Raw genomic sequence first — 1,031,495 nt, 5'->3', positions numbered from 1 at the left:
TATGTTTATTATATTATATATATATATAGTATATATCTCCTTTGTACTCTTCTCCATCCTGGTTTATTACAGGATATTGAGTATAGTTGCCTTGGATACACAGTAAGACCTTGCTGTTCATCCACTCTGTATATGACAGTTTGCACCTGCTAACCCCAAGCTCCCAGTCCGTGCCTGCCCCATCTGCCTCACCTTGGCAACCACAAGTCTGTTCTCTCGTCTGTCTGTGAGTCTGTCTCTGTTCATTTCTGTCATGTTTTAGATTTTGCATATGTGGGATAGCATATATTTTTCTTTTTCTGACGTCAGTTAGTGTGATATCTCTAGGCCCATCCATGTTGCTGCAGTGGCATCTTTCATTCTTTTTTATGGCTGCGTAGTGTTCTGTTGTATACATGCCACATTTCTTTATCCATTCATCTGTCAGTGGACATTGAGCTTGTTTCCCTGTCTTGGATTTTGTAAACAGGCTACTGTGAACATAGGTGCGTGAATCTTTCTGAATTATAGTTTTCCCTGGGTATATGCCCAGGAATGGGATTGCTGGCTCATATGACAACTTTAATTTTAGTTTTTTGAGGAACCTCCATAGTATTTTCCAAAGTGGCTGTACCAATTTACAGAACAATGTTATTTTTTAAACCTTTAGTACTAAATATATTCACTGTGAATTCTTCAATTTCTAAAAAAAATGAAGTAAGGGTGTTTCTCCAGTATTAAAATCTGTAGGAATTAAAGTGGTGCATTCTGGGTTGAGAAACATGAAAACATCAGTGTGAACGTCTATACCTGCAAGTGTAAATATTCTACTTAAAAACTCAGAACTCATCAAGGAAGCATCAACAACCAGTGACAGTTTTGTTGTAAAACATTAGAAAGTTAGCTCACTGGCATTAGACAGTAGGTAAAAATTTGAAAATCCTTTCATTTGTATTCTCACCACATAGAAATAAATTCAGGGTGGACTGGGGAGTTAAATATTGATTATCTAAAAAAATTAAAGACTTAAAATAATCTTCTAGTTTAGAAGTTACAGAAAAATTATGGTACGAGTAATAGATTTGATAGCATAAATAAATAAAAAGTTTGGGCTATCATTCTAAAAAACGTAACCAAAACGGAAAGAGAATCCGTTGGTGGCCCAGCGGTGAGGATTCCTCTTTTTTCGTTTGTTTTGGCTGCGCTGGGGCTTTGCTGCCGCCGGGTCTCTTCTCTCTTCTCTCATTGTGGTGAGTGAGACGCTGGGGCTTTGCTGCCGCCGGGTCTCTTCTCTCTTCTCTCATTGTGGTGAGTGAGACGCTGGGGCTTTGCTGCCGCCGGGTCTCTTCTCTCGTCGCGGTGAGAGCTGCTCTCTAGTTGCGGCGCTCGGGCTTCTCGCTGTGGTGGCTTCTCTTATTGTGCAGCACAGGCTTAGTTGCTCTGAGGCATGTGGGATCTTCCTGGACTAGGGATCGAACCCGTGTCTCCTACATTGGCAGGCGGACCACTGAGCCACCAGGGAAGCCCATGGACTCTATTTTTTTACTACCAAGAGTATGGATTTGGGATCTTCCTGATCAGGGAATTAAGATCCCACAAGCCAAGCAGTGTGGCCCAAAAAAAGAGGAAAAAAGGTACATAAAATGGAAAGATATATTTTTATGACAGACCAAATATTAATCTTTATTATAATGGTTTTATTATATAAATTGAAAAAATTTATGGACCTGCAGAACACAAACAACTCACCAAACAAATGCTGTATATTCATATGTGTATGAGAAAAAGTTTAACCTCACAGATACGGAAAAAACATTTTGTATATCAGATTAGCAGTGACTTATTTTTAGTGTTAATAAACAGTGCTGGTAAGCATGGGATAAAACAGGAAATTTTATGTATTGTCAGTTAGAGTGTAAATCAGTATAATAATTTTAGAAAGCACTATGATCTGTATCTCTAAAAGTATTTTTATATTTGAGCTAATAAAACAAGTTTTAGACATAATAAAGCCCATCACAGAATTTATTGGTGAAATGTGGACATAGATGAAAGTCCCAATAAAGAACTCTGTGCTACCTCAAGCACAATTCTCAATCATACATTATACCAGCCTTCAAAAAGATAATGCAATAACATGGAAAATGTATGTAGTATAAGAAGTGAGGAAAAGAGGAAGATATAAGATTTCCCATATTCATATGGTCAAAAATCTACAAAAATAACACAAAATGAGGATGAAAAGGAAAATGTCCAAGGTCACAAAATTTTACATTTTGTAACTTGAATTAAAACTCAGATATGCTGGCCTTAAATACCTGTGTTTTATCAGTGTGTTCAAAGGCTGCTTCTTAACTTTGGAACATCCATATGGCAAACATAAAACAGTTAATGACAATAGATAAAAACAAATTCAACAATCCATGACGGTCAAATGGGATATGGTTTCTTGTAACAAGAATGAACAATTTGTCCAACTATAGTAAAATTGCTCCTACTGTATATCATAGGAACGTCAAGTACTGAAAGCCATATGATCATTTCAATAGATGTAGGAAAACCTTTCAGAAAAATTTAATATCTTTTTTTAATATTTATGTATGTGTTTATTTGGCTGAGCCAGGTCTCAGTTGTGGTGTACAGGATCTTCGGTCTTCGTTGTAGCGCATGGGATCTTGGGTCTTGGCCTGTGAACTCTTAATTGCACCATGCTGGGTGTAGTTCCCTGACCAGGGATCAAACCCGGGCCCCCTGCATTGGGAGCAAGAAGTCTTAGCCACTGGACCACCAGGGAAGTCCCTCTATTTTTAACAATCTCTAAAACTCAGACTAGAAAGATGATGTAAGAAGGAGTAGAAGCTGAATAGTAAATTAACCAAAGTCAGTGGATTAAGGTGTACTATGAACAGATAGATTTTAAGTTCCTCTGGTTTCTCAAAAAAGACAAAGGATATAGCAAAACCAAATGTGGTCAAAAGGAGGCAAAAAACAAAGGCTGACATTAACCTTGGGAACCTTGACGATATTATGCTAAGTCAAAGAAGCCAGACACAAAAAGCCCTATAGTATCAGATTCTTTTTATATGAAATGCCCAGGACAGGCAAATCTATAGAGAAGGTGAGAGAGGAGAGAATGAAGAATAATTGCTAATAGATACAGGACTGATGAAATTCTCTGCAATTAGATAGTGGTGATAGCTACACAACTTTATGAACAGTGTGCTAAAAACCTCAGAAGTATATACGTGAAATTTTTTTAAGTAAAAATTTAAAGGACCCATGCAGTAAATATGTTTCACTACAAAAATGTGGGAATTTCTAAGTTGAAATTTAACACAAACTGCATTGTAAAACCAAGCAGAAACACGGGTGACAAAACAATAATGCTCTAAAATCTTATGATCTAACAGATAACTATAAGAAAACTATGTTTGGGGCAGAGAGATGAGCAAGCAGTTCACTGGAGAAGAAATATAGGTAGAAAATGAGCAGCTTCATTAATTATAAAAGAAATGAGGTAAATTTTCACCTACCCACTTGGCAAAGATTGTGGTGGTGGTGGTGGCAGTGTTTGTTTAATGACTCTATGCAGTTGGCTGTTAGATAAAATCATTTTCTTGAACATTTGTAGGAAAATGTTAAATAAACTGGAACAATCTCTCTTCCAAACAATTGGCAACTTGTATCAAAATTTTTTAAATGCATGATATTTGCTACAGTAATTCCTTGCCTGAAACACAGTCTCATTTTTTAAAAAAATCAAACTGAAAGGCAAATATTTATGCACAAGACAATTATCACAGCATTTTTTAATGTTTTATCTATTTATTTACTACTTAATGGGAAATAGATGGGGAAACAGTGGAGACAGTGTCAGACTTTATTTTTGGGGGCTCCAAAATCACTGCAGATGGTGATTGCAGCCATGAAATTAAAAGATGCTTACTCCTTGGAAAGAAAGTTATGGCCAACCTAGATAGCATATTGAAAAGCAGAAACATTACTTTGCCAACAAAGGTCCGTCTAGTCAAGGCTATGGTTTTTCCAGTGGTCATGTATGGATGTGAGAGTTGGACTGTGAAGAAAGCTGAGTGCCGAAGAATTGATGCTTTTGAACTGTGGTGTTGGAGAAGACTCTTGAGAGTCCCTTAGACTGCAAGGAGATCCAACCGGTCCATTCTAAAGGAGATCAGTCCTGGGTGTCCATTGGAATGACTGATGTTGAAGTTGAAACTCCAGTACTTTGGCCACCTGATGCCAAGAGCTGACTCATTTGAAAAGACCCTGATGCTGGGAGGGATTGGGGGCAGGAGGAGAAGGAGACAACAGAGGATGAGATGGCTGGATGGCATCACTGACTCGATGGACATGAGTTTGAGTGAACTCCGGGAGTTGGTGATGGACAGGGAGGCCTGGCGTGCTGCGATTCATGGGGTCGCAAAGAGTCGGACACGACTGAGCAACTGAACGGAACTGATACTAGGCCTTCAGTGCTATGCCTGGTCTTTCTCGAATTGCGGTGAGCAGGGTCTTCTCCGTAGTTGCTGTGCACAGGCTCCTCATTACCGTGGCTTCTCTTGCTGCGGAGCACAGGCTCTAAGCACTCAGGCTTCGGTAGTTGTGGCTTGCAGTTTCCAGGCTCAGTCTGTGGCGCAAGGGCTTAGTTGCCCCATGGCAGATGGAATCGTCCCAGACCAGGGATCGAACCTGTGCCCCCTGCATCATCAGACAGATTCTTTACCCCTGGACTACCTGGGAAGTCCAGCATTTTTAATATTAAAAATCAGCAACAATTTATATGACTAAAATTCCTGGAATTGGTTATGGAATTCATGGTATTGGTTATGGAATTCATAAGATTAAATATTATTAAGGCATGAGGTATTATGTTTACAAAGAGTTTTAATAACAGGAAAAATCATCATGGCATAGTGTTCAGTGGAAATCACTATATAAAATGTGTTTATAATGTGCTTTCAATTGCCTAAAATATCCATATGCAGTATTCATAGAAATTTACAAACTTTGTTAATAATGATTTTCCCTAAGATAGAAAACAATGGTGATTTTTATCTCATCTAATTTTCCCTTTATTTGTATTTTCAATGAACATGTATTTCTTTTACATTCTTAAATGTACTTTAATATTCATACCAAATAAACTTAAATTCATGAAAATGAATTGAAATAAAAGCCCCACATGAATGAGTATAATATCATGTTTCCCTAATTAGCCTTGCATATGCATTGGCATGTATTGTATAAGTTTAAAAATCATGCCTCCATATAATTTAAACTCTCCTTAGAATGGACAGAGACAAAAGTTCAGAGCAAGATGGTTAGTAGGTTAACATAAAAATGGGAACTGTTACCAAGAGGAAATATCAATCAATTGTGAGCTGTTTATATATACACCAAAGGGAAATATTTGCTGATGATCAAATTAAGGAACTTAAATCAGTTATTAAAACTCTCAGTGTATTTATAGAGTATATGCTTGTGCTTTATGCTCCAGGGAACATAAGAGACCTACACTTACAACACCTGAAATTTACCAGCCAAGTTACATCAGAATTGTACTTCCTTAACAACTAACATAGCAACTGCATTGCTTTTTTGTTAGGAGGAATTACACTTAATTACTCATGATTCTGTCCTGACTCTGACCTTAAAACAGTCACAGTAACTTCAGACTTTCCCTGCCCCCCACCCCCCCATCCCCCCGCTAATCATCTTATCAATCAGCTCGTCAAGGTCCCTGGGTCAAAGTGTAGCATTGGATAGAGCCTGAAAGAAATGCACTATTTTGAAAATAATAAAAAAGCTGCAAACATATTGTAAGGGTCACATGTCTTCAGCTGGTTCTACAGCTACCTCTTCCAGCCACAGTAATCGGCAGGCAAAGTCACTTAAAGTATATGATCCTCAGTGGAATATTTCTGGGCTGTTAAATTCTGTGCACACAGTCAAACTGCTTAAAAGAGACCACATAGACTGAGGCTCTTGAGGTGTCTGTAAACGTTGCAGTACAGACCGCTGTTTCTTTCTCTTTGGAGGAAATGCTGATCACACCCGCTCCTCATAGAAACCACTCTGTAGTGTGTTTGCTCCACCCACATGAGTCCTGACCTGTCTAATTACACACCTGATCCTCGCCCTTCTGAATCATTAAAGTTCTTGCTTTCATTATATCCACTGTATCTTTTACTTTCCCAGCAGTGTTCAAGGTCATTTATGTTTCTCCAAGTTAAAGTGTATTCAGTCAGCAAGGATAATAAACAGAAACTGACAAACTAGAAAAACCTGAAAGAATGGAGTAAGAAGAGGATCACAAAGAAGGAGCAAAAACCACTTGTATGCATTTCTCAGTTCTGCCACTTTCTTCAAAGAAAGCTGAATCCTTTATTGAGAGTCTGTGAAATGTATAGTCAAAAGGGAAAGGTTTCCAAACTTTTTTTTTGCACACCTTAGAGTTTGTATTCTGCTTTATAATTTAAACTGTATTTTCTTCTTTGTCTCATAAAGTTGTGAGAACGGGAAGTCACATGGGTGCCTGGCATTTAGCAGTGGCTGGATGAATACCTGCATCCCTCATGCTTTTCAGGCCCTCCCCACCCCATTTCAGCTAATTCTGCAAAGCTCCCTCTTTACATTTAAGAAAACCGAGGCAGTGAAGCAATGCCTACAAGATCTAGAAATTATTGCCCGACACCTGAAGACCAAGGCTGAGGTTCAGAGTAACCAGCCACAGCACATTCTCAACCTTCAGGAACCTTTATAACTACGGTACTTTATTATTACAGCCTGTGTTTCTGAGGTTTGCGAAAGAAAATGTTCCTAATCACAAAGCAACCTTGGTTTTCCTAGGAGTCCCACCAAATAACTCCAGGCTGTATTTAAAGGACAGCTCAAAGTGTTCCATAAGTCATGGCTGCATCATTGAAAAGGTATCATGACGAATAGCTTTCAGGCCTCTGGATATCCATGGTCTCATCTTGAAGCCTTTGCACAGGCATTTCCTTTACCTGGGCCACTTTCCTCTGCTCCCAGTTCTCCCCCAACCCCAGCATCAGCAACAGCACTTGTTTTTGAGCCTTCAGATGCTGTCCTTGTTCTAAATCCTCCTACCTCAGTCCCATTCTCACTTCTCGTCAACATTGCCAGTTAGCAGAACAGACAAACCAACATTGTTATTCAAGTATAGAATGAATACTCTGGGTGTTTGTGGGTATGGGTGTGAAAGATGTAAGATTCAGGGGAAGAAACAATAGGTTAGATATATCTGGAAGTGGTATTACATACAAGTGCATGCACACCACAAACCATTTTATTCCTACCAAAATAGTTCACAATCTTGGTCCTAAGATTCTGCCTAACTTGCTACACTTCAACCTTGAGTATACCCCCAAAATACAGAGATGGCCCCCAGAAGCCTGTAAGCATGGTGTGAAAGGAATATGCGTGTACTTTAACAGAGTAGACTCTTGGGTGCTAAGGTGTCTCCTGTCAAAGTAAAAGAACAGGCACTGAGCTCCAGTTGATTCCTCATTGCCCAGGTTGTCAAGATGATCAAACTCTGATAACTCCAAGTGGATCAAAGAAGTCGACAGAAGGGCCCATCCACTCATGTGTATTCTTGGCCTCATGTACATTATTATGTGAGTATTTGACTAATCCTGCAGTAGACTGAAGGAAAACAAATCTACCCAAGTCATGGTAACCATCATCCTACTCCCAAAGAAGCAATATAAGTCATTGCATTTTCTCCTCATTTCACCTTCTGATATATAAAACACTATCAATTCAACTCTCTGTCTACTTCTAAACTTGATACATTTTCTTTATCTCATAGAGTAAATTACCCTTCTTATTTTTCTCCTGATCAATAGTTGCCCCACCACCCCCAATCTGTGGTTCTGAGGCTAGGCCATGGTACATAGTATCATTTGCCGGCCTGCCTCCCTCCATGAAGGCAGAAATTGTGTCTTATTTATCAATTTATCCTTGATGATATTTTCCATAGAATAGATACTAAGGAAAGAATGAAATAGTAAAGACCGGTGGGGAAGAAAAGCTTTCATACAAGATAACAAAAAAGTATTTAGGGGGAGCCTGGAATACAGTATCATAAAAATATAACATGATATTTTAGATAATATTTGTGTGTGTGTATAATTTTTCCTCAGAGGCAAAAACCCAGTTCCTCAATCCTTTTTCATAATGTGCCTTACCAAAGTCAAAGAAGAAATCTGAAAAGTGAAAATGGTGATAGCTGGATTGATTCAGAGGATTCCTAGAAGGGTCCAGCGTCCTTAACAGTTGGTGTCCTGAAGAGGTTTGGAAAGACATTTGATAGTGACAGAAGTCCTTCTGATAAAAGCGTGTTTATTAATCAGGAAAAATTAGACATAAACTAGGTATTAGATGAACATTTGGAATTCTTGTTATTTCACTAGTTGGTATAATGGCATTTGATTATTTTTTAAGCCTTGGTAGTTTAGACAGTCACACCAAAGTATTTACTAATAAATTATATGCATGCTTAGATTTGCTTTCAAATGCTCCAGAAAAAAAAGGAGGGGACATGGTGGAAGAGGAGAGATAGGTATAGCTAAAGCAAGAACAGCAGAGTGTTAATAATAGTTGAAGTTGAGTTAGGGATACTTGAAGTTTATTATCCTCTCTTCTCTACTTTTGTGAGTGTTTGAAATTTTCCACAATCAAGAAAAACATGTTTATGTCTCATTTATTGGCTAGTATCGATGAATCTCAGGTTTAATATTCAGGAGTCTAGGAGTAAAAGCATTGTGATTGGAGCCACGAACAAGCAGATACATGGTACTTTGGGAACCCGTAAGCTGAAATTATGGAACAATAAGATGTGTTCCTTCTTTTATTTTTTAAAACATTTCTTTGTTTTTGGATGTCTTTGTTGCTGTGTGTGGGCTTTCTCTAGTTGTGGTGAGAGGGGGCTACTCTCTAGCTGTAGTGCAAGGGCGTCTCATTGCTGTGACTCCTCTCGTTGCAAAGCATGGACTCCAAGGTGCTCAAACTTCAGTAGTTGCAGCTCGCGAGCTCACTACTTGTGTGTTCCTTCTTTAATATGTTCATCGCAGCACTGTTTATAATAGCCAGGACATGGAAGCAACCTAGATGTCCATCAGCAGATGAATGGATAAGAAAGCTGGGGTACATATACACAATGGAGTATTACTCAGCCATTAAAAAGAATACATTTGAATCAGTTCAAATGAGGTGGATGAAACTGGAGCCTATTATACAGAGTGAAGTAAGCCAGAACGAAAAACACCAATACAGTATACTAATGCATATATATGGAATTTAGAAAGATGGTAACAATAACTCTGTATGCGAGACAACAAAAGAGACACAGATGTATAAAACAGTCTTTTGGACTCTGTGGGAGAGGGCGAGGGTGGGATGATTTGGGAGAGTGGCATTGAAACATGTATATTATCATATGTGAAACAGATCACCAGTCTAGGTTCAATGCATGAGACAGGGTGCTCGGGGCTGGTGCACTGGGATGACCCAGAGCAATGGGATGGGGAGGGAGGTGGGAGGGGGTTTCAGGATGGGGAACACATGTACACCTGTGGCAGATTCATGTCAATGTATGACAAGACCAATACAATATTGTAAAGTAATTAGTCTCCAATTAAAATAAATTTATATTAAAAATAAATAAAAGGAGAAGAAATACACACATGAGAAAGAACATTGAATGTGAGATTAGAAAACCTCAGTATTACGTAACAACTTAATTGGAAAAAGAATTTGAAAAAGAATAAATACATGTATATGTGTAAAAAAAAAGATAGCTGACTCTTTCTCCTGCTTAGTTTTCGTATTAGTATGTGAGATACATAAACTTAGTTGCTTCATTCTCTGGGCTCTGTAGCATCCCATACATATGTTGATTAAAGCACTTTTGTCGTTCTGTCATGACTGATTCATATCTGAATCTCCTTAATGGCAAGATTGAGTTCTTATTTATGGGTGAAGTGAATTGAAAGTCGCTCAGTTGTGTCCCACTCTTTGGGACCCCATGGACTATATAGATAATCCATGGAATTCTCCAGGCCAGAATACTGGAGTGGGTAGCCATTCCCTTCTCCAGGGGATCTTCCCAACCCAGGGATCGAACCCAGGTCTCTGGCTTTGCAGGTGGATTCTTTACCAGCTGAGCCACCAGAGAAGCCCAAGAATACTGGAGTGGGTAGCCTATCCCTTTTCCAGGCGATCTTCCCAACCCAGGAATCGAACCTGGGTCTCCTGCATTGCAGGCAGATTCTTTACCAGCTGAGCTACCAGGTGCAGTTGATTAAAAGCACAAGCTCTGGAATTTAATCAACCACATTCAAGTGCTAGCCTCTTGCTTTATAAGCTGTGTGAATTGAACAAGGTGCCTCTCTGTCCTCATCTGCATAATGAAAGACCTGCTCCAATTGTTGTGAAGATCAAGTCTCACAAATAAGGAGATACTCACAGAATTTACAGAGTCAGTCCATCTTTGTCTATCAAGTACATTTCCTTGTGAGTTTCACTACTATGCTAACAGTCAGTGGGTCGGTAATCCAGGTTCTTTTATCGCCTAACCTCATATCCAGTCTGGGCAACCCTCTAGGAAACCTGGCCAAAATACTGAAAGTCAAGCACTTCAGTACATTGCCTGCAGGAAATTGCAGGCAAATTAATCCCAATCCAACATTGCTGATGCTCTAGATGAGTAAATAAAACATTTTGTGCATCTTACAGATTTGATGCCTGGATGACCCCAAACCTTTTCCACTAAAGAAGGGACAGTATTAGTGTGTGTGTGTGTAACTCAATCATTTTGCTGTACAGCAGAAATTAACATTGTAAACCAACTATACTTTAATGAAATACTTTTTTAAAAAAAGAAAGGACAATATTGAGATAAGGGCACTATCAGCATTGGGAAGTAGAGTTGAAAAGCACTCTTATCCTTGGCCTGTTGTGCCATGCTATCAATTTGCCAAGACAATCAGTTTTCCTGTTACTATCCAGAGCCCCTGCTACCAGCACACTACCATGACCCTCCCCACTTAGTTCTCCTGGCTTGGTGTGTAGGATTCTGATCCAGGTATCACAATAAGGCCCTGAGAATTAATAAACTCTTGGCCAGAGTTGCCTCACCACATCCCTAGATAGTATAACAGTGCTATGGTAGCAATTAAATAGAAATCACAGTATTCAACAGGATATTAAATATGCTTCATTCATCCTAAATGCATGTGTTTTAACATCTTGGAACTAGGAATACTTCTTAAAATGGCATTGTGTGGTACAATTGGCATTTTAAGAGTATACCTTGCCATCATTGTAGCTTAGATTCTGTAAGAAGTGATCGAATGACATCTTCAGTTCCTGGCATTGTATCAATATAACATTTGACATATGGAAACTTACAAGCTTAGGTGAATTATGACCCAGAGCTCTAGAGATATTTCCTGGGTCTGTGAAAAGCCATGTGGAGTCTCTGTGTTCTCTAAACCCTTCTATTTCTAATTAAAAAAAAAAAGTAAGCATCAAGATAGAAGAAAAACATGTAAGTTCTTTGAAACTCTGAACTTTGATTTGAGAAAGGCTCTTTCCTAAGCATCATTGTTAGTATGAGTCATTGTGGAAGATCTCTCTAGACCCTGACCCGCGTCTATCCTGGCCCTCAATTCTGTCAGTTTTTCTTACGGCTAAGTGGAAGCTATGGGAAAAAGGAGTTGGTTAAATCCATCTTCTTTCCACCTAAGATGCCACTTATAATAGTCATTCCCTTTCATGTACTTGAAGTACCTTCTCCGCCCAGTGTCTTGTCATCAAGTTCCTGGGTGATTCACATTAGCATGAACTGGAGGGCTTGTCTGTTTGGCAGCGGTATCTGGACTACACCCCTCCACCTTGAAGAGGAACATTTAGTCTTCCTCTTTTTTTTTTTTGGCGGGGTGGGGTAGGGGGGCGGTGCATTGGGTCTTCCTTGCTTCCTTGCATGGGATTTCTCTAGTTGCAGTGAGTAGGGGCTGCTCTTTGTTGAGGTGCATGGGCTTCTCATTGTGATGGCTTCTCTGGTTGCAGAGCACAGGCTCTAGGTATGCAGGCTTCAGTGGTTGTAGCTTACAGGCTTAGCTGCTCCATGACATGGATCAGGGATCTAACCCATGTCGTCAGCATTTGCAGGCGGATTCCTATCCACTCTTCCACCAGCGAAGTCCTGGTCTTCCTATTGCTGATACGGTCATTTTTCCCTTTTCTCCTCGGTGTGCTGACCTTGAACTTTATATTCTTCTTTCCTGCTTCTGCAGTAACAATCACAACCAATCAGTCCTGCTAACAGCACAGCTCTCTGTAATATTATTGTTACTGGAAGGGATACAGACTTTAGTGAAGTTCTTAAGGTCCTTGAGAGTCATGGACTCTCTTTACTTTTAGATTTTTTTTTACAATATTGTAGTGGTTTTTCCATACACTGACATGAATCTGCCATGGGTGTACATGTATTCCCCATCCTGAACCTCCCTCCCACCTCCCTCCCCATCCCATCCCTCTGGGTCATCCCAGTGCACCAGCCCCGAGCACCCTGTCTCATGCATCGAACCTGGACTGGCGATTCGTTTCACATATGATAATATACATGTTTCAATGCCATTCTCCCAAATCATCCCACCCTCACCCTCTCCCTCTCCCACAGAGTCCAAAAGAATGTTCTATACATCTGTGTATACTGTGTACACACAGTGTGCTGTGTATACTTTTAGATTCTTAAACATGAAGCTCAGGGCTGAGGAACTTACACAGAGCAACATCATCATTGTCAACAAAGTAAATAATAGAACCTTGGCGACCACCACTAGGGAATAGATACCTCTTCCCTGTGTTTAGATGAGTTGATGCTTTTGAACTGTGGTGTTGGAGAAGACTCTTGAGAGTCCCTTGGACTGCAAGGAGATCCAACCAGTCCATTCTGAAGGAGATCAGCCCTGGGATTTCTTTGGAGGGAATGATGCTGAAGCTGAAACTCCAGGACTTTGGCCACCTCATGCGAAGAGTTGACTCATTGGAAAAGACTCTGATGCTGGGAGGGATTGGGGGCAGGAGGAGAAGGGGACGACAGAGGATGAGATGGCTGGATGGTATCACTGACTCGATGGACGTGAGTCTCAGTGAACTCCGGGAGTTGGTGATGGACAGGGAGGCCTGGCGTGCTGCGATTCATGGGGTCACAAAGAGTCGGACATGACTGAGCGACTGAACTGAACTGAACTGCAGTTTAAGAAGATCAGATAGACTGCAGTATTGAATAGCTGTCATCCTCTTTGTAGTCATTCTGGATCATAACAGGGTTTTTTTTTTTTTCCCCTCATAAAAGGGTATGAGAATGCACTGGATATCACTGTTATCACCCAGAATGTGATGACTTTATAGGTGCAGCAGTGTGGTTGGGAAATGGAGCTTGATTTGCATAGGATTTCACTGAAGATCAAGAAAGAATCAATTGTCCACATCAAAGAGTAGAAGGTTTGTGGAAAGGGTTAAAGCACGTCCCACACTGCAGTCTAGGTGCCCTCACCTCAGTCAGGCAATAGGTCCCTAATCTTTGACCCCTTAAATGCCTTCACCACTTGAGGATCTTCCCTGGTTGGATCCATTCATGATCATTCTTTCATTACAGTAAAATTATTTAACATGGACTTGGGGATGTATTCTTCTCCCCATGCTATTAAAGATCTTGAAAGCCTACATTCCTTCTTGAACAAAAATACACAGGAACACACACAAAATTCAAAGAAGATTCATTTCTTTTGTCTCAAATAAAGCTGTGACCAACCTAAAAAGTTAAGTGGCTCAGTTGTGTCCAACTCTTTGCGACCCCATGGACTGTAGCCTGCCAGGCTCTGAGGAACCTCTCAGTCCATGGAATTTTCCAGGCAAGAGTACTGGAGTGGGTTACCATTTCCTTCTCCAGGGGATCTTCCCAACCCAGGGATTGAACCGGCGTCTCCCGCACTGCAGGCAGACGCTTTACCATCTGAGCCACCAGGGAAGCCTTGGTGACCAACCTAGACAGCATATTAAAAAGCAGAGACATTATTTAACCAACAAAGGTCCACATAGTCAGAGCTATGGTTTTTCCTGTAGTCATGTATAGATGTGAGAGTTGAACCATAAAGAAATCTGAGCAAAAAAAAAAAAAAAAGAAATCTGAGCACTGAGGAATTGATGCTTTTGAACTGTGGTGTTGGAGAAGACTCTTGAGAGTCCCTTGGACTGCAAGGAGATCCAACCAATCCATCCTAAAGGAAATCAGTCCTGAATATTCATTGGAAGGACTGATGCTGAAACTAAAGCTCAATACTTTGGCCACCTATTGAGAATAACTGACTCATTAGAAAAGACCCTGATGCTGGGAAAGATTGAAGGCAGGAGGGGAGAAGGGGATGACAGAAAATGAGATGGTTGGATGGCATCACCTACTTAATACACATGAGTTTGAGCAAGCTCTGGGAGTTGGTGAAGGACAGGGAAGCCTGGCTTGCTGCAGTTCATGGGGTCACAAAGAGTCGGGCATGACTGAGTGACTGAAGTGAAAGGAGATAAAATCCCTTCCCTGGTGGCTCAGATGATAAAGAATCTGCCCACAATGCGGGCAGTGCCATTGTTGCAATAATCTAGCATAATGATTGCCAAAGGGCACTGCCCGCATTTCCAACATATTATGAAATTTGTGTAAGAGATCCAGCTCTTTTGTGACAAAATTCCCCTGAGACTCTGCTCCCCAAATCCTCCTGAATGTTTGGACCATGAACAGGGCTGGAGCCTCTGGGTTCCTGCTAGTTTTGTGATGGTCAAACAGAGAACCAAAATTAGCCCAAAATTCAAGACTGAATACTGAAGTAAGGTCAGTAGCCATCACCTTATACTCTGATGAGATGGGCTAGATCACCCTGGAGGGGTTGTCTCCAAGACCTAGAAAGGATGAGGGCAATTTGACCCTTTTCCTCCTCCTACATAAACTGATGATAGGGACCTCCCAGGTGGAAAACCCCCATTGGAGTTTGTCCTGCATGGGACTTGGGGAGAGTGGAGGGAAGCGAAGATCACCTGTAAGTCAGAGCACATGACCAGTAATCACAACTGGATTCTCCATCCACGGATTGATGGACAAAAAAAAAAAAAAAAAAAGTTTGGGTTCTCCTTGGGAATTATTGTAGAGAAAAATGATGAGGACAGTCTTTTGGGTTTAGTTATGGTGAGTTGAGTGGAAAAGGGGTATTCCTGTAGCCCACACAGTAGGAGAAAATGTTCCCATTTTGATCAGTGATATTAGTAGCTCAGACGGTAAAGCATCTGACTGCAATGCAGGAGACCTGGGTTCGATCCCTGAGTCAGGAAGATTCCCTGGAGAAAGAAATGGCAACCCACTCCAGTATCTTTGCCAGGAAAATCCCATGGACAGAAGAGCCTGGCAGGCTGTACAGTCCATGGGGTCACAGAGTCGGACACAACTGAGCAACTAACACACATTACTAGTATAAGGCTCATAACAGTGGCATCCTCTCTTTCTTGTCCCTTGTAGACCTAGAGTATATAGAAACAGTAAATATCTGTTGAGCCAGTGCCATCATATTTATTTTACATATGGAGGACACATTGCCTTCTGCTCCATCGCACTCTTATAAAATTTCTAATTCTACTATAGATGAATTTCTATAATTCCCAACATGCTCCTCTGAATCAGTGTCTCTGCCTTTAGCCTGTGTAGGATGCATGCTCTGTCACTTCCAACTCTTTGTGACCCCATGGACTGTGGCCTGCCACGGAGGGCCATGGGATTTTTCAGGCAAAAATACTGGAGTGGGTTGCCATTTCCTCCTCCAGGGGATTTTCCTGACCCGGGGATTGAATCCCTGTCTCCTGCACTGGCAAGTGATTCTTTACCACTGAGCCACATAACATTAGTATAAAAATCCTCCCTAAAGTATGCTTTTCCACCATCGCTGTTTCTTCTCAAGAACCTGTAATGTTCTTCTTAGCTGCTTATTAACATCAGACTCTTCTCTGTGAAGTCCCTTTGTAATCTGACCACAGTCTACCTATCCAGTCACTTTTCTTACAACTCATCTCCAAGTTGCTCTACATAGAGGGATACAGTGGTCAAACAACTTTTATACAACTTTTATACAACTCACATTTCCACTTCATGTATTAACACTCTATTGTCCTTCATGTGCAAAAACTATTTTTTTTTGCTTTCTTTTTATTTAATGTAAGTATAGCTGATTACAATGTTGTATAAGTTTCAGCTACCAGCAAAGTAATTCAGTTATACATATTTTTTGAAGATTCTTTTCTATTATATTTTATTACAAGACACTGAATATAGTTCACTGTGTTCTACAGTAGGTCCTTGTTGGTTATCTACTTTATATGTAGTAGCATGTTTATCGGAGAAGGCGATGGCACCCCACTCCAGTACTCTTGCCTGGAAAATCCCATGGACGGAGGAGGCCGGTAGGCTGCAGTCCATGGGGTGGCAAAGAGTCGGACACGACTGAGCGACTTTACTTTCACTTTTCACTTTCATGCACTGGAGAAGGAAATGGCAACCCACTCCAGTGTTCTTGCCTGGAGAATCCAGGGACAGGGGAGCCTGGTGGGCTGCCGTCTATGGGGTCGCACAGGGTTGGACACGACTGAAGCGACTTAGCAGCAGCAGCAGCAGCAGCATGTTTATGTTAATCTCAAACTCCTAATTTATCCCTCCCCACCTCTTTCCCCTTTGATAAAGGTAAGTTTGTTATGTTTGTGGGTCTGTTTCTGTTTTGTATATAAGTTCATTTGTATCATTTTTCTTTAGATTGCACGTATAAGTGATAATGTATATTTGTCTCTGACTTATTTCACTTAGTATGATAATGTCTAGGTCCATTGGTATTGCTGCAGATGACATTATTTCATTCTTTTTTATGGCTGAATCATAGTCCTTGTAGAAATATACCATGCCTTTCTTATTCCTATTTATCCTTTTTCTGTTGGTGGACATTCAAGTGACTTCCGTGTTTTAGCTATTGTAAATAGTGCTTCAGAGAACATTGATGTGGCTGTATTTTTCATTATAGTTTCCTTTATATGTATTCCCAGGAGTAGGATTGCTGGATCATATGGTGGCTCTATTTTTAGTTTTTTAAGGAGCTATTTTTTTATATAACTTAACAGCACAAATTTTTTTCCAGACCTCTTTTTCTTTTCTTTTTCTTTCTCATTGATTTACAGTAGTTGATTTACAATATTGTGTTAGTTTCAAGTGAACAGCAAAGTGATTTATTGATATATACATACATACATATATATTCTTTTTCAGATTCTTTGTCATTGTAGGTTATTATAAGATATTTAATGTGGTTCCCTGTTCTATACACTGGGTCCTTGTTGTATATCTGTTTCATATGTAGCAGTGTGTATCTGTTAATCCCAAATTCCTAATCTATCCCTACCCCACCCTTTTATTCATATCTAAGGAAAGTTTACAGTGGAAAAGTAATATGAGTTTTTGTATTTTAATTAAATGTGTGATGAACACATGTGGGTCTGGTACAAGAATAAATACATAAAGCAGTGGTAGAAAAATAGAAATGCTTAAACGTGCCCTGTCAGATATTATCCCAATAATATATATATATAACCAATAGGTTATATAGGAAACATCATATAGCAAGGGAGAAAGATGGACATTCCATAAATCGGATCAAGGAAAATGTAAATATATCCTCATCTGTTCCTCAGCAGCAAAAGAAATGGTGAAAGTATTAAAAAGCAAAGTGTACATGGACACGATGGGGGAGGAATATATGTGATATTCTGTTCGTTGAAGGATGGATACATCCTTTGTCCTTTATGTATTATGATTGTCCTGGGTTTTTATAATTAGTGTTTTCATCATTACCAAAAAAAGTTTAAAAACTAAAATTACTTTTTGTTATCAGGAAAATTATGAGTATTCACTAATAACCACAAAAAGAGGGTATCTTTCCTAGTATACAATCAGTGGAGCAATGGCAAAATACACGATCGACAGATTTGACTAAAAATTTAATTTCTATGCCTAAAAAAAATATTAATTACCAAAAAACCTAAAACATAAAGAGACTCTCACAAATTAAAAATCAGACATCCTAATAAAAAATTAAATACTGAATGCTGCTAAGTCACTTCAGTTGTGTCCGACTCTGTGCGACCCCATAGATGGCAGCCCACCAGGCTCCGCCATCCCTGGGATTCTCTAGGCAAGAAGACTGGAGTGGGTTGCCATTTCCTTCTCCAGTGCATGAAAGGGAAAAGTGAAAGTAAAGTCGCTCAGCCGTGTCCGACTCTTTGCGACCCCATGGACTGCAGCCCACCAACCTCCTCTGTCCATGGGATTTTCCAGGCAAGAGTACTGGAGTGGGTGGCCATTGCCTTCTCCAAAATACTGAGTAAGTTTATATAAAAAATAGAAATATGTTCAACCACATTAGTAATCAAGGAAATACAACTTTAAACTATAATGAAATAACATCTTATCTATCAATTTACCAGAAAGTAAAGTCATAAAAATCAGTACTGATAATTAAAAAATGGTGAGATGAGCAAATTCATGGACATGGTGATGTAAGTTACTTACTGGCACAAGCACTCAAGAAGGAAGTTTTGCATAACACATCGAGATTCCTTAAAATAGTACATTCCTAGGAAATTACTCTCAGAAAATAAAGAGTTTTCACAATTACTTATTGGAAAGACACTCATCACAGTTTTATGTGATGCTTTGTGACTGTGAATTTGTAAAGACCATAAGAAAAAATCAATTAAGATACAGCAGAAACTAGCACAACATTGTAAAGCAAGTATACTCCAAAGTAAATTTTTTAAAAAAAAACAAACCAAAAAACACACAATGCACCCAAATGATAGAATGGTATGCAACAATTGCAAATTATGCAGTCTGAGTTCATTAGATAATCAGGAAATGTCCCTAGCATAACATTAAGGGAGAGAGCAGAATGCAGAACCACACAGTAATAAAATGGTGATTTGATTAAACTAAATTGTGTGTGTGCGTAACATCAAAATATAAACAATGGTGGTAATGCAATCTTGGAAATAAAACCTCCATTAATTATTTTTCTAGTTTCCTGTTCTCAGTATTTTGAAATGTTTTTTTTTTTTTAATAAAAAAGCCATCAGAAATAAACAAGTAACTATAGATTTTACAAGAAGCTTTGGGAAGTGTGGGAGGACTGTAAGCCACCTGTGGACATGAGAGAAGTAAATGAAGACTCCAGTGTTCTCTGAAATGAGGAAAACAAAGGGATCTTTCAGTAGGAAAGAAGCTATGGCAACGTTTTGGTCAGTTCTTTTCCTTGGCGATCCCCTGTGCCTCAGTTTATCCAAGAGAACACTGATTTTTCTTTTCTTCTTACAGAACATTTGCTGATTCAAGCAGATGGTTTGTTTTCTAAACTGACTCCCTTGTAACTTCTCCCTCACTCCAAGTAACAGGCATTTCCTTGACCTCAGCTTGTGTTCCAGCTCTTTCCATGTCTGAAGGAAAATCCAAGGACTTTTAGGATCCAAATCTAAGGAGTTTGGGGTAATGATGTACGTGTTTTCCCTTACTTTTACCACAGTATCACATATCTCACACCCATGTACTGCAGCCACAGCCCACAAAAGTCAGAGGCACGAGTTTGCCCCAAGCTGGCAGAAATTGCCCTGTGATGGTTATATTAATAATTACCCTAATGCTAAACAACTCACCTTTGTGAACACTTTGCCTTTGGCACAGTTTTTGATACCTACAATTTCATTCACTTCCCTGAAGGCTTGTTGTGGGGGGGTTAAGAGATGCTTGAAAATTTTCTGTCTTGGTCTTTCTGTGAGTCCTTGGCCTCTTGCCTTTCTTTTTCTCCCCACTATCTGAGCTCTGTACTATTCACACTACCCGCCATTGTGACTCTGGCCCCATAATCTTGAGCCAGTACCAAGTGCCTCTCAAGTAACACAGCTCCTTCCTGCTCTGTCCCATAGACTAGCCCTCAGCCTAGGGACCTAGCAGAGTTTTGCTTACTTCTAGTAAAGGGATCAGGCTTCCCTGGTGACTCAGATGGTAAAGAATCTGCCTGCAGTGCTGGAGACCGGGGTTTGATTCCTGGGTTGGGAAGATCCCCTGAAGGACGGCATGGCAACCCACTCCAGTATCCTTGCCTGGAGAATCTCCATGGACAGTGGAGCCGGGAGGCTACAGTCCATTGGGTCACAAAGAGTTGGACACAACTGAGCCATTAAGCACAACACAGTTAAGGGATCACAGAAGGTTTTATTCCTTTCTCAATGTGAAAGCTCCAAGCAAATATTCCTCTTGGTAAATAACAACTTCTGAATGTTACAATTGCCCTGGATATCTGGAAAGAGCAGTTGTTGCATTTTTCATCAATATCACGAGGCTGATCCTTAGTTGATAGGTGCAGGAATGGCTAGCTGAACCAGTTGTTAAACTATTGGAATGTGTAGGCTAATAAGCAGCCTCTGCCCTCATGTCCCACTTCATTGAGGTTGCCCCAGTCCCTCCCCTAGGACACCCTGGATCTCCCTACAATCCAGCAACTTGGTTAATACAATCCAGTATTAACCAACGGGTTAATACTTGGCCAGGCACCAGCTAAGCTGATACAAATTTGGATTGATCAGTGGCCAAGGCACTCAGGGTGTAAGTTTCGTTTGTTTGTTTCCATTCTTTTCCTTTGTTTTGCTGCCTCTCACAGCTTATGGGATTTTAGTTACCCTGATAGAAGTCCTAACCACTGGATAGGCAGAGAATTTTCAGGGTGTGACTTTGATTGCTGCTGCTTCATCATCGGGCTTCCCTGGTGGCTCAAACCGTGATACATCAGATGCATGGTTAGTCACTTGGGTATATCTGACTCTTTGTGACCCCAGGATCTGTAGCCCTCCAGGCTCCTCTGTCCATGGGCTTCTCCAGTCAAGAATACTGCAGTGGGTTGCCATTCCCATCTCCAGAGGATCCTGGATCCTGACCCAGGGATTGAATCGGCATCTCCTGCATTGCAGGCAGACTCTTTACCAGCTGAGCCACCTGGAAAGCCCAATACACCAGATCAATATATAAATCAATCCCTTTGTTACAAAGAACTTCTAGCCAGCTTGAGCACCCAGCAGAATCACCTGGAGGGCTAGTTAAACCACACATCTGGGCCCTACCCTCAGAGATTCTGATTCATTAGGTCCAGGGTGGGGCCTGAGAATTGGCATTTGTCACAATTCCCAGGCAACCCTGAGGCTGATGCTCCCGGTCCTCTGTTCCACAGACAGCTCCCTGATCGAAAAGGATCTCTAGAGCAGCTTCTCAAACACCAATGTGCATAAGAACCACCTGGGGAATCTTGTAATCCAGATCTTATTCGGAACATCAGGGATGGAGCTTGACATTCTGCTTTTCCTTTAAGCATCCCAGGTGATGATGCCACTGTCTGTATGACCTTGAATAGCAAGGTCTTCTAAAGAGAATTCATACTTCTCATCCACATAATGAAAGTCCTCCCTTACAAATCCTTTATCCTTTCTGTACACAATTCCCTTCCCATCCTTCTTTCATGTATTACTCTTTGTAGTTCCTGCAGCTTCTTTCATTCTTTTCTTCTTTAATGACAAATTCACAGGTGATGCTAATACTGTTAGTCTGAGAGCATCCTGGAGAGTAAGACCCTAAAATGGCTTTAATTCTAGGCCTTGGTTGCAGAGCCCTTCAGAACAACCCCTTCTTCCTCTCATGTTGTTGTTTAGTCGCTAAGTTGTGTCTGACTTTTCTGTGACCTCATGTACTGTAAGCCCACCATGCTCCTCTCTCCATGGGATTTCCCAGGCAAGAATACTGGAGCAGGTTGCCATTTCCTCCTCCAGGGGATCTTCCCAACCTAGGGATTGAGCCCAGGCAAAAAAAAGAAGTCACTCTTGCTTGCAAACGTATCCTTGAACTTCTCCTCACCACTCAACTAAAACCAAAATCAACTCAAAGAAGGTATCACCCACTGGAGTATTTGGTAAGAGAGAATCTGATCTTTTTTTCCTTAGGATAAAACTAACCATGATCTGAATCTTATATTAATACTAAATAGTCCTTCACATGTTGGCATGTCTCTGTAAGTTCTGAGGTGGATTGCAAGTCATGTATATCAATGATTTATCTCTTTATTCTTATTTTTTAGTTATCCTTTTAAAAATTATTTTCTCTTGGCCCTCTTTTGCTCTTCTTTGCTCCCTTTTCCTCTCACTGACTTTCTTTTCTTTCTTTCTCTCTTTACTTTTCTTCCCACTCTGTTTTTTTTTTTTTTCTTGTTAATATTTTTAAGATTTTAAATTCTCAACCAATGCTTAGGATTCCATCCCTGGATAATTTTTTTTTTTAATTTTAATGCAACCCCAGGTACTCAGAAAGAGACTCCACCCAGACTGTTTTGGAGCTTCATGATTCCAACAATGAGGTCAGACATGAGTCTAGGAAAATACATGTGAGTGTGTGTTGGGGAAACAAAGAAGACAGTCAAGTACAAAAGGCAAAGCTAGAGCGCCCTTTTCCAGAAAATACTTGACTGAGAGCTTTTATCCAGGACTAGAAACTTGTACTTCTTACCAACTAAGTACTTTTTCTGCAAAACATAAAAAAGATGTGTTTTTATGAACTTGATCATTCATTTCCTGGACCTTATAATAGTGCTTAATTCCAGTTGGATATAAACAGACTTCTGAGATCCATCAGCTCCTACTCTCCCTGCCCTTGGGCTGGGCAAGCTGCTTTGCTGCTAATTATATGGAAAAATCTGCAAGCCCTAATTCCAAAAGGCAGAAGTCCTAGCCCAATCTTGCTCCACTTCTGGGAACCCAGGGACATGGCAGGAGTTTGTTGGTTTAGTAGCTGTGCCTAAGAGTTAAATCTGTGCCATCTCCTATCCAAGTGCAGTGGAAGGAAGTTCAAGAAGAGCTAATTCCATAAGGAAAAGGATAGTGGAGATGGTAGATACCTTATTGTTGTGGGGAAAAAAAGAAATTCACTGCATTCAGTTCATCCAGTACTAACTAGCTCACTAAGAGACCTGCAGATTCGTCAGCTGACCTTATGTTCCTCCCTGTCTGACAGGTAACCCAGACTTGAATTCAAAATTAATTCTGGCTAAAATAAGTTATCTAAGCTTGCTGCTGCACCTTGATGATCTCATCTGTAGAGTGGACACAATCACCTTAACTAGGAGAGTATTTGTAAAATAACAAAGTGATGCCAAGAACAGAGTCCATACTTTGAAACAGCGTTTCTCAGCAGGGGGCTTGGAAGATGTTCAATATGTACCAATATCTATCTTTTCTTCTTGAATAAAAAAGGAAAAAAAGAAGGAGAGATAATGGCAGGATCTTCAGTGGATAACCATGAATACAATTCTGGGCTGTGATGCTAAAAGCATCAAAATCAGCAGGCTCAAACTCAAATGCCAATAGAAGCCAGGCAAGTAATATTAATAAGCAAACCACCCCCAGAACAACAACAACAAAAAGAATACAGCAGATACTGGACAGGGACATTAGAAATACTTCAACTACCTATTGTCATGGTAGAAGACAAATAGCTGCACCCCTCAACAAAAATGACATCTTTCTACTCCACCTTGGGTTCGTGGAACAATGAAAGATGATGAGGACAGGACCCAGCTGGAAAGAGCATGCTCCTTCTAGCAGGGCAACCACTGCTCTTCGTTTGACAGTCGAGGCCCAGGGTTGCCAGATCTTAGGACTCCTTGCAAGATGAGTAAGAGGCTTTGTTTATTCCTAAAGTATTCCAGTTTGTAAATGTTGGTCAACCCTATGATATGACCAACAGTGGGCCATCAGGGGCTTGTGGACATTAATTTACAACCCACGTTGCTTCTCCTTTTCAGAGATCTGCCAGCTCAGAAGGGAGCATACTGACTTGCAGTTTGCCTTTTGTCCACTAAGAGGTAAGAAAACCCTTTCTGAAGTAGAAACTTGGAAGGCCAGAGTGATACATGCCTTTGCTGACTTGAGCTAGGAGCTCTTTTTCATATCTGTTTATATCTGTTAATTATCTTGTATAATTATAAAAGCATATATAATTATAAAGATATAAAGAAATAATCATTTTAAATATACTTCTTTATATCTGTTAATTATCATCATATCCCTAGGAGGTACTCACTAACTCCATTTTGCAGATAAAGAAATAGAAGCTTAGATAAGCTATCATTTGCTCAAGAGCTCAAAGTAGCAGCACTCAGATTTGAAACCAAGTTGTTTCATCCAAGTCTGGTGCCTCTCATGTATTGCAAAGTGGAAAAATAACATTTGTCTGAGTCTAAAGCTTGTTTTCCTTCCACCTTCTCCCTTGATAAATATTAAGCAGTTAGGGAAGCTCAGAAAGAAACTTAGATGACTGGAATGCCAGTTGGTAAATAGTTATTTCAGAGTGGCAATGAATATTTTGAGTCTGGACATATTGCAGGACAGAAATTAGATTCCTCAGTTCTAAAGTTAGATTTTGCTCTACTGTTGTATATCTTGAATGAGAGATTTTTTAAACAGCAGTGGCAATGTTGAGTCACAGTTCTTGCAGTTTGACCCAAATGGAGAAATTTCTATAATACCGTATCTGAGTGGTTCAGATCAGATCAGATCAGTCGCTCAGTCGTGTCCGACTCTTTGCGACCCCATGAATCGCAGCACGCCAGGCCTCCCTGTCCATCACCAACTCCCGGAGTTCACTGAGACTCACGTCCATCGAGTCAGTGATGCCATCCAGCCATCTCATCCTCTGTTGGCCCCTTCTCCTCCTGCCCCCAATCCCTCCCAGCATCAGAGTCTTTTCCAATGAGTCAACTCTTCTCATGAGGTGGCCAAAGTACTGGAGTTTCAGCTTTAGCATCATTCCTTCCAAAGAAATCCCAGGGCTGATCTCCTTCAGAATGGACTGGTTGGATCTCCTTGCAGTCCAAGGGACTCTCAAGAGTCTTCTCTAACACCATGGTTCAAAAGCATCATTCTTCGGTGCTCAGCCTTCTTCACAGTCCAACTCTCACATCCATACATGACCACTGGAAAAACCATAGCCTTGACTAGACAAACCTTTGTTGGCAAAGTAATGTCTCTGCTTTTGAAAATGCTATCTAGGTTGGTCATAACTTTCCTTCCAAGGAGTAAGCATCTTTTAACTTCATGGCTGCAGTGATTTTGGAGCCCAGAAAAATAAAGTCTGACACTGTTTCCACTGTTTCCCCATCTATTTCCCATGAAGTGATGGGACCGGATGCCATGATCTTCGTTTTCTGAATGTTGAGCTTTAAGCCAACTTTTTCACTCTCCTCTTTCACTTTCATCAAGAGGCTTTTGAGTTCCTCTTCACTTTCTGCCATAAGGGTGGTGTCATCTGCATATCTGAGGTTATTGATATTTCTCCCGGCAATCTTGATTCCAGCTTGTGTTTCTTCCAGTCCAGCATTTCTCATGATGTACTCTGCATATAAGTTAAATAAGCAGGGTGACAATATACGGCCTTGACGAACTCCTTTTCCTATTTGGAACCAGTCTGTTGTTCCATGTCCAGTTCTAACTGTTGCTTCCTGACCTGCATACAAGTTTCTCAAGAGGCAGGTCAGGTGGTCTGGTATTCCCATCTCTTTCAGAATTTTCCACAGTTTATTGTGATCCACACAGTCAAAGGCTTTGGCATAGTCAACAAAGCAGAAATAGATGTTTTTCTGGAACTCTCTTGTTTTTTCCATGATCCAGCGGATGTTGGCAGTTTGATCTCTGGTTCCTCTGCCTTTTCTAAAACCAGCTTGAACATCGGGAAGTTCATGGTTCACATATTGCTGAAGCCTGGCTTGGAGAATTTTGAGCATTATTTTACTAGCGTGTGAGATGAGTGCAATTGTGTGGTAGTTTGAGCATTCTTTGGCATTGCCTTTCTTTGGGATTGGAATGAAAACTGACCTTTTCCAGTCCTGTGGCCACTGCTGAGTTTTCCAAATTTGCTGGCATATTGAGTGCAGCACTTTCACAGCATCATCTTTCAGGATTTGGAATAGCTCAACTGGAATTCCATCACCTCCACTAGCTTTGTTTGTAGTGATGCTTTCTAAGGCCCACTTGACTTCACATTCCAGGATATCTGGCTCTATGTCAGTGATCACACCGTCGTGATTATCTGGGTCATGAAGATCTTTTTTGTACAGTTCTTCTGTGTATTCTTGCCATTTCTTATTAATATCTTCTGCTTGTGTTAGGTCCATACCATTTCTGTCCTTTATCGAGCTCATCTTTGCATGAAATGTTCCTTTGGTATCTCTGATTTTCTTGAAGAGATCCCTAGTCTTTCCCATTCTGTTGTTTTCCTCTATTTCTTTGCATTGATCGCTGAGGAAGGCTTTCTTATCTCTTCTTGCTATTCTTTGGAACTGTACATTCAGATGTTTATATCTTTCCTTTTCTCCTTTGCTTTTCGCTTCTCTTCTTTTCACAGCTATTTGTAAGGCCTCCCCAGACAGCCATTTTGCTTTTTTGCATTTCTTTTCTATGGGAATGGTCTTGATCCCTGTCTCCTGTACAATGTCACGAACCTCTGTCCATAGTTCATCAGGCACTCTATCTATCAGATCTAGGCCCTTAAATCTATTTCTCACTTCCACTGTATAATCATAAGGGATTTAATTTAGGTCATACCTGAATGGTCTAGTGGTTTTCCCTACTTTCTTCAATTTAAGTCAATTTGGCAATAAGGAGTTCATGGTCTGAGCCACAGTCAGCTCCTGGTGTTGTTTTTGCTGACTGTATAGAGCTTCTCCATCTTTGGCTGCAAAGAATATAATCAATCTGATTTCGTAATTATTTGAAATTCCAACTTAATTTAGTTTAAACTATAAAGGGATTTGCTGTCTATGGAAACAAAAATTCCAGGCTTTGATTGAACTTCTGGCAGTATTTCATCCTGGGGACCGAGAAACCAAACACCCGTTTCCTCTCTGCTCTCTGAAACAGTAGTAGTGGTGTTAGTCACTCAGTCATGTCCAACTCTCTGTGACTGCACGGACTATAGACCACCAGGCTCCTCCATCCATGGGATTCTCCAGGCCAGAATACTGGAGTGGGTAGCCATTCCCTTCTCCAGAGGGTCTTCCCGACCCAGGGATCAAACCCAGGCCTCATACATTGCAAGCAGATTCTTTACCATCTGAGCTACAGGGAAGATCTGAAACATTGGTATTACACAAAGACTGGGTTCCTGCGTGTTTTATGGTAGCTGCCAATCAGCATCTTGTTTATATCTGGATAAAGAGGAAATTTCAGTAACTGTCACAACCGCTAGGAATTGCTTTCTCTTGTTTTCTTATCTTCTCTTGGGTAACCCTTGGTCTAAATATAGGATTGTTGGTTGGATTAAGATCATTAGGTCAAGGGAGTTCCCTGGTTTCCCAGTGGTTAGAGATCCATGCTTCCATTGCAGGGGCATGAGTTTGATCCATGGCCAGGGAACTAAGATCTCCCAGCCACGTGGTGTGGCCAAAAAATAAAAAATCATCAGGGTTGAACCCTGGATTTAGGGTTAGAGTAATCCCATATAAACTGCATAGCTGCAATAAAATGGGGGAGGGATAAATTTGCCCACAGAAAATCAGGGTATTTTTGGTAGAAAGAGGAAGAAATGGGTACTAGAAAGCAACTGACAAATATCTGCTACAAAAAACAATTTGGCTGAAGCTATACAAGAAATATTCATAGTTTGCTATCTAGCACACACACACAAAAGAAAGGCGGATAATTCCTTCCTGAGAGGCCTGAATGGAGGAATGGAAAAGCTAGAAAGAATAATTTTGCTGGGATTTCAGCTAGCAGTGGTGGTTGCTGTTGCTCTGAAGAAGGTTTAAGGAGTTGCTGCTGTTTTTATAAAGCCCAGCAGTTAAAATGTATCATATTATATATGAAACGAATCACCAGTCCAGGTTTGATGCATGATACAGGATGCTTGGGGCTGGTGCACTGGGATGACCCAGAGGGATGGTACAGGAAGGGAGGTGGGAGAGGGGTTCAGGATGGGGAACACGTGTATACCCGTGGCGGATTCATGTTGATGTATAGCAAAACCAATACAATATTGTAAAGTAATTAGCCTCCAATTAAAATAAATAAGTTTATATTAAAAAAAAGAAGAAGAAGAAGAAAAATTACATTTTAAAAGATTGTGAAAACAAAGAATATGAACCAACAACTGCATGTTGTCCATAAAGCCCCCAATATTATCTGGTTCTTGACAGGAAAAGTATGCCAACCCCTGGTGCAGTCAGTCCATAAGAGTGAAATTTCACTACCTCCTAAATAATTAAGGCAAAATAACAAAGTTTAGGGAATCTGGGACTCAAAAGACCCAATTTACAAGAAGCATTATTTTAGAATTAAGACTTTAGTATCTTTCTCAACTGCAAAATAATTCCTTCAGAATCCTAAATGAAAATAACTTTCATCTATGTAATACATGAATACCTTGCTTGTTTCTCATTTGGTGGTTGCCAGGACTGGGGGAGGGAAGGACGTGCATAGAAATAGGCAGTAGGAGATTAAAAAGAGACAGACACATTATTGATTCTGCACACAAGGCCAGCAGTTGTCAGATTCTTACTGACCACATACTGACCAAGTAGTCATGGCATACAAATGAAATTAGCTCCATGTCTTCCAAAGTTCTAGGTTCTAAGATGTCATGTTCAGTGATGTCATAGAGAAGGTACCCTTATACTCCGGCCAGGATGCTATAATTGGTAAGAGACAGCTACAGTCTGCCAACTGAACCAACAGGAGAGCTTTGTCAGCAATTCCCAGGTGTAAATCATGGTGCAGAATATTAGAGACATGGCAAGTATTCATTTGGCGGTCTCTTGAGAGCAGATTTGATTAGCTCTAAGTAATATTTGCTCCACGCAGTACATCTTTGTTGCTCCGAGGCGAGAAGAGTTTGTTTTTTTAATGCTTTTTCTTCATGCTGTTTCTTGAGGGATGGCATTCTGTGGAGAATAGCCAAGAGCAAAGTTGATCAAAAAGAGTTTTACCCCTTCCTGCTTCTCATTTCTTGCTTTTACTCTAGCTAGATCCAGACCAGCTTGTAACATATCTCATCCTATATCTGATCCTACCAATTTTACTTTGATTGTACCTGGAAATTTTTCTGGAAGTAAAACAGTCCACATTTTTCTCTTATCCTAGGAAAGAGAACCCCTGGACAGGGGGCATTAGTAATTGTTGAGGTGGTATTTCATAAAGCCACTTGCCATCCATTGTCCAGTGGTACCGCTGTAACAGACCTCAATACATGTAAAGGCCAGGGATAATTATTTATAAAGAAGAAAATTGCCTTTAAAAGAGTAGAGAGGTGAAGCAGGCATTAGCATCCAGACATTCTGATACCCACTCATTTCAGGGGGACCAGGAGCTGGAGGGAAGGGGGAGGCGTAGGGCCTGGGTCTTCCCTCCACTAGCACCTTCAGACTTAGACTTTTGACAGTTTCCCAAACATGCTTGTGTTTAAGATCACAAATATGAGACCAACCAGATTGAAAGAAGGTATGGCCAAGTAACTTTGGCTTAAGAAAATGTTTTAAATATAGCATATACTTGCTAATGATTTTACTCATTCTTTTCTTTTTTTTTTGGTTTCCTGGGAATCTCACAGAGAAGCCCTCTCCATCTCCTTCTTAGGTACCTTTTCTGAGGACCTATTGTTTCCTTTATGCCTTTATTCAAACATTACATCGAGGTGGTCCTTGGCCACCCAGACTGAAATTGTAATCCAACTCTCATCCTTCCTTTTTATTTTATTCTTCTCCTTTTTTTCTTTGGGCTTCTCTGGTAACTCAGCTGGTAAAGAATCCGCTTGCAATCTGGGAGACCTGGGTTTGATCCCTGGGTTGGAAAAGATCCCCTGGAGAAGGGAACGGCTACCCACTCCAGTATTCTGGCCTGGGGAATTCCATGGACTGTATAGTCCATGATGTTGCAAAAAGTTGGACACGACTAAGCTGCTTTCACTTTTTTTCTTTATTAGCAGTGATCACTAATTTACTATATATTTCACTTATCTCACCGTTGCTGCTGCTGCTACTGCTAAGTCGCTTCCATCGTGTCTGACTCTTTGCGACCCCAGAGATGGTTACTGTTGACTTTCCCCTAAATGCAGACTTCATGAAGGGAGGGGGTGGAACGTTTTGTCTTTTTGTCCATGCTGCATCCTAGCAGTGTGTCCAGTACCCGGCACAGAGTAGGCCTTAACTGGTACATGTGGGATCACTCTGTACCATGGAGTATTACCTACAGAGAACTTAGCCAAGTCAAGTTCGTGGGACCAACTAGATCAGTTTATACCCTAATAACTACTGGGAAGTGAAGAGTTGGGGGTTTCTGAAGATGACCTCTAACTTACAACTTCAGAAGCAAGTGAGAAGTGGAGGTGGCGTGGCTCTCTGAAAAGTTAATCACTCCTCTCTTGGAGGCATATTATTAAAGGAAGAATGTGTCTTCTTTGAGTTATCAGTTTCACCTCCTGAAAGGAAGTCAAATGACGGTGTAATTGTCAGGACTCCCCTGTTATAGAGTGTATTCCATCTGTATGGAATAAATCCCATCCCTATTTCCAGTGATAGGCCCCAATTGACTTAACTCAATTACTGATCCCACCCCTCCATCTTAATTAGTGGTCCAGGGATGAGTGAATGATGGCATTTGGGCTAGAGAGAGAGAGAGAGAGAGTAAGCTCCATTACCATAAAGAACTCAGGAGGCAATTTTCTATAGTGGTTAAGGAAATGGACCTTGGAGTCAAACTAGTAAGGTTAGTAACCCCAACTATGACACTCACCAGCTGGTTGACCTTGAGAAAGTTTAAAAATGTTATTTTATTCATCTATGAAATGGGGATAATAATGATAATACTGCATAGGGTGGTTGTAAAGATTAAGGAAGAGAATACCAGCCATAGAGTAAATTAGGTACTATTATTGCAATTCCAGTGAGAAAAGGAAAAATAAATCCTTAACAGAACACTGTGTATTAGCAGATTATTCATTTAGTCAACTAAATGCTCCCTGAGTACTTACCATGTGCCACTTAGGGGCCATGAAGGCACAGAAGTGAATCAGGACTGGGCTCTGTGGGGGACTTGTTGGAAAGTCGTGAATGAAATAAGTACTGTAGGACATTGTTCACAAAGCAATCAAGCATAGATACCATGACATGAGGTCCCAAAAGGGAAGTCTTACTTTATTTAGATGATACAGATAGCTGATAGAAAATTCACTTAAGACATTCAGCAAGAAGCATGTCTTATCCTTAAATGTATGGTTTTAACTATAGCTTTAATAATGATCAGCCTCCCCCCCCCAAAAAAACAAACAAAAACAAAAAATGATTAAAGGTGCTGAATTAGCTTCTGTTTAGATTTCTCTGTTAATGCATGTTTAGGTCCTTGTTTTAAAAAATTAGATGTAGATATCCACCTTGAACACCCATTCATCCTCACCCTCTGCCCCTCATCTCTCATTGACCAGTCTCAGTCTCTTGCCAGAGGTATCCAGCCATTATCAACCATCATTACCAATCCATCTGGTAAATAGAATCCTAAAGTTTTTGTGGGGTTGCGAAGAGTTGGACACGACTGAGTGACTGAACTGAACTGAACTGAAAGTTTTTGGCACCCCACTCCAGTACTTTTGGCTAGAAAATCCCATGAACAGAGGAGCCTGGTGGGCTGCAGTCCATGGGGTCACTGGAGTTGGACACAACTGAGCGACTTCACTTTCATTTTTCACTTTCATGCATTGGAGAAGGAAATGGCAACCCACTCCAGTGTTCTTGCCTGGAGAATCCCAGGGGCGGAGAAGCCTGGTGGGCTGCCGTCTATGGGTTCGCACAGAGTCAGACTCGACTGAAGCGACTTAGCAGCAGCAGCAGCAGCATGTATACTTAGGAAGATAAATATATATATGCCCTCAGGGACATTTAGGAAAGATTGGGTTCCCTGGAGAACAATGGGGTGGGCACCATAACTATGCTGTCATTTTGTGCCTTGCTTGACTATATGAGATTCAGTGACTGTACACATTTCCTCATTTATGTTCTGGTCTCAGGATGAATTAAAAGCATTTTTGAAAGCTGCTGGAAACAAACTCGTGGTAATTGAATTCTCAGCAAAATGGTGTGGGCCTTGCAAAAGGATTTATCCTGTTTTTCATGTAAGTATCATCAGCGTCTATTTCACAGTTTTTTAGAAGGAATTTAAAGTCCTTGAATACTTTTCCCAATAAATCTTAAAAGTTTGGCAGTTACGAGCCATTATGGGGTGATAGTTTTTCCCCCACTTAGTGCCCACTTCCTTATTACTATTGTTATTTTAATCTTTAAAATGTTATTGATGGATAGTTGATTTACAGTGTTGTGTTAGTTTCAAGCATACGGCACAGTGATTCACTTAGATGGATAGATAGGGGTATAGAGACAGAGATATTTTTTTCATATTCTTTTTTCTTATAAGTTATTATAAAATATTGACTATAGTTCCCTGGTCCTTGTTGGTTATTTGTTTTATGTATATCAGTGTGTATGTGTTAATCCCAATAAATAATCCCAACACAAACTTCCTAATTTATCCCTCCCCCTCCTTTCTTTGTTAGTAAGCATAAGTTTGTTTTTAAATAATTGTACTACCCAAGGCAATCTACAGACTCAATGCAGTCCTCATCAAATTGCCAATGGCTTTCTTCACAGAGCTAGAAAAAAATTTTTTTAATTTGCATGGAAACAAAGCAAATAGCAATCTTGAGAAAGAAAATTGGAGTTGGAAGAATCAGGCTTCCTGACTTCAGACTATACTACAAAGCTACAGTAATCAAAACAGCATGGTACTGGCACAAAAGCAAACATGTAGATCAATGGGACAGGATAGAAAGCCAAAAATAAACCCACATACCTATGATCAATTTATGAAGATCAGTTTATCAAGAGGCAAGACTATAAATGGAGAAGAGACTGTACAGTCTCTTCAGTAAGTGGTGCTCAGAAAACTGGACAGCTAGATGTAAAAGAATGAAATTATAGCATTCACTAGCACCATATAAAAATGGTATTAAAATAATAATCTAAATGGATTAAAGATCTAAATGTAAAACCAAATACCATAAAGGAAAATATAGGCAGAACACTCTTTGACATAAATTGCAACAATGTCTTTTTAGATCCATCTTCTAAAGTAATGAAAATAAAAACAAAAATAAACAAATGGAACCTGATTACACTTAAAATCTTCTGCATGGAATCATAGTTTTTTTTGGAAGCGTCCTGCTTAACCTGAAGATAATTTAGTGAGATCTAATTAGATCATTAGTACACACACCAGATTAATACTGTTTATTTGTGGATAATTCTACAAGGATCATCAAAATGTGCGAAAGAGTACAGTTGTATAAAGGAATGGATTATTCATAATAATGACATTTTACCAAAGTTCTAGAGTTCAGAACTTCCAAATATTGGAATAGATTACAGATGAACATGGTATTTTTTAAACTATAATAAAAAAGAGTAAACTACCCCCAATCTTTCAACCCCATTATCAGAAGAAATCCTATGTCTTACTTATTCCTTTCATATCTGAGCTCCTTTATAAAATTTCTTTGTAAAATATTCCACTTAATTGTAATCATATGTTTATATTCAGGTCTTTTTCCATCTACACATTGGTTTATATTTTTATCAACTCTCCAGATTATACTTTCCATGTCCATACAGTGTTTCATCTAGTTAATTTTTCTGTTACCCCATTTAAGTGTTTATACCATTTGGTGGGGGGAGTGTACAACATGCTGCAGAAAGAAACTCAGGACATTTTCTTTTCATTTCTCCTTCTGCACAGAAGTTTCACATTTATGGTCCATTTTGTGCAATTTCCTACTTCAGTTATAAAGTTCAGATTTCTCTACACAACCGAAAATATATTATTTTTCAGCAGGGTTTCTAACATTTCAATTTTTTGACTTAAACTCTTAAATCTACTTGAATTCATTCTAACCAGTCATAAACTTTGATATTTAAAAGAAACATATTCAGATAACGAAATTCGCTACATGACATCAGTTCAGTTCAGTCATGTCCAACTCTTTGTGACCCCATGGACTGCAGCACGCCAGGTTTCCCTGTCCATCACCAAATCCTGGAGCTTACTCAAACTCATGTCCATTGAGTCAGTGATGCCATCCTACCACCTCATCCTCCGTCATCCCCTTCTCCCTCCACCTTCAATCTTTCCAGCATCAGGGTCTTTTCCAGTGAATCAGTTCTTCACATCAGGTGGCTGAAGTATTGGAGTTTCAGCTTCAACATCAGTCCTTCCAATGAATATTCAGAATTGATTTCCTTTAGGATTGGCTGGTTAGATCTTCTTGCAATCCAAGGGACTCTCAAGAGTCTTCTCCAACACCACAGTTCAAAAGCCTGCACGTAGCAACAAAGACCCAGAGCAGCCAAAATTAATTAATGAAAAAAAAAAAAAAGCTGAATCAGTTCTTTGGCGCTCAGCTTTCTTTATACTCCAACTCTCACATCCATACATGACTACTGGAAAAACCATAGCCTTGACTAGATGGACCTTTGTTGACAAAGTAATGTCTCTGCTTTTTACTATGCTGTCTAGGTTGGTCATAGCTTTTTTTCCAGGTAACAAGTGTCTTTTAATTTCATGGCTGCAGTCACCATCTGCAGTGATTTTGGAGCCCAAGAAAATAAAGTCAGCCACTGTTTCCATTGTTTCCCCTTCTGTTTGCCATGAAGTGATGGGACCAACTGCCATGATCTTAGTTTTCTGAATGTTGAGTTTTAAGCCAACTTTTTCACTCTCCTCTTTCTGGCTCTTTAGTTCTTCGCTTTCTGCCATAAGGGTGGTATCATCTGTATATCTGAGGTTATTGATACTTCTCTGGGCAATCTTGATTCCAGCTTGTGCTTCATCCAGCCCAGTATTTCACATGATATATATAAGTTAAATAAGCAGAGTGACAATGTACAGGCTTGATGTACTCCTTTCCCAATTTGGAACCAGTCTGTTGTTCCGTGTCCAGTTCTAACTGTTGCTTCTTGACCTGCGTACAGGTTTCTCAGCAGGCAGGTCAGGTGGTCTGGTATTCCCATCTCTTTCAGAATTGTCCACAGTTTATTGTGATCCACACAGTCAAAGGCTTTGGCATAGTCAATAAAACAGAAATAGATGTTTTGCTGGAACTCTCTTGCTTTTTCCATGATCCAGCAGATGTTGGCAGTTTGATCTCTGGTTCCTCTGCCTTTTCTAAATCCATCTTGAACATCTGGAAGTTCACAGTTCACATATCAACGTCTATTTTGTGCCTAAAATTATTGGAATATCTACAGCACATATTTTAATATCTGGCAGGCCTCTCTATTCAGACACTTAAAACTTAAGGGTCTCCAATGTTTAGCTTTAGGAGTATAAATATCCTTACCTGCCACAAAGTCAAAGCTGATCAGATTTTATTTCCCAACAGGCATTTTAGGCTCAGGCTTAGTAACCCCTTCTTCCCTTCATACCTTTAGGCCCTGAGAATGGCTGGGGTTGTGTCCAGGCTCTCAGAGCTCCTCCACACCCATCCTTAACTTTACAGTTATTTATAGTTAGCCCTTTGGTGATAAACTTCCCTAAATTATCCTAACTTGAATGTGCTGTTTTCTGTTGGAATCCAGACTAATGTACACACAGTTTAGTTTAGTTTTTTTTTTTTTTAATTTGGGTGTATCCACACTCTGAAATACTATTCAGATGATAAAAAGAGTCAAGTAGACCCATACATAATGATGAAATTCTCTCCAAGACAACATAGAATTAAGTAAAAAGAGAACAATATAGGAAAATTTATGGATATAGTACCATTTATGTAAAGCAGAGATAAATATCCATATATATATATATACACACCAGGGCTCCCTGGTCGCTCAGACAGTAAAGAATTTGCCTGCAATATGGAAGACCTGGGTTCAATCCCTAGGTTGGGAAGATCCCCTGGAGAAGAGCACAGCAAACCACTCCAGTATTCTTGCGTGGAGAATCCCATGGACAGAGGAGCCTGGAGGGCTACAGTCCATGGGGTCACGAATGAGCGACTAAGCATGCAGACTGTATCTGTGTGTGTATATATCAGTATGTATGTAGACAAAGAGGAGCAGAAGATGCATAGCAAATGGTTTTTTTTCTGTGAAAGGGAGTGAAAATTGGAGTAGGGTTGAGAATAGGGAAATTTCATATTTTGCTTTATTTTTCTTGTGATGTTTGAATTTTTACAAGAGAATGTATTTATGTATTCTGTGTCATTTTTTTAAAACCCACAGTACCTAATGGATTTGGAGAAAAGGCTTTTATTACTCTAGGGTACTGTATCAGTCAGAGCTCAAAAACTGGAAACAGGAACCAAATTAGATAGAAAAAAACTTTAATACAAGGAATTAAATGCTCATAAAATCATTATAAGGCTGGATGAATGGGCTCCAGACTGGAACCCCAAGAATGACTCAAGAGCACCACAGACCCATTTGAGGGGATCCTAACTTTGCCATAATGAGATATGAGAGGAGATGAGAGGCCACCACTGGGAGAAAACAACAACAATAGCATTTGGGGAGTCAGAACCAGAATCTGGAAGCTGGTGCTGGGGCACTGGATCCTTTAGATCCAGCAGCATGGAGGTAGCATGATCTTGCTCTCCAGCAGGAACATCCAAAGACAAAAAGAAAGTAGCTCCGTCTCACTTCTGCCTTCCCAGTCTTACCTGCATGCGTCTCATTGGTGAAACCAGTTTGCATCCAGAACTCTAGCTGCAAGGGAATCCGAGGAATCTTTCCCTTTTCCCTTTTCCAGGCTCTGCAGGAAGGTGGAATGGAAGTGAGCTGACAACACCGTTACTCTAGGTGGGGAAGAATCCAAGATATTTTCAAATACACAAAAACTGAAAGTTGACCACCCACAGTCTCTACTAAAGGATGTCTGGTAATAAGAAAAAGTAAATCATAACTGAAAGTGGTTTTTAAGAAGTGATTTAAAGCTTTTAAGTCTTAAGTGAATTCCATGGTCCCATTTGATCTGGGCCTTGAGGACTGAAAGCAAGGGCCAGCAACCTTGTCTGTAGAGGTTAAAGACAGTCAATATTTTCAGGTTTATGGGCTGTATGGTCTATAGTATATATACTCAGCTTTGGTGTTGTAGCACAAAAGCAGGCAATGGCAATATGCAAATGAATGGGCAAACGTGTTCCACTAAAATTTTGTTCATGAGACCATATGGAGTCCTGGATTTGGTGTATAGGGTAAAGATTGCTGACTCTGGGCTAAGAGAATCACCAGGCATAGATCCCCAAACAGAGCATTTTTGAGAAAAGGGAGATTATAAATTTGTTGAGAAATTGTATGGTTTGATCATGAGAAGGCATGTACTCTGTGAGGCTCGTTTTCAGTTTATACAGTGGAAGTGGCAACCCATGAGCCTTGAAAGAAAGCTGAGCCCAGAGGGGAAAGACCCTTGTGTTATAGCTTAATGAGCTGCTGTAGAGTCATAACGAAGAAGCCAATGGCGCACCACTCCAGTACTCTCGCCTGGCAAATCCCACGGACGGAGGAGCCTGGCGGGCTGCAGCACATGGGGTCGCAAAGAGTCAGACACGACTGAGCGACTGCACTTTCACTTTCCACTTTCATGCATTGGAGAAGGAAATGGCAACCCACTCCAGTATTCTCGCCTGGAGAATCTCAGGGACGGCAGAGCCTGGTGGGCTGTCGTCTATGGGGTCGCACAGAGTCGGACACCACTGAAGCGATTTAGCAGCAGCAGCAGAGTCATAAAGAATGTTAAGGGTTTTGCAATGATCAGCTGTGAATTTGGGGGAAATACTTTTGGCAGTTTGTGTAAGAATGGGCTAGAAAGGCTGAGGCAGGTAACCCAAGTTTAACAACAATGTCAGTGATGGATTTATCAGAACTAGGGTGGTGGTTTGGGGAGAAAAAGGAAAGATCAAATTCAGGAGACAGTTTAGAGTGAAGATCAACAGAATAGGTGACTAGATGGTAACAGATTGTATGGGAGGAAGAATAGAGCAGAAGGAGGAGTTTTTGTTGAGGACAGAGGATGGTCTGTTGTGGATGGTATGGCATAGAGAGGGAAGGAAGTGTTCATAAGGGACACCAGTCAGTCTAGCAAGAAACCCACATCTGTACCAGGTCTTCTGGCTACTACTCAGTACAAAAATGACAACCCTATCCATTTCCTGTCAGACTTGGGAAACTCTGAAAACTTCATCAATAGAACCTGACTCTGGAATCAGATGTCCATATCTGTCCAATCCATTTCCCTACCTGACTGCTACCAGGGAACATCCACATATCTTAAACTTGAAAAGCACAAGTCAGTTTCCCCAGAGTTCCTGGGCATCACCATCTTCCTGCCAGGCATGGAGATGCTGCCAATCAAAATCAGCGTCTATTTTTTAATCTGAAAAGTACTCTAAAATACCAAAGGCCTTCATGTTTATCATCCAAGAATTTCCCCCTAATTTCCCCATCTTGATGAACCACTGAAGAAAGAACTCCCACTTAGGGCACATTCTATGGACATACAACTGGAGAGAATCCCTTCAACAGAGCTCTGCACCTACCGTCCACCTAATCAGTTCATGTCATGCTGCTTCCTTCCTGTCCGTGGGTGCAGCCCCCAGTGACAGCTCTGTCTGCTGTTACCTCCACTTGGTCATGCTCCGGAGACCTCACACCACCGTGGAAGAGAGGTTTCATTTGAAACAGCTCGATGGGAATGCTTGAGATAGGATGTAATGCAAACAAATCAATATCCCATTAAGTACCTTTACAGAATAAGCACAGCTGTCTGGAAAAAAAGAATATCCCAGGAGCTGACATTTACAGGCTGCTTCTGCATCCGTTACCGTACGCCCATTATACCACCACCATTATCTCCACCACTGTCAAAGATGCTTCCAGAACGTCTGGAACAGAAGCAGAGAAGAGTTGTTTTTCCCTATTCCCATTTTCCATTTTCCTGCAAATGCTTCCCATTGGCAGAACCTAACAGGAAGACAACTGGCAGAGTATTCTGGGAAATCTAGTTTTGATACATAACACAGACTTTAGACTCTGGTTCTGCCATTGATCTTTGCTTGACTTTGGCAACACCCAGCCCTTGACTTCTGTCCTTAAGATTCTAGGCAGTAGTGCCAGGATGATGCTTAGCTCTCTTTTCTCAGCTCTTTTATTTGGTTCTTGCTCTTGCTAAAAGACACTGCTAGTGTGTGATTTAATCTTAACATTAAGCTAATGGGAAATTTTTATTCTTTTGAAGGCAATGTCTGTGCAATACCGAAGCGTCATGTTTGCTAATGTGGATGTGGACAATGCTCGGGTAAGAATCTTAAATCCCTCCTTGTAGATTCGTAAAATCCAGTGTGATGTTGAAATGCTGTCTCAGTGATTATACAAGCAGTTTAAAGTGTAATGAAGCAGTAAATGCCTTCATAAGGTTCTTGTATGTTTTGTATTCTTTAAAAGACAATAAATATGTGGCTCTCCTGCTGTGTGCCCTTCTCGCACACTATGGTAGAATTCACTGATCAGTCCAGTGTTTTTCATCAATTTCTCTTGACTCTGCCCCACAGTCCTACCCAACAGAATTGCTCTAGACAGACAATACCAGTTGGTTAGAGTTGGGCTCAAAGTGAAAAATGATTTTCACCCCTGTTGTTGTTCTTCAGTTGCTAAGCTGTGTCTGACTCTTTGTGACCCCATGGACTGCAGCACACCAGGCTCCTCTATCCTTCACTATCTCCTGGAGTTTGCTCAAATTCATGTCCATTGAGTTGGTGATGCTATCTAACCATCTCATGCTCTGCTGCCCTCTTCTCCTTTTGCCTTCAATCTTTCTGAGCATCAGGGTATTTTCCACTGAATCCGCTCTTTGCATTAGGTGGCCAAAGTATTCAAGCTTCAGCATCAGCCTTTCCGATGAATACTAAAAGGGTTGACTTCTTTTAGGATTGACTAGTTTGATCTCCCTGCTATGCAAGAGACTCTCAAGAGTCTTCTCCAGCACCACAGTTTGAAAGTGTCCGTTCTTCAGTGTTCAGCCTTCTTTATGGTCCAGCTCTCACATCTGTATATGACGATTGGAATAACCATGTGTGGCTAGTTGCTCAGTCATGTCTGACTCTTTGCGGCTCCACAGACTGTAGCCTACTAGGCTCCTCTGTCCATAGAGATTCTCTAGGCAAGAATGCTGGAGTGCGTTGCCATGCCCTCCTCCAGGCAATCTTTCCAAGCCAGGGATTGAACCCACATCTCCCACACTACAGGCAGATTCTCTACCATCTGATCCACCAGGGAAGCCCAAGAATACTGGAGTGGGTAGCCTATCAGTTCTCTAGGGGAAAGTTCCTGACCCAGGAATCGAACCAGGGTCTCCTGCATTGCAGGAGGATTCCTTACAAGCTGAGCTACCCGGGAGGCCCAGGCCTTTGTCAGTAAAGTGATGCTTCTCTTTTTAATATGCTGTCTAGGTTTGTCATAGCTTTCATTCCAAGGACGAAGCATCTTTTAATTTCACCCCTGTAATAGATTATTAATAAATTTCTAAAATCCAATTCTGTGCGTTACAGACATTTTTACGTACCTTGCTTTCCCCTTTCTATAGCTTATGCTTTTTGTGGAGTTCTGTTTGTGTGTGTGTGTGTGGACTTTTTTAAGCATCACAGGGAATTCCAGGAAACCTTTCCCTTTTTTCTCTAGAGTCTTTCTTCCTCATCCCAGCCCCACCCCCACCGCCAAATAATCAGCCTCATGTTTTCAATCAACATGTGCTTATTAATACATACAATGTGTCTAAAAACTTATTCTTCCTAGTATTTGTTATTTTAAAATGAAGAAAAATAGCAGTAGTAAGTGGCCTGTGCATACATTGGATTGAATTTAAGCTTTATAATTAAACAATCTATTATTTACCCCTTCTGCCCTTTAACAGTTTTGTGACCACTTATCTGTTAACCTCTATAAATGTCAGTTTCTCTATATGTAAAACAAAGTAATAATATTTAACAGAATATGAAAAAACATTATGGCATTATACCCAGAATGTAATAAAAGTTCCATTTTTCTATTTCCCTCAAAGTGTGACAGTGTTTAATTGTCCTTTACGCTGAATCGTGTGCCGTGCATTCAGAATAAACAGCTAGGATTATTATCTGTCAGATATTCAAAGACTTGTGCAGCTATCAGTACAATCAATTTTAGAAGGTATTTACAACTCCAAAAAGAAATATGCCCTCGTTAGTAGTCATCCCCCCTAGTTCCCTGTATCCACCACCTCAACCCTAGGTAACTGCTAGTCTCCCTTGTCTGTAGACTTGCTTATTCTGGCCATTTCTTATAAATGGAATTATAGAAAATGTGGTCTTTTGTGACTGGCTTCTCTCACTTAACATAAGTTTGTAAGATTCATCCATGATGTAGCATGTATCAGTCTTCCATTCCCTTTTATTGCTGAATAATTTACTACCTCTTTTTTATCCATTCATTCTTTTATGGACATTTGGTTTGTTTGCAACTTTTGGGTATTATGACTAATACTGGCATAAACATTTAAGCATATATTTTCATTTCTCTTGGCTATTTATCTAGGAGTGGGATTATTGGGTCATATGATAACTCTATATTTAACTTATTGAGGAATTTATAAATTATCATACAAAGTACTGTACGACTTTACATTCCCACCAGCAATGTAAGAGGTTTCTTATTTCTCCATATCCTCAGCAGCATTAGTTCCTGTTCACTTTTTGATTTTTGTAGCTCTTTGTTTCTCAAGGTGAGACAAAATGCAGTTTTCTTTTCTAATAATGTATTCATTGTTGTCATTACTGTGGTCATGAAAATTATAATTTAGTGTGTGTTGGGAGTAGGGGTGGGCAGTAGGGGAAAGATTTGTTTTGATCCTGTGGGCAGCCATGAAATTAAAAGACGCTTGTTCCTTGGAAGAAAAGTTGTGACCAACCTAGACAGCATATTAAAAAGCAGAGATGTTACTTTGCTAACAAAGGTCCATCTACTCAAGGCTATGGTTTTTCCGGTAGTCATGTATAGATGTGAGAATTGATGCTTTTGAACTGTGGTGTTGGAGAAGACTCTTGAGAGTCCCTTGGACTGCAAGGAGATCCAACCAGTCCATCCTAAAGGAGATCAGTCCTGAATATTCATTGGAAGGACTGATGCTGAAGCTGAAACTCCAATACTTTGGCTACCCGATGTGAAGAACTGACTCATTTGAAAAGACCCTGATGCTGGGAAAGATTGAAGGCAGGAGGAGAAGGGGATGACAGAGGATGCGATGGTTGGATGGCATCACCAACTCAATGGACATGAGTTTGAATAAACTCCGGGAGTTGACAGTGGACAGGGAGGCCTGGTGTGCTGCAGTCCGTGGGGTCACAAAGGGCAACTGAGCGGCTGAACTGAACTGTGGGTGGCTAACTTTTGCTTGACTCTTAAACAAGATAAACAAAAAAGTGATACTTGAAATCAGATTGTAATGGATTAGAACAGTTGGGATTCTGATATATTTTCTTATCTCATGGCTACAAAATCTTTTACAGAAATGGGCAGTGAAAAGGTGTAAGGCATATAAGAAAGAAACACATAAGCCTTAAAATGCATGATATACCACTCCATGTCTAAGTGTGAGTTGTAAAGAGACCTTTACTCATTCTTACTTCTTTGCAATATACTCTTTCCATATTGGGCTCTGCTGGGGCCTTCTGCAGTCTTTCACAAGCTCTTTTAAATAGAGCTCATTTCGTTCCTCAGTCCTTCTGCTTTGGCTCCTAGAGCCCATCAGTGAGAAAGCTCAGGAATGCTGGAAACAGTCACTTTATGTTTTAAGATTCCTGGAGGCTTTGAGGATATGTTAGGAAAGTTCTTGGCAAGAGAATGTGTAAAGTATCAGCAATCCCCGGACTCTCAGACATGCCTCCTGAGATGTCACCAAGTACCATTCTTGGTCCAAAAAGAGGATATGAAAATGATGACTTCATTCCATTTCTTTTCTTTTCTAGGAGTTGGCCCAAACTTACCACATCAAAGCAGTACCCACATTTCAGTTGTTCAAGCAAACCAAGAAGGTATGTTTCTATTGTAGCTGGCAGGTTGAAATAGATCATAAAGCCATCAGAGTCTAAAAAAGGCCTGAGGTATCCTCGATGGATGAAACAACTGTACTTATTTTTATAGCAATGCAATTCTTAGTTTCTTTGCACTTACATATTGGCAAGGAGTTAAAAAAAAGGGGGGATGAACTGTGAGAAATCTCCCATTCAGACCATTTGAAGTGTCCAAATCTATACGAAATACCCCACTCTTACCTCTCTCTGGGGGCATGACCATTAAAAAATAACCTTACAACAAAAGACATGGTGAAATTCTAGCACAAATATATACACATTTTTAACAACACTTGAGTGAATGTCAATCAAAAGCAATCACAAGGTAATATAGCCTACTGGTTGACCAGGCAGGGTCTGGATTCAGATTTCTGTGGTTCAAAAACCAGTTCTTCCATTTCCTAGCAGTTTACTTACTAAGCTCTTGGAATCTTAGTTTCTCTATCTGTAAAAACATGAATCATAGCAAGTTTCCCCTTCCCTTACAGGATTGTTTTGAAAATGAAGTGAATTAACACAACTAAACTTTTTAGACCCTTCCTGACCCACGGATATGTTATGTTAGTTGTTATCTTGAAGATATTAATGGAATGATGTGTCTCAAATACTTTGTGTTATGAAACTAGTAATACTGTATATGACTGGGAGCACGGACACCTGTGTGTACCTTATGAAAGGTGATTTTGCAACATACTTAAGAGGAATAAACTGTTCATTCCCTTTCATACACCATCCAATTTGGGGGAACTTTTGCCGATGAAAATACCTCATGGAAAAATAAAATCTAAGTGCATGGTAATTGTAGCATTATTTCTAACAAAATATGGAAGCAATGTAAATGACTTTTTTTAGTCAAGTGGCTAAGTGATTTATGATACGTCTTGTCTATGTGTGTGCTGAGTTGCTTCAGTCATGTCTGATTCTTTGCGGCCCTGTGGAGTGTAGTCTGCCAGGCTCCTCCGTCCATGGGATTCTCCAGGCAAAAAACTGGAGTGGGTTGCCGTGCCCTTCTCCAGGGGATCTTCCTGACCCAGGGATCAAACACGCACATCTAACGTCTCCTGCATTGGTAAGCGGGTTCTTCACCACTAGGACTACCTGGGAAGCCCATCTAGTCTATGAAAGAGTATACAACTAAAAAGAGTTGTGAATAGAAAAGAAGCAGACTCCCAGATAGAGAAAACAAATTAGTGGTTACGGGTAGGAGTGCAATATAGGGGCAGAGGAGTGGGAGGCACAAACTGTTGGGTGTGACAGGCTCAAGGATGTATTGTACAACATGGGGAATATGGCCAATATTTTATAATAACTATAAATGGAAAGCAACCTTTCAAAATTATAAAAATGTTTTAGAATTTTTTAAATGCGTTAAAAAGATTCAATAAAATAAAAAGAGTTATAAGGAATACATATAAAGTAAAAAATTTCATACTTTACTTTTTTAAAAATTATGTCTACAGTATAAAGAATGAGATCATTTGATATGCTAGCTGTAGAATTTTATTTTCAATTTCTGCTTGTCCATATGTGCTTGCTGTAACATAATTGAGGCAATAGATTTAAATAATTCTTCCCCCAAAAGATAACACTACCTGTTTCCTCTCTTGAGTTTTTACTTTAAAATTGAAACAGTTCAACACATGCCTTCTCAACTCCGCTTACCTACATTATCAAATTGTTTGTGTGTCATCTTTTATTATCTTCTCTTCTCTTCCATCTCAGAAATGAAGATGTTTCCTCCTTTGAAGTCAGTTCCATCTGTCTCTTGACCACATCCCTCCCATCTGTGCCCTGCCTTTATCCATTAGTTATCCTGTTTCAAACCTGGTCATTGGACTCTGTTGTTTGCTACCCAGCTACCATTCTCCATTCCCTGTTAGCAGTTCTCTGATTTTCCTCCAGGAAACCAAGCCCTTTCTAGTCCTTAGTCCATGTACTTCCTTAGGGGTCCATCTCTAGGTGTAGACCAGTCAGTGAACTCCATCACCATCAGGAATGGGCCCTTCACTCCAGTCAAGCCAATCCAAACCCAACCAGAGCTAATTCCAGGATTTTGCTTAAGCAACTCGGTAAAAGTCTCTTATTTTGATTGCACTGAATTTGAACTTGGAAAGATATAGTGCTAAAGCTCCTATAGCTGGGTTGCCACCACAGGGAACCTAAAAATGAAGCTACCATACAGAGGAATGCAGAATCAGCCCAAGGAGTGCCCATGGCATTGATGGAACCCTGAATCTATGTATGTCTGAAGCCTGAACTACCCCCATAAATTCTTCAGTTATATAAACTTTGGGTTGCTTTTTCTGTCATTTGCAACCAAAACATTTCTAATGAATATGTCTGTTCTCTCAGACTATTCTCTTTTATTCATAATCTAACTCTTAAAAGAATTAGATGTATTCACTGCTTCCAAGTCTCATTTTCCACTCATTCCCTCATTTATGGTCTTGAAAGTTACCAAGGATCTTCTTGCACCTAGTTTAAATTCCCGTTTCTCAATCCTAGTACCCCTTGCTTACACCAAAGTGCATTAACTGATCAGCTTCTATACCCTGGAAACTTCCTCTTCTTTTGGCTTTGATCCCTGATTCCTCCCCAGGTTTTCCTCTGGCTTCTTTATCTCCAGTTGTTCTCACATGTGTTTTCCAAGGCTCTATCTTTTTTCCATTCTACCTTTCTCCATTAATAATTTCATCCCCCAATTCTAATTCTAGCTATAAATATCTTTAACTGAAACAATAGCCTCAAGTTCACACCAAAGCTCTTGTTTTCTTTTCCAAATAATTCCTTGCTCCATGTATGTTATCCTCTTATTTAAATTTTTATACCCCTCCTCTGCCGTTACCTACAGAATCAAGACTAGACCCTTGTATTCCAGTCTGAGTCGAATTTCTCCATGATTTTAACCCAGCCTATGTTCCCAAGCCCATTTTTTGTGTGACTCAGATCTTAACTTCGTACATTATTCTCATTCTCTTCCAATTACTTGGAGTTGTTCATGTCTGATTTGAAACCCCAGTGCCTAGGAGAATCCCCCCTCTATAGAAAACACACACTTTGTGTTTGATGGTGACTCAGTTGGTAAAGAATCCATCTGCAATGCAGGAGATCCAGGTCTGATCCCTGGGTTGGGAAGATCCCCTGGAGAAGGAAATGGTAACCCACTCCAGTACTCTTGCCTGGGAAATCCCATGGAGAGAAGAGCCTAGCGGGCTACAGTCCATAGGGTCACAACAGTCAGACACTACTTAGTAACTAAACCATCACCAATGAGTGAGCAAATGAATGAATGGGTGAACAAGTGAATCTTGCTGTCTTTCCCCTGCATCCCCCCACCAGCTTTGTCTCCCTTCCTGATTTTATCCTTGTATTAATCAGACTCAGAGAAATTTTCTCTCCAGCTCAGAACAGCTTTCTGGTTTCCTTCTCTTTACAGATGATATTGCTTGATGGCTGCTGCTACTCAACAGTTTTTTCCCTGTTTTATAAAAATAAAACTTTGGATTCTCAGTTGATTCTGTATTTAGGCTCTGGAGCAAATCCATAGCCATGCTTTTGAGGAAAGACTTGGTCCCGTTTGACCTCAGTTCTACTGGAGGTAAAAGAGCCCTGCCCTAGGGGTGGAGCAACCTCTTATCATCAAGTATTTCTTAACTGGTGTCTGTAGGGTGTGGATCCCTTTTGAATTAATGGAACAGGATACCTGTATTCTAGGGATCACTAAGGAGCTTCAATTTGAATTTTATGCTGATTAGCTAATGGAAAATAAAGTCAAATGACCCTGTCCATTAAGCTGATCTGCCTCCCTGTATTCTAACTGCCGAGTCATCCAGCAAGCCTTTGATTATCACATGGATATTTATCTCCCAAGAAATTTTCTTGAGACTAGAATTTCTTGTTGAATAGCACTAAATTAGCATGCTGATTATGGAGTTAATTTTTAAAACTTGGTATGTTATGTCATGATATCAAATGTTCAGATGCTAAGTCATGTCCGACTCTTTGCAACCTCATAAATTGCAGTATGCCAGACTTCCCTGTCCTTCTGTCACGCGCAGTTTGCTCAAACTCTTGTCCATTGAGTCAATGATGCCATCCAACCATCTCATCCTCTTTTGGCCCCCTTCTTCTCATGCCCTTGATCTTTTCCATCATCAGGATCTTTTCCAAGAGTCAGCTCTTCGCCTCAGGTGGCCAAAGTATTGGAGCTTCAGCTTCAGCATTAGTCCTTACAATGAATATTCAGGACTGATTTCCTTTAGGATTGGCTGGTTTGATCTTGCTGTCCAAGGGACTCTCAAGAGTCTTCTCCAGCACCACAATTCAAAAGCATCAATTCTTCGGTGCTCAGCCTTCTTCATGGTCCACCTCTCACATCGTACCTGACTACTGGAAAAGCCACAGCTTTGACTATATAGACTTTTATTGGCAAAGTGATATCTCTGCTTTTTAATATGCTATCTAGGTTTGTTACAGCTTTTCTTCCAAGGAGCAAGTGTCTTTTAATTTCATGGCTGCAGTCACTATCCACAGTGATTTTGGAGCCCAAGGAAATGAAATCTGCCACTGTTTCCATTTTATTCCCCATCTATTTGCCATGAAATGATGGGACCAGATGCCATGATCTTAGTTTTTTGAATGTTGGGTTTTCAGCCGGCTTTTTCACTCTCCTCTTTCACCTTTATCAAGAGGCTCTTTAGTTTCTCTTTACTTTCTGCCATATGGGTGGTGTCATCTGCATATCTGAGGTTGTTAATATTTCTCCCAGCAGTCTTGATTTCAGCTTGTGAGTCATCCAGCCCAGCATTTCACATGCTGTACTCTGCATATAAGTTAAATAAGCAGGGTGACAGTATACACCTTGACATACTCCTTTCCTGATTTTGAACCAGTCCATTGTTCCTTGTCCAGTTCTAGCTGTTACTTCTTGACCTGCATACAGATTTCTCAGGAGACAGGTAGGGTATTCTGGCATTCCCATCTCTTTAAGAATTTTCCATAGTTTGTTGTGATCCACACAGTCAAAGGCTTTAGCATTGTCAATGAAGCAGAAGTAGATGTTTTTCTGGAATTCTCTTGCTTTTTCTGTGATCCAGTGGCTGTTGGCAACTTGATCTCTGATTCTTCTGCCTTTTCTAAATCCAGCTTGTACATCTGGGTCATGGACTGTTGAGCCTGGCTTGGAGAATTTTGAGCATTACCTTGCTAGCATGTGAAATGAATGCAATTGTGCAATAGTTTGAACATTCTTTGGCCTTGCCTTTCTTTGGGATTGGAATGAAAACTGATCTTTTTCAGTCCTGTGGCCACTGCTGAGTTTTCCAAATTTTTTTGTTTGTGTGTATATGTAATCATATCTCCAGAAGGATTCATATCTGTAGCAATTGAGATATCATTTGAAAACCTGTGGAAAAGATTTGTAATGCTGGTTCCAACTGACAAAAAATGTCAATCTTCTGTGCAAAAGACAAAGGCATCAAAAAAAAATGGGGTGGGAGAGATATATAGACACAGTATTATAAATCTTTTGGGCTTCCCCAATGATCCAGCTGGTAAAGAACCCACTTGCCAATACAGGAGATACAAGAGACTCAGGTTTGATTCCTGGGTCCGGAAGATCCCCTGGAGAAGGAATTGGCAACCTACTCCAGTATTCATGCCTGGAAAATTTGATAGACAGAGGAGCCTGGTGAGCTACAGTCCATGGGGTTGCAAGAGTCAGACACGACTTAGCGACTAAACCACCACAACCACCACTGCCACCAGTGAATTTACCCCCACCTGTCAATAGGAAGGCTACCTGTAACATTCACCATTTTCCTGGGGTGGCGAAAAATTAAGTTCAGTTCTCTGAGACCACTTCCATAAATGTTCTCCTCTTTCTTCTGGCACGGCACAACTGAAAATTGACTTATTGAAGCAGTTAACTGCTACTTATCTAGTATTTTTAAAACCCCTAGAATTTAGCTGCTATGAAGAAATGTTATGAGAAATGTCTTTACATTTCTGGTAAAACATCTGGCAAAGAGCCACTGTCCATTAATGTCTTTTAAAATGTACACTGTATAAAAAACCTTATGGTAATTCCTCATAGGACTGAGAGTTAGGGGAATGTTTGCCTCCCTTGAAAATATGATCAGCTTCCTCTCATTAGACCAGAAGACTTAGGGAATCCCTTGGGTTTCTCTCTTTTCATTGCTGCCAAAAATCTCAGGATTACCTCTTCTACTCAAACACAGTAGTCTCCCTTACCCTCAGTTTCCTGGCGTTTCCTAACTGCCAACTCCACCCTGGATCATCCTTTAATGGTTTTGTTATATATTTTTGGATACTTTTATTTATTTTTGGCTGTGCTGGGTCTTTGCTGCTGTGCAGGTTTTTTCCTCTAGTTGCGGCAAGCGGGGGCCACTCTCTGATCGCTGTGTGTGGGCTTCTCGTGGCGGTGGCTTCTCATTGTGGAGCACAGACTCTAGGGCAGGCAGGCTTCAGCAGTTGAGGCATGGGGCTCAGTAGTTGCAGCTCCCAGGCTCTAGAGCACAGGCTGTATAGTTTTGGCACACAGGATTAGTCCCTCTGCTGCATATAGGATCTTTCCAGATCAGAGATCGAACCTGTCTTCCCTGCATTGGCAGGCGGATTATTTACCACTGAGCCACCAGGAGAGCCCCTGGTTTTATTATTTTAGCCTCTTGAGTCTTGCTCATTCAAAATATTCACAAAGCGCATAGACTATTCACAAAATAAAAATTTAAAAATCTAAATCAAATGAAGCTACATAACCATGACCTAGGGTTATGGTGGATAATGGGCCTTCCCTGCTGCTGAAAGTTTCCATGCAGAGGTTGGGTGAACATCTGGCTGGGATGTGCTGTAAACAACAGCTATAATTATTTCACAGTTTTAGGCCAAAGGCCAGCCAAAGCAAATTCCAGGTAATAAATACAGTGGGATTGTTCTTTCCTGCTCTGCCCCTGAGTGTTTTCATCTAGGCCATCATAGCCTGTTCCAGTAAGATTCACTGTGGTTAAAAAAAGAAAGAAAGATAGCATGGAAACATATACACTACAGTGTAAAATAGATAGCCAGAGGGAATTTGCTGTATGACTCAGCGAACTCAGACTGGGGCTCTGTAACAGCCTAGAGGGATGGGGTAGGAGGTGGGAGGGAGGTTCAAAAAGAAGGGGACATAGGTGTACCTATGGCTGATCCATGTTAATGTGTGGTAGAAACCAACACGATATTGTCAAACAATTATCCTTCAATTAAAAATAAATAATTTAAAAAAAAACTAAAAAGAGAAAGAAAACAAAAAATAAAAATGCATTCCTCTGGTGTCTTTCAGATGGGACACCCAAAATCTTGGCTGATTTTTGTGACCAGAATATTACACTATATTCTGTTAAGGGTAGTTCATAAACTTGTTTATAGACCCTCTTAAAATCCAATGGAGACTATAAATTCTTTCCATAAGAATATATGTATGCACCTAAATTGAAATGTGCGTATATTGCTAGGCTATTCGGTGAGCCTGTGAAGCCAATCACTAGATCCCCTATGTTTATAACATTGGTTCCAGACTGAAATTGGTAGAAGTCTGTGAAGTAGAGAAGGAAGAGTAACAGAGATTTGCCAGGTCTTAGTCAACTGCTTAAATATGGGCCAACTCTCAAAAATTGGTTCCATCTTTTCATCTTTTGGGCTTCCCTGATAGCTCAGTTGGTAAAGAATCTGCCTACAATGTGGGAGACCCTTGTTCGATTCCTGGGTCAGGAAGATCCCTTGGAGAAGGGATAGGCTACCCGCTCCAGCATTCCTGGGCTTCCCTTCTGGCTCAGCTGGTAAAGAATCTGCCTGCAATGCGGGAGACCTGGGTTCGATCCCTGGGTTGGGAAATCCCCTGGAAAAGGGAAAGCCTACCCACTCGAGTATTCTGGCCTGGAGAATTCCATGGACAGTCCATGGGGTCACAAAGAGTCAGACACAACTGAGCAACTTTCACTTTAACTTTTTCATCTTTTGATATGAGAGTAAGATGGTTTCCCAAAGCACTTAGGAAAGCTGAGAGTGAAGGGATGTAAGTACATAGATGCTAATAAATGAGTTATTCACAAATGAATAATTCAGAAGAACTGAGCTCTCATTTTAAGTGAGAGGAAGATCTTGCCCTTATGGGTGTGAATTGTGGGCTCCAGCTGAGGACACAGACGTCATTTTCAGCAAGCGCCCTCCTTGAAGGAGGCACAGAAATGAAAAGAATCCCAAGTGGGCAGCACCACTGGGTGCCGGAAAGAGGATAGGGTTGGAAGCAGTGGTCACATACTCAGCGTCTTCAAGGGCCAGGCAGGGACAATAGATGAGATAGTAGAAGTGAGGAGAATGGTGGTCCCTGGAGAATCACCCTCCCAAATGGTCTTTGTTCATCTTCATAAAAATGTTAAAATGTATGACATCAGATTTCAAATACATTATTTTAATGCATTTGAATGTGGTTATTTAAACAATGTATTGATGGACTTATTGGATATTGCTGGGGGAGAAGTTTGCAATCACATAACTTTATTCCAAATAATAAAATTGTCACTTTATTCGTATTAAAAAAAAAAAAAAAAATATATATATATATATATGCTGCACCCTAAAAAAAAAAAAAACAAAAAACAGCATTGACCCACCACTCCAAAAAAATGTCTGTGGCTGACTTGCCGTCTTTGGAATCAAATGATCGTAAGTTAAATTCCAGGTCTGCTTCTTATTAGTGAGGATCTTGGGAATGTACCTTAACCACCTTTAGGCTCAGTTTCATTCTTCATAGCGACAACATCATGTGTCTTTGAACCTTGATCATGAAAATTTGTGACAATGTAAATAAAGTACCTCACGCTAGACTTGGTGTATACTATGAAGTGTAGCTATTATTCGAGCCCTAGGACCTAGCTGTGTACCTATCTCCCTGAAAATTTATATGTAAATAGAAATATAGAAATAAAGGTTATTGGAGGCCTCTAAAGCTCTTTGAGTAACTACAGTATGCATTTAAGCTAAGTCATCTTAGTATTCTGGAGTTACCTACCCCGTGGTTTCAGTCTTAATAGATTGTGGCTTCTTAGGTGGCCAGAGAAGTGAAGAACCCACCTGCCAATGTAGGAGACATGCACGATGCAAGTTAGATCCCTGCGTCAGGAAGATCCCCTGGAGGAGGGCATGGCAATCCACTCCAGTATTCTGGCTTGGAAAGTCCCATGGACAGAGGAACCTGGTGTGCTCCTGTTCATAGGGTTGCAAAGAGTTGGACACGACTGAAGCAACTTAGCCCACACAGTTACAGAGGCATTCTGCATGAGGGGAAAAAGTAAAGAGCTTTCACATGGTCTTCAGGGCTCTGAGAGGTGTCAGTGCCTAGAAGGGGTTACGTATCAGCCCCATGAGCATCTAATGTGTTGGCAGAGATTAATTGACTGGAGGAGGCAAGAACTAAGTGAACATGAAGGGAAAGTCAGAGAAGTACAGCAACTATTTACCACCATTTAGCAACCTTGCTAAAGATTGCTAAAGATACAGCTCTCAGCTTTAGCAACTTAAAGGCAGTAATTACTTGTGTAGTATGTCTTTTCTCCAGGGCAGGGTTTTGGGTGAGGCAAGATACTGCACTTACTGGGTGGAAACGTTTCTTCATTTGAACTTTTGATGTTTTGTTTATCATGGGTTTTTTTGCATTAAATTTTAATACTTTTTTTAAAGTACTAAGATATTATTTATCTTCATTACTAACATTTTTTGGCACCGCTTAAATTTTCCACCCTAGTCCCAGCCCTGTTCTTCTCTGAATTTTAAATTTGTTGAAATTATAGGGAGTGTTTGATTCAGTGATTCACAAAAGTTTTAACAAGACTCAATAAATAGCATGTTATATTCATAGCTAAGATTTATTACAGCAATAAACATAGAGTTAAAGCAACAAGGGAAAAAAAGATAGGCATTGTTGGAGTCTAGAAAGGTCCAGCACGAATTTCTGATGTTCTTCCTTGTCCAGGGCTACTTAGCAGTACCTAAGTTTCTAAGTACCCCTGGACAAGCACTCCCTAGCAGGAACTTCAAGGATATGTGTGGAATATCTATGCCTAGGGATGCCTTTTTGAGTCTCTGGGTCTGAGTTCTTTTATATGGGGACTGGTCACAATGACATAACTTGCTAAGCAACCATTGCTTCACAACCAGCCATAACAATGGAAACTCAGCAGTAAAACTAGGTGCTCATCATCATTATAGATGTTTATGCAAAGCAGCTTAATAAGCCAGCAATGGCATAGTCCATTGCTCTAGAGATATATACTACAAAATCATCCATCACTCACGCAAGAAACACTTGGAGGACCACAGTCCCCAGGACTTAGTGAAGTCATGGTTCTCTTGGAGACACACCAGGAATAAGCAACCAGCCCTGTTACATTAACCTTTGTTCTCACATGGATTCATGTGGAAAATTGAAGTGTCACCTTTATTAAAAGTAATAAAGTGCTAAATTGTGGTAATTGAAGAACATGGCTTAGATCCATGTCAAAAGACTTTGCACTAGATTCTTGGAACCTAGACCTTGAGATGACCCATCTATGGGTGAATCTGGAACTGCAGAGGACACAGTTAACCCGCCCAGGTGGAGGAAATACTACTGTTTTTGTAATGGTGAAAAAAAAAGTGTTAGTTATTCAGTTGTGAACGACTCTTTGAGACCCTGTGGACCGTAGCCTGCCAGGCTCCTCTGTCCATGGAATTCTCCAGCCAAGAATACTGGCATGGATAGCCATTCCACCCTCCAAAGGAATCTTCCCGACCCTGAATGAACCTGGGTATCCTGCCTTGCAGGCAGATTCTTTACCATCTGAGCCAAAGGGAAGCTGCTTTTTGTAACTATTTAGCCCCCAAAGGGAGGGTGATAGCTTTTCAGAGCTATCTTTAAAAGGCAGATATTAGGCTTACTTCCAACATGCTTTCCAGAAGGAGACAGACCTGTCCCTTGAGTAGACGCTCCTAAAAGGAAGAGGAGGACAGGCATGAGCTCATTCCTTTGTCTTGGCTCAGCTGATAAGCTTACCTTTGAACTTAGGGAGAAGAAAGTGAAGGAATATAGTGAACAGGTATATTTTCCCAATGCTGGACAGTTGAGCAGATTGCTTAATAGAAACATAAAAACAATAGTATATGCCATTGAAAGGAATGGCTCCAAAACTATTTTTATCCCCAAGAAAATTCCCTCCCACTCTTCCAGTAATGGGCAGGATAACATTTTCTCTGGCCAGAGTCCAAAATCACTTGTCATACTTTCAATGTAGCTTAACATAAATTCCTACAACACTAGGTTCATGCCTCTTTTTTCCCCTCCAACAGAAAGCCACCTTATCCTGAGTGACTGACTTTCAGGCAGCTTCAGTTGATGGCATAGTTATTCACAGTTGGCAAACTATGGCCCCAGGGACAAATCTGACCCTCAGTTTTACTGGGACACAGCTATGCCCATTTGTTTAATTATGTACAGCTACCTTTGCACTACAATAGCTGTTTTTGTTGCAGGAAGGGGGACCCCTTCCAGGGCCTGAGAGTGGCCTCTTGTCTAACACTCGGAAATGAATTGTCTGAGGAGATGCATGTGTTGAAAAGCAAAAGATTTGATTGGGAAGGGGCGCCTGAGCAGAGAGCAGGAAGGTAAGGGAACCCAGGAGCACTGCTCTTTGATGTGACTCACAGTCTCAGGTTTTATGGTAATAGAGTTAGTTTCCGGGTTGTCTCTGGCCAATCATTATGACTCAGGGTTTTTCCTGGTGGCACATGTAATCTCTCAGCCAAGATGGAGTCAGTGAGAAGGATTCTGGGAGGTTGGTAGGACATATGAACTGGCATCTCTTCTCTCCTTTAGACCTTTCCCAAATTCTTCTGGCTGATGTAGCTTGTTAGTACCCCATTCCTTACCAGGACCTCCTGTCATAAGATAACTCACCCAAGTTGTTACTATCATGCCTAGCCAGCTGGGGTAGTTTTAGTCAGTGGTTCTCCTAATAACTTGAGTAGATTTTTCTTCAGTAAAACGAAGTTTATTGCTGCATTATCATTATAAAAATTATACTGTATTTTCAATATTATATACTTTATAGATTTATAGAGAAAAAAAATGTAGATTTACATAAAAGTTGCAGATAGTACAGAGAGTTCATTTAAGTAGTTTCGACAGAGACCATATGGCCCGTAAAACCTAAGATGGGTATTACCGGGTCCCTCACCGAAAAAGTGTTCACGCCACCAGTGTACTGAGAAACAGGTGCATAGGCAGTTTCTAACTCTACTACAGGAAAATGAAAGTGAATTAGTATGTTATCAAAATCTCACTACTGGAACAAGTTGAGAAAAGGGCCAGTATAGATTAAGGAAAGATTAGCTAACAGATTACTTTATATGCTTTTTTCTTAAATTCAGGTGCAAGTAAGTTCAAGTTGTGTGAAACAGACTATTTCAAAGAGGCTGTGTCTTCTTGGTTAGATTTTGCTCAGCTCCAAAAACCTTAATTTACCTGCTTGCATTTGCAGAGTCTGCCCTGGGTGTTGTGAAAGTGAAAGAGGAAGTGTGCAAATACCTGCAATAAGATGCAGATGGTTCTGAGGAAAGAATGAGTGTGGCTGGAGTCAGAGAGTCAGAGAAAAAAGCCAAGATAGGAACCAACTGTAATTAACCCTATCCACCTCTCAGTAGAAGGCTGAGGTACTTTTAAACATTCCTTTGTTGGATATACCCTTTTCATTTTATTAATCACATATAATGTCTCAGAAGAAAAAGAGTATCATGCTATTTCAATTATAAACTTGTTTTGTTCATACAAGTATTTCCACAGCCCATCCCCCAAGAAGTATCTTGTGTGGGTTAGTTTGGTTGGGCTTTTTGGTTTATGTTGGTTGTTGCTGTTGCTTTGAGAATTTTATGCTGCTGCTGTTGTTTCTAACTACAGATGTCTGAAATTGTTGAACTTTCACACAAGTGGTCCAAATGTAACTTCAGTATTCATTCAGTTGTGTATCAACTGATCAAAGTATTTTATACTTATTCTATAAGGACATCACTAGCCAGACTCTTTGATGTATATTCTTAGAAGTCACTGCCTCACCAGCACCCTTACATTTTCCCAGTGGCAGGAATAAACTCTTTATAGGTGATTGCTTGTCTTTGGCATAAAAAACTGCCTCTGGTTACACCTGGGTGGTGGGTAAATGTGGGGGGGGGGGGTGTTCATGTTATTATTCTCTATTTTTGTATATGTTTGAAAATGTCCATAACGGAAGTTTGGGTTTTCTATTTATTTATTTATTTGGCTGTGCTGGGTCTTAGTTGAGGCACGCAGAATCTTTAGTTATGGCAGGTGAACTTTTAGTTGTGACGTATAGAATCTACTTCCCTGACCAGGGATGGAACCTGGGCCCTCTGCATTGGGAGCATAGAGTCTTAGCCACAGGACCACCAGGAAACCCTGGGGTTTTTCTTTGCACTGATTGTTGGATGTAGTTGGTGGTTCTCTAATGCATGAACAACCACCACATATTCCACTGGTCTTTGCAAACTGGAGCTTGAAATTTTCATTAGCAGTCATTACTAGGGTGGCAGCTGTACAAGAAAAATGAAGACGTTGAGAAGACCAAGGTTAACACTACTTCTTAATGCTTCAATGTAGAGCATACTTGGAGAGGTACAACTAAACATTCAGGTTAAAATGAAAAAATATTTTGGGCAGAAATTAGATATTAATGGCCTTGCAAATATATCCCTTCGAAAGAAAGCTACTTGTGAAATGAGCCCTTATCAGTAAACGGCTCCTCATCTGTTACCTACATTTATTAAACTCCTGTATGCAAAGACCTGTGCTAGACAGGAAGACACAAAGATAATGTTTGCCTTTGTCAGACTGGACAAAGAAAGAATAAGATAGGTAACACCTAATCCCTCAAACTTAGCACTGAGTCTTGGACCCGGCCCTCAAAGACCAGGATTCAACTTAGCTCATTCACTTCAGGGTTAATACCATTCTAATAGAGCCCCTACTCTGGGTAAGGTTCTGAGCTAGATACTAAAACTGTGGAGGAGAAATATAGTCCCCATCCTTGGTCTAGCGGAGAAGATGGGTAATAAAATCAACTCTTGGATTCTGGAATTGCACTGGCTACTCTGAGATGACAGAAAAAGACTTCAGAGAAGCCTTCATGAGTTAAATCATAAAGGATTACTAAGTTTAGCAAGTGATTAAAGATGAGCAGAAGCAGAGACTTATAAAGTATCTCTGGTATGAGGTCAGGAATTATTTGGTAATCATACACCAAGAGTATTTAATTATCGCTAGAATATGAGCTCTGTGGTGGGATTTTGTCTTGTTTTGTTCATTGTATGTCTGGATCGAGTAGGCACTTATTAAGTAACAAATCCAGCTATAAATTTTTGCTTGAGTCCAGTTTATGGTAGAGAGTGACAGTGGAGGTGGAAAAGATAAAATCAAGGAATCCCTGTAAGAAGCTTGAATTTTATGATGATGGAAAAACACTCAAGAATTTCACAAAGAAAAATAGCATGGCAGGATTTGTGTTTTTGAGCTTTGAGGGGAAGAAGTCTCAGGGGCATAAGACTGGAGAAGGAAACAAAGTGTTCAGTTCAGTTCAGTCTCTCAGTCGTGTCCGACTCTTTGCAACCCCATGAATTGCAGCACGCCAGGCCTCCCTGTCCATCACCAACCCCTGGAGTTCACTCAAATTCACGTCCATCGAGTTGGTGATGCCATCCAGCCATCTCATCCTCTGTCGTCCCCTTCTCCTCCTGCCCCCAATCCCTCCCAGCATCAGAGTCTTTTCCAATGAGTCAACTCTTCGCATGAGGTGACCATGGTATTGGAATTTCAGCTTTAGCATCATTCCTTCCAAAAAGCAAAGTGTAAGCTGTTGCTAAAATCCAGGGGAAAGTTGATTGGGTAAAAACCATGGGATTCAGACACAAATTCAATGTCACCTAAAGCCACCAAATGGTTAGCATGAAGAAGACTGGCAGTACCAAGTGCTGTCAAGCATGTGGGGCAAGCAGAACACTTATCCCCTGCTGGTGGAGTTTACACTGATGCAATCTCTTTGAAAACCTGTTGGGTAACTCCTATAAAAGCTGAACTCAGTAATCCCCCCCTTTCAGGTAAACTACAGAATGCAACAAGAATGGGTGTTCATATGCCCCCAAAGATGTCTGCACAAAGGATGTTCCTAGCAGCACTCTGGGTCATAGCCCAGGTGGATAAACTGTGTTATAGTCATGCAATAGAATACTAAAAAAAAAAAAAAAGCTGAAAATGAATGTATGGCCGTTACACAGATAAATCTCAGAAACATCATGTTGAGTAAGAAGCCAGGTGCAAAAGAATACACACAACATACTATAGAATTCCATTTATAAAAGTTCAAAGACAGACCAAGCCCACTTGTGGTGAAAAATCTGGAGTAGACTTTGGCTTTGGGCACAGGGCAATGCCTGGGAGCGAGGAGCTAAGCTGCATCTACATCTTGATCAGGACATGGTTACACGAGTGGGCTCTCTCTTGTAATAACTCGCCAAGCTGTATGCTGTCATTTGTGCGATGTTCTGAATATATATGAATATTTTAAGTGGCCTCGGTTTCCTGGCTCAGATGTCTGGGTAGGTGATGGTGGCCCTGTATTAGATTCAGTGTATCTAGAAGAAAGAGGAGTCAAATTCCACGGTTGCCAAGGCTCTTAGCGCATCTGTGGCTTCTGGATGCCCAAGTCATAGCATGGGCATACCACAATCCCTATGGTCATGGAAATCACCCCTCCCTGGAAATCTCCCTTCGAGGTGAGCCCTCCTGCTTCTAATACCCCTACGGATTGTGCCACCCCTCTATTCAGGGAACTCTCATCCAAAAAGAGAAGCCCATTTTTAGGGGCCCCCAAACTCTTTGGCTCCATGCTGCTTTTTGGCAGTGGGGGAGATCCTAAAATAAGGAGTCAGAATCAGATCTACTAGAATCATTGCCCTAAGAATGATAAAACAGCATCTTCTAGAGCACCGGGGGTGCGGGGCACTGTCTAGAATTACGTGGCAGCGGACATGGGGAACAGACACACCTTGGGAACTTCTCATCCCTTCTTTGCCAGCGCCTTTCTTCTGCTCAGCTATTACGTGTGCCTTCACTGGAGTCAAGCCACTCCTGAAGCAGAGGAGTAGAGGATAGAGACTCAGGAGGAACCTTGGACAGAAGCCACAAGGAAGGATAAGTGGGAGCCACTGCAAACATAGTTAAAAACAGGGGGAAAAACAGACTGAGACTGGAGTGAACCCCAAGCCTCTCCCACCCCGCTTTCCACCCCAGCATCGGTTAGAGACCAGGGACAAAGTTCCTTTCTGACCAGATTGAGCTGTCTAGGAAGTCCTAATATCCCCAAGTGAAAAGAGTGAAAAAAGCATGCCCAAGCTCCCAGCTCCCAGCCCCCCGCTTCATGGAGCATGCCAAGCAGGCAAAGGCTGGCTTCCTTTGCCTCATCTTGACCAGGAGTTTCCTGGCAATGGGTTCAGTACTTTGGTCAGTTGGCTAAGCTTACCATCCTTTTTCTACCCCTGGCCAAGCTGGTCATTCAGGTGACCAAGTCCTACCTATGTTACTGCCAAGACTTCTTGGCTTGGTACCTCCCCTAGCCTGAGAGGAGCATGAGACTCCCATCATGCCCTAGAGGCTCCATCCAGCTGCCACTGACTCTTAAGAAAGAGCCTTTTGCAGATCCTTTCTGACACCTTCCTCCCCTGGTGGCCAAGGCCGAGAGAACTAGTTATAGAGGAGATGGCTACAAACCAGACAACCCAGATAAAACATGAAATTCTGCACCCACACTTAGGTAACCCTATTCTCGAGAATCAAAAGAGCAATTTGCTGTTATAGAAGTGGATCCCTGAGCGAGCCGGTAAGTGAAATGGGATCAAGACAGAGGCACAAGAGTGGGGTTGACTTTCAAGAAATAGAATGAACCATGATGCCCACAGGCGCCATGCTGCTACCTGGGAAGCAGAATCATTAGATGTGGGCGTAATATCTTCCCTGTTGCACACTGAGCACTGAAAGTAGTTCTAGACTTTTCTAACCCCTACCCCCAAAGTCCTAACACCATTTCTGGCTGCTGAAACCTCCCTCACTAGAAACTCAAGTCTTCACCAAATCTCAGCTTCAGTTTACCCACACTCTTTTCTCCAACCCACCTCAAGCAACTGGTACAGAACTGATCATGAAGAGTAAGGGTCTTTAACTTCCATATTTCATCAGATATAAGGTGTTCATGGATAGACGCACCATCCTAGTTCAGAGATGTGAAAAACTGAAAAGAAAATGTGCTTCTTAGAATCATTATTATTACCTGAACTAAAGTCAGGGCATGGGAAATCACAAGCTATTTAACTTTAGGGGATCATGTATATGAATTAGCAAGCCCTCAAGATCAGTGTATAAATGCCCTGAGAAGTTGCGATGATCAGCTTTCCTCATTTCCAGCAACGTGATATATTTTAGATCTTAGTTTAGAGGAATATCATGGAAAATTACATAAATCTGTTAGCATAAGCAATTTTGAAAAGGTGCCAAATAAAACATCAGAAATTTAGTGTGTTAATGTGTATTTCTATCTAAAGTTTATCTAATTTCTATCTTGCAGATGATGGAAATGAGTAGTGGATAAATTTATAAACAGGAACAAAATTCCACAAAGCTCCATCTTTGCCATATTTGAACCAATAAATATTTCACCTTTGTGTATTTGTGAACAGATTTTTGAACTTTGTGGAGCTGATGCTAAAAAACTGGAAGAAAAGATTCGAGAATTCATGTAAGCTGATCTCCAAGACAAAATACACTTGCAGTGTTTTAAAAGGCCACAGTGAATGTGTTGTGTTTTTATTTCCAGTAAACATTGTGGTGTTCTATTGATCGCTCTCCTGATGCTTTACAGGTTGAATTCCATATCGCAATCTCACTGCAAAAATCGTCAAAACTCTTGTGCTGTCAGAGATCGTGTCATTTCCATTCTTTTAGCCTTGCACAGCTAAGTAATACCACTTCAGTGAGAAGGTTTTCCAGAGATGGCAGAAGACGGGATCTATCATAGCAATCAAGAAACATATAGAAGTCTTATTGGCTTGATGCACTCCAAATATATAGCAGACTCTTCCCAATTGAGCCATTGTTTGTGGTACAAAATTCTTCTCCAGTGCATCACCTTGTATTGGAACCATGTCATTGCATAAAAGAAAGCAAGGTGTATACAGCTATGGTTACATGTATAAATACTTACTATGTGCTAGGCAACATGCCAAGCCTGTAGCTGAGATTTGGCCTCTGTACACCAATACCAAATGAAACCTTAGAGACAGAGTTTTGGGTGAAGCAGGAAAAAAAAAAAATAAAACTGCTTTATTGCTTTACCAGGCAAAGGAGGCCATGCCCTCAAAACTATGCATCCTGACCTGGAGAGGGTAGTGAGGAATTTTATAGTAATTGTTCAAAGAGGAGGGTGTGATCAGCTCATGGACATTCTTCTGATCGGTTGGTGGTGAGATAATTGGAAGTCAGCATCATCAGCCTTCTAGTTGCAACTGGCCTGGGGTCTTTGTGCTTGTGGGCAGCATACAGTTAACTTTTCCCACCTGGTGGGGTTTCAGTATCTGTAAAGCAGCTCACATTGCTGTGTGTATCCCTTGAGGGGGAACCAGGACCCTGCCCCAAGGCTGCGCTCTTGTTTCTTGGCTGCTCCTCCCTTGTCTCTTTCCCTTATTAGCAACTTTTGAACCTGCCGTTTGGAACTCAGGAGAGGGCATGGAGGGTGAATGAAGCCTATTTCCTACAAACAAGAAACAGGGGACACAGAAACGTTTTTGTGCCCAGGAGCCCCATGGGATCCTGCTCAGTTTCAAGTCCTTTGCATCCGTCACCTCATTTAACATTTGCAACAATCCTGTAAGTAGACATGTATGAGTAAATGTTTAATGGGCTCCCTGGGTGGAAGAAGTTTGTAGTGATTGCCAGTTTCTGAGGTGTAAATACTTGGTAGATTTCAAGCTACCAACATGATGTCGAAACTGTTTAACTATGTTTGGGACTTGAACCCACAGTCCTTTAACTGGGATACGGACTTACTGAAGCTCAGACTCTTGGTGTCTCCTCACAGAAAGAATTTAGTAAGAGATAAAGTGATAGGTAAGAAGTGGTTTTATTTAGAGAGAAACACTTCAGAGACAGAGTGTGAGCCATCTCTGAAGGTGAGAGCAGCATGAAAGCATAAAGTTGTCAGTTTTTATGGGGGTGGGTAACTTCAAAGGCTAATGAGTGGTAGGAGTATTCCAGCTACTTTGGAAAAGGGGTGGGGATTTCCAGGAATTGTGTCACCACCCACTTTTTGATGTTTACAGTTGACCTTGGATCTGTCATGGTGCCTGTGGGTGTGTCATTTAGCTTGCTGATGTGTTACAATGAGCATATACTGAGGCTTAAGGTCTGATGGAAGCTGTTTGCCATGTTTTACCTATTTGGTTCTAATCAGTTTATGTCATGTCCTTGGCTATACCATTCTTAAGCCCTGCTCCCTTCCCTCCTGTTTCACCTTCATGGGTCCCAAATGTACATCCTCCTGCTGTGTGTTCAGGTCGTTCTGCATCTATAATAACTTTTCACTTCAATGCTGACAGTGTATTCTTTTAAAAGACATTTTAAACTGCAATTAAAAACTCCTAGGGCATCAACAACGCTTCTATTCAGGTGACCACACATGAACAGCTCCGGCCAAGTCTGTGCACACGCAGTGACAATCCAAGTCAGACCTGCCACCTGGTCCACTAAGATTATGAGATGCCACTTCTTGTCAGAGACATATCCATTTCAAAGATGTTAAAATGTACGATGATGTAAACCTGGAATACTAGGCCTCCTTGATCTCCCAATTAAATGTTAGCTCAAGAGCAAAAGGTTAAAAGCACTCATAAAAAGATTGTTGTACTTCTTCTGAATGATAAGTTGATCTCAGTCCCTTGAAATGCAAGTACCAACTAAGGAAAGGACAAACAGGAGAAGGATAGCAGAAGGGAGCGGTGAGGGGTACCAGCTTTCTTGATCTCTGTTGAACCTTGAGTTGCTTATCTTGACCCTTACAGTGTTTAGGCTGAAACATTTCCATAGGATGGGAGCATGTTATCTTTCTCACCTCTAATTCTCTGACATCCAGCCCAGGGCACAGACCAGAGGAGACCCACAAGACACGAAGCTAAATGCAACATGGTACCCTGAATGGGAGCCTAGAGCAGAAAAGGGGCATAAATGGGAAAAATGATGAAGTGTAAGTAAAATCTGGGGCTTAGTCCACAGTAACATACCTGTGCTGGTTTCTCAGTTTTAACATCAGTTCAGTCACTCAGTTGTGTCCGACACTCCACAACCGCATGGACTGCAGCATGCCAGGCTTCCCTGTCCATCACCAACTCCCAGAGCTTGCTCAAACTCCTGCCCATCAAGTCGGTAATGCCATCCAACCATCTCATCCTCTGTCATCCCCTTTTCCTCCTGCCTTCAATCTTTCCCAGCATCCGTGTCTTTTCAAATGAGTCAGTTCTTTGCATCAGGTGGCCAAAGTATTGGAGCTTCAGCTTCAGCATCAGTCCTTCCAATGAATATTCAGGACCAATTTCCTTAGGATGGATTGGATCTCCTTGCAGTCCAAGGGACTCTCAAGAGTCTTCTCCAACACTGGACAGCTTCCATACTAGAACATGGAAGCAACCTAGATGTCCATCAACAGTAGAACATGGAAGCAACCTAGATGTCCATCAACAGATGCATGGATAAGGAAGTTGTGATACATATACACAATGGAATATTACTCAGCCGTAACAAGGAACACATTTGAGTCAGTCCTAATGAACTGGATGAACCTAGAACCTATTGTACAGAGTGAAGTAAGTCAGAAAGAGAAAGATAAATATTGTATTCTAATGCATATATACGGAATCTAGAAAAATGGTACTGAAGAATTTATTTACAGGGAAGCAATTGGAGAAACACACATAAAGAAAAGACTTATGGACATGGGAAGAGGGAAGGAGAGGGTGAGATGTATGGAAAGAGTAACATGGAAACTTACATTACCACGTGTAAAATAGATGGCCAACGGGAATTTGCTGTATGGCTCAGGAAACTCAAACAGGCTCTGTATCAACCTAGAGGAGTGGGATGGGAAGGGAGATGGGAGGGAGGTTCAAAAGGGAGGGGATATATGTATACCTATGGCTGATTCATGTTGAGGCTTGACAGAAAACAACAAAATGCTGTAAAGCAATTATCCTTCAATAAAAAAATAAATTAAAAACTATTTTTAAAAATTACTATGATTTTTTGACTGCACTGAGACTTTGTTGCTGTGTGGGCTTTCTATAGTTATGGCAAGCAGGGGCTACTTTTTGTTGGGGTGCAGGGGCTTCTCTTGTTTCGGGGCACAGGCTCTAGGCATGCAGGCTTCAGTAGTTGTAGCCCTTGGGCTCAGTTATTGTGGCTCATGGCCTTAGTTGCTCCACGGCATGTGGAATCTTCCCAGACCAGGAATTGAACCCATGTCCCCTGCATTGGCAGGCAGATTCCTATCCATTGTGCCACAAGGGAAGTATTGCCTATTAATTTTTATGTACACATAAAAATAAAATTAAGGGGTTTAAATTGAACAGCAAAAAAAAATAGCATTCTCCCTGTGTCAAAGCTATTTAATACCACATTCCCCATACCACCCCAAATCATCAGAAATTACTACTTGAAATTATCTCTCATGGTCTCATGGGTCTGTGGCTTCCATTTTGTGAAAATGTAACCAAACTCTGATTATATGAAAGAAAAAAAAAACAAGAAGTGGAATGGTTTCCTGTTGACGGCAGAATGAAATTGTGAATCATTCATCTTTCTGCCAAAACCCTCATGATCTGGCCCTAATGCTCATGTTTGCCCTCCTCCCATTATCCAAGGACTCCAGGCATTATCATTATGTCAAGCTCTGTAGTCTTCCCTGCATTTGAAATTGCCTCCTTGCATCTCTGCCTGCCAAACATTCTTCAACATCATTAACAAACACACTATTCCTTCAAGTGAGTCCACACAGTCATGTGAAGCCTCCCTCCACGATCCCAGACAGGGAAGAGCATTCCTTCTCTTGAGTGTCTATGGAGCTTTGTACGCACAGCCATTAGAGCCGCCATCTTTTGTGGGGTGTGGTGGATTTTTTTGTCTGCCAAGGGTGCCAGATAATATACATGGTGCCTAGTAAAATCTGAATTTCAGATTTTTTTAGTGTAAATATGTCCCAAGTAATAGTTAACTGAGTGCCATGTATTTTTTATTTGCTAAACCTGGCAACCCCATGTCTGTCTCCAGTGAGACTTAGCTTCCTAAGACAAAGGTAGTGGCCCTCCATCCCTGTGTGTGCAGTGCAACTAAGACTAGGAATACGTCTTTATTCCTGCCTAGAAATGCAGGTTTGGAACAGGGAAAGATAACATGCTCAAATCTAATACATTCCTAATCTACAGACTAGACCCACTGTTGACACTACTCTCTAGCTTGTCTTTAACACACATAATAACAAGTTACAGGCTGCATGGCTTCTACTGACATTTCTAGTCTATAGGTGTCTCCCACACAGATCACATTGTGAGGGTGAGAACTTGGTCTACTGAATCCAAAGTCAGGCATGATAAATAGCAGCTGCAGCCAAGGACAAATCTACTCCATGTTGGGGCCAGTTCTGTCCCTATTAATCAGGTGGGCAATGAATCATGGTGTTTTGCTTTCAGGCATTCCTGTGAGGGCAGCGTGCAATGATAGAAGAAATCACAGGCTCTGAAGTCAAATAAACTTTCATTTGCAGGTCTGACTCAGCCACTGCCAGGCCAGAGGTATCTCTGGAGCTGTTTTCTCATCTGTAAACAGGGCCATCGTGGATACCTCCAACAGGTCAATGTGAGTATTAAATATAATAATATACATGAAGCATCTCTAGGGCACCTCTCCACAGCATGTATTCGAGTGATGATAGGGATAAGGATGATAATGTTTTATGTCTACTATTCCAGCCAGAATATAATCTCTTTGAACATATGAACTGACTTATTTATAAACTTCTTTTGTATTGTCCAACAGCCTCTAGTACCATAAGCAGTGTTTTTCCTCCTATAGACCTCCAGAGAGACCAGAGTGTTTCAGATGTTCAGTGTTTTAGTGCCTTTCAGAAAATTGATAGTGTTTAACAGAAATCCCTTGCATTCCTATACACTAATAATGAGAAAACTGAAAGAGAAATTAAGGAAACAATTCCATTCACCATTGCAATGGAAAGAATAAAATACTTAGGAATATATCTACCTAAAGAAACTAAAGACCTATATATAGAAAACTATAAAACACTGGTGAAAGAAATCAAAGAGGACACTAATAGATGGAGAAATATACCATGTTCATGGATTGGAAGACTCAATATAATGAAAATGAGTATACTACCCAAAGCAATTTATAGATTCAATGCAATCTCTATCAAGCTACCAACGGTATTCTTCACAGAGCTAGAACAAATAATTTCACAATTTGTATGGAAATACAAAAAACCTTGAATAGCCAAAGCTATCTTGAGAAAGAAGAATGGAACTGGAGGAATCAACCTACCTGACTTCAGGCTCTATTACAAAGCCACAGTTATCAAGACAGTATGGTACTGGCACAAAGACAGAAATATTGATCAATGGAACAAAATAGAAAGCCCAGAGATAAATCCACACACATATGGACACCTTATCTTTGACAAAGGAGGCAAGAATATACAATGGATTAAAGACAATCTCTTTAACAAGTGGTGCTGGGAAAACTGGTCAACCACTTGTAAAAGAATGAAACTAGAACACTTTCTAACACCATATACAAAAATAAACTCAAAATCGATTAAAGATCTAAACGTAAGACCAGAAACTATAAAACTCCTAGAGGAGAACATAGGCAAAACACTCTCCGACATACATCACAGCAGGATCCTCTATGACCCACCTCCCAGAATATTGGAAATAAAAGCAAAAATAAACAAATGGGACCTAATTAAACTTAAAAGCTTCTGCACATCAAAGGAAACTATTAGCAAGGTGAAAAGGCAGCCTTCAGAATGGGAGAAAATAATAGCAAATGAAGCAACAGACAAGCAACTAATCTCAAAAATATACAAGCAACTCCTACAGCTCAACTCCAGAAAAATAAATGACCCAATCAAAAAATGGGCCAAAGAACTAAATAGACATTTCTCCAAAGAAGACATACAGATGGCTAACAAACACATGAAAAGATGCTCAACATCACTCATTATCAGAGAAATGCAAATCAAAACCACTATGAGGTACCATTTCACGCCAGTCAGAATGGCTGCGATCCAAAAGTCTACAAGCAATAAATGCTGGAGAGGGTGTGGAGAAAAGGGAACCCTCTTACACTGTTGGTGGGAATGCAAACTAGTACAGCCACTATGGAGAACAGTGTGGAGATTCCTTAAAAAACTGGAAATAGAACTGCCTTATGATCCAGCAATCCCACTGCTGGGCATACACACTGAGGAAACCAGAAGGGAAAGAGACACGTGTACCCCAATGTTCATCGCAGCACTGTTTATAATAGCCAGGACATGGAAGCAACCTAGATGCCCATCAGCAGATGAATAGATAAGAAAGCTGTGGTACATATACACAATGGAGTATTACTCAGCCATTAAAAAGAATACATTTGAATCAGTTCTAATGAGATGGATGAAACTGGAACCTATTATACAGAGTGAAGTAAACCAGAAAGAAAAACACCAATACAGTATACTAACGCATATATATGGAATTTAGAAAGATGGTAACAATAACCCTGTGCACGAGACAGCAAAAGAGACACTGATGTATAGATCAGTCTTATGGACTCTGGGAGAGGGAGAGGGTGGGGAGATTTGGGAGAATCGCATTGAAACATGTATAATATCATGTATGAAACGAGTTGCCAGTCCAGGTTCGATGCACGATACTGGATGCTTGGGGCTGGTGCACTGGGACGACCCAGAGGGATGGTATGGGGAGGGAGGAGGGAGGAGGGTTCAGGATGGGGAACACAGGTATACCTGTGGCAGATTCATTTCGATATTTGGCAAAACTAATACAATATTGTAAAGTTTAAAAATAAAATAAAAAAAAAAAAAAAAGAAAATTGATAGTGTTTAACCACAGTAGGGTAGAGTAGGGTCAAAAATTAACCCAGTTGATTCGTGGACTACACACCATCTTTTATAAATCCTTGATAGACCAAGTTTGGGCAAATTAGTACTAGAGACATTGAAAAAGTAGGCATTTCTTTCTTAAAATAGTAAAGAACAGTTTTGGCATAAAAACTGCCATCCCCATATTTCCTGCCAGAATGTTCTATTGGACATGTACCCTAATTTCAGACACTCACCATCAGGAACACACTTCCATGAGGTCACCACCTCACCAGCTGCCCTTCTCACCGGCTGCTCAAGAAAATAAGTTCAGAGATTCATAATCTACTCTCAGCAAACGTATATTCACCATTTAGAAGGCCTTCTCCCATCTTAATTCTTATGTGTTCCTAGCTTCATTTAACTATAGCTATCATTAAACTTGCATTTCCATATTAAGACACCTTGAGTTAAACCTAGCAAAGTCCTCATTGGCACCTGCCTTTATAACAATGTTTGTCTCTCGTACACATACACACATACATACAGATACATATATACCATCGTCTTCTTGGAACTCTGTGGCTTTGAACAATTTACCTGGGATAGAACTTTTCTCACCTGTGCACTGAGAAACTTGGAACTGTGTGATCTCTAAGCTCCCTTTCGGCTCTGTATCCTTAGGATTTGACCCTGTTTTGTCACTGCTTCTCCTTTAGTTGATCCAGAGTCCAAGCCCCCTCCTCACCTTTTGGGGTGAGGATTTCAATATATGGAGGCAACTGCCCAGAATTCTCTGCCGGTGTCACAGAGGGTAAGGAAAGCCCAGAAACAGCTGCTGTTTGGGAGCTTGAGAAAGAAACTGGCCATAGAGGTGATCGAATATTCATCATAGAAAAGAATGGAAAAAGGCCATTTGCAGCAACATGGATGGACCGAGAGATTATCATATTAAGTGACTTAAATCAGAAAAAGACAAGTATCATATGGTGTCACATGTGGAATCTAAAAAAATAATACAAATGAACTTATTTACAAAACAGAAACAGACTCTTACACATAAAAAACAAACTTACACTTACCAAAGGGGAAACACTGGGGTTGGAGAATGGATAAACTAGATGTTTGGAACTAGCATATACACACGATTACATATAAAACATACTCAACAAGGACCTACTGTATAGTATAGGGAACTCTGCTCAACATTCTGTAATAACCTATATGGGAAAAGAACCTGAAAAAGAATGGCTATAGGTATAATGGAATCACTTACTGTGCACCTGAAACTAACTAACATTGTCAATCAACTATGCTCCAATATAAAATAAAGACTAAAAAATATCACAGACTAGGTAGCTTGTAAACAACACAAATTTCTTTCTCACAATTCTGGAGGCTGGAAGTCCAAGATGAGGGTGCAGATATGGTCGGGTGAGAAACTTCCTTGTGGTTGCAGACTTCTTGTATCCTCACCTGGCAGAGTTCTTTTATTAGAGCACTAAGCCCTTTCATGGGAGAAGGCGATAGCACCCCACTCCAGTACTCTTGCCTGGAGAATCCTATGGGCAGAGGAGCCTGGTAGGCTGCAGTCCATGGGGTCGAGAAGAGTCGGACACGACTGAGCCACTTCACTTTCACTTTTCAGTTTCATGCACTGGAGAAGGAAATGGCAACCCACTCCAGTGTTCTTGCCTGGAGAACCCCAGGGGTGGTGGAGCCTGGTGGGCTGCCATCCGTGGGGTCGCACAGAGTCGGACACAACTGAAGCGACGTAGCAGCAGCAGCAGCAAGCCCTTTCATGAGGGCCCCACCATCAGGACATAATCACCCCCCAAAGGCTCCACCCATTGGTGGTTCAGAACTGTTTCACCAGGACTATGCACTTAACAATGAAGAGTTCTTTACAGCTCAAGGAAAACTGCCACAGCCCTGTCCTGCTTGTCTGCTTCCCAGTCTCCCAAGTTCCTGTTTTACGAGTAAGATCCATGTAAGTTTTTTCAAACTTGATCCATTTTCCTTCTGAAATTAACTCCTCTGAAATAACCGACTTGTATTTTGGGAAGAATCTGTTCGTTCTTGGCTTTCCATTTTCAAATGAGTTGATCTTCATAGTCTTTAGACAGGAAGTTCACATCTAAGATTTAGAATGGAGGGGTTCACCTTTGGGAAGAGGGTGAAAAGTAGAGAAGATGAAGGTAGCAGTTTCAGGAGATGCGATGCTACTGCTTTTAGAGCTTAGGTGGTTGTGAGAATTACGCTTGAGAATACAGAGTGCATGGTTCATTCATCTGAAATCCTGGACAGACAATAATGGGTCATCATCTCCCAGCAGATATGATCACCTCTCCCAGGCAGCCTTTAGCCTCAGTGTTTTTCCTTGGCCACCTCTGGAAGCACCAGGCCAACTGATATTTGCACAGACTCACACAGCCCTCAGATGAACTCATCTTTCATTTATTATAGTAAGAGAAACAGGAGCTGGGAGAAACTCAGGCCTTTTCAACTGTACATCTGGGGAATTACAACGACCAATAGAACGCCAGCACCATGAGGGCAAGGATTTTCGTCTGCTTGCTCACCGCCATCATCCCAGTGCCCAGACAGTGCTGAGCACCTAGCAGGTACTCACCACTTAGTTGAATGAGTGTGTGAATAACTTCATAGATACTTACAAGAGTTAATAATGGTGAGATGAGAGAACTCACCTCATGGAGATGACTCACAGCTGAGCCCAATGTGAAAAAGGCTTTAGTCTTTTCTCTAAAGCCTTTTCTTTAGAGTCTTTTCTCTAGAGTCTCTGCTTTTCTCTAACAACCTTTAAAATACCCCAGTTTTATGGGGCATTTTACTGGAGATAAACTTAATAAGTTAAAGTTACATAATTAGTTATACTCAGCTTCCATTATAATTACTTATTGATCCAAGGCTGCCCATGGAGCACCTGGCAACAGTGAAAGAAAAACAGTAGCAGGTGTTTGGACTTAGTTCGTGCTTGCTAACTAATTAGATGAGGATTCCCGCACCCCCCCCACCCCCCCACCCCCCGCCGGAAACCCTAAGCAGTCTTCATTTGGCTCCAGAATTGAAAGTACAAACCCAGAGGCTTCAGCCAACTCTGTTTCTCTCTCTCGCTTCTGGACTGGAAGACATTCTAGCATTAAGATGCTTTCGCATAAAACTAATGTTGTTCATTAGAAGTTGATTTTATAGTTTAAGTCTCAGTATTCTGACGATGCCAGATTTTACTCAATGGGTGGACTGGAGTCAGAGTGTAGGGTTTGAGTCACAGCTCTCCCTTTTACTGTGTGTCCTTGGCTATACTTAACTTTTCGTTGCTCTAGCTTCAAAACCTATAAAATGGGGATAACGATGATATTTACATCACTAGATTATAATGACTACATAAAACTACTTAAATTTTAATGCTTTAGTTCCCAGTAAAGTTTTTGTTAATAACTGATTATCTGATCATTTAGGAACATGATCAAAGTTGTTAATAAACAGGTTTATAGTTGACTTATATTCACATATGCCTAGTAAAAATTAAAAATGTAACTCCTCAGTGAAGGGTTGGTTGTATTCAAGGATTGTTTAGGCAGAGAATGTCAGCTAAGGTTTTTGACAACCTACAAGAGAAACTCAGGCTGACTGCTTTAAGTAAAGCCACTGGGGAGGCCCCCCAGTATTAAGCCTTGGGAAGGACAGGAATCGGGCATTTCCAGGCATCTCAGGAACATACAGAGAAGGCAATGGCACCCCACTCCAGTACTCTTGCCTGGAAAATCCCATGGACCGAGGAGCCTGGTGGGCTGCAGTCCATGGGGTCGCTAAGAGTTGGACACGACTGAGCAACTTCACTTTCACTTTTCACTTTCATGCATTGGAGAAGGAAATGGCAACCCAGTCCAGTGTTCTTGCCTGGAGAATCCCGGGGACGGGGGAGCCTGGTGGGCTGCCGTCTATGGGGTCACACAGAGTCGGACATGACTGAAGTGACTTAGCAGCAGCAGCAGGAACATAAATTCATGGAGAAGCCCTTTAGGAGTGACTCCTGTGATTTTTCCCTCTTGCATTGCTTCTTGAGTAATCATTAGCTTTGAGAGCTAAGCTCTTCTGAGAGAGTTTGATTGGCCTGAAGTCAGCTGCCCATGCTTGGGCCTAGTGGTAGGGGCAGGTGTGGTACCTGACTGACTAGTCCCAGCAGAATGACAGGGAATGGAGGGGAGAGTTATCCAAAGGAAGAGATGGGTGTCATTACCCAGAGAAATGGGGAGGGTTGTAGGCCAAAGCAGCAGCTGTCCCCTGGGTGAAGAAAGAAGAGGAAGGGAGGGCAGTGTTTTCTAAAATACTAGTTACATTTGTTTTGGAGGCCTTTCAAGGAATTTAAATACATCTCTCTCCCTCGGAAGCTGGCTCATCCTCTTGGGGCATTCATGCAAAAAAAGCAAGAATCTGGCAATAATCATAAACTGCTTCTTTCCCTGGCCTCATGAAGCAGATCTCTAGTTGTTTGTGTTGCATTCATTTAAATACTAATCTTTGCCTCACAGTTTCGTAAGAGCAACCGTTCCTAGTTCAATCAAAACACACGATGCTGAACTTTCAGAATTCAACAGATGATAAGTTTATGAAAATGGCTTACATATTCATGAATCCTTTTCTCAGTCAGGCTTTTTGGGCTGTAAGTGTCAGAACATCCAACTTGAAGTTGCTGAAGCCAGACAGAAATGTATTATTAACGCAGAACTGAATGTCCAGGTGCAGGAGAGGCATCAGGTGGTGGTGGGGTGGATGGGTTTCATCCAGTGGTTCCAGCCCTTCTCCTCTGCGATTACCATGATGCTTTCTGCCTTGTTTTCTCTCCATGTTCTTCATCTCAGGATGGAAGTAAGATGGCTCAGAATATCCCAGCCTTACAACTACAGACCACAGTATCTGGAGGGAAAATGAGATCTTTTCTCAATGCAGATCTCAGGAATAAGGTAATTTTCCCCAGAATCTTCTAGCAAACTTTCCTCTCATCTCCATGGTCCAGATTGGGTCATATACCCCATCCTGAAACAACCCTGGTGGTCAAGGAGAGACCTGGGTTCTTGAACCAGTCAAACTGGCAAAGAAAACGACAGCATCGTGCCTGGTTCCCAACTCACCAGACAAGAAAAGGAAAGCTTGTATGTTAAAGAGAAAATAGAGTCGGCATTTCTCTTTTTTCTCCCCAAATATCTGAACCTCACTGCTGCCCTACCTGTATGTCTGAGAAATTTAAGATTTAGTGGAAGACAGAGGCCACTTTGAGTTGCCAAGCATCATTTATTTAAAATTCAGCTTTAGGCATCCTACGTTTATCCTAGACCTATCCAGTGGTTAGGGGCAACCAAGTGTTCAGTGGCAATGGCAGAAGGGGCCTCACCAGACTGGGTTTTTGACTTGTTTGGGGTTGCAGTCCAGCCTGCTGGCTCCCTCCCTGACTCCTGCTCAGTTTCCAAGCCTAGTTCTACGTGACCAGAAATTCTGTGCAAATAAATCGTACTAGGTAAGCTTTGGTTGCTTGCAACTCTGAATTCTGATCATCCAACCCTCAACAACTACTAAACTGTGAACCAGTCCTTTAGCATTGATGTCAGTATGAAACACAAGAGGGGAAAGGACATTTTTAAAGCAGAAGTAGCATGGTACTGCCTTCTGAAGTCTGGGTCTTAGAATAGCAAACTTCGGCTTAGTCAGTGCCTTAAGGAATTTCCCAACAACATCTCCTGTGTCAACTAACCTAAGGGTAAAATGGAAACAATTCTGAAATGCTCAGTGACTTAAAAGTTAAGGCTAACAGAATTCTGACATAAACAGGCTGAAGTCCCTTACTAGGACTTTTCCTTTCCTTTTGAAACTGAAGTGAAAGTGAAAGTCACTCAGTTGTGTCTAACTCTTTGTGACCCCATGTGTCCGACTCTTTGTGACCCCATGGACTATACAGTCCATGGAATTCTCCAGGCCAGAATACTGGAGTGGGTAGCCGTTCCCTTCTCCAGGGGATCTTCCCAACCCAGAGATCGAACCCAGGTCTCCTGCATTGTGGGTGGGTTCTTTACCAGCTGAGCCACAAGGGAAGACCAAGAATACCTGGGCTTGGGAGTCAGTAACCTATCCCCTATCCAGAGGATCTTCCCGACCCAGGAATTGAACCAGGGTGTCCTGCATTGCAGGCAGATTCCTTTACCAGCTATCAGGGAAGCCCTCCTTTAGCCTATCCTGACAAATGAAACAAAAGTATATCATAATCTAACTCCTACTACATTTAGCAATTTGAAGATAACAAAAACCTGTAGCATGAAAAACATAATACCTTTTGGCTCCTAAATTAAACTGTATTCCTATTAACTTCGGAGAAGGCAATGGCACCCCACTCCAGTACTCTTGCCTGGAGAATCCCATGGACGGAGGAGCCTTGTGGGCTGCAGTCCATGGGGTCGCTAAGAGTTGGACACGACTGAGCAACTTCACTTTCACTTTTCACTTTCATGCATTGGAGAAGGAAATGGCAACCCACTCCAGTGTTCTTGCCTGGAGAATCCCAGGGATGGGGGAGCCTGGTGGGCTGCCGTCTGTGGGGTCGCACAGAGTCAGACATGACTGAAGCGACTTAGCAGCAGTAGCAGCAGCCTATTAACTTTGTTACATTCTCAGAATAAGACATATTTATGGTCTGAATTCTGTTTGGATTGGGGGCTGATGCTAATTTATCAGTTGTCATTGGGTAGTATAATAGAGCAGTTCAGTGACACTATTAGTTATAGACTGGAAACACTGCCCTCCTTTCTTCTCTAGACCATGAAAGAAGCATCCTGGTTCTAGGTGGTGACATTTGCACCCTGCACACATGCCAGGGGACAGTGGGATGCTTGGGCTACTGACGTGTTAAATGATGATAAAGGTTGTTTGTTGAGGTTGAACATGGTGCTAATAAGCTGGGCACAGCCTCTCCAGCCTTTTTCAGCTTCACTCCCTCACAGCTGGCATAGTTCTGGAAGCCAAATATGAAGCAGAGGTTCTCTTAACAATTGATGGTTCCAAACATGAACAAGCTCCTAAAACACAGGGGTGGTGTTTTTTTGTTTTTTTTACCCCTATTCAGCAACCATTCCTTTTTTCTGACATCCCCTGAATTCCTCCATAGAAAAGTATTTCTCCCATGCAATGTGAAGTCTAAGAGACACAGTGAAACCAAAGGCTGCCATTTTCCTGAAGAAGCTGAGGGGGGTCCCTGAAGGCTCCTTCTACAGGGTTCTACCTCTTTATAGTCCTAGCCTAGTCAAAGGGATAGAGAATGTGACCTGGGCCTGGCCCAATGTGTGGCCATGTTGACTCGTCCACTCAATCTGAACCAATAGGACATAATAAAACCTGAATATTGACTCCTGGCGGGGGGGGGGATTTTTTTTTTTTTTCCTGTCTTTTTCACTGGATTTGAAGGCCAAGGAGGTTAGGTGTGAAACTATAGCAACCAAACTGCTACCACAGGGAAGAGGCTTGTCTAGAAACAGGGCTAACCAGAGGCTGAAGAATCAAAAGAAAGTAGGTCCTGGTGACATCACTTGACCTTCTTCAGCAAGTCATAGCTGAAGCCAGACCTACCCCTGGAATTGCCAAGTTCCCTTTTTCAAGGTCCATGTGGTTCCTGTCCCAGGGACAGAGGGGAAGTGATCCAGTTGGTTTTCCCTCCACATGCAGGTGTAAGACTGTCCAGGGTGAAGAATAGTCACAGCCAAGCCTCAGACCAAGGCCTTGGACCTCTAGGCAGAGTCTTATCCAGGGTCTCCTGCTGTTAACTTCAGGCAGACCACCTCGCCTGTCTCCATCTCTTTCCTATCAAAGGAATCTTCCTACTTGCTCTAGAGATTCATGTGGCCATAGTAGGGAAAGCAATATGGAAGCAACCGATATGGAAAGTCTGCAGTATTATTTTGCTATAATATTATAGTATTTGCTTTCCAAGAAATCTGAGAAGCTTTACCAAAAGAAGCAACTCCAGAGCCACACTTTTTTGTGTTTTTATTTTTCCTGTAGGGTTTAATTTCTTCCAAAATTGGAGAGTTTACAAGATCAACTGCCTTTTATTTTTTCATTTGTATTTTTTCAGGCTGTGCCATGCAACGTGCGGGATCTTAATTCCCTGACCAGGGATTGAACCTGTGCCCCTGGAGTGGAAGTTTGGAGGCCTAACCACTGGACCACCAGGGATGTCCCTCGACTGCCTTTTAATTCAGTTAATTCAGTCACTTTGCAGTTCATTTTTTGCTTCGTATTTAAGTGTTTTGGTGGTCAGACCACATTTCTGCTAAGAGTTCATGGCTTGTTTTCAGGAGAAAATGGCTAAAAGTTCAATATAATTGTATGCATTTGAGGTCTATGAATAACTGTGATAAAATGTTCAGAAAGTAAAAATGCTGCCTTCCACTCAAAATTAAATGGAGTTGACACAGCTGGTTTGTTTGATTTGGGGGTGGGCAAATGGGGTTGTGCTAGATTGTATATTTCAGTTATCAGATTTCTCTAGAAAAACGACTGGATTTCTAAATGAGTTTCCTGAGAAAATGACTAAGTGTGTGAATAACACTAAAATAAGTTTCCTGTACATTGCAAAATGGATATCGAAGGGGAGAAAAGGCTCAGTGTGTCATAGTTGTTTGGAAATTGTTTTAGCATGGAAATGGGTACCATAGAACATGCCATTTTGTTATTTGACAAAGTAGTTACTGGTTTCTGCCATCAAGAAAAAAGACAAAAAGGGATCTAAAGTAAGTAGAGCTAATATCCCTGTTCTCCAGTCCTTGTATTTTTATGAGGAAATCTTGGCTTCTGACAAGGTCTGATGAGAACTGCACAACTAAATCTGTTTTCCCATTTTGTAACTGTGGGCGGTATAAAGGGTTTCAAGCAGAGGAATGACTTGCTCAGATGTGCATACTGTTGTGTAAGGAATGGGTCATAGGGGAGCAAGCATGGTCAGAGTGGGATGAGTCCTGAGTGTATGGCTGTGGTCCGGATAAGAGAAGTGGTCTGGAGGGCAGTAGCAGTGAAGTAGAAATGAAGAAAATGCTTTATTGGAATAAAGATATCCTTTATGAGCAAAACAAAGATGACCTCACACCAGTAAATGTTACTTACAATGATTTATTTTTTAAATATTGTGATCTCTTTAGTTATCTTTGCTGATAAACGTTCTAATTAAACACTAACCCTGTTTTTTTAGGAGGAGGATCATGAGAGAACATGGGCCTCACAAATGTGTGCCAAGAGACAATGGTAAACAAAAGGTAAGGGCCAATGTAACAGAAAAATCCAACTGATAATGTGTTTACATCTTTGCTTGTGATACCTTGACTTGTACCCTCAAAGTTATCAATATCAGGAATAATTCTAAATGCATTTGTTGGACCATTAAATTACTTATTTTTAGTCAAGTGATTACTGAAGAGTTCTAGAATTAGACAGCCTAGACAATCATGTCTTTCAAATGAAATCTTATTTTTTTTATGTCTTGAGTCTCCAACCAAGTAAAATTCCTTTATGCCTTCAGTTTTCTTCCCTTAAAGGTTATCTGCTGGGGAGGAGTCTTGTGCATATTGTTCTTGTTGTTCAGTTGCTAAGTCGTGTCTGACTCTTTGTGACCCCCATGGACTGCAGCACGCCAGGCTTCCCTGTCCACCACCAACTCCCAGAGCTTACTCAAACTCATGTCCATCGAGTCTGTGAGGCCATCCAACCATCTCATCTTCTGTCGTCCCCTTCTCCTGCTGCCTTCAATCCTTCCCAGCATCAGTGTCTTTTCAAATGAGTCAGTTCTTTGCATCAGGTGGCCAAAGTATGGAGTTTCAGCTTCAGCATCAGTCCTTCCAATGAATATTCAGGACTGATTTCCTATAGGGTTGACTGATTGGATCTCCTTGCAGTCCAAGGGACTCTCAAGAGTCTTCTCCAACACCACAATTCAAAAGCATCCATTCTTTGGTGCTCAGCCTTCCTTACGGTCCAACTCACACATCCATACATGATGACTGGAAAAACCATAGCTTTGATTATACAGACATTTGTTGGCAAAGTGACATCTCCTTTTTAATCTGCTTTCTAGGTTTGTCATAGTTTCCTTGCAATGAGCAAGTGTCTTTTAATTTTGTAGCTTCAGCCACCATCTGCAGTGATTTTGGAGCCCCCAAAAATAAAATCTGTCACTGCTTCTACTTTTTCCTGATCTGTCTGCCATGAAATGATAGGACCAGATGTCATGATCTTTGTTTTTTGAATGTTGAGTTTTAAGCCAACTTTTTTACTCCATCTTTCTTTCACCCTCATCAAGAGGCTCTTTAGTTCCTCTTCACTTTCTGCCATTAGAGTCGTATTGTCTGCATGTCTGAGGTTCCTTGTAACATGTATTGTTAACAGAGTGCCCATGAACAGTGTGGCACACCAGCATCCATGTAGATAAGGAACAAGTAATCAAAAATATGTACTTCTGGTTGTTTGGTGGTTATAGATAAACAAGTTGTCCTCCCCACAAGAGTCACGATCACTTTTAGCTCTGGATCAGTTGTTAATGGCACTGGGCAAAGAGAATATACCTATATTTTATCTCTCTGCCTTTTGAAGATATAAAATTTCCAAAGTAAGGAAATGGATTCAGCTGGCTTCTGTAGGAAGGGTTGTCATTTCTTTTTCTTCTTTTATAATCCACAGAGCATATGTATTTTTATTAAATGATTTGGTGAAGGCACAATGAATATCTTTATCCCATTTTTATTTGTTGTTTAGTTAAACAGTCGTGTCTAACTCTTTGCAACCCCATGGACTGCAGCATGCCAGGCTTCCCTGTCCTGCACCAGTATATTTACACCAGCATTGAAAATGTGGAATGTATTTATATGTTCATTAGTTTTAAAAATTTAAACAGTTAATAGTTGAAGTACCTAATCAGGAGTCCACTCCTGGGGGTGTTTAAATCAGCATCTGAAAATCTCCAAGTATGTTCTAGAGGGAGTTTCTGCAAACTATTCAAATATCCTTAGAGTTTGTAAATAGAATAAGAAATGTTAGATATTTTTCACCGGTGACATGAAGGATATTCAAGATACATAGATGGGCTGTGCTGGCACTTCCTTTCTTTCATGAACAGAGTATAAGAATTGGTACACATTTCTTGTGATCAGATTGATTCACAAAGTTGTATAATTATCACCATTCCAGAACATTTTCAAGATTTCAAAAAGAAACTCCACACCCATTAGTAATCACTCCCCATCCCCTGCTTCGTGCCACCCCTGGGAACCACTAGTAGACTCTGGATTTGCCTGTTCTGGTCATTTCAGATATACTAATCGCCTTTCCTATCTGACTTCTTTCACTTTGCTTGTTTTCAAAATTCATCTATATTGTGGCACGTATCATAACATCACTCCATTTTGGGTTTATTTCGAGGCTATTTTGAATAAAGTTGCTATAAATATTCATATTCAAGTCTTCGTGTGGACTTGTGTTTGAATTTCTTCAGGATAAATATCTAGAAGTGGAATGACTAGATCATATGTTAAATGTATGTTTAACTTAAAAAAAAAAAAAAGGAAAAGCAAAACAAACTTACCAAACTGTTTTCTAAAGTACTTGTATAGTTTTACATGCCTATCAGCAATCTATCAAAATTATTTCCTGTTAATCTACAATCTCACCTCCATTTGGTGTTACCAGTCTAGTGGGTACAAGATTGTTTCATTGTGGTTGTGAATTTCCCCAGTGACTAATGATGTTGAGCATTTTTCTGTTTGTGTACTTTCGATCACTTAGATACCTTCTTTGGAGAAGTGTGTGTTCCAGTTAGTGCCGTGTTTTTTACCAGTTGTTTAACACTGCTTTTCAAAGAGCAGAGGTTTCACGTTTTAATGAAGTCAAATTTATTAGGTTTTTCTTTTTTAGTTAGGAATTTCTGTGTCCTGCCTAAGAAATATTTGCCCCAAGGTTGCAAAATTATTTCCAACATCTTCTTCTAGAAGTTGTATAGTAAATTTTGAGTTATTTTGTTGTACGGTGTAAGGTAAAGGTCACGTTTCTTCTTCTTTTTTTTTTTAATAGAGATATCCACTGGCTTCTAGAAAAACAGAGAGTCTGAAAGGAGCAAGGAGAAGTGTTTGCTTGACCTCCTGGGCGCCTATGTACCTGGAGCCCACACTTGAAAAGAGCAGTAGTCTCGGGTAAGACAAAAGAAACATCTGAGAAGAGGGCCACAGTATTTTGGTGCTGCTGAATCCAGATAGTTTCAGCAAGGTACACAGTGAAAAGGGACACAGGGAGGGGGACGACTGCACCAGATTAAGGAATGTAAAGGGGGAAGGCTACTCACAGGGGTTATTATACTATTTGAAATTTACATGAAAGTACTTAGCATTGAAAATGTGGAATGTGTTTGTTAGTTTTAAAAATATAAACAGTTAATACTTGAAGTACCTAATCAGAAGTCTACTCCTGGGGTGTTTAAATCAGCATCTGAAAATCCCTAAGTAGGAACTGATGTTCTAGAGGGGATTCCTGCAAACTATTCAAATATCCTTATAGAGTGTGTAAACTAGCATAACAAATGTTAGATACTTTTCACTGGTGACGTAAAGGATATTTCAAGGTCTGTAGATGAGCTGGCTTGAAAACCGTGTTGGTACTTCCTCTCCGTCATGAACAGAGTATAAGAATGGGTGCACACGTGTTGTAACCAGATGACTTCCTTGGATCTTGATTTTCTCCTCAGTAAAATGGGAAGAATTAAACCTATCTCCTAGGGGATGTTGAGAAGAATGATGTGATATACCGAGCTCCAGGTCTGGTACTGAATGACCATTCCACACTTGTATTTGTTTCTTTTCCTTTAACCATCTTCTTTACCATTATATTTTGAAATCTCAATTTTAGGTTGCTTACATGTTCACTTTTGTGTCCTCATCTCAACTCTCTTGCTAGACCCAGCCTTTACATGTCACTAGTTGCTGGCCTCTCTTTGGAGATCCCAGGGCAAGTTTATCAAATCTTAGTGTACCTAATCACCTGGAATGCTGCTTTAAAATGCAGACTCCAGGGATCTACCTCAGAAGATTGTGGTTCTATAAAATCTGTCTGGGTGTGGTCTGGAAATCTGCTGAATCATCATGTACCTTGAGCTGTACTGAATGATGCTGTCAAGGGCCGCACTGAGAAACCTGTGCTCTGAGAAAAGCTTGCTAGAAGCCCCAGATCTGCATTTCCTTCAAATTCGAACCTAGACAAAGAGCAAACCTAGTTTTCCAGTCTCCCAGGAAAACTCAGACTGAGCCGACCCAGAAACCTGAAGCAAGCTCAGCACTCAAGCTACCCATTTCTGCTCTTCTTGACAATGAAGAAATACCATTTTAGCCTACCCAAAGCGCATTTCTCCTTTCTCTGGCAACCCCTCGAATTTTCCTCACTCCTAGCTGAAACAAATGGTCCAAGCAAGGCTGATGCCCTCCTCCACCCTCCAACTAAAGTCAAATAAGGTCAGCCTCCAAGGCACTTACTAGAACAAGGCAGAGGAATGCCCTTTCTTCCGGGACATTAAATTAGTAGGGACCTAAGCCTGGAGGGGCGAGTCTTATATTAGGTGGAGAACCCACTGAGAATGAAACAGCTGTGGTGCTCTTATGACATCTTTAGGCCCCTGGAGTTGAATGAGTTACTAATTCTTTTTACTTTGAACTGGAATTTCTCCTTACACCTGAGAGTTCTGACTAATACACAGAACCAACCCCCACTCCCCCAAGTGAAGGCCTTCATGACACCCTGTCTTCTCCCCCTACCTTTCTGCACAAACAGATCCTCCCTTACTGGGCTGTCCCAATAATTCCCCTGCACCTCCCTCTCCCCACAGAATGTTACCACCTTGTCCCAACTGAAATACTAAGGACTTGAGTGTCCCATGAGCTTGTAAGCAGGAGACCTTCCTCTTTGGGTAGGGACAAGTCTAACCTATATTCTTTCACCCTCTGAGGGGAGAGAATCCTTTTCCTTTGAGAGATTCACCTTATAGAGCTCAGTCTTCATTACGAATTTCCTGATAACTTAATTCACTTAAGACTTTGACACCTGTTTTACAGTCTTGCCTTCCACCTCTGCCATCATTCCACAGGGATGTCACCATTCCATTAATAGCCTGTAATTATAGTTTATATAGCACTTACTCTGTATCAGTGGAGAAGGAAATGACAACCCACTCCAGTATTCTCGCCTGGAAAATCCCATGGACAGAGGAGCCTGGCAGGCTACAGTCCATGGAGTCGCAAGGAGTTGGACACAACTTAGCAACTACACCACCACCACCACCGTGTACCAGGCATGGTTCTAAGCACTTAACATGTGTTTTAGCTCACTTGACCCTTCTAATAGCATGGGGGTGTTATTGTATCCATTTTATAGATAAGGAAACTGAGGCAGAGAGACTGTTTAAACTTGTCTAGAGTTACCCAGCCACCAAATGGTAGAGTGGGGATGAGGACAGGGAATCTAATTGCAAAGTCCAGGCTTTTAATGCATGTGCTAGACTCCCAGTTACCTGCTCCCTATAACTGTAGCATCCCCCCGTATCCCCCTCTATATTGGTCCTGGACATTGGAAAGGTCCTTAAAGAGGCGTCAGCTGGGAGAAGTTTGGATAGTCAATGGATATCTGTACCTCTGTTTCCTATAGCTAAATTATTTATTGTCGTCTCCTAAGTAAATGTACCAACTAATAGGCCCAAAAGCTGAGATGTATGTTGGGGCGAAAACACAGCAGCAGCAAAGCAGACTATGTAATGTGCTCTTGCTACTCCTTAAGGCCTCTTCTCTGCCCACTGGTCCTTATTTTCTATGGGAAGTTTGCTGCATTCAGGCCAGCCTAGCCTCCCTCTGTTAGGGCTGTCCTTAGAATTTGTCCCTTGTCTATATCCTTACCCATGGCCCTGTGTTCCTCAACCTTCTAGAAACTTTGCACAAAAGGATCAAAACGTCTGGTTTCCTTCCCTCCTCTCTGAAAGAGCAGAAAGAAGGAAGCCAGGGGGCTGTTTCACCATCCCAGCTGATCACACCTAGAGGTAGCTGCATCCAGAGTGCTCCCTCTGAAAAAATCATTCTCTGCTTTCCTGCCCCAACATCATCCCACTCCTGTCCCATCTCCCCACTTCCATTCCCCTCTCCAGCTCAACAGCTTGCCCATTTCCACTTCCAGCTGCCTTCCTGGCTTCACATGCTCACCTTCTACAATGCCCAGTCCTGCCAAACCCAGCCTGCCACAGGCAACCCGGTGTCAGCAGGAACAGCCTACTTCTCTGTACACACACACGTGTGTGTGTGTGTGTGTGCACACGCGCGCCCACTAATGCCATTATAAACTCTTCAAGCGTGCCCACCCCCATGACACCAAGCACGTCTAATGACTGCTCCCATCTTTAATTAATTATAACTATTTTTTGAGTGCCTACCATGTGTCAAGCACTCTCCTAATCACTTTACAGGAATTTTATTTAATCCTCAAAACACCACCGCCAGGAGTCAGGGACCATCCTGATTCTGGGAAATCGGAGGAACCGGGAGGTCAACCCCTGCTCAGGGTCACAACTGTGTCACTCCCACAGGACTTAACAACCAGCATCAACTCTACCGGGCATGAGCCCGGTCAGTTCACAATGGCACTAAACTGCTGTGTCATGATGCAACAGCAGGTTCCCGGGTGAAAGTGAAAGGACAGGAAGAAGGAACCAGGAGACCGTCTCGGGACACTCCGGAAAGGAGGCGGCGAGGGGGAGAGGGGGCTCACACCAAGAGACACGTCCTGGTTATCGTTACTCAGCATTTTGTGGGGGTTCGCTAGGCTGTGGGGCCGTGGTACGGCGGGTCTTTCCGAGAAACCGTAAACGGCCTCTTCTCTGGGCGCGTCCGATTAAGGCCTGGCTGGCCCCTTCCCAGGTGACCCTCTAGATCATGGGGTGGCCGCAGGCATGCGCCCTTTAGGTCACCGGATGGCCCTCCCGCCTTCCCACTCCCAGGTGGGGTACAGGTGGACGATGCCCAAGGTTTCGAACCCAGACGACTGCCAGGAGCTCGGTCCCGCGCCCGCGCCCTCCCGGCCCCTCCGGCCCCGCCCCCTCCAGCGATCCCGCCCCCACCCGGCGGCTCCTGGAGGCGGGGCCTAGCCCTGACGCCGGCGCGGGCGCGCCCCCGCCGCACGCACGCCGCGCGCGCCCGCCCGCCCCGCCCACCGTTACTATAAAGGGAAAGCGGGCTGCGAGCTGGCTAAGCTCTGTCCGGCCCCTCGGATCCGTGTCCATCGATTGCACTGTCAGGTCGCTCGTCAGACCCCCAGCTGCCAAGATGGTGAAACAGATTGAGAGCAAGGTACGCGTTCCGGGGCATGCCAGGGCGCGGCACGAAGCTCCGGGCAACTGGGGTAGGCGGTGGGCCAAAGGTGGGCAGTCCACCCCTTCGCATCCCTCGGGGAAGGGGACGCCGCGGCTCGGCCTGGCACTGCGGGAAGCCCGGGCCTGGGCGCGTCCGGGACCGTGGAGCGTTCCCTGGAGGAAGGGAGGAGACGGACAGGTTTCCCTGGAGGGCAAGGTCCAGGTGACCCAGTGTGTCTGGAGGATGCACGCGCGCGGAGAGCGCCCGGGAGTCCTCCACTACGCCCCCTCCACCCCTCTTGCCGGGAAGCCGGGATTGGGTAGAGGATGGAAGGAGGCTGCCTTAGGCCCCCCATCTTTATCCGGACACGGGCCTGGGCAAGGAGGTGGAGGGCTTCTTGAAGAAAGCCCGGGCTTGCTGGCCGCCACTCCTTCCTCGTGGAGCCGCGTGATCCACCCGCGCTTTTGGGTGCAGTGAGCTCCCTGGGGAGCGGGTCTAGGCCGGAGGACCCCCCCACCCCCCCACCACGGCTGCCGGGTCGTAGAGGTGACGCGTGCTGCAGCCGCGTGAAAGGGAAGGTTCCGGGCTGGAGACACCCCCACCCCAACCCCTACGAGTCCTGCTTTAGTAGCCCAGGTGGCGGCAAGGAAGTGAAGTCCGGGCCGCGCCCTCGGGACTCCTCCTCCTGCGACGCAGGGCGTGTTTCCGGCTGCGCTGGCTTTGGAATGACTCAGTCCCCAAGGCTGGGCCCGGGGGCCTCCACTGCCCTACCCATCTGGGATTCTTTCTCGGTTTGTGGGGTTCGCTGGAGCCCGGAGTCCCCTGGGTGCGGCCGCGGCCGGCTATGTGCTTGACGGCGGTTGTGTCCTTTTAGGAATGCCCAAGGCAAAAAGTGTTGGATATATCGAGAGTTATTGCAAACTTAATACTCTCCTGCTCTGAGAATTCAGAGCCTGAGTGTCTGGTGTACTGTGCCCCCTCACCCCCGCCCCAAGAAATGGATGCTAATCCAGAGTCAGAAAAGTCAGTGGGAGAAAACTTCCCACCCCAGTAAAGCCGGAAAAGGCGAGTGGAGTGCCCGTACTTGGTTCAGATCTGAGGTTGGCTTCGAGGAATGGAAGTTTCAATGTTAATGGTTCCTTTTTTTCCCTTTTACGATCAAGAAACATAAAGATCATTGCAGGAAATCTGGGAAGAGAGAGATCTGTTTCCTAGAAGCAGCCACAGATAATTGACGTTTTTATTTCTGAGGTGTGTGTTTGTGGTCTCATTTAGCCTGAACTCTTTCTGTGTAATTAGAAGATTTTGGAATCATTTCAATAACTGAAGACATTCTGGACATTTTAGGCAGTTTTCCATGCTTCGATGAATGTTTCTGTTACTGACGCTTTATACAGTGTTGAGGCTGTTTCCTCAGGTTAGGGTCAACATGGATTGTGTATTTAATTGTGAAGTCGCGTCGACTTGTGACCCCATGGAATGTAGCTCTCTAGGCTTTTCTGTCCATGGGATTTCTTGGGCAAGAATACTGGAGTCGGTTGCCATTTGCTTCTCCAGGGGATATTCCCAACCCAGGGATCAAACCCACATTTCCTGCGTCTCCTGTATTGGCAGGCGGGTTCTTAACCATGAGCCACAGGAAAGCCTGGGGTCAGTATCTACTGAATGACTAATAACAGTCTATGGGGGGGTGGGGGGAGTAAGGGGTGATCCTCTGTAGAGGCTGGCGACTTCTTCAGTATAATCTCTGAAAACCCATGAAAGGAGTGAAAAATCTTTGGTCTAGCTGATGTGTCTCAGAATCCATACAACTACAAACCAAAAATATCTGGTGGGTGTTTGTTTGCATAACTGCAAACAGAAACCATGACCTACCGTCCCAGGGAAACACCATTTGTGAATTGTTTCCCTGAAACATGAGGCAGAAATTATAAATCTAGAGAAATAACTTCAGAGGAATTCGCTTAAAAAATTTTTTTTAATGGTGCTTTATTTACTTTCCTTCTTTACTGGACCAGATCTGACCTGATTCTTAGCTTTCAAAGCAAGGGGGTGGTTGTGTGGGTTTTTGATTAAACCAATGTGACTGGCACCTTTTCCCTTGAAAACTGAGACTTCAGATATAGATGTTTGTGTTTTGATTTCTCTTCATGGCCGTGGCTTTGGTCAGCAGCAGCTCAGCTGACTAATTGTGGTTAAAAATGAGTCCCTTGTTAACTAGAATGTTACGTTGCTAGGGTTACAGTGTCACGACCACTGGTAAATAACTCAGGGAGGTCGGTGGTGAGGAATTTCTCGGTCATTTCTGCTGGTGGGATTCTATTCAACAAGCATCGCTTGTGAAAAGTAACAAAATTCCCTTCATGAAGAACTAAAACTTTCTTAGTTGGTCAACGATGGAAGCAGAAATTAATGATAAATCAAGAGTATGATCTCAATTCTGGACACTGCATTAAAAAGAATATAAGGATATATGCTTAAAAGTCAACAGTGAGTGTAAGGGTGTGGAGAAGTTATTTTCTTTTTTTTTTTTTTTTTGAGCTTTTGAATGTTCTAACATAGGTAAAATTAGCTTAGTCAAGTTTTAGTTGCAAAATTTTGTGGGTTTGTGACATTCAGTTGAAGAGTGACTCCTTGAATCAATCAATAAGCATTTAATGAATGTCTACTATATACCTAGATTTGATGTGGAAGCACTTTTAATACACGTCTTTATTTTCCTTTCATTTACTTAGTTTGGATGTGGATTAACCAAATAATATGTTGTATTTGTGAAGACATGAATATTGATACACTGTATACATCATACTTGTTTCATTCTTAGCAAGTAACACTACACACCACAGTAGGATTTCTTCAGTTGATTTGCTTGGTTTTCATGTTTTTAATTAAAAAACAGGCCCTGAAAACAGGACCTCCACATTGTGCTTTGTGTCCATTTTATCAAGGCTTTTGGAAATGAATGTAATTTCACATCAGCTTTCCTCTCTCCCTCCTTAGTACGCTTTTCAGGAAGCCTTGAACAGTGCAGGAGAGAAACTCGTAGTAGTCGACTTCTCAGCCACGTGGTGTGGGCCTTGCAAAATGATCAAGCCTTTCTTTCATGTAAGTATTAGCCGGCTTCTGCTTTTGTAAGCTGTTTGTTTGGGGTTGGTGGTCACAACACTAGGAAAGAGGTTTTGTTGTTGGATCTTTCGTCTAAAGTCATAGCATAACAACTTAATTTAGAACTTAAGTTTGATACATACAGCCCATGGAAGACAACTTTCAAAACTTAATTTGGTTGTCTAAGTGATTTTGTTTTTCTTCAAGTTGAAACATGGGCCCTAACCTACTTGAAGCTCAGGAATCAAAATCAGTGTTCTAAATTATTTTATACCAAGAAGAATTTGATTCAGAGAAAATGTCGTTTATGCTTACCTGTCCCTAGTCTAAATATCTGGATCTTTAGTCCCTACTTTTAAGTTTCCATTTAAGAAGCTTAAGTGTGTTGACTGCCACTACCCAGTGGTAAATCTTTGTGGTTTTTTTTTTTTTTAATTCTCCAGTCTCTCTCTGAAAAGTATTCCAACGTGGTGTTCCTCGAAGTAGATGTGGATGACTGTCAGGTACGTGGCTAGAAATCCGGAATAATGCTGAACGTTTTGCCTTGCCCTTTCCCTCTGAATTGCACATTGCTCGTTCTCATAAATAAGAAAAACGCTACACCTACCACCCTAGCTAAAAAGTTATTTCAGAACAGGTACTTGTGCCAGTTTTAAGCTGAATTCTAGCTGGCAGGAGCTATGTATATCACATCCTAAAACAAAATCGAGGCATCTATTACCTGACTTTAGTAGTCCTCTTTCTAAAAGCCTACGTAGTCTACCTAACAATCCAAGATGCTCAACCAATAGAAACTGAGAAGACCAAACACCAGGGTACCTTGATAGAGAGCTGAGAAAAGAAACATGCTTAACACTTTAGGTCACGCAGACTGTTCTGTGTGCATTGTCGTTCAGTCGCTCATTGCGACCTCGTGGACTGCAGCCCTCCAGACCTCCCTGTCCTTCACCACCTCTCAGAGCATAACAAGTATGAATTCATTTCATCCTTGGTCCTGTCACATTGTCCATTTTACAGACGGGAAAACAAACAGCTTGGCCATAGAGTTACAGGATGTAGCAGAGCTGGGATTTAAACGTGTGTGGGCAGGCTCGCCTAACCTCAGAGGGACCAGAGTGGGTGAGGTACAGAGTGGCAACCAGGGCGCTAGACCTGGGTCCAGTCCTGGCCAAGCGGCTTCTGCTTTGGGCTCATCCTCGTCTCCTCTGAGCTTTGGTTCCATTGTCCGTGCCCAGATCTAATACCTGCCCTACCAGCTTTGTAAGGTTGCTTACTCACTGAGCAAACATGGAAAACTCTAAAGGTCCAGAAGGGTCTATAAAAGGGGGATGTAGCAGGACTTCCTAAGCCTGTGGGCTCCACCCTGTAGCGCATTGCTTATTCCCAGCACATTTCTCATCTCTTGCCGGACAAACTTCTGGACATAAACTTCACATCCTCTCCAGGAATTCTCTAGTTCCTGCCTTCTATGCCCAGAATGGCTTAGTTCCCTTCCTCTGTGTTCCCCTGGTGTGTTCCGCCCTTCTTTTTCTTGGATTGAATGTTGTGGGATCATGTCCCTTGTTAGCTGTGTGTGCTTGGTAAAGCTCTGTTCTGTGCCTCGGGCTGAGCCTCTGTAAAATCACAACATTGATGCAGCATCATAAGGCAGTTGTCAGTATAAGACCTGTGAGTGTTCAGAGTGGTTGCTGGTGCATGATAAGCTCTCAGTGAGCTTAGCTGTGACTATACTGATCTTTGTTTCTGTCCTTCATTATGGTCTGTCAGTTTTTTTTGAATCCGAGACCTTGTCTTACCTTTGTTTCCTGTTTACATAGCACACCTGTCGGGCTATAGCAGGTATAGAATGAATGAATTTATATGGTTGTCAAGATAGTTATTCTGATGTGTCCTGGGTTTTTTAAGTAAGAGCAGACAGTATGTGTTTGTGAAAAAATCTTGCTCCCTGTTTTAACCTAATTTTTTTTCTCTTAATCTGGTCACTTTAGCCAGGTACAAATGGCACCTGGAAGGGACTAGAAAGCCCTCTACCTGTATTATGTCATTTCATCCAGCTAGTAACCAGCAACAGTGTTTTTATCAGCACCCCCACTGCACAGGTGATGAGAATGCAGCACAGAAGGAAGAAGGCCAGAGGCAGAGCCTGGGGATTTGGCCCCTGTAGAACTGTGCCGGGCCCAGGGCAGATGCTCTCTGCCTCAGTCCAGAACCTCTGGGAAGTCTGCGTGTGGAGCAGGCCAAGATGTCCGTATGACAGTCCCTCCTTTAGGCCTGGTGGCATCCTCATCATCACCCTCAAAGTGTCTAGACCTTAAAATGAGCCTCTCATAAGTGGACCTTTCGCTTTGAGTAACATGTAGTTTTTTTTTTTTTTTTCCATACTCCTAGTGACAACTCGGAGAAGACAATGGCACCCCACTCCAGTACTTTTGCCTAGAAAAATCCCATGGATGGAGGAGCCTGGTGGGCTGAAGTCCATGGGGTCGCTAGAGTCGGACACGACTGAGCAACTCACTTTCACTTTTATGCATTGGAGAAGGAAATGGCAACCCACTCCAGTGTTCTTGCCTGGAGAATCCCAGGGACAGCGGAGCCTGGTGGGCTGCCGTCTATGGGGTCGCACAGAGTCGGACACGACTGAAGCGACTTAGCGGCAGTGACAACTACTCTACCATCTAAGTAGCCTTATCAATCTTTTGCAGCATTAAAAACTGAATTCCAGAACTCTTAGGTTGTCCCATACACATAGTAACAGTCGGTCTGTTCCTACACACCTGGTCAGTCAGCAGAATTCGCAAGGGAAGTAATGCAAACAAAAAGCAATTCATTGTCATGCCACGAATTATTCTCCATGGAATTTACAGATTCCAGGAGTGGGTCCTCTGGTTGCTTTGGAACACTGTAGATAAAACCATCTCCTCATTTTGGCTCTAAAAGAATGCAAATGAAAGATAACAGGGATATCATCATTTTGAACATTAGATCATATCATAGATGGAATGTTTTAGGAATTAGTATTTTTTTATGCAGATAATTGCTGTGCATGAATTCCAAACCCAAGGCACTTAATGTTTATAGTATTTGGGGGGCAAACAGCACCTAGTTTTTATAGAAGAATCTCTAAACACTTGAGCTGGAAGAGATTATCTTTCAGGTGTAATAAATCAAATGGACAGTCAGAAGGCAAACAACTCTGTATGCATAGCAAAGTGTGAATACTACTTTTGCACATCATAGACTGATCTTATTTCCTTAAGAGTAGCCTCTGCTCCCAGGTCTCCAGAGTATGATACTTGTAAGTTAAAAGAAACAAAGTATCTTAGAATGCCTATGTCTCCATTTTGATTAGAACAGCCAGGAGTGAGTTGATGAAAGGTGACAAGAGCAGGTTTAAAGGTACGTTGGTCCTCGGTGCTCAGTTGCTTAGTAGTGACAAGTCTTTGTGACCCCATGGACTGTAGACCAGCAGGTTCCACTATCTTGGGATTTTCCAGGCAAGAACACTGGAGTAGGTTTTCATTTCCTTCTCCAGGGGATCTCCCTGACCAAGGGCTCGAACTCACCTCTCTGGTCTCCTGCATTGGCAGACAGATTCTTTACCACGACACCATGTGGGACAAAATGCTAAACTAGAAACCACCAAAAAGAAATTGAATAAGGTAAAATGTAGCCTGGTTACATTTGGTACATGTGTGCTCAGTCATGTCCAACTCTGGTAACCCTATGGACTGCATCCTGCCAGGCTCCTCTGTCCATGGGATTCTCTAGGCAAGAATACTGGAGTGGGTTGCCATTTTTCCTCCAGTGGATCTTCCCAACCCAGGGATTGAACCAGCAACTCCTGCATTGGCAGGCAGAGTCTTTACCATTGAGCCACCTGGGAAGCCCTGTTATACTTAACTAGTAAAAACTAATAAAAAGCTGAGATTGGGTAAACCTATGGTGATGGAGAACAGATCAGGGGTGGGGTGGGGTGGGATAGGGTTTGACCATAAAGGAGCCACTGAGGAGGTTTTAGGGGAATGAGGAAGAGTTGTGTATCCCGATTATGCTGTGACTACATAAATTTGAGATTTTTTTTTAATGGCAGGAAGTTGGGGTGCCATTAGGGATTGGCTAGCTTTGTTTTTAAATGAAGGAAGTGATCAACTCAGGATAAAGGATATTTTTAAAACCACAGCAGTAACTCCTTAATTTTAAAGTGTGCGTGTCTTTTCAAATCCCCACAGGAATGGGTAAATTAGTGCATAGAACAAGTAATAGAAAACAAAAAAAGTAAAACATTCACAGAGGTAATAGAGATCAAATATTAGTTACAGACTACTAACCTTTTGGGGCTTCTCTGGTGGCTTAGTGGTAAAGAATCTGCCTGCCAGTGCAGGAGATGCAACTTTGATCCCTGGGTTAGGAAGATCCCCTGGAAAAGAAATGGCAACCCACTCCAATATTCTTGCCTGGAGAAACCCATGGACAGAGGAGCCTGGCGGCATACAGTCCATGGGGTTGCAAAGAGTCAGATACAACTTAGCAAGTAAACAACAACTAATCTTTACTGAGGTCATTAAAAATCCAGTAAAGCCCATGCTTTCAATGATGGGAGTAGGGAAGGGCTGATGGATCTGATTACATGCAAAGTCAAACTGGATGTCAAAAATCATGATACATACTGATAAATTGATACATTAGAATTGTGAAGTAGTTTAACCATGTGTATCTAGGGGGTTTAAAATGAATATTCTCATTCCCTTAGCAGCTCTTACTTTCAGGGATGGGGATTGAAGAACACTGTAATATCCCTTTCATACCCAGTGAGAGAATTCTTTATGCTTTAACTAAAAATTTATCATGTAAAGACTTAGACTGCAGTTTTAAGACATAAAACATATGAACATGATTAAAACACTCAGAAGCTTTCTCAGAAGCATTCGTGTTTTCATGACTCAGCTTATTTTAAGGCAGTTGTACCAGTGCAGGAGTGCCAGGCTCTGACTGGGTGAGGTATCCAGAATCTGAGAACAGGAATGAGACTATCATTTCCATTGACTGGGACCCTGTGTTTTCTGCTCAGAAAGCTTTGGGAGTAGCTTTCTCACCTGAAAGTTGTGATCAGTGTCCAAGCCCTATTGTCTTTGGATGTAGACTATCTTTTTTGGTAGCTTCCAGTCTTTCTTGATGGTTATGTTCAGCAGCTAGTTGTGATTCTGATGTGCTCAGGAGAGGAGGTGAGCTCGAGATCCTTCTGCTCCATCTTCCTTATCTCCAAGTCCTGCATGTTCATGCTCTTGTGGGTGATGAAGGTCAGCTGTACCACCTGTATGTTTCTCTGATTAGAAGTTATGGAGAGGGTGGCTCACCATTTCGACCCCATTGCCCTTCTAACACCCACCTCTTCTGAGGCTTCTGCCAACTGCTTGCATGAAAGATGATACCCACCTGGTGACTTAAAAGTAAGAGTGAGGGAACTACAGTAAGCAGCTGCTTTTCCAGTGCTAGGAGGAGCCAGTCAGTGTTCCCAAATATTCAAGCAGTTCAGAGATTTTTTTTTTTTAAAGTACTTACATGAACCAAGCAACCTGTCTAGACCAGATTCATCCCATAGACAACCATTTTTTAATCTTTAACTAAACCAGTCCCCCTGCCCTTCTAATCTTCGGGTCTCCTGGTTGTTCATGCCTGCTGAGTTGCTCAGTCGTGTCTAATTCTATGTGACCCTATGGGCTGTAGCCCGCCAGGCTCCTCTGTTCATGGGATTCTCCAGGCAAGAATACTGGAGTGGGTTACCATGTCCTCCTCCAGGGGACCTTCTGAATTCAGGGCACAAACCCACGTCCCTTGTGTCTCCCCCATTGGCAGGTGGGTTCTTTACCACTAGCACTATCTGGCGGAGAAGGCAATGGCACCCCACTCCAGTACTCTTGCCTGGAAAATCCCATGGATGGAGGAGCCTGGTAGGCTGCAGTCCATGGGGTCGCTAAGAGTCGGACACAACTGAGCGACTTCACTTTTCACTTTCATGCATTGGAGAAGGAAATGGCAACCCACTCCAGTGTTCTTGCCTGGAGAATCCCAGGGACGGGGGAGCCTGGTGGGCTGACGTCTGTGGGGTCGAACAGAGTTGGACACGACTGAAGTGACTTAGCAGCAGCAGCAGCAGCACTATCTGGGAAGCCTGGTCTCTCCTGATTACTCACCCTCAAGGTCCTAACCTTGACATGTGCAGCTCACTATCTTCCTGTCAACTCTCCACCCCATTTTTCATCCTGAATTACTGGAATTGGTACAATTAAAATGTTATGATCTTCATTATGGTTTTAAACAAATGTTCTTGCTAATTTCCACGTAACTCTTGCTTTCAGGAAGTATTTGGTGCCTGGATGTACAAGGCATTCAGTACGTTCCTAGCCATTTTATTGCAGCCTTTACTGCCCTGTGCTGCCTGGTGTGCAGTGCTTAAAGGTTATCAGGAGAAGAACCGCACTTGTCTGCCACCCTTCCTGCCCAAACTAGCAACAGTACACGTGTGATTTCATAAAGATGTAAAGCCACACTTTTCTTCCAGTCTCAGAGGAAGAGGTGAAGTTAGGCTGCTTCCATTGACTGGTGGCTCAATCTCAGGGCCGCTCCGTTTTTAACTCCTGTGTTCCTCATTGCCAGATCCCTGGCTAGAAGACACCATGGTATTTGTACCAACCTTGCTTTCCTGTGAAAGTTCTTTGGTTTCTATTCTTCACAGCTTTTGCTAACCACGTAGTTAAGAGTACATGGTTCTTTCTGCATTTCTCTCCCTACCCTCTTTGAGTGCTGACCTGATGTTTTGAATCCCTAATGGACCTGTTCACTTGACACTCTAGTCCAAAACATTTTCATGGAATCTTCCCCCCAAACCTGGTGTGAATAAGGTGTGGAGAGTGAGGGGTGGTAAAAGCAGAAAAGTCTGTGTGGAGCTGTCCTGTAGGTTACCAAGACTTTCTTCTTGAACAAGTCCTTTGTAAACAAGTTGTCCCTCTCGCTAACGCTGAACTTTAGCCTATGATCATCATCTACGTACCTCACTTCAAGAAAACAGAATAATCTCTTAAACTGTTTGAGTCACTGTATAGTATCTGAGGCTAGTATCTCTCCAAGATGAGAATACATATTTTAAAATTTTAATTGAGAGTATAACCAATTCGGCTTTTGTGCCACTGTATCATTGTATACGCATGTAAACATTGACACGATGCCCTAATGTTGAGTTCTGGGTATGTAACAGGAAAAAGAATCTGGTTTTAGATCACAGGTGTCAGAGCTCAATACTCAGTCTTGTTTTTATCTTCTTGCTATACCTCTCTTCCTCTCAGGATGTTGCTGCAGAGTGTGAAGTCAAATGCATGCCAACCTTCCAGTTTTTTAAAAAGGGACAGAAGGTAGGTACATCTGACCTTGAAAACCAGCTGGGTAACAGGCTAGCATGGCATATAAACAAACAAGGGACTTACCTTTCACATTGGGAAGCACATCCCCATTTTTTCCTTTTAAGAATATTTAAATGTGTCATTCTTCATTAAGTACATAATGAGACACCTTATTGTTAATTAATCTCTGTTAAATCACAGGGATTTGCTGATTAATCCCTGTGATTGGTACTTCATATTTATATCACAATGCATTTATCTTTGTTCAGAGGTATTTGTGTAGAAAAATTGAGCCTTGACTTTTGAGGGTGGGTTTTGTTGTTTTTAAACTTAACTGAGTGTTATCCATGGATGTATAAGTATATACTTCCTGTCTTCCCCAGACCCATTCTGTGGTCGTATCTGATACACAAAATAGGCATGCAATGCTACATCTAATGGCAATTCAATATTCTCTCAACAGGTGGGTGAATTTTCTGGAGCTAATAAAGAAAAACTTGAAGCCACCATTAATGAATTAATCTAATCATGTTTTCTGAAGACATGACCAGCCATTGGCTGTTTAAACTTGTAATTTTTTTTTTATTTACACAAAGGAAAGATCAAGTATGAAGATTATATACCTTACTGCCATCTGATAGGTGACAATAAAATATTAACTCTACACTTTTTAAAACTGTCTCATGCCTTTACCTAGTTTTCAAAATAAATGAAAACCGGCCATTTGATGGTATTTAACGTCCTAGTTACTTTCATATGTTCTTGATTCTTTTTTGGTAAATTTGTAGGCCACTGGTTTAAGGGTTTTTTTGTGTGAATTTCTAGAAAAATCTTACTGAGGGCAATGCACAGATAACAGTAGTATGTTAAAATTCTGTTTTTGGTTTTTTTTTTTAATTTAGGCACAAAGTATTTTATATCTCCTGTGTTCTCTGAATGATCCTTATGACCAAAATTGATATCTGCCCATGAAGGAATTGTTTATCTCTGATTTGAGATTTCCTGTCTCAGGTTACAATAAGCTGCCAACTTTGGTAACAGTCCTATTACCAGTTAGGAATTTTTCATAGGTGGTTCACCAGGGAGCCCCTTGTGAGCAGACATTACAGTGGGAATTTTGATTCTAAGTAAGAAACTGGCTTTATAGGCCAGATAGAAGTTCCAACCTAAGTGGCAAAGCATGTGGAAGTTACCGTTTATTTCATTCAAAGAACAATTGTTTCTTTGTTCTAGACACAGCAAAGGGCTGAGGAATGCTTGCAGAAACAGTTTTTAAATTTGTACAGTAAAAAATAATCATAGAATTAAATCATATGCCTCTTACCATCCTTATAATTTAATCTTTGCAACAGTCCTATGAAGTAGGCACTATACTCCCCATTTCCCAGTGAGGAAACCAGCAAAGAGGCTGAATAGCACCACACTAGTCAGTGGCTGATCAGAGATCGAAACCAAACAAGTCTAGAGGACAAATGCTCAACTATTACCCTGCCACCCTATACATTCTAGAAGGCAAACGAATGACTGGTACGCTGGTATGTACTATCCGTGCGTACTCAGTCTCTTCAGTTGTGTTTCTTTGCGACCCTATGGGCTGCAACCTGCCAGGCTCCTCTCTCCATGATTCTCCAGACAAGAATACTGGAGTGGGTTTCCAGGTCCTCCAGGGGATCTTCCTGACCCCGGGATCAAACCTGTGTCTCCTGCATTGGCAGGTGGGTTCTTTATCACTAGCACCACCTGGGAAACCTCATACACTGAGGCCAAAACAAATGGGCACAGATGATGGAGAGGTGAGAGAGAAAGTGACTCAACATTTAGGAAAGACAATCCGAGGACTCCTACAAGCAGGATTCCAAGGTAAAGAACCAGGTTTTTGGGGTTGAACAAATGGGTGGTTGGGGTGCCAGGTAATGAGTAAGGTGGGGATTGGAGGAGGCAGGTCAGGTTCTCTTGGGACATGTTAAGACATGCTTTTGTGGTGTACATTTAAGATGAATGATTTCATGCAGACTGCTAGGTACTGGTCTGGACTAGAATAGGAATTTGAAAGCCATCATAATGTGGATGGCTAAGAACAGATGTACGGGAACATCCAGGATAGAACATCCAGAGTAGGAAAGGCTCAAAACACCTTGATGAGCTCTCAACATTTAGAGCGAGTAGAGTGGGAACCAAGAAAAGACAAAGGAAGCCAAAGGGAAAGGAGGAAACACAAGAAGGTTGTTTTTTTTAACCCCTAAAGCAAAAAGAACATTTCAAAAAGGAAGGTGTGTTAACTATCAAGTGCTGCTGTGAGCCTATGATGATTGGAAAATGCAGTGATTGTGACAGTTCTTACGGAAGAACAGGGATGGGAGCCAGGGTGGTGAGACCTGGAAAGTGAGTGAGCAGGAGTGACTTTTAATAGCCATCCCGAGCAAAGTCAGCAGAGGGCCCAAGGATGATTGTCGCAGCAGTGTTGTTTACAGCAGCATGAAACTGGATCCCTGTCAGTACAGAAATTGTTAAATCCAATATGATAAGTCCTTTCTAGGTAATAGAGGATGTGAAATAAAGTCCATATTTATGGCAAGGCAAGGAGAATTTAAACGTAACAATTCTCGGACCTTTGGCCTCCTCTCCCCTCTCTGCATCATGTATTGGCCAAACCTCCCCCCTCAGTAGGGATACCTGCAGAACCGTAAAGAGCAACATTGTAGCATCAATTAGACAACTCCTTAAAAGATAACATTCCTTCTTGTAAAGGGTCACATGACCCAACACTTACGGGTCATGTGGTACTTAAATATGAATTATGTAAACTATCAGTAATCATTTAATACAGCCTCTTCAATAAGTGGAGCTAGGAAAACAATGGCTACATGTAAAAGCATATTAGAACACTTCCTAACACCACATAAAAAATAAACTCAAAATGGATTAAAGACCTAAGTGTAAAGCCAGAAACTATAAAAACTCTTAAAGAAAAACATAGGCAAACACTGACATAAATCACAGCAATATTCTCTTTGCCCCACCTCCTAGAGTAGTGAAAGTAAAAAGCAGGACCTAACTAAAAAACTTGCACAGCAAAGGAGACTATAAGCAAGATGAAAAGAATGGGAGAAAATGGGAGAAAACAATTGCAAATAAAACAACTGACAAAGGATAATCTCCAAAGTACACAAGCAGCTCACGCAGCTCACTACCAGAAAAACAACCCAGTCAAAAAAGAGGCAGAAGATCTAACAGACGGTTCTCTAAGGAAGACATACAGATGGCCAACAAACACAAAAAGATGCTCAGTACCACTATAGTAAAGAAACGCAAATCAAAACTACAATGGAGTATCTCCTCACACTGGTCAGAACAGCCATCATTAAAACAATCTACAAACAATAAATGGTGGAGAGGGTGTGGAGAAAAGGGAACACTCCTGCATTGGTGGGAATGTAAATTTATAGTCACTATGGAGTGATTGATACAGTATGGAGATACCTTTAAAAACTAGGAATAAAACTACCTTATGACCCAGCAATCCCACTACTGGGTACATACACTGAGAAAGACGCATGCACTTCAGTGTTCATACAGCACAATTTACAATAGCTCAGACACAGAAGCAACCTAGATGTCCATTGACAGATGAATGGACAAAGAAGTTATATAAAATGGAATGTTACTCAGCCATAAAAAGTCAGTGAGGTGAATGAACTTAGAGCCTGTTACACAGAGTGAAGCAAGTCAGAGAAAGGAAAAAAAACATTTTGTATATTAATGCAGCTTGCCTGGTGGCTCAGACGGTAAAGAAGCCGCCTGCAATGCAGGAGATCTGGGTTGGGAAGATCCACTGGAGAAGGCAATGGCAACCCACTCCAGTATTCTTGCCTGGAGAGTTCCATGGACACAGGAGCCTGGCGGGCTACAGTCCATGGCGTCACAAAGAGTGCACACAACTGAGTGTACTCACTTCACTTCACTTCATGGAATCTAGAAAACATGGAATTAATAAACCCATTTGCAGGGCAAGAGACACAGACATAGAGAACAGACTGGACACAGTGAGAGGAGGAGAGGATGGGACAAATTGAGAGAGTAGCATTGACATGTATACACTGCCACATGTGAGAGAGAGAGCTAATGAGAAGCTGCTGAATAACACAGCTCAACTCGGTGCTCTGTGACAACCGAGAGGGGTGGGGTCGTGTGTGCTTGTGGCTGGTTGCAGTTGTATGGCAGAAGCCAATGCAATATTATGAAGCAATTATCCTCCAATTAAAAATAAAATTTAAAAAATATGTCATTTAATGTACAGCCCTCTGTCTCAAAAAACTTACAAACTATGTCGACTTCTAACTGGTAGAACAGGTTTTGGCATTTTCTTAGATGCTTTTTCTGGGTTGTAAGTCTCAAATTTGGCTCAAAAATTTTTCCAATAGTTTCTTAGATTAAGTGATTGATTAGTCAATTCATTGATTAATTCAATTCATTAATTTTTTACCAGCAAGAATGAAGTATTAATACAAAATAGGAAAATTTCAAAGTCAGTGGGTGGAAAAAAAGTTACAGAATATGAACAATACAGAACAGTACAATTTTATTTGTATAAATAATAAGACATGCTAGATATCTCTAGGTCCATCTAAGTGTAAATTAACATGAGAAGATCTTGAAAGAAACATAGTTTCTAATTAATCACAGCAGTCACTTCTAGAGAGAATAGGTAGAGATTGATGGGTTTTAGTTTTATCTGTAAATGTATTTTTCATAGTAAGAATGTACTCATACTTTATTTAAAAGTTAAAACAAAAAATTTTAGTACTTAAGGAAGCAGGGTCTGTAGAACTCATGCAAAAATTTCTCTAAAGGCAAGTTGAGAGACCCAGCTAATGCGTTATTGACCAGAGATGTTTCAATATTCACGTACATAACAAATTGCTGGCCACAGGTGTTAGTTTCTGCAAAAATCCTCCAGTCAATAATGTGTTAATAGCATTTTGTGTATAAGACAGTGGGTTGCTAGTATGCAAATGGAAATGATACCAAAGTAGAGATCAATTTTATGGGAAAAAGGAGAACTGAGAAAGGGAATTATTCCTTGTGTAGTCAAGAAAGAACTGGGGAAGGTGTGGAGCTTTTCAGAAGACAAGATGGAAGAGTTGGACAACCCTGAGTTCACCTCCTCTCATGGGTACACCAAAATCACAACTAACTGCTGAACAACTATTGATGAAAAAGATTGAAATCTACCTAAAAAAGATGTTCTACATCCAAAGACATAGAGAAGAAACCACGAGACAGTAGTGGGGGTACACTTGCAGTATAACCAAATCCCACACTACCCAGGTGGGTGACCCGTGATCTGGGGAATTACCACAAAATAGACCTTCTCCCACAGAAGTGACAGCTGCACTTCTCTGGTGGTGCAGTGGGTAAGAGTCCGCCTGCCAGTGCAGGGGACACAGGTTCGATCCCTGGTCTGGGAAGACTCCACATGCTGCAGGGAAACAGCCTATGCACCTTAGAGGCTGCAAGCTACAACCAATGAAACCCACGCACCTAGAGTTTGTGCCCCACAATAAAAGAAGCCACTGCAAGAAGCCCACTCACAGCAACTAGAGAAAGCTCTCATGCAGCAAGAAGACCAAGGACGGCCATAAACAATGTTTTAAAAAAAGTAAGTGAAAGCTCTGAGTCCCACACCAGGCTCCCCAGCCTAGAAGTCTGGCATCAGGAGAAGGAGCCCCCAGAACCTTTGGCGTTGAAGGCCAGCAGGACTTGCAGGAGCTGCAAAGGACTGGAAGAAACAGAGACTCCTCTCTTGGAGGACACACACAGTCTCACATACACCAGGTTCCGGGACAAAAGCAGCAACTCCATAGGAGCCTGGGCCAAACCTACCTGCTTGTCTTGGAGAATCTCCTGGGGAGGTAGGGGGGAGCCTCTGTGGCTCTCCCTGGGGTCAGAAAGTCTGGTGGAGGGGCCTTCATGAACTCTAGCTGGAGGCAGACATTTTAGGTCCTTGGCACAGAGACCTGGCCCCACCTAACAGCCTGTACACATGGACATCACCAGAAGGTCAACACCAAAATCAGATTGTATTCTTTCCAGCCAAAGATGGAGAAGCTCTATACAGCCAGGAAAAATGACCAGGAGCTGAGCATGGCTCAGCTCATGAGCTCCTTATTGCAAAATTCAGACTCAAATTGAAGTAAGTAGGGAAAACTACAAGGCATTCAGTTATGACCTAAATCAAATCCCTTACGATTGTACACTGGAAGTGACAAATAGATCCAAGGGATTAGATCTGGCAGACAGAGTGCCCGAAGAACTACAGATGGAGGTTCATAACGTTGCGCAGGGGACAGTGACCAAAACCACCCCCAAGAAAAAGAAATGCAACAAGGCAAAATGGTTATCCGAGGAGGTCTTACAAATAGCTGAGAAGAGAAAAGAAGTGAAAGGAAAAGGAGAAAAGGAAAGATATATCCCTCTGAATGCAGAGTTCCAAAGAATAGCAAGGAGAGATGAAAAAGCCTTCTTAAGTGAATAATGCAAAGAAATAGAGGAAAACAATAGAATGGGAAAGACCAGAGATCTCTTCAAGAAAATTAGAGCTATAGATGGAACACTTCATGCAAAGATGGGCACAGTAAAGACAGAAACAGTATGGACCTAAAGAAGCAGAAGATATTAAGAAGAGGTGGCAAGAATACACAGAAGAAGTATACAAAAAAAGGTCTTAATGACCCAGATAACCACGATGGTGTGGTCATCCACCTAGAACCAGATATCGTGGAGTGTGAAGTCAAGTGGGCCCTAGGAAGCATTACTATGAACAAAGTTAGTGAAGGTGATGGGATTCCAGCTGCACTATTTCAAATCCCAAAAGATGCTGCTGGTCAAGTGCTGCACTCAATATGCCAGCAAATTTGGAAAACTCAGCAGTGGCCACAGGACTGGAAAAGGTCAGTTTTCATTCCAATCCCAAAAAAAGGCAATGCCAAATAATGTTCGAACTACCGCACAATTGTTCTCATTTCATGTAAGAGCAAGGTAATGCTCAAAATCCTTCAATTTATGCTTTAACAATATGTGAACTGAGAACTTTCAGATGTACAAGCTGAATTTAGAAAAGGCAGAGGAACCAGAGATCAAATTGCCAACATCCATTGGATCATAGAAAAAGAGAATTCCAGAAAAACATCTGCTTCATTGACAACACTAAAAACTTTGTATGGATCACAACAAACTGTGAAAAATTCTTAAAGAGATAGTAATATCAGACTAACCTACCTGCCTCCTGATATGCCTGTATGCAGGTTAAGAAGCAACAGTTAGAACTAGACACGGAACAACAGACTAGTTCCAAATAGGGAAAAGAGTACATGAAGGCTGTATATTGTCACCCTGCTTACTTAACTTCTATGCAGAGTACATCATGCAAAATGCTGGGCTGGATAAAGCAAAGCTGGCGTCAAGACTGCAGGAAGAAATATCAAGAACCTCAAATATGCAGATGACACCACCCTTATGGCAGAAAGTGAAGAGGAACTAAAGAGGCTCTTGATGAAGGTGAAAGAGGAGAGTGAAAAAGCTGGCTTGAAACTCAACATTCAAAAAACTAAGGTCATGGCATCCGGTCCCGTCACTTCATGGCAAACAGAAGGGGAAAACATGGAAGCAGTGACGTTTTATTTTCTTGGGCTCCAAAATCACTGCAGATGGTGACTTCAGCCATGAAACTAAAAGATGCCTGCTTCTTGGAAGAAAAGCTATGACAAATCTAGATAACATATTAAAAGCAGAGGCATCACTTTACCAACAAAGGTCTGTCTAGTCAAAGCTTTGGTTTTTCCAGCAGTCATGTACAGATATAAGAGTTGGACCATAAAGAAGGTTGAGTGCCAAAGAATTGAATTGTGGTGCTGGAGAAGACTCTTGAGAGTCCCTTGGACAGCAAGGAGATCAAACCAGTCAATCCTAAAGGAAATCAACCCTGAATATTCACTGGAAGGACTGGTGCAGAAGCTGAAGCTCCAATACTTTGGCCACCTGATGCAAAAAGCTAACTCACTGGAAAAGACCCTGATGCTGGGAAAGATTGAGGGTAGGAGAATGAGATGGTTGGATGCATCATCAACTCAATGGGCCTGAGTTTGAGCATGCTCCAGGAGATAGTGAAGGACACGGAAGCCTGGTGTGCTGCAGTCCATGGGGTTGCAAAGAGTCAGACATGGCTCAGCAACTCTACAATAACAACAACAGCCTGTAAGCTCTGCTGCTGGGAAGCCTCAGACAAAACAACTAACAGAGCAGGAACACAGCCCCACTCATCAGCAGACAGGCTGCTTAAAGACTCATTGAGCCTACAGCCACCTCTAGATATGCCTCTGCCCATCAGGGCCAAAACCCAGATCTACCTACCATTTGGCAGGCACCAAAAGCAAAGAAACTATGATCCACAAGCCTGCAGAACTGAGTCTGCAAACCCAGATCAGTATCTACCCTGGGACCAGCTGGTTCCTAGCCCTTGCATGACAGAATGGGAGTGTACTGCTGGGAAAGAGGACATTCCCTATGGAGGGCCACTTCTCCAAGGTTGAGAAATGTAACTAAGCTACTACATACATAAAAATACAAACAGAAATTTAAACAAGATGAGATGGCAAAGGAAGATATTCTAGATGAAAGAACAAGGTAAAACCCCAAAAGAACAATTTAGTAAAATGGAGAGAGCCTATCTTCCTGAGAAGGAGTTCAGAGTAATGATCACAAAAATGATCCCAAAACTTGGGCAAAGAATGGATGAACAGAGTGAGAAGTGAGAAGTTTTTAGTAAAGAGTTAGAAAATGTAGAGAACCACCAAAAAGAGTTGCAAATACAATAACTGAATTTAAAAAATACACTAGAAGGAGTCAATAGCAGAAATAAATGAGGCAGAAGAAGAAATCAGCAAGCTACAGTGTGATGGAAATCACTGCTACACACAGAATAAAGAAAAAAGAATGAAAAGAAATGAGAACAGTTTAAGAGACCTCTAGAACAATGTCAAAAGCACCAATATTTGCATTATAGGGAGAAGGGAGAGAAAGGGAGAAGAGGGAGAGAAAGGGCCGGAGCAAATACTGGAGAGATAATAGCTGAAAACTGCCCTAACACGGGAAAGAAAACAGTCACCTAAGTCCAGGAAGTACAGAGAGTCCCACACAAGATAAACCCAAGAAGGAACATGCCAAGACTCATATTAATCAAATGGACAAAAATTAAAGACAAAGGAAATATTAAAAGCAACAAAGGAAAAGTAACAAATAACATACAAGGGAACTCCCATAAGGTTAGCAGTTGATTTCTCAGCAGAAACTCTGCAGGCCAGAAGGGAGTGCCACAATATATTTAAAGTGATGAAAGAGAAAGACCTGCAACCAAAAATACTCTACCCAGAAAGGCTCGTATTCATATCTGATGAATCCCAAAGTTATGAGATTTAGAAATCAACTAGAAGAAAAAACTGCAAAAACAAAAGCATATGGAGGCCAAACAATATGTTATGAAACAATCACTGCATCACTGAAGAAATCAAAAGAGGAAATGATTTTGATACAGACAAATGAAAATGAAAACATAATAATCCAAAATGTATGAGACACAGCAAAAGCAGTTCTAAGAGGGAAGTTTCTAGTGTATAAGCTCACCTCAGGAAAGAAGAAAAATCGCAAATAAAAAACCTAACCTTACAATTAAAGCAACTAGAGAAAGAAGAACAAACAAAATATAAAGTTAGTACAAGTAGAGAAATCACAACCCTCAGAGCAGAAATAGAGACACAGGAAACAACAGAAAATCAATGAAACTAAAAGTTGGTCCTTTGAAAAGTTAAACAAAACTGATAAACCTTTAGCCAGACTCATCAAGAAAACAAGGGAGAGGGCTCAAAGCAATAAAACTAGAAATGAAACAGGTGAGGTTACAACAGATACCACAGAAATACAATAAGAGGACCATAAGGGACTATAAGCAACTATATGCCAGTAAAATGGACAATCTAGAAGAAATGCACAAATTCTTAGAAAAGTGCAATCTTCAAAGACTGAGCCAGGAAGAAATAGAAAATATGAACAGACCAATGAAAACTTCTGAAATTAGCACTGTGATTCAAAAACTCCCAAGAAACCAAAGTCCAAGGTCAGAGGACTTCACAGGCACATTTATTGAACACTTAGAGATGCGTAAATACCTATCCTTCTGAAACTATACCAAAAAATTGCAGAGAAAGGAATATGAACTCATTCTATGAGGCAATCGTAACCCTTATTCCCAAACCAAACAAAGATACCACACACACACACACACACACAAAATTATAGGCCAATATCACGGATGAACAAAGACACATCTGTAGTCAATTAATCTACAATAAAGAAGGCAAGAATATAAAATGGAGAAAAAACAGTCTGTTCAATAAGTAGTGTTGGGGAAACTGCATGGTGACATGTGAAAAAAAAGAAATTAGAGCATTCTCTAACAACATGCACAAAATAAACTCAAAATGAATCCAAGACCTAAATGTAAGGCTGGACACTATAAAACTCAGAGGAAAATACAGGCAGAACACTCCTTGACATAAATCACAGCAATATTTCTTATGATCCACCTCCTAGAGAAATGAAAATAAAAGCAAAAATAAACAAATAAGACCCAATTACATTTAAAACCTTTTGGACAAGAAAGGAAACCACAAACAGAATGAAAGGACAATCCACAGAATGGGAGAAAATATTTGCAAACAAAACAACTGACAATGGATTAATCTCCAAAATATACAAACAGCTCGTGCAGTTGTATTTCAAAAAATATCAAACAACTCAATCAAAAAAAGGGGGGGGGGGCAGAAGATTTAAACAGACATTTCTTCCTCTAAAAGACATACAAATGGCCAAAAGGCACATGCAAAGATGCTCGACCTCACTATCAGAGAAATGCAAATCAAAACTACAATGAGGTATCACCTCTTGCTGGTTAGAATGACCATCAAAAAGTCTACAAACAATAAGTGCTGGAGAAGGTGTGGAGAAAATGGAACCTTCCTATAATGTTGGATCCAGCAATCCCACTCCTGGGCATATATCCAGAGAAAACCATAATTTGCCAAAATACATGCACCCCAATGTTCATTGTAGCACTATTAACAATAGCAATGACATGGAAGAAACCTAAATATCCATTGACGGATGAACAGTTAGAGATGTGGTATACACGCACAATGGAATATTACTCAGCCATAGAAAAGAATGAAATGCCATTTGTCACAACATGGATGGACCTAGAGATGATCATACCAATTGAAGTAAGAAAGAGAAAGACAAACACCATATGATATCACTTATATGGGGAATCTAATTTTAAAAAATCATGTAAGTGAACTTATTTTAAAAACAGAAACAGACTCAGATTTTTAAAACAAAGTGATGGTTACCAAAGGGGAAATGTTGGGGGAGAGATAAATTAAGAGCTTGGGATTAACATACACACAATACTATATATAAAGTAGACAACTGACAAGGACCTACTGTATGGCACAGGGAACTCTACTCAACATTCTGTAATAACTTTTTATATGGCAAAAAATCTGAAAAAGAATGAAAAACGGAATCACTTTTCTGTATATCTGAAACTAATATAATATTATAAATCAACTCCAATAAAATTTTTTTTTAATTCATGAGGACCTAAATATATAAAGCCAATATATATTTAAAAAACTAGGAATAAAGCCACCATGCGACCCAGCAATACCACTTTCTAGGCATATAACTTGAGGAAACTAAAACGGAAAAAGACACATGTACCCCAATATTCCTTGCAGCACTATTTACAATAGCTTGGACATGGAAGCAACCTAGATGTCCATCAAAAGATGAATGGATAAAGAAGTTGTGGTACATATATACAAAGGAATATTACTCAGCCGTAAAAAGGAATGCATTTGAGTCAGTTCTAATGAGGCAGATGAACCTAGAGCCTATTATACAGAGTGAAGTAAGTCGGAAAGAGAAACAAATATCCTATATTATGGAATGTATGGGACATATATATGGAATCTAGAAAGATGGTACTGATGAGCCTGTTCGCAGGACAATGGAGAAGCCGACATAGAGAACAGATTTACGGACAAGGGTGGGGGAGAAGGAGAGGGTGAGATGAATGGAGAGAGAAGCATGGAAGCATATACACTAGCATGCAAAACAGCCCCTTCAAAGATCATGGCCTTGTCATGTCAAAGGGGTTTGGGTAACTCAATGAAGCCATGGGCCGTGCCGTGCACCCTAGATGGACAAGTCAGGGCACAGAGTTCTGACAAAACGTGGAGGGCACGGCAAACCACCCCAGTATACTTTCCATGAAAACCTCATGTACTGTATAAAAGACCAAGAAGATATGACATCAAAAGATGAGTCCCCCAGGCCTGAAGGTGACCAACATGCTAGTGGGGAAGAGTGGAGAATTACCAGTCTCTCCAGAATGAATGAAGCGGCTGGGCCAAAGTGGGTACGATGCTCAGTTGTGGATGTGTCTGGTGATGAAAGTAAAATCCAATGCTGCAAAGAACAGTATTGCATAGGAACCGGGAATGAGGTCCATGAATCAAGGAAAATTGGACATGGTCAAGCAGGAGATGGTAAGAATAAACATCGACATCCTAGGAATCAGAAAACTAAAATGGATGGGAATGGCCAAATTTAACTCAGAAGACCATTATATCTACTACTGTGGGCAAGAACTCCAAGAAGAAATGGAGTAGCCCTTATAATCAATAAAAGAGTCTGAAAAGTCTTGGATGCAACCTCAAAAATGACAGAATGATATTTGTCTGTTTCCAAGGTAAGCCATTCAGCATCATAGTAATGCAAGTCTATGCCCCTGTCGCCAATGCCATTGAAGTTGATCAGTTCTATGAAGACCTAGAAGACCTCCTAGAACACCTTAAAAAAATGTTCAATTCATCATTGGGGATTGGAATGCAAACATAGGAAGTCAAGATATACCTTGAATAACAGGCAAATTTGGCCTTGGAGAACAAAATGAAGCAGGGAAAAGACTAACTGGATTCTGCCCAGAGGATGCACTAGTCATAGAAAATATCCTTTTTCAACAACACACGAGATGACTTTACACATAGACATCACCAAATGGTCAATACTGCAGAGACATTCCTCTGCCGACAAAGGTCAGTATAGTCAAGGCTATGGTCTTCCCAGTGGTCATGTACGGTTGTGAGAGCTAGACCATAAAGAAGGCAGAACACCAAAGAACTGATGGCTTTGAACTGTGGTGCTGGAGAAGACTCCTGAAAGTCCCTTGGACAGCAAGGAGATCAAACCAGTTAATCTTAAGGGAGATCAACCCTGAATATTCTCTGGAAGGACTGATGCTGAAGCTGAAGCTCCACTATGTTGGTCATCTGATGCAAACATGACTCGTTGGAAAAGTCCCTAATGCTGGGAAAGATTGAGAGCAGAAGGAGAAAATGGTGTCAGAGGATGAGATGGCTGGACACTATCACTGATGCAATGAACATGAACTTGGGCAAACTCTGGGATACGGTGAGGGACAGGGAAGCCTGGCGTGCTGCAGTACATGGGGCTGCAAAGTCGGACACAACTGGGTGACTGAACGATAACAACAACATCCAAAATAGATAGCCAATGGAAATTTGCTTATGACTCAGGGAACTCAAACTGGGGCTTTATAACAACCTAGAGGGGTGGGAAGTGGTGGGAGGGAAGTTCAAGAGGGAAGGGATATATGTACACCTCCAGCTAATTTATGTTGATGTATGAAAGAAATCAAACCAATATTGTAAAACAATAATCAATCAATTAAAAATAAATTTTAAAAAGAAAAAAAATTGATTTTTTTTGCCACAGAAATATAGATGATCATAAGAGACTACTATGAACAATTATACATAAATGGGACAACCTAAAAGAAATGAATAAATTCTCAGACATGAAACAAGAAACTGAATCATGAAGACATGCAAAATATGAACAGACTGATTACTAATAAGGAGATTGAGTTTGTAATCAAAAGCCTCCTAATAAGAGTCCACAACCAGATAGCTTCCTTGGTGAAATCTATGAAACATTCAAAGAAGAATTAATAGCAGTCCTTCTCAAACTCTCTAAAAGAAGTAGAAGCAAACCAATTTTACAAGGCCAGCATTACCCTGGTACCAAAACCAGAAGAAGACACTGCAAGAAAATTACAGGCCAACATTCCTGATGAATACAGATGCAAATATTCTTAACAAAATATTGGCAAACCAAATTCAACAGTGCACAAAAGGATTATAAACCATGATCAAGTGGTATTTATTCCAGGGACACAAGACTAGTTCGTTCAGTTCAGTTCAGTTCAGTTGCTCAGTCACGTCCAACTCTTTGTGACCCTATTAACTGCAGCACGCCAGGCCTCCCTGACCACCAATTCCCGGAGTCCACCCAAACCATGTCCATCGAATCAGTGATGCTAGTTCAACATCTGTAAAAATCAATGTGATACACTATGATAACAAAATGAAGGATAAAATCATATGATCACCAATAGAAACAGAAAAGGCATTTGACAATATTCAAGATCCATTTATGATAAAAAACAATCTTCCAAAAAGTGGGCAGAGGGAATGTACCTCAATACAATCAAGGTCATAAATGACAAGCCCACAGCAAACATTATACTCAGTGGTGAAAAGCTGATCAGGAAATAGACAAGGATGCCCACTGTCAACAGCGGAGTATTAGAAGAGTAGATTATTAGAAGACCTAGCCTGAGCAGCTAGAGGTGGGGGCGGGGGGGGGGGGGAGAGTGGGAAGAAACCAAGGGCATACAAAAAGGAAGGAGAAAAACTGTCACTATTTGCAGATGATATTTTTTATATATAGAAAGCCCTGAAGACTCCACCAAAAAAAAAAAAAATCTGTTGGAATGAATGAATTTAGAAAATTTATAGGATACCAAAACATAGAAGTCTGTTGCATTTCTGCACACTAATAAACTATAAGAGAAATTAACAATCCTATTTACAATTACATCAAGTAGAATGGAATACCTAGAAACAAATTTAACCAAGGAAGTAAAAGACCTGTACACTGAGAACCATAAGACCCTGATGTAAAAACTGAAGGCACAAATAAATGGAAAGATATTCTGTGCTCGTGGATTGGAAGAATACTATTACAATGTCCATTTGAACACTACCCAAAGCAATCTACAGATTCAATGCAATCCCTACTAAATTTAAATGGCATTTTTCACAGAAATAGAACAGACAATTCTAAAATTTATATGGAAGTACAAAAGACCCCAAAGAGCCAAAATAATCTTGAGATAGAAGAACAAAGCTGGAGGCATCACACTCCCTGATTTCAAACTATATTAGAAAATTGTATTAATCGAAACAGTATGATATTGGTATAAAAACAGACACATAGTTCAACAGACCATAATAGAAAACCTAGAAATAAACCCATGCATAAAGATGCATGCAAATTTAAACAGGATTGTGGGTTTGGAAATAGGAAGATGGAATTTTCATCTGATAGCTTCTATTTTTTAAGATGGAAATTAGAGGAGAGTAAGAAGGCAATTGTAAGGAAAAAGTATGAAATAGTTTTCAAAATGAGGAAGCAGAGCACCGTTTCTGGGCAGGGCTGAGTGCAGGATAGGAAGTTTGTTCTCACTTCAAAGCCCTGTTCTGTGCCTCTCCAGTCACATTCAGCCACTTCCGTGCAGGCAATCGAAGGTGGAGAGTCAGAGTGCAAACAGGAACCTGTCCTAGGTAATTCCAATAGAGGGAGAATGCAAAGGAGTTGGTAGTGCTTTTGAAAGATTGACTATCCTGATACAGGATAGAATCAAACTTAGATGAGTACAGAGGAGAAACCAGAAGGAAGCTGGTGGAGATGGAAAAAAAGTGATGGGTCTGGGGAATCAGAGATCTCAACAAATCAAAGAAATGTGGCAGTGGGAGTGACTGAGAAAGCAAACTCAAAAGACAGAAGATGGTGGGCAGAGGGGGTTTTAAAAAACAGATTTTAGAGGTAATGCATTTTCTAACGCAGACAAGGATTAAGGTGACCATCAGAGGGTGGTGAGGTAAGGGTAGGGAAAGACGGTCAGAACTCAGTCAGCCAAGGATCTGAGACCAGGAGACTGGATGGGCTGCTGAGAAGAGCATGGGAAGACTGACAGAAAGCATCTTTGAGGTAAACCATCGTCAGTGAATGAGGGGGACACTCAGCAGGTGGCGCCAGTAAGGATGGTAAGAATGGCATGAATGAGTCTCAAAGGAGTAGATTTTACAAGAAAAAGTGGTTTGTGGGGTACTGGGGACAAGCAAAACCCCACTCACCTCCTGATCTAAGTACGTGGGGTATAAAAGGCTGGGGAGGGAGAATCTTTGGGTGATTCCTGTTGAGGAGGTGATGGATTCCAAAAACACTCTGAAGATACGGAGAGAGGTCCTGATCTGGATTCCAGGAGATACCATCAGAGGGACTGGGCAGGAAGGAGAAAGCATGGGGCAGGCTTTGGTAGATAGGGCTGTGGCTCTCAATCTTGGCAGTACATTGAAATCGACTAGAGGGCTTTAAAGAAAAGAAATAGGGTTCAACCCCCAGAGATTTTAATTTGGGTCTTGGGTGTTACCTGGGTACCAGATGATCAGATATGCAGCCAAGGCTGAGAATCAACAGTTGAGGAGATGTACAAGACAGCCAGGGGACGAAGGGGGACTGCCTGAAGCTCAGACTTCTCACCATGACTGTGGTCAGTGGGTTTCATTCTGATAGTCTCTTAGAGTGAGATGGGGAAACAGCCAAAATGTCACTGAAGATCATCAACAGATAACCCTTTAACTTCAAAAAGCATTTCAGGAGATGAGCATATCAGGGTCTTTTTTCCCCTTCTTCATAGAGTTTTATAGATCTTTTCTGCCAGTCTCCAAACAAAATTTCATAGTTGCTAAGCTTGGTTGCTTTACCACTGACCAAGTGGTTACATGCTTCATACTGGAAGTATACATCATCAGCTATTTAAAATATTGAAGATACTTGAGTTCACTAAAGACTGTATAAAAATCTCAGTAACTGGACAGCATAATTGTCACATAAGATGTTTTCCCTGATGTGGATAACTAATAAATCTAGAGATAATAGCAAGCATTTTGCACTTGTTACCAAACTCACGTAATAATGAAGGTGAATATATGATTTACAGTTCCATAGGCTATAGAATAATTAATGTCATGAGAAGAAGGCAAATGCAGTATTCCATTATATGGATATACTGTACTTTACGTGTAGCACACTGCTCTAGAGTTGTTCGTGGTCTGGCAGAGGAAAAAGGTGAGAACAACTCACCATCTGATTTATTTGGTCACCACAGGGGTCTGGATGGAGTAGGAAATAACAACCCACTCCAGTATTCTTGCCTGAAAATCTATGGACAGAGGAGCCTGGTGGGCTACAGTCCACTGGGTTGCAAAGAGTCGGACACAACTGAGCACACGTGTGTGTGCACGCACACACTCACACATACACACACGAAGGGTCTGGAAAAGAATGAGTTATACTGTCTTGGAATAGAGAAAACCCTTTAAAAGGAGGTTGTGTTTGACTAGAGCCTAAGGGAAAGAAAGAAGGGCATCCCTTGGGACGGATGTGGCATGGCGGTGGCTTTGGAGAAGGGCAAGCAGTCCAACTGGAATGTGGAGCAAGGCAACAAACGAAGCCATGAGGAAAGGCTGGGACCTGGAAGGCCTTTGAAATAATCTGGCTTCGAGGTCTCTGCATTGAAATGTGTTTTATGTCACAGCACACATGTAAACAATAATTGAATAGCCCACTGGGTTAGGGCACATAAGCTGTGGGGACATCTCCATGCGTGATTGCTCAGTGGGTAGAGAATCCTCCTGCAATGCAGGAGATACAGGAAACACAGGTTCCCTCCCTGGGTCAGGAAGAGGCCCTGCAGGAGGAAATGGCAACCCACTCCAATATTCTTGCCTGGAAATCTCCAGAGGAGCCTGGTGGGTGGCAGTCCACTGGGCAGCAGAGAGTTGGATTTGACTGTGCACATATTCCATGTATCTTAGTGAAATTCTAATATTTTACTTAAAAAACTCAAATACAAACTATTAGGAAGGATAGTAAATATTGAATTCATATAAAAATTCCACAAATCATCTTAGTTTAATGTGCAACTTCAAGCTTATTTTCTTAAAGATACACTTGTAAAATAAGACACATGTGCAAATATAAATGAGATTATTCTAAATGTATTATTCTGAGAGCTGCTCCTTGCACTCAGTCTAATGCTTCTGAGTGTCACCCATGTTAACATGGCACACTGTTGATCTTTAGTTTTCCTGACTGTATAGTATTCCATTATATGGCTATACCATAATTTGTCTGTTTCATTCTGCCATGAAAGAAGTTCTTTAAGGCAGAGTTCCCCAACCCCTGGGATCTAATGCCTGAGGATCTGAAGTAGAGCTGATGTAATAATAAAAGAAAGAAAGTACAAAATAAATGTAATGTGCTTGAATCATCCTGAAACCACGCTCCACACCAGTATGTGAAAAAATTGTCTTCCATGAAAGCCGTCTGGTGCCAAAAGGCTTGGGAATCACTGCTTTAAGGTATACATGCAAAGCGGAATCAGTAGGTCATGGAGCAGTGCTTCTCAAACATGAGCATGCACATGAAGTCAGCTGGAGATCTTAAGATGCTGAGTAGGTCTGAGACAGGGTCTGCAGATTCTGCAGTTCGAACAAGCTCTCAGGTGATGCCAGTGCTGCTGACCACACACCATGAGCATGAATTTGCTCAATTTTATTAGGTAATGCCAGTTTTACCAGGTACTTATAGAAATAAGAGCTCTTGTTACTTCACATACTCACCGACACAGTATTCTCAAATTTTAAAATTTAAATGAGAGTAAATCCAATTTAGTAGCTGTGTAGTTTTATTTTCTGGTTTTCTTTTGTATTTCTGTAATTTCTAATAATGTTGGGTATTTTTAATATGCTTAATGACTACACAAAAGATTTTCTCTTTTGTGAAGCACTTGTTCAAGTCTTTTCCCCTCTTTCTCTACTGTTTATTCTTTTTACTGATTTTTCATTGTCCCTTTTCCATTCTAGACACCAGCTCTTCATTGATTTTATGTTGCAAATATGTTCCCAGCTTGTGAATTTTCACCTACTTATGTTGCAAATGTGTTCTCAGCTTGTGAATTTTCACCTACTTCATAGAGTTTTTTGAGTAAACTGTAATATTTTTGTAACATTACAGTAAACTGTAATTTTTGTAACATTACAGTAAACTGTAATATTTTTTACAGTTTTGAGTAAAACTATTATTGTTGAAAACTTTAGGTCTGGTAGATAATTGCCTTTAATATTTGGGAACATTTTTTGCTAGGTTGTGCTACACATAACAACTCTTAATCACACTTTTCTAAGTTATCTCTTATTACAGCTAGTAACCATCAACCAAACACAAAAAACATTTTAATCGCATAAGCAGGTGCTAAAACTTTAAACAACGGAACAACCAACATCTGAAATACTGTTTAAAAGAAACACTTTTTCCTCTTTCATTGCACAACAGCGTTCAAATTGACTGAGATAAGGCCAAGAAATTTGAAACCCATTTTCAAGCTCTCAAACCAAATCTTTCAAAAGAGGAATGCAACTTATTTCTAGAACGCACATGCACAGTTGGAGTACTCACCCTGTAACCATGCAGAGAGCACATCAACAACCCTCGGGCCAAAGAACAGAATACATGTAAAGACAAACATCTGGGGCCTACCGCAGCAGCTGAGCCTTCCACCCACCCCCTTCCCTAACCAGCCATACCTTGGGGTTGAGCTTCCTTGGCACCGGGCCATGTTCCCCTTTTGCATCTTGATGGGCACCTCTCTGCCACAGGCAGTGGTGAATAGAGTGGAGGAGAGGAAGACAAACGTGACTCAGCTCACGCTCCTATCCAAGGAGAGCCACAGGAAACACTCCTCGCCCTGCAGCCCACAGGACCTTGAGCAGCCTGATTACTGGTCCGTCAGTGTCCTAAAGTGCCCACACCTGTAGCCTGTTTGCTTTCTCTTTGATACAGGCTGGGAAGCTCTGCTGGAGAAAAGAACGCTTAGAATACTTTTGTTTTTTGTGTAGTGGCTAAGTCATGTCTGACTCTTTTGCGACCCCATGAACTGTAGCCCACCAGGCTCCTCTATCCATGGGATTTCCCAGGTAAGAATACTGGGGTGGGTTGCCATTTCCTTTTCTAGGGCATCTTCCTGACCCAGAGATCGAATGCACGTCTCCTGCATTGGCAGTTAGATTCTTTACCACTGGGCTACCAGGAAAGTTAGAATACTTTAAGGCAGGGTAAAGAGACCATGGGAAGCAGTGGATGGATTGGAATGGTCATTCTCAACTCTGACTGCAGAGTCAAATCTACTGGGTTTGCTTTGTAATTATTCAGGAATCTGGGGCCCAACTCGCAGAGAATATAACTTGATTGCCGTGGATGAGGCACAGGCATCAGTAAATTTTTTAAGGTTCTCCAGGTGATTTAAATGTGTAGCTGGTAACGAGGATCACAATATTAGCATGGCTCAGGGTAGGGGTATTAGTGGGGAACCTATGCAGGGAGAAGCTGGAGGACCTGAAACGTCCCTGTGCATGGAATTGAAGAGGTGCTGGTGTAGGCCAGTAGTTTCTTAGAGTGTGGTCCCAGGAATGTCTCACAAATGCAGATTCCTGGGCTTCATCTACAGAATTAGAATTCCTGGAGGTAGGACCCAGTGATTCTGCATTTTAAATAAGCTCTTTCTAGGTGACTCTCAGAAGGCTAAAGTTTGAGAAATGATAGATATTATGGAGGTAGAACCAATAGGACTCTATCATTACCTACAGGTATGAATATAAAAAAGATGACTTTAAGAATTCACCAATGTTAAACTCCCCCAAATATGTGCTTATATTCACCAAAATGCATGCACTGGAATGACCCTCAGTGAAACCAGTGAGGAATATATCTGGCGAGCTTCTGCGAATTAATAAACCACTGTTCTTGTAAGCCTCTGTTTGTTTGTCTTTAGGCATAGTCACGTGGGATCTTAGTTCCTCAACCAGGGGTTGAACCTGTGCCCGCTGCATAGAAAGCTCAGAGTCTTAACCACTGGGCCACCAGAGAAGTCCCCAAGCCTCAGTTCTGAGTTTGTTTGCATTGTCACAATCTGAGTGGAGCTGTGACATATTTGGATTGCTGCTCATGCAGGAGATGGTTCACTTTAGAGTACAGGGAGGAATTGGGTGGAAGAAGCAATAGGAAAGAGAAAAGAATGATGTATATTGACTCTTATTTTAACTGAAGTATAGTTGATTTACAATGATGTGCTAGGTTCAGTTATATTATTTTTCAGACTCTTTTCCCTTATAGGTTATTACAAGATATTGAGGACAGCTCCCTGTACTATAAGGTAGGTCCTGCTGTTTATATACAGTAGCATGTATCTGCTGTAACTCTCCTCAGTCTTGAGGTGGTTGGTTCTTCTATTGCAATGTATAACTTACCATAAAGCTAGAGATTCCTTCTTCTTGCTCCCCTTAAGTTTTAATTCTCAGTTCCTGAGGTACTCACAAAAGAATGTACTGTTTGCAGCAATTGCACATGGCACCCCAGGAACATTCGGCAATATTACAGAATTCGTATTGCTCTTGAGTTTATATAAACATACAGGCCTACGTGTAACACATGAGTGCATATTCAGTCACTCAGTCATCTCTGACTCTTTGCAACCCCAGGGACTGTAGCCCACCAGGCTCCTCTGTCCACAGAATTTTCCAGACAAGAATACTGGAGTGGGCTGCTATTTTCTAGTCCAGGGGATCTTCCTGACCCAGGGATAGAACCCTTGTGTCCTGCACTGGCAGGCAGATTCTTTACCACTGAGCCCCCTGGGTAACATATGAACTGCGACATTAATGATAATTCTTTACAAGTAGACAGATTGACTAATTAGTCAATTGATAATTGACTAAGAGGATTGAGCAGTGTTGTTTTTTATAAAAGTATTTGACAAGGGCTTCCCTGATGGCTCAGTGGCAAAGAATCCACCTGTCAGTGCAGAAGACATGAGTTCGATCCCCGATCAGGTAAGATGCCACATGCTGTGGAGCATCAACTGTGCCACAGCTACTGAACCTGTGCCCTAGAGCCTGTGCTCGGCAACAAGACAAGCCACCGCGATGAGAAGCCTGCTCACTGCAGCTAGAGAGGAGCCCCACTCACTGCAACTAGGGAAAAGCCTCACAGCAATGAAGAGCCAGCACAGCCAAAACTAAATAAACAAAACTAAATCAACTATACTCCAACTTGAAAAAATGTATTTGACAAGACTTAATTTCACAAATAAGTAAAAATTTTGCCTTTGATAATCCCTTTATTTTTGTCCCTCACTTTTTGAGGCAATTGTGACCCTTTAAAGAGAAAAATAACTTTTGAAAATATGAGGCTATTCTAATTTTTAAATATTCTTACTCTTAATTTACACTTTTAGATAAACATATATTCAAATTTTGAATATTTGATAACAATTACACATTTTTAAAATCCTTTTAGATCATTGAAATCAATATAAGTCAAGATCACACTAGAAATAGATAATACAAAAGAAAAATAGTGAAAAAGTGAAGTCGCTTAGTTGTGTCCAACTCTTTGCGACCCCGTGGACTGTAGCCTGCCAGGCTCTGCCGTCCATGGGATTTTCCAGGTAAGAGTACTGGAGTGGGTTGCCATTTCCTTCTCCAGGGGATCTTCCTGATCCAGGGACTGAATCCGGGTCTACCCGCGTTATAGGCAGATACCGTCTGAGCCACCAGGGAAGATCCCCCCACAAAAATACTGAAAGGGACAAGTAGAAAATTTCCAAATAATAATGCTGCTTACATTTTAAAAACTGGTAACAATAAAGATTAGCAAATTTTATTTGAGCATAATCATGTAAAATCCAGAATAAGGCATTATAAATTATTTATTAACAAACAATTACCCATGAAAATAATGAAAATGAATAAAATAGTTATTCTTATCAAATCCACACCTTGAACTTCAAGTCAGATTCAATCCTTGCAATTTCATATTGTTTGCCAAATGATTCTTTGGCTACAAATTAAAACATTGAGATGGAAAACAGAATTATTCAGGTCAAATGCATAATTCAGAAATAACAAATGTAACCCTGGGTTGCTCCTTGCAAGATAAAATACATCCATGAAACCAGCAAAATCAGTGAGGAGAAAACCTCTGGAATGTTACCATGTTTGTTGGGTGATGATACTGGAAAGTAACTCCAACCCTCTTGATAGCATAAAATTATTTCTAGCAAAACATAAATATGCTTCAGATTAATGGTAATAATTTCCCATTGTAGTAGAAAATATAGTATTTCATTAACACAAAGTCTTTCAAACAAAGTGTATTAAGCATGTCTTTTTATTCTGACGTTTTTACATCTGGGGTCTTCCTGACCCTGAAGGGACTGCCCCTTCCAAGGCTAGACAATTTCTAGAGCTAGGACAGGACTCATTTCTAGCCTGCAGGACTCACCAGAGCCCACACGACCCACAGCCTCCTCTACCAGGCTCTCACACTCAGAGCCACTATCCACCTGCCCTAGCTACCCCAGAGCCAAAGAGAAAACAAATACTGTATTAAAAATCCAGGGACTTCCTTGGTGGTCCAGTGGCTGGGAGTCAGTGTGACAGTGCAGGGGGCTTGGGCTCCATCCCAGGGTCTGGGAAGGTCCCACATGTTGCAGGGCAATTAAACTCGGGCACCAGAACTAAGCCTCCGGGCCTAGAGCCCACGATCCGCAGCAAGAGGAGCCACCACAGTGAGAAGCCTCCGCTTGCTTCAACTAGAGAAAGCCTGCATGCAGTAATGAAGACCCAATTTAACCAATCAATCAATCAATAATTTTAAAAAAATCCATAGTGTGACTTCTCACCGTGTGTCACAAGCACAAAGGACTAAGCTTTCCCCACAACTTCCCCTGCTGTATCTTCAACCAGTATGATATTTGTTCCCCCGGCTGAAAATTGAATTCCTGGAACCCCACTACCCAGCTGAGCTGAGCCCAGAGTGAGGATTCTGAAAATCCAGATCCAAGGCCTGCCATCACCAGGCTGTGATGCCAGGTACCAGGCAACCAGCGACAGTCCCTTTGCCTCTGAACCCACTGAAATCACTCAAACTAGCCTCCCCGAAGCCTGTTTACCCTGCCTGTCCTCTTCTTCCTGTGGAAACCCCACTAACAGCTCTGATCCACATTTCTCCGCTCTTTCTGCCTCCTGACCCTGGTGCTTCCCTGTGTGGTCCGTGCAGGACATGGGGTGCCCCTCTCCTTAAGAACTGTGAGTAATAAGCTATCTTTTCAATGACAGATATCTGATCTGCTGGCCTCACCACGTCTTACTGTAGAAATCATAAAACTTCCATTTAAAAACACTGTAGGAACTATAGAAACTGGCTGTTACGATCAAAGTTCAAGGGAAAATATTTTATTACTCCTGTTAATGTGTTTTACAACCAGTCTTCAGGAGTCTGTCTGGCCAATGTTGGTATTTATGACTGTAAACTGGATTGTACATTAAAGGGATATGAAACATCATTTGTGCACAAAAAGAAGCACATACGCAATTACTGCTGCTGCTGCTGCTGCTAAGCTGCTTCAGTTGTGTCCGACCCTGTGCGACTCCATAGACAGCAGCCCACCAGGCCCCGCCGTCCCTGGGATTCTCCAGGCAAGAACACTGGAGTGGGTTGCCATTTCCTTCTCCAATGCATGACAGTGAAAAGTGAAAGTGAAGTCGCTCAGTCGTGTCCGACTCTTAGCGACCCCATGGACTGCAGCCTACCAGGCTCCTCCATCCATGGGATTTTCCAGGCAAGAGTACTGGAGTGGGGTGCCAGTGCCTTCTCCACGCAATTACTAGAACTGACCAAAAAGGTGAGTAAACAATTGATGATACTGAGCAAAGACAAGTCCATGCTGACATGGAATATTGGCTCCAAGTTCTTAAAAAACAAACCAATGTTAACCAAGAATTCTGTGTCCTGTTTAAGAAATCTCTGCTTAACTGACTGCACAATATCTATAGGAAATAATGGAAAGTAGTATGAATCGTTTTAAAATTTGGTGGTAGAATGACCAAGTAAATGACCAAGGACAAACGATTATTATCCCAGATAGAGAATTCAAAATGGAATTTGTATCAATAGATAGAAGAGATGATCATAGTTTCAAACAAAAAATTTATATTCAGTTCAGTTAGATTACGGCAGGGACAAATTTCATTTCAACTAACAGTTATTATATGTATTGTTGAACTACCAGATGAAAACAATACAGTTGAGGTGAATATTTCATTCATCTTATACCTATTGTAAAAAGCACAGCTAGAACCGCCTATGGTCATAACACATATCACTTACAAAGGATAAGTAACAGACACAAAATTAATGGTATACTTTTAATATTCTTACAAGTCTCTTTAAGTTGGTGCCTCGTGGCTTTAACAAGATTTGTATTCTGTGTAAAAAGATTCAGAACATAAATACACTAAGGAATGAATATAATTTCTCTATGCCATGCAGAAAAAAAGTCAACATTTTACACATCATCACTCTCAAAGAGTTCTAATTAAAATCCAAACTGTTCCCATTTTTGCATCATTGTCATTCTTTGGCAAAGATTCAAAATAGCCATGGGTTAGGAACAATTGTTTACTCATAGTCTTCATTTTTGCAAAATAAATGTGCTTTGTAAAAGGAAAAAAAAAAAAAGCACAGTTACTGGACTTCCCTAGTGGCACAGTGGATAGAAACCCACCTGCCAATGCAGGGCACATAGGTTCAATCCCTGGTCTGGGAAGATCCCAGATATCACTTGGCAACTAAGCCTGCGCACGACAACTACCGAGCCTGTGCTCCAGAGCGCGGAGCCACACTACTGAGTCTGCAGCTGCTGAGGCCACAAGCCCTCGACCCACCGCAGAGAGAAGCCAGGGCGCTGCAGTGGAGAGAAGCCCTTGCTTGCTGCAACTAGAGAGAGCGCATGCAAAGCGAAGAAGACCCAGCACAACCAAAAATAAAATAGTGTATCTAAACAAAATTAGAAAATAAAAAGCACAGCTACTGACTTCAGTGATGTTCAGTGACTGAACATTTTCTGTAAGCTTATTGGCCTCTTTTTTTTTAAGTATCTTTTCAAGTCTTTTGACTGTTTCTGTATTGTATCTCTTTTATTTTTTTTTTTTTTTTGATTTATAGTTCTTTATATTTTCTAGGTATGTATTTACTCACTGATGTTTGTATATCCACTGTGTGACTTGCATTTTTACTGTTAATGGTATCTCCAATAAGAAATCAAGAATTCCTTAATTTTAATGTAGTCCATTTAACCAATAATATCCTTTATAAGTAGTCATTTTTTTTTCATGTCTTGTTTAAACATTCTTTGCCTTCCCCAAGTAAATAAATATTACTCTATGATTTCTTCCAGAAAATTTGTTTTTTTATATTTGGACCTACAATTCATCTAGTATTGAGTTTGGGGTATAATTTAAGACAGAGGTCAAGATTACTTTTTTCCAAAAAAAAAAAAGATTACTTTTTTCCCCTGGGATATTCATTGACTAAACACCATTCATTAAAATGATCATCTCTTCCACCCCCACCACTCTGCAGTGCTATCTTTGTTACAAACATTTTCAGCTGTTTTATTTCAGGGGAGTTTTGTTTTGACATAGTTAAAGGTGACTTGATGTCTCTTTAACTTAGGTTCACCTTCTGCTTGGACCCCCTAAGTGAATTCAACACAGGAACTTTTGTGGGGATATGACTGTTGTCAGTAAACAGAGGGTGACCTCAGGTAGTATGTCAAGTAGCCTTCAAGCAAAGTACAAATTCCAGTTTCTGGATGGACCAAAACTTTTCTCCAATCTCTTACCCATGCCTCCTTGCTTCTACAGATGGCAGCAGGGAGAAGTCAGAGCTATAAACGCCTGGTTCTCGCTCCCTCCATATTCACAAGCTTTCTAAAGGCCCGTATGATCTACATTTTAAGTCAGAGACCGTTTCACCGCTTTTCTCCTTCTCCTTTGACCAATGAGTGGAATGCCCCCTCTCCCAGGAGAGCAGGGCTAAATTTAGGGGCACAGAAGCTAAATAGAGACTCAGAAAAGGCTTATTCCTTCATGATTCACCAGTGAAGAAGTAGGAGGGCTCATGGGTCTATCTCTACCCGGAGCTTCTGGGGAGAAAGAACCAAGCAGCCTGGGACAAACGGAAAAATAACTTCCAGGAGGTTAAAGGCTCAGCCAGTGTTTAACCTGACTCCAATCCTCAAATGCCCTTATGTTCTTAGGCTCATCCCATCTCCAAATCCACATAACACACAAAAATAGCCCATCAGTATATCCAAAAGTCAAGTTAAATATAAAAAAAAATCAATAGGAAAATTATGCCAAATGGAGCAACTCTCAAGTTGGGTGATTTCTATGAGCCCATGGGGGCTGTTAACAATACCTCCTGGGATTCAAAAGACAGAGATGCAGTTGAAATCTTTGGTAAAAACAGACTCAGAGAATAATAGGACTTTCCACGCACTTCACTGGTGTTTAGTACATACATCTGGATTTGTGCACAAATGAACATGCTGTTCATCCATCTACCATGCTGGCCAACAACAGAGCAGAGCCTGAGACTTGGATAACACATCTGAGCAGAAATTCATTGCCAGGGTAACAAGACAAGGCAACATTTACAGATCGAACAGCTGTGGGTAAAGTCCAGACTATCGGTCTGTGAAATGAGATCTGCTATTTTTCCCTGAATGTGTACGAGGTCAAGAGACCAGGCAGCAGAGCAGAGGGCCCGGGCCACACCTGTGTTAAGATGAAGCCAACAGCTCAGGCCTACAGCGCATCCCTCCTTTCATGCCACCCTCCCTGCACCATCCCTTCATAAAAAATGCATCTTGGCAAACAGATTATGGGGCAACAGGTCAAACTGTTCCTAGATGTCAGCATGTTTTTAAAGCTTGTACAAAAATATTATTTGATGACCTGATTGAAGCTGTTTAACCTAGTTATTTTTATTTAAAAAAATTTTTTTAAACTTTTTACTTTATTATTTTTTATTGTTTATTTTACTTTCAACATTGTATTGGTTTTGCCATACATTGACTTGAATCCGCCATGGATGTACCTGTGTTCCCCATCCTGAACCCGCCTTCCACCTCCCTCCCCATCCCATCCATGTGGGTCATCCCAGAGCACCAGCCTCAAGCACCCTGTATCATGCATCAAACCTGGACTGGTGATTCGTTTCACATATGATATTTTACATGTTTCAATGCCATTCTCCCATATCATCCTGCCCTCACCCTCTCCCACAGAGTCCAAAAGACTGTTCAATACATCTCTGTCTTTTTTGCTGTCTTGCATACAGGGTTATCGTTACTTTCTTTCTAAATTCCATATATATGCATTAGTATACTGTATTGGTCTTTTTCTTTCTGGCTTACTTCACTCCATATAATAGGCTCCAGTTTCATTCACCTCATTAGAACTGATTCAAATGTATTGTTTTTAATGGCTGAATAATATTCCATTGTGTATATGTATACCACAGCTTTCTTATCCATTCATCTGCTGATGGACATCTAGGTTGCTTCCATGTCCTGGCTATTATAAACAGTGCTGCGATGAAACTAGTTATTTTTTTAAAAAGATCTTTGCTAAAATTAAATGTGGGAGAATATGTGATCTCATGTTTCCATTTAAGTCTGGTTTCAACATGGTGGAATATGGGTTATGGAGTAGTGGAATATGTGGTCATGTATGGATGTGAGAGTTGGACTGTGAAGAAGGCTGAGTGCCGAAGAATTGATGCTTTTGAACTGTGGTGTTGGAGAAGACTCTTGAGAGTCCCTTGGACTACAAGGAGATCCAACCAGTCCATTCTGAAGGAGATCAGTCCAGGGATTTCTTTGGAAGGAATGATGCTAAAGCTGAAACTCCAGTACTTTGGCCACCTTATGCGAAGAGTTGACTCCTTGGAAAAGACTCTGATGCTGGGAGGGATTAGGGGCAGGAGGAAAAGGGGACGACAGAGGATGAGATGGCTGGATGGCATCACTGACTTGACGGACGTGAGTCTGAGTGAATTTCAGGAGTTGGTGATGGACAGGGAGGCCTGGCGTGCTGCACTTCATGGAGTCGCAAAGGGTTGTACACGACTGAGCGACTGAACTGAACTGAATGAACATGAACTTTGAGAGCAAGGTGTGAGTTCTGTGCTGCTAGTTCTTAGCTGTGAGACCTTGGGTAAGTAAATCAACCTCTCTGAGCTCCTAAGACAGCGATGATAATACCTGCTTCTCAGGAGGTTGCAACGAAGAAATGGATTGACTATTCAAAGCGTCTCTGTTGGGTTCTTTAATATTGGAGCTACCTGGGTTAACTCAGTGACCGTAAAAATATTCTGGGAAGGTAGGAAAAAGGCAACAGTCATAACTCCACCTGGACTTGCCTGGGGGGGTGACTGCAATATCTTCGAAATGGGAGGCAGCCCTGGCTGGTCAATAGGAGGCATTCTTTGCTCTGACACTTTGCCATCCTCATGGTTCAAATACTTTCCATCTCTTTTCTCTGACTGGATTAATTGGCTCTGTCTTTATATGTTTTGAAGGCTGATTAGCTGGGCCTATCACCCTCCTGTAAGGAAAGCCTTATTCAGTAGAGCTTTTATCCCAGGCCACTTCATAGGCCACTGACTAGCTGCAGATGGTGCCCATGGAGGATGGTGAGGTCACATGCCACCAAGCATGCATGAGGAGGCCCTCTGGAGGAAGTAATGTGCATGTGGGTCCCTGTGGCTGGCAAGAGTCTTGCATGGTTTATCCAGTACCGCACTGGGCATCTCAACCAGCAGAAGCTCATTAAACAGCTGCTGAAACATCAAAAGCACTCAACTGGTAGCTCAGACGGGAAAGTATCTGCCTGCAATGTGGGAGACCTGGGTTTGATCCCTGGGTCAGGAAGATCGCCTGGAGAAGGAAATGGCAACCTACTCCAGTACTCTTGCCTGGAAAATTCTATGGCTGGAGGAACCTGGTAGGCTATAGTCCATGGGATCGCAAAAAGTTGGATACGACTGTGCAACTTCACTGGTGGTGGGCTGAGGTCCTCAGCTGCTTGTGTGGCTATGATTCAAAGTCCCCACTAGAGGGCAGGAAACTTTAAGATGATGGATTTTTTTAAACAGGTGAATACACTGGATAAATGATAATTATTGGAATAATGAATAATCATAGATAACTTATATGTATGTATTCAAAGGGTCAGAAACTCCCCTAAACAGTATACATGCATATTCATTTCTAATATTCTCTGCACCTAGTTCTTCTGAAAAACTGTGATTACACAATTGTTAACTTGTTTTTCATTTCTATCTCTACCACTGGCTTAGAAATTCCATGAGGATAATGTCTCCTTAGTTTACTATTCTATACTTATTAGTGACTCTTTAATGTGGTAGTTGCTAAGTACTTTGAATAAACAAATGGTGAATGAACTGAATCTTGACGTCAAAACCCAAAGTGCGGGTAGTTATTATTATAGTATATGGTGTTTTGTCATTAGTGAATACTGTTTTTAAACTTCGTAATATCTTTTTAGGTACTTTAAATCAGGTATTAAGTGATTGTTCCATAATGTTTCTTCAATAGCATTTGTATGTTATATTTTCGGGGAAGAATGTTCTTTTATAGGGAAAGGTGAAAGTGAAAGTGTTAGTTGCCTTCCTGTCTGATTCTTTGCGACTCCATGGACTGTAGCCCACCAGTCTCCTCTGTCCATGGAATTCTCTAGGTAAGAGTACTAGAGTGGGTTGCCCTTCCCTTCTCCAGGGGGATCTTCCTGACCCAGGGACTGAACCTGGATCTCCTGCATTGTGGGCGGATTCTTAGCCATCTGGCACTGTTAAAATTAAAATCCATAAGATCATCTAGAAAACCCAGAAATAAACCCATGCACCTATGATCAATTAATCTATGACAAAGGAGGCAAGACTACATAATGTTGGAAAGAGAGTCTCTTCAATAAATGGTGCTGGACAGCTACATGTAAAAATAACATTTTAGATCATTCCTTAACACCATACACAAAAATAAGTTCAAAATGGATTAAAGACCTAAATGTGAGACTGGACACTATAAAACTTCTAGAGAAAAACATAGCCAGAACACTCTGACAAAAATTGCTGCAGTATTTTTTTATGATCTGTCTCCCAGAATAACGGAAATAAAAACAAAAATAAACAAATGGGACCTACTTAAACTCAAAAAGCTTTTGCATAGCAAAAGAAACAATAAACAAAATGAAAAGACAACTCACAGACTAGGAAAAAATATTTGCAAATGACATGACTGACAAGGGATTAGTCTCCAAAATTTACAAACAGCTTATGACACTTAACAGCATCAAAACAAACAACCCAATCAACAAATGGGCAAAAGACCTAAATAGACATTTCTGCAAAGAAGATGCACAGATGGCCAAGAAGCATGTGAAAAGACATTCACCATCGCTAATTATTAGAGATGCAAATCAAAACTACAATGAAATATCACTTCACACCAGCCAGAATGGCTATCATCAAAAAATCCACAAACAACAAATGCTGGAGAGGCTGTAGAGAGAAGGGAATCTTCCTACACTGGTGGTGGGAGTGTAAATTGGTACAGCCACTATGGAGAACATTATGGAGGTTCCGTAAAAAACTAAAAATAGAGCTACCATATGACTCTACAATCCCATTCCTGGGTATATATCCAGAGAGAAACAGGGCCCCAAAAGATACATACACCCCAATGTTCATTGCAGCACTGTTTACAATAGCCAAGATATGGAAACAACCTAAATACCTAAATGTCCATAGACATACACACACACACACACACACACACACACACACACACACAATGGAATACTATTCAGCCATTAAAAAGAATGAAATAAGGCCATTTGCAGCAACATGGATGGATGCAGGGAGTGTCACACTGAGTGAAGGAAGTCAGGCAGAGGAGAAATATCATATAACATTCCTTGTATGTGGAATCTAAAAAGAAATGATACAAATGAACTTACAAAACTCAAGAGACTTGGAGAGTGAACTCCTGGTTGCCAGTGGGGAAAGGGATAGTTAAGGACTTTGGGAAGGTCAGGTAAACATTGCTATATTTAAAATGGATAACCAACAAAAACCTATTGTATAGTACTTGGAACTCTGCTCACCCTTACGTGCCTGCCTGGAGGGTGTGAGGATTTGGAGGAGAATGGAAACAAGTATACGTCTGGCTGAGTCCCTCCACCATTCACCTGAAACTATCAGCACATTGTTAACTGGCTATACCCCAATACAAGATTTAAATTAAAAAATCCATAATATCCTCCTTTAAAAGAACCTGCAGTATTATCTTATTATAATAGGTACTGTAATTATCTGGACCAATGTGTGAATGTGCATTCAATAAGCTTTTTCAGGGCAGACCTCATGCCGGGTACTGCTCTAAGGACTTCACATCCTTACAATGGTACTATTATTAACCCCATTTTACAGATGGGAAAACTGGAGCACAGAGAGATTAAGAAACAACATTTAAAATTATTAAGTGGTAGAATTAGGATTCAAACCCAGGCTGGTTTTTCCTGTGGTCATGTATGGATGTGAGAGTTGGACTGTGAAGAAGGCTGAGTGCCGAAGAATTGATGCTTTTGAACTGTGGTGTTGGAGAAGACTCTTGAGAGTCCCTTGGACTGCAAGGAGATCCAACCAGTCCATTCTGAAGGAGATCAGCCCTGGGATTTCTTTGGAAGGAATGATGCTAAAGCTGAAACTCCAGTACTTTGGCCACCTCATGCGAAGAGTTGACTCATTGGAAAAGACTGATGCTGGAAGGGATTGGGGGCAAGAAGAGAAGGGGCCAACAGAGGATGAGATGGCTGGATGGCATCACTGACTCGATGGACGTGAGTCTGAGTGAACTCCGGGAGTTGGTGATGGACAGGGAGGCCTGGCGTGCTGTGATTCATGGGGTCGCAAAGAGTCGGACATGACTGAGTGACTGAGCTGATTTGATCTGGTTCTGACTGTAGACTTCAGGCACATAATCACTACACTGCTGTACAATTCACTTAATGATTTTACACAATCATTACATAAAACAGTAATTGCATAGGTAATGTTGGAGCCCAGGGTGGGCCACCTCAAAATATGCCACAGTGGCATATTGATTATTTTGGATAGGGCTTCCCTGGTAGCTCAGCTGTTGAAGAATCTGCCTGCAATGCAGGAGACCCTGGTTCAATTCCTGGTCGGGAAGATCCCCTGGAGAAGGACAGGCTACCCACTCCAGTATTCTGGCCTAGAGAATTCCATGGACAGAGGAGCCTGGCAGGCTATCGTCCATGGGGTTGCAAACAGGCAGACATGACAAAGTGACCTTCACTTCAAAGTTATTTAAGAAATAGCCAGCACTCTGTGACCCTCCTCTCTGTCTCCCTGAAAGCAGGAAATAGACCACTCATGTGAAGGGCGTAGTCTCTGTATCTGGAGGTAGAAAGACTCCTTTACCACAGAGATAGGAATTTAGGCTGAGGAGCTTGTGTAAACAAGTATTGTTATTTTAAATTATTACTCCAAGCCCAAACTCTGTTTAGATTCTTCACTAATGAGCACCGAAAACCCAAGTTCCTTTGTCTTGTCAATTCCTCACAAATTTATTGTTTGTCTGAAAAGTATAAAGGTTGCCTGCTTTGCTACTTCTTAGATACCATTTCTATGAGACCTCTGTCTACACTAATTCCTTTTTCTCCTGCTAATGTATTTCGTGTCAATTTTATGATGAGTTCAGCCCCAAGAACTCAAGAGGTGTACAGGGAGAAAGGCAATCCTGCTCCCAACAGTAATAATTCTGACAGGTCACAGCAAAACAAATTTGGGAAAACTTCTGTGCATTTTTCACAATAAAATTTTAATCCACTTGAAATAACATTGTTAGGAAAAGAAGGACAAAGCGGTCAGAAAATGTCCTTGCCTCCCAAAATCTTGTTTCTAGACAGGGAGTTATTTTGTCACTGCATGATGAAAAATTAAGAGTCTCTTTTAGGAAAAAAAAAAAAAAGCCAAACGCACAAACCAACTAACAGGCAAAGATCAGCCTGCTACAGTGCAGAGCTCTTGACATATCAACAGGAAAGCCAAAGCCTACAATGCAAAAAAAGAGCTTTTTAATCTCATCAAAACGCAAGACATTTTTAGCCAAGGAAGTTTTGCAATGAAAACAATATGCTACAACCATATGACTCAGCAATTCTACTCCTAGGTGGAGGACCCCAAGGAACTGAAAAGAAGTATTCAAACAAAAACCTCCACGCTGATATTCATAGCAGTACTATTCAAAATAGTGCCATTCACAGCAGCCAAAAAGCCCATCAACAGATGAATGAATAAACAAAAGGTGATGTGTTCATACAATGGAATATTGTTCAATCATAAAAGGAATGAGGTGCTGATAACAGGCTATAACAAAGATGAACCTTGAAAATATTACGCAGAGTGAAAGAAGCCAGACGCCAAGGGTTACTTATTGCACGGTTCCATTTTCATGAAATATCCAGAAAAGGAGAATCCATAGAGATAGAAAGCAGTTAGTGATTGGGAGGAACGAGGGATACAGGGGAAGGGAGAGTAACTCCCTGGGTATGAAGTTTCTGTTTGGGGTGATGAAATGGCCTGTAACCAGATGCAGGAGGAAACAGCAACCCACTCCAGTATTCTTGCTTGGGAAATCCCATGAACAGAGGAGCTTGGTAGACTACAGTCCCTGAGGTTGCAAGAGTCAGACACGACTGAGCAACTAAACCATAACAAATTACAACACTGTGAATGTACTGCTGCTTCTGCTGCTGCTAAGTTGCTTCAGTCGTGTCCAACTCTGTGCGACCCCAGAGACGGCAGCCCACCAGGCCCCGCCGTCCCTGGGATTCTCCAGGCAAGAACACTGGAGTGGGTTGCCATTGCCTTCTCCAATGCATGAAAATGAAAAGTGAAGGTGAAGTTGCTCAGTCGTGTCCGACTCCTAGCGACCCCATGGACTGCAGCCTACCAGGCTCCTCCGTCTGTGGGATTTTCCAGGCAAAAGTACTACATACCCTTAAATTGTTCACTTTTAAAAGTTAAAAATGTGAGCTTTATGTTATATGAGTTTTACCTCAATAAAAAGTACAAGTTGAAAATAAATTTTAATTTGCCCTAAATGGGAGGGAAATCCAAGGAAGACGGGCTATATGCATATATGTGGCTAATTCACTTTGTTGTACAGCAGAAACTAACCCAACATTGTAAAGCAACAATACTCCATTAAATACATACATTTTCTCTGTTGTTTCAAGACTGTAAAACATTCAGTTCTGTCTGTCCCATGCACCCCACCAAGATACCTACATTCTTTTGGTTAAAATACAACCAAGCATCAAAGCACTGTCATTTGTCTCAACTGCTTTTTGTATTTGCTAAAAAGATAGCAAAGATCATAAAACTCCCAGAAGAATATAAATACCCAGATACTGATAAGATTTCTTTGAACACTCTTATAATTTAGTGTGATGAACTAACTGTGCCCCAGTGGGCTATGGGGTAATGAATGCAAAAGATGTTTTGGTTGAAAAGACAGCTTGAATTATGCAGCATACATTTAAAAAGCATTCTTTTTAATTTCGTGAGTTTTGAAAAAGTCATTGAGAAATTAGGATGGGTGGTTCATACTGTGGACTGCTTTTCTCAACATCCAATTCAGTCCTCTGTTATCTTAATAAAGCCTGGGAAGCTTTAAAACAACTACATTTCCCAGGCTTCCTTGCAGCTAGGATGCTCTTCACCTAGTACAGATGCTTTGGGTTCCACCAATCAGATGCACTTTCAAGAATTTTTATTGGCACAGAGGCAGAATGCACGTGTCCATTTGTAAGTGTGGTTCATGGAAGAGATGGTGTGACCTGAAGTCTAGAAGTTGTCCTGGCAGCTTCCTCATTTAGCAGGTGGCTCCCCAATTTAGTAGTTTGAGCAGCAATAATATATTTAGAGTCAGGATTGTTCCAATTATCTGTTACTGTGTAATGAACCATCTCCAGACTTACTGAATTAAAACAACTGCATATTAGTATTTCTCATGCATTTACAGGACTCAGGTAAGCAATTCTCCCTTGAGGTCTCTTATGAAATTACATTTAGATGTTGGGTGGGATGCAGGTATCTGAAGGCTCAACTGGGCTGGATGTCCAGAGGGCTCACTCACATGGCTGACAGCTGATACCGGCTATGGGCTGGTAGTTCACCCGGCAATGTTGACTGAAGCACCTACATGGTGCTTTTGCAGCTTCTCCACGTTGCTCTGGCTGCTCACAGCATAGCCTTTGGGCTCAGAGAAGGAGCAGCCCAAGAGCAACATTTCAAAAAAGCAGGAAGCCAAAGTCACCAGAAACTAAGGGCTGTGACAAGAACAGGCACAGCATCACTTTCCCTACTCTCTGTTGGTCAAATGATGTCACACAACCAACCCACATTTACAAGGATGACGATGCAGTCTCCATCTCTTGGTGAGGGAGTGGCAAACTCAGTTGCAAAAGAGCGTGTAGGATGGAAGTTATTCTTTTTGCCTTCCTTGTAAAATATAATCTGTTACAAGGATAGCGTGACTTGGAGGGCTAAAATTGCTCTTTCTGCTTTTCTAAGCACCTACGTCCCTATGGGAAATCTCCTTCTACTTGACTTAGCCAGAGTGCGGTCTGTTGACTACAACAGGATCCTGACCAATACTGGAGGGTGAGGCGTCACTGTCCCCAGGCAAACAACATTCCAGTAAATTACTCTGTACGTAACTGAAATAGAGCAGTGATGCTCTGGGCTTTGAGCATCTGCAATTGGAAAGTCTTGGTCTTGGCTAAGCCATGTATCAGGGAGTCGCTTACCCTCACCAAGCCTCAAGTTTCCCGTCTGGAAGACGGAAATGCACATGATAATAATATGGCACCTGACTGCATATAATTACTGTGCAGATTAAATGAACCCAGGTGGAATATCACCACAAAGTCTAGCCCATGGGAGGTAATGCTAGGCGAAGTTTGTTTTGGTTATTTACTCAGCTCATACTGCCTCCCTCTCTTTGGGAATTGCTCTATCTGTAAACACAGTGAAGAAGCTGGCCCAAAGGCATCCAGCTAAGAGTAGGGAAGACAGGCTACAAATCCACGTAGTCTGGCTCCATAGTCTATGATCCTAACTCTGAAGCTGAAAACTGAAGCTGATTGTGAGTCAGCTAGGAAAGAAGCGGGCACTGCAAAGGGTGGGGATGCCATGGAGATGGGGCTGGAGATGAGGGTAAGTACATGAGTATTTTAGAAGACAGAGAGAATGGTGCACAGCAAAGCTCCAAGGAGGAAAAGATGTCAAGGGCGTTCAAGAAAATGAGAGAAGGCTAGCATGGCAGAACTTTCTCCCCTTGTTCACACTGTGGCCCACCTAGAAAATGTTACTCTTTGTATGGGCCATGGGATTAGATGGATGAGCTGTTGGTGGCTAGAGGCATCTGCCCTGGGGTCTGTGGGTCTCCATCTCAGGCACGTTGTATAATATATTTGTAGGAAATATGGTTTAGAATGTAGAAAACAAGAGGAAAGTCAACCAAGAGATGTGTGGTAAGACAGACCCAGGATATGCATGACCTCATAGGCCATGAGGGAGACTTGAATGCTAGTCTGAGACCACTGGGAAACTACAGATCAATTTTAACTAGGGGGAAGACATAAGTCAATTTGCCTTGTGACTTCAAGAGAACAGGTTGATTGCTGAGAAGAGAATGGATATGAGAGCATGGTATAGCAGCAGGGAACCAGTTACAAGGCTGTTGAGTGGTCCTGGAGAAAGAAATGAGGAAAAGTGAGACCAAGATGGTGGCCGTGGAGGTCCAGACAAGTGTACAGGTTTGGGATATATTTCAGGGAAGAACTACCTGGGCTGGAGATGAATTCAATATAAAAGGTGCAGGAGAAAGGATGGTGATGTTGTATCTCACAGTATTGTCAAGAGGGATTAAGTCTGATTCCATACACATTCCTCAAAAAGTTAAACAAAGATTTACCATATGATCTAGCAATTCCGCTCCAAGATACGTATCCAAAAGAACTGGAAGAAGGGATTAAAATACTTGTGTACCCATTTTCACAAAAGTATTATTCACAATAGAAAAAATACACAAACAAGCCAAATGTCTATCAATGGACAAATGGATAAACAAATGTACTATATTCATAAAATAGAATATCCTTCAGCCATAAACAGGAATGAAGTACTGATACAGACTCCAATATGGAAGAACCTTAAAAACACCACGCTAAAAGAAGCAATCCAGACACAAAGGGAAAAATAATGTATGATTCCTCTTATATGAAGTTCCTAAAGTAGGCACATTCATAGAGACAAAGCAGGATAGAGGTTGCCAGGGACTGGGAGTGAGGGTGGGTGGAAAGGAATGAAGGGTTATTGCTTAATGGGTACAGAGTTTCTGTTTGAAGTGTTCTGGAAATGGACAGTCGTGATGGCTGTATGACTTTGTGATTCTCCTTAATGCTACTGAATTGTATTCTTAAAATGGTTCAAGTGGTGAATTTCAAGTTATGTACATTTTACCATAATAAAAAACTGATTATGTTCATGGAGTGATTAGCACAGATCTGGCCCACAGTCGTCCGGACTCAATGAATTAAGCCACTGTTTTCATAGGTCTGATACACACTCTCCTTTTCCAGAGAGGAATCTTTCTCATTCCATAAAGCTGGGAACCTTGAACTTTTAAGAGTCTGTCTGCCCTGGAGAGGGTTTCCCTGGTGGCTCAGTCAGTAAAGAAACCACCTGCAATGCAGGAGAGCCAGGTTCTCTCCTGAGTCAGGAAAATCCCCTGGAGGTGGGCATGGCAACCCACTCCAGTATTCTTGCCTGGAGAATCCCGTGGACAGAGGAGCCTGGCGGGCTACAGTCCCTGCAGTTGCAAGAGTCAGACATGGCTTAGGGACCAAGCCACCGCCACCTGCCCTGGAGCACTCTTTGACATCCTGAGTCCTTTCCCATCTCACCAGGTTTCCTGCCTGTCGACATGGAACCCCAAGTCACAGTCCACTAGACAGGCTTGAGAGAGTCGATTTCTAGGTAGGTTGATAAGAAGTCCAGGGTCCCCAAGGAGGAGAGAGGGGTCTGGGGCTCTCAAGGAGGGGATAGGAAGTCTGGAGTTCTCAAAGAGAAGAAAAGAACAAACTTTTATTTTTTACATTCCTTAGTCTTAGTCACATAAAACATTTTTTTCTTTAAGCCCAGAGCTGATGATTACACAACAAAACAACTCAGCTTAAACTTTGTATGCAGAGTACATCATGAGAAATGCTGGGCTGGAAGAAGCACAAGCTGGAATCAAGATTTCCAGAAGAAATATTAATAACCTCAGTATGCAGATGACACCACCCTTATGACAGAAAGTGAAGAGGAACTAAAAAGCCTCTTGATGAAAGTGAAAGAGGAGAGTGAAAAAGTTGGCTTAAAGCTCAACATTCAGAAAATGAAGCAAGACATCTGGTCCCATCACTTCATGGGAAATAGATGGGGAAACAGTGGAAACAGTGTCAGACTTTATTTTTTTGGGCTCCAAAATCACTGTAGATGGTGACTTGCAGCCATGAAATTAAAAGATGCTTACTCCTTGGAAGGAAAGTTATGACCAACCTAGATAGTATATTCAAAAGCAGAGACATTACTTTGCCAACAAAGGTCTGTCTAGTCAAGGCTATGGTTTTTCCAGTGGTCATGTATGGATGTGAGAGTTGGACAGTGAAGAAAGCTGAGCGCCAAAGAATTGATGCTTTTGAATTGCGGTGTTGGAGAAGACTCTTGAGAGTCCCTTGGACTGCAAGGAGATCCAACCAGTCCATTCTAAAGGAGATCAGCCCTGGGTATTCTTTGGAAGGACTGATGCTAAAGCTGAAACTCCAGTACTTTGGCCACCTCATGTGAAGAGTTGACTCATTGGAAAAGACTCTGATGCTCGAAGGGGTTGGGGGCAGGAGGAGAAGGGGATGACAGAGGATGAGATGGCTGGATGGCATCACTGACTCGATGGACATGAGTTTGAGTGAACTCCAGGAGTTGGTGATGGACAGGGAGGCCTGCTACTGCTACTGCTAAGTCATTTCAGTCGTGTCCGACTCTGTGTGACCCCATAGACATCAGCCCACCAGGCTCCCCCGTCCCTGGGATTCTCCAGGCAAGAACACTGGAGTGGGTTGCCATTTCCTTCTCCAATGCACAAAAGTGAAAAAGTGAAAGTGAAGTCGCTCAGTCGTGTCTGACTCTTAGCGACCCCATGGACTGCAGCCTGGCGTGCTGCAATTCATGGGGTCGAAAAGAGTTGGACAGGACTGAGCGACTGAACTGAACTGAACTGAACTGAAAGATTATATAACAATGTATCCTGCCTGAGGACTTGTTTCTTTTTCTTGAGAACCTTCTTAAATAATCCTGTTACCTTAAAATGTATACTATGGGAGTGGGCTTCCCTTGTGGCACAGCTGATAAAGATTCCACCTGCAATGTAGAAGACCTGGGTTCTAATCCCTGGGTTGGGAAGATGCCCTGGAGAAGGGAAAGGCTACCCACTTCAGTATTCTGGCCTGGAGAATTCCATGTACAGTCCATGGGTTCGAAAAAAGTCAGACAGGGAGTGGGTCTGGTAAGATCTTTCTATTGTTAGTTCTAATCCTGTCATCTTAAATATAAATTGTGGGAGTCTGTCTAGTAAGACCTTTACAACCTTGAGACATTCTTTTGATTTACTGTAATAACCAATTTTAAAAGTATATAGCTCCCTCGCTAAGACTAGTGAGGGGGCATGCTCTGTCCCCCTTCTGATGTCTATGTCAGAAGCTTTCTCTCTCCCTTTTTATACTTTAATAAACCTCTGCTACACAAAAGCTCTTGAGTGATCAAATCTGGTCCTGGTCCCAAAGCTAAAGCTTCTTCTTTGGAGATCATGAATCTGGCATCGTTCACCAAAAGCGATCAGGCTGAGCCCCCTTCTCACTGGAACCAGCAAGAAGACACCCAGGGAGGATCCTATCCATCGCCATCTTGTCCTTTTGGTCTAAGGCTACATCACCAAGCTGTGGGGTGGGATAGTTTTAGAGTGAAATTAGTACAGAGAAGAGGAACAACTAAAGATCAGGGTATCTTAAGCTTTTCCTAGAGTCTCTAGGGGAAAGGACTTAAGTCCTGCACCAAGATGGAATCCACTCCTGTTGACCACCCACCCCTACACATACCTGGCTCTCCTGGCCTTTGGCTCACAAACCACCTCCCCTGTGGCTTCTTCTTCAAGTCTCTGAATCTCCACCCACCCTTGGCTGGCCTTTATAGTGCCTCTGGTCTGAGAGATTCTCTCTGGGATAGTATTCTAGTGATAAGTGACACCTTTGTCATCCATGTCTTATAGAGGAGCTGGGCCCTTTGAACTGGAGTGGACTTGGATCCTCTAGGTCTCATTTCCTTTACTCTAAGCTTTCCTGAGAGCTCCAGGGAAAGCGGTTCCTTTCATCAGTGACCTTGTTAGATTACACACATGCTTATCTCTCAACACAGACTTTCATTTTCAGCTTCACTACAGTTTAAACCATATGGAAAAGAGAAAATATTTTTTTCAAATAACAGGGCATCTCATCCCTCTCTGGTGTCTTGAACCCTAAGCAAGCTTTTTTCTTGCTCTGCTGGTGAGTCCACCCGCATAATAAATCATGTCCTTCCAGTGGTAGCTGTCATCATTTTTCAAGAAGGGCTACAGCTCAATCATATTTTTTATTTATTTCAGAGGACTCTCTGGGATGGGATACCATTGCCAATTTTTTTTTTTCTTACACTATTATTACTGTTATTGCAAATCATAGGGAAAGGGAAATTTATTCAGTAAGTGGTACTCTGCAACAGGGCAATTATTTGGAGGAAAAAATAGCTAGATTCATGCTTTATCTAAAACTCTAATACTAAAATCAATTCTAAATAGATGAAAGATTTGGGTATTAAAAGAGAGAGAGGAACCATATGAATTAAGGAAAGAATTTAAGCTTCTAACAGGCAAGCAGCCAGCAGCTGGTAGCCTCTCCTAATTCCCGTTGGAATTCAACCAGATTCAACCAGAGAAAAGGATAACAGTTACTATTAAAAGATGAAGACTGACAGATGTCAAATGCAGTAGAAATGGAGTCCAATTTTAAGGCAGATGCAGCTGGACTAGAATGGAGGGGCCCGTATTATTTTCAGCTCCAAGTAGAGAAAGGAAAAGTATTGGTCGCTCAGTCATGTCTTACTCTTCGCAACCCTATGGATTGTATAACCCACCAGGCTCCTCTGTCCATGGAATTCTTCAGGCAAGAATCCTGAAGTGGATTCCATTTGCTGAGAAGGAAAAGTGCCATTTCCTTCTCCAGGGGATCTTCCTGACCCAGGGATTGAACCTGAGTGTCTTGAATCTCCTACACTGTGGGCAGATTCTTTACCATCTGAGCCACCAGGGAAGCTGCTGCTAGAGAGGCTCCCTGATTAAAAAAAAAAAGGAATGAAGAAGCTTGGGCTATTTCCCACCACTGTCTCTCAACCAGTAACCCAGAGACTCGAGAGTCTGGGCAGTTAACTCTCCAGAGCAGTGGAGAATTTTAGACACACACCAGTATCCAGACACCACCCCAGACTAGGTGAATCAGAATATTTAGGGGAGGCACTGCAGCATGGGTGTTTTTTTTTTAACTCCCAGGGTGGGGGACATCCCTGGTGGTCCAGTGGTTAAGAATCCTCTTTGCAATGCTGAGGATTCAGGTTCGATCCCTGGTCGGGGAGCTAAGTTCTCACATTCCATAGAGAAACTAAGCCTGCATGCTGTAACTACTGAGCCCGTGCACTCTGGAGGCTGCACGCCTCACCTAGACAGTCTGTGTGCCACAGCGAAAGACCCAATGCCGCCAAATAAATAAATGAATGTTTAAAAAAAAAAACAAGAAACCTCCCAAGGTGGTTTTGGGACTTCCCCGGTGGTCCAGTGGCTAAGACTCCAACCTCCCAAGGCAGGGGGCCGGGTTCGATCCCTGATCAGGGAACTAGATCTCACAGGCCACAAGAAAGATCGAGGATTCTGCATGTCGCAACTAAGACCCAGCACAGCTAAACAAATAAATATTAAAAAAAAAAAAAAAAAGACCTCCCAAGGTGATTTTAATGTGTAACCAGACTGAGAACCAGTCTTCTGCACATATTTCTCAGGTGCTATTCTACAGGGCCGGAAGGGAGATCAGGAGACTCTGTCTCCCCAGTTTTGCCACCCTGGCTCTTTGGTGACATTTCTTTCCCTCCTGGCAGTCTGGGATGCCCCTCTTCACTGTTTTCTCTCCCATCGTTTTGATTTCACTTTTTATGTTTTTCAACATTACCTTCTTACTTCTACCTGCCCCTTAAATATTGGTCTTCCCAGAGCTTGGTATCTTGAAATAGCCTCCTAAATTGGAAATTTCATTCAATCCTAAGACTTCAGCTGCCACATATGAGCTGAAGACTTCCATTCTTAGGAGGTAGGGTGAACATTTTCACCTTCATAACCCTCTTCCTGGAGTATATACTCTCCCATTGATGGAGCCCTCCTCAACCCAAGCCAGGATAATTGTGGAGGTCTTGAGGAGGTAAGGGAAAGACAGTGAGACCATTTAAACAAAAGAGTAGCACAGAAATTATGTTAAAATGTAATCTTGTAGAAGCTACACTAGCCTAGACCATTCATCCCCTCTCTCAATAGCTAGAACGTAATGACAGACCAGAAGCCAAGACAAAGAAGTTAGACACTGGGACAAGAGAAAAGAAGAAGGCAGAAGTGCACAGGAGAGACCTCTCTCCTACCCATCAAACATGAACTTGAACAAGCTAGCGGGGACTGAAAGGGAAAAGAAAGCAACTTTAGACCATCTCTCAATCCCCTGTATGCATGACTGTCTAATGATAAAACTTTTCCAATAATGAACTGTATCTTTTTCACAAATGATGACATCTGCATCTCCCTACCAAGCTTCCAGCTCCCTCCTGATGACTCAACGACCAGAGGCACTTCAAATATCACATCTAAAACAAATCCCTCTTCCTCTCCATTGCCCCAATCTGCTCCTCTCCTGTGCCATCTCCATGACGGGCCTACCACTTCTCTACCTGGTAGCAGTTAAAGTGTGACCCCCAAATCCAGATGTTGAAGTCCTAACTAGTACCTCAGACTGTGACCTTATCTGGCAACTGGATCATGGCAGATAGAAAGGCTGACTTAAGATGAGGTCGTTAGCATGGGTCCTAATCCAGTAGGACTCGTGTCCTTATACAAAGGGTAAGTTGGACTCAGAGACACACATACATCATGTGACTACAAAGGCCAAGGTCAGGTGATGCTTTTACAAGCCAGGAAATGCCCCAGGTTGCCAGCAAACCACCAGAAGCAAAATGAGAGGCATGGAACAGATTCCCTCTCAGATCCCAGAAGGAACCAACCTTGCTGACACCTTGATCTTGGACTTGCGGCCTTCAGACCTGTGGGACAGTGAATTCTTGCTGTTGACGCCAGCCCGTGGTACCTTATTACAGCAGCACACACTACCCAACACAGCATACAGCCTACATGCGTATGGCATGTGTGTGCTGTGTGCGTACCCTCCATCGTGTCTGACTCTTGGTGGCCCCATGGACTGTAGCCTGCCAGGCTCCTCTGTCCTTGGGATTCTCCAGGCGAGAATACTGGACTGGGCTGCCATTCCCTTCTCAAGGGGATCTTCCCAACCCAGGGCTTGAACCTGCATCTCTTATGTCTCCTGCACTGGCAGGCGGGTTCTCTACCACTAGCACCACCTAGGAAGCCCATATGGCATATATAACCTAACAAAGATTTACGCTCCATCTCTTGTCCAATGTCCTATGGCTAAATACCATCCCACTGCTTTCCAAAATGTCTCTAAATTCAGCTGCTACTGTTTCCACTGCCTCTGCAAATACTTTGGGTAACTGTGTTAGGAGAAGATAGAAAGCTTTATTGGTCAAATGCAGCCCAGGATAGATCAAAGCTGATGTGTGTGAAAGAGAGACAGAGTTTAGGATTCAAACAGGATGTAGGCATGGTGGGGCTGCCAAGCAGAGGGGGAGGGTGCACCCAGCTGTGGGTAAGACAAACACCAACCTGACTGGTTGGGAAATGCTGAGACCACAGAGGCTACACTGAATGTCAAAGGGGGTGGGGCTGGCTGGAGGCCACGGCTCGCTGGGGCTGGGCTTTCTCCCGGGTTGCACACCGTGGGGGTGAGTGGAGGTCTCAGGGGTACCTTGCTGCTGGGTCGGTCTCCCTCTGCCCAATGCTGGTGCATATCCCCTGGGCACCAGCTCCCTCGCCAACTGCCAACCAAACGGGCAGGTTTGCTGACAAGCATCCGCAGTCCAGTCCGAGAGGCATGAGCCAAGTTGGGCGCCTGGCCTCCCTCAGCACTAGCTCCAGCTCTGCCAGGAAACAGGAGGTGTCATGGGAGCTCCTGGATTTTGCACTTTAGGATCAAGCAGCGAAGGACCTGGAGCAGGACATCCCCTGGACGCTAAAAGGATCTGAGCAGCTGGGCTTGCCTTTCGCCCTGCCCCCAGGTCCTCAGTTTCTCACTTCTATTTGCTCCTTGCCCTCTTCCTCCTCCTGCTGCCCTCCAGTCCTCACGCTTCTCCGCCGTCCATCTCTGCTGTCACCTTCTTCCTCCATTCTGTATCCCCTCTTTGGACCCCCTCCTTCCCTTCCCTCTCCATCAATTTCCCTCTTGCAGCCCCCCGCCCCCCGACCGGCCCTTTCCACCCCACCTCCCCTCCTCCATTTCTCACTCTCCCTACCTTGCTCTCCACGGGATCTGGCTACCTTCCTCCTCACTTCCCTGAGCCCCACCACCCCCTCGCCCCGCCCACCCGTGTTTGCTTTCCTCCCGGATCCGGATGAAGGGGTTGCCCTGCCCGTGCCCCGCCCTGCCCCACTTCTGGCAGCTGGGGTCTTGCTACATGGCCGAGGGCTCCGGGCCTCCGGCCCCCCGGAAAGGGCCCCTGCTTAACATCCAGCTCCTGCGAGCCCAGTATGAAGGCCTGAGACGGAAGCAGAGGGCCCAGGCCCACGTCGTGGTGCTCCCGAAAGGTAGGGCTGGGCAGGTGCTGAGGGTAGAGGACCTGGCTGTGGGCAGAACGGGTGGCAGAGCTGTGGGCAGCGCAGGGCCAGGCCTCTGCAGGCCCTCCCGGTGGACAAAAGCAGGGAGACAGGGTCAGAACAGAGGGGCTGGTTTGGGTGCCAGCTGAGGCAGGGGGCTCCATTCCTGGCCTCTGCTCTTAGATTCTAATCTTGCTGAACTGGTCTGCCTGGTGAGCCGGGCTTGGCCCCCCCGCTAGGCCACGTGGGGAGATGGGAGCTGTGCTTCCTGGCTGGGTCTCACTCAGGCACCTCCTGCAAACCAGGGAAATGGGCTCTGGAGAGAGAACACGTGATATTTCCAACAGCATGGGCATCAGCCAAAGGAAACACAGGGCCCAGGGACCCAGGAGGCACCCAGGCTCACCCACCAGCTGGAGAAGCACTGAGATATAGAAGCCCCTCCTTCAGGGGAGAAGCCTCCCTTCCATTAGGAACTCAAATTTATTCCAGGAGGAAGTTAGGAGCACAAGACTCAAATCTCAGCCCCTCATCCTCTAAACCCAGAGGAACCAGTTAAGAGAAGTAGGAAGACCCTCTGAGAGGTGTAGTCTGCCCCGGGGAATTTCCGTGGTTGTTTATATCATTCACAGTCCCTGGGAGCCCACCCTGCTCTAGGCTGGGCTGGGAGGGAATCAGGGGCCAGAGGGACTTCACTGCCTGGGAAGTGATAGGAAGTGTGCTGCCATGGGCTAAAAGCGCCCCTCTCGTGTGACTTGGGCCAACCAGTGGGATCTGTCTGCACTGACCTGGCACAGCCAAATAGCACCCCCATCTGTGCAGGGAGAGCTGACAGTTTCCTAAAGCTTTCCCATCCTCAAGGGTGTTTATTCACTCACTCACTCAACAAACATTCATTAAACCTGTATCAAGTGAAAGCTGATTTAACACACCTGTGATTCCGACTCACAAAACTATGTGATGTGCATGTCCCAAAGACATCACAAACTCAGCACACCGCATAGCATTTACCACCCCTGCCCCAACCTTCCCTGCTGGCCCCTTCTCCTGCATCCTGTAATTCAGAGCTCCTGCCTCCATCATCACCACATGATGAGTTACCATGTCATGAATTAGGACAGGTTAAGGCAAGGGGGAGTGCTCAGTCACTGCTTCCCCAGGAAAGGCTTCTGACCCACAGGCTCGGTCAGGGTCTTTCGGGGTACTTCTTTCACAGCAGTCTACAAGTTCACATTCCTGCTCTAGCTGTGAGAAACGGCGTGCTGTCTGACGGGATGTCCCTGTATTGGTCACTGAAGGACAGCCTGAGCCCCAGCTTTGCCACTGACTGGCTCTGCGCGGCTTTGAACAAATCCCATAAATTCCTCTGTGACTCAGTTCCCTCATCTGTCAATCGGGAATAACTATAGTCCCCAAAGTATAAGATTGTGGTGGGAACGAAACAAATGAATATGGACAAAGCTCCTTGAGACTTTCTGTGTTGATCGGCTAAGGACCAGGTCACTAGGTCATACGAGACTGAGTTGGAAGGACACTTGAAGCACTTGGACTGGGAGTGAGGATTAAGGTGGTTCTCCAGGGAGAAATCAGAGTCCGATTACAAACTGTGAAAATGTTAGCTGCTCAGTCGTGTCCAGCACTTTACGATTCCATGGACTGTAGCCCGCCAGGCTCCTCTGCCCATGGAATTCTCCAGTCAACAATACTGGACTGGGTTGCCATTTCCTTCTCCATGGGATCTTCTGACCCAGGGACTGAAACTGAGTCCCCTGCATCGCAGGCAGATTCCCTGGTGGCTCAGACAGTAGAGAATCTGAGCGACATTCACTTTCAGATTATAAAAATGAAGTGAAAAAGTGGTAGAGGCAAAAAAGCAATTCCGCCTGCATGTTAGCCATAGTGGCATGGTGATACCACCCAGTGAGATAGGGAATATAGGAGAAAAATATTTCTGATAGAGAGAGATGAACTTGTGAATATGCTACATTCGAGGACTTCCCTCATGGGCCAGTGGCTATGACTCCCAACACCAGAAGCCTGGGTTCAATCCCTGATCAGGGAAATACATCCCACGCGCCATAACTAAAAATCCCGCATGCCACAACTAAAGATTCCATGTGCAACAATTAGGACCCTGCACAGTCCAAATAAAAATTTTTTAAACAAGCTGCATTTGAGGGAATTATCTGTAAAGCTTCCATCCAGCCTGGATCTCGGGAGAGTAATTTGGGCTGGAGATATAGGTTTGGGGTCATCAACAAATTATTGAAGTCGCAGGCATGGATAAAATTGTGGGGGACCAATCCATAAACTGATAGGAGGCTGGGAGGACAATTAGAGGTACAGAACGCTAAATTATTGAAGGCACAAGCAGAGGAAGAAAAGTCAGAGAGGACAGCAGTTGAAATAGTAGCAGATGAATACCAGCCTGAAAAAGGAAATTCATACATGCTGAATCTTGGATGAACCCAGATGAATCTTGAGGATATTATGCTAAGCGAAATAAGCCACAAAAAGACAAACGCTGTAGTGATTTACTCATATGAGGTACATGGAGTTATCAAACCAGAGACAGTAAGTAAAACGGTAGTTGCCACAGTGGGGGTGGAGGAGATGAAGAATTGTTTAATGGGTATAGTGTCAGTCTGGGAAGACGAAAAAGTCCTTGAGATCAGTTGTACAACCATGTGACTGGACTTAACACTATTGAACAATACACTTCAAAATGCCTAAAGGTGGTAAGTTTTATGTTGTATGGGTCTTGCCACAATTTATTTTTATTACATGGAGGAGAAAACCAGGAAATATTAATGCCATGAAGCCAAGCAAGTAGAGGGAATTTAGAAGACAGGAGTCCTCTGTGTCCAGCACACCTGAGACCCAGGAAGACAGAGTGGTTATCGAGACCAGCTCCCACCAAAACTAGATTTCAGCATCTCAAGACACAGCGTTGTATCCGGAGGGGCAGGTATTCTGGGAGCTGATTAACGGCAGGAAGGCTCTGGAATGAGCTTTCCTCTTAACATTATGGGATGTATTCAGGTTCTAGAAATGGCAGGTGTTTTGGATCCCGAGCGCTGGAGTTCCAGGCTCCTCCTGGCTTTACTCCTTTAGCAGCATCTCTCTATTCCCACTGTGGACGCTGTCACCTGCAGGGCCTTCTGCAGTGACAAATATCAGAATGCTCAAGGGTGCTTTGTTGACATTTCAGAGGCAATTCCAGGCTTGTCACAGGCCCCCTTTCTATAGGAAAATGACATTCAGTCATTCCTCCAACCCTCGCCACCACCAAGCGTTGACAAGAAACTCCACGTTCCACAAGGTGGTAAAAAGATGCCCCTGAGAAGGAACAGAGGCATCAGCCCAGCTGCTCATCCCTGAAGCCAGGGCAGGAGAGCAGACGGGGCTGCAAACATGTTTCCAGGACAGCGGCCATGAGATAAAAGATAAAGACCAGTCCTCCGAAAGGAGCTGCTTCAAGCACAGCCCCTCCTCCTCTGCCTTGGATGCTAAACCCACCATCAGAACCCCATAACACCAAAGAATAACCCCTTTCCACTGGCCAGTGTATATGAATCACACCCGTGGGTGGACATGCGCACGCCCTTGCTCCTGGTTGTTCTTTCAGCCTCAACTGTGACTTTTCCAGCTCTCCCTAGGGTTCACTCACCGCCAAGACTGAAGTCTATTATTAAACTCTCTCATTCTTGAATTTTCTTCCACAGCACTGCTTACCACGGGGACTTTTATTACCATATGTTTGCTTATTCCTTTTCTACTCCATTGTTTATTCCAGGACTTGGGAACACAGTAATGAACACTGAGACAAAAACGACCCCTTTATGACGTGGTCTAGTGGGGTAGAAAGTGAAAGGGTTGGGTCCCTGGGTTGGGAAGATCCCCTGGAGAAGGGAATGGCAACCCACTCCAGTATTTTTGCCTGGGAAATCCCACGCACAGAGGAGCCTGGTGGGCTACGGTCCATGGGGTCACAAAGAGTCGGACACGACTCTGCGACTAACACTTTCACTTTCTACTTCACTAGGCCATATCATGAAGGGGTAGATTTTGTCTCAGCCTGGCACATTATAAATACTTAATAATGGACTGAATGAATAATCGTGTGTGAATGGGTGTGTGTTAGAGATAGCGCGTGCACTGGGGATCTGGCCTCCTTGATGTCCTGGGCATGGACCTTCTCAGCTTGAAAGCTCTGAGAACCCCCCAACCGAGGGCTGCCCGTGTACCTTCCAGCGGTGACCTGTTGGCGCCTTGCTTTCTCAGGGGGGAACCTGCCCGCCCCAGCCGAGTCCATGGTCAGTGCTGTTTGGATTAACAAGGAGAGAAGGCATTCCCTGACCCCGGAAGAGGTGGCTCCTGAGGCAGAGGAGACGCTGGAGGAGGATGACAGGGGCTGTCTCCAGACCCCCGAGTCTCCGTGGCACACACACCTAGAGATGCACCGCCTGGTCCAAACCTTCCACCAGGGAACCAGTCTCCACATAAGACACAAGGACAAGTTCACGGGGTCTGAGCCAAGGCTCCCAGGCTTGTTTGAAGACACTCAGATGACTCAGCAAGAAACCACCATCCCAGAAACAGCCCAGCCTGAGTGCCAAGCAGACGAGTCACAGACAAAGACAGTGGGATCTGGCTTCCACGTGGGCACTCAGGGCCCTCCTGCCATAAACAGGCCACACCGGGCTGGAAAACCAGCTCACTATCCATTTCCCCAGAGGAAAACTCCCAGGATCTCCCAGGCCGCCCGGAACCTGGGCTTATATGGTCCAGCCTGAAGCTCTCTACTCAGAGGCCTCCACTTTGAGGCCACGTATGGCCTCATCAAGGAACCTGGGAGGCAGAGGCACAAATGAGGCCTGGAGCTGTGAGCAGAGCCGAACGACGTCAGTTGTGGGTCAGACTGTGGGAAATGAACTTCACAGTGGGCACAGGGTCTTGTGCCTCAAAAAAAAAAAGAAAAAGAGACTGCCCAGACCAGACTGCTCACAGCTCAGGATGAAAGGGTGCTGACCCATCAACACAGCCCCATTCTGCTCATATAAGAAGACAGTGCTGTGGACATAGGCTCGGTCCCTGGATCTAGAGAATTCTGAAACATAAAACAGAGACCCTAATCAATGGAAACCTCAGCAGTGCCCTGGAGTCAACAGGCGTGGGCAACCATGTTTTCAGTACTTTCTGAGGATTCCTCACATGTCCTGGAGAAGAGGAGCTCTGAGAACTGTCTCCTTCTGGTTGCTATGCCTGGAGGCCAGCACACTTAGAAGTCACTCCCTTCATTCATAGTGACCACAGCATTTCAGCCCCAGCCTCCCAGAATATAGTCACCCTGGGTAAAAAGCGTCAAGACAACGCTACCTGCTGTTCTGTGTGTTTAAGGGTCTTTAGGAAGAGTTGGTCTTCTCTCCCCCCTCATTGAGACTGCACATTCCAGCCTCATTATAGATTTATTTCCTTTCCCCTTCTCCCTCCATCCTTTCTTCTTTCCTATTTGTCGTCTCTCTCCTTCCCTCCCTCAATCTCTCTCTCTCCAAATTAAACATTGCCCATCACTGAAGATATATAGTAGCAGAAGCCTCGGAGAAGAAAACAAAGCAATGTTCCTGCTTGGAAAAGTATATGTTCCTCAAAAACTGCTCCCTTTTCAGCCACATTTGAATCATTCAGATCCTTCCTGGTATATTTTAAACCAAAGTGAAGCAACTATTACTTGGTTAGTGGGGAAGAAAGCATCTTACCTGGTTAACTTTAATCAACACACTTAAACACACCTAAGGTGACTTTTCCTCATGCTAGCTTCTCTCTCTGTAAAGTTTCACGCACATCTTCCTTTTTCCCCGTGGTGCTTCAGTCTTGCCCACCCACATGGAGAGTTGTTAGCTAGGAGTGTCATTTTCTCTCAAAAACACGTATGTGCCTTCTCCTTGAGCCACCCTGAAACTCCCTCCAACCTGGGGATTCCTTTTGATTCCTTTTGTGAATAATTAATGCATCAGTTGTTAGTTTTTTACAGTCTAATAAAAAACAAGACATTTTGCTGAAAACAAAACAACTTTATCCTTTGCTTTTATTTTACAGAGGCTTCCCACAAGTCAGTCCTCTTTCTACCATGGTAATCAGGATAGGATATATTTTGCTGAGTAACAAACAAGCTCCAAATCTCACCATACAAGCTTACTTTTTGTTCACTCATAGACATCTCACTGTGGATATGGGCAAACTTCCAGCCCAGCTCTCCTACAACTACTACTACTAATTCAAGCTTCTTCAATCTTGTGGCACCACCTTATCAACACTGGTTTCCCTAATTACTGTAGCAGAAGAAGAAAGTGTATTAAAGAGTCAGAACCAGCTCTCAAACCACTCTGCTTATGTTTCATTGTCCAAAACAAGTAACACAGACATATTTCCACTTCATGGGTATAAAGGAAATGCAATCATTCCATGTGCCTGCAAGGAGAGAAAGAATAGAAATATGGATGAACAAAAGTAATGACTAATACTGGTAGAGAGGGGCTGCTGCTGCTAAGTCACTTCAGTCGTGTCCGACTCTGTGCGACCCCATAGATGGCAGCCCACCAGGCTCCCCCGTCCCTGGGATTCTCCAGGCAAGAACACTGGAGTGGGCTGCCATTTCCTGCTCCAAAGCATGAAAGTGAAAAGTAAAAGTGAAGTCGCTCAGTCGTGTCCGACCCTTAGCGACCCCATGGACTGAAGCCTTCCAGGCTCCTCTGTCCATGAGATTTTCCAGGCAAGAGTACTGGAGTGGGGTGCCATTGCCTTCTCCGAGAGAGTGGCTAGGTCACAATATTAGATACAATCAATTATTTTTAATATAGTAAGTAGCTATTAAGAGATTTACAAATAAGACTAAAATGATTTGACCTGCAGTTTAACCAGATGACTCTGGTTGTTCGTGGAGAATGAGTTGATGGTCATGCTAAAGAGCAATGTCAGGGAAAAGAATGACCAGGGCAAGTTCAGTGAAAGACACTGTTAGGTAAAGCATGAGTGGGAGCAGAGAAAGCAAATGAAAGTAGACACATTTGACATAAATATATTTTGGAGATAGAATCAGTAGGACTTACTGAAGAATTACCAGCTAAATTTGAAGGATACTGAGTTAGAGATGCTTAGAGACACACAGATGAAAATATCAAATAGGCAAGTATATAAATAAGGCTAGAGTTCTGGGCTAGACATAAGAACTGACGTGTCCTGAGTATGTAGAGGTGCTTAGAATGAGAAAGGCACACCTATGCGGACTGTACAGAGAAGACAGAGTCCAGAATGAGGGCCAGAATGAAAACTCCCAATGCACTTAGTTGAAAAATCTCTAAGGATTTTTCCAATCCTTACTCAGAAGTGGGGTAGAGGGAGGAGGAGACAGTGAGGGAACTGAAGAGAAGTGACCAGGAGAGAAGGGGGCTCCTGGATGTCGAGTCTCAGACCTCAGAGGCAAGAGATAGAACAAGATTTTGCACGGGTCACTCCCCTAACTGCAAACCTCCAAATGCCCATTTTCTAGAGTCCACGCTCTTCCTCTGTCTGGTTTAAGAGGCCAGAGTCCAAGAAGCAACGCCAGATGTTAGCAAGTTCAAGTCAGAGCCAGCTGATGTCCACCAAGGCTGACAGGGTGTTTGCCCCAGAGGCATGGCCTTCTCCTGGGATGGGTCATCCTTGTGCCTGGGGAGGAGCTGAGGATTAAGTGTTCTCTGTGGTAGAGCTTGAAGGGAGAGGGGCAAGGGGAAGGTTTGCTTTGAATCCTTCCACTCTTTCCCACAAGGCTGCTTCTGCCAGGAGCATTAGACCAGAACAATCTTTATTGCTCAATTATAGGCACACCACTTCTCCTAACCCACAGGCGGTCAAACCTGTGTGGCAAAGGGCTCAAATGACCTGTGGGCTGTGGCCACCCACTCTGATTTTGTCTCCCTTGACAGTCAGGGCTGGAGCTAACCTTCTTTTTCTATATTCTCCCCAAGATTGGCAGAAGCTTTTTCCAAAACGAGAGAATAAATCCTGCCTCCAGTCGCTTACCTTAGGGTCACTGAGTCTTCCAGCCCCCGTGCCATCTTCAGGGGCTTGGAGGCAGGTGCATCTGGGCTCGTCTCAGCACTTACCATTGGTAGACCTGACCTCAGTTACGCTCAGAGCCGCAAATTGCCCAGTTGTAAAATAAGGTGATAAAAGGCCCTGGAGTGTGGGAGGTGGGGAAGGAAGTATCTGTCACATTAGCAGTCAATTCTAATCTATGCCCGCTAGGGGGCAGGCTCCCCTCAAGCCCGCTCAGCCTGATTCCTTAACTTATCCCGTGGTTGTTCAGTCGCTCAGTCCTGTCTGACCCTTTGCGACCCCATAGACTGCAGCACGCCAGGTTACTCCCTGTCCTTAAAGCCCTTTCATCCCAGTTCTTAAGACTTGAAATGATTCGAATGTAAAAGTCTACCGCCATACAAGTCAGATCCCACCAAACTCCCCACCCCCAAGCACAGCCCTGATTTACACCTTTAAGATGAGAGGGAGAGGCGTGGTCATCTTGCTCACACACCCCTCCCCTCCTCCGTGTGCACAACTTTTTGGTTTTAGGGTAGAAGGCCACAGAGGGAGGGCCCTTTGTGTGACTGGCTGTGGTGTAGTTTGGGTCTCTTTTGCCTTGACCTTTACACTAACCTAGCTCGAGGTCTGCAGGTTGGTGTGGAAAGGCGGTGGCCGTCACAGGCTCCTGCAGATGAGAAACTCCACTGCAACAGCTCCCTTTGCCTTGGAGGGGAGCGGGGTGGGGGGTGGGGGGTAGGGGGGAACGGCGGGGGGGAAGGGGGGGGCGGCGGGGAGGGTCCCTCCTGAGAATGGTTATGCTTGGTGGTGCAGCCAGCCACCCACCCCTATACTTGCATCAGAGGTCCACATCTCTTTGTCCCTCCATGGCCAAGGTCTCATCTACCCTCTGCTGGCCCACTTAGGCTCGTAGACACAGACGAGGTATTTTCTGCACCTAGATGCTGTAACCATCCTTACACCTTATCCCCTTAGGGATTCCATATTGACTTTTTCCCCTCTGAGGTCTCTCCCCTTCTCTTGGGGCAAGCCTACTTGCTGAGCAATCATCCAATTGGGGAATAACGTGTCACTCCACCCCCTTTCTTGCAATACGAACAACCTAAAAAAGAAAAAAACCTCTTTGAACTTCCAGCCTCCCTCTCTCTTGTACTCACTTCCAGGGACAGGGAAGAGGGAATGGCCTTTATACAAATACTGAGTGTCCTGCAAAGGTCAACAAAGCTGGACGCTAGTTAAAGTGCTAAGCACAGATTTCCATCACTAGTAGGCTACTGCAATAGGGCACTGAAAGCCTCCATTTGTACAGCGAAGACTGAGTGTTTTAAGGGGGAGAATGAGGAAGTAGGGAGGTGGGGAAGTAGGGATCCAGTGGTCAGGAAAATGAAAAATTATAGAAAGCAGAAGTGTGGGATCGGTCCATGGAAAACCCATCTGGGTTTGCTAACTGGCACCTACCAAAATCAGGTTCCTATGGGCTTCCCAGGTGGCGCAGTAGTAAAGAACCCACTTGCCAATGCAGTGAGACATAAGAGACTTGGGTTCAATCCCTGGATCGGGAAGATCCCCCTGGAGGAGGGCACGGCAATCCACTCCAGTATTCTTGCCTGGAGAATCCCATGGACAGAGGAGCCTGACGTGCTATGGTCCATGGGGTCGCAAAGAGTTGGACACAACTGTGGTGACTTAGCACGCACCCACCCTCCCACAGAGATCAGGAGACAAGGACCCTGTTTTCCTCCAGGTGTTGGCTGTAACAAAATAGTAAAATACATTCTTTTGGCATCATTGCAATTTCTCAGACAGGCATTTTAAGGGGGGCTTGGGTCCCTGAGGATGCTGCCTTAGGAACCATGTTCACATGGGCTCAAGTCTTCAAAGGCCAAAGCTGAGGGCTAGTCAGAGAGAAAGGACCCACAGGAGCCTAGCTAGGGTTTGGTCAAGGAAAGAATCTTTGTCAGTCCTCAAGGGCAGCTTCCTGCCAGTCTCAGATAAGGGTCTGAAGAAAAAGAGTCATGCCCAGTCCATCAAAATATTAAGAGCATCTGTCGCCCATAGCTGGGCTTCTCAAATATGGGCAGGCATCAGAATCACCTGGACAGCTTGTTCAACCACTGCTGGCTGATCCCCACCCCATCACTCCCTCAAGCAGCAGCTGTGAATGGGCGGGGCAAGAATCTGCGTGTCTAACAAGGTCCCTGGTGGTGCTCATCCTGGGAAACACATTTTGAAAACCACCGCTTCGCAGACTATGGCTGAGCTACAGACCTGGCAATTCTTAACATGTGAGGGTTCTTTGTGCCTTTTGTTTTCAGCTGTGGATCACAGACACCATTGGGGGAAAACGACGATTCCATGGGCACCACGACTCTCCTGTTGTAGCAGCTTCAGTAGGGGAGCCCCTGTCCCCACCCCACCTCCTGATCTATCAGACTGAGTGGGGGCTGTGAGCAGAGGTAAGACACTGTCACCACCCTGACTGTGTCTGGACTGAGATGACTGTTTCTTCTTAGTAGGAAATTAATCCTGCCGTAGACCCCTAGGTGGCTACGCGCGTGCGCACACACACAGAACCCTAGGTGGAAAGGAGAATTTACCTCCAGAAGCTGAGCTGTTGATCGGGCACACACAAAAAAAGTACCAAAATCCCCAGCCATGTTCTAAGTCGAGAACTTCCCAGGCATCTGGATTCCAGGCAAACTCACAGGAAATACAGCATCCTGTCCACGGCCCGCCTGGCCTCCTCCCTATGCACTCAGGCTCCCCAGGGAGGTGCCTCCAGCACTCTTGCTGCCACGGCTCACACCAACTTAAGAAAAAGGGTTTCCTCCACAGTCCCTGCTTCCTCATAAACCAGGGTTTTGTTATGTTACTACTGATTGGGAGATTTTTGTAGAAACTAATGCCTGTGGCTGGTGATTTTTATTTTGGCCAGTCAAAAATTATTGTTATTTCACGAACATTTTGCGGGTTATTACATTCAATTGTTGCTTTTGAACTGTGGTGTTGGAGAAGACTCTTGAGAGTCCCTTGGACTGCAAGGAGATCAGTCCTGAATATTCATTGGAAGGACTGATGCTGAAGCTCCAATATTTTGGCCACCTGATGCAAAGAGCTGACTCATTGGAAAAGACCCTGATGCTGGGAAAGATTGAAAGCAAGAGAAGGGGACGACAGAGAATGAGATGGTTGGATGGCATCACCGACTCGATGGACATGGGTTTCGGTAGACTCCGACAGTTGGTGATGGACAGGGAGGCCTGGCGTGCTGCTGTTCATGGGGTCACAAAGAGTCAGACACGACTGAGCGACTGAACTGAACCGACTGAACTAAACATTCAGTTGTTACACCCGACACATCTATAAAGTCTTCTCCAGCACTGGGAGTTTCATCCTCACTTTCCGTATCAAATCAGTCACTAAGGCTTTCTGTCTTCTTATTGATCTAATATTCACACTGTCTGAATCAGAACTATATTCTGAAGAACTCTCATCTTCTGAGACACTTAGCCTATATGTCGCTCAATCAGAGAAAGTATCTGCTTAAAATTCACTGAAAAATTCTTCACTCACAATCTCACAACGTGTCACTTTTGAAAATTCTAAGGTAACAGACTTGCATTTAAAATATACATGAGGCTGGAACAAAAACCTAATGGTGCGAGGTGTGAATGATAATGACAATCCTAAGTTGTAGAGTGAACCCTTGGTCAAGTGTACGCTCTAACAACTTCACACGGTGATGTTAATTGCATTGCTCTCTAGGAGCATATTAATATGTCTCTGGTCAACAGTGTGCTGGCACCTCTGCGTGGGTATGGTGAAGGGGTTCCCCCACAGTGGCTGATGAAGGAGGCTGGTGGGGACGATGGAAGCAAGGGCACTGAGAGCCCAGCCCCTCCCGTCCTTGGGAGCTACAGTCAAATGCTCCCTCTGAATGTCACCCTCCACCACGTGTCCCAGTGGCTGTGCAACAAATTGCCCCAGAGAGGCATCGCATGACCACTACCTAATACTTCATGCCTGGCCTCTTTTTTTGACCTTATATATTATTTTGGGGAAAAAAAAAAAGGTTTTAAACTCGACTTTCTTGGGTTTTGAGAGAGGCATTCAAACATTCTTTTGGCTTTCTGGAAATATTAGAAATGTTCTGTGGTGCTAACTCTAGGATCAGGTCCTTCCTGAGGGAATCTTTCTTCTTTGGGGGTGACTATCCTGTTTAAGATATCTGCATCCCAGAAAAACCATATATTAAATGCATATATGTGGAATCTAGAGAAACATACAGATGAACCCAGTTCAAGTACAGGAATAGAGATGCAGATGTCCAGAAAGGACATGTGGACACAGGGCGGGGGAAGGGGAGGGTGGGATGAACTGGGAGAGTGGCATTGACATCTGTGCGCGGCCATGGGTAAAACAGAAAGCTAGTGGGGAGCCGCTCAGCTCAGCGCTCTGTGATGATCTAGAGGGGTGGAATGCGGGTGGCGGTGGGAGGTCTAAGAGGAAGGGCGTGTGTATACATATAGCTGAATCACTTCATTGTACAGCAGAAATGAACGTAACACTGCAAAGCAATGATACCCCAATAAAAAAAAAAATACAGACCTCTGCATCCCAACTTGTGAGTGGTGTACCCTCGATTTAAGGCCATTAGTTCTAACACGGATATATAACTTGCTCAAGGTGGCACACCCAGCAAATTGCAAAATGAGAGGTAACCTCAGGCAGCCGCATTCCAGTATATTAGGTACACTGTTGTGCTCAGTCCTGTCTGACTCTTTGTGACTCCATGGACTGTAGTCTGCCAGGCTCCTCTGTCCATGGGAATTCCCAAGCAAGAATACTGGAGTGGGTTGCATGCCCTCCTGCAGGGAATCTTCCTGACTGAGGGACTGAACTCACATCTCTTATATCTCCTGTACTGGCAGATGGGTTCTTTACCACTAGCACCATCTGGGAAGCCCTAAAACTACCATGCAATCTAGCAATCCCACTCCTGGGCATATCCAGATAAAACTGTAATTTGAAAAGATACATGCACCCTCAATGCTCATAGAAGCACTATTTACAATAGCCAAGAAAATGGAAACAATCTAAATGCCCATTGACAGACGAATGGATAAAGATGTGGTACCTATATACAATGGAATGGTTCAGTTCTGGTAGGTTTAGTTGCTCAGTTGTGTCTGACTCTTTGCGACACCATGGACTGGGAACTTTCATGTTCAGTTCAGATCAGTCATTCATTCGAGTCAGATTCTTTGCGACCCCATGAACTGAAGCACGCCAGGCCTCCTTGTCCATCACCAACTCCCAGGGTCCACCCAAACCCATGTCCATTGAGTCGGTGATGCCATCCAACCATCTCATCCTCTGTCATCCCCTTCTCCTCCTGCCTTCAATCTTTCCCAGCATCAGGGTCTTTTCCAATGAGTCAGCTCTTTGCATCAGGTGGCCAAAGTACTAGAGTTTCAGCTTCAGCACCAGTCCTTCCAATGAACACCCAGGACTGAACTCCTTTAGGATGGACTGGTTGGATCTCCTTGTAGTCCAAGGGACTCTCAAGAGTCTTCTCCAACACAACAGTTCAAAAGCATCAATTCTTCGGCACTCAGCTTTCTTTATAGTCCAACTCTCACATCCATGCATGACTACTGGAAAAACCACAGCCTTGACTAGACTGACCTTTGTTGGCAAAGTAATGTCTCTGCTTTTTAATATGCTGTCTAGGTTAGTCATAGCTTTTCTTCCAAGGAGCAAGTGTCTTTTAATTCCATGGCTACAGTCACCATCTTCAGTGATTTTGGAGCTCAAGAAAAATAAAGTCTCTCATTGTTTCCATTGTTTGGAAACGATGGGGAAACATTCCACTGTTTCCCCATCTATTTACCATGAAGTGATGGGATAAAATGCCCTAATCTTAGTTTTCTAAATGTTGAGTTTTAAGCCAACTTTCACTTTCATCAAGAGGCTCTTTAGCTCTTCTTTGCTTTCAGCCATAAGGGTGGTATCATCTGCGTATCTAAGGTTATTGACATTTCTTCTGGCAATCTTGATTCCAGCTTGTGCTCATCCAGCCTGGCATTTCGCATGATGTATTCTGCATATAACTTAAATAAGCAGGGTGACAATATGTAGCCTTGACATACTCCTTTCCTGATTTGGAACCAGTCTGTTGTTTCACGTCCAGTTCTAACGGTTGCTTCTTGATTTGCATATAGGTTTCTCAGGAGGAAGGTAAGGTGGTCTGGTATTCCCATCTCTTGAAGGATTTTCCACAATTTGTTGTGATCCACACAGTCAAAAGCTTTCAGTTCAGTTCAGTCACTCAGTTGTGTCTGACTCTTTGCAACCCCGTGAATTGCAGCACGCCAGACCTCCCTGTCCATCACCAACTCCCGGAGTTCACTCAAACTCATGTCCATTGAGTCGGTGATGCCATCCAACCATCTCATCCTCTGTCGTCCCCTTCTCCTCCTGCCCCCAATCCCTCCCAGCATCAGAGTCTTTTCCAATGAGTTAACTCTTCACGTGAGGTGGCCAAAGTATTGGAGTTTCAGCTTTAGCATAAGTCCTTCCAAAGAACACCCAGGACTGATCTCCTTTAGAATGGACTGGTTGGATTTCCTTGCAGTCCAAGGGACTCTCAAGAGTCTTCTCTAACACCATGGTTCAAAAGCATCAGTTCTTTGGCGCTCAGCCTTCTTCACAGTCTAACTCTCACATCCATACATGACTACTAGAAAAACCATAGCCCTGACTAGACGGACCTTTGTTGGCAAAGTAATGTCTCTCCTTTTAAATATGCTATTCAGGTTGGTCATATCTTTCCTTCCAAGGAGTGTCTTTTAATTTCATGGCTGCAATCACCATCTGCAGTGATTTTGGAGCCAAAAAAATAAAGTCTGACACTGTTTCCACTGTTTCCCCATCTATCCCCTGAAGTGATGGGACCAGATGCCTTGCTTCATTTTCTGAATGTTGAGCTTTAAACCAACTTTTTCACTCTCTTCTTTTACTTTCATCAAGAAGCTTTTTAGTTCCTCTTCACTTTCTGCCATAAGGGTGGTGTCATCTGCATATCTGAGGTTATTGATATTTCTCCTGGCAATCTTGATTCCAGCTTGTGCTTCTTCCAGGCCAGTGTTTCTCATGATGTACTCTGCATATGAGTTAAATAAGCAGGGTGACAATATACAGCCTTGACATACTCCTTTTCCTATTTGGAACCAGTCTGTTGTTCCATGTCCAGTTCTAACTGTTGCTTTCTGACCTTCATACAGGTTTCTCAAGAGGCAGGTCAGGTGGTCTGGTATTCCCATCTCTTTCAGAATTTTCCACAGTTTATTGTGATCCACACAGTCAAAGGCTTTGGCATAGTCAATAAAGCAGAAGTAGATGTTTTTCTGGAACTCTCTTGCTTTTTTGATGATCCAGTGGATGTTGGCAATTTGATCTCTGGTTCCTCTGCCTTTTCTAAAACCAGGTTGAACATCTGGAAGTTCACAGTTGACATATTGCTGAAGCCTGGCTTGGAGAATTTTGAGCATTACTTTACTAGCGTGTGAGATGAGTGCAATTGTGTGGTAGTTTGAGCATTCTTTGGCATTGCCTTTCTTTGGGATTGGAATGAAAACTGACCTTTTCCAGTCCTGTGGCCACTGCTGAGTTTTCCAAATTTGCATATTGAGTGCAACACTTTCACAGCATCATCTTTCAGGATTTGAAATAGCTCAGCTGGAATTCCATCACCTCCACTAGCTTTGTTCATAGTGATGCTTCCTAAGGCTCACTTGACTCCTCATTCCATGATGTCTGGCTCTAGGTGAGTGATCACACCATCATGGTTATTTGGGTCATGAAAATCTTTTTTGTATAGTTCTTCTGTGTATTGCTCAGTCGTGTCTGATTCTTTGCGACCCCGAGGACTGTAGCCCACCAGGTTCCTCCATCCAATGGATTCTCCAGGCAAGAATACTGGAGTGGTTGCCATTTCCTTCTCCAGGGGGCCTTCTGGATCCAGGGATCGAACCCAGGTCTCCATCATTACAGGCAGACGCTTTAACCCCTGGCCACTGGGGCAGACTCCTCATGGAATACTACTAAGCCATAAAAAGGAATGGACTAATGCCATGTTCAACAACATGGATGCAAATAGAGATTATTATGCTAAGTGAAGTCAGTCAGAAAGAGAAAGATGAATATTATATCCCTTATATATGTGACATCTAAAATATGATGAGGCCTTCTCTGGTGATACAGTGGATAAGAATCTGCCTGACATTCAGGTAACAAGGGGTTGATCCCTGGTCCAAGAAGATCCCACACGCCGTGTGGCAACTAAGCCCGTGCGCCCCAACTACTGATCCCGAGCTCTAGGGCTCTAGAGCACAACTACTGAGCCTTGTGTGCCCCAACTACTGACGGCCATGAGCTTGCAGCATGTGCTCTGCAACGTGAGAAACCACCACAGCGAGAGGCCTGGGCACCCCAGCAAAGAGCAGCCCCCACTCTGCACAAGAGAAAGCCCATGCAGAGCAACAAACACTCAGCACAACCAAAAATTAAATAAATAAAAAGATAGGACACAAATGAACTTATCTATGAAACAGAAACAGACTCACAGAGAGCAGACTCGTGGTTGCCCAGGGGAGAGGGGGAGGGAAGGGTGGGGAGTAGGGGATTACAACTATTATACATGGGATGGATAAACTCTTATATACAGGACGGATAAACAACAAGGTCCTACTGTATCACACAGGGAACTATATTCAATATCCTGTGATAAATCATAATGGAAAAGATTATTAAAAAGAAAGTATCAGTCAGTTCAGGTCAGTCGCTCAGTCGTGTCTGACTCTTTTCGACTCCATGAACTGCAGCACGCCAGACCTCCCTGTCCATCACCAGCTCCCGGAATTTACCCAAACTCATGTCCATTGAGTCGGTGATGCCATCCAACCATCTCATCCTCTGTTGTCCCCTTCTCCTCCTGCCCTCAATCTTTCCCAGCATCAGGGTCTTTTCAAATGAGTCAGCTCTTCACATCAGGTGGCCAAAGTAGTGGAGTTTCAGCTTCAACATCAGTCCTTCCAATGAACACCCAGGACTGATCTCCTTTAGGATGGACTGGCTGGATCTCCTTGCAGTCCAAGGGACTCTCCAGAGTCTTCTCCAACACCACAGTTCAAAAGCATCAAAGTGCTTAGCTTTCTTCACAGTCCAACTCTCACATCCATACATGACCACTGGAAAAACCATAGCCTTGACTAGATGGACCTTTGTTGACAAAGTAATGTCTCTGCTTTTTAATATAGCAGATACTAAAACACTGTAAATGAACTCTACGTCAACTAATTACCAGTTGTCTGGTAAGAATTGTGATCAACTCTGACAAATGTCAGAAAATATTTGTCCTTAAGGAATCACAAGTTGCTTTTTGGTAGGGGTTCTATGAATAGAGCAACAGGAGTTATTTTAGAGTAACGTCTGCTATGCACTCTGAGTTTCTGGCAGGTATTTGCATGATCAGGTCAAAAGGTCAGATTCCATACAGCTGAGCCCTGTACCAGTCACACTCCCTTCACGGCCTCCCAGGCCCACTTCAGAGAGCTCTTGTAGCAATATGAACCGCATTTTGATTTTCTTTTCACATGAGAGAGCCCAACCTCACTCCTGCCCCAGCCGTGGGTTCCTGTCCCTGCCTCGGGCTCCACCTACCAGATTCTCCAGGAGCCTTGCAGCCCTCTTATGATGCTGCCCTCAATACGTGAGGCTAAACTCACAACCTGAGGCAAACTGCCCCCTCAATACCAGGCTTGTCTCTGCTGACCACTCACCACAGGCTGGCAAGATCCACGCAAGGTCCCCAGACCAGTCAACCATCACCACCAGTCCCCTTGGCACCACCAGTGCCAAGGAAACTCAAGTGCCAAACCCCAGCGGGTTGGACCTTCCCTTAACTGTACAGTCCCTGTGACTCCTCTTCCCTCTAGCCTGAGGTTCACACCAAGGTTGGTCCTGTCCTCCAAGACAGTGCTTCTCAACCCTGACTGCACAAGAGAATCATCAGGAAACTTGGAGAACATTCCATTAAATTACAATCTCTGGAGTAGGGACTGAGCATTGGTCATCGATATTTTGCATTTTGATCAGGCACAGAATATGAAAAGTATGGAAAGTGAACTAATCTTGTATTCAGTTTAAAGGTTCCCTTTCATGTATACTGCTAAGTCACTTCAGTCGTGTCCGACTCTGTGCGACCCCATAGACAGCAGCCCACCAGGCTCCCCCGTCCCTGGGATTCTCCAGGCAAGAACAACTGGAATGGGTTGCCATTTCCTTCTCCAATGCATGAAAGTGAAAAATGAAAGTGAAGTCGCTCAGTTGTGTCTGACCCTCAGCGACCCCATGGACTGCAGCCTTCCAGGCTCCTCCATCCATGGGATTTTCCAGGCAAGAGTACTGGAGTGGGGTGCCATTGCCTCCTTTCATGTATATATACACTTATTTTCACAGATACAAATATACACACTTATGTGATGTAGATCAAAATATACCATTTCCAGCATTCTAGAAAGTTCCCTTTAGCCTCTTTCCAGTAATTGGTCACAATTTACTTTTTCATTGCCCTGTTTCTTTCTTTTTTGTGTGTGTGTGCCATTGTGAATAAAGCCAGTATTACTTTTACAGGTCCTTGGGTGGACATTTGTTTTCATTGGTTCTTCTTTTCACATTTGCCTGACTAGGTGGGCTGGTCCTCAGGATGACCTTGAAAGGGTCCCCTGGATCTGTGCGGGCAGCAGTCAGACCCACTGCCTTAGGACCACACAGATTGAAGACTAAGCTCCTCAAGGGACAGAGGTTTCTGGGGGCTGAGCGCCAGCTGCGCTCATCAGAATTTTCATGGTTGATATTCATGAGGAGGCCTGTCGCTTTTCTAAACCTTCAGAGAAACGGAAAGCGCTCCTCCTCCAAAGTCACAAAACATGGAATACATCCTGTCTGGTGTAATTTATAAAACAAACAAACATGTCTGGCTTCCTTCAAAGGTAACACGTCTTCCTCCGCAGGCCCGGGGGTGGATGTCCACAGTGGGAGCGGGTAGGAAGCTCTGCGAACTGCTCTCCCACTGGGGCTCTAGCCCCGGTCCCAAAATTCCTAACACAGTGTCTGTCCTCTCCAGGGTTGGGAGTGGGTAGAAGCTGGGAGGGAGGGAGGGAGGAAGGTGAAGTATGAGCTTACTTGATTAATATTGTCGTGAGATGAGCAGATACTCTTGCCTGGAAAATCCCATGGACGGAGGAGCCTGGTGGGCTGCAGTCCATGGGGTCGCGAAGAGTCGGATACGACTGAGCGACTTCACTTTCACGCATTGGAGAAGGAAATGGCAACCCACTCCAGTGTTCTTGCCTAGAAAATCCCAGGGACAGGGGAGCCTGGTGGGCTGCCGCCCATTGGGTCGCACAGAGTCGGACACGACTGAAGCGACTTAGCAGCAGTAGCAGTAGCAGAGATGAGCAGGAAGGAATTCAACGCGGACACTTTCTCTTTCTGGTTTTGGAGACTCACCTTCTCAGCGTGGGGATCTTCGCTGACCCAGAAGGCGCACCTCTGCTCCAATGTTCGCTTACCACCCATCTGCAGCTCCTCATCACTCACGCACGGCACGCACACATGCAGGGCACGCACGCACGGCTACGGTTCCACCTTCTTTCTGCCGCTTTCCCCTCCCCGCTGCAGGCAGCCCTTGGTTACATGATCCAAGCAGACCTCACTGGCGATTCCTCTTACACAGGAAGCCCAGCTCTGCTCCTGGAGAAAGGGGCACCATATGTTATGCCCATAGTTCAGGAACGGGGGACAAACTCACAGCGACCTCTCTTCGCTGTGATGTTAGGGAAGCTGCCTGCTCCAACGTGGAGCCCTTCAGTGTTCTCAAGCGTGGTGCTTGCTACTCACGTTTCCCTTGCTCTCCAGGGAATATTTAACAAGATGTTTGAGGGTTCTTTTAAATCCCCTTTCCCTCAGCTTGAGGAGAACCAGGCCCCTCCTACCCTCCTCTCTGGTTGGGTGGGACTCTGAGCTCTTTTAATCACTGACTCAGGGGATTAAAAGTTAGGTATGAATACAATGCAATATTACTCAGCCATAAAAAAGAATGAAATAATGCCATTTGCAGCAACATGGATGGGTCTAGAGATTATCACATTAAGTGAAGTAAGTCAGAAAAAGACAAAGATCATATGATATTGTTTATATGTGGAATCTTAAAAAATGAACTTTTTTACCAAACAGAAATAGACCCTCAGACATAAAAAACAAACTTATGGTTACCAAAGGGTAAAGAGATGGGGAGGAATAAATTAGGAGTTGGGGGTTAACATATACATACTACATTGTATAAAATAGATGATCGAAAATGAAGTGAAAGTCATTCAGTCGTGTCTGACTCTTTGCGACCCCATGGACTATACAGTCCATGGAATTCTTCAGGCCAGAATACTGGAGTGGGTAGCCTTTCCCTTCTCCAGGGGATCTTCCCAATTCAGGGATCGAACCCAGGTTTCCTGCCTTTCAGGAGGACTCTTTACCAGCTGAGCCACAAGGGAAGCCCAGATGACCAAAAAGGACCTACTGTATAGCACAGGGAACTATACTCGGTACTTTGCAATAACCTATAAGGGACAAAAAATCTGAAATTATATGTGTGTATATATATATATATATATATATATACACACAAATATATCTAAATCACTTTGCCATACACCTGGAACAAACAACCATATTATAAATCAACTAGGTTTCAATTTTAAAAAAGGGAAGAAAAGTATGAAAGTAAACACAGAATTACCATATGACCCTGCGATTCCACTCCTAGGTGTGGGCCCAGAGTAACTGGAAACAAACAAGCACCTGTACATGCATGTCCAGAGCAGCACTAGTCACAAAAGTCAGATGCTGAAACAGTTCAGACAGTGAATGGATGGATAAACTAAATATGGTCAATCCATACAATGTACTATTATTCAGCCTCAAAAAGGAAAGAAGTGCTGATTTATGCTATGGCACGGATGAACCATGAAAACGTTCTGCTCAGTGAGAGAAGCCAGCCATGAAAGGTCACCTATTGTGTGACTCCATTTATATGAAATGTCCAGAACAAGCAAATCCATAGATCAGTGGTTGCCAGGGGCTTGGGGAGAGGAGAGAGAGAGAGTTTGATTCTGGGGATGATGATTCTGTTCGGGATGAGGAAAATGTTTTGGAACTAGCTAGAGGCTGAGTGTACAGCACTGTGAATGTCCCAAGCGTGCTGACTTGTTCAATTTAAAGTGGTCAATTTTATATTGTGTGACTTTCACCTCAATAAGTTATAACGTTTTAACTTATGTATTGCTTGTCCAGCCAACCATCTGGTTCCCCTTTGACCTCTCAGACTGACCCTCTCTCATCCACATGGCTCTGCCCGGGGCAGTCAGCCCTTTTCAGAGCCGCCTTCCTCTGCAGAGAGCTGGCCCAGCCCACGCATCCCTTCTCACTTCTGTACAGGTGCTTCAGTCTCTGTGAGCGATGTAGCCCTACTCACCTGAAGCCCAGGATTCGTTCTAAATGGGCCCCTGGAACGGGATATTTTAGTCTGAAATTTTATAGTTTAGTCTGAGAGTAGAATCCGCTCTATGCTCTTGCTCCTCAAACTTACTTTTTCCTCCACTTTCAAAACAGGCTCAGTGGACCCGGGCAAAGTCTCTGAGGGATGGACTTGAAAAGAGAAGTTCTGACGTCAGATGACTTGTACTTGCCTCCAGCTGCCCAGTCCTCAGTTTCCTCTGTCTGCCTGGAGGGCGCTCTGTGCCTTTACCTCTCACTTGCAAGTAAAGATCACCTGAATTCTGTTTGGTAACGTTTACGAAGCCCAGAGAGTTACTGTTGAGAACCCGCCTCATTCCCCTTACAGGGAGCCGTTACCTTTCCAAGTCCCTGGACTGATTGCTAAGGAACAAGTACACCCGGCAAGTATGGTTTAAGTGACATTAAGATTAGGAGCATGGGGCTTCCCTGGTGGCGAGCCTGCCTGCCAATGCAGGAGACGTGAGTTCAATCCCTGATCCAGCAGGATACCACATGCTACAGAGTAAATAAGCCTGTTGCTGCTGCTGCCTCTGCTAAGTCGCTTCAGTCGTGTTCAACTCGTGTGACCCCATAGAGGGCAGCCCACCAGGCTCCCCCGCCCCCAGGATTCTCCAGGCAAGAACACTGGAGTGGGCTGCCATTTCCTTCTCCAATGCATGAAAGTGAAAAGTGAAAGTGAAGTCGCTCAGTTGTGTCCGACTCTTTGCTAGGTGGCCACAACTACTGAGCCTGTGCTCTAGAGCCCGGGAGCCACAACTACTGAAGCCCATGAGCCCTAGAGCCAGTGCTCAGCAACAGGAGAAGTCACTGTAATGAGAAGCCCATGCTCACCACAAGTAGAAAAAAGCCCACGCAGCAACAAAGACCCAACCCAGCCCAAAATAAATAAAACTATAATAAAAAAGATTAGGAGCATGAAGCTGTATTAAGAAGATATGTGTAAATTACACATTAATTACCTTAAATGTTCTACTGCTGAAAGGACTCACAGTTCCGTTTATACTCAGACCACCTTGTTACAGGTCAAGGGTATAATACAGCCACAGGAGAGAGCTGCATCAGAGGGGGCTGGCACTCCCAGGCACAGGCTTCTCTGTCCTCTCAGCACAGAGTGGTACAGGTCTCACATCACCACCATCAGCGTACCTGCAAAGCACCTGAGAACCAGAAGCCCCAGGTCTGCTTGTGGCAGGGGTTTCTTATCGTGAGCTACCTGGTCCTCTAAGCGCGTTCCAGTTACACGACCAGCCTTAAGTGTCCAAAGCCCCAGATTCCATCAACACCAGATGCATATCATAAACCCAAGTGTTATTATTACTGAGCACTGCTGGCCAGCTGGTCCATCCCTCCCTGAAACAACTTATGAACCCATGGGAAAAGAACACCGTTTATCTTGAGTTAGTGCAGCTAACGGTCACTACCATACTCCAGCAGCTCTGGAAATCAGCATGAGGTCATTCCAGATCAGCTGAGATTAACCCAGACTAAACAATATGGCAGCCACCAGAAACTTCTTCAGGTCAATCAGTATGGCTTGCAACCAAAGCCAGAGAAACCAGCACAAGTATAAGCAGCTGCTTGACCCTGAGAGGCTCTGAAAAGCCCTCCTCAGCTGCCCTTGAGTGAGATGCAGGTCACGTGACTGACAGACATCTGAACACTGTTAACTTATTTGTATCTGTGTGTGTCCTTGTGGCTTCACAGCCTGGGCTAAACATCCCTTTAGTCCCCTTAAGCATGCCAATTCTGTTCCCATCATACGCAGGGCTTGTGGAATGTGGGTATGCAATGTGATATTTGGGGAGCACAAGGAGATGTGCGTTAGCCTTTGTGCTAAGATAGAGGGGCTATCTCAAGCCATCCAGAGGATTTTTCAGGACTAAAGGGTAGTTCTACATTAACCTGACCTGGTAACTATTCTTCCTGCGGTTTGTGCAATTATAAATATAGGAAGAGATAAACTAGATGTGGACTGTGTCATGAAGGAAGATGTGCAAACTTAAGCAAGTTTTAGCAACTTATTTAGTCCTTATTCCTTTGGACTTCATTTGAGTTGTGGTTGCAGTGGAAATCCTAGAATTATATTAATCAATCCTTAGAAGCTGTTGTGCTGTCTTAATAGATGCAGGGAAGCCATGCCTACAGAGGATCCAGGGAACAGGCACATCTAGGTTTTCAGTAAATGGCTTTACTGCCTCTTACCAGTTCTGAAGGCTGGACCACACTGTCTGTGACAATAGGTCCTGAGGATACGAAGAAGTGTTTGACTGTAAAAGACGGCTTAAAACAGATTGCCCTTGGACCGCAAATGCTCCCCTTGGACTGTACTGTGAGAGAGAAATAACCTTCTATCTTCTTTCAGCCACTGAATGAATTATTGGCTCACTTTGTTGACGGTCTACCTGTATCCTACCCGATAGGGAAACAGACGCTTAGAACTGGGGTGATTCCATAAAATGTGTGACCACTAGTGGGAGCCAAGAAAACAGATGCTTCAGGTTGGAGAGCTGGAGATTATTACTATGACACTCCAAAATATTTACATAACTCAGTAGGTATTTGTGATAACTCAGAGGGCAGACCACTCGCCTAGTGCTCAGGGAAGCAACTGGGAAGGGCCAAATTTTTGTTGTGTGTTGGTTTTTAGTGACAGCGGCTGCCTTTAACAGAGACTGTCCATGTCCTACGCATATCCCCACACTTCTGCCACTTCAATGTACAAGCCCAATTTTCAACTGTCATAGTTCCATCTCCCTCTTGATGCTGAAGATAGGCTCTACTAGAACGCAGAGCCAGCTCAGGCCCAAGACCAGAGGTCTAAACAGACTGAATCAAGTCGGTGAGAAGGAGAACTGGGGAGGTCAGTCAGACTCAGACTTTGGTGCAGACTGCCTGGGTTTGAATTCTCCTCTCACCTTGATCATATCCTCCAGAGCAAGTTACTCAACCACTCATTTGTAAAATGGAGCTAATATTAATAGGTGCCTCAAGGAAGTGTTTTAAAAAACTTCAGGAAATAATCCATGTAAAGTACTCAGCACAGCGCCCTGTGCACAGCTCACCCTTAAGAACTACTGGCCCTACACCCATGGCTGATTCATGTTAATGTATGGCAAAAACCACTACAATATTGTAAAGTAATGAACCTCCAATTTAAAACAAACAAGAATTACTGGCCCTGAGTGGAGGAAGCGTGCGGGAGTCTGCTGCCATCTGGCGGCAACTATCAGTTTTCCACTGAAGTGTAAATGTAAATGAAAGGCCACATTTGACCTCCATGTATTGTGCAAGTGGCGTTTTCATTGCAGTGCTTTTGGAGTAGCTGTATGTAGATCTCCACAGATTTCTGTCTTGTACGACGAGTAGGAAAGCTCCTCCTGACCCCCTAGGAAGGTTCTTGGCTATGGAATCTGCTTTTAGAGACCACTGCCACCTACTGGCCACCTTGCATACATGCAGCCAAGGTGAGCATCTTGAATTAAATGGAAAACGTTGAGAATACTGAGAGGAATTCCACCAACCCCACGATCTGATTCTGCAACTTTCAAGTTCATCTTGGGAAGTTCCTTCCTAAATCTCTCCTTGAAAGTTCCTTCCTAAATATCTCCTTGTAAGTTCCTAGACCTCTGACTCTCCATTGATGACTCTTGGGATCTTTCTGGCTTTTACAAAACATCTTAATCACTTGGATAGTTCTCTCTTGCCCAGAATAGAATATGGGTTCCCCCCAACGTGAGAAGGAAAATTAAACGCATCTGAGGCACTATAGGTGACCACAGGGAGGCCCTATTTAGTAGGCGGGTGTGGAAACATTGCTTGACCTTGCAAAGAACCATAGCATCAGACAATGACGCTCAAAGCTTGCTCTGTGTTACAGTCCCCTGGGATGCTTTTAATTTCTACTGATGCCTGGGCTCCAGCCCACACCATTTGCAAGCGTGCTAAGTTGCTTCATTCGTGTCTGACTCTGTGCAACCCTATGGACTGTAGCCCACCAGGCTCCTCTGTCCATGGGATTCTCCAGGCAAGAATACTGCAGTGGGTTGCCATTTCCTTCTCCAGGGGAGCTTCCCGACCCAGGGATCGAAACTGTGTCTCTTATGTCTCCTGCAGTTATTTTTCAGTTTTAATTTGGACTTCCCTGGAGGCTCAGACGGCAAAGAATCTGCCAGCAATTCAGGAGACCCAGGTTTGATCCCTGGGTCGGGAAGATCCTCTGGAGAAGGGAATGGCAATCCAGTCCACTATTCTTGCTTGGAGAATCCCATGAACAGAGGAGCCTGGAGAATCCCATGGACAGAGGAGCCTGGAGAATCCCATGGACAGAGGAGCCTGGAGAATCCCATGGACAGAGGAGCCTGGAGGGCTACAGTTCATGGGGTCACAAAGAGTCGGACATGACTGAGCGACTCACACACACACACATATTGGCAGGCAAGTTCTTTACCACTAGCGCCACCTGGGAAGCTCCTACCAATTGAATCCAAATGCTAAAGTTCTCCAGGTGATGCAGATGGAGTCAGAATTGAGAAGAGCTGCACTAGATCAAGTCATCCTGACCCTTCATCTTGCATCTCATCATCCTGACCCCTCATCTTGCATCTCATCTTAAATTATGCAACCATGTTATTCAAACAAATGCGTGTCACTGAGTCGATGTTGCTATTACTCTACAAAGACCTTCCAAAGCTTTAACTTCCCTTGATCTCACCCTGAAATTAAAGTCGGAACATATACACTTTGTTCTCAGCCCTGGTTAGAAGGTTCTCAAACAGTCTAACTGAAATTCAGATCCTGCTTCACCAAGACCCACCAACTGGTAGGTTGCTGTGCTGGGCAAACAGTGGCCCCAAGAATATTCAAAACCATCCCCAAACCACATGTATCTGCAGCTTATAAATCCTTCATCAATTCTCCAGTTTTCAAACATAAATTGTTTGCCCAGACCCTATTCATTACTTACACTCCAGACCAGTGATTTTCAAAGTGAGGCCCTTTGGACAAGCAGCAGCATTCCAGAAGACTAGTTAGAAAATTCTTAGGCTGCATACCCAGCCCTTCAGAATCAGAAACTGCATACAAGTCCAGGTCTCTGGTTAACAAGCCCTCCAAGTGTTGCAGAGGTCCACTCAAAAGTTTGACAAACAGCTCTCCTCCCCAGAGGTGAATCACAGTTACCAGCTGAACGCCACGGCAGAGGCAGAATGTTCTCTAAATGGGAGGGCAGGGAAAAACCAAAGAAGGAGAAGAAAGATTTTTACCTTCACTTCTCCAGGAAACCAGTGGATCCGCTCCACTTGTGCAGAGCCCACCACCTGTGGACTTGGAGCAAAGCATCTGGTTAATCCTCCCATAAGGTTAATTGACACTGAGATCACTGTACCTTGGTGGAAATTTTTTAAAAAGTCTCTATCAGGCAAACATTTCTTCTCTGAGAGAAAGTATCTGAAATGCTTGGGTGACAGCTAGGAATTCTGGTGTGGACCTTGGAATTTCCCAAGGTCCCTTCTTTGTCTTAATGTCATCGGGTACACTTCAAACTTTTTGAATTCTTCCTTTTAATTCCCCACTTGTTCTCTGTCCCCCTAAGAGCCCAATTCTGAGTTTTGAGTGGGTTGTGTGCAGAGAGGGCTATAGTCACCACCCTCTTGTGGCTGAAGGAGCTCATAATTAAAAGGGGCAATGCATCAAAGGAACCTCATTATTCATCTCTTTGCACCAGTAAAACCAGGGGAGCTGATGAGGAATCTAAAAAACAAATGATACAAATGAACTCATAGACAAAACAGACCCACAGACATAGAAAACACGGCTTTGGTTACCAAAGGGGGAAGCATGGGTGTGGTGGGGCTGCGCTGGGGGCGGTTAAACTAGGGAGTGTGGGATTAACATATACACACAACTATATATAAAATAGATAATCAACAAGAATTACCGTATGGCACATGGAACTATACTATTTTGTAATAAGCTATGAGGAAAGAGAATCTGAAAAAAATAGAATTGTATATATAACTGAAGCACTTTGCTGTGCCCCTAAAACTAACACAACACTGTACACCAACTTTACTTCAAAAAAAAAAAAAACAGAGGAGTTGAGCCCAGGGTAGTGGCCATATGTCCCCTCCAGCTTCCCACTGATGCCCTAACTAGGGAGCCAAAGGCCTGCACACCTGCCCTCTGTTCATGACAGGTTAATCCCTCACATCGGTGGGTTTTCGGGAAGAGCCTCATCAGTAAAAATCACCCCAAATTCCTTTTACTCTGTTATCAGGCTTCAAGTTCCACCGACTCCCTGGCGCTACACAGCCTGAGTGCCCAGCAGCCCTGCCCACCGAATCTGTTCTGTTTGCCTGAACTCATCTGGCGCTGCCTGATGCCCTCAGGCGTTAGCAGTGATGGATGGAAAGAGGACCAGGATGCTTAATCAATGGATGATGACAATTCTTCTGCTCTTGGTTCCTGGGGGGAACCTCAAGGACAGCAAGATTTCTTCATTAGCTGGTGGCTGAATGTTGGCCTGAAGAAGTCCTCTTTTCAACCTCAGGCTGCGTGGCCGCCTTGGTTCCTTTGCCTGGACTTTTCTTCCAGTTCCTTGAGTCCCCCATCCTTTTGTTTTTTGCCACGGCTTTCATTGTGGTATAACTTACATACCATTAGATGTACTCATTTCCAAGTGTTCGATTCAAAGATTTTTAGTAAACGTTGTGCAACTATCACAATTCAATTTTAGCACCTTTTGATCACCCATTTGCAGTCACTTCTGGTTCCTTTTTGGCAATGGGAAGCCTGGGTCATCCTTTCCCACTATCTCCTGGGAGAGCTGATCCCAAAGGAAAGAGCCCAGAAGGAGTTCATTCAAATAAAGAAACTTTATCGGAATGAAGTGGCTGCCACCAAAACTCTGCTCTCCCCCAAGACTCCAGCCCCTGTCATGGCTTTGGCCTTGGTTCACAAGAGCCCGCAGGAGGAGGTGTGGTAAGGTCACCCAGACCCCCACACAGCATCAGATCTACTGGATCTTGCATGTGAAGTTGCCAATGTGCATTTTTATGGGAAGAGTGGGTAAGGTAACACTTGAATCAGAGTGCCCAGGTTAAAATTCAAGCGCTACTATTTATGAGCTCTGTGGCCTCTGTTTTCTAACCAGTCAAATGGATATCAGAACAGTTCAACCCCAGGGAACTTCCCAGGATCTAGTAGTTAGGACTTCCCACCCTCAATGGCACAGCCTGGGTTTGATACCTGGCTGGGGAACTAAGATCCCGCAAGCTGTGTGGCTCAGTCAAAAAAAAAAAAAGCCCCAAAAGACAAACAGAAACCAAAACAGAATGCCCTATGGAATGTCCTAAGAAATAGACTACATTTGTGGAAATTGTAGAAAATGCCTGTCACTTTCTCAGTGCTTCATAAATGCTGCCTACTCATCTGCCATGTGTGAAATGGATAGCTAGAGGGAAGCTCCTGTGTAACACAGGGATCTCTGCCTGGTGCTTTGTAATGACCTGGGAGTGGGGGGTGAGGGGTGGAAAGGCGGTGCAAGAGGGAGGGGGCACATGTATACTTATAGCTAATTCATGTCGTGGTCAGGCAGAAACCAACATATTGTAAAGCAATTATCCTCCAATTAAAAATACATTTTTAAAATGTTAACACGTTACTGTTTATAGAGTTTGATCAAATTTTCCAAGGGGCCTGATCCCACTCCCTTCCCCCCAAAATGAGAACTCCCATCACATGGAGACTGGACATGATGCCATAAGGAAGAACAGGAGAATATGACTGGAATCCTGGGTGGTGTGGGGTAGGGGTGGGGAAAACTGGAAGAAGGTACATAAATGGGGAGAGATGAAGAAAGCAGCAGCTGAAAGGAGACCCCGGGGAGAGAGACAAGAAGGTGCTAAGGAAGAACAGGCAACTGAAGGTCTGGGTACAAGTTAGTTCCAGGGGTTAAGATGTAAAACAGCCTAGCGTGGCTAGAGACTCGGGATGCGGGTGAGGAAGTGGAGGGCGGGCAGGAGGAAATCAGGGGAGGAAGCTTTGGTTCACCTGTGGTCTCAGATGCTTGGTAAAGTCTGAAATTCTCCATGCCTCAGAGGAGAGCCCATAGCGTCAAAGAGTTGAACACGACTGAAGCAACTTATGGCACCCCACTCCAGTACTCTTGCCTGGAAAATCCCATGGACGGAGGAGCCTGGAAGGCTGCAGCCCATGGGGTTGCTGAGGGTCGGACACGACTGAGCGACTTCACTTTCATGCATTGGAGAAGGAAATGGCAACCCACTCCAGTGTTCTTGCCTGGAGAATCCCAGGGAGGGGGGAGCCTGGCGGGCTGCCGTCTATGGGGTCACACAGACAGGACTGAAGCGACTTAGCACCCACGCAGAGCCAAATGTGGGTGCTGGGAATGGAATGGATAATAAAAATTAGAGCCTAAGGGCAGAGAGTGAGCATCACTGTTCACCCTGCCCTTCGCCCCACCGTCTCTGACCTTGGAATCCACCTCCCTCCTCAGGAGGCACCCATGTCACGTCTGCCGGTCCCATCAGTTTCCAGCCTAGCCAGGGCAGCTGGACCCAACACGGCAAAAGGGGCACTGCCAACAGCCTGTCGAAGGTCTGCCCCACCAGCTCGTGTTGCTTTCTTGGTTCCAAATATGCAAGAAGCAATGTTCCCCCGTGGAATCAGAGGCAAGGGCACTGGCCACCCTCCGGCAGTGCGGTCCTCCAACTCCCCACCCCAGTCAAACAAGCGGCCATCACTTATAAAAACACAACACACACTGGGTTTTAATGAGAAAATAATTGTATACTTGCATTGAATGCCTCACAATCACTATAAAACCAAAGCAGGATAATAACATTGAAGTGGTTAACATACACAGGAGAGCCAGAGTATCATTTTCAAACACAGTATTGCTGCTTTTTGCCCCCTCCTCCAAAAAAGGGAAAAAAAAAAGTCATTTGGGTAAAGAGCAACACAAAATCAAAATTGGCAGCTCACTCACTGAATGCTTAAAATTCAGGAAATTGGTTCTGTCACTAAAACTGGATATAGTCACCATCTCTAAACACATAGGTTATTATTTTTTTTTCCAATACATAGTTTAATGACATCCATTCTTTAGTTGGAAAAAAAGTTAAATTATTTGTCTTCAGAGACAAGAGTCAACACTGTCTTAGTGTTCCTTGTTATGCTGTGTGTGTGTGTTGCGTATATATGTGGACACTGAGCTATATACGGTTTATACATCACTGTCTACGGTGGGCAGCATGCACAGGTGTAAAAAGGCAAGGAGACTGCATGTGTCCTTCACGCAGGACACAGCCCAGCCTCCTGCCACTGACAGACCCTGTTTCCATAATTTCTGGATGAGAAAGTCAAGGAATGTCAGTAGGTAATCAGTTCCGGAGGAAAGTGGACATCTATAAACACTGTGGAATGGAATACTTTCAGGAAAGCTTTTAATATCTACGGAATCTAAACATTTGTTCTAGCTGAGATTAACAAGCTTGCGTGCTATTTGGGGGCAGGGATGAGCATCAGAGGCCGATGTGTGGACAAGCCTCTTCCTCTCAATGGATGAGGCAGGAGTGATTTTCCTCCAGGTCTGCTGCATCTTCACATGGTTTAAGGGGTTCATTTGGGATCCCAGAGCCTAGCATAGTGATATGTACAAAGCCATGGCCCAATGTTTCTTAAATGAGTAAAAAAAACTCAAGAGCGCAGAGAAAACCTGGCTCTTCCAAGGGAACTGTAATGGACATTTTAACAGGGTTGTAACTGAGTGGAACAGCAGTCATCAGAAGGCAGCAGAAGGGAACAAGCAAAGGCTGGAGATGTGGGGGCCACAGTTAAACGGCTTTGTGACTGTGAGGGGGTCACGGAAACTCTGCATTTGTTGCCTACTCAAAGCACGGACCAAAGGATCCCAACTCTGTAACTCTACGCAATCAATGTGTCTGGTTCAATCAACTGTAGTCAAAGACCGATTTATCTGCCTCCACAGCAAGTGCAGGAATTGCGTGGCCTTCTAAGCTTTCTTTTCAGCTGCCCATTCTCTTCTCAAATGGAGGTTTAAGGTGGGTACACATTTTCCTCCAAAACAGAACCAAACACTTCAGGCAAGTCCTGAGGATTGTTTCCTCTTTCGAAAGATGGGGAGTCCATCTGTATCTAGTCTATGGCCGTGACCAGATCCAGAGTTAGTCCAGAAATCACGAAGCATAGAACACTTTGCTCTCCAGGCATCCGAGCAGCCTCTGTGTCCCTGGGCCACACGATGCTACTGTCGCATCAGTGGTCATTCCCGTGCCTGTCTTGGGAACAATGCTGGAAATCCTCAGGGTACTCTCCTGTCACTGGTCAGGACTCCTCATCTCATTTTCCTGGGAACATCTGTCTCTGTGCCAGCCTCTCCCACTTGAAAAAAGAATTCCTAACAGCAGGCATCTTATTTGTCACGTATCTCCAGTGGTTAGCACATTTTGTTGACTCTTCATTCGGAATGCTCAGGGCCGTGAGCCATTTGAAGATGGCGCTAATTACCCATCTGTAGAATTTGGCTTCAAATTGCAGGTTCCCTTGGCAGTTTCAAAGTTGTAAGTTACCCGACAGCTCCATTTCTACTTTGTGTCCACCACTTGTTTATGAATAAACTTTCCCCTAAAGCCGACATTAGTCTAATAAAAGAAGCAAAGATAGTGTGCATGACATCTACATACAAATTTTGTGGAACTGCTACTTGTCAGAATAACCTATTAGCGCTTATGACAGAATAATATAAAAACAAAAAGGAATTTTAGTGAGGTCTAACTTACTTATTGCTTTTTTTAAAAAAAACACAGTTTTAAAACAAAGGGCACAATATTGTAAAGTGATTATCCTCTAATTTAAAGAAAAAACAAAGGGGACCAAAAAAAAAAAGAATGCTGGTCAGTATTTTTCTCATGGCCAGAGTTAAAAAATTTCTCATCCAGAAATTGAGGGCATTCCATGATTGAATGCCCTGATCATATTGCTTTAAAAGACAAAAAGAGTAAAGCTGGCATCCTTTAGCCTATACTAAGCATGAATACAAAGCATGAGAATAAATATGAAACTTTCCTAAATGTCAAATTACAAAACTGCTCAAAACTTTGCCATTGTGACTCATGCAAATACCATGTTAGGTCAACTTAATATTACAAATACTGTATCAGCTAGGAGCCTCTATATCCTTTTCATAAAAAAGAAATTCTCGCTCACTCCTGACGCTGGCAAACAGCTTTGGAGGAAGTAAGTGGATACCTCTGTCCCATGACCATTCTGGAATTTTACTCCTCACACACACACACACACACACCCTTACTCGTGAGCACTCACGCGCTTTGCAAAAATACACAAAGGCATGTGTGGACACATAGGCACGTGTGTGCGTGCGCACACACACACACCCATCTTTAGGATTTGTAGCTGATCCTAAGCCTGCACTTAAACTTCTATATTTTTCTCTGTATCATCCTGAAAAATACTGGTTGCTCAGCAAAAATAATCTCTCTTACTTCCTCATTTTCCCACTCTTTCTCCCTCCCTTATTCTCTACCTTTCATGAGCTTTCTTTACTGCTTCCTTTCCCTGACTAATCCAAAATAATCTATCATCTTCCTACTCCCTTGAAGGTTCACTTTATATATAAAATATAGTTATAAACACCTCTTTATTTCTCATCTACCTCTCCAAGGCAGAGTTCGCCCTTGTTTTGATTATTGCCATTCTAAAAACACCCCTCCCCTCTTGAACCATGCTGTTCAATGTGTACAGGTTTTATACATGGATAGATTCCCCCACCCCATCATAAAAATAGTTGTTGCCCCCTAAATATAGTCTTCATATAAAGAAACAGAATTGTGAAAATGTGTTCTCATAAACTGTAGCTCAGTCAGTATCATAAGCAGACAAGACCCTAAAGGTAAAATAATCTATTTGGTTTGGCTTTCTGCCCCCACTTCCTCAACCTCCTAATGTAGAACAGATTGTGTTTGCAACAGGAAGAAATCTTGTCTTCAAAATACGGATTGTGATCATTCATGGCTCCTAATTAAAAACAATTAAATGAAAGAGATATGGGACGAGAGTTGCCTCTTCTGGGCAAATGGAGAGAAACCTTATTTTGTGGCTGCTGGAGTAAATGGAGTTGGTCCGCCACCTGCGATGTGGTCACGGGTGGGAACTGGTGCAGGCGCAGGGAAGTACCCTCCGCCAGGTGGACGGCGCCAGCTTCTCAGATTCTCCAAAGGGCCACATCTCCACTGTTTTCCTCACCACCCAGGCAGCCTGGTCTCTTCTGCCTGGAGCAACCATGTCGGTTTGCTCATAATTTCTTTGTCCTTTTGGATCAACTGTGGTCCAAACCCAGGCGATCCTTTTGAGTCACACACACACACACACAATCCTTTTCCTTTTGACTCCCAGGAGTTTGAGTTTGGTGGGTGGACTGCTTTTTCACTGTAAATTATAACTTCTGGCCTGCATAAGGATTGCTGAGTTCGTTTGCACTTTAATAAATATTCTATTAAAATGCTTTAACTGTTGATTTCTTGGTTTCTTGGGAGCCCAAGCACCAAAGAAGCTTCCTGGGTGGAAGGAAGTTGATTATTCATTGTTTTCTTCCTCTTGGTTGGCATAGATCCCCGCCTCCCAGCGCAAAGCCAATGCGCTCTTTCTTCGATTAACCCGTGTGGCCTCAAGGACCTAAGAGAGAAGGAAAAAAATTACACAGAGTTCATGGATATCAATCACATACACAAACTGACTTCTCTGTTTCTTTTCTCCTTTCCCTCCCTCAACAGTATCTACTGAATGAGGAAAGTGGGAAACTGTCTGAACCAGCTGGGAGACCGGAGAGAATGAAAGTGAAGGTGGGTGGTGGGAGGTCCTGGGGGCGCCATCATCTCACAGCCAAGTTCACTTGCCATCTGACCCATCATTCTCAGTATAGAGAGATTTAATTTCCCTGAAATGTTCTGCAAGTTTCCTAGAACTAAATTTGGCCCTGCATCAAGCTTTTTGATAACAAAGCGATCGCTACATGCTCTAGATGAGCGCAGTCTGTTGGCAATGTTCTGCATCTGGACTATCCAGTATGGCAGCTACTGAGTGCTTAGAACATGGCTCGTGCGGCTGAGAAACTACACACTTGATTTCAGTAGCCTCTTGGATCTAGTGACTACCACATTAGCACAGCTATGAATGGTCTTAGTCTCCAGAAAAGAGTTCCAAACAACGGAACCAGTGCGGAATCATTCCATCAAACTTTATGGACCTACGCAAGCTGTGATCTTATTTATATCACAAAAATCTACTTTGGTATAATTAAGCTCGCAAGAGGAATTAAGTGGGGGGAAAAAAAGAGCTTCTGAAGCCAATAATAAAGGAATCTGGGCATGCTGATGTAGCATCAGGGCTACAGGTACTCATTAAGGAAATGGAAGGTGACAACGTTGAGAACAAATTGGTTCACCACCATCGGGGTGAGCCACCCTCCCTCTGGTTCCCTAGAAGAGCCTGTGGACTCCGGGGGAAACCTTCGGCCAGTCTGCTCCTGCTTGAGTTTGATCCAGATGACATCCGCATGAAGGACATTTAGGTTGCCAAAGCGGGAGAAACGGTTCAATTTCACAGTGCTACGCCAAAAGCAAGCCCATGCACACCAGTCAGTTCAGTTATTGTGGCTCTGGCTTAGGATGCACAGTTTCTGAATTTAAAGAAAAGTCCAGTAGAGCCAAGACTGGTTGGTTATCCAACCAATATGGAATGAAGCTTTTGTTTATGTGAAGAACAATCATTCTGGCAAGCGACAGAGATGCTGACAACTTCAGAGAAGCAAGGAGATAAAGGTTTACAAGCAGTGGTGGGAGCCCAGACATAAGCAGATTCTGGACAGATAAAGGTCTAGGCAGGGCAAGGGGAGCAGGGGGAGGAATCTCAGTTTGCTTCTCTGCACCTCTGATAAAGTAATGGACTTCTCAGAGCTACAGTGCACTTTTCTCCGGGAAGGCTTCCCTAGTCCTCCTAGGAGGGACGGCTAGACAGGACATATGGGACACAACTCGGTCAGGTCTCCTGAAGGGATGTTCATCATGAAGAACATAAGCCATGCCCTAAAGTGTTGGTGTATAAGCATGTCATCGTCACTTAGTCAATATCTAAGAATAAGACATCAGTAGAAGGATGCTTCCAAGCCTGGCAGAGTTAAACAGCAGTCTTCAGGTCAATGCGTGGTAGCATGGTACCGGGAAGCCGTGCGGGACTGGAATGGCAAGTGCTGAGCTTTATTTCTAGCTCTCTGCCTGGAACGTGTTGCTGCTGTTCATGGCATCTTGTGTCTCTTAAACCTTATGTATAAAGAAAGTTTATCTACAAACACAACACCTGCCCTACTTCACGGGCTTTTTCAGGAAGAGGGGTGGACTCTGAAGTCCAGGCAGACTAAGGTTAAATCCTAGTAACTACATGACCTTGGGAAGGTTTATTATTTCTGTGCCTCAGTTTCCTTATATGTAAAATGGGGATTATAAAAACTATAGTACCAAGTTGGTCTGAGGAATAAATGAGGCACTGCATGTAAAGCGTTTAGCATAGTTTCCAGGGCATAGTAAGTTCTCAAACAGTAGTTTTGCATTTCTCACATCATGTGAAAGGGCTTTATGAGCAATCAAGTGGTATTCTAACATAAGGCATTTTGACAAGGAGCTCTCCTTGTGTAAAACAGTCATATGTTTGCCCTGCAGACTGCATATACAAACCAAATGGTTTACATAAGAGCTAAAAATCAATCTAAGGTTCTGAAAAAGTGTCCCCTTCCATTTCAGATGGCCTTAGGCCCCGTTTTAATTCTCAATCATGTTGAATAAATTTACTGTACTCTGTTCTTTGGGAACCTATATCAATCCAACTACCCAATCATCTTACAGATATTTTTTGGCTTTCTACCAAGTGTCGGGCATAGTACTTCATGTTTAGGACAGAAGAGTCTCTTCCCTCCTGGAGCTTAGTCACCAAAAAGTGCAATGGGCAGAGAAATGATACTTATAATTATGGAAACATTCAGCACAGCTTGGGTTTGAACATCTACTTGTGGCAACCCAAATAATTCATCTGTACCAACAATGAGCCCCCTTTTCTTCTTTCATTCCCCTATTTATATGCTCTTATCATGAGCCTGGATTTCTGATGAAATCTAAAGTTGTTAGTAAAGGCACAGATCAGATAAGCAGCAGAGCATAACTAAAAGAGCCAGTGACCTTGCTATAAAATTGTCTTCAGGTCCACGAGGTTATGATCGGACTGGCTCAGGAGTGAAGCCATCCTACAACTGGCCTTTTGAAGATTCAAAAGCCAAGCCCTTGGGGAAGGTATGTAGATGAGTCTCTGCTGCACAATTAATAGAGTACTGTGTGTGTGTGAATATAGCTCTAGCAAATCTAGAACTCTTGTTCTAGATGTTTGCATATTAACTTTGTCTCCTAAAGTGTGTTCCTTTCCTTTCTGGTTTAAGAAAAGCACTTGCCTCCAGGGCTCTGATAATAATAAATACATACATCACAGGTACCATGAACCAGCTGGGGTTTTAATCCTTGCTACTGTTCTGTGGGGTTCATACCATTACTACTTGCATTTCACATATGAAAAAACTGAACCAAAAGGAGGTTTAAATAATCAGACTAGTAGAAGGAAAAGTTAACATCTGACCCCAGAACTCTGGGTATGGAGTCAATGGTCTGGAATACCATGTTCCACTGCTGCTCAGTGGCTGGGAGGAATCTGAAGGAGGAAGAATCAGAAAGGACAATATACATTCTCCATAGAAATAGAGAGAAAAAAACATAGTAAGACCTGATTTAAGGTTTTATCTTCCACAAATTAATTCCGATTTAGGTCTGGTGGGAGAAAGAAAAAAATCAATTCTCTCTGAACAGTCCTCTAATATTAATTTTTCTTTCCAATGCTTAGGGAATTCAAGTGAATCGCTTCACTTTGAGTAGCAATCAGCCTAGACAACTTTATTTTGGGGATGTGAAACAAAAGACAGATGTGTTAAGATGTGCTAATATTTGACCCCCCATCTCTTCCACAGAAGGTAGATAGGGCCCAGTTTTATCTTCCTTGGGTGGATGAGACCAGATTTTCATCAATCTTATGTTGACTCAAAGGGAATGTGGGCTTAGGGTCTAATTCTTAAACTACCTTCCCCCAACTGAGAACCACAGTTAGACACTGAAGAAGGTCCATGTAAAGATATTTGCAGTATTCATTTTATATTTTCTGGAAAAAAAAAAAAAAACACCCACTGATAATCATCAATTCATATCTATAGTTAACTACATTTATTTTGCTAAACATGGAGATATAAAATATATTGTGTTGGCCAAAAAGATTATTCAGGTTTTCTGTAGGATGGTATAGAAAACCCAAACAAACATTTTGGGTCAAACCAAGATATTGTGCTATAGGTCAGCACAGACAATCTGAAGAATAATTTGCAATAGGTAGTGAATGTGAGTCTGTATAAGCCCCAGAACAAGTGCTTTTACTTCTAGATATATTTGTAGACCTTCTTCCATGGGTCACACAAAGAGCTATGTACAATAACATTCACTGATTCATTGTTTGTAATGGCAAAGAAAAGATACAACCTACAGTTCGATCACCAGAAGGATAATCAATACATATGTACTCATTCAATGGAACACTATACATGGCAGCTATGATGAGTGAAATAGAGCTGGAAATATCAACATGGACACATTAAAAAATGATGCAGACAGAATAAAGATTACTGGGCGCTAAAATATGATACACTTATGGAAAGTTCTAGAACATGCAAAACCATTAGATATAATTTATGTATACAGACATATATAGTATATAGTATAAGGATAAAAACATGCATGGAAACAATCAATGCCAAACTCCAGAGAAGTTTTCTCTCAAGAGAGAAAGAAATGAGAGCTGGGAGAAGTAACAAGAGGGCTTGAATGGTATTGGTAATATTTATTTCTTTATAAAATATTAAGGAAATATTACAAATGACAAGAATGGACAAGGCTGGCCTCATTATTTTACTCTGTCATAGACTTGGCACACTGGCACATCCTTGGCTCCATGGGATCACGGACATTGTTCAGGTGACTACTATCTTCTCAGAACCGAGAAAGTGCCTGATGTGTAATAGGTCCTGGATAAACTGTTAACCAGGTGAATGAATAAATGATTCTCTACAATTCTGTACATCTGCAATAAGTCTTTTAAAATAAAAATGATGCTATAGAAATTAAAAATATAAAAACCAATATGCTTTCTCATAGCACATAAATAAGTCAATATATATGTGGAAAAAATGGAAAACATTTTAAAATGTGCTTTTTCATACTACAGGTTTGAGAAATTTGTGTAGAAGGAAGTTGTAGGGTCGAGGCTTTGGGGGAAATATAATGCTTGCAGGAGCGTCCAAAACAAAAACACAGGTTTAAAGATGACAGGGAGGGGGAACTGGATTGGTTCACAGTTGGAAAAAGTTATCCTAAAGCGATGGCGTGGAGCTCTCTGGGTTTGTGTTAAGCCAAACCAAGGACTGATCCAACCCAACAGCCCCCGTCCACTTGAGCTACATGATTTTCTAACCAGACCAGAGCAGATTTGTTATCAGCTTCTAAAACAACAAACAAAAATCCAAATAGCCCATTGGTTGTGCCCTCTAGTCCAAACATCTTCCAGATCCATGAGCATGGCAAGGTCTTGTCCAGCCCAGCACACAGCACAGCAAAGCACAGTCTCATATACCACTGTTGCATAGATGCCAACATTTCAAGGCAATCATCCCATTCAGAAAAGGAAGGGAGGAAAAAAAAAACCATCAGGAAACGGCAAACCACGACAGCATGCACTTGGGTCGGGCATGCAGGAAGACCAAGACAAACAAGTGGAAAAGTACCTCGGAAGTCACCTTGCAAGACAGTAACTTAGAGGTGTACTGGCAGAGAGGGAAAAACCAGGGTTAGTAAATGGCAGAGACATGGGGAACACCCCTCAGCTGGGGACCAGCACGAGGCGGGCGGGGGGCGGGGGTGGGGGGGACAGGAGGGGAAGTGACGTCAGGAGACCAGGACACACCCACACCAAGGCTTGCTTCATCTGATATCAGTTTATTAAAAAGTGTATCTTTTGTAGCAAGCAGATACCCTATTATTTCTTCATAAAAATATCAGATAAGCCAGACTTTGTTAATTCAAGATTTGTCACTTCCATTTGCTATGATCTGAATTAACAAGATTCTTTCCCCTGTTGTTTATGCAACCAGCTACCCCCCAGCAAGATCTTTAAGGGTCATGTTGGACTTGTTAGAATCTGTAGTCATCTGTAGACAAACAGCCCTTTCCTCTTCCTGTAGGCCTCTCTGAGCCCAAAGTAGTCTTGTCATCTGTTGTCTCATGAAAAGAAGACCCTAACCACAGACAAAGAATGGTTTGAATGCAAGCTTTGTGGAGGCAGATTCTCTGAACCTGATCTAAGGATGGCACTGCCATGAGACAGCAAGCAGCCTGCTTCATCTCTACCTTGGGGGGCTTAGATAGGTTCCTGAGAATGGGGTAATTATGTCGGAACTAGAATGATCCTTTAGTTCCTCTAGGAAACTAAAAGTCACTGTAAAGAAAGCTCAGCGAAAAAATGTCCTGGCTGTGGGTGATGAGTTAGAAGGACCGACTTCTGACAGCTCCCTTCAGACTTGTGGTCCTGACCTTACATTTATACCACACGGGACCTTGAAGGCACTAACTGGTTTCTGGCAGGGTGACCATAGGCTGGATGGGGAATCATATGACTGTGATCACCGACTGCTTCTTAGGTGCTGCATTTGGAAAACATGTTGCATCATGATCAGACTGATGACCAGGGGCTGATGAATGTGGAGTGTTCCCCTCCCCTGCATATTCCTAGGCTGTGTGTGAGAACTAGGGGAATGAAGCATCACTGAGGGTGACTGAACTCTCAGCCTGCAGCGTAGGGGCACTGGAGGCAGACAAGCTTCCTCCGCCCACCCAGGGACAGTTCAGCGAGAATTCGTCAAAGATGTCTTGGTCTGGAAGGAAGTGTGTGTCAGGAATTCTTGGAAAAGTAGTGACTTCTAGCCCAGGAATTAACCCAGGAATCAAAGAGACCTTGGTTTAACCCAGGAATCGAAAAGGCCTTCTCTTATTCCAAGACAGGCAGGAAAGGCTGAAAGCCCTCTCATAACTACCTTGGGGGCAAAGTAGAAAGAAAGAGAACACAGGAAAACCCACCAAGGGTAGATTCAGTGCGAGGCCTGAGGATGGGGCTAAAAGCCCAGGAGGCTGTACTTTGGACTCAGCACAGCATCCCTTCCACTGAGAAAGGGAAAGCAAGTCTACCAAACAAGTTCAAGAGCACTCCTGATTCAAGAACTCATTGCCTTCTGAGACTAGGTCAGGTTGGAGGAAAAACTGGCCAGAAAAATAGTGTTGCCTCAATATCCTTCCTTTGCAAGGTACCAAGAAACCCTACAGGAAATTATGATTCATTAGGACCTTATGAGTTGCATGACTGACCAGAGACAGCATCAGGCCCAGATAAGGGGACATTTCCATGTAAGATAACATTTCCGGATTAGAGAAACCTATACTGCGAGCAGGACGGCTGCTCTGCACAAAAACACCAGGTGGGGGATGGATGAGGTTGAGCTCAGTGCCCCGGTCTCCTCCCCAGCTGCACAGCCGACTCAGGACTGCACCCTCACAGAGTTTTAGAAAAGCGTGCCTTTTCCTAATTCTCACAAGAGTCCTTAAAGGCTGGTAAACAGCCCGGTAAACAGCCCAGGGTAAGTGGGTAGGGTTGGGGTTAGCAATCCTCCTACCCCTAAATTAGCCAAGGGGGCACTAAGAGGTAGAGCCTAGCTGAACCTCAAGCATGGTGACACTCATCAGTGACCACGCCAAGCAGAAGGCCCCAGCCCAGGCGGATGAAGACCGTTGCTACTGAAGCATTACTGTGCCCCAGGTCTGAGCTGGGGAACAAGGATGGCCATTTGGGGGTCACTTTTTCAGAAAAGGGATTTTTTTCCTGGTTCCTTGTCACTGACTTCATCCCCAACTGCAAAATGAAGCAAAACATCCACAGATGACTTTCACATCAACTCCTGGGCAGATGTTCCCAGAAAGAGAGATTCATGATTTCATATTTCACCTTCTGTTGTTCTCTGAGCCCTCACTTTGGTTTGAGGAGGAGAGAGGCTAGCTGAAGAGTATGAAAAAGAGCACTATATACTCCGCAGCTGCCTCATGCCACTGCCTGCCAGGGACTCCTTGAGCCAGAGTCTTCCCTCCTATCCCACGTATGATATTTTATCAAGTGGGGAAATGGAAGGTCCTGAACTAGGGACAGGTCTCCAGATGCCAGTGCTACTCTGGGGTGGAGGGATGCTATACCTGTTTTGATGGTAAGGATCAGTGGTTTTCCCCCAGATAAGTTGGCAAAAACTACTCATGCAAACTTCAGGCACAGCTACATTTGTCTTCTCTTTCTTCTCTCCTCCCATCCTCATTAACATCACTGTACCCAGCGCATCACTACGCACACATCCCAGTCTTGGTTTTAAGCCTGCCTTCTCCTTGGGAAGTACAGTATGTAAGAATTCTCTTCATTCAGTTCAGAAAGAACTTGCCACTTCCTAAGGGTGAACACTTGTGGTTGGGTCCTGATCACACGTGAGTGACTCATAGCTGCCGAGTGGCTTTGGGGAAGAAATGGTGGCAGGCCCAAGTGCTGAGTCACAATGGACCCAAATGACTTAGGATGATAGCTGGAGGAGCCAAGAAGCCACATCTTACCCTGAGGATCATGTATGTGGATGGAGCAAGAACAGAATTACCAGCTTCTGGGGCAGGGAAGCCAGTGACAAAATTCAGGCTTCAAGCCATCCATCTGCTCCCTATGGTTAATATTTTGGTATGAAAGACAATTAAAGAAAGGCCACAGATCAGCTAGGAAAAGAGATGAAGGCTTGTTCATTCCTACAGGTAAACTTCAACATATTCTGCAGTGATTGATGGTGACACAATAGAAAGATTCCCTGAATCAAAAGGACTAAGACAGGTTAACAGGTGGCTCTGAGATGAAGTCTCACTGATGATCATTCATTTGCTTTAGAACAGTATACTACAGTTCTTTCAAAAGAACTGTAATATACTGTTCTTTTGTTTCTTCCAGATTTGGGTCTCTTAAAAGAGATACAGTAGGTTGGATAGATTTTTTTTCTATCCCTAAGAACTTTCAACAGCGAAAAACTTGGTTCTCTTGCAGTATCAACAACAGTGCAGAACACTTGGCCTTGACTTTGAGATCTGGGAATATGAACAGTTTGCTTAGTAGGTTTCTTCCTTATCTAAAATGTTGATATACTTGAAAAAAAAAAATAAAACAGAGACAGGAGTGTGTAAGTAAAGGGCAATCAGTATTAAAAGGCCGATTCCAAGCAGCTTCCTTCATGCAAAGGGGGAAATCCAACCTGAGTCGAATACGTCAGGTGGCTGCCTAAGTGTCAGAGTCTGTTCATCTCTGCCTATGACATGAGTGCGAGCAGGCTCTTTACTTCCAGGTATGGCGTTTTCCCCTGACACCTGCCCTTCAACACAAAAGGCATGCACAAGAGATACAGAGGGGGTGCTTCAAAATCACTCGTCTGGGTCACATGCAAAGTAATCCATTAGTTCCTCTGTATCCCCACATCCCAGCCAACTTCCACCAAGGTTGCCGATATACAGTGTGAAATCGTACATACAGCCCCAAGCTTCAAGATGGTCACAGGCTCCAGAAAATACCTAAAGGTTAACTCCATAATTTTAAGAAAGGCTCAAAGAAGGACAGAAAGGGTCTTACAGGCTCAGAGAAGGAGCCCCAGTGGTGGAAACCTCAGCAGCAGCCATCAAGGGCCAGGCCCATCCCACTGTACAATACAGGAAACAGCCCAGAAATACTCCAGCCCACCAGAGGAGCTGGGTTAGCTTTCCAAGCAACTGAGGTACAAGCCCAGGTAAGAGGCTGAGAGACACCAAGTGGGTCATTCGGCTGCCACAGGCACATTCACTTTCTTTACCACTAAAATGTTCAGTATCCTTTCACTCAGCCAACTAGAATATGAAAGGCAGTTAATCAGCATGGAACTCCTACTGTGAGCCCTGTTGTGTTCAAGTTTAAGGTGAGCAGAGAATTTATCATCCAAACTGGGGCACTTTTAAGAGGGAAAGGGGATGCTATTAATAATTACACGAGGATAAGAGGCAGAAACCAGGACTGTCCTGGGTCAACTGGGGCATATCCTCAACCGACCTGAGCTATTTCAGGGGAGGAGGTGGTTACCTCAATAAATGCTAAGAGACAGAAGCCAGCAGACTCCGAGGTTGACATGGACCCCTGAGGCTGATCCCCAGGCTCCTGGCTGTGCAGGCTGTGGGGCACAAGGGCTCTGAAGTCTCTTACTAGAGAAAGAAACCACAGAGCAGACGACTTTCTTCGCGGCTGATGGGCACGTCACATGCAAAGTTCTTGGAGCTGAGGGTAGCAGGGTAGCCGTGTGGTTTTTAACTGTCATTTTAAAAGGCTCTTTCCTGACACACTGTACACATGGGCTTGGTAGCAGCCGAAACATACTGAGCCTTCCGAGCACTGGGTACCACTTACAAGGACTGCCCGGAGCTGACACTGAAGGGTCAGCCTCATCACAGGTCTCTGCAGCGATCCCTGACCTTTTTGGTACCAGGAACTAGCTTCACAGAAGACAATTTTTCCATGGACCAGGGTTGGGATGGGGGGATGGTTTCAGGATGATCCAAGTGCATTACATTTATTGTGCACTTTATTTCTATTATTATTATTACATCAACTCCATCTCAGATCATCATCAGTCATTAGATCCCAGAGGTTGGGGACTCCTGCCTAGAGAAATAACATCTATACAGAGCAGGCGAGCAATGGCTGCGGTCAGCTCCCTGGTGTCTGTGGGTGATTTCAGGGAGCTTACGTCCTTCTTTCTGTGTTCCCCCTGCGTGGTATCTTTCTACACATCCCATATCTCATGTACAAGCTGTGCCAGTAGATTCAGACCAAAACTTGGCAGTAAAAAGACCCACTCTTTGCATGATCAATGTTTTTGAGAAACAAGACAAACCCCAACCCAACTCCAGGCATGTTAAAACCACACATCTGAAAATTGGTTCTGGTCCCATGATGCTGGCCAGACACCCGCACACACATCAGAGCCTGATCCACAGTACCATACACCAGGCCGACGTTCACCCTTGGATGCAGGAAAGAGGAAAGAGGAGAAACTTACACTACTATCATCCATTCTCTCGCGCCTTTTAGATTTGTGTGTCTCATAGTCTTCCATGAGGGTCTGCATCAGATTCTTGGGCCGCTGCGATCCGGCAGCCTCTTCGGGGGCTAAGTCAGGCTGCAAGCTGGGACCTTCAGGTGTGGGGGATGGAGGAGGTCTGACTTTCTCTATTTTCCCTGAAACAAACAACACGAAGAGAACACCCTTTCTAATAAGCTTGTCTGCTCATGACAGCTTTCGGAAAGAAGAGAACACTGGCAAAAAAGCAACCTGTGACATAGAGCGTGGTACCAGAATGATGGTTAAGTGCAGGTCATTTTATTACAAGGATCCAAGTGCTTAAGGATTAATGTCACAAATGCATCCAACAAAGACCTCAAGGAAACTGGTTCTAAAGTCAGTTAGACCAAAGAGACCTGTCAAGCATTTCGCAAATATGTCAGACAGACAGACAGACAGACACATAGACAGACATTGGCTCTGGTTGTTTTGGGGACATGTATTCTATTTGAATCTTAAAGGCCCATTTCTTACAGATAAGGAAAACTGAGGCTCTGCAAAGGAAGGCTCTGCTGAGTCACCAGGAGGCTGGCGATGGTATCCAGGTCTCCTGGTTTCCTTCCCAGGCTCTTTCTCATCAGAGGTCACCGATGGACAGATGACCAGCCCGAGATTTTCGTATGGACAGCAGGGGTTGTAAAACCCCTGGGTGAGAACTAAGCCTGTTCTTCCTGGTCTTACATGGATCAGCCAGCTTCACTTTTTTACCTTACCTGCCATGGTCCTGAAAGCATTTAGGTTTGAGTTCCCAGGTCTTAAGGAATGAATGCCAACAACCGCAGGTTCCATGTTGTAGGAAAGGGGTGTGACAGACTTGGGAAAGGTGAGGTTCCAGCTTTTGAGATGCCAAACAGGAATTCTTAGGATGAGATCAGGTTCTCAGTCGCAGTGGTGTGGTGATGTCAGGCACTGCAGCCACGACTGCCTGCATCCCACCCTCTCTGGAAAAGCCTGGCCCTGACTTCTGGCCCAGGTAGGAGTGGGTTTTATTGCCAGAGCCCCAAATGCACCTCTGAGAAGTAGCTTCAGGTTCAACAGTCATGATGTTTTCAACTATGCCCCTTGTGAGAGACATAGGGACTGTAAACAAGGAATGTAGAGAAAACACACAAAATATACGGGGCTATTAAAGCACAAAAGTTTGGAAACGACCAGGGGAGGTTCAAGACCCACGTGACCCCCCTCCTGCAGACCCAGGATGAAGGCAAGCATCTTTCTTTGCCTTACTCCCCAGACTGCCTGATGTAGCCAGCCAGAATCACAAGTGAAGCCTGGGGTCTGCATCTCTATGTGGGTGGCTATAAGACTTTACCATGCAGAGCTCCTTTGATGGGAGGTGGGAAGCCCCTCAGAGTTCAGGAAGCTTGGGTTTTAATTTCTGCTCTCTCATGAACCAGCCATGAGGTTGGCTGTAGACAACCATGTTATGTTCCCACTTTAATCTTGGATTGATCACTTAGGTTCTCCAAGTTTCAACTTCCCTAGCTTGCCTGGAAAATCCCACGGACGGAGGAGCCTGGTAGGCTGCAGTGCATGGGGTCACTAAGAGTCAGACACGACTGAGCGACTTCACTTTCACTTTTCACTTTCATGCATTGGAGAAGGAAACGGCAACCCACTCCAGTGTTGTTGCCTGGAGAATCCCAGGGACAGGGGAGCCTGGTGGGCTGCCCTCTATGGGGTCGCATAGAGTCGGACACGACTGAAGCGACTTAGCAGCAGCAGCGAGGAAATGAGAATACGGGGAGACGCTGTCTTAGAAGTCTACTCTAACTCAAACATTTTGCTATTCTATCAAATATATTTGGCAAGAAGATCAACCTTTACTGGTTTTAAAAAAAAGTATATGACCAGCCCATCTGGCAATTATGTAGGAAATTTTTAATTTTTAATACATTGGCACCGTTACATTAGTAACTTAATGAAACTCATTGCTTTGATCTCAATTACCCAGATCATTGGTAAAAAGTCTTTTGATATTAACAGTAAGGGTACAAATATTTGAAGGTCTTGAAATCCTCTGGAAATGGTTTCTATTTTTTATTATGAAAATTAGGAAATGCTATCATGATGCCAATGGACTTATCAATTATATTAACATTATCAAGATTTTACCACTCCTGTTTCATCTATGCTATCTACCTGTCTTCCTCCCACCACTCTGTACGAAAATATTTGAAGCAATCTCAGACCTCAGGCAATATAATTCTGGAATACTTAGTATGTATTTCTAAAAATTTTGATTGACTTTTATAATGAAGCTTTGAGAAATAATACAGCCCAGTGGCCAGCACGCAGTTCTAGAGCCAGTGTGCTTGGGTTTGAATTCATTACTTAGCAGCAAAATACCCTTGGGCAGGTTACTTGTTTCGTTTTTTTAAGTTTTTCTATCTCAGTTTCCTAATCTATAAAACTGGCACGTTGATAGAAGTACCTACCTCATACAGTTGGTACAAGAACCAAATTAATATTTATAAAGTTAATCTTTAGAACAGTAAGCATCCAGTGAGTCTAGTCATTATTTATTTGGAATCTCAAAGAATAATTATGTCTATGGAGTAAGAATGAGCAATTTTCTAGGAAATTCTGCATAAAAATTTGGCAACTCTTTTAAAACTAGAAACAGATACCAAAAGATCAGGTTGGTCACTTTCCAACTGACCTCTCAAGAGGTCCCAATCATCTCCTACTAGCCATTCCTCCAGTACTAAACTCCTAGAAAGACAGTCTGTATTCACTGCCTCAAACTTCACCCCTTCACACATTCCACAGTAGGACCCCTGACTCATAACACTTTGTTTATACTTCTGTAAAGCCTTTTTCACACCTTGACTTGTGTCATATCTGGTTGTTTAAACTCTTCTTCTCAGTTAAGCTATAAAGTCACCTGAAGATAGGAATCAGCTCAGTCTGAGGCTAAGAACTCCCCTAACTCATCTGAATATACACTCTCTAGGGCAGGACCTTGTCTGCCCTGGTCACTGCAGGATCCCAGCACCAACTGTGGCATCTGGCACAGGCAGGAGTTCATGGCTGTTGAATGAACCAGTAAGTCCACTGAAATACACATAGCAGCCACTAATTAAATAACTTGTGGACTGGGACAGAATTCCCAATACAGAATCTGAGCAAAGAGTTTAAATGTCTTCACCAAAGCACATGAAATAAAACGATTGTGGTCTACAGAACCATAGACACGAACAGCTTTGGAGTAACAGCAAACACATTTATACAGCATTTCAATGATAGGTTTCTTCATGTCATTTGACCCTTAAAACAACCCTGGGATGTAGTAATCAGGGCGGATGTCATGACATCTCTGAACAGTTTAGACCCTGGAGGCTCAGATGCTTAACATCAGTCCAAATTATATTAGCTAGCAACAGTCAAGGTTAGGTCTGGAATCCAAATTGTGTCAACTGTTGCTAAACTATGTAATTGGGTGTGTGCTGAAAGAGAATAACAGAAGGTGAAAAGTTACTACAGAGAAGTGGTCAGCTATTAAACATTAAAGCCATTTCCTGCTCCTCCGTCCATGGGACTTTCCAGGCAAGAGTACTGGAGTGGGGTGCCATTGCCTTCCCCGGTTTATTTCTTAGTACTCCAGCAAATCCATCCCTGAAGCCAGTTTTACCAGTTACGACCACTAGAGGTCACATGGGTAATAGGAACCAAAGACTGCCTTAGCAGGTCTGCAGTGGCAGCTTCCAGAGAAGGTGGCGGGGACGCCTGGGAGACAACAGGTTTCAGATAACCAGGCTTACGTTTGAGCCTCAGGAGAAGCAGTCACAGATCCCCAGAGAAAGGAGACACTGCACCCCACCCCCAGACCTCTGGTCTGGTTGATATCGGGGGAAGTCAGCTTGCTGGGGCTTCTCTGCTGTGATCTCCAACCACCCTGCCTCCAGTATGGTTCCAACTAAGCCTGGAATTCTCACCCCATCTTAGGAATCACACAGGTCATCAAAAACCTAGTTTGCAGCTCAATCAAGTTTTCCCCTTGATTTGTTGTCGTTCAGTTGCTAAGTCATGTCCGACTCTCTGGGACCCCATGGACTGTAGTAAACCAGGCTCCTCTGTTCATAGGGTTCTCCAGGCAACAATACTACAATGGGTTGCCATTTCCTTCAGGGGATCTTCCCAGACCAGGGATCGAACCCATGCCTCCTGCACTGGCAGGAGATTACCACTGAGCCACCAGGAAAGTCCCTTTTCCCCTTGATCAGGATGGTGAAAAATGTCTCATGCTCATCCCCCAGCAGTAGACACTGTAGACACCACCGTTTGGGCCTCATGACACAAACAAGTAAGCAAGTGATGCAAGTAATTTGCGGTACAGGCCCGAGAGGTCTCTCTCATCCTGTCTACAGCCCTGGGGGGCCTCTTGAAATTCCCTGGCCCTTAGGACACAATTCATCAGGATCTTCAAACAGTGATGGTTATCTCTGGTGTTTGCTGGCATGAACCCAGATTCCGCTACCCTCAGGTTCCATCTCCACTTGTCTCACCAAAACTGGTTCTCAGTCTGTTCAGCTGGGAAGGACTGAACAGCTGACAGTAGCTGGAAGTGTCCTCTATTTCAATGATAAACATCCTGTTATCTAGTTTCGTACCTGGGCAGAATACTCTACAAAACATTTCCCTTAAAGGAGCCAGTTGGCATCCCTGGGGTGTCATGTAGACCTCAGGGCAGACCTGTGTTGGTCTTGGCCAAGAGCTGCTACCTGACATTTACAGAGCAGGGGTGATGTGAGTTTCACGACTGACAGGAACCAAAAGAACAAAGCTAGATTGCAATTCGGAGTGGAGGGTAGAAAATGTTCTCAAGTTTATGTCCTACATGTGATTTTGTCCAAACTATTCCATCTAGAGTGATTTTAGATTTAAGCATTTAAAGGTGTTTGAGGATAAGCAGCTTCACTTGGCAGGATGATGCCAAAGCTGTGTTTCTAAAATCATGTCCTATTACCTTAGCTTTGTAAGATAGTACTCAATGCTGCAAACAGTCAAAAAGACATTGGTCAAATAAATTTGAGACATACTCGACTAAAGAAAGTTTTAAAGATAAAACAAGATAGATTTTCTTTACCAGAGGACTTCTCCAAAGTTTTAGTGCTAATATGATTGTGAATCTCTAGTTTAAGGATGGGTGTACAGCACTTCTCAAATTTATTTAATTAGAGAACCTCATTTCATAGAAACCCTATTAACATCTCAAGTTGGGGAAATTACCAGTTTGGGAAATTACTATTCTATGCTAGTTAACCATTAACCACCAATTGTAGGCACAAGTTCAGCTAATAATTAAGTATAGGCACAAAGCTTATGTATAAGAACTTTTATTACTGTTTCTTTGTTTATAATTACATATGTGGGACAACAAAAGCATCTGACTATGGGACAAGGGTTAAATTAGTTATGGCTTATTCAGATGTTGGTGTATTATTTAGCCATAATAAATCATGTTTTAGTCTCTCAAATTTAAAGGAATAGTTACAGTCATGGAAGATACTCAAAATACATTAAGAGAAAAAGCAGATTACAAAAGCAGAAATATTGCAGGGGTTGAAGTGTGCAGGCTCTAGAGCTCGACTGCCTGGTTTAAATCCTAGCTCATTACTTATTAGCTGTGTAAAAGTTAAAAAAAAAAAGTGCACACGTGACACACAGTAAAAGCTAAATCAGGGTAAGATGAACAGTCTATCGTGGGCAGAATAAAGGCTTCCACAAGCATACCCAAGCCCTGATTTCCCAAACTTGTGAATATACTTCTTTGCATGGCAAAAGGACTTTGAAGGTGTGATTAAGTTAAGGACTTTGAGATGGAAGACTATTCTAGATTATCCAGTTTGGTGAAATGTAATCACAAGGGTCCTCATAAAAGAGATGGAGGAGGATCAGAGAGCGGGATCTGAAGATGCTATGCGGTTAACTTTGAAGATGAAGGAAGAGGTCACAAGCCAAGGAATGCAGGCAGCCTGCAGAACTGGAAAAGGGAGGGAAATGGTCCTCCCTAAGAGCCTCTAGAAGGAACACAGCCCCACCAACATCTTGACTGTACCCCAGAATGACTATATTTTAATCTGTTTGAAATGCTAAAGTCAAATACCACAGATTCTGTGGCTTTAACAGCAGAAATGATTTTCTCATCCTTCTGGAGGCTGCAAGTGTGAGATCAGCACAGGTGCCGGCATGCTCAGGTTCTAGTGACAGTATCCCCCCTATCATGCAGATGGCTAACCTTCCTGCCGTGACCACACATCTCAGTGAGAGAAGGGGCTCTCTGGTCTTTCTGCATAAGGGCACTAATACCATCATGAGTGGCCTCACCCTCATGACCTCATCTAACTCTAATTATTCACAAGGGCCCTGTCTCCAACTACCATCACATCAGAGTTTAGGCCCTCACAACTTGAGGGGGGCAAAATTCAGTCCACAGCTGACACATTTCAGATTTCTGGCCTCGAGAACTATGAGATAGTAAATGTGTGTTAAGTCACCATGTACTGTGCTGTGCTCAGTCATGTCTGACTCTCTGTGGCCCCATGGACAGTAGCCTACCAAGCTCCTCTGATCATGGAATTTTCCAGGCAAGAATACTGCAGCAAGTTGCTATTTCCTACTCCAGGGCATCTTCCAGACCCAGGGATTGAAAACCATCTCTTGCATCTCCAGCACTGGCAGGTGGCTTCTTTACCACTAGTGCTACCTGGGAAGCCCTGTTAAGTCACTATATTCGTGATTTGCTACAGCAATAGTAGACTAATACACATAGAGACCTAATGTTATCTTCCATGCATGTAAGTGCATGAGAATAATTAGACATGTAGTGGTTAGGATTAGAAATCACTTTTACCTTTATCCTTTGTTCTCTACATTTTTTTCTGCAATAAGCATGAATTAATTTTAAATTATACAACAAGCCGGAATTTTTTTCCTTTAGGTATTACTACTCATGCTAAGAAGAGCAGATAAAGTTGAGGCTTTAAACTTCATGGACTAGGCAGATCCAGACTTTCTTGTGTCTCACCAGCCAGCACAGGCCCAGGGGACCCCTGGGCTAACCCCTCCTGGAGGCCTCAGAGAAGCACTGGTCTTGTCTGCGTGACATGGGAGGCAGACTGAGGAGCAGAGGGGGCAGCAGAATTTCACTCCCAATTCATAAATGCTGTCTCCCACGATGGGTGGAAGAAAAAACCAGGAACCATGAATTTGGGTTTCCTGTTTATTATAAATAGTTAAGACACGTTCTGATCCGGAGAGAGTGAGCCACGCCTTGACTTGCTTCTGGCTTTTCCAAACAAGATGGATTTCCCTGTGCTGATGGGGGAAGAGAGAAAACCCCACAGTTCCTCCCACTCAAGGGAACCGGAGTGGAGGCTGCATGTCCTGGGTACACAGGCGCTGCCTTTCCTGACGGCCCACACCCTCCCTCTTCAGGAACTAACTTCAGGACTAACTTCTATGAAGCCAAGAGGGTGGAGTCCTAAAGTTTAGAAAATTATTTCGGTCAAACATTAGCTTTCTGGCGAGTATCATATTCTATATACATGGCGTCTAATGTCTTAAAAATCAAAGATCCTTTGTTTCTCCATTTCTCAAAAGAAAAGAGAAAGCCATCACCCACTCTTACTTAAAAACCAAACCGAACAAAGACGCCCACCAAATAACATGCCTTGGCCCAAGCCTCCTTCAATGATCTCCTTTCTTCACGGAGCCTTGGGGTGCGCTTGCAAACATCTAAACGACTCGCAGATCACCAGAAAGAGAGGAGTCCACACTTAGGTTTTGCAATCCATTTCCTCCCAGTACAAGGGAATATCCTGCTTGTTGGATCCCACTGGCTTGTATAGTTCCAGCTGTGACCCACACACCCTTGCTCCTTTCATCTCCTCCTTTGAAGGCCCCAGGAGTGGGAGAATGCGATGATATGAATCTTCATACTATAAGTCTAGCTCAGAAATGAGAAATGAGAAATATCCCTACCTGCTGACACAAGTCTCAGAAACTTCCAAATATTACTACTTCAGGGTAAGGAGGGATGAGTTGGGATGAGTTGTCATTTCTCTGAACGGAGCTGGAAAAGGAAAACTGGAGAAGGAAAGAGTTTTGCATCTCCAGGGCAAATATAGTTTAAGACCAAAAAAAGAAAAAAATTTAACTAAACCAGTAAGAATGAAAATCATGGTAAGTAGTGAATCCTGGACCAAGATCTTTTGGTTAAACACATTTCTACCAACATGGTGAGCCTGGCTCTATGAAGAAGACAACCACCCCCTAAAAGAAAATATTTTCATAGTGATTTGTAATTTCATTCTCACCCAACATGCTTAATAATGGCCTTTGTTTTTTGAAATCACAGGTGACTACTGAAAGCTAATTGTGAACTCAGATGTTATGAGAGAAACTAAATCTAAGGAAATAATGATGAATACTTCTCAGGACTAGAACGCAATTTTATAAAGCAAGCTGTGCCATTTATGTCAGGCTCCCAATAGCTACTGAATAACTCTTAAGTAATTCTGCTAAAAGTTTTCTAAGTCTTTTCCTAAAACATAACAAAAACTGCAATAACAACAAAAATAATAATAACCCTAAAGGGAAGCCTTTTGTGCACTGACTCTATGAACTTATTGATGAGGCTGATGCTATTTTATTCCCATTTTACTGGTGAAGAAACTGAGATTTAGAGAAGTGAAGTAAGTAAGTTACACAGCTAACAAGAAGCGGAATCAGGATTTAACCTTTAGAGATGAATCCAGAGAAATGACTGTCACATTTAAGCACATAATTCTCCTTGCCCATCTTTAGTATGAATTTATATTTCAGTAATGAGAAATAAAAGATGGACTGAGAACACTGTGATGTCAGACGCATACAACTTTTGGGGAAACCTTGGATGTTTACCAAGGCCATGAGAAATAAAATACCATTACAGGTGATATGGATGTATTCCCCAGGGCTCTAATGGCCTGTCCTGCACACACTTCCCATAACCGTCCATGGTCCTCCACCCTGTAAGTAGTAAGTAGTTTATTCACAAAGATGAACTGGATCTGAAATACCAGTCTCCCTAGGGAAGCACATGGCAAGTCGCCATAGTTAGAAAGAAAGTGTCATATCCTGCCCTAAAAGCCAACCGTCATGACGGCTATCTTGCTCCCAGGCCTGGCTTAGATGAAATCTAGCTCACATTTCTGATGAGGCATTAATTAGAGCAGGAGTTTTACAAGAATTAGGTCCTTTGATTCATCTCTTCATTCTCAGCTCACGACTGCATATTGATTTGCATGTGACTGAGTCTGAATCTTTGGAAGCAGCTCTCCTAACTTGGAGCACAGAGTAGCCAGACTCAGGAAAAGGAGCACCACGTGGTGTCCCCAGCAAGGCAGGTGACAACCCAGACAAGCCTGGGTATACCAGAAGACCCAGCACAATCAGCGGTGACAGCAGAACCTGCTGCAGAAGGGAGTGCTGGGAAGTGTTGTTCTTTTCCAAAGTTCTATAATCCAGAACACATGATCATAGGCTTGTCACAGAACAAAGACCAGAGTCTGTGTCTTCTCAGAAGTGAGGCTGATGAGTTTAACCATGGCAGTGGCCTTTTTAAACCACTGAAGGCAATGTCCAAAAAGAACTTTGAATTCTGTAACTTGAGAAGTCCTGATTTCACCACATACCTTCATCCCTTGCCAAACTATTTTGATCTAAACTTTCTTACCAATTCCTTCCCAAATGGCATGCATTTTTTTTTTTTTTTAATGAACCTATTTGCTGGGTTCAGATACAAAAAATACAAGGAGTTTCTGGTTCAAGGCAGAAGGAACTATCTTATCTTAAAGAGCAAAAGAGAACAAAAGCAGAAAGCAGACATGGTGTTCAACAAACACTAGTAAATGAATTTGGTCAGCTCTGGCCCCACTTTGCCAGAAGTGTTCGGGCAATGGAGTGAACACGTTTTCCCCCTCATCCTCAGATTAAGAAACAGATTCCTTGCTTGAGTGCCTGTTCGTTTCAGACAATGAGCCTCTCTCTGGAGTGAATGACCGAGTTTCCTCCTGGGCATAAACATTCAGGAAGAACTCACAAGAGCAGCCAGGCTAGATGGCTGACATGGACGATGTTAGTCCCTAGGCCATCTGCTTAGATTTTGGGACAGAACCAGCAGTTTTCCCTACTGTAATTTGAAGCACTGGAATTAAGTTCTGAAAGCACAAAGGAACCATCCTAGGTCACTAGGGTAGCACTGTCTCATGGCCTCTGCAAGAAAATTCATCCAGCTAGACCACTGGGAGCAGAGGACTCCAGAGCAATCATGGCTCCAAAAAGGAGAGGGAGGAGGACCCAGAGAAAACAGGGGTTAGCCCTGAGACTGGGGAGAGGGTAGAGGGAAACTTGAATGGAGAGAGGGACTGTTACTATGCACCTCATAGACCTCAGAAGCGGACGAGCAGGTCCAGCAGAGGACAAGAAGTGTACAAAGACTATGGCCTCTGAAGTCAAACAAGCCTGAGCTTGAACCTGGCTTTTCCACTTGCTAGCAGGGTGACCTCAGGCAACTGGCCTAATCTCTCTGGGCTCTGTTACTGAAAACGGAATAATACCACAGGTTAATGATCTCTTAAGCGACAATTCCAACCCCCTCCCCGGCCCCACCCCACCCCCCAAAAAATTTTATCATAACTTCTTTGGCAACAAAACCTGATGTGAACCAGCATGAGCGTCTTCTTGGTCTTTACTGATTGCACTTAATAGAACTAACTCTTCCTAAGTTTCACAACAGAAATTGAATTTGATGACAGGTGTTGCCCTGGACCTTACTGGGTATGTTAAATACTATTACATGCATTGAACGGCTTTTCTACATACACTTTATGGCCTTTCTAACATAAGAAAAATGTGGACTATATCTGGAAAAATATGGAATATATTCTCAAGAGTTTGGATAATTTGGATTCTATCTTGGAGGGCTGTTGGGGAGACTAAATGTGAAAATGAAAAGGAGTAAACTGTGTATGAAGGAATCAGAGTAGTACTCAACGTTAAGGTCTTGGTGAGTTGTAGCTAGCATGATTAGGCTTGTGTCACCAGCGAAAGTTCAGGGAACATGTTGGTAGATATAACTGTCTGTAGGACACCACATTCAGCTTTAGAACCTTACACAAGGACTTCCCTGGAAGTCCAGTGGTTAAGGCACTTCCACTGCAGAAGACATGGGACTGACCCCTGGTTGGGGAGTTAAGATCCCATATGCCTTGTGGCATGGTCAAATAAACAAAATTGTAAAACAAAACAAAAAAAGAACCTTTACACAGTCAGCTGGGCCCCTGGAAGTGGCACAATTTGTACTTGCCAGCAGGACAGGGAAATCCTAGGCACTCCTGAAGGACAGCCCTCTCTTAGCTGGACCTGGGCGGGGGAATACTTCCATCAGTCACACACACAAGGTCTTCTACTCTGTGGAGGACTGGGGGCATCTCAAGTGAGACTCATACAAGGAGATCAAAGGAGTCAATCCTAAAGGAAATCAACCCTGAATATTCAGTGGAAGGACTGATGCTGAAGCTCCAATACTCTGGCCACCTGATGTGTACAGTCAACTCATTGGAAAAGACTCATGCTGGGAAACATTGGGAGCAGGAGAAGAGAGGGCGGCAGAGGATGAGACAGTTAGATAGCATCACCAACCCAATGGACGTGAATTTGAGCAACTCCAGGAGATAGTGATGGACAGGGAAGCCTGGAGCACTGTAGTCTATAGGGTTGCAAAGAGACATGACTTCACAACTGAACAGCAACAAGTGAGACTCAACCTAATCCAGCTGTTTATCGTGGAACGAGGCCACCAAGCTCTGCTGTGTGAATACTGTGCTGATATAAATACTTTTTTCCGCCTAGGACATTTTCTTTGTGACAGTGGAAGATAATGAAAGGAAAAGAAAAGTACCCAGTCCAAAAACTTTATAATAATATAATGATAATCACACATGCAATCTTAATTCAAACTGACCACAGAAGTAAAAAAAAACACTTGGAAATTTTATTTTTATAAGGTGTATAACTATTACATCTTTCCACATATTAAAAGACCTCAACAGACAAGTTATGGGACTCAATATTCATATCTTTGCCTTGACCGCTATCCAGAATGTTCTACTGGGCAAACTGTCTGACTTGGTAAATCAATTCAACACCTGGCATGAAAATGCAAACTAGTTCAAAAAACTATGCTAATCATCACCTAACTAACTGGGTTTCTCTGGCCTGCCAGGAACTGGGAAGTGTAATCAGGATATCTAATAATAGACACAGCGCTAAAGAGAGAACTGTCCGTTGACACCCTTCCTAATGAAAAGACATTTTGAAAAGGTCTTGATTGTAACTTGAGTACAATGTTTGGGTTTCCCTCCCAAACTCATTCCTCAAGGGTGTTTTACGGCAGTGTGGCGGTTGAGTACCTGCTGAAGAGTTTCCTTTATTCTCTAAGTACCATCCCACATCTTGGGAGCATAGCTTCTCTTATAACCCAGGGCACTCGTCAAAATGGTGGCAGGCCTTTAGACCTACGTAGAAAAGAAGCCCGTGGGACAGACTCGGGAGAGCGGAATGACTTTTAAAATCCATCAATTCCCGGATGAAGGCAGGATAGCTTTAGCGGTGTGGAGATAATCACCCCTTTGAAAAGTCCTCCCTGGCTTCCCACTGACCACAGGATAAAGTGTAAAATCTAAAACCTTTAGCATGATTCACATAGCTCTTCACCGTCTGGCTCCAAATCAACTTTCTTTTGTTTTGTTTTATATCTCTTCCTTTAACCCACCCTAACTTTATTTAAGCACCTCAAATGTGCTCTTCCTTTGGGGCCTCTCTAAGGGCCCTTCCTTGTGACTGGAACATCCTTTCCCTTTCCCTGAACAAAACTTCCACGCCTTCAGTTCAAAGCTTAGATGATAGTTTCGAGAGAAAGGAAGACTTTCGTTACCCTCCCCATAAGGTGGTCTTCCTGGCCCCATGCTAACACAGGTCTCCACGCTCCTCTGTGATGAAACAGCTATCTTTGTTGGCTGCTTCTATTACCGAACTAAGTTCCCTGATGGTGGGGACTTTATCTGCCTTTTTCATTTCTGTATGAACAAATGCCACACAAACTCTATTTAAACTCTTCTTCCTTTAAAAATCACATTAGAGGGACTTTCCTAGCAGTCCAGTGGTTAAGACTTCGACTTCCAATGCAGGGGGTGGGAGCTCCATCTCTGGTTGAGGAGCTAGATTCTATAGGCCTCATGGCCAACCCACCCCCGACCCGCAACACAGAAATGATATTGTAACAAATTCAAAAGACTTGAAAAACAGTCCATATTAAAAAAGAAAAAAAGCTTTAAATGAAAAAATTACATAAGAACCAATGAGATTAAATTTCCATAAAATTTCTCCTAATAATTCGTCTTTGAAAATGACTACATACTTTTGAAAACAGAATCCCATCATCCTCCAGTCTCAAAAGGGAAGAGAACCAAATGCAATAACAAGTATCTTTTCAACACCCGGGGAAATATTTGGAAAGCACTTCTCTTTCCTTATCACATTTTGGCTCTCAGTGAATTTTACTTGCCTTAAGATTTTAGGATTCCAACATGTCACCAGCCTAATTTCTACTATAGATGTTAAAAAGTGTATTTTTCATCACTTAATATCAAATTGTCACTATGAGTCATGCAGTGAACTGGCTGAATCCCCTCTAATGGCATGAAACATAGAGTAGTAGAGTAGGGACTCGGCAACATCTCCATTCACAAAACCAAAACTGGAACCAACAGTTCTGATCCTCACCATGAATGGTCCAGTTTGGTGGCTCAGAGTGATGTGTCAGCCTCCTTCCTGATCACAAATTAAGAAGCTGGCTGGCCAAACAATAATCTGAACATTTCCAGGCATGGATAGAAAAAAACTGCTTTTTGCATTTTTTTTTGCCTTTTGCATTGAGTTTCTTTCAGTCCATGTTGTAATTCTGGGGAAGTCCTGCCATCTACTTTCAGGGCTCTAGAGATAAACATGAAGAAATGAGCTGCAAAACAGGTCATTATCATGACTGTGCTCAGTGTGACACACAGACCCAAGCAAGCTTGCAGGGATGAATTACCATTTTACTAAAGGAGCAGGAATCAACCCTGTGGGGATGGAATATGGGGGGAGGAGATTAACATTAGCATAGGCGGAAGTATAAAGAAATCAACATGGGGCTGCAGGGGGCATACCTTAGGATTCTGTCTTGTTTAAAAGTCTGGCGGGAAGCCTGACAAACCACAGCAGGTCAGGAAAGTGTTGAAATATCTTAATTTTTGTTTGTGTGCTAGAAAAATATGGAAGCAATATGGTAAGGGGTTCAGTTAAGAGGTGGAGAGGAGAAAATTGAAAATACCACTGAGCATATGCAATGTACAGAAGGTCCTAGGTAAGTGGAACAGCTGTAACTGATCAGAGCCATGGAATCTGCCTGCCATGTGAGCAGAAGTTGCTGAGGTGCCTGCAAAGACTTCCTCCATTAGTGAGACTGCAGGCTCTTATGGAGGTCCTTTACAATCACACCCTTGTGATGGTAGGCTCCCCAGACTGGGCTGAATTCAGTGGTACCAAACCTTTTTCCAGAATACCATACAGAATGCCCAACTGCATCTCTGTGCCAAGCCAGCCCACAAGAATTGGAAGTGAACTTGACAAGTAAGGACCTTTAGGGAAAGCCAGCAAGTCACCATTAAGCAGAGACCAAAAAACCTCCCCTGAAAGTCTTCTGTGCCTCACTCACTCAGTTGCCTATTACCCCGTAACTTGAAGGAATTAAGAAACATATCAGGAGAGCCACCATGCTATTCCTCTTCCTGCTCCCTCCCCTTTCCTTCCTGAACAATTTAGTCCAAAAGCCATTAGGTGGGGCTGATTGAGACAGGTTTCTGCAAGGAGTGGGGGAGGAGCCACAGTGGCCCAGAGTGGTGTGTGGGAGCCAGAGCAAGGTGGGCAGGGAGACGGGTGACCCAATATAGGGTGTTGGGGTCCAAGATGGGTGAGGAACGTGCAGGGGACAGCAGTGTCTACCTAAAAGTGATTCTGGAGTCGATGTTTGGTGAGGAAAACAGTGGATTGGTTCCACAGGGGGGAACTGATCAAATAATAGATAAATGAAGAATAATAGGAACCAGGTATCTTGTTGCCAAGGAGAAGGTTACAAATCTGCAAAGAGAGAAGATGAACCATGTGGTATTAGATTAAAATTAAAGGTATCAGGGTGAGGTCATGGTTTTCAGTAGGTAGGTAGATAGGTAGGTAAGATAGGTAGGTAGGTAGACAGATCAATTAATTGATATATCAACAGATAGACTTCTGACCATTGAGAGTGCCTGGGAGCAGTGCCTATCTAATAGCAGTGAGCACACCAAGCACCCAGATCTTGGTTTCTAAATACCACTAAAAATACCACCATTCTCCACTAACAAGAACTAATGCTCTTTATTGAAAGGGCTGATTCCAGGGTTAGGAAAGTACAAGATGAGACTGAAACATTTTGCAGCACCAGAAAGTAAAGATATGCCCAAATAATGGAGACATGTCAAAAGGGCACTAAAGTGAGCTTGAAAGGGCTCCTATGAACTATATTTGAGTAGTTAAGGATAAAAATAATAACAGAAATGGATTATAACCTACTAAATATAACAGGAATCCATGAGACCATCTATTATAGAGAGGGATGAAGATTACATACAGAGCACCAAAGTATTTCCCCACAGAATATTTGTTAATCATAAAAAGTAACTTTACTGTGTAGAAGCCTGGCAAACACTCCTTCAATCAAGCCATCAAAATCAGTATTAAGTGAAAAAAGTTAACATCTGCCTCTGTAATGGGACAAACTGACACGATATCCTACCTGATTGAATACTGTGAGAATAAGCATCAGTTCTGTGTTATTTCTACCCAAGATGCATAACCCAAACATAATCACGTGAAAATATCTGACAAACCCAAACTGAGGGACATTCTACAAAACTGGGGGTGACTGAGCATCATGTTGGCAGCTTACTCTTACACATTTCTAAATAAAAACTATATTGGTACTTCACTAGGGGACTTTCCTTTAGCTTCGAGATTGTTTCAAAATTTAAAGGTTAATATGGAAAGAGTTAACTTGTGTCATTATAGATTTGATCTTGATTAAGGAATCAAGATGGGATTAAGGTCTGGAAGAAGAAAAGGAGAAAGATAGTGCTAAGTCATGTACGACTCTTGCAACCCTATGGACTGTAGCCTGCCAGCCTCCTCTGTCCCTGGGATTTTCCAAGCAAGAATACTGGAGTGGATTGCCATTTCCTTCTCCAGGGGATGTTCCTGACCCAGGAATCGAACCCAGGTCTCAAGCATTGCGGGCAGATTCTTTATCGACTGAGCTACGTGGGAAACCCAAGGTCTGAATAGACCTGGGAAGCCCACGGTCTGAATAGACCAAGCTAAATACAGTAATTATACGGCAAGGCAACACTTCTGAAATTCTCTCCAGTGAAGGAATAGTTTTTCTGCCCTATCCATTATGGACCAATACTTTAAAAAAAACACAAAATCCTACACTTGGATTTGAAGACAGTATCAAATTGCTCCAAGAGTTTTCAAACTCTTTACCAATGTCTGGACTGAGCTTAGCATGGACCAAGAATAGTCATAAATGAGCTCAGACCACACTTTGAGCAGCCCTTCTCTGTGGCAGGATGTGCGGTTCCCCAAGTAACATCATATCCAAATGGGAAATAAAAATTACTGGTCACACTGTTATCCATAATGGTAACAACAATAGTTATCACTGAAATTAACATCAACCATCTATACAAAATATTCAAGATAGGGAACTGTCCAAGCAATGGGAGGAGATTAGAGGCTTGTCTTTTACATAGAGAACTCAACTTCTCCAAAAGGGTCACAGAACACAAATAGATATGATGACCTTGATTCCAAAGTAATTGCTTTATGGTGATTTAAGGAAAGACAAATCCCATTATACAGAAGATGGACAGAAACATCTTCTATGGGTCAATCTGCAATACCAACCCATAACTGTCATTGCTGGGAAGAGACTCAGCATCCAGAAGCGGTTAGGAGAAGACATTCCCAAACCAGATAGGCTTGATTTAACTGCAGATACAGAGGGTCAAGTTACTGATGTCAACACAGTCCACACGACAGCCGACTCTAGGTCGGCACCACACACAGCCTAGCTCAACCAAGAGAGAACAATAAACAGAGAACAACTATCCATATTACAGGAAGGCCAGAGCAGAAGGACAAGAAAGGAGCCATTACACCTTCTGGGGAACGGCGAACACCATCCAGGCTCAAGGGTCTTCCAGAAGACACTCTGACATCCCCATTGTGTGCCTCTGAACACTGGGATCCCTGGACCAGTGTCTCCATGACACTGAGATAGCCACGCACAGAGGTGGCTCCACGCTGTAAGCTGGAATCAACAATACCGATTTCTGCAGCATCTGTCTCTGGCCTGCGACACTTCACTTACCTGGAGCAGTTTTGTAGCACGATGCTCGGGAGGGCAGTGATGGGGCGTTCTTTGCCTTGGGGCTCTGGGTACTCTGCAAGACTTGCCTCTGCCGCTTCAGCTCCTCTTCCCTTTCCTGGGCTGCTCGGATCTCTTCTTCAATCATGGACAAAGTCCGCTGCTTTCTGGACCTCAGCTTGAAGGGCCCAACCATTACATCAGACTCTTGAGTGGCCAGGAGCGAGGCTGTGCTTCTTAACTCAGCTGCTTCCGAGTACTTGCTGAAGTAGCTCCCTTCCGGCCTGGTCTCCTCCATGTTTATTGGGCCACTGGGCTGTACCGCTGGCAGTGGCTGGGAGGGCCCCCTTTCCCTGAGCACCCTGTCTTCAGTAGACAGAATCTTTGGCAATACATCCCTTTTCTCTTGAACAGGGGAGGACACCTGAGGTGGTTCAAACATGCTCTGAGGCTTCTCTGAGCTGGGAGCCCTGGGGCCAGCTTTCTCTTGACTTACTTGAGGTCCCTGTTGTTCTGCTCCACCCTTGGTGGTTTCAGACCCAGCTCTGTCTATTTGCTCGGCGATGGCTTGTTGAATGGCATTCTGCACCAGGAGACCAGCCTGATATTCCAAGGGGTCATCAACTGACGCAGAGTCTCCCAGTGTGGACAAAGGGGAATAGAAACCATGATCACTGAATGACTTGGAGACCCCTTCTCCTCGGCCCTCTGAGGGGTTGTCAGTCTGGGGAGTCTGGGGCAGAGAAAAATCGGCCAGTGAATTCTCCTGCAGGGCATTGGTTGTCTCATTGGAGGCCCCACTGTCGCTGATATTGTCCATGCTGAAGTCATTGGACAGGGTCTCCAGGACGGTGGTATCCTGGGATCTCACCGACAGCTCATCCAAACCAGAGTCCAGCTCCTCTTGAGTCAAAGAGACATTGACTGACCTTGAAAACTGATCCAAGATCCCAGGGTCGTCATCCTTGACCACGGTGAGGACGGCCCGAGCACTCGTGAACTCACCATCCTCTGCCCACAGTTTGGATAAGGGCCCACGTTTAGAGGGCTCACTGTACGGCCCTTCCTTTCCCTGGGGAGCTGTGCTGCCCTGGCCCCCTCCTCCAGAAGACTGACTCTCTGGGGCACAGTGGGCTTTCTGCCCCTTGGCTGCTGAGGAGTCTTCAGGAGGTGCCCCAACAGAAGCTGGTCTGGAGATGGTCAGTGTCTTGTCTGAGTTGATGGACCCCAGAGGTTTGTAGAAGGGCTTGATGGAGAAGAGCCTGGGTGTACTCTGGCCCCTGGCCACTGTCTGCCTGGAATTCTCCATCTGCTGGAACTGTTTGCGGGCCGCGGAGAAGTCTATCTGCTCCGTGACGATGTCCTCCTTTGGGTGGTCAGTCACAGAGGGATGCTCCCGTGAGGGTGCGGGGGCCGTGCAGAGCTGTGGTGGGGGCTGCTGCTGCTGCTGTTGCATCAGCAGTTGCTCCTGCTGCGCCCTCCTCTCCTTGCGCTCCTTGTACTTTTTGTGCGACTCCAGATGTTCCTCATCCAGTTGCTCCTCGATGGTCTTCTCCTGCGGAGGGTTCCACCATTTCGCGGCGATACCAGGGTTCTTCTTCACGGCCTGACTCCGGATGAGTTCCCGCCTCTCCTTTTCCAGCTCCAGCATCTCTTCTGAAGGCCTCACTTTCCTGACACGGTACTGTTCTTTCTCACTCTCGTCGTCCTCGAAGAGCTTGGAGGGCTTCTTGTCCTCGTGGAAGGCACGCAGCTCGAACTTGGCTTCCTTCTTGAGCGTGGTGAGCGTCACCTCCCCGTCCCGGGAGGAGCACCGTGAGCTGGTGGAGGAGCTGGGGCTCACGGGCACCTGCAGGCTGTCCCCCAATACGTCTCGAGGCTGCTCAGGGGGGTGGCCGTTGGCTCTTCTGCCCTCGGCCATGGTGTCAGAGTCGCTTTGATGGAGCTCCAGGTGCGGAGGAGCCTGTCTGCCAGCTGCCCTCTCGGTGACTTCCGGCTGGACAGCCGCGGGGGTGGGCGGGCTTGGGCTTCCGGCCAAGATGGCTGCTCCAGGCTCCGGGGAGGATGTGCCGTTGTAGGTTCCGTCCACAGCAGAATCACAGCAGTTGGCCTCCAGCACCTCGTCTAGATATCGGATCTCTCTGGCCACGTCATTGTCCAGAGATTCGTGGTGATCAGCAAGGAGGCCATTGTGGGGGGTTGAGTACAAAGGGGAGGGGTGGTCCATGGAATGTGGAGTCGAGGTGATTCCGGTAACACTCTTACATTCTGCAACAGAGACCTCAATTTCCATGTTCTTGTGATCTGGGGGAAGAGAGCTGGTGATAGATTCCAGGGCTTTGGCACTACAGTTGTCTCTCTTGTGTTTTAGCCGGGTATCATCCTCAGAAAGCTCGGGAGGCTTCTGGAATAAAGAGAAAACAGAAATCAGAGTTAACGACCTCATTGCTTATGGATGTGAACCTCAGACATGAGCTGATAATTAACTGGAAGGAAAACTGAACAACAATGGCAGAATCTTTTGAATAAAGGTTTCTCTTCTAAAAAGGCCTTCATATATTCATTTTGTTACAGTAACAAGTACCTAAACTTTCTTAATTTTACAGATTCCATTTTGCTTACCTGGTGTCCATAAAATTCTAATTAAATGCTAGTTCCATTTTTACATTTAAAAGTAAACTGGGATTTGGATCATCTGATGACATTGCTCAAATAATTTCTGAAGTGGAAGAGATTAAGTATCAATTGTACCACAACTTTTCAAAATATTTCATGGCAGATTTTCTGTAGAAATGTTAATAGAACTATTGTAATGTCCCCAGCTATAAAAAAGAAGGCCCTTTTGCAGGAACCAATCTTGAAAACATGATTCTCTGCCAGATGTAATGCAATTATTCTGTAGACAGGAAACTTTTAGGAAAATTTTTCCAAAATAAAATACTGGAAAACAGTAAATCTCTTCAATGGCCCCTTGAGAGCTACCGTATCCCACTGCATGCCTGAAATTGACCATGTGCATTATAAACACAGAACCAAAGCCACTGACTCACACAGTTCTATTCCCTGGAACAACATCAAAACAATGCTCCTTAGTTAAGGAGTGAATGTTGCTTTGAAAGGCTAGACAACACCACCTCCCATCTAGTTCCTAAAATGCTTTATATGTGACAGCTCCAATTTTGTGATTAAATAAGAAAACTATCTTTTTTAATGTTTTTAAATGTATCATGTTTTTCATTAGTTATCTATTGCATGTCAGTTTATTTGGCATTAGTTAAGATTAATTTTCAAACTGTAGGATCATATTTTTTCATACCAAAGGTCTCTGGTTTATCTCAGAAAATTCAGCGGTAAGTTGTGAGCTTAATTTGAGTTCCCTCAAGTATTTCACTAATACTTTTGTCAGCTCTGTTTCACGTCTTAGGTCTAGAGGGTACCTGCTATTATGGATATAATACAGTGCAAATTGCAATATTATATAATTTTTTATTTAAACATTAAAGATTTAGAACATACTATTAAAACACCACCTGGGATAATCCTCAGTGGATTAATTTCAGAATTCTTTCAAGAAAAGTGATGATTATGGATTTGTTCATAATACCTAGAAAAACATGGAAGTTCATGCCATATGCTCTGCATTGCTGTCAGAATGTTGAGAAACTCTCACTGGTCAACCAGGAACTGGAAGGTTATCCACAAACTGAGGAGGGTTTCCTTCACTGTTTCCCACCTTCTTCTTTACACTTAATCAATCAAATAATATGTATTCCTTCTTCAATAATAGACAATAAATATTCCTTCTTTGTCAAAACCTTCTGGTCTCAAAGGACCTTCCACTCTTGATCTGGTCTTTGTCAAAGTCTGATACTTAAGATTTATAATCTCTACTACCACACAATTGCACTCATCTCACACGCTAGTAAAGTAATGCTCAAAATTCTCCAAGCCAGGCTTCAGCAATATGTGAACCGTGAACTTGCTGATGTTCAAGCTGGTTTTAGAAAAGGCAGAGGAACCAGAGATCAAATTGCCAACATCCGCTGGATCATGGAAAAAGCAAGAGAGTTCCAGAAAACATCTATTTCTGCTTTATTGACTATGCCAAAGCCTTTGACTGTGTGGATCACAATAAACTGTGGAAAATTCTGAAAGACATGGGAATACCAGACCACCTGACCTGCCTCTTGATAAATTTGTATGTAGGCCAGGAAGCAACAGTTAGAACTGGACATGGAACAACAGATTGGTTCCAAATAGGAAAAGGAGTACGTCAAGGCTGTATATTGTCACCCTGTTTACTTAACTTATATGCAGAGTACATCATGAGAAATGCTGGGCTGGAAGAAACACAAGCTGGAATCAAGATTGCTGGGAGAAATATCAATAACCTCAGATATGCAGATGACACCACCCTTATGGCAGAAAGTGAAGAGGAACTAAAAAGCCTCTTGATGAAAGTGAAAGAGGAGAGTGAAAAAGTTGGCTTAAAAAGCTCAACATTCAGAAAACGAAGATCATGGCATCCGGTCCCATCACTTCATGGGAAATAGATGGGGAAACAGTGGAAACAGTGTCAGACTTTATTTTTCTGGGCTCCAAAATCACTACAGATGGTGACTGCAGCCATGAAATTAAAAGACACTCCTTGGAAGGAAAGTTATGACCAACCTAGATAGCATATTGAAAAGCAGAGACATTACTTTGCCAACAAAGGTTCGTCTAGTCAAGGCTATGGTTTTTCCTGTGGTCATGTATGGATGTGAGAGTTGGACTGTGAAGAAGGCTGAGCGCTGAAGAATTGATGCTTTTGAACTGTGGTGTTGGAGAAGACTCTTGAGAGTCCCTTGGACTGCAAGGAGATCCAACCAGTCCATTCTGAAGGAGATCAGCCCTGGGATTTCTTTGGAAGGAATGATGCTAAAGCTGAAACTCCAGTACTTTGGCCACCTCATGCGAAGAGTTGACTCTTTGGAAAAGACTCTGATGCTGGGAGGGATTGGGGACAAGAGGAGAAGGGGACGACAGAGGATGAGATGGCTGGATGGCATCACTGACTCGATGGACATGAGTCTTAGTGAACTCCGGGAGTTGGTGATGGACAGGGAGGCCTGGCGTGCTGCAATTCATGGGGTCGCAAAGAGTCGGACACGACTGAGCGACTGATCTGATCTGATCTTTATTTTATTTGGGACCACCGTTAACTAGTGGCTCTTTTATCTTAGCTCACTCACTCAATCCTATCTGATTCTTTGTGAACCCATGGACTGTAGCCCAGCAGGTTCCTCTGTCCATGAGATTCTCCAAGGCAAGAATACTGTAGTGGGTTGCCATTTCCTCCTACAGGAGATCATCCCAATCCAGGGATCAAACCTGTATCTCCTGTGTCTCCTGCATTAGCAGGCAGATGCTTTACCACTGAGCCACCCTTTAGAATGAACTAAAAAGACATGACAAAGACAACTGCTACTGTCCTTTAAAGAACATTAATTAAACATTCTTCTGTTAAAGAGATTGTCAGTAACTTCTACGTCATTTAAGAATTACAGGAAATTTGAATGCGTGAAACTTATTGGCTGCCGTTCAAACGTCAGGAAAACCTAGGTCAAAATTAGCCTGCTCTATGGAAAGCTGAGCAACAAAAAGAGACACAGTACTGCTATGGTGAAAATCAGACTGCCATGACGCTCCCACCTGCGGCTTCATTTGGCCAATGATTCACTGCTAATATTTTCATGGGAGTAAGTAGAGCTTTCCTTCTATCCCTTTGGCTTTGGGGAGGGAAAATAGGTAGGAAAATAGTAGGAAGCTGCTGGGACTGAAATATGGTGAAAAATATTGCTCTACTGAAACAGAAAACACTTTACAATAGTTGACATGACAAGAAAAAGGGCACTGTGACATTGAAAGAAGCAGAGAGGCATGTAATTAATTCTATAGTTCAGTTAGTCATGGGTTCATTCATTTAAAATGCAGGAGGCTTATTCTTTAGGGCCATGATGAAATTAGCAGCAACAATAAGTTCCAGGAGACAACACCCTTTTCTTAACAAAAACTGGATTTCCCATACTTCCTAGGAAGTCATAAATCTATTTTGGGGTTTACTTAGTCTGGTCAGGTGAAGCGAAACACTTGCCTATATTAACCTCTTGTTGCTGATCACAGAGATTGGAGTAACTAAGCCTGTCTCCACAGCATCCCCAGGAACACTTTGTCAGCATCATCCCCTTCTCCTGGATGCTTCATGGTTCTCACATCAGATAATGAAGGAGCAGATGCTCTACAGCTTCTTTTTTTTTTTTTTAAGAACTTTAAAAACTCTATCCTTTTTCCAAGGATATATTCTGAACTAGCAACAACTGTCCCAATTCAAAAGTTTAAATATCTTGAGAACATCATTTGACAGTACATTTTTGCAATATCAAAAACAAAACTAAACAGCTTTAGCCTTGAGTTGGAAATAATGAGTCTCACCAGTTATGTCTAAGATGTGGCAAACATTTTAAAAATGCTAATTACAGGCAAATTTGGAGTCTCAGTGTAATCTGAGGTGACTGCTTTCCAATACTGTCCACAAAAATCTAGACACTGTGGAGTGTAAACAGGAAAGAGGCTCTCCTTCCTGTTAGTTACATGAGGCCTCAGCTCCTTTCCACAAATTCAGAAAATTCTTCCTGAGACTTGATTCTATCTATCTCAGGGAGCAGAGTTCTAAACCCTAATTAGGGCAGAAGTCCTGAAAGAGATAAACAACTCAGCATTGCTGGCTTACACTTCTGCCTCAGAGTTCCTGAGTTTTTGTAAAGTTAGGGAACAATTATAACCAAAGAGCAAATTCCTGAGTTCTGTCTCAGCAGGCAGAATTTACCTTTGTGCTGGATGGCCTGATGTGATCAAAGCCACCACATCATTGTACCAGGTGAGTGAAAGTGGCCTAGGAACCCCTCTGTGCAAGGATCTGGCAGGAGTCTGGGTTTGATGTCATTGCTGCTGCTGCTGCTGCTAATTCGCTTCAGTCACGTCCGACTCTGTGTGACCCCATAGACGGCAGCCCACCGGGCTCCCCCCGTCCCTGGGATTCTCCAGGCAAGAACACTGGAGTGGGTTGATGCAATTAAATGATGTCATATTTAAACCAATAAATACTCACTGCTCCCTTTGAAGATAAGACCAGAATTTTCTCCATGCTTCAGATAAGGTTAGCCTGACTCCAAATTCAGATAAAATGAACATTCATTAAATGGACTGTTAAGCTTTTCTGAAATAGAGTACGCATGTGTACCTGTGTGCTCAGTCACTCAGTTCTGACTCTTTTTGACCCCCATGGACTATAGCTTGCCAGGCTCCTCTGTCCATGGGATTCCTCAGGCAAGAATACTGGAGTGGGTTGCCATTTCTCCTCAGGGGATCTTCCCAACCCAAGGATTGAATTTCCCCAGGTGGAGGGGGACTGAATCTCTAGGTGGAGACCTAACAATCTGGCATGTAATATCTGCCTGCCCTGCTGGCCTCCTGGTTTCCCAGAATAGCTAACAGCTGGTCAGGATGTCTACAATTTACTTTAAAATACTCAGGCAGACACAATATAATATAGCTGTATGTGTGTATGTCTGAAGTTAGCTTAAATTACATTCCAGGAGCAGACACCCTAATCTGGAACACATACGCCAAGAATGGTCAGCCAGGATCTAATCAGAAATCCCACGTTCCATAGGCACCTGCTCTCCTCCAGTTTAGCTCTCTTTAACTCCCAAGGGCCCCTTGCTGCTAAGTCATTTCAGTTGTGTTTGACGCTGTGCAACCCCATAGATGGCAGCCCACCAGGCTCCCCCGTCCCTGGGATTCTCCAGGCAAGAACACTGGAGTGGGTTGCTATTTTCTTCTCCAATGCATGAAAGTGAAAAGTGAAAGTGAAGCCGCTCAGTCATGTCCGACTCTTAGCGACCCCATGGACTGCTGCCTACCAGGCTCCTCCATCCATGGGATTTTCCAGGTAAGAGTACTGGAGTGGGGTGCCTTTGCCTTCTCCAAAGGGCCCCTGAGGCTTGTGCTAATTGGCATAATTAAGGCGAGAATAAAAGGTTTAGATCAAGTGTATTATATATCCTTCTACCTCTCTGTATATTCATCCTATTAATTTTTGAGAGTTTGATATTGAAACTCCCAATTAATTTCCAGGTGGTGCTAGTGGTAAAGAACTCATCTGCCAATGCAGGAGACATAAGAGATGTAGGTTCCAAGATCCCCTGGAGGAGGGCGTGGCGACCCACTCCAGTGTCTTGCCTGGAGAATCCCATGGACAGAGGAGCCTGGCGGGCTACAGTCCAGAGGGTAGCACACGACTGAAGCGACAATGCATGCATGCACATAGTGGAACTATATGTAACCTTGTTCTGTATTTTCTAAGTCTCATATAAATGTGTTATCACACTTTCATAATTTAAAAAAGTAAAAATTAAAACCAAAAAAAGAGGTTTAGAGAGATTGTCCCAGGATCCCCTGGCTAATAAATGGCACAGCCAGGACCTGAAGGAAGGTCAGTTCTTCTGAATTCTATCCCAGTACCTCAAAAGGTGTTCTCCATGACTGGAAGCTTCCAAAATGACAAGGGAAGTCTTATGAAGGTGTATGGATCTGAAGATCATTTGCGTGACTTTCGGGCTGATGGTTTGCACGCTTGAATCTCTAGAAGTCACAGTATACAACTGGGCTTCACAAGTCGAGGACCCCTTTCAAAACCAACCAGATACCCTGGAGACCTAAGTTTCAGTTCCTGTCTTCTGCTCTACCTGCAGGACCCTCTGGATAGAGTTGGGGATGCGGACCTCCTGCTCAGTGTGCGGATCTGGCCTCTGCGGCGGGTCCTCTGCTTCCTGTGATGCCATCCAGAGGCAAAACCTGAAATCCCACATCACAGTCATGGCAGTGGACAAGGCTGCGACTTGTCCCCAGCACCAGTTAGCAGCATAGGTGAGGTGCTAGGAGCCATTTGATTTGCAGAGAGGATACACCAGGGCCCTGCGGCCTGCTCAGTTAGGCCACGGATGACTGTGTGCTCTTTCTTCCCAGGACACCTACCTGGGCCTGTGGCTGGGGGCATCAGGCACAGAAAGAACTTGTGAAGGCAATGCATCTTCCTTAGCAGATCTGGCTGGGCCCAGGGGGACGCCAGAAAGGTGTCCTTTGCTACAAGGTCAAGTGAGAAGTAGATGCTTCTACTCACTTCCCCAGTCTGTTGTGCTTGTCACTTCTCTACCTCCCTACCCTACTCTTGAGCTTCCCTGGTGGCTCAGACGGTAAAGAACCCCCCTGCAATGCAGAAGACCTGGGTTCGATCCCTGGGTTGGGAAGATCCCCTGGAGAAGGGAGTGGCAACCCACTCTAATATTCTTGCCTAGAGAATCCCATGGACAGAGAATGCTACAGACAGAGGAGCCTGGCAGGCTACGGTCCATGGGGTCGCAAAGAGTTGGACACGACTGAGCAACTAACACAACACTCTACTGTTAACGATGTCTGTCACCAGCTTCCCAGGCTCCTAGCCTAAATGCACTGTGTGACCCAAATTCATTCAAACATCAGCCGCCTGCTGCACAAGCAGGTTTCTCTGCTCTGAATAACCCAGATTACTTCCTACTAAAGCCACGGTATTTAAATTAGAAACACATTTCCCCAGGTAATAAGTGACCTGATCCTTTAATCTAGTTACTTTAAAGTTCCACCAAAAGTATGAACTCATTCTTGGCCTAGGAAGAGGGGCACCGTACGAAGAAAAACTCCCTCATGGCTGTGGAACCAGAGGGCATCTGTTTCCTTTTCTTGTCCTGCCTCTCTTTCCTAAGTCGAGTTTTTAAGACACAGGGCACAACTGCTGTGTTCCATAGGCCATGAGGGGCTGTTGTTAATGGTTTATTCAGGACTCTTTATTTTCTGGCTAAAGTTTCCATCAGGATGGCAAATGGGAGGAGAGGGTGCGACCTGGCAGGGGGATGATGCCCAGACACTGGGAAGATGTCCACCCGGGGCTGCTGAGGTTCATCAGCCGTGGAGGCATGGGGTGGAGCACCAGTCGGGAGGTCTGGGGAGACAGACCGAAGCCCGAGGGAACCCAAGGAGCGTGGAAGGGGAGCACAGAGGCTGAAGAGGTAACAGTGGATCTCTGCGGCGCGTCCTGAGAACCTGTAGAGTGACAAGCCATGTGCCAGGGCCCTGGGAGGACCCTAGGGCTCTCGAGTGCACCTCACGCTACAGCAGGGAGCTTACAGCCTTGCAGACAGAGAGAGAGGACAGATTCACATAAAGATAGCAGAGACAACAAGTGGAGAGAGTGCTACAACAGTAACTAGAAGGAAACCGCCTGGTCTGTTCAAGGTGGCAGATGGGGCAGGCTGAGAACGGATGAAGGAAGCTGGGAGCACCAGGGGTTCCTCAGTAGCTGGCCTGCACCTCCTCTCCCACCCCCACCCCAACTAGAGAAGCCGCTGGGACTCTGAGTGGCCCCTTCCACCCACCCCTGTGAAGGTACAGAGAGTGGGAATGTCTGAGGATGGCTTGCTTCCTGGGTTGGGCTCCAGGCTTCTGGGCCAGGAAGTGGAGGGGCGCGACCCCGGAGTTAACCTGGACCGCATTCCAGTCCCAGGCAGAACTTCCTCTCCCCCCACCCCACCCCAGCAGAGCGTCTTCCGGCCTGTAACACCAAAGGCTTACAGGCTGGTGTTGACCGTGGGAAGCCAGGAGGCGGGCCACTCCCCAAGGAGGCCAGAGACCCAGCTCCTGGCTGACAAGAGGCAGATCTAAGACCCCCAGCATTCCAGGGTACTTACAGCTAAATTTAGACTGGATGGGCTCAGGGATAATGACATGACCCCTAATAGAGAGGGCTAATACTAACTCTGCCTCTAGGGTTTCCTCCCCCCACCCCACCCCCTTCCACTGACCTCCTGCCATGAAGCCATTATGGCTAAATGTGACTCTGACAGTCCTAAAAAGAACTTTCTGTTCCTACAGGCTCAGCTTTTCTTTCTGAGAGCTTCTATGGTCTTGGTCAACTTAGCAATCACCCTCCTGCTATTCTCTCTGGCTCAGGTCTCAGGTCCAGGCTTGCAGACGACGGCACGAAAACACTTCTGGAACCCCCTTCCATTGGAAACAAGGCTGGGCTATGTCTTGACTCGATGGCAATCCTGATAAAGAAGTGGTCCCTTTGTAATGTAAGGGGAATCTCCCCACGACTGCAGCCTGCCCTATTAATAGCATCCCCTTCACCCTGCTGAAAAGTCAGTGGCTCAGATGTCAGGCTGCACATCTGGAAGATGTTAAGGTGTGGTTTGATGAACACATTTACAGCTTGGGCTCTCTCTGAAAGAAACGAAAAAGTGTATGTGTGATGGGGGTGTGATGGGAGGAGGCGAGGAAAGAAGCTGTTGCCTCTTCTGCAGCAGCTAGTGAAAGGCTTATTTTCTTCAGTCACTTGGAGACCCATTCCCTACCAAAGGGATTGAGAAGCACTGGGAGATTTCCCCTGAATGAGGCGAGATGACTTATTTCATCTCCAAGAAAGGCAAGTTTTGCTTCTTCCTTGATGGGATACACTCCAAGCTCTTTATCAAGGAGTCCTCAGATGCTCTTCCCACAGAAGACCCTTTTCACTCTGAAACTATCTCATAGAACAGTCCCCCACCTCCAGAATAAACCAAGGTCAAGGCCACAGAGGGAACTCTGGCTCCTGCAGCCTGAAATTTCTAGGGTAACTGATTCTGCTGAAAGCAAGTCCCTGGCTTCAGTCCTGTATAACTTAGCTGTGTCCTTCTTAGTTTTAAAATAGTTTGGGATCTTGGATTCAGGCCTGGCCAACCAGTAATGGCAGAGAGCAAAAGCTGGGCTCCACCGTGGACCCGGCAAAAAATCCACAGTGTGAACGCAGAGCCAGGAGCAAACGGTGCCACAGGCTTTCGAGATTAACTCTTTGTCCACAGATGAGTCCTGTACTTAGGAAGAGAGCTGATGCAGTTTTCTTCCCATAGCCCTGGGTCCCAAGCATATGGGGATACATGTTCCCCCGCAAAGCCTCAAGTCACTCTATGAATGTGCCACATTCTGCAATGGGGGCTTGTAGATTAAATAACAAGATAAACAGTCACCAGGACTGGTGGGCCACTTGGTTCTGATGTGGAAAAGGGGACACACACACACACTCAGGCATGCACAGGCACATACTCATGCACCATCTTCAAAGCATTATCTGGCAAAGAGGAGGTGTGCGCCTTTGCCCGCGCTGTATGTGTGGTGCGGAGCTCCTGCTCTGCCGGTTAGCATGAAAGCTGGGAGTCTGACAAGATTAGTAAGAAAAGGAGCAAGTCTCCTGTCCAAGCCCGGCTGCCCACTCTCTCTCCAGCAGGAAAGGCGTCCACAGCACAGCGCTGCAGTCCCCGCCCTGAGTGCCTCCTCCATAAAGACTCTGGCCTCACGAGGGAACCCTCTCCTTGCAGATCAGAAAGCAAAGGATAGTAAGTTAGGTCAGCAGACTCGGCTTACCCTGCCCAGAGTGCCCGCTTCACACGTCCCCGCTCAGAACTGCCTCTTTTTCCAGGCAGTTTCCTGCGCCCTGGCTCAAGCTGGACAAATTCCTTCTGAGTCTCCTGACAGAAGACTGTGAGGTCACGGCTGGCCCTCCCTCCGCTCCCTCAAAGGCCATTCACACAAAGAAGGACTTTAACCCCCTTCAAAGAGGTCCGGCCCCTCCCTAGCTGGCCCGAGCCTGGAGGGCAGCAGCCAGTCAGCCAGAGGCCGCGCTGGTTCACTCCCTGAGTCCAGGGCTGAGTGGGAAGGTGGGAGGCTAGTGATGCTCAAAGGAACCAGTTAGGGCTGTCTTCTTGGAAAGTTAGATATGGGCCTTGGGCAGGCAGGGAATGAGTATCTCAGTGATGTTAAAGGCAGCAAAGCAAAAAAAAAAACAAACAAACTCACAGATCCTGAAGATCCAGGTAAACAGACTGCATCCAGTTAGAGGAACTTCTTAGGACAGCTTACGTATGTGTGTTTGAGAAGGAAATGGCAACCCACTCCAATATTCCTGCCTGGGAAATTCCATGGATGGAGGAACCTCGTAAGCTACAGTCCATGGGGTCACAAAGAGTCGGATGACTGAGCAACTTCGTTTTAGGGTTTATATATGTGTGTATAAAATAATAAATGCTCACTGTAGAAAATTTGGAAAATAAAAGTCATTCATCTTCCCTCCACTCAGAGGAAGGGAGCTAATCATGCAGTCTCCTTTTAGAAATAGGTATTTCATAGAGTTGAGACCACACTATAGGCAATCTTGTAGCCAATTTTTTTTTTTCATTTCATATTATCTCACAAGCACTTTCTATGTCCTTTAAGGGTCAGGGTCTGATATATTTTCAGTGGTTACATTATATCCCATGTTGAAATGGGACAGAATTTGAAGACAGGGATGAGTGCTAAATTCATGGGATGTCTGGGGGGAGTGGTTTCCCCTTTCTCAGGGCTAACTAGTATCTTCTGCCACAAAGAAAAAAAGAAAAGATCCACGTGTGCCTTGGGGAGGCACAACTGCCTCACATACATCCCTCGCTCTTTCACCAGAGAAGCAGATCCTTACCACAACACACTAAGGCTCATGCTTCGTTAATGAGTGGTTCCCAGCACTGCCTCAGGGTGGACGAGTTTCCACTCACCTGGTCACCCAGAACCCTGGGTTAACCTGGAAAGTCTGGGGCATAATTTAGGGTTTTGGCTGACTGGAAAGTCAATCAGAATCCCAGGGCTATCAGGGCCATGCAGAACTCATTTTCTTCCGTTAAGATTTTAGAAGAGACAAAGAGCACAGAGATTCACAGTGAACTAAATAGAAAGAGGAGGACAGATATCAAGTATAGTCCCGTGGGGCCATCTATTTGGGGTCAGTTTGGGAGCAGCCACCCTGGTGAAGCAGCGAACAGTCCAAAGACGGTGGCAGGTCAGCATCGCAGATCCCTGCGACTCTCCCGGGAACACAAGTCTGGGAAGGAGTCACCAGCGTGGATGAAGCCCGGGCAGTCTCTTTTGACAAGGAAGCTAAGTGTATGAAGTGAAGTCGCTCAGTCGTGTCCGACTTTTTACAACCCCATGGACTGTAGCCTATCAGGCTTCTCCGTCCATGGGATTTTCCAGGCAAGAATACTGGAGTGGGTTGCCATTTCCTTCTCCAGGGGATCTTCCCGACCCAGGGATCGAACCCGGGTCTCCTGCATTACAGGCAGACACGTTACCCTCTGAGCCACCAGGGAAGCTTAATGTTTACTGTACTTTAACTGTTTACAACATCCACATGACATTTTTAATGAGCTGAATTTTATTTAGAAATATCCGGGAGTTTCTCGGTGACTGGGTGATACCCAAGTCTCCAGGGAGCGCTATGCTATGGAAACTCTGATGTTAGGCTGCCCTGCCCTTTGGAATAACTGGAATGTTCTACTGTAGGGCCAAATACATTTAAAGATGCTACTTAGGGTCTAAAGTAAAATGTGGAGAGGACATCCCAAACCCAGATTGCCACTGCTCTGCTCGGGAATGAGAGAGCAAGGCACGGCCCTCCATGAAGAAGTGATTTCGAGCCAAGAGGCAGGAGTGGTACCAGGACCCACTACATACTCACACCTGCCCCAGTATACCCACAAGGTGTGTAAAAAATTGTTTTAAATCTCCCGTGTTGGCAAAAGAGGAAATCATATGTGCTCTTGCAGCTTCAAGAGCAAGTGGGCTTCAGCGGTTGTGATGTGCGGGCTTGGTTGCTCCAGGGCATGTGGAATCTTCCTGGACTGGGATTAAACCCATATCCCCTGCACTGGCAGGCGGATTCTCAACCATTGTACCACCAGGGAGTACTGCATGTGCTCTTAAAGTGCTAGTACCTAAGTAGCAGATACATTCTTGACTGGAGTTTGAGATGTCATGGTTTATTACACAAACACACAGATATACATGCACATTGTTATGAGTTGAATTGGGTTCCCTCAAACCCAACTTCGTAAGTTGACGTCCTAACATGCTGCTGCTGCTGCTGTCGCTTCAGTCGTGTCCGACTCTGTGCGATCCCATAGACGGCAGCCCACCAGGCTCCCCAGTCCCTGGGATTCTCCAGGCAAGAACACTGGAGTGGGTTGCCATTTCCTCCTCCAATGCATGAAAGTGAAAAGTGAAAGTGAAGTCGCTCAGTCGTGTCCGACTCTTAGCGACCCCATGGACTGCAGCCCACCAAGCTCCTCCGTCCATGGGATCTTCCAGGCAAGAAAGAGTACTGGAGTGGGGTGCCATTGCCTTCTCCAGAAGTCTTAACATGCAGGACCTCAAACTACTTCAAAGGTCTTTACAGAGGTTATCAAGTCAAGTAATGTCATTCAGGTGGGCCCTAATCCAGTGTGACTAGTGTCCTTATAAAAAGAAGAGCTTTAGACACAGAGGCACGCCTAGAAAGAATATGAAGCGGCCGGGAGAGAAGACAGGGGTCCGTCAACCAAGAACAGGGGTTTGAACAAGCCTTCCCTATAGCCCTCGAAGAAACCAACTCCACCAACACCTTGGTTTGACATGTCTTGTCTCCAAACTGTGCAACAATAAATTTCTGTTGCTTCAGCTGCCCACTTTGTGGTCTGCTGTCACAACAGGCCCAGCAAAGCAATACCCATGCTCACACATACGCACACCTGTGCACACACACATATGCACATGCATCACTCATATTTGTACATACCACATACCCCTCCCTCTGGCTGCAAAAATATGGTAAAATTAGGAAAAATGCTCTGTTGCAAGATGCTCCAGAAAAAATGGTTTGTTCTCAGAGGCAGAGGGAGAAATGAAGTTGGCAAGCTAGATGGAGACCACAAAATTACAAACGCACTCCCCGAGTTGTTAGCAGGGGATGATTCTAGAGGCAGCGAGATGGGTGGGTGGGAGGTGTCTCCCGATGGGAAGGGACAGAGCAGAATCCAGCAGTATCTACACTTCGAGGCTACATGTCCATCCTCCTCCCTCGCATCACAGACTCCACGTTTGGGGGTGGTTTTCTGAGTTTATGAAAACAAACTGCACTGCCAGTTTAATTCTCCAGCTGCTGTAGCCTGATCTGTTTTAGTCTCTGAGGTGCCCTGCACTGGGAGCAAAGAATCGCTTTGGAAACTTGGTCCTGGTTGGCTGGGAAGCAAAGTGCAATTTGTGAGGACCGAGCAGCTGGGGTGGGAAGGTCATCAATGCTACTGCGATCGTCACTCAGCGAAGGTCTACTGCCCGCCTCCTGGGGGCCGCCCTGGGTCACACACGCTCACATAATTTCTCTCTACCCTCCTTTGACCAGCTGCAAGGTGGAGATCCTCACCCATTCCACCAAGGGGCGGGCCTCAGCCTCAGGAGTCACGCCCTCCCCCGGGTCACACAGCTGGTTGGGAACAGAGATCTGGCTGGAATCCACAAATCCCACCCATGAGGCAGGGCTCTGTCCCCTGGAAGGCACCCGTGGCAGTTCAGGATGGAGCAGACCCAGCAAGTAGGCTAAGAATCAAAGGGGAAGAATTAAAAAGCAAATTGCAGGCAGTAACAGACTGCCTTTGAAACCACATGCCTGCTTCTCCATGACCCTAGGAAGACCAGGCTTTTCTTCTGGGTCTGTTTTCTGCTCTGTAAAATAAAGGAGCCAAGCTAGATGAACCCTTCCAACTGCATCTCCTTTCTGCCCCTAAACTCTTTTGTTCTGTGACACTGGCATGGCCCCTGGACAGAGGTGAAGCCCAGGATCGTTCTGAGCCTGGTGACCATGAGGGCAGTGTCAAGAGAAAGCCAGATAGCAGATGGGGGCAGCTGCTTTCTTTGAAACTGCTCAAAACCTTTGCCAAGAGATTTCAAGGATTCCGGGAAGGAACTCCGCTCTGTCTCTGACATTCCCCTGGTCAGAACTTTATCTCTTTAGTTGATGGAGTTTATTCTGCTAAATAGAGCCATCCCATTTATGTACCTTCAGTGTGATAGAATGTTCCAAATGGACTTGCTGAGATGCAGCAGACAATGGAGGGAGAGGCTGGCTTCAAATGGTCCTACCCAGCCTGCTGCCTGGAACTGTAAAATAGGGAGGGGTGAGGTCAGCATGGGGTAGGCACCCTCTCCACGGTGCAGAGAAGATGGAAGTTGGCAGCTTTTCAAATTGCTCCGAGACCTAATTCAAGCAACACGCTGAAGGAAGCTTGGGCCTTCCTTCTGACATCAGCTTCCTCAGATGTCAGCTGGGGCATCTCCACATGTCCTTTCTAAATGGCTATGGATGCCTCCTCCTTTCTGGGCTGCTGCCCTCCCCCCCTTCAGGGGGGTGCCTCCTTCCAGTCCCACCTCCAAAAGGTGCCACATCTCAGCATGGAGCCAAGGGGTTTAAAGGAATTTGCACTTAGACATAAATTTGATGGGAATACTTACAATTTAAAATAGGAGCTGTTTACCCAGAAGAATCTCTAATTGGCTTGAAGTGTAGGGAACTAAGGGACTTCCCAGGAGGCCCTGCTAAAAGAATCCACCTGCCAATGCAGGAGATGCGGGTTCTAGCCCTGGCCCTGGGTTGGGAAGATTCCCCTGGAGGAGGAAATGGCAATCCACTCCAGTATTCTTGCCAGGATAATCCCACGGACAGAAGAGCCTGGCTGGTTACAGTCCAAAGGGTCGCAGAGTTGGACACAACTGAGCGACTGAGCACAGGCACATGGGAAGCTAACATAACCAGACCTTAATTTATCGAGAGAAAAGGGATGATACAGGAACAGAACAGTAACTTCCCTTAAAAGGCTGCAGGAAATCTAGACTCAGTGGCACCTCCTCAGTGTTCAGGACCCTGAAAGCCACAGAGCAGGGGGTGTGGGAGAACACACGAGAAAGTACAGACCACCCATCATGTACCATGGTCGCATTTATTCCTGGAAGAAATACAATTCTACAGAAAAAGGAATCACTCACCAACTTCCTTGCCCTTCACCTTTCCACTGCACCCTCTAACCTGCCTCCAGTAGAGATCAAAAAGGCGGCTTTCGAATGGAGGAGAATCTGGAATCGAAATATATGGTATGCTTCATTCCACAACCAGAGGCAGCTAGTGGTGACCATGCATGGGAAAGGGGCTGAAAAGTCTAGAAGGCCAGTACAGTACCCCTAAGCTGGGAACCTCATTTCTGCCCTGAGTCTGTTTTGGGTCCCTCCATCAAGGATCATAGATTCAAAAGATCCCTCTGTTAGCTCCTTCAGACACTGTACCCTTATCTCCTGCAGGAATACTGGTGCCATTATGGTGCATCTTGGAGAGCAAAGCTTTAGGAGAAATGCATCGATTGCAATTTTGTCTAGAAAAGTAAAAACCTGCCGGCAGTGAAAATGTGTGGTCATTAAAATCAGCACCTGAAAACTGCAATTTGCTGAACTGATGGAATGCTGGTCAAACTTTAGAAAGGATAGTTCCAAAAGTACCTGGCAACCTGGAATGATGCTATATTAATATATTGTGTATAGAGGGGTACAAAGTTCTGGTTAAGAATGGGCTTTGGTATCCAACACACCTGGGCCTCTCTCTGTAAAAAAGGATACAAAACTTCTGCTACCTTAGGGAGCTGACATGAAGTACGATGACCACTAGGGGCTTTGTCCTATAATAAAAGGACTCAGTGAATGGTGGCTAAAATCGAAATAAACTGAGAAAATAGCTACAACATGTCACAAGAGTTTAATATTCATGATTTATAAAGAATTTGTACAAACCATAGGTAAAAGACTAACAACCCAAACACAAAAAATGGACAAAAGACATGGAAAATAGCTGACACACAAAAAATATATACATTATTCTTAGAAAAAGATTCCTAATCCCACTCACATAAAAGAAAAGCTAAACTATGAGATACATTTTTCACCAAGAAAATTAGTTATCAGTAAGGGAAGAAAAAAGTACCCTCGTCCAATCCCATGAAGTTGCACGGCAATTTGGCATATGCATCCAGCTTTAAAATATGCAATGTTCTTCACCCAGTAATTCTACTTTCAAGCATTTATACTCAGGAATAGTGGCATGTGTATAAAATGACCTCTATCCAAAGATCTTCAATGCCACACTTCTTGCAATAATCAGTTCAGTTCAGTTCAGTCGCTCAGTCGTGTCCGACTCTTTGCGACCCCACGAATCACGGCACGCCAGGCCTCCCTGTCCATCACCAACTCCCGGAGTTCACCCAAACTCATGTGCATTGAGTCAGTGATGCCATCCAGCCATCTCATCCTCTGTCGTCCCCTTCTCCTCCTGCCCCCAAGCCCTCTGAGCATCAGGGTCTTTTCCAATGAGTCAACTCTTCGCGTGAGGTGGCCAAATAAAAGACTACAAGTTAGAGGCCTGGACTATTCATAAAATGGAATATTATACGCAACCTTTAAGAGTACAGCTCCCGGCTCTCTGAGAACTGGCATCGAACAATCTCAAAGATCTACTGTTAAGTGACAAGTGGTACAGGACAGTGTACATGCCATGCTACTTTAGTTGTTAACAAAAAATGAAGGTGACTATATAGTTTATATATATTTGTATTAGTTTCTAGGTGTATCTAATGTATATGTAATAGATGTGTGTATGTGTGTTAGTCACTCATTGGTGTCCAACTCTTTGCAATCCCATGGACTATAGCCCACCAGGCTCCTCTATCCATGGAATTCTCTAGGCAAGACTACTGGAGTGGGTTGCTATTCCCTTCTCTAGGGCTGCTGCTGCTGCTGCTAAGTCGCTTCAGTTGTGTCTGACTCTGTGTGACCCCATAGACAGCAGCCCACCAGGCTTCCCCGTCCTTGGGATTCTCCAGGCAAGAACACTGGAGTGGGTTGCCATTTCCTTCTCCACTGCATAAAAGCGAAAAGTGAAAGTGAAGTCGCTCAGTCGTGTCCGACTCTTAGCGACCCCATGGACTGCAGCCCACCAGGTTCCTCCGTCCATGGCATTTTCCAGGCAAGAGGACTAGAATGGTCCTTCTCTCTTGCCTTCTCCCTTCTCCAGGGCATCTTCCCAGAAAGCATAACTGTCAAAGAGACAACAATGGTTTTCTCTGGAATGGGGTGGACTGGACATGTGAGGTAGCTGTTAACAAAAAAATGAGTGTGAATAGAATCGTACATGACTTAAGTGACTTAGCACGCACACATGCACATATTTAAATTAGTTTCCAGGTATGTATAATGTATAAGTACTTTTTTTCACTGTGTTCCCTTCTACACCTTTTGAATTTTCAACCATGTGCATATATTAACTTGTAAAAAAATTAAGTACATTAAAACATAAATAGTGATATGGGCAAGAACTAAAAGGAAATATGGGACCATGATGGCAGATTATACACCTGAAGATTAATCACTTTCTCAAAGCCAAGGATACCATTTATATACATATTATTTGAAAGAATCACATCAATATATTAACTGGTCAACCTTGGAGAATGGGGAAACTCAATGCTGAGGGCAGAGTGATAAGCTGAAGTGAAACATAACTTTTACAAAGGTTTGTATTATTGAGCATGTATTAATTTTATAATTAGAAAAGTAATCACTGAAAGTAATCATACATCAATAAATGTTACAAATTTGACCTTGAAATACATGCAGACTTAAAAAAGACCATCTTGTCTACTTGTTAGGTATTCCAACACCTCTCAATCTCCAATTTCCATCTCCTTTACTCAGCCATGATGGACAAGTGTGCTTCAAACGTGACCTTCCCTGGAGGAAGTTATGCTTTTTGTGCTATAATGTATCATATGCTCACACTACACAATCGTGTGACACTGTAATCTGTTATAGATGGACATTTTCCTTCCATGAGCTGTCTATTCCCAGAAAAGTTGTGAAACACTCTATGAGTAACCAAATTCCTCTCTGGGAGTCAAATGTCATAGAGTTTCATGAACTGTGTCACAGACAGGATATGTCATAGGAAAACCCCATTAAAAAGTTTTCCAAGCTCTGATTAGCAAGCAGAGGGCAAGAATTGGAGGCTGACCTGATTTGTTATTCTAAACAAGTCTTTTTTTTTTTTTTGCGCTGCACTCAATTTAATTGTGCAGTGGAGTCAATCAAGTAGCTTCCCATCCACTTATCAGACAGACATCTGGACAGATACACAAACAGGGACTCAGTGAATTTGAATCAATTTTTTCTGTTCTTGAAATGTAGTTCAAAGCTTTGAGTCAAGTTTTAAAAATAATATTTTGGGTTTGCTAAGTCTAGTCTTCTGTAAGCAAAAACACCACATCTCACTAATGTTTAAAGTATGTCCCAGTAATGCTGCTGGGACTTCCCTGGCGATACAGTGGTTTAAGACTCTGCTTCCAATGCAGGGGGTAAGGGTTCGATCCCTGCCTGGTCAGGGAATCAAAATCCCACATGCCATGGAGTGTGGCCAAAAAAATAAAAAAATTTTTTTTAGAAAATAAATAAATAAATAAATACAGGGAGTGTTGGGAAGATGGGATGCAGGATAATTCTGCAAAGCAATCTTTAACCCTGGACCCAAGTGCCATTTCTGCCTCGGGATCCCCTCCCTCTGTCACCTAGTTCCAGCCCTCAGGCCAGGCCTGAGCATCTGAGGTCAGCAAGAGGACTCAGCGTGGAGCTGGGCCCTCTTTACAAGCTCACCCACCAAGTTCTTCTCCACTCAAAGGCAAGAGATGTCCCACAGGAAGGCTTTACTTCCCCAAGACAACACTCACAACTCTGGAGAAGAACGAAAAGCCCAACAATCAAAGGTACCCCTTCCATGAAATACCTGATGAGCTTGAACAAAACTCAGCAAAAGGATCTACCACTTACCAACAGAAAAGAGGTCTGATCCTATTGAGTCAGGACCTGTGGATTGCAAGGGAACCAGTGGAAGGCTCTAGAAGGTTTAGACTCTCATCCACACAACAGGCCTTATCATCATGCTTATCAGTGTCACTATGAACCGACAGCCTGAAAACTCACAAATGGTACTTTCTTAGGCTTCTTCGAAAGCACAAAGTCAGGCTGTGCAGCAAACAGACCTCCGATCCAATTCACTCTGACTTGCTTGAGCAGGAAGAGAGGACCCCAGGACAGTCCAGATGATCAATTTTGAGTGTACTGCTCTGGACTGGCGCATGCGTTGGGGACACTGGCCTGATGAAGAGCAGGGTGTAAGTGGGTAGCCAAGAAGCACTTTGAAAAGCTCAAGCCAGGCCCATAAAATCTTCTGACTCCACCTCCTACATGAACTGATGCCAGGGATTCCGTGGGATACTGAGCCCAAACCAAGAGAAACTTCCCCTTGACTCCGAGGACCTACCCTGGTTCTGACTCTGCTCTAGTCCCGTGCTTTAGCCAGAAGCAGGGAGCGCCTGTGATACGACCCCCACCACCACTACCTTGCCCACAGCTCGGTGCTTCCCAGGCTCGCCCGGGGCCAGCTATGCTGGAGCACATACTGGGAAAGGTTTGGGCAGCCTGAGCCTGGCTCTGCCGGAAGCTGCGGGCCAGTCACATGCTTCTGTGGCTCTGAGTGCCAGGAAGGAACCTCTCCAAGAGAAGAAGAGCATGGAATTTCTCCATCCACCAAGGGGATGCATGATAAACACTGACTAGCAGTTAGTCAGGGCAAGGTGGAGTCACAGAAGGTATTTGACTTTGCACAAAGAAATGTGCTCCTTCCCTTGGCTTACTATCAGCACTTCAGGTCCCATTTCTGAGGATTCTCTCTGCAGGGCTGCGGAATCCCAGGAGCAAGCACTGCGCTTGAAAGCCAACAAGTTATACTAACTATGGAAACAGGATAAAGTCTGAGAACCAGAAACAAAAAAGGGGGGAGGGGTCCCCATTCACTCGCACAGTCTCCGTTCATCCTGTTTACCCACCAGAGCCCGCCTTTGATCCAGTGGCCAACTGCTGCTCACCAGTTTGCTGCCTTAGTTTTTTTTTTAATCTCCTTATTTTATTTTCTACTTACTTGTGAGTGGCAAGATGATCCAATGGGGAGAACTCAAGTCTAGAGAAAAGGTCACAGTTTGAATCCTCTGGTATCACACAAACTGTGTGATGCTATGTAAGGGATTTTCTCCTCTCTGAAACTTGGGTTACTCCTTTATTAACAGTATATAATGGGCTTCCCAGGTGGCTGGGTGGTAAAGAACCCTCCTGCCAATGCAGGAGACACAGGAGATGTGGGTTAGATCCCTGGGTTGGGAAGACCCCCTGGAGGAGGAAATGGCCCCCCACTTCAGTATTCTTGCAAGAATAATCCCATGAACAGAGGAGCCTGGGAGGCTATAGCCCATGGGTTGCAAAGAGTCAGACATGACTGAGCAACCAGACAAGAAAGGGGTATACTAATTACTGCGGTGGCTGAAAGGGTCTCTCCCCCAGAATTCACATTCACTGGGAACCTCAAAATATGACCTTATCTGGAAATCAAGTCTTTGCAGATGTAACTGATTAAGATGAGGTCATGTCGGATTAGGGTGAGCCCTCAGTCCAGTGACAGGTGCGGTGTTCTGATAAGAGGAAAGAACATACAAAGACATACACAAAGGAAAACTCTATGTGAATACAGAGACGGAAATTGGAGCAATTCGTCTACAAGCCAAAAAGTGCCAAGGATTGTTGGCAACACTCAGAGCTAGGAGGAGACACGAAACAGATTGTCCTTATGTGCCACCAGAAGGAATCAACCCTGATTAAATTTATGGTAATTTATGATGGCAGCAAAGGGAAACAAACACATCTCCCTTCTAAGGCTGTAACACAGATTCCCTAAGAGACAGCACGTGAAAGCAGCTTGTCACCTGCCCAGGGCAGGGGAGGCCCTGGACACAAGGCAGGCAGGTCACTCTTGCTCTGTCCTCTGGCAGCAGGCCAATAATAGGGCTTTCAAGTTTTGCCAGAGGCGGGTGGCCACAGGGTATGTGCACTTTTGAAAATTCATGGACAAACTGGGGAGAGCAAAGAGATACTTGTGGAATCAGGGCATCCTCAGGTAGCACGGCTGCGGGCAGAAGCACTCGGGAATGCTGGTGATCAGCGAAGACTGAAGCTGCAGTCCTGGAGCTGGCGATGCATATGTGCCTGTCAAACTGGGCGGCCAGGAGACCTCAGGGGTCGGCTGAGGTCGATGATCAGAGGATGAAAACCTTACACTGAGCATTTATGATATACCAGGCATCGGACTAAGCAATCTGAAAGCAGAATCACGTTTATTCCTCAACACCCACCCTAGGAGGCCAGGCCTCTTCCTAGCGCTGTTGTACAGCTCAGGAAACTGAGACCCAGGGACTTTTAAGTGACTTGCCCCCAGACATACAGCAGTAAGTGGTGAAGCTGCTGGTCTCAGGAATTTTAACTACCATCTTGCCTCTTGAAGAAGCTGGAACAGTTGGACTTAGCACACGAGAAAGATGAGCCCCAAGATTCTTTGTCTACCTCACCACATATCCTAAATGAATCCTGGAACACTTCCCATGAGCTCGCTGCCTCAGTTGTGTGCCAGTTTCCTTCACAGGAAATAGAACTGATATGGATGACAGTGGTCACAACTATTAACTGAACATTACGATGTCTAGGCTGGAGAAGGCGATGGCGCCCCACTCCAGTACTCTTGCCTGGAAAATCCCATGGACAGAGGAGCCTGGTGGGCTGCAGTCCATGGGGTCGCTAAGAGTCGGACACGACTGAGCGACTTTACTTTCACTCTTCACTTTCATGCATTGGAGAAGGAAATGGCAACCCACTCCAGTGTTCTTGCCTTGAGAATCCCAGAGACAGGGGAGCCTGGTAGGCTACCATCTATGGGGTCGCAGAGTCGGACACAACTGAAGTGACTTAGCAGCAGCAGCAGCAATGATGTCTAGGCATTTCACTATGCCCTTTACATACATTATCTCAAGAGAGCCACCCAGCAATACCCTGAAGTAGGGTATAATCTGTTTTGCAGAGAAAGACATTGAGGCTCAGAGCTTCAACAACTTGCCCAAGGACACAAAGCAACGAAGTGACAGGGTCAAGCTCTAAGCTCTGGTTTGTCCACCTCTTTTAAGTTCACTATAAAGAAGCAAATATTAACATCCTTTTTGCGTTCCAAGACACAGGATGTTCCACGGCCCACTGAATCTAAGAATTCACTCTGAGTTCTTAGGTATGTCTCAGCTTAGTCTTAACTGTATCTGCCATCTGCCCCCACTTCAGATGCCTAGACTTCTCTTCTAAAGGCTCAAGGTGAATGACTTTCTCTTCAGTGGAGTGGTTGGAATTCTCTAGATAATGTCTGGCCACTCCCAAGAATGTCTCTCTGACTGGTACACAGTTTGGACCACAATAGCAAGGATCTGAGGGCAGCCAGTCCATTCCGGATGTGGACCCCTCCCCAGGCAAGCAGGGCAGAAGCTGGGGCCCCAAGTCAGGAAATAACAGGGACTAGGCTTGGGGTGGGAGGAGCATTCAATGCCTTGGGAACACAACCAACAAACATCTCAAGCTGTGAGATGCTAGAAGGCTGATGGAACAGAGAGGTTGCCTTGAGCCCAGATGTTGCTTTGCTGTATTCTAAAACATTCCATCTCCCGTATTTTCCCCCTAAGTTTTTCTGAGCACATCTTATGCAAACTGAGCAAATATAACATCAAGCCATGCTCCCTGTGTTTGTGATTGCAGGCTTAACCTCAGAATTGGTGCAGACAGCTAAAACTCCTGTATCTCCAAATGAACTTACTTACAGAACAGAAACAGACTCACAGACATAGAAAACAAACTTAGGGTTGCCAAAGGGGGAGGGCGGGGGGATAAACTAGGAATTTGGGAGTAACATATGTACACGGCTATGTATAAAACAGATAAACAACAAGGATTTACTATATAGCATAGGGAACTCTACTCAGTATTTTGTAATGAGCTGTATAGAAAAAGAATCTGAAAAAGAAAATTTATTTATAAAACTGAATCACTTCGCTGTACACCTGAAACTAACATAACACTGTAAATCAATATTGCAATTAAAAAAAATTTTTTTAAGAGTTAATACCTGCAAAAAAAAAAAAACAATTCCTGTATCTCATCTTGGCAGGGCATGGTGGCCATTAAGAGGGTGGGGAAGGGAGAGAGAGCAAGGCTTTACCCGAAAAAACTGCAGTGGCACCAAGAGGTTTGTCACCCAGCAATACCCTGAAGTAGGGTATAATCTGTTTTGCAGAGAAAGACATTGAGGCTCAGAGCTTCAACAACTTGCCCAAGGACACAAAGCAACGAAGTGACAGGGTCCTCACCAAGTCAGCCCCCCTCCATGTCAGCATGCAATGCTGAGAGGCTTCCTTTCAGTAATGTGGCTGAGCCCGTTATAAGAAGTATTCTTTAAAATCACTGCTTGGTTTCACTCTCTAATTCATGTTTAACAAATCAGGTACTAGGCCAGTTAATTTCAGAGGTTGGGATAGGAACACAAAGGAAGCACTTGAGAGAGCATGAGCTGTTTAAAACATGGAGCCCAGTTAGGTTCACACAACTAGCTTGCCTTCCTCTTTGTAAGCCTGGATCCTTCTATGCAGTACTTAAGAATTCAGGAACATAAATGTACCATAACAACCACTTCTGGGACTGAGGTTCCCAGGGCCAAAGGAAGTCAGGTGTGTGGTCCAGAAAGGCAACCCTAGTTAGTGATCTGAACCCCACCCAGCTGGAGATCAGGAGTGCCACTGTGGTTTGCGTCTGGATCCTCCTTCCCCCACCACAGCTTGGCCCAACTAGGACTGTGATCAGTGTCACTTGGACTATTTTCTAATAGAAACCTTTGAGTCTGGAATTAAGGGCCCTCCACCCTTCTCCAGTATTCTTGCCTGGAGAATTTCAGGGACGGCGGAGCCTGGTGGGCTGCCGTCTATAGGGTCGCACAGAGTCGGACACGACTGAAGCGACTTAGCAGCAGCAGCAGCAGCAGCATCCTTCCCAAACCCGATCTGCTTTCCTTCTTTATTTTTTGGGGCAACGTTGCTGGGTACGTGGGATCTCAGTTCCCTGACCAAGCACTGAAGCTGCACCCCCTACGTTGGAAGCGCAGTCTTAACCACTGGGCCACCAGGGAAGTCCCCTACTTTCCTAAGTTTATCCCTGGGTGGCCCCTCAGACTTGGCCCTTCCCTCCCTCACGTCCAACCTGCTCCCCGATCCATCCCAAGTCTCTGGGTGTGAGAAGCAGCCTTGTAGAATGAATGGCTCTGTGAATCTCCGCTTCCTTCTAGAGGACTTGCTGGGTCACTGCTGGGGCTCCCTGAGGGCAGGGTTCTCCTCACCTGAGCCTGTGAACCTCACTATCAGCCACTGTCAATCAAAGACTGTCGGCACTGCCCTCAGAGGCTTCTGTGTCCCTGGGAGGGTTTTAATGACCTCGACCTGAAACAACACTTCTCAGCCTCCAAGGTTTCTGATGTTATAATAACATGCCATCCCACTGCTGAAACTTTCCCTCCAAATGACAGGTTTATTGCAAACCCTAAGCAGTATTGAAAAGTTGAAGTTTTTGATTTCTGTGAAAAATAAACTCCACACTAAAATTTCCTTCCAGCCCATAGCAAACTCTGAAACCTGTCAATGCTTTAATTCTCAAAACAGAAAAAAAAAGAAAAAGAAAAATCAATCTGGAGGCATATCTTCAAATCTTTCATATACTTTTTTTTTTTTACTGTGGTAAAATATTTATAAGTTGCCATTTTTACTATTTTAAGGGTACAAGGCATTGGCATTCACAATGTTGTACAACCATCACCACAGATTTTTGTCATTACCCCGAAGAGAAACTCTGTACCCACTAAGCAGTTAGGGACTATAATTTTTAAAACATTCTGTGAAGCTAACCACTTTGGAAGCAGAATCTAGGTAGACAGATTATATCTTTGTAGCAAACACAGGGGAAAAAAGACTAGAAGAAAATAAAATAACTATTAATTGCATTAATATTAGGATAGTGGAGTGACCACCCTATTTTGCTTTCTAAATATTTGCAATTAATTTTTATAGCCCCTTGCTGGTCTCATAAGCACGCTAGAAAACTAAAGGCACAATGAAAAAAATAACAGTGAAATAGCTTAACTTATTTAAATGATATTTTCCAGAAAAGTTGTAAATCAATGCCAGTTTGTCAGCATTCGAAAGCATCTGGGAGGAGGAGGAAAAAAAGCCTTGTTCTGACTTGCAAATCCCAAGCACACAATTACAGGTTTGCTGCATCTGCACTATGCTTAAATTCACAATATTGCTAATAGAATTCTAAAAATAGATGGTTCTGTTATACTTTGTTTTTAAAAAAATAACACCCGAATAACTTAATAGTATTAGGACCAATTCTTGAAGGCATTAAAATGCTAACTTCTTTGGGAAAGGCTATGGTCACCTCTACCCCAGCCTCAAGTGATCTAAGATCCAATTTCTACAGTGACTTTAAAAACAAAACAAATAACTAGAATACTTTTGCACCTTTGTTATATAGGTGGAGATTAAGCCTTGGCATAAGAATATATCCCAGACAGATAACGTCAATCAGTGGTTAACAACTCAGAGATAATCCCTTCTTTGAAAAGTCTGTTTTCAGGTGAACCTTCCAGTTGGGTTAATTGACGACTTATCTTCCACTAGGAGCACCGTGCACATCAAAGCATTGTTTAGGGACAGAGCAGAGCAGACAGGAAAGAGGGGCTCTTTAACCCTCAGGGCTAATGGTGGAATTGAATGTTTCCTAATGGAGATAGCAGTTTGCGGTTTAATAAACTCACCATTTGTTTGAGAGCTGAATGGCAACCAATTTCTGTGCCGCTGATGGATGTCTAGGAGCACACGTGCTTGTGTTCACACACAAAACAACACGAGCCTCGGGGCACCTGAGCTGGGACTGAAAAAGCACTGAGCACCCATCCTCCATCTTCCCAGTAGCTTTCCTTTAGCACGAGCCCAAAGGGAGGCTTCTCTTCTCCCCTAAGAGAGGTTGCAGGCTTACATGTCCACCAGAGGTGATGATGGGAGAAGCCTTGAGGTGGTCAGACATACGGTCCCTCCCCTTTAAACCTCACTTCACACTCCCAGAAGCTGCCTTTCTGGATTAGAATCTTCTTCCTGCCAGCCACCTTTGGATCTGGCTCTCAGGACTTCTGGTTTCCTTTGTAGTCAACTCTCTCAGACCTTAGTCACAATCATCTGGGGGTCAGAGTTGTGAGCCTGCTGTGACCCAGAGGATTCCACCAGCATCTTGACCACAGAGAAAACCAGCCTGACGGACCCGAGGTTTACCTCTTCAAAAAAATCTAAACCGTGCTTGCCAGAGAAACACAGTCGTCAATGCAAAAATATGCAATGTAGCCACTTGATAATCTCTCAAATCACTAAGGATCTCAGTGACTTGTAATAATTTGTGTGTTTATGTTGTACGTAAGAGGGGTAAGGGAGTTTGAAAGAATCTGGAGAGGTAAGAAAGAGCATTAGACTAGACAGGGAAATATAGAAATAAAAAACAACTGGACCACACCGCTTCATCAAGCAGAGCCTTCTTACATTAGGCAAGAAGCTTTGGAATAAAAACCAAATAGATGATTGTGCAAAATTAATTAACTAGCAGAGGGAATTTGCAAGTCTAAAAGGATCCTTGTAATAAAGTTAGTTCCTCATGGATTTGCCTGCTGATAAATTTTATGTCTACCTACATTAAAAAAGAAAAAAAAAGACCAACTCCCTAGAGTAATGAGCTGTGAAACACTGCAGTACTTAGGCATTTCATTAGCCTTGCTGTTCACCACCAATCAAGAGCAGGAAATGAACAGGGGTCAAATAACAGGGGCTTTAAAACATAGTAATTTGTAGCCACCAAATGGACATTATTAAAAATTAACTCCTAATTATTTTTTTAACGATCGAGTCCTTTAAAACAACTACTACCTGTTAATGACAAAGAAAGAAAGATAGTGCTAAGTCGTGTCCAATTCTTGCAAACCTATGGACTGTAGCCTGCCAGGCTCCTCTGTCCATGGGATGTTCCAAGCAATAATACTGGAGTGGGTTGCCATTAATGACAAAACCTCCCCAAAACTATAGAAAAAGCAGAAACTTGGGTCAAGTGCACTGAAGTTGATTCAACTCCCATGTAGGAGTTACAAAGCAACCAAATTTTAAGTTGCAATAATATCAATACTTAGATGCTATCAGGGAACCATGAGCATAGATTATTGCTATTGTATGGGAACTACAATGCAAGCATTTACATCACACATTCATGCTTTCCTGGTATAAGTGTGCCCTTTCCTGGTATAAATAACCCAAGGGGTTTACTGCAAGCCAGTCTCAAAAGAGCCACAGGACACATGTGTATTCAAGCTTCTGACTTACTATCTTTCGAGGTGAAACTCCAGAAAACTAACCATTAAGAGGTATATAGACCCTTGCCTGAATTTACAGTGTAGAAGGAAGGGATTCTAGCCTTGCTCCTTCCGCCATCTCTATTTCTCCTCCTGTAAAATGGGGATGCTGGGTAGGATGACGCAGTACATCACTTAAGAGACAGTATCACTAACTTGAGCAAGTTGATTCATCTGTCAACTAAGATCTCAATAGAGAGAATGGGCCCAGATAGTCTCAGGATACCATTTCATACTTCTGAAGCACCAGGAAGATAAAATCAACATTTTGAAGATGTCAACAGCACCCTTATGAGATAGCTTGGAACTATGTTATGTTTCACAGGTAAATCCACAAAGAAACATTATTCCAAGGTTCAAAACATTCCAACCAGGTGCAAAAATCTCAAGGGAGTCCAAGTGTTAAATATTACAACTAAGCAGAAGAATCAGGTTTAGAAACTGGTTTCATTTCACACCTGGGATCCTTGGCTGCTCTCTATCTTGATTCTGCCTTCTTGGAATTCCTAAGCTGAGCACACTCTGCTCATCCCAAATATTCAGGTCTAAGGCATTTCCAGACCATTGGAGCTGATAAACCAAGGCCTTGTATCAGCTATGAAAACCACCCTTCAGACCTTGATAAAAAGAGGCTTCAGAAATGTTGATGCTTAATTTTCAAGTCACTAGAACATAAGCAGATTAATTGTTAACTGTTTCTACCGTGAGTGTTTACTAGGAACACAGAGATGGAAGATTCAAGAACCGCACTTAGGGGAGCTTCAAGTGAGGGACCATTTGTGCTCTGGGAGGAATCTCAAACATTAGCAGATCTGGACCTGTTTCAATATAGTTCTCAGTTTGGGGCTAAATCTCTGAAACCCAAACAATAAATCTGGACAGAATCCAGTTAGAGACTGAACTGAACTCAAGATGTGACACCTTACTGTTCAAAAAAAATTTAAAAAAACAGTTGAACTCTTGTAAATTTCCTAGGCTGCATTTAGATTACAAGCAAGGAGAAAAAAGAACTGTGTCTAAGTGACAAACATACAGAAACATGGGAGCTTCCAGGGGGCAATTTAAGAGGTTCTACTGATTCAGGATGAGACCCTTGAGAAATCCTACAAGATGGCACCCCTTTAGACGGTCAAGGGATCATGGCACAGCCATAAAGGAGATGGGAACAATGGATCCAAGTTCATAAGGCCAAAAGAGAAAGCTGAGCAAGAAAGAAATAAAAACTTAAAATGGATCTTTTGCCCAAAAAGTGAATAATTTCTCTCCATTCAGAAGGGTTCAGTTCTAACCACGGAGGTCTTGGTGCCAGTGCCTCTATAGACAGCAGATCAAATTTCAAACAAAAATAAACCTGTTAGGGGAACTTACATACACAACATGATTCATAAGAGACATTTGCCATCAAGATAAAAATTCAAGACAAAGTAGAAAAAACAGCCAGAGGGAAAACTGCAAAGAAGAATCTTTGCAACAGCCATACTCTAGGTTCTAATTCCTTTCTAAGCAGAAGTTGCATGAGGTGGAAGATCAAGGCTTTATCAAAAGCTGCATCTTTGGAATTCCCTTCTTCCCTGCTGCTGCTGCTGCTGCTAAGTCACTTCAGTCGTGTCCGACTCTGTGCGACCCCATAGACGGCAGCCCACGAGGCTCCCCTGTCCCTGGGATTCTCCAGGCAAGAACACTGGAGAGGGTTGCCATTTCCTTCTCCAATGCATGAAAGTGAAAAGGGAAAGTGAAGTCCGTCAGTCGTGTCCGACTCTTAGCGACCCCATGGACTGCAGCCCACCAGGCTCCTCCATCCATGGGATTTTCCAGGCAAGAGTAATGAAGTGGGGTGCCATTGCCTTCTGCTGAGGTCTAGAAGTCTGGAAATTTGAAGTGAGGCATGGCTAGCTCTCCTTTTATATTCTTTTCCATTATGGCTTATTACAAGATATTAAATATACTTCCCTTGTGCTATATACTAAGACCTTGTTGTTTGTTTTATACATAACAGTTCTATCTGCTAATCCCCAACTCCTAATTTGTCCCTCCCCCACTGCCTCTCCCCTTTGGAAACCATAAATTTGTTTTCTGTCTGTGAGTCTGTTTCTGTTTTATAAATAAATTCATTTGTATCATTTTTTTTAGATCCCACACGTAAGTGATATCATTCTTATATACCATTATAATCTCTTTCTTACTATAATAATCTCTAGGTCTGTCCATGTTGTTACAAATGGCATGATTGCATTCTTTTTTATGGTTGAAGCTCTGTTTCTAAATTTAACACCACTATTAAGACATGTGAGCTATTCATTTACTTAGTGTCTCCCCGGCTGCAACTTTATCATAGACTCCACAGTCTCCATGAGCAGGGGAGCTGGATACTGGGGGGAGGGGAGGGCCCGGTGTGTGGGGGGCGCTTAGCTGCACCCACTCACTTGCTGTGGCAAACGGGTACCTTCTGTGTCTCAGGTGCTGGGCCGGGCACTGGGACACATGGGGAGAACCAGGCATGGAGCTGCCCTCTGGAAATTAATGGGAGTGGTAAAGCAAGATGTTTTTTCGTCACAAATACATGTGAAGTTGCATCTGTTATAAATGCTTGGGGAAAAAGGCACTGGGTTCTTTGACACTCTCTAACAGGGTGATTGAGCTAGGGGAGGCTTTGGTGAGGAAGTGACAACTGAGCTGCCATCTGAAAGATGACGAGTTGACTAAGCCATGGTGAGAACCAAAGCTTGTTCCAGGAAGATGTGAAAGGCCCTGGGGTGCGGGCAAGAGAAGCAAGGACAAGAAACGGTACGAAACATCGGCAGCTGATAAATGGTATTAGGATTGCCACCCCAAAGTATGGTTCTCTGGCATGGGCTTATTCTGAACTGAATGCAACTGTGAAGAGGCAGATGTGAAAAAAAAAAAAAAAAAAAAAAAAACTCTCTCTGCTTTTCCCTTATTTGTCCAGAAGCAGGACATCAAGGGCTTCCCAGGTGGTACTAATGGTAAAGAATCCTCCTGCTAACGCAGGAGATGCAAGAGACTCAGGTTCTATCCCTGGGTCAGGAGGATACCCTGGAAGAGAAGTCAGACATGACTGAACACCTATCAACAGCAGCAGCAGGACATCATTTGCAAAGGCGTCCCCCTTCTTCTCTCTACCAGGAAGGACAGAAGTTAATTACCAGAGGCAACCCCAGACCCTCATCAGCTCAGAGATGGCCCTTAACAATTAATAGCCCTGATCTACCAGTGTGTATGCTCAGTCACTTCAGTCGTGTCCGACTCTTTGCGACCCTATGGACTGTAACCCACCAGGCTCCTCTGTCCATGGGATTCTCCAGGCAAGAATACTGGAGTGGGTTGCCATGCCCTCCTCCAGGGGCTCTTCCTGACGCCCCTGACCCAGGGACGGAACCCATGTCTCTTATGTCTCCTGTATTGGCAGGTGGGTTCTTTACCACTGGCGCCACCTGGGAAGCCCAATCTGTCATTAGTCTCCCCATAGAGTTGCCATCTCAAATCTGCTAACCCTCGAAGCTCAAAGTCCTTTTCTTTTGTCTTGTCACTTCTCTACAGAAGAATTGTTCTTTGCTAAGATAATACAGAAACTCAAGGTCTAACCACCCCTTTGAGTTACTCGTCACTGAGTACTCCCATGTGTACTGCACGGCATGCACACATTAAAAAATATGGTTCCTTTTCTCTTGTTACCCTGTCTTTTCTCAGTCTAATTTGCAAGACTCCAGCCAAGGAACCTAAGCTGCATAGAGGAAAAGTCCCCCCTTTACCCCTTCCCTGCCTTGGGATGGAGCAGGGGTTTTATGTTAGAAACGATGTCTAGAGAGGTGGATTGGCCAGACCATACAGAATTTGGGTCTTAAGTTCAGGTGCCGTGGAGCATAGGAGTGGTTTATGATGTACCATTTGCTTAGCCAGCCTTGATTTTCTGTCCTGATAGAGGCCTGCTTTCTGGCTAACCCCCAACCAAGCCAGGAGTCTGGTGAGGGAATGGAATCCCAGCGGTGGCCATGCTGTCCTGAGGCTCCGAGAGGCAGTGGTCCAAGGACTTCAGGATTTCAATTCAGTGGTCCCATAAAACCAATAAATTTGAAGCCAGGAGTGAAGTAACACATTTACTGTTAAATGTTTGATCTTGTTTTCTTAACTTAACCTTTCTGATCCAGCTCTGAAGATAATACAAACAAAAAGTATGTGATGCCAGTAACACTGGACAGCAAATTTTCTCTCATTTGATAAAATTTATACTCTAATACAGAATAATAAATCTCTGTATTATTTCCAAACACATTGCATTTTTCTATCAGTTCAGTAAACATTGTCTTGATTACAGAAGTAAGCCTTTAGGCACTATTCTGTTAATAAGAATATTCCTGCCCTCAGATGGTGCTAGATGAGCAGCTGAGGCTGAAAGTGCTGATACAAAGCAAACCGAACTTCAGAGGCAGAAAGAGTGTGAAAGTGTTAGTCGCTGAGTCATATCTGACTCTGCGACCCCATGGACTGCAGACCGCCAGGCTCCTCTGTCCATGGGATTCTCCAGGCAAGAATACTGGAGTGGGGTAGCCATTCCCCTCTCCAGGGGATCTTCCCAACCTAGGGATTGAACCTGGGTCTCCCACATCACAGGCAGAGTCTTTACAGTCTTAGCCACCAGGGAAGCCCTAGAAAGAGCATGGGATTCAGCAATAAACAAAAAAGTTTTTGATCCTGGTTCTGTACCTGCTTGCTGGAGAAGCCACACTGGACCTCTCTGAGCCTCGGTTTCCTTATCTGAAAATGGGATATGGTCCTTAGAGAGACGTTGTATCCAAGGAGATCCCATACATAACATGCACAGGGCAGGGGTTCGGCTAGCAAGACTGTCATGGTGGCAAGAAGGCTGGTGCTGGTATAATAATCTGGAGAAGACAGCCATGGCTCCCTGTGGGCCAGCAACCCACCCAGCTGCCTAGTAAGTAGCTTATATATTATATCCCAAGGGAACTGGAACCATGAAAAGGAAAATATCTCATACAGAGGGTTTCCCAGCTTAACCTCTGCGGAAACGCCTTTATTCTCATCTTGAAAGCACGCAGCAGCTGCAGATGGTTTCAGGCAGGCCTGCAGAAGTCGGCCGTGTTCCCTCTGGGGAGGCCAGTGGGAATAAGAGCAGCTGCCAGGGGTTTCACGTGGAGAGCCGCTCACATCCAAAAGTGGCCAAGTGCAAGTGTGTCTGCCTCCGTTGGCCCCGCTCTGGCCCGTAACCTTGAAAAGCACTGAGAGATTTTCCTACCCTCGATTTCTCTTTCGAACAGACCCAGAAAGTGGCCATGAGAGATGATTCCCTCGGGCCAATGTTCAGGATACAGTGAGGGGGGCCGTTTCCAGACCTACAGCCTTGGCCCTGGGGCACTTAGGGACTGGGGCAAGCAGGACTGTGACTCCCAGGGGCAACCCTATATCCTGCCTGCCTGGTTTTTGTTTTGTTTTACATACTTATTTCCTTATTTTACTTATTTGGCTGTGGCGGGTCACAGTCGCATCACGTGGGATCTCCTGTTGGGCCTCGCCAGCTCTCCAGTTGTGTTCCCCCTGCTCAGCAGCTCCGAGGATGTGAAATCTTAGTTCCCTGACCAATGATTGAACCCACATCCCCTGTACTGCAAGGCCATTTCTTAACCACTGGGCCACCAGGGAAGCCCTGCCTGGTTTTAAGATCTCTGCTTTAGCAAGGTTTGATCCCTAATTTGACAGAAAAGCCTGAAAAGTCACCTAATCACATTAGGGACCCTCAGTTGCTTGATGAAGGTTTATTGGTTCTCAAAAGCTTCAACTACTGTAAGATGTTCTTCATAACCTCTATTCCCATTTCTTCCATTCTAGATTTCCAGAAAAGGTCTGCTGGAACATCATTTTGACATCAGGAGGCAGCATGACTTGGTTTCTGGGCACAGCCACCCTTGGCTCACTCAGCAGAGCGCTTCTGCCTCATGGAAAATCCTCAGACTAGCCCCTTCAAGTCACCTGTGAAAATACACTCCTTTTTTAGGCTGAGATGGGCCTGCGCTGCCTCACGTGTTTTTATCCTGTGTCCAAGATAAGGACATCATAGGAATCTTTGGAATTATTCAGGCTCTCTAAAAAGGTTCCTTGAGATAAATTCTAAAAACCATCCCTCCTTCTCTAAGAGTGCCTGGGTGGCCTTCAAGGGGCCAGGGAGCAATATAGGGTGTCCACATATCAGGGGCTATGTGACATGGTCTTCTGCCTGTTTGGGGCATAAGGAGCTTCTGTGTGGGACACAGTAAAAGAATGAAAAGTAAGCCATCTATTTCCAGGCCTTTCTCAGGCTACCCACTCCTGCCCATGTAATCTTGAAGGGAATCACCCTATTCTCTGAACAAAAACCTCAGCCCATTTCTTATAAAATGATTCTGCAGAATCCTATGATAAACTGCCTTAGCTTTCTCCATGTGACTGAGAAGAGACTAGATCCAGAGACAGAGAAGCAAGTAGACAATTATCAGCTTCTTCTACGTGGGTGGGGGGCTGCTGCATGACCTTGTTCATCACTGTCTCATCTTTCTAAAACAGCAGCAAGGCAATCTCTGCCTCCTTCTGGGCCCAAAGATATCAAGCCTGCTCTTTCAAACCTCAGCTTAAGTCAAGGTTAAATGTGTAACCCTTGGAAGACAAAGGAAGTGTTAGTCTTTGCAAACTCATGGACTGTAGCCCGCCAGACTCCTCTGTCCATGGGATTCTCTAGGCAAGAATACTCAAGTGGGTAGCCACTCCCTTCTCTAGGAGATCTTCTCGACCCAGAGACTGAACCCAGGTCTCCTGTATTGCAAGCAAATTCTTTACTGTTTGAGTTGTCAGGGAAGCCCAACCCTTGGAAAGTCAGATTTATAAAAGGCCTGAGATTGCTGGCTGAAGGGAAACCCAGTTCTCTGTACTTTTCTTGATAAAACAGTTTAAGTTAGAAAAAAAGGGTGCTGTGTGTTGTTTGGATGATTCTCCGCTATCATCCTCATTCCTGCCCCTTCACTCTTTTCCTCCAGCTCTCAGCTTTCAGGGCCAAATTATATGCCTCAGAGGCTACAGTCCTAGAAAAAAAAAAAAAAAAAGAGAGAGAGAAAAGGGAGATGGGGAAGGTGAAAGGTATTTATAATCGGTTTTGCTCCTCCCCATAAGAAATGGAATTCAATTAAAAGGCCTCTGCATCACAAAAATGCAAAATTACTCTGCCTATCACCTGCCAAGTCAGAGCAACCTCAGAGCAAACCTGATTAGCTGGGTAGCCCCAAATGACAGGCCTATTTTACCATTTTTCGTCTTTGAGATTTTGTTTTCTCAGAACTCCTGAATTGATTCATGCAAAGCAAATGAGATTTCATAATAGACTCTGGGACAATTCCACCCCCTGGGAGCAAACCTATTCACGAGCCATGGGGTGAGGTAATGCCGCCCATCTGCTCTCGGGAAAGCCGGGTGCCCTCCGGGCCACTAAAGCAAGAAGGGCCTGAAGCCCATCCTGGGGAAATGGGGGCGCTGAAGGCTTGCACCTTCTCAGGTTTCCTTCCTCAAGATAGTTTCTCAGGACACTCAGAAAAACATCTCATTCATAACCGCCTGGAAACTTGAGCCATTTTTTTTTCCTGATAGTCATTTCACTAGTTCGGAGGAAGTGACTTTCCCTTATCCCGCAAACCAGATGTCAGGCGAAGGAAGAGATCTCAGAACAAAGCAGATGGCAGAAAAGGCAAGAGGCTGATGCGAGCCGAGGGCTGTGGGGCGGCTCCGGATCTACGATGGTTTCTATTTACTTTATAAATGGATTCTGCAGGAAAAACAAAACTATCTTCTTTTCTTTTTTTTTAATTTATTTTTTAATTGGAGGAAAATTGCTTTACAATGTTGTGATGGTTTCTGCCATGTAACAAGTCAAAATCAGCCATAATTATACATATATCACCTCCCTAAGCCTCCCTCCTCTCCCCAAATCCAGGTCATCACACAGCACCCAGCTGGGCTCCCTGTGTTATACAGCAGCTTTGCACCAGCTATCTATCTTACACATGGTAGGGTATATATGTCTAGGAAAACTATCTGATTTCTAAAACATTCCTCTCTTCTTAAACTGTCTGGAAATTTAGACTTAGCTTGGAAATCTCAAGAACGAGGAAAGTTTTCTTCACCACAGGGACAAATTTGTTATTAGTTTTTGTTAGTGGTGGTAAGTGCGGGTAATTTTTAAATGCTGTCCTTGTCCTGCAATGCGACAAGCAAGGCGGGGACAGCATTCCATCCTGCCTGCCTGCCTTCCTTTCCTTCTTTCCTCTTTTTTCTTCTTTCTTTCTCTCCTCCTATCCTTCCTTCCTTTCCTTCTTTCTTCTTTTTTTAAGAGGAAGATCTAATTGTTAAATGTCAAAAAGTGGTTATGAAAGTAACAGCTCATTGAAAAACCTAACTGAACAGTCTCTGTTCTATATATCCAGAGCTGCGGTGGGGAGAATGTTGGCATCTTTTCCATAGTGTATATAGGTATTTAAACCTGGCTGAAATCTTGGGAAGCACAGAGGTGTGTGCAGCAGGTAAGGGGAGTTGCTGCAAAGATCTGGTGACCGTAGATGGTCAGTTTTCTTTTAAACTGAAGTATAGTTGATTTACAATGTTATGTTAATTTCTGCTGTACAGCAGTGATTTATTTTTTAAAATATTATTTTCTTCTTTCTTAACTGAAGATCTGGTTTTGCAAAAGCACAGAAATTCAGCTTCTAATCTGAATTGTGATCTTCATGTCATTCCTGAAAATAGTTTGAAAAAAGCTTGACTTGTGTGCCAGGAATCTGAGCTCTAGAATTGTCTCTGCTACTCACCTTCAGCAGGTCACTGACCTGCTCAATTTTAAAAGGCAATGCAGGAGACGTGGGTTCAATTCCTGGGTTGGGAAGATCCCCTGGAGGAGGAAATGGCAACCCACTCCAGTATTCTTGCCTGGGAAATTCCATGGACAGAAGAACCTGGTAGGCTACAGTCCATGGGTCACAAAGGGTCAGACACAACTTAGCATAAGGCTGCAATAGTAGGTACTCAGTTTATTTTATTTTTCTAACAGCTTCATTGAGATGCAATTCACACAGCATAAAATTCACTCTTTTAAAGCCTACAGTTCAGGGAGTTCAGTATATTCACAGACTTGGGCAACCATCACCCCTACTCATTTTTTGAGGAATGCATGAATCAGAGATTTAAAGGTAACATGGCTTTAAGTGCCAGGCTGTATTCTGAGCACATTTTGTAAAATAATTATGTGATCTCCCCAACAAATCTATGAATCCAGTCCTATGACAACTTTATAGTAAAGTCAACCGAGGCTTATGCCCAGGCTGTCCAGCTGGAGAGCCAGCATTCTGAACCAGTTTGAAAATCCTACAATCCTATTAAAAGAGTCTGACATAGTAAAGTTCCTTATTTATTACATTATTGCGTGAGTGCTTAGTCACTTCAGTTATGTCTGACTCTTGGCAACCCCATGGACTGTAGCCCTCCAGGCTCCTCTGTCCATGGGATTCTCCAGGGATACTAGAGTGGGTTGCCATGCCCTCCTCCAGGGGATCTTCCTGACCCAGCGATCAAACCTGAGTCTCTTATGTCTCCTGCGTTGGCAGGTGGGTTCTTTACCACTAACGCCACCTGGGAAGCTCGTTAAGTCATGAACACAATAAATAAAAATAACAGCCTTCCTTTCTCATGTTTATGACAAATTTGCTGTCCTGAACCAAAAAAAAAATGTCTCTTTCCCAGGAAATGGCAGGAGGGTGGCTACACCCCTGGACACAGGGGCACATCTGACTGATTCTGGGGTCTCTACATTTGGCCCTTAGTGAAATCCAATAAATGATTGACAGGTTAAGAACTGTGCCTGCCATGCATTATACATGGACCACCTAGAAGTTTCCATTTAAGCTAGTCAGAAGGAAGAGTCAGGTGCCTATAGCAGACTTAATAACCAAACCCAAATCACATTAACCATCACCAACTGGTGCCCAGAGACCCTGGGACCTCAAATTGGCATTAATGCCACAGAGTTGTTGTTTGTTTGTTTTTGAGCAGTAAGAATGAATCAGTCTGGATAAACCAAGGAGAATCATATCACCCTTCATACACAGGAAAGTACCATGAGACTGCCTGGTTCTCTCCACTCTAATTGAAAATCAGATTTGAGCGTTTGATTTCAGACATCACAGGTTCACTGATTTGAGGGGCTTGTTTGAATAATGTTCTACCAATACATTTAAGCCGGCTGGGAGGAGGAGAAGACTCAGAGATGGGCTAGTTCGATGCCATGCCCAGCCCTACTCCAGGATCCCAATTCTCCTTCCTTCTAAGGCTGTAACAGCCATCCCTTTGCCATTGCTATGGCTAACTGCTGTGATTCAGCCCTAAGAAAAAAGCAAATGTCCTGATGTCAGTAAATGGCACAAAATGGGCAGGGGGTGATGGGAGGGAAGAATTACAGTAAAGCATTTTCATGCTTAAAAAAAGGTTTTCTTCCCCCTCTCCCACTTGCTTTGTGAAACTTCTCATGAACAAAGGGCTATTCTTGTGCGTGACGGCTGGCCATATGTGATCTGCTTTCAGAGCTCAGGGTCCATGTGAAATCCCAGGGTGAAAAGGAAACTCAGCCGGAAAGCCTGGGGTGGCTGAAGGGAGAGCTGGCTCCTTTCTGTTTCTAAGGCATGCCACCAACCCAAACACAAGCAGCTGGAGTTCAAAGCAGGCCTCCTCATGGGATTCTTCCCCGACGGAACTCAGAGCTAGCAAGTCTGTGCAAAGAAAGACTGCCAGAGTCGTCTAAGTCTGCAGGATTTAATAACTAGGTTTCCATCCTACATCATCTACTCAGGGTGACCCACTTAGACAATGTCCTCCATTTACAATGGCTTTCGGAGAGGTCTCTGGGAAGCTGTTATGAGGCTTCCTAACATCTCTTTGCCCCTTAGCACAAGTTCCAGGGAAAAGCGGAGCTGCTACCTTACAATGATGTTTATAGAGAGCCAGCAGTCACAACACTAAAGATTCACTATTTCTGTTCTCAGAACTGTTACTTTCTGATTTCTCTGCTTTCCTATTGAAGTTCATCAACTCAGATCCCCACACATATAGTAGGAAAGAGTGTAACTGTCAGAAGTAAACATCAGCAGAAATCTTGGCCAGAAGTAGCTAAAGGATGTGGTTAGACAAAATATAAAACTGGACAGTAATCCAGGTTACCCAAAAGAATTGAAAGGGAACCCAAACTGATATTTGTACATTAATGTTCATAGCAGCGCTATTCACAGTAGCCAAAAGGTAGAAACATCCCAAGTGTCCATCAAAAGGTGACTGGATAAACAAAACGTGGTACACACACACACACGAGTATTATTCAATCACAAAAGTTATGAATCTCCAATGCATGCATGCATGCTCAGTCGTGTCCGACTCTCTTTGACCCCATAGCCCGCCAGGCTCCTCTGTCCAGGGGATTTAATTCCAAAACATGCTACAGTACGGCAAAGTTGAAAACATTTTGCTATATAGAAGGAGCCAGGCAGAAAAGGACAATTACTCTTTGATTTTGTTTGGGATGATTAAAAAGGTTTGGAAAGATGGTGGTGATGGTTGCATAACATTGTGAATGTACTTAACACTACTGAGTTTTGCACTAACAGGTGGTTTAAATGATGAAATTTTATGTTATGTATATTTTACCACAATTTTTTTTTAATTAGATGGTAAGATCTCAGAAGCTGAAATTCTGTCTTAGCCATCTTTGCACCTCTAGCATCTAGCATATTCCAGGCTCAGAGGTGCAACTTCACAGACGTCTGCCAAATAGACCACATATACAGTAGAACGGTTTTAAAGTTGATGCTCTAGGAGTTTCTGAGGCACGCCGACCCAGGTCTCTGACATCTCAGGGTCCAAACCACATCAGAGCTATCATTCCAAGAATTCACAAAATGATCTCATTTGCAGAAATAAAATTTCATCCAGCTATATTTCTCCAAAAGCGTTATGTCCATAGAGATTCTATACAAATTCACAGAGATTTTATTTCTCATCCCACAGAGGTGAACACTGGCGTTATAGTCCAGGTCATTAACTGTAACATTGAAATGGCCCCAGACCCACATCTACTTGGCATAAGACAGAGGCAGCTCTTGATAAGATTTGAAAGTCACCTGTGCAAAAATGCACAGATTTGGAAGAGGTCTATTGGGTAATTTTCCCCACAACCCTAAACTAAAGCACAAGGACTGCATTTATTCAACACATATTTACTGAACACCTAATCTATGCTGCGCATGTGCTTAGTCGCTCAGTCGTGTCCGACTCTTTCGACCCCATAGACTGTACCCTGGCAAGCTCCCCTTCCACAGGATTCTCCAGGCAAGAACACTGGAGTGGGTTGCCACTTCCTTCTCCAGGGGATCCTTCCGACCCAGGAAACGAACCCAGGTCTCCTGCACTGCAGGCAGACTCTTTATTGACTGAGATGCTAAGTACTCACCACTCAAGGATGTGGTGTTTAGTGGATTTTCTCAATCTGTGACAATCAATCTAAACAGTTAGTTCATTTCTAAATCATTCCTGGCCAGAGGACATACTACGTTAAAAAAGTGTTCTGCTCACCAATTCCAATGTGTGTGTGTTTGAGCGGGGAGCAGAGGGTCCTTCCACTAGCACTCTCCCCTACCAACAAGCAATTCTAGGACACCAGCTAGACATCCTGCAGTTCAGTTCTGACATTATCTACCCGGAGAGAGCATCAGATCCTACATGTTAAGGGCTCAGTCCTACAAGACAGTCCCTGCTCCATTTCAAATGCCAACTGCAAGCCCAGACTATTATCTGTGCTTTTGACCAACCAGCTATGGATCAGAGATTCCACGACCCCCCACCCTTGTGCTCAATTAGCTTGCTAAGGCAGCTTAAAGAACCCAGGAATCTAACTACTCCCCAGATTACTGACTTGTTATAAAAGGATCTAACTCGGGAACAGGCGGATGGCAGAGATGCAAAGGAAAGGGCAAGGTGCTTCCATGCATCTCCAAGTGAATACTCCTCTGAATCTCCATGCGTTCACCAACCCAGAAACTCTCAGAACCCTGTCTTTGTGGTTTGTTATGGAAGTTCCATTACATACATGTGTTGTCTTGATTTGTCTGCCCCTTGTCTGTGTGTGTGTGTGCACACAATCAGTTGCTCAGTCATATCTGACTCTTGGTGACCCATGGACTGTAGCCTGCCAGGCTCCTCTGTCCATGGGATTGGACCAACAAGAATACTGGAGTGCATTGCCACTTCCTCCTCCAGGGGATCTTCCAGACCCAGGGACTGAACTGGTGTCTCCAGCATCTCCTGAATTGGCAGGAGCCACCTGGGAAGCCCTTGTCTGCCCCATGATTCCCCTTAAAGAAACACAACTTCTGCCACTACCTCCTTCCGCCTGTGGTCCAGAGGAGCTGACATCCCTTCGGCTCCAAGAGTGTGTGTGACCCAAGCCTGGCCAATCAGAACACTCTGTCTTCCCCCCACATCCTCCCTCTGGAGCCATGAGGGGTTAAGAGAACCAATCAGAGCCAAAGAGACTCCATCCTGAGACTGGTTGGGACTGAAAGGAATTGAGAAAATGGGATGAAAGGCTGGAGCTGCTGTCATCTTGATACCACAAGGAAAAGAGCCTGCCAAGAATAGAGCCAACACAGAGGAAAACACAGCTGAACAGGGATGGCAGGACACTGATGATGTCATCTGAAACCCTGGATTCTGCCCTGCCTGAAACCCATCCCTTTTGATCTCCTTCATAAGCCAGTTTGAGTTATGAAGTCCTTGGCTTCTAGCAGCATTTCACTTCCCTTAAAAAAAAAAAAAAAAAAATATCACACGGAATTCAATTTACATTTAACAAAAAACCCTAAACTGCAAAAGGCATGAACTTTTTTCATTTTTACTATATTACTTTTACTAATTACAGTACTTATTATAAATTTCAGTTATTTTTAATATATTGTACAATTCATTATGACATTCTAATCCATTCATTATAGCAGGAAGAAGCAACTAATTAGATATAGTGCAATTTTCCTATTTATAATTCTTTGAGGAAAGAATCAGGAAATGAGACCTTGCTTCTAATATCTCACTCAACCTTTAGCCTGGAAAGTGTCAGATACAGCTGTGTTATCTGTTACAAAATGGTTTGGCTCCATCTTCAGAAGTAAGAGTAAACTCAATACCAAAACACGCCAATAGAAATTCAAAATACAGAGAAAACTGAACTATTCTGTACCTTGTCTGCAACTGTATGCATTTGTCCAAACTCAACGATACAGCAAAAACAGAGAGATTTTACTGTGTGTAAATAAAAAGTGAATGAATCTTAAACAACATATATATTTTTATGTATCAACAACACAAAACTGTCCAGGATCCAAAAAACCACAAGGATCACACACATTACTTTAGAAATCAGCACACGTGAATCTGAAAGAGTTCTGAAAATGAAGTCATCTGTCTAGAATTAAGAGGATATTTTGAAGTCTCTATTAATCACGGACAATACCTGATCTTTGTGAACTTGTGTGTAACTCCATGCTTCCTCTCTTTACTTCACTCTCACTAGAGGCAGTATACAGATATTTCTCTCCACTTTTTGACTTAGACTAGGAGCAGCACACAAATATGGAAACTGTACCCCCAAGGCCTGCAGGGGACAGGATGCCTTGCCACAGTGGTTCTGAAAAGAAGCTCCTCTAATAGTTTTCAAACCCTAAGTTTTCAAACCGTAAAGTATATTCTTTCACTTGACCCCTATGTTGACCTACCTTGCCAACAGGTTCAAGGTCAGTGGCAAATAATTTGATCAGATTTGAAAGCCGGGCCTGTATAGCTTTCATGTATCCAAAGCTCATGAGCTGTATACTTAGCTTTCTGGCAATGCATCTGCAATTATTACTAACTAGTTTAGAACTAATTATAGCATTAAATCATCAGGTTAAAAGCCCAGAGAACGTTCCCACTTAAGCATGCCTCCCTGAGAAGAAAAGCGCTATATAAATGGAAAGTCCTAAGGTATTACAGTAATTACGAGAGAAAGAGAAATAATTCACAGCAAAGTTGGAACTTGACACCAAATAGCATTTTTGCAGCTGTTCTGATTTGGTTTTCTTAAAGTCGCCCAGAGAAACACACCTTCAGCTATTTAGAGCTTTCCAGTGTCTGAAACGTCAGAGATGTGCCTTTTTCTTTGTGGATGACTCCAGTGCCTGGAGTTCAGAAAGGTAATTTTCCTAAAGAATAACAGGAAATGTGCCTTTGTGAGTCTGAAGCCCTAACGGTGTAAGTTCCCTGGGCGGGCACCCAGCAGAATTCCACAGTCAAAGCAGGCAACCCAGGAGACCTACCTTAAAGAGAGAAAAGAACATCCAGGTGGCAATCATGACCTTGACTCTCCCTCAGTTACGACCTGATCTTGGGAACCAGCTGCTTCTAAAGCTTCACCTCCGGTTTCCCTGTCCTCAGTCGGACGTCCGACGTTAAGGACACAGCCCTCTGCAAGGTCACAGCATTTCAGATGAAGCAGCACGGAGCTGGCAACCTGTGTGTACACGTACCTGGTAGACACTGCCCCAGAAGAAGCCTACACACTGCAACGTGAACCGGCCCGACTTCTCCGGTTCAAAGGTACCATTTGGAACCGTGTTAGAGCCTTCAAGGGCAAATGAAACAGGAGTGTATTTACTTGTAAACAGCTACTAATTATCGGATTACACTTTATCAGATCAATTATGATTTGACAAATTCGAGCTGGGAGTTGCATTCAAAGGCAATGGGGTAACAGAGCCCTGGAGAGGCAGGGGATAGTTCCACTGTTTTGTTTCGGTTTTTTAAATTCTGATGACTTATTTTATAATACAGACACCAGAAAGTGACCTTTAAGACGGTTTCCCTCCTGCAAAGCCACTGGCTCTGCACAGTAAGAGTCGTCACTGGACACTTGTTTACAGTAAAGACAAGTAACTATTAATTCAGACAAAGGAACCTTCACAAAGAGAGGAAGAAAACCCGTTTAGCAAAGTGGCAGGCACAAAAAGAAACGAGCCCTTCATGAAAAGTGAGACAAAATGAAGTCAAGACACAGATGCTCTTGTTAATGGGACAGGAATATAACTCTTGCCAACTAAGACACGAGAGTCAAAAATCCTACATTTTAATCGGCTATACCCCAATACAAAATGCTTTTGGTATTAAAAAAATAATAAAATAAAAATTTCAAAAATCCTACTTTTATTGAGAACTACTATTAAGGAGGATTAAAAATAAACAACAAACAAAAATATACCGTCATCCGGTTTTTAAGAGATTTGGGAGAACAACATGGGAAGTTATATTCTCGGCCTCAGTCAGAATGGCTAACTCCCTGCTTCTAAGGCCAAGGGGTAGCCCCTCACCGACTGGCCACCAGAGTCAACCAGCACTTCTCACTGAGTCAGGACTTGCTATATTCTTGCCCTATTTTTTTTTTAATTGCAGGATAATTTCTTTACAGTGTTGTGTTGGTTTCTGCCATACAACAATATGAATCAGCCAGAAGCAGACATATGTCCCCTCCCTCTTGAACCTCCTCCCCACCCCTTCAGGTTGTCAGAGCACCAGGTTAAGCTCCCTGTGTTAAACACCAATTTTCCACTAGCTATCTAGTTTACCTACGGTAAAATATCTGTTTCAGTGCTATTCTCTCAATTTATCCCAGCCTCTCCTTCCTGAGCTGTGTCCACAAGTCTGTGCTCTATGTCTGGTCTCTGTACCTGCCCTGCAAATAGGTTCATCAGGATCATCTTTCCAGATTCCATATATATGTGTTAATACACAACATTTGTTTTTCTCTTTCTGACTTACTTCACTTTGTATAAGAGGCTCTAGTTTCACCCACCTCAATAAACTAACTCAAATGTGTTCCCTTTTATGCCCGAGTAACATTCCATTGTATACATGTACCACAACCTCTGTATCCATTCACCTGTCAATACCTTGCCCTATTCTGCAATAGGTCTTTTCTCAAGCAGTTTTACCTGCTTTATAACATCTCTAAGATCATTTTCATTCTCCTTTAAAAATTCTATCGGACAAATCCTGTCTTGACTTCAGCTCCAATTTCAACAAGTGAAATTAAAAGAGGCAGTTCTTTGAAACAGATACATGTGCTCTTCTGCCAGTAATCTCTTTTCCCTTTCTCCTCAGACATCACAGGTTCACTGATTTGAGGGGCTTGTTTGAATAATGTTCTATCAACACATTTAAGCTGGCTGGGGGGAGGGGAAGACTCAGAGATGGGCTAGTTCAATGCCATACCCAACCCATGGTGGTCCTACTCCAGGATCTCAATTCTTCTTCCTTCTAAGACTAACAGTCCCTTTCCCCTGAATGTTCTTGCTCTAGCTCAGCTCTGCCCAATAAAATGTTTCTGCAATGACGAAAAAGCTCTATATCCGCTCTGTCCAATATGGTAGCCACTAGCCATATTCTGGCTATTGACTATTGAAATGTGGCCAGTGTGACTGAGGAACTGACCTTTTAATGTCATTTAACTAATTTAAATACAAATTTGAATAGCTACATGTGGTCAGTGGCAATCAGATAAGACTGCGCAGCTATAGCTCTTCACTTGAGCAACCTCAGCCCAAAGGCTGGGGTGGCCTCCCCTGATCACCCCACACTCCCTTTTCTTCTCTTCTCAGCACTTATTAACACCTGAAATGATTCTGCCTGTTTGCTTTGTATTGTTTGCGTCCCTCCTTAGAATGCAAGGTCCCTGACGGCAGAAACCTTGCCTCTCTGATTCTCTGCTGCCTCCCAGAACAGTGCCTGGCATAGGGCGCACACTTTGTAAACATGTGCTGAGTCAATCAATGAATGAATCAATGCACTGGCCCAGGTGCTTCCTTCCTTGAGGGAATGGAAAAAGAAGGAAGTCTACCTACCTTGGTGAGTGAATTGTGAATTGCTTTATCAGAACTTTGACCTATGGGACCATGTTACACAGATCATCCAGAGCAGCCAGCTGTGCATTCAAACGATAAGGAGGTAAAGGAGCCTCCAACCAGGATCACAAGGTTGGAGACTTGGAGGCCACAGCCTAGGGATCCTTCAAGAACAGACAGGAAGCTCCTCCCATGGAGGAGAAGAGCCACCTCTGACGAAATGGCTGCAACCCTGAAGACTCCAACCATTAGTGCCAGTCCTTGTGGGAATGAGCTGTGTCAGCTACTGAGCATAGGGTGCTGATCAAGACAGACAGGATCCCCCATCCTGTGGGTGCTCACCTCCTCTGGAAGAGAAGGACACATCAGCAATACTAAGATGATGCATTACCTCTGAGACTCCGTGAGGGGGGCTTGGATGAAAGCACAAAAGGAAAGGAGATACTTCACTCAGTCTAGGGTAGTCAGGGAAGGCTTCCTGGAAGAAGATTTGATTAATCTAAATCTTGAGGGGGATAGAGTTAGGGGTGCCAGAGTGGTATGGGTTAGGGGTTAGATGTAACAGGTTGCTGGGGAATGGCTATTCCAGGCAGGAAGAATAGCAAGAGCCAAGATACTTAGGTGTGCAATGGCAAACTATTGATACAGAACTGTAAACACTCTGGTTTTCCTGGTGTGTAAAGGGTAACAAGAAATAAGACTAGAGAAATGGGTGGAGGATGACATCACAGATCATACAGGCCTTGAATGCCCAGGATTGGGTTTTATTCTTAGGGCAATGGGCAAGAGACTTTAAGGAGAAGGATGAAATGACTATCTGCTCTCTAATGATCTTCATGATCCTAGAGATGTATTGGTAGTGAAGGAACTGGAAAGGAGTGTGACACTTGAGACATATACACTATGCAGAACAGGGTATGGAAAATACTGCCAGCGTGTCCAGAAGCCTGATACTGTCAAGTGGGCCAAGAGACAGGCTGCCGAGACAGGCTGATGCAGTCAAAGCCTTCGGACTGACTTTACAGCCTAATGCATGTGCATGCAGACACAAACGTGGGGGTCACGGGCCTACAGTGATAATCTGCCCAGCACGAAACACCATCTTGGAAGGTCAAGAAATGGCCAAGTTACTCTCCGCAGCTTTGCAAGGGACTGTCTCTAAGTGGGACTGGTTGCTTCAGATGCAAATTCATCTACTTAGATAGACAGATCTACTTATTGAGAGCTGACTGTGTGCTACATGCTCTTCCAAACACAATCTCCTTCAATAGTCACAATAAAAAATGCACGCACCTCTTAACAAGACTAAAGATCCTTTATACTGAACTAACAAGACTAAAGATCCTTTATGCTACCCACACAGCTACATTGTGATTGTTTTCCTTTTTGCTATTTTTAAATATTTTTAATCTTCATTAGATAAAAAGGCACAGAGCAGGCACATGGTTTTTAAAAATCAAATGGCAATAGAAGGGTTAAACTGTTCAAAAAGCTGATTCACTGCCTCCTTAGTCTTGTATGACTGTCAACTCTTTAGAGCTATTTCTTATGTTATTTGCCAAATTTTTCTATGTTTATCTTATGTTGCTGTTTTATATTTAAATTTATTTTCAATTGGAGGATAATTGCTTGACAATATTGTGTTGGTCTCTGCTATACATCAGCCATAGGTATACATATGCCAGCTCCGTCTTGAACTTCCCTCCCATCTCCCACCCCTTAGGTTGCTTATTTATCAGTTTTAAACATTATCTGTGGACTTCCCTCGCACTTGTTCTCCCGATATTTTTATTTACTTCACAAATTTTGGTTAATTCTTCCTCAGTCTTCACATTACTAGAGTCATGTGAAATGTGAAACTCTTCCCACAATTAAGAAGTTCTGTAAAGCCTCCCAATAGCATCTGCTAAACAGCTGAGTGGATCAGGAAATGTATCCACTTCACTGTGTTCCACAGCCCCTCAACCTCCTGCTCCTCTCTTGCCTGGTTGATGGCTAGACTTCACTTTGCAGGACCCCTGGTTTTCTGTACGCTGCCCGCTTTTTTAATTTGCTCCCTTGTTTTACTGGAGCATATCCTCCCATACCTTTCTCCATACTCACTATAATTTTAGTCACTATTTTCTTACAGTTATATAAGCACATGATTTAAAGTGCCTAATAGTTCTATTTGGAGAAGGAAATGGCAACCCACTCCAGTGTTCTTGCCTGGAGAATTCCAGGGACGGGGGAGCCTGGTGGGCTGCCGTCTATGGGGTCGCAGAGAGTCGGACACAACTGAAGCGACTTAGCAGCAGCATAGTCCTATGGAATTTACTCAATGCCTTAACTCCATCCCTCCACTTCCCTCTAATTCTTCCTCCCAAGAAGTAAACGTTTAACTTCTTTTAGATAATTTTCAGTAACAATTTTAGATGGCTTCTTTGTAGTTTCTCAGTTATTGACTTCCCGATATGGAAAATAAGGCTCTATGTCCCCACCACACAACTGTACCTTTCCCATGTCCCTGCTTTCCCAGTATGTGCTCAGTTGATCAGTCGCATCTGACTCTTTGCGACCTCATGGACCACAGCCTGCCAGGCTCCTCTGTCTATGGGATTTTACAGGTGGGAATACGGGAGTGGGTTGCTATTCCCTTTTCCAGGGGATCTTCCCGAGACCCAGGGGTCAAACCCATGTCTCCTGCGTCTCCTGCATTGGCAGGTGGATTCTTTACCATCTAAGCCATCAGGGAACCCCATCCTTTTCCAGCATAATTATACTGAAAATTTTGAAGATAATATTATTATAGTTATATAACACTACTTTCAGGTGAGCCATGTGGTAAAGTATGATGACTTTTCTGAATATCTTACTGTTTTCTCTAAAATTGATAATAATCCTTTGCCCCCTTTACTTAGTATTTTATATATTTCTCAGTAGTTCAAGCCCCAAATTTTAACCATATCTTTATCAGATATTCTATTAATTCCACCTTGGGAAAGAAATCACTTCCTGAGTCTGCTGACACATTTTGGGACCAGAGCTGTGAGTTCCCACAGACAGCTTCTAGAAACTTCCTTTGCCTCTTTCATGCCGGATCTCCTATTTCCTGCTTCACTTGTAGTTTTCTCTCCTGGTTTACTCTTTTATTTCAGTGAACCACCTCCCTCCAGCTGGTTCCTGAAAAACTTGTATGTCTGACAATGTCATTATTCTACCCTCACACTTGCTTCAGAGTTTGGCTGGATAGAAAGTTCTAGCTTTTATTTTCCTCCAGACTATTGAAGGCAGTGCTCCATAGCCTTCTAACTGCCAGCACTGCTGTTGAGATGTGAAGACCCATCCCTGATCTTTGCATGTGATCAACTTTTTTTTTTTAACCCCTGGAAGACTATAAGATCTTCTCTTTGCCACCAATGAATTCTTAAATAAAACTCTGGAGGACAGAAAGCAGACACATAAGTAATAAAAAAACAAAAACACAAAACTTTGCAGACCTGACAGGATCCTAAGCTGTCACTGGGGAAGGCTGAGAGCCAAACAAGTCATATGAAAGACTGCAACAGATTCAGGAATGTTTAGACCGTCTCACAACAGACCAGTCCTCCTATTTTAACTATACATCTCCTTCACCTTGGTGCCCAAAACTGTATTCCTATCATCTCCTTCCCTGTTGTCCTCATGCTTGTGGATTTATGCCTTCACAAAAATTGCCTTAAGTGAAAGAACAAATACAAAAGGACAAATACCAGTGATTGCAGTTACACGAGGGACTCGGAGGAGTCAAACTCATTGGAGACAGAAAGGAGCTGATGGTTGCCAGGGGCTGGAGGGAGAGAGGGATGGGGAATCTGAATATAATGGATACAGAGCTTCAGTTTGAAAAAATGAGAAAGTTCTAGAAAAGGATAGTAGTGATGCTTGTATAACAAGGAGAATGTATTTACTACTGAACTGTACACTTCAAAATGGTTAAAATAGGAAATTTGATGTTACACATGTTTTACTACAATAAAGTAAAAATACAGTGATACCTCCCTCTGAAAGGTTTTGTTTGGTTGGGAGCAAAGGGAGATGAATGAGTTCAATCCCCTCTTGTTATGCAGAAGTCTTTTGCAGATAAGATTTTTTTTTTTTTTTAACAATTCCATTCTTTAGAGCAGATTAGTAGTTTCAAACCTTAGGATAATAAGAATTATTGTAAGGGCTACAGACACAAAACCTTGTGTTTCTTCTATAGATTGTACTTCATGGGTGATTCCAGGGGTGACCTTTATTTACCACACAATGCTTCTCCCTTTAGAGTCTGACCCTCCCATTTTAAGATATTACCTTTGGCCGTATTAACAAAAGTGTAAAACGAAGAGCCAGAGAAGTGATGTTCTAGAGTAGGACCAGGTTCCTTTCTTGATTCCATACATTAAGGTTAAGGTTGGTGGCAAAGGGCTTTAGCTACCAAATGAAATGCAGATGGAAGAAGGGGGCCATGATGGAGAAGGCTGGGTGGGCTGGAGGCAGTGCGAGCATGAAAACGTTCCTTCAGATCTCTCTAATATCCGAACTGCACAGACTCGGTGAGACTCCCAACACTGAGGAAGCACAAGAAGAGAAGCCAACGTGAGGTTCCAGTTCATACAGGGGAGGATTTTCTGTCACCTGGGCACTGTCCAAATAAAGCCTGGATGACCACTGGAAAGTCAGGCTCTAGTTGTTGGCAGAAAGACCACTTGGGAAGGGGATGCTGGGACTGGACTAGCTGACCTTTAAGAGCCCTTTCAGTCCTGGGATTGTGTGTGAAAAGGTTCATGTCCACAGACCATAAGCCCAAACTGTAAACAGATGCTGTGCCCCGCCAAGCCAGGTAGTAAATGTGGTGTGCTCTATTTTAAGAACATAATCCACTAAGAAAAACAGGTTCCTAAGAAAAGGAATATATGATTACAGGCAACATACAAGCCGCAATTCTAGTCCACCCTCGCCTTTCCAAAGTTTCTCTTTTTAACAATGTGATCCTCCAAATGCAAATGACAGTAATTCTCGATGAAATGCTCTCATGCAAGTAATCAATGTTTCCCCTGAAAAAAATATCATTGGCTTCATTACTTTCCATCAAGGGGAAAACCTTCAACCTAAGCTAGCATGGCTGATTTTCCAAAACAGATATCTTCTAGAAGGCTTTGGAAAAGTAAGTAAATAGAGTATCGCAAGAATCACCTTTTCTTGTTTATTAAAAGGTACACAGTCCTTCTGCAACACTCCCAAAGCACTTTCTGCATGTTACCAGGTTGAAGCAGTATTTCTTTCTACTTACTGCATTCACTTTATTTTTCAGTTATTTTTTAAATTTTAGTCCCTTTTAAAAACTGAAGTATAATTGAGTTACAGTGCTGTATATGAAGAACACCCTGGCAGTTCAGTGGTTAGGTCTCTGCACTTTTACGGCAAAGTTATGTTAATTTCAGGTGTACAGCACAGTGATTCAGGTATATAAATAAATATAAAAGCTTTCAGATTCTTTTCCCTTATAAGTTGTAGAATATTGAGTATAATTCCTTGTGCTATACAGCAGGTTGCATTCACTTTTTTTCAATGTACCTTCCATTTCATCTCTGGAAAGAAACAAAATAACACAACCACAGACTCTTAAACTGTCTGTTTACTGGTTTCCTGAGCTCAAAATACTTTCAATATTCAGCCTGTGCGAGTCTTTCTAAGTTACCAGCAAGCACAGCTTTTGCAGACAGAGGGATCAGAAAAATGACTGGGGAAGACAGTGCTCTAAATACACACTTCCCACGTCCAATCGTAACCACTATGTTGCCAAGTAGACAGGCTATACTGTACTCCGATCTCTTATTCTAGCTGACATCACATCTCTATGATTTTGATTATCTAAAACTGTCAATCTTCTTGGCAACTTCTATAGAATCTTTTCTTAATGGTATAAAATGTAAAAATGAAAAACTGATGGATTATATGACTTTCCCACCCTCCAATTGTTTTTTTCTTTTCTAAAAACAGAAGCCACTGAAGACCTTGCCTGCCAGTATGCCAGTGACTACCACTGGTCTCCCTTCTGGGACGCAGCAGGTTAAAACTAGTGATGAATTACGTGTTTCTATCCCCAGGGCAGCCTAGCACAGTGCCTCGCATATGGTAGCTGTCAGAATGTTAGGTTCATGAAACTGAATGACGAAGAGAGGGAGACGAAAGGTATTTTTTGAGACAGGGAACCTCAAGCTCCCAATACAAGTTGCCATCTATCTCTCCCCGTAGGCAACAAGAACAGAGAGACATGCACAGAGCGGTGCTGTGCTTCCCCCTAAAACGGAGCAGGACGATGCTGTCCATCCAACGGCCGGATCACAATGATTCTATCCACGTCTTTTCCATATGATTCCTCGTGGGAAAACCAAAAGTGATAATTAACCTAACATCTCAGTGTGAAGATTAAAATAAGCTACACAGAGGCATTTCCTGGCAGTCTAGTGGTTAAGACTTTAAGCCTCCACTGCAGGGGGCACAGGTTTTAGCCCCAGTAAGGGAACTAAGACCCCACAAGTAGCATGGCCAAAAATAAAATTTTTAAAAGCTACATGTTTTCACTCCCTGCTGTACAACAGGAAGGTATTATTCGCTGCCTTTCAGATGAAATGCTGACCGCAGCCAGGAGATTCTGTGAGACTTCCATCAAATTCTACAAACGGGAAATAATAAATCTTGGCAGGCTGATACAGAATAATCATTGAAGGCAACAAAGCACTGATTTTAAAAGCAAACCTCTTTATTCAGCCATGGTTGGACTGCCCAGGGAAATATTTCAAATTAAGTACGCAAATTTCCTTAAACAAGTTGTCATATGGGGTTGCTTTCATGGATCAAATACAAATAAATGTACTGGCCTGAGGGTCAAGAGGCTGCCACTACCATTTTCCACACCACAAGAAATATTCTTGGAGCAAACCCCATGTGTATCCACAAGCTGGTTCTTATCTCTGTCGCAGAGTAGTTGTTTACTTTTGAAAGAACAAATGTGTCTTCAGCCCTTACTTTTTAAATTACTTGAGTCAACAATAGTGTAAGAGTACAAATGAGATAGCCTTCTAATTAAAACAAAAACAGTCTAAATCCCCAAGGAAAGTTTTTATTAAAACTCACCGTCACTGCAAGAGAATGAAAATCAAACAGCCAACTGATACCTAATACTATGAATATCTAAAAAAATTTTTTGCATAAATTTGCAAATAAGAATTCTTTTCCCAATCTGTTTTTTATGTCATTTCAGAATGACATGCTGCAAAAACAAAATTAAAAAATCACAGATGCTAAATATATCATGATCTTTTTAAAAAATATAGGCATATACAACTTTAGAAAAATTCTCCATAGGAAAATATGGACTGATAGAAGAAATTCTCATTGTATTTGCCAAGCAGTGGTGGCTCTAGTGGTAAAGATCTCACCAGCCAATGAAGGAGACATAAGAGACTCAGGTTCCATCCCTGGCCCCTGAGGAGGGCATGGCAACCCACTCCAGGATTCTTCCTTGGAGAATCCCATGGACAGAGGAGCCTGGTGGGCTGTAGTCCATGGGGTCTCAAAAAATCAGACAAAACTGAAGCAACTTAGCACATTTGCACACATGCACTCATGTACCTACTAAGTGCCAGGCCTAAGCCACTGGTGCCTTTCTCAAGATGTCCGAGGATTCAAAAAAGATTCGTACGTGGCCCACATAATGAAATCCCCTTCCCCCACCACCATATCCAGAAGTATACTGTTTAAATCAGAGGTTGATTAAGAAAAAACAGCCCGTGCAGGAACCAAATCTGGCTGCCAGGGGTTCTTGTAAATGCCATTTTACTGGAACAAAGCCACACCCTTTTATTTACATATTGGCTGTGGCAGTTTTCAAGTTCTAAAGGCAGAACAGAGGTCTGTAATTGCAACATGGACCGCATGGCCAGCAAAGCCTAAAATATTTACTGCCTGCTCTTTAGAGAAACGTTTGCTGGTGCCTGGTCTATATCAAGATGTATCCTGGGTTGATTGAACATTTGCCCACACACGTTTGGACTTTCGGGTATAGGTATGAAACAGGCAGCGGATCTCAGGAACAAGAGCCCTGACCTGTGAGTCAGAGAACAGAGATGTCCTCCCAGCCTCGCACACACAGCCTTGGCAACTCACAGCTCAGTTTCTGAGCCTGGGATTTCCCATCTAGATCTAAGGGAAGAACTAATGCCTGCCTTACCCACCTCCCAAGATGCGAAAGTGATTTTACCACTGTATAGCACAGCCACAAGGTGAATGTAAGGTTATAAGAAACATAAAAGTGAACACTGAATTCGGGCTTAGAATGAGCCCCACTAGGAGTTTTCTATGTGTTATTTCATCTAGTCCTCACAACTACCGTATTAGATGGGTACCACTCTGATTCCCCTTTTACAGACAAAGGAATCAAGGCTCAGAGAGGTTAAGGGATTGCCCATTGTCACACAGCAAGTGGTAAGCTAAGACTTATGGTAAGTAAATGGTAAGTCAAGAGTCAGACTCCAGAGTTTATGTTGTTAATTACCAAGAGCACTGTTTCTCAAAACTCTGACTGAGGGCTCGCACCAAATCTATCCACTTCATAGAACAAAGGTCTACTAGCATCATTTCTGAGACAAGTGCCATCATACCGTCTGTATGACTGCCTTGAAAGTGCAAGTGAAAGTCGCTCAGTCGTGTCCGACTCGTTGCGACCCCATGCACCAGTCCATGGAATTCTCCAGGCCAGAATACTGGAGTGGGTAGCCTTTCCCTTCTCCAGAGGATCTTCCCAACCCAGGGATCAGACCCAGATCTCCCACACTGCAGGTGGATTCTTCACCTTACTCATGTGCTAAATGTTAAGAATTGTCCATACAATAAACATTCAAGCTTTATACAGGCAGTGAAAGGGAGACCCAACAAAGATACAGGTATCTTACCTCAATAGAAGCCAGGATCAGTTTCAAATGAACAAGCAACCCAGAACAACTGGTTTGCCTGCACACTCAGAAGCAGCTTTGGTGACCCTGCTTTCTCTATACTTCTAAACATGTGCGCATAATTTAGGACCTTGCATTTTTATGTAACACAGCCCATCTAACAGAAATGTAAGAGAAAACTTAAAAAAATTAACAACATAAAATATATTCCATAGGTACCGATGTGGTTTTTTATTGCCCTTTTCACTCTTCTGAAAAGCAATTTGGAAACACGTTTTCATACCCAAGCCAATTTACCCAGCATTTTCTTTTCTTTTTTTAAAAAAAGAAACCAAGCAGTTTTTTTTTTTTTTCTTATTAGAGGGTAGTTTACCCAGTATTTTCATTTCCAGGATTTCATTAGACAAAAATAATGAGGACTGCTTACAAAAGCTTTAAGTATAAGGCTGTTCACTGCAATATTATTTATAAAGGCAAACATCTGGAAGCCACCAAACCACCCAACATAAACCATTATCTAAATAACTTTCAACAGAATGTTTTGTAGCTACTGTGACCATGTGTAGGGGACACTGCCTGCACTCTTCACAAATGTCAATGTCAAGAGAAGGGCTGAAAAACTTTTCTTGATGAAAAGAGGCTAAGGCGACACGACCTCTAAATGACCCTGAATTGGGTCCTGGTTTTGAGGTTAAAAGAATATTGCTATAAAGGGCATTTTGGAGAAAAATTGACAATATATAAAAATGGAGTTTATATATTAGTGCTGTATCAATATCAAATTTCCTGAATTTTCATACTTTATTTTGATTTAATAAAATAGCATGAGGTCTTCAACTTATTTTTAAATGGCTCAGAAAAAGGAGCATTAAAACTAATATCTAAATATGTATAAAAAAATAGTCACTCAGTCATGTCTAACTCTTTGCGACCCCATGAACTATAGACACCAGGTTCATCTGTCCATGGAATTCTTTAGGCAAGAATACTGGAGTGGATTGCCATTTCCTTCTCCAAGGGATCTTCCCAACCCAGGGATCAAACCTGGATCTCCCCCATAGAGGGGCAGATTCTTTACTATCTGAGCCACAAACTCCCAAATATATATAATAATACATTATATATGTAAATTCACATATACATGAATATGAAGACAAAGTAACTATGAAAAAGTTGGCTTAAAGCTCAACATTCAGAAAACTAAAATCATGGCATCTGGTCCTATTACTTCATGGGAAATAGATGGGGAAATAGTCAGACTTTATTTTTGGGGGGCTCCAAAATCACTACAGATGGTGACTGCAGCCATGAAATTAAAAGACGCTTACTCCTTGGAAGCAAAGTTATGACCAACCTAGATAGCATATTGAAAAGCAGAGACATTACTTTGCCAACAAAGGTCCGTCTAGTCAAGGCTATGGTTTTTCCAGTGGTCATGTATGGATGTGAGAGTTGGACTGTGAAGAAAGCTGAGCGCCAAAGAATTGATGCTTTTGAACTGTGGTGTTGGAGAAGACTCTTGAGAGTCCCTTGGACTGCAAGGAGATCCAACCAGTCCATTCTAAAGGAGATCAGTCCTGGGTGTTCATTGGAAGGACTGATACTAAAGCTGAAACTCCAATACTTTGGCCACCTCATGTGAAGAATTGACTCATTGGAAAAGACCCTGATGCTGGGAGGGATTGGGAACAGGAGGAAAAGGGGACAACAGAGGATGAGATGGCTGGATGGCATCATCGAGTCGATGGACATGAGTCTGGGTGAACTCCGGGAGTTGGTGATGGACATGGAGGCCTGGCGTGCTGCAATTCATGGGGTCTCGAGGAGTTGGACACAACTGAGCAACTGAACTGAACTGAACTATGAGAAATGTTAACAATTGGTGAGAGAAACATGAAAACTCTTTATATTAGTCTTGCAGCTCTTTTCTAAGCTGAAAGTTATTTTAAAATGAAAAACTTTAAAAATGTCTGACAAACCTCTGAGGTTTGACAGAAAACAACAAAATTCTGTAAAGCAATTATCCTTCAATTAAAAAATAAATTTTTAAATGAAATTTTGTTAATGAGAAATTGCTTATGCTAAAATGAATAAAAACATTAGGATATAAAACTAGTGTTTTATATTTTTGAATTTAATATTTTTTGGTATTAAATGTTTTGGTATTTAATATTTTTTTAATTTGTAGTAAAAACTATATATTCAGGAAGACATCTCAAGAATGGGTACAGTTTAAAAATATGTATATTAGAAATAAATAAGCCTAAATATTACCAGTGGCCTGTGGTTTCTAAGTGGTGATATTCTATTTGGACTTTATTTTCTTCTTATTGTTTTATACTTCTTGTGTATCTACAGTTTTTACAGTAGTATTTTGTTAATCAGGAGAACAAGTATTATAGATAAATTATAAGCTTATATGAATTACACACACATCTAATTTAGTCTTTGAACACTTCTACATACAGGCTTAATACTTCATGTCAGAGGAATCTGAAGATAAGACCTCTAAGCCTTAAACAGATTAAATACTGTTTACAGCAGCAATTTCACACTAGTAAATTTCACAATATATTTGAAATTACTTTCCACTCAAATCTCAGAAAAGCGGGGGCAGACTACAGGATCGTGCATGCAAACACTGGCACTCCCAGCCTCAGCTAGAACTTTCTCAAGCTTGTGAGACTGACAGCAGAAATCACTGTCCCCTTCTAGTTCATCTCCTACAATAATGTCTGTTACCTTAAGACATTATTAGAATGCATTTGTATGTAATTTTTTTCTAAACCATTGGCGCCAACTGTAAACCTAAGGCTCATTATTCCTAATACTTCAGTGTACATTTCCTAAAAATAAGGACTTTGTCTTTTTTTAACCTACCTAGCCACAGTACAGCTTCCAAATCATGGAATTAACATTGACAGAATCCCACCATCTAAACTTTAACAGTTATCTCAATGATATTGTTATCAACAAAATGGTTCAATCTAGGGTCCCATGTGGCATTAATTCTCATGTTTCTTTAGTCTTCTTCAATTCGGGGTACTTTCTTGGTTTTTCATAATCTTGATGCTTAAAAAAAATTACAAGCCAGTCATCTTGTTGAATGCTCTTCAGTTTGGCCCTATCTGATATTTTCTCATGGTTAGAGCCAAATCACTGGTTTTTGTAGGAAGAGCACAGAAGTGATCCTGTGTTTTTCTCTTGCTCATTTCATTGGATGGTGATCAATGTCAGCTTGTCTAATTACTGATGGTGTTAAATTTTAATTTGTGACTATGGTGGTGTCTGCCAGGTTCCTCCACTTTGTATTTACCCTGTTCCCTCTGTAATTAATATGTACTTTGTGGAGAGATACATGAAGCTATATAAATATCCTGATGGAACAATAGGACAGTTAAAAAGTTTATGCAATCAACGTACCCTTCAGAAAAAACTAGATACATCTGTATAATATATTTGCTAGTTATATTTAAGAAATATAGTACCCCCCAAATTGTTTTTAGAACCTACACAGAGAAAAGACTTTTAATGGAAATTTTTTATATAGAAGTGATGATGTCTGGTTGTGAACCTGAGTCCCTGGAGAAACTGTGAAAACTTAATATTATTTGCCCTTTAGTTCTATCCTCGGAGCTGGCATCTAAAATACATTCTTTTTGAAAAAAACAATTTTATTGAAATATAGTTGATTTACAATGCTGGGTTAATTTCTGATGCTGCTGCACAGCAAAGTGACTCAGTTAGACACATTCTTTTTCATATTCTTTTCCATTATAGTTTATCACAGAATATTGAATACAATTCCCTGGGCTATACATTAGGATCTTGTTTATCCTTCCTATATATAATAGTTTGCATCTGCTAATCCCAGACAGAGGATGAGATGGTTGGATGGCATCACCGACTCAATGGACATGAGTTGGTGATGGACAGGGAGGCCTGGCGTGCTGCGGTTCATAGGGTCGCAAAGAGTCAGGCACGACTGAGTGACTGAACAGAACTGAACTGAATCCCAAACTCCCGATCATTCCCTCCTCCATTTCCATCCCCAGTGGCAAGCACAAATCTGTTCTCTACATCAGGGAGTCTATTTTTGTTTCATAGATAGGTTCAGTTTGTGTTGTAGTTTAGATTCCACATATAAGTGATATCATATGGTATTTGTTTTTCTCCTCTGACTTACTTCATTTAGTATGATAATTCTAGGTCCATCCATGCAGCATGCAAATAGCATTACCTCATTCTTTTTAAGGTGTTAGTAGCTCAGTCGTGTGCAGCTTTTTGTGACCCCATGGACAACAGCCTGCCAGGCTCCTCTGTCCATGGAATTCTCCATGCAGAAATATTGGAGTAGTTAGCCATTCCCTTCTCCAGGAGATCTTCCCAACCCAGGGATCAAACCTGGGTCTCCTGCATTGCAGACAGATTCTTTACCATCTGAGCCACCAGGGAAGCCCTCTTTTTAATGACTGAGAAATATTCCACTCCAGTTAGAACCAGACATGGAACAACGGACTGGTTCCATGTTGGGAAAGGAGCACATCAAGGCTGTATACTGTCACCTTGCTTATTTAACTTACATGCAGAGTACATCATGCAAAATGTCAGACTGAATGAAGCACAGCTGGAATCAAGATTGCTGGGAGAAATATCAATAGCCTTAGATATGCAGATGATACCACTCTTATAGCTGAAAGTGAAGAGGAATTAGAGTCTCTTGATGAAAGTGAAAGAAGAGAGTGAAAAAGCTGGCTTAAAACTCAACATTCAAAAAATGAAGACCGTGCTCACTGTGGCAACACATATACTAAATTGGAATACAGAGAAGATTAGTATGGCCCCTGCACAAAGATGACACGCAAGTTTGTGAAGCATTCCACAGTTTTAGGTTTGACAGAAAACACAAAATTCTGTAAAGCCATTATCTTTCAATTAAAAAATACATAAGTTAGAAGAAAAAAAAGATCATGGCATCTGGCCCCATCACTTCATGGAAAATAGATGGGGAAATAATGAAAACAGTGACACACTTTATTTTCTTGGGCTCCAAAATGACTGCAGATGGTGACTGCAGCCATGAAATTAACAGATGCTTGCTCCCTGGAAGAAAAGCTGTGACCAACCTAGACAGCATATTAAAAAGCAGAGACATTACTTTATGGACAAAGGTCCATATAGTCAAAGCAATGGCTTTTCCAGTTGTCATGTATGGATGTGAGAGTTGGACCATAAAGAAAGCTGAGCGCTGAAGAATTGATGCTTTTGAACTGTGATGTTAGAGAAGACTCTTGAGAGTCCCTTGGACTGCAAGGAGATCCAACCAGTCCATCCTAAAGGAAATCAATCCTGAGTATTCATTGGAAGGACTGATGCTGAGGCTCCAATACTTTGGCCACCTGATGTGAAGAACTGAGTCACTGGAAAAGACCCTGATGCTGGGAAAGATTGAAGGTGGGAGGAAAAGGGTACAACAAAGGATGAGATGGTTGGATGACATCACTCACTGGATGGACTGCACATGAGTTTGAGCAAGCTCTGGGAGTTGGTGATAGACAGGGAGGCCTGGCATGCTGCAGTCCATGGGGTCGCAAAGAGTCACACACGACTGAGCAATTGATCACGACTGAGTGATTAAACTCAATTGAACTGAATATTCCATTATATATATGTACCACATCTTCTTTATTAAAATACATTCTAGACTCATGTGCAGAGAAGGCGATGGGACCCACTCCAGTACTCTTGCCTGGAAAATCCCATGGGCGGAGGAGCCTGGTAGGCTGCAGTCCATGGGGTCACGAAGAGTCAGACCCGACTCAGCGACTTCACTTTCACTTTTCACTTTCATGCATTGGAGAAGGAAATGGCAACCCACTCCAGTGTTCTTGCCTAGAGAATCCCGGGGACGGGGGAGCCTGGTGGGCTGCCGTCTATGGGGTCGCACAGAGTCAGACACGACTGAAGTGACTTAGTAGTAGCAGACTCATGTGAACTTCCTTGTTTGTTCTTTCAACAAAAGTCTTTTAACTGAGATAAAGCAGGCTAGGCTAACCATGACCCAAGTCTGTGGATCACAAATAGGTCTTTGTAGAACACACTATAAATGTGTCAGCCATGGCAATGCTCAGGCCAAGTCACAAGACTTGCTTCAAATGTTTCTGTTGAGAGGGGCTTCAGGAACTCCCATGGGAGATCAACCCTTAGTCTTTTTACTTAAGCATTCCCCCCGCCCAAAGCTTTGTGTTTATCTGAAAACATAAGACCAGCGATGACGCATTCTTGCTCAGGATCTGTCATTATGACAGATGACAGGGAATGACATTAAGGAATGACAGGGAATCCGTCATTAAGATGGACTTACAGATAGAGATAGAAGTTCCGGGGTTTTACACAAAGGCTCATTCTGTGCTTGAACATTTATGATGAGGATATTCTGAGAGCAATGCAGAATCAGTTGTAATTTTCCTTTCTTGTACCTGGCAAGCACTGTGGTAGAAATCTTTCCTAAGGCAATACTTAATAGTTTGCGTTGGTTGCTGTGTGAATTCTTGGACCTAAGGATAAACAGGGATGTACTTCTACTCTTCCTGATTGTCTCAGATTTCCATTTTCTAATGAAATGCTCCTAGAGTCTCACATTGAAGTCGACATGCTAAGTGAAGCAAGGAATGAAAGAGGAAAGCCAGCTGGGTGAGCCCAAGAAAGAGGGTCATTTGTGGTAACGACCAAGGTGGAGTTGGGGCCAATCTCTAGAGGGGAAATGAATTAAGTAGCCTATGAGGTGAGAGCAAGATTTAAGGAAGAGTCATTGAATCAAAGTGTAGGTCTAAGAGCTGGCTGCTCTCTGAGGTAGGATATCTGGGCAGGCATCAACATGGAAGATTATGCCTCCTGGTGGTCCATATACCTCTAGAGCATTTACGCTGTATAAACACTGCTTCCCCAAACAAGACATGGCTTCTGCACATAAGGAGGACTGTTTCCTAATTCTGTCAACCAATGTCCTCCCCATCCTCATCCCCTTCCCTTCCTTCAAACCCTTAGTGCCATTCTCAGACCACGGAGGACCCAGGACAGGTCATGTCTCTCAGGTCCACCTTCAGTTTTTTTTTCCCTTTTTCACAAATGACACCATAGGCAAATTCTGTCACCGGCATGATTCTAGAACAGTCCAAACTTAGCAGAAGACAGTTTTGGGAGACTGCTGATCAATCAGGGACTGTCCCATTCTGCTTGGTGACCTGCCAGGCAAGATGTGGAGCTGGTCCAGAGTGAGTTCATCACTCCAAACCATCCCAGCATGGCTGCAGGGTGTATGGAGAGGCTCCTTTTGCCCTCGTGGTCTAAGCTCAGCTCTCCTCCGTCCTTCACACACAGGCAGAAAGCGCAGGGCTATCATGAACCCTGATTCAGTGCTAGCAGCCTGGTCCTGGACATCCCAGCCTGTTTCTCTTATGTGCCACCTTGGCTGATGAGCATGGGTTACTATTTATGAGAAGCAAGAATTCACTGGGTAAATTCCCAGAGCATAAGCTAAGGGCATATCTTGAAAGGCTGCCATGGAATCCTGCCCTCACTCACAGCGGAGAAAAAGACAAAAGGAGAAAGGGTGGGAAGGGAGCCAAGGAGGGGTCACGTGAAAGGCCAGGGGAGAACAAATGTGTTCTTCTTTGTTGCCCCCTCCACACTGCCCTCAGAGGTCCTCACCGGCCTTGGACCACCTGCAAGCACCCCCAAATCCACTCTCTAGTGGCCACCTGGGAAATGTAACTAAAAGATGAAACTTTTAAAAAAAGTTTGAATGTTACTACCTTAGATCTGGTTTCTTAATAGCGCATCTAAATGCACGCACATAAGGAGGACTGTTTCCTAATTCTCTCTCAACCCATGTTGCTCTCAACCAACCTGATCCTTTCATATTTCAATATTACCGACAGCCACTGCTGCACTGGAGGTGGTGGAATTTATTCTTCCAATTTTCCCACTTCTTCTATTTTCTGTTTTTACCTAGATTATAAGACTACTAAGTTGCCTAATAATAAAACTATGTAGACAAGTAAAACAGATGACATTATGTCTACAGTTTTAATGAAACAAGATAAATCTTGAAAATGTGTGCAGAGTGACATGTATCACCCAGGCATCCGAAGTTGTTGACTGAGTTAAATTTTACACAAATGTCAGCTTTCTTTTTCTTAATCATTCAAAAGACAACAAACAAAAAGGCATAGCCTGTCACTTTAAGGAGTAGAAAATTGGGTTGAAGTCTATGGAAAATGATGAAGATTAAGATTTTCTCATTTTTATTTTCTATTTCTCCACACACCCCGCTCCCAACCTATGTCAATGGTTTTATAATGAAACATGGTTGAAAGTTCTTTTATCAACTGGATTAAGCAATACACTTCCTTGAATGTAGTGTTATATTGGTTCAGAGAAAATTTATGATAATAAAAAACTGGAATACAATACAATGAAATAATAATATGAACTAATAATAACTCACCCCTCAGTGTTTCCCTACCACTCACTCTCTGCACTATCTATGTATATTGACAACAAAAAATCATAAGCAAGTATTTTTTCTTACTTACAATGATCTTATAGATCTTGTATATTATTAAATGAATCATATGGAGTCCAAGGCAAAACAGTTAATATCACAGTGATATCCAGAACACAGGTATCCCAAAAGTCATCCACAGGTTCTTAGAACTCCATAATACTACTGCGTCTAAGTGAATTTTACAGAGTTTTAGCCAAAACTTACCCAATAAGAAACAATAACAGTACCAAAAACCCTGAGAGTATACTAATTTTCCATGCATCAGTGAGGCAGGGCAGCTGTTGCACAGAAAAGTTTCTAACCTAAAAACAATTGATCATCAATGAAAGAAAACCAGAAGGAGGAATTATACAGGACCTGACGCCTCAACTGAGCCATGAACTACCAAAGACATCAAAAGATGAAACATGTCCTGTGGTGGGTGGTACTCAAGTAAGAAGGCTTTCCAAAGGCAGTGAGTACTTGTAAAATTTAAGAAAATGCAGAGTCATTTTCATCTTTATAGTTTCCTTGAGAAAAGAAAATATTTGGGACCACTCTATAATATCCATAAAGATTCTATTTAATCCTGTATTACAAGTTGAACAGTTACTATTTACCAAGTATCTATTAGACTCTTTATATTTTCTTGTTGTATTTCAGTCTCTAAGTCATGTCCAACTCTTTTGTGACCCCATGAATTGTAGTCTGCCAGGCTTCTCTGTTCATCAGATTTCCCAGGCAAGAATACTGCAGTGGGTTGCCATTTCCTTCTCCAGGGGATCTTCCCGATCCAGGGATTGAACCCGAGTCTCCTGCATTGGCAGGCAGGTTATTCACCACTGAGCCATCAGCGAAGCCCCCTTTATATTTTAGGTTAAACTATATGAAATTTCTAATACCTGACCATCTTAATCTATAAAAATAGTAATTTCCAATGGATTCTACTAATTCACTGCATCTAATGTCTAATTCAAACCTTGCAAGATGGGAATTATAATTCCCATTTGCAGATGAAGAAATAGATTTAAGGAAGAAGGGTCATGTGCCCCAAGGTCATGAAGGTACCAAGAAGCACCAAGTTCCCACCCGGGTCTCACAGACCCCAAAGCCAAAGGTCAGGAGCCTTTCTGTCAACAGTACAGCCAGAGTGATCTGGGCTAGTCCAGGCAGGTAAACATGCATTTAGTAGAATACAGAGCTTAAATAATCACACTTCGTCGACTAAGTTTTTGAAATATACTTTGTACCACATGTCAGTTCGTGTATCACCCTGACCAAATTACTTAACAACACAAGTCTTCTGATCCGTAAAAATGAGAGGACTGAACTAATAAAGGCACATAAAGGACAGAAAAGGCATGGACCTAACAGAAGCAGAAGATATCAAGAAGAGGTGGCAACAATACACGGAAGAACTATACAAAAAAGATCCTCGTGACCCAGATAACCACGAAGCTGCGATCACTCACCTAGAGGCAGACATCCTGGAATGCGAAGTCAAGTGGGCCTGAGGAAGCATCCCTAAGAACAAAGCTAGTGGAAGTGATGGAATTCCAGTTGAGCTATTTCAAATCCTAAAAGATGATGCTGTGAAAGTGCTGCACTCAGTATGTCAGCAAATTTGGAAAACTCAGCCGTGGCCACAGGACTGGAAAAGGTCAGTTTTAATTCCAATCCCAAAGACAGGCAATGCCAAAGAATGTTCAAACCTACCGCACAACTGCACTCATCTCACACGCTAGCAAAGTAATGCTCAAAATTCTCCAAGTCAGGCTTCAACAAGAATGTGAACCGTGAACTTCCAGGTGTTCAAGCTGGATTTAGAAAAGGCAGAGGAACCAGAGATCAAATTGCCAACATCCATTAGATCACTGAAAAAGCAAGAGAATTCCAGAAAAACATCTATTTCTGCTTTATTGAATACGCCAAAGCGTTTGACTGTGGAAAATTGTTAAAGAGATGGGAATACCAGACCACCTTACCTGCCTCCTGAGAAATCTGTATGCAGGTCACAAACCATCAGTTAGAACCGGACATAGAACAACAGGCTGGTTCAAATTAGGAAAGGAGTACGTCAAGGCTGTATATTGTCACCCTGCTTATTTAACTTATTTGCAGAGTACATCATGCAAAATGCCAGGCTGGATGAAGCAAAAGCTGAAATCAAGACTGCCAGGAGAAATACCAATACCCTCAGATACGCAGATGACACCACCTATGTGGCAGAAAGCAAAGAGGAACTAAAGAGCTTCTTGATGAAAGTGAAAGAAGAGAGTAAAAAAGTTGGCTTAAAACTCAACATTCAGAAAATGAAGATCATGGCATTCGGTCCCATCACTTCATGGCAAATAGATGGGGAAACAATGGAAACAGTGACAGACTTTTTCTTTTGGGGCTCCAAAATCACTGCAGATGGTGACTGTAGCCATGAAATTAAGACACTTGCTCCTTGGAAGAAAAGCTATGACCAACCTACACAGCATACTAAAAAGCAGAGACATTACTTTGCTGACAAAGGTCCATCGAGTCAAAGCTACGGTTTTTCCAGTAGTCATGTATGGATGTGACAGTTGGACTGCAAAGAAAGCTGAGAGCCAAAGAATTGATGCTTTTGAACTGTGGTGTTGGAGAAGACTTTTGAGAGTCCCTTGGACTGCAAGGAGATCTAACCAGTCCATCCTAAATAAAATCAGTCCTGAATATTCATTGGAAGGACTGATGCTGAAGCTGAAACTCCAGTACTTTGGCCACCTGATGAGAAGAACTGACTCATTTGAAAAGACCCTGATGCTGGGAAAGATTGAGGGCAGGAGAAGAAGGGGATGACAGAGGATGAAACAGTTGGATGGCATCACTGACTCAATGGACATGAGTTTGAGTAAGCTCTGGGAGTTCGTGATGGACAGGGAAGCCTGGCATGCTACAGTCCATGGGGTTGCAAAGAATTGGACATGACTGAGCAACTGAACTGAACTAAAGGATTGATTAGGTCCCTTTTCATTTCCTTAAAGTTGAATAATAAACATAAATATAACACATTTTTAGTTTTTAAAACAATTATCATAACTCTTTGGAAGCTATCCAGCCAATAGAGAAAAGTTTAAAGTAGAAAGAGAACCTCTTGCTAAATTTCCCATTCTCCTCTAACTTTGGTGCTCTGTACCCATCTGAAATATCATCAGATCTAAGTGTGGGATGCTAAGCCATTCCCTTAGCATCTCTGAGACTCAGTTTCTTACTGCACAAAATGGGACAGGGTGATGTCAGCTCAGCCTCCTCTCAGGGGAAGAGGAGTGTATTAATGCAGGTGTATCAACGCAGGTGAAAGTGTTTCCACAACGGGTCGTCTGCAAGGTTTTAGTAAGACTTCGCTGGAAGTCGTGTCACATGCTCCCCTCCCTAGAATTTTCCAGGATACCCATCAGGTGGGAATGCCTGCCAGCCCTCTTCCTCCCCCGGGTCTCCCCATTCATGAGCAAGCAGCTTCCCTCAATGAGTCAGGACAATAAAGTTCGGCTTCCCTGAGCTAATCAGATAACATTAGAAAAAATGGAAAAAGCCACCAGATATGATTCAACCACAAGAAGAATTCTCATAAAACTATTTCTGAATCATGTTCACATCATTCCTGATAAATCAGACTAAGTGGAAAGCAGGGAGTGTGAGGGGACCACCGGGAGTCACTTCATTATGGCCCTAGGTCTGCCTCACTTGTCTTCCCAGAGCCACAGGTTCTGTGAGGCCGATAGGCTGTTTGGAAGCTGTCATTTCATCAGTGCCTCCCAGTCATCCTACAGCTTTAGAACCTACTTGATTAAAAGACCTGAAGGTTCTGTGCCATTGAGAATATGGAAGGGTTGAAACTACCCACATTAGTAAGCCACAAGAAAGACAGGCAGTGGTTTTAACATACTAAAAATGCACCTGTCTCATGATCAAAGGATATTTTTCTCTATTCCTAGGACAAACAAATGTTTAAGTCAACTAAGAGTCAAATAATAATTAATATCCATAGTTTCCAAAACACTTCTACATGGCAACTTACTTGATCCTGAATGGTTGAGGGAGAGAAATTTACATTTATTAAAAGCATATTATTGAAAATGCATGTTTTCATTTCGCCAGCTACTCTGGATTGGTTCCTGCACAGAAACCACTAATCATCCGTATCATTAGCCCCATTTTGCAGTTTGCAAAACCAAGGCTTCGGGAGGTAGAGAACTTGATCAAGTTGTTCTGAACGCCTCAGTTCTACAGGATTCTTTCCCTACAACCTAGCCCTTTGACGAGGATTACTAGTCTGTGGATTATTCTATGGCTTTAGAACATAACAGTTTGCAAATTAGGTTGAGCTGTCAGTGAAAACCGTCAACTTCCTTCCTACACTCTATTCTCGTTTCTGTATTCTAAGGTCCTTCTGAGGTGGGCCGTCCTACACTCTGTTAACCAAGGGCTAATATTTCTGGTGCCCAGAAGTGAGACAACCAACAGAAGAGTGCCTCTCCACCACTGGAGAACACCCCAGACCCACAACTGGGGCAGCTCAAGCAGGGGTTCCTATATCGCTTTAGTATTACCATCAGATAATATCAAGCCCAAATACCTCTCAGTAACTGCACCACCACTCCAAATCTTTACTTTCACCCTATTCAGTTGCCCATTTCAAGGGATGTTGGACAGAAGTCTGATCAGGAAAGCAGGAAAAGAACAAAATTAGCCAAAGAACGAAATTAGCCAAGAAACCTGCTGGAGACTTCATCGTATTTAGACAACCCATCATGAAAGTTTATTTGAGTAAAATATACAACCCCAAAGGATTACACATTCCATGAAATACGATCTGCCCCCAGTTCTGCAGATACTCAAAATTATGGTATTACAGGGGGAAAAAGTTTGGAACATAAACAAATACGAATCTAAACCCAACCTGGGAAATGCACTTGCTAAATCCTCCCCCGGTAAAAGCCACAAAAGTATTTCAAACACCGCGGCCTTATCCTTCTTCAGAGATTTTGACAAAAAGAAAAGTCTCCAAATTTAAATAAAGAAAAGAAATCTCCAAGTTTGATTTTCACTTGTAATGGCAAACAGATGAGTACATTCAAAGGTAGCACAATATTCCTTTACCCACCCCAGCAGACTGAATAAATCAGTAAGTAAATAAATAAGCAGCCTGAGTAAATAAATAAATTCTTGATCAGAAAAGCTGATCAAAAGACACCAAGGAGTAAATAGAACTCCAGGAGGGGTAGAAGAAGCCTGGGCACCTTTAGCTAATTGAAGCAAAGCCCCCTCGTCTGAAACCTAAGGACAAACAGGTCAGCTTTAACCAGCATATGATGGAGGGAAACCTTCATTAACACTAGTAAACAAAATTACAATGTGGCATGGCAAGGAAAGTTGAGACCTTGACTGTTTTTCTCTCTCACAATATTGGCTTACAGCTTAGCAACAGTGAGGGTGGAGGAGGAATTCCTATGTTCGCACCCACTCCTCTCAAATGCCTTGTTTTTTTAAAGAGAAATCTATTGTTGGGGCAAGGCAGACTCAGATTTTTTTTTTTTTCATGGGTAATAATGGATTCAATTGCCTTGAAGTCCGTGGACCTCTGGGTAGGAAATACCAAGCAGACAAACAGGAACAGAGTAATGCAGCAGCCAGATGTATCCTAGACCTACATTCTAGAATACCTTAGGGCACCCTCATATAGAAAAATATTTACCTAGCAAAACCATCAATTTGATTTTTTAAAGTTTTCTTGTGCTCAGTTGTGTCCAACTCTTTGCTACCCCATGGACTGCAGCCTGCCAGGCTCCTCTGTCCATAGAGATTTCCTAGGCAAGAATACTGGAGTGAGTTGCCATTTCCTTCTCCAGAGGATCTTCTCGACCCAGGCATCTTGAACCTGCATCTCTTCCATCTCCTGCATTGGCAGGAGGTTTCTTTACCACTAGAGCCACATGGGAAGCCCCCAAATTTTAAGCATTACTAGAAAAAATGAGAGTATTTCAATATTCAAGATGAAAATAATCTAAACATGAATTTTTTAATTGTGAAAACAGCCACAATAGCATTATCTACATGGGCAATGTTATCAATCAGACCTACGTTACCAAGAGACAGAACCTCGCCTCCCCTTCTAACAGGTCCAGAGCTAGAGAAAGCCAACTTCCTCACCAGTTAGATGAAGGTTATCTACTAACGGTCATTCCTTTCCTCATTCTATATCCTCCTGTGGATACGAAAGCCAGGCCACATCCACTTTTATTATCAGTTATCTGATAAAAACAGTTTATCCTTACTCAATAATCTGAGAATCTCTAAAATCAATTACCATGCAAACGATCATAATCTTAAGGGGAAATGAAGAGGAAAGACAGGATAGGAACCACAAATACTTGCAAAATTGTGGCAAATGCAGATACCAGTATTTAGTCATATTAAGAGAACAAGAACAATATATTAAAAATAACTGACTGGCATTAGTGGGTAATACGTATGTTAGTCTTGAATGTGAACCACATGTCAGGCTCTCTGTTAAACTCTTTTTCAATGTTTTCCCATTTAATCCTCCCAACAATTCTATGGGGAAAGTACTATTATTCCTGTTTTAGGAAACAGAAGCTTATTAGAGATTCAACAATTCACCCGAAGTGACATGGATACTATGGACAAAGCCAGGATCGGGGCTCAGGCTATCTACCTCTGGAATCCATACTATGGCATATATTCCCTCTAAGCCATCTGCTGTACAAACCCACATCCACTTATGACACATCCTGGTCGGATGTCTCATGTTATATGACTTTTGCTCTGTGATTTCCTTTTTCCTGTAGTTGTACTTCAGCACTTGCTAGAGAAGTGAACTCCTTGAAAGTAGGGACTAGGGAATTCTTTTGATCTCTAGAGGACTTCACAGATAGATAATGCCTCTCAACAACAGGAGTGAGAGAAAAGGGGAGAGCAGGAGCCCAGGTGTCCATCAATGGGTGATGGATCATAGGCACATTCTGGAATATAATCCACCGATATTAAAAAGGATGGAAATCCTAGTACCTGCCACAACATGGGGGAACCTTGAGGACGTTGTTGTTCAGTTGCTGAGTCATGCCCAACTCTTTGCAACCCCATGGCCGCAGCACACTGAGATTCCCTGTCCTTCACTGTCTCCCGGAGTTTGCTCAAACTCATGTCCATTAAGGACATGCTAAGTGAAATTGCCAGTCACAAAAGAGAAAGAGTGTTATACTTAGATGGGTTACCTAGAGCAGTCAATCTAAGAGGGACAGAAAGTGGACAGTGGCTGCCAGAGGCTGGAAGGTAGAGGGGAAAGGGAAGTTGGTGTTTAACAGGTAAAGCTTTTAGTTTTACAAGATGAAAAAGTTCTGTGGATGATGGATAAAGATAGTATCACAACAATGTGAATGTACTTATTGCCACTGACAATGGTTAAGATGGTCAATTAAAAAAAAAAAAAACTTTTTACTTTAGTATTTTTATTTTTTTTAAAGGTTTAAAGAAATTTATTTACGTGGTCGTGCTGGGTCTTAGTTGCAGCATGTGAGGTCTTTAGTCGCAGCATGTGAACTCCTAGTTGTGGCATTTGGGACCTAGTTCCCTGACCAGGGTTCAAACTGGGCCCCCCACACTGGGAGCATGGAGTCTTAGCCCCGGAGCACCCGGGAAATCCCGAGATGGTCAGTTTTATGTTCTGTGTATTTCACTACCATGAAAATGAGAAACAAGCAAGCAAAAGGAAGAGCTAGGAGTGTCCATCACTGAAATGCCCCCAGCATACTTCTCAGGCCCGGCAGGCAGAAGGCACGTGCTGTCAGGAGCGTCAGGGAGCTGGCCCTCCGCCTGGAAGTCACCCTGCTGGGGTGACACTGAAGCCCACTGACAGGGAAGAGCCGTCCAGGGCTGCCCCCAGAGTGTTTCCACAGCCTCGCGACCCCTGGCTCACTCTTGGAACTTGCCCCTCCGACAGCCAGGGAAGCGTGAGGAGACAGCAATTCTAAGAACATGTGTCTCTGAGACCTCAACAGGCACCTCTTCCCGTTTCAGAGACTGGGCCGGTATAGGCGCAGACACGCGGTGCCCTGGATATGCCGGAAAGCAAGCCCAGGCATCCATCATTTCCCTCCACATGGAGCCAGGCTGGGAAAAATAAAGGGGAGAGGCACAGTTTTCACCTTGGCAATGTGACAAGCCAGGATTAAACTGCAAAGAAAACAATACTGAAAAATGTGACGACTCGGGATTCCTTGGATGACAGAGGGGTGGTAATTATGGAGGTGCCCTCATCCCAGGGCCAAAGAGCAGCCTAGACAGTAGGAAAACACAGCTCAGCTCAAGCCCTCCTCTTCAAATCAGTCCTGTGGCCTCCGATGAGGGCACCATGAACACAGGTCCATCCCACAGTGTTCATCAAGGAAATGTTTGGACCCTCCAACCACTTGGACCCTCCAACCCTCCCTGAGTCAACCCACTGAGTGTTTAGGTCCCGCTGTCTTCAAGACCAAGGTTCTCCTTTGGCTTTCAAAAGATAGATTTTCACGAGCTTTTTGTTGATGGTGGTGGTGACATTTATCTTCTATTTCTGCCATTTGGATTTATTTTTTGACTTTTTTTTTTTTTTTAAGTTAAATGAAACAAAATTTCTCTGTGGATGCCTGATTTACTGTGGTAAAATATACAAACATAAAATTTACCATTTTAACCATTTTTAAATGTACAGTCAGGGGCCCTAAGTATACTCACATTGTTATGCTACCATCACCACCATCCATCCAGAGAACATTTTTCAAAAATGAAATTGTACCCATTTAACACTAGCTTTCCATTCCTCCTTCCTTCTAGCTCCCAGCTCCTGGCAACCACCACTCTAAATATTTCTAAAATCTTAATAAATAGCTTCTCCCTTTACTTTCTCTCCACTTTCCTTCCCCTTGGGCAGGCAGGCTGCCAGGAGGATGCTTTGCTTTGGGGATCTGGTGTCAAGGAGTCAAGGTTCTTCCTGGCTTTTGTAAAAAAGCTATAACAAACTCAGCATATTAAAAATAGAGACATTACATGGCCAACAAAGGTCCATCTAGTCAAAGCTATGGTTTTTCCAATAGTCATGTATGGATGTGAGAGACAGACCATAAAGAAGGCTGAGTGCTGAAGAATTGATGCTTTCAAACTGTGGTGTTGGAGGAGACTCTTGGGAGTCGCTTGGACTGCAAGGAGATCAAACCAGTCAATCCTAAAGGAAATCAACCCTGAATATTCACTGGAAGAACTGATGCTGAAGCTGAAGCTCCAATATTTTGGCCACTTGGTGCAAAGAGCCAACTCACTGGAAAAGACCCTGATGCTGGGAAAGATTGAGGGCAGGAGGAGAAGGGAGTGACAGAGGTTGAGATAGTTGGATGGCATCACTGACTAAATGGACACGAGTTTGAGCAGACTCTGGGGGACAGTGAAGGACAGGGAAGCCTGACATGTTGCAGTTCATGAGCCTGCAAAGAGTTAGATGGGAATTAGTGACCGAACGACAACAAGCTACTGACAAGATTAAATATTCATCATCATAATCTCAGCGTAGCTGCTCTTACGGAAGATTCAACTCACTAAAGGAATATGAAAATTTGAGCTTTTTAAAGTTATACTCTTTGGAAAGAAAGTTCATTCCAATTTGTGGATGAAAATGGGTCCATGTTAAAGGTTCAAGGTTTTATTCAATTGTACATGAATTATGTCTTCCTCTGTTCTTACAAACTCTGCCCTTGGTTTGGAGCTATTCTTCATAAAGTGCCAGTAATTGTTACTTTGAAAGGGTCCAGGGATTTGCAGTAGTCAATTCTGTGATGATTCTTACTAGCAGTTTCCAGACCAATTTTTGAAAGGCATAAATTGTAGCCTGAAGAGTTTGGTGAATCTTGCAAAAGATGGCATACATTATCAAACCCAAGAGGGCCCTGGAGGTGTTCATGAGATGTGACAGCACACTTAAGGGTGTGTGCTGGAGTCTGGAGGGGCGGCTCAGGGCACAAAGGCCTCTGTGGTTTTCTTCGTCTCATTTATATACCTTTAAGACTGAGCTTAAAGACAAGTTTGTTTCTAATGTTGATTTCCCAATTATTTCCTCAAAACAATTACTAGGAAACAGTTACCAGGTGTCAAATCTCCCCTTTTTGTGACATAACTGATAATCCTCCACAGTAAACTGATCTCCTGTTCTCTGATTTCCAGTATTCCCTGTAATTCCACATTTCCCAATTTAAAGCCCTCTGGAGCAGATCAGGTGGTCTACTGGAAAAAACACAGGCTTCCCAATACTGGGAAGATGCATTCCACTTTGGTTGGAAGCCCAGCTTCATCTGCCCTGGCCTCTGGATCCAAATGCTGGAGCTGGACCTTCTGTGTAGCCCACTGGCCACTGCCCAAGGCCCTCCGCCTTTTCATTTGCAAAGGATCACGAGAGTCATGAAAAGAAAGTACAAAGAAGTTGCAAAGATGTTTTCTTTTCCTTCGAATGCCTTGGTGGTAACTCCAGTTTGGTTCCAAAAGTTGTAGAGAACAATCTACTTCATGGATTATGTTTTTCAAAAAGGACAGGAAAATGAGTGTTATAATACCAACAGTGAAAGAAAACTGGAAAACACACCACAACCCATAAAGAACTCTGTTTTCCAATTCTAGAGCTCAAAAAAAAAGCAAGTTTAATCAGTATAAAACAAGATAGTAGGTAGAGGTGTTCATAGCTATTCTGAAGGAGATGAATGACAGGGATTCGTTATTGGATAGAACTTCAATTCAAAACTTATTTCCCCCTTATTACACATTGGACATGCTAGTTTCACTTCCCCAGTCATGGTTCAGGCTGATTTTCAGCTGACAAATGGAGAACAGAGAGAAAAGAAGGGAGGGAGGCAGAGAGAGAGAGTTCCAGATGTTCTGGACCAAGAATCTAGAGAGAGAGAGAGAAAGGGGAGGAGAGAGGAAAGTTTGTCAGTGGAGGTGCTGGAATTACAGGAGCTGAGTGAGAATATGAGAAATGAGTTGCTTCAGTCGTGTCTAATTCTTTTTAACCCTATGGACTGTAGCCACCAGGCTCCTTTGCCCAAGGGATTCTCCAGGCAAGAATACTGGAGTAGGTTACTATTGCCATCCTTCAGGGGATCTCCCCAACCCAGGGACAGAACCCAGGAACGGGGGAGGTGAGTAAATCTCAGTAGGCTGGGAGGCAAGGTGATGGGCAAGAGGCTTTGGCACCCTTCACCAATCTTGCTGTTTATTCCCTTCCCTCCCCTAGCCTCCAGGTGGCACAGCAGAACAAACACAACATGCCTGGGGCTGTGAGCTAGAAGAGAGGCCTGAGCAGGTTTAGGGAGTAAAACAAAGAAACAAAACGCACTGTTGCCAGGCAGGACTGCGGAGTGGGGTGTGACCCCCAGTACGGTATTCTCAGCACCTGTTCAGAAACATTTCCACTGCATCCTGGGTACCACTGTCAAAACCCTAATGGAAATCTATCATGCTGCAATTGCAGCATGAAATTTACTCTTTGCAAATGCCAGTAAAGAGAATCACATCTGCAAAGCAAAATGCAATCAGTATCATCTCATTTAAGTTAGGCTTGCTAGAGAGCTCCACTGTGCCTCTAAGGCTATGAAAACATATCTACAGGATGTGAATTCCAGATCTGAACAACTGGATCTGAGTTTCTCAGCATCAGCACTATGGACAGGTGGGGCAGGATAATTCTTCGTTGCAAGGGGAGGCGGCGCGTACTGAGCATTTTAGAATGCTTAGCTGCATCCTGCTAGATTCTAGTTGCACCCATTCCCCCTTCAGAGAGACCAAGCCCTCAAGTCAGCCTCCTGATTGCTGTCCTGAGGCTTGGCTGGTTTTCACAATGGTATCCACCAGAACTTCCTCCTCCAGGTCCAGGGTAGCAGAGCTTCATACACTGTAATGTGCACACAAATCCCTGGGGGGTTTTGTTACAAATGCAGATTCTGACTGGGAGGTCTGGGATGGAGCTAAGGATGCTCTAGTTTCAACATAGCCCCTGGGTGATGCTGATGCTTCAGGTCCTCAAACCACACTCAGCACTGGTTTAGTAACAAGAGGAGGGAGCAGCATAGGAAAACTGGCTGACATCCCATAACTTGGCTGGTTACCGGGTAACCTCTCGGTGCCTCAGCACCCTCACTTGAAAACCCGGGGTGATTGCAAGCATTAAGTAACAGGGTGCAGACAAAGCAACTGGTTTGGCATCTGGCACTGGGAAAATGTTAATCCCCTCCCCTTTTCTCTGAGCTCCTCCCAGCACCGTGCCTAGAAACCTCAAGGTCAAGGCATCCCTGGGGATTACAGGGAATCCCCTAGAAGAAAAAACTCAATTCCATTCTGAGTGGTGGTTGGCAAGAGAGGGATTTCTTCCCTTTTCTTTCTTCCAGCTTACACTCTCTCTGTTGGTTACACCATAACATCTGTCACCCTTTGGAGGCTGTGAATTGTTGAACTGTTTTCGTAATGAAGCGTACGATGAAAAGAATATTTAAAAACAATGTACACATTGTGATTTCATGCAAAAGCAATCTCTCCCACTCTCTGGGCCCATCTCCGAGCTGCATTTAACACTGATTTAAACTCTTCTCAAAAGGAAAAATTGATCTCAAACAGGGATCCACTTTGGATTGGATCAAAATTTCCAAAACCATTTGTGCATATTCCTCCCCAAATGAATGAAGTCTTCTCATCTGGAATTGTGTCCAGGGAGAATCCTTGCTATCCTTTGTAAGGATAAAATGTTCTGATGCAAAAATACTACTCTGCCAGGCTAAATATAGCCTTTTGGGTTCACAGAGCACATGGTACATGGACCTTGATTTTCATACACATACAGAGAGAGCTTTTGAATTCAGAGTTGTGCAGATTTTTCTAGAATATTAACTAAGATGAATTCCTTTGGGAAAATCATTCCCTCAACCACCCCCCTGCCCCTCACACATATGAAAAGGTCTCAACAATGGTGTCTTTCTCTATTTGTAGGCTGTATCAAAAAAAAAAAAGTATGTGAGGCATCACTCCAAACAAAGTAAGTTTCTGCATTATTCCACTGTGCAAATGACATCATGTGAATAGAAGCCGAGAAAGTCAGCTGCCCCAGTAGTTAACTGCCTAGAGGAAAGTGTGGTTTGGCCTTCCTCACACTTACCCCAGGTGCAGGGCTCCGTCAGCCCTGGCATAGCCCTGCATTCGAGCCCAGTCAGGCTGCGGGGAAGAAAGGCAAGCAGGCGTCCTTCCCTCTCTCCTATCTGGGGTTAGGGCTTCCCCCAGAGTCTGCAGGGCTGGTCTGTGCTAAAGGAAACCCCAGCTTCAGCCCTGGACCCCCAGGAGCAGCACATACACCTTGGGGAAATCACAGGGATGGACAGACGGCCACCTAAAGAACTCCTCTCTCTTCACAGAACTTGGAATGGTATGGGCAACCTGGTCCACACACATGCGCTCCTTCTAACCAAGAAAAAACGAAAACCCTGGAAGGCCTGGCAAAATTCTCTAAACTTCACTAACCCAGGGCATTCTAAGGCCCGTGGGGTAACGTTCAACCCAGTGCCCTTTGACAACCCAGGAAAAACTGCTCTCGCGTCACTATTTATCCTTGCTCAGCACAGTGATCATCCTTCCCAAGGCTTCCTCACTAAATCACACGTAGAGCTTATGAAAAACACATCTGAGAAGAGAGCTTAACAGCTGCGGGCTGGCACTGGTATACACTGATTTGATTGCTCACAAGCCTGTCTAGCAGATACGGAGTTTGGGACACTCAACAGCATAGAATGCTCACGTAGAGCCCTGCTGATGGAGCCCCAGGATTGCCATCATCATCTGCTCTTGGCATCACCAGCGGAACCGGTTGAAAAGGCGGCATCCGGGCTCCTCCCACAGGGATGATGCTGACAGTCTGTATCACACAGACACTGTCTGCTCCTCCATGGACACCTGGCTGAGGAATCACGTGTCCAGATATACTGCTCAACTGTAACAGGCAAATTCCCAGGAAACTGTGTCTTTATGCAGGGCTGAGGCCCCTAGACAGAGGACAGACACTGGAGAGTCACTGGCCCTGAGGTGGACAGTGCCCACCTCCAGAGGTGTTTTGAGGAGGGACTTCCCTCCAGTAGACAGTGACTAAAAAGTAAACTTCTCAGGGGCATTGTAAACTGGGTTAGGTGCTACAGTGTTCTGCTTTTTTAATCATGCTTTTTGTGAATCCCCAACTGCTTTTTTCTAACTGATTCACTTCCTTAAATACATACAGGCTTGTTCCAGTCCGGGCCCCCAACGCTGGCTGGAACCCTGAATTTGGTGGAAAGGTCTGGACCAAGGGTGAAGGTTACCTTTTATTTATTTTACAATTTTTATTGGAGTCTAGTTGACTTACAATGTTGTCTTAGTTTGGGGTGTACAGCAAAGTGAATTAGCTACACATACACATATATCCACTCTTTTTTAGATTCTTTCCCCATTTAGGTCATTACAGAGAGCCGAGTAGAATTCCCTGTACTGTGAAGTGGGTCCTTATTAGTGATCTACTTTATATAGTAGTGTGTATATGTCAATCCCAAGTTTCCAATTTATCCCTCCCTACCCTTTACCTCCTGCTAACCACAAGACTGTTTTCTACATCTGTGACTCTAATCTGTTTTGTAAATAAGTTCATTTGTACCGTTTGTTTGGTTTTTCCCCTAACATTCCACATATTAGCAGTATATTTGTCTTTCTCTGCCTGCCTTACTTCACTCAGTATGAAAATATCTAGGTTCATCTATGTTGTAGTAGTTGGTGTTATTTCATTCTTTTTATGACTGACTAGTATTCCATTTGAATGCAGAGTTCCAAAGAATAGCAAGGAGAGATTAAGAAAGCCTTCCTCAGCGATCAATGCAAAGAAATAGAGGAAAACAATAGAATGGGAAAGACTAGAGATCTCTTCAAGAAAATTAGAGATACCAAGGGAACATTTCATGCAAAGATGAGCTCGATAAAGGACAGAAATGGTATGGACCTAACAGAAGCAGAAGATATTAAGAAGAGATGGCAAGAATACACAGAAGAACTGTACAAAAAAGATCTTCACGACCCAGTTAATCACAATGGTGTGATCACTCACCTAGAGCCAGACATCCTAGAATGTGAAGTCAAGTGGGCCTTAGGAAGCATCACTAGGAACAAAGCTAGTGGAGGTGATGGAATTCTAGTTGAGCTATTTCAAATCCTAAGAGATGATGCTGTGAAAGTGCTGCACTCAATATGTCAGCAAATTTGGAAAACTCAGCTGTGGCCACAGGACTAGAAAAGGTCAGTTTTCATTCCAATCCCAAAGAAAGGCAATGCCAAAGAATGCTCAAACTACCACACAATTGTACTCATTTCACCTGCTACTAAAGTAATGTTCAAAATTCTCCAAGCCAGGCTTCAGCAATACGTGAACCGTGAACTTCCAGATGTTCAAGCTGGTTTTAGAAAAGTCAAGGGAACCAGAGATCAAATTGCCAACATCCGCTGGATCACCGAAAAAGCAAGAGAGTTCCAGAAAAACATCTACTTCTGCTTTATTGACTATGCCAAAGCCTTTGACTGTGTGGATCACAATAAACTGTGAAAAATTCTGAAAGACATGGGAATTCCAGACCACCTGACCTGCCTCTTGAGAAACCTGTATGCAGGTCAGGAAGCAACAGTTAAAACTGGACATGGAACAACAGACTGTTCCAAATAGGAAAAGGAATATGTCAAGGCTGTATATTGTCACCCTGCTTATTTAACTTATATGCAGAGTACATCATGAGAAACACTGGGCTTGATGAAGCACAAGCTGGAATCAAGATTGCCGGGAGAAATATCAATAACCTCAGATATGCAGATGACACCACCCTTATGGCAGAAAGTGAAGAAGACCTAAAGAGCCTCTTGATGGAAGTGAAAGAGGAGAGTGAAAAAGTTGGCTTAAAGCTCAACATTCAGAAAATGAAGATCATGGCATCCAGTCCCATCACTTCATGGCAAACAGATGGGGAAACAGTGGAAACAGTGGCTGACTTTATCTTCTGGGGCTCCAAAATCACTGCAGATTGTGACAGCAGCCATGAAATTAAAAGACACTTACTCCTTGGAAGCAAAGTTATGACCAACCTAGATAGCACATTAAAAAGCAGAGACATTACTTTGCCAACAAAGGTCCATCTAGTCAAGGCTATGGTTTTTCCAGTAGTCACGTATGGATGTGAGAGTTGGACTATAAAGGAAGCTGAGCACTGAAGAATTGATGCTTTTGAACTGCGGTGTTGGAGAAGACTCTTGAGAGTCCCTTGGACTGCAAGGAGATCCAACCAGTCCATCCTAAAGGAGATCAGTCCTGGGTGTTCATTGGAAGGACTGATGTTGAGGCTGAAACTCCAATACTTTGGCCACCTGATGTGAAGAGCTGACTCATTGGAAAAGACCCTGATGCTGGAAAAGATTGAAGGCAGGAGGAGAAGGGGATGACAGAGGATGAGATGGTTGGATGGCCTCACTGGCTCAATGGACATGTGTTTGGGTAGGCTCCGGGAGTTGGTGATGGACAGAGAGGCCTGGCGTGCTGTGGTTCATGGGATCGCAAAGAGTCGGACATGGCTGAGCAACTGAACTGAGTATTCCATTCTGCATACATAACACATCTTCTTTATCCATTCATCTGTCAATGGATATTTAGGTTGCTTCCACGTCCTGGAAATTCAAGTGCTGCTATGAATACTGGGGAGCATGGATGTTTTGGAATGATGATTTTCTCCAGAAATATACCTAGAAGTGGGATTGCTAGATCATATGACAGCTCTATTTTTAGTTTTTTAAGGAATCTCCATGCTGTTCTCCATAGTGGCGGTACCAATTTACATTCCCACAAACAACATAGGAGGGTTCCCTTTTCTCCACACCCTCTCTAGCATTTACTGTTTGTAGATCTTTTGATGATAGCCATTTTGACTCGTGTAAAGTGATGTTTCATTGTAGTTTTGATCTACACTTCTCTAATAATTAGTGATATTGAGCATTTTTTCATGTGCTTTTTTAACCTTCTGCATTTTTTTTTTAAAGAAATATCTATGTAGAGCTGCCAATTTTTTGACTGGGGCTTCCAAGGTGGCACTAGTAGTAAAGAACCTGCCTGACTATGCATGAGGTGTGAGCGACGTGGGTTCGATCCCTGGCCTGGGAAGATTTCCTGGAGGAGGAAATGGCAACCCATTCCAGTATTCTTGCCTAGAGAACCGCATGGACAGAGGGGCCTGGTGGGCTACAGTCCATGGGGCTGCAAAGAGTCAGGCACAACTGAGCGACTCAGCACACAGCACATATACACTTTTTTTTTTTAATTGGGTTTTTTTGTTGTTGTTGTTATTGAGCTGCAAGAGGTGTTGTATATTTTGGAGATGAATTATTTGTCAGTTCCTTCATCTGCAAATACTTTCTTCCATTCTGTGTGTTGTCTTCTCATTTTGTTCATGGTTTCCTTTGCCCTGGGAAAGGAACTCACCTTTTATGTGGGTTTGTTTCAAAGAAAGATTTGTAGCACTTAAGAATTAACTCAAAATGATGTCTCTGGTGTGTCAGCCTCATCCAGGTGCTAGATAATCATCTATCCAAACAGCCAACTCTACTGCAAATCCATGAGAAGTTCAATGGTTAAGACAAAAAGGACTGAATTTTCCAGGCTTCCCAGGCTCTTCTGAAAACCTTTTTTATTTTAACCCTCATGGCAAATCTTTACTTAATACATTCATCCCCATTCCTCCTTATGACAGAGTAAGCTCATTAGAGCTGACAAAAAGTCTTGCAGGAGTTGGTGAAGGGGGATCTCAGTGACCCGCATCCCACTGCCAGTCACCGGGTAAGCTGAAAGCCTAGGATTCTGGTCCTAAAAATTGGGGTCCATTTTCCGATTGAGAAACAACTGCTGATCTACTCAAAGCATCACAAGGGAGCAAGCAAAGATGACTGGAAGAAGTCTCAATACAACAGTGCAAGTGCTTTGTGGGGAAGGGAAGGAGAGGGATGTCAGTGAGATTCTCCAAGTCAGAAGGAGGGGCTGTGGGTGGCATGGAGGTCGGGCCTGGAGAACCTCCAGGCCCAAACATTCTTTATCTGATCCGTGTAAAGGATGAACAATTGATCTGCTACACAATTGCTGGAAGTTTTAAAGTTAACTTTTAAAACTGTTTACTTATTTGTGTCTGCCACAAAAACGAAAGAAGACTCTGGTTAATTTAAGAAAACAACCAACTTGGGGAGGAATACATGTGCAAGATGCTTTCGTTTCTATCTCATTTAACACAAGTTTTAAAGGAGGTAGGTTTTGGTACCCTCATATTTTGTAGATGAGGGAACTAAGACTCAGTTTATGTGATATGCTCTAGATCTCACAGAGAATTTGGCCAACACACTAATGAATCCCTGGTGACTCAGTGGTAAAGAATCCTCCGGCAATGCAGGAAATGAAGGTTCAATCTCTGTGGGGAAGATCTGCTGGAGAAGGAAATGGCATCCCACTCCAGTATTCTTGCCTGAAAAATCCCATGGCAGAGAGGAGCCTGGGGGCGTACAGTTCATGGGGTTGCAAGAGTCGGATGACACTTAGCGATTACACCACCACTACCCAATGAATGTGAGCCCTGCCACCCTCTGGATAACTGGGGTGGTATGCTGCTGCTGCTGCTTCTGCTAAGTCGCTTCAGTCGTGTCCAACTCTGTGTGACCCCATAGACAGTAGCCCACCAGGCTCCTCTGTCCCTGAGATTCTCCAGGCAAGAACACTGGAGTGGGTTGCCATTTCCTTCTCCAATGCATGAAAATGAAAAGTGAGAGTGAAGTTGCTCAGTCGTGCCCAACTCTTAGCGACCCCATGGACTTCAGCCTACCAGGCTACTCCGTCCATGGGATTTTCCAGGCAAGAGTACTGGAGTGCGTTGCCATTGCCTTCTCCGGGGTGGTAAAGTATATGCATATTTGGCTCTGCTCACCCCATCTGGTCCAGTCAAACATCAAACCAACCATGAAATCCCTGAAAGGAGGAGCTCAAAGCACAGTGACATCCCCACCAAGTTCTACGGCTTTGTCCCCTTCCCTGGCATTCACACCATGACTCCCTCAACTCAGACATGGATCCTCCAAGGCAAAGAAACCACCTATAAGAAGCTCCATCATTTCATCCCCACCCCATCCTCTGCCTGAATAAGGAAACCCTCAGCATTCTACCTCCAAAGGGTATCTTTTCCAATAGCATGGCCCATGGGGTCTTTCTGAGATTCCAACCAACAAGGGAACAAATGCCACTCACATGTCCTTTGACCCTACTCAAATGTGTCCCCCCACATCCTGGTAACACTCCTTGTTCTTAGATTTGAAAGAGAAGTTCCAAAGAGAAAGAGGTCAAAGGGCCCAAGGATGCTCTCGGTCCCTCTGCCTATGCTGTTGTCCTCTTCTGCACCTCCTCAATCTCAGAATTCACTTCAAAAGGCAAAAAGAACCTCTGGCTAAACCCTGGAAAAAACGCATCCTGCTTTACTGTAGGAAGAAGGCAAAGTCTTGATTAACTCATTTTTCTGGGGCTCAACTTTCATAGACTGGGGCAAAGAACTGGAACTACATTTATATTGGGATTTCTGTTTTGTTTTTTTTTTTCCAAAAGCCAGCCTCTAGAGCCTGTCCTGGACTAGGTTTGGCAATTACACTTCTGCCCTCCTATAAATTATAATTCATATCTACGCTAACATCACACTAAGACTACAAAATCCTGAACGGTCAAAAGGAGGACAACAGTATATGCACCAAGAAGGCAATGGCACCCCACTCCAGTACTCTTGCCTGGAAAATCCCATGGGCGGAGGAGCTGGTGGGCTGCAATCCGTGGGGTTGCAAAGAGTTGGACACAACTGAGTGACTTCACTTTCACTTTTCACTTTCATGCACTGGAGAAGGAAATGGCAACCCACTCCAGCGTTCTTGCCTGGAGAATCCCAGGGACAGGGGAGCCTGGTGGGCTGCTGTCTATGGGGTCACACAGAGTCGGACACGACTGAAGTGACTTAGCAGCAGCAGCAAACTCATTAAGGCAGAAAGTTATCAAAGTGGGGTAGTCATTTAATACATCTTACAAACATCTTCATCAACAACAGTTGGAAAAAAAATTTTAAGACTTGGTTTTAAACTTTAGTTACTGTATTAGAGCACTCCATTTCTTAAGTATTCTTATTAATCAAGTCCTATTTAAATCATATAAACATACTCTATAACTTTCTTTTTGAGTAAAATATAGGTTTGCCCCAATATCCGAAAGTAGATTATTCCTATGAAACTTTTGGTAAGCTGAAATGGCATAAAGTAAAGAGAATACCTGCCTTCACATTACAGCAGGCATTTCACTTTTATGAAAGACTCATGTTATAATTTAATAATAGCTTTTTTCATAAAAATGAAAATCTTTGGATTTCTTTCAGTGAGTGAGCTATAGATCCTGGGTAAAAGCTAAGTGGCAATAATCCCAACTTTCAGAAAGTGGGAGAAACCTGTAGTTGTTTTTCCTGTTAGAAAAGAGATGCTTTCCACTTTCTATGATACATTTCTGGAAAATGTGTTTGAAGGACATACGTCCAAAACTCAACAACAGTCATAAATTCTTAGGAGGTGATTCTCTAACAAAGATATTTCTGCCTCTCCCTCTCCTTCTCCATCTGTTTCCTATGATGGTTCAAGGAGACGCTGCCTCTGTCAGGCCCAAGCCACCCAAAGTGCTCCTGGACGAGGCTGGTGCTAGTGCAGGGCCCTGGAGCTTAAGCTTTTTCAGCATCACAGAAAATCTGCCTCTAGGTGTCAAGTTTACACAGTACAAAAAAAAAATAAAAATAAAAAAATTCAATCTTTTAGCAAAACTTACTAAACTTGTTGAAACTGATAAGTGTATTAATCAATTCCTTGAAATTTCCAATAGCTTGTGCAGGATGTCTGACCAATAATCTAAGCAAATGGTGCCTCCTATGTGTCTCAAGATCCAAAGGACAGCCATTCCAGAGGCTAATTCATGAGAGATCATACCAGAGTTGATAAAATGGATTAAATTAAAAACCAGAACTGGTTTTCGGAAGTCAATTCTCAACATGCTCCTGTTTTCATCATTAAAACCCCTCAACACAACTCCCATCCAAGTTCAATTTCATCTTTATCTGAAACATTTCTCATTGTCCTGATAAGTAGAGACTTGTGATGACAACCTTGATAGAAATCTAGGACACGGGTGCTTTAAGAGTCCACCAAATCTATAAAGACAGTGGAATCTAGACAATAATTGTAATAATTAATTAGAAAGCCTGGGGTATTAGCATTGTTCAAAAAAATAACATTTACTAGTATAATTTCTACATTAAAATACTGAAAGGTTTAGAATTAAAACAACCAGTGGATCACTTCCCCCTCACTTGATAACTAAATTAAGACAATCTGTTCCATTTTATTAGCCAGAGATCCTGAGGCTAGTGAGTCAGAAGGAGCCACTTATGAAAGTGAAATAAATTCTGACAACACTACCCTAAACTCTGCAGGCAGGAAGCCATTTCAACTGTCATGCCAGAACTATGAGATAATGGGTATTTCAAAATGTTTGTCCCATCTCAAAGCCCAGTCTCACACTAGCATCTTGGCATCCCAGAAATAAGTTGAAAATGAACTCCACTGCCAGAGAAACATCATAACACTTAATTGCCCACTTAATCGTTAGTAAGGAATCTAGAGACTCAAGTGCTCTCCTGGCTCATGACTGATTTTATTGGTGCAGCTCAAAATAACTGCTGGGCCCTCAAGACCCATGGTGTGCCCACTCAAAGGAGAAGATGCCCTTTAAGCAAAGAACCTATGTCAAAACTGGGAAGGAAGGGGCTGGCAGCAGACAGTCATTAAGAAGGGGCTTTAAGGCAGTTTCAGTTCTTATAAGACTTGATGTTTAAAGAAGCAGTGGACTCCTTACTAAATATGCCTCATTTACTAAATATGCCTCATTTCTAGACCTGTTACTCTGAAATTTTATTGATCAAATTTGAGGAGGCTGCCAGAAGTAGGAGAGTGTTTAACTGGGAACATTTCCAGGAAGAAAAATGTGATGCTTAAATGAACTCAACTACAGCAAACCAAGGAAACAAATCCCCTGAGATTACACCAGTGAGTGGTGGGTTTGTACTAACTCAGCCACCAGGTGCCAGTGACCGGGGGTTAAGATGAAGGGCGCTCCCTAGGAGTTGTTTGCTGGCTCGTATATACCATACAGATGTGTGTATCTGTGAGTGCGCGCAGTCTTTTCGAAGGTACATACTTTGCCAGGGAAGCGGGGGTGGGGGTGGGGGTGGGTCCGCAAGTTTGCCCAAATTAACGGTGCTGCACTTAAAACTGCTCCAGGGAAGGGTACAGATTTGCCAATGTCTCACCACAAAGCCTATCAGAACCAAACTATTATTGCCCCACGCGGAAATTGGCTTTACTGGGTCTGGAGAAATAATCCACCATCGCTCCAAACGAGTCACTTCGCTCCCAGATGCTCCATTTTTGCGGACTGGGGAGAGAGTCCCCAAGGCTGCTCATCTGGCACCCGAGCAGGGGAAGCTCAGAAACCACCTTGCGAGGTCCGCTCCCGCTGGTCCACCCGCCGCTCGGTTCCCCACCACCAGCAGCCACCGCTTGGCCTTCCGCGCTCACCCACCACCAGCGCCGACGCTCCCCGCCCGCCCCGCCTCCCGCCACGGGCTCCCAGGCCGCCCGCTCTCCCAGACTTCCATTCAGTCCCATGTTCTCCACTAGAATTTCTCTAGAATTTCTCAGGGCCGCCAGTATCTCCTAGCTCCTAACCCAGGAGGCGCGCCTTCTCTTCTCCACCGCGATAACAGAACACTTTGTCCAGCTCGCCACCACGACCCGCCCCTACGACTCCCCCACAGTGTCCCCACGAAGGGGGCAAAGACATAGTCTCCAGCTTTATCCGTCATAAAACACCAGATCCTAATAGCTGGGCTCCTGGCCTCAGACCAAACTTCAAGGCTCAGCTCGGACTCGGATTCCCCTCCTTCAGCAGCGTCTTCCCAGAACGCGTGCCCCCAGAGGCTCTGGCTGGTTGGAGACCCGGCCGTTTTCGGCCTCGGTCTCGCTACAAAGCTCCTGACTTCCGAAATCGCCCCCAGCGCTGCCATCTAAGGAGTCAGGACCCGCGCCTTCCTCTCGAGCTGGAACCAGCGGCTCCATCCACCGCTGCTCCCAGGTTTGGAGAGGCAGCTATGGCCCTTTGATTTTTCTCTGCCTTTCCTGTACAGCTCGGCTCTGCTTGTGGTTGGTGGAGGGAGTGGGAGGAGGGATTCCTAACCTTATTATTAAAAAAAAAAAAAAAACATATATAAGTGAATAAGTATTGAATAAAGCAGCCAAACGCTGGCCCTCCCCCAAACCTAGGAATTCAAAGCCACATGGTCACAGCCCTTTCCAAGAAAGGCAGGCCCCCTCTCCGCACACTCTCCACTAGGCAAGGACCATAAAAGCCCTTTAAAGCCCTCGGTGCATCCAAGGGCTTCCCAGATCACCAGTCCCTCCCGAGCCACCCTATCCCCGCGCCAGAGGCCCCAACACCAGGAGGGCGACCCGGGGACTAGGTGTCTGAGGCCGCCGCGCCCCAGCTTGGACACCCACCTTTGGGCGCCGGATCCCGGGGGCGCTGTCCTCCGGCTGCGCTCTGGCGCGGCCCCTGCCTCCTCCTCGGGACGTCCGGGAGATTCCGCGGAAAGGCGTTCAGCTGCCCCTGACTGGGGCAAGCGCATCTGCCGAGAGCCGCGGCCGCCGGGCGCGCTGGAGTGCTGGGAGCGCCGCCCGCCGCCTCCCGGAGCCCGCCCCGTCCCCGCCCCCTTCTCGGCGCCCTGGACCTCGGCCCGCCCCTCCGCTTCCACACCCCCTCCCCAACCACCCACACCTTCCGTCTGCGGTTTTGGCGGAATCGTTACACAAACTGAGAAACCAAGAAATGAGTGGATGGATAAATTGGAGGGACGGAGGGACGGTGGCATGGGGCAAGTGACGCCGAGTATATCCTAACCCGGGAGAGGGCTCTGTGTCTGGGTCCGTGGACTTGTGTTCGCGCAGGGGTGGGCGTGTCGGCGTGTGTGCATGTGGACGTGTGTGTTGATGTATACACACATGTGTGTATACGGGTGTGTGTGTGTCCTTACAACGCCGAAACTGCTGAGTTCCTAAACGAGGGGTCGAGTTCCTCGGGACTGACTGTGTCTGGTAAGGAAGCCAGCTGGGAGCGGTTGGGAGGCGCATCTTTGTCATGCGGCTGGCGGCTCCGTGTGTTTTGGGCTTCTCCCTGATGTGCTCCAGAGACTGAGACCCGGACCAGGATGCTTCCGGTCACTGGCCTGCCAGAGCCTCACGCTGCCCTCCGCGTCGTGCCAGCTGGTGGCCTGTTGTCAGAGCACGTGTGTTAACAAAGCCAGCGGTGGGGAAGGAGGCAGCTGATACACAGCGTGGGACTCGACCCGATCCGGAGAGTGGCCAGCCATCCCCCACTCCGGAGCTGTCTGAAATTTCAGCATGTCATACCCTCCCCCACTATGAATATTTAAATAATGTTAATGACCCTTTGTAAGTGGACCGTCTAGAAATCCCGAGAGGACTCAGAAACACCTCACACACACAAAACAATATTTTTAAAAGCAAGGCGTTCTCCTCAGAGGAAATGTAATATGAACATAATATATAGTCAGATTTCTTGAATTCAGCTTTCCACTAGGCATGGTCAAGTTTTCCATTTTCCCAGTGATTCTCTCTCTCCAGCTCTGCAGGTCAGAGCCCCTTACTCTCCCAGCCTTCATCCTCTGTTGGCCTGCTTTTTTCTGAACCGCTGGTCAAAATACTGGGGTCCTCTTTTAAGACTCAATTCTGCGTGCCAGCGTCCTTGATTTCCTATGGGGTTTCCCTGTGGCTCACATGCTGCCTGCAATGCAGGACACCCAGGTTCGATCCTTGGGTCAAGAAGATCCCCTGGAGAAGGGAATGGCAACCCACTCCAGTATGCTTGCCTGGGAAATCCCACGCACAGAGGAGCTGGTGGTCCACAGTCCATGGAGCTGCAAAGAGTCAGACACAACTGAGCAACTAACACTTTCTTTGATTTCCTATACAAGAAATGATAACATGGGGACCTGTCCAGCTAAAGACACAGTAAAAAAATAGCATCCAACCAGAAAGGTTTACCATTTGGAGGTTTATTCACACCTTGGGCTTCCCTGGTGGCTCAGAGGGTAAAGCGTCTGCCTGCAATGCAGGAGACCCGGGTTCGATTCCTGGGTCGGGAAGATCCCCTGGAGAAGGAAATGGCAACCCACTCCAGTATTCTTGCCTGGAAAATCCCATGGACTGAGGAGCCTGGTAGGCTACAGACCACTGGGTCACAAAGAGTCAGACACGACTGAGCAACTTCCCTGAAGGGGAGGTAGGGGGTGGGGGTAAAGACTACAATGCAGACCTCAGCTGTTCTCCGCAGGGTTCCTGAAAGTCTATAGGCTTCTTTTTGTTGGCATTTAAGAATTGTTTCACCAGCCTTTTTGCATGTTTGTCTCTTTGACTGTTGAATTTCAATAGAATTTACTGACCAGTGGCCGAGATTACAAAGCTTCAGCCTCAATAAATCCTTTTCCTTCCTTCCTTTCTTCTTTTCTTTTTTCCTTTCTTTATCTCTTTCTTTACTTCTTTCTTTCAGTTCTTCATGTCACTGACTTGAGTTAAATATTTGGTGCCCTACATCATGATCTATTTTTTATATTTTTAATCTATTTTTAACATTTTATTTTTTATATGTATTTTTAAAGTCTATTGAATTTGTTACAATAGTCCTTGTTTTTTATGTTTTGGCTTGAATCGTAACTCCTGCATGGAAGGCAAAGTCTTAATCACTAGACAACCAGGGAAGTCTCTTAACATTTTAATATCGTGTGAAAACTCACATTGAAATGAACATGTTTGGGGACAGTTATTTATTTATATGGACCATAGATTCTTCAAGGAAAGAGTCTAACAATACAGAGGTGAGATTTTTAAGAACAGTATTAGGGGCGAGTGCATCGTCACTCTTTCTTCCTATATTCTTAAATTCAGTCAGATCAGATCAGATTAGATCAGTCGCTTAGTCATGTCCGACTCTTTGCGACCCCATGAATCGCAGCACGCCAGGCCTCCCTGTCCATCACCAACTCCCAGAGTTCACTCAAACTCGTGTCCATCGAGTCAGTGATGCCATCCAGCCATCTCATCCTCTGTCGTCCCCTTTTCCTCCTGCCCGCAATCCCTCCCAGCATCAGACTCTTCTCCAATGAGTCAACTCTTCGCATGAGGTGGCCAAAGTACTGGAGTTTCAGCTTTAGCATCATTCCTTCCAAAGAACACCCAGGACCGATCTCCTTTAGAATGGACTGGTTGGATCTCCTTGCAGTCCAAGGGACTCTCAAGAGTCTTCTCCAACACCACAGTTCAAAAGCATCAATTCTTCGGCGCTCAGCTTTCTTCATCATTTACAAATCAAATTTGTTTCATAATTAGAAACAGTACAGCAATTTATGGGCTTCCCTGATAGCTCAGTTGGTGAAGAGTCCGCCTTGCAATGCAGGAGGCCCTGGTTCGATTCCTGGGTTGGGAAGATCCACTGGAGAATGGAAAGGCTACCCAACTCCAGTATTCTGGCCTAGAGAATTCCGTGGACTGTATAGTTCATGGGGTCACAAAGGGTCAGACACAGCAATTTACACCAGCTTTATTCTGAATTCTTTCCTAAAGCAATGTCAGTGTTAATATTACTGTAATATTATGTGTAAATATGAATTAATGCTAATTTTCTGTTAATATTAATTTTAAAGTTCTGGCATATCCTACAGAAAACTATGGGGAATATTAATTTAGGAGAAATACATATTCAATAGATATTAATTTACAAAAACATTTCCTTTTCTTTCATCTTATAAGACATTAAAGAGAAAGCCATGATTAAATTACCCTCTTTTAAAATATAAAGGCATGGTACATACCAGGACTCAGAAATACTTGTTTAATTTGTTCTATGAAATCAATGCAAAGGTTTGAACATCTGCTGCTGCTGCTGCTGCCAAGTCACTTCAGTCGTGTCCGACTCTGTGCGACACTGTAGACAGCAGCCCACCAGGCTCCCCCGTCCCTGAGATTCTCCAGGCAAGAACACTGGAGTGGGTTGCCATTTCCTTCTCCAAATGCGTGAAAGTGAAGTCGCTCAGTTGTGTCCGACCCTCAGCGACCCCATAGACTGCAGCCTTCCAGGCTCCTCTGTCCATGGGATTCTCCAGGCAAGAGTACTGGAGTGGGGTGCCCTTGCCTTCTCTACATATGAAAGTAAAAACTGTTTTAAATTAACATTTTTTCCCCCTAGGTCGGTGGTTCTCAATCAAGGGTAATTTGACACCCCAACCCCCACATGCACCCCTGGACAGTTTTGGCGATGTCTGAAGACATTTTTTGATTGTCATATGGGTGTGGGGTGCTACTGATAGAGGCCAGGGATGTTGCTAAACGTCCTGAAAGGTACGCACTGTCACCTAACAACAAAAGGGTTTTGCATCCCAAACATCAAGAGTGCCGAGGCTGAGGTATCTTGCCCTGGACTCAAAGCCAGGACTAAGGGGGCTTATCTGGTGGTGCAGCGGGTAGGAATCCACCTGCCAATGCAGGGGACACAGATTCCATCCCTGGGCAGGGAAGATTCCACAGAGCAGCTAAGCCTGTGCGCCACAACTACTGAAGCCCGTCCGCCTAGCCTGTTCTCCACAACGAGAGAAGCCAGCACAGTGAGAAGCCCAGGCACCGCCGCTAGAGAGGAGCCCCACTCACTGCAACCAGAGAAAGTCCACTTGCAGCAGTGAAGACCCAGTGTAACCAGAAATACATACATAAATAAGATTTGTTTTAAAAGCCAGGACTAAGGACCACAGATTTCAGGACCATGTCTGTGTTTATTAAAAAGGCAAATTCCTGGGCTCCACCTTTACCTACCAAGTCAGAATCTCTGGGGGCAGGACCAGGGAAACTGTGTTAACAGCTCCTAGGGATTCTTAAGAACAGGAAAGTGAGAAACACTGGAGATAAGAAAGGCAGGCTTTACTACCCAATGCATGCTTATGGGCTCATCGCATCATATGTGTCTTAACATGATAATAGTTATTAGAGCTGAGAATGTTTTATGAAATATATTGGCTCTTTGATCCATGTAAGAAGCACTTAGGAGCAAATAAAGGGCTATTGATTCTGTAAGAAAAGACAAACAAACATAGCTGGGATGTGGAAATATTAAATGCTCCCTACATCATTAGGGCACAAAACCGTCTATGGGACTGTTGTTTGGCAAGAGAGAAAGTCAGGACTTTTTTCCCTATGGTCTAAATGTACGTTTTTGCTTATGTACCATGCCATATCACCTGCCCATTTTAAATGGTGTTCCTGAGCAAAAGTGGCCTCCAGGGGACCCCAGAAATAGAATGTACTTGGTAGAGAAACACCAGAAGTAAAGGTTGGGTGTCCAGTAAAGGACTCAGCCTAGACACAGATTGACAGAGCCTCTTCTTACTCCCCAAGCTTATAGAAGAATAGAAGCTGGAAAAAAAAAAAAAAAAAAAAGACCTATGAGTGGCTCAGAGAGCTGAGCTAAAAACTCAAAGAAGGGGCCAAGACTGGTCAATCATAAAAAAGAATTTGCCATTTCCTACTTCCAGCAAGGAGAAAGACATCAATAAGCATCAGTGAGGTATAATCAGCTGGGTATAATCCTCAAGAACAAAATGTGTCTCAGAAAACAAAGGTTTGCTAGAAAACAAAAGAGTAAGAATAAGATGGAAAAGCAAACAAAACTGACACCAAAAAGGTTGGCCCCTATCAAACCAAAAGCCCTAGATCTGTGGGACTTTCCCACCAAGTACCAGGTAAAGTCACTGGAATGTAAGGAACAATCCCAAGCCCAAGGACATCCCCATGGGACCAGATGCACCATTGTAAATCTAAGACAAGAAACAAACGGGGAAATATTTGCAACATACATAACAATGTTAATATGCAATCTAATATGCAAAGAGTTCTTACAAATCAATATGAAAATTGAAGAAAATTACCAACTCTCTAATAGAAAAAAATTAACCAGTCACTTATAGACAAATAAGTATAACTGGCCATTGAACTTAAGAAAAGATGCCCTAACTCTTCCTCATCTAAAAAAAAAATACAAGTGAAAATTGTGATATAATATATTTTGCTTCTGATATCAGAAAATACATTAAATACAAATATCTATTATTGGTGAGAAAAATGATGAAAATTAACTGTACATTGTTGAAGAGAATATAAACTAATATTAATAGATTGATAAATTTGTTAGAGAATTTGGTGCTAGCTCTTAAAATTTTTAAAAAAATGTTTATACCATTGAACTTGCAGTTTACTCTTAGAATTCAGAAGCTTATAAAATCTGTGAGTCAGAAGACTAAAGTTGTGAGGAGTCAGCAAATGAGAAATTTCTGATCATAGAAAAGGGCCAAAATAAAGAAATTACTTAATATAAACTTTTAAAGTTGCTTGCTGTGTAATGTTGTGATGTAAGTACTTTGGATATCTCCTCAACCTCTGATAACAGCATTTATTTGGAGAGCCAAAGGCAAGGGGCTTATATATGACTCAGTGCGGTTGGATATCAGGCTAAAAGGATGTGAGATTAAGAATTCAGACAAAAGAGGTCTTCCTTGGTGGCTCAGTGGTAAAGAATCCACCTGCCAATGCAGGAGACATGGGTCTGATCCCTGGTCAGAAGATCCCACATGCCTTGGGGCAACTAAGCCCGAGGGCCGCCACCACTAAGCCCACACGCTGCAGCTACTGATGCTCCACAGCACTGGACGCCGCCGCAGTGAGAAGCTGGCGCACCGCAATTAGCGAGCAGCCCCCTCTTGCCACAACTAGAGAAAAGCCGGCACAGCAATGAAGACCCAGCACAAATAGGCTATTTTTAAAAGGAAGAAGAATTCAGACAAAAGAGGAAATCAGAACAAGAAGTGACCAGTAAAACCAACTCCATCCCACTTGAGTTAACCACCTGAGTAACAAAATCCATAAAAATAGTGGGTAGGCACTGGACCACCTCTAACATTTTGTGGGTAAGGTCCAAGTAATTTTAATTTAAATATAAAAGGAATAATTTTCCCTTGCAGGCTGTGGGACCTGGGATAGCCAGCCAACAAACTCCTAGGATGTACTCCTTTGGCTTATTTTCTAATTCTGATAGTGGTAAAACCAGATGACTAGGATGTTTCGTTCCGTTAAGCAAATTTCCCACTTAAGATATTTCTCCACTCATTTCTGACTCTTATGAAAGGGCAAAAACGTATTCCCTAGGTAATGTAAGCAGTGATGCCATCCTTGCCTTTTCCATAGAAGAGATATTCCATCCATATAATGTTTGAACCATCAGCTTTATGAATGAATACACAACATATAAGACAGGCTGTGGACTGTTTGTTTTGACTTGTAGTTGTTTTACCAAATGGAAAACACTCTCGTCAAAACCATCTCTTCTCTAGGGTCACGTCTGGTTGCTGAGTGATGGTCAGCTCTTAAGACTGCATCATCTGAGGACTTTTCCTGGTGGTCCAGTGGCTAAGACTCTGTCCTCCCAGTGCAGGGCACCTGGGTTCAGTCCCTGGTTGGGGAACAAGATCCCACATGCTGCAACTAAGGCCTGGTGCAGCCAAATAAATAAATAAGAACAAAAAGGAAAAAGGAAAGACTGCATATCAGTGTTTCCCAAGCTACCCCATATTGAGTGTAGCTGGAAAACTGGGGGGAAAAAAAATCAAAAAATAAAAAAACCTGAATCAATTTCCCTAGACGATCTGGAGTTCAGGAATCTCTGTTTCAGTTTCTCACGTGATTCTATGACACAGCCTGGTTTGAGACCCACTTGGGGTGGACACAATTATCCTTGGGCAGGGGAAGGAGAGAGCAAGTGAACACCGGGACAAGGATGGCTGTCGCATAAGAACACTTGGCTCCTGGACCACGTTCACTCCCGTTCTTGGCCGAGATTGTGGCCGCCTGCCTTTCCTTCATTTCCTCTCCAGGGTCTCTGGCTTCCTGTGCCCGAGGAAGTTCCTTTCCAGCATGTTCCATATTTATTTCCTTCCCCTGCATCCTCACACTTGGCCTCTCCTCTGCCAAACCCTCTCACACAAGGAAATGGTGACCTGAAGACATTCACCCCAATGCTTGAGACTCCTTTTTTTTCCCCAAAGACTTTTATAAACCTTCCACAGAAACTTTCCAAAAGCCAAGCAACTCCTGCCCGTATGACTGCTTTCATTTTGTCCCACATGGTAGACCTGGACATGTGCCTTCTCTACGTTGACAAAGTGACAGCCGTGCACCCAGACTGCCCCTGATAACAAACAGTTTTAAATGGTATCACTATAAAGTGCAGGTCTCTAGTATTCCAAGCTAAAAGCATCAGTGAAATGCAGCAACATGGGAGGTGCCTGGCTGGAAAGGATGGAAGGAAAATGCTATTTGTGGATAGGAAAGGCAGAGAGAATGCTGAGGAAAGAGTCGCCCTCTGAGGGAGGTAGGAAGACACAGATCGGGTACAGGGAACCACTGTGGGGCCCACATCTTCAGAGCCCTCAAAGCTCTGTGTTAATGACAAGAATGCACTCATGTATTGCTTTGGTAATTGACAACAAAGCCCAGAGGCTTAAGTTCTTTGTTTCTTGATTGCGAACTTTATCTCATTTAACAACTGAAGCATTTAAAAAATCTAGTAAACACTTGGGAGTTCATGCCCTAATGGAGACACAGCATAAAACAAGGCACTTTTTAAGCATGGCACTACAAACACAAAATCTGCCAAATATACTTGGAATGTCCAGGAAGGTACAGAGTGTGTTCACAGACAGGACGACGGGAGCAGCGCGCCAGTGCGGAGGCAGTTTCTGCTGAGTAAACCCGGTGAATTTGCTTCTCATTAGCGATCTGTTTTATTTTATTTATTCCCTTTTTTGGACTGTGCTGCATGCTTTGTTGGATCTTAGTTCCCCGACCACGATGAACCCAGGCCAGCAGTGAAAGCGCAGAGTTCACCCAGGGATTTCCCAGATATCTGTGTTTTAAATACAAAACTACCTTTCTTTCTGGCAGTGCTTAATTCCTTTTCACTTGAGGTGAGAATGATTTTTTAGTTTTTTAAAAAAATGAGACTAGCATTTTCCCAGTCATGCTCAAGTGTTTTCCTCAGAACTTTTAAGTACAGGCTGTTAATTTATACAAAAGAACCATAAGGTTTTTCAGTCTTATTAGGGGAAAAAGGACTAAACTTGACATTTTAAATTTTAATCATTCTGATTATCGCAGAGGGGTGGTCTGTGCAGTAAGAAGTCTCTCACTTATTTGTCAAGTGTCTTAATACGGAGAGCAACCCAATGAGAAGATAGACTTTTCCTTCTACACTTTTGAACGTATTAAATTACTCATCCTGGTGTGAAGATGAAGATGATGGGGAAATACTATGAACGCAGTTTATCTACACCAAGTAAGTTAATTACTTAACTAAATAATCACAAAGATTGTGAAATATTAAGACCATTTAGATATGGAGAATAATAACAGCTTCTTCTACGTTGGAAGGGGGCCACAATCCATGTAAAATAAAATCACTTTAGAAACCATAATAGCTTCTGAAAAAGTCAACTAAAGCATAAAATCCCAGGTCACCTACAAAGCACCTCCAACTCCTCCTTTGCCTTCTGCTTCCTATTCTCCCTCTTGCCCTTTCTCTCTCCTTTAAAAAATTTTTTTCATCAGGGTATAGTTGGTTTGCAATGTTGCATTAGCTACTGCTGTATAGCAAGGTGAATCAGTCAGACATATACACATATCCATGCTCTTCTAGACTCCATTCCAATACAGGTCATTACAGAGCCCTGGATAGAGTTCCCTGTGTTATACAGTAGGTTCTTATTCATTATCTTTTATATATGAAAATGAAAGTGTTAGTCACTGAGCGGTGTCCAACTCTTTGCAACTCCACGGACTGTAGCCCACCAGGCTCCTCTGTCCATGAGATTTCCCAGGCAAGAATACTGGAATGGGTTGTCATTCCCTCTCCGGGTACCTTCCTGACCCAGATATTGAACCCATGTCTCCCACATTGCAGATTCTTTACCCATTGAGCCACCAGGGAAACCCATCTTTTATATATAGTAGCGGAGCCTGGTGGACTGCCATCTATGGGGTCGCACAAAGTCGCACGACTGAAGCGACTTAGCAGCAGGAGTGTATATATGTCAATTCCAATCTCCCTCCTTCCTCTATGTTCTTTTCTCCTCCCTCACTTCCTTCCCTCCCTCCCTCCTTCCTTTTCTTCCCTCCTTCTCCCTGTACCTCCCCTCCTTGTTCCTTTTCTTTTTAGACCACAGCCTAGTTGATTTTAGGAGCAGGCCCTGCAAACTCAAATACCTTTCAAAGCCAGACAGATAACATAAATGAGTAAAGCTGCCAGGTATCAGAAACAGTTTGTGACTCCTGTGAAGGGCTGCTAAGTAATTTATAGACTGGCTGAGATAAGATAGGCCAGCACGGAGAGAGAACAGTGTGTTTAGATAGATGGCTGCCACTGCTTCTGTTTTATATCAGGCATTTTCTTAACTTGCTTGAAATGGATGAGGGCATAACAAAATGTCAGAGACAGAAGAACTGGAGCTAGGAGGAACATTACGTCACCCCAGCCACGTACCTCATTGTACAATGTAGCAAAGTGTCAGTGAATCCAGGGTGTCTGGAGCCCAAGACCAAGGCTTGGACTTTCGTCTGCCATTTATTCGTTGTGTGACCTTGGGGAAGTTGCTCAGCCTCTCCATCCCTCTGAATCCTCACCTTTAAAAGGCAGATCATGAGAACCTCCACCTACAAATGTCACATCTACAACATGACTGTTGTGAGTGTAAAATGAGACCATCCATGTAAAGCTGTAAGCCCAGGGCCAGCTACAAGGTTAGTTGTTATCAGTGAAGGCAACTGAATCCTGGGAGGGGGATGGGACTTACACAGAGCCACTGGGCAAAACTGGGTCAAGGTCAGGACTCAAGCTCAGGCCTGCTGTCTCCTAGATCAGGGCTAAGTTCTCTGCTGTAAGCTTGCTTTCTTTGGTATTTTTGTTATTTCTAAAGAAAACAGCACACAACAACAATTACCTGGCATGGTATGAGGAAGCTCTGGTTAATTGTTTTTAAGGCCAGAGTCATATCTATGGCATATCTCTGGTGGCCTTGGCCATGAGGCCAGACTAGTGCAAACGCAGCGGTTACCATCAGTCTAGGCAGTCCAGGAACCCAGGACGGCTGTGCTGTCAGCGTGGTTGCCCATCCACCATCTCGATCACAATATGCTAAATATATTTCCCTCTCGGCCTTTTGTCCCAGAGTTTTGTTTTCAGTTCTGTTAAAGCCTCCAGCCTGTTCTCAATACTCTGGAACATTCTGCAGATACAGGATGCTGCCATGTTCCTGAACATCAGAGAGGGGAAGTGAAGGCTTCAGACTGATATTCTTGTGTCCTGTGGTTTGTGACCACTCTCTGGACGGGGTCCCCACTGGGCACTCTATCCAGAGGGCTTGGTTCCCACAAGCTGGGGGCACCATCTCATCCCAGGGCAGGGCCCTGCAGGGGAGAAATGAGCTCCCACTGCCTGGCCCCTGCTCCCCTCTCCTTCCAACCTTGGCTCTATCTTTTGCTTTCATTTTCTCTGGGTCGGGATCACTCAGTCAGCTCTGGATCCACCAGTTCTTTCACCCCTCTACTCACACTCTGCTCTTCACCTAGAAAGTCCTTCTCACCAGTCAAGATCTATGCAACTCCTTCCCTCAAGCCTGACCCCAAGGCTGCTGTTTCTGGGGCTCCATCCCCAATCTCCTTCCCCCACCCTTATTATCCTGACCGTCCCTTTGTCAGAGACACTCTATCTGGGGTAGCCTAGAGTCTTACTGGAGAAGGCAATGGCACCCCACTCCAGTACTCTTGCCTGGAAAATCCCATGGATGGAAGAGCCTGGTAGGCTGCAGTCCATGGGGTTGCTAAGAGTCGGACACCACTGAGTGACTTCACTTTGACTTTTCACTTTCATGCATTGGAGAAGGAAATGGCAGCCCACTGCAGTGTTCTTGCCTGGAGAATCCCAGGGATGGGGGAGCCTGGTGGGCAGCCGTCTATGGGGTCTCACAGAGTCAGACACAACTGAAGCGACTTGGCAGCAGCATCTTACCTGGGTCTCAGCATCTTCCCTGGAATACCCGTCAGACACACAAGCTGCAGCCCAACTCCTTCCTAGCAAACCCCCTCCACTCAGTGCCCTGCATTTCCTGACCCCGGGGTCCCACAGTCCCCAGGTCACTGGCCGTCTTCCTCACTGTGGTCCCCTCTTACTCTCCTCGCTGCCTCTTCACAGGTCCTTCCTTCCTCCTTCTCCACCTGGCACATTCAGCGGCCTCTCAGCAGATCTCTCTGTACTTTGCCTCTCCCCAATCCTGCTCACCTTTCACAGTGTACCTGAATTAGCTTCCTAAACAACCTCTTGCCAAAATAGAAACTGCTTATCACTCAGTCACTCAGCAGATATTTATTAAGACCTTCCCATTTGTGAGGCCCCTTTGTAGGTGTGGGGGATGCGGCAGTGAACAAAGTCAAGTGCTTTCTCTCTCATCCTCACACCACTGGGCTGGAGGTGGAATGGGTGCTCTCCCTGTTCTTCACTGCTTCTTCCAGACTTCTGTCCTCCTTTCTCAATAAAACCCCCTTTCCCCACTACCCGAAGACTTTAGCATCTGTCACTTTCTCTGACAATACTCGAGCCAGGGACTTACCTGGCGGTCCAGTGTTAAGAATCCACCTTGCAATGCCAGGGACTTGGGTTCAATCCCTCGTGGGGGAACTGAGATCCCACATGCTGTGGAACAACTGATAAGCCCATATGCCACAGCTAGAGAGTCAATGCACCACAGCAAAGGATCCCTTGTGCTGCATCTAAGACCCCACACAGCCAAATAAATTAAAAAAAAAAAAAAAAATAACAAAAATCCAGCAACATTCTAAGTCTTAATGATTATAACACCCATGTGGATAAGTCTTAAATACCCCAGCCAGTTAGATTTTAACTTTATAAAAAATACTACTGTTTTCCTACTTCAGCCTTCCAGTCTCATGGTCCTAGTCTACACCTTGTTATTACCAACAACCGTCCAGCCTTCCTAATCTTAGTTCCAAACATTCTATTCTCTAACCATCACTCTTTCTGCTGCTGCTGCTGCTGCTAAGTCGCTTCAGTCATGTCCGACTCTGTGCGACCCCATAGACGGCAGCCCACCAGGCTCCCCTGTCCCTGGGATTCACTCTTTCTACTACTATGCCAACTCCAATAATTCTCCAACCCATGACCAAGGCTAATCCAACGATTCTACTATGCATCATTGTTCCTCATCCCTCCCGGTCTCCCTCTTTCTGCAGCTTAGATTCCATGGCCTATCCTTTGTGTACACTCTCAACTCCTTTATCTCGCCCTCCCTTTACCATATTAAGCCTGTAATCAGTAATCCCGGATCAGTCCAACTCTTTGTCCATTCCACATCTGCATTCACAGGCTGAAATGCTTAAGAGAAAACCATAACAACTGTCTGGCTAGTCTCACTTAAAATGGATCACTCACTTTAAGTGGTGCCTGGAGATACTATTTACATTTCCCCAGTTCATTCATTACCCCATTCTTGGAATGACTAGGTACACCTCCTCCCTTCCCCTTATATGCTTCTTGCTCCACGTCACTCTCATCTGATGACCTGACTTCCCATCTCACTGAGTAAGTAGAAGCAATGGAAAGATGGCCTTCCCTCTTCTTACCTCTTCCAGGACATTACTTCCTCAATTGTATCCTCTTCTGCCACATAAATTTTCTCTTGCCTCATCAGATCTGCTGTGATCTCTTCTACTTATAAAAAAAAAAAAAAAATTCTCTTGACCCTACGGCCCTCTGCAGCTACCACCTCAATTCTTTGCTCCCCCTTAGATCAGACATACTTAAAAGAGCTATTTCTACTTACTGTCTCCATTTCCTACCCCTACCATCCCCATTCTTTCTTTTGTCCCCATCACCCCACCAACAGAGCACTGGTCACAGTCATCACGACCTCTCTCTGGACTGCCAAACCCAGTGATCATTTCTCAGAACTCATCTTACTCGACCTCTCAGCGGGATTTGACATAGATGGTCCATCACTTCTTTTTGAACTGCTTCCTTTGTTTGGTTTCCCAAATACTCCTCTCTTGGTTCCACCCAGACCTCACGAGCCATTCTTTCTTGGTCTCCTTTTCTTCCTCATCTTCTGAACATTTAATATAGACTGACCCAGGTTTAGTACCTCGATTCCTTCTTTCCCTCTGTGATCTCAGCCCATCTTGTGGCATGCACGAACGGATCCCAGAGTTCTATCTCTGCCTGCCCTCTCCCTCGAAATCCAGACTCACACCTGACCTCTCCACTTGGATCACTAGAACACATCTTAAACTTAACAAGCGTTCAGCAAATCCCAAATTTCCTCCCCAGATCTGCTCCTTTCATAATCCTATCTGTTTTATTAAAGACAGACCTCATCCTTCTAAGCCATAACCTTGTCACTCCCATCCAACAACATTCTGATTTTTCTCCAAATACTGTCTTTAATATAATATACTTGCTTGGTTCTTTGTTTCTTATCTATCTCCCCTTACTAAAAAGTAATCTACATGCATACAGGTATATAGTCTCTTTCATTCTAGATGCCCATAGCTTTGCATAGAGTAGGCACTAATTAAAATTTGTTGAATAGGACTTTATTGGTGGTCCAGTGGTTAAGAAACTGCTTGCCAATGCAGGGGACACAGACTCGTTACCAGGTTCAGAAAGATTCCACGTGCCAAGGGGCAACTAAGCCTGAGTACCACAACTACTGAGGCCAAGTACCCAGAGCCCAGGCTCGGCAACAAGAGAAGCCACTGCAATGAGAAACCCATACACCGCAACTAGAGAGAGCCCACACGTAGCAACGAAGGCTCAGGCCAGACAAAGATAAATACATAATTTTAGAGTTTTGTTGAATAAATGAAAAAAATGTATTCATGGCTCTTACATTCTAATACAATGTGAAGAACGGAGAAAGATTAAAAACAAAACAAAAACAGGGAGAAGAATGTCAAATAATATAAAATAAAATAACAGGAAAGAAAATTAAAGGTCAACTGAATTAACTCATGTAGCTATTAGAACTATACTAGTGTCAGGAGGTGGTAATTGTTATAAAGAGAATTAAGGCAGGGGAAAGGGACAGATATTGATGGCAGAAATGAAGTGAAAGTCATTCAGTCATGTCTGACTCTTTGTGACCCCATGGACTATACAGTCCATAGGATTCTCTAGACCAGAATACTGGAGTGGGTAGCCTTTCCCTTCTTCAGGGGATCTTCCCAACCCAGGGATCAAATCCAGGTCTCCCATATTGCAGGCAAATTCTTTACCAACTGAGCAACAAGGGAAGCCCAAGAATACTAGAGTGAGTAGCCTATCCCTTCTCCAGTGGATCTTCCCCATCCAGGAATCAAACCCGGGTTTCCTGAATTGCAGGTGGATTCTTTATCAACTGAGCTATCAGGGAAGCCCAATGGCAGAGTGGAGTAGGTGTTATTGTACAAAGTATGGTCTGGAAGAGACTCTTTAATGAGGTGATATTTGAGCAGAGAACTGGAAAATGAGGAGTGAGCCATGTAATATTGAAGGAAAAAACATTCCAGCATAGGGAACAACCCCTGTGGAGACTCAGACCGACCATGTGTGGAACAGCCAGGAGGTCTTCACAGTCAGGAGGAGGAGATGAGAAGGAGGTGGCAGTGAGTGAACTCAGAAAGGAAGAAGGCCAGGGCAGATCATGAGGAGCCCACAAGCCTTGATAAGTACTTTGGATTATATTTTTCCTGAATAGGATGCAAAGCCACTCATTTATTTCAAATAGATCAACAACATTCAGAAAACTAAGATCATGGCATCCGGTCCCATCACTTCATGGCAAATAGATGGGGGAACAGTGGAAACAGTGGCTGACTTTATTTTTCTGGGCTCCAAAATCACTGCAGATGGTGACTGCAGCCATGAAATTAAAAGACACTTACTCCTTGGAAGGAAAGTTATGACCAACCTAGACAGCATATTAAAAAGCAGAGACATTACTTTGCCAACAAAGGTCTGTTTGTCTAGTCAAGGCTACGGTTTTTCCAGTGGTCATGTATGGATGTGAGAGTTGGACTATAAAGAAAGCTGAGTGCCGAAGAATTGATGCTTTTGAACTGTGGTGTTGGAGAAGACTCTTGAGAGTCCCTTGGACTGCAAAGATATCCAAACAGTCCATCCTATAGGAGATCAGTCCTGGGTGTTCTTTGGAAGGACTGATGTTGAGGCTGAAACTCCAATACTTTGGCCACCTGATGCAAAGAGCTGACTCAATGGAAAAGACCCTGATGCTGGGAAAGATTGAGGGCAGGAGGAGAAGGGGATGACAGAGGATGAGATGGTTGAATGGCATCATCGACTCGATGGACATGGGTTTGGGTGGACTCCAGGAGTTGGTGATAGACAGGGAGGCCTGGTGTGCTGCAGTTCATGGGGTTGCAAAGAGTCGGATATGACTCAGTGACTGAACTGAACTGAACTGAATGACTTAAGGTTTTTAAAGATCACCATGGAGAAGGCAACGGCAATCCACTCCGGTACTCTTGCCTGGAAAATTCCATGGATGGAGGAGCCTGGTGGGCTATAGTCCATGGGATCGCAAAGAGTTGGACACGACTGAGCGACTTCACTTTCTTTCTTTCTATAGTTCCTTTTGGAGAAGGAAATGGCAACCCACTCCAGTGTTCTTGCCTGAAGAATCCCATGGATGGAGGGACCTGGTGAGCTACAGTCTATGGGGTTGCAAAGAGTCGGACACGACTAAGCAACTAACACAACACACATGGTTGCTTCTGTATGAGGTCTGTGCTACAGGGGAGAAAAGGAGTGGCCAGGAGACCACTCAAAAGCTACTATAGTAATCTAGGCAAGGGGTGACAGTGGCTTAAACTAGGATGGTTGTGGGTAGTGGTGACAGTAATGGTGGAATCTGATCAGATTTCAGACATAACTGGAAGAAGTGGATGCACCAGGCACATGGCACAAAGCATCACACTTAGAAGACACTTAATACCTATTTATCAGACGCATGCCTGTGTACTTCTTATTCTCATGACAATAAAATGTTTTTATTATTTAAAAAATCCCCATTTGGTTATTTTTCTAAGAAATTTCCTTTTTTTTTTTTTTTTTTAAATTTTTAAATTTTTTGGCCGCACTGCATAGCATGTGGGATCTTAGCTCTGACCACAGCCTGAACCCAGCCCCTCTGCATTGGAAACATGAAGTCTTAACCACTGGACTACCAGGGAAATTCCTCTAAATTTCTTTTCAGCAAAATACCAACTCACCAAAACAGGCTTTTAAAGTGCATTGGGTAAAGTCGTTCTTGAACTTTAGGTAAAAAATAATTGTACTTTTGAAACACTACAGTAAATTCGATTTTCTCATAAGATGATTTCCAAGAAGAATTTAGTGTCTTGTGTGAAAGGATCACATTGACCCTTAAATTTCTGACATTTATTATGGGTGAGTTCAACTGACCTTTCTTCTTTTTTCTCTTATTATCTGTGGCATTCTCTCCTTAACTCCTTCATTACAGAAACAGCTCTTTTCAGACATGTCACTTGCACAAAGCATGTCTAGCTTGACAGTTATTGATTCCTCCCCCGGGGAAAGCAGATTCCCTTGCCTTTTCTTTGCTCTGGATCTGAACTGCAAGTGAATGGTTGGTTGGGAAGTTAACTGGCTCAGCATCTCCTGAGAAGAGGAGGAGCGCATGTAGGTCTCAGGCAAGAGGTGGTCTGATGTCATAGGTAGGAGGGCTTGTTCTGGGTGCCAAACCTTCATTCCTTCACTGATTCTGGGTGGGACCTTCCACAGGTGACTTTCCCTCCCTGTGCCTCAGTTTCCTAGTCTTTAAAATGGAGACAATTATATAGTATCTATATCATGGGCTTCTGGTGAGCACTGGTTGAGTTAATGCTTACAGAGGTCAAAGAACCCACCGGCAGATTCTCAGTAGATAGTAACTATTTGTTATTATTCATCTGTGCGAGTCTGCTGCTCTGCAAGCTCCCTGTGGGCCAGTCCAAAGAACCAGAGCAGTCTTAGATGAGAAAGGCTGTTGACTAATGCGTTCTCTTGGGGGATTACAGCTATTTTCCTATCGTTAACTTTTTTTATTGAATTATAGTTGATATACAGTGATTCAGGTATACAGCAAAGTGACTCAGTTATATATACACATATTTTTCAGATTCTTTCTCAAATAGATTATTACAAGATATTAAATATAGTTCCCTGTGCTATACAGTAGGTCCCCGTTGTTTATCTATTTTATATACAGTAGTATGTATCTGTTAATCTCAAATTCCCAATTACCCTAATTACCCCTCCCCCTTCCCTCTTTGGTAACCATTAAGTTTGTTCTCTATGTCTGTGAGTTTATTTCTATTTTGTAAGAAAGTTCATTTGTATTATTTTTTTTTTTCTGGTTTCACGTATAAGCAATATCATGTAATATTTGTCTTTGTCGGTTCTGTCATTAAATTTTAATTAAACTAACTTCCTATTTATTAAAGAGATACTCACTGAATGGAAAGCAATAAACAGCAGGCTCTGGAATATTACAGACCTAGGACTGAATCCTGGCTCCATTCTTACAGATTTTGTGACCTTGGGAAAGTCACTTTTTCAGAGCATGGAACTCTTGAAATAAACAAAATCAGGGTCCCTGTTTCATGGTGCACTTGTGAGTATTATGTGAAATAACATAGCATCTGACCCTTAGTAAATGCTGGGAAAAGAAAGGGAGTGAGGAGGGAAGGAATGAGGAGGGAAACATGGAAGGAAGGAAAGGAGGAAGAAAAAAAGAATAAGACAAGGAAGACCAGAGGAACAAGGGTGAGAGATGAGAAAAAATAGGAAGGGTGGGTCAAAGACTATTATAGGATAAAAAAGTTTGACAAAATCCATATGGAGGAAAAAGATTTATTTTAGTTAACTGTCAAATACTAGGAAAAATGCTTAGAAACAGGATGCATATTTTTATTTGAAAAAGAAAGATTCTTTTCCTCTTTTGCAACGCCTTTTCTCTTAAGAGGGATTTTCCTATGTCACTCATGGGATAAATTTAATATAAACTTGGAAATTTTTTTCATATTTGGGTTTTGTTCATATTTTCTTTGTAGGGACCAACATATTAAAAATAATAATTCTTACTGGATGAATGTTTGTCTATTTCTCAACTTAAATAAGGTTTATCTTTTCAAATTTTCCAAAGGATTTATTGCCATTAGTTTGAAAAATCACCCTCAGAATTTGAATATGTTTAAATACAGTATACCACATATATGAGCATGCACCATAATATTCAGTAAGTTGTTTTTTTTTTAACCTAAAAGTTAAGAAATGCTGTATAACACAGAAATATGGATATCTTAGGAAAAACTGAAAGAAGAAACTGCTCCAAGCTCAGGCATGGTGGGTATAGTGGTCTCCTAATAAATATTGCAGGACATCTGTAGGCTGAATTTATCCAGATTCAAAGCAAAGTCTATTTATTCACTGTCAGCCCCGCTTCCCTTATTTATTGAAGAGCCAGTTCTGTTTTTATCATATTCATGAATCACTGCAGTTGAATGATAATGAAAATGTAATCAGAATGTTGATAGGATGAAAACCCAAGGGCAAGTCTGAAAAACAACCAAAGCTCTGGGATGAAAATCAAATCTAATTCCACCAGGTAAACTCCAGTTTTGCATTTAAAGAACAAATGCAAGCAGAACTACATAAAAGCTCCTTTATTGATCAGGGGCTGTGAGACCTACTTTATCTGTTTGCATAAGAGCATCACCCTTTTGCTCTACCGACAAAGTAGTAGTTGTTAAGGACAAGGGCTGCCTGGTTAGATCTGGGCTCTGAGACTGGGCTGTGCATCCTTGGACAAGTTACTCAGTGTCTCTGAACCTGTCTTCCTTTGTAAATTGTAGATACTCATGGTACCTGTCTCATACAGTTGCGGTAAGTATTGAACATAATACCCTAAGCAATTGGCAGATGCTCGATACATGGAAAGCTCTCAATAAATGTCAGCTATTGTTCTCATTCATTTCTGTAAACTGAAATTCACTAGAAAATTCATCATATTAGAGATCAAAATGCACTATCTCTGAGCATGTAGAGAATATGATGACTGATCCATCACTTTACCTTCTACAGAGCCTTTTGGGAGAGGGAATGGGGATTGTGGCTACTGACACTTTTTTTCTTTTCAGAAATATACATGATAATGTTGAGCTGAAATAAATGTCACATCTCCACTGGCTCATTTCTGAAGAAGGAACAATTGTTGCAACAATAGTAAGCTCAAATGACATCAAAACAGCCCAACTTCTGGTGTATAAATCACCTTGCATCCTATTCTAGCCAATGCAGCCATCACCTTGTTTGAGCACATTTTCTGTTTTTTTATACAATTTCCACGTGTGTCAGATTTTCTTCATGTTAACTACTAGTAGTCACTGCAACAGAAAAAAGCAAGGAGGAAGGTCATTAGGATGGGTAGAAGAAAGACACAGAAAAGGAAGGCATTGATAATTTACCAAGAGGGACGCTAGATGCTCACTTAAACTATCTGAAGTGCTTATATAATGAAGCAAGATTTTTCTACCAATGAATCCAACAGATACTTCCTGAGAATTATAATTACCCTAAAGATTTATGAGACCTCTGTGAGACTAGACAGAAGGACAAAGCCTATTGGAAATGGCCACATGAATAATTTGTTTTTCAGGAATAACTTGTGACCATTCCAAAACTTCTCAGACACTAATGGTAATTTATTCATAAATTAGCTGGATAGGCAAATTCTCGCCTAATGGGAACCAGTTGGCAACCTTCCTAGAGCGCCAAAGACCGATGGCTCCTGACTGGTTCTGCGTTTTGGTAACTGCAAATGAGCCCTGCTTCAAAGCTAAATAGACTGGGGCAGATTATTCATAGGAAGACAGGTCTATCTGCAAAGGGGCTCTGACGTACAGGACAGAGACTATTCTAGAGCTTTGTCATCATTAGTCGCTCCCACCCATGGAATGCTAGAAATGTGCACTGGAGGAAATGCACTGATGTACTCAGGAAATATTTGTGAATATGTTAGGACTTTTGCTCCGCCTATCTATGTAGGCCAGTGTCATCTATTTCAGGAGGTGACCACCCAGAGAGAAGGGAATTTTACCAAGCAATAAAGTTGCTAAAAGCACAAGAACATTTCATCATTTTAAAACTTGGGATGAAGCTCTCTATAGAAAATGAAATCACTGATAGCCCAGCTAAAGTGAAAATCCTAGAACAGACTTCAGAAAAATCATAACATGCCCAAATTGAGGAAAGGCAGTTTTGTTTTGTTTTTTAAGTCAAGGGAAACAAACCGGGGGCAGCATTTCCCGTGCTTTCACTTCATAGAGAAACCAATGAGGTACTGATCTCGGCACGGGTTGGGTTTGGAAGCCTTTATTTCTAACGGGAAAAAGTGGATCAGGAGAGATCTGTTGATCAGTTATCAGTTTATTGTACAGAGTGAACCTGCATATCTGTTTGATTTAAAGCTTAATATAATGAACTTAATACATTATCATCCTGAAATGAATAAAGTCACACTAATAGAAGAAATATAAAACCGCAAATAATCTCAAACCACAGTAATCAAATGGATTAGCCTTTTTCTTTACCTCTTTTGCAATACCCCTCCTGCCTAGGGCTGCCAGACTAAGCAAATTAAAACATAAGACAGCCAGTTACATTTAAATTTTGGTAACCAATAATCAATTTCTCGGTATGTCCCATGCAATATTTGGGACATACAAATATTAAAAAATTACTTGTTGCTTATCTAAAATTTGAATCTAATTGGTTGTCCAGTGTATTATCTGGCATAACTTGTCTTGCCTCATGGTTGGAGCTACTCTGCTTTAGCTGATGGTAAAACTAATTTGCATTCATCAACACTCAAATGGAGAGGTTATAACCTTATATAACCTTATAACCTTTTCACCCGAGGTCCAATGCTCATTTTGAAATCTTGGATGATTCATGTAACTTTACTGTGCTCTAGTCACCACATCTGTAAAATGGGATGAACAAGAGTTCCTCCTTTGCAGGGCAATTTGAAGGACTGTATGAGATGGTACACGTAAGGGCCCGGCACAGCACTCAGTTCATAGCAAATGCTCAATCAGTATTAGTTATGATTATCAGCAGGAGAACACGATGCATAAACGACATGACAGGGAAGAAGGTGCCTGAGGTCTTTCATTCGTGGTACTAGTGCTTATCTATACGTATAATATAAGGAGAGCTATGAATTGTGACTTCACTTATTTGGCCTTCACTTCATTTGACACATAGGGAGCAACACACAGGACTGACAGTAACCAGTATTGTTACACCACAGTGTGCACCAGGGCCTTTTTGCACTATTCTTTGACATAATGCAAAATGTATATTAAACAAAATAAGACAGTGATCCTCGTAGAAGGGGTATGGTAAACGCTGAGCCAATGGTTAGTCCTGGAATGCCTCTCATGCCCCACCCTCACTGCCAACCCTCTTTGAGTTCCACACTTTGAATAGTTTCAAGGATGACAAAAATCTGCCATAAAAAGTTTCTTTGGCAAGGGAGCAAATTTAGAACCATCTTTGTGTATGTACCCAATGTAGAAAGGACTGCTGGTCCCAAATGTATTTTTTTGTACAGAGCCTCTGCACAAACCATCCTTTATGTCGTCATCAGTGAATACAAAGGACAACCAGTTAGCACGGCTGGCAACAGAAGGTCCTCAGTAAAATGGCTTTTTAAAAGCAACTTCCAAAGAAAGCTGTAACCTGTGGCCTCTATTCACCACCGGAAGAGCCTACATGTTTTCCCCCTTTTGTAACAGAGAACATCTGTCGGTCCAGGAGAACAGTCACCCTCCCAGCAGTAAGTTTTATATACAGAGGCAACATCCTCTTTTTATGTGGTTCTGCCATGTCCTTGGTTAGGAAATGCACCCCTTTCAAACAGTTTGACAGCCCCGAATTGCCTAACTGATAGCCATCCTGTTTCTTGCCTAAGCACAACTGAAAAATATTGTCTATGTGGTTAAATGAATTAAACAAGGAATCCAAGGGACAGAGGTGGCTCTACTACCATGGAGAATTCCAGCAGCAAACCAAAATTTAAGCCTGTAAATGCCTAATGGTTACGAAATCAAAACCCCAAACAATGCAAACAGCCAGTGACGCTTTTACAGCCAGTCGATTAATTTCCTTTCATTGCTCCCATCTTTTCTCTATAAAAGTCTCTCCTCAGCCCCTGTGGGGAGAAGGCAATGGCACCCCACTCCAGTACTTTTGCCTAGAAAATCCCATGGACGGAGGAGCCTGGTAGGCTGCAGTCCATGGGGTCGATAGAGTCCGACACGACTGAGCAACTTCACTTTCACTTTTCACTTTCATGCATTGGAGAAGGAAATGGCAACCCACTCTAGTGTTCTTGCCTGGAGAATCCCAGGGACGGGGAAGCCTGGTGGGCTGCCGTCTATGGGGTCGCACAGAGTTGGACACGACTGAAGCGACTTAGCAGCAGCAGCAGCTCCTGTGGGCAGGCACCACTAACCACTTCCAGTTTGACGCTGCCCAACTCACACGGGATTTTGCTCAAACAACATCTTAAAATTCTTACTATGGCTCAGTTTATCTTTTAGCAATGTGAATAAGTACAAGATGTCTTTCTGAGAAAAAATCTGAGGTGTGTACCAGAATGTTCTGTGCTCCTTTTTGCAAATAGTTTTTCGTCTTTGTATATAAAAGAAGATCATCAAACCAGTCAAGCCTGAAGGAAATCGACCCTGAATATTCAGTGGAAGGAAGCTGAAGCTGAAGCTCCAATACTTTGGCCACCTGACTCGAAGAACTGACTCATTTGAAAAGACCCTGATGCTGGGAAAGATTGAGGGCAGGAGAAGAGGACAACAGAGGATGAGATGGTTGGATGGCATCACTGACGTAATGGATCTGAATTTGAGCAAACTCTGGGAGATAGTGATGGAACAGAGAAGCCTGGCGTGTTGCAATCTATGGGGTCACAAAGAGTCAGACACAACTTAGCGACTGAAAAACAGCAACAAATGTAAGAGTAAAGTGAAGAGGCATTTGGGAATTAGCTGGTATATTTCAAATGGCAGTCAAATCATTTTATATCAGCCCAAGATACTTCTTTTAACATGGATTGATGTCGTTCTGTACAATCATCAAATAAACACAATTTGAGAAAACATTGCAGATCCAGACAGATGCTATCGGTGGCTCTAGCAATGAGCCAGCTGAACAAAGGCAAGATACTTCCAGGATGCCAGGGCTGGGCAGGTTACTCCTCAGAAGAACAGAAGCTCTGTAACCAGCAAAGCCCTTTAAAAGCTGACATGCAGCCGCCTCCCAGTAACTTTATTCTGGGACACTGTTCTTGTATGCATGTAAAATGACTGCCTTTCTAGCTTGCCTTGTCCAGAGGATATTAAAATGTTAAGTTGAGGGTTAGCCATCTTTTTTGCTTTTTATTCTTCAGTTCAGTTCAGTTCAGTCGCTCAGTCGTGTCTGACTCTTTGCGACCCCATGAATCGCAGCAGGCCAGGCCTCCCTGTCCATCACCAACTTCCGGAGTTCTTAGCAGGATGTATTTAAAATCTGCCTTTGAGAAGACAGGTATTATTATCTATAAATTGTAACACTGAAGTGGTTGCTGGGAGCTGAAGGGAGGAGGGAATGGAGAATTAGTATTTAATGGGTGGAGAGTTTCAGTTTGGGATAATGAAAAAGTCCTGGAGGTAGATGGTGGTAATGGCTGCAGAACAGTACAAATGACATAATGCTGCATAAAAATGGTTAAAAGTGTAAAATTCTGTTATGTGTATTTTACCACAATAAAAAATATAACATTGATAGGCTAAAAATGATGATATTTAAAAAGCTGAGATGTAAGAGGAAAATAACCAGACAGAAGAGAGAGAGAGAGAAAAGAAAGGGAAAGAAACGGAAAGATTGATGAGACACTCCCTCTCCTTCCCAGGGCACTGGTGGGAGAGGTGTCAGTGATCCTAAAGGGAAATGTGAACTGAACCCCCTCCCCTCATCGTTAAGAAGAGGGTCCCTTACTCGGAAAACAATGACTACACACCTGTAATAAGAGAATAACAGAACGTACCCTCTTGTACATAAAGGAAACCAAGCCATTGAAAAATTAACTGTATACAAATGGCGAATAAGCAGATGAAAATATATTCTGCATCACTAGCCTTCAGGGAAATGCACCAGAAGCACAGTAAGTAAGGCGCTGCTTGACACCTAGTGGGGCGGTTCCAACCAAAACACAGACGCTAGCGAGCGCTGGTAAGACGGGGAAAAATCAGAGCCCTCATCCACCGCTGGTGGGAGGGCAACATGGGGCGGCCACTTTGGAGAACAATCAGACAGCTCTTCCAAAAGTTAAACACGGATTTACCACGTGACCCAGCAGTTCCACACCTAGGTTCATATCCACAAAAAATGAACATATGCATCCAAATAAAGACTTGTTTGAGAATATCCGTAACAGAATTATTCGTAATAGCCAAAAGTGGAAACCACCTTACAGTCTACTGACTTAGGAATGGACTAGAGAATAAACCGAAACTCTGGTGCGTCCCTGAGATGAAATCCTACTCAGCATTAAAGGAAACACCGATAGAGACTGCCACACGAATGGACCTCAAAAATGCCAGGCGGAGCGAAAGAAGCCAGACACAAAAGAATTCCATTTTCCTGAAATGTTCAGAACAGGCAAAGCTACAGAGACAGAAATCAGGTTAGTGTTTGCTTGGGACTGGAGGTGAAATGGAGACAAACTGATGGCATAGATGAGGGATCTTACTGAAGTGATGAAAATATTATTAAACTGGATTATGGTAATCATTGGTAAATTTACTAGAAATTATTGTATACTTAAATGTGTGAAATTTATGGTATGTAAATTATGGCTCAATTACGTTTTTAAAAAAGGAACTGTGGAAAAAAAAGAACTGTGATTTAGAGGCTCTAAGAAGTGAAAAACAAACAAAATATAAAGGAAAGTAGCATACGAATTGGAGAAGGCGATAGCACCCCACTCCAGTACTCTTGCCTGGAAAATCCCATGGACGGAGGAGCCTGGTAGGCTGCAGTCCATGAGGTCGCTAAGAGTCAGACACGACTGATCGACTTGACTTTCACTTTTCACTTTCCTGCATTGGAGAAGGAAATGGCAACCCACTCCAGTGTTCTTGCCTGGAGAATCCCAGGGATGGGGGAGCCTGGTGGGCTGCCGTCTCAGGGGTTGCACAGAGTCGGACACGACTGAAGCAACTTAGCAGCAGTAGCAGCAGCAGTAGCATACGAATAGATAACCGACAAGGACCTAACTGTACAGCACAAGGAACTATACTCAATATTTTGTAATAACCTAGATGGAAAAGAATCTGAAAAAGAACATACACACACACACACACACACACACACACATGTATCTGAATCACTTTGCTGTACACCTGAAACTAACACATCATTGTAAATCAACTACATTTCAGAAAAAAAAAAAAAAAATTCTAGCATGAGAGAGAAGCTGGGAGGTAGAAGAGACAGACTATCAGGTGAGAACAAGGGAGTAAGTAGGCTTGAGGAAGGCCAGTGGTCTGCCTTAACTGCAGTCTAGAGAGATGTGTCTTCATTTGTTCATTCATATATTTGCTCATGCAATAACTAACACTCTCGGTTAGGTGCTGGGATGCAGGTCCTCACAGAGATGACGTTCAGGCAGGGAAGACCAAATCTTGTTCAAGGACACTGATGGTTATTTATGTGCCTGGCTCTGTGGGAGCAACACTAGGGCCTGTGAGAGCATGTGACCAACAATACTGGTCAGAAATGGCTAATATCTGAGCCAGAGACTTGAATATAAAGATGGGTTTGCCAGGCTGGGAGAGAGAGGAAGGAAGAGGAAGAGGAAGGAAGCCTTGAAAAAAGCCATGGGTTTTTTAAAGACACAGCACCTGCCTGAGCTAGGTCTTTGGTTCTAATACAACTGGAAGGCTGGCCAGGATTTAAGCAGAGGGATGTTATCAGATTTGCCTTTTTTTGGCCTTTATTTTTTAATTGAAGTATAGTTGATTTACAACATTGTGTTAGTTTCAGGTGTATAGCAAAGTTATTCAGTTATATATATATGTAAATATATATTCAGTTTCATATATATGTACATATACACACAGATACTTTTAGGCTATATAATTATAGGTTATTACAAGATATTGAATATGCACAGTTCCCTGTGCTATACAGTAGGTCCTTGATGGTTATTTATTTTATACAGTGGTATGAATTTATTAATCCCAAACTCCATATTCCTCCCCGCTGGTAATGATGTTTGTTTTCTGTATCTATAAGTCTGTTTCTGTTTCATTGATAAGCTCATTTGTTCCATATTTTAGATTCCACATATAACTGATATCATATAGTATTTGTTTTTCTCTTTCTGACTTACTTTACTTAGTAGAATAATCTCTAGTTGCATCCATGTTGCTGCAAATGGCATTATTTCATTCCTTTAAATGGCTAAGAAGTATTCCATTGTGTATGTGTGTTTGTGTGTATCACATCTTCTTTATCCATTCATCTGCTAGACATTTAGGTTGCTTCCATATCTAGGGTATTGTAAATAGTGCTCCTGCAAATATGGGGGTGCATGTATCTTTTCAAATTAGAGTTTCCTCCAGATATACGCCCAGGAGTAGGACTGCTGATCATATGGATTGGCAGAATGATTTAAAAGATCATTCTGGCTACAAATAGGCTGGGTGCAAAGGGCAAGGATGGATCCAGAGACAGACATAGTAGAAGATGGGACTAGAAACGAAATTGCAGTTCTGAGCCTTAGTCAGTTGTAGCCAATTGTCTTAGCCAGCTGGACAACTAGAAAGCCAAGGGCAATGGAGGGATCATATGACCACACCCCATACTGCTTTAGTGAAATGCAAAACAACATTTTCCCAAACTGATCCCCCAAATCACCAAGCGCTTGTTAAAAATGCTAATTCTCACACTCTGTTCTTCTGGATCTGAATTTTGAGAGGAGAAGCCTGGGAAGTTATTTATGTGTATATTTAATACTGCTGCAGACAATTCTCACGGTCAGGCAAGTTTCAGAAAGTATTGATCCATACTTTGGTTTTAAAAGCAATGTCTAGACAAGCAGCAAAACAGATGAAAACATAATATAGAAGTCATCCCAAAATATGATGACCCTTTTCTTCTAGTGAATCGTGATTCAGGCTGAAAAAGGTTAATGGCTCTTTCAAACAAGAACAGTTAAAAACAACTTGTAAAGGGTGTTGTTGTTGTTTTAGTCACTAAGTCATGTCTGACTCTTTTATGTCCCCATGGACTGCAGCTCTCTAGGCTCCTCTATCCATGGGATTTCCCAGGCAATAATACCCAGGGATGGAACCTGCATCTCCAGCATTGCAGGCGGATTCTTTACTACTTAGCCACTTGGGAAGCCCTGTAAAGAGTGAGCATAGTATGAGAAAATGGTGATGGACGTGTAGAATACTGGCTTTTGGCCTCTATGGTTTGACGATCTAGAAGAGTAGGTATAATTCTGGGGTAGATCTGAGCACAGTGGTTTCCTAGGGCTGTTGTAACAAATTACCACAAACTCAGTGGCCTACATTAACAGAAACTTCATCTCTCACAATTCAAGAGACCAGAATTCCAAAATCAAGGAATTCGTAGGGCCCTGCTCCCTCTGAAGGTTTTAGGGGAGAATCCTTCCTTGTCTCTTCCAGCTTCTGGTGGCTCTAGGTGTTCTTTGCCTTGGGCTGCATGGAACTCCAACCTTTGTCTCTGTGTTTCCTCTGCTGTCATAAGAACGTGTGTCACTGGACTTAGGTCTACCTGGTTAATCCAGGATGATCTCACCTCAAAATTCTTTTCTTATTTACATCTGCAAAGACTCCTTTTCCGAATAAGGTCACAGTCACAGGTACCAGGACTTAGGACTTGGACACATGGTTTTGAGGGGAAGGAAGGGATTCACCATTCAACCTACTAATAGTAATTTAAAATTGTTGAGCAAGCCTACACGATGCTCCTACCTGTGTCAGTGTATCTACAGGGTGTTTTAAATATAAACGCTCTTAGTTCAACTTTGGGCTTCCCCAGGATTGGGGGATCCACTCTATACAGTATACTTCCTCTAAGCCGTCCATTTTGCAAATCCACACCCCCGAAGGCTCAGCAGTAAAGAATCCACCAGCAATGCAGGAAACACAGGAGACTCAGGTTTGATCCCTGGGTTGGGAAGATCCCCTGGAGAAGGAAACAGCAACCCATTCCAGTATTGTTGCCTGGGAAATCCCATGGAAAGAGGAACCTGGTGGGCTAAAGTCCATAGGGTCACAAAGAATTGGACACAACTGAGCATGCCCACACAGTTTAACATTGCTCAGAATGACCAGTTTGTTTATAAATGAATTCACTCATCTGAGCCATGCATATTTTCAGAAGCATGACTTTGTCATTTCAAAATAAGACATGGTATTAAAAGGGTACATATAGTAGACAAAACCACATTCAGACCACTGACATCACAAAAAATGCTGTGCTTTTTTCAGAAAGAAAACTTCTACACATGAAGAAAGGTATGTCTGTTGCAAGAAGAGTAATAGGGAGGAAACCAAAGAATTTTAGTGGTTTCTGCTGATACTCCCCTTGGGAAATGTCAGTGGATCAACTTTTACTGTAATAAATATTTTAACAGAATATTTTGTTTTCCCAGGGCCAAAAGCAGGGATAGGTGATATTACAGGGATACATGAAATAGCTATCAGAAGCAGGAATAGCTGTAGACATATGAATGCATGCTGAGTTGTTTCAGTTGCGTCTGACTCTTCGTGACCCTATGGACTGTAGCCCACCGGGCTCCTCTTCCCATGGAATCTTCCAGGCAAGAATACTGGAGTGGGCTGCCATGCCCTTATCTAGGGGATCTTCCCAACCCAGGGATCGAACCTGCGTCTCTTACATCTCCTGCATTGGCAAGTGGGTTCCTTACCACTAGTGCCACCTTGGAAGCCTGTAGTGACATGAATGAAAGTGAAGTCCCTCAGTCGTGTCCGACTCTTTGCGACCCCATGGACTGTAGCCTATCAGGCTCCTCCACCCACGGGGTTTTCCAGGCAAGAGTGCTGGAGTGGATTGCCATTTCCTTCTCCAGGGGATCTTCCCGACCCAGGAATCAAACCCGGGTCTCCCACATTGCAGGCTTTACCATCTGAGCCACCAGGGAAGCTGACATGAATATATGATGAAGTAACATGAATATATGATGACAAATCTGTAGTTAACAAAGATCAGGTACTTATAGACACAGAAAAAAAAAAAAAAAAACTTTAAGACAGACACAAGAGGGGGACTTCCCTTGCAGTCCAGTAGTTAAAACACTGCTTCTGATGCAGAGGGTGTGGGTTCAATCCCTGATTGGAAAACTAAGATCCCAGATAGCACACAGCACAGCCAAAAAGTAAAAATTAAAAGAAAAAAAGACACAAGAGCACGATGGATATATAAAGCAGTGTGGGGTAGGAAAAAGTATAGTACCGAAGGGAAAAAAAATTGATAATTTTTTATAATTGGGAAATCTAATGAAGAAGAATCTAAAAAGAAGTATTTCCCTAAATTACATTCATCTAGAAGTTTCAAGAATCCTTTATTGAGAAGAGATTGGCATTAATAAAGGAACTTAATATTTATAGGGATTTATTGGAGTATTAAATATATTTTTATCTTGCTTAACTTTTCAAAGTATATAGTGTTCTTCTAAATAGATTCAGTTCTTGTGAACTAAAAATCCTCTATTCTTATAAAATCGGAGAAGGCAATGGCACCCCACTCCAGTACTCTTGCCTGGAAAATCCCATGGATGGAAGAGCCTGGTAGGCTGCAGTCCATGGGGTCACTAAGAGTTCGATAGGACTGAGCGACTTCACTTTCACTTTTCACTTTTCACGTTCATGCATTGGAGAAGGAAATGGCAACCCATTCCAGTGTTCTTGCCTGGAGAATCTCAGGGACAGGGGAGCCTGGTGGGCTGCCGTCTATGGGGTCTCGCAGAGTCGGACATGACTGAAGTGACTTAGCAGCAGCATTCCTATAAAATATTCCCAGGTATTCAATAAAAGAGGATTCCTAAGTGGCTCAGTGGTAAAGAATCCACCTGCCAAGAGACTTGGGAAATGCGAGTTCGATCCCTGGGTTGGGAAGATCCCCTGGAGAAGGAAATGGCAACCTACTCCAATATTCTTGCCAGGGAATTCCCATGGAAAGAGGAGCCTGGCAGGCTACAGCCCATGGGGGTCACAATGAGTCAGACATGACTAAGCATGCACATACGCATGCACATTCAATAAAAAAAGACAGAAAGAGAGGTTGAGGATGACATCAAAGTTGAACAGACCCAAATACAACTTTAGTCAAGATCTTTATACCAGGAGCACGCTGATTATGCAGTAGCCTTATAAAATGGGACTTGGGCAAAATCTGTTTATATCCAAATACACCATTTGCTTTCACAAAACAAACTCTGCAGGTAGACTAGCAATACATCTCAGAAACTAATTCTTAAAATCATGACAAATTTCAAAATAGCACATCTAAATCCATCAAATTCTACTATCAGCAGCCACTTCTCTCAATTCAACCCGGCCAAAGATTTCTCAAACTTCTCAGACTTTGCACTAATAGCTAGGAAAATACCAATACATCATTACAATATATATTTTTAACTTATAAGTTCAACTAAACATAATGACAAGCAAACAAATTTTTAGCACTGGATAATTATTATCTAGATTAGTTGACTCATTTAACCAACAGGCTATTTTTCCATCTTATAATACATTTCATGATTGTATTTTTCTTTGCTTTCTCTAAATTTTTAACAGATAACACAAATTCAGCCATCACCTTACAAAGAAAAGCTTGAATAAATTCATCCTGTATATTCTTTCGTACAACTTCTACTAAAAAATCCAGAGTGAAATCTCTAGTGATATCTCAATATTAAAAAAGGACATTACGTTTCCATTTTCCAAGAAAACTTTCGAAGTGGCATTTATTTAAATTCTTTTCATTCAAGCAAAAATGTTAGAAAGCCCTCCCACTCCCGATCTTTGTTCAGTTCAGTTCAGTCGCTCAGTCGTGTCCGACTCTTTGCGACTCCATGGACTGCAGCATGCCAGGCTTCCCTGTATAAACAGAATTCCAAGAGAGGAAGACTGTTCCTTTGTGTTTATTCCAGTAATAGAAGGGAAGTAATGGTGTCTGATATATTTTGCTACAGACTCCTTAATCTAGGCAATGATTACAAATTCATGCATTTAATTTGAACAGTGATAATTAGGTTGATATCCAGATGACTCATTTTGTAAACCTTTGGCCATTAGCGTGTTCCATCTGGAGTGGGCCATGTGCTGCCTTCCCGCTGACATCAGTGGAAATCTTGAGTCAAGATCAAAGCTACTTTATGCCTCTGACCTTTCTTCACAATGCACAGTGGGGCCCGAGTTTCTCAGCTCAGAATTTTCAGATTTGCTTTGCTGTCCCCATGGGGTTACACTTGCAGACAGTCAACCTGTAGACGTTTACTGAAGACCCTACAACCAGTCCATTGGAAATCACAAGTCTTGGATTCTAGTTTTCAGGTGATTTCCTAATACAGGCCCCAAATTTCAGCAAATCTTATTCTAGTTGACCCACTGAGGTCAGTGAATAGAGAACCCCAGTGGGGTGAGGGGTAGTACTCATTTTACCCCCAGAAATCCTCCATAGGCTCACTTTCCTCCAGAGCCACGGTCCCCCACCTTTTTGGCACCAGGGACCGATTTTGTGGAAGACAATTTTTCCATGGACAAGGAGTGGGGGTGGATGGTTTCAGGATGATTCAAGTGTGTTACACGTACTTTCTTTCTATGTAATGCCAATGTTGATCTGACAGGAGGTTACTGGTAGCCCAGGGGTTGGGGCCCCTGCTATAGAGATGCACGTAGAGAATCACACTAGAGAAAGGATGCCTTACCTTGACAGTCATGTCTGCGCTGGATGATGCTATGGCCTCTGAGGTTATATCATCTCGTGTTAGCAGCACACTCTCCCACCCAACTCCTGAAAAAAAAAAAAAAATGAATGCCATTTGAGCCAAGTGCATTCAGTTGGCATGGATGGAAACTACTTTGCAGCTTTCAAGTCCATGTGACGTGTAAAGGAAATCAGTGATTATCCATAGTTCACCTGCCTGGCAGTTAACAGGAAAGCTTCCTTTCAGAAATGTGGTCAGTCAGCACCTCTTGTTTTCACCTAATCTCCAAGTTTGGAGTCGTCATCTAAATCTTGTATGTTATGGTTTAATCGCTGTCATGTCTGACTCTTGCCAACCCATGGACTATAGCCCTCCAGGCTCCTCTGTCCATAGGATTTTCCAGGCAAGAATACTGGAGTGGGTTGCCATTTCGTTCTCCAGGGGATCTTTCCAACCCAGGGATCAAACTCGGGTCTCCTGCATTGCAGGCAGATTCTTTACCGACTGAGCTACCAGGGAAGCCCTAACCCCAGGATATATATATATATATCTTGTATGTTATAGAAAGTGCTATTCCTAGTCCAGAGTGGAGAAGACGTTAAAATGAACTCCTCTAGAATCCAGGCCTCATACTGAGGTCTTATGTGGGGCTTAAAGTGACTCCCATAACACAGAAATCTGTCCATCTGAATCTAATTCAATACCCAATAGAAATGACTCCAGATTATTTACTGTCCTAGATTCTACACACCTGCTGAAAAGAACTGAGTTTATACTCATGTTTAAAATCTATATATGTTTCTCCCCAAGTCTTAATACATGTTAGCTCCTTTTTTCTTAAGCTGTCAGACAGGCTCTGAGAGGAGACATCTGGCAAGAGACAAGGTTTTGCTCTCTCCAGCCTCCAAAAAGATATCAGGGGCTTCTGTTTGAAAAGCCCACATCACAATATAGTAAAACTACACTAATTTAAATGCAGTTATGTGTGTGCATGGAGGTGGAATTGTCTATAATAGTGAAAAGTCTGAAGTAATGACCGGTTATTTTTAAAAACAATATTGCAAGTCAAGTCATCTCCCTAAAAGCTAAGAAGGTAACACTCAGCAGAGTTTCTCAGGGTCTACTTCAATAAGCAGATACAAATTTTATAACTGGTATAACAACTGCCTACTGGGATATGAGTGTTCATAGCCTAAAGTATTAAAAAGATTATTTTTTAGAACAGACTAAAACTATTTAATATTAATTTACAATATTGATTTTCTTGTATAATTTTCCCTAAGGAAAACTCAAGGGCAATATTCATGCCAGACCTGTGTGAATCACCCAAATTCTACATTTCAACTGTCAAGCATTATGCTAAATGAGAACTGGAACGTTTTTCTGTTTGCCACTTAGTAAATATTTTAGGTTCTGTGGTCAGACCACTTCTGTTGCAGCTTCTAAAGCTGCCATTATTGAGAGAAAGCAGCCAGAGATAACATATAAGCAAATGGACATGACTGGGTTCCAATAAAACTTTATTAAAAAAAAAAAAACAAACAGGCATTGGCCAGATTTGGCTCATGAGACATGCATTTCCAGCCTCTGTGCTAAGTCAAGAAACCAGAGATGTATCTAGGAAAGATTGTTATACTTTGGCATTTTTCTAAGGATCAACTGGACAATCAGGGGTGAAACTATAGGAGTAGTTTGCAATTACATGACACTTTAAATAAACTAATATGAAATTAATTCAATTTTAATATGTTAGCACTGATTGCATTGCCTTATTTTATATTCTGAATCCTTGAGAGTTTCATTTCACAGGAATTGTGCACCATGGATTACTCAAGATCCATGGGCTATAATTTATTGCAGAGTGTAAACAGTTGTCTCTCATTGGGTTGTAGAAATTGGGTCAGAGAAGTTTGATGACTTGCCCTACAATTTCCTCTCAGGAAAGTTGTGTGCTTTGTCTTAAATGCACATTTCTGGGAAAGAAATCTTGTTTCCACACGAACAAATTATTTCCCAGACATATCTTGCATTTAACTAAAACCCTTTCTGGTTTAAGCCACTGTTGGTACCTACTGGAACTGGCCAGCAGAGAGACACAGATATTGGGCATGGACAAATATATGATTTTTAATTATAGAATAATTTGACTTTTTTTTTGGCTGCGCTGTGTGGCATATGGGATCTTAGTTCCCCATCTAGTAATCGAACCCGTGCCCCTTGCTCTGGAAGCGCAAAGTCCAGACCATTGGATCTCCAGGGAAGTCCCTAATATGAATTATTGTTCAGCAAATGTTTGGAGCCCTTCTCTCCCACTGTGGGAGAAATTTTCTTCCCTGTCCTACTGATGTTTGCCTTGGCAAATAGGATGTTAGTGGATATCATTCGAGCAAAGGTTTGAAATGGGCTTGTGTGGTGACATTTGCCCTCTTGCTCTTCTGCTCTAGCATGAGAAGGACATGCCCCAGTTGATCTTAAAGGAAATGAGAATCATGGGGAATTGACTTGAACCCGGTCTGCACCTTGGAGCTAAGCCAAGTCTAGATCAGCCAATCCCCAGCTCAACTGCATATGCATGATAATAAAAGTGATTCCGTTTTGGGATGATTTGTCAAGCAACATTATTCTAACAGTAGCTGAAAGATATAATCTATCACCAAAATTATACATGAAAATCATTTAAATAAAGCACTTTTATCTTTAACTGTGCAAATATAATTCCTTTTGTTGCATATAATTCATTTACAAGTATTAATTTCCATCTCTATATATTATATCCCACTTTGGGAACAATTTTTCCTCTGCTACAATCATTCCTTTCGTAAGCAATACTGTATTTATTACAGGATATATGGCTATAGGGAGAAGGCAATGGCACCCCACTCCAGTACTCCTGCCTGGAAAATCCCATGGACGGAGGAGCCTGGTAGGCTGCAATCCATGGGGTCGCTAAGAGTCAGACACGACTGAGCGACTTCACTTTCACTTTTCACTTTCATGCATTGGAGAAGGAAACGGCAACCTACTCCAGTGTTCTTGCCTGGAGAATCCCAGGGACGGTGGGGCCTGGTGGGCTGCTGTCTATGGGGTTGCACAGAGTTGGACACGACTGAAGCAACTTAGCAGCAGCAGCATATGGCCATACGAAAGAGACATGAGACATCAATTCATATGTATTATCAATATATAATTTGATATATAATATAGAATATATGTAATTCACTTAGTGTAGTTTTACCTACTGTACTTTCAAATAACCACTTTTATAGCTTCCCTTCTCCCTTTGCTCAATCTTACTTACAATTTTTTTAAAAAAACCATATTTTATATTATTCATACAATCCCTAGCAATACTATATTATTTTTATTCCATTTTTAAAAGGCTGGATCAAACCTTCAGGAAAAAAACAACCTTTCTCTCCCAGAAGAGAATAACTTTGCCTTTCTCTGTAGTGGAAAAACTGAGACCCATCTACTTGTAGCTAAGGGATTCTTATAAATACTCCATCAGGGAGAGTTTTATAAAGATCTTGCAGCAATAAATCATATCTGCCATGAATTTGTTGTTGTTGCTTTTTATATACCTCCTTATTTAGCTTCACAGTCAGATAAATACATCCCTTTGCCCAAGCTTCCAGTTCCCTGGCGCCCACATCCCTGGGTCTCTGTTCCCAGGGTGCACTCTGCTGATTGTCTTGGCCCTTCTCTGTTGATTTCTGTTGGGAATAATACATGTATTGTTGACAGGATAGTGCAAGCAAAAGGAAGGAGGCTTGGTGAGGAAGCAACTGATGGCATCCAGGGAACATGGGCTGACTTCCTTAATTCTGATCCTGGCTAGTACTGAAAATAAATAAAAATGAAGGGTCCAAGGCCCAGAGGGAAAGGGGAGCACTGCACGGGAGGGTGCCGGTTGTGCCCAGACCCGCTGGAATCACCATGTGTCACGAGGTGAAAGCAGGTTAAGAAAGAGAGAAAGACAAATCAGCATAGACTCTTATATTTGCAAGAGAGTGGACCCCTGCTCTAGCCCATCTATCCACACAGATTTTAGATAGATCGTTGGACAAAGCAGGTGGCTGAGGGGGTTACAAGTGCTCTTCGCCAAATGCTCCCCCTTATTCCTTCCTCTCGTGGACACATAACAGGATTTCACTTCCTAACCTCCTTAGAGTTGGTGAGGTCAGGTGATTAGTTCTGGCTGATGGGTATGGGTGCAGTGGCATCGATCGCTTCCAGGCTGGAACAGTTAATTGCTGATGACAGACCCTCCAGGGCACCCTTCCCCTCCAAAATGGTGAAAGGCAGTGTTCCATACAGTGACAATTTTGTTAGCGTAAGGCCCAACTAAGAGAGTAACATAAAGCACAGATATGGCCAACCCATAAGGGCCATCAAGTCAGATGCGTGAGAACTAAACCTTTATTATTTTAAGCCATAGGCCTGGGGCTGTTTATTACACTAGTATAACATAGCCTAGCCTTAGGAAAGGATGGACGGAGCCCTTTCAGACCTGCCATCCCCTCCCACCTCCAGTTCCTACCCACCTCCAGTTCCTATTGTAGCAAGGTCTTTAGATAAATCTGTGTTCTATCCTCTAAACAAATTCTACCCTTTAAATTTTGTCTCCTAAGCAGGTTTTAATGGCCCATACTTTCCTTGGGGGCCACTCTCTGACTCCACTGTGTTTAGCGCTTATTGCACAGGTCAGCTGCATCTCATGAAGGATTTCGGTTCTAAAGACAAAAGGCACAAAGCTGCATGATCAAAACTGCCCTTGAAAATCCCTTAAATCTCCCATACAGTCCAGTTAGCACCATACTTCAGAAAGCCCAACAGAACCACTTCTGTTCCAGCTTTAGAACAGACCATTTCTCCTTTTAAGTATGAGATGTTGCTGTTGGCTTGTACTAAGGATCATGTTATACAAAAAAATACAGATCTTGAAACTCTAGGATGTCTCCATGTTTGGAGATGCCCAAACAGAGAGATAGAAGGAGCTAAGACCACTAGCAGAAACAACAGATTAACACCTTCCTTGTCATCCTCCCACTGGGGTGTGTGATATAGAATGCTTTGGGGCTTCCCTGGTAGCTCAGACAGTATAAAGAATCTGCCTGCAATGAGGGAGACCCAGGTTCCATCCCTGAGGCGGGAAGATCCCCTGGAGAAGGGAATGGCTCCCCACTTCAGTATTCTTGCCTGAGAATTTGTGGACAAAGGAGCCTGGAGGGCTACAGTCCATGGGGTTGCAAAGAGTTGGACCCAACTGAGCGATTTCCCCATTCTATTGTTTTCCTCTATTTCTTTGCGTTGATTGCTGAGGAAGGCTTTCTTATCTCTCTTTGCTATTCTTTGGAACTCTTCATTCAAATGGGTATATCGTTCCTTTTCTCCTTTGCCTTTAGCTTCTCGCTGTAAAAGTGCTGCACTCAATATGCCAGAAAATTTGGAAAACTTAGCCGTGGCCACAGGACTGGAAAAGGTCAGTTTTCATTATAACACCAAAGAAAGGCAATGCCAAAGAATGCTCAAACTACCACACAATTGCACTCATCTCACGCGCTAGCGAAGTAATGCTCAAAATTCTCCAAGCCAGGCTTCAACAGTACATGAATTGTGAACTTCCAGATGTTCAAGCTGGATTTAGAAAAGGCAGAGGAACCAGAGATCAAATTGCCAACATCCGTTGGATCATCAAAAAAGCAAGAGAGTTCTAGAAAAACATCTACTTTTGCTTTATTGACTACACCAAAGCCTTTGACTGTGCGGATCACAACAAATTGTGAAAAATTCTTAAAGAGATGGGAATACCAGATGACCTGACCTGCCTCCTGAGAAATCTATATTCAAATCAAGAGGCAACAATTAGAACTGGACGTGGAAAAACAGACTGGTTCCAAATCGGGAAAGGAATACGCCAAGGCTGTATATTATCACCCTGCTTATTTAACTTATATGCAGAGTACATCATGCGAAATGCCAGGCTGGATGAAGCACAAACAGGAATCAAGACTGCAGGGAGAAATATCAATAACCTCAGTTATACAGCTGACACCTCCCTTATGGCTGAAAGGGAAGAACTAAAGAGCCTCTAGAGTGACATTTCCACCTCCTCCCTCTGTTGTGAACTCACATCCCTGATCATTAGCCCTGCTTTTTGGGCTTGAGCAGGAAAAGCCCTTAAGCGTGTCTGTGTGATAGAATTGGCTCCTTCATGCCACCTTAGAAGGCCCTTAGCAACTAACCCATAAGGACCTGTGGACAGGGAGTGTACCTGATGCCCAGTTAGTCTCCGCCAGTGTCTGTTAAATGAGCAATGTTAGTTTGGGGGCAGCCAGGTGAGGGGGAGCTTCAGAGTGGGGCCTAGTTAGCAGCAGAGTTCACTCAAAGGAGAAGAAACACAAAGGAAAGGGTATGAAGGGAGCTGGTAATGACAGGGGCTGGGACCCGGGACCCATTACCGGAGTGCTTGCACCTGGACAAATCTTCAAGCAACAGAAACAAAGAAACAATAAGGAACTAAAAATAACTGCACGTTTGCACATTTGGGGCAATTATGAACAATAAGATACAAAAAGGCCACACACTGTCATTTCTGAGATGCCAGGAGCAAAGGCAGTGTGCTGACGATCCCCCCCACACAGTACCACCAAGGGGATGGGCATGCCACCTTAGCTATGCCTCCTGTCCAACCCACGGACCCACCCCTGTTGTTACCCCATTTAAGGACCCAAGCAGCTCCTCTCAGGGAGCCAGCAACGGCACCTGTTCCTTGTTATCACCCTGTCGTGGAGCAGGAGTCCCAGTAAAGCCTTTCCTACAATTCTCATCTGGCCTCTAATCAATTTCTACTGAAGGAAGAGTCCAAGGATCCAGGTTGGTAACAGTTAACAGTCCCACTTTTGAGCTGATTCACTTAGATGCTGAAGAAACAGGCTGTGACTGGTCCTTTCTCCCAGAGGCAGGCAAGTCCTAGTGGCTCTAGGTACTTGCCATTAAACCCCTGGAGGTGCAGTCACCAGATATAGAACATCTGGGTGGTGAGACCTTTGTGCCTCGAAGACAGGGCTGACCCTTCACCAGCCCCACCTCCATGCCCACCTCACCCTTTGGGGTTGCAAAGAGTTGGACGTGACTTAGCGACTGAACAGCAACCATCTTATATACAAAACATGGACCCATTGTGAAAATTTCATCGATCACAATGAAAGAACGGGGTTAGGGCCTGGGTCCCTCTGTGTCTAAAGTCTCTTCCTTGTTCAAGTCTTGGAATTGAGATTCAGCTAGACATTTCTCCGTTTAATTGTCGTTGGCTCCCTTTGGGTTTGGAAAAAAAAAAATCTCACTTTGTTCTTTGAAAAGTTCTCAGCATGGTGGTTATTAAAATTTAGCGGAACTTTAGAACAATGATTTGCCTCTAAATACTTGGCTTTGGGAAACCCCACCCAAGGATTAGCTGATGGGACTTGCTTCCTCTGGATGGGAAGCCCCACCCGGGTGCCTGGAGGAGCAGAGCAGGATGTGACCCCACCCCAGCTCACCCAACTCCAGGTGGTGGCTCATCCTTGCCCCAGAGCCCCAGCTTTCTCTTTCTTGGGGCAGATGGAAGGGCCAGGTCCTAGGGTCCCTAGAAGCAATGGTAGCAGGGGCATTCCCCTCCTCTCTTGGCTGCTCTCATTGAGAAGTTGTTGATGTTCAGTTGCTAAGTTGTGTCCGACTCTTTGCAACCCCATGGACTGCAGCACGCCAGGCTTCCCTGTCCTTCACCATCTCCCAGAGTTTGGTCAAACCCATGTCCACTGAGTTGACGACACCATCCAACCATCTCATCCTCTGTTGCCCCCTTTTCCTCCTGCCCTCAATCTTTCCCAGCATCAGGGTCTTTTCCTATGAGTCGGCTCTTCGCATCATGTGGCCAAAGAACAGGAGCTTCAGCTTCAGCATCAGCCCTTGCAGTGAATATTCAGTTGATTTCCTTTAGGATTGACTGGGTTGATCCCCTCTTTGAGGAGAGTTCACTGGAAAAGAGAAAGTTTACCATTTGAACTATGAGTTATGTTCCTCAAACTCACTGAGGCCACTGATCTTGGCCCCTGTCCAACTCCTATACCTTCCCAAGTAAGGAAAGTTTGTCTGGGTGCCTCTCAGGGGTAGATGTTCAGGGAGCTCAAAAATAAGACCTCAATGTCTTGTTGAGTGTTCCCCATGCCCCCTCCACTCCACTGCTCTCCCCACCAGCATGGCCACAATAATATCAATCATGACAGCTAAACTGATGAGTCAAGCACTTGGTCTTCATAGGTATCACCTCATTCAATCCTCATACAATACAGGGATATGAGGCAAGTATAATATTATCCCCACTTTACAGAGGAGAAAACTGAGACTTAGAAAATGTAGAAGTAATCTAGCAAGTGATGCAATGAGCACTCTGACCTCAGAGGTTATCTGCCTAACGAGTTACCTTACCACCATCCCCAAAGATCTCTTGTTTTCAGGGATTGGTAAACAGGAAACTTGAGGACATACTGGAAAAAAACAAGATTTGCAGAGGGGTAATTTTTTTCCTGGAGGTTCCTATTCAAGATGGTTTCTGAGCTCACACTGAGCAGATCAAATAAAGGCTTTGTGGTGGGGTTTCTGGAGACACGTAAAGCTGAGGCTGACACTGAATCCAGCCCAGGGCAGTTCAGCAAACAGTCATGAGGGGTTTATAGGGCCTCTCTGGGTCAGCTAGGATGGGGCGGTTCTCCTTTCAGACAGGAAAAGCTCCGGGCACAGTCCTGTGGGATGCCGTGACAACCAAGTTCTGCAGAGGGTGCCCTGTGCGGCAGAACCTCTGAAAGATGGACAAGGATTAAGACTCTGAAAGAACTGAGTGCCTCTGAGCTCCACCTTGGGTTCAGACACTCCTCAAGAAAACCCTGGGACAAAAACCCTGGGTGATCTCAGAGGCAAGCATGTGGTAGAGAAGTGGAAACTCAGAGCACCCTGGGCTGGGGAAAAAAAAAAAAAAATACATAGCTTGCTCTCTCCCTGTAAGCATGTGGTAGGAAGGAGTAACAACAATAATAATAGCAGGTTATCATTTCCTGAGAGCTAATTATGTGCTCTTGATTGTGCTTAAACATATATTACCTAACAATCAGAAACCCTACATAAAGTAGGCATTAGTTTTTAAAATTTATTTGTTTTTAATTGGAGGACAACTGCTTTACAGTATTGTGTTGGTTTCTGCCATACATCAACATGAATCAGCCATAGGTATACATATGTCCCCTCCTATTTTTAATCTTTATTTTTTGGGTAGCAAAAATGAAGCTTAGAGAAGTAAATAATTTGCCCAAGAACACATAACAGTAAGGAGCACATTTGGGATGTGAATAAAGCTCTATATGAGGCTGTTACTAATCACTTCTGCTCACTAAGGTGTCCACAGTGAGAAGGGCAAGGATCCTCTTGAGACCGGGACAATACATGGACGCACATACCTGCCTGTCACATGCACACACTTTTATGTACACACATGTACACACACGTACACACACATGCGCACACAGACACCTGTGCTTGTGTGCACAACTGTAGACCCATGTATACACATATGCATAACCCATGAAGTGTGAAGCTACAACTACTTTTCAGCTATGATCTGCTATATGCTCTGGAGTCTCAGACCTCCTTTGAAGAAGAAAAAAGCCTTTCTCACTGACAGTATCTGAGGGTAAATGGGAAACTAGGTGTTTCATCTCTTGCTCGATTCTCAAAGGTGAATTTTATATGAAGTGGGAGGCAGATTCCAAATGCACAAAAATGAGCGCAAAAAGGATCACGCTTGTGTTGAAAATGAGTTTTACAAGACACTGGAGGCCCGAGGCAATTTTGAAAATGGTTTGTTTGGGCTCACCCGAACCAGTTCTCAGAAATTAAAGCCTTTTTAGGCAACCCTGCTCCTTGCAGCAAACTCAAGGGACTGTTCAAACTCAGGGTCCCCGCTGAGAGTGGTAAAGAACCTGCCTGCCAACACAGGACACTTAAGAGATGTGGGTTCAATCCCTGGGTCAGGAAGATCCCCCGGAGAAGGAAATGGCAACCCACTCCAGTATTCTTGTCTGGAGAATCCTTTGGACAGAGGAGCCTGGTGGGCTACAGTCCATGGGGTTGCCAAGAGTCAAACACGACTGAGCGACTTAGCACACTCTCAGACTTTAGAGAATTAACAGCTTAAAGCCTGGTTTACCCTCAAGTTAATTTGCAGATATTATCACTCAAGGGAGCTCCCCTAATAAGTCCAGTAAGGATTCTGTTATAGTCTCCACAATATCCTATTAGCTTTGCCAGCCTGATTTTAAAATATTTATTAATACTTTGGCTGCCCCAGTCTGAGTTATGGCATATGGGATCTAGCTCCCTGACAGCAGTAGAACCCAGGCCCCTTGCACTGGGAGCACAGAGTCCCAGCCACCGGACCACCAGGAAAGTCCCTGCCAGCCTGGTTTAGAGGTTGGAAAGATATTTGATATTTAGTCCCCAAACATGTCATATAAAATTAAATAAATTAAACATACTGTAAATCAACTATACTTCAATAAATATAAAAAATAAAATAAAACTGGCAAAGAGTGAAAAAAATTATGTACAAAGCCAAACCACCATCTTGGATCCAGTTCTTGTGCAAAGGAGACCCACTGAAGACAGGGCATAGTGACATGGACTTATTTAGAGTCCTTGGGCTCTTTGGCTGGCTTCCCTGATAGCTCAGTTGGTAAAGAATCTGCCTGCAATGCAGGAGACCTCGTTCGATTCCTGGGTTGTGAAGATCCACTGGAGAAGGGATAGGCTACCCGCTCCAGTATTATTGGGTTTCCCTTGTGGCTCAGCTGGTAAAAGATCTGCCTGCAACATGGGAGACCTCGGTTTGATCCCTGGGTTGAGAAGATCCCCTGGAGAAGGGAAAGGCTACCCACTCCAGTATTCTGGCCTGGAGAATTCTATGGACAGTCCAGGGGTCACAAAGAGTCAGACGTGACTGAATGACTTTCACTCACTTGGACTCTCTGGAGGGTCAATCACCCAGTTGGTACCCTTTCCCTCTCTTGGTTGTGAAAAGAGTGCCATGGACGGAAGGCACAGTGGAGAGCATGGCCCTTGGAGACATGAAGAAGCTGGGCTCCACCATGCCTTTTCCCACCTGCTGCCTCCTCTCCAGCCTCACTTCCACCGCACCAGTTCAGGTTTCCAGAGGTCTCCCAAATCAGATCCGTCTTCCATATCATCACCACCATTACTTCTCAGAAATGTAACTGTGTTCACATCCCTCCCGACCTCATTGCATTTCTTCTCTGTGTCTGGCATAGTGCTTGGGCTGGGGAGAATCAGGTGGGAAGACCTGGTTCCAGGCCCTCAGGAAGGTGGTGGTCTGGAAGGAGGTTTTCTCTGGGCCATCTGCTTTACAGCATTGCCCCACTCCCTTGCTGTATGGGGCATCCCTTGGCTAGGTGGCCAGGATGTTACATTTCTGCCCTGAGTTCTGGGCTTCCTGCCAATGCCTCCTCTGCTTCCATAGGGTGGTGGGGCACTGTGGTGCTATCAGGTAACCCCTGGGAGCTCACTCGGCCATTCAGAAAACCCACCTGAATCAAGTAAAAGTATATTGGGGGGGGTATATTTTTAGAAGAACCTTCTGGAAAATTCAGAAAGGTTCTCAGAACTATCATCAGTCCAGAAGCTACAAATGGTGACCCTTCCAGCTTGTAGGTGTGCTTTGTCAAGTCTGCAAGGCTCTGTTGTTGCTTTAAGTGATTTAGTTGCCAAGATTCAAAATTCTTTAGAATTGACACAAACATCTAGTATCTCTTGAGAAAAACGAGAAGATTTGGCAAAACTAGGCCCAGCAGCCACTGCTCTACCTGGCAGCAACTGCCAAGAGCTGTGTAACTACCTTTATCCATGAGATCTGCCTGCTCTGAGGCCTCAGTTTCCACCACCCTCTCGTTTTATTTGTGGGTTGATGTCACTCACTAATGTTGACCGTCTGGCCCTTAATGGCATCTGAATTTGCCATCCCAATCTGGTTTAATTGCCACAATATCCCTCATGAGGAGACTGAGAAAAGTTGTGAATTAATCCCATTTCAAACTTTTTTCCAAAAAATTGATGTCTAGTTGATTTATAAAATTGTGTTAGGTTCAGGTGTATAGCAAGTGATACACACGCACAGGAACAAAAGATGCCCTGGAGAAGGGAATGGGTACCCATTCTAGTATTCTTGCCTGGAGAATTGCATGGACAGAGGAGCCTGGAGGGCTACAGTCCACGGGGTCACAAAGATTCAGACATGACTGAGCGACTAACATTTTCACTTTCATATATATATATTTGTTTTCAGATTCTTTTCCGTACAGTAGTTCCTTCCACTTTTTAAAAGATTCTTTGAAGTAGTTTGGATTTAAACCATCAGTTGAAAAAATGGATTTGACCAAAGCTGGTTAGTAACTTATTACTGAACTGGCAGGAGAAACCACACGACCATGGCAAGTTATGTCACCACTCTAAGCCTTAGTTCTCTTTACCTGTAAGATGAAGATGGCAATAGAAACCTCTTAGGGTATTGCTGTGGACAGATAACTCCTCAGTTCAGTGCCAGCAACAGAGCAAACACTCAATATATGTTAGTTATTATTATTTTTTATTCTGTGATGCCATACTGACTTCCCTGTTAAATAAATGGCTTCTAGGAATACACAGCAAGGCAGATTGTAGCTAAGAAAAATGCTGCCAGGAGAAAAAGCAGATCCCTGGATCTAAATCAAAGTTTTCAATGTCTTTACATGGCTGGGGTCATAATTAGTGCCTCTGCTAACTTACTCAGTTAACTATTTTTTTTACAAATACCAGTGATGATCTGGTCCCTTCCTTGCCAGCCCCCCCTCCCCAATTACTGTAGTTCTTAAATAGAAATTACTTTAGCTCCATGGGAATTTCTGTAGAAATTTCTGCAGAAATTACTTTAGCTACATGGGAAATCTGCTAAATGAGATTTTAGCAGATTTGTGGGCCTGTAGGTAGTGAGGCAGCTAGTCTGGTGCTATGGGGTGAACTGTGGTCCTCCAAACTGAGTCAACTATGTTGAGGCCCTAACCTCTAGCTCCTTAGAATGTGAATATATTTGAAGGTGGAGCCTTTAAGGAGAAGATTAGGTGAAAATGCATCTGTCCAAGTGGGACCTAATCCAATCTGACCGGTTTTTTTTTTAAGGAGCGGGTGTTCGGACACAGAGTGACACTGGGGCGCACACAGTGAGGACCACGCGAAGACACACGGAGAAGAGGGTCACTGTGAGCCGAGCAGAGTGGCCTCGGAAGAAACCTGACCTGCTGACACCTTGATCTTGGACTTCGAGCTTCCAGAACTGTGAGCAAATAATAGACACTTGTGTGATTTAGGCAGCCCTGGCAAATGAATCCACTTGGGTAACAGAGAGTCAGGGCACAAACCAAAAGAGCCTCTGACTTGGAGCTGACAGACGCAGAGCCGCGGACAACCTCCAGAATGGGGTCCACAGCGGGCTGTGGCATCAGAACCTCCCCTCGGGGTCAGAGTGAGGAGAAGCGAGACTCGTGATGAAGGATGGGGAAGCGGGAGGCGGTCCGGATGGATTCCAGAGACTGGGCCAAAGCTCTTGGCCGGGATGTTAAATGCTCTTAGCAGGCTGTTTGTGCATGTGGAGCAGGGGTAAGGGAGGCGGCCAGCGGGTGGTTATTTACAGACTTTGAGTCTGAACCGCCACGGGGCTGAATGTGTTGAAGGCAGAAGGCACAGATATTAATTAATTTTTATATTGTTTTATGAGCCTGTGTTGTTTTCAATTCAAGAGTGCTTATGTGGTTGGAAACAAACAAGCCTGATGTTTCTCAAGTTTAAAAACCCATTTGGGAGTTTGGCTTGATCCACTAAAGAAGTCTGGAAGTTGAAACACAGATATTGTTTTGATTTTTGGGAGGCACCCATAACGCTGCATCAGAATATTTATACCCTGAAGTCTCCTTTTACCATCATGCGCAAATTTATCTATTGCTTTTCTGGACACAGATGCAAATTTTTAAAGCACCCATAACTCAAAATGACACAAGCTCACTCTGGTGATTTGATATATGATGGGGACAAAATTATTAGTGTGACTTTCTCCCTTCTTCCCTCCCCTCAGCTGTTACAAGGAACTGAGTCTTGGTTGGCTCCATTTCTCTTCCTTTCTTGCCCTTTAAGGAGAGATCAGCATTTGCCAGCTCAGTAGCTAGGCATTTATAATCCAGAATTGGGGAAATAAGTAGGAAGAGACAAGCTGGAGAAGCAGGAGGAATAGGGGAGGGCAAACCAAAAGAGAGATGTTAAGCTGCCTAGATTTTAGATAGATAGAGGGATGGATAGATAGCTAAATGGATGGCTGATGGACGGATGGCTGGCTGGCTAGAGCGATGGATAGACAGATGAATGGCTAGATGATGAATGGATGGATAGATAGGTGGACAGATGGGTAGACAGGTAAAACCCAGGCAGCTTAGCATTCTTTTGGTTTTCCCTTCCCTTTTTCCTGTCTCTCCAGCTTGTCTCTCCCTATTTGTTTTCCCGGTGTCTATCTATCTGTCTGTCTATCTATTTACAGAAAGAAACTAGTGCTTGAGGGAACAAATAAAGGAATCACAGTGGACACTGCTGCTATCCTCCCCAACACTGATTCCCTCTTGTTATGTCAACAGCACCCCAATCTCCCTTTGGGGACGCTATCATTCTCTATTCCTAGTCTGTGTGATTCACATGGGGTTACCTCCATTCCTCAATTACCTTCTTCAGGAAGTGAACAGAGTCTCGATGTTGAGTTTAGGATGAGCATGTGACAAATGCAAGGGGACAGGGTTGGCTCAATGAGAGCCAGCCCTGAGGCTCTGCTTAGAATGCTGGAAAAGGAGACCTTTCCCAATGGGTTTGCTAAACTGCTAAGATTCAGCCTAAGGGTACTGGTGGTCATTTATGGAAAAAGCTTTCCAGAAAATGAAGCCAATACAGAGGAAAGTGGAGCTGAGAAATGGAGTCTAAGTCAAAAGAACAACTCCTGGACTTCAGGATTTTTGAGGAAAGGGAATATTTTATTTGGAAACTACTTTGAATTAGGATTCTGTCATGTATGACTCAAAGAGTGCTGACTGAAACAGAGATTCCAAGAGAAGCAGCTGCAGGGAATGGAAGAAAGGCCCGCCACTGATGCACTTCAAGAATGCGAAATAAAGATCCAAATGCCTTTGAATGATATTCGGAAGCTGGACTGTAATACTGTGCATGTGACATCTCACCAAGACCAGACTAAGGGTGGTCCCTGGACTTAGTAGAGCCCTTTAGAACAGGACTAGGAGGATTAGGAAATGCCATGCTTGAACGAAGATACTAGAAGTCATCCAGTCCTGTTTTCTATTTAATGCTTAGATCTCTTTAAGCATCTTGAAAAGGAACTCACTCTGATTCTATTTACACACCTCCAGGGATAAAGAACTTATTCCCATAGAGGCAGCTCGTCATGGGTTGAATTGTGTTCCCCCCAAAATATGTTGAAATCCTACCCACCAGCATGTCCCCATATGACCTTATATATAAAATTGGGTCTTTGAAGATATAACCAAGTTAGGATGAGGTCATTAGGCTGGGTCCTAATCCAATGTGACTGATGTCCTTACAAGAAGAGAGACATATACACAGAGAAGAAGGCCACATGAAGATGGAGACAGAGGCTAGAGTGATGCAGCTACAAACCAAGAAAGACCTGGGGTACCAGAAGCCGGGAGAGGCCAGGAAGGATCTACCCCCAAAGACATCAGAGAGAGAGCAGAGCATTGACAACACCTTGATTTTGGACTTCTGGTCTCTAACATCATGAGAGAATTCATTTCAACCCAGGGGAAAAAAAAAAAAAAAAGCTGTTTTAAGCCACCCAGTTTCTGGCGTTTTCTTATATTAACCTTAGGAAACAAATAAACAGTTACTTTCATTTTCAGCAAGTTTCATATCAGAATGCACTTCTTGATACTGAGCTAAAATTTAACTCTATGCAACTACTGGCCTCAGCTCAGTCCTCTGGAGTCAGATTTATTTTTCCCTCTACAAAACAATCTTCAAGTATTCCAGGCTGTGATTATGTCCTAACTGACGCATCTCTTCCTTTATGTTTCTAGGCCGTTCACATCTTCCTGCTTCTCCAAGCCTGGTACGGGTAAACCATCCTTCAGTGGCCACCACAAACATGATTCAGGGAATCCTTGGTGTCTCTTTCAAGTTATGAGCTAACAAGGCTTGGGTTGGACTATAACCCACTACTAGGGTAGCAGGTGCTACTTCTGAGAATCCTACAAAGTGATACCTTTTCATTCACAATTTTAGAGAAATATGGTGACGGTTAACACTATGATGAAAAGCTGTTAGAGGAAAAAGCTAAACCATGAGACATAGAGAGAAGCTTGTCAAAGACAGCATTTTAAAAATACCTTGACTTATTAAAAAAAAGAATTAAATAATGCCATTTGTAGAATGGACCTTGAGATTATCATACTAAGTGAAGTACATCAGACAGATATATATTTGCAGATGGACCTTGAGATTATCATACTAAGTGAAGTACATCAGACAGAGAAAGACAAATACCATATATCACTTAGATGTGGAATCTTAAAAAAAACTGATACAAATAAAGTTATTTTAAAAATATTATTATTTTAAAAACAGAAGTAGACTCACAAACATAGAAAACAAACTTATGATTACCGAAAGGGAAAGGTGGGCAGAAAGATAAACTAGAGTTTGGGATTAATACTCACATACTACTATATATAAAATGAGGCTTCCCAGATGGTGCAGTGGTAAAGAATTTGCCTACCAATTCAGGAGACACAGGAGATGTGGGTTTGATCCCTGGGTCGGGAAGACCCCCTGGAAGAGGAAATGGAAACCCCCTCCAGTATTCTTGCCTGGAAAATCCCATGGACAGGGGAGCCTGGAGGGCTGCAGCTCATGGGGTTGCAAAGAGTCAGACTTGGCAACGGAGCACACTCACATGCACACACACATATAAATAAGTAAACAGCAAGGGTCTGCTGTATAGCACAGGGAATTATACTCAATATCTTGTAATCACCTATCAACAGAAAGGAAAGTGAAAGTGAAGTCGCTCAGGCGTGTCTGACTCTTTGCCACCCCATGGACTATAGCCTGCCAGGCTCCTCCATCCATAGGATTTTCCAGTAAGAATACTAGAGTGGGTTGCCATTTTCTTCTCCAGGGGATCTTCCTGACCCAGGGATTGAACTCAGGTCTCCAGCATTGCAGGCATACTCTTTACCCTCTGAGCCACCAAGCCACCAGGGAATCCCTAACAGAAAGGAAAAGAACCTGAAAAGGAATACACACACACACATATATAACTGAATCACTTTGCTGCACACTTTAATAGGATATTGTAAATTAATATATTTCAATAAAAAATATTTTTAACCTTGGCTTTTTTCCCAACCAGGGACTCAGGGATCTTTCTCATGGAGCCAGGTCCTCTCCTCTCCCCCACTGCAGTGAGAACCTTGGAGAAAGAGGAATTGCCCTCAGAGAACCCATACCCCTTTAATTTAGAGGAAGTCCCCACTAATCAAGATAAAGTCCTATGTTCATGGAACAAAGTTCCTTGACCCTGAGAGGAAATTTAGAAAATAGAAAGCCTCTTACCATCATCTTATTTTTTCTCCAAGAGTCAAAATATTACAGCAGAACTCCAGGATTCTAGGCACATGCTGATCACACAACGAACAACAAGGCAAGGTGTTCTGACAAGTGTGCCAGTTTCTGGTGATGCCACGGACGCGGGTTTGCACTCCCACACTCAGATGACTTGTGGCCTTGCTGATGCCTCTTGGGGTAAAGGGAAGCTGCCTTTGTCCTAATTCACCAGCTTTCTTTACTGTTGCTTTGATGGAGGGTTCAACTGGGGGGCCATTTAAAAGGTATCTCTTGCAGTTTGGATGACTAAGGATCTGAAAAGCCGGTTCTGGACTTTCTCAGGGGCCCATCTTTAGACTGGGGTCATCTTGGGGTCACTTATGGAAAGTGCTTTGATAACACCACACGGAAATGAATTTATGCACCATGCCATCCACTGGTGTGGACACAAGGAGGGGCAGCCTGCTGCGTCTTTGAGTGGTTTCAACCAAACCATAAGGAAATGAATTAAGCGGTGATGAGCATCAGGAGTTTGTTTTTCCTTAAATTCTTTCCATCCTGGTATAAGAAGAATTTAGGAAGTAATCACATTTTCCCTCCTTGGTTGGTGTTTAGGAAACAATGGGAGTGGCAGTTTAGCATTTAGATTAGGGTGGGGTCATTGGAGACAAATTAAAATATGATCTATGCGCCCACACGGCCCATGGTCAAGGAGGAAACCACCTCCAGCAACTCACAACTTAGACGGAAATAGAAGGGATGGACCGGGGACTTTCCTGGTGGCCCAGAAGTTGAGAAGCCACAACTACTGAGCCCACAGGCCACAACTGGAGAGTCTGCGCCGCAGTGAGATCCCTCAGGATGGAATGAAGATCCCGAGTGCTGCAACTAAGACCTGACACAGCCAAATAAATAAATATTTTTAAAGTACTCTTAAAAAAGAAAGGATGGACCTAGTCTGGTGCTGGGAGAAGCTTGCAAGGTTCCTCTGGGCCGACACCCAATCAGCAGCTGAGACTGGGGCAGGACAGAGCTCTCTGTCACTTCACCTGTGTCATCCCCAACAGGAGAGAGCTCCTCTATGCAAGGTCTCTTACATGAAAAATGTATTGAAAATAACCTACTTGGAATGGTAAACATTAGAGAAAAAGCTACAATTGCAAAGCAGATAATGACATGAAACAAGACTTACCTTCCTACCAGCCTGCCCACAAGGGAGAGGCACTTCTGAATAGTGCTGAGTGCAACCAGAGAGGAGAAGTGAGAACCTGACTGCAACATCCCTCTGGGGCTGCAGAAGATTTAAGACAGTTGGCAGCAGATGGTCCCCACTGCCCGCCTTTCCATCATTGTGGGGCAGGATGACAGGATGGCACAATTTGATGTTTACATAAAGGGAGGAGAAAGCCACCTGGCACTTTGCCAAAGGGGTGGGTCCCCTTTTTGCTCTAGACTCATCTGTCCTTTGGTACCCAAGTACCCAGAATTCTTTGGCAGTGACAACCTCCCAACACACTTCTTCATTTTTTCGTTTTTCCCATTTTTCTCTTTTTCCTGTTTTTAAACTTTAGTACCTTCTAAGGAAGATTTCCAGCAATATAGGGTTACTTAGTAGATATGGTCTCTGACTCAAAAATCATCTAGGGATCATAAGAGTTAGCAAATGCCCTTGTACAATCACTATATAAAATTGCTTGGGTTGGGGTTTTCAGATTCAAGAAGCATGAAACACTAAAGGAAATGAAAACAGACTCACTCATCCTAAAGAGACTGCATATCCTTTATCATTCAAGAAGCATACCTTAAAACTGTATTTATTATACAACTACCTTTCAGATTTATAATAATAAGTAAAAGTGATAGAAACTTAGCTTAGTCCAAGAATGAGCACACTCTTAGACTTGCAGGTTGCTGCTGGAAAGTGGTATTCTAATCTAGAGTACATGTAAGGAAGTGTAAGCAGAAACTCTTCTTCCCCTGTAGAACAGAGCACATCCGGTCCAGGTAAGCTGCTGTTCTCCACATGGCCCTGTGTTTCACTAATTCAACCATAGAAATCCTATGCTCCTTGCCAGTGACTGGTGTAGGAAAGGTACTTGCCAACAAAACATTGAATAAACAATGAAACAGAAGCCTGATAGAGATCTTTGGGAAACATTTCCTTGCTCTTTAAAAAAGACATGGTTGAAAGAAACTTCCCTCTCATCTTCTAGTGAGCACTATCAGATGTATGAGGACTGGTGATGCCTAGACTGTGGCAGTCATTCTGTGACCATGAGACCAGAAGAAACATGACAGAGATTACCCCCTGAGGACGGAGGAACGGAACACGGAAGTAAGCTGAGCCCTCGAGGGTGTCACCATGTTATGAAATTAGACCACTCCAGGCAGTCCCACCACAGGAGTCCTTCTTATGGGCAATTATATTGTTTCCTTATTATTTAAGCCAATTAAGATAAAATTTTCTGTCACTTGTAGCAAAAGCACTCCAGGAAGCTATTAGATTGTATTCTTTGATATAATAATTCATCTTGGAGAAGACATGTATTTTGGAGATGTTCTGACCACAAGATTAAACATTGTTTATCAAAAACTAGAAAATACAGAGACATATGTACATGAAAAATCACATGATGAAGAAGAAAAGCAGAATATAAAAGGATAGGGACACAATCGTAACACCGTCAATACACACACAGCTTCTACCAAAGATCAGAAGAAAATCCAACTCTGCAGTGATAGCTGATCTACAAAGGTTCACTAGATTCTGTTTCTAACAACTATTAGTCCAATTGAAACCTTTATTTTAAAGTCTATGAAAAAGTAGACAACATCAGATCTCGAATACGAACTTCTGCACAAAATGAATGGCAGAGAAAGGTCTATGAAGGAGGAGTGACATGTGTTTTAGGAAATGCTTTTAGAACAAGTCATTCCATGCCAGTGATCTGGAGCTTTCTCCCTTGATGTAATTCCCTATTACAATAGCTCAAATGTATGAAATATCTTTTCAAAAATTGTCAAATACACAGACTTCAAAGAAGAGAAAGGGTAGGATTGTAAAACAGTGAGGAAAGAAGACAAAGGAAAAGCAGTATGGGAGACAGTCACCATCTCTTACACAATGAATTTCTGAAAATGTCATAAGCATAGCCTGAGTTGTGCTTTAACTGGATAAATACAAGGGGAAGAGCGAATCTAAGTCAGAGAAGCTATTGCAGTAAGAAAACTGTCTGCATCTGCCTGAGCAGCAGAAAAGACAAGCAGCAGGGAAAAACCAGACAAAAAGAAAATCCGTCAAATTCATATCAGATGGAAAGGCTATACGAATATGTTTGTCGTAGGCAGTTTTAGAGCTGTATGTTCAGAATTCCACTCTCAAGAGTCACCACTGAAACTGAGTTCTGTTATTCATAGTATTGACAGCTAGAATTAAGACAGATCAGAAAAATCAAGGCCAAGCAAATTACTGTCATATTGGGAAGCTTGCCTTGAACAGCAGCAAAAACATCAAGAAAACACATTTAATTACATTTCATCGAATGCACTCCCACCTCCCTAAGCTTTCAGCCAATTCTCTGTCATTCACTCAAACGTTGACTCAAGGAGCACATTATATCAAGGCCTTATTAAATGTTAGCTTTCTTTTTATTTTGAACTGCTGCTTAAGATTGTTTTCAGAACTGGATTTTGGTGTAGGAATCAGATTTCTTTTGAATTTGATGAAGTATTACCACCTGAAGCCAATTTAATGATGCAAAAGAAATATCAGGTTGTGCAGTTAGAATAATCATTTTCTTAAAAAGTCGGGGAATTTAACAAGCAATTAAGCATATTTCATAAGGAGGAAAAAAAGCCCCTATATTTTACCTCATTATAGATAGAAATGTTTAGTGTAAGAACAGTCAACAGTAGTGCCTTGTTTTCTAAAAAGTTAAATGTACTAAATATCCAAAGTTGCAAAGCATGCTTTTTTTTTTTAAATTCCAAAAGGAGCCATCTTGTGTTGTCTTTAAAAGGTCAGTTTTCTGCAGATTTGCCATTATTACACATATAAGGAGATTTCCAGGAATATACTCATTAAAGACCCAATTAAGATACTGACATACTTCACATTTATTTTAGCCACCCCAAATAGTATGATTAAAAATAGAGAGGATTAAGTATTTCAGAATGAAGAGAGAATTTAGCTCCAAAAAAACGGTCAAGACTGATAAGAAGGATGAAGTCATGTATATATTAGATGATTTTTAGTATTCCCACCAGAACTATTTCTTCTTAAATGATTCTTCTCCTCAAAATTGAAAAAAGACATAAATTAGGGTGATTTATGCAATAAATTCATATCTCAATACTCGTTTTCTGAATAAACAATTTCCTAGATGCCACTAGCCACTCTGACTCACAGTTTTAAACTGAAATACCTTGTGGGCGTTCCATCTGGAGAGTCTGGCCTCAGGCAAACCGTGAGTTTCCTAGTAACAAGGATTTGCCCTGGTCTCGAGCCAATGACCGTCAAACCACAGGGTTCTGAAGAGCGTCCTGTAAGGCACAGGCAAGCTCCATAAGAAGATAGGCGCCCACGGCACGCTCTCAGCAAAATGGACAGAGCCAGAGTGTGGAATACGGGCACCCACACAATGGAATATTATGCAGTTGTGAGCGGGTAAGTTCACATGCACTGACATGAAAACCTCTCCAGAATACGTTAAGTGAAGGAAAAAAGGTACAAAATATTGTATTAGTATCACACTTTTGGTGTAAAAATGGGAAACGCATGGAATGTGGTTTTGAGTTTTATTATATTTGCATACAGGAACACGGTGATAAAAACATCTACTGAAAGTGATTCCCTTTGGGGAGTGACAGAGGAAAGACTAGGAAACATGCATTCAAAATTAGACAATGGGTACCTCTGCATAATATTTAGATTTTGAATCATGTGAACATATCAGGTAGTCAAAAACAATAGGAATTGTTTTTGTCAATAAGAAACAAAGTCAGCAGTGCTCTTCCCATATTGCAGTTTGGGGTGATAAATCATTAAAAAACCCTAAACCTGATTTTCCTAGTTTGTAAGCTATTTCAAATGCTGTTTTGTACATGGGCTACTTTGAGGGCCACTGACTTAGGTTCAAGAATGTTCTCAGAATCAAAATGGCTATTCCCTACTCAGGCTGGCCTTAGGCATTTTAACAGCCACTTCCTTACCTGCCTGTTCTAACAGAATTGACTCTAAATACGGGGGAGCCTGGTGGGCTGCCGTCTATGGGGTCGCACAGAGTCGGACACCACTGAAGCGACTTAGGAGCAGCAGCAGCAGGCAATCAATTAAGGCCAAAGGACCTCACTGAAGCACAGCAAGATAGCTGTGAATATCTGCCACTGAGTGTAAAAAATCCAGGTATCTAAACTGCACCTACATCATTGGGATCTTATTTTTTGCGATCTTACTTATATTCTTCAATGCTGGTTTCCATTTCTGCAGGTCACCCAAAACTATTTATTGAATATGAGCATTAGGCAAATAAGAACTGAAAGATGGAGCCAAGGGGAAGGGAGAGAAGGAAGGAGGGAGAAAAAGAAGACATGAAGAGTGATAACAGTGAAAGATGGGGAGAGATGGCACAGAAAAGGTAAAGGAGAAACTGAGAGGGAACCAGCTTCTCTTTTGTATTATGTATTGACAAAAGCCACCTCATTCACTAGGTGTTCAGAACCATGGACACACTTTCTCAAAGGAACAAATTTAGGTTGCCAGGCTAGCCCACAAAAGCCTGCAGAAATTGAACATGGCTAGCCTAAGAGCAGGGGTTTGGTAGAAGGGTGTCCGCTCTCACCCATAGAAGAAGACCCTTTTCTTATGCATTCCTGCAGGCTTGACGAGTTTTAGGGGAAACTTTTGAAATAGACAAGACCATTTCTAGTTCTGAGCCTTTCTTCCATATCTTGTCTTCCCCTCCTTAGGATGAATGGGGCCTGGTTTCATGAGGCTTGAAGACCCTCAGGGAGCCGACAGCTCTTCCCCCTTTAAAACCAGATCAAACCAGAAGGAAATAAAACAAAAATCCTCCCCTCCACTCACCTTCTTTGTCTCAGTTTGATGTTACGGAGAAGTTTGCTAAGTTACATTCATGTATTAATGATTAATTAACCTGTTCAGCAGCATTTCTCTGATCAGAACATCTTTATGAAAGTTTTATAGCTGGTGGGGCCAGGTGGGCAGCCCAGCCAGGCCTCGGCGGGTCCCATCTCCCTAGTGCCATCTCCCAAGACCAGCTCCTGCCATTCAAGGCTTCTCTTCATCCACCACCCCTGTCCTCTCCACTCTTTCAGCTCATCCCCACAGCTTACAGGCAGGTTCAGCTGTAGTTAATAACACCCACTGGCATCCTCCCAGGACATCCTGTACACACCAGTAAACATTCGATAAATACTTGCTGGTTGACTGGGTTCCTGGCACTTTTACTGCTTTATATTCTAAGTGGCTTTGAAAAGTAAGCAAAGATTAAGTTCCTGAAAGTCTGGAAGTGAAGCCAGAAAACCTGAGTTAGGGCTGTATCCTGGCCATTTACTGTGAGATCCTGTACAAGTCTACCTCTGGTTTCATTGTTTGCAAATAAATAAAAATTTACTAAGCACCTACTCCACGTCAGGCACTCTTCTGTGTACTTTGTGTATATTGAAGTCTTTACTCTTGGTAACAACACTGCAGGGTGGGATATTATGTTTATGTTCCTTCTAGCTCCAGAACTAGGTTTTTAATGACTATAAGCTTCTACCTGTCAAGTAAGTAAGGCTGAGAAAGTGCCTTATATATTATAGAAATGGGTACAGATGCTACAGACATGGCAGAGATGAAAAATAACAGAGATGAGAGTCAGGAGAAGGTGCAATCGGGACTTGAGCATGCGTGGTGCGGCCTTTCCACTCTTAGTTAGGAGCATCCCAAGGACACATATTTCTCACCTCTGTCTTTCAAACAACGGTCTACTCCTTGGGGAGGCCTTCCGTTATCCAGACCTGTCCGAGACTGGGTAGGAGAGCTGAATTCAGGTAAGGGATGTGTTCAGCCCATAGATCTAAACCATATTCCCTAATCAGCTTCACCACCACAAGCTCACTGTGTCTTATTTTTCAACCAATTCTGAATTTAAAGCAAATGTAAGAGGTGTTCTTGATTATCATTCCTCAAACACAGCAATATCATAGGAAACTGGCCAAACAAATGCTGTTCCTACTGCACCTCTTTTCTCTACGTGAGGAGGTGAGCCGGTTTGCCCGTTAGTTCCATTTGAGGGGTGGTTCATTTACTGAACCCCTGCTGTGTGCAAGCACATGCTGGAAATCAAGGAAACACAGATAACGAAAGCAGTGACCAAAAGGAAGCTCCTGGGAAGACGGACACAGAGAGTGGTACTGCCAGTGTGGGAAGCACAAAGATGGCTCTAGACAACCTGAAACCTGGTTGACTGTATTTTTACAAAAGTTGGCGGGGGGTGGACTGGGGCCGGTGCTTTGGCATTCCCACTGGAAGGAGAGGGATGGGTGACGTGGATCCCATCCACACTGCCACACCAAGTTCCTGAGCCACAGCGGTTCTCTGACTCTGCCTCTACCTTCATGGCCAGTCTCTTAGGACAGGAGACCTGGAGCAGAGAGGCACGTGGAAAAGACAGAAAGGGAAGCAAGGAGCCCGATGCTCAGTGTCACCAGCCAACCAGCTCAGCTCTCCGAGAAACGGGGTCAAGTGTGTTCACGACAACACAGTCAAATGACTGGGGAAGATGTACAATGACTGAAGTTTTCTTTAGAAAACTCTGGAAGCCACAGTTTAGGATAGCAAGGAGAGCCAGGGAGAATGCCAAGGAAGTCAAAAGAAAGTACGTGAAAGGATGGGAAAGAATCTCCACTCCAGGATCCAGAGTGAGTTTGCTGACTCTGAAGGCCGCAGGGTGGACTAATAGCCCTCTGTGACCTGGAGCACAAAAGCCTGAGTTGTTAGAGAAAGAAGACGTGACACCATGAGGAGGATGGGGACGTCACGAGCCAAGATGAAGATGCCCCTCAGGGAGCTTTACAAACACCTTTGCGAGCGGCTGGCTGATGGGGGACAACGGTGACGTCACCTTAAAATATCCCGGTAAGTTAATTTAATACGGCCACATTGTCCTGAATGTAACTCATGGTGGATGCTCAACAGCTGGCTGGTGGGTGAAGACCTAAGTTCGGCCAGGAGAACCTAGGTTTTCTCAACCCATCTGTGACAGCTAAGCGTCCTGCTGTAAACCACAGAAATTCCCACCCAGCTTCACCGACATCCACCGCATGTCTTAGCTTGCTTTCTAGACTCTGAGCTCCAGCAAGGCTGGGGCTTTCCTGGCTTACCTCTCTCCACCTGATACAGCTGCCGACTCCGTCTGAAGCTGAGAAGGCATGTATCCTTCCATTCACCTGCTCACTGACCTGTGGGATTTTATTTTTTTCACCCAGTATCTCCACCTCTGACTTCTGGGAAATGCTCCTTCACTCATCACAGCGTTATGGTTTGCTGTTGCTGTTGTTCAGTTGCTAAGTCGTGTCTAACTCTTTGCGATACACAGCATACCAACTTTCCTGTACTTCACTTTCTTCCGGAGTTTGCACAAACTCATGTCCACTGAGTCAGTGATGCCATCCAACTATCTCATCCTCTATCATCCCCCTGTCTTTCCTGCCCTCAATCTTTCCCAGCATCAGGGTCTTTCCTAATGAGTTGGCTCTTCACATCAAGTAGTCAGTGTATTAAAACTTCAGTATCAGTCCTTCCAATGAATATTCAGCATTGATTTCCTTTAGGATTGGCTGGTTTGATCTCTTTGCTGTCCAAGAGACTCTCAAGAGTCTTCTTAGGGATTTGAGGGGCAGTCTAACATCCTCTAAAATGCCTATCCCACCTCAAACCAGATTTGGCATGGGTGGACATCTGAAATGATCCAGGGATGAACCACTATTCAAGCTGGGCCACTCAGAGCCCTACCCAGAAGCCAGGAACCATGTCTCCATATTCTCATTTGGAGATGGGACTGAAAACAGAGGGCTGGAGAGTGAACGGCAGCCAGCTGAGCAGAGAGAGCCTGCCTGCAAGGCTGCTACTGACACTCAGAAAGGAGCAGAATCAGGGGATGAAGAGCCAGTGGCATGTGGAGTCCTGGGTGGGCATGCCTGTGGCCCAGCTGCACCCTCACCCTTCCTGTGACCAGGCTCTGTGAGTCAGTAAGTGCCCAACTTTCCCAGACCATCCGTTCAAATTGGGTTTTTGCCACTTGTAGCTCAAAGACTCCTGACTAACACATGGAAGGAATTACTATTTGGTATAATTAGGCCCCTGCAGAACCTTAAGAACCACCGGGAAACGTGTAATCACCAAGCTCCTCCCCTCACACTGATGGTCGGAATCTGCGTCAATCCAGGAAACATAGCCGACTTGGAACAGAGGTGGTGGGACGCGGGCTGCCTAATTCTGAGGAAGCACCAGCACGTGGGCAGAGCATGAAAGTTCACAGGAACAGAGAGCAATACTAAGAGCCTGGATAATTAAGAACCTCAATGTAAGCATCACAGAAAAGAAGTGAAAGTCGCTCAGTCGTGTCCAACTCTTTGCGACCCCATGGACTGTACAGTCCATGGAATTCTCCAGGCCAGAATACTGGAGTGGGTAGCCTTTCCCTTCTCCAGGGGATCTTCCGAACCCAGGGATTGAACCCAGGTCTCCTGCATTGCGGGTGGATTCTTTACCAGCTGAGCCACAAGGGAAGCCCAAAAATACTGGAGTGGGCAGCTCCTCTCTTCTCCAGAGGATCTTCCTAACCCAGGAATCGAAATCAGGGTCTCTTGCATTGCAGGCGGATTCTTTACCAAATGAGCTATCAGGGAAGTCCAGAGAAAAGAAAGGCAACTGGGAAAAAGAGAGGTTGAAAGCTCATCAGTGGGTTGTTTCTGATCTATGTACCAAGAAGGAAGAAACATTCCTCCAATTTCCAAAGTATTTGTGTTTCCCAGTGTAGCCGAGGATAGCAGAGCAATTTTACTGCTGCTAAAAGTCAGTGCAGTAAAGAGGTTCTCAATGTTTGGTTCCAGGACCAGAAAAGAAGCAGCATCACCAGAACTTGTTAGAATTGCAAGCGACTGGCTTTACCCCAGACCTGGCAAATTATACTCTCTGGGGGTGGAGCCCTGCCATTTGTTTTAACAAGCTCTCCAAGGTGACTAGCTTCCCCATGGCTCAGATGGTAAAGCGTCTGTCTGCAATGTTGGAGACCGGAGTTTAATCCCTGGGTTGGGAAGATCCCCTGGAGAAGGAAATGGCAACCCACTCCAGTATTCTTGCCTGGAAAATTCCATGAACGGAGGAGCCTGGTAGGTTACAGTCCATGGGGTTGCAAAGAGTTGGACACGACTGAGCAACTTCACTTGCCAAGGTGACTGTCATGCATGATGAAGTTGGAAGAACATGGGCACAGTGTTTTGGCAGCTCTGGTGCCAGGTCCTTGGGTTTTGCACAGACCACCATCTGAACAGGGCCCTGGAGGTATGTACAGTGGTGTCCCCTCAGTTTACATTCTGGCTTAGCCACTTACTATCTAAGCAGCCTCGAGCAAATTACTTAACTTCTTTGAGTCCCAGACTCTACATCTGTAAAACAGAAATGAGAGTAGTAGCCATTAAAGAGTTTTGAGGATTTCATGATATTCATAAAGTACTTAGTTCAATACCTAGCACCTAGAATAAGCACTCCATAAATGTTGGTTATTTGTATTATTTCATTGCTGTTCTGATTGCAGGGCAGGGTCTGGGCCCAGGAAAACCAGAGAGAACCTGTCCAGAGGGTCTGTTCTTCTAAAACACCCACTATCACAGCCTGTAAGTATTTTTTCTGTCTAGCAAATTCCTAGTTATCCTTCAACACCCTGTTCAAGGTCACTGCCTCTGTGATGGCTTCCCAGAGCTCATACTTCCTTCCTCAGGCCATCCTTCCTCAAAGGCCTCAGACTGCTTGGAGATGACCCCTGGCTCTGTCCCTTCCTAGTTGACTGATCTTGGCAAAGCTTCTTCGCCTTTCTATGCCTCAGTTTCCTCATCTGAGAAATGGGATGAATAAGTGTATTTACCTATAGGATTGTTGGGAGGGATTAAATGAGGCAATACGTGTAAAGGTACGACAGTACCAGGCATACAGTACATGTTCAATAACTGTAAGCTGTGTCTCCTGGTGCCTGTCCCTCTGTAGGGGTAGGATGGATGAGGGAATGAGGAGTGAGTGGATATGGGGCAGGGCCAGGTCTAGGGTGAGGTGAGGGAGGGCTTGCCTCATGTATAAAACTTCATGGGACAGAATAAACTCAGTCCCAATAAGGGTTGGACTCATTCCAATTAAAAAAAAAAGGTTTCAATAAAACTTTATTTACAAACACAGGCAGATGGTCCACGGCCATAGTTTGCTAATTTTATTTTTTCAAACACTGTATTAAAATATGACTTGTCTTGAGTACTGAGGCACAGTGTATGGGATGCCAGGATTGGCTCTGCTTTTTCTCCCCTGGTGGACCCTGAAAACACAAGCCCTGCTGGAGAATCACACCCAGCACCCAGCACCGTGAAGTTCTTCCTGCTTCATGGTCAGTCTCAAGGTCAGATCTTCACCACCCAGATAATCACGATGGTGTGATCACTCACCTAGAGCTGAAATGCTGGGATGTGAAGTCAAGTGGGCCTTAGGAAGCATCACTATGAACAAAGCTAGTGGAGGTGATGGAATTCCAGTTGAGCTATTTCAAATCCTAAGAGATGATGCTGTGAAAGTGCTGCACTCAATATGCCAGCAAACTTGGAAAACTCAGCAGTGGCCACAGGACTGGAAAAGGTCAGTTTTCATTCCAATCTCAAAGAAAGGCAATGCCAAAGAATGCTCAGACTACCGTACAATTGCACTTATCTCACACGTTAGTAAAGTAACACTCAAAATTCTCCAAGCTAGGCTTCAACAATACATGAACCATGAAATTCCAGATGTTCAAGCTGATTTTAGAAAAGGCAGAGGAACCAGAGCTCAAACTGCCAACATCCGTTGGATCATCAAAAAAAAGCAAGAGAGTTCCAGAAAAACATCTATTTCTGCTTTACTGACTATGCCAAAGCCGCTGACTGTGTGGATCACAATAAACTGTGGAAAATTCTGAAAGAGATGGAAATACCAGACCACCTGACCTGCCTCTTGAGAAACCTGTATGCAGGTCGGGAAGCAACAGTTAGAACTAGACATGGAACAACAGATTGGTTCTGAATAGGAAAAGGAGTATGTCAAGGCTATATATTGTCACCCTGCTTATTTAATTTATATGCAGAGTACATCATGCAAAATGCCAGGCTGGATGAAGCACAAGCTGGAATCAAGATTGCCAGGAGAAATATCAATAACCTCAGATATGTAGATGACACCATCCTTATGGCAGAAAGTGAAGAAGGACTAAAGAGCCTCTTGATGAAAGTGAAAGAGGAGAGTGAAAAAGTTGGCTTAAAGCTCAACATTCAGAAAACTAAGACCATCGCATCCAGTCCCATCACTTCATGGCAAATAGATGGGGAAACAGTGGAAACAGTGGCTGACTTTATTCTTCTGGGCTCCAAAATCACTGCAGATGGTGACTGCAGCCATGAAATTGAAAGACACTTACTCCTTGGAAGAAAAGCTATGACCAACCTAGACAGCATATTAAAAAGCAGAGACATCACTTTGTCAACAAAGGTCCATCTAGTCAAGGCTTTGGTTTTTCTAGCAGTCATGTATGGATGTGAAAGTTGGACTATAAAGAAAGCTGAGTGCTGAAGAATTGATGCTTTTGAACTGTGGTGTTGGAGAAGATTCAAGAGTCCCTTGGACTGCAAGGAGATCCAACCAGACCATCCTAAAGGAAATCAGTCCTGAATATTCATTGAAAAGACTGAAGTTGAAGCTGAAACTCCAATACTTTGGCTACCTGATGAGAAGAACTGACTCATTTGAAAAGACCCTGATGCTGGGAAAGATTGAAGGCAGGAGGAGAAGGGGATGACACAGGATGAGATGGTTGGATGGCATCACCGACTCAATGGACATGAGTTTGAGTAAACTCTGGGAGTTGGTGATGGACAGGGAGGCCTGGCGAACTGTAGTCCATTGGGTCACAAAGAGTTGGACATGACTGAGTGAACTGAACTGCCCTTTCTACTCCATGCCTGTGTCCTGGGCCTGAGTCGGTCTGCTTAGAACGGGCTCCTATCTAAACCCCAAGACAGTTTCAAAGGGAATATAAACTCAAAGCACACCAGTTTCCATCTGCAGCTTTCAGATCAGATCAGAAAAGTATTTGTATATATTCACATATATGTGCTTAGTCACTCAGTCATGTCCAACTCTTTGCAACCCCATGGACTGTACCCCTCCAGGCTCCTCTGTCCATGAGGATTCTCCAGGCAAGAATACTGAAGTGGATTGCCATGCCCTCCTCCAGGGTATCTTCCCAACCCAAGGATTGAACCCAGGTCTCCTGCATTGCAGGCAGGTTCTTTACCATCTGAGCCACCAGGGAAGCCCTTCACATATATAACCATCCATATGTCTATTTAGATTTGGTTTTGGTATGGTCTAAAATTTTGAAGGATGTACATATCCATAGCAAACTGGTAACAGTCACCTCTTTCTAAAGCATAAATTCTCCCGTTTCTGATGCCTTTCTCATCCCAAGAGGGACAGGCTGAAGCTGTGGCAGCTTTGTAGTTGGGGGTTAGTCCCTTTAAAGAACAACGTATCTCAGAGCACAGACCATCTTTGTTGGAGGGGCAACTGGTTAGCACTTGATGGCTTGGGTTGACAGAGGCAGGCCTCATTCTGGGGCCCGTGTTTCCACAAAAAGGAAGTTGTGAGAAGAAAGGGGTTTTTCTTACAATGATTGGGTACACTTTGCAAATCATGGCAGGGGATTTCTTTCTTTCTCCTTTTTATTATCTCGCCTGGAAAATGAAAGCCGTTTAGGGAAGTGAATGCCGTGTGCTTTGGTTGCTTGGGCCACGTAAACAACATGTTTCATGGTGCTGATTCAAAATCAGACCAAATCTGGGTTTCCCTTTCTCTCTCAGACTAACTTTCAAGTCTCTAGGTCTTTGTTCTTTGTGGCAAGCATGGCTCAGCCCCCAGGGGAGGGCAATAGGGTTTGGATCAGACACGATCGCAGCATTCTGCCATACACCCACTGCCTTGGCAAGGTCCATTAGCAACACGCTGGGCATGTGCTCATCAGCATTGAGCTCCTGGGCGTGCCCTTTAGAGTACTGAACCCAAAACTGGCCGTGGCACTACCCTTGCCAGGCAGGGCCTTGATGAGAGTCATGTCCCACAGTCCTCCAGCTCTCAGCTTCTGAGCTGTTATCAGAGACGTGCCCCCACCCTGGGCTCTTACCCTGCCCTGATCTCTCCTCTGGATGCATGCTAATGCCTTACATCCTTCTTGTTTACCTCTTTCTGCCACTGGACTCTAGACACGAGGGGTAGAAATAGCCTCTGCCATGCAAGTCACTGTTTCCAGCATCTGGTACAGTGCCAGGCACATAGCAGGTGCTTAATAAATATTTATTGAATGACAACATCTATATGAAAATGAGTCGTCAAGCAGCTTGCCCAGGTCAAGGTCCACACCATCACAGCCAGCTTCACTGCCGGCTTCGTCCTCAGCTAATTAGTTAGCCAAGTGTGAGCGCATGCTAACTTGCTCTAGTGTCTTAGCGTGTCCAACCCTATGGACTGTAGCCCACCAGGCTCCTCTGTCCATGGGATTCTCCAGGCAAGAATACTGGAGTGGGTTGCCATGCCCTCCTCCAGAGGATCTTCCCAACCCAGGGATCGAAACTGCATCTCCTGCAACTCCTGCATTGCAGGTGAATTCTTTACCACTGAGCCACTAGGGAAGCCCCTTAGATAGCCATACCAAGACTTAATTTTCCACTCTGTAAAATGGGGATAATAACTACCCCATAGGATTACTGTGAGATAAAAATTAGATACACAGACCATATCTTATTTTGGCAGACTCTATTATTATACCCAATTATTTTCTGCCTTCCTGGTAAGGCAGATTATAATCCTGGTAAGAGGATTATATGTCTTCACACATGACCAAGAGGGCAGACAGACTGAAAACCACAGTCACAGAAAACTAACCAATCTGATCACATGGACCACAGCCTTGTCTAGCTCAATGAAACTATGAGCCATGCCATGTAGGGCCACCCAAGATGGGCGGGTCATGGTGGAGAGGTCTGACAAAATGTGGTCCACCGGAGAAGGGAATGGCAAACCACTTCAGTATTCTTGCCTTGAGAACACCATGAACAGTATGAAAAGGCAAAAAGATAGGACATTGAAAGATGAACTCCCCAGGCCAGTAGGTGCCCAATATGCTACTGCAGATCAGTGGAGAAATAACTCCAGAAAGAATGAAGAGATGGAGCCAAAGCAAAAACAACACCCAGTTGTGGATGTGACTGGGTGATGGAAGCAAGTTCCAATGCTATAAAGAGCAATACTGCACAGGAACCTGGAATGTTAGGTCCATGAATCAAGGCAAACTGGAAGTGGTCAAACAGGAGAGGGCAAGAACGAATGTCAACATTTTAGGAATCAGCGTACTAAAATGGACCGGAATGGGTGAATTTAACTCACATGACCATTATATCTACTACTGTGGGGAAGAATCCCTTAGAAGGAATGGAGTAGCCATCATAGTCAACAAAAGAGTCCAAAACGCAGTACTTGGATGCAATCTCAAAAAAGACAGAATGATCTCTGTTCGTTTTCAAGGCAAACCGTTCAATATCATGGTAATCCAAGTCTATGCCCAGACCTACAAGACCTTCTAGAGCTAACACCCCAAAAAGATGTCCTTTTCATTATGTGGGACTGGAATGCAAAAGTAGGAAGTCAAGAAACACCTGGAGTAACAGGCAAATTTCACCTCGGAGTATAGAATGAAGCAGGGCAAAGGCTAATAGAGTTTTGCCAAGAGAACACGCTGGTCATAGCAAACACTCTCTTCCAACAACACAAGAGAATACTCTACACATGGACATCAACAGATGGTCAACACCAAAATCAGACTGATTATATTCTTTGCAGCCAAAGATGGAGAAGCTCTATCAGATCAGATCAGATCAGTCGCTCAGTCGTGTCCAACTCTTTGCGACCCCGTGAATCGCAGCACGCCAGGCCTCCCTGTCCATCAAAACTCCTGGAGTTCACTGAGACTCACGTCCATCAAGTCAGTGATGCCATCCAGCCATCTCATCCTCTGTTGTCCCCTTCTCCTCCTGCCCCCAGTCCCTCCCAGCATCAGAGTCTTTTCCAATGAGTCAACTCTTCACATCAGGTGGCCAAAGTACTGGAGTTTCAGCTTTAGCATCATTCCTTCCAAAGAAATCCCAGGGTTGAACTCCTTCAGAATGGACTGGTTGGATCTCCTTGTAGTCCAAGGGACTCTCAGGAGTCTTCTCCAACACCACAGTTCAAAAGCATCAATTCTTCGGCGCTCAGCCTTCTTCACAGTCCACCTCTCACATCCATATATGACCACAGGAAAAACCATAGCCTTGACTAGATGAACCTTTGTTGGCAAAGTAATGTCTCTGCTTTTGAACATGCTATCTAGGTTGGTCATAACTTTCCTTCCAAGGAGTAAGCGTCTTTTAATTTCATGGCTGCAGTCGCCATCTGCAGTGATTTTGGAGCCCAGAAAAATAAAGTCTGACACTGTTTCCACTGCTTCCCCATCTATTTCCCATGAAGCAGTGGGACCGGATGCCATGATCTTCATTTTCTGAATGTTGAGCTTTAAGCCAACTTTTTCACTCTCCACTTTCACTTTCATCAAGAGGCTTTTGAGTTCCTCTTCACTTTCTGCCATAAGGGTGGTGTCATCTGCATATCTGAGGTTATTGATATTTCTCCCGGCAATCTTGATTCCAGCTTGTGTTTCTTCCAGTCCAGCATTTCTCATGATGTATTCTGCATATAAGTTAAGTAAACAGGGTGACAATATACAGCCTTGACGAACTCCTTTTCCTATTTGGAACCAGTCTGTTGTTCCATGTCCAGTTCTAACTGTTGCTTCCTGACCTGCATACAAATTTCTCAAGAGGCAGATCAGGTGGTCTGGTATTCCCATCTCTTTCAGAATTTTCCACAGTTTATTGTGATCCACACAGTCAAAGGCTTTGGCATAGTCAATAAAGCAGAAATAGATGTTTTTCTGGAACTTTTTCTATGATCCAGAGGATGTTGGCATTTTGATTTCTGGTTCCTCTGCCTTTTCTAAAACCAGCTTGAACATCAGCAAGTTCACGGTTCACATATTGCTGAAGCCTGGCTACAGTCAGCAAAAACAAAACTGGGAGCTGACTGTGGCTCAGATCATAAACTCCTTATTGCCAAATTCCGACTTAAATTGAAGAAAGTAGGGAAAACCAATAGACCATTCAGGTATGACCTAAATCAAATCCCTTACGATTATACAGTGGAAGTGAGAAATAGATTTAAGGGACTAATCTGATAGACAGAGTGCCTGATGGACTATGGATGGAGGTTCGTGACATTGTACAGGAGACAGGGATCAAGACCATCCCCATGGAAAAGAAATGCAAAAAAGCAAAATGGCTGTCTGAGGAGGCCTTACAAATAGCTGTGAAAAGAAGGGAAGTGAAAAGCAAAGGAGAAAAGGAAAGATATAAGCATCTGAATGCAGAGTTCCAAAGAATAGCAAGGAGAGATAAGAAAGGCTTCCTCAGCGATCAATGCAAAGAAATAGAGGAAAACAATAGAATGGGAAAGACGAGAGATCTCTTCAAGAAAATTAGAGATACCAAGGGAACATTTCATGCAAAGATGGGCTCAATAAAGGACAGAAATGGTATGGATCTGACAGAAGCAGAAGATATTAAGAAGAGGTGGCAAGAATACACAGAAGAACTGTACAAAAAAGATCTTCACGACCCAGTTAATTACGATGGTGTGATCACTCACCTAGAGCCAGAATCCTGGGATGTGAAGTCAAGTGGGCTTTAGGAAGCATCACTATGAACAAAGCTAGTGGAGGTGATAGAATTCCAGTTGAGCTATTTCAAATCCTAAGAGATGATGCTGTGAAAGTGCTGCACTCAATATGCCAGCAAACTTGGAAAACTCAGCAGTGGCTACGGGACTGGAAAAGGTCAGTTTTTGTTCCAATCTCAAAGAAAGGCAATGCCAAAGAATGCTCAAACTACCACACAACTGCATTCATCTCACATGCTAGTTGGAGCAGGAAATGGCAACACACTCCAGTATTCTTGCCTAGAGAATCCTGTGGACAGAGGAGCCTGGTGGGCTGCTGTCCATAGGGTCACATAGAGTTGGACACAAATGCAGCGACTTAGCAGCAGCAGCACACTCTAATAAAGTAATGCTCAAAATTCTCCAAGCCAGGCTTCAGCAATACGTGAACCGTGAACTTCCAGATGTTCAAGCTGGTTTTAGAAAAGCCAGAGGAACCAGAGATCAAATTGCCAACATCTGGTGGATCATTGAAAAAGCAAGAGAGTTCCAGAAAAACATCTGCTTTATTGACTATGCCAAAGCTTTTGACTGTGTGGATCACAACAAACTGTGGAAAATTCTAAAAGAGATGGGAATACCAGACCACCTGACCTGCCTCTTGAGAAATCTGTATGCAGGTCAGGAAGCAACAGTGAGAACTGGACATGGAACAACAGACTGGTTCTGAATAGGAAAAGAAGTCTGTCAAGGCTATATATTGTCACCCTGCTTATTTAACTTATATGCAGAGTACATCATGCAAAATGGATGAAGCAGAAGCTGGAATCAAGATTGCCGGGAGAAATATCAATAACCTCAGATAAGCAGATGACACCACCCTTATGGAAGAAAGCAAAAAAAGAACTAAAGAGCCTCTTGATGAAAGTGAAAGAGACTGAAAAATTTGGCTTAAAGCTCAACGTTCAGAAAACTAAGATCATGGCATCTGGTCCCATCACTTCATGGCAAATAGATGGAGAAACAGTGGAAACAGTGTCAGACTTTATTTTGGGGGACTTCAAAATCATTGCAGATGGTGACTGCAGCCACCCTTTAAGAAATTAAAAGATGCTTAATCCTTGGAAGAAAAGTTATGACCAACCTAGATAGCATATTAAAAAGCAGAGACGTTACTTTGCCAACAAACGTCGGTCTAGTCAAGGCTATGGTTTTTTTTTTTCCAGTAGTCATGTATGGATGTGAGAATTGGACTATAAAGAAAGCTGAGCACCAAAGAATTGATGCTTTTGAACTGTGGTGTTGGAGAATACTCTTGAGAGTCCCTTGGACTGCAAGGTGACCCAACCAGTCCATCCTATAGGAAATCAGTCCTGAATATTCCTTAGAAGGACTGATGCTGAAGCTGAAACTCCAATACTTTGGCCACCTCATGTGAAGAACTGACTCATTGGAAAATACCCTGATGCTGGGAAAGATTGAAGGTTGGAGGAGAACGGATGACAGAGGAGGAGATGGTTGGATGGCATCACCGACTCAATGGACATAAGTTTGAGTAAACTCTGGGAGTTGGTGATGGACAGGGAGGCTTGGCGTGCTGTAGTCCATGGGGTAGCAAAGAGTTGGACCCGACTGAACTGAACTGATGACCAAGAGAATTGACCGTGCAGCCTTACAGGAGGAAAATACTTCCTACCCTACTAATGCAAAGCTGGGTCACATGATTTGCCTTGGCCAATGGAATACAACCTATACATGCCACATCAAAGCACGCACTTTAAGAGCCATTGATGTTCTGTTATTCCTTTTTCCCACAGTCATGAAAATAGCTTGTGCTTTATAGAGGCTGCTCCTTCTCTCTCGGTCCTAGAATGATGACACTTGGACCAGAGCTGCATATCAGCCCCACAGCTGATATAATGCATAAGTGAGAAAGAAACCTTTGGTGGGGCTGCCTGTTACAGCAGCATGATACAAAGAGAAAGCTGACTGATACACAATGTCTGGCACAAAGCATGAGTTTACTAAAATTCTGTGGGATGAACATGGAGAAAGCAATGGAACCCCACTCCAGTAGTCTTGCTTGGAAAATCCCATGGATGGAGGAGCCTGATAGGCTGCAGTCCATGGGGTCGCTAAGAGTCAGACATGACTGAGTGACTTCACTTTCACCTTTCACTTTCATGCCTTGGAGAAGGAAATGGCAACCCACTCCAGTGTTCTTGCCTGGAGAATCCCAGGGACGGCGGAGCCTAGAGGGCTGCCATCTATGGGGTCACACAGAGTTGGACACGACTGAAGTGACTTAGCAGCAGCAGCAGCAGTGGGATGAACAAACACATACCAGATCAACTGCTCCAGCACTTTGGGTTCGTTTGGGTGTGATATTTAATCACCAGAATAAATTCAAGTGGCATTTTCTGGCATAGAAAGAATTTATATATATATATATATATATATATATATTTTATGGGATGCAAAGCTGACCCTTTCTATTAGGGCACGACAATACCTGCAGCCTAGAAACCTTATCCAGGGTCTCTTTCACACTATTCATTCCAACGAATAGTAGTTTTTATTTACTGAGTCTTTTAGCTGATGTTTATCAAGTCCTTCTTGGACAGCAATGTTCCAAGTCTGGTTTTACAGCCTGTATGCATGTTACCTTGTTTGATCGTCACCATTCTGTTGTGAGATATGGACATACAGGAAGAGCACATGGTGCCTGGGTGAGGTCACGTCGCGAGCCTCCTCTCCCCACGGCACCATGCCAGAATTGGCAATGATTAGCATCTTTGTGGCACTCCTAGACCGGCAGTTGGTCATATGTACCCCTCTTGGCTTCCTCTTCACTACGCCCCTAGCAGGGGAGGTGCTAACGTTACCCACATTATACAGATGAGGAAATTGAGGCTTTGAAAAGTGACAAGCACGCCAAAGGTCATTCAGCCATGCCGCCGCAGCGCTGGGAAATCAGATGCACCTGACTTCAGAGCACTAAGCCCTGTGCCAGGCTGTCCACTCTGTTCACCCACAAACCATGGTCCCTTCTGCCTCCATTTCCAGACCAAAGAAGCTCCACCCTCAGCTGGCACAGTCCTTCAGTTGGGAGCCACGGTTGCCCCTACACCATCAGATTGCTCGGAAAATACCCGTGACTAAGAAGGAAAGAGAAATGTGGTGCTGGGACACTCGGCGCAGGGTTTTCATTTCCTCTTCTGGTCTGCACCTACATTTGGCTGAAGGGAAGCCTGCTGACCTTACACTTGCAGGTGGGGACTCACCAATGACTTCAACCCTGTGAACATTTATTTATATGCTGGGCCCTGCATAAAGCATTGATGCTATTCAGAGGTGTTCCAGATGTGGCCCCTTGTCCTTAAAAAAGGAACAGACATGCAAATAGTTTGCCAGCTCACAAGGCCTTCTGAAGTACAGAAGAGAGAATGATTAGATGCAGAGGAGACAGATGAACTCTGGCTGAGTATCGGGTGCATGGAAGCCTGGCTTGGTTGACTGAGTCATCTTTAAACAGGTAGGCTGAGAAGGGCCTCTGGGAGGACCGCCAGGCTCAGGGCAGGGCAGTACGGCTGGGCAGGAAAGCGGATGGTGGATCCTTTACCTAGAAACCCAGGTTGGAACCAGACTGGGGTCTAGATTGAGAAGATCTGGTCTTACACTTGGTAAAGATTTATCTTGAGTTCCAGTCTTAAACACCTTGACCAGCAAGGCCTCATACCTGAGAGGCAACTCAAGTGTTTCTTGAATGTGCTGGGCTTTAAGACAAAAGCCTGGAAAGGCCTGAGGCCTGAAAAACACGAATCCCACAGATCAGTACAGAGGACCAACAGATGCCCACTCCCTGCCCACTTTCTGTAATGAAAAGTTAAGAATGGATTCACGTGGCTACCAGACGCTCAGCATGGAGCAGAAGATTCGTTCATTCACCGAATAGATATTTAGTGAGCACCTACGATGTGCCAGGCAAGGTTCTAAGCATTTGGGAAATGTCAGGGAATAAAAATCCCTGCTCTTCTGAAGCTTTAATTTGAGAGAAGCCCTTAAAAAATTATTTATTGAAGTTTAGTTGATTTACAATGATTTAAAATGTGTTAATTTCAAGTATACAGCACAGTGAGTCAGTTATATATGTATATACATGAGATGAGATGGTTGGATGGCATCACTGACTCAGTGGACATGAACTTGGGCAAACTCCGGGAGATAGTGAGGGAGGCCTGGCCTGCTGCAGTCCATGGGGTCACAAAGAGTTGGACATGACTTGGTGACTAAATACCACCACACATACTCTTTTTCAGATTCTTTTCCATTATAGATTATTATAAGGTATTAAATATACTTCCCTTTGATATATAGTAGGTCCTTATCGTTTATGGAGGAAACCTCTTAAAAACAGCATGCAGCCATTACTATTTTCCAGGCATAAGTCTATATGATCACCCACTTACTAACCCATCCAGTATTCACAACCACCCTATGAGATTGTACTGTTATCCGAATTGTACAGACGGGCAGCTGAGGCTCAGAGCTGTGACCTGACCCCAGGTCAAGGCTGTCAGCATGCTCTGGAGATGGCTCCAGACCCCTAACCTGCCTGCGTGTCCGCAGTAGAAGCAGTTGTAAAGGAGGCTGAATTTTAGTTTCTTGGCTCACTGGTAAATGGCTGGGCCTACTTCTAGCTTCTACCTGCACCCCTTACAGAGTCCACACTTGACAAAGCTCCACATTTTTGGGGGTGAGGAGACCCCACCCCTGCTTTTAATCCCTCTAAGGCAGTGATCCTCAAAGTGTGTGACCCACTAATTTTCGCTCCTCCATGAGTGGTTATTCCTCTGTGATGAGATCAGTCTAGAAATCCAGAGAAATGTTTAGAAACTTTCATAGCAATTTGTTGAATCTAATTAGAAAAAGTTGGTACCTATATTCTCCTGACCTTTTTATTCCATTTCATTTTTTTTAATAAAAAAAAATTATGCAAGTATTGTTCTGAGATGAATTGGAAATTTAAAGAGAAGAAAATAAAATCTGACCCATTGCCACAGCTGGTTAGAGAAGCATTGTTCTCGGGGAGTTCAAGTTCCCCGGGGCTGGGTGGATTGCATCTCTGAGAACAGAGAGACCCTATTGGCAAGGTCCAGGAAACATCTGGGTGGGTACTTCCTATGTGTCACTCTCCTTTCCAGTTGCAGCAGGTGGGTGAGTTTTGTGTTCTATTGCTGGGGGCAGAGGAGGGACTGTGGGAGAAGCTGCTTTTGGTCAGTGGTCCTTCGGGTCTTTTGCAAAAGCCGAAATTCACGAAGGAGATGACGCTAGGCCTGGGCGGTGGTGCTGGGGTGGTGGGGTGTACTTTCCTCCCGGAGCTGGAGCTGGAGGAGAGGTCAGTTTAGCCGCAATGGGGAGGGAGGAGAGAGATGACAGATCACAGAGGAGAGAGATCACAGGATGCTGATGCTGTGTGTACACAGGGAACCTGGATGCTGAGTCCCAGGGCTCCCAACCTCTGCCTCGTTCTTGTCCCCAGGCCTGGCTCAGGAGCCATGCAGACTTTAGCCCCACAGGGACTGTAAGGGCCAGAACACCAGACAGAAGTGAGGACCAGGGATGGTGGGCCTGTACCCCAGTGAGCATGGCACCTTGGCAGGAGTCTGAAAATGGACTCCCAAGAATGCCCGGGATGGGGTGTCTGCCAGGCCAGTAGCACTGAGACTCAGAGTCCCCCATCATTTGATTAAATTAAGTGTTATTTCTTGCATAGGAGTTTGTGGACCAATATTGTTACCTGCTACCCTTTGGGGAATGAATTTAGGAATGACAGTGGATGGGAAAGATGCTAGCATGGGGGTGGGGGAGGGGATATTAAATGAGATCAGGCTCAGAGGCCCAGATGTGGGGAAGCAGAGGGTGTGGAGGGAGCCACAAGCTGTCCTCTCCGACCCAGACCTCAGCAGTGGAGCTGTCTGGCCTTTGCGACCAGCATCCCTTCTGCCTGGAATACTCTCCACGTGGTTGCTCTTCTAGTTTTTCAAGTGTCAGCTGAAGGTCTCATTTTTCTGGGAGGGGTGTGTGTGTGTGTGTGGGTGGGTGTGTATGATGAGGGGAGTGGCGTACAGGGCAGAAGCGTCAGGTCACAGGGCCTTGTGATTTGCAATCCTCCCACTGTTCAGTTGCTTTTCCGTCACCGTTTTCTCTTAGCCCCTAATTCCCCGAGTGTCCTTCTAGCTGTGTCAAGCTCCAGAGTTTTGTAGCCAGGATAGGAACCGGGTCTAGGGCCACTCTCCGAAAACCTGGGAATCTTGTTCTGTCACTGGAGGAAATCCTGAGATTCCTCTTGTGAAGACAGATGGCCGGCCACAGACAGCCTTTCCTCCCAGGCGTTTGAAAGTGAAACGCAGCTGCCCAGGCAGCCCAGCCAGAGATTCACACCTGCAGCCCCCGCGGCCGCCCCCCTCCAGTGCCCTTGCACCGACTGACTTCACATGCAGTCTCCAGGATTCAGGGGGTGGGGATCTGGGTAAGAGGGGTGGATGCTGAAGGCCAGACGAAGAGCTGGAGGCTCCTTTTTCACGAATCTGCATTGCCCACCCCAGCGAGGACACCATCACACCTGCCAGGTTAGCTGAAAGACAAACATCTGTCTTGGCAGAGTCCTTATGGTTTCCTGTTGCTGATCTGCCTAGAAATCCCCAGAGGAAACCTTCACCTCAGAGGTTTGGTCCCTTTGACTCTTCTGAGGCTATAAACAGGAAGTGGAGAGAGCAGCTTAGGAGTAAGATAGCCTAAGAATCAAAATAGCCGCTGTTGATCTTCATTGTCTCCTGCAATTCCAGTTTCAGTTTCTATTTAGTGGAAGAGTGAGGTTTCCCAGCAAATCTAGGTCTCCCACAGCCCCCTGCCCCCTGACCCACAGCATAGACCATACCCCAGGGCCACAGGGGTCTCTGCGCAGACCCAGGAGTCTCTCCCTCCTTGGGAGCACTGCCCCTAAGACCAAGCCTGGGAAAGGCTGCCAGAATTCCAGACCCCACAGTCTAGGTCCTAACCATCTTCCCATTTATTCATTCATTCATTCATCCAATAAATATGAACTGGGTCCTCTCTATGTGCCAAATGCTGTGCCAGACCACTGCACTGGGACTATCACAGAGCAAAGAGCCAAGTCTGTGATTTCAGGAAGCTAATAGTCTAGTGATGGAGACGGATACACACATGTCCCTGCCTACTGCAGGAAGAGCCCCGTTTGGCCCACCAGGCACTTCAAACTCATGAATTTAAACACAACCATGTCAGCTTTCCCTAGGACACTCATCCTCAGCTCTCTGTTCCTGCCAGAACTTCCTTAAGCAAGGAAGCAAAACCCCTGAGGGGTTTTAAGACAGAGCTCCAAATCCTTTGGTATTTCTCCCTTCAAGACATGGAGCCCTCCTCTGTGTATGGACTAGCTTTCATGACTCACTTTTTTTTTTTTTTTTTTTTTGTCCTTGAATATTTTAATGTTTAGGCATCCAGTCATTTGGCTTCATCACTCAGGACCATTATTAGTCGCCTGCACTTTTGTTTTGGATCAGTGATGACTCCTCTGCCCAATGTGAAATGTGTCCACCCTTTCTCTGGATTTCTTATTCAACAACAAATTACCAACAATCATTTGAGTCACAGGCACTTTGCTGGGCTCATTCACATACTTTTCAGATCTCCAAAGAAGAAAAACCTTTTACAAGGTGTAGAAATGGAGGCCAAAGTACAATGCTATGCATGGGAGTTTCCTGCCCAGTGAAGGGTAGAGTTGGGATTTCAGCCCTGGCATTTTAAATCTAAGACCAGTGCAACCCTCATGGACACAGCTTCTTTTCATTTCAAAATACATATTGGGTCACTTTTTCTTTCATTTCTATTTTGTGAGAACATTTAAGATCTAGTCTCTTAACAACTTTCAGGTATATAACTATTTTTGGATTATATACTCTCTCTACATATATAATGGCTTCCCAGGTGGCTCAGTGGTAAAGAATACACCTGCCACTGCAGGAGACTCAGGAGAAGCAAGTTCAATTCCTGGGCTGGGAAGATCCCCTAGAGGAGGGCATGACAACTCACTCCAATATTCTTGCCAGGAAAATCCCATGGACAGAGGAGCCTGGCAGGCTACAGTCCATGGCTGAGCACACACACACTCGCAAATGTATATAATAATCATTTCCTATAATCACCATGCTGTGTGCCAGAGCCCGACTTGCTTCTAAAGACTAGAAAGTGGCAGAAGTGACACTGAGTGACTTTAGGCTACGTTAGAAAAGGTGACACAGCTTCAGCCTGGCTCTCTCTCTGGGGATACCTGTTTTTGGAACCCAGCTACTGGACTGTGAAGAGCCCCGTGCCACTTGCAGAGGTCACAGGTAAAATTCTGGCTGACAGCCCCAGTTTGAGGTCCCAGGGCACGGCAAAGCAGGAGGGAGCTTCAAGATGAGTAAGCCCCAGCTACCATAAGATCCTGAGCAAGAACCGCACAGCTGAATTGAGTGAGACAATAGTAACAATAACAAAGACAATAATGGCGGTAATATTAACAAATACTTGTTTTAGTTTTAAGCTACTAGCTTTGGGTGATTTGTACTACAGCAGTGGAGAAGGCAATGGCACCCCACTCCAGTACTCTTGCCTGGAAAATCCCATGGACGGAGGAGCCTGGTAGGCTGCAGTCCATGGGGTTGCGAACAGTCGGACACGACTGAGCGACTTCCCTTTCACTTTTCACTTTCATGCATTGGAGAAGGAAATGGCAACCCACTCTGGTGTTCTTGCCTGGAGAATTCCAGGGACCGGGGAGCCTGGTGGGCTGCCGTCTATGGGGTCACACAGAGTTGGACACGACTGAAGTGACTTAGCAGCAGCAGCAGCAGTGGATAACCAAAACAGTCCTCGGTCCTGGAAACGTCGATGGACCTCGATTCCTTTACAGCCTTGCTGCTCAGCATGGCCAGTGGGCCAGCAACATGGGACCATCTGGGGCCCTGTTAGAAATGCAGAATCTAGGACCTTCCCTGGGCTTCCCAGGTGGTACAAGTGGTAAAGAACCCACCTGAAATGTGGGAAACCCGGGTTCAATCCCTGGGTTGGGAAGATCCCCTGAAGGATCCACTCCAGTATTCTTGCCTGGAGAATCCCATGGACAGAGGAGCCTGGCGGGCTACAGTCCATAGGGTTGCAAAGAGTAGGACACGACTGAAGCCACTTAGCATGCAGGCAAGGACCCTGTCCCCTACCTCCTGAACCCCAAACTGCCTTTTCACAAGATTACCAAATGTTTCACAGGCATGCAGGAGTTTAAGTAATCTAGCTCTGCAATATCTCTTTTTGAAGGATATTATTTTGAAGCAATGCTTAAAAAATGAAAATACAAAAAATAACATAACCCACTCTAGCATACCTACCACCTAGAGCTGACAGATAATAGTAAGCATATATTCTGTACTGAACGCTATTTTAACTACAAATATTAACTCATCCAACCTTCATGACAGCCTCGTGAGAGAGATGCTGCTAGATCACTCATCCCTATGTTATAGATGAGGAAACCAAGGACAAATGATTAGGGGAGGTACTCAAAGGTCATGCAACTTGTAAGCAACAGAGCTGGTGTCTGAATGCCCTGGCTTCAGGGCTAAGTTATTCTTTTTTAGACACTGAACACTCTGCCTCCTCCTCCCTGTCCCCCTGTATGTTAAGTCTATCAGATCTCCCTTGATCAGACCGCTAATTCATCCCTTCCTTTTTGCATGACAGTCATCCTACTTTATCTAGCAGTGGCCCCTAACTGGCCTTCCTGTCTCATTCTCTGTCTCTAGGTGTTCATTTGGCAAACTGTGGCTCTGACCAGAAATCTTCGATCTTTCCCCCCAGGATTGTTCAGAGGAAGGCCCACAAACTCCTATAACAACCAGATAGGTCAGGTCAATGAGGGACACAGCTGTCGTGTAAGACATTGGGGAGGGACACAGCTATAGAGTAAGATGTTGGGGATTGCAGCCAGGCTCACCCCGGATGTTTTCGAGCCTGGGAGCAAGCACACAAATAGAGGCCCACATTCAAACTGTCTCAGTACTTAAAAGTTGGAAATCAAGCTCAAAATTAGTAAAGAAACTGCATTCTCTCCTCCTAAGTTGGCAAATACACTTCATACTGACTCTGAAGGTCAAGTTCATGTGTTCTCAGGTTCCTAGGAGTGCCCTGTTGAGACTTAGAGGTGCCCAGTGAGATCCTCTGGCCTGTTATGCATGGTCCCTTTTCTCCTTACTCCCCGCCTTTGTCCTGCAACTCTAGGGGCATTGCAGCCAGGGCTGGACAGCCCAGCCTGAACATCAAAGTTCTATCCACACACACTGTGCCCCCAACACAATCTGCTTTCCCTTGGTACACCCCTCAGCCATAGGGAAGGGGCCCATGGAAGTGAGCTTGGCCCTTTTGGCAGAGAATTCTGAGTCCTGGTATCTAAAGCACAGCCTAGAGACGAGGGGTGGTACAGGCCAGTCCCCTGGGCCTCAAAATGTCTCCCCTCATGGGAAAGGGTTTAACCAGAGCAAGGCCTTATTAAAACCAAGGGCTCAGGACAAGGACTCCCCTCGATTGGGTCTAAGGTGGTACCAATCACGCCTCATCCAAAGGAGGTAACTGGCCTCATCTCCAGCTGATTCTTGCCTCCTGGGAACGTCCAGTATGGCTAGATCTTCTGCTTTTTCAAGAGGAGAAGAAGAAATTGTGGAATTTGTTGGTTGTAAATTCAAATTTAAACCAAACCAAACAAAATATCTTTGTATGAGTCAATAAAATAAAGGCCAAACACAATACAGCCACAGGCCTGGTCCTGAACTCTCAGTTGCAACTTCTTCCTTGAGGAACACCCTGTCCCCCAACACTGGCCTCAAGCCACTTCTTCCGCTGCACATCCTCCCACTCGTTGGGCGCCTTTGTTCCACCAAAACAGAGGAGCAGACAGCCTCCACTTCCCCCCATGGGCTCTTTGATCAACAAGTTCCTTCTGCCTTGAATGCCCTCCCAGGCTCTCATCCTTGCGTACTGACAACCACACTCATTCTTTAAGGGCAAATGCAAACCCAACTCCTTCAGGTTGTCTGCCTTGATGACTCCTGGAATTCTGGATCAGGAGACCAGAGAATGAACTCTGGCTCTGAGTTTTAGACAAGTCACCAGTGCTCTGAACCTCCTATGTAAAATAGGGGCACATTTCTACTGATCTCGAAGAGCTACTTCTTAAAAAAATTAGTAAGTTATATTAAAAAGTGTAGTACAGTTCAGGGTATTTCCTCAGTGTTCAGCAAATGCTAGGAGAATAGGAAATTTGAGTAACTGCAAACGTTTTTTGTAAAGTATTAGGCAATTCTGGGGGCTTCTCAGTGGCACAGTGGTAAAGGATCTGTCTTCCAATGCAGGAGACACAAGAGGTGTGGGTTCGATCCCTGGGTCAGGAAAATCCACAGGAGTGGGAGTAGCACATGGAGTATTCTTGCCTGGAAAATTCCTTATACAGAGGAGCCTGTTGGGCTACAGACCATGGGGTCTCAAAGAGCTGGACACAACTGAGCACAAGCACAGAGTATGAGACAGTTTTTTAAGTTTCAGTGGGCCATATGGCTTCCTTCCCTAGACAGTGTATAAATACATGGGCAGAGATGAATTCTAATAAAACTTTATTTACAAAAACGGACAAAGGGCCGGATTTGCTCCCCAGGAATAATGGTTCCTGATCCCTGTTTCTTACCATTCCTAGGGTTTGCTCTCTAATTCTCAAGGCTGTAGTTACTACTCCTACCAACAGCTAATAGTTTAACTCTGCTTGTGATTTCCAGGCAGTGTCCAAAAACACTTCACAAGAGATGTAATGCTCATCACCACTTTATGTATAAAGGAACAGAGGGACAAAGAAGTGGCAGCTGGGCTCAGAACTCTGAGCCCCCGTGCACCATGGGTTCAGGTCCCGGGCAGCACCTCCACTGTCTCGTGTGAGTTTCTTGATGGTTGTTGGATGAACGTACATCTGCAAAGGTCTTTAAGTCACCCTCCTCCCTCTCGTGTGCTGTCCATGGTAATTATAACTACTGAACACCCCCAACAATGCATCTTCTCTGGCGACAACTGTGAGCAGCAGGCAAATGGCACAAGCCAAGAGCCAATGTCCTCTGTTGAGTCTCTAGCTGGCTAAGAAGTACCGGGTCTGAGAATGTTCTGCTTTCTGTCTAATTCTTCCTTTTTACTGAGTGCCCGTAGTGATATGGAACTAATTATAAATGGCAAAGAAAAAAGGAAGTGATTTGATGTGATGGTGGACTGTCCATAGCCCTCTGACTCGTATCAGTCTATCTGGAGAAAGGGCTCTCGCTGTGCCTGGAGTGCTGTGTCTACAACACTGTGTCCGTATCCCAGGAACTGCCAAAGGATCAATGGAAGGAAAGGCCAGTCTTGGGTGTAGGGATGCTGACCAAGCAGAGATGCCCATCTGCATGTTGGAGGTAGTGTGACCATACACTTTACCATCCCAGCTGTAACACTACTGAGAATGAGGCTGGGAAAACACATCCAAAGTGGGACATATGGTCACTCTGGTCGAAGAAAGATTTCTAATTGGCCACTGGTGAATGTTTTGTGCCGGGCAATACCTATGTCCTAGAACAAAGAGCAACTGGCCCTACTGCTCATTCTGGTCCTTTTTCTCAGTGATGACACCATGACCCATTCATTCATACCCTGTGATTATTACTGTGCTAAACTGGAGGAAAATCAAGGAAAAACAGGCCTGGTTCCTAGGAGTATGTCTTGGTTATTGGTTCTAAAGAGTTAGTCTGTAGTCCTTAGAGTTAAAATTGGCTCTTGCAACCTGACACACTACAGCAAGTCTACTATGGGTTTAATGCTTTGTTTGTAATGTAAGTTTCTGGGTGATTTTCACCTACGTGTTTTAAAGAATTTACATACTACTTAAGCATGTCTATGCCTAAGCATGTACAGTGGGCACATCGTGCAATGCACAACTCAAAGAGCACCATTCACACCATCCTCTATGTGAATGGAGCCCTCTAGGATTATGCAGTGAGCAATCTGAACGACCATACACAGTAGTCCTGCTGGGAAACTCTAGTCCCATTTTCTATCAGCCCGAACCGGTGTACTGCAGCAGCCTAATCCTTACAGAGCTGGACATCCTCAGGATGATGTGACTGTCTGCTTGCCCAGCCACTGCTAAAGTACTAAGCCCTCACTCACCTACATACCCTTGTCCTGCGAGGCACAAGAAAACTATTTTGTCTGTGCTCTGCTTTAAACTTTTCTGGAAACTGCTGATTTAAGTTCAGTCTCTCCTCTTGCCTGAAAAGAGAAGACCCATGGCTGTCAGCACAATACCAAGCTTCTTTCTTACTGACCAGGAGAGGAAAACTAAAACAAAAATTCTCCCCATTTTTTTTTTTTTTTAACAAAGACTCCTGCCCCGTGCTTCCCACTGAGATTTGGGAGCCAAGAATTAGTTGGCATTAAATCTTCATTTGTGTTTTCAACCCACAGTCAGTAAGTCTGTGTCTCAAGATGAAATCAACAGATTTCAAGAGAAGAAATGCTAATCCTGATCCATTTCTGGAGCTAGAAAATGAGTCTTTGGCTACGTGAATACAGAAGGCCCAGGTAAAGGCACGGCCACGTAGATGGACACAGGAGTTCAGAGGAAGGCTGGCAATGAGGGGCCAGAGGCAGGTGCAGGGGGCAGAATGAGACGAAGGCATTCCAGCTGGGTTGAGCTCGATGACCAAGACTTCCCAAATGTGGGGAGGAAACGGCCTATCTAGGTGTGTCTGAAACAGTATGAGTAAAGCTGGGTGAGAATGTGGCCAGTGGAGGGTGGTGGAGGACTCCTTTGGTAAAAATGCAAATTTATGTTAGTAAGCAAGGGGACCCAAAGTTTGGTGGAGAACAGAGATGGAGGAGAAGATGTCACATTTTAGCAAATTTTGAATTTCAGAGAGAAGGATTCTAGAAGGAAAGGGTAAAGGGGGAATTCTCTGTTTTATTCAGCTGGGAGCTGGGTGCCTTGGTGATGATGAATGTTTCTATATATGCAATGAAGGATTTCATTACCCAGCCACGGCTTCAGGAAATAATCTGAGAATTCTTACTTCTCCTTTGGGCAGCCAGAAAGGGGAATTCTCTCCTGGGACATGAAAAGACTTCAAACCAAACTGTCCTCAGCCAAGCTTCAGCCAACGAAACTTGTTGAACTGGAACTTCCTTGACTGGCTTTTAATCTATTGCTTCTGAAGCTCTTTGCATCAACACCAATCTGCCTGTGCTTAAACAGTCTTTGGTATACTGTAGAACACAAAGGCTAAGAGCCTGTGCCCTAAGAGACAGAGTTGTCAAGGAGCAGAACTTGGTTATTGATTTCAAATCCTATTACACTGGACACTCAGCTTTGGAGCACAAGAGAAGGCGTTCCTAATTCACCCAGAGCGAAGCACCGTCATTCTGTTGCTCCAATCCTTAAGGTTCCCATGAAGAAACCATCTAGAAGAGATAGGCAGTGGTATGTATCTGCTGCCCTCAACTCCCTGTAGATTCCAGGTGTGTCTTTACCAATCCTCCAGAGTTTTCTGGATCCGGAAAGAGAGGGGCACATGGATGTCAGGCCCCTGATAAGGCCAGTCTGTTTATATTTTTTAAATGGAATCCAAATTCTTCTTTTCAACCATGATGAACCATTCAGTTCAGTTCAGTTCAGTCGCTCAGTCGTGTCCAACTCTTTGCAACTCCATGAATCACAGCACGCCAGGCCTCCCTGTCCTTCACCAACTCCCGGGGTTCACTCAGACTCACATCCATTGAGTCAGTGATGCCATCCAACCATCTCATCCTCTGTCGTCCCCTTCTCCTCCTGCCCCCAATCCCTCCCAGCATCAGAGTCTTTTCCAATGAGTCAACTCTTCGCATGAGGTGGCCAAAGTACTGGAGTTTCAGCTTTAGCATCATTCCTTCCAGAGAAATCCCAGGGCTGATCTCCTTTAGAATGGACTGGTTGGATCTCCTTGCAGTCCAAATAAGTCTTGGTAAATCAGGTATCTGCCCACTGAATTTCACACACAGGAAAATGGCTACTGGTTTTCCACTGGGCTTGGAAAGGCCCTGGAGCAAGGCGGTGATGGGGGATTTGCCCAGGGACTCCTAGGGCCAGGCCAGGGCTGCAGAGGATTGTCTATGTGTTGGCTTTTAAAGGCCAGGGATTTTGGCATCTTTTAGAAAAAACACTTCCGGACACGACTGAAGCGACTTAGCAGCAGCAGCAGCAGCAGTTTGATGTTTTTTTCTTTTCTTTCATTATAGAGAAATGTCTTTGATGTTGACATCCACCTAGAATGTCACTCACAGTCCTCTTAACAGTCATCCAGTAAAATTACTCATTTTTTACATGAAAAAGTTGGGGCCAAAAGAGGAAAAAGGATTTCTTCTAAGTCACATAGTAAATGGCATATCTAGGAGAGAGCCCAGACCCGGGTCCCTCACACTCCAAATGCCAATTCTATCATCTCATGTTTTTATTGTTTTAAAAACAGACCCAAGAACTTAGAATTCAGGGGTTTGGTTGATAATTATTAGTAGTATTGTGTTGTACATTTTACAAGCTGAATTGCTCAAACAAATGGGAGAAAGAGAAATAAACATTCAGAAATCTATGCTAGATTGAGGCCTCTAGTTTCATTTCATTTTTTTCTTGACTTAATTTCTCTATTTTTCTCAGCTGCCTTTTCTCCCTACAACCTTCCTCACTTTTCTTTTGTAATGAGAGAGAAAGGAGAAAGGAAAAGCAGAAAGAAAAGACTTTAAAACATTCCCAGTAGGATTCCTACAGTATAGGTATTATTCTCCTTTCATGAAAGGAGAGGAAACTAAGACTTGTTGAACTGAAGTAACTTGCCCCCAAATAGGAGAAGGCAATGGCACCCCACTCCAATACTCTTGCCTGGAAAATCCCATGGATGGAGGAGCCTGGTAGGCTGCAGTCCACGTGGTCGCTAAGAGTTGGGCACGACTGAGCGACTTCACTTTCACTTTTCACTTTCATGCTTTGGAGAAGGAAATGGCAACCCACTCCAGTGTTCTTGCCTGGAGAATTCCAGGGACAGAGGAGCCTAGTGGGCTGCCATCTATGGGGTTGCACAGAGTCGGACATGACTGAAGCGACTTGGCGGCAGCAACAGCAGCAGCAGCCCCCAAATCACCAAGCTGACCAGTGACAGACTTGGGACTTGATTTTGATTCAGATGCCAAAGCATACTTTTTTTTTTTTTGCTTGGTTTGCAGAGTTGAGACAAGGATTCCAGCCTGGACCACTCCTGCCTGCTCTGGGATCTTTTGTGCTGTGGTTTCCAACCCTAACTGCCCATGAGAATCACTTGGAGCCCTTTAATAAATGCCCCAGGCCTCATCCATACCAATTAGATCGGAATCTCTGAAGTGGGGCCCTAGTATAATTATATTTTTAAGAAGATGTTCCAGTAATGTGCAGCAAACAAGAAATGAGGACCAGAGAACATGGTGCTTTCTGAGAGGATTAATGAACTTTTTGAGGTCAATTCATCCTACAGTTGGGAGAGTACCTTGTGTCAAAAGCAGACTCATTCAATAGAGAAGAAAAGAGAAGAAGGGAAGAGGGAAAAGGGCAGGGCAGGGGAGGGATGGGAAAGGAAGGGAAAAGAAAAAGAAAGTTAAGATGTCCACGAGTGATTCTTTCTCCATTAAGTTCTGCTCATTCTCCAGTGCTCAGTCAGTTTTGCAGCCTCCATCGACTACATCCCTGACTCAACAAGAGTTAATCAAGAGGTCTGCTGAGCAGGAGTGGGCTTACTAGAGCTCAGGAGAGGTACTGAAGCTGAAGGCCAGAATGCCTTACGGCGGAGGCAGCCACTGGGCCCATGTACTTGTCTATTGCATCACTTTCCTGCTCTATCTGGAAATTCACATCTGATTGTGCAACTTCACTCAAGTAAGGCAGAAGGAGCCCAATTAGATCTGATCCCTATCAGTGCAAAACTGCTTATGCCGGAGACAGCTCTAACTGGAACAGATGTTACTTTTGTTTGTTTAAATGATGGAGAGCTTTCCTGGAGAGTTTTAAGTTTGCTGCTGATGTGTTCAATTCATTCCTTGTAAAAGGAATGGCGTGATGGGCACCTGGTAAAACAGAAAGAATCTGAGGTCATCCCAACTTGGGCTTGAATTCCAGCTCTGTGCCTCTGCTCTTATTTCCTGTTGCTTTGAACAAGTCACTTTGTATTTCTCATCCTAATCTTCAAAATGAGAAACTGGGATTTTTTAAGGGAATGCAATGAAGGAAGGCAGTGCTTCCAAAATTTTAGGGGGTATATGTGCTGTATCACTTCAGCCATGTTGGACTCTTTGCAACCCTATGGACTGTAGCCAACCAGGCTCCTCTGTCCCTGGGACTGTCCAGGCAAGAATACCAGAGTGGGGTGCCATGCCCTCCAAAGGAGTATATAAGATGGCATTAAACAACACTGAACCACACAGTGAGACAATGATTATGGTTTTCACTATCTTTCATGCCATCTGATTATATCAAACAGATGGGGGTATAGTCTCTAATCTGGCTATTCCTCTCTTTAACAATGAAAGAGTTGGTCTCAGGTAACTGTATATGTTATTAGGCAACTGTGTGCAGCTGAAACTTAATAATGCTGATTTATTGTTTCAACAGTTGCTTTTATGGCATGTGCTACCTACTTGGAAGTGAAAGCATTAGTTGCTCAGACGTGTCCAACTCTTTGCAGCCGCATGGACTATAGCCTGAGAGGCTCCTCTGTCCATGGGATTCTCCAGGCAAGAATACTGGAGTGGGTTGCCATGACCTTCTTCAGGGGATCTTCCTGACCCAGGGATCGAACCCAGGTCTCCTGCATTGTAGGCAGATTCTTTACTTATCATAGGGTGACAAAGTTACCTTTTAAGTAAAAAAAAAGTGGTTAAAAGAGTAAATGATGGTTCACAGGTGGTACACACAGAGGACAGAAATAAGGTGATACCAAAAGTCCAAGTTTAGGAAAAACTGAGCTAAAGTATGAGACAGCATCTCATATCATGCCTCTGAATAGAGTAAGATTTAGTCAGTCTTCCAGAGAAAGAAGACATGACTGAATTGCTCCTTGTACTCTGATTTGAAATAAGCTCTTTAAGAGAAAGAATATGAGTCTGCATATTCTGACGGATGAACAATTCACACTGGCTATACGATTTATGTCACCTCTGGGTTGTTCTTGGGTTGACTTAAGAATCCTGGCCTTAAAAGGGTAAGTCTGCTGCTCATATTTTCTATACTTGGTGACTCTGAAGTGGGAAAAAAAAAAGTTGGAAAATGTAATTTATCATCTTATATTAAAAAGAAAATACACTGATTTTTGATGACAAGCTCTGAGAGAAAAGATCCATATTTCATCAGGTCTTTGAAATGTCAAATTTTCTACTGATTATTACGCTTAGTAAGATAAGAAAGTGAAAGTTAAAGACTATTACTATTCTGTGACCACATGATCTCAGGAGCACAATAAGAGACTAAGGATTAGGAGGGAAAAGAAAATCACATTTAAACTTAAACACATATGGCCTTTGCATCTTGTTACTTTTTCCTAGGAAGGGATACAAAACCCCAGAAATAGTCAATAGTTGTTGACTACAACAATTTTTATTTTTCATGAATGCAACTATCAACCATAAGACATGATACCACAAAGTTCTGAAAACGTGACATGATTCATTTAGCCTAAGAAACAGAGAGTAGAATAATCTATATACTAGAAGTTGTCATAGGAAATGAATTTTTTCTTTCCTCTTGAGTGGTAAATGAGTTCACCAGCCTTGGGATAATCTATTATTATAAAGTCACGTGGGTCCTTCTGGTAAAAAGCACAAGCATCAAATTCTGATATTGGCTTTCTGCTTATGGGCTGTTCAAAATTTTTAAATGCTTCCATCAAATTCAAATCCAAACCTAGTGCAAAACCTTATTTTTCCAAAGGAGTTCAGAAGTTCAACTCTGATTCTGGCTCTGCCATCTCCCTTTAGGTAAGTCTTATCTGGGAACCAGCCATAAAATGAGTAGGTTATGGTAGATTCCCTACCATACATCAACAGGTGCCAGGCAGGTAATATACGCAAAGGAAACTGGCCAAGAGTAAGGTAATAGGAAGTAGGGGTGGGGATGGTGAGCAAGAGAGTGTGACTCCTCTGAAGGAGGCAGCCACCATCAGATCCAGGTACTTGTCAGCCAGGAAAAGAGGCCCACGGTTGACAGACCCTCTGAAATGTCAAGAGAAGCTGGAAATCCATCGCTGAAATCACACTCCTCTTAATTTATTATTATTATTATTGGCAGTGAATTAAAAATGGTTTTAAAACATGATGCAGGCAAAACCAACGTAACCACAGGTTATAACCAACATAACCACAGATTCAGCTGGTGGCTAACCATTTAGTGACTTCTGCATTAGATGATCAACCTGAGCTCTCATAGCCTTAAGTTCTAAATAGCAAAGTTAGGCTTTTGTGTGATGTCCATATAGTGGAGGATTTGACACTGTTTGAGAAAAATGGAAGAGGATCTGGGTTGTTGGGGAGACAGTGTGTTCTACCGGTGGTTGCAGAAGGCTGATACAGCAAGAGGTATTGCACAGTGCCATAGAACACTGTTCCTCTAAGCTCTTACAACAGGGGCAAAATAATAACAACATTAACAACAACAACAAAACCTCCTTTGCTTGTTTGAAAATGGACACGCCACTCCTAGATTTTAAATATTGTTCATCCTTTTTATGAATGGGGAAGGAAAAATGTCAAGCAGAACAAGAGGACTCCAAACAACCAGGTAGACAAACAGATAAGCCTGACTGCTTTCCTTTAGGGAAGGAAGTGCTGCACAGACACCTCCCATCCTCCAGAGGGCAGTGTTATTACTGAGCCGTTGCTTGAGTAAAGGTACAAAGTAAGGACTGGTGCCATTTATGTCTTTTTTTTTTTTTTTTGCATAGATGGCTCTGTTATCCAAATCCTTCTGTATCCAGTTTCAGCTGTATCCCCACACCACTCTAATAACAAGAGCTTTCTGTGTGGAAGAGAGCTGAGCCTGAAACTTGTTCCCCAACCTCCATTCTAACTTTTAGCTCTATATTGAGCAACATCCTTACTGTCTCCTTGACTCAGTTTCCTCATGCATTAAGGAGAATATTAGCAATGTCTACCTCAAAAGGTCGATGTTACATTAAAGGAAATCCTATCTATCCAGAGGAAATGCCTAGTTTTAAGTACAGAACAATGTTCCCTTCCAAAGTTCTTTCCTCATCTAAATTCCTCCTGCTATAGAGTTTATCTGCTAATCTTTTGCCCTCCATGATGGGAAATGATCTCTGATCTAAAAGAATTATTAGGTTGAATTATATGGAACTGTCACCATTCCACATTATTGATTTATTAAATGGCGACTTCATATGGTTCAATATAATATGTCACAAACCCAGTGGTGGAAAAGCAGCTTCCTTTTCATACTGGTTCTGAAACACATCTGAACAGCTTATTATGTTTACATTTGAGAAAAGTAGAGGAACAGACACTTTCTCATCACAAGTAAACTTCATTCGTTATCCACTTCCTGCTTACAGAGTGCTTTGTGTAAATATAACTTCCCTTAATTCACAGCAACACTGGGGAATGGATATCAGCACACTACTCAGCATGTCACTGTGGATATGCCCTGGAGTTAGGGGTGTATAACGGTCCACCGTGGTTCCAGCCTTTTGTTTAACAAGTTTTTCAATTAACAAAAAGAATAATGTCAAGAAACCCTTGCCATTCACTGTGGAAGATAGACTAGATAAGATGTGGTTCCACAAACACTGGGATCAAATGCATAGATGCCCGGGGACCACACAGATCTCATATGCCCGGTGCGCTTCCGACAAGGACAAAAGGTCCTTGCGCTTCTTTAACTTCTATTGGCTGAAACTCTTGTTAATTTCAGCTTGGTAGTCTGAGGCACCATTCCAGTTTCAATCCTGAGTTACTTTCCAGGCATAAAGACACACACAAAAAAACAAAAAAATACCCAGAAAAATCTACCACAAAACCCAACAGATGAGAACAATGAATTTCGTTTATTTCATAGCCTCAAAGAAAACAACTGTGACAATTCTGCAGGTGTCATCAGGCCTGTCCTTTGTTCATTCTTTCATGCAATAACTTTTTAACTTTTCAGTGAGTTCCTACTATGTGCCAGGCTCTGTCTGAGGCCAGGGTCAGCAAACTACCTGCCTGAGGGCCTATTCTGGCTCCCAGTCTGTTTTGGTAAATAAAGTTCATGCAACATAGCTACACTCATTCACTTACACGTTGTGTATGGCTGCTTCCTGGTGGAGCTGAGTAGTTGTGATGAAAATCATGTGACCCACAAAGCCAGAGTATTTACTCTCTTGCCATTGACATGAATAGTTTGCTGACTCTATTCTAAAGAAAGAGGATATAGCATTAAAGAAGAGAAACAAAGTCCCCAGGTATCTTAAGAGGCTCCTGTTTAGAAGACTGCTGGATGAACACTTACTACTTAAACTAAGGGGCAGACCGAGCTTGACCCATGGGATCAAAGTCAGTGCCATTGCTGAGGGCTTATAAGGAACAAGAACAGGGGTGACAGGTGTGGCGACAGATGTGCAAGAAGGGGTTAGAGAGAGGATTAGTTAATGTGGAAACCAGCTGGAACAGGCAGGCCCCGGGATTCCCACTGAGAGGTCCCCAAACACATGGCTGGGTTAGATGGAGTATGTATCAGAATCACCTGGAGACATCACTAAACAGGCAGGCTACTGGGCCCCACCCCAGAATCTAGACTTGAGTCCCTGAGGTGTGGCTAAGCTTCTACATTCTTAGCAGATGCCACCGGGTGATGCTGAAGCAGGTTTAGGTTTGAAAAGCACTGGATTAGTGTGGAGTTTTAGTGAATGGTTGGAGGTGCTCCCCACGAGGTCTGGCCTGAAGTCTGCTCGTGGCAGGTGAGAAGGGGGAAAGAATGTGGGCACAGACACACAGAGGTAGATGCAGTGAAAAGGCAGTTTATTGTCTATTAACACTGTACAGAGGAACAGAGAGAAGCTACAAGTACAGCATCGGCTGTTGCTGGCAGTGTTATTTCTGAAGTCAGCTTTTGTTTTGTTTTTCATCTGAAGGAGACAGAACAGTCAAAGTACACTTCAGGTTACAAAGTACAGCAGCTAGTCCAGCAAGTCTAGTTCAGAGTAAGCACGACAGTCTCCCGCCCCACCCATCCCACCCCCAACCAACCACAAAATGGATATATTTACAGAGATGTCACTCACCACGAGTGAGCTGCTAAAGCTGAACATTCCAATCAACAACCTACATTCACTGAAAAGCTGCAGCAGACACAACATTTTCTCGAACCCCTGTGTGATGGGATTAAGTCAGGAGCTTGAGAGGAGGAATGAATGCTCCAGGACTCCACCAAGGAGAGAACGCTTTCCAATTACCAGAGTGGGATGTCACAGAATTGGAGTTGGAGCTGCACATAGAATAGTTGAGATCAGGCATTGCCCGGTGGCCTCTTTGTACATAAAGACATGTTGCACAACCGAGTGACTGGATGTCTCCCTGACCACCTCATCTTGAAACTGAGAGGGTCCCATAGTAACAAGAGGCTAAGGGCACACTGGCTCTCCCTACCACTCTCAGGCAGTTACACAGCTCTTTCATTTTTGAAGTTGTTGTCATGACAGCACGGTTCACAGATGGACTTGAGTTGGGCCTGTTGGAGGGATTCTGACAATGGAAAAACTAAAATGATTTGTCTGGGAACCAGAGGGGTTATTTTTCTTGGAAAGGAGAGTGTTTAGGACCCTGCCTTATTGGAAAAAATGGATCTTGGTCTTTTAGGGTAGCAGAAAATGACTCCATCCTAGGAAAGGATGCTTCCTGGGAGAAGAGTCTAAGAGGAGAAGGGAGCAGATGCTGAGGCTTGACCTCTGACCCCTGGTGTGAGTCAGAGGAACAGGTGTGAGTGAAGATATTCATGAGCCTGAGTATGACTGTGACGGGAACTCAAGAACTTTGGTAGAAAATTAAGGAAAAAATCTAAGAACTCTAAAAATTCATTATCTCCTTTGTGGATGGATAAGAATAATCCTTTCCAGTCTCTACTTAACTCTGGAAATAAGATGCAGCCTCGTTGATATTTACAAGGCCAATAACATTTGGTAGTTTCATACTGTTGGTTTATACATTCATGTATATTGTGTACATTATGCAGATGGCCAGATGCCTCTGACTCACCATTTCACATAAATAACTCAAATGTACCATAGTATTATAAGTGGTCCCTTAACCTCACAAGTCGCAATTACTCCTTAAATATGTGAAAGAGTTAGACTTTGATAATTGCTGGGCTTGGCTTTCATTTAAAACAGCTATCTCCTTCCAAAAGATCATTCTACATTATTAAAGGTGTGGCCCAGAGAGCTATCAAGCTGTATAACAGGTTATCTAATGACAGGTAGAAAGTTTGATCGTACAACCTAGATCTGCTGGTGTAGGGGCAGGTCACAGGACCTCTGCTCATGCCTCCCAAGGTCTGGGCTAGTGTTACAGAACTCACTAGAAAGTTACCTTAATGGAATAGAGAAATAACTCAGTCAATCAAGGGTGTTTTCAAAGTCAAGCTTCATAACTCATCTAGATTTCATTATAAAAATATTTTTCCTTAAAAAAATAAACATAAACTATTCCATTTCTATAACCACTCCCTATTCCCCTCTATACCACGCCACTCATCTTAGACTGCAATGAATGGCACACCCCTCAGGGAAGGCTCAATCACAACATGTGAGCCCACCTCATTCACTTTGCTTTTTGAGGCTCTGCCGACTGTGCTTAGAAACAGGCGCCCAGATCTAGGTAGGGGGTCCACAAGTTCACCTCCCTTAAGATGGGAAGGACTGCAGGAGGTCACACCTTGCATGAGACCCACCCCAGGAATGTCAGAGTGGGAGAGTGCAGGCTCAGATGGGAAACGAGGAAGTGTTTGATTAGCAGACAGGCAGAAGCAATGCCCAAGCTCCGCCTACTTTATTCCCCCTGGGTCAGAACTGCAAGGTTCTGCCTCAGGCTCCTGGGAGGAAATTCACAGCTCTAAAGAATGGCTGGGCAGGGGTGGGGAAGAGAATGTTGTGCTCATACAGCTTTGGAATACAACCTGTGATTTTGAAAGGACAGAAAAGAACATAAACAGCGATGCTAAGGCAAACTTTCAAATGGCACATCAGAACTCATTTTTTTTGTCATTCATTTTGTTAACATCACAAGGCAGATACATTCTGTAAACATATATACCATACAGTACATTAACCATAGGAACACAAAAGCCACCCTGTCATTCATTTCTTTCTGTGTTTCTGTTCTTTTACTCCAGAAGGACTGCCTGAAGTCTAGAGGGAATTTTGTAGTTCATGAGATGTACTTTTCTTTTGATAAAAATGCAATGACTTGCAAAAAATAGCCCCAGGTGACTAGTAAGAGGCAATATGGGGAAAAGATGAACCTGTAGAAACTTAGAAAATAGTCACAAAATATAAAAAAGTCATTAATTTCAGGAAACATTTTGTTTCCCTGCTTAGTAAAAGAGAGCACTGAAAATTCTTTTATAAAAGTTAAGGCTGCCCAGATCTTTGATGCAGAAAGTCTGTGGTCCCCCCAAAATACACATGGTATTTTCACACTGACAGCAAGTTTTTTGTGTACAGTTCAGACCTTTTAGACTGGAGTGGAGAGGGGACACAGAGGCCTATTTAAGTCATATAAAAATTAAGGGGTGGTAGGATGAGGCTGATCCAAGGATTCCCCAGGGAAATTACCCCTGGAAACTTTCAGGATGTAATTTTTATTCTAGCCTTTCTATATTCAAATAATAAGTATTTTGGTTTCTATTAAAATGGGGATTATATTATGGAGTTTGCTGAAGCTATGAAAATATAGATATATAACAGCATTGTGCTCCTCATAAAAGATGGACTTTTCTTTTTCCCAAGAAAATGCAGGGAAGTTTTCCTGATAAGACCAGAAGAGGTCTTCACAATGAAGATGAACTGGTCCCAGGAATCCAAGATCTCATCCTGCTCATTACTTGGAGTTGTTTTGTGATATACACCATCATTCCATGTATGTGCTGGGTCATAATAATACTATCCAGTAACACAAGAGGTGCTTTCTGGTTCCTCATAATCAAGGTTCCTATACCTTGATTAATAAATTGAGGAGCTTCTAAAAGATTACATATCTACAGAGTTTCTGAAACTTATCTTTTAACCATGCTGAGAATTCTTGGTTTCAATGATGAATGTGCACACTGCAAAAGTACAACATAAAACTGTTTTTGCCTTGGAATGCTTTTTGTTGTAAACAAAGTAAAATTGCAGGAGATGAGAATATTCCCACAAGGTATGGGCCCTTTGGTGGGCTGAGCTCCACAAGTGGGTCTGGTAACAGAGATGGCTAAGCTTCTAGATTTTAAGCGAGAGCAAAAGTAAGTCCTCCATGCATATTTTGCCTGTGTTCGTCTGTGTTTTACACTGACAGAGTTATTTTTTTTTTTAAAGGAAGAACTGATTTAGTGATTCAGTTTTTGCCTCTATCACCGTATTCCCGCCACCTCTTTTGCTACTCACTGGTTCACTGGCATTAAATAAATGGTCATCATCAAGGGTGTTCTATGATCCCTTGAAATGAAATTCTGAACGAAGTGAAAAGAAATAAGCTGTTTTCAGACTTGGCCTCAACATTTTGCTCCAGAGATGATACTGTATCTCTAGGAAATTATATAGAGATATCTCCCCCCTTTTAAAAAAACTTACCCCTAACCAAATAAAAGTTTCCTTGCATTTAGGAAAAACACATTTATCACCAGAAAAAGTAAAATGGACTAGGTGAGAATCAGAAGCCGATACGCGTCATTAACATTTCAGAGTCAAATCAAATCAACTCTAGAATTTGTTTGTATTTTCTGAAAGCCTTTGGATAGTTTTAGGAAACCATGATTGGGGTTTGGCCAGAAAGGAATTCCTAATGTCTTGTCCTCTTTACTCTCAATATTAAATGATATCACTGGACACTGTCAAATCACTTTTAGAGGCAACTAATGTTGCTTATATAAGGAAAATAATATAATTGTAAGTAAATAAAGCACAGACTGAAAAAAGAAAATCCCCTTTCTTTTGTCCTATTGCACATCAAAGGGAAAACAAAAGTCAAGGGTATACAAGTCACCATGATTTTTCAGGATATGCAAGATTTATGTTTACCATTTTAACTCTAAAAGAATCTTTTAATTTCATGCCATTGAGAATCTATTTATAAGTAAATGAAATGTCCCTCCTTTCCCTCTTCCCATTTAAAAGGGTTCTATGATTTGGAAAGAAAGTCCAACTATGACCTCAAAAATGACCATGGTTTTATATTGATAGCTTTCTTACTGATTCTCTAATTAGTCTGGTAATGCAGATCAACACCCTGAATTTTTGAAGGGCGTGATGCCATACATCATGAAGTTTGTACAGAGACAATGCCAGCACCAGCAGGAAAGGTAGAATGTTGACAGTCACAATTCTGTTTATATATTCACTATGAAAGACAGTTCCTTTTTGCTATAGATGCGATTATAGGTCTCATCCCATTAAAGAACTGGCTGACTCTGAATCCCCCACTGTGACAGGAAAACAAGGCAAGCTATACAAATATATATGCCATATTCAAACACATCTTCATTTTTTGTGGCCACACATCATTTTTCATAAAGGTAACACGTCTTACTTGAAAAACCACTTAAATCATAAGTTTCCCTAGTAAAAGCAGAGAATGAGTTTTAATTCATATAATCTGCTAATCCCTATACTAATTATTGATAAATGAGAGCACAGAATATCACTGGTCTGTTAGATCTCATGTGTGGTGTTGTAGTGAGAGGTACAGAAACTTTTCTTCATGAAAAACTAACTCACTGATGGGAGCTTAGGTCAGATCAGGGAATTATCTGTCCTGAGAGACTCTGGTTCTGTTTATCAAACAACACGCCCAAGGCTAAATTCTATCATTCCATTCACTAACTGTGCTTTTAAAAACTCATACTGAATAATCTTCATCCTCAAGTGAAGGAAAAAGAAAAAGATATGGGAAACGTTTAGATTATTTCTTTCTAAATAAATTATTAAAATCAGAGATTGTCCAAAACATTGAAGCTGCTTTCTTTTTCTATACAGATAGGTTTCTCTGGCTTGTCTTCTTCTAACTTTTTAAATGATGCTTAAACAAGCATTTACTGAGGAGCGTGAAGCTGAAAGTGGTGAGGTTTATAGGCAGCAAAACCAGATATTATTTCTAGATAATTGAGCAGTTTTATTAAAAAAACAGCTGCTTTGCTGAACCTGAGATTTAGAGAGAATTCCCTCAGCTGTTCAAAATCAAGCCATGGATGGAATCACCTTAGAAAGTAGAACTTAGCTCATTATTTTTTTCCTTTTTAAACTTTTTTTGGTTTACATATTGGTGATAAAATGACTTATTTTGTGCTCGTTAAATGTAATTGTTTGAAAACTAAAAAATATTGTTTTTCCCCCTGCTAACTGGAATAAGTACAATTTCAAGCCAATATATTAAAAATAATCAATTTAGCACTAAAAAAGCTATTTAGGACAAATTGAGTTGGTTCTGTAATAAAATTCTCTCCAGGCCACTTTGCTTTTGCCTCCTCTCAACACTCTTCACAGAAGTAGAACTTGATCTAGTACATCTTATCACATATTTTTTAAAATTAGGTTCTATGGAACATGGATAAATTTGTGAATTATCTGCAACAATACTAAGAACATTTGGCAAAAAACTTAAAAGATATATTTGTTTTAAAAGCAATTCAAATGCTACAGCTTTATTTCATTGCTCTATTATTATTTTACTATATTGCTTCCCTTTGGTTCTTTTATACCAGTGGCTATTTGCTTTGGGAGAAATGCTAAGAATTTAAAGAACTGTTCATTGTGTTCCAGATAAAAACCACCCTTGATGTTCTGGAATCTTTATAAGTTGAGGAAACGATGCTTGAAGAAGCTCAGTTATGTGCCACTCACTCCATCAGTATTTCTGGAATGAATTAAAAGTACTTAGGGTGATAAGACAGATCTTTCTTCATCTTTGAAACTTTTTTTGTCTCTCTACATTTTAAAGTTTAATTTTGCGGGGTGGATAAACCTACACGGTGAAGGTACAGGTAACATTCTCTTTTTCGTGGGGACATAAAGAAAAGAGTCCAGATGGAAAGCTCTGGAATCAACAGGGCAGGTGAATGAAGAATTAATTCAGGAACAGCACCGTCCACAATGGATGGACCGGAAGCATCCCAGCAACCACTGTAGGTCAGGAGTGTTTTACAAATATGGTCACTACAGAGAAACACCTCAAAATGACCACTTCATTGAAAATAGATTAACGGAATATATCCATGAAAAAGAAAACATTATAAAAATTGACACTTTTTTTTTAGAGAATAAAAGCAAGGTTCGTGGATTCGCCTAAGTTTGGAGATCACTACTGATGCTCAAAACAATGCTTGTTTCATGTCCTTAGAAAGTTAAAAATGGTGCTTCTCATATAAAGGGTCCATCAGTTAAGTCATAAGAAAGAGAGACAGCTGTTGATGGGCAGGTTATGGAATTAGTCCCTACAATTCAGCTGTAACAAGCACTGGGTTCTTTTTCTTTTACATCAACTTCATTTCAGTTTTATCAGAAGGAAAGCCAGAGATGCACAATACTGTAACCTGGAAGCTTATGTAAGGCAGCAAAAAGCATCACCCTAGATCGAACAAACTAAGTAAGGTCCACTTTTGGCTACACCAGCGTCTGGCTAGACCCCACAGCATTTTGCCACATAAAATATAAAAGCAAAGATCCACAGTAAGGGAGGCAAGTGAGAAATCAGCAACCTGGCGATGTGTGACTACATGATAGGAACATGACAAAACGATTCCCCTGGTGCCCACGGGTTCAATTCCAGTCAAATGAATTAAGGCTACGAGATCACTGGCTGATATGAAGAGTCCATTCCAATCGAGCAGTAAGGAACCAATTCCCTCTTGAAGACACAAGGAAAAGTTTAGAGGAAAAGCAAGTTCTTGGAAAGAGTGAAGCACACACATGCATGTTGTCTCTGAGCTGAGGAAACTGGAGAAAAAAACGAAAGGGGAAAAAAAATAAGAGGGATCAAAGCAATCCAACTGCAAGGCAAGGCAGGTGTTTGCTTCCAGTTCACAGTATCGCAGTTAGTGGTACAGTGAGGTCTACGTAAGTGGTGGAGAGCACAGAGGCTGCCCGGAAGAAAGGGGGAGAAAGAAGTGGTCACATGACAACACAGCACTGACAGCGCTTTTTCTTTTGGGTACCTGGGGCTGGCTCCGTGGCCAAGCTCTCTTCCTTCCCTTCAGGGGATGAGGGCTCAGTGGTGTCTGAGATGGGTCTCCCGGACACCAGCTCGGCTGCATTCCCATCAATGGTGGACACGTCTGTCACTGTCTTCTCCCTCAATGACTTCTCATCATCTTCGTCAATGAGGACCAACTCAGCCTTGATGGTTTCATCATAGCCTAGCACCTTCTTCGTCTCCTCTTCATCCTCGATATTTTGGTAGCCCATGAAAATCATGGTGACCGGCTGATCCAAGTTTGCCTCCGGCCCTTCAGTGCTGGGGGCTGGAGCCTGCTGCCCTGGGTTCCCAGAAGAATGATCTTTCCTAGACTTATGGACCATTTCTAACTTGGCTTCTTTGCAGAGCATGTGTTCCTTAGGGTGGCTGAGGCTCCCATCTGCAATCCCAGTCCTTTCTGACACGTGCCCTCCTCTTAAGCTTGATTGTCCAGCTTTCTGAATAAGCTCTTCTACATCCTTTGAGCTTAATGTGTGCACTCCATTTTCTACTATGGTGCCTCCTGAGTGCACCTCATACACTACTTTGGTACCATCATCAAAGACTTTGACTCCTCTCTGATGGACCCCCTCTGGGCCAATGGTGGATGTAGAGAGAATCTTGGTCTCTCCTGTTTGTTTGTCTTTCTCCACATTAATTTCCATGGCGTACACAGCTTGAATGAAAACAAGAGAAAGGAAGTGCATGTTACAACAAAAAAAGCCAGTGAATGGTTAATTGCCAAACAGACAAAAAAAACGGTGTTGTGCCCTTTCTAGTCTAACCACCAAGCATCTTGTTAGCGTGAGTGCACCGTGGACAGAGGTGGTTATATATGTGTTTTAATACAGCAGCTAAATGCACTGGGAAGACACGTGTACAGAGTTTCCATTTCTCAATGGCACTCAAACTTCCAAGGAAGAGGAGCTAAATAAGGCCACGAGCGACTGTTGAGATCCAGTGCGACACATTTCAGGGAAGCTGATGACATGTGAGTTCACCTTGATTGGGAGCGTACCCTAGACTTAGACAATTTTAAAGTCCTTGGTTAGGATGTAACCTAGTTCCAAAATCTTAAATCTTTTTAAAGAACTCTTTTACCAAGTGTTCTTTTTTTTTTTTGACATTTCCCTTTTCTGTGAATGGAGATTATGTGAAGGGTTTTGCAAGACGGCACATGGCCATCCTTTACTGTACTCTAAAAGAGGACATTTGCAAAAATGGAAAGCTATGAAAGGAGTCAGATTATATGCTCTGTGGGCTTCAGTCACTTAGCTAGGTTTCTAAGACAAGAACTAGAAGAAGAAAGACTGGGGGTGGGGGGCGTTATCCCACGACACGGGAATTCGAGGACAGCGCTCACAGAAGGCCTCTTTCTTCCCCCATGAACACACTGCCAAGCCCTCAAGTCCTGTCCCATGTTGTCACCCCCAGCTGCTGCCTCCTCTCTGTTCCACTGTCATCACTCACCTGAGATACTACTCCCTCTTTCCTAGATGATGATCACAAGAGCTTCCTACCTGGTCTTCCCAGGTACCACTCTCAGCCTCTCCAACATCCCAAATCCTGGGGCCAGTCTGAGCTTCCCCAGGACCAGCTCTTTCCTGTCCTGTAGACTCTCACGACACTCCATACTTTCTGACCTATTGCCTCAGAGGCTCCCCATGAGGCACATGTTCTGGATGGGAGGACACTTGGCCTCGGACCCATGGAGCCAACTGTCCCTTGACACGCGTTCCCTGAATGACCCACAGATACATCGACCTCTGCAGCTTTAAAACTGAGTCCATCTTCTCTCAAAGCTCCCCAGAGTTTTGGTGAGAACAAAGTCTTGGTGGGACAAGCATAGTCTTGGTGAGAAGTAATACCTAGTCTCTCAAGCAAGAAGCCTCAGAATCATACTTGACTTTCACTTTTCTTCCTAATTCCCCATCATCAAACAACTGCTGAAACTAATTCTACTTCAGATCCATCCCCATGCATCTCCTCACCATTATCTCTATCACCACTGCCTTAGACCAGACCTTCTGCACAGCAACCTGTGTCTGATTTCTATCTGCTACTTCTGTCATTTCACTTCCAGAGGGCCAAAGGAGAGGAAAATGGTTTTTACAAAAAAAAAAAAAGAATTTATATTGATGTAAGGCAGACATCAAACCAATATTGTAAAGCAATTATCCTTCAATTAAAAATAATTTTTTTAAAAAAAGAATTGCTATGAAAAATAAGAAAGGAAAGAAAAAACTTACAAGTAAAGGCAAGAAAGAATTTAAGAAAGAGAAAAGGAAAGAAACAAGAATACCCAGCAGAGATCATACATGGCCCACAAAGTCTAAAATACTTATGATCTAGCCCTGTATAGTAAAAGCCAGCCGACCGCTGTTAGCCTAGGCTCCACCCTGCCCACAGAGTTATCTTACTTAAAAACTCTCCATCAGCTCCTGTGTCTGCAGAGGGTAAACACCAAACTCCTTAGCTTGGCATATAATTCCCTTGGCATTTGTCTGCAACCTTCCTTTCTTATCTTGCTTTGCCTTGCAGCCTCTCTCATTCCATATGCGCTCAGGCCATAACAGAGGTCTCACTGTTTCCAGGACATCTTTCCACGACCATTTAAATCTATGCTGTCCCTCTGCCTAGACTGTTTTGTCCCTTCTCCACTAACAGACTCTAGAGTCTGGTGTCACATCTCTGCTTGTCATCGCCGTTGAGTTCCTATCTCTTTCTGAACTATAAGTTCCCCACTGTGTTAAAAAGATCCAAACTATCTTTCCAATCAACGTTTTGTTGTTTCCTTACCCTGTACAGCAGCTAAAAAACACCATCTTACACCTAACATTTCCTGCTTTTAAGATTCCTTTCTCTTGAAATGTCCTACTTTTGAGTTTCTTTATATCCAAATGTGACTCATCCACTGATCCCCAGGTCAACTGCACCCTCTTCCATGAACTTTCTTTGATCACCCCATTTCTAAGATATCCCTCTCTTCTCAAGATTCTCTGAACACTTCCTCTAAACTGAGGGCACCTAACACTCTCCAGTCAGTAATATAATTATTTGTGGGGATGTTTTATTAGCTCCACAGATTTTTAGGATCCTGGAAGGCTAGCTTTTTGCCTGGCATCTTTCAGAGATTCCCCCTGCCCCAAACACCTACCTTAGAGCCTTTTGGATAGAAGGTACCTGCTAACCATACCTGTGAAACAAATGCTACTAATTAAAAAGTCTAATTGGTTGTTTTAATCTAGTGACAAATAGTTTATATGACACCGATGAAAAGGTATACACAGTGATTAATGCTTGTACTGGGTGAAGAATAACAATGGTATTTTGTCTGCTTATAAGATACAATCTGACATGGTTAACACTTAACTAAGAAGATTTTGAAACAAATTCCAATGCTTTATTTTCATTGTGTCTGCTTTGAAAGTTTCACTTGCTCAGCACAAAGATCTTGAGTTTCTTTAAGTGACACAGTGGGAAGCCAACCAATATTTGTCAAAAAGGTACATCAGCTCATACAATGACGGTGATATCAAGAGAACTATGTCTGTTATTTCCTGATTTTCCATAAAATATGTTATCAAATAGAATAGGCATTTAAAATCTTTTTTTCCAGTGGTCATGTATGGATGTGAGAGTTGGACTGTGAAGAAAGCTGAGCGCCGAAGAATTGATGCTTTTGAACTGTGGTGTTGGAGAAGACTCTTGAGAGACCCTTGGACTGCAAGGAGATCCAACCAGTCCATCCTAAAGGAGATCAGTCTTGGGTGTTCACTGGAAGGACTGATGCTGAATACTTTGGACTGAACTCCAATACTTTGGCCACCTCATGCAAAGAGTTGACTCATCGGAAAAGACTCTGATGCTGGGAGGGACTGGGGGCAGGAGGAGGAGGGGACGACAGAGGATGAGATGGCTGGGTGGCATCACTGACTCGATGGACATGAGTTTGTGTAAATTCCGGGAGTTGGTGATGGACAGGGAGGCCTGGCGTGTTGCGATTTGTGGGGTTGCAGAGTCAGACACAACTGAGCGACTGAACTGAACTGAATGGGCTCCAAGAACCTGTTCTTTAAATATTACATTTATATTAAAAGGCACAGTTTTGGGATGAAATATTGCATCCTATCACTATTAACACACTCACGGGACATGTTTATAAATAAGCAATATAATAATGATGGACAGAGGAGCCTGGTGGACTACAGGTCCATGGGACTGCAAAGAGTCAGACGTGACTTTGCCACTGAACTGCAACAGCAGCAATAATGATTGTCAGTTAATAGATATAAAACCCCAAACCATCCAGTAATATGTGAGCCAAATGATACACTGAGCTGTAATCAATACAGAGTATGGAATAAAACATTTCTACTTTTATATCCATATCTGATAGGATACACATTATTAACATAGGAATCTTTAGGGATATCCCTCCCTCTCTCTGCCCACCAATGAGAATGCCATCCTTTGTGGTCCAATTTTCCCTTCTCCACCATCCTAATGTCCAAACTCAGCCGGACCTTGCCTATTCCTAGAATCAGAGACTGGACTAAAAGGAGGGATAATGGGGAGAATGTCTTTGCTGCTGCTGCTGCTGCTGCTAAGTCCCTTCAGTCGTGTCTGACTCTAATGGTTAATCAGATCCATAAAATTAAGAGCTGAGAAAGGAGGAGTTTAATGGAAGAGACAGTAAAAGCTCTGTGAAAGATGGCTACTGCTACTACTGCTAAGTCACTTCAGTCGTGTCCGACTCTGTGCGACCCCAGAGATGGATCTCCAGGCAAGAACACTGGAGTGGGTTGCCATTTCCTTCTCCAATGCATGAAAGTGAAAAGTGAAAGTGAAGTCGCTCAGTCTTGTCCGACCCTCAGCGATCCCATGGACTGCAGCCTACCAGGCTCCTCCATCCATGGGGTTTTCCAGGCAAGAGTACTGGAGTGGGGTGCCATTGCCTTCTCCGTGAAAGATGGCTAGGGAGGGGATATTCTGTGGCAGTGAATGATGCTTTGGAGAGTTACTTGTGGAGGGAAGAAAAGGGAATGTGAGAAGTCCTTCTGGGTGGAGATATGAATTGGATCCCTTTCAACATCCTTCAGGAGAAACAGGTAAAAAAGAACAGAGTTTCTTTTCAGTGGGTTTTCTTTTTTTGCCTGTGATTTTATGCTACATTTTGTGAAGTGTGAGATAACTCTGGGTGTGAACCACAAGTGACATGGATTCATTAGGGTTACAGATTAATATTTATATGATACACACTGTTCTTTCAATATTTCTAGAATTTGAAAGTAGAATACTTTAAGACATTTTTATAATAAAAAAAGCTTAGATAGATTATGCCATAAAAGACAACATTCATATGTATTTTTCCCCCAGATAAGACCTGGGGCTTTAAAGAAACCACAGATTTTTAGTAGATTTCTTCAGGTTTGGTCTCCCATTCCTTGTCTGCCTTCACTCTTTTCTCTTTAGTAAGGCGACTCAGGCAAACACTTCGAGAAGCTCGAGCTTACACAAAGGCAATATTTTCATTTATTTTTTGGTTTTCTTTTGAGATTTATTGAGATATTATTGACATATAACATATGTTAGCTTAAGATGTATGATGCGATGATTTGATATACATATATACTGCAGAATGATTACCAAAATAAGGTTAGCTGGCCCCTTCACCCCTTACATAATTGCCAATTTTAGGGGTAACTTTAAAGATCTACTCTCTTAAGACAATATTTAGACTTCATGGATACACATATGAGAATGTTACTAGACATTCAGAAAACCACAAAGTGTGAACATTTTTCTTAAATGTGTTGTTTGTGAATAAGTATTTCTATTTTGCTTCAGCTCTTAGCCAATAATATCCCAAATGTGCACGAGGGTGGATATGAACCAGCAGGAAGATAAGATTTACATTTTGTTTAGGAGGCATGCACACAATTTTTAAAACTCTTCTGCTTTTTACTGCTGCCAAAGACCTCTCCCTTACATCATGCCCTCCTCTCTAATCACAGTGAACACTCTCTAATCTGCCCTTTTCTTCCCACAAGTTTCCCCATGCCACAGGTACATGACGATGAAGATCGTAAGGGCTTGGTATCTGTGCCATCTTATTGGAAAAAAAAAAATGAGGAGAAGGGTACTGCTCAGGGAAGGAAACTTTCTGGCGAGCCCTTGAAAGAGATTTTGAAAGAGCTGCATGGACATAAAGAAAAGTATTTGAGGAAGGACCAGGTAACAGAAAAAAAGGAAAGAGTCCAGTAGATGTTCCAGTGATGGGTTGATTGGAGTCTGGAAGTATGTCTTTATAAAATGATATAAGTATTGATTTTCAAGTATCACACACTGACAACAGTGAGACTGGAGGACACAAGCATGTTTGTTCTGCCTTCCAACATCCCAGCAAGAGAGCAAGTAGTATCTCCATTTTGCTAATGAAGAATAAGAAGCAAAGGGGCCAGTTTCTGCAAAGGGATACAAATGGATGGCATCACTGGTACTGTGACTTTGAGCTCTGTGTTTGGTTTCCTTGGTTTTTCTCCCCCACAGCTCCTTCATCCATAGAAGGGTCACCTTGGAGAAGCAGAGATACCCTAATGGGGTTGATGAGCCTAGTTTCTAGGTTCTGAAAAGACCAAGTATGAGCAAGAGTGGAAGGCCTCCAAGAAAGATGCCCGGACACCACAGGGCCCAGAAAGAGGGTGTGAAGAACACAGAATGCTTGATTCCAGGTCAAACCTGCTGCCCTGGCTCTTTGCGCCCTCTTGTCCCCTGTCACCTTCAGCCTGGACAAACACAACAGCTGCAAGGGCCCTAAGGGACCCAGGGGAAAGGAAACAAGAGGACCCGACACAGGTAAGGGGAAAGTGACACAAACTGGCAAGATTCCATTTCAGAATCAAGCCAAGAGCACACAAGACAGAACCCTGCCCCATGAAGACGGAACTTTTGATTATTGTTAAATTCCTTGACCCAGGCTGCTCCCAGCTCACTTCCCTTGACTCACTGTTATCAGTGGGTGGAATAATAAAGTTGAGGGTCCATGTGTAAAGTATAAAAATCATGTCCCATGGTCATCAGTCATCATATGGGAGGTGTCATAGGAAGGGAGAAAGTGAGTCTGAATTCCTATCCAGGTCACATCTCAATTTGGGGCCTCATTTTCCCGATTGGTACAATGAAGGGTAAGTAGCTCTTTTTTTTTTTTTTTTAATTCAAGTATAGCTGATTTACAATGTTGTGTTAAGTTTCTGGTGTACAGTGAAGTGATTCAGTTATAGAAATATTAATGCATATATATATGTGTGTGTGTGTGTGTGTGTGTGTGTGAGTATACATGGTATCCAGCTTTGATATTCCATGCTGCCATGGAGAGCCCACGTGGCCTGTGAGTCAGTGACGTACCAAATCCAAGAGGAGGGAGCGCGATGGACAATCAGACCACGACCACCACCCAGCAGTGAGATCTTCCCTGTGTAATACACATCAAGTGGCTGGCAACGTACCATGTGGAAGAAAAACAATACATACGCTTGGCTTATTGAATGAATATATACACATGCATCTCTTTGAGCATAAGACTATATATATGCATTTATGTTCACTCCTCTTGAGGTGGGAAATATAAAATTAGCACTGTGATGTCAAAAATGATGAAAATGAGGATATTCATTTAGAGTGAATCCTTCCTCTCATCCCAGAGAGCAATCTCTAACTTCAAAACCCAACAATCAAACATTTCTTCAAATCAAATGTTTTCCCAAGACACTGTGCTTTTAATAAAAATAAGTCAGCAAGGGCATAATGGTGAAGGACAGCAAAGTTCAGTTGCTCAGTCGTGTCTGACTCTTTGTGACGACATGGACTGCAGCATGCCAGGCTTCCCTGTCCATCACCAACTTCCAGAGCTTACTCAAACTCATGTCCATTGAGTTGGTGATGCCATCTAGCAAGAGCCAAAGCCAATTTCTCATATTGACTTTGCTTCAGTCTTTTTGGTCAAGAAGGGCAGTTTACAGCTTGAGAAGTGTCGGAAAGAATACTGCTAAGAGGTAACTGAAACCCAGGACTGCTAAGATGTAACTGAAACCCAGGTGAGTAGAGAAGATTGGAAGATAATAAAACTCCCAGGGATACAACTGCTCACAGTGCTTTGGGTCCTGTGCCCCAGTTCCCACATCAATGAATTTGTCCCAAGGATTTCATATACCAGGAAAGGCAGTGGAGGCAGAAATGCCAAGTTCTAATTTTCAAAACTGAGAAGGAAGGAATTCCATAAACTATATATAAATAGCTGGACATCATGGCTGGCTAAACTCTAGAATCAATTCTGAAAGAGCAGAAGCTGGGCACATTAATCTCAATTTTTTTTTCCTTCAAGGTCTCTAGACAGATTAGACAAATGACAGATATAAAGCATATTGGATCATCATAAAGTCCCTATTGTCCTTATGTGGACGAGACAGAAACATGTGCCATGAGTGTTAGGACAACAGCCAGAACTTGTTACTGGTTGGAGGGCCATGCCCCATAGGTTCCGGGTAAGGATTCCCCAGGGCCAGGAGGATCCCTAACGGTGAGCCCCAGGCTTCTGACTTTTTATCAAACTGTGCAACAATTTTATCAATGAAATGATGATAAATAATGCCAGTTTGCTTTTCAGATCTGAGATGATACTAAACCGAGAGGAAAAGTGAGGGTGTTTGGAGCCCCAACCATGAGCTGTAAAAATCCAGACAACAAAGAGAGTTTTCTCCTTTCAAATTGGTTAAACCCTTTATTCAATGAAACCTGATGCAGAAATACGATAAGGAAGCACAAGGCTAGGGAAGCCGCTGTGCTTGAAATGGGACAGAACACCAAGTCCCTCACCTCAACCCCTTCCTTACCTTCCAGAGACTCCTCGGTGACCCCAGGGGCCCCGGACACTCCTGAGGGACACTTAACAGGAAGAAACTTAACAGTCATGTAAAATCTACCAAGGGCCGAGAGGCGCATAGCCTATCCTTATTTTTGCCTCTTAAGATTAAAAAGAGAGGAATTTGTAGGCTCTTCTGCATGTGAGAAGGCGAAGTAGTACGTGCACAGTTGTGGGGAACAGACTTCTCGCTGCCACTGAAATGACTGTGGAGCGATGACTCCGCTGGACAGAGGGAAGGAGGCCCGGTAGTGGCACAGGCCACTCACTGGAGGCTGCACCTGAGAGCCTGAAGCGGAAAGGCCATGAGGACCGCCAGGAAGTCACATGGCCGTGGCCTCTGTGGGAACTGTGCTGGGCAGCTCTGAGTCTTGCCCTTCAGAGACCAAGCGGGGCATGTCCACAGGGGAGGGACAGGCACGGTAAGGGGGTCCAAGAAACCTACCACCTCAGGACCAGATGAACCGACCGGGGCTGCGGGCGTTAAGGGGATGGAAAGTGAAGGCCTGGGAAAGACACGATGTGATAGCCGTTTTCAAATATTTAAACGGAAATCAGAACTTAGGTTTGTTCTGAAGGGCGCCTAAGATACAAACTTCGGTTTGTATCTTAAGGATACGTAAAAATAGGTAAAAGATGAAAGCAGCAGACTAATGAGAGCTCCATCTGAGGATGAACTTCCCAGGTGTCAGAGCCAATTACAGACAGAATGGGCCATCTGTAGGGAGACCCAGGTCATGGTGTGTCCCTGTGGTTTGAAGGCCTCGTGGCAAGGCTCTGTCCCTGGGCTTCCATGTTTGAATAAGGAATTGGAACAGATGCCTCCTGATTCTGCAAAGCAAAGATTGTAAATAAATTCCCATTTATACAGAACCCAAAACCTCCCAAACTCCAGACAACCAGAATATTTGTCATAATACTGAGTAACGACCAGTGACATTTTTTAAAATGGCCCTAAGACTGTGCAAATTTTCAAAAGGACACCCCTAAAGCAAGATGGATGATACCTATAAGAAAGAATTCCAGGGGCGACTGCCACTCATTTGTAAGCTGTCCATGCTCTGTGTAATCACTGCTAGCCATAACTGATCATTAATCTGGATGCTCTATTTCAAAAGCAGCCTGGACGAAGCAGTTAACCACATCAAATGCAATTCCTTTCAAGCCTCTGCATCTGTATATTTCCACAGTAGATACATTTATGCATATTGGTTCTTAACTGATAAACAAAAGTACATGTAGACTTATTTTTTAGAAGACTTTGAACACATAATACTTTTTCAAAAAGGCATTTGCTATTTGGATTCATTATGTTTTCACAGTGTCTTCCAAGAGGAAGGATCCTAGCTTGTGAAAGTGTGTGTATTCCTATGCACACAGAACTGCAATCCCAGTAACATATCATTCTTGAAGCTCACATTCCTTGACTGCCGATGCTGCTCAAATCCTGTTCACATCTCTCAGTCCCCACCCACTGGCCCTACCGCCTTCATGAACTGATCCGTTAATTAGGTCATATTGCATGTCCTGTGAGTCGCAGAAATGTGGAGAGGAGCTAGAAAGCTGTTTACCCACAACTACTGGGAACCACCAACACTCTAATAACACGCAGGGAGGTATGTGCCTTTTGAAGAACTGTTATCCCGAGTTGATCTCAGACGTGCATCTTGGAGCATTTAAAAGAATCTGCAGCTTAAATCACTGCCAATGGTCCCTTCGTAGGACGACTGTAGCTACAAGGTTTTTAACTACCCTGGGATCCTAGCTTGAGTTTGACCAGATACCATCTACAGTACCTGCCCCCAACTCTAGAACCCTGTGAATCTGTTTGTACAATAATATGCTAAGATATTTATAGAGTCCCCAGGAATACTTTTATTTTGCCAATGTGCATGACAATTATGTCAATACCTGCAGAATTATTTTACTTCTATGTTAAAAGGAAGGCTAACATAGAAGTTTGCTATGTTTGCTTCATAAAATACTGTATAAACAATTTCCTCTGACTTATTAGTCCATGATTGTCTTATAAAGGTACCCTTCCATGACTTCTTTTAAACATAAATTTACCTGGATTACATAAAGCATAAATCTGATGCTCAAATTCCAGTTCACCTACATTATCACAAACCCTACAGCATTGGTGGCTCATTTTTCCATCCAACCCCTGCTCTCAGTGCCTCTGTGCACAGAGCAAAAAGGATTGGTATAGTGATTTATTAAGCACAGCGTCCAGCTCTGATTTCTGGGGCACATTCACATTGAACAGAGCAAAGCAGAGTTCTCCATATGTTTTACACTCACAAATGTATTACTCGCTACAATCCACAAGTGTGAGGAATATTAGCAAGAAGCATACATTCATTAAATTGCTCCTTTTATTTTCCAAATATACCACAGGAGGTAAGAAATAACTCCAGTAATGAGGAGACTTGAGAATCTATATGTTCACAGTGTACAAACAGCTCAGTTCCCAAAGATACCACAACATTCTCACACACTTTGAAAATAGTTTCCCCCCACCTTCCCAGCATAGCTCATTTGATCTTGTAGAATGAGGACTGATATAAAGACCACAAACACAGATTCCTCCAAAGTAGGAGGAAAAGAGCTCTATGGTTTTCTCAATACTCCCTCCCCTTGGCCCCCAGAAACCCCTCAGGGACCAGTGCCTGCCCTGTGTGGCCACTGTAAGTTTTACATCTGAAGCTGCGCTGAGGAGGGGGACCGCCCTCCACGTAAGAATATCTGGGCATCCCTCATTAATAAAGCTCAGAGGAATGCAAGCCCCACGGTCAGTCCTGGCATCAAAAGCAAACAGTTCCCCAGGACTTACCAGCTGCTCTGCTGGTTCCGTCCTGCTCAGGTGATGGTTCTGCTGTTCGTGAACAGAGGATTGGCAGGTCGGGGAGCTGGGAGGAAATGTGATTTACTGCATCTGGTAGCAGAGAATAGGGAATACAATTAGGCACAGTGTTGAGAGGCCCGATGGGTTCACTGCCGAGACAGCAGCTTGTCTGCCCTACATAATGGACCACAGAGGTGGCCATTGCAAGAGAGGATCAGGGTAAACAAAGACCAGCATTTGCCCAGTGACTGGTATTCAGTAGAGTAGCTGAGGTAGGAGAGATCCCGGCCAGAAAGCTCAAGCCCCAGAACAGCTCTATGTATTAAAAGATTCAATAGAAAGCTCTAGATTCTAAGAGTACAATGTGTTCAGAGGACAAAAAAAAAAAAAAAAAAAAACAGGGAGAGAGATGAACTAGCGAGAACCATTATCAACTTGATGTGGGTGCGTTCTCAGTCGCTGTGTTGTGTACAACTCTTTGCAATCTCATGGACTGCAGCCTGCCAGGCTCCTCTGTCCGTGGGATCTCCCAAGGAAGAATACTGGAGTGGGTTGCCATTTCTCTCCCCACAGGATCTACCTGACCCAGGGATCAAATCCAGGACTCTTACACTGGTCTGAGCCACCAAAGAATGGGATTGGGCCAAGTATGGGACTTCAAACTAGAAACATGGAAAGTGAAAGTGAAGTCGCTCAGTCATGTCTGACTCTTTGTGACCTCGTGGACTGTAGCCCACCAGGCTCCTCCGTCCATGGGATTTTCCAGGCAAGAATACTGGAGTGGATTGCCATTTCCTTCTCCAGGGGATCTTCCTGACCCAGGGATTGAACCCAGGTCTCCCACATTGCAGGCAGACGCTTTAACCTCTGAACCACCAGGGAAGCAGTAGAAACATGGAAGACATGTCTTAAACAGAATTGGAAAACAGATTTGGGAGTCTTTCCTTAAACCGGAAATATCACTTTATGTGCCTGATTCATTCCAAAGACTAATAGGCATAAAAAATTTTTTTTCAGAATTTATCCCACAATTTCAGTCCTTCTGTCTGGTGTTTCAGCTAGAAAATCTAGAGATTCCAAATAACAGCACCAGTGAAACACCATGAGCTCAGCTGCAAGAAATGTGGCCGTGCAGAATACAGAGAACGGCTCTGCTTGGGAAAATATCTTGAAAGTTCATTTAGGGAGATGGAGGCCACGGAAGTCAATAAGTGTGTTGAAGTATTAGAGGAGAGGGGGAAACCACTGGGGTGAAACAGGGGAAGAATCTGTGCACACCCCAGAGAGCAGGGGGAAAGTGAAGGAACATTCTAGAAAGCTGGACTCTAGGTGATGTGATTCCTTCCATGTGCCAAAGACACACCCCGTTATCCTGGAATGTCGATCACTGGTCAATGATCACGTCTAACTGCTTACCGCATATTCTATTCAACAGCCCACAAATCATCTCAAGCTCAACATGTCCAAAACAGAACTCTCATCTCCACTCATCTGCTGCTTCTCCTGTGCAGCGTATCTCAGCTCACTGGTACCACAATTCACCCAGGATCCTGGCGGTGCCCCTACTTCCCTCTCCTGGTATCCAGTCAGTCCCCCAGCCTTCCCACATCCATCCCGTCCTCTGTATCCCCACTGATGTGGACTTAATTCTGGCAGGTTTCTGTTTTCCTTTTTAAATTTCATGTAGGAGAGTGCTTGTGACCAGACACCAAATTAGGATTGGTTGAGCTCTGTACCGACGAGGCCGCTGCAGACTCACATTCAGCCGAACAACCAAGGATGTAGGGACACTGGACCACCATGTTCCCAGGGCAAAGGGAACGGAGGGGTGGGGCTTCTCTAAGAGAGTGGGTTTGTCTGTACCAACCCTTTGGGGAGACAGAACCAGAAGTCAGGAGTCGGCAGGCAGGCCCTGGGTTGGAGCAAGGCTCAGGTTACTGTTTCTCCCGGGGGCCTCATGTGTTCTGGAGTTGGGCACTGGGTCAGACAGACATAGTTGAAGGCCCTTCACTGCAGGGGAGGAAGGTGGGCCTTTGAGATGATGCTGGGCTAGAAGATAGCCAGGAAGCAGCCTAGAGAGACCCTCTGAAATGGCCTGAATTTGAGCCAGGGCCTCAGAGTATGGTCACATGTCTCTGCCAGTGTTCCTTAAGTTAGCTGGGAGATTCTGTTCTCACTCTGGAGACTTGTGGGAAGGGTCAGGACCCTAAGCCACACAAGGCAGGACCAAAGAGAGCAACAGTCGGGGTAAAGCAGGGCCTGAGCAGGTAGGGGGAGACAGTGGTCCAGCGGAAGGAGGAGTAGCACAGTTTAGGAGACGGGAGAAGACCAGAGCAGATGTGCACAACTCCTGAGTTTCTCTGAGGATTTCTAGAAGTCTGTGGAAGGGCAATCCTGGTAAGTCCAACTGCCTACATTCAAATGCGATGCATTTGAATCTCTCAAGCCATTAAGACTAGGTAAGACTTTGCAGACTGGTCACATGTGTCTGGTGCCTTCTATGCTACACATAGAATTTCCAGGACATTTCTGCATACTGAAAGATTTAGCAGCCAGAAGTAAAAGCCACCCGTAGGCAGGGGATTCTGCTCATGACTCCTACTGCTTACATTTCAGCCTCCCCCAGGAGCAGCTCCCCAACAGAAGGGAGCAGGTGATGGAGTTACCTTTGCCCAGTGGTCACTGGCTACAGGCTCATGGACTACAGCTCTTATGGGGCTGGGGCTCCATGGTTTCTGCTCCTGATAAGAGGTGGCAGGGGGTGGGGCCCAAGGGAGAGGGTAGGGCAGCCCCTCAATATATCATTAAATAGTAATTCCTGAGGTTCTGCAGCTCCAAGGGGTCTGATAGACCAACACAAGGAAAAAGAAACAGGGCCCCCAAAGCTTTCTGGGGGAGAATTCCTTCACATAACCTCAGTCAGTAAACTGCCCTCTTCCTGACAAAGTCTGGGTGGCCTATCATGCTTCTTCCTCCCTCTGTCCGAGGAGGTAACAGTCAGTTATAGAACAAAGAGGAAAGGGGAGTCCTTCCCATTACCCAGCACTGCTAAAATCGTCACCATATGAAGAACATAAATAGCCAACGTTAGAGAGAAACAAAACTGATGAAAACTCTCCTAAAATCATGACTTCTGGGCAAGTGAAGACACACTAGGTCCCAAGAATTGGTATGAGGGTTTTGATGCAGGAAAGGTTCCAGGCTGCCCCAGACTGGGATGGGATGGAAATCACAGTCTCAAACAGCAAGGACAAGACAGGCCCAGGACAGAGGTTTTCCTTTGCCAGTTCTGGCCAAGGGTTTCACACCAGCTCCCCAGTGGGTAAAGAACAGAGGTAGTTCTAGGTACATACCATGTGAAATTTATACTTACACAAAACACTGTGCCTATTTAGGGCAGTAAAAACAACCCACCCAATCAATTTTGACTCCACCATATAACAAGGATGTATGTGGGGTAGGGAGGAAGTGAGGGGGCATCATGAAGTACGTGGCCAAGAAATTGTACTCATGATTAAAATACATAGCTCTTGATTGCCAAGGCTATCATGTAATCAAAAAATATTGGTGATCCAGCAGTCTAATATCTTTATTTCCTCTGAAAAGCACAGGGGGATATGCACAGGGTACCTGAAGAGAGGTCATTACACAAGCACACACTAGCAGCCAACTCCTTGGCAACTCATCACACTGGCGATGCTCTTGCTGACCTCTGCAGTGTCTTGTACAGTTATATAACTTTAGCTGGACCTGGATTCTGTAATCATCGTGTTTCAGAAGTTGGGTATTTGTCCTAAGGCATTATTATTCTACAATCATTTTTTGTTAGGTCTTAGTACCAATTGGTTGATTCTAAGAGGTCTTGGTAACTTTGAAATCAAAGGAAGAGGAAATAATCAGACAGCCCAAAGTTCCAGCCCAAAGTTCCTAAACTGGATGTGCTTCATGATGGGTTTTACCCACAGAGTGACCTATAAACACTGACCACGTTCTTGGAAGGATGTGTTCCCTCCTTCAAACTGCTTTCTTTGCTAACAGATGTGGTGTAATGGAAAGGTCTCCCCAGGCTTAGTTATAATCAGACATGGAAGTATCACCATCCAGGGCAATAAGGAAGATCATGGAAACTTTTCCCTGGCCATTTCTTGTGACCCCTGAGACTTTTGCATCCTCTTAAGCCTGAGTTCACTCATCCTGTAAAAAGTAATGGAGGATATAATCACAAGGGCTGTTTTTCTCTGAAGACTCCTTTCTAAGTCATGATTGGATTTCTTACCACCTCTATTAACTACTTAGGTGAACAGATGAAAATAGTGGGAAGTACATGGAGCAGGAGGAAATGAGAGAAGTTCAGGGTGAAAACACAAAAGAGAGAGTTTATGACATGGCTTCATGGATGCTTGTTAACAAGTCACACACTACATGGGTCTCCAAGGCCCACACAGCTTCCCTGGGACACAATATACAGGTTCCATCCCTTCCCTAATTAGAGAGAGAAGCCTAAGAAAGGTCCTGGCTTGAGAAGGGAAGAGAAAAAAAAAGAAGTGAAAGCAGAAGAGGTTGATGTGCACGCCTCTGGTATGTGGGTGTCTGTGGGTCCATGTCTGATACTTACTGTGTTACTGCTAATCACATACATGGCCTCAGGGTAGCCCTAGCACGAGGGAACGCCACTATCTTTCCCATGCTGCCACCCCCAACTCCCCAAAACAGACAAGGCCACCTCCTCAGTCTATACTCCACCCCCAAAGCACAGAACAAGTGTCCTGACTAGGCCATACCCTAGAGAAAGTTGTAGAACTGTCATGGGTGCTCTTCCTAGAGTTGCTGTGGGCTCGACCTGGACTTGTCTCTGAGCATATGCACTGGGATCATGAATTTAATGCCTTCCCAAAGATTACCCAAAGGGCCAAAATTCAGATCCCCTGCCTTTCATTTGTTCGGTGGGGGAACCCGAACAAACCACCATTTTTTCTTGTTTGTTTGTTTTCTGAAGTTAGAATTATCCTTATTGCAAGGATCTTTGCTAGACATTATAAGAAAAATGCCTATCCATCTCTGCATTTAAAAATCTTTAACCATACATTTCCAAAAGACATTGGGAAAATACTGATGCCAGCGCTTATTCTACCTCCTGCATCATCTTGCTGGTTTAGAGGCTGAAAGAGAGCAGTCTGTTCCTTCTGACAAGATCTGGTATTTTAGGACAGGTTGAGCTAAGGGTCAGAGTGAAAAGTGGAAATCAAGTGGTTTTCATGAGTTTGTAGCTAAAGTTAGAGGAGCAAGGTAAAGGCTGAGAGGCACACCACCTCAAATTCATCCCATGGCCCCAGGGAAGGAGAACAGGGAAGCAGCGGGCAAAGAAGGAGAGAGAGACCAGAGGAAGGCCCACTCTTGCCAGGAGGGGGTCAGGAAGCCAGGGCCCTGCTCCTAACCTTCATGTGCCCCCAGCCAACCATGCCCCACAGGGAGAGAAGTTCTGTGAAGCCCTGGTTCCCAGGGAGGCTGGAGAAACTGTGGTTTTCTGATTCAGAGTAAAACCAGAGGCCTTAGGAAGGTTTCCTAAACATCAGCTGATGGGCTCCTGATGTGTATTGTTACCTGGAGACCTAACCACCAGTTCCAGTGGGCTCAAGCCTGCCAGGGAACTGGTCCTGAGGCTGGTGCTCTGGGCTGAGTGTATTTCAAGAGAGATCCAAGCAGTGAACTTTGGAGACCAAATGGGAAGAAGAAGAGCTGGGCCAGCTGTGTAAGACTAGGAAAAGTTGGTTGAGAAGTAGTCCTTGAAGAGGAGAGGCAGAGGAGATGGGGACATGGCCCTCCCAAGCATTCGCAAATAGTGCTCCCCTTCTTTCTGATGCCCTTCCAAACCAACACAGCATATCTCCCAGGGAGCCTGTGTTAATGAGACCCACTAAGCTGACAGATGAGAACATTCAGGTACAGATAGGGAGAGAGCGCTTACACTTACCTCCATCTGCACTGGAAAAGCTCTGTGGAGACAAAAGCAGGGCAGGGAGTCACTATATACGTGGGGAGATGACCCTTCACTCATTCAGCCCGTCTTTCTCCCCCAGAATTTGACTGTGGTGGGCAAACCCCATGCTCTCTTTCCTTCTGGGAAATATGTTTGGGATTCTGAAATTTAAGGAAAAGGTTTACCCTCTGCACCTTATTTACCCCAAATTTCTCCCAGTAGACATTGATGTCAATTATCCAGCAAATACCCTTGGTTGTGCTGGAGAAGTGATAACAGAAAATCCCATCCTGTAATGAATGTGTTTAGACTGCTTTCCTATCACCGCTGGGTACCTGAGGAAACAGGAGTTGTAAAATAGAGGGGAGGGGGGTCCTGAGTTATTCAGAACCTGCTGGCATTATGGATTCTCTCTCTGCTACAGAGCACCGTGTGTTTTCATAGATAGGCACACCTCATTTTATTGTGCCTCAATATTGCTTTTTTTTTAACAAATGGAAGGTGCCTGACAACCCCCAGTTAAGCCAATCTGTGAGCACCATTGTTCCAACAGTATTATTTTTAATTAAGGTATGGACGTTGTTTTTTAGACATAGGCTATTGCATACTTCATAGACTAACAAATATAGTGTAAACATAACTTTTATATGCAGTGGGAAACCAAAAAATTCATGTGACTCACTCTATTGCAATATTCACTTAATTTCAGTGGTTTGGAACCAAACCCGCCATATTTCTGAGGCATGCCTGTGCGGTAAAACTTCATGTTTCACTGACACTTTCTTTTTTGGAATTCATGCCCATTTGATACGGTTTTGCCCCTGGCCTTTTTATAAAAGAAAGACTTAAAGCTACAGGGAGTCTGTTTAACCGGCTTCATAAGAATTGGTTTTTAGACCAATTCGCCACTCTCAGCGTCAGAGACGGCTCTGGTCCTCACGCATCTACCCCTCGTTGCAGGGTGTGTGGTCCAGGCTTCTTATCCAGACCAACTGGCCTTTTCTCCAATTGGCACTGTCGTGGTGTGCCTGCTTCCCCAGGGGTATAAGTGAGAGAAATGACATTAGTTTTCTTCACCTTCTGAAAGTCCTTGAAGGATTTTTCTGTTTCCTTTAGCTTCTCTAGGATGATTTGCTCTTTGGCAGATATTTGGGACTCTTCACTTTCTAGGGCTTGTATTTCCTGCTCCAGCCTGGAAAACACACAAACAGAAGACAGGTTACTTTATCTTCTGGCCAGAGAGCAGCTTCCTCCCACTGGGTGGCCTCCTGGTGGTCTCTGCTTTACATGACGGTGTGGTACCTGCCAGGCTTCACCTTACAGCGTGTCGCTACCTTCGCCACTGAGCAGACACTGGTCAAAGGGAAACAGCCCAGAGCTGCTGCCACCCAGTCATTGCCACCACCTTCCAATACGCTTTGGTGCCTTCCTTTCAACTCTCTTCTCCTGTGCATTCTTAATTTGGAGGTAATTATTTTTCTTAGCATGGCTTCCCAGGTGGCTCAGTGGTAAAGAATCTGCCTGCCAATGAGGAGACATGGATTCATTCCCTGGTTGGGGAAGATCCCCTGGAGAAGGAAATGGCAGCCCACTCCAGTATTCTTGACTGGAAAAATCCCATGGACAGAGGAGCCTGGTGGGCTACAGTCCATGGGGTTGCAAAAGAGCTGGACACGACTCAGCGACTAAACAACAGCAACTACTTTTCATAGGTTAAGACATACTATCTGAAGGAGAAGAGCTTCATATTCTGCTATCTCGTGCTAACTGCTCTTCTGTCAGGCAGGCCAAAGGGTGAAGAGCCGGTCTTGTTCAAAGGAAATACGCTGCCGAGACATGGCTGGTGGCTAGTGAACCTGCTGTCACCATCCTCAGTGGCCTGACTTCTCCTGCCAAGAAGAGAGGAGATGCAAAGGACTGATACAAAGGACTGATACTGCCCCTACTCTTCTGGAACTTTCCTCAGCTTTTACAAAACCTATATATTTTCTGAAAAGGAAACTTGAGCACAGCCAGGAGACTCTGGGAATATTCCAGAAGAGCAGCTACACTGAAGTTGTGAGGGAGGTCTTGCCAGCTCTATTCTTTCAATGAAATGATTGTAATAACCACTTAACTTTCCTTGCACACTAAATCTGTGCCAAGAGCTAAGCTAAGAATTCATGTGGATTGTTGTAGTTAACCTTCCTTATGACCCTATGAGCAGGGAATTCCCATTTTACAGACAAACTCATTAAGGCAAGGCAGGGCTAAGGAATTAGTTTACTGGTACAGAGCGTTGAAACTAGGGTTTAAGCGTTGAAGCTAGGGTTTAAGCCAGGAAGTATAACTCTAGACCCTGGTCCTCACCATCGTGCCAAACTCTGGTCACATGGTACTTCACCACAGTACTTCACATATGCCCTGCCTTTTTACACATGGAGTATGCTGACTTAAATAGGGTGGTACTGTAATGTACCAATGTTTTGGGGTTATGAAGGGATGGGTGTTCCGCTACCTACAGGACCCCATACTATGATGCTTCCAAATCATTTGGTCTGAATTTATTCATTCATTCATTTGCCTCTGCTTTTGCTTTCCTCCCCCTCCGTCATGTTGGAAGCTTCGCCGCAGAGTGTGCCTGCCAATGTTTGTCCTTTCCCTCCCCCTCTCCTCGTCTATTCCTAATCTGCTGCTGGGAACCGGCCAACCAGGTCTGTTCAACTGAGACCTAACCTAAAGTGTTCAGAGTGAGACCTTCTGAAGAGTAAGGCTCAGACGGTAAAGAATCTGCCTGCAATGCAGGAGACCCGGGTTCAATCTCTGGGTCAGGGAGATCCCCTGGAAGGGAATGGCAACCCACTCCAGTATCCTTGCCTGAAGAATTCCATGGACAGAGGAGCCTGGTGGGTTACAGTCCATGGGTTCACAAAGAGTCAGACATGACTGAGTGACTAACACACGGAATACCAAGATACGGGCATGGAATTATTCCAGGATGCACTGTGCCTCTCAGAGGCCTTTTCTGTTTCCTTCTTAGGCATCAGAAAAATAACTTCTGGATGGATGATGCTTTGTAGTAATTACTTTGGGTTAAGAAGAAACCCAAACAGAGCTTCCCAGGTAGTTCAGCGGTAAAGAATCCACCTGCAGTGCAGGAGAGACGGTTCGATCTCTGGGTTGGGACGATCCCCTGGAGAAGGAAATGGCAACCCACTCCAGTATTCTTGCTGGGAAATCCCATGGACAGAGGAGCCTGGTGGGCTACAGTCCATGGGGTGGCAAAAGAGTCAGACACAACTGAGTGACTGAACATGAAGACAAATGCTATAACTATACTCCCTCCAGATGAACACAGCTTCAGACATACTGAAGGCTTCCCTCACAGTAGAAGTGGCAGTTCTTTTCATGACTAAGATGGCCCTACAGCATCTAGCCTCCTAGTACCTATAAGAGCCTCTACTCTTAACAACGTGCCCATTTCACTTTATGCTTTGGTTAAACAGAGCTACTCCTTACTTGCCCATCTGTGACCACTGATTTACCCTTCTCCAGAAAATCCATCTCCAAACCCTAGCCACTATTGAAACCTTAGCTCAGATACCACCAACCTCATGAGGCTTTCACAGATTCACCATCAGAAAATAACAATATCAGTGGTCTTATCAAGTCCACTATATGTTAGAACATTGGTTTTCAACCAAGGTGCTTTTGTCCCTTAGGGCATAGTTGGAGATTCTGGAGATATTATGGTTATCCATTACTCAAGCAGAGTGAAGTTGGTGCTACTGGCATTTAGGGGGTAGCAGTTTATAAACATACTACAAAGTACAAAACACCCCCCACAATAAAGAATTATTTGCCCCCCTAAAACCAATAGGGCCAAGGTTTAGTAACTCTAAACCCTGCATCAGAGTATACATAAATTATTAATTTCCATTAAGAGAGTATAAATTCACCATGAGAAAGGCACAGATAGTCAGTACAAGTATGTTGAATGAATGATAAAAGATGAATCAAGTTGCAAAAAGTCATATAGCTCAGCCAAGAGGAGATCTTCAGGTTTCTGAGACCAGGGTGAATTCTTCAGCAAGCTTTGACTTGAGAGGCTGTGTGTGGGCTGAGAGGCAAACAACCCAGAGGGGAAGGCCAAGCAGCATCAACAGATAAACAGAGATATAAACCTTTGCTCTCCAAATGTTTATTACATCTTTTACTGATACATACATCTGTGTCAATTACTTTGGGAGGAATCAAGGAAAGGAATAGGAGCATGGAATAGGGACAACTCAAGTGACCTAAAATGGAACCAATTCAATGGGTAGGGGAAGCTCCAGACTACAGGTTTCCTGGAGAGATTGGCCAGGTGAGTTTTGAGCAGATTTCATTTAAATCTCAAAAAAACTGAGTACCTCAGCAGATATCTAGAATGTGGGTTGACTCTATTCTCAAATTCCCTCCCTTTCCCCTGCATCTTCATGGTAAAAACACATATGTCCCCCACTGCCGGGAGCCAGCATATTGCATATTGAGTGCATATTGCATATTGAGTGCAGCACTTTTCAGGATCTGGAATAGCTCAACTGGAATTCTATCACTGCCGGTAGCCAGCGTGAGGAACTCCGCCCATGACAAAGGTCATGAGGAAGGAGGCTAGGCACACGCAAAGGCGGGATCGAGCCTCAGGAGTCCCCCTGGAAATTCTCGAGCATTTACACCCAAAACCAGAGTCTGCCTACTTTCTGCTTTGTGCTTTCACCTACACCTCTGACTTTACGGGGGGCTGTCCCCCACTACCTCTCTGAAAAAAGTTAGCTTACAGCTCCAGTTAATAATTCCTGGGTGTGACAGTGTTTAACCTACAAACTCCTTTGGAAATCCTCTAGCCTGCCTGAATAGGTTTTTCCGGCCACATGTGATTGTTCAGAGCCTCCCAACTGTGAGAGGCAGGAGATGTTCTAAACTGTCTAAACACAGATTCTTTTGAGTAGTTAAAAGATTGATTAGAAATTGTATTGGTGAAGGGATTTTCACTTGTTGGGCCAATGTTTGCTGCTAAGTTTCCATATCCCTTACCTGCTGTGTCCCTGGCAGTGTATTGATTAATATAATTGGTGTAAGTAGTAGCTTTAATGTTTGTAATCTGGGACCCTTGAGTTAATTCTTTTTCTTGTTATAGCCCACCACACCTTTGCGCTGTAGGAATGCAACTTTATCTAACGCTTTTGGAGGGTGGCTCCTGACCAATCACCTTTAGAGAAAAACAAGTTTTCTGAAGAAAAGGTCTTAAAATGTTAACAGGCCTCCAGGCCAGAAGATGATGCAAATCACCTAAGCTTTTGCATATGATAAGTTTGCAGGAAGAAAGCCTGGCTTGCTGCCTGACTCTACCCCTTCCCCCATTATCCTCTATGCATAACTTAAGGTATAAAAACTACTTTGGAAAGTAAAGTGCAGGCCTTGTTCACCGAAACTTGGTCTCACCATGTCGTTCTTTCTCTTACCTTCTGGCTGAATTATTCAGCCTCTTTTCTCCACTGAATTTCCTCACTGAGCTATCCTTATTTCAGCCTCTTTTCTTCACTGAATTTTACTGAGCTATCCTCATTCTATTACTCTTTATATCCTTAATTAACATTTAATTAAGCAATTGTTTCCTGATCTTCGCCTACGCCGTCTCTCCTTCGAATACCCTGGATCAGCCGGGGCTGGTCCCCGGCACCCCACCACTGATATTGGTCTTGGCCACATGATTTGTTTTGTCCTCATGGGAGGTGGGATATACTTCCCTGCTCTTGACTTTGGGTGCAGCCATGTGACCTGCATTGGCCAATGGGATGCTAGCAGACATGACACAAGCAGAGGCTTGGAATGTATCCACCCAATCAGGCGCATCCTTTTGAGCCTCTTCTGGCACCAAAAGTACAGCTTCTCCGGGGAGCTGCTGTTCCTTTAGCCTGAGCCCCAGAAAGAACATGTCAGGAGTAGACAGGAGCTCAACCCAGAGTCAGAAGCCATGGCCAGTCATATCTACACCTTCCATTAGAGCTACTCGGCTAAGCCCAGCCCAGATTAGCAAACACCCAGTCTTCTCCTCACAGAAGAGTGAGCAAGAACATATGATTTTTGTTTTGAAGCACTGAGTTTGAGAGTCATTTGTCACAGAACACTATTTTGGCCAATAGCTAACTGACACAGCTCAAATATGTATATGTTTTATATATACATATTATATATGTACTTTATATATTATGACCAACCTAGATAGCATATTAAAAAGCACAGACATTACTTTGCCAACAAAGGTCCGTCTAGTCAAGGCTATGGTTTGTCCTGTGGTCATGTATGGATGTGAGAGTTGGACTGTGAAGAAGGCTGAGCGCCAAAGAATTGATGCTTTTGAACTGTGGTGTTGGAGAAGACTCTTGAGAGTCCCTTGGACTGCAAGGAGATCCAACTAGTCCATTCTGAAGGAGATCAGCCCTGGGATTTCTTTGGAAGGAATGATGCTAAAGCTGAAACTCCAGTACTTTGGCCACCTCATACAAAGAGTTGACTCATTGGAAAAGAGTCTGATGCTGGAAAGGATTGGGGGCAGGAGGAGAAGGGGACGACAAAGGATGAGACGGCTGGATGGCATCACTGACTCGATGGACGTGAGTCTGAGTGAACTCCGGGAGTTGGTGATGGACAGGGAAGCCTGGCGTGCTGCGATTCATGGGGTTGCAAAGAGTCGGACACGACTGAGCGACTGAACTGAACTGAACTGAACGATATATGGGAGAAGGCAATGGAACCCTACTCCAGTACTCTTGCCTGGAAAATCCCATGGACGGAGGAGCCTGGTAGGTGGAAGTCCATGGGGTTGCACAGAGTCGGACACGACTGAGCAACTTCACTTTCACTTTTCACTTTCATGCATTGGAGAAGGAAATGGCAACCCACTCCAGTGTTCTTGCCTGGAGAATCCCAGGGACGGGGGAGCCTGGTGGGCTGCTGTCTCTGGGGTGGCACAGAGTCGGACACGACTGAAGTAACTTAGCAGCAGTGATATACATTCCAACAGGATATATTCTATCTGTATAAATGTGTGTGGGCTTCCCAGGTGGCGCTAGTGGGAAAGAACCTGCTCGCCAATGCAGGCAGATGTGAGAGACAAGGCATCAGTCCTTTGATGGGGAAGATCCCCTAGAGGAGGGCATGGAAAGCTCACTCCAGTATTTTTGCCTGAAGAATCCCAATTACAGAGGAGCCTGGTGGGCTACAGTCCACAGTGTCACAAAGAGTCAGACACAACTGAAGTGACAGAGCATGCACACATGCATGCAAATATACGTGTATATGTGTGTGCATATATCCTAATAATAATACCTGAAGCTGAAAGATCAGAGGAACTATAAACTACCCTCTCCCCATTTCCCCCAATTCTCAGAGAAATCAATAAGAGTACAGGGCATCCCTTCACAAATTTTAAAATTGAGAAACTAGGAAAATATCAGTGGCGGTTATTTTTGGGTAACGAGACACTAAGTGTTTTTAATTTTCTTCTTTATAATTTTCAATATTTTTAATATAATTTTAAAAATCAGATATTCTGTATCTAGGCAAAATAAAAACAATAAATCACATTTTAAAAAATGCCACCTCTGGCCTAGCACTGAGAAGGCTGCCCTGCATGGCCTGTGGCACCAAAAAGGAGCTGAGGTCCAGTGGGGTGTTAAAATAAATACATCAATTGGCACTCAGTTGCACCAACGCTGATGGAGCTTGTCCAGCTGAACTGAGTCAGGCACTACAAGGAATTCTGTAATAAAATTAGGTTAAAAATTTCTGACTTAAAACAAAAAGGTTGACTCTAAGTAACTCACTACTCCCAGTGAAGCAGCCTCAAGTGATTAAGAATTCTCTGTGATGTGATGCCCACTGACTGGCCTGATCATCTCCACTGCCTGGGCCCTATTGGTTTCAAGGCTCTTGGCTATATAGCTCAAGTGCTAAAGATTTGGGTCGTGATACTGCGTAACTGAGAAGGAACGCAGGGAGGGGGGATGGAAAAAAGCAACAAAACTAGGCTTTTAAGATAACAACAATTTGTTGTTTCTTCCAGCGTTTCATCAAGAAACAACAGTTTCTTCCAGTGTTTCATCCAGAGGGAATGAACTCAGGAAATCTGCAGTTTGTATATGTCCAAATGAGTCAGATCCAAATAGCAGATTTCTCTACTAATGCACGTGCGGGCACTGGAAAGCCCAGACTGCCATCTTGCCATGGAAAGCCTGAATCACAAGCCTGAGGAGCGTCCCAAGAAACCAAGTGTCGTGGGGTTAATAAGACTCATTCCAGCTGGCTTAGAAATGCCAGTATTTTCTAGCTTCATGACTGAAATCTAATGCAGACTTCCCAGGAGGAACCAAGGAGATACTGCCCAGCTAAAAATAAAGAACAGGCAGGAAGTGTAATTTACACTCAAGGTTAACTGAGGCTCTTTAGGCTGAGACAGGTGTACATTACAGCCTTTGACCAGCTTGCTGAGTTTCTCTGGAGGAAGAAGCAGACTGTAATAGACAGTAAAGAAAGGTGACACGCTGCAGCTGTGCAGCTTCAATTCACCGGAGATGAGGTTGTGATCCTGGCCAAATGGTCTTATAAAATCTAACCTAACCCCAATAGACCTTTGTCATGAGAAAATACAAAGGACCTATGGCGCTATGAAGTACATCGATCATTCTCTCATTCAAAGTCTATTTATACATCCATCTGTCTAACTTAATGCAAGCACCTACCTTCTAGCAGGCACTGCACTGAACATCAGGGACAGAAAGCTTAATCAGCCATGGTGTCGGGTTGGGGGACCTCTGAGTAAAGTAATGAGAGCAGTCAAGTAAACACATAAATTGCAAAAGAGCCCAAAAAGAGCTGGAAGAAAGAATAACGATTTGGAAAATTGTCAGTTCCGCTGGGGAATGTGGAGGGACTCCAAGTTGCCTGTCCCAGATCTATTCTCCCCTTCTCCCATGCTAACAGAATCCTTCTTTTATGGGGGATGGGTGGCAATGTACCCAGCTGAAAATTTCCACATCCCAGCTTTCTTTGCATAGAAAGGCGGCCATAGGACAGTTTTGGCCAGTGAGATGTATGTGAACATTTTGGGTAAGACTTCTGGGAAAGCTCCTTCAAAGGGGGAGAGTTGATTTAAGTGGCACTTGGCTTTTCCCTTCTTTCTGCCTAATACAGGGACCTGGTGCTAGGAGGATGTACTAGCTTCCAACTGCTGCTGTAACAAATGACACAGACTTAGTAGCTTACAAAATATCAATTTATTATATTACATTTCTGCGGGTCAGAAGTTTAACAAGGGTGTCACCAGGTTACAATCACAGGGTGGCAGAGTTATGCTCCTTTCTGTATGCTTTGGGGAAGAAGTGCTTCCTTGCTTTTGCCAGCTCCCTGAGGCCACCCACAGTCCTTACCACATGGCCCCTTCCTCCGCTGTCAAAGTCAACAATGCTGTTGTTGTTCAGTCATCAAGTCATGTGTAACTCTTTTGAGACCCCGTGGACTATAGCCCTCCAGGCTCCTCTGTCCATGAGATTCTTCAGGCAAGAATACTGGAGCAGTTTCCACTTCCTTCTCCAGGGAATCTTCCCGACGCAGGGATTGAACCTGCGGCTCCTGCATTGGCAGGCGGATTCTTTACCACTGAGCCACCAGGGAAGCTCTCAGCAGTGTTGTAAGCTCTCTGACTACTCTTCCCCAGTCTCATCTCCCTCCGACTCTCCTCTTCTGCCTCGTCTTCCACTTTTAGGAGTCCTTATGATCAGACTGAGCCAACTCAGATAATCCAGGGTAATCTCTTTATGTTAAAGTCAGATGTTTGGAGACCTTAATTCCATCTGTAGCCTTAACTCCCCTTTGTCATGTAACCTAACATAATTACAGGTTCTAGGGGTTAGGATGTAGACATCTTTGGGGGGCCATCGCTCTGCCTACCACAAGGAATATGATGCTCTAGGTGGAGTGTCACCTTGTATCCACATGGACAAGAGTCTGCTAAGGGTGCCTGAGTGTGCAGAAAGAGAGAAATTGCCTGGGTTCCAGTTAGCATCCTGGAGTGACTACACCAGCTCTGGACAGTTCACTCCAGATTTTCTGCTGTGAGTTTAAGCCACAGTTGTGATCACAGCTAAAAGCAATTTCCTCCAGATACAAAGTGGTGAGGAAAACTTGACTGAGTAAGTGTTATGTTAGCTGGGCCTTGAAGGATGCCTTCATCAGGTGGAAAAGAGAAGAAAATGGGCCAGGCAGAGGAGATAACACAGGCTGAGGCCCAGAATATCATATGTCCCTCCCTCACCCAGGAGCATGTGGCCTTGCGTGGCCTTTTCAGGGACTGCACACTCAACCCTCCAGAGGCCATGGTTCACCAAGATGCCTCAGAGAGGTTCTCAGCTTCCAGGTCCCTCATCCCCACTGCTCACTCTATGCTTTCATTCTACTGGGCCTTGGATGGCCCAGAAATACTTGGCCTTCCAGGCCCTGTGGGGACCCTTCCTTCCTTCCTTCATCTTCAGTGGGAGAAAACAAGGCTCAAACAAAGAGAGAGGAGAACAAGAGAGGGGCCCTGGGCCACTGATTCTCTAGCTCCTGCTTGCCACGGTTCGCAGTGGTATCTCTGCCTATTGAACTTACAAGAGCCAATCAGTGCTTCCTTTGTGTGAGCATCTCTCAGTTGAATGCAAAAGGTGCAGACTCATTTGGAAAGACCCTGATGCTGGGAAAGATTGAGGGCAGGAGGAGAAGGGGACGACAGAGGATGAGATGGTTGGATGGCATCACCGACTCAAAGGACATGGGTTTGGGTGGATTCCAGGAGTTGGTGATGGACAGGGAGGCCTGGCATGCTGCGGTTCATGGGGTCGCAAAGAGTCGGACACGCCTGAGCGACTGAACTGAACTGAACTGCATACAGACTGGGTTTCCAACAGCCTGACCGTTTGGGGAAGCGTTTGCCAATAAATTCAGGTGCATTCCATCTTTTCTTTTTCCATCAGTGATGGTGAAAATAATTGTTACGAAACTAAGAATTCTAACATTGTCTTTGTTATGTATATATTGTTTGTATGTAACAACAAGAATAATGAGGAGGACTGTCAAGTGCTTACCATGTGCTAAGCACTGTTCTCCCTGTTTCACATGCATTACGATACTTAATCTTCATATCCTATGAAACAAGAATTCTTTCTCTTCCTTTACGCAGATGAAGGGCTGAGATACAGAATGCTACTGACTTGCTCAGGGCCACAATCATAATGAGGCCAGGATTCGGACCCTGGTACTGGAGAACTAGTCCTAGAGAATCAGGACTCTTGGCCATTGCTTTCAGCTACCTCTCTAGGATCACGTTCTTCTTTTTCCTCACTTCCTCAAGAACTCATAGTGCAACACAATGGATTTTTCATGCTCATAGAACCACAGAAGGTCACGCTGGAGGTAGAAGCCATTTAACCTAATTGATTTCCAGAAACACAAATTGTTCTCCACCCAGGATTTCTGCTTGAAATCCTCTGCACAGAGGATTTCAGACACAGAGAACTCACCACCTCTCAAGGCAGCCCTTCCCTCTTTGGACAGTGCTGACCATCAGGAGTGTGAAAAGTTGACCAGCTTCCACTCATGGTCTGAGTTCCAACCCTTGGAAGTGCAGAGGTCAAGTTTAGCAAACACCACGACTTGTAGGGGCTCCACTTGGGAAATGGGAAAAACAAAGGCAAATGGAACTTACTATTCAGTGGGAAGCATGCATGATATGAATTGGGGCCTAGATTCCCGGGTGGCTCAGATGGTAAAGAATCTGCCTGCAGTGCAGGAGACCTGGGTTCAATCCCTGAGTTGGGAAGATCCCCTGGAGAAGAGAATGGCAATCCACTCCAGTATCCTTGCCTGGAGAATTCCAGGACAAAGGAGCCTGGTGGGCTACAGTCCAGGGGGTTTCAAAGAGTCAGACACGACTGAGCAACCAACAGTTTCACTTTTTAGCGGGGTCGGGGGTGGTGGGAAGAGCAGAAGGGGAAAGGGTGGAGTGACCAAGAGGAAGGAGGACTTCTGGGCTTCCTCATAGAACCAACTCAGCACCAGCTAAAAGCTGAAGTGAGAGGAGTAGTAAACGTTTTAGGGACTTCCCCGGTAGTCCAGTGGCTAAGACTCCATTCTCCCAATGCAGAGAGCTCAGGTTCAATCCCTGATCAGGGGACTAGATCCCACAGGCCAGAACTTAGAGTTCGTGTGCCACAACTAAGACCCAGGGCAGGCAAATAAACAATTAAAAAAATAAATAAAAAGAAACAGTTTCACAAAATCCTGGGGACTCTAAGTACATTTCTGAACAAGGTCTGAGCAAGACCAGCCTCTCGCTGACAACGGACCCTTCATAATTTTCCCATCAAGGGACCTGGGCTCAGGTCACAGACACAGACTGTGAAGAGGTCAACCACTGCTGCCCAGCTGACAGGTATTAGAGATTCGGTAAACTCCCCCAGAATAAAAGGAGATGCTGACAGACTGGTCCAAGGTGCTGAATTTAGACCTGTTCTCTCCCCTAGAATTGCAGTTTCATAGTTGAGCAGTCCAGTGGGGGTGCCTGTCTGACCAACCTGCCAAAATAAGAACCTCAGGGAGAAGGTTTGCTCCTCAGAGGAGAGGAGAGCTGCCTGTTCATGCATCCAGCATGAAGCACAATGTAAAAGAGGCTGCAAATTGTTCACCGAGACCCGCCCTCCCCTTCTCTCACTACAACATAATCCCTAAAGTTAAGCTGGGCACAAGGCACACAGAATAATGTCCATACTCCTTAGCATCTTTTGTAACCACGGGCAGCATGTTCTGGCCAAAGGGATGTGAGTCAAAGTGTGGTAGGCAGCTTCTAGAACCTTCTGTAGCCCTTTCCTCTTTCAGCCCTTCCTTCATCCTTCTGCCTGAAATGCAGAGATATGCGGGTGAAGCTCTCACTGCCATCCTGGACTCTGAGAACAAACACAGGAGTGGGAAAAGCTAGAAGAAGGCTTGGTCCCTAAGGGCTTCCCAGCTCACAGCCACCAGAGAGTGCTTAACTGCCTACCTATGGATTTTTCCTGGAGGGAGAAATAAACATCTTGTGTAAGCCACTATGACTGTGGGTCTTTGTTACTTGCATCCACATTTAATCCTAAGTGATGCAGTTTACCACATAAGCATTTGAATGAATGCTTATAGAAGTATGCTGAGGATGTGGGGCCAAAGCTAATCACAGCCCAGAGCCTCATTAATGTTTCAGCAGCAAAAGAGGGGGGAAAACGAACAATCGCGAGGCTTGCAATCCATTCCTGCTAATCAACTCTTATAAGATGGGGCTTGCTTAGGGCTCTGCTTCACTCCACCCAACATCCTGCTCCATCCAAAGCCTCAGCAGGGAAGTTCCCACTCTTTGCGTAATGACAATCATCCAAGTCTGATCGTCTCTGGTATGCTGGGGCTGTGATGTTTTTGTCAGTCTGATGCTCACAGCTTCTGCCAGCTGGATTGTACCAGAAACAGCCAGGACTGGGCTGTCCACATATTTGAAAGACCGACCCAGAAGAAAGCCTTGCAGTATAGTGAGCTAACTACCCCTACACAGGAGACTCGACAACACAGAGCTTATCTATGACCCTGGAGTTCTAGTTACAGAGTGGGATCAGAACACGTATTATATAGGTGGTCCAGAAGTGTGTGAGGTGACAGATGCTAAGGTGGTGGGCATTACTAATTTCAGCTGCCCAGGATCCCTGCCCCTTTCCTTTGGGGAAGAGCATGCAGCTCCTCCACTGGGAAACAGTCTCTCTGGAGTACCTTGTGGATTTGGTGAAACTATTAATCAAAGGGTCCCACATCCCTGGCCAAGGAGTAGATCAACAGGACTCCTGTTAGAAATCTGCATCTTGGGAGGAGTAACCCAAGAATGGGTAATAATGGTAGGGGCGTGGCTAATCATTCCTACAGCAGGATTCTGAAGACTGCCCTGTCAGTTTTTGCTGCCTGGATCCTCAGTTCTACCTGGGACCTGATTATGTAACCCCTCCATTCTAAGAATATTTAGCTCTATCTATCTAACCATCCATCCATCCATCTATTCATCTATCTATCATCCATCCATCTGTCTGTCTGTCCATCCATCCTTCCACCTATCTATCTAAGAGCTTTCTCTTTCCATATTCCAGGTAGGACACTGGGCAGAATACTGTCTCCTTTCACACAACTAGATGCTACAAAATTCTTTTTCCATATTTCAGGAAAACAGTGCGCTTGTTTCTATGGCACTCCCCAAATATTTTTCATTTGTGACTCAATTTGCAAGGAGACAGTTTCCTTTTATTTAGATGAGTATATCTGGAATCACCACAGATCATTTGGTATTTTACTGTGAAAAAGGTTAATGGCCTTTAAATAAACAGAGGATTTCCACTTCTCCTTGTGAAAGAACAGGACCTTCCTTGACTGCAAGGTGTCAGTGGAAACTCAAGCTCGTTTCATTTTTTCCCCCTTCGTCATCATGGAGACAGAAATATGGCCAAGAAGAGAATGGTGCCTTTAAGAATTCCTGAAGTGTAGCTCATATCCTTTCCCTTGTTGAAAAGTTGATGGTTGCCCATCATCTCCTTCCCGAATCTGATTGACCTTCTTAGGCTGGAAGGTCACACCCTCCATGCTCTGCTCTCACCCCTTCCCAGCCTTACACATTCCCGTGTCCCAGACAGAACAGAGAGCATGCTGCTCTGTGAAAAAGCCTGGACTTCCCTCTATCAATTCTATCTACTGGAAACATATCTGATAATCAAAGCCCAAACTGTTGCCTTAGTAATGTTTTTCTTCAACCCACTCATCCTAATGTGTTCACTCCTTCCCAATCCCCATCATGGCATCCTTAGAGAGCTAAGAGCATCCTTAGCCCTCTTCAGTTCATTCAGTCACTCAGTCACATCCGACTCTTTGCGATCCCATGAATCACAGCACGCCAGGCCTCCCTGTCAATCACCAACTCCCTCTTAGATACCTGGTATACCTCACCTGGTACTGGGGCACTAAAAATGTGTCCATCCTCCCCAACCTGTACTATCCTCTCCTGAGTACAAGCTTACTGAGAAATAGGACAATATTTTATGAATTTATTACTGTACCATATATTCTTTTCTGTATACATAGAGGCCCAATAAATGTTTGTTGAGTGAATGAAAAGCAAAGCAAAGCAAGAACACATTTTTAAAGGATTCTATAGTGAAACTAACTTGGAGATGGTGCTATTCAACATGTATACCTGTGGCGGATTCATTTTGATGTATGGCAAAACCAATACAATATTGTAAAGTTAAAAAATAAAATAAAAAACAAAATAAGACAGAGCAATGCAAAATATATGTACATATATATATATTTTGTAAACTCTCAGCTTGGTTTTGCTACTTTCACCACTCCCTCAAACGTATTAAAATTTGTATATTCATTGAAAAAAATCAATACTGGATTGCTTTCTATATTTATCTGAGTGAACTGCTGGGACATATTAGCACTTTTCATTATTGATGTTGGTACAATCAAATTTAATCAAGTAAATATGAATGAAAATTTCTCTGTCAGTTTTTCTTAGTCTCTGGAAACCAGCCTATTCTTTTCTTGTATATTTAGCTCATCTGAAATCACATGGCTCATACTGTCAGAATCTATGCAAGTTGATTTCCGCTGCAGAAAATCATTTCCAAGCAGGCGCTGAGCCTTGATGTCTTGGGTGTGATTCTCGTGTGAGTCTGTTTCATCAGAAATACAGAATTTTGATTACATGAAAATGAGATGATCTCCTTCCAAAGCAATACATTTCTCAGTAACTTAAATCCTATCTTCCCAAGAAATATCTTTCTCTGTAGGAAGAGAAAAAAATATCTCATCCAGCCTTTCACCTCCGACTCTCCCTGTGAAGGTCAATGACTCCATCTGTGGACCTGACCTTGTGCAAATGCCTCTGGGATGACACTTTATCAAAGACCCCTTCTTCGCTATAGCTTCAACTTATCTCCAGGATGCCTCCTTCCCGTTAGTCCCTTTAGAATAAATTCTCTCACACCAAAAATAGGTGAACTTCTCTTGACCCTGAGTCCTGTTCCTATTACTGCTGAATCTCTCTTCCAGATTTCCCCAATAGCACTTGCCTGCCTCTTGCTGTCTCAAATTCTCACACCCCAGTCACCCCTCAACCCACTCCACTCCACCTGGGCACCTGCCATGCTGTTGAATCTGGTCTTGTTAAAGTCCATGACATCCTAACTGCCACATCTAATGGACACCCTTCAGTGTGAACCTACCGACGTCTTCCTTTTATAAAACTCTGAGGATCACCCCTCCTCCCCTTCAGAAGCTGAGATGCCATATCCTCAACACAGGCGCCTCTTCTACTTCTTCACTAAATGTTCACTTGGCTGGATACTTTATCCTTGGCTAATCACGTCCACCCTCGGGTTTTAATTCCCACCTAAACACTGACTTATAACTACCCAACCAATACCTTCAGCCTCTCTCCTAACTCCAGCCTCTACATAACAACTGCATTTTCAGTGTCTCCACCTGGGTGGCCCATAAGCATCTCAAATCCAACATATGTGAGGCCAAACTTATCCTCTTCACAGAGCTGTTCCTCCATCTGGCCTTTTTTAGTTCCTTGTACCACCATGAATCCATCCTACTTAAGATGGAAACCTGGATGTTATCTTGCGTTTTTAATTTTTCAAAAACTGTTTATTGACGTGTAGTTGATTTACAGCGTTGCGCTCATCTCTGCTGTATAGCAGAATGACTCAGTTATACATACACATATTCTTTTTCAAATTCCTTACATTATGGTTCATCACAGAATACTGAATATAGTTCCTTGTGTCATTGTGCTAGTCAATAGGACCGTGTTGCTCATCCATCTCAAATACAGTAGTGTGCATCTGCTAACCCCAAACTCCCAATCCATCCCTCCTCCACCTTGCCTGCCCCTTGGCAACACAAGTCTGTCCTCTGTGTCTGAGTCTCTGGATGTTACCATGACTTCTGACTTGCCCCTCTTTGGTAAACACCACACACGTATACAAGCCACTAAGTTCTGTCAGTTTGTTCCCTGGGTTATCACTACTTATTAATCTGCTTAGGTATTTCCTCTTTCTGGAAGTCTGCCCTGACACCGTTCCCATGCTTGCTTGCTGCCATATCTTATAGACATATTTCCATCACCAGTCGTATGCCATTGTATTTGAATCACTTTCTTATGGATCTGGAGTTCCATCCCCAACTCCCATTTGCAAAACTCTTGAGGATAACAACTGTCTCTCCTTTATCTTTCCTTGAATTTATGGCTTCTAGCATCAGGCTGCTGCTGCTAAGTCGCTTCAGTTGTGTCCAACTCTGTGCGACCCCATAGACGGCAGCCCACCAGGCTCCCCCGTCCCTGGGATTCTCCAGGCAAGAACACTGGAGTGGGTTGCCATTTCCTCCTCCAATGCATGAAAGTGAAAAGTGAAAGTGAAGTCGCTCAGTCGTGTCCGACTCTCAGCGACCCCATGGACTGCAGCCCACCAGGCTCCTCTGTCCATGGGACTCTCCAGGCAAGAGTACTGGAGTGGGGTGCCATTGCCTTCTCCAAGCATCAGGCTAGCTTGTGTCTAATAAGAAACCTGGTTTAGTGGAAGTTCTCAAGAAATATCGGCTCTATAAATGAATGCATGAATTGTTCCTCAGTTGGAAATAGCTTCAAGACAGATTCTTTTGCTCAACTTCTTTGGTCAAAAATGATTCTTAAAAAAAAATTAAAAATAATGGCAACTATGGATTTGGTACAAAGAACTGATTTTAAAAAAAACTTGTCTTATTCGCTTTCTCTGATATGACACAGAAGGTAGCTGCTGTGATTTCTAGACTTTTCACTCTTCCCCAAATATCTCAAATAAACAATTTCACCTGACTCCGTGTGTGTGTGTGTGTGTGTGTGTGTGTGTGTGTGTGTGTAACATACCGTTCTTATTTACTCTGGGGCTCACCTAAATAAAACCTCCTGTGGAGGAGAAACAGATGTGCAGAAATCAGGCCAGAAAGAGGGGCCATCTCTGTACTTACTTCATTTCCCCCTGTGATTCTCTTCGAATTCACTCCTTCAAGCAGGAAGCACATGGGCTTTCATCTCTGACTGTGAAAATTGTTTATGTGGCGCATTCCTCTCTCCCAAATCCCCATTTATTCATTGTTTGTGCCTAAATCCAACACTCTGTGATAGTTTTCCTGCTGAGTGAGAGTTTCTCATCAGCCTCTGGATGGGTGTGTGTGCATCCACATGGCTGCAGCCACAGCTTGTATAAATGCCCACTCTGGGGGGTAATCAACACATTTCTGCCTGTTGTCCTACACAGGAGGTTACTCTGGAGAGGCTGAGAGCACCTTCAAGATACTTGAGTCAGTACATTAATGAGTCATCCGTGGAAAAACATTACTTACTGTCCAAGAGGAGCAGCAGTTAAATAGCTAACATTAGGTGAGCATTTACCATGGGCCAACGAGCTGCACGGTTTGCACGCGTTATCCAATTCTCTGCAAATCTGCATAGGGACTACCACCGTAATCCACACTTGACAGGTGACAGACCAGAGGCTGAGACAGGATCAGCAACTTGTGATCAGCCACCAACAGAAGGCAGAGCTGGAGTCCAAACCCAGGCCTGCCCCTGCTGGAGCCCAGGGGTTTTCTTTTTTCCTTTTTCTAAAATGGAAGCGTAATTGATTTACTCTACTGTGTTAGTTTCCAGTGAATTAGCAAAGCAATTCAGATACACGTGTCTGTGTGTGTGCGCACAGTCAGGCTTGTCTGACTCTCTGCGGCTCCATGGATTGTAGCCCGCCAGGATCCTTTGTCCATGGGATTTTCCAGGCAAGAATACTGGAGCAGGTTGCCATTTCCTACTCCAGGGGATCTTCCCAACCCAGGGGTCGAACCTGTGTCTGTTGTGTCTCCTGCATTGGCAGGCAGATTCTTTACCACTAGTGCCACCTGGGAAGCCCTATATATTAATATATGTATATATGCTCTTTTTTTTTCCAGTTCTTTTCCATTATGGTTACTATACTGTGGAGCCTAGGATACTAACTGTTACCCTGTGCTTCCTCCTTCCAAAAGCAAATGAAACCACCCTTACTCCCAAACATTTTGGGTTTCCTCTTTTTGCTAGAATTTTATTTTCCAACAATTGGATCAGGGAGAGCTGCCCTGGTTGGGGCGTGAGCTGACGGGGAGCCCCTCCACCTCCTCTCACCCCATCCTTGCCTGGGGTGGCCTTTCCACAGCGCAGAATGCAGTTTGGCCATCACTGTGCTGTGAGAGTAGAAACAGCAGCTGGTGTCTCGCTACACCCCCCTTGCAGCGCCTGCAATGCTGTGCACAGCCGGTTCTCAATCACTGTCTCCCGCAGGAATGTGGTTCTGAGAGGGGGCATTACTGCCTGCGGCCACTGACAACTTGAGCTTCCATGAGCCGCCAACAGGGCACCCAAGGACAGCAGCGCCTCTGGCCTTTGAGCTCTAGAGGGAGAATGGTCTCCATCCGGAAGGCATAGGTGTCCGCACAACTGTGCCCAGAGAGGAGACTCCAGAGGAGACTGCCCTGGGATGTCCTGGCAGGAGCTGAGAGGTGGGGGAGTAGCCTGCTAAACTCAAATGGATCTTCCTAAAGGGATCTTTCTTTTAGGCTTTGTTTTTTTCCAATCGTGTTTTCCATGCTTGACATTACCAGGTGACAGCTCCTCCTCCGTGGAGAAATTTGTTATCCCACTGGGATAATTCCAAAGTTATTCTAAGAGTTCCTGCTCAGAACAAATCAAGCCAATCAGGAAGCTCCTCCACTTGGGCTGTGCCTGGCTGATTGTTTCCTACTTGGACACTTCCTGCCATTGTTCGATGGCCTGTTCTCAGAGGCACAACCATGGGGCCCTGCCCCTTCCTCTCCGGAGCCCAGGGCCACACTGGTGGCTTTGGGTTGAGGTATATATGAGGCTCAGAGATCAGGTACTTGGCTGGGAGGAAGATGCCTACAAAGAAAAGAGGGGCAGTTTCTGGCCCAGGTGGTATTCAGAGGACACCACAGTGTTTGGGTCTCTGTGGCTTACCGAGAGATGCTGAACTAGACTGGGTCTTTCACTGACTGCTTCAAGCATGTGTTGAGCTAGTACAGCAGTAGCTTCCCAGTCTCTTCCTTTGAGAACTTTATCATCTGATGGAGAAGGCAGGTGTATAAACATTTACCAAATAGCTCTCTGTGGAGCTCTAAGGGGGCCTGGCCAGGGCTTGTTGGGGATGCAAAGAAGAGAGCTTGACTAACCCTGGTCAAGGAGCAGGAGGGGCAGGATTCCAGGAGTTTGGGACATTTCAGTAGGCTCTAGAAGGATGAGGAAAAAATGATCAAGGTAGAGAGATCTTTAGAGGGAATGATGGGCCAAGGCGACAGCATGGACACAGATGCTCTGAGGCAGAAATGGGCAAGGAGGTGTAAGCATCTCTGTAGGGCCAGACTCTTCCGAGTGTGTTCATGACGGGGAGCCAGTGATGGGGAGAGGAGGGTTCAGATGCGACGGCTCTCAAATGCCAGACTCAGGAGTTTAGATTCGGTCCTAAAGACAACAGGAAACCATTTTCTTATTGGTCTGTTTCAAGGGAGTGATCCTATCAGCCATGTTCCAGAAGGACCACACCAGCAGCTGTGTGAAGGACAGAAGTGGATGGAGGGCAGAGGGACAGAATGAAAACAGAAAGACCAACAAGGATTAATCCAGGCGAGAGATGAGAAGGCTGTACTTGGCATGGACTGCTATGGGAAGCGAAAAAGGGTTCCACTGATTGATACTGATGCTATAATGACACTGAGGATGTCTTAAGTCAACCTTTCTGCATGAGTGCGGGCCCCACAGGCTGGGCTGAAAAAAAAAAAGGAGCAACATTCAACTCTGAGACTACGAGCCAAAGTGGCTGAGGGAGCCTGGGGCCTAGAGTCTACGAGGGGTTAGCTAGAGCCTGGGCTTCCCTTCTTGCCCACCTCCCTCTCTGGTACTTTCCAGCAACCGCCTGACTGTTAGCGGTACTAGTGAAAGTGAAAGTTGCTCAGTCGTGTGTGACTCTTTGCAACCCCATGGACTGTAATTCTCTAGGCCAGAATACTGGAGTGGGTAGCCTTTCCCTTCTCCAGGGGATCTTCCCAATCCAGGCATCGAACCCAGGTCTCCCACATTGCAGGTGGATTCTTTACCAGCCGAACTACAGGGGAAGCAAGGGAGGGACATCTTCTTGGGATAAGGGAGGAAACACAGCAGCAGCCATCTGTACCCGCTTTGATGGTCCAAGGTAAAGTGACAGCCAAGGCATGAGTTTGAACCCCATGTCTTGAGGCCCTAATTAAAAGTGTTCCAATGACTGAGATGGTCTCAAATCAATGAGTTCTACAAGGAAAACCAGCCCTGGGCCTGATGAGCTGTGTACTGCCCTCCCACCCAATACCCAGCAGCCGGAAAGGACTTAGAGTTACAGACTAATAATCATCACGGCTTCTGGGCAAATGCTGAGGCTCCCCTCTCCCCTACAGTGGAGAGGCCGAGTCAGCACCAAGCACCGAGTCCTCCTGGAGTATCCTGTAGGGGCTGTCGGCACATCGTGGCCCCGCACTATCGGTGTTTCCTTGGCACGTTCACAGAGTCCTTCTAGTATAGCCCTGTTATTTTTCCACCTGACACCTACAATAGAGACATTTTGTCTTTATGTATGTATACCTATGGGCTTCTCGGGTAGCTCAGCTGGTAAACAATCGGCCTGCAATGCGGGAGACTTGAGTTCGATCCCTTGGTTGGGAAGATCCCCTGGAGAAGGGCATGGCAGCCCACTCCAGTATTCTTGCCTGGAGCATCCCCATGGACAGAGGAGCCTGGTGGGCTACAGTCCATGGGATCACAAAGAGTTGGACACGACTGAGTGACTAAGCACAGCATGTATACCTATGGCTGATTCATGTTGATGTATGGCAGAAATCATCACAATATTGTAAAGTAATTATCCTCCCGTTAAAAATTAAATTAAATTAAAAAAAAAATTCCAGGGAGAAGGCCTGGTGGGGCCCCTTTCCAGTGGTATATCTGGTTTTGAGAAGCAGCTACATCCCCTGTGGTCCTGGCTCATGGTGCCCCCTAGTGGCCTGGAGGCTGGGCGGATAGAGAATGGCCTTGGTGGATGAACTCAGCTGGCCTGAGCTCTAGGAAACCCTGCTTAAGACAGCTGAGTGGACCCATGTCCCACACAGGCACTGCAGAAGGTAAAGAAAGCCACACACACCACATTTATTACAGGATTCTGGGACAAAAACGTTCAGAACTAAAATAAACTTGTAAATATTTTCTCTGATGAACTTTATTCCAATAGACCTATCAGCCCTGATTCTGTTTTACAACAGCTAGTATCTTGAGACGTCAAAGGAGAAGGATGTATATTTCTGAGCTTTCAAATCCCCAAGGCAAACAGGATCTTTCTTATACCAAGAGTCTGCCAATGAGAACTTCCAGATACAAAATGAGTCACATGCAGGGATCAGAGCCCGGGTCACAAAGCATTATGTAAGCCAAAATAGCAAAGCTCTTAGAAGCAAGACTTGCATCAGGTCCAAAGAAGAAGAATGCCCTTTAAAGCTGATGCAGAGACTTGGGTTTTAATCGAAGCCTCTATCAAAGGGACGATCTGATTTGCCATTTGAAATGGAAACTCAGAAACAGTACTTTGTGCTCCAAAATAATAATTAAAAAAAAAACCCTGCCTCATCTTGGTGGTTTGGTTTGTAGAGAACTGGCATGGGCCATCTCTGTTCAGGCTGGGGTCCCACCCCTGGAGTTGGCCTGCCACAGTCTATTATTTCTGGATCCTGAGGCTAAGCCAGAATCACCCGCTGAAAGCACAGGAAATCTCACTCAACATTCAGCTGAAGAGAGAGCTCAGGGTAGACCAGATTTGGTGATGAAACAGTACAGGCACCTCAGTGTGGGAGCTCTCACACAGCGGCAAGGAATGTTTTTTGTGTGAATGAGGGAAGGACCACAGGCTTCGCATATGAGAGTTCTCATATTCCCACAAAACCCCATATTGTCCCCCCAAATGATAACAGCAGACACGTGTGTAAGGTTTTACAGGTTACAAAGTCCTCTCACAGCAGTCAGGGACTGTTCTGTTCCTTTGCTACATATAAGAAAGTCGAGACAAAGGAAAAATAGAGAAGTCAGAATTCAGATACCTCTCATGCCACCACCCGATTTCTGTGAAGCCTCTCCTGATTGTCTGGATCAATGGGACGCAGGAGAATGCACCATGGAGTCACTCAGTTGTGTCCAACTCTTTGTGACCCCAAGGACTGTAGCCTGCCAGGCTCCTCTGTCCATGGAATTCTCTAGGCAAGAATACTGGAGTGGGTTACCATGCCCTTCTCCAGGATTTTCCCAACCCAGGGACTGAACCTAGGTCTCCCACACTGCAGGCAGATTCTTTACCATCTGAGTCTCCAAGGAAGCCCAGAAAGTACTGTAAAGAAGTCCAGATCAGGAGGAGTTGGATTAGTCTGCCATTTACCAGCTAAAACAATGGGGAATCTCCTACTTTTCTTAGTCTCCATTTCCTCGTCTATCAGACAGTTATAATGATGTGGTGGAAAGTGTGAAAATCGCTCAATCGTGTCTGACTCTTTGTGACCCATGCAATTCTCGAGGCCAGAATACTGGAGTGGGTAGCCAGCTGTTCCCTTCTCCAGGGGATCTTTCCAACCCAGGGATTGAACTCAGGTCTACTACGTTGCAGGCAGATTCTTTACCAGTTGAGCCACAAGGGAAGCCCCTAATGATGTATATGGAAGAGCTATTTCTAAGCTCTGAAAATTAAGTGAGTTAATATTTAAAACATCTTAGAACATTGCCTGCCACCGAGTAAGTATTATTTAATTTGTGTTCTCACTTTCTCCTCTGGTGTCTTAAAAAAAACTGAATTTAAAAACTATTTTGTTAAACACCACATGCACTACTTTACAAGACAGACCAAAACTACTATTTAATGGAATAAATTCAGTGCAGCCTCTGAATCATGATTTGTGGTCCATAGTATTCAAGAATACCCATAGACTCTTTACATTAAACCAAATTTCCAGAGAATGTGAACAAACCCATCATTTGAATGCTAAAAGGAAAATTAAAGAATTGATGATTGTGTTAGGATTTGTGTGTGAGTGTGTACATGTTTTTAAAAATCCGGAAATCTAACTCAAGTTCTCAATGTAGGAGAGGCTTATAAGCGCATGGGGCGCCGTCTAGTGGCGGGTAAAGTCATAGTCCACCAACTGAGGTAGTGAGTTTGGGAATTTATGTCATGTCCGACTCTCCGCGACCCCCTGGACTGCAGCACACCAGCCTTCCCTGTCCTTCACTGTCTCCCGGAGTTTGCTCAGATTCATGTCCACTGACCCAGTGATGCTATCTAACCATCTCATCCACTGTCGCCCTCATCTCCTTTTGCCTTCAAGCCTTCCCAGCATCAGGGTCTTTTCCAAAGAGTCGGCTCTTTGCATCACAACTAAATAAAGGTCTTAATGCAGGAGAGGCTTATACGCACATGGGGCGCCACCTACTGGCGGGTAAAGTCATAATCCACCACCTGAGTAGTGTGTTTGAGAATTTCTATCTGGGAGGAAATTGCTGTCGTGTACTTGAGAACAGAAAGCTCAGCGTATTAACGTTAAAATGTCCACTACTCTCAATGCTTTGTTCCTTTGCTCTCCAAGGAACAGTGTGCTTGATCCTAGTTATGTATGCAGAAGTCTCCAGCCAAAGCCTGTGAACCTACATTGTTAGCTGCTCTATTACAGGGAGAAACACTGGCCAAGAAGATCCTGAGGTTCCAGCCTTCAGGAGGCAGTGCCTGGGAGTCTTTGAATCATCTCATTTTTATAGGAGTCACGTCACATAAGCCCACTGACATCATCAGTGGGCTACGGTAGGTATCCCCAAAGTCGAGTGATGAACAACCTAAACAGTGACCCTGTGGTCCAGTACAGCCAGCCCTTCCCCACACCCATGTCCTCCCCATCCTGAAGGCCCGTCACTGCGCTGACATGGACCCCGAGGCCCTGGCTCTTCCCACTTTTGGAAAGCAGCAGCAAGGCCCTGCAGGGTGTTCTTCCGCAGAGTCCCCACCTAGAGGCTGAGGCTGGCTCAGCACACTCTCCAGCACATGGGGGTCCTTAGCCCTTTGCTTAAGGAGCAGCTCTCATCTGTACATCTGATAACACCCAGAGCCAGGAGCGACACCTGGTTCATGAGGTCAAGCACAAGAAGAGGTTCGTGAAGCCTATGGAATTCCAAGTGCAAAAGCCAGTCCACTGTCATCTTAGGGATCCCAGCACTCATCCGAAGGACTCGCACAAAGGAGCTCCTGGGTGCCCGTGGCGTTGAGTGCAGGCTTGCAGCCCTGTGCACACCTTCTCCCCCATGTCTTCTCCTCTGGACCAGGGTAAGGGTTTAGCTGGGATCCCCCTGGACAGGGAGTTCCTCCCAGAGTGAATTGGTCACGTGCATCCTTGGATCTCCAAGTCAGCCAGAGCCAGTGGCACCGTACATGTATGGGGAGAGACCAGCAGGATCTATGATGAAGCAGTAAAGGTAAAATGAGGAGATGGCCCAATTGACTTTATAGTGAAAGAACGCTACTGTTCCACTCACATCCCTCCCATTAAGGTTCTGCTACTGGCTAGAGAGAAACAAGATACACAGAAGGACAAGCTCTGAGCTGTAAGAGGAGAAAGACAAAAAGGGCACTAACAGGAGCTGGGACAGTCATGTGCTAGGCATAGACTAGACACTTCATGTACATTAACCAAGTGAAACCTCACAAAAGCCAAAGGAGCTACCTATTATTGATCCCTGCTTTACAGATGGGTTAAGCAGCTTGCCCAAAGTCCCATGCCATAAACCAAGTGCGGAGCTGAGGCTCAGAGCAAGGTCAGTCACTGCCCAAGAACATACTCTTTTCACTGCATCTTGTAATAATCCCTGCTCAGTCATTCATATGGGAAGAGGAACCAACCCCTAATATATGTGAGAACTCTAGGCTCAAGATTTGCTGAGATCAATAGCAATAATAATAATATAGAAGAGAAGGAGGGGGTTCAGAAGAGAGAGGAAGATAGGGATAGGGAGAATGAAAGGGAAGACGACGGCAGTGACTGTGAGATACGACTGAGCAGGTCTAGGATTGGTTCCGAGGTTGCAAGTGGTCCTTCATGGTACATTAGTGCCTCTCCAGAGCCTTGGGCCACCTCTGCTTGATGCTCAAGCATGAGGCTCTTGAGATTAGTGAGTGACCTGTTTTATCCACCTTCTGGTGCCCTGGTCCATCTTCTGTTGGTAGGTTGTCTTCCTCGATCTTACCAATTCAACATAAACTAGTCTCCTGCCCAGCTGGTTCCCAGTCTACTCTTGACTTCTCTGTCTCCCCTTTCCCTAACTGCAGCAGTGAACCAGAGTCCCAGTTTCACTCCGGGTTTATTACAACTCCCCTGCTCTGAAACAGTTAATCACGCTCCATGGGCTCAAGGATAAATTCCAAAGGGTCAGCATTCAAAGCCCTCTGGGATCTGGTTCCAACCTGTTATTCTAGTCTTTTCTCCAGAGCTGCTTCTATAGTAAGGCCTGTGGTTCTCCTGTCTTCAAAGAGATGGCAGATTCCATGCAGAAGGAAGACTTCATGCTAGCCATGCCTGGGCCACCGCTCCTGATAAAGAGGGTGACTCCATGAGAACAGCAATGGGCTGGTTCCTGTCCTCGCTGTGTCCACGCTCCCCTCCCCACTCCAGGCAGAGACAACATGCTAGAGATAGTAACAACCTCCAAGTGGAGCCAGGCCCCCCAGCTGTTTACAACAGGTGGCTGGGCCGTGACAAGCCAAGTGAGCTTGGTCAGTATGGAGCGTCCATGACAACCAGCTGACATTGCCAGTAAAGCTCCATTCCAACACCCACATGGCCAGTGTCCTTGTGATTGCATCATCCAGTAAATCAAGTCCAGCTCCAGATCTGGGATCCAACGTGGGGCTACAAGGGGCCAAGGCCTCACTGAGGTCAAGGAAGGGCCCCCACTTCCCCGTCTGGCTACACGTGATGCTATCCATGTGTATCTGCCTCCTCTGAGTGACAGTCATTCAGCTCATGTCCCAATTTGTAGTTCATTTCCTACAAGGCTGGAATTTCCTTCCAATGACTTGAGGCATATTAAACGTGATTATTTTTTAGAAGTGGAAACAGCACTTATTTAAAAGATTCAGGTATTGAAAGTTCTGAGTTGGGACCATTCTGTGCTGTCTGATGATGAAGTCACTCAGTCGTGTTCGACTCTTTGCAACCCCATGGACTGTAGCCCACCAGGCTCGTCGGTCCATGGGATTCTCCAGGCAAGAATACTGGAGAGGGTTGCCATTTCCTTCCCCAGGGGATCTTCCCCACCGAGGGATCGAACCCGGGTTTCCCACATTGCAGGCAGACGCTTTAACCTCTGAGCCACCAGTGCTGTCTGAAGCCAAGGTCAACGCTCTTGGTGGTAAGAAGTACTTCGTGGAAGGGGGCCTCCTAAGATCAAATGATGGGAATCATGAGCAACAGAAACACAAGTGCAGAAGGTTCAGGACATCTCTGAAAACTCACAGTTACAGAACCTTGAAGAGTGGTTTTCCATTATAATTGAGTGGACTATAGGTCTCTTGAGGGCAGCAACTGTACCATTTTCCTATTTCTAACCTAGCTGCTTGGCCTCTATCATAAGCATTTTGATAAATCTTTATTGAATTAATGAACCCATGTTAGAAAGACTGATCTCATCCATATCCCACCAGGGTAAAAGCCCCAGGTATAAGGCCCTCAGTGATGATTCCTTTCTCTGAGCTTCTACTCGCTAGATCACAACTATAACACCTCCCAGCACCTGTCATATCTATATTCCACCCATGGGATGCCTGTTAGATCCTAAGAGCAGGGGAGAAGACTATGGCCTGTTTTGTATAATTCCAACATCTTGCCCACTGCTATGCATGACTCAGTGAATATCTATTTGATAATATAGTTCCAGATGAATATTATGCCAACCCTTCAGAGCAATGAGTAGTAAGCATGGCCACTTGCTCAGGACAGTACTTGTCCACACTTCTAGGTAAATAAAAGCCAGGCCAGGAAAACAATCTCCTTCCTTTACTTCATGTCATGATGAAATGTCAACCAAAGTAATGGAGACAAAAGCACCAAACTCAATAGAAAATGCTCATTGGAGAGAAATTTCACAAACATTTGTACTTGGGGCAACCACTGGTGTGCCACCTGTCTTCTTTCATTCTGTTCTTCCTCCATCCAATAAATGTATATGAAAGCCCTTTGTGCCGAGCAGTATGCTAGGATCTGGCAATACAAGAGTGAACACTCTCTTAGCCTACAGGAAGCTGAGGCTGGGGGAAGGGAGAGAGAGAACATGGCTTCATATGTCCTATAATACAGTAAGTTCTAGGCTAACAATGCTTCTGGTGGACATCAAACCAGTGTTCAGGGCTTAGTGAAAGTAAGTATCTTAACTCAGGCCTGAAGAATCGGTAGGAATTAGCCAAGTGAAGAGCAGCTGGAGAGTGTTCCTGGAAGAACATGAAGAACACAGCATGGAGAGAGAGCCTGACCCAGAGAGAGCATGGTCTCTACAGGAAATTGCAGAGAGTGACTGGAGGGGGTGGCCAGTGATTGGAGAAGAAGGAAGCAATGATGATGCAAGGCTGGGAAGTAAGCAGAGGTCATATCACAAATATGAAGGAGCCTGGACTTTATCTTCCAGTCCAAAGGGAATGGGGGAAGGTTTTTAAGCTGGAGAGTGACATCACCAGAAATTCGGAAAGCTACTTTTGGTGGCTGGATAGTTTGGGTTAGAAGGCTACAGTACTAGTGAAAGGGAGATTGGGTAAGAGGCTGTTGAAGCAATCCTCAGGAGAGGTAACGATGGTCTGGACTAGTGTCATGGCAGTGGGGATGGAAAAGAGTGGAAGGACTCTAGAAATGACTGCAATATAAAATCAATGACTACACAGGGGTTGAGAAGAGGAGAGGAATCGAGGATGATTCCCTGGGCTTAGACTTGGGCACCTGGGCACACAGCGGTACCGTGCAATAAAATTAAGGACAAAAGACAGGAAGCAAGTTAGAGAAAGTAATCAGCTCAATTTCTGACATGTCGAGGTTTAGGTGTCTAGGTGAAATCCAAATGGAGATGTCTAGGAGAAGGTGGGCCAAATGCATAACTCTGGAGAAAAAATTGGGATGAAAGAATATTTGTATATCAGAAGTCATGTGAACAGATGATACTGCTTAGAGAGAATAAGAGGAGAGGAGCACCCAGATAAGAACCTCAAAGAACCAACATCTGAAGGATGACAGAGGAAGAGGGGACAGGAAACAAAAGGTATTGTCATACCTAATACGCCAAGGAGGGAAGATGGTTCAAGAAATAGGGAGCATTCAGGAGTCTCATCTGACGTTTAACAGTCAACTAAGGTGAAGATTAAACACTCTCCCTTGCACTTAGCCACTGCAGATGTGGCAAGTGCAGGGTCAGAGGTCACACAGGAGAGCAAATGGGAGATGAGGTGGAGATGCTAGCGTGGTCGATGCTCCAAGAAGCACAGTTCTGAAGGGGAGGAGAGAGAGGATAGTTAGTGAAGGTGGGGTATGGAGTCAGTGGAGTCTGCCTGAGGATGGGGAGAATGTTTTACAGTGAATGGCTGTTCCAAAGTCAGCTATGCATTCCTAGAATCTTCACGAGTAGTATCTTGTTTTTAATCAAGATTCCTAATTTTCACTTTCTAGATTGACTTTTTAAAGGTGCAATCATTCAACAAGCAATGTTGAGCCTGTTCTATTAAAGGAAACACCTGTCTGTGCTTATGAATGTGAACATAAACTCATCCAGGCAACAGACATTTCTTTTCTTTTTTTTTTTTTCAGACATTTCTAACATATATAAAAGGAGAATCACGAACTCAGCACTCCACACAATGGCTTCAAATGGCTGAGAAAGACATTGAGGTCTGTTTCCTCACCCACAAAACATCATGGTGAGAAAATTTAGGAGAATGGGAGAGTGTGTGCACATGTGTGTGCAGGGGTGAAGTACATTTATACCTGACGTTACTGGGAGCTTGACCTTGGTGTTGCTATGACCTGGGGCAAGTGTGAACAGTATAACTGTTGCAAATGAAGTAGGGTACCATTGCTCTTGTGCCCCTTTGTTCTAATTATTATTATTAAAAAAAAAGACATATCCAGTATTAATTCTCTTCAGAGAATAGACACAACCACTAATAGATTTCAAAGGCACTTCAGTAAATTATTTTTTGCCCTACTAAATAAAAAATCTTTCTGGTTGGCTAATGTGATTAACTAACAATTTATTTTGGAGAAGGCAATGGCACCCCACTCCAGTACTCTTGCCTGGAAAATCCATGGACGGAGGAGCCTGGTGGGCTGCAGTCCATGGGGTCACTAGGAGTCGGACACGACTGAGCGGCTTCACTTTCACTTTTCACTTTCATGCTTTGGAGAAGGAAATGGCAACCCACTCCAGTGTTCTTGCCTGGAGAATCCCAGGGACGGGAGAGCCTGGTGGGCTGCCGTCTCTGGGGTCGAACACAGTTGGACACGACTGAAGTGACTTAGCAGCAGCAACAATTTATTTTAATGCAAATTCCCATACTCTAATGATTAAAGAAGATCTCATCTAAACAGGAAGTGGGCATACTGTCTTACTGAATGAGCTGGTAGCAAACACCGTGGAATTTCAGAGAGAGGAGGAGAGCAGCACAAGGAACACAGGGCATTTCTAAAACAGCGATGTGGAGCCATTCCCAGTGCCTTGCCCCCAAAACCCAACAACTTGGTATCAATACTTACTAATACTGAACAGAGTGAATATGACCTGGGACAGAATTCAGGACTAAATTAGACTCCCTTCTAATAAATGGACAGTGAAAAAACTTGGTCTGAGAATCATTCCATTCACTTGAAGCAAACCTTAGACTTCGGGTCATGGTAAAAAGAATAGCAGCTATCATCCTTGTCAGACACTATTTTGAGCACTTAACTGCATGTGTTAACTCATATCATACTCTGAACAATGCTCAGAGTCTATACACTCTGAGTATTTCCATTTTGCAGATGAGAAAACTGACAGCAACACAAGATAAGCAGTCCAAGGCCATGAGAAGTGGTGAAGTGAGGATTCAAGCTGAGTGAGAATGCTTACTCTTAACTTTAAACCTTCCATAGAGGATGAAGGGTTGGCCCTAGAAATCTCTGCTAAAAAGTCAAGGGGTGAATATTTAAAATTGTGGAAAATCCACATTTCCAGTTACTGGAATTCTCTGTGTAGCCTGGGATTCACATCCAAGGATGCAAAATGAACTTGGGATTAATTGCTAAATGAAGCAAAAGATGGCTGGAGAAAATTCCAGGAAGGACATGTGAAAACCAAGGAGCATCTTAATAACGTTCTTCATCACAGCTGCATGGGACTCCACTAGACACAGGACACGCTTGGAACCTAAGTGCACCATCCTCGAGACATGACGATGCCCCCTCTGAGTCTCCCCCAAGAGGACCGTGGCCCGAGGACAGCTTCCTCCCTGCCTGGCTCCATTAACACTGTCAAGGCCATGACAGTGCTGGCCAAAGGAACTCAACTATAGAACCTCCCTTCCTTCTTTAAAAATAGGAGACACGGGCACGACTCTGAAATGGTGTAAGTGTAGTCCTACCTGAAGGCAGGGGCTGAACACACCAGCTGCCAAGAGTCTCTTCCAGATGATTCTTTTAACGAGGCAGAGAGTCTTACCGATGATTTCCCAGGCCAGTGATGATCTCTCTGGGCCTCCTCTTGAAGCCCAACCAAAAATTTTAAGATGTCCCCAGGGAAAGCAAATTTTATTTTTATTCCTATTTACAGATTCACCCAGGACATTAACTGATTTTCTCAAGATGACAAATACCAAGACATCTGTGTGGCTAATGTTCAAACGTCAGTGTCTTACAGTCCGTCCTCTGCTTCATAGAGCAGACCCCAGCGGCAGCACATTACCCTATATGGAAGGCCTGAGATGCCCCCAAGTCCTATTTATAAAACAGCTGCTCCCAAGAAAACCACATCACTCTGGGGCATTACTCTGGAATTTGGGATTCCTCATCAGGGGCTGCTACTTTCTTTAGCATTCACTACAGGCAAAGATGGTAGCTCTGAAAGAGCACCAGGAACCTGGGTTTAGCTGCAGGAGGATCATTGGCTGGCTGGGGCATTCTGAGAGTCCCCAGGTCTGTCCTGGCTTCAGGCATGGAGAGGTGCTCAGTCTAAAGACTCTGCAAGGTTTTTTCTAGATCTAGAGATAAATTGGTGTATCCTATGGGGAAGGGATAGTTAGGGAGTTTGGGATGGACAGGTACACACTGCTACATTTTAAATGGATAACCAACAAGGACCTACTGCATAGCACATGGAATGCTGCTCATTGTTATACAGCAGCCTGGATGGGAGGGGAGAGTGGGGAGAAGAGACACATGTATATGTAAGGCTGAGTCCCTCTGCTGTCCACCTGAAACTATCACAGCATTGTTAATCGGCTATACCCCAATATAAAATGAAAAGTTAAAAAAAAAAAAAAGACAAATTGGTGCAGAGAGATGGCAATGATAATATTTAAACATTTAGTCAAAAACTGTGATCTTGGGGCATATATATATATATGTGTGTGTGTATATATATATATATATATTTACCTTTTGTTCTGAAAAATACTTCATTGAATTGAAAACTATTTGCAACAAAAAGGCAAAACAAAACTTATGAAAGTTCTTAAAAATTGATTGGAAAATATCAACACTCCAGAAGAAGAACAAAGTATACAAATAGGCAGGCTTCCCTGGTGGCTCAGTGGTAAAGAATCTGCCTGCCAATGCAGGAGACTCAGGTTCGATTCCTGGTTCAGGAAGATCCCCTGAAGGAGGAAATGGCAACCCACTCCAGTATTTTTGCCTGGGAAATCCCATGGACAGAAGGGCCTGGAGGGCTACAGTCCATGAGGTCACAAGAGAGTTGGATAAGACCTAGCAACTAAACAATAACAAGGTAAGTACTAATAGGTGGTTCATAAAAGAATAAATACAAACGCCTGTTAAACATATCAAGAGGACCTTGACCTCTTTATATTCAATGAAATGCAGATTAAAGTCATGACATACTTTTCACAAGTCCAACTGGGGATATATGTTCTTCTCTGATGTTTGCTTTGTAGCAGTGTGATCAAGGACTAGGGCTTTATCCCAATCCATCACAGACCAATATGACACTAAGCTCATGACACAAGCAACTCACCAGGAAATGCAACAGCCCACAGACTGGTCCATCCAGTAAAATGAGCCACTGAACACCGACTTGCTTGTCAGGACAATGCCAGACTGTCGTAAGGCTTCCAAACATCCTTCTGGCAATTTCTGTCTTTATCTTGCCATAGACTGATATTACTAGTAATAAACAGTTGCTTGATAAGAAGTGATCCCTGGACATGCTTTAAATAGCAGTAGACTTAGCTGTTTTTCTCTAACAAAGCAAAGTCTCCTAAGGACCTGAGCAGGGTATCACTCTAACAATCAAGATGATTTTTTTAAATAAGTAACTGGAAAGCACAAGGTTACATTAAAAAAAAAAATAACCTGCGAGATAACTCTAACTTCTCACCTTATTCAACTGGGTCTGCCCCACAATTAGTCTGAGTTCTTCTCAAATCTCTCTCTCGTATTGTCCTACTTCTTTTGCCCTTGGAGTTGTTCTTTTCCATCCTCCACTTTAGCTGACTGGTTCTAGAAAGCCCTGGAATTCCTGCTGAGGGCCATAGGGTGACAGACATGAGCTGATCAGAGACAGAGAGAGAGGGAACCAGAGAGGCAAGCTGCTATCCTGGGGACAGAGGCTGCTTCTTGCCCTCAAGGCAGCAGCTACGAGGCCTGTGCTCTCGGCCTCCTCTCCTCCTCTGCCTGGGACCTCCCAGAAGTGCGGGACGGTGCTTCCAAGTCAACAGTGGATTTGTATGTCCAGCTGCAGCTGACTTTTGAACACCATGCTAAGCCTAGGGCAGGGGCATCCCTCTCATCTGTTTGAGAACGGAGACGGAGTCCGGGAAAATCAAATAATTTGGGGTTGTTTATATACTGTGTATTGTCACATCACTCTTTTATTTTTACAATAAAAGCTAAAACCTATTGGGCACCAAGTCCTAGGTTGCTCTAAGTAATAAGCATTCCGTATATATTAGCTTGTCACCACTACCCAATAAAGTCTGTCTCGTTATTATTTTATTATCTTTTCTTTGTAGTAGAGGCAAGAGAAGTAGAGACCATCTAAAGGAACTTGCCTAAGATCACACAGACAGCAAGTGGAGACCCTGGACTTGAACCAGCAAGTGGGATGCTGATGCTCTCAGCCGGAACTACAACCCTACACTGTCTCTAGACATAAAGCTTGGTTTTGAACCTCATCACAATCCTTTAGATGACCTAAATCTGATACAGATCAATTAAATTAAAAGGTATTTACTCTATCACTACACCATGAAATTTTTGCACCTTGTTTTATGTCCCTGGATGTATTTCAGTGTCTCCTAGTTCATAGTCTAAGGGAACTTGAATAGAATTTATATCCTACTGTTGTGAAAATTATATAAGTTTTAATTATGTTGATAAAAAACATTTAATGAGAGCAGCCTAGTAGACACCAGACAGTATTCTAGGTACTCGGGACATATATATATATATATATATATATATATATATATATATAGCGGGTATAGTGAGTTGAATGCATGTGTGCATGCTCAGTTGCTTCAGTCATATCCAACTCTTTGCGACCCTATGGACTGTAGCCCACCAGGCTCCTCTGTCCACAGGATTCTCCAGGCAAGAATACTGGAGTGGGTTGCCATGCCCTCCTCCTGGGGATCTTCCTGATTCAGGGATCGAACCTGCATCACCTGTGTCTCCTGCATTACAGGCAGTTTCTCTACCCACTGAGCCACCTAGGGAGTCCAGTGGGTTGAATGGTGGTCCCCAAAAGATATGACCACATTCTAACCCTGGAACTTGTAAGTATGACCTTATTTGGAGGGAAAAAGGGTCTTTGTAGATGTAATTAAAGGATTTTGAGATGTGATCATCTGGGGTTATCTGGATGGGCTCTAACTCCAATGGCAAGTGTTACAGGAGATAGAAGAAGACACGACACCAGAAGAGGAGAAGGCATATGGAAGCAGAGATGAGAGTGATGCAGCCACAAGCCATGGAATGCTGGGGTCACCGGAGGATGGAAGAGGCAGGGAAGGATCCTCCCCTAGAGCCTCTGGAGAAAGCACAGCCCTGCTGGCACCCTGATCTTAGATTTTTGGCCTCTAGAAGTGAGACAGAATACATTTCTGTTGTGTGAAGCCGCCAAGTTTGTTGTAATTTGTTACAGCACCCTTAGGAAATTTATAAAGTGAGCAACCTGTGAAGTCCTTGTGCTCCTGGAATTTACATCCTAATCAAGAATGAACATAATGTAACACAATGTAGTGTAATACAAGGTAAAACGGTGTAATGTAGTGTAAAAAGATAAAACCATTTGCTGAAAATCAACAGCAGATAAAATCAAGAGCTAAACACATTCTCCTCACACTTCACACTAGGATGTCTTACCCGCACTCCCCGATCTGAGTGTTAATGACCCCTCCCCTCTACAGGCTCCCACAGGCCCTTTTCGAACCTTCATGACAGGAGCTATCCCACCAGCTTGTAACTGATGGCTTAGTTGTTTGGGTCCCCCAGTGGCCTGTAAAAAGTTTCCTCTCCCTCCCCTCTGGCCTTTACCTGAGACTAAGGATGGGAGGAAATTGAGACTACCTTAGTGACCAATAAGAAGGAAGCCAGCAGAGACCAAGAAGTGAGCAGGACCACTGTACATGCGTGTACAGCTTATCTCTGTCTGAGGACATGAGCCGAGAGAGCAGAGAGGCTGGAGTCTGGCCCGGTGGCCTTTCTAAGTAGTGGCCTCAAGTGGAGCTGCATTTGCTAATTTGCACTGAAGAGTCATGTGATCCACCAACGGCCATGAATGCCACTGGCGATTAGAGACGTCCAGTCCTTCCAGCCAGACCTGGTTATGGTGGCAACCCTCGTGCCACATATCATGGCAGTGCGTAAAATCCTTCCTCTGGGCACCCTGACTGGGGTGCCAGTCTGTGCTAGCAGCGGTGTCCCTAACCTCACAGATATCCTCTGTGAACTGGCAATGTTCAAACATTATTCACTTTTTTCCTTTGCCTTTTCACATGGGAGGAAAAAACATGAGACTCCGAGATCCCCGGAGTTTGTATTATTCCAACAGAGATTCTGTTTCAAAAGAGATCAAAAGCCTTAGCAGTGAGGAGAGGAGGGTGCTTTAAGTCAGCAGGGAGCAGAGCGGTCTTGTCACTTTACATGAGGTTTTAGGTAAGTCATTCGGGGGCCTCTATTCCTTTATTTTTTAACTGCATTAAAGAAGATTTTGATATTCATAAAAATAAAGAGGAATACAGAATAATAATAAACGGAACACTCAAACAAAAAATACATAATAATAAAGACTAGGCTTCAAACACACACCAAACAATATAGGCTCTGAGGCAGACGATATTTCCTGAACAGTCCATAAAAATCTCTTCCATCTCACACGCTCATCAGCAATGTGACCCTGCCACTCCCACCATGAGGTGGATTCTCACTTCCCTTGCCTTGAATCTGAGTTGGCTTTGGTGGTGGAGGTAGTAACTAAGTCGTGTCTGGCTCTTGAAACCCCATGGACTACAGCATGCCAGGCTCTTTTGTCCATGGGATTTCCCAGGCAAGAATACTGGAGTAAGTTGCTATTTCCTTCTCCAGAGGATCGTCCCAACCCAGAGAACAAACCTGTCTCCTGCATTGCAGGTGGATTCTTTACGACTGAGCCACCAGGGAAAAAGCTTTGGTGTTTAAAGTTTTACAGTTGGCTTTAATGGTTCAGTTGAAACCAGTAAGATGCAGTAGAAATGATGAGACCAGAGTTCTGAGGGGTCAGGGTGGAAGAAGTCTTACAACTTTCTCCTGGCTCCCTTGGAAGAATATCTGCTCTCTAGACTAACCCCTTGGGGTGCTGCTTCTCAGAACCCAGCTGCCACGCAGGGAGACGGCTAGCCCTGTGGAAGGGCCACGGGGAAGTACCATGGATGTTAGTACCACCCAGGCTTTGAGGCATCCTAGTTCAAGCCCTCAGAGAAGGCAATGGCACCCCTCTCCAGTACTCTTGCCTGGAAAATCCCATGGGCGGAGGAGCCTGGTGCGCTGCAGTCCATGGGGTCGCTAACAGTCACGCAAGACTGATCGACTTCACTTTCACTTTTCACTCTCATGCATTGGAGAAGGAAATGGCAACCTATTGCAGTGTTCTTGCCTGGAGAATCCCAGGGACGGGGGAGCCTGGTGGGCTGCCATCTATGGGGTCGAACAGAGTCGGACACGACTGAAGCGACTTAGCAGCAGCAGCAGTTCAGGCCCTAGACGTGTGATGAAGGTGATTCCAGCACCCAGCCCCTTGAGTCATCCCCAGCCATGTGTGGCTGGGGTCCCAGCTGAGGTCCCACACTGTGAAGCACAGACAAGCCATTACTGCTGTTCTCTGCCCAAACTCCTGACTCAGAATCTGTGAGTACAATAAATCTTAATTCATCACATTGCAAGTATAATTGCACATGTGCTCCAAATGTTCTCAAAAATAATGATAGTTTCTCCAAGAAGGGATGGGAACAAGGATGTTGGCAAATCCCTCCTAATAAACATGGCCTAAAACTTAACTCATCTATTGCTGCATACCCTTTATCTCTCACCTGGCCTGAAATTCCCATTCTCAAGGTTCACACCTTGGGTGAGAAATCTAAAGAACCCTTGGTGGCTGAAGTTGCTTTGGTTGGGGGCGGGGGGAGTAAGAAGAGAGGCATTTCTTCTGGTGTTCTCGCATGTCTGCTGGGGAACTGAAACCCTAGACCAGGAGAGGGTTTGTGCAGCTTATCTCCCCTTTGTTGCGTTGGAGCGTTCAAGGCTTGGACCTGATTGGGGGAGAAACTAGAAAGGCCAGGAGAGGCAGCCTTTCAGTGTTAAGTCTCAAGCAGCCTGGAGTCCCACTGCACTATTCTCTGGGCCTGAGCAGTGAAAAGAGAGCACATCAAGTGGGGTTGTGCCCAAGAGATGGACAAGGCTGCAGACTGTGCTGATGGAGGTGTCAGGTCAGCCTCCCTGCAGGTCTGCTCCCCATCAAAGCCTGCCTAGGTCCCCATGACCACATGACTGCTGAACCTCAGCCATCAGACTTGATGGTAAGGCCCCCATGTTATAAGATCATAGACTGTCCTTGCTGGAAAGGACCTAGGAAGAGGCCATCCATTGCCTTCAGAATGCATAACTGGTAAACAGTTGGTAAAGATCATGGAAGAGACTACAACAGGACCACTGATGCTTTTGTTCCATGAAGAATTTAGAGGGGTTAGAAATGACCACATTATAAGCTGCTGGGGCACAAAAATACCATTTTCAAAGCATTTGTAGACAGGGAACTTAAGGCATGGCAATCATAGGGCAAAAATCCTGGGACCAGCTGCCAAGAAAGTTGACTTTGCATAATTCCTTCGACTAAAGCAATTGTTCTAAGGACAGGAAAATGCAAGCGATCCCCCAATGTGACTTTTACATGGTCTCAGTGTATGGGTGGAATTCTCCCACTATTTTCATCATTCTGGGCACTTTAAACTCAATCTACCTAATCAATGAGGCAACTATAATGGACCCTATAAAACCTGAGTAAGGCAAGATGCTTGGGAACATCTAGCAGTAGGCTTTTCCACTACTGGCCAATAGGAAACTCACATGCAATGCAGATGTGCGTGAATGCAATCTCAGAGTGCTTCCTAAGCTGACCACAACTCAGAAGCCTCCAGATTTCAGAATCTTATAAAGAGGGACTTTCCTGGGGGCAGGGTAGGAACCTTAGAGCAGGGGGAAATTGCAAAGAATGTAACTTTCATCCCAAGGGAGGATTCTTTGCAATAATGAGCAGTTGTTCCAGTGTGGACTTCAGTGTTACTTTGTGAGGAAATGAGCTCCCTGTCACTTTCAGCCTCTGGGGAGAAACTGTCTACTGACTCCCACTCACTGGGTTCATTGCAAATTGTAAAGTATCAGATAAAAGCTGATCCAGGTAACAACACATCAGTTATGCATACTCCAAGATTCTGCAATTTCATGAGCTGTCATAAAATCACTGCCTTTGCAAAATCAGCACAGCACTGGATGCCAAAAACCAAACTAAAACCAAGCAAAAACCAACTATTTCTTTCTAACACAGAGCTGACTTTCATGGCGCAGCATTTGACAAGATTTCTGTTTTCAATCAACTCAAAGCCTTTATGTCATTCTGCACTTAGAACCATTGTTATCTTCAAAAATCTTTTTAGGATTCTGTATTCTGAAGATGTTTGACAGGGTGATTTTTATTTCAGTATCAACACCTGTAACTCCAGGTTTTAGAAGAGTGGTTCTCAATTAGGGGATATTTTGAAGACATTTAGCCATGGCTGAAGACACTTCTGATTGTCGTGCCTGGGGGTGTGGGGGTAGTGCTCCTGGCATCTACTGGGTAGACATCAGGAATGCTGCTAAATATTCTGCAAGTCACAGGACAGTCCCCCAGAAAACAGAGAATTGTCTGGCCCCAGATGTCAATAGTGTTACTGTTGGAAACCCTCTCTAGAAGGATAGAGAAAATAATAATAGCTTACTTCGGGCTTCCCTGGTGGCTCAGCTGGTAAAGAATCCACCTGCAGTGTGGGAGACCTGAGTTTGATCTCTGGGTTGGGAAGATCCCCTGGAAAAGGGAAAGACTACCCACTCCAGTATTCTGGCCTAGAGAATTCCATGGACTGTATAGTTCATGGGGTCAAAGAGTCGGACACAACTGAGCCACTTTCACTTTATACTTCCTTCCTGACAGGCTGCTGCACGGTCACCTCACACACGCACATGGTCTCTACACATGACAACAACTCTTCAGGGTGGGCATCGCTATCCCCAGTGTATGGGTGGGAAAATTCAAGTCCAGAGAAGTTACAGGGCTTGTCCAAGATCAAACAACTTGTAAATGCAGAACTAGGGCTCAAACCAACTCCAAAGTCCAGATTCCTAATCACTACACTCTGCTGGGGGACCTTTGCATCATCACACATGGTTTCCAGCAGAGATGAGGTTGTATACAACCAAGAAAGTGTCCTTGGGAGCCAAGGGCTTTGGAAGGCTACAATGGAACCTGTACTTCTTGAAAGAATCTGAATGGGCCAGCCTCCCCAGTCATGATGCTCACTCACAATGGATCCAAGCCCAGACTCTTCCAGGTCCTTGAGAAGGGAGAAGGAGTATGTCTATCTGTCCATCCACCTATACCATGAGGTAAACTTTGGTATGATCTCATTCAATATCACAGGTCTCAAAGACTTTCAGCTTAAAATAACCACTTCTGTTGAAAATTTTGGAGTTGGGCAGAGCTGAAATCAAACACTGGCTCTTTCACTTCTTAATGGGGTCATTCTGGGCAGCAAGTCACTTTATCTCTCTTCTAAGATTCAGTTCTCCCAACTGTATAATGGGTATCATTATCATCACAACTATTTCATGAGAGTGTTCTGGGGATGAAATGAGAATATTAATGAATTCATGGAGGCCCCAAAGTTAGGTCAGTACCCAGGACAGAGGACAAGACCAATGCATATTAGACAATACAGTCCATTATATCATCATATGTTTTACAGTCTATATGTATATATTTTGAAAAGGATGGGAATCAGACCAGGGCTAGATGTGCTCAGATGTGGAATGCCAATGTGGCATGCTCCATGCCATGCTGAGAAAGAACAGTGCATCATGGACTTAAAAATAGCAAGCACAAAGAACACACTGAATCTTGAGCAAGTATCCTTTGTGATTCTAACGAACATTTCTGCGGTTGCCTTTTCTAGTACAGCTATTTGTGGGTGACTGTCATCTCTTTGGTTGCCAAAATCCCATAATATAACACACACATGCTTATGCCTGATGTCGCCAGTCTTCTGCTCTGAGTGCCTCAAGAATGTGGAAAATTAAGTGAATTCTGGTATCCATCAGAGACTAATGTAGGCACTCGAAGAATCTCGAGTCAGAAGTAGAAATGAACCAGGCCACTTGCGTCTTGAATTTTATTTCTAAAAAGTTGTATGACCCTCTATAGGTTAGCAATTGAGACTTGAATCTTTTACTCAGTGAATATTTTGATGTCACATATTTTAGAACTGATGGCTGTTGAGATGAAATTAGTCACCTCTGGGATGAGTCAGTTACATGTGGAGCTTTTGTTTCCTGAGAATTTAGCCTCTTTCCCCAATTCTGGCCTGTCCCCAAAACTACTTCCTTCTACAATAGTGATATTAATATTTCACTGCACAGGTATATTTATTTAGGAGGGATTTTTGGCCAACCTCCCAAATTAGAGGATCTCAGAATACCATAGCTAAAAGATCCTGAGAGACCTCCCACTGAAAACACGAGGGAACCGAGACCAGAGAGGATGAGAGATTTACTGAAAGCGACACAACGAATTAGCTGCAGAGCTAGAATCAGAACCTTGGCTTTGGCAGTTTGTTACTTTTTCATTTACCACTGCATGAGGTTTCTCATCTTCTTCGGGGGTAATTCTAAGGTGAGTGGACAAATTTTCCCTATATATCTCACTAATGAAAGAAACTTAACATTATATTTCAAACACTTAAATAAAACTTGGTTAAACAAGAAAGAATCTTAGGTGGAAAACCACAAGGCAAGTGACAAGACTTGTTGATTGGAGCAGATGTGAAATAGACAGAGCTGGTGTGGCTTTACCTACCTAAAATGTCCAAAAGCATCGATGGGAAACCCACTTGTGGCCCCCAGGGACCCATCACGTCCAGGGACGGCATGGACAATGGTGGGTGATGGGCCCAAGCCAGAAACAACCCTTTGGGCTTTCTCTATATGGCACTTCAATGGAAAAGCAGACAGAAGATATGATATTCAAATTTTTAAAAAAGAGTACAGCTTTTTCTTTCAACGATTCCAACCTTTTTTTTTTTTTTTTTAACCCTGTTTTGCTCCTGGTTTCTAGTGAGCTGAGAATACAACCAATAGACTGACTGGGCCATCCCAACACTACCTCAGGAAAAGCTGTGCAAGAGAATTTGACAATCAATATATCCATTATACTGACCAGTTCTCATCTTCTTTCCCTGTCACCTTGATGTCATCACTTCAAGGCTATTGTGCTGTTAATTTTAGCCAGAAACCTTTGAAAATTGGTAGAATTTTCTGGCCTATGTGAAAGTAGCCATCTTTCCTGGTCTGTATCAATTTGCATTTGGTGAACCAAGGCTTCCCTGCTGGCTCAGGTGGTAAAGAATCTGCCTGCCATGCAGGAGACCTGGGTTCAATCCCTGGGTTGGAAAGATCCCCTGGAGAAGGGAATGGAAACTCACTCCAGTATTCTGCCTGGAGAATTCCATGAACAGAGGAGCCTGGAGGGCTCCAGTCCACGGGGTCACAGAGAGTCAGGCACAACTGATGACAAACACTTTCACTTCAAACCAAGGCTGTTTCTAATCAAGTTCAGATGAAAGCGTGGCTCCACCATGGGGCCTATGGGGGAAAGACCTCAGCCCAGTGTCAGGGAGACAGCTTTATTCCCACCTATTCCCAGGTGGTGCCAGTGGTAAAGAACCCGCCTGCCAATGCAGGTAGACGTAAGAGACAGGGCTTCGATGTCTGGGTGGTGAAGATCCCCCTCAGGAGGGCAGGGTAACCCACTCCAGTACTCTTGCCTGGAGACTCCCAAGGACAGAGCGGCCTGGCAGGCTACAGTCCAGACGGTCACACAGAATAGGACACAACTAAATGGCACCCCACGCCAGTACTCTTGCCTGGAAAACCCCATGGACGGAGGAGCCTGGTAGGCTGCAGTCCATGGGGTCGCAAAGAGTCGGACACGACTGAGCAACTTCACTTTCACTTTTCACTTTCATGCACTGGAGAAGGAAATGGCAACCCACTCCACTGTTCTTGCCTGGAGAATCCCAGGGATGGGGGAGCCTGGTGGGCTGCCGTCTATGGGGTCGCACAGAGTCAGACACGACTGAAGCGACTTAGCAGCAGCAGCAGCAAAGCAACTTAGCATGCATGCACGCACAGAAGTCCCAAAGCAGAGTTCATATTTCCCTGAGTCAAAGCCTTCAAATCAGTCTGAAATCAAGGGTCAGGGTTGTCCTTTATGTGTTTGGATGAAATCAATTTTCTTACAAACACTGTTTACTTCTCACTTCCCTTAGGGGTTTATAGGAATTAAAATGGGATTTCACTTATGATCTATGCTTTTTACCATTTTAGAAATTGTTTTTGAACCTGACCATGCAAAAGAATTACCTGGAGCAGTGTTTGAAAAACATAAATTACAGGACTCCTCACCTTGGCTCCCTTGTGGCACAGTTGGTAAGGAATCTGCCTGCAGTGTGGGAGACCTGGGTTTGATCCCTGGGTTGGGAAGATCCCCTGGAGCAGGGAAAGGTACCCAGTCCAGTATTCTGGCCTGGAGAATGCCATGGACTACGATCCACGGGGTCACAAAGACTCAGACACCACTGAGCAACTTTCTTTCACTGTCACCTTGGTCAGTGAATCCAAATTTCCTGGAATGAGACCTGGGCATTTATATTTTTTAAAAGCTTCCCAGGTGATTCTAATGCCTAGATTTAATAATTTGGTTACATTTTGCCCTCCCTCCCTCTCTCCTTCCCTCTGTTTTTCCTGTCTTCTTTGTGGGCTGCCCTCAAGACCTAAGCACCACATATTACAGTTTTAAAAGACAGACAGCATTCTCAGTTCCAAGCCACCACCAATTTACAAATAACATTTTGGAAGAAAACATGTCTGTTAACCTGGAACTGCCTGTATGGTTACTGGCACTGCAAAGGGTTTTCAAATCAGAATTAGAAATGTGGTTATGTTCTTTCCTCTTGAAGATATATCTAGTGAAACAGACATATGTCTAAGTACAAGTTCTCATGCTTTATTTTAAGTCTTTATCATATTCAGAATGGCCCAGACATAAGAATTCAGATGTGACCTAAATTCTACATACACATAAGTTCTGAGTTAGGTTGCTACCATTCTCTTCTCTTGTTCTAAACTAACCGAGCCTGATTTCCCTTCATCTTTCCTTGTAGGCATCCTCCACTGCTCCATCAGGTTCTTCAAGCTACTCCAAAATCACCAAGAGGAACTAACACACCTTCAGAGCACAAATGTACTAATATACTTTATTATATTCATATTATTATTATGTATTAATTCAATTTGAAAAGAATTCATAGATCTCTTTAGGAAAATCTAATTTGTTGCTAGGGGTGAACTTAGACAAGTGGACCCAAATGTTAAGATCTACAAATTAATGTTCTGTTTCAAACAAAGAAACTTTCCTTTGGAATTCCTTTATTTAGTGGTTCTGCAGAGTTTCCAGGATTCCTATTATGTAAAGATCAGATCTGACTTCAAAGCCACTCATATTTTCCTTTGTTCTCTTCTTCCTTTTCCTCTGAATTCCTGAGTTATTTTAGTTCATCCCCTTTCACATTCATTTGCTTTTCTGTACTTTCCCTCCTGCTGACCAGTTTTCCCTCATGTTTGCAGTTTTCAATGAAATAATCACGCTTCTGGAAGATTTCAGGATGAGTCCACATTTTCACCCTTTCCTGTATCTGTACTCTACTGTATCTGTATCTGTACTCTTCTACTAAAGGCTGACTGTCCATCTCTTCACCTGGGTTTGGGGATAAGCCATCCACCTATTTTAGCTAATGGCTCGCGGGCAGTTCTAAGCCTATGCATTATGCCTGTTCAGCCCCTTTGCACCTCTGCCATTCCCATAAAAGGGAATTGTCATGATTAGTTCATTCGTGCAGGGAAAGTATGAGCAGACTCATCCAACCTACAGCTTAGAGTCACTTAGCCAAACTCGGCTAAAATGAGCAAAGCCAGGCTAGCCAATGCACACAGACTCTGTAAAACTGGAGGATGCTTCAGTTTACAGTCAGCCTTTAAAGCAGTTCAAGGGATTAAGAATGTGAGAGAGAACCAGTGTTTGACTTCAGGGAAGTGTCAGGTGACTGAACATCCTTTAAGGGAGGAGTGGGGGAAAAGCGCTTTTCTTTCTTCCCTTGAGACTGGAGCTTAGCGATGCTAAACACCACAGAAGACAGAAGATGTAAGGAAGATGAAGGGAAGCAGAAACTGACATCTAGGGTAGGCAGAAGCTCCTCCCACAAGAGGCCCTAAGGAGGAAACGATGCACTGGCAGCCCAGGTCCTACAGAAAAGCAGCTCCAAGGACCACAGCTCATCCCCCAGTGAATGGTCAATGCCCATCTGGCCGATGTCCAGCAAAGTCATGATTATGGCAGAAAGAAATAGCCCCTGAATCTAGGCCTAAGCACCCCACTCCTAGCCCCTTAGTCTGTTAGGATTTCTTTCCTTCTGGCTTGGAAATCTCTCTCTCAAATGGCCTCCAGGAGATTGCATGCATTGAATGAGCTCTTTCCTCTACTTACTCAAAAAATGAAAAGAGATTTTCTTTATTGTTTTTGGAATATGGTCATGCCCACCTGAGCCACAAACAAGCCCCTCACTCTTATATCTCACTCCAATGATTAATTTAGCCAAAACTGTGTCTTGATTTAAGACTCTACTTCCACCTGTAATGGCTCATCTGACAGGTGAGAGTTACTACCTACTGGGCCAGAACAATAATATATTTGTATTCAAGTCAAAGCGAAACCGCCAATGTGGCTGAAGACCACGTTTTCTGATGCCAATTAAGAAAACTAGAAAAGGTTATAGAACTAGTTTTATCCTACTTTTGAAATCCTGTCTGCCTTCCATCTGTAACAACACCTACTACATGACATGAATGTACATGACGGGCTCAGTGAGAAAAGACATCTGGGTTTTAAAAAATGATTTTTAAATCAGATTTTCTGCCCATCTGTGTGCACCCGGTCTCCCTCCACTTCAGAGGGGGCCTGCAATTTTCATCTCTGTTTCTTCATCCTGCCTGGAACTCCTCAGGAGTATAATGCTGTCCCATGTGAGCCCGAACCACAGTTCTTGCTGTGACTAGGCTGTGCCCAAGTCACTGGTTCCTAGGGTTTTGCCAGCTTGGACTGGAAAGTAGCTTCCCAGGCTCCCTCTGCCAGGCAGGTCCCCTGATGCATGGTGCACCCAGCCCCAGTCTTTTCATTCGGCAAACAGCTATGGGGCATCTACTTGGTGCCAGACCCATCTGTCCTGATTACGCGAAACCAGCAAGAAAGAGACAGGAAATGGACTAGAGCTTTTAAGGAGAGTAAAGACAAAGAGATGCTATATGGTCTCAAATGCTATTGCAGCTGAAAGCACCATGGACTTGCCACTTTGAGACTTAAAAACAAACCTCCTACAAAACCATTTCTCAAAAGAAAAAAAAAAATTCTCAGAGCTGTCTTTTCCTCTCTAACTTACTGTCGCTGTTTCCCATTATCCTTGGCTCCCTCATCTTGTCTAAGATGCAGCAAGCTGAGCCACTTTTGAGGAGAGGCAATCCCCAAAGCTCAGGACTCTGAGCCACTCATTCTGTCCCCTCCTCTTTCTATCGTCTGGGCTTCAAACATGAAAAAAATCCCTTTTTTTTCTCTGGGATCCTGCAGGTACTTATCCTCACAAGCTTGAGGTCAGCATTCACATAATTAAAATTTCTTCTTGTGATATATATATAAATAATTGGGTTGGTCAAAAAGTTCATTCATATTTTTCTGTAACATCTTATAGCAAAACCCAAATGAATTTTTCAGCCAATCCTACACATACACACAGAAACATATATATATATATGTTAATATATAATTTAGCCTTTCCAATATTAAATATATGTATACATATATTACTTAGCTTTTATCCTTTATATTTTAAGAAAAATGTGCTTGTGTATGTATATGTATGTAGACACACACACATCTCATATACACTTTTTCTTAGCAGATTTCCCCTACAAGCAAAGCTTGGCCAAGCTGCTCCAAGAACTCTTTAAGGGGCCCTAGGGATCAAGTAAAGCAGGGACAAGGCCTTGGGACCTTATAGTCAGTCTGCTTTTCCCTTTGGTGATGCTATTGGGGTCCCCAAGGTATTCTCACCAGCTTCATTCAATCTTGGGTACAAATGACTGGAGGCAAGTTAGCTATTACTCTTTGTATTTTAAAAAGAGTTCAAAACCCCAGGAGAAAGAGAAGACACTCTCCAGGGTGAGATTTCTGGCAGAATTTGGGGGATGAGGTGGAGATGGAGATTTTGTTCTAAGGCAACTCCACTCACCATCTTCCGCACCATCTCACATCTCTGGCTGGGTGTCCTGGGACCTGCTGTGGCTACAAATCCCAAATGGAAACCTATATTTGTTTTGCTTCTGTATGAGTCTGGCTAGACACTGGACATACAGGAAGGTCACTTATCTCCTAGACTGAAATGTTCAGAACCTGCTTGAGGACCACAGAGCACCCTCTGAGCATTATACTTTGTGAATCTTTTAGAGCACAGGCACACAGCCTTCAGAGGGACTGTCAGTTTCAATTCCAAGACCCTTGGCTATAGATGTCCCACTTCAAGTTGCTCAAAGGTAGTAAATTTGGCAACAGACTAAGCGCTAACAGCCTGAGTTCAAGAAGGAAAAAGGCAAGAGCTGACAGAACTCAAAAGGGGGACATTTAGTGAAGGGGCAAGCTGCTCATCACATTAGTTGGTCCATGAAGACACCACTATACTATGTGACAGCCCAATACAATACTTAGTCCTCAGAGTAAAAATTCTGGATCATCTGGGAAAGTTTCAGTGGAAACAGTGTACATACTCTGTTTAGGAAGATAATTCTAAAGCGCTGGGGAAAGGTTTTGGCATTCAGAAACACCTAGAGGAGAATGGCAGTTGCTGCACCGTAAAGCCACAGCACGTGGCCCTGGACTGGAAACCACCTACCTCTGAATGTTATCTTCAAGCTGTTTGACTCTGAACTCATCCTCCTCAGACTGCCGCCTCCTGGCTTCCTCTTCTTCCGCGGTTCCAGCAGGTATGCCCTGCAGCAGCCATTTTTCTCGAAGTACTTTAGACTGTGGGAATGAGCAAAGAGAACAGACTGACGATACCTCTCAGTTCACACCGTCCTCTCCCTCCAAGGCCCCTCTGTCTTAGCTTTGCCCCTCATCAGTGGTCCCCTACTTGCTCCTACCCTATGTCCAGAGAGCCACCAGAAGGATTGATTTCCATATTTTCTATGATTAAAAATTTTGAAAACATACAGAAGAACAGAAAAAACTAGATGATGCATTCCTATGTAATTTCATGTGCATTTCACAATTATAAACATTTTGTCATATTTCCCCATATATTCTTCCCACAGAAGCATTTTAAAGTAAATAACCAATATCAGGACATGGAATTCCATGGCTCCTCTGTCCAGGAAATTCTCCAGGCAAGAATACTGGAGTAGGTTACCATTTCCTCCTTCAGGGGATCTTCCCAACTCGGGGATTGAGCCTGGGTCTACTGCATTGCAGGTGGATTCTTCACTGTCTGAGCCACCAGGGAAGCCCTTTCTACTGAAGCCTCTTAAAGTAAATAACCAACATCAGGACATTTCACCCATAAATATTTCAGTTTGAGTCTCTAAAAAATAAGGACATTTTCTATGCAACTGCAGATTGATTATAAAATTTCCCAAGATCACTTAATATCCAGTCCATCTTAATGTGTTCTTTTTAAAAGATTAAAAAGTATTGTTAAAAAGTACTTAAAATTTATGGGGCATTGTTTAATAATATAAAATCAGGTGTGAAAGCTTGTGGTGCAATTTGTGTATCAAGTTGTGGCTCTCTTGCCGGCTGAGTTGTGTCCCCCTAGTGGGCTGTCGTCTATGGGGTCACACAGAGTCGGACACGACTGACGTGACTTAGCAGCAGCAGCAGCAGGGGACAGGAAGAGGGGATCTAACAGAATGAGACAGTGGGCCGGTCTCAGGGAACTCGGCTTCCCAAAGGTGTTCTGACATTACAAGTTCCTTTACACCATGTACCCTGCCTGCCTGGTCAATATTTTCAAATTTGAACTTGGCTTTTCATACAGACTAAAAACCAAGAAAAGTCTAAAAACGGTTTGAATGGTTCACAATTGTGAGAGACACAATCGTAATGTCTTTGCAAGCAAGGCTCCTGATACCTTCAGGCTTCTCAGCAAATGACCCTGGAGTGTTGATCATAAATATCTCACAGGGTCACAAGTCCGTCTTTGATTTGTTTTTTCATTCAGTCTTCTGGAGAGAAAAGCCTGTGGTTTTTTAAATATAAAAAACATGGTTTTTCATAGCTTGGATTTAGAAGAGAACTCTAGTCAGTGTCCCTGCTCATGAATAAATAATGCAAAGGCAGCTTACGTACTGAAGATGTGGTTATGAGCAACTGGATTCTGACCCTGCTGATGTGGCATACAAACCTTTATAAGTGTGACAGTCCCAAAAGGATTCACATGGCAATCCGTACTGACGGCTTGCTATTGCTGGGACCTTGACATGACGGATGAAATAGACAAATCTCAGGCAATTCAACCAAGGGGCAAAGGGAATATTAAATTCAGTCTGTCTGGTACAATCCAATAGGTGATTTACTGTTTTAAACTCACATGATCACGAGTTACATAATAAAAACAAGAAAAATAAGTAATTGTGTCCATAGAGTTAAAAGCCAAGACAATTTTTCAAAGGAAGAATAGTGATGGCTCTTGCTGCATGAAATATTATGAAACATATTAAATGGCTAGAGGGATTAAAGAGAATGAAATTAGCACAGGAATGGCAGATTAATGGAATAAGAAGAATCCATAAATGGCAGGCTTGAATGTAAGTGAGAAATACGTATATGACAAAGAAGACATTTAAATCTGTGGGGAAAAGGATGAATTAATCGAAAAATCATGTTGAGGCAACTGCCTCACCATCAGGGAAAAGTAAAGTTATTCCTACCTTATTTCTTATAGGAAAATATATGCTAGATTTTAGTCGACAAACTACTGAAGCAGAAGAAACATCATAGATTAAGTGTTCAAGATGGAGATGTTCTTTCCAAGGATGACATCAAGGTCAGAAATTGTAAAGTGAATGTTAGATGTGAGTTTGAGTTCATACAAATTATAAAGTTTTGTAGAAGAACTTCAAAGAACCCATATACAAAAATCAAAACGGAGATCAAAGTTAGTGAATTTTGGATACTAATGTTAATGTAATTTCATTTTACTCACAGGCTGATGAGGCCTATAGTAAGGGCTCCATTATCTTACTCTATAAAAATACATTGGATCATATCTGGGTGGTAAGTGGACAATTGATAAGTTTTTGCTTTATATTTTCCTGTACTTTTAAATTTCACTCTTGAAATGATTACACACTTATTTTACAATCAGGAAAAAGAATATATCTATTAAAATTGCTTGCTGGTCCCATACATGAGCATTTCTTAGAAATTCTTAAGCACAAATATTAGATACTCAATATATCTAAGGATCTTATAAAAAGAAATCTGAGTTTAATTTGACCAGGACCTCAAGATATCCAGAGGTTTCCTAATCACTGGGTTGTAGCAGCTAATATTTCAACACCTCCTTCATCGCCTTATAGAATTTGCTTGTCATTCACATAAAAAGTAATGATATTTCATTTTGTGGAGCTACTATATAGCCCTATTGCAATTAATAAGTATATTAATCAAATATACAAGTATCAACATGATTGCCTTACATTCTATTTATTTGCTTTGACAAGAGACCAGTGAATGTCTAAATAATTCATATTTCATGGCATAAGAATAAGCATCCAAAGACTCTGATAATGAGAATTATATCTTAATAAAAATGAAATCAAATTCTAATGTTTTTACATTTAAATTTGCACTGATTATTTTTTTCTCCCTAAGAGCACATCTGGGATTTTGAAAAATGGTAAAATAAATAGTAATTATTGACCTATTTTCTACTTCAAGAAACTACCAATCATCACTGCAGCATATCTCCACATGGTCCAAACTTTCCAGAGCCCATGAAAACATATTTAGAGTAAAAGAGACACTGAGGAGCACAATTGACGTCTCTCTAGACAAATTATTTCATTTGAAGAAGAGAGTCTCCTGGAGAAAGCATGATTATGGAGACAGTCCTGGGGTTCAACTGGGCTCCCCCATTTAGAGTTTCTACGTTCTTGGGCAAACTACTTGATCTCACCAGCTTGTTTTCTCACATAACCCAGGGGGAGTAGTATCTACTTTGGTGTCATTATTGAGGGGATATATTTAAAGTATCACACACACATTAGGCACTGAAAAAGACTCTTGAGAGTCCCTTGGACTGCAAGGAGATGCAACCAGTTCATCCTAAAGGAGATCAGTCCTGGGTGTTCGTTGGAAGGACCGATGCTGAAGCTGAAACTCCAATACTTTGGCCACCTCATGTGAAGAGTTGACTCATTGGAAAAGACCCTGATGCTGGGAGGGATTGGGTGCAGGAGGAGAAGGGGACAACAGAGGATAAGATGGCTGGATGGCATCACCGACTCGATGGACATAAGTCTGAGTGAACTCCGGGAGCTGGTGGACAGGGAGGCCTTAAGTGCTGTGATTTATGGGGTTGCAAAGAGTTGGACACAACTGAGAGACTGAACTGAACTGATTATTTATTTTTTAATCTTATTGAATTTGTTACAATATTGCTTTTGTTTTATGCTTTTTTTTTTTCCTGGCCTTGAGACATGTGGGATCCTAGCTCCCTGACCAGGAATCAAACCTGCACTCCTGCCTTAGAAGGTAAAGTCTTAAAGATTGGACTACCAGGTAAGTCCCAGTGATGATGGACAAAGGGATGACATGGCTGCTGTGTTGCCACCAGGATGCTGGCTGGGTCTCCACCAAGAGCCCAGGGGGAGCTATAACCTCAATGAATGTACTACCATCCAGAGGTGAGGCTGCCAAGCTCCAAAATGAATGATCACAGGGAAGATGACTCATGCTATTTAAGGTCAGTCCACAGTTAACTGATTTAAAGTAGAAGCTATTCCTTTCTGGTGCCTGCAGTGATCATATGTCTCAGTCAGGCACCACCTTCCTTATAGTAAAATAACTCTATCATTTCGGGGAGGATGGACTGGGAACAAAGAGAGGCAGTCATGAAGGAGTTCCACCTGTGTTGCAGCGAGGCTAGAGACTGTCCTCACCCAATCTCACCAGGGCAGAGAAACTCGGGACCTCCCAGAGCTGGCATCTCTCTCCAGTGTAACACCTGATAAACCACACTGGAGATCTCTGAGCTTTCTTTTTTTGTTGGTCAAGGCTCACTAGTAAGCCTTTCCTAGTAAGAGAAAATTATACTGCATTGGTCTCCATTTATTAAATTTTCATCATTTCGAATCCTTTTTCCCCAGATATGGGAAGGTAACCTTGGTGAAAGTGCCATGTGCTTCCTCAAATAGTCAATCTCATCAACTGTGTGAAAATTTTACCAGGATAACCATAGAGAACTATCTTATTCCCTTGTCTCCAAGTCTTTGAAGGAATCTCACTGCTTTTCTATGCAATACTAAGTCATTTGTACTGTTATTTTTATTGACTGGATGAATGGGTGGATGGATAGCGGACAGATGAAATATGAAATAAACACTGTAACATTGGACTGGATCAGCAATGAATGAATCTTTAGGATCTTATTTGACACCCAAAAAGATGAGAAGTGAGACAAAAGAAACTTGATCTTCTGACATATGTTTATTGCCTGACTTTTGATTCAAAGAATGCAGATGCAAAGAACTTCACTGAGCTGAAAGAGGAGAGAATCTGTCTAGTCAAAAACATCCTCTCATTCTTTCAGTATTCTTATTCAAAAGTTCACCTTTTAAGCAAGAATTCACTGAGGTTTAGTACATTTTGGTCTCTTATCAGGAGTGAGGTGACTGTACTTTGAGCCAGAGACCCAGCTCTGTCCAGATTGACCTTGAACAATTCACCTGGTTCTGGGAAGTAAGCTTAAGCCACACCTCTCTGTAAAAAGAAGATGCTAACTTCGGCCCCCAGTCCTCCCTGAGGAACATGTCAGGAAAGAACAGTGGCATACAGCACACATGCAAAGCTTCCTACAAGGAAAGGTCCATAAATGGATTTACATGATAAGCAGTAAGAGAGAAAAAGGCAATTTTCACTACTGTGCTGCTTTCTTTCCTTTTAAACACGTTTCTCTAGTTCAAGTTAACGGTGAACTGATAAATATGGGAAGCAGATTTAGGTCATGTTGCTATTTAAAATCATGTTGCTGATGATTTCATTCTGAGGATTCATTTAGCACAACCTTGTCTTCTAGAAAAGAATGGGAAATGCAACTGTAAAGGTTCCTCTTGCTAAAAAAAAAAAAAGTCCAAATAATCCACATCTAGCATCACCCTGAGAGTCAGCCCCACCTTCCCAACTAGCCCTCTGAGCGATCCAGTTTCTCTACATGCAATGTCACGGCAACTTGGGGTGAGCAAGAGAAGCCTTTTCTCAAAAAGCCAGGGGTAGTGAAAAGCCAGCAGCACCGCCCCGCTGGCCACTGGTCACACTATTCTCTGAGCCTGCAGAAAGCAACATTCTGCAGCCGGTGGAGTCCCTGTGACGGTGATAGAGCTTTCTCCTGGGCTGCCATCAATTATAATGCTTAAGTGCATTCTGTTTTAAAGAAAAATAAATAAATAAACACCTCTCTCTTCCCCGTGGTGCAATGAAAACCAACCAAGTCAAATCATTTCAATACTATCTTTTGACAGTGCTCTAACAGGACACTTTGAAAACTATTAAAGTAGAAATAAAACACATACATAATCTGGCATGCACAGCATTGCTCTTTTATCAGACCACACTGCTCTGATCTCCCTCTCCTCCATATCAAGACAGAAAAGATTGATATTTTAAATTTAATAAAGAGCACTATGTTAAATGTATCACCTCTGCATGCATGCACACACACATACAGCACCTATGGATTACAGATATAGCTCCGGAACTCTGCCTCACCCACCATGTGGAAATTCTCCTCCAATTTCTATATATAACCACCACAGTTCGGAGGCACACCCCACCCCCTAAACCGGTCCACAGGCACCCTATCATCTCATCAGGCTTGCAGAAATTGGAAGGCTGTGTAACAATGCCCTGAATTTGAGAAATTCCCAAGAACAGCCCAGGGATGGTTTCCTGACTGAATGAAAAAGGGCTGGTGCAGCCCTTGGCAGCGCCTTCACCCAGGGCAGGCTCTGCCCGGCTCCCTGGCGTGTGATCTGCATGTCTAATAACAGACAGGTTCGAGGGATCAGCTGCTTACCTTGGAATGCTGCAGCAGAAGTATCTGCTCGTCCAGCTCTTGGCGCTTGCCTTCTATCTCCGTCTGCCTCTTTCTTTTTTCCTTGAAAATAAAAGAGAGAGAGAGGCTGTAAGAGTGGGTGGGTGTTGGCTCCGGGAATCTGACGGCAGGAAGCAGCAGCGGCCGTACACATCTGCAGAGACCCTTCCAGAGATGCTGGGCGCACACCGTTGTCACCTGCCCCTCCGGGTCTGGGTGTGTTGTAAGCAGCAGCCTTCTCCTAACATGTCTGCTGTGGGCTCGGTGAGTGGGAGAATTCTCCTCACTCAGCCAAGCTGCAACAATTTAATCCAGAAGAAAGCAGCTTCTACACACACACACACACACACACACACACACACACACACACACACACACACACACACGAGTCATGTTCTGTGCGGTGTTAATTTAGAGACAAAGAATAAAAATGTCTCAACTGTGAAGACAGAGGTTGTTCTCAACTGCAAAGATGATAGAATAAAACCGTGGGGAATTCTGGGCTTAATCGAAACCCTGCATATAAATAATGCCATGCAATTTCAAATTTTGTAGGACAAATCATCCAGCTGGACCGACCAAACAATGCAAATTAGATGGGTGGTCTTTGTTTAAGCTCCTCTTGGAGGGAGCATTTCATGTGGGCAAAGGCTCACTCAGGTTATGGTCAATGTGAAGTCTGGACTGGGGCTGCCTGGGTCCAATTCCCAGCTTTTCTATCTGTTACCCGTGTGACCTCGGACAAGTTCTTTTACCTCCCTGGGTCTAAGTCTTCTCTGGAATAAAGAGAAGATAAGAACTTTACCTAAACCATATAGCTGGGCCCCTGGTAATGAGATGATGCATGTAAAGGACGTAGAACAATGACCGGGCACATAGTAAATGCTCAATAAATATTCTTTGCCGTTACACTTACTGTCACATATTTACTTCTAGACAATGCCTAGAGATGGCTTTAAAAGAACATATTTCCCTTGTATTCACAGCATAACTGTTTCACTGGAGTGTACACTTTGTATTTTTCTTCTCTATACATATCAAATAGAGACAATAAACATTACATAAAGGTGATTAATTTCTATTCTTATACAAAGGCCTGCCCTTATGATAGCTTACATGGTCAAAGTTTTGTTTCCAAAGTTCCTAAGGGTGTGATTTACTGACACATTTACTGCACTAGATTATTTCCTTTTATTCACATAAGCAGGGGGAAACTTGTTAGACAAGATACAATGGTGTTTCACACAACAGCCAAAATCTTGGAGACAACAATAATGTAAAAGCCTGGTTGTCCTGCTCTGTGTGAAGGGAAGCTTTTATTTCATGCAATTGCTATGTTTCTGTGGATGTGCATGTACCACTGCTGTTCAAATCAACACCATAATTATTTGTTATAACCAAGTTCTGTGTAATACACAGACTTTGAAGAAATAGTAGTTTATAATTTCAAGCCACTGGGACATAATATCCAAGTCAGGGACATAATCTCCTATGAGACCTGAGAACATTCTAGGAACTTATTATTTACCAAAGAACTCCAATCCATGGTGCATCATCGATGCTGCTTAATCCCAGAGGACGTCCAAGAATACACAATATATGGAGGTAGATGGGAAAAGGACGGACCAGTGATAACAACCCACCTGTCCAGCATCTCAAAGGTACTACATGATCAAGCAAAGACCTCTAGAACCACTATCTCTACATTCTAGGATTTCTCAAGGGTAAGTGTACTGGAGTTTATCTTTCATTCCCATGGGCTATCAAGGTATACTTGCATACATGCACGCTCAGTCACTCAGTTGTGGCCAACTCTTGGCAACCCCGTGGACTGTAGCCCGCCAGGCTCCTCTGTCCATGGGATTATCACGGGAAGAATCCTGGAGTGGGCTGCCATCAGAAGTGGCAATTAATGAGCCCACGATCATGAGTCCTAGAGCCCATGTTCCACAACAAGAGAAGCCCACACACCACGACTGGAGAGTAACCCCCCTCCTGTAACTAGAGAAAAGCCTGCACAGCAATGAAGACCCAGCACATCCAAAGATATAATAATAATAAAGCATCAATAATTCCACACATGTTAACTGAGTGCTGTGTATGCTACAGACTGTTTGCATTCTCCCCCAAAATTCATATGCTGAAACTTAACCCCCAAAGTGGTGATGGTATTAGGAGATGGGACCTTTAGTAGGTGATTAGGTCATAAAGGTAAAGTTTGTGAATGGGATCAGTGCTCTTATAAAAAGAACCCAGAGAGCTTTTCATTCCTCCCATTATGCAAGGACACACCGAGAAGACGGCTTCCTGTGAATCAGGGAGCAGACCCACATTAGAGACCAAATCAGTGGGTGCTTTGATCTTAGACTTCTAAGACTTCTTAGGGCTGTGAGTAAAAAAATTCTGTTGTTTATAAGCCACCCATTCTATGGTATTTCATTAGAGGAAACTGAATGGACAAAGGGCTTCCCTGGTGGCTTAGATGGTAAAGAATCTGCCTGCAATGCAGAAGACCCAATCCCTGGGTTGGAAAGAGCCCCTGGAGAGGGGAATGCCTACCCAACTCCAGTATTCTTGCCTGGAGAATTCCATGGACAGAGGAGCCTGATGGTGTTCTAATTACAGACCTGGTTATTTGCAAATCTTCCCTAGGCCTTCCCACCTCTGAGTCTTTGTTCATGTAAAGTTCTCCCTGCAAGTTGCCATCCATCATATTGATGAACTATGTTTTGAACAGAAGAAATATCACCAGATGGTACAGGCAGTGAACCTTAATATAAGTAGACTCACTAGTGGTCACTGTGAACAGATACGATCATGAAAGATGCATGACTTTTAAGTTAGTTCTCTAATGAATAAACCAAGGTAGGAATTAGGTGGGTTCAGTGAATCAGCAGTACATTCCAGGGAACATGTGAGCAGGGCTGAAACACAGTGCATATTCCAGGGACTACGGAAATAGAAGGGAAATAAAATTGAGATGCAGGGCTTGCCTTTAGTAGAGACCTTTGAAACCCTGGATGCCAGGCCAAGACGTTTGGATTTCATTATATGAACAATGTAACACCGTTGTGGGTTCTAATCCAGAGAGTAACATGGTGAATCCGCATTTTAGGAACACCATCTTGCACAAGTGCAAAGGATGGATTAATAGGGGTTAGAACACATTTCCTGTAAATGGCCACATAGTAAACATTTTAGATTTTGTGGAATATACGGTCTCTGTTGTAGCTAATCAATGCAGCCACTCAATGCAGCCACTGCAGTGCAAAAAATAGCTGTAGACAAGCTATAAATAAATGCATGTGTCTGTTCTAATGAGCCTTCCTTGACAAACACAGGTGGTGGACCAGACTTAGCCCATGGGCGTAGTTTCCTGACCTCGGGATGAGAAGATCATTAAAAGTCTTAGGAAGATATCTTACATTGTCAGTGGGACTGTACACAGGAGCAGCCACTATGGAAAAGACTCTGGAGGTTCCTCAAAACACTAAAAATAGAGTTACCTTATGATCCAGTAATCCCCCTCCTGGGCATATATCCAGACGAAACTATAATTTAAAAAGATACATGCACCCCAGTGTTCATAGCAGCACTGTTTACAAAAGTTGAGGTATGAAAACAATCTAAATGTCTACTGATAGATGAATGGATAAAGAAGACGTGGGGTGTGTGTGTATGACTGACGTGACTTAGCAGCAGCACCATATATATACATATTAGATCAGATCACTCCCTCAGTCGTGTCTGATTCTTTGCGACCCCATGAATTGCAGCACGCCAGGCCTCCCTGTCCATCACCAACTCCCGGAGTTCACTAAGACTCACATCCATCGAGTCAGTGATGCCATCCAGCCATCTCATCCTCTGTCGTCCCCTTCTCCTCCTGCCCCTAATCCCTCCCAGCATCAGAGTCTTTTCCAGTGAGTCAACTCTTCGCATGAGGTAGCCAAAGTACTAGAGTTTCAGCTTCAGCATCGTTCCCTCCAAAGAAATCCCAGGGCTGATCTCCTTCAGAATGGACTGGTTGGATCTCCTTGCAGTCCAAGGGACTCTTAAGAGTCTTCTCCAACACCACAGTTCGAATAATGTGGTATTAAATGTTTTTCTGACTTTTGAATCCACAATGTTTAAGCAGGCGACTTGGCTGGGTCATTTATTAGGGAAACCTTTGGTGATGTAGACAATCCAGTGGTTTTCCCTACATACACACACACACACACACACACACATATATATATATATATATTGATTTTGGTGTTGACCATCTGGACATCACCAGATGGTCAACACCGAAATCAGATTGATTATATTCTTTGCAGTCAAAGATGGAGAAGCTCTATACAGTCAGCAAAAACAAGACCGGGAGCTGATTGTGGCTCAGACCATGAACTCCTTATTGCCAAATTCAGACTTAAATTGAAGAAAGTAGGGAAAACCACTAGACCATACATGTATGACCTAAATCAAATCCCTTATGATTAAACAGTAGAAGTGAGAAATAGATTTAAGGGACTAGATCTGATAGATAGAGTGCCTGATGAACTATGGAATGAGGTTCATGACACTGTACAGGAGACAGGGATCAAGACCATCCCCATGGAAAAGAAATGCAAAAAAGCAAAATGGCTGTCTGGGGAGGCCTTACAAATAGCTGTGAAAAGAAGAGAAGCGAAAAGCAAAGGGCAAAAGGAAGGATATAAGCATCTGAATGCAGAGTTCCAAAGAATAGCAAGAAGAGATAAGAAAGCCTTCTTCAGTGATCAATGCAAAGAAATAGAGGAAAACAAAAGAATGGGAAAAACTAGAGATCTCTTCAAGAAAATCAGGGATACCAAGGGAACACTTCATGCAAAGATGGGCTCGATAAAGGACAGAAATGGTATGGACTTAACAGAAGCAGAAGATATTAAGAAGAGATGGCAAGAATACATAGAAGAACTGTACAAAAACGATCTTCATGACCCAGATAATCATGATGGTGTGATCACTGACCTAGAGCCAGACATCCAGGAATGTGAAGTCAAGTGGGCCTTAGAAAGCATCACTATGAAGAAAGCTAGTGGAGGTGATGGAATTCCAGTTGAGCTACTTCAAATTCTGAAAGATGATGCTGTGAAAGTGCTGCACTCAATATGCCAGCAAATTTGGAAAACTCAGCAGTGGCCACAGGACTGGAAAAGGTCAGTTTCATTCCAATCCCAAAGAAAGGCAATGCCAAAGAATCCTCAAACTACCACACAATTGCACTCATCTCACACGCTAGTAAAGTAATGTTCAAAATTCTCCAAGCCAGGCTTCAGCAATATGTGAACCGTGAACTTCCAGATGTTCAAGCTGGTTTTAGAAAAGGCAGAGGAACCAGAGATCAAATTGCCAACATCCGCTGGATCATGGAAAAAGCAAGAGAGTTCCAGAAAAACATCTATTTCTGCTTTACGGACTATGCCAAAGCCTTTGACTGTGTGGATCACAATAAACTGTGGAAAATTCTGAAAGAGATGGGAATACCAGACCACCTGACCTGCCTCTTGAGAAACCTATATGCAGGTCAGGAAGCAACAGTTAGAACTGGACATGGAACAACAGACTGGTTCCAAATAGGAAAAGGAGTACGTCAAGGCTGTATATTGTCACCCTGCTTATTTAACTTATCTGCAGAGTACATCATGAGAAATGTTGGGCTGGAAGAAGCAGAAGCTGGAATCAAGATTGCCGGGAGAAATATCAATAACCTCAGATATGCAGATGACACCACCCTTATGGCAGAAAGTGAAGAGGAACTAAAAAGCCTCTTGATGAAAGTCAAAGTGGAGAGTGAAAAAGTTGGCTTAAAACTCAACATTCAGAAAACAAAGATCATGGCATCTGGTCCCATCACTTCATGGGAAATAGATGGGGAAACAGTGGAAACAGTGTCAGACTTTATTTTTGGGGGCTCCAAAATCACTGCAGATGGTGACTGCAGCCATGAAATTAAAAGACGCTTACTCCTTGGAAGGAAAGTTATGACCAACCTAGATAGCATATTAAAAAGCAGAGACATTACTTTGCCAACAAAGGTCCATCTAGTCAAGGCTATAGTTTTTCCAGTGGTCATGTATGGATATGAGAGTTGGACTGTGAAGAAAGCTGAGTGCTGAAAAATTGATGCTTTTGAACTGTGGTGTTGGAGAAGACTCTTGAGAGTCCCTTGGACTGCAAGGAAATCCAACCAGTCCATTCTAAAGGAGATCAGTCCTGGGTGTTCTTTGGAAGGAATGATGCTGAAGCTGAAACTCCAGTACTTTGGCCACCTCATGTGAAGAGTTGACTCATTGGAAAAGACTCTGATGCTGGGAGGGATTGGAGGCAGGAGGAGAAGGGGATGAAAGAGGCTGAGATGGCTAGATGACATCACTGACTCAATGGACGTGAGTCTGAGTGAACTCCGGGAGTTGGTGATGGACAGGGAGGCCCGGCGTGCTGCGATTCATGGGGTTGCAAAGAGTCGGACACTACTGAGCGACTGAACTGAACTGATATATAATATACACATACACACATGGAATACTTATTTAGTTACTAAGTTGTGTCCAACTCTTTGCAACCCATGGACTGTAGCCTACCAGGCTCCTCTGTCCATGGGATTTCCCTTCTCCAGGGAATCTTCCCAACCCAAGGACTGAACCAGAGTCTTCTGCTGGCATCTGCTGGCAGGTAGTTTCTTTACCACTGAGCCACCTGGGAAGCCCCACTATGGAATACTACTCAGCCATAAAAAGGAATAAAACATGGGTGAGCCTAGAGATTATCATACTAAGTGAAATAAGTCAGAAACAGAAAGAAAAATACCACATGATGTCACTTATATGTGGGATGTTAAATATGACAAATGAATTTATTCACAAAACAGAAAACAGAGCCCAGACATAGAAAACAGACTTGTGGTTGCCTAGCGGGAGTGGAGAGGGGAAGGGATGGATTGCCAAGGTAGGGGAGTTTGGGATTAGCAGATGCAGAATATTACATATAGAATGGATACACAAGGTTCTACTGTTTAGCACAGGGAACTATATTCAACATCTGAGATAAATCATAATAGATAAGAATATGAAAAAGAATATATATATATATATAAAACCAAATAATTTTTCTGTACACCAGAAATTAATACAACATTGAAAATAAACTATATTTCAGCTAAAAAATACAATTAGAAAACATTTTAGAAGGATGCTACATTCACCCTGGGGAACAGTGGAGATGGATAAACTAACAAGCCCGTCCTAGCTCAGAGCTGTTTCAATCAGGTTGAAAAGTAAAGGACCGACACAGAGAGAATTGCTGAGGCTCAGGACTAATAGGATCTTGCGGGTGAGGCAATGTGGTGTCTTGGCTTTGAGCCACACAGACAGTGTTAATGTAGGAACGGGTAATACAGGCAAAGTGCTGCTTTCCCATTTATTCCGTATTCATATCTTCCCTTTGGAAATTTTGTATTGGGCTGAAGCTAGAAACAAAAGAGTTGTTAACATATACAACTGGGCATCAGCCTCTTCTCATCTGTGTTCTATCTGATGAAGACTCTGGGCTTAGTCCCATCACAAGAACACTTTTGCAACCATGACTCTTGTGGGGAGTCTTTGATGACCCCTTCCCACAGTGATGGAGTTAGGTCTTGAAGTCACTCCCAACTGTACAAGAGGTAAGATGTACAATCAGCATGTGTACACAATCGGATATGAGTCATAGCACAGCAAGCTCAAGGGGGTCACTGCTGACTTCCTATTGCACGTTTGCTTGGGCTAGCCCACTGCTTCCCAGACTTCTCCTTCCCTTAATCAAGGCAAAACCACTAGCTCACTTCTTCTCAAATGTCTAAATGCAGACATTTAGTCTGCATGATATCCTTTACTCTCAACAGCTATACAACCTATATAATATCAGTATAGACAACTATCAGATCTATATTTTCAGCCTAGATTTCTCCTCTGAGCTCCGAGTTTCCATATCCAATTGCCAACTGTTCATATCCAGCCCCTCACAGCAAACCCCTGAGTCATCCTGCTGGCCATCCCTCCTCCCCTGCTCTCACATCTGTTCCTTCTGCATTCTTTATCTCAGAAAATGGCATCATCCCAATTGGAAATATGATTTATTCTGGACACTCACCAAGCCCTGATGCTTCTGCTCATCATTTTCCACGCCTTCTACTTCCCGACTATAACGTTTATTACAACCTTAATCCTTCCTTGTTTACCTCCCCACCCCCACACGCAGTGTCTTCAGCACTCTACAGAGCTGAGCTGTTTATACCCTCTGGCCATCTGGATTACCGCAGTGATTTCCTCACTAGTCTTCTCGTCCCTGAGTCTTGGCTCTGAGCGAGGCACCCTCTACTTTGCTGCCACAGTAATATTTTAAAATGGAAATCTGACTGCTTCCATCCCTGGCCTAAAATCCCAGGATGTCTCCCACTGCCTACAGTGCAAATAGTTAAGTTCCTTCCTGTGGCCAAGAGGCCCCTCCTTATCTCAGTTTCATCTCAAGTCATGCCTGCCCCCACCCCAACCACATGCTCCAACCTCAACACATGATCTTAAGTTTCCTGATTTGCCAGGTGGGTTCAAGCCTTCCTGATTTTGTTCTTACTGCTTCCCCTAACAATAATGGATTTCACTCACTCCTTCATCTGACAAAAACCTTTTCTCCATGACAACCAGGTTAAATATCCATGAAGCTAGAGTGACCACCTGACCAGTCTTCCTTTCTCTGGAGAACCCACCTACCCTCACTGTAAACGGCATTGATGGAAACGCCAGAAACAGTCAGGCACATAAAGCCTGACTCATCCCTGCCACGATGGCTTATGTGTGACACAGATTAGGACAATCCAACTACCTTATCCTGTTCCAACAGGGACTGGTCCAAGGAGCAGCTAAATGACTGAAGCAGAACCTAGGAGAGATATTTCTAGGGACAGACACATGAATTCTAGGAGAGAAAAGCTCCCTTTTCACTAAGGTCAAGCCAGGATGATGTCTGAGTGGCAATTTTCCCAAGCCACATCCATCCCAAGAAATACATCCAAGCTGGAGAAAGATTAATCTGTAGCGAGCGAGGCAGAGCTAGGAGACAGAGAAAGCAGGATCCGAGTGAGACTGAATCCCAGATCTAGTTGCACATGAAGCCGGAACCATCCGTGGGCTTCCTAAATTACATACACTCATAAATCTCCCTTCTGATTACGCTAGTTTGAGTGGTGTTTCTGTCACTTGCAACTCAATGAGTTCTGGAAAGTACAGAAGCCTCTTCTGCTTCATCCAAATAGAATTCATCACCCCTGCCTTCTTTCTTCCTTTCATGGATTATAGATCTTTCTATTTTAGTACCCTGAGAATTTTAGGACTTTATGTACTTAACTTAACACATCTTCTCTTCCTACCAAACTATGGGCTCCTAGAGGACAAGGATCTTGGCCCACGCATCTCCAAACTTTAGAGTGAGACATGTAACAGACACTCAGTAAGGATCTCTGAATGAGACACTGTTCTCCCATTATGTTTCTGTTTGTCCAGATCCCTTAGTCAAAAACATCATAAACCTGCACTCGTGATTTCAATAGCAATAAAACTGAAACACTGAAAACACGGAAGTGTCTTTCTGTTAGCCCACATGGAATAGACCCTTATTGCTCTGCCTAGAAGAAAAGTTTTAAAAAGCTCATTCTGAGAAAAAATCATGGAAAGCTCATTCTGGGGAGAAAGGCCAGGGGAAATAGAAATTCCAGGGAAAGCATAATGAGCTGACAGTAGCAAACTATTCAGAAGGAATGTGCCTCAGGAGACATTTGGAATGAAGTGATCTCAATCCATTAGGAGGATTTCCAGATCTTTCCACGATCTGGGAGGCCTAGCAAACCACTTTCATCATCTTTCTGTAAATTATGTATTTTCCTGGCAAGTGTTTTCTGGAAGTATTGCAATATGATGAAACCGCAAACTCTTAGTGTAGTAAGGCACCCCCGTATAGAACACAGGACAGTCTGTTCAAAGGTGGTTAATAAGTATGATGGGAAGACCAGCATCACAAGGAGTTAGAAAGCCTGTGTCCACCCTGGTGGCGCTTCAGGAAGACTCCCTTTTCTCTCCTACTGCTTGTGCTGCAACCCAGGCTTTGGGGAATGCAAGAAGGTGGCTGGGGGAGGGGTCTCCACTGAGTTTCTGAGAAATAGTGAGAGAGGGAAGAAGCTGAGCAGGAAGGCTGTGAGAGGCAGGGAGACAGCGCTTCCTTTCCTCTGCTGGGGGCCATTGTGGCTTGGGCTGATACCTCAGGCCCCAGGGCAGAGCAGGGGGCAGGAACCGGAAGTCCTCCTCAAGGTATTATTGCCACTAAGATATCCCAGAATTTTGATGAGGGGGAAAACAGAAAATATGTTATGGATGGACTGAGAGTTTATCACACTAAAGCCAAGTAAGTCAGAAAGAGAAAGACAAATACCATATGATATCACTGATATGTGGAATCTAAAATGTGACAAAATGAACTTATTTATGAAACAGGAACAGAATCAGGGACAGAGGGAACAGACCTGTGGTTGCCAGGCAGGAGGGGGAATGGGGAAGGGATAGATTGGGAACGTGGGGTTGGCAAATGCAAACCAGCACATATGGAATGGATAAATAACCAGTCCTGCTGTACTGCACAGAGAACTATATTCAATATCCTAATACACTGTAATGGAAAAGAATATGAAAAAATATATATGTATAACTGAGTCACTTTGTTGTACAGCAGAAATTAACATTGTAAACCATCTGTACTTCAATAAAATTTTAAAAAAGAAAATAAGTTAAAATTGAAATGTTGCAACCTCTTCTCCTTATACTGCTAGAGGAAGCAAATTTTGTGTTGACCCCTCCCACTGTGAGCTTAAGGCAACATGTTCCCCCCTCCATCACACAGGCCTGTAAGTGACTGTGGGCTAGCTGGTTCCTAGGCTTTGGTGATGCATCATCAAGGAGAAAGTAGAGTGCCAAAAAAAAAATGTACGAACCAGACTGTATTAAGTAGTTTGCACTTGAATAGGGGAAAGGGAATATACTAGATACAGGGGGGAATTGAAGACGGAAAAAAGGAGAAAAGGGATGACAGAAAAAGAACCGAAAGGAGTGGGGACAGTTTTGAAATTCAAGAAATTAAAAATAAGGAAGTTGAGATATTAAGGCCAAAACACCAGGGACAGAGAATCTTCAGATATATTGTTGTGGCTTACGAAATGAATCACCTTTAACATTCTCCAAAAGATGCCCGTAAAGGATACAGGACTTTTGTCGACTAGACTGTATTTCTTTGAACATGCTCCACGCTGAAACTAAATTACCAGAGTGTCAGGCTTTACACAGGTTATGCTAAGAAGTAAGGCAACATTTTTTAAAAATTGAAGTACAGGTGATTTTAAATGTCATGCTATAATATTTTCAAAGTATACAGCACACTGATTCAGTTATATAATACATGAGAGACGGTGAAGTCACTCAGTCGTGGCCGACTCTTTGTGACCCCATGGACTATAGCCTACCATGCTCCTCCGTCCGTGGGATATTCCAGGCAAGAGTACTGGAGTGGGTTGCTATTTCCTTCTCCAGGGGATCTTCCTGACCCAGGGATCGAACCCAGGTCTCCTGCATTGCAGGCAGACACTTAACCATCTGAGCTACCAGGGAAGCCCCATATTATATATATATATATATAATATTAATTTTCAGATTTTTTCTCTTAAACGTTATTATAAAATTTTGTGCTATACAGTAGGTCCTTGTTGGTTATCTATTTTATATATAGGAACGCATTTATGTTCATCTCAAACTCCTATTTATCCCCCTTCTCCTTTGGTAACCATAAGTTTGTTTTCTAAGTCTGTTAGTCTACTTCTATTTTATAAATAAATTCATTTGTATTCTTTCCTTTTTTAGATTCCACACGTGTGTGTCTATATGTTAGTTGCTCAGTTGTGTTCAACTCTTTGCGACCCCATGGACTGTGATATAGAGGAACCTGCCAAGCTCCTCTGTCCATAGGATTCTCCAAGGAAGAATACTGGAGTGGGTAGCCATTCCCTTCTCCAGGGGATCTTCCCAAACCAGGGATCAAACCCGAATCTTCCACATTGCAGGCAGATCCTTTACCATCCTAACCACCATATAGGTGGTATTATATGATATTTGTCTTTTTCTCTGTGGCTTACTTCACTTAGTATGATAATCTCTAGGTCAATCCACGTTGCTGCAAATGACATTATTCATCATTTCATTATTCTTTATGGCTGATATGTATATATACACACATATATAAAATACATATATTAGAATATTACTATGCTATAAAAAAGAGTATAAGGAGACATTCGGAGAATTAAACTACAGAATGTCATCTCACTCATGGATGGATTATAATTCCTTGTTTAATTCTGCTGCAGAATCATTCTACTACATAACCAATGTCATCTATATACCTCAGGAATAAAGGAAGGTGGTCAGTCTGAAAACTGAGAACCTGAGGTATAAAACAATCCAAGAGGTGCCCACTCAGCCTAGTACAGCTGCCTGTCCAGCTACCTTGAATGATGAATTTGCTCAGCAAGACACATCTCCATTAGAAATCAGTACTCTGATCTCAATGCCATTAGATATTGAGACCCTCTCTCCTGGTTCTGACTTTAAGGTCACCCATTAGGATTTTGATTACATTCAGGCATTGCAAGTAGTTACCTCAATGTAGAGATAACACTTGTTAAGCTCCCTGTAATGTCTATCCACTATAAAGTAAATAAACTGGCACTTGGGTTCATAGTTGAGTATACTGAAAACTAACTTGGTATGTAAGATCAGAAAACTAAGTAACAGAATCTAGAGTCAGTTTAAAAGACTTGGTCAAAAGGCCAAGTAATTCAGCTTTCCTGTGATACACTGTCCTGCTTCGTCATGCACTCATCCAACCTTCAGCATCACCACATGGAGCAGTGAATACAGCTCTATTCATTCCTCACTGCTTAGTTCTGATTAGCATTTCCACCTACATAGCTTATTTATTCACCTGATTACTTGGCCTTGAGCTTACCATCTACTGGTAAGAAAGGGAAGTGCTTGTTCAGTATTGTTTTTAACAGATATTATAAAGTCAATAGAAAGAAAGAATTTTAAATAGGAGAAGATATTAATTCAAATTTCATGACTTAAAAAAATAATTAATTAATTTATTTTTGGCTGCGGTGGGTCTTCATCGCTTCACTGCCGACCCATTGCTTCAGTAGCTTGCAGCACGCAGGCTCAGTAGTTGTGTTACATGCCCTCAGTTGCCCTGAGGCATGTGGAATCTCCCTGGACTAGGGATGGCATTGCAAAGTGGATTCTTAACCATGGGACCGCCAGAGAAATCCTCACCACTGGTTTTTGAAAGAATAAAATAACATTTAAAATTGTAAGAAACATCTTATAGAATTTGGATGCAAAATTGTTACTACTTATACCAAGTAATTGATATTGCTAGCCTGTTAGTGCCAAGTCAAATGCATAACACAGGAGAGTTTCAGTTTGAAGTCTTTAGTAGATACTCTACTAGCCATATGAATTATATCTTAAGCCTATTTTTAGGGTCTGCACACAGCATTACTCTTTAAATAACTGTTTAAATATATAGCTACATTTTTGCTTTAATGGTCATAATATGATAACTGACAAAAAAATTGATATTAAGTGAAATAAGTTAGAGAAAGACAAATATCATATGATATCACTCATATGTGGAATCTGAAACAAATTATACAAGTGAACTTATTTACAAAATAGAAACAGAATCACAGACACAGAAAACAAACACAGTTACCAAAGAGGATGTGGGGGGTGGGCAGATAAATTAGGAGTTTGGAATTAACATATACAGACTGCTAAATACAAAGTAAGTAAACAAGGACTTGCTGTATAGCACAAGGAACTATACTCAATATGTTATAATCACTTACAATTGAAAAGAAAAGAATCTGAAGTGTATATATATATATATATATATGTATGTGTATAATTGAACCACTTTGCTGTACACTTGAAACACAACATTGTAATTTAACTATACACACAAAAAACAGTTCTTTGTGCTATGAGAGCTTCCCTTTCGCATCATTCTCTAGTGACCAAGAGGGAAAGTAGTCTGATATAGCTCTCGTGAGACACAAACCTGCATCTTGATACGGTAGTGATAAGCCCACTGTGGTGAAAACACTGAGCACTTTCTGTACAGAGAGACTAGAAGACAGCTCTGAGCAAGTCCCAAATGCCAGAAATAACATAATTAGATTCACATGCAGAAGACAGTCTTCCTATCACCACTCTCAACCAATTGTGTAATTCCCACCATGAAGCCACACGAGTACTGAACTTGGGGTCAGGATGGCTGGCTTCAGGTAGAAGATCTGCCACTCACCCCTGGGTGACTTAGACAAGCCCCTTACTGTTTCTGGATCTTAGATTCCACGCGTCATATGAGCAAGTTGGACCACCTCTGCTCTATAGTTCCTCCCATTCTAGGATTCTATGATGTTAAGGAGACCAACTTCATGTGCTAGACAACCTATGAAACGCAAGAAGATATTTGCAAACGACGTGCCTGACAAGGGGCTAATACCCAAAATATATGAACAACTCATACAAATGAATATCAAAAAGACAAACAATCCAATCAAAAAATGGGCAGAAGCTCTAAACAGACACTTCTCTTAAGAAGCTATACTTAATATGAGCCAGGCATCCTTCTAAGGGTTTGCCTTCAGTTTTTCATTTGACCCTCAGAGCACTTTGAGGTAGGTACCTTTAATATCCCTGATTTTGTGAAAGAGAATAGTCAAGGCTTGGCTAGGGTAAGTAAACTTACTCAAGATCATGAGCCAAGAAGTAGCCACGCAGGGGTTGAAACTGAGACAATCTGACTCAGGGCATTTTATCCTGAACACAGATGTGTGTTGGTGGCTAAGATTTGTTTACCTCCACACAGGACACATGAAACACATTCTCTCAGCATCTTCATGCTTGTGTGCCAAAACCTTTCAGAATAAATGAGATGTTGAAAATGCAAAACACTGTGCTGTCAAATCCTTCCACTCCTAAGACAGGAAGCCTCTTACAAAATCCGGGGGCATCTCCCAATTCCAAACAAATAGGTCCAGGCTGGACTGGAACCTTCAGTAACGCCTGGTGAACCAATATAGTCTTCTACTTTAATCCCCGTGGGAGACATTTCTGGGGGACTAAATGATAAGGCGAGAAAATGCAGAACATTTCGCTCCCATTTTCATTGCAGAGGGACTGCTTGCAATGAGGCGGCAACTGGGAAAGCGCTCAATTCACCACATTGGGATCATGAAAACTCTCTAAATCCGGGCTTCTCGATATCAGAATATATCTCCCTAAAATTAGACGACAGGAAGAGAAAAGAGCAGAGATGTCCATTAAGTTGACGGCCCAATTCTAGGAAGGTACCACGAGGCCTGCAGGAACGATCCCTCCGCAGGAAGGAGGCGGGGTTGCTGTCTGGACCTCGCTATAAGCAACTTTCCCATTGGCTCCTTGCAGGTCTCTGAGCAGCAGCCCACGGAGACAGCAGAGGAGCTGGGGCAAAAGTGAATATAGCTGTGGCGATGGCAAATGTAAAATGAAGTAGGATGCACAAAAACAGACAACATGATGTTTCTGATAACAATAAAGGACTGCGAACTGAGGTACACACCTTTTATGACTTTGGCCAATTGTGTTTTTGTTTTCTTTAGATACCGACCTCAGGAGAATGTCTGTATCTACCAGATAAATATAGCATTTAAAAATATAAATCAAACTAATGCATTTGTAGGAAAATTTAGACAATACACAAAGAAATAAAATGAACAGCTGAATTTCCCTTCACTCCATCTCCATCAATTTCTTTCCTTTAGACTTTCTATGTATCCTACTTGGGGAAAAAATAAGGAATCTATCTATTACCCATATGCTGCTTTTATTCTTTACATAAAAGCAATCATACCATAGGTGTCCTATTTTCAGCTTACTCTTTCTATGCCATTTTCCCCATTGGGTCCCCCCACCACCCTTGTAACTGCCACAAGGGAGTTCACACATGTCCCTTAACTTCTTTTACCAGTCTTTTGTTGACAGATTTAGGTGGTTCCCGGGTGTTTTATTTGCTGTTATAACCTGGGCTGCAATGAATCTTCTTCTACATATATGTACTTTTTGACAATATCCATAGGGTACATTTCCAGTAGCACAACTGCTGTGTCAAAGGATTTGAACATTTAAAACTTTAATAGGTCCAAACTACCCTCTTCAAAACACTTTCTCTGTGTTTTAAATGATATAAATCTGATTTGAAAACAGGACTCAAACAACTAATAAGAGTTTTGATGATTTTTCCCCCCTTTATGAGTCCTATCCTTAGTGACCCAGGGGCATTTTAAATGAAAGAAAATATCTATCATCTTATTAATAACTGTAAGCTGTTCTTAAAACACACTTGGGTGATCTGTCCTTATCATAGACTACTACTCTATGTTTTCAGGTTTAAAAAATGATTTTTTACCTCATAAACAAGTCTGTTATGACTCCATCAGTTTTCTAGAAGGAACCAAATTTGTACTTCTTTTCCTTGCACTGTTAATATTAGAGTTATCTCATAGCCAAGTTGTGCCCACTTATCCATAATGGAAGAGGGTCTATTCCTTCTGCTGTTGTTGCTATTCTCCATGATTTAAAATACAAAATTTTCCATATACCAAAATAATCTCTAGATGGACTAAAGCAATGTAAAAACTGGAAACATGAGAAAATAGAATGACTATCTGATTTTAGGGTAGAAAAGGCCTTTAAAACCAAAGCACAGGAAGAAATCTGGTGGTCCAGTGGTTAAGACTTTGCCATTGTGGGGGGCATAGGTTTGATCCCTGGTCAAGGAACTAAGATCCCGCATGCCACGCAATGCTGAACAACAAATGGCATTAGAAAACTTGAATATCTCTATGCAAAAAACAAACAAACAAACCAGCAACAACTGATCATATCTTGCACCATATACAAAGACTGACTCAGAATGGATTACAGACCTAAAATATAAAAACTTGTAATAAAGAATAAAAAAGAAAGAAACCACAAAGAACAAAAGTGATACACTTCATCACATAAAACTTAAAGCTTTGCTTCTTATGGTACCAACCACAGATAGCAACTCAAAGGCAAGTGCCACCTGCAACATATATATGTCAAAAGACTAAGACCTGTAGTAAATACAGGGTTCTTATAAATCAATATGATTTATAAAGAAAGACATAAACAGTTCAATATAGGAAAAAGAACAAAATATAGGGGAAATCTTGAACATTATTAATAAACAAAGAAATACAAATTAAGGATTAAGGTGTCACTTTCCACCTATGAAATGCATTCTCTCCACCCCACCAAAGTATATTTTAAAGTATCATGTGTTCTGTGTTGGGGAGGGTGTGAAACAAAAGACCCTCTCTGTAATCTGTCAGAATTATAATGAATAGTTATAAAAGTATAACTCTGTTGGAATTATAAATTGTCTTTCCAGAAGGCTATTTCAAAAGTTTTGATCCACTTTATCAGAAAGAGTTTACTAGAGAAAATGCTCTTCAATATGTTTGAAGATTTTTGTAAAGAATATTCAATACAGAGCAATAGCAAAAAAAAAAAAAAATCAAAACAGCAAATAATTGGTTAAATAAGATGACATCTAATGACTCCCCTTTTCACTTGAAATGAAATCAAAGCAAGCCCACTCCTGGTCCATTGCCTGCCTTTCTTATGCCCCTCACCTTGTCCCTCTCTCCTCCTCATTTCCCACTCTAGCCACATTGGCCTTACCGGGAAATCTGCCATGAAAGAGGCATGGAGGGCAGGCAGGCAGGGTGGGATCCCCCTAAGTCTGGCTTAGAATCAAGGGGAACTTTGCTCTCCCTTTGCCATTATCCCCCATGTGCCTATCTCCCTGGAGAATCCTCCAGAGTTCTGGCTGCAATATGGGGTAAGATGCAAGACCTCTGGCTATTAATACCACCTAAGTGGTACCCTGACCCCATTATTAACATCTGACTTCCAGTCTCATCCAGTTCTTAACACACATGAGCAGCTGGATGCCACCACACTTTACCTTAATTCTTCCCCCAGTGCAAAACCCTAGATGACCATTAAGATCACCCAAGAGGAACATTAAAAAGTACCAAGCCCAGGTCCCACCTCCAGAGACTTTGATTTTATCGTTCTGGGCATTGGAGGAAGCTGTAAACGCTCCCAGGAAGTTTTAACGTCAGCCGAGGTGGAAAATCATTGCTGGGCAAGTGGTAATCTCATGGTCCAGGCTGATAAGCAGTTCCTATGGCTTAAGCTGGTTTGAGCTCTTTCTTCATCAGTTTGAAATAAGCTATTTGGTTAAATTTTAGAAGACAGCACTGGGTCGGTCATTTTTCTATTTTAGCAATTATGTCCTTGCTTCCTTTGCTCTTCAGAGTCTGGGTTTCAACCACAGGTTAATGGGGGTTTTGACACAGGCCTTGGAGATCTTGTTCTGATCACATGGCTTTCAAGAGTCGACACTGCTTTATTATTGTAGGATTTATCATCCTTATCAGCTGGTATCTCCTGTCTCTCCCCCTCCCCTGATGCCCCTTCTCAGGATTAGTTTAGCTGACAATTTCTACCCTACGTCATGAATGATTAACCAGGTCAGAACGGACAAGGCGGAAGGTTGGATACTGAATCACAGAAAACGCCTCAGATGAAGATCAAATGGAATCTGGCTTTGATTTCAGGTAAACACGTTGTGTGCTTTAAAATGCTACACTAAATTTCAAAATTCAGAAAGACAACAGTTAAGAAAAAGATTATCCCTGAGAACAGGTTTGTTCTATGCAGGCTCCACTTATAACAGCTGCAAGGGCTGAGAAAGAGCAATACATATGCCCTGAGTAGGTCTTCAACTAGCTTTGAATTATAGGTGATAGATCCCACACGTGCCTCCAAAGGCTCACAGGGTCCCTCTTTGGTGACTGATGACAGCTGGAGGCAGGCAGAGGGAATCAGCTCTAGTGAGGCCCTGGGAGGCCATGGGTCTCTCTCAACTGACTCAGCCTCCCTGGGGTGCCCGACACATAGTGAACAAGTGGACCGTCCTATCCTCCGCTGTTCCCACACTTTCCAGGGTCTTAACAGCATTTGTGTCAGGCAAGTTCCTGATCAGGGTAAATACTGAAGAATACAGGCTGATAATGGTCTAATTTAATGGCGGGGGTTGGGGGGGGGAACAGTGCAAGAATGGGACATCACAAACCTGGCAAATGGCACCCCTATTATTACATAGTCCTACTTCTCATTTGCTTTTTTGACATGTGAAAGCCAACCGACTTGGAAAAGAAAAATGCTATCCAAGATACAAGATTATATTAAGTGATGCCAAATAGTCATTTCTTGATCTGTTTTAATGGGGAAGGTGTCTATGTGCAATCCGCAGCTGGTGCCTTATGTATAGGCTCACATTGAGATGCCTGCCTCCCTAAAGAGTTATTAACGAGTGCCAGCTGGGAGTCCTGAGGCTCTGGCCCCTGCCTTTGACCCCTGGAAGATTCCCGCCTTCAAGCAGAGGACTAAAGGTACATAGGGCATTAGTACCAGAGGGCGAAAGTTCGATAGGGCACTGCATTTGTTAGGGAAGAAAGGACTTTGTGAAAACTCTGAGATCTCTCTCCCACCCTCCCCTTCCCCATCTCCCTTCCACTCCTTCTCTTGGAGTCCACGTTCCAGCCTATATCGCTCTATCCTCTAGTTTGGGAGTTGGCTAACTCGCTCTGTAAAGAGCCACAGACTAAACACTTTTGGCTTCACCGTCTCTGTCACTGCTTGAGAAACCCCGCAGGACCCTGCAGGGCCTTCCCAAGAACACACCCCACCGTGTCCTCCACCTCTCATTGGTAGAAAAGCTTTAGGTTTCTAGTCCATCCTTGAGTTCAAGAAAGAAAAATTTAATCGGAAAAGTAAAAAAAAAAAAAAAAAAAATACAGAAACCAAAGAAAACAGTCAAGGAAGACAAAATAATAATGGTTTAGCCATAAATAAAGTCAAGGACCTTTAATTCCTCCTCAAGGGCTATAGATAATACCCTGAGCCACGTCCTTGGGTTGTTTTGCAGATACTAAAACCCCACCAGGTGGAAGAAGTTAAGGGCATGCTGACACCAGCACGTAGACCCGAACTGGTTGGAACCAGAAGGTTAATGATTGAAGTCTTGAAACTCTTCACCCTGTTCCTTCTGCACCAACTAGTCAGAAGGATGGGTTCCCTGAAAGTCATCAGGGAGTTTAGGGTTTTGGAGCATGAGCTGCCCATTCTTGCCTGGCCCTGAGATAAATGCTACACTTTTCTTCACCACAACCCAGTATCAGTAGATTAGCTTTAATATTCACCGGATGAGTAGACCCCATGTATGGCTTGGGAACACTCAGCTCTGCCCTTGTAGCAAAAAGCAGCTACACACAATACAGGAACAAATGGGCATGGCTGTTCTCCATTTGGCCAATGGCTGTAGTTTGCAGACCCCTGGCTCCAAGTATCAGCACTCAATCATGCCAGGCTTCTCTGGTGGCTCAGTGGTAAAACATATGCCTGCCAATGCAGGAGACACAGGGTCGATACCCGGGTGTGGAAGATCTCACATACTACAGACCAACTAAGTCCATGTGCCACAACTATGAGGCTTGTGCTCTAGAGCCTGAGGAGAAGGCAACGGTACCCCACTCCAGTACTCTTGCCTGGAAAATCCCATGGACGGAGGAACCTGGCGGGCTGCAGTCCATGGGGTCGCTGAGGGTCAGACACGACTGAGCGACTTCACTTTCACTTTTCACTTTCACGCATTGGAGAAGAAAATGGCAATCCACTCCAGTGTTCTTGCCTGGAGAATCCCAGGGATGGGGGAGCCTGGTGGGCTGCCACCTATGGGGTCACAGAGTCGGACACGACTGAAGTGACTTAGCAGCAGCAGCTAGAGCCTGAAAACTGCAACTACTGAAGCCTGTGTGCCACTGCAGTGAGAAGCCTGCACACCGCAAGTAGAGAGTAGCCCCTATGTGCTGCAACTAGCAAAAAGCCCACCCAGCAACGAAGACCCAGCACAGCCTAAATAAATACATAAATAAAACTTTATATATATAAGAACCAGTCATTCCTGAGTTCTGCTATTGAGCTCTAGGAGGCTGAAGTCTGATCAACAAGCTATGTGTGCATTTGAGGTGGTGGTGGTCTAGGTAGGCTTAGCTTATGTAGGTAAGCCACAGGGAAAGGAAACATGAGAAATACAAGGTCTCATGAGTCTTGAATTGGTGCACGCCTTATACCTAGAGGAAAGGAGAAGGTCAGGAAGGACTTAGCAGGAGGATTCCCACTGAGTAATAAGCGCACCTGGAACTGTCAGGTGTTTTTCAAGTCTTGCAACACAGAAGAAGGTTGTGTGGTCCCTACTTTGCAGCTGCTGCTGCTAAGTCGCTTCAGTCGTGTCCGACTCTGTGCGACCCCATGGACGGCAGCCCACCAGGCTCCCCCGTCCCTGGGATTCTCCAGGCTAGAACACTGGAGTGGGTTGCCATTTCCTTCTCCAATGCATCAAAGTGGAAAGTGAAAGTGAAGTCGCTCAGTGGTGTCCAACTCTTAGCGACCCCATGGACTGCAGCCTTCCAGGCTCCTCCATCCATGGGATTTTCCAGGCAAGAGTCCTGGAGTGGGGTGCCATTGCCTTCTCCGCTACTTTGCAGAGGAAGAACCTAAGGCTCAGATGAGTGAAAGCCCAGAGCACAGAGGGAGGAAGTGATGGTGCAGGTATTTGCACCCAGCTCTGTCTCTGAACCTTCGCTGTGTTTTCCCCAAACCCAAGACTTTGGTGACAAGGGCAGTTGGGTGTGGAGCCTTCTCCATTCTAACACTGACATCCTCCCTTACAAAGGCTGGTGCAGGCCAGCCAACAGAGGTAGACTCAGGCAAGAAAGAACCACCATGGTCAGAGACTTCTCGTATGATGCTGGATGCTCACCAAGGAGGCGGCTCCACCTGGGAACCTTTTTTCTTTGATCTCTGCAGCAGCCAGGAGGAACACCTACCTGCTGCTCACTTCCCTTCCTCTAGAGGCAGGTCCCTATTATCGTAGGTACTCGCCTGGGTGCCATAAGCTTCTCTCCCAGCCTAGACCTCTCCTTTCTTTCACTGATGTCCTTTCTCCATTCCAGAATCCAACCCAGGATCCACACTGCACCTGGTGCCTTTCTATTTGATGATTGAGGATGGCACTCCCCTTCAGTCCTTACACGATGGGCTTTGAAAAAGGAGGAAATGGCTCTCGGGCCAATGAGATGCTGGGTTTCTTGCTTTCCTTTTCTGTTTACTTTCTTTGAGTAAAATTGCTGCTCTAGGTCTCAGTTTGCTGGTGTGTAAAACAGAGCTAGTAAAAGAACTGATTTCACGGGATTGTTGTGAAATTAAATAATTCTGGAAAGGTGCTTAGCTGAAGGCTGGGCATACTATGCACCCAGTAAATGTTAGCTACTGAGATCCACCCTTAACAGTGACAGGAGTGACTGAATCCCGTGTTCATATTCACCCACGCATGAATGGCCAGGAGTCAGTTGGAGGAGCAGCCCCCAAATCTGAAAAATGTAGTTTCTGTGTACAACCCACAAAAGCACAGGGTGTGGTTGTTGGGATCCAGAACTACAGCTTTGAATCTTAGCTGTGGCTTCTTGACTGTGTCTGGTGGATGGAAGCCAGGGCTGTGACAGCTGTGCAGTGTTGACAGAAGAAAGCCACTCACAGGCAGCCAGCTGGTCTCGTCCTGGCTCCTACAAATGTTTGGAGCTCCATGTGAATAGCTGGAGTGGGGACAGACCCTAGGGTAGCATAAACTTTAGATGTACCTCGTACCAAAAATCAAACTAACAACTCTTTCATCAGCAAGGTTCACTTAAGTACTATGAACTCCATTCCAGGGAGGAAGAGGATGAAAATTAACACTGATGGCCCTCGTGTGATGTGTGCCAGAAGTGAAAGTTGCTCAATCGTGTCTGACTCTTTGTGACCCCATGGACTATACAGTCCATGGCATTCTCTAGGCCAGAGTACTGGAGTGAGTAGCCTTTCCCTTCTCCAGGGGATCTTCTCAACCCACCCTTACACATCAGAGTGGTCTTCAGTTTTTTTTTAACACACCTTTTTCTGTAAAATATTTTGAGTATGTACCACCTGAATACGTACAAATAATAGATTAACACAATCTACATGCAAAGTCAATCCTAAAGAAAATCAACCCTGAATATATATTGGAAGCCCTGATACTGAAACTCCAATACTTTGGCCACCTGATGCAAAGAGCTGACTCATCAGAAAAGACCCTGATGCTGGGAAAGATTGAGGGCAGGAGGAAAAGGGGGGCGACAGAGGATATGGTTGGAAGGCATCACCGACTCAATGGACATGAGTTTGAGCAAACTCTGGGAGATGGTGAAGGACAAGGAAGCCTGGCGTGCTGCAGTCCACAGGATTGCAAAGAGTCAGACATGACTTAGTGACTGAATAACAATGAAAAACAATATACACCAGTGAACTAACATGTACATTATGGAATAGGCATAAATGAGTGTTTCAGATGGATAATTTGTAGATGAAAGAAGAAACATGTTAAATCAGTTCAAAACTCACAGGACTGTCCATATGAGTACAGGTAAGTGTTGAGTTCAAAAAGTCTTCCATTCTGCTGGGGATCCTCAGCCAGACTGGGAGGTCTGTATCAGCACACGCCATGCTGAATTCATCTTTGTAAACTCCAGGCCCATCATGGCGTCTACCACACAGCAGGTGCTCAAAAAGCTGATTTTAAATGGTGAGTCACTTTGCCTTTAGTGGAGCGTGCTGGCTGGGCAACAACCCTGGCATGAAGACCAGAGGGCACCTGCTCCGAGGACAGCAGGTTTTGCAGGGCTGGAAGGAACCCAAAGGCCTAGAGGAGAATATCCCAAAAAGTCATCTACTCATGTCCAGCATCACAATGCGTATCTCCAGGCCACACACGCCTCTCTAGGGAGGGGGCTCAGGAACAGCAATTTTGAAAAAGCCCTTAGGTGAGAAACACATCAGAACTGTGTCAGGTAATCTGTGACTGAGGAGTGGTTTCGCTGGGATCAGGGACACGTGGGGCTTGTGAAAGCTTTGTCACTAGCGCTGTGGCAGTTTCTGGATCAGAAACCTGTATTTGTGAAAGTCTTCTTCTATCTGGGTCCTTCCTGAAGGCATGGAAATTAAATGAGAAATTCAGTTTCTAGGTATAATTTTCTTAACTTTAACATTCCTTTCAAACATGGAAATTGGCTTTGGATTATTATTAGGCAGGAAAGAGGGACTCGTGTAAGCCATGAGACTAAGTAAGAAAGTTCCAGAGAGCTACTAACCTTCAGTTGAGCACCTTGTGTCAGTCCAACCCTGTGCCACATGCCGACATGGATTTAATCCTCATAACACAACGTCCTTAGGAACTGAGTGTGGTTACCATCATCCCTATTTCACAGGTAGTGAAACTGAGGCTTATAAACACTAAGTAACTTGGCCACCTTTATAATATACTTCAGTAGGTGAATGAACCAGGATTCAAACTTAGGCAGTGAGACCTGCAAATCTCAAGCCTGGACTGTCTCCAGCACCTTCCATGCAGCCCAAACACCAGATCCCACGAGAAGATCAGAGTCTTGCTTCTGCACGCACCAAATCTTTACACTGGTCCCACGCTGCCAATTAGGGAGGCTTCCCTGTGTCTCATGCCAGTGAGTGGAGGTAGGGCACTGCAGTTAGAATGACGTAGGAAGAATCCGTCAGATTTCCCCCAAAAGGAAATATTTACTCCCTGGATGGTTGGTTGGTTTCCAGTCTGTGGCTTTCAAATTTGTAAGGCTCTACTGCTTAAAAATAATTAGCTCTTTAAATTTAACTGACGGCTCCAGTCACCCTAAACGAAGTTGTTTTAGATTATTTTCTCTACCAAGACAAAAGATAACTAATTTGGCAATTTAAAAGTTAGTGTTCTATACTGCCTAAGACAGTTGGCTCATCAGAGAAATGGACTAATGACATTGAGCACTAAAAAGCTCAATGTTTTCCAGTAATTACCTAGAAATGCTGGGCATATCAATTATAAACAACTAAAAGGGCCTGCATAATTTTAGGCATCTTTATTCTGTTCCTCTAACTGCATCTGTCACTAATTTTGTGCTAAGTCCGGAAAGCAGCCCATTATCTCAAGGCCTGCAGAAAACTCCCAGAAGATAGAAAGCATGTCAACCTCCCTCAGGGAACTGGCTTTGCTGGGAACGTTTGTATTGTGATTTTTTAGAAGTTACCCAGCTTCATTTGATAGGTATCCACATAGCTGGACAGATGGTAGCATAAGGGTATCGAGTGATGGTTTATTTAACTTGTCCAAAGTTACCCCAAATCATCAGGCCAGGAGCCATCGGGGAGAGGAGGCTTAAAGATGGACTCTCTGGACCCTGGGGGAAGAGTTCTTACCTGCAAACACCCTAATACAGAACAAGGTTCAGTCTCAGAGAGGCACCCATGGCTGTGCGCTGGAGATGGGGCAAGGAAGGAAATTTTACATGGGCAAAAATACACACCCTGTATGTGAGTGTGTATGTTGACATATATGTGAACACTCCTGTACATGACATGTGTGTGAACACTCCTGTACACGTACGTGTTGTTGGGGGAGAGTATAGTCACCCATGGGAAAGAAATGACTTCATTGGAACCCCTGCTCTAAACACCTCCTAATTCCATCAGCAGGTTTTCTCTCCAAGGTTCTGGGAACCCAAAGATTCACAATCCACTCCTTTTCCTGACATATAACCCCTAAACCTGATGTTCCACCCAAATCTGGGGTGGTGCCCAGGAGTCTCCATCAGCCTTCATTTTGTGCCAGTTTTAAGAGCTGCAGTGAGAGGAAGTATAGACTTTGGGTTGAGACAGACCTGGGTTCCACTCCAGACTTTGTCAATACTGACTCTGTGACTCAGGGGTTCCTAAACTTCTGTCACAACTTTGGCCCAGTGGAGAGAGCTGTCCCTTCCACTAAGGACTGGCATGTAATTAAACACAGCATACAATGTCCAGCGGGCACTAAAAACCAAGCATCCTATCCTCTCTCCTTTTCCCTCAAGGCCATTCTGTTATTCCAGCCCAGATTTGGAACTATTGGCCAAGACTTTTCCATACAAATTAAATTTTTAAAAATCCATTCCTTTATTAAATGGAACTGCTGCTTAGCTGAAACCATTGCATATTCTTTCCTTTTCTTTAACAGTTTTCTCTGATCAGTACAGGAAAGGAAGGCATGAAAAGGCTTTGCTCAGCCTCAGCCAGCAGCCTGACCAAGATCAGAATCCTAGGCCTAGAGATGTTTTGGTGATCAAACATTAGCACCAGCCCTTTATCTGGTAAACAGACCTGATATCCCTTCAGCCCTACATACATACACACATACACACACACACACACACACACACACACAGCGTGTTCAAAAAACCTGCCAACCCTAAAGTCTATCCGGACAACAAATTTTGTGTCTCCAAGAATGTCACTGTCTGTTTCTAGTCTGTGTATAAGGTGAAATTCATCAAAATTATCCTTCAGAATCCATTAAAATATCCATAAGGCATCTGGCAACAGTGTCTCACATGGAGTTCAATGCAATCGCCTCTTCCTCCTACTAGGAGCCAAGTCGTCGCCTTTTTGTTTGACCATCAGATAAAGAAGCTGGCTTGTTATTTAGGACCTGAGAAGAATGAAAAAGACTTGCATCTTTAAACACTAAAATCATAAACAGAGACCAGTAGAGATTTCAGCAAATGTATCCATCTTCTACCTGATACTGACCAGGCAGGGCACAAGCTCACAAAGAATCATTCACACTATTCAAATAGATCATTATTTTTCCTTCTCTCAATCTCACCTTTCTCTCCGTTTTTTATCTGTTTGCCTAACTGAACTCACTTAATGTTAAATGTTTGCATGATCAAATTCTAAATCAAGGTTTATTTTGTATTGACTCTTTTCATAAAAATTAATGTTTGATCGAAGGATGGATTTTTATTTTTTTTTTCTTTTTTTTTCTTTTTTTAATTTTAAAGTTTATTCTACTTAGCAATATGCATTTAATGTTCATCAGTATCATTGGGTATGTTGATAGCTCATTTCTTTTTATTTATTTATTTATTTATTTTTTTTTTTTAATTTTATTTTTTAAAAAAAAATCACATGCTCCCCATCCTGAACCCTCCTCCCTCCCAACCTCCCCATACCATCCCCCTGGGCCTTCCCAGCGCACCAGCCCCAAGCATCCAGCATCGTACACTGAACCTGGACTGGCATCTCGTTTCATACATGACATTTCAGATGTTTCAATGACATTCTCCCAAATCTTCCCACCCTCTCCCACAGAGTCCATAAGACTGTTCTATACATCAGTGTCTCTTTTGCTGTCTCGTACACAGGGTTATTGTTACCATCTTTCTAAATTCCATATACATGCGTTAGTATACTGTATTTATGTTTTTCCTTCTGGCTTACTTCACTCTGTATAATAGTCTCCAGTTTCATCCACCTCATTAGAACTGATTCAAATGTATTCTTTTTAATGGCTGAGTAATACTCCATTGTGTATATGTACCACAGCTTTCTTATCCATTCATCTGCTGATGGACATCTAGGTTGCTTCCATGTCCTGGCTATTATAAACAGTGCTGCGATGAACATTGGGGTACACGTGTCTCTTTCCCTTCTGGTTTCCTCAGTGTGTATGCCCAGCAGTGGGATTGCTGGATCATAAGGCAGTTCTATTTCCAGTTTTTTAAGGAATCTCCACACTGTTCTCCATAGTGGCTGTACTAATTTGCATTCCCACCAACAGTGTAAGAGGGTTCCCTTTTCTCCACACCCTCTCCAGCATTTATTATTTGTAGACTTTTGGATCGCAGCCATTCTGACTGGTGTGAAATGGTACCTCATAGTGGTTTTGATTTGCATTTCTCTGATAAAGAGTGATGTTGAACATCTTTTCAAGTGTTTGTTAGCCATCTGTATGTCTTCTTTGGAGAAATGTCTATTTAGATCTTTGGCCCATTTTTTGATTGGGTCATTTATTTTTCTGGAGTTGAGCTGTAGGAGTTGCTTGTATATTTTTGAGATTAGTTGTTTGTCGGTTGCTTCATTTGCTATTATTTTCTCCCATTCTGAAGGCTGTCTTTTCACCTTGCTAATAGTTTCCTTTGATGTGCAGAAGCTTTTAAGTTTAATTAGGTCCCATTTGTTTATTTTTGCTTTTATTTCCAATATTCTGGGAGGTGGGTCATAGAGGATCCTGCTGTGATGTATGTCAGAGAGTGTTTTGCCTATGTTCTCCTCTAGGAGTTTTATAGTTTCTGGTCTTATGTTGAGATCTTTAATCCATTTTGAGTTTATTTTTGTATATGGTGTTAGAAAGTGTTCTAGTTTCATTCTTTTACAAGTGGTTGACCAGATTTCCCAGCACCACTTGTTAAAGAGATTGTCTTTAATCCACTGTATATTCTTGCCTCCTTTGTCAAAGATAAGGTGTCCATATGTGCGTGGATTTATCTCTGGGCTTTCTATTTTGTTCCATTGATCTATATTTCTGTCTTTGTGCCAGTACCATACTGTCTTGATAACTGTGGCTTTGTAGTAGAGCCTGAAGTCAGGTAGGTTGATTCCTCCAGTTCCATTTTTCTTTCTCAAGATCGCTTTGGCTATTCGAGGTTTTTTGTATTTCCATACAAATTGTGAAATTATTTGTTCTAGCTCTGTGAAGAATACTGTTGGTAGCTTGATAGGGATTGCATTGAATCTATAAATTGCTTTGGGTAGTATACTCATTTTCACTATATTGATTCTTCCAATCCATGAACATGGTATATTTCTCCATCTATTAGTGTCCTCTTTGATTTCTTTCACCAGTGTTTTATAGTTTTCTATATATAGGTCTTTAGTTTCTTTAGGTAGATATATTCCTAAGTATTTTATTCTCTTCGTTGCAATGGTGAATGGAATTGTTTCCTTAATTTCTCTTTCTGTTTTCTCATTATTAGTGTATAGGAATGCAAGGGATTTCTGTGTGTTGATTTTATATCCTGCAACTTTACTATAATCATTGATTAGTTCTAGTAATTTTCTGGTGGAGTCTTTAGGGTTTTCTATGTAGAGGATCATGTCATCTGCAAATAGTGAGAGTTTTACTTCTTCTTTTCCAATTTGGATTCCTTTTATTTCTTTTTCTGCTCTGATTGCTGTAGCCAAAACTTCCAAAACTATGTTGAATAGTAATGGTGAAAGTGGGCACCCTTGTCTTGTTCCTGACTTTAGAGGAAATGCTTTCAATTTTTCACCATTGAGGATAATGTTTGCTGTGGGTTTGTCATATATAGCTTTTATTATGTTGAGGTATGTTCCTTCTATTCCTGCTTTCTGGAGAGTTTTTATCATAAATGGGTGTTGAATTTTGTCAAAGGCTTTCTCTGCATCTATTGAGATAATCATATGGTTTTTGTTTTTCAATTTGTTAATGTGGTGTATTACATTGATTGATTTGCGGATATTGAAGAATCCTTGCATCCCTGGGATAAAGCCCACTTGGTCATGGTGTATGATCTTTTTAATGTGTTGTTGGATTCTGATTGCTAGAATTTTGTTTAGGATTTTTGCATCTATGTTCATCAGTGATATTGGCCTATAGTTTTCTTTTTTTGTGGCATCTTTGTCAGGTTTTGGTATTAGGGTGATGGTGGCCTCATAGAATGAGTTTGGAAGTTTACCTTCCTCTGCAATTTTCTGGAAGAGTTTGAGCAGGATAGGTGTTAGCTCTTCTCTAAATTTTTGGTAGAATTCAGCTGTGAAGCCGTCTGGACCTGGGCTTTTGTTTGCTGGAAGATTTTTGATTACAGTTTCAATTTCCATGCTTGTGATGGGTCTGTTAAGGTTTTCTATTTCTTCCTGGTCGAGTTTTGGAAAGTTGTACTTTTCTAAGAATTTGTCCATTTCTTCCTCGTTGTCCATTTTATTGGCATATAATTGTTGATAATAGTCTCTTATGATCCTTTGTATTTCTATGTTGTCTGTTGTGATCTCTCCACTGTCATTTCTAATTTTATTGATTTGATTTTTCTCCCTTTGTTTCTTGATGAGTCTGGCTAATGGTTTGTCAATTTTATTTATCCTTTCAAAGAACCAGCTTTTGGCTTTGTTGATTTTTGCTATGGTCTCTTTTGTTTCTTTTGCATTTATTTCTGCTCTAATTTTTAAGATTTCTTTCCTTCTACTAACCCTGGGGTTCTTCATTTCTTCCTTTTCTAGTTGTTTGAGGTGTAGAGTTAGGTTATTTATTTGACTTTTTTCTTGTTTCTTGAGGTGTGCCTGTATTGCTATGAACTTTCCCCTTAGGACTGCTTTTACTGTGTCCCACAGGTTTTGGGTTGTTGTGTTTTCATTTTCATTCGTTTCTATGCAAATTTTGATTTCTTTTTTGATTTCTTCTGTGATTTGTTGGTTATTCAGCAGCGTGTTGTTCAGCCTCCATATGTTGGAATTTTTAATAGTTTTTCTCCTGTAATTGAGATCTAATCTTACTGCATTGTGGTCAGAAAAGATGCTTGGAATGATTTCTATTTTTTTGAATTTACCAAGGCTAGCTTTATGGCCCAGGATGTGATCTATCCTGGAGAAGGTTCCATGTGCGCTTGAGAAAAAGGTGAAATTCATTGTTTTGGGATGAAATGTCCTATAGATATCAATTAGGTCTAACTGGTCTATTGTATCGTTTAAAGTTTGTGTTTCCTTATTAATTTTCTGTTTAGTTGATCTATCCATAGGTGTGAGTGGGGTATTAAAGTCTCCCACTATTATTGTGTTATTGTTAATTTCTCCTTTCATACTTGTTAGCATTTGTCTTACATACTGCGGTGCTCCCGTGTTGGGTGCATATATATTTATAATTGTTATATCTTCTTCTTGGATTGATCCTTTGATCATTATGTAGTGACCTTCTTTGTCTCTTTTCACAGCCTTTGTTTTAAAGTCTATTTTATCTGATATGAGTATTGCTACTCCTGCTTTCTTTTGGTCCCTATTTGCATGGAAAATCTTTTTCCAGCCCTTCACTTTCAGTCTGTATGTGTCCCCTGTTTTGAGGTGGGTCTCCTGTAGACAACATATGTAGGGGTCTTGTTTTTGTATCCATTCAGCCAGTCTTTGTCTTTTGGTTGGGGCATTCAACCCATTTACGTTTAAGGTAATTACTGATAAGTATGATCCCGTTGCCATTTACTTTATTGTTTGGGGTTCGAATTTATACACCATTTTTGTGTTTCCTGTCTAGAGAATATCCTTTAGTATTTGTTGTAGAGCTGGTTTGGTGGTGCAGAATTCTCTCAGCTTTTGCTTATCTGAGAAGCTTTTGATTTCTCCTTCATACTTGAATGAAATCCTTGCTGGGTACAATAATCTGGGCTGTAGGTTATTTTCTTTCATCATTTTAAGTATGTCTTGCCATTCCCTCCTGGCTTGAAGAGTTTCTATTGAAAGATCAGCTGTTATCCTTATGGGAATTCCCTTGTGTGTTATTTGTTGTTTTTCCCTTGCTGCTTTTAATATTTGTTCTTTGTGTTTGATCTTTGTTAATTTGAGTAATATGTGTCTTGGGGTGTTTCGCCTTGGGTTTATCCTGTTTGGGATTCTCTGGGTTTCTTGGACTTGGGTGATTATTTCCTTCCCCAGTTTAGGGAAGTTTTCCACTATTATCTCCTCAAGTATTTTCTCATGGTCTTTCTTTTTGTCTTCTTCTTCTGGAACCCCTATGATTCGAATGTTATAGCGTTTAATATTGTCCTGGAGGTCTCTGAGATTGTCCTCATTTCTTTTAATTCGTTTTTCTTTTATTCTCTCTGATTCATTTATTTCTACCATTCTATCTTCTAATTCACTAATCCTATCTTCTGCCTCTGTTATTCTACTATTTGTTGCCTCCAGAGTGTTTTTAATTTCATTTATTGCATTATTCATTGTATATTGACTCTTTTTTATTTCTTCTAGGTCCTTGTTAAACCTTTCTTGCATCTTCTCAATCCTTGTCTCCAAGCTATTTATCTGTGATTCCATTGTAATTTCTAGATTTTGGATCAATTTCACTATCATTATTCGGAATTCTTTATCAGGTAGATTCCCTATCTCTTCCTCTTTTGTTTGGTTTGGTGGGCATTTATCCTGTTCCTTTATCTGCTGGCTATTCCTCTGTCTCTTCATCTTGTTTAAATTGCTGAGTATGGGGTGTCCTTTCTGTATTCTGGCAGTTTGTGGAGTTCTCTTTATTGTGGCTATTCCTCACTGTGTGTGGGTTTGTACAGGTGGCTTGTCAAGGTTTCCTGGTTAGGGAAACTTGTGTCAGTGTTCTGATGGGTGGAACTGTATTTCTTCTCTTTGTTCAGTCGCGCTGTGGGGAGGGAGGGAGGGATGCTGCAAGCAAATAACACTGGCGTGCGCTCACAGTGCCTCAGCCACACTGGGTCTGCCCCCGCTCACTGCGCGTGTAGCCTCCCTGCCCACACTGCTCGGGCTCTAGGTTGTTCCGCCGGGAACAATCCAAGGCTGGCCCTGGGTTGCATGTACCTCCCAGGTCCAAGCCGCTCAGGTTCAGGCACTCGGATAGTCCTCAGAGGCGCAGACTCAGTTGGGCCTGAGTATTGTGCTCTTCCCAGGTCCGAGCAGCTCAAGTGATGAGGTGTTTGGCGAGCGCCAATGCTGCGACTTATCGCCTCCCCGCCACTCGGTTATCTGGGCGCAAAACCGGCGCACCTTCTTAGGCAGATGTTAACCGTCCAGACCCCCAAGAAGTTCTAGTTAGCAAAGAAGCCTGCTTACAGTTTTACAGATAATGTCTCTCTGGGGCTGTGATTGCCCCCTTCCGGCTTTGGCTGCCTATCACCGGAGGGGGAAGGTCTGCAGCCGGCTATCTCTGTTCAATTCTTTGTTCCGTGCACGGGCCTGGCGGTCTTAGGTTGGGGCTGGCTTTTCGCGTAGTAGATATCCCACAGTCTGGTCTGCTAGCCCAAATTATTTCGCTCAGATAGTGCTCAGGGTATTCAGGCCAGATTCTTACTCCAAGCGATGCAGCCCGCGCTGCGCCTCCCTGCCCAGCCCCCGCTTGTTAATGGCGCCTGCAGGCGTCTGCGCTGCTTCTCCACTGGGGGAGTTACCGTAGGACTCGCAATCTTCGAGTTTTAATTGTTTATTTATTTTTTCTTCCTGTTACGTTGCCCTCTGTGCTTCCAAAGCTCGGCACAGATTCGGCAGTGAGAAGGTTTCCTGGTGTTTGGAAACTTCTCTCTTTTTAAGACTCCCTTCCCGGGACGGAGCTCCGTCCCTCCCTCTTTTGTCTCTTTTTTTGTCTTTTATATTTTTTCCTACCTCCTTTCGAAGAGTTGGATTGCTTTTCTGGGTGCCTGATGTCCTCTGCCGGCATTCAGAAGTTGTTTTGTGGAATTTACTCGACGTTTAAATGCTCTTTTGATGAATTTGTGGGGGAGAAAGTGTTCTCCCTGTCCTACTCCTCCGCCATCTTCAGGATGGATTTTTATAAGTGAACAGGATTACCAAGCAAAACCGGTTATCTCAGTCCTGAGACCTTAATCAAGGACACTGAAAATTTGCTTGAGCACACTCTAAATGATGCTCTGGCTGGGATACAAGATGTATAGCTTGGATAAAAAAAAAAAAAAACAGAGAAAGAGAAAGGAGCAGGACAGATTTTAAAACTGTGAAATGAATGACTTCTGTAGGTGCACCAAAAAAAAAAAAAACTTCATACATCTTCATCCCAGAATGTTGGGGCAAATGGAAAACTTTTAACCTCAGCTTTTATTCTCTCTCCACAGTGAGCAGGGCAGTCCCAAGGTTCCTTGAATTAAATTTGGCATAAACACCTACAATGTGGCTTGCTCTTTGCTCCAGGCTGCTGGGGAAATTAAGACAAACAGGTCACTCTCCTGGTCCTCAAGGCGCTATCTAGTTGAGAAAAGCAGGTAAGGAGATAATAAACACACTAAATGTTATGGATATAACAGGACACATTTGGATGGAATACAAAATATGGAATTGTGAAAGAGGATGGCCCTAGGGCCTTATAGGTGAGGTGATACAACAGGGTCTGTGCTCTCCAGGCCAATGGAGAAATGAGGTGGACATCTCAGGGAGAGCAGAGCCTATACAAATAACTAAGTTTAACCATGAGGAATTTTTGTATCTTAAAAAATTCTTTAAATAAGCAATATTTCTTCTGTGTGTTAGTGGCTATGAACAAGAGCTGAAGCAGAAAATAAACTCCTATGAAATCGATAACTAAAGCATTACAAAATGAATAATATTTCTTGCACCTAACTCGATAATTTGGGGGAAAGAAGAGTACATTCACAGAAAAAGCTCTACATTCCATCACTATATCATCACCTTTCAGAAAGACTCTTTCAAGATCCATTTTCTAATCACTATAAATTGAGCTTATTTTAGGTCTGTTTCTGAAGAATTACTGTGTTCCCTTTAAATTATTGATTCACAAACAGATATTATTCTTTCCATAAGATCAGACAACATGAACCCATGAGATCAATGTCACAAGAATCACCATCTCTTAAGAAAACCCAAAGTGCAATTTCTCTCTATGAACTCATCATCTATATGAAATGAATTCCCATTTTGTGAAGTCAGGGTGAAAGTCAAACAAAAAACTCTGGTTAACAGTACAGCTGCACCAGTAGATAGAGTTATTGTACATCTATCATTCTTACATTACAGAGCAGGCTTGAAATGATTCAGAAATGGTGCAGAGAAACTCACATGAACAGATGACTTGTCTGGCCTGTCAATAAATCACTGACTGACAGTTGATGAGCAGAACTAGACTTTACAATATTGCTCTGATTCAAGGAGCTTCATGCATGGATTCATCCTGAGGAAATAAACATGGCCACTCCATATCTGTCCTATAAATTCAAAGTACAGGTATAGAAGGCATTTTGATCATGTCACATGGAAAGCTGGAATGAGGATAAGATATCTCTTTACTAATTAGGACATAACCTGGTAGACTGCCATGACAAAACAAAATTAACAAATCAACCAATCTAGATTCCAAAAAGAACACAAATTCTAGTTTACCATGTTCTAGGTAACAACTACAATTCAAATGCCCTGAAATTTCTGAATTTACAGTTTTTCAATCTGTACATTGTCATGGACACTACTGATCTCATAAGATTGAAGTGAGGATTAAAAGAGATAACAATATGAAGTACTCCACATGTGGTTAGGTAGGTACTTAACAAAGGTTGGCTCCACTCCTATTGCCCTGTATGAATTAGTTATGCTGTTATTTTCTACAATGTTTGACCTTTTTAAGGGAATAGTATATGATCTTTGAAGGCAGAGACCTTTTTCTTTCTTCTTGTTATTTTTAAAGTGAATTTTTTACACTCCATGGTACACTGCACAATGCTGAAACCATAGTGCATTTCCTAGGTCAGCAAGGCTCTGGCTCCAGGGGATGAATCTTCATAAACCTGTCTCCTTTGCCAGCAGCTCCTCTCGGGTAGACACATGGATATGTTCTAGCTAATGAGATGAAGGCAACGTTTGCTGGGGAGAGGGTAATCCCTGCTGAGTACACCATCATGGAGTCCAGCAACTCATAATTTTTAAATGCACTACAGACAATTCCACAGCCTTGTAGAAAGGACCACAGCCTTGTCTAACTCAGTCAAACTATGAGCCATGCCATGTAGGGCCACCCAAGATGGATGGGTCATGGTGGAGAGTTCTGACAAAATGTGGTCCACTGGAGAAGGGAATGGCAAACCACTTCAGTATTCTTGCCTTGAGAACCCCATGAACAGTATGAAAAGGCAAAAAGATAGGACACTGAAAGATGACCTCCCCAGGTCGGTAGGTGCCCAATATGCTACTGGAGATCAGTGGAGAAATAACTCCAGAAAGAATGAAGGGATGGAGCCAAAGCAAAAACAACACCCAGTTGTGGATGGGACTGGTGATAGAAGTAAAGTCCAATGCTGAAAAGGGCAATATTGCATAGCAACCTGGAATGTTAGGTCCATGAATCAAGGCAAACTGGAAGAGGTCAAACAGGAGATGGCAAGAGTGAACGTCGACATTTTAGGAATCAGCGAACTAAAATGGACTGGAATGGGTGAATTTAACTCAGATGACCATTATATCTACTACTGTGGGGAAGAATCCCTTAGAAGAAATGGAATAGCCATTACAGTCAACAAGAGAGTCTGAAATGCAGTACTTGGATGCAATCTCAAAAACGACAGAATGATCACAGTTCATTTCCAAGGCAAACCATTCAATATCACAGTAATCCAAGTCTATGCCCTGACCAGTAATGCTGAAGAAGCTGAAGTTGAATGGTTCTATGAAGACCTACAAGACCTTCTAGAACTAACACACCAAAAAGATGTCCTTTTCATTATTGGGGAATGGAATGCAAAAGTAGGAAGTCAAGAAACACCTGGAGTAATAGGCAAATTTGGCCTTGGAGTACAGAATGAAGCAGAGCAAAGGATAATAGAGTTCTGCAAAGAGAACGCACTTGTCACAGCAAGCAACCTCTTCCAACAACACAAGAGAAGACTCTACAAATGGACATCACCAGATGCTCAATAGCAAAATCAGACTGATTATATTCTTTGCAGCCAAAGATAGAGAAGCTCTATACAGCCAGCAAAAACAAAACTGGGAGCTGACTGTGGCTCAGATCATGAACTACTTATTGCCAAATTCAAACTGAAATTGAAGAAAGTAGGGAAAACCAATAGACCATTCAGGTATGACCTAAATCAAATCCCTTATGATTATACAGTGGAAGTGACAAATAGATTCAAGGGATTAGATCTGATAGAGTGCCTGAAGAACTGTAGAGGGAGGTTCGTGACATTGTACAGGAGGCAGTGATCAAGACCATCCCCAAGAAAAAGAAAAGCAAAAAGGCAAATTGGTTGTCTGAGGAGGTCTTACAAATAGCTATGAAAAGAAGAGAAGTGAAAGGCAAAGGAGAAAAGGAAAGATATGCCCATTTGAATGCAGAGTTCCAAAGAATAGCAAGGAGAGATAAGAAAGCCTTCCTCAGCGATCAGTGCAAAGAAATAGAGGAAAACAATAGAATGGGAAAGATTAGAGATCTCTTCAAGAAAATTAGAGATACCAAGGCAACATTTCATGCAAAGAAGGGCACAATAAAGGACAGACATGGTAAGGACCTAACAGAAGCAGAAGATATTAAGAAGAGGTCGCAAGAATACACAGAAGAACTATACAAAAAAGATCTTCACGACCAAGATAATCATGATGGTATGATCACTCACCTAGAGCCAGACATCCTGGAATGCAAAGTCAGTGGGCCTTAGGAAGCATCACTACGAATAAAGCTAGTGGAGGTGATGGAATTCCAGTTGAGCTATTTCAAATCCTGAAAGATGATGCTGTTAAAGTGCTGCACTCAATATGCCAGCAAATTTGGAAAACTCAGCAGTGGCCACAGGACTGGAAAAGGTCAGTTTTCATTCCAATCCCAAACAAAGGCAATGCCGAAGAATGCTCAAACTACCACACAACTGCACTCGACTCACATGCTAGTAAAGTAATGCTCAAAATTCTCCAAGCCAGGCTTCAGCAATACATGAATCACGAACTTCCAGATGTTCAAGCTGGTTTTAGAAAAGCCAGAGGAACCAGAGATCAAATTGCAAACATCACTGGATTATCAAAAAAGCAAGAGAGTTCCAGAAAAACATCTATTTCTGCTTTATTGACTATGCCAAAGCCTTTGACTGTGTGGATCACAACAAACTGTGGAAAATTCTTCAAGAGATGGGAATACCAGACCATCTTACCTGCCTCCTGAGAAATCTGTATGCAGGTCAAGAAGCAACAGTTAGAACTGGACTTGGAACAACAGACTGGTTCCAAATTGGGAAAGGAGTACCTCAAGGCTGCATACTGTCACCCTGCTTATTTAACTTATATGCAGAGTACATCATGAGAAATGCTGGGCTGGAGGAAGCACAAGCTGGAATCAAGATTGCTGGGAGAAATATCAATAACCTCAGATATGCAGATGACACTACCCTTATGGCAGAAAGCAAAGAAGAACTATAGAGCTTCTTGATAAAAGTGAAAGAGGAGAGTGAAAACGTTGGCTTAAACATCAACATTCAGAATACTAAGATCACGGCATCTGGTCCCATCACTTCATGGCAAATAGATGGGGAAACAGTGAAAACAGTGACAGACTTATTTTGGGGGGCTCCAAAATCATTGCAGATGGTGACTGCAACCATGAAATTAAAAAACGCTTGGTCCTTGGAAGAAAAGTTATGACCAACCTAGACAGCATATTAAAAAGCAGAGACATTACTTTGCTGACAAAGATCTATCTAATCAAAGCTATGGTTTTTCCAGTAGTCAAGTATGGATATGAGAGCTGGACTATAAAGAAAGCTGAGCGCCGAAGACTTGATGCTTTTGAACTGTGACTGAAGTATAGACAATTCTGATGTCCAGCGAGGACTGAGAATAACTTGTCTTCTTCTTTAAATTTACACTTATTGATTGATTGATTCATTTATTTGCAATTCTGAGAATTTATTTTTCTAATCCAAACCATTTTTAAGGAAAATGTATTTTGAATATTTTTTTAAATTGAAGTATCAGTTCAGTTCAGTCACTCAATCGTGTCCAACTCTTTGTGACCCACGGATGGTAGCACCCCAGGCTTCCCTGTCCATCACCAATTCTCAGAGCTTGGTCAAACTCATGTCCATCAAGTCAGTAATGCCATTCAACCATCTCATCCTCTGTCTTCCCCTTCTCCTCCCGCCTTCAATCTTTCCCAGCATCAGGGTCTTTTCAAATGAGTCAGTTCTTCGCATCTCGTGCCCAAAGTATTGGAGTTTCAGCTTCAACATCAGTCCTTCCAATGAATATTCAGGACTGATTTCCTTTAGGATGGACTGGTTGGATCTCCTTGCAGTCCAAGGGACTCTCAAGAGTCTTCTCCAACACCACAGTTCAAAAGCATCAATTCTGTGGCACTCATCTTTCTTTATAATCCAACTCTCACATCCATACATGACCACTGGATAACCATAACTTTGACTAGATTAACCTTTGTCAGCAAAGTAATGTCTCTGGTTTTTAATATGCTGTCTAGGTTGGTCATAGCTTTTCTTCCAAGAAGCAAGCATCTTTTAATTTCATGGCTGTAGTTACCATCTGAAGTGATCTTGGAGCCCCCCCCAAAATAAAGTCTGTCACAATTTCCATTTTTTCCCCGTCTATTTGCTGTGAAGTGGTGGGACCAGATGCCATAATCTTAGTTTTCTGAATGTTGAGTTTTAAGCCAACTTTTTCACTCTACTCTTTCACAACAGGCTCTTTAGTTCTTTGCTTTCTGCCATAAGGGTGGTGTCATCTGCGTATCTGAGGTTAATTGATATTTCTCCCAGCAATCTCGATTCCAGCTTGTGCTTCATCCAACCCAGCATTTCTCATGATGTAGCCTGCATATAAGTTAAATAAGCAGGGTGACAACATACAGCCTTGACATACTCCTTTCCTTATTTGGAACCAGTCTGTTGTTCCATGTCCAGTTCTAACTGTTGCTTCTTGACCTGCATACAGATTTCTCAGGTAAGGCGGTCTGATATTCCCATCACTTGAAGAGTTTTCCACAGTTTGTTGTGATCCACACAGTCAGGGCTTTAGTGTAGTCAATAAAGCAGAAGTAGATGTTTTTCTGGAATTCTCTTGCTTTTTCAATGATCCAGTGGATATTGGCGATTTGATCTCTGGTTCCTTTGCCTTTTCTAAATTCAGCTTGAACATCGGGAATTTCTTGGTTCATGTACTGTTGAAGTCTGGCTTGGAGAATTTTGAGTATTACTTTGTTAGCGTGTGAGATGAGTGACATTGTACAGTAGTTCAAACATTCTTTGGCCCTGCCTTTCTTTCATACTGGAATTGAAGTATAGTTGACTTACTAAATTGAAATATAGTTGACTTACAATGTTTCAAGTGCAGAGCAAAGTGATTCTACTCATAAGTATATATGTATACATATATTCTTTTTCAGATTCTTTTCTATTTTAGGATACTATAGGATATTGAATATAGTTCCCTGTGATATACAGTAGAACCTTGTGTTTATCTATTTTACATACAATAGTATGTATCTGTTAATCCCAAATTTCAAGTTTATCCCCTTCTCCTTTTCCCTTTGGTGATCATAAGTTTGTTTTCTATATTTGTGAGTCTATTTCTTTTTTGTAAATAAGTTCATTTGTATCATTATTTTAGATTCTACACAAAAGTGATATCATAATATATTTGTCTTTCTCTGAGTTATTTTACTTAATATAATAATCTATACATCCATTCATGTTGCTGCAAATGGCATTATTTCATTCTTTTTATGGCAGAGTAATAGAGAATAACTTTTCTAAACCAATGACTGTCAAACTTCTTTGATCACTGCCCACTTTGGTCAGTCTGCGCCCTGCCTACACATTTCCCTTTGGTAATTCCAGCTATCTACACAAATGCTGCATTAGACGAGCTTTGTTACTGAACAGCAGCTAGATTTTTTAGTAGAACTAAAGAGTCTTTGACTATTTAGAGTCTATGTTAATATGACAATTTGAGTTCAGAAACACCTTTGAAAACTTCCTTAGTAGTTTATTCTAGAAACCCTCAGTCATATGTAAAAACTGGCATTTGATGGGATTGTTCATTATTCATCAAAGCAAGAGTTTGTATGTTTATCTTAGTTTATAATCAGTCAGGAGGATATTTTGAGAATCTCGGTCCTAAAACATAATTATGTGTTGAATCAATTGTGCCCACTTAATGAAAGATGTGAAAAACTATATGATCTCAATTTCAATCACCCCAATAGCAAGTCCTACCAGACACATCCACCCTGCACTGCCCTCCCTATTCACACTCTCAGGCAGTCTTCTCACAAATATTGACATTTTCTTTAGCTTTCTCCTCATTCTCCCTTTTCTTCCAATTCTTACCAATTAATTCAGAAAAGTTTTTTTTTCCCCTATCTTCTTTTTGCAAGGCAAAAAATCCAAATAATGTGAATACACATAATTATTACTGTGTCAAAAGTATGTTTTCTAGTGCAATTACACATAACAATATACCAGTGTCTCTATCTTCTAAACTCTGGAGAGGTCCAAGAATCTCAGAATCTTCATGAAAGATTTCATCTGCTTTCTTTAGTGACTTGAATTAAACACATTTCCCTCAATCACCAACCTTCTTGATTAAAAAAGTAAACTGTTTCTTAAAATTCAAGTTTAGAATTCTACTTTATTTCACTGCTAGAATTCTAAAACTTCTTTCTTTCCAAAGTTTTTTTGAAATATGTACTAATTTTGCTACATTATGTGTTAAAACTGATGATTGTGGACTAGTCTGGGAAGGTAACTATTTTTACATTAAAATACTAAATCACATGTCACATCTCTATAGGTTGGCAACTCCTATAGTAAAATCAATGTCTTACTTAAAAGACATCATTAACAGCAATAATATGAAAAACATAAAACAATATGCCCAAGAGATCTGATCCTATATTTTATACTTTAATTATATAGCAGATGTAGCTGTTAAATTTTTTAATATTTAAAAAATTTATTGAAAAACAGTTGATTTGTAATATTGAGTTAATTTCTGCTATACAGCAAAATGATTCAGTTATACTTTTTCATATTCTTTTCCACTACAGTTTATCACAGGATATTGAATATAGTTCCCTGGTCTATACATTAAATCTATTTATAGATGATAACTATGTAAATATTTCTAGATTTGTACTATGGCTCAAATGGGCCTCCCTGGTGGCTCAGATGGTAAAGAATCCATGTGCAATACAGGAGACCTGGGTTTGATCCTTGGGTTGGGAAGATCCCTTGCAGGAGGGCATGGGGACTCACTCCAGTATTCTTGCCTGGAGAATCCCCATGGATAGAGGATCCTGGCGGGCTACAGTCCATGGGGTCGCAAAGAGTTGGACATGACTGAACAACTAAGCACAACACACGGCTCAAATATGTACCCATACCTGCTTCTGAATGCCCAAACAGCTCCACTGAGTAGCAGTAAAAACCAGCCAGAGGTTGGTAAAAACTGAAAGCCAAGTAAATATCAAAGCACTCTAAGGAGATTTAACAAAAGGGTCCATCTGAAGCGAGTATTTGAGCCCAAAGACAGAAAGAGCCAAATATGCCACTAGCGCCTCACAAAGGGAATTCAGCTAATACACCCCGTCAAAAGCAGAACAGCCCCACTGTCTCAGCAATTCAAACTCCAGCCAAGACTTTGGAAAGAGAAAGTGACAATATCAGAGGTTATGGTCACAGAGACAAGGATAACCAGACGTCAGCAACACATAGCTGAGAACCAGAAGGGGCATCCTATCAATAGACCCTCACGTAGGACACAAAGGGAGATTTAAAAATCTGCGTTCTCTCCTACCCCCACCCCTATTACCTTGAGAGTCCAGCAGGGAGTAGAAAAGACAAAGGAGTGGAGGAAAGGAGAACAAATTCCAGAAATGCAAGTGACGGGGCTAAGAAGAGCAACCAGCATGGTGTTCATTAAGAGACGTGCATGTCATTTACACCCCCACCTATCCCTTCTTCAGGCTTGGAAACTCTTGTGACACAAGCACTGAAAACTATGCTTCAAAGGTTTAAACAAATGTACAAAGTGAAAATATACTTTTTCTCCCTGGTAAAGACCATAATACAAAAGGCACACAGCACTCAAAACCCCCCTACACACACATGCACAAAAATAATTATTTTAAGAAACAGATTGGGGGATTATCATACTAAATGAAGTATATCAGAGCAGGACAAAATTATATGATACTGCTTATATGTGGAATATAAAAAAAGATGATACAAAAAAAAAAGATGATACAAATGAACTTATTTGCAAAACAGAAACAGACTCACGGATATAGAGAACAAACTTGGTTATGAAGGTGGACAGGTGGGAGAAGGGATAGATTGGGAGTTGGGAATGACATCTACACGCTGCTATATTTAAAACAGACAACCAAGAAGGACCTATTGTATAGCACAGGGAACTCTGCTCAATATTCTGTAATAACCTCAATGGGAAAAGAACTGAAAAAGAATAGATACATATATATGTAAAACTGAATCACTTTGCTATACATGTGAAACCAACACAACATGGTTAATCCATTTGCCCCTATGTGAAATAAAATTGTCTTTAAAAATGGGCTAGTATCTCCATTTTGTAGATCATTTTTGCGCTTTACTGCTAAGTCATTTCAGTCGTGTATGACCCCATAGACGGCAGCCCACCAAGCTCCCCCATCCCTGGGATTCTCCAGGCAAGAACACTGGAGTAGGTTGCCATTTCCTTCTCCAATGCATGAAAGTGAAAAGTGAAAGGGAAGTTGCTCAGTCGTGTCCGACCCTCATCGACCCCATGGACTGAAGCCTTCCAGGCTCCTCCATCCATGGGATTTTCCAGGCAAGAGTACTGGAGTGGGGTGCCATTGCCTTCTCCGTTTTGAGCTTTAGTGACAGGGAATGCCAGCTTCATAAAGCAGCCAGTTCTAGGGTCTGTGCAGCCTGATCGTAAGAAAGTTCTTTGGATTCTTCAGCCACTGTGACCACTCTGTAGTTTCCTGTCCTTTTCACTCTAGTTCTAGAGAGATAACATGCCTGTTCCTTCTCCATGACTATGGCCCTTCACGTTGTTGAAAGCTGTCTCTGTGACTCTCAATGTAAACAGGAAATGAAGGTTCAGCTGGCGTAAGAACTTGTCCAAAATCCCTGAGTTACTTTTTGGTGGATCCATGACTGGATCCAAGTATTCTGGCTCAGGTTCAGGACTGTTCCCAGAATCTCCACAAGAGCCCTGTGAATCCTGCAGCTCAAGTCTGAACCATATCCTCTCACACAGGTTCAGGGCATAAACCATTGGATCATCTCTAGGTAAACGTGTGGCCATCATGGAAGAGATTTTGGTGTCTGGGCTACAAGTGTGTCTGTGTATGTAGACCCAGGCACATTAGATACCTTTGGGCATGTCTATCCTGATCAAACTGTGTCCCCCTTCTCTAGAAGTTAACGCACATCCAGCAGCATGACCTGCAGGAACCATTTTGGAACAATATGACCCTGGTCCCCAACCACATCTGGTTTGAAGGGAGTCCCTGTGCTGAGGCTGGACTCGTGACAGGTCAACGGAGAAAGTGTAGGGCAGAAAAATTTGACTGACCACATGGAACAGAAAGGCAGAGGCAGTGAGGCAGAAAAAGAAATGTTGAGCAGAGGAAGAGAGAGGAAGAAGGGAAGGGGAAAAGATGGATGGGTGAAAAAGATGGACAGACAGATGGAAGACAGTGAAGGCATTCCAGTGACTGTCTGCTTCCCAGCTTTGATGCTCTGCTTCAGCCCTGACACATTTCTGTTTCTGATTCTGCAAGACACCCCTGCATCTCTTATAACAACACACCTCTTTCTCCCTGAGCTAGCTCGATCTGGTCTCTATTTCATAGAACCCCAGGCTTCTAACTAATACATTTCTCATGTAACATGCTGAGTCTGGTATTAGTTTACCCTTCAAATCTCTTAGCTGCCCGGGCAGAGGATGAATAAGAGAAGGGCACCCAGGTCTAGAAGGAAAAACATTAGCTTAGGAAAAACTATTTTTTCTTTAAAAAAAAAAAAATGGAATGCCTTTGGTCCCAAACTTTCATTCTAAGCAGTGGAATCTGAGGCATTTTACTTTTTTACACAAGCAGATGAGTCTATCAGGTGCCTAAAAGAATGGGCTCCCCATTCGACAGAGTCATGTCAGGGAGGAGATGAAGACAGTAGAGGTGTTAAACAGGTGCCAACAGTCCTTTACTGATCGGTGAACACAGGGAAAGCAACACCGTTAATCCGTGGGGACATATAACACCCACACTTATCCCAGAGTCTCTTTTCTGTTAGATTGTGAAGTCCTTGATGGTGGGAACCATGCCATTTCCACCACCATATGCCCATAAGCACAGTGTCTGGTACTTAATCAACACGTTTTGTTGTATGAATGGATGGATGCACAATGGCCTTGGAGAGATTCCTAAATGAGGTGCATCCCAGGAGCTCAGTTACAAAGGCTCTATTGTAGGGGAGGAGACTCATTCATGTTTCCAGATTATACAAATGTTTGTTCATTGGACCATTTGAGGAATAATATTTGGCACCTACTCTACATATGGAGACATCAGGTGGCTCCAGCTCTGGGTACTCCCTGGTCCCCCCTGGCAGCTCACTAGGCAGCCACCTCCACTGGCAGTTATTGGAGTTGGAAATGGTATCCGTGCCCCGTGCAGCAATGGGGCAGCACTTTGAAAATGATCTGAACCTGGGGAGGCTGAAATAGACTGACTGATTAGATTGAAATCAGGATGCTATGCAACAGCTAAGAGTTCCTGGGGTAGTTGAGAGCTCAGCTGGGACAAGCTGGGAGGTGCAAACTGAAGTAAATGAGTAGAGCATAATGCACTAATTGAAAAGTCCAGGCAGCACCCATAGCTGCCCCAGATATGATGTGTCAGTAATGAACACCAAGTCTGCGAGCCATTAGTATGCATTGTGCAAATTGCTGTTCAAAGGAAGAGTCTGGATCCACTTTCTCTAGTCACTCCAAGGATTCCTCCAAAGATGACAGCTGAAAAAGACCAGTGGTTTCCTCTGATTGGGGCACAAGATCTGCTCAGTAGCCAGAATTCAAATGACAAAGGAGCAGCTAGCATTGCCAGCATTTTTAATGAGTCCCTTCCATTGACTGTCTGGGGCTGGTGGTATCTTGAATAAGAAATTTTGGAATAAGACAGCATCTGCTTTTGAGCTCCCAGGAAGTTCCGAGATTGGCTGGCATCTAATGATTTCATCTTCTTGCCCCACAAGGGCCTTGAGCTAACAGTGGTCACAGAGGGATCAATACTGAGCCCTAAACCATTGCAATCAACCAACATGTTGGACTGAGATGATAGCATGCCACCTGGACAGCACCCCAGACAGACACACAGGAGATTGATTTCCTTCCTTCCTCGTTTGAAAAAGTCTTTAGATTAAAATGTCCAACAAGACCAAGAATTGAGGTTACCGTCAAAGCTTCAACCACACAGGTAAGTTTACCCCTACATAAAATAAAATAACTCTGAGAAAGTAGATTCCAAAAAAGGTTTAAACTTAGCTAATTTGATTTTTTAAAGTTATACAAGTAATATATGAACACAATTTTGATATTTAAAAAACCTTAATGATATAGACTCTGATGCTGGGAAAGATTGAGGGCAAGAGGAGAAGGGGGCGGCAGAGTATGAGATGGTTAGATTACATCACTGACTCAATGGATATGAGTTTGAGCAAACTCTGGGGGACAGTGAAGGACAGGAAGCCTGGCATGCTGCAGTCCATGGGGTCACAGTCGGACATGATTTAGCGACTGAACAACAAATGATACAGAAAAGATCAAGTCCCTGCTTCCCGCCCTCTCTGAAATCCCCAGCCCCTCATTTACATATTTATATAAGGTATGTACATAAATTTTTCATGTCTGAACATATATATCGACTTTATTATTTAAACATAGATTATGAACATACCATATTTAGCCATTTTCCTTTTTTTCCTATAGAACTGTCCCCAATGTTTTTTATTGCCAACAATGCTAAAAAACAACAACAAAACCGCACCCTTCCTAATTTATGTTTCTCCGGGCACACACTCTCACTTCAATTTTAATGTTTCTTTGAAAACTTAGTTTTGGGTTCACAACACCCAGAACTGTCTGACAACACCAAACAAATAAGGACAGTTTATTCCAACTCAAAGTGGTTGATCTCCAAATACACAGTGCTAGAGGGTGGAAAAAAGGAGTACACACATAAACCCCCAGCTTAATACATATAACATGCATGCTCGGTCACTTCCGGTGTGTCCAACTCTGTGAGATCCTATGGACCGCAGCCTGCCAGGCTCCTCTGTCCATGGGAGTCTCCAAGGCAAGAATACTGGAGTGGGTTGCCATGCCCCTCTCCAAGGGATCTTCCTGACCCAGGTATTAAACCCATGGCATCTCCTGTATCTTCTGCCTCACAGGCAAATTCTTTACTGCTGAGCCAGCTGGAAAGCCCAATATATACCACACACACACACACTAATAATTTAGTCTTCACTTCAGAGCGTGTGAGTGTGTGTATCCCAACCACTGTGAGGTTGGCGGAATTCCATGATGAGCACAAAAGAGTTGCCTCTGGAATGTGTGCTGACACCACATCCTGTTCATCCAAGAGGCCAGATCTGTCTGGGAGAAGGTAGAAAACATGGAGAGAGATATAAGACGAGTTCAACCAGATCAAATCTCATTTCCTAATCTGAGAACCTAGAAAAGAGTCCTTGCTCTTCCCAAGCCTCCCTCCCCCACAAACAGCTGATGAGACATTATGGAAACTTGGCAAGCACTCCTGGAATCAATTTGGGTCTTTCAACTTCCTTGCCTTTTTCTCATTTCTCATCTGGATTACACAAATGTGAAATCCTTTGTGAGATTTCCTAAGGGGAAATTTAAAATGCATTGTGTCTTGAAGAAATTTTGTTACAACTGAATAACTTCAACTATGTTGGATTTACTATTACAATCCAATGTTGGTTTGTTCTCACTTATATCACTTCTAAATAATTTCTCCTGTAAAATGGAGTTTTCACCTTTGGAAGAAGCAGTCAAATATGTCAGCATTACTAATGCCTCTGGTCACCACACTTTTAAAAGAAATGTAATTTTTAAGAAGTTGGGACTCTGCAAGGGATTTTTCTAATGGATGGATGCCTTCCTAAATAATTCTTCATTTCTCTCTCTGACTGGTCACAAAAATGAACTTGTAGCCTACATGGTCATTTCCATGGCAACTGGCTGTTTCAAGTGCATTACTGGTTTTTGGGCTTCTCTGAAGAGCTTGGAAGGGGGAATTCTGTGTCACAGAGAACATGAAAGCTCATATTCAAATACTCAATAAGACAAAAATACACAGTCCACTATCAAAGCATGATACGTCTACTGAGGTAAAGAACTTACGCTTGAATGATGCCACAGGCATGTCAATGCAGATATTATCGCTACTTAAAACTTATTTGGAAAGTATGATGAAATAAAGTGTCAAAACCATACAAGCCTTAGCATTTATGGAATTTCTCTGAAAAGGGCTATAAATGTAGGAGGTGGTGTGTTTGGTCAGAAGTTTCCATAGTTTGACCTTCCAATTAAATAACAGATACAGAAAACACTATAAAAGCAATGTTTAGTTAATGAGCTCTTTTGAGGCCAATACCCTTGTAATCATCACCCATTCAAAATAAACAGTATCCACCAGTCACTTCCAGAAGCCTCTCCACGTGTCCCATCCCATCTGCAACTCTTCTCCCTTCACTCAAAAGTAACCACAATTCTAGTTCCCATATTATTAATCCTCATAGCCTCTGTAAGTTATAAGATGCTGTGGTTCAAAGTCATTTTTTCACCATTAAAATTTACTGTATAGTAAATTAAATTTGTGAAAGGCTTATTTACACCTTTCAGTTTTACTGCTACCCACATTTAATAGATACATTCATTCCTGTATTTGTTACAGAATAAGGTTGAATGCGTGCCAAGAAACTGGAGAAGGAAATGGCAACCCACTCCAGTATCCTTGCCTGGAAAATCCCATGCACGGAGGAGCCTGGCAGGCTACAGTTCATGGGGTCGCAAAGAGCCGCACACGACTGACTTCACTTCATGCCAAGAAACTGCCTCCACTAGGCGGCGCTACATCCCTTTATGTTCCCAGATAGCTGGGAAGGCCATCCTTGGCACATAGCTCAGGAATCAGCGCGTTTCTATGAATGAAGTCACAAAAGCACGGGTAGGAAACGACTTATTTACCCTGTCACATATCACAAACAAGATTCGCTGTCTTAAATTCAATACTTGAGTGTTCCCAGAAGTCCTGGTGAGGGGCAGTCTCAGCAAGACTGAACCTCTATTTCAACAACTACTTTCCCACTAACAACCCAAGTCTATGAAATTAAGGGAGAGGGAAAGAGTGTCTGGAGCAGACAAAAGAACTCTGTTTCCAAGTATCGATGAATTACAGCTGGTGTACAGCTGTGCTACCTTCCTCACTGTAAGTCAAGTCACAAAACAGAATGAAACTTTCAGTGGTCACCACCAAGATGTTAAGGAATTCTGAGGATCCCTAGGAGAATTCCATGGACAGAAGAGCCTGGTGGGCTACAGTCCATGGGGTCGCAAAGACTGAGCAATTAACACTAACACAGGAACTCTGAGGCAACCAACTATTTGCTCTCCGGATTCCATTTTTCAACCCATATACATGGCACAGCTCATCACAGAGGCACATTTCCATTGCAAATGTACACAGCCGATATCATCTACTTTCACCGAGATGTTTGCTTTGTGCTTTTGTTTTTCAGATTAAAAAATCGGAGTAACAGAGCTATGGAATCTTGAATCATAGAAGTTTGAGAGGTTTGTTAAAGATTGAATTTGCTGTCTTTGTGACTCACAGCAATTCTCTGGTCTGATAGTTCTCAGCATAACAGATAGGTTCAGATGCCAAGCATGCAGGGCATCATGCATACACAAGGGGTATTCCTAGTTCAATGCCAGCCTCGGGTCAGGCCAAAAGGCCAGCAACTGCCCAAGCCATAAAAGTGCCAACCGGAATATTTTCACATGTTAAGTGTCCACTGCAGTCTAAATTTTAAACAGAGATTTATAAGATAAGCTTGATTGATTTAAGGAGTTTTGTGGTATAGGTCATTCTATTTCCATCATGATTTGTCTGTAAGATTTAGTCTTTAAAATATGGACTTGCTGATTTGGAAAGTTCAGTAGAAGTGAACAAAGTTGGCTGAATAAAGCTGAGAATAGACTACTTCCTATAGCTTTTTTTTTTTTTTTCTTAGAAAGATATAGGTAAACTGAAAGTTATCCTTCAGATTGAGTGAACAATACAGAATAGTTTTAAGAATATGGGCTTTTAAACCAGATAGTATCAGGATCAGACGCAGGTCCAAAGATTTTTTTTTTTTAACTCCTTAGTGTTGCTTCCAGACCACCGCTGTCCTCCAGGAAGTCTGGCTTGTTCCCTTGTTCTAATCGTCCTCCTCTCTGTCACCAAGTGACCTTTCCGGTCACTTCCTCACACCCACCGATGACTTCACCCTTTGGCTCACAGTATACCTATCAAATCCCACCATCATCGTGGTGATGTGTGTGTGCATCAGTGTTTGTGTGTGTGACTCATCCAGCCGTTATTCCCACAGTTCCTTGACAATCTCATCTCAGATAACCTTGATCTCCCCTCGTCAACCAGCCCTCCCGAGGGCTGACATCTGCCTCATCACTAAGTATGAAGTGTTAGCTACGAAGGCCCAGGTTCCAGCCACAGCCGCCCATCCTCCCCTCTCTCCCCCTGCTTGTCCTCGCCACATGCGCTTTAGGATCTTTTCAAGCCCCCTCATCTATGGCTTTATTTTCTCCCCACTCTTCATAGCTCTGCTGTCTTCTTCCCTTTCATCTCTTTTTAGCTAGAATCAAGTGAACAATCATTTCCAACCACTGTCTTCCTGTATTCTCATCCACCTCACCTCCTCATCCTTTGGCTATACCCATCTAGCAGAATTCCAAATCAGGGTTCAATGCCCATCCTGATTTCCAAGATTAAACATCCATGCAGGGTACCACATCCATGTAGGGTACCATAACACTGCAAGAGACAGCCACGACAAATCTGTGGTCTTCAGCCTCAGGTGGGCTCCTGACACTGTCCAGGAATCCTTGTGCCTGCCCTTTGTCAGTCTGTAGCTTCACTAGAAGACACTTCCTTCCCAGCACAAGCCTATATTTAAATAAGCCTATGCTTAAAATAAGTATTTTTTTCTGTTTGTATATAAAAGGCTCGTCACCAGTGCCCTGAATTCCATCATCTCTCAGAGACCCAATGCCATCATTAATCCTTCCACCCACGTGTAGTTTCCACTTCTTTACTTTCAACTAGCTCTTTCACCTAAGAATTTAGACTTCTTATGAGAACCTACTATAAGCACCAGGAACTCTATTCAGTGCTCTATGGTGACTTAACTGGGAAGGAAATCCACAAGTTCAGTCGCTCAGTCATGTCTGACTCTTTGCAACCCCATGAATCTCAGCACACCAGGCCTCCCTGCCCATCACCAACTCCCAGAGTTCACTCAAACTCACATCCATCGAGTCCGTGATGCCATCCAGCCATCTCATCCTCTGTCCTCCCCTTCTCCTCCTGCCTCCAATCCCTCCCAGCATCAGAGTCTTTTCCAATGAGTCAACTCTTCGCATCAGGTGGCCAAAGTACTGGAGTTTCAGCTTTAGCATCATTCCTTCCAAAGAAATCCCAGGGCTGATCTCTTTCAGAATGGACTAGTTGGATCTCCTTGCAGTCCAAGGGACTCTCAAGAGTCTTCTCCAACACCACAGTTCAAAAGCATCAATTCTTCGGTGCTCAGCTTCCTTCACAGTCCAACTCTCACATCCATATATGACTACTGGAAAAACCATAGCCTTGACTAGATGGACCTTTGTTGGCAAAGTAATGTCTCTGCTTTTTAATATGCTATATCTATGTTGGTCATAACTTTTCTTCCAAGGAGTAAGCGTCTTTTAATTTCATGGCTGCAGTCACCATCTGCAGTGATTTTGGAGCCCCCCAAAATAAAGCCTGACACTGTTTCCCCATCTATTTCCCATGAAGTGACGGGACCAGATGCCATGATCTTCATTTTCTGAATGTTGAGCTTTAAGCCAACTTTTTCACTCTCCTCTTTCATTTTCATCAAGAAGCTCTTTAGTTCCTCTTCACTTTCTGCCATAAGGGTGGTGTCATCTGCATATCTGAGGTTATTGATATTTCTCCCGGCAATCTTGATTCCAGCTTGTGCTTCCTCCAGCCCAGCGTTACTCATGATGTACTCTGCGTAGAAGTTAAACAAGCAGGGTGACAGCCTGCTTATAATATATATGTATATAATATATAATATACATATATATATGTATATAATATACAGCCTTGACGTACTCCTTTTCCTATTTGGAACCAGTCTGTTGTTCCATGTCCAGTTCTAACTGTTGCTTCCTGACCTGCATATAGGTTTCTCAAGAGGCAGGTCAGGTGGTCTGGTATTCCCATCTCTTTCAGAATTTTCCACAGTTTATTGTGATCCACACAGTCAAAGGCTTTGGCATAGTCAATAAAGCAGAAATAGATGTTTTTCTGGAACTCTCTTGCTTTTTCCATGATCCAGCGGATGTTGGCAATTTGATCTCTGGTTCCTCTGCCTTTTCTAAATCCAGCTTGAACATCTGGAAGTTCATGGTTCACGTATTGCTGAAGCCTGGCTTGGAGAATTTTGAGCATTACTTTACTAGCGTGTGAGATGAGTGCAATTGTGCAGTAGTTTGAGCATTCTTTGGCATTGCCTTTCTTTGGGATTGGAATGAAAACTGACCTTTTCCAGTCCTGTGGCCACTGCTGAGTTTTCCAAATTTGCTGGCATATTGAGTGCAGCATTTTCACAGCATCATCTTTCAGGATTTGAAACAGCTCAACTGGAATTCCATCACCTCCACTAGCTTTGTTCATAGTGATGCTTTCTAAGGCCCACTTAACTTCACATTCCTGGATGTCTGGCTCTAGGTCAGTGATCATACCATCGTGATTATCTTGGTCATGAAGATCTTTTTTGTACAGTTCTTCTGTGTATTCTTGCTACTTCTTCTTAATATCTTCTGCTTCTGTTAGGTCCATACCATTTCTGTCCTTTATCGAGCCCATCTTTGCATGAAATGTTCCCTTGGTATCTCTAATTTTCTTGAAGAGATCTCTAGTCTTTCCCATTCTGTTGTTTTCCTCCGTTTCTTTGCATTGATCGCTGAAGAAGGCTTTCTTATCTCTTCTTGCTATTCTTTGGAACTCTGCATTCAGATGCTTATATCTTTTCTTTTCCCCTTTGCTTTTCACTTCTGTTCTTTCACAGCTATTTATAAGGCCTCCCCAGACAGCCATTTTGCTTTTTTGCATTTCTTTTCCATGGGGATGATCTTGATCCCTGTCTCCTGTACAATGTCACGAACCTCAGTCCATAGTGCATCAGGCACTCAATCAGATCTAGTTCCTTAAATCTATTTCTCACTTCCACTGTATAATCATAAGGGATTTGATTTAGGTCATACCTGAATGATCTAGTGGTTTTCCCTACTTTCTTCAATTTAAGTCTGAATTTGGCAATAAGGAGTTCATGATCTGAGCCACAGTCAGCTCCCAGTCTTGTTTTTGCTGACTGTATAGAGCTTCTCTATCTTTGGCTGCAAAGAATATAACCAATCTGATTTCAGTGTTGACCATCTGGTGATGTCCATATGTAGAGTCCTCTCTTGTGTTGTTGGAAGAGGGTGTTTGCTATGACCAGTGCATTCCCTTGGCAAAACTCTATTAGCCTTTACCCTGCTTCATTCTGTACTCCAAGGTCAAATTTGCCTGTTACTCCAGGTGTTTCTTGACTTCCTACTTTTGCATTCCAGTCTTCTATAATGAAAAGGACATCTTTTTTGGGTCTTAGTTCTAAAAGGTCTTGTAGGTCTTTATAGAACCACAGGAAATCTACAGAAGAGGGGATATATGTACACATATAGCTGGTTCATTTTGCTGTACAGCAGAAACTAACACAACTCTGTAAAGCAACTATACTCCAGTACAAATTTTTTTCCCATATAAAAGATTAGACTTCTTTAAAAACAATCCATATTACTCATATATATATACATATAAATAGAGAGAGAGAGAGAATGCTCAGTCATATCCAACTCTTTGTGACCCCACAGACCATATAGCCCAGCAGGCCCCTTGGTCCATGAAATTCTCCAGGCAAGAATACTGGAGTCGGTTACCATTTCCTTCTCCAGGGGATTTTCCCAACCCAGGGATGGAACCCAGGTCTCCCACATTTCAGGCAGGCTCCTTACCATCTGAACCACCAGGGAAGCCATATAAATCTTACGCCCATTCTAACTAAAGTTCATTTCTCTCCTTTTTCCACAACCACACCACGTGGGGAGCCAGTCTTCATTCACCGTCCCCACTTGCATTCAGCTCAACTCCACACCTCACCGCTCTATTTGACCAGCACTCCCGTTCTGTCTGGGCCACCAGTGACTTCCCAGTTGGCATGCTCAGTGGACACTTTCCAGAAGCCCTGTTATTGTCTGTCAGCATCATTCAATATCATGCATCACTCCTTCCTTCGTGAAAAGTTCTTTCATCTTCACCTACCACCCTCCTACCTGCCCTAACCATCCTCCCACTCCTCTGGCCACCCTCATCCCTAAATATGTGAGTCATCAGGTTGACTTCACAGGCTACATTCTCTCCCTGGAGAGCTTCAATCACTCCCATGGTTGAAGTTACTATTAAATGCAGATTTTTAAGTCCCCACACTGGATCACCATCCTGCGATCTAGACCTGTATGTTCATATGCCTACCAGGCATCTCACACGTGTGTCCCAAAGGCATCATGAGCTCATCATGTCCAAACTAAACTCACCAACTTCCCCTCAAATATATTCCTCTTCTTATGTTCCCTTGGAAAAGAAAAAGGCAACCCACTCCAGTACTCTTGCCTGGAAAATCCCATGGACAGAGCAGCCTGGAAAATCCCATGGACAGAGCAGCCTGGAGTCCATGGGGTTGCAAAGAATCAGACATGACTGAGTGACTAACATTTCTTATGTTCTCTGTCCTGAGGAATAACACCATCAACCCATCCACTTAGCTGTGCTAGACACCTGGCTCTCTCCTTTATTTCTCCATACCTTTCATATCACATTTCAATCAATTTCAAGATCTGTCAATTAACATCACCTTGAAAATCGTAACTCAAAATTATCACACCCATGCCTTCTTCAGCATCTCCACAGCTACTCTCCTTTTTTGTTTTATTTGGATTTAAATTTTTATTGGAGTATAGTTGCTCTGTTAGTTTCTACTGCATGGCTAAATGAATCAGCCACACATACACACATATCCCCTCCCTTTTGGGTTTTCCTTCCTATTCACGTCACCACAGTGCATTAAATAGAGTTCTCTGTGCTGTACAGTAGGTTGTCCTTATATTATCTGTTTTCCTACATAGTATCAATTGCATGCGTGTGTCAATCCCAACCTCCCAGCTCCTCCCTCCCACCTCCTTACTCTCCTACTCTGGACTATTGCTATTTCATTATGGGATCAATGAAACCACCTATGAGTGGTCCCTCTCTCTCCCATCTGAAACTACTTTCTATCCTATAGTAGGAAACTCTCTCAAAAATGCACGTGCAATGAGATCACTCCCTCAGAGCCTCCCCTCACCTACAGGACAAAATCCAAACCCCTTACCTAGCAAAAGCTTGGTCCACCTTCCCACCATCGTTTCTCAGTGTTCTGTCCCTACCCCGCCATGCAGTTACAGGGAAATGCTTGTGAAGTACTGCAGGTTAGTGACTGACAGGTGAGTTTGGGCATCAGGCAGACATGTATTCGAAGCCTAGCCCCGTCACTTACTAGTCTGTGCCCATGGACAAGGTACCTATCCTGAGAACACCACAGGCTTCTCTCTTTCAGAATACGCACTGCCAGCATCATCTAGTAAACCCTAGAAACTAGTCCCTCTGTCCTGCTGGGCTGTCCTAGAATCCCCGGCACACAGTGAAAGTGAAGTCGCTCAGTCGTGTCCGACTCTTTCTGACCCTGTGGACTGCAGCCCACCAGGCCCCTCCTCTGTCCATGGGATTTTCCAGGCACGATTACTCGAGTGGGTTGCCATTTTCTTCTCCAGGGTATCTTCCCGACCCAGGGATCAAACTCAGGTCTCCTGCATTGCAGGTAGACTCTTTACCCTTTGAGCCACCAGAGAATCCCAGCACACAGTAGGCCATCAATACTTATTCTGCATATGAATAAATGAAAAGAATGAATCAACTGTTTCAGTGATAGGACACTCACTTCTCAATATCGCTCTTGGCATCTGATTGTTACAAAGTTCTACAAAGAGGGCAGCCAGGGCCTTACAATTCTACCACAATCACGTTCAGACCCACACAGGGTTTCTAGGCCCGTACTTGGATGCTTCTTAGATTTTTCTTCCCTTGAAAACTCCATCACTGACATGTAGGTATGTACACATTTACAATTCCACATGCACATGGGTGAAAAAGGCCAGCAGTGCAACGGAGCCAAGGTGATGGTGCAAGTGTGCACTGTATCTCTATCCTCATGTGAACCATGCTCACCCACCACGTTCTAACGTGCAACTGGATGCTTTCCGATGTTGTCACCAAAGCCACTCCAAACTCCTCTGACATCGCACATGAGTCAGGGAGTGTTGATCGGCCCCGTCATCATAGTGACACAAACCCAAAGGGCAAAGGTGGAGTCAAAGTCAGCTTCAGGGCCAGGGGTTCAGAATGTGGGAGAGAGGAAGGTTGACACAACGGCAGTGAGGAGAATCCTGGGGACTATCACATACCATCCTGTGGTGACCGTGCCTGACTTCAATCAGCTGGGGTGCAAGGCGTGGTATATTACACACTTTGCAGACCTGACATAGGGCTTCCCTGGTGGCGCAGATGGTAAAAAATCCGCCTGCAATGCAGGAGACCTGGGTTCAATCCCTGGACTGGGAAGATCCCCTGGAGGAGGCCATGGCAACCCACTCCAGTATTCTTGCCTGGAGAATCCCCATGGACAGAGGAGCCTGGCAGGCTACAGTCCAAAGGGTCACAAAGAGTCAGACATGACTGAGCAGCTAAGCAGAACACAGCACAGCACAGATCTGACATAAGATGAGAAGAGTTTGGCTCTTGGGTCTTCCCAGGATGCTCTGGAATAGCTCCCACATCCCTGGGTCCCTCAGATTGGCCCCATACCCTCTGGTGCAGAGAGAGAACAGCCAGCCAGTTCTTGGTTTCAGGACTAGCTCTCTGGGTCTCCCAGGTCAGGGCCCACAACAAGCTTCCTCTTGATGCCGCTTCTCATCCCTACTTCCTTAAAGGGAGGCAGAAAATGGGGAAAATATTGACCTTACAGCGTGAGGCATTAAAAAGCAGCAGTTTCAGCAACAAGCTGAACACTTAGTAGCTAAGGGAAGGACGATGCAACCAGAGGCTGTTAAGGCTTGCTGGCAACTGGGGCTGAAATCTGGCTATTTTATTCTATAGATTTGATTTACACATCTCACTGGCTTTGAATTCAGTGAGCCCCGGCTCATTAGGGCAAGCTGAGAGATGGGCAATCTTTTAATGCCATGTAGACCTCGTGTAGCTCCTGACAAATCAAGCCCTGGCAGCCACGGGGCGGTTTTTCTTTCACTTCCTGTGGGAAAACTTCTGGGAAAAATCTAGGTCAGTGATAGCCTACCGCTTGATTTACAGCAACAACCAATTTCTAACTTGGCTTTATCTGATCTGTCCTGGACAATGTTTTCAGCTGCTCTGGGCAGTCCTGTTAAATTGTGCCGACCTGCAATCATTTTTAGAAATCACTCAACCATCAAAGATTTGATTTGGTCTGCTTAATCTGTGCTGACCTCACTTCATTTTGCAAGGTTAGGGCTTCTGTATAGCCACCTACTGCAGAAGCCTTCCAGCTGCATCTACATCATCATGCTTTGCAAAGCACTTCCGTATCTCTTATTTGCCGCTACTGAGAGACCAGGTAATGCTAACTCCTTATCAAGGATGAGAAGACTCAAACATGGAAGGATCTCATGACGAGACCATGACACTGCTGTATTAGAATCAAGACTCATGCCAGGAAGAGTCACCCCATTTCACAACACTTAACACATACATACCGGCCCTAGGCAAGAATAAGCTCAGTGAGGCCAAGAAAATGACCTGTGGTCTCCCTTTACCCTGTCTAATCATGCATGCTAAGTCGCTTTAGTCATGTCTGACTCTTTGAGGTCCTAGCAGTAGGACCACCAGGCTTCTCTGTGTAGGGGGTTCTCCAGGCAAGAACACTGGGGTGGATTGCCATGCCCTCCTCCAGGGTGTCTCCCCAACCCAGAGATCGAACCCTCATCTCCTGCTTTGGCACACGGGTTCTTTATCACTAGCAACACCTGGGAAGCCCCTTACCCTGCTCTGACTTCTGTTAAATATGGACAATGGGGCCAGATGAAATAAACGCACATTTTGCCATGGATGATATAAATGGTGTGCTGGTACGGAAACCTCCCATCTGCTCTGAGGGAAGAGAACAGCTGTTCCTCGTCAGCCCCTCCTCGCTTCCTCCACCCCTGCTTTTCCCAGGTTCTACAGCTAGATCGTCAGCGCCCCCATCCTCAGGCTCAGTCCTACCCCGTGTCTCGGCCAGTGAAGACCACGGTGGGAAGGATGTTCAAAGGTAAGAACCACCCCCCACGCCCCCGCCCCCAGGTTCCTTCCTTCCTTCTGAGCAACCTCTGCGGTCTCGGTGATTCCACCAACAACCCTCACCTCCAAATCTAGGCTTGGTAACTCAGGAGGAATGGCTGGAATTCCACGCTGCCCCTCCTCTGCGGTTCTATTACACTGCCTACCACCCTGCTCCCTTTTCAGATGGGCGTTCCCATCGCCCGCTGTCCTCAACTCTCAGCAGCTCCTCAGATCCTGGCTCCAGATAGTGGAGACTGTGAGCAGTCTCTGCACCTCTGACCAGGCACATCATCGATCCCTAGTTCTGTTATGTGACCAAGACGGCCACTCCTTGGCCAGTGGGGCACTGGCTGCACATTCCCGTCCGGGCCTGGGGGCTGGGCCAGTGAAACATGTCACCCATGGCTTCTGCTCAGAGCCCTCCCAGTTGGCCAACTGCCTTATATTCAGAATGCCTTATATCCAGCTTCTTCCAGATATACCGTGACTTGCTTTAAGAAAACACAATATACGCCACAGTGGCTGTGTCAGTTTATATTCCCACCAACAGTGCAGGAGGATTCCCTTTTCTCCATACCCTCTCCAGCATTTATTGTTTGTAGATTTTTTGATGATGGTCATTCTGACTGGTGTGAGGTGATATCTCATTGTAGTTCTGAGCTGCATTTCTCTAATAACTAGAGATGCTGAGCATTTGTGTAAAGCAACTATATGCCAATTAAAAAATAATAATAATAACACACACACAAAAGAAAACACAATGTAAATAGAAATACCAGCAGATAATTATTCCTAATGCAGAGTATCATGAGAAATGCTGGGCTGGAAGAAACACAAGCTGGAATAAAGACTGCCGGGAGAAATATCAGTAACCTCAGATATGCAGATGACACCACCCTTATGGCAGAAAGTGAAGAGGAACTAAAAAGCCTCTTGATGAAAGTGAAAGTGGAGAGTGAAAAAGTTGGCTTAAAGCTCAACATTCAGAAAACAAAGATCATGGCATCTGGTTCCATCACTTCATGGGAAATAGATGGGGAAACAGTGGAAACAGTGTCAGACTTTATTTTGGGGGGCTCCAAAATCACTGCAGATGGTGACTGCAGCCATGAAATTAAAAGACGCTTACTCCTTGGAAGGAAAGTTATGACCAACCTAGATAGCATATTGAAAAGCAGAGACATTACTTTGCCAACAAAGGTCCGTCTAGTCAAGGCTATGGTTTTTCCAGTGGTCATGTATGGATGTGAGAGTTGAACTGTGAAGAAAGCTGAGCACCGAAGAATTGACGCTTTTGATCTGTGGTGTTGGAGAAGACTCTTGAGAGTCCCTTGGACCGAAAGGAGATCCAACTAGTCCATTCTGAAAGAGATCAGCCCTGGAATTTCTTTGGAAGGAATGATGCTAAAGCTGAAACTCCAGTACTTTGGCCACCTCACGTGAAGAGTTGACTCATTGGAAAAGACTCTGATGCTGGGAGGGATTGGGAGCAGGAGGAGAAGGGGATGACAGAGGATGAGATGGCTGGATGGCATCACTGACTCGATGGACGTGAGTTTGAGTGAACTCCAGGAGTTGGTGATGGACAGGGAGGCCTGGCGTGCTGCGATTCATGGGGTTGCAAAGAGTCGGACATGGCTGAACGACTGAACTGAATCATATAGGATGTTTCACATATGCAAACTCACTACCTAGTTTTTAAATGTGGCTAACTTTCCATCATGCGTTGGAAATATGATTTAATTTATAAAAGACAGCCCAATTCATAAAATACAATATTCCTTTTATGTTGTTTTGATCCGATCACTCTTTCACTGCCCTTTCCCCACCTCATGGCCTCACTTCCCTCTTTGGGAAGCTTTTAGATTCCACCATCAATAACCATGACCACAGTCTTTCAAAAACCCAACTCAGATGAAATCCAACACTTTGCCTGTATCTGCACATATTCAGCTGAAAATGCTGGAGGAAAACATAGGACCATGTTGTCTGGTTTTCTTTTGGATTCATGAATTTAAATTGTAGGGAGGCCTCAGAGGTATCCAGAAATCTGTGTTTCCCTGCTTTAATTACTCTTGAACTGTCTCAGAGGATGATATTACACCTTCTGTCTCCTCAAACTTCAATGCCTCTTCCCCCTTCCTCACTACCGGTGGCTGACCTTGCTTCCCATTTCACTGTGAAACCAGAAGCAGTCAGAAAGCCTCCTCCACACCCTCCCCCACGGGCTCCAGCCTCCTTGCTGGCCCCACAGGCTCTGCCATCACTCTTGGAAGATTCTCCTTCATTTGTACCCTCGATAACATCCTCACTCCCTAACTCAAGGATGTCCTTCCAGCAACTGTCTCTCTCTTTTCCTGCCTCAGCAACTTTTCCAGTCTCCAGATCATTCTCAACAGCCCTCAATCATGCTCTAACATGTCTAAAAGTAGTCTCCCTTGAGCCCAAATTCTTCTTCGTCTACCTCTCCCTTTCTTGTTTGCCCTTTAAGGCAAAACTTCTTGAAAGTACCCGTCAATCACCCACTTACTCATTTTGTCCACCTCTCAACTCTCTTCCCCTTTGGTAACTAAGCTGATCTCTATATCTAGTCTCAGCACCACAGCTAAAGTGATCCTTAAAAAAATTAAAAAATAGGTCAGATGATGCTCCAATAAATCCTCCAATGGATCCTCATTTCACCTAAAGTGAAAGCCATCCTGGACTTCCTTGGTGATCCAGTGGTTAAGAATCTACCTGCTAATGCAGGGGGCATGGGTTCAATCCCTGGTCCAGGAAGATCCCACAGGCCTGGGAACAACTAAGCCTGTGCACCACAACCGCTGAAGCCCACGGACCTAGAGCCCACGCTCTGCGACACGAGAAGCCGCAGCAACGAGAAGCCCAAAGAGTAGTCCCCACTCGCTCCAACTAGAGAAAGCCAACATGCAGCAACAAAGACCCAGCACAGCCAAAAATAAAATGAAGAATTCTGTTATATAAGGAAAAAAAACCCATGCTGCCTGAGTTACATAAGCTTAGACTCACTAGTTTATCGATCACACTTAATTTATAGCTTTAAGTTCACAGAAAATGAGTTTAATGAATGAAACTTTCCATTTTAGCAAGTCCATTTTGCAAATAAATCAAAGGGTCAATGGTTTTCACGTTTCTCCTCATTTTACAACTGAGTTATGTCAGAGGCCACACCATCCTTCCCATGAGGAACATGCATATTTTGCTGGCACAAAAGGGGAAATCCACGGCCTCTGGAAAAATAATAGTGTCATGTTAACAGGCAGTGAGGAAAAAGACATGTGTAACTTTGGATGAAGCTGCTTTATAAGCCAGGCAATGGCTTGGAAGCCCAAGACAGGGCTTTCCTACGGCACTGGAGCCTGGAGCCTGGAAGGTGAATCCACCGTGTCTGGTAATCACTCTACCAGCTACACTTCAGGTAACTAACGAGCAACGTGGGAACAAGGCTCTACCGCACAGCCAATACCCTAGGTGCTTGGGGAAGTACTTTAGCAAATATACCCTAATTTTTAAATCATGGAGATGTATATCAATGGTAGAGGCACCTGGTCCACTTCACCTGATCCATAAAGTGCCTCTTCTACCTACATACCAAGTTATCTGTTCAGTTTCTGCATCCTGGGACAGGTTGTTCATTATCCCATGATGGAGTTAATTTCAAACAGGGCCAGCTCTAAACACTGAGGAATTTTTTTTTATCTTGTGTTGACAGCTGCCTCCCTGAAACTGATATCCACTGGTTTTGATGCAACTTTCATGACTGCTTGGTTGTACATCTGTGTTTCCAGCACCAAATCAGGAGGTCATAAATGGAGCACAGCCCTTTAAATCCTGCCACTTGTCAGGCAGCAATCAAACTGGAATTCGGAAAAGAGAAATCCATGGCCCTTTGACATGGTAATTGGAATTCTGACCACTTCATTCTAAGACACCTGCATATCTTCACCAGAGAGGCTGGAAAGGTATCAACTTGCCTGCCCAGACTTTTTTGAGTGAGGGTGATCATGTGACTCAGTCTCCCCAGACCATAACTTCCTTCTCTCTCTGGGAAGGCTCATGCCTGGTACCTGGCCGCCTTCCCTAAGGATAGCAGAGCATCAGGATCTCCTCCTGGGCTGCTGTGGACTGTGGGCTGCCAGAGTCGGTGAAGGATCTCAAGATGCCTGGATGGAAACTTGCTCTAAAAGCCATTGACCGGGTAGCTTCTGGGGGGACCATCCCCTGAAACCAAGAAGGCCTTTGCTAATTCCCTGAAATCCTGGCACGAGTCCTTCAACTTGTGAACTGAGTTGGTTACTCTGCCTGAGAAGCCACCTGCCGTCGACTGGGTTTCCTACATGGCCAACGTGGCAAAGTCTGGCTTGGTGGGTGACTCTGAGAAGAAGTTTAATGCCCTGAAAGTTCCTGTGCTGGAGGATAAATTATACTGCCAAGGTGGATCCTGAGGAAAAAGAAGATATGAAAAGTTGTGCTGAGTTTTTGTCTCTCTCAAAGACCAGGATTCAGGAATATGAGAAAGAGCTGGAGAAGATGAGGAACATAATTCCACCTGATCAGATGACCACTGAGGATGTGAATGAAGTCTTCCCAGAAACCAAATTAGATAGGAGGAAGTACCTGTACTGGCCTCATAAGCCATTTGAGAATTTATAAACTTGAGTATGGGAGAAAGTTCTGGTCCTCAGATTATAAACTCCGGACATTAAAAATAATTACATAGTGCAAAAAAAGAAAACCTCCAAAAAAACCAAGAAAAGCTCCTTCTGCCTTCAATGAGCAGTCTCCCTACCCCAAGAGCATCCTCAGTTGTTCCAATTTTTTCTTTGAAGCTAAAAAAACTTAAGCTATTGTTTTTCAGGCTTTCTGATACAGCCAAATGTACTCCTTGCTAATAATTATGTAACCAACTAAAATTCTATTTATGAAAATCTCATAACAGCATGAGAAAACATTCATGTAAATGTTAAGTGAGAAAAACTCAAAGCAAAATGCATATGGAGTCTAATTACACCTACCTAAAATCGATGCCAAGAAAATCCCCCAAATTTCTTTGGTGTCGAAATCAAGGGCATTGTTTTTCCTTTTAGAATGCTAAAATATTTATTTAGTGTCAGGCCCCAGGCCAAACACTTTTAAATGATTTCATTTTTTTCACTTGTTTGCACATTTCACATTTTGTTTAGAATGAGAAGATGTTACTAAATATAAGAATTCCTCTGTCCTGGAAAACTCAAAGGAAAAAAGATCAACCAGTTATGATTTGGGAAAAGATCCATAGAAGTGAACTTTGCCAGTCCTCTCGGTACTACGATCATTAGGTTCGTCAACTAACCAGGAAAACGTGTGCTGGAGGTATTGGAAGACTGGCAGGAAATTGACAAATTAACCTCAACTACAAGAAAGTCATACTATCTGCTTGATTTCATTAGTATTGCGTAAATAATAATGGTTGTTGAAAACGAGGAGAAAACAACCAAGTTTTATGATTTAGCTCTAGAATGACAGGCTGCTATGGGGCTTCTTAATATTATTTTGGAGGAATAAGCTATTGAAATGCAGATCCATTCAAATCCGACTGAGATTACAGCTTGGAGTTAATTAACTGAGTTCCTATTGTGTGTAAACTGAATTTTAAAATATAATCAAAGTATGTAGCTGATACTATTTCTGACCCGCTGTGATGCCATGCTGACTATCTTATTTCCTTGATGCCATGCTCCATTTCATGAAAGAACTGCAGGAGGGTGTAATGCATTTTCTCCAGTGATGAGGTGACATGGACATAATGCCACCTGGCCAGGTGAAGATTTCTGCTTAATTCAGGGTAAACCAGGAAACTTGACCGCATCCTTAAGCCCCCCGGGGGAACCATCCAAGCAGTTTTGGCAGAAGCAATGCCACAACTCAGCCATCTAATTCAGCTGTCGGAGCTGGGCTGGGAGTTGTCCTTCTCTGGAACCACCTAGAAAAAAAGTGGGGCTTCGAGGGTGGCCAGACAGTTATATTATATGACAGTCATTGATTTTCTTTGGACTCTATGTGTCTGGTCTGGGACACAGCCATAGGGCTCCCAAGCTCTAAGGAGTGTGTGTATGGCGAGTGTCTTCATTTAGACATGCATTAATCTCATCTACTTTTTAATTCTCAAGGTGCACATACCAATCAAATGCAGACACTTTCTAAGCCACTGTCTCCCTCTCCTCTCTGCACCGGGTCTGCTACTCGAGGGAGCAGCACAGTGAGGGGTGGGGGATTAAAGCCTGTGCGCCTTCTCCTCCTGTTGATACTAAATTGTTTTTGTCCCTTCTGCATCCTTCCCATGCAGCTGATACACACACCTGCATCAGGCTGTTGAGCCGAGGAGGACGGAATGGGCTGTGTCTAGTCATAAAGCTTGGTGAAAGCTTCCAGGTCTCTGATCTCTGCTTGGCAACTCACCAGCATTTCAGGAGATGAAATAAATTCATCTCCAAGGTAACCCTCTTTCTGGCTTGGATCCAAATAATCTGAATGGTCCCCCCAAGCTTGCATAACATACACAACCAGAAAATAAGGCTCAACAGGATGAAATCAGCAGGGAGAGAGCACTGTCTGCCAGGACCAATGAGTCTGGGCAGCAGCTTTTTGAGTCCACCTCTGCCCAACCTCTCACCTCAGTTCTGACAACCAGATTTCAGATGTCTCTGGGGCCTGGAGTCCCGGCCCTAAAGCCCAGGCCTATGCCTCAAGTCCTGCACACTGACTGATGACAGGCTCTAGGGGCTGCTAACCTAAGCTGGATTTGTCTTTTATTTTTTGAAAAAGTAAAGCAAAAGGGTTCTAATTTTACTGAATGTACCCTGCGTTGATGATCCCTATGTGCTACCTTTCATCCATTTTAACTGTTCAACTCCAGTGCAGTTCAATTATCTGGAATCTTGAAGAAATCATGGCAGCCTCCGTGTTTCTAAGCAATGCATCTCTATTCCTCTTTCTCTATGTTCCGGTTTTTTGATCTTGACCAAGAACTTTGTTCTGAGCTGCTGCGTAACACAGGGAGCTCAACTCGGTGTTCAGTGATGACCTAGAGGAGTGGGAGGGGGTGGGGGGTTGGAGTGGGATGGGGGTAAAGAGGGAGGCTCAAGAGGGAGGGACATATGTAGGCTTATAGCTGATTCACATTGTTGCAAGCAGAAACTAACACAACACTGCAAAGGAATTGTACTCCAATCTTAAAAAAAAAAAAAGAAATTCCTTCTAGATGGATTGCTATCTCATTCTATGGCTGGGTACTAGGTTCCCCCTTTGCCACCATCCTGGGAACCCTCTTCCCCTTTCTCGTGTCTGAGCTTGCTTTTAGGGACTTCCCCTGGAGAAGGGAATGGCAGTGCACTCCAGGATTCTTGCCTGGAGAATTCCATGGACAGAGGAGCCTGGTGGGCTACACAGTCCATGGGGTTGCAAAGAGTCGAACACAACTGAGCAACTTCCACTTTCCTTTCAGATTTTCTCTCCATTGGGACCTCAAGCTTCCACAAGTGCTAAACTCAGGACAACAGGTTTGCCAGCTGAGGTGACATTTCTCAGAACAACTAAAGAGCAGCAAGTTTCCCCAGAGTTGGTTCCATCATCTTGGTGTCTTAGGCTGCCTACCACATCCGCCCATCAGACTGAGCTATTTAAAAGGTTTGCTGCTATAAATGGCCAAAGTTCTTAAGGCTCATTCTCCATCTCCCAGTCACCACTGCAGACACCCACACATAAGCCAATTGTCTAATCAAGGCTTGGGGTCCTCAAATGTCATTCTTCCCTCCAAGGCAGTCAGAAACCCCTATTAAAGAATACAGAGTCTCCACTGACTGTAAAAGGAAACTGTAGTGAATGCTCTACTGCTTCCAAGTGTTTAGAAAATAAAAGGCTATAAATAGAGCTGTAGAAATCAACAATAACAGATTCTCCAGACTTAAAGTCTCCATTTTGAACTAAAGCAAAGATAAAATTAAGATGACAGATGGGCTTTATCTCAAGTACTAAGCTGCTAGGTTGGTCACAGTAGCTCTACTGAGAACACTGTGTTGAGAAGGATTCTGAGGCCAAATCTGAGCTGAACTGGCAATAATCCCATGATCAATTAGTGATACACAGGACCAAGTTAGTCAGTCACTCAGTCGTGTCCCATGGATTGAAGTCCATGGATTCCCATGCAATCCCATGGATTGAAGCCCACCATGCTCCTCTGTTCAGGCAAGAATACTGGAGTGGGTAGCCATTCCTTTCTCCAAGAGATCTTCCTGACCCTGAGATCGAACCCACAAGACCAAAGAGACGCAGTTATTTGCCAGACCTGGAGTGATCCTTTGCATGGGCTTTGGAGCCAGATCTGGGGTCAAATTCAAACTCAGCCACCTTTGCCTAGAATAATATTTAACTTCGAGTTAACATTTCCATGCCTACTAAAACAGTGATAACAGCACTATACCTTCAACAGAGTATCAGAGTTCCCATTAAATGTTTGCAAAGCAAAATATGTTGTATTAATACATATTAAATGCCCAATAAACAGAAGCACTTACAATACTAATTCTTTAGCTCCAAATCAGTTCTCAAATGTAAATGCCCTAAAATAGGCTCCTCTGACTCAAAGGTTTATTTACGTTGATTCCCATCTTGTTTTCAAATCAATAAACCACATGCTGGTGTGTAGGAGGCACTGGGTAGCAGTTGATGATAAATACAGCATTTCTGCTCAGCATCCTCTCCACCAACAGCACCTCTGCACTGGCAGGGACGGAGGACTATGAGTGGCTCTAGACTGAATTCTCAGCTTTTCCTAAAAATAAGCTCACAGACTGAGTCACCCCTTTATTCCCAGGCTCCTCTGAAAGTTGAACAGGATGTCACAGTGTCCAGAAATAATCTCCACATTCCAACTCTAAATTGGCCTCCGTCGACAATCAGGCTTTCAGCTGAAGTTGGTTCAGATGCTTCTTCTGGGCTTCCGTCTACAGAGAATGACACGAGCGATAACAAGAGCTAAAGGTGACCCCTGCACAAAACAGAGAGGCCACCTCAGAAGCCTGCAGCAACTTACCAGCTCCAACAGCAATGGGACACTGGGCAAGCAGGCAAGCACCCTTGCCTCCACTCTGCCACCAGAGCAATCTCTGATAAACTCTGGGTCTTCGTGGCTCCACCAACCACGGTACCAAGTCCTGGCCCCTGAACCTGGCACGCCTGGCCTTCTGTGACCCAGCACCCACTGCCCTTGTGGCCTCACTTCCTGGTACGCTCCAGCCACACCCACCTCCTCGTCATTTCCTGCTGCTGCTCTGCTCCCTCATGAGCCTTGAGCCTTTGTCCACGCTGCCCGTTTGGCCTAGAACTTGGAACAAAGATCGTTCTCATCTTGGCCACCCTCACCAGGCCTAGGCTACTTTTGGGCCTTTTAGGGAGGACAGGAGGGGCTGGATGGAGCCCTGGGGCAGAGCAAGGGAATGAGCGAACCTATGAGACACAGGCCACATGGACCACACCATGGGAACCCAGAGGAGAGGTGGAGGGTCACGGGGTAGGTGTGCTGGAGGCAGAGAGATGTGCAGGACACGGCCCTGCATGAGCTTGGACAAGTTACATAGCCGCGTTGATGTTTTCTCTGAAATGAAAGGCAGAAAATGGCACCTGCCCTGCTCTTTGATGCACAAAAAGAGCATGGAAGTGGGAGAATTCTGCAAATGCTAAAAGAGGTATGAATCCACCAGGAATATTTTGGTCATTCTTGGTGATGAGGAAGGGGACAATCCAGGGCCTTGAACGAAACAGCCCTGATGGTTACTGAGCTGATATTCTGAGTTCTGGGATGTGGTCTAAAGCTCTACCCTCTGTTTTTAACTGGCTTTTGCGGAGGGAATATTCACCCTTTCTTCATCACATCTTCTCTGGTGGCTTAGATGGTAAAGTGTCTGTCTGCCTGCAATGCAGGAGACTCAGGTTCGATCCCTGGGTCAGGAAGATCCCCTGAAGAAGGAAATGGCAGCCCACTCCAGTACTCTTGCCTGGAAAATCCCATGGACGGAGGAGGCTAGTGGGCTACAGTCCATGGGGTCGCAGAGAGTCGGACATGACTGAGCGACTTCACTTTCATCACATCTTAGTGTGAATTGCTGTTCTTGGCCTTGACTAGAGGCTTCAAAGATAAACGGCTTCTACTGGAGACAAAGGGTGAGGGGACCCTGAGGGTCCCGGGTGCCAGAGGAAGTCAGGAGTGTGACAAAACGCAGAGGCCTGAGTCACTCCTGGCGGATGGCATCCCACTACTCTTGAGTCCCTGGGCCACTTCCCTCGGGACATGGTTTCTACTGCCACAGCCAGAAGCGGACTAGGATGCGAATGGCCATTACTGTGAGATGCAAGTGCCCCCTGACAGTAAGCAGAGACCCTGGTATGCATTGAATTACGTCCCCCACCACAGACACAGTGAAGCCCTCAGCCCTCAGTCAGTTCAGTTCAGTTCAGTCGCTCAGTCGTGTCCAAGTCTTTGCGACCCCATGGACTGCAGCATGCCAGGCCTCCCTGTCCATCACCAACTCCCAGAGTCCACTCAAGCTCATGTCCGTTGAGTCAGTGATGCCATCCAGCCATCTCATCCTCTGTTGTTCCTTCTCCTTCTGCCCTCAATCTTTCCCACCATCAGGGTCTTTTCAAATGAGAGTTCTTCGCATCAGGTGGCCAAAGTATTGGAGTTTCAGCTTCAACATCCATCCTTCCAATGAACACCCAGGACTGATTTCCTTTAGGATGGACTGGTTGGATCTCCTTGCAGGCCAAGGGACTCTCAACAGTCTTCTCCAACACCACAGTTCAAAAGCATCAGTTCGTCAACCCTCAGCTTTCTTTATGGTCCAACTCTCACATCCATACATCACTACTGGAAAAACCATACCTTTGACTAGACAGACCTTTTTTGGCAAAGTAATGCCTCTGCTTTTTAATATGCTGTCTAGATTGGTCATAACTTTTCTTTCAAGGAGCAAGCATCTTTTAATTTCATGGTTGCAGTCACCATCTGCAGTGATTTTGGAGCCCCAAAAATAAGTCTGTCACTGTTTCTACTGTTTCCCCATCTATCTCCCATGAAGTGATGAGACCAGATGCCATGATCCTAGTTTTCTGAATGTTGAGCTTTAAGCCAACTTTTTCACTCTCCTCTTTCACTTTCATCAAGAGGCTCTTTAGTTCTTCTTCGCTTTCTGCCAAAAGGGTGGTGTGATCTGCATATCTGAGGTTATTGATATTTCTCCCAGCAACCTTGATTCCAGCTTGTGCTTCCTCCAGCCCAGCGTTTCTCATGATGTACTCTGCATATAAGTTAAATAAGCAGGGTGACAATATACAGCCTTGATGTACTCCTTTTCCTATTTGGAACCAGTCTGTTGCTCCATGTCCAGTTCTAACTGCTGCTTCCTGACCTGCATACAGATTTCTCAAGAGGCAGGTCAGGTGGTCTGGTATTCCCATCTCTTGAAGAATTTTCCAGAGTTTGTTATGGTCCACTCAGTCAAAGGCATAGTCAGAATATGACCTTATAAATAGGGTCTTTACAGAGGTGCTGGGCTTCCCAGGTGGCGCTAGTGGTAAAGAACCCACCTGCCAAGGCAGGTGACATAAGAGACATGGGTTTGATCCCTGGGTTGGGACCATGCCAGCCCAGGAGGAGTTGGGCATGGCAACCCACTCCAGGATTCTTGAATGGAGAATTCCATGGACAGTGGAGCCTGGCGGGCTATAGTCCTTAGGGTCACAAAGAGTCAGACATGACCAAAGCGACTTAGAACACACACACACACGCACAGAGGTCATGAAAATCATGTCATTACGGCGAGGCTTAATCCAGCATGATGGTATCCTTATGAAAAGGGGAAATCTGGACATGGACACATGTAGAAGAGCTTGTGAAGGGATAAGACAGGGGCAGGGACAAGACAAGGAGAAAGGCCTGGAGCTGACCCCACCCTCACAGCCCTCAGATGAAACCTAGCCTGCTGATACTTGATCTCGCAGTCCAGCCTCTGGAACTGGGAGACCATACACTTCTGTCACTGAAGCCAACCCAGCCTGTGGCACTTGGTTATGACAGCCCTAAGAAACGAACAGGGCCTGTTTATAATAATCCAGGGGGAAAAAGAACTTCAGAAGCTGCAGTAGTCCAAATTGTTAGAATGTCCATGGGTTCAGTGGGTGAAAAACACAGGCACTAACCCCACGCAGGACATTCTGGAACCTGCCGACCTTACTGTCACTAACTCTAGTAGTGGCTCATTTTTATTTATGTATTTTGAAACTCCCTTGTGGCCATCCTGAATGCCCAGGCTCCTGGTTCACAGGCACGACTCCTGCCTTGATGGTCCACAGCAAGGTGTGCCATGGGGATGCTGATGCCTTGTGCCCAGCTGCTTGGGTACATGCATGCAGTGGGGTCACTGTTGGTCAAGGATGCTTCTCACTATTGCTTTCACGGTCACAGTGGGTGTCCAGCCCTCTCTTTTCTCAAGGGGGGATCGGTAGATCTCCAGGAATGAGATGAACCAGACTGAAAGCTGCTCTCGATGTGGAAGGAAGGCATCAAGAGGGGACTGAATTCAAATATTATTGTGGATCAAAAAACTGTCGCCTGCCATCCCAGTAAACAAGGCTGCTGCCCACCATCAAGCCATCAGCAACTGCAGACGCCCCAGAGGTGTACCCTGAGGGGAATTCAAGAAGGAGAATAAAAAGGATACTGGCCCCAGATAGCTAAGATCAAAAGAAACTTCAAGGAGCCAAACTCTTGTATCTTCTCATACATAGAAAAACACTAAAATCTGGGTTTGTGTGTGTGTGTGTGTGTGTGAATAGCCATCTTTTGATGTTGAACTACATGTTTATTTCATCAGAAAAGCTCCTATGTATCCTGCCTCTTCCCTCACCTCTTTGGAACAGTCCCTCAGGGCTGTCTGACAGGCTGCCATCCCCGGCTACAGTGCTTAGTACGGTCACTGAAGAAAACATAATTCTCAGCTTTTAAGTTGTGCGATTTTCGTGAGGGCAACACAGCCCAAGCATCCTGTCATGGCCCCAGATAAAAGGGGAAAGCTGGTAAAGCGACCGTCTCATCTGAACGAGCACTTACTGGGTATCCAGGATGTGACGGCTTCTCTCAAACTTGGGAACCCCAAGTGGGGGCCGGATGCTTCCTTGCCTTTTGAGCTGAGACAGGAGACAAGAGACACAACACACCTGGCAGAGTTTAGATGGAAAACTGTACAGAAGGAGGAGCCTGGGGAAACTCGCTAGGGAAGAGCCTCAAGCAGGTGGCTGGGGTGACGTCAGGTGAGGGACAGTGCGTGTCTGTGCTGTCCACATGTGGTGTCCAGCTGTTTGTGACCCATGGACAGCAGCACTCTGCCCATGAAATTTTCCAGGTAAGAATACTGGAGTGGGTTGCCTTTTTTCTACTCCAGGGCAGAGAGGGAGCTTTAAAGCAGACACCTGGCTAAGAAAAAATTCAGGGGAAATTCTCTGACTGTCCAGCGGTTAAGACTCCGCACTTCCACTGCAGGGGTCAAGGGTTCGATCTTTGATTTAGGAACTATTTAATAAAATCACGCATGCCATGTGGCACCACCAAAAAAAAAAAAAAAGATAAAAATAAATAGTCATACCTTATTTAAAAAAAAAAAAAAAAGAATTCAAGGAGTCCAGGGATGAGCCAGAAGTCACGACAGCCATTTAAAGGCTATTATCACTAACCTGTAGCTGAAATATTGCATCACCTTCAAACAGAAGGACAAGCCTCAGAAATATCTTCAGTTCCTATGACTTTGTCATAAGTAGCAATCACAGGTATTGTCATATTATACTGTAGTTGTGGGAGACGAATATCACTTATGTTCATTAATCATTAGAAATCGGAGTATGTATTGGAATAGTCACTTCAGTTCAGTTCAGTCACTCAAGTCATATCCAACTCTTTGCGACCCCATGGACTGCAGCACACCAGGCCTCCCTGTCCATCACCAACTCCTGGAGTTTACTCAAACTCATGTCCATTGAGTCAATGATGCCATCAAGCCATCTCATCCTCTGTCGTCCCCTTCTCCTCCTGCCCTCAATCTTTCCCAGCATCAGGGTATTTTCCAATGAGTCAGTTCTTCACATCTCATGCCCAAAGTATTGGAGTTTCAGCTTCAGCATCAGTCCTTCCAATGAATATTCAGGACTGATCTTTAGGATGGACTGGTTGGATCTCCTTGCTGTTCAAGGGACTCTCAAGAGTCTTCTCCAACACCACAGTTGAAAAGCATCAGCGCTCAGCTTTCTTTATGTCCAACTCTCACATCCACACATGACCACTGGAATGCCACTAACTTTTATTTAATACAATAATACAGAAGTATGTGCTGTGTGGTCTGCCATGTCTGACTCTGTGTGACTCCAAGGACTGTAACCCACTAGGCTCCTCTGTCCATGGAATTTTCCAAGGAAGCATACTAGAGTGGGTTGTCATTCCCTTCTCCAAATATAGAAGCATATACATTACCTATCACAATTTTCTAATAATGACCTGCCTGTATTTCAATGTAATTGGCCATCTTTTTAATCCTATGTATTTTATCTTGTGCATTGAAGCGTTATTCTGAGTCCACAAGCCTGGGAAGGAATCTGAGACATAAAACAGTTTAAGAACCCTGCTTTAAGGTTAATAAAATATCAATAACCTCATGTATACAGATGACACCACCCTTAAGGCAGAAAGCGAAGAAGAACTAAAGAGCCTCTTGATGAAGGAGAAAGAGGAGAGTGAAAAAGTTGGCTTAAAACTCAACATTCAGAAAACTAAGATCATGGCATCTGGTCCCATCACTTCATGGCAAATAGATGGGGAAACAGTGGGAACAGTGACAGACTTTATTTTGGGGGGCTCCAAAATCACTGCAGATAGTGACTAAAGCCATGAAATTAAAAGACATTTGCTCCCTGGAAGAAAAGTTATGACCAACCTAGACAGCATATTAAAAACAGAGATATTACTTTGTCAACAAAGGTCCGTCTAGTCAAAGCTATGGTTTTTCCAGTGGTCATGTATGGATGTGAGAGTTGTACCATAAAGAAAGATGAGGGTTGAAGAACTGATGCTTTTGAACTGTGGTGTTGGAGAAGACTCTTGAGAGTCCCTTGGACAGCAAGGAGATCCAACCAGTCCATCCTAAAGGAGATCAGTCCTGGGTGTTCATTGGAAGGACTGATACTGAAGCTGAAACTCCACTACTTTGGCCACCTGATGCGAAGAACTGACTCATTTGAAAAGACCCTGATGCTGGGAAAGATTGAGGGCAGGAGGAGAAGGGGACGACAGAGGATGAGATGGCTGGATGGCATCACCGACTCAATGGACATGAGTTTGAGTAAACTCCAGGAGTTGGTGATGGACAGGGAGGCCTGGCGTGCTGCAGTCAATGGGGTCTCAAAGAGTCAGACATGATTGAGTGACTGAGCTGAACTGAAAGTGGCTTGGGCTCTATGTGAAATGCACTGTGAAGGCAGCAATGAACTGTGATGGCACTGACACTGTCCTTGTCCTCCAGGAGCTTCTAATCAAATGGAAAGAAAGAGATGGGAACTACTCTCTTTCCCCTCCTCCTTGTGCTTCCTGCTGCTTATTCCCATTAAGCCAATTATAGCACCTCTGCTAGTCCATATGGCAGCTCTGCGGGATCTAGAAAAGATACCTCTTCCTCAAGGCACCTTTCTGGCACCTGCTAGAAAACTGCCCTAACCAATACAAAGCCACAGTGAGCATGTGTGAATGGTGCCCCTGGGAGCAGTTACCACCCCAGACGAGGGTCTGACTGATACATCTCTGCAGAGACACCAGGTAAGAAGGCTCCTTATGAACAAAGGGTAGGCAAGGATGTCCTTATCCCCTGGACATAAGTTCCTCAAAGACAAGGCATCTTCCCAAGACAGTCAGAGTTGACATGGGATGAAAACCACTTGTTCTCTCAGGCTCAGGGCTTTACCCTTTGTGAGAAACTTGTATTTTCATGGGTGATTCTGGAAACTAAAAAAGCCTCCACAGCTTCAAGGAATGAATCCTGCGGGGTGAAAGGGAAGACTTAAAGCAACGAATCTCTAATGCTGAAAGTATGGGAACTACATTTGGTCAGATAACCCTTACATTATACTACATTGGTGGTTCTCAAAGGGCTTATTTTATCCTCCAGGGAACATTTAGCAATGTCTGGGGACACTTTTGATTGTCATGCTGGGGCCTGGGCAATGCTACTGGAATTTACTGGCTAGAGAGCAGGGATACCGCTAAACATACAATGCACAGGACAGCCCCCGCTCCCACAGTAAAGAATTATCTGGACCAAGCTGTCAGTAGTGCTGCAGTCAAGGAAGCCTTACACTAACCCCATGCTCGGCTTCCTATTCTCCCAGCAGCTGCTCAGAAGTTATCCAGAAAGAGAATTTCAGGGTCTGGCATATGTCTGACCAGAAAGGCAAAAGCCATCCGCTGATCGAGGGAGGATCCGCAAGTGTCCACACCACAGCCTGCTCCACCCCTCATCCCCCCATGCTCACACGGCCGTCCAAGTATGGCAGTAATCCCTTTCTAAATCTGATTTCACAACTGTGGCTCTGCTATCTCTCCAAACCTTGGGCAATTTGAAAATATTTACTAAGTCACCAAAGTCCCTTTGGAAATTTCCAGGCAAACAGGACTCAAAATTGTAGCTGGCTCTTTTGGACAAGAAAGGAAAGGGGGACAGAAAGGAAACAGTTGATGGTTTAGGGAGGTCAAAGTGGACTCTGCTGCCATAGGCCATTGGCAGCTTTGACCCCTACTGGTCACTTCATTTGCAAATGAAGCCATTTGCCCTATGGCTTCCCTCAACTCACCCTCAGCCAAGGGCTAATGAACGGCAGGGCAGTGGGTCAGAAGCCACTTTCCACTGGCTTCCTGCTCTGACTCAGGGAATGTGGTGGGCATGTTCTCTGACTCCCATTCTGACACTGCACCCTTAAAATCCCCCGGGGAGCACAGCATGACGCTCCTGGCAATTTCTGAGGAGAAATAAAAATGACATGAAGAATCACCAGTGCTTTTCCTCTACCCTCTTAACCCCTGTCAACGGAAAAAAATGGCTTTAAACGTAATCATTTATTTTTAGACGGGCCAAACTGATACCTCTAAGAGAGCAGATTTTCTGGTTTTCAAAAGAAAACACATAGTTGGCTAGAGAGCGAGGATATAACAAGAAAACTCTAGAGAAGCAAAACTCAACATGTGAGCATTTCAGTAACTATAAGCCTTTCATCATAGTAACCCAGAAGAGAGTGAAAAGGGTGTCTATGCGTTACACTGTTTTTCTTTCTCATTCACTCTGCTTTATTTTTTTTAAAAAATTATTGAAATATAGTTGATTTACAATGCTGTTAGTTTCAAGTTTGGTGCATAGCGATTCAGTTATTTATATATATATATACACACATACATATATACATAATGTTTAACTTCAGTATATATTCTTTTTCCTTAGAGGTTATCATAAGATATTGTGTATAGTTCCTTATACTATACAATAGGCCTTCGTTGTTTATCTATTTTATATGTTATAGTGTTTATATGTTAATCTCAGCCTAATTTATCCTTCCCTTCACCCCCGCCCCCCCCCCCCCGCTCTCTCCTTTGGTAACCATGTTTGTTTTCTATGTTTGTGAGTCTGTTTTGCTTTTGTAAATAAGTTCATTTGTATCATATTTTTTATATTTGTCTTGCTGATTTACTTCTATCCATATTGTTACAAATGGCATTATTTTATTCTTTTTTTTGCGCTATACTGTGCTAAGTTGCTTCAATCATGTCCAACTCTTTGAGACTCTATGGACTGTAGCCCTCCAGGCTCCTCTGTCCATGGAATTCTCCAGGTAAGAATACTGGAGTGGGTTGCCACGCCCTCCTCCAGGGGATCTTCCCAACCGGGGGATAGAATCTGCATCTCTTATGTCTCCTGCACTGGCATGTGGGTTCTTTACCACCAGCACCACCTGGGGAGCCCATGTCTTGGCCACTGTAGATAGTGCTGCTGTGAACACCGAGGTGCGTGTATCTTTTCAAATTAGAGTTTTCTCCAGATATATGTCTAGGAGCTTTACTGTTCTGAACTGTCAGCAACCAGACAACAGTCACATCTTTAGCCAAAAGATTCCTAGAACCTTCATAGGCAGAACTCTCTGACATAAATCACAGCAACATCTTTTTTAATCCATCTCCCAGAATAATGGAAATAAAAACAGAAATAAACAAATGGGACCTACTTAAACTCAAAAGCTTTTGCACAGCAAAGCAAACAATAAACAAAACAAAAAGACAATCCACAGGTTGGGAGAAAATATTTGCAACTGATGTGACAGATAGGGATTAGTCTCCAAAATTTACAAACATCTTATGATACTTATCAGCATCAAAACAAACAACCCAACCAACAAATAGGCAGAAGACCTAAATAGACATTTCTCCAAAGAGGACATATAGGTAGCCAAGAGGCACATGGAAAGATGTTCAACATTGTTAGTTATTAGAGAAATGCAAACCAAAACTACAATGATATATCACCTCACACCAGTCAGAATGGCTATGATCAAAAAATCCACAAACAACAAATGCTGGAGAGGATGTGGACAGAAGGGAATCCTCCTACCCTGTTGATAGGAATGTAAATTGGTACAGCCACTATGAAGAATAGCATGGAGGTTCCTTAAAAAGCTAAAAATAGAGCCACCATATGACCCTGCAACCCCACTCCTGGACATATATCTGGAGAAAGATGATCTGAAAGAATACACGCACCCCTATGTTCACTGCAGCACTGTTTACAACAGCCGAGACATAGAAGCAACCTACATGCCCATTAACAGAGGAATGGCTAGAGAAGATGTGGTACATATACACAATGGAGTATTACTCAGCCATTAAAAAGAATAATACGATGCCATTGCAACAACATGAATGGACCTAGGGAGTGTTGTACTGAGTGAAGTAAGTCAGGCAGAGAAGGAGAAATATTGGATGACATCCCTTATATGTGAAATCTAAAAAGGAATGATACAAATGAACTTACAAAACGGAGACTCGCAGACTGAGATGAACTTATAGCTGCCAGGGGGAAGGGACAGTTGGAGAGTTTGGGAAGGTCACGTACACACTGCCATATTCAAAATGGATAACCAACAAGGACCCACCGTATAGCACATGGAACTCTACTCAATGTTACATGCCAGCCTGGATAAGAGTGGGGTTTGGGGAGAATGGATACATGTATCTGTATGGCTGAGTCCCTTTGCTGTTCACCTAAACTACTACAACATTGTTAATCGGCTATACTCTAATACAAAATACAAAAGTTTAAATTTGGGGAAAGAAAGATTCCTAGGACCTTAAAGGCAAACACAACCATAGAAGATACAGAGTTTAGAGCAGGAGTCAGCCCAAGCTTTTCCATGAAGAGTCAGAAAGTAAACGTTTTAAGCTTTGCAGGCTACACGGTCGGTCTCTGTTGGAACTACTCACTTCTGCTGCTGTAGTGTGCAATCAGCCATAGACCACATGCAAACGAATGGCAATGAGTATGTTCTGATAAAACTTTATGTGTGGATACGGAATCTAAACTTCATATGATTTTCCCATCATGAATTTTTTTTTTTAATTTCCATTTACACATGTAATAACCACATATTGCTCACAGGCCTTATGAAGAGAGACTGCAGGCCAGATCTGACCCACAGATTGCTGTTTACTGATGCCTTGGTCTAGACAGAAAATGGGGATTTACATTCATTCTTCATTCTGAAGGTACTCTATAAAATTGATTTTCCTTCTCATCTCACTGTGATTCTGAAATCACCCTAGTAAAGTTGATAAATGAAAAAACAAACAAACAAGAGAAATCAATCAACCATCACAGCATTCTCAACCAAAACAACCAGGCTGGGAATGAGCTGAGTGCGAGCACTGCATGAGTCACAGACGACACACCACAAGGCCACATCTTGCTCAATGCAGTATAAGATATACCAGCTGCTGAAGGCTAGCATTCCAGTGATTATTTTCAAAATGACCCAGTATGAACAATCTCTTTGTTTAGTCTTCACAGTTTTATGTTATTCAAAGGTTGGGCTAGGGGAGGGGGTTGGAAGAGGGCTGGGAAATGTCCTAATTTCTGAAATCCAGTTGTCCTCTGTCCTCCAACACACACTAGTCCCTTTCTTATTCTCCAGAAAGAACATGTCTAGTCTCTAGTGGGTTCACAACATGTCTAGTGGGTTCAAAACACATGAATGTATTGATGAGATCCTCTTAACCTTTCACTACATGCCCTATCATCTCACAAATGTATCACTATATAAAATCAATGAGTATCGATAGATCGGGAGTTTGGGATTGACATATACACATTGCTATATTTAGATAATCAATAAGCATCTACTGTATAGCACAGGAAACTCTCAATATTCTGTAATAACCTAAATGGGAAAAGAATTTGAAAATCAGATACATGTACATATATAACTGAATCATTTTGCTGTACACCTGAAACTAACACATTTGTTAGTCAACTATACTCCAATAAAAAAATTCTATTTTTATTTTTTATTTTATTTTTAAACTTTACATAATTGTATTAGTTTTGCCAAATATCAAAATGAATCTGCCACAGGTATATATGTGTTCCCCATCCTGAACCCTCCTCCCTCCTCCCTCCCCATACCATCCCTCTGGGTCATCCCAGTGCACCAGCCCCAAGCATCCAGTATCGTGCATCGAACCTGGACTGGCATCTCATTTCATACATGATATTTTACATGTTTCAATGCCATTCTCCCAAATCTTCCCACCCTTTCCCTCTCCCACAGAGTCCATAAGACTGTTCTATACATCAGTGTCTCTTTTGCTGTCTCGTACACAGGGTTATTGTTACCATCTTTCTAAATTCCATATATATGCGTTAGTATATTGTATTGGTGTTTTTCCTTCTGGCTTACTTGACTCTGTATAATAGACTCCTGTTTCATCCACCTCATTAGAACTGATTCAAATGTATTCTTTTTAATGGCTGAGTAATACTCCATTGTGTATATGTACCACAGCTTTCTTATCCATTCATCTGCTGATGGACATCTAGGTTGCTTCCATGTCCTGGCTATTATAAACAGTGCTGCGATGAACATTGGGGTACACGTGTCTCTTTCCCTTCTGGTTTCCTCAGTGTGTATGCCCAGCAGTGGGATTGCTGGATCATAAGGCAGTTCTATTTCCAGTTTTTGAAGGAATCTCCACACTGTTCTCCATAGTGGCTGTACTAGTTTGCATTCCCACCAACAGTGTAAGAGGGTTCCCTTTTCTCCACACCCTCTCCAGCATTTATTATTTGTAGACTTTTGGATCGCAGCCATTCTGACTGGTGTGAAGTGGTATCTCACAGTGGTTTAAAAAATGAAATAAGGAAGAGAAAAAAATAAAACCACTGAGTATTTTCATATTTACATGGAAGAGTGAAACACAGACCCAGAAAAAGTGGGTTCTGAACTCAGTTGTGAATGCGGCATATATGTGAAGGGGATGAGCTTGCCAGATAAAATATAGGATGCCCAGTTAAATCTGAATTCAAACAAACAACAAATCATTTGTTTAGTATAAAAGTGTGTCCCATGCAATAATTGGGCATCCTATAATTTTAGTTGCTAAATGTGATAACTCTAGTAGAGGCTAGAGCAGAAAAAACAAACCAGGCTGAAGCAGAAGGTATTTATTGGGGAAAAGCAAGAACTCGTTCTGGTTAACCCTCTAACCTCTAAGTGATTTTCAGAAGCCTTAAAGTCAGGGTACAAGGTGGAGACAAGGAGAACTACTTACATTCCAACATTCCAATGTGTACAGAGTTTGAAAAGCAGTGCTTCCTGGGGGAGTCCTGAGGGCTGATGGACTGTTCTGCATCCTGAGTGTGCTGGCAGTTACATAAATCTACATCTTACAAAATTCGGAGACGTGTACATCAAAAAGGTGACTTTTGCTCTATGTTAATTTCATTTTTAAGGAGTGTTTTCAGTTGTTATTTCTTACAGAGAACAGGGGAGTTGGCCCAACATGCTGGATAAGGAACCGATCTAAGTAGCAATACTGACTCTACCTGAGACTACATTTTTCTTACGGTCCCCCTAAGGTAGTCCTCGATGGGTTTCTGGCAGGCTGCCCATTTATTTGCTCAACAGGACTAAACACACCTACATTTGACTTAGCTTCAACTGTAATACTATCATCCTATCATCTCCGCATACTACCAGCTTTAGAATTAAATACAATATTGTTGTGCAAGGCGAAGTGGGAAACTGGGGGCCTGGGGTGGGGATCGGGAAGGGGTGAGGGGTGAGGAATGAATCCAGCCCACACTGGATTAAAATCTGTGTTTGGTTTGCCCACACAGTGCTTCAATGGTTATGATATAAATATCAACAGACTTCCTTCAAAAGCTGGATTTCCAGATGCCCTTGAACAATACAAGATCCTTGAGTTGTATTCCCATAAAGTGCCCATCAGCTGGAGTTGAGTACTGCCCAGGGAGCCCACTCTCTCCAGTCAGCAGAGTCCCACAGGCTCGGCCACCACGTCAGCCTGCCACCTGGGCTCAATTGAGGTTTTAACGCCCAATATAAGGCATTCAGCCAGCTGTCTGGCCCAAGGGAAACTCTCAGGACCTGGGAGACCCTTCCTCCCACTGAAAGAAAGCTATAGAATCAAGTTGCAGTCTTTGACTTGCTTTCTGAGCCCTGGGGTGCCCTGTCTCCCTATAGGGGAGATGCTCCCCTCCTGTTCCCCACACATGCTAAGCCATTTTGCTTCAAGATTTGCTCTGTGGACCTGAGCTCAGGGCAGATGAGAACTGGAATCCTCTAGAGGCCGGGACATGCCAGGACAGAAAGTAATGATGGCAGGAAGGGAAGAGAGCAGACAGGGACTGAGCAATTGAAATTACTTTCACCTTAGCCTCCTCTGTGTTGTCAAGTCCAGTACTTCCTCTTCATCATGGCCATCAGATCCAATGCTGATCAGACATTTATCATTCTCACTCCCGTGTGAATAAGGACGGGGAGTGATGAGGCTGCCAGAGTCTTATTTCTAGTAGTTGGTAGAGTTAGAGAGTATATTCTTTTTAAAATTAATTTTTATTGGAGTATAGCTGCTCACAATGCTGTGTTAGTTTCTACTGTACAGTAAAGTGAAACAGCTATATATATACATATATCCCCTTTTTTGGATTTCCTTCCCATTTAAGTCACCACAGAGCATTGAGTAGCATTCCCTAAGCTATACAGTAGGTTCTTATTATCTATTTTATGCATGCATGCTAAGTCACTTCAGCTGGGTCTGCTCTTTGTGACCCTATGGGTCATAGCCCACCAGGTTCCTCTGTCCATGGGATTCTCCAGACAAGAATACTGGAGTGGGTAGCCATGACCTTCTCCAGGGGAATCTTCCTGACCCAGAGTTCAAACCCGTGTCTCTTGGTCTCCTGCAGTGGCAGGCAGGCTTTTTACCACTAGCGCCATCTGGGAAGCCCTCAACAGACTATTAATAGTGTATATATGTTAATCCCAATCTTCCATTTCATCCCACTCCCCCCTCCCCCTTCAGGGTCCATAAGTTTGTTCTATACATCTGTATTTCTGCTTTGCCATTTTTCTAGATTCCACAAATATGCATTAATACACAGTATTTGTTTTCTCCTTTTTTTTTTTTTTTCTACTTACTTTACATTGTCTGACAACCTAGAGAGTATATCAACAGTCAGCCTCCCAGGACCTGCCCTGCCTTCTGACCCATCCCCACAGACCTATCTCAGTTACTGTTAAATATCTTTTGGGTTTTGCTGCAACTTTTATTTGATGACCAGCACTAAATTCTAAACACATATGCTCAGATTTCACTGTTCATGGACACGGCTGCCTACATACCAGCTGGAAAAGAAAAATGAGCACTCAGATGATGGGCTTATCACTACCTATAGTGTGTGTGTGTTTCCTGGATAAGCAGTGTTTCCTTTCAAGGCCACTCATACTAACTTCAAGCTTTCCAGATCATTTTTTGAACAGATCATTTTCCCCCAGCTTTAAGGTATGATTAAAAAAAATTGTCTACATTGACAGTGTATAACATATTTTTGATATACATTGAGAAATAAAGATCATAATTAAGCTAATTCATATATCCATCACCTCACACAGCTACCATTTTTGTGTGTTTAATGATAACACATGAGATCTACTCCCTTGGCATATTTCAAGTATGTAGTAACATGGTTTTTAACCAGTCACCATGCTATATATTGGGACTCTAGAACTTATTCAATTTATAATTGAAAGTTTTACTTTTGATTAACATCTCCCCTTTCCCCCACTTCCCACCCTCTAATATCTACCACTCTCCTCTCTAAGTTCAATATTCTTTTAGATGCCACATATAAGTGAGATTACAGGTATTTATCTTTCTGTGTCTGGCTTTTTTCACTTAGCAGAATGCCCTCCAGGGTCCATCCATGTTAGTCACAGATGGCAGGATGTCTTTCTTTATAAAGGCTGAATAATACTCCACTCTAGATATACCACATTTTCTTTATTCAATCATCTGTCAATGAACACTTAGGTTGTTTTAATCTCTTGGCTACTGGGAACAAGGCTGCAATGAACATGGAAGTGTAGATGTCCTTCCAAGATAGTAATTTTGTTTCCTTGTAATATATACATAGAAGTGAAATTGCTGGATCACATAGCAGTTCTATTTTTAACTTCTTGATGAACCTCTACACTCTTTTCCACTTTTCAAATCTTTATGTCTCACAGTTCCACTGCGGCAAGAAAATTTTTGAACCATTTCCTGACCCATTAGAAGCAGCAAGTATCATTAGCCCAAGCTGACAAGTCAAATCCCTTATCGGGAAACTAAGATCCCATGTGCTACACAGAGTGGCCAAAAAAAAAGGTAAAATAATATATCACTAACAATAAAGATGATCCTCAACCATACTGTTTTTGCATGTGTTTAAAAAAAAAAGATGAACCAGGAGCCCAGAGGGGAGCCGCTGAATTGACCCCTTGCCTCTTGGCCAAAAGGTACCTCTCCCAGATCTGGCTTCTCTCTCCATCACATAAGGACATACACGTATCACAGGTCCCAAGCCTGAAGCCCCATGTGATATTTACTGGTCTCAAAAATTGTTGGCATCATTGCTCAAACTCAGAGAATGAGGATCCCCTAGCTACCACCAAGGGGTTAAGTTTTCAAGCCTATGTTTTTCTGTTAAGAATAACATTTTTTATAACCCTCAAAGTTTTAAGTTTCAGCCCTGACTTTAAAAATAAAGTGAATCCTCTGATGACTGGTTATAATTTAGAAGAAAGGGGGAAAAATCCCACCCACCTAGAATAGTAAGTAAATCGGTATCATGCAGCAAAAAACTAAGGGCAGGTTTCACAAATGCCTTGAAGACATCTTGCTAGTGCACAGACTGTCAAGAGCCTGGAAGCCCGCAGGGTAATGAAATAGGCTGCCAGAGGGGAAACGAAGAGCTGGAAGATGTGTTTTGAGGTCTGGCTCATAGCCTTTGCTAGGGCTTTTATCTTGGGAGCGCATGTGGCTTTTCTTCCCCCCTCCCATTTTATGCAAGGGAAAGGGACCAGGTTCCCTATTTCCTTCTTCTAGCTAAGCTCAGAGGATGCTACAGAGACATGGACACTAGAGTCAAAGACCGGCCCCAAAGTATTTTTAATATACGTTCAAGCATTATGTAAATAGATTAAAGGCTTGTCTCTGTCCGTCTCTCTGTGTATTTAGTAATCTCCTTTTGTGGATTCTAATTCAACATGAGACTAATGGAAAAGACTGCCATACCCATTAACCAAGGACATATGCAGCTCCAACATGCACCCCCACCCCCACAAACCTCTGCTTCTGCCGGCATTTCCTGCCAGAAATAGGTCTCAGCTGTGCGGTATTCGCCCAAACCCACAGCGCTCGTGTGCAAACTTTCCTCTACAAAGCTCCTTATGCTGGGCGGCCATCACCCAGCAGCCCGTCCGTGTTCTCTTAGGTCTCTCTCATTCTGCTACGTGTGGCCTCTGTCCTTTGTGTTTTAAGACAAATTTAGAGCCTGGGTGAGGCTGAAACCATCTGAATAAGAAGCACTGGTTCGCACAATGGATGCTACAATTAGGATGAGGGAAGATTGGAGGACATCTTGGCGAGAATAAACTCCTCTTTGACATGGCAATGACAAGCCCGGCTTGTGCACACAGAGTGACTTAGGAGAATCACTAACCATCATTTAGTAAGTGAACCTCAGTTGCCCTGGCCTCCTATTAGAGTTGACCACGTGAGAAGCAGCTGCATTGAGAATCAGGCCTGCAGGCTGGAGAGGCTGCTACAAGACTTGACTGCTGATCTGCTCTGGGACTTCTCCATCTAGAGCATCATACACATTTCGTGTGGGCTTCCCAGGCGGTTCAGTGGTAAAGAACCCTCCTGCCAATGCAGAAGACGCCAGAGACACAAGTTTGATCCCTGGGTTGGGAAGATTCCCAGAATAGGAAATGGCAACCTGCTCCAATATTCTTGCTGGGAAATCCCATGGGCAGAGGAGCCTGGAGGACTATACTTCTTGGGGTTGCAAAGAGTTAGACCGTGACTGAAGCAACTTAGCACGCACGCACGCACGCAAATAGATTAAAACAAGTACCCAAGACAAACAAAATCTCCTCTTGAGCAGCCAATTGACGTAAGAGGGACACGACTACATCACTTTCAAACTGAGCTAGGTTTGTTATCATTGTTTAGTCACTAAGTCACGCCCAACTCTCTTGTGACCCCATGGGCTATAGCCCACTTGAATTTGGTCTCTTATTCCGTCTCATCTCTTTAAGATATCCATACTTCACAAACTCCTGGGCATGTCGCAGTGGGTATGTGATACTTATGAAGACCCAGGCCATCATCTCCCTTGGCCTTCTATCACTTCACCAGCGGTACTCAACGTGTGTTCCTTAGAACAGCAGCTGCAGCTAGGAACAGCAAACCCTGGGAACTTGTTAGCAATGCAAATTCCCAGGCCCTACCCCAGATCTACTGAATCAAACTCTCTAGGAGGAGGACCCAGCAATCTGTGTGTCTAAGGAGCCCTCCAGGTGATCCTAATGCACTGCAGTTTGAGAATCACGGTTCTGTACCACTGCTATGGTACAGTCTATGTCCATAGCAAAAGTCTATGTCCAGTAGCAGCCGCTGCTATTATTAGAAGTCCTGAGCCCAGCTGAGTCACCCTACATTGTCTGTAATTCAAGGCTGATATATTAAAATCGTCTCAAACACCTGGTAACATGTGACGGCTCAAATTTGCCTACCCTTTTTTTTTTTTAATTTTTTATGTGGACCATGTTCTAAGTCTTTATCCAGTTTGTTAAAATACTGCTTCTGTTTTTTATGTTTTGGTTTTTCTGTCATGAGGCATATGGAATCTGAGCTCCCTGACCAGAGATCAAACCCGCACCCCCTGCATTGGAAGGCAAGGGCTTAACCACTAAATGGTCTGTCTATCTTGTTAAAGATGCTTCTATGATAGTGGAGTTTCCCACATCAAGATGCTGTATTTTAAGCTTTTCTGTCAATTTTGAGAAAGCCATCATCTACCTAGACATGAATTTTGAGTTATAATAATGTCAGTGGTTAAAAGGAGCTAGTATCAACATATAGCAAATATGCACTTTTCCCAATGATCCAAACATTTGGACACCAAACTCACAAAGCCCTGCTGAAAATGCACCCTGCTTTTGTAACATTATGAGAGATCTAAGGGGGACTGGTAGTACTACTTCATAGCATCCTTATGAAATCCAAATAAGCCCATGCATAAAGAAATCACAGTGTAAAGTTCAAAGCTCTACTTATATCTGGAGGTCACAAAAGGTCAACCCATGGACCAAAAGAAATTTCGTTTCATCCACAAACTTTTAAAAACTTTTTAAGCCAGTTGATTTTGAAATGGGAGTTCTCACATTTTAAAAAGGAAGATATCTGTCTCTTGAGAATCAGTGGATGTGACAACATAGGACCCACGTTCACATCTAGTATAAATGAACTGTGCCTTCACTGAGAAGAGGTATCTTCCCTTCAGGTCCTTACAATTTCCCATTCAATATGTGTCACTCATTTATGTTACATGCTGGCTCCCAGGTCCTTCTGGGCTTGCAAATCCTGTTCACTGTAAACAATCCTTTTCATCGTTATTATTAGTATCCTCCTGCACTGCAAAGGTGTCACTATATTCATGAAATTCAGTGTGGCAATTCACCAGTTGAGGTGAAAAGAATTCATTTTTCACCCTTTGCATCCATTTTCTCCTTAAAAATTGTGCGTTATGATTTGTTGATTCACTTACTATAAAAAGAAAACTTTTGTTGAGTGATTTCTGTAAGCTTGCACTGAGTATTTCCCATGAAACCTGTCAAATAACCTTCAAAACAATTCCAGGAGACTAGTACTATCATTATCCCCACCTTATAGATGAGGAAACTGGGGAAGAGCAAGGTCACACAGATACTAACAGAAAAGCTGCCGGGATATGAGCCAAGGCTTTCGGAGGCCAGAATCCACGCTTGTTACTTGCCAGAGTGCAAGGCACTGACAGCCTTGGGGACCACTGTGTCTGTGCATCAATGCAATTTGTTCTCTCAGTCAATATCTCAACACGAGGACCAACTCTTACTGCCAAGGAAGTTGACCCACATCCTCAAGGGGGATCAGTGATGAAATTCGGGTAGTTCAAAGGATCAACAGTGGCGGTCCCCAGTGCACTGGAAAACCCCAGAGAAATGGAGAAGGGCTATTACTGAGCCCTGGATTCCTTCTAAATACTGGCAAATCATAACCCACAAGCCCCCCTGCTTGGCTTTTTAAATGATGACCAGTCTATTTCACAGGGCACTCGCCAGAGCAACTGCTCTTTGTCCCAAGAGGCTAAAGCCTGAAATACTCAGAGGTACAAATAACTGGTCAGAGAGGTGTATGACCCTTGGGCATATTTGTGTAAGGCCTGCCTTGGCACTCTCAGACCTGGCAACGACCCTGAATGTGCCCCAAGTGGCATCTATCCACTGGGCGGTCCTGCAGAGTCATCTGGGTCAAGCCCTTCCTCAGCACCACTGTCCTGGGCAAACCATTTTTTAAACTTCAGCTTGAACTTTTAGAAGCAGGGTACCATTTACGTGGAAGAAGATGAACAAATGTATGGCTGGCATCTTCAGTTCTCCCATCCTCTTACCAGCTGCCTGCCAATGCAGAGGTTCATACGGGACATGTACAGGGATGGTCTCCCCAAGAACCACAGTTTGTGTTACTATAAGTCTTGGATTTGAGTCTATAGAACCTCTGAGGGATCCCTGACCTGGGAAGCTAGGCTGGACTGGATCCCACGCAAACGGCAGCCAGGATTTCTGCCCAAGCCAGGTAGGCCAACCCAAGTGGCCTGGATCAGAGCAGGCTGACTGGTTTCCTGAGCCTTTGGTCCACATTCCAACTCTGATACTCAAGGTCTTCCTGCTCAGAGGCAAGAACAACACTGAGAGATGAAGCCAAGGAAATGCCTTGTCTCTTTGCAAGTACAGGGCAGAGCCAGCCTAAGCCACCCACCTACATCCAGGCCTTCTCAGGACAGAAAATGGGAGCAGGTGGAGGCCACAGGCCACTAACTGCAACCCCTGGGGGAGAGTTTTAAGGGGGAGAGGGGCCCAAAGTGAAATCCCCAAAGGGCAGATTCCACAGAGGCACATCCAGGCACACATACCCCAAAGCTAACCCCCTCTCCTCTGCCCCCCGCCCCCAGTTAAAGGATCCTAGAGGCAGCTCTCACCCATAGCAGAGCACCCCGTGCCCAAAGCTAGACATGCCACCAATACTAGGAATCAGGAGTCAGGAGAGAGATACAACCCTTCTACTTCTCACTGTGTGAGCCCAGACCTCTGCATGCTACTGCTACTGCTGCTAAGTCACTTCAGTCGTGTCCGACACTGTGCAACCCCATAGATGGCAGCCCACCAGGCTCCCCCGTCCCTGGGATTCTCCAGGCAAGAACACTGGAGTGGGTTGCCATTTCCTTCTCCAATGCATGAAAGTGAAAACTGAAAGTGAAGTCGCTCAGTCGTGTCTGACTCTTCGTGACCCCATGGACTGCAGCCTACCAGGCTCCTCCATCCATGGGATTTTCCAGGCAAGAGTACTGGAGTGGGGTGCCATCGCCTTCTTCGGACACCTCTGCATACTCTATTGTAAAGTGCAGACAATGAGTCCTGCCTAGCACAGATCAGAATTAAGGTAATACATGCAGGTTTTTGTAAATTGTAAAGTGCTACACAAACGCCAAAGATCGTTTTTATTATTCCAGAGTTCGAGTTCTTAATAAGCAACCAAATACCCTAAAAAGCCAGCGTAGGTTGGATTGGCATCTTGTGAGTGTGCCAAGTTGCTTCAGTCGTGTCTGACTCTTTGTGACCCTGTGGACTGTAAGCTCGCCACGTTCCTCTGTCCATGAGAGTCTCCAGGCAAGGATACTGGAGTGGGTTACCATGCCTTCCTCCAGGGAATCTTCCCGAACCAAGGATTGAACCTGAGTCTCTTACGTCTCCTGCATTGGCAGGTGGGTTCTTGACCACTAGCGCCACCTCAGCACATATGGCCTGAGAACCTCTCTGAGGGCTTTTACTCAAGACATTCTCTGAAACATTCAGTTATCTTCACCTGAGCGCAAGGAAGACCCTCTTTTTGTGACGTGCAGACATAACAACATCCTCCCCCAAAACTGGTTTGCACTGAGACGCCATGGCTTCTTCCCCGAGGGAACCCGTTACTCACTTGGTTAGAGCTTCCATCGGGTATTTCCATGCACTGGAAGACTCTCAAAAGGATGTGGCCTCCTGGTTTGTCTCAGCCTTTCCCGATGCTACTGAATCAGTCTTCTCCCTCATCCGCTTGCACAGGGGCTGCCAGAACCACCCACACAGCGAGCTCATGGGCGGAGCTCAAGATGCTGCTACCATCTTGGGGGGTGCATTTCTGGGCAGTGGTCAATAAACAGGCTCCAGGGCCCTGCAATTTGGGTTCTGATCCTGGCTTTGACATTCTCTGTGTTGGGCTCTTTAAAACATGGATAATCTAGACGTTCCTCCCCCATTAGCTCATCAGGATTAAATGACATCATCTGTGTTAAAAATGCACTTGAGTCTTATCGCTGAGTTGGTGCCTTTGGCTACTGACTTAACTTCACGCGGTTGGCGTTCCCTTTCTTCTACTACCTGTTCCAAATAAATGATAAACTAACAACAAACAACTAAATACATTCCTTCTGCTCATGGGGAAGTATGTGTGTTATTTTATATTTTATTATACCAAATCTCTACGACCCACTCAAATCTCTCTCTGGGGAAGTGTTCTACAGCTCCTTGGTTTACCTGCTCCACCTGTGTGCTTATTTGCATAAGTACTCCTTCCACTGGCTAGAAATTGTTTATGTTAAACCATTAACTTGAAGTTAAGAAAAGAAGCATGACACACAGGGCCTTGCTGAACAGAAGGTGGTCAAGAAATGGCAATTGTATTATTATTCCCTGGAATAACCACTCACATTCATCCTGCCTCAGAATTATTTTGCTTTCTCCTAAAATTCCAGCTTTGGGAACATCCCTACTGATGGAATGAGAGCCTGGGAGTAGAGACACTTGTCAACATTTGCTCCGCTTTTGGCAGGAAATAGGATGAGATTCATCTTTTCTCATTGATTAGTCTCTGGACTCAACTGGAAGATTCAATTAAAGCACTCATAGTTTCTGAGTATTTTATTCCCTGGAGGTGGCAGGGGGAAATCCCACCAATGATCACGTGACATAGGTCACAGGACATCGGTCCTTTTCAGAACTTAAGTGTGCAAAGGGCAAAGTCTTCCCTCTGATGACTGAAACTTAGGGACACTGACTTTTTGGCATTGTCACTTTCTTCCAAGAGACGACACTTTGTAAATACCTGCTGGATGGCTGAATACTCCAGTCATATCTCTGCACCTGGGTCTGAGGAGCTGATGGAATTGATGCTGGGCCGAGCCCTGGCCTTCAATTGAGTAAAGGAGAGGATACAGAAGGTCGTTCAAGCTCTTTATGTTTCAGAGATGTTTCCTCTTGTCCTCACAAGGACAAGGCAGCAGGTAGACAGGAATGGGCGGCTCTGGCTGAAGATCATCAGCTGGCCCCTGCATGCCAGGCCCTTCACCTGCACCATATCTAAACCTTACAGCCAGCCCCTAGAGCAGAACTCATGAGCCCTCTTTACAGATGAAGGGACCAGGGTGTAGACTGAAGAGTATTCAAGAACCTACAGGTGAGAATCTCCTCTTGGAGAGGCGCCCAAGTTGGTGAAGAGATAGAGTCATTGCTCTTCCTCCTTCACATCTCCAGAGAGACTTCAGGAGGACTAGGCTCTGGGAGCAGGCTCATGAGCTCCTGAGGGCCCCCTGAGAACCCTAGGAAGGTGGCAGACAGACTCAGGGTTTGCAAATTTTGGAGAGTATGCATTAGGTCAAAGCAGGATACAGAACAGCTGACATGGTCACAAGCGCCTCCACCCCCCCCCCCCAATTCCCTCTCTCTCTCACACATACACAGAGTTAATTTGCTGTTAGAAAATCTGCACTAAGATATGTTCGTTGGGCAGAATCATTCATGAGAATCATTTACAGTTTCCCAAGTACAGGACAAACTCAATTCCACAACTGCACGGGCGTAAGAATCCCAGAAGGCTGGCTAGACCCTTCTCAAAAATCCATTTAGCCTCTGCTGGGAATGACCCAGCCTCACGTGGCAAAGGGTGGCCCAAGTGTAAGCTGCTACTGGCTCCCTGTTCGGAAAGCGAGCCCTTTCATGAGGCCCAGCTGTTCCTCAGGCATCCAGACAAGCTGGTCATGCAAAGGCAGAAAATGTGACAACTGTTGGAAACCTTCAGCGGCCACTGATGGGAGCAATGGAATGCTCTCTGGAGCAGCCACTACATGGACAGTTAAAGCAGCCTATTATTCAGTTTATATAAAACATCCACCAGCTACATGGCACCAAGAACTGAATATCTCCATTCTTACCCAGTTCATGACATACTGGCCACACTGCCTGGCCACAAACTCTAGAAAACAAACAACTTCACTAACCATCAAAATACACACACTCAGAGGGAAAGGGAAAAAAAGGTGGGGCAGGAGGGGGGAAAGCCTTCCTGAGTTCTAAACACCAAGTTCAAAGATTGCCCAACAGACAAAAAAAGCTATAGCATTCAACAATGCCAACAAACGTCTTTCTCGCTTCAGCTGTGAAGTCTCCAAGACATTTAAGATTTGAAGACTTTGATAAAGAGGGTCTCAGAGCCACAGAGACCACATCAAATGCTTCTTCAAAAAGAAAAAGAAGAGCCTGTGTGCATTTCCCAGTGAAGAATCCGTCCAAAGGATTTTGAAAACATTTTAATATACTTTGCTTCCAAAACATTACACGCTGTTTCTCCAACAAATTCATATGTGTTTCCAGGGAACTCCTGGACAAAAAAAAATTTACTTAGGTAGAAGAATGTCTGGAGATTCTTTTATGCCAATATGTTAAAGGAGCTTCTCTTTTAATTGCTATTATTTCATAGAGCAGCAGTAATCATTCCTTCATCTGCAAAAGAAATATATAATCCAGCTGCGGTGGCCCTAGTAAAAATACCACATCTGTGGATCATTGGCAACACTGGGGCAGGACCACTCAAATTTAGGCAGCCTTGGAGAGCTCTCCTTTATACTCAAGATGCACATTGGGTACACTTTTCTGAGAGTGCACTTAAACTTTGCCCAAACTGGTTGTTCCTTTGTATGCTGAAAATAGGTTGAGGAACCACAGATAAGAAGGAGGCTCTCTTGGAATATTATTCCCAGGACCCAGTTGTTCCAAGAAGTCCCCAGACCTTCCTCTCACCCAAGGTGGTGGCTTTGTGCCAGTGCCCTTGTCAATTTCAAACAGAACAGGGAAAATGAATACTCTCGGTTTCAGGGAGGAGGTTCTACCGCGTGGCTGGCAGCGGAGTGGACTGCTGGTTTTTCACTTAGCAGACCAACAGCTTCCGCAGAGAGCGTGGAAGTCACAGTTTTTGGTGACCGTTCCCGCCTTCTCCAGCATCTGAAGTCAGAATATTAGTGAGCACTGGGTGGTAATATTCTAGGAATTGTCCCCCCTCCCGCCCCATGCTTCTCTTTCGTCTTTCCCCAAAACCCAATAGCAAGCATCTTATTTCTAAGCCAGTCTTCCACATTCAAATCCCCAGCCCAAAGCGCGCCCTGGGGCTTTCCATCTACAGACTATAAAATAAAACGCAGCGTAGCTGAGCCTTGACAGACTTTTATCCCCAAAACACATGTCCTGTGGCTACTGTGCTGGAATGTCGACGGCCCCGCCGCACTCGGGGTCCTTTCCCATCCCAGACAATAGAGCAAGAAAATAAAATGAAAGTGGACTTACTGCTATGGCTTGCAGCCTTTCCTTGTGCAATTCCGCCTCTGCCATCCTGGAGAAGGGCACACAGCGAGGGAAAGAAGAAAGAAAAACAAAACACACGCTGTAGTCACCCGAGGAAATTGATGGGCACCCCGGGGGAGAGCTTTGCTAGAACCCCACGGAAAGCCTACGGGCGGCCGGGGATCTGCTCCGGGGGTGGCGGGCAGAGCTGTGCGCGCGGCTGGCTCGCCCGTCTCAGCGTCTGGCCCCCGCCCGGCCCGCCGCCTGGCTGCGCCCCAGCGCTGCCGCTCCCTGCATCTCCCGGCCGCCGGCCGCGCCAGTCGGGGACGTGGGCCGCGGGCAGCCGCCGGGAGGGCGCGCTCGCCCCGCGCTCGTTCTCCGCCCTGACGTCTCCGCGCCTCGCTCCGCCCCTGGGGTGTGGGGGACCCGCGGCCACGGCCCCCGGGCGGCTCTAGGCGGGCGGGAGCCACCCGGGCTGAAGCCGCAGGGAGTGGGGGCTCCCCCAGGAGCGGCCAGGCACCGCGCGTGCGGGTGGGCACCCGGGGCGCACGGGAACCGCTAGGACGCTGGGTTGGTGCGCCCAGGTGGACACGTGCTCACTGGGGACCTGCAGACCTCAGCCCAAGGGCCTCAGGTAGAAAGCCCGGCCCCAGCACGTCCTGCCTTCTGGCTCGTGTCAAAAGCCTGAACTCGACATGGGGACATTTCCCACTGGGAAGGGCTACCTTGCCCACATGCCTCAGATGGCAGGATCCTCGGCGGTCAAGTTGGCCAAGGACAGCGTACAGCTGAACATAGGCCATCCCTCTGTGGGGTCAAATGTGGGTTAGAAAGACAACCACGAGTTTGTAGGTGCAGATTTTGTAGTTATAGGTGCTTCTTTGGCCAGGTTTGACCACTTAATAGCTGTAAAGCCTTGGGCAAGTCATTTAACCACTCTGAACCTCAGTTTCCTCATCTGAAAAGGGAAGTGCTGAATGAGATAAAGTATATAAAGGTCCTTTGTAAAGGGCAATCTGTTCTTAACATTATCCTGCAATGTTCTGGGCTGAAACACTGAGAATTGTTACTTATATACTCAGTCTCTTAAAGGAAAAGTAGGATCTGGTCATTAAAATATTTTACCTCTTCTTTACTAAAACGGGAGACCTGGGTTCGACCCCTGGATTGGGAAGATCCCCTGGAGAAGGGAATGGCTACCCACTCCAGTATTCTGGCCTGGAGAATTCCATGGACAGTATAGTCCACCGGGTCCCAAAGAGTCGGACATAGCTGAGCAACTTTCATTTTCAGTTTACTAAAACAGGAGACAGTACTAAAGTGCATCCTTTATGCCACGCCCTGGGCTGGATATAAGAGATGGAGAAGATCCAGTCTAAAAGGAAATAAAAGGCAAAAACAAACAAAATACCTCCTACCATCCAGGAGGAGGCTGCTAGAATTTCCAACATTCATAAGCAAACTTTCCTTCATAAAATGAAATAAACATAAGGAGGTAGGGTGGGGGAGAAACCAGTGTGACCTATTCAAGTGCTTGATCTGATAAATGTAAGACTTAAGGCATTTTTAAAGGTATGCACATCAAATTTCTTTAAATTACCTCTTTCCTGGGAAAATTCTTACAGTTTCTACTAAATCACCTTTTCAACGTTCAGGGAGGTTTCACCTGTCACTTGAAGAGCAATTACTACTCTTCCCAAAGACTGAAGCAGTTTAACTGATTGATTGTTTTCCCTTTCTTTTTATAACAGGCATCGGTGGAGCTGTTTGGGTCATAAATCCAAGCCAACACCAGATTTGACATCCCTCTCCAGTATATCCAGAACTTCTTTCTGGCTAAGACCCATCACTTTCTTCAAACACTGCATTTTCTCTTTACATCCAGCGCCATCTCCAGAGGACAAGTCTTTTGAGGGTGTTTGCTCACAGATAAACAAAGCTGTCAGTACTTCAGCAGAGTGACAGTGTACCCAGCTAGAGCAGAGAATAACAAGATGAGCAAAGTGAGACCAGAGAGGTTGAAGGACTCAGTCAAAGTCACAGAGCTGGGATTTCAGCTCAGCTCAGACCTCCAGAGCCCACATTCATAACCACCAGGCACCAGGCTCAGCCAGTCATATGAAGAGGAGGCAAGCCTCAGTGGTGAATAAGTGGTCCTTTCCCCTCCAGTGATACAGATATTAAAAAGGAATTAGAAGAACACAATGACGTGAATGGACCTAATGTCACTGAACCATACTCTTAAATGATCAGTTTTATGTTACGTATATTTTACTATGATAAATTTTTAAAAGGCATGATGGAAGGTGAGATGCCAAGCCCCCAAAGGGCTTAGACACCTTTGGGAAGTGACCAGTTTGAAAGCTTTGCATCTCAAGATAGAAGAATCAGGGAACATGCATCTGGCTGTCATCTACATTGCGGTTCTAGCTCAAGAAATGTGAATGGCCAGAGTGAGAAAACAGAACAAACAACAAGAAGAGAAAGTCCAGCAAAGGAGGCTGAGGAAATGTCATCTGAGGATGAAAAGGAAAAATCAAGATGGATATTTCTACGAAAAATCACAATGGGAAAAAAAGGTTTTTCAACGGGGTCAGATGGTTTGGGGAGGTTTAAAAAAAATGCTGCAGACCAAGAAGAGCCTTGGGCAGCCAGGAAACCATGGGTGGCATGGGAAGAGCTGTGTGTGTGTACAGGGCGAGCTTATAAGCAGTGACAGAGAGTTAAGAATGAATGAGAGGTGGGAAAGGAGCATCCTGGAGTACAAAACACTCTTTTAAGGTCTTTGGATATGGAAGATAAGGGCGTTGGGGAGACCTGGAAGCAGTCTATGGGAAGCAAAGGCAAGTTAGAGGGTTGTTATATGAGGTGAGACTTGAATGTTTCAGAATCAAAGGGAATTAGGTATCAGGGAAGTGAGACCAAAGACATAGTCAAAAGGGAAGATAAGAGTTAGGTCTCAGATTAGATCAGAGGGCATCCAAACACGCTCTGGTGGCCAGGTTAGCCTTGGAAAGAAGGGAAAATGAAAGAGGACAAAAGATGGAATGAGTAAGGGTGAAGACATTTTAGTTGAAGGAGAGAGAAGTTGAGTGAGCATATATCAGAAGCCTAGTTTTCTCAGCTGATGGAAGTGTCTTTGGTTGAGATAGGTGGGACTTCAAAGAAATAGAAATGGTTGGTAAAGAAACTGTGGGATATGGGGAATATTAAGACATGATTCTTAATCAGAAATATGCATTAGAGTCTCCTGGGTCACATTTCTCTGGATACATGTATAGAATTAAATATCTATGGGGTGAGGTAGGGGTTAGGGATGAACCATTGAACTAATTGGGTTTACTAGGAATAGATAGAAAACTCTTTGACCAGTTGTGCTTACTTCCTCAGTGGCTTTCAACTGCCTGGGACCAAAGATATGCAGTGGTCATGTTCACCAAGTGTTGAGGACTGTCAAAGCAGCTATGGCAAAAGGTCAAAGGGGAGAAGAAATTCAGAATGCTCGACCCTGGGGACATGTCCAGGTGGAAATGGAGCAGACTCTTCCATATTTTTTGGCTGCCCAATTTGTGAAGCCCTTTCCATCTTTAGGGGAATTCCCATACCACAAGCCATAGAGAGAGTCAGAGACAGTTCCCAACACAGAAGCTGGGAAATGCCAGGCTCTTGCTTCCCAGGTCCCTGGAAGTTATGACATGGCACGCAATCGAGGTTGTGAGGTATGTGCACTGGCCAAGGGCCTTGAAGACACAGCATTAGAGAATTCTCTCAGGCTTCTGCTCATCTTTGGTCCTGCCCATTGCTCAAGCCTCTTCTCATCTTCCCAGCTATTCTTCAAACTACGTGATAAATGCACTTTCAAAAAAAAAAAAAATGCACTTTCAATTTATGCCTTCTCTGCTCCTAGCAACTCAAATCAGTTTCTGTTGCTTGTGACTAAGAACCCTAAGTGAAACAGGAAGACATGTGAAGAGTAGAGGGAAAACATTTTCTCCTCTTCCAGCACTTCTCCCCTCAAATCTCTGAATTTTAGCATTTTAAAATCATCAAAACCATTACAAACACAGACATTGCACCACTTCTTTCATAAACTTTTATTGTGTAGTTATTCTATACTAGACATGAGGCAATGGCTTGGTATTACAAAGAATTCCTAGTCTAGTGCTAATATGGATGACTTTTTGCCCTCCACACATTTGAAATCTCAAAAGATCTATTACAATGGGTGCATAATGTGTGTAACAAATCACTAGTTCTTGCTGGGACATTAAACCACATTGCATAAGCACTACCCGTATTGTTTGATGGTTTTTCTGATAGATGCTGTATTGCAAAGCATTGTATGGAGAGAATACAGAATGCTCGATTTGCAAAATAGATGCTTTGGTAATAAAAATTGCAGAATCTATTTTAGGGCATGAGTCCTTTGGGAACCACAGATGATCAAACCTATTCTCTGTGGGGAAAACAGGAGTTCTGAAAACTGAGAGGGAAATGACTCGCCAAGACCCACTGAGTGAGTTAAAGTTTTGCTGAACAGAAGCTAAGAGTGTGAAATTTCGGAGTAACCTGAAGCTTTCCTTTGACAAAAGTAATTTTCAAAGGAATGCCAGGTGGTCCAAAATGCTTGTATTTGTATCAGCTCTCTTTTGCCTAAGATCTGTGAGAATCCATGGTCATTCAAAACATATGGCTGCACAGAATCAAAAGGACGGGAATGGTGCTGAGAGCCCTTTTGGCTCCTGTGGTTGTGAACAATTTGGGGAAGTTGATGGGATTTCACGTATGTGATGTTTTTCTCAATGGGATTCAAATGACAGGTCCGTAGAGAGAGTCCCCATGGTGCAAGAAAGATAAAGAAGTTAGAAAACAGAGCTCCAGTGTGGGAAATAAACTAGGCGGGATGTCCCTTAAAGCATAGACTGTCGAAGCTCTCTACATAGAAGAATCACAATGAGAAACTGGAAAACCATCTAGAAATGAACAGTAGAACTTCCATTTGATGGCTTCCTTTTCTCTGGGCTAGCCTTGGGACTTGTTATTGTTCAGTCACTAAGTCATGTCCAGCTCTTTTCGACCCCATGAACAGCAGCACGAGCCTTGGCAATGTCAGCTGATCAACACTGTGAATTTCTAGAAGAAACCAAGGGCAATAAGGAGAGAATAGAGGAACAAGATCTGGATGGTTAGGGGTCATCCCACCTTCACCTTGCTGGGACATTCGGATGTTGATAAACATTTTGAAAAGTGGGATTAGGAGGTAGGTATGACACAGAGAAAAGGCATGAGCTGTAAAGACAAGTTAGAATCCCGGTACTGGGACTGACCAGTGGCACAAATTGAATTCCCTTAGCTCAATATCCTCATCTGTAATGGAGGAAAACAACTCTAACCTCATAGGGATATTGCAGGGAATCAAGATAGATTGAAAATTCACGAGACTGACCGCAGTTGGTGCTCCAGTGATGGCAGGTCCTAATTATTCCAACTGCCACTTCGTTAACACCGTCACAGGCCAAATCAAGTAAGTGACTTGACTGTATTTATGTTAGCTTGGTTTGTTTTTGTTTTTATGATGTAGGCTTTTCTTTTAAGAAAAGGGGTGAACTATCAATAGTCTTTAAGTCCCCCACATGAATAGGTACTTCTCTTTCATCTTTCAAGAGGAAGGATTCTGCTCCGTGTCATTTATTACCTAGAAATTTCATTACCAGGCTCTCCCTTTAATGATTCATAGACACCTACAGCCTTATGTTTTGGAGTGAGTCAATTTAATACTTATAAATAAGAAGGAATGACAAGGGAATACTTAAGAGGACACAAATTAAGTCCAAGGAAAAGATGGAAAGAAAAGCTTAAGTGTTTGGGAAGTGGAGTGTTTAGGAAGAAAGCTACATGCCCACATATGAAAGGTGCTCCTTGGTGTAAATGACTCAAGGTTTGGGAGTGAATTAGCTACAAAGTGGAAAACTCTTTGGGAAGTCCCATCTGGCTGTCTGATGCCAGTGGACACAATCAGGTCACGGGCTTCTCAGAGAGCTTAGGGGCCAGTCTAGTTTGCCTTAGAACAATGACCATGAAGTGCCCCGTCAGCTTCGAATCCTGTTTTGCAGTGTGGCCATCGACGCTTTCATTGTTAACCGTGATGTGATCACATCGTACTCATTCTGCAAGTCAGCACTGCTGACAAGACAGAGATTTTCTAGGGGGTTGTCTGTGCAGGAACAGCGACCTATCAGGTAAATCCTGTGTGCCCTCCTGTTTGGGGAATGAATAATGAAATTGGGAAAACCGAGCTTCAGCTCCTACCACTTATGTATGCTGAGCCCCTCTGATGCCCTTTGGAAGTCCAGCGATTCAATTCTGCACGCTGCCCCCCGCTGCCATTGCCCACCCTCCATACACTGGCAACATGGGTCCAACTTGGGTTTGGCCCCCTTAGAGCTGTTCTCACCGAGAGGTAATAGCCAGAAAGTCTCAAAAATTGCTCCTTCCTGAGGTCATGGAGAAGAGGGAACCCTCCTACACTGTAAGTGGGAATGTCAATTTGCGTAGCCACTATGGAAAACAGTATGGAGGTTCCTTAAAAAAAAACTAAAATTAGAGTTACTATATGATCCAGGCAGATCCAGATCAATCCCACTCCTGGGCATATATCTGGAGAAAACTCTAATTTGAAAAGATACACACCTTCCTCGATGTTCATAGCAGCATTATTCACAATAGCCAAGATATGGAAACAACCTAAAATATACATTGCCAGATGAATGGATAAAGATGTGGCACATATATATATACACACACACAGACACACACACAGCTACACAGATACACGGATACACACAGCAGAATATTGCTGTTGTTTAGTTGCTAAGTCATGTCTGACTCTCTTGCGACCCCATGGACTGTAGCCTGCCAGGTTCCTCTGTCCATGGGATTTCCCAGGCAAGATTACTGGAGTGGGTTGCCATTTCCTTCTCCAGGGGATCTTCCCAGTCCAGAGATTGAACCCACATCTCCTGCATTGGAAGGCAGATTCTTTACCCCTGAGCTACCTAGGAAGCCCACAATAGACTATAACTTAGCCATAAAAAAGAATGAAATAATGTCATTTGTAGCAACATAGTTGGATCTAGAGATTATCATACTAAGTGAAGTAAGTCAGACAGAGGAAGAAAAATATCAAATATCATATGATATCACTAATATCAAAAAAATGATAGAAATGAACATGTTTATAAAACAGAAACAGACTCACATAGAAAAAATTTATAATTACCAAAGGGGAAAAGAGGGGGATACACTAGGAGTTTGGGATTAGCAGATACGAATTACTATATATAAAGTAGATTAACAACAAGGTCCTACTGTATAGGACCTTATACAGGAAACTATAAGATATTCAATATCACTCAATAACCTATAATGTAAAATAATCTGAAAAATTATATTTATATACATGCATATACACATGCATACATATTACTGAATCACTCCAGAAATTAACACAGCATTATAAATCAACTATACTTCAACAACAACAAAAAATTGCTCCTTACCCAATGTAACCCTTCCAGCTGGGGCATCGTGGACAGACAGCCTTTCCTCAAAACAGCTCAAGGTAGAATGGGAAGAGCACCAGGCAAAATCTCAACACTAGGTCCTAATCCTAACTCCGCCACTTTCTGTGTGACCTCAGAAAAGTCACTTAACTGCTCTGAGCTGAAGTTTTCTATTTGTACACTGGGGAAGAGATAGCTAACTACCACACAAGGTTCTTATAGGGATGAAAGGAACTCATGAATGACAACATGCTTTAAGAACTAGAAATGCTCTCAGAGGGGCAAGGGCAACAGTCAAAGAGATGCCTTGGAAGTCAGGAACTCAGAGAGGTAAGGACTGGTCAGTGGGGTGGCGGCAGGGGTTGGGGGGGTTAGGTGATGTCTTTAAGACTGCAACATTCTCTAGCAGCCACCGGCTCGGCCCACCAGGAGAGGAGACTCGGCTAATAGATAAGACAAAGGAAGCTTCCAGGTGTCTGATGAGTTTCTACGACCATCAGATCAGTAAATGAAAATGTCCGATGCAACCCAAGGCTCTCTTTGACTCCTTTAATGTTCCTCAATCACTCAAGTGATTTCTGCTTTATCCAGTCAAATAGTTCACATCCTGATCTACATATTTAATTAGCTTTGTGGAATGCAGAGAATACGACGCAGGGTCTGAGCATGTGGTGGAAGCAGCAGAAAGAAGGAACCATAAATACTTGAATCTTTTCTGCCATCTGTATGTCAAACTTAGATTGGAAAGCTACCTGGTCCATGTTTACATGACTGTGCCCTCCTCTCTCATTCATTCAGAGCTAAATTTATCCCATGAGAGGGAATGGCATACTTGGGGAGGTGGGGGTGGAAAAAGAGTTGACGCAGAGGCGTCTGCTTGACTGGGAGCCAGGAGCTCTGGGGGTGGGGAGAGCCCCTCAGGGAGGCTCCGAGGATGGAGCCTGTGCTGACTTGACAAAGGAACGTGTGTTATGTTCTGCTGAGGAGGGAGTGAGCATGAACAAGACTGCAGATCCTGCGTTAGAGAAAGCAGTTCCCTGAGCTGCCCTGAACCTTTAGATCTGGCTCAGTCCTTTGGGAAATGGACACTCAGCCACTTTCCAGGCTTCTCCCCAGTGAGAGCGGTGTCTGTCCCCTGGGGAAAAGCAGTTGGCAGAGCCACATCGAAGGCACAGCTGAGCCTGCCTTCTCTGCTGATGTCACTCCCATCGTTTGGTCTCCAGGGACAGCCTTCTTGGGCTGGGCGTGGAGGACGGAGAGATTGCTGCCTTCTAGGATCTGAGCTGGATTCCGTGCTGTGCACCCGCATTTGGGTGTCAGACTGTTGGTGCCTGTGCTAGGACCCAGATGTCTCCTGTCGGTCCTTTATGATTTCCACTCAGTTCCTCTCTTTCCTCCTCTAGCTCCTCACTTTCACTCTTCCCTAAGTCAAGCCCTAGTGACGCCATCTGTTGCCAGTGGACAAGCCATGGAGATTGAGATGGCGTTTCCCGTGGCTGGAGAGCTCTCTGCTAGAATGGAAGATCTCCCTCTGTAGACAGGCAGTCTGTTTCCAGAGCTCGGTGCCCTTTTGGCATGGAACTCCTCTTTGCTGGGATGGGGGAGGGGACGCTCCTAGGGTTCGGGACGGTTCTCCTTTGTTTCAGTCTCAGAAGTCACTGTACATCTTTGTCAGAGCTTTACCCTACTCCTCCCCAGAGAACTTGACACCTTCTTCATCTGTTTGTCCCATTCCAAATTTGGTGCTTTCTCATACCATGAGCTATGCCTGGAATGCAGACTCCCCCTCCCTTTTCTAACTTCCCAAGTCCCCTCTTGTTGACTCCACAGCGGTCCAGAAATCCCACCCCCTCAGGGTATGCATGGTGGTCCCTTTGGGAAGGAAAAGTGGTTATCCCTCCCAATTCCTAACATAGTGTGTGACTAACAAATTATTTACTTGACTTGTCCCTCTCTCGGTTAACTCTAAAAATGATGAAGTCAGAGTCCTGAAGGAGATCTCAGATTCATCAGCATCCTACAAGCTACTACAATGATTGTTTGCATGTAACAAAGCTACTAGGTTGGCAGGAAGCATGGATTGGACCAACTGGACCTTACATCTCAATTCTACCACTTAATGACCTTGAGAAATGTACTTGACTTCTCTGAGCTTAAGTTACTCTTACTCTGTCTGTAAAATGGGAAAGATATTAGTATCCATCTTACAAGATTATCATAAAATCAGGTGATTATACTCCAGTGATGCCATGTGCATGTGTGCTAAGTTGCTTCAGTCGTGTCTGACCCTTTGCAACCCCGTGGACTGTAGCCCGCCAGGCTCCTCTGTCTATGTGATTCTCCAGGCAAGAATACTGGAGTGGGTAGCCATGCCCTCCTCCTGGGGATCTTCCTGACCCAGGGATCGAAACTGCAGCTCCTGCAGCTCCTGCATTGAAAGTGGATATCTTACAGCTGAGCCACCTGGAAAGCCCATGTGATGTTATGTATTCATCATGTAATGTACCTCCTGACATATTGAAGGTGGTCATGAATACTGTTTCAAAATCGTGAACCTAATCTTATTTATTCATCCATCTGTGTCACTCTGGATGTGTTTTTACCTAGATATGCTTGTATCCAAGCAAGGATTCCGAGTCACTTGTTCAGCCCATCACCAGGTGCTATGTTCATGCCCTAGCTCCCAAATTCAAATGTTGAAACCCAAGTCTCCAATGTGATGGAGATGCAGCCTTTGGGAGATAATTAGTTCATGAGAATGTAGCCCTCATGATGGGATTAAAGAAGAGACAGTAGAGAGCTTGCTTTTCTCTCTTGTCCCACCATATGAGGACACAGCAAGCAGATGGCCATCAAGAGGGCCCTCACTAGGAACCCAATATCTCAGTACCCTGATCTTGGACTTTTCAGCCTCCAGAACTGGAAGAAATAACATTTGTTGTTTAAGCCACAAATCTGTATAATTTTTCACAGCAGCTGAAGCTAAGACCCCAGGTATGGCCGATTCGGCCCTCAGACTAGACCAGCACTGACTCATGAAAGCTCCGGACTCATGCTTCTTGCCTCTAGAGTTGGCTCTCCAAGGCCTTCTGATGCTGTCCAAAGCTTTTTGGAACGTTCTGGCTTTGCCAAGTTCTGCACCTATCGCGAGGGACTGAAGGAGACAAAGGTGCAGTGTGTCCTGGGGGTGGTCATGCTGCCGTTAGAGCAGTGAGTCTAAGCTTCTCAGGAGGGCAGGTCAGAGTCCTTTTGAGGATCTGGTAAGAACTATGGTTAAAGGCAATGAACACACCTACAACATTTTGTATATAATCTCTGAGCTTTCAGGAACCCCTTGTATTCTTCCATGGACCCTCTTAGAAGATCCATGGACCTCGGGTTAAAAAACAAAACCAAAAAAGAGTCTCTGGAACCTAGAATATTGGAAGGAGGCAAGAAAGAGATGAGAGAGAGTGGCTTTATGAGGCAGGAAGTTCAACCTGGTTATTAATGCAAGAGACTGGAAGTCTGGGTCCCTCCTGCTCAGCCCTGTCACCACCACCTCTCCCCTCCCCTCCCCTCACCAATGGCTGTGCAACTGCCCATTCTCCACACTGAGAGCTGCTGCTGCTGCTGCTAAGTTGCTTCAGTCGCGTTCGACTCTGTGCCCCATAGATGGCAGCCCATCAGGCTCCACCGTCCCTGGGATTCTCCAGGCAAGAACACTGGAGTGGGTTGCCATTTCCTTCTCCAATGCATGAAAGTGAAAAGTGAAAGTGAAGTCGCTCAGTCGTGTCTGACTCTTAGCAACCCCATGGACTGCAGCCTACGAGGCTCCTCCGTCCATGGGATTTTCCAGGCAAAAGTACTGGAGTGGGGTGCCATTGGCCTGTTTTAATTCCCTTCCACAGTTTGTGCAGAGAAAAGGCACAGGCACCAATGAGGCCCCACCTGGGCACAAGCTACCTCCACAATGTTTCTCCCACCCCAAGGCTTCCTCTGACCAATATGTATCCAGCCCTTAGTCCTTCTAGGGTGGTCACATGATGTGAAGAGCCAACTCATTGGAAAAGACCCTGATGTTGGGAAAGATTGAAGGTAGGAGAAGAGGGCGACAGAGGATGAGATGGTTGGATGGCATCATCAACTCAATGGACATGAGTTTGAACAAACTCAGGGAGATGGTGAAGGACAGGGAGGCCTGGCGTGCTGCAGTCCATGGGGTCGCAAAGAGTCTGACACGACTGAGCAACTGAACAGCAAGAGTGACCTTCACAGGTTTCCCCCGGAAGGGGCTTGTCTTGCATCTGTGTACGGTAAGCATCTTATCAATCCCTTCTTGCCTCCGACAATCATGTTGAAACTGCTTTCTAGTCTAGGTGGAAACAATTAAAAAAAGAAAACAGGTATCAGTTTGAACAGACTAATAAAATGGTTTGTCCACATCACCTCCAAAGGGTTAGGCTATATCTTGTCGGGCATCTTATGAATAACCTCCAGTATTCAAAATCCATTTTCCAAAGGCCTGCCCCACTTTCCTGCTTCCACCACTGCTGGCTGAAGTCATCTGACTTCCATTTTGGAACTTCCCACAAGAATTCAAGCTTGGTCCAAAACCTCTCCAGCCTCCAAGGAAAACAGACCATTGCTGAATTAAAGACACTGTTAGGTCGGTTGGAGCCAAAATAAATGGAGCCAGCTTTTCCTTAATGAGGGGGAAGCAGCCTTTCCAGGGTGGTGACCTAATGAGGCAAGAGACAAATGGGTGTCAGGTTTCAAACCCCAGCCCCTTGGAAAGCCAGGCAAATGATATTTTCTTTCAGGAGGAACTTCAACAGGCTTGGAGGCAGCCTGGAGATTTCACACTTGCCCTCTGAGCAAGTGAAGCCCTAAATTCGATAATCCTATTATTTAAAAAACATTGTAACAGCCCTTGTCCATAGAGGAAACATTTATGTGGTAAGAATATGACCACTGATGGAAAAAAAATGGGCAAAGATACTCTTTTGCTGTTTTACCATTACCCTATTAAGAGGTACAAACTAGTATTTTCCCAAGTTATAATAAAGCAGGAACAAACTGAGTTAAGCAAAAAGCTGAAAGTTTCCAAGTTCATTTCTAAATTAAATGAAGGTCTAAGGAGTATTGGAGAGAACAGTTTGAATTTGAATGTAAAAGGTTTTGGGGTTTTTTTTTGTTTGTTTCTTTTTGTCTTTTTTATCTTTAATAAACACTGATGTGATACTTTGTCCCTGAATCCCTTCTATTAGTAAGTGCTTTGGAAACATTAACAAGTGTAATCCTCACAATGACTCAAACAGTAAAGGTTCCGCCTGCCAATGCAGGAGACCCAAGAGATATGGGTTCAATTCCTGGGTTGGGAAGATCCCCTGGAAAAGGAAATGGCTATCCACTAGAAGATCCTGGTGAGCTACAGTCCATGGGGTCGCAAAGAGTCAGATACGACTGAGCAACCAAACACACAGTCCTCACCACAGCCCTCTGAAGGCAGCACTTCTATTACACCCATCTTTCAGACGCGCACACTGAGACACAGAGAGCTTCTGGTCACACCGCTCCAAGTAGCAGATGTAATAATATCAGGTAATCAGCTCATGCTGCTGGAAGAGTGTATCTGTGTGGGACTATTTAAATGTTGGGAGAATTTATCTGCATGAATAACATGCATTTAAAAGAGGTGAAATGATTCCTTTTGAGGTACTTAGAATATTATCTTCTCTGAGGGTTAAGACCTCAGATAACAACCACAAAAGGGGGAGAGTGCTAAGTCAACTTCTTCTATCTTTCTCCTTCCTTTCTTTATAGAAGGGCACACGTATTGGGCACGTACTGTATACCCAAGCATCATCCCGAGTGCTAGGGTTCAGCAGAGAATGGGACAAAGAAGCTGCCTTTCTGTATTTCCATTCCAGGGAAGGGAGAGAGACATTAAAAGTAGAAAAATCTACAATCTAAGTCCATTCTAAGGGAGACCAGTCCTGGGTGTTCATTGGAGGGACTGATGTTGAAGCTGAAGCTCCAATTCTTTGGCCACCTCATGTGAAGAGCTGACTCATTTGAAAAGCCCCTGATGCTGGGAAAGATTGAGGGCAGGAGAAGAAGGGGACAACAGAGGATAAGATGGTTGGATGGCATCACCGACTCAATGGACATGAGTTTGGGTAAACTCCAGGAATTGGTGATGGACAGGGAGGCCTGGTGTGCTGCGGTTCATGGGGTCGCAAAGAGTCAGACACAACTGAGCGACTGAACTGAACTTCAGAAATATTCCAAAGAGAAGCACTGAGGGGAGAGAGTGGTATGCAGATGAAGGAGTGACACTCCATCAGAGACCTGAATGGAGTGAGTGACAGAGCCCCTCGAATACTGAGGGAAGAGCATTCAGAGCTGAGGGAACAGCACACGGGAAGGCTCTGTTCCATGAGTGTGCTCAGATCCACGGGAGGACCACGGAGGGGACCAGTGTGACGGGGGCAGGAGGGCGAGGAGTTGAGGTGTGACAGAGGAGGCCAGAGAGTGATCCAACCAGGTCATGGCCTTGGGAGGGTTTAGACAAGCTGTGAAGGGATGTATTTACACCTTTAAAAAATCACTCTGACTGCCAGTGACAAGGGAGAGAAGATGTGAGTAGGAGATCGGATGGAGGACAATGCAGGATTCCTGCGACAAAACAATGGAATGGCGGGATAGTGGTAGACAGAATAATAACCTCAAAGATGTCCATGCCTTGGTCCCTGCAGCCTGTGACTGTTACCTTACATGGAAAAGGGGGCTTTGGTGGAGCGAACATAGGTGGGCAGTGATGGAACTAGTGCCTAGACAGATCCAGGAAGCCTTCACTCCAGGGCTGGAGGAGAGGGGTGGCAGAGCACAGGGATCCAATGTCAGCACAGGAGAGGTCAACAGACCCCGTGGATTCAACCCCCAGTTTACAAAATAGAGTACAAACTGGGGGAAACTGCACAATTTCTCTAAGATCAGGCTCCTTTGACCAGGAAAGGAAATTAATAGTGACTAACCTGTAAGGGTGTTCTGAGGACAAAGGACACAATCTGTCAAGCCCTGAGCCTGGCAGGTACTAAGTGCTCTCATCAGCACCGAGTGGCAGCATTCCTGTTAAGAGTACTGGTGCCAGGATGTTTTGGGTTCAAAATCAGCTCTATATTTACTAAACAGAGGACCCTGGGAGAGGTACTTACGTTTCCTCAATTTCATCCTGGGTAAACTCAGGTTAATATTATGTACCTTACAGGGTGCATGGGGAGGCCTGTGTTGGCTTTTATTACTCTGGTGATGAAGATGATAAATAATGCATGCCTTCTAAAATTGTAATTAATGTTGATTCCACTTCTTCAGAATCATAAAATATGAAATGAAAATCTAAAGGATAGGTTTGTCATGTAAAAAATAAGTCTTTGTTAAAGGATATTTGGGATCCCTGGGTGGCTCAGAGGTAAAGCATCTGCCTGCCATTGCAGTAGATGTGGGTTTGATTCCCGGGTTGGGAAGATCCCCTGGAGAAGGAAATAGCAACCCACTGCAGTATTCTTGCCTGGGAAATCCCATGGACAGAAGAGCCTGGTGGGTTACAGTCCATGGGGTCACAAAGAGTCGGACTGAACAACTACACAACAGATATTTCAGTGACTCACAATTTTGCCTCATCAACACGAAGCTTAAGGACAATGTAACAGGAACTACATGCACGGTGAGTGAAGATGTTCTCAGCTCTGCCTTCATCCGTGTGGCGTCACGGTGCTGTGAAGCCGCCTCGTTCACCCAGGCAGCGGGAGGCTCTGCTTACAACTGAAACCTTGCAGTGGGTACTTGGAGAAAATCTCGGTGAGCTTTCAAAAAGATGCAGACGCCATCTTGGAGAGTTAAGAACTAACTCCTACACCTGTTAGCCGGCTCAGACTTTAAACTCCCACCCCCTCCCCAGCCTGGTCTGACTGTAGGTCTCCAAGCCACTACACCTGGGCTGTATCAAGAGCCAGGGACTTCGGCACTTACCGATGGCTGGAAAACCCTCAAGTCGTTTGTGCCAAAAACAGAGGCAACAGAACGATGATCCCCGCTCGGCAGTGTAATTGACTCAGCAGTTGAGACACAAACAAATGGCCCTTTCGTGGGCAAGATGATGACCCAGAACTCTGAAATCTGAAGAGCTAAGTGCTAAATGTGCAGTATTCCCTTAAATGCCTCTGAAAGAACTCCTGGGACTGTAATGAATGTTCATTTGACATATCTTACCAAGGAAGTCAGAGAAAGCCTGCCTGCCTCTCCTCCCAGGGTCTGGCTGAGTTTGTGAGGGATGCGGGAGCTTCCGGGCAGTGGGATGTGATGGACCTGGGTGTAACCAGCGACCACATGGCCTCTGTCACAATCAGTCCTGGTGTTGACATCAAACCCCCAACCAAGCTGCAGGTCTCATCTGCGTGGGCTCAGGGGTTTACTCCAAAGTCTCACTACTCCTTGTGTGGTCTGTGGACAGCAACAACCATGTCAGTGTTGACATGCAGCTTCTCACTGGCCTGAAACGTACTGAATCAAAATCTGCATGTTTATAAGATTCCCTGGTGATCTTTGGGCAGATTCAAATTTGAGAAGCTCCAATCTAGCGCCAACACAAAGGTCCATATAGTCAAAGCTATGGTTTTTCCAGTAGTTATGTCTCACAGATGTGAGAGCTGGACCATAAAGAAGGCTGAATGCTGAAGAATTGATGCTTTTGAACTGTGGTGTGGGAGAAAAGTCTTGAGAGTTCCCTGGACAGCAAGGAGATCAAACCAGTCAATCCTAAAGGAAATCAACCCTGAATATTTATTGGAAGGACTAGTGCCTGGTGGGCTGCCGTCTATGGGGTCGCACAGAGTCAGACACGACTGAAGCGACTTAGCAGCAGCAGCAGCAACAGGTGCTGAAACTGAAGTTTCAATACCTTGGCCACCTGCGGTGAAGAGCTGACTCATCAGAAAAGACCTGGATGCTAGGAAAGATTGAGGGCAGGAGAAGGGAGCGACAGAGGATGAGATGCTTGGATGGCATCACCGACTCAATGGACATGAGTTTGAGCAAACTCCGGGAGATGGTGAAGGACAGGGAAGCCTGGCGTGCTGCATTTCATGGGGTCGCAGAATCAGACAAGACTTAGCTACTGAACAAGAACCATCTAGGGCTGACCGGGTCTTAACTGTGACAGCATAGTAGACCTGGGCTGCTTTAAAGTAACACCCATCCCTGGGGCCCCACTCCAGACCAACTATGCTGCTGCTGCTGCTAAGTCACTTCAGTCGTGTCCGACTCTGTGCGACCCTACAGACGGCAGCCCACCAGGCTCCCCCGTCCCTAGGATTCTCCAGGAAAGAACACTGGAGTGGGTTGCCATTTCCTTCTCCAATGCATGAAAGTGAAAAGTGAAAGTGAAGTCGCGCAATCGTGTCTGACTCTTTGCGACCTCATGGACTGCAGCCTACCAGGCTCCTCCGTCCATGGGATTTTCCAGGCAAGAGTACTGGAGTGGGGTGCCATTGCCTTCTATAGTAGCATCTATTTTCAAATTTTATTATGCAGCTTGGATTAAGAGCCATTGATCTAGAATTTCACTGATAATGATGATGACAGCAAAGATTGCAGGTAACCTTATCAAGAACTTAAACATGTCAAACTCTTGTTATCACTATATTAACTCATCCCAGTCCTACAATGAGGTACTATTATTTTCTCCACTTCAGAGATGAAGAATTAAGAAACCATCTAAGGTTACAGAGGTGGATGAGGCAGAGTGAAATCTGTGCTTTTAACTTTTCCACAAATCATTGAGCCTGTCACAGACTGACTTGATCAGAATCTCTGGGGGTGAAACCTAGGGAACCACAGTCTAAACTTATGCAACAGCTGAATCTTTTTCATACTAGAGTGTAATATATGAGAACCACGATTTATCTACTCCCTAAGGGGCTTCTTTAATTTAGGACTTTGGAAATTGAGGAGAATCAGAATACTCCAGGGAGCCGTGATGAATTTTCTCAGTAGTTACTTTGGATATTATGTACTGGAATGTTTTAATACATACCTGTTGGTAGTTTATACTACTCAGATATGAGCCTTAAGTAGTCACAGTCAGTCCTCTAAAAACTGGTCAGATCTTTTAACCACAAATAGTCCCAGATTTAACCCAGGTTTCACCCTGTGGTTCCGCATGATCCCTGACTCAAGAGTTTTCCTTTACCCAGTTGTTATTCATTCACCCATCCATTCACCCATCCATCCACATCTATCCATCCATCCCCTCAATGTCATCCACCTATCCATCCATCCATTCATTCATCTACGTAGACATCCAACCATTTACCCATTCATCCATCTATTTATATATCTACCTGCCCATCCATCCTTCCATGCAACCAACCAACCAGTATTCAACACTTTACTGCCTGGCATTGAGGTATAGAATTGAGTAAGGCACAATCCTCAAGGAGCAATGGAAACATTAAACATACCTTTACAAAACAATGAATGAAGTTTGATGACAGGGATAAGTTCAAGAGGCACTAGGGGTAAAGAGGAGGAAGCCAATTCCTCGTAGCTGGGGATGCTGCCAGGGGAGGGTCCAGGATGGTTTCCCAGAGTGGGGAAAATTTGAGAACAGAATATCAAAGGATGCGTAGGCCCCCAGTAGGAAGGAGGATGGTCCGTAGGGAGGGGTCAGGCTGTGCAAGGGCCAGGAAGCGTGAGAGACGGCCATGTGTTTGGGACGCTAGAAGCCATCCTGTTTTGAAAAGGGATGTGTAAGATGGAAGAAGGTGGGAGATGGCACTGCTGAGATGAGGCAGGACCAGGTCACAGCCCCGCTCGGCACATCACATGTCCTCTGCGGGTGATGGGGAGCCACCAAAGCGGGTAAACAGGGGAGTCACTTTGGAAAGGTCACTGGGGCTACTTATTAAGAACAGATGTTTGGGTAAAGCTTAGAGGCAGGGAGACTATTTTCAGAGTCTAGAAAAGAAACGAGAAGTTCCTGAATTGAAAATAATAGCTATGACAACTGTATTGGACTGAATAATCCCTGAAAGATACGTCCAAGCTCTAGTCCTCAGTACTTGTTAACATGACCTTATCGGGAAACGAAGACTTTGCAGATGTAGTTAAGGATCTTGCTATGAGGGCATCCTGTGTTGAGAGTGGATCCTAACCCCAAAGACTAGTGTCTTTATAAGAGAAAGGAGAAGGAGATTTGAGACACACAGACCCAGAGGGGAAGGCCGAATGAAGACAGAGCCAGAGACTGGAGTCAGGCAGCCAACCGGCCAAGGGTCGTCAAGGATTCTGGTGATAGTCACCAGAACCTAGGAGAGGGTCATGGGACAAATTCTCCCTCAGAACTTCCGGAAGGAATCAAGCCTGTTGACTCCTTGACTTCAGACTTCAGAACTCTGAGAGAATACACTTCTGTCGTTTTAAGCCCACTCCTCCCTCTGTCTGTGGTAATGTTACATTTGCCCTAGAAAACTAACACAGAGACTAAAATCTACTACCGACTCTATGCCAGGCACCTGGTGAGTGCTGCAGAGGTTGCTGGTTCATGTAGCACCCCAACATTCCCTAAAGTAAGTACCAGTAGCAGCATTCCCATCTATCAGATGAAAACACTGAGGCAGAGGGAGGCTTGGTCCTTTGCTCAGGGTTATAAACCAGTAGGTGGCTGAGCAGTTTTCTCACGCAGGCCGTCTGGGAGCAGAGCCTGTGCTTTCAGCTCCCTGGTCTCATGTCAGGCAGAGGAGAGGAAGGAGAAGACTTGAGGAGGTGGGAAGAATGACTGGGACCTGGCAATTCACTGGGCATCTGAAGGGCAGGCAGGAGGAATCAAGCCTCCCAGATTTCAGGTGTTGTGGCACCCCCATCCTCTAGTTTCCATCAGCCTCTGTTTTCCCTGCCACACCGCCCCCCAAGATGTCCTCACCTGCCAACTCTCGCCCTGCTCTTTGCTCTCGCTTCTCAAGAAGTCCTCCTTGGCTCTCCCCAGATACGTCCTCAAAACGGTTCTCTTCTTGTTTATTCCCTGGAAAGTGGCCTCACTGCCCACTCTCCTCCGTGTCAGCTCTGGCTTTTCTTACATCTTTCAGCTCTCTCCCAGCACGGAAACGTCTTCTGATCCCAGGTTCTCATGTTTATTCTGGTCTCTGCTCTCAGCGTCCCTGCCTCTCTCCTCCCACCATCTCGATCTCCCTGTAAAACAAGGAGGCAAGGCATCCAGATCAAGGGCTGGGAGGCCCATGTCTTCCAAGGGAAAAGGTAACAGCTTCCTCAGTGCTATTTACTTCCTCTTTCCCTTTAAAACATTTCCCATTCTCTCAGCTCAATGCTGTGACCAAAAAAAAAAAAAAAAAAAGCATGCAAAAATACTTTTTGCTCCTTTATAATAACTTAGGTTTTTTCCTGGCCCGCAGTGAGTGTTATATGAGTCTGGGCTACAACAATAAAGCACAGAATCTACTGTGGTATTGCCATATAGAGGTATACATCGATATTTCAGGGGCATCTCCAGTGGTTCAGCAGTAAAGAATCCGCCTGCAGTGCAGGAAACACAAGAGACACAGGTTTGATCCCTGTAAGGAAAACCCCCTAGAGAAGGGCATGGCAACACATTCCAGTATCCTTACCCGGAGAATCCCATGGACAGAGGAGTCTGGCAGGCTATAGTTGATGGGGTCACAAAGAGTCGGACATGACTGAAGTGACTGAGCACAGCACACATTGCTATTTCAAGAAATAACCAGCTCCTGCAATTTCCTCTGTGGGTCTGTGATGGCAAATGTGCCAGTCAGCATAACTGATCAATTCATTTAAAGGTGGATATTAGCATGATTCCACACATCTAGTATTAAAATGGACTTTTATTAAATACTCTGAGATGAAATTTCATTGGAAGGTCCAGGATATTAAAAAGATAAATATTTTAAATTAAAAAAATGGACACAGACCTACAACCCAGGTGCCACCACACTTCCACTGAACCAAGTTCATTGCCAAAAATGGAACCATTTCAGAGACGTAATTATGTAAAAGAATAATGAGAAATTCAAAGGCTCAAAAACTTCCCAGAGTTCCCTGAAATACTGTAAAACTCCCTTCAGGAAGCACACAGGTTTATACGATATAATACAATGTTTTACATTGTTTATCTTTGTTCTCAGACATCATTTCACAACATTTTACCAAGTGGAATTTTCAACATTCCTGACATTTTCATCTGTTTTCAAACATTCAGATTGTTTTTAGAAAAGCAGTCATCTTACTTGGGAAGAAATTTGCCATGTACCCAATGGGTTTGCCAGCAGCTTAAGATACTCTAAGATTAGATTTTCCTTTCATTTCAATACTATTTTACATATAGCCTATTTTGTATTCAAATATATCTAAGACACTAAATATTTACTAAAATCGTTTCTAGGTATTCATATTAAGTCCATTTTACTTAAGGGTGATTTTTACTCCTCATGATCTAGCTATAGAACATAGTAAGCAATGATTAATTGACTCATGCTTCTGGAGTGGTCTTTAATGAACCCAAACCTTCACTCAAGTGACGGACAATCCAAAAGAGAATAGTTGGAACTCGCTTACACTCACTCAATCCGTGTGCTAGGATGACACCAAATCATAGGATTGAGAGATAATTTGCATTTTCCTTTGAGTAAAAAAAGGATACCTTAAAATAAAAATGTAACCATTGGAAAACTCCCAGTGAGCTAGTGGGGGGGAATACTCAGTGCATTTGCATTGGGCAGATCAGAAAGATAGCTTCCTCTTTTATTGGTTCATTTAACAATGTTTAATGAGCACATGCTATATGGTGGTCTCAGGGCTAGCTTTTGGGTTTCTAGTGAATGAGTTTCTATGTGAATGCAGAGAGAAACTCTTCCCTGGGGAGTGGATGGGTCTTCCTGTCAACTCCTCCCCCACTAGACTCTGTGGGGAAAGGAGCCTGGAGAAAGCCACAAAACAAAGTCTTTCAAATCAGAGCTCACTTCATTGTCGGTACTCCACTTACTAGGTAGGGTTCTGCTTCCAGAATCTGAACCTCAGTGTCCTCATCTGCAGAATGGGACTGATAACAAGATATGAGATTGTCATGCAGATTACACAAAACAATGGCCACACTGGAAGTGCTCCTTGCAAAGTAACATGTTCAAAGTAGTAAAGAATATTACAAGAAACATTAAACTTCCTTGAGTTTCTGTCTCTCCCTCTTTCCTTTTCACTCTGCCTTATGGCCATTGCCTAGCCACTGGTATGATTTTGGTGAATTTTGGTATGAAGAAATTGTTTTCTCTGTGTTTAATTGCAAAGTACTGTGGCTGAGAGTGAAAATAGCCACACACAAAAAGTTACAGAATGAATGATTCCTGTTATGTGACATTCTGGATAAGGCAAAACTATAGGGTCAAAAATCAGATCAGTGATTGATAGAAGCTGAGAAGAATGGAGATAGGGAATTGATGACAACGGGGTCAAGGGAACAAACAATTTGTGAGAATAGAAATGTTTTGTATCTTGATTTCTCAGGTGGGCTGCCGTCTATGGGGTCGCACAGGGTCGGACATGACTGAAGCAACTTAGCAGCAGCAGCAGCAGCAACACACCTGTATGTATTTGTCATCATTCACTGAACTGTATACTTGAAAAGGGTGACTTTTACTGTGTGGAATTTATATCTCAATAAACCTGACTTCAGAGTAAAAGAAGACTGTGGCTTGGGACCATCAAGATTTCCTTTAAGAAAAAAATCTATGATCAGTACAGGAAATGAGCAATGCTCCTGGGAATACTCTTCTAAGAAACTGACTATAATAAAGACAGACATTGATACTCCTCCTAAACAAGTTCTCCGGGAATTCAGAGGCCAGAGGAACATCCATCCAGGACACCAAGACATATATCATGGAAGAGATTGCATTTAAACTGGTCTGAGGAGTGCAATTAATCACTGAGGTTTTTGTTTTTTCTTCTCTACCAACTACGATCAATATCTTAGACTCCAGTCTCTGTTTATAAATTGCTTATAAATTTTACTGTAACTTTGATTATTCTTCTATTCTAAAAGTTTGCACATTGTAATGCATTTACCAGAGATTAAATGATTCGCATTATCTTGCCCCTTAAAAAACCATCACAGTTTTGAGGCAATGTTTCCTGAGTTTGCGGTCCATAGGAAATTGTTTTTACATGTCCACTTATAAATGTTCTTCCATTCAATGAAATGAGGAAAAGCAGAAGGTCACTAGAGGAGACAACATGTCCTAGTGGTAAGAGGTTGGAAAGGGGTCTGAAAACTTAGATTCTGTGACTCACAAGTGACTCTGTAAATCAACAAGAAAAAGATCAATAATCCAAAAGAAAAAGGTGGGAGGGTGAAGGAAACTATGTAAATAGGCAGTTCAGGAGAGAAAATACAGTGGCTCTTAATCATATAAAAAGATGTTCAACCTCAGTGTAATTAGTCAAATGGTTACTTCTCTTAACATGCACCCCTATGAATTGGTAAGACATGATCAACAGTCCCAGAAAAAAAAAAAATGGGCAAAGTAAATGAATAGACAGTTCATCGAAGATAAAGAACAAATAGCCTTGAAACATATGAAAAGATGCTTAAACTCACTCAGGCTAAGAGAAAGGCAGATTAAAGCTGCACTATTTTGTACTCACTGGGCAGGTAAAAAAAAAGTTTACTAAGTTTGTTAACACAGTACAGGAAACACCCTCAATAGAGAGTTTAGGAAAAATCAGCTACTCCTGGGACAACCTTTATGCAGAAGCATTCGGGGGATGTCTATTAACATTACAAATCACTATGATTTTGATTCAGCAATTCCTCTTCCACGAATCTTATCCTACAGCTTATCCATGTGCAAAATGATCTGTACCATGTTATTCACTGCAGTTTCGTCTGTAATAGTAAATGCATGCCCCTCCTTGGGTTAAATGAGTTTTTATACATTATCCCAGAAAACACTACCCCACTGTCAGAATGAGAAAGCTCTTCATAGGCTGATGAGAGGCAATCATCCAGATATATTAGAAATCCAGACTCTGAGGCTCCCCTCCAGACCTCTGGAATCAGAATCCTCAGGATAACAAAACCCCCAGGTGATTCCTATGCACAGGAGTGTGTATGAAGCCCTGATCCTTCCGGTTCCTACTCATGGTCACTCCAGGCTTGACCTCCTTCCAGAAGTCTTCTCTTACTCTACCTTCCTTCTTCCCTAATCTATACTGAATGCCTTTCCTGGTTGACCATTATCCTACATGTTTCTCTCTATGTCATTTGCCACATTTTAATTTTCTGGCCTCTTCTCTCACCCCCACCAGGAGGTAGTCACTGCTCACAGTACCTAGCATAAAGCCTGGTAATATGTAATAGATGCTAAATAAATATCTTTTTGAATAGGCAAATGGATGAACCAGGCCAAATAAAAGTGGGAGTGGAAAAGTCTGCTGAGTGATCTTTCTGCCATTTACTTTTTCTTAGATTCTTCTTCATTCAGGAGAAGCTGCCAACCAACCAAGAAAGAACAGGGAACCCTTGAGAATAGCTCCTCTCCCTTTACTCCCCCAGGCCAATAGCTGCAGGCGTTTGAACAAATAAGTCTTCCAGCTCATTGCTTGGCTATGGATTTAGCTCAGATTAGAAATAAAAGCTTTGGGTTCAGACGACATTTTCGAAGGGCCAAAAATTCCCTAGAAATCCTAGCTTCACCTTGCTAGGAGATGGGTTTCCTGAGTTGACTCAACTTTATTCAGGAGCATTGGCTAATGGTTGCTCAAACTGCTGTAAAATTCCAACCACACAGGGGGAAAGGGCCCTAGGAAAAGCCCAAGCACGTGGCACATCAGAAAGGATTTACACGTGCACGTGACTTTCAGGAGTGAAATGAAAGGGTTGCTGGCCAAGTCACAGCACGGCCGGAGTTCCCTCCAAAGGCTGGCGGCACTGATGGGGAAGGAAAGCAAACAAAAGAAACATTCTTCCTACTTGTGAGTGAAACAAAGATCCCACTGAGAAAACTGAAGTGAGCAGGAGAGCTGTTAAATCAACAGAAATGGGGGGCTGTCTGTGGAGGAGGCATCTGGTTTCAATGTAAACATCCTTAAAATGTTTCAAGAATGAATGTCCATTTGAATAATTTATTATTAAACTTTTTTTTTTCTTATCATGGTTATTTAGGGCAGATTTAGCTTTGAAGATATCCTTCCATATGCCCAACTCAACTGGAGTTCCCACCAGTTTAGACAGTTTCTGAGTGGAATATTGAGAGGGGAACTAAATAGAGGTGCCTGGACAAATCTAGGATTGCCTGGCTGGATGAAGGTATATTTTGAAAGAGTCACGTGGACATAGCACACTATGTAGATTGTACACTTTGTACGGGAAACCTGAAGTGGGGTGGCTGCGGGGCAGAGGTGTAAGAGTCTGCCTGCTCTAGTTTCTGGCTGGAGTTTCTTCATCGGGAAAGAAATCTGTCTTAACTTGGCACTTACTCCTTCCCATCATGAACTGAATATAAAAAGTTCTGAAAGATGCTCTAGAAAAGAGGTTGCAAATTAGTGACCAAGACTTGCTTTGTTGGGGCCAGATTATGTCTTTAAAAACAATGTCTTAAATTGGTTGCCAACATTTTACAAATTTCTGCATGGCAACAATTGGCTGGAGTCAAGTAGAATCCATCTGCTAAAGACCTTTAGAAAAGACACACAATCCAGTTTGTCCCAAGCCAATCATTCCCTTTCTCTAGCCCAAGTTCACACATGCAGGCTAGCTGCCTGGTATACACACACACCTATACACACACACACACACGTGTACACATACAGCCCTCAGGATGAGAGGGAAATGAGATTTATCTCTACTGGTTGGCCACCTTTGGGCATTCTAATTTAGGTACTTTTCTTGATTACTTGGGACTACATGATTTTTTTCATATGACACAGAACATTTTATTTTCTCTGTTTCTTTCTCTTTTTCACTATTTTCTTAACATTATATCATGTCATGTCATCTAGCTGCTTAGTCATGTCCAACTCTTTGTGACCCCATGGTCTGCCATGGAATTCTCCAGGCAAGAATACTGGACTGGATTGCCAGTGCCTTCTCCAGAGGATCTTCCCAATCCAGGAATCAAACCTGGGTCTCCCACATTGCATGCAGATTCTTTTCCACCTGAGCCACCAGGGAAGCCCCTATATTATACTACTTCTGCATAACTATATGAATGTTAAATTTTTATATATTTTTTCTTTACTTTCCTTTCTTAACCAGGAACCAATATGCTAATGTCAGGGGCATCTTTGTAAGTCATCTTTATCTAAAAGGTAAGGGAAGTAATAGACTTTTCTGTGGCATTCTCTTATTTCATGTGGTTCCTTTGGTTTCTTGTCTTTCTGTGCTTAAATATAACCATGTAGGGGTTTATTTACAATCTAGACTTCGGGGTTTTTCTTGGTAACTCAGGAGATCTGGCAATATTGGCCCCACAAATCACTGCTCTGCACTCAGGCAGATTGAAGGAGCAATCTTCTCTCATGGGAGCAATAAAGCTGTGTCAGTGATGTCTACCAGCCTGGAGCTGTTTGGCTCCAAATGCCAAAGGGCAGCCAGGAATTAAAGCCATGCGCTCCAACATAGGAACCTTTGACATTAGCCAAGGTGTCTGAATACACAGAGACAGAAACAGGTTGATTATGGTTCTTAGGAACAGAAGACCAAGACTTATTTGCCTCTGAATGACTGCATCCTAATTGCAGTGCTCAACCCTTGGCACCTTGTATAGGATTAGTGCTCAGAAAATATGTGTCAGATTTACAAGCTGGAGATCACAGGTTTAATTCTAGACAACAGCAAAATGGTCCTGAATCATTCTATAAGATCACCTAATACTTTAACTTTTATCATGAAAATATGCTGTAAAACTGCAATTTCTTAAGCACTAGATTCCTAGGAAATAATTTTTTCCCCAACTATGAAAGCATATTTGCACTTTCCAGAGCAATTCACATATAGCTGGTCTTAGAAATCATAAAGTTCGTGATATCCTAGATAAGGAAATCAGCTCCAGGTAAGGAAAAGACTTGCCCAAGAGCAGACCAGTGGCAATCTGGACAAGAACAATCTCTTAATTCCAAGGATTGTTTCCCAGCCCTAGGGCTTTGCACAAGCCCAAGAAAGTGGTTCTAAGAAGGCAGGGTATGTGACCAATTTAAATAGTCTGCTGAAGAAATGTGGAGATGGCCCAGTACATATTGTGAAAGGCCTGGGTTCTTCTGAAGGTCACCCTGACCTGTTAGGCCAACTCCTGCAAAGGCTAATGGGCAGCCCCGGGGGTTGCCATAGAGATGGCAATACGAAAGCTGTGCTATGGCCTCACTCTTAAAGCAGGTGGCCCCACTGTCCTAGGGACCCTCAGAGGAAACACATGCCATCCCAACATCAAACCGCAGTTCCCCAACCCAGAGCATAAACCTGTCACTGCCGGTCATAATAAGACACACCGCAGGACAACACATGGAGTCAGCCAGTTAACCTATGAAACATCAGGACTCTGTTTCTAATTTTTTTTTTTTAAGTCTCTCAGTCGTGTCAGACTCTTTGCAACCTCATGGACTATACAGTGCATGGAATTCTCCAGGCCAGAATACTGCAGTGGGTAGCCTTTCCCTTCTCCAGGGGATTTTCCCAACTCAGGGATCAAACCCAGGTCTCCTGCATTGCAGGCGGGTTCTTTACCAGCTGAGCCACAAGATATTGGTACAAAGAACAGAGTCTTTTATCAACACAGAAAAAAAGCAAAGGTTTGCCAAAGGGACTGCCATCTTGCAGACCTCCCCCGCCCCTGGCCCCTTTTTCTTGTTCCTCTTGTAGCACCTGATTGCTTACAGACTCTAGTGCCCTATTGGGAACCAGGACCTGGGCAGTCTACATGTCGCCAGTGCAGAAGAGCAGCTCAACTCACCAAGCGCAAAGGAAAACTGCACAGGGGCTGGGCGTGTCCGCCCGGGCTCATGGCCCCTCTTCCCCCACATCTACCTGGTAAATATTTTGATAAAACTGGTCAAAATAATACCTTTGGTGGAGCCTTTTTGTGGTCTTTAAAATTACATTGTTATAGTCTTTTAGAAATAGGAGGAATCTTACTTCCTGACTCGATATTTACTGGCCCTTCCCCAAGGGGCAATATTTAGGGACATCACATATGATTTTGTCTTTTACTTAGAAATGTTTCTCTGTGACTGGCAAGTAAAAAACTGCTTCATTCTTCAGCTCTTCTTATGATTTTGCATGACTGTGGATGGTTTTATATCAAAGTCTGCTTAAACTCAAAACACTGTTACCCAGGCATATTTATAAGAGATTGCTCAGAAATGGAATCAAGTAGAATTTGAATACCATTTCTGGAGTAAAGCATCTATGTAGGAAGGCACTGTTAATGACAGGAAGGCATTGTTAATTAAAAAAATACCAGAGATTTTTTTAAGCTGAAAATCAGTGTAGTAGCTTGACATCAAGCACTTGTAGGTCAAGGGTAAAGAAATGAGGCCGGTGAATTTGACCATTTTAGGTACCTGAAAAATAGAGCTAGCCTATTACATATTTCGTTCAGATGCCATAAACAATTTTTAAAAACTAGAAGATAATGGTTTGTAGTAGCAGTGGCAGTCATAATAATTATGGAGCACTCACCTCAGCATTCAAGGCCCTCCATGGTATACTGGCACCTTACGTTTCCGGCGTCATTTCCCACCACCCTCTGACACATGCTTTATTCCAACCAGACACATGCCTGTTCCCTCCTCCCTGCTTTTGCTCTTGTTCCCTCTGCCATCTCTGCCATGCCCACTGAGCCTCACCCCTATGTCTGTTAAAACCCTCATGGAGCTAGACGGCCTGGGTTTAAACTCTAGGCTCCCGTGAACCAGCTGTGTGACTTTAGACAAGTTTCTTAACCTCTCTGTACCTTGGTGTCTTCAGCTGCAAAATGAGGAAAGAATGCTACTACCTCATCGAGTTACCGAGATGATTTAACAAGATACTAGCTCTAAGACACAACAGTGCCTGAACCAGATTTATGCCATCCTTCCTTCAACCTCCAGGGACTACGGTTAGTGCTTTTTGCTATTGGGCTAGAACCCTGGACTCTGCATGTAGGACACTTCGATATGGTTCTTTTGTTGTTGTTCAGGCGCTCAGTTGTGTCCAACTCTTCGTGACCCCATGGACTGAAGCACAGGCTTGCCCCTCCTTCACCATCTCCCAGAGTTTGCTCAAACTCATGGTGCATTGAGTTGGTGATGCCATCCAATCATCTCATCCTCTGTTGCCCCCTTATCCTCCTGCCCTCAATCTTTCCCAGCATTAGGGTCTCTCAATCTGGTTTTAATCATCATTAATTAATAAGAATTAATCATTAATAAGCAAACTTATTTCTGTTAACTCTGACCTAAAGATTGAATCAAATTAAATGATTAAACATTAGCATATAAATTTAGCATATTAAACAACAAGGTCCTACTGTATAACAGAGAACTATATTCAATATCCTGTAATCAACCATAATGGAAAAAAATATGAAAAGGAATATGTTTATGTACAACTGAATCACATTGCTGCACAGCAGAAATGAACCTCATTGTAAATCAACTATACTCCAATAAGATAAACTTTTTAAAACATTAGCATATGAGGTCAAGCACCTACACTGTACCTTGTATTTTACTCTATTTCTTCCACATATTTGGGGCTCTTTGTGCCCTGTGTTTATTAACTAACTCACCAGGGTGAGGGGAAGACATTCTTCTGTGCTCTCGAAAAGAGAATTATCAGGCGAGCGTTTCTAACTGACTCGTATTTCCTTCCAAACCTACTGGCATTCCCAAGTGCGTTATCAGAAAGCGGGCTCAGAGACCAATAGTTCGAGGCAGATAGGACATCCTGGGACTGAGAGCAGAGTGGATTTTTTGCTGTCAGCTGCTCCTCCCCGGCTGACACTCTAAGTGGTTGTCATTCCCTTGTGCAGAAGAAAAATACCATAAAAGGCAAGGCCTTTGGGCAGGCCGTTAAGCAGTTTGAAGTGTTCCTCAGGGCTGTGAACTCTCTCGGGAAAGAGCTGCAGACCCCTGGCAAAGATTACAGCACACTTCGCAGCAAACTTGTGGAGTAACAAAGCGCACATTGTTACCACCTAACGCCAAGCGCCGCGGGCTAGTAAAAATACGGAGTGTACCTTTTTAATGGGGTGAGGGAAGTTGGCTTCCCTGGAACGATTTGGATGGAGTCATAACACAAATAAACTGTATTCTGGGGTCTGAACTGATGAAGCCCAGCGCCAAGCTGCATGGTCACAAATGGGGCAACCAGACCATTGTGTAAATCAAGTGCATAGGCCGGGGAGGTTTGGCAGCTCCACCCCTCCACACTCTTTGGGGGAAAAGATGACTTTGAAACACTTCCCAGCGGCCTCTACTGTCAGCCACTTTTTTCCCTAAACGTATTTATTGTTTATAGCACAGAGGATGTCTGCCCATTACTTTGTTGCTAAAATTCTGGCAATGGAGTGACTTTTTAGACAACCTGGAGTGGGATCTAGCAAGACAGGGGAGGGTGTGCCTGTTCTGACTGGTGTAGTTCATGTCTCTTCCTTCTTGGAGCTAAGTCTGTGCATGTCTGCACACACACACACACACACACACACACACACACACACACACACGTCCGGCCACTAGAATTGACTCCAGAGATCAGGGAAAAGGAGAAAGAAGGGAGATAGGCAACAAAAGTTACAAGGGAAGTGAAAACTGTGAACAACGAGCTCCTTTTCAAACAGAGCCCATAGCTATCTCTGGTAAATGGTGGTGGTGGTGGTGGTTTTGTCGCTCAGTCATGTCCAACTCTTTGCAACTCTATGGACTGTAGCCTGCGAGATTCCTCTGTCCCTGGAATTTTCCAGGGTTGTGGTTGAAAAGTGAAAGTCGCTCAGTTGTGGCCGGCTTTTTGCAACCCCATGGACTATACAGCCCATGGAATTCTCCAGGCCAGAATAATGGAGTGGGTAGCCTTTCCCTTCTCCAGGGGATCTTCCCAACCGAGGTATCAAACCCAGGCCTCCTGCACTGCAAGTGGATTCTTTACCAGCTGAGCCATAAGGGAAGCCCAAGAATACTGGAGTAGGTAGCCTATCCCTTCTCCAGTGGATCTTCCCAACCCAGGAATTGAATCAGGGTCTCCTGCATTGCAGGCGGATTCTTTACCAACTGAGCTACTAGGGAAGCCTGATAGCAATCAGAGTTGGGGGTTGGTGGGTGGTGGGCAGCGCTAAATAATTTGGGTCTGCCATCCAGCCACTTTATGTAAAGTACTTCCTAAAAGCTAATTCTTTACATTTAAAGTACATGAAGTACTTTACATGTTCAGTTCAGTTCAGTTCAGTCGCTCAGTCATGTCCGACTCTTTGCGACCCCATGGACTGCAGCATGGGCTCCAGGCCTCCCTGTCCATCACCAACTCCCGGAGTTTACTCAGATTCATGTCCATTGAGTCGGTGATGCCATCTAACTATCTCATCCTCTGTCATCCCCTTCTCCTCCCGCCTTCAATCTTTCCCAGCATCAGGGTCTTTTCAAATGAGTCAGTTCTTCACATGAGGTGACCAAATTATTGAAGTTTCAGCTTCAGCATCAGTCCTTCCAGTGAATATTCAGGACTGATTTCCTTTAGGATGGACTGGTTGGATCTCCTTGCAGTTCAAGGGACTCTCAAGAGTCTTCTTCAACACCACAGTAGGGCTCTGAAAATGGGGATTGTTGAAACCTGTGTTCACTGATGAGATTTTATTGAAGCCTTAAGTAAGCTCTCAGAAAATCTGCTTGATGAACATAAAGGATAAGCTGAAAGGAGGGGCTGAGGGAGCCAACAATTATTGCAGGGCTTAAAGGAACTTTTAAAGGGACACACAGACTTAATAGGAGTTCAAGGAGAAGAGGTCTTGTGCCCTAACTCTTCTGTAAGAGAGGAACAGAGCAAGAAGTGAATGCTGCCAGAGCTGTGAGGTCCCGCTGTTATTAGGAGAACATCTGGGGAGCTTATAACATTCCTGGAATCCCAGTTAACACCCTGGAGCAAATGATGTTAAAGGGGAAATACAGCCTTGGTTGGAGGGACTTAAACCGAACTCACCTGCTTCCTCTTTCTCAAGTGTGACGTTAAAATAATCATTATTTTAGGCACTCAAGTCCTCAAAACGTTTATGAAATCATAAGATAATCAAGTCTAAGCAGGAACCTAGTAACTTCCTACTAACCATTTAAACATGAAGAAACTGAGGCTCAGCAAATGGTTTCAGGCCATGAAACTAGACAATGTCCACAGAGATTTGCAAGATAATCTGCTTTATCCATGTGATCCAGAAATATGGTCATTCATTTTGCCTGCAGTGTGACAACCATATTCTTAATTTCAGTACAGAAAATTGTTTCTTCAGAGTTTTTACAAGGATTTCTGTTCTGGTTATTATAACCAACTCAAAAATACATACAGTTTTTAGGTTGGAAATCCATTCCTTGCCTGCAATATCTAACAATATCTCTCCTGTCATTTGCATATCTTTTCCCTATTCTCTGCATTTTGAGAGAGATTTCTAATTTATCTTCTTCAATAATGGTTCACTTCTGCATTGGTTCAGTTCAGTTATTTACTACTTCTAATAAGGGTTTTAATACTGCTCTTGAGATTTTCGCTTTCAGGCATATTTTATCCATTTCTCATTTCCATTTTCATCTCATTCCTCCACATTCCAATGACCTTGTGGTTTTTCTATTTTTAAAGGCCACAGGGAACATAGACAAATGAGTACATTCACATACTAAACAAGAAAAAAGAGCCCATTTGTCATTTGCTGGAATTCATTCATTCATAATCTAAGACATACCAAGCCCCACACGAGGTTCTAAAGCAAGATACGCCCCAAGTTATCAAAATGTATCAGGAAATAAAAGTTATAAACAACTATAATGCAAGATAGAAAGCGTTAGCTGTCTTAAGAAAGGTTTACATCTCAAAAGATATTATGAATACTATACATTTTGGAGGGAAATTTCTGGTTCCTGCATTAGACAATTTTTGGAGGTCTTATTTTCCTCTAAACTTTTAAGATCAATGCTCTCTTTCTTGAGATCTGCGGCAATTTTTTCCACTGGCTCCAAGTCATCTTTTATACTATTTATTTTTTCAGGATGATCACTGAAATAATACGAGCCCTCTCTTGACTTAGAGACAGCAACCATACATGGTATGGACTTAGCCTCATCCACACCCCGCCTCTTCACTTGTATGATGATCTCATGGCTACAGCTGGACCGCAGGTGGATATGCAGTGTCTACCCAAACTCCAGACTCTAACACAGCTCTGTTCTCCTGGGGGAGCATCCCCTCCTGCCTCCATTGTCTGTTTCTTTGAGATTCTGACTCAAAGTACAAGAAAAACTCCAACTCTAGCTTATAGAGTACTTCTGGGATAAATCTTTACTTCTCGAGCTCATGTAAGTCTGAATTTTTGGAACTATACTTCCTAAGATGCAATTAAACATGCTTCAAGAGAGGGAAAAAATGTCCCTTCCTTTTTTCCATCCTGTTGGGTTTGGGGGAATTGTTGAGGTTGGGTGGGTAGAGAAAGAAGGAAGGGTGAATGGGGAAACAGCTTGGTGGCCACTGAAAAAAGCAGCAGCCCCTCAGAAGTAGGAGGGAGGTACTCAGCTTTCTGGCTGAAATAACCAAGGGTTTCTCTAAGAGGAGGACTCTACGATAGGTGTCAAAAGCTTTTTCCCCTCCCTCCACCTCTGCTGCCCCCTTGGGGAGACTAATCCCGGATCTTGGGGATAGGCTGTCTGACAATCATCCTTTTCAGGGCTGTGGTGAGCATTCTTGCTTGTTTCTGAGTTTTTCTGGGCACTTAGGGAGAGTTGGGAGAGCTGCAACCAGGCTGCAATCCAGATGCCAGTTCTCCGTTCCGCATATGCTTTTTAATCTTCTTTACCCAAATAGAACAAGTAGAGATGGGAACAAAAATAGAAGCTAAGTTAACCATGCAAGGGGCCAGTATATGTTTATGTGGCATGGGTAAAAGAAATACATATAATCCTGCACACACATTAGAAATGCCCTATAAATCTGGGACTAACAAAGCTAGAGGAAATGATCACAGTCTGGGTGGGAGCCATATGGAACCCAGACAAATGAGTATACCCACATGCTGCACAGTGCAGGGGCCGGGATTGGGGGCGGGGAGGCTAATTTGTCATTTGTCGGACTCCATCCATTCATTCACCAATTACTGTGACATGCCAAGCACTGGGCTAGGTGTGAGGCTGAGGGTAAAAACCCAAGCCAGATACAGCCCCAGTTTTCAAAGTTTGTGTGGATGTGTTTTAGGGCATGCACATAAGCAACTAGAATACAAGGTGAAAAGCATTAATTGCCTTCAGGGAGCACTTCAAACCTCCAGCAGCTTTCTTCTCATTTAGGGTGAAAACAAACTTCTTCTGCCGAGACTGAATTGTCTCAGTGCTGAAACTATCTGCAGCTTATCCCCCCTTACTCTATTCACAAAAATTAATTCAAGGTGGATCTCAGAACTGCAAAAACCACAATCTTTCTAAACACTTCCATGACCTTGGAGTAGACCAAAATTTCTTACAAAGGACACAAAAAGTACTAATCATAAAAGAAAAATGATAAAAAATTTCGTGCCTATTACAAATCCTACCTAGCCAAAGATGCCATTAAGGAAGTAAATATGCAACCTGCAGGCTTTAATTTAAAACATAGAGACAGATACATACATAGATAGGTGAGAGAAAGAGAAAGATCTGTTAAAGGCTCTTACCAAAATCTACCTTTAAAACTGCTTCAAATAACAATCAAATATCAACAACCTGATTTTAAAAGACTGAGCAAGACATACGAACAGACACTTCATCTAAAAAGGATACGCGTGTGTGCTAAGTTGCTTCAGTCATTTATGACTCTTTTCAGCCCCACGGACTGTAACCCATCAGGCTTCTCTGTCCATGGCATTCTCCAGGCAAGAATACTGGAGTGGGTTGCCATGCTCTCCCTCAGGAGATCTTCTCAAGCCAGGGATCAAACCCGTGTCTCTTATGTCTCCTGGATTGGCAGGTGGGTTATTTACCACTAGCACCATCTGGGAAGCCCAAAAAGGATATGCAGATGCCCAAAAGCTCATGAAAATGTGCTCAATATCAGTAGTCAGCAGATAAATACAGATTAAAACCACAGTGAAGTGTATTTCAAACTGTGTAGAACAATTAGAACAAAACCAAACAAACCCACCTGACAATACCAAATGTAAGTGAGTATGTGGCACAACTGAAGTTCTTAAACACTGCTGGTGGAAGTGCAAAGTGGCACCATCACTTGGGAAAACGCTCTGGCTGTTTTATATAAAGTTAAACATATTATCATGGGCTTCCTTGGTGCTTCAGATGGTAAAGAATCTGCCTGCAATGTAGGTGACCTGGGTCCGATCCCTGGGTTTGGAAGATCCCCTGGAGGAGGGCATGGTGACCCACTCCAGTATTTTTGCCTGAAGAATCCCCATTATCAGCCTATGACCCAGCAGTTCCACTACTATGTATGGGCCCAAGAAAAATGAAAACACATAACCACAGAAAGACCCGTTCAAATATATTCATGGCCGAATTCACAGAAACAGAGAACGGATTGGTGGTTGCTAAAGGCAGGGGATGGGGAAATGAGTGAAAGTGTTCAAAAGGTACCAGAAAAAAAATATTCATGGCAATTTTATTCAAAAATATTTACTAAATACTCATCAAAACTATGGATAAGGTAACTGTGATGTATTTATTCAATGGTATATCACTCAGCAATGGATGTGTGCTAAGTCACTTCAGTTGAGTCTTTGCAATACTATGGATTGTAGCCTGCCAGGCTCCTTGGTTCATGAGATCTTCCCGGCAAGAATACTGGGGTGGATTGCCGTTTCCTATTCCAGGAGATCTTCCCAAAAGAGGGCTCAGACCTGCGTCTTTTACATCTCCTGCATTGGCAGGGGGGTTCTTTACCACTAGCACCATCTGGGAAGCAATGAACTATTGATAAAGACAACTTCATGGATGAGTCTCCAGAACAATACACTGAATAAAAGAAATCAGACTCGAAAGCATACATACTTCTAATTCCATTTTTTTGAAGTTCAAAAACAGTGATAAAAATCAGAACCCTGTTTACCTCTGGGCTGAAGGAAGAATTGACTAGAACATGTCATGAGAACTTTCGGAGGTGATGAAACATTCTACATTTGACTTTGTGGTGGTTACAGAACATATATAATTACCAAAGCCCTTCAAAACAGATAATTGAGATATCACATTGTATTATTATACATAAATTATATCTCAAGTTTTAAAACGTAACTTTAAAAAGGGGAAAGTCCCATAGTTTTTAACCTTTTTTTTAAATTGGAAGATAATTGCTTTACATACTGTGCCAATTTCTGCCATACATCAACATGAAGCAGCCAGGCAGACACATGTCTCCTCTCTCTTGAACCTCCCTCCCGCCTCCCACCCCATCCCACCCCTCTAGGTTGTCACAGAGCACCAGGTTGAGCTCCCAGTGTCACCCAGCAACTTCCCACTGGCTATCTATTTTACATATGGTAATGTATACATTTCCATGCTGCTCTCTCAATTTGTCCCACCCTCTCTCCCCCACTGTGTTCACAAGTTTGTTCTCTGTGTCTACATCTCCACTGCTGCCCTGCAAATAGGATCATCAGTACCTTCTTTCTAGATTCCATACATGTGCATCAATATATAATATTCATCTTTCTCTTTCTGACTTACTTAGCTCTGTATAATAGGCTCTAGGTTCATCCACCTCATAAGTTCCTCCACCTCATCCACTAACTCAAGTGCATTCTTTTTTAAAGCTGAGTAACATTCTAGGCCCTACATGACCTGATCTTGCTACCTCCCTGATCTCAGCTCCTCTGACTCTTCACCTCACTCCCTCCACTCCACCCATGTAGGACTTCTTGCCATTTCCTGAACATACAATGCTGGGAAAAATCAAAGGCAGGAAGAGAAGGGGACGACAGAGGATGAGATGGTTGGATGGCATCACCAACTTGATGGACATGAGTTTGAGTCAGCTCCGGGAGTTGGTGATGGACAGGGAGGCCTGGCGTGCTGCAGTTCATGGGATCACAAAGAGTCAGACACGACTGAGTGACTGCACTGAACTGAACATACCAAGCAATCTCCTAACTCAGGGACCATGCCTTACTGTTACCTCTGTCTGGAAAGTTCTTCACCCAGATAGTGACTTGGCTTGTGTCTCCACTTCCATCAGGTCTCTGCACAAATGCCACCTTTGCAGAAGAGCCTTACATAAGCATCCTACATAAATAACATCACAATCACCACCACCACCCACACCACACTCCCGACCCTCCCTTTCCATGCTTCTTTGCCATAGCACTCATCAACATCTGATATAAATTAATTAGCAGAAAATGAATTACATCTTTGTTTATTGTCTCTTTCCCCTGGAATGAAAGCCTTTCGATAGCAAGGACTTTGTTTTGTTCACTTCTATTTCCCAAGTAGCTACTATAGTTTTTAGCATGTAGTAAACACCTATTAAGTAGCTGACGAATGAATGAATGAATGAATGAATAGGAGGTTACGGTACTGTGAAAGTGAAAGTGAAGTCACTCAGTCCTGTCCGACTCTTTGCAATCCCATGGACTGTAGCCTACTAGGCTCCTCTGTCCATGGGATTTTCCAGGCAATAGTACTGGAGTGGATTGCCACTCCTTCTCCAGCGGATCTTCCCGACCCAGGGATGGAACCCCGGTCTCCCATATTGTAGACAGACGCTTTACTGTCTGAGCCACCAGCGAAGAAGTCACTCAGTAATGTCCAACTCTTTGTGTCCCCGTGGACTGTAGCCTACCAGGCTCCTCCGTCCATGGGATTTTCCAGGCAAGAGTACTGGATTGGGGTGCCATTTCCTTCCCCAGGAGGTTAGGTAGATCTGATGGAAAAAATCACACTGGATTGATATACGTAATTTTGATTAGACTTCTTTTTCAAATTGCTGGCTAAAAAACTTGCATTTCAAAACACAAATAAGATGAATAGCAGATGTTTCAGGAAAAATAAACAACCTACTTCAAAGAACTCTGCAATATTTTTAAGGACCTATGTGGCCAGCTTTGACACGTCCTTTAAGATGAGAAGTCCTAGAGCAAGATGACCTATGAGATGTCCTCTGTGCTCACAGTGGGAAGCTCCAGTGGACGACACGGCCCTGGGAGCGACCCACATTCTCAGTACCCTCTCGTGGCCCTGCAGTCGGTCTGGTATGGAGTTTCTAAGCTGCTGTCATTTGTATTCCAAATCATAACTATTTAAAAGCCAGAGACCTGAAAGTTAGTATTAAAGCAAATACAAATTAGAAAATATTGTATATAGGGTGGATAAACAACAAGGGCCTATTGTATAGTACAGGGAAAATATATTCAATATCCTGTAATAAACCATAATGGAAAATAATATAAGAAAAGAATACATATGTATAGCTGAATCATGCTGTTGTACACCAGAAACTAACACAACATTATAAATCAACTATACTACAGTAAAAACATTTTTAGTACAAACTAAAAACAGGGAAATATTCCCAAGGGTGGGGTATAAGACCACAGAAGTAGACTAGTGTCTGGCTGTGGACTCTTAAGACCAATTCTGTCACTAATTGGTGGTGTGACCATTAGGAATCAGCTGCAATCTTGGAGCTTCTGCTCCCTTCCCTAGGAAAGAGGAGGTTCAGCCAGAAGGACTCTATAATCACTTTCCACCTCTGTAATGTTTTCAGTTCGTGATCTCTATACTTACAACCTAGGAGTTCAACTTCTCACGAGTGAAGCTTTCAGTCATAACATCTACAATTTAAAAAACGATAGGCTTATTACAGATGAATTCACATTTCTTTCTACAACAGATGGCATTCTCTCAAACATGAGGCCTACCTTCCCAGTCTCCATCCTCATCAGAACGCTGATGCAGGTAAATGGATGTAACAGCTTGCATTTCCTTAAATACACTCCAGGGCTCAGATGTTGTCTAAGTCAACAACTCGACTGCTTGAATGAGTAGAATCAGTCTGTTGGCCAACCCTGGTGCTCTTTGTGAACTGATGTTTTTGAAGCAACTTTTTGTTCCATTTCTAATCCTGCTATGTATAAGCAGCATGACATTGGTCAAGGCAAAACTATTAGGTATAAAATAAGTTACAAGAATATAATATACAGCACAGGGAATACAGTCAATATTTTATGATAACTGTATGGAGTACAGTCAGTAAAAATATCTATTACTGCGCTGTACACCTGAAACTAATATAATGTTGTAAACCAACTGTTCCAATGTGAAGAGCTGACTCGCTGGAAAAGACCCTGATGCTGGGGAAGACTGAAGGCAGGAGAAGAAGGCGATGACAGAGGATGAGACAGTTGGATGGCATCACTGATTCAATGGACACGAGTTTGAGCAAGCTCTGGGGGATGGTGAAGGACAGGGAAGCCTGGCGTGCTGCAGTCCATGGGACGCAAAGAGTCGGACACAACTGAGCGAGTGAACAACAACAAAGTCAGCTGTACTTCAATTAAAAAAAAAACCATTTGAGCCAATCTACATATCAATCTACAAAACAAAATCATCTGAGCCTTTCCTTACCAACAAGCCATTGTGAGGATCCAATGAGGTAACACATGGTAAAGTTTAGTAAAACTATTATGTGAATATGAGATAGTGTCATCGTAATATTGGACTGTGAAAGCCAACCTAAAACCAAATGGAACTGCTGAGAGATCAGGAAGAACCTTTGAACCTTCAAGTATTTGAATAGTGTGTATTTCAGATCTCTCTCCTTTCACAGTACACATGCAGAGAACAGGGATGTTGTGGGGGAAAAAAAAAGAGAGTTTTGAGTCAGAGGCCAGAATTTCACATCCCAGCTTATGAGTTTATGAGCCGTGAGATTTCGGAAAATTTATCACTTTGGGCCTGTGTAAAGGTTTGTTTGAGGAGTCTCAACTCTTTGGAGGTAAAATGAGAAACACTTTTATTTTCTTAGCACCTGGACTCCTCTTTTCTACTGGATTGCAGATTCCCTCAAGGATAAATCCTCCAGATCTTACTGCTTTCCAGGAATTCTATTTGTATAAGAGCAACATTTAAAAATCTCATTTCCAACTGTCCAATGCCAGTACACAGAAATATAGTGGTTGTTTGTATAACAATCTTTCATGTTTCAGTTCAGTTCAGTCACTCAGTTGTGTCTGACTCTTTGTGACCCCATGAATCACACAGCACACCAGGCCTCCCTGTCCATCACCAACTCCCGGAGTCCACCCAAACCCATGTCCATCGAGTCAGTGATGCCATCCAACCATCTCATCCTCTGTCGTCCCCTTCTCCTCCTGCCGTCAATCCTTCCCAGCATCAGCGTCTTTTCAAATGCGTCAGCTCTTCACATCAGGTGGCCAAAGTATTGGAGTTTCAGCTTCAACATCAGTCCTTCCAATGAACACCCAGGACTGATCTCCTTTAGGATGGAGTGGTTGGATCTCCTTACAGTCCAAGGGACTCTCAAGAGTCTGCTCCAACATCATAGCTCAAAAGCATCAATCAATTCTTCAGCAGTCAGCTTTCTTTATAGTCCAACTCTCACATCCATATATGACCACTGGAAAAACCATAGCCTTGACTAGACGGACCTTTGACCCTGCTAAATTCATAGTTTGAGCAACTTTTTGAAGGTTTCTTAATTTTCTCTAGAAATAATCATTATTCTATGAGAAAAGACGGGGGTTTTTTTCCCCTAGCTTTTTTCTTCTATTCTTCTTCTATTTATGTTTTCCTAGTATGCCTTTTAAAAAAAATTAATTAATTTTTATTTTGGCCATGCCTAGGATGCCTTTTATTTCATTCTTCAAAAGTGATGCACCCATCAGAAAGCCCTTAGAGGCAGCTGTTGTTTCTCTAAGCTAGACATTCTCAGCAGCAGGCTCTAGGGGCAGCTGTGAGAAAATGGGGAGGAAGATTCCACTTGACACCTTACACACAGTATCCTTATCTTTTTTACATTAATTTTTATTGAAGGGTAGTTTAAAATTTACAACTTTACCACGTTTGTTAGTTTCTACTTTACAGCAAAGTAAATCAGCTATACATATATATACATCTTCTCCCTTTTGGACTTCTTTCCCATTCAGGTCACCACAGTGCATTAAGTAGAGTTCCCTGTGCTGTATAGAATGTTCTCATTCATTACCTGTTTTATACACAGCATCAGTGATGTACAGTGTCAATCCTAATCTCCCAGTTCAACTCACTCCCCCTCTCCCCCTTGGTTTCCATATGTTTATTCTCTCTGTCTGTGTCTCTATTTCTGCTTTGCAAGTGAGATCATATTTTTCTAGACCATTTTTCTAGATTCTACACAGATGTATTAATATACAATATCCTCTTCTTTAGATTGGGAATAGTAATTTACCCTTCCGGGTATGCTATGAGAGAAGCACAAGGTCACGTAAAAATAAAAAAGTGTGGCCAATGCAATACAGTGCACACAGTTGCTGTTCAGGAAATGAGTTCTAATTTTTGGTAATACTGGTGTCAGAAACAGTCTCAGTTTAGAAGCCCAGTATATAATGATCATCTGTGCCTCTTGCCACCTGGAAGACACAAGTGAGGTCTTCCATGCTTAGACACCAAGACCGTGTTAGGCAAGTTGGTGGTCCTCCATTTGGTCTCAGACTTTTTAGAACCAATACCTAAATGTTGTAACAATTTTGAAAAAACACAATAAGAACAAAACCTTAAAACTAGAAAGAGACTGCCCATTTTACAAGTAGTAATAATTTTGAACAGGTTTCTTTAATTGCACAGTATCCTTATCTTTTTTACATTAATTTTTATTGAAGGGTAGTTTAAACTTTACAACTTTACCATGTTCTGTTAGTTTCTACTTTGAAAGCTCAAGCTTCGGAACCCAATGAGTGAACTGCTTATAGATCTGCTAAACAACGTAGGGTCAAAATTCACTAGTTACAATGCGTGTTAACTAGTTATTTTCTTGTTGGATTGTCAATTACTCTTACTATGGGAGCAGTGAATGTATCTAGCTAAAATTAGCAACGTTCCAGTTTTATTCTTGGTCTTGTTTTCCGTTGACTTTTCATGCTTGTGTGCCTGGCTTACTTCTTTTTGTCTGTGGTGAGGCCTGTGGCATGCTTCAGCTCATTATACAGTGGCCGCTGCTGTTGCCTCTAACATTTCATTCGCTTCTGCCTCTTTTCAGATATACACTTGGCAGAGTAAGTGACACTTCTCCACATTATCATGCCAGATGCCACCCTTGACCACATGGTCAGGGAGTCAATGAGTTTATTAGGCACTTCCCCAGGTTTTAAAAGACACCTTCCAAATCTGCTGTCACAGGACACATGGATCCACTGGTCACTTCCTTCCAGCTTTGACTGACCATTCAGGCCACTGGGGATGTTGGTCTGTGGGTTGATTAGACTGACCACTGGTCCTTAAGTCTTTTCCACCACATCTCTGTAAGCTACTCTGATCATGTGATTTCCAGGGTCCCTTTGATGTCTTTTGATCCAGAACAGTGATCCTCTAACAGTTCTTTTTGTTTCTCCTAGGATTTAGGATGAGAAGGAATGCTTCCAGACAAAATCCTTCCCAAGTGATATCTCCCTAGAGATTAAAGAATCTTTTGCTATGTTGTCTTATCCTAATCAATTTTCAAATGCTTTCTGGTTCTCCCACAATGATGTCAAAGATCAGAATGACTGAGCTTAATGTGCAAAAGATATGGCTTAACTGGGCAACCATTCATGCTCATAACTATTCAGTTCGTTGAAGCTATTTAACTCTTTTCTGTCAATTGTACTTGGGTTGCACATTCATACCAATACTTTAGCTGTGGTCAAGGGAAAAGAGGCTTTCTCTAGCCTTCATAAAGGGGCCATTAAATCTTTTCAGTTATGCAGTAAGGTTAGCATGTGTTACTGCCTTCCACTAAAACTGAAGAAAGGATCACCTATCTTGCCTGGGCTATTGTTTGGCCATGGCAACTGTCACTTAAGAGTCTTATGACACCTAGACCACTTTTTGAACATGCCTGGTTATATATAAACTCATTCAACTTAAATTTAAATGATCAATTGCTCTCATGTTCATAGTCATGGTAGAATAAAAGAGATTGCTTCCACAGTGTGTGGTTATCCATACACTCACAAGTGTATGTGGATTTGGGACCATTCTTTTTTTTTTGCATAGCACTAGACCTGTGAGACCTGTTTTCCATATAGATAACTAAGGGCAAGACAAGACGCAGGGCATTTTAACCCTGCTTATGCCTTGAAGAAGTCTGATCCAATATGTTGGGATGGTTAGTGATTTTCCAGACTCCAGAAATCAGTGTGAATTTGGCCCATAGCCCACGAGCAGACAACTTTCTCGCACTAGGAAATGACCTCAGCATAGACTAAAGATAACCACCGTGGGAGAAACGCCCACGTGGCTTTTTTCTTTACATTTGGCCCCATTCCTTAACATCTGAGAGCCAGAGATGGCCTGTCTTCCAAAGCCTGTTTCACATGAACAGAAGGCAAACCCAAGTCACGGACTAAAAGGCTGGGGAAAAAAATGAATCTTTGTCCTGCTTCTCTTCTTCCCATCATCAACATGATGATGAGATGCATAAGGTCCAACTTGCCATTGATGCTTTGAACAAAACTCACCAACATTCCAAGGAAAATCTATTAAGTGATAATTTGCATCTATACCATCTGTCCCTTTCCACTAGGCTCACACAGCATCTTTGGAGAGTAGAGCAGAGTGAAGGGAACAAAGTTCTTAATTATGTAACAGGAATTTCAGTTTTTTTAAAAAGTGATTTCTTGACTCCATGATTAGCTTGCTGCGTGACTACAGGCATTCATCAGGCCTTTCTATGCTTAATTCCACAGCTTTAAAAATGGAACTCACTGGACTAAGGCCTTGGCTCACTGTAGGACATAATTCGAGCAGGGATTTTGCTCTAGGGAAGTTGTCTTTAATTGAGGCTCACCAGATGCAGGAAGTCTTAGAACCACAGCTTCCAAGAGTTCTCAGAGAGCGTGCAAATGTGCATATGCACAGTGAGTTCTGCCCCAAATCACTAGGAGACCATAAAGGATGGTGTATCCAAGCTCTACTTGAGGCTGAGTTGCTGGAGAACACGATCAGCATCAGCCACAAAGGAGCTTCAGGAAAAGGCCTGTAGATTTAGTGTCCAGGGCAATAAGCCAGGCCCTGAGGACAACTTTTGTCTGAGTGGCAAGAGTAGCACAGAGAGCTGGAGAACCCTCCAACTATGCTTAGACAATAAGGTTAAGTTCTCATCAGTCTCTTGACTAAGGGAGTATTTGAAAGAGAGTTGCTAGTATTCCTGTATGCTCTTTGACAAACAGCTTGACCCCCAAGAGAATGTCATCCTTGGGAAGGTGTTTTGTTCCCCACATTGACTGAGGAATGTAAATGTGTTTGTCAAGATGGAAGTGAAGAGGCTTTGATGTATTTCTCCAGGGATGGGAATGGGTGAGTTCATTGCTGTAGGGCCTTGTGATTACTCAGTAAATGGGCCCTCTTTCTACCTGCTGCATTGCTTTTGACCACTTTACAAAATATCCTAAGATCTTGGGAATACAAACATTTTGGAAACTAGAAAAGTTAGCTTTATTTTTCTTCTTCTGGGGTAATTAGTTGTTTCTAACATACAGATCCATTGCTGAAGATGTCAGTGGCTAAAGGGTGTGAAGTTAAAATGTCATGGAAACCATTTGACAAAAACTTCTTGCCTCTTTATACATTCTAAGGAGCTCTTCTTTTGATTCCAAGATTTAAAACTCCTAAAGCAGGCTGTTTAATAATCACCTGAAATGAGGGAAATAGTCTATATCTGTGCTTTCAGTATCGCAGACACTAGTCACGTGTGGCTACTGAGCACTTGAAATGTGTCTACTGTGATTGAAGAATTGATTCCTAATATTATTTCATTGTAATTAACTCAAATTTAAATAGACATATATGTCTAACAGCTATATATTAGCTTTGTTAAATAAGGTTAAGCATTCAATTTATAATTTATTCTCTTGGTACCAGCTACTAGATGCTAGTTATGATGCATTATTTGTGGTCATCTAGATTGATTCCCCAGGACAAGGCTAAAAGGAAAAATGACTCTACGATTCTTAAAACACTTAACACTATCTAAAAAGGAAGTAATTGAGCCTATCAACAGATGAATGGATAAAGAGGATGTGGTAAATATATACAATGGAATGCTACTCAGCCATAACAAAGAACAAAATAATGCCATTTGCAGCAAGGTGGATGGAACTAGAGATTTAAGTGAAGTAACTCAGAAAGAGACAAATACCATATGCTATTGGAATCTAATATATGGCACAAAAGAACTTCTCTACAAAACAGAAAGACTCGTAGAGAATAGACTTGTGATTGCCAAGGAGGAACTGAGGTGGGCATGGAAGGACTGGGAATTTGGGGTTAGTGGATGCTAACTATTACATATTGAATGGATAACCAACAAGGCCCTAAGGTATAACATATAGAACTATATTCGATATGCTGGGATAAACCGTAATGGAAAAGAATACAAAAAATGTATAACTTAGTCACTTTGCTGTACAGCAGAAATTAACACAACATTGTAAATCAACTATACTTCAATTTTAAAAAGTCAATTAAAATATAAAAATAAAAAGGAGATCACTGAGTAGAGGAAATACAATAAGTGAAATGAAAACGAAGTGAACTCTAGACTCTGCCAAGAAAAAGAGAAGTCAGTTATAATTACGGTCTCTCCCTTGTGCTTACAATAAGTCAAGGTTAAATCATCTAGAATCTGTTTGAGTTGTTCTTTAATCAAACTGCTCAAACATGGCTGCATCTCTTCTATGCAGTGATGTTTTAACCACTGAATTTCAGCTACCCAGACCATCTTCTAGTCTCTCACAAGCCTTCTTTTGTGGTGCAAAAGCAATTATGATTCTAAGTGGCTGACGGCAACAACTTTCCATTTCCTGCAACATCAAAAGCAAACATCTTTCCTGCACTGGGCTGCACAATTGCTATATGTGGTAGCACTAGAAAGAAAAAATTCCCTGATGATTTCCAGATTGATTCCCAAATGATTATGCTAACTGCCATGATTAAAACTGAGGGCAAATTTACATAGAGTAGGTTGCCTTCTCTGGGAGATGAAAAGCCACTGGGTTATAAACGGTCAACCTTGGAGGGATTCGGCCTGGTTCAGTGTCATTCAGCAAATGAGGAACTGGCCTTAGATACGAGTTGAAAGCAAAGCCAGGATGAGCTATGAGGGGTGGGAAAAAAGGCACACTTAATGGGTTTATGTTCTGCGCCCCACCAGGGTATTTATCCATGTATCACAGCTTCTAGTCTCACCCTGCTTAGCCATTAAGTCAGAGTACTTCTTCTCATTCACCATTTGGGATGTACTCCCCTAAAGTATTGTTGACCAGTGCAGAACTTTCTGAAGGTTCTCTAGCAAGGGAGAGGTGTGAGCTTCCATCACACACCACACTCTGAACAACCAAACAAACATTCCTTGTCTGTTTCTCTCCCACCCAGGCTCCCCCTTTAGTGAAGCCAATGGGAAGACAGAGTAGAAGACATGTTTCTCCACAACTCTCTCCCAAGAAGCATCCTGTCTCTTGTCTTTAAGTTCCCTCATTCTCTCTTCCAAACTTCTAAATGTCTCTTGCCTTTCTTAAACACAGCATCAACCAGCATATTCTTTTAAAAACCCTTCAGTGGCTTCCCAACCCACTTAGGATAAAATTCAAACTCCTTGCCCAAGCCTCTCTACATAATCTTCCCTGCCCACCTCTCAACCCTATCACCTACCATGCATCCCTCCCTCTACTCACCCCATCAGTTGATCTCCTTGGGGAATTCCATCAAACACTGCAGGCTCGTTCCAGCTGCAGGGTCCTTGTACTGCAGAGACTTCTGCCTAGAACTCCCTTCCACCCTGGGTTGTGTATGTCTTTCTCCATTGGCTCAGAGAGAAGCCGTCTCTGAGTATCCTTTCTACTCCAGGCATTCTAAAATTCCTGCTCTGGCTTTATTTTTCCTCCCTAGCACTCATCATGAGGCACATATTATTCATCGTTTGGACTATTTCCTTATTATCTGCCTCCCTCAACTAGAAGGTAAATTTCAGATTATCAGGGTCTTTGTCTGCCTTGTTTGCTCATATCCCAAATGCCCATTTATTGAATAAATGCATTCAAGCAATGTAGCTCTGTTTGAACACTTCCAAGCTTATATACTCACCGATAAGCAAACAAAAAATCCTCCAACTACTATCATCTACCTACCTTAGATGACAGCAATAAATTATAAATAAAATAAAAATTCTCCCCAAGGGGTATGTCATTAATCATCATAGAAACTTGTCAGGGAGATGTTATTACATGTATTGAATATATGAGGACATGATGAGGATATGGTGGGGCTGAGCTGCTCACAGTCATACAGCTGAGCTTCCTTCCTTTTTGCCTCCAATGCTGGTACTGTTTTCATCGCACCTACCCTCCCAGTCTTCTGAATCAATGTACCTGAGAACTTTGGGGAAAATACAAAAGCAGGGAACACATGGAGGGATCATTATTCTCATGTGTAACGTCTTTCACCAGCGTTGGTCTTGTACGTCGGTCCTTGCATACTTGCCAAGCCTACAATGAAGCAGGTGTCTCGAACTTGTTTTGAGGAAGATTGGTCTCATAGGGGTTTTCCTGTCTCATTGTCCTTTGTGCCATGGTGGCTCCTGCTAAAGACACTAAGATGCGGGGCTTCCCAAATCACTGGCCTGGCTGTATACCCACCCAGAATGTCATTTATGGCACTATCTACCATCCCCATTCAGCCCTGTAGCTGGAACAAGAATTAAAGCCACGGTGCTCTCACTTGGCACCTCAGGCCAAACAAGGTAGAGATCTTCTCTTCCTCCTCTCTGCTGACACACATGTTACATATATGAGTATTATCCTGCATCAGGGTAGTGCCAACTTCCAACCAGAAAGCTGCCAACTCCAACTTTACTGTCCTCAGAATACATATAGGAGTACAATAAGATCAAACCCTAGATCATAAAACTCACACTTAAGGTCCATCAAGATAAACGTAAAGATAAAAATACCCTAATTACAACTTCAGGTTTGTGTACAATTCAGTTCACTGTTCTTTCTACTGAATACAAAAAGGTGATTGTATTGGGGACACATGTAAATTTTTTCATTATTTTCAGAAAGGATAGAAGATGGGACAAACAGGTTAAGGTTAGATTTGCTGAAAACTAACCTACTTCAAGATATTTGAGTACTACTCCCATCATTTGACATGGAAAAGAAAGGAAACATGGCCAATATAAGTCAGTTCATTCATACAGCCTTAGTGATTCCTTGATTCATTGGCAGGAGGGTAGATATGGGACCATTAGGAAAAACTCAGGAATTAAGACAATTTTCTCTGTAATTATTTAAGAATAGTTCAGTGTATTTCAGTAGGTATATGCATATATGAGTTAACTTTAATATACACTCGGGGTGTGGTTAATAACATCTGCAGTGTATAATAAGAAATTCATATTCCAGGATGATTGTTTAGCTTTTGATAGGACCTTACTGGAAGTTGGGCTTCCCTTGTAGCTCAGTTGGTAAAGAATCTGCCTGTAGTACAGGAGACCCGGGTTCAATCCCTGGGTTGGGAAGATCCCCTGGGGAAGGAAATGGCAACCCACTCCAGTATCCTTGCCTGGAAAATCTCATGGACAGAGGAGCCTGGTGGGCTGCAGTCCATGGGGTCGCAAAGAGTCGGGCACGACTGAGCGACTAACACTTACTTACACTACTGTAAGTCATAGGCAAGCACTTCAAGCTAGCTAAATCTACACCAGATGGTTTGTTAATTAGCACAAGGGAAGCTACACCTTTTTTTCCACCAAATGAGTACTACTGAAGATACATGGTTGGTTAGAAAGACTGCAGACACCCCTATCTTTGCATAAGTAGGATATATGATCTAATGAACCCAGCAGACTGACCTTTGCAAATGACTATGTCTCCATTCTCTCTTCTTTAACCTTTTTATTTTGTACTGGAGTATAGCCAGTTAACAATACTTTCATAGTTTCAGGTGGGCAGCAAAGGCACTCAGCCATACATTTACATGCATTATTCCCTATTCTGTTTTGTGAAGCATCCTGGGGTAAAGGGTGACTATTATTCCTTAAGGACTCTTTGTATGCATATACCAACTCTCTGAAAAGGCAATAGGTGTTTTTTAAGAAACGGTGATTTCTAAAATTGTCTTAGATTTCTTAAGCCAAATTCAAAGTCTCAGAAGTACCCTATTGGCAAAAACACGGCAGTTAGCCAAAGGCCAACTGTAGAAGAATTCACTCCTGGTAGTGCAGTCCCAGGCAACATTCTAGACTAAGTCAACATTATGCAACAGCCTTATTAAAAACTGGCAGGGAGGAACCTGCCAACTTCTAGAAATGGTTCATCACCTCACAAAGATAATTGGCCTAATATAATGCTTATGTTGTGGCTAAAGTCCAACTTCTGGCCAATGTCCACAGCAGGACATTTATGAATTGGGGTTTTATTTGCACTTTGATTGTGAAGGTTTGTCATTTATTACCTTATGCAAGATTTTATTCACGGATTCCTGCTACAAATTATTAGATGGCTGAAATTCATGTCTCCATTCCTTTGCTCACGCTGTTGTTCTCTTTGACTATAATCCCTTTTCCTCCATTCCCTCCTCCCTTCTTTGACCTAGACCTCCTACTCAATCTTTGATACCCATTTCCAGAACTCTCCTCTGGAAACTGTCTGGTTTCTGTTTCCTCAAGGCATTTGCTTCCCACTATAGTGCATTTATTCATCCAAGAGATAATTGTTGAATGCCTGCTGTATGCAATCACTGTGCTAAACTCTAGGAACTCAGCGGTGAGCAAGACAGAGTCCATGCTCTTTTATTAATTTGGAAGAAAATCAACCGTAATATAATTTAAGACCAAATCATAGCATTCTCACTCACAAACTTTCACAATACAAGTTCCTCTCTTTTAGGAAACAATGGTCTTCTGGGGGAAGAAATACATTTCCTGGTAGCCTAATTGCAAAGAAAGGATAACAGGTCCTCCAAGAATGCCAAACTCTAGCCAAGGGACTACCTCATATTCTGGGAGAATTTGCTTTCTTGTGTTTTTGGCTGAATAGCCACAATGCAGGTGCTTCTAATTAATCCCCAGCTTAAGCTGAGGTCTGTCATACTGCACTGACAGCAGAATTACATTCAGTCTCCTCTGCTAAAGGGCTGACATGGGAGGTTTGATCATAATTATCCCCTCAGTCAAAAACTGCCTGTGGAAGAGATCAGGTCTTCAAGATATCTTTGGCTGTACTGGTCTGTTTGTGCTTGTAATAACCTATACTGATGTTTTCAAAGAATTAAGCAGCAGTTTGAAATGTTGGGAAAGTGGGTTCCCATTCTAAGTAGCCAGCACCCTATTTGGGACACATTAAGTTGGAGGTGTTTGGTGGAGGTCCAGGTGGCTGCCATGGCTCAGTAGGAACACACCCAAAGTATTAATGCAGCCACTCTTTGGAAGGTTTATTACCTGGCTGCGTGTCACCTTTGATGAAGGGACAATCAAATAGCATGAAATATGGAGCAGTAGAAAAACCTTGTGTCCTCATAGAGACTAAAAAAATCCCAATAGGATTTGAAAAAGAGTAGCTGCCAACAGAGACCAAAACAAACCCCTTCAGGGATATCTCAGTTCAACATGTTGTTAAAATATCCCAAGACCTTTCTCAGCACATATATTATGTAAAGGTCAAAAAATTCCTTGTGCAAATACCTAAAATATCTACAGGATGTTTCAGCGAAATGCCACATTAAATTATTTCTCCAGTACAGTTCAAGGCTTTGGTTGCAGAATGGGGGGAGGGGGAAGCGGGGTGGGTCTGACATCCAGCCAGCTCTTGGAGGCCATCTTGGGGGTAAGGTGGTTTTCACTGGCCTTACCCAGGGGAAAGAAGTATTTTCCTACATATTCCTGTATTAAAATATTAAAAATTTTAACATTAATTAAAACAAGTGTAGGTGTGGTAAAGATGACAGAAAAGAAAGACTGCAAGTTCATCTCCTCCCACAGGTAGGCTTTCCTGTTGACTCAGACGGTAAAGAATCCACCTGCAAGGCAGGAGACCCAGGTTTGATCCCTGGGTCGGGGAGATCCCCTGGAGAAGGAAATGGCAACCCACGCTAGCATTCTTGCCTGCTGAATCCTAATGGACAGAGGAGTCTGACCCCAGACTGTAATCCATGGGGTCACAAAGAGTTGGACATGACAGAGCAACTAACACTTTCACTTTTGCTTCCTCCAACAGGCACAGCAAAATTATAATTATTTACAAAACAAATATCCACAAGAATAATCTGGAGACTAGCAGAAAATATTTTCCACAATTGAAAATATAAAGAAAGAACTGCAACAAGACAGGTAGGAGGGGTGGAAATGCAGTAGAGTCAAGACCCTCATCCCTGGCTGCGTACGTGTGTGCTAAGTCACTTCAGTTGTGTTCAGCTCTTTGTTGGGACAGCCCTCCTTTGTCCATGGGATTCTCCAGGCAAGGATACTGGAGTGGGTTGCCATTTTCTCTTCCAGGGGATTTTCTCAACTCAGGGATTGAACCTGCGTCTCCTGCATCGCCTGCATTGGCAGGCAGGTTCTTTACCACTAGAGCCACCTAGGAAGTCCCTCATCCCTGGGTAGGCAACCTATAAGTAAGAGGATATTACAATTGCAGAGGTTTTGCCCAAAGAATGAAGGGTCTAAGCCCCAAATATGGACTCCCCAACCTGGGGTCCTGTATCATGAGTGCCAAGAACATCTGGTTTTGAAGGCCAGAGGGCTTATTCACAGGGCTTCCCCAGTGGCTTGGTGGTGAAAGAATCCACCTGCCAATGTAGGAGACACAGGTTCGATCCTTGGGTCAGGAAGATACCCTGGAGGAGGAAATGGTAACCCACTCCAGTATTCTTGACTGGGAAATCCCATGAACATAGGAGCCTGGCAGACTACTAGACTATGGGGATCACAAGAGTCAGACATGATTTAACAGCTAAATCACCACCACCACAGGGCTTATTCACAGCACACCCAGAAAGCAGTAGGAATCGGGAGAGTCCACTCTTAAAGGGCTCATGCAAACTGTGAGACATACTGTGAGACCCAATGCAGAGGCAGTAACTTTAAAGAAACCTGGGTTAGACCCACGTGAAGATGTTGGACAGCCTTCTGGAAGGACAACTAGGACTCCTCCGGGGGACACAGATGGAGGCAGGAGCCATATTCCGGAGCTCATTCTACCACGAGGTCACTAGCGTGGGTAAGTGCCATTTTGAAGTTTTCCCTCTAGCCTTCTAGTGTTAGGGGTTTACCCACCCACCAGCTGATGGGCACCAGATCTAGGACCACCCCCTCCCTCTACTGGCCAATAGGATGGTACCTGCTTCAAGTCACCTGGGCTCCATAGTGTTAGTCACTCAGTTGTGTCCCACTCTTTGGGACCCCATGGACAGTAGCCCACCAGGCTCCTCTGTCCTTGAGATTTTCCAGGCAAGAATACTGGAGTGGGTTGCCATTCCCTTCTCCAGGGGATCCTTTCCAACCCAGGGAACAAACCGAGGTCTCCTGCATTACAGGCAGATTCTTGACCATCTGAGCCACTAAAGAATGAAATCTTGCCATTTGCAACAACAGGGGTAGACCTACAGGGTATGATGCTAAGTGAAATAAATCAGACAAAGACAGATATCATATGATTCCACTTATATGTGGAACTTCAAAAAAGAAATGAACTAGCATAACAAAACAGAAATATTCTCATAGATAAAGAGAATAAATCAGTGGTTGCCAGAGGAAAATACATTTGAGGATGAATGAAATAGGTGAGGGAGATGAAGAGATACAAACTTCTGCTTACAAAATAAATGAGTCATGGGATGATATGTACAGCATGGGGAACACAATCAATAACACTGCAATAACTTTATATAGTGGTAGATGGCTACTAGACTTATGGTGATAATCATTTTGTAATGTACAGAAGTATCAAATGTTTCTATGTTGTGGACCTGGAACTCACAGAGCTGTAGCTCAACAGTACTTCAAAAAATAATAGTAGTAATAAAATTTTCAAATATTTTAATTATAAAACCCAATCTACATCAAATAGACTTCTTGAGGATGCAAGTGAAAGAAAAACTGACCCCTAAAAGCTTTGGCTGAACACTCAAAACTTCAAAGTACAGGCTAGAACTGACTTGGGCTCAATCAATTTTCGAGCTCAATTGCTGTCAGCAGGACAAGATTTTTCTCAGCTTCCTTTACCTCTTCCTTCTGTGTGCTGCAATCATTTTTCATCTGCATGGGGTATAAAGATGGCTGTGCCAATTCTAAGTTTCAAATCCTTACAACTTTATGCCCTTGATTAACCAGAGCTATAAGGCAAGGCAAGTTGCTAAGACCCTCTGTGCCTCTGTTTCCACATCTTTAAAATGGAAATGTCAATAAAGTGTTAAACACATAGAAAATGCTGAAGGAATGTTAATAACAATTAAGTCAGCTTCCCAGGTGGCTCAGCAGTAAAGAATCCTCCTGCCACTACAGGAGATTTGGGTTCAATCCTTCAGTCAGGAAGAGCCTCTGGAGGAGGTAATGGCAAATCACTCCTGTACTCTTGTCTGGAGAATCCCATGGACAGAGGAGTCTGGTGGGGCTACAGTCCATGGGGTCTCAAAGAGCTGGACATGACTGAGCACTCACACATGGCAATAACAATTAATACTATTGCTATTGTAACACAATTGAGGAACATTCATTTTCCTACCAGAAAGTTCTAGAAATGAATTAAGCTACTAAATCTGCAAGGTTTAATACTCTCTCACCAAGAATGCCCTTGCTTCTCAAAAAGCTTTGGCCTAACATTTGGTGACCGAAGCTGTGGGAACAGTAGGTTCAACAGAGATAGGCTGACACTGTGTGTGTTTGAATTCCTGACTAGAAAGCCATTTGCTCAACATTACTTCACTGAGATGTACCACGTGGCTAACCTCAAGGGGCAGCATTGATATATGTGTTTGAATATTTTTAAAGAACACAGTAATTTGGAATAACAATTTAATCACTTTTGGATAGACTGTGTTCCCATAGCAAGGAATGAATTGTCAAGCATGAAGCTGGGCCAATCAAAGAGAAAGTGTAAATTTAAAACTTCACTTATTTACAGGTTGCTTCTGAACATTTAAACATTAACTACAGTGCAAGAAAAATATGACCATTGGGTAATTTGATAAAGAGATTGTAGCTTCTCAATTTGCTTTTCACATCCTGTGCTTTGCCACCAGTAAAGTGGGCTACTGCACATCAAATCTTGAATAAAGACTCATTGTAGATTATTCTCATCTCACTTCCCAGACCATTTCCCACCAGCATCAGAACTCTAGTCTCAGCTCCCTTGAAGAGATAATAAATAAAGTCTTTGGGATTCCATTCGGAATGATAGGATTTTTGAATGTTGATAATGGACAAGAATTTGGCAGTGCTCTCATTCTACTTCTTCAACTGACTGGTGAGGAAACTGGAATCTAGAAAGATGGAGTAATTTCTCAAAGTCAACTGGCTAGCATCATAAAATCATCTCATCTCAGGGTTCATTACAGACCATCGACATGAACCTTCCACCGCCTTCACATGATATGATTATGCTCACAGCAACCCTGTGGAGTTGGCAGACCAAATACTATTACCAAAGACTTAGAGCATATGCCCAAGTAACTTGAATGAATTCACCAACACAGGTGTGGCAAAGAAAGGGAGAGGAGGGAAAGGGGTCAGAAAGCAGAGAACAAGCAAGTAAGAACAATTTAAATGGTGCAAATATAATACACCCGAGTCTAGGTATCAAGATTACCTACCTGTTAACATAAAATTTCGGTGATATGGTCAGATGTTGCACTGAATCTATTCCAGAGTGCTCTGATTCTCACTGATGGTTCAGTGAGGAGAGCTGGTGAGATCTTAAGATCTCTCTAGATTGTGCAGCCCAATAGACCTTGTTGGTGATCATGGAAATGTTCTAGATTTCACTGCCCAATATAATATCCACTAGCCATATTTGGCAACTGAACACTTAACATGTAGTTAATGATACTGAGAAACTAAGTTTTAATTTTATTTACTTTTAATTGATTCAAATTTAAATAGCCACATGAGCCTGGTAGCTACTATATCAGACTATGAACCTTTAGATGAATTAAAGCTGCCCCAAAGTGTAACAACTTGACTTGACCTATCAGTTTGTTTTTCTCTGATGGACCTAAGTAAAATAATGAATGTTGACATCGGATCTCTCCATAAAATTTATACATGGCAGCTGCTGCTGCTGCTACTGCTAAAGTCACTTCAGTTGTGTCCTACTCTGTGAGACCCCATAGACGGCAGCCCACCAGGCTCCCCCATCCCTGGGATTCTCCAGGCAAGAATACCGGAGTGGGTTGCCATTTCCTTCTCCAATGAATGGAAGTGAAAAGTGAAAGTGAAGCTGCTTAGTCATGTCCGACTCTTAGCGACCCCATGGACTGCAGCCCACCGGGCTCCTCCACCCATGGGATTTTCCAGGCAAGAGTACTGAAGTGGGGTGCCATTGCCTTCTCCATACATGGCAGCACCCAAAGTAAATGCACATGAAGCAGGATTCTTCATTGCAAACAATGGAAAATAAACTTAGCTAATTTAAGCAGAATAAGGGGTTTATGATAGTACCTTAGGTCAATCACAGAGTTTCTGGGAAGCCAGAAAGCCAGGATTGGAGGGGGTAAAGTGGCCCGCCCTGTTAACCCCAGGCTGCTGGATACTGAGTCCCAGCACGAGGATCCCTGCCAGAGCTGCATCCAGACCCTGTTTAGATCTGCTGCTGCCACTGCTAGATTGGATTCCATATGGCACCTGATGCTTTGAGTTGCTGGTTTCAGATTCCCAGTCTGGGGCTGGGACAGTTGATTGAGCCAAGGTCACATGCCTGTGCTCTAGCTGCAAGGGAGGCTAGAACAGCAAGAATCTGGCCTCTGTAGAGGGGGACAGACTCATGAGCTTAGGAGTTCCCTTAACCAAAGGTAAGTACACCTGCCTCCTAGGCAAGATGGCTAATGTGTTAGAGGTTCTAGGCTTCCCAGGAGATAAGTGGAGCTACCGAATTAAAGGCGTGGGGGTTGGGGAGGGGTGGCATATGAGGCACTGTCCACTGTCACTTGGAAAACAGAATAAGTGAGAGAACTAGGAGGGAGGGGTGATTTGGCAAAACAGAGTTTAAGAGACACACTCAAGAGTTTTAGAGTAACTGCCATAATGAGTGAGATTTTGTGAAATGTAATATTTCCTTTGGCTAGTTTTTCAAGTCACTTCAGAAAAACTTTACATTACCCTTTGAGACTTTTTTGGAGTTGTGTGTATGTGTTGCCTAACTGAGATTATTGTACACATATAGTTCTAGACATTCATGCTTTTTAATTTACTCTTTAATACAATATATGCCTTTAAATATACATACTTCTATGTCATCCTTTTAAGTGCCTGCATAGTATCCCAAGTAAGATGGTAGGCACTGAGAGAGGGCATCAGAGGGCAGACAGACTGAAACCACAATCACAGACAACTAGCCAATCTGATCACACGGACCACAGCCTTGTCGAACTCAATGAAACTAAGCCATGCCATTTGAGGCCACCCAAGATGGACGGGTCATGGTGGAGAGGTCTGACAGAATGTGGTCCACTGGAGACGGGAATGGCAAACCACTTCAGTATTCTTGCCTTGAGAACCCCATGAACAGTATAAAAAGGCAAAATGATAGGACACTGAAAGATGAACTCCCCAGGTCGGTAGGTGCCCAATATGTTACTGGAGATCAGTGGAGAAATAACTCCAGAAACAATGAAGGGATGGAGCCAAAGCAAAAACAACATCCAGTTGTGGATGGGACTGGTGATAGAAGCAAGGTTCAATGCTGTAAAGAGCAATATTGCATAGGAACCTGGAATGTTAGGTCCATGAATCAAGGCAAACTGGAAGTGGTCAAACAGGAGATGGCAAGAGCGAACGTCGACATTCTAGGAATCAGCAAACTAAGATGGACTGGAATGGGTGAATTTAACTCAGATGACCATTATATCTACTACTGTGGGCAGGAATCCTTAGAAGAAAGGGAGTAGCCATCATAGTCAACAAAAGAGTCTGAAATGCAGTACTTGGATGCAGTCTCAAAAACAACAGAATGATCTCTGTTCATTTCCAAGGCAAACCATTCAATATCACGGTAATCCAAGTCTATGCCCCGACCAGTAACTCCAAAGAAGCTAAAGTTGAACAGTTCTATGAAGACCTACAAGACCTTCTAGAACTAACACCCAAAAAAGATGTCCTTTTCATTATAGGGGACTGGAATGCAAAAGTAGGAAGTCAAGAAACACCTGGAGTAACAGGCAAATTTGGCCTTGGAATACAAAATGAAGCAGGGCAAAGGCTAATAGAGTTTTGCCAAGGGAACGCACTGGTCATAGCAAACACCCTCTTCCAGCAACACAAGACAAGACTCTACACATGGATATCACCAGATAGTTGACACCGAAATCAGATTGATTATATTTTTTGCAGCCAAAGATGGAGAAGCTCTATACAGTCAGCAAAAACAAGACCGGGAGCTGACTGTGGCTCAGATCATGAACTCCTTATTGCCAAATTCAGACTGAAATTGAAGAAAATGGAGAAAACCACTAGACCATTCAGATATGACCTAAATCAAATCCCTTATGACTATACAGTGGAAGTGAGAAATATATTTAAGGGACTAGACCTGATAGAGTGCCTGATGAACTATGGATGGAGGTTCGTGACATTGTACAGGAGACAGGGATCAAGACCATCCCCATGGAAAAGAAATGCAAAAAAGCAAAATGGCTGTCTGGGGAGGCCTTACAAATAGCTGTGAAAGGAAGAGAAGTGAAAAGCAAAGGAGAAAAGGAAAGATATACCCATTTGAATGCAGAGTTCCCAAGAAGAGCAAGGAGAGGTAAGAAAGCCTTCCTCAGCAATCAATGCAAAGAAATAGAGGAAAACAACAGAATGGGAAAGACTAGAGATCTCTTCAAGAAAATTAGAGATACCAAGGGAACATTTCATGCAAAGATGGGCTCAATAAAGGACAGAAATGGTAGGGACCTAAAAGAAACAGAAGATATTAAGAAGAGGTGGCAAGAATACATAGAAGAACTGTACAAAAAAGATCTTCATGACCCAGATAATCACGATGGTGTGATTACTCACCTAGAGCCAGACATCCTGGAATGTGAAGTCAAATGGGCCTTAGGAAGCATCACTACGAACAAAGCTAGTGGAGGTGATGGAATTCCAGTTGAGCTATTGCAAATCCTGAAAGATGATGCTGTGAAGGTGCTGCACTGAATATGCAAGCAAATTTGGAAAACTCAGCAGTGGCCACAGGACTGGAAAAGGTCAGTTTTCATTCCAATCCTAAAGAAAAGCAATGCCAAAGAATGCTCAAACTACCGCACAATTGCACTCATCTCACACGCTAGTAAAATGATGCTTAAAATTCTCTAAGCCAGGCTTCAGCAATATGTGAACCGTGATGTTCTAATTTTCCAGATGTTCAAGCTGGTTTTAGAAAAGGCAGAGGAACCAGAGATCAAATTGCCAACATCCGCTGGATCATCAAAAAAGCAAGACTGTTCCAGTAAAACACCTATTTCTGCTTTATTGACTATGCCAAAGCCTTTGACTGTGTGGATCACAATAAACTGTGGAAAATTCTTCAAGAGATGGGAATACCATACCACCCGATCTGCCTCTTGAGAAACCTATATGCAGGTCAGGAAGCAACAGTTAGAACTGGACATGGAACAACAGACTGGTTCCAAACAGGAAAAGGAGTATGTCAAGGCTGTATATTGTCACCCTGCTTATTTAACTTATATGCAGAGTACATCATGAGAAACACTGGGCTGGAAGAAACAGAAGCTGGAATCAAGATTGCCAGGAGAAATATCAATAACCTCAGATATGCAGATGACACCACCCTTATGGCAGAAAGTGAAGAGGAAATAAAAAGCCTCTTGATGAAAGTGAAAGTGGAGAGTGAAAAAGTTGGCTTAAAGCTCAATATTCAGAAAACTAAGATCATGGCATCTGGTCCCATCAGTTCATGGGAAATAGATGGGGAAACAGTGGAAACAGTGTCAGACTTTATTTTTTGGGCTCCAAAATCACTGCAGATGGTGACTGCAGCCATGAAATTAAAAGACACTTACTCCTTGGAAGGAAAAGTTATGACCAACCTAGAGAGCATATTAAAAAGCAGAGACATTACTTTGTTCACAAAGGTCTGTCTAGTCAAGGCTATGGTTTTTCCACTGGTCATGTATGGATGTGAGAGTTGGACTATAAAGAAAGCTGAGCACCGAAGAATTGATGCTTTTGAACTGTGGTGTTGGAGAAGACTCTTTCGAGTCCCTTGGACTGCAAGGAGATCCAACCAGTCCATCCTAAAGGAGATCAGTCCTGCGTGTTCATTGGAAGGACTGATGCTGAGGCTGAAACTCTAATACTTTGGCCACCTGATGCAAAGAGCTGACTCATTTGAAAAAACCCTGATGCTGGGAAAGATTGAGGGCAGGAGATAAAGGGGACGACCAAAGATGAGATGGTTGGATGGCATCACCAACTCAATGGACATGATTTAGAGTGAACTCCTGGAGTTGGTGATGGACAGGGAGGCCTGGCGTGCTGCAATTCATGGAGGTCACAAAGAGTCGGACATGACTGAGCGACTGAACTGAACTGATAGTATTCCAGTGCACAAATGTACCATACTTTAATCAATCTCCTACTGATGGCCAGCTCAATTTTTCAATTTTTTTCTTCTATATTGTGTGTTTTACAATGAGCATCCCATAAATATATCATTTGGTACTTGTTCAGTCATACTTTTAGGTAAAATTCCAAGAAACAGAATTGCTAATTTGTGGTTAAGCAGGCCTACCATGTTGATTTTGCAAATCATTCTCAAGGGTAGTAATAATTTCTTTTTCCATCCAGGGCTTACACTAGGATGAGATACATAAAGCACTTTGCCTTGGACAAAAAATTTAAAGAGGCGTTAAAAAAACTCAGTAATCAAATAATATTTTAATGTGATATTTTAAAAATCAAAATTAATGCAAATATTGATAAATCCACGATGAACAAAAATCAAAATTTTATTTATTTATTTATTTTTAATTTTATTTTATTTTTAAACTTTACATAATTGTATTAGTTTTGCCAAATATCAAAATGAATCCACCACAGGTATACATGTGAGGCAGAATCAATATTACTGATACTTAAGAATAAATATGATCAAGGAGGTGAAAGACTTATATGCTGAGAACTATAAAACATTTATACAGGAAGTTGAAGATTCACTGAAGATGATTCAAAGAAATGGAAAGATATTCTATGCTCTTGGAAGAATTAATATCATTAATATGGCTCTATTGCCTAAAGCAATCTATAGATTTAATGTAACCCTTATCAAATTACTTATGACATTTTTCAAAGAACTAGAACAAATAATCCTAAAACTTTATGGAACCACTGCTGCTGCTAAGTCACTTCAGTCGTGTCCAACTCTGTGCGACCCCATAGATGGCAGCCCACCAGGCTCTGCCGTCCCTGGGATTCTCCAGGCAAGAACACTGGAGTGGGTTGCCATTTCCTTCTCCAGTGCATGAAAGTGCAAAGTGAAAGTGAAGTCGCTCAGTCGTCTCCGACCCTCAGCGACCCCACAGACTGCAGCCTTCCAGGCTTCTCTGTCCGTGGGATTTTCCAGGCAAGAGTACTGGAGTGGGGTGCCATTGCCTTCTCCATATGGAACCACAAAAGGCCCCAAATTGCCAAAGTGATCCTGAGGACAAAAAATAAAATTGGAGGCACAATTCTCCCAGACTTCAGACAACATTAATAAAGCTACAGTAATCAAAACAGCATGGTTCTTGTATAAAAACAAGACACGGATTAATAGGATGTAACAGGGAGCCCAGAAATAAACCCACACACCTACAGTCAATCAATATTTAACAAGAGAGGCAAGAAGATACAATGGCAAAAAGACAGTCTCTTCAACATGTGGTGCTCAGAATACTAGACAGCTACATATAAAAAAGTGAAATCAGTACCTTCTCTGATACCATATGCAAAAATAAAATCAAAATGGATTAAAGACCCAAATGTAATACCAGATACTATAAAACTCCTAGAGGAAAATATAGACAGAACATATAGGACAGAAAATATAGACAGAAGAAAATATAGACAGGTTTATATGACATAAACCACAGCAATATTTTTTGCATTCATCTCCTAGAATAGTGGAAATAAAAGCAAATATAAACAAATGGGGCCTATTAAAATTTTAAAACGTTAGCTGTGCAAAAGAAATCTTAAACAGAATGAAAAGACACCTACAGATTGGGAGAAAATATTTGCAAATGATGCAACTGACAAGGGCTTAATTTCCAAAATATACAAACAACTCATGCAACTCAATATTTAAAAAAAAAAACAATCCAAATCAAAAAATGGACAGACATTTTTATAAAGGAGACTTACAGATGGCCAACTGGCACATGAAAAGATGCTCAGTGTCGCTAGTTATTAGAGAAATGCAAATCAAAACCACAAAGACGTATCATCTCCCACTGGTCAGAAGGGTCATCATTAAAAAGTACAAATAAGAAATACTGGAAAGGGTGTGGAGAAAAGAGAACCCTCTTACACTGTTGCTGGAATTGTAAATTGATGCATCCACTATGGAGAACAGTATCGAGGTTCTTTAAAAAACTAAAAATAGAGTTTCTATGTGATCCAGCAATCCCCCTCCCGGGCATATTTTCAGAGATAACTCTAATTTGAAAAGACACATGTGTCCCAATGTTCATAACAGCACTATTCACAACAGCGAAGACATGGAAACAGCCTAAGCATACATGGACAAATGAATGGATAAATAATGTTGGAATATTACTCAGTCATAAAAAATGAAATAATGCCATTTGCAGCAACACACATGGACCTAGAGATTATGAGACCAAGTGAAGTAAAGCAGACACAGAAAGACAAATATCATATGGTATCACTTATACATGGAATCTAAAAACAGTGCTACAAATGAACTTATTTATAAAACAGGTACAGACTCAGATGCAGAATACAAATTTATAATTACCAAAGAGGAAGTGGGTGGGGGGAGGGATAAATTAGGAGTTTGGGACTAACAGGCATACACTACTTTATATAAAATAAACAACAAGGACCTACTCTACAGCACAGGGAACTGTACTCAATATCTTATTAATATAATAACTTATAATGGAAAAGAATCTGGAAAAGTACATAACTGAGTTACTTTGCTGTGTACCAGAAACTAACACAATATCATAAATCAACTGTACTTCAATAAAGCAAAAACCCACTGTGAGATATCCCTACACATACACCGTAAGAGTTAAAACAAATAAACAAAAAAAACGCCTGAGAATACAAAGCGTCGGGGAGGATGTGGAGCAACTGGAATTCTCATACACAGCGTTTGAGCATAAACTGTTCATTCGACTTTGAAAACTCCTTGGCAGTATCTCCAAGGGATGGACATACACGTACTCTTACACATACACATGGACATACACAACAATTCCCCTCTTAGAATTATACCCAACACAGATACATACGTGTATTTGGACAAGAATGTTCAGAGCAGTGTTCTTTGGAAAATCATCAAGTTGGAAACAACCCAGTGTTCACCAGTCGGGGAATGTAAAAATAAAATGGGATATATTTTTCTAATGGAATACTATACAGAAATAAATTCAACGATAGCCACACAAAATAAAATAAAATGAAGGCTTTGAGTCACAAAGCCTGGATACCACTCACTGGCTGGCATGTAGTATCACCTACATGTGTTTTGTCATATGTAAATTGGGAATACCAATAGGACCCACTCACACAGAGTTTTGAGAATCAAATGAGTAACACCAAATGCATAGAACAGCACTAAGCACATAGTAAGTACTCAATAAATATTGGCTATCATCATATGCTAAGTATATACACGCACGTGATTTTGTTCCTGGGTATCCTATTCTGCTCCATTATTCTGAGTGTTCTTGTTCCAGGACCATCCTGTTTTAATTATCATAGATTTATATAGTGACTTTTGATCTGGTTAAGCAAGCTCCCTTCTCATTTTTTTGGTTTTTTCGAGTTTTTCTTGGCTGTCCTCATTCATTTATACATACAAATGAATTTTAAAAGCTATTTGTCAAGTACCACAAAAACCTACTGGGATTTTAACTGAAACTGTGTTAAATTTATATATTATTTTAGGGAAGCGTGACATCTTTACAATATTGAGTCGTCCTGTCCAGAACATGGTGTTTCTCTTTATTTAGTCAAGCCTTTTTTTACCCTTCTATCAAGCTTTATCGTTTTTTTAATGAACATCTTGCACATTCTTGTTTTACTCAGTATTTTACATTTTTACTGTTATCTATTTTATTACTGGCAAGTACATGTATGTATAAATGGGCAACGTTTGCATGTTTATTTTGTTTCCAGCCTTCATTTTGAGCCATTTTATTCATTTTTCAGTAACTTTCTGTGTGCTTATCCAAAATGAATTTCTAATCACAATACTTATCAGCCTAAAATTCTTAAATAACCCTTCAGGACAAAGTCCAAATTCCTGGACCTGAAATACATTTATTCCTTTTTCATATACAACAAAAATATGCTGTGAGCCTCCTTCATGCCAGCACTATGGCACACCAGGGATATAGCAATAAATACACAAAACTCCCTGCCATTAAGAAGCTTACATTCAAGAGGAACTGGTACTGGGTTTTAGCTCTTGCCTATGGATCCATCCTCATCTCCTTTGTTTCTCTATCAGTGCTGTGTACCTTAGCTAAACTGAATTAGTCGTAATTCTTCTGAAACATTTTCCTGTTTGGATATTTCTTTCCTTTGTTCTTATTCTGCTTGTCATGATGAAAAATTCCTTTCATAGCCTCATGACTTGTGTCAAGTTCCTTCTCCTCTTAGCAGCTTCTCCTGATGCCCCATGCAGAGTTAGGTGGTCTCTCTTTCATGTCTCTTTCATCTCAGTGATGACATTCTCATTTAAATATAATTGTTACTTTATTGGCCCATGAGTTCCAAGAGGGCAAGAATAGTCTTGATCATGGTTTTGCCCCCTGGTGACATGGTAGCAAGGTGGTGTTCAATAAGTACTTATTGAAAGCAACAGACACATTGAGTTGATTGGGGGACACAGCACTGTCATATATGTCAAGGCAAGTGGCCAACAAGCATTGCTGTGGGCAGTCACAATAGGACTACAAGAATTCAAGGGAGGACATCACCAAGGGTGAGTGTAGACATGGTTGCCCGGGGGGAAGTAGAACTTTGGGTGAATATTGAAGGAGCTTGAGACTTCCGTCCACTCTTTCCACCCCACCCCATCTCCTCCTCTCCATTAAAGGGTCTACGGTCAAGGATAATACCCACCACGCACACTTCCGAAAGGGAGTACAATGGATAGGTCCAGTCTGAGGTTACTGACTAGGTCATGTGATGAAACTCTAGCACAAGGGGCATCTTCAAACCTACATGGAAGAACCACAATCCTGCTCTTACTGGGATGAACACTAGGGGTTAGGTCAAGGTCCTCCTGGTAATAAAGGATCCACCACCCCAGCCTTACTTCAGAGAGGCACTCTAGCATAATGATCAAATGCCTGGCCTCAGGATCCAGACTGTCCGGCTCCAAATCCTGGTTTTGCCACTTATAAGTTGTGTGAGACCTTGGACTTTTAAGTCAAATTGAAAGTCAGTGGTTTAAAAAAGGGGAATCATTTATGGAGATCAAAAAGTCATTCCAAGAAGATCACTGTATTAGTAATGGCTTGCAAGGCACTTGGTAAAGTTCGCTTAGTGTTTAAGGGCTTGGGAGACAGACTGTGGTGGGTGGTAAGTTGCTGCAGTCATGTCTGACTCTGTGCAACCCTATGGGCTGTAGCCCACCTCTGTCCACAGGATTCTCTAGGCAAGAATACTGGAGTGGGTTGCCATGCCCTCCTCCAGGGGATCTTCCTGACCCATGCATTGAACCAATGTCTCTTATGTGTCCTGAACTGAGAGGCGGGTTCTTTACCACTAGCACCATCTGGGAAGCCTACCTGGGTTCAAACTCCAGCTTTTCCACTTTATAGCTATGTGTCTTTGGGCACGTGATTGACCTCTGTGGGTCTCGGGTTCGGTTGTGTATCTGTAAAATAGCGACACTAATACCACCTACTACATAGAGTTACTGTGAGGATTAAATGAATTAGTGCATGTGGCGTGCTTGGACCAGTGCCTGGCACAGAGTGGACACCTAAATGTTTGCTAGCTATCACTTCATTATTATTATTCCAACATCATATTGTACCTACCACTGTTCTGGTGAGCCAAGACAGCACGCACACATTGTGCCATTGAAGGGGCCAAGTCCCACTTTGTTGTTGAGTCGCTCAGTCACGTCCAACTCTTTGCAGCCCCACGGACTGCAGCACACCAGGCTCCCCTGTCCTTCACCATCTTCTGGAGCATGTTTAAAACCCATGTCCATCGAGTCAGTGATGCCATCCATCTCATCCTTTGTCATCCCCTACTCCTCCTGCCATCAATCGTTCCCAGCATCAGGTCTTTTCTAATGAGTCAGTTCTTCGCATCAGGTGGCCAAAGGATTGGAGTTTCAGCATCAGCATCAGTCCTTCCAATGAATATTCAGGATTGATTTCCTTTAGGATTAACTGGCTTGATCTTCTTACTGTCCAAGGGACTCTCAGGAGTCTTAGAGTCTTCTCCAACACCATAGTTTAAAAGCGTCAATTCTTTGGCACTCAGCTTTCTGTCCAACTCTCACATCCACACATTACTACTAGAAAAACCATAGCTTTGACTAGATGAACCTTTGCTGGCAAAGTAATGTCTCTGCTTTTTAATACTCTGTCTAGGTTTGTCATAGCTTTTCTTCCAAGGAGCAAGTGTCTTTTAATTTCATGGCTGTAGTTACCATCTGCAGTGATTTTGGGGCCCAAGAAAATAAAGTCTGTCACTGTTTCCATTGTTTCCTCATCTATTTGCCATAAAGTGATGTGACCGGATGCCATGATCTTAGTTTGAATGTTGAGTTTTAAGCCAGCTTTCTCACTCTCCTCTCTCACCTTCATCAAGAGGTTCTTTAGTTCCTCTTTGCTTTCTGCCATAAGGGTGGTATCATCTGCATATCTGAGGTTATTGATATTTCTCTGTATTAAAAGCAGAGACATTACCTTGCTGACAAAGGTCCGTCTAGTCAAAGCTATGGTTTTTCCAGCAGTGATGTATGGATGTGAGAGTTGGACCATAAAGAAAGCTGAGCACCGAAGAATTGATGCTTTCAAACAGTGGTGCTGGGAAAGACTCTTGAGAGTCCCCTGGACTGCATGGAGATCCAACCAGTCAATCCTAAAGGAAAGCAGTCCTGAATATTCAATGGAAGGACTGATGCTGAAGATGAAGCTCCAATAGTTTGACCACCTGATGCAAAGAACTGACTCATTGGAAAAGTCCCCAATGCTGGGAAAGATTGAAGGCAGGAAGAAAGGTAACGAGAGAGCACGAGATGGTTGGATGGCATCACCGACTTGGTGGACATGAGTTCGAGCAAGCTCCGGGAGTTGGTGATGGACAGGGAACCTGGCGTGCTGCAGTCCATGGGATTGCAAAGAGTCGGACACGACTGAATGACTGAACTGACTGACTACATACATACGTGAATACATACCCATTTTCACAAATGTTAACTTTTTCTATTTGACAGTAGAGTTTAGAGATCATTGCCATCAGTAAATAAAGAATCTCCTGTTTCATACCTGCACAGTAATCTACTGTATGAATGAATAATAATTTATTAGTCCTGAATTAATGGGTGTAGTTATTTCCTGTCTTTTGCTATTATATATAATGCTATGATAATTTTTGCAAAGAGGTGTTTTTGCATGAATATGACTATGACTATATTTGCAAGATAAGTTCCTAAAAGTATTCATCACTGGTTCAAACAGTTGACTAATGTATTGGATTCTAATTTGTAATAGGGATTTGTTGAAAGTTACTGGATGAAGGATGCATGTGCAAACAGTTTTTAAAGAATCTGATTTCATATATAACTAACTAGATATGACAGATGATGGAAGAGGAAAGAGTCAAGGGTTGCTTCAAGTTCATTAATAAAAAGGACAGGACAGCCAGCGCTTTGGTCAACTTGAAGTATTGACTATAAAGACTATTTCCTTCCCATCTCCAATACCATTCAGGCTTTCAGCTAGGTCTCTACCAGACAATGGAGAAAAGGCAGAGAAGAAAAAAAGTTTCCTGGATGGGATATTAAAGAACCAGAGAGATTAGAGATTAGATGCTACCGATAGATAGCATCATTAATAGAAATAGCACATTTTGGAGACGGAGTTGGCTTATTAGTAAAGGGGACCCAAACATACTAGCCAGAAGTGGAAAAGATCTTGCATTCCATTGCATGCATGCTGAGTCGTGTCTGATATTTGTGACCCCCATGGACTGTAGCCTGCCTGGCACCTCTGACCATGTAATTTTCCAGATAAGAATACTAAAATGGGTTGCCATTTCCTACTCCAGGGGATCTTCCCAACCCAGGGATCAAACCCACATCTCCTCTGTCTCCTGAATTGGCAGGCAGATTCTTTACCACTGTGCCATCTGGGAAGCCTGATCTAATTATCTGAGAAAATTTTAACCAAAAGAAAAAAATCTGGAGGCAATGATAAGGTGGAAAGAGAAAAGGTAGATTTGCTTTCACTTTGTCTGGGGTTGGAAGACCTGGAGTTGGAATATTCTGACATTGAATTAAAATGAAAGAGTTTCTAACAGACAGTGATCCCTGCAGGCTTTGTCCTCACAACCTGCCAGCTCAGATTTGAACCATGACCTCCGCTGCTCCCCTGTCATCCAGCAATGATGGTGTGAAGGCTGATCAAGGTCTTGCTGATGCCTCTGCAGTATGAGCTCAGACTGCAGATGCCCAGCTCCTTACTAATGTAAGACAGATGCCAAACCAGCTCAGCTTACTGATGAGCTGGGAACTCCTTTATGGGAAGCATACTTTGGCTAGAATCCTGTAATTCAACCATCCAGTTAACCTTTTAAGTGAATAAAAGACAAATACAACAATGAGGCCAAAGCAATATGTTGGTGGTGATGACAGGCAATCCTTTGAGGATAAAGAATCCTGGCCCAGGAAAAAATACAGACTGGACAACATTTTGCTCTACCTTGTGGGGAGCAGGCTTTATTTAGTGGGGTATGTACGTATGTGTGTGTATGTGTGATGCAGTGTGCCACACATAACTCCACTCAGGAAGAGACTTGACTGGTTTTGTTCCTTGTTGTATCCTCAGTGGTTAGAATAATTCCAAGCACATCCTAGGTGCTCAGTAAACATTCACTGAAAGGATGAATGCATTTACTGTGAATGAATGAATGAACCAATTCACCGTATGTGTGTGCCCTTGCTTTTATCTATGCATGTCATTGCAAAACACAAATCATATCTACACTTGGAAATCAATTTGTCTTATGCTTTTCACTTATGAAAAGACATTAAATCACATTGTCAAAAGCCCCAAATGAGCCCAATATATTTTGTTAGCTCCTTCTCTTTGTCAGCCCCTGAGTTACTGTTGCCCTGAGTCCATGTTTGGCTTATTCTTTCAGAGAAATCTTGTCCATTGTTTCAAAGCTCATCTGTACAAGCTAATGACCTCCAGCACTCTAACCTCAACTTCCTTCCAGACCTGGGTATCCATTTAGCATCTCTGAGCGTGTGTGCCTTCTCATTGGAAGGTGTGTTCTTAACCACTGGGCCACCTGGGAAGCCTCTCAATGTCTCAACTCAAATGTCTCAAATGCCTCAGAGCTGGTGTGTCACCAACTGAATTGACTGTCTCATCCCCTTCAATTATGCTCCTCCTCCTTCAGTGTGCAGAAGGAAATGGCAACCCACTCCAGTATTCTTGCCTGGAAAATCCCATGGATGGAGGAGCCTGGTAGATTACAGTCCATGGGGTTGCAAAGAGTCGGACACGACTGAGCGACTTCACTTTCACTTTCCTTCATTCTGGATTTTTTTTAATAGGAAGAAAAAAAAATTGAAAGGAGTATTCTTTTTGGTAGCTATCATGTTCATCGTGTAAACCATCACTCTCCATTCTACAGTACGCTCTGCTTTCTAGTCCAGAACATCCTGAATGACTGCGTTAGAGGTTGATGTCCAAGCGATTAATCCTCTTGGCTCTCAGCGCGTCTGGGAAGAACCCTGGGCAGCTGAGCACTAAGGCCAGGTGACGTAGGCTTGAGCATCCTTCTCTGTTTACCTCCGTTTTGTGTGTGCACCTCCTCACTGGAGGATTCAGATGCACTGATCTTGCCTCAGTCCTCAAAATCTCCGCTCATTCTCACCTATGTATTTCATCAGCACCACAGCTAACATTGGTATTGGTGGCCTTACCTACAGCAAGAACCTAAATGCCAAGTGAATCATCAGATGTGCTGTGTGTCATGTCCAGCTCTGTGACCCCATGGTCTGTAGCCCACCAGGCTCCTCTGTCCACGGATTTCCCAGGCAAAAATACTGGAGTGAGTTGCCATTTCCTCCTCCAGGGGATCTTCTTGACCCAGAGATCAAACCTGTGTTTCTTAGGTCTCCTGCATCGGCAGGCAGGTTTTTTACCACTAGCACTACTTGGGAATCCTGAATCATCAGATACTACTACTTAAATGCCTTAGTGTTTAGGGGTGTGTGTGTGTGTGTATGTGTGTGTGTGTGTGTGTGTGTGTGTGTGTGTGTGTGTGTAAAAAAGAGAATTAGGGGAAAACCTTCATGCTCTCTCTTACTCCATTTAGGATGCTATAACAAAAATGCCATAGACTGGGTAGCTTTATAAACAGCAGAATTTCATCTCACAGTTCTAGAATCTGGGAAGTCCTAGATCAAAGCTTTGGCAGATTCAGTGTCTGGTAAAATCCTTCTTCCTCATAGAGAGCTGCCTTCTCACTATAACCTCACATGGCAGAGGAGCAAGGGAGCTTTCTTTGGGGACTTTTATAATCCCATTTAACTGGCTCTGCCTTCATGACCTAATCACCTTCCAAAGTCCTACCACCTCCTATGACCATCACTATGGGATTAGGTTTAAATCTATGAATTTTGTGGGGACACAAACATTCAGGCCATAGCGCTGACTCTATCGCTCATTTACAGGTGAAGACATCAGACCTGAGGGTAAGTGACTTGTCTTAGATGACCCAAATCAGCCCTAAAAGCTGGAAGAAGATGCCCAGTCCTGTGTTCTCCTGCTCTGAGGACTATACCTTGCTGACCCTCCAGAGCCTTCTTTGAAACTGAAGTTTTCTGCAAACCCCCAATGATGGTCTATTTAACCTAAATACTTAAACTAAACACACTCTGCCCTTTTCATGCCAACTAACAGAGCTTTATTGTCTTTGTTCCTTGATATCTAATTTCCAGACTGAATCAGTGATGAATTGAGTCATTTTCAAATGGCTTATTTTTATGAGATGATGAAATTCCAGACCTCAGCCTTGAATTTGGAAAATGAATGTTTTTATTTTCTCCCCAGTAGTATATTTTTCCTTGCCAAAACAATGCATGTCCGCCTCAGTTTCGATGTTAGCTGTGTGAAAAATCATTGAGAGAGTTTATTTTACATGGAAGAATGTAAATAGAGATGTGGTCAATACAAAAAGCAAGTGAGAGGAAAACACCATTTAAACAGGGACCACACACTGATACCAAGGACTAGGGTGCTAAAGTTCAGGTTTAAAGGGCAAGGGAAAACGAGGATCTGAGGGGAGCATCTCTCCATTGCCTAAGACCTGGGTACTTAGAAGTACATTTATAAGTTACTCTAAGAAGCATTTAGGGACATTTTCCTGAGATAATATAAATCAATTTAGTAGAAAGCAACACAAGTAAGGAATATCTTATAAAGTTGGTAATCACGTTGCAAGTGGCTTTCCAGGTGGCTCAGTGGTAAAGAATTCACCTGCCAATGCAGAAGATACAGGTTTGATCCCTGGGTCCCGAAGATCCCCTGGAGGAGGAAATGGCGACCCACTCCAGTGTTCTTGCCTGGGAAATCTCATGGACAGGGTAGCCTGGTGGGCTATAGTCCATGGGGTTACAAAGAGTTGGACACGACTGAGTGACTGAGCAAACAAATCACATTGCAAACATTTTGAGAGCAAAATATAACTTAAATACAAAAATATAAGCTAAGAACGTCTAGCAAAGACTCATCTTCAGAATGTTCAATCATAGTGTACAAATCAGCACAACAAAAGGTGAAAAATGTTGCTGTGTTTGTGTGGTCTCTTTCTCTCTTTCCCTATCTCTCCTTTTATCTCCTTTCCTTTCTCTCTTTTAATCTCTCATTCATTTCCCCAAAACTCTCTTCTTTGTTAGCTTTGAGGCACCAAATGTACTTGGATATATTCCTATGACTTTGTACAAGGCATTAAATGCAATTAATCAATTGAGACCTTGGACCGAAAGGAAACATGGACCTTTCTGCTGAGAACTTAGGCTGCTCCACCTACGAGCTCTCCTCAGTGAAAGCCTTTTTAGGACAGGTTCCCGCTAAGCCCAGCCAGAGATCACCCACAGCCTACAAAGCCTATTCCCACCTTTTGAGAATTGTTTCTGTGTTTCAAAGGAAAAGACCTTTATGGCTTCTAGCACTATCTTTACATGATGACTCATCTGCCTTTCTGGCCTGTACTTTCCTGTTTCAGCCAGCCCTGCATCTCCAACTGTTTCTGCTGCTTTCTTTAAATGCTATCTGGTACACAGCCTGTTCTCTGTCCTGCACCCCTCCCTGTCACAAGCAAAGGCAATTCTGCGGCTCTTCTCTGAGGATCCCCTGAGCTATTCAGATCATGGCTCTTGCATCGTTTTCCTGGACTGGACACCTCCTAGACCCTGGGCAGCAGGACCACAGACAGGACATGAGCTGCCTCAGGTCACTCCTGAGATAGACCCAGGATCACACAGGCTGTCCACGTCAGCCAACTGATTTTCTAGAGGTATGCATGTGGGGCCATCAGTCTCATTCTCCACCTTCCACAGACCATTGTTCACACCCACCTCCCCAGATTGTTTCTGTTTTTCAAATGGAGAACACATTTTGATGGGATATTACTTCGACCTTCTTCACTACCAAGAAAAACATGCTCTTGACTTGTGGTTGCCAAGGAGGAGGGAGAATCAGGGGGAAATGGAATGGGATTTGGGATTAGCACATGCAAACTATTACACATAGAATGGAGAAAAAACAAGGCCTGATTATGTAGCAAAGGGCACTATAGTCACTATCCTTGAAAAACTATAATGAAAAAGAATATGAATATGGACAAATATATGGACTGTAGCCTATCAGGTTCCTCCGTCCATGGGATTTTCCAGGCAAGAGTGCTGGAGTGGATTGCCATTTCCTTATCCAGGGGATCTTCCCAACCCAGGAATCGAACCTGGGTCTCCCTCATCGCAGGCAGACGCTTTACCGTCTGAGCCACCAGGGAAGCCATATATATGTGTGTGTGTGTGTGTGTGTGTGTGTGTGTGTGTATAACTGAATAAATAGCAGAAATTAACACAACTTGGGCTTCCCTAGTGGCTCAGTGGTAAAGAATTTCCCTGCCAATGCAGGAGACATGGGTTCAATCCTTGGTCTGGGAATATCCCACATGCCATGGAGCAACTAAGCCCATGGGCCACAACTACTGAGCTTGTGCTCTAGAGCCTGAGAATTGCAACTACCGTACCCATGCGCCTCCGCTACTGAAGCCCGCGTGCCTGCAGCCCACGCTCCACAGCAAGAGAAGCCACCACAGTGAGAAGTCCACGCACCACAACCAGAAAGTAACCTTTGCTCACCACAGCTGAAGAAAAGCCCTCACGGCAGTGAAGACCCAGCACAGCCAAAGAGAAACAAATAAATAAACACAAGTCAAATTAAAAAATAAGAGACAGAAATTAACACAACATTGTAAATCAACTAGACTTCCATAAAAATAAATAAATAAAAAGCGGATAATGGAGTAGAGGAGGCATCTTCAATGAAATGAACTCTACTTTAATAAAATAAATATTTTTTAAATGCTCTTTCTTCCCTGCTCTAAAACTTTCCTCCATGACCCGGTTTTCTCCTTGGAGGAAGGAAGGGTCTTCCCAGGTTTTTGCCAGCCTACAGTTGCCAAATTTAGCAAATAAAAATGCAGACTGCCCATGAATATTCAGATAAACAACAAATAACTTTTTAGTATAAACACGTGACATACTTTTAGTTAAAACAAAAATTGCTGTTTATCTGAAATTCAAATGTAAGTGGGCATCCTGATTTTACCTGGCAACACTTATGACATATTAAGTGGTATTCAGACAATAAATCTTGATGTGGAATTCATGAGTCCAGTGGGGATTAAATGGGAATCACGCACAGTCGAGCTCTGCTTCATGTGTTTTTAATCCTCAGTAATATTATAAACACAGGAGGACATATTAAGACTTTCTGGGCGATGATGTGACATATAAGGGAGAGAATTCTGACAGTTATCACAATAAAAAAGCTTTACTTTTTCGCATTTTTACACAATTCTCACTCCTAGAATTACATCATGGAACAGTTTGGGCTTATTTAAAATCTTAGTTCTGCCTTGGCTGACATAAGAATCACTCACATAGGAAAATATTCAGACAGTTCAGTGATTCCCCAGCTGCAGATGATAAAATGTTCTAGCCATTCCAGTCAACCTGGCAGAAAAGTCCAGAGCCAGCAGCATCCGAAAAATATGTAGAAATCACATGGGCACCATAGATGTTGTAATAAACAGAGAAGAGAACATCTGCTCCACAAAGTTGGTCAAAATTAGCATTCTGGGGTCTGATATTCCAAGGAGCACTGATGCTACATAAAAGCGACACGCAATGATGTCAAGTTCGAGGTACTTCTGATCTTCTGAGCAAAGGCAGAGGAGAAGTGAAGGAAGAGGTGAGCTGCTCTCCGGGAGCTTACATTCCAGTTGACTCAGTAGAATCCACTTCTGCTCAAGAGATGGATGGGAGGGTACCATTCATCACATGTTCATAGAAGAAAGAGGCCAGCCCCCATCTCCCCAGGACATAGTATTGAAGGAACACTTCAGATTCCCCTCTACCCCCATTGCCCTGGCTTCCCTGCCTGCTTGGCAAGATTAAATTGGTCTGGTCTCTTCTTCTCTTTCAGACCTGGCCAGAACTCACAGAACTCACACAGAGCCTGGGCTCTTGTTCTCTTCCTACCCTCTGTCTAAACCCGTATCAGGCACCAGAGTCAGATTTGGGGAAATGGGTAGGAAAACAGAGCTCTTTCTTCTAAGTCAGTATCCTCAAATCTGAATTTTAGCATAATATATTCAGTACTGTATTTAGCTTCTTGTGTCTTTTCATGATTAATTCAGGATATAAGTGAGATTAGAGCCCGACCCCAACCAAATTTTTAACTCATTGAAAAGAGCTTTCCAAACTCTAAAGGCAGCCTCCTATAAGATATGATTGATGACAGATTGATAGCCACACTGAGGGTTTAAGTACTTAAGAGGGGTGAATCCTTTTTCTTGGGGTGGCATTAGAAGAAGGTATATTCTGGGACTTCCCTGCTGGTCCAGTGGCTAAGATTCTGAGCTCTCAGTGCAGGGGGCCCAGGTCCAATACTGATCAGGGAACTAGACCCCACATGCTGTAACTCGGAGTTCGCACGCCACGACTAAAGATCCCACGTGCCACAACTAAGACCCGGCACAGCCAAATAAAGAAACTTAAAATAATGTTTTTTAAACAAAGGAGACATATTTTTAAACTAACTGAAATGGATATAATGGCATGGGCTGATGAATGGGGATTTCTGAAGAAGAAATAAGACACAGACAAAAGGCAGGTACAGACAAAAGGCAGGGGCTGAGCTGAGTTACACTGAGTGAAAGGGATGGAAAGCAGAGAAGCTGGGTTGGGATGGAGGGCTCCTCTGTGGAAGAAGAGTGAGCGATGTTGGGGCCTCGGGAGTACGACCCAGGCCTCCTGGCCCCACTCAGCCTCTATCCCCTCGTACCAGACGTGTCTCTGGGAAGGAAAGGGTAAGTAAGAACTCAGTACTGAGCCATACATGTTCTAAGCTATCATTTTGCCTCCCTGCTAACTTACTGGGCTTCCCTAAGTCCAAACACCTTTGTGACTGGACCACTTCTACACGTTCCCAACTTTGTTTTAATTCTTAGTATTCTTATCTAGAAAGCAGCCCTATGTCACAGGGTGGATGTCAAGTAGAACTTATATAAACAAAATAACTTAATACAGCTCCTGGAAGCTAGAAGGTACTCAAGAAATATCAACTGTTCTCCCCTACACCCACCTGTTTCGGAAAGATAGTGTGTGTCCGGGGAACAGCACAGACTTAAGAGTCTAATTGACCTTGGATGCTGTCATTGACATGGTTCCCCGTGAAGCAGGTGCCAAGATGGAGACTTGTGTGCAGGAAGTTTATTGGATGGTTCACGGGGAAGCAAGAGCTGTGGGGAAGTGGAGGAGGACTCAACTGTGATGCAGTCACAATACAGGCAGCCAGTGCCATCGGGGAGTCGGCTCTGGGGCCTGGATGGCTCTTCTGAAATGTCCTGCTTCAAGGCTAAGAGGTAGGGCCCACATAACTCCCTTGACACCAGTCACTAGGTGTGGTCTAGCCTTGAGAGGTGGCTGTCTTCAGGTGACAGCAATTCTTAGAGAGGGACCCATCTGAGAGCTGCCAGCCACCAACACTCCCAGCAGCAGGCAGAGGGGGATGAGGGACAGCCTGGGCACAGGCACACACCTTTGTGTCCTTGAGAGTTGGACTGTAAAGAACGCTGAGCGCTAAAGAATTGATGCTTTTGAACTGTGGTGTTGGAGAAGACCCTTGAGAGTCCCTTGGACTGCAAGGAGATCCAACCAGTCCATTCTAAAGGAGATCAGTCCTGGGTGTTCATTGGAAGGACTAATGTTGAAGCTGAAACTCCAATATTTTGGCCACCTGATGTGAAGAGCTGACTCATTTGAAAAGACCCTGATGTTGGGAAAGATTGAAGGCATGAGGAGAAGGGGACGACAGAGGATGAGATGGTTGGATGACCTGGGATGACCGACTCAATGGACATGAGTTTGGGTAAATTCCGGGAGTTGGTGAGGGACAGGGAGGCCTGGCGTGCTGTGGTTCACGGGGTCACAAAGAGTCGGACATGATTGAGCGACTGAACTGAACTAATAATGATCTTTGTTGGATCAGCCAGTGGCTGATGTGTGTCGAGGTCCCTGTTCTGACCTGGTGAGCACATGAAATATCCACGTCTTTAATCACAACATCCGTTTGGATAGCTGGGGACAGAGATTTGTAAATTCTCAAGAAGAGGAATAATGGAATGAAATTGACGTTAGCACATTATTTTAATAGATGTTGGTGGATAACCTTAGAATGGAGAAGTTATAGATAAGAAGACCACCCAAGAGACTGTCAGAGTAGCACAGGCTTGGGGTGATGAGCACTCCTCGTCCATGGCAACAGTTGTGAAAATTCAACAGGCCTGAGAGAGGAAGAGGGGAAGGTGGAGAAGGGTGAGAAGGAACAGTAGGAGTTAATAATAAACTGAATGTAGTAAATTGAGGAGGAATAAGAACTCAAAAATCCTCTAAGATGAGTCTGAGGACCTCAGAGGTTGGCAGTTGGTGGTAACTGGGTTTTGGTTTTTGTTTTGTTTAGTCGCTAAGTTGTGTCTGACTCTTTTGTGACCCCATGGACTCTGTCCATGAGATTTCCCAGGCAAAAATACTGGAGTGGGCTGCCATTTCCTTCTCCTGGAGATCTTCTCCACCCAGGGATCAAACTTGTGTCTCCTGCATTGGCAGGCACCTTCTTTACCATTGAGCCACCAGGGAATTATGGAGGGGTGGGGGCGGAATGTGATTAATTTGGCTTTGACATGAAATATCCTCCCAAGAAATGGAGATATGGTAATAAATAAACAGATTGATGATCTACCTAGATAATGAGATTTTTCTTTTAATTAAAAGACTTTTTGGAGAAGTTTTAGGCTCACAGAAAAATCGAGCATAAAGCACAGTTTCCATATGTGAACATAAGGCACAGTTTCCCCTTCACTTACCACCCCCCAGTTTCCCTTATGATGAGCATCTTGCACTAATGTGGTACATTTGTTATAAGACATGAGCCAATATTAATACATCATTATTAACTAATGTCCATAGCCTACATGAGGGTTCACTCTTTGCACTGTACCTTCTGTGGGCTTTGACAACTGTATAATGAGGAGCTACCATTATCGTGTTACCCAGAATAGTTTCACTGCCCTAAAAATCCCCTGTGCTCCATCTATTCATCCCTCTCTCCACCTGAATCCCTGACAACCACTGATCTTTTTACTGTCTCCACAGTTTTACCTTTTCCAGAATATCATATAGTTGGAATCATAGATGATCTAGTCTTTTCCGACTGGCCTGCTAATAAGATTTTGAGTCAGATTTTGATTTCTTTTAAAATTCATTTGATTCTACACAAGGCAATAATAAGAGCTTTGGGGAGAGGGTATTTGAATCACCTTTACTCTGAAAGTTATTTTTAAAGCGAACGTTATATCACCATCAGACCAGGAAAAATAGTATCGCCTGCTGTAATTAAAGACAACTATGAGATATATCATTTAAATAGATATATTTAAATTTAAATTGTAAAATGATCATCCAAGTGCTATCTAAAAATAATCCTTCTCAATGCCAACACCTTACTAAACACTGATTTAGCTATTTCCCAGCCCCCTTCTCCTTTCCAGTCCCTACTTCCAACTCTATCCCTTTGATCTGGAGTTTAGCAGCTGGGAAAAGAGGAGACCAAAGGGAAACAGACATGCTGCCTTGAAGTGTCAGAAGAGCTGCCAAGGAGGAGGCAGACCAGGAACTTTTGCTAAATGCTCATGATATGCCAGGCACCAGGAGGGGTGTTTAAAATATATTACGTGGTCCAAAACCTACAAACAGCCCAGGTGATTGGAATTCTAATGTTCATCTAAGAAATCAGGAAGCCAAGGTTCTGAGAATTACTAAATTGGCCAGCTAGTCAAGTGATGGAGCAGGGTCAAACCCAGTATCTCTACCCATCTGTCTAGCCCACACGGTCCATCCTGGGGAATGAGATTTATTCTTTGTTGCTTCAGGAAGCAGAACTAGGACCAGATGTCACACAGGCACTTTCCTTGTGCATAGGAGAGCTTTCCTTGTGCTCTTGTGGCCTCGCAGTAGAAACAGATTGCCTTGAAAACTGGTGAGCATCCCTTTCCTGTGTGCAGAGACTCTCCAGGGGGAAAGTCACAGAAGACATGGCTCAGCAATAGAAGGTGGATGTAGAAGATCTAAGCCCCTCTGGGGCAAGCACTCCATCACCCCAAGCTTCTGTGGCTCCTCGCGTTAATGCATAAACTTCCAAAGAGGAAGGTGCTGACTTGTCTGAATGTCAACAGGGCATTAAGTGCTACCTTGGGACGCCTCAGTCTTTCTGCAAACAATATTCATTCTGTAGGGGTCACATGAAAGATATAAAGTATCAAAACAACCGTTTCCAGATGGACCTGACTAGCTGAATTATTTGCAAAAACATGTCAGTGGAGGGCTGACAAGCTTCTGCAGAACAAGAAAACGTATTCCATAAGTCTATCAATACCACCTTGGAGAGAGATAAAACAGCCTCCCTGCAAACAAGCACGTTGAGATGTGACTGGGCTTTAGCGTGCAGTTTAGGGAAAGGCTCAGAGATTAATCTCTTTTGTTGGTAGGTATTGGCACTAACTTTGGCATAACACGTGGTTAATATTTAATTAATCCTTTAACATCTTTATTTAACTACCTTTTAAGCAATGAACTGCCTGAGAGTTCCTCAGAATGCTGAAATGGGGCATAAAAACATAGAAGATTCTTACATTACCCCAGCTTTATTGGGTGAACAAGTTCAAAGTTCTAACATATATGCATCAGTCGGATCAGAAGGCAAAACTAATCCTTTAAGCTGACTTGTTACATAACTTGTTCATATATATGTACACACACTCAAGCATAAACATGCATAAAGACAGGCACATCCATAGTGATAGCTCATTTGGAATAAGCCTTCATTGATAAGTATGTACATAAATACAAGAAAAGCCAGGATTTTGCTATCCCCTGCTCTGAAAGAACCGCAAGACCCTAGCCATTGAACAGTCTAATGCCATCTCATTAAAAGTCGTGGTGAAGTCAGTAGAAACATGTTCAGATTTCTCTAGACATTGATGTGGGAGGCGGGGCAGGGGATGAGCAGGGAGTGTAGGGATGTACAATGTACAACTAGGCCTCTCCTCTGCCCACCCCACTTTGCCCCACCACCGGTGGACACAAGCTTTAATAACGCAGACTGCAAAGGGACACAAGGTACAGCCATCTCTTTCTCCTACTTGTCATCCCTGAACTCAGAGGACTGCAATGTTGGGCACCTGAGCACCTCTATAACCAGGGCACTCAGGACCAACCTTGGGACTCTCACAAATTCCCCAACTCTGACTCACAAACCACCCTCCAATGTCACACTGCAATTATTATCTCCCTCTAAAATTAAAGACTTCAATTCCCTTTATCTATCAAACAGCTTTAACACAACACCAAAAACATAGTCAAATGAAAAATATACAAGTGGCATACATGTCATTACTTGATCTATGGAGACTCTTCCCTATCTCTCTCTCAAACATGACTCACAAGAGTTTTATAAATCATCAAAATCCTCTCAATAGTGCATATTAATATTATATTTCAACAAAATCTGTTCAGATTCAGAAGATTCAGAATATTCCTATGCTTCAGAATAACCAGACAGACTCTACTTGGTGGAAAAGCAAATTAATTCTCCTCTAAATGATGGCTAACTCCACCATCTTTCCTTTTTAAAATGAAAACAAAGGCATTCCCCCTGACTGGCAAAGGCAACAACATCCAAATAAGGGCATACTGGAATTGAAAAGAAAAAAAACTTTTCCACTTGAATTCCTATTGAGAACCAAATGTGGTTAAAATGCTTGTGCTCATCATGGAGAATGTCTTAAATCAATTGTGCATGTACAGAGTATTACATCTGAAATAAATATGCAGAGTAGATTTCAAATTATGACCATGTTGGGGAAACAGAATTTATAAACTGCACTTCTTGCTTTATTCGTTCTCTCCCCTCTCTGCTACTGCTAAGTCACTTCAGTCGTGTCCAACTCTGTGCGACCCCATAGATGACAGCCCACCAGGTTCCCCCATCCCTGGGATTCTCCAGGCAAGAACACTAGAGTGGGTTTCCATTTCCTTCTCCAATGCATGAAAGTGAAAAGTGAAAGTGAAGTAGCTCAGTCATGTCCAACTCTCAGCAACCCCATGGACTGCAGCCTACCAGGCTCCGTCCATGGGATTTTCCAGGCAAGAGTACTGGAGTAGGGTGCCATCGCCTTCTCTAGAAAGCACTTTTATCTCTTTCTCCCTGCGAGGTCCAAGAAGCCAAGGCCAGAAACTACTGACTGCCATTTAAGAGGTCCCAAACTTTCCTGAGCTGAAGCAACGCTGTGACATAGATCCAAGCAGCCTTCCTGCTCCTGCAATATGGATGCTATGCTTAGCTGCTCAGTTGTGTCCAACACCTTGTGATGCATGGAGCCTGTAGCCCACCAGGCTCCTCTGTCCATGGGGATTCTCCAGGCAAGAATACTGGAGTGGGTTGCCACGCCCTCCTCCAGGGGATCTTCCCAACCCAGGGATTGAACCCAGGTCTCCCCCACTGCAGGCAGATTCTTTACCATCTGAGCCACCAGGGAAGCCCATACCTGTTACCTAAGATGGGAAAAGGAAAAGTAATAAGTATCTCTTGAGGAAGGATTGGGCTTCCCCAATGGTTCAGTTGCAAAGAATCCACCTGCAATGTAGAAGCCATAGGAGATGCAGTTTTGATCCCTGGGTTGGGAAGATCCCCTGGAGGAGGGCATAGCAACTCACTCAAGTATTCTTGCCTGGGGAATCCCATAGACAGAGGAGCCTGGCAGGGCACAGTCCACAGGGTTGCAAACAGTCAAACATGATTGAAGCAACTTAGTACAAGGAAGGATGGGGCTCCATGCCCTGTAGATTTTTGTCCAAAGCTGACAGCTATCCAGTGAAGTCAGAGGAATAAAAATTCCTAGAAAGTAATCAATAAATGTCCTCTCCCTTCTCATACCCAACTTGTGGATAAGAAATGATACTCAAAGTCCTATTAACTTGTGACAGTGTCAGAATCCCAGGCTTCTGTCTGCCTCCAGAATTCATTCTTTTCCTACTGCCATACACTGAAACTCTTTTTAATTTTTTCTATAGATTTGGGCTCTGGTTCCTCAGTCTCCATCACAGCCTTGGTGAGAGGCTGTGCAATGCATACCTGTGTCATGCTCAAAGAAACTAGGCTGGACAAACCCACAGTCAATATAATAATCAAAGGTGAAAAGCTAAAAGCCTTCCTGCTAAAATCTGAATAAGACAAGGATGCCCACTCTCACTTCTCTTCAACATGGTCTTGAAGTCCTAGCCATAGAAATCAGACAAGTAAAAGAAATAAAAGTTATCCAAACTGGGATAGTTATCCAAAGGGAAGAGGTAAAATTGTCACTATATGCAAATGACATGATACTATATAGAAAAACTCCTATAGCTGTTAAATGATTTCAGCAAAGTAGCAGGATACAAGATTAACATTCAGAAATCAGCTGCATTCCTTTATACTACAATGAATATGTATATGAAATACATATACTACAATGAAATATGTATGATTTTTCCAGTAGTCGTGTATGGATGTGTGAGTCGGACAATAAAGAAAGCTTAGCACTGTAGAATTGATGCTTTTGAACTGTGGTGTTAAAGAAGACTCTTGAGAGTTCCTTGGACTGCAAGGAGATCAAACCAGTCAACCCTAAGGGAATTAGCCCTGAATATTCATTGGAACTTTGGCCACCTGATGAGAAGAACTGACTCACTGGAAAAGACCCTGATGCTGGGAAATACTGAAGACAGGAGGAGAAGGGGACAACAGAGGATGAGATGGTTGGATGGCATCACCAATTTGATGGACATGAGTTTGAGTAAGCTCCAGGAGTTGGTGATGGACAGGGTGCTGCAGTCCGTGGGGTTGCAAAGAGTCAGACATGACTGAGTGACTGAACTGAACTGAACAATGAAATATCAGAAAGGGAATGCCCCCCCCAAAAAAATGCCTTTAAAGGAACCGCTGAGGGGCAGGAAGGGGTTTAAAGCAGCCTGCATTCTGCCCAGGAATGGGCAGAACCCATTCCTGGAGTATATCTTAGGACTGCTGCAACAAATCACTGTAAACTGGGTGACTTAAAACCCTGGAGATTTGTTCTCTCATTGCTCTGGAGGCTAAAAGTCTGAAATAGAGATGTCAGCAAGGTTGGCTCCTGCTGGAAGCTCTGAGGGTGAATCCCTCCATGCCAGTCTCCTAGCTTCTGGCGGCTCCCAGTGATCCTTGGCCTTCCTCGCTTGTAACTGTGTAATTCCAATCTCCTCCTCCATCATGATATAGCATTCTCTCTGTGTCACCTCCATGAGTCTCTTCTTCTTATAAAGATACCTGTCATTGGACTTGGGGCCCACCTTGTTAATTCAGGATGATTTCATTTCAAGATTCTTAATTATATTGCAAAGACCCTTGTTCAGGATAAGGTCACATCTACATGTATCAGGGGTTAGGACTTGGATGTATCTTTTCGAGGACCACCATCAACCCACTTCAAAAGTGAAAATGGCTTCCCTGGTGGCTCAGATGGTAAAGAATCTGCCTGCAATACAGCAGACCCAGGTTCTATCTCTGGGTCAGGAACATCCCCTGGAGAAGGGAATGGCAACCCACTCCAGTACTCCTTCCTGGGAAATCTCATGGACAGAGGAACCTGGCAGGCTACAGTCCATGGGGTTGCAAAGAGCCAGATGCGACTGAGTGACTGACACTTTTACTTTTCACTTTTATCAACCCACTTCAGGTTCTATTCATCTGGAGAAAGTGTAGCTTTTGTTAACTGTTCCACTCAGAAGCGACGTGGTTTTCCATTTCACACAAAGACACCTATGGGCTAATGGATGCCCTGGTCTCCTCGGTGTGTTCTCTGATTCCTACTGTCCATTCAGCTAGGATTCTGACCCATTCTCTCTAGTCATGGTGAACAGTCTTTAACCCATGACAGCATCCACAGCTCCTGCTAGCTCTCTGAGTAGAGCCTGGTGGAGTCAGCACATGGTCAGGGTCTGAAGTTAGGTCTGCCTGCAGGATCTTATGGTGGGAAGACAGGCCATTAACAGAACAGGCTCTACCTTGCAGGAGGTTGTGAAGGACAGTACTGATGAAAAGCCATGGCCTTAACAATAGACCCTGACCCAGTGGAGCAAGCAGCAGTCAGGAGAGCTGATCACTAGTCTGAAGGCTTATAGTAGCAAGAATGGAGTGATGGTCATCTTGGGAAATCATGTGGAAGGGAGCATAAGGAGAGAAGGGGCAGGTGTCAATCACTCACATGGGCCTAACATGAGAATTTGACCAGACACTCTCACTGTATCACATTCAGGGCCCAAAGTTAGGGCCAGACCCAGCAAGAGAAAGGCCATGTTGCAGTGGCTCAGAACGTGGGCTGTAGACCCTTCAGTCCCTCCTGCTAAAGGTCAAGATCTGTTTGGAGCCCCAGTGGCCTCACTGGAGGAAGAGGAGTCATACGAGGCTCACTCGACCGGCTCACGCCCCTCCCGCTTCCCCGGCTTTCCAGTCTCTTTGGCATGCGTAGTCCAGTCCTCCGCATTCTCCTGCTCAGAATTCTGGACTGGTTTTGGTTCGTACTATCTGTGATATTGTGATTTATAATAAAACCATATATACTTGGTCTTTGTCCAGTTTCTGGCACAGAGATCCGAAAACTGAAATTTCTAAGAATTTCCTGTGATAAAAGAGGAAAGGTGTCTTTCATTATGTTAATGACTTTTGGAAAGCCCTCAGGTCACCTAAGGAGGGGGTTGATTGCCAGGAAACTCAACTGTGAGATCAGAGGGTTAGAACTTTCAGTTCCTGACCTGTACATCCAGAAAGAGGGAGGAGGGTTGGAGACTGAGTTCAATCGCCAGGGGCCAATGATTTACTCAATCATGCCTATGTAATGAAGCCTTTATAAAAACCCAAAAGGATGGGATTCAGAAAGTTCTGGGTTGGAGATTTGGGGAGAATTGTGTGTTAAGAGAGGGAATAAAGCTCCAAACTGTTTCCCCATACACTGCCCTGTGCATCTCTTCCAGTTGCCTGTTCCTGAGTTATATCCTACTGTAAAAAACTGGTAATCTAGTAAGTAAAATGTTCCTCTGAGCTCTGTGAGCTTCTCTACCAAATTAATTGAACCCAGGGAGAGGGTTATAGGAACCTCAGATTTATAGCCAGTTGGATAGAATTATGGTCTTTCCAGTAGTGATATACGGATGTGAGAAATGGACAATAAAGAAAGCAGAGCATCTGAAGAATTGATGCTTTTGAACTATGGTACTGGAGCAGACTCTTGAAAGTCCCCTGGAAAGCTAGGAAATCAAACCAGTCAATCTTGAAGGAAATCAACACTGAACACTCTTTGGAGGGGCTGATGCTGAAGCTGAAGCTCCAATACTTTGGCCACCTGATGCAAACAGTTGACTCACCGGAAAAGACCCTGATGATGCTGGGACAGATTGAAGGCAGAAGGAGAAGAGGGTGTCAGAGGATGAGATAGTTGGATAGTATCACTGATTCAATGAACATGAACTTGGGCAAACTCTGGAAGATGGTAAGGGACAGGGAAGTCTGGCGTGCTGCAGTCCAAGGGGTTGTGAAGAGTTGGACCTGACTTGGCAACTGAACAGCAATAGGTAACAACCTGGACTTGTGACATGTGTCTGAAGTACAAAGAACGGTTCACAACACCTCCCATCTATAGACTGTGGGTCAGAAGCACAGGTGGTAACCTGGGCTGTCAACTAGCGCCTGGCACAGTCTTACAGGACTTAACTTGTAGAATCTGACGCTGTTACAGATAGATAATGTCAGAATTGAGTTGAATTCTCAGACATCCTGTTGGTGAATAAGAGTCACTTGCTGGTGTGGAGGAAATAATTGTGCCCACACTGGAATTGGGGGCAGAACCACAAATACCATCCTAGACCTAGCTTTCAACTACTTAATGGCAATGGGAAAGGCAAAGGAGAATTTACAAAGTCCCTGAGTTTCCTGGGAAGATTTCCAGTACATCTAAAGCAGGAAGCAGGCAGAACCTCATGATGATTTTATTTGGGGACATTTTGCCACCAGTATAAGTAAGAATAGACATTCAAAGACTTTCTAAGAATGCTCGTGTGTAGAAAGGCTTCCTTGGATTGATTTCAGAAAGCCAACCTAAATTCCATTCCAAGAATTGTATAGCCTTGCAAGTTCTGCAGCTTCTAAATAAAAATCCCTGGGAATCTAATAATAAAGTCTTGGTGGTACACATGTCTTTGCAGTGTTTATATTTAGCAAACATTTTCCACTCTGAAGTGATTTCCTGCCAAGAATATCACATTCCAATAGACTTTGTCATATGATGCTTGATGCTTATTTTATTGTTCCCCACATCATTGCTGCCACAGAATCTGGGGTTTACAATGGAGGAGTGAATTCAATATTTTGTCTTTAGTCTGTCTCCAGACTAAAGAGATTTATTAAGGGCCTACTGTCTGCAGTAAATTGAGCCAGACTAAATGAAAACAGGGTTTGACCTTTTGGCATGAGATGGGCTTGTTCAGAGTTAGTGAGAGATGTGGCCAGAGAATAAGGAAGCATGAGATGTGAGCATAAATGCCTTTCTGAGGCCTGAGCATCTAGAGAATAGGGAGTAGGTATAGAATCTTTTTTTTGGGTTTATTTCCTCATTTTTTTTAATTTATATTTTAAATAATATTTAAAATTGACAAAATATTTGAAATATTTTGTCAATTTGGTATAATTGACAAAAATATTGTTTTAGATGTACAACATAATCATCCTATAATTGGTTCCATTTATATGAATGGAACTATACAACATGTAGGCTTTTGTGACTGGCTTCATTCACAATGTTTTTGGGGTTCATCCCTATGGTAGCATGTATCGGTATGTCATTCTCTTCATGGTTGAATAATATTCCATTATAGGGATATCACATTTTGTTTACACATTCATCAGTTGATGGACACTGAGATTGTTTTTACTTTTTGGCTATTATGAATAATGTTGCTGTGAATATTTGCAGACAAGTTTTGTGTGGACAGATGTTTTCATTTCTTTCGGGTAGATATCCAGGAATAGAGCTGCTTGGTCATGTGATAACTCTATGTTTAGCTTTTTTGAGAAACTGCCAAAGTGTTCTCCAAAGTGGCTGCACCATTTCACATTCCCACCAGTAATGTATGAGTACTACGGCTTCTTCATATCCTCCTCCATACTTGTTGTCTGTGTTTCTAAATATAGCCATCCCGGTGAGCATAAAGTAATAAGCAAATTTTCAAGCTTAATTGTTTGCTATGGATATCCAAGCAAACCTATCCTGATGCAGTTAGCCATCATCATCATCATTACTGAGAAATCAAGCTGATAAAGTTTTTAAAAAGTGATCTTTTTTCTCCAAAATTACAATAAGCCTTTAAAAAATATTCTTAATTTCATCTTGGACAGGTTTCATAGCTTTCCAGATATTTTCTGAGACGTTATTAAAAGCCCAAGTCTCTTAATCATTTCTATTTCAAATGTGATTTAAATTTCATCTCCTCCCTACCCTGTTCTCCTGGACACCTCTGACTCTTAGCTGGGGAGATCTGAAGTGAGCAGAGAAATATGGTTTATTCCTTCACTGTCACTCCCCACTACTCCCCTCCTGGGACTGGGGGCAAGGCAGAAAGATTGGTGAATTACAAAGATACTGCTGTTGTTCTTGATAATGCATTCATTTAATCCACTTGCCCCATAGGGTAGGTACTATTATCATCCGTACGTTACAGATGAGAAACCAGAGGCACGGAGAGGTTGAAGTACTAGGTTAAGTAACTCAACTAGAGGCATACAGTTTGCCAGTGGCAGAGCCAGGATTCAAACCCGGGTGGTCTGGATCCAAGAATCTGTGCTTTTAACCATTTTCTTGGATTTGGAAAAGGACAAATATCACTTAGTTACCTAAGCAGTTTTGTCTCATCATGGTGAGTCATGGGGAGGTATCCAGCTCCAACTATTCTCTGTGGAGCATTTAACAATGATTTGTCCCACTCAACATCCTGTGAAAGCTCCCGGAGTGAACTAGTACAAACACAAAGGCGGAAGTGTTAAGACATGACCCGGAAGTGGAAAAGACAGTGACACACAGTTGTGGATGATGCACGATAATGCAAGGGAGGGCAGTGCTTCAAGAAGTGTTTTCGAGAGCATCAGCGCTTGCCTGAAGGCCAAGGGAGGTGGCAGAGAAGATAACCGTGGGAACAAGGAACCTGAGCCACTAACAATGGCATCCAAGAACACAGGGTTGAAGGTGCATTTTAGAAAAGGTGATTAAACAGACATAAAGAGTGATGTGTGGAAATTATAATCAAGTAGCTGAAGGGGAGTATGTAGAGGGTGCTTCATCTTCCAAGTAAAAGGAGGAATGAAATTGTTCACTCGTTTGGAGGGAGGTTATCCACAATCACAGATGACAGTAACAGCTTCTGGCCCTCATGCATTACGAGCTTTCCAGATATTCTCTTTGTAGATTCACAAATGCTCAGCGACTAAGTTCTATTCATTATAATCTTTGTTTTCTGGGAGCAGTTTGGAAACTTGGCAAAGGTCCAGAGAAAACTATAACTCAAAAAAATATATGCACCCCGACATTCATTGCAGCACTGTTCACATTCACCAAAACATGGAAGCATCCTAAATGTTCACTGACAGACGAATGGATAAAGAAGGTGTGGCACATAGATACAATGAAGTATCACTCAGCCATTAAAAAGAAGTAAATGATGCCATTTGCAGCAACATGGATGGATCTAGAGATTATCATACTAAGTGAATTACGTCAGAGAAAGACAAATAAATATGTATCACTTACATGTGGAATCTAAAAAAAAATGGCACAAATGAACTTATTTACAAAACAGAAACAGACTCACAGACATAGAAAACAAACTTGTGGTTATCAAAGGAGAAAGGTTCTGAGGAGGGATAAATTAGAAATTTGGGAGTAACATATACATAAGTAAGTGTAGTCACTCAGTCGTGTCCGACTCTTTGTGACCCCATGGACTGTAGCCCATAAGGCTCCTTTGTCCATGGGATTCTCCCGGCAAGAGTACTAGAGTGGGTTGCCATTTCCTTCTCCAGGGGATCTTCCCGACCCAGGGATCGAACCCGGGTCTTCCACATCACAGGCAGATGCTTTACCCTCTGAGCCACCAGGGAAGCCCAACATATACATACTACTATATATAAGACAGATAAAAGGACAAGGACCCACTCTATAGCACAGAGAACTCTACTCAATATTTTGTAATAACTTATATGGGAAAAGAATCTGGAAAAGAATATATATATATGAAATATATATATATATGAATCATTTTACTATACTCCTGAATATTGTAATACATTGTAATACATTCAATGTATTATGTATTATACAATGTATTACAATGTAAACAGTGTTTACACAACATTGTAAATTATACTTCAATTTTAAAAAACAGAAACTTGATGAAGGTTCTATGACTGGTAGGACAAGCTATTGATGTCCCCATCCACATTCTCACACATTTTACTATCTTAACTGTCAGCAGGAAGGTTTGTGGGGGCTAAAAGAGAGGAACAGTTTAAAATAGCCATTTTGAAGTCCTGCCAAGGAGAAATGGAGAGAAGGCTTGCCAAGCACTGGTGAGAGCAAAGTTGAAGTGAACAGCAGCTCATGGGGGCTGGGTCTTGATGGTTATGTGAGTCTTAGATCCTTTGGGGCAGGCGGGGGCAGGAATGGGGAAAGCAGAGGGCAGCAGAGGTGGGTTTGGATATTGTTACAGGTGTGAAAAGAGACCAGTGGGTGAGATGCCCAAGATGACAGAAAAGGCAGCCCTGAAACAGTGACCAAAGGCCACCTACTGGATCCCCACTGAGCTCCCTATGGTCTTGATGGCCACTGTTAAAGATGACTTACTGAGCGTCCATGCATTGATATCCTGTGAAGGCATACACTTTTCCCATCAGAATCCCCACTCTATACTATCAAGTCTGAAAATTTCTCTCCCTGCAATGAGTTACCAAGGACTACACTTTGCTACTCTTCCCCATTTGCTCGAACCATGTCAATAATTGATACATTTATATCAGTGAATTCAAAGTCATGGCTCTGGTTTCAATCACTTATACACTGTGCATAGGATGGAGTACATCATGAGAAATGCTGGGCTGGAAGAAGCGCAAGCTGGAATCAAGATTGCCAGGAGAAATATCAATAACCTCAGATACACAAATGATACCACCCTTATGGCACAAAGTGAAGAGGAACTAAAAAGCCTCTTGATGAAAGAGAAAGAGGAGAGTGAAAAAGTTGGCTTAAAGCTCAATATTCAGAAAACTAAGATCATGGCATCTGGTTCCATCACTTCATGGCAAATAGATGGGGAAACAGTGGAAACAGTGGCAGACTCTACTTTTGGGGGCTCCAAAATCACTGCAGATGGTGACTGCAGCCATGAAATTAAAAGACACTTACTCCTTGGAAGGAAAGTTATGACCAACCTAGATAGCATATTAAAAAGTAGAGATATTACTTTGCCAAAAAAGGTCCGTCTAGTTAAGGCTATGGTTTTTCCAGTGGTCATGTATGGATGTGAGAGTTGGACTGTGAAGAAAGCTGAGTGCCGAAGAATTGATGCTTTTGAACTGTGGTGTTGGAAAAGACTCTTGGGAGTCCCCTGGACTGCAAAGAGATCCAACCAGTCCATCCTAAAGGAGATCAGTCCTGGGTGTTCATTGGAAGGACTGATGCTGAAGCTGAAACTCCAGTACTTTGGCCACCTCATGCAAAGAGTTGACTCATTGGAAAAGACTCTGATGCTGGGAGGACTGGGGGCAGGAAGAGAAGGGGACAACAGAGGATGAGATGGCCGGATGGCATTACCGACTCGATGGACATGAGTTTGAGTAAACTCCGGGATTTGGTGATGGACAGGGAAGCCTGGCGTGCTGCGATTCATGGGGTCACAAAGAGTCAGACACGACTGAGTGACTGAACTGAATTGATAGGGTGGTCAGTCAGAGCCAGGGGCTGGTTTAGCTCTGACTTTAGGGGCTAAAAGGCTGAGAAACTTGGAAATGAATCTGAGGGCTTCACAGTCATGGTCTAGACCCTGCCACATCTGAGCACCAGCCCTCCTATCTAACTGGTGATTCCCTCTCTAAGGCTCCTCTTCCTTTCAGCCCCTGGGCCCTTGTTTTTTTTCCTGCCCTAAGCTCCATCTCAGGCTCCCAGAGCCAGGAAACCATCTATCTGTTCTTTCAGAGATGTCTCCTCAGCACTGTCCCAAGGCTGGAAGGCTCCCAGAATGAAGGTTCAAGACAAAAGGAGATTTTCAGAAGTGGTCAATGTGGACGAAAATGAGCACATCCTTTCCCAATGGTCTGGGCCACTGAAGACTCCTGTACCTTTTTTTTTTTAAACCCTTAGTCAGAAGGAGTGCAGAGGGCCCACAAAACCCACTGAAATAGAATTTCCCCAGACATGGGTATAGGGGCTCAGAGAAGGTGAATAAAGTTCTAGGCAATAAAAATATGAGTTTTCTGGTGTCCAAGAGTTGTGTAGTCAAATTAACGTACTTCATAGATTAACTCAAATATATTCAAGTTATCTTCCAGGTTAAGAATACTTTTTTTTAACTTCTTCAACTGCTATGAAAGATCTTCATTGTCTATCACTCTGAACACTTAGGAATATTCAGTTTATAAATCTAAGGTTTCTTTTTCATGAAATACAACCACACTGCATAGCCTTTCTCACTAGCACACACTATCCTCCTTTCTTTCACATGATGTTTTCTTATTTGAATAAGTATGAAAATTATTTCCAGGAATTAGCCATAAATTTCAAAAGAGGTTTTGTCTAATTCCCATTTTTCTTATATAAAACAAAGATGTTATTTTGAAAAAAGTACAAATCTATGAACTTTCCCTCAAATTTTGCCATTACAAAATCCCAGTTGAAGACATTTTCAGGACATAATGGAATTATTAGAACAACATATTGGCTGAAACATACTGAGTGTGCAATAAGTGTTTTGAATGAATGAGACTATTCTATGATCTCATATAGTGAAAACTTACGTAATAATAAAAATCCTTCTTTTTAGTCACAACACAAACACACACCTGTTCCTAAAACTGTTTCTGCCAGATGAAGCCTGAAAAATATTTTTGTGATGAGTTACATAATGCTCAATAATTTTCACCAGGAATAATGATCTGAATACCCACAACATTGCAAAATGTATGTACATATAAAGGTATGTACATTTGAGTTCCTAAATTCAGCCAAATGAGAAGTGTTCTTAAGATGGTTTTTTTAAGTTCCATTATCCTGTTCAAGGATTTATTTTGTAGCCATAAAATGTTGTAGATTGTTCAGTTGTCTCCAACTGTAATGTTTATATCCCAATCTTATATTATCTCATAAAATTTAATACTGAATGAAAAAATCTTCTTTTAAGAATTCCCTTTTTCTCAGCTATAAAAACTTGCATTTCAGCCTAAATGTCCATGTCTACCATATGTGATTTTCCAGACTCTGTCCTTGTTACAATTCCAGTCATATTATTGCCTTAGTGTATTTTTGCCAACCATGTTCATGTTTTGATTTTCCAGTGAAAGGATAATTGTATCTGCTGTTCAACTGCACAGATTGAAAACATAAGGAGGCAGAAGTGGACAAAAAGGAAACAGGAAATAATGCATCTGGGCCAAAATAATGCATCTTTCCTGGACCTTCTCACCCCTCCACCTTTAATGAACCCCACGTGTCATCGGGACATCCAACAACTTTAAAATACATACATGAGGAGGATAAGAACGTTTCAGTTCAGTTTTCATTCCAATCCCAAAGAAGAGCAATGCCAAAGCATGTTCAAACTACCACACAATTGCACTCATTTCACATGCTAGCAAGGTAATGCTCAAAATCCTTCAAGCTAGACTTCAACAGTATGTGAGCCGAGAACTTCCAGATGTTCAAGCTGGATTTAGAAAAGGCAGAAGAACCAGAGATCAAATTGTCAATATCCGCTGGATCATAGCAAAAGCAAGAGAATTCCAGAAAAACATCTACTTCTGCTTCATTGACTACACTAAAGCCTTTGAGTGTGTGGATCACAACAAACTATGGAAAATTCTTAAAGAGATGTGAATACCAGACCATCTTATCTGCCTCCTGATGCATGTAGGTCAAGAAGAAATATTAGAACTGGACATGGAACAATGGACTGGTTCCAAATGGGGAAAAGAGTATGTCAAGGCTGTGTATTGTCACCCTGCTTATTTAACTTTTATGCAGAGTATAGCATGTGAAATGCTGTGTTGGATGAAGTATAAGCTGGAATCCAGACTGCCATGAGAAATATCAATAACTTCAGATATGCAGATGAAAGTGAAAGAGGAAGTTGCTCAGTTGTGTTCGACTCTTTGCAACTCCATGGACCCTACAGTCCATGGAACTCTCCAGGCCAGGATATTGGAGTGGGTAGCCTTTCCCTTCTCCAGGGGATCTTTCCAACCCAGTGATCAAATCCAGGTTTCCTCCTAATGGGAGAAAGTGAAGAGAAACTAAAGAGCCTCTTGATGAAGGTGAAAAAGGAGAGTGAAAAAGCTGGCTTAAAACTCAACGTTCAAAAAACAAAGATCATGGCATCCAGTCCCATTACTTCATGGCAAATAGATGGGGAAACAATGGAAACAGTGACAGACTTTATTTTCTTGGGCTCCAAAATCACTGCAGAGAGTGACGACAACCATGAAATTCAAAGATTCCTGTTCCTTGGAAGAAAAGCTATGACAAACCTAGATAGCATATTAAAAAGCAGAGACATCACTTTGCCGACAAAGGTCCATATAGTCAAAGCTATGGTTTTTCCAGTAGTCCTCTATGGATGAGAGAGTTAGACCATAAGGAAGACTGAGCTTCATTACGAAGACTGAGCTTCGAAGAACTGATGCTTTCAAACTGTGGGGCTGGAGAAGACTCTTAGAGTCCCTTGGACTCCAAGGAGATCGAACCAGTCAGTCCTAAAGGAAATAGCTATTTCTAGTGCACAGTTTTGAAACTTCATGTAGCCCAATAATCTAAACATAGGTATATATAATGACTTCCCTGGTGGCTCAGATGGTAAAGAATCTGCCTGCAATGCAGGAGACCCAGGTTCAATCCCTGGGTCAGGAAGAAGGGAATGGCAGCCACTCCAGTATTCTTGCCTGGAGAATTCCATGGACAGAGGAGCCTGGTAGGCTACAGCCTATGAAGTCACAAAGAGTCAGACACAACTGAGCAACTCGCACATGCACAGGCATATATAATACATACATATAATTACATTTTACACACATGTGCCCACATCTACCTTGTTTCTCCTTTTCCTTTCCTGTACCTAAAAAGGACATTTGTTTACTGTCTCTCATTTGCTTACTGTCTTGCTTAAGATGAAATCTAAACTCCATGCGGCTAGGTATTATACCCACCACTATGCACCCTGATGTTTAGCCCTACGCCTAGCATGTACTAAGGATTCATTAATGTTGACTGGTGGAGAAGGCAATGGCACCCCACTCCAGTACCCTTGCCTGGAAAATCCCATGGACGAAGGAGCCTGGTAGACTGCAGTCCATGGGGTCACAAAGAGTCGGACACGACTGAGGTACTTCCCTTTCACTTTTCACTTTCATGCACTAGAGAAGGCAATGGCAACCCACTCCAGTGTTCTTGCCTGGAGAATCCCAGAGACGGGGGAGCCTGGTGGGCTGCCATCTATGGGGTCGCACAGAGTCGGACACCACTGAAGCGACTTGGCAGCAGCAGCAGCAATGTTGACGAGATGAATGGAAGAATACAGTCCACCTGGCCGATGCATTCACACCAGTCTTTCCGCCCTGTGTTTTGTGAATGGATATCACTAATTTGGCAGGAGTGAGAGGTGGGGAGGGGACCTGGAAGAGCGAAGCACTGTGAGAGAGCACTTCACCTGCCTCCAAAAGCAGGATCCATGTAGTTGAAGGGTAAAAGCCAGTTTTCTGGTCTCTGGGCTGAACAGAGAGATGCATGCGTATCTCCCATTATGTTTTAGCTGCAAAAAGTTTTTTTTTTTTTTTTTTGCATAGCCATGACCTCTTTTATAAGAAAGATGATATGCGGTCTCAAGTCTCCAGACTATGCATTGTCATCACTTTCTGTGTTTAAGCTCTAAGTTCAGCATGTTTGATCTTTAATATAATGCACAATTCACAACAAATATATGTGTATAATTTGTAACCAAAAGCCAAATATAACTAATAATGGTGTGGTATCTATTTGGTCATAGGCATGAAGGAGGCAGGATATCCATCATAATTAATGCAGTAAAATGAATAGTCATTAAGCTCAATTTCAGAAAAAGCACATTCATTTGTATGAAGATTCTTGGCAATTTGATAATTTGGAACAGGCCAGTTGGAAGTTACCACGGCATTACCTGTAAGAAGTGTTTACTAAATCAATTAACAAATTGCAGAGAGAATCCTTAAGATACAGCTGCTGCTGCTGCTAAGTCGCTTCAGTCGTGTCCGACTCTGTGCAACCCCATAGACGGCAGCCTACCAGGCTTCCCTGTCCCTGGGATTCTCCAGTTATTATTAGATAATTTTTAAGCTTTCTCTCCCTGGGAAGGGAAGATCCCCTGGAGAAGGAAATGGCAACCCACTCCAGTACTCTTGCCTAGAGAATCCCATGGACAGAGAAGCCTGGTAGGCTACAGTCCATGGGGTCACAAAGAGTCGGACACGACTGAGTGACTTCACTTCAAGCTTTCTCCAAAGACTTAAAAAACATTTAGGGTACTGACATGCTAATTTTTTAAAATGTAATCTATCCCTGAGGGCAAAAGAATTCTGAGAAGTAACATTCTCCTAAACCCAAGTGACTCGGTAGCATAATGCTTTTTGCTTTAATATTGTTGATATAAAATAATAGGTAATTCATTTCCATGGATGCATATTTACATAGTATATAATATACAGTGAACTCTCTTCTTCCCTCCCATCTCACAGACCCCAATTGGGCTCCCCTTGGCATCAAGCAAAGACTATTATTTGGCTGTACTTACAGAGATATTCTGTGCATATTCAAACATATTTGTCAATTGCATATATTAACATAAATTGTAGTGTATTACACAGTTATTTGCAACTTGCTTTTTGTACTCTCTTTTGGAGATCATCCCATTCAGAGAGCTTTTGCTTCTCTTCTCCATGTCTAGGAAGTATACCATTATGCAGAATACTATAATTTAGCTGGTCTCTGTGAATGAATTTCTTAGCCTGAATTCTCCAGAAGCGGAGCCCAAGATGGGGGTTCATGTGCAAGTGATTCCTTGAAAAATATTTTCAAAAGAAAGCTATACAGAAGCCAGGGAGAGATACGGCTGGGGAAGAAGCTAAGGTATGATGTTAGTCTTGTCTAACCTCAGCCTGATCCCCCAGGGAGCTGAGGAGTGTGCATGGCACCAGCAAAAAGCATCGAGTTTTTGTCCCACCATATATATATGTCAAACATTGACTTTGGGCTCCATCCAGGCGTAGCATTCCAGCCATTTCCAGGTAAGAAGGGTCCTTGGCAGTTGAGAATAATTCTCTGGAATGGGGTGTGGGTATACACCACTAATAGCCAATACTTGGAGCAGCTGAAGATGGATATTCTAGCTCAGAAAAGGTGATCTAGCTGGGGCACCACACGGACATTGCGTCCCTTCCAATTTTACAAGTACAAGCAATCCTGATATCCTCATAGACACAGCCTTCGTATATGTGTCGGTGCCACTGAAGTGGATCAATGCCTAGAAGTGGAATAACTGAGTTAAAAGCAATAAACACTTAAAATTGTGGTAGATGGTCCCAAGTTGCTCTCCAATTTACCCTCCTACCCAAAATATGTGAGCGTTTCTGTCTTCTCCCACCCTTGCTGAAAATATATTACTAAATATTTCATCCTTGTCAATCTGACAGAAAATGGCATCTTGTTGCAATTTCTCTTACTAAGTGAAGCTTTGAACATATGTTAGTATGTTTCAATACTAGCTTTATTTATTTTTCTGTGAACTGCCTGCTTATGTCCTTTGCTCATGTTTCTATTTAGCTGTTGGTCTTTTTTTTTTTTAACTGATTCCTGAGTGCTCTTTATATTAATGGCATTAGCCTTTGGTTGTGGAAAAATATATATACACATAGTTGAGTTTTTAGTTTGCTCAGGGTATTTTATAAGAAAATGTAAAATATTTTAATAATTAATGTATCATTCTTTTTAACACCATCTCAGTTTTATGTCACACTTCTAAAGGCTCCACAATTATAAAAAATCCTTCAGTGTTTTTTTTTAATTGACATTTGTAGTTTTATTTTTTACACTTAAACCTTTGATCCAGCTGGGATTTATGATGATGTAAGGAGTAAAGGAAGCTTCCAACCTGAAAAACATTTTTTTCCAGATGGCATCACATTTGTCCTAACACCATGCAGTAATTAATTAATCATTTCCTCACTAAAATGAAATGGTACCTTTATGGAGTAAGTTTCTCTGTTTGTTTGCATGTATTACCAGACTCTTCTTTTTCAATGATGCCTCAATAATATACAGTTTAAATTAAGATTGTTCTATAATATATTTTAATATGTGGCGAGTGAGTCACAGATTATTGGTCTTCTTTTTTTTAGAATCTTCGCTACCCTGGCAGATTTATCTTTCCTTTTATGCTTGAGGAACCTTTAGTGTTTCTTTGGCATTATTTTAATTTTATAGATTAATATTGAAAGAATGGGTACCTGATAATATTGAGTACCCTTTTCTAAGAGGCATTTATTCAATTTAACTTTTGCATCCTTTAATCATGTTTTGAAAATTTCCTCATATAGATCTTAAATATTTTTGAAAAGTTTATTACTAGATATTTTATTTTTCATGTTGCTGTTGCAAATGAGGTTTTTCCCATAATATCCTCTACCTTGTTGTTGTCTGTGTTTCTCCTTTCCAATTCTATAAAAAAAATGTCTATAAGTGAGGTGGATTGGCATTTTCCAGAATTCTGAATTAAGGAGCAATTGTGTATGACACATAAGAAAATCATCTGGACTTAATTTAAGAAGCAACTGTGTATGATACATAAAAATTATTTTTCTTAGACACTGGTTTTTTTCTTTAGAGACATATTTAGAGAAATATATACATGACAAATTTTCACATTTTTTAAATTCTAACCAAAGAGAAGTTTTAAAGTATTCATCTGAACACCATGGTGTAACCTGTACATAACTTCTAGCATACAAGATCTCTTAGTGTTTTGAGGAAAGTTACATAAATTCATTTATGTGTTTATTTAATCATTTATGCAGGCAATACTTGAATACCTACTAGCTGTTAGGATCTAGGAATACTTGGAACAAGACAGTCAAACTCTTGCTGTCATAGAACATACATTTTAGTTGTGGAGTAAGGATGGGGGGAAAGGAGAAAAAAGAAATAAAAAATAAGCAAGGTAAACAAATTCATTTACAATAAAATACCATATAGTGGTAGGTGATATGCAACAAATGAAACAACTTGTGATAAGGAGTGGAGGGAAATGGATGGGAAGGGAGATATTTTAGATGACAAGGGGAAGGAACACTCTTTGAAGAAGGGATATTTGAACTGAAGCCTGAGCATTATGAAGGTGTCAAATGCAAAAGGCCTAGGCCATGAGAAAGACTGGGTATCTGAGGACAGAAAGGCCGCTGGAGTTGGTGGAGGAGAGAAGGGTGGAGTGACACATACTGGGGTCAGAGACACAGCAGGGGCCAGATCACCAAGGCCCTTACATGCCATGCTTGGCGCACACTGTTAGTTTCTTACCCAACATCCGCCCCTCCTCCCTCCATTCTGAAAGAACTCCAGGCGTCTACACAGCTCCTGTTCCACATGGCATGTCCTCGGTGCCATCCGTTAGTCCCAGATGCTCACATGTCTTATGATACAGTGGCAGGTTTTCTCTCTCCTCCTTACTGAGGACAGAAGCATGTAGCCCAGTGAGTGGTTGACAGCCATCTCTTGATAAGGAAATAAATTGACTTTAAAATAAGACCAACCCTTCCTCAGGGTTTCTAGGCTCTGAGACAGAAAGAAGCTGGATCTTAGAAGACACCCTTGGACTGTCACGGACCTCCAGATTTATAACACAATACATTTTCTTATCACTTAGAGCTACATTAGTCAACTTTTTATTTACTTGCAGCCAAAAGCATCCAAACATGTATTCAATGGTAAGGAACTGGGATTTTTACCTATATACAATGGAAAAACCATGAGATCATTTTAAGGATAAAGTCATGCTCTTACCTATATCTTCTAAAAAAGTCACTCTAGCTGCTGTGTAGAAATGGATTATAGCCGGACAAGAGTGGAAGAAGGTGCTAGTTATACAGATGGGCATTTGGGTGAACTAAGTGTGGTAGCTGGAGAGCCTAGGAGAAGTAAACAGAATCAGGATTTGTATTTTTGCCATGTTTCATCAAAGGACAACACTGCTGCTGCTGCTAAGTCACTTCAGTCGTGTCCGACTCTGTGCGACCCCAGAGACGGCAGCCCACCAGGCTCCCCCGTCCCTGGGATTCTCCAGACAAGAACACTGGAGTGGGTTGCCATTACCTCCTCTAATGCATGAAAGTGAAAAGTGAAAGTGAAGTTGCTCAGTCGTGTCCGACCCTCAGCGACCCCATGGACTGCAGCTTACCAGGCTCCTCCATCCATGGGATTTTCCAGGCAAGAGTACTGGAGTGGGGTGCCATTGCCTTCTCCAAAAGGACAACACTAGCATTTATTAAAGCAGTGTATGATATCAAGCAAGGGATTCAGGTCAAGTCATGTAAGCCTCAATTTCCTCATTCATGAAAGAGAGATGATGCCCTATATACCACACTGTTAAAAAAACATATATGCTAAAGGAATAATAAGCCTATACCAAACATTATCTAAAGTATCCAAGAGGGTTAAACATTAGTGACCTTCAGTACAGAATTATACAGTCCTTTGTCACACTTTGACATAAACTGAGGGTCCATCTGGCATTTAATGTACATCTGTTTCTTTGTTCAACAACTTAAAATTTTTTTAGACTCACTTAGACCTAATATAATGTACTATTTAAAAGACTGCAATATACCTTACTTTTATTAGTATAACAAAAACCAGCCAATACTATTTTTCCCTGGGCATTTTTTTTCCTATTTTTACTTTTAAAGCATTTGTCTTACAAATGGAGAATACTTCAGTGATACATGTCTCTAGAAATATTGGCTCAGTCTCCCAACTTGGAAAAAAAAAAAAATAGGCATATGGTTTATACCATTCACTGCAAGTAAAAACTCTTCCTTATGCTATTTCGCATATTATTTTATCCCTGCCTGAGGATTAAAGTTCACGGAAAACTGGTTTACAAAGACATGATCTATCTTTACAAGCTGAGTAACAAGGTGGAAAAATGGCACAAATATACCCAAAAGTTGGATCCAATTCTACCGTGACTGCAATAAAACTGTGAGGATCAAAGACTTAGAGGGAGTAAGGAAATGATAATGAAGCGAAATAAATTAATTTGGGTTGAAATGACTAGTCACTCCCCACAGTTACCATGATACTTCAGTTTTCAAAATTTGCAAATTACTGCAAAACAGATCTTTGTATTTGGTTGTAATCAAAAGAACTTTATGGGTTTAATTTCAGGAGTACTATTTCAGAAGTCCAATCTACTTGCTCCTGGGTAAAGATAGAAATGGTACTGAGGAAAAAAAAAGAATATTCAGGAAAAAAATGTTAATCATAGTTGAGAAGTTATATTATAGATATGCTTCTTGAGAATGAAAAATTACTTGAGACAAGTATGTGTGGCTAAAATTGAACTTGTAAATTTTTAGATTAATGAAACAGGAGTGGAGGTTACTCAAAAAACAGCACATTTTCATAGGATGAAGGGGACAGCAGCTAAGCTGAATTGGGATAAAGAAGAGGAAGGAAGTTGGATGTGATGACAAAATTATTAAAGTTTAAAGACTGAAGAATGATTTTGCTTTCATTAAAGGTGGAGCAACAGAGACCAGATTTGCTCTTCTTTCCTAACCAACCAGAAAATCAAGTTTTCATGCATTGGATAATAGGCAGTATTGAACTGTATTCTCTTGGAGAAGGATAACAGTTAAGGGAAGTCCTACTATTGCAACAGCTAACTGATTGTAGGCAGAATCCAGAGCCTGGAGGTCTCACTGAGGTGAGTGGGCTAGGAGATCCAGAACGTATATAGAGCCTGCTGAATAGGCTGCCACAGAGAAGGGAGCTGCAAATACACTGAGCACCAAGGATCTGCAGAGGGGTCACCTTGACTCTGGCTGACTGCGGACCTGGCATTCTCAGCAGAAAACAACACTAAGCCAAGAAAAGAGCCGCCAGAAAGAAACAGGAAGAGTAATTCTTGGGGATCACACAGAGCTACTAAATAGTTTTCTCCCACCAGGCAGAGTAGAAAGGCCTTGTGATATGTGGGCCTCAGGTAGAATTCTCAGAAAGGTATTGCCTTAGCTGTGGGGCCAAATTAGCTCTAGACAAGATGTCATTCTAGATACACCCTTAAAACTCTTAAAATTAAGCCTCCAAATGAGGTTTGGAATAGAATTCCAACTGATTTCACATAATTTAAGTGGCAATACTATTTAAAGGAATATAACAAAATTCAGGAAGCAACAATAAAAATTTATCATGTCTGGCATCCAGTCAAAAATTACTAGGTATACAATGCAGGAATATATAGCCCAGAGTCAAGAGAAAAATTAACCAAAGACTCAATCTAGAAATGTCTTGTATGCATTTAGCAGACAAGCAAGTTAAAACTGCTATCATAAATGTTTCATTATTTCTCAAGAAAGTAGAGAAAATATGAGGAAGAGAAAAAAATGGATAATATAAAAAAGGCCCAAATGGAATTTCTAGAGATAAAAAAAATGTTTAAAATGAAAAAATTTCACTGTATGGGTTGAACATTAGACTAGACACTAGAAAAAAAAATGAACAGTGAGTTGCAACCTATAACAATAAAAACTATCCAAAATAATGCACAAAATGAAAAAGACTCAGAAAAAAATTAACCTGCCCTCAGCAATATGTAAAATAACATGCATGTTAACAGAAAATCCTAAAAACAGGAGAATAAACGGAAAGAAAAAAATAAAGGCCAAACTTTATCAAATTTGATGAAAACTCTAACCCAACAGATTCACAAAGCTCAATGAACAAGAAATAGAATAAACATTTAAAAAAGTGAAAACAGACCAGGGTCATCATAATCAAGTTGCTAAAAACAGGTAAGAATTTTAAGAGAAAATCTTAAAAGCAGCCATAGAAGAAAGACATATTACATACAGAGGAGCAAAGATATGAAAAGAGAAAATCTTAAAAGCAGTCACAGAAAGAAGACATATTACATACAGAGAATCAAAGATATGGCTGACATTTCATTAGGAGTTATGAGGAAAGAAGACAATGAAATTCAATCTTTAAAGTACAGAGTGAGAAAAAGGTCAATCTGAATTCTTTATTGTTGGACATATTTTTCAAAAATTAAGTTGAAATACTTTTTAGACAAATGAAAGAAAATTTAATTCATTCTCAGATCTGCTCTACAAGAAATATTTAGGGTGGAAAGGAAATACATTAGGTGGATATCTGAATCTACAGACAACAGTAAAAAAGACAATAGAAATGGGAAATGCGGAATATATAAAAATCTCTTCATTTTAATAATCTCTTAAAATAATTGACTATTAAGAGAAAAATAATAACGTGTTATGGAATTCACATCATATTTAAGAGAAAATTATAGACAATAAATAGTGTAAAGATTGGGAGATGAAAATGGTAGTATAGTGATCTAAAATAATATTTGTGAACTGACATAATATTCTTTGAAAGTGGAATGGGGAGGGAGGAGGGAGGAGGGTTCAGGATGGGGAACACATGTTTTAAAATTATTAAATTAAAAATTAAAATAAAAGAAAAAAAAAAGAAAGTGGAATATGATAACTCTATATGTTATAAACAGTAGATAACTTCACACACACAAAAATTAAAGCAAAATATATAGCCAACATAGAAGATGAAATAGATTAATGAAAGTATCAGTTAATCCAAAAGATAGCAGGAAAAAAGGAAAAATAAAAATATATGGGTCCAATAGAAAATAAGTATCAAGATAGTAGATTTATACCAAACCATACTGATACTTGAGTCTGGGGGGCTACAGTCCATGGGGTCGCAGAGTCAGATACAACTGAGCAACTGAGCACGTAACACTGATAATTAACACTAGCAACCCAAATACCTCAATTAAGAAGCAGAGATTGGCTCATTACTTAAAGTAGGAACCAATTTTGCACAGTTAAAAAAAAAACTAGGTTAAATATAAAAATAGAGGTTAAAAGTAAAATAATGGAGAAGATGTAATCCAAAAACATGAGCCTAAAGAAAACTGGAATGACTGTATTAACAGCAGACAAAATAAACTTTACAATGAGGACTATTATCAGGGAGAAAAAAAGGGATATTTTACAAGGATAAAAGGATGAATTCAACATAAAAACATAGTATGAAATGTGTATATGGTAAATAATAAACCTTCAAAATACAGGAGTTCAAAACTTACAGAAATAAAAGAACAGACAAATCTACAGTTAGATTGATGATTTCAATGCTTCCCTCTCAAAAATTGATAGAATAGCTAAATAAGAGCAGTAATGATATAAAATACCCGAACATACTACTCATCACCTTGACTTAAATGACATTTGTAGAACATTTAACCATTAGCAGCTGCTGCAGATCGGATGGCTGTGTTTTCCACAAAGTCATATGTTAAAATCCTAACCACCAAAGTGATGGTATTAGGAGGTGGGTCCTTGGGAGGTGATTAGGTCATGAGAGCAGAGACCTCAGGAATGTAATCAGTGACCTTATAAAAGAAACCTGAGAAAGCTCTCTTGTCCCTTCCATCGTGAGACGACCCAACAAGAAGTAGGATGCATGCAACCTGGAAGAGAGACTTTACCAGCACCCCTCCATGTCAGCACCCTGACCATGGACTCCCAGTCCCCTAAACTGTGAGAAATAAACTTCTCTTGTTTATAAGCCACTCCATCTGTGATGCTGTTACAAATAAAACTGAACTAATCTGAAATACACATTCTTTGCAAATACACATGAAACATTTACCAAAGATGTTATGTGCGTGTGTGCTAACTTGCTTCAGTCATGTCCAGCTCTTCATGACCCCATGGACTGTAGCCTGCCAGGCTCCTTTGTCCATGGGATTCTCCAAGCAAGAATACTGGAGTGGGTTGCCATGCCCTCCTCCAGGGGATCTGCCCAACCCAGGGACTGAACCCGAGTCTCTTATGTCTCCTGCATTGGCAGGTGGGTTCTTTACCACTAATGCCACCTGGGAAGCCCCAAATATGCTATACTTTGGTCCACAAAAGATATCTTAATATATTTTAATAAATTTATTTGACCATAATGAAATTAAATTAGAAATCATTATTAGAATATATTTAAAAGTCCCCAAATACATGGAATGGAGAAGGCAATGGCACCCCCATGGATGGAGGAGCCTAGTAGGCTGCAGTCAATGGGGTTGCTAAGAGTCGGACACGACTGAGCGACATCACTTTCACTTTTCACTTGCATGCATTGGAGAAGGAAATGGCAACCCCTCCAGTGTTCTTGCCTGGAGAATCCGAGGGATGGAGGAGCCTGGTGGGCTGCCGTCCGTGGGGTCGCACAGAGTCGGAGACAACTGAAGCAACTTAGCAGCAGCAGCAAATACTTAGAAATTAAGCAACATATTTCTAAATAACCCATGAGTCAAAAAAGTAATCACAAAGACAATTAGAAAATATTTAAAACTGAATGAAAATAAAAACACAATGCACCAAAATTAGCGAGAGGCAGCTAAAGCAGAGAGTAGAGGGAATTTCAAGCACAAAATTAGAGAAGATGAGTTTAAAATCAACGTTCTAAACTTAAGGGATTAGAAAAAAATTAACTGAACCTAAAGTAAGCAAAGAGAGGAAATAAACATCAGATCAGAAATCAGTGAAATAAAAAACAGGAAAACAATGAAGAAAATCAATGATATCAACAGTTCTTTGAAAAGGTCAGTAAAATTGATAAAAGACTTGCCAGACTGAGCAGACACAAATTACCAGTATTAGTCATGGAAAGTGGGAAATTTCTCAGAGATTCAATAGACATTAAAATAATACGGTAATATCTAAGAAAGTTTATGGCAATAAATTTGACAATTTATATTAAATGGACAAATTATTTTAAAAACACAAAGTATCAAAGCTCACTCAAGAAAAAAATAACTAACCTGTATAGCCCAATAGCTTTAAATAATTTGAATTCATAATTGAAAACATTCCCACAAAGAAAATACCAGGTCCAGATGGCTTTTCTGGGTAAATTCTAGTAAACATTTCAGGGACTATAAAGCCAATTCGACATAAATCTTCCAGGAAAAAAAAAAAAGAGCAAACACTTTCAAGCTCATTTTACGAGACCAGCATTATTCTGTTAACAGAATGATCCTAAGACTGTTTTATTTTATTTTATTTTTTTTTTAGTAAATTTTTTTTTTCTCTAATTTTATTTTATTTTTAAACTTTACATAATTGTATTAGTTTTGCCAAATATCAAAATGAATCCGCCACAGGTATACATGTGTTCCCCATCCCGAACCCTCCTCCCTCCTCCCTCCCCATACCATCCCTCTGGGCCATCCCAGTGCACCAGCCCCAAGCATCCAGCATCATGCATCGAACCTGGACTGGCAACTCGTTTCCTACATGATATTTTACATGTTTCATTGCCATTCTCCCAAATCTTCCCACCCTCTCCCTCTCCCACAGAGTCCATAAGACTGTTCTATACATCAGTGTCTCTTTTGCTGTCTCGTACACCGGGTTATTGTTACCATCTTTCTAAATTCCATATATATGCGTTAGTATACTGTATTTATGTTTTTCCTTCTGGCTTACTTCACTCTGTATAATAGGCTCCAGTTTCATCCACCTCATTAGAACTGATTCAAATGTATTCTTTTTAATGGCTGAGTAATACTCCATTGTGTATATGTACCACAGCTTTCTTATCCATTCATCTGCTGATGGACATCTAGGTTGCTTCCATGTCTTGGCTATTATAAACAGTGCTGCGATGAACATTGGGGTACACGTGCTAAGACTGTTTTAAAAAGGAAATCACAGACCAATATCCATTGTGCACAGAGATGCAAAACTCCTTTTAAAATGTTTAGCAAATTAACTAATATAGGAAAAGGCGGTTGACCAAGTGGGATTCATTTCATTGGATTCAAATGGGGAGAAAGGCAAGGTTTAACATTTTTAAAATAGCTTGACTACACTATGATAGTTAAAATTACTTGACTAAATTCAATACTCATTCATTAAACTAATTATCAATAAACTGAAAGTTGAAGGACATTCTGCAGTTTAATAAAGGGCATCTACCTGTGGCTATATCATACCTAACAGTTCCTAAGTTTAAGAACAAGTCAAGAATATCTGCTCTCATCACTGTTATTTACCAGTTTACTGGAAGTTTAGTAACGATACAAAATAAAGAGATTAAAAAATAGAGATAGAGAAAGAATTAAAACTGTTTTTAAAAAATTCCATGAGTGTTTTATGTAGAAAAAACTATGAAATCTGGAAAAAAAAAAAACCACCAAATCCATGAAATAAGTACAAATTTAGCAGTATATGTAAAATCTGTCCACTGAAAAAATTCTAAGAATTGTTAAGAGAAGTTAAAGAATACAGAGATAGAGAGATATATATTAATACCATCTTTACAGATTGGAAAACTCAATATTGTTAAGATCAGATCTCCCCCCAAAATGCCATTTGTTGAACTGTGCAAGACTTAGATATAAGTTGGACAAAAAAGACTTGTTGCAACATGAGAAGTTTCTTCCAACACTTTAAAAAGTTTTTACGAGAGTAGGGCAGGGAAACTAATTTATTTCCTTTAGTTCTAAAAGACTGAATAAAAGCAAAGGGTAAATATTACAGGGAGAGGAAAATCAACTACTTGTATCTACATTAGATACAAGTTTTCCTAATTGTTAGCACAGTCTGCAAAGAGCACAGGTATCCTATGATTTCAGAACTCATCCTTAGGCCCCTTCAAATAGAAGTAGGAAGACCAGAATTTGGAATGGTAGGGAGAAAACTCCTAAATTTGGTGGGAGATTATACCAGTTCCTTTCCAAATGTTTTTCCCTCTCCCACGATCCATGTGGCTATAGTGGCTAAGAGGGTGAAGAATCTGCCTAAAGTGTAGGAGACACAGGTTCCATCCCTGGGTTGGGAAAATTCCCCTGGAGAAGGAAATGGCAACCTACTCCAATATTATTACCTGGGAAATCCCATGGATGGAGGAGACTGACAAGCTACAGTTCATGGGGTCACAAAGAGTTAGATATGACTAAATGAATAACACTTTCACTTTCATGTTACAAATAAATAGAGTTAAATTATTAAAGGAAGAAAGAAAATCAAAGGTGAGGAAGAGAAATGTTTCTACTCTGCTCTTCAATCAGATACTGGATTCAACCTCATTTTCTCTCACTAACACAGCTTTTGCCCTGACAGTTTATGGCTACCTACAGAATATATGAAGCAGTGTGTGTGTGTGTGTGCGTGTAAACTTCGATTCAAATAATACAACATTCATGCATCTCAGAGATCTAAGTGCTCTAGAGGAGAACATTAACATATTGTATATTATGGTAATATTTGAACCTCCTCTGATGGTATGCCAACAGTCAATTCTTCCAACTACCCCTTCAACTTTCCCCCTTTCAAGATTTTTACAGGCCCCTCCCAAGGGCACTTAAAAGCCATTTTTATAGCTTTTGTTCTGAAACATACCCATTCATTCTTCATTCTGAGAAGTGGCCAGTGTTCTCATGCTGAAATCAGGAGAAATATCTCAGATAGGCAGATAGCTGTTGCATAAAGTAGAACACATAAAACTAAGGTCTTGTTACTGTACAGCACAGAGGACTATACTCAGTAGTTTAAGGGAAAAAGATCTGAAAAAGTATATATATATATATATATATATATATATATATATATACATGGTGTGCATAAATGCTCAGTTGTTAATGACTCTGCAACCCCATAGACTATAGCCTGCCAGGCTCCTCTGTCCATGAGATTTCCCAGGCAAGAATACTGGAATAGGCTGCCATTTCATACTCCAGGGGACCTTCCCTTCCCAGAGGTTGAACCCATGTCTCTTGTATCCCCTGCACTGCCAGGTGGATTCTTTACCACTGGCGCAACCTGGAAAGTGATTCAAATATGTATCTTTGAATCACTTTGCTGTGCATATGAAACTAACACAGCATTTTAAATCAACTATACTTCAATATTGATATTTCTCCCAGCAAACTTGATCCCAGCTTGTGCTTCATCCAGCACAAGCCTTATATAAGTCTGCATATAAGTTAAATAAGCAGAGTGACAATATTCAGCCTTGACATACTCCTTTCCCAATTTGGAACTAGCCCATTGTTCCATGTCTAGTGCTAACTGTTGCTTCTTGACCTGGTTTCTCAGGTTTCTCAGGAGACAGGTCATAAAGGTTTCTCAGGAGGCAGGTCAGGTGCTCTGGTATTCCCAACTCTTTAAGAATTTTCCAGTTTGTTGTGATCCACACACTCAGAGGCTTTGGTGTAGTCAATGAAGCAGATGTTTTTCTGCAATTCTCTGGCTTTTTTATGATTCAAAGGATGTTGGCAATTTGATCCCTGGTTCCTCTATCTTTTCTAAATCCAGCTTGAACATCTGGAAGTTCTCGGTTTACATGCTTTTGAAGCCTGGCTTGGAGAACTTTGAGCATTTCCTTGCTAGCATGTGAAATGAGTGTAATTGTGCAGTAGTTTGAATATTCTTTGGCATTGCCTTTCTTTGGGATTGGAACGAAAACTGACCTTTTCCAGTCCTGTGGCCAATGATGAGTTTTTACTATTTGCTGTCACACTGAGTGCAGCACTTTAATAGCATAATCTTTTTAGGATTTGAAATAGCTCAGCTGGGGAACACATGTATACCTGTGGCAGATTCATTTTGATATATGGCAAAACCAATACAATATTGTAAAGTTAAATAAAATAAAATTTAAAAAAAGGAAAAAAAATGAAATAGCTCAGCTGGAATTCCATCACCTCCACTAGCTTTGTTCATAGTGATGCTTCCTAAGGCCCACTTGACTTCACACTACATGATGTTTGGCTCTATGTGAGTGATCATACCATCGTGGTTATCTGGGTCATGAAGATCTTTTTTATATAGTTCTTCTGTGGATCCTTGCCACTTCTTCTTAATATCTTCTGCTTCTGTTAGGTCCATACCATTTCTGTCCTTTATTGTGCCCATCTTTGCATGAAATGTTCCCTTGGTATCTCTAATTTTCCTGAAGCGATCTCTAGTTTTTCCCATTCTATTGTTTTCCTTTATTTCGTTGCACTGATCACTGAGGAAGGCTTTCTTATCTCTCCTTGCTATTCTTTGGAACTCTGCATTCAGATGGGTATATCTTTTCTTTTCTCTTTTGCCTTTCACTTCTCCTTTCCTCAGCCATTTGTAAGGCCTCCTCAGACAGTCATTTTGCCTTTTTGCATTTCTTTTTCTTGGGGATGGTCTTGATCACTGCCTCCTATACAGTGTCAGGAACCTCCATCTATAGTTCTTCAGGCATTCTATCAGATCAAATCCCTTGAATCTATTTGTCACTTCCACTGTATAATCATAAGGGGTTTGATTTAGGTCATACCTTAATGTCCTAGTGGTTTTCCCTACTTTCTTCAATTTAAGATTGAATCACTGCAGATGGTGACTGTGGCGGATTCATTTTGATATTTGGCAAAACTAACACAATTTGTAAAGTTTAAAAATAAAATAAAATTTAAAATAAAAAAAAAACAATTGATCTTAAAAAAAAAAAATTAAAAGATGCTTGCTCCTTGGAAAAAAAGCTATGACAAACCTACACAGTGTATTAAAAAGCAGAGACATTTCTTTGCCAACAAAGGTCCATGTAGTCAAAGCTATGGCTTTTCCAGTAGTCATGTATAGATGTGAGAGTTGGAACATAAAGAAGGCTGAACACCAAAGAACTGATGTTTTTGAACTGTGGTGTTGGAGAGGACTCTTGAGAGTCCCTTGCACTGCAAGGAGATCAAACCAGTCAATCCTAAAGGAAACCAACCCTGAATATTCATTAGAAGGGCTGATGTTGAAGCTGAAGCTCCAATACTTTGGCCACCTGATGCGAAGAGCTGACTCATTAGAAAAGAGCCTGATGCTGTGAAAGATTGAAGGTGGGAGGAGAGGGGGAAGATGACAGAGGACGAGATGGTTGGATGCATCATTGACTCAATGGACATGAGTTTGAGCAAGCTCCGGGAGATGGTGAAGGATAGGGAGGCCTGGTGTGCTGCAGTCATGGGGTCGCAAAGAGTAAGACATGACTGAGCGACTGAACAACAAAAACTATTTCAATAAAACAATTTTTTTAATAAAAAAATTTTTAAACTAAAATCTTTTATCTCACAATTGTGTAAAACAAGGTCCTAACTTTGTAACCAGATCCAATGTGTGTTCACAAAAGAAAAGGGTCTTTGTAATTTACACATTTGTAAGTTATATTTGTTAAGTACAAATGTGTACTAGCTATTTAGAACATTTAATCCCGGGTCTCCATGTACCCTACTTAATTTTATCTTTGAATTCAGTTTGGCAGAGAAAAACCCTAAATTTATATATGAGAACAATGGCAACGACATATCTATTACAAGCTGTGAACACAATGTGTTCTCCCCAATTATACAGTATTTAACTGCAATGATGAAAGGAAAATTGAAGACCATTTCAAAATTATAAGGAGTTTTAAAGCCAACTGGATTCTTTGAGCTTGAGAGACATAAATTTAGAGCAGAGATTAGATGGGCCTTTGGAGGAGTACGTGTGACAGAGAAAAGGAGAGATCCAATCTCCTTTTTAAACCAGTGTCCAGAAGAAAAAAAAGATATACTCTTCTAACTTCATAATTACCAAGATATAATTTACCTATAGTTGATTTCTTTCAAGATCTTTTGCCAAATACTATAGATTTTTAAAGAACATGTTTCTCGTTTGTGAACTAAAAATGTTATTGCGACACAAGCAAGACAGGATGAAGTGTTGGCTAGCAGTGGGCTGGTATGGATAACAGTCTTGTCACAATAAAAACAGGACTGACCTGATGACCCAGGATTCCCTTCCCATAGGAGGAAGGCTATTCTATGGCTGAGCACAGGCTCAGCCCTAGTGAATTAACAAAACAGAAACATACTCCAAATGTTTCTATTCATGTGAAAGAAGCTCTGTTTCCATGACACTCACAACCTCGGTCCACCTCTCGCTCACTCTTCCCCAAGGAGTCCCTCGGTTGAGTAGTGAATTTGGAGGCAGGATTTTGACATGCATAATCCTGCCTTTTTATCTCAGAAGTGGGCCAGGCCATTGGAAACCTGTGGCTTGCTGAGCTCCTCCAGAGACCCTCCCAAAGGCAGGGTCCAGTGTAACCTGAGGCAGGAAGGTTGTCTGTCCCTTGCAGGGATGCAGCTGCCTCATGGTCGTCTTCTATGAAACTATGGACTCCACCTTGGCCTTTACCAGTATCACAGAGGTGATATTTCTTGTCTTCTATTGATTTTTTGGTCTTATTTCTCAGTTTGTTCAGAACTCTAGCAAGTCATAGACGTGCTATGTATTATATTACAGCGATCTCATGTTGAGAGCTCGAAAAGACTTTAAGGAAGGTGTAATTTTTATGCATCTTACAGATGAAAATTAGAGGATCCCAAGGATTAAGGGACCTAGAGTCAACCACTGCTCACTTGTTCAGTGAATTTAAAACTGTGGAAAGTTCTGAAAGAGATGGGAATACTAGACCACCTGACCTGCCTCTTGAGAAACCTATATGCAGGTCAGGAAGCAACAGCTAGAACTGGACGTGGAACAGACTGGTTCCAAATAGGAAAAGGAGTATGTCAAGGCTGTATATTGTCACCCTGCTTACTTAACTTATATGCAGAGTACATCATGAGAAATGCTGGGCTGGAAGAAACACAAGCTGGAATCAAGATTGCCGGGAGAAATATCAATAACCTCAGATATGCAGATGACACCACCCTCATAGAAGAAAGTGAAGAAGAACTAAAGAGCCTCTTGATGAAGGTGAAAGAAGAGAGTGAAAAAGTTGGCTTAAAGCTCAACATTCAGAAAACTAAGATCATAGCATCTGGTCCCATCACTTCATGGCAAATAGACAGGAAAACAATGGAAACAGTTGCTGACTTTATTTTTCTGGGCTCCAAAATCACTGCAGATGGTGATTGCAGCCATGAAATTAAAAGACGCTTACTCCTTGGAAGGAAAGTTATGACCAACCTAGACAGCATGTTAAAAAGAAGGGAACATTACTTTGCCAACAAAGGTCCATCTAGTCAAGGCTATGGTTTTTCCAGTGATCATGTATGGATGTGAGAGTTGGACTATAAAGAAAGCTGAGCACCGAAGAATTGATGCTTCTGAACTGTGGTGTTGGAGAAGACTCTTGAGAGTCCCTTGGACTGCAAGGAGATCCAACCAGTCCATCCTAAAGGAGATCAGTCCTGGATGTTCATCGGAAGGACTGATGCTGAAGCTGAAACTCCAATACTTTGGCCACCTGATGTGAAGAGCTGACTCATTTGAAAAGACCCTGATGCTGGGAAAGATTGAGGGCAGGAGGAGAAGGGGACGACAGAGGATAAGATTGTTGGATGGCATCACCGACTAGATGGACATGGGTTTGGGTGAACTCCGGGAGTTGGTGATGGACAGGAAGACCTTGCGTGCTGCATTTCATGGGGTCACAAAGAGTCGGACACGACTGAGTGACTGAACTGAACTGAACTGAGTCCTCTGATTGGAATGTGATTCTTCAGTGGGGTGGATGTGAACCTACATCCACCCCACTGAAGAGACAGAACTAAGGCCTTTCAGAGTGATGGTAGCGACTAGAGTCTCAGAACCCATGATTACAGAAGGATACATTAGGCTTCACAAAGGTTATCATGGTATCTGCCTTTCCTTAAGCATTTTGGTCTTCTCTGTATTTATCCTCTCTTGGATTTAGCTATCTTGTATTTATCTAACTTCTTGGCAGCCTGATGAGTTGGACCACTCTGCACTTTTTAGAAGCAAACATTTATTGGCCTTTCATTCAATCCGTAAGTATGGATTAGCATCTGCTTTGGTTCCTTTTGGAGGTTCAGATGGAGAATCTGTTCCATGCCTCTCTCCTGGTTTCTGGTGGCTGCCAGCAATCTTTGGCATTTTCCCTTGGTCCTTGCAGCTTCATAACTCCAAGCTCTGCCTCCTTCTTAAAATGACCTTCTCCCCTATGTCTCTGTGTATCAAATCTCCCTCTGCCTTTCTCCTCTAAGGACATCCAACATTGAATCTGGGAGCCGACCTAAGTTCAGGATGATCTCATCTTGAGATCCTTACCTTAATAACATCTGCAAAGACCCCTTTTCAAAATAAGGTAATGTATACAGGATCTAGAGGTTAGGATATGGCTGTATCTTTTGGGAGGGCTACCATTTAGCCTATCATAAGAAGGAAGTTCAGAAGTAAAGGCAAGAAATCAGAGGAGAAGGAAGGATATTTCGTCTAGGGTGGAACTTCTCCATTTAGTGCAAAATACACAAGGCTACTTGGTCAGAATTGCCCAGGAACCTGGCAGAGAAACATGTTCTCATGCAGCATAAGGTACTCCAAACAAGTAAAAGATCAGGCGCTAATTGCCACTGACAGCAGCAGAAACTGTTTTATTTAAACGATCTTGAGGGTTCTCTTGATTTAATAATGTAACAGTTCTTTTGCTCTGCTGTGACATTTTTTGACATCGATAATAGGAACATCAAAAAGAAATGCAGTATGTGAGAAGTGTTTTAGACCAACTTCAGAAAGTGTGAATAAATACATATTCATTCAAAAAAAAGATCAAGCAAGCTAAAAACCCACACATGGGTCAACCTTGAGTGGGGCAAAGGCATTGGCCTGGGTCTTATCCACGGTCCACTCTTCGGAATTAAATGGCCTTGGGCAGATCTTTTTTTGTCTCTCTGGGTCTCAAAATCTCCTTTTACAAAGTAAGGCAACTGCCCTAGGGCACTTTCAAGTCCCATCTACACGAATATTTCATTATTCTATACACTCAAAAGCCACAGATGTACTTAGACAATTATATGAAAAGCGTATCTTTGGTAAAAGATGTAACTGTTTCATTATCTAGTGAACCATGTACAAAGCAATATTTTTCCTAAAGCAAGCAAAGCAACCTGATCCAGAAACATCAGAACAGCACATATTCCGAGAAATGGTTCCATTTATACCATTCGGGTCACTAGCACATTGGTCATTAGAGTTTACAAATTACATTTTGAGCTACATTAAACTGCCAGACTTCACTATAAATCAAGGCGCTTCTCATTAAAACACACAGAGGCCTGGCATGGATGAAGGCTCCCTAATGGTCTTGACTAGTCTAAGAGAATAAAGTTGTATCAAATCACTGTGTGTTATCAATCCTGTTAAATTTTTCATTTGGGAAAATTACCCTGAACCACTACAATGATGCTTTACCAGAGTGAGAGCAAAGCATGCTTCAGATTAGCATTGTTAGCTTGGTCACATATGGCCCTTAGATGCCTCTGTTCCCATTAGAAATTCGGAGTCACCTGAATTCTTTGAACAAGACTTCAACTGGGGATGAGGAAAGCAGTGTTCATTAAACTTAATCTTAAAAACTCAAGAATCATTACGGTGTTCAGTGAAAGTGAAATTCACTCAGTCATGTTCGACTCTGCGACCCCATGGACTATACAGTCCATGGAATTCTCCAGGCAAGAATACTGGAGTGGGTAGCCTTTCCCTTCTCCAGGGGACCTTCCCAACCCAGGGATCGAACCCAGGTCTCTCACATTGCAGGCAGACTCTTTACCAGCTGAGCCACAAGGTATTCAGATCAGATCAGATAAGTCGCTCAGTCGTGTCCGACTCTTTGCAACCCCATGACTTGCAGCACGCCAGGCCTCCCTGTCCATCACCAATTCCCGCAGTTCACTCAAACTCATGTCCATCGAGTCAGTGATGCCATCCAGCTATCTCATCCTCTGTTGTCCCCTTCTCCTCCTGCCCCCAATCCCTCCCAGCATCAGAGTCTTTTTCAATGAGTCAACTCTTCGCATGAGGTGGCCAAAGTACTGGAGTTTCAGCTTTAGCATCATTCCTTCCAAAGAAATCCCAGGGCTGATCTCCTTTAGAATGGACTGGTTGGATCTCCTTGCAGTCCAAGAGACTCTCAAGAGTCTTCAGTGGCCCCCAAATCACGATCCATCTGCTATACTGTGACTAGAAGGAAGCATACCATTGAGTACATGTACTGTTTTGAGGACAGCAATGGTGTTTTTGAACTATGCATGTAAGAAGTCTAAAATACTTGGCTCTGAAATTCAAACCTCAACCTTTTCAGCCTTTTCATCTTCCCTCTTCCTTCTCAGGCTTTTGTTCCTTTCAAAAATCCACCATTTCCAGAAAAAAAACCTCTATCTGCCCCAGTGCTTTTTGTCATGCTTTAGTCTGTCTTGTCCAACCTGTCTCACGATTAGGTCTATATGTATCTTCCCCCGCTACTGGATCATAAGCCTGCTGCAGGCAGGAATCATTATCTGTTTCATCTCTATATTCCCCAGTGGGCCACTGCTCCTGGTGTAATGCCCACCATGGCTTATTACACATAAGCGCTAATGATATTTGAATTGCATTGCTGAATGTGGGTAATGCATACTCACAAGCTTATTGTATTAAATGACAATTATATCCTTGACAGGCAATAAATAACAAATGGCATCTATTAGATAGAATTCTGCTACACATTAGTGAGGACTCTCTCTTTCTTATCTGATAGGATATTACAAAGCTAAGCAGATGATATTTTGAAGACATTCTGACTTATTCCAGACATTATATCATACGGATATTTTAATTTGAATTGACTGGGCTCCTGTATCATAGGGAAGTCTGCGTGTCCTCAAAGAGTCCATGGGAGGAAGAAAAGACAGTAAATGCATGAAAGCAAAGCAATGCTTTTGTTAGTTTCTTCAAACCAACAGATATTTACTGGAGACAACATATGAAAAAAGCTGTGCTAACCACCAAACTAATTCACATTTGTTGTTAATTGTTTGAAATGTACTTAATATTCATGTAACTGTACATTGAAAAGGTAAGCTTTCTATTTTTCCCATACTTATCTTTTATTTTGCTTTCATTACCGACCAAATCTAGGGTCCCACCTGGGACAGAATTCATGGAATTCATGAACTTGCATAGGGGGAAAAAATGACATATTTATTTTCACTAATTTCTAACTGAAATGTTGTATTTCTTCCAGTTATGAATGCAAGTCAACCACAGTAGGATAAGGATGAGAATTGCCTCTGGCTTTGTCACTAATAGAAATCACAGATATTTTCACTGTTGCAAATATATAGAAATAACCAATATACTCATTACTTAACTGTAGTTATTTCATCTGCTGTTAGGCTTGGCATTTAATGCATGAATAAAAAGTACATGATTTACTATACCATATTTTAAAAAATATTTTATGGCTATATTTCAGTGTAAATGTTTCTAAATTTTGTAATCCTACACATTCTATAGGATTTTTTAAGGAATCCATAAGCTTCATCAGACTGCCAGAAAAATCTGTGGTACCAGAAAAAAAAAAAAAAAAAGGTTTAAGGACCTTGATCCATGCCCTGATAGCACTTATTCTTAGCACAGAACTGAGATCTTTCTCTGCTGCTACTGCTGCTATGTCGCTTTAGTCGTGTCCGGCTCTGTGCGACCCCATAGACGGCAGCCCACCAGGCTTCCTGACCCTGGGATTCTCCAGGCAAGAACACTGGAGTGGGTTGCCATTTCCTTCTCCAATGCATGAAAGTGAAAAGAGAAAGTGAAATCGCTCAGTTGTGTCCGACTCTAGCGACCCCATGGACTGCAGCCCACCAGGCTCCTCCGTCCATGGGATTTTCTAGGCAAGAGTACTGGAGTGGGGTGCCATTGCCTTCTCCATCCTTCTCTAGGGTAACTTCCAAAGGCAGGTCTGAGCTTTGGGCATAGTTGCACATGGACTGTGCTCCTGCTGGGGACCAGTGATGGGAGCACATGTGAGAGCACGGTCCGTGCCTGCCCCTCTCCCAGCCCTGCCCGTGTGTGACTGTCCCGCTCTGCTCACCCAGGAGAGAAAGTGGGCCTGGGAGCGTGCAAGTGTCCCTCTGCAAGGGAGTCCAGGCCTGTCTATGTGTGACTTGGCTTCAATAACAGAGCATGGAGTTTCAACATAAGCTGCACCATTTGAATCAAAACCAGACCACACACATGGCAGGAAGAAGCAGCTCAGCAGACCCAGGTGTAGCCAGAACCACCTGGGAATCTCAGTGGACTGTAAGGTAAACGTGAGTCATGGATTAAAATTGGTTAGTTCCCAGAAATAAATGTCAATAAAATATAAAATAACATCAGCACATAAGAACTTAAAACACTCTTTCTTCTTGCCTGAATCTAGAGAGAGGATTACTACTCCGTTTTACAGATGAACAATTCAGAATGAACAGGGGGACTTTACCAAGTCACACAGACAGTAAATGAAGCAGCCTGCCCGACATAATTAGAGGAGGGACTTCCACCTCCAGCAACAATATTTCTCTTCTTGCCTAAAAGTAATGAAACACTCTTATCATCAACCAGAGGGGTTTCTTAACCTTGGGAGGGGGTGCATTTTTAAAACGTGGGTCCAACTGTAACGGAGACCACTTACCTCTGGGTTCACACGTCCATAAGCCAGATGACCATTGAGCTTTAGAATTCTACACTTTGGGGTTGCTCTGGCTCTTCCAGCAGAGCATGAAAAAGTTAAGTATAATTAGTCTAAACTCTATTAAAGTGGCTTCTGAAGCCTGGAAGCCTTTCCAAACATCACAGAGGATAAGTCAAGAGTTGCCAAAGACAAAACTCAGTGGCAGGTTACATGGGTCCCTTTCCAAGAGCGAGGTGGTAGTTTACTTCCACTGATGAAGGGCAAGGTCAGCAACCACGAAATAGCAGAGAACAAGGGCATCTGGCTGGTGAAGGAACCAGCTCTTCACATGACTTCTTGTTCCACACACTGACTGTTCCCATTCTCATACCACTGGTCTCTTAGTGTGTCTTTGCTCTTGTCACTTCTGAAACAGCTTCCCTCCAACCTGCTACATCTTCAGGATGAAAGCGTTTTCATTTAAAATAGTGCTGTCAACAGGACGCCCTCCACAGCCACGGCTTGGCAATGTGCAACCTGGAACTCTCCCAGGAAGAAGCCTCCATAGAAAGCTGATGGAGTTCCAAACATCAGGAGGCCTTGCCTATAACACAGACACAGTACCAGGAGGGTTTGGGGGTGTCTGGAGGTTTCTAAAATGATGCCCCAGAGGTGAGAGGACTTTTGTGATCAGATCGACCAGGGTCGATCGAAACCCTAGACAGGAATCTGCCTTTGCCATATTGCCTTTATCAGACTTCTCACCTCAAAAAACTTTACACATTGAATCTTATACTTAGATAAAAGATTTTAAAGCAAACATGTTATTACTTGCTGAAAAAAAATATATTGATTCCCGGCCACCTCTGAATTAGCATCCGTTAAACTCATCAAGCCCAACCATCAGCACTATAATTAAATCTAGGTTTACTTTTAACTGGTGGGGAGGGGGGAAGGCTACTATAACATTTGGGCCAACAGTGATTTCCTCTTCCCAGAACTTTAATTTCCTCTGTCTTTACCTTGTCTCTGCTGGACACTAGGAAGGCCCCAAGATTATCTCTGCTAGGCAAGTATGTGCCCTGAGAAATGGCATCTGTTTGAAAATCATAATGATTGTAAATGAAACCCACCATTATCAGCTCCCAGTACCAAGTGCGTTGCTTCTCTTAGATTGAGTGTAAAGCACGGTCAACAATGAGAAAGGGAACTGAAACAGACATCCTTTCTTCATCCGTTCTAAAATGAAATGCAGATCATGTTTATTTCAGGGGTTTTAAAAGATGTGAAAATTAAGGGTGAAACCCTGAACAAAGATTGTGTAAGGAACTTTTGCAGGGTAAGTAATAGGACCTAGGAAAGTAGTTGGAACCTTTTAAGTATTTAGTACCCATTAATTCCCCCCACTGATACTTCATTCTATAAAAGGCAATGCATGCAGTGGTTTTGTCATCCACTTTCAGCAAGGGGCACTGCAAGGAAATTCTTGTGAATTTACTGTGGGAATGTGGAGAGAAATTTCTCTCAAGTCGTGGGCCTAAGAAAAACCGTTTTCCTCTTAATAACTAGTTTATTTCTTTCCTTTAGACATTTGAACCTTGCCGCCAGTTGCTTCTCCTCTTTGTTCTAGCCACTGGCAAGACTAGCGTCAAATGTGCAGCCCACCTCTGCAACAATGAATGGAATGATGTGACATGCATTTGCCATGTCCTAATCTTGCTCAGCCTTAATCTATATTTTCAGACCTAATTTTCCTTTTGTCTTGATTCTATCACCCATTTCTTTTTATTCAATTCTATTATTAAAATAAATATCTATTAAATCACCTCAAAGCCTGTTTAGAATGAAACGGCTTTTACTAGGTTGGTCTATTAATCTTATTAATGTTAATGGTTGTCTGTGGCAGTTAGGGGGTTTGAGGTAGAAGAGACCTCTCTCTTAATAAGATCGCAGCACTATTTCAATAGCCAAGACATGGAAGCAACCTAAATGTCCATCAACAGAGGAATGGATAAAGAAGATGTGGTACACCTATACAATGGGATATCACTCAGCCATGAAAAGGAATGAAACTGGCTCATGTGCAGAAACATGGAGGAACCTAGAGACCATCATGCAGAGTAAGTCAGAAAGAGAAAAACAAGTATCATACATAACGCATATACACGCCACCTAGAAAAATGGGATAGATGGACTTACTCACAAAGCAGAAATAGAGACACAGACGTGGAGCACAAATGCATGGACACCAAAGGGGGAAGGGAGGGTGGGATGGACGGGGATACTGGGATTGACATATACATGCTGCTATGTATAAAACAGATAACTAATGAGAACAGAACAGCAGAAACTAACACAACATTGTAAAGCAACTAGCGTCCAATAAAAATAAAATGAAGGACAAAGCCAACATTACTCTTAGTCTACAAGAATTCTTTGGCCAAGTCAGACCTTACGTTAAAGCCATCTATGATCCCTGCAGTACCATAATTTGACTTAAGAACTAAGGGATCAAAAAAAATCTCTTATTTGCCTCCTGTGAACCACAGAGTAAGTGATTTGCCAATAAATTTACCTGTTCCTGTCTAGGTCCACCCCTAGAAATCATTCTCTCTTCAATATTGATCTCATTTGCTTATTTCTCTTGAGAATATAAATGTATTCAAGTCTTCCTCATGAACAAAAGAATTCTCCTTCTAGCTGAGGCTTCCCTAGTGGCTCAGATAGTAAAGAGTCCACCTGCAATGCAGAAGACCCAGATTTGTTCCCTGGGTTGGAAAGATCCCTGCAGAAGGGAATGGCTATCCACTCCAGTATTCTGGCCTGGAGAGTTCCATGGACAGAGGAGCCTGGCAGGCTACAGTCCATGGCATCGCACAGAGTCGGACATGACTGAGCTACTAACACACACATACACACACAACCTTCTAGCTACTGTCTGTTAGCTTTACTTTAAATTTCTAGAAAGACTTATGTGACCCTTACTTTGCCCCTCTCATTCATTCAACCCATGGGAATCTCATTTCTACCCCCATGATTCCTTTGAAATTTCTTTGCCAAAAATAATCAGTGTATAACGAGTACCCAATTCCAGCAATCAAGTCTCAGCACTCATCTTACTTAATCTTACTTAATACGTTCAGTTTACATACTTATGACTTGTATAATATGAAACATTTGACATTGTGAACTATTTCCTCTTTCTTGAAGCACATTACTTCCTTGGACTCTGAAATACCACTTTTTGCATGACAATTTCCCTTCACTGCTCTGCGTCTCATGTGCATGTTCCTTTTGGTTTGTCTGAACTTAAAATGTTGGTGCCCCGTGGGGGTTTATCCGGGGCCCTTTGCTCGTCTTTCATCCATATCCTTGACTTCAACTACTACATGTTTTCCAGGCCCATATCACTTCTGACTTAAAGTCCAATCACATGGCCAAGTTTATTCCAGTTATTCCCTTGCATCTATTTGAAAAGTCTTGATGATTATAATTAAATCTAGAAGTGCCTCACATCTTAATGATCTTAGTAAAACACCACAGGAGCCTCAAACTCAGCAAGTACAAAACTGCACTCATCTGTCACTAAGTCTACTCTGGTCTCCTCTACTCCCTATTTTAATGAAGCTACCCACATTCAGCCAACTATCGCTTCTTTGTCTTGCAGTACTTTTCTCATTAGCTACACTCCAAGATTACAGTGGACAAGCAATAATTCTGTTTTCTTCCCTGTTTTCTTGGCACAGCAGTCATTTAATACATGCCTTAAAATGAAAAAAAGTTGCCTGATTTTCTGGCTGTACAGTCAATTGAGCAGAGAGTGAGGGAAGGGGAGAACTCTCTCGACCTTGTTCTTGGAATGTGAGGCTACTCCCTTTTCCAGAGGCAAGGCATGGGTAGGACACTGAATTCTGTCCTCTTCCCAATTCTGTTGGCTTCATAATTAGTGGAAATTCCTTCCAGAGGGTGACCAAAGGTCATTTGTCTCAATCTGGGGTGCTGAAATTTTCTTTTTATCTTTTTAGTATCTTCTGGATACTTTAGTAAGACATTTTGCAGAACAGATTGCCTTAGGAGGTGCTAAGCAGATACCACTTAACATGGGAGTCCCCCATCATCATTTCAAAAACGTCTACGGGCACAGTGAGAGTGAAGACTATGTAACAGTCAGCTGAGACAGGCCCACAGAAGACCCAGATACTGGAATTAGAAGATAAGGAGTTTAAAATAACTATGTAAATAAGTCAGAGGATCTACAGGAAAATGTGGATATAACTGATGAAAAGATGAGAAAATTCACAGAGATATGGAGATTAGCAAAGCACCAAGAAGAAATCCTGGGACTAAAAAACAAAATACTTAAAAAATTCATTGGATGTGACTAACAGCAAATTGGACAATGCAGGAGAAAAAAATGAATGTGAAAATGGATCAAGAGAAATTATCAAAATAGAAGCATGACACAAGGAAAAAGCTTTAGAAAACCATTGCCTCAATGACTTGTGGGACAATACCAAGCACTCTAAAATATGAATATTGGGGTCCTAAAAGAAAAGGATAAAGAATGAGTGGTTAAAGTATATATGCTGAAAGTCCAAAACCCTATAGAAGAAACATCAAGAAAATTACATTTAGGTACATCACAGTCAACCTAAAAAAGATCCCTATGACAAAAACAGAAAATTTGGAACAAAATAATAATGTAGCACTGGATAATAATAACCTAATTAAAATATAAAATAAATAACCATAAGCCTATGCTGATATCTATAAATGATTGAATAAGCAAATAAATGGTGCGGAAACAATAAATCTCCCTACAGAAGAATTCCAAGTAAATTATCCAGTTACCCTCCCTCAAGGAGGTGGGGCACACCCTGGAAAAGGTGGGAAAGTAACTTTACCAAGAAGAAACTTGGCAAACACTACCTCAGCCACATGACCAAGAGTAACATCATCAACGTGATGAGTCACATCGATTGTTCGTACACCTGAAATGATGTGATGAGACTGGCACTTCCCCTCTGTGGTCCTCCTCCAAAAAGCCATAGCCCCACTCTAACCATGAGAAAAACATGGGACAAACCCAAATGGAGGACAACTCTATAAAATACCTGACCAGTACTCCTTGAAACTGTCATAGTAATAAAAAAACAGAAAAAGTCTGAGAAACTGTCACAGACTGGAGGAGGGTAGAGAAAGAAAATAACATCCTGAATTTGATAAAGGGAACCCATGAAATACCATCTATGAATCATTTAATGGTGGAAGAGACTCCAAATGTAAATCTATTCATAAGCTTAATACCTAAGTGTAGGTGAGTTTTCTTCATCAACTGCAAGCCCAAACTTCCACCCCAATATAGGCAAACTTCAGGCAATGACACTACCTCTGATCTCCGGTTTATGCTAATCCACCCTACAGATCTTTTATTCTGTGAATCAAAAGCAGTGACAACCTGAGCTAGGCCCCTAGCTATCTTGATAGCTACATGGTACCTGCATCTTAGTACCACTTAGAATGCCAGGGTCTAGGGATACAGCTTTAGATGTCATAGGAGACTGTTGTATGCTTTGGAAATGGATCAGAGCTCCATTAGGTTCCAGGGTGACATCACCAAGATGATGACATGGGAGACCTAAGCCTCTGTCTCCCAACAAAGATCAGCAATTAGACAACTATCCATGAACAAAATTAGCTCTGGGTGAGCTCAAGGGTCTACTTAAGAAACTTCAATAACACAGTGAAAGAAAAATAACCAAACAAAAGGGAAGACAATTCATTTTGTCTGCATTGACTTATTCCCCAGGCTGGCATAGCTCAGTGTCAAGGGAACTTCCCAGGTAGACAGAGTCCCCCTCACTGGGAAAGAGAGAGCAGGATTAAACCAACAGCTTCCCACCATTTCAGGGCACTACATGAAGGACCCATTTGGTTTTCATCCCATCCAGAGACCAGCAAAGCTGAGATGCACAGAGACAGAGAGAAACAAGAAAGAAAATCAGAGGTTATCAGTGTCAGCCAGGCAGTGGGAGGGACCAGTTTCCAGGGGCCTCCTCTGCAGACCACCCAAGCAGCTTTCCTTATTGAAAAAACCAACAGGCACCAAGGATCCTCTGTAGATTTCACCCTGTGTTTCTGCATCACAAAGTCCCTCCCCACTTCCTCTCCCATCCTTTCTCCCTAACCTCCCTACCCCCGCCAGAGCCCAGGAGGAACACAGGCAGCCAGCCCTACTGAGGCATGCCAGATGCCAGCCTATACCCCCAAGGATGACCAGTCCCCTGAAGCAGGCAAATTTAGACAGTGGGAGACAAGGGCCAAAGCTTTTCCATCAGCCTCAGGATTTTGGCCTTAGGAATCCTTTTATCATTCCCAAGGTAATGCATGGGGGAAATGGGAAAGTATCAAAATAAGACACAGATACACATTTTAGAAGGAGGCCTTTAAAAAAGAGTTTTACACACACACACACACACACTCCTTCCAAATCTCTGTTTCTGCAGGGCATGACACTCCTACTCTTCTTGCACTGATGCCATATGTACATCACCATAATATAATATAATGCTTCTAATTTCGAGACCTGGAGTGACTCTAATAGGAAGGCACGTGGTATAGCTGACACAGACTGGTGGAAGACAAATCGAGAGCCGTTAAGAAATGCGTTTAATTCACGCAAATGTAATTAGGTTTGGAGAGCCATCATTTTATTAAGTAATCAAGAATCCATAACTAAACTTTATTCTGTACAGTTTAATTCTCGAACATGTATTGTTCTTAGACTATTTAACTCCCATAACAAGGAAGGAATTTGGGGGATAATTATCATCTCACATAAAAAGCCAACATAATAACATGTTTAAATTATTCTTTATAAAATCAGTCACTCTTCCCTGACTTTCAACAGTAAGGATCCCTAAATTTGTCGATCTTGTCCAAAAAATATAATACCACAAGCTTCTTGCCCTGAACATTTCGTATTCCTATTAACATGACTAATATTTATAGAATCATAACTTGACATTTACACCAAGATTTTACCGATTTGCAAAACTTAGAGGTAAGTAGATTCACTAGTTATTTTTTAAACATCAAGGAACTGGCCAAAGAAATTTTTTTTAGATTTTAAATTATTTATGACCCCCACACTTTTTAAATTCGTATTTTTAAAAATAGATAAAATTCATGTTTACCCCTTGAACACTTTTTTTCCAAACCCCCATCCTGCCCTAACTTTCTAGAAAATAAAGGCTTTATAGACATGGAACTGCCAAGTTATGCCAACTAAAATGAAGAGCCTAGTTTCTGCTCTGTAGACAGCTGAACTCCAGTTCATGGCAGCAATCCTCTACCAGGAGGGTTGTTGGTGGGGAGGACGTGTAAAAGAACGAGATGCTCACTTCTTGCATTATATAGAGCCCTACGCTGTGTCTTTGTGTTGTGGGCATTGCCACTCAAAGTATTGTCTCCAGAGCAGCAGCATCATTATCATCTCCTAGGAAGCTTATTGGGAATGTAGACTTTCCAATCCCACCCCAGATCCACAGAATCAGGAACTGCCCTTTAACATCATTCCCAGGGGATTCACTGAACCTTACAGTGTGAGTCTCTGAGGAGATAAACCTTTATTGTTGGTGTCATCAGCTTTAAATGCTGGACACCTCTGTCTTGGAAAATAAGGTAAGGAAAGCACTGGAAAGTTGGAGAACTTTTGTTTCTAAACCAACTTCTTTAGTTCTTCCCTGGAAGACTCAGCTATAGTGTAGCAAATCTTAATGCTCTTCAAAAGTGAGAGGCTTTGGACATGATTTCAACAAAGACAGCTGAAACAAGTAAAGTATCCAAAAAGGTTTAGCAGTACCCAGCAAATACATCTTCATGTGGTTTTGTCTGTTTGTTCTGTTTTGTTTCCTTTCTGTTCTTTGTTTTGCTTTCCTTCCTTACTGAACCCTCTTCGCACTATTATTTGAAAAAATGGAGTTTCTGATTCCTCCAGGGGGCAGACGTTTACCACTGCACTGCAGTGGTCGTGGAGGGGGCCTCAGCCATAGGCTTGTTAGTGAGAACAAATGCTTTATATTTGAAGACTATCAATTATTCAATCTAGCTTTAATACTGCAATTAGCTTGGCTAATTTTTTTTGGAAAATGACTTAAGCAGTTGTAAGATGACTAGTTCAGATATTAAAAAAGCTTTTGTTTTAATGCTAACTTAATTTGAGGGGCTAAGAATCAGGCTTGGATTTTGGCCCCATGTAGGATCTCTGACGGAGAAGGCACTGGCACCCCACTCCAGTACTCTTGCCTGGAAAATCCCATGGATGGAGGAGCCTGGTGGGCTACAGTCCATGGGGTTGCTAACAGTCGAAGACGACTGAGTGACTTCACCTTCACTTTTCACTTTCATGCACTGGAGAAGGAAATGGCAACCCACTCCAGAGTTCTTGCGTGGAAAATCCCAGGGAAAGGGGAGCCTGGTGGGATGCTGCCTATGGGGTTGCACAGAGTCGGACACGACTGAAGCAACTTAGCAGCAGCAGCAGCAGCAGCAGGATCTCTGAATGCTTAAGATTCATTTAGATTCCTGTCCCCTTGTTATGTGCTTCAGACAATATTTCTTCAAACTTTCCCCCGGTACAACACTTAGCACACTTTATTAAAATTACGTAGCCAGTTATACTTGTTCCTCACTGATTGTAGCCTCCGTGAAGGCAGGAACTATGTCATATTCATATTTGTATCACAGGGACCTAGAACAATACTTAGCACGAAGTAGATATTTAATAATTATGAGTTGAACAAATGAATAAATGAACATAACTGACAGAGAATTAGTGGTACTCAAAGCAAAATGATAAGCAGTCTAAAAAACTTACTTTCTAAGTATGAAATACTTATATAACTAGATGGAGTATAATATCTTTAATTTAGAGCCCATTCATTCAGAACTTGTAAAATATATCAAATGCAGATAATACCACTCTAATGGCAGAAAGTGAAGAGGAACTAAAGGGCGTCTTGACGAGGGTGAAAGAGGAAAGTGAGAAAGCTGGCTAAAAACAACATTCAAAAACCTAAGATCATGGCATCAGGTCCCATCACTTCAGGGCAAACAGATGGGGAAATAGTGAAAACAGTGACAGATTTTATTTTCTTGGGCTCCAAAATCACTGTAGACAGTGACTGAAGCCATGAAATTAAAAGACACTTGCTCCTTGGAAGGAAAGCTATGACAAACATAGGCAGCATGTTAAAAAAAAAGACATTAGTTTGTCAACAAAGGTCTGTATAGTCAAGGCTATGGTTTTTCCAGTGGTCATGTATGGATGTGAGAGCTGGGCAATAAAAAAGGCTGAACCCCAAAGAACTGATGCTTTCAAGCTGTGGTGCTGGAGAAGACTCTTGAGAGTCCCTTGGACAGCAAGGAGATCAAACCAGTCGATCCTAACGGAAATCAACCCTGAAAATTCATTGAAAGGACTGATGCTAAAGCTGAAGCTCCAATACTTTGGCCACTGATGCAAAGAGCTGACTCATTGGAAAAGATGCTGACGCTGGGAAAGATTGAGGGCAGGAGGCGATAGTGAAGGACAGGGAAGCCTGGCGTGCTGCAGTCCATGGGGTCGCAAAGAATCTGAAACAACTCAGCAACTGAACAACATTCAGAACTTGTAAGATATACCTTCTGATTAGATCTATTTTATGCTCTTGAGATGGCTGTCTGTGAAGAATAAGAGCAAACAAGATGGGACAGATTTTATTGATTTGGCAGCAGTTTAGGAAGCATTCACTTACACACTACTGATTAGTTAAATTATCACTTATGTTTAAACAGTAGTGAAATACAATGAAGTTCTGTGCACAAAAACAGAATTTTGACTAGTAAGGTTCCCTCCTTTAATGAGAAGAAAATTTCACTTCTTTAAATAGGATAAAATTCTAATTCAACCTCTCCATAACTGAGATTAGTCTTCCTCAGAGGAGTCAAATTAGGGGAATTTTTATTATAGGTAATAAGAAAAATGACATTTTTCGATGTGAAGCAAACACACACTTTGGTACCTTGTGGAACCGAAGCTTCTCCTTAGTAAGTTCATGGTAAACTCATAACAACTGTCAACACTCGTGTCATATTTTGGAGCCTTGCACGCCAATGACCAGAATGTGTGTACAAACAAAAACTGTCAAGGTCTGTCCCGGAAATGTGAAGTACGTTTTTGTAAGACTTTAAATACTTTTATCCTTTGAGAGTTAGAATCCCAGCTGAAAATAGATGGCACACTCAAACTGGATAACCGAAGTAAGCTTAATAAAGGGACTGCTTTACAGAGACATGGTCAGAGTGAAAAAAAACTAACAGGGATGGTGAAGCACCAAAGGCTAAGAAAGTAGGGAAGCCGGGGAGGGGACTTGGCGGGGGTGGGGTGGAGAGGGGTGTCAGAACCGGAAGAGAACTAGAGCTACAGATGTGGGACAGGCTGCAGGCAGCGGCTGTGGCCTTCAGAAAAAGAAAGCAGCTACTGCCAACCCACTTCCTTACAAGAAAGGAGATGATGCAATAAATGCTTTGACCTCAGTCTCCTTCTACCCTGCTCATGTCTCCCCTTGATCCAACCCAACAGGAAACCAAAGGGCAGGAGAGCCTGACTGATGCAGACCACAGAGGCCAGCCTCCTAGGGCACAAATCAGTGTGGGAAGAGGAGACAGCAGATTTGATGGGCAAGATGAAGAATATCCACCAAGTATACCCTTTCCACGGAGAGGCGATGGCACCCCACACCAGTACTCTTGCCTGGAAAATCCCACGGACAGAGGAGCCTGGTAGGCTGCAGTCCATGGGGTCGCTAAGAGTTGGACACGACTGAGCGACTTCACTTTCACTTTTCATTTCATGCATTGGAGAAGGAAATGGCAACCCACTCCAGTGTTCTTGCCTGGAAATCCCAGGGGCGGCAGAGCCTGGTGGGCTTCAGTCTTTGGGGTTGCACAGAGTCGGACATGACTGAAGCGACTTAGCAGCAGCATCATACCCTTTCCAAAGCTCTTCCACTGCAAAGTATCTATAATATCATTCACGAACTTACTGTGACATAGACATTCCTAAGAATTCATTGGAAAAAGATATGTATGATTTTCTAATAACAATGACATTTGGTAGTTCCCAATGTTATTTTCATAGGAACACAAGATTCATTGATTCATTCAAAGATATGGTAAAGGCAAGTTTTCTACCTGCAGGAAACCTGCTGAAAGGAACTAAAAGAATGAAAAATCATAAATAAAAATTGATCTACTATGAAGCTAGCAAAGAGCTAGGATTCTCAAGTTGCAGATTATAAGAATTATCTGCCAAAGAGAGACAATTTTTAAAAGTTTTTTTATTTTGTATTGGCATATAGCAGATTAACAGTGTTGTAATAGCTTCAGGTGAACAACAAAGGGACTCAGGCAAACATATACATGTATCCATTCTCTCCCAAATCTCTCTTCCATCCAGGCCACCACATAAGTGGTAGAATTGAGTGGAGTTCCATATGCTATACAACAGGTTTTTGTTGGTTACCCATTTTAAGTATAGCAATGTGTCCCTAACTATCCCTTCCCGCTGGCAACTATAAGTGCATTTTCTAAGTCTATGAGTTTCAAAAAGAGGATAATTTTTATTAAATCAACGGACAACCCTAAAAGGTGATCTCTACCTCTGTACATCTCAGAAGGTTTTCAAATTTCTTTTGTAACTAAGGAGACAGTCCAGAGAGGCCCAGTGTTGGAATGGTGGGGTGTGATGTGGAGGTCACGGGGACATGGGGAACATCTGTGTGCAGGGGCTGCTTCCACACCGGAGTAGTGCAGGAAGTGACACCGAGCCCTCTATCTTCATTATCTATGAAAGCCTGAAAACTTAAAAACTAAACACAGAGAACTAGTCTGGAGGCAAGAGATGTAAGAAAGAAAATAACAATTACCTTTGAAGATGACTTGCCCCCTCCCCTTTGGGATGCTAAACAGAGTCAATTACGCAATGATAAATAAGCACCAAGCAGCTGTCTGTCTCCCCACCCCAACCCACACACACACACACACACACACAAGTAAGCTGAGATGTGCGACCTGTGTGAGTGATGTGTTCACTCACTGCAAGGTATTTTTAGACCAGAAAACATTGCAGAGTTGTAAGAAATGTTTATGAGGCAAAACATCTCATCAAAAGTCACTGTGTCCCCCAAACACTGCCCTTATCCTTGTCACTTATTCTTGGACAAACAGCCGTTTTGGCTAGAATTACGTGCATTTGGAAATGAGTAATAAATAAAAATTTATCAACGTGCATAGATTCTATATACTTAACTATTATTTAACAAAAAGAAAAAAGAAAGGAAAGATTTACAAACAAAAGGCAGGTACATATATTTCAGAAAATGATACAAGAAATGGATGAAATTTTCAGATAAACTCTTCTCCACATATTCAAAGAAATTAAGTAAAGTATAAATGCTTTAAAAAAAATAAGTGCAAAATGGACTGGCAGAGCCAGAAAATGAACAGAACAACAAAACCATTAAAGAAGTGAAAGCTACATTAAAATGAGTAAGGACTAAACAAATACTGCTAAAAAACAGTTACCTAGGGGATAGATTTTAAAATGTCACAAGAACTCATGGGAAAGTCAAGGGTAAAAAATGAAAGCAATTCAAAACAGTTATGATGGCAAGGAGTGAGTAATAGATGCACCTGCAGCAGATAACAGAATAAAATTTTTAATTGAAGGCTAGGAAGAAAATCCCTTTACAAAAAATAAAGGAAAATATGGATCTTCAGCAGAGAAGGCAATGGCACCCCACTCTAGTACTCTTGCCTGGGAAATCCCATGGATGGAGAAGCCTGGTAGGCTACAGTCCATGGGGTCGCTAAGAGTCGGACACGACTGAGCGACTTCACTTTCACTTTTCACTTGCATGCATTGGAGAAGGAAATGGCAACCCACTCCTGTGTTCTTGCCTAAAGAATCCCAGGTGAAGTAAGCCAGAAAGAAAAACACCAATACAGTATACTAACGCATATATATGGAATTTAGAAAGATGGTAACAATAACCCTGTGTACGAGACAGCAAAAGAGACACCGATGTATAGATCAGTCTTATGGACTCTGTGGGAGAGGGAGAGGGAGGGGGTGGAGAGATTTGGGAGAATAGCATTGAAACATGTATAATATCATGTATGAAATGAGTTGCCAGTCCAGGTTCGATGCACGGTACTGGATGCTTGGGGCTGGTGCACTGGGACCAGTGGGAGGGTATGGGGAGGGAGGAGGGAGGAGGGTTCAGGATGGGGAACACATGTATACCTGTGGCAGATTCATTTCGATATTTGGCAAAACTAATTTGGCAAAACTAACAATATTGTAAAGTTTAAAAATAAAATAAAATTAAAAAAAAAAAAAAGACTCCCAGGGATGGGGGAGCCTGGTGGGCTGCTGTCTATGGGGTTGCACAGAGTCAGACACAACTGATGCGACTTAGCAGCAGCAGCAGCAGCAACAGCATGGATCTTCAGATCAAAGGAACATACCATTTTCCAAGAAAAACTGACACGGTAACTTATAGCGAGAAATATCACAAAAAAAGTTGCTAAACTTTGATGTTTAAAAATATTTCTGTCAGCACCAAGACAAAAAATATGAAATTGCCAGAGGAATTAACCAGGCTAGACTCCGACTTCACCAGAACAACAGTCAAGGCCAGAACACAATGGAAAAATCTTATAGAATTATGGGGGGTGGGGGGAGGAATGTGATTGTATAATTTTATGCATTCAATTTGTTTGTTCATAAAAGCCACAGAAAGACTTTCAGGATATAACACCCTTGGGCCCTCCTAGAAAACAAAACTTTCCAACTGAACACTTAATCAACACAACATGCTCAGGAAAGAGGATGCCATTGGTGAAAGGGCTGATGGTGATCTGCACTCCGTTTAGATCCAAGGTGAAAACGAAGCCCACACAGCAGGGTTCTGCCTCAGGACCTTTGCAACTGCGCTCCTTCTACAATGGGTCAACCTCTCACTTTATTCAAGTCTCTATTCAAACTCACCAACTCATAAATATGTTTCCTTACTACTCTGTCAAAAGTAACCCTCCCTTAGGGGTGGGAAGGAACGGATTGGGAGTTTGGGATTAGCAGATGCAAGCTATTATAGATAGAATGGATAAACAACAGGGTCCTACTGTATAGCACAGGGAACAAGATTCAATATCCTGTGATAAATCATAATGGGAAAGAATATAAAAAAGAAGATATATACATATTACTGAGTCATTTTGCTATACAGCAGAAATTAATTCAACAGTGTAAATCAACTATACTTCAATTAAAAGAAAAAAAGTAACCTGGTCTAATCAGCCTCCACTCTCCTACTGGGTTTTACTTTTATTCTGAACATTTATCACTTCCTGACATTAACATTTATATACATGTCCTCCACGATTAAACAGAAGCTCCGTGAGGAGATGATCTGGCTCAGCTTTGTTCACTGTTGTAATCTCAGCACTTAGAACAGAGACTCGTACATAAAGAAAACTCAATTAAATGAACTGTGAGAATTATATTCACAGTTCAAAACTGCAAATGTTCAAAACTTTGAAAAGGTAAAACTCACAATATAACTGCAACAAATGGTAAATAACAAGTGATGGTCTCTCATTTCCTCAGCTGTCAGAGTAAAGAACCTATCAAGTCTAAACTGGACACACTCTAGCAATTTAAAGAGTTCCCATGCTCTGTTCTCTTTGCCTTTCGGCTCCCAGACTGTTCTAGGGAAGTGTCTGACACAACCTTTAGGTGTGGAATCAAATTAGTATCTACAGTTCATGCCCACAAACACCCCGATCTTCCAGTTGACCAAACAAGGAGGGCAGCCAATTACAATCACCTAGGACCCTCTCGGCTTGTGATAGAGATTTTTTCCCCTCATTTTAACTAAGATGCTCTTGTTTTATTAAAACCAATCATTCTCATGAATAAATGATTTTGCTTTTATTTTAACTCAGTGTCATTTTAAATAGTGACCTTGGCTTACTCAAAATGATCAGCTATGGGCACATAACAGTCTAGCTTTTAAAACTGATAATCTCTTCTCCAGTTGCAGACATTTAAAACATTCTCATACTTGGCTATGACACATTCATTTGGTAAACTTTTTATTTTATATTGGAGTAGAACTGATTAACAATGTTGTGATAGTTTCAGGTGGACAGCAAAAGGAACTCAGCCATACATATACATGTATCCATTCTCCCCCAGACTCCCCTCTCATCCAGGATGCCACACAACACAGAGTAGAGCTCCCTGTGCTGTACAGTAGGTCCTTGTTGGTCACCTTCAGAAGGAGAGGTGCCGAAAGTTCTTTGGTGGCTCCACACACTTAGCCATCTCTGAACCATCAACCCCTCACTGCAGAACTCCAGCCACAGGACCCTTCCTCCAGTTCTTCCAACTTGCTGAGGTCTCTCCTGTCTCAGGGCCTTAGCACATGCTGTTTTCTCAGCCCAGAGTGCTTCTTCCATCTACTCTTTAACCAGCCAATTCCTACATTAGATTCTCCTTTAGATGTCACATTACATTTCAGTTCTTCAATGGGGCTTTGCTAACCCCCTCAGTTCAGTTCAGTCGCTCAGTCGTGTCCGACTCTTTGCGACCCCATGAATCGCAGCACGCCAGGCCTCCCTGTCTATCACCAACTCCTGGAGTTCACTCAGACTCACATCCATTGAGTCAGTGATGCCATCCAGCCATCTCATCCTCTGTCATCCCCTTCTCCTCCTGCCCCCAATCCCAACCCCCTAACCTATATCCTCATCATTTTCTCTGTGTTTTTTCCTCCATGGCATTTATTGCACTTTACCAGTCAATTCTAAAGGAAATCAACCCTGAATATTCATTGGAAGGACTGATGCTGAAGTTCCAATACTTTGGCCCCCTGATGCGAAGAGCTGACTCATTAGAAAAGACCCTGATGCTGGGAAAGACTGAAGGCAGGAGGACAGCAGATTGAAAGATTGAAGGGGACAGCAGAGGATGAGATGGTTGGATGGCACCACCGACTCAGTGGATATGAGTTTAAGCAAGTTCCAGGAGTTGGTGATGGACAGGGAAGCCTGGTGTGCTACAGTCCATGGGGTCGCAAAGAATCAGACCCCAGTGACTGAACAACAACATAGATTCATTTGTGTTTACTGGTTTAACATCTATCCCTTCATTAGACAATGAACTCCAGGCAATAAGAATCATGACTGCTTCACTGACCAGTGCTAACCTCCACAAATACTTGTTGGTTAAATGAAAAAATAAAAGAAAGACATGAATTTCATTCCCTCTTTTATTATTTTTTTTCCATAAACCTGAGTTGGATACAGTAAGAAAGGAGAATTGAGTCCTTATCTCACCCACATTTAAGGCAAGCTGTCCTATCTAGGATGAGTTTTGGAGCTGGTTTAGATTGAGGGGAAGGACAGGAAGTGGCAGGTGGGAAATTTCAAGGTAGGACAAAAAAAAGGTGGTATTCTGAAAGGGGAAGTAAAGAGTTATAAAGCAAATCATACGATTGACGCAAAGGGAGCGAGGCAAAGAACAGATAAACAGTTGGAAATGCGAGAGGTTAACTGGGAGATAAGGAGGGCTTTGGAACGTCACAGGGGAAGGCGAAAGCCAGGGCCAGGCCCATGGGGAGAAGAAGGCTGGATGAGGCCCCAGTTGGGATCCCATGGAGGGAGCAGAAGGGTGTAATGAGAAAACTCTTCATTTTCAAGGAGTTCCAGGTGGGAGACAGGCACACCTGGAACTAAGCTTAGTGGGGGATGGAGAGGAAATAGAGGGAAGGTCTGAGGAGGTAAATGGACAAATCCTATACAGTTACTAAACTCTCACGCTCTAAGCCTGGCAGATGTGTTATATACATTAGAGTGTTAATATTAATGTGAAATCATAAAGATGAAAATTACTCCCCTAGCAAATAACTAGACCTACATTCAATCTCTTAAAACAGAATCTCTGGGTCAGAAAACAGCCATGATGATGGCAAGGTGACCAGTTTCTGCTCTGTATCCCCAAGCCTGCTGTGTCTTCTGGTTGTCTGCATCTACAGTGGTATCTTAAAACTGTGCTACTCTCAGTTGCCCTTGGGACAGTGTGTTTCTTTAGCAATTGTCTGAAAAACAAAGCTAGGTGCCAACCTGAGACTCCATCAGATGTCAGTGGAAAATGCTGGAGACCACAGTAGTAATAATAATATTGGTAATCGATGCTATTGAGTTTAGTTTGTGCTAGGTTCTGTTCTAAAAAACTTGGTATACACCAACGGGCTTAATCTTCACAAAAATCACATAAAAGTGTTGTTATTATCACCATTTGTTTCCAGAAATGAGGCCCAGAGAGACTAATGTCATGGCAGCAAAGTGTAAAAGGACTCAAACCCTGCAAACTGACTCCGGAGCCTTGATCATTAGCTGCTTAAATCTGCATATACCTTACAATTGACAGAGCCCTTTAGCAGAGAAAGAAACATCTGATCCTCTCAATACTTCAAAATGAGAAAGGAACATCTTTACCTCCATTGTATAAATAGGGAAACTGAGGCTCAGAGACATCAAATTACTGGTGTAGGAAATCACCAGCACAAGGACCAGCCAACGCAGAGGCTGAAATCTACAACTCCTCATTGCTAAAATGCCACACCATCGCTCACTTCTGCGTTAGCAGCCTTGTTGGTGAGGATTAAATTGCATCTGCACAATCAGATATGAAAGGACGGAGGGAACATACTAGCTGCATCTGGGGTTTATTGGGTTTGGCATGAAAGCCCTAGTACCTGAAAACAGGACATTATCTCCGGGCTGAAATATGATTTCATACAGCGTCAGTGTCAGGGAGTATCCGTGGGAACAAACCGGGAGGAGAAGCTGACCAAGTGAGCCGGTATCTAATAGCTGGCTCCCAAAATGACTCTTTCTTGGCGCCTGGCGCCTGTCAGAGTGGCTCTGCTGCGGCAGCAGCCTGGAAGAGTGACTAAAAAGCAACGCAGGGAGGCCAAGAGAGAGGAGAGAGGAATCCCAGTCCGCACCTCCACCCAAGACCTTCATTGTGTCTTTGCTGGTTAACGCCCCTCTTGCCTTCGTGCCCTCTTCCCCATGCCTCCCATGCGGTGCCCACGGTGCCAAACGTTGTAATTTAACCTCGGCTGCTGGTCCTACTGTTCTGTCTCCTTTCTCAATTACTCCAGGAACAAATCAATTATTTGGGGGTCCTCATGGTTTCCAGTAGCCGGGGCACTGCAGCCCTGGCTCATATTCCCCACTAACTCATCATGCTTCCATTACACGCTTCATATCAAGCTACATTTGCTTCTGATCCGCAGTGACCCCCCCCCCCCACACACACACTCTTTTTTTTTTTTTTTTCTGACTGCAGTCCAATAATGCTGACAAGGTTAGGAATCGGAAGTAATGGCTATTGAGGCCAACTCCCTGAGTGGCGGAAGCTTGGGGCAGGGACGGGAAAGCCTAGAACGTGCCTCCCTCTTCAGCAACATCGTCCCCTCCCGAGGCCCTGCTGGCCAAGGGGCAGCGGCCAAAACCACGCATCTCAGGTCTGGCACCCCTTGGCTCCTGCCTCCCCGGCTGCTGCTATAGAAACGCCAGGCGTACACACGGGGCTGAAATTAAACACCCATCCTGGACCGGGACCCAAGCCGGGATCAGCCGGCTGCCTCGGTCGCCATAGCAACATTCGGAGGGGAAGGCAGCTAAAGGCGCGCGCGGCGCGGGGATACTCACTCCATCGCGGGGCTCTGGGCTGCTGCGGGGTTTTCCGGCGCTGCTCGCCTCTGCTGGAGCCGGGCGCTCTGGTCGCGCCGCGCGCGCGAGGTGGAGCCGGGAGCGTCCCCCCTCCCCACCCGCAATCCCTCCTCCCCTTGAGGGTTGAAAGTGAACGCTCAGGCTCTCTCAGCTCCCAGCCTGCGAATAAAACGGGAAGCAATTGGATAATGTTGTTCGCTGGGCGCTAGACAAGCCACTCCACTTAAGTGTTTGGGGAGGGAGCGCGCCGGCAGCTGCGCGCCGGGCGGTGTGGCCACCAGCGCGCAGGGCCCGGGCGCCCGAGGCGCCAGGTGCGCCAGCGGCTCCCCTGGGACGGGCGGCGCTGCCCCGAGACGCCGGGAACCGGTGGGAGCCTGGAGATGTGCGGCTGTGGCGGGTGGCACAGCCCAGAGGGTGCAGGGAAACGATTGAGTCATTGGCAAGGTTGCAGCTCTTGTGGCTTGGAAGTTGCAAGAGAACGAAGCGCCTGGCCTCCGCAACTAGCAAGTACTGCCCACAACAGACTGGGCACAGGTTCGAAAACGCCATTGGGCCAGCTCAGCGGCCATCCAGTTTGGGTTTCCAAAGGAAAACTCCAGTTGCGCTGTGGCGCGTTAATGCGGTGTTCCATCACACTGGCGACCCCACGCCCTTCTTACCACTCCACGTTCCGCGTATTCCCGCCTGCCAGAAAGATATTGCCCAGAGTTACCTTCCCTAGTTGGTCCTTTGAAAACAACAGATAGACTGAACATTGTTTCCCAAATTACCATGGCCCCACCCCAGAGTCAATCCTCCCCGGGAATATATTCCCTTCCTACAATCCTTTTGAGAATCCTCTACTCCTAATGGCTTCCCAAGTGGGAACCTGGCTCCCATCCAGGGGTCTTGCACCTGCTGCAGTGAAGAGTGGATGAGACAAGCTTCAAGCTTTCATTGCATCTTACTCCCGGATCCCTCTGCGAGCAGGTGTCCCCTAGGTGCTGGGGATGCAGCCCTCAGCTTAGCCATCTCAGTCCTTGTCTTGGTGAAGCTCAGACTAATGTAGAAGGACAAAGTACAGAGAAAGAAACATAAATAAACAAACATCATCATAGGCTGAAGATATTGCTATAAAAATTAAGCAGTAAAATGCTGTGATGAGTGTCTTAAAATTAATTTATGGGGCTTTTCTGGTGGCTCAGTGGTAAAAAATCTACCTGCCAATGCAGAAGACCTGGGTTTGATCCCTGGTCTGGAAAGATTCCACATGCTGTGGAGCTACAAAGCCCCAGAGCCACAACTATTGAGCTTGTGCTCTGGAGCCCCGGAACCGGAACCGCAATTACTGAGCCCACCTGCTGTAACTAGCGAAGCCTGCAGTGCCCTAGAACCGGTGCTCTGCAATGAGAAGCCACTGCAATGAGAAGGCCACACACAGCCCCCACTTGCCACTACTAGAGAAAAGCCCACACAGCAATGAAGACACAGCACAGCCAAAAAATAATTATAAAAAATAATAAATTAATTTATGATGATACAGAGCTCTTGAATTTTCTAAAAAGCATTGAACTGTACATTCTAGATGAATTTTATGGTATATAAACTATATCTTATTATAGCAGTTTTAAAAAAATATTCTGATGGAGACTCAAAGGGAAGTATCCCCCCCCACAACCCACCCTTTAAAGGACTGGCCTGAGAAGGGGAAGGTTGGGAAATGCAAACCACAGCGGGAAGGGCATTCAACTTGTTTGGTGGCTCTAGACTAGACAGGGAAGAGCTCTACACACTCAAGAGACTGAAAAGAAACCAGCATAAAGTGTTCTGCGTAGATTCACTCCCTTCCTTTCCCTCTGGAAAGTGAGCCCCACAGTCAAACCCAGTGATGACTCACAGAGACATTTTGTGGGAAGAGATCCTAGATCTTCTCCAGGTTTCCATTCAGAGGATCCAGGGTGAATCTGGAGATCAGAAAACCCTTCCTCTGCCCATGTCCCTCTGCAGCTACCTTCCTATGTTTAATCTTCTGCTTCATAGTCAAGCCTCTTGAAAGGGTTGCCCATACTCACCACCTTTACATCCTTTCCTCATATTTACTCCCTATAGAATCGGAGAAGGCGATGGCACCCCACTCCAGTACTCTTGCCTGGAAAATCCCATGGGCGGAGGAGCCTGATGGGCTGCAGTCCATGGGGTCACAAAGAGTCGGACACGACTGAGCGACTTCACTTTCACTTTTCACTTTCATGCATTGGAGAAGGAAATGGCAACCCACTCCAGTGTTCTTGCCTGGAGAATCCCAGGGACGGGGGAGCCTGGTGGGCTGCCGTCTATGGGGTCGCACAGAGTCAGCCACGACTAAAGTGACTTAGCAGCAGCAGCAGCAGCTCTCAAAGAGCTGAGACCCAGCCTCCCCTAAAATGTTCCTCTTTTACTTGTGGTGTCCCTTCCTAAAGTCCTTTCATGAGCCAAGTTACTTTGCCGCTTAGGCTCCAGCCATCATGTCTGCATTCCATTTTCAAGCACAAACAGTAGAAAAGGCAAAGGAAGCTTGTCAACTTCCCTTTACGGAAGGCTCCCAGAAACTGCCTCAGGACACTTTCATTTACATCTCTTTGGCCAAAATTCATTCACAGGACATTATTCAGTTTCCAGGGAGCCTGGGTGGAGCAGTCTTCAGTCTGTATAGTCATGAATATTGCTGAAAATCAGAGACTCCATGCCCAGGAAAGAAGAGGGAAATGGGTATGGGAGGACGACCAACCATCTTTGCCAAACTCCTCAGTCCTCAGTCCTCAGCTTCTGCCTCATCACGGACACTGCTCCCCCTAAAGTCACCAAGGCTGACTGCAATGCACATCTCTCCATCCTCTTCCCATGTGACTTAGGACCAGGGTTTGACATTTTGACCACTCCTTTTTGTTGTGTGTGTGTGTGTTTACTTTAAGTTGGGTTTATCGAGGCATAAGTTACACTCGTCTTTTTCAGGTGTACAGGTCTGTGAGTTCAGATACATTATGTCATGAGGTCACCACCATAGTCACAACATGGACCATTACCATCACCCCAAGCAGTTCCTCTCACTGCCTTGATAGCAAGCCCCTCCTCCCACCTCCCTGGCAACACTGAGTGGATTTTTGTCCCCATGGTTTTGCTTTTTCCAGAACCTCATGTAAGTGGAATCAATCAATATGTAGCCTTTTGTGTTTGGCTTCTCTCACTTAGCAAATGCTTTTGAGAGTCCTCCGTGTTGTTGTGAGTAGAGGTAATTCCTTTTCATTGCTAAATTGTATTACATTCTACAGATGCACCACAATTTATCTTCACCAGTTGATGGATATTTAGATTGTGTTAAATACTAATAAAATTGCTATACCCATTTGTGTACAGGTCTCTAAAGAAATGGCAACCCTCTCCGGTACTCTTGCCTGGAAAATCCCATGGATGGAGGAGCCTGGTGGGCTACAGTTCATGGGGTCACAAAGAGACAGAACTGAGCGACTTCACTTTCTTTCTTTATGTGAACATGTTTTCGTTTCTTTGGGGTCAATGCTAGGGTCACCCCTTCTGCTTTGAAACACTCTCTTCTATGAAGCCACACTGCTTCAACTCTAGCTATGCCTTACCTGCTACTTGTCTCTTAAATGCTGGGGCTCTGCTGGCTCTATCTTCAATTTTCTTTATTTGTTACTGTGCATGCCCTCCCTGTGCCATTTCATTTATTTCTGTGGCTTTATTTACCCACTGACATGGTGCTCACATTCCAAATGAAATCTCCAACCCACATCACTTTTAAATTTTAAATTTTAAAACTGAATACTCAAAGGCCATTGTAACATCTTCACAGACACCTGACACCTAATATGTCCAAAATTCACTCATCATTTTCACCTGTAAATCTCCTCCTAATATAAGAAGAGGTGGCAAGAATACACAGAAGAACTGTACGAAAAAGATCTTTACCCAGATAATCACAATGGTGTGATCATTCACCTAGAGCCAGACATCCTGGAATGTGAAGTCAAGTGGGCCTTAGGAAGCATCACTATGAACAAAGCTAGAGGAGGTGATGGAATTCCAGTTGAGCTATTTCAAATCCTAAAAGATGATGCTGTGAAAGTGCTGCACTCAATATGCCAGCAAATTTGGAAAACTCAGCAGTGGCCACAGGACTGGAAAAGGTCAGTTTTCATTCCAATCCCAAAGAAAGGCAATGCCAAAGAATGTTCAAACTACCACACAATTGCACTCATCTTACACGCTAGTAAAGTCATGCTCAAAATTCTCCAAGCCAGGCTTCAGCAATATGTGAACCGTGAACTTCCAGATGTTCAAGCTGGTTTTAGAAAAGGCAGAGGAACCAGAAATCAAATTGCCAACATTCACTGGATCATTGAAAAAGCAAGAGAGTTCCAGAAAAAAAAAACCTATTTCTGCTTTATTGACTACGCCAAAGCCTTTGACTCTGTGGATCACAATAAAACTGTGGAAAATTCTGAAAGAGATGGGAATACCAGACCACCTGACCTGCCTCTTGAGAAACCTGTATGCAGGTCAGGAAGTAACAGTTAGAACTGGACATGGAACAACAGACTGGTTCCAAATAGGAAAAGGAGTAATTCAAGGTTGTATATCGTCACCCTGCTTATTTAACATATACAGAGCACATAATCATGAGAAACGCTGGGCTGGAGGAAGCACAAGCTGGAATCAAGATTGCTGGGAGAAATATCAGTAACCTCAGATATGCAGATGATACCACCCTTATGGCAGAAAGTGAAGAAGTAAAGAACTTCTTGATGAAAGTGAAAGAGGAGAGTGAAAAAATTGGCTTAAAGCTCAACATTCAGAAAATGAAGATCATGGCATCCGGTCCCATCACTTCATGGGAAATAGATGGGGAAACAGTGGAAACAGTGGCTGACTTTATTTTTGGGGGCTCCAAAATCACTGCAGATGTTGACTGCAGCCATGAAATTAAAAGACGCTTACTCCTTGGAAGGAAAGTTATGCAACCTAAATAGCATATTAAAAAGCAGAGACATTACTTTGTCCACAAAGGTCCATATAATCAAGGCTATGGTTTTTCCAGGGGTTATGTATGGATGTGAGAGTTGGACTGTGAAGAAAGCTGAGTGCCAAAGAATTGATGCTTTTGAACTGTGCTGTTGGAGAAGACTCTTGAGAGTCCCTTGGACTGCAAGGAGATCCAACCAGTCCATCCTAAAGGAGATCAGTCCTGGGTGTTCACTGGAAGGACTGATGCTGAAGCTGAAACTCCAATACTTTGGCCACCTCATGCGAAGAGTTGACTCATTGGAAAAGACTCTGATGCTGGGAGGGATTGGGGGCAGGAGGAGAAGGGGACGACAGAGGATGAGATGGCTGGATGGCATCACCGACTCAATGGACATGAGTTTGTGTAAATTCCGGGAGTTGGTGATGGACAGGGAGGCCTGGCATGCTGCAGTCCATGGGGTCACAAAGAGTCAGACATGACTGAGCGACTGAACTGAACTGAATACCCTGCCTGTGTGTATGTGGTTAGTGCTCAGTCAGACGTATCTGACTCTTTGCAACTCCATGGACCTGCCAGGCTCCTCTGTCCATGGAATTTTCCTATGCTAACAACACAGATGGAAGGGTGCTTGCAGAAACCTGGGCTTTATCTTTGATCCCTAACGTCCTGACTTGCTGTATGCAGTCAGTCAGCGAGATCAATCTGGGCTACCTCCTGAAAAGTCACAAAGCCATTCTCTTGTCCTTATGCTTATGCTGTTGATAAAATAAGCTCCCTCTTGGCCTCCTCACCTCCAGTCCCATCTAGTTCCAACCCATTCAATTGAACAGCCAGAGCAACCTTTCAAAAGCACAAATCTAATCATATAATCATCTTGCCTAAAATCTTTCAATGTGCTTAATCACTCAGTCGTGTTAGACTCTTTGCGACTCCATGGACTATAGCCTACCAGGCTCCTCTCTCTAAGGGGATACTCCAGGCAAGAATACTGGAGTGGGTTGCCATGCCCTCCTCCAGGGGATCCTCCCAACCCAGGGATTGAACCCAGGTCTCCAGCATTGCAGACAAATTCTTCACTGTCTGAGCCACAAGGGAAGCCCAAAATCTTTCAATGGGCATCTCTTTAAGATAAAGGTTAAATTGAATTGTAGGTGCATCGTAAGTTCTTAGAAGTTCAATTCAGTTCAGTTCAGTCTCTCAGTCATATGTGACTCTCCAAGACCCCATGGACTGCAGCACACCAGGCTTCCCTGTCCATCACCAAATCCTGGAGTTTACTCAAACTCATGTCTATTGAGTCAGTGATGCCATCCAACCATCTCATCCTCCACCATCCCCTTCTCCTCCCTCCCTCAATCTTTCTCAGCATCAGGGTCTTTTCAAATGAGTCAGTTCTTCACATCAGGTGGCCAAAATATTGGCGTTTCAGCTTCAGCATTAGTCCTTCCTATGAATATTCAGGACTGATATCCTTTAGGATGGACTGGTTGAATCTCCTTGTTGTCCAAGGGACTCTCAAGAGTCTTCTCCAACACCACAGTTCAAAAGCATCAATTATTTGGTGCTCAGCTTTCTTTATAGTCCAACTCTCACATCCATACATGACTACTGGAGAAACCACAGCTTGGACTAGACAGACCTTTGTTGGCAAAGTAATGTCTGCTTTTTAATATGCTGTCTAGGTGGGTCATAGCTTTTCTTCCACAGAGCAAGCGTCTTTTAATTTCATGGCTGCAGTCACCATCTGCAGTGATTTGGGAGCCCCCCAAAATAAAGTCTCTCACTGTTTCCATTGTTTCCCCATCTATTTGCCATGAAGTTATGGGACCAGATGCCATGATCTTAGTTTTCTGAATGTTGAATTTTAAGCCAACTTTTTCACTCTCCTCTTTCACTTTCATTAAGAGGCTCTTTAGTTCTTCGCTTTCTGCCATAAGGAAGCTAGTGAATTGGAAGCTTTCTTGGAAGTTAGTGGATTGATTATTACAATTTTAAAAAGCAATGGAAAAATGAGAACTTATTTTACAGGACTGGCTTAGACTTTGTTAAGAGCTATAAATATGTTGTTTGCTATATTTAGCTTTAGGGGAAAAAAACTACAAGACTTTAGAGTCAAACAAACTTTGGTTAAAACTCCAGCTTGGTCATTGACTAGCTTTGTGATTTTGGACTTATTATGTCTCAGGTTTCTTTCCCTATAAAATGAAAACAATAAAACTTATCTTTAAAGGTTAGTTTGAAAATTAGATACAATATGCATAAATTGCCTAGCACTGTGCCTGGTACTGGAAGAAGGCAATGGCACCCCACTCCAGTATTCTTGCCTGGAAAATCCCATGGATGGAGGAGCCTTGTAGGCTGCAGTCCATGGGGTCGCGAAGAGTCGGACATGACTGAGCGACTTCACTTTCACTTTTCACTTTTAGGCATTGGAGAAGGAAATGGCAACTCACTCCAGTGTTCTTGCCTGGAGAATCCCAGGGACGGGGGAGCCTGGTGGGCTGCCGTCTATGGGGTCGCACAGAGTCGGATACGACTGAAGCGACTTAACAGCAGCAGTGCCTGGTACTTAGTAGACAATGAACAATAGCTATGCAGTAATAAGCTATCATGATCATGATCATTATTGCACTGTAACTTGCCTTTAAAATCTCAATTTAACAGCCATCAATATGTATCTTCATAGTATTGAAGAGAGGAAATCAATACAGATAAAGGTAATAGATGATCAATTTGTTTATTCTCATTGATTAAGTGAGGATGTGACACACACACACATATATACGGCAGAGCTACAAAGTAGCAGGTTATGGCTGTGTGGAACCATTAATACACACTCTGTAATAGTTTATTCATTTAAGCTAAACTCACCAAGTACTGTTAATATACCAAATACATATTTATGACTTAAAATCAATAACATAACTATCTGAAATATAGTCTAGAACTAGAAAACAGATAAAACAATAATATCATGAAGTCCAGCCCATAAATAATTATTCTTAACCTTCTTAGGGTCATAACCTTCTTAAGTATCTGATGAAAACTGTGGCCTCTTCGTCCATGAAAAACACACAAACCCACATTTTGCTTTTAATATCAGGTAGTCTGTGGACCTATGAAGTCCATCCATTGTCTATGAACCTCAGGCCAAGTTCTAGTTGTCTGGAGTTTCCAATTTGCTTGCGTATACATTGTTTGATATTTATCCCTCGATCTTGCTTTGAGAGATTATTATCACCATTTTACAGACTAAGAAACTGAAGCTTAGAGTAGTTAAACAACTGAGGTTATATGTTAGCAAGAGTCAAATTCATCAACAGAACCAAAATCTTCAGCCTCTTGGTATAAAAACAGAATGACTAGCTCTTAGAGAATATCTAACAGGATTTTTATATAGTTATAATGAATAAGCTTTAGAAACAGGAATTTTTTTCAACTGGGGACCATGGCGGGCTTCAGCAATCTGCCTGAGATTATAGGCAGAATTATGGGTTTGGGGGCAGGTGTGAGGGATAGAGAACGAGGGGTTCATACCTTAGTGTTTCATAATCCAAACCAAACAAAACTCCTAACACAACTACTTCAGATATAATTCCGAGCCTGTTTGGTGAAATGTTTTTCTGGTTTACTAGAAACAGAAACACACAATTAGAAGAGGTTGGAGAAAAACAGGAAAGGCATTACTTCAGGTAGTTGTAGTTAAAATTGAGGAAGAAAGGTGTGAAAATGGGCACAGGACAATAAAACACAACATCATTTTGGAGTCCTTCAGTCTAGGAACACACGACCCCACACATTACAGTAACTCCCGAGACCATCATAGGATAATCATGGCCAGCGCTTTGTGTTAAAGACTGCCCTGGTGATCCAGCGGTAAAGGTTTGGCTCTCCAATGGGGAGAGTGGGTTTGATCTCTGGCCAGGGAACTAGGATCTCACATGCTTTGCAGCCAAAAATCCAAAACATAAAACAGAAACAATATTGTAACGAATTCAATGAAGACTTTAAAAATGGTCCACATCAAAAAAAAAAAAATCTTTTAAAAAAGTAAAAACAAAATGACTAAATGGGCTTTCAAATTTTTCCATATATATTAGGTCATTAATGTTTATACCTTGCCTAGACTGAAATTTAGTTTCTTGGAAAGTATATTCAGGATTCATCTTCACTTTCCTTCCTTGTCAGTGATGAATAAAGATATTACTATCATTTTAAGTCTACCTGGGAAGGAAGAAAATAAGAATGATCGCTTTGTCAAGCTCCAAGCACCATCCAAATATATCCACAAACCCAAAGCAAACCATTAGGTTAATAATTAAAATAAAAAAACAGCAGTCTTCTAATTTGCTTGGCATTACTGGATTTCAACTATACTCCTAGAAGTATTATGTCCTGTGGAGCTTTATGTACTTTTCATATTTTATAACAAGGATCATTCTACCCTTTTACTTTCATGTCAGTAATGTTACTATTAGAGACATTGGTATGTAGGAAAGAAATCTACCTCTAATAGAAATTGGGTATTTGTTCATCTAGAGCTGCTCATGTATGTGTATGTGAGGTGGGGGTGTAATTACATAATTTACCGAGTTGCATTCATCTGCAGACCAGCCCCCCACCGACTTGGTTTACAGAGCTGGAATTAATATCACGGAATCACCATTATCCTTCATGTCTCACTCTTCTTTCATCATTAATTAGTTCTCTCTGAAAATATGTCACCCCAAATAGCTTCCTGTGAATCTACTGATGCTACAATTGTGACAGGAGGGATGTTAGCAAAATGCAAAGAGCTCTTTTCTTTGGTTAAACATGGGCAAATGTTATCCCTCTTTTTCATAAGTCTTCTATTGACTTCCCTCTATGTATGAGTCTGCTCAGACAAGACACTGATAGCACTGACTTCTGATTCATGGATGATTCTTGCAATCACAGTCTGTTGATGACTGGAGGGATTCTGGGGGTTACCTAGTCCAACAGCCAACACAAACTTCTATGTCTGACCTGGGACTATCCTCTGTGTTGAAATACACTTATTGTTTTCTTTTAGCTCAAAAAGCTGAAAAGGCCTATTTGTTTTTTGTTTTTAGAATCCTCTCACCCACCCACAAGATGACGTATGTGTTCAGAACAGCCCATGATTATGCGTGTACAGATGTAGCAAGAACACTTATTTCACCACTGCCAAGTCTGACCTACGACGGAAGATGAACAATGACCTCTCAGAGATAACCCAATGACACCATGGACTCATCAAGGGGACTTTGCCAAGGAAAAGCTGCCCCTTAACCACACATGGGAGAGAAACCAGTCCAATGTCACGCAAGCACACTGCTCACTGGTTAAGCCAAGAGCCAGAAGAGCTAGATGATGTTCAATTGCTATAAGGCTATGGATGCTTAATCTGGCATAATCTTTTCAGCTCTCCTATGCTGAATAAAGCTGGAGAAGCTATTTGGTTACTTGGTGGTATCTCTAAAGGTAGCTTATGTATCTCTTCATTAAATACTTTCATCTCCTGATATAAACATTAAATGTCAACATCAAAAGTAACACTGCCTAAAATTGCCCACAAGATTTTTTTTAATATAAATTTATCTATTTTAATTGGAGGTTAATTACTTTACAATATTGTATTGGTTTTGCCATACATCAACATGAATCCACCACGGGTATACACGTGTTCCCCATTCTGAACCCCTCTCCTACTTCCCTCCCCATACCATCCCTCTGGGTCATCCCAGTGCACCAGCCCCAAGCATCCAGTATCATGCATCGAAACTGGACTGGCGATTCGTTTCATACATGATATTATACATGTTTCAATGCCATTCTCCCAAATCTTCCCACCCTCTCCCTCTCCCACAGAGTCCATAAGACTGTTCTATACATCAGTGTCTCTTTTGCTGTCTCGTACACAGGGTTATTGTTACCATCTTTCTAAATTCCATATATATGTGTTAGTATACTGTATTGGTGTTTTTCTTTCTGGCTTACTTCACTCTGTATAATAGGCTCCAGTTTTATCCACCTCATTAGAACTGATTCAAATGTATTCTTTTTTAATAAGCTTTGAGGAGGATCATTGGCAAGTTGGGAAACATTTGTCTCTTCTGGAATTGGAAACTGATTTATCCTTGAAGGGAGAATGTTCTTTTGCTTTCAGGAAAATGTGAGGAGAATATTTACTTATGCGAATGCAATTAAGTACTCATTAGAATGTAAGCCCTATGGGGGTGAGGATTTATTTTTCTATTTTGTTCACTTATATGTCCCCTAGAACAGTTCCCACCACAGAGTAGGCTCTTAATAAATATTTGTTGAATAAAATAATGTAAAAATTCCCCTTGAGCAAGATCTCAAGAAATTGTACTCTCTTGGACATATCTTTTGTCAGATCCAAGTCTTTACAGTTGATGGTCTCCATAGATATGTATTATGGCTTCCTCAGTAGCTTAGTGGTAAAGAATCCTCCTGCAATCCAGGAGATGCACAGGAGATGTGGGTCCAATCCCTGGGTCAGAAAGATCCCCTGGAGGAGGAAATGGCAACCCACTCCAGTACTCTTGCCTGAAAAATTCCATGGACAGAGGAGTCAGGCAGGCTACAGTCCATGGAGATCACAAAGAGTCAGAAGCAACTGACTCTTTGTATTTCAAAACTGAAATACCATGTTATAAGGTGGTTACAAAGGTAAGGCTGAATGGAGAAACAGGAAAATCTTGCTGGAGAAGTTGATGCTCAGGCTATGTCTTTAAGGATGAATAACATTTAACCAGAAGAGCCTGGTAAGCTGCAGTCCATGGGGTCACAAAGGGTCAGACACGACTGAGCGACTTCACTTTCACTTTTAACTTTCATGCATTGGAGAAGGAAATGGCAATCCACTCCAGTGTTTTAGCCTGGAGAATCCCAGGGATGGCAAAGCCTGGCGGGCTGCCGTCTATGGGGTAGCACAGAGTCAGACACGACTGAAGCAACTTAGCAGCAGCAGCAGCAGCAGTGCATGTGTTCACATGTCTGTGTGTATCTCTGTGTGTCTGTGTGTCCAAGGAGGTGAGGAAAAGTAGTGAGAAGATGTTCTAGAAAGAAGGACCAACAAAATCAAAGACAAAGAAACGGTAATCAGCAGGGTAATATCTACTTGTTTCTGGCATTTGCTGGAATGGGAGGCAAAAAAAAGGACCATAGTATCACTCCACACCAGAACCCCCTTTTACATACAATGCAGTATAATGCTGTCCCGTGGAGCTGTGCAATGCCACGGTCCTGAAGAAGGTGCTTAAGGATGAGGCTGGAGAAGGTCAGTAAAGGACCTTGCCTGCGCAGGCTTCACTAAGGGACAGGATGATGTTGGCAAACACAACACCCCTTCTTACCTCCAAATCACAAGGAGAGAACTGTAACTGGAGACACTCAGGGTCTCTCTTAGTTTAGGATAGACAGCTAGTTAGAAGCCTGCTGACACAATTTAGACAAGAAATGATAAATAGGGTAGCCATATTTAGCATGGGAAAGAGAGAATTAAGAAATATGCCAGGACACAGAAAGTGTGGGTAAGAGAAAGGCACCAAGCCCGATTCTCACGGCTCGAATGACTGACTGAAAGATGATAAGACCAACTGAGACACAGCATTCAAGAGCAGCCTTGAGGTGCCACCAGGGGATTCAGACCTCAACAAACGAGAAGCTGATCCTCATTTCCCTCTGGACTGGGACCACCTTGTATTTTGTTGCGTGACCAATGAAACACATGCTCCCTGGAGAGCTACGCAGAGAGGTCAGGAGAAAAGTAATGTCTGAGGAACTAATGGAACTTAATTTTCTACCAATCTGGATTGCTATGAAAGTATGGTGTCAGAGGACTTAGAGGAAAGTGAGTGATTCAACAGATTACTCAAACATTGTGTTTTTGATTTTATGTTAAATAAGGTAAAATACTCCTCTTAGGGGAAACACACTGATTGAAACCGCCCACCCTGGCCAGGCACCATAGTAACCATTTGAGTGAGTTGTTTTATGACAGGAGATCCTGATAAGGAATACGGAACTAATAAGCCACCACCAACCGGAAGAGTTCAGGAAAGGTCGAAAGGAGACACCGCGTGTCCGTCCACTTCCCAGAATCCCTCTCACTAGCATCCATCTTGGCTGAGCGATGCATGCGCCACCAGGAAAGACTCTGAATTCAAATGATTTGCCAAAGACCACCTGGAAACTAATCCCATCACCATAAAACCCAAGACTTCGAGCCACGCGGCAAAGCTGTTCTCCTGGGTTCCCTTACCCTACTGCTCTCCACCTGGGTGCCCTTCCCAATAAAATCTCTTGCTTTGTCAGCACGTATCTCCTTGGACAATTCTTTTCTGAGTGTTAGACAAGAGCCCAGTTTCGGGCCCTGGAAGGGGTCCCCTTTCCTGCAACACTCCCAATAAGAAATCATTTGATTTTCAGGTAGCAAAAGTGCCATTATTGGAAGGATCCATAAGTTACACACCCTCCTCCCAGCCGCCATTTCTCCCCTATTAAGTTTCTATTCTGGATACAATTTTTAAATATCCTCCTTTGAATCAAGTGAAGCATACCAACCTTTCCATCCCATCACCTTTGTCAGTTACACTCAATGACACTCCTTGACCCCCTCTCTTGGCTGGTGTCCTCCTCATATCCCATGAATGCCTTATGTAAACCCTTTCATCATCATTTCCTGATCTCCTCAAAATCCAACAAATTTACTTCCGTTCCACTCAAGGCAGCTACACTCGTCAGATTTCACACTGTAATGCCAAACATGAACACAGCCTATTTTTAAAGAAAAGGGAAGTAATAGTCTTATTTTACTTTCTCAGATTTCCAGAATCCATATTCTTCCATAACCACTCCCCCACCCCGCCCCTGGCACCCCTACAAACTTACTGCACAATGAAAACAGCAGGGGCATTCCTGGGTTGAGGTCGAAACCTCAGGAAAGAGATGGTGCTGTGGCATCTCCACCCTCTTCTGGCTGTCTCTCTCCCAGCCATGCTGGATGTGTGAGCCATTCCTGGGGGCACAGATTTGAGGAACAGAAGCTAAGGAAAAGTATGGGATGGGATCAGTTTATCTTCTTGCTCCCCAGATCTACTATTCTTGGTCCTGGAACTCTCAGACCATTTAGGAAAAACAGAAGTACACCCTGGCCTCTTTCCAAATGAGTGAAAGAGAATATTTCCATGCATATCTCCAATGTTGGCCCAGTGAGTATGATACAAATGCCTACCTGGGCAGTGAACTTGAGTCACTGAGAAGGTCCAAGTCTGGCTCAGGCTAAGATTTGAAGCCTATACAGTGTGCATCAGTTAAACATTTTGAAATGGAGTGATTTTGTTTTTACAGTCTTCCCCACTCCTTTTCTAACCTCTATGCCATTCTCTCAAAGATGCAGGCCCAGGATAGTTTTAGGTGAGTTTTGTAACCTAGCACACAAACACCAGGCATGTATTTTATTTATTTATTTATATTTTTATTATTATTTTTTAAAATTTTAAAACTGTTTCCTCTTTTATTTATTTTAATTAATTTATTTTAATTGGAGGCTAATTACTTTACAATATTGTAGTGGCTTTTGCTATGCTGCTGCTAAGTCACTTCAGTTGTGTCCAACTCTGTGTGACCCCATAGACGGCCTCCCACCAGGCTCCTCTGTCCCTGGGATTCTCCAGGCAAGAACACTGGAGTGGGTTGCCATTTCCTTCTCCAATGCATGCAAAGTGAAAAGTGAAAGTGAAGTCGCTCAGTCGTGTCCGACTCTTCACGACCCCATGGACTGCAGGCTACCAGGCTCCTCCATCCATGGGATTTTCCAGGCAAAAGTACTGGAGTGGGGCGCCATTGTCTGAATCAGCCATGGGTGTACATGTGTTCCCCATCCTGAACCTACCTCCCACCTCCCTCCCCATCCCATCCCTCTGGGTCATCACAGGGCACCAGCCATGAGCACACTGTCTCATGCATCGAACCAGGACTGGCAATCTGTTTCACATATGATAAGACACATGCTTCATCGCTATTCTCTCAAATCATCCCACCCTTGCCTTCTTCCACAGAGTCCAAAAGACTGTTCTTTACGTCTGTGTCTCTTTTGCTGTCTTGCATATAGGGTCATCGTTACCATCTTTCTAAATTCCATATATATGCATTAGTATACTGTATTGGTGTTTTTCTTTCTTGCTTATGTCTCTCTGTATAATAGGCTCCAGTTTCATCCACCTCATTAGAACTGATTCAAATGCATTCTTTTTTTAATGGCTGAGTAGTATTCTATTGTGTATATGTACCACAGCTTTCTTAACCATTCATCTGCTGATGGACATCTAGGTTGCTTCCATGTCCTGGCTATTATAAACAGTGCTGTGATGAACATTGGCGTACACGTGTCTCTTTCAATTCTGGTTTCCTCAGTGTGTATGTCCAGCAGTGGGATTGCTGGGTCATATGGCAGTTCTATTTCCAGTTTTTTAAGGAATTTCCACACTGTTCTCCATAGTGGCTGTACTAGTTGTACTAGTTTGCATTCCCACCAACAGTGTAAGAGGGTTCCCTCTTCTCCACATCCTCTCCAGCATTTACTGTTTGTAGACTTTTTGATAGCAGCCATTCTGATGGACGTGAGATGATACCTCATTGTGGTTTTGATTTGCATTTCTCTGATAATGAGTGATGTTGAGCATCTTTTCATGTGTTTGTTAGCCATCTGTGTCTTCTTTGGAGAAATATCTGTTTAGTTCTTTGGCCCATTTTTTGATCGGGTCGTTTATTTTTCTGGAATTGAGTTGCAAGAGCTTTTTGTATATTTTTGAGATTAATTCTTTGTCAGTTGCTTCATTTGCTAATATTTTCTCCCATTCTGAAGGTGTCTTTTCACCTTGCTTATAGTTTCCTTCGTTGTGCAAAAGCTTTTAAATTTAATTAGGTCCCATTTGTTTATTTTTGCTTTTATTTCCATTAGTCTGGGAGGTGGGTCATAGAGGATCCTGCTGTGATTTATGTCAGAGAGTGTTTTGCCTATGTTTTCCTCTAGGAGTTTTATAGCCTCTGGTCTTACATTTAGATCTTTAATCCATTTTGAGTTTATTTTTGTGTGTGGTGTTAGAATGTGTTCTAGTTTCATTCCTTTACAAGTGGTTGACCAGTTTTTCCAGCACCAGTTGTTAAAGAGATTGTCTTTTCTCCATTGTATATTCTTGCCTCCTTTGTCAAAAATAAGGTGTCCATAGGTGCGTGGGTTTATATCTGGCCTTTCTATTTTGTTCCATTGATCTATATTTCTTTGTTATGTCAGTACAATATTGTCTTGATGACTGTAGCTTTGTCGTATAGTCTGAAGTCAGGTAGGTTGATTCCTCCAGTTCCACTCTTCTTTCTCAAGATTGCTTTGGCTGTTTGAGGTTTTTTGTATTTCCATACAAATTGTGAAATTATTTGTTCTAGTTCTCTGAAAAATACCATTGGTAGCTTGATAGGGATTGCATTGAATCTATAGATTGCTTTGGGTAGTATATTCATTTTCACTATATTGATTCTTCCGATCCATGAACATGGTATATTTCTCCATCTATTTGTGTCATCTTTGATTTCTTTCACCAGTGTTTTATAGTTTTCTATATATAGGTCTTTTGTTTCTTTAGGTAGATTTATTCCTAAGTATTTTATTTTTTGTTGCAATGGTGAATGGAATTGTTTCTTTAATTTCTCTTTATGTTTTCTCATTGTTAGTGTATAGGAATGCAAGGGGTTTCTGTGTGCTGATTTTATATCCTGCAACTTTACTATATTAATTGATTAGCTCTAGTAATTTTCTGGTGGAGTCTTTAGGGTTTTCTATGTAAAGGATCATGTCATCTGCAAACAGTGAGAGTTTTACTTCTTCTTTTCCAATCTGGATTCCTTTTATTTCTTTTTATTCTCTGATTTCTGTGGCTAATACTTCCAAAATTATGTTGAATAGTAGTGGTGAGAGTGGGCACCCTTGTCTTGTTCCTGACTTTAGAGGAAATGCTTTCAATTTTTCACCATTGAGGATAATGTTTGCTGTGGGTTTATCATCTATGGCTTTTATTATGTTGCGGTATGTTCCTTCTATTCCTGATTTATGGAGGGTTTTTATCATAAATGGATGTTGAATTTTGTCAAAGGCTTTCTCTGCATCTATTGAGATAATCATATGGTTTTTATCTTTCAGTTTGTTAATGTGGTGTATCACATTGATTGATTTGTGAATGTTGAAGAATCCTTGCATCCCTGGGATAAAGCCCACTTGGGTCATGATGTATGACCTTTTTAATAATATGTTGGATTCTGTTTGCTAGAATTTTGTTAAGATTTTTGCATCTATGTTCATCAGTGATATTGCCAGGCATGTATTTTAAATGAGCAAAGAGGGCCCAGTAGAGGGACAATAGAAAATCATAGGGACTATGACCAACCATGGGGACCATACACCATCTGGAAGTGGTACTCTGGACTCAACCCCAGCCAACTACCACCATGGAGGAATATAGGTCTAGTGTGTCTAGATCTTCTGAGTTTTCTCAAGGGAAACAAGAAAACACCTTTACTTTTACATAAAATCTCCCCAAAGCAAATGGTTAGTGACTACTAAAAAATTTTTAAATAATCCCATGGATCAGAGTCCATATTTGCCCTTTATAATCTCTGTTTCAAGGGATCAGCTGTGATGGGTTTGAATGTTCACAAACCGCAAATGTGGATGTTTCATAGCTTTCCTGCAGAGTCACATAATTGGCTACACGGCTACCTAGGAATGAATAGGCTGTGAGGGGAAGCCTCTGGGCTTCTTTAAAAGATGCTGGTTGTTATAGAGGAGAAGTCAGGGCATACACAAGTTTTCTTGAGGGAGTTATGGGTTTCAGGATAAGTCAGAACAAGCCACTTAATGCACCTCTAAGCAGATGAGTGACAGGAAGGGAGTAAGGACACTTATGAAACTCAGAGGTGGCAGCAGTTCTGGAAGCTTCTACCCACCCTCTTCCACGCAGATGACTAGTTTGAAGCCCATTCTCTTGACTGTACGTAGGTGTGACATACAAGATGGTAGCCAGAAGCCCATATGTCCCAACTGTGAGACCCTCTGCCTAGGGTGGCATTTCTGCCTCCCAAGCTGTCCTTGAGGGCTCTTCAAACTACATCCACATTCTCCAGCCCCCTAGGCTTAACTCATGGTTCTAGTTAACGTTACAGATGATTTTTCCCCTGGGCATTCTCTTTAACTTGAGCTACAGCCCTCTGCGCCAGCATCTTAAGCAACTTACAAAGATGAACTTGACTAAGTGTGTTTATCTCCAACAACACATCACCTCCTCCCTTTGCATTTTCCATATTCATAAGCATCATTTACATAGCACTCTAACACCAAAACATTAGAAAGTGTGTAAGTCCAAACAAAACTAGTGAGCAGGAGAGAAGCTGGATCTGAAAAGTGAAATCAATCTCAAGGACCTATGAACCTCTTCCAGACTCACAATCCTCCCATGGAGATTCCTATTTCCACAGAGGGCACTTAAGGACCCAAAATATTTTAGAAGTTCCTTTCTTCATCAAATGAATCTCTGATGCTCAGATTACAGACACTGTGACTGGTCTTGGGAAAAATATTTGGGTACAGGGTAGTCTTTCAAATAATATCAATTTTTGAATGAATATTAAAGTTCAACATAAAGGAACAGATGGATCAGATCAAATATGGCATTGTGCAAATCACTGAACTCTCCCACCCAAATTGCTAACAATCAATGTTTTTCAGAATACTTCTGGGTTTGAACTTGCTGTGCTATAAAGCAAATATGTTCTAGAATATATCTTGCTTCTGTGCCACATACCTTTCAATTTCCTTATGAAAACAAAAGAGGCCCGTGCCCCCATCTGCACTGCAGGAGCCAGGTCAAGCACCAAAGCAAGTACAGACTGCCAAGTTTAAGAGGGATGAGGGGAGGACACAGACTTGGGGACAACCTGGGGTCAGAACCAGCAAACTTGAGGAGGGGCGAGGTGAGGACACCAAGAAACCCAAGAAAAATGTTTGATCTCATGAGTGGATGAATCCGAGTACAAGGAAGTGGAGAGGGTTAGATGGGGAAACAAGCAAGTCTCAGGAGTCTTCCTGTAAGCATTCCACAGGGTGGGAGCACAGAAGTTTTCAGGTGTGGTTTGTGTTGCTAATATCAGAGTTAGTGTAAAGTGTAAGCACTTCTGAAAATTTGGACAGTTTGATTTCAACACACCCATAGCCCATTCTGCCTTGCCAGAATCCAGGAGCCCATACAGACAATGGTTACTTGTTGGCAGATCAGATATTGGGAGCATTTTCTTTAGTTTTGGCTTTAATTTTAATAACTTTTTTTTCAGCTATTGAAGTGCCTCTAATAAGTCATTATCTTTTTTCTTTTATTTTTACACCATATCAAAATCTCAACCAATAAAGAAGATGTAGTATGTACATACAATGAAATATTAGCTATAAAAAAGAATGAAATCTTCCCATTTGCAGCAACATGGATGGACCTAGGGAATATCATCCCAAGGGAAGTAAGTCAGAGAAAGACAAACGTCACATGAAAGCACTTATATTTGGAATCTAAAAAATAATATCAATGAATCTATTTGCAAGATAGAAAGAGACTCACAGACATAGAAAAACAAACCTATTATCAAAGGGGAAAGAGGCAGGGATAAATTAGGAGTATGGGATTAACATATACACACCACTGTGTATAAACCAGAGAAGCAACAGGGATTTACTATATAACATAGGGACCAATATTCAACTTCTTATAATAACCTATAATGGAAAATAATCTAAAAAACTACATGTGTGTATATACATACATAAAGTTGAATTACTTTTCTGTGTACTTGAAACTAACACAATAATGTACCTCAACTATATTTCAAGAAAATCTTAATCTGAAGACATATCCATTATTGGCAAAAATGCTAATGCTTGAGTCTCCAGTAGAAGGCTGTCTGAATAGAATGAGGTATAGGTAACTATATATATAGTAAAATATTTTAAAGTTACAGTACATCAGAACTAGGTACACCTTAGTTGTTTTTAATATATGAGACATTATCAAATAATACCATATTAGATTGAGCTTCCCTGGTGGCTCAGGTGGTAAAGAATCTGCCTGCAATGCAGGATACCAGGGTTCGATCCCTGGGTCAGGAAGATCCCCTGGAGAAGGAAATGGCAACCCACTCCATTATTCTTGCCTGGAGAATTCCATGGACAGAGGAGCCTGGCGGGCTACAGTCCATGGGTTTGCCAAGAGTCAGACACGGCTGAGCAACACACACACACACACACACACACACACACCATCAGGGTAGAATACGAGGCATGTCAAAAGTGAAGATGATGGCATAGATTTGAAAATGGTCACTTATGGAAGATTGAACAAATAAAGAGGTACATGTGGATAATATGAGTCTGGTTTCTCAATGTCAGAAAATGAAGTAATAAATGTCAAAAGAAAAACAATAAAATCTATGGTGTTGGACTGAAATAAGAGGTTTGGTGTTAACTCACAGTTCTCAATTTATATATAGATATATAGAGAGATAAATAAAGATACATAGACAAATAGATAAAATTTATATAGAGATATAGAGAGAGATAAATAAAGATGTGTGCATATGTAGGGGTTCCCTGGTGGTTCAGTCAGTAAAGAGTCCACCTGCAATGCAGGAAACTGGGTTCAATCCTTGGGTTGGGAAGATCCCTGGAGAAGGAAATGGCAACCCACTCCAGTATTCTTGCCTGGAAAATTTCATGGACAGAGGAGCCTGGCAGTATATGTAATACATACACACAAACATATATTCCCTATTCCCACCCACAAAGAGAGGGCCTGGGAACAGTGATACCTCAATAAAAATCAGGATATCTAGTCCCCAGGTCTGGGTTTCTAGACATCATTCTCCACTAAAAGGGACCAGTGCTTCTTGGAGAAATGTCTTTTTCTAGAACTGGAACTGGAAAAGTACAAGATAAGCCTGAAACAATTTATGAAGTACTCAAATTACGATGGAACATGTTGAAAGGACAGGCACCAATCTGGACTGATTTGGTTTCAGGAGCCAAGTTGAGGGCAACAGAAATAATGATAGAAACAGATTATAACCCATTGAATAAAACAGAATTCTATGAGTCAATAATAGTGGAAAGGAAAAAAATGGGGAAAAGAGAGAGAAAGAAGCTTAGCTGAATGATAAATGGGCTATTGAGAAGAGAACTTTATAGAGGAAAAACCTGAAAGGTACCATCTTAAGCAAGTGATCAAAGTAAACATCACCAGTAATGGGACCAATTGACACCCTTCTCCACCTGATGGGACACTGTGAGAAGAACAAGTATCACTTCTGTGTTATTCCGGCCAAAGATGCATAACCTGTGTTCAGTTCAGTTCAGTAGCTCGGTCCTGTCCGACTCTTTGAGACCCCATGAATCGCAGCATGCCAGGCTTCCCTGTCCATCACCAGCTCCTGGAGTTTACTCAAACTCATGTCCATCAAGTGGTGATGTCATCGACCTGTGCTAGTCATGAGGAAACACCAGGCCAAACAGATTGAGGGACACTCTACAAAATAACTGACTGATAATCTTCAAAGGTTTCAAGGTTATGAAAATCAAGGCAAGAGTGAGGAACTGTTCCAGGTGAAAAAGACATGACAACCAACTGCAACTCATGATTCTGAACTGGGTTTTTTCCTATGAGAAAGTGTGAAAGTGTTAGTTGCTCAGTTTTGTCCAACTCTTAGTGACCCCATGGATTAGAGCCCACCAGTCTCCTCTGCCCCTGGAATTCTCCAGGCAAGAATACAGGAGCGGGTTGCCATTCCCTTCTCCAGGGGATCTTCCCAACTCAGGGATGGAACCCAGGCCTCCTGCATTGCAGGCAGATTCTTTACCATCTGAGCCACCAGGAAAGCTCTTTCCTATACAGGATATTATTAGAAAGCTTGAATGTGGTCTGAGGATTGTATAGTAATACAGTAACATATAGTAATAGTAATAATGCATCTAAGTTAATTTCCCAATTTCGATAGTTGTATTGTGGTTTTATGGAAGAATGGCCTTGTAGGAAATATTGTACACATGAGACAGAGTGACAGACATAAGGCTGGCAAATTATTCTCAAATAGTTCAGGAAATGAGAGGCCTTGGCAGTATTTCCAACTATTTTGTGAGCTTATGATTGTTTCATCTGTTAAACATATGACCGAGAGACTAACACACATGCCTAAATGGGTTTCCCTGATGGTTCAGATGATAAAGAATTTGCCTGCAGTGCAGGAGACCCGGGTTCAATCCCTGGGTCAGGAAGATCCCCTGGAGAAGGGAATGGCAACCCACTCCTGTATTCTTGCCTGGAGAATTCCATGGGCAGAGGAGACTGGTGGGCTCCAATCCATGGGGTCACCAAGAGTTGGACAAAACTGAGCGACTAACACTTTCACACTTTCTCATAGGAAAAAACCCAGTTCAGAATCATGAGTTGCACTTGGTTGTCATGTCTCTTTTGCCTGAAACAGGTACTAATATTTATTAAGTATATTGATCAGTTGAAAAATAAAAACATGTAATTAATCACCATTTGTTCCTCTTGGGAAACACAGTGTTGAAAAATATGTGTAAATTTCTGATTTTTCTCTCTGGTTTTACCAAAATCTTTCTCTTTTTTCTAGTATCCATACTTTTTTCTTTTCTTTTTTTTTTTAAAAAGCAATAGCAATAATCTCCTCTCTTCAGCCTTATTTTATAAATCCTGAACAAAGTAATTTGGGCATTATTCAACTGTTAAGAATAACCAAAATAGATGGTTGAATACTAAGGGCTTTAGCTTCCTTTTAATTTTTGGTGCAAGAATTTTAACTTAGCAGATATTGGCCTGATTAGGATCATAATAAATGTACGTGAAAAATGATGAGAATTTTGAAAGAAGGAAAAAGGCTCTGAGCATGAGGGTCAGAGGAAGCCAAATTGACACAAATCAGAACACATAAACAGAGAGAACATTATTAGTAGGAAGAAAAACACCAAAAGCTCTTCAACTTTGCACTCAAGTGCCAGGAACAATAAGAATCCTCAGGCATACAAGCAAAGAAGGGTCATGGACATTAGACTACTGATTCTTATCAACTGCCACTGACAGAAATCACTCAAGTTAGGTCGTAGAATTGAAACTCAGATGCCGCCATTGTTGCCACCAGGGTAAATTCAACTCACTCTGTTCAACCAGAGCCAAGAACCAGAAGCAGAAACGGGTGAGACCAGGCATCAGTTTAGCATGTGAGAGCCAGAGAGGCCAGTCTCCACACTCCACACTAGCCTTATCACAGGAGCCAAGAGAAGATGAGCCAAGGACCCAAGGGGTCCTGGTCCAGACAAGATCCAGGTGCACTTTAATCTACACATTTCTATGGTGGGTGTTATCACAGTGGAGCCTCAGAATGAGAGTCAAAGAATAACTCAAAGGACATACAGTAAAGTTATTAGCATACTATTTAATTATGCATGAGGGAAAACAATAATAAATTGTTTTATTTATTGTTCCTCTAACAACAAAATAAATGACTTAAATATGAGAAAGAATGAGAGGAGACAAAAATAAACAAAAAATAAACAAACAAACAAAAAACTGAGCTACTTTTGATTTCATGCTTTGGGTAAAATGCTGATCAGCTGGCAGCCAGCCAGAAGGTTGTCTGGGGATTTTTGCCCTTGGGCAGACAAATGGGTCATCAAAGGAAGCAATTTCAGTTATCTGTTTATTCTCTGGAAGACCTGGGGGGCTAACCTGGACACAGACAAAACAGGCAGTCTCTGCATTAAGTCCTGCAGTGTATCTTTGCCAGCACCTTCAACTCTAGGACCGCACCATTTCCTTATTTGAATTGCTCACTGATAATCACACAGGTAAATTAATAAGAAATCAAGAAAATTCAGATTTCAAATGAAATTAAAAAATAGAATGCATCTTCACCGTTGGAGGTGGAAGAAGTCTTGACTGGACTTGCCTCCCCACACTGAGACTCTGCCTCACCGCTCTGCCCTTCCTTTTTCTCCATGGCTAACAATCTTGCCATCCTGTTTTTGTTCTCCAAGGTGTGCCTTTGCTGGCAACTCTTAAAATGACCAATTTCCTCTGGGTTTCCTGGGACTTCCCAATTTAGCACTGAAAAGTCCAGCAAGCTGAGAAGTCCCTCGATTCCAGGCACAGTGGGACACCTGGTCACCCCAGTATTTTCCCCTTGAACTATAATAATCAGGTCCATACTGCAAGGGTAATAAGATCCAAGAATGCTGTATTTTGAAGACATTTCTGGAAGCATCCTGCATTTTCCATCAAGCTCTTTCAGTAATTTCTATTTCTGCTTTATTGACTATGCCAAAGCCTTTGACTCTGTGGATCACAATAAACTGTGGAAAATTCTGAAAGAGATGGGAATACCAGACCACCCAACCTGCCTCTTGAGAAATTTGTATGCAGGTCAGGAAGCAGAAGTTAGAACTGGACATGAAACAACAGACTGGTTCCAAATAGGAAAAGGAGTATGTCAAAATTGTATATTGTCACCCTGCTTATTTAACTTATATGCAGAGTACATCATGAGAAACGCTGGGCTGGATGAAGCACAAGCTGGAATCAAGATTGCCGGAAGAAATATCAATAACCTCATATATGCAGATGACACCATTCTTATAGCAGAAAGTGAAGAACTACTAAAGAGGCTCTTGATGAAAGTGAAAGAGGAGAGTGAAAAAGATAGCTTAAAGCTCAACATTCAGAAAATAAAGATCATGGCATCCGGTCCCATCACTTCATGGCAAATAGATGGAGAAATAGTGGGAATAGTGGCAGACTTTATTTTCGGGGGCTCCAAAATCACTGCAGATGGTGACTGCAGCCATGAAATTAAAAGACACTTACTTCTTGGAAGAAAAGTTATGACCAACCTAGTTCAGTTCAGTTCATTTCAGTTCAGTAGCTCAGTCATGTCCAGCTCATTGCAACCCCATGGACCACAGCACACCAGGCCTCCCTGTCCATTACCAACTCCCAGAGTCTACCCAAACCCATGTCCATGGAGTCAGTGATGCCATCCAACTATCTCATCCTCTGTTGTCCCCTTCTGCTCCTGCCCTCAATCTTTCCCAGCATCAGGGTCTTTTCAAATGAGTCAGCTCTTTGCATCAGGTGGCCAAAGTACTGGAGCTTCAGCTTCAACATCAGTCCCTCCAATGAACATCCAGGACTGATCTCCTTTAGGATGGACTAGTTGGATCTCCTTGCAGTGCAAGGGACTCTCAAGAATCTTCTCGGACACCACAGTTCAAAAGCATCAATTCTTCGGCACTCAGCTTTCTTTATAGTCCAACTCTCACATTCATACATGACTACTGGAAAAACCATAGCCTTGAATAGACGGACCTTTGTTGGCAAAATAATGTCTCTGGTAGATGCTTCTCCTTGGAAGGAAAGTTATGACCAACCTAGATAGCATATTAAAAAAGCTGAGACATTACTTTGTCAACAAAGGTCCGTCTAGTCAAGGCTATGGTTTTTCCAGTAGTCATGTATGGATGTAAGAGTTGAACTATAAAGAAAGCTGAGCACTGAAGAATTGATGCTTTTGAACTACAGTGTCAGAGAAGACTCTTGAGAGTCCCTTGGACTGCAAGGAGATCCAACCAGTCCATCCTAAAGGAGATCAATCCTGAATATTCATTGGAAGGACTGATGTTGAAGCTTAAACACCAATACTTTGGCCACCTGATGCGAAGAGCTGACTCATTTGAAAAGACCCTGATGCTGGGAAAGATTGAAGGTGGGAGGAGAAGGGGAAGCTTAAAGACATGAGATGGTTGGATGGCATCACTGACTCCATGGACATGAGTTTGAGTAAACTCCGGGAGCTGGTCATGAACAGAGAGGCCTGGAGTGCTGCAGTCCATGGGGTCGCAAAGAATTGGACACAACTGAGCAACTGAACTGAACTGAACTCTTTTTAAAATTATGGTAACACATACATAAAATTTACCACGTTAACCATTCTCAAGCGTACAATTCTGTGGCCATGAGGTACATTCACACTGTTGTGCAACCATCCATCTCCAGAACTCTTTTATCCTCCCCAACTGAAACTCTGTACTCATTAAACATGAACTTCCCCATCTCTTCCCCCAGTACTCGGCAGCCAGCATCCTATTTTCTCTCTATGAATTTGACTCTTCTAAGTACCCCATAAAAGTGGAATCACATAATATTTGTCCTTTTGTGCTTTTGGTGATTTCTTAAATTATAAATTGAATTTTACTGATTTTCAATTGTAATAGCTAAAATAACCAGCTGTTGACTGAGATCTACTAGCAGATGGAATCAATATGCAATGTTTTGGGGGGTTTTTGTTTTTTTTTTTTTTGGCCCTCTACTCACCTTTAAAATTTTATTTAGTGGATGAATGAATGGTTTCCTTACCTCTGACTCAAAACCTGGGCAAGCCCCAGGACTTTGCTGGTCACTCTTAAGGAATAAGCAGTTGGTTACTTTCAGTAACAAACAAAAATCTTAATTTCAAAATCAGGACACATTTGATGTCTTATTAGAAACCCTGCCGTCTTCCTACTAATCTGGGGGGTGCTTTGTGTGTATGGTGATCCCCACTTGGCCTCTTGGTCATAGTGAAATCCCATGTAGCATACATATAATGAGAAAAGAAGAAAGTAGATGGTCTGTCAACTCAAATCATTAGCAAATCTAATCTAAAAGACACTGACAAAGACGTTTGATGGGAGACCAATTGGAGTCCATCTACCTCCATAACTAGGTTCTTCCTTTAACTTTAAAATACCCAAGACTTGAGATCTGAGAGCTGGAATTTCCTTGCACTTATTACATACTACAATATTCTTTAAGTTTTATACCAAAAAAAATGGTATGGTTCACTGTTATAGTATTCTACTTGTAGTATTCTATAATTACTTGATGTCATATTCTACTATAAAGGTATAAAAAATTAAGTTAATAATTTCCCACACTAATCCCATCTCCAATTCCCCTAAGGGAGTAAACATACCCAATATTAACAGGGTAGAGTCTTTCTTTACCTTTTTCTCTCATAAAAATATTACATCACAGTATTCAATACAAATCATTAAAATTTTGCATCATAAAAATATCACATATATATGCACATTAGATGGACATCATATTCATATCTTGTATCTTGCTCTTTTTTCCTTGGTAGATCACAGACTTCCCACTCTAGTCTTTGTAATTCCAAACTTCAGTTTGTTTTCCCCAAGAGAGAAAAGCGGTGGCTACTCACAGTGTGATTTAGAGGCATAAACATAGAGGAGGCATTGTCTGGTCGTCCCAAGCTGGCTTTATTTGTCTAGCTGTGAAAGGCTGCTGACTTTCATTCATAAAGCCTAGGTGACTCTGTTCCTGAATCACAGAAGAGAAAGGAAATGAATGAATGTTCCTTCGATGGAGCAGATGAATGAACGAATTAAGTAGCCAGTTGGTTTAATTACAGCTTTTAGTTTTCCCTCACCGAATAAGCACTGCAACCATTCCACCTCTGGTTGAAAACAAGTAGCTGCTACTGTGTGATTATATATCTGAAATCAATGAAGGGAAAAACAAATAGTAAATTCACTCCCTGGATTTTTCCTCTTATGGTTTACATGTGGTCTACCTATTTCTCTAAAGTCTCACCATTTTTAAACAGTGCTCTTTAGACCATCAGCATCTAAAATGCGAGGAATGCTAAGTGCAAGTGCAGATTCCTGGGCTGTGTTTTGCCCTCCTTGGAGTAAAATATATGAAAATAGAATTCATATTAAAAAATTTTCCACAGGTGATTCTGACATTCACTAAGTTGTTTGAAAATGACCCCTAGGCCTCACCACAGGTTCAGAGATTTGCTGATCTCATCTTCTGAAAGACTGTAGTCATCTTCTCTAGACTTCAGAATCCTGGCATTCTCCCATCTCCTCCCCTTTTCTGTTGATCACCCTCAAGCAGGTAAAAGGAAGCTTGCATCCTCTTAGGTCTGACTCAAGGCAAAGTAGGCTCTGGATAGCACCTGGGTCTGCAGAAGAACATGAAAAAAGGAGCTGCTGATTTGGGCCTAAGAACTGTCCTTGACTCTCTGGGTTCAGACCTAGGAAATAGTAGTTCTGAGTCTTCTGGGACCCAAACAAGCATTAGAGATAAAACACTTTCTACAAAGTGAAGAGGAACTAAAAAGCCTCTTGATGAAAGTGAAAGAGGAGAGTGAAAAAGCTGGCTTAAAGCTCAACATTCAGAAAACTAAGATCATGGCATCTGGTCCCATCACTTCATGGCAAATAGATGGGGAAACAGTGGAAACAGTGTCAGACTTTATATTTTGGGGCTCCAAAATCACTGCAGATGGTGACTGCAGCCATGAAATTAAAAGACGCTTACTCCTTGGAAGAGTTGGACTATAAAGAAAGCTAAGCGCTGAAGAATTGATGCTTTTGAACTGTGGTATTGGAGAAGACTCTTGAGCATCCCTTGGACTGCAGGGAGATCCAACCAGTCCATCCTAAAGAAGATCAGTCCTGGGTGTTCAATGGAAGGACTGATGTTGAAGCTGAAACTCCAATACTTTGGCCACCTGATGCGAAGAACTGATATTTGAAAAGACCCTGATGCTGGGAGGGATTTGGGGCAGGAGGAGAAGGGGACGACGGAGGATGAGATGGCTGGATGACATCACTGACTTGATGCACATGAGTTTGGGTGAACTCCAGGAGTTCCAGGACAGGGAGGCCTAGCGTGCTGCAATTCATGGGGTCGCAAAGAGTCGGACGTGACTGAGCGACTGAACTGAACTGACTGACTTCTAGGAGAGGCTAAAGCAGCGTGCAATCACATTTGTGGATGCGAAGAGAAGGAAATGGCAACCGACTCCAGTATTCTTGCTGGGAAATCCCGTGGACAGAGAAGCCTGGTGGGCTAACAGTCCATGGGGTCACAAAGAGTCAGACACGACTGAGCAACTGAGCACATATTTTCTACCTGTACGAGAGGCTAAAGCAGCAGGCAAACACATTTGTGGATGCTAAGAAGAAAGCCAGGAAGGAGAAGAAGAGCAATGATTAATAAAGGCAGTGACTTTGCTGTCACTCTCAATGGCAACTGCCAATGACTGTTCTTGAATGAGTAAAGGTCAATGTGTGAACGAATGATTAGATAAATGTTTCATACTTTCTGGTGAACGAAAACAACAGCAGCAACAACAAACACTTTCCTAATCCCTAAGATTGTTGTCCACGGCGGCGGGCAAGGGTGGCGGGCACACATGGGCGCTTTATATTAGTCTTAGAATGTCATCTGTGAATTTTAGTAAGGAACACTGGGCTTCCCTGGTGGCTCAGGGGTAAAGAATCTGCCTGCTAATGCAGAAAACACAGGTTCAATCCCTGGGTCGGGAATATCCCCTGGAGAAGGAAATGACAACCCACTCCAGTCTTCTTACCTGGGACATCCCATGGATAAAGGAACCTGATGGGTTTCATGAGGTCATGAGGTCATGGGGTCTCAAAAGACTCAGAAAGGACTTAGTGACTAAACAACCGCAAAAAGCACTAGTAGAAACTAACTCAGTAGGTTTTAAAACTCTGGAGGTCAAGCATGGAATTCCGTAGAAATGCTCTGTCATGAAGACACTGCTAGGAAACAACTCTGGAGCTGTGCGGTGTTTGATTCAGGACCTCACAAATATAAAAGAGAAACAGTAAACTGAGAAAAGCCAAAAGTCAGAAAGCTGCCCCAAGCAAACACATTACTGCCCTCCTTGTTAAGTTCTAGGCTATTCACCCCAACCTCAAGGACTCTGAGCTCTTCCCAGCTTCTAACTTGACCAGACATTTTTTTGGTTATAATAAAAGGAGGAAGAAAATAGATTATTTGGAGAAGATGGAAAATAACATGAGAAAATCAGCTGGACTAAAGACATACTTGCCACCAAAGCATCATCCTTTCTTCAAGGATATAATCTGCCTGCTGAGCCTATCCACAAATATTTTTGAAACTCAGAAACATACAGCACACTTTTTATAAAAGGATATTACTGTTACTTCTTCAACCAAGGACCTAAGCACCTTGGGTTAGATAAGATAGTACCTAATGTTCTCCATCTCCTAGTATTCACACCCTGTGTAATCCCCTCCCCTTGAGAGTGGGAAGGCCAACAGAATACAGCATAAGTGATGGGATTCACCCACATGATTACATTAAAAATCTCTGTCTTGCTAGATTTTCCTTATTGCTTTCTCCACTTGCATACTTTGATGAAAAAAGTGGCCACGCTGGAGAGGTCCACAGAACAAAGAACTAGAGCAATCTCCAGCTAAGAGCTGGGAAGGATCTGTAACCTTTAGTCAAAAAGTCCTCTGAGAACTAAATAACCTGAAGGAGCTTAGAAATGGATCTTTCACCACTGAGCTCTCAAATGAGACCACAGCCTCAGCTAGCAAGTTTATTTCAGTCTTGTAAGAAACCCTGAAACAAAGGAATCAGCTAAGCTATGCCCAGCTCTTGACTACAGAAACTGTGAGTATTAATAAATGTGCATCATTTTAAGCCATTCAATTTGGGATAACTTGTTATACAGCAATAGATAACCAATGCAATACTGATCTAAGATGAGACATCAAGGAAAGAATGTCTGTTTTTCACAATTTTGAACAATTAATCTTGCTGACCATGCTAGAGTCTGTAAAATAAGACACACTCTTCCAAGCTGCCTATATCCAGCACATATGTGGCAACCTCTTTAGCCACAGGGAGGCGGTGGGGGGTGGGGTGGGAGCGGAAGGGCTTTGAGAGGTGCCAAATGGGAAAGTCATTTAGTCCACGAAGAGATACTTACTGATTTGTTAAAACAGAAATTGGTATTGGCTTGTGTTCTAAAGAGCTTTTAAATCTCAGAGGATGATAAATCGAGTGCTACCTCCATATTTTCAGTCAGAGGCTTTAGTTATAAGTAATTCCACATGCTGTAACTCTCAGCAGTATACAAGGAGGCTGCCATAGGAAATGAACCCTCATGTGCCTGAAGCCAGCGTTTATATTATCTTTATGATGGGATTCACATCAACACACACACACACACACACAAACTGTTTTTGTGAGAGGACGGATTAACTGAACTTACTTTTCAATTGCATCAGCTTCTTTTTTAATGTAATGACGAATGGATTCAATTAGACAGAAACCATATTTGTGGCTGACATATCAAGGGTGTTACTTCTTCCCACAGATTTCATTATGCACACCGACTAAAGGCATTGCCTTTCTCTGCTGTCTCTCCAGGTTACACTTGTAGGCAGCTCTTTGACCAGAGACAGTAGATTCTTCTTAATGAGACCCTGGCAAAAAGGAAAAGAGAAATCCTCTGAGACACTGGTCAAGAGACAACAAGGTACTTTCTCCTCTTTTTACTCCTCAGCTTCTTGGCATTGCCCTGGCTGCATGCCTCCTCTATCTTCTCATGCACATGCTGCCAGCAGAACATCCACAGCAAATAAACAGCCAAGCTCTTGGGCCGGGCCATCTGCAGGGGCTGTGATGGAGCTGGACACAGCTGACCAATGGAGTTAAGACCTGAGTCACCCAGTGCTTCTCTTTGTTAAATTCGCACCATCTTTACCTCTGTCACCAATCTCAAGTTAGAGGGTCCCCACGATTACTCTATGGTTTGACAATTCCCTGGAAGGACTCACAAAACTCACTGAAAGTTGCTATACTCACAGTTACGGTTTAAGACAGAACAGGGACAGAGATTAAAAGCAGCTAAGGGAAAAGAGACATGCAGAAGTGTCCAGGAGAGTCCAAAGCATGGGACCTCTAGTTGTCTTCTCCCAGTGGAGTTATGGACACACTTGATTTCTCACAGCTGCAATGTGTGACGATATGCATGAGCCAGTGCCAACCAGACAAGCTCACCTGAGCCTTGGTGTCTACAGATTTTATTGTGGCTCAGTCACATAGCCATGGCTGACTGGTCATGCGGTCAACCTTAGTCTCCAGAGGTCAAATTCATACCACATGACTCAAGGACCCTTCCTATAAATCACACTGCTAGCATAGGCTATCTGGCTTGGCCAAAGGTCCCCAGGTTAAACAAATCAAGGCAAGATATTCCTAGGTCTTAGAGGTTACCTCCCAGGAGCCAAGGGCAAAGGCCAAACCTCTTTGGGTGAAAGATTAATCCTTTATTGTCCATCCAGACCTTCTTGTTCCACTTGACAGAATTTCTCTGCAACATCCCTCCAAACTTACACCTCTCCTAATCTATTCCATCCTCAAGAACAACACCAACCATCATCCAAGTGATCAAGCCACTTGCACCCTAATTCAAGCCACCATCAGTTCTCACATTGGGGGTTTCTGGCAAGTGCAGCTGGGTAGATAGATGAAGGTAGCGCAGACCGGGGGTTTGGGGGGCCCTGAGTGTGTTGCAGAGTGCTAGTACCGGCCCAGGATGCTGCACCCTGGCCCTCCTTCCCCCAGAAGGACCCCGAACCTCCAGCCAGGGCTTACTCGGTTCGCCAAGGAAGCCTAGCTTCAGAGCCTGGACAAGAAGATCTGCTCCCTGCCCAGTCCTGAGTCCCAGACGCACAACTCAGAAAGCAAAACTCAAGTTTCAGGAACTGCTGGGCCCCCAGAACAGAAGGGGAAGAAAGCACATTAGAAATCCCAGGTGCGGGTCCCTGTGGAGAAGCCTCAGGGCAGGAAGTCAGCGGCAGTGAAAGAGGAGGCGGAGGCCTTCAGCTCCACTGCGGGCCCTGCGGATGGCCTGGCCTCAGCCCCCGACTCTTCATTTGCGGTGGACGTCCTGTGACAGCGCCTGCATGGGAAGATAGGGGAGGCACGCAGCCAGGGCAACGCCAGGAAGCTGTTTCCCACCTCTTTGGGGAAAAGATGCTGGAGGAAGCTGAGGCAGCAGGAGTGGGACCGGAAGTAGAGGATGCGGAGGGAGCTGGGGATGAAGGAGAAAGCCGCCAAGGTCTCCAAGGGGCCCCCTGAGCTGCCGGGCCAGCCGGGCTGCTCTTCACTGAGGTAGAGATGAGTCAATAAGAGGGGCAGGCCTGCAAGGCGCAGCGCAGGAAGGAGAGGAGGCAGAAGGTGAAGGGGCTGATGGGCTGGAGCAGCTGCCAGACGGGGACGCGGCCCAGGCACCGGAGCTTCAGGCCAAGATGCAGGGACGAACCTGCTGTACAAGGCCAAGGGCGTGAAGATCCTCGACGGCCAGCACCTGCAGCCAGAGGTCCAGGAGAAGCGGCGGGCGCAGCGCGGGTGCACGTGTGAGAAGCGCAGGGCCCGCGGCCCAGGTGGTGGGGAAGATGCTGCTGCAGGACCGATGGCGGCAGAACCTGCGCAAGAAGGCGGTCAAGGCCGAGGGGCGCCTGGAGAAGGGCCGCATCCTGCACCCTGGTTCTGGAGACCGGCCTGGCCTGAGGGCCCGGATGCTCGACCCCAGGCAGGCCCTGGCTCTGGGTGGAGAGCGGACGCTGTCACACTCCGCTCAGCGACTTGTCCAGGGCTCAGGCCGCGTGGGCACAAGAGCCTTCAGATCTGGGGAAGGGTTGATCCACATCTAGACCCCAGCCTCCTCTCATGAGGCCAGAACGCTCCCTGAAAGTTGCAGGGTTGGGGACGAGGGAGCGGTAAGCAGGCGGTGAGCTCCAGGTAAGGAGGGGCGGGCTTCACTGACCCCCTCTTTACCTCCCGAGTTCACAGGAGCAGAAGGGAATGGCCTTTGGGACTGCTGTGTCAGCCCCAAACTCATTTGAAAGGACGAAAACCAGCGACTGAAGCCAGACCGAAGGTGGAATTGCTGGTCTCGGCGACTGGAAGAAGGCGGGGCCATCCTCAGTTTGCCTGGAATTGAATTATTCTGCGTTTATTTGTAAGATGAGTAAAGATTAGAATTTAAGATAAGCATGCACATTTAAAATCCTAAAATAACCACAGAAGATATAAACAGTCTTACTAAACTAGGAGGAAGAAATATGGAGTGGAATGGACAGTGTCAATCTAGAAGGAGGTGGGAGAGAAAAACCTCCAGGTGAATGGAGGATACACAGAGGCCGAGTTAAGTCCCAGCTCACAGCCAGCCAGGTGAATTTTATGGTATGTAAATTATTTTTTAAAACTGTTAATAAAATTCTTTTGACTAATTTCTAGTTAAGAAACAGATGGTAACCAAAAGGAAGCTGGTGTTGGCTGTATTAGAAGATGAAGTCAATTTTAAGATAAAAGGCACTGCTAAAGAGAAGGAATATCACCACGTGATGAAAAGGGGTTCAAATCACCTGGAAGGTGGAAAAGCTGTGCACCAGGAACATATCTCCAAGTCTGTCTAGCAGAAAGTGACACAAGGAGAAATCAAGTCACAGATCAAAGTGGGAGATTTTTAACATCTCTGTTAGGAATTGATACACAAGCAGATAAAAATCGGATGGCTATGGAAGGTTTGGATGAAAGCAGTTATAAGCTTGATCTGATGGACACACAGAACGGTATCTGAAAACAGTATATACTTCAAGCACACATGGAACAGTGGGGGAAACTCTCAAAGTTCGTAAAACAAGTCATATTTTAAAGTGTCAATGTCATACAAAGTATATTACCTGGTCATAGCACAATTTAAAAACGTAAGCGGAAATTGCTAAAGTTTCCTGTTCGGAAGTTTACAAACATGCTTCTAAATTACCTGTGGGTCAAAGAATAATACCTAATGGATGTCAGAGTATTTGGGATCAAAAGATAATGAAGATGTTATGCATTAAAATGTGTCGGACACAGCAAGGACACTGCAAAAAAGCACTATATAGCCTTTAAAAAAAAAACAAAAACAAACAACTTCTCACCTGAACTATAGCCACCTCATATCACCCTGTCTCCAGCTTTGCCACCTCACAGGTCAGTATCCACATAGTAAAGAATTCAAGTCTTTCCTCCTCTATTTAAACCCAACCTTCCCATCCCCCAAAGGCATCCCTTCACATTTAGAATAAAAACTAATGCTCCTTTTCCTGGCTCGCCTCCTCTCGTTCGTCTCATGTTTCTCTATGCACATTTTGTCTGCCCTCTCTGGTCTTTTTTTTCTCTTCCTCCAAGCTCATGCTACCCTAGGGCCCAGGCACTGCCTATTTTCTCTACTTTGAACCTCTGCCTTTAACCTTCCGCCAAGATTATCTTTCTTATTCAGATCTCAGCTTAAATGTAACTTTGTGGTGTCATCTTCCCTGGCTATTTGAGTCTCTCAGACACCCTCAAACTCACAACCTCTTCACCAACACATCCAGCACACTTAGCAACAGCTATTATTTTTCTGGTTTCTTTGTTTACTCCCTACCTCCCACCCATAAAGTATAATCTCCATGCAAGCAGGGACCAGGCTGCCTTTTTCATACCTGTTTTACCTGCTCTTAGAAGAGTCTAACACATAGTAGGTACTCAATAAATATTTGCTTGATAAATGAATATATTCACTTTTCTTGAAAGTCAACTTTTAACCATTGGTTTATTCATTCATCTATTGAATCCAAGTATTTACTGAACATCCTTTATACAAATGGGCAGACATAGGTGCATTTAGGCAAAGCCCAACCTCAAGAGCTTCAAAGAGCTCTAAGTAGAATCAGAAGATAGAATAATCAGTAGAATGAAATAGACAGTGCTCATCTGTGTACCTTCCACAGCACTGAGCCCAGTCTTGGGAGCTCATTAAAGAGTGGAAGGACAAAAGAGGACTCTGCTAACCTGATATTGGAAAATCAGAGGGAGGAAAGAGTCCTGAAATGAAAGGATCCAAGAGGACTTCACACGGTATTTGTGATGATGGAAGCAGGAGGAAAAGCCCACTAAGTAACAGGATTGATACAACAAATTAGACATGGAGGTAGGAGAGGGTACCGCTGGCCAAGAGTTAAGTAGTTCCACTTGGGAGAAGCACAGGGCAAATAAGGGCTTCCCAGGTGGCTCAGTGGGTTAAGAATCCACCTGTAATGCAGGAGACACAGGTTCAATCCCTGGGCGGGGAAGATCCCCTGGAGGAGGGCATGGCAACCCACTCCAGTATTCTTGCCTGGAGAATCCCATGAACAGAGGAGCCTGGAGGACTATAGTCCATGGGGTCACAAAGAGTTGGACATGACTGGAGTGACTGAGCATGCACGCAAGCACACACACACAGGGCATATAAAGAGGAATTCTAGGAAAGAAAGTGGGGAAAGCTGGCTGGGATCAGAATTTATTGAAGTCCCTATAATCACAACTCTAGACAATGTGAAGCCACTGCAAGTTTTTGAAAAAGGGCTGATCGTGACTGATACTGTGCCTTTAAAGACTGAACTCAGGCAAGATTGGCTTCACAAGTGCACAAACTCTGCTGTCACTGTGGACCCCCATCACAGAGGGGCCCTGTGCTTGTTGAGTCATTTTGAATAAGGGGCCCTGCATTTTTCTTTCTTTCTTTTTTTGTTTTTTGGTATGGACCATTTTTGAAGCCTTTATTCGATTTGGTACAATATTGCTTCTGTATTACGTTTCGGTTTTTTTGGCTGCAAGGTATGTGACATCTTAGCTCCCTGACCAGGGATCAAACCCACACCCCATGTGTTAGAAGGTGAGGTCTTCACGACTGGACCTCCAGGGAAGTCCATGAGGACCTGAATTTCATCTTGCACTGGAACCTTCAAATTATGTGGCTTGTCCTGAGCTCAGGAGATGGTGATCATGAATGATTAAAATGAGGGAGAGTCAGGGGGCAAGGAGAACAGACAATAAACTATAATAATAGTCTGAGGAAAAGCTAATAAGGACATGAAGTGGTGAAGCCTTCCTAATCTTAGCAGATACTCGAAGTTTTTAGGGATAATTTTTAAAAAATCTGGTTCATAGACCCAAGGACAGTCTTTGAATCCCTCAGCTCCAAGCTACACAGAATGATTCTTAATTAAATACTCGAGTCAGGAGGAAGCTGAAAATTTATAGGAAGGCTTTGGGAGTTTTTAAGCAGGGATATTACATAAGATTTATTTAGCAAATATCTATTGAACACCTGGTATGTACTAGGCTTAGTGGCACCATTATTAATAGAAGCGTATTGCGTGCCGGAGATGAATGTTACCTAGTGAAAGCTCACTGCCCACAGTGCAGGGAAGCCAGTACTCTGGCACTGGCTTTTGAGAAAAGAAAGAACTTTATTGCAAGGTTGACCCTCAAGCCCACAGGAGTCAGGGCTCAAATCTGCCTCCCAGATCCAGGGTTCAGGGTGAAATTGAAGGGTGAAATGGAAGCTGATGTGTTAGTCTTGAATCAGTTGATAGATGATAAGTTACTTTTGCAGCTAGAAGTTGGATTTGCTTTATTGAAGGACTTCTCACTTCATAACGAGCTCTGGTGGCAACATTTCTACTCCTTGAGTTTGGTAGACTGAGATCCTTGGTTCCGGGCTCATCCTGGACTCACAGGTTTCCATGTTGCACATGCTCAGTGATGTTGCTGTAAAATAACCAGGTTTCATTCATCAACAGCCTGTTTTTTAAAAGCAAGATAAGTTGAAACTGGTCCATGTCTTACGTGTTGTTTCATTAGCAGTCCCTGCCATAAACACTGCCATCAGTTCAGCTCAATTCAGTTCAGTCACTCAGCCGTGTCCGACTCTTTGTGACCCCATGGGCCACAGTACATCAGCCCTCCCTGTCCATCACCAACTCCCGGAGTTTACCCAAACTCATGTCCATCAAGTCGGTGACGCCATCCAACCATCTAATCTTCTGTCGTCCCCTTTTCCTCCTGCCCTCAATCTTTCCCAACATCAGGGTCTTTTCAAAAGAGTCAGCTCTTCGCATCAGGTGGCCAAAGTACTGGAGTTTCAGCTTCAATATCAGTCCTTCCAATGAACACTCAGGACTGATCTCCTTTAGGATGGACTGGTTATATCTCCTTGCAGTCCAAGGGACTCTCAAGAGTCTTCTCCAATACCAGAGTTCAAAAGCATCAATTCTTTGGTGCTCAGCTGTCTTTATAGTCCAACTCTCACATCCATACATGACTACTGGACAAACCATAGCCTTGACTAGATGGACCTTTGTTGGCAAAGTAATGTCTCTGCTTTTTAAAATGCTGTCTAGGTTGGTCATAACTTTCCTTCCAAGGAGTAAGCGTCTTTTAATTTCATGGCTGCAGTCAACATCTGCAGTGATTTTGGAGCCCCCCAAAATAAAGTCAGCCACTATTTCCACTGTTTCCCCATCTATTTCCCATGAAGTAATGGGACCAGATGCCATGATCCTTTTTTCTGACTGTTGAGCTTTAAGCCAGCTTTTTCACTCTCCTCTTTCACTTTTATCAAGAGGCTCTTTAGTTCTTCTTCACTTTCTGCCATAAGAGTGGTGTCATCTGCATATCTGAGGTTATTGCTATTTCTCCCGGCAATCTTGATTCCAGCTTGTGCTTCTTCCAGCCCAGTGTTTCTCATGATGTACTCTGCATATAAGTTAAATAAGTTCAGTTCAGTCGCTCAGTCGTGTCCGACTCTTTGTGACCCCATGAATCGCAGCATGTCAGGCCTCCCTGTCCATCACAAACTCCCGGAGTTCACTCAGACTCATGTCCATTGAGTCAGTGATGCCATCCAGCCATCTCATCTTCTGTCATCCCCTTCTCCTCCTGCCCCCAATCCCTCCCAGCATCAGAGTCTTTTCCAATGAGTCAATTCTTCGCATGAGGTGGCCAAAGTACTGGAGTTTCAGCTTCAGCATCATTCCCTCCAAAGAAATCCCAGGGCTGATCTCCTTCAGAATGGACTGGTTGGATCTCCTTGCAGTCCAAGGGACTCTCAAGAGTCTTCTGCAACACCACAGTTCAAAAGCATCAATTCTTCAGCGCTCAGCCTTCTTCACAGTCCAACTCTCACATCCATACATGACCACAGGAAAAACCATAGCCTTGACTAGACGGACCTTTGTTGGCAAAGTAATGTCTCTGCTTTTTAATATGCTATCTAGGTTGGTCATAACTTTCCTTCCAAGGAGTAAGCGTCTTTTAATTTCATGGCTGCAATCTCCATCTGCAGTGATTTTGGAGCCCAAAAAAATAAAGTCAGCCACTGTTTCCCCTGTTTCCCCATCTATTTCCCATGAAGTGATGGGACTGGATGCCATGATCTTCGTTTTCTGACTGTTGAGCTTTAAGCCAGCTTTTTCACTCTCCATTTTCACTTTCATCAAGAGGCTTTTTAGTTCCTCTTCACTTTCTGCCATAAGGGTGGTGTCATCTGCATATCTGAGGTTACTGATATTTCTCCCGGCAGTCTTGATTCCACCTTGTGCTTCTTCCAGCCCAGCATTTCTCATGATGTACTCTGCATATAAGTTAAATAAGCAGGGTGACAATATACAACCTTGACGTACTCCTTTTCCTATTTGGAACCAGTCTGTTGTTCCATGTCCAGTTCTAACTGTTGTTTCCTGACCTGCATACAGATTTTTCAAGAGGCAGGTCAGGTGGTCTAGTATTCCCATCTCTTTCAGAATTTTCCACAGTTTATTGTGATCCACACAGTCAAAGGCTTTGGCATAGTCAATAAAGCAGAAATAGATGTTTTTCTGGAACTCTCTTGCTTTTTCCTTGATCCAGTGGATGCTGGCAATTTGATCTCTGGTTCCTTTGCCTTTTCTAAAACCAGCTTGAACATCAGGAAGTTCACGGTTCACATATTGCTGAAGCCTGGCTTGGAGAATTTTGAGCATTACTTTACTAGTGTGTGAGATGAGTGCAATTGTGTGGTAATTTGAGCATTCTTTGGGATTGCCTTTCTTTGGGACTGGAATGAAAACTGACCTTTTCCAGTCCTGTGGACTGGTATACAAAAATGGTCACTACATAATTTGATCACTGTATAAAGTGGTAAGCTGAAAGAAAATGCAATGATTTTGGGGAGGGAGGATTGGGAGAGCATTTCTCTGTTCTTAGGAAGGCTTTGAGGACATTTCAGAAAGAACTTGGTGTGTTAGGTTCTCTCTTGGCTACCAAAGTGAACTTAAACTTCATGTCAAGCAATGTGGTGTTTCAAAAGGCAGCACTAGCTTCTGGGATTTTAAAATCAGATCCAAAAATTTCTAAGAACAAAATAATCTTTATATTATGAATCAGTTGCTCTTTTTTTTTCCATTTTTTATAGGCACAAACAACAGAAAATGACCAGCTGGAACCAGGCTGGAAATGCAGAGGATGACTTCGGATCATCGCAATCTATTAAGACTATTAGTTAGGACTAAAGTCATGCTAGAGGTTAGAACCCTTGCCCAGGTGATGGGGCTGTGGCCTTTCTCTGCATTACAAAGACCAACTGTGATTTTTCTAAGACCACATGCCTCACCAATACATTCTAACTGGCTTTTCCTTTGGTTTATTCTGCTTACCCCAAGTCAGCATTCAAGGTGGTTGGTTTATATAACCTGGAAAAAGTCTAACAGAAACCATTAAGTTGTTATCAAGAGAGAATTGGCCAAGAAACCCTTGAACCTGTTTCATCCTCTCAGGGATGGGCTTATTTTTCTTACCATGAAAATGGGAGACTGGGGAGAAGGCAGAGAACGATGCAAACACAAACATGCCTGCTCTCTGAGATTTTTCCTTTCTTCAGAAAGCCAAGTGAACACACAGGGTATTCCATTCTGCTCACCTGCTTTGCTCCTTCCCCTTATGGGAAGAAAGTTTAAAAAACAAAACAAAACATAACCGTGCATCAAAATTAAGACTTTCAGGGTAATGGGTATTAGCAAGAGAGAAGTGGATCTGTCTGGTAGGTGCCTCATGCTGAGGAATACAAAGATCCACTGTTCATCTTCCCGAGATGCAGTGACCTCAGACCACATGGGTACAGAGCATCCTGGGCTTGGCCAATCATGGTAGCAGCTGGTTGGAACAAGGACCCTGGAGGTGGAGTGGGAGGCTGGGTAGAAGGCAGAGGAGCAGAGAAGCAAGAAGTGGAGGAAACTTGGAAGGGCTCTCTGGGCTCCAACCTGACGAGTGATGTACATATATTACACCTTTGGTTAATCCCCTGGGATGATAGGAACTGGTTCTGTGGGAGAACTGGGCCTCACTGGCACAGAGCTGGTCTTACATGCCCCTTTGGCTCTGCAGGGAATCATGACCCCCAGTGGAGTCTTTGAGGGACCTAGAAGTCATAAATTCCATAGTGCTCTGTGAAATCTGAGATAAATGGAAACTGTCTTGCTGAACCTAAAGAGAGTATACATGGTTAATTCTCCTCTCCTCTCTAGGGAGCCCCAAGGAAGGAAGATCATTAGGAGCTGCCATGAAAAATAGGAATGATGTCAAATGAGTTCAATCAGACTGCCCAGAAAAATCTTATCATCCATTCACAATCTACAGTATTAGAGTTCTGTGTGCTCTTTTCTAATGATCAGTCTTCTACCTGTCAACTTAGAAAGGCCAGCAAAATGCAGAGGCAATCCTTCTTGTTCTGATCGATGGTATTCCCACAAGAGTCTAAAGATAAAATGAGCCATGAGTCCAGACTCGTAGGTACATGAAAGTAACTATTGGGAAGTTGTGCCCTGTGCTACCTTGGCCAAGGGCTACCTTTTCTCCAGGCTCTTGTGTATTAATTGTGAAAGGTTCATGACATTTCAGTAGAACTGATATAATCATTTGCAGAGAAAGATGCCTGTCCTCAGAATGGGTGTATTTTATTTTTAATCTAAGTGATATGGGTTAGAATTATTAGTCTATCCAAAAGAGACATGACAATAGCATGGATTATCTTTATCTACAAAGCTTTTTCCCACATTTCAAAGTAGTTTCAAATATAATATCTCCTTGATATTCACCAATCATCCTATGGATGTACCCCTCCCAGGGAGTTATTACTTAAACATTTAAGATAAAGGAATTGGACCCAGAGGCATACGGGACCCATCCATAAGTATAAGGCAGTATGGGGCAGATTTAGTCTCTAGATTCCAAACCCCTACTAAAAGTTTACCTGGTTTCTGCCTAAAATATAAATTTCCAGACAAGACAAATGTGTAGTGCCAGGACCTAACTCACTGCACCAAATATTTCAAGTTCCCCACTGGTGGGTTTGCATTTCTCTGCTCCTTGCAATGAGGTGTGGCTAAGTGATTTGCTTTGGCAGGTTGAAGTTTCAGCCCAGGGCAAGAGTAGAGACACTCTTTTCCTCTGCCATTTAGGTGGTGGCTGTTCCACCAGCCTGGGTCCCAGAATAAAGCCAATGAGGAACAGAGCCCCCAGCTGACCCACAGTGGACCCGGGCAGGGGACATATCTTTGTTTTATTGAGATGCATTGTTATCACAGTACAACCTGACATACCCTACCTGATACATTCCATGCACAGGCTCACATTCACTGAATGACCTGATTAAAATGATCAAAGAACCATAAAAGTAGGGGCCAGATGCATCACTCTGGAAGCTAAGGAAGCGTGCTGTCCATAAACCATCATTTTGGAGGAATTTCAACAAGATTAAAAAAAAAGTTTGGGACTTTCCTGATGGTCCAGTGGTTAAGAATCTGCCTTGCAATGCAGAGGACACAGATTCAGTCCCTGGTGGGGAAAATAAGACCCCCCATGCCATGGAGTGACTAAGCCCTCCCTCGCACCACAACCACTGAGCCTGTGTGTCCCAACTAGAGAGTCCCTGTGCTATAACAAAAGATCCAACACGAAGCAACGAAGACCCCACATGACATAACGAAGACCCAACAGAGCCAAATAAATAAATTTGGGAGGCTTCCCTGGTGGCTCAGATAGTAAAGAATCAGCCTACAATGTGGGAGACCTGGGTTCAATCCTTGGGTCGGGAAGATCCCCTGGAGGAGAAACTGGCAACCCACTCCAGTATTTTTGCCTGGAGAATCCCCATGGACAGAGGAGCCTGGTAGGCTACAGTCCATAGGTTCACAAAGAGTCAGACACGACTGAGCATCTAACACACAAAAACATAAAATAAGTTTGAGGAAGGGTAATGAATACACCTTTTTTAAAATAAATTAATAACCTAGAAGTGTTTACTTTTTCATGCTAAATAAGGATATGGTAAGGAGTCTCCCCCCACCAAAACAATAGTAATAATAATAACATTCAGCTTTTGGTTCTGGAGAAGAAAGTACCTTAATAGTTGCTGGTAGGACATGCTGTAATAAGCCCTAGCTTTGTTCCAGAATGCACCATTCTGCTCTCCCTAAGATAATACACAATATATGCACACATGAAGAGCTAACTAGAGCCATCTCCCCAGGTGGAGGCAGTGACATGTGGTGACTCAAAAATGAAGTACCAAGGGATTTCCCTGGTGATCCAGTGGCTAAGACTCTGAGCTCTCAATGCAGGGGGCTGGGGTTTGATCCCTGGCGGGGGAACTAGACCCCACATGCCACAACTAAGAACTTGCACAGGTAAATAAATAAATTTTTTTTTTTAAAAACTACTATATGCTGCATCTGATGGAGCACCGAATGACTGGCACATGGACCTACCTGTTTTCCAACCAGCATTCATGTGGCCTCCGTACAGAAGATGCTATCTCCTCAAGCAAAACTTGGAAGCATGAAAGCAGAAACGTGTTTGGCATATCTCTGTCTGCTTTTAAGCCACAGAGAATAAAAATAACAATGACACTATGAGAACTGTTATTCACATTCTGGGTAAAAATGACATCAGAGTGAAAGGGAATACACTCAGGCTGAGAAGGCATGCCTACCACGAGTGGAGAGGGAACAAGTAGGGGTAGTATCGGGTCATGGAAAGGGCAAATAAGGATTTGAAATCAGAAAACCAGGAAGCCATTCATACCTTTCTCATTTAGCAGCTAAGTTACCTTGGCCAAGATTCTTGTTAAAGCTCAGGTTCTTGATCAATGAAGATAATAGTTCCTACCATTGAGCTCTGCTATGAAGGTAAAACAAGGTCATATGTGGGCAGAAGCACTTTGTAAATTATGAAGTTCTGGTACAAGGGGTAATTCATTATCTCTGGGTGTGACTGAGTGTTATAAAATCCCTTCTTAAACAGAAGCTGCCTCCTCTGTCTCCCTAAGTCTCCTAGTTCAGCTCCTGATAGTCAGTTGACATATTAATATGTTAAATATTTGAGTGGCAGGAAAGAAGGAAGGATGGAAGGAGGGAGGGGAGAAGGAGATAAGGAAAAATGGAGGGGAGAGGAGGATGGGAAAGGAAGGGAGGAAGGAGAGAAGGAAGATAAGGAGGATAAGGAAAGTAGAAAAAAAGAAAGAATCCTCATTTTGCCCATTGGGATCATGCGGAATTAGTTTAATTCTTCTCCCAAATAAATATTTACTTAAAAATATGTTTCCTACTTTATTCCAAAAAGGATATAAGGGATTTTACAAAGAGAGCTAAAAATACAACAAAAGAGCACAAATTATAAATGCTGCAGAAAAAAAAAAAAAAAAAAAAAGACTATAAGGAAAGGAATGGGAATGAGCTTGGTGGAAGGGGTCTTCAACCTGGCTATAGTGAACCACCTACTGGCTGGAAGCTTTGCAGCCTCCAACACAGGAAAAGAAACATGATCTTACATCTAGTTCCCAACATCCATGAGGCAAAAAGCATTCAAGAAAAATACGGATCAAAGAAAAAAAAGTTTTAAAGGAGATCTTCTTAGTTGTTGCTGTTGATTAGTTGCTAAGTGGTGGCCAACTCTTTTGTGACCCCATGGACTGTAGCCCACCAGGCTCCTCTGTCCATGGGATTTCCCAGGCAAGAATACTGGAGTGGGTTGCCATGCTCTTCTCCAGGGGATCTCCCTGACCCAGGGATCGAACCTGCATCTTCTGCAGCTCCTGCATTGCAGGTGGATTCTTTACCACTAAGCCGGTAGGGAAGCCGATCTTAGTAGTAAAGACAGTCAGCATTTTCTCAAGAGGACAGCATGGAAGGAAAGCATGACATCCTTAGCCTTGCTCTTCAACTGACAGAACAAGAAGCTTCTTAGGGATGGGTCCATGCAGACCCCTATAAATGCTGAAGGCCTCAAACCAAGAAGCACCTAAGCAAAGCTAACTTTGCATGCAGTCAGAACAGTGCAGCCCACCCTCCGGGGTCTCTGTGGTCTAGTTTTTTTTTTTTTTTAATCTTCTTTAAAATTATTTTATTATTCTTATTCTATTTACTTTTTGACCATGTTGCTCAGCATGTGGGATCTTAGTTCCTCAACCAGGACTGAACCCATACCCTGTGCATGGGAAGTGCAGAGTCAACCACTGGACCGCAAGGGAAGTCCCCTCTGTGATCTAGTTTGACTCAAGGCTATATGACCGATTAACCGGAAGAGGGAGTAAACAGCATTTCCTTCGAGCAATGATCCCCAGTGTCATTCAAGTCCCTACAAATGCTTGGCTCTGACAATGGGTATGAAAAAAAAAATAGTGTTTAAATGATCATAAGCACAATCCTGAGGCTTCCCAGGTGAAGAATCCACCTGCCAATGCAGGACACACAGGTTAGATCCCTGGGTTGGGAAGATCCCCTGGAAAAGGAAATGGCAACCCACTCCAGTATTCTTGCCTGGGAAATACCATGGCATGGACAGAGGAGCCTGGAGGGCTACAGTCCATGGGGCCGCCAAGAGTCAGGCATGACTGAGCAATTGAGTAGACACACACACACACACACACAATCCTATGTTACCAAGAACTTGTGCAACTTGCAGAGAAAAGATGGAATTGTAAAGACAAATCTCAACTTGCTTGTCAGAGATAAAATCAAAACCAAAAATTGTTTCCTGTCACGTGAGTGGGAGCATTTGACCAGAGTCCCTCTGAGGCTGACAGAGTCAAAGTCACCCATTATGCCTTTATTTCTGCCACAGAATTTTAGCCTTAAGATGAAGACAAAGATTGAAAAGCCTGAAGTTAGAAGTATGCCAAGATGAATGCCCTGAAATGCAAATTATTCACAAGCATGTGATATACCATTTTCCCCGAGAAGCCACTGCATAGGTTCCTTACCTTTCTAGAAGAGAAGTCACACAGAACCCCCTCTGCCCCCACCCCTGGAGTGTGCCAGAACTGACCAATGCACCCACTCTTTTCCTGACATAGTTGGTTCACCACATTGATGGCTGGCCCTTCCCTGTGCATGGTTCCCCAACGTATATCAAGGCAAGCTTGGTGAGCCAATGAAAGGAATTTTCATGATTTCCTGGTGGAAAGCAAAGCTGAAGCTTGTAAACGATCAGGTGGGCTGTGATCAAATGGGAATCATGGTGCGTGCGTGCATGCTAAGTCACTTCAGTCGTGTCTGACTCTTTGTGACCCCATGGACTGTAGCCCTCCAGGTTCTCTGTCCGTGGGATTCTCCAGGCAAGAATACTGGAGTGGGTGGCCATTCCCTTCTCTAGGGGATCTTACCCACCTAGGGACTGAACTTGCATCTCTTGCATCTCCTGCATTGGCAGGCGGGTTCTTTACCACTAGTGCCACCTGGAAAGCCTAGGAATTATGGTAGAGATAGCCAAAATACAAGAAGTCTCAAAACTCCCTGCTAGAGAGAGAAACTAGCAAGAGAACATCACCTCTCAGGGAAGACATCCTGGGGGAAAAAGAATGATAATAAAATCAACTACTCGGACTTCCCTGCTGATCAAGTGGCTAGACTCCAAGCTCCCAATGCAGGGGGCCCAGGTCCAATTGCCACTCAGGGTACTAGATCCCACATGCTGCAAAACTAGATCCCACATGCTTGCAAAGAGTTTGCAAGGCTCAACTTTAAAAAAAGAAAAAGAACCTGCTAATCATTGATTGATTTTCGGTGGGAGACACTGAGCAAACCCTTCCTTGTATATGACCTCAGTTAAATTAACTCTAGGAAGTAGATGATGCAGTGGGGGATGAGAGATGTTAACGAACCCTTTCAGCAGGTGGGCGAGGGGATGTGGGAAGGCAGATGGACTGACAGTGCTGTGACTTTCCTCTGGGGACTCCAGCATCTCTTAGCAGAGAACTATTAATACAGAAGTCACCAACAGAGGACTTGTCAGGAGATCTCAGAGAGTTGACAACATTCATTTCTCCAAATAACCTGGATGTCAATTCTGGAGTGCTTTGAATACCATTTATTTTCTAGGCTATGAAAGTGAAAAGTGAAAGTAAAGCCGTTCAGTCGTGTCCGACTTTTTGCAACCCCATGGACTGTAGCCTGCCAGGCTCCTCTGTCCATGGGATTTTCCAGGCAAGAATATTGGAGTGGGCTGCCAGTCCCTTCTCCAGGGGATCTTCCCAACCCAGGGATCAAACCCAGGTCTTCTGCATTGTAGGCAGACGCTTTTACCGTCTGAGCCACCAGGGAAGTGCTATTCTCAATAAGGATGATATCATCTTTAAGGGCACAAAAATTGGTTCTTGGGATCTGAATGGATTGAATGGCATCTCCCCAAATCTATGTCCCCCTAGAACCTCAGAATATGTCCTTATCAGAAATAGGATATTTGAAGATATAATTAAGGTAAGGCATGAGAGGAGGTCATTCTGGATGAGGGCAAACTCTAATCCAAAGAAAGTGTTCTTGCAGAAAGCAGAAGAGATCAGAGACAGAGAGAAGAAAGCCCTGCAAAGCCTGCTGCAGAGACTGGAGTTATGCAGCCACAAGCCAAGTGATCCATAAAAGAATAAACCTGTGTTGTCACCAAATTTATGGTATTGGGTGGGCCAAGAAGTTCATTCAGATTTTTCCATACCATCTTACAGAAAAACCCAAATGAACTCTTTGGCCAACCCAATACTTTGTTATGGCAGCACTAGGAAGTTAATATAGGTAAAAAAATTTTTTTATTCCTTTTATGTATAACACACATACATAGATAGGTATGCAGATAAAGATGGTAAGTGTATAAACATACTTTAATGTTTACATAAACAAAATTATGCTTATGGTATTAAATATCCATGGGAGGAGATGAGGAAAAATGTCTGAAAAAAACTCCTTCTTGGGTTATAATGAATACAAGGCTAAGAAACAGTGCTCTAGGCTGTGAAGATTTAGGCAAACAGGGAAAATGTTTCAGTCAGAGGCTACCTTTTACTTCTATTAAAATTGTTCTTCAAACTTATGGCTGCTGAGGAGAAGGATGCGGGAAAGGAATAATTAGGGAGTTTGGGATGGACATGTACACAGTGCTATATTTAAAACAGATAACCAACAAGGACCTACTGTATCTGTGTACCTACCAGAGCACATGGAACTCTGCTCAGTATTATGTGGCAGCCTGATGGGAGGGGACTTTGGAAGAGAATGGATACATGTATACGTGTGGCTGGGTCCCCTTGCTGTTTACCTGAAATGATCACAATGTTTGTTAATCGGCTATACCCCAGTACAAAATAAAATGTTTAAAAATAAATTAAAAAAATTTTAATTGTTCTTGTTCTTGGCATGAAAACTAAATAGTCCCAATAGTTTCTTTCTTCCCTTCTGGCCCAGATGCAATTATTACAACTTCCAGAAATTTTTTTTCTGCTATTTGTAATAGGAATTGTCCCCAAATGAGGCAGAACAATCACCAGTAATTTTCAGTTCTGTGTCTCCTGTAACACAGACTCGTTGACACAGGAGTTATAAGGCAGTGTTGATATTTCTGTATTCACTCTAGAATTCCCATCTTTGTCTCACAACTTTGATGTCTACAGGAAGATTAAAGATAGCTAGTAATTTCTCCATTACATTTGCTTTTTTCCTGATGTTTCTAGTATAGCTGAAAGGAAACTGCAAACAGTTGCTCATTATACTGACCTTCAATGAAAGCCATAGAATTAGATCGTAGTCCAATAAAGACTATTCAGTGAACTGCCTGTTCCATCCTGATATGAGACTCAAAGAGAGAGAGAGGATCTGGAGAGGGTTGGTGTAGCTCCAACTTTGCCTGGAGTATGGACAGAAACCAGTTGGCAGTCAATGCAAAATGGAGGTCTCCAGGGACTTCCCCAAAGCTAAGTAATCCTGAATAGTTAATGCATTCGAAGTCTCCAAATTCTTCAGACTGAATCACAGTGAACGTGATGATGTTGGCCTGGTAGATTTTTCTAGCAGGCATGATCTGCTTGCTTCTATTGCAGTAGAGATCTTAATTATCATGACTCCTCTGGAATATTTCATTTTAAACAGCACTGCCTCTGGGAGTGTGTAGTTAGAGCTTGCTGTTCTTGTTGTTTAGTTGCAAAGTCAAGTCTGACTCTTTTGTGACCCCATGGACTGTGGCCCACCAGGCTCCTCTGTCCCGGGAATTTCCTAAGTGAGAATACTGGAATGTGTTGTCATTTCCTTCTCCAGGGCTTCTTCCCAGAACAGGGATTGAACCCACATCTCCTGCACTGGCAGGTGGATTCTTTACCACTGAGCCACCAGGGAAGCCGTAGTTAGAGCTACAAGATGTTAAATATGCCTTTCCCTCTCCTGGCTGCTGAGTTCCATAGGACAAGACCAGCTGTGTAGGATGAGCTTAGACATAAGAGGCAGGCTGTACAGTCCTCCACTCCCCACACTGGGACAGGCTTGAGGATTTGTCACAAAGATTGGGAGGTGAAGAGTTTTTTAAGAAAAAGACTTAGTGTGGCATTTCTCCTCCCTTCCCACTGGTAAAGGGGAAGGAAGTAGGAAGTTGAAGCCACAGAAGTAAGGGTTTCAAGTCTTAGAGTTTGATAGATAGTCTCTGGCAATTGGAAGACAGAGTCTGGAGCTGACCTATACCTGAAATTGTCAAAATGTGAGAGTCTGGCTGGCCAGAGAGGCCCTTGGTGTACAGTTAAGAGGGATGTGTTCCAACTGACTGGCACTTGACGAGGGTGGAGGGGCAAAGATTCATTTATGCATCCCAAGTGTTAGATAGGAATCCCTCAGAAGGGAGGAAGGCTCAAATCCACTAGAGGGGCAAGGTGATCCCACCAGAAAGGGTGTGGAGGGAGCCACTGAGAGTCAGAGATTGTCCTGGAAAGTGCATATTAAGGAAGCAACATAGGAGGGCCTCAGGAAAGCTACCTCTGGGAAATATAAGAGAAAGCCCTTTGGAGATGCAGACATAAAGAACACACTTGTGGACACAGTGGGGGAATGAGAGGGTGGGACGAATTGAGAGAGTAGAATTGAGAGAGTATGCATTACCATATGTAAAATAGACAGCCAGTGGGAATTTGCTGTATGAGCTGGGAACTCAAATCCTATGCTCTGTGACAACTTCGAGGGGGTGGGATGGGGTGGGAGGCGGGAGGAAGGTTCAAGAGGGACTGGACATATGAGAAAGCCCTATAGAGAAGGAATTAGCCTTTACCCACTGGCCTCGCCCAGAGAACACCAATGACCATTACAACTACATTGTAATCTACATTTTAAGACAAGCGGAGCATCTTCTGCCTCTTTCTCTCCCGCTCTTTCTAGCCCTAACCCTGGAGAAGCCAAAGCTGCAGAGTCAAGGAGAATGAGTAGAAGAGGGAGGAACAGTAAAGAATCCAACCATATCCCCTTTCCCCCTGCTAGTATCTAGCTGACAAGGGCCCGCACTGTGGAAAGGAGAGACTTTAAATTGGACAGAAGATTACAATTTGCTATTCAACTGCACTGGACTTACTAATGCTTGGAAAATTAGATAATGTATTAACCTGAGAACTGTTGGAAAAGGTATGGGAACTGCCCAGATGTTCATTAAGGGGCAGGGAAAGACAAGTTGACAGAGAAGTTTAGAGTAGAAGTAAAGTCCTGCTTAACTTCCCTGATAGCTCAGTTGGTAAAGAATCTGCCTGCAATGCAGGAGACCCTGTTCAATTTCTGAGTTGGGAAGATATGCTGGAGAAGGGAGAGGTAACCCACTCCAGTATTCTTGGGCTTCCTTTGTGGCTCAGCTGGTAAAGAATCCACCTGCAATGCGGGAGACCTGGGTTTGACCCCTGGGTTGGGCAGATCCCCTGGAGAATGGAAAGGTTACCCACTCCAGTATTCTGGCCTGGAGAATTCCACGGACTGTATAGTCCATGGGGTTGCAAAGAGTCAGACACAACTGAGCGACTTGCACTTTCAAAGTCCTACTTACCCAATAAGCTGGTCTCCTGATGTCTTTTGGAAGAGATCTGTATCTCAAAGTTTTATAGGGTTAACCTAGCCCATCTGTATGCAGGTCAGGAAGCAACAGTTAGAACTGGACATGGAACAACAGACTGGTTCCAAATAGGAAAAGGAGTATGTCAAGGCTGTATACTATCACCTTGCTTATTTAACTTATATGCAGAGTATATCATGAGAAACGCTGGGCTGGAAGAAACACAAGCTGGAATCAAGATTGCCAGGAGAAATACCAATAACCTCAGATATGCAGATGACACCATCCTTATGGCAGAAAGTGAAGAGGAACTAAAAAGCCTCTTGATGAAAGTGAAAGTGGAGAGTGAAAAAGTTGGCTTAAAGCTCAACATTCAGAAAACGAAGATCAAGGCATCTGGTCCCATCACTTCACAGGAAATAGATGGGGAAACAGTGGAAACAGTGTCAGACTTTATTTTGGGGGGCTCCAAAATCACTGCAGATGGTGACTGCAGCCATGAAATTAAAAGATGCTTACTCCTTGGAAGGAAAGTTATGACCAACCTAGATAGCATATTCAAAAGCAGAGACATTACTTTGCCAACAAAGGTCCATCTAGTCAAGGCTATGGTTTTTCCTGTGGTCATGTATGGATGTGAGAGTTGGACTGTGAAGAAGGCTGAGCGCCGAAGAATTGATGCTTTTGAACTGTGGTGTTGCAGAAGACTCTTGAGAGTCCCTTGGACTGCAAGGAGATCCAACCACTCCATTCTGAAGGAGATCAGCCCTGGGATTTCTTTGGAAGGAATGATGCTAAAGCTGAAACTCCAGTACTTTGGCCACCTCATGCGAAGAGTTGACTCATTGGAAAAGACTCTGATGCTGGGAGGGATTGGGGGCAGGAGGAGAAGGGGATGACAGAGGATGAGATGGCTGGATGGCATCACTGACTCAATGGACGTGAGTCTGAGTGAACTCCGGGAGTTGGTGATGGACAGGTAGGCCTGGCGTGCTGCGATTCATGGAGTCGCAAAGAGTTGGACACGACTGAGCGACTGAACTGAACTGAACTGAACTAGCCCATAAAATATACCATCAAATACTAAATGAATTAACTTCATTTTGTTATATAGACTATAATATTATCCAGCTGCCTTAATAGTTTTAGAACAGTGGAATTTTAGTAAATAGATATATTATTTATATTTGACTTCCTGGTGGCTCAGACTGTAAAGAATCTGCCTGCAATGCAGGAGACTGGGGTTCAATCCCTGGGTTGGCAAGATCCCCTGAAGAAGGGAATGGCTGTCCACTGCAGTATTCTTTCCTGGAGAATCTCATGAACAGAGGAGCCTGGTGAGCTACAGTCCATATGGTCGCAAAGAGTCAAACACGACAGAGAAACTGAACTAAACTGAAGCAAGTACAGTGTGCAAATACATTCAACATGTCCACAACTACTGATGCCTTATTTCCTAATCTCGGGAGTCACTAAGGCCTTGAGTGATTTACATCTATGTGCTATCTCCTGGAGATATCCAAGGGGGCTACCATTTTCCTTTCAGTCCTGACGTTATTTTCATAACCGTTTCCTCCTCCTCTGACCTGGGAGGCTCTTGCCCACCTTCTGGGGCTCTGATCTGTTCTTTCCCAGGAACATCCTGGTCTCAAGACCAGGTGAGTGCCAGAAACCCTATGAAGGCAAAGGGCACAATGGAGTTCCCCCAAAGCCGAAACTTTTTGCTTTGGGGGAACATTTCATTCTGCTGCACACCCTTTAGCTATTTTGTTTTCAACTGGCCAAAGAGCATTTTATCGTGATTCCATCCTCAAGTAGCTCTTTGTAATTCATAGTATTCCAACACGTGCCTTGGAATCCAAGTTCTCTATGTTGCAAATGGACTTATACTACTTTGGTCGTCCAAGACTCAGGCTCTTGTCTTGGCCAGACTCAAAAGTAGCTCACCTCTGCAACCTTGCTACCAGGTTGTTATGAAAGCAGGTCTTAGACCAAATTCTGCCACATGTACAGATATCAACTAAATAGACTCTAATAGTGAGTAAGCACAAACCAGGTTATATAAGCCCTCTTGGTTTTTAGATGCTCTGATTCCATCTTACGTGGAACATTAACCAGAGGCAGATGCCTCAACGTCCCAGAGGCAGGATTCTGCCACCCTAATTGTCCACAGACAGCAGCCAGAATCATTCCACTCTGCAACCTGACATAGAACTACTTAAGGACCAAACCTCAGGGGCCATCCCCACGAGAACAGGCTCTAAGACTGGCAAGGGTGGCAACTGTCTCTATAGTCTAGACAATTCACATATCGGGAGACCCTTTAATTTCCACTAAGAAGTGCCTGTTTCTAACATCTGTTACGTAGATTAACAAGACATACATTTCATCTGTGAAAACTCATTTCTGACATTCATTATGCTAATTAATAAAGGCTCTGGTGGTGATTGAGATATAGACAGCTTAAATGCTGTAGCAGCTGCCTTTAGGGTCTGGCCTTTCTGATTAAGTACTAGCTGACCACCCCTGGGGTGTAAATTGTTGATTAAGGCAACTGACAGCCCCTCAAGAGCTGCTTAGAGTTCATACATACCCACACATGCTTATTATACACACACACACATTCATACATATACACAGTCATATCTATGCTGAAGTAATTTAAAGTTATAGACATAATGCTGCTGCTGCTGCTGCTAAGTCACTTCAGTCGTGTCCAACCCTGTGCGACCCCATAGACGGCAGCCCACCAGGCTCCCCCGTCCCTGGGATTCTCCAGGCAAGAACACTGGAGTGGGTTGCCATTTCCTTCTCCAACGCATGAAAGTCAAGAGTGAAAGTGAAGTCACTCAGTCGTGTCCGACTCTTCGCAACCCCATGGACTGCAGTGCACCAGGCTCCTCTGATAACAACATACAAATAGGAAAAAATATCGGCCCCAAAGTATCTCTTCTGGCATTGCTTTAATTGCCATTCATGACATTACATAGAAAACTGATTTAAATAATATAGAAATAATGAAATGTATTGATTTTATTCTTACAAAACTCCACCTTTCCATTTTCTAAGTTGGGAAGCATACACAGCATGATACCTCAACCACAACTACAACCACAGTCAAAATCAACCACAACCCTACTTAGAACTTAAGTTAAAGGAAAATAATCATTTTTTTACATACACACAATAGATACATACTTTATTTTACAAAACTGGATAATCCTGAATGTTACACCATGAACATTTTCATTTGTCACTAAATATTTTTTCAAACACTCAAATTCAGATGGCTACATATTATTATGTCACACCACAAATTGATAAACTAATCCCCTACAATTTGTGATTATTTTAGGTTGTTGCTGATGTTTTAGTAACATAAAACATTTCGTACCTATCACTCAGCGGGAGAGTTTATACCCTTACGTTGGGAAATTTAAGCCGAGCTTAATAAAAGCACTACTACAAAGTCAAAGGGAGGGTTTAGGAAAAGCAACCAATGAAGGGCACACTACCTGGTACCTTGAAATGCCAGGGAGCTGGTACCTGATGGAGAATCAGCACACGCCAGGAACTCGGGAGAACACAGGAAGAGGACGTCCAGATGGGAGCTGCAGCCCATGGTAGAGGAAACAGCCCAGCCACAGTGACCTGGCACGGAGGGAGCTCTGGGATGAACCATCCCCTCACTCCAAGTCCTCTGTCTGTGCTCCCACTTCTACAACCCAACCAGAAGCCAGAGGGCAAGGAAGCCCATGGATGTAGTCAGACTACTGACATGGAGCATAGTAAAGGATGGAAGTGAACCCAGAGCCACATGTGTGCCACGACATGAGAAATATTAGTCATTTTCACGCCAAAGTCCACAAAAGATGTATATGTGGAAAGAAAGGTAAGTATAGGATAAGTAGTGTCAGCATTAAGAAACAGTATTGGTAAGCACAGTAAAGCAAAGGAAGTGAGTTCTCTCCAGGACAGGCTTCAAGGACCCAGCTGCCTGATCTTCTGATGAATCAAGCTACCATTGCATCATAATGTAGGACTGAGCAGGTTGAATCCCCACGGGTCCAGCAGGGAGGAGGTGTTTATGTTTGGCAGGGATTCTCATTTGTGTGGGGGGGTCGATGAGGTGCAAGTCTGCTACAAGAACACTCTCATAATTACAGTTCCCATAGTTCTAACCCTTACTACCTGTTTAGAGCCTTGAACACTTTATCTCATTTAACACTCTTAGTAAGACCAGAATTGCTTTATGAAGAAATAGTGGAAATGTGGTGAGTGAAGAGTGAACCACCCCAGGGAAAGTCTGTCAAGAATTAAAGGAAGAAGGAAAGATTTGGGGAAGCAGCAGTACTAAGAGTACTGCTTGGGTTATACTATCATTTAAAATAATAACAAGCATTAGTCATTTTCAGAGATTGCTAGGATATCAATTCACTATTCTGAAAATTGACAAACGGCAAGAATTGAGAATTTATCTTGATTTTCCTCTATGAACTATATTTCAGGATAACCAAATGGTTGATGAGTAAGTGGTTCTTTATAGAAGAATTCCAGATAACACATGTAGAAGTAATAATAAAATTTAAAAGACCACTTTGCAACCCATAATTAAAAAGTGTATCTACACAACAATCATTGATGGATGTTAAATAATTGAGTTTGATGGGAAATTTTTAAAATTTTGTTTTACTTTTAATTGGAGGATGATCTCAATATTATGATGGTTTCTGCCATACATCAACATGAATCAGCCATAGATATACATATGTCCCCTCCCTCTTAAACCTCCCTGCCACCTCCCTCCCCATCCCACCCTTCTAGGTTGTCACAGAGCACCAGCTTTGGGTTCCCTGTGTCACACAGCAAATTGATGGGAAATTTTTTAATGAATGGATCAGATGGACAACTCTTAAGCCTGTTGATATCTTAGCATCACACAAAAACTGGGGGAAATGGAGCATTTATGCATCAATGTGAAGCACAGGCAAAACTGAACCTGGATCTAATTGAGTGCCTAGACCTAGCTACAGCTCTAGAGAAATTACAGAATCTAGAAGGATAGAAAAACAAGCTCAACTACACAAGAAGCAACTAGCCAAGTCCAGAATGGAGGAAAGTCTGCAGGAGAAACAACCATATGTCTTCCACAAATGAATGGTTTGACAAAGTGGGAAGAGGGGATTCAAAGAGATTTAAGAAAGCAACTGCTACTAATTTTTTCACTTTACACACTTCTGTATCTGTTACCTTGCCTATGAAAATTCTCTTTTCCAAGGTGACCTAGCCCACCTTGAAGCAGGACTCCACAGTTCATCTCAGCCTGCAACAACTACCTTCTGCAAGGCAGAGTGAGAAATATAAACTTTACCCAAGATTGTATTGACATGTTGGAGAGAGGCTCTCACAACCCACTGATCCCCATCCTACACATACTGCCTCCCCAAAATCTTTCCACTTGGCTGCCCTCTGTTCGGTCTCGAATCCCAGAATGCCCAGGGTTATTATTCCAAGAAAGACTTTGCTTTCAGCAAACAAAAGAATGTTTAAGCACAACTAATCAACAGGAAAGTTATAAATTATGAGTAATTTTTCCTATCACACAAGCTAATGCCACCCATTCCTTAGACTGCTATACAAACATCGTATTTTTCCATTTTTCTCACTTTCCTAGACAAACACTTGAATTTCTTCCAGTTTAGGTGTATCTGTCTTCATGTGTGGAACCAGAACCAGATGTAAAATCATAGTCTGAGCTGAAAAAACATCAAAAGGGGTCCTAATCTCTGTCTGTCTAATATTACTGCTGTAGGACGTTCCTGGTGGTTCAGTGGTTAAGAGTCTGCCAACCAACGCAGGGGACATGGGTTCGATCCCTGGTCGGGGAAGATGCCACACACCTTGGAGCAACCAAGCCCTCACACCATGACTACTGAGCCCCTTTGCCCTAGAGCCCCTGCTCTGCAACAAAAACGAAGCCACAGTGAGAAGCCTGCACACTGCAGCTAGAGAGTGGCCCCCACTCACTGAAACCAGAGAAAAGCCTGCACAGCAACAAAGACCCAGCACGGCCAAAAGTTAATTAATCAATCAGTTTACTGATACAGCCTAGGATCCCAAAATTCTGTATAGGCATCACTTTTCACCAGCTGTTTTTGTTGAGATTCCTGGCAACAGGAATTCTTTTCATGCATGCTTCTGCTAAACCATGTCTTTCCCTGATCTTACACCTGGGGCTCTGCTTTCAGACTCAAGGGTTGAAATCTACAAGTTTTCCCTATTAAATATAATTTTAACAGACTAGTCTATCAAGTTACCTTTTCTCCATCAATCAACATTCTTAATGAGTGCTGCTGATCTCTTTATTTTCTAAATGTTCCCAAGTAGGATAGTTGACTGTCCTTCAGTTTTCCCAAGGATCACATCACACTCCTATTCTATAATTTCCTATAACCTACCATTTTTTTCTCCTAAAATCAGAGACTCTGTGCAAGGACTACAGGCGATACATTACTTAAGTGTGTCACTTATAAGGAGGGATGACATACACAGCAGATACTGTAGATTTGAGCATTGAATATTATAAAAATTGTTCTAGCAGAAGGCTGTAAAATGTCCTATTCTTTAAAAATGATATTATGATAATTTTCCAACAGGTGGAAGCAAAATATCTTGAAGAGGTGTCTTTTGCTAAATCACACAAAGGCTCCATATAGGCCAGTGATGGCTCTGCTGAAAACTGTGTTAACGTGTACTATAGACTGAATTTTCACGTCCCCCCAAAAAATTCTATGTTGAAACCTAACCTCCAGTGTGAGCATATCTGGAGTCAAGGCCTTCGGGAGGTGATCAGGTCATGAGAGTAGACCCTCACAAATGGGATTCTTACCCTTAAAAAGAGACCCCCACAGTTCTTTGTCCCCTTCTGCTATGTGAGAACACAATAAAGACAGCCTTCTATGAGCTAGGAATAGGGTATTCACTAGACACTGAATCTGCCGGCACCTTGACCTTGGATTCCCAGCCTCTAGAATGTGACAAATAATTTTTTTGCTGTTTATTAACTAACCAGTCTTTGGTATTTTGTTATAGAATCCCCAGTGGACTAAGACAATCTGCCTGACAACACTAATTTTCTACAATTTCTCATAAATTATTGACAACAGCTTCATATAGTCCTAACTCCTTAAATCTCTGAAATAGAGTTCATCTGGGCCTGGTTCTCCCTATTTCCTTACCAATACATGGTTGCGATTCCCTTTCACACACTCTTTGTCCTACCTTGCCGGTTTGAAAACCGTGTCCTTGAGAGAGAGGATGGAAGGACAGATTGGAATCATTCTGCCTCCTTTGTCAATAGCCTCTGAGCCAAGCTTGTGACCCTATCATTCTCCTCCTTTATCCCCTCCTCCCCAGCTTCCTGTCCCCACTCTTCTCCCAAGTGTGGTCCAATATTGTCTGCCAGTTGTCCGGGGCTTTCTCTCTGATCCCATGTCACTGATTACTGCTATTGATGTAGCTTCTGTTCTCACACCTGCCTCGATGCTACTTGTTCTCATCAACTTAATGTGATTCTCAAGTTCTCCCTTTTTTGAAACAAAGATCTCCTTACAGGGTCCACTTTCCTTTCCCTATAACCCCAAAGTATAAATCCTTTCTGAGTCAGTTTCCTGTTGTGAAAGACCCACTGTTCGTTTTATCAGGACTGCACCCCAGTTGGCCTGTGACTTGTCCCTGGAAGCCCCTTCCTCATGAGGCTATAAAAGCTTCCGCTGAGACAAAGCCACTGCTACACCTGTACACAGCATGCTCTGACAAACCCATGATTCCTCTCTTTTCACTCTAAAATTCTCATTGATTTTTCTCCACAGAGACAATAAAGCCTTTCTACCATAAGGTCAACAATGCCTTTCCTTTTATTTTTTAAAGTCACCTTCAACTTGTCACTTCCTTGAATAAATGTTTTCCTTCAAGCATTCTCTAATTTTGCTTTTCACATTTCCCGAGTGTCCCTCTCTGTCAGGAAAGCCATTGTTTATTATTAACTTTATTTGGAGCTGCTGGTCACTGTCACAGCACCTCCTCGAGTCAGCAGAGTTGTCAAATTATTGAGGATGGAAGGCCCCAATTGTAAGATTTTTGTCCTAGCAAATTGACACCCGTTCATTCATCCATGTGTACATTTGCTCTAGAGTTATGGATTGAGGATCTACTATATGGCCAGCACTGAGATGGATAAACTCACAATCTCCATCATTAGAAACCTGAAATCATATTTCAAATGTAACTGGAGCCCTGCAAGAGTGCATTTTGTACATGCAGTTGTAATAAAACAAACCATAGTTTCATAATAATCAAAAGTAATTTGAAACAATTCAAATTGCTATCTGGGGTAGGGAGAAGACCACATTTCTAGTCTCTGGCCAAACATCTTTTCCTTAAGTTAGAGTATAATTACTTTACAATGTTGTTAGTTTCTGCTCTACAACAACACGAATCAGCTGTGTGTGCTGTGTGCTCAGTCGTATCTGACTCTTTGAGATCCCGTGGACTGCAGCCCGCCAGGCTCCTCTGTCCACGGGAATTCTCTCTGAATCAGCTATAAGTATACATATATCCCCTCCCTCTTGAGCGTCCCCTCCTCCTCCCCATTTCCCCACCCACCTAGGTCACCACAGAGCACCAAGCTGAGCTCCCTGTGTTATACAGCAGCTTTGCATGAGCCATCCATTCTACACCCAGCAGTGTACACACATCATTGCCACTCTCTCAGTTCATCCCCCCCGCCCCACCAGCCAAACATCTTAACATTTCCTTTGCACAATTCTCTCCTGGGTACTTTGGTCACTGTAACAAACTCACCTGTCATGGAATGGCCTCCCCACCTCAGCTACACACATGTATAAATCCAGGATAAAATATACAATCCCCTCCCCATAAGGAGCTTTATTACATACCTAGAGGAGTTGGAAAGCAAGAAAGAAAATCTAAAGACATGATGAAAGAGAGATACGCACAGCTCAACTCAGAGGCAAAAACTAAAGCCAAGCAGTTCATAGAAGGATGAGAGAGCTGTACTTGGCTTTGAGTGGTCGGGAGGCTTAGGGACAAATAGCAAAGCCTGATGTTCTTCCAAAAAGAGAAGACAGACTGGACCCCACATGACACGTGGGAGCTGTGAAAGGCTGCCGAGGGCATCAGAGGGAGGCTGGAAACGCCACACACTGACCTGGCAAAAGGGAAGGAGATGTCTGCACCATGGTACTGGTCCGTTTTGAATCCCATTCATCTTCTTCTGCCTCTTGATCTGGACCCACAGACATACCTAAAGCATCAAAGGGCACCCCCAAGGGCTCCAGTCACATCCAGCTTCCTTTTCTGGGAAACCCCCACCCTCCACCCACCAGGGCCAGACTCCGGGCCATGAATATTGCCGGCGGTGTTTAAAAGGAAAAATGAATGAGAGGGTGGTTTCTGTCTCCTAATGGGACCTTGACCACTACGCATTAGCAATGACGTTACAAACAATGGTTCACTTAATGATTTTTCAACCTTACGATGATACCAAGCAGTTCACTTTCAATAGAAACTTGACTTGGGAAGCTTGGATTTTAAACTTCTCCTGGGCTAGTGTTACGTGGTACATCCTCTCTCTTGACACTAGGTGGCAGCAGTGAGCCTCAGTTCCCCATCCACCACCGATCACATGGGTAAACACGTGATACGCTTAAAACCGTTCAATATTCATACAACCATTCCGTTTTTCACTTTCCGTGCACTATCAAGAAATTATGTGAGATATTCAGCACTTTATTATAAAATATGCTTTGTGTTAGGTGATTTTACCCAACTGTAGGCGAGTGCAAGTGTTCTGAGCATGTTTAAGGTGGGCCAGGCTCAGCTATGATGTTCTGTAGGTTAGGGGTTTTAAATGCATTTTTGACTTATGATACGTTCAACTTACGACGCGTTTGTTGGGATGTAACCCCATTGTAAGTCGAGGAAGATCCGCATGAGCCTTGAGCACCCCCTTTGAGTGAGCTCCTGTGGATGGTTTGAGGATGTGGCAAGGTAAATGAAAACCAAGTCTTACATTCCAGGCAGGCTGGATTTCTTCACAGACTGAAATCTACAGGTCTGGATGACCTCCACATTCTTGGGTAACCTTCACTTGTAACTGAAACATAAGGATTCGCTAAGTCAAGGATCAGGAATGATTTTTAACACAGGAGAAATCTCATTCAGAGTAGCTCTCCAACTCCCCCCAGAACACATGAGTTCCTGTCCGGTGGCTTCTTGAATTGTGATTTTTGCTTTCCAGTCTGATCTACTGCTTCTGCTTGATTCATTTAGATAGGCTTGTCTATTCTGGAAGCTTCTTCTTATTTAACAGGAGAAATGCCATGGAAGTTTCTTCTCTGAGAATACAATTGACTAGACAAATTTTGCCTTGCGAGTTTCTGGATAAACATTTACAAGCAGACACAAAGCAACTGGCACCATTAAGTCTGCAGTGTCATAAGGGCTCAAGGAATTGTGATTGGTGCCAGCCTTGTATATTATCTCTTTTGTAATGAGAAGAGCAGCTGTGTGACGGAGACAGGTCCACAACAGAGTCGGGGCTCTCTGTCATTTCAGCTCACCTTATCCCCACAGTCACAAGACTTCACAGCTAACTCCTCCGGGTGTCCCCGGGTGTGTCTTGTGTGAGTTCTTGCATTGAGTCCTTTAGCCACTTCTAACCTCCTGCCCATGGGCTTCTCTCCTGCCTTTAGAGGAGCCTCCTGGCACCTTGCAACTTTATAAAGTGGTTCCTCACTCCTGCTGCAGCTGTGAACACCTGTAGCGATGTCCACAGGCTCCTCTGCCCATGGAATTTTCCAGGTGAAAACACTGAAGTGGATTGCCATGTCCACCTCCAGGGGATCATCCCAACCCAGGAATTGAACACCTGTGTCCTACGTCTCCTGCATTGCAGGCGGATGCTTTACCCATTGAGTCACCTGGGAAGCCCTTATTTCAGTATATGTTACAGGAAAAGCCAAGATTTCACCAGAGTCCCAACCACCCCTGCCTGCCAGGAGAGCATGCAGGAGTGCGGGAAAGACAACCCTGCTTGGAAACCTTCGTAATTACCATGGGAACCTATTGGATACCAAGAGGCTGGGAAGATGGCTTCATTAAGTGTGACCAATGACAGTTCTGATTGAGAAATTGAGGACCCAGTAAACGGGTGCCATTCAGGCAACAGTCTGCTCCTTTTGTTCAGACACAGGGAGGGTATCTGCCTTTGACTAAAACAAACAGGAGAGCTGTAATTACACAATATCAAACTGCAGCTGGGCATGCTATTTTGGATTTTATGTTTTCCCAGAGAAGTTTTACAACCAAAAAGATGGCATGCCTCCCCTCTTGAATGGTGGCTGTATTTAAGGCACTTGAAGCCCTGTAACACTCTGCATTCCCAACGCCACTTCTTGTGGTAAAGAGAGGGTTAGCCAGCCAAAATCCAGTGGTTGACACTGCACGCAGCTGTAGAAGACTGGCATGTTCGTTTCCTAGGGCTGCCATAACAAATACCACTAGCTGAGTGGCTGACACTACAGAAATGTATTGTCTCAGAGTTCTGGAGGCTAGAAGTCCAAGATCTAGGTGTTGGCTGGGTTGGTTCCTCTGAGGGCTATGAGAGATAACCTTTTCTGTTCCTCTCACCCAGGCCTGGTGGTTTGCTGAAATGTCTGACCTTCTTTGGCCAATGGATGCATCAACCTAACCTCTGCCTTCTTCACATGCTGTCCCCGCTGTGTGTGTGCCCATCTCTGGGTTTAAATTTTCCCTTTTTATAAGGACACAGTCATATCAGATTACAGCTTGCCCTAGCAACCACGTGGACTTCCCTATAGCTCAAATGGTAAAGAATCTGCCTGCAATGCAGGAGATCTGGGTTTGATCCCTGGGTCAAGAAGATCTCCTAGAGAAGGAAATAGCAACCCACTCCAGTACTCTTGCCTGGAGACTCCCATGGACAGAGGAGCCTGTCAGGCTACAGTCCATGGGGTCACAGAGAGTCAGACACGACTAAGTGACTAACACACACTAGTGACCTCATCCCCACTTGACCATCTGCAAAGACACTATTTCCAAATAAGGTCACACTCACGGGGACTGGGTATTAGGACAGTATCTTTGGAGGGAGGGGATGCTATGTCAACCTATAACATCTTGATTCCAATGAAATCTTACGTGGATGCTCCCTGTGGAAATAAAAGATAAAAGTAGACCAAAGTCAAGCTTCTCTGATTGACATGAGGGTACAGAGTCTCCACCAGTCCTCTCAGCCCCCATTCTATGGGCTCTGAAAGGTCCCCACAGGATTTGTGCGTGCATGGAAACAGTATGGGTGCCTTGCAGTTCCCACAATAAAGATGCAACTATTTTCATATACAAAATAAGGTCCCCACAGACTACAGCTTAACTTTCTCTGGTTTTAGGGCAACTTGATTGAGAGAAAAGGAATCTGGATTTATTTTTCCTTTTTTTTTTTAAATGCACATGTGTCAAAGATTTATTTAACTCATTAATAAGAGAACCAGTAAGGTGTTACAACCAGATCAAAGGAGCATTCAAAGAGTATACCTATCAAGGCAAGCTGGAATGCTGAAAGGAATTTATAAATAAAAGCAAAAACTAGTCGGTATCCACCATGCAACAGCTAACTGCATCCCGCTGGACAAAATTCATTTGCACCTCTACGGGCAAGAACAATTTGCATCACTATCAGTTTTCCACCGATGGCAGAATCACAAAACAGCTCAAGGCCATGAAAGGGCAGATAACCAAAAGGGTACGTTAGAAAAGGCACCCAGTAGTCTTTGGGGCCCTTTTCAAAATCTTTCACAATTTTTCCTGGTAGAATATATGCCTCCCAGGCGTTAGGACCACCTGCTCACATGTCACCTGTCATCTAAGGCATTTACATCCCAGGGATGGGGGAGGGGGATGAGGGTCTGCTGGTTGGCGAGGAGGTGCTCCCCTTCCGTCCTCAGAACTATTCCCTTCGCTCCACCTCACTCACTGCCACCCCCCACCACCCCCACTCCAGGCCCCCACAGCAGGGAAACAGGAATTCGGTGTTTACAAGGCTTCCTTAGCTCTTCCTGGGAGTCCAGGCTTTCTGGAATCCAGCAGCAAGCTTTCTCCTCCCATCCTTTTTCCCTGTTGCCAGGTCCCTCCCCTCCTCTGCCCCTGGCCCCATCAAATTTTCTGTCCACACACTTCAGCGGTCAACCCAGCCCTGGCCAGGCACCCCACTCAGGCCACTCCCTGCACTGGAAGTCCCCCAGTCTCAAGATCAGCCTGGTCTGTCCTCTGTCATGACTTTCTGCCACTTTGAGCCTTCAAGCTAAAAGTCTGAAACCAGAGACCTACGTTTTTCTAATTCACTTAGTGACTATGTGACCTCAATGACATCTTTTCCCTAAACTTCAATTTCCATCACCTTAAACCTCAGTGCTATTGTGCCTATACACAAGCACAGCGATTGCCGTGGTCTTCCATCCAATTCCCTCTGGGACCCAGGACTGGGACACTCATTCCCCCAGCTCACGACACAGCCCTCCCTGGAACCTGCCCTCTGCTGAAGGGACCTGCTTCATCTGGGCTTACGGCCCCTCCCTGGGAGCAGCCAACATATGATGACTGGTCCAGGTTGGATAACAAACTCTCAGTCCTCTTGCCTCCACTTGGAACATCTCTGAAGGGCCACCTCCGTCTCACCTCTCCTCTGGAGATCAACTGGGGCCTCTGCTGCAACAAAACCACAGTTCAAGTCCACCTGCCCAGTCTTGCCTCTGTCACGCCCTTACCCATGCGCTCCCAAGGGCACCACCCAATAAATTTCTTGCAACAAAACCTTAGGGTCTCAGAGTCTGTTCCCCTGGGAACACAATCCTACAGCAACGGAGTGATGCTGAGCATCTAGTAGGAGCCCAAATATGCCACCAGCAAGTTATATATTGTTGTTGTCAGTCGCCCAATTGCGTCCAACTCTTTACAACCCCATGGACTGCAGCACGCCAGGCCTTCCTGTCCTTCACCATCTCCTGGAGTTGGCCCAAGTTAATATTCATTGCATCAGTGAAGTTATATGAATGACATCAAATTTAAAAAGTTATGGGACCTTCATCAAGTCACTTTCTAACTGGCGTCAGTTAGAAAACCAAGAAATCCATGAATGGGAATATCAGCCCAAAGAGTTGTTCTGTTTGAGCACCTACGTTCCAACAGTTAGTTCCTAAATTCGTAGTAGTAGTGCGATGGATGAGTGCTCGGGAGACAGACAGAAGCCTGCCACTGCCTGAGCTTCTCCAATATGCACTACCGCACTGATGCAGTTACGAGGGAAAGGGTCAGCCAGGTTGGGTAAGTCAGCTAAGAAGTGGAGGGTAGGACTTCCCTGGTAGTCCAGTGGTAAAGGATCCACCTGCAGGGGACACAGGTTGCGTTCCCTGGTCTTGGAAGATTCCCCATGCCTCGGGGCAAATAAGACCGTGCCCCACAGTACTGAGCTGCAGAGTCTGTGCTCTGCACAAAGAGACACCACCGCATTGAGAAGCCAGCTCACCACAGGAGAGAGTAGCCCCCACTCGCCACAACTAGAGAAAGCCCTTGGGCAGTAAGGCCGACCCCATGCAGCTAAAAATATAACTAAATTAATTAACTAAATTTTTAAAAAGACATGGAGTGGTGGGCGAGAGTGGCTTGTTTTCTGCATGCTTCAGTGGACGTTCAGTGTGATGGGGGAGAGAGGAGGGAGACCACCCTGCACAAGGTAAACTGGCCTGAGATTGTTTTTCCTCCACCTCCTGCCAGCCTCCTGAAACTGATATCCCTGGGAAAGCTGACATCGAACTGAGTTACATTCTCCCGAAGGTTGGAGTCATCGTCGTCGTGGCCAGGCCCTCTGCAGCCCAGATAAGGGCTGGGATCTTGTCAGTCAGTCAACCAGCAGCAGCCACGCTGGGGGCAGAGGCTCAGTCCCTTTGGGGGTCACTAATCCTTGCTCAGCAGTACTTAGGAGCAGAAGTATATGGTGGAGCCCTCAGTACCGCGACTAGGGAAGAGGATGGTCCTGAAAGTCACATTTTTCTTTCCTGTTTGAGATCAAGAAGGATCTTAGGAACCATACAGCCCAAAACACTGATAGAACTGTATCCCACAACACACACACACACACTTGCCACTGCTGAGATTCTCACTACTTCATTCCCAAGGAGATAGACACACGTAATTCAAGCTTGCACGGATCAGCTCATTAGGTGTGAGACTGTAGACAAAGAAAATGTGCCAAGGCTCAGTTCTCTTACCTGTAAAATGGGGGTGACTATCAGCGTGAGGACCACAGCTGCTGTAAGTAAACTCCAAAAATCTCATTGGCTTAACACAAGTTTATTTTTGCTCCCTTGAATTCCAAAATGAGTGTTACTGAGCAGTGGCTGTCCTCTGAGATGTGATTCAAAAGCCAGATTCCATCCAGTTTATAATCCCAGCATCACTGTACTTGTCTTCACAAGATACAGGAAGAGAAAAGAACACGGAGAGTCAGAGATGTGGGGGGAGAGTGCAGGCAGGCCTGGAAGGAACACACAATACTTTTGCTAGCAAGGCTTTGACAAAAACTTAGTCCTATCGCCAGGCTTAACTGCCAAGGAGTTTGGGAAATAGAGTTTACCTGTGTGTCCACACAATCAATCCCTGACACAGGAGGATAACCTCAGAGCATTGTTGTAGAATTAAATGAGTAGCACTCAGGCACACACTGCATGTTCAACAGACAACAATTGAGGCAGATATTAACAACACAAAGGCATCTCAAGAGGTCCCTGAGAAGTGGCTGGAAATGCTGCTTCGGACATGGGTCCTGCCTGGGAGGTTGACTTTGCTATGCTTGGGCCCAAAGGACAGTCATGATGAGCTCACAGGGATGAACTCAAGCTCAGGCTTCTGCTGACTCCCCTTGTGGGAGGAAAGGGGATGGGCTTTAGTTCTGAGTTAGGAGGAGGCACGAAATGGGGGGGACTTCCATTTATATCTGCCATGCTGTGATCAGCTTCCCTGGTGACTGAGATGGTAAAGAATCTGCCTGCAGTGCTGGAGACCTGGGTTCGATCCCTGGGTTGGGAAGATTCCCTGGAGGAGGGCATGGCAACCCACTCCAGTATTCTTGCCTGGAGAATCCCCATGCACAGAGGAGCCTGGAGGGCTACAGTCCACGGGGTCACAAAGAGTCAGACACAACTGAGCAACGAAGCACACAGCACATGCTGTGATCAGTTTCTCCCTAAAATACCAGAAGTCTAACACGCACACACCTGAGCAACATCAACAAGTCTTGGCGACATTTGTCATTTTGACTTGTGAATATAGGGGGAAAAGAGGGAAATGAGAAAGCAGAAAAGTAGGGGAAAAGGAAGGTGAAGTATACCGTAATTGAGAGAGAAAGGTAAGTACAAATTCTTTGGGGCTGTAAGTTACATGTGTTGTGAACTGTTGCCCCATTCCTAAATAACTTTAGTTCTAGTCATCTAGATTTAAGACAAACACCTTACAGCAAATAGTTTTTTTAGAGTTGAAAATGCAGGAAAAAAGAATAAAATGATTTTGTAACAAAATGAATTTGTCTTTCAGAAATACTGGATATTGGCTTGTTTTATTATACAATATCAAACGATCCTGCTTGTTCCATAACTCAAAAAGATACATGCACCCTGATGTTCACTGCAGTACTATTTACAATAGCCAAGACATGGAAGCAGCCTAGATGTCTATTGACAGAGAAATGAATAAAGAAGACATGTTCCATATACAAAGGAGTATTACTCAGTCATAAAAAGGAATGAAATAATGCCATTTGCAGGAACATGGATGGACCTAGAGATTATCATACAAGTGAAGTAAGTCAGAAAGAGAAAGACAAATATCATTTATATGTAGAATATAAAAAAATGATACAAATGAACTTATTTGCAAAATAGAAACAGATTCACAGACATAGAAAACAAACTTATGGTTACCAAAAGGGATTGGTGGGCAGGGTGTGGGGAGGGATAAATTAGGAGTTTGAGATTAACATATACACATTACTATATATCAAAAATAGATAATCAACAAAAACCTGTGGTATAGCATAGTAAAGTCTACTCAATATTCTAGAATAAGCTACATGGGAAAAGAATCTGAAAAAGAATAGATGTGTATATGCATAACTGAATCACTTTTCTGTATACCTTAAACTAACACAAAATTGAAAATCAACTATACCCCAATAGAGCACGAAAAAATAAGTTTAATCTTGTTTGTTGATATGACTATCAGTCTCATCAGCAAACATTTTAAGTGTTGAGAAGCTGTCAAGCTCACGGTGGCAGAAATAAGTTTTCCAAAATTCTAATTTTTGCTTGAAAACTTGTACTTTTATCCTGGGAAACAAATACTGTCAGTTGTTTTCCTCGAAGTGACAGGCTTGTTTTGTTCATTTTCGAGAAAATATCTGCCGAATATCCTAACCTGAAAAACCACAGTTTGCCTGTCAGTCATCCTTGCAGATAAAAATGGTGTTCCATGAGAAACAAGCAATTAATTGAGCTCTCAACTCAAACACACAAGTGCTTTTATTTAGGACAACCATCATATTAAATGTGGCAAAGGCATTTCATATATACTTCAGCTCTTAGAATGTCTTTAAAAATGAACAGAGAGGCCAAGATTTAATAAAATCAATAATTGTTACCACTTCCTCAGGTCATTCTTGAGTGAAACCGGCAGGTTTATTTTTTCACTTCAAATGAGTGGCAGCCCAGGCTATAATGATGACTCCTTGATTCCTACAAAGGACCTGTAGTTCTACACACCACTGGTTTTGCACCACGAGTCCAAATGCCAACACCTTGAAACAGGCGAATAACAACTTCACACAACTATGAAAAGCCAACACCATGAAACAGGCGAATAACAACTTCACACAACTATGAAAATAGTTTTGACTTCACAAAACTCCTGAAGGTGTCATGGGGACTTTTATGGATCCTTGGCCCGTCTCTGAACAGCTGTTATGGATCAAGCTGAAGTCCTCTTCCTGATCCTCTAATACCAACTTCTTTAGCACATCCATCATCTCCCAGCCACTGAAGTAATCACAACTGGTGGTGCAGTTCAGTCGCTCAGTCGTGTCCGACTCTTTGTGACCCCATGAACTGCAGCACGTCAGGCCTCCCTGTCCATCACCAACTCCCAGAGTTCACCCAAACCCATGTCCATTGAGTCGGTGATGCAATCCAACCATCTCATCCTCTGTCGTCCCCTTCTCTGGTCCTCAATCTTTCCATCATCAGGGTCTTTTCAAAGGAGTCAGCTCTTTACATCAGGTGGCCAAAGTATTGGAGTTTTAGCTTCAGCATCAGTCCTTCCAAAGAATATTCAGGACTGATTTCCTTTAGGATGGACTGGTTGGATCTCCTTGCAGTCCAAGGGACTCTCAAGAGTCTTCTCCAACACCACAGTTCAAAAGCACCAATTCTTCAGTGCTCAGCTTTCTTTATAGTCCAACTCTCACATCCATACATGACCACTGGAAAAACCATAGCCTTGACTAGACGGACCTTTATTGACAAAGTAATGTCTCTGCTTTTCAATATGCTATCTAGGTTGGTCATAACTTTCCTTCCAAGGAGTAAGCGTCTTTTAATTTCATGGCTGCAATCACCATCTGCAGTGATTTTGGAGTCCAGAAAAATAAAGTCTGACACTGTTTCCACTGTTTCCCCATCTATCTGCCATGAAGTGATGGGACCGGATGCCATGATCTTCATTTTCTGAATGTTGAGTTTTAAGCCAACTTTTTCGCTCTCCTCTTTCACTTTCATCAAGAGGCTCTTTAATTCTTCTTCACTTTCAGCCATAAGGGTGGTGTCATCTGCATATCTGAGGTTATTGATATTTCTCCCGGCAATCTTGATTCCAGCGTGTGCTTCCTCCAGCCCAGCGTTTCTCATGATGTACTCTGCATATAAATTAAATAAGCAGGGTGACAGTATACAGCCTTGACATACTCCTTTTCCTATTTGGAACCAGTCTGTTTTTCCCTGTCCAGTTCTAACTGTTGCTTCCTGACCTGCATATAGGTTTCTCAAGAGGCAGGTCAGGTGGTCTGGTATTCCCATCTCTTTCAGAATTTTCCATAGTTTATTGTGATCCACACAGTCAAAGGCTTTGGCATAGTCAATATAATGTCCTTAATATATAATTTTATATAGGTCTATGTCCATTGAAAATCTATTTTTTATTATTTTCTTTTTGTTCAGTGGCTCACTTACGTCCGACTCTTTGCAACCCCATCCACTGCAGCACACCAGGCTTTCCTGTCCTCCACCATCCTGGAGGCTGCTCAAACTCATGTTCATCGAGTTGGTGATGCCATCCAACCATCTCATCCTCTGTCACCTGCTTCTCCTCCTGTCGTCAGTCTTTTCTCAGCATCTGGGTCCTTTCCAGTGAGTCGGCTCTTTGCATCAGGTGGCCAAAGTATTGGAGTTTCAGCTTTAGCATCAGTACTTTCAATGAATACTCAGGGTTGATTTTCTTTAGGACTGAGTGGTTTGATCTCCTTGCAGTCCACGGAACTCTCAAGAGTCTTTCCAACACCGCAGTTTGAAAGCATCAATTCTTCAGTGCTCAGCCTTCTTTGTTGTCCAACTCTCACATCTGTACATGGCTACTGGAAAAACCAAAGCTTTGACTAGACAGACCTTTGTCAACAAAGTAATGTCTCTGCTTTTTAATATTTTTATATGTAGATAAGTATCACACCATGCATGTCATTTTGCAATGTTTTATTTTCACACAACCATGTATTTTTGAGCTTCACCCAAGCTGATTCAAACAGGTCTTGGTCATTCTTTGAATTATCTAGTATTCCATGAAATGTCTTACCCCATTTTGTTTATCCGTTCCTCTCTTCAAAGATGTTTTTTCTTTTTCTTTTGAAAATGTTAGTCTTACTTTTGTTTACATTTTTAAGCAGTGCCTTTGGAATTATATCATGAAATGTTCCATACATAGAAAGGACTGTAAAGAGCGCGCGTGTGCTATAAAGAATAACATATGAATGGAGCCCCAGCATAAAGGTTTACTCACACCCCTGAAAGAGCCTCAGAGTTGGCGGGAACTGGTGTGGACAGACAAGGGTGAGCAGGTCTGGTTTCTCACTCATGAGGTTGGCAGGGCTTCAGGTATCCCATGAAGGCATGAAAAGACATCATTCTTGAAAGTTAAAGCGAAACTTGCTATTTTATTCACAGACAAGGCCCCTGTTTTCTGGGATTGAACGATACACAAAGTTTCCTTGTTTCCGCTAAAGCAGGCTCAGGTAGGAAAGACAGGTTATTTTCCACTGTTCCCTTTCAGAACAAGAAAGCACAGTGATTTTTTTCTTTTAATGCTCTTCACAGTTCTGAGGTCCCCGGTTGTACCGTGATGAACAAGTGACTGCCTCGTTCAGCAGTTCTGAAAACCTGCATTTTTATTTTAAAAAGTAGTGACTGTGCAGTAGCAGGGTTTGAATTGCTTTTTCGGACAGTTAAAAAAAAAAAAAAGAGGAGAGTGTAGTTGATTTACAATGTACTGTTAGCCTCAGGTGCCCAGCAAAGTGATTTAGTTATACACATACGTATATATATATTCCCTTTCAGATTCTTTTCCCATGTAGATTATTACAGGTATTGAGTAGAGTTCCTGGTGTTGTACGTAGGTCCTTGTTGGTTATCTATTTTATATATACTGTGTATGTGCTGGGCTTCTCAGGTGGCTCAGTGGTAAAGAATTCGTGCAATGCAGGAGACACAGGTTCGATCACCGGGTGGGGAAGATCCCCTGGAGGAGGAAATGGCAACCCACTCCAGAATTCCTATCTGGAGAATCCCATGAACAGAGGAGTTGCAAAGAGTTGGACAGGACTGAGCACACACACATACGTTAAGCCTACCCTTCCAATTTATGCATTCCTCTATCAAATAAAAAGATAAATTAAATAAGCTACAAAAAATAAAGATTCAAAAGAAAATTTTTTAAAAATAGGAGAAGGTTTTAGGTGGAGTTGAGTTTCAGAGGAACGAATGTGGACTTTGGGGTGGATCAGAGATGACGGTAACTGGTGATTCTGGGACGGTGTAGCTGTGTGTGTGTGTGACATAGTGTGACATTGATTAGGTCAGGTGGATCCTCGGAACTTCAGTTTCTGCATTTTCAAGGGATGCCTTCCTCATCCCCTCCCTGGGATTATCACACCAGACACTGTGGCAAGAGTGCACTGCGTGATAATTAGCACACAATAAACAACAACTGCAGATGCTCACTTGTCAGCCGTGAGAATTACACCAGAACTTTCCAAGAGATTCTTTCAATTATCAGTTATGGATTTGACTCAAATCTTTGAGTCTGAGAAATGTTATAAATACAACTTTACTCTTCTTTCCTCCTGAGCTGCCATTCAAACTAAACTTTGTGCAATCGACTTCTACCCCACCACTCCTTGGAAACTTTCTTCCAAAAGAAAATGTGTTGTTCATGGGGAACCCAATGGCACGTCTGTGCCCTGATTTTATCCAACTGCTCCAGAGCACTGATGCCAGGGATAGCTCACTGCTTCCTAAGACGCTGCCCTCCTTGTCCGCTCTGACTCTTATTTCTCCCAGCTTTCCCAAGCTCCAGGGCAACAGCATCCCTCATTGATGCCTGCCTGGCTGCATCCCTCAGGGCTTGGTCTTTAGCACTAATCTCATCTCACTTTTCACTTCTCTCCCTGAGTGATCTCATCTGCTCACACATATCGGAAAGACCCATATTTCTATCTCCAGACCCAGCCTCCCTCTGAACTTCAGATTCTGCTTTCTGATGCTAATGATTCCCTCCACATTGCAATCCCTCTAACATATTTAAAGTTGATGTGTTCAAAATTCACCCTCCCATATGCCTTCTTCCCAAATCTGTGCTTCCTTCTGCTGGCCCCACCCTGGTGAATTCCCTGTCATCACTTGCTTGGTCCTCTTATATTAATGAAACATTAATACAAGCCTAGAAGGCAATGGCACCCCACTCCAGTACTCTTGTCTGGAAAATCCCATGGATGGAGGAGCCTGTGGGCTGCAGTCCATGGGGTCGCTAGGAGTCAGACACGACTGAGCGACTTCACTTTCACTTTTCACTTCCATGCATTGGAGAAGGAAATGGCAACCCACTCCAGTGTTCTTGCCTGGAGAATCCCAGGGATGGGGGAGCCTGCTGGGCTGCCGTCTCTGGGGTCGCACAGAGTCGGACACGACTGAAGCAACTTAGCAGCAGCAGCAGCAGAATCACCTTAGTCACCAGTGTATAAATGTTGCCTCCTTTAAAAAAAAAATACACCTCTGTTCTGGAACTCTCCAGTCTGTCCTCAGCTGCCTGGTCCAGGTCCCTCCTAAGTGACCTCTGTCTCTAGCTTAGTGTCCTTGAAATCCAGGCTCCAACATGCATTAAGTATGGTCTTTCTAAACACCCCCCACACACACACCCATAGAGCTGACTAGCTGAGTGCCAACTTGACATGACCATACAACTTATCAGCCAGAGACACTTCTGATTGTGAAAAGGTGTGCTGTGAACAATTACACTCAAAACAGTAGAAAGCAAGGAACTAAAGAGCCTTTTGATGAGGGTGAAAAAGAAGAGTGAACAAAGCTGGCTTAAAATTCAACATTCAAAAAACTAAGATCATGGCATCTGGTCCCATCACTTCATGGCAAGTAGATGGAGCAAAAGTGGAAACAGTGACAGACTTTATTTTTTGGGACTCCAAAATCACTGCATCTGGTGACTGCAGCCACGAAATTAAAAGATGCTTACTCCTTGGAAGAAAAGCTATGACAAACCTAGACAGCATATCAAAAAGCAGAGACATCACTTTGCTGACAAAGATCTGTATAGTCAAAGCTATGGTTTTTTCAGTAGTCATGTACAGATGTGAGAGTTGGACCATAAAGATAGCTGAGCACTGAAGAATTGATGCTTTCAAACTGTGGTGCTGGAGAAGACTCTTGGGAGTCCCTTGGACTGCAAGGAGATCAAACCAGGAGATCAAACCAGTCAATCCTAAAGGAAATCAACACTGAATATTCATTGGAAGGACCGATGCTGAAGCTGAAGCCTCAATACTTTGGCCACCTAATGAGAAGAGTCAACTCATTTGAAAAGACCCTGATGCTGGGAAAGATTGAGGGCAGGAGGAGAAGGGGGCGACAGAGGGTGAAATGGTTGGATGGTATCACCAACTCGATGGACATGAGTTTGAGCAAGCTCCAGGAGATAATGAAAGACAGGAAATCCTGGTATGCTGCAGTCCATGGGGTTACAAAGAGTCGGACACTATTTAGTGACTGAACGACAACAACAATTTCAGACACTGTGCTAAGTGATTTATACACCAATATACTTTTCAGGTAGTTTCCATTAATATTTTTACTTCTATCATCACTTATAGATGAGGACAGGAAAAGGCAATGGCACCCCACTCCAGTACTCTTGCCTGGAAAATCCATGGACAGAGGAGCCTGGTGGGCTGCAGTCCATGGGGTTGCTAAGAGTCGGACACGACTGAGCGACTTCACTTTCATTTTTCTCTTTCATGCATTGGAGAAGGAAATGGCAACCCACTCCAGCATTCTTGCCTGGAGAATCCCAGGGACCGTGGAGCCTGGTGGGCTGCTGTCTATGGGTTCACACAGAGTCAGACACGACTGAAGCAACTTAACAATAGATGAGGACAGGCTTCCCCGGTAGCTCAGACAGTAAAGCGTCTGCCTGCAATACAGGAGACCTGGGTTCAATCCCTGGGTCAGGAAGATCCCCTGGAGAAGGAAATGGCAACCCACTCCAGTACTCTTGCCTGGAATATTCCATGGGTGGAGGAGCCTGGTAGGCTACAGTCCATGGGGTCGCAGAGTCAGACACGACTGAGCAACTTCACTGGTTCACTGGATAGATGAGGACATGGGGCTTGTAGAGGTTAAATGGCCAGCCCATGAGCACACAGCTAGAATCCCACAGCGTGTGTTAAGTGGGATTCGAACTTGGTGTCGTCTGACCCTGGAGTTCATACTCTTAAGTCATCATCTTTTCATTTTTAAAAATGTGTTAGGCCTGCCTTTTATTTCGCAGCAAAGCTTTCACCATCTGACCTAACCCTCGCTTCCTCTGACTTCCCCTCCGTGGGAAGCCTTCCCTGCCCTGCTGCTGGCTGCTTCTCACCTTGGCCCTTGCTCTGCGCTTCTCCCGGGTATCTCCATCTGCTCCCTTATACTTTATCAAACAGTCCACATGTGATCTCTCCAGGTGAGCTGCACCTCTGCTGGGTTCACTCAGCATCCTGTGTGTGGGTAAGTCAGAACCCCACGACTAGAGTTCGTTCAACTGTCCTCTTCAAATTATTGTAGTTGAATGTTTTGTTTATTTTCCTTTGAATGGTCCTGCTTCCTGATGGACTTGTTTAAAGCTGTAATTTTCCCCTCTAAATACTACTTGGTGCCTCATGAATTTTATATGAAGATCCCTTTAACCTAGGGATGTGGGGGACTGTTTCTGTTTTTGATTTGTTTTTGTTGTTTGCTGTTTTCCAGAAAAAGGAAAGTTTTTAAACTCTTTTATTGTTATTGATTTCTAGCTTTATGGCATTATCATTACAAAACCTAGCCTGTCTAAGATTGACTTTTTGGAATAAACTGACATTTTCCTGTGGCCTACAACATAGCCAATTTTAATAAACACACAATGTATGATCAAGACGTGCATATTATCAAAAAGGCAAGATATAACAAATGTTAGGATACAGAGAAAAGGGAACCCTCATACACTGTTGGTGGGAATGTAAATTGGTGCAGTCGCTATGGAAAACAGTGAAAAGGTGCCTCAAAAAATTAAAACAACTGCTATATTATCCAGCTACTTCACTTCTAGGTATTTATCTAAAGAATATGAAAACAGTAATTCAGAAAGATACATGAACCCTTATGTTCATTCCAGCTTTATCTACAATAGTCAAAGTATGAAAACAATGTAAGTGCCCATCGATGTATAAAGAAGTGTGCCACACACACACAGACACACACACACACACACAGAAACACACAGACACACAGACACGGTGGAATACTACTCAGCCATAAAATAAAGATGAAATCTTGCCATTTGCAAAACATGGATGGATTTTATGGGTATTACACTAAGTGAAATAAGACAGCCGGCAGAAGGCAAATGCCATATGATTTCACTCATCTGTGGAATATAAAGAAGTTTTTAAATAAATTAACAAACAAAAACAAACACAGATCCAGAACAAAGAGTAGCGGTTGCCAGAGGAAGTAAAATGGGGCCGGGGGGATATGTAAATGGGTCAACTGTACAGTGATGTATATGACACTCTTGGTGGCGATTGCAGTCCTGGGTATACAGAAGGCAAAATGTAATATACACGTGGAAAGAACGTACACATTCTGTACGTATGTGTAAGGGATATGTATCTATTTTTTCAGGCTTACGATGTAATTGTTTTGTATTTGTGCTGATTTTAAATCTGCTCTGTCAGTGGATGTCCCAAGAAAGCTACACTAAATTTTCTAATCCTTGCCAGGGTGAAGGATGAGAGGGAGGGATACTTAGGGAGTTTGTGGTAGATACGTGTACACTGCTATATTTAAAATGAAAAGCCAACAAGGACCTGGTGTGTAGCAGAGGGAACTCTGCTCAGTGTTACATGGGAGCCTGGGTGGCAGGGAGAGGGGATACATGTATGTGTATGTGTGTGGCTGTATGTATATGTATGTCCTTTCACTGTTGACCTGAAACTATTACAACAGTGTTGATTGGCTACACCCCAATACAAAATAAAAAGTCTAAAATAATTTTTTCCAATCTTTTTAAAAAAATTGTATTCCCAGCACTTAGTATAGATACTGGAGGCAACACAGTTTGTCATTAAATAATGAAGATGCCACATGGCTTTGATGCCTAGGATTTACTTTGTTAGAAACAAATCCCTTAGAGCCCAGCTGACTTACCTTTAGCTGTGACCCAACATGCCCTCGGCCACTCCGATGCCTGCTCTCTAGAGAAGGGGGGTTACAGAGCGGCCAGAGATCTTGGAAAAAGTTCCCACAAAAGAGGGGTGCTGGTGCTTTAACTGCATTAACTGTGGCAACTCTTTCACTTGTGAAAGTATTTCCTCTTGCCTTAGCTATTTGGTTTTAACTTCATGCCAGGACCACCAGCGAAGCCAGGCAGGTTTTATTATCCCAGAACTACAGTTGAGAGCCTGAAGGACTAGCTCATAATACAGGGTCACAGAGTTAATGAAGAAAACGCTAGCTAATGATGAACACACCCAGTTCAATGTTCTTTTCACACCAGTAGGCAGAAACCCACTTTGATCACTTTTAAAAAATTAAAGCGCATCTCATTTTGAAACATTTGAGAACTGGATTATCTCCCCTTCAATTAACTCATGATCACAAGAGTATTGGTAAATCAACAAGGATTGACAAGTATATGTTGGTGGAAAGTATATGAAAAAAACTGAATGTGAAGTGGTGCAGCTACTGTGGCAAACAGTCCGAAAGTCTCTCAAAAAGCAAAACATAGATTTAACAAATAATCCATCAGTTCCACTCCCTGGTATTTACCCTAGAAGAATGAAAACTTATGTTTGCCCAAAAACGTACACCTAAATGTTTGCAGCCGCATTATTCAAAATTGATAAAAAGTGGAAACAACCCAAATGTTTATCCACTTTGATAAATGAATAAGTGAAATTTGGTGTATCCATACTGTGGAATATTGTTCAGACATAAAAAGGAAGGAAGGACTGATGTATGTTACAGCATGGATGAACTTTGAAAACATTATACTCTGTGAAAAAGCCAGTAAAAGGCCACATGTTGCATGATTCCTTTTATATGAAATGTGTGAAATAGACAAATGCATATGGGCAAAGGAAAATTAGTGGTTTTCAGGGGCTGTGGGAGGGGAAAACGAAGAAAGAGTGCTAAAGGGTATGCATTTCTCTTTGGGGGGTGACAAAAATATTCTTCAATTAATACTGACAATAGTTTACCATCTTGCATTTATTATACTTTAAACCAGTGAACTGTGTTCTTTAGAAGGATGGGTTTTATGGCATATGAGTCATACTTTAATTTATAAGAAGAGTATGGCAAATTATGAATCATAAATCACTGTTCTAAACCCCAAAAGAAAAATCCCTCCCCCAAAAAAAGAGAAAAGAAAGAAAAATTGCTAAGATGCAGTATAGCACACAAGGGTGAATTTTTGGAAAAGAGCACGTTCAAATTCTACCCTTCCAATTAGGACTTCCAGAACTTGGGCGTTTTATTTAATTTCTGTAAGTATCAATCTTCTCACCTGTAAAAATGGGGGCGGTCCTACCTATTTTGTGGGATGGTTGTGAGAATTAAATGAAATCATTTCTGGGACACAGCTAGTACAATACTACACATTTAACAGGTATCAATAAATGACAGTTACTCTCATTGTTACTTTTATTATTACTATTATCATATTATTTTCACATCTTTCAGATCTTTCCTAAGAATTTTGTAGTGCTATTCTTATTTGACACTTCTGATAACAGATATGTAATGTTTCCAGTTTCCATGGGCATAACATTGGCTGATTCTTCAAAAGTCATGGCTTAAAGGAAGCCCATTTTTAGTATACTGAGATATCCACTGTGCCTGTTCCATGAAATAAATAATAATTAGCAAAACAGCTGTTGAAAAGCATGTCACTGAATTCATTCACTACGTTGTTAAAATAGAAATAGCCATAGAAATGTTTGCCCATTGCGCCCCCTTGTGAGAGTTCAGGAGAACTACCTTTACTCTAGAGGAGGTCCCTTTGAGGTTAGCCATTCAGAGTTGAAAGGAATGGCAATCAACTCCAATATTCTTGCTTGGAGAATCCCATGGACAGGGGAGCGTGGCAGGCTTCAGTCCATGGGGTCGTTAACAGTCAGACACAACTGAGAGTCTTTCACTTCACACACTGCTCAGAGTGGTCCTCAGATTAGCAGCTGGGACATCATGAAAAAGCTTGTCAGAAATGTAGATCTCAGATTCCACTTCCAGATAAGAATCTGCATTTTAACCCTCTCCCTGAGTGATTTGTATGCACACTGAATTTGAGAAATACCTGCATAAAGCATATAGTAAACACTGATTTTCTTTATCCAGGAAACATTCATTGTCTTATTATTGAACGTCATGGACTGTACCAGGAACTGAAATATTAAGATATATATAATTCTTTCCATAAGGAAATTTGGGATTAAAGTCTTGAAATAATTGTGCACCTTAAAAAGTGAATTATATGGTATGTGAATTCAACTTCCAGAAAGAGTATAGTAAAGCAAGAATCATAGAAAGCTGCTCTAAAATCCAACAAAAAAAATCCCAGGGAAGTAGCGCAGGACACAAAAGTGTGGACTTCGGAACAAATGGACCGTGTTCAAATTCTGTTCTTTCAATGAACAAACACTATATATAGCACAGCCATGTACAGAGTCCAGGGGTACAGAGCAGAGGGTGAACTCTGGAAGAACGGAAGGAAGCTTCAAGGAGGAAATGGTATTTGAAATGGCTTTTAATACCTATGAATCCACTGAGTGGAGACTGTTGGGCAGAGTATTCCTTTCTGAAGGAGCGCCAGGACCAAAGGCATGTGGTAGATTAGAAGGATGTCAGGTCCTTTGGTATGTCTTAAGTGATCAGCATATTAGCAAAAAGGCAGTTATCTCGGGGAGATGGGTTATGAGAAATTCTCACTTTCTAAGGTATACATTTCTACACATTTAAAAAATTTAAAAATGAGACAAAAACAAAAAAAATCTAAGGTTAATTGTCTAAACTGCCACCAAAATAAACAAAAATAAGGACAGAAATAAATGAAATAGAATATAGTCAAACAAAAAGATTTACACCAAAAGCTCATTCCCTGAAAAATAGCAACAAATTTGACAAACCCTTAGCCAGACTGATCAAAAGAGAAAAAAAAAAACAAAAAACACCACAATTACCAATAGCAGAAATGAAGAAAGGGGCATCCCTACTAAGTTTAAAGTCATTAAAGGGACAGTAAGACTACAAAAGCAGAGACATTACTTTGCCAACAAAGGTCCTTCTAGTCAAGGCTATGGTTTTTCCTGTGGTCATGTATGGATGCGAGAGTTGGACTGTGAAGAAGGTTGAGCACCGAAGAATTGATGCTTTTGAACTGTGGTGTTGGAGAAGACTCTTGAGAGTCCCCTGGACTGCAAGGAGATCCAACCAGTCCATTCTGAAGGAGATCAGCCCTGGGATTTCTTTGGAAGGATGATGCTAAAGCTGAAACTCCAGTACTTTGGCCACCTCATGTGAAGAGTTGACTCATTGGAAAAGGCTCTGATGCTGGGATGGATTGGGGTCAGGAGAAGAAGGGGACAACAGAGGATGAGATGGCTGGATGGCATCACTGACTCGATGGATGTGAGTCTGAGTGAACTCTGGGAGTTGGTGATGGACAGGGAGGCCTGGCGTGCTGAGATTCATGGGGTCGCAAAGGGTCGGACACGACTGAGCGACTGAGCGACTGAACTGAACTGAACCGAAGACTACAAAAAGATTTTTCCCAATAAAATTAGCAACTTAGATGAAACAGTTGTAAGTCTCTTGAAAGATACAAATAAGCAAAAGTGATTTAAGAAGAAATCAGAAATCTGAGCAACCCAATCTCTGTTAAAGAAAATTAATTTGTAATTTAAAAACTTCTGACAAAGAAACCTTCAGATCCAGATATTTTTACTGATAAATTCTACCAAGCACTTAAGGAAGAAATAACACCAATTCTACACAAACTCTTCTGGAAAATAGAGGAAGAGAGAACATTCCCCAATTCATTTTATGAGACCAATATTACCATGATACCTAAACCAGGCAAAAACACTCCAAAGAAATAAAAAACTGAGACCAACAGCCTGCATAGTATGAATGTGAAAATCTGTAACAGAATTTTAACAAACGAAATCAGGCAATGTAAAAAAAAAAAAACAGTTAATATCTCTTAGACCAAGTGTTTGAATATTTAACATTTTAAATTCAATATTTTGCTGTACTAATGGGTCAAGGAAGAAAACCCATATGATTTGCTCAATAGATGCAAAAAGAGTATTGGACAAAACAACACCAATTTCTTATAAAGTTAAGCTCATATGTACCACAGATTCAGCAGTTCCACTTCTGGTTGCTATCCAAGAGAAATTAAAACACATGTTTTTGCAAAGACCAGTATGTAGATATTATAGCAACTTTATTCATAGTAATAAAAAGTAGAAACCACGCAACTGTCCATTAATAGGAAAATAGATAAATTGAAGTATATCCATATAATTGAAAACTACTCAGCAACAATAAAAATGACCTGTAACAGCATGGACGGACTTGGACAGTATTATGCTAAGTGAAACATCAGAGAAAGACAAATAGTGTATCACTTATATGTGGAATCCAAAAGGTATAACAAACTAGTGAACATAACAAAAAAGAAACAGCCTCACAGATATAGAGAACTAGTGGCTACCAGTGGGAAGGGGTAAGGGGGAGGGGCAAGACATAGGTAGGAGATTAAGAGGTATAAAATACTGTGTATAAAAGAAATAAGCTAAAAGGACATATTATGCAACACAGGGAACATAGCCAATATTTTATAATAATTATAAGTGGAGTATAACCTTTAAAATCAGGAATCACTATTGTACACTTGTAACTTACATGATATTATACATCAGCTATTCCTCAAAAAGAATTGACCTGTGATACATGCAATTGCATAGATGTATCTCAACACTCTTATGCTGAGTGAAAGAGGCATGACATAAAAGATTTCATTCATATGAAACTATAAAAAGACAGACCTATCGACAGGAAGCAGATCAGTCAGGGATGGAAGACTGAGAAAGGGAACCAGAACATTTTAGGATGATGTAAAAGTTTTTTATATTGATCATGACACAGACTATACAGGTATATAAATATGTCACCAAATGTATAGATAAAGAGATGTGCTTTAATAGGTAAATTAAACCTTAATAAAATTGATTTTTTAAAGCAAATGCACATCTATGGGGGTTTTACTGGGAAGAAGAAACTGTCTTGGAGGATCTTAAAGTTGCTGGGCATGAGTTTGAGCTGGAATGTCCTGGCATCACGCATGAGGTCAGAGAATCCTGTCTGCTGGGGTTCTGGTGGCAGTTTGAATCCCAACAGTCATACTGGTGTTGTTGGCGCGGGCAGTGCTGCTGCTGTTGCTGGTTCAGTGAAAATGTGAAAGTCTCAAAGGGTTGGGGGCTTTGATTTGCACTTTTGTACTTGAGTCATTCACAGTAGTTCCCAGAGAAGCAAGATCTGCCTGGTGACATGGAAAAAGGGATCAAATCCCCAGTCACTTTTCCAGGAAAGCTCCCCTCCACCGCCCCTGGTGCCGATGCTGTGCCTGCAGTGAAGAGGGACGAAAGGGGAAGCATCCAGAGGTAAGGAGAACATAGCTTTGAGAGCTGAGAGTCCAGTCTGGTGGCCCAAAGCTAGCTAGACAGGACCACGCGTTTCCTAGGGAGGAAGAAAGAGTGAGAGCCCGGAGTTTGTGACGAGGAGAAAGAGCAGAAAGGCATGAGAAAGGATAGCATCTTTAATGTCCTTCCCAGGGGACCCAAATGCCCTGAAGAAAACAGACTCTGTGTCTCAACCCCTACCCTCTCAGAGTTTCCCTCCCAGAGCTGCCTGCCTGTGCCCTCTGCCAGCCCCGGGCACACACACCTCTTGCCTGGATCACTCTACTCATACACAGAACTGCTGTTTCACCTAACTGGGTTCTTTCCTATACTTTCCCGTTTCCAACGTTTGATGGCCACCTGTAGTCACCAGGGTTAGAACCAGGTTTTCCCCCTACCCCCCATTTTACTGAGAAGAAAAATGGAGCCCTGGGAGGTGACATCTAAGTGATGAAATGGAAAGCTTTAGATCCAGTCTGACTCAAGTTCAAGTTTCACTCTCCCACTTACTAGCTCTGTCCAAGTGGACACATCTCTTAAGGTCTTTGAGCCTTCTTTGCCTTAACTATAAAAGAGGTACAATGACTCCTACACTCTGGGGTTGTCCCAAGGATTACACAAGACTGTGCAGACAGCACCTGCAGGGCATCTACCACATAGTCACCAAAAATGGTCTTTAGGATCAAACAGGGCTGTATCTTGTGGGAAAGGTGGCTGCTTTGGACATCTCTCTGCCTTCTCTGGCCTTTGCTTCTGAATAAATGGACTTCAGCGTTCATTATGGTCTCTTAGGGCCCATTAGCATCTTTTCTCTTTCCTCCTGAGATCCAAGTAGAGGACTCTAGTACTCGATGGTAGTCTTCTGACCCAACCAGTAATGATACCTTTCTTGCCTACGTAGGCAGGATCTGCCCCCTTTTAGAAGAAGCAAAGGGCAGGATCTACAGCAGGGCAGTGGATGACCACAATTATGGCCACCTAAACCCATTCACATGGAGAAGGCAGTGGCACCCACTCCAGTACTCTTGCCTGGAAAATCCCATGGACGGAGGAGCCTGGTGGGCTGCAGTCCATGGGGTCACTAAGAGTCGGACACGAGTGAGCGACTTCACTTTCACACTTCACTTTCATGCATTGGAGAAAGAAATGGCAACCCACTCCAGTGTTCTTGCCTGGAGAATCCCAGGGACAGGGGAGCCTGGTAGGCTGCCGTCTATGGGGTCGCACAGAGTCGGACACGACTGAAGCGACTTAGCAGCAGCAGCAGCAAACCCATTCACATAAGTCACAGGGCAGTGACTGCCACCATATCCCAATGCTGAGCTTTCTTCCCATCCCGGCACAGCAAGCAGGACAAACTGGGGACCAGGATTTATTTTTACAGGTCTCACCATGCCTGGAAGAGAAACTGCAGGCAGGTACACTTGCAAGAAGCTTTCAAACTCCAGATTCAAGATGTCCCTGATCGAGGGCCTGTGTGTATCAGTAACTCACCCCTGGCAATCCCTTCCAACGCCTCCCCAACTCATTCCGCCAGGGGGCGCTCATGAGCCACAGCTACTCAACCCTGATGATTATTTACCTCATTGGTGTAAGCATTGCCTCATCGCGAGGCTTCTCTGAGAGCTCAGTTGGTAAAGAATACGTCCGCAATGCGGGATACCTAGGTTCGGTCCCTGGGTTGTGAAGAGCCCCTGGCGAAGGGAAAGGCTACCCACTCCAGTACTCTGACCTCGAGAAATCCATGGGCTATACAGTCTATGGAGTTGCAAAGGGTCGGACACGATGAGCGACTTTCCCTTTGCATCATCATGATGCCATGACTGTCGAGGAAGCACTTCAAAACTCAGGCCACCAGAGAGACACTCAGATCATCTGTCATAGTCAAGATCCCCAAGGTCATCTTCACTAGGGTCCTTGGCTCACTTTTCACTTCTGCAGTCACAACAAAACCAAAACTTCACAACTTTCTACCCAAGTACTTATTACTAAAGCCTAAATAATAACTATAATCTGATATGATACAGCTCTTCACATAATGTCAATAATGGCTAACACTTCTGAGCACTTCCATTGTCCCAGGAACCATGCTAAGTGCTTGAAATGCATGATTTCATTGATCCCCTCAACACTATACGAGATAGTAACCACTATCATTCCCGTTGCACAGATATGGAACGTGAGGCTCTTAGACTTTTAGTCTAATAGCAGACGGATTGAACCCAGGTCTGCTGTTCTAATTATTATTCCCACCACTACCTTGCATCGTGGATTATAAATCAGAGGGGAACATTTTCTCCTAGCCCCTATGCTGTGGGCACAATATTTTGACATTTAAAACACACACTGTCCTTTAATGGGGCTTCCCTGGTGGCTCAGTGGTAAAAATCCACCTGCCAATGCAGGAGACGAGAGTTCAATCCCTGGAGAAGGAAATGGCAAACCACTCCAGTATTCTTGTCTGGGAAATCCCATGGACAGAGGAGCCTGCCAGGCTACATACACTCCATGGGGTTTTAGCAACTAAACTAGGTGACTAAAACAACACAACTTAGCGACACGACTTAGCAACTAAAACCAACACAACAACTGTCCTTTAATACACAGACAATGTGATCCTACCCTTCAGGCCAAGAGGGTCTCAAGAAGCAGCTTAACCTGGTAGTAAGTTGCTGCCAAAGAGAAGAGGAGACTAGTCATTCAGTTAGAACATTTTGCCATTTTCCATCCATTTTTGGTGTCCTGATGTGTGACGGCAGTGATACTGGGTGCCAGGTGCTATGATGGGTTGGGTTTTGGTCAGATGGCATCACCTGGTCCCAGTGCCCTATGGGGTCCTGCCAAGGATCTAGCAAGGCAGACAGGGGCTCTCAGAGCCTCTAGCCTCAGCTCTCTGACTGTGCTCTGATGCCCCGGTCCCCCACTCCTTGCTCCCATGTAAACCTTGGGAATCTCTGGGGGTGCTGGTATGAGCATGTGGGGGAAAAAATCTTCCAGTTCTTTCCTGAGAAGAGGCCCATTGTGCAGGCTTCCAGCACCCTTCCATGAGGCTGGATTTGGCGGGAGCAGGAAGTACATAGTGGAGGAGCAGGATTTTATGACAGCAAGACAAATGATGTGCTCCCTTATTCAGAACCAAATATCCTGCTGATTGGTGTAGGATTAAGATGTAAGTGCTGAGAAAGTCCGAGGAAACAGAGCCCAGTGGGAGGGGCCAGAACAGTAGAAAATGTTTCGAGAACAGAGAGCCTTAAGCCAAGGGGCAGGATTTGGATAAGAAGGACATTCCTGGCAGAGAGCAAAGACTGTACTGAAGGACCAGAGCGGGGAGAGGCTGGAGAGGCTGGAGATATGAGATATTGCTGAGGACCCCATGGGAGCCTGAGCAGGAGAGCAGAGTGGGTGTTGGAGGGGGCAGGCAGTCAGAAGGATGGTCAGGAACAGGGCTGCACCAGGAGTGAAGTGGCTTCCCAGGAAGACCAAACTCACAAGGTGTGCTGGACAGAGAGGCAGTGGAGAGGCTTGGGAGCGGGAGTCCAGGAAGGAGGTCCGAATCTGTCGCTCATTTCCAACATGTGGGGTTTTCACCTACATCAGGCAACTCTCTAGCAGCAGCTGGGTGTCAGCTCACATCTGACACTATTGACCCAGAGATGGCATCACATCCTGCAGGTTAAGGGTTCAGTCCCACAAGACCAAACCTCCCCCCCAAACTTCCCCACTTGTGGACACTCAGCCCAAGTCACCTGTGCTCCTGATTGACCGGCTATAGATGAGAACTTCTCATAACCCCGCCTTGGGTTTGATCCATTTGCCAGAGTGGCTCACAGAATTCAGAGGAACACTTTACTTACTCGACAACTGGTTTATTAATAAAAGGCGATACCTCAAGAATAAGCAGGTGGAAGAGATGCCTAGCGCAAGGAGGGGGAAGGGCTCAGAGCTCCATGTCCTCTGAGTGCACCACCAGGAGAATCTCCAACCCAGAAGCCTTCTGAACCCCATTCTTTGGGGGGTTTCTGGAGGCTTCCTTACACAGGCATGGTTGATTCCATCATTGGCCATTGGCAAGGGAGGCTGGAGTTGGGGGGTGAGGTGACTGAAAGTTCTAGCCCTCTAATCACTCAGGGTTGTCCACCAGTTCCCCACCCACAGAAGCTTTCCAAAAGTCACCTCATTAACATAACAAAAGATACCTTTATTGTTCTCATCAGGTAGGAAATTCCAAGGGTTTGGGGAGCTCTGTGGTCCTGACAGCTGGGATGAGGAAGAAGTCTAAGTACATAATACTTACTATAGATCTCAACATTACAGGAGGCAAGTGACATCATCTTGTCACGCAGTCACCAGGTCCTAAACAGGATCCGACACAATTTCCTCTCCTTGGGAACACACTACAGGTCACCTGCAGGCCAGGGGGTGGAGTTGACTTGTGGAATTTAAGAAAATACTTAGCTATGAAATGCTGTCCTCACCCTGAGACTTGCTTTGATAAGCCAGGCTGGAGGTTTGCTTCTAGGTTCACAGCAAGAGATGGAATCTGAGACTTGACCTTGCCATCTTCCCAGGCTTTAGGCTCTGTGTACCTACCCTCTTCCTAGACTAGTACCATCCCTCATGTCTTAGGGTGTCTTCGGGTGCATGTGTGCTAAGTCACATGAGTCGTGTCTGACTCTTTGTGACTCTGTGGACTGTAGCCTGCCAGGTTCCTCTATCCATGAGATTCTCCAGGCAAGAATACTGGAGTGTGTAGCCATTTCCTTCTTCAGAGGGTCTTCCTGACCCAGGGATAGAACCCGCATCTCTAACATCTCCTGCACTGGGAGGCCAGGTTCTTTACTACTAGCACAACCTAGGAAGCCCAAGGGTGCCTTCAGACCAAAGACAAATCGCCAGGACTGATTTTTCCTTCCAGTCCTATGGATGACACCAAATGCTTGGGAGGAAGCAACCTTCCCCCAGCCTCTGATGTTATCTCTCCTTTCTCTCAACAAGATTCTCTGGACATAGATTCCAACCCCACTCCACTTCTGCTGCCCCTGGGGTCTCCTTAGAATCTGTCCAAGTCTTGAGCAGCTCAGGACTTGGCCCTGGAGACAACTCTCAGAAACAAAGCCCACCCAGAGGGGAGTATCCTGTTTGTCACCTCCCGGGAAAGCCCCTTGGGACACGCTTCACCACCCAGGAATCCTCAGGCATCAGAGATACAGAAGCCCATTAACTGAGCTCTTTCCAACCCCATTTTTCAGAAAGCTGCACCTCCCTTCCTGCCTCCAGCACCAAGGACTTCCTACATTACCTGTAACTTCCCAGCAGCTCCACCTTGACTGACAGGTATGGATCCTCGGCACTGTGACAATTATTTGTAATGTGTTTATTACGTCTTTCCCTAGGTGAATTGGCAACACCCCCAGCAAGGCTGAGAGCCCCAGCTTAGATCTTAGATAAAAGGAAGCAGAAGTACAGAGAGGTTAAGTTGATCCTCCAAGTTCACAGGGCTAGAAGGGACTCAAGAGCCCAAACTCCTGACTCTCATGCTCTGGTGCCGGACTGCCCAATAGGATAACCACTAGCCACTATGGGAGCTACTTATGTTAAATAAATGAAAATCAAGTAAAATTAAAAATCCACAAAAAATAGAGATGTAGAAAACAAACTTAGGGTTACCAGGGGGTAAGGGTGGGGTGGGATAAATTGGGAAATTGGAACTGACATATACAAACTACTATATATAAAATAGGTAACTAATAAGGATATCGCATGGCACAGGGAACTCTACTCAGTACTCTGTAAGAACCTATATGGGAAAAGAATCTGAACCACATATAAGCTTGTATGTATAACTCATTCACTTTACTGTACACCTGAAACTAACACCGCATTATAGATCAACTAGACTCCAATAAAAATCCACTTTCTTGGTCGTAGAATTGTCACACACTCCAAGTGCTCACCAGCCACGTGCCTGGTGGTTACCACATCAGAGAGTGTTAAGTTCTTCCATCCTCATGGCAAGTTCTGCCAGACAACCTGATGCTTCTCACGTATACATTTCGGCAAGAAGTCAGGCTTCTGTGGTGGCTCTGGCAGGTAAAGAATCTGCCTGTAATGCAGAAAACACAAGAGGCATGGATTCGATCCCTGGGTCAGGAAGGAGGAAATGGCAACCCACTCCAGGATCCTTGCCTGGAAAATCCCATGGACAGAGGAGCCTAGCGGGCTGCAGTCCATGTGGTGGCAAAGAGTCAGACAGGACTGAGTGAGTGAGCACATGCACACACAGGGGGCAAAGTCACTACCAGCCCACCACCCTCGCTACCCCATCTCTCCACTAAAATAGCCCCCAATGCCTCTTCAGGGCAGCATGACCCTGACTTGTCTTTCTCTTCTTGCTGCCAGCTTGGCCCAGTCTCCAGGAGGGTGGCAGGAACCCTCAGTACCCAGACACAAGGAAAGAAGGTGATTTGAGGGCTGAGCCTGCGTGACCGGCCCTCCTGCACGCGCAGTGGCAGTCCCACAGGAGAAGGGCCATGAGTGAGTCCCCTGCCGTGGCCAGACCAAGGGGCAGACGCCCTCAGCCTCACTCTGGACGCAGCTGACCTTTCTCAGGAATCCGCATGTCCTCCCGGCCCCCAAGTTGCATTATGGCTGTCTCCAGCCTCTACTAGCTTCTGGAGGTTTTAAGGCCAAAGAAATCCCCCTTTTTTTTTTTTTTTTCATAAAGCCCTGGATTTCTCTTGGCTTCTCTACACTCAGAGCTTACATCTGGAGAAGAAAACCAGCATCCACGTGGTTTCTTTTTAGAAAGAAACTTGACTGAAGGAATGTGCCCAGCAGGCTGCCCACTGGCCCCAAGTGGCACCTGGGCTGGGTCTCCTCTACTGTTCGAACCCCTCTCCCCAGGGACACCCTGGTCCTTCTCCTCATCTATCTCCTATTCGCGGCATCCAGCATGGAGAGAGGGGTCCAGCTTCCCCGGTCTCTGCCTCAGCAATCTCAGGTCCATTTCGCATCCTGTTCATTTCTGGTCCAAACACAGACTCCTAATACCAAATGCTCTTTCTAGCTATTGGGCCAGCTTAATTTGCTCTTTTGGGCACCTATCTCCACCCTCTGACTCCAGGGGAGTGAGGAGAGGAGAGAGGCTCTGCATCCTGATGGCATGTCAGTTGATAAAGTGGAAGTCAGGATGCTGAAGTTCTTCCTAAACCAGCATGGAGAATGTATCCTGGGCCCCAGGCTGCAGGGACCAGCCGGTGGAGGCATCCCCATCACCGTCTTCTCCCTTTCCAGTGGTAGCATCTCTAGCAGAGAAACTGTGTCTTTTTCTCGAGGCTTGCACCTCCTCATCAGACTCAGGCAGGAGGTTTTTCAAGGGACACATCCTCCTGAGGAAGAATCTCCCTGTGTGTATGACTGTAGCCCCTTTCTCACCAAGGAGGAGACTGGCACTTGCTTTGGCATTTGGACTTGCAAGTAGTAGGCACTAAGGACCCTCTTCCTGTTGGACAGCACACAGAAAGCAAGCAAATCTTGTAGGAAGAACAGCAGGATGAGGACAGGTATCGCGCCGAAAGGTTGACTGGATGAAAAAGTATTTGCAAAACGTTTGTTGAAGAGCCACCATCAGTCCATATTCAGAGCTATGTTATTACTAGGAAAATAGCTCATAGAGACTGAGAAGACAATTTTCAAAGGAAACTTTGGAAAAACGGGCAGAACTTATGAAAAGGCAATTCTCACGCAGAGACACAGATGCACATGCAAGGGGGCTGAAATGTCTTAAATGGAATATGTTCCATTTCAATTTCACTAGCCTTAGATGCCTTGCTCCTTTTCAGTCTCTTAATCTAAGTGCTTTCTAAAGAGATCATTTAAATGTAGGTATTTAAATTAAAAAAAAAATAGAAGACTGTGAGAAGACAGTTTTAACTCATTAGACTGGCAAAAATGAAAAAGAATGATCATTCCCAGTGTGGGCAGGTTGCTCTGTCAAAACCTGTGAAGAGTCTGGAATGTTTTTCCACATGCACGGTTTTTGTATTTCATATACGTGGGTATTGCTGAAGTATGGGCCCTTGGGTCAGGGAAAAGAGTTCTTTATTGATGCAACCAATTCAATATAGTAAAGTGCACTGTCAGTCCCTGACGCCTAGATCCACGGGTAATGCTAGGAGGGCTGGTAAAAATTCTCTTATGAGTGGCAGACAAAGGATGGGAACAAAAAAGATTTCTCCCATTTGTATACAGGGGCAAGGCAGCCATCTCTCTCCTCTCCGGATTGGAAAGAGAAAAATCGTATGCCCCTTGGAGAAGGAATGGGAAGAATCCTGGATTCTCACGCTAACCTTCTGGAATATAAAAACATCTCTCCAAAGGCCAGCTAAGCCCGGTACCTGTCTCAGGCTTTTACAACTGAGAAATGGTTCCAAGGTTCCAGTTCTCATCCCTTCTGACATTTAAACACTAGAGAGATAGTGGTCCAGTATTCCTGACATTTAGGAAGCTGAACCTAGGGATCTAATCCAGGTCATAATCATTTGTCCCACTTGGGGAGAGAAGAGAAATTTTGTTGTCTTTTTGGATTAGAGGAATTAACAAATGGCTGCAGACCTGACGTGCTGCAGTCCATGGGGTCGCAGAGTCAGACACGACTGAGCGAAGAGCTGACTCAGTGGAAAAGACCCTGATGCTGGGGAAGATTGAGGGCAGGAGGAGAAGGGGACGACAGAGGATAAGATGGTTGGATGGCATCACCGACTCGATGGACACGGGTCTGGGTGAACTCCAGGAGTTGGTGATGGACAGGGAGGCCTGGCACGCTGCGATTCATGGGATCACAGAGTCGGACACGACTGAGCAACTGATCTGAACTGAACTGAGTGACTGAACTGAACTGAACTGCAGACCTAATTCTCAGAGTGTATGGAAAATAAAATGTGCCAATGGAAAGTGAAGGCAAACATTCTCAGTCTTCACACCAGGTACATTTCTCTGTCTCAGGAAAAATGCTAGGGCATTTTACAGGAGGACTGAGAAATACAGAGAAGGTTTCTTTTCCCCCTGTAAGACTGCAGAGAGAAAAGGACATTCATTTGGCCTTTGCTGATAGACACATGTATTACTATAGCTCTTTGGGGATGAAATCTAGCCAATCTGTTCTGACCCTACATCTTAATACTCCAGGAATCCCACTTTATAAAATGTAACAGAAATGAAATGCAACCTCAAAAGAATATACATGTAAGAATGCAAATTGCAGGATTGCTAGAAATGGCAACACACGGAAAACAATCAAAATGCCTGCCCAGAAGAAATGTATAAAAGCTGAAACAGTTATACCATGAAGTATGTTGTGGGAATTTTTTCATGTTTATTCTATATCTTCACTTACATGAAGATACCTACATGAAGTGTAAGTAGCTTAAGTAAATATTTACATAGGTGGGAAAGGCAGAACAGAAGAGATGTATAATACACCCATTTCGTAAAACAATGAAAAAGCTTCCACGTACATGTCATATAGGTACATAATTATATGGAGAAAAGATAGGGTAGAACAGACTTTTAATATTAGCTGCTTTGGGGAGAGCGAAGGTGGGAAAGAAAGGGGAAGGGAAGGCTTAAATGCAGCAAACAAGAAAAATATGCCTAGCTCAATATCAGTAGAAAATTTAGGATATAAAATTCTCTCTGTGATATTACTCTAGGTTTATACAAATTTGAATCTACTCCTGGACAAGGACTAGACTGGGGTGTCGACAAATGAAAATATTCTATCTGGGAGATTCAGGATTTATTTATTCACTCAACAAATAGATTGAATGTCTAATCTGTACGAGGCACTGTTCTCATCCTTGGAAGGATGGCACTAGACGGAATCCTTGAACTCACGGAGTTAACTCTCCCATCGGGGAGACAGGCACTTCAGTCAAGAATAAATGTGGTAATAAGTGCTATGACGAAAAATTAAACAGGAGAAGGGCCAGGGTGATGGGGTTGCCATTCTAAACAGGCTGACCAGGAACGGCCTCTCTCTCTCACCTGAGCAGGGACCTAAAGAAAGTAGGAAAGCAGTCACGTGCGTTTTCCTCCCCAGGTCAAGCCTCCACAGGCTCTTAGCTTTACCTTACATGGTCATTTCTGAACCCTCTCTCCAGGGCCCTCCAGTAAAGCCCCAAACCAAACGCAGCCCTCTTCCACAAGGTTTGACTAGCAATGAGTGGAGGCGATGAGTGCGTACCTAGCTTTCTCCCCTGGGGACGTACGCCATGTTGTACGTAGAATAAAATTCTTCTGGAGGCAGTATGATGTCAGTGAAAAGTACATAATCTGGAGGCAAGTGTTCTAGATTCAGTGCTTCCTGGGGGCATTGCATGACCTTGAGCAAGTAATTTTTTTTTTTTTCTCTCTGGAATCTTGAGCAAGTTATTAGCTGCATGGCCTTGAGCAAGTTATTTATTCCTGGGACCTTCTCAATAAAATGAGGGTTGGGGGGTTAATAATCCTACCTACTTCCATAGAAACCATTAATTTTAAAGACTTACTGGATGCCTGGTACATAAACAGAGCTAAAAAGACCTAGCTCTTATTGTTACTACTGCATAGCTCTTACAGTTACTACTGCTACTGCGAATATTTTAAGGGTTGACTCTTGCAGTGTGGACTCCCATTGAACTCGTAGAGTTGTGAGGGCCTGATTGAAACTTACAAATGGTCAGCCCTTTTTTCTTAAGACTTACCTCCTATTGTTAAGGGAGGAAGGGAGAAAGAGAAGACAGGGATGGGGTGCTGCTGCTCTGAATCAGGCAGCCCCAGCAGGCCTCTCTGAGGAGGCAATAATCAAGCTGAACCAAGTAGGCAGGCAAGATATTTTCATTGTCAAGGAAAGGAGTGTGCATGAAGGAATATGTACCCAACTCAAAGGTGCTCTGGAACTCTAAACAACTGAACCAAACCAATGCAACCTGAAACATTTTTTACACCTGGAATGCTTGTCATATCATGAATAAAAAAGTAATTTGTATTAGTGTTCTTTTTTAATCTTTTATCAAAAATATCAAGTAGAAATCATTTTTGTATGTTGTTGAAATACGTAGCCTCATCATGCATCGGTTCATGATTCACACATGGTTTGTATTTGTTTAATATGTCAGGTTTTTTAAACAGGACATCTCTGAAATTTTGGCATAACCCTATCACAGGAAAAAAAAAAAAAAAGGATTCCCAGTTTATTATTTGGGTCACTCATACAAGTAAAGTTATGAAAAAATATTTTTGAGATTTTTTTTTTAGAGGAATAACATGATTTGAAGAATTCCAAAAAGCTTCTTCCCCTCCCCCCTTTTGCCCTGAAATCCTTAAAGTAAATACTTACCAGGAATTTGGAAACATCACTTTCTAATGGGAGGGGAGGCCCACAAAAACATATGGGAAAAATTAATACATAAAACATTAGGCAATGTTAATTACCTACAAAAAGCAGGATAAGGGTCTAGAGCAGTGGTCCCCAACCTTTTTTTTTTGGCACCAGGGACCACTTTCATAGAAGACAATTTTTCCTTGGATGGGCGTAGGGGGCGGGGGGTGGTTTTGGGATGATTGAAGCACATTTAGTGTGCACTTTATTTATATTATTATTATTACATTGAGATACATAATGAAATAAATTATACAGGCCACCACAATGCAGAATCAATGGGAACCCTGAGCTTGTTTTCCTGAGCTCAAGCAGTAATGCGAAGCAATGGGGAGCAGCTATAAATGTAAGTGAAGTTTTGCTCACTCACCCACCACTCACCACCTGGTGAATTGCACAGCAAGTAATGGGTTAGGAACCCCTGATCTAGAGGGAGATGAGGGCTGCTGTTTTAAATAGGGTGGTCAGTGATGAGGAAAACACAGATAAAGACAAAGCATGAGAAATCTGAGGAAGGCTTCCAGCAATCACAAAGGAGAGAACAGTGAGCCCAGAACCCTTGGCGGATGGGGGGCGGTCCTTGTGAGTTTCAACTCATCCTTTGTGAATTTTCACAAAAGGAGATGAGGAAAGTTCTTCCCAGGCACCTGGAACTCCTGTGTGGAGGGAGGGAAACTGAACCAGCCAGAAATGACAAGGAGCTGGGTGTGGCCCTAGGGCAGGAGGTGGCAGATAGGAAGGGGAGGGGAGGTAGAACTGGGGCAGCTGAGGAATGCCTTGCATACCAGGCTTGGGAGTTTAGCTTACAGGAAACCAAGATGAGATCCTGGATCTGATCTGGTTAATTTCATGGAAGATGCCTCTGGCAACCTGACTGATGGACTGAAGTCTTCCTCTCCAAAATCCCCACCAGGATTGTAGCCCGGACCACAGCAGCACATGCTCTTAACTTTCCTGCCTTTGCCTTCACACTTCAGAATCAGTTCTTCCTTCTTGGCACCCTTAATGGAAATCCTGGTTGCCCATCTCAGGATCCATTTCCTGTTCTGTTACATAGTGATGGAGCCCTTGGCTTTAGAAGAGCACAGAGCTACTTGGAATAAAAGCCTTATTTCCCAGCCTTGCTCACAGCTAGAGCAAAGTTCCAACAATGAAATGTAAATGGAAGTGCTGTGGGAGCTTTCTGGAAATCTTAAGAGACCCCTGGAACATACATTCACTCTCTTGCTTCCTCTTTCCCCTCCGACTTTGTTAGAATGGCAGTGGAATGATAGGAACCTGGGACCAATAAGATGGGAGAGAAACAAGAGCAAACTGGGTCCCCAATATCTGCATCCAGCTGCCATTCCAGCCTTGACCCCTGACCTCTGCATTTGGTTTAAATGATTGTCTTTCTGGGACTTCCGTGGTGATCCAGTGGCTAAGACTCCATATCCCCAATACGGGGGTTGGTGGGGGGGCCCCTGGGTTCAATTCCTGCTCAGGGAATTAGATCCCACATGCTGCAACTAAGACCCAGCATAGCCAAATCAATTAAAAAAAATTTTTTTTAAATGATTGTCTTTTATATTTAGGTCATTTTGAGCTTTCTGTTCTTGAAGGCAAAGTCCTGGGCAAGAAAAGGACACTGCTTTCTGGGGTTTTGTTTTTATTTTGTAAATATCTTCCTGTGTTGCTGCTTTTGGGGAGGAGCGGTTCATTCCTGTGGACTGAAAGTTTAGAGGAGGACAGAGCCCTCCCGCCAGGTAGGGGTGCCAGGTGTGCCTGGCAATGCGTCCCAACCATAACCTCCCACATTTCTAGTGCAACTGGTTGTTTCTCTTTTACTGTATTTTAATGACTGCAAAACAGCTGCCTTATTTGCCTTTGGGAGAATTGCTTAGGCAGGATGGCTTGAGAATCACAGTTATCTTTTTATGCATTCATTATTTCTGGAGTACCCATCATATGCCTGGCACTGAGATACTCACGTTCAGAACAAGGACCCCAAGGAGTCTGCTGTGTCCTGTGCAGATCAGATCAGTTGAGGAACAGTGCACTCCTCAAGATTTCACTGGGGGTAGAGGGAGGGTCACAGTGTGAATGGGATATTGACAAGCTCGAGCATACCCAGGGGGAACCAAGGATGGTCAATATCTGGGCCACACTCAAATCAAGTTCAAAATCTTAAGGCATCAACATAAGGGGAATTCAGGGTGTGGCAGATGTCCTATTTAGGTTTAACCAGAATCCTTTGCCTCCATATTTTGGTAACCACTTCCCTTGCTTCATAGAGGACCTGCTTTTCCCCTATTCTTTGTGTTTCTAGGAAGGGGTTTCACCTGCACTACTCTGACCTCTAGCCACGGGGACAGACACGTGACCTGAACCAGACCAATCAAAGCCAAACCCTAGGGTTTTTATCTTTTCCCCCTTGGAAAGAAGTTAAAGTGTGTGTTTGCAGAGATGGTGGTACTCAGACCCTCAGCCACCTGGAAGAAGTTGAAATGGTGGAGCAAAACACAAATAGAAGACAAGCTGAGAAATGGCGAGATGGAGTGCCTGGGTCTAGTCAACCATAGGGATAGCTCTATGCTTGCCATCCTGCAGTTGGTTTATAGGAGGCAATAACTGTTTTTTGTGTTTTTTTTTTTACCTGGTTTGAGCTGGGTTTTCTGTCACAACAGAATCTTAAATAATGCAGGCCATGATCTCATATGTTGAAGTCTACCCTGTGAAAGAGGGATTAGCTATCTTGGATCAAAAAGCCAAAACTGGACCCAAGTGCAAAAGTTTCATGGAGGCAGGATTGTGTTCAGTATAAAGGGTTTTTTTTCTACCTGGAATGTTATTACGATACGAATAAAATGATTGGCAAGTTGACTGGTCTGAAGGGAGGGGGCTGAAAGAGGTGACTTGTATTTCCTCTATAGCTCAATGACTATGCTATTCTAAGGAGGAAAGAAGTTAGTCCTATAGTCTATATTATACAGAAAATATTTAATTACTTTGCCACTGGAGAAAATAGAGAAGACTGGGATTTGAAGGGGCAACTTGCAGTTCACTACTACATGCATGTATGCAACCATCCAGCTGTCCATCCACCCTTCTAACTTTCCATTCAGTAAACATCCATTCAAACATCCACAAACTTTTACTCTGTGTTGGACTTGTGCTAAGTGCTGTATTTACAAACACAGGAGGACTTGGAACCCATCTGTAACCTGAAGGAATATGGAGGTCTTCAGAGGCAGGCAGATAGATCATCTAAGCAACACCACAAACAGAGGTGTTGGAACAAAAGGGTATGACTCATTCCATGACACTATGCAGAAGGCGGTAGGGAGAGTGAGGATGGTGGGGAGGTTTAACAGGAGTCCAGAGTAGAGGTGATACCTGAGCTAGACAGGAAGGAGGTATTGGCCAGGCAAAAGGCAGATGTGCTAGAGGTGGGAAAATAGGTCACAGAGCACCAAGGCATGGACCATCACTGCCCTTTAGAGCAAGGCAAGTGGAAGAGATTGCTAAAACACAGGGTGAGACTGAGGTCAGAGGTTCAAGAGAGCCCCGTGTAACTGGATGAGGGACCAGGGTCCACCGCAGGATTGTAATAGGAAAGAAATCTGACCCGAATTAAAGCTTTTTGTTAAATTATGCTAACAGTACAATAATATTAGTTTTTCATCGGCTATATCTCATGTTTTAATGTCATGCTGAATTTCAAAGAGTTCAAAGCTCAGAAGTCAAAGGATTTCTTCTAAAGTCCAGGCTCTGTCACTCCCTGGCTATGAAATCTCAAGCAGTTCATTTAACTTCTCAGAGACTCGGTTTCCTTATCTGTAAAATGGGGATGATAATCCACTGTACAAGGTTGTTATGAGGATTTAATGAAATAAACTGTCTGCAAGCACCTTATAAATCTCACATAACCACACCAATGCACAGATTTGTTGTTGCTGCTTTATAAAGAACGTTTTTGTCATGGTATTATTATCAAATAAAATTTATGGCAATTTTTAATGTGTAGGAAGTATAATATGGAACTTGAAGACAATGGGGGTTATTTTGAGGTGAGAAGATGGACTAGAGGGAGAAGGCTGGGTCTTGCCATTCAAGTAACCCAGGTAACAGGAGATCATTGGTTTACTGGAAAGGATAAGGCAAAGAAGGCTAAACCAGAAGATCAGTAGAAGCAAGCAGGCAGAGGCAGGAAGTAAACACCACAGGCCAAAGTCCAAACGAAGTACAAGGTCCAGGGGCCCATCAAGGAAGCAGAAGGAGGTGATAAGCAGAGATCCAGGTGGAAAACACTTGGATCGGAGCCACTGGAGTAGGTGGTACAAGAAGACTTTGATAACAGGTAATCAAGAGGCCTTTCTATAAAAACTCAGTTTTGTTCATTCGACAAACATATATTTCGTCCCAGTTACATTTCAGGGGTTCAGAATACAAAGTTAAATAAGGTAAGGAGCTTACAACCCAGTGAGGGAGACAGACATACGTAAGGTATATAATACATCTGACAAGAGACACAACAGAGGAAAACATGGAGTATTCCTGGAACAACAGGAGGAGCAGCTAATGCAGGCCGAGGTGCATCAAGGGCAATTCTGGAGGAGGTGGTGACTGAGTGGAGCCATAAAGAATGAACTGGAGTGAGCCAGGGGAACCACTCCCCCACTTGGAGGGGGAGGGCGTCCTGGCAGCATCAACAGCATAGCCACAGAAAAGAAACACAAAGCAGGAAATCTAAGCAGTTTAAGTCGCTGCCACAAATGAAGGCCGAGAGTCAGGGAGGGGTGACAAGGTGATGAGAGGAGATGTGGCAATAGTTGGTAAGAAAGCTCCCTGGGCCAGCCTAGGAAGGCTGGGGTTTCTTCCTGAAGGCCATGGAGGCCATGGACACCTTAAGCCAGTGAGTGATAGAAGAGAGAGAGCATTACTGAGAACCGACGCGCTTTGAATGAGGGACAAAGCAAGGGACCTGGGCACAGAGGGAGGTGGTAGACCAGAAAGACACAGAGAAACAAGGGCGCAAGATGCATTAGGAAAGGCTCTCCAGAGAAACACACTAAATATGTGTGTGTGTGTGTATACATATATAGTGTTAATATTAGTCTCTCAGTCATGTCCAACTCTTTGCAACCCCATGGACTGTAGCACACCAGGCTCCTCTGTCTGTGGAATGCTCCAGGCAAGAATACTCTAGTGGGTTGCCGTTCCCTTCTCCAGGGAATATCCCCGACCCGGATTGAACTCAGATCTCCTGAATTGCAGACAGATTCTTTACTGTCTGAGCCACTAGGGAAGATTCTGTGTGTGTATATATATAGTGTATATAAATATATATGCAGTATATAAAATATATTAAGTAAATATATATTTAAATATATACTGACTCAATGGACATGAGTTTGAATGAACTCCAGGAGTTGGTGATGGACAGGGAGGCCTGGCGTGCTGCGATTCATAGGGTGGCAAAGAGTTGGACACGACTGAGCGACTGAACCGAACTGAGCTGAACTGAAGCATATATAGTTAAAAGCACACATACATACATATATTAGGACAGTTACATAAAGAACTGGTTCATACAACTGTGGAGACTAAGAAGCCCCAAGATCTGTAGTTGACAAGTTCAGGACCCAGGAGAGCCAATGGTATGGTTCTAATCTAAGTCTGAAGGCCTGGGAACCAGGAAAACCAGTGGTGTAAGTTTCAGTTTGAGTATGAGTCCAAAGGCAGGAGAAAACAGATGTCCCAGTTCAAAGAGTCAGGCAGAGACAGCAGATTCCCCCTTACTCCACATTTTTATTCCATTCAGGCCTTCAACAGATTAGATAATGCCCACCACTTTAGGAAGGGCTATCTGCTTTATTAAGTCTACTAATTCAAATGTTAATCTCATCCAAAAACATCTTCATAGACATACCCAGGATAACGTTTAACCAAATAGGTTGGCACCCCGTGGTTCAGTCACGTGTGCTGTGTGCCCAGGTGTGCCCAGCTCTTTGCAGCCCTATGGACTGTGGCCCACCAGGCTCCTCTGTCCATGGAGTTTTCCAGGTAAGAATACTGGAATGGGGTGCCATTTCCTACTCAAGGAGATCTCCCCCACCCAGGGATCAAACCTGCTCCTTTTGTGTCTCCTGCAGTGGCAGGAGGATTCTTTACCACTAGCTCCACCTGGCATGTTGACACCTAAAATTAATCATCACAGAGACCTTACCAGAATCAAAGGCTCACAGTAAAATAGCTCCAGGCACCTGATGGGCTTTGGTGCTGCACCCTTGAACTGATACTTGCAGCAAGACCAAATGGGAAGAGGACCACAGCCTGGAGGAGTGAGAGGGAGGTCAGAATGAGCAACGGTACTATTAGAAATTATGACTAAGGTATAAATCTGTACTTACTGGCAGAGACAAACGTCCACTTAATATTAAAAAAGTGTTAAAACGCAGTATTTCACATGTGTGAAATGGTTTCATTTAAAAATGTGTTGTGTGTATGAGCAAATGTACACACATCTAGAGGAAAGTCTCGAAATAGAAATACAAGTATGTTAATTGCAGATTTTTTTCTGGGTGTTGTAATTCTAGGTGATTTTTACTTTCTTCCTTACACCTTTCTAAATTGTCTCTTTTTATTTTCATAATAGGCATGGATTACCTTTGTAATCAGAAAAAATCAATAAAGCTAATTTCATTTTAAAGAAATAATGTTAAAACCAAATGAGGGTCCAAGTCACCCTATGCTTCCACCCTTGAATGGTTCCTCATTGATCCAGCTCCTTGACACAGCCCATGGAGTCTTCTGTGACATGCCTTGTACTGGGGGATATTGGCAACTGACCACTATTCTAACCAAATAACCTCCCCACCTCAAACTGTCCCCTCCAGCAACACTGAGAAGCAGCATATCCCTAGACATATACGGCTGTTTGGGGGTCTTTAGCTTCCTTTCTTTTCCTGCTAATTCTCCCCTCTTCATGACAAATGATTACTCTCCACAAAACTCAGTCCAGGCAGCTCTCCTCCCAGAAGCCATTTCTTGCTCTTTCCAGGCTGTGTTTAGTGCCGCTACTTCAGCTTTCCACTTATCCCAATATCACAGCACCTCCATACTGAATTGCGGTTGCCTGTGGGATACGTGTGTGCGTGTCTTTCTCCACTACTGGATGATATGTCTCTTCCCTTTGACTCTCTCCAGGATTCTGGTCCAGAGCCAGACGCGAAAACTTCTGGTTGACTAAATGGGTATGTTTTAGTGATGTGTAAGAACTAGGGTCCAGACTGTGTTTTATCATGGTGAGTAACAGTGGGCCAGTGAAAACCTAGAAAGGGAAGATGTTAATACCCTAACTCAGATAGTAGCCTCCTCTCCTCTCTCTATTCTCCTGCTTTGTCCCTGTTTTTCTTTCCTCTTCCCTCTAAGATCCCTATACCCGCCTTCTTCCTTTGCTTTCTGGAGAAGTGTTTCCCAAATTTTGGTGCACAAAAGAATTGCCTGGGGAGCCTGCTACATGCACATTCCCAGGCCCTGCCCATAGTTCTAATTTCTTAGGTCAGGGGCCCAAGAATCTGTATGTTAACAGGAACAGGGGGACCAGATGATTATGATACCAACTTGAAAAACACTATCCTAGAAAATGCAGGATTCTTCTTTTTTCCTTCTCTACTAACATTAGCTGAGGGAGCTATGAATGTGTTACCTACAACATTCTCCATTTCCCAGTCATGTTTCCTGATCCTCCAAGCTCAAATCATGTCATCCATTCAGACCTCACACGCATCCTGGGACAGAGAGTAGCTTTCTGTGTGGCTGACATATGTACTGTGACTAAGTAACATCCCCCTAAGCCTTCAATGCACCTGACTCACAAGTGTGATGACTGTGTCTTGTTATTTATACAACAACAATAATTACCACCATCATCATGGTCCCAGTAACTGCCATTTATTAAGTTCCTACTAAGTGTCAGGCCCTGTGCAAAATACCTTACTAGCTTTATCTCAATAGTCACAGCAACTCCATAAAACAGATATTGTTCACTATCCATACTATACTGATAAGGAAGCTGAGATTAGGGAGGTTATGCCCAAGGTCACAAACTCGTAAGTAATGGAGTCATTTGAACACAAACTGATGCAACTACTAATCCCATGGCCTTCCCACTATGGGATTTATTTTGACTTATTCTCCTACCTGACTTATTCTCCTAACAAAAATTTCCTCGGATAACAACAACAACAACATTAATAGTATACTACATAACTCTTTACACCAAAATTAATTCCAAAAGGAGCACAGATTTTAAAGTAAAAAGATAAAACTTTAAAAGGATTATAAGAACATCTGGTGTCAGACAAAAATAGATAAAACCCACAAAAGCCTTGTAGTTGTTGTTCAGTTGCTCAGTCATGCCTGACTCTTTGTGACCCCATGGATTGCAGCATGCCAGCTTTCTCTGTCTTTCACTATCTCCTAGAGTTTGCTCAAACTCATGTCCACTGAGTCGATGATGCCATCCAACCATCCTCTGTTGCCCCCTTCTCCTCCTGATCTCAATCTTTCCCAGAATCAGGGTCTTTTCCAAAGAGTCAGCTCTTTGCATCAGGTGCCCAAATATTGAGCTTCAGCTTCAGCATCAGTCCTTTCATTGAACATTCAGGATTGAGTTCCTTTAGGATTGACTGGTTTGATCTCCTTACTGCCCAAAGGACTCTCAAGATTTTTCTCCAGCACCACAGTTTAAAAGCGTGGAATCTAATCTCTATTTACAATGAAAAACTCTGTACTAGATTTAAAAAAGAAGCTATCTGAGGACTATGAAATGTAAAGTGAAGAGACAGAGAAGGGAAGTGAAAAACCGCATCAGCAACCTGTGCAGTGCTGAGCTCCCCAGGTTTGCCCTGAAGACAAGCCCCAGTCATGGAACTGTGTGCAGCAGTGCACGAAGCTGGAACTCCAATAAGAACTCTGATTCTCTGACCAGGATAATTTGGGAAAGAGGCCTCTGCAGTCCCCAAAGTATGTGAGGAGTCCTTGTTTTCTTCTCTTTTTTCTCTTGCTTCTTTGCCCTGAGGATGGGTCCCAGTCATGGAGGGGTGCTATAGCCTATAAGGATTCAGACAGATAAAACCCTAATTAAAACCCCATCTTTGTGAGCAGAGCATCAGGAAAGACTCCTCTGTGATCTGGATCACAAAGAAGAATGCTGGGAAGGGAAGACCCAGAAAAAGGAATTTTCTAATTCTGTGTATAAACCTACACAAGGCTCAGACTTAACTCTGAGGTATGAATGCACTAGACAGATACAAAGCATCATGGGAAAGTCTTTGAGAATTGAATTATCATTTAAACCACCACTCGAGTCTCAAATTAACCCCAGAGTAACACAAACATGGGACAGACCGCAAACGCCATAGCACCAGTTTGAAAACTAACACTGGAAAAGTCATCCGCAGAAGAGGGTACAGATCTTGCAATATGAACACAATAAGGTCTGCTGCTGCTAAGTCGCCTCAGTCGTGTCCGACTCTGTGCGACCCCATAGACGGCAGCCCACTAGGCTCCCCTGTCCCTGGGATTCTCCAGGCAAGAACACTGGAGAGGGTTGCCATTTCCTCCAATGCATGAAAGTGAAAAGTGAAAGTGAAGTCGCTCAGTCGTGTCCAACTCTTAGCGACCCCATGGACTGCAGCCTACCAGGCTCCCCCGTCCATAGGATTTTCCAGGCAAGAGTACTGGAGTGGATTGCCATTGCCTTCTCCCAATAAGGTCTCAGTTCAGTTCAGTTCAGTTGCTCAGTCGTGTCCGACTCTTTGCGACCCCATGAATCGCAGCACGCCCAGGCCTCCCTGTCCATCACCAACTCCCGGAGTTCACCCAGACTCATGTCCATCGAGTCAGTGATGCCATCCAGCCATCTCATCCTTTGTCGTCCCCTTCTCCTCCTGCCCCCAATTCCTCCCAGCATCAGAGTCTTTTCCAAGGAGTCAACTCTTCTCATGAGGTGGCCAAAGTACTGGAGTTTCAGGTTTAGCATCATTCCTTCCAAAGAACACCCAGGGCTGATCTTCAGAATGGACTGGTTGGATCTCCTTGCAGTCCAAGGGACTCTCAAGAGTCTTCTGCAACACCACAGTTCAAAAGCATCAATTCTTCGGCACTCAGCGTTCTTCACAGTCCAACTCTCACATCCATACATGACCACAGGAAAAACCATAGCTTTGACTAGACGAACCTTTGTTGGCAAAGTAATGTCTCTGCTTTTGAATATGCTATCTAGGTTGGTCATAACTTTCCTTCCAAGGAGTAAGCGTCTTTTAATTTCACGGCTGCAGTCACCATCTGCAGTGATTTTGGAGCCCAGAAAAATCAAGTCTGACACTGTTTCCACTGTTTCCCCATCTATTTCCCATGAGGTGATGGGACCAGATGCCATGAGCTTCGTTTTCTGAATGTTGAGCTTTAAGCCAACTTTTTCACTCTCCACTTTCACTTTTGTCAATAAGGTCTACTGAAATATAAATATCAACATTTGCCAGAGGATTTTAATAGCATACAGAGTCTCATGACATAATGTTTAGAATACAACCCCAAATTACCCAGCTAACACAAAAGAAGAAAATTTCAAGGGAAAAGACAAAAGATGCCAACTCCTAGATGACACAGATGTTGGAATGATCAAAGTTATTAAAGCAGTTTTCATAATGATGGTCCATAAGATAGAGGAGAATAGTCTTGAAATACATGAAAACATAAACATTCTCAGTAGAAAAATAAAAACTATTTTAAAAAGGAAATTTTAAAACTGAGAAGTATATAATCTGAAATAAAAGATTTACTAGATGGACTCAATAGCAGCATGGAGATGATAGAGATAAGAGTCAATGAACTTGAAAACAGATGAATAGGAATTATCCAGTCCCAATAATAGAGGGACTAGAGACTGAAAAACAATAAGCATAGCCATAGAGATCTGTGGGACAATATCATGATGTTTAGCGTTCATGTCATTGGAGTCCCAGAAGAGTAGATATTGGTACATTAAAACATTTGAAGAAACAATGGCCAAAATTTCCCAAATCTGGTGAAAAACATCAGTTTACAGATCTAAGAAATTCAGTAAATGGCAACCAAGATAAAGAAAACCATGCCCAGACACATCATAATAAAACTACTAAATACCAAGAAAAAGTATTTAAAAACTTTGAAAGAGACTGAAGAAAAACAACACCGTGTTTTTGAGGAAAGATAATTCATACGATTACTGATTTCTCATCATAAACTATGGAGTCTAGGAGACAGTTAAACATCTTTAAAGTGCTGAAAGAAAACGATGGCAACCCAGAAGTCTATATCCGGTGCAAATATTTTGTAGGAATGAAGGTAAAATAAAGGCAATTTCAAATAAAGGAAATCGAAGAGAATCTGTAACCAGTAGACAGGTTTTAAAATAAATGCTAATGGAAATTTCTTCAGTGCAAAGGAAACTGATATCAGGAGGACATTTGGAAATTTAAGAATGAAAGAAAAACAAACAAAAATGGTAAAAATCTGGGTAAATGGATACTAATTTTCATCTCTTAAACTCCTTAAAATATTTAAAACTATTTAAAGCAGTAATTATAGAGTTGTATAGGGTTTTCAATGTACGTAGATTGCAGATACAATAAACAGGATACCTGTAACATAAAGGGATCCAGGCAAAGGAAACTATATGATTGCAGGGTTTCTGCAATTCATCTGAAGTAGTGAAATAGTAACACTAAGTGGACTGTAAAAGTTTAAGCATGTTTGCTATAATCCCTATCTATTTACTTAGATGCAAACAGATATAGCCACAAATCAGCTGATATGTTAAAATGGAATACTGAGTAAAGTGAAGTCAATCAATCGTGTCTGACTCTTTGGGACCCCATGGACTATAGCCTACCAGGCCTCTCTGTCCATGGGATTTTCCAGGCAAGAGTACTGGAGTGGGTTGCCATATTAAGTATAATTAAATAATCTGAAAGGATGCAGAAAGCAGGGATAAAGGAACAAAAATACTAGAAGGAACAATGAAAATCAATATTAAATGGTAGGCCTATATCAATAATTAAATTAAATATAAATGGTCTGAATACACCAATTAAAAAACAGAGGTTGTCAGATTGGATTTTTTTTTTAAAGACCCGACTATGTACTGCCTACACAAAATCCACTTTAAATATAGAGACTGAGATAGATTAAAAGTAAAAGAGTGAGAAACCATATACCATGAAAACACCAATCAAAAGAAAGTTAAAGAGGCTATATTAATATCAGACAAAATAGACATTACAAGGTGTGAAAAGGAACGTTACATAACAGTGAAACAGTCACTTGACCACTTCCCAAAGAAGATATCATAATCTTAAAAGTGTATGCACTTAAAACAGATCTTTAAATACATGAAGCAAAAAACTGTTAGGACAGAAGGGAGAAATATTAATAGATAAACCCACAGTCACACTTGGAGAGTTCAACATTTCCCACTCAGTAAGTGATGAAATGAGTACATAGAATACTTGTACAAATATAATAAACCTGAACAACACTCTCAGCCAACTTAATATAACTGACATTTATGGATCATGCTACCCAACAACAGCAGAATATACCTTCCTTTTCAGGTCCCATGAAACATTCACCAAGATGGATGATGTTCTGGGCCATACAATAAACCTTAACAAATTTTTAAATTTTGAAATCATACAGATTGTGAGTGGTACTCTGCTATTTTACCACCATACTAGTATTTGTATAGGAAAAATATGGAAATTTTTCTTATGACTTTCACGGCTGTGTGGGTTGGGGTCTTACGTGGGCTGTTCACTTTGTGCTACATATTTAAATTTTTTGCAAGGCCCATGTACTATACAATACAGTAATCAGGAAATAGTACCAGGTTTTTCTGTTCTCACAGGTTAACATGCTTTCTTCTGCAGTAACCCAGATCCCTCAGGTATCCCTGGGGCTGATACTCACAACATGAACTTTGGAACTCATGTGACTCCAATCCTGGCAATTCACAAGGCCTTTTGTCAATTCACAAGCTCCCTCTATCACCACCTCTCCTGGCTCTTGCCTTACTTCCTGCAGTGTGGCCATTAGTATCTCCACATCAAGGAGCCAACAAATCATAATTCTTGTGTTAGACCTGGCATCTTTTTTCCACTAACTGACTTCTCCATTACTACTTTCGAGGGGTAGAGACAGAATCTTTGCTATTTTAATTTTCCTCTAATTTGATTATAGAGAAACTGGGGATTTACCGCACTTGTGAGTAGGAAGAACACTTGATGTCAAAGATCCATATTTAAATCACACCTCTGTCACTTACCAGCTATGTGACCTTGAGCAGCTTATTTTATTCTTCAGGCCTCAGTTTCTCCATCTGTAAAATTGTTTGACAGGGTTAAAAAAAATAGATTTCCAAATAATATTACTTAGAACTGGACATGGAACAACAGACTGGTTCCAAACCAGGAAAAGAGTACGTGAAGGCTGTATATTGTCACCCTGCTTATTTAACTTATATGCAGAGTACATCATGAGAAACCCTGGGCTGGATGAAGCACAAGCTGGAATCAAGATTGTCAGGAGAAATATCAATAAGCTCAGATATGCAGATGACACCACCCTTATGGCAGAAAACGAAGAAGAACTAAAGAGCCTCTTGATGAAAGTGAAAGAGGAGAGTGAAAAACCTGGCTTAAAACTCAACATTCAGAAAACTAAGATCATGGCACTTGGTCCCATCACTTCATGGGAAATAGATGGGGAAACAGTGGAAACCGTGTCAGACTTTATTTTTCTGGGCTCCAAAATCACTGCAGATGGTGATTGCAGCCATGAAATTAAAAGACGCTTACTCCTTGGAAGGAAAGTTATGACCAACCTAGACAGCATATTAAAAAGCAGAGACATTACTTTGTCAATAAAAGTCCGTCTAGTCAAAGCTATGGTTTGTCCAGTAGTCAGGTATAGATGTGAGAGTTGGACTATTAAGAAAGCTGAGCGATGAAGAATTGGATGCTTTTGAACTGTGGTATTGGAGAAGACTCTTGAGAGTCCCTTGGACTGCAAGGAGATCCAACCAGTCAATCCTAAAGGAAATCAGTCCTGAATATGCATTGGAAGGACTGATGCTGAAGCTGAAACTCCACTACTTTGGCCATCTGATGTGAAGAACTGACTCATTTGCAAAGAAAAAAGACCCTGATGCTGGAAAAGATTGAAGGTGGGAGCAGAAGGGGAAAACAGAGGATGAGATGGTTGGATGGCATCACTGACTCAATGGACATGAGTTTGAGTAAACTCCAGGATTTGGTGATGGACAGGGAAGCCTAGTGCGCTGCAGTCCATCGGGTCACAAAGAGTCAGACACACCTGAGTGACTGAACTTTACCTTCTCCATCAACTAAGGAAAATTCTGTCTTTTCTTCCTTGGGCTCTGCCTCTTCCATCAACCCACCACATCCACCCCCAGCATATTAAAGATGGTTCTGTCTTCTCCAGATTTTTTTTCAGATCTATATTATGTAGATAAAGTAATATTTACATTTGTGCTTAAAAGGGCAGGTCATCACTGGACTGGAAGAAGGAGAGGGGGGAAAAATGGATAAAGAGAAAAAGAGGAAACTAAAATAGAAAATGGTTGAAAAACTTTTTTTCTTTTTCCCAAAAGACTATGTCAGCTCAGTTTGAGAGATTTGGGTGGAAGTTTGGACTAGGAAAGAGCAAAGTTGACTGTGAGACAGATGAATGAATGTTAGATGATGGATGGATGGATGGACAGATAGGACAAACAGGAAAGCAAGAGGAAGAAAAGAGAAGATGAAAGAGAAGGAGGGAATTTGCTTCATGTAATGAATAGACTCTCTTTCAGGGCTTTTTTGAGAAACAGAAGTAAAAGTTCAAATTATTTCATGATGCCAGATTAATATTTCTCAGCTTGTTTCTCATCTAGAAGATGCTATTACTAAGTAACCTTGGCTTTATATAGGCTGCATGGAAATAACCCTATAAGCTCTCACTGAGGTAGAGAAAGTCCCATGGGATCATAAATACAAAATTATAATTGGTTTATTAAGTTTCCTTTTGCTTTCCACTTGCATCTTAGTTCAGACCAGATACCCAAAGTGGTGAGCCCCAGATGGCTTGGCTAACAGGGAAACTGTAGAACTGTAGTCTTCGTTTGAGTCTTCAGGGAAAGGGTACAGTTCAGTTCAGTTACTCAGTCATGTCCAACTCTTTATGACCCCATGGACTGCAGCATGGCAGGCTTCCCTGTCCATCACCAATTCCCAGAGCTTGCTCAAAGTCGCGTCCATTGAGTTGGTGATGCCATCCAACCATCTCATCCTCTGTCATCACCTTCTCCTCTGGCCTTCAATCTGTCCCAGCATCAGGGTTTTTTCCAATGAGTCAGTTCTTCGCATCAGGTGGCCAGAGTGTTGGGGAAAGGGTACAAGTGGCACCTTATACATTCTTCCAATCAGCCAACACCACTAAAAAAAAAAATGAAGTCGTTCAGTCGTGTCCAACTCTTTGTGACCCTGTGGATGGTAGCCTACCAGGCTCCTCCATCAATGGGATTTTCCAGGCAAGAGTACTGGAGTGGATTGCCATTTCCTTCTCCAGGGAATCTTCACAGCCCAGGGATCGAACCCAGGTTTCCCGCATTGCAGGCAGACGCTTTACTGTCTGAGCCACCAAGGAAGCCCCAGCACCACCCTACTGGTTTAAGTAGTGCACACAGCCCACAGCCTGCATCTTTAGAGTCCACCCCCATGTCCCTGCCTTTCTCACCAGGCTGTGAACATCCTGAGCAAGGGATAGAGCCTGTTCATCATCTCTATATTCCCTGACAGAGAATCTGAAATATAATAGACAAAATGATTAAACTCAGGACAATATTATGAAACATTAGCAGATTACCAGGCTTCCCAGGTGGCACTGGTAAAGAACCCGCCTGCCAGTGCAGTAGATATAAGAGATGCGGGTTCGATCCCTGAGTCAGGAAGATCCCCTGGAGGAGAACATGGCAACCCACTCCAGTATTCTTGCCTGGAGAATCCCATGGACAGAGGAGCCTGAGGGGCTACAGTTCACAGGGTGGCAAAGAGTGGGACATGAATGAAGCGACTCAGCACACCCCCTCACACACGCACATAACCCATGGCTCTCCTCCAAACCTAGACAGACAAGGTATTCCACCTTTACTGCTTCAAGAAAGAAAGAACAAACATAGTTATTAATAACTCATAGCTTTTGACCTTCAAACCTGAGCTCCTGGCAGAAATAATAGATTTGGATAAGTACTTGCTGGGTTAATTCTTCTTCCTCACCCCATCTCATCCCCCCAACCCAGAGGAGGTAAAATTTGCCTGCTCTAGAGGACAGTGTTGGAGAAGAGAACAGACCTTCACCCACCCTCTCTCCTTCCCTCGAGTGAGGGGACGCGTGTGTGGTCAGGGAAATGGGACACACCCCAGGTTGCTTTGGTAGATGCAGGGCACAGAGGAGACTTGTGCCCCATACCAGGCGACACCTGAGGAGGTGAGGAATGGAGTAGGGAGGGAGAGAGAAGCTTCAGATAAAAATGATGTATGACAAAGCTAGACCAAGAGACCTGAGACAATCCTATGAAACTCCCCCAAATCTTCAGGGTAGCTCAGGAGATCAGCCACGTGTCTTTCATACTTACAAGGAGGACACAGACGCTAGAAGCAGGAAAGCAAGCCAGCAGTTCTACAGATGCCTCAAAAGCTGGATTTTTAAAAAATCACGTAGCAATAATGCTAGCACTTACCAAATACTGGAAGGCCAGATGGACCACACGCTCCAACAGCAGTCAGAATGAGAAGAGCCCAGAAGGCCATATGCTTCTACCATTTCCATCTCTCTCACACACACACCTTCTAATGGCCTGAACTTATATACAGCTACAGAAAAAGAAAAAAAAAAAAGGTGGGGAGGAGGAGGAGATCCCTGATCTGGCAGAGAAAACCTAAAATTGACAAGTTTCTGCCAGCAGGGGGAATGAGGACCCAAGAGAGAATTTAATTGAAGTTACATAAAAATAAATCTATCATTTTGTAGATCTGAATTTTGAGGCCCCAAATTCATACTCACTACAACTGTTTGTTGATTGAATAACTGAATTGTGTTGAGGGGTGGGAGGGCAGAAATTCCACTGCAGTAAGTTCTAGGTAGAGCAGTCTTGCCTACTTTAACTCCAAAGTGAAAGTTGCTCAGTTCAGTTCAGTTCAGTTGCTCAGTCATTTCCAACAATTTGTGACCCCATGAATCACAGCACACAAGGCCTCCCTATCCATCACCAACTCCCGGAGTTCACTCAAACTCATGTCCATCGAGTCAGTGATGCCATCCAGCCATCTCATCCTCTGTCGTCCCCTTCTCCTCTTGCCCCCAATCCCTCCCAGCATCAGAGTCTTTTCCAATGAGTGAACTCTTCGCATGAGGTGGCCAAAGTACTGGAGTTTCAGCTTTAGCATCATTCCTTCTAAAGAACACCCAGGGCTGATCTCCTTCAGAATGGACTGGTTGGATCTCCTTGCAGTCCAAGGGACTCTCAAGAGTCTTCTCCAACACCACAGTTCAAAAGCATCAATTCTTCAGCACTCAGCTTTCTTCACAGTCCAATTCTCACATCCATACACGACTAATGGAAAAACCATAGCCTTGACTAGACGGACCTTTGTTGGCAAAGTAATGTCTCTGCTTTTGAATATGCTATCTAGGTTGGTCATAACTTTCCTTCATGGCTGCAATCACCATCTGCAGTGATTTGGGAGCCCCCAAAAATTAAGTCTGACACTGTTTCCACTGTTTCCCCATCTATTTCCCATGAAGTGATGGGACCAGATGCCATGATCTTAGTTTTCTGAATGTTGAGCTTTAAGCCAACTTTTTCACTCTCCTCTTTCACTTTCAAAAGCCACTTTTCAAGAGGCTTTTTAGTTCTTCTTCACTTTCAGCCATAGGGTGGTGTCATCTGCATGTGTGAGGTTATTGATATTTCTCCTGGCAATCTTGATTCCAGCCTGTGCTTCTTTCAGCCCAGTGTTTCTCATGATGTACTCTGCATATAAGTTAAATAAGCAGGGTGACAATATACAGCCTTGACATACTCCTTTTCCTATTTGGAACCAGTCTGTTGTTCCATGTCCAGTCCTAACTGTTGCTTCCTGACCTTCATATAGGTTTCTCAAGAGGCAGGTCAGGTGGTCTGGTATTCCCATCTCTTTCAGAATTTTCCACAGTTTGTTGTGATCCACACAGTCAAAGGCTTTGGCATAGTCAATAAAGCAGAAATAGATGTTTTTCTGGAACTCTCTTGCTTTTTCGATGATCCAGCAGATGTTGGCAATTTGACCTCTGGTTCCTCTGCCTTTTCTAAAACCAGCTTGAACATCTGGAAGTTCACAGTTCACATATTGCTGAAGCCTGGCTTGGAAAATTTTGAGCATTACTTTACTAGCGTGTGAGATGAGTGCAATTGTGCGGTAGTTTGAGCATTCTTTGGCATTGCCTTTCTTTGGGATTGGAATGAAAACTGACCTTTTCCAGTCCAGTGGCCACTGCTGAGTTTTCCAAATTTGCTGGCATATTGAGTGCAGCACTTTCACGGCATCATCTTTCAGGATTTGAAATAGCTCAACTGGAATTCCATCACCTCTACTAGCTTTGTTCGTAGTGATGCTTCCTAAGGCCCAGTTGACTTCACATTCCAGGATGTCACGTCCAACTCTTTGCCACCCCAAGGACTATACAGTCCATGGAATTCTCCAGGCCAGAATACCAGAGTGGGTAGCCTTTCCCTTCTCCAGGGGATCTTCCCAAACCAGGGGTCAAACCCAGGTCTCCCACAGTGCAAGTGGATTCTTTACCAGCTGAGCCACAAGGGAAGCCCACTTTAGACCAAGGAAGAAGGTAATTACTAAAAAGAGTAAGTGCTTTCTAGTCCTTACTTGGTGCTTATTATCAGTGGTTCCTTGAGTAAGTTGCAAGACTATTTGGGACTCAGTTTTCTTATCTGTAAAATGGGCATAATAATACCTGCCTGCCCTCATGGCAATGTTATCAAGATGACAAAATAAGATAGCATGTATGAGATAACTTTACATGGGTTGTGATAAGGGCATGTGGATCACGCCTGTCTTGTGACCCAAGAAGCAAGAGAAAAGTAAATGAAATCAAGGAACAGAGTTCTGTGGCAGCCCTGTTCTCCACCAGAATGTTTTTCCAAAACTGGCAAGGAACAGAGAGTAAGCTTTCCCTGGAATGGCATCCATGCTAATTGGAGACCATCAAGGGTTGCACTCTCAGTAGTCAGCAGAGCACACTTCATCAGGAAGAAACTCGCAGGGCACGAAACAGATTTAATTTCATTGGGAAACAGTCTTGTCTGCCTCACAACAACAAATTAAGCTCTGGGTGACTATTCCCGTAAAACACGTCCTGTGCTTAGCAAGGCTATTATGGGGTGCAGAGACATGGTGAAGAATCAATTAAACCTCTGACACATCCAATGGCACTCAGAGACCTGTTACACAGGTTTCCCCAGAGGAAAATAATCACGCTGCATTATACTTTGGAAGCTGATCGAGGCAAGATTGTGGAGACAAGTTTTGGGGTTTGCAAGACAGACTTTAGCTTTTCTACATAATTTCTGAAGTGCCAGTTAAAGGATTACGGCAGCCAGTCCTCCGCTTAGTCCTACAGCACCATGGTGGAGCAAGAGGGATTAACAGCATGTGGGCACCCTCCAGAAAACTGTGAGTTCTCTCTTTTTAAAGCATTTAAAGAAATGGTAAAAAGATTGCAGTGTTTACCTTCCTGCCCATTTTGGAGTGAAAGCAACTGCTAAGCAAGTAGAATCAGAGGGATATTGAAACTGAATTTCTTCCTATTTTTATAATAGGACTCCATCAGCAAAAAAGCAGTCATTGTCTAGAAAATCTGTTTTAAAAGAAGTTGTAGAATTTCCAGAAGAGCTTTGAAAAAAAAAAAAAGAAATGAACAAGAGGGTTAATAGTGGAAGGTGAATAATGTTTGTGGTTACACTGCTTCAACCGTTTCTATGACAGCAAGTAGAGATACTTACAATAAGAATGATGTGGTTTGGGGGCTAATTCAGACACCCGGCTAAATCAACTTCAATCTCAGTTTCTGAATGACTTCTGTGCCTGAGTTTGAATACACCAGAAGAGATTTTGAGGTTCAGGCAGTACGTTTTCAGAAGTGTTCCCTCCTAATGAGCTTCTGCGGAAATAAAAAATTGAACAAGAGCAAGGCAAGCCAAGCATTACCAACGATCCCTGCGGAACGACAGGTTACAACTTGTTGGTGCCATAGGCGGGCCAGGAAGTGGTTTGGGGGGCTCTCAGCTAAACTTCCCCATGTTGAAGGCTAGTTCAAAAGCAAAGAACTAGAGAGAAAAGATAACGTGAGGGTGGAGCGTAAATGTCCTGTTTTCAAGACATTTTGCCAGGAGAGAGAGAGAGAGTGAAAGAAAAGGAAACCCAGAAAGTAAGAACGAGACCAGGCCTGCCCAGGGACCTGCTCAGCTGTGGTACCAGGCAGCAGATTTGCAGAGGAAATGCTCTCGTGTTGCAGGAATCCGTTCAGTTAGGAGAGTACAAATGTTTGACGATTCCGTTCATGAAGTCAACCTGCAGCACCTGTTTTTTTTTTTAAATATGAGGAGGTGAGAAGGGAACTATGAGGAAGTATCCCCTTTTTAACCAGATGGATTACTCAATGCAATATTTCATCAAAATCTTTTGTTCTTTTCTTGTTGAAGTTGCTATCTCATTCCTTAAGCCCCCCTCTATTGCTTGGGAAAAAATACTTCTTTCGTAGAATATTCGCTTGTGTGCATTAAGGCTTCCTTGGTCTTTCTAGAACAGAGGTCTCTCAGAGCTACTGAATGCGCTGGGACCTGGGGTTTCGGGGTCCTCTCAGTCTCGGGGCTGCAGGGATCAGGGCTGCCCTGCGTCCCGGTCTGTGCCTTGCTCCGCACTCTGCCCTCCCCTGACAAAGGCAGGGTGGGCTTCCAAGCAGTGATTTCCTATGAAAAAAACAAGTTCCCGTTGCTTAAAACAGACCAAAAAATGGAATATCACTCAAATATCCCACCTTTTCATTTGACAAAGAGGAGAACTGAACATTCCAGAAAATTAAAATGAGTTAGTTAAAGGCAAATGCTAGTGGTAAAGAACCTGTCTGCCAATGCAGGAGATGTGGGCTTGATCCCTGGGTCAAGAAGATCCCATGCAGAAGGAAATGGCAACCTGCTCCAGTATTCTTGCCTGGGAAATCCCATGGACAGAGAAGCCTGGAGAGCTACAGTCCACAGGGTTGCAGAGTCGGACACGATTAAATCGACTTATAGGAGGAGGAAACCAGCCATAGAAGCCAGGTCCTTGTGAATAACTAATTCTGCCACACTGATCTTCTTTTCCCTTTGTCCAAGGCTATGGTTTTTCTAGTGGTCATGTATGGCTGTGAGAGTTGGACTATAAAGAAAGCTGAGCACCGAAGAATTGATGCTTTTGAACTGTGGTATTGGAGAAGACTCTTGAGAGTCCCTTGGACTGCAAGGAGATCCAACCAGTCCATCCTAAAGGAGATCACTCCTGGGTGTTCATTGGAAGGACTGATATTGAAGCTGAAACTCCAATACTTTGGCCACCTGATGCAATGAGCTGACTCATTTGAAAAGACCCTGGTGCTCGGAAAGATTGAGGGCAGGAGGAGAAGGGAACGACAGAGGGTGAGATGGTTGGATGGCATCACTGACTCGATGGACATGGGTTTGGGTAGACTCCAGGAGTTGGTGATGGACAGGGAGGCCTGGTGTGCTGCAGTTCATGGGGTCGCAAAGAGTCGGACACGACTGAGCGACTGAACTGAACTGAACTGAAAGGAATCGGCAGGGTCTTCTTCATCTCACCTACCCCCATCTCCAGTTAGCCCATCAGTCATATTCTTTACCATCTAAGGCACCAGGGAAGCACCCCCCCCTTTTTAACATTTTTTTTCACCTTACCTACCCCCAATCTCCACTCAGCCCATCACTCATGTTCACAGCTTACTACACACACCACATATTCCTCAAGGATAAAAACTGCATATAATCCCTCTACAGTCAATCCAATTCTACACGCATTTATTGAGCACCTACTCTGTGCAGCCCTGTAACAGGTACTGGAGATTCACAGATGAACAAGACCCAATCCCGGTCCTCAGATACATAGATAGCCTGTTATAACAAAATACCTAATTGAACTACAATAGAAATTCTCTTGAATACATTGTATTACAGAAATACAAACGAGAAGAGGATTTCCTTAGTGGTGCAGTGGATGGAGTCCGACTGCCAATCCAGGGGTCAGTGGGTTTGATCCCTGGTCCGGAAAGATTCCACATTGCTCAGGGCAGCTAAGCCCGTGACAACTACTGAGCCCGAACTCTAGAGCCCATGAGCCGTAGCTACTAAGCCTGCATGTTGAAGCTACTGGAGCCTGTGCTCCGCTAACAGGACAAGCCACCACGATGAGAAGCCCTTGCACCACCATGAAGAGTAGTCCCTACTCGCCACAGCCGGGGAAAGCCCATGCGCAGCAGAGAAGACCCAGCACAGCCAAAAATAAAAATAAATAAACAAAATTTTTAAAAGGAGAGAGAAAAGGGAAGAAAATAGTTTGAAAATTCTTCAAAACATTAAACAGAAATATAATATGACCCAGCAGTTCCACTCCTGGGTATGTACCCAAAAGAACTGAAAACAGGTACTCATGCAGATATATGTACACGCACGCAGCAGTCACAACAGCCCAAAAGTGGAAACCATCCAAATGTCTGTCATCAGATGGATGCATAAACAAATTGTGCTATATCCATACAATAGAATATTATTCAGACACAGAAAGGCATGAATCTTTTTCTTTTGTTGTTATTTTTATTTATGTATATACTTATGGGCTTCCCTGATAGCTCAGTTGGTAAAGAATCTGCCTGTAATGCAGGAGACCCTGGTTCCATTCCTGGGTCGGGAAGATCTGCTGGAGAAGGGAAAGGCTACCCACTCTAGTATTCTGGCCTGGAGAATTCCATGGACTGTATAGTCCATGGGGTCCCAAAGAGTAGGACACGACTGAGCGACTTTCACGGCCACATTGGGTCTTTGCTGTTGCACTCAGGCTTTCTCTAGTTGCAGCGAGTCAGGGCTACTCTTTTTGGGGTGTGTGGGCTTCTTATTGTGGTGGCTTCTCTTGTCGTGGAGCGCAGGCTCAGAAGTCGTGGCACACAGGCTTAGTTGCTCCGTGGCAGGTGGAATCTTCCCGGACCAGAGACTGAACCCATGCTCCCTGCATTGGCAGGTGGATTCTTATCCATTGTACCACCAGAAAAGCCTGGCATGAATTTCTAACACAGTACTGTCACCACACAAATGAACCTCGAAAATATTGTATTATGTAAAAGAAACTAAACTCAAAGGTCACATATTACATGATTCCATACAATATTCTAGACAATGATTCTAGACATATGAAATAGCCAAAACAGATAAATCCAGGGACACAAAAAGTAGGTTAGTGGTTGCCAGGAGCTGCAGGGAGGGGCTGCAGGGAGTGACCGCTTAAGGTGTAAATGGTTTCATTTGGGGGTGATGAAAATATTCTGAAACTACATCATAGTGATGGGTGCATTTTTACATGTACTGAATGCCATGATTTGTTTAGTCTGAAATGGTGAGTTTTTTTGTTATATATGTAAGTGGAGAGTTCTAAAAAGGCTGTGAAAGACCCAGGGATCAAGCTTACAGGCTCAACAGAGGGTTGGCTCACACAGGCCTGGGATATCTTTGGACCATATCCTGGAAGAAGTGGGATAGCTGGTGGGGATTTTTAGGCAGGAGGAGGACTTGCTCAGATCTGTGTTTAAAACGGATGTTCTCAGTGGTAGGCTGATAACACTAGGGAGGGTCCGGACCCATGGAAACTAGAGTCTGCCCAGTGAGAGTGTCAAGAATGTGCCAGGATATAAAATACTTGCCTGATCATGTTTCTGTTAAGTCCATGTAATCATCTTCCACTAAATCTGAGCTCAGAAATAGCCACTGGGGCGAACAATATTAGCCACGATTCTTTTAAGATGCACTTTGGAAACAGTCCAAGCCTATACTTTTGCACAGCCTACCAGCTTCGGCACCCAACAGCCTTTTCAAAGTAAAATTAACCTGCTTCCTCTTTCTCTGATGATTACTCATAAGGACTTGTCTTTGAACAAATACTTCACCAAGGAAGAAAATCTGATGTTGATGACAGCAAATTGCACTCCAAAAATAGTTTACAAAAGGAACTATGATCCAAAATTAATACATGTATTTCCTTAGTCTCAGTGTTGGCCACTTTAGCACGTCAAGAAATACTTCACACTGTAACTTTTTTTAAAGTTGCTAATGACATTATTTTGTACAGAGAATAAAAATTTGAATGGAATCAGAAAAAACATCTGATCTGCTCCATATTCACCTAAGCACCAAATTCAATGTAACTTAACAGAACTGTACAGAATCTATCAAATCAAACTTTGCTAAAATCGGGAATTCAAAAGATCTCTATCTTGTAGTCAGTGTGCCTGCCAGTCAGCTTCCCCTTGTCTTTCATTCTGAAGGAAACCCCAGTACTGAGAGGTTTCCCAGACGCAGGACTCAGCAATAAAACCATCCAGGCACCCGGCTTCCGTGTCCATTGAAACTTCCGAAATTCCCTCTCGGTGCAGGATCAGTTTCATTTGGAAAGTAAACAAATAACGGCAGCAGTGAAGAGGAAAAGTTGGGCATCGTTGGCATCATATGTGGAAAGAAATACATTCCAAGAGCAAGAATGCTTTCCATATGAATCCTCAGACTCATTACTTCACACTTATGTGCCAAGTCAAGGATGTGGCTTTCAGGCTGGCTTCAAGGGAATGCTTTTTCACCTTCCAAATCATTCAGTCAACAAATGCCTACAGAGACCCTACCGTGGGCCAGGCTTGGGACCAAGTGTTAGGATCCAGAGATGAGGATGTGCTAACTTGATCCTGGAGGTGCTCATGGGCTAGAGGTCAAGGAGAGGAGTTATACTGGGTGTCAACCAAGTCTAACACAGCATCATTATTCATTAGGACTCCCAGTTTCCAAGAGCCAGAGATGTCATTCTCTGCCATTATCTGTCACTCTCACAACTACACCTCAAGTAGGTATAATTATCCACATTTTAAAGATAAAATATAGGACTTGCCTGGTGATCAAGTGGTTAAGAATCTGCCTGCCAATGCAGGGGACACAGGTTCAATCCCTGGCCCAGGACGATCCCACATGCTACAAAGCCCATGTGCCACAGCTACTGAGCCCATGTGCTGCAACTTCTGAAGCCTGCATACCTAGAGCCTGTGCTCTGCAACAAGAGAAGCCACGGCAATGAGAAGCCCTGTACCGCAATGAAGAGTCGTCCCCACTCACCACACTAGAGAGACTCCATGTGCTACAACGCAGACCTAGAGCAGCCAAAAACAGGAACAAAAAATTTTAAAACAACAAAAAAGATAAAATGAAAACTGAAGCTCAAAAAGGCAAAACTTGCCCCCAACCACCCAGCTAGCAGTGGTAGACACAGGCAGATTTGGGTGAGGTCCTTTTGATTCCAAAAACCCTGCCTCGTCTAGTCTGAGGTCCTTTTCACTGTGATCAGAGTTAAGATCAAGGTCATTCAGAACTTACTCCAGCTTGTCTTAGCCTTTCATCAAAAAGTGGTTGTATCTACATTGTGGATTGATAGCAAAATTGCCAGGTTTTAAACATTAATGCTAATGACAAGGGCAGGGTGGGGGAAAGTTAGTTATTTATGTCTAACTAGAAGACAAATAGAAACTGCTATGAGAGGCTAGATGAAGATGGCATAGAGAGAAGAAAACTCTGGGCTTCATGACACTGGATTTGGCACTGATTTTTTTGGCTAAAACAGCAAAGGCACAAGCAATGAAAGAAAAAAACAGACAAACTGGACTTCATCAAAATGAAAAACTTTTTGTGCATTAAAGGACACTAGTAATAGAGTGAAAATGCAACCAAAAGAATGGGAAAAAATATTTGCAAATTACATATCCCATAAGGCATTAATATATAAAGTATACAAAAAATTACTGAAACTCAGGGACAAAAAAAAAAAAAAAAAACAATCAACCTGATTAAAAAATAGACAAAATACTAGAATAGATATTTCTCCAGATAAGATATACAAATGGCCAATAACCACATGAAAAGATGTTCAACATCACTAATCATTCAGATCAGATCAGATCAGTCGTTGAGTCGTGTCCGACTCTTTGTGACCCCATGAATCGCAGTACACCAGGCTTCCCTGTCCATCACCAACTCCTGGAGTTCACTCAGACTCACGTCCATCGAGTCAGTGATGCCATCCAGCCATCTCATCCTCTGTCGTCCCCGTCTCCTCCTGCCCCCAATCCCTCCCAGCATCAGAGTCTTTTCCAATGAGTCAACTCTTCTCATGAGGTGGCCAAAGTACTGGAGTTTCAGCTTTAGCACCATTCCTTCCAAAGAAATCCCAGGGCTGATCTCCTTCAGAATGGACTGCTTGGATCTCCTTGCAGTCCAAGGGACTCTCAGGAGTCTTCTCCAACACCACAGTTCAAAAGCATCAATTCTTCGGCACTCAGCCTTCTTCACAGTCCAACTCTCACATCCATACATGACCACAGGAAAAACCATAGCCTTGACTAGATGAACCTTTGTTGGCAAAGTAATGTCTCCGCTTTTGAAATATGCTATCTAGGTTGGTCATAACTTTCCTTCCAAGGAGTAAGCGTCTTTTAATTTCATGGCTGCAGTCACCATCTGCAGTGATTTTGGAGCCCAGAAAAATCAAGTCTGACACTGTTTCCACTGTTTCCCCATCTATTTGCCATGAAGTGATGGGACCGGATGCCATGATCTTCGTTTTCTGAATGTTGAGCTTTAAGCCAACTCTTTCACTCTCTATTTTCACTTTCATCAAGAGGCTTTTTAGTTCCTCTTCACTTTCTGCCATAAGGGTGGTGTCATCTGCATATCTGAGGTTATTGAGATTTCTCCCGGCAATCTTGGTTCCAGCTTGTGTTTCTTCCAGTCCAGCGTTTCTCATGATGTACTCTGCATATAAGTTAAATAAGCAGGGTGACAATATACAGCCTTCACGTACTCCTTTTCCTATTTGGAAACAGTCTGTTGTTCCATGTCCAGTTCTAACTGTTGCTTCCTGACCTGCATACAAATTTCTCAAGAGGCAGATCAGGTGGTCTGGTATTCCCATCTCTTTCAGAATTGTCCACAGTTTATTGTGATCCACACAGTCAAAGGCTTTGGTATAGTCAATAAAGCAGAAATAGATGTTTTTCTGGAACTCTCTTGCTTTTTCCATGATCCAGCGGATGTTGGCAATTTGATCTCTGGTTCCTCTGCCTTTTCTAAAACCAGCTTGAACATCAGGAAGTTAGGGAAATGAAAATGAAAACTGCAATGGGATACCACTTCACATCTATTAGGATGGCTATCATAAGAAAAAAAAAAGAAGAAAAGAAAAGAAGTGTTGGCAAGGATGTGGAGATATATCGGAACCCTTGTGCACTGTTGGTAGGAATGTGAAATGGAGCAGATCTAGGGAAAACAGAATGGCAGTTCCTCCATAAATTAAAGTTAGAATTACCATATGAGCCAGCAATTCTACTTCTGGCTACCTGCTTCAACGAAGGGAAAGCAGGGACACGAAAAGAAATCTGCACACCCATGTTCATAGCAGGAATATTACAACAGCCCCAAAGTGGAAGCAACCCAAGTGTTCCTTGATGAGTGAATGGATAAACAGAACATGGTGAATATACACAATAGAATATTATTCAGCCTTAAAAAGGAAGGAAATTCTAACCCATGCTACAACGTGGTTGAAACTAGACATTATTCTAAGTGAAATAAGCCAGTCACAAAGGGACAAATACCATGTAATTCCATTGATATGAGGTACTTAGTCAAATTTAGAGAGACAGAAAATAGACAGTGGTTGCCAAGGGGCTGGCAAGGGAGGAATGGGGAATTAATGTTTAACAGGCACAGAGTTTCAGTTTGGGAAGATGAAAAAGTTCTGGAGATGGATAGTGGTGATCCTGCACAACAATATGAATGAATTTAATACCACTGAACTGCATATCTAAAAATGGTTAAGAGGGACTTCCTTGGTGGTTCAGAGGTTAAGACTCTGCTTCCACTGCAGGGGGAGTAGGTTCCATCCCTGGTGAGGGAACTAAGATCCCACATGCAACAGCCAAAAAAAAAAAAAAAAAGTTAAGCTAATAAATTTTATGTTATGTATATTTAACCACAATTAAAAAAAAAAGATGGCATACAGAGCACTTGCATTGACCTCAGTACCACCCAAGATTCCTTTTAGTGACAGAAAAAAATATACTTTTTAAAATTCCATTCTATGGGGAGTTGTTTAAGGATAAGAGTTTCTTTGCAAGCTGAAAGTTATTGAGATAGATAATGACGAGCATTGCACAATGTGAATGCACTTAACACTACCAAACTACACACTTAGAAACCGTTAAGGTGGCAAATTTTAGGTTATTTGCACTGTGGTGGCATGTTTAGCCACTTGGTCATGCCTGACTCTTTGCGATCCCATGGACTATAGCCCACCAGGCTCCTGTGTCCATGGGATTTCCCAGGCAATGATACTGGAGTGGATTTCCATTTTCTTCTCCAAGTGAAAGTCGCTCAGTTGTGTCTAACTCTTTGTGACCCCATGGACTATACAGTCCACGGTATTCTCCAGGCCAGAATACTGGAGTGGGTAGCCTTTCCCTTCTCCAGGGGATCTTCCCAACCCAGGAGTCAAACCCAGGTCTCCTGCACTGCAGACAGCCTACTTGCAGGCGGATTCTTCACCAACTGAGCCACTACAATTAAAAATAAAGATCCATTAGAACACTAGAAAGCAAGAATAGCTGCTACCAATGACACCAACCCACCAGAAAATGTGGGGAATTTCTGAATGATAGAAAGCAGTTGAAATTGGACTGAGAGAAGAAACCTCAGCTTGAAATACTTGCAAGAATGCTTGCTGTGAATGGGGCTCAAGGAAAAGAGTGATAGTCCAGGAAATTAACTGGGGTACTCTGCAAGACCACCTGAAGAGCAAGTTGAAGTATGGATTGAACCACACCCCAGAGTTTCTGATTCAGTTCATCTGGGACAGGGCCCGAAAAATTGCATTTCTGATAAGTTCCCAGGGGGTGTTGATGCTGCTGGTTTAAAGACCGTAACTGAGAACCACTTTGAGAAGTAGCTAGACCTGATGGCACTGCCTGTGCCTTCACCCATAACAAGACACAGATGGCAGCATCTCTCCCAGGTGGAAACACTGAGTGTGATCCCGAGGCCCCAGCTGCCTAGAAAATATAAGGGGTAGAGGAGAACGAACCCCCATACTGGAGAACTGCTGCTAAGTCACTTCAGTCGTGTCCGACTCTGTGCGACCCCATAGGCGGCAGCCCACCAGGCTCCCCTGTCCCTGGGATTCTCCAGGCAAGAACACTGGAGTGGGTTGCTGTTTCTACTGGAGAATTAGCACTCAGTATATTCCACCACCTCCACCTCCCCGCCCATAATGATGAGAGGCAGGGACTTGCACCGTATTTACAATCACTGTAAGCTTACCAGACATTCCTAAAGTCAAAGGAGACTTTAGGCAATTCTTCTCGGCAGCCAAGAATTGCCAAATCTTTAAGGAACGTCAGACTAAAGAACATTGGTACGTCAAGAAAGAGAAATTATTCACAAGTGAAATTAACCAAACAATGTGTTAATTTCTGTGAATAAATAGCAATATATTTCTTCCTTTTGAATATTCATACCTTTTTAAACAGTGGCTTAATGAAGTATAATTTACATCTAATAAAATTCACCAAATTTAAGTCTACAGTTCAATGCATTTTGGCAAATGCATACAGTTATCTAACCACCGTGACAACCAAGAGACTGAATATTTCCATCACTCAAAGATTTTTCTTGGTGCCCATTTTCAAAAAGCACTGGGTGGGGGGAGTCATATTGCTAGCTTTTTCCTGGGCACAGAGGGGAAAATCTGAGTTAATTAGCATGGGGTCACAGAAGATAGGGCAGCTAGATTCTCTGGAAAGAGAAATAGGAGGTGAAGCTTCTCCGTGAAACTGTGTTTCAATCTTGCTGCTGCTGCTGCTAAGTTGCTTCAGTCGTGTCCGACTCTGTGCGACCCCAGAGAAGGCAGCCCACCAGGCTCCCCTGTCCCTGGGATTCTCCAGGCAAGAACACTGGAGTGGGTTGCCATTTCCTTCTCCGTTTTTCAATCTTAGTTGCACACAAAATCAATGGGAGAATGTTCTTAAAATACCACTGCCTGAACTCAACCCCCAGAGTTTCTGATTTGCATCATCTCTGATGGAGCCTGGCTTCACTGGTGGCTCAGACGGCAAAAAATCTGCCTCCTGCAATGCAAGAGACCTGGGTTCAGTCACCGGCTTGGGAAAATCCGCTGGAGAAGGGAATGGCAACCCCTTCCAGTATTCCTGCCTGGAGAATCCCATGGACAGAGAAACCTGGCAGGCTACAGTCCATGGGGTCACAAAGAGTTGGACACGAGTGAGACACACACACACGCACATGCACACACGCACTGGGTATCTTTTAAAAGTCCCTCCAGGTAATTCGTATGATCAATCAAGGCTGAGAGATGGTGGGTTAAAGGCAGTCATTTCTGAAGATGGAGAGTAGCTTTTTAAAAATCATAAAGTCTATATAACAACTATCACTAAAACAAATGACTTAAAAGGAAAATTTATACCCAATCCTGTTGCCCTTGCACGGCAACCACTCTTGACACTCTGTGTGCACAGAACCATATTTTGGCACCACTCGATGCTCTGTGGTGATGCTGCAATTTTCCTTTTATTTTTTAAGTTCCCATTTATCATAAACATCTTGCTTATGTCCCTACCTAAGGAGGCAGTTTAGAGTAGCATTTCTGAGTGTGGGCTTTGAAGTCAAACCCGGGTTAAAACCGCAGATTTTTCACCTAGAAACTGTGAATCTCCAGCAAACACCAACACATGCTTGAACTTCAGAGGCTCCAGCTGTATAATAGGAATAATAGTACCTACCTCATGATTTTATTCAGAAGGCTGATATTTGTAAAGATACAGCAGCAAAACCCTGGGCAGACACACTTCTGGCTTTCAGGTAATGGGAGCTGTTAATATCATCGAAACAAGTAGGATAATCCATGAAAAGAATGCCATTCTAGGGCACTAAATGTAAACACACCTAGGGGTTCGGAGAAGGAGGAAGGGGCCCCGTTCAGTCTCCCAGCAAGGACTCAGACAGGCTGGGGGAGAGGCTTACAGAAGGCAGCTGTGTGTGTGCACATGTGAGTGCACCTGCGTGTGTCTACAGGCTGGTACAGGGTGGAGTTAACACAGTCAGGGAAAATTCTGAGAGAGGAAGAAGAATTCAAGACAGCTCCTAGATGGCCTGTTTCAATAGCAACACCGTGAGAGCAGCAAGAGCCACAAAGAATGGAATGGACAGGCCAACTGAGCTAGTTCTCTTGTTTTCTCTCCATGAGGCTAGAAAACCAGGCTGATTCCAAGGAGAACTGAGGAAACATCCCTGGGGGTCTCAGATGATCACAGGAGGTCAGGCCTGGAGGGTAGGGGAAAAGCTTTCTTGTGTCAGGTGGAATGAGAGGATCAGGCCATTTAATTTGACCCTTAAAAATAATGTGCGTTAGTCAGTCGTGTCCGACTCTTTGCGACCCTATGGACTGTAGCCGCCAGGCTCCTCTGTCCATAGAATTCTCTAGGCAAGAATACTGGAGTGGGTGGCCTTTCCCTTCTCCAGGGGATCTTCCCGACCCAGGGATTGAACCCAGGTCTCCTGCATTGCAGGCAGATTCTTTACTGCCTGAGACGCAAGGGAAGCCCCTAAAAATAATAGTAATATGAATTTATAGAGAGGTGCTATTCTGGACCCTTTAATTAAATCATTCTCTCCTTACAGCAATCCTATGAATTAGGCAATGTTATTATCCTTGTTTTACAGATGCAGAAACTGAGACATAGGGCAGTTAAATAAACTTGCCCAAGACCATGCAGTAAAGGGTAGGGTCAGAATCAGAAACCCAGAGACCACACTCTTCACTACCACTGTAACCCAAGCCGATGAAGTGAGACACAGCAGCTGTTTTATAATTAGATTTAAATGGTCATGATACCAGAATTTACTCCATCATTCCCTTTTTATTCAGTATTTTTCCACTGTCCACTGTAGCAAACAACTTCATACATAGCTTTTCGCTTCTGTTGAATTATCTCCTTAGGCTTATTCCCCATGAATGGCGTTGCCAGGCCAGGGCGGTCAACAAAGCCATACCTGTTGCCACATATTGTTGCTGTGTGTACCCAACAGGCGCACCAGTTGACACCGTCACTAGCAGGGTAGGAGTATACCACTTTCACCACCACCTCAAGCAGCAGGGGGAGAATTATCGTTTTGTAAATGTTTATTTATACATTTTTTTTTAGATTTTATTACTGTGAAAGTTGGAAATGTGCAGCATTAGGCTTGCTGGTCAGCTGGGCTCCTGGGATTTTCCTTTAATGCAAGGCTCCTTCCTTCACCTCACCTGAAGTTGAACCATTACCCCCACCGCCACCCCCTCCCCACTGCAGGCCGGGTCCTCGACTCCCAAACTATCTGGAACTCTGGAAGGTGAGAGGCCCATACGTCTGGCCTTTTGTCTACAGCACGCATAGAACGCCACCAACATTTCGGCTGGGTTTTCTCTCCCACTGTACCAGCTGGCTTTCCTGTATGAATTAGAATGGCCTTTAAGACAGGCTAGCTGTCCCCCCTGGTTATAGAAACCAGTGTTTCTCAGACTTAATTGTATCTACAACGCACCTGAAGATCTTGTTAAAATGATTCTGATTCAGTAGGTCTAAGGCAGGGACTGATCCAACCAACTCCCAGGTGATGCTAATCTTTCAGGTGTTAAGAACCTAAATTAAATTATTTAAATTCCTCAGACCAGACAACAAATAAAGCCCAGGCAGTCCCATCAGAACCTTCTAATTCCAGCTCTGTCTCTGACAGCCTCTGGGGCCTTGGTCTAGTCAAGCTCTCTGAGCCTCAGTTTCCCCAAGGGAATGGATGAAAGGATGAAATTAAACATCCTCTGAGTCCCTTCTGTGGTTTTTGTTTCCATCTTGGACTTCTTTAGCCCGTTCAAATTATTTTCCCATAGTGTTTATTTAATAATTTTTGAACTCGGAGAATGAACATAAGCACCTTTTTAAACACTAGGAATATAAAAGGATGAACAATTTAGACATAGTTCCTGCATTCGTGAGAGCTCAAGTCTAGTAGGAAAGACAAGCAAATTAGAGTGAGAAAACAGCCCATGTGTTTGGGTAGAAAAAAGCTCAGGGTGCTGGGGGAGCAAGTAGAAATTGGATTTCACCCAGACCGACCGACCGGAATCAGAGGAGACTCCCCAAAAAAAACCATTCCTAAGGTGACCCCTGAAGGATGAGAGGTGGGATCCACGTGCAGTTGGGCAAGGGAAGTGGACTCTGGTCCACGCAGTGGGGAAGGCCTGGCCAAGGCCCAGGGCAAGAAAGAACATGGGGCTCTCCCAAAGCTGAAGAGGTGCGTGTAGACAGAGGGTGGAGCAGAAGGGGCGAGAGAGGAGCAGGGGAGACAGCAGGGTCCAGAGGATCGAGGTTAGGGTTAAGGATTCCACGGATGTGGACTTTTTCTAGGTGATCCCAAGCCCTTAGGACACCTGAAGAAGGGATGAAACTGACCTGGATTTTAGCAAGATCACTTTGCCGGCAGTGGGGCGATTGGACTAAAGGGGGTTATGACCAAATGTGAGGAAAGCAGTAAAAAGACTTGCAAGAGGTAAGAAAAGGCTGGACTAGAGCACAGCAGTGGGAAATGGTAGCGCTGGATGCGTCTAGACAGAGGCAGGAGGCAGAGCTGACAAGTCTTGGTTGAATGTGGGGAGGGAGGGTTGGAAAAGTACAGACATCTTACTGGCTTACAATAACAAACATTTATTTCTTGCACATGGGCCTGTGGGTCAGCTGGGCTCAACCTCAGTTGGGCTCAGCTCCAGGCTCTAGGTCAAGCTCAGGTTTATCTCACATGTCTGCTATTCAGGCACCCAGGGCCTCCTCATGACAGATGGCAGGAGCCCCAGGGGAAGCAGGAACACAGGTGGCTCCCAGCACAGTGCCGTAAGAGCCTCTGTTAGGAACGGCCAAGAAGTCATTTGTTTGTTCAAACCAAGACCCATGGACAAGCCCAAAGTTAATGAAGTGCACAAGTATACTCTGCTTCAACATGGAAAGGAAGGCAGAAGGATTTGCTGAACAATAATACAGTCTACCATGGGGATTAAACCCAACCCCCAAGTAGACTATGGAACCATTCACAGAAATAAGGAACACGTAAGGAGGACCATCTGAGCTATAGGGTTTCCCTGGTAGCTCACATGGTTTTCCTTATGTGTTCCTTATTTCCATGAATGGCTCCACTGTCGTGGGGGCTTCCCTGGTGGCTCAGATGGTAAAGAATCTACCTGCAATGCAAGAGACCTCGGTTCAATCCCTGGGTCAGGAAGGTCTCCTGGAGGAGGAAATGGCAACCCACTCCAGTATTCTTAGACTTCCCTGCTGGCTCAGATGGTAAAGAATCCGCCTGCAATGTGGGAGACCTGGGTTCGATCCTTGGATTGGGAAGATCCCCTGGAGTAGGGCATGGCAACCCACTCCAGTAGTCTCATCTGGAGAAGCCCCATGAACAGAGGAGCCTGGTGGGCTACAGTACATGAGGTCTCAGAGTCAGACAGAACTGGGTGACTTTCACTTTCAAGGAGGACTATGGTTTTGGATAGAAGTGCAGAGAGAAATGGACTCCATCCACGTAGCGCAAAGTTCCTGGTGAGATGTTCTAGCAGAGATGTCAGAGAAGTAGTTGGGTAAGTTGCCCACAGCTCAGGAGAGGGAGATGGGCTGGAGATATGTATCTGTGAGTCATCAGCACAGGGTTGGCCAGGACAGGGGATGAGATCATCCAGGGAGATTTGCAGAGTTAAAAACAGGGCAGGCCTAGCACAGAACCCTTGGGAACATCAAGGAATGTTCTTGGAAGAGAGGCCAGCAAAGGGGAGGGAGCTGTAGCCAACACAGAGCAAAAAATCGGATTCCTGGAAGCCAAGGGACAGAAGTGTTTCAAGAAAGAGAGAGTGGGCCAGAGTGTCCAACACCAATAAAGTCCAGTGGGTCTGACCACAGGGCATTGGTTTCCCTAAAACAAGGTGCTCTGAAGCTAGACGTTCAGACAACACATGGATAGAGCTCTTTGAAAGAAATTCAGCAGCCTGCCTCTACATTTGGAACAAGGCACGAGCAGACACACCCACTCCTCCCTGAAATTATTTACAAAAGTTTTTTTATCAAAGTGCAACATACATACTGAAAGATGCACAAACTTTGAATGCGTGTAAGCGTACAGCTCAAAGCATTTTCCCAAGACGAGCGCACCCTGTAGCCAGCACCCCAGCAGCACCCCAAAAGCCCTCCATTGGTCCCCTTCACGAAACCCCTTCCACACTTTTTCACAAGATTTTCACAAGATGCCAGTGCACTGAGAGATCAGCGGGGAACGCTGCTGAACTCGAGGCTCACTGCTTCCTATCTCAGAACTTCCTGTGCTCCCTGTTTCTCCCACCCCAACCTCTTCCCGGAGGGCTCCCTCTCTCTCTTTCTCCCTGATTCATTCCTTCTCTCTGTTCATTATCCATGCAGTAAACTTGATTAGAGGGCCTGTGTGTGATATACTCTCCCAGTGGGCAGACAGAGAGACTACAAAGGTGAGTAACCGCAGGTCTCGTGCTTTAAAAGACAAACGTGTCGATAGGCAATGCGAAAACATCACGATGTGATGCTGTGGAAACAGAGCTGGTACTGTGTGTGGGTGTAGAGTGAACGTGCACCCGCTTGGGAAAAAGTGTATCAGAAATGGTTGAACTTGTGTGGAAAGGATGAACAGGACTTCTAAGCCTTAGATGGAGTGGAGCAGGACCAGCTTCTGCTTTATGCTGTGGACTTCTCCTGTGGCTGCCCTTCACAGCTCACCACTGTGTCAAGCACAGACTGATTTTTCTTCCAGTTGAACAACCCACACCACTGACAGTGCTGTAACTGGTATTGTTACTGGTATTGTAACTGTACTAGCTGTTACTGGTATTGTAAGTGGTATTGTTGTTCAGTCGCTCACTCGTGTCCAACTCTTTGTGACCCCATGGACTGCAGCATGCCAGGCTTCCCTGTCCTTCACCGTCTCCCGGAGTTTGCTCAAATTCATGTCCATTGAGTCGGTGATGCTATCTAACCATCTCATCCTCTATCGTCCCCTTCCCCTCTTGCCCTCAGTCTTTCCCAGCATTAGAGCCTTTTCCAGTGAGTCAGTTCTTTGCATCAGGTGGCCAAAGTATTAGAGCTTCAGCTTCAGCATCAGTTCTTTCAATGAATATTCAGGGTTGATTTCCTTTAGGATTGACTGGTTTGATCTCCTTTCTGTCCAAGGGACTCTCAAGAGTCATCAACAGAACCAAGTTAGAAAGCATCAGTTCTTCAGCACTCAGTCTTCTTTATGGTCCAACTCTCACATCACATGTACTACTACTATATGCAAAGATTTGATCATATAGACTTGGGTCAGCCAAGTGATGCCTCTGCTTTTTAATATGCTAGACAGTAGAGGGCGCTAAAAGACTGTGCTTGATACAAACTGCCATGGCCTGCAATCCAAGAGGAAACACTAGTATGAACAGTATGAAAAGGCTCTGGAAGATCTGGAAATAGATAAAGACCAGAGAGGGGAAGTGATGTGCCCAGGATCACACAGCTGTTCAGTAGCAGAACAAGCCCATTCCACCCGGCCCATGAAATTTACTCTGTGATCCAAAACTCAGAATTAGTATAATTTAAGGATGCTTCTTTCAGGATTTGAAAGAGCTCAGCTGGAATTCCATCACCTCCACTAGCTTTGTTCGTAGTGATGCTTTCTAAGGCCCACTTGACTTCACATTCCAGGATGTCTGGCTCTAGGTGAGTGATCACACCATCATGATTATCTGGGTCGTGAAGATCTTTTTTGTACAGTTCTTCTGTGTATTCTTGCCATCTCTTCTTAATATCTTCTGCTTCTGTTAGGTCCATATCATTTCTGTCCTTTATCGAGCCCATCTTTGCATGAAATGTTCCCTTGGTATCTCTAATTTTCTTGAAGAGATCTCTAGTCTTTCCCATTCTGTTGTTTTCCTCTATTTCTTTGCGTTGATCGCTGAAGAAGGCTTTCTTATCTCTTCTTGCTATTCTTTGGAACTCTGCATTCAGATGCTTATATCTTTCCTTTTCTCCTTTGCTTTTCGCTTCTCTTCTTTTCACAGCTATTTGTAAGGCCTCCCCAGACAGCCATTTTGCTTTTTTGCATTTCTTTTCCATGGGGATGGTCTTGATCCCTGTCTCCTGTACAATGTCACGAAGCTCAGTCCATAGTTCATCAGGCACTCTATCTATCAGATCTAGGCCCTTAAATCTATTTCTCACTTCCACTGTATAACCATAAAGGATTTGATTTAGGTTGTACCTGAATGGTCTAGTGGTTTTCCCTACTTTCTTCAATTTCAGTCTGAATTTGGCAATAAAGAGTTCATGATCTGAGCCACAGTCAGCTCCTGGTCTTGTTTTTGTTGACTGTATAGAGCTTCTCCATCTTTGGCTGCAAAGAATATAATCAATCTGATTTTGGTGTTGACCATCTGGTGATGTCCATGTATAGAGTCTTCTCTTGTGTTGTTGGAAGAGGGTGTTTGTTATGACCAGTGCATTTTCTTGGCAAAACTCTATTAGTCTTTGCCCTGCTTCATTCTGTATTCCAAGGCCAAATTTGCCTGTTACTCCAGGTGTTTCTTGACTTCCTACTTTTGCATTTCAGTCCCCTATAATGAAAAGGACATCTTTTTTGGGTGTTAGTTCTAAAAGGTCTTGTAGGTCTTCATAGAACCGTTCGACTTCGGCTTCTTCAGCATTACTCGTTGGGGCATAGACTTGGATTACTGTGATACTGAATGGTTTGCCAGGACTGGAAAAGTTCAGTTTTCATTCCAATCCCAAAGAAAGGCAATGCCAAAGAATGCTCAAACTACCGCACAATTGCACTCATCTCACACGCTAGTAAAGTAATGCTCAAAATTCTCCAAGCCAGGCTTCAGCAATATGTGAATCGTGAACTTCCTGATGTTCAAGCTGGTTTTAGAAAAGGCAGAGGAACCAGAGATCAAATTGCCAACATCCGCTGGATCATGGAAAAAGCAAGAGAGTTCCAGAAAAACATCTATTTCTGCTTTATTGACTATGCCAAAGCCTTTGACTGTGTGGATCACAATAGACTGTAGGAAATTCTGAAAGAGATGGGAATACCAGACCACCTGACCTGCCTCTTGAGAAATTTGTATGCAGGTCAGGAAGCAACAGTTAAAATTGGACATGGAGCAACAGACTGGTTCCAAATAGGAAAAGGAGTACGTCAAGGCTATATATTGTCACCCTACTTATTTAACTTATATGCAGAGTACATCATGAGAAACGCTGGGCTGGAAGAAACACAAGCTGGAACCAAGATTGCCGGGAGAAATATCAATAACCTCAGATATGCAGATGACACCACCCTGATGGCAGAAAGTGAAGAGGAACTCGAAAGCCTCTTGATGAAAGTGAAAGAGGAGAGTGAAAAGTTGGCTTAAAGCTCAACATTCAGAAAACGAAGATCATGGCATCCAGTCCCATCACTTCATGGGAAATAGATGGGGAAACAGTGGAAACAGTGTCAGACTTGATTTTTGGGGCTCCAAAATCACTGCAGATGGTGACTGCAGCCATGAAATTAAAAGACGCTTACTCCTTGGAAGGAAAGTTATGACCAACCTAGATAGCATATTCAAAAGCAGAGACATTACTTTGCCAACAAAGGTCTGTCTAGTCAAGGCTATGGTTTTTCCTGTGGTCATGTATGGATGTGAGAGTTGGACTGTGAAGAAGGCTGAGCACCGAACAACCGATGCTTTTGAACTGTGGTGTTGGAGAAGACTCCTGAGAGTCCCTTGGACTGCAAGGAGATCCAAGCAGTCCATTCTGAAGGAGATCAGCCCTGGGTGTTCTTTGGAAGGAATGATGCTAAAGCTGAAACTCCAGTACTTTGGCCACCTCATGAGAAGAGTTGACTCATTGGAAAAGACTCTGATGCTGGGAGGGATTGGGGTCAGGAGGAGACGGGGACGACAGAGGATGAAATGGCTGGATGGTATCACTGACTCGATGGACGTGAGTCTGAGTGAACTCTGGGAGTTGGTGATGGACAGGGAGGCCTGGCGTGCTGTGATTCATGGGGTCACAAAGAGTAGGACACGACTGAGCGCCTGAACTGAACTGAACTGAACTGAAGGATGCTTCTAGAAGCATTATCAGGGCTCCCCGGGTGGCTCAATGGTAAAGAATCTGCCTGCGAATCCAGGAGACGCAAGAGATGCAGATTCGATTCCTGGGTTGGGAAGATCCCCTGGAGAAGGAAATGGCTATCCACTCCAGTATTCTTGCTTGGATAATCCCATGCACAGAGGAGCCTGGTGGGCTACAGTCCACGGGGCCACAAATGGTTGGACTGAGTGACTGAGCACTAGAAACATTATCCTTTTTCTTTTTTGCCATGATATAGAGGCATATTTCATCTTACAAACCTATTACAAATGTATCTAGATGTTTTCTCTTTCTTCCTAAAGCTGAAGCTAGTGTCATGTTCCCTGGGAAATTACGATGGTTCAGAGCAAACACAGGCTCTGGACTAAGTCTGGGTTTGACTGTAAGATCTGCCTTCTTCTTAGTATGACTCTGGATGCATTTCTTAACCACTTCCAGTCTCTGGATCCTAATCCACCAAAGCAGGCCATGATCACACACATACCGTATGAAGGTGTTGTCAGGGTTAAGTGAGTTGATGCAAACCAAGTTCCTGGCGAGGGATGATTGCTCCGTCAATGCAAGCTCTTATTCTCAATCTCCTGACTGGGCAGCACTCGGCAACCACTCCTGCGTGTCCATGTGTGTGAGGAGCCCAGCCGTCTATTCTCAAGCCCTTGGAATCAACAGGCTTGTTTGGTTTTGAGTCCCTGTCCTGCCCCGTTTATGGGCTGTGTGATCATGAGCAAGTCCCTCCTCTGCCTTGAGCTGGTTTCCTCATTCCTTAAAGAGCTGATAATATCACTATTAATATTACTCCTCCTGGTGTAGCAAGAATTCCTTTTAGGTCAATTCAGAAAGCATTTTCTGATACCCCACTATGCCCTAGGCCCAGTCTGTGTGTGGAAGGGGGGCTCCTAGAAAGAAAGACAAATCAGTCTAAGCCATGTACTTGAGGATCTAGTAGTCAAGTGGGCTAGATAGGCTGGTGATCCTACAAATTACCAAAGACTATGATGAATACAAGAGAAGGAGAACTAGTTAGAGGGTTCCAGGAAGTCTTCCTGGAGGAGGTGAAATCTCAGTTGGCTTTTGAAGAATGAATAGGAGTTTGCCAGACTCATTTTCCTTTAAAGTCAATGGAGATAGTTTGTGGAATCAGGGAGGTCTGTTGTACATGTGTGCACATGAGTGCACATGTGTGTACATGTGTGTGTGTGTCAGTCACTCATTCGTGTCCAACTCTCTGTGACCCCATGGACTGTAGTCTGCCAGGCTCCTCTGGAGTCCATAGAATTCTCCATGAAAGAATACTGGAGTGGGTAGCCATTTTCTTCTCCAGGGGATCTTCCCGACCCAGGGATTGAACCCAGATCTCCTGCATTGCAGGCAGATTCTTTACCATTTGAGCCACCAGGGAAGCTCCTGAAGTACATACCAGCTAGAGCTTTTCTTTTGTCCTAACCTCATGGACCCCAGGCCCAATACTCTATCTCATCTCCCTCTTTTTTCCCAGATACCCCTCTGAAGGAGGCAGGTGAGCCTTGGTAGGCTGGTGAATTAAACCTGCTTTAAGGGGAAACAGGGCTTCCCCTAAGGGCTCAGAGGGTAAAGACTCTGCCTGTAGTACAGGAAACCCAGGTTCAGTCCCTGGGTTGGGAAGATCCCCTGGAGAAGAGAATGGCAATCCACTCCAGTATTCAGGCCTGGAGAATCCCATGGAGAGAGGAACCTGGCAGGCTACAGTCCATGGGGTTGCAAAGAGTCAGACGTGATTGAGCAAGTAACACTAAGAGGAAACAAGTCCAGGGATATCTCCATGGTGCTCCACTGGTTAACACTCCATGCTTCCAATGCAAGGGGTCATGAGTTTGATCCCTGGTTGGGGAACTAAGAACCACTTGCTGCATGGTAAGACCAAAATAAATAAATAATAGAGTCCAGCATAATATGATTTAAAAAATAAAAAAGGAAAGGAGCCCAAATCATGGCAGTTGGGAAGGGAGACTTCCCCGCCCTCCCCCTCTCCCCAGCCCACACAGATCACCTGGAGGTGGAGGCATCCTGCCTGGCACCTGCCCAGAGGAGCAGTCCACATCTAAAGACTGAGGCATTCCTCTGCCTTCCAGCGGAGTGGGCACAAAGACCCCACCTCCATTCCTCCTGCAGGCAGTGATCCCAGACATTGCCATTCACATCTTCACGACTCTGTCTCTGCCGGAATCACCCTTCCTCATCCTTTTCCTGCCCTCCCCAAGTCCTCACGTCACTGCCTCCGGAAGCTTCTGTCGCCTACCACTCCCGGCACAGTGGTCCCCCCGCACCTCTAGTGCTACCCCAAGTTGCATCATCATCACCCTGCATTCTGAGGCTCTGCCTCCCCTTAAGCAGGGAGCTCTCTGCAGGCAGGTACCGTGTCTGAGTGAGCTCTGTGTCCTCAGTCGCTGGCACAGAGCCCGATTCAGAGGACCTCGCTTGGTAAATGTTTGCTGAATTGAGCTGAACTGAGCTGAACTGGGCCCAGAATTCCCGCCTCTTTCCAGTCAATGTTTTTGTTTTCCTATCTTGGCAGGAAGCACAGGGCACACTCAAAGAGGTGACTGAAGAGTACGCAATGAACAGATTATTTAGAGGTCCGGGTTCGGTGAAAAGAAACCAACATGGTGCAGCACCCAGAGACTGGGTGCTGGGGAAGCACTACCCGCTAGGCCAGAAGGGGTAAAGAAGGGGAGCTAGAGTAAAATTGGGCAGGAGCTGCAGCCAGCAGAGAGGGGCTGCCCAGCAGGAACTGAGGATGCAGCCACCGCCAAACCACAGCCTGGAGTGGAGGGGGAGTCAGGGCCCACCATGCTCCTCCCACCCACCTCCTGCTCTTGCTCCCCATTGGTTGAACCCAAATGGTAGTCAGATACCAAAGAAGCCCAGGTGGTACAGGCCCCAGATGGCAGCTTCCCTGGGCACAGAACAGAGTGAATGAAAGCAGAGAGCAGACCTGGATGGGGAAGTAGGGAAGACCCAGCACAAGTGGTTTTTCCCAAAATATCATCCACATTGCAACAACTTCAGGAGCTTGTTTCAAAAGCAGGTTCCTAGGCTCCAGACCCTGATGGTGGGCTTTTGTGGTGGCTCAGAGGGTAAAGAATCCACCTGCAATGCGGGAGACCTGGATTCGATCCCTGGGTCGGGAAGATCCCCTGGGGGAGGCCATGGCAACCCACTCCAGTATTCTTGGCTGGAGAATCCCTAAGGACAGAGGAGCCTGGTGGGCTACAGTCCATGGGGTCACAAAGAGTCGGACACCACTGAGCACAGGCTCCAGCCCAGACCTTCTAAATCAAAATAGCTGTCTACGGGGCCTGAGAATCTGTATTCTCAGGAAGTTCCCCCAAATGATTCTAGAAATCACCTGAGGACCGCTGGAAAGTATGGAATTGTGGGAAATCTGAACTTGGTTAATTCAGAATTTTAACCCACAGATTCATCCCAGGGGTGGGGCCTAATGATGTTGGTTCTCCATCTGTGACTTCCAAGGGTCAGGGGAACCTCATTCATCCATTCGTTTACCCAGCACTCCTGACGTGTGCTAACCTCTGGGGCCTGGGGAAGCTTCTCCCCAGGTAGTACCTGGGGAGTAGTACTACCTCTCAGGTAGGTAAGGTGTTCCCTACCTGAACATCCTCAGGAAAGTGAAGTTGCTCAGTTGTGTCTGACTGTTTGCGACTCCATGGACTGTAGCCTATCAGGCTCCTCCATCCATGGGATTTTCCAGGCAAAAGTGCTGGAGTGGATTGCCATTTCCTTCTCCAGGGGATCTTCCCGACCCAGGAATCGAAGCGGGGCCTCCCGCATTGCGGGCAGACGCTTTACCATCTGAGCCTAGGATAACGTCTTACATGCCACCTGGGGGTCCTTTTGGGGCTTCAGAAACCTGCCTACCATGTGGGGAGACTCCTCAGTGCTTCTGCCAACACCAGCTTAAGGACCAGGCCAAAAAGCAAGCAAACTCATAATTTCCACCACCTTCACACACAAGAAACCCAAACACATCTCTCTCCCGAGTTCGGGTGTATAACTGCCTGTGAAACATACACTCGGAGGTCCCACAGTCCCCCTGATCCACATAGCCGGTCCATCTTCTATCCCCAGCCCCCCACCCCAAGGCTCCCAGCAGAAATCTGGGAGTCACCTGTGACACCTCTCTCCCTGGACCCCTGCCCCCAGACACAAGGTCCATCCATCAGCCTCCTAACCCTACGGCCCCTCCCCTTGTCTAGGTTTCTGCCTACCCTTCAGGGCACCTACATCTCCCTGCTTTATCACTGCAATGACCTAACAAGCTCCCTTGTCCCTTCCCAAGGCATTGTTGCCCCAGGGATCTTTTAAATATGCAAAATCCAAACATGTCACACCCCTGCTCAACATCTTCATTGCTCCCCTGTGCCCTCAGGACCTAGTCCAGACTTGCTTAGGTAGAATACAAGGCTCTTGCACCTGGCCAAGCCTGACTTTCTACCTCATTCCCACCACTTCACACCCGCTCCTCACCCCACACACCCTCAGACTCTCATCATAGATTTTAAGCTCATTCACTTTCATATCTTCTCCCCAGAATCTCCCCACTTCTATACCTGTTAATTTCCCCCTTGCCTATCAAAGTCATCTCAAATGTTGTCTTATCCTTGAAGTCTTCTCTAACCCATGAGACTGTACTTCCTCAGAATCTTGCTGTCCTTTCTGAGAGATTTTTATCTCACCCCTGGAAATAGTCCATTTGTTTCTCCTATGAGTCTGTGATCTCTGTAAGGACAAGGATCAGTCATGCCTAATTTGCCTTTATTTCCCAGAGCTGACAGAATGCCTTCCAGCCCCCACCAGTGGGTAGATAGCAAGGTGGACTGAGAAACTGAATGGATCATAGTTTCTTGCACAGACAAGATTTTCCAAGAGAAGATCTAGGGAGGACTGCTTCATTAAATCCGCTAATTCTGACAGGAATTTCATCTGATTCTACAACTAGTGGAATGTACCATTCACTACACCAGGCTACACCATCAAGAACAATCTCTCCTCTCGAGGACCTCATGATAGTAGAGGAGACATTGTCTTAGGCATTTTCAGACTACAAGGAAAAGACATACTCAGGCTTCTTAGATACTGATGAAAGGGCTAGAGTAAGACACTTCCTGCATAGAAGCTTTTCTTGTGTGGAAGTAAGGAAGTTTGAGAACCCATCTAGCAGCAGCCCAGTCCCTCCGAGACAAGGATGTCAAATAGATCTCATGGAGGTTAGAATTAAAGTTCCTTGGGTCACCCAGCTTTTGTCCCAGTAACACTGTATAATAAACCATCTCCCCAAAACTCAGTGTCTTAAAACAACAGTTTATTTGCAGTCTGATTATAGTGTGTGTGTGTATGTGTGTGTGCTAAGTCACTTCAGTCGTGTCCACCAGTCACGATGGGATTCTATCAGTGGGATTCTCTAGGCGAGAATACTGGAGTGGGTTGCCGTGCCCTCCTCTAGGGGATCGGCCTGACCCAGCGATCAAATCCGGGTCTCTTACTCTCCTGCATTGGCAGGCAGGTTCGTTACCACTAGTGCCCCCTGGAAAGACCTTGGTTGTAGTACTTCACATTTTTCTCATGTTTCTGGGACCAGCAGTCTACTTGGGGCAGTCTTTTTACAGCAGGAGCAGAAGTTCAAGAAGGACCAGCTTGACCACACAAGCCTGCTGAAAGCCTCTGATTGCATCACATCTGCTAACATCCCATTGGTCAAAGCAAGCCACACGGCTCAGCCCAAAGTTCAGTAGGGACAAGTCCAGCTACTTCTAGTGGAAGGAACTTCCCGGTCACGTGGCAAAAAGCTTGGATGTAGGGAAAAGGGAAGAATTGGGGGCCAAGGCAATCTATACAACTTATTCGACTCCTCATTTTTCAAGATAGAGGTCATCTTAAAAACAGATATTAATGACTTATTGACTATGCCAAAGCCTTTGACTGTGTGGATCACAATAAACTGTGGAAAATTCTGAAAGAGATGGGAATACCAGACCATCTGACCTGCCTCTTGAGAAACCTATATGCAGGTCAGGAGGCAACAGTTAGAACTGGACATGGAACAACAGACTGGTTCCAAATAGGAAAAGGAGTACGTCAAGGCTGTATACTGTCACCCTGCTTATTTAACTTATATGCAGAGTACATCATGAGAAACGCTGGGCTGGAGGAAGCACAAGCTGGAATCAAGATTGCTGGGAGAAATATCAATAACCTCAAATATGCAGATGACACTACCCTTATGGCAGAAAGTGAAGAGGAACTCAAAAGCCTCTTGATGAATGTGAAAGAGGAGAGTGAAAAAGTTGGCTTAAAGCTCAACATTCAGAAAACGAAGACCATGGCATTTGGTCCCATCACTTCATGGGAAATAGATGGGGAAACAATGGAAACAGTGTCAGACTTTATTTTGGGGGGCTCCAAAATCACTGCAGATGGTGACTGCAGCCATGAAATTAAAAGACGCTTACTCCTTGGAAGGAAAGTTATGACCAACCTAGATAGCATATTGAAAAGTAGAGACATTACTTTGCCAACAAAGGTTCGTCTAGTCAAGGCTATGGTTTTTCCTGTGGTCATGTATGGATGTAAGTGTTGGACTGTGAAGGAAGCTGAGTGCCGAAGAATTGATGCTTTTGAATTGTGGTGCTGGAGAAGACTCTTAAGAGTCCCTTGGACTGCTAGGAGATCCAAGCAGTCCATTCTGAAGGAGATCAGCCCTGGGATTTCTTTGGAAGGAATGATGCTAAAGCTGAAACTCCAGTACTTTGGCCACCTCATGCGAAGAGTTGACTCATTGGAAAAGACTCTGATGCTGGGAGGGATTGGGGGCAGGAGGAGAAGGGGACGACAGAGGATGAGATGGCTGAATGGCATCACTGACTCAATGGACGTGAGTCTGAGTGAACTCTGGGAGTTGGTGATGGACGGGGAGGCCTGGCATGCTGCGATTCATGGGGTCGCAAAGAGTCGGACATGCTGAGTGACTGAACTGAACTGAATGACTTTGTTTTTTGTCTTTTCAAATGTAAGCGCCATTAATATCAAGGACTTCACTCTCTCCCCAGAACCTAGAACAGACATGGCAGGTGGTTGGTGCTAATCCATATTTGTTGAATGAACAATGCCTCTTGCTGCCCCTACTCACATGGTCCCTTCCCAAGAGATGGCGTCTGATTAGACAGGTTTGTTACCAGCCATGATGGTGCAGGTGCCAAATAAGGAGTTTGGACTTCATTCAGTGAATAGGCCACAGGAAACCACTGGAAGCCTACCAGCAGAGGAATGACTTGTTCCAACTTGCACTTTAGTGAAATTAGCCTGTTACAAGATTTTAAGAAAAAAAACTGAGAGAAAATTGAGGACCAATTAGATGGCTATTTAAAGGAGCTCTGGTGAGAGATAAGGAGGTCCTGGGGTAGAAGGTGGAGTCTGGAAAGGAAGTGAGAACTATTGTGGGGGTAGAATGGAGAGAGAGCATGTCATTTTCTGAGCTGACAAGACAGGGAGGTGTTGAGGCTGGGAGGTCAGGCAATGGGCAGGCAGGCAATGGATAAGAAGCAGATTTGTGGGATGGAGTTGATCTACTACTTTGGGAATTGTTGAGTTTGAAGCGCTTTAAACGGCAACCCACTCCAGTATTCTTGCTTGGAGAACCCCATGGACAGAGGAGCCTGGCAGGCTACAGTCCATAGAGTCACAAAAAGTTGGATATGAACGACTGAAGTGACTTAGCACAGCACATGGGGATATCCAGCTGGAGGTATCGAGTGGACACCAAAAATTCAGAACTGGTCTTCAGCAGAGATTTCCCATAAATACCTTAATCTATTCATGGGGCTTCCCTGGTGGCTCAGACAGTAAAGAATCCGCCTGTAATGCAGGAGATCTGGGTTCGATCCCTGGGTCAGGAAGATCCCCTAGAGAAGGGAATGGCAATCCACTCCAGATTCTTGCCTGGAGAATCCCATGGACAGAGGAGCCTGGCAGGCTACAGTCCATGGGGTCAAGAAGAGTCAGAAATGACTGAGTGACTAACACTTTCACTTTCATATCGAGTATTATATGATACCCACGAACCCAGACTCTTCCAAACCTACTGGATACCTTCACCAGTTAAAGATCAGGCCAAGCAGCTTGTGGTGAGTTGTCTAGTTTTCACAAGCCTCCACACGGAGGAAAAAAGGACGAAGGACTACAGCAGGAGATGAGAGTCAGGGAGAGACACATGGCCAGTACAGGGCACAAACGCCTTTCTTTCTCTCGAGCTTTAAACCCCGCCAAAGACAGCCCCTGACTTTCACACAATCAACAGATAGTTGTATTAATCCTGTCTCTGTGCCAGGGACTGTGCTCAGGGGATTCCCAGAGACAAGAGGATGAATATGAAAAAGTCACTGCCCTCGGGGTGGGGGAAGGGCAGAGACTTCCGGGCTTGGGTAAATCCTACCAAGTAATTCAGGAGTTTGGATAAATATACGGTAGGCATTAAAAACAGGGGCTGGTGGATTCTGTCTATCTAGAGGGTGGAAGATAGTAACAGATACCAAAGTTTCAGCAAAGGTCCAGATGGATGGGTATCGATAACGATAAAGAGCATTCCAAATAAGGAGCATAACTTGAGTTTGGGCTAATGATGGAGGTGAACAGCAGACTGCATTCGTATTTTGGAAGGGCTGACACTTGAGGTCAGGGGGAAAGGAGAGTGCAAGGAGATGCTGCCTGGCTTTGACCCCTAGGTGAAGGAATTAGAAATGCAGCCAGGTTTTCCAGGTCCTAAAACATTTTACACAGGGGTTCCAAACTTCTGGCTTTCCTTTTTCCGTGGAACAAACTGCATACGTGCTAAGTCGCTTCAGTCGTCTCTGACTCTTTTCGACCCCTAGCTCGCCAGGCTCCTCTGTCCTTTGGATTCTCCAGGCAAGATACTAAAGTGGATTGCCACGCTCTCCTCCAGGGAATCTTCCTGACCCAGGGATTGAACCCAAGTCTCTTACATCTCATCACTAGCAGGTGGGTTCCTTTCTACTAGTGCCATCTGGGAAGGCCTACAGAATCATAATAAATTCTGATTGATTGATTATCTAAAAATAGGTAAAATATTTGAATCCCCTACAAGACATATTTATGGTCAAAAGCTTACTAATCACATACATGGTGTTTTCAGAAATGCCATCAAGCTTCTTACCTCATCCAGCCCTCTTGGTATTTGAGACGCAGGTGTTCCCAACATCTGATTGACATATGAGACCATTAGATTTAGCAGGAGTCCTGAATAAATACTTCTCACAGTGTTCATGAACAACTTTCTTCAAAAAGCCTTACAGATGAGCATGAGAATGTCTAAGCAAGTGCGTCTTCTTTGCTCTGGGGAATGAGAAGTGTGTTCAGGCTGCCAAATTACTTTCCCAGAACTGTGCTGGCTGTGCCAATGGTTTTCACTTCCTCTTCAGACTGCAGACCAAGTTGCATCGGATTCACCCAAAAGTTTTCACTCCCCAGGTGATTCTGATTTAGAGTCAGCTAGAAGAGTGGTCATTTGGCCTCTTTCAGTTGCAAGAATAACTTGAGGGCTTGATGGTAAAGTGTGCTTCATAGGCCTCCAGCCTTGGCATCACTACTCAGGTACTTAATAACCATGCACTTTCCTGGATCCCAGATCCACCAAGTCAGAATCTCCAGAGGTGGGGCCCTGCAATTCATATTTTGAACATGCTCCCTAGATCTGCATGTTCATTTACTTGTGGCTATCTCTTACTATGGACTTCCCTGGTGGCCCAGTGGTAAAGCATCCACCTGCAACATAGGAGATGAAGGTTTGATCCCCTGGGAAAGGAAATGGCAACACATTCCAGTATTTCTTGCCTGGGCAATCCCGTGGACAGAGAAGCCTGGCCGGCTACAGAGCATGGGATCGCAAAAGAGTCACACATGACTTATCGACTGAACAACAGCACAACAAATCTCTTACTTTGTGATGACAGCATTCCAGGATGGAGGTGTCATGGTAGGCAAGACCCACCACATCCCTCGCTTAAAGATACATTTTGACTCAGCTCTTTGAATGCTGGGGTTTGACAACGCCTGCTTTATAATGCACGGTTGCTCTATGACTACAGGGGCAGATAGGGAAGATGGAAATCTCAGAGTATCCCAGAACAGACACCGAGCTGGGCCCAGGTGAGCCAGGGAGAGAAGCAGTTTGGGAAAGAAAGGACTCAAGGTGGGGGCCCCAGCAGCAGGAGGTCCCTCTCTGGCTGCCTTAGATAGCTCTTGCTGATAACAAATCACCCTCAAGATTTAGTGGCTGAAAATTACGATGTTTTTTTGTTTGTTTGTTTGCTTTTTTTTAACTTTCTCATGATTCAGTGTGTTGAGGGGTGGTTCTTCTACTGGTCTTCTCTGGGCTCAACTGAGACAAACCTGGCCTAACTGGATCTCTCAATGGAGCCCTTTATCCTGGGTTTCTTAATGGAATGGTCCAGGGTTCCATGAGGACCAACCCTAGTATCAAATGCTTATTAAACATCTACTTGTGACCTGTTCATGATGTCCCATTAGCCAAATCAAGTTACTATGGCTCAGCCTCAGTGTGGGAGGGGACTATAGGGCACCCAGAAGTCACTGCTGTGGAGGTCATTAGTGTAACATTTGACCACAGCTCCCCTGGCTGTCTTTTGATCTGGGATCTCTTTGTGTGCCTTCTCATTTCTTTCCTCATGTTCTGCAGTTTAAACGTCTACATGAAGGAATTCAACTGATCTTTCTAAGCACTTCCATGGCTCATGGGCTTCCCAACATATGGGGATTCAGGAAGCCAGCAGGGATGGGGTAAAGGAGATGAGAAGGAAATGATGGGTATCTTGGGTTTCACAGTTAAACCTCCCAAAGAGGACTCATGAAACTCCTGTGGTCAGCGCTGTAGTCACCCTGATAAAAACAATTTCCTCCTATACAATCACCTGGGAGCAAAGTCGAAGCTTTGTGTTTCCTATTGGTTACCTAGATTTAAAAATATATATATTTCCTTCATATTTCAAAGTGCTATATGTATGTTACAGAAGCTTTGGAAAATATGAAGAAGAAAATTAAAGTCACCATTGCTCTAGACTGAATGTATCCTCCCCACCCTAAAATGTGTACATTGAAACCTAATCCCCCAGTGTGAAGGTATTTGGAGGTGAGCACTGGGGAAGTGATTAGGTCATGAGGGTAAAGCCTCATGAGTGGAATTAAAGCCCTTAATAAAAGAGACCCAGAGAGCTCCCTCACCCCATCCTCCATGTGAGGCTGTCTATAACCTGATAACACATCCTTACCTGACATCCAGTCTGCCAGCACCTTGACCTTAGACTTCCCAGCCTCCAGAACTGCAAGAAATAAATGTTTGTGTTTATAGACACTTGTTGCTGTTCAGTCACTCAGCTGTGTCCAACTCTTTGTGACCCCATGGACTGCAGCCCAACAAGCTCCTCTGTCCTTGGGATTTCCCAGGCAAGAAGACTAGAATGGGTTGCCACCTCTTTCTTCAGGGGGATCTTCCCAACCCAGGGACTGAACCCGTGTCTCTGGAGCTCCCTCCACTGGCAGGTGGGTTCCTTACCACTGTGCCACCTGGAAAGCGGGCATGAACAACTGAACCCATTGTTGTTTAGTTGCCAAGTCGTGTCTGACACTTTTGTGACCCAGGGACTGTAATCATGCCAGGCTTCTCTGCCCATGGGATTCTCCAGGCAAGAATACTGGAGTGGGTTGCCATTTCCTTCTCCAGGGGATCTTCCCGACCCAGCAATCAAACTCACATCTCCTGCATTGCAGGGGGATTCCTTACCACTGAGCCACCTGGGAAGCCCTTATAGCCACCTAATCTATTTCTATTAAAAATGTTAAATTTATTTCTAGATAGTTTCTTTACTTTTTAGTGAACTCTCAGGCTTTTAATGTGCATAAATGTTTTTATTTATGATGTTATGGTATGAATAAACCTTATGCCTTCACCTAAACTGTATCACTCCCATTTTCTCATGTAAAATAATTTTGAGTTATATAATAATCAATAGGCCACAACTGTTATATATTCATTCAGTCCCTTATTTCATGTTTTTAGCAACAGTGCTAAAACAACCTATTTCTATTCATCAGTCTTTATCTGCATTTTGGATTTTTTTCTCTGAATAGATTAGGTCCATATTTTTTTTCCTTATAAAGGAACAGCTTTCAAGATTACTTCAGTGTTGCTTAATAAGTAGCTAAAGAGATATTTTTCCTTCTGAATGGGAATGATACTCTCCTTTGCTCCATACACCAAGGCTGGCTTTGCAGAATGGGTCCATTTCCTCCCTCTGGACGGTCCTTGTCTATCCCCGTTTCCGTGTAGGCACAGGACAGCCAGGCTGGGTTGGGTTTTCAGTGACTCCGCCAAAGCTGGAGACAGAGCAGGACATGTTCCCACGGTCACCTCTTTATCCAAAGCGTGGAAAACTGATTTCATAACTGGCACAGGCTGTGTTTGGGTCAGGAACCCAATATTAACTACAAAGACTGACCTCAACCCAGGGAACTCGAGAAGAAGCTAGATAACACTGTTGGGAAATTGTTCCCTCCTGTGAGCTGGCATTTGAAATATGTACTAGCATTAGGCACATTTTTTTATGCCACTGGACAAAATATAATGGAAAATAATACACTGGCTTTAGGAAGTCAAGGGACCGGGGCTGACTTGAGTATATCGATAAGGCACTCCAATCTCCACTGGTTTTCTCTCACATCACACTCTTGGTAGGTTCCTGCTTCTCTCTAGGCTCCCGGAATAAGGAGAAACGATGTGAGAGTTCACAGCTAAGGTGGTGCATTTGCTCAATTATATACAATGTGTTCAGTGTGAATCTAGAGGAATCTCAGTGCAGAAAGGGGCCCCCTTGAGTCGGCCTATGTAGTCAGAGAAAGCCGGTTATCCAGACTGAACAAGACAGAGAGATGAAAGCTGCCCTCAACGCATCCACCCTACACTGGGAGGATGAAATATCGTCACGAGTGCTGGCAAAATTGGCCAGCTTCCCATACTGTAGACTGCTTATGATTCTAGATCACAATGAAATTGAAACCAGGAGATACTAAGTGGGGTTTGTTGCTGCTGCTGCTAAGTCGCTTCAGTCGTGTCCAACTCTGTGCAGCCCCATAGACGGCAGCCCACCAGGCTTCCCCGTCCCTGGGATTCTCCAGGCAAGAACACTGGAGTGGGTTGCCATTTCCTTTTCCAATGCATGAAAGTGAAAAGTGAAAGTGAAGTTGCTCAATCGTGTCTGACTCTTAGTGACCTCATGAACTGCAGCCTACCAGGCTCCTCCGTCCATGGGATTTTCCAGGCAATAGTACTGGAGTGGGTTGCCATTGCCTTCTCCAAGTGGGGTTTAGCTCCCTCTATTCCCTGGTCATTTCTGTGTTGCCTTTTACTCGCTCTTTTATTCCTGGTCCTGATGTCTCAAGATGGAGCTCAGGGAATTAACTGCTTGCTGCTCCTGCTGCTAAGTCGCTTCAGTCATGTCCGACTCTGTGCGACCCCAGAGACAGCAGCCCACCAGGCTCCCCCGTCCCTGGGATTCTCCAGGCAAGAACACTGGAGTGGCTTGCCATTTCCTTCTCCAATGCATGAAAGTGAAAAATGAAAGTGAAGTCACTCAGTCGTGTCCAACTCCTAGTGACCCTATGGACTGCAGCCCACCAGGCTCCTCTGTCCATAGGATTTTCCAGGCAAGAGTACTGGAGTGGGGTGCCATTGCCTTCTCCGTAACTGCTTAGCAACCCAGGTGGACAACAAAGGGGTGGGGCTTGACCTGCAGAGCTTCCGCTAGCATGACCAGGTGACTCGCAGGCATGAAGACGTCTTCACTCTGTGGATTGCTCCACACAGACACTGACAGTCACGGTGATATCTAATTGGAGCTTAGTTATACCTTACCTGGGACACCCCTGATCACATGGCTCCCTATCTACATCTATTTGTGTCTCTCTTTTATCTCTCTGTTAGTCAATTAATTATCAAATTCACAAACAAAATCCTGGGAAGGAATTCTGGAAAGACTTTAGATACAATATAACTCGTCTTGCTCACTGCAGAAAGGCAAGTGATTTTTCAGAAGGGACTCATAGCCCTTTGCATCTTGCTCAGAAATTAGAGTCACAGACACATCAGGAATGCCTCTGGCCCCATTCAGGGGATTTTCCAAGGGCCTTCCAAAGGGACATGCACATTGATAACTAAACACAAGTCAAAATGAGCTGACTCCTGGGGTACAGGAGTTAGAGAGCTCATAACCAGTTGGGCTCATCCAGGAAGAGGTAGCTGGTGAGATGGACCATAGAGGATGAGTAGGATTTCAGAACAGGTAGAGGTGAGGGAATGAGTCATTTCAGGAGGTTGAAATGGGTGGCCTTCATTCTTCAAGGGGAAACAAGAAAAAGGTTTGCACTTGGGCTTGAGCTAGCATGATCCAGGCTAGACAAGGTGGTGACATCAAAGACCAAACTGAGAGAAGCCCACAGAGGTAATAAAATGGAGAGAGAATGATGTTTTCTCATCCAGAAGCTGGAGAACTTCACCCTGGAATGGACATTTAGGATCGGGAAGAGCAGTACCTGTGTCGGCTCTGGTGGCTGCCACAGGAAGTCAATCCCTGAGTGCTATTCAGGCACCTTGGCAGGAAATCGTACGATTTTCATCAACCCATACCTCGTACGTGAAGTTGATATGCCTAAGGGGCTCTGCTGTCTCTGAACTGAACACAGATCTCCTTAACTTCACATGTGACTCATGTTTACAGAGGCATCGCTGGACAGTCTATTTGGACTGTGATGCAGTGACTGTGTGTACCATGGAAAAAATGAGAAAGACACCCCAGCAGGACGCCAGGGCGCAGTTGAGGAAATCCTGTGATGTGTCATCCATGCAACGCTAGAAGGTCACCAGAGCACAGGGCAGGCTGAACAGCATCCTCCATTCTTGAAATGTCACCAGGGGGTGGGAGCACAGTTCTCTCCCAGGCCTAGATCAGGTTTCCAGCGTCTCAGGGATGAAATGGTCAGCCAAGTCAGGACAGGTTTCAGATGACTGTCTTCCCGTGAATGCAGTTCTCAGTCGAGGCCTGGGTCGTTGAAGTGCCCCGTCTTCTTTCTCTAGCTATTTTGTTAACCAGTTGTGTCAGGAAAACATAACTCTTGATCTTAAAAAAGTTACTGAAACAACTTTGTCCTTCACGTTTCTCCTCCAAAGCTCTTCTTTTCTGTTGCACGCCCCCAGCCACATGCATATCCAATAGGAAGGAGAGTTCTTGACCCATGGCTGTTTCTTTTGAGCAAGCTATATACTGTCATGCCCTGGTCATGGTTACAGCCTTGATTGTCAAGCAACCCAGGCTCTGTGCTTCATTAACAAAATTTAAAGGGAGTCAAATGTGTAAACCAAGTTTTTAAAAAGTATTGTGCACACATCACTATTTTTGTCCAGAGAGAACTGGTTTATTTTGAAATAGGTTATATGTCCCACAGCAGATAATTCAGAAGATACACAAATGTTTATAGAACAAAGTAAACACCCCTCCGCACCCTGCCCTACTTGTCCAATTCTCTTCAGGAGGTACTGACCTTCCTTGTTTCAGTTTTATATGTACTCTGCATACTTCAGTGTGTTTATTTTAAGGTCTATTGCTCCTAGCAAACGTGACCACCACCATGACTACCACCATTACCACCTCCTTCGGGATTGTTCCTGAGTCTTTCCCCTGCTGCTGCTGCTAAGTCGCTTCAGTCATGTCCGACTCTGTGAGAGCCCAGAGACGGCAGCCTACCAGGCTCCCCCATCCCCTGGGATTCTCCAGGCAAGAACACTGGAGTGGCTTGCCATTTCCTTCTCCAATGCATCAAAGTGAAAAGTGAAAGTGAAGTCACCCTGTCGCGTCTGACTCTTAGCGCCTCCATGGACTGCAGCCTACCAGGCTCCTCCATCCATGGGATTTTCCAGGCAAGAGTACTGGAGTGGGTTGCCATTGCCTTCTCCGGAGTCTTTCCCCTAGAATCTTCTGTTAAGGAAATCCTAAGTGTTTCCTTTATCATTGCTGTTTTTTTAAGCCATGACCTCTGTGTGGACTCTTCTGCAGTGCCTCGTGTTTTTCTCTCTCTCCTTCTGTTCTCGGGCATGTGAATCTTCAAGGTGTGGTTGGGAGACTTGACAAGCCCATTCTCCCTGGCTTTTGTTAGATGACACCACTCCTTTCAAGGAAGGCCATTGCTTGAAAACCATCAGCCACAGTTCAGAATGCCAGCTCTCATTCTCTGCATTTCTCTTCACTTCAGAGTCAGATCTCAAAGTCCCTAGACTAACATTTCCATTTTACAAGTAGCAAATCTATGTGGTGGCTCATGGGGCCATTACGGTCCTTTTGGTCTTCTGGCATATCTATAGCCCGTGCACCAGAAGAGTGTTTTTAAAAACCGGGTCTGTGTATCCCTGAGGGTTCACTTATATGTTCTTGAAGGTCTGAAAGCCCTCTGGGATAACTGGTAAATATTATCTTTCCATTTATACGAATGGAATGCTGATACTATTAAAAATGGATGCATGATCTGGGTCCTATGGCTGATTCCCTTACAATGGAGGGCTATTACCTGAATTCAGTTTCCATATTCAAAGGGCCAATTTAAAGGGACAGCATTTAACATTTGACGTGTTGGCAAGCACATCTGACTTCCATCTGGCTCAGGCTGAAAGGCTGAGAGCTTCCTGGGGGTGACAAGGGGAGAGCCGTCAGGTTCCAGCCCCTGGAACCTCTGTGACTTCATCTCCTGCGGCTTTCCCCTTGCCCCCACCAGCCTCCCTACTCTAGATATGTTCCCTTTAGGGCCTTTCTGTCGACTATTCCCTCTGCCCAGAAGGTTTTTCCCCCAGATATCTGCATGAATAATCCCCTCGTCTCCTTCAGGTCTTTGCTTAAGTGGATTAAATTTCTCAGTCTTGTTTCAAAGCACAACTCGCCACTCGCTTCCCCTCCATCCATCTCCCTATCACCCTTACCCCTGGTCTCTCCCCACACAGTAATACTCACTTACTTACAGCGTGTGTTGTTCACTCTCTGGCTTGCCCCGTTAGCCTGCATGCCACAAGAACAGAAATTGTTGTCTGTTTTGTTCACTAATGTCTCCCAAGCACTTAGAGCAGTGCCCAACACACAGTAGGTGTTGAATAAATATTTGATGAAGGAATGAATAAATCAACAACAGCTTCCTTATCTCTGCTCTGGTACTCATGCTCAAGTTGTTTATCAGCTTTTCAGACCAAACTCCTCTCTTGGCAGTGATGATTTGCACATGGAAAGGTTTTTTGCAACGGCTGAAATTTTACACTTAAAAATTTGTGTTTCTCCCAGCTCTGGTCACTTGAAAGCCCCAAAGCATATCCTAACACTAAAAGTGTACTAACTGTTCCCCTTTCCATTTCCCTGGTAGTTCAGTTGGTAAAGAATCTGCCTGCAATGCAGGAGACCCCCAGTTCCATCCCTGGGTCGGGAAGATCGGCTGGAGAAGGGATATAGGCTACCCACTCCAGTATTATTGGGGTTCCCTTGTGGTTCAGCTAATAAAGAATCTGCCTGCAATGCAGGAGACCTGGGTCAATCCCTGGGTTAGGGAGGTCCCTTGGAGAAGGGAAAGGCTACCCACTCCAGTGTTCTGGCCTGGAGACTTCCGTGGACTGTATAGTCCATGGGGTTGCAAAGAGTCAGACGCGACTAAGTGATTTTACCTCCTTTCACTTTCTTCCCCTTTTCATTATGCTTCTTTTTTAATTATTATTAATACAAGTTGTTCTAAATTTGTTACTTTTTTTTTTTAGGCTGAGTATTCTCAATAGCTTTCTTCCCTCACACATTTATTTCAACCCCTTTAACTTGCAACTTTAAAAATGATTTTGTGTGTGTGTGTGTGTGTGTGTGTGTGTTAGTCGCTCAGTTGTGTCTGACTCTTTGGGACCCCACGGACTGTAGCCAACTAGGCTCCTCTGTCTATAGAATTCTCCAGGCAAGAATACTGGAGTGGGTTGCCATTCTCCAGGGGATCTTCCCAACCCACCCAGGGATCAAACCCAGGTCTCCCACATTGCAGGCAAGTTTTTACTGTCTGAGCTACTAGGGAAGCCCCTTAAAAATGATTAGGTATGATTAATATTGTTTTAAAACAGAAAATGTGTATTTTTTGTATGATAATCAATTGCAGTTAAATATAGTTTTTTTGTTTCAAAAAATAAAAATAAACATTTGTGTTTCTCAAAGTGAGATCCACATGGTTCAAGAATTCCAAAACACAAGCTGAGGGGGTTCAGTTCAGTTCAGTCACTCAGTCGTGTCCGACTCTTTGCGACCCCATGAATCACAGCACGCCAGGCCTCCCCGTCCATCACCAACTCCGGGAGTTCACTCAGACTCATGTCCATAGAGTCAGTGATGTCATCCAGCCATCTCATCCTCTGTTGTCCCCTTCTCCTCCTGCCCCCAATCCCTCCCAGCATCAGAGTCTTTTCCAAGGAGTCAACTCTTCACATGAGGTGGCCAAAGTACTAGAGTTTCAGCTTTAGCATCATTCCTTCCAAAGAACACCCAGGGCTGATCTCCTTCAGAATGGACTGGTTGGATCTCCTTGCAGTCCAAGAGTCTTCTCCAGCACCACAGTTCAAAAGCATCCATTCTTCGGCACTCAGCGTTCTTCACAGTCCAACTCTCACATCCATACATGACCACAGGAAAAACCATAGCCTTGACTAGACAGACCTTTGTTGGCAAAGTAATGTCTCTGCTTTTGAATATGCTATCTAGGTTGGTCATAACTTTCCTTCCAAGGAGTAAGCGTCTTTTAATTTCATGGCTGCAGTCACCATCTGCAGTGATTTTGGAGCCCAAAAATATAAAGTCTGACACTGTTTCCACTGTTTCCCCATCTATTTCCCATGAAGTGATGGGACCGGATGCCATGATCTTCGTTTTCTGAATGTTGAGCTTTAAGCCAACTTTTTCACTCTCCACTTTCACTTTCATCAAGAGGCTTTTGAGTTCCTCTTCACTTTCTGCCATAAGGGTGGTGTCATCTGCATATCTGAGGTTATTGATATTTCTCCCGGCAATCTTGATTCCAGCTTGTGTTTCTTCCAGTCCAGCATTTCTCATGATGTACTCTGCATATAAGTTAAATAAGCAGGGTGACAATATACAGCCTTGACGTACTCCTTTTCCTATTTGGAACCAGTCTGTTGTTCCATGTCCAGTTCTAACTGTTGCTTCCTGACCTGCATACAAATTTCTCAAGAGGCAGGTCAGGTGGTCTGGTATTCCCATCTCTTTCAGAATTTCCCACAGTCTATTGTGATCCACACAGTCAAAGGCTTTGGCATAGTCAATAAAGCAGAAATAGATGTTTTTCTGGAACTCTCTTGCTTTTTCCATGATCCAGCGGATGTTGGCAATTTGATCTCTGGTTCCTCTGCCTTTTCTAAAACCAGCTTGAACATCGGGAAGTTCACGGTTCACATATTACTGAAGCCTGGCTTGGAGAATTTTAAGCATTACTTTACTAGCGTGTGAGATGAGTGCAATTGTGCGGTAGTTTGAGCATTCTTTGGCATTGCCTTTCTTTGGGATTGGAATGAAAACTGACCTTTTCCAGTCCTGTGGCCACTGCTGAGTTTTCCAAATTTGCTGGCATATTGAGTGCAGCACTTTCACAGCATCATCTTTCAGGATTTGGAATAGCTCAACTGGAACTCCATCACCTCCACTAGCTTTGTTCGTAGTGATCCTTTCTAAGGCCCACTTGACTTCACATTCCAGGACGTCTGGCTCTAGGTCAGTAATCACACCATTGTGATTATCTGGGTCGTGAAGATCTTTTTTGTACAGTTCTTCTATGTATTCTTGCCATCTCTTCTTAATATCTTCTGCTTCTGTTAGGTCCATACCATTTCTGTCCTTTATCGAGCCCATCTTTGCATGAAATGTTCCCTTGGTATCTCTAATTTTCTTGAAGAGATCTCTGATCTTTCCCATTCTGTTGTTTTCCTCTATTTCTTTGCATTGATCGCTGAAGAAGGCTTTCTTATCTTTTCTTGCTATTCTTTGGAACTCTGCATTCAAATGCTTATATCTGTCCTTTTCTCCTTTGCTTTTCACTTCCCTTCTTTTCACAGCTATTTGTAAGGCCTCCCCAGACAGCCATTTTGCTTTTTTGCATTTCTTTTCCATGGGGATGGTCTTGATCCCTGTCTCCTGTACAATGTCACGAACCTCATTCCATAGTTCATCAGGCACTCTATCTATCAGATCGAGGCCCTTAAATCTATTTCTCACTTCCACTGTATAACCATAAGGGATTTGAGTTAGGTTGTACCTGAATGGTCTAGTGGTTTTCCCTACTTTCTTCAATTTCAGTCTGAATTTGGCAATAAAGAGTTCATGATCTGAGCCACAGTCAGCTCCTGCTCTTGTTTTTGCTGACTGTATAGAGCTTCTCCATCTTTGGCTGCAAAGAATATAATCAATCTGATTTTGGTGTTGACCATCTGGTGATGTCCATGTATAGAGTCTTCTCTTGTGTTGTTGGAAGAGGGTGTTTGTTATGACCAGTGCATTTTCTTGGCAAAACTCTATTAGTCTTTGCCCTGCTTCATTCCATATTCCAAGGCCAAATTTGCCTGTTACTCCAGGTGTTTCTTGACTTCCTACTTTTGCATTTCAGTCCCCTATAATGAAAAGGACATCTTTTTTGGGTGTTAGTTCTAAAAGGTCTTGTAGGTCTTCATAGAACCGTTCAACTTCAGCTTCTTCAGCGTTACTGGTTTGGGCATAGACTTGGATTACTGTGATATTGAATGGTTTGCCTTGGAAATGAACAGAGATCATTCTGTCATTTTTGAGATTGCATCCAAGTACTGCATTTTGGACTCTTTTGTTGACTATGATGACTACTCCATTTCTACTGAGGGATTCCTGCCCGCAGTAGTAGATATAATGGTCATCTGAGTTAAATTCACCCATTCCAGTCCATTTCAGTTCGCTGATTCCTAGAATGTCGACATTCACTCTTGCCATCTCTTGTTTGACCACTTCCAATTTGCCTTGATTCATGGACCTGACATTCCAGGTTCCTATGCAATATTGCTCTTTACAGCATCGGACCTTGCCTCTATCACCAGTCACATCCACAGCTGGGTATTGTTTTTGCTTTGGCTCCATCCCTTCATTCTTTCTGGAGTTATTTCTCCATTGATCTCCAGTAGCATACTGGGCACCTACTGACCTGGGGAGTTCCTTCTTCAATATCCTATCATTTTGCCTTTTCATACTGTTCATGGGGTTCTCAAGGCAAGAGGAGCTGAGGGGGTGACGGCTCCCAAGTCAGACTAACACATCTCTACAGGCTCCTGACTTGACCATTGACCACTTCCTCTCCCTCCCTCCTGGGCTAAAGGCAGTCATCCTGTCGCCATCTGCCACCACTGGACAAGCACAGACAGGCCTCCCTGAAAGGAACTGCTCACTTTTCCACACAGTTGCATTTTCCCTCTCTTCGCCTCATTTTCTTTGGCTTGCCAGCTTTCAAGTTTGTTTCATTTTTCTTGATAATACATGAAACACACTTACCATAAAGCAAGATTTAGGGAACTCTAAACACATTAAAAGGAATTAGAGGCCCAAGACTTGAAATTTCCCCAATTTGTAAAAGATACCTTCTGTATCTTGTTTCTCTGCTTATAAGTCCAATACTCAGACACAGCCACAATTGATCTTTTGGTGCATTTGTCTGTATTAAGTCAAAATACAGAAGTTACCGCTGTTCAACCATTGTTGACCTACAAGATGGTGATTTTATATGGGATACCCTAGTCATTCATTCACACAGTTGGAGCCACACTATGCATATAACTTTACATCCTATCCTTTTCACATGTCATTACAACAGCACCACTTGCCCATGTATTTGTGAGCTTACATTAACAGCACAAATAATTGATGAGCGTTAGCATCACAGCTGGGAGTCCTCCCTTGTAAATCACTGAAAATGGTCCACGTGGTGCCCAGGCTTCCCGAATCTTGATATGAATGACAGTCCTCAGTGTCTCTTCCCAGAAACCCTTTCTGTAAATGCCCCCAGCCAATTGCCTGTGCGGAGTCCTTGGCATCAGATTTTCGGCCCAAATGGCAGCTTCTGGGAATGCTGCTAATAACTGTGTCCAGTTGTTCATCTGGTTCCTCTTAACTTGTATGAATTTGGTCCTTACCTTGCGTTTGTGGTACATCTTCCTCTCCAGTGAAATGACTCTCTTTGGCTTTTTGTGTTTACTGTTGTTTGTCTAGTGATTTCTGGGCCAGGTACAGTCTACCAGCATGATTTAAAGAGAGAGCTGTCTTTTTTTTTTTTTAGCTCATTGGCAGTAGGAAGGCTGTTTTTAGGGCCCTGGCTTTCTCTCTGCAAACATCGGCAGAGTATCAGGTCTGTACTTTTTCAACACAGAAGAGTCCTGAGGAGTCCATGGACCATGTGGTTTCTTTATGCTGTGATTCTGCCTTCAAAATGGTTGCCTAGGGACAGTAATTTATGTAGGTCCTTATTATGTGAGACTTGGTATAGCCCTATTCTTCACTGGGCCATATGTGCTCTAGATCTGGCTGGGTCCAACCACACAGACTAAGAAGACTATGTGTCCACCCCAAAGCCCTATTCGCATAAGGTTTTGGAGTTTATGATATAAGATCAACTGCTATCACTCACACTAACATCATGTCACTCCAGGTGCAACAGCTTAAAGGATGGACTTTCACATTTTGGGCCCAAGAATAAAACAGTAAAGGGAGACCAGAACATTTAAAGGTAATCTACAGCCCATAACACATCAAAGGGGTATAGAAAATACAGCAAGAAGACACAAATGAAAGATGCCATCTTATGGGCAATACCCGCCACGCAGAAAGGCAGGATTATAAAACCTTAAACCCTAGTTTTGAGGTCAGTCCAACTTGCATTCAAATTCTGACCCTGGGGACTTGATTGGTAGTCCAGTGGCTAAGACTCCACATTCCCAGTGCAGGGGGTCTGGGTTCAATCCCTGGTCAGGGAACTAGAGCCCGCATGCCACAACTAAGAGTTCACATGGCTCAAGGAAGATAGAAGACCCAACACGGCCAAAACCACCAGATCCCAACCCTGTCTCTTCCTGGTTCTGAAAGGCTCCTGCATTGTTTCCTTTTCTGTAAAACTGACCTAAAACACCCACTGTGCAGAGTGTCTGTACAGAGTTAAGACAGAACCCATGTAAACTGTTGGCCACATGTGAGCACGAAACAGGAGTTATTACTGTTGTGATTACTAGACACAAAACTTCAAGAATTTTTGATTTGTTATTTTTAATGTTTATCATTGCAAACACAACATTGCTACAGTAACAAACTTAAAAAGAACCAACCCCCCCATCAACCCAAATCGAACTACCTGCATTTTCCCATATTTTCATTATACAGGATATTTGTATATTTAGATTTTCTTCACTTAAGAAAGTGAAGAAAATTATTGTATTGTAAGTTTCTTCCTGTCATAACATGGTCTAGTTTAGTGTAAAATAGTTATTTCAACAAATATACCAAAATCTAATTAATCACTCCTCTATTTGTGAATATTTACTTGTTTGGGGAATATTCTTTCCTTTGTTTTTGCTATGGTTAATTTAAACGGACGATTTTAAAAACATTTATGTCTTTTTCCTTAGATGTACATGTATTTTTTAGCTCGAGTTTGAGAAAATTGTATAAGCTAACGGCTGCTGACTGTGGACAAAGAAAAGTAGCTTCAGACTGGTTTCTAGTGGAAGGCAAACTGGGAAAACCCCAAGAATTCTCATGTTTGTTAACCTCAGCTTCCTCATCTCCACACTTGACAAACTGGTATAAGGCTGACCAAAAATTGAGGTAGGCAGCCCAGAGACAGATCTTTAACGTGGACTAAACACACTCATGGGAAACAGATGGGGAAACAGTGGAAACGGTGTCAGACTTTATTTTTCTGGGCTCCAAAATCACTGCAGATGGTGACTGCAGCCATGAAATTAAAAGACGCTTACTCCTTGGAAGGAAAGTTATGACCAACCTAGATAGCATATTCAAAAGCAGAGACATTACTTTGCCAATAAAGGTCCGTCTAGTCAAGGCTATGGTTTTTCCAGTGGTCATGTATGGATGTGAGAGTTGGACTGTGAAGAAAGCTGAGCGCCCAAGAATTGATGCTTTTGAACTGTGGTGCTGGAGAACTCTTGAGAGTCCCTTGGACTGCAAGGAGATCCAAGCAGTCCATTCTGAAGGAGATCAGCCCTGGGTGTTCTTTGGAAGGAATGATGCTAAAGCTGAAACTCCAGTACTTTGGCCACCTCATGCGAAGAGTTGACTCATTGGAAAAGACTCTGATGCTGGGAGGGACTGGGGACAGGAGGAGAAGGGGACAGAGGATGAGATGGCTGGATGGCATCACCCACTCGAAGGACATGAGTTTGAGTGAACTCCGGGAATTGGTGATGGACAGGGAGGCCTGGTGTGCTGCGATTCATGGGGTCGCAAAGAGTCGGACATGACTGAGCAACTGAACTGAACTGAACTAAACTGACCGCGCTTATGTTCTTGATTTCATTCATTCCCTACACATGGTTCAAATCGGAGTGATGGGTATTCATATTATTTAAGGCACAGAGAGGGTAAGGTGCTTACCCCAGGTCACACAGCAGCTGGGAAAGGACAGAGAATATTTTTCTCAGTTTCCCAAATTCCCAGCTCTCCCACTGAGTTTTGGGGGAAAAAAAAAAACAAAAGAATGCCCTCAGACCCCACCCTAATTGGGGACGGAAACTGAGTGGGCTGAAGGTCTGGCTGAACTCAGCAGGAGGCCTCGCCCACCCCGCCAGGAGGCTCCTCCTCCCTGTCGCTTGGGCCCTGCCCGGCTCCGAGCATGCCCAGTGAGCTCCGGGCCTTCCCAATGGTGCCACAGCTCCAGGTTTTGCTGGAGACCGGGGCGCGGGGCGGGGCACAGGGAGGGGCGCGGGGCGGGTCCTGTTCTGGGACTCCCTACCTCTGCTGAAATTCCCCGGACGCGATGCTCCGGGGGCGCCCTCTGCAGGGGCGCTACAGGGGACTTGCGACTCGGGGTTAAGGACCGAAGTGAAGTACCCAGGTTCTGCCAGCTGCCGCGAAAGGCCCTAGGCCGACAGGGCCCCTGGACCTTGGGCATTGGTCGGGACAGGATGATTCCACCCTTCACTCCCTTCGTTCACATATTCATTCAACAAATCGTTTTTGAGCATCTCCTGTGTGCCACGTGCTGTTATAGGGGCTGGGACAATGTAGTGAAGACAGGCAGGACTACAGTCCCAGAGCTGAAATTCCAGAGGTGAACACACAATAGTGTTAGTCGTTCAGTCGTGTCCGACTCTTAGTGACCCCATGGACTGTAGCCCGCCAGGCTCCTCTGTCCATGGGATTCTCCGTGCGAGAATACTGGAGTGGGTTGCCATTTCCTTTTCCAGGGAAATACACAATAAGAAGTAAGCAGATCAGGGGGAAAGACAGTGACCGACCTCATCTGCTACTTTCCCCAGCTTGCTATTTCCTAAGCAGTCCTGCGTCTTAATGTTTGCACTGGCTGATCCCTCCGTCAGGAATGCTCTTCCCAATTTACCTGCGTGGCTGAAAGGTCTTACCACCTCATTGAAATTGCACTCCCTCCACCCCTTCTCTTTACTCTGTTTTTTTCCCCTCGTAAAACGTTATTACCTGGACTTCCCTGGTGGTTCAGACTGTAAAGCGTCTGCCGACAATGCGGGAGACCCGGGTTCAATCCTTGGGTCAGGAAGATCTCCTGGAGAAGGAAATGGCAATCCACTCCGGTATTCTTGCTTGGAATGGAAATCCCATGAACAGAGGAGCCTGGTAGGCTACAGTCCATGGGGTCGCAAAGAGTCGGACACGACTGAGCGACTTCACTTTCACTTGAGTTCGTTTATTTGCATGTTTATTGCCTGCCGAACTCCCGCAGGGAACAGGGTTTTTGTCTGTTCATCACACGTAAAGAATTAAAGTAAGTGATCAAAAATTATCTGTTGAATGACCTAATGGATAATGATAAATGTGAAGAAAATAGACTGACGATACGGAAAGTTCTATGATCAGGGGACTAATTTAATAAAGTGTTCAGGGAAGGCCTTTTGGAGAAGGAGGACGTAAGTACAATGAGAAGGTTCTAGTCAAGGGTAAAGGTGGGCAAAGACGTCCCACATAGAGGCGAAAAGGCATATGCAAATGTCCTGAGGCTGGACAAGTTCTGAGTGTTTGATGGACAAAAAGGTGCTCCTGGAGGTGAAGGAATGCAGGAGCCAAGTCAGGTAAAGGGCCCATAAGTCTTGGGAACAAAGTTTAAGCTGGGAAGTTTTCAGTGGACTGGGATGGGCATTGCATGGGAGTCAGCAGGACCCTAGCTGGGCAAGATTTCTCATTTCAAATATTTGTTTAGCGCTGGCTGCTTGACATTCCTAGGCATAAAATCACTGAGGGCTGGGCACACAGTAGGTGCCCAATAAATGGTTATGGCACGAACGCCTGCGTGCATGCGCGAGGGGACGCGGGGCTGCACGGACCTCGGCGGGAGAGCGCGGGTAGCCGTGGGAGACCAGGCCGAGCGCACCGGCCCCGGGTGGGGGCGGGGGCGTCCCGCAGGGCGTTCCGGGCGCCCGCCCCCAGCCCGGCGCGCGGGCCCGTCGCGGCCAGCCGGGCCGGCGGGAGCCGCCTGCGGGCGGCACTGGGCATGCTCAGACGGCGGCCAGGTCGCGCCGCGAGCGAGCTTCCGCGCCGCCCGTACGCGCGACCTACCTGGGCGCCCCGCGCCCCCGGATGCTGCAGGTACAGATCGGCGCGACCCCAGCGGGCTCGGGGCGGGGCGCGGAGCCGCCGGGGGCCGGGGTCGCGCTGGGCGCCGCCCCGCCCCCACCGTCCCCGGGCGCGCGGCGAACGCGCGGGCGGACTGGCGGACGCGGCGGCCCCGGTGTCCCGGCGTCTCTTCGGGGCGGGGAGGGGGCGCCCTGGCCGCGCTCACCTGGTGGGGCGCGGGCGGGAGGGAGCAGGCCGGACCGGGTGGGGCTGGGTCCCTGGCGGGACGCGGCGGCGGCCGCGGCGAGGCGTGGGCGTGCGCTCCGACCCGGGCATGGGCGGACGCGACCGGTAGAGCCGGAGCGGCTGGTGATCCGGGAGGCCCCAGCGCCGCCGCGACCCCCCGCCCCCGACGCCGAGGGGGCGCGCAGCCCGCGCGGGGAGCCAGCCAAGCGCGGCGGCCAGACCTTCTCGGCTCCCAGGGCGAATCCGCCTCTCGGCTTTCAAAGATGGCATTTCCTGGGCCTGGCACGAACTCCAGCCCCAATAAATCCTCCCCGTTCCGCGGGTGATATGGAATGATTTATCAGGTACCTGCGGCGAGACAGCTGCAGTGGGGGACTGTATGTGAGAGCGCCCAGTGCCCCGGAAATTCCCATTTTCAGCAACCTGAACTTACTGAGAAGTTGCGGTTGCCTTAAAAAATTCATGGGAAGTTGAGACGACTTGACACCTGGGTTTTCCGAGGTGGTGGAAAGAGCTTGTGACTGGGAAACTGGAGACCTCGGTTCAGGTTAGGCCCCCACCTTAAGCCAGCTGATGACCTTGGGCGAGTTGTCTAACCTCGCTGATCGTCAGTTTCCTCCCCTGCAAACAGCCGGTAATAATGCCCACCTCACTGGGTTGTTGGGTGGATTAAGTGGGATAAATGATGTGGAGGTGTTTGGCACGGTGCCCAGTACAAAGCAAGCGAGCAGTTGGCGTGATGTGAATTTAATTCGTTTAGAGACCCTCGTGGCTCCCATTTCACCAGGAAATTAGAATTACGAAGGCATCTTCAGGGCCTAGTGGCAGAGTGACAGACCCTGCCTTGTGCCCGGGAGAACTTCTCCTGAAATCTTTGGAAAAACAGTTTAGCTGAATTGTAATCGGAGAGCATCTTCTTTAAAAGCAGTTTTATACGTTTAGAAACTCCAAGAGTTGGCAGTTCAGCTTTACTTACAAAAGAGCTGTCTGGCAATCCATCTTGCAAGTGTTTAGGCAGCTCATGCTTGAAAGTAAAGCCTGGTTAGGAAGATTTCTGATCTAAAAAGCTCCCAAACTCAACTTTCAGTGATTATTTAGATTAGGGTTTTTTCATTCTGGCACTGTTAACATTTGGGGTTCAATAATTCTTTGTTGTGGCGCTTTTTCTCTGCATTGTGGAATGTTCAGCAGCGTCTTTCATCTCTGCCCAGTAGATCCCAGCAGCAGTCCCTCTCCCTCAGTTGTCTTCCCAACCTCCTTCCCTCTGGACGAGGGGCACATATTCCCTTTCTCCCCCTTTAGAACACCCTGCTTTTTGTCATTAGCCTATCTGAGTTGTTTGAGAATTTCATCTTCTGTTTTCTGTAGTAACCAACTTTTTATAGCCTTGTAGAACTGCACCAGAGTGCATCCACATGCATCAGCTCATTTAATTTTTACAGCTCCCACCGGTAAGGCTGGTATTATTCCCATTTTACAGATGAGGAAATTGAGGCTTTGAGCAGCCAATTACACAGTATGTGGTGTAGCCGGGATACAACTCGTGTCATCTGGTTCCACAGGCAAGTCTTTTTTCTTCTGCATCAGGCTGCCCTTTATTGTATTCTCAAATAGATGGCTTTCCTGATTAAATCAAGATGGAAAGTAGATTGTAAGCTGGAAACCTTTCTGGCTAGTTGAAAATTAACAACAGTAAGCTATTATCTGACAGAGAGTAGGTCATTCTAGTTAAATATTCTAGTTCATAGTGAGCTCCCGTAAATTCTATGTACAGTTAATGGAATACCAATTTGCAGAGAATTAGAGTAGAATACAACATGCCTAATACTCTGTATTGATCCTGCCTTGTCTCTGGTGATTTGCTGGCTCCTAAAAACAACTCCTCTATGCAAATTAGACATTAGCTGGAATGTAAAAGGTCAGGTTCCTGAAGGCATCTCAGAGTGGCTGGAGGGTCCTAGACATTCCATTCAGCATTTATTGAGCTGCTTCTGCACGGCAGGTACAGTGCTGGGTGGGGATGCAGAGTGGGCCAGACTCCAGTAAACCCAGGGTGCCTGGGGAACTCCTCAAGGAGAGGGCAGGTCCTGGCCAGGCCAGACACTTGGGAGGCCAAGGTCAGGGACAGCCTGGGGCAGAGGAAAGAACCTAAGTTAGCATAGAGGCAAATTCAGGATCCCACACTGCTTCACCGTCCTTTCTCTGAGCCTTCCTTTCCACATTTTATCATAGAGAAGGTATTCTCATAGCTTTTTAACATTCCCATTCAAGTGTCAAGAACCTACTCAGAGACAGTCTTATCCCTGAAAGAAGTTGGGGTTCCAGGCTGGTCATTGGTCTCAGAGGATTGGGACCAACTCCTCGATTGTTGAGCGTGAACTAGAAAGTCCCACGTGCGGTGTTTAATTTCAGTGTAATCCCTCTCCCCTCTTACAGATGAGGTAACTCAGCAAAGGTGGTGTGGGACCAGGAGCTAGAGGAATGAATTGGGACTGTCTGACTCTCAGGTCCAGGCACATGAGGGATTCCGTTTTCTAGGATGGATATAACATACCAGAGGGGCTTAGGGAATGGTAGGAAACAGGAAGACATGGCCCCTTGCCTCCCCCGCAATCCTCAGGGTTTGTGGCCCATTGGTGGAGGGGGATCCTGCGATTTGTGGTCCTTCCCTCTCTCAGAGAAGTGCCTATTAACCCTAATTCCCACGCTCACTTTCCTTCCACCAGACAATGGGCCTGGAAAGCGGGGCCACCCTCTTCATTTCTCAGCAGGGGCTGGAATGCTGAGGGCAATCCCCTGGCATTGACAGGCTGGGTGGGCGGGGCAGTGTGGCTAGCGTAGCTTTCCAAGCCTGAGCTCTTCTTACCGACTCTTGAGACAAGACCAGGTCAGTGTGTCCACTCTGCCCAAGTCTGGGTCCTGGCCACTGCAGACCCTTGCTCTCACAGGTGTGTCCTTTCATCTGCCTGAGGGAGAATTAAAAGGGAGTACTAGGTAGGTCCCTGTCTGAAATCTGATCAGATCACGCATTCCAAGACCCAGAGATCCTGCATCTCTGTAGCTTCTCCTGATGCATACACATGTAAGGGACTTCCACCTTCAGAGGAAGCCCAGCTGTGAGCACAGATATGACAGCAAATTCAGACCTTTATTGAGCCACTTCTATGTGTCACAGAGATGGAAGGTGAACCTGTCTTGGAAGGATTCATGGGGGAGTTAGGAAGGCAGTGACATCACGACATTTGTGTGTGTGTATGTGTGTACGTGCATGTGGGCATGTGTATCTTGTCTCTCATCTGTCTGATTACTGCTTTAAAAGAGGATAAAGCTAGATGCAAGAGATCCCAGTGAAGACAGCCGTTTGTTCTGACGGGCATCAGGGACCACTCATTGGGAGTAGCTGGCATTCAAATTCAGCCTTGGAAGTAGAAAAAGATGGTATTCAGTGGGCAGACAGAACAGCAGATGGGACAACTTAGAGGCATGAAGAAACCTCTTGTATTTCAGGAGTGATGACTCTTCCCAGATCCAGCCTTCTGATCTTGGCTAATGCAGGACCCACCTTCTGTAGTTAGCATAACCCCCCAAACCCCTGTCTCTGTATAGTGGCCTGGCCTCAATCAATCCAGGGGTAAAGCCTTGTTTTCCCTGCATAGGAGTGATGCCTCTGGGCCGTGTCTAAGGCATGGGCACCTTCTGCCAGAGATACCTCTGTTTTTAGTTATTAAACACTGATATGACACTTACTGGCTGCCAGGCACTATCCTGAAAACTTTCCAAATATTAATCAGTCCTTTTAATCTTCATAGCAACTCTCTGGCTGTGCTGCTTTCCTGAGTACAGGCCACTGGGTAGGTAGATGGAGGCAGAGCTCACATCCCTCGTCTGTGTCCCTCTGTGGGTGATGCTCTCATCACGGTACAGCTTCTCCTGGCCTCCAGTTCACATCCATGTGCCAGGAAGCAGCCGAGTCTGAGAGTCCTGATGGAGTGCTGACTGCCCCAGATTTCTCTCCCTGACCCCGTTTCCTTCTGGGGGCCAGCGGGGCTCCACTGACTGCATTTTCGGAACCAAAGATTGGGATCTGTAGTCTGAAAAAGAATGTTTGTACTGCGTCTTTGTGCAAGAGGAGGCCTGGGAGGTGTTGTTTGGATACTGAGAGAGTGGAATTTTTGAGACATTTCAATGGTTTATGTGGAAAGTTAGGACAGAGGATTTGAAATTGGGATAGTCCTGGAAAATTCAGGTCCCATGATTTACTGTCAGGATACACAAGCTCTTTGTAAATATTTAAGCAATGTGTAGTTTGAATTTTCTGTCCTCAGCCTCTTGGCGCCTCAAAAGGGAATAAATAGTACCTTCTAGCCCCAGAACGTTGCTAGTATTTAGCAGCCCCAGTTTACGGAATGGGACGAGAAACTGAGGCTCGGAGCAATGAAGTGACTCCTGGCAGGGCACACTGCTCTGCAAGGACAGCCAGGATTGGAACTCAGATCTGTCCGTAGACTCATCTTGACTGTAAAACCAGGATAATGGTAGAACCTGTTGCTGTTAAATCGACCATTTTAAAGGAGCCAGTGAACTGAAAACCCACTCGGGCAGAACTTGGCACAGAAAAGGGTCTCCTCCCTTTGTGGTCAGGCCCCTGACTCACAGACAAGCGTCCTGTTTAGCGTTTGATGCTGAGAGAGGCTGTGGTGAGTGATGGCCGGCTCCCAGGGCCGTGCTGAGGGCCCAATTCCCAGGGCTAGAGGATCGTTCCAAGGGGCAGGATCCAGGACCAGAAAGGGGCGGTGGCCAGCTGCATGCCGTGGTGATGAAAGGCACTGGTTTGACTTAAAGAGAGGGGGATGTGAAGACCTGGTCCCTGCACTTCGCTTCCCTCAGGTGAGTCAGCCTCGGTGTAGACCCCAGGGTCTTGGTGGGAGAGGCAGCAACCAGCTTTGTCAACCACCCCTTGACCTGACCCACTGGTGGGCCTGGAAGGGGCGTGACAACAGCCTGAGCTCATGTCTTGCCCACTTTGCCTCCCTCTCTACTCTCAACACCCTCCCGCCTCCCAGCCCCTTTCCCTGGTCTGGTTACCAAATTCATACATGGTGGTTGTAGAAAATAAAGGCGTCAGGGAGCAGAGGAAAAATCACGCATGGTGTTCTTCCTGGAGGCGGCTCGATACCACCACCATGGTGGACTCCACATGCCTGCCACGCGCCAGCCCGTTCTCTGCCACCCGCCAGAGGGTCTTTTAAAATCACTTCCTTTTGCTCCTAGAGTAAAAGACAAAACTAACGCTGGCATCTCTTGCAGGCCCCAGTGTACGTGCTTTGGTCCCCATGCTTTCTCTGCTGATGGGGCCAGTGAGAGCCTGGAACCTTTGTCCCCCCTCCTCATTAACTCTTTGGACCTTGGCTGCATGATTGCCGAAGTGTCCCCTTGCCTTCCTGCTGTGGGTCAAACTGCCTGCTGTAAACACTGCCATCGCACCACCAGGTCTCTCTCCTTTTACAGCACTTTTCACAGTTGCAGTTTTGTGCTTAATTAGTGCCATTATTTGTGTTAGTACCTGTCTCACCAGCTACACTGTGAGTTCTGTGAAATCGGAGTCTGTCTTCCTTTAAACACACACACACCCCACACACATACACACTGTCCCTGAGATTTATTTTTTCCTTTTAACTTTTCATTTTGACCTAATTCAGACTTATAGAAGAGTTCTAAGAATAGAACAGAGAACTCCCATATCCCCTTCACCCAGATTCCTCAAATATTCCCATCTTATTCTTCTGTATATACATTTTGTTTTTTCCTGAACTATTTGAGGATCATTTGAGGACTCTTCCTATCCCTCCAGATACTTAAGTGTATTTCCTAAAACCAGTGACATCCTCCTATATAACTACGGTACACTTTTTTTTTTTTACAAGTTACTTAAATAATAGAACTATTTTGTTAAACATATGAACGTACCGATTTTGTACAACACGCATTTCTTTCTTTCCTCTGCCCCAGGAAGCCAGCGCTCTAGAACCCCATGTTTATAAAAACACACTTTGGCAGCTCCTATGACAGGTGAAAAAAGTGCAATTCCGAAAGTGACAACACATAACCAAAGTGGGGAACAAAAAAGGCAGAGCGGAGCGGGCCCAGGGCTGCTCATCTTCCTCAAGAGGAAACAATTTAAGAATAGAAACTCTTGAGCATTATTTAAGCAGTACTGCCCAACTCTCTTGGTAGCATCTCTGTTTCAATTCCATTTATCTCGATGTTGTAACTAACTAATCTGTTACTTCTTTAAGAAATTCTGCCCTGGTTTATATCCTTTTTAAAAGCAGGAAGTCAGTACTGATACGGTGCTGTTATCTCATCTACAGACCTGTAGGCTTTGCCAGTTATCTCGAGAGTGTCCTTTGCAGCAAAGACAACCCCAGATCAGGTGTTGCCTGTGGTTGTCATGTCACTTTAGTCTTCTTTAGATTAAAGCAGTTCCTCCGGCTTTCTTTGTCCCCTATGATCTTGACATTTTTGGAGAATACAGGCCAGTTCTTTGGTAGGATGCGTCTCAGTTTGAGTCTGTTTTAGCCTGCCCTTGTATCATCACTGCCACTGAAACATCACATGCACTCAGTTAACATTTGGTGAATGAAGATGGAGGGAGGTGGGAGGAAGGAAGTCAGCAGGTTGTCGAGTTTGCCCCACTCCCACGCCTTTCCTTGCTGAAGGATGTTATTTAGTTGCTGTCATGCTGTGTATAGGTTTGAATCTTACTACTCTTATTTTCATGCATTTATTTTTTAATTGAAGTGTAGTTGACATACAACATTATGTCAGTTTCAGGTGAACAACATAGTGATTTGACATTGGCCTGCGTTATAAAATGATCACCAGGATAAGTCTAGAAACCATCTCTCCTCCTGCAGAGTCATTACAGGAGTATGGTCTTTATGCCTTAAACTGTATCTTACATTCCCCAAAGCTTGCTTATTTTATAACTAGAAGTTTGTACTTAATCTCCTTCACCTACTTCGCACGACTCCCTCACTCTCCCCTCCTGCCACCACCTTTTCGTCCTCTCATCTGTGAGTCTGTTTCTGTTTTGTTTCATTTGCTCTTTGGTGTTTTTCGATTTCACATGTAAGTGAAGTCATACAGTATTTGTCTCTCTGTCTGGCCTACCTCACTTAGCATAATACCCTCTAGATCCATCCATGTTGCCACACACAGCAAGATTTTATTTTTTCTGGCTGCGTAATATTCCATTGTGTATATATGCCACATCATCTTTGTTCATTCATCCATCCTATTTTTGTTTCACTAACATAGTTTTCTCCCAAAACGAGAGAGGCCTCTGGTGTCTCTGCAGGAATACAAGCAGATGCCAGGTGATGGCTTGGCGGGGATGCTAGAGAGGGAAGGAGAATATTTGATGAGGGGCAGGACTCAGCCTGACTCTCCCTCCAGACACTTAAGTGCCTTTGCCAACTGCAGCTCTGACTTCCTAGGCCTAGGAGCCCAAGAATAAGGCAACTAGAATTTTGATCCAAATCAGAACATTTTGAGAATAAATAGGGGGCTGTTAATTGCATCTAATCGAGTAGTCTCAACTAGGGCTGTCCTGCACAAATCAGGCTGTGTGGTCACTCTGCCCACATGCGACTTTGGGAGATCAGCGCCAGGGGAACAGCCTAGGAAACTCTAGCACTAAGAATTTTCTGCCGGGACAAAGCAAAACTCATTGCCCTGGCATCACCTGCTGAGTCGCGTGTTCATGGCTTTGGTCGCCTCTGTGGTCTCACTTCCCTTGGCATGCCCCTCCCAGCCTTTCTCCTGCTACATGAACCTTGTGTGAGCCCTTCCCTCACCTGCTGCTTCCTGCCACGGGGACTGTGAGAGAGTGGGAGCATCACTTCCAAGACCAGGAGGAGGGGGATAGGGTCTGTGATGGGTACACAGGGGGAAAGACAAGCCAGCTGTGCTTCCTCCTGACCCAGTCCTAATGAATTTAAGAGCCAAGATGTGTAAGTGAAGTGGGGCTGGAGACCAGAGATCCCCTGGACCTTTTCTCCGCTCCCCCCAGCACCCACAGTGCTCACACTTCCCCTGTCTTTCCTGCCCACGCCACCCCCGCCCCCCCACCGAGTCCCAGCACCCACAGGGCTCACACTTTCCCTGTCTTTCCTGTGCAGGCACCCAGGTCTCTCTTCCAGCCCTAGTTCTGAGATTAGAACCGAGTTGCTGGTCTTTGGCAGAGGCACAGAAGCAGCTGGCATTGGGGACCCAGGCGCAAGAGGATGGGCATTGAATGACAAGAAGGTGCAGACAAGGACTTGGATGCAGAGAGACAAGGCAGGAAACCAGCATCGAGGGATTCTGGTAACAAGGCCATTAGGGGGCCATTTATCAGGAAGCCTAGACCTGCAGTATTGAGTGCCCAGACACTCATCATAGGGGGCAGGCTCTGGGATCTCATGAGTCCAGTTCCTTAACTCATTTTCTGCCTGGCAACAAACGCAAGCCCTGCCTGCCTGGATTAAAAAGTGTAGGCATGCCTCATTGTACTGTGCTTTGCAGACATTGCTTTTTTTTTTTTTTTGATTACAGATTGAAGGTTTGTGGCAACCTTGCATCAGACAAGTCTTTTGGTCCCATTTTTCCAATAACATTTGCTCACTTCCGGTCTCTCTGTCACTTCTGGTAGCTCTTGCAATATTTCAGACACTCCACCAGCAAAAGATTGTGAGTGACCAAAGGCTCAAATGATGGTTAGCATACTTCAGTATTTTTAATCAAAGTACATATATTGTTTTTTTCAGATATAATGCTCTTATACATAATAGACTACAGTGTAGTGTAAATGTAACTTTTATATGCACTGGGAAACCAAAAAATGTGTGTGATTTGCTTTATTGCCGTATTCGCTTTTTTTGTGGTGTTCCAGAATGGAACCCACAGTATCTCTGAGGTATACCTGTATTATAGGGTGAAAATGTGAAGGTATAGAGAGATTTCCTGGGGGATCCTGGTCTTGTGGATTTCAAGAACATGGTGCAGTACGGTATCGTGTTTTTATAACCGAAGGTGTTGGTGGCTTTAATGGAAAAGCCAGTTAGTGAAAGAGTTTCTAGTTATTGGAATGCAAGATACTAGCAGTAGTATCTTGGAAAATTTTCTAGTTAACTGTGATATGTTTACTGGTTAAAAATGTCTCCCTCATCCCCTGTGAGACTGTGTAAAAGTGTTGAGTTTGAGGTCACCTTTGATAGGACAAAGGGTCATACTGTGTCTGAACTGGAAGGGACCTCAGAAGAACCTTTTTCAGCTCCCTCTCTTTACAGATGGGGAAACTGAGGCATGTCCAAAGCACACAAAGAAGCAGGGACCGGTACCCACATCATACAGGGTCCAGCCCCCAGACCCTGGCTGTGTTTTCTAGGTCTCATCTAAGGAAGTCTGTGAAGTAGACTGTGTATTTCTATCGTTTTATTAACCTCCTGTGGCATTTCTCTAACTGTAGAAATAAGCTGTGTTGGCATCAAAGCAGTTACTCATTTCTTGCTCTTTTTATGTAGAAGTTGCTAGGCTGATCTTTTTTTTTTTTTTTTTTTCATTTTTATGTAAAGATGATATAAACCCTTCACTAACTTTCTATATTCCACACTAGTGTTCCTCAGACTTGAGGACATCACAGTCTCATCTTTTAAAACCCAGGCTGCTGGGCTCTACCTTCAGAGATTCTGAATCAGTGGGTCTGAATCAGACTCACGTGAGGCCTCAGAATTTGCATCTCTTAACAAGCTCCTCTGTGATGCTACTGGTGGGTCCAGAGACCAGGGACTGTCCTTTGAGGACCGCTGCCCCAGGCTTAGTGATGGTTGCAGATGGTGTGCTCTAGCTTTACAGCCAGCAGGACCCTTCCTGCTGCCCAGCCAGGCTTCTGGTTTTCCCCTGTTGCTCCCATGCCAGCCAACCTGACCTTTCCACTCTCTCCAGCTCTCCCACCTATTGCCCTGCCCCTCCATGTGACCCCACCGCCTGTGGCGCTGGGATGGCCAAGGCCATCTAGAGGGAGCCTCCTCACATTCTCTGCTCCCTCTTCCTTTTTCTCTTTTTCTTAGAAAATGAGTGTCTCTGGCTCAGGCTCACCTCTCCACTTCCAGATGAAGACTGTCATCCTGTCACCTGAGACGGGAAAAGCCTCCTCCCAGCCTTGCCTCACCCACCGTTAGGTCACCGGCTCATCATGCCGTTCCTTTCACTAGGAAGCCTCCTGGAGGAATAGTCTACAGACACTGAAAAATATTGACTCTCACCTCTCTTGACTCAGACATGCTATTCAGTTCCAAGAGTTCAGGTTCTCTATACCTCTGCTGCAAGAAAGACATATTTTTCAGTGTATGTACAGTTCAGTGGCATCAAGCATGATTTTGTGCTGCCATCACCACCATATAGCCATGGAACTCTTGTCATCTTGCGCAACTGAAACTTCTGTACCCATTAAATACTAACTCCCCATTCTCCCCACCACCAGCCCTGGCAGCCAGCCTTCTTTCTATCTCTATGATTTTGTCTACTCTAGGTACCTCATATAATTGGAATCATGTTGTTATCATGTCAGTACTTGCTGTTTTGGTACTGGCTTATTTCACTTAGCATAATGTTCTCCAGGTTTATCCATGTCACGTGTCAAAATTTCCTTCCTTTTTAAGGCTGACTAATATTTCACTGAATGTACATACCACATTTTGTTATTCATCTGTCAATGGCCACCTGGGTTGCTTCCATCGTTTTTGGCTATTGCAAGTAAAGCTGCTATGAACACAGGTGTACCAGAGGACACAGTCTTGAAGAAAGGGGGCTTGCAACCCCAGGTGAGATGTTTAGACATTTATTTAGCAGTCTCAGCTTTATCTACCGCTTGGAACTGCCAACCCAGTGTCCCCAGGCCTCCCCACCTGACCCTTCAGTAACCCTACCCTTGCTGTGGTGGCCTGGGATCACTCACTTGTCAAGATCAGTGGCATTTGGTCATTCAGTCCACTTGGTCTCTGTGCTGATGCTCTCATGCTGGGGCTTCTGTGATGCAGCACCCCCTCCTGCCTCCCTGCCCATCCTGGCTAATCCTCAGCTATCTGTTTTCCCTCTGCTCTTAACCGTCCTGCATGCCTTCCTGGGTCGCATCATCAGGGCCTGCTCCAGCCCAGTCATCTCTGTGTGTATCACATCTGAGCATTCCCCCCACCCGCCCCCGCGCCCTGAGTGTCCCCAGGGTCCTCCTGTGCACGTGCATGTCCAAAGCAGAGCTCTCCACCTTCCTCCTTAAAAATGTTCTGTCTCCGAGTGACATGTTTGCTAGCTTAGAAATCTCAACATCTCCCTCCCCCTACAGCTGCACTGCACAAATCCCGCCTCTCAGCCCATTTCAGCCCCTCCTCCAGCCCCCCACCCCCCAGCAAAACTGAGTGGGTTCACACCCTTCTCCCATGTGCCCTCCACTTTGCCTCTCTCCCCAGTGGGCCCCTGGCATCTATGCCTGCTTCACGTTGCTCCCAGTGTTCCCTGCAGAAACACCAAGATCACCTCTTCTCTGCGGGTCCCCTGTCACCTGGCTCCATGGGCCTCGCTTTTCCCTGGTCTCTCTCTCCCCTAAAGCCCTGCAGACCATGTGCTCTCAGCCAGGGCATCCCAAGCTTTAGTGCTGACGTGCTGATTCTGATTCGAGGGGTCAGGGGTGGGCCCCGCCTGCTGCGTCTCTAACAGGCCCCCCAGGTGGTGCTGAGACTGTGGCCTGGAGACCACATGGGGAGCAGCTGGACTCTAGAGGAGATCTGTGTTTCACAATTTTCAGCCTATAAATGGTGGAATTTAAAAACTCTTGTGTTGTAATTTTAAGGTTTTCTGTCTTATACAAAGTTAATCTTAAATTGCCTCGATCATAAGTCGGATTCCTTGTTGCAGTAGTTATCTGTTGCTAAAAGACATTTTCAAAGACTCAAGATTTGTCTCTTGAGAGTTCCCAGTGGATCCAGGTGCCTGAATGTATGGGCAAATGAGACTGTTCCCCCGCTGAGGGGGCTGCACACTCAGGGTCCGGCTCGCCCTCGCCAGCCTCCCCAGGGCAGAGAGGTCTCTTTTTTCAGTCCCTCCCCAGGGCCGAGCTGGTGTCTTCAGGCTGTGGGCCGCAGGGGAAGGAGGCAAGTCTCCGCCCGTCTTCTTGGAGATGATGGTGGAAACTGGTGATTCGATGTGGGAAGACTGGAAAGGAGCCCTGTCCTAGGAGGGGAGGGAAAGGGTTCCTGGCATCTGGGCCTTGTTGAGGGGCACGTAGGCCTCCTGGAGAGGGGAGGGCGGGGCGGGCGATGGAGCCGAGCAAACCCGGGGGAGTCGACTGCATTGGCCACTTTGGGAGGGTTGGAGAAGCCTAAGAGGGGAGGGATCAGGTTTGTGAAGGAGGGGACGGAGTGAATGTCAGGGAAGGTGCAGCAGTTTAGGCCCAGCCTGCTCCAGAACCGTCACTGCTCCTGAGCCCCGAAAGCCGCAGCAGTTGAGTCCGTCATTGAAGGGCTCCATGATCTGGCCACCCCTGCCTCTCCCACTTGTTTGGTGACTCTGCCCCTGGATTCTAGGTCCAGCCAAGTAACTGTTCCCAGTTAAAATGCAGGTGTCCCTCCTCCTCCCCAGTCTTCTGCGAGGCTATGTGCGCACTCGTATCTCTTGATGCAGAGCGTGAACTGGGGCTGTCTCCGGAACCCCGTCTCACTAACTCCAGGACCCCAGCAAGCCTCCCAAAGTCTCAATGTCCTGATTTCCGTGGTGGGAATAACAGGTGTCTCCGGGCATGACAGGGTTGAGTAAAGATTCAGTGATGACCCGGGCTCCTCCCAGTGGCACACGGTCATTTCTCAGGAGGCACTGCTGCTCAGTCACTGCCTGCCATCTGTCCCTCTCAGTGAGCTTGTCAGGAGGACCGCAGGGTGACAGTTGATGCTGGGTGGGGCCGGGTGTCAGATGGAGGGGGCTGTGGTCCCGGCATGCTGCCCGGGGCAGGGTGGGGCTGGAGCGCTGCCGCTGTGGGGTGGACGCGCTGCAGGTGGGGTATCAGCTCTCCGTGTGGATACTGAAGGCACCGACAGGTGGCAGCTGGCCACAGAGTGGAGAGGAGGAGGCCGGAGGCCTGGGGGTGTAGGACTGGGGCGGAGAGCAGGGCTTCTCAGGCTTTAACGTGCATATGATCTCAGCTTGCGGTTGGTTGTAAGATTGTGTTTTCCTAATGGCACGTGGTCATGTATGGATGTGAGAGTTGGACTATAAAGAAAGCTGAGCACTGCAGAATTGATGCTTTTGAACTGTGGTGTTGGAGAAGACTCTTGAGAGTCCCTTGGACTACAAGGAGATCCAACCAGTCAATCCTAAAGGAAATCAGTCCTGAAAATGCATTGGAAGGACTGATGCTGAAGCTGAAACTCCAATACTTTGGCCACCTGATGCGAAGAACTGAGTCAGTTCTCCATCTTCCATGCCCTTGTCTAGGGCATGTGGTCATGCCCTAGACAAGGCTCCCCACTCCCCACCCCCGCAGCCAGTGGTTCACAGCTGTCTTCAAAGACCCTGATGCTGGGAAAGATTGAGGGCAGGAGGAAGGGGACGACAGAGGATGAGATGGTTGGGTGGCATCACTGACTCGATGGACGTGAGTCTGAGTGAACTCCGGAAGTTGGTGATGGACAGGGAGGCCTGGCGTGCTGCCATTCATGGGGTCGCAGAGTCGGACACGACTGAGCGACTGAACTGAATGGCACATGGGTAACAGTGATGCCGCCGGTCCGGACACCACACCGTGAGCGGCCCTACTCAGGAGCGTGGTGCGAGGCGGCCAGGCGAGGACAAGCGGATGTGGAAGATGCTGAACAAGAACAGCTGTGTAGCTTTCTACCCAGCCTCGTGGAGCAGGTGCACCCTGGTGTCTGGGGTCTGGAGGGTGAGATGGGAATCAGCTTGTGAGTGATGGACAACAGGCAGCGGGGGTCCCTGCAGACTTTGAGGGAAGTGTTGGGTGACTTGATTGTGCTATTTGATACTCCATCCTTCAAGGTCTAGTTTTGCCATGAGAATCCCCCTGAAAGCTGTTTGCTTTGGTCCCAAGCTGAGCTGTGGTCATGCCCTAGACAAGGCTCCCCCACTCCCCACCCCTGCAGCCAGTGGTTCACAGCTGTCTTCACAGACGTACTTCCCACCCTGGAAGGAGATTATTGGATTATTCATGCTTCTGTCTCTCTGACTAGCCTCTCAGTTCCCCGAGAGCAGGGCCCTGAGACAGCCTCTTGTCTCAGCCCCGGCACCTGCCGTGGAGCCAGGCTGCGGGTGGGCCTCATTAAACGCCTGCGAGGTCATCAGCGGCCGAGCACAGAGTGTTCATGCAGGAGGAACAAAGCCCTATGACCCAAAGAACAGGAGAACCAAGCCCCTGTGTGGGGGGCCCGGGAGAGCAAGCGTTGGTGTCAGGGAGAAGGTGGGAGAACGTGGCGTCAGGAGCCGGCAGGACCTCAACTGAAAATGCGGGGACCGCTTTAGCAGCTAAGACAGGGACACGGGAAGGATGAGTGCCGGGAGCGTGGGTTTGGGCATCAGCTGTGAGAATTGGGCTCTTGAGTTTTCTGGAGCGCTGGAGGCTTCAATGGTGAGGATGGAAATTTCAGCCAAGAAACAGCTGTTTGGTCTGGGATCCCAGAAGCAGACCTGCTTTTCTGCTTCCTGCAGGGGAAGGCAAGATTTCTGCAGATCAAGAATTGAGAAATTTCTCCCCAACCACCGGTGTGCCATAAGCAGTGCTTCTCAAGGCTGAGTGAAGCCGGGAGGTGGGGATCTGTCCTGTAGTAGGGGGCTAGAGGCACACTGCCGTTAGCATGTTGAACCTCTAGGCAGGGAAGAAAGGGCCCCCTGAGGTGGGGGGGGGCGGTGTCTAACGCCTGAACCTCAGAAGCCCTGTGAGTTGGGGGTTCACCTCATTTTCCTGCGGGAATTGGAGTCTCACGGAGGATCAGCAACTCGCCCACAGTCACACAGCTGGGAGGCTGAGTCAGGCTCCAACCTGGGGCCGGGGGCTGGGGGAGTGTCGGGGGGACAGCCCTGCCTGGGGGAGGAGAGGAGGGGGTGAAGCAGGGTCAGAGCTGTGGTGGGCTGGGGAGGGCTGCCGGTGCCAGGGGCTGGGGGCCGGCGGGAGCACCAGGGAGAAGCAGGGTCAGGTGAAGGTAGAAAGGGGCGAGGAGGTGGTTGAGTGTCATGGGGTGGAGGTTTAAGCAGTTACATACCCTGCGCACCAATGAGGCCTCAGTTGATAGCGTTTTAAGTTCATTTCAGTTCAGTCGCTCAGTCGTGTCCACTCTTTGCAACCCCATGAACCGCAGCACGCCAGGCCTCCCTGTCCATCACCAACTCCCGGAGTTCACCCAAACCCATGTCCATCGAGTCGGTGATGCCATCCAACCATCTCATCCTCTGTCGTCCCCTTCTCCTCTTGCCTTCAATCTTTCCCAGCATCAGGGTCTTTTCCAATGAGTCAGCTCAGTAGCGTTTTAAGTGCTATCAATTTGATTTTTGAACTCATTATTACTCATAGAAAACTTAGGCAATACAGAAAGGTTGAAATAATGGACAAGTTAACAATTTTCATGTCCTGTGAGTTCCTGTATACTTTATACAATGACTGTTACAGTTGTGCTCACACTGTAGGTACAGTTTTAAAACCAGCTTTTTATTTTTAACTTATAATTTTTTCCACATCATTATGAAGTAAGTCTTCATGGACATCCCGTGGCTGTTTTGATTTACTTAACAGGCCCTCTGAGCTTGGAAATCGGGTTTTTGTTTGTCATTTTCAATGTTATGTCTCTGCGAGGAAGATCTTTGCAAATAAAACTTCCATGTCTCAATATATCCTGACAGTAGGGTCCTAGAAATGGACCGACCGGGTCAAAGCACCTCCCAGCGTTGTTGGAATGATGTGCTGTTAGGAGTGTTGACGCGGGCCTGCTGGGAGTGCAGGTGTCAGCCTTGTGCACATTAGCCATTCACTGGTGTGTGTGTGTGTGTTTCACAAGCATTTGTTAAGCACCTTTGGGAAGAGACTCCATTCTCCGTGGCCAGGTGAGCATAGCAGCAGCTGCTGGTGTCCTGGGCTTGGCTGGGGCAGGTGGGAAGTTTGATGGTACACGGTGTCCCCACTCTGCCTGTGCCATCACAGGCCTAGGAGCCCCGCATGGCCTGAGGGCCTCTGGCCGCAGGGTCCAGGCAGTGCCCGCCTGTGAGTCTGGAGCCACCCGCCTTCCCCACCGTAGCACTCAGGACCCGGAAGTAGCTCCGGGTGTGTGTGATGGGGAGTGTCATGCTCCCCATTTTCCTTTTTGTCCGTGTCATCCACAGGTGCATTACAGGGCACCTCAGGCTTGCTAGGAATGGCTCCAGGTGCTAAGGGCACAGCCGGTAACAGTAAAGCCCCTGCCTTTAAGGAACTCCCATTCTAGTGGGAGGCACGGATGTGGGTATTGGGAGGAAGCAAGCTGTGAATGTATTTAACATGTCTCGGGGTGAGCAAGGAAGAAGGGAGATTGGGAAGGCCTCACGGATCAGACACTTCGAGTGCGGGATGGAGCCAGGTGGAGGATGTTGGAGGGAGAAGAGTTCCCAGCAGGCGGAACAGCAACTGCAAACACCTGCGGTGGGAACAAGTTCGGAACATTGGGGTACAGGGGAGGGGGCAGTGCGGCTGGAGGAGGGAGCGGAGGAGGTGGACGGCGAGGGCTGCCCCCACCCGCCCCAGCGCAGCAGAATGCGGCCCAGGACCCGGAGTTCACTCTTCCAGTGGCTGGTTCTGGAGTCGGAGGGCCACTCCCACCACTGGGAGCAGTGGAGGCTAACCCACTGCCTTGCCGTGTTCTCCAGCGGGTGATCGCTCAGGCCTTGTTTGGTGGGGAAGCCCTGGGAGTGAAAGCCCAGACTTTGGGAAGTCACGGGCTCCATTGGCCCTTTGATTTCCTCCTCTGTGCAATGAAGGACTTGAGCTAGGAGACTGTTAAGGACATGTTGAGCTTTCCAGGGCTGGGACCCTCTGCCCTGTCCTTAGTTAAATGTGCTGGTTAGATCTTGGATTGTTTTGGTTGAGCTAATATTGTTGTTGTTTAGTTGCTAAGCCCTGTCCGACTCTTCAGCAACCCCACGGACTACAGCCTGGCAGGCATCTCTGTCCATGGGATTTCCCAGGCAAGAATAATGGAGTGGGTTGCCATTTCCTTCTCCAGGGGATCTTCTGACCCAAGGATCAAACCTGCATCTCTTGCATTGCAGGCAGATTCTTTACCACTGAGCACCTGGGAAGCCAGTTGAAGTAATAGGAGTGTATAAAGTGCAGTTGTTGATACATATTTAGTTCTTAATATGGTTAGCCTATCAGGTTACTTTGTTACAGACCAGAGGCTTTCAGCTAGCTGTGGGTGTCTGACAGTAGTGATGAGAAGCAGGTGGGGCATAGGGGACACACACCGCCCCCCTCCCCATGGTTTATCCACTCAACTGTCCATTTATCCTACAGTTAATTCTTGAGCACCTGCTGGGTACCAGGCCCTGGAGCATGGTTTTTAAAAGACCCTGCCTTCATGAAGTTTTCAGTCTAGGGTAGCAGTCTTTTGCCAGAGGATTGTGGTAGGGAGGGATCCTGGTTAGAAAGACCAGGGTGCCTCCTGCTGCTGCTGCTAAGTCGCTTCAGTCGTGTCCGACTGTGCTACCCCATAGACGGCAGCCTGCCAGGCTCCCCCGTCCCTGGGATTCTCCATGCAAGAATACTGGAGTGGGTTGCCATTTCCTTCTCCAGTGCATGAAAGTGAAAAGTGAAAGTGAAATTGCTCAGTCGTGTCCAACTCTTCGTGACCACATGGACTGCAGCCCACCAGGCTCCTCCGTCCATGGGATTTTCCAGGCAAGAGTACTGGAGTGCCTCTCACTTCGTGCCATATATGAAAATTGACTCTAAATGGATTAATGCCCTAAATATAAGAGCTAAAGACTTGGAACTCTTAGGGAAAAACAGGGATAAATCTTCATGACCTTGGAGTTAAACTTGGCAACAGAAGAAAAGTAAATTGAACTTCACTGAAATTACTTTGGTGCCTAAAAGACATTCTCAAAAAAGTGAAAAAGCCTGCAGAACGGGAGAAAATGTTTGCAAATCATATCTGATAAAGGTTTAATGTAAGAATGTGTGAAGAACTCCTATAACTAATCCAAATTAAGATAATCCAATTTAAAAAAAGGCGGAGGACTCGAACAGACATTTCTCTGAAGATCTGCAAATAGTAAGCCCAATGAGAAGATGCTTACCATCATTAGTCATTAGGGAAATGTAAATTAAAACCACAGTGGAATATCACTTGACATCTACTAGGATGGCTGTTATCAAAAGTACTGGTAAGGATGTGAAGAAATTGGAACCCTCTTATATTGCCAGTAGGAATGTTAAATGGTGCGACCTCTGTAGAAAACAGTTTAGTGGCCCTTCAAAAGGCCAAGCATGACCCAGCAGGTCATGACCCGCTCCTAGGTGTACACCCCAAAGCAGATACTGATATAGAGATGTCGTTGCAGCACTGTTTACAATATGATAGCCACATGGTGGAACCAGGCCAAGTGTCAACAAATGAATGGATAAACAAAATGTGGTCTCTCTGCACCATGGAATATTATTCAGCCTTGAACAGGAATGGAGTTCTTATGCATGCCACAGCATGGATGAACTTTACACATTAGCTAAGTGAAATAAGCCAGTCACAAAGGGACACATATTGTATAATTCCACTTATGTGAAATAGCTAGAATACGCAAATTCATAGAAAGTAGCTGGTTGCCAGAGGTTGTGGGAGGGAGCAGGGAGTTATTGCTTCATGGGTACAGAGTTTCTGTTTGGAGGGATGGAAGAGTTTGGGAGAGAAATCGTGAAGTTGGTTGCACAATGTTGTGAATATAATTAATGTCTCTGAATTGTGCATTTAAAAATGGTTGACATGCACATGTTCTGTTTAAGCACACACCAGAGCAGGCGGTGTGATGTCTGGGGGGAGTGTGGCTTCATCAGGAGCCACTGGGCCTGGGTTCTGCTCTGTGCCAGGTGACCTCAGGCATGGACCTCAGGCTGTCTTTATCCTGGGTCCTGCGTCTGATATGGGAGCTGGATGAGATGAGAGAGGTATTCTCCGGTGGGTCATGGGAGGTGGCCAGGAGATGCCTTTCCATCCCCTTTAAATTCCGTTCTACCTGGTGGACAACAGAACATCTGGTGGTTTTGTTCCAATTAGCATTAATTACCTGCTCATCTGTTTTTTGCCCCCTTTTTTTTTTTTTTGGTCAGATGGTGGCCTAGCCTTTTCCCGTCATCTTGTGGCCATGCATCTTTGGTGGTTGGATTTTTTTCCCCCTGAAGCAGGGCTCACCTGGGTCCCGATTCTTGATGTTTGGTCACCTGCTCCTTCTTCCCTACCTGGTTTCCTGTGGTTTCCTTTGGAAGTCTGCTGTGCTGTGCTGTGCTTAGTCACTGTTGTGTCCAAGTCTATGCTACCCTGTGCACTGTAGCCCGCCAGGCTCCTCTGTCCATGGGGATTCTTCAGGCAAGAATACTGGAGTGGGTTGCCATGCCCTGCTCCAGGGGATCTTCCCAACCCAGGGATCCAACCCAGGTCTCCCACATTGCAGGTGGATTCTTTACTGTCTGAGCCACTAGGGAAGCCCTTGAAGTCAGCTGCTGCTACTGCTGCTGCTAAGTCGCCTCAGTCGTGTCCAACTCTGTGGGACCCCACCAGGCTCCCCCGTCCCTGGGATTCTCCAGGCAAGAACTCTGGAGTGGGTTTCCATTTCCTTCTCCAATGCATGAAAGTGAAAAGTGAAAGTGAAGTCACTCAGTCGTCTCCGACTCTTCATGACCCCATGGACTGCAGCCTACCAGGCTCCTCCGCCCATGGGATTTTCCAGGCAAGAGTACTGGAGTGGGGTGCCAGCGCCTTCTCCGTTGGAAGTCTGATCCCTCCTAATTAGAAGTCATCTGAGCACCTAGCCATGGTTATGGTTCCACTTGGTGGAATACTATAAAACCATAACAAAAATGCCAGTAAAGTGAAATACCTGGACAAACGTTTCATCATGCGATGATAGGAAAGAGTGGGCTGTATGGTTATACAGATGTGAAAGTACAACTTAAAAAAAAACCCTCCCCAAACGGACAGCGCTGTTGGCGTTATTTGACACAAGTGTGTTGGAGCGGCACTCTCCTTCCAGTGGTCAGAGTCAACTTGTTTTTTTCACAGGCGTGGAAGTAGGTAGGTTCTGTGCTGCCCAAGTACCTCCAGTAAGTAGCCAGATGAAAAAAACTTCAAGGTTTGGGTGCTGTGAGGCTGTCCTGAATCCTCCTGGAGACCCAGGCCCCTGCCACACTCAGGCTCCACTCTGCCACCCCCATCCCCCCACACCCCATGGCTGTCCTTATGAGGTCCAGTGGCTTGGAGCCAGCATGTGTGCCCCAAAGGTGAGTTGGCAGGGATCTGGTTGAGCTCAGGTTCACTGAGAAACCCAGGCTCCTGGGGGCTGCAGTGTACCCGGGCCTGAGTCTTCCCAGTTCCGAGATCCTTGGAGGCAGGTGCTGTGGAAAGGGATTGGCCGGACACTCTCAGGATCTCCCTGGAAGGAGAGCTGTTAGTCACGGGGTAGGAGAGGCCCGGGCCAAACCCAGGGCCTGGCCTCAGGAAATGAGGTGGCCCACCCTGCTCTCCCGCTGTTAATAATTAGCTCAGGGTGGCTGCCTGTGGAGCTGGAAGGGCCTTTAGATGTTCTGGGCACTCGCTCCAGCCCACGCCTTTTATACAAGTGAGGCGAAGTCCCTTGCTGCATCTCCACAATTCTGAAAGATTGCTGTTCCACACTTTTCGCTTCTCTAAAATCACGATCCTTGCAATCAGAGGGTACTTTGGATGTACTGTCCCTTTAAAAGAACTCTTCCGAAACACCTGTTGTCACTTTAGAACAGAGGGACGATGGTAATAAATACCCAGGCATTACTCAGGTTTCTGATGTTGCAGAATTAATTAGAGGGAAAAGGGGTTTTCTGGATCATTTCCTCCCGAAGAGGAAGTTTTACCAACATGTGAGCTGGGGGAGTGCCGATGAAGACGATCTCAAAGGGTGAGAACGTACCTGTAGCCGGTCGTGATGAGGTGGGGCCTTTTCCCTTTGGCAAAGCACCTGTAATTCACCTTCCTCTGAGCGCACAGGCCAGGGATCTCAGTGGGGAGGTACATGGTGCCCTGCACCAGGCTGGGGCCCTCACGCCCGTTTGGCGGCTGAAGTGCGACTTGGGCGGGGTTCTCCCAGTGTCTCCTCTACCGTCTGTAAAATGTGGACAGCTGAGCCCCATCAGATAGAGGGGAGTCAGGAGGAACGGGCGTGCATGTATTTGGAAAACCTCGAAGCCCTGTAGGGCCCTTGGTTGCTCCTCAGGGTAGGAAGCCTGGCAGTGGGAACGGCCTGGGGACTAAGAAGGAGGGGGGCAGAGAGGGCTGCTGTAAAGGCTCAGTCCTCAGGGTAGCTGGGGCTAACTGTCTGCACAGGGTTAGATGCGAGATCGCTGCTCCTCCGCATTACTTAGAGATGCGGAAACAGACTTTTGAGAGTGAATTCGTCCAAGGTTCCATCAGCCTGGGCGTGGCAGAACAGAGATTGGAACTCTAGTCTGGTGCATTCCTTCAAACCTCCAGTTGGCCCTGGCCACCGGGGTGGGGGTGGGGGGGCAGACAGCAGTGTCCCTGGTCAAGTGGCTTGAGGACTCCTGGAAATCAAAGAATGGATCATATGTCTGTATTCCCAGCTCCCAGCATGTGGAAGGTCTCAGTACAAATACATAAATGCAGCTACAGCAGCAACAAGATGTATTATTTTTATTTCATTATTCCTAAATACTGTTTTGATGAGCATTTTGGCATGCCTTTATAAGTCTTTTTTTTTTTTTTTTTTTTTTTAAGAGTGTGTTTTGTGGTTTCTTTTAATTAGTTTTCTGGCCCCCTCATCTCACCAAGTCAAAGCCCTGAAAATCAAAATAGGCTATATGGAGATAGATTTTTATCTTGGTTTCTAGGCCTGCTGGCAGCCAGCAGAGTTACTGTAGCTAATATAACCAGAGATGGCTCCTCCGATGAAAACCTTACAGGCAGAGGATTTTAAAGCTGAGAGGGGCCTTAGAAGGCTTGAAATTGGAAAACCGAGCTGAAAAGAAATGAAGCAGTAACTTTCCAGGTCACTTGGCTGATGAGTGATAAAGAGGATGGTGCTTTAGTTAAGAATCTGCCGGCAATGCAGGAGACCTGGGTTCGATCCCTGTGTCGGGAAGATCCCCTGGAGAAGGAAATGGCAACCCACTCCAGTGTTCTTGCCTGGAGAATTCCATGGACAGAGGAGCCTGGCAGGCTACGGTCCATGGGGTCACAAAGAGTCGGACACGACTGAGCAACTAACACTTTGGTGGTGGGAAGGGAGTTGGAGGGTATTTTTTCCTGTGTTTCCTTGAGATAAAATTATGGCGCAGGCTGCTGGTGGCAAGGACTGCGTTTCTCCGGGCAGGCTCCTGCTGGCCTCAGACTCCTTGGCAAGAACAGAGCTGGCGGGATGGTCCAGTCGTGAGATTCCAGCTTCTTGGCTGGGATGTGCCGCGATTAGCACATCTCAAACCTTTCAAAGTGACTTTAGCTGTTTTCTTTTCTGAAGGCTTCTGCTGCTTCTGGCTGTAAAGGGGTGGGGGCTGGAGCCTAAGATAGAAATATCATGGACTGACACCCAAAAGGGCGTGTCTGTGCCCCAAGGGCAAATATTAGCACAGTATTTTTGTAAAGTTTATGCAACTTGATTCATGTCCCTGTAGAGTAAATTTATTCCATCCTGTTTTCCAGCCTGGTTGGGGCCCAGTGGAACTATTCAGAGGGAGAATGAAGAGAGATGGGTAGCTTAATTTTAGGTAGAAACTGCTCAGTATAAGATCGATTTCATCGTCTGTATTTTTAGCTTTACATACTGCTTTTTGTCTGTTCATACTATTTTGTCCTCTGTTTCATAGTTTGATGGGCCATTTTAGTTTTTTTCCGCCCAAGATTGAGGTATCCATTTTGAATTATTTCCCATGAGAAATCCAGCTTTGACCAGCGCTACTTTGAGCGCTAGTTTGGGTTTGGGCACTGTTGAAATGGAAGTCATAGAATATTGGTCCTGGAAGCTGGAGGAAGTTCACCTCTCCTACTCGTTCCAGTGCTGGCCTGCCCTCTGCAGCTTACCAAGGGCCTTATCCACCTTCTATGCTTTATTACCTCTAGCGCTGGGGAGCTCACTCTCTTCCAAGGCTGTCCCTGCCATATTTGTGCAGCCCTGAGTGTTCAAAATCTCTTCCATTTTTTTGGTTTGTTTTCATCTTCTAACTATTGAACCTTTGGGGTCTGAAACAATCAGGCTCATGATGGTAGTAGTAATAAGCACCATTCATCAGGCCCTCCTAGTGGCAGTTAGCGTGCATCCATATACCTTCAGTGCTTAAAACAACCTAGGAAAACAGAATTCCCCCCTTTCTGCAGATACGGAATCTGAATCTCGGGCAGGGTGATCTCTTTATGTTCACATAGCTGGTAAGTGGTTAAATAGGGTTTCCAGTCCACATCTCTGCCTGATTCCACTGATGCTGACCTTCTTACCACCTCTAATTGTGTCCTGATTCCTCTTCTGTGTGACACCCTGGATTTTTTAAGAACCTACTCTCCTCTTTCAGATTTCTGTAGGATTTCAGTTATTTCTCAGACACTCCTACTAATAAATCTGTTTTTGTGGGGTTCCTAAAATGTGCATGTGCCTCCCCTCCTGGCCTTTGCACACATGGTGTGCAATTTCCAGACTGCCACTGCTTCCACCTGGCCAATTCCCCTTTATCCTGCAGACTTTCCCTTGGAGCCTCTGTGAGCCAGTCCTGCCACCTACTCCAGCTTCCCTGGCTCGGATCGGGAGCCTCCCTGCTGTTTCTCTAGCACCCTGAGCTTTCATGCCTCTTAGAACGTGAAACTCCAGGCATCTCTGCCTTCACCCATCCCACTCCCTTGGCCTGGCACCAAGCAGGTGCCCAGTTAGTGAATACTAAGTAAGTAAAAGGTCCAGAACTCCTGCCAAAGTGATAACAAAGGCTGGAAGCAATCATAAATGACATGGATTGGCCTGGGAAACTCCAATCCCGGTCCCATGCAGGGGTTTGGCTTGGAGGCTGTGTTGACAGCTTGTCTGGTAGCAGGTCCCACGGGTCATCTGCCCCAGTGTGGTTTGCTTCAGTCCCTCCATGGCTGGCAAGTGTCCCTCTTTTTTTTTTCTCTTACCAGAAGGCGGGCTTGCTGGCCTCTGAAGTTTATGGGTTCACTGGGGTGGCACCCACAAAGCCTCCACATGCACAGAGAATGGTTCTAGGATGTCTGGATCCCGCCAAATGTGTGGTTTAGTACCACACCATGATGACCTCTTCCTAAACATTGTTTTTAAACTTCAGAAACTCTCATTTAAAAAAATCTGTGAAAGTGATGTTAAAATTTGGGAGCGTGCTCCCTGGGGCGTGGTGGGGTCTGGGGGGGCGTCATGTTTGGAAGGAGCAGGAGGAGACTGGCCCCAGCCTCCTTGACAGCGGAACATGTGCACTCGAGATTTGTGTTTTTTCCTCGGTGGTACTTCAAGAAAGAGGAGAAAAGGTGATGGGTTCACCCAACGTCCTCACAGGTTGAGCGTGGTTTTCTGGTCACCAGGGGGCGAGCTGTGTGCTTCAGGTGCTGGCTGGCTTCTCATCACAGCCCTGGACTCCCAGCTCGCGGGACGTCAGAGGTTGGTTTCTCTTTATAGCAACATTACCTCTGTCCCTGAAACTGCCTGCAGCTCCCACAGCATTCTTTGTCTTGCCCTTCAGGCAGCTTAAAACTACTTCTTGTTATCCTCCCAGTATCAAGTATAACTTTTATTTGGTTAGTTTTGTGAGTGTCATGGTGTCGGGCCTATAAATAAACCCAACTCCATAATAAGAAAACTATTTGACTTTTTGAAGTTGTAGGAGAGCAAGGGCGCTAATTACAGGTCTCCATTGGAATACCACTGATCCTACATCTGACCCTACCCTGCTTCCCAGGGGCTCCTGGTTGGAGCTCCATTCCCTGAACAAGTTACAGATCCTGTGGAGTAAAGGAGTTGATCCCAAGATGGTACTTCCGGAGTATTGGGATTAATAATTGTGGAGATGGGGAGGGATAAATTAGGAGGTTGGGATTAACATATACATACTGCTGTATTAAAAAATAGAAAGCCAACAGAGACCTACTGTATGGCACAAGGAACTATACTCAATATTTTATAATAACCTATACAAGAAAATAACCTGAAAAAGAGTATATATGTGTGTATAACTGAATCACTGTGCTGTACACCTGAAATGAACACAGCATTGTAAATCAACTGCACTCCAATTAAAACATAAAAACAAAAAAATAAACTAAAAAAAGGACTAACAATTGCAAGATAATTTGGGTACTGAGCTGTGGTATTAAGGCAACTTGTGTGAGCATTTTCTTCCATATGGTGAATGATATGAAGTCAGAGTTAAAAACTCATAAATGCATTCATGGAAGCATTTTTCTAAGTAAAATTTATTAAGCACTTTTATATATGCATAGCCAAATTAAAAATAAGTCTTATGCACCAATACTTCCATTGTCAGCTGTGATTATTGCATTCATTAGTAGGCTTAAAGCTTTAAAGATGTTATTTAAAATTTGTTTGGTATGTAGGCCCAGGACAAAATAGTTTATTGGCCTTATCATTGAATTTGCATCATGAAAATGCCTCTCTTGGTGAATAGATTTTTGTAATTTAGTATTCAGTAGTAATTACGTTTACATTCTAAGCTATTTTTAAAAATAAGTTAGTATATTTCTCTTTATTATTATGCAGCGTTGTACTTTGGAAATTAAAGCCAAGTAAGTGGGGGGAAAATGGCAGAAGGTAGTGTTGATAAATTTATGAAAATTATAGTCATGAGAATATTAAACTGCATTGTACCAGTTGTATGGTAACATGGTTATCAGCTGCACATAATTTAAAGTAAAGTGAAATAGTTATTTCCAAGATATGGGCATGTCACAAATGAACTAAAATCACTGGTTTTTAATTAGTTGGAGCGAGTTTATTAACATTTGTGAAGCCTAATGAATCATTACGAACAAAGCTAGTGGAGGTGATAGAATTCCAGTTGAGCTATTCCAAATCCTGAAAGATGATGCTGTGATAGTGCTGCACTCAATATGCCAGCAAATTTGGAAAACTCAGCAGTGGCCACAGAACTGGAAAAGGTCAGTTTTCATTCCAATCCCAAAGAAAGGCAATGCCAAAGAATGCTCAAACTACCGCACAATTGCACTCATCTCACACGCTAGTAAAGTAATGCTCAAAATTTTCCAAGCCAGGCTTCAGCAATATGTGAACCGTGAACTTCCTGATGTTCAAGCTGGTTTTAGAAAAGGCAGAGGAACCAGAGATCAAATTGCCAACATCCGCTGGATCATGGAAAAAGCAAGAGAGTTCCAGAAAAAACATCTATTTCTGCTTTACTGACTATGCCAAAGCCTTTGACTGTGTGGATCACAATAAACTGTGGAAAATTCTGAAAGAGATGGGAATACCAGAGCACCTGATCTGCCTCTTGAGAAATTTGTATGCAGGTCAGGAAGCAACAGTTAGAACTGGACATGGGACAACAGACTGTTTCCAAATAGGAAAAGGAGTACATCAAGGCTGTATATTGTCACCCTGCTTATTTAACTTATATGCAGAGTACATCATGAGAAACGCTGGGCTGGAAGAAACACAAGCTGGAATCAAGATTGCCGGGAGAAATATCAATAACCTCAGATATGCAGATGACACCACCCTTATGGCAGAAAGTGAAGAGGAACTCAAAAGCCTCTTGATGAAAGTCAAAGTGGAGAGTGAAAAAGTTGGCTTAAAGCTCAACATTCAGAAAATGAAGATCATGGCATCCGGTCCCATCACTTCATGGGAAATAGATGGGGAAACAGTGTCAGACTTGATTTTTCTGGGCTCCAAAATCACTGCAGATGGTGACTGCAGCCATGAAATTAAAAGACGCTTACTCCTTGGAAGGAAAGTTATGACCAACCTAGATAGCATATTCAAAAGCAGAGACATTACTTTGCCAACAAAGGTCCGTCTAGTCAAGGCTATGGTTTTTCCTGTGGTCATGTATGGATGTGAGAGTTGGACTGTGAAGAAGGCTGAGCACCGAACGACTGATGCTTTTGAACTGTGGTGTTGGAGAAGATTCTTGAGAGTCCCTTGGACTGCAAGGAGATCCAACCAGTCTATTCTAAAGGAGATCAGCCCTGGGATTTCTTTGAAAGGAATGATGCTAAAGCTGAAACTCTAGTAGTTGGCTACCTCATGCGAAGAGTTGACGCATTGGAAAAGACTCTGATGCTGGGAGGGATTGGGGGCAGGAGGAGAAGGGGATGACAGAGGATGAGATGGCTGGATGGCATCACTGACTCAATGGACGTGAGTCTGAGTGAACTCCAGGAGTTGGTGATGGACAGGGAGGCCTGGCGTGCTGCAATTCATGGGGTCGCAAAGAGTCGGACATGACTGAGTGACTGAAGTGAACTGAACTGAATGAATCATACCATGACAGTCAACTATCATTGTCTTAAGAAAAGAGATACACGTAGGATCATTATTTGACAGCAAGAGTTGAGTGTCCCCCGTTTCTGAGAGAGTAAATAACACAAGGCACTGTGGTCTGTTGTATATATATAACTTGGATATTATGATTGCTAAGAATTGCTGTCTGTGAAAGATATGAACTAATTTGAATAAGTCAAGAGGACAGACGATCACATGACAGAATCCTTTCTGAACTTTGTTGTCCTGTTGCTCTCTTCCTCTCTTATGACCACAGCACTAAATCCAGGACCAACATGCAGACTGGAGAGTCGGTTACTTCAGCACCGCCTTAGGAAGTGCCTCCAGACTGAGTGAGGGCACAGCCGAGCTGTAGAAACCCCTTCTGGTTCTGGGAAGTCACTGGCAATACAGACAGGAAAATGGACAAGGAGGGAGTGCTGACCTAACCAAGCCCCTGACTGTAGGCACAGTCGGTCAGAACTGAAAGGTGATACCTGGCTGAGAGTTCTGCATGGCCTTGGTGCTCAGGCCCCCTGCATCAGTGTGCCCTTGGGACACTTATTACAAATGCAACTTCTGCCTACAGCTAAAGCAAGGCAAAGTCCTGGTTAGGAGCATCCCTGGATAAGGAGGAAAGAAAGGGGTATCACCAGAACAATTTGTGAAATTTTGGTATGGACTATAAATACTTTATTGATGTTAAATTTCCTTAGTATGATTATGGTGGTTATGAAGTACCCTTGTCCTTGGAAGGTATTTACTGAACTATGGAGGTAAAGAGACATGATGTCTATAGCTTCCAAGCGTTCAGTGTTAATAAGGAGAATGAGGGGTATGTGTATGTGCAGGGGAGAGTGTGAAAGAGTACTTGGTAAAATGTTGCTTTTATAATTCAAGCAGGCGGGGTTTATTAAGCAGGCAGCAGATAGTACACCTTCGAGATATGAGAGCTGGCCATCCCCCGTCAGTTCAGTTCAGTTCAGTTCAGTCGCTCAGTCGTGTCCAACTCTTTGCGACCTCACGAGTCGCAACACGCCAGGCCTCCCTGTCCATCACCAACTCCCGGAGTTCACTCAGGCTCACGTCCATTGAGTCAGTGATGCCATCCAGCCATCTCATCCTCTGTCGTCCCCTTCTCCTCTTGCCCCCAATCCCTCCCAGCATCAGAGTCTTTTCCAATGAGTCAACTCTTCGCATGAGGTGGCCAAAGTACTGGAGTTTCAGCTTTAGCATCATTCCTTCCAAAGAACACCCAGGGCTGATCTCCTTCAGAATGGACTGCTTGGATCTCCTTGCAGTCCAAGGGACTCTCAAGAGTCTTCTCCAACACCACAGTTCAAAAGCATCGGTTGTTCGGTGCTCAGCCTTCTTCACAGTCCAACTCTCACATCCATACATGACCACTGGAAAAACCATGGCCTTGACTAGACGGACCTTTGTTGGCAAAGTAATGTCTCTGCTTTTGAATATGCTATCTAGGTTGGTCATAACTTTCCTTCCAAGGAGTAAGCGTCTTTTAATTTCACGGCTGCAGTCACCATCTGCAGTGATTTTGGAGCCCAGAAAAATCAAGTCTGACAGTTTCCACTGTTTCCCCGTCTATTTCCCATGAAGTGATGGGACCAGATGCCATGATCTTTGTTTTCTGAATGTTGAGCTTTAAGCCAACTTTTTCACTCTCCACTTTGACTTTCATCAAGAGGCTTTTGAGTTCCTCTTCACTTTCTGCCATAAGGGTGGTGTCATCTGCATATCTGAGGTTATTGATATTTGTCCCGGCAGTCTTGATTCCAGCTTGTGCTTCCTCCAGCCCAGTGTTTCTCATGATGTCCTCTGCATATAAGTTAAATAAGCAGGGTGACAATATACAGCCTTGATGTACTCCTTTTCCTATTTGGAACCAGTCTGTGGCTTATACAATGGTTTTTTTTTTTTTTTTTAATTGAGGGATATTTTCTTTACAGAATTTTGCTGTTTTCTGTCCACCTAATGTTAAGTTTTTGAAAGATGCTCATTTGACTGAGTCAGAGGCACTCAGCATCTTTGTTGCATCGCGCGGGATCTTTCGTTGCAGTGCACAAACTCTCTAGTTGCGCACGGTCTTAGGTTGCTCTGTGGCATAGTGGCATCTTGGTTCCCCAGTCAGGGATTGAACCTCCAGCCCTTGCATTGCAAGGCAAACTCAACCATTGGACCACCAGGGAAGTCCTGCAAAATGTCAAGTTGAATACAGGAGTTCTATTTTTCTTGCAACTTTTCTCTTGTTGCTTAGTCACTAAGTCATCTGACTCTTTTGTGACCCCATGGACTCTAACCCACCAGGCTCCTCTGTCCATGGGATTTCCTGGGCAAGAATACTGGAGTGGATTGCCATTTCCTTCTCCAGGGGATATTTCCCACCCAGGGATTGAACCCAGGTCTCCTGCATTGGCAGGTGGATTCTTGACCACTGAGCCACCAGGGAAGGCCTAACTTTTCTGAAAGTTCAAAAAAAAAGTGCAAGTTTTAAAAAGCAGTTTCTGAAGTCCTTGCAAAACCAGAATTTCTATGGATTGTACCCAGGGATCTGTGTTTTAGCAAGCTGCCCAGATGACTCTTAAGTACACTTGTTTTATTTAAGTCTCTGCTTAAAGAGTCTCCTTTTAATCACCGTTGTTTTTTTTTTTAAGCAAGTTAAGTATATACTCTTGGAGTTTGATCTGAATCTAGTGCTTAATAAGTGATAAATCCCCATACAGATTTTGTAAATTTTCTCTTTAGGATACCCCACTTACTGCAGAGGAGCATAAGGAATGCTGAGGCACAGGCTAAGAACAGAGTGGATCTAGAAGCTCCATTACGGGGTGAACTGGTAATGCAGCCCAGCTTCTGTGTTTACTGTGAAAAGGAAGAAGCAGTATTGGTATTAGCACTGAAACAAAACATTTATCTTAAATACATTAAATACTGATATTTGAGAAGCACACAATTTGAGTCATCCGTCTAGCATGGCTGATTGTGTATGAATGTTTATTACCTTTCCGTCTAGAGAGGTCCCTCTTCTGCCTATCAGACATCTGTCGAGGCTTGTAAATAGTCTAAAAGAAAAAAAGGAAGAGAGCTCCCCTGAGTTCAGGAGGGAAAGGGAGAGACTTGGGTGACAGAGAAGGCCTTGTATATTCTAGGAGACTTTTACAACGAGCTGAGCCATGGATGGTAAACCAGAAAGGAGCCTAACTGTCCATGTTTCCCTTGAGGAAGAGGGAGGCGAGTCATGCTCAGAGGTGAAGTGTATTCCTCTGGTGGCCACTAGGGGGTGGCATTGGCCTAGGTCAAACTTGGGGACGTCCGGCCAATTATGTAGGGAGCCAGCCGTGGTTGTCTGTGTGTTTTACTCTCAGATTGCTGCTGCTAAGTCGCTTCAGTCGTGTCCAACTCTGTGCGACCCCATAGCCAGCAGCCCACCAGGCTCCCCCGTCCCTGGGATTCTCCAGGCAAGAACACTGGAGTGGGTTACCATTTCCTTCTCCAATGCATGAAAGTGAAAAGTGAAAGTGAAGTCGCTTAGTTGTGTCTGACTCTTAGCGACCCCATGGACTGCAGCCCACCAGGCTCCTCTGCCCATGGGATTTTCCAGGCAAGAGTACTGGAGTGGGGTGCCATTGCCTTACAAATCAGCACCACTACCTTTTTTTCCTAACTGAAACTTTTGCACTCTTTCAGTTAGGGATGTAGTTCTTATTCTTAAAAACAAGGGTATGACATAACTTTAACACTCCTTTTAAAATGATCCAAATGGAGTTGGGTTGCTTTCTAACTTAGTGGAGAAGACTCCTCTCCTCCCTTCATCCCGTCCATGATTCCTTGGCTTGTGAAAAGAACAGACTTCCCCAGATCAGCATGTAGACCCACAGGAGATAAAGCAACAGCATCACTTCCGTCTCAGGCTCCAGGGCAGGTGAGAGAAGCCCTGTTCCCCAACTCTGACCACCAGGGCTCTGGTGTCCCACGTGCTCGGGGCAATGGACTCCTGCTTCCAGGCCCATTGAGTTGGTAGAGCAGCTGAAAGGTGTATCCCATCTGCAACTACAGGGAGCACTAGGGTATCTGTATTTGAAATAGTGCATTTGTGTTTATCCTGCGGAATCCAGACTCTGCAGTCAGCATCTGATGGCATTAGAAGCTTAACATTGCTTTTGTTTGTTTGGGGCCAGTTATGCTCAGAGACTGAGATTTAACCTGGGTTTGCTGTGGGAATTATGATTTACAGTATTTTACAAGCCAATATGGAGAAGGCAATGGCACCCCACTCCAGTACTCTTGCCTGGAAAATCCCATGGATGGAGGAGCCTGGTAGGCTGCAGTCTGTGGGGTCGCTAAGAGTCGGGCACGACTGAGCGACTTCACTTTCACTTTTCACTTTGATGCATTGGAGAAGGAAATGGCAACCCACTCCAGTGTTCTTGCCTGGAGAATTCCAGGGACGGGGGAGCCTGTCGTCTATGGGGTCGCACAGAGTTGGACACAACTGAAGCGACTTAGCAGCAGCGGCAACAAGCCAATAGCATGCAGGATGTCAGCTGAAAAAAAAAGCACAACCTAAAAGTTGAGAAATGCGTTTTATTTGGCACACTTTCTGAGGACTTCATGCCTGAGAGGCAGCCTCTCGGATAGCTCTGAGGGTCTGAAGAGGTAAGGGAAGAGCCAGGATATATAGGGTTTTGTTTTCTTTTCTTTTAGTAGTGACCGAGTAGTTGGGACATCAAAAGATTACTGTTCATTAGAGAAAACCGGATGTCTCAAATTAAGGAATTTCGCTCATTTCTGTGTGTGAGAGGCTGCAAGAGTCTGGGCTCATTGAAATCGTTCCTCTGATATGCACCCTAGCTCTCTAGGACCAGCGTCCTGGGCTTTTCCGTCCCCAGCAATGAGGGTGGCTGCAGGGGCCGAGGGCCTGGCAGCGGGCAGGCCGTGTGTTTCCACCCTGAGTTCCCTCAGGGCTCACCTTCAGAGGAGGCTGTAGCGGCAGTGTCCTCTGTTTACTAATATGGCAGGCAGCATTGTTCATTCACTAGGATCGTGTCTCTTAATAAGCCAAGAAAGAAAGAACACACACCAACCAATGACAGATTGATTGCGTTACTGTTCCAGGCAATGGGGAGTTGAAAGAAGTCCAGATTTAGTTGAGATGGACCTTTCTAGGAGGTGATTCTCATAGAGATCATCTTTTGAACCAAAAGCTGCCAGTTTGGGTTCCTCGCTGCTGGGGCACGCAGCTTATGGGCAGTTGGCACCAGCATTGCCGGGCTGGGTGAACTGCTCCAAAGGTTATTATTCCAGGAACCATTACTTGGCTGGCACCGCTGCCTGTGTACGAGGAGTAGCCTCGCCAAGGCAGGAACAGATGTCCCTTCTCTTCCTGAGGCTAGTGCGTGCTTTAACACCTCTGCAACCAACAGTAGCATGGGCGTGGCAGGAGCAAGTGTCTCAAGTGCTTTGTAGAGCTATTTAGATCAGCGAAGAGTAGCCTTGCTCAGGTTAAACACTCTTGAGTTGCTGGTCAACCTCCTGGTATTCAGTCCATCAGGTGATGGCCACCAAGCCGTTACTATGGTGTCAGTGACATGATGGTCCTTGCCACTTGAGGTTTTAAGAGTTGGATTTTAAAAGTCCTAATAACCAACTTCCAAGCCATTTCATCAAAACAGGCTCTTCAAACAAGTTCCAACCACGAACAACTTTTGTCTGAAACCAGCTTTCACAGCATAGATTTAAAATCATAAGTCAGAACAAAACAGATTGTTACTAAAATGCCTGCTATTGAGTGTCTGGTGTGTGTCGCACTGTGTAGGCACTTAACGCGTGGTGATCCCACGGCTCGTGGTGGGTATGGAGCCCCCCATCTCATTGTACTGAGATGTGGCCTCGTTCTATAATGTTTTATAAATATAATCTTCGTTAAAACTATAGTCAACAGTAGACCCTGTAGTGTTGCTGTGCACGACATTTTTTTTTTTCTCTTAATGCAAAGAACCAGCTGGGCTTCCATGTTGTAAAATTCATCAGCTGCAGATGCAATCATCTATGGTTGGAGAGGCCAGTGTGTTCCTGGTTGGGTTGTCGCTTTGTTTAGAATTAAGAGGCTTATAAAGGAAGCCATAGAAACCCTGAGTTCCCCAATTGCCGCGGTACAGGAAACAGGGCTGTTAGTCAGCATCCATTGTCCTGACCGGATTGTTTAAGATGTAATTTCAAGACAATCGGAAAACACCACATGGCTCAATTATGTGGTTATTCAACATCAGGCTTGCTCGTATTAAGGTTTGCTTTGGGGATAATTATGGGGAGAACGTTTGTGCAACTTTCATGAAATTTCACCGAATTATGATGATGTTGGGCCCCAACCTGATTATGTAACAGAGATCATGTGAGGAGGAAAAAGTAGATCTCTTCTGGGCAGCTAGTCTGCTTGAGTTTGTCAGCAGCTGGCTGCGGGATCATGCCAGGAGCACCACTAACCCTGGTTAAGTTAGTTAAGTCCCCGGCGTACACACGCTGGCGCCGGACACAGAGCTGCCCAGGTGCAATCGGTATGAAGATCAGACCTGCCGTGCCGCCTCAGCCCACGGCACTTTGATTTGGAGGCTCCTGTTTGAAATCACGTTTGGTTTTTTCCTGTCCAGGGTCGTGGTGTGCTTTGCTCTCAGTTTTAGCTGCTCTGAGCACCTCCCTGAGTGTCGCACATGTGGCCTCTGAATGGCTCAGATTTTGTGGAACCTGTACAGTTGTCCCTTTGGTATCCGCAGCGAATTGGTTTCAGACTGGGATGTGAAAACCTGAGGATGCTCAAGTCCCTTATATACAGTGGCATAGTATTTGCATATAGCCTGTGACATGATTTAGTGTACTTTAAATCATCTCTCGATTACTTATAACAGCGGTCCCTAGCCCCAGGTCATGGTTGGTATGGTCTGTGGCCTGTTAAAGACGGGGCTGCAGAGCACAAAGCGAGCTGTCAGCAAGCGAAGCTTCATCCATTATGACAGCCGCTCCCCACCGCCCTCATTACCCCTGAGCTCCACCTCCTGTCAGGTCAGCGGTGCTGGTAGGTTCTCAGAGGAGCTCGAGCCCTACTGATCTGTGCGTGCGAGGGATCTAGACTGTGTGCCCCTTGTGAGAATCTAATGTCTGATTATCTGAGGCTGCATTATGGTGAGTTGTATAATTATTTCCTCATATATCACAATGTGATAATAATAGAAATAAAGTGTACAATAAGTACAATGCGCCTGAATCATCCCAAAGCCATCCCCCCTCCTTCTACGGGAAAGTTGTCTTCCACGAAACTGGTCACTGGTGCCCCAAAGGTCGGGGACCACTGACTTGTAATGCCTGATGCAGTGTAAATGCGTTAATAGTTGCAAATATGACATAAATGCTGTGTAACTAGGTGTGATCTCATGCATGACAAATTCAGGTTTTGCTTTTCCCAACTTTCTGGAATTTTTTGCTTTCCTGAAGATTTTTAATCAGTGGCTGGTTGGATCCGAGGCCAAGGAACCTCGGATCCAGAGGGTTGACTGTATTCTAAATCTGACCATCTGAAACACACTCTGAGGTTCCCCCCAAAACTCACTCTTCTAGCCCAGGCGGGCCTGACCCTCTGAGGGCTTCCCGAGAGGAATGTCATTCTGCACCACACCCCGAGATGCTGAGTCACCACCTGTGGGGCAGGGACGGCATATTTTCTGAAAGCTCTCCAGGTAGCTCTGATGTGCACCTCCCACCAAGAGCCATACTGGAAATGGTTGTATTGTATCTTTAAAAAAAAATTTCTTTTATAACCCACCTGAAATTCTTTGACAAGGACTAAGTAATAAATTTGACATGTGAAATTCAAGGCAGTTAAGGCATTATGGAACACATTTGTTGTCTTTTGATAACTTTTGGTATTACTCAGAAAACGCACCCCTTCTGATGACATTTTCCTTGGAAAGGGCACAGTGGAGGTGGTGGGGTGGGTGGAATTTCGTAAGTGACAACAAGTTCCCATCTATTGCCAGTCCCAGGAATCTTTTTTGATGACTTTTTGAGATTTCCTGTCCCCATCTACAAAAGAATGGAGGTTTCCCTGGAGCTTCTGAAGTAGGATTAGCTTCTGAAATACCCAAGGACACCCTCTGTCCTGCTGTATCTTCTGCACAGCTTTCATCTCTTCTTTGTCATTGCTGCCTGCAGCTAAGCTGTGCTGCTGTGGTTCCTGAGACTCGACTCTCCTCAGGCCTCTCGTCAGCTTTGTCATCATTCCTTCCTTGCTTCCGACTGCCACATCTTGATCTCTGGCCCTGCCCTGACATACATGTGCGGTTTTCTGAGTGTGCGTGACTGCCCTTCAAAGTGTGGGCCCTGAACCTGCAGCTTTGGCATCACCCAGTCGTTTGAGAAATGCAGGTTCTCAGGCCCTGCCCAGACCTGCTTAAATCCTTGTCTGCATCTTAATAGTCCCATGGACTGCAAGGAGATCCAACCAGTCCATTCTGAAGGAGATCAGTCCTCAGTGTTCATTGGAAGGACTGATGTTGAAGCTGAAACTCCAATACTTTGGCCACCTGATGTGAAGAGCTGACTCATTTGAAAAGACCCTGATGCTGGGAGGGACTGGGGACAGGAGGAGAAGGGGACGATAGAGGATGAGATGGCTGGATGGCATCACTGACTTGATGTACATGAGTCTGAGTGAACTCCGGGAGTTGGTGATGGACAGGGAGGCCTGGCATGCTGCGATTCATGGACATGCAAAGAGTCGGACACGACTGAGCGACTGAAGTGAACTGAACTGACACATCAATAAGGAAACTGAGGCCAAAGCAGTTAACTGACTTGCCTAAGATCAGGGCACTGTCTTTATATGTGATGGAGCACAGGTTTTTTAAAATAGTGATAAAACATACAAAACATAAAATTTACCATTTTCACCATTTTAATGAAAAAATATCCCTATTCTGGGCTTTCCGGGTGGTGCTAAGTGGTAAAGAACCCACTTGCCAATGAAGGAGACCTAAGCATCTTCATCAGACCCCCGGGTGCTGTGTGTGCGTGGCAGTGTGAGGGCCCTGGCCGACAGCACCCCAGTTCAGGGTGGACCTGGGGTCCACTCTGTGTTCTAATCGAAGCCTCCACTCTCACCCCATCCTTTTCTCCTGCCTCTTCCCACCATCCCGTGTTTGTCTATTAGGTTGTTTTTTTTTTTTTTAATTTTTTAATTAATTTTATTTTATTTTTAAACTTTACATGATTGTATTAGTTTTGCCAAATATCAAAATGAATCCGCCACAGGTATACATGTGTTCCCCATCCTGAACCCTCCCCCCTCCTCCCTCCCCATACCATCCCTCTGGGTTCTATTAGGTTGTTCTATTTTTTTTTTTTTCCAGGCTATAATCTTGGCTTCAGTTTTCATTTTGTTCATTGATTCATTCAGATATTTATCAACTGCTCCCAGAGCTAGGTGTTGGGAGATGCAGTGAGCGAGACCAGACCTGGTTCCTGCCCTTATGAAGCTCAGCTTCTGATGGCAGAAGCAGATATTAAGTTCATCATCATTTATAAATGTGAAGTTATGATAAGCAGTGTAGGGAGCCTATAACAAATATATGAGTCATTAGGAATGCCAGGGAAGGCTTCCCTGAGGAGGTGATCTTCATGCCAAGCACTGAGGCCCGAGTAGGAGTTAACAAGGCGAAGAGGAGCAGAAAGAGCTTCCCAGGCGGAAGCAATAGCACACGCAGAGGCCTGGCTCATCAGAGAAAGTCTGCAGAAAATAGATTTTTAAACGGACGTTAAATTGCTCTTTAAGTCCTTCATCTTTATCTGCTTTTCTACCCAGTCTTGTCAGATTTACACCTCTGGTCCTAAGCCGAGGAGCTGGCCTGGACACGCATGCCTCGCGCCTGCACGAAGTGGCCGTGTCCTAGGTTGCGTATGGCTTTAGTCTTGTTAGTCTAACATTTCACGATTGCATTCATTGGTAAAGCCACTTTCCTTACTGTTCCCTGAGTATACCATGCTCAGATTGCAAACTGCTCTCTAATTCCCTCTTCATTCATGTTCTCAAAAAGTAAACTCTGTTGAAATATACATCAAAAAAAAAGCACAAATCATAATGATGTTTGATGCATTTTTACAGAGTACATCAGTGTCATTAGCACCCCAATCAAGAAGTAGACTATACACACCCTAGAAGACCCCTGTCCACCCCCTTGGTCACTGCACCCAGAGGTAACTGCTGTCCTGTCTTCTATCGATTAGTTTTGCCTGGAGCTGAACTTTGGGTAAATTGAACCATGCTAGGTCATCTACTGAGTCTGGCTGCTCTTGCTCAACACAACACTGGAAGAAATCCTGCCGTGTATCACGGTAGTTCATCTGTGTTCTTTGCTGTGTGGTCTGTGCATGGTGTGACTCTACTACAGTTTATCCATTCTAGTCGGTCTTTTACAGTTTGGAGCTATTATGAAGTCTTATGCATGTCTTTTAGCAGATAAGTGTATACTTTTCTTTTGGAAATATGCCTAGGAGTGGAATTATTTCACAGAATATGCGTATGTTCTAGTAGATACTGCCAGTTTTCCAGATTCAGTTCAGTTTAGTTCAGTTCAGTCACTCAGTCGTGTCGACTCTTTGCAACCCCATGAATCACAGCACGCCAGGCCTCCCTATCCATCACCAACTCCCGGAGTTCACTCAGACTCACGTCCATCAAGTTGGTGATGCCATCCAACCATCTTGTCCTCTGTCGTCCTCTTCTCCTCTTGCCCCTAGTCCCTCCCAGCATCAGAGTCTTTTCCAATGAGTCAACTCTTTGCGTGAGGTGGCCAAAGTACTGGAGTTTCAACTTCAGCATCATTCCTTCCAAAGAAATCCCAGGGCTGATCTCCTTCAGAATGGACTGGTTGAATCTCCTTGCAGTCCAAGGGACTCTCAAGAGTCTTCTCCAACACCACAGTTCAAAAGCATCAGTTGTTCGGCGCTCAGCCTTCTTCACAGTCCAACTCTCACATCCATACATGACCACTGGAAAAACCATAGCCTTGACTAGACGAACCTTTGTTGGCAAAGTAACGTCTCTGCTTTTCCAGATTAGCTGCACTAGTTTCCCGTCCTCACTCGTGGTGCCCAAGCGCTCCAGCTGCTCCTCGCTGTGGCCCTTGGTTTTGCCCGATTCCCTGGCAGCCATTCTGGTGGGTGTGGCACTGCTGCTTTGCGGTTTCACTTTGCATTTCTTTGACAACTGATGTTCCCATTTTTTACCTATTTGTTTTTTCTCTTTTTGATTTGTAGGAGCCCTTTGTATATTCTTTGTAGTTATTTATTACAGCTGTCTCTGGGTTGCCTTTTCTTTTAAATAGCCTCTTAATGAATAGATGTTCTTAATGTAGTCTAATTGATCAATAAATGTCTTCATATTTTAAATAATTTCCGTACCGCATTTAGTTCTGTGGTGCAAAAAAAAAAATTCTTAGGGGTAGAATACACAAATATATAAAGTAGTAAAACATCAACAATTACAGGCATGGAAAATATGAATTAGAAGATTTAGACTAGAGAGATAATAAGACACAAATAAGCCATGTAATTCTCTGAATGTGTTATAGTTGAGCAATAAATATTGTCTAAAGCAGCTTAGAACTCAAAACTCAAAGGGAACATGGTTTGTTATCCAACTCACATTTATCTGAGGTCTTCAGACGGTTTTGTGAGGATCAAGGCAGACAGGTGAGGGATGGATAGACTGAGAGATACATTCAAATGGAAATGGTACTTTTCATGTTAGAGCTAACAGGCGTGTCTTCTGTTACAGGTTATTCAGCGATAGTTATGACCTCCCGGTTACGTGCGTTGGGTGGAAGAATTAATAACATACGCACCTCAGAATTACCCAAAGAAAAAACGCGATCAGAAGTCATCTGTAGCGTCCGCTTTTTAGATGGCTTGGTACAGACCTTTAAAGTTAACGTAAGTTCTCCAGATTTAATTTTTTCTGAATAAATGCCCCTAAGAAATAGTTTTTCATCTCTTGGTTTATAAAATGAAGAGAATTATTTTAAAATAAAAGCTTGATGTCTCCAACCTTGCATGTTGAGCTTGAACTAGAAATAGCCATAAAAACTTTGCCCACATTCTTGTCTCTACCTGACATGTCTTTCCCTCTCTTATTTGTAAACCGTGTGCGTCTTAGATGTTACTGCTTCTGTGACACCTTTGACTTCCTGAACTGACTCTCCAGTAATGGTGCCCTGTGTGTGCTTTGTTAGAGCCCATGTCACATTCCGTGGATAGTAGTTACAACTACCAGGTTACATGTCGCTCTTCAAGCTTCTGAGCTCTGTGGAATAGTAATAGTGTCATTTTCACTGTGCCTGCCACACAGCAGGTGCTCATTAGACGTGCAGATGGTAAATAGCAGGTCCTCTCTGGAGGGTAGTGAGGTGGTTAGCTACCCAGATGGCAGGGCTTGGGGATGGCCTGGCTTCTCCCACCTCAAGCCTGTAGCAGAAGCAGGGCCAGAAATGAGGTCTCCAGTCCTACATCAGCAGTGTGATGCCTAACCAGAAGCCGCCCCCGCCGCCTCACCCCACCCCACTCACCACCTGGGTTTTTGTGACCTTTGCCTGTCTCTCCCATCCTCTGGCCAGTCCTAAAGGGGTCATCTCCAGTCCCAGACTGGCTGCCGGCAACTGCCCCAGCCTGGAAAATTCAGTGTGCAAGGGAAGGCATCAGAAAGAGAAAAGAGGGTATGGGAGAACCATTGGGGGATGATAGGAGGCCACAAGAATTTAAAGGGTAACAAAAACTGGTCCCTTCTGGAATGCCTCCCACCCCAAGAGTCTGCTTCCTGCTGACCCCAGGTCACTGTGGACCTGAGCAGGCAAGAGAAGAGGGCGGTGTATATGAAGTCACCGCATGGTGGGAGCTCTCTAAAGGCCCCACAGGTCTCTAACGGTTGCTATAAACTGACAGCTCAGCTTAGACCTGGCCCTTCTGTTAAAATTTACATTGTCCTGGAGCTATTCCTTAGCTGTATATCTTCTTCCTGATAAGAACGTGAATGTTTATTCAGCACGTGTTTACTGAGTACCTACTCTGTGCCAGGCCCTGGTCTGGGTACAGAGAATACAGCAGTTAACAGAACAGAACAAAGTCTGGGTCCTTTTAAAGCTTACCGCCCACACGGAGGAAACCATAAGTCAGGTGATAGTCAGGTGATAGTATGTACTTAGAAGAAAACTCTGGATAACAAGGGTGGAGAGTTCAGGGCAGGGCAAAGGGTGGAGTTGTCATTTGTAGGGAAGACCTCACTCGTAAGATGACATTTCAGAGATGACCTAAAGGAAGTAAGGGAGAAACCGTGTGCTTCTCTGGAGGAAGCACATTCCAGGTAGAAGCTGCAGCAGACCAAGGCCCTGAGGCGGGGTTCCCTTAGTGCGGTTACGGAATAGGCTGGACGCCAGTGTGTCTGGAGCGTAATGAGCAAGGAGGAGGAGAGCCAGAGATGAGGCCAGAAATAACAGGTGATAGGTTGTTTGGTTTTTCTTCTAATGCACACGTGCTCAGTTGTGTCTGACTTTGCGACCCCCTGCCAGGCTCCTCTGTCCATGGGATTCTCCAGGCAAAAATACTGGAGTTGGGCTGCCATGCCCTCCTCCAGGAGATCTTCCCAACCCAGGGATCGAACCCATATCTCCTGCATCTCCTGCATTGGCAGGCGATTCTTTACCACTGCGCCACTTTGGAAGCCCTAATAGCCATTTCAAAAGATTTTTTTTTTTAATATCATAAAATGCTTTTGTGAACAAATGAGCTGGCGAACACACATACACCAGCGTGCTTTTTGACAAAATGTCCCTTCCTCCCACATCACGGTGGACACAGGATTGGAGGAATGAACACGGCAGATGGTACAGATAGAAGGGAAAAAAATCAGTAAGGATGGAATATAACATTGTGCTTGATTATTTTGCTATGTCACAACAAAACATTTGGGTGCAAATAGTTAATTTTTCTTCTTTCCCACTTAAGTCTGGAGAAGAAAAAACCAACATTTTCTGTAATAAAATAGGTAGGGTTTTGGTGTTTTTTTTTTTTTTTTTTACTTTTTTAACGTAACTTTTTTCCTCTTAAGGGGGCAGGGGATTGTGAAGAGCCTTGTAGGTCATGCTGAGCACTGGCTGTGTTCTGAATGAAGCAAAGAGTGTTGAAGGGTTAGGGCAGAGACCTGATGTGATCTGACTCAGGTCTCATTCAGGATGCTGTATTGACTGGGAGGTGAGGATGGGGCAAGGGCTGAGACTCGCATTCTGTGGCGGAGACCATGATCATTAGACGGGGTGGTCATTCGGCCAAGAGTAAACCAAGCCTGGAAGTAACTTAAAACATGGAACCAGTGGGATCTGGGATGTGAAAGAACCCTCGAGGTGATCCCCAAGGTTTTTGACCTGAGCAGTGGGCAATTTGGAGTTGCAATTTATAGAAATGGGAAAGGCTGAGAGAGAAACAGGATTGGGGGCAGAAATAACTGGTTCTGTTTTAGACGTGGTCAGCTTGAGATGCTTGTTACTTGTCTTTGTAGACATGGCAATATGTACACAAATGAGTTGAAGGAAGAGTCTAGGCTAGGATACACGTGTGGATGTAGAGATGTTATCTCAGGATCACTTGAGACGAGACAGGGAAGATGACTGAGGTTCAGTGTTTAAAGCCTGGGGAGATGAGGAGCAAGCAGAAGACTGCGGAGATGAGGGGAGGCTGAGAGGGAATGAGAAGCCCAGGTGAGAACATGTTTTAAGGAGGAAGAGTGGTGAGGACGGCATCCACCCAGAGGTTATGCGGAGCCTCGGAACAGAGCCTGGCGTTCAGCGGGCGCCCATCATCATCAGTGACGGACATCGCCGTGACTGTCACTCCTGCCTGCGCTGCTTCCCGGGCTTCCAGCAGCCTGGTCAAGGCTGACCTGTGAATACGAGGGCCCGGTTCCAGCTTAGAATCTCCATCGCTTTGTATGTTTTTGCTCCCGGGGGTCACATTCAGCTTCCTTAGCCCAGGCCCTCTCATGACCAGGAGCGGGCATCCTCAGGCAAGCTGGCCTAGATGTCAGCTGTTCTCAACTCAGCCCAGAGAGCAAGGCTGTCTTAGGCAGTGACCTGATGTAGCCAAGATGACCTCTGGTGGGGTGCTGGGCCCGGAGGCCTCTTCTCATCAAAAATGTGTCTTATTTCGGGTCCTTTTGAGAACTGAGTGAGTTGTGCAGCTACTGGAATGATGGATGATGCATTCCAGAGGGGAGAGAGGCAATGCAGAGGGCACGTGCAGGCTCTGGCATCAGACCCACCTGAGTCAGGCAGTCAGACACCCGTCAGCTGGTGGCTCAAGGCATGGAGCCTTTGGGACCTCCGTTTGCTTCTCTGCACAGGAAGTGTGGTGATGGCTATGTGATGTTGCAGTACAGATTGGAGATCCTATATAAAATGTGCAGAGTACTGAGGCTGGCTCCTTGTAGATGCCCCGTAGATTACAGTGATTGATTTTGTTGTCGTTCAGTTGCTCAGTCGTGGCTGACTCTTTGCCACCTCGTGAACTGCAGCACGCCAGGCTTCCCTGTCCTTCACAATCTCCCAGAGTCTGCTCAAACTCATGTCCATTGAGTCGATGATATGATCCAACCATCTCATCCTCTGTCGCCCCCTTCTTCTGCCCTCAGTCTTTCCTATCATCAGGGTCTTTCCCAACAAGTCAGCTCTTCGAATCAGGTGACCAAAGTACTGGAGCTTCATCTTCAGCATCAGTCCTTCCAATGAATATTCAGGACTGATTTCTTTTAGATTTGACTGGTTTGATCTCCTTGCTGTCCAAGGGACTCTCAAGAGTCTTCTCCAGCACCACAGTTCACGTTAAACATAATATAAAATCATACAACTAATAACCTCAGCAAGGGCAACGGATGGCTCTTGGCATTGTGAATATCTTGTAATTCGGGGAGAGACTATGTCATGATTTGGAGTATGTGGACTAGGTCATCTTTTCCAAACCATCCTGACTCCCCTGGGATGGGAGGTGACCTGGGAAGCGGAGGCAGCGGCAGGAGCCAGGGCCCCGGGGCAGGAAGGGGACGTGTTCAGGACACGGGTGTGTCTTACATTCCCACGCTGTGCGCCAGATAATGTGACTGTCCTGGAGAAGCGGCTGCAGGAGGGGGTGACAGTTATCTAATTCTCGCCATGCTGGTCATGGTGACCTGTTTTCAGGTACATCATCTGCTCTCAGGCGCTCAAAAAAGCTGCCTTTGCTGGTTCTCTATGTGGTCTATTTCTGACTCACATTGCCCTTAAGTTAAAGGGTTGGGTTCAAAGGATTCTGGAGAAGTCTGCCTGTTCAAGTAGAGTTTGCAGTTCCCACCCCCGCGCCTTTGTGCTGGGCCATCCACTTGCTGCCTTTGCTGAATGCCTGCACCTGGAGAAAAGGCATGGCGCTCAGCTCCTGTCCCCCTTGCAGACCGTGGTCAGGGGCTGCCTTGCCCTGCCCCCCTGTGTCCACTGTGCCTGGAGTGTTCCGTGGCACTTGACACACCGAGTCCCGGTCACTGCTTGCACAGCTGGCCTCCCCGGGAGGGCAGAAGAGGGACGCGTGTTGTGGCTCTGTCCCCGTTCCCCAGCCCCACGCCTGCTCCCTGAGCAGCGAGTGGAGAAGGTGGCTGAGCCCTGCCCTGGACGTGAAGTGGGCTGAGCGTCTCCACTGGCTTCTCACTTCAGATAGCGCAGAGTAGGGAGGCAGATAATCCTCCAGTGTCCCCTGCCAGATCCCTTTGAGAGTATTTCCAATGGCATTTGAGTATTCTTAGCTGTCTTCCTTCATGCCATTAGAGTTTTCCTCCCTGCATACGCTTGCCTGGCTTCTGAGGAGCCAACACGGACCGATGTGGATTAGCATTTTGCTGTGGATAATCCATGAGCAGGTCACGCAGAATTTACTGTCATCAGGATGTCTTAGTTTTCCAATTCAGACATTATCACTTGAGAATCTCAGCTAAGAGGAAGGAAGAAATCTTAGAAAATTAAATTAATCTCATTCTTCTAAGTCATATTTATCTTAGCCTTATTTTCCATATGTTCAGTTGTGCTTCTTGACTTGGAATTTATTAAAGCATTTCTTATTGTAGGGCAGGGCTTACCTGGTGGTGTGGTGGTAAAGAGTCTGCCTGCCAGTGGCAGGAGATGAAAGACACATGGGTTTGATCCCTGGGTGGGGAAGATACCCTGGAGGAGGAAATGGCAACCCACTTCAGTATTCTTGCTGGGAGAATCCCATGGACAGAGGAGCCTGGTGGGCTACAGTTCATAGGTCACAGAGAATCGGGCATGACTGAGCACATGTGCGTACACACACACACACACACACACACACGTATTGTAGGGTACGTGTGTGCATGAAATCTCACCACATGTTTTAATACCTTCTTATCTGCAGTAAAGACTCTAGAGACCAGCTCTTAATTTGTTTTAAAATTTTGTCCACTGGACGTTTTCTTTCCTAGAAACAAGATACCGGTCAAGTTCTCCTGGACATGGCTTACAACTACCTGGGTGTGACTGAGAAGGAGTATTTCGGTTTACAGCATGGTGATGACTCACTGGACTCTCCTGTGAGTACGCTCTCTTGAGGACATGCTGCGCTCCTGCAGGGGTTGGTTTTATATCTTATGTTTTCTTACCCAACAGAGATGGCTTGAAGCAAGCAAACCCATCAGGAAGCAGTTAAAAGGTGGGTGTGAGCTTCCCATTTCACTTGAACACTAGGTGTTAGCGTATCACGGCCCGTTTCTCTCCTCCAGTTCTCAGCATACCTGAAACATCTGGAACCTGGATTCCAGGTGGCCCAGGAGACGTGAGTAAGCTGGCTTCCTCCTGCCTGACTTCTGAGTTAGCAGAGAAACTTCCAGATCAGCCCCCAAGGCTCCTCGGCAGCTGTGGGCAAGAGAGGGAAAGGTAAAAGAAGGCGGCTAAGAGCAGAGGAACCCACACTTCTTTTTATAGGAAAGAAAGGGGAAGGACGATGACCTTTTTCAGCCCAGTGTGAGAGCCAGGATGGGAAAGAGACACACACACGCACGCACGCACACACCCGCCCGCCCCAGTCCATTTCAGCAGCACAGTTTTTCAGCCCAGTGTGAGAGCCAGGATGGGAAAAAAATGATACACACACATACATCACACTCTTCCCCCTGCCCCCCCCCCCCACCAGTCCTTTTCAGCAGCACAGTTCCATTCCCTGGAAGCAGAGGCATGGATAGATAGTGTCACAGATACACACATAAGTATATCCTGTTGCTGTAGGTTACCTTCCAGTTAGGCGGGCTGTCCAGCTACACCTCACCCCACTCTCTGCCTGGCTTTCCAGTCACGCTCTCTGTTCCCTACATGTACTTTTTGCCCCAAACCTAGCTGACACGCAGGACCACACACCCACCTCTGCACCTTCCCTGGGTCTGTTCCCTCTATTAGGAATGCTCTTCCCTCTCACTTCCCTATATCCCAGTCTTGCTATTTCTCTTCAATGTCACTCAGATTCCATTTCCTCTAATAGAAGCCCTGCCTCCCTCTCCCCTCGTGTACATTGATCACTGTCTGCTTTGTGCCTCAGAATACTCTCTCCTTCGCTCTGAGTTATTGGCCTTTATCGTCCTTGCAAAACGGCCAGCTCTTTGCAGTTAGGGTACTTGTCACGCCCCGCGTGCTGCTCTCCATATAGGAGGTGGCCAGTAGATGATCGAGGGGTGAAGGCAGGTGGATCTGTACACACAAATGTGCACACCCATGATGACACGTTCCCCACTGGCCTGGCGCCAGGGTGGGAAGAAGTAGCGATCAGGGGACCTGACTCGGATCCCATGGGTGCCCTCACCTGGAGAAGGCCTCAGCCCTCTTTCCTCCTGTGAGTTGTGTCCTTAGCATTCAGAAGTACCAGGGGGAGCTGCAGAGATGCTGTGCAGGCAACTCTGTGCCTCCATTTGAATTCACAGAGGAATGAGCTCACATGTGCATGGACATGTGACAGCAGACAGGTTCCATGCTCAGACTCTGGCATGGCACTGGGCTAAGCTCTGGGAATGAGAGTTGGACCTTGCCCTCAAGGAGCTTACAGCCAACTGTAGGGATGGAGACAAGGGTAGAGGCAGCTCTGGGGTGGCCCTGAGCACGTGATAGGATGCTCTGGGTGCACAGAAGAGGATGAGAAAGGCAAGCAGGCATGCTTGGGACACACAAGTGAGAAGTTACAGAGCGGGGAGGCAGGGAGGGGAGCCAGTAGGGCGTCCAGACCATTGGGAGGACTTATCCATCCCCTGATGTATAGGTCGTCAGCCTGCACCTAGAGCTACAGAATCACCCACTGGACCCAGGTACCTGCATAGAGGTACATTCACAGGTACACACACACTGTTAAAGAGTTTGATACAAGCTGGAGATAAAGGCAGAAGTTCTACTGAGATAGGAGGGTGGATCCCCGAAGGAGCTACGGTAGAGGAGCTCAGTGGAGGAGAGCAGGGTAGAAAAGATTTGCGTTTCAGAGAGTAAGAAGGTTCTGGAAAGGATCAGTGACTAGATACTGAGTAATGGACAGGTGAGAAATGGACATGAAGAAGAGCGTGGGATCTTTGAGACAGAATCTGATCGTCTGTTACCACATCCAGCAAAAGAAATGGACAAAATCTATTCTTACAAGCAAATGGACTCTTGGCCTTGTTGCATAAAATATCTGAATATGTTAGCTGTGTAATATTTGCTGGTATATGAATCATTTTTAGAATTCACTTTGCATTAAAAGCATGAAATATTTTCCAGGATCAAAATTAATTTTAAAATGTGGGCATGCAGAGTCAAAAGACTCAGTGCAGTTAACCTTGGTGTTGTCCTCAGCTGTGTGGCCTAAGGCAAAACTCTGAGGGGTGGGTGGCCAGCCAGCCTGGTGGCTACGTTGTATGCTGTAGTCGACAGCACCCTAGCCTATTCATAGTCCTGGCGGTGTTTGCATTCAAGAATGTATCTGAAAATATTTGAAAAGTGTGGAGTCATTATATATATGAGAGATTTTCTTTGTGAGTTCTGTTTAATCTGCTAAATTAAGGATTTTTAAAATTCCTAATACAGATGATGGAGTGCAGTGTTTGAACACCTCCCTAAGTTAAACATGTTTCGGAAAATAGATTATATCTCATTTTATGCTGATGTTGCAAAAATATTTTTATAGGCTTGGAGATTTCTGAACAGTTAACTAACTCATGCACTCCTTTTGTGAAGCTAGTCCTTTTATTGATGGAAAAAGCTGTGGTCTAGTAAAAAACATGCATTGCCTTTTTTAAAGGGAAAATTTAATTTGTTTTTGAAAAATGTTGTAGGAGGTTTCCCCTGTACCCTGCATTTTCGAGTAAGATTTTTTATACCTGATCCCAACACACTGCAGCAAGAACAAACCAGGTAATAACATTTTTTCTTAAGTTTCCTATTTAGTGTATAAAAATTGAGTAACCACTAAAAATGTACTCTTCAATTTGTCACTGTGGTCAAATCTTTCATTTGGGTGTAACTGCAGCAACAGTCACTTAAGATCCCAGTAAAAACTGGGGGACATGTATTGAAATTTTAATCAGCAAATTAGTTTTCATCTTGAGTCTCTTTCTTCTGATTTGGTGCAGTCCCCAGCATGCTCCTACCAGCACCTTCCCTTCCATCCAGGCTCCTCTTCGAGCTGAGCACGCTTGGTCTCAGAACGCAGGTATTTTCTGCTCCTGCAGGAAAGGAAGTTTGTCAAAGTCCTCTACCGATCAAGTAGTGCAGTGTCTCTGAAGGGCTAGGAGTGAGCTCTTTAGGAGAACCAGAGGTCTCTTAACTGAGAACTTTCTATCAGATCCCCAGTTGGAAGGAGAGGAGGCTGGCCAGCATCTTGCCTCCGCCTCCGCGAATCTGTGAACCAGATAAGGGGAGAGGGCTGCAAGAGTTGTTTACCCCTCCAGGCTTGGCTCAGGTCCTGGCCCTCCTGTTGTGCTGGCACGTGGGTTTTGTGGGTGGGGACCCGTGTTTGGAACCAAAGGATGGGCACAGGAGAGTTGATGCTGTTTAAACACGGGCTCTGCAAACTCACCTGGCCTCTCCTTCCCCTCCCCCAGGGCATCAGCCGGCCCTTCGGTTATTGAAAGGTTTGTTTTTCTAAGGGAGGGAAACTCTTCCATCCAAAAAAAAGCACTGAATGTTCAGGATTGTTAGATCCTGTCTTGTGCCCATGGTGGCCATGAGACCATCACCAAGGAGGCAACACTAACTTGGACAGAAAGTGCTGTTTCACTTTTTTCCTTTTTTTAAATTAGTAATCACATGACCACATTTTAACTTGTAATGTGTGTAAAGGCCAAATATTATTCTATTACTAGTTTGTCTTCTTCGTACACCTCGTCTCTGTACAATAGAAGGCATTGAAAATTTGACTTGTGTTTACTATCAAGTTAAATTTTAAGCAGATATAAGATGTCCCACATGTCTCACTGGGTAACCACGGGACATACACGTGGTGCCTTGAGTTTTCCCCATAATAGCTCTTCACACAGATGGACTAAGGGAAGGTGTAGGATGCTCAACCCAGCAGAATAGTTCATGCTGGTGGATGCAAAGTGGTGACATGATCTATGAGATTTCCCCAAGCTACCTACCACCAAATACCAAGTTTTTTAAATTTTGTTTTAAAATGTCATGATGGATTATGTGTGTGTGTTTTTAACCAGTGGGAATTTTTTTTTATCACAACCCCACATATATATTTTGCTTTGTAATATATTACACAGATACGTGTAAATTACTGAAGCAGACATTTCTTGAAACAGTAGTAAGTGCAAAGCACCCTTAAGCTTTCTCTTTTCTTCGCTTAAAATGCCAGTTGTGGCTCATTAAGTTGATTTTTACTATCCACTGAAGGGTTCCCACCCCAAGTGTGAACCATGCTTCCTCTGCTAGCGGGTTGAGATGCTGGTGCCCCAGGGTTGTGGCTGCCAGGGTACCTGAGTGAAGGGATCACTCCTGCCAACTTAGCCCAGGCGCCCCTCTCCAGGGCCCCCCTCGGGCGTCAGACCCCACATCCATACCCACCAGGAAAGCCTCTGCCTGCTGAGCCTCCTGAGGAGATGTAGGGAGTTGAGGACCGAGAGAAGATTCAGAAATGAAGACTGCCTTCAGATCTGCAAAGGGTTGTCATAGGAAAGGGGGAATTAGATGTGCTTGGTGGTAGAATTATAGCCAGTGAGTGGAAGCTACAGAAAGGCGGATTTTGGCTCAAGACAAGTAATAGACTAAATTTTGTTCTTACCTAAGTCCCAGGTAAAATTCGGTTTGTCCGTGTCCCTCCTAAGAGTCACCGGTTGCAGACGGACACCCAGCCCCACCACCCCACCTCCCATCTTAAGATGGGTGGTCGCCCCAGTGTGGAGAAGATTACAGCTGTCAGTTCCTGGGATGTGGGCACCACTTTGCTCCTAACACAGCAGGAGCCATGCTAGCAGCTGCCCCTGTGCCTCCTAAGAGCTGGGAAAACAGCCAGGACTGCCAGATCTTCTTCTTAGTCTGGGCCAGGTTTCCACCATTAATTTTTTTTTTTAAATGGTCTTTTGTCTTGTTTTTACTTAAAGGAAGAATTTTTCCTGTGTTCCTGACCCATAGTATTTCTCTCTTTTTTTTTTTAATTGAGGTATAATTGATGTACATATTATACACAGTATCTTTTTTAAGCCCCAGCTCTATAGCTTATCCAAAAGGAAGTTCCCCTTTAAAGAAATTTTGATTTCAAGGGTCAAAGAAGGAATACAGAGGTGGTGTGTGTTGTCTCCTGTTTGTTTACCAAGGATCTAGGCAGGGAGGCCTTCATTGCTTTTTTCTGAAGTTGAGGTCATGGATGGGGCAGACTCCAGCAGTGAGCTTTTACATTTCTGAAGTCAGACACACGGAGCGTCTCTTCTAAATGACTTCCTTTATCCTAATCACTGTATCTTTGATTGTGAGCCTCCACAACGGCTGTTCCTGATAAATTTAGACTATTCTATATAGACTTTCATCTACTGGCAGTCTCAGAATCAGGCTCCTTTAAGATTCTTAGGGAGATCCAAGATTCCTCGGGACTTGGGCATCATTCCACTATTCCTGTCTTTTTGTGTGATATCCTGGGGTTGACTCAGAGACATTGCTGAATATACAACAAGGTAGCATGTGGTGAACGGGGGTCTGCAGGTTCCTGTTCTCCTTTACACCCTGAGGAAGACCTACCACCTAGCAGGACTCAGCAGTGAAAATCCAGATTTACCACTGGATTACCTGTGATTCTCTCCCTCCTCTTTTTTCTCTCAGCAGCATTATAGGAGGAGAGAACACTTAATTCCACTTGAATATCAGCTTGAATAAACATAGGAACAAAGTAGAAAGGACCCGTTGTGTTCCCCTAGGTGGCAGAGCTAGAGTTTCCGATATGGAATAAGCGTGAATCAGCATGTGTATGTCACACCATCCCTCAGTGTTCTGGTGCTGAATGCATTAAGAGTAATTGACAAGTCTTATAATCAAAGTAATATCAGGAGATTGATCCTAAGGTTTTTAGTCATTAGACACATAAGAAATTTGTATTAGAGCCAGATTTTTTTTTTCATAACACGGGTGTCCAGGTTGAAATAAGACATCACTGACCCCACGTCACCCATCTGAACATCCGTGTCCTCATCAGTAAAAAATGGAGGTAGTGGTACCCACTTCAGAGTCCTTCAGTTCAGTTCAGTTGCTCAGTCGTGTTCGACTCTGCAACCCCATGGACTGCAGCATGCCAGGCCTCCCTGTCCATCACCAACTCCTGGAATTTACCCAAACTCATGTCCATTGAGTCAGTGATGCTATCCAACCATCTCATCCTCTGTCGTCCCCTTCTTCTCCTGCCTTTAATCTTTCCCAGCATCAGGGTCTTTTCCAATGAGTCAGCTCTTCACATCAGGTGGCCAAAGTATTGGAGTTTCAGCTTCAGCATCAGTCCTTCCAATGAACACTCAGGACTGATCGCCTTTAGGAAGGACTGGTTGGATCTCCTTGCAGTCCAAGGAGGTTGAAATGAATCCGTAAGTTGTGAAATACCACACACAGCCCAGAACTGTGCAAATACAAGGTTGTAACACCATGTGAAACATTCACATCTCAAAACACTGGCGCCTTGACCTTTAAACATCGAAATTAGGACTATTGAGACTGATTTGTTTAAACTGCCAAAATTCTCTCTCTCTCTCCTGCCCCCTGAACACTTCTACTGCCTCTGTATTAGATTTCAAGAAGTTTCCCTTTTGTCACCTTGGCCAGACACTGGAATCTGTATCCCAAGTGAATCCAGGCTTTAAAAAAGAGTGGGGACAGCGGCCAAGTGTCACATGTGTGCCGTGTCCCTAAATATAACGCGCTCCAGGGCTCTTCCTGGCCTGCACGGCATTGTCGATGCCCTCCACTCCCTGGATGGAGGCGCCTGTGACTTACCAAGAGCTTACCAGGTTCTTACCGCAGATCAAGTCCCAGGTTTCAAAGCAGCAGTGCTGGGAGCTCACAGACACGCGCAGAATTCAGCCTGGAGGCCTGGCAGCCTGGAGTCGGCTGATGTCTGTGCTTTTGCTCAGGCACCAACAGTTCCTGGGACACAGGAAAAAGCCCAGCTGGGTGTTTGCACCCCAGCCAAGGAGGTGTCTGCATAGACCCTCCTCCTCTCGGTAACTTCACACAGTGGAACGTGGGTGTGCAAATGCTGTGTGCAGAACGGCAGCCCCTTGGTGTGTGGGGCTGCCTGTGGGTACTGGTGCTCTCAGATACCCCAGGTTTGACTGGGAAGGTCCAGGGCGGGGGCGCCCACTGGCAGCGGCACCAGCCAGTCATTGGTGGGCTCCTCTTACTCTGTCCATCCCTAAGACAGCATTTGCATGCGGGGCTGGCAAGAGGCTGGCTGGAAATCACCCCCTGGCCCATTGAGACTAAGGCAGCCACATGAACCACTGTGATGGAAACAGGCAGCTTTGCAATGTACGGGAACAGCATCTGATACTTGAAACAAAAATATGTTTTTTTGTGTTTTGTTTTTCAAATGTGTAGGTCTTGTCCTTCACTCATCTGTCATTTTTTTTTGCATGTTTTCCTTTGTGTATTATGAATTAATGAGATCAATTATTTCATAGGCATTTGTATTTCTTACAACTGAAGATGGATATTTGTGAAGGAAGGTAATGAGAATTTTTCATCTTCTTTTTCCATCAGTTGCCCTAGACTACTGAAATTCCTGGTTTTAATCTAATGAGTGTGCATTTCTGGTAACAATATTAAATGTAAACAGCAATCGGATGTTGAAAGCAGCATCCTGCTTGAGACATCTGTTTCTGGCTAGGTCTGGACTTAGGAAGCTGAGAACCGATAAACCTCATTTTGTTTGTTTCAGTTTTATTACAGAAGGCAGTTATCTTTCTGGTAAAGACCTGAGAAACTGTAGAGAGAGGGAGGGAGAGACCCTGAACATGAAATGAGCTTCATCCAGGAAGGCACATCAGGCCCAATTAGGTCCCCTCCGAGCCCCTTAGTACCCAGAAGTGACTCTTTTTCTCTCTGGGAAGCTTTGCTGGAAGACTGGAGCTTCAGCCATGCTTCAGCAGTTCTTGCGTATGAGGACCGTCTCCATGGCTGCAGAGTATCTGAGCAGCTCAGGAAGGGGAGGGGGACTCCAAGTCAGTGGTCCCTGAGCCGCCACCTCCAGCATTCAGAGTTTTTCTTGACTTACCAGAGACACTGCAGCAGGTGAACGGGTGGGAACAGCCGTGTTTTGCTCCTGTCCTTCCCACTTCCTCTTTCCTTCTACTGAGGAGGGTCTTCGGAAGCCCCCTCTGGGCTACCACGTGGGAGCTTGTGGTCTCACTGGAGAAATGAGACAGGAGCCCGTGAAGCAGCTGGGACCACTATGCGGAGTGGAGAGCACAGCCGCCGTAGGTGTTAGGAAAAGACGCCGCCGGTGTGGGCTTTGTGAAGTGTGGACCGCTGTGATGAGCTGGGGCTTGGGGGCTGGTGGAGATGTGAGGAGTCAGATCTCCTGGGGCAGAGAGGACAGCACCCCATGCCCCACAGTCCTAGTTGGAGACCACATGCGGGGGGCTTAAGAGAGAAGAGAGAGGGCGAGCTCTTCCTATCACACGTAGGTGTGCGTCCTGGATCCAGCAGGCAGAGCAGCGCTGTCACGGGTGTTTAAGCAGGAGGGATCTGGCAGGAGCAGCGTCTACAGGGAAGGCTGGAAGAGGCTGAGGAGCTTCCATCTAGGTGGGAGGGAAGGTGCAGCTCTTGAGAGAGCTGTTAAAAGGCATCCAGGCCAGAGAATAGGGGGCAAGGAGTGTGGGGCAGGAGGGACGGTTAGAAGCAAGAGATCCCTCAAAGAAAGGATCGCCAGAACTTGATGGCCTAGGGGCCCTAGACCGGTTCTGTAATTTGGCTCATCCTCCCATTTGAGGGAGGAACAAGTCCCTTCTGTAGCACAATAAATAGGACACGAGGAGATAAATCACTTCTCGGCCTCTTGGCTAAGATCAAGCGTAGTGTCTGTTCTTACCAGTTTAATAAATCTCACTGGGCAGTGAGGACACCGCCCTACCCGCACAGTCCCAGTTGGAGACCCCCTGCTTATGAGAGAACACAGGGAGAGAGAGAGGACCCCTCCTGTAACCCGGTGCCCACCCTTGCCTGCGGCAGCCTCGTGTTTCAGGGGACCTCTCAGCTGAAATGGTCACCCCTGCCCTGGGTCCAGGCTGCCCTCTGTGGCAGCAGACACGGTTGTCTCTCTTGTGTGCACACCGCCGTGTTTTCCCCACACGTTTTGTGAGCATCTGTTACAAGACAGGCACTGACTGTGTGGTCAGATGGGGCTGGGCCCCCCACCCCTACGCTCAGGAGCTTCCAGTCTGGCTCTCCAAGTGTTGGAAGTTGGATATCTGCATTTTCAATGGGAGAAACCTATTGAGGGCCACGTCCTGGCTTAGACCCCCGGCACCTTGTGAGGCCTGCAGGAGGCCCCCATCTCGGGGGCGAGGGGTGTGGGGTCAGGGTGGCATCTGGCCCTTAGGAACCGTGGATCTCTTGACAGAGTCGGTGGAGCTGGTTAGCATTTCTCCTGGGCTCGGAAGGGTTTGTTCATCTTCTCTTTCCTGCTGAGATAGGCGATCTTGTCTGACAGATGGAGACCCTGAAACTTACTGAGAAAGAGAGGAATCTGTCGAAGAACACGGTGTTCTTTAGTTTGTTATAATTTACGCCATCCTTTGGAAATGTTCTTTCTGACTTACTCATAGGGTTGTTCCTAAGCTGTTCCCCAAATCTCATTCACAGGCTCTTCCTGTAGCAAGGACACCAGCTTTGACTTCACTGAAGCCCATCTTGGTGGGAGAGTGAATGCTGACCTTTGCTCTCCCCATGGGCTGAGTCTCCAGATGACTGAATAGATAGCAAGTATCCCTAGATGTATCTGCATTTAGAAGTTCTAGCAGGAACGCATGGTTACTTGAAAAATGGTGGCCCCCTCAGGGCTACCTCCATATTCATATTCTGCTTCAGGACCGGCGCACAGCACAGCAGGCCAGGAGGGGAACCCTGGTGAGCCAGCCAGATTAGTCAGAGAGGTGGGGGTGACTCATATCTTGGGAACTTCACGGGCTGCCATGGAAACTGCACGTTTTCTCCACTTCCCACGGGGTTGCTGGGCGGAATGCTTTTAAACTCTGTGTCCCCCCCACCCACCCAACCCTACAAGCCCTCACCCTTGCTGCCATTCATGTGTTGCTCTACCTGGCAGTGATCCCTGGCCCAGATCTGCTGAATGAGCTCCTAGGCAGACTGAAATCCGAGGTTGAATGGAGAGAAGGGAGCCACCAGATGGTTCGGAATATGACAGAGACAGAGACAGAGTTTTTGACCCAGACGGTGTTTGGGAGGGCACTGAGCTCAGGAGGAAGGAAGGAAGACACGTCCAGCTTGGGTTTGTGGATTTCTGATGGACGTAGGAAGACTGAGGTGCGGCTGACCATTGCCTCTAGGTGGGGAGTTTCAGGAGGGTGAACAGATTTAGGAGTCTTAAATCATAGTAACTAATCAAACAATTGAAAACTCACAGGAGTTTTAAAATTCAGAATACGTTTCTGTTTTTCCCTTCTGAAAGGATGTGACCCTTTTGGAAAGCAGGTAATGAGAGTTAACAGAACTCAGGAATTCAGTTAGTCCTAGGAGAGGTCTCATGTCTTTACCAGAAAGAGACAAAGGCTGCCTACCCATTGACCTAAGAGTACTCTTTTCGTCTTAGTGATGTGAGCCTGACCTTTCTTGACCAGCCAAACCCTGGCCAACATCAGACCTTTAGCCTCATGGTATTTGTATTAATAATGAATGATTTTAAACATGGGAAAATTCTCTCTTAATTTCAAAAACTCTTCAGTGTGTTACATTTATCTTTACTGTTTGAGGATCCTGAAATTCTTTGTTATCATTCGTGATGTTTTTAAATGATTAATCCAAGAAAAAGGCACGTGCTACCCATGATCAATTGCTGTTTCGGGCTGTGGTGGGTTCTGGTAACTTTCCTAATGTGTTTTTCTCCTGACAGGTTAACCTGCCCTCTTAACTCAGCGGTGGTTCTAGCATCCTATGCAGTACAATGTAAGTCACAAACGAGTGTTTCGTGGATGGACAGCTTGCTCTGACCAGTATATTATGAAACTCTCTGGCCTCTCCTCTTTGACCGAGTCGCTTCCTCCCTTCCCCAGGAATCCTGTTGGGCAGCATCTCTGGCTGTCCGGATGGTCCCAGTCTTCTTCCTCACTTACACTGTCCTGTGGTTCAGGGATGTTTGGTTGGGGAAAATGAGGTTTTCTCCCAGGGGAGCCGAGAAGACAGGAGAATCCTATCCCACATTACATTTTCCAGTGGCTTCAGTCAGTTTCCAAAGGCTTCAGTCACAATCAGATTTGACTCTGTAACAAATCCCAGTGGGGCAAATGCTGCCACCAGTCACTTCGTATAGATGTGGAAACTAAGACCCAGATAGGTTCAGAAATTGCTGGAGGTCACTCCCAGCACTTGCTGGGTACTGCTCAGAAACACTGCTGGGATCTTAGGAATTTTATTTTTAGTTTCAGTAGAGTGATGGGTGATAAGCCTGGAGCAGCACAGTAGAATAGAAATATAATGGGAACTGCACATGTAGTTTTAAGCTTTCTGGTAGCCATATTAAAGTAAAATAAAATGGATCATATTAATGTACTTAGCTCAGTAGATTCAGAATATTATTTTAATACGTATTCCATGTAAAAACAGTAAAGGTATTTTCCTTTTTTTTTCACAGTAGGTCTTTGAAACCATTCCAGGTTTTACAGTCCCAGCACATCTCAGTTTGCACCAGCCACATGTCAAGTGCTTGCTAGCCACATGTGGTTAGTGGCTGCCATGTGGGATGGAAAGTCCAGGTGGAATTTTCCATCAAGGCCTGTTTAAGCTGAAGGAAGAATCCTCTTATTCAGTCATCTCCCCACATAGCCTGCATCTCCTTCTCCCCAGTGGGAGACATGGAAGAGGTGGCACGGGGGTGAGCCTGGGTGGATGAAAGATCCCCTCTGCCTTCAGTACCGCTGAAACAGACCTGGCCTTGTCCCGTCCATGTGGGAAATGACACCAGCCAACCTGTGTTCTTAGTGGTCACTAGACCCAGTGGGCTCCATCTCTGCCAGACTGGTCTGCTGAGGAGAGGTTTTTTCCCATATCTCAGAGTGAAATTTGGTACCCACAGCTAGAGCTTCAAGTTTGAAGGGCAGGAGCACTAGGAAGGACTTAGCTTTGTATGCAAACTCCATTTAACCCTGGCCCTCCATCTGCTTCTAATGTAGTGTTACCTTGCTGAGTCTCTGTTTTCTCACCTGTAAGATGGAGGTGATGATGGTGATTAGGACAACTTGGAATAGGCCTATTCAGTTCATGTATCACCTGGGAAGGTGATAACTAGAAACTCTAGAGTTGGACCATCGCTGTTAACTGAGTCAGTGAAAGCACAGGCTGAAGCCACACTACCTGGGCCTCGGGTCTTCCACTTACACCTACCTGACTTTGAGCCTCTTTGGGTCTCAGCTTTATCTGTCGGATAGGGATGATAACAGTATCTAATCATAGGGTCATAGCAAAAATGAAATAGACGTAAAACTCTTAAAACAGTGCCTGGCTGATGGCAAATATTACAATGTTTAACTTGTACTATACTTTCTTTTCTGCCCAGCAGAAAACTGTCTAAGGAACAGCCTATTGCGGACTTCCCTGGTAGTCTTTTGGTTAAGACTTTTGCCTTCCCATGGAGAAGTTGGGGGTTTGATCCCTGGTCGAGAAGCTAAGATCCCACATGCCCCATGGCCAAAAACCCAGAACATAACAGAAGCAGTATTGTAACAGCTTCGATAAGGACTTTAAAAAATAGCCCACATCAAAAAAAAATCTTAAAAGGGAACAGCCTCTTGTAAACAAGCTATTTGTTGTTGTCGTTTAGTTGCTGAGTCATGTCTGACTGCGACCTCGTGGACTGCAGCAGGCCAAGCTCCTCTGCCCTTCACTGTCTCCTAGAGTTTGCTCACGCTCACGTCCATTGAATTGGTGATGCTGTCCAACCGCCTCATACTCTTGTCACCCCCTTCTCTTTCTGCCTTTCATCTTTGCCAGCATCAGGGTCTTTTTCCAGTGGCCAAATTTAGAATCCCAAATAAAATTCCTAAGTTTCAGCAGTCAGGTTTTCCTCTACAAAGAACCAATAGAGTAGGGACTAAAGAAAGTTATGAGCACTTAAAAAGTCTAAACTAGCTGCAGTGCAAATTTGAGCATGACCGTCATGCTAATAATATCATAAGTTGTCAGAAGAGCAGTTTTAAGTAGAGGTTTCTTATTCCTCCACCCTCAAGTATATATACCTACCTACATTTTCTTACACTTCTGTGCATATATTTCTGTAAGGTTAATTCTTGGATATGAAATTGTTTGATCAAAGAGCAAGCCTAAATTTTATCTGATACACTTTGCCAGATTGTCCCAGAGAGACATCTGACATGAAAACAAGCCTACCAGTGGTCAGCGATGCCAACCAAAAGCACATGTTCTGACCAGATAAAAAGTAAAGTGATCTGTGGATAAAGAATCTGAAAGGACTTGATGGTGAAAAATTGCTGGGGGCCTGCCAAGAATCTGTGAGGGTCAGAGAATGAAGTTTTTGAAAATCACATATCTGTTCTATAATGGTCTCTGAGCCTCTGCCATGTGTGGTTCTGCACTATCCCCGAGTTGCACAGAGAGAGCATGACTGCTCTCTGCAAGGGGTCTGCAGCCGGTGGGAGACAGAGATGGAGCAGCTGATGCTGGCAGTGAGGATGCACACGGGGGAGGCGCTCGCTCTGTCCTCCTTGGCGGGGGGAATAGAAGGAACAGGGGGACGTAGTGTGGGAAAGCTTCCTTGTGACGGCCCCTAAGAAGAGCCTCCAAGATCAAGTCGGACTATGATGAATAGCAAGTCAAGGGCTTTCCCAACAGGAAAGCTTGACACGCCATACATTTGAGTACCTGAGACACCTTCTGTCCCGCAGAATACAAAATATCAGCCAGAAGAATGCATGGGACTTAACAGACAAGGTATTTCCCACATAAGCGCTTATTTCCTTTTCTTTTTGCTGTAGTTAGCTTTCTCATGTGTTGCTTCCCCACAAATAGAAAAGTGTGTTGCTCTGGAGTTTCGGGCATGTGGTACAGTAAGTAGATAAAGAGGATGGACTGTGGTCAGCATCTAGGCTCCAAGTTACCAGCCTGGGCAGCAGTGGGCAGGTTCCTTCCTTGAGTCTCAGTTCCTTTGTCTGTTTAATGGGGATAAAAGCAATGCCTGTCACTAGGTTATCAAGAGCGTCTAGTGAGGTGATGTCATTGGTCATTAAATTCACTGTGGAAACTGCCCTGTGCTTTGCAGACGGTTTCCAAAGACTGGTTTAACTTTGTTTCCCCCTAGTGGTTAGCACAGGGCATTGCAGAGTAGCCAACTAAGATTTCAAGGGTCTGTGAGGGTCAAAGAATGAAGGTGTTGAAAATACGTATTTTTATATAATGGCCTTTGACTCTCACAGAACCCCCTAGAGGGAGTTCTTTGGTTTTATATTAAGTACAGATATTTGTCAGTGACCTGACTAAAGAGAAACTTGCTTTGTGTTTGCAGAAAGGCACAGGGGTTAGGACTATTCGTTAACATGATGGATGACCAAGTCAAGCTCTAAGATCTTCATGAGCTGATGTAACATGCAGCATTCAATTTAATAGGACTCTGCCTTGAGTTGTTTGACCTCAGGAAAGCCATTTGCAGTGTTTGGCTTCCCTCTGGGGACATGACCACTGTCATCTGCAAATGGCCAGCAGCAGCTCATAGGCCTGGCAGGCAGGCTGGTGGAATGGTGGGAACTCTAGCTGGGTTCTGGCCTTGACTGCTGCAAAATGGCTCTGTGATGGGGCTAGGTCCTCTTTTGTCTCTGGACCTCAGATTTCTTTTCCTTCAAGACTCAGAATTCGGATGAGCTGATTCTAAGGCTTCCTCAAGCTTTCTTCATTGGGGACCCTGCCTAAGGGCATCTAAATTACTTCCTGTAAATGCACTGTCATATACTTCACCATGAAAAGACTCACCTGTAGGCCACACTTGTGCTTACATAGTACAGCCCTGACACTCCTGGCCACAGCTTAGCCACATTTAGCTGGCCTTCCTGGCCTGTGGTCCACCCATGACCAAGTCAGCCCTTTTACTCTTGCAAAGCTGAACTTCGCAGTAGCCTCTGTGCAGGTCAGTTCCAAGCACCCAAGTACCTACTGTGTGCCATGCCTCGGTGCAAGGCTCAAGAGATGAATGTGAGCCACTCCCAGCCCTCAAGGCACAGTGAAAGGAGAACACAGATCCCTTCATCACAGCCCAGGTCTCAAAGAGCAGTCCTTCTGTGTGATGGCAGTCGAGGGTGAGCCAGACCACGTGAACGTAAAGGAAATACCCTTGCATCTGACTTTGCAAATTGGGGATGAAATTCACTTAAGCAACCACCTCGCTCATCTCCTTTCCTTCTGGGATGGGAGACATTGATATTAATAGCAGAGAGTATTTCCGATGAATTTTTTTTCTTGTGATGTTGTAGGTGCTTATAAATACAGACCACACTGAAAAGGTGCTCTTCCCCTCATTCTGTCTTGATAGCTCATTTTGGAGACTACGATTCTTCCGTTCATCTTCCGGGCTATCTCTCTGATAGTCAGTTCATACCGGATCAGAACGAGGACTTCTTAGCGAAGGTGGAGTCGCTACATGAGCAGCACAGGTGAGGAGGGGCGGGTGACCTACTTTGAGTACTCAGGTCGGTGCTGTCAGACCTCGCATCCCCTTGGGTTTGATGTCGTCTTCTCTGGCTTTTGCTCGTGAACACTCTTTCAAGAGGTGGGAGGTTTGTGAACCTTGAGCTCTTATGGTGACAGATATATTTGGCATAACTACCATTTCTGTAAAGTAGGAAATCCTATGCGAATTCTGGATGACTTGCTGTGTTCTCTTTCAGGATGTCATTGAAATCTATTAATTCCTGAAGGAGATGCCCGTTGTAAATTTGGCTGCCCCACACGTTGACTCTACCAAACAAACTTTTGAATGGTTTCCTACATTTAATGAAATGGGCCGTTCCCTTAAGTGGTGTTGAATAGACAGACAGGCAGGTGGACCCATGTGCTGTCAGGCTGGGTAAATCCCAGCCCTGGTTCAGTTGGTGAATCTGCCTTCCTTCCAGAGGGGAGCACCAGCCGTCTGTAGCTGCCTCGGGCCAAGCCTCCATTCCAGCAAAGTCACCCTACTCTGGCCTCCTCTTCCCTTGCCTCCTTTCTCTTCAAGCTGCGGTGGCTCCATTCAGTCCGGGTCAAATAAGGGCCACTCTGACCCAGAAGGCCAGGTTTCAGGGGGCCTCACATTCTCAGGAAGGCCTTAAAAAACAAAGGCCTAAGCAACCAGTGTCCCTTCAAAGAGGCACTGCCAATCCTCTCCCAGAATCGCTGCCCATGCAGGAGCCAGCATCCTAAAATAGTACAGTGACGTTTGGAAGTTTGAGGCTGCTGCTAAAAGGATAGATAAAGGCCAAAAGACCTAAAGAGCATGTGCTCGTTTAGCAACTTGGAAAAAGTGGGGTGGGGATTGCAGAAGGTGACAGTCTTTGTCTCTGGATGTTGAGAACCCACTAAATGAGAGGTGTTATTTAATATAGGAACATGAGGGCTAAATGAAGTCATATTCAGTGGACAAGAAAAAAAAAACTTGGTTTAGTAGCTTTGGGGGTTTAGTTGTTTAAGATTAACAGTGTAAGGCATTTAATCACCTTATAGTAATGATACCAATTTTTTTAGATTTTTATTAGCTTTAAAATTTGGGGTTAATGTTCAGTTTGTTGGATAAACACTGTGTATTCCCTCTGCCTCTGTAGTGGGCTAAAGCAATCGGAAGCAGAATCTTGCTTTATCAACATAGCTCGGACTCTCGACTTCTATGGAGTGGAGCTGCACAGTGGTAGGGTAGGTACCTTTGGCATGTTGTAATTCAAAACTTTTTTCAATTTTAATTTCTGAACATCTGAAAGCTGCTTTGAAACTTTTCCAGTTTCAAATTAAAAAGATCTTTTTTTTAAGGTATCTGAAAAGTTTATAAAATAATATTAAGTTTTGCTGGTTATTTATCCACTATCCACTTGTTTTTTTCATCTTTTCCTTTGTACGTGAAGACTTTTTACTCTTGGAGGGTGATGTGGGCTAGAAACAAGTAATTTTTATAAGACCATCTCATGGTTAAAGAGGTGAAAAATGTATAGATTTCCATTTTCCAAGTGGCTCTTTAATGAGCCAAGGTTTCTACTGTTTAATCTTAGTGCTGTTCAAGTTACAGCCTATTATGTACTCAAATATGATAATTTTTATTATGATGATCAGTTCAGTTCAGTCGTGTCTGACTCTTTGTGACTGCATGGAGTGCAGCACACCAGGCCTCCCTGTCCGTCACCAACTCCTGGAGTTTACTCAAACCCATGTCCATTGAGTCCGTGATGCCATCCAACCATCTCATCCTCTGTCATCCCCTTCTCCTCCTGACCTCAATCTTTCCCAGCATCAGATCTTTTCAAATGAATCAGTTCTTTGCATCAGGTGGCGAAAGTATTGGAGTTTCAGCTTCAGCATCAGTCCTTGCAATGAATGTTTTGGACTGATCTCCTTTGGGATGGACTGGTTGGATCTCCTTGCAGTCCAAGGGACTCTCAAGAGTCTTCTCCAATACCACAGTTCAAAAGCATCAATTCTTTGGCACTCAGCTTTCTTTATAGTCCAACTCTCATATCCATACATGACCACTGAAAAAACCATAGCCTTGACTAGATGGACCTTTGTTGGCAAAGTAATGTCTCTGCTTTTTAACATGCTGTCTAGGTTGGTCATAGTTTTTCTTCCAAGGAGCAAGTGTCTTTTAATTTCTTGGCTGCAGTCACCATCTGCAGTGATTTGGGAGCCCAAGAAAATAGTCTGTCACTGTTTCCACTGTTTCCCCATCTATTTGCCATGGAGTGATGGGACCAGATGCCATGATCTTAGATTTTTGAATGTTGAATTTTAAGCCAGATTTTTCACTCTCCTCTTTCACTTTCATCAAAAGGCTCTTTAATTCTTCTTCACTTTCTGCCATAAGTGTGGTGTCATCTGCATATCTGAGGTTATTGATATTTCTCGGCAGTCTTGATTCCAGTTTGTGCTTCATCCCACCTGGCATTTTGCATGATGTACTCTGCATATAATAAGTTAAATAAGCAGGGTGACAGTATACAGCCTTGACATGCTCCTTTCCCAATTTGGAGCCAGTCTGTTGTTCCATGTCCAGTTTTAACTGTTGGTTCTTGACCTGCATACAGATTTCTCAGGAGACAGGTAAGGTAGTCTGCTATTCCCATCTCTTTCAGAATTTTCCATTTGTCATGATCTACACAGTCAAAGGCTTTGGCATAATCAATAAAGCAGAAGTAGATGTTTTTCTGGAGCTCTCTTGCTTTTACTATGATCCAGCAGGTGTTGGCAATTTGATCTCTGATTCCTCTGCCTTTTCTAAACCCAGTTTGAACATCTGGAAGTTCGTGGTTCACATACTATTGAAGCCTGGCTTGGAGAATTTTGAGCATTACTTTACTAGCGTGTGAGATGAGTGCAGTCATTCAGTAGTTTGAGCATTCTTTGGGATTGGAATGAAAACTGACCTTTTCCAGTCATATGGCTACTGCTGAGTTTTCCAAATTTGCTGGCATTATTGAGTGCAGCATTTTAACAGCATCATCTTTTAGGATTTGAAATAGCTCAACTGGAATTCCATCACCTCAACTAACTTTGTTCATAGTGATGCTTCCTAAGGCCTGCTTGACTTGGCATTCCAGGATGTCTGGCTCTAGGTGAGTCATCACACCATCGTGGTTATCTGGGTCATAAAGGTATTTTTTGTATTGTTCTTCTGTGTATTCTTGCCACCTCTTCTTAATATCTTCTGTTTCTGTTAGGTTCATACCATTTCTGTTCTTAATTGTACCCATCTTTGGATGAAATGTTCCCTTGGTATCTCTAATTCTCTTGAAGAGATCTCTGGTCTTTCCCATTCTATTTTTTTCTCTGTTTCTTTGCATTGATCACTGAGGAAGATTTTCTTATCTCTCCTTGCTGTTCTTTGGAACTCTGCATGCAAATGGGTATATCTTTCCTTTTCTCCTTTGCCTTTAGCTTCTCTTCTTTTCTCAGCTATTTGTAAGGCCTCCTCAGACAATGATTTTGCCTTTTTGCATTTCTTTTTTGGGGGGATGGTCTTGATCCCTGCCTCCTGTACAATGTCACAAACCTCCTCTACAGTTCTTCAGGCATTCTGACTATCAGATCTAATCCCTTGAATCTGTTGCTCACTTCCACTGTATAGTTGTAAGGGATTTGATTTAGGTCATACCTGAATGGTCTAGTGGTTTTCTCTACTTTCTTCAATTTAAGTCTGAATTTGGCAATAAGGAGTTCATGATCTGAGCCACAGTCAGCTCCCGGTCTTGTTTTTGCTAACTGTATAGAGCTTCTCCATCTTCAGCTGCAAAGAATATAATCAATCTGATTTCGATATTTACGATCCGGTGATGTCCATGTGTAGAGTCTTCTCTTGTGTTGTTGGAAGAGGGTGTTTGCTGTGACCAGTGCGTTCTCTTAGCAAAACTCTATTAGCCTTTGCCCTGCTTCATTCTGTACTCCAAGGCCAAATTTGCCTGTTACTCCAGGTATCTCTTGACTTCCTACTTTTGCATTCCAGTCCCCTGTAATGAATGGAAAGGACATATTTTTTGGGTGTTAGTTCTAAAAGGTCTTGTAGGTCTTCATAGAACCATTCAACTTCAGCTTGTTCAGCATTACTGGTTGGGGCATAGACTTGGATTACTGTGATAATGAATGGTTTGCCTTGGAAACAAACAGATATCATTCTGTCATTTTTGAGATTGCCCAAAAGTACTGCATTTTGACTCTTTTGATGACTATGAGGGCTACTCCATTTCTTCGAAGGGATTCCTGCCCGCAGTAGTAGATATAATGGTCATCTGAGTTCAATTCACCCATTCCAGTCCATCTTAGTTCGCCGATTCCTAGAATGTTGACATTCACACTTGTCATGTCCTGTTTGACCACTTCCCATTTGCCTTGATTCATGGACCTGGTATGTCAGATTCCTTTGCAATATTGCTCTTTACTGCATTGAACTTTATTTGCATCACCAGTCACATCCACAACTGGACGTTATTTTTGCTTTGGCTCCACCTCTTCATTCTTTCTGGAGTTATTTCTCCCCTCTTTTCCAGTAGCTTATTGGGCATCTACTGACCCACGGAGTTCGTCTTTCAGTCTAATTGGCAACTTTACATTTTCTACCTGTAATTGGACTACATCATATCCAAAGAAAACAAATAGTAACTGAATACCTAGTCCATAGTAGCCATTGTTCCAGATGCATCACTTCTGATCATAGCTCATTAGCCAGGACTAGTCACACAGTCCTGCTCCACGAGCTGGGAGGTGGAGATGGGCCTGAATTTAGACAACAGTACCTGTCCTCTCTGCTGTGGGTGTGGTGCAGATGGGAGCACCATCCAACCAGGAGATTTGAGACCCATGTCACTGGCGCATCCAAAGCATTCATTTATTGCTTTATTCTGCACTCGATTTTTATTTTGTTTGCTAATTTCCTCTCCCACCTGCCTCATATTTCCGTGTATTCCGATTCCAAGTATCATGTTTCGATGCCACCGTGGTTTTCAGCTTGCAGTTTGGTGTTGCTTTCTGCGTGTGATTTCAGCTGGGGGCCCAGTCGTAGTTACTCTCTGGATGCCCCATGTGTCAGCAGCATTTGCTTTGAGCAGTTTCTCCAGCTCCCCACACGCACGTCACCGTTCATAAGCGGTTCATCCCACTGTCCCTTGAGAGGCTAAGGAGATGAATGTTTATTATACCTAGCGCATGCCAGGCCCTGTTCTACGTTCTTACATTCTCTAAGTTCAACCCGATAAAACTCTTAGAGGTGGATTCGATAATCTTTATTGCACAAAAGGAAAAATTGAGGCTCAGTAGCCCAAACCAACATAGCTAGTAAGTGACAGACCTAAGGTTCACACTCACTGGTAACTCTGCTCCTTCTTAAAAATGAAGAGGGACTTCCCTGGTGGTCCAGGGGCCCAGTTATTCACCTTCCAGTGTAGGGGATACAGGCTCAATCCCTGGTCGGGAAGCTACGATCTCACACTCCTTGGGGCCAAAGAACCAAACCTTAAAAACAGAAGCAATATTTTAGCACATTCAATAAAGACTTTTAAAAAAATGGTCCACATCAAAAATAAAATTATGAGTATCCGAGTGGGTAAAGAGAATATTGATGATTCAGGGGGAGGAACTGTTTTCCTTTGGTTCGTTGTGTTCCTTGGCCATGCTGCACAGCATGCACGATCTCAGTTCCCCAACCAGGGATCAGACCCAGGTTCCCAGCAGTGGAAGCTGAGTCTTAACCACTGGACTGCCAGGGAATTCCCCGTGCTGGAACTGTTTTATTTTAAAATTTTCGTTACTTGTTTTTTAACAGATTTAAAACAGCTTTTGTCACTGTATCTTTGTCATCTTAATTGTCTACAACAATGCCTAGCACATAGGCTCTTAAAAATGTTGAATGTATTGGATCTAAAAGCCATATTTTATTTCTTCATTGGGTTTAGAATCAGCAGTGCTTCACTTCAGCTAAAGCCTTTGCAGTGATGGGAGTTGAGATTTGTTTAAAGCAGTGTGGGGGACGAGGCTTTTCTGTTTTTAATACGGTGTCTGATACTAATTATTGAAAGTATAAAGGCAGATGTTCATTTCTCTGATTCTGTGGAATGAGTAAGCTTGCCTAATAACTTTGTAAACTGGCAGGACCCAGGTATTGCTGTCAGGCAATATATTTTCACTTTAGGAGAATTTGGTGCTAAGTACTTAGATCTTAAGTTTATCTGTTAAGAGGAGATTTTTGCCTGTTTTCTGTAATTTTCCTTTTGGAGCTTATACTTAGTGCTATTTATAAAAGCGTGGGTGCTTGAGTTACCAGAGGCCAAAGCATGACAGTAACACTGTGAATCTGAGGTCTTCCTATTTTACAGGATCTGCACAATTTAGATCTAATGATTGGAATTGCTTCTGCGGGCATTGCTGTGTACCGAAAATATATTTGCACAAGTTTCTATCCTTGGTAAGTGCAAACCAGTTCTAATTATTCTCTGAATCATGCTTTAAAAATATGCTGAACAAAAGTAATGGTACCTCTAATTTTAAACTTTTACTTCTAAAGAAGGGACAGAGACTTTCTCCCAAGTTTTTACCTCTTACCTCTACAATTCATCCAGATTCTGTACTTGGGAAAATTCTTCTGGTTATTACTGGAGATCCCCTTCCCCCTTGGTCACCCTATGGTTTGGTATACCCTGTGAAACATGGATAAAAACAGCACAAGGCAGGTTTTGGTGTTAAGGAATCCTTCCTGGGCGGCACATGAGCCAGAATCCAGAGAACTTCCTCTGAGCAGGAGTTGTATTCTCTGTGCAGTTCCTGAGTTATTAATTGAAGCTTTGTGCCCAATTCTGGTCTAAAACCTGAGGAGACCCAAAAGACTCGAAACATCACAAATCTGAGAAAGATCGTGCTGTCCCCATTGTTCCAGAGGCTCTCTGCTGGAGGAATTAAGAGTACATGCTCCCATCCTGGCTTCAGGCATCTCTGGATGAATGATCTTGAGCGCTTACGGGATATCTCCCAGCCTTATTTTCCTCATCTGAAAATTGGTTATAACGATTTGGACTATTGCAAGGCTTAGTAGAGGGGCTGCCATAAAGCTTGAAGTAGAGGACGTGGTGCATAAAAAAGGCTCAGTTCGTGGTGGCTCTAATTGTGTTACTCTGCAGACAAGAGGCTAGTTGACCCATGGCTGTTAAGTGGCTTTTAAGTTGCAAAGCAGCTGGGCCGTGGATCTAGGTCTGTCTGTGCTCCTCCCACTGCTCCACACTGCCCTCAGCTGTCTTGCCCAGGTACACACCAGCTCCCGTAAAGCTGCAGCGTCACAGAACAGCTGACAGCAAAGGGAGCGCCTTGCCCACGGTCCTTGTTATTTCAGAGCTACATCATAATCCAGTGGCCGCGATGTGACGCTCAGCTTCGGTCAGCTACTTGGTGTTTGGCCGGGGCCATGGGGCCGCCATCCTTTCTACGCTGGAGCGAAGTCTAGGAAGCCGAGAGCCCCTGGCCATCACCATGAGGCGTCAGCTGCAACCCGGCTGCTCCCTGATGTGCTTTTTTTGTGTCATGTTTTATTTTTTTTTGGCAGGGTGAACATTCTAAAAATTTCTTTCAAAAGGAAAAAATTCTTTATACATCAGAGACAAAAACAGGTGAGTTAAACCTCTGCTTGCTTTGGTTCTTTTGCTGTCAGCCACTTCAGCTCTTAGCCCTTCGGTAGGTGAAGGCGTTTGTCGTACATGTAACAGGGGAGAGAGAGCTCAGCAAGCAGTGGAAAGAAAGTAGGCATTGGGATCCAGAGGGCCCCGTGGTTCTCTGTGTAATTCACTCTGCTTATCTGGCTGGGGAAGTCGCTTGCTTTGGAGCCAGAGATGTGGGGTTCAGGCCCTAGCTCTTCCACTTGCCCAGCTGAGCGGGTTACTTAACCTCCCCTAGTCGGAGTTACGTTGTTTGCTGGAACACAGCAATGCCCACTTCTCAGGGAATCATCTGATTTAGGTAGAGGTGCCATTGGTCAAAGCCCCTGGCCAAGCCCACCGCAGAGATAGCAGTGCAAGTCAGCAAGGTCAGTTTCTGCCCTTGATGTGTTTAAAATGCATGGTGGCCTTGGGTGTATGTCTCATAGGAGGAATCCACAGCCCTCCACATAATTCAGCCTGCTTTTCCACTTGGAGAAGAGTGACTTAGAGGTGAGGGAATCCACAACTAGCAAGGTGGAAGAGCTGGAATTTTAGCCAGTCTTTATGAATCTGAGCTGCCAGCTCTTACCATGATGCCACCCTCTGTCTTGTTTGTTAGGCTGCATATTTCTCACTTACCGTCACTACGCCACTTCCCAATTTTCCAAAGACAGTGTGTGCTTAAAATGGCTCCACACCACAGTGAACTCTTAGGAATGAGAACACTAAAGCTCAGAGCAAATAAGGACTAGAATCTGAGTCTACTAAGGACTAGAATCTGTGCAGTCCTGAGCTGCATATGCAAGATGCAGGGTACCAGAAAAATGCTCACGATGGTAATTTAACATGAGAACAGAAAGCCTGAATTCAAGTAGGAGGGAAATTGAGCAAATGATCAAAATGATGATTTTGAGTGAGCACTAGATTTAACTCGCTTTGTGGAAAGCGAATAGAGAGATCCAAAGCGTTATGAGTCCTGTCATTTGACAGGTGAAAGGTTATTTCTTCAGGGGAGAGATTTTTTTTCCCAGAGCTAAATTTTAAAAAGGATTGTATCAGGCAGCCTTTATTCGATTGTTCCAAATATATCCAACCTAGAAAGGTAGACAGATGTGAAACGAAAGCATTCATAAAAGACCACAGAGTGTGATAGAGAGTTTGACGCTGGTCATCTTTTTTTTTTTTTTACCACGTTCATAAAGATGGTTAACAACTCCTGCTGTTGAATATTCTTAGAACCCTGTTTTGTGGCCTAAGGAATTTTGAAGCCAGTTTTCCACTGTCTGTTGTTTCTTCCCGGATTACCACACATGTGGGCATAAAGTGTTCGAGACCCTACTTCTCCAGCTATGCAGTTGAAATCTCTACTGTGCTTTTTCTCCCAGACGGAATCCAGGGAGCATATAGTGGCCTTCAACATGTTAAATTACCGATCTTGCAAAAACTTGTGGAAGTCCTGTGTCGAGCACCATACATTCTTCCAGGCAAAGAAGCTGCTACCTCAGGAAAAGAATGTTCTGTCTCAATACTGGTCTCTGGGCTCCAGGAACCCCAAAAAGTGAGTATTCTCTGGAGGCAGTCTCCACACTAGCCTGAAATGTAAACCCGACCTAGTAACCCCCGGGGAGCAGATATCCTCCGGGAAAGAGATCTTTCCCCGGAGGCCCCCACGTCCTGGGGCCAGAGCTGCTGGTGGATATTAGAACCTCAGATGAAAGTCTCTGCAGGGACAAGCAGCGATGTCTCCTTCCACACACACTCAGGTACTTCTATTCCTGTTGCTTGCTTCTGCCTCCTCAACTCTGTATTACTCAGAGCTCCCAAACACCCACATTTGCAACGACTCGCCAATGAAAGCACACGGCAGTGACTCATGGTCATCTTGGTGGCATTAAGAGAGCCTCTCCCACTGAACGTTAACTCCATAAGATGCTCTGTGATAATGAATGAGTGAATGAGCACACGGAGAAGGCAACGGCACCCCACTCCAGTACTCTTGCCTGGAAAATCCCATGGACGGAGGAGCCTGGAAGGCTGCAGTCCATGAGGTCGCAAAGAGTCGGACACAACTGAGCGGCTTCACTTTCACTTTTCACTTTCATGCATTGGAGAAGGAAATGGCAACCCACTCCAGTGTTCTTGCCTGGAGAATCCCAGGGATGGGGGAGCCTGGTGGGCTGCCGTCTATGGGGTCCCACAGAGTCGGACACGACTGAAGCGACTTAGCAGCAGCAGCAGCAGCAGAATGAGCACAAGTAAAGATTTCCAGAGTCAGCTGACTGACATACACGACAAACAACAGTCACATGGTAGTAACAACAGTAATTGCAGTTGACGATTACTGAGCGCTTACTTTGCTCCTCACACATATGTTGTTTAACTCTTTTTTAAATATGGCAGTTCCATGTATGCTGTTAGTCATAGGAATGATATTCAAAATACCTAATGATTAATACAGTAAAATAAATCTATAAATTGAAATTTTTTAGTTTATAGTATATTGTCTAAACTAACCATGCAGTGTATATTTTTGTATATGTTTTTATCCTGCCTTCTAAATAAAAGATGTAGCAAAAATTGCCTGTCAAATTATTTAAATTGTTTGGTTGGAAAATTTATTTTTGTGATTTTTTTTTTCTTTGATGCTGCTGCCACTGCTGCTAAGTTGCTTCAGTCGTGTCCGACTCTCTGCGACCCCAGAGACGGCAGCCCACCAGGCTCCCCCGTCCCTGGGATTCTCCAGGCAAGAACACTGGAGTGGGTTGCCATTTCCTTCTCCAGTGCATGAAAGTGAAAAGTGAAAGTGAAGCCACTCAGGTGTCTACTTGAAAGTTACAGAGTCGTGTCCGACTCTTAGTGACCCCGTGGACTACAGTCTACCCGGCTCCTCCATCCATGGGATTTTGATGTGGCTGTTACTAAAAATGGTGCCCCTATCTGAGCCATTATCAGATACGTGGGACTGTATCAGACCATTTGACCATTTCAGTGACTTTCCTACTATATTGGCAATCAGTAGCATTCTAGATTGAATAAGTGGTAAATGTCTGTTGATATCATTGATAGTATTTATGGTGCTAAATGCTCTCTCTCTGTTTCTGATGAACCAAGAACAAATATATTTTTCAAGGTTTTGGCTTATAAAACCATTCAGTATTTTTATACCTGCAGAAACTATTTCTATGAATATAATTTGCTGGAATGTAGCATTTACTTTGGTTGGACTTAATCCTCTCGGCGAGCTGAGAAGTGGCATTGAGAGCAACTGAAAGCTTGGACTCTGTTACTAAGAAACCTGGCTTCAAATCTGATCTACATCAGTTTTAATTTAATTTGCTTCTTCAATTTCTTCTTCTATAAAGTGTGGCCAACACGGAGGATGGTTTTTTTTTTTTTTTTTTGGTTATCCATTGTGACAGATAAAACCACTCCTATTTTGGTGGCTTAGAGCAGTCATCATTCTGTTATATCTCAAGACCTTGTGGGTCATGTTTTCAGGAAGGGTGTGCGTGACTGGATGGTTCTTCTACTGCATGCAGTGTGTGGATTGGGGTTTCTTGGTGAGATGAGGCTGGTGGCTGGGCTGGGCTAGGCTGAGGGTCCAGGACCACCTCTCCACACCTGGTGCCTTGACAGAACTATCAAAAGGCTATACTCATCCGGACCCCCATCCTCTCTGTGTGTTCTCAGGGCCTCTCCCGGGATAGTTGGCCTTCTTACGCGGAGGCTCAGGACTGCAAGAGTCTAAGGCAGAAGCAGCTGGTCATCTTAAAGGCTAGGCCTAGATCTGGCACAGTTAATCTTGGTCAAAGCAGTCACAGGCCATTCTGGGTGGAAGAGTCAGAGAACTTGTCCCCCGCACCCCCCTTTAATCTGCAGCTGTGGGTCACTTGGGATATGGAGGGTGACTTGGTGGCCATAGGTCAGCAGTTCTTGACCACCAATCCCAGCTTCAGCATACTGGCAAATCTCATCCCTTATTATCTCTGTTTCACAGATGGAGAAACTGAGGCTTAAGTTACATGATTTGCCCAACCCCTAGAGATACAATTACACATTCGCATGTTGGGCCTCTGAAAGCTTCTACATGAAAGAAACTTGTTTGGTATTTTCCAGGCTTATAGGACAATGGAACACTTCTTTTTCCAAAGAGTACCTATTAATAACCTGTGACGCATACTTTGGGGAACTGCTGCATTCAACCTTTGACTCATCGGGCTTGCTCCCACTATTGTGATGCTGTGCTCTCAATCAACGATAACTGGGTTTCTGGTGTAGATTCTCCTGGTGATGCTGCTGTGAGATTTTGATCAGGGTGACAGCCATATTTCTCACTGAAAATCAGGACATTGATATTCCAGAGGGTGTGCTTCACGTCACCTATGTTCTTTTGAGGTTTTTTGTCATGATTTTTGTTGGCTTGCTGGCTTTAGGCTGCAAGGAAATGTGTCAAATGTTTTAAGGTATTAAAATATCATTTAAAATTTAGAAGCTCCAGACTGAGTTTTCCGGAAACTAGTTTCCAACTCCATCCTCTCAAATAATTCATACTCTGAGGGGTCTAGAGAGCTGAGATTTAAATTACCCAGGTATAAATGAAATCCGAAAGTAACCTTTAGGGTGGCACATTCAAAGAACACAGCCCAAAACTGTGCTGTCTAAGCATATTTTCTCAGGTCTGCTCTTAAAGAGTTCTGAGTGATTTACGGTGACAGCTGCTGCCAGCTCGAATGACAGAGAACCCCGGGAAGGATGGTTAATGTTTGTACTCATGCCAGTGTGAGTAAAAGTGAGAATTCCTTGAAGTTCCTTGAACGGTGTTCCAACATTAATCCTGAAATTCCTTCTCATCTGGTAAGGTGTGGTTATGTTCTGAAAGCAGTTTTGTTGCTTGCAGTAGTAAGGACAAGAAAATATTTTTTCACCCAAAGAAAAGAAATAACGTCAGGGAAAGCCGGCCCAGAAAGGAATCTCTGGCCCAGGTGCCTCCACTCCCGGGAACCTTGGCCGGGGTCACCAAAGTGTTAACTGGCCCTGCGTCAGGCAGGGAGCGTGTGCAGACTGTTCGTTTCGTTTAAGCTATCACTTCCATCTCGTTGAACATGTCAGTGTAAAAAGTGAACCTGCGTCTGGTTTTTCAGGTCTGTAAATAACCAGTATTGCAAAAAGGTGATTGGAGGGATGGTGTGGAACCCAGCCATGCAGAGATCTTTATCGGTGGAACATTTAGAAACCAAGAGTCTACCGTCCCGGTCTCCACCTATTACTCCCAACTGGTATGTCTTTCTGTTTTTGGTGCTGTCCACCAGTAAACACTTTATTTCTTTTAAAAACTAAGTAAAAATAAAAACCTAACTATAGATGGTCTATGATGAGAGTTTATATTTGCATATTTGACTATTGCAGAAGTAACTGTTTTTATGAGATGCACAAGTATAGCTAGACATTTTTTTTAGTGTATGATGTTTGGATGTTATTTTTTTATATATATATATATATATATACTTTTTTAAGTCTTTCAAACTTGTTACAACGTTGCTACTGTTTTATGTTTTGGGTTTTTTTGGCCGTAAGGCATGTGGGATCTTAGTTCCCCAGCCAGGAATCAAACCTGCACCCCACCACCAGACCACTCGGGAAGTCCCTGGGATGTTCTTTTTTAAAAAGTTATTTGGTCTAAATAAATTGGAGCACTGCAGCCTACTGAAGTGCCCCTCTTGAAATTGTAGTATGCATTAGTATATTCAGGTTTTGAGAAGTTCTGTGATAAAGAAGCATGTTTAACTTTTATTTAATCTCATGTTTCCCATTAATAGCCAACAAAATAAACTTTGAGAAAACATGGTAAAGGTATGTAATACAACTGACAGAGGATGTGTGACCCTCAGCAACAGTAGCAAATGCTCATTGGAAAGTAGCCTGCCAACTTCTAAGTTGATGGACTTGGCTTAAAAGGAGGGAATTGGCAGTTTGGTGAAGTGGGTAAGGGCACTGGGCTTGCAGCTGGAACACCTGGACTCAGATTTTGGCTCTTCTGTTCATTAACAAATTTGTTTATCTCTCTGGTCTCAGTCTTTCCATCTGTAAAGGGGTTGAATGAACTAACAATGTACAAGTGCTTTGTAAGCTATACAGAAAGGATCAGGTAGAATTGTTGTTATTGTTAGTTATTTTTATTATTTTATTATTATTGTTGTTATTGTTAGTATAATGTTCCTTAGAGACATCAGGCCATTTTTTAAATGCCTCCAAAACAGCCAGATGTTATGGGGGGAGGGGGGAACCAAGCTGGAAACCTTGGCTCAACTCTGCCCTAAAATAGGATTATGGCTTTCTGTTCATTTCCTGATAGGGTGCACCTATAAATTCTTAAGGAGTGATCTACCAAGACTAAGAAACATTCTACCAGGCAGGCAGAAAGGGAGTGGCTGTGCAGGACTGCTGGGAAAGGAGACTCCGCTGGGGCCAGATCCTCTGGGCAGGAATGGTGATGGTGTTTAGTGGTGGAAAGTTATAACATGACCGAGTAGATGGATTCTTGGTTCCTGAAATGTAGCACTCATCCTATAGTGGTCCATGTGTTCTATAAAGTAGCAGCTTAATTTGTCTGCAAGTCTCTTAGCAGCAGAGGCCAGGACAACATTCAGGAAAACAGCGGGCTTTGGCTCTCACTGCTATTTATAGGTCCTCTCCGGAGGAGTCACGAGCCTTTCTGCTCAGCTTTGGGCACCGTGTATTGATCCTCCAGGCCCAAAGGGATTGCAAAAGTGGAGGCCCTGACAGCCCCAAGGAGAAGTGGTCAAAAAGGAAGGGCAAGATGAAAAAGCAAGGACAATGAAATTTAAGAAAGTTCAGCCGCCTAGAGCTGCCGATCACAGGAGCCGCTAGTGCCTCGGTGCTACCCCAGGTGTCACCCCAGGCATCCTGAGAACATTGCCTCATTTGCTTCATTGTCAGGAGCCAGATGGGTACAGCTGAGGCTCAGAGAGGTAGAGTGACTTGCCTCACGGCGCACAGCTACTGCTGCTATTGGAAGGACAGAGCGGCGCTAATACAGTCCATGCGGTTGCAAGGAGGTGGACACAACTGAGCAACTAGCACTTTCACTTTCAATGCCACGTAGATCTATCTTGAAAAGCAAACATTTCATCTTGGATCAAGTGAAATTGACATTAGGGGATATAGTTGGAAGAAGGTTCAAATTTTGCCCCCTCAAAAAACACCTTACTTTAGCTTCTGAACCTTCTATTTATACTGCACAAATGAATCAGAAAAATTGTCTGATGAGCAGCCAATTTGGCCTCCTTATGCATTGAGACCTACCTTAAGTGCTCTTGGAAGAATAACTCCCTCTAAACCAACACTCAACAGCTTCCCAAAGGGCACAAACCAGTCTTATCTGCCAGTTTATAAAGTTGAGGGGCCGTACCACTGGGCTCAGAGTCTCTGGGACCACGCAGCCCCTGGTTGGATTCTGGTATAGTAAGGCGGTTAACCGGCTCTTAAATTCCAGCAGCATCAGCAAAGCCACCCTTGGGACGGTCAGGGCACAGAGGTTAGATCACTGATGTCTGATAGAACCCTGAAGTAGAATCTGCTTTCAGCGCTTCGCTCTGCACCTTTCCCCACCAGGCGAAGTCCTCGGCTCCGGCACGAGATCCGAAAGCCACGGCACTCTTCTGCAGACAACCTTGCCAACGAGATGACATACATCACTGAGACTGAAGATGTGTTCTACACCTACAAGGGCTCCCTGTCCCCTAAAGACAGTGATTCCGAGGTCTCTCAGAACCGAAGCCCGCACCGAGAGTAAGAAACTTGTGCTCCTGTCTTTCCTGTGTCCCTTGGTTGGGGCTGTTGAGGAATTTGCACAGGCCCCATGGCCATTTAAGAGGAGGCAGAGGCTAGAGCCAGCAGCCAGCTCCCTGGGGTGCTCTCTGCCAGGCTGAGAACATCAGTCCACTCCCTTCCCCCAAGAGCTGTGTGCCTGGGGTCATTAGCTCGCCCTGCTTTTTTGTCAGTGACAGCAACCTACCGTCCACACACCCGTTAGCTCTCCTGAATGGTGTTTTCTCCAGTTGATAAGCAAAACTCAGTTTAAACCATTCCATACACCAGAGGTTGAGGGCATGTTGACTAGAGCAGTATGTCTCTAGATTGTCAGCCTTCGTCCGCTGCAAGATTCCCCACCCTTGAAAGTGTGCTCATTTCTCTCTGCCCACAGAAAACCTTCTCAGATCCACAGTCTGTCCTCAGGGCATTTGTTCGCTTTGGTTTTTAATGAATATTTAGAATAAAGGAAAAAAAAAAACACGCGCAGAGAACATCTCAGCATCTCGGATTTTCTTTGTTAAATTTTTGTCAAGGACAGTTTGCATCAAATTCTTTTATGTCCCCATAGTCCTTTTTTTTTCTTTTGTGACAAACTCCCTTCACATTTCAAGATCAGGAAAAAATATGTCTCTCCTAAAATACTGCCTTGAGTCCTTTTATTATTCAGTAAGATAATATCTGATTTACTTGTTCCCTGTTCGCTTGACTAGCAAGGAGCTCAGAGCTGCATGTCAGACTCCGTTGCATTAGCTTCGCAGAGCCCAGATTTCTGACATAGTCCTTAAGCTTTCTTCTCTGTCTTATTAATGAGTCTTATTTTTTCTCTGGTATTAATGAATTCACTGTTCTACCATGTCTGCACATTTTAGAGTAAGCTCTCTCAAATCATTTTTTGAAGGGAACAAGACACAGATCATAAATGACAAAGTGTGATGGGCATGGATCATTTTTTTTTTTAGGAAGTCAACCATGGTCATTGGGTATCCATTCTGTTTAGCCCCATGCTGTGCCCAAAATGTAGAAACATACGATGCCTCCCCTGACAGCAGAGGATTAAAAGAACGCACTTCGGTTAATCTGTAAATTTTTACCACTCTAACTCCTAGGATTAAAGCCTTAAATGCATCCTGACCATTCTCTTGGCATTGCAGGTGAATCACGGATCTCACTTCACACTTAAGTGTGAGATTGCTCTCTCTCTGTTGTCGCTGACCGCAGCAAACATGGTTTCCAGCTTATCTGTGTTCTTAACACCTCTGGCTGAATAATCCTCTGGTCATTATTTCCTTGTGACCTGAGCTTGGATGATGCTTCTGTTGAAATGATCGCTAACTCTTGCTCCAATTTACAGCGCCGTTGAGGCTACAGTGGAAGGGTGTGAGTTCCTCTGTGGGGCACAGTGGTTGTGCATGTCCCACAAGGCAGGAGCCCAGGCGAGCATGACTTGAGCCAGTATGAGCCTGTCAGGGGCTATGTCGCTTTGGTGAAGGGAGGAGGAGGTTTAGGAGCTGACTGAGGGCTCTGTGATGCCCAGTCACACCTTCCTCCGTGTCAGACCCCCCTGTTGTGGTTTGCAGTCCCATCATGGAATTGCACTGTCCAGTACAGTAGCCTCTAGTCATGTGTGGTTATTCAGATTGAAATTATTGAATATAAAATAAAATGTAAGTTCAGTTCCTCAGTCACACAAACATCATCTCGAGTGCTCTGGACCACCTGTAGATCAGATCAGATCAGATCAGTCGCTCAGTCGTGTCCGACTCCCTGCAACCCCATGAATCGCAGCATGCCAGGCCTCCCTGTCCATCACCAACTCCCGGAGTTCACTCAGACTCACGTCCATCGAGTCAGTGATGCCATCCAGCCATCTCATCCTCTGTTGTCCCCTTCTCCTCCTGCCCCTAATCCCTCCCAGCATCAGAGTCTTTTCCAATGAGTCAACTCTTCGCATGAGGTGGCCAAAGTACTGGAGTTTCAGCTTTAGCATCATTCCTTCCAAAGAAATCCCAGGGCTGATCTCCTTCAGAATGGACTGGTTGGATCTCCAACATGTAGATAGAGGCTACCAAATGGGACGACACAGATATAGCACACTTCCAGGGTGGCAGGTGGACAAGAGATGGATTCTGTCCACGAGTACATGGATGTCCTCTGCTCATTGTGGGTACGTGGACGTCTTAAAGGGCTCTACTCGTTGCTGAGTCCTGAGTGCACTTTCTATACCCTTGGCTGCTCCTTGAGGGAACGTGAAGGTGAAGTAGACAAGTCTTTGCTTTCAGGGACCTCAGGCCACCTGAGCAAATAGCACCTTATCAACCTTCATCAGCACACTGTGGGGCTCGGTCCGTTTGATGAAAGGAGAAGAGAGTTTAGGAAAACAGCGGTTTCTGAGAAGCCTGATTACAGGTCCTACCTCAGATCTTCCTAAGTGCGGTCTGTGACCCCACCATGGAATTACAGAGCATCCAGACCTTCACAGGCCAGGACAGCCACACACACGTGGCTGTTTGAATTTAAGTTTATTAAAACTCCATTGAAAATTGACTTCCTCAAGCCCTGTTTGGTTTAAGTAATTCCTGGCCCTGCTCACCCATCAATTCTTCCTGAAACTCCTTTGTGAGACCTAGGAAGATGTATCATCCTGGGACACTGTTTTGCAGTGAACCATTAAAAGTAGCAAATAATGGTGATTCAGAGGCAGCCTACCTCGCCATGGCTTTGCCAGGTGAGCCACAGTAGACAGCTCACCGAGTCCAGTTAGCAGCTATACTTTGCAAGTGGGATGAACAGTTGAAACAAGTTCAGCCCCTAGCACGTCACATAGGTAGGGGACCCCATCCCACTGGCAGGAAGCCACCTTCTGCTGAGCTTTCAGAGGCAGCAGGCCTCCATTGGTCCTCCATTGCCCAAAGCAGGAAGGGAAGGCTGGTCTGTACTTGGTGAAAAAACTGTGGTGGTCTTTTCAGTGAGTACAGTCATCCCAAAGTACCTCAGGGGGATTGATTCTAGGACCCTCAAAGGTACAATATCCATGGACACCCAAATCTCTCGTAAAATGGTGAAGTATGGTTGGTCCTTCATGTGTGTTAGTGTTAGTCGCTCAGTCATGTTCTACGCTTTGTGACCCCGTGGACTGTAGCCCGCCAGGCTCCTCTGTCCATGGAATTCTCCAGGCAAGAATACTGGAGTCAGTAGCCATTCCCCCTTCCAGGGGATCTTCCCAGCCTAGGGATAGAATCCAGATTTCCTGCATTGCAAGCAAATTCTCTCAGGATTCCCTGAGCCACCAGGGAAGCCCTGATCCTTCATAACTCTGGATTTAATTTGATCCACAATTAGCTGAATCCACGGACTCCCAGGGTCGGCTGCAGTATTTGCAAAATGTTTAAGAAGCATTGAACATGTTTTATATAGCAAATTGGCGTGTTAAGAGGCAAGAAGAAATATCCTGTCAGAGATATCAGATGAATACAGACAGCAAGGAGAGCTCCTTTTGAAAGAAGGATGACGTGCAGTGTTCTGTACCCATGTAAACAAGAGGAAGAAGGAGAGAAAGAAGAAGAGAGTGATTCAACTTTGGCTCTCAACCCAGAGGCATAGCTCCGACTCTCTGAACATTGTCCTTGCAGATGAGTCACTGTGGTTTGTGGCGTATTTATAGCAGCGCGGCAAAGTTTATGATTATAGTTACGAGTCCTTGGCAGTTTGCTTTGTGCCCGAGCAGGCGGTCCTCTTGTTACCCCTCAGCCATTCTGTGTTCCTTGCCTTGCTTCAGAGCCAAGGCCAGAATCTGCAGAGAAGGAAGTTACCAAAAACAAAAACAACCTGCCACCCAGGGAAGAAATTTAAAAAAAAAAAAAAAAAGGAAGGGGAGTGCCCCAGAGGAGAAAACGACTTTGCGGAGCAGAAAGCTGGAGGAAAACAACTTTGAGGGCAGATGAGGGTTGTGTTTGAAGAACTTTTCAGCCCCCATGATGTCTTGGCCATTTTCTCATTTCCTTCTCCAGAGCCTGCCTTGTTCTGGGGACACGGGGCAGCTGTCGGCTTTTATTTCCAAACTTCTGTACGTACAGCCATGTGAATACACTGATCTGTAGCGTGAAGTGTACTGAAAATGGTTAAGATGGTAAACTTCATGTGTATTTCACCACTGTTTTTTAAAATGTTTTAAAATAGTGTCTGTGCATTGGAAGAAACTCTAGGTATCCCCTTCTTCCGCTGCACCACCAGGGGTAGGAATTCCCTCTGCCCTGTCACCTGGTCACCCAGCCAGTGACGGGCAGCTCTCCTGCCATGGGGCAGCCTGCTGTCTTGGACAGCCTGGTTTCCAGACTGTGTCTCCCCGCAGGAGACCAGCCAGTGACAGGGTTTCTCAGGAGTTTTGTTTTCATTTTCCCTGCACCTTGCCTGCCCTTCTCTTGGTCTCAGGCCGCTTGCATGTGGACGTCTGATGACTACTTTAAACCCAGCCTGGCCCAGCCTCAACTCATCATCTTCTGTCCAGCCTGCGGCTGCTCCTGTGTCTTGGTGAGGCCGTGTTCAAGAACCACCCTCTTGGTACCTGTTGGAACGTCAGGCATCCTCAACAACTTCTCTTGCTCCTGCATCATCCAGTTCCTCACCCGTAGTTTCTCTCCTGCAAACATCTCTTGACATGGACCCCTTCACCATCCTCCCCATCGCCTTGCCCATGTATAACTGCCATCATCTCTCAAAGGGATGCTTGCAGCAGTGTTCTAAGTATCCTCCTGTCTTTGGTCTCTCCTCCTCCTTCCAGACCATCCTTAACAAGGGCTCAGTTCAGTTGCTCAGTCGTGTCCAACTCTTTGCAACCCCATGGACTGCAGCATGCCAGGCTTCCCTGTCTGTCACCAACTTCTGGAGTTTACCCAAACTCATGTCCATTGAGTTGGTGATGCCATCCAATCATCTCATCCTCTGTTGTCCCCTTCTCCTCCTGCCCTCAATCTTTCCCAGCATCAGGGTCTTTTCAAATGAGTCAGCTCTTCGCATCAGATGGCCAAAGTATTGGAGTTTCAACAAGGGTAATAGGCTTATCTTCCTGAAATTCAATCCCGAGCACATCACTCCCCTACTTTTCTTTTCTGTGCTTTTTCAAAGTTTCATGCCTCTGCAAATGCTGCAGATTTGCTTTTTTTTAAATTAGAGTTTTATCTAAAATACTTTCTTCTTCCCTCCTGACTACCTGTCTAAACTGCTACTAGTTTGTCTCTGCCCCCTCTTCTGTGGAGTCTCTCCTGGCCTCCCCAGACATCTGAGCATCTCCCTTAGAGTGTGATGATAATATTTGACTTATCGCTGTACCTTAAAACAGATAGTGAGCTCTTGGAGAGCAGAAATAGTACCCTGTTCACCTCTCCTTCCCCCAGACCTGGCATGATATCTGGCACTTAGATATACAGTGACTATGTGGATAGATGGACAGACAGACACATGGTCACATGAAACTGGATGCAGCCCTTGGGTAATGCCCAGACAAGCTCCCAAGTTTTCATAATGGGTGTCTCCTCTGCCACTTCCTGGCAGGTCCGCACATCACATGAGACATAGCGTCTGATCTGCACACCAAGGACTCACACAGATTTACTGCGACAGGTTTTGGTTAACTGTCCTCCGTTAGCAGTTCTCTGTGGTAGGTGCTGCTGCAGGGTGTATGTGGGTGAGAAATTCTCAGAAAATTCAAGCACAAACTGACCAAAATATACCCAGTGCTTTCTTGTTATTGAGGTATCACAATGACCAGGGGGGCAGCCTGGGGACGATGGATGACCTGTGACTCCATTAGTGATGAGACAGAGCTCAGAAAGCAGCATTTCTGACCCGTTTTCCCTCCGCCACCTCTGCTACTTCTTACGTGAAGTTTTGATCTTGGGCCCTTGGCGTGTATTGCAGAAATAAAACAGTGTCTCCACATCACAAACACCCGAACTACGGAGACACTTTCTGTTACTCAGTGCGCCTTACATCAGGATCCATGTAGATTAGCTGGCTACGTGTTAAGTGCCCTTGGGGAGGAACAGACAGAGGACTAGGGTCTCTCCCAAGCTTGAGAAGCCCATAGACTTGGGAGAGAAATGCCATGCGGAACAGCTCCCACTCTGTCACCCACCAGAGCCAGCGCCTCCTCTCAGGCGCCCCCAGTGAGAACTGTGAAACCCTTGGTGGGAGCACAGCTTGGCTTGGCTGACAGGTTTGGGGGCGGTGGGGGGTGGTCTTTGGAATTTCCTAAAGTTTAGGAAAGAGTGGTATAGAAAATATCACGTGGTAAATCTTGCCATTTTAACTTTTTCTTTAACCTTGCTTCTCTTCAGAGAAATGAACTCTGTCCTGGCTTTTGTTTCCGATGCCTACTGCGTTTACAGTTCTGAAGCATCGGCTTCTGAGGGCGAGCACCCGTTTGTCTGCCGGTCAGTCCGTCTGTCTGTCTCTGCCCCTTTCTCCTCCGGGAGCTGGGGGTGGCCAGTCCGTCCCCAACTGCTCTGGCTGCCCCTTCTCCTGACTCTGGGACAAACTGCTTGCTGCCGGTCTCTCTCCCTGCCTTTCTCGGCCCCTTTCACAGTTGCCCTCTAAGCCTCGGTGGACCCCCTTGTCTCTCGGTCAGTCACACCTCACGTCCTGCCCCAAGAGGGGAGGACGGCTGCTCAGCCTGGGGTTCTCACTCGTGGCATCCCTGTGCTGCGTCCAGCTGCCACCTTCTCGTTGCGTCTCATCATTTGATGTCCTCCTCGCCATCTGTCTGTCCATCTTCCCCGCTGAGCCGAACGTTACTGCAGCCTGCAGGGAACGTCTGTACGTGGTGGCTCAGCCAAAAAGAATATTGTCATGTTTAATAAATTACCATCTAAAAGTAACATCTCCGCCCATACTTAGAAAATAGGATTGGGGACATAATGACTTTGAATATGTTATTTTTAGTACCATGGGTTGTTTTGGATAGACCATTATACTGAAAAAGAAAAATACTTTAAAACCTTATAGAATGTTATCTAAATTCTATATGACATATTTCAAAATTCAGAATTTAGAAGTTAGATATGATGAATACAAAAATACATCACACTTTACTGAGAAGCCTGACCTCTTCTGCTGTGTCGCCTTGCTCTTCTGTTTGCATGTCGTCACCGTTTCCATCACTCTCATCTCCAGATTCTTCCAAATACGTGAAGTATGAATGCTGTCGGCAGCTTCATGTTAGAGGTTCAGTTCCACGCCTAGCTGGAAATAGCGTTTCCTGAATCCTTTGGGTTTTATCTTGTTTAGTAGCGTCATGTCTCCCTTTCTGCCACTAGGAGGTGCTCTTAGAAACATGAAAACAGAAAAGTTGCCTACTTGAGGAGAATTTTTTTTTTAGTTTCCTGTTATCTAAAGTCATTTATTTTCAGCCTGAAAACATCCCACTAGTACACAGCTTTAAGTCCAAAATCTCCTCGCTCTGAAATGCTTTCCCATCCATAATACCCCTTAACCGGCAATTTGAGCACCTTAAGTTCAAGCTCTTCTCTTGCAAATAGCTCTATTTCTACACTGCTCTGTCACTGAAATTTTGTATTCAGATGAATTGTGATTGTGAATCACTTTATATGAGTAAAACAATACAGATTTTATATTTAAAGTAAGCTAATTTAAACTTTCTGGGAAACAGAGAGGTACTCCATTAATGGAAAAAAAAACCCTGGAAAAGGACCTGAAATACAGGTTTAGTAAGAGGCAGCAGTGACTGTCGTCTGTCTGTCTCACTGTCTTTGTCTGCTCACCTTTCCCATCACTAACCTGAAGTGAGGTCAGAATGTGCAGGAGTCTGTGCAACGTGAGGACAGCCCCATATTCTGTAGGTGTTTTGAAGGCATCTTTTGCTCAATCTGTGGCCCTGGAAGGAGTCTAGTGTGGGTGTGCATGATGCAGAGGAGTTGTGTGCGCTACGCAGTGTTCATCCTTGCAGCCCTGAGAGGTTGGGGAGGATGGTCTTAGGAGCAGATCCAGTGGCTGGGAGAGGGGAGAGGTGCTCAGGGACTCATGTTCATCAGACTCCCGGCGGGTGAGGAGAAAGCTGTGTGACCTGGGGCAAGTTACTCAGTGCCTCTTAACCGGTTTCTTCATCTGTGACATGGGAATGGAACAGATGACCCTAGAGGTCTTTGACACTTCTCAAAGACAGCATCATCCAGTAGAACTTCCTGCAGTGGTGGAAGTCTTCTGTGACTGGTCTTGTCCAGTGCAGGAGCTTCTAGCCACACGTGGCTGTTGGGCATTTTTGAAATGTGACTGGCACAGCTGAGGAATTTTCTAATCTTCACTTCTTTAAATAGCCACTTGTGACTGGTGGCTGCCATATTGGACTGTGCAGCTCCAAGGTACAGAAGGACCTATATTAGAGAAAAATAAAACCTATGATCTCAGCGGAAGCGATGAGTGGATGTCACAGGTGAATAATGTAAACTCGGATTGATATAAATTGTCGTGAATGTGCAGAGTCAGTCCCATTTCCTCTGGGTAGCAAACTGTCCTGTGAAGCAGAGTTATGAGCAGGAATGAGATGGAAGGAAAAACTTTCAACAGTGGAGACCCACACATCTGAGTGAGCTTAAATAATTAAGCACCAGAGTAGCTGGGCACAGCTCCCTTGTTACCCTTCTAAAGCTGCTGAGTTGTCAGCAGTTCTTGGTACTGCCCTGCCCTCCTTCCCCTTTACCCCAAAACTAAAAGCTGATGCTATTGAGGCCAGCTGGGGGTGTGGGCAGCCAGTAGACTCTGGGTGTGCACGAGCCCTGGGCTTGACCTTCAGAGCCCCTCTAAAAGTTCTAAGGATTGGTGACAGCCATGAGATGCCAGGCTCCAGCAGTCAGTATTGTGTGCTCTGATAAAATATTAATCCAGTTATTAAAATATCTCCTCCTCCCCCACGATGAAGGAGTATATCCGAGAACAGCCCAGCACAAAGCTGCCTGACCCAGAAGTCATCCAGTTCTGTGTCTCCATCTTCAAATGCTCCAGGCTCCTGCTCCCCAGATGGCGTCGACCAGCAGTTCCTAGAGGACTTCCACAGGGTGACCAAAGGGGGCTCCGCCGAGGACTCCAGCCAGTACTACTGTGACAAGGTGGGGGGGCGGGGCTCAGGTGCTGTGGCCAAAGCGGGCCAAGCCAGCCGGGCTTCCTGTGTGGGGCTGCCTCTTGGGCAGTTAAGTGGTTAGGACTCAAAGGAATTAGGTTATCACCAATCACTGGAGAAAGAAGTAACGTAATTGACGATTTTCTGACATTTTCCAGAATGATGGTGACGGCTACTTAGTCTTGATCCGCATCACGCCAGATGAAGATGGGAAATTTGGATTTAATCTAAAGGTACATTGTGTGTAATTTATAAGGACGTGTGATGCTCTGAAGCATTCTTTAGATGACTTTTAAACTTCCATTACAAATGTGCCATAGACCTAAGGCTGTGTAGGAAAATTGGCTTGGCCTTCAGAATTGGGAGCTTTTCAATGGGGCCATAGGAGTTGCCTCATACCAAGTGCCTACTCTATGTACTTGTTTATATCCCCTTATTGAGGATATAAAGGGGATTGTTCATATCCCCTTATTGAGTCCTTTTATTAAGTGGTGAATTTTGAAACATTTTATAGATGCACACTAAGGGGCTTCCCAGGCGGTGCTAGTGGTAAAGAATCCGCCTGCCAATGCAGGACATACAAGAGATGCAGGTTCAATTCCTGGATCAGGAAGATCCCCTGTAGGACGAAATGGCAACCCACTCCAGTACTCCTGCCTGGAGAATCCCATGGATAGAGGAGCCTGGCGAGCATCAGTCCATGGAGTCGCAAAGAGTTGGACACGACTGACTGAACACAAGGCTCGGAGAGATGGGAACCCCTCAGCACTGCTAAGAGAGAACAGGGATTCAGGTGCAGGGCCATAACCTCCTCTGTTTCCCTCTAGGCCAGCTCTGCAAACTATGACCTACGGGCCCAATCCCATCTGTTCTTACAAATAAAGTTTTATTGGAACACAGACACCCCATTCATTTACAAATGGTTTATGTCTCCTTTGGCATTTCAATGGCAGAGGTGCTAGAGTGCCCTCTGTCCCACAAGCCACAAAAAGTAATATCTGGCCCTTCCCAGAAAAGGTTTATCAGCTTTAGAGCAGAGTGAGGGCAGGTGATCTTCGCTGCGCACCCCGCAACTGCCATCAAACTCCTTTCTGATAGCCCAGCAGCCCCGCTGACAGCCAGTTCTCAGAGGTCAGAAGCCCTCACAGTCTGGGACCTTTACACAGCTCCTCCCCTCCAGCGTAAGCTCCTCTCCCAGCAGTGCTTATGGGCTGGGCTTTTAGAGTCTTTTTCCTGAGGATGTTTGCATTTTTTGAAAGGAGCCTGCTTCAGAATGCATCTTTAGTCCATGGATGGTGGGGATGGCACTGGGAGGCTTCTGAGTGGCCTTCTGGTTGACCCACTAGACCCATAGCCTCTGGAACTTTATCATTCTAAAAGGTACCAGCCCTTGGGAGTAGAATACATTTAAGTCAAAGTTGAGCCCTCCCTTTGTGTCAGAGATACCTGCATGTCTTTGGTGCTGTGAACAACTCAAGTGGTTTTTAATGTATACGTTTACAGGGAGGAGTGGATCAAAAGATGCCTCTCGTGGTGTCAAGGATAAACCCAGAGTCACCTGTAAGTACATGTATTCTGTAATTTCCCAAATCCATTTTCCCGTAAATGTAACAGATTTCTATTTCTGTGTCCTGTTTCTTTTTTACTGGCAGCATAGAGTGTGTGTCAGCGCATGCATAGAGATAGGAAGAAAGCATTTTCCAGAAGCTTGCTGCTCAGTGTGACCCCCGAGGCTGCAGCACCAGCATCCCTTGGGAAGCTTACTAGAAATGCAGATTCTCGTACCCCACCCCAGACCATCTGGACCAGAATCTGCATTTTTAACCAGATCCCCAGGTGGCTGGGAGGCACATTAAAGTGTAGGAGTCCTGCTCACAGGAAGGCAACTGGGGCATAGAGTTCACTATTCTACAAGCTGTAAGTGGGCTCGTGGGTCTTGGGCCTCTAGGCATCTAGGAGATGATTTGGTTTTTTTTAAGCATTGAGCACCAAAGAGTCCCTGTACCTCCTAAGAAAGGGACCCATTTGGGGGTTTTACTCTTAAGTTGTCTTTAAGCTTGTGCTTTACATTTTCTTACTCTTTATGGCCTCTATGAATTAAGAAGCCTATCAATCAGTTGCACGGCTTCTTGTCCATAACGGTTTGTGCCTTGGGGGTTATGCTTGCAAAGGCTTTCTCCATCACAAGATAGCTATATACTTGCTTTTAGCTGACAAATCATTTTCTAACAAAACACCTAGAAAAACAGAAGTTAGAGGTATTAGAGTCATTCTGACATTACAGTAATAAGTGAAGCTTGGCTGCCATAGAGAAATGGCCTCAGTACTCTTTTTCACTTTATTCTGAAATGTTTTCATTCGTAATGTAGGTTCTGAGCAGCACTTCTTTAAAATCCCACCACTAGCTACCATGTCAACATAGCAGTGGCTGTAATAAAAATAAAGGCGGTAATGCCAGGGGGAGAAAAGCAGAACTTGGTCGCGGTCTCCAGTGTCCAGGCTCAGAAAGCACCAGGTTCTCCTCTTGAGGATTATATTATGGTAACAAAAGAAACTCGCTCTTCCCCTGCGTGCAGGCAGACACCTGCATTCCTAAGCTGAATGAAGGGGATCAAATCGTGCTAATCAACGGCCGGGACATCTCAGAACACACCCATGACCAAGTGGTGATGTTCATCAAAGCCAGCCGGGAGTCGCACACGCGGGAGCTGGCCCTGGTGATCAGGAGGAAAGGTAACAGCCCCCGAGGGAGAGGAGCCTTAGCGAAGAGGGCCTTCTCGGGCCCGTTCCTTGGTTTCAAGATGTTGTGCTCGTAGCCAGCATCAGAAAATCAAGAACTTTCCCCTGATGGGAAACAACCCGCTGGCTGACTTCTCACTTGAAAATGTGGAGATGTGGCCCCACAGGGCCGCATCCCTCATGACCAGTCCTCTGCAGGTAGGCAGCACCCCCCACCCCCACTTTCAATACAAGACATGACACTCCTGTCCCCTGTTCCTCGCAGGTCCGTCTTAGCCCCCTCCACACACCCCTCTTAGCTGCCTGCCTCTGCCTTCATTTGCATTTTCAACCCTTTCTCAAAGGATCGGGTTATATTTCATTCATGTGCATTTGGTTTCGTTGGAGAGGCTTTAGCAGAATGGGGCCTGAGCCTGGCTGCCTCAAGGCTGTTCTAACTCTGCCTCCTCCTGGGTTCCGGGACCTTGAGCAGATTTCTTACCCAATCTATGTTTCAGTTTCCTCTAATGTAAATGAGGATGACATAGTCGCTACCTCCTGGGATCCCTGTGAAGATACAATGAAGCTCATACTGGAAAGCATCGGAGATGCTGCCCAGTTCTGTGTGGGTGTCGGAAGGGCATCCTCTGTTGACTACGGCTACTATTAGTGTTGTTGTTATAAAGCAGGAAGCCCAGTCCTTGAATCCTCCTTCCCAGCTTTCAGACACGGAAGGTAAATGAAGCACATGCCTCGGGCCCTGGCCCTGCATCTCCGTCTGGACTCATAGTCATCGGCACAGCCCACACCCCCCACATACCTGTCGTCTTTGTTCCCACTAAAACTCCCAGTGCCAGCGCTCATCCCACCTCCTCCGTGAGGTCCTCCCGAATCTCTCCAGCCCCCACCCCAGCTCCTCCCACCACCCATCTCCACCAAACCCAGCTCCACCCTGGGCACACAGTAGGTGTCACTAGTGACAGTGGCCGATGTCTGTGCAGCTCGAGTGGCGTGCCCGCATGGTGTTAGTTGCTTTGCGTAATTATCCTCTTCCATTCTTACGATGATCTCATAAGGTTGGTATTCTTATCCCCGAACAAGGATAACAGTCGCAGAGAGGTTAAGTAAGTTGCTGTGAGTCCCATAAGGCCACGTGATGGTAGAGAAGGAAGGAACCCAGCAACTGGAAGCAAGCCTGTCCATCACGTGAAGTGCCAGCCGGCTGATAAGGGGCAGGGCCTTGGGGGAGGGGGAGGGGAAGTGGCCTCCGAGCGCTCTGGCCAGGCCCTGGGTGGGCATCCTCCACCGACCCATGGCAAGGGGCTGGCACCTGTTTGAGGTGAGGAACAGAGATGTTTGTAGACTAGTGGAGTTGCAGGAGCAGTGCCGCTGATTTCCTATAGCTGTCATGATAAGTTCATTTTTAAAATAAACATTTAAATAAAAAAATAGTAGTAACAGAGAGAGTTACAGAACCCATGAAAATCAGTAAAGAATCTGAGCTTCTGTGATCAATGAAACTAATGTGCCCTTTAGGGTCAGACGTGTAGACTGAATCCCCGGGTCCCACCCTGACAGGCTGGGTCACCTTGGACAACTCTTTTTCCTGTGAGCCTGTAAAGTGGGAATAAATAACTAAATAAGGTGGGAATACTGGTCAGCGCTGTGAGGATTCAGTTCAACTGTGTGGCAAGATATAAAAGTTGTTTCTTCTCTTTTACCTTGAAGACAGTAGAGAGTCACTGAAGGCTCTGGAGTAAGGGAGTGACTTCTCTTTCTGGGTCGAAAGGGGCCATTCAGAGATGATCCCAAAGTTTGAAGTGATGGTGGACAGAAAGAGGCACGTGAGGCTGGGGAAGTGGTGTGCATGGTGGGGAGGAAGAGGTGCTCTGTTGGTTTTTACCCATATTAAGTCTAACGTGAAGGGAGAATTCTGAAGAAGAAACTAAGAGATGTCTACTCCAGAGCTTCCCACCTAACAAGAGCCTTGAGTTAGAGATGAACTGACCAAGCTCTGTGGGACAGGGGTGTGGGCAGCGCCAGACCCCATACCAGCTTCCTGGGAAAATGCCTGTTTGAAGGGCACTAATGAAAGGAACCTGAGAAGGAAAGAATAGCATGGGTAAGGGAATAATCAGGTTGGAGAAAGCAAAGGGAGAAGATGTGTTCTCTTCAATGACATGTGTTCCCTTCCTCTTACCTCTGACAAAAGCCTCTTGAGTCCTAAACACCATCATTTAAGGCTAACCAGAAAAATTAGTATGTCATTTTGTATAATTAGCACATATTGAATCATTCAACGGGAAGTAGTATCTTTGGTGAAAATGATTACCATGTGCTTAATCATTTAATAAGATGTTTTAAACCGTCTGCATTCAGGTGTCACAAGTGTAATTTGAGGGGGAGGAAACCGATCCCCCGCGCATGGCTGGGCAACCCTGACTCACCCTTTCTTGTCCACTGCAGCCGTCCATTCGTTTGCCGATATCAAATCTGAAGATGAACTGAACCAGCTCTTCCCTGAGGCCATCTTCCCCGTGTGTCCAGAGACGGGGGACACGCTGGAGGGGTCCATGGAGCAGCTAAAGAAGGGCCTCGAAAGTGGGACGGTGCTGATCCAGTTTGAGGTAAGAGACCCCTGGGGTCTCGGTGGGCTGCCCAAGTCATCACCAGTCGGCCAGACTCATCGAGGGACCCTGAGGGGCTCAGGGCCTCCGGGAGAAAGCCGGGGCGGTGTGGCTGGGGGCCATGGCCCATCCCTGAACTCTGACTCCCCTTCCTGTTCTAGTAACGATCAGTAGTCATGGAGAAATGTGTCAGAAACTGAGGAGGTGGGACTCTGAGCATGTTTAGCTGCCAACACAAAAGCTCAGAACACTCACAGTCGAAGGTGGTGGAGAGGCAGCGTGGGCGAGTGCAGAGGGCTGACGGAGGAGCCAGGCCCTGACCCCACCAGGCACGCTGTAATTTGGAGCACTTGAAACCATCCCATGAGGGCGCAGGGGCTGGGTTTCTCAAGTCCCCCAGAACCTCGGGGACACGAGTGGGGATCAAAGTCAGACCCTGTCTTCCCTCCCCAGGAGACACCTCTGCTCATGGGATTGAGGCTGTTGACAAAGGCACACACAGAGACTGCAAAATAAAGTAGGACTCAAGGAGGCTCGGTTTTCAAGTCAGTTTTACTGACCACTAACAGAATATAAATAGAACGTATTTATTTTCCACATTTTTTCAAAGTGGGAGAAGACAGAGTAGTTCATGCAGTTAAAGATAACAGAAGCGAACAGAGAAAGCATAAAACAGGCCGATGGAAGACAGTTGATCATGATTAATGACAGCATACACAGTCTGGATTCATAAATTAGCAAAGTCTCAGGTCAGATTCAAAAGCCGAAGTCTGCACTGCATTGTTTATTGGAAAGCCATATAAAGGGAAGAGTCACAGAAGCAAAACTAGGGAATTTGTCAAATGTTTATGATTGCATATTGATTTAGGAAAGCATAAGTAATGTGAATATCAAACAAGAAAGATGCAAAGCACAGTTTTGAGTGAGAGAGAGGTTTATTTTATAACAGGGGAAAAGAATGTAAATAAAATACATTATTAGAGCAATGTGTATTGAATAACAGTAGAAAGTAAAACCCACAAGTGAAAGGTGAATTGACCCTACCCAAAAAATCAATAGGGAATGTTGAACTTAACAGCCTTGACAGATAACATAGACAAAAAATAAGTTGAAATCAGGATAAAAGGGTAGGAATAGTAAGATTCAGTTCAGTTCAGTCGCTCAGTCGTGTCCCATTCTTTGCGACCCCATGAATCGCAGCATGGCAGGCCTCCCTGTCCATCACCAACTCCCAGAGTTCACTCAGACTCACATCCTTCGAGTCAGTGATGCCATCCAGCCATCTCATCCTCTGTTGTCCCCTTCTCTTCTTGCCCGTAATCCCTCCCAGCATCACAGTCTTTTCCAATGAGTCAACTCTTCGCATGAAGTGGCCAAAGTACTGGAGTTTCAGCTTTAGCATCGTTCCTTCCAAAGAACACCCAGGGCTGATCTCCTTCAGAATGGACTGGTTGGATCTCCTTGCAGTCCAAGGGACTCTCAAGAGTCTTCTCCAACACCACAGTTCAAAAGCACCAATTCTTCGACGCTCAGCCTTCTTCACAGTCCAACTCTCACATCCATACATGACCACAGGAAAAACCATAGCCTTGACTAGACAGACCTTTGTTGGCAAAGTAATGTCTCTGCTTTTCAATATGCTATCTAGGTTGGTCATAACTTTCCTTCCAAGGAGTAAGCGTCTTTTAATTTCATGGCTGCAGTCACCATCTGCAGTGATTTTGGAGCCCCCCAAAATAAAGTCTGACACTGTTTCCACTGTTTCCCCATCTATTTCCCATGAAATGATGGGACTGGATGCCATGATCTTCATTTTCTGAATGTTGAGCTTTAAGCCAACTTTTTCACTCTCCACTTTAACTTTCATCAAGAGGCTTTTTAGTTCCTCTTCACTTTCTGCCATAGGGTGGTGTCATCTGCATATCTGAGGTTATTGATATTTCTCCCGGCAATCTTGATTCCAGCTTGTGCTTCTTCCAGTCCAGCATTTCAAGATAGAATTGATGAATATATACTAAATATCTATTAATACAAAGATAAAAACTTTTTTCCAGTGGCCTGCAGGAGGCCAGGTAGGCTTAAGACTTTTAAGAGAAAAAAAATTGTAGACTTTTTGCACTGAAAAAACCTCAAAACTGAGACATACATTTTAAACACTAAAACTCAGGTTTTTGGGTGGGGGTGGGGGGTGATGTGTCTGATTTTTTTTTAACTTTTAATTTTATATTGAAGTTTAGCCAATTAATAGTTGTAATAGTTTCATGTGCACGGCAAAGCGACTCAGCTTTAAACATGTATTAAAACACTTAAAACAAGGAGCACTTGAAAGCCAGAACATATCAGTTTTATTCTATCAGCAGGGAATTGGAAGGAAACGTCAAAGGGGAATGGCACTTTGGAGTCGTCCGTTCATTCATCCAGCGAGTGTGTATTAGATATTTATCATGTGCCAGATGCTAGATCAGGAACACATTCAGGGAAGGAGAAGGGGGATTTCTGGCCCCAAGAAGCTTACAGTCTTAATTTTGGTATATTGGTGGGAATGTATCATGAGTCCCAGAAGCAGCTGAAGACCAAGGTTTCATTCCACAGAATGTATGTTCTGTAAGAACTGGAGGTGAGAGGTTTCCAGGAGGCCCTCTAGGATAAGATGTAGTATTAATAGAGGGTGGATAGGATTAAGTGTGGAGGGGAGGGTATCCCAGGATGGTCGCAGACTAAGCTCATAGGCTCAGTCAGGTAGGCAAACAATCCTCCCTGGGGTGACCGGCACTCAAGAATCCTGGGAGATGTCTCCAGGTGATGGAAGCTCTTCGCCCAGGCTGAACCAGGTCTCTTTGATCAGACTGCCCACAAGGAGGCGCTGTGGGCTCTCGGTGAGGAAAAAGATGGCGCCTGGTCTTCAACGGTGCTCCAGAAAATCCCTTCTCCCTTTCGTGTTTTCCGTGTGAGACTCCCCTAAGAGGTTTTCCTTGAGCAGTAATGTTCATTGAAATTCATTAGGAAGATTAAAAAAATGCTTTAGCAAGAAGTATCCGCCTGCCTCCCTGTGGTTTTGAATAGTATTTCTCACAGGGTGACACCCTGACCACCTGTGTGGATATCACCTGTGAAGTGAAGTGAAGTCGCTCAGTCGTGTCCGACTCTTTGCGACCCCATGGACTATAGCCTACCAGGCTCCTCTGTCCATGGGATTTTCCAGGCAAGAGTACTGGAGTGGGTTGCCATTTCCTTCTCCAGGAGATCTTCCCGGCCCAGGGATTGAACCCAGGTCTCCCGCATTGTAGGCAGACACTTTACCCTCTGAGCCACCGGATATCACCTGAGGAGATGGTTAAACAGCCTCAGCCCACAGCTACTCAAATCAGCCATACTGGGAGGGCACCTGGGTACTGGTTCTTGATAAGTTCACCAGGAGGCTTTGATGCACAAGCTGATCCTGAGGATGGGAGAGTAAAGATCATACCAGAACCACTGTCCCACCTAAGTCCTGCCTTTAGAGCCTATAATTGGACTACAGAAGAAATAAGAAATGGAGAACATAGAATTTTTTTTCTTGTATGTACACATTTCATTCATTTAATCAAAACATTTCCTAGAAATTAAGTAGGAAAACCCTCTTTTTAAATAAATTAATTTTTTCCACACTCCGAAATGTGGAACAAATAACAGCAGAGCTGCTCTTTGATGGAGCTAGTGGGATCCATGGAGCCCGGACTTTGAGTCTCTCCACATTGCCCACTAAGGAATCCTAGACTGTGAAACTCAACAACCACTGCTCTAGGTGGGGGAAGATGTCTTACACAACTGCCGAAGGAGGGGGATGCCAGAGGAAGGCGAAAGGTGCCCTGGATGTGCCTTTACCGTGTGCGAAGGAGGGGGATACCAGAGGAAGGCGAAAGGCGCCCTGGATGTGCCTTTACCGTGTGCGAAGGAGGGGGATACCAGAGGAAGGCGAAAGGCGCCCTGGATGTGCCTTTACCATGTGCCAAGGGCGTTATAGACATCCTCTCCCAGAAGCCCGTGTATGTGCTGTCATTATCACTGTTGTATACAAATTTGTATAAATGAAGGATCAGAGTCTTGGAGAGGTTCTCTCACAGTAAATGGCACAGCCTGATTGGAACCCAGGCAGGCTCAACTCAACTTGTTCTCTTAACAACTATAGAACCTTCATGTAGTTATATGCGCGTGTACTCAATTGCTCAGTCGTGTCTGACTCTGCGACCCCCATGGACTGTAACCCGCCAGGCTCCTCTGTCCGTGGGATATCCCAGGCAGGAATACTAGAGTGGGTTGCCATTTCCTCTTCCAGAGAATCTTCCTGACCCAGGGACCAAACCAGTGTTCCTGCGTGGGCAGGCAGATTCACAGTACCACTGAGCCCCCTGGGAATCTCCTTATATAACTGCTGTTTCCACATGAGAGTTGTTAGAATAGCATGACATCAGAGCTAAGAAAGATCTGAAATGCCATCCAGCCACGTGGAGTTGAGAAGACTTTAAATCTTGACTCTACCACTTGCTTCCTGTGTGACCTCAGGCATGACCCTTAACCTCTGTGGCCTCTACTTCCCCATCTGTAAATTGGGTATTTCATGGCTGGTTGTTTTCTTGAGGAATAGCCGATTAACAATGTTGTGATAGTTTCAGGTGAACAGTGAAGGGACTCAGCCGTTTGGAATGGACAGGTACACACTGCCATGTCTAAAAGGGATAACCAACAAGGACCTACTGAATAGCACATGGAACTCTGCTCAAGGTTATGTGGCAGCCTGGATGGGAGGGGAGTTTGGGGGAGAATGGAAACATGTATATGTATGCCTGAGTCCCTTCAATGTTCACCTGAAACTGTCATGGGCTAGTTGTAAGGGTTAAGAGGAGATAAATACTTAATGTGTTGTCTGCCACATGGTCAGAGTGCAATAAAAAGTAACAACTATTATCATTTATAAATAAAGTCTAAAGAACTGGCCCCATCCATACAAGAAGTGGAACCCAGCGCTGTCTGACTCCAGAGTCTTGGCTATTCTGTTTCCCCACCTTCTGCTCTTCCAGTGCCTTCGGCAGGTGGCAGCTTGACTGTTGGAGGCTGTGTCGGAGAGCAAGAGGCAGGGCCTGGTTCCTAGCAGGGGCCCAAGCCACCCTCTCCCCGGCACAGAGGACCTGCCCTGGGGGATCTCGGCTGTGGATGGAATCCCTTTTGCGATGATAACAGGCTGGTTTTCAGAACAGCTTGCTTGGAAGCATTTTTCATTAATGGAATTCCCCTGTCCCTCCCGTGGCTTTCAGTAAACAATTACAAATGTGTTCCAGAAAGCATTTGGTTCCAGCTGTAGTAAAATCACACTTAATAATTAGCGTTTCTATAGCACTTTGGAATCCACCAAGTGCGTCTCACATATGTTGTCCCAGTTGACTCTCTCAGCAGTTCTGTGAGACAGATAGGGGCAGAATTATTCAAATCACTCCTTTTGTAAGTGGCAAGAACAAGGCTCAGTGGCTGCAGGACTCTCCCAGTGCCACCCTGCCCGTCAGAGATAGAGCTGGGATTAGCATCTGTGTTGAAAGCCTATTGTCAGAACTCACCAGGTGTGACCCAGTTCTCCACCCAGCCTCCAATGGGAGCTCTTGTCTTCAGGAGCCACACAGTGTGAGCCATTCCTCGTGACCCATTTGCCAGCGTTGATCACCAGCCTCAAACTGCCTCAATGCTGTGTTCGGCCGAGGTACGGCATTCCTCTGTCTCTCACGTAAAGGAGCCCAGACTTGGGGTTCACAAGGCCCAAATCCGTTACCACCTCCAGGACGCTCTCCTCTAAGGAACTCATTGGCCCTGCCCCAGGGTCATTCCTTCCTGAGTAACCTGTGGTTCATTTCATGCTTTTTCCCGAGTTGAGCTTTCTGTGTAGGCAAGGGAGGGGGAATGCATTCAGTACAGTCAACCCTGGATAAGAGCTGAGTGATGATGCGAACTGTCCTTTGAGAACCAACTTCCCAGCACACGGAGGTCCCTCGTGCCCATCCTCACCCAGTGGCCGTGCAACCTCTTTGGAGATTTGTGGGATGCAATTAATAGAAAATGAGCAACATCTGTCCTCTCACCTCCCAGGACTGATGAGTTGGAGGAGTGTCTACAGAGCTCCATCAAAGGTCATGCCAGGCTTGGAGACCCCTGCCCCTCCCACCTCAGCATCTTCCCTATTTACCAAAACCAGATGCCATCTTTTTATCTCTTCTGACCACTGTTTTTCCTGAACCTGCTCCTACATCATCCGTTAGAAGAAACATCCATTACTGTCAAAGCATGTGACTTACTACTTACTGGTTGCTATGATCATTGTAAAGTTGATTTGGAAGGACAAAAACAGCTGAAGACGTAACATATGTAGGTGTACCTTCAAGATTGACGCTCACACCAAAAAGCTTTTTTTTGATTTTTCAGATTTTTGTTTTAGGAAAGGCAAACGTTATCAAGTATAACATTTATGGAATACAAGGAGCAGACTGTGGGCTTTGGAATGAACACATGTGTAGCCTTTACCTTTCAAATGCCAGGGACCCATTTAAAGGAGTTGCCACCCCAGCTCATTGCCAAGGATTTCCCTGTGAAAGAATAAGAATCTTATAAGAATGCTTGAGTCTGCTAGCACTGGGACCTGCATTTGGGACTGGGATCTGAAGTAGCACTCTCAAAAGTTCCCCAGATTGCCAGCCACAGTGTCAGTTCATTTCGGCAAACCTGTATAGGAAGGTAGGGAGAGATTCTTGAGTCCCCCGAAGGCAGTGTCCTGGCCCTCTGACTGGGTCAGGTACAGGAAAGATGAAAGTCCCCAATGTGGGTGAGCTGTTGATGAGCGGGGAATTGTTCTTATGTCTGCAAAGTGGAGAATAACCTCTCAAGGCCTTCATGAAAAGGGGCTACTCTTAGCCTAGTTACCTGCCTCTAAGCCACCTCTCATCCTGCTCTGTTGTTCAGACCAGCAGATCCCATCATTCTGCCACACTACACATTTTTATTGACCACGCTGGCCTAGGGCTTTAATGGAACAAGCAAGTTGCCTGCTTTCATGGAGACCGCAGTTTAGTGCTTGGTACAGAAAGCACAGTATATGACTGTCTTGAAAGTCTTTGCCCTGCATTGGACCGTGGGTCATCGCCAAGGGCATGAAAGGGAGTCTCTTTCCACCGTTTGCTCTCCTTGCCCATTGTCCCTTCAACTCCCTTCACTTTTTGGTCTTTTCTTTTTTTCTTCCTCCTCCTTGGGTTGTCAGCCTTCAGGAATTCCAATAGGAATTCCCTCTTGGTCTGGTGGTACAGTTGATGGGGTGCTTGCTTCCACTGTGCCCAGCCTTGCCAGCATGTGCTGGTTGGAGCCAAGTGGGTGTCCAAGGCCTTTATCTGAGGGGTGTGAGCAGGTTTCATATCTTTGGTTGGACCAGAAGTCCGAGGAGATCAGTGTCGTCTCCTGATGTCCTCTCTCTCTGCTTTGAGATGATCTTTTCAAAGGAGAAATGTTTAAACTGGAAAACTGATATCTTATCCAGCCCACGCAAACCATGCTGGTCTGCTCCAGCTCCCAGTGTTCAGTTTTCTGTCTTTGAAGGCCAGACCCAGTGATACTGTATTTAAAGCTGTACTTGAAATACAGCTGTCCCAGAGCAAACCCTCTCAGCTGATCTTCTTATAATTCACCCTTGGTTTCACAGCTACTCAGAGCTAGACCCTGGTGGCTCACATGGTAAAGAATCTGCCTGCAGTACAGGATCCTCAGCTTTGATCCCTGGGTCAGGAAGAGCCCTGGAGAAGGGAATGGCAATCCACCACAGTACTCTTGCCTGGAGAATTCCATGGACAGAGGAGCCTGGCGGGCTACAGTCCATGGGATTGCAAAGAGTCAGACATGACTGAGCAGCTAACGCATAGAATTACACTCTGATAGCGATTTCACTTTCACTTTTCACTTTCATGCACTGGAGAAGGAAATGGCAACCCACTGTGGTGTTCTTGCCTGGAGAATCCCAGGGACGGGAGCCTGGTGGGCTGCCATCTCTGGGGTCGCTCAGAGTCGGACACAACTGACGTGACTTAGCAGTAGCAGTAGCAGTGATGAGAACAAAGCACTTGAGGACATAGAAATTAAGATTTTAATAAAACTAAGTGGTCTTACAACCCTCCCTGCCTATGACCTTCCTCAGCCTCCTGATTGCTCTCATTCTAGGGCAGAATTGAGGGGATCTTAACGACTGGCAGTTCTTGCCTGCTTCGAATACCTTTAGCCCAAGAATGAACAAAACAAACTGTGTCTTTCCAACGAGTAGTTCTTGAAAGAGCCGTGTCTCGAGTTCTGCCTAATAGTCTTCAGCTCATTTTCTCCCATCCCTGATTCTTCCAGAAAGCCGTACCTGTGTTTCTAACACATCACTGTCCAGTCTGGACCACTCTTCCTCTGGGCGGTGTGTTCACACCCAGCCTGCCACACAACTTACAAAGTCTGGAGAAGAGTCAGTAAATTAAAAGAACTTGAAAACCAACTGCTAACTCCTTCAGAAACTAAGTGTGTGAATAGGACTGAAGCAATCCAGTGGGAAGAACATTCAGTATTAACCTTGGCAAGGCAGGCATAAAAACGAGTGTGTTGTCAATCCTTCTAAAGCCGCCCCCCCCCCAAAAAAAAACAAAACTTAGCTTTACTCACCCAATTTTTTGTAAAAAATTTTTTAGTTTTATGTATAAATTTCTTTTGTTGTAGCTCTTTTTATTATTTTATTTGAATTTTTAAAAATTCACATTGTAATAATTCAAGCAATTCAGAAATCTCCTTTAATTTCTTTCTGTTATAATTTACAAATAATAATTTGATGTGTATCCGTGCGTACTTGTTCTGTTGCTCATGGAAATATATTTTATACACGTGTATGTAAGTGCACATACACACATTGTACACTCATTGTACATATGCTGCTGTGTATAGAAATGGGATCATCACTGTGTTGTTCTGCCACTTGCATTTTTCACTTAAATACATGAGTGGATATCCTTTTGAATCTGTACTTTTAGTCCATCTTAAAAATCACTGCAGATGGTGACTGCAGCCATGAAATTAAAAGACGCTTACTCCTTGGAAGGAAAGTTATGACCAACCTAGATAGCATATTCAAAAGCAGAGACATTCCTTTGCCAACAAAGGTCCGTCTAGTCAAGGCTATGGTTTTTCCTGGGGTCATGTATGGAAGTGAGAGTTGAACTGTGAAGAAGGCTGAGCGCTGAAGAATGGATGCTTTTGAACTGTTGTGCTGGAGAAGACTCTTGAGAGTCCCTTGGACTGCAAGGAGATCCAACCAGTCCATCCTAAAGGAGATCAGCCCTGGGTGTTCTTTGGAAGGACTGATGCTAAAGCTGAAACTCCAATACTTTGGCCACCTCATGCGAAGAGTTGACTCATTGGAAAAGACTCTGATGCTGGGAGGGATTGGGGGCAGGAGGAGAAGGGGACGACAGAGGATGAGATGGCTGGATGGCATCACCTACTCGATGGACATGACTTTGAATGAACTCTGGGAGTTGGTGATGGACAGGGAGGCCTGGCGTGCTGCAATTCATGGGGTCGCAAAGAGTCAGACACGACTGAGCGACTGAACTGAAACCGATTCTATTACTTGCACATAATTTGTGGTATGACTGTATCATAATTTAAGTCGACAGTTCTCCCTATTAGGAAATATTTGGGCTGTTTCCAGTTTTCTACTAATAAGAAAATATTTTGATGCAGATAAATTTCTTTGATATGTGTCTTTATGCACTTCTGTCAAGTAAAGCCCAGGGTGTGCACATTTAAAGTTTTACAGATAGTTCTATAGTACTTTATTTTTTTATTTTGCTTTAATACTCTATAATCTTATCAGCACTTACTCCTGAGATACTTCATAAACTTGTTGCAGTTAAAGCCCTTTGCTAGATCTATGCTTTTCCACTAAACCATCTCAAGTTGATTACATTTACATATTTGTTACTTGGAAAAGAAAAACTTCCTGCCTCCAGGTTAGCATTACTGATTATATTCACTTAATTAGATTTCACTTCTATGAAGTTAGTTAGAACCAAAATGACATTTAGGGGAATTGACTGACTCAGATATTCTCCTTCTCCCGGAATCAAACCAAAACTTCTAATAAATCACGAATGTATTTCTAGAAGGAGCCTGGAAAGCACATTAAAGCTCATAGACATCTAAGAAGTTGCTCAGTGGCTACTTGATTGTTAGGAGCTGAAATCGTAAAGATGATTAATACTTGAACTTAGGGAAATACCGGAAATTCTGAACATTTGGTAAATGTATCAGACATAATTATCATTACCAAAAATCTCTCTGCTAATTGTCTGCTGTGCAGTTTGTTTGTTTAGTAAAAGAACTAATCGGAGAAAAAGAAGAAACAGACCAACAAAAGCTGGTTTATAAAATAAAAACTACAAAATATGCAAAAATATACAGGGAGAGACATTGTTCTGCCTCTCTATTCACATTGCAAGCACATTTTAATTGATGATGCTGGCTGCAATTTGGCAAACTAACCATTCTCATGTTCCCCTATAGGACAACTCCACTATATACATACATATCTCCTCAAAAATATGCTTTAATTCAGTAATTCTGTTCCTGGGAATATTTAATAGTAAAAATGGAAAACAGTTTAATCAAGAAGTGGAATAAAAGTTAAACTTTGAAAACTTATAGATTGTTGAGCTAGCTGAAATCATGTATATAGAGAATATTTCAAGTATTTAAATGACACAGGAAACTAGACATTATATAATAAGTAGGAGAAACAGCCTTCAAAATTATGGTGATAGTTCCCAGAACACTTCTTGTGAGACGTGAGATCCTCCATGGCCAAGTTAGCTTGAGAAATGCTCTAATCAGAATTAATAAGCGTATGCACTGCAGGTCTTGCCATGCTAGAGATTCATAGAATATAAGATGACTTACAGTATTACCTAAATTTCCTTGACCTTGAAACTTATTCTAAGCACCACCTAGTATAGTTTTTTCCAGAATACTTGGGTTCCATAGAACATAATATAGGAAGTGCTAATATATGTTGTCTCGTTTTTTTGTTTCTAAAAAAATAATGTATCTGTGTATTATGTGTAGTTACACATACGATTACATACATTTGTATACATGTGTGCATAAAAAACAGATAAAATAGATGAAAAGGGATATCTCAGGTTTTTTGTTTATATTAGTCTGAATTTTTCAAATTTTCTGCAAAAAATCACTTCCAACACTAAAAAAAAAAAACTTTTAGAATTCCCACAAAGTTAACTAAAACCACTGGTGAATATTGTTTCACACTCTAGTTTGAAGTGGCAGATACAGTTGTATAGAAAAGAGAACTCAAAAGGGCAGGAGGAAACTTTGGGAAGGAATAGATGTGTCTTGGGGCTTCCCTGGTGGCCCAGCTAGTAAAGAGCCCATCTGCTAATGCAGGAGACAACATTCGGGTTCCATCCCTGGATCAGGAAGATCCCCTGGAGAAGGAAATGGCAACCCACTCCAGTGTTCTTTCCTGGAAAATTCCATGGACAGAGGAGCCTGCAGGCTACAGTCCATAGGGTTGCAAGAGTCAGACACGACTTAGCGCTATCTTTCTTTTTCAAAGAGAAAAGCTCAAGCATTAGAGTCAGATCTGAGTTCAGCCTCTCGTTTGTAATCTTGAGCCAAGCTTTTCATCTGTGCCTCTTGCTTGCAAAATAAGAACACTATTAAATACCTTTCCTAGAGCTGTTGTTGACATGACATCAGGTACAGTACAAATGTGTCTAATATGTGCTTCTAGATATGCAGTGAGGGTTTTAACAATTTTTGCTAGTGATTGCATGCATAGGGTAATACCTCTTTAAAGGAATACTTAATTGAAGTTTACTATGTATTGAAATAAATGTTTTTACTGTGGAGGTATACTTCTCAAATGATGAATGAAAATGCTCTTGTTCTTGGCAAAGAACGTGGTTCACTCCATTAAATTGGAGGTAAATGTTTTTAGACTAATGTAAATGATTTCTATTTAATTTTTAGTCAGAACTCTTTTCTTTTTTCCTCTGCTCGCTTTTAGCTCTTGTCAAATAATTGTCATGAAGATGAAGTTTTACTTACTGTGATCCATTATCTGTGACTCACACTCCTTCCTATGACTTTTTTCCCCCAAGAGTCTCATGTTTAAAAAAAATCCATATATATTGAAGAATTTAGTCAGTTTCTCATGGGATTATAGAATTTCTTACTGGGAAGATTTTTCTCAATATATAAAACCACTATTAAATGTTAAGATTTGGCTGCTGTGAATGATAAACTTTACTGTTAGAGTATGTTTTCACACTCTTCATAGCTGTTTTTTCCAATTTTTTTTTTTCACTTCCCTGTTTGTCATATAGCAACTCTATAGAAAGAAGCCTGGTTTGGCCATCACGTTTGCAAAGCTGCCTCAAAATCTAGACAAAAACCGATATAAAGATGTTCTGCCTTGTGAGTATCTGGCATGAATGCCTCCTCCCCCCACACACACTGAGATAATGTTTCCCTTTTTAAAACAGATTGTCTGGTATTCTGGAACGACTCTCAGTGTGTCTGTAAACACCACCGTCTTTATTGCAGCCATTTCAAACTCGGAACAGTTGGGGAATAGTGTTTATGCTAATGAGGCGAGGGCTGCAGATGGGCTGGGAACTGAACCCTTGTTTACTTGGGGTGGTAAAAATAACACTCCGAATAATCAGTAAATTTCTTTCTCCTCCACAGATGACACCACCCGGGTATTGTTGCAGGGAAACGAAGATTACATTAATGCGAGTTATGTGAACGTAAGTTAGAATTCCAGATCATGAGAAAAAGCACATTAATCGTTGTAACAAGCGTGACAGCGACATGCGCGGTGCTTTGCAGTCGGTGAACTGCTTTGCTATTCACGGTCTTGTCTCAGCACCACAGCAGCCATTGAGGGAAGGCAGGACAGTCTCATTATACGGAGAATGACACTAAGGTTCAGAGATGAAATCATCTGAAAAGTCGTAAAGCTAACAGCAGAGGAGACCAAAACTCAGCCTTCTGTCCTCAACTGCTGACCTTTAGGTGTTTTGTTTGGCCATTGGTACATTTGTAACTTTTTGTCTTTTTCCTCCCCATCTGATTACTACAAATAAAACCACCATAGCCCCAAAACAAAACATCAACAATTTCAACTTGTGGTGGGGAAAGTATTCATTTCACTCTGAAAATGCATCTTGGGCAACTTAGCCTCTCTGAACCTCAGCCTCTTCATCTAAACCAGGGCTCAGCACACTATTTCTGTAGAGGGCTACACCGTAAATATTTTGGTCTCTGCAAGCCAAGGGACAAAATTGAGAATATTAATTAGGTACTTATATATACCATTTCAAATGCAACCATGCAAAAATATCAAAAAAATTTAGCTCGCAGTGCAGCATTTAAATTTGGCCCTCAGCTCACTGTTTATCTGATCTAAATAAACAGGACTTCTCAAATTCTCAGATTATAGCATGATGTCAGTAACTACCAGCAAGAATGGGTCTGATCAGTGATTCTACTCATTCCAAAGCATCTGTGAGATTCATTGACCCTCACTTTCAGCATTTCTGGTGTCCTGTGATTAGAGCACTGAAATGGTCGGGGCGGTAAGACCATGCACTCGGGTGGAGAGTGGCTAAGACCAGGGCTGAGAAAGCCATTAACCAAGCACCAACCAAGCCATGAATTAGGCACCTCCATTTACTATCCCCACCTAAGAATGAGTGAATCACTGTGCTGTTCCAAAGCTCAGCCAGTTCTGAGTGTTCTTTTACAGAAAACAGTTTAGGGACTTTGCTGGTGGTTTAGTGGTTGAGAGTCTGGCTTCCAATACAGGGGATGCGGGTTCAACCCCTGGTCGGGAAAGCAGGATCCCACATGCCAGCTAATAAGCCCACACACTCTAGATCCTGCATGCCATCACTAAGACCAGACCCAGCCAAATAAATACTTAAAAATTAAAAAAAAAAAAAAAAAGACTTAGTTTAGAAGTAAAAGCAGAGCAGGGTAGGAGAGGGATGACAGTTGCACTTGTTTTAACATTTTAACATTTATCAGTTTGGACAGTACCTATTGTGAGGTGGTGATGTGTTCAGGAACTTGACTCTGATAATCATTTCACAGTGTATATGTATATCAAACCATCATGTTGTATACCTTAAATATATACCTTTTTTATTTGTCATTTATACCTCAGTGAAGCTGGGGAGAAAAATTGATCAACTGAGTGGCACAGACATTGGCAGCCATGCAGAAAGCAAAGTGTAACAGTAGTTGGTGGCATAAGCCTATGTGGTTTATGCTTCAAAGAAAATATTTTGATAGAAAACCCTGCATAGGAAAAGTTGTGGGCATAAGGATTGGCATGCGTTGCTGAAAATGCAGATTCCCAATATTGATTATATTTAGGATACAGCAGAGAAGGTCATTTAAACTCTTTTCATCTTGTAGGTCCACTTCTGATTATCACCTATTGAATTTCACATAGTTTTATCCTGAGTAGCTAGCATTATTGTCAAACACCTTTGAAGCATTTTCTAAAGTAGCTTTTTCTTTGATTATTCTTATTGGCCAAACACTTGGTAGAACTGTTCTTCTGGTGTGCTGACAGTCACCAGCTCAAAGTGTGTGAGCTGCAGTTCCCTGTCCACCTTGTGGCAGTAACAGATTCTAATGCCTGAACCATCTCCTGCCAGATGGAAATTCCTGCTGCTCACCTTATGAACAAGTACATTGCCGCTCAGGGACCCCTGCCACATACCTGTGCGCAGTTCTGGCAAGTGGTCTGGGACCAGAAGTTATCACTCATCGTCATGTTGACGACTCTCACCGAGCGAGGCCGGGTAAGTGGCTTGACGTCCAGACAGGCGTGCGTCACTCTGTTCTCTGCTGGAACTCGAACTTCAGAGCTGGAAAAGGCCTTACTGAAATGTCACCCAGTTCAGCCCCCTTTGTGACCCGTGAATCTGTACACAGCTCCTGATGGACAGCTCCAGGGATGAGAAACTCAGCCCTTCTTCCCACTTGCTGGCCTTTCCGAGCTAAGCAGTAATCAGACAGCCCCTTCCATTCCTGCCTTGAATCTGTTACAGCAAGCTGGAAGGCGCTTCCCCTTGCCTCACCTGCCCCAGAACTCCTGGGTTAGCTGTGATCTCACCCACCCAGGACACGTGCTGATCCTCAGAAGAGCAGTGTAAGGGCCAGGTTCACAATGGAATACAAAGTAGGAGAAATTACCTCTGTCAGTCTCTGCTTGTGTTACAGCAAAACCTGATGCAAAAAAAAAAAGCTAAGAAGGGCTTAATTAGGAGAGCAATGGCAGCATGCCGTGTTCAGCCTGACATGTGTGTTTCACGGGAACAGATCGCTGATCATGTAACTGAAGTCAGTGTGCAAGGAGTGCTGCGTAGCGTGGGTTCTCTAACTTCTGTCTGCATCTAGATATCTTCATGATGAAATGTTCATCCGGAAACATTCAAAAATCAAATATAAATTAATATTTAAGGGATCTGTGTGCCACTTCCTCCCAGGCCTGTCCTCAGTATATAGTTCAGAATGCCAGACAGATCTGTGCCAGAAGTCAAGAGTATAGAATTGGAATGGATCGTACGTGTGAGGAGATCAGTCTACACTCTCACCCCAAAGAGCAAAATCAGGATTCCTGCTAATTCTGGAGAGCCTTGTGGGTTCACCTAGGCTGTCCCAGGCAGATGGCTCCCCACCTTGGCTAAAACACTTCCAGGGTCCATCCGTGGGTTATTCAGCTCTGATTTTCCAAAAAAAAAAAAAAAAATCCCTCTTCCTAATGAACTGAAATCCACAGCGCTTTGAACCCCACCCCACCAGCTTCTCTTGCCTGGAAGACACAGTAGTAAGTGGCCCTTCTCTTGCATGCCATGCCCTTTCAGATATCTGAAGATAGCCTTGGACTGCCATTAAGTGGGTGGTCAGCAGAAGTTGTCTGGTCTTTGTCTCAGTGTTGCTGTGGAATCAGTCTCCCCATTTTGTACTCATGCACTTGACTCCTGAGACCTACACTGTGGCATGTCGGTGGGGCTCTGGAGCCAGACTCTGTGGGCTCAGAACAGGTTCTTCTGGAGCAAGTTATAAATACTTGACCTGTCTGACCCTCAGCTTCCCTGTACGTAAGCTGCAGATAGTAGTGCCGTCTCAGAGGGTTTGTGGAGACGGAGACGATATATACGGAAAGCTTAGAGAGCTGTCTGTCACAGGTGTCTGGCAAACATTAGCTCTGTGTGTGTGTCCGTCGTTATCATCCCTGGGAGGATTTGCCATCAGATCTGGCCTTTTGTGTGCCTTCACGCTCCTCAGGCTTCCCGTCTGTCATCGTTCACCTCGGCCCTCACTCTCGGCTTCTTCTCACTCATAGTGTTGATCAGAATCTCTCCACATAAATCACTGTTTAAAAATATAAAGGCCCTCAAGAGACAACCAGAAGCTCCTCCTAGAATGCTGTGAGTCAGGGGCGTTGCAGACACTCTTCGGGGAGCAGTCGCCGCCTCTCCCAGCTCCGCTTCCAGCCCTGGCCGTGCCTGCATCTGGTTTACCTAGTTACTGTGAGAACTCGCAGAGGCTTTGCTGGAATCACAAGGCGGCAGGTCTGTGGCATCCCTTTGTCTGGGAGTCTTGCTTTTTGCCTGTTTTTAGTTTTTGTTGATATTCTGTTTCTGTGTGCCTGTGTGTGGTTTTCTGATCTTGTTTTGGAAAGGCAGTGAAGTTACTGGGACCTTTTTTGAACTCCAGGAGTGCCAGCTGGCTCGCAGCCCTATCTTCGCTCTCTGTGTTTCTGGATCACCTGCACCTGTCTTGTTCCCTGGTGTCCTGAGTAAGAGGGCAGACGCCAGGGCCACGCTTCCTGAGTTCATACTCCTGCTCTGTCACTCCCTACCTGTGCGGTTTCGGGAACTGGCAGAGCCTCTGCGTGACATGGAATGCGAATGATGCCTGTTGTGTATTCGGGAGGCTGTGCCTGCCAATGCAGGAGGCACGAGACGCAGGTTCGATCCCTGAGTCGGGAAGATCCCCTGGAGGAGGGCATAGCAACCCACTCCAGTATTCTTGTCTGGAGAAGCCCATGGACAGAAGACTCTGGCGGGCTACAGTCCGTGGGGTTGCAAAGAATCATACAGGACTGAAGCAACTGAGCACGCATGTCCACATTGTGCATTTGTGAGGCAATTGAATGAGTTAATGCAGTCAGCCTTCTTGGAAGAGTACTTGGCACACAATAAATACCATACAGATGTTGGCTAACAGTAACAGTAGTTTGGGTACCACCTTAATTGTTGCTGGGACTACATATATTTTCAGTTCAGTTCAGTTCAGTCACTCAGTCGTGTCCAACTCTTTGCAACTCCATGAATCGCAGCACGCCAGGCTTCCCTGTCCATCACCAACTCCCGGAGTTCACTCAGACGTCCATCAAGTTGGTGATGCCATCCAGCCATCGTATCCTCTGTCGTCCCCTTCTCCTCCTGCCCCCAATCCCTCCCAGCATCAGAGTCTTTTCCAATGAGCCAACTCTTTGCATGAGGTGGCCAAAGTACTGGAGTTTCAGCTTTTACTGCAGTATTATTATTTTTCTTCAAATTGGCTCACCTTTCCTTGCTTTAAAAAATTTGCTTTGAAAGATATGTGTTAAATGGAAGCCCGATATCATTTGCCATAAAAGGGGGGTATGTGTAAAAATGCAAAAGCCACAAAACAATATATATATATATATATATATTTTTTTTTTTTTTTAGTTCTGCCAGTTTATTGCTACCAACCCATGACCCTCCACCCTCATGCACACATGCTCAGTCATGTAACCCCATGGACTGCAGCCAGCCAGGCTCCTCTGTCCATGGACTTTTCCAGGCAAGAATACTGGAGTGGGTTGCCATTTCCTTCTCCACAAGACAATATTATTAAAGTCTAAATAAATATTCTTACCTTCCAGGCTCTTAACCCGAGGCCTGCTTGCCCACACCCTTGCTTGCTCTTTCCTAAAAAGAGAATTAAAGTATTAAGGTGATAATGTTAAAGCTATCCTAGGTCCAAATTGAGACACTCTTCATGGCACACATGGAAAAAAACAGGTTCCCACCATGTGGGTCTATGCAGTTTAATACTCCTAGTGAAGTGTGAAGTGAAGTCACTCAGTCGAGTCCAGCTCTTTGCGACCCCACAGCCTGTAGCCCACCAGGTTCCTCCATCCATGGCATTTTCCAGGAGAGAGTACTGAAGTGGGTTGCCGTTGCCTTCTCCAGGGGATCTTCCCTACCCAGGGATCGAACCTGGGTCTCCCGGATTGTAGGCAGATGCTTTACCGTCTGAGCCACCAGGGAGATTTGTTTAATACTCCTAGCCTCCTACCAAATCCCACACTGCAGGCCTTAATCTGGGCCATTCTGGCATTTTATAGATACAAGACATCATGTTTATGGCCTTGCTGTCGCCAGAATCTCCCCATATGAAACTGTGCTGTGTGTGCCTGTCTGTTCTGTGACTCTGGCAGTGGGGGGAGGGGAGCTGAACACTCCAGGTTTTCTCAGAAACTACCCGTGGAGGTGCCGCTGCCCGAGCTCAGGAGGTCTTCAGCGATGGTGCACTTCCTCGGAGCCAAGACCTGAACCCACAGGGCAGCCGGGCGCTTTCTCCTCACCTGTGTTGGGCTGCTCTTTCCCCTTCTCAGTGGTCTCGGCCCTTCCCAGCTGCAAGGCCATTGTTCTCCATGGAGTCAAGGGAGCTCCAGCAGGCGTGGCTGGTGAAAGATCATCTGCCCTGATGGCAGCCCCTTCTTCCCTTCCTTCTGCCCACGCCAGCATGGGAGAAAAGGCCCTTTCTTTCATCCGGGAGGCCTCACTTCCTCCAGCTGCTCTCGAGAGTCCTGCCCCTCCTGCTCTGTCCTGATTGGAGTCCGCTCTGAACCTGAGCTCCTCCGAGGTCTCCTTGTGACCCGGGGCTGGGTGGGGGCGGGGGGTGGGGTGGGGTGTTTGTTTTCCAGCCCTTTCTTCCTAATCGAACCCCTTCCGGCTGGTTCCTTCAGGTTCCTGAGTTAGAGATCTGCATCTCCCGTGAGTTAGAGCATTCCATTCGCCATCTCTGGCCCCAGGAACTGACTTCTGTTGTTTATGGGTGGCTGGAAGCCTGTTCTTCTCAAATCCAGGCTACTACATGTTTCCTGCCTCTCCTGTTACAGACTCTCAGCTGACCTGAGCCTTTTGTCCCGAGGTCCCTCATCGGGTCACCACCACTGTCCCTGAGTTCCTCCCGATTAGGAGTCAGTCCTCCCGGGCCAGCAGCTCTGTCCCCTGCTTTCCTGAGAGATGAGGCTCTCAGCGTGTCCCATTTGCTTTTTCCCCTGTTCTGCGTTTAGCTGAGCGGCCTCCTGGTGGGCACGTGGCTGGTGGCATCTTCCTCTCCGCTCTGTACTGCTCTCACGTCAACTGCACGGAGCCTCCCCCAGAGGCTGAGGGTCTGGGAGGCACTCCCAACACAGGCTCGCTTTCATTGCCCTCTCCTTTTATTCCCACCCAAAACGTTTTCCATTGTGTTCTCTCTTCAGGTCCATTGTTTCCTCCAAGAGGAAACAGAGCTATAGAGAATGGTCTTTCCATTGAAACACACATCTACGTGTGCCCCACTTCCTATCTGTAGGACAGGACACAAGCAGATTCTGTCTCTGAGCCTCAGTTTACTCTTATGCAAAACAGAGGCAGTGACATTATCCACCTCATAGGGTTGTTTTGAGGCCCAGATAAAATAATGTCCATAAAAAGCACCATTTAGTGCTTAGCATATACCGATCAAAAGAAAATAGGTATTGGAGACTTCCCTGGCGGTCCAGTGGTTAGGAATCCATGCTCCCCACTGCAGAAGGCATGCGTTCAATCCCTGGTCAAGGAACTAATATCCCACAAGCCTCAAGGCACAGCCAAAAAAAAAAATAGTCATTAGCATCATCCCTTCCCATAGCAGCAGAGTTCATGGAGAAACTGGAGGTCAAAACAGTGAAGTATCTTGGCCAGGATGGCACAGTCAGTTAGTGGAACTTAATAACCAGGAGGGAAATTCAGAATGTCCACAAACTTCTTGCTCTTTCTTCTACACCCCCAAATGCTTTGAGATCCAAATCAACCTAAAATCTAGATTTAATTGAGAGGTAAAGAGAGTCCCGTTCTGGTCAGATTCACTGGGAGTCTCTAGAAATAGAGATATTTGTGGTTCAGCCCTGAATGGGCTCATCATTTCAGACAGAAGCTTCCCATCAGCTGTCCTGTGGGCAGGACACCAGGAAGCCTGCAGCAGAGAGCCAAACCCCTTGTGCAGAGGAGGAGGTGGGCACAGACCTGGTGGGCATCCACTCTGCCTCGGGTTCTACAGACAGCTTTTCTTTGTGTCTGAGAGGAGTTGGGAAGTGGTCAAGAACCAAAACCCTCAGGTTTAACATTTACAAGTATATTCTTAGCTCCACCTTCCCAGCAGCATGCTTTAATTCCAAACATTGACTGTGATGTTTGAAAATAAAAATAGGAAAGCTCTTTCAAATTTTTGTGCATCTGGGGGTTTATACCCCCTCTTCACTTTAAGTAAGCATAATTTTTACCCAAGTCGATGCAGCTGTAGGCTTGGAGAGAAAAAAAATTTTTTTGAATGAGTCAGAATTTGACTGATGGATCGATGATGGGACAGGCAGCTTGACCTTGAACTTTGCTTTGAGGCCAGAGGCAGGAGCGAGACTGCTAGGAAGAGGATGCAGAATTTAGGAAGTGAAAGTGAAAAGTTCGTCAGTTGTGTCCGACTCTTTGCGACCCCGTGGACTGTAGCCCACCAGGCTGTGCTGTCCATGGAATTCTCCAGGCCAGAATACTGGAGTCCATAGCTGTTCCCCTCTCCAGGGGATCTTCCCAACCCAGGGATCGAACCCAGGTCTACCACGTTGCAGGCAAATTCTTTACTGTTTTAGCCACCAGGGAAGTCTCTAATACCTCTCCACTGGATCTTCCTGACCCAGGAATCGAACCAAAGTCTCTTGCATTGCAGGCAGATTGTTTACCAGCCAAGCTATCAGGGAAGCCCTAGGGTTTGGTAGGGGGAAGAAGAGACTGGGGAGAGGGGTGGGGGCAGGGGCAGTCCTCCTGTGGGAGGACTCACTGAGTCCCACTGAGCCCGGGTTCCTCCTCTGCCGTCTGCTGAGCGTCGGCTCCGTATGAGTCATCTGTGAAAGCGCTCACGGGACTGTAGCAACAGTGATGGCGGCGGCCGCTGACTGTCCCCGCCTCCCCCGCAGTGAGCCGGGCACTGCACACCATCACCTCCAGCCTCTGTCACCATCTGGGAAACAGGTGCCGTCCTGTCTTTCAGGTGAAGAATGCGGAAGTCAGAGAGGTTAAGTAGTAGCAGGTTTGAGGTCACGGGGCTCACAGAGGAGGAGAGAATAATCCTAATGGAGTTCTGTCTGGCTCTCAAATGTACACTCTTATCGGCCGTGCCTCGAGGCCTTCCTCCTCAAGGGGGTAAGGAGTGGACGATGAAGGACGGATGAGGTAAAAGGGGGAGTTGAGAGCAGGGAAGGGGCAGAGGCCTTGCAGTGGGGGAGGGTGGGGAGCAGAGGTCGCTCCTAAGTCAAGGCCTCTCACGTCTGTCTGAGGCTCTCCTGCCCTTCCAGCAGTTGGACCTGGTGATGAGGAAAGAGTCAGTGCGTTCCTCCTGGAGCTCCAGCCGGGGTGAGAGCTGTGGCCTGGCCCCTGGCAGGCTGACCGCGCCCTTCCTCCTGAACAGTACAGCACAGATGCAGGGCAGAGCGGCCTCTCCCGTGTTTCTTTCCCCGCCAGCAGCTCTCAGAGCATTTAGTACGAGTGAGAGAGTTGTAGCCCAGTGTCCGACCCGTCTGTCCAGTTAACCACTCACGAGCACCCCCATAGCCCAGCCTAACTCCTGCCCTGCGATTCCCTTGCAGACCAAATGTCACCAGTACTGGCCTGATCCCCCTGATGTCATGGAACACGGCAGCTTTCACATCCGCTGTCAGTCAGAGGACTGCACCATCGCGTACGTGTTCCGGGAAATGCTGGTCACCAACACCGAGGTGAGCGGGGCCCGTGTGGCAGGGGCTGTGGGGGGACCCGGGAAGGCGCGAGTTAAAGGCTGGTGCTAAATCAGCGTCCACCGTAGGCCCAGGGAGGCCTCTACTTCTGGGTCAGTCTGGGTTTTCAGCCGGTGAGCATTTCAGTAGATGTGCAAGGTTGCCTGGAAAAGAGCCAGCATATGTGTTCACAGCAGCGTATTCACAACAGCCCACGGGGGAAACAGCCCAGGTGTCCACCGACAGATAAACAGAACGTGGTATATTCATACCGTGGAATCCTAGTCCCCCCACAAAGAAGGAGATTCTAACCCATGCTGCAGCATGGCTGAACCTGGAAGACGTTGTAATGAGCAGAAGAAGCCAGACAAAAAAGGACAAATACCATGTGACTCCTGGAGTAGTCATTTCAAAGACAGAAGTAGGATGGCAGTTGCCAGGGCTGCAAGGCTGTGGGACGAAGAGTTAGTGTTTAATGGGCGTGCTGTTTCAGTTTGGGAAGCTGAAAAGCTCCTAGGAAGAGTGGTGAGGGTTGCACAACTTTGCCAATGTACTTAATGCCACTGAACTATGCAGTTAATAATGTTTAAAATGGTAGACTTCTTGTTATGTATATTTTGCCCATTAAAAAAAAAAAAAGCCAATGTGGGTGGCCTTGACAGCAAGTACCATGGGAGCAACCAGGAAGAGATGGCTGTGGGCAGAAGTGGTGGAGAGCCATCGGGCAGGAGGTGGCCTCCGCAGAGTCCTAGAGACAGGGCGGGCCTGGGAGCATCGGGGAGGCAGGTGGGTGGGAGTGGGCAGGGCGCATGGCCGGGAGATCCCCAGTGGGCAGAAGAGCGTCCAGAGACAGGAGCTCGCTGGCTGGAGGCTGGGAGGGGGTCAGGGTCCTCCTGCCCACCAGTCCAGATAGACTCAGCGAGGCTCCCCTGCCCCTTCGCAGACGGGGGAGGAACACACAGTGACCCATCTCCAGTACGTGGCCTGGCCAGACCACGGTGTCCCCGATGACTCCTCAGACTTTCTGGAATTTGTGAACTACGTGCGGTCCCTGAGAGTGGACGGTGAGCCTGTCCTGGTTCACTGCAGGTACTGTGGCTTGTTGACCTGGTTTTACCAATACTCATACTCCTTGGGCGAGGCCTGGAGACAGTTGGCAGGCATCAAACCCACCTACATCCCACAAGACTCACTATGCACTTACAAGGCTCTGGTTGCTTTCTGTCTTCACTCTGTCCAAAGATTTGGACAAATTCTGACTGCACCCTAGAACTGGACAACAGAGTCCCTACCTCGTCTTTCCCTCTGTTCCTGTGGTAGATGTGCAGGAGATGGGGGTGGAGTTTGCACAGAAAGATGGGTTTCTTCCCATTGGTTTTATAAGCCTCTGGCCTGTTTGGGAGCACGCCCTGAGCATGTGTTCCATGTCCTTTGAAGGTCAGGGAGGAGAACTCCATCTGAGTAAAATGGGAACTGGCGAGGAGCTGAGCTGGGCTGTGCAGAAATGCTGTCTGAGCAAATTCTGCCTCTGCTTCTCTTTCCCCAGTGCTGGGATAGGTCGAACCGGTGTCTTGGTCACCATGGAAACAGCCATGTGCATGATCGAGAGGAACCTGCCTGTTTACCCACTGGATATTGTTCGGAAAATGCGAGACCAGCGCGCCATGATGGTGCAGACATCAGTGAGTAGAAATCTAACAATAAAAATACTAACAATGGCCAGGCCTGTACAAAGGGCTTTGCAAGTCAAGAGACCAAGGCCCCAGGGGACTGAGTCACTCGCCCATGGTCACAGAGCTCGTCAGGGGCCGAGCAGTTCCAACGCCCATCCCATCTGGCCTCTGCGGCTTGCTGCCCTCCACTTCTCCTGCCGCAGTTTGTTTCCTGGCAGCCGCTTGCTCCCTGCCGACCAGGGAGTAGCCCTGACTGCACTCTGCACTGTCAAGCCACTGACCGATCATCACCTTTCTGTCAGAAGTAAGCAGGGGTCACCTTCCTAGACGTTTCACAGGGCCCCACTCTCTCCCACTCTGGGCTGTCTTCCCCTTGGTACCCAGAGCTGCCGGTGTCCTCAAGAGGAAATAATCTGGGGACTTCTTTGGTGATCAGTGGTTACGATTCTACCTTCCAGTAGATGTGAGTTCAATCCCTGGCTAGGAAATTAAGATCTAGGTGCCTCATGGTGCAGGCCAAAAAAAGAGGAAATATTCTGGTTTCCCCTAGATCTACAAGAGGGGCAGGGGGCTCTGGGGAAGTGCACGATTCACTCTTCCCCATGTACAGGGCCACCTTTGAATAGTCCCTTAACCTCTCTAAGCCTCAATGTCCCCATCTGCAAAATAAAGACCACCCCCTATTCATTCATTCATCCCTTCAACAGATAGTGCACCAACAGGAGAGGCCTGAGCTTTTATCCAGCAGGACTGGCTCAGTTGACTGTGAATCTCAGCAGCAGTGGGAGAAGTCCAAGAGGAGCCTGAGAATTCAGGAGGAGTTTCTGAAGCTGACTTGGAAAGGCAGGGCTTTCTAGAGGAAAGGCCTCCAGAACACCCCACACACCCCCACACCTACCCACCCCACCCCTGATGGATGAGGAGGAGTTAGCAGAGCAGAGAGCGGGACTTGCACACAGCTCTGTGTCCTCACAGGCTCATGGCCTACGTTCGTAAGATTTCTCTAATGATTATGAGCTCTTGTTTTTATTTTTTTTATTATTATTATTTTTTTTACATTTCTTTACAATGTTGTGTGAGTTTCTGCTGTACAGTAACGTGAATCGGCTATAAGTAGACAGATATCCCCTCCCTCCCACTTACCCATCCATCCCAACCCCACTGGGTCATCACAGGAGCTCTTGTTTTAAATTCACGTGCACTCCTGGGTGGCCCTAGTGGTAAAGAACCCACCTGCCAATGCAGGAGATGGAAGAGACGCAGGTTCAGTCCCTGGGTCGGGAAGATCCCCTGGAGAAGGGCATGGCAACCCACTCCAGTATTCTCGCCTGGAGAATCCCTTCTATGAGAAGCCTTTCGGGCTACAGTCCATGGGGTTGCAAGGAGTCGGATACGACTGAAGCGACTTAGTGTGCACGCACCCAAGAAATCTGGTTAAGAAAAGAAAAAAGTTGTTAAGACTATTCTCTGCCCGGTTTTGTGGTATGGAGGACCTCATTGTTAGTTTAAAAAAAAACTGTTTCAAGTGTATCTTCTGGACACATTTTCCTAGCTGGGGCAGCTCAGTCTGAGGCTTTCCTTCACCCTGAACACATCCCTCAAATAAGTCTCAGGGGTTTGTTAATGAAAAGAACCGTATCCTGCAGAGCGACTTCCAGTGGCTGTCCTTTCAAAAAGACAAAGTCCAGACCCCTGACCCCAGTGCGGGGGTCCCCCACAGTGAGGTCCCAGCCCACCTGTGCAGCCTCCCTCCAGTGCCCCCACACCCAAGTGTTCCAGGCCGGGACCATGATCCCTGACCCTGCTCCTCTGAGCGAGCATCTTTGTCAGAGTGGCACGCTGGTGCATCTGCTGGAAGGGCCACCCTGCAGCGACCTTTGTCCCTTCTGGACTTCCCCAGACTGCTGGTCCCCCTCCGCTGAGTTGCCCAGCCCTCCCTGGGAGCTACCCCAGCCCTTGTCACACAGAACAGTGAACTCACAGGTGTGTCCAGTCCACTCTGTGCCCCTGGATGTAACCCAGGGCCGGGCCCAACTTGAGCTGGAGCTCAGGGTGTTTATAAATGAGGTGAAAGAATAACTGTGTCTGGGGTGAGAGGCTGTGTTTGTGATAACTGTGTCTGGGGTGAGAGGCTGTGTTTGTGGAGCTGCTGGCTTGACGGGCTTTCATGTCCTCCCCAGAGCCAGTACAAGTTCGTGTGTGAAGCGATCCTTCGCGTTTATGAAGAAGGCTTAGTCCAGATGCTGGATCCCAGTTAAGACTGCTGTGAAGACGTTCATTCCTCTTTCCCCGGGGCATCCTCCTTCTCTCTGGAAGCGACAAGAGGAACCAGTAGGCTGTGGGAAAGGAGTGAGCACATTTGACCCAGGCACTTTAAATTTCTATTAAAAAAAAAAGGTATCGTGTACATAAGAACTGTGTAGGTAACGCATGCGGTTATAGCATCATACAGGCCCGCGCCTGCTCTGGACAGAACTAAGCGGAAGGGGAGCTCAGTCTGGGGCCTGTCCTAATGCCTTCCTCTCTCTCCATCTCCATATTCCTGTAAACCATCCTTGGGCAGTTGGGAGAGGACACCAGCCATGCTGTGGGCCTCCCAGAAGCAAGATGGTGTGGCTGTTCAGAGTTACTTGGATGCGTTGTGTGTCTAGGACTAAGAGCTGAGCTTTCCGTGGGTCTGGGCGGAGCTGAAACAGTGTTCACCAGCCCCAGTGATGCTCGGGGGACCCCATGAAAGTACTGAGTGGCAGGGGATGGGGTGCCAGGCAGAGGACGAGCAGTGCCTTTGTGCCCTTGTGCCCTCCCTTCCTTTGTCCAGTCTCCCTGCCACGTCTGCCATTGGCGTTTCTGAGAATCGTGTCCACGTGCCCTGCCTCCTCCCTGCATTAGTGACCCTCCTCAGGTTCCCACCAGTGCCTGAACCGGACGAGCAGTGCAGGTTTCAGGTGAGTCTCCAGCTGAGACCCTGAGAGAGGACTCCCGGTGTCGCCCTGCGTGTTAGCTTTCGGAGCAGGCGCCTCTTGTGCCTGCCTCCCTCCTGCTGCACACCCAGCGCCCAGGACTGGAATCATCCACTACTGAATCTAATACATGGATTGCTGCTACTTTGAGCTATTACACTTGAACCATTACGATTTTCCTGAGGGGAGATGGGATGTCATCTAAATATTCAGAATCTTTGGCCCTTCTGAGGAAAGATCTAGATGTTGAACCATGGGAAACCCAGCTTCGAGAGGGTTGCCTTTGGATGTGTGTGTGTGTGTTGTGTTGTGTGTGTGTGCCCACGGGTGAGTGTCTCTCAGGATTCCTAACTTGATTCAAATTACAGTTGAGTTTATATAAATGAGTCTCTGTATAGAAGAACAAACGTGTGCATTCACTCTTAGTCACAATGGTCTCCGTTTCATTTCAAAGGAGAGGATCAGACTATCTGAATATAAACACAATTTGATGTTAATTTATTCTAAGTACACCAAGATTTTGATTGTCCTAAAGAATTCTGCCTTTGTTAATACTGTGTTAATTTTTTTTTTTTAATTTGTGCCAGGATTGTAGCAAATTATTATTTAAGGAAAATAAATTACGTGAAAATTCGAACATGGTATTTTGAAATAGTGGTTTTATGTATCCAGAAAAAGCAGCTAACTAAGTATCCAGTTTCTTGACGGGATTTATAGAAAAAGGATGGTTCCATGTTACAGCACACTGAAATGAGGCCGTTTTGATGTTTAGCAAACTCCAGACCAACTGAGCAAAAACGTTTCCTGGTCACAAGATGGGTAAAGACCTTTACGTAGGGGCCAGGTTTCTAAAGTTCTTTGTCTCCAGATCTAGCATATTTACTGCATTCTTTCCATCTTTTCCCCACTGACATTTTACTGTTAAATGACAGGGGTTGGGGGAGCTGTGTACAGTGTCATAACCCACTCTGGGCAACAGGAGATGACGAAGCCCCAGCCTTGTCAGCATGGTGCCAGGCTAGCTGAGTGTAGCAGCAAGGCTTGGAGCTAAGGGCTGGGAGATCTAGTTTCTGATTCCACTCAACAGCTAGCCCTGGGCCTAGTCACCTGAAAGCTTTACCTCCATTTTCTCATCTGTAAAGTAGGCGAACTAGATAATACTGAGGACTCTAGGTCAAATACGAGGATTGAATGAGATCACGCTGTTAAAGTTTTCATCAGCTGGAATCTGACTCTGCTCTGGATGCATTACTTGGAAAAATTAATTTATTAGTGACTAGCCCCCAAATCCATGAAACAGAAGTAGAATCACTGGGGTTTTTGTAAGAGGAAATCGCTTTTATTCTCAAGAGAACCAAGGGCACAAAGGAATATCGTACAAGTACTTCTATTCAATCTGGACTCAGAAAATTCCATCAGCCAGGCACCAGAAAAGAGAGAAGCCTGAAGTAAATTAAAATGCCATCAGGATATTGAGCAAATCATTGCCATTTGATTAAAAAAAAAAAAAAAAAGGCGTCACCACTGTGTATAAAAAGCTTGCAAAGTTTAAATGAGTTTGGAGATTTGTGTTTGTGTGTGTGTGTGTTTTTTTTAAAGAAACGCATTGTTTAATATGGTTGCAGAAATGCTGCCATTATTTTACATCAATTTCCCAAAAGTTTACCAAAGATTGCCCACCAGCCTTTTTCCGCCACTGTGCAGGCCAGTAGTTCAGACTCAGCAGATGTGACCAGGAACAAAATCCATGCAATCCTGGGGAAGAACAAGACAAGACAAGAGAATTATCAAAAGGAGTAAAATGTGCAAGTACATATTATAGATGCTACTGATCAAATTGGGGAGTTCAAGATTTCGGCTTCACTACCTTATACACTTACACAATTGGACCTAAGAAGCCCTTTTCAGCTGTAAGTGAAGAACTTCATCAAAATCAGGATAAATAGTTTGCCCAGGAAATTGGAGTATGCATGGAGAAGACATTTACATCCTGCATTCTGGCACTCTCGGAAGATCTAATTAGGCATCAGTGTGCAGACATAAGACGGGAGGTCTCTCCTGGTGTCACTCCTGAGAACCTGCGCTTGACGTTGTTTGACTTCCCAGAAGAAGAGACTCAACTCAGTTCAGTTAGAGAACAAACTTGGGCTGGTTTTCAGTTCCTACCACAGTAATTTCATTTTTCACTTTGCTTTGAGACGAGCATAGAGGCTGTTGCTGCAGTTGCTGGTTGACGTTTTTTTGTTCTTCACAGAAGTTATCATAGAACCAGAGGCATCGAAGAGGCAGTGTCGATGGGGAGAGGCAGTTAGAGGCAGGATGTGGGTCCAGACTAGACTTAGACAAGACACACCACCCTTGGCCCTCACTTTCCTCATCAGTAAAAGGGAGGTTGGGCTAGACTAGATGAGCCCTCAACGTCTACCATTCTGGGAGTCTGTCTTCCAGAGAATCGAGATTAATCCTAAGCCCAAGCCTCCAGTAAGCTACGAGAGAGAGATGTATCACATTTCTAGAACTTGTCTCCAAGAGCTGGTCCCTCATCTCTTGGCAAAGAGTCTGACTTTAGTCTGAGGAGCCAAGCAGGGGTGGGGGGCTGTCCAGCATCTCTGATAACTCACGTTCCATCTGGAACAACCAAGGGATTTGTGTTAAGTTTTGTCATTTTGAAAAGTATCTTAATTGATCAGCAATATTTTGTCTGTAAATTTGGAATGTTTTTCATTCTGGCCTGTTCTTACAGTGACTCTGCTGAAATACAATTTGATCAATATAAAAACATTCAAGCTATGCAACACTGTTATTGTGTGTTGATACTTTTATTCTGATGTCTTGATTTTCTGGACATGTTTTCTCATTTTGTTTGCTTTTTTTTTTTTAAAGTAAATGTTAACCCTCTTGGAGGAGATTGCTCTGTGCCTGTCTCTACCTTCCCTCTGGTCAGAAGCATGACCACGGACAGCCTTGACCTGTGTGACAGGCTCTAGATCAGAATCCAGTTCAGCTGTCATGACAACAGTAGTTTACATAAAGGGAAAATCTCTTTGCCCACTATCGTGCAGGACTGCCAGGTGGGTCCATGATCCCTCAGGTCCCAGGTTCTTTCTGACTTGTTGCTCGGCCCTCCCCAGTATGCAGCCATCTACACTGAGGTCCGCGATGGCGGCTCCAGCCACATTCACATTCCAGCGGACAGAATGGAGGAGGGGGAGGAAAAAGCAAGACGTGTTCCTTAGGGTGTTTCATGTGGATGTTGTACATTTCACTGATCTGAACGTACAGGGAAATACCTACAGCACAGAAGTCTGGGAAAGGTAGTTTTTATTCCCAGATGCTATGTGCCTAATTGAAATGCAGGAGTTCTATTTCTGAGGAACAAGGAAAGGATGGGCTTGAGGGACAATTAGTGGTCTCTGCCATAGCTCAGTCCTGTGGTGTCACCTTCCTTAGCTCATGTGGCGCCCGTGCCTCCTCTCCCCTCAGGTGAATAACCTAAGCCCCTTCCAGATATGGCATGGATCTAAAATGAAAATCTTGTTTGAATGATCTGTGGTCTTCTCCGTCAGCTCTGGTTGACTTCTTGTGGTCTAATGACCTATAAACTCAAGTTATCTTCTCCCAAGGCATCCCATAAACAGGAGTGAAGTAGAAACAGGCAAAGAGCCATTGAAAACTCAATGAACAGGACACACTACCGAGGGTGGTTATCCACTCCCACTGCAGGAATAGTGAAGATGCTTCTGGCAGGCCAGCAAGTCCTTTGGATAGCCACCTGCCATAGTAGTCCCACTCTCCAGGAGGGCCTCCTTGCCCATTGACCTTCATGGCCATATCCAAGGTGGGACTGTAGAGCTTTTGTAGCCCTGCTTACTCCTGGGGCAGTTTGGGGCGGACCAAGGGTTATAGTTTCTCTGCCAATAGAATTCCACCAAGTACCCACAGCCAAAGATCTGGTCTAGCCCAGTGTTCTCTGTTCTTCCTGTGCCTCATCTCAACTTAAAGATCGTGACCTTAGGGCCTCCTGACCAAGACGTTTGAGGGAGGAGGGCAACACCTTCAGTCTGATCTTTGGAGCTACTGGTTTGTGTTTTCTGGCAAAGAAGTCTTTGACAGTGGCTTGCTGCCGCCAGTCTTGTCTCCTGCTCAGGCTGCCACTTCAAGGCCACTGTTTTTAATAGCTGCAGTTTGGCAAAAGGCAATTGGCATTGTCTGCTTCAAGACCTCAATCAGTTTTGAGCACAGGCTCCAGCCAGTGCCTCCCTTAGTAAAGCAGGATTGTCTTCCATCTCTGCTGCAGTCTGGCTGGCTCTAGCCCTTGTTCGTCCCAGTTTTATATGACTTTGTGAAAAGCAACAAGGAACAGCGTTCACCCTTTGGCACTCTCCTACCATTTCCTCTATGGCCATACCCTCAGTCAGCATGTGGTCCATCCAATTTCATCAAATGTTTAACCATTATATAAAAGATAGTATCTATTCTTGCCATCCACCGCCTCCTAATTCCACTAAGCTAGTGCTATGTTTTAAATGTTGTTTGCAGCATCCTATCCAAAGTAGCAAAGTGGAAGCAAAGTTGGAGCAAGTGGAAGTTTATTTCTCACATAAAGATAGGAGTCCAGAGCTGGTACAATGGCTCCACGGTCATTGGGACCTATGCTCCTCCAATCCTCAACATACACTTTCACCTCATAATCCAAAATGGCTGATATAGCTCCAGCCATCACATCCATATTCCAGCCAGAAAAAAAGAGGAAAATAGAGAAGGGGGAAAGAATGCCCTTTCCCTTTAAAGATACTTCCTGAACATTCCATAGGCTACTCAGAATAACACACAGTTGGCCAGAACTTCATCATGTGGGTACACTTAGCCACAAAGGGGTTAAGACATGTAGTCCTTACTGTGGATGGCACTCAGTCTGGCTAAAATTCGGGAGTTTTATTATTGAAGAAGGGGAAATGATTATTAGGGAAAAAATACCAGCCTCTCCTGCAGATTCCTTGACTTCAGATCTAGTGTAGGGCTGGCATGTGAGGAGCTAATAGTCCTAAGACCCAGCATACAGGAACAAGCAATTATGTCATTTAAGCAAAACTGACCCACCATCTTGAAGAACAACACTGACAGCTCCTAACATGATCAGCCCCCATACGTTACATACATGAATCATTTGGCTAAGAATAGACTGATCACAAACTTAACCTCTTTTCTAAAACCCCAGATCGCCACCCATTCCCAAACTCCAAATTATACAGGTCATTCTTCTTCTATGGCCACCCTGTATCCTTTGCTGGTTAGTCCCAAAGCCTCTGGATTCCTCTCGTGGTTGAGGAAGGCTCCAGAATTTCTCCTTAGGCTGCCCCAGGGCTTCCAACATCATTGTCCAAAACAGGAAGAGCCAGAGAAGAAGACCTGTTGGGATGCGGTGGCAGAGATCCGGGGAGGAGGGATGGTGGCAGCGAAGGCAGTAGGTGGTCGTAGTTTAGACATATTTGAGAGGAAGGAGTATGGCTTAATAATATGTGTGCCAGGGGAGGAGCCATGGAGGGGGCCAGTTTCAAAGCTGGGCAACTGGGTGGGTATGGATGCTGCAAACAAGAACTAGGTGTGGAGAAGACAACAGATTGTTCTTTGGGTCTGAGATCTAACATTAGGGACATGTGTAACCAATCTGAGTCTCACACAGCTATGTCTGAACGTGGAAGTTTATTCTTAAAATTGATGTCGACATTTCTGGGTCTTGAGCACTCTATAAACAGCCACAGTAAATGTCTTATGTGCCATTCTTATTTGAATTTTAATCCATTCAAGTGATTTCTGTAATAAAATCCAATTATTAAAGTAGCCCGTTTTGGGGTGAATGTGCAGTTGTCTTTGCCTCCTTGGACTGAGATAACAAAATACCACTGACCAGGAGGCTTAAACAGCAGACATTTATTTCTCATGGCTCTGGACCCTGAGAAGTCCAAGATCAAGGTGCCAGCAGATTTATTAATTGGTAAGCGTTCTGTGTCCTCATGTGATGGAGGGGGGGCCACTCATGACCTCATCTCAACCTAAATATCTTCTGAAGGCCCCATCTGCGAATACCATCACCTGGGGAGTTAAGCTTCAACATAGGAATTTGGAGGAGGATGTAAGTCAGTCCATAGCAGCAAATTCTTATTTGATCATGTAATCAGAGGTTCAAGTTCTCTCTGAATTTCTTTCCTCACCCCTCCTCTTCCTACCTGAACACTCAGAGACCTCACTCCCCTCTAGAGCCCCACAGACAAGACAGGTCGAGGGCACAGCACACTGGGACTAAGAGAGGTCCCCAACCTCGGTCTGGATGTCAGCCTCTGGGGGCCGGTGTTCTCAGCACAGGTGTTATGCATGATTTTCTTTAGTGGTGGTAACCGTTACCCTGACTCCCTCCAGCCCAAGGGAACAGCCCTCTTTCTCCTTCCTGGAAGGGTGGGGTAATGGAGTGGGGCAGGAGGTGGGGATACCCTCCTTCAGCTCCCATCAGTGGTACCCACCCCAGCATACTTCCAGAGTCATATATTACATCCCTCAGCCAGGTGGCTCCTGGGTAACTGCACGTTTTTGGCATCTCTGTTCCTCCATCAGTGACGATACAAATCACATCCCCAGAGTTGTACCCAGTGACAGCTCCCATCATGCTTTCTCACATTGACCAGGGGAACCATTGGGTCATCTGTCCTGCCCTGGAGCCCCACAGAAAACCCTTCAGTGCTTGATGGGTTCCTGGCCTAGGCTGAAACACCCTGCCCCACCCAGAAGTCCATCCACTTCTCACTTGTATTTTGGGAAATGAGTCTACCAGAACTGCTCGTCGGCCACCTGGTGCCAAGCCTGAGATTCTGATGAACATTTTCTGAAAATAAGCCTCATGCCTCAGAGGCTTTAACTTGCAACTCATTATTTAATGCCAAAGTGAAAGTGAGTGAAGTTGCTCAGTCGTGTCCGACTCGTGACCCCATGGACTGTAGCCTACGAGGTTCCTCCGTCCAAGGGATTTTCCAGGCAAGAATACTGGAGTGGGTTGCCATTTCCTTCTCCAGGAGATCTTCCCAACCCAGGGATTGAACCCGGGTCTCCTGCATTGTAGGCAGACGCCTTACCGTCTGAGCCACCAGGGAAGCTTAATGCCAAGCAGACACTTAAGAATACAGGGAGGAAATATCTCTCCCCTGGCCTCTTCCTGCTACACACACACACACACACACACACCCACACCCACACACACCACACACACACACGCAGGAAGGGTGGTGAGTGGTACTCTGAAGTGGTGTGGCCAGTGTCAATGTGAAAATCAGATCTCCAAATTGGTCCCTGTGGATGCCACTGCCACTGTCCCTAAGTACGGAACATGGCAGGAACTCCTGACACCACTGAAGCCCATCCCACTTTGGATACTGGATGGACCTGACCCTGCAGCTGCCCCCCTCACAAAATGAACCCTCACAGTCCCTGCAGCCTGTCCTCTCTGAGTCCTGGGGCAGGTGCTTCTCATTGGCAGAGTCCAGCTCCTGAGCCCAGGCCTAGCTGCAAAGGAGGCTGGAAAGCAAACGTGTGGCATTTTCAGAGTGTGTAATGGGAGATATGGGAGGTGATATCTGCCTCCTATTGTAGAAGGGTTTCCAAATTTAGAAGCTGGGTAACCAAAGCCAGATGCCCACTATAATCCACTCCTTTTGCCACCTAATACCCAAACTCCTCAAGCATAACAGTGCACCTGCCTGACATGAAATAACCATCCCTTATATAACTGAAATCTGCTCACTCCTCCCACAAAGATGTCAAGCAGAACAGACATCAATTACAGCAACAGTGATTCCTTTTCTCCTGGGTCATGATCTATCTCAATTTCCTATACTCTGTGGTCTAAATTGTATATGACAGCTATCAGCAGATCCTATAAAAGAGTACAAGAAAAAGAAGAATTAGATTAAATATTTTAAAATATACACAACACATCTAGGGGAGTGGGGGAATACAACAGAACTACCTGGTGACTCACTGGAAAAGATCCTGATGCTGGGAATGATTGGGGGCAGGAGGAAAAGGGGGGCAACAGAGGATGAGACGGTTGGATGGCATCACCAACTCAATGGACACGAGTGTGAGCAAGCTCCAGGAGAGGGTGAAAGACAGGAAAGCCTGCCATGCTGCAGTCCATGGGGTTGCAAAGAGTGAGACATGACTCTAACTGAACAACAGCAACATCTTGGCGTGAAGATAGCTGCCTGGGCTCTATCCAGAGTATGAGGTCAGAGTAACCTTCAAGGCTCCGGCCAGGAACTTAGCTCTTAGATTTCACTGGCATCAGGTACACAGTTTTGGTTGCAGTGAGAGACCTACCTGGCAGAAGCAGAGGTGTGCAACTGAGAACAGGCTTGATAGTAATCAAGACCAGTAAGTCAAGTTTCTGAACAAAAGTTATGCACGCTGTTTATAAACCAACCATAAAAACTCAGAAACCCGAAACAAAAACAACTGAGAAATACCTAGAAAAATATGTTCTAAAAGCATTTTTAAAAGTTACTGTCCTTCAGCAGTCCTTCGTTTCTTGTATTACATCCAGATTGTCCTCAACAATAAAAAGCTTGCATGGATTCTATTTTTGCCTTATGTAGGCATTGTCCAAAAGCTCAGGAAGAGGTGATCTCTTCCCCCCAGACACCACCACGTCCAAACTCCTGTATGTCTATATTTCACTACTTAAGTAAATTGGTGAGCCTTCCCCCACAAATCCTTTTATCATCTTCTTTCTGCCTATAAAAAAAACCTCCTCTCTCTCTCTCCTTCATAACATCAAGAACTAAAAAAAGTTCATAACATTTCATAACCTTCATAAAGGGTGAAAAGTGGAAACCACCCAAATGTCCATCAGCTGTTGGATGGATAAACAATTTGTGGTCTAGACATACAATGAATATTATTTGGCCATTAAAAAAGAAAGAAGCTCTGATACATGCTACAACATGGATGAACTTTGAAAACATGCTAAGTGAATGAAGCCAGACATAAAGGGTCACATTCTGGGGACTTCCCTGGTGGTCTAGCAGTTAAGACCCTGTGCTCCCAATGTAGGGGGCCAGTGTTCAATAGCTACTCAGGGGAATGCACACGCCACAGTGAAGATCTCGTGCTTGATAACAAAGATCCCATGTGCTGCAACTAAGACTCGGCACAGCCAAATAAATAATTCGTTCTTTTAAAAGTCACATACTGTGTGATTGTATTTATGTATGTTATTCAGAAAAAGCAAATACGTGGAGACAGAAAGTAAATCAGAAGTTGCCAGGGGCTGGGAGGAAGTGGAAGGGGCGGTGACTGCTAATGAGTATAGAGTTTCTTTGGGGAGATGGTGAAACTGTTCTGAAATTAGAGAGTGGTGATGGGGCTTCCTAGGTGGTGCTAGTGGTAAAAGAAGCTGCCTGCCAATGCAAGGAGATGCAGGAGACACGGGTTTGATCCCTAAGTAAAGAAGATCCCTGGAGGAGGGCATGGCAACCCACTCCAGTATTCTTGCCTGGAGAATCCCCATGGACTGAGGAGCCTGGCCGGCTACAGTCCACGAGGTCGCAAAGAGTCGGACACGACAGAAGCACAATGGCTGTACAATGTTGTGAATAAATGAAAAAATATGGAATTGTACACTTTGAAATGGTGAATTTTATCTAATGTGAATTTAGTTCCATTTCTTTAACTGTTAAAAAAGAAACCAACTAAACTAAAAATCAGTGTCACAGCTCCCAGGCAGGAGAGCCTAAGCTGTTCTGAGGAGTAGGTGGCTGCAGATGTCAAAACCACAAAACCATCTGCAGACCCACCAACCCAGTAACTTCACTTCTGGGAATCTGACCTAAGGGAATAATTTAAGGGTCTTGTCTTATGTTATCAAGACATTTTTAAAATGTTCTTGCATCGAGATATTTTTATAATAGTGAAAATTTAGAAGCAATCTCAATGCCCATCGGTCTGAGTCTGTTTCAATAGAGTTTGGTGCATTTTTGTTACGGGATACTGAGCATCTCTGAAAGTCACAGTAGATAGCATATACAGAAAGAATCCAGGATATTTTGATAAGTGACACAGGATACAGAAGAGTATTACTGTGTGATTTTAACTTTAGATACAGTCAGTATAGTGTGGTAGCCAAGAATATAGATTTGAGAGCAAAACCACCTAGATTCAAACCCCAACTCCTCACCATTTGCCAGTTTAAGTCCATGGGTTAGATAGCTAACCTCTCTGAGCCTGTGTTCGCTAACCTTTCCATGCTTTTCTAAGCTTCAGTTTTCTCACCTGTTATACTGGAAGTAATAATACCTATGTCAAAGGGTTGTGGTGAAGAGTGAGTTATTATGCAGAAAATTAAACCATTTGTGACACATAATGAATAGATAGATGATAGGTAGATGACAGATCAAAGAGATAGATAAAAGATCAAAGAGATAGATCAAAGAGATAAAAAGAGATCAAAGATAAATAGATACACAGATGATAGTCAAAAGTGAGGGAGCAGGGAATCCCAATGTGCTAAGACAGACTGTCTCGAGGGATAGGGTAGTAGGTGAATCTCCTTTTCTTTTTGCTTATTGGTATAGCCTAAATCTCTGTAATGAACATGAAAGTGAAGGTTGCTCAGTCGTGTTCATCTCTTTGCCACCAAATGGACTATACAGTCCATGGAATTTTCCAGGCCAGAATACTGGTGTGGGTAGCTGTTCCCTTCTCCAGGGGATCTTCCCAACCTAGGGATCGAACCCAGGTCTCCTACATTGCAGGTGGATTCTTTACCAGCTGAGCCACCAGGGAAGCCCTGTAATGAACATGCATTACTCTAAAAATTACTGTAGAATTTTTTTTAAAGGCTGGAATATTGCTACTGGTGCACATATACTGAAGAAGTGAAAAACATTAAACTTGGCAGTGAAATTAGATGCAAGAATCAGACTTTTATTCCTCTTTGTGTCAGACAGGATTCTTCTGGTTGCAAGTGGCAGGAACCCAATTCAAATTAGCTTAAACCAAAAAGGAGTACTCCTAGGCAGGACACTAGGGCAGCATCAGTACGGAAGGAGGACTTCAGGAAGCAGGACAGCCAGTGGAAGGATTGGATTTTCTTGAATCCTTTTGCCTCGGCTTCTCTTGGCCTTCATTATCTTGATGCCTTCAAATGGCTTGGAGGATGCTGATCCTCAGAGCTCCAAAGCCAGAAGGGAAAGACAGGGTTCTCTCTATGCCCATTCAGCACTGCTCAGGGGGCCCTTCTTATTGGTTCAGGTCAGGTTAAGAGTTCACCCCTTGGACCAAGTTCTGCGACCCTGGGGTTGGTCAGGAAGTTACAGCCCCTCCCCTATAGAACTCAGCTGGATTCAGGAGTGGGAGATTGAAGCAGCTCTTCAGAAAAGGAAGGAGTTATTCTGAGTAAGCATGAATAACTAACAATTTGGCCACGCCCTGGCCAATTTGAACCCATCACTGGCCAAAGCACTTGACGTGCTGGCCTCATTGCATAAACACCTGGAGAGTGCTCAGAGGCCTCCTCTGAAGTTACAGAAGTCACAAACTCCTGCCTCATCTTATCCCAGTTAAAGCTGTATTATCTCAGAGACTTCCCTGGCGGTCCAGTGTTTGGGACCCACGCTTTCACTGCCCAGGGCCACGGTCCCGTCCCTGGTGGGGGCAACTAGATCCCACAAGATGGCCAAAATAATAATAATAATTTAAAAATGAAAATAAAACTGTATTACCTCAAGGACCTGTCTTCAAGAAAGATCTTTCGATGTGTTTCCGCTTTGACTGACGTCACCATCAAACGATATTCTACTGGTTAATGTTGCAAGTATGATGTGGGTTAAATGGACAAGTCAATTTGGAATTTCAAACCTTCATAAGAAGATGGTCTGTTCTAATACAACTCTTTCTTTGTGAGTGGGAGACAGCCTGTATTTGCCCATTACTCTAAGGAGGAGGGTTTGGTTTGGTTTTGTTTTTGCCTCATACCCCTAACAGTGTCTTTTTGCTCCCTTCCTGGCAGGAAAGTGACACCTTCTACCCTTAGCAATTCCTGCAGCTCCATCCCCTCCTGTCCTTTTACCCATATGCTGCGTGCTTTCCCAATCATCCAGGTCTAGCTCAAATACCCTCTCCCCCAGGAAGCCTTCCTTGCCTGCCCCTTCCTGAACTGGAGCCATGTTTCCTCCTCCAGAATGGTTGGAATACATTGCCTGTCTTGAGTCACTGCTCATGCTCATCTTACCTCCCTACGGGAGAGAGAATCATGCATGATTCATCTCTGTGCCCTTAAGGGGCACATGCAGTGATAAGTGGGTACAAGTAATGCCTGTTGAATGGATGCAGGCCAGCGCCCTTTACATGGCTGATCGCAGCTAGGACACTGTGCTCCCTACCACTCTTTCTCTTCTCTGTTGCTTTACGCCCTATCACTCTTAACCCTTTGGCAAAATGTTTTTGAAAGGGCTGGGGGAGGGGAAGGTCTTCCCCAGGGGCTCCACAGTAAAGAATTGGCCTGCGATGCAGAAGACACAGGAGATGCAGGTTCAGTCCGAGTCCGGAAGATCCCCTGGAGGAGGGCATGACAACCCACTCCAGTAGTCTTGCCTGGAGAGTCCCCATGGACAGAGGAGCCTGGCGGGCTGCAGTCCATAGGGTCGCAAAGAGTCGGACACAACTGAAGCGACTGAGCACATACTCACAGGGGAGATGAAAGAAAGATTTCTAGATCTGATCACAAAAATTCAGAATGTAATAAACACAATAAAAAAGCCACCAAGAAACTGAGAAAAATATTGGCCACAAATATGACAAATTCAAATAAGAAATCCCATTTTTAGCTTCAAATTGGCAAAAATAAAGGTTGTGATTTTGAAGCATATTTAATGACAATTTCATCGAAAATATTTGAACAGAGAAAAGCCTAGAAAGTCAACACCATTTTAACAGTGATTAGCCCAAAATTTTGTGATTATGGGTTGTTTTAAGTTGTGTTCTTTTCCTCTTGTTTATAATAATAAATAAGCATTACATATATAATCATAAGAACAAAGCAACAGATGTCATTTTTTGCTGAATTCCCTATATTACAGGATAAAACTCCATGTGTTTCAGAAAATAGTGAGATGAAGACGTTAGAGCATCAATTGGCACAACTAAAAGGGGACAGGGTATATTAAGTGCATATTAACAGTATGTATTCCAGCTTCTTAGTTGGCACTAGTCGTAAAGTACCTGCCAGTGCGGGAGATGTAAGAGATGAGGTTTAATCCCTGGGTGGGGAAGATCCCCTGGAGGAGAGCATGGCAACTCACTCCAGCATTCTTGCCTGGAGAATCCCATGGACAGAGGAGCCTGGTGGGCTACAGTCCGTGGGGTCGCAAAGAGTTGAAAAACTTCTGCTTTTAGTTTTTAATTCTTGTGATTAGAATAGAAAGTGATTAGAAAATCAGACAAAGATGGAAATAATAAATTACATACAGAAATATTCATTGCAGCACTTTCTAAAATGTGAAAAAAAATTGGCAATAACTAGGTGTCCAATACCAAGGATATATGTTAAGTAAATTATGGAATAGTAGGCAATCTCGAAAATGTCATTTATAAAGAATATTTAAATAAGATAATAAATGGTTAGGATATGGAAGTTCAGTGTAAAAAATTCAAATAAAATCCAAGTAAATAGTGTAATCGCCAACGTATGTACATGTGTGGGTACATACACCTGGAAAAGGGCTCAGAAGATTATACCAGTGTTAACAGTGAATATCTCTGAGTTTATGATTTATGGGTGATTCTAGGTTTTTTTTCATAATTTACTATGTATTTTTCATCATCAAACAGTCATTTTTTAAAAGATCCCCATGATTTGTAACTAGTCACAGATTGCTTTATAGTACGATCTAACTTCACAAATTTACATTACTCTGACCCAGCAGTATAGCCTTAGAAACAGATTTCTTGTGTGTATCCAGTTATTCAGAAGGTTGGAAGCAACTTGAACGTCCAACATAGAGGCATAGTTAATTATAATACAGACCTGTATTATAGAGTCTCCTGCCGTCATAAACAAGAATGGGGAAGCCCTTTGTTATTTTGTCATTATATTCTAATATTAATCATAGTATATATTCTATGATATTATTGTATTACCATTATTCTATACTAATACAGAATGTACTCCAAGACAGGGTGTTAAATGAAAACAGCAAGATAAGAACAGGGTATAGATGAAACTTCCAACTGTGTAGAATGAGTATGCATTTATGTAGATAGACTTGTATGTAGCGATATCTATAAACACTTGCTTCTATAGTCACAAAATAACTCTTGAAGTTACACAAGAAACTAAGAATACTGGATGCCTCTACTGGGGGACAGAAGTGGGACAGAGACGTTTCAGAGAGATGTTCTAGACCTTTCGGTACATTTTGAGTCAGGAACTGTATTGCCTATTCAAAATTAAATAATGCAAAAAAATTAGAATCAAAACGAACAGCCACTGTCTCTGTTAGAAGCTTGGACAGTGGATTCAATTTGCCTCAGTTTGAATCCCAGCTGTATTACTTGGTGATTGTGTAAACATCAGGGGAATGTCTTAGACGGCTATAAGCTCAGTGTCCTCAGCCACATAATGGAGGTGATAATAACTCCTGCCTGGAGGGATTGTTGTGAGGATTAATGAGATTGTTAAATGAGAGCTAAATGAGATAATCCATGTAAAACGATTTATTTTATATGTAACATTTCATTTTTATTCTCTGACTGCCCTGGGGATGGCCCGTCCATGGGCCCATCAGCATACTCTGCCTCCCCAGAGCGGGACCAATTTCACGAGCTTGTGCACATCTAATGAGTTAATATATTGTCATTGAAACCCCTGAAACAATGCCTAGTTCACAGGGGAAGTTTAACAACTGTTTTTCACAGAAACATCCTTTCAAAGGAGATTTTCATTTCCCCCTCACATCTCTGAATTCATGGACTCCCTTTATTTCAATAATTTTATTATATCTTTCCTAGAATGTCTATGTAGACAATGTTTAAGCCTGTGTATTCTTTTCTCATGCTATTCTGTTCTGGCTTTAAGGTTTAAAGTAGCTGTTCCTTTCCCTTCCTTCTTTCCTTTCTTTCTTTTTTTAATATTTTCTTGGCTGCAATGCATGACATGTGGGATCTTAGTTCCCCCAACAGGAATCAAACCCACATCCCTTGCTTTGAAAGCATGGAATCTTAACCACTGGATGGCCAGGGAAGTCTCTCCTTTTGTCTCTTCAAAAATTTCAATCCTGCTTGTTTCAAAGTTTCTACTAGCTTTAGTTCTTGGTGTGCAAAATCTTGTGCTATTTGCAGCTGCTGACTGTGTGGCTCATTCCCTCACGTGCATCATAAAAGCCCATCCTCATGGGGTTTCTGTGAGCAAACTGAACCCCTAATTATGGAAGTGTCCCTATTCCAGGACTTCATGGAACCTGAGGTCCCCAGAGTTTTAGCAGTTCAGGACAAGTTTTCACTTGTCCACTTGGGATCCACTTGGAATCCTCATACTATACAAGTAATGGGAACCCACACCCCAACCCTACATTGGCTCATGAGGCGGCCTTGATGGTGTCTCACTTTTTTAAAGCAGGCAACTCATCTTCACCTCCCTGTGAACGAAGAGCCAGTGGCTGTCCTCTCCTCACAGGCAGATATGAAATCTCCAGCTCCAGCCACCAGCTTTAATATCCTATTAGCCTTGAAAAGTGAAAGTGAAAGTGTTAGCTGCTCAGCCGGGTCTGACTCTTTGCGCCCCCCGGGGACTGAAGCTCACCAGACTCCTCTGTCCTGAGGATTCTCCAGGCAAGAGTCCTGAAGTGGGTTGCCATGCCCTTCTCCAGGGGATCTTCTTGACCCAGGGATTGAACCCGGGTCTCCTACATAGTGGGCAGACTCTGCCATCTGAGCCACCAGAGAAGCCATCCTATTAGCCTTGGGCTGTATCTTATCTCATCTACTTCTGCTTTACTGACTATGCCAAAGTCTTTGATTGTGTGGATCACAGCAAACTGTGGAAAATTCTTAAAGAGATGGGAATACCAGACCACCTGACCTCCTTCCTGAGAAATCTGTTTGCAGGTCAAGAAGCAACAGTTAGAACTGGACATAGAACAACAGACTTATTTGAAATAGGGAAAGGAGTATGTCAAGGTTGTATATTGTCATCCTGCTTATTTAACTTGCATGCAGAATATATCATGCAAAATGCTGGGCTGGATGAAACACAAGCTGGAATCAAGATTGCCAGGAGAAATATCAATAACCTCAGATACACAGATGATACCACCCTTATGGCAGAAAGTGAAGAACTAAAGAGCCTCTTGATGAAAGTGAAAGAGGAGAGTGAAAAAATTGGCTTAAAACTCAACATTCAGAAGACAAAGATCATGGCATCCTGTCCCATCACTTCATGGCAAATAGATGGGGAAACAATGGAAACAGTGACAGACTTTACTTTTGGGGGTTCCAAAATCACTGCAAGTGGTGACTGCAGCCATTTGCTTGCTCCTTGGAAGAAAAGCTATGACCAACCTAGATAGCATATTAAAAAGCAGAGACATTACTTTGCCAACAAAGATCCATCTAGTCAAAGCTATGGTTTTTCCAGTAGTCATATATGGATATGAAAGTTGTACTATAAAGAAAGCTGAGTGCCGGAGAATTGATGCTTTTGAACTGTGGTGTTGGAGAAGACTCTTGAGAATCCCTTGGACTGCAAGGAGATCCAGTCAATCCTAAAGGAAATCGGTCCTGAATATTCATTGGGAGGACTGATGCTGAAGCTGAAACTCCAATACTTTGGCCATCTGATGTGAAGAAATGACTCATTGGAAAAGACCCTGATGCTGAGAAAGATTGAAGACGGGAGGGGAAGGGGATGACAGAGGATGAGATGGTTGGATGGCATCACCAACTCGATGGATATGAGTTTGAGCAAGCTTCAGGAGTTGATGATGGACAGGGAAGCCTGGTGTGCTGTAATCCTTAGGGTTGCAAAGAGTCGGACATGACTGAGTGACTGAACTGAACTATCTTATCATGGCTTTCCCAGGTGGCTAAGTGGTAGAGTCCACCTGTCAATATTAGAGACACAGGAGACATGAGTTTGATCCTTGGGTTGGGAAGATCCCCTGGAGGAGGAAATGACTGCCCACTCCAATATTCTTGCCAGAAGAATCTCATGGACAGAAGAGCCTGGCAGGCTACAGTTCATAGGATCGCAAAGAGTAGTACATGACTGAGCTCTCCCTTAGCATGGTTGCAGCATGCTTCTTTCATGGAGGGGGAAATATCCAAGAATCCAGGATTGTGCTGATATCTGAAGAGAGAAACGAGGCCTCAGATCTTCATGATAAGGCTGAAAGAAAGAAACAGAAAGCTAAGTAACTTCTTGGAAATCAGTTTTCTAAAGCAAAAGACAGAACACTGTGGAAAACCTCAAACACCTCTTTATTGAAAAGACATTTGGAGGTAACATCCCAAATGTTAACAGAGCTGGTTTTAGTGTTACAAAAATGCATCAGTGGTCTTTCTACTCTTCTATATGTTCTGTCTTTTCTATTCCTTACCTTGGAGCAAAGAAACCATCATTTTTTAAGTGTTTTTTTTTTCATAATTATCGTGTTATAAGGTATAGAAATTTTGAATCATTATGCTGTCTACCTAGAACTAACACAGTATTGTAGGTTAATATATTCCAATTAAAAAAGGAAGAAGAACATGTAATCACAGCTTTCTAATAGGTTCTGCAGTGCACAATGCTTATGTTGTCATAATGATACAAACATTAATTATTGATATAATTAGAAGTAAGATAAAATTTAAGGGAGGGGACAAGGAAGGAGAGGTGGAGGCATTAAACTTTCATCCATTGTAACATTTATCAATTGAAAAATTGCTTTTGTTTTCTTCACTTATTGTATCTATAAGAAATGACAGATGTTAATGAAACCTATTGTGGTGACCGTTGCACAACGTATGTAAATCAAACCATTAAGCTGTATCCCTTAAGTGTATACAGTGATGAATACCAACTATTTCTCAATAAAACTGGGAAAAAATTCAGTGATTTTCCAGTCAGGTGCAGGAGGTTGCTAAGGTGACAGCGTCAGACCACTTCCTCCCGTCAGAGTGCGTGAGTGCTCAGTTATGTCTGACTCTTTGGGACCCCATGGACTGTAGCCCGCCAGGCTCCTCTGCCCATGGAAATTTCCAGGCAAGAATACTGGAGTGGGTTGCCGTTTCCTCCTTCAGAGACTCTTCCCAGGGATCTTACCTGCATCTCCGGTGTCTCCTGTATTGGCAGGTGGATTCTTTACCACTAAGCCACCTGGGAAGCCCCAGTTGGTGGCAAATCAGGGAGGAGCTGAATGAGACCTGTGCTTGGAGGTGGAGGAACTGGGTTGGAGTCTCAGCTCTGTCATATATCCGATGGACCATCCACAGAAGTAACACTTATCTGAGTCTCCTTTTCTTTCCAAGTGGAGATCTGTTCATCAAGTCATTCATTCCACAATTGCTTATTAAATATGTGCTTTGTGCTCAGCGCTGATGCAGGGACCAGGGTGACCATAAAGAACAAGATGGACTCACCTTGGAAGCTCACATTCTAAGGCAGCACCGTCTGATAGAACTTTCTAGAATGATGGAACTGTTCTCCATCTCTACTGTCCAGTATGGTAGCCACTAGACACACAAGGCTACTGAGCAATGAAATATGGGCAATGTGACTGAGGGACAGAATTTTACACTTTTATTTAAGTGTAATTAAATGTAAGGGGCCACAGGAGGCTCGCAGTCACCAAATTGGACAGCATCATAAAAAGCAGATAATGCCTCTTGTCTTCTACAGTTTGGGGGTGGGGAGGGGTCAACACAATGTAAGAATGCCACTGTGGCCATCCCCAGATGTGAGGACGTATCGCACCTCCCTGAGACAGAGCAGGAAGAGGCTCAGATGTTGGGACTTTTGAGACCCAGATGCTGTTATTCAGGGCACAGAAGATGGAAGGAAACACTCAAAGGGCTGGCGCATGGTCTGGGAGAACCTGCCCCACGGACAAGCTGAGGAGTCCCCATGGAGTACAACACGTACTGCGGGAACAGGACGTTCCTGTCCCAGGAACACCTGACTGCTTGCTGCTTCCTTCTCTCTCCTGCTCTTGGCCCCTGGGTCCCTGCTTTCTTCCTGTGGTCCAATATCGGAGTTCAACTTCCTTTGAAAACAGGCTGGGCTAATCCACGTGACTTCATTCCACACATACCCACTCTCCCCTCTGCCTCCCTCAACCCTTCATTCCAAATCCAGCTGATTATCTCCTTAGCCTAGAACACAGGGCCAATAGCCCTGCCTCCTTGCTTAAACACAGTGTTCTGATTCCTGTCCTTTCCTTTCATCTAGGTTTTTAGGAGTTGCATTTGCACTGATATCACCTTCTTATCCTTACTCACAATGCCTACCCATCCCCCCACTATCCCTGCTGAAAGGGAGGCCCTAAAGCCCTGAGCTTTCCCCACCCCCTTATGCCAATGACCACAGCTGATCAAACTGGAGGTGGGTCCCTGACACAAAGTCAGCCAGTCTCTTGGTTTGTTGGCAGCCTACGAGGTGGCTTGACTTGAAAAGCTGAACTGGGCCAATCAAATGCTCTCTTGGAACTGATACAGTTCCCAGAAGAAATACCCAGAGAATGAGAGGATTAGCTTTGGGAGACGAATTTGAAAAGAAGTTTTGAGATGGCATTAGGCCCACCAGTGGTCAGGAAAGCCTGGCTTCTCCGGAAGCCGTCATGCAGAGAAGATGCAGGGAAGTGATGAAAGAGACAAAAACGGCTGTCCTGATGACTCTAGGTCCAGCCCTTGTGACTGAAGACAGCTGAGAACTGGACTAGGCAGTAACTTATCATGTATCATTAACTAGGTTTCCTGGTAATGGGCTCTGAGAAGGAGGGTTGCAAGCAGAAAGGTGACTGGGGGATGCTTTTGAGAGAGACACTGGTAAGAAGATGAAGAAAGAAGGACTGGATTGGGGAAGAGAGGTGAAACAGAGGTGCAGCTGAGTCTTGAGTGATCCTTTGGAGAGTTCTGGAGCTATGATGACCTTTGGAATTGTCCCAGAATTGAGGCAAAGGGGCTGGGCTTTTTACCATGCATTAGCCGCTCACTGGTGATGGACCACCCCCAAGAGGGAGCAGAACCTGTAAGCAGGCAGTTCTGTGCAGCTGAAGAAAGTTCCCACTGAGGTGTGTGGCTGGGGGCCATCAATAGCCACACTTGCCAGTATCTGGGGATACGGGTACCAGGGCAAGAAGAGGGGGTCTGGGTGGAGGAGCACAGTGCCTTTGTGATACATCTCAACACACACACACACACACACACACACACACACACACATTGTACATTGTCCTTGAGGGAAGAGATGTGTCCTGTGGTGTTTCTTACTTCAAGCCTAGCACCTAGCACAGGGTACTATTAGTGTTTGATTCAACAGGTATACATTGAGCACTTACATTGTGCCAAGCATCGTGCCAGGCATACTATTTGGATTATCTCACAGAACCCTCAAAGTGGTTTGTAAAATATAAATCTTTATAAAGTACAAATTTTTAGCACCATTTTACAGAAGTAGAAATTGAATCTCAGAAAGCAACTTGCCCAATCAGCCAACAACAAGTAAGGGCAAGACACCATGTCTGGCCAAGATTGGGTAGGCTAATCGCCTACCCAATACCCATTCTCTTCTATTTCCTTACTGATGGGACCCTGATTTTGGGAGGAGCTGACTTACACACAGCTAAAAGACTACATTTCCCAGCTCTCCTTGTGCTTAAAGAGTGGCCAGTGAGCCATAAATAGAAATCATTAGATGAGACTTCCAGGAAGTTCTTGGAGAGGAGGCGTTGACTCAGCTTGAAGACTCACCTTCTTCCTTTCCACTTTTTCCCTCCTCCCTGGAAGTGGTCATGATGTCAAAAGTTGCAGCAACCATCTTGGTTTGAAGATGGAAATCACATTATCGAGTTGGCAGAGCAGAAAGATAAAGGAAACCTGAGACATCACAATTTCCCCATCAGTCTTAGAAGGCCCATTTCCATCTGTTTAAGACCCTTGTTAGTTTAGACTCTACGGTTCCTTACAGATATATTAAATTACAGTTCATTATTCTGCTATCTTGTAGATACAACCCAATATTGCATTTGGATTCCTTGGCCCATGAAGTCACATGCTGAAAATATACTTTTTCCACAGTTGGAAATTCTAATTGACAAATTAGAAGATTTTTGAAAAAGTACTAGAATGCTTAGTTCCCACGCTAACATATGACATACTTCAGATTGAATTAATAATAGTAACACCCTGCTTTTATTTAGCTCCTGTGGAATGTGCATCATCTAATTTGGTCTTCGTGATTTGGTCCCTGTATGAAATAGACAAGGAAGTGGTACTTTTGCAATTTATTAATTAAAGAAACTAAAATTCAGAGAATCTTCAAGTCTTGGGTCGATAAAGGATCTTAAATCGTCTGATCATGTCAATCTTGTCCTCAGTGTCTTTGAGTTTTCTTCTTCCCTACAGGACAGAATCCAAATTTCTTAGATGATATTTAATGCCTTAAAAAATGATCCCAGCCTATTTCTTCTACTCTGTCTTCTCCCAACATGAATCAGTGTCAGATAGTATTGCTCCCAGCTAAAAGAGAAGAAAATGGGGTTGACAGTCAAAACTTGGCCTGGGTTCCTTCCAAAAATGGAGATGAGACAAGAACCTGAGTCAGATAGTCTATTTGGGAGTTGATCCCAGAAGACAGGTACAAAAGAAAATGAAATAGGGAAAGAAGAAAAGCCGATTTAAAGAGTACGTTATTATGCTGGTCCCCGTTGGGGTCACTGGGCCTCAGTTCTCCCAGGGCTGCCTGAGGAGCACACAGAATTCTCGAAATTGTCTGCTGGAGAAGTATTTCTCCGTTGACTTCCGTCCCCCACTACTTGATGGTTGCCCCAGAAGACTTTCACTCCCTCACCCTTCTGGGCTGCACACACGTGAATGCCAACCATCCCACGTAGCAGCATTGGAGAAAGCTTGGGGACACAAAAATCAGTGGAATAAAAAAAATGGAACAAAATAGAGATTTCAGAAATAGACTCTAACATAGTCAAAGGATTTTGACAAAGAGGCCAAGATTTTTTAAAATAGGGGGAAGATAGGCTTTACAACAAAGATACTAGAATAGCTGGATGTCAACATGGGGGAAAAAAAAATGGAACGTGACCCATATATCAAACCATGCCAAAAAAGTAACTCAAGAGAATTCATAGACCTGGGAATTCCCTGGTGGTTCAGTGGTTAGGACTCAGCGCTTTCACTGTCATGGCTCAGGTTCAATCCCTGGCTGGGAAACTAAGATTCCACAAGCTGTGTGGCATGACCGGGAAAAAAAAAAAAAAAAATCAAGAATCTATTAGCAAGGGAGGAGAACAGAGACTGTGTATTGGGTAGTCACCTAACAGTGTCTGTCACTTCACCCTAAACTCTCTCCATAAAAAATAGTCTTATTTCCCGATTTATTCTGAGCTTTTCTATATATCCAGTTCTTGGCTCATAGCATCTGCTGCCTGGAGTGATCTTGCACTTTGTCGTTACCTGATTCCTTCTTAGTATTTAAAACTCAGGACAGTTTTACCACAAATACATATATATTTAAAAACTCAGGGCAGATATCATCTCCTTTTGAATGCTCATCTTCCCTTCCTCCCTCTCTTCTTAATGTGGGTTAAATGGTCCTCATTAGGAATACCTGAACTCCCTAAAACACACCTACTGAATTGTTTGTAACTACTGGATTGTCTAGGAAACTAAAAACCAAGTTACTTCCTTTTTTTTCCTCACAGTGTTACCAAGTCCAGAGACATGTCTCAGTGCTTTTGCATTTCCTGATTCTAATCCCTGCTGGATGTTCAGTTTTATTTCTGCCATTTGATTCTTGAAGACACCTCAAAATCCTTGTAATAAGTTTTCTTTTTTGTTTGTGCTAACTCAAGCTGGTTTTTTACCTGAACCCAAAGAATCTTAACTAATACTGGATCCCTTGGGTGCTGGTGTCATAGCATTTCCTAGGGAGACAGAGACAGTCAGTGCTCACCAAGCACCTGTGAACTCCCCTACATCTCCTGGCTCCCATGGAATTAACTTAGGGTGGCCACGTGACCCATCCTGACCAATGGACCATGAGCAGAAATGATGTGCTTTACTTATGGGTCAAGGCAGTTAAGAGCGAACGCTCCTCCTCCATCTTCTTTACCCCATTGTGACGACAAGGTGTCCCTTATGCTGTGATTATAAGAAGGAAGAGGGTCTCCTAACCTACACTGGACTTTGCATGAGCGAAAAACTAAACTTTTTTTCATAATAAGCTACTGAGATGTGGAGAGCAGGGAGGGGTGTTACGCAGGAGCTACCATTAATTACATCATTATATTTGCTAAATTATAGCTATATTTCACTGGTATCTTTCATTAGACTGTGACCTGTTTGAGGTCAGTAGCAGGTTTTTATCTTCTAACTCCAGCATCAACCCCTAGAGGGCCTGGGACATAACATTTGCACATTAAATGTGTGTTGAATGAATTACAGGTGAATGAATCACTCCACCTGATGTTTCAAAGATTCAAATGCATGCTTACTAGTAACCCAAGGAATCTAGATACTTCCCAAGCTGGAAATTGAGCCCAGAGTCTTCTAACTCCAAGCCACGGATCACTGTCATCACTGTGGATGGATCATGGGAACTAAGAATTAATTCCAGTGTATGGCAGTCCAGCACACAGTCTGCCCATGTGTAACTTTCTAGGACAATTATTCTGGAAAGTCATTTCTGGGAAAGGGCCCAAGAATGTACAGCTGAGGAGAAAGACTTCTTTAAACATTGACTGCTTCTGTTGCTCTGGTCATGACACTCTGAAAACAACACAAGTCAGAAGCCTCCTAGGGGACAGAGGAGCATCTGTCCTCGCCAAAATTTGCACATTCCTGTTAAACAATTTCTCTGGAGTTAACAAAGGGCAAAGTGATCAGGGAAATTCTTAAAATCCCACAATTAGAGTCAAAAAGTCAATGCAAGTTCAGGGTAGGAAAACAGATTTTATGACGGTTTGTGTTAAGTGTCTGAATTAACCACAAACTCAGTAATAATGAAGATAAAATTTGCTTTGCTGTTGCCAGTGGAATGAGTCTCCTGTGTGTCAAGTACTGAACTGGATTGTATACAACTTTTAAATTATTTATTTATTTATATATGGCGGAGCGGGGTCTTCGTTGCTTTGCACAGGCTTTCTCCAGTTGCGGCAGGCGGGGGCTACTCTCCAGTTGCAGTGCATGGGCTTCTCATTGTGGTTGGCTTCTCTTGTTGCAGAGCACAGACTCTAGAGCATGCGGGTTTCAGGAGGTGCAGCTTGTGGGCCCTAGAGCTCAGGCTCGGTAGTTGTGGCGCACCAGCTTAGTCGCCACTCAGTATATGGAACCTTCTCAGACCAGGGATTGAACCCACATCAACCTGCACTGGCAGGCAGCTTCTTAACTACTGGACCAGGGAAGTCCCCTGAACTGGATTTAGACACACCATCCTTTCTCAGTCCTTACAGTCAAGTGATGAGGTATCTAAGGCGCGTCCCATGTTACAGGTGAAGAAAATGGGTTTAGACTAGTTATGAGATTTGCTGAAGGTCACAAAGCTAGTAAAGGGTTAATATAGGACTCAAACTGAGGCTTTTTGAACTCCAAAGTCCACGGTCTAGACTCTTAGATGTGGTCAATGTGATTCTTTTATTTGACAGTCTCAGAAATGCACCGGGTTAGACAGAGGACTGTTTTAGTTCATAGAATCCAAGGAAGATTAATTGACAGCCTACTGGAACCACAGGGCTGGCACACGGAGCTTCCAGATACCTGAAGGCTTCTAGCAGCCCCTCACCCTCCACCTCTCCACTCCTCTAGGGCTCCCTTCTTTTTCTCTTGATGTCTTTTTGCCACACATGGCCCATACCTCGCATCCCTCAGCTCCTACCAGCAGAGAGGACCTGACGTGCCTCAGTTTAAGTTTGAAAAATGCTAGAGCAGAAGTGTAATGGGCCAGCTTGGGTCCAGACTGATCTGTTCTGGCCGTGGAGATGGGTCATCTAAAGAACAGGGCAGCTCCTTGTTTGTTTGGAAGAGGATGAAGTGTCTGAAAAAAACAAAAGACCAAAGAAAATAGAAAAGCATAGCTTGAGGCACTTTAGAGGGTAGGGAGGGTTCCTGTTACCTTTAAACATCTGAAGGATGGTCAGTGAGGAAGATGGAGGGAGTAATCTGGTCACTATGGGACCAATGGCTACAAGTTTATAGGAGACAGACTTTAGGTGCAGATTTAGCATCCACCGATGCTTCCCATGTGCCAGCTAGTATATAAAGTTCCTTCATATAGGTCAGGTCTTGGTCCTGACAACAACTCTGTCAGATAAATTTCATTACTTCTGCTTTACATGTGAGAAAACAGACCAAGATCAGCAAAGCAAATTGTCCATGTGGCAGGGATTTGAATCCCAGTGTTCTGTCTCTGCTGTTTCCACATTCTGCTTTTTCACGTACAACTCTTTAATAATCACTTCTGTCCAAAGGGAACTGAGATTTTTCTAGGAGCAAGGGGTTACCCATGCCTGAAATTCCCCCTGCAGGCATGAGTCACTGGCCATCTTCCCAGGACTTGATGAAGATGCATTTCAAGGTGGGAGATGTGGTTGGAGTGGAAACCCCTAAGACCTGACCCAATTTTGAATCAGTCAATGCTTCAAACTTTTATAAGTCTTTTTAAAAGGACTCCATACACCACTCCAGGTTGCTCTGCGGTCTGCTCTGAGCCTCATAATGCTGACCTGAATGCATTGCAACATGGCTCCTGGTGCTCTGGCTTCCAGTGGATTCTGTCTGGTAGGGCACTCCAGCAGGAGGTCAAGGAGGGGAGTGAGTGGCTCTGCGAGGTCACTCTGGTGGGTTGCTGCCTCAACTAAACGTTACTGTTCCTCTAACCAGGCTTGCTCTGCACAACTCTGACTCCTTCTCAGTTCTGTTAACTCCTTCCTTGCCTCTTCGCTTTGGCCTATGGATAGCAACAGCTCTGTCTTTCCTACACCCAAGGTCCTCAAGCATTTCTTGAGGTTCCCCTGCACCCTTAAGCCTTTGTAATCAATCCCCTCGGACCTTCTTCAAACTGCTTGAAGTGTGCCCTCTGTTTCCTATTGAGACCATGACTGATTAAATAACTTTTTCCAGATTATAGAGTGTATATGATAATTACATTTTTTTTAACATGCTCTGTGTGGGCCTTTCAAGTATAGACTAAAGAAAAAAATAAAAATAATTTATAATCCCACTCCTAAAGAGAGCTACTGTTTGGGGGCATTTGCTCCCAGCAGTTTTCTGAGCACATATTATGGGGTTTCTTTTAAGTTTTTTTTTTAATTGTGGTAAAATATAAACAATACAAAACATAACCATTTTCATAATTTTTAAGTATACAATTCAGTAGCATTTTAAATACATTCACAATATTCTGTAACCATCATCACTATTTCCGGAACTTTTAAAAAAGAGTTTATTTACTTTAGAGCAATTTCAACTTCACAGAGTAATTGAGAGGAAGATACAGAGATTTCCCATATACCCTCTGTCCCCACACATGCATGCTAAGTCACTTCAGTCATGTCCGACTCTGTGCGACCCCATAGATGGCAGCCCACCAGGCTCCCCCGTCCCTGGGATTCTCCAGGCAAGAACACTGGAGTGGGTTGCCATTTCCTTCTCCAATGCATGAAAGTGAAAAGTGAAAGTGAAGTCGCTCAGTCGTGTCCGACCCTCAGCGACCCTATGGACTGCAGCCTACCAGGCTCTTCCATCCACGGGATTTTCCAGGCAAGAGTACTGGAGTGGGGTGCCATTGCCTTCTCTTCACACATGCATAGCCTCCTCCATTATCAACGTTCCCCACCAGAGTGGTACCTTTCTTTTTTTTTTTTTAATTTTATTTTATTTTTAAACTTTACATAGAGTGGTACCTTTCTTACAACTGAGGAACTGGCGTTGACACATCGTAATCACCCAAAGTCCACAGTTTACATGAGGGTTCACTCTTTTTTTTAATAAATGTTTTGTTGTTTTGTTTTAAAATATTTATTTATTTGGCTGTGCTGGGTCTTAGTTGTGGCATGCAGGATTTTCAATCTTCGTTGTGGCGTGCAAAGTCTTTAGTTGCGGCATGTGGAATCTAGTTCCTTGACCGGGAATCAAACCCACGCCCCCGGCACTGGGAGCACAAAGTCTTAACCACTGGAACACCAAGGAAGTCCCTAGGGTTCAGCCTTGTGATGTAGTATATCCTACAGATTTAGACAAATGTATAATGGCATGTCACCACCTTTATAATAACATACAGAGAAATTTCTGTGCCCTACAAATTGTCTGTGCTCTGCCTATTCATCCTTCCCTGCCCTATATATGTTTCTTAAGCTTATATCATGAGTATTTCCTTGTGTTATTAAAAGCTACACATATGTATTCACACACATCATATTTCCAAGTTGCTATGCTACGATGCAGTGTGATGGGTTTTCCACTTTCCAATTCAGGTTATTTATATTTGTTGATATCATAAATGTCACTGCTAGGATTATCCTAATTCATAAGTCCTAGGCCAAAGATCTAATTATATCCTTAGGTCCTTCAAAATGTTGACACTCAAGTAACACCCAGTACATTGTACACACTAGAGGGAGCTTGAGACTTCTCAGAAACAATCGTGTTTTGTGTGTGTGTGTGTGTGCCCTGGTGAAGAATGAAAGTAACCTGCCAAGACTGGCCAAAATATTAAAGGCATTTGAGGGCTTCCCTTCACCACTGGCAAAGCTATGCCTGATCTCATGGTGAAACAATGTGGGCATTTTCTTCTCAGGCCTCATCCCATCGTGGGTCAGGAGCAGAGCTCAGTATTTTGACTGATGACAAGTGTGGGCATGAATCTTTAGGTCTGTGGATGACCAGTGGGTGAGTGCAAAGGCTATGCTGAGTCTGTGAAGAAAGGCGCTGTGAGCAGGCTCTGCGAGGAGGCCCCACCCAGCCCCAGGGAACAGCAGCACCCAGGGAGCTCCCTGAGTTGCAGGCCAGACCTCACCGTGGAACCCGCTGGACAGGTTCTCCGCCGCTGTCATGGTGGTAACTGCCCTTAACCAGGGCCCAGGGTCACCAGCAAACGTGTGGGTGGCAGGCAGTGTGACCAGACCTCCTGGACTGACTCGGAGGAGGTGGAGGCAGGGACCCAGCACTCCAGCCTTTGCGCCTCCTCTATGACTCCCTCCCACCTTTCTAGATGGTTCTTACAGCAGAAGATTCTGACACAGGGACAGACTGCCAGAGCCCCTGCAGTCAAGAGTGGCTGGGCAAATGCAGCTGAGAAAAGAGGGAAAAGAGACTGGGGCCGTGGGCAACTTCGGTGTCAACTCTACAACTCCCAGGGCTTAAGATGGCACCGTCTGTGGCCCTTGAACCAAGGATCTTGCCTTTTCTCCTCTTCCGCCCCCACCTCCTCCCACTCCCCAGCTAACAACCCCCAACCCCCTTCCCTGCCCCAGCTCCCTCTTCTCGGGTGGTTGGCCACTCCTGCCCCACTCCAGTGTTCTTGCCTGGAGAATCCCAGGGACGGGGGAGCCTGGTGGGCTGCCGTCTATGGGGTCGCACAGAATCGGACACGACTGGAGCGACTTAGCAGCAGCAGCAGCAGCAGCCTCACCATACTTGCTCATTTGTGCAGAAGATAAACTAAGACCCTCTTTCCTTGAAACTATAAACACAGGAAGAATTTTGACTGTACGCCAGCATGCTCACAAGACCTGGAAAGGAAGGATTTTCATAGTTGGCAGAAGTGGTAAGCTTTGGGGAAGGTGGATCTAGTCAGGTGCTTCAAGGACCTGTGCTTTCAAATGCTAAAAGCAACACAGCTAAAGGTAGAACTTTCTCTTAAAACCTTGGTTCTTCCATCTTAACTGCATAAAATCACCTAGAAAGTTTTACAAAATCACCACTCCCAGAACAAGCACATCAAAATCTCTGCGGATGGGACCCATCCATCAGTGGTTCTGAAGCTCCCAAGTGACTCCAATGCGTAGCCAAGGTTGAGAAGCAACAGCCTTAAAAGGGTAATGAAAGAAGGCCAAGGCTTTAATGAATTGATGAACATATACATTTCATGGCCATATTTCCAGTCTATACTTAGGGGTTTTATTTCTTTAAATCTTGCCTTATGATGCATCCTGGCCTTCACTGACAAAGCCAATTAGAGATCTGTAAACAAGTTATAATTTTAATAGATAAATTAATGAGGAAAAAAATATCTTGTGTCACTCTGTTCAGTGAGTTACCCACATATGAAGAAAGCTTCATTCACTGGCACACCCCAGGTCACCTTCTTTCACTGAGCAGGCAGATGGCTTGGGAGAATGGAGGAAAGGTCATCAAAGCAAAAACGCAAAGCTAGCAGGTTGAGAAGCTGGGGGAACATCAGATAAACACTCAAGGGAAGGAGTCTGTATTCTAGGTACAGTGGAAGAGGCTTCTGAGGCCACGGGGTCGGGAGCTTACCAGGGTGGCTTACCTTCATTCAGCACCTCTTTAGACTAGACTTTGGTTAGTGCAACAGGCAGCAAAGCCAACATTCATCAAATCTTAGAGCCTCAAAATTCAGCCCCCTGTTTTCTGTAGCCTCTTCTCTCCTCAACCCCAGCTCCCACTCCCCTTTGGTCTTTCAAGGAATACTGTAGGATCCAGAAAGAGCAGGATTTTGGCGTCAGAACAACATGAGTTCCCATCCTATCTCCACCACTTATTAGCTATGTGTTGTTGTTTAGCCCCTAAATTGTGTCCGACTCTTTTGCAGCCCTATGGACTGTAGCCCACCAGGCTCCCCTGCCCATGGGATTTCCCAGGCAAGAATGCTGGAGTGGGTTGCCATTTCCTTCTCCAATTAACTATGTGACAGATGTGTGATCTTTAACCTTTCAGGGCTTCAGTTGTCATAGAGGAACTCAGGGGTGGATTTGGGAGTGTGGAGTGCTGCTAGGTCAGCCCTGCATCACCCATGGATTAAGGTGGAATCTTCTATTGCTCTTGGATTAAGGACTTTGCTTCTTCTCACCTGGGTTTATCTTCCCAGGGATTGGCCCCTCTGATGAGCTGTATTCTACTTGTTTATTTCTGCAGGAGATAAAGTCAGTAAAATCTTTAGGCCCAGGCAAGAGGGGCCTCTACTCTGGTCCCCATTGTCTATAATGCCCTGTTTTTTTGTCTGTAGTTCTCCCTGCTGAGTGAGGGATTCATGGGACGAAAGCCCCTTAGAACCTTGCTCCCCATCCAGGCCATGTTACAAGGGCTGGGACCCTTGAAATCCCCTGTCCAAATGGACCTGAATCCACTTCAGGGTGATCTGCAGATCCATTCTCTGGATGTGCTATACTGCCTGTCTGAGGCCTGATGGAGACCAAGGTCCGCTGTTGGGGAGAGTGTGATGGGTATGCAGGTGGACAGGGCAGAGACTTCTGGTTTCCTCACTGGCACGTTCTCTTCGTGGCTTAGGACAGACTCAGGGTTGAGAAGAGAAGAGGATTTTCTCTCTGCCCTTACACCCTCTCAGCTCAGAACTCTAATTAGAGTCTCGGAATTCTAAACTCCAGGTTGGCTTCCCAGGTCATTATGAAGCTATTTGTCAGTTTCAGAGGGTAGCACATTCTTTATTTATCAGCTCTTAGGGAAGTCCAGGTAGCTCAGCAGTAAAGAATCTGCCTGCCAATACAGGAGACATAAGAGTTTGGGGTTGGCTCCCTGAGTCAGAGAGATCCCCTGGAGTAGGAACTGGCAACCCACTCCAGTATTCTTGCCTGGAAAATTCCATGGACAGCAGAGTCTGGCAGGTCCATGGGATCTCAAAGAGTTGGACACGACTGAGCACTATTCACACACACAGCTTGCCTTTTAACTCTAAAGCATTGACACATAGTGGTATGCAGTAGGTGGACCTCCACCTGTGCGCTTATCCTGCAAACGTTACCTGCAGGCCTCATGGAAAACAATACTATTATCATTTAGATCGTGAGGATTCAATGCAAAAAATTACATGAGGGCATAATAGGTGCTCAGTAAGGATTATTCTCTTGTACCTTTCAGCACATCAATGTTACTCCAAAAAATGCAGTTTCAGAGGAGAATCCTTCCCTAGGCAGGGCCATCACCTTTCTCTTTTTTGGTTCCAGGGTGCAGCTTCACGCTGTGTTGACTTACTGGGGCTAACATGCCCTCAGGCCTTTCCACGGAGAGGCTGATCCACATTTGAGAGCTGAGCTCTAGTCCCTCAATTAACTCTGGTGGGGAAAAAATGGCTCTTAAGCCAACCAGGAAGGCTGCGGGTCCTTCTGAAGTGGCTCTGGGGTGAGGTGGCCTCAGGGCAGGCAGGGCCTGGGGAACCCAGGCCTTACAGATGGCTGGTGAGCTGGAGAGACCTGTGGAGAGAAATTCCTGGGTCAGGAAGCAGGGAGGGGACCCCGAGAGTTGTCTGCAGAGGTACATTGGCCTGAGTTCAGGAATGATACCTAGAAAACCAGCAGAGCTTCCTGAAGGGCCAGGGAAGAGGGGAAGGGGCAATGAGAGCTGACTGACTGGCACTTGGCGGTTCAGGACTCAGGGAAGCCAGACAGGAACCAGTTCTGTTGGAACCAGCCGAACTGGTTCACTTTGCTACGTATCTCAAACTTGCTGTGGTATATCTGCTTTATACTTCAAGTACATTTATTGTTCACATTTTAAACAGCAATTGGTGCTGTGGTTTTTTTTTTTTTTTTTTTTCATTGAAAGATAATTGCTTTGCAGAATGTTATTGTTTTCTGTCAAACCTCAACAGGAATCAGCCATAGGTATACATATATCCCCTCCTTCCTGAATCCCCCTCCCATCTCCCACCCCATCCCACCCCTCCAGGTTGACACAGAAGCCCTGTTTGAGTTTCCTGAGCCATACAGCAAATTCCTGTTTGCTATCTATTTTACATATGGTAATGTAAGTTTCCATGTTACTCTCCCCATACATCTCACCTTCTCCCCTCTCCCCATGTCCATAAGTCTATTCTCTATGTCTGTTTCTTCATTGCTTCCCTGTGAATAAATTATTCAGTACCATTTTTCTAGATTCCATATATATGCTTTAGAATATGATATTTATCTTTCTCTTTCTGACTTACAGGTTCTAGGTTCATCCACCTCATCAGAACTGACTCAAAGGCATTCCTTTTTATAGCTGAGTAATATTCCATTGTGTATATGTACCACAACTTCTTTATCCATTCCTCTGTCGATGGACATCTAGGTTGCTTCCATATTATAGTTATTGTAAATAGCGCTGCAATGAACAATGGGGTACATGTGTCTTTTTCAATTTTGGTTTCCTCAGGGTATATGCCTAGGAGTGGGATTGATGGGTCATACGGTGGTTTTATTCCTAGTTTTTTAAGCAATCTCCATACCGTCTTCCATAGTGGCTGAATCAATTTACATTCCCACCAACAGAGAAAGAGTGTTCCCTTTTCTCCACACCCTCTCCAGCATTTATTGTTTGTAGACTTTATGATGATGGCCATTCTGACTGGTGTGAGGTGATACATGTAAAATAATGAAATTAGAATACTTTCTAAAACCATACACAAAGATAAACTCAAAATGGATTAAAGACCTAAATGTAAGACCAGAAACTATTAAAACTCTTAGAGGAAAAGATAGGCAGAACACTTGATGACATAAAAGCAGGATCCTCTGTGACCCACCTCCTAGAGTAATGGAAATAAAAACAAAAGTAAACAAATGGGACTTGATTAAACTTAAAAGCTTTTGCACAGCAAATGAAACTATAAGCAAGGTGAAAAGACAACCCTCAGAATGGGAGAAAACAATAGCAAATGAAACAATTGACAAAGGATTGCTTTCCAATATATACAAGCAGCTCCTATGGCTCAATACCAGAAAAACAAACTACCCAATCAAAACTGAGAAAAAGACCTAAACGGACATTTCTCCAAAGAAGACATACAGATGGCTAACAAACACATGAAAAGATGCTCAACATTGCTCATTATTAGAGAAATGCAAATCGAAACTACAATGAGGTGCTGTGTTTTAAAATCAGAAAATGGCCCTGGGCGAATGAGGACATGCAGGCCAAGGGAACAGAATGTGCCAAGAACTGGAGGCAGACAGGAGGTGCTATGTCACAGGACAGTGAAAGATGAAACAGAGGGGTGGAGGATGGAAGCAGAAGAGGCTGAAACGTGATCTGGTCTTATTGAACCGGACTTGAAGCGTCGAAGATTCATGTGGCTTCATGAATCACAGAGAGAAATGCCCCTGAAGAAACTTCTAATGTGATTTCCTCCTCATCAGGAAACTCGCATTTCCTATAAACTTTAGAAAATTTTTTCACTTTGGTTATTGCATGTCATGGAATGTTTAACCTGTGTATTGGTTGGACCTCATGTTGGTTGAGTTTTTAAACTCTCTCTCATTATCTACCTGTATATATTTTAATCTCTCATTCTCTATCTATCTGTATATATTTTTAATCACCAGAAATAGAAATTTCTTTAGAAACAAAATTTATTTTTTAATCACAGGTAAGTTCATCTTGTCCCACTTAGTTCTAAGAAACAGATTTTTGAAAATTACTCCTAAAAAAGTTCCTGTAGCCTCAGATGTCAAAAACAAACTTTATAAGTATTTTCAACATATTCGAATGCTAAAGAGGGCTGTAACTCCCAGAAACAAGATCTGTTTGGTCATCCAGGACAGCATTACGTTCCCTCAAGGTCAAGAAATGTGAGCTGACATTGAGGCAAAGTATAAAAAGCTTTCAGGACGTCCCTGATGGTCCAGTGGTCAAGAGTCTGCCTTCCAATGCAAGGGATTTGGGTTCAATTCCTGAGTGGAGAACTAAGATCCCACATGCCACTGGACAACTAAGCCTTTATGTCACAACTACTGAGCCCACAGGCCGCAATGAAGAGCCAGTGCGATTATCCTTCAATTAAAAAATAAACAAATTTTAAAAAAGAAAAGAAACAAGCAAACAAAAAAAGCCAGTGCAGCCAAAAAACAGTAAACAACAACAAATTAATCACTTAAATAAATAAAAACCTTTCGATTTATACTCTGCCAAATTGTATCTGAAGAGCCTGGGGGTTAAGGATGCAGAAAGTTCACCTCTGTATCTATCCTGCATCCACCCTCCATGCCTGCTTTCTTCTAACTCTATATCACCCCTCACGTTAAACCCAGGTTGGCAACTTTTGATGATAAACACTAGTTCTTTATACCTATTGTTGGTACAAATGCAACATTGTTTATTTGCCAGATCCCCGGGAGGCAAAGATCCTAATTAATCTATTAAGGCTTTTCTTGGAAAAAAGTCAGACCTTTCAGATGGAAACCCTGGGTGGATATCATCAGTGTGTTTTGCAACAGGTCTGGCCAGATTGCTCCAGACAAATCAGCCAGTTTCTGCTCAGCACTTTGTGCGGTTCAGGCAAGCCAGGAATTAGCCGGCTAAGAATACAGAAGAGGGAGCAGTCCTGATTGAGAATGTTAAGCAGGGGGGTCTGAAGCATCTGCCAGGTCAATGTCCAACGCCCTCTGCAGTGGAACAGCTGTGCCTGTGTCTCAAGACCTGGGACTAGAAGAGGGGTCCTCAGACGCCCCCTGGCATGTCCCTGTAACCTTCCAAATGGTGTCCTTGAGGGTGGAGGCTCAGCTCTGCTGAGTGAAACTCTCTCCTGAGGCTTTTCCTGATGGGCATGGTCACTCATTGTAAGGAGGTTAACCAGACCCCCCAGAAAGGCCTCCCAGAGAAGTGTGGTACTGGAGTCGGCCTGGAAGGAGTGGGAAATTTGGTTTATTTTATTTTGGCTGGACCATAAGGCTTGAAGGATCTCAGTTCCCTGATCAGGGATTAAACCCAAGCCATGGTACTGAAAGCCTGGACTCCTAACCACTGAACCATCAGGAAACCCTCAGGTTTAGTTTATTTTTAAGTCTAACCTTTCAAGCCCAAGAATCCTGGAGTGGGTAGCCTATCCTTTCTCCAGGGGATTTTCGTGACCCAGGAATCGAACCGGAGTCTCCTGCATTGCAGGTGGATTCTTTACCAACTGAGCTACCAGGGAAGCCCAACGTTTCATGTTTTCCCCAAGCCTTACTGGCATTGTGGAACCCTGGACTGGTCATCCCTTTCAAGGGTCCTCTCCCTTATGGGTGCGTGTGTGCATGCTAGGTTGCTTCAGTTGTGTCCAACTCTTTGGGACCACATGGACTGTAGGCCGCCAGGCTCCTCTGTTCATGGGATTCTCCAGGCAAGACAACTATTGGCTGCATTGCTAAAAAAAAAAAAAAAATAATAATAATAATAATAAAAGAAAAAGAGGAGCTAATGAAATCTTAACTCTCTGCAAAGTGAGTGAAAACCTTGAAGTTCTCCATCTAAGAAACCTGCGAGTGGTGACTTAGCGAAGTGATGCAACTGTCCTCAGAAGAGCTTTATTACATGGCTTTGGCTCTGTAGCTCTCCAGACACAAATGCTAAACCATCAAGAGATTTCCAAACTGGTTTTGTACTGTCTACCCCAGGGCAGGTACAGCGTGACCAACATTTGGCAGGACGGTAGAGGGAGGGGAAGATGGCTTTCTCTATAGTTCTGTGCACCCGAACTTTCTGCAGGAGTGGAAATGGCCTAGAGTTGCATGAATACCACAGCCTCTAGACCTGTGTGGCTGTTGCACCCTTGAATGTGGCTAGTGCCACTAGGCAACTGAATTTTTTTATTGCATTTCGTTGAAATTAACCCAAGGGAATTCTCTGCAGGTCCAGGGGTTAGGAATCCGTGCTTTCACTGCCGAGGGCACAGGTTCAATCCCTGATGGGGGAACTAGAATCCCACAAGTCACATGGTGCAGCCAAAAAAAGAAAGAAAGAAATTAAATTAATGGCTACACATGGCCAGTGGCTCTTGTATTAGACAGCACAATAAGAAGTTCACTGACCTTGAATTTCTACAGGAGGGAGGGCAGCTTCAATTTCCCTGGGTCTCGTCTCTTGTCTCGCTTCCCTGGACATTCAGCTTCTTCTTTTGGATCCATCTCTGGCCGCTCCATCTCTGAGGGCTCTCCTCAGTTAACCCTATGCACCAGCCAAACTTCAGCAAGAAGCGACGTTACATTATCTGCTTTGAAAAGACTGAGTGTGGCTTTCTCTGAGCAGGATGAGGTTGGCACGGATTGCTGAAGCTGAGTGGGATACACCAAACTGCTAATTTGCTAAAATAATTTGGGAAAGTGCTACTTTCAACCCTGACGTGAGTGCCACTTTCTGAAATTGGTGGGAGGCCAGAGTCCATGCTACTGGAGGTTATGTTTGCTAATTGTCTCAGTGGTCATTTACAAAATGGCTATGGAATATTTCTTCCTCTCTGTCAGAGCCCTTGGCCCAGAAAGGCAGGCTCGTTCACTGAGATTCTCTACTCTGACCCAAGCCAAAGATTCAGCCTGATTTCTTGTCAACTGGACATTGGGAATCGCATAATCTACCTTTCCCCCCAAGAGATCCATGTTTTCATAATTGCCCTTGCAACCCAGGTGACCTGTCCTCTGCAAAAGCCCTGTTGAGGAGAGGGAAACAGGTGGGCCTGGGGACTGTGTTTTGTACTATTCTGCTCAACCATCTACAGCCAGCTGGATCTGGGCTGGGCATTAACCCCAGAGCAGCTGATTGCAAAGGTTGGCCAGTAACCTATGACTTGGCACAAAAGAATGTCCTCCAACCGGAGTTCCTCTCTCTGGACTCTGGAAGCAGAGAGACTGGGACACTGGAAATGGCTGGTGGGATGGGTGGAGATGGTGGACGTGGGATGTGGAGACGGGAGCCTAGTGGCCTAGGCAGAGGCTGCTTTTTACACAAACGGAGGAAAGCTTTGGAATCTGGTTTAAAATTCCTCAGGCAGTTCAAACACACTGATAACCATTTTGTTTTCATTCCATATGTACTTAGTCACCTCCAAGAGAACGCTTCTACCTCACCTTACGACCCCATGGGCTGTAGCCTGCCAGGTTCCTCTGTCCATGGGATTTCCCAGGCAAGAATACTGGAGTGGGTTGCCATGTCCTCCTCTAGGGGATTTCCCAACCCAGGGATCGAACCCGAGTCTCCTGCACTGCAGGCAGATTTCTTCACCCACTGAGCCATGGGGGAAGTCCCCTATCTTACCTTAAACCTCCCACTTGCAGCTTTAACATAGGATGCAGCCAGTATTTTGCTCTTGTTGGTAGCACTTCAGTGCAAGGCTTTCTTTTCAACATTTACTAAGGAGAGATTGCTAGTAGTGGGATTCCTAGTTGAAGAGACACTCGTCTTTGTGATTCTTGCCCCATATCGCCCTCCAATAGGGCATGTCAGTTAAACCTCTACTGGACACTGAGCATTGTCCAGCAGTGTTCACACAATGACTGACTCATGTGCTTATCAAGGAGCTGTGATCCCCTGGTTATGTGGCTACAGTGTTCAGTGGTCATTATTAAGACAACCGGATTAAACAAAATTATCCAGTTCTGGACCTGTGTGAGATACCTTGCTGCTGCTGCTAAGTCGCTTCCGTTGTGTCCAATTCTGTGTGACCGCATAGACGGCAGCCCACCAGGCTCCCCCGTCCCTGGGATTCTCCAGGCAAGAACACTGGAGTGGGTTGCCATTTCCTTCTCCAATGCATGAAAGTGAAAAGTGAAAGGGAAGTCACTCAGTTGTGTCCAACCCTCAGTGACCCCATGGACTGCAGCCTTCCAGGCTCCTCTGTCCATGGGATTTTCCAGGCAAGAGTACTGGAGTGGGGTGCCATTGCCTTCTCCGGTGAGATACCCTACCAAAATCTATATTGGCTGCCACAGAATTCTTGTATGATGAAGCCTACTGACGAACAGTGTCCTGCAGAGGATACTTTGAGAAAACCTCTCTGGCAGAGAGGTCACGCCCTCACTGTGTGGACAGAAGCTGAAAAAACCCTGGTACCTCTCAGTGTATCCACATCAGGTATCCATGGAATTGGCAAAATACACACCTATCTTAAGAAATGGGCTTGCCTGGTAGTTCAGCTGGTAAAGAATCCACCTGCAATGCAGGAGACCCTGGTTTGATTCCTGGGTTGGGAAGATCCCCTGGAGAAGGGATAGGCTACCCACTCCAGTGTTCTTGGGCTGCCTGGTGGCTCAGACAGTAAAGAATCCGCCTGCAATGCAGGAGACCTGGGTTTAATCCCTGGGTTGGGAAGATCCCCTGGAGAAGGGAATGGCTGCCCACTTCGGCATTCCTGCCTGGAGAATTCCAAGGACAGAGGAGCCTGACAGGCTACAGTCCATAGGGTTACAAAGAGTCAGATACGACTGAGAGACTTTCACTTCTTCATCTTAAGAAATACTTTACGTAATATATTTTAAAAGTCAATAAGGATGTCAGGAAGATATTTTGTGGTGTGGAAAAAAGAAACTTCACCATGCCATGTGGAAAAGGATCCCATTTTCTGTTTAGAAGAAAAAGATATATCTTATTGATTACTTCTTGTCTCCTCCAACCCCTACCCCTACTAGAATTGGTCTCCAACAAAAATGTCCAGTCACACGTGCCATTCTGAGCTTGCTTAAAATTTCAGGGTGTGGTTATATTGATAGACTATTGTGTTTGTTGACTGCACTTTCCTGTTATGCTTTGTATTTTAAGATGTGTTTATATTATACTTTTTTGTTTTACCAGCAGAATGCCATTTACTTAATAATAAAGTTATTATAACAAATGCTAGACAAGGTGTGGAAAAAAGGGAACCCTCCTACAACCTCCCTTTTAGGTTGCAATGTAGGTTGATGCAGCCACTGTGAAAACAGTATGGAGATTCCTCGAAAAACTAGAAATAGGGTTGCCATATGATCCAGCAATCCCACTCCTCAGTATATATCCAGACAAAACTATAATTCAAGAAGATAAACGCACCTTTGTGTTCATAGAAGCCCTATTCACAACATAACACGGAAGAAACCTAAGAATGAAATTTTGCCATTTGCAACAGCATGGATGGACCTGGAGGTACTATGTTTAGTGGAGTAAGTCAGACCGAGAGACAGATACTTATTATTTATATGTGGAATCTAAAAAATAAAACAAACAAATAAATGTAACAGAAACAGACTCACAAATATCCAGAACAAGCTTGTGGTTACCACTGGGGAGAAGAAAGGGAGGAGGGGCAAGGTAGGGGTAGGGGATTAAGAGGTACAACTCTTATGTATAAAGTGAATAAGATACACAGATTATATTGTACATCACAGGAAATATAGCCAATATTTTATAAAACTTTACTTGGAGTATAATCTATAAAAATATTGAGTCACTATGTGGTACAACCGAAACTAATATAATATTGTAAATAAACTATACTTTAAAAAATAAAATTAATAAACCTTCTTAAAAAGAAAGAAGTCCATTCACAGAAGAATGGATAAAGAAAGATGTGGTACATATGTATAACTGACTACTACTTAGCCTTACAAAAGTATGAAATAATGCCATTTGCAGCAACATGGTTAGACCTAGAGACTGTCATACTAAATGAAGTAAGTCATAAAGAGAAAGACAAATATCAGATGATATCACTTATATGTGGAATCTAAAATATGACACAAATAAACTTATCTGTGAAATAAAAACAGACTTACAGACATAAAGAACAGATATGTGGTTGACAAGAGGGAGCAGAGGGATGCAGGGGATGGATTAGGAGTTCGGGATTAACAGATGCAAAATAGTATCCCCAGGAGGAGGGCATGGCTGCCCACTCCAGTATTCTTGCCTGGAGAATTCCATGGACAGAGGAGTCTGGCAGGCTACGGTCCATAGGGCTGCAAAGAGTCGGACACGACTGGAGTGACTTAGCATGCATGTGCTGTATAGCACAAGAAATTATATTCAATATCCTGTGATGACCCATAAGGGAAAATAATATGAAAAGAATGTGTACATATGCAAAACTGAATCACTTTGCTGTACAGTGGAAACTAGCACAGCTAGTTGAAATTCAATAAAATAGACTTCTAAAAAAAATCAAGATATTATTAGGTAAATTTCATTGAACTTTTCAAAAATATTACTGTGACTTCCCTGATGGGCCAGTGGTTAAGAATCTGCCTTTCAGTGCAGGGGATGAGGGTTCGAACCCTGGTTGGGAAACCAAGAAAGGAGCAACTAAGCCCAGGTGCCAAAATACTGAGCACATGTGCCCCAAAAGGAGTCCATGCGCTGCAACAAAACATCCAACATGATTCAGTGAAAATCTTGCATGCCACAACTAAGACCCATTGCGGCCAAAAAAAAAAGTTATTAGTAAATTAACTTGATTATGAAACTTGCTTCTCTGTATTGGATATTGTCTGAGAAGAATGTTTTCACAATGAGTGTGTGTTCGTTTTATAACCAAAGGGAAAAATAAAACTATGTTTATTTGGATGTGGGGAAGAGGCAATAGGGAAGAGAACATCTGAGCATATATTATGCCCCAGGCATAGCAATTATCTGATATCATTTAACCTGTTTGATTATTATTCCGCCTGGTGGGCTACATTCCATAGGGTCACATGGAGTTGGACATGACTGACGTGATTTAGCACGTAGCACACATCAATACACACGGACATCATGAGATGGTCAACACCGAAATCAGATTGATTATATTCTTTGCAGCCAAAGATGGAGAAGCTCTATACAGTTGGCAAAAACAAGACCAGGAACTGACTGTGGCTCAGATCATGAACTCCTTATTGCCAAATTCAGACTTAAATTGAAGAAAGTAGGGAAAACCACTAGACCATTCAGGTATGAACTAAATCAAATCCCTTATGATTATACAGTGAAAGTGAGAAATAGATTTAAGGGACTAGATCAAACTATGGACGGAGGTTCGTGACATTGTACAGGAGTCAGGGATCAAGACCATCCCCATGGAAAAGAAATGCAAAAAAGCAAAATGGCTGTCTGGGGAGGCCTTACAAATAGCTGTGAAAAGAAGAGAAGCTAAAAGCAAAGGAGAAAAGAAAAGATATAAGCATCTGAATGCAGAGTTCCAAGAATAGCAAGGAGAGATGAGAAAGCCTTCCTCAATGATCAATGCAAAGAAATAGAGGAAAATAACAGAATGGGAAAGACTAGAGATCTCTTCAAGAAAATTAGAGATACCAAAGGAACATTTCATGCAAAGATGGGCTTGATAAAGGACAGAAATGGTAGGGACCTAACAGAAGCAGAAGATATTAAGAAGAGGTGGCAACAATACACAGAAGAATTGTACAAAAAAGATCTTCATGACCAAGATAATCACGATGGTGTGGTCACTCACCTGGAGCCAGACATCCTGGAATGTGAAGTCAAGTGGGCCTTAGAAAGCATCACTACGAACAAAGCTAGTGGAGGTGATAGAATTCTGATTGAGCTCTTTCAAATCCTGAAAGATGATGCTGTGAAAGTGCTGCACTCAATATGCCAGCAAATTTGGAAAACTCAGCAGTGGCCACAGAACTGGAAAAGGTCAGTTTTCATTCCAATCCCAAAGAAAGGCAATGCCAAAGAATGCTCAAACTATCGCACAACTGCACTCATCTCACACGCTAGTAAAGTAATGCTCAAAATTCTCCAAGCCAGGCTTCAGCAATACATGAACCGTGAACTTCCTGATGTTCAGGCTGGTTTTAGAAAAGGCAGAGGAACCAGAGATCAAATTGCCAACATCTGTTGGATCATGGAAAAAGCAAGAGAGTTCCAGAAAAACATCTATTTCTGCTTTATTGACTATGCCAAAGCCTTTGACTGTGTGAATCACAATAAACTCTGGAAAATTCTGAAAGAGATGGGAATACCAGACCACCTGACCTGCCTCTTGAGAAATCTGTATGCAGGTCAGGAAGCAACAGTTAGAACTGGACATGGAACAACAGACTGGTTCCAAATAGGAAAGGGAGTACGTCAAGGCTGTATATTGTTACCCTGCTTATTTAACTTATATGCAGAGTACATCATGAGAAACGCTGGGCTGGAAGAAGCACAAGCTGGAATCAAGGTTACTGGGAGAAATATCAATAACCTCAGATATGCAGATGACACCACCCTGATGGCAGAAAGTGAAGAGGAACTAAAAAGCCTCTTGATGAAAGTGAAAGAGGAGAGTGAAAAAGTTGGCTTAAAGCTCAACATTCAGAAAACGAAGATCATGGCATCCAGTCCCATCACTTCATAGGAAATAGATGAGGAAACAGTGTCAGACTTTATTTTTTGGGTCTCCAAAATCACTGCAAATGGTGATTGCAACCATGAAATTAAAAGATGCTTACTCCTTGGAAGGAAAGTTATGACCAAACTCGATAGCATATTGAAAAGCAGAGACATTACTTTGCCAACAAAGGTCGGTCTAGTCAAGGCTATGGTTTTTCCAGTGGTCATGTATGGATGTGAGAGTTGGACTGTGAAGAAAGCTGAGCGCTGAAGAATTGATGCTTGTGAACTGTGGTGTTGGAGAAGACTCTTGAGAGTCCCTTGGACTGCAAGGAGATCCAACCAGTCCATTCTAAAGGAAATCAGTCCTGGGTGTTCATTGGAAGGACTGATGCTGAAACTGAAACTCCAATATTTTGGCCACCTCATGCAAAGAGTTGACTCATTGGAAAAGACTGATGCTGGGAGGGATTGGGGGCAGGAGGAGAAGGGGACAACAGAGGATGAGATGGCTGGATGGCATCACTGACTCGATGGACGTGAGTTTGAGTGAACTCTGGGAGTTGGTGATGGACAGGGAGGCCTGGAATGCTGGGATTCATGGGGTCACAAGGAGTCAGACACGACTGAGCGACTGAACTGAACTGAACTGAACTGACACATCAATAAGGAAACTGAGGCCAAAGCAGTTAATTGACTTGCCTAAGATCAGGGCACTCTCTTTATATGTGATGGAGCACAGGTTTTTTAAAATAGTGATAAAACATACAAAACATAAAATTTACCATTTTCACCATTTTAATGAAAAAATATCCCTATTCTGGGCTTTCCGGGTGGTGCTAGTGGTAAAGAACCCACTTGTCAAAGAAGGAGACCTAAGAGATTCTAATTCAATCCCTGGGTTGGGAAAGTCCCCTGGAGGAGGGCATGGTAACCCACTCCAGTATTCTTGCCTGGAGAATCCCATGGACAGAGGAGCCTGGCAGGCTACAGTCCATGGGGTCGCAAAGAGTCAGGCATGACTGAAGGGGCTTAGCACGTGCACACACATCCCTCTTCTCTTGTAGGGATATACCACACTATGTTTACTCATTCATCTGTTGATGAACATTTGGCTTGTTTCCACATTTTAGCTAATGTGTATAATGTTGCTATAACATTAGTATACAAGCAGTCATTTGAATCCCTGTTTTCAATTAGTTTGGGTATATAGACCAATTAGTGGAATTGCTGGAACATAAAATAATAATATGCTTAACTATTTTCCATGTCTGCTCCATTTTCTATTCCCTACCAGCAATATACAAAGTTTCTAAAGTTTCCATGTCCTCATCAACATTCATTTTCTGTTTTGTCTTGTTTTATTATAGCCATCCTATAGGTGTGTAGTGTTTGTCTCATTGTGGCTCTGATTTGCATTTTCTTGAGACCTTTTAGAACTAACACCCAAAAAAGATATCCTTTTCATTATAGGGGACTGGAATGCAAAAGTAGGAAGTCAAGAGGTACCTAGAATAACAGGCAAATATGGCCTTGGAGTACAAGACAAAGCAGGTCAAAGGTTGACAGAGTTTTGCCAAGAGAACGCACTGGTCACAGCAAACACCCTCATTCAACAACACAAGAGAAGACTCTACATGTGAACATCACCAAATGGTCAATACTGAAATCAGATTGATTATATGCTTTGCAGAATATTCTTTGCAATTATATTAACGCATATTAAAGATGCGTTAAAGTGCTGCATTCAGTATGCCAGCAAATTTGGAAAACTCAGCAGTGGCCATAGGACTGGAAAAGGTCAGTTTTCATTCCAATCCCAAAGAAAGGCAATGCCAAAGAATGTTCAAGTGAAAGTGAAAGTTGCTCTGTGTGTCTAACTCTTCGTGGCCCCATGGACTGTATAGTCCCTGGAATTCTTCAGGCCAGAATACTGGAGTGGGTAGCCTTTCTCTTCTCCAGGGGATCTTCCTAACCCAGGGATCAAACCCAGGTCTCCTGCATTGCAGGTGGATTCTTTCCCAGCTGAGCCACAAGGGAAGCCCAAGAATAATGGAGTGGGTAGCCTATCGCTTCTCCAGTGGATCTTCCCAACCCAGGAATCAAACCAGGGTCTCCTGCATTGCAGGCAGATTCTTTACCAACTGAGCTATGAGGGAACCCAAGAATGTTCAAACTACCACACAATTGCACTCATCTCACATGCTAGCAAAGTAATGCTCAAAATTCTCCAAGCCAGGCTTCAACAGTACATGAACTGTGAAATTCCAGATGTTCATGCTGGATTTAAAGAAGGCAGAGGAACCAGAGATCAAATTGTCATTGAAAAAGCACAAGAGTTGCAGAAAAACATCTACCTCTGCTTTATTGACTACGCCAAACCTTTGACTGTGTGGATCACAACAAACTGTGGAAAATTCTGAAAGAGATGGGAATACCAGACCACCTGACCGTCCTCCTGAGAAATCTTTGTGCAGGTCAAAAAGCAACAATTAGAACCGGACATTGAACAACAGACTGGTTCCAAATCGGGAAAAGAATACATCAAGGCTGTATACTTTCACCTTGCTTATTTAACTTATATGCAGAGTATATCACGCGAAATGCCAGGCTGGATGAAGCACAAGCTGGAATCAAGATTGCCGGGAGAAATATCAATAGCCTTAGATATGCAGATGACACCATCCTTATGGCAGAAAGGGAAAGAGAACTAAAGAGCCTCTTGATAAAAGTGAAAGAGGAGAGTGAAAAAGTTGGCTTAAAACTCAACATTCAGAAAACTAAGATCATGGTATCTGGTCCTATCATTTCATGGCAAATAGATGGGGAAACAATGGAAACAGAGACTTCATTTTGGGGGGCTTCAAAATCATTGCAGATGGTGACTGCAGCCATGAAATTAAAAGACACTTGCTCCTTGGAAGAAAAGCTATAACTAACCTGGATCGCATATTAAAAAGCAGAGACATTACTTTGCCAGCAAAGCTCTGTCTAGTCAAAGCTATGGTTTTTCCAGTAGTCACGTATGGATGTGAGAGTTGGACTATAAAGAAAGCTGAGTGCCGAAGAATTGATGCTTTTGAACTGTGGTGTTGGAGAAGACTCTTGAGAGTCCCTTGGACTGAAAGGAGATCCAGCCAGTCCATCCTAAATGAAATCAGTCCTGAATATTCATTGGAAGGACTGATGTTGAAGCTGAAACTCCAATACTTTGGCCACCTGATTCAAAGAACCAACTCATTTGAAAAGACCCTGATGCTGGGAAAGACTGAAGGCAGGAGGAGAAGGAGGATGACAGATGATGAGATGGTTGGATGGCATCACTGACTCGATGGACATGAGTTTGAGTAAGCTCTGGGAGTTGGTGATGAACAGGGAAGCCTGGCATGCTGCAATCCATGGGGCTGCAAAGAATCTGACACAACTGAGCAACTGAACTGAACTGAACTGACTGAATGATTAATGATGTTGAGCATCTTGCTATGTGTTTATTTGGCCATCTGCTTACCTTCTTTCTTTTAGAAATGTCTTTTCAAATCCTTTGCCTATTTTTGAATTGGGTTGTTTTTATTGAATTTTAGTTGCCCTCTATATATTCTGGATATTACTTCCTTATCAGGCACATAGTTTGTAAATATTTTCTCCCAAACTGTAGGCTGTCTTTTTGCTCTTTCTTTTAAAAAAAAAATATTTATTTATTTGGCTGCACTGGGTCTTTTCTTTTCCCCCACTTATTTCTTTATTTTTGGCTGTGCTGGGTCTTTATTGGTGCACAAGGGCTTTCTCTGCTTTTGGTGAGCAGGGGCTACTCTTCATTGTGGTGCTCAAGCTCCTCTTCTTGTGTCTTTTCACTCTTTTGATAATATCCTTTGATTCACCAAAGTTTTTCATTTTGAGGGATGCCAATTTATATATATTTTTTTCCTTTTTGTCTTGTGCTTTTGGTGTCATAACCAAGAAAGCACTGCTGAAGATTTTTCTCTATGTTTTCTTCTAGGAGATGTCAAATGACAAAAATAATACAACTTAGTAATGAGTTTGCTGTCCTTTATTCAATGGAAAATAATCAATAGATTGGGGAGTATAGTGTCTACTGCAGTGGGACATCTTTCCTGAGAGATTTTGGGCAAGAGTGAGTTTTATAAAGTTTCTGCAGAGGCAGTGCTGAAACAGGATGTGATTGGCTAAGAGGTCAGGAAGTTTCTTATGAGGCCAGCAGGTCTTATTTTCCAGGTAACATAACTAGACAAAGCTGAGCTGGAAGATTTTGATATGTATGTGAGGTTTCTTTAACTAAGAGGTGTTACCCGTAGGTGCCGGCTGGCTTGGGTTTAGATCTGTGACATGAGCCAGGCCCCTGAATTTGTTCATCACCTCCACTGTATAATCATAAGGGGATTTGATTTAGATCATACCTGAATGGTCTAGTGGTTTTCCCTTTCTTCAATTTAAACCTGAATTTTGCAATAAGCAGCTGAAAACTGAAATCCAATGAATATTTACTGGAAGGACTGCGGCTGAAGCTGAGGTTCCAATACTTTGGCCACCTGATACGAAGAGCTGACTCATTGGAAAAGATTCTGATGCTGGGAAAGATTGAAGGCAAAAAGAGAAGAGGCCAGCACACATTGAGATGGTGAGATAGCATCACCAACTCTGGACATGAATTTGAGCAAACTCCAGGAGATAGTGAAGGACAGGGAAGCCTGCAGTCCCTGGGGTCGCAAAGGGTCCGACACGACTCAGTGACTGAACAACAGCAAGCAGACCCCTGAAGAGGCCTACATTTTGTGGGTCTTGATACACCAGTTACCTTTGTAAGAGCTAGTTTTTTCAAAAGTTTTATTTGTTCTGGCCATGCAGGGTCTTCGTGGCTGTACATGGGCTTTGCTCTAGTTGCAGTGAGCAGGGCTGCTCTCTAGCTGCTGTGCTTGGGCTTCCCGTTGCACTGGCTTCGCTTGTGATGCACGGGCTTTAGAGCTTTGGCTCAGTAGTTCTGGCACATGGGCTTAGCTGTCCTGTGGCATGAAGGATCTTCCTGGACCAAGGATCGAACTCGTGTCCCCTACATTGGTTGGCAGGTTCTTAGCCAATGGACCACCAAGGAAATCCTGTCCAAGTTTTATAGTTTTGGTTTTCCTGTTTAGGTCTTTGATCCATTTGGAGCTGATTTTCGCATACGGTGTAACATTAAGGGTCCAAGTTCTCTCTCTTGCATGTAGATATGGAGTTTTCCCAGCACTATTTGTTGAAAACACTGTCCTTTCCCACTTGAATGGTCTCGGCACCCTTGTTGATGAGAATTTGGAATCTACCTCTGCAAGGCTTCATGAGTTATGCTTTTTTGTAGTACAGCGTGTGCCCCAGCTTTCTCAGAAGCAGTCTTTCTCTCTCTTTCCCAATCCGGAAGGGACTGTCACAGGCCAGCCCTGGAGAGCCCCTTACATGCCTCCCTGGTCAAATGAGAAAGCCTCGGGCATCACCCAAAGCCAGCGCTGCTCCCTGTGGCTGCCACACCAGCTGACCCAACCTGGCTCCAGGACTGCCCAGACCGGTTTCCAGGGTTTCTGTTCACTGAGAGCTGGTTCCCTGGCCACAGTGGTGGTGTTTTTTCACTCTTTCTCTCTCTGGCTGTATTTCTTCTCGAATTCCACCCTGCACCCCCACCTTTCTCTCTCTTTTCTCTCCCCTCCCAGTCCCTGCCTGGCCGCTACCAATCCCCAGGCCAAAGGCCCAGGGTCCCTGACTTCATTTCCACTCCCATGCCCAAGACTTTGGGACCCTTTCCAGCCCTGGGCCCCCTGCCAGGCCAACCAGGCTGTGACCCAGAAGTTTCTATTTATTTAAGACATAAAATTATCGATAATTACGTGACCAGAAATGCTAACAATAACACTTCACATTTATTGGGTACTTCCCAGACATAGTTGACATACCGTGTCATTTATTCCGCACAATAGACCCGTGAGGTTGTTACTATTATTATGTCCTGTTAACAGATGAGAAACTAAGGCGGGAGGGCTCAAATTCAGTGCCCAAGGTCACACTGCAAGTAAGTGGCACAGTCAGGATTCAAACACCACCTCCAATAAATGTTTCTGGGCTGGACTGTCTGATACACCTCCTGGTTGGTGACCATGGCCATTTAATGAACATCTATGTGTACCAGCCTGTGTGTGTGTGTGTGTGTGTGTAAGACAGAGCAGTGATGGAGAGAGAGAGAGAAAGAGAGAGAATATTCTCCAAGGCCCTGGGAGAAGAAACAACCTTCCCAAGGCCAGGGGATGATGGAGAGGTAGAATTAGGTCTCAGAATTAGTTTTCAAACTCCAGACCTTTCAATATCCAATGGGCATTGGTCCTTTTATCAAGGGAGGAGGGCAGGTTGGGACAGAAAGCCAGTGACAGAGGTAGCTTGTAATGAAAGTTCTTGAGCACATCCCAGGACCCCTCACCTGGAAGCCTCCCCCTTCATCAGGCCTGGCTCTGTGTTCCATCTCTGTCTTTCCCGCACCTCCTGGATGGACCCCCTGATACAGCTTTCCTAGCAGGCTCAGGCCTGCCTGGGTCTGAAGAAACTCCCCCAACCAGGCCAGCACAGGGCAGGGAATGAAGAGATAAACAAGACATGGTTTCACCTTTGAAGCACTCCCCATCTGGGAGGAGAGGGGACTCACCAGCCTGTAACCTAGGAGTCAAGTCCTCTGACACCCGCTTCTTTGGCCCCCAAAGCCCATCCATCACCACATCACACTGGGGTTCCTCCTGATTACCTCTCAATCCTGTCCACTTTCTCCATTCTAATCCAAGCTGTCATCTATCTGTAACTACTAAGGGCTGCTAGCCCTTAGCACAGGGAGGCTGCCCAGTTTATGTGGCAGAGGGAGATGCAGATGGCACTGTGAGATGACAGAGAAAAGGGGAATCCACCAGATCTCTTAGAGAGGGTCAGAAAGGGCTTGACTGAGGGGCCCATCGGGTTCTGAAGGTTGAATAAGAGTTTGCAGGTGGGGAGGTGGGAAGACATATTTGAGGGCCATAGGATTCACGTGTAAAAATTATTTTGTCTGTGCTGGGTCTTCACTGTCTCCAGGTACACGGCCTTCTCTTGTTACGATGTGCAGGCTTCGTTGTCCCATGGCACGTGGGATCTTAGTTTCCTGATTTGGGACCAAACCCGTGTCCTTGTACTGGAAGGTGGATTCTTAACCACTGGACCACCATTGAAGTCCCAGATTCACATATAAAATCTTGAAGGTCACCTTAGGGTATGTGAAGAATGGCAGTAATTTAGAATTCATGACAGGGGGTGGTGGGAAGGGACAGTGGGGCTGTGGGGGCAGGCAGGGCCGATGGACACCTTTGCCCTATAGATTATGAGGAGTCCCTTAAGGTCTCCAAGGAGGTGGGGGAGGGAGCTCCGGCTGAAAATTCATTCAGCCTCTTCAGCAAATACAGTCTGGCTAAAGATTTCTATGTGGAATTTGTCCAGATAAGAAATACAGATGGCCCCAGGCCTCCGTCTAGGCGCCTGGAACTCTATCATTTTCACCAGCGTCCCTTGTCATTAGCTTTATTGAAAGATAGAAATAGGGAGATGACTCAGCCCTTTGCCATTTGAGGAATAGTCACTTTAGGGGCTGAGTAAGTAGTGGACTGGAGAGGGAGAGCCTTCAGGGGAGGCTGTGCAGTGGTCTGGGAGAGTCAGGTAATGGCAGTGGAAGAGTTGGGGTTGAAGGGGAATGAGGGCTGGAAGTTTCTAGCTTAGATGGATTGGCAGAGAAAGGCCCTCCCCTCCTCCCCTCCAAGGAAGTTCTCCTGGCCACGTCTTCTCTGGTCTCCACCTTAAGAAGAGGGGAATTAATCTGATTGGTCAGATTCCAGGATGATGCTTAGGTCAGGTTTACTTATGCGTAGCGGGGTCACCAAGCATCAAAAAGTCACACAAGAATGTGACTCTCTTCCCTTCACCCACACCTTAATAAACTTGCCTTTGCTTCTGCAGGCAGCTACTAACCAGAAGGGAGAAACAGGGTCAAAACAAAGGAGGGCTGGGGAGAGGCCCTCTTTCAGACTGGGCCCTGGGCTCCATCCCAGCTTGATCAGAGAGCCCCGGGTGCTGGGCAGGTCCAGTACAACAAAGCACAGCCTGCACCTCCTGCCATTGCCCTGGGTGCCTGTTTCCCTTGGGAATCTCTGGGGCAGAGTGGGGAGTGGCAGGGCAGGTCTGCAGTGGCTGCCATCTTAATATGCTCCAAACCCTGCCTTTATTCTAACAGCTTAGTCCAAAGGGAGGGACAGGCTAGGGAAGAGGGTGGCAAAGGGAAGAGAGAGGGTGTTGTCTTAAAGGTCAGAAACTGGCTCTAGGGAGTAAAGAGGAACAGGGGCCCCTCCCAGTGAGTCAGTGAGGGCAGGAGTTGCGGGGAAGGGCCAGGTTTCAGTTTAGAGAGGGCACTGAGGGAAGGATGCAAGCCAGCCAAATAGCCCTGGGATCAGGGGCTCCCATCCCAATACATGGCTGCGTACCAGCTACGTAACCTCAGTCCCACACTTCTTCAAGCCCTGGGTTCCCCAGCTGTGAACTGAGGCTAAGAACACCACACAGCCGGGATTGTCTGGCAGGGTCATTAAATGCAGTCATGTCTGTGACAGCGCTTAATAAGCCATAAACCTCTGCACAGCATAAAGACGTGTTATTCTTTTTATTATTCCCTTGGGAATAAAAAGCAGGGTGCCTCTGATAAACATTTGTCAACTCTTAGCTCCACCCAGCTTCTCTCTAATCAGCCTTCCCTCCAGCTTAAAAAAAATGCATTTATTCCTTCCCGCCAAACATCCTCTATAGGTTTGCTCAATGATACTCCTTTACCCCTTCGGTCTTTCCCTCTCCACATGCCTCTTCCTTTAAAAACATTTTTTTAATTTTTGGCTGCACTGGGTCTTTCTCTTGTTGTGGTGAACAGGGGCCACTCTTCCTCTGGTGCGTGGGCTTCTCGTGGCAGTGCTTCTCTTTTGCAGAGCACAGGATCTGGGCACTTGAGCTTCAACAGTTGCAGCACATGGGCTCAGTAGCTGCGGTGCACGGGCTTAGTGGCCCCGAGGCATGTGGAATCTTCCAGACCAGGAATCGAACCCATGTCCCCTGCATCAGCAGGTGGATTCTTATCCACTGTGCCACCAGGGAAGCCCACCTTTTTTCTCCTAATATGTAATGATCTCCCCAATATTAAAATTAGAGCCATCCCCCCCCCCCAAATTTTCTTTGGTCTCCTTGCCCCTTCTAGCAACTGCCGTATTCCCTTCTTTTTTGAGCCTTATATTTTCACAGAATTTTGCAATTTATAAAGCCTTTTCTTTTTTGCACCTGTTATCTATCTTGTCCTATTATTATTAAAACAAAACAAAACTCATTTAGCAGATGAGAAAGTATCAGATGAGGATCCAGCCGTCCTTGTTCTTCCTTTGATACCTCACTGCCTGCCTTTGATACTAAGCCTTCAAGATGAGTGGCCTGGATCTACTATCTCCATCTCCCTGCATCCATCATATAATCCATTCTCTGCTTCCACCACTGGACTGCCCTCAAGGCCACAAGGGACAATGTCTCCTCCCCAGCTGGCCCAGTCCAGAGGCCCCTCACAGACCTCATGCCTCTTAAACCTTCACTGGCATGCATCTGACCCTACCCACTAGCTTCTCTTTCTTCAAGTTCTGTCTTTCCTTGGCTTGAACTAGGGCTTGACAGCTACAACAGGGAAGGAGGTGATGGGGAGGGTTCCTTTTGTGTCTGTGCTTCCTGTGCCTTGGTTGTGTGATGTTCAGCCAAGTGGGTCATGGAACCCCCACTTTGGAAATCTGCTTTCAGGCTGTGCTCTGAGCTGTGGAAGGATTTCAAAAGCACATCCTACCACCATAGCAGCTCAGTTACCAAGGTCTTTCCCCCAAAGAACAAGTTACCTTGGTTTTGACCAACTTGGCAGAAGATGGGTTTTTGAATCAATGGCAAACAGGATCAAGTCATGACTTGGCTGGGCCTGGGAAGGCTAATGTCAGAAGCCTGGGATGAGAAAAAGGGTCACTACTTGGACCCAATAGGAGTGGATCAGGGACCACAGAAATGAGCCCAGGCATAGGTGATGCCCTCTGACCAGTCCATTCTAAAGATCAGTCCTGGGTGCTCTTTGGAAGGACTGATGCTAAAGCTGAAACTCCAATACTTTGGCCACCTCATCCAAAGAGTTGACTCATTGGAAAAGATTCTGATGCTGAGTCTTTTAGGGATTGGGGGCATGAGGAGAACGGGATGATAGATGAGATGGCTGGATGGCATCACCGACTCGATGGATGTGAATTTGAGTGAACTCTGGGAGTTGGTGATAGACAGGGTGCTGCAATTCATGGTGTGCTGCAATTCATGGGGTCGCAAAGAGTCGGACATGACTGAGCGATTGAACTGAACGGAACTGAACTGATGGGTGATGAGGTAGAGGTGATGTCTAGTTCTGCACTGTCTGATATAATGACTTCTAATGTGGCTCAGTGGTAAAGAATCTGCCTGCCAATGCAGGAGACACAGGTTCCATCCCTGGGTTGAGAAGATCCCCTGGAGAAGGAAATGGCAACCCACTCCAATATTCTTGCCTGGGAAATCCCATGGACGGAGGAGCCTGGCGGGCTACAGTCCACACAAAAGAGTCAGACACGACTTAGTGACTAAACAACAAAAACAAATCAGGTTTACATTTAAATTAAAATAAAATAAAATTAAAATTTTAGTTCCTTAGTCACACTAGCTTTCTTGTAAGTGCTCCATAGTCACATGTGGCTAAGGGCTGCCATGTTGGACAGCACAGATATATTAATAGAATGTTTCCATCATTGCAGAAAGTTCTATTGGACAGCACTGATTTTAGACCATTGGGTAGAAAAGAATCAAAGGTAACCAGTTGGCTAAGAGAGAATAAGAGACTAGGAAGCACATGAGGAATGTTAAATAATAAGTGGTTACATCTGAGATGAAGGCAGGGAGGTAACAAGGCTAGCAAGCACTATGAAAGTGCTCCCCTCTGTTCTCTGTGGGCATTGCTAGCGTCTGAATGTTGGGGCTATTACATCAGAGCCATGTGGGTCTCCCCAGAGCGGGGTGCACATCCTTCAGGGAAGAAATGGGTCCTCAGATAGGGTACACATGCCAGGGTGGGCGTCAGGGAAGGCGGACCACTCCTGTTTCTCTCCAAATGTTGATCTCTTGAGTCTAGACACGGGGCCAGGCAATAGATGTTTGGAATGCAGATCTAGGGATTAGATGTTGAGAAGGAAGTCAGAAATAAGATTTGAGCAGGGTAAAAGGATTGGCTAAAAATATAAATTTGGGACTCAGTTGTAGTCACCCAAAAGTCCTTTCATCACTGCCACTTCTGAACCTAAAAGTTTAGATGAGTTATTAACTCTTCATTTATTTCTGTAAATTCAGTGATGAGCATTGCTTTGCTAATTATTTGCTTGGAGATGAGTCCTTTAAAGAATGAACAAAGTGGGAGTGCCTATTCAAAATAATGCTTATGCCTCATGTTCAGGAAAGAGAACAAATGAAGCCAAGGAACCTGGGACCTGGAAAAATCTTCATTCTGTTTTGATTCACTTATTAAACTGTAAATTCCAAGGAGTAGCTTCAGGCATGGCTGGATCCAGGTAGTCTAAACCTGAACTTTCACCAGAAAACTATGTGCTTTGGCTATGCTTCTCTCTGTGTTGTTGTCCCCAAAGAAAGAAAAAGGACTCAAGGCTGGCAGAAACCACAGCTGCCCACAACACAGTCTTTAATTAATGATAGCTATTATTGTGAAATCATAGCAGAAAGACTAAGCCAACATTTACAAACACTTGGAAGAGTGGGCAGGGCTTTGTGAGGCATAGTAACGTCTCAGTAAATGTTTATGGAAAAAAAATTACAAGGGAATAAATAGGAGCATACATTCAAGTGTAATCTTGTTCTATGGGAAAAGAAAAAGAGTCTGAGGGAATGAGGGCATAATTTTATTGAGTCTAGGAAATGAGCCAGGAAACAAAGGCTAAGGATAAATGGCACATTTCTGAGAGGAGTTTCTTGCTTAGAGACAGGGCTAAGGGCTGTTTAATTAACACATAAGACTACTATGGAGGAAGGGTCCATGTAAGGAGCTCCCCAAGGTTTGCTACTCTGGGAGTAGGGATGGGAAGGAAGCTAGGAGGTTCTCATGAACCTGAGGAGGTGGACAAAGAAGTGGTGGCTGAAAGATTCCCCTGGCTGTCTAGTGGTTAAGACTCTGTGCTTCCACAGCAGGGGGCACAGGTTCGATCCTTGGTCAGGGAAATAAGATCCCACGTGCCGCTTAGTGTAGCCAAAAATTAAACAAAATTAAAAACGAAACCAGTGTTGTACACATGAAACTTATATGTTTTATATAAACTTTATATTGATGTATATAAGCTTATATAAATCAATGTCACCTCAATAAAAATAAAATTCAAAAAACTGGTGGCTGATCTTTAATGATGAGAAGGCAAAAAGTGACTCTACGGGTCAGCTTCCAAAGTGTCATGACATTGAGAAACTCAAGCTAATGCTTGTGGCCAAGGAAAGGACCTGGAATTTAAATGTAGACTCTTTCTTGAGAACTTCAGCTCAAGATGGTTCTAGACAGGAACACAGGTAAAATACTAACTGATAGTTTGAAGACCAAAAGGCCCATAAAAGAGCGATGTGTTGGCAAACTAGAAACATGTGCATTTCTGGTCTATTGTCATTGAGCAGAGAGGTCTTCAGTTCAGTTCAGTCGCTAAGTCGTGTCCGACTCTTTATGACCCGATGGACTCGGCCTCCCTGTCCATCACCAACTCCTGGAGTTTACTCAAACTCATGTCCTTTGAGTCGGTGATACCATCTGACCATCTCATCCTCTGTTGTCCCCTTCTCCTCCTGCCTTCAGTCTTTCCCAGCATCAGGGTCTTTTCAAATGAGTCAGTTCTTCACATCAGGTGGCCAAAGTATTATAGGCCTTCTCAGAGAGGGTCTGAGAAATGGCAATTAAAATTTCTGAAGGGCTGGTACAGAGCTTGGATAAGAGGGAAGGAATTTTTATGGTCTAAAATGCCAAGGTGAAGAAAGAGCAATCACTGAAATAGATAGCACTGTGAACAGACAAAATGCAACCTTACTATTCAAATGTGGAAATTCTGGGGAGGAAACCTGACTAACGTGAGATTTAATCAAAGAAAGTCCTGAGACTCTGTTTCTCCTCTGTGTGGTGGAGAAAATAGTGCTTAAATCACTATTGCGGGGACTTCCCTGGTGGTCCAGTGGCTAAGACTCTGCACTCCCAATAGAGGGGGCGCAAGTTCAATCTCTGGTCGGGGAGCTAGATTTAGATCACAACTAAAGATCCTGAGTGCTACAGCTAAGACTCGGCACAGCCAGATAAGTAAATAAATTTTTTTTAAAAATCACTATCGGGATGAAGACTGAATGAGATCCATTCAATCAGTGAGGTGACGGTGCCCAGGACAGAGAAGGTACAGGTAAAATGAACGCAATCTAGATATGACATGGTATTGTCAGTAGCACTTGGGAGCTGGAGTCAGGAGAGGTGAGTGTGAGTCTGGACTCTACTCCAACCTTCATTTTCTCCATTTCTAAAAGGCAAAAGTAATACTTACCCCACGGGCTATTACGACAATGAAATCTGATCCTGCATTCATTCAACAAGCATTTATTGAATGCTGATTATTTGTCAGGCAGCAGGCTAGGTGCTGGGTGGGGATACAGTGATGAATAAGAAAAAAACTCCTGTCTTCATGGAGCTCAGCATTTAATGGAGAGAAGGACAGAGGATACGTAGAAACTGAATGACAGTTCCTTTGAGAGGGATGGCACTGTGACAATGCCAAGAGGCTTGGGAAAATGTAGTGTACCAACCTAACATGATTTAACCCTGCACTTGTATGAGTCTCCTTATCACTGCTGGAATAAATCACCATCACCTTAGGGGTTTAAAACACAAGTGCATTATCTTACAGTTCTGAAGGTCAGAAGTCAGAGTCAGATTTTACAGGCTGCATTAAAAACCAAGGCTGTGTTCCTTCTAAAATATACAGGATAATCTGTTCCGTGCCTCTTCCAGCTTCCAGCCTCTGCCTGCACTCCTTGACTCCTGGACGCATTGCTCTGACTTCTGCTCCCACTGCCACATCACTTTCTTTGTCTCCGACTCCCCTGTCTCCTTTTTACAAGGGCCTTTGTGATTAAATTGGTCCTACCCAGATAACCCAGGATAACCCCCCCACCTCAAATTCCTGAATTTATAAGGAATATCTGTGAAGTCCCTTATGCCATGTACAGGAACATATTCAGGAACAGGTTCTGGGGACTGAGATGTGAATATCTTCAGAGGGCCATTATTCAGTCTACCAGAGCACTTCTGGGCTATAGAGTAGGAAATGGGCTACCCTTATAAACCGTAAGCAGACTGGGTCCCCTTTGAACACGTTTGCTGACAGTATTCTATTAAGTCTTGGTGGTGGGGGTGGGGGTGGGGAGAGGAGCAGAGTGGGTATTGGAAGCCTGACTGCAGGTGCCCCCTCAGAATACACTGTCACCAGGTAGATCCCTGTAGAGTCGT

At 43.8% G+C, this 1,031,495-nt stretch overlaps 5 protein-coding genes, 6 long non-coding RNA genes, 1 other non-coding gene and 3 pseudogenes across 54 annotated transcripts; 11 read left to right on the top strand and 4 right to left on the bottom strand.

The window, feature by feature from the left end:
* Positions 1–30,522: 30,522 nt before the first annotated feature.
* LOC147367786 (thioredoxin domain-containing protein 8-like) lies at positions 30,523–61,309 on the top strand. The gene is made up of 6 exons (XM_086414131.1): positions 30,523–30,552; positions 32,240–32,344; positions 39,511–39,570; positions 43,268–43,333; positions 60,283–60,348; positions 61,202–61,309. The coding sequence occupies exons 1-6, from the start codon at positions 30,523–30,525 to the stop codon at positions 61,262–61,264; spliced, it is 390 nt and encodes a 129-aa protein (XP_086270257.1). The 3' UTR covers positions 61,265–61,309.
* LOC147367787 (uncharacterized) lies at positions 33,501–37,066 on the bottom strand. Its single transcript, XR_015132115.1, has 2 exons — positions 36,938–37,066; positions 33,501–35,464 (listed from the first exon to the last, which is right to left on the bottom strand). It is a non-coding gene; the product is annotated as an uncharacterized LOC147367787 (long non-coding RNA).
* Positions 61,310–70,081: 8,772 nt separating the features above from the next.
* Positions 70,082–76,939, top strand: LOC147367785 (uncharacterized). 2 transcript variants are annotated; one of them, XR_015132113.1, is made up of 4 exons: positions 70,082–70,654; positions 71,131–71,288; positions 73,548–73,649; positions 76,802–76,939. It is a non-coding gene; the product is annotated as an uncharacterized LOC147367785 (long non-coding RNA). The 2 variants fall into 2 exon arrangements; XR_015132114.1 differs by lacking the exon at positions 71,131–71,288.
* An 8,040-nt stretch (positions 76,940–84,979) lies between these two features.
* Positions 84,980–96,257, top strand: TXN (thioredoxin). The gene is made up of 5 exons (XM_086315923.1): positions 84,980–85,079; positions 88,083–88,187; positions 88,631–88,690; positions 95,528–95,593; positions 96,045–96,257. The coding sequence occupies exons 1-5, from the start codon at positions 85,056–85,058 to the stop codon at positions 96,105–96,107; spliced, it is 318 nt and encodes a 105-aa protein (XP_086172049.1). The 5' UTR covers positions 84,980–85,055; the 3' UTR covers positions 96,108–96,257.
* Positions 96,258–141,087: 44,830 nt separating this feature from the next.
* C8H9orf152 (chromosome 8 C9orf152 homolog) lies at positions 141,088–148,104 on the top strand. Its single transcript, XM_086315922.1, has 2 exons — positions 141,088–142,025; positions 146,319–148,104. Exons 1-2 carry the CDS (start codon positions 141,833–141,835, stop codon positions 146,828–146,830), a joined length of 705 nt encoding a protein of 234 aa, XP_086172048.1. The 5' UTR covers positions 141,088–141,832; the 3' UTR covers positions 146,831–148,104.
* Positions 148,105–172,538: 24,434 nt separating this feature from the next.
* On the bottom strand, positions 172,539–695,343 carry PALM2AKAP2 (PALM2 and AKAP2 fusion). Of its 16 annotated transcripts, XM_086315907.1 has the most exons (13): positions 695,065–695,343; positions 578,146–578,411; positions 558,625–558,670; positions 465,151–465,231; positions 458,749–458,879; positions 411,500–411,614; positions 410,417–410,438; positions 404,434–404,535; positions 392,658–393,353; positions 327,253–327,338; positions 204,755–207,155; positions 187,138–187,316; positions 172,539–176,483 (listed from the first exon to the last, which is right to left on the bottom strand). In XM_086315907.1, the coding sequence occupies exons 3-13, from the start codon at positions 558,667–558,669 to the stop codon at positions 176,385–176,387; spliced, it is 3,957 nt and encodes a 1,318-aa protein (XP_086172033.1). In that variant the 5' UTR covers position 558,670; positions 578,146–578,411; positions 695,065–695,343; the 3' UTR covers positions 172,539–176,384. The 16 variants fall into 16 exon arrangements, with proteins under 16 accessions (XP_086172033.1, XP_086172031.1, XP_086172032.1 ...); XM_086315905.1 differs by lacking the exon at positions 578,146–578,411; XM_086315906.1 differs by lacking the exons at positions 578,146–578,411; positions 695,065–695,343 and adding an exon at positions 573,836–574,487.
* Positions 266,954–267,056, top strand: LOC147367782 (U6 spliceosomal RNA). Its single transcript, XR_015132231.1, has one exon. It is a non-coding gene; the product is annotated as a U6 spliceosomal RNA (small nuclear RNA).
* Positions 364,312–390,390, top strand: LOC147367781 (uncharacterized). Its single transcript, XR_015132112.1, has 2 exons — positions 364,312–376,801; positions 377,305–390,390. It is a non-coding gene; the product is annotated as an uncharacterized LOC147367781 (long non-coding RNA).
* Positions 523,845–528,877, top strand: LOC147367780 (ATP synthase peripheral stalk subunit d, mitochondrial pseudogene; annotated as a pseudogene). Its single transcript, XR_015132108.1, has 2 exons — positions 523,845–523,951; positions 527,693–528,877. The product of XR_015132108.1 is annotated as an ATP synthase peripheral stalk subunit d, mitochondrial pseudogene (transcript).
* On the bottom strand, positions 532,809–554,944 carry LOC147367779 (uncharacterized). Its single transcript, XR_015132111.1, has 2 exons — positions 533,051–554,944; positions 532,809–532,961 (listed from the first exon to the last, which is right to left on the bottom strand). It is a non-coding gene; the product is annotated as an uncharacterized LOC147367779 (long non-coding RNA).
* On the top strand, positions 558,961–568,422 carry LOC147367778 (uncharacterized). Of its 2 annotated transcripts, XR_015132110.1 has the most exons (3): positions 559,100–559,255; positions 560,373–561,200; positions 562,012–568,422. It is a non-coding gene; the product is annotated as an uncharacterized LOC147367778 (long non-coding RNA). The 2 variants fall into 2 exon arrangements; XR_015132109.1 differs by having other exon boundaries at positions 558,961–559,255; positions 560,373–568,422.
* Positions 695,344–727,603: 32,260 nt separating the features above from the next.
* On the top strand, positions 727,604–730,229 carry LOC147367776 (surfeit locus protein 6 pseudogene; annotated as a pseudogene). The gene is made up of 2 exons (XR_015168821.1): positions 727,604–727,609; positions 727,892–730,229. The product of XR_015168821.1 is annotated as a surfeit locus protein 6 pseudogene (transcript).
* Positions 730,230–804,470: 74,241 nt separating this feature from the next.
* On the bottom strand, positions 804,471–838,943 carry LOC147367775 (uncharacterized). Of its 6 annotated transcripts, none has more exons than XR_015132107.1 (6): positions 838,342–838,943; positions 809,536–809,693; positions 809,264–809,425; positions 806,218–806,350; positions 805,215–805,281; positions 804,471–804,913 (listed from the first exon to the last, which is right to left on the bottom strand). It is a non-coding gene; the product is annotated as an uncharacterized LOC147367775 (long non-coding RNA). The 6 variants fall into 6 exon arrangements; XR_015132103.1 differs by lacking the exon at positions 838,342–838,943 and adding an exon at positions 809,991–810,122; XR_015132106.1 differs by lacking the exon at positions 838,342–838,943 and adding an exon at positions 810,008–810,092.
* PTPN3 (protein tyrosine phosphatase non-receptor type 3) lies at positions 809,028–977,169 on the top strand. Of its 19 annotated transcripts, XM_086315889.1 has the most exons (28): positions 855,987–856,117; positions 864,514–864,700; positions 895,944–896,098; positions 901,671–901,778; positions 901,855–901,897; positions 904,530–904,608; positions 909,360–909,404; positions 912,809–912,861; positions 917,447–917,567; positions 918,711–918,798; positions 923,955–924,043; positions 925,172–925,235; positions 926,648–926,820; positions 930,404–930,538; positions 932,895–933,071; positions 939,428–939,523; positions 942,025–942,211; positions 942,381–942,455; positions 943,726–943,782; positions 944,799–944,955; positions 947,407–947,567; positions 960,002–960,092; positions 960,366–960,427; positions 962,348–962,494; positions 969,616–969,744; positions 970,685–970,830; positions 971,288–971,423; positions 973,595–977,169. In XM_086315889.1, the coding sequence occupies exons 3-28, from the start codon at positions 895,961–895,963 to the stop codon at positions 973,670–973,672; spliced, it is 2,835 nt and encodes a 944-aa protein (XP_086172015.1). In that variant the 5' UTR covers positions 855,987–856,117; positions 864,514–864,700; positions 895,944–895,960; the 3' UTR covers positions 973,673–977,169. The 19 variants fall into 19 exon arrangements, with proteins under 19 accessions (XP_086172013.1, XP_086172022.1, XP_086172021.1 ...); XM_086315887.1 differs by lacking the exons at positions 855,987–856,117; positions 864,514–864,700 and adding an exon at positions 809,028–809,206; XM_086315884.1 differs by lacking the exon at positions 864,514–864,700 and having other exon boundaries at positions 855,835–856,117; positions 942,025–942,160.
* LOC147367774 (U2 spliceosomal RNA) lies at positions 910,720–910,815 on the top strand (annotated as a pseudogene).
* Positions 977,170–1,031,495: the final 54,326 nt, after the last annotated feature.

Source organism: Bos grunniens, chromosome 8 (genome assembly GCF_055505025.1).
Source record: "Bos grunniens cultivar Pamir isolate PY7600 chromosome 8, Bosgru_T2T1.0, whole genome shotgun sequence".
NCBI lineage: Eukaryota > Metazoa > Chordata > Mammalia > Artiodactyla > Bovidae > Bos > Bos grunniens.
This window is presented reverse-complemented; position numbering and strand designations above follow the sequence as displayed.

Excerpts from the sequence above, each read along its gene's own strand:
- C8H9orf152 (XM_086315922.1), top strand. The coding sequence starts at position 141,833 with ATGAAGGGGTTGCCCTGCCCGTGCCCCGCCCTGCCCCACTTCTGGCAG. Across the intron at positions 142,026-146,318 it reads CGTCGTGGTGCTCCCGAAAG|GGGGGAACCTGCCCGCCCCA; the intron begins GTAGGGCTGGGC and ends TTGCTTTCTCAG.
- LOC147367786 (XM_086414131.1), top strand. The coding sequence starts at position 30,523 with ATGACCTCTAACTTACAACTTCAGAAGCAA. Across the intron at positions 39,571-43,267 it reads TGGATGTGGACAATGCTCGG|GAGTTGGCCCAAACTTACCA; the intron begins GTAAGAATCTTA and ends TTTCTTTTCTAG. Across the intron at positions 43,334-60,282 it reads TGTTCAAGCAAACCAAGAAG|GTAACCCTATTCTCGAGAAT; the intron begins GTATGTTTCTAT and ends ACCCACACTTAG.
- PTPN3 (XM_086315887.1), top strand. The coding sequence starts at position 809,158 with ATGGTGGAGCAAGAGGGATTAACAGCATGTGGGCACCCTCCAGAAAAC. Across the intron at positions 904,609-909,359 it reads CTGCAGCAAGAACAAACCAG|GCATTTGTATTTCTTACAAC; the intron begins GTAATAACATTT and ends ATTATTTCATAG. Across the intron at positions 930,539-932,894 it reads CCACCTATTACTCCCAACTG|GCGAAGTCCTCGGCTCCGGC; the intron begins GTATGTCTTTCT and ends TTTCCCCACCAG.
- TXN (XM_086315923.1), top strand. The coding sequence starts at position 85,056 with ATGGTGAAACAGATTGAGAGCAAG. Across the intron at positions 85,080-88,082 it reads TGAAACAGATTGAGAGCAAG|TACGCTTTTCAGGAAGCCTT; the intron begins GTACGCGTTCCG and ends CTCCCTCCTTAG. Across the intron at positions 95,594-96,044 it reads TTTTTAAAAAGGGACAGAAG|GTGGGTGAATTTTCTGGAGC; the intron begins GTAGGTACATCT and ends TTCTCTCAACAG.
- PALM2AKAP2 (XM_086315904.1), bottom strand. Across the intron at positions 410,439-411,499 it reads CCTTCAAGGACTTTCAGAAG|AGCTTTTCCAGTGCAGATGG; the intron begins GTGAAGAAAACT and ends TTGTCTCCACAG. Across the intron at positions 207,156-327,252 it reads GCGCAGACATGACTGTCAAG|AAGCCTCCCGAGCTTTCTGA; the intron begins GTAAGGCATCCT and ends TCTTTATTCCAG.